The sequence below is a fragment of the Dendrobates tinctorius genome, unplaced genomic scaffold (genome assembly GCF_039654945.1).
Source record: "Dendrobates tinctorius isolate UK_male_01 unplaced genomic scaffold, ASM3965494v1 ptg000278l, whole genome shotgun sequence".
NCBI classification, from domain to species: domain Eukaryota; kingdom Metazoa; phylum Chordata; class Amphibia; order Anura; family Dendrobatidae; genus Dendrobates; species Dendrobates tinctorius.
In genome coordinates, this window is record NW_027361945.1 from 1,174,228 (window position 1) to 2,327,660 (window position 1,153,433).

The window sequence follows — 1,153,433 nt, forward strand, 5'->3', positions numbered from 1 at the left end:
CACAGAGCTGCTTTTTAAAGCACTAGCAACAATGCTGTCGGGTGGAATGGAAAACATTATGGACTGCACCAGTGACTCTTCGTACTCCCGCAGTTTACGCTCCCGGTTCAACGTTGGTATGAGCCTTTGTACGCTGTCCCGGTAGCGAGGATCTAGGAGGGTGTACACCCAATAATCAGCTGAGACGAGAATGTGGGCGATGCGGCGGTCGTTTCTCAGGCACTGCAGCATGAAATCAACCATGTGCTGCAGACTCCCAACTGCCAAAGAACCGCTGTCCCCTGTTTGAGGCGTGACCTCGGCCTGCTCTGCATCACCCCACCCTCGCTGTACATACTGAGAAGAGGTTTGTGTACCTCCCTCCTCTGGAGAGATGTCTTCCTCCTCCATCGACTCCTCCTCATCCTCCTCACAAAGTGTCCCCTGCCTAGGCCTTTGTGAGGAAACACGTAGCGCAGACTGTCCAGAAGCAGATGGCATTTGGGACTCCTCATCCTCCACCTCTTCCAAAACCTCATCCCTTAGTGCTTGCAGTGTTTGCTGAAGCAGGCAGATAAGGGGGACAGTCATGCTGACTAGTGCATCATCTGCACTCGCCATCCGCGTGGATTCATCGAAGGCACGCAAAACGAGGCAGATGTCCTTCATAGAGGCCCACTCAATGGTGCTGAAGTGTGAACGGCGCACAGTGCGACTTGTTTGCGCCTGATGCAGCTGGTACTCCATGACTGCTGCCTGCTGCTCACACAACCGCTCCAACATATGTAACGTTGAATTCCACCGGGTGGGTAGGTCACATATGATGCGATGTTCCGGAAGGCCAAATCGTCGCTGCAGAGCAGCGAGGCGCGATCTTGCCGTGCTGGAACGCCGCAAGTGAGCGCACTCTATGCGGACCTTCTGCAACAGTGCATCAAGATCCGGATAGTCCCTCAGAAAGCTCTGCACGACCAAGTTAAGCACATGTGCCAGACATGGGATGTGTGTGAGGTTGCCTAGGCCAAGAGCTGCCACCAGATTTCGGCCATTGTCACACACTACCAAGCCCGGCTGGAGATTCGCTGGCCCAAACCACACATCGCTCTCCAGCTTGATAGCATTCCAGAGCTCCTGCGCTGTGTGGCTTCGATTCCCTAAATAAATTAATTTGAGTACAGCCTGTTGACGTTTGGCCACGGCTGTGCTCATATCGGTCGTAACAGGCTCCTGCTCTGCTGTTTCTGAGGAACTTGAGTAGGAGGAGGAGTCTATGTGTACAGACTGGAGTCCTGCAATCCGTGGCGTTGGAAGAACACGTACAGCGCCACTCTCCAGATCTGTACCCGGCTCCACAACATTGACCCAGTGGGCAGTGAGGGAAAGGTATCGTCCCTGTCCATGGTTACTGGTCCACGCATCGGTGGTCAGGTGGACCTTGCTACTAACGGCGTTTAGTAGCGCATGTTTTATTTTGCCCTCAACATGTTTCTGCAGGGCAGGGACGGCTCGCCTGCTGAAATAAAAGCGGCTGGGCACGTATTGGGGGACTGCCAATGCCATTAAGTCCCGGAAGGTGTCAGTGTCCACCAGCCTGAATGACAGCATTTCAACTGCCAGAAGTTTGGCAATGCCAGCATTCAGAGACTGTGCTCGGGGATGGTTTGCCGAGTAAGGGCGCCTTTTATCCCATGCCTGTGCTACCGATGGCTGTGATGGATGGGAACGTGCTGCTATGGGTGGAATCTGACAGGGTCTCCGGTCAACAGTGGCAGAGGTTCTTCCTTGGCAATCCTGTGAGGAATCCGAACCAGCAGTGTGTGAGCTGGAGGAAGAGGCCCCAACACGAACTGAAGAGGTGGTAGGTGGTGCTGTACGTTGGCCTACGTCTTCAGGGTGTCTCTGCAACTCCAACTCGTGCTTGGTGCGCACATGTTTCCACATATTTGTGGTATTGAGGTTGCTGACATTTCTCCCTCTTTTGACTATCTGATGACACAGCTTGCATTTGACAAAGCAAATGTCATCTGCAACTGTGTCAAAAAAGGACCACGCACTGCAACTCTTGGGAGCGCCCGTTTTGCCTTTGGAATGAGGAATGCTCCTAACAGGTGCCGAAGTGGAGGGTACAGGCAACCAAGTCTTCCCCCTCCCTCTGCCTCCTGTTTTGGCCGGTAGGGGAATCTCTTCCTCCAAGCTGCTCCCACCACCTTCCTGTTCCTCACGCCATGATGGGTCAAGGACCTCATCATCTTCCCTCCCCTCTTCAAACAGCTGCTTCTCCGGGGTTGTCTTGCCAGCACCGTACGCACCAGAAAGTGGCAACTGAGTCTCGTCATCATCTGATGCATACTGAGGTGTGCTGACCATAGGCACTGGCCCACTCGCCTCTTCAGATTCAGAGGGACAAAGAAGTTGCGCATCACTGCATACTCCCTCGTCTTCACATTCAGGAATGCTGCTTGGCTGGCCCCCTCTTTCCAAGCCAACAGATTCCGAGAACAGAAGTAGAGACTGTGATGGCTCCTGTCCATGTCTCTCTGACTGCCTGGGCACTTTGGCAGGTGGTGAAGAGACAGATGGTTGCTCTTCGGTGCTCTGGTCCTGAGAGGCTGTGGAAGTAATTGAAGTCGATGCGTTAGCTGCCATCCATCCGACAACGGCTTCAATTTGTTCCTCCCGCAGCAGTGGGGTACGTTGAGGTCCTACAAAGCTGCGCATAAAGGACTGTTGCCTGCTAAAACTGGGGGATGCTGATCCACTGGTGCCCGCAGCAGGCCCAGAATCCCCACGTCCTCTCCCTGCAGAATCCCCACGTCCTCTCCCTGCAGAATCCCCACGTCCTCTCCCTGCTGAAACTCCACGCCCACGCCCACGCGCCTTACTCCCTGCCTTCTTCATCTTGCCAGACTGCTTAAGATAGGCAGAAAAGTACAAAGGGGGGCCTTAGTGTGCTTATTCCTGTACAGCTGGTTACAGGTACAAGAAACACTAATTTTATTAAGTGTGTGTGTGTGGACTACACTTTAATAGGAGCTGATGTGGCCTACACAAGTTCCAAATGTAGTGTTTGGTGAACTTTTTTTGTGGTTTCTTTGTTGGAAACAAACTCAAAGTATGTGAACAAAGAATTGTAACTGATAGTATCACCAACTTTTTGGAGCTATTACAATGCAGGCAGGTAACCTACAATGCAAAAGATGAGGCTCCAAAAAAATTGGGTAATACTAATCTGGCTGCGCCGGCAGGGCACAAGCCAGAAAAAAAGGCTCCTCTATCTACTCCTATATAGTGTTTGCAACCAACCAATGTTGATGGATACGGATGGATGCACACTAATAGGAGAAGAAAAAATGAGCTGCACTCAAAGACAAATATGTGTGAGGCAGTGACGCACGTTGAGCGTCCTACAACCAGACGTGCAGCTAAGTGTGCACTGGCACTGACAGGCTGCAGAAAGGCTCCGCTGTGTACTCCTATATAGTGTTTGCAACCACCGTAGATGGAGACGGATGGATGCACACTAATAGAAGAAAAAATGAGCTGCAATAAAAGAAAAATGTGTGAGGCAGTGACACGCTGAGCGTCCTACAACCAGACGTAGCTGCAGGACACACTACTCAGCGTGAGCTGCACTCACACACAGTCAGAGACCTCTCAGACAGCCGTGAACAGTGCAGCAAAGTGGACACTAGCACTGAAAGGCTGCAGAAAGGCTCCGCTGTCTACTACTAGTGTTTGCAACCAACGTATATGGATACGGATGGAAGCACACTAGATTGAAATTATGTAAAAAATGCAGCTCAAAAATTAAAAGATGTATGAGGCAGCAGTGAGGCACGCTGGGCAGCCTACAACCTGATGTGGCTGCAGGACCCACTCCACAGCGTGAGCTGCACTCACACAGCCCTTGCAGACAGCTGTGAACACTGCTGCTAGGGCAAAAAAGGCTACAGTGGTGGTTTATGTAGCCTGGGTAAAGCACTAGATGTTTGGTGGAATCGCTATTTCTAACTGTCCCTCACAGTCTTCTACAGCAGCCTGTCCCTAACTGAATTCACAGCAGAGTGAACCAGAAATGGCGGCTGCGGTGGCTTTTATAGTGCATCATGACATCATTTCGGCAGCCAATCACAGCCATGCCAATAGTTAACATGCCTACATGCCTAACAGGATGTGCCCACACTTCGGAGGATTTCCATTGGCTTAATCAAAGCAAGCAGGCTCATAGCATGATGGGAACTTCCGATTCCGATTCCGGAATCCGATATGACAAAAGTATCGGAAGTCAGTATCGGAATTCCGATACCGCTAATATCGGCCGATACCCGATACTTGTGGTATCGGAATGCTCAACACTATTGACCACTGAAATCACCACCTAAAAAATCAACAAACTCTGTAAAGCTTAAGAGTGGTTTGGGGTGTGTGAAGCAGAGTCAGGAGCTGAGCTCACTCCACATGCGGTAGGAGCTGGCTGTGTTAAATATCTCTAACAACAGTGGCTGAAGCTGACATCCAAATGCTGGAGATAACAGTATAGAAACAGCAATAAATCATTGATAGCAGATTTAAATGGAGCTGTCACCAGTGCATACATTCACTCCCACCAATGGGTTATCACAACAGCCGTGGGCCTGCAGAAGATGCTTGCCAATTTGGCTCTTCTGTAAAGCACAGCCACAGACTGGGCTTCACAGAAGACCGTGATTTGTCTTTTGTTTTGCAATACCGTAGTACTTCAGTATATAGTATAAGCAATATAACAATTTCAGGTTCAAGTCCCATAAAGGGAATAAAAAATAAAAAAAAACAAAGTTTGTAAAAAAAAATGTTTGAAAAATATAAAATTTCAATCAGCCCTCTTTTCCCAGTTAAAAATAAAGAAACTAAACAAAAAAAACATTTCATATTGCTGTATAAAAGTCCGCTGTATCAAAATGATCAATATGTAAGATTAATTAGCCCATAGAATAATGGACATAAAAAGAAAAAATATTGAAACGCCAGAATTGTATTTTGTTCAGTCACCGCGTCGCTCTGCAAAATATAACAAAAAGTGATCAAAAGTTAGTATGTACCCCAAATTGGTATGAACAAAAAGTCAGCTCATGACACAAAAAAAGCCCTCACATGGAATAAATAGATAAAAACGTTACAAACTAAGCATTTTTTTCCCAAAACTTTTGAATTTTTTTTCACTAGAGAAAAAAAATGATTAAAATTTGGTATAGCCATCATTGTAGTGGCCAGGAGAATCATGTTGTCAGGCCATTTTTACCAAACAACCAATACCATATAAAAAGACCCAAAAAACAGTGGTGGAATTGTGTTTTTTTCACTGCAGGTATATGTGGCACTGCGGGAGGGTTTACTACTTCAATTTTTGTCTCCACAGCAGGAAAGCTAGAATCAGCTCTCAATATACTATTAATAATAATAATCTTTATTTATATAGCGCCAACATATTCCGCAGCGCTTTACAGTTTAACAGTACTATCACCTAAGTATAGTCCTTGCAAATTATCCTAATGTTATGCGAATTAAAGTCTTAATTTACTTATCAGTTGGCCATACATCTGGTATTAATTACTTTGTGAGGCTCATTAACCCTTTTCTGACGCACTGATAAGACGGTTGTGGTTTGTTGCTGCACTAGAAATACGTTGCAGCCAGGGGTGGATTAAGGGTAGCCAGGGCCCGGGGCAGTTCAGACTCTGTGGGCCCCCCTCGTCACGTGACGGGGGTCACGAATCGTAGAGCCACACTCTACATAGAGAATAATGGGGCCTCCAGCACCGACCTCCACCCGCAGAGCCACACTCTACATAGAGAATAATGGGGCCTCCAGCACCGACCTCCACCCGCAGAGCCACACTCCACATAGAGAATAATGGGGCCTCCAGCACCGACCTCCACCCGCAGAGCCACACTCTACATAGAGAATAATGGGGCCTCCAGCACCGACCTCCACCCGCAGAGCCGCACTCCACATAGAGAATAATGGAGCCTCCAGCACCGACCTCCACCCGCAGAGCCACACTCTACATAGAGAATAATGGGGCCTCCAGCACCGACCTCCACCCGCAGAGCCACACTCCACATAGAGAATAATGGGGCCTCCAGCACCGACCTCCACCCGCAGAGCCACACTCTACATAGAGAATAATGGGGCCTCCAGCACCGACCTCCACCCGCAGAGCCGCACTCCACATAGAGAATAATGGAGCCTCCAGCACCTACCTCCACCCGCAGAGCCGCACTCCACATAGAGAATAATGGGGCCTCCAGCACCGACCTCCACCCGCAGAGCCACACTCCACATAGAGAATAATGGGGCCTCCAGCACCGACCTCCACCCGCAGAGCCGCACTCCACATAGAGAATAATGGAGCCACCGGCACCGACCTCCACCCGCAGAGCCACACTCCACATAGAGAATAATGGAGCCTCCGGCACCGACCTCCACCCGCAGAGCCACACTCCACATAGAGAATAATGGAGCCTCCAGCACCGACCTCCACCCGCAGAGCCACACTCCACATAGAGAATAATGGAGCCTCCAGCACCGACCTCCACCCGCAGAGCCTCACTCCACATAGAGAATAATGGGGCCTCCAGCACCGACCTCCACCCGCAGAGCCGCACTCCACAGAGAATAATGGAGCCTCCAGCACCGACCTCCACCCGCAGAGCCGCACTCCACATAGAGAATAATGGAGCCTCCAGCACCTACCTCCACCCGCAGAGCCGCACTCCACATAGAGAATAATGGGGCCTCCAGCACCGACCTCCACCCGCAGAGCCGCACTCCACATAGAGAATAATGGAGCCACCGGCACCGACCTCCACCCGCAGAGCCGCACTCCACATAGAGAATAATGGAGCCTCCAGCACCGACCTCCACCCGCAGAGCCACACTCCACAAAGAGAATAATGGAGCCTCCAGCACCGACCTCCACCCGCAGAGCCACACTCCACATAGAGAATAATGGAGCCTCCAGCACCGACCTCCACCCGCAGAGCCGCACTCCACATAGAGAATAATGGGGCCTCCAGCACCGACCTCCACCCGCAGAGCCTCACTCCACATAGAGAATAATGGGGCCTCCAGCACCGACCTCCACCCGCAGAGCCGCACTCCACATAGAGAATAATGGAGCCTCCATCACCGACCTCCACCCGCAGAGCCGCACTCCACATAGAGAATAATGGAGCCTCCAGCACCGACCTCCACCCGCAGAGCCACACTCCACATAGAGAATAATGGAGCCTCCAGCACCGACCTCCACCCGCAGAGCCGCACTCCACATAGAGAATAATGGAGCCTCCGGCACCGACCTCCACCCGCAGAGCCGCACTCCACATAGAGAATAATGGAGCCTCCAGCACCGACCTCCACCCGCAGAGCCGCACTCCACATACATGGCTGCTCTCAGTGCTGTGCGCACAGGACCTGTGATGAGGTCACAGGAGGGGAGGAGACAGGGGTCACATGATCGGGGGCCCTGACACCTTCCCTCCTGTGATCTCATCACAAGCCTTTGCACGCTACCAGCAGCATCAGCGTTCACGCTACTTGTAGATGCTGCTGGTAGCAGAGCACATAATGCCGCCCCCACGGTCACTCACTTTTAGGTGGGGAGAAGATGGAGTGCCATTGCAGCAGCCAGCAGGAATGTGGTGGGGGCCCCCTTAGAAGCTCTTGTGGTGGGGGCCCCGGGGCTGAAGCCCCGCCTGCCCTGCCTATAATCCGGCCCTGCGCGGTGGCGGATTTTAATGGGGCAATTTACTGGCCTGGGCTGTGGGCCCCTTAACCCCACTGGGCCCGGGGCAACTGCCCAAATTGACCTCATTATAATCCGCCACTGGTTGCAGCACATATGGTGCTTATGGAATTATTATACTATTCTACTCCATGCTGCTTTTCCTTTTTCACCAAATATAGGTCTCCTAAGGTTTGGCTCGGAGCTAGTTATTGTGATCACCATCTTGCTTTGATATCCATTGTTTGTGTATAAGTTGTTAAGGCCTCTTTCACACTTCAGTTTTTTGTGTCAGTTAAAATCCGCCAAATAGGCGGAAAAGCGGATCCGTTGCTAACTGATGTGAACGGATGCAACAGGATCCGTTTTTTGACGGATCCGCAAAATGTTGAATTTTAAAGGAACCGCTGGCGAGAGAGAGAGAATGAGAGAGAGAGAGAATATTTCAGGGTTAATTTTCTCCCTGACTTCCTTTCTCTGGGCATGCGCAATGGAAAAAGCGGATCCAACAACCAAAAAAAATGTTGCAGGGTCCGTCCAAGCATGCCGACGGACGCAAAAAATGTGGCGGATCCTCACAAAAACGGATCCAACGGATGGCCATCCGTCAAGATCCGCCAGTAATGCAACTCAATGGGGAAAAAAACGGATCCTCAAAAAAAATGGCGGATCCGTTTTTTTCAAAACCTGGCGGATTTTGACTGATGGTCAAAAACGGAAGTGTGAAAGAGGCCTAATACTCTGTTTGCGTAGAATGACAAATAAATGCAAACATTATAGACTGTGTTCATACTGGAAATAGTGGAACTGAGAATTTTAATCATGTTAATCATGTTAGGAGTTCTTATGTTTGTTTTTTTTCTAGCTTTCTGACAATGTTTACATTGATTGCATCTTGTATGTGATGATAGCTATTTATTATTGAATATCAGCTCAGAGACTACAGTCATATGTTAAAGTTTGGGCACCCCTATTAATGTTAACCTTTTTTCTTTATAACAATTTTGGTTTTTGCAACAGCTATTTCAGTATCATATATCTAATAACTGATGGACTCAGTTATATTTCTGGATTCAAATGAGGTTTATTGTACTAACAGAAAATGTGCAATCTGCATTTTAACAAAATTTGACTGGTGCAAAAGTATGGGCACCTCAACATAAAAGTGACATTAATATTTCGTAGATCCTCCTTTTGCAAAAATAACAGCCTCTTGTCGCTTCCTGTAGCTATTAATGAGATCCTGGATGAAGGTATTTGTGACCATTCCTGTTTACAAAACAATTCCAGTTCAGTTAAGTTTGATGGTCGCCGAGCATGGACAGCCCGCTTCAAATCATCCCACAGATGTTCAATGATATTCAGGTCTGGGGACTGGGATGGCCATTCCAGAACATTGCAATTGTTCCTCTGCATGAATGCCTGAGTAGATTTGGATGGTGTTTTGGATCATTGTCTTGCTGAAATATCCATCCCCTGCGTAACTTCAACTTTGTCACTGATTCTTGCACATTATTGTCAAGAATCTGCTGATACTGAGTTGAATCCATGCGACCCACAACTTTAACAAGATTCCCGGTGCCGGCATTGGCCACACAGCCCCAAAGAATGATGGAACCTCCACCAAATTTTACTGTGTGTAGCAAATGTTTTTCTTGGAATGCTGTGTTTTTTAGCCTCCATGCATAACGCCTTTTTGTATGACCAAACAACTCAATCTTTGCTTTATCAGTCCACAGGACCTTCTTCCAAAATGTAACTGGCTTGTCCAAATGTGCTTTTGCATACCTCAGGCGACTGTTTGTGGCGTGCTTGCAGAAACTGCTTCTTTCGCATCACTCTCCCATACAGCTTCTCCTTGTGCAAAGTGCGCTGTATTGTTGACCGATGCACAGTGACACCATCTGCAGCAAGATGATGCTGCAGGTCTTTGGAGGTGGTCTGTGGATTGTCCTTGACTGTTCTCACCATTCTTCTTCTCTGCCTTTCTGATATTTTTCTTGGCCTGCCACTTCTGGGCTTAACAAGAACTGTACCTGTGTTCTTCCATTTCCTTACTATGTTCCTCACAGTGGAAACTGACAGGTTAAATCTCTGAGACAACTTTTTGTATCCTTCCCCTGAAAAGCTATGTTGAATAATCTTTGTTTTCAGATCATTTGAGAGTTGTTTTGAGGAGCCCATGATGCCACTCTTCATAGGAGAATCAAATAGGAGAACTACTTGCAAGTGGCCACCTTAAATACCTTTTCTCATGATTTGATACACCTGGCTATGAAGTTCAAAGCTCAATGAGGTTACAAAACCAATTTAGTGCTTCAGGAAGTCAGTAAAAAGTAGTTAGGAGTGTTCAAATCAAGAAAATGATAAGGGTGCCCATACTTTTGCACCAGTCAAATTTTGTTTAAATGCAGATTGCACATTTTCTGTTAGTACAATAAACCTCATTTGAATCCAGAAATATAACCGAGTCCATCAGTTATTAGATATATGAAACTGAAATAGCTGTTGCAAAAACCAAAATTGTTATAAAGAAAAAAGGTTAACATTAATAGGGGTGCCCAAACTTTAACATATGGCTGTATGTGCAGTAATTAGTGTTTCTGACATCAGACCTCTGGCACCCGTCTTAACACGGAAGTGCCACATTAGGAATTGTGCTATGAATAAGAACCTTGCTGCTCTGAAATGTGTAGGCAGCCTCCTTGAATATTCTGCTTTCTCTTTGCTTTTAAAGAGATGAAATAATTGTGTTTGTTTTTAATTCAACACTTATAAACGTGGTTCTGGATTTTCTTTTGATACTGGAATGTTTGGAACTCCCATACAATTGAATGGACATAAGTCATGCCCTTTATAGGGAACCAGTTATCAGGTTTTCTCAATATACAGAATTCTAGACGGCTATAAAATAGGCATTAAAAGCAGTGGCCTTAGTTTAAATTGGAAAAACCTGGTGATAGGTGGCTTTTATAGTCTGCTCTTGAAAAAACATTGCTAGTTTTTGAAGCCGCACTAATAAAAATAGCATAGTTCATGCTAGCTGTTCTGAAGGTCTGAACCCTCCATTATTTTTATTAGGGACAGGGAAAATGGTCAGAGTCAAGGGGAAGATGAATTGTGCAAAACTCAGGGATATTCATAAGCAAAACCTGTTTCAGTCTGTCAGTGATTTGAGACTTGGACGGATGTTCAACCCTTCAGCAAGACAATGACCCAAAGCATACTGCTAAAGCAACACTCAAGTGGTTTAACCCCTTAACGACCGCCAATACGCCTTTTAACGGCGGTGATTAAGGGTACTTAAACCACAGCGCAGTGAATTCACGGCGCTGTGGAGTAAGTAAATAGCGCCCCCCAGTGTCGGATATTCTCCGGGGTCTCGGCTGCAGGGGGTAGCCGAGACACCAGAGAACATGAATCAGGTCAGTTTTTGCCGACCCCGCTTTTGCAATCGCCGTTATTAACACTATAACGGCGACTGCAAAAAAAAAAAGCCGCGATTTTGCATTTAATTTCTCTTTCCTCTGATGTGATCGCACATCAGAGGAGAGAGAAAGAGGGTCCCCGTTCCCCCCCCGGTACCTCTCCGTGGTCCATGGTCCCGCCGGCATCCTCTTGGATCTGGAGAAAATGGCGGGTGCATGCGCAGTGCGCCCGCCGGGAATCTGCAGGCTCCGGCTGGCAGATTCCATTCATTCATTTTGATCACTTGATCACTATGATAAACTATCAAAGTGATCAAAAAAAAAATAGTAAATCACCCCCTCCCCCGTTTATCACCCCCTCAGTTAGGCAAACATAATGAAATAAAGAAAATATTTTTTTTTTTCATTTTTCCATTAGGGTTAGGGCTAAAGCTAGGGTTAGGGTTAAGGTTAGGGCTAGGGTTAGGGCGAATTAGGATTAGGGTTGGGATTAGGGTTATGGGTGTGTTGGGGTTAGGGTTGGAGCAAGAATTGAGGGGTTTCCACTATTTACTAACTTTGGGGGTCTAAAAATTGGGGGCTAAAAATCACTTTTGTGGAAATAAAAAATACTTGTTTTCACGGCTCTGTGTTATAAACTTCTGTGAAGCACTTGGGGGTTCAAAGTGCTCACCACACATCTAGATAAGCTCCTTGGGGGGGTCTAGTTTCCAAAATGGTGTCACTTGTGGGGGGTTTCCACTGCTTAGGTACATCAGGGGCTCTGCAAATGCAACATGACGCCCATAGACCATTCCATCAAAGTCTGCATTCCAAAATGGCACTCCTTCCCTTCCTTCTCTCCCCTGCGCCCAAACAGTGGTTTACCCCCACATATGGGGTATCAGCGTACTCAGGACAAATTGCACAACAACTTTTGTGATCCAATTTCTCCTGTTACCCTTGATAAAATAAAACATATCGGGCTAAAATATCATTTTTGAGGAAAAAAAAGTGATTTTTTTATTTTCACTGCTCTGCGTTATTACTTCTGTGAAGCACTTGGGGGTTCAAAGTGCTCACCACATATCTAGATAAGCTCCATCAGGGGTCTAGTTTCCAAAATGGTGTCACTTGTGTTTTTTTTCACTGTTTAGGCACATCAGGGGCTCTCCAAAAGCGACATGGCGTCCAATCTCAATTCCAGCCAATTCTGCATTGAAAAAGTCAAACAGTACTCCTTCCCTTCTGAGCTCTGCCGTGCGCCCAAACAGTGAGTTTACCCCCACATATGGAGCATCAGCGTACTCAGGACAAATCGCACAACAACTGTGGGGGTATGATTTCTCCTGTTACCCTTGTAAAAATAAAAATTTGGGGGCGAAAATATTTTTGTGGAAAAAAAACGATTTTTAATTTTTACGGCTCTGCGTTATAAACTCCTGTGCAGCACTTGAAGGTTCAAAGTGCTCACCACACATCTAGATAAGTTCCTTAAGGGGTCTAGTTTCCAAAATGGAGTCACTTGTTGGGGGTTTCCACTGTTTAGGAACATTAGGGGCTCTCCCAACGCAACATGGCATCCGATCTCAATTGCAGCCAATTCTGCGTTGATAAAAGTCAAACGGCGCTCCTTCCCTTGCAAGCTCTGCCGTGAGCTGAAAAAATGGTTTATCCCCAAATATGGGGTATTGGCGTATTCAGGAGAAATTTCACAACAAATTTTGTGGTTTATTTTCTCTTTTACCACTTGTGAAAATAAAAAAATTTGGTTCTGAAGTAAATTTTTTGAAAAAAAAAAGTTAAATGTTAATTTTTTCCTTCCACATTGCTTTAGTTCCTGTGAAGCACGTAAAGGGTTAATAAACTTCTTGAATGTGGCTTTGAGCACCTTGAGGGGTCTAGTTTTTAGAATGGTGTCACTTTTGGGTATTTTCTGTCATGTACACCCCTCAAAATGACTTTAAATACGATGTGGTCCCTAAAAAAAATGGTTTTGTAAATTTTGTTGTAAAAATGAGAAATCGCTTGCCAACTTTTTACCCTTATAACTTCCGAACAAAAAAAAAATTTTGTTTCCAAAATTGTGCTGATGTAAAGTAGACTTGTGGGAAATGTTATTTATTAAGAAATTTATGTGACACATCTCTCTGATTTAAGGGCATAAAATTTAAAATTTCAAAATTTTCGCCATATTTCCATTTTTTTCATAAATAAACACAAGACATATCATATAAATGTTACCACTAACATGAAGTACAATATTTCACGAAAAAACAATCTCAGAATCAGCAGGATCCGTTAAAGCGTTCCAGAGTTATAACCTCATAAAGTGACAGTGGTCAGAATTGTAAAAATTGGCCTGGTCAAAATGGCTCTGTCACTAAGGGGTTAAGGGCAAATTTGTAAATGTTTTGAAGTGAATGCATCTATAAAACGCTATGAGTCTGCGGCCCTCCAATTAAAAAAAAAAAATCTGGCAGCTCATGGACATTTCACATGAATGTGAGAATGTCCTCCCATCTCTCTTCTTGCTCCCTCTTCGACCGCTTACAATCTGGCTTCCGGTCACACCACTCCACCGAAACTGCCCTTACTAAGGTCACCAATGACCTCTTAACCGCCAAGAGCAAGCGACACTACTCTGTCCTCCTCCTCCTGGACCTGTCGGCTGCCTTTGACACAGTGGACCATTCCCTACTATTACAGACCCTCTCATGCCTTGGCATCACAGACTTGGCCCTATCCTGGATCTCATCATACCTAACAGACCGGACATTCAGCGTCTCCCACTCACACACCACCTCCTCACCTCGCCCCCTATCTGTCGGAGTCCCACAAGGTTCAGTCCTAGGACCCCTGCTCTTCTCCATTTACACCTTTGGCCTGGGACAGCTTATAGAATCTCATGGCTTCCAGTATCATCTCTATGCTGATGACACACAGATCTACATCTCTGGACCAGATATCACCTCCCTGCTAACCAGAATCCCTCAATGTCTGTCCACTATTTCATCCTTCTTCTCTACCAGATTTCTGAAACTTAACATGGACAAAACAGAATTCATCATCTTTCCCCCATCTCACGTGACCCCCCCAACGAACCTATCCATTACAGTAAATGGCTGCCCACTCTCCCCAGTCCCACAAGCTCGCTGCCTCGGGGTAATCCTTGATGCTGATCTCTCCTTCAAACCACATATCCAAGCCCTTTCCACTTCCTGCCGACTTCAACTCAAAAATATTTCACGAATCCGTTCATTCCTCAACCAAGAATCTGCAAAAACCCTAGTCCATGCCCTCATTATCTCTCGTCTTGACTACTGCAACCTCCTGCTCAGTGGCCTCCCCTCGAACACTCTTGCACCCCTCCAATCTATTCTAAACTCCGCTGCCCGACTAATACACCTGTCCCCCCGCTATTCCCCAGCTTCTCCCCTCTGTCAATCCCTTCACTGGCTCCCCATCGCCCAGAGACTCCAGTACAAAACCCTAACCATGACATACAAAGCCATCCACAACCTGTCTCCTCCATACATCTGTGACCTTGTCTCCCGGTACTTTCTTGCACGCAACCTCCGATCCTCACAAGATCACCTTCTCTACTCCCCTCTTATCTCCTCTTCCCACAATCGCATACAAGATTTCTCTCGCGCATCACCCCTACTCTGGAACTCTCTACCACAACATATCAGACTCTCACCTACCATCGAAACCTTCAAAAAGAGCCTGAAGACCCACCTCTTCCGACAAGCCTATAACCTGCAGTAACCACCGATCGACCAAACCGCTGCATGACCAGCTCTACCCTCGCCTATTGTATTTTCACCCATCCCTTGTAGATTGTGAGCCTTCGCGGGCAGGGTCCTCTCTCCTCCTGTACCAGTTATGACTTGTATTGTTCAACATTATTGTACTTGTTTTTATGTATACCCCTCCCTACATGTAAAGCGCCATGGAATAAATGGCGCTATAACAATAAATAATAATAATAATAATGTGGCCTAAAGGCCCAGTCACACATAGCGACTCACCAGCGATCCCAACAACGATATCAACGTATCAGGATCACTGGTGAGTCGCTACATGATCGCTGGTGAGCTGTCAGACAGCTTCACCAGCGATCAGCACAGCGACGCCGAGTGCGCGGCGTCGCTGTGTACCTTAGTTACCAGCGCGCTGATGCAGGGAGCGGGTAACTAAGGTACACATCAGGTACCTAAGGGACGTGCGTCACTTAGAAACCCGATGTGTACCTTAGTTACCAGCTCCCTGCATCAACGCACTGGTAACTAAGATACACATCGGGTATCTAAGGGACGCACGTCTCTTAGATACCCGATGTGTACGTTAGTTACCAGTTGATCGCTGGTCTCCCGCCTGTCACATGCAGCGATGCGTGATGGCCAGCGGGAGACCAGCGATCAAAGAAATGACTAGGGCTTTCCAAGAGCGATCAGCGATACCGGCAGGGGGGCCGGTCGCTGATCGCTGTCACACACAGCGATCTCGCTGGTGAGATCGCTGTTGTGTCACAAAACTTGTGACTCGGCAGCGATCTCGCTAGCGAGATCGCTATGTGTGATGGGGCCCTAAGGCATTTTACAGATAACATCACTCCACGTCACACAGTACATATACAGAATAATATTTACATCCAGAAACTTACCGCTGATGTCTGGTTTGATTAGTTGTTTTCTAGTGTTTCTTCTCCATCTGGTCAATCCTTCACGTTGACATCTCCCAGCCATGACTCGTCTTGTCACACTGATCACTGCAGCCCTGAAAATAACAAGGTCACACACATTGTATACATACAGTTGAAACCAGAAATTTAAATATACTATATAAAAAGACACACATGCATGTTTTTCTCAATATCTGACATGAAATCAGAATTAACCTGTCCAGTTTTAGGTCAGTTAGGTTTACCATAATTATTATTATTTGCCAAATACCAGAATAATGAGAGAGAAAATGTTTTAGGGCATTTTCATTACTTACTGCAAAGTCAAATGTTTACATACATTTCATTGCAATATACTAAAGGAACAGAAAAGCGTAATAGGGTCTTATCCAAGTTAATATTAAAAGATTAAAATAAATTCACTCACCTATTTGTAGGAGAGATCAAGCACATAGGATTCGTGGTCAGCTGCTGCACATCCAAAGGTCAAACCGAGTGACCGCTGATACATCAATTCTTATGGAAATAATTTATGGACTTCCATGCGCTGCTTGATAAAATACAGAATCCCACTTACGGTGAAAGATTAATCATTTATTCACAATGCGTTTCGAAGTAAGGACTACTTCCTCAGGGGATGACAAACATCCTGAACAGGGCAGAGCAGTGCGCCAACGCCGGAGCCGCGACGGGAAGCAAAGAAGAGGACATCACCATTAGAAGATGGGAGGCGCTGGACTGGACCGCGACACCCATCGGACCAAAACCGGACCCGGACCGCCCCTGGGTGAGTATAATCTAACTCATTTTTCTTCTCTTTCAGGTTACATCGGGGGCTTATCTACAGCATTACAGAATGCTGTAGAGTAAATAAGCCCCTGATGGCGGTGCCGGCAGCTGGTAGTCGAAAAATGGGGTGACAGATCCCCTTTAACATCCTTCACCACTTCCCAAATTCATTACAAGTCTGTAAGAACGTCTTCTCCCACTTTTCAAATCATTACAAAATGTGCTATGCACATCACCTAGTCTCTCACTCCCCAATAAATTTAAAGTCCCTGATAATGAATTGTGGGATGGCGGAGGACGCTATCAGGGACTAAGGCTAGTTTCACACTAGCGTATTTTAAAACATGCTGCGTTCAGCGCACCTTCAAAAGTGCGCAGCGCACACACAAATCCTACTAGCGCACGGCCAGCGCACGGTCTGCGCACCCTATGCTAAAGATAGGGTGCTCCCAGCAAAGAGCAAACAGATGAACGGCATACTAGGGTAGACAAATCACCACATTATCAGACGGAGCTCTTTATCTGAAGTATTGCGGCATATGATTCAGTCAAAAAATGGAGGTGCTTGCATGAAAAAACATGAATATTTCAATGTGAAGCAAAAAAAGAAGAAATATGCAGCACTCACCAATGTAGCTGAAAAACTGTGAGTCTTTATTTCACATATTTTCCATCAAATGTGTGGACATGCAGGACGTGGAGTAATGCTAGGGGAGGGAGGTGCCAGACAACGGCCGTTTCGCGATTACTCACTTCTACGGGTCCAGGTGAGGGGATTAGCTAAAGGTCATTCCCTATATAGGATCACAGACCTTACTAATTAACATACATAACAAGTTATGAAACAAACATTTACAAAAAAAAATATATAGTTATACAATATACAGAGTGCAAGATACTAGTAAAGAATAAATCTTTCCATATCGATTTACAAGATAATCTATATTTTTACAATATCATAGGAAGATTATCATAGAATCATAGAATCGTAGAGTTGGAAGGGACCTCCTGGGCCATCTGGTCCAACCCCCTGCTTAAAGCATGATTCGCTAAATCATCCCAGTCAGTTGTCTGTCCAGCCTCTGTTCGAAGACTTCTATTGAAGGAGAACTCACCACTTCTCGTGGCAGCCTGTTCCACTCATTGATCACTCTAACTGTCAAAAAGTTTTTTCTAATATCTAATCTGTGTCTCCTCCCATTCAGTTTCATCCCATTGCTTCTAGTCTTTCCTTGTGCAAATGAGAATAAAGTTGATCCTTCTACAATGTGACAGCCCTTTAGATATTTGTAGACAGCTATTAAGTCTCCTCTCAGTCTTCTCTTTTGCAAACTAAACATTCCCAAATCCTGCAACCTTTCCTCATAAGACAGGGTTTGCAGACCGGTCACCATTCTGGTCGCTCTTTTCTGAACTTGCTCCAGTTTGTTGATGTCTTTTTTAAAATGTGGTGCCCAAAACTGGACACAATATTCCAGATGAGGTCTGACCAAAGAGGAGTAGAGGGAAATAATGACTTCACGTGATCTAGACTGTATGCTTCTGTTAATACATCCTAGAATTGCATTTGCCTTTTTTGCTGCTGCATCACACTGTTGACTCATATTCAGTCTGTGATCTATTAGTATACCCAAGTCTTTTTCACATGTGCTGTCACTTAGCCCTATTCCTCCCATTCTATATATGCTTTTTCCATTTTTATTGCCCAGATGTAGTACTTTGCATTTCTCCCTGTTAAAAACCATTCTGTTAGTTGCTGCCCACTTCTCCAGTTTATTTAAATCTTTTTGAATCCTCTCTCTCTCTTCTCTAGTATTAGCTATCCCTCCTAGCTTTGTGTCATCAGCAAATTTAATCAGTTTACCCTCAATTCCTTCATCTAAATCGTTGATAAAGATGTTGAACAATACAGGGCCCAGGACAGAGCCCTGTGGTACCCCACTTGAGACATTCTTCCAACTGGATGTGCAGCCATTTACGACCACTCTTTGGGTCCGATCACTAAGCCAGTTATGAATCCACCTAACAGTTGCCTTGTCCATTCCATACTTAATCATTTTTTCAATAAGGATTGTATGAGAGACTTTGTCAAATGCTTTGCTGAAGTCAAGATATACTATATCTACAGCATTTCCTTGATCCACCCAATCAGTGATACCGTCATAGAAGGAAATTAAGTTAGTCTGACATGACTTATTAGTTACAAACCCATGCTGACTCTGTTTAATCACTTCATTCTTATCCAGGTATTGACATACATGTTGTTTAATAATTTGTTCAAAGATCTTTCCTGGTATAGAAGTCAGACTCACCGGCCTATAGTTACCTGGGTCCACCTTCTTCCCCTTTTTGAAGATAGGAACAACATTTGCTCTTCTCCAGTCTTCTGGCACTTCTCCTGTTCTCCAAGAATTTTCAAAGATTATAGAGAGGGGTTCAAAAATTTCTTCTGCTATCTCCTTCAGTACTCTGGGGTGTAATTCATCTGGACCTGGAGACTTGAATTCATTTAGGTTAGCTAAGTGTTTCCTCACTATCTTTCTGTTTATAGATATCCTGGATTCTTCTATTCCCTTAATAGGACAGTGAATAACAGTTGATGTTACATTTCCTTTCTGAGAGAAAACAGATGCAAAATAGGAATTTAAAAGTTCAGCCTTCTCAACATCCTGTCTTACCTTTTCATCATTTTCATCCTGTAAAAATCCTATAGCATCTTTGACTTTTCTTTTACTTTTGACATATCCCCAAAATCCTTTATTATTGCTTTTGACATCTCTTGCAAGCCTCAATTCATTTTCAGCTTTAGATAATCTGATTTGTGCCCTGCAGGTTCTGCAGACAGCATTATATTCTTCTTTAGATATGCCTCCCTCTTTCCATTTTATAAACATTTTTTTCTTCCTTTTTAGCATGTGCTTAAGTTCTGTGTTCATCCATCCTGGTTTCCTTAACTGCTTCCTATTCTTCCCTCTTTTCGGAATTGTTAACAACTGTGCTTTGAGAATTTCATTTTTCAAGATTTCCCATCCTTCCTGGACATTTTTGTCTTTAAGGATATCCAGCCATTGGATCCCTCCAATTCTCTTTCTGAATCCCTTAAAATCTGCCTTTCTGAAATCTAACCTTGACGTCTGAGTCTTCACAGGTCTTCCGCCTCTAGTTATCCAAAATTCTAAAATAGCATGGTCGCTACCTCCTAGGGTCCCAGCCACTTTTACCTCCTCAACCATTTCCTCCCTGTTTATAAGGATTAGATCCAAGGTAGCAGTTCCCCTTGTTTTCTCCCTTACCTTTTGGAAGATAAAGTTGTCAGCAAGAGAGGATAAGAATTTCCTTGACCTGTTAGTTTTGCCTGAGAGAGATTCCCAACAAATGTCTGGATAGTTGAAATCTCCCATGACAACTATGTCATATTTTTTGGAGAACTTGGCCATTTGATGCATAAAGAGTTCATCCATAGCTTCAGCTTGCACAGGCGGCCTGTAGTAAATGCCTACAATGGTGTCCTTTCCATTGTTCTGTCCTTGTATTCTTACCCAAACAGTTTCCACAGAACTCCCAGTCTCTGAAGCTTCAATCTCTGTGCAGATATACGCGTTTCTAACATACAATGCGACACCCCCTCCTCGTTTATCAAGTCTGTTTCTTGCAAATAAGTTGTATCCTTCTAGTCTTGTATTCCAATCATGTGTATTGTCCCACCAAGTTTCAGTGATTCCAATGACATCATATTTCTTTTCCTGTGTTAGTAGTTCCAATTCTCCTTGTTTGTTGCCCATGCTTTGTGCATTAGTATAGAAACATTTTAGTTTGTGATTGGTTTCTCTTTCTCCAATATTTTTATTAATTAGATTCTTTCGTCTTTGTTCTTCCTTTCCACTTCTAATAGCAGAGTTCTCAATAGCATTTGTCAGCTGTATGGCTTTTTCTGGTCTTTTGCTTCCCTTCCCATGTTGTTCTAGTTTAAAGCTCTCCTTACAAGTGTAGCAAGGCGACTTCCAAATACATGCTTACCAGTCTTCGTAAGGTGCACCCCATCTCTAGCAAGTAGTCCATCGTATAAGTAGTTCACTCCGTGATCCAGAAATCCAAATCGTTGCTGACGGCACCATCGACGTAGCCAGTTGTTCACCTGCAGAATCTTATTCCACCTCCTTGTTCCATGGCCATCCACTGGGAGGATGGAAGAGAAGACCACCTGCGCTCCCAGTTCTTTCACTTTCTTGCCTAAGTCTTCAAAGTCTCTGCAGATGGTTTCCAGGTCGTTTCTTGCAGTGTCATTTGTCCCCACATGTAGTAGCAGGAATGGGTAGTCATCTGTAGGTCTGAAGAGTTCTGATATCCTGTCAGACACATCTTTAATTTTTGCACCTGGAAGACAACACATTTCTCTTGAAGTTATATCCGGTCTGCAGATAGCGGCCTCAGTTCCTCTCAACAGGGAATCCCCCATGACCACCACTCTCCGTTTCTTCTTCACAACATTTTTCTTTCTCCATCCAGGAGGACTCTGAAGGCGTACAAGGTTGCTGCTTGTTGGCAAAGTCTTATCCTGATGTATTTCTTCATTGTTTTCCTGCGTGAGAGCCTGGTACTGGTTTCTGAGCAGTATGGGTGCTGACTGCCTTCTGATCCTCCTGCTTCTCTGGGTCACATGTCTCCATTCCTCTGTTTCTTCAGGTGCACTTCGAATTTCTTCTCTTTCTGTAACATGAAGAGATAATTCTGCTCTGTCCAAGAACTCTTCACCTTCCTTAATGATCTTCAACGTAGCTAACCTCTCTTCGAGATTTTGCAACTTTTCCTCCAACAGGGACACAAGCTTGCATTTGTGGCATGTGAAGTTTGGCTTTTCCACTGGTAAGTCTGTGAACATGTAGCAAGAAATGCAGCTCACCAAATGGCTCCTGGCCTCTTCCATCCTGAGATTTCTTAAAAACGATGAAAGATGAGCGCGGTTTTTCCGATTTCCTCTTTTCAGCTGCAACGGCCAAAACCCAGTGATCGTTGAGCTCGCGGAGACTCTTCACTTATCCCAGAAGGCACTGGGAATATGCAAATGATCTCAAGACTCTTCCCCTGGTTTTCCGATTTCCTCTTTTCAGCTGCAACGGCCAAAACCCAGTGATCGTTGAGCTCGCGGAGACTCTTCACTTATCCCAGAAGGCACTGGGAATATGCAAATGATCTCCTCAAGACTCTTCCCCTGGTTTTCCGATTTCCTCTTTTCAGCTGCAACGGCCAAAACCCAGTGATCGTTGAGCTCGCGGAGACTCTTCACTTATCCCAGAAGGCACTGGGAATATGCAAATGATCTCCTCAAGACTCTTCCCCTGGTTTTATAATCTAAATAACTTTACATACAATTTTTTATATAACATTTTTTATAAAAATACTGATAGATCGATCCGGTCATTTAGTCCCAAAGGACCTTGTGCGTTCGCTTTCAGGATCCATTTTGCTTCTTGTTGCAATAAAGCTTTGTCATGGTAGCCTCCTTGAGGTGGAAAATTGACCTTTTCAATCCCTGCAAAACTCAAAATTTCTGGGTTAGCTTTATGCACATCTTGAATATGCTTAATTAATCGCAGTGAGCCCTTTCCTGATGTAATAGATCTATAGTGTTCACCAAAACGTATCGTAAGTGGTCTTATAGTTTTTCCAATATAAAAATAACCACATGGACAAAAAATAATATAAACCACAAATTTAGTTTGGCAAGAAATGTAATTTTGTACCTTATGTTCAATAGAGCCAAAATGTATGGAATTCCCTGTCAGATGAAGATGACAGTATTTGCAGTGACCACATTTATAATTTCCTTTTTTTGATAAATCTCGTAGCCAATTTTTTTGAGTGGGACGAAGTCTATGATGTACTAATAAATCCCCTATATTCTGTGCCCTTTTGTATGCAAATTGAGGAACTAATTTACCGTCTGTGTGTAAGTTTTTTTCTGCATCAATGAGATGCCAGTGTTTTCTCACTGCTGCTTGTATTGCTCTATCCATTGCACTGTTTGAAACAAAAATTACATTTTTTTGTAGGTTTGACTACACTATTTAATTTTTTAGTCCTTTCCTTTAATAAATCCATCTGAGAATTTTTTTACCCTTTCATATGCTTCATTCATAAAGTCATAGGATATCCCCTTTGCAAAAAACGTTGTTTCAGCTCAGAAATTTGTTCATTAAAAATGGTTTCATCATTATTCAGTTTTCTTACTCTTAGCATTTGACTATATGGAAGTCCCTTTTTAGTGTGTAATGGGTGAGCGCTCTTGTAATGTAAGTAATTATTTGTTGCGGTTTCTTTTCTAAACACTTCTGTTTTTAAAGAGCCATTTTTTATTATAAATTTGACATCAACAAAATCTTTTGTTTCCCCCAAATGAAAATGTGAAGCGCATGTTGTCACTGTTCACATTGTTCAGGTATTTTACAAAATCTGCAAATTCTTCCTGAGAACCACCCCAGATAATAAAAATATCATCCACAAAGCGAAAGTATGCTTGTAAATGTCTTAAGTGTGGATTTAGGGTCAATTTTCCACCTCAAGGAGGCAACCATGACAAAGCTTTATTGCAACAAGAAGCAAAATGGATCCTGAAAGCGAACGCACAAGGTCCTTTGGGACTAAATGACCGGATCGATCTATCAGTATTTTTATAAAAAATGTTATATAAAAAATTGTATGTAAAGTTATTTAGATTATAATCTTCCTATGATATTGTAAAAATATAGATTATCTTGTAAATCGAAATGGAAAGATTTATTCTTTACTAGTATCTTGCACTCTGTATATTGTATAACTATATATTTTTTTTTGTAAATGTTTGTTTCACAACTTGTTATGCATGTTAATTAGTAAGGTCTGTGATCCTATATAGGGAATGACCTTTAGCTAATCCCCTCACCTGGACCCGTAGAAGCGAGTAATCGCGAAACGGCCGTTGTCTGGCACCTCCCTCCCCTAGCATTACTCCACGTCCTGCATGTCCACACATTTGATGGAAAATATGTGAAATAAAGACTCACAGTTTTTCAGCTACATTGGTGAGTGCTGCATATTTCTTCTTTTTTTGCTTCACATTGAAATATTCATGTTTTTTCATGCAAGCACCTCCATTTTTTGACTGAATCATATGCCACAATACTTCAGATAAAGAGCTCCGTCTGATAATGTGGTGATTTGTGTGCCCTAGTATGCCGTTCATCTGTTTGCTCTTTGCTGGGATCATTCAACTTGTGTAATTGAGCTGAGCACAGGGTTTATTTCACTCACTTTTTATCCATACAATGGACACAGACGAAAATCTAGAGCTTTCTGATATGAATGCGGTTGAACAGGGACTTTTAGCAGGACGAGAGGATGCAGGGGAGTTTTTTGCAGAGTGCAATCTTAAGGAAGAGCTACATATTATCAGCACAAGATCACTTGAATTTAAAATACAATCATTAGCTGAGAGAGAAATCCGATCATTCTGGACTGTAAAATCATTGAAATCATACACTAAATGCAAGAGAGTCCCGAGAGGTTTACGTATCTTCAAGGAAATTTCACAATTTTAAGATGATCCTATTTTCCAAAAGAAATGGACTGATATCCTTCACCAATGTTCTCTCAATTTATTACAATTGGTAGCAGAGAAAAATGAGCAGGAGTATGATCATCTGACTGAACAGTTTGAGAAAGCGAAATCAGAATTAAAGTCACGTTACACAGAAAAACAAAATACAAATTTTTACAAAAAATTGGATAAACTCGTATTACAACAAATCGATATTAAACAGAAGAAAAAAGAAAAATTTTTGAGAGATAAAAATGACTACGAAAATAACATGAATTTTTCCTGGAATAAAAATCGTTCCTCTTTTTCTAAAAAACGGAGATACAACATGGCTCATAAAAAGAAAAATAACTATGAAGGATGGACCACGGATTCGGACTCAAGTGTTGCAGATGATCGAGAGGACTCAAGTATGCTTACTGTCCCTTCTACCTCTAATAATACGCCCCCTTTAGGAAAAAAACAAGACGAGGCCGGAAAATTACAAAATCAAGGAAAGAAACGCAAGCAAGTATCATGGAGGAAATAACACCTCCAATGGACAATCTACGTATAATAAACCTTTCAAAGCGCCAATTATCCAGTGAACATACTGAAGTTCTATCTAAAGGCTTAAATTTTTGTATTCCAGAAAAATTTGATTATGTCGATTTTAGGATTGAATTGTTTAAAAGTATAAGAAAGCTACATCTTAAAAAAATCTTTTTCCAGTGTTTCAGCTGCAGTTTCTGTTCCTATACATGAAGGTGAGAAACCTCCAACTATTGGTCCTTTAGGCTTTATGCTAAATTCAGATATCTGTCCTAGACAATTTTTAAGTGATGTTGAAATGTTAATGAGTATAACTGAACCAGATTTCTCCCTGGAATCAGTTAATTCCAACGAAGAAATACCAATACCTTTTAAAAGAGGAATAAAATCAAATTTCATGCCTCCTATATCTCCTGGGAACAGTATCGATCTTTTCCATGATATGGTCATCAAGGATGTAGAAGCTTTACTCTATCCCATGTTAGAAAAAAAATTGAAAGTATCTGAGATGATAGCTTTGCAAGAAATGAAGGGATGGAGTGATACTGTGTTCAGGAGATCTGATAAAGAAGGGAATTTGGTTCTTTTGGATAAGACATACTATATACAAGATGCCCTAAATCACTTGAATGATAGTAAACCTACTGTATGCTAAATGACAACCCTTTGCATAAATATAAGGACAAATTAAGATCTCTTTTAAGAAAGTATGTTCAATTGGGGATATTATCAAAAAAGAGAGCAGAAAAACTCTTTCCAGAATACCCAGAAATTCCCTATTGGTATAGTGTGCCAAAAGTGCACAAGTCTTTAAAAGAGCCTCCAGGTCGCCCTATAATTTCAGGGAAAAACTCTTTGACTGAACCACTTTCACAATACTTAGACTGGCTACTAAAACCTTTACTAAAAGCTGTGCCATCCTTTGTAAAAGACTCAGGAGATTTATTGAAAAAATTGAAAGATTTTCATTGGCAACCACATTTCTCCCTTGCATCTATTGATGTTGAGAGTCTATATACCCGCATCCCCCATGATAAAGGCATAGCAGCAATAAAGGAGATTTAACATAACACAAACAAATCACAGGATTTTATTTCCTTTATTATCGAGTCACTTGATTATGTTTTGACACATAATGCCTTCAAATTTCTGGATAAGTGGTATATACAAAAGGTGGGCACAGCAATGGGCACGCCAGTCTCTTGTGTTTATGCAAATTTATTCCTAGCACGATTTGAAGAGTTTTATATAAAAACAGCCCTAAATCCACACTTAAGACATTTACAAGCATACTTTCGCTTTGTGGATGATATTTTTATTATCTGGGGCGGTTCTCAGGAAGAATTTGCAGACTTTGTAAAATACCTGAACAATGTGAACAGTGACAACATGTGCTTCACATTTTCATTTGGGGGAAACACAATAGATTTTCTTGATGTAAAATTTAAAATAAAAAATGGCTTTTTAAAAACAGAAGTGTTTAGAAAAGAAACCACAACAAATAATTACTTACATTACAAGAGCGCTCACTCATTACACACTAAAAAGGGACTTCCATATAGTCAAATGCTAAGAGTAAGAAAACTGAATAATGATGAAACCATTTTTAATGAACAAATTTCTGAGCTGAAACAATGTTTTTTGCAAAGGGGATATCCTATGACTTTATTAAATGAAGCATATGAAAGGGTAAAAAAATTTTCTCAGATGGATTTATTAAAGGAAAGGACTAAAAAATTAAATAGTGTAGTCAAACCTACAAAAAAATTTAATTTTTGTTTCAAACATAGTGCAATGGATAGAGCAATACAAGCAGCAGTGGGAAAACACTGGCATCTCATTGATGCAGAAAAAACCTTACACACAGACGGTAAATTAGTTCCTCAATTTGCATACAAAAGGGCACAGAATATAGGGGATTTATTAGTACATCATAGACTTCGTCCCCCTCAAAAAATTGGCTACGAGATTTATCAAAAAAAGGAAATTATAAATGTGGTCACTGCAAATACTGTCATCTTCATCTGACAGGGAATTCCATACATTTTGGCTCCATGGAACATAAGGTACAAAATTACATTTCTTGCCAAACTAAATTCGTGGTTTATAGAGTTGAGCGACTTTAGGTTTTTTAGGGTCGCGTTTCGTTTCGTGAAACCCGACTTTTCAAAAAGTCGGGTCGAGCAAGATCGTCCGATTATAGGGAAAAGTCAGGGTCGTCCCGAAACACGAAACCCAATGTAAGTCAATGGGGAATAAAAGTCGGCAGTGAGAGGAGGACAGGAAACACACCTACAGTGCCCATTTGAATGCCAAAAGCATCAATTCTTCTTACTTAAGCTTGTCAACCTTAATTAACTTCATAATACAAGTTACGCACTGAAAAATGGGGGTTATTTGGCTAAAGTTGTGGGGGGGGAGGGCTGGCTGCAGGTTTTCATGTGCCCTGGGCGAAAGAGCGCCCCTTTAACACATACCACAACTCATCATGCTCCGATACGGCAGATAAATAGCGGTATAGTACAAAGAAAAATACCTCACTTTTTACATCTCATGACGAGGCCCATCTATTTCTCCATACAGAATCATTGGTCCCATATAATGTTTGAAACAGTATATGATGAGCTCCACATAATGCTACAGTATATGTTGGTCCCCATGGATGAAGCTCCACTGTCTTATGGGCCCAAATAATGCTCCAAACATAATGGGCCCCATTTCTAATGCTCTAGTGTATAATGGGCCCTGTAAATGCTGCTCCAGTGTCTGATGTCTACCTTTGGAATGTTCCAGTGTATGGTGGGCCCCATCTATCATTCTCCAGAGTATAGTGCTCCCCAAAAATTGCTGTCCCAACATTGAAAACAATCAAATAAGTCTCCTCGCTAGGGAATCCCTGTACTTGTCTGGACAGGTGCTGTAGCTTGCTTAACAGCTCGCCAGCCGTTCTCACGCCCAGTATGGATTGCAAGTGATTGCACAAAGGTTAGAAAGGGTACCGTATCCCTGGATAACATGTATGGATAGCGTACACATTCAAAATATATGTCTCAGGAGGCAGGCTCAGACGGTGTCAGGCCCAGTATGGATTGCACGTGATTGCACAAAGGTTAGAAAGGGTACCGTATCCCTGGATAACATGTATGGATAGCGTACACATTCAAAATATATGTCTCAGGAGGCAGGCTCAGACGGTGTCAGGCACAGTATGGATTGCACGTGATTGCACAAAGGTTAGAAAGGGTACCGTATCCCCGGATAACATGTATGGATAGCGTACACATTCAAAATATATGTCTCAGGAGGCAGGCTCAGACGGTGTTAGGCCCAGTATGGATTGCACGTGATTGCACAAAGGTTAGAAAGGGTACCGTATCCCCAGATAACATGTATGGATAGCGTACACATTCAAAATATATGTCTCAGGAGGCAGGCTCAGACGGTGTTAGGCCCAGTATGGATTGCACGTGATTGCACAAAGGTTAGAAAGGGTACCGTATCCCCGGATAACATGTATGGATAGCGTACACATTCAAAATATATGTCTATACAGCATGAGGCAGGCTCAGACGGTGTTAGGCCCAGTATGGATTGCACGTGATTGCACAAAGGTTAGAAAGGGTACCGTATCCCTGGATAACATGTATGGATAGCGTACACATTCAAAATATATGTCTATACAGCATGAGGCAGGCTCAGACGGTGTTAGGCCCAGTATGGATTGCACGTGATTGCACAAAGGTTAGAAAGGGTACCGTATCCCCAGATAACATGTATGGATAGCATACACATTCAAAATATATGTCTCAGGAGGCAGGCTCAGACGGTGTTAGGCCCAGTATGGATTGCACGTGATTGCACAAAGGTTAGAAAGGGTACCGTATCCCCGGATAACATGTATGGATAGCGTACACATTCAAAATATATGTCTATACAGCATGAGGCAGGCTCAGACGGTGTTAGGCCCAGTATGGATTGCACGTGATTGCACAAAGGTTAGAAAGGGTACCGTATCCCCGGATAACATGTATGGATAGCGTACACATTCAAAATATATGTCTATACAGCATGAGGCAGGCTCAGACGGTGTTAGGCCCAGTATGGATTGCACGTGATTGCACAAAGGTTAGAAAGGGTACCGTATCCCCGGATAACATGTATGGATAGCGTACACATTCAAAATATATGTCTCAGGAGGCAGGCTCAGACGGTGTTAGGCCCAGTATGGATTGCACGTGATTGCACAAAGGTTAGAAAGGGTACCGTATCCCCGGATAACATGTATGGATAGCGTACACATTCAAAATATATGTCTATACAGCATGAGGCAGGCTCAGACGGTGTTAGGCCCAGTATGGATTGCACGTGATTGCACAAAGGTTAGAAAGGGTACCGTATCCCTGGATAACATGTATGGATAGCGTACACATTCAAAATATATGTCTCAGGAGGCAGGCTCAGACGGTGTTAGGCCCAGTATGGATTGCACGTGATTGCACAAAGGTTAGAAAGGGTACCGTATCCCTGGATAACATGTATGGATAGCGTACACATTCAAAATATATGTCTATACAGCATGAGGCAGGCTCAGACGGTGTTAGGCCCAGTATGGATTGCACGTGATTGCACAAAGGTTAGAAAGGGTACCGTATCCCTGGATAACATGTATGGATAGCGTACACATTCAAAATATATGTCTCAGGAGGCAGGCTCAGACGGTGTTAGGCCCAGTATGGATTGCACGTGATTGCACAAAGGTTAGAAAGGGTACCGTATCCCTGGATAAAATGTATGGATAGCGTACACATTCAAAATATATGTCTCAGGAGGCAGGCTCAGACGGTGTCAGGCACAGTATGGATTGCACGTGATTGCACAAAGGTTAGAAAGGGTACCGTATCCCCGGATAACATGTATGGATAGCGTACACATTCAAAATATATGTCTCAGGAGGCAGGCTCAGACGGTGTCAGGCACAGTATGGATTTGACGGCCCAGATTACACAGCGGAGGAGCAGGGAGAGGTAAAGATTGCAAATGCTGGGGCCCTGCCCAAGCAAGGGGGGCCCACTCGTGGGCGTCGGTACTGGCACTGGGCCCCTCATAGTACAGCGGTGTGTCTGACGGCGGGTGTGCACCACCACCGTCAGAGACACTTGATTGCACTATGAGGGACCCTGTGCCAGTGCCCGCGCCCAAGAGTCAGCCTACCCACCTGTCCAGGGCAACGGAACTTGCACGGTGTCGTGCGGTAGGTGGTGACCCCGGCCATGGGGGGGGAGGCAGCACAGTTAGGGAGTTTTAGAAAGTGGCATATGTTGATGTTGGACATTCAGCTGATGCAAAAGGCGAAATAGGTGAAGTACCAGGAAGAGGTGGACCAAAGCAAGCCATTTTTCTGTCACCCTATGTGTCATCAGGGGAAGGTGGGACAAAATCCTTGGAAACCCATGCGTGGTTCATTTTAATGAAGGTTAGATCATCCACATTTTGGGTTGACAGACGGGTCCTTTTTTCTGTCAGGATTGATCCAGCTGCACAGAAGACTCTTTCCGATAGCACACTTGCAGCTGGGCAAGCGAGCTCCTGTAAGGCATATTGGGCCAATTCAGGCCAGGTGTCCAGTTTAGCGGCCCAATAGTCAAAGGGGAATGACCTGTGTGGGAGAACATCGATATGGGAGGAAAAGTAGTTTGTAACCATAGTTGACAACTGCTGTCTCCTGTCACTTTCCATCGATGCAGTATTACCAGTTGTGTGAGCGGTATTTGAAAAATCAGTCCACAACATTGTCATGAAACCCCTGTCTCCAACGCCACATCTGCTGTGTGCACCACGAACACCTCTGCCAAGCTGCCCCCGGCCCTTACGGCTCGTGTGAGAACCATCACCGCTGCTGTGTGCTGGGAATGCCTCAAGCAACCGATTTACCAGAGTTGCTTGTTTATTAGCCAATATTAGGTCAAGGTTCTCCTGTGGCATGATGTTTTGTAATTTGCCTTTATAGCGTGGATCCAGGATGCTGGCCAACCAGTAGTCGTCATCGTTCATCATTTTGGCAATGCGGGGGTCCCTTTTTAGGATCCGCAAGGCATAATCTGACATGTGGGCCAATGTTCCCGGTGTCAATGATGCACTGCGAGTGCTGGGTGGAGGAGCACTTTCTGGCAAATCCACATCCCTCCAGTCACGCACAAACCCTGTACCAGACCTTGCCATGCCAACATTTTCACTTGCCCCACGAGATGCATCCTCCTCCCCTAAGTAATCATCCCCATCATCCTCCTCCTCCTCCTCTTCTTCCTCCACCTCGTCCAGGAGAGGTCCCTGAGCAGACAATGGCTGAATGTCATCAAGGATTCCCTCCTCCTCTTCCTCCTCATCAACATTGGCTGCAGACGCCTGCTCCTTAAGGTGCGTCAAAGTTTGCATGAGCAGACGCATAAGTGGGATGTTCATGCTTAGGATGGCGTCGTCTGCGCTTACCAGCCGTGTGCATTCCTCAAAACACTGAAGGACTTTACAAAGGTCTTTCAGCTTCGACCACTGCACGCCTGTCAACTCCATGTCTGCTCTCAAAGTGCCTGGCCGTGTATCCTCCCACAAATGCATTATGGCCTGCCTCTGCTCGCACAGCCGCTCCACCATGTGCAGGGTGGAGTTCCACCTTGTTGCAATGTCGATAATGAGGCGGTGGTTGGGAAGGTGGAGCAATCGCTGCAGCTTCTGCATACGAACGGAGTGTACAGGCGACCGGCGGATGTGCGCGCACAGTCTTCGCACCTTCTGGAGCAGGGCTGTTAACTCCGGATAATTTTTGAGGAAGCACTGCACCACCAGGTTCAAGGTGTGAGCCAAGCAAGGTATGTGGCTGAGTTTTGAAAGGGCTATGGCTGCCACAAAATTACGGCCGTTATCACTAACTACCTTGCCTGCCTCAAGATGTACACTGCCCAGCCATGACTCAGTTTGTCGCTTCAAGTACTCGGCCAGCACCTCGGCGGCGTGTCTGTCGCCCAAACACATCATCTGCAACACAGCCTGCTGACGCTTTCCACTAGCTGCTCGATAGGGGGACACATCGTGTGCAACAGTGGCAGCTGCAGATGGAGTGCTCGTACGACTGCGCTCTGTGGACGAGCTTTCGCTTCTGGAGGAGGAGGAGGAGGGTGGAACGCCTACAGCCAACTGTTTCCTATACCGTGGGCTAGGCAGCACTGTCCCACCCCCGCTGTCCCCTGTGGACCCTGCATCCACCACATTAACCCCGTGCGCAGTGATGGACACGTAACGGCCCTGGCCATGCCGACTGGACCATGCATCAGTTGTGAGGTGCACCTTTCCGCTCACTGACTGCTTGAGTGCATGGACAATGCGGTCTTTCACATGATGGTGGAGGGCTGGGATGGCTTTGCGAGAGAAGAAGTGGCGACTGGGTAGGTCATAGCGTGGTACTGCATAGGCCATGAGTTCGCGGAAAGCTGTGCTTTCCACCAACCGAAAGGGCATCATCTCAAACGAGATTAGTTTGGCAATGTGGGCGTTCAAACCCAGTGTGCACGGATGAGAGACTGAGTTCTTTCTTGACCTACTCATAGTGTCTGGGAGGGTGAGCTGGACTTGAGAGCTGCATATGGTGGAAGTAGCGGTGGACAGGGCGGACTGAGAGAGGGTTGATGATGGTGATGGAGTTGGTGTTCTTTCTGATGGCCTAGAATCAGTCTTTCGTTGATATAACAGTGGGATTCCCTGACTGCTGTGGTCTTGCAACGACACCTCAACATTTGCTGCTGTGCTAACCGGTGGGCTTACAGTGGGGGAAACAATGTAGCATTGCTGACTACCTTCGTTGTGATCAGTTGCACATGTGGCACTTGAGGTTTGGTGTTGTGTCCACGCTTGCAAGTGCATGCTGGTTAAATGTCTAAGCATGCAACTGGTATTCATATTTTTCAGATTTTTCCCTCGGCTAAAGGTCTTTGCGCACTTCTTACAGATAACCTTGGCCTGATCATGAGGATTTTGTTCAAAAAAGTGCCACACTGCACTCTTCCTACTTTGGCAGACATTTTGCGGCCTAGCACGCTGTGATCTTTTGACCCTCCGGACAAGCTGTCCAGCAACTCTTTTGATGTTTGGAACCTGTCTTTGGAGTGCTCCGGGCCTGCCAGATAACAGCTGTTGCGATGTCGATGTCTGCTGTGGATGCTCCTCATCTGAGCTATTGGAAGCAGCACCCTCTTCCCCCAATGGATGCCAATCTGGGTCAACAACTGGGTCATCCATCACCTCCTCTTCTATGTCATGTGCACCTTTCTCTGTGTCACCGTGTATGGTGGTATAGTGTGCGGGAAGGGGCACCTGAGTCTCATCAGAGTCAAAATCTGGCTCTGTACACTGCGAGGACAATGTAGTGCTCTGAGTGAATGTACCAGCAGAATCATCCATCAGCGGCTGTGCATCAGTGCACTCCATGTCAGATTCATCTTGGCCTGGGTAATTCACCATTTCACTTGATAATCCAGGCATGGTATGTGAAAACAGCTCCATGGAGTAATCAGTAGTATGGCCTGCGTCATCCTTCAATCTTGGTTGGGGTGAAGGACACAAGGAAAGGTGTGGTTCATGAACATGAGCCTCCAATGACGACTCAGTGCTTTTACTTTTTACAACTGAAGAAGAGGAGGCGATAGAGCTGGAGGCTGAGTCAGCAATGTAAGACAAAACTTTTTCCTGATGCTCTGCCTTTAAAAGCGGTTTGCCAACTCCTAGAAAACTAAGCGTTTGAGGCCTTATGTAGCCAGACGATGACGCAGGGTCAGCACCTCCTGCATTCGGTCCTATTTTGCTCTTGCCACTACCATCAGATCCACCACCAACACCATCATTGCCAGCTGCCAACCCCCGCCCAATTCCACGGCCTCTTCCACCAGCCTTCCTCATTTTTGGTAGAAATGTAGACAAAATCCAACAAACTATATAGTAATGTAAAACAAGGTACAAGGTGTCTATAGGACAGGGGAGATTTAGAATTTCTGCACACACTTGTGGACAGTGGACACTTTTGGATTGTGTGAGGCCCACTGATATCTGAGCGCTATGTGACAGGCTCGATGGCACAGCTGCCTGTGACCAAAGTGACGAGAGGATAATGGAGATTTTGAATCTCTGCGCACACTTTTGGACACTGGACACTTGTGGATTGTGTGAGGCCCACTGATATCTGAGCGCTATGTGACAGGCTCGATGGCACAGCTGCCTGTGACCAAAGTGACGAGAGGATAATGTAGATTTTGAATCTCTGCGCACACTTTTGTACACTGGACACTTGTGGATTGTGTGAGGCCCACTGATATCTGAGCGCTATGTGACACGCTCGATGGCACAGCTGCCTGTGACCAAAGTGACGAGAGGATAATGGAGATTTTGAATCTCTGCGCACACTTTTGGACACTGGACACTTGTGGATTGTGTGAGGCCCACTGATATCTGAGCGCTATGTGACACGCTCGATGGCACAGCTGCCTGTGACCAAAGTGACGAGAGGATAATGGAGATTTTGAATCTCTGCACACACTTTTGGACACTGGACACTTGTGGATTGTGTGAGGCCCACTGATATCTGAGCGCTATGTGACAGGCTCGATGGCACAGCTGCCTGTGACCAAAGTGACGAGAGGATAATGGAGATTTTGAATCTCTGCGCACACTTTTGGACACTGGACACTTGTGGATTGTGTGAGGCCCACTGATATCTGAGCGCTATGTGACACGCTCGATGGCACAGCTGCCTGTGACCAAAGTGACGAGAGGATAATGGAGATTTTGAATCTCTGCGCACACTTTTGGACACTGGACACTTGTGGATTGTGTGAGGCCCACTGATATCTGAGCGCTATGTGACACGCTCGATGGCACAGCTGCCTGTGACCAAAGTGACGAGAGGATAATGGAGATTTTGAATCTCTGCGCACACTTTTGGACACTGGACACTTGTGGATTGTGTGAGGCCCACTGATATCTGAGCGCTATGTGACACGCTCGATGGCACAGCTGCCTGTGACCAAAGTGACGAGAGGATAATGGAGATTTTGAATCTCTGCGCACACTTTTGGACACTGGACACTTGTGGATTGTGTGAGGCCCACTGATATCTGAGCGCTATGTGACACGCTCGATGGCACAGCTGCCTGTGACCAAAGTGACGAGAGGATAATGGAGATTTTGAATCTCTGCGCACACTTTTGGACACTGGACACTTTTGGATTGTGTGAGGCCCACTGATATCTGAGCGCTATGTGACAGGCTCGATGGCACAGCTGTGACAAAAGTGACTAGAGGATAAGGGAGATTGAATTGCTTTTAAAAAAGCAGTTTGCGGAGCAGTGGGTAAACAGCAATGCCAGCGTGTCAGGAAGCCTTAAAAGGCAGCCCAACAACCAACACCACTGATACACCACAATATAGCCTCCCCTTGCACTGCACACACAGTGACTTGTGTGTTGTGCAGGCCAAATCGCTAGCAGCAGAAGCAGTTCTTTTGTCTTCTTCCCTGCCTAACGCTCTCCCTACAGAATCAGCAGCAACCTCTCCCTATACTAAGATCGGCAGAAGTAAGATGGCGGTCGGCGTGCACGCCCTTTTATACCCCCTGTGACGCCCACCAAAGCAAGCCAATCACTTGCATGCCCTTCTGAAAGATGGTGGTGACCCGTGCCTAGGTCATCACGTTGCCCACAGTGTCCGTGGATCCTGATTGGCTGAAAAAGAGCGCAAAACAAACTTTTGAAACGCGACTTTGGCGCGCAAGTCGCCGACCTCGTGGCCGACCTCATCCTAGGGTCGGGTTTCGTTTCATGAAACCCGACTTTGCCAAAAGTCGGCGACTTTTGAATTTTTTCGACCCGTTTCGCTCAACTCTAGTGGTTTATATTATTTTTTTGTCCATGTGGTTATTTTTATATTGGAAGAACTATAAGACCACTTACGATACGTTTTGGTGAACACTGTAGATCTATTACATCAGGAAAGGGCTCACTGCGATTAATTAAGCATATTCAAGATGTCCATAAAGCTAACCCAGAAATTTTGAGTTTTGCATGGATTGAAAAGGTCAATTTTCCACCTCAAGGAGGCAACCATGACAAAGCTTTATTGCAACAAGAAGCAAAATGGATCCTGAAAGCGAACGCACAAGGTCCTTTGGGACTAAATGACCGGATCGATCTATCAGTATTTTTATAAAAAATGTTAGTCATATGTAAAAGTTTGGGCACCCCTATTAATGTTAACCTTTTTTCTTTATAACAATTTTGGTTTTTGCAACAGCTATTTCAGTTTCACATATCTAATAACTGATGGACTCAGTTATATTTCTGGATTCAAATGAGGTTTATTGTACTAACAGAAAATGTGCAATCTGCATTTACACAAAATTTGACCGGTGCAAAAGTATGGGCACCCTTATCATTTTCTTGATTTGAACACTCCTAACTACTTTTTACTGACTTCCTGAAGCACTAAATTGGTTTTGTAACCTCATTGAGCTTTGAACTTCATAGCCAGGTGTATCAAATCATGAGAAAAGGTATTTAAGGTGGCCACTTGCAAGTAGTTCTCCTATTTGATTCTCCTATGAAGAGTTGCATCATGGGCTCCTCAAAACAACTCTCAAATGATCTGAAAACAAAGATTATTCAACATAGCTTTTCAGGGGAAGGATACAAAAAGTTGTCTCAGAGATTTAACCTGTCAGTTTCCACTGTGAGGAACATAGTAAGGAAATGGAAGAACACAGGTACAGTTCTTGTTAAGCCCAGAAGTGGCAGGCCAAGAAAAATATCAGAAAGGCAGAGAAGAAGAATGGTGAGAAGTCAAGGACAATCCACAGACCACCTCCAAAGACCTGCAGCATCATCTTGCTGCAGATGGTGTCACTGTGCATCGATCAACAATACAGCGCACTTTGCACAAGGAGAAGCTGTATGGGAGAGTGATGCGTAAGAAGCCATTTCTGCAAGCACGCCACAAACAGTCGCCTGAGGTATGCAAAAGCACATTTGGACAAGCCAGTTACATTTTGGAAGAAGGTCCTGTGGACTGATGAAACAAAGATTGAGTTGTTTGGTCATACAAAAAGGCGTTATGCATAGAGGCTAAAAAACACAGCATTCCAAGAAAAACATTTGCTACACACAGTAAAATTTGGTGGAGGTTCCATCATGCTTTGGGGCTGTGTGGCCAATGCCGGCACCGGGAATCTTGTTAAAGTTGAGGGTCGCATGGATTCATCTCAGTATCAGCAGATTCTTGACAATAATGTGCAAGAATCAGTGACAAAGTTGAAGTTACGCAGGGGATGGATAATTCAGCAAGACAATGATCCAAAACACCATCCAAATCTACTCAGGCATTCATGCAGAGGAACAATTACAATGTTCTGGAATGGCCATCCCAGTCCCCAGACCTGAATATCATTGAACATCTGTGGGATGATTTGAAGCGGGCTGTGCATGCTCGGCGACCATCAAACTTAACTGAACTGGAATTGTTTTGTAAACAGGAATGGTCACAAATACCTTCATCCAGGATCCAGGAGCTCATTAATAGCTACAGGAAGCGACTAGAGGCTGTTATTTTTGCAAAAGGAGGATCTACGAAATATTAATGTCACTTTTATGTTGAGGTGCCCATACTTTTGCACCGGTCAAATTTTATTAAATTGCAGATTGCCCATTTTCTGTTACTACAATAAACCTCATTTGAATCCAGAAATATAACTGCGTCCATCAGTTATTAGATATATGAAACTGAAATAGCTGTTGCAAAAACCAAAATTGTTATAAAGAAAAAAGGTTAACATTAATAGGGGTGCCCAAACTTTTACATATGACTGTATATAAAAAATTGTATGTAAAGTTATTTAGATTATAATCTTCCTATGATATTGTAAAAATATAGATTATCTTGTAAATCGAAATGGAAAGATTTATTCTTTACTAGTATCTTGCACTCTGTATATTGTATAACTATATATTTTTTTTTGTAAATGTTTGTTTCACAACTTGTTATGCATGTTAATTAGTAAGGTCTGTGATCCTATATAGGGAATGACCTTTAGCTAATCCCCTCACCTGGACCCGTAGAAGCGAGTAATCGCGAAACGGCCGTTGTCTGGCACCTCCCTCCCCTAGCATTACTCCACGTCCTGCATGTCCACACATTTGATGGAAAATATGTGAAATAAAGACTCACAGTTTTTCAGCTACATTGGTGAGTGCTGCATATTTCTTCTTTTTTGCTTCACATTAAAGATAGGGTGCGCAGATCGCATGCGGCCGTGTGCGATAGTAGGAGATGACCAGACGGGGTGGGCAGGGGGCGGGGCTTGGCGGTGCTGTGCGCTGCATGTAAAATACGCTAGTGTGAAACTAGCCTTATGCTCCTCCACCACCCAATTAATTTTGCATCCATATCTATTTGCCAAATACCAGAATAATGAGAGAGAATGTTTTTGGGCATTTTCATTACTTACTGCAAAGTCAAAAGTTTACATACTTTTCATTTCCTCCTCCCCTTCTAACTGTCCATAAGTCAATTATATGTCCCCCTTACTCCCTTCTCCATCCCCACCCTCCTCATTGTCCTCCCACCAACATCATTCATTGTCCTCTCTGCCACCTCTCTCATTGTCTTCTCCCCCACATCCCTCATTGTCCTCTCCCTCACATGCCTTATTGTCGCATCCCCCATAATTGTCCTCTTCCCCATATCCATAATTGTCCTCTCCCCTACTTACAATCCACCTCATTGTCCTCTCCCCCACATTCTTATTGTCCTTTCCCCCACATCCATCATTGTCCTCTCTCCCACATCCATCATTGTCCTCTTTCTTAACCCTCCCACATCCATCATTGACCTCTGTCTTAACCCCAATCCACCTTATTGTACTTTCCCCAGTGTATTGGGGAAAAAAAACACACACTCCTCTCTTCATACGTTCCCTAGGGGCATTACTTTTTTTCTTCTTCGCCGGCAACTTTCTAAATGACACAGACAAGCGGCATGCTGATGTCATCAAGCCATATGCTTGTGTCACAGAGAAAGAGGCAGGAAGCCGCGGACCAGTTCATTCGGCTCCACTGCCATTTTTTCCTGTAGACAGCCAGAGTTACAGGATCGCTCCCTGCCCGGCATGACACAATTTATGAAGGCAATCTGTCCATGGGCCATCTGGAGCCTTCAGTTCTGAGCAACAAGCCTGATTTCCCTCATTATTGCCAACCTGCAAGGTGGGACCTGATGCAGCGGCTATATGTCTGCCCCAGTTTCTATTTAAAACAAAAATGCAGGCAGCACTCCAGTTCAGGTACAAGAAAAAGGTTGAAGAAATGTATTAGCCCATGTACATACTGGCAACATTCCAGTGATCTATCTATCACTGTATATATTTTTCTCTTCCCTCATATCTTTAGAAGTAAACTGGAGAAGTGGGCAGCAACTAACAGAATGGTTTTTAACAGGGAGAAATGCAAAGTACTACATCTGGGCAATAAAAATGAAAAAAGCATATATAGAATGGGAGGAATAGGGCTAAGTGACAGCACATGTGAAAAAGACTTGGGTATACTAATAGATCACAGACTGAATATGAGTCAACAGTGTGATGCAGCAGCAAAAAAGGCAAATGCAATTCTAGGATGTATTAACAGAAGCATACAGTCTAGATCACGTGAAGTCATTATTTCCCTCTACTCCTCTTTGGTCAGACCTCATCTGGAATATTGTGTCCAGTTTTGGGCACCACATTTTAAAAAAGACATCAACAAACTGGAGCAAGTTCAGAAAAGAGCGACCAGAATGGTGACCGGTCTGCAAACCCTGTCTTATGAGGAAAGGTTGCAGGATTTGGGAATGTTTAGTTTGCAAAAGAGAAGACTGAGAGGAGACTTAATAGCTGTCTACAAATATCTAAAGGGCTGTCACATTGTAGAAGGATCAACTTTATTCTCATTTGCAAAAGGAAAGACTAGAAGCAATGGGATGAAACTGAATGGGAGGAGACACAGATTAGATATTAGAAAAAACTTTTTGACAGAGTGATCAATGAGTGGAACAGGCTGCCACGAGAAGTGGTGAGTTCTCCTTCAATGGAAGTCTTCAAACAGAGGCTGGACAGACATCTGACTGGGATGATTTAGGGAATCCTGCTTTGAGCAGGGGCTTGGACCAGATGGCCCAGGTGGCCCCTTCCAACTCTACGATTCTATGATTCTAGACACTCTAGAGGATTTATGGGCTTAAATGCCACAGGCAGTCGGAATTAATCCTATTTATCACAAGTGGTTGATAAGATTTCTATTGTGTAATATTAACATATTCATGCTGTTTTCCTCATGTAGCATCGCACCCACCGATACCATCTGTTTGCATTAATTTAACTGAAGATCTTCCCCATGGGCCAGATTTATAACCATATACATCAAAGATGCAAGAAGATGCAAGAAGATGCAAGAAATATCCTAATAGTGAATGTTTCATTTTCATGAGGCATTAGCATGTCATCAAGTACAAGCGTGTTTGTTTTTCTCTTATCCATATTCTTCCCAATAAGAGTGCCGCCGTTTTGTTAGTCGTCTATGCTTTGGCAACATAAATCCTGGCCTTTTTTTTTTCCTTAAATGTTCCATCTTCTGGTTCCTCTAGGTCTAGACATTCTATTTTTCATTTGTTTTTCATGAACATTCCAAATAAATTTCAATGCCTCAATCTTGAGCACTGAAAGGAAATTAATTTGCTCGGTTCCATGACAATTGTGTACAAGATAATTGTGTACGGACAATTGTGTACAGAAAATTGTGTCCAAGGACAATTGTGTCCAAGGACAATTGTGTACAAGGACAATTGTGTACAGGGCAATCGCCTTGTACACAATTGCCTTGTACACAATTGTCATTGTACACAATTGGCCTGTACACAATTGTCTGTACACAATAGTCCGTACACAATTATCTTGTACACAATTGTCCTGTCATCCATTCTACATTTAGACTTTTTTGAATGTCAAGATAAAAAATATTTAGCTGCTCTTTTCATTCTTTTATCTTATCCCCTACTGATTTGGTAAAGACCAGACAAAACTGAAGCTACCTTGATCTGATACTTTTAAATTATTAGGTAACCAGAGGTTTCCACCCATAGGGTATGTGCACAGTGCACAGTGCACACCATGTCTTTTAGAGGTGTGCAAATCCAGCCAATTTTTCTGAGAAAGACGTTTCAGGTGTCTTTTCACCCTGAGTCATGTCTTTTGGCATCTTTTGTTGTCGCCTTTCTTTTTACGCTTGTATTGAATAAGCTAGTGAACTCCTTTTTTCTTTTGAGCGCTTGGTGCCTTTGGAAACCTGAAGTGGATAAAATAAAAACTTTAAAGACTGAACATATGAAGAGCAAGTTGATTTTATACTGCAGCGCTTATATGTTCATTCTCTTTGACGTTGATTTAGCACTTTTTCAGTCGGGTTACGGGGAATACCAGCCTGAAAGAAACATGGTGTGCACATACCTAATGATTCCCCAACTACTGAGAAACTGGTCAAAAGAAACCACATTGGTAAAAGCAGGGTGATATTTTATTGTTTTGTTTCTATAACTATTGAAAAAAGAGAGTAAAGAAATTCCTGCAAAGCCATTAAAAAAGTATAAGCCAATCATGGAAACAACCGGTTTCCTAATTTGCAGTTCATTTTCTTGGATGTATCCCTTAAAAATCGTCAAGGTGAAATTGGATGTTTCTGTTTTGTTTTTTATATTTTTTTACATTTTTGTATGCGGAGCCTCATGCAATTACAGCACATGCTAGTGGAGCTTTTCAGAACTACAACAAGAGCCTAAAAATAAAAGATAAATGGTCCGTGTTTTTCTTTAGATATACAAAGATTATGCCAAAATGAGGAAAAAAAAACAAGAAAAAAAAAATATTGACTAGCATATCACGCTTACAAGCTAAATTGTGCTATACAGTGGTATAAAAACATCTTGGTTAGAATGGCACTAAATCTGTTTTAGTTCCGCATACACTGATAACCACAGAGAGGGTGGCTGGTGGGCTGCAGGAGCTGCACTGGTACCCAGTGGCACAAGTGAGGAAGCCTCTGAACTCTCTTCATATCCACCTCCTTCACGCAGTCCAAATTATGGCGGACTCCAGTGGCTCCATTAGGACGCTGGAGAAATCTCCCTACTTCAGATTCTGGGGCTTCAAGGAACCCCCTAGGCCATACTGTATGTAGTTTCCCAATTAATACTGGCAGAGTCAACAGTCCTGCTTAAGACTCTTCTTCCCCAGCAGAAACAGTCAGTCGCATTGCTACTGGCACGTGGTCTGTAAGTCCAGCTAGTTGTGTAATAAAACTGTATTCTTCAATTTCCTAAAATAAGAAAAGAGCATAACTTTTCTGTAGCACTTTTATATAAATCTGAAAATGATTTACATATTAAATTTCACCATCTTCCCTCATCTACACTCTGTCACCCCTCTGCCCCACGAAAGCCTTACAGTCCAGTGTCATACATGCCCATAGCCACTCTATTTTACATCCATTAGGTATCATTATTTCCCCATAGAAACAATGCTACTAGGTAACTATACTACCACAATACAGCAAGCATGAGAATATACCACTATAAACCTAGACATAACTATTTATAAAATTAAGTGCACACAGTAGTGTTATTCGTACAGCATAACTGTGTGCAGCACATTTTATACATTGTCATGTTGCGGGTTATAGTGGAGTTCAATGGTGGTCTCTGCACGCAGGGTATTCTTCTTACAACATGCACTGACCATGCGTTCTCTTGCCACCTTGTTACTTCTGATGAGAGGCAGTGAAAGAGTGCACTGTCACTGAGCATTGAAAAGAATATTGCACACGACAAGACACATTGACTGAGCAGATGTAGGGATTGACAACTAACACATGCTCCACTGAGCAGGGAGTAGCCCTGCCCTGAAACGGATGTCACGTATGATACTTTGTTTCAGGGTGGAAGCAGCGGCTGCGGCAGTGACTGCAGCCTCTGCAGCAGTGATCGCAGCCGCTGCTGCCCCCTGATGACAACTCATTTGACTATTCCAGCATGAACTGGGATTCTCAAATGAAGTGTCATCAAAGTGGAAGTAGTAAAAAAAAAAATGCAGTTAGATAGTGTAGTGAGGAAATGATGGGGACTTTTCAATTACAGTATATTAGAAAAGAGATTAGATTATGACATTAAATAGAAAGACATTTAGGAGGAAAATACATTTTAGTTCCAGACCATCCCTTTAACAGAGAAAAAATGCAAATCACACACATTCAGGCACTTACCATTTTCCATTCCATATTGAGTCCCTCCTCAGAATACAGCATGTAATCAATTCTGCGCCCGCTGCCCTTCAATGGAACTTTTCTCCCTTTCTGGTTAGGACAATGGTTCTTGCTGGTGGGATAGACCAGATATTCCTTCCTACCCTCCTCATTTTCTAGGACTCTAGAAGAAGCAAAGTTTCATGTTACATATAGTGGTGCAATGCTTTTCCTCAACAGCGTCAATCAGCATAACAACATTAGTGGTGAAGATTGCGACCAGAGTCACATTGCATTTACTGTACGTGAGGTGAGAAACTCTCTTCTGACTGCAGGATGCAAAAATGAAGGCTGGCTTGATGACATCATTATGCTCACCTTTGTCAGGGGCTGACATTACTGCAGGCATTTACAATTTTCACATATACACATTATACAGTTAGGTCCATATATATTTGGACAGAGTCAACATTTTTCTAATTTTGGTTCTAGACATTACCACAATGAATTTTAAACAAAACAATTCAGATGCAGTTGAAGTTCAGACTTTCAGTTTTCATTTGAGGGTATCCACATTAAAATTGGAAGGGTTTGAAGGGTTTACGAGTTTCAGCTCCTTAACATGTGCCACCCTGATTTTAAAGGGACCAAAAGTAATTGGACAATTGACTCCAAGGCTATTTCATGGACAGGTGTGGGCAATCCCTTAGTTATGTCATTCTCATGTAAGCAGATAAAAGGCCTGGTGTTGATTTGAGGTGTGGTGCTTGCATTTGGAAGGTTTTGCTGTGAAGAAAACATGCGGTCAAAGGAGCTCTCCATGCAGGTGAAACAAGCCATCCTTAAGCTGCAAAAACAGAAAAAACCCATCCGAGAAATTGCTACAACATTAGGAGTGGCAAAATATACAGTTTGGTACATCCTGAGAAAGAAAGCACTGATTAACTCATCAATGCAAAAAGACCTGGGCACCCACGGAAGACAACAGTGGTGGATGATCGCAGAATTATCTCCATGGTGAAGAGAAACCCCTTCATAACAGCCAACCAAGTGAACAACACTCTCCAGGAGGTAGGCGTATCAATATCCAAATCTACCATAAAGAGAAGACTGCATGAAAGTAAATACAGAGGGTTCACTGCATGGTGCAAGCCACTCATAAGCATCAAGAATAAAAAGGCTAGACTGCACTTTGCTAAAAAAACATCTAAAAAAGCCAGCACAGTTCTGGAAGAACTTTCTTTGGACAGATAAAACCAAGATCAACCTCTACCAGAATGATGGAAAGAGAAAAGTATGGTGAAGGCGTGATACAGCTCATGACCCAAAGCACACCACATCATCTGTAAAACACGGTGGAGGCAGTGTGATGGCTTGGGCATGCATGGCTGCCAGTGGCACTGGGTCACTAGTGTTTATTGATGATGTGACACAGGACAGAAGCAGCCGAATGAATTCTGAGGTATTGAGAGCCATACTGTTTGCTCAGATACAGCCAAATGCAGACAAACTGGTCGGCGTTTCAAACTACAGATGGACAATGACCCAAAACATAAAGCCAAAGCAACCCAGGAGTTTATTAAAGCAAAGAAGTGGAATATTCTTGAATGGCCAAGTCAGTCACCTGATCTCAACCCAATTGAGCATGCATTTCACTTGTTAAAGACTAAACTTCAGACAGAAAGGCCCACAAACAAACAGCAACTGAAAATCACCGCAGTGAAGGCCTGGCAGAGCATAAAAAGGAGGGGAAACAGCGTCTGGTGATGTCCATGAGTTCAAGACTTCAGGCAGTCATTGCCAACAAACGGGTTTCAACCAAGTACTAGAAATGAACATTTTATTTACAATTATTTAATCTGTCCAATTACTTTTGGTCCCTTTAAAAACAGGGTGGCACATGTTAAGGAGCTGAAACTCCTAAACCCTTCATCCAATTTTAATGTGGATACCCTCAAATGAAATCTGAAAGTCTGAACTTCAACTGCATCTGAATTGTTTTGTTTAAAATTCATTGTGGTAATGTCTAGAACCAAAATTAGAAAAATGTTGTCTCTGTCCAAATATACAGTATATGGACCTAACTGTACATGCTAATACACGGTACACACATTTACATAAGCACATGAAACCTACAAACATACACATTACACACACATGAATATCCATGTACTCACATTTACACATTACAAATGCATATTATGCATGTAGGTTACTACATTTCCACCTAGCGGCATTAGATCCATGTGTGATTTTTGGATGTGGTCTCCATGTCCTTTTTCTATCGTTATGGCACATTGCATACGGACTCATCTTTGTTGTTTTGCTTGGACCAGTGCTGCTCCCAGGTCACCAGGTGTTTTTAAATTAGCAGGTGACTGCAAGGGAAGTTCTGCCCATGTCTGCTTTCCACTCACAGTCTGAGAACATATGGAAGGTGAGTTTTTTCTAGATCTATTCACTTGGTGTTGCTGCTGTGTCATGACCTGGTGGGTGGTTGGTGTGACCTGGAGCCATGGAGCTTGGTCACTTCCTCTGCTGGTGCACTTGGATCGCTCCTAGGGGCCGTTGGATACTTGGTACCGGGTTGGTGTCTTAAAGGGATGTGTCATGGCAGCAGTGACCCGGTCCGTGGCCCTGAGTGTCCATGTAAAAGATGAAGTGACTGTTAGAATCTGTTTAGTTTGTGACTATCTGCCATTTTCTTGTAGTGTTCTTGCTGCTGGTCTTTGGTCAGGTGATTGTATCACCCTTTATTAAGCTGCACTGTCTCCCAGTCCTTGCTGGACAACAGCGTTAATCCGCTTGAGTTATGGCATGGAGCTTTGCTTTGCCTTTTGTGTGTTTAATTAATACAGTGCTGGGACCTGTGGTTCTGCTAGTCTTAGTATCTGTTTTCAGTTTGTTTCTGCAGCCCTCTCTTTGTTTTTTATTAGGAGGTTATCTGTTTTTTACCCAGTTCTTAGATCTTTCAGGGACCCCCGTCCCCCTATCTATAGGTCTTCACTTGAGATTATCCTAGGATCGTCGGTGGGTCTTTTCACAAGGAATGGGTCGCCCACTCCATCGTAGGGTATCAGCCTAGTCATAGTGCAGGGTTAGTTTTCTCCCTTCTTCCCTAGTCCTGTGCTGCAGATCCGTAACAGTGACGAGGAATAAAGTCTATGTGTAGAGAAGTTTGTGATGCCACTGGTGGTTTCTGGTCAGAGGTGACCAGCACTGCAGTGCAGATCCTCTGGGACTGATGGTGTGATGCAGCAGAGTTGGAATAGCTCTCCACAGGCAGAGCTTTTGTCCCAGGGCAGTTGTGATAGAAAATAATAATAATCTGTATTTTTATATAGCGCTAACATATTCCACAGCGCTTTACAATTTTGCACACATTATCATCACTGTCCCCGATGGGGCTCACAATCTAAATTCCCTATCAGTATGTCTTCGGAATGTGGGAGGAAACCAGGAACCCGGTCCACGCAAACATGGGGAGAACATACAAACTCCTTGCAGATGTTGTCCTTGGTGGGATTCGAATGATGTTTGATTTTTGATAGCAATCAAGTCTCAGACATCAGGCATCAGTTATCAGGTATGAGAATCAGGTATCAGACAGAGTATTTCTGATGTTTGATTTTGATATATGATCATGTCCTAAAATGGACACTGTACTTTTTAGGACATGATCATATATCAAAATCAAACATCAGAAATACTCTGTCTGATACCTGATATGTCTGATACCTGATATGTCTGATACCTGATGTCTGATACCTGATGTCTGATACCTGATGTCTGATACCTGATGTCTGATACCTGATGTCTGATACCTGATAACTGATACCTTAAAAAAAGCATTACATGCATTTGTAATAGAAAACGCACATGTTGTTCCAATGGTGCGTTTTTTACCGCTGCGGAATCGCTTAGCGGTAAAAAACGCAGCATGTTCATTAATTTTGCGGAATCGCCCGCGATTCCGCATACCATCAATTATATGGGCAAGAACGCATGGGAAAACGCATGTCAAAACACTTGACAATTGCGTCAAAAACGCGTGTCAAAAAGCGCATGTATTTTCCCTGGCAAGGGCATGCATTTCTGCTCAGGAAAAAAATCGCATGAAAAACCCTACGTGGGCACATAGCCTTAAGGATTTTTAAAAAAAAAATGTTATGCTTTGTAATTTTTTTTTAACTTTTTTACATTGTCCCAGTATAGGACATCACTATGTAATGTCAGATCACTGACAGGCTATAAAAAACAGCCCTCAGTCATCAGCTTTCCTTCTGCTGGTTGCAAAAATTGCACGGGAGCTCACGCCACTTTTGCTAGAAAAATAATCTTTTATTAATTAAAAACAAGTACAGTAAGCTGCACACACACTAATTGTATATGTCACATACATCCATACATCTGCCTATTCTGTGTGTATTTACTGTATGTAATCCATCTCTTCTATCCTGGCGGCTCCTGCTGTGATGTCACACTGCCGTGACTGCTGCATTACCGGCTTTTCTTCTATCTATCTATCTATCTATCTATCTATCTATATATGTATATATATATACATATATGTGTGTGTCACTGACAATTTTATATATCTATTCCATCTTTTCTATTGTAACCCGTCAGTGTGATTTTACTGTATGCAGCACATGAATTGCTGTTTTTTCAAAGGACACTGGTGCATAGAAATCGGACAGGCCTTGCACGGTGCGAGTGCTGTGCGATTTTTTTTCTCGCACCCATAGACTTGCATTGGCGAGTCTCATCCGAATCTCGGTGCCAATCGCAGACTGCTGTGATTTTACACGCACGCTGAATACGCCTGATAAAATAAACGCTGATGGGAGCTGCCCCATAGATTAACACTGGGCCAATGTTTTCTCGCATAGCACTCGGCCGTATTCTACGGTATTGTGTGACGCCGGCCTTACAGAGAGAACCGATGCTCCGCAGATCTGTGAGATGGCAATGAACAGACGCACGTCCCCTGCAGAACCAGGCAGTGTAGGACACACCCATAGCTCTGTTTTTTGCTGCTACAGTAGGACCATGCCTTGTACACAGGGGATTAGTGACACCACCTAGTGCTCATGAGTTTGTAGCCAGTTCTTGGGTGAATGCAAAGAAAAAAATTCTATGAAGTAATTTGATCATTAGACACAGCATGTCCGAAACTCTTTACTAACACATCAGGAGGATAATAAGAATGTCAGATGTTAAAAGTGAAGCACGATTGGATTTTATGTGGTAATCTGCTGTATAAAAACAAAAAAACAACATGTGGGATTCGAACCCATCACTCAGCCACCAGCTTAATAGACTGTAAGAGGATGCTTTTTCTTCCCTTATGAGATGAACCATGCAAGTACTGTAGTGAGGTGTATCTGAAAAACATTTTGATTTTGATCTTTGACTGGTCAAGTGTCAGGTCTCAGACAAATATAGGAAGGAGAAAAGTCCGGCTTTCAAGATCGCGCTGTTCCAGTCCAGAGTTCACAAGGAGTTAATCCAAGGACCAAGCAGTGATTATAACTTTCTTTTTATTCCATAAACTCTACGCGTTTCGTGTGCACTTCCTCAGAGCTATCAGTTCCTTTTCCTTTTCAAATCATTCCCTTGCTGTAATGTTATAGCATGGACATCACTCAATTATCAGATGCCAATACTACTCCAATCCTTAGCAGACAAATATGCAGAGCACCAAAATTATTTAAAGATATCAGACACACACGCACAGACACAATATAATTGAAGGTTTTATGTTCCATGGGGTATCAAAACATTGCACTATAAGACATGGGAAGAAACCATGTATTAAAGTGGCCCCAATTGATTATGTTTCAGAAGACACTGTGAACAGGAGTGTCATTCTGAGAAGAAAGGAAATTTATTGGATTCATAGGTTGCAGACTCTGCAACCATACGGTTTAAATGAAATATCTGATATCTTTAAATAATTTTGGTGCTCTGCATATTTGTCTGCTAAGGATTGGAGTAGTATTGGTATCTGATAATTGAGTGATGTCCATGCTATAACATTACAGCAAGGGAATGATCATATCGCTAACATATAAAGAGATACTATCGGCGGTATTTTACTATGACTGGAATAGTTGGCTGGTGCCTTGAAAAGGAACTGATAGCTCTGGAGATGTGGAGCCTTTGGCTGAGAGAACAGAAAAGTTTCTTGAGTGCAAAGCATGGGTCTGCTGTGCAGGATCAAATCCACATAGGAGTACATACATTTATTAGTATATGATCATCTGCCTGAAATATAAGGAAAGTATAATATGTTGAATGAAGGGTTAATACTGAAAGGAAAATATAAGTGCGGTTATATAAGAGATTTGTGAATGTTGTTCTGCTAATTGATATGATGTACCAAGAAATTTAGATTTTTATTGAGTATAATCATAATTTTATTATAATGTTTTACATTTTTTCTAGTGTGAAGTTTTACAAATGTGTGTTTTTATAGAAGTGTGTTTTTTAGATGAATTTTAGTGATTTTCGTGATTTTATATTATGTTGATAGTTATGTGTGAATTTTTTTTAAGTGCAATGAGCATCTACCTCACTTCCTGGGGGAGCTAGTATATAAGGAGAATGGAATGTGATGCCAGTGTAACTTTTGCTCCTGAGGAAGTGTACAGTGTGTACACGAAACGCGTAGAGTTTATGGAATAAAAAGAAAGTTATAATCACTGCTTGGTCCTTGGATTAACTCCTTGTGAACTCTGGACTGGAACAGCGCGATCTTGAAAGCCGGACTTCTCTCCTTCCTATATATGCAATTCTAGTGACCGGCTGATTGCTGCAGTTCATCGGATCCTACCCATTTGTGCTTATGGTTGTTGTGTTCCACACAACTGAACCAGGTGAGTGGATCCATATCTGTGAAACGTTTATATCATTGGATAAGACCCTATTGTGCGCTTCTGTCTCCCCCTTTTTTGTAGGTCTCAGACAAAAACATTTTGATGTTTGATGTTTGATAAAGTATCAAGTATCAGGTATCAAACGAAAAAATTTTGATGTTTGAATGAATTAAGTCAAGTATCACACTCATTCTCAACAACTATGCAGTTGCCACTATAGTGTAGTGGTAATGTACTGTGTATAGGATTATAAACAAGGGGTTGTGAGTTCAAATCCTAGCAATGGAACTTCATTTTTAATTTTTATAATTTTTCTTATTATTTTAAACCAAAACTATATTTCATGCAGATACTTCACACCCTTAGGCTATAGAAGATTATTTAACTAGAAATCAGGAGGATAATAAGAATGTCCTATTAAAAGTGGAATGCAGATGGTTCACCGTTAGACTAGAGATTATTTTATTACGAAAGGAAGATAGTAAGAATGTCAGATATTAAAAGAAGCACGATAGGATTTTGTGTGATAATCTGCTAGTTAAAAAAAAATATATATATAAAAATCTGATGTGGGATTAGAACCAACAAATTTCCCATTCCATAAACTAGTTGCTTAACCAGTCAGCCAACAGCTCTACAGGCTGTTTAAGGATCCTTTTTCTTCCCTTATGAAATGATCCACTCAAGTACTGTATCTGAAAAGCATTTTGATGTTTGATTTTTGATAGCAATCAAGTCTCAGACATCAGGCATCAGTTATGAGATTCAGGTATCAGACAGAGTATTTCTGATGTTTGATTTTGATATATGATCATGTCCTAAAATGGACACTGTACAGGACTCCAGCGCTGCAAGGCTGCAGTGCTATGCACTGAGCCACTGTGCTGCCCCTGATGAAGAGGCCTTTTGAGCTCTGAAAGCTTACAAATGCAATTTCTCTGGCCAGCCAACAAAGATATCACTCCCTGAATACTTCTCAACCTTTTTTGGGACATAAGTATTGACATAGATTTTTTTGGCTAACACGGTACCATATTGTACACCATTTATATTAGTTATACATGGCACCTCCATTATTAGCCAACTAAGATACCTGGGTTCTACAGGCCTTATAGCTCAAAGTTTTTGTCCCTTCACCCAGTTGACTCATCCCAGTACAGAATGGGGGGGTAGAATCAATCGCCAAATGCTTTGCAGGCACTAAGAATGGGACATGTCTTGTGTATAAAAACTAGCATATAGGTCAATTTATATTCGGATTTATGACAATGTTGCAACCATTAAGCATGTATTGCCGTCATCAGCATTCGGAAAACCAATCAGTGGATCAATCCACATCCAGCCATTTTCAAAATTCTTGTCCAATCCCTTCATGTGGGGAAAGGGGAGCAACCAGCCAATAATAAAAGGATTCCATATGTTGGAGCACAGGGAAGCCGCAATCCTTTAATTTGCCCCTGTAAGATCGCTTCAGTTTTTAAGAATAAGGCCGGGATCACACAAGATGTTGTATTTATTATTATTATTATAGCGCCATTTATTCCATGGCGCTTTACATGTGAGGAGGGGTATACACACAAGTACAGTAATCTTAAACAATACAAGTCACGACTGGTACAGGATGAGAGAGGACCCTGCCCACGAGGGCTCACAATCTACAAAGGGATGGGTGAGGATACAGTAGGTGAGGGCAGAGCTGGTCGTGCAGCGGTTTGGTGGATCGGTGGTTACTGCAGGTTGTAGTCTTGTCGGAAGAGGTAGGTCTTCAGGTTCTTTTTGAAGGTTTCCATGGTAGGCAAGAGTATGATATGTTGTGGTAGAGAGTTCCAGAGTAGGGGGGATGCGCGGGAGAAGTCTTGTATGCGTTTGGGGGAAGAGGAGATAAGAGGGGAGTACAGAAGGAGAACTTGTGAGGATCGGAGGTTTCGGGCAGGTAAGTACCGGGAGACGAGGTCACAGATGTATGGAGGACTCAGGTTGTGGATGGCTTTGTATATCATGGTTAGGGTTTTGAACTGGAGTCTTTGGGTAATGGGGAGCCAGTGCAGGGATTGATAGAGGGGAGAGGCCAGGGAATAGCGGGGGGACAGGTGGATTAGTCGAGCAGCAGAGTTTAGAATAGATTGGGGGGGTGCGAGAGTGTTAGAGGGGAGGTCACAGAGCAGGAGGCGGGAGATGATGAGGGCATGGACTATGGTTTTTGCAGATTCTTGGTTGAAGAATGTACGGATCCATGAAATATTTTTGAGTTGAAGTCGGCAGGAAGTGGAAAGGGCTTGGATTTGAGGTTTGAAAGAGAGATCAGTGTCAACGATAACCCCGAGACAGCGAGCTTGTGGGACTGGAGATAGTGGGCAGCCGTTTACTTTAATGGATAGGTCCGTTGGGGGGGTCACGTGAGATGGGGAAAGATGATTAATTCTGTTTTGTCCATATTAAGTTTTAGAAATCTAGCGGAGAAGAAGGATGAAATAGCAGACAGACATTGAGGGATTCTGTTTAGTAGGGAGGTGATATCTGGTCCAGAGATGTAGATCTGTGTGTCATCAGCATAGAGGTGATACTGAAAGTCAAGAGATCTATGAGCTGTTCAAGGCCGAAGGTGTAAATGGAGAAGAGCAGGGGCCCTAGGACTGAACCTTGCGGGACTCCGACGGATAGGGGGCGCGGTGAGGAGATGGTGTGCGAGTGGGAGACGCTGAATGACCGGTCTGTTAGGTATGATGCAATCCAAGATATGGCCAAGTCTGTGATATCAAGAGATGAGAGGGTCTGTAGTAATAGGGAATGGTCCACTGTGTCAAAGGCAGAGGACAGGTCCAGGAGGAGGAGGACAGAGTAGTGTTGCTTGGCCTTGGTGGCTAGTAGGTGATTGGTGACCTGAGTTAGGGCAGTTTCATTGGAGTGGTGTGGCCAGAAGCCAGATTGTAATTGGTCAAGGAGGGAGCAAGAAGAGAGGTGGGAGGACAGTTCAAGATGGACGTGTTGTTCCAGTAGTTTTGAGGCATAGGGGAGAAGTGATATAGGGCGATAGCTAAATACAGAGGATGGGTCAAGAGAGGGCTTTTTGAGGACAGGTGTGATTGAGGCATGCTTAAAGCTTGAGGGGGAAACACCAGTTGTTAGTGATAGGTTGAAGAGGTGGGTTAGGGTTGGGATGAAGACTGTGGTGAGGTTTGTGATGAAGTGGAATGGGATTGGGTCAAGTGCACAGGTAGTGAGATGTGATCTTGAGAGTAGAGTGGAGAGTCGATCTTCTGTAATGGTGGAGAAGTTGGTTTTGGAGGAGGATGGCAGGGCAGTTAGGAAGAAGGGCACTGGGGGTTGTTGATCAAGACTGTCTCTGATGTTATCAATCTTCGACTTGAAAAATGAGGCAAAGTCTTCAGCTGAGATGAGTGGAGAGGGAGGAGGTGCTATGGGGAGGAGAGAATTGAAGGTGTTGAATAACTGTTTAGGGTTGTGAGACAGGGAGGATATGAGTGATGAGAAGTAGGTTTGTTTTGCAGCAGCGAGTGTGTCCGTGAAAGTAGTGAGGGACTGTTTGAATGCGATGAAGTCCTCACTCAAGTGGGAGCTTTTCCCTCAGCAGCCCTGGAAGCCTGCCTCAGTTCTTTGTTCAGACTGGTGAGCCAGGGCTGTCTGTTAATTTTGCGAGCTTTGGTATGTTTGAGAGGGGCAACTGATTCCAAAGCTACAGCTATTGTGGCGTTATATAGAGCAGCAGCGGCATCCGCATTGTGTAGGGAACTTATGTCTGTAAGAGGGAGGAGGGATTCAGACAATGAGTGTAGATCGAGGTGTTGAAGATTTTGGCGAGGGTGTGCAAGTTTTTGAGGTGGGGATTGTGGACCTGAGGAGGAGAGGGAAGAGAATGTAAGTAGGTTGTGGCCAGAGAGAGGAAGAGGTGCGTTAGAGAAGCTAGATAGGGAGCAGAGGCGGGTGAAGATGATGTCTAGTGTGTGAGCATCTTTGTGAGTGGCTGCAGAAGACCATTGAGTGAGGCCGAAAGAGGAAGTGAGAGATAGAAGTTTAGTGGCAGCTGAGAGGGAAGTGTCAATGGGGATGTTGAAGTTGCCCAAGATGATAGTGGGGATATCAATGGAAAGGAAATGAAGTAGCTAGGTGGTGAAGTGGTCGAAGAAGGTGGTGGCTGGCTCTAGAGGGTGGTATATGACAGATAGTTGGAGGTTGGAGGAGGAGTAGATGCGCACAGAGTGCACCTCAAAGGAAGGGAGGGTAATAGAGGGTGGCAGTGGGATTGGGGTGAAGGAGCATTTATCTGACAGGAGAAAACCAACTCCTCCACCATGCTTGCTGCTGGGGTGGGGTGTGTGGGAAAGGTGGAATCCACCACATGAGAGGCTGTGTCAGAGGGAATGAGCCAGGTTTCGGTGATGGTGAAGAAGGAAAGTTTGTTAGTAATAAAAAGATCATGGATGAAGGAAAGTTTGTTGCAGACAGAGCGAGCGTTCCACAGAGCTCCCGTTAGTGGGACTGAGGAAGCTGGGGCCGGGCAAATGTGTATAAGGTTGGACTGGTTACAGAAAGTTGTGATTGGGCGTGGATGGGAGGTAGAAATGACTGTGGGAATGTGCTGAGGAGGACCAGGATTGGAGAGATATCGCTGGCAGTGAGGAGGAGCAGAGAGAGTGTTAGCAGGTGGGAGCAGGAGAGAGCATGAGGCGGCTGTCTGTGTTTGGAGACAGAGGATTGTATGTTGAGAAACAGATCTGAGCAAGAGGTGAGATAGATGGGGAGGATTGAAGAAGAGACGAACAGTTCCTTGCTTGGTGTAGGGATTAGAGGGGTTATTAGAAAGTGAAGGATTATAGGGGTCAGAGTGGAAACAAACAGAAACATTGTTTACAGTGACTCTTTCCAGTTACCTTTTGTTCCCTTCTGGGTCAATTCTGGATTAATTCATATATATTTGATAAGGATAGATGTAGCAGAGTTGGATAGGTGACGCAGGTGTTATGGTACTGCAGCACAGGACTGGGGTAGGAGGGGGGAAAACTGACCCTGCACTGCGACTAGGCTGATACCCTACGATGGAATGGGCGACCCATTCCTTGTGAATAGACTCACCGACGATCCTAGGTTAATCTCAAGCGAAGACCTATAGTTAGGGGGAAGGGGGTGCCTGAAAGATCTATGGACTGGGTACAAAAACAGGTCATCTCCTAATAGAAAACAAAGAGAAGGATGCAGAAACAAACTGAAAACAGAAACTAAGACTAGCACAACCAGAGGTCCCCAAACTGCACTAATTAAACACACAGAAGGCAAAGCAAAGCTCCAAGCCAGACTTCAAGTGGATTAACCCTGTTGTCCAGAAAGGAATGGAAGACAGATGCAGGTTAAGAAAGGGTGATACAATTGTGGTACTTGCAGGTACGCAGGATGCAGCGACGAGTCGCGAGATGGTTTGTTGCTTTTTATAATAACGTTTATAGGCCTAGAGGTAACTATCCTCAGTCACAGCCTGACCAACAAAAAGGGGTAACAAGGGCTGCCCTCGCAGGGGCTCTATGCAAGCAAACACAAAACGGGGTAGAACACGACTACGTCCGGCAATAGTCGTCACTATAGGGCCACGGTATGGCCGACTACATGTCCGTAATTATATAGTCAACTTAGCTGTCCAGACGTCCCTCGCCGTTCGGTTTGGTGATCTTTCGGCGTAGTAGTCGCTGGGCACAGTTGCTGAGGCGTTGGCGAAGTCTTCGCGTTCTCCGGCGCGCCGATGACACTGGAGCCCCACAGGCCCCGACGGAGTCCTTGGACGGATGGGCCGCAACCCCCGGACTGGGGCAAGCAGCAGCGATGTGAGGTGGCGGATGACAGGCCACCTGCGCAGCTAACGGCTGCGACGGGGAGTCCGTGGTCAGCAGAGGCTCGGCCCCTGCTGCGGACTGGAGCGGGACAGTGGTGGCTGCCGATGGCACTGTACTTGCCGTGGCCACTGGTGAGAGCTGGACGGCTGCGGGTGGCGGGGAGTGGGCCGTAGCCGCGAGCTGGAACGAGACGGCCGCGGGCGACCGCGGGTAGGCCGCAGCCGCGTACTGAGGTGAGGCGGCAGCGGTCGCGGGTCGAACTGGGGCTGCAGTGGCCACGGGCTGGGCAGCAAGTCTCGGAGGATCGCCTTGGCGCCGTCCCTCTGGAGTCATCAGTGAGCGTCTTCCCTGGCACTGGTAAGTCGCTCTAGCCTTTAGTCGCTCCCGCAGTCTCCTGCTGCCTCTGTCCCGTTGAGCCGACTCATCGTTCCAGGAATTCCCCGCCTCCTTTATATTGGTCCCTCCCCCAGCCCATCTATCTGTCACAACAGTCCGTTCCCGAACTCTGTCCCCCGGTGACAGTTTCCCCCGGAACCCAGGTGACGGTCCCTTTGGTTCCGTCGCGGACACTCTCTCCCACACTCCCCCACCCTGTATGCTCGCCAGTCCTCAGGCGAGAGCTTTAGTAGATTCGAGTTAGTCTTTGGAGACGACAGTTCTTGTCGCCATACGAACTGGTCGTGTTCGTAAAGTTCAGGGGGTTTGCCAGATGTTGACCGCTCGGAGCGTCTAAGTTCGACCGGGGTGGAGCTTTCTGGGGTGGTGGATGGTGGTGGGTTGGTCGATTCTGGCAGGCTAACTGGGTCTGCTGCAATGTCATTACTTGGAGGGCCCACGGATGTGGATGGGAAGTCCTCTTTGTCATCCAGGTCCCAGACCGTTGACGGGGGGTCGGAGACCTGAGTGAACGGCTCGGGTCGCATGGGATCAGTGGACGCACAGGGGCGCAGCATATTTCGGTGCACAGTACGAGTGAGAGGTACACCGTCTCTTTCCGACTGTATTTCATACACAGGCCCGTCGGGGCTTATCCGGCGCAACACTCGGCGTACCGATTGTTGGGAGGTGGTTCTCCTCCCACCGTGGTTCTAACTTGTTTTGGGGGCGTTGATCTAGTACGAGTACCCGATCCCCAGCCTGGAAGTCAATTGGTGGGGGCAGCACTCCCCCCGGGTGTTCTAGATCCTGGAGCTTCATATGGACGATTCGGTGGAGGGTCTGCAGCCGGTGCCGGTGGTTTTGGACCCACGAGGATACTCCGGTCCAGTGTAGAGGTTCCTACGGGTTTAACTCCACTTCCGTGATTCCTTTGCCTTCCTGTCCAAACAGCAATGAGTAGGGGGTGTAACCAGTCACCCGGCGCACCCGGTTATTATATACCCACACCAGCTCAGGGACGTATTCAGGCCAGCGGGCCTTTCGGTCGCTCTTCAAGGTACGCAGCATTTGGATTAGTGTCTGATTGAATCGTTCGCAGGCTCCGTTTCCCTGCGGGTAGTATGGTTGCGCGGGAGGTTCAGCAAACTTCTTCCACAGCAGCGTGCAAGCGTGGATGGTACACTATCTGCTGCAGCCATTGCAAAGTCTTTTGAGCACCAAAGTGAGCCCCCTTCTCATGGGCTTCCTGAGCCAGTTGGCTGAGATGGGTTCCGGGCACGATTACCTGCCATATTGTAGCTGACGTTGTTCATTCCCTTTTTGATGACTAGCTTTTCCCATTGGCGCAGCATCAGCAACATATCCTGGGTCAAAGTCTGTCTCTGTGAGCCAGTGGGCAATTTGCCGGTGGCCACCCATCGGCGCAGGAGTCCAATCTCTCCATCCTCTTGTTGCTGCTGAATCCACTTGTCGAGTGGCTGTTCTAATATTCCCCCTAAGGGTCCCAGATGGGGCGCTTCTTGCGCGTTGGCAGTAAGCACAGCGGTGGTGAGGGTGAACGGCGTCTCTTCCCCTTCTGATTCGTCATCTCAATTCCTCACTGGGGTGGTGTGTCGGATTCTGGTGAGTGCGTCAGCGTGCACGTTTTCAGCTCCCCATTTGTAGATGATCTTGTAGTTGAACTTGGCCATCCAAGCCACCCACCGCTGCTCTAGGGCCCCCAGTTTGGCATTCTCCAAATGGGCTAACGGGTTGTTATCCATTCACACCATGACTTCGGAGCCCGCCATGTACTCTGCAAACCGCTCCGTCATTGCCCACACCACCGCTAGGAGCTCGAGCTTAAAGGAGCTGTAATTGTCTGGGTTGCGTTCGGAGTCGTGCAGCGACCGGCTACCATAGGCGATCACTTTCTCCAAGCCGTCCTGCACCTGTGACAACACAGCTCCTAGTCCCTGGAGGCTCCCATCGGTATGCAGGATGAACGGTAGCAAGAAATCCGCATATGCCAATACCGGGGCGTCTGAGAGTGCAGCTTTGAGATCTTGAAATGCATCCTCTTGCGGTTGTTGCCACTGGACCTTCCGTCCATTCGCCCCGGCTGGAGCCCCCTTCAGCAGGTCCTGCAGGGCTGAGAGTGCAAAATTCTTCACGAACCAACAATAGTAGCCGGCCAACCCCAGGAAGGCCCGCAAGTCTTTCACTGTCTCGGGGGTAGGCCACCCCAGGATGGCAGCAACCTTTTCCAGGGATGGTCTGACACCCTCCGCCGAGACGGTATGCCCCAGATATTCAATTTGGGTGCGGATCAGGTGGCATTTCTGGGGCTTCACCTTTAACCCGTACTTCTGCAGCCGGCGGAGCACCTGCCCCAACCGCCGCAGGTGGTCCTCCAACGTGGCGGAATAGATGATAATATCGCCCAGGTATATCAACATGGCTTCAAAGTTGAGGTCTCCTAGACACCGCTCCATCAACCGCTGGAAGGTTCCTGGGGCGTTGGCCAGCCCGAACGGCATCCGATTAAACTCAAACAGTCCCATGGGAAGGATAAATGCCGTCTTGGCTCTGTCTTCCTCCGGCATCGGCACCTGCCAGTATTCACTGGCCAGGTCTAGAGTTGAGAAGTACGTTGTGTTCCCCAAGGCGGACAGAGATTCTTCTATGCGGGGCAGTGGATACGAGTCTTTGATGGTGCAGGCGTTCAACTTTCGATAGTCCACACAAAAACGCAGAGTGCCATCTTTTTTACAAACCAGGACAATAGGGGCTGCCCAAGGGCTCTGGCTTTCTCGTATGACCCCCTTCCGAAGCATTTGCGCTAATAGAGTTTTCACTTCACGGTATAGCTGCGGTGGTATTTGCCGATATTGCTCCCGGATGGGGGCTGCTCCTGCCGTGGGAATCCCATGCGTGATGGCCATGGTACATCCGAAGTCATCCTCATGACTGGCGAAGACACTGTAATATTGTCCAAGAAGTGTTCATACCGTTACTGCCTGAGGATCTTCGGGTTGCACCTTCAACTGGACCGCGGGGTCCGGCAGCATCTCCTCCAAAGGCCTCACTAGTTTGGCCATCTCGGCCTGCGGCTTCAGGGCGATATCTTGGTCTTCCAGGTTGACACAACGCACCAGGACGGTCCCCTCCCGCACCGTGGCCAGGGAGCGGGCTACCAGTATGCCAGGGTGCAGGCGCTCCGAGTAACATGGTTCCACCTGCACCTCCACGCCCTCCAGTGGCATCGGGGCGTGGATCGGCAGGGCCACCACCATCTGCCCTGGAGGAAGCACGAGCAGGGGAGCCGCCGGCGTGACGACTTTGCCCAGCGCCTCACCCTCAAATAGAGTTGGTTCACTACAATACCCAGAAAGGTTATCAAAATTAGGTCTATTTACTCTAGAAAAGAGAAGACTTAGGGGAGACCTAATATATATGTACAAGTATATCAGAGGGCAATACAGAGATCTCTCCAATGAACTGTTTGTACCAAGTACTGTGACAAGAACAAGGGGACATTCTCTTCATTTGGAGGAAAGACAATTTCTGCACCAGCATAGAAGAGGGTTCTTCACGGTAAGAGCAGTGAGGCTCTGGTATTCTCTTCCTGAGGAAGTGGTTATGGCCAACTCACTGAATGAATTTAAGAAAGAAATGGATGCTTTTCTTGTAACAGTATAGAAGGTTACGAATAACATAATATTATAGGTAGATGGTTGACCCAGTTTAGGGGAAGGAATTTTTTTGTTTAACCAGCCAATGGATAGAATAATTAAAATATACCTTTTATTAATTTTTTTAAAATAAAGTGCAAGGTGCTCAAGTAACGTTAAACACAACAAAGAAGAACGCATAAATGAAAAAAGCTAGTATTGCCCATCGTTACTGAGTATCCCAATTATCAAGCATATTCATTGGGTATTTTAAATCAGTCCAGAACAACGAACCTCTTCCAAAGACATAAAAAATTCTCAAAATAGTCTCTAGGCTTATCATATCATAGCGTTGGCCGTTTTTATTGGAAACCGGTATCATGCCATCAGTATGTTCCCAAATATGGCGTACCCGTTTCCCTCTCCTCATCAGGAGTACTGTATACTACAGGGTACAATACTGCTATACAACATAAAACAGAACCACATAACCTCAGTTATTGCGTTCGCTGCGGGTTCTATGACACATACATAGTATATCAGATAGAAATGTATCAAGTTCTTTTATAGGACACTTGATACATTTCTATCTGATATACTATGTATGTGTCATAGAACCCGCAGCGAACGCAATAACTGAGGTTATGTGGTTCTGTTTTATGTTGTATAGCAGTATTGTACCCTGTAGTATACAGTACTCCTGATGAGGAGAGGGAAACGGGTATGCCATATTTGGGAACATACTGATGGCATGATACCGGTTTCCAATAAAAACGGCCAACGCTATGATATGATAAGCCTAGAGACTATTTTGAGAATTTTTTATGTCTTTGGAAGAGGTTCGTTGTTCTGGACTGATTTAAAATACCCAATGAATATGCTTGATAATTGGGATACTCAGTAACGATGGGCAATACTAGCTTTTTTCATTTATGCGTTCTTCTTTGTTGTGTTTAACGTTACTTGAGCACCTTGCACTTTATTTTAAAAAAATTAATAAAAGGTATATTTTAATTATTCTATCCATTGGCTGGTTAAACAATTTGGGAAGTGGATATCCTAGTGCTGTATATATATAGAAGGAATTTTTTTCCCTATGGAGAAAATTGGCTTCTACTCTGTGGGTTTTTTGAATACCCCAGGATCAACAATGCAGAACAGCTGCACTAAAAATAGGCTGAACTTGATGGACATAAGGTCTTCCTTCAGCCTTCAAAACTATGTTTCCCTCCTGGCACTCCTGGAGCACTCTCGCCTCCCACACCAACCGCTGGAAGACCTGCCCTTGGGCCGTGCGAGAACCCTAGTGGCTCAGAGTCTCTTGTGTGGGCTCATTGAGGAGGAGGTTGCCGAACTCTCGTAGTATGTTCATACCCAGAGTAACCGGATGTTTGCTGTTTGTGTCTCCCTGGGTCAGGACCACTCCCCGGCGGCCGAGTGATTTGCCTCTTAGCGAAATCTGCATCCAGACTACTCTGACGACAGGAATTGGTAGCTGGTTGGCGGCTACCAACTTTATCATGGTCCCCCACTGAGGTCTCACTGCCTCAGGAAAATGCTGCCGAAAATTAATCTCTGGCATGATTGTTACTTGCGATCCCGTATCTACTAGGCATCGTACGGCACGGCCTTCGATCTCTGCCCATACCACTGGGCACCGCGCGGCCAGGTCTTCATGACTTCCTCCTCCCCGTGTGGTGGGCTCCGGCTCCGGGCGGCGTCTCCACGGCTCAGGGTCTTCTGCTCTTCTTGGCCAGCGGGGCGGGTTTCCACTGGAGCGTGGACGCTCTCGGGCGGAGTGCCACAATCGTAACAGGCGAATGGTCACAGGGACCGACTTGGGTGAGGGCCGCGATGGTTCATGCCTCCTTCACCCGGCCCTGGCTGACTCCTTGTGGCCGCTTTCTTGGCTTCGAACAGTTCACCTTTAATACTCTGCATCTCTTGCGTCACCTCTTGTACACAGTGGGGTTCGCTTAGGGCGCTTACGGATGCTTCGATACTCCGAGCCATCCCCACAAGGACCGTCACCTCTTGCTCCTGTTCCCGAACCCCTGCCTCCTTCCCTATTTCTGAAAAGTTCAGATGTGGGTCCACTCGCACCAGCTCTCGCAGAGCCTGTCTTGTCAGGGTGTCTCGTAACCCGGTCACTAATAGGTCACATAATGTTACGTCCACGGTGCCCACACTGACTCCACCCTTTCTTTCAATGGCTAAAAACAGTTCCTGCAAAACTTTCATATACTGGGTCACTGTTTCCCCCTCTTTCTGCACGCGTCTAAACATCTGAGTTCTCACTTCCCCCACATCGGTCGGGTCCCCATAGGCCTCTTCTAAGATCTGTAGCACCCTGACGAAGGTGTTTCGCTGCCCCCAGGGCCTCAACATTATGGTATCTCGGGCTTCCCCATCCAACACCATCAGGGCCACTTCTGCCTCTAGGTCAGGGGTAAGCGGATGCATCCTAAATAATCCACGCATTCACTCCGTCCAATTCCACAGCATAGCATTGCTGCCGGAGAACCTGGGTAGATTGCTTAGCATAGCCCCAAAAGAAATGCTGGGCTGGGGGCCCTCGCTGTCTGCGCTCAGAGACTGCATCCTGCTGACTATGCCAAAATGTGGTACTTGCAGGTATGCAGGATGCAGTGACGAGTCGCAAGACGGTTTGGTGCTTTTATAATAACGTTTATAGGCCTAGAGGTAACTATCCTCAGTCACAGCCTGACCAAAAAAAAGGGGTAACAAGGGTTGCCCTCGCAGGGGCTCTACACAAGCAAACACAAAACGGGGTAGAACACGACTACGTCCGGCAATAGCCGGTCACTATAGGGCCGCGGTATGGCGGACTACGGGTCCGTAATTATATAGACAACTTAGCCGTCCAGACGTCCCTCGCCGTTCGGGTTGGTGGTCTTTCGGCGTAGTAGTCGTTGGGCCCAGTTGCTTAAGCGTTGGCGAAGTCTTCGCGCGCTCCGGCGCGCCAATGACACTGGAGCCCCACAGGCCCCGGCGGAGTCCTTGGACGGATGGGCCGGAACCCCCGGACTAGGGCAAACGGCAACGATGTGGGGTGGCGGATGACAGGCCACCTGCGCAGCTAACGGCTGCGAAGGGGAGTCCGCGGTCAGCAGAGGCTCGGCCCCTGCTGCGGACTGGAGCGGGACAGTGGTGGCCGCCGACGGCACTGTACTTGCCGCGGCCACTGGTGAGAGCTGGGCAGCTGAGGGTGGTGGGGAGCGGGCCACAGCTGCGAGCTGGAACGAGACGGCAGCGGCCGCGGGCGACCGCGGGTAGGCCGCAGCCGCGGGCTCAGGTGAGGCGGCAGCGGCCGCGGGTCGAACTGGGGCCGCAGTGGCCACGGGCTGAGGCGGGGCAGCAAGTCTCGGAGGATCGCCTTGGCACCATCCCTCTGCAGTCTTCAGTGAGCATCTTCCCTGGCACTGGTAAGTCGTTCTAGCCTTTAGTCGCTCCCGCAGTCTCCTGTTGCCTCTGTCCCGGTCTGCTGACTCATCGTTCCGGGAATTCCCCACCTCCTTTATATTGGTCCCTCCCCCAGCCCATCTGTCTGTCACAATGGTCTGTCCCTGAACTCTGTCCTCCGGGGACAGTTTCCCCTGGAACCCAGGTGACGGTCCCCTTGGTTCCGACCCGGACACTCGATGGGGACCCTCTCTCCCACACAATCACCTGACCCAAGACAAATCCAGCACAAGGGGGAAAACAGCCAGAACACTACAAGAAAATTGCTGATAGAATCATAGAATCGTAGAGTTGGAAGCGACCTCCTGGGCCATCTGGTCCAAACCCCTGCTTAAAGCAGGATTCGCTAAATCATCCCAGACAGATATCTGTCCAGCCTCTGTTTGAAGACTTCCATTGAAGTAGAACTCACCACTTCTCGTGGCAGCCTGTTCCACTCATTGATCACTCTAACTGTCAAAAAGTTTTTTTCTAATATCTAATCTGTGTCTCCTCCCATTCAGTTTCATCCCATGATAGTCACAAACTGAACAGATTCTAACAGCAGGAAGAATTAGAGGACACAGGTGGGTGCAGTTTCAAAGCTTTACTCACAGTTTTTGTGTACACAAATACCCGCTTGGCGCTGAGTCCTCCAGGTGAGGGGTCCAGCAAACTCCCAGGCAGATGGAGAACACCTTTCCAGAACTCCCTTCAGTGTGTTCCTTTCTTGGCCATCTCCTTGTGCGTATTTCCTCCCTCCTGTCCAGCACCTTCACAAACAGTGTCCCAAGCCAGCAGACTCTGATCTTGTCAGGAATAACCACTAGGTCCCTGGATCCTATGTGCCTGCCTTTTCAGCGAATAATTGTGGATTTGGCTGTAGCACTTGCAATGCTCAGAGCCTCTGGTTGATCTAGCTGTGTCCGTTGTCCACTCCACTAGTTTTAGGGCCCGTCCCTATACTGCGACCTGATCCCTCCACCCGGCATGGAACGAGCCCCACGGACAGTATGGTCACTGCCCGTGCCTCTAGGATCCTTTCCCTCTTCAGGGAGCTTCCTTCTGTCCCTTTCCTTCCAAGCAGCTCCTCCTGACATGGAGCTGCTTCACACACGTCCTTCCATTTCCTCCCCTCAGGGTTGACTCCCTACTCAACTGTCTTCTCCCGCTCTCATCTTACTAGCTTCACCCCCCCAACACCCTTTAACACCCAGACAGGGTTGAGATAATCCTCCCGTAGGGTACATGCAGAAGCCCTGTGTGTTGGGTGCAGGTGTTAGAGTACTGTCAGGTGACTCCACCTTACCTGGGAAGTGGGATACCACACCTCTGAGTGAGGTGCAGTACCTCTGTGGTGACTGAACCCTCAGGGGTGCCACACACTGATATGTCGGAGGTAGTCCGTGCACGGCGCAGCACCTGTTAATCTAGGGACCCATTGAGAGGTTCACTATGACGTGGCAGTGGGCGTCATACAGTCTGATCAGAATCTTATACTACCTCACATTCAGTGGTGTAAATTTTTGCCTAGTGGTATTAGACCAATGTGTGATTTTTGGATGTGCGCTCAATGTCGTTTTTACTACACGTATAACATATATGCATTCATATACACATTACACACATATACATGCATTATAAAATGACAAAATCATATAAATGTAATTTCTATACAAAATTGAGAGTCCTCAGTAGATCTTTGTTTTTTTTAATGTAATTTATTGAACGATAAAAATGACTAATATAATTCTTCAAGCTGTTATGATTATTGTGATAACAAATTTATATATTTTTTATATTTTAGTGGTTAAAACAATTCAGAACTTCTGAAAAATAAAATAGTTTTTGTGTTGTCATTTTCGGAGACCCACATATTTGTCTTCCACAGTGTAGCCACAACTCATTGGCAGAGATTACGATAGACACATTTGACTTCTCACATTACCTGTGCTGTCCCCATCTAACCCCGACCTACACAACCTCCTCATCCTGCCGATAACCCAATACTGAGCCGCTGCCATATGTGTCCCTATTACTTCACCTGATGTTTGGCACAATAACAGCACTACTTTTACTGGACCTGTGTGAGGCTTGTCTTTTGTGCCAAGCTGATGTTATTTATTGTTTGGATACATTTTAATATTCTGAGCCTAGTTCTGGCACCACAGATATTTGATGATCTTTGCTCTGACATCATGGTCCTGTATGAGGATGGTTCTGGTGCCATAAAGTATTTTTTAAACATAGTTCTCAGTTATTAGAAGGTGTTGGAGCTAAGCCTGTGACCCCTCATGTGGCAGACATATTGAGTCAGATTTACCAATATTGTCTTTGTTGTCAGTGAGTGATGAGCGAGTATACTCATTGCTCGGGTCTCCCCAAGCAAGCTCGGGTGGTCTCCAAGTATTTTGGTGTGCACGGAGATTTAGCTTTCGTCCCCTCAGCTGCATGATTTGCGACTACTAGACAACTTGAATACATGTGTTTGTTAGAGAATTCCCACATGTATTCAGCCTGTCTACAAGTCACAAATCATGCAGCTGAGACTAGGAAAACTAAATCTCTGAGCACACCAAAATACTCGGAGATCACCCGAGCAACGAGTATACTTGCCCATCACTATTGTCACTCACAAAGCTACTTTCAATTTACCAGAGCTGCTAAAAAAAACAAACGTTATGTGGTAATTGGTAGCCATAGGCAAAGGAGGCAGATTACTTCACAGACACTTAATGACACTTAAGCAATGCTTACTTTTGTAGATTGTCAGGGGTGCACACCTCCTCATCATAGAGACCTTCAGGATCCAGCAGCGTTCCTGTGACAGCAGAAATTCATGTACAATATGAGATGGCTGTAATATGAGGCTTAATCTAACATGGCTTCCTTATGCTTGGAAACACTTAATGCGGGCACCCACGATCTGGAACTAGCAGCGCATGTTTGCTGCATCCAGAGTGCTACCGTGTACTGACCGCAGGTTCACTGAACTGTGCAGATTCACTGCATCCAATACATTCTGTTGGTGAAATTTCGGTGGCGGAAACTAGTGTCTCCACAAGAGAAATAGACATGCTGCGGTTTAGAGAGACACGCCACATGTCCGTCTCCACAGGTGTCTAGAAATCTCATCCACTATGCTGTAACATGTGGACGCTGTGGGTTTGACGCTGCATAAATACGCAGTGTCCAACCCCCAGCAACTCTGAATCATGGGCGCGAACCCTCACAATGATGTAAAATTAGCTCAATGATTGACAAAGCAAATCTATTATTTCAGTCCAGTTTGGTCTAGAAACCAAGACTTTCATGCCTGTTCACTTAACACCTTTATGGCTGGGCAATTTTCTTTTTTTTTTTGGAGGGTGGTTGCTTACATAGTGCAGTAAAAATCACCTGACAACATGATTCTCCATTTCAGTACAATTACGGTGACACCAAACTTGTATAGTTTTTATTCTTCTATATTTTAGTGCTCCAAAAAAAAATCACAACTTTGTAAAAAAAAAAAAAAAAAAAAAGTCTGTTTCACCATTTTCTGAGACCCATTATTTTTTATTTTTACTTCAGTGGAGCAATTTGAGGGCTCATGTTTTGCAGAACAGATGACTTTATTGAAGCCATTACACATGACGTTTTGATAAACTTTTTGGTGCGCAAAACTGCGATTCTTGAGTTTCCATTCATGGCTTCGCTTTTATGTTTAACGCATGGGTTAAATAATGTAACATTCTGATAGAAAGGGTTTTCACATGGCGATAAGAGATGTTTATTGTCATATTTCTTTATTTTTTTAAAAGGGTGTGAAGGGGGGATTTAAATTTCTATAATTATTTTATTTCTTTAGAATTTTGTGTAACTTTTTGAAATTATTTTTATTTTATTTTTTAGTCCCTTTTAGTGGACTTGAAATCATTTGAATGCTTATGCTATATACTCCAATACTGGTCTATCGCAGTACTGTATATAACTAAATTCCTGTTCTTTTATGAAACCCTGTCATGGGCTGGATTTCATATAAAAACCAACATGGCGACCATGGGGGCCTTCAGCAGGTTTCTGGCTGCATGGTAACCATTGGCACCCTGTAATCTCATCATAGAGGTGCCAGTTGGTGTTGTGAACACTGCCTAGTTTGCCATTTAAATGCCACTGTCAGTGATGGACAGCAGCATTTACATGGTCAACAGCACAAATTGAAGGTAGCTCCAGCTGTTCCTGTTACAGGCTGTGTAAAACAGACTGCATCTCCCAAATATGGTGTGGGGTCAGTATCTTATCTCGCTCTATACATCTCCAGCAACAATATGATGTATCTTTACTTTATGTCATCGCAAAAAGGTTAAAGGGGTTATGCATCTGTAAGGGGGTTACAGAAGCTGTCCTGAACCCCCAAACGTGTCCCGGTTTAAAGTGTATAAATGTATATATTGTTGTCTCATAATATTGTAAAGATGTGTACAGAATGCTGCTATGTATATCTCTTCCTAAGGTTTGGTATAGAGAAAATGTAGTAGTGATATTAGGCCACTATATGGAGATATAATAGTGTACATAGTATAGGGTTCTAGTTTGATAGAAAGTAAATAGTTAGCATAGGAGGAGTTATCTGAGGTGTAAGGCAGGAATATTTCCAGGTTAGAGTGAGTCAGGGCTCAGCACCCCTCAACGTTTAAGGAAGAGCCCAGCCATCAAGAATCAATGGGCCAACTTAGCTGCAGATAAAGCAGCGGCAGCAGCTACAGAAACTTGGGCTACAGAAGAAGTTACTGCAGCACACCATTGCAGGTCGCTCACCATGTGCAGGTTATTGCCTGGGCTGATGCCCTCAGATCTGGGGCAAAACGGCTGAGGGAACACTCATATGCAATGAGGCTGGCCAGAGAAGATGCTGAAGAGCCTGTGGAAATGGTCCCACCCAGGAACGTGCAGTGTGACAAGGAGAGGAGTGCAGGGAAAGATGAAGTAACGTGTAACGTACAAGCTGTCGATCATGTTTTAACGAATCTGGATGTGCTGCGAAGGCATGAAAGTAAAGTTTTACGTTTTGAGTTGCACCTGGACTCTGTTTATTCAGAAGCAGCCGGAGGTGACCTTAAAGAATGGAGAAAATGCCCTGACGGCACAGGGGACAGAGAGGCAAGTAAGCTGACAATGAAGCATGATTTTTATGTATTGGAAGGCCAGGGCACACAAGGCCAGATAAACTCAGACATGACTACGGCCCTGGCTGATGTCTACACAGCACATATATAAAATGTGTGAGGGGCTGCGACTCACAGAATCCTAACAATGTGTAATGTAAGCCACTGTCTCTGCGCTCCCAATGAATTCATACATAAGACTACTAAGAGAGGTAGAAAGTAAAGTGGTCAGCATTAGTGATGAGCGAACGTGCTCTCATAAGGTGTTATCCACACACGCTCGTGTGTTGAGTGTCTTCGGCATGCACGAATAATATATGTGACTCACCGAGACTGCGAGCCTTGCTGCTGTTTGACAGCCGTAATGTTAGGCGTCGGGTTCCTGCAGCGGCACAGCAGGAATCCAGTGCCTCACATTCAGCAGTCTCCCATTCTCCATCAACCACAGAGGAGCTTGCTCAGCAGCCCCGTCGTTCCCGATGCTCTGCTCAGACCAGCTCTGTGGGACTGGTTGTTGCTGCCACCTCTGGGCCAGCAATAGCAATGCTGGCTGCTCAACAGCAAGCCACTCCAGAGGCTGTCTTTCCGTCGCTCCACTGAGCATGCTCACGAGACGATCTCCCATTGGAGATCGGGAGTCACATGCACAGGTCCTTCTCCAGATCTGATTGGTTCATCTCAGGGATCTGAAAGCTTCCGGAAGGTCCCGGCTATAAAAGGTTTGCATGGCTGCTTGGCCATCCGCTAGTATAGACTCTAGTTGTTACCTGTGTGAATGATGATGGATGCATGGACTTGCAAATGACTCATTAAGATTCCCCTCCCTCTGATATTACGTGTGTGGATAGGAAACTAGTGATAGAGTCAGCGCTAGTCAGTGGCAAGCTACAGGCCACAGTGCATATCATCCACAGTACTAGCATCCGACAGTGTGCCTGCTACTGGGCATTGTCGTACAGCGGCAGTGTCTGTCGCCGCGCTGCAGTCAGCAGTACTTCTTGGCGTCCGTGGTTGCGACGCCACACGAACGGTAGGTCTAGAAGGACACTGATCCTGTGTCTTGGGCCCGAGTCCTGTGACCACATACCGTGCGTGGAATCTGCAGAGACCTGTGAGTTCAACAGGCTCAGCATTTGTGTTTAACGCTTCGGCGCCTCTGTGAAGTAACAGAGTCCGCCCAGTGCACACCAGGTGACGTTCAACCTGCGTGCGTTATACCGCCATATTGGGCATCTGCCATTACATAGCAGCAACGTAACACCTTCTGCACGGTGGACCCTGGGCGGCGAACGCACTTACTATTATTTATTATTTAGTGCGTTCCGCCGTGCCTAACATTATACTAGCGCCAGAGTCTGGCAAGTAATGGCGGACCAGCAGCAGCTACGGCAGTACATTCAGCAGCTGGAGGGTAGGTTGGCGGCTCTCGAGAGTTCCACCTCAGCTGCGAATGCTACAGTAGCCGCTGCCCAGGCAGTCGCAGAGGCTGTCTCGCGTGCGTCCACGTCTGCGCTGACAATATCCCGCCTCCCGTTGCCCGATAAATTTTCTGGTGACAGCGCCACCTGTAGGGGTTTCGTGAGCCAGTGCCCAATCCAGCTCGAGTTAGTGGCCGTGCGATTCCCTACAGAGCGGGCTAAGGTGGGGTTTATCGTCTCCCTCCTGTCGGGCAGGGCGTTAAAATGGGCCACGCCATTGTGGGAGCGTGGTGACCCCGTGGTTCTGAGCGCCGCTCAGTTTCTAATGTCCCTTAAACAGGTCTTTTTGGGGCCCCCGGTCACTCACGACACCTCTCTCCAGTTACTTGCATTAACACAGGGATCCCTTTCGGTCAGCCAGTACGCCGTCCGTTTCCGGACACTGGCTTCCAAGCTGGAGTGGCCTGATAAGACACTTGTCCCTGTGTTCTGGAGAGGTTTGGCGGAGCATGTCAAGGATGCTCTAGCTACCAGGGAGGTTCCCGTAAGTCTGGAGGAGCTGATTGCTATTTCCACCCGCATTGATCTCCGTTTTTCAATTGCCCATCAGGGTGGTCAACGGTTTGACCTTACCGTCCCAGATTACCCACCAGACAGCACCCCTTAGGCTCTCAATCCCACCATCTCACCAAAAGACGCTGTCCCTGCTCATTATGCCAGAGGGCATCGACCAGGTGCTCCTCGGAATTCCCTGGCTCTGCTGCCATTCCCCCCATATAGAGTGGTCCTCGGGGAGAATACTGGGATGGAGCCAGGACTGTGTGGGAAGGTGCATGGGGGCAGCATCCAAGTAGCCTCTGCGGAGGTGCCCACGGATCTTTCCGCGCCCCCCATTGAGAATCTGAGGACCGTGGCTCCGGTCGCTCTCGAGTCAGTGCTGCCGGGCAAGACCTTTGTCCCTCCTCGCCTGCGGCCAAGGGGTCTCACGTGGGCACACACGTCCAGAGTGGGTGGTTACTTTGGCTACAAGCGGACCACAGAACTCCTGGCAAGGTCTTATTGGTGGCCGCACAGGGCTTGGGACACGAAAGAATACATTCAGGCATGCGCCTCTTGTGCTCGGAACAGGTCCTCTAAGCAGAGGTCGGCTGGGTTACAGTATCCCTTGCCGGTAGTAGACCGGGCAGTGGAGGCTCGCGACATTTGCGATCGCACTCAGCATGCCATTCTAGCCTCTAAGGAGAGGATGAGGGCGCCCACCGACACACATCGGCTCCCTGCTCCAACTTTTGCCCCTGGCGACTTAGTGTGGCTCTCTGCCCGAAATATCAGGCTGCGGGTCGAGTCCACCAAGTTCACGCCGCGATACATTGGTCCCTTCAAAATCCTCTGGCGGATCAGCTCGGTGGTCTATCGTTTGGCTCTTCCACCACACTTGGCCATCTCTGATGTGTTCCACATGTCCCTTCTCAAACCTGTTCACATGTACAGGTTTTCCGAGTCACCTGCCGGGACATCAGACTTATCTTCAGACAAGTTTGAGGTCAACGCCATTGTGGGACACAGGGTGGTGCGTGGCAAAAAGTTTTATTTGGTGGATTGGAAGGCTCAGAGTGGAGGAGGCCCTAGGAGGGGGGGTAATGTTAGGCATCGGGTTCCTGCAGCGGCACACCAGGAATCCAAATCCTCACATTCAGCGGTCTCCCATTCTCCATCGACCGCAGAGGAGCTTGCTCAGCAGCTCCATCGTTCCCGACGCTCTGCTCAGACAAGCTCTGTGGATCTGGCTGTTGCTGTCACCTCTGGGCCAGCAATAGCAACGCTGGCTGCTCAGCAGCAAGCCACTCAAAAGGCTAAGTCCTTCTGTCGCTCCACTGAGCATGCTCACGAGACGATCTCCCATTGGAGATCGGGAGTCACATGCACAGGTCCTTCTCCAGATCTGATTGGTCCATCTCAGGGATCTGGAAGCTTCCGGAAGGTCCCGGCTATAAAAGGTTTGCATGGCCGCTTGGCCATGCGCTAGTATAGACTCTAGTTGCTACCTGTGTGAATGATGATGGATGCATGGACTTGCAAATGACTCATTAAGATTCCCCTCCCTCTGATATTGTGTGTGGATAGGGAACTAGTGATAGAGTCAGCGCCAGTCAGTGGTAAGCTACAGGCCACAGTGCATATCATCCACAGTACTAGCGTCCGACAGTGTGCCTGCTACCGGGCATTGTCGTACAGCGGCAGTGTCTGTCACCGTGCTGCAGTCAGCAGTACTTCTTGGTGTCCACGGTTGCGATGCCGCACGCACGGTAGGTCTAGAGGGACGCTGATCCTGTGTTTTGGGCCCGAGTCCTGTGACCATATATCGTGTGTGCAATCCACTGAGACCTGTGAAGTAACAGAGTCCGCCCAGTGCACACCAGGTGACGCTCAACCCGCGTGCGTTATAGCGCCATATTGGGCATCTGCCATTGCATAGCAGTAGCGTAACACCTTCTGCACGGTGGACCCCAGGCGGCGAACGCACTTACTATTATTTATTATTTAGTGCGTTCCGCCATCCCTAACAGTAACGCATGCAGGGATTGCCTGTCTGATGGCCGTGAGCCATGCTCACAGAATGTGAGCAACATGTGCAGTATGTGAACAACATGTTCACAGAATGAACAGGAAACTTGATTGGAAATAGTCATACACAACTCTTTGTATATTTTATTACAATGCTATTAATTTGCTATGTGTCCAGACTATATCTCCATTTACCTCCTATATTATAAAAAGGAATACTGATGATTTTTTAAGTCAGATCATACAGAAACCCTGAGAAACAGAATTGAGGCAAGCACCACCAGATTCTATGTTACTGAAGTGTCCTCTAGGAGAATATGGCACCATAGAGCAGCACATGAAGCGTCCATCTCAACACATTCTGAGAAACATCAATTCCATAGTATAGACCCCATCACAGTGATCAAAATAAAAAAAAATGTAAATCAAACCCCCCTTTATCATTCCCTTAGTTAGGTAAAAATAATAAAATAAAAAGTTTTTTTTTCCATTAGGGTTAGGGCTAGGGTCAGGGTTATGGTTGTGTTTATAGCTAGGGTTAGGGTTGGGGTTAGGGTGGTGTTGTGGTTAGGGCTATGGTTATGGTTAGGTGTGTGTTGGGGTTAGGGTTGGGATTAGGGCTGTGTTAGGGTTGGAGTTAGAATTGGGGGGTTTCCACTGTTTAGGTACATCAGGGAGTCTCCAAATGCGCCCGCCATTGATTCCAGCCAATTTTGCGTTCAAAAAGTCAAACTGTGCTACCTCCTTTCTGAGCCCAGCCATGCACCCAAACAGTGGCTTTTTTCCTTCCACATTGCTTTAGTTTTCGTGAAACACCTGAAGGTTTAATAAACTTCCTGAATGTGGTTTTGTGCACCTTGAGTGGTGCAGTTTTTAGAACGGTGACACTTTTGGGTATTTTCTGTTATATTGACCCCCCCCCAAAACTCTCTTCAAATGTGAGGTGGTCGGTAAAAAAAATGGTTTTGTAAATTTTGCTGGGAAAACTAGAAATTGCTGGGCAAAATTAATCCTTATAAAGTCATAAAAAAATATATGTTTCCAAAATTGTGCTGATGTAAAGTAGACATGTGGGAAATGTTATTTATTGTGGTAAGAATTTTGTATCACACCACTCTGATTTAAGGGCACAAAAATTAAAAGTTTGAAAATTGCAAAAATTGACCCCCCCCCCCCCCCAAAAACGCTCTTCAAATGTGAGGTGGTCGGTAAAAAAAATGGTTTTGTAAATTTTGCTGGAAAAACTAGAAATTGCTGGGCAAAATTAATTCTTATAAAGTCCTAAAAAAAAAAAATATGTTTCCAAAATTGTGCTGATGTAAACTAGACATGTGGGAAATGTTATTTATTATAGTAAGTATTTTGTATCACACCACTCTGATTTAAGGGCACAAAAATTAAAAATTTAAAAATTGCAAAAATGTTCAAATTTTTTTACAAATTTCCATTTTTTTTCATAAATAAACACAAGTTATATTGAAGAAATTTTAACAACAACATGAAGTACAATATGTCACGAAAAAACAATCTCTGAATCAGTGGGATCCGTTGAAGTGGCCCAGGAGCTATAACTTCATAATTTGACAGTGGTCAGAATTGTAAAAATTGGCTTGGTCATTAGGTACCAAATTGGCTCTGTCACTAAGGGGTTAAGAGAGTAGGCGAAATCAAGAGACTCACAGCAAGAAGTACAAGGCAGTAAGAAGAGCAATTACTTATTGCAAATTTAAAAACTATGTACATAAAGTTTAATTAGGCACGATTTTTCTTTCTTTTCATAAAGTGAGAACCTTTCAAAATGTTGCAACTGTGGCTGTACGTAAAGCTCATAATGTCAAATTCTCTAGATGTATCTCGTGTCTAGTGTCTTCCTTGCACAATTACTATCACTAAATCTGCTGCGATATAGCAAAGCTCCTACTAACATGCGTTTTTTCAAGCATCAACTCATCACATATCTTTTTCGCTTTATATTGTTACTTGCAGTACTCAGTACTGCCTGCAGATGGCACTGGTGGTAAATAGTTATCATATCTTTGGCAAACAGCTCTCACCTATTGCCCAAGGCTTCTCTTCTCCAGGGCCCAGCCTGCATGGATCCTTATAATGTGTAAACAGTGTATGCTGCTGCTCCAGCTTATCTTCTGCATGGGAACAAATAGCGTGTTATTAAGACTGTGTGATGTGTCTGTCATCTCCAGAGTCCATCCAATTTATATTACTCTTTGTCTCTTCAGAGAGGAAGAGGACTAGAACTCTAGTGCCACCTATTGGAAGTAGCAATCCTAAAAGCCAATGTCGACCCTTTAACGAGCCTTATTATATGACTTAGGATAAAAGCCAAAACCAGAATCTCAATTTGCAGACACTGTGTTTCGGGGTACTGCCCCTCATCAGTGCAAAGTGTGAGACTGACATGCTAAGCATGCTGAGATGAGGAGACTTAAAGCCACAATGCTCCTCTGGGAAATATGCAAATTGTCTCTTCAGAGAGGAAGAGGACTAGAACTCTAGTGCCACCTATTGGAAGTAGCAATGCTAAAAGCCAATGTCGACCCTTTAACGAGCCTTATTACATGACTTAGGATATCGGTCAGATGCCTCTCACACAGCCAAACCAGATCTCACACTTTGCACTGATGAGGGGCAGTACCCCAAAACACAGTGTCTGCTAATTGAGATTCTGGTTTTGGCTTTTATCCTAAGTCATGTGGCAAGGCTTGTTAAAGGGTCGACATTGGCTTTTAGGATTGCTACTTCCAATAGGTGGCACTAGAGTACTAGTCCTCTTCCTCTCTGAAGACACAATTTGCATATTTCCCAGAGGAGCATTGCAGCTTTGTCTCCTCATCTCGGCATGCTTAGCGTGTCATTCTCCACAAGGAGAAACGATACTTCTTGGATATCTTTTATATCTCTTATTTTAAAATGCTCTTGACAGAGCACCTAGCCACTTTACTCTGCACTACAGCTCCTACACAATATACATTGGCGGGACCTAAAACCATTCCCTAAATATCGGAATTGCACAGCACGGCAAATTCGCTGTCAGTCTTATGGATGTAATCTGTTATTGTATCACTCTCGCCTGTACCTGCTCCAGTGTCGCTCTCCTCCACTGTCAGACGTCACCTCTCTGATCCTGTGGGTGGCGCTGACAGTCTAGTGATGATGGGTGGACAAAATAAAGTGGTTAAAACCAGACAATCCTTAAAGGGGTTTTCCCAAGAAGAAAGTTAATTTTAATCAATAGATCTTGGAATATTGCGTCCTCCCCTGCCCAGGAGCTGTGGTATGATCAGACCATGTTCCTGCATGGTCAGACACGGCCATTACACAGTACACAGCAGGGGAACATTTACAAGATTATTTCAGCACAGGAACATTTTATTTACTCACATTCAATTGTGGAAATTATTTTTCTTCAGGGATCTCCTGATTAAAATGTGTTTTGCTTGTGGGAAAATCCCTTTAACACCTGCTATGTGGACCATGGAAGCTCAGTCAGAGTTGACGGCTTATTAAAATAATTTATTAGCACACTAACAGTGAATGTTTCTTTATTATGCATTGCTTATATAACACTATCATATTCCGCTGCACTTTACAGACATTATCATTGCTGTCACCAATGAGACTTGCAATCTAAATTCCCTATCAATTCAAAGAAAGCCTAGATGAACGGCACCAAGGCTCTAATCCACCAGCAACAAGTCGAGGATCAATCACAGGCACACAGTGTGTAAAACACTGCTGGGAATAATGGTGCTCAGCATCAGAAAAAACATGCTAAATTTGTAAAAGAAGGAAAAGGATGCAGCACTCACCCAGATTTGCAGTGCAGTGTTTCTTTATTCAACCATTAAAGGTCACACAATAAAGGACGGGCAGATAACATGAGGCATGCGGGGAAAAAAGACGGATAACAGCCGTTTTGCGTACACAGACGCTTCAACAGGTCCAAGTCCTGTACCTGTTGAAGCGTCTGTGTACGCGAAACGGCTGTCGTCCGTCTTTTTTCCCCGCATGCCTCATGTTATCTGCCCGTCCTTTATTGTGTGACCTTTAATGGTTGAATAAAGAAACACTGCACTGCAAATCTGGGTGAGTGCCGCATCTTTTTCCTTCTTTTATAAATTCCCTATCAGTATGCCTTTGGAGTGTGGGAGGAAACTGGAGGAAACCCCTACAAACTCCTTGCAGATGTTGTACTTAATCATGAACTACACGATTGTGATTGTGCTGTATGTAGTATTATGGCAATAATGAGGCAATGTATCATCAGAACTAATAAATGTAAGAAAGAGCTGTTTGGTTTGTCAAGGGGAGTCTAGTACCCTACATTACTCAGCATTGAAATTGCAACACTAAGTGGGAAAAGTTGTGGAATTATGGAAGTCACAGGATGGATAGACATGCTAATGATATTCAAATGTTCAAAAAATGGAAATAAAATTTACAAAATATCTCAATCTATTTAATAAGAGGGCCACATACAGAAATCCCTGCATTTACACACTTTGTCTGCTATCAATAAAGTAATTAATGGTTGCCTGAGGAATGTTGGTTTCTGCTGAATGTACTTGACAACTAAAATCATCAAGATCCTCTGCTTGCAGCTCCCTTTGTAATTGTTGACTGTGACGCCAAGTCACTTCTCACGGACAAGCTGTGAGGTGAGGAAATCAAGGAGGCTGAGGCCAAAAGACAGGAGGGTACATCAAAGAGGGATAAGACAAATGGATAGTCAGAGGCAAAGTCTGAATCAGGTAACTAAGGTCAGAGTGTCAAAAGGCAAAAGGGGTAATCCATCAGATAGTCCAAAGGCAAATTCAAGGTCTGGCAACAAAAATCAAAAAATCAGAAACAAGAGCAAACACACAACAGGTAAGGCTACAACTGACAATGTTCTGTTCTTTGATAGCCAGCTAAATATCTAGGTAATCACCCTAAATGGGTGACACCTTGAGTAAACCCCACAAGCCCGGCAAGATTGGACAGCTGGCTGTCATACACAATAGTGACAGCCCAGCATGCCCTTAACTCAGATTGGGTTTTCACTCACAATACAAGCCCATCATGCTTTTAATACTATAGGGTGCCTCAGCTGTCACTCATAGCATCCTTAGGACACCATGAATGGTGAAATTGTGTCACTGACCATGCCGTCCCAGATGAGCTCAATGGGAGACAAGTCTGGAGATGCTGCAGGCCATGCTAGCATGTTTAGGCCATGTAGGCTCCTCATAGTAGCACAAGCAACATGTCGCCGAGTGTTGTGGTGTTAAAAACGGTTCCTTGGACACTTTGAAGAAATTGACATGTGAAAGGTTTCTTGACCCAATCAATATAATGCCGAACTGTTAGTGTACCTGGAATGAAGACAAGAGGGGTGCGGATACAGTACATTATTCCACCCCATATCATAATCCTGAGAGTTGGACCAGTGAGACGCTCCTTTATGATGGCCTTGCCATGTGATGTCCAGACCAATTTCATGCTATCATTGCGTCTAAGACAAAAGTGTATAGACCTCCATTCCAGGCTCTGTTGCCATCTTGCCCTGCACCATGATAGTATTCGATAGTGGTGGTATGATGTCAATAGTTGGACATTGAGTTGCTGTAAAAATGTTGTTTCCATTTTTCTTCATTTGTATATTATTAATATGTCTATCGATCCTATGATTTCCATAATTCCATGATTTTTCTCTCTTGGTGCTGTAATTTCAGTGTTGAGGAATATATTATCAATTCTTGTTGCATATGCGCATTGCTCTTTCTATGATTGTGGAACCAGAGGAAAGACATCATACTCCAACCATAATCCATTGGCTGTTACTAATCAGTCACAATTGCCAGAAATACCTGTCAAATTCATTTGATTTTTTTTTCCTTTCTTGTACCAAAAGATGGCAAAATATATCCCATTCACTTTGAAATCAATTTTCCTAAAAAAAAACCCCTCTGTAGTCATGGTAACAGCCAAGAAAATGTTACATATAAAGATTTAATCCAAACAATTGAAGGTCACAGATGATAAAACTGATTACACTGATGTAAATAGTGATTATCTCATCTGTGACTATTCTATGTATACCTTTTATTAATGTTTTATCCTGTAATTACTGTTTCACTATGCTATAGCTGTTTCATAAAAAATATCAGTGTTATGGCAAATCTAAATATTCCATGTGTGATGGGTTCCAGGACACACTGCTTCTAGTTGATAAGCTTTAAACACATTCATAAGGGCGAGCGTTCTTATGTGTAGAATACGACTTCACTTCTGAACTCCTACCTGATGAGCAGTTGTCAAAGTTGAGGTCTCCGCAGATTACATCAAAGGCCACCAGCTCGTCAGGATTTGCAGCACTGGAGGAGGAGGTAGATTTGCGAAATTCTGACATCCACTCCAGGAGCGAGTCGAGCTGCTCACATCGGATCATTGCATCCCCTACGAAGAAAGAACAAGTCTTAATTCCCATGTCAACGTGATCTGCAAAGTATAACTCAATTTTAGTGAAAATGAAATCACTAATAGTAATAAGGGTAAAAGTGAAAAATTCACCATGTGAATTACCAACAATATCATGCCTTATTTTGTCAAAGAGGTACTGGAAAAAAAAAATAGGCAGGGGGCTCATTGGCCAGAATGTAGCATCAATGTATGTGGAGGAAGGTAGGGAGATGTGGTGGATTCTTGCTCATCGTTTGACTGCGTATTGGACACAATAACCAGTTGTACATGAAGTGCAAGCCCTCAATGTGCAGCCACTTTTGTCGGGCTTTCTAAAAATCCAAGTAGCATCCAATCACTGAAAAGAATGGGAAAATAAGGCCAGACTAGCTCTATCCTTTTCTCATAATGACAGCAGAAGTAAAAAAGAATCCATGAATATTAAAAATATTGGTCTCAAATAACAATGTGTTTCTTCTAGACTAACTGGACATGATGATGGTCTCATTTGAGATCAATCATTTTGAGAGCTTTCAGGACTTCTTCTGCTATTCTTCTATTTAGAATCATAGAATCATAGAATCGTAGAGTTGGAAGGGACCTCCTGGGCCATCTGGTCCAACCGCCTGCTCAAAGCAGGATTCGCTAAATCATCCCAGTCAGATGTCTGTCCAGCCTCTGTTTGAAGACTTCCATTGAAGGAGAACTCACCACTTCTCATGGCAGCCTGTTCCACTCATTGATCACTCTAACTGTCAAAAAGTTTTTTCTAATCTGTGTCTCCTCCCATTCAGTTTCATCCCATTGCTTCTAGTCTTTCCTTGTGCAAATGAGAATAAAGTTGATCCTTCTACAATGTGACAGCCCTTGAGATATTTGTAGACAGCTATTAAGTCTCCTCTCAGTCTTCTCTTTTGCAAACTAAACATTCCCAAATCCTGCAACCTTTCCTCATAAGACAGGGTTTTCAGACCGGTCACCATTCTGGTCGCTCTTTTCTGAACTTGCTCCAGTTTGTTGATGTCTTTTTTAAAATGTGGTGCCCAAAACTGGACACAATATTCCAGATGTCTGACCGAAGAGGAGTAGCGGGAAATAATGACTTCACGTGATCTAGACTGTATGCTTCTGTTAATACATCCTAGAATTGCATTTGCCTTTTTTGCTGCTGCATCACACTGTTGACTCATATTCAGTCTGTGATCTATTAGTATACCCAAGTCTTTTTCACATGTGCTGTCACTTAGCCCTATTCCTCCCATTTTATATATGCTTTTTTCATTTTTATTGCCCAGATGTAGTACTTTGCATTTCTCCCTTTTAAAAACCATTCTATTTGTTTAGGCTTCATTTGTTTAGCTATATTGGTGAAACTTTTTAATAAATTATTTAAGAGTGTAGCACCCATAGAGCCGGTTACCTCCCTAGAATACAGAACTAGAATTAGTAACATCACTTGATCTAATGTCTAAATAGCGTCTTCACAATGGGAAGAGAAGAAGGTCTCTGGCATGACATATAGGAGGCAACAACCGTAGAAGCCAAAATTGACCATTTAAAGAGCCATTGCCACCTCACTTGATCTGATGAAGTGACGTCACTGAAAGAGAGTTCTGCCAATCAAAAGAGAAGCTTCAGTCAAACCCAACTCCTGCTGCGTTCACTGGATATGAGCAAATCGCATTGTGCAACTCCGGTTCATAATCCAGGTCATTGTAATCTGGATGTGGACAAATTTCCTGGAGTTTTCGGGTTCCAGGCACAGCATTTGATGACGGCTGTGCAGAGGTGATATTTTGCCAACCCGGCTAATCATAAGCTGAGCATGTGATCCTCGAGGGAAAGGAATTTCATACAGGTCCTGTCCATGGTAAGAGAGCACTGACCCGGACTGTGGAACAATGTTGCGCAAAGTGATTCGTTCATCTCTAGTCTCCACTTCTGCACAAAATATTGTGATGTAATGTTCATACTTGAATATTTTTTTCTTTGGTCCCTCTCTCACATTCTTCATATTCCGGTTTCCCTCAAGCACAGACAGCATAGGGAAAACATATGATGATGAGATACAGTGGAGCACAGTCTACCGCTATACAACAATAGTGCGCTCTGCTGTGCTGATGTTAGAAGCCGCTCCACCTGCTGAATTTACAATCATCTCTCTTGTCATCTGCATCTGTAGCCTCTTTTTCTTACAGGCATTATTGAACAAATGATAAGTTATTCTTTTATTCCGCTGTTCTGACATTTCTCTTACTCCTCCCCAAGGTTTCCAAAAGTGAAGAAAGGATATTGCAACTATTATGAGTGTTGCCAACAGTGTTTTTCAGTCTCGCTGAAGACTATAATTGCCTGGTTATACAATCTTTATATACTGTCCCCTATAGGAAAGAAAACTAAAAAAAAAAAAAAAAAGGTGATAATTCCTTAAAGGAATCATATAATGAACAAATGGTTTCACTGAATTTGAAAAGAAGACTTGGGTGAAGAAAAGCACCAAAGGATTCACCAACTATAAGCTGATGACAGGTGGTCCCATTGGTGGGTCCCCCGATGAGTAGCTGGAATATGTAGAGGAGCCCAGCAGCATGTGTTCATGTCAGCGATAAAGTCTTTGTATCTGAACCCCAGTTTAGGTAATACATGAAGTTGCTAGGGGACTGCTATACCAAAAACATTTGTAATAACTTATTTTCTGACTCCACTAACAACATTAAAGAATATTAGGGATCTACAAATATAGCAGCTCTCTCCACTGTACTTATAGAGGACTATTTGTGAGTGCACTAATGAGGAAAGATAGCAAACCTATGTGGTCCAACCATTACTGCCATACAAAAGCCACTCCACGATATTACTGCTGATGTCATTGTCTAACATAAGACCCCATGCTACTTGCTTCATCGGGACCATACACAGCTCCAAAACTTAGCATTGAGCCTTAGTTAACGTCAGTGCTTTTGCTTCATGAGCATCAATCTTATCATTCACTGATCATATTTCAAAATGTGAACTCAAACAATGTCACAGAGTCGGGCGAGAAATGTAAATACATGTCTGTAATATCCCAACACAATCCAAACACTGCACCCTGGCTCTGCATGACCTCCTCTCCAGTACGGCTACTAGTGGTGTGACAGCCTTAGGAAACACTACCACCACCAAATAATGGCCTACGAAAACACACAGGACAAAGTGTAGCAAAAAGACAAGATGTAAAGCAGACCGTGCCTTCTCTTCTCTATGGTCAGCGGAGAATCATTCTTTGTATATATTTGTAAATTCCGTTATTCCAAATGTTATTTCTATCCTGATTAGTGCCCGCGACTCTACTGCCAGACACCCGCCATCGTGCTCATTATTCAATACTGAAGGCTTTACATCTAGTCAATAGCAAGGCTCAAGTAAGAAAATGAAGGCAAGGCTACACAACTATAGTCCAAATGTGATAAAATCGCTAGCGCATAACTTCAGTTCTTCCCTCTGGAAAAAAGCCACATTGTGACGAACACAAAGACCATATGTAAAGACATTTAGCTTGGCAATTATTTGTTCTTATTGGAAAGTATTAAAGTCTCTATATATCTAGGCCTCTAAACTCACAAATAATAAGAAATTGTACCTCCAGATGTAAAGATGTGGTTTACTGTAGATGTGGCATAGTCCTAGAATGCACAGACGACTGACTTACCTGCCAGAGCATGCAGGTGAGTACAGGAGACGTATCCTACAATTCTTTGGTCCTGAGGAGTGGTCCCCACCTGCACCTAAAGAACAGAACACAGGGCACAGCTGTTAGTCATAACATACTCCTACATTATCACTTTCCAATTTAATTTTAGACCCTTCCTTGACATAAGTGATTTCAAGGGTGAGGGCTCATTAAGACGTCAGTATTTCCCATGTACGAGAAAAAACGAACAGACTTTGATCAGAGTGTGGTACAAGTGTAATCAGTTTTTGTACGTGGAGAAAATAACGTTTCTCCACTTTCTCCTTCCTGTAAGTCTATTAAAATCATCTGATGTCATGTGAGTGCGGTCTGACTGTTTCCCGGATGCATAGACTTGCATGGCCGATTTTGATCGGACCCTTGAAACAAAATCTGACATGTCTTCGATATTTTCTGCAAACTACATGAACACCTCAAAATCACCTTGAATATGTAACAAAAAGCCACAATTGTGCTTTTTGCAGTGTCTTCACTTTCTCATTGCTTTTCCTGTCAAGAGATGCAGAAATGGTGCCGAAATTTCCGCACTCAGTCCTATTTCTGCACTTGGCTACATGTGACATAATCATAAATGCCATGACTGTATGTTCTTAGACTGTGTGACCCTAATTGAATAGGCCATGTGATCAATGTGGTAAGTGATCCTGCTACACCACAAGAAATTTTTATTGCCAATAAACCTCTTCCTAACTTGGCTGTAAAGCTGTTTCCCAAGGGCAGTGATAATATTAGCATCTTCAATAGCTTTGTGATGAAAATCTGAAATATTTATACAGTATATTGCCCAATATATTGTACGGGTTGTTACATACTGTAATTGTGGTGACAGGCCACATTTATAGGTGACAGATGTGTTGGCAGTTTTTTGGGCATCTTCTGCATTGGAAGCTGTGGTGCAATACATATCTATGAAGTTATCTTTATTTCATTACTTTTATTTCTTTTTCACATTTCATGCATGAAAATATTGTTTTCAGAGAGCAAGAGGACAGAACGGCTACTGCCGCCTATTGGAAGTAGCAATCCTAGAAGTCAATATTTAAAAGGGACAATGTAACAGGCTTTGTTACATGTCTTGGCATGGCAGAAGAAGACATACCAGAAATGATTTATTTATATGTTACTCAGATGTTAGTTTTAGGAAAGAAACTGTGATTGCTAATCTGCAGTGAAGTTTCATTAGTCTTGAAAAGTTTTTACTGCTAAGAAATCAGGTTTCGGCTGCAACAAAAAGGAACGTGTGAACATAGCCTTATAGTTGATGGTAACTAATCGTAACTGAAACCAGCATTAAAGAAGCAGCAAAATAAAGGCTAGTGGAGTATGCTGCCACTGATCAGCATTACAGAAACTGCAGTGCCTAATGGTGTCACCAACTGAGCCCACAAAGTACTGTAAGGCCTGTAACACATATTGGGTCTGTGCACAGAACACTGACATCAAACATCTAGGATTAGTCTCTGCTATAAATGTCACCGCTATGGCTCCTTCTGTCTTTTCGGTAACCCTTGACAGGTTCCAAGAACTGCTAAGGTTGTAGTTTGGAGACCTTATATATTTTCTCATTAATCATACTGAATTTCTACAGAATGTCTAAGGCTGGAGTCACACTAACCTGTGCAAAATACGCTCCGTATTTTACATGCGTAATACGGATGACAGACCCCTAAACAGTGCTCCGTATGTCATCCGTAATCAAGGTGTGGTCGCGTATTTTGCGCATGTCAGCATCCGTATGTAATCCGTATGGCATCCGTATGGTGAGATTTTCTCGCAGGCTTGCAAAATGGACATATAATGGAGCCCTATGCGAGTGGCACGGAGCGTAGGATACTGAGGAGAAATATACGGCTGGTGCGAGTGACCCCATAGAGAATCATTGGTCCGTGTCTAATGCGTGCTTTTTGCGCCTCTCACTCTCCCGTATTCCTCGCCAGTGTGACCCCGGCCTAAAACCTAAGATCCTTATGAGAGAACTTACGTTAGACCATAACCATCAACAACTGAGTACTGTGAGCAGTATTCTCTCTTCTCTACAAGTAGCTCGGGAATCACGAGTTTTGCCTTAAGTATTCTTTGAAGTAAATAGCTGTAAAATTGCTAGTAGCTTGAGGTATGTAAAATCATAGAAGAAATTAGAACCAGAACAAAATCTGTGGTGGTTACAAACCACAGAATTTGTACTTTAAACCCTTAGTGACCGGGCCAGATTTTTCAAATCTGACCAGTGCCAACTTACGTGGTAATAACTCTGGAACGCTTAAACATATACCAATGATTATGACACTGTTTTTCATGAAATAGTGTACTTTATGATAATGGTAAATTTACGGTATGTTGATATTTCGTGTTTATTTATAAAAATATTTGAAATTTTACCAAAAACTTCCAAAAACTAGCAATTTTCAAACTTTGAACAATTATCCCTTTAATCCAGATAGTTCCAACTACACAAAAACATTAATAAATTACATTTCCCACATGTCTACTTTACATCAGAACCATTTGGAAAATGTTGTTTAATTTTGTTAGAATTTTAAGAAGGTTTAAAAATGTGGCAGCAATTTTTCATTTTTTTAAAGGAAATTTACATTTATTTTATAAGGGACCTAATTAGTTTTGAAGTGACTTTTGGGGGTTTCCAATATGTAGGACCGCCAAAGAGATTTTAAAAACAGCACCCCTCAGCATATTCAAAATTGCTTTCAGGTAGTTTATTAACACTTCAGGTGCATTTCAGAAATGAATGCAAAGTGGCATAACAGGAATGAAGAAGTTTATTTTTACCATCTAAAGTTGATAACTTCTGAACAGGTCACTATAGCTGGAAGACTCTAAGGCCATTATTAGGCCAAGAACTGCCATGGCAAACATCTGGACCACATGATCAGGATCTCAGTCTGCCGATGGAGTTGAGGAAGGAGCCCACACACTCTTAACCATTTAAATATTATAGTCATTATTGACAGGAGCATTTAAGGGGTTAAACGACTATTGTCGATACCAACACTGATCGTGGCTGATACAGCAATTTGTCAGCTATAGTGTCCTGCCGACAGCTGCTGGATTGTCACCTGTATGGGGATGCTAGTCTCTTATATCTCAGGTCAGTAAAAAATACGTATTGGTGGTCACTAAGGGGTTAAGGAGGTATAAAGAAACACTCCAAGAAGATCCCATGTTGTGCCTAGTCCTGAATGGTTGTCAATGATTCTCCCTTTAGTTTTCTGCTGAATTCCATAATCTAGTAGCAAAATGTTAGGGTGCAAAAAATTCAAAATTTCATGATATTGTACTTCTATAGCGTTCAGGTGCTGTCTGGTTTTGAGACCCATTTTATATACCCTTTTATGGTGTTCTTTTTGTGGAGAAGCTGCTTTAATCTTTTGTGCATTGACAGCTCATTTACATGAATAGGCATTGTGTGCCAATTAAGGATTCCCATTGTGGTGCTGCAGGATGGTCAGGATTCCCCTCAGATTACAGCTGATTGATAGGGGTCAAAGCATGTAATCAATTGTTACCAGACCTGTAAGGATTGTTCAAAGTGGAGAATCCATTTAAAAGGGTAATCTGGTCTAAAATCTATGTCACCTATCCACTGTATCCATGGCACTATAACTAATGTGATCCCTAGTAATCGGGAGAAAGAGGGATCCTCGTTCACTCAAAACATGAATGCTGCAAGGAGGAGCTTAAATAATGTTGTGATCAAACATGCAACATTGTGCTCCAGTCAAGTGTGACCTTCTGGGGTCATCACACAACACAGAACCAGACCCCAGTCAGAGGGAAATAAAACTTTCACGCTCCTTATCTATGAACTGTTCCAATATTTATGTTTTTCCCACTCCCATAATGATAGCTCTGCTTCTTGTCACTTGTAACTATTGCGTTATTTCTGTGCTGTGTTGTGTATAAATATGTGATTCTTCAGATTTTGTATTAGTCAATGCCTGATGAAGAGACCTGAGTAGTCTGGAAAGCTTGCAATGTGTTACCATCTTTTCAGTTAGTCATTAAAATATATCAACCACTGAGGACTCTCAATCTATAATAATAAATGCCCTAAGCAGCTTCCGGTTGCAACAACTTCCGTCCAGTTGTAACCGGTGACGTCACCGCACACCTCTTTCCATGTTAACCCTCAACACACCACTCCTCCTCAACACACACACTCCTCTCACCTTTCACCATCTCCACTCACGTACACTCACTCTTTCACTCCACATACGACCCTTTCTCTCACTCCGTCTCTCATACTCACACCGTCATCACCGCTGCTCCACGATCCCCGACATCTTCTTCCGCCGGCGCCATCCTGGATCTAGACGTCCTCCACGCCGGCGACATGTTCTTGCGGCGAAGCCATTTTGGATCGGCGAAATCCCGCGATAGTCAAGATGGCGTCGCCGCAAGAACATGTTGCCGGCGTGGAGGACGTCGGGATCCAAAATGGCGTCGGCGAAATCTCGCGAGATTTCGCCGACGCCATTTTGGATCCCGACCGCATCCACGCCGGCGACATGTTCCTGCGGCGACGCTATTTTGGATCGGCAAAATCCCGCGATACTCAAGATGGCGTTGCCGCAAGAAGATGTCGCCGGTGAGGACGACGTCGGGATCCAAAATGGCGTCGGCGAAAACTCGCGAGATTTCGCCGACGCCATTTTGGATCCCGACGTCGTCCACGCCGGCGACGCCATCTTGATTATCACGGGATTTCACGATACTCAAGATGGCGTGGCCGCAAGAACATGTCGCCGGCGTGGACAACGTCTGGATCCAGGATGGCGCCGGCGGAAGAAGATGTCGGGGATCGTGGAGCAGCGGCGATGACGGCGTGAGTATGAGAGACGGAGTGAGAGAAGGGGTCGTATGTGGAGTGAAAGAGTGAGTGGAGATGGTGAAAGGTGAGAGGAGTGTGTGTGTTGAGGGTTAACATGGCAAGAGGTGTGATGCTATAATCTAGTTCTAAATATTCTTCTATCTACTGGCTAACACGGTACAAATATATATATCTTTTCTGTATTTACTTTGAAGAAGTTGTGTTAAAGTCAAACATTATAATATGTCACTCAGCAGCAAATGTTCTAAAATGAATTTGACTGAAATTTTTAATAATTGTTTTGTTGGTTTAAAAGTTAATGGAATCATTCTATGTTATCAGAAATCTTGTTTTTTCAGCTTTTCTGCCATTCTTTTTGTGCCAAATACTCACTGTGCAAACGTAGCCTTATACAGCCTGCTAGCAATCACTTCCACAGCTCCTCCTGTATTTTGGCATATTCGTTGCCTTAGGCTGGGGTCACACTGGCGAGGAATACGGCCGAGTGAGAGGCGCTAAAAGCACGCATTAGACACGGACCAATGATTCTCTATGGGGTCCCTCGCACCAGCCGTATATTTCTCATCCGTATTCTACAGTCCGTGCCAATCGCAGCATCCTGCGATAGTCAGCGTACTACGACCGTAGTACGCCAATGCAAGTCTATGGGTGCGCAAAAAATACGGATTACACACGGACCACACATGTGACTTGCGAGAAATACGCACCCGGTGTCTTTTAGCAAAGGCGGCAATTCAGTGCGCTATACAGTAAACTCACACTGACAGGTTTAATAAAGAAACAAAATAGATATATACACATAGAATATATATATATATGTATTCTATGTGTCTATATCTATTCTTTGGTTTCTGTTAGAAACCCTGTCATAGGGCTCCATTATACAGTGGGGAAAAAAAGTATTTAGTCAGTCAGCAATAGTGCAAGTTCCACCACTTAAAAAGATGAGAGGCGTCTGTAATTTACATCATAGGTAGACCTCAACTATGGGAGACAAACTGAGAAAAAAAATCCAGAAAATCACATTGTCTGTTTTTTTTTTCATTTTATTTGCATATTATGGTGGAAAATAAGTATTTGGTCAGAAACAAAATTTCATCTCAATACTTTGTGATATATCCTTTGTTGGCAATGACAGAGGTCAAACGTTTTCTGTAAGTCTTCACAAGGTTGCCACACACTGTTGTTGGTATGTTGGCCCATTCCTCCATGCAGATCTCCTCTAGAGCAGTGATGTTTTTGGCTTTTCGCTTGGCAACACGGACTTTCAACTCCCTCCAAAGGTTTTCTATAGGGTTGAGATCTGGAGACTGGCTAGGCCACTCCAGGACCTTGAAATGCTTCTTACAAAGCCACTCCTTCGTTGCCCTGGTGGTGTGCTTTGGATCATTGTCATGTTGAAAGACCCAGCCACGTTTCATCTTCAATGCCCTTGCTGATGGAAGGAGGTTTGCACTCAAAATCTCACGATACATGGCCCCATTCATTCTTTCATGTACCCAGATCAGTCGTCCTGGCCCCTTTGCTGAGAAACAGCCCCAAAGCATGATGTTTCCACCACCATGCTTTACAGTAGGTATGGTGTTTGATGGATGCAACTCAGTATTCTTTTTCCTCCAAACACGACAAGTTGTGTTTCTACCAAACAGTTCCAGTTTGATTTCATCAGACCATAGGACATTCTCCCAAAACTCCTCTGGATCATCCAAATGCTCTCTAGCAAACTTCAGACGGGCCCGGACATGTACAGGCTTAAGCAGTGGGACACGTCTGGCACTGCAGGATCTGAGTCCATGGTGGCGTAGTGTGCTACTTATGGTAGGCCTTGTTACATTGGTCCCAGCTCTCTGCAGTTCATTCACTAGGTCCCCCCGCGTGGTTCTGGGATTTTTGCTCACCGTTCTTGTGATCATTCTGACCCCACGGGGTGGGATTTTGCGTGGAGCACCAGATCGAGGGAGATTATCAGTGGTCTTGTATGTCTTCCATTTTCTAATTATTGCTCCCACAGTTGATTTCTTCACTCCAAGCTGGTTGGCTATTGCAGATTCAGTCTTCCCAGCCTGGTGCAGGGCTACAATTTTGTTTCTGGTGTCCTTTGACAGCTCTTTGGTCTTCACCATAGTGGAGTTTGGAGTCAGACTGTTTGAGGGTGTGCACAGGTGTCTTTTTATACTGATAACAAGTTTAAACAGGTGCCATTACTACAGGTAATGAGTGGAGGAAAGAGGAGACTCTTAAAGAAGAAGTTACAGGTCTGTGAGAGCCAGAAATCTTGATTGCTTGTTTCTGACCAAATACTTATTTTCCACCATAATATGCAAATAAAATGAAAAAAAAACAGGCAATGTGATTTTCTGGATTTTTTTTTCTCAGTTTGTCTCCCATAGTTGAGGTCTACCTATGATGTAAATTACAGACGCCTCTCATCTTTTTAAGTGGTGGAACTTGCACTATTGCTGACTGACTAAATACTTTTTTTCCCCACTGTATGTCCATTTTGCAAGCCTGCGAGAAAATCTCGCCATACGGATGCCATACGGATTACATACGGATGCTTACATGCACAAAATACGCGACCACACCTTGATTACGGATGACATACGGAGCACTGTTTAGGGGCCATTCATCCGTATTACGCATGTAAAATACTGACCGTATTTTGTGTCGGTTAGTGTGACCCCGGCCTTACCCTCAGTGCAGCACAGTGCACACACTCAGTACTTGGCAGAGCCCCTCTCTTGTTTTTTTTTTCCAAAATTAATTTTTATTTAAGGACTATGCAATTTTCAAAACAGGTTCACAGAAATACACTAACTATAAAACAGTACTTTTATTAGTTAGCTTAAAAAGTTATTTTTAATAAAAAAATCACTAAATGTCCTCCAACAGGAAAGACCACTCAATGCTACTAAAGTGGTATAGTAGTATTATACAAGTTTTCTCTGCAGAAGTGGTAGAAGTCTGGTGAAAAAATTAAATAAATCACCCTATTGACTGTCTAGAGGTTTCCCTACCTCACCGCAGAGGTTGGCACCTATAAAAAGCACAAATAGCACCCCCATTTAACAAAGGCTAGCCCAATTAGCTCTAATATTCCCTGAAGAGAACAAAAGAGAAATATACAAACTTCAGCAACTGACAATGAAGGCACCACACTACCAAAAAGAGCAATCAAATTAACATAGGCAAAAGCTGAATCATAAAGGCAGACCTAGGTGCTCTACACATCTGTAGTGGGAGGAGATAACATCATAGGCAAAAAGATAAGGTGGTTATAAACTTACATTTGTTAAGTCACATTAAACTTACAAAAGGCATTAATCGGTTACACGTAGTATGCTACAATTGACGTGTTTCCCCTAGGTAGGTTCATCAGGAGTACATACTACAAATAGTAGTGGACACTTAGCTTAAAAATGTGACCTTGAGTGGTCTTATGGAGTAATAAGGTGCTCAAGTGCATAATTGGACAAGATATCCGCAGACTTACTAAAACACAATGTGATGCTATGTAGCAAATAGAGTTGGTGTCCATAGTAAGAGGAATTAAAGGGTGGCACCATAAATAGTATGGAAAATGGAAATGACCACATGTAAAAGCATCCGGCGCTGACTGAGCATGTGATTTGATTTGGTCCGGTAGTCACCGTGAAATGCATTTGCATGTCAACCACATTGCGCATGAATCAGCAGTGACACGTCATAGCGGTAGGTCACACCCGGAAGTGGCCGTAGAACACATTTGCATTGGAGCAGCAGCGGGCATGCGCAGATGAGCGCAAGCCTTACACTGTAGTAAGGGATACAGCATCCCCCTAAGAAAAAGTACAGGGGTATTTACTGACATTAAAACTAAGCAGTGTTTAAAATATAGTAGATATAAAGAATGTGATTCCTCTGAATGGTAGAGAAGATTAGATCCAATGTTTGATAATAATGCTATGGCTAGACATTTCAGTCTCATAGATAGCATCACCTTATGCCAAAAAAAGACATTGGGAATTCTATGCCTCTCAGGGTTAAACAGTATGAGTACAAGAAATACATAAATATTGGATCTGTCACACCCTCTATTAGATCAACAAGGTATAAAAGATATATTAAATAGACAATACCCCTCTGTTTTTTGTTTTTTTTTGGTAATTAGCTCTGATAAGATCAGTTTTTAAATAGTGGATTCAGCTTTTGGGGACTATGGAAAAACTGAACAGAAGGGGATAAGGGTAAAAAGGAGGGAGGGGACAGGGGAAGAAAATGGGAGGGGAGAGGTGGGACTTTTTTGGACATGAGGGAAGTTCACAGGAAACAACCAAAGTGTAGTTGGCAATTGATGTCCATTGGTTTATTTCTATTCATTCAGTATATCCATCTTGCTTCATTTTAAGTATTTTTCAGTACCAGTCAACCCCCCCGGTAAAGGTGAAAAGACTTCAAGGACGTTAAACCCGAAACAATTCAAATTATCCTCATGGATTTATGGATTTCCCTAATATGTCTGGAGACTGGGTTAATGAGTGCACTAATAATATCACTGATGTGGTCTGATGAGCGAACATGGCCGGATAAGGTGTTATCTATAATCCGAGCATGCTCAGGTGCTAACAAAGTGTCTTTGGCAAGGGTAAAATAATATGTTCGAGTCCTCGCTCCTGCATGTCTCGTGACTGTTCACCAGCCACAACACATGCAGGGATTGCCAAACAGGGAATCCCTGCATGTGTTGGGGCTGTCGAACAGCTATGAGACACGCAGCCATAACGACTCTAACATACTATTCGAGCATGCCAAAGACTCCTGGTTAGCACCTGAGCATGCTTGGCTAACACCTTGTCCAAGCATCTTCACTCATTACTAGTGGTCATCTATCCTCCTTCTAAGCTCACGCTTAGCTTTCCTTATGTAATCAAAGGGACAAATGCATTTGAATAGATAAATCACCCTTGTAGTACGGAAGCTTGCGAAGTACATGAACCTCTGCTGCTCAGAGGTAGACACAAGAATGCTGTCTCTTTAAATTTTGCACTTTTTTTTTCAAATTTTTTATTTTTTAGGTACAGCATCAAGCAGGGCAGGGTTAGCAACATAAAAACAGCCTTTCTGGCCAAACAGGAAAAGAAAATAAAAAAAATGGCACAGTCTGCGTTGCTGAGGTGATCTGCTTGCTCAGGAAAAAAACATTGGGAAAAAAAGAGGTTCAATTTTCCTTATCTTCACTCACAGCTCTGGAGCTCACATCTCTAGGCACACCAAACACTGTCTTAGAAGGCTATTTACCTCCTAAACCACACCATGGGGTGGATATATGGTTAACAGCCTCCCACCCATTCTTCAGCAACTCTAGCCCTCAACAACCCCTCTAAGTATTTAGTGTGCTGGACCATTTTCTAGATTCATATCACGCAGGCTAATAACCTCAGTGATGCATATCTCACCTCTAGTACTTGGCCAATGACTTTGACACAACTTGTATACTTTTTCCTGAGCTGTGCACCTGAAAGTATTAGCCACATTCATGTATTTACAGCATTTGCATCTGCCACATCTGCAACATTATCCATATTCTCCAGCCATGTTAGTGGTCTCAAGCTCTCGAATTATACTTGTTAAACGTACCAGACCATTGGAACTAAATAAGTGGGAGGAGGAATTAACTGATAGAATATTCATAAAGAGGATGGGACTATTAGAGGAGGAAAGGATCACATTTGAGTCCACTTGAAAAAGATTAACAGAACTTACTGACGAAACACACAAACATAAACCAGATTTAGACTTTCCAAGGAAGGAGGCAACCCTACAGACATCAATTGAACAACTTTAGGGATTCATAAAAAAATAGGAAACAAGCAGTTCTCTACAGATTAACTGCTAATTATCATTAACATAAAAAAAATTGCTGCTTTAAACAACTCGTGGGCAACAGGCTGAATTGCACAGAAATGACGTAACAAATAAATTTGTCCCAGGTGTAAAATATACATGCAAGTGCTGCCTCACAAAGCCAAATATATACCCAGCAGATGCCATAGCCAGCGTTCCATGTGTCACATATTATCCAGCACCCCTACGGGCGACTTGCATGCCTCTTCAGAGCCAGTTTTTATTTTTGCACTCTCAATTTTTCCTCCTCTTCTTACAAGAGTCATGTAATGTTTTTTTTTTGCATGACGAGTTGTAGTTTTGAATGACACTATTCATTTTACCATATAATGTACTGGAAAATGTAAAAATATCCAAATGCTGTGAAATGACAGAAAAAAGCAAATCCACCAATGTTGTTTGGATTTTATTGTTATAGCGTTCAATGTGCAATAAAAATAATATGGCAACAAGATTCTTGGTTCAAAATGATCATGGCGATATTAAACTAATATATATATATATATATATATTATTTTATTTTAGTAGTAGAATTTTTTGGGGGAAAATTTGTGGAAAAAAATGTTTTATTTCCCCTTTTTCTGAAAACTGTAATTTTTACATTTTTTTTTATCAATGCAGCTTTGTGAGAATTTTTTTTTTTGCGGGGTGAGCTCGCATTTTTATTAATATCACTTTGGGGTTCAAATTATATTTTGATTGCTTTATATTGCATTTTTTGGTGGTAAAATGGCAATTCTCTTTGATTTTTTTTTTTGCTTCATGACATTTATCATACAGGTTAAACAGTTTTAAATTTTGATTGGATTTTTGCAGATGCAGTTGTAATGTAACACAGATGACCACTTCGGTACTGAGTCCTCCAGGTCAGAGGTCTAGTAAACTTCCAGGTAGATGAGTACACCCCTCCAACACTCCCTTTCAGTATATTCCTTTCTAGGCCGTCTCACTGTGCTGATTTCCTCTCCTTTCTCCCTTTCCAGCACCTTCACAGTCAGTGTCCCAGGCTAGCTGCCGCGGATCCTGTCAGAATTCGTCACTCAGGCGGTTCCTTGATCCTATATGACTGCCTTTCTGGGAAGATAACTGTGGGATTCACTGTGGCCCATACAGCAACCACAGCTGTCAGCTTGCTAGTTAAGTTTGTTGTTTACTTCGCTAGGCTAGGGGCAGAGACCCTTCTGCGACCTATTTTCTTCTCCCACCTGATAGTAATCAGCGTGGGACTCTAGAAATTCCCTTCTTTCCTCCCGGGAGCTTCTCCTCCCAGCCAATCTATCCGGCAGCTCCTCCTGACAGGAGCTGCTCCAAGCACATCCTTCCTCCTGCTCTTTCCCTGAGGGGACTCTCTCAACTGTCTTCAAATCTCCCACTCTTTCTCTAAGCTCCGCCTACTTGATGTTCCCATTGGCTGCTCTACATCACTCCACTTTCTAAGCTGGTCATTACTCCATGCTAATTCTCTTGGATCTCTCTGCAGCATTCGATACTGTGGATCATCAGCTCCTCCTCACTATGCTCCATTCCATTGGCCTCAAGGACACCGTTCTCTCCTGGTTCTCCTCCTATCTCTCTGACCGCTCCTTTACTGTATCTTTTGCCGGTTCCTCCTCTCACCTTCTCCTTACTGTTGGGGTTCCTCAAGGATCAGTTCTAGGCCCCCTCCTCTTCTCCTTGTACACTGCCCCTATTGGTCAAACAATCAGTAGATTTGGTTTCCAGTACAATCTCTATGCTGATGACACCCAATTATACGCTTCTTCTCCTGACATCACGCCAGCCTTTCTAGAAAACACCGGTGATAGGTGTAAATGCTGTGTCTAACATCATGTCATCACTATATCTGAAACTGAACCTGTCAAAGACCGAACTCCTTGTGTTTCCTCCCTCTACAAATGTACCTATACCCAACATTGCCATTTCTGTGTGTGGTTCCACTATTACTCCCCAGCAACATGCCCGCTGTCTTGGGGTCATACTTGACTCCGAGCTTTCCTTTGCCCCCCACATTCGATCACTGACTCGCTCGTCATCTGCACCTCAAAAACATTTCTAGAATTCGACCTCTTCTTACTTTTGACTCTGCAAAAACTCTTACTGTTTCTCTTATTCATTCTCGTCTCGACTATTGTAACTCTCTTCTAGTCGGTCTCCCTCTTACCAAACTCTCCCCTCTCCAATCTGTCTTGAATGCTGCAGCCAGGATCATATTCCTCACCAATCGTTACACCGATGCCTCTACCTTGTGCCAGTCATTACACTGGCTACCCATCCACTCCAGAATTCAGTATAAACTTATTACCCTCACCCACAAAGCTCTCCATGGCTCAGCACCACCCTACATCTCCTCCCTTGTTAAAGTATACCACCCTACCCGCGCCCTCCGTTCTGCTGATGACCTGAGGTTAGCATCCTCAATAATCAGAACCTCCCACTCCCGTCTCCAAGACTTTACATGTGCTGTGCCAGTTCTTTGGAATGCACTTCCCAGGTCAATACGATTAGTCCCCAATCCCCACAATTTTAAGCGTGCCCTGAAAACGCATTTATTCAGACTGGCCTATTGCCTCAAAACATTAACCTAATCTATCCCTGTGTGGCACAGCCAAAAGTTTTACCATAACCAGGTTCCCCGCATCATGTTCCCGCATGCTTTATGCATCCATTAGCCCTTTGTGTCTGTACTGTTACACACTTAACATTATGGCTGGTCCATACAATCAGGGCAACCGTTACCACCCACCTTTCGTGTCTACCTCTTTCCTCATAGACTGTAAGCTTGCGAGCAGGGCCCTCATTCCTCTTGGTATTTGTTATAATCTATGTGATTATTGTTATGCTGTAATGTCTATTGTCTGTACAAATCCCCTCTGAAATGTAAAGTGCTGTGGAATATGTCGGCGCTATAGAAATAAAATTTATTATTATTATTATTATTATTATAAGCTCCTCCTATTACTTACCTTCCCCACTAGCTCCCAACACCCTTTCCTAGCCAGTCTGGGATGAGGCCGTCCTCCCGTAGGGTACGCCCAGGTGCCCTGACTAGCTAGTGTGTGTGTTGAATGCAGTGTTAAGAGTGTGGTGAGGTGCCCCCACCTTACCTGGTCGTGAGATACCACATCTCTGGATGAGATGCAGTACCTCTGTGGTGACTGGACTCGCAGGGGCGCCACACCTACACACCATATAAACAGTGTAATATTAATAGTAGATAAGTCATATATGCATAGTAGGAGTAAGATGATATGGTATCAGGAATACACCACAGGCAGAGCAGATAAACTCACATGAGGTAGCATAAACAAACCCACAGTATACACATAATAATAATAATTACCAAGTGAAAGCCACAAGCCAGGGACCCACCACACCCGACGCACGTTTCGCTATGGAAAGCTTCATCCAGGGGTCATAGGAAGCTGAATAACATGATACCTTGCTATCTGTCATCCGATGTCTTATTCCAGAGAAATCTACACTTTTCTTAATATTGTAAGGTAGCGCTTATTGTTAGTGTTGGGGGACACTCACTTGGCTGCGATATTGAGGCACACAGGAACACTTTCACTTAAAACAATCCAATGCAGTTTATTGTGCCATAAACCGCACCATAAGCCATGTTATACTTCACAGGCTTACACATAGTCCATAACATTACATAGTACACGGCTTTAATATTCTCTCACTAAACACATTGGACCTCTTTGTCCAGTTACTGTGGGTGACCTCACACCGAACAGTTCATTAGGATCCATAGAACATCACGGGCACCAACAGTTATATCATCATGTCCAGGGTTATCTCTCAGGAGCTCCTGCTCCAGATGCCGACTCTTTGGTAGTCCTCTCTCTCAGGGAAGCTGCCAAACTGGGATCACCATCCCGGACAACGCCTTGCTCAACAGGCCACCTGACAGTCCAGATCCACAGATGGATGGTAGCTCCCCCAATGCGGTGCCGTAACTGACTCTGCAAACACACGTGGCCTGTCTATGTGCTATTCAGGACATCCGTCCCCACTTTGGAACCGTCCAACACACAGGCCTCACCGGGTGCTATTCAGGGATCCAACCCTCCTCCCAGGGTCTCCCAACACACCGAGTCCACACCGGGTCTCACCAGGTCCAGGGCCTCAGTGGGTGCTATTCAGGATGTCCGTCCCCTCCTGAAACCGTCCAACACTCATGCCTCACCAGGTCCAAGGTCGCAGCACGTGCTCCAGGGATCTGATCCTTCTCCCAGAATCTCCCAACACTGACCCTCCAGGACCTTGCACCCTGAACCACTCAGGTACACACTCTCTCCCTTGTGACCAGACCTCAGGCACATTATATAGTCCGTAGCCACACCCACAGGTGAGGTATGGATCACATGGCTCATGACCTCATTGCAGGTCCTTTCAACACACCCAGCCATACACACAAAGGCTTTACATTGGGCGTTCAGACACACGCCACTGGGTGGGTTTGTAGGTGACTGGTCCCACCCATCTCACCAAGTCACCTGGAAGCTTCCCTGATACACAGCAACAAATCCTCAGCAGTATATCTCTGCTGATTAATACATATCCCAGCTTCCATCACAGGGCACCCACCCCTGTGATACATATCGGTCATTTATAATCCTACCGCTCACCATTTTCCCATCATAACAAAGGGAATGCCTGCATGCATGTCCCGGGCAGCCCATACGGCACCCCTAGCTGTCACAGGGGTCACTGCATCACAATATGTAAATGAGCTGTTAAGATCTAGGTGATAATGTCTGTAAACCACTGTGGAATTAATGCTGCTATTTAAGTGAGTGAAATATATACCGTAAATAAAAAATAAAATGGGACAGACACAGATCTCCCTTAGAATCTGCCGCCACAGATTATTTAAAATGAAAAAAAGCATTAGCTATGTGAGACATGTAGATCAGGGAGCAGACTGTCAGTCATTACAAGTTTCACACTGAAGTATAATCCCTACCTGTTCTGAATGCCCTTAATGACTGACACTGATGAGAATCTGGCCCTTAAGGGTATGTGCACACGCTTTGGATTTGGCTGCAGATTTTTCCGCGCGGACTTGGCTGAATCCGCAGGTAAAATGACCTGCGTTTTACCTGTGGATTTAGTGCAGATTACTGCAGATTTTATGTGGATTTCACCTGCGTTTTTACACCTGCGGATTCCTATAATGGAAGAGATGTAAAACCGCTGCAGATACCGCACAAAGAATTGACATGCTGTGGAAAATAAACCGCAGCAAATCTGCATGGAATTTTCCGCAGCATGTGCACATCGGATTTCGTTTTCCATAGGTTTACATGGTACTGTACACCGCATGGAAAACTGCTGCGGATCTGCAGGACCAAGTCCGCTGCGGATCCGCAGCCAAATCCGCAACGTGTGCACATACCATAAAGGCTCATTCCCAAAATTATCGATGGATAGGAAGAAACTTACTGTTGGCATAAAACATAGTTCTGATTCCCAGGAACCAGGTTCTGCAGAGCTCTGTTGTGACTGTGAAACGGAGGCCAGGGGATAGTCGTGGTTTAGAGTTGCAGCACTGGCACACCCTGGCCCTCCGCTCTATTAACACACAGTAGTTCACTCACATGCAAGTCAGGGTCCATTTCACACTGTCGGGAGTCCTTTTCTATTAACCCCTTAATGACCGGAGCTTTTTTCAGTTTTCGTTTTTCGCTCCCATTCTTCCCAGAGCCATAACTTTTTTATTTTTCCAAGTTGTACTTTTGAAAGACATCATTGGTTTTACCATGTCGTGTACTCGAAAATTGGAAAAAAATTCCAAGTGAAGTGAAATTGCAAAAAAAGTGCAATCTTACACATGTTTTTTATTTGGCTTTTTTGCTAGGTTCCCTAAATGCTAAAATTGACCTGCAATTATGATTCTCCAGGTCTTTATGAGTTCATAGACACTAAACATTTCTAGTTTCTTTTTTATCTAAGTGATGAAAAAAATTCCAAAGTTTGCGAAAAATAAATTGTGCCATATTCCGATACCCGTAGTGTCTCCATTTTTCATGATCTGGGGTTGGGGTGAGGGCTTATTTTTTGCATGCCGAGCTGACGTTTTTAAGGATACCAATTATGTGCAGATACCATCTTTGGATCACGTGTTATTGTATTTTAATGCAATGTCGCAGCGACCAAAAAAACGTAATTCTGGCGTTTTGATTTTTTTTCCAGCTTCGCTGTTTAGCGATCGGGTTAATACTTTTTTTATTGATAGATCGGGCGATTCTGAATGCGACGATACCTAATATGTGTATGTGTGACTTTTTTTTATTGTTTTATTTTGAATGAGGTGAAAGGGGGGTGATTTAACCCCTTCATGACCCAGCCTATTTTGACCTTAATGACCAGGCCATTTTTTGCAATTCTGACCAGTGTCCCTTTATGAGGTATTAATTCAGGAATGCTTCAACGGATCCTAGCAATTCTGAGATTGTTTTTTCGTGACATATTGGGCTTCATGTTAGTTGTAAATTTAGGTCAATAATTTTTGCATTAATTTGTAAAAATCGGAAATTTGGCAAAAATTTTGAAAATTTCGCAATTTTCAAATTTTGAATTTTTATTCCAAATAATATGTGACACAAATGTTATGGGACACAAAATAGTTAAGAAATAACATTTTCCACATGCCTACTTTACATCAGCACAATTTTGGAAACAAAAAAATTTTTTTTGTTAGGCAGTTATAAGGGGTAAAAGTTGACCAGCGATTTCTCATTTTTACAACAAAATTTACAAAACCATTTTTTTTAGGGACCACCTCACATTTGAAGTCAGTTTGAGGGTTCTATATGGCTGAAAATATCCAAACGTGACACCATTCTAAAAACTGCACCCCTCAAGCTGATCAAAACCACATTCAAGAAGTTTATTAACCCTTCAGGTGTTTCACAGCAGCAGAAGCAACATGGAAGGAAAAAATGAACATTTAACATTTTAATCACAAAAATGATCTTTTAGCGACAATTTTTTTATTTTCCCAAGGGTAAAAGGAGAAAGTGGACCCCAAATGTTGATTTCCAATTTGTCCTGAGTATGCAGAAACCCCATATGTGGGGGGAACCATTGTTGGGGTGCACGGCAGGGCTCAGAAGGGAATGAGCGCCATTTGACTTTTTGAATGGAAAATTAGTTCCAATTGTTAGCAGACACCATCTATCGTTTGGAGAGCCCCTGTGTGCCTAAACTTTGGAGCTCCCCCACAAGTAACCCAATTTTGGACACTAGACCCCTCAAGGAAATTATCTAGATGCATACTGAGCACTTTCAACCCCCAGGTGCTTCACAAAATGATCCATAAAAATGAAAAAGTACTTTTTTTCACAAAAACTTTCTTTTAGCCTCAATTTTTTCATTTTCACATGGGCAACAGGATAAAATGGATCCTAAAATTTGTTAGGATACCTCATTTGGTCATACACCACTGTTTGGGTGCACGGTAGGGCTTTGAAGGGAAGGAGTGCCATTTGACTATTTGAATGGAAAATTAGCTCCAATTGTTAGCGGACATCATGTCGTGTATGGAGAGCCCCTGTGTACATAAACATTGGAGCTCCCCCACAAGTGACCCCATTTTGGAAACTAGACCCCCCCAAGGAATTTATCTAGATGTGTGCTGAGCACTTTGAACCCCGAAGTGCTTCACAGAAATTTATAATGCAGAGCCGCAAAAATAAAAAATAATTTTTTTTCTCAAACAATGATTATTAAAGCCCGCAATTTTTTATCTTCACAAGGGTAACAGGAGAAATTGGACCCCAAAAGTTGTTGTCCAGTTTGTCCTGAGTACGCTGGTACCCCATATATGGGGGAGAACCACTGTTTGTGCACACGTCGGGGCTAAGAAGGGAAGTAGTGACGTTTTGAAATGCAGACTTTGATGGAATGGTCTGCAGGCGTCATGTTACGCTTGCAGAGCCCCTGATGTGCCTATATAGTAGAAACCCCCCACAAGTTACCCCATTTTGGAAACTAGACCCCCTAGGAAACTTATCTAGATGTGTGGTGAGCACTTTAAACCCCCAAGTGCTTCACAGAAGTTTATAATGCAGAGCCATGAAAATAAAAAATCATTTTTTTTCCTCAAAAAATTATTTTTTTGCCCAGAATTTTTTATTTTCCCAAGGGTAACAGTAGAAATTGGACCCCAAAAGATGTTTTCCAGTTTTTCCTGAGTACACTGGTACCCCATATGTGGGGGGAACCACTATTTGGGTATATGTCAGGGCTCGGAACGTAAGTAGTAACGTTTTGAAATGCAGACTTTGATGGAATGGTCTGTGGGCATCATGTTACGTTTGCAGAGCCCCTGATGTGCCTAAACAGTAGAAACCCCCACAAGTGACCCCATTTTGGAAACTAGGCCCTCCAAGGAATTTATCTAGATGTGTGGTGAGCACTTTGTTTTCCAATAATTTTTATTAAGGTATTTCAAATTTAACAAACATAGGAAAAAAGGGTATGGGAAATGGGATACAGAAGGAAAGGGAAGGGAAAAGAAAATACAATAGGAAACTCAATGAGTGATCATTTATAGCCATTACTCCATAAGCATCTTAAAGCTAAAAGCTAAGAATATAACTAAAACTTAACATCTGAAGTCTAAAATCTAAAATAAACAGAAGAAAAGAAAAATAAGATCCTATCTGGATTCATCAGTGACAACAAAACTAGTTTTTTGTAAGAAAAGTTTTATTCCATAGTTCCAACTTTTTATTATATTTGTCCAAGAAGTTATTATGTAGAGCAAAGCGTCTTTCTAATGCGCTATGTATCAGAAGATTGTGAAAAATATCTTCGAATTTTGGTATATCGTTTTTTTTCCAGTGTGCTGCTATTGAGTTTTTAACTACTAGTAAAATATGTACTATCATTAATGTATCTGAAAAGTCTAAATTTTCTAGATCTAATAAAAGAAGAGCCATACTAGGGGAAATAACCAATTTCCTTCCCAAAAAGGTGTTTATATGAACAGATACTTCCTTCCCATAGACTCTTAACATTAGGGCATTCCCAAAATATGTGATATATGTTTCCCACCATTCCACACTCTCTCCAACATAAGTTGGAGTTACCTGGATTTATAAAATTCAGCCTCGAAGGGGTATAATACCATCTCACAAACATTTTGTAGTAAGACTCTTGTAGTGTCATTGAGATTGTTGCTAGGTAAGAAAACTTCAAGGCATCTTGCCATTGTTCCAGTGTGGGTGTAATGTTTAATTCTGACTCCCATCGTTTCATATATGCGCTCTTTAGTATAAACGTGTCTTTATTGAAAATGTTATATATGTTCTTTAAGCTCCAAACGTTCTTTTTCTCTATGTTTCCCAAGTATAAAGATATAATGTCCAAATTTAGTGGCTTAATTTGGGAGAATTTTTTAATGTTCCTTTTTAGAATGGTGAAAAAGAGAAATTCTGAGGAGGGAAGATTAAATTTTGTTTTAATCTCACTAAAGGAAAGGAAGGTACCATTGTATATATCTCCTATTTTTTTAATATTACATGTAGTCCAAATTTCTGGAATAGTACACTTGTAAAAGATAGATATTAAGTTTAGTGGAAAATTACACATTTGTCTCACTTTGTTCCAATTTCTCCCTGGTCTAATAAAATTTTTTCAAGCCAAGAGTATGGCTTGGAATATGGGATGAGAAGGCAAACTTGGTCGGGAACCCAATACATTAGCAAAGAAAATATTGTGGAATATGTCATTATTACTTTGACTTTCTTCCAAGGCGATCCACGCAGGTGTTGTATTACGACTAAACCAATAAACGCTAGCTTTAATCAGTAAGGCTTGGTAATAAGCTGTTACATTCGGTAGCCCCAGACCTCCATTTTTTTTACTTTTATAAAGGATGTTCGATGCAATTCTTGATTTTTTGCCATCCCAAACAAAGGAGTTTATTAATTTTTGAATTTTTGACAATTGCGCTGAAGGAATGTATACTGGAAGGATCCTAAACAAATACAATATCTTAGGTAAAACAAATGACTTGACAGCCAATATTTTCCCGAACAAGGATAAACCAATACGTTTAAAATTTACAAAATCTGTGGTGACATTGTGAATTAAGTTGTTAAGATTAATTGAGATAGTTGAATGTAATTTGTTTGTCAGCTTCATCCCCAAATATCCAACTTCCTCCTCCTTGCACGAAAATTTTGAGAGAGTTCCTAAACGTTCCACTTCTTGAGGATTTAAGTTAAAGGGTAAAATCTTTGATTTTGAATGATTTATTTTAAAATAAGATATATTTGAGAATAGCTTTAAATCTGATGACAATGCTGTGATAGAAATGTCTGGGTTTAAGAGTGTCAGCACTATATCGTCCGCAAACAGACTGATTTTAAATGTGCGTTGAGGAGTTTCAAGGCCAAAGATGTTAGGATTAGATCTGATTTTTTCTGCCAGGGGTTCTATTGCCAAAACAAATAAAAGTGGAGAAAGGGGACACCCCTGCCTTGTACCATTTGAAATAGGAAATGACTTTGATAAATGATTATTCGTGTATACTTTTGCACAAGGCTCTGAATACAAGGCCATAACTGAAGAAATGAAGTGATCATTAAATCCAAATTTCAATAATGCTTTCTTTAGATACGCCCAATCTAGCCTGTCAAAGGCTTTTTCAGCGTCTAGCGTAACTAGAACTGAAGGATCTGTAGAAAATTTAGTAGCGGTAATTATATTCATGATCCTTCTAGTCCCGTCAGCAGCTTGACGACCTTCTACAAAGCCAATTTGATCGTCTTTTATTAAAAAAGGTAGAACCTTTTTAAGTCTTTCAGCCCATATTTTTGAGTACAGCTTTGCATCCCCATTAATGAGTGAAATTGGTCTGTAGCTCTGAACCTTGTCAGGGTCTCCCTTCTCCTTAGGTATCATAACAATCGTAGCTTCTAACATTTCCTTTGGAAAGGAGCCCTGACAGGTAGCCAAGTTAAATATGTTTTCCAGATAAGGAGCTAGGATAGTTTGAAAGGTCTTATAATATTCATTGGTAATCCCGTCAGGCCCCGGTGATTTCTGGGCTTTAAGTTTATTAATCGCATCAAATATTTCTTCTGTTGATATGGGTCTGTTTATATGTTCCAACTCTAAAGGATCAATTCGGGGGAGATCTAATTTGTCTAAGAATGTATCTATCAATTTAACATCTGGTTGTGCTGTTTCAGCGTCCGAAGCTAAATTTTATAAGCCTTGAAAAAACTCTGCAAAGGCGTTTGCAATATCCCGAGGATGAGTCTTAACATTTCCGTTGTTGTCTTTGATTTTAACTATTCTCTTATTAATTCTCTCTTGTTTGAATCTTTTCATCATATATGCAGTTGGTTTGTTAATAGATGAGTAAAATTTAAATTTTGAATTTTTGATAACTGCATCATAATCCAAAATGATTGCAGTTCTTAATTCCTGCCTTAATTTCAGTATTTCCGAGTGAACATTCGAGGATGGAACCGGCAAACTGTTTTGAAACTCTTCTTTCAGTTTTATCTGAGACTGTAAATTTGTGATTGTCTGTCTTTTTATCCTTTTTGATTTGGACGAAAGTTGAATCAAATGGCCTCTCAGGACCGCCTTGTGAGCGTTCCAAAGAACGAACGGATTTATATGACCAACGTCATTTTCTTTAAAATAGTTAGAGATTGTATTTGAAATTATTTCCTTATATTTGGGATTTTTAAATAAAGTGGAGTTAGCGAGTTAGCTTTCCAGAGAAACATGTTTTCTGAATAGAATCCCAATTCAAACTCTGCCAGCACAGGGACATGATCTGATATAGATTTGCCCAAGATACTAATTTTTTTGAATTTAGAAATAGCAAAAACATCTGTCAATATTAGGTCTATTCTCGATGATGTTTTGTGCGTGTCCGAATAGTGCGTGTATTCACACGAAGAAGTATTCAGACAACGATAAATGTCAAAGAGTTCATTAGAAATTAACCATTTACTAAGAGAAGGTGCTTTATGGCGTACTGGTGATGAAGAATCCATTGTACTATCAGGGACTATATTAAAGTCTCCTGCGAACATAAGCATCCCTTTCTTAACTTTATTGATCTTATCCATTAATCTATTTAGATATGAAATGGTCTTTTTATTTGGAGCGTATACATTAATTATTGTGCAAAGTTTATGATTGAGTTGACATATGAGGATATGATATCTCCCTTGTGGATCTGTGATTTCTTCTATTAATTCAAATGGAATATTATTTTTTATAAGTGTAATGACCCCGGCCTTCTTTTTCCCTTTCAGGGATTGAAATATATGTGGAAATTTCTTATTTTGAAAGAACGGATGACTTTCCCTAGTAAACTTGACTTCTTGTAGACATACAATGTCCGCTTTGCTATATTCTATCTCCCTCCAAAGTGTATGCCTTTTATAAGGGATATTTAGGCCCCCTAACGTTGAAAGACAAAAGCTTCATGTTTATGTCGCTGTGAAATAAAGTAGGAAGTGGAACAAATCCAAATAAGACTCCTAACTACAGCACTGTAAATACCAAGTGATAGAAATAAGACTTCAGTAAGTCTGTGTAACAAACAACAATAAAAAAAAAAGAGAGAAACAAAAGAAAAATAAAAAATCAAAAAGTAAACTCGAATGAGTTCCCCTGGAGGAATCCAACCTAGAAGGATTCTCACCTAGTTTGGGGTTATATGAAAAAAAAAGTGGTTCAACTCCTACCCTTACACCTAATATTTCTATTAATCCTTCTAATTTTTAAGCATTATAAACATTCCAAATAATGAAAGTGAAACCCGGTACTTCTTGACAATAAGTTCAGCCAATGTCATCCTGGAATGATTGGACGAAAAGCATTGCTTCTTCTGGTGTAAAAAAAGGGATTGTCTTCCCCCTATACCACACCAAAAGTTTAGCAGGATAACCCCATCTATATGAAATGCCAAGATCTTTTATTTTTGTATTTACTTCTCTAAAAGATTTTCTGAACTCCATGGTTGCCTTGGAGAAATCTCCAAAAACTCTTATGTTGGTATAAGGATCTGGAAAGTTTCCCTTGTCTCTGATATAGTGTAAAATTTTTTCCTTTGTTTCAAAATAATGCATATGGAGGATAGTATCCCTCGGCTTATCGACAGACAAGCCTCTAGGACGCGGAATACGGTGGATTCTGTCAATCCTGAATTCAAAATCTGGAAGATCAGGTAGAGCCTTTTTAAATATAGTTTTCGTGTAGTTGGAAAGCTCATCTTGTGAGATATTTTCAGGGATACCTCTTATTTTAAGATTATTCCTCCTACTCCTATCCTCCACATCCATCAATTTAGTTTTCAATGTCTGTATTTCCATTTTCAATTCAGAATTCTGTTTAAGCAAAGTATCCGTTTTATTTTCAACAACTAAGATCCTGTTTTCATTCTGTTCTATTCTCTTAGTGATTTTGTCACTTACTTCATCCATTTTCTTATTCTGAGCTTCAAATCCCAAAGCCATAGAGTCACTAAGCATTTTACAAAATCTAGCCATAGAGCCTTCTGTCACTACCTTTTCAGAGGCTAAAAATATATCTAGATCAGTGGGAGCTAGCCCTTGTTTTAAAGGTTAAGGAGATGAAGGTCGATCTTTTTTAGTACGTTGTCTAGTTGGACTACCGTCAGGTGAAGAGTATTCTGAGTTGTTTCCAGATTCGGCTGGTGTTGAACTTTCAAGTTCTTTTCTTTTTGTGGATTTGGAAGTATCTATTGCGTCAGAGTTAACCTCTTTAATTGTGGGCACCTGAATAGGATGATTAGGCTCTAGTCCTTTACCTTCTATATCCTTTTTTGGTGGTTTACTCTGAGCTGTTGTAGGTACCTGACTAGCCTGTGGATCCCTTTTTAATGGAGACCTTGATTTCATAGGACTTAATATGTTGGGGGAGTCTTCCCTGGGTTTATTATAAGACCTATGTGGAGGTTGCCTTCCTTTTTGATTTCTGTTTGAAGAGGTCATCTTATGAATTAAGACAGTTTAATATACAGAATATTAATTCCTGATTATTTGTAATTGAATAATCACCTTAATAGTATCTATGAATCAGATAGTTAGAATCCTGAACAAGGGTCTACCCAAATTGGCAACAGGGATTATTATCCTATTAAATTAGTTAGGAGTTAGAGATATCACAAAAACAAACTCTATAACCTCAAAAAGGCCTAAGTTAGAATAATACCTGACTTATGTATCGTTGCCTATCAACAATAGTACTAAAGATTTCCTATAGATCTCTATATCCTATATCTTTCCTAAAAAGAGAAAAGAGAACAAAAGCCTATATATAGAGTTGTGTAGGATATACTGCTAATAAGCAGCTAAACCAAAGATTATTGTATATGATTTGAAATATTAGTTATGAGGATAGAAATAATATATAGTATATACAACCACAGTAATCAAGTAAGCATCTAACAATAGCATATAATATATATCTAATGTCGACTGGGTTATTAGAGCCTGGTGAATAATAGTAAAAATGTATATAATTTGTACTGCTATCCAGGTACCAAATTATAAGTAATAAAATATAAGTTATGTTCAGGAGCTCCGTAGCTTTAAATATCAAACAGCCGCAATCACCTAAAGCTCAGCTTCCACTCTCTATTCTCAGTAGCCTTAAGTATCAAACAGCTGCGATCATTTAAAGCTCAGCTTCCACTCTCTATTCTCAGTGGCTTTAAGTATCAAACAGCCGCGATCATCTAAAGCTCAGCTTCCACTCTCTATCCTCAGTAGCCTTAAGTATCAGACAGCCGCGATCATTTAAAGCTCAGCTTACAATCTCTATCCTCAGTGGCTTTAAGTATCAAACAGCCGCGATCATCTAAAGCTCAGCTTCCACTCTCTATTCTCAGTGGCTTTAAGTATCGAACAGCCGCGATTTTTTAAAGCTCAGCTTCACTCTCTATCCGCAGCAGTCTTAAGTATCAAACAGCCGCTATCATTTAAAATTCAGCTTCCACTCTCTATCCTCAGTGGCCTTAAATATCAAGCATCCACGATCGTTTAGAGCTCATCTTCTACTCTCTATCCTCAGTGGTTTTAAGTATCAAACAGCCGCTATCGTTTAAAACTCAGCTTCCACTCTCTATCCTCATTGACTTTAAGTATCAAACAGCCGCAGATTTTTAAAGCTCAGCTTCCACTCTTTTTCCTCAATGGTTTTAAGTATCAGACAGCCGCGAACACTTAAAGCTCTATCAAACAGCCGTGATCATTTAAAGCTCAGCTTCCACTTAAGTATCAAACAGCCGTTTTCAGTAAAGCTCAGCCCCCACTCAGATATCAAACAGCCGCTTTCAGTAAAGCTCAGCTTCCATTCAAGTATCAAACAGCCGCTTTCAGTAAAGCTCAGCTTCCACTCAAATATCAAACAGCTGCTTTCAGTAAAGCTCAGCTTCCACACTCTCCTGACCCACCAATATCTGCTTATCAGGGATTACAAAGTTCTCCTTGTATTCCAATATATCAGGACTCCGTCTTCTTCCTTAAAGTCTCCTTGGCGCCAAAGAAAGGGATTTCCCACGGATCAAGCCAGCAAGAAGAATGCAACACCACAGCGATCGCGGCAAATCTGGGAGTATGGCAGTCACTCAAATCCAGTGCCAGTACCCTCTCTTCTCCTCCCCAGGGGCCCACTCAAGAAAGGACTCGGAGATCCGGATCGGCAAGGGCTCACAACAAACCTTAGACCGCGTTGAATCTGCGCACCGGCAGCAGCTGTCAATCATCTGCCTGCTCCTGCTTCTCCTGCCCTGCCAAGGATTTTAGCCAATAACTCCTCCAATTTTCAGCAGATTTCTTCGTGCCCAGTCTTGATCTGCTCAGAATATCTCTCCGGATCCTACTAAGCAGGATCCCCCAGGATCATGTCCACCGGCGTGGTACAACACCCCGAAAATCGCGGCGGGTCTGTGGATGCCGCGGCTGCTAACGTCACACTCCAAGTCCTGCTCTTCTCCCTCCTTGGTCTTCAGTAGCCACCTCAGAGTCCAGGAATATTACCAAACACCGGCCGCTTGCAATTTTCAGCAGTATGCTTCTCTCCTGAAGTCCTTTTCCTTCTCCAACAGGCAGGCAACAGCGGGTAGTGTAGAACGCGGGCCTGAACAGGACCCACGGACAAGCGCCAGTCCTCCGGTCTCTGCACACAAACAGCCCGGTCACCTCCACTCCTCCTGATCACCGATACAACAGGATAGCTGTTCGGTAGATGTGAAACTCTTCCACCTCCTTTCTTCTTCTGCAGGAGTCAGCTACAGGCCCCTCTCCTCTGCTCAGCACAGGAAAACAACACTGCTCCTCCTCAGTAGCTGTAGTTCTGTTATTTTTGGTCCAATCTTCACATTCTTGGTATCAAAATGCTCCAGGCGACTTCTAGACTCTTGTTGTGAGTATGAATTCTTGATTGGAGGATTCCTGTCGCTTCAAAGTCGCTTCATATAGGTAGTTGAGCAGGAGCCCTGAGCAGACACTTCCTCACACCATCACAGCTCAGGCCACGCCCCCCCGTGGTGAGCACTTTGAACCCCCGAGTGCTTCACAGAAGTTTATAACGCAGAGCCATGAAAATAAAAAAAAAATCATTTTTTTCCACAAAGATAAAATTTTAGCCCTCAATTTTTTACTTTCCCAAGGGTAACAGGAGAAATTAGACCCCCAAAGTTGTTGTGCAATTTTTACTGAGTATGCTGATGCCCCATATGTTGGGGTAGACTACTATTTGGGCACACATCTAGGCTTGGAAGGGAGGGAGTACTGTTTGACTTTTTGAATGCAAAATTGGCTGGAATCAATGGTGGCGCCATGTCACGTTTGGAGAGCCCCTGATGTGCCTAAACAGTGGAAACCCCTCAATTCTAACTCCAACCCTAACACCAACACACCCCTAACCCTAACAACAACCCTAACCCCAACACACCCCTAACCCTAATCCCAACCCTAACCATAACCCTAACCACAAGCCTAACCATAATTGCAACCTTAACACCAACACACCCCTAACCCTAATCTTAACCCTAATCCTAAACCTAACTGTAATTCCAACCCTAACCCTAATTCTAACCTTAACCCTAATTCCAACCCTAACCCTAATTCCAGCCCCATCTCTAATTCCAACCCCAAACCTAATTCCAACCGTAACCCTAATTCTAACCCTAACCCTAATGGAAAAATAAAAATAAATATATTTTCTTTATTTCATTATTTTTACCTACCTATGGGGGTGATAAAGGGGGGGTTTATTTACTATTTTTTTTATTTTGATCACTGTGATAGGGTCTATCACAGTGACCAAAATGTACCTGGAATGAATGAATGAATCTGCTGGGTGCCGGCCGGCAGATCTCGGCGGGCGCACTGCGAATGCGCCCGCTATTTTAGAAGATGGGGTGCCCATGGGGAAGGCCCAAAGACGGAGGGACACTGGGACTTGGGAGGTACCTGGGGAGAGGGGGTTGAATCGGACAGCGTGGGGAGCGGAGGGCAGAAGAGGGGAGCAAATACTGACAGCTGCGGCAGATCACTGTCGTCTGTCAGTGGCTATCAGTGTGTGAAGAGTGGGAGAAGAGGGTTGCATTGACAAGCCAATACAATGGGCAGCACTTTGAACACATTTTTTAAGTGGTCATAAACTTGTAAATAACTCATGAAAGAATAAAGTTACGGTAAAACCAAGCACACCATTGTTTTTCTTGTGAAATTCTCAATAAGTTTGATGTCACATGACCCTCTTCCCATTGGAAAAAATAAAATTGGATCCAAAATGGCTGACTTCAAAATGGCCACCATGGTCCCTACCCATCTTGAAGTTTCCCGCCTCCCATATACTAATGTACCACAAACAGGAAGTTGATATCACCAACGATTCCCTTTTTATTTAGGTGTAGTCATATAAATCGCCTACCCTGTATATATATATATATATATATATATATATATATATTCAATTTACATATATATACATTACATGACATATGAAATATACGGTTTCTATCAGGAACACATTTACATGCCATCTGACATTCTACCAGGGACGTATGCAATGAGCGCAGGGCATTAAACTGGCCCCCGAAACCCTTACAACTGGATCATATGCTTGACCTCCACTCTATTCATTGCCTACAAGACTGTCTAAATATTAATGGTGTATATAGGTTACATTACACAAGCATTTATAAATTATTCTTCTACTTGTGTCCCACATGGAATATGACATATTCCTCTTCTGTACATTCATTTTCCTCTTACATCATGGAGAGCTGAGGGTTAATCATTTTTCCCATATTTGTGATCATCTAAGTTGTCCTTATTGCCATATGTCACTGACTGAACACATAGAGTTCATACTTCCTCTAAACTCCCTGTTCAATCACGTCTCCTCACATTCAGGAAGTCAAAATCTATATCAGAGCAGGTGGGCATCACACGCCTGCCACAGCAGGTCATCAGCCTAGGGAACAGGAAAGACATCTGAGCCCCCCACTGTGTCTCTCTGTGATGATATGAATAGTTGTGGGTGTGGGTTCTGGCTCCAGAACATAGCTCACCTCACACAATCCTGGTCTTGTCTATTGTCTCCTGGAACACTTTTCTTCTAGTAAATTAGTACCGTAATTTGTAACTGATTTAGGAAAGAACATAAGACACATGTGCACTACAGTGATCTGAAATGGTGATACAGCGACATCATCTTCCATCTTCCCCCACGTACAATGACTGTATTTTCTTTGGCTATCAGTATGTATGTAGACTATACACATAGGTACCGTAAGTGCCGGGGACAGATGGAAGAGATTAGGCCTGCTGGATCAATGTACACAGATATTTATAGTCTGTTATAAGCAAGACATAAAGGTAGAAAGGAAACAATCAGCAGTTTCTAATAATAACTAATATGTAAAGAAATCACTAAAGTTGGTGCGAATCGGTTTGCATAAGCAAGTCCATTGGCCATATGTTATTAAGGCACATGTTGCAAAGGCGTTGTCCCACAGGGTGCATTTATCACTTGTTCACAGGTGATATGTTTGATTAGTTGCGATTTTACTGCTGGAATGCTCTCTGCTTCCTTGAATAGGTGTGCCATAACCTGTGTGAATGGAGTGGCAGTGCACTTGTGTGACTACTTGTCCATTCACTTGTAAATTCAACTACAGCCGCTGAAGTCACGCCTTCACACTACTGTAAGAGGCTGACATTGCTATGGACAACAGAGACACGCTGCCCCTTTAAGATACAGCACTCCCTTGGCTGATGCGATGGTACATTCGATTCTACCTTCCGAAAGACTGCTTTGGTTTACTCTTCCAGCTATGGAGAGGGGAGGGGCTGTTTTCCCAGTGAGTGTTTGGAGCTGGGAGTCTGAAGGAGACTGGTAGGGTTATAGCTTGTTCACTATCATAGTTAGAAAACACTCCTGATGAAGGGAAGCGAAACGCACGTCAGGGAAGAGGGACTCCATCTTGTGCAACTGCGGCTCATCACTGGCAGGTATATAAAACTTTTTTAGAAACTCTGGGATGACCCACCTATTTCTGATTCATAAAGGCACTTCATGCGCTTCATAATTAAGCACCTAAATATAGTGAAAATTGAGTCCCTAATTTGTATGCCTGTCAGCTACATCTAACATTGTCTACTTAGTAGTGGGGAGGGGTGATAATCAAAATCATGCAATGAATAGCAGCTACAAATGTTGAACATGTCCTTCCTTATCTACCTAGAATTAAATATGGTAGAAAAAAGAGAGAAAATAATCCAGCTCACCGTACTGCCTTGCTGGTAGAATCCAAATCCTGCGCACGGATTTGACTAGGCAGTCAATCAATAGTGGAAAAGAAAAAAGAGAAATTCCAGCGCCAGAAATGGAAAATTAAAAATCCATTTTATTGTGCCAATGCATATTAAAATTCCAGCAGGTACAGCATATCAGTCGGATGACTGCAGAACAACGCGTTTCGACGCCTCAGGTCTTAATCATGTTCTCATTAGAATTAAATATATTCTGTTCATCTTCTTGAGCTGCTCTGGGATATCCAGCACAACATTGTCATTTCTTCCCTTTCATTTCCAGCACCTTGCTGTATTTACTTTGCAGTTTTTTTAAGGGTTTATATATTGTTGTGAGATAAAAATCATGTTTTATAGAAAAATATTTAATATACTTCTTTTTTGATCATTTGGATGATACACATCCTTGGTCAAATGGTTGCATTGTTATAGTGTTGGGAAGTATTATTGAGCATATTACTTAAGAGCTAATTTTGCTAATACACAGTTAGAAAAGGTCAGGTGATGCAAATTTCCCAGCTTTATAAAGACCCAGACTCCTCTAACCTTGTGCCAAAAAACAGTCGCTATTGGTTCTTCTATATAGCTGCCTACACTCTGAAAATGAAAATGGTGGAGGCTCACAAAGCAGGAGAAGGCTAAAAGAAGATAACAAAGTGTTTTCAAGTTGTCCTTTCCTCAGGTTGAAATCTAATTAAGAAATTGCAGTTAGTGTGAACATTGTAGGACAAGAGAAGGTCTGGAAGACCAACCAAAATATCAGTGAGCGCTGTTCATAGGATTGTTAGAGATGCAAATCAGAACCCCATCTTGACTGAAAAAGATATTCAAAAAGATATTTAGCCAACTCTGGAGTTGTGGTATATTGTTCTACTGTTTAGAGACACCTGCACAAATATGACTTTTATGAAAAAGTCATTGGAAGGAAACCTCTCCTGTGTCCTCACCATAAAATTCAACATCAGATACATGCAAAAGAACATCTAAATAAGTCTGATGCATTTTGGAAACAAGTCCTGTGGACTGATTAGGTTAAAATAGAACTCTTTGGCCTCAATGATCTGTGAAGAAATCTGTGAAGATATGTATGTGTGAAGAAAAAAGGGCATAAAATTTAAAGATTAGAACATCTTGCCGACATTTAAGCATAGGGGTGCTTTTGGGTTGTGTTGCAGCCAATGCACTAGGAACATTTGTCGTGTAGAGGGAAGCATGGATTCAATGAAATTTCAACAAATTGTTGATGCAAAGATAATACCATATATAAAACATCTGAAGTAGAAAAGAGGACGGCTTCTAAAAATGGATAATGATCCTAAACACACTTCAAAATGCACTATAGCCTACCTCAAAAGGCAAAAGCTGAAAGTTTTACAATGGCCCTCATAGTCCCCTGATATGAACATCATTTAAAATCTGTGGCTAGACCTAAAAATACCAGTGACATTTGCTTTTCCCACCATATTGTAGGGGAGGGGCAGGGGGTTATAGTTGAAAAAATGCTGTCTAATGTTAATAATATTGCATAAATGTTCTTCTGTTATGTTATTGGACATTATATGTATGCTTTGTATTACACTCAATAAAGACGGTTTAAAAAAACAAAAAAACAAAACCATATTGTATTACTAAATGAGGAATCCATATTCCCATGGATTCCCCAGACCAATTTAGCACCAACTTCAAGGACCCCCCAACTGCTACAACAAAGGCATTTGACCACCTCAAATGCCTGAGACCCCATACAACGAAATGCTATGGCCCTTTCGATACTGTGGCACCCTGCGTCTTTGCCTCCACCAAATGGTTAAATATGTAATGTTTTGCATGTGTTTTGTAAGCAATGGGAGTTATGCTTTCTCTGCTAGGGACCACAACACACACACAATTCACCTCACTCCCTTACTTGTCTGAAGCTTAGAGCTTCGCAGACATACCCTAACTGGGAGGGGGAGGAGCAAGTTGTTGTTTTCAGTGAAGAAAGTGAGGAAGAAGAACGCTCTTGGAAGCCATAACATGACATGCGCTTCCTCCAGGAGCAAAGCTAATAAGAGTCAGGGAGTTAGCCCCTAGGCCATCCATGCTTTCAGAGCAAGGTGGTAAGCTGAGAGACTGTGTGAGTTTATACAACTAACAGCGGAGTGTTTTCCCCAGGAAGACTGCAGAAAACTAGGATCAGTGTAGGATTGTGCAAGGATGAACCCGAGCTTCATACAGGATCCAAGCTGCAAGTTGCTAGAGGAGGAAAACACAGTGAGTAGTGGCTATACTGGAAGCTACAGACTCCAGGAAGCCTTGGTCCCAGAAGGGACTAGAATAGCAGGAAGCTTACACCGAGTCACAGCAGAGTGAAGGATAACTCCCATTCTGCAGAGCAGACTGTAACCTGGTGAGAGTTGTAATATCTCCTCTGAACTGCATCTGAACTACAGTAAATGATAAAGTGACTTTCCTTGTCTCCTGCCTGATTATTGCAAGCGATCTACTTCCTTCACAATCTCTGGGGGTCAGCCCTCGTTGCAGAGGGTTAAACATCTGCACTGCCATCACCATCTACTCCCCCAGGGATCATCTTCAGTGCCGGCTATACTACAGTCGAACACTCCAACTGGCATCACGAATCACTACATAAACTTTATCACTTTATCTCTAAGCAATACTCCCCTTTTACATGATCGCCTGGGGCCACAGACCTGGTCACTGCCACTGTGACATATTAAGACGACCGGCCCAGTACAGAGTATCCCACGGCCCCTGGGGGGTGTCATTTTGGCATCACGAACAGGATTCGAGCAGGATACCGTGCGTGCCTAAAGTCCTACAGGAGCAAAGACCTGCAGCAACTGAAACGGTGAGTCGCACCCCTGCAAGGGTTAACTAAGGGGGTAAAATGTCTAATCCCAGCGATGCTCAGGGTGCAGCAGCTGCAGTTCCCATAATGCCGCTCACCATGCCTTATTTACCGGGTGTGGCATGGCTGCACAGTACACAGGCGAATCGCACACCTTAAGTGACTTCAAAGAGAAGTTCTGCAGCATGTTTGAAATTTACCCTATGTCAGAGGAGCAGAAAGTCAGTATACTCCAGGGATTGGAGAAGCAGGAAGCTCATCTGCATATTTCCGGTGGCATTCTGGGAAGAGGAGAAGAGTCGCCTTAAGCTGATTGATCGATGGGACTTGCCGGGTCTCGCTATTTGAAGACATCCACCCATCAAATAGCCCGCATCAGCAATATGGAAGAGAAGAAAATCCACATGGTCACCTGCAACACATGCTACATGTTTACGGATCTTCCGGCCCAAAAACTCAACTTTACCTGTCAGAAGTGAAAACTGGTTGCCCTCTTAGAGTAAAAGGTGCAGGGACTGGAAGAAAGAATAGCAACATTGAAGGTAATTAAAGAACATGAGGACTTCTTGGATGAAGCAGAAGCAACCATTCTGGATTTGGAAAGTGAGAAAAGCTTCAGAGCACATACAGAGACTGAAAAGTGGAGCCATGTGACGAAAAGAAGCAAACAGATCAAGTGGTCATCACCACCCACACAGCTTAGCAACTAATATGAAGCCCTCATGCTGGAGAACGAAAATGGCACAGCTCAGGATGATACCGTATCTACAAGAGAAGACACACTATCAACAAAAGTTACTCTGACAACAAAAGCAGAAACAAATGACACTCAAAAACACTCACGAGCAATAAGCAGTGCGTCCGGAAAGAAAAGAAGAGTGGTAGTTAGGGGCGACTCACTACTAAGAGGCACGGAGGCAACTATCTGCAGGCCGGACATAACTGCAGAAGTATGCTGCCTCCCAGGAGCAAAAATCAAGGACGTGGCCAACAGGATACCAACTATCCTCAAATCCAAGGACAACTACCCTTTCCTACTGATACATGTAGGCACAAACGACACAGCAAGAAATGACCTACCAACTATCTGCGAAGACTTTGAAATTCTGGGGAAGAAAATAAAGGAACGGAACGTACAGGTTGTTTTCTCATCAATCCTCCCAGTCGATGGTCATGGCATCAGAAGACGGAATAGGATACTAGAGGTGAACAACTGGCTACGATGGTGGTGCAGGCAGCAAGGATTTGGATTCTTGGACCATGGCGTGAATTACCTCTACGATGGACTTCTCGCAAGAGATGGGATACACCTCACAAAACCTGGGAAACACACATTCGCCAGAAGACTTGCCACACTCATCAGGAGCGCTTTAAACTAGAAGAAGAGGGGATGGGAGGAAAAACAGCAGACAAGAACATGCAGCAGAAGGACAAACTAATCAAGGATACTAGATGTGGTAAAGAGGACCCAAGACAGGGTACTCAGAAGGAAGCTAAGAAAAAGGAAGCAAAACTTCTTTCCTGCATGCTGACCAACACAAGAAGCCTGACCAATAAGAGTGAAGATCTGGAGTTGGTAATGTATGAGGAAAAATACGACATAGTAGGAATAACTGAGACATGGTTAGACGACAGCTATGACTGGGCGGCTAACTTGCAAGGATATGATTTGTTTAGGAGGGATCGTAAAAAAAGGAAAGGGGGTGGAGTCTGTCTATATATAAAGTCCACTTTAAAGCCCACACTAAGAGAAGATATACAAGAGGGAAATGAAGAGGTGGAGTCTTTATGGGTGGAGATACAAGGAGGGAAAAGTAATAAAATCCTCATAGGGGTTTGTTATAAGCCACCAATTATAACAGAAACCACTGAAAATGTATTATTGAAACAAATAGACAAAGCAGCAAATCACAATGAGGTGATTATTATGGGAGACTTCAACTACCCCGACATTGACTGGGAAACTGAAACCTGCGTATCTCAGAAAGGAAACCAATTTCTGTCAGTGACCAAGGATAATTATCTGTCACAACTTGTGCAGGGCCCAACTAGAGGGACAGCCCTTCTGGACTTAATTTTAAGCAACAGGCCAGATAGAATAACATAAGTACGAGTCGATGGGCACCTAGGGAACAGTGACCACAATATAATACAATTCCACTTCTCCTTCAGTAAGGTGCCCTGGAAGGGGGGTTACAAAAATGCTGAATTTCAGGAAAGCAAAGTTTGATCAGCTTAGAGAGGACCTTCGCCGAATTGATTGGGACAATGTCCTCAAAAATAGGAGCACATAAAATAAATGGGAAATATTTAAATCAGTTTTACACACCCACTGCGAGCTAGCCATACCGTACAGAAATAAAAGGGCTAGGAACAGGAGAACACCAATGTGGCTAAATAAGGATGTAAAAAGGGCAATAAATAACAAGAACAAGGCATTTAAGAAGCTAAAATAAGAAGGCAATGAAGAAGCATTAAAAAGTTATGGAGAAAAAAATAAAATGTGTAAAAAACGAATACATTTAGCAAAAGTGGAAACTGAGAGGCTCATTGCTAAGGAAAGTAAAACAAACCCCAAACTATTCTTTAATTCTATAAACAGTAAAATGATTAAAATTGATGGTTTCGGCCCTTTAAAGAACAATGAGGGTGAAATCATAGAGAGCGATGTGGGAAAAGCAAACGTTTTAAATACTTTTTTCTCAACAGTGTTCACACAGGAAAAGGATTTGCCAGGGGAAATGCAGAGTGATAATGTAAACTCCCCATTAAGTATTACCTGCCTAACCCAGGAAGAAGTGCAGAACCGTCTTAGTAAGATTAAAATTGACAAATCACCAGGCCCTGATGGCATTCACCCTCGGGTATTAAGGGAGTTAAGTAATGTGATAGACAGGCCTCTATTCCTTATATTTAAAGACTCTATAGAAACAGGGTCTGTTCCTTTTGATTGGTGGCAAGCAAATGTGGTACCAATATTCAAAAAGGGGTGTAAAAGGGAACCTGGAAACTATAGGCCAGTAAGCTTAACAACTGTTGTGGGTAAAATTTTTGAAGGGTTTCTAAGGGATACCATTATGGAATATCTCAATATCTTAATAAATGTTTAACTCCATATCAACATGGATTTATGAAGGATCGCTCCTGTCAAACTAACCTGATCAGCTTCTATGAGGATGTAAGCTCTCAAATGGACCGAGAATCATTGGATGTCATTTATCTCGACTTCTCTAAAGCATTTGACACTGTCCCACATAAAAGATTGGTAAGTAAGATGAGAAAGCTTGGGCTAGGGGAATATGTGTGTAGATGAGTAGGTAGCTGGCTTAGTGATAGAAAACAAAGAGTGGTTATTAATGGTGCATAATCAGATTGGGCCAGGGTTACTAGTGGGGTACCACAGGGTTCTGTATTGGGCCCCCTACTATTTAATATATTTATTAATGATCTAGTGGATGGCTTACACAGTAAAATATCAGTATTTGCAGATGATACAAAACTATGTAAGGTAGTTAACACAAAGGAGGACAGTTTGCAACTACATACAGATTTGAGTAAATTGGAGAATTGGGCTGAAAAATGGCAAATGAGGTTTAACACAGATAAGTGTAAGGTTATGCACATGGGAAGGAGAAACATGCTACAATTACTTACTAAATGAGAAACTGCTGGGGAAATCAGACATGGAAAAAGACTTAGGCATCTTAGTCAATAAGAAGCTAAATTGGAGTGCTCAGTGTCAGGCAGCTGCCACCAAAGCAAATAGGGTCATTGAATGCATTAGAAGAGGTCTGGGGACACGAGATGAAAACATAATTCTCCCTCTGTACAAATCACTCGTCAGACCACACTTGGAGTATTGTGTGCAATTTTGGACGCCGGTGCTCAAGAAAGACATTACTGAACTTGAAAGGGTTCAAAGGCGGGCTACTAAAATGATAAATGGAGTTGGTTCACTACAATACCCAGAAAGGTTATCAAAATTAGGTCTATTTACTCTAGAAAAGGGAAGACTTAGGGGAGACCTTATATAGATGTACAAGTATATCAGAGGGCAATAAAGAGATCTCTCCAATGAACTGTTTGTACCAAGAACTGTGACAAGAACAAGGGGGCATTCTCTTCGTTTGGAGGTAAGACAATTTCTGCACCAGCATAGAAGAGGGTTCTTCACGGTAAGAGCAGTGAGGCTCTGGAATTCTCTTCCTGAGGAAGTGGTGATGGCCAACTCACTGAATGAATTTAAGAAAGGAATGGATGCTTTTCTTGTGAGTAACAGTATAGAAGGTTACGAATAACATAATATTATAGGTACATGGTTGACCCAGCTTAGGGGAAGGAATTTTTTTCCCTATGGAGAAAATTGGCTTCTACTCTGTGGGTTTTTTGCCTTCCCCAGGATCACCAATGCAGAACAGCTGCACTAAAAATAGGCTGAACTAGATGGACATAAGGTCTTCCTTCAGCCTTCAAAACTATGTTACTATGTTACTTACAAGTCAGCTCAGTGGCGCTGCTCAGAGAGAAGTTAAAAGCCAGTGACTGATAAAAAGACTGTAAAAGACATTTTTGCTAAATTAAAGGATATTTTTGACACCCGCACTGCTTCAGAAATAAAGATGCGATTCTTCAGCTGCAGACAGAAACCAGAGGACACTATTAGAGACTATGCCTTAAACCTGCAGGAGGCGCTGCAGGCCATTAAACAAGTTGTAAAACCAAAACCAAAGATATTCAAAGTGCTGACTATTTTTATTATTATAGTACATATCCAAATAAAAGATACTAAAGACAATACATTGTCACAAGAATTTTATTTGTATCTCACAATTTTTTATATAAAAATATAGTTAAAAACTAATGCACAAATGGTGTGCACGGGGCACGAAGGGACAAAATATGGCCAACAACAAAACACACATAGCATTCAGTAAATGTTAGAAAGTCAGTGGTATGATCCAAATCAATATATATCATAAAAATAAAAATAAAGTACATATATATTCACCCAAATATGCAGAAAATATCTGAAAATATATAAAATATAAAGTGTCCTGTGCACAAATATATAAACAATTTATTAATTATATCCCATAAATGGTGTGAAAATGTTTATTTCAATATGCAACCACCTTCAAAAAAAAAAAAAAAAAAAAGTGCTCAGTGCAGAAAATATATAAGGGGCTATATAGCCTTCATTGCATATAAATAAGACATGAACAATAAAATAAAATATTTAAGTGCAAAAAGAATGACTTAACACTGCTGGATCACTGCTGACTACCAACACAAATGTTGCTGTATAATTAAGTGAATGGAAGAATATCACTTCATGTGGTTACTGACCAGAGTCTCCTCCTGCCCCCTGCACACACCACACTCCAACGCACGTTTCGCTCTTGCTTCGTCAGGGAGCAAGTTGATCCAGACAGTGTAAGAGATGAGGACAAAATGCTGAAACAGCCGTTCATTGAAGGTCTTTTGTCTGATTCCAGTAAGGCACAACTGCGCATTATGCCATTGCAGAACCCTGACATGGACTGGCACTGAGCCAGTTAAACATCCAGCAGTTACATACCACCAGGGGGCAGTATCCTCACCCCAAGTTCCTGCAGTACAGCATGTGCAGATTCCAGTTGATGATTCTACTGCAGATTTATGGCTGCAAGTACAGGAACTGACTAAAAATACGGCTGCTATGATATGCTATGTAAAACTGTTCAGACTCTCCAGACTTGTTCCTCCACAGAGAGGATCCAACTAGCATCAAGTCCGGATGATCTCCCATGACGACGGCCAAAGAGGATGCCACAACATCAGCGACGATTGACTCGCACCGGCAGAACAACAGACTGATTTGCCTCTTCTTGGAGACCCATCTGCAGACGGTGCCATAAGGTTGATCATATTGAAAGAGAATGTCCTTTAAATGGGCGACCCCTGGGGCCGAGGACCAACCCCCAGGAGTAAGACAATCTGGTCCAACTAACTGGAGAAACAGGTATGTTGGAGGACGTCCACTTATACCCGTGGTAGTGGATGGTATCCCCTTCACTGCCCTCATGGACACTGGATCACAGGTAACCACAATGCCTCACACACTGTACCAGAGATATTGGACTGATGCTGATTTCACCCAACCTACTGATGGTGACTTGTCATTAATAGCAAGTAATGGTCAACCTCTGATACAGGTGGGGTACCTAGAGGTTGTCATTAAAGTGGGGAAGGTGGAGCTCAAAGCTCAAGGTCTCATGGTGGTAGAGGTGGAAAGAGCAGAGTGTCAACCTATCATAACATTGGGCACAAATGTAACATAGTAACATAGTTTTGAAGGCTGAAGGAAGACCTTATGTCCATCTAGTTCAGCCTATTTTTAGTGCAGCTGTTCTGCACTGTTGATCCTGGGGAAGACAAAAAACCCACAGAGCAGAAGCTAATTTTCTCCATAAGGAAAAAAATTCCTTCCCCTAAGCAGGGTCAACCATCTACCTATAATATTATGTTATTCGTAACCTGCTATACTGTTACTCACAAGAAAAGCATCCATTCCTTTCGTAAATTCATTCAGTGAGTTGGCCATCACCACTTCCTCAGGAAGAGAATTCCAGAGCCTCACTGCTCTTACCGTGAAGAACCCTCTTCTATGCTGGTGCAGAAATTGTCTTTCCTCCAAACGAAGAGCATGCCCCCTTGTTCTTGTCACAGTCCTTGGTACAAACAGTTCATTGGAGAGATCTCTGTATTGCCCTCTGATATACTTGTACATCTATATTAGGTCTCCCCTAAGTCTTCTCTTTTCTAGAGTAAATAGACCTAATTTTGATAACCTTTCTGGGTATTGTAGTGAACCAACTCCATTTATCATTTTAGTAGCCCGCCTTTGAACCCTTTCAAGTTCAGTAATGTCTTTCTCGAGCACCGGCGTCCAAAATTGCACACAATACTCCAAGTGTGGTCTGACGAGTGATTTGTACAGAGGGAGAATTATGTTTTCATCTCGTGTCCCCAGACCTCTTCTAATGCATCCCATGACCATATTTGCTTTGGTGGCAGCTGCCTGACACTGGGTACTCCAATTTAGCTTCTTATTGACTAAGATGCCTAAGTCTTTTTCCATGTCTGATTTCCCCAGCAGTTTCACATTTAGTAAGTAATTGTAGCATCTGTTTTTCCTTCCCATGTGCATAACCTTACACTTATCTGTGTTAAACCTCATTTGCCATTTTTCAGCCCCATTCTCCAATTTACTCAAATCTGTCTGTAGTTGCAAACTGTCCTCCTTTGTGTTAACTACCTTACATAGTTTTGTATCATCTGCAAATACTGATATTTTACTGTGTAAGCCATCCACTAGATCATTAATAAATATATTAAATAGTAGGGGGCCCAATACAGAACCCTGTGGTACTCCACTAGTAACCCTGGCCCAATCTGAGTATGCACCATTAATAACCTCTCTTTATTTTCTATCAATAAGCCAGCTACCTACCCATCTACACACATTTTCCCCTAGCCCAAGCTTTCTCATCTTACCAATCTTTTATGTGGGACAGTGTCAAATGCTTTAGAGAAGTCGAGATAAATGACATCTAATGATTCTCCTTGGTCCATTTGAAAGCTTACATCCTCATTGGAGCTGATCAGGTTAGTTTGACAGGAGCGATCCTTCATAAATCCATGTTGATATGGAGTTAATAATCTTTATTTAATAATAATCTTTATTTTTATATAGCGCTAACATATTCCGCAGCGCTTTACATTTTGCACGCATCATCACCACTGTCCCCGATGGGGCTCACAATCTAAATTCCCTATTAGTATGTCTTTAGAATGTGGGAGGAAACCGGAGTGCCCGGAGGAAACCCACGCAAACACGGGGAGAACATACAAACTCCTTGCAGATGTTGTCCTTGGTGGGATTCGAACCCAGGACCCCAGCGCTGCAAGGCTGCAAGGCTGCAGCGCTAACCACTGAGCCACCGTGCCGCCCGTTAAACATTTATTAACATTGAGATATTCCATAATGGTATCCCTTAGAAACCCTTCAAAAATTTTACCCACAACAGATGTTAAGCTTACTGGCCTATAGTTTCCAGGTTCCCTTTTACACCCCTTTTTGAATATTGGTACATTTGCTTGCCGCCAATTAAAAGGAACAGACCCTGTTTCTATAGAGTCTTTAAATATAAGGAATAGAGGCCTATCACATTACTTAACTCCCTTAATACCCGAGGGTGAATGCCATCAGGGCCTGGTGATTTGTCAATTTTAATCTTACTAAGGCGGTTCTGCACTTCTTCCTGGGTTAGGCAGGTAATACTTAATGGGCAGTTTACATTATCACTCTGCATTTCCCCTGGCAAATCCTTTTCCTGTGTGAACACTGTTGAGAAAAAGTATTTAAAACATTTACTTTTCCCACATCGCTCTCTATGATTTCAACCTCATTGTTCTTTAAAGGGCCGACACCATCAATTTAAATCATTTTAATGTTTATATAATTAAAGAATAGTTTGGGGTTTGTTTTACTTTCCTTAGCAATGAGTCTCTCAGTTTCCACTTTTGCTAAATGTATTCGTTTTTACACACTTTATTTTTTTCTCTATAACTTTTTAATGCTTCTTCATTGCCTTCTTATTTTAGCTTCTTAAATGCCTTGTTCTTGTTATTTATTGCCCTTTTTACATCCTTATTTAGCCACATTGGTGTTCTCCTGTTCCTAGCCCTTTTATTTCTGTATGGTATGGCTAGCTCGCAGTGGGTGTGTAAAACTGATTTAAATATTTCCAATTTATTTTCTGTGCTCCTATTTTGAGGACATTGTCCCAATCAATTCGGCGAAGGTCCTCTCTAAGCTGATCAAACTTTGCTTTCCTGAAATTCAGTGCTTTTGTAACCCCCTTCCAGGGCACCTTACTGAAGGAGAAGTGGAATTGTATTATATTGTGGTCACTGTTCCCTAGGTGCCCATCGACTCGTACTTATGTTATTCTATCTGGCCTGTTGCTTAAAATTAAGTCCAGAAGGGCTGTCCCTCTAGTTGGGCCCTGCACAAGTTGTGACAGATAATTATCCTTGGTCACTGACAGAAATTGGTTTCCTTTCTGAGATACGCAGGTTTCAGTTTCCCAGTCTATGTCGGGGTAGTTGAAGTCCCCCGTAATAATCACCTCATTGTGATTTGCTGCTTTGTGTATTTGTTTCAATAATACATTTTCAGTGGCTTCTGTTATATTTGGTGGCTTATAACAAACCCCTATGAGGATTTTATTACTTTTCCCTCCTTGTATCTCCACCCATAGAGACTCCACCTCTTCATTTCCCTCTTGTATATCTTCTCTTAGTGTGGGCTTTAAAGTGGATTTTATATATAGACAGACTCCACCCCCTTTCCTTTTTTTACGATCCCTCCTAAACAAATCATATCCTTGCAAGTTAGCCGCCCAGTCATAGCTGTCGTCTAACCATGTCTCAGTTATTCCTACTCTGTCGTATTTTTCCTCATACATTACCAACTCCAGATCTTCAATCTTATTGGTCAGGCTTCTTGCATTGGTCAGCATGCAGGAAAGAAGTTTTGCTTCCTCTTTCTTAGCTTCCTTCTGAGTACCCTGTCTTGGGTCTTCTTTACCACATCTAGTATCTTTGATTAGTTTGTCCTTCTGCTGCATGTTCTTGTCTGCTGTTTTTCCTCCCATCCCCTCTTCTTCTAGTTTAAAGCTCTCCTGATGAGTGTGGCAAGTCTTCTGGCGAATGTGTGTTTCCCAGGTTTTGTGAGGTGTATCCCATCTCTTGCGAGAAGTCCATTGTAGAGGTAATTCACGCCATGGTCCAAGAATCCAAATCCTTGCTGCCTGCACCACCGTCGTAGCCAGTTGTTCACCTCTAGTATCCTATTCCATCTTCTAATGCTATGACCATCAACAGGGAGGATTGATGAGAAAACAACCTGTACATTTCGTTCCTTTATTTTCTTCCCCAGAATTTCAAAGTCTTCGCAGATAGTTGGTAGGTCATTTCTTGCCGTGTCGTTTGTGCCTACATGTATCAGTACGAAAGGGTAGTTGTCCTTGGATTTGAGGATAGTTGGTATCCTGTTGGCCACATCCTTGATTTTTGCTCCTGGGAGGCAGCATACTTCTCGTGCGGTTATGTCTGCAGATAGTTGCCTCCGTGCCTCTTAGTAGTGAGTCGCCCATATCTACCACTCTTCTTTTCTTTCCGGACGCACTGCTTGTTGCTCGTGAGTGTTTTTGAGTGTCATTTGTTTCTGCTTTTGTTGACAGAGTAGCTTCTTTTGTTGATAGTGTTCTCTTGTAGATACGGTATCATCCTGAGCTGTGCCATTTTCGTTCTCCAGCATGAGGGCTTCATATTGCTTGCTAAGCTGTGTGGGTGGTGATGACCACTTGATCCGTTTGCTTCTTTTCATCACATGGCTCCACTTTTCAGCCTCTGTATGTGCTCTGAAGCTTTTCTCACTTTCCGTATCCTGAATGGTTGCTTCTGCTTCATCCAAGAAGTCCTCATGTTCTTTAATTACCTTCAATGTTGCTATTCTTTCTTCCAGTCCCTGCACCTTTTACTCTAAGAGGGCAACAAGTTTTCACTTCTGACAGGTAAAGTTGAGTTTTTGTGCCGGAAGATCCGTAAACATGTAGCATGTGTTGCAGGTGACCATGTGGATTTTCTGCTCTTCCATATTGCTATTGCTGATGCAGTCTATGATGGGTGGAAATGTGGCGCCCCCAGGGGTATGGTCACCACACTGGCTTTGCCTTCCTCCATGGGAGTGTAATGCCAGACTTGGAAGCAGTGATGGGTCTCTCCAGCAGTTAACCTAATGCATGCAACACAGTTCCACTCCGGGCCAGCAGGGGGAGCTCTGAACCAGGATTGAGGAGCAGAGTGCTCTCTGAGGGTCAGGAGGAAGTAGTAGGCAGATTGTGTGAGGAGGTCCACGTGTGCAGACGTGAGGAGCGGGGTGGAGAGCTCCCTCACCGCTAGAGCGCAAAGACTGGAGCCTGGTCTCCACGGTGGTACGGATACTAACGGTCCTGCCACAGATACCAGAGGAGTAGGAGGCTGTAAATGCCCTACTCTCACCAAAGACTTGGGACACAACAGCAATTGAATAGAGAGCCAGGACTCAGGAGAGGAGTTCCCGAGAGAGGCTACAGCTATCTGTCATACAAGTAAAGTTCTAGGAACATCTGAAGAGAGGCATTTCAGAGTAACTAAGTACTGGAGTGCTTCACACTACAAAGCGCTAGGAAGGAGACTGCACAGCCCTTCTGCTGAGAGAGAATCTTGATCTGCTTCCAGGCTAGCCTGCTCCAATACCTTCTGTAATCAGGACTGCATATACTCAGTAAAGGTACAGAAACTACAACCGCTGTGTCTTGTCTGTTCCCTACGCTTTCAGCACTACTACATCCCCGTGCCAGCTACATCTACACTGCCCTGGGACTACAGCTCCACCTGTGGGGAGCTTTACCATCTAAGCTGCACATACCATCAGTCCCAGCGGATCTGTATGCAGCGTTGGCCTAACACCATATTTGCCAAACACCACGGGTGGCGTCACGAACTATTCTACCATTAAGTACATCTCCCCATTGCTTGGGCACCCAGGGCCATGGACCGGGTCACCGCTGCTGTGACACATTCCCCTGACACTGGCCCAGTACCGAGTACCCCACAGCCCTGGGAGGGCGTCCCAATTTGGCGTCACGAACAGGATTACGGAGCCCGGTATCCCCGGGTCCTGTGTGCCATAGACTGTGTTTGTGAACTGTGTGAATTTGGAGCCATTTGCTGCCATTGCGCGCTGCTTGGCGCGCGTGGGAAGAAAGAGGCGGGCCTTCGTGGGCAGAGCCTGCCGCTGAGTGCGAAGAAGAGAAGTGCCGCGCGGGAAGAGAGGACAGCGCGCGAGAGGAGGAGGAGCTGAGGCCTACAGCCCGGAGCATTGGGCCTGTGAAGCGGCCGCCGGAGAGCTCACCCCTATCCCCTGGCCTAGCTACCATTAACTAGGGGGGAAAGATGTCTGACGATAACGCCGATGGAACGGGGGGCGCTCCGGCTATCCCGCAGCGGTTGCCATAATGCCGCTGTCTATGCCCTATATACCGGGAGCGGCCTGGCTACCGCAGTACTCGGGTGAGTCACATACCCTGAGTGAATTTAAAGAAAGACTGTGCAGCTTGTTTAAAGTTTACCCTCTGTCTGAAGACCAGAAAGTGAATATCCTGATTGGACAGCTAACGGGTGCAGCACTGAGAGAAGTGAAAGCCTGGCAGGACACTGATAAGGACACTCTTGCAAAGATCCTGGCCAAGCTGAGAAGCACTTTTGACACCCGCACTGCAGCTGAAATCAAGATGCGGTTCTTTGGCTGTAAACAGAGGGCGCAGGACAGTATCAGGGACTATGCCCTCAACCTGCAGGAGGCACTGCGAGCAGTTAAGCAAGTTGACTCTGATAGTGTGAAAGAAGAAGACAAATTGTTAAAGGAGCAGTTCATCGAAGGACTCCTGTCCAGTACCCACAGAGGACAGTTACGCATCATTACCCTGCAAAACCCTGATTTGAACTTTGCTGAGTTTAAGGACAGGGCTATCCGGGTACTGCAGGAATCCTCTGACAGCCATCCAGCGCCCCCTAGGCGCCCAGCGATCACCTACCATCAGGAAGCTAAATCCTTTCCTTCCATCCCTGTGGAGGCTGATGCCCAGACCCTGGATAAAGATCCAACAGAGGAGCTGCGTCTTTAGGTCCAGGAGCTGACCAAATGAATGGCTGCACTCACCAAAACCGTGCAGTCCCTGCAGGATTCCTCCAAGAAAAGGTCCAGCTTGCTTCCAGTCCAGAGGATGTCCCGTGGCTCCGGAGGAGAACCTCACCACTTCAAGGAAGGAACAACGATCGCTATGACCAGGACGGACGTCCCATCTGTCGGCGCTGTTACAAGGCAGGTCATCTTTGCCAGGTACTGTCCTTTAAACGAGCAACCCCTGGGGCAAAGGGCCAACCCCCAGGAGTAGGATCACCAGGCCCAAGGAACTGGAGAGCCAAGTATGTGAGAGGGAGACCGATCCTTCCTGTGGTGATTGACGGCATCCCCATGAACGCTTTGCTGGACACTGGCTCCCAGGTGACCACTATGCCGTATATTTTGTACAAGAGGTACTAGGCTGATTCTGAACTCACCCGTGGCCCCACTGATGAACTAACAGTAGTTGCTAGTAATGGTCATACCTTGCCGCAGATTGGATGCAAGGAAATTACTGTTAAAGTGGGACGGGTAGAGTTAAAGTCTCAAGGTCTGATAATTGTTGATATTGATCGACGTGAATGCAATCCCATGATGACTCTTGGTACAAATGTAATTGAAAACTGTCTGTCCGAGGTTATTGTCTTGTTACAACAGGTGGCTGAGACTGCTGGTTCCGGTGAACAACGAGTCCAGCAGAAGGAGATCCGAGACCTGATACAAAGGCAACAGGTAGAACTCTCTGGCGGAGAGATTGGCAGGGTCAGAGTGAGTGATGCTTTTCCCATTGTAATACCCCCCAGATGTGAAATGTTGGTTTGGTGTCGGGCAGCCATAGGGCTCAGAGGGCAAGATTACCAGGCATTGGTAGAGCCAGTATATTCAGATAGCAGGCCCACTGTCCTGACAGCCAGAGGGGTGGTTGATGTACGAAAGGGGAGAGTACCTGTACGCCTTCTGAACTGTGGGGAGGAGGAAGCCACAATACCTCGGTACGCAACAGTTGCTAAACTGCTCACTGTTAATAACAACTCATTGCAGGCAGCAGAGCTTTTGGTCTCATCCAATCCGGTGGAGGACAATGGCCCTGTGAAGCAGCTAGAAGAGTGGTGCTGGCAACTGCAGGTGGGAACTGACTCTACACCTTCATACCAGAGAAATGGGGTTTACAGAGTGACACAAGAGTATGAGCGGGTATTCAGCAAACACCCACTAGATTTTGGGCAGGCAAAAGGGGTGCAACATCATATCCCCACTGGAGACCATCCACCCATAAAGGAGAGGTACAGACCTATACCCCCAACACAGTACCTATGTGCTTAGAGTATGTTGAAAGAGATGAAGGAAGCTGGGTCATTAGGGACAGTTGTAGCCCATGGGCAGCTCCAATAGTGTTTGTAAAGAAAAAGGATGGTACTATGAGAATGTGTGTAGATTACAGGAAAATTAACAGTATCACACATAAAGATGCCTACCCATTGCCTAGAATTGAAGAGTCATTAGCTGCACTTAAAACTGCTAACTACTTTTCCACCTTGGATCTCACCAGTGGGTATTGGCAGGTTCCCGTGGCAGAGACAGACAAGGAGAAAACCGCATTTACCACTCCAATGGGTCTCTGTGAGTTCAATTATATGCCATTTGGCCTCTGCACTGCTCCAGGAACATTTCAGCGGCTGATGGAGTGTTGCCTGGGACACATAAACTTTGAAACAGTCCTGTTGTACTTGGATGATGTCATCGTTTTCTCCAAGACCTATGAAGAGCATCTGGAACACCTGGCCGAAGTGTTCGAAGCTTTGTCCAATTTTGGCCTGAAAGTGAAGCCTTCAAAATGCCACCTCCTGAAGCCTAAGGTACAGTACCTCGGTCATGTGGTTAGTGCAGAAGGTGTGGCACCAGATCCTGACAAGTTCACGGTCATCCAGGATTGGACGAAGCCCAGCAACCTCCATGAGGTACGCCAATTCCTTGGACTGGTAGGCTACTACCGGAGATTCATCAAAGGTTTTACTGAAATAGTCACCCCGATGCAAAACCTTCTGGTGGGGCAGTCCAAGAAAGGCAAGCAGAAGAATTCCACATTTGAATGGACTGAAGAGATGGAGAGGTCTTTCACCAGATTGAAGATGGCTCTCACAGGTGATGAAGTCCTGGCCTACCCAGATTATGCAAACCCTTTGTGCTGTACACGGATGCCAGCAACGTGGGATTAGGAGCAGTACTGTCGCAGGTACAGAATGGAAAAGAGAGAGTGATCTCCTACGCCAGCAGGAAGCTGCGTCCCACTGAGAGGAACCCTGACAATTACAGTTCTTTCAAACTGGAGTTCCTTGCCATAGTCTGGGCTGTCACCGAAAGGTTCAAGCATTACCTAGCTTCGGCCAAATTTACAATCTTCACGGACAACAATCCATTGACCCACTTGGACACTGCAAAACTGGGTGCCCTGGAGCAGTGGTGGATGGCTCGGCTGTCTAACTATGAGTTTACTATCAAGTACCGAGCAGGGCACAAGAATGCCAATGCAGATGCGCTATCCAGGATGCCTAATCTGCCAGATGCAGGAGAAGACCCTGAGGCTCTGGAAGAGGTAGAATTGCCTCCCTTCCACCGGCCACTTGCGGCCCAACGTGCTCAAGGAGTGAGAAACAGACGGTCTGGCTTGAAGGAGGTCACCCTGAATCCGTTGCCCCATCATGATTGGGCAGAAGCGCAAGATAATGACCCTGCAGTCCGCCTGGTGAAAGAGCTGCTGACACAAGGTGACTCACGCCCAGAGTTGAATGCTCCTGAAGAAACTCATCAGTTGTGGAAGGAAAGAGGTCGGCTGTTCATTTATGAAGGGAAGCTGTGTCGGAGGAGTATCAATGCCCGCACACATGAGCTAGTCTGGCAGGTGGTGGTCCCAAAGAGAGATGCATCAATGGTCCTAGGAGCATACCACAATGGAACTGGGCACTTTGGATGGAAGAAGTTGGAAACATTGCTCCGAGAGAGGTTCTACTGGACTGGCATGCAGAAGGCCATTGAGAGGTGGTGCTGGGAGTGTGGACAGTGTAACCTGCGCAGAAAGGATCGTGACAGCCAGAGAGCTCCCTTACAGCCAATCATCACCAAACAGCCCCTGGAGTTGGTAGCCCTTGACCATGTGAAGCTGGTTCCAAGCCGGTCAGGCTACCTCTACGCCCTTACCATTGTGGACCACTATTCAAGATTCCTGGTGGTTGTGCCCGTCAAAAATCTAACGGCCAGGATAGCGGTCAGAGCATTCCAACAGCACTTCTGTAGACCACATTGTTATCCTGAGAGGGTGCTGACAGACCAAGGTCCAGCTTTCGAGGCAGAAGTGTTCCATGAATTTTGCAACTTATATGGGTGTAAGAAGATCCGGACAACACCAACGGCATGTGCGAGAAGATGAACCAGGTAGTGATTGATTTACTGAAGACATTGCCCTTGGAGGAGAGAAATCTGTGGCCAGAAAAGTTGCCCGATCTGGTGGACCTCTACAACCATATCCCAGTGAACTCTAGCAACTGTACTCCAGCGTACCTGATGAGAGCAAGGCTTGGTAAGCTGCCTATTGACTTGGACATGGGAGTCCTGACGCCTGAAGTAACGTCACCAGATGCTGACTGGGACAAGGAGAGGCAGCAGCAGTACAGAAGGGTACAGGAGTGTGTGGAGAAGAGTCTGGCTCAGGCAAGGCAGAAGCAGGAGAGGCTTTATAACTAAAATGCACCTGCTGGTCCTTTTTCGCCGGGAGAACAAGTTCTCAAGAGAAAAAGAAGACTGCATAAGCTGGATGATCAATGGGAAGAGGAGCCCTATACAATTCTGCCCTTGAACTTCGATAATGCCAAAGTATGCCTTGTTAGCAAAGATGGAGGAGAGACCTCAGCAGCGGTATCCAGGGATCACTTGAAGTTGTGCCCTGACCAGTTGAAAGAAAAAGCGGGAGGATCAGATAACATCCCACCTAAAGAGGAAGAAAAGACAGTCAGTACCGTGCTGGGAGAGTTCCCTGCGAATTGGACTAGAGTTAATGATGCAATCGTGGTGCCGGTGTTGTTATTTCCCCAAGTAGAAGCACAGGAGAATAGGACTCAAGAAGACCTTGAAGATCGAGAAAATCAGGCAACAGAGGCCACACCAGCAGTGGAGTAAGAGAACCCTTGCCCTGCCAGTGGTGAACCTGTCGTGCCCGTGGTGAGTCCAAGAGTTCACAGACCAGTTAGTGTCCCCGTGCCATGTAGAACTACTAGGAGCATATCTAGAACATTACACACCACACCGGTAGTTAGAACCAGACAAACAGTAAGGCCCACTACAGTACCAGTGTTACGCAGATCCACTCGTACCACACAGGGTGTCCTGCCAGTTAGGTTCCGCATCTAAAGTAAAATGTGAATATTGAAGTTGAATGTAAATATGTAACTGTTTTCTAAGTTTTGTACCTACAGGTAACCTGTAAGAGTTCTCTTTGGAAGTTACCAGTTTTGTTTCATGAACACTGAACCACAGGACTTGTGTGTGGTCAAAAACTTTCTTTGTATATATTTACCATTTGCCAGGAATGGACCATGGACATTGATGTTGGACTTGTCATCATAGGACCATTTTTGCAGCAATTGGTTTTTGTACATTTTTTCTCTTTTCCAAATCTTGTACAATTATTGTTGTTTAAATGTTTATATGTTGTTTTTCATGTTCTTGTTCAGCCCAGGAGTGCTGACTTGCACTAGGGGGGAATGTGGTGCCGCCAGGGGTATGGTCGCCACACTGGCTTTGCCTTCCTCCAGGGGAGGGTAATGCCAGGCTTGGAAGCAGTGATGGCTCTCTCCAGCAGTTAACCTAATGCATGCAACAAAGTTCCACTCCAGGCCAGCAGGGGGAGCTCTGAACCAGGATTGAGGAGCAGAGTGCTCTCTGAGGGTCAGGAGGAAGGAGTAGGCAGATTGTGTGAGGAGGTCCACGCGTGCAGACGTGTGGAGCGGGGTAGAGGTTGAGCTCCGGGAGGAGAGCTCCCTCACCGCTAGAGCGCAAAGACTGGAGCCTGGTCTCCACGGTGGTACGGATACTAACGGTCCTGCCACAGATACCAGAGGAGTAGGAGGCTGTAAATGCCCTGCTCTCACCAAAGACTTGGGGCACAACAGCAATTGAATAGAGAGCCAGGACTCAGGAGAGGAGTCCCCAAGAGAGGCTACAGCTGTCTGTCATACAAGTAAAGTTCTAGGAACATCTGAAGAGAGGCATCTCAGAGTAACCAAGTACTGGAGTGCTTCACACTACAAAGCGCTAGGAAGGAGACTGCACAGCCCTTCTGCTGAGAGAGAATCCTGATCTGCTTCCAGGCTAGCCTGCTCCAATACCATCTGTAATCAGGACTCTGGACTGCATATACTCAGTAAAGGTACAGAAACTACAACCGCTGTGTCTTGCCCTATGCTTTCGGCGCTACTACATCCCCATGCCAGCTACATCTACACTGCCCTGGGACTACAGCTCCACCTGTGGGGAGCTTTACCATCTAAGCTGCACATACCATCAGTCCCAGCGGATCTGTATGCAGCGTTGGCCTAACACCATATTTGCCAAACACCACGGGTGGCGTCACAAACTATTCTACCATTAGCTACATCTCCCCATTGCTTTGGCGCCCAGGGCCACGGAACGGGTCACCGCTGCTGTGACACATCCCCCTGACACCGGCCCGGTACCGAGTACCCCACAGCCCTGGGTGGGCGTCCCAGAAACTCTTCCCAAAATGCACTGGAAATATGCAGATGAGCTTCCTGCTTCTCCAATTCCTGGTTTTGCGATGTCCTCAAACAGCGAGACCCGGCAAGTCCCAGCCATCGATCAGCTTAAGGCGACTCTTCTCCTCTTCCCAGAATGCACCGGAAATATGCAGATGAGCTTCCTGCTTCTCCAATCCCTGCTTTTGCGAAGTCCTCAAACAGAGAGACCCGGCAAGTCCCAGCAGCAATCGATCAGCTTAAGGTGACTCATAGAATCGTAGAGTTGGAAGGGACCTCCTTGGCCATCTGGTCCAACCCCCTGCTCAAAGCAGGATTCGCTAAATCATCCCAGTCAGATGTCTGTCTAGCCTCTGTTTGAAGACTTCCATAGAAGGAGAACTCACCACTTCTCGTGGCAGCCTGTTCCACTCATTGATCACTCTGTCAAAAAGTTTTTTCTAATATCTAATCTGTGTCTCCTCCCATTCAGTTTCATCCCATTGCTTCTTAGTCTTTCCTTGTGCAAATGAGAATAAAGTTGATCCTTCTACAATGTGACAGCCCTTGAGATATTTGTAGACAGCTATTAAGTCTCCTCTCAGTCTTCTCTTTTGCAAACTAAACATTCCCAAATCCTGCAACCTTTCCTCATAAGACAGGGTTTGCAGACCGGTCACCATTCTGGTCGCTCTTTTCTGAACTTGCTCCAGTTTGTTGATGTCTTTTTTAAAATGTGGTGCCCAAAACTGGACACAATATTCCAGATGAGGTCTGACCAAAGAGGAGTAGAGGGAAATAATGACTTCACGTGATCTAGACTGTATGCTTCTGTTAATACATCCTAGAATTGCATTTGCCTTTTTTGCTGCTGCATCACACTGTTGACTCATATTCAGTCTGTGATCTATTAGTATACCCAAGTCTTTTTCACATGTGCTGTCACTTAGCCCTATTCCTCCCATTCTGTATATGCTTTTTTCATTTTTAATGCCCAGATGTAGTACTTTGCATTTCTCCCTGTTAAAAACCATTCTGTTAGTTGCTGCCCACTTTTCCAGTTTATTTATATCTTTTTGAATCCTCTCTCTCTCTTCTCTAGTATTAGCTATCTCTCCTAGCTTTGTGTGATCAGCAAATTTAATCAGTTTACCCTCAATTCCTTCATCTAAATCGTTGATAAAGATGTTGAACAATACAGGGCCCAGGACAGAGCCCTGTGGTACCCCACTTGAGACATTCTTCCAACTGGATGTGCAGCCATTTACGACCACTCTTTGGGTCCGATCACTAAGCCAGTTATGAATCCACCTAACAGCTGCCTTGTCCATTCCATACTTAGTCATTTTTTCAATAAGGATTGTATGAGAGACTTTGTCAAATGCTTTGCTGAAGTCAAGATATACTATATCTACAGCATTTCCTTGATCCACCCAATCAGTGATTCCATCATAGAAGGAAATTAAGTTAGTCTGACATGACTTATTAGTCATGCTGACTCTGTTTAATCACTTCATTCTTATCCAGGTACTGACATACATGTTGTTTAATAATTTGTTCAAATATCTTTCCTGGTATAGAAGTCAGACTCACCGGCCTATAGTTGCCTGGGTCCACCTTCTTCCCCTTTTTAAAGATAGGAGCAACATTTGCTCTTCTCCAGTCTTCTGGCACTTCTCCTGTTCTCCAAGAATTTTCAAAGATTATGGAGAGAGGTTCAAAAATTTCTTCTGCTATCTCCTTCAGTACTCTGGGGTGTAAATCATCTGGACCTGGAGACTTGAATTCATTTAGGTTAGCTAAGTGTTTCCTCACTATCTTTCTGTTTATAGATATCCTGGATTCTTCTATTCCCTTAATAGGACAGTGAAGAACAGTTGATGTTACATTTCCTTTCTGAGAGAAAACAGATGCAAAATAGGAATTTAAAAGTTCAGCCTTCTCAACATCCTGTCTTACCATTTCATCATTTTCATCCTGTAAAAATCCTATAGCATCTTTGACTTTTCTTTTACTTTTGACATATCCCCAAAATCCTTTATTATCGCTTTTGACATTTCTTGCAAGCCTCAATTCATTTTCAGCTTTACTAATCTGATTTGTGCCCTGCAGGTTCTGCAGACAGCATTATATTCTTCTTTAGATATGCCTCCCGCTTTCCATTTTATAAACATTTTTTTCTTCCTTTTTAGCATGTGCTTAAGTTCTGTGTTCATCCATCCTGGTTTCCTTAAATGCTTCCTATTCTTCCCTCTTTTCGGAATTGTTAACAACTGTGCTTTGAGAATTTTATTTTTCAAGATTTCCCATCCTTCCTGGGCATTTTTGTCTTTAAGGATATCCAGCCATTGGATCCCTCCAATTATCTTTCTGAATCCCTTAAAATCTGCCTTTCTGAAATCTAACCTTGACGTCTGAGTCTTCACAGGTCTTCCGCCTCTAGTTATCCAAAATTCTAAAATAGCATGGTCGCTACCTCCTAGGGTCCCAGCCACTTTTACCTCCTCAACCATTTCCTCCCTGTTTATAAGGATTAGATCCAAGGTAGCAGTTCCCCTTGTTTTCTCCTTTACCTTTTGGAAGATAAAGTTGTCAGCAAGAGAGGATAAGAATTTCCTTGACCTGTTAGTTTTGCCTGAGAGAGATTCCCAACAAATGTCTGGATAGTTGAAATCTCCCATGACAACTATGTCATATTTTTTGGAGAACTTGGCCATTTGATGCATAAAGAGTTCATCCATATCTTCAGCTTGCACAGGCGGCCTGTAGTAAATGCCTACAATGGTGTCCTTTCCATTGTTCTGTCCTTGTATTCTTACCCAAACAGTTTCCACAGAACTCCCAGTCTCTGAAGCTTCAATCTCTGTGCAGATATACGCGTTTCTCAGGCTGGTTTCACATTTGCCTTTTTTTGCGCTGGAAAAAAACGCATACGTGCGCATGCGTTTTTTCCCCTATATTTAACATGGGTGCGCATACCTGCGCGCTGGCATGCGCACGTATGCGATTTTCATGCGCTGTGTTTTTTTGGGGTGTGCGTTGGTATTTTCCAGACGCAGCATGTTGCATTTTTTGGCCCTGCAAAAAAGCGCATGCGCACGTATGCGCACGTTTTGCGCTAAAAATGGCCATTATAGCCTATGGATGCGCATACGTGCGCACTGGCATGCGCATGTATGCGTTTTTTTAGCGCTGCGTTTTTTTGGTGGTGTCCACTTGTTGTCCTAGTTATAATCTTCTAAAAGTAAAAAAAAAAAGTCTATATAAAGGAGGTGCCTGCCAAAACTCTGCCACTACTACACTGACAGATTGAAGAGCAGACAGTCAACAAGGAACCCATCTTATATCAGCGAAGAATGTGAGTATATTACATTATATGCCTGTCCTTTTAAATTATTTATGTACTAATGATTTTTATTATTTTTACATGCAGTATGTCTTCAGAATCCGAGTATTCCCCATCGCGGCAGGAATTGGCGCAAGCAGACCGTGAGGTGATTATTTTCGTGCATCTGGTAAGTATATCTGCTGCTTCTCCAAATCTCTTACGTTTTTTTCAACTTTTTTAAGACATCGTCATCATCATCTTCTGCGGACGGGACTAGTGAGGGCGAAGAGCAGGAGCAGCGAAGCCAAGTCCCGGTGGTGATACGGAATGTATGTATCAAATGATTTGTAATGTTCTTTATTTTTTATCTTCTATTTTTACTCTTTTTTATGTTTCTTTTTTTGTAACTTTTTATTCAATTTAAATTTGATTATTCTAATGAATGTGTTTTGTCCAGGTTCCACAATGGGATGAAGACGTCTACCTGGATAATGAGCAGCTCATCAGCCTGGTCCAGGAGCGTTCGCCGTTGTGGGACAGCCGTGACCGGCTGCACAAGGACATTGTGGTGACCCGGCGGCTATGGAATGAGGTGGCCGCAGCGTTGATGGATGGCTGGGACAGCGCCACAGCATCCTCCAAAAAGGCGTTTAGTGAGTATTTCCCTGCTCTGTATTGTGCCGCAGTGACTGTTGTCCTTGACGGCACTGTTGGGTTTCGTGCTAGGCATATTCTAGCAGGAAACCCAACAGTGTCATCGGGGTCTACAGTGACTGCTTTGAGTATTGTATTGCTACATTGTGCCGCAGTGACTGTTGTCCTTGACGGCACTGTTGGGTTTCGTGCTAGGTGTATTCTAGCAGGAAACACAACAGTGTCATCGGGGTCTACAGTGACTGCTTTGAGTATTATATTGCTACATTGTGCCGCAGTGACTGTTGTCCTTGACGGCACTGTTGGGTTTCGTGCTAGGTGTATTCTAGCAGGAAACCCAACAGTGTCATCGGGGTCTACAGTGACTGCTTTGAGTATTGTATTGCTACATTGTGCCGCAGTGACTGTTGTCCTTGACGGCACTGTTGGGTTTCGTGCTAGGTGTATTCTAGCAGGAAACCCAACAGTGTCATCGGGGTCTACAGTGACTGCTTTGAGTATTGTATTGCTACATTGTGCCGCAGTGACTGTTGTCCTTGACGGCACTGTTGGGTTTCGTGCTAGGTGTATTCTAGCAGGAAACCCAACAGTGTCATCGGGGTCTACAGTGACTGCTTTGAGTATTGTATTGCTACATTGTGCCGCAGTGACTGTTGTCCTTGACGGCACTGTTTTTTTTTTATCAACAGTGGACAAAGTCCGAACACGTTGGCGTTCGATCAAGGACCGCTTCAACAGTGATGTTCGTGCTGAGGGCCAGGTTCGCAGTGGATCTGCGTCAAGGACCAGAACTAGATACCGTCACTATCACGCGTTGCAGTTCCTAAGACCGGTCCTTGCCACGAGATCGTAAGCATTATAAATTTTGGGTTTTTATTTTTATTAATCTGTGTTTTTCTAATCCACAGCTGATGCTCCTTGTAAAGGCATGGTAGTAATGATTTTCCTTTCTTCCACAGCACCTGGAGCAGCACCCTGCAACCTGGCCCTGGAGCGGTCCTTCCTCGGACGTCCTCTGACCCGTCCCAGCCATCCGACAGCCAGGAAGCACCTTGCAGGTCAACCACACACACAGCTGGTGACCAGGAAGCTGGGCCATCAGGTGTTCCCCTGTCCCAGGTCTCTGCCACTGGTTATGCGGGCACTACCCGCCAGCGGCAGAGGGCCTTGGACAGGAATGTCTTGCCCGAGTTTATGCATTTGAGCGAGACATTTAATTCCAGCCTCAAGTCACTGTCCGACAGAGTTGAAAGCGGTTTTGCACTCATGGAACGTGGTTTTAACCACTTTGAACACCGCTTCAATTCTGTAGAACAGCGCCTTGACCGTCTGGAGGCCGACCTCAACAGACCAGCACACCATTTTTTTAGTAAGATTGAAAAGGGCATGGCGGAACACCTTAGTCCTGAGCAACAGCTGAATGTGCTGCAGGCCTGCAACAATGCTTTCTTGCAGGCTATGCAGCATAACCGGTACGGTCAGCAGTCAGTGGTGTCATTTCCACCTGTGCCACCATTGACTCGCTTCACCTCACTACCGACTTGTGCTGCATACCACTGCACGGACACCTCTATTCAAAGCCAGGACACCCACCGTTACACCACCACAAGTCTGAGTGCAGCTGGTCACTTCACCGACACCACCATGGCAAGCGCTGCTCCTGTCTGGAGCACCACCGCCACTCCCATGCATGCGTGGAGCTCAGCCACCACTAGGCAAACATGGAACAGCCCTGCCGCTACAACAACATGTAGTAGCCCTGCCACCACCACTCTGCAAACCTGGACCATCACTGCCGCCACCAGTCCTCCTGCAAGGATGAGCACTGCCAACGAAGAGCAGCAGCAGCAGCCACCTCAGCAGCAGCATCAGCCACCTCAGCAGCAGCAGCAGCCACCTCAGCAGCAGCAGCAGCAGCCACCTCAGCAGCAGCAGCCACCTCAGCAGCAGCAGCAGCCACCTCAGCAGCAGCAGCAGCCACCTCAGCAGCAGCCGCCACCTCAGCAGCAGCAGCCGCCACCTCAGCAGCAGCAGCAGCCACACCAGCAGACGGGGGACCTACATTCTATATTTGCCCCTAGTTCAAGGCGAAATCTATCAAGGCGGGCATTGGGCCAAAGTCGGTCCAGGCACACAAGCCTACGGCAACATGCCATTACAACTAATGTACCTGAACAGATTTCCTCTCCTCCAAGTGTTCCTAGTTTAATTCCCTTAACTGGACTACCTTCCCCCACAAGTTTTGTTGCCCCTTCCCCTCAAACACCGTCTTCAACTGCAAGTGTTGCATATTCCCAGCACACCCCCAAATTGAAACCATCTGCCCCCAAACGCCGGAAAAAATAATTTTTTGTTTTTTTTTTGTGATTAAAAATAAATTTACATTTGTGGTTCACCATTACAAAGTTTCATTAATGTTGTTTGCGCCGCTCACACACACTGATGGGTAAATACATGTTAAAAACCAACCCAAGGCCTAGTATAGTCATATGTGAAATAACACGGACTAGTATAGACATACCAAGGCCTAGTGTAATAACTCGAGTTTTACCAACTTGGATCTGGTTTCATGAAAAACAAACTGTTGAAACTTGTCTTAAAAATAAGTTTCTTTCTAGTTTCACCAGTTTGTTTTTTGTGAAACAAGATGCTAGTTGTTAAAAATCGAGTTATTACAGTAGGCCTTGGTATGACTATACTAGGCCGTGGTATTTCACATATTACTATACTACTAGCCCCAAGGCCTACTATACTCATATTTGAAATACCACGGCCTAGTGTAGTCATTCCAAGGCCTAGTGTAATAACTCTAGTTTTACCAACTAGAATCTGGTTTCATGAAAAACAAACTGTTGAAACTTGTCAAGTTTCACCAGTTTGTTTTTCGTGAAACAAGATCCTAGTTGGTAAAATTCAAGTAGGCCTTGGTATGACTATACTAGGCCGTGGTATTTCACATATTACTATACTACTAGCCCCAAGGCCTACCATACTCATATTTGAAATACCACGGCCTAGTGTAGTCATTACAAGGCCTAGTGTAATAACTCTAGTTTCACCAACTAGAATCTGGTTTCATGAAAAACAAACTGTTGAAACTTGTCAACTTTCACCAGTTTGTTTTTCGTGAAACAAGATCCTAGTTGGTAAAATTCGAGTAGGCCTTGGTATGACTATACTAGGCCGTGGTATTTCACATATTACTATACTACTAGCCCCAAGGCCTACTATACTCATATTTGAAATACCACGACCTAGTGTAGTCATTACAAGGCCTAGTGTAATAACTCTAGTTTTACCAACTAGAATCTGGTTTCATGAAAAACAAACTGTTGAAACTTGTCAAGTTTCACCCGTTTGTTTTTCGTGAAACAAGATCCTAGTTGGCAAAAATCGAGTAGGCCTTGGTATGACTATACTAGGCCGTGGTATTTCACATATGACTATACTAGTAGGCCCAAGGCCTACTATACTCATATTTGAAATACCACGGCCTAGTATAGTCATTCCAAGGCCTAGTGTAATAACTTGTAAGTTGGAATGGAGCAGATTACATTCATCCACTCAATGCTGACTTGTATTCCCCATGGACTTTCATTGGGGTTGGGTTTTGAGGGTTGTGTTTTGAGAAAATCACATACTTTTTTTTCAACTAGTTGCACAATTTTCTCTTGAAAAAAAATGGTTTCCTGATTCATGGCCTGCAGCTTTGCTCGTTCCAATATATTTCACGCAGACTAGCAATGCTGCATTTTAACTCATATGTGTCAAAAAATTCAGTTATACATGGGAAGTTTTTTATTTAATTGGAGTTTAAAAAATATAGTGCACTCAGTAATGGTATCAAATAAGGTTTTTTATTACCATAAACAAACAAAAACATTACACCATTTCATCTTGCCAGTGCACCCGTCCTACATCAGAAATAAAGTAGGCCGCAAATTGGTCCCTCATTTGGCCAACTTCAACGGATGACCTGAGAGTGTGCTGAGTGAATTCAGGCAATGGGTTAGGAGCATCATCGTCCAGTTCAAAGGTCGGGTGCTCTTTAGCCATCACAAAGTTATGTAGAACCACACAGGCCTTCACCACCTCATCGACTGTTTCAAGTTTAAGATTAATGGCCGTGCCCAGAATTCGCCATCTGGAGACAAGAATCCCAAAAGCACACTCGACAGTTCTTCTGGCCCTGGTCAGCCTGTAATTAAATATTTTTTTGGTGTGGTCCAAGTCCCGGCTGGAGTAGGGTTTCAGTAAGTTTCCGCACATTTGAAAAGCCTCATCACCAACCATTACAAAGGGCAGTGGCGGAGCTTCGGTGTGAGGAAGAGGCCGTGGCATAGGGAAATTAAATTGGTTGCCATACAACCTCCGGCCCATGTCTGAGTTTTTAAAAGCCTGTGAGTCATTACCACGGCCAAATGCTCCAATGTCCACTGCTACAAACATACATCCGGCATCCGCAATCGCAATGAGTACTATTGAAAAGTACTTTTTGTAATTATAGTACTCAGATCCCGTTCTTTGGTGTTTGATGATCCGTATGTGTTTACCATCAACAGCTCCCAAACAGTTGGGAAAATTGCATACTGTCCAGAATTTGTCAGCAATTTCCATCCACTTTTCAGCGGTGGGCAGGGGCATAAATTCTGGGCAAAGAACATTCCAGAGAGCCCGGCAGGTGTCAGCAACAATTCCAGACAAGGTAGAGATTCCAATACGGTACTGGAAGTGTAGTGAAGATAGGGTTTCTCCAGTCGCCAGGAATCTGTGAACAGACAAAGAAGTAAAATTAATATTTATGTATATTATTTTAAAAAACTATAAAATAAAATATTAGTACATTCACGAAAACTAATTACCCAAGGTTTTGAATACTAAATTTAAAAAAAAAACATCAGACCGCACCCCTTGGTTTTTAAAACATACCGTAATGTCACCAGTAGCCGTTCCTCAGAAGGAATCGCACGACGGAGCTGTGTGTCCTGTCTCCGGATGGATTGTTGGACACGAGCAAGCAAATCCATGAAACTTTCGTGGGACATCCGGATATAATCTGTAAATTTCTCCGGGTTTGACTGGAGCTCGCTGTAGAGGGTGTGGTATGCCCCACGGCTCTCCCGGAGTTCAACAATCGGATGTATCCACATACGCCGCCGTCTTCGCTGCCTCTCTCTCTTCCTTTGTTCATGGCAAGCAACTGCATACGCCTGAGCCATCGCGATGTCCAAATCCAAGTTGAAGTGAAAACTCTTCCAGCGCAGATCCATGGTCACGAGAAGAATCAAGCAAATGTGAAGAATACTGTAGACAGGGTCTATATATTAACATACCACACCCACAATCAAGTCCCATTGGTCTTGTGTGTTGTTGAATGGTTGTTTTTTCTTTTTTGTGGGGTTTTTCCAAAATCTGCAAAAAAACGCAAACGCACAAAAAACGCATACAAACGCGCAAAAACGCTGCGTTTTTTTCCTGCATGCGCATAAAAATGCTTGAAAAAAACGCAGCGTTTGTATGCATTTGTATGCGTTTTTTCAATGCGTTTTTTTGCGGGAAAAACGCGCTGCAAAAAAAAGCAAGTGTGAAACTAGCCTCACATACAATGCGACACCTCCTCCTCGTTTATCAAGTCTGTTTCTTGCAAATAAGTTGTATCCTTCTAGTCTTGTATTCCAATCATGTGTATCGTCCCACCAAGTTTCAGTGATTCCAATGACATCATATTTCTTTTGCTGTGTTAGTAGTTCCAATTCTCCTTGTTTGTTGCCCATGCTTTGTGCATTAGTATAGAAACATTTTAGTTTGTGATAGGTTTCTCTTTCTCCAATATTTTTATTAATTAGATTCTTTTGTGTTTGTTCTTCCTTTCCACTTCTAATAGCAGAGTTCTCAATAGCATTTGTCAGGTGTATGGCTTTTTCTGGTCTTTTGCTTCCCTTCCCATGTTGTTCTAGTTTAAAGCTCTCCTTACAAGTGTAGCAAGGCGACTTCCAAATACATGCTTTCCAGTCTTCGTAAGGTGCACCCCATCTCTAGCAAGTAGTCCATCGTATAAGTAATTCACTCCGTGATCCAGAAATCCAAATCTTTGCTGACGGCACCATTGACGTAGCCAGTTGTTCACCTGCAGAATCTTATTCCACCTCCTTGTTCCATGGCCATCCACTGGGAGGATGGAAGAGAAGACCACCTGCGCTCCCAGTTCTTTCACTTTCTTGCCTAAGTCTTCAAAGTCTCTGCAGATGGTTTCCAGGTCATTTCTTGCGGGGTCATTTGTCCCCACATGTAGTAGCAGGAATGGTTAGTCATCTGTTAGTCTGAAGAGTCCTGATATCCTGTCAGACACATCTTTAATTTTTGCACCTGGAAGACAGCACATTTCTCTTGAAGTTATATCCGGTCTGCAGATAGCAGCCTCTGTTCCTCTCAACAGGGAATCCCGTATGACCACCACTCTACGTTTCTTCTTCACAACATTTTTCTTTCTCTATCCAGGAGGACTCTGAAGGCGTACAAGGTTGCTGTTTGTTGGCAAAGTCTTATCCTGATGTATTTCTTCATCGTTTTCCTGCATGAGAGCCTGGTACTGGTTTCTGAGCCGTATGGGTGCTGACTGCCTCCTGATCCTCCTGCTTCTCTGGGTCACATGTCTCCATTCCTCTGTTTCTTCAGGTGCACTTCGAATTTCTTCTCTTTCTGTAACATGAAGAGATAATTCTGCTCTGTCCAAGAACTCTTCACCTTCCTTAATGATCTTCAACGTAGCTAACCTCTCTTCGAGATTTTGCAACTTTTCCTCCAACAGGGACACAAGCTTGCATTTGTTGCATGTGAAGTTTGGCTTTTCCACTGGTAAGTCTGTGAACATGTAGCAAGAAATGCAGCTCACCAAATGGCTCCTGGCCTCTTCCATATTGAGATTTCTTAAAAACGATGAAAGATGAGCCATAATTCGGTTTTCCGATTTCCTCTTTTCAGCTGCAATGGCCAAAACCCAGTGATCGTTGAGCTCGCGGAGACTCTTCACTTATCCCAGAAGGCACTGGGAATATGCAAATGATCTCCTCAAGACTCTTCCCCTGGTTTTCCTATTTCCTCTTTTCAGTTGCAACGGCCAAAACCCAGTGATCGTTGAGCTCGCGGAGACTCTTCACTTATCCCAGAAGGCACTGGGAATATGCAAATGATCTCCTCAAGACTCTTCTCCTCTTCCCAGAATGCACCGGAAATATGCTGATGAGCTTCCTGCTTCTCCAATCCCTGTGATTGAAAATTGTTTAAGTGAGGTCATCACCATTTTGAAAGACATAGCCGAGTCGGCCCCATACAAAGAACAGCATGCCCTCACTAAAGATATCAAGGCCCTGGTGCAGCAACAGCAGGTGGTGTTAACTTGTGGAGAGATTGGTAGTGTAAGGGTGAGTGATCCCTACTCCATTGTGCTTCCCCCTAGGTGTGAGACTCTCATCTGGTGCAGAGCAGCCATAGGCATCAGAGGAAGGGACTACCAAGCTCTCCTTGAACCAGTCTACTCAGATAGCAGACCTACTGTGCTGACTGCCAGGGGAATTGTTTATGTTAAAAGGGGCAGGGTCCCGGTTGTTCTGAACTGTGGAGAGGAGGAAGCTTGCTTGCCCCGTTATACAACCTTAGCCAAACTATTCACAGTCAGTAACATTGATATTCAGGCTGTAGAACCCTTGACTCCGTCAGAAGCGACGGATGGCAATGGCTCTTCTGTTCAGACGGAGGAATGGTTCCAAAAGATACATGTTGGAACCAACTCCACTCCTGTACATCAGAAAATTGGAGTGCAGCAAGTGGTACAAGAATACGAGAGGGTTTTCAGTAAGCATTCCTTGGATTTTGAGCAGGTAAAAGGGTGCCAACATAACATCCCCACTAGAGATTACCCACCTATCAAAGAAAGGTATCGTCCTGTACCTCCAGCTCATTATCAGTGTGCAAAAGGTATGCTAAGAGAAATGAAACAAGCTGGGGTAATCAGGGATAGCTACAGTCCTTGGGAAGCTCCCCTGGTAATAGTCAAAAAGAAAGATGGTACAATGCGCATGTGTGTAGATTACAGACAACTTAACAAAATTACTCACAAAGATGCATACCCCTTACCACACAGAGGAGTCTCTAGCAGTGTTAAAATCAGGTAGGAACTTCTCCACTTGGGACTTAACCAGCGGGTACTGGCAGGTTCCTGTTGCTGAGGCAGACAAAGAAAAAACTGAGTTCACTACTCCAATGGGGCTATGTGAATTTAATTACATGCCGTTCGGATTGAGCAGTGCTCCTGGGACCTTTCAGAGAATTATGAAATGTTGCCTGGGACATATGAACTTTGAGACTGTGCTATTGTACTTGGATGATGTGATTGTATATTCCAGGACCTATGAGGAACATCTGCAACACCTGGCAGAGGTCTTGGAGGTGTTGTCCAACTTCGGCTTAAAGGTAAAACCGTCTAAATGTCATCTCCTAAAGCCCAAAGTGCAGTATTTAGGCCATGTCGTGAGTGCAGAAGGAGTAGCACCCGACCCAGACAAAGTGACTGTTATCAGAGACTATATGCAAAACACAAGCCGCGGAGACACCATCACATGTTTCTCAACGCAAGCAAAGACTAGCTAGGTCTTTCCCCGGGAGGGAACAAACACGGGAAGGGCAGTCTCCAATGAAGGAAACCACCTATGCCAATACATGGTATCCATCCACAGACAGCTGTTTTTTGGGAATTGCCCCTCATCAGTGTGGAGTAGGAAACTGACCAGTAGGAGCAATGCCTAGTAGAAGACTGTGAAAAATGAGGATGAATGAACTCATGGAGATCAACATCCAACACTGCGGAGACACCATCACATGTTTCTCAACGCAGGGATTCTAGGGCAATGCCCCCACCCTTATGGGAAATATTTAAATATATGCAAAACACAAGCCGCGGAGACACCATCACGTTTCTCAACGCAAGCAATGACTAGCCAGGTCTTTCCCCTGCTCCTACTGGCCAGTTTCCTACTCCACACTGATGAGGGGCAATACCCCGAAACAGTTGTCTGTGGATAGATAACATACTTTGGCATAGGTGGTTTCCTTCATTGGAGACTGCCCTTCCCGTGGTTGTTCCCTCCTGGGGGAAAGACCTGGCTAGTCATTGCTTGCGTTGAGAAACGTGATGGTGTCTCCGCGGCTTGTGTTTTGCATATATTTACATATTTCCCATAAGGGTGGGGGCATTGCCCTAGATTCACTGCGTTGAGAAACATGTGATGGTGTCTCCACAGTGTGGGATGTTGATCTCCATGAGTTCATTCATCCTCATTTTTCACAGTCTTCTACTAGGCATTGCTCCTACTGGCCAGTTTCCTACTCCACACTGATAAGGGGCAATACCCAGAAACAGCTGTCTGTGGATGGGCACCATGTTTTGGCATAGATGGTTTCCTTCATTGGAGATTGCCCTTCCCGTGGTTGTTCCCTATCGGGGAAAGACCTGGCTAGTCATTGCTTGCGTTGAGAAACATGTGATGGTGTCTCCGCGGCTTGTGTTTTGCATATTTCCCATAAGGGTGGGGGCATTGCCCTCGAATCACTGCGTTGAGAAACATGTGATGGTGTCTCCGCAGTGTTCGATGTTGATCTCCATGAGTTCATTCATCCTCATTTTTCACTGTTATCAGAGACTGGCAGGTACCCACCAACATCCAAGAGGTCAGACAATTCCTAGGCCTAGTGGGATACTACAGAGGCTTTATCAAAGACTTTACTGAATTGGCAGCCCCTCTTCAAGATCTCCTAGTTGGCCAACCCTAAAAGGTCAGAGGCAAGAGTCCCCTGATTGAGTGGAATACTAGGTTGGATGAGTCATTCAACAGCCTTAAGGCCCTTTTACATTTAGTGATGCACCAGCGATGCACCAGCGATCCCGATCACGATATGACCCGGTCAGGATTGCTAGTGCATCGCTAAATGATCGCTAGTGAGCTGCCACACAGGCAGATCTCACAGCGATGCAGCAGCGATACAGCGGACGATACTTACCTTTCAGACGCGGCGATCCTGACGTCCTCCCACCTGCCTCCACACGTCGCTCGTCGGCGCCACAGGAAGCCCAGCAGGAAGCGCCCGATGAGAAATGGAGCCAGCCGATCTCGCGCGATCAGCGACAGACAGCGGGGGGAGCCAGTCGGAGGTAAGTATCACACATAGCGATATAGCTATAACGTCACAAAATCGGTGACGTTATAGCGATATTGCTAGCGATATCGCTACGTGTAAAATCCCCTTTAAGCAAGCACTTACTGGAGAAGAGATCTTATCTAGACTATGATCAGCCAGTTATCATGCACACCGATGCCAGCAATGTTGGGTTAGGAGCTGTCCTATCTCAAGCGCAGCAGGGTAAGGAGAAAGTCATGGCTTATGCCTGTCGGAAGCTTCGTCCTACTGAGAGGAACTCTACCAACTATAGCTCCTTCAAGCTAGAATTCTTGGCTATCGTTTGGGCAGTGACTGAGAGGTTCAAGCACTATTTGGCCTCATCTAAATTTACCATCTATACGGACAACAATCCATTAACCCATCTGGAGACCACCAGGCTCGGCGCCTTGGAACAAAGATGGATGGCTCGGTTGTCCAATTATGAGTTCATCATTAAATACCGAGCTGGCACTAAAAACGCCAATGATGATGCCTTGTCCCATATGCCAAATGCTCCTGATCCAGCAGAAGATCTAGAAGACCTGGAAGAACTAGAGATGCCAGCATTCCACCACCACGGTGCCTCCCAAGACTTTAACCATGTGACAGGGAGAAGTCTTTCCATTCACAAAGTTTCCCTTAATCCACTACCCCGCCATGGTTGGGCAGAGACGCAGAGCAGTGACCCGGCTATATGTATGGTCAAACAACTCCTTGGTGAAGCAGATTCATCTCCAGCTCCTGATGCGCCTGCAGATGTCCAACAGTTGTGGAAAGAGAGAAAGAAGCTGTTCCTTTTTGAAGGCAAGTTGATTCGAAGAGCTATTAACCCACGTACACATGAACTGGTCTGGCAGATCGTGGTCCCCAGAAAAGACATGCCCATGGTCTTGGAAGCTTACCACAATCAAGCGGGACACTTTGGTTGGAAAAAGCTGGAAGTAGTCATCCGCGACCGCTTCCTCTGGACAGGTATGAGACGGTCCATTCAACCATGGTGTAGGGAATGCGGCCCATATAATGTCAGAAGAAAGAATTCTGCCAATCAAAGTGCCCCTTGAAGCCCACCATCACTAAACAACCTTTGGAACTGGTGGCCCTAGACCACGTGCAACTAACCCAAAGCCGATCAGGGTATACCTATGCCTTAACAATAGTGGATCACTATTCCCATTTCCTAGTGGTCGTTCCAGTGAATTACCAAACCGCAAGAACAGCTGCAAAGGCATTCCAAGAATATTTCTGCAGACCCCATGGCTACCCAGATCAAGTGCTGACAGACAGAGGTCCAGCCTTCGAAGCAGAAGTCTTTCAAGAATTTTGCTCCCTCTATGGATGTAAAAAGATCAGAACTACACCATACCATTCACAAGGCAATGGTCTTTGTGAAAAACTAAATCATCTGGTGATCAATTTATTGCAGATCCTACCACTGGAAGAAAGGAACCAATGGCCTGAGAAATTGCCTGATTTGATTGAAATGTACAACCATATCCCAACCAGCTCAACAGGATATGCCCCTGCTTACTTGATGCGTGCACGTCTAGGTAAACTCCCCATCGACCTGGAAATGGGAGTCCTAACTCCTGAATGGTGACCGGTCTGCAAACCCTGTCTTATGAGGAAAGGTTGCAGGATTTGGGAATGTTTAGTTTGCAAAAGAGAAGACTGAGAGGAGACTTAATTGCTGTCTACAAATATCTAAAGGGCTGTCACATTGTAGAAGGATCAACTTTATTCTCATTTGCACAAGGAAAGACTAGAAGCAATGGGATGAAACTGAATGGGAGGAGACACAGATTAGATATTAGAAAAAACTTTTTGACAGTTAGAGTGATCAATGAGTGGAACAGGCTGCCACGAGAAGTGGTGAGTTCTCCTTCAATGGAAGTCTTCAAACAGAGGCTGGACAGACATCTGACTGGGATGATTTAGCAAATCCTGCTTTGAGCAGGGGGTTGGACCAGATGGCCCAGGAGGTCCCTTCCAACTCTACGATTCTATGATTCTATGATTCTATGATTCTATGATTCTATGAAACCATATCCAGCCAATTGGACATGGACTGGAATATGGAAAGAAAACTGCAGTATCAAAAAGTTCAACAATGTGTAGGGGAAAGTCTTGCTTAAGCTAGGCAAAAACAGGAAAGGAACTTTAATAGACATGCTGTGGCAACCCCCTTACCAACAGGTCAACAAGTGCTGAAGAAAAAGAAGAAACCACAAGTTAAACAACCAATGGGAGGCCCAGCCTTAGACTATTCAACATCTAGCTATGACAACAGCAAAGTGTGTACCATCTCAAAAGACAGCGGAAAAATGTGTACTACCGTATCCAGAGACAATCTGAAAGTATGTCCAGCACAATTGCGTGAAAGAGTTGAGACTAAGAAAGATCCTCAGCTAAAGGAAAAGACTGATACAAAGATTCGCACTGTTCTAGGTGAATTCCCTAGTTCTTGGCTACAAGTTAACAACGCAGTGGTAGTTCCAGTGATGGTGTTCCCACAAAGGTCTTTACCAGAGACACCAAATTGTTCTGGAAGCGATGAGTCGCTAATGCCAACCACTAACGCTTTGCATGTGGAAGAATCAGAAAACTTGCCCACAGTCAGCAGTGAACCTGTTGTACCCATGGTAGGTTCAAAGAGTCGTAGGAAGTCATCTAGTATTCCTATCTTGCGCAGATCACAGCGTAGCATACAGGGCCAAACCCCTTCTCACTATAGAAATGATTTGTAATAATTTAGTTTGAGTTGTACTTACATTGAACTTTTCCTTAGGTAACGTTACTAAAAATGTTAAAGAAATTGTGCCCACGTGGACTAATGTGAGATTTCAGTAGTTAATATGCCTTTTTCTACTACAAGAACTTTTGGTAAGGACTCATAAATGAGAAGAGAAACCGTTCATTGTGCCTTGGCAGGAAGCCATCTAAAACGGCCAGTGCAGTGAATTTCATATTATGGTCTGAGTGCCCTGCAGCTGCACTCAGGGACGATCCAACCAATCAGCAGTGGTTTTGGGTTGTAATCCACAACTCAACTCAGGTTAAGTGTTGTCATTTTGTTATACTCTTATGTTCCGTGTTGTAGCCCGAGGACGTGCTACCTTTAACTAGGGGGAATATTGCGCCCTGCGTCTTTGCCGCCACAAAATGGTTAAATATGTACTGTTTTGCATGTTTTTTGTAAGCAATGGCAGTTATGCTTTCTCTGCTAGAGACCACAACACACACACAATTCACCTCACTCCCTTACTTGTCTGAAGCTTAGAGCTTTGCAGACATACCCTAACTGGCAGGGGGAGGAGCAAGTTGTTGTTTTCAGTGAAGAAGGTGAGGAAGAAGAAGACATGAGCTTCCTCCAGGAGCAAAGCTAATAAGAGTCAGAGAGTCAGCCCCTAGGCCATCCATGCTTTCAGAGCAGGGTGGTAAGATGAGAGACTGTGTGAGTTTATACAACCCACAGCGGAGTGTTTTCTCTGGGAAGACTCCAGCAAACTAGGATCAGTGAACGATTGTGCAAGAAGGAACTCGAGCTTCACACAGGATCCAAGCTACAAGTTGTTGGAGGAGGAAAACACAGTGAGTAGTGGCTATACTGGAAGTTACAGACTCCGGGAAGCCTTGGTCCCAGAAGGGATTAGAATAGCAGGAAGCTTACACCGAGTCACAGCAGAGTGAAGGATAACTCCCACTCTGCAGAGCAGACTGTAACCTGGTGAGAGTTGTAATATCTCCTCTGAACTGCATCTGAACTACAGTAAATGATAAAGTGACTTTCCATGTCTCCTGCCTGATTATTCCAAGCCATCTACTTCCATCACAATCTCTGGGGGTCAGCCCTGGTTGGAGAGGGTTAAACATCTGCACTGCCATCACCATCTACTCCCCTAGGAATCATCTTCAGTGCCGCTATACTGGCATCACGAATCACTACATAATCTTTATCCCTAATCAATACTCCCCTTTTACATGACCGCCTGGGGTCAGGGACCGGGTCACTGCCACTGTGACATATCCCTTTAAGATGACCGGCCTGGTACCGAGTATCCCATGGCCCCTGGGGCACGTCAATATCGTCCTGTTAACCAAGCACCCAAATATCGCCAAACAAAACTCTTCGGCGCCTTTATATAAATCAAAGTGACAAACCGCAACTCCCCTATTCCTACAAACAAAACTGGACACAGCCCTGTTAACTGTTATCCTGGCCCTATTAACCTTTTCCACTGACCTCGCATTAAGCCAACATTTCCGAGGAACAATTTCTGACCACAATACGGTCATCCGTCTAAAAGACACCCATAATCTAAGCAAGTCATCGGTCATCCGTCTAAAAGACACCCATAATCGAAGCAAGTCGTGCTTAATATTCTTCACTAATTCCCAAAAAGGCGAACCCCCAGATCATTACCCCCAACATGTAGCACCAAAATATCAGGAGGCCTATCAAGCCTGCCACTGCTATGCACCTCTTGTAAAACCCTGCTCCCATCTATCCCCCTGAAACCAAGCCACCTGATCACTGCCACGTTTCTGGAAAAACTGAGTTGTCTACCCTGACGTCTCATATCCGCACGCTATCAACAAGGCAATAGAACCTACAATAAAAAATGTTTCACACAACATTCCCTTCCCATAACCATTCAACAACAAATCAAACCTTAATTGTTTAATTAAACCCCAACTCTCTGAGGCCTAATGTAACTCTGATAACGCCTGGAATCCCATCTACCAATCTGCTGAGCTACGTCCAGACCTAGCCCACACATCGCAGCTTCCGTTGCCGCCCCAATCCAAAAAGAATGAGATGCAAAATGGGAGGCATCCAGACCCAACAAAACCAAACCCTTCCTAAACACTGTAATAAACTGGAACGTCGATAAAAAAGAACCGTCTGCATGACACAATAATGGCCCCTCCTGACAAGGCCGAAAACCATTAAATAACTGCAAGCAGTGCACTGGACACATCATGGATTCTGGCACCGCTCTTAATACTACCCGCTTACCATTCCCTTCCTGATCACTTTTCAACCGCTTAATCCAAAACTCCAACCCCTTAGCTGTGGCCACCACATCCTTGGCTAGAAGACCTCCCTCTCTTTTTTTACTGGGAGACACAATTTCGCCCACCCTTAATGCTCTGAAGAAAGCAAGTGAAAAGGTTAAATGGAAAAGACAAACCTCAAATTCCAAACGACAGACATCATCCAACTTCCCACCAAACTGTTCAAGCACGCTAAAAGAAACTGGAAGCCTATAATCACCTCAACTATATCTTTGTCTAAACCCTTTTAACACCTGTTTCACCAAAAACACTTTTGTCAAGTCCCTCTGACTCCGAAGCTTGAAGCCAAAAAGCCAAAGCCGTGCTAATCTGCAAGACCATCGTTGATGACCAACCTTCTGCAGCCGCCTGACTCAACCACAACAGCAAAGCTCCTACCTGATCTTGAACACTGCCTCGACCATCACAAGTCGCCAACCAACCCTCCCATAGACACCATTCCGACTGGTAAGCGGCCCACGTGCTGACAGCCTGGGACGACTTAATCAAAGTCTCTGCAGCCGAGAGACTACACTATAAAGCTCTGCCGGGCACTCCAACCCCTCGTCCTCCGTGTCCGGGGCCAACAACCGAAAATGTTCATACTGTAAAAGGACAAACAAGTCAATACCAATTGCCAAAGTACCCTAATTACCGGAGGTGAAGATGCCGTCAAAGTGTTAATCGCTCACACTACCCCCATGTTATCACAGTTGAAATGCACCCTACTCTCCAGAAAATCCCTTTTTCATAAATGCACTGCTGCCAGAAAGGGAAAGATCTCCAACAATGCAATATTCTTGACCAGGCTTGACAAAAAACAATCCACCGGCCACCTGGATGCACGCTACTGACCGCTAAAGTATGCCCCAAAACCGACCCCACCTGAAGCATCTGTAATCAAATCCAAATCACAGTTTCCCACTGCATCCCCCATAAGCAATGAACGACCATTAAATTGATTTAAGAACCTATCCCAAACCTCCAAATCAGCTTTGTGCTCTCCAGATAGCCATACGAAATGATGTGGAACTCGTACTCCCGCCGTGGCACTAGCCAATCGACGAGCGAAAACTCTCCCCATTGGGATAATGCGGCAAGCAAAATTCAGTTTACTGAGAAGTGACTGAACTTCCCGCAATTACAATTTTTTTAGACACTGTGCTCGAGCAAACTCTTCCTGAACAACAATACCACCTTCTCCTCTGGCAATCTGAACTCCCAATTGACAGAGTCAATCACAATGCCCAGAAAACAAAGGTTCATACTGGGCCCTTCCATTTTTTCCGAAGCTAGTGGAACCCCAAAACACTTGACACCCACCCAAGTGCCCTCAGAATGGTTTCACAACAGCCGAAATGAAAAGGACCAATACACAAAAAATCATCCAAATAATGTATCAGCGACTCATAACCTGACACATTACGGACAACCCATTTGAGAAAAGAACTGAAGGACTCAAAGAACGCACAAGACAGAGAGCAACCCATTGGTAAACATCTGTCAACAAAAAATTCCCCTCCCCAATAAGAACCCAACAATCTAACGCTCTCAGGATGAACCGGTAACTATCTAAAAGCAGATTCAATGTCTGCCTTAGCCATAAGCACCTTCCTCCCGCAATTCCTAACCCAACGCGCCGCTTCATCGAATTGTTAGGTGTCAGATTCCTGACACTGCACAGCGGGAATCTAGAGCCAGACATCGTGCAGTCTCCCATTATCCTCCGACCACCCCGGTTGCTGCTCAGCAATCACGGCAAGCCAGGCGTGCTGCTCAGACTTGCTCTGCCAGCCTGGATGTTGCTGCCACCTCTGGTGCAGTAATGGTAGCGCAACCTGTTCTGCAGGGAACCGCTCCAGAGGCTAAGTCCTCGTGCCGTGCTACTGGGCATGCCCGCAAGGTGACCTCTCACTGGAGAGCAGGGGTCACATGCTCAGGTCCTGCGTCGGATCTGATTGGTCCTTTCCAGGGTACTGGAAGGTCCCGGAAGCGCATGGCTATAAAAAGTCCGCATGGCGGCTCGGCCATGCGCTAGTGTAGCATATTATGCTGTGTATGTATGGTGATGGATGCATGGACTGGTGACTGACTTATTATGAAACCCCTTCCCTTGGATACTACGAATGGTGACTGTGTGTTGGGTTAGTCAGCTCCAGATTGTGGCAAGCTACACGCCACTGTGCTTTACACGCCTACACTAGCGTCGGTCGGTGCCTGGTTCTCGGCGCCGATGCTTGCAGCTATAGTTGCCGCTGCGCTGCATTAACAGCAGCTATTGGTGTTCGCGGCTGCGATGCCACACGCCGGCTCCTGTGACGTTAACAGGGCCAGCGTCTTTACATTTATTTCTGCCAAGTGACTCTGTCTGAGCAGAGCCGCTCCTAGCATTCAGGTGACGTTAACCCATGCGCACTACTTTACCTTCTGGTGCATCTGCCATTACCCAGCAGCGGTCTTACCATCTACTGCACGGTGGACCCCGGGCGGCGAACGCACCTCCTATTATTTTATATCTGGTGCGTTCCACCGACCATAACATTACACTAGCGCCAGGGTCTGGCTGGCAATGGCAGACGTGCAGCAGTTGCAGCGCTATATTCGGCAGCTGGAGAGCAGATTGGCGGCTATTGAGAGCGCCAACTCAGCTGCGAATACCGCGCTAGCTGCTGTCCAGACAGTCTCACGTGCGCCCGCTCTTTTGCCCATGCCGACACTTTCTCGCCTCCCGCTTCCCGACAAATTTTCGGGTGACAGCGCCACCTGTAGGGGATTCGTCAGTCAGTGCTCAATTCAGCTCGAGTTACTGGCTGCACGATTTCCTACAGAGCGGGCTAAGGTGGGGTTTATTGTGTCACTTTTGTCTGGCAGAGCATTACAGTGGGCCACGCCATTGTGGGAACGTGATGATCCTGTGGTTCAGGGTGCTGCACAGTCCCTCGCGGCCCTGAAGCAGGTCTTTCTGGGACCACAGATCATGCACGACACCTCTATCCAATTACTCTCTCTAACACAAGGGTCGCTCTCGGTTAGCCATTATGCCATCCGGTTCCGGACATTGGCTTCCGAATTAGAGTGGCCGGACAAAGCATTGGTCCCGGTGTTTTGGAGAGGGTTAGCTGAGCACGTCAAAGACGCTCTAGCTATCAGAGAGGTTCCCACATGTCTGGAGGAATTAATTGCCGTCGCCACCCGCATTGACCTCCGGTTTACGGAGCGTGGGCTGGAACGTGCACAATCCAGACGCAGGGTTAAATTGGCTCCCACATTCACTGAGCCGCTAACATACCCCGCACAGGAGCTTTCACCCTCCGAACCTATGGAGGTGTCTTCCACCGGCCCTAAGCCACGTCCGATGTGAAGCTCTATACGTTGCTATCAGTGCCGACAATTTGCTCACCCGGCTAGCACGTGTCCTCTGTGGGCGAAAAAACGCCCGCGTCCTGTGGCCGTAGGTGGTGGGCAGTCCAATACGAAACCCTTCTCACCCAAACCGGTATTCCGGGGTACCCTAGACAGTGGGGCCTCCACCTGGGAGGCAGAGGTTATCGTGGACTCTGGGGCCGAGGGGAACTTTATGTCTTCTACCTTCGCCCAGAAACATGCCATTTCCCTGGTACTATTACCTCAGCCTCTGACCATCAGGGTGGTTAACGGAGCACCGTTACCCTCTCAGGTGACCCATCAGACAGCTCCACTAGGGCTCACTATCTCACCCTCTCATCATGAGACTCTGTCCCTGCTAATCCTGCCAGACGGCATCGATCAGGTGCTGCTCGGGGTTCCCTGGCTTCAGTGCCTCTCTCCTCATATCGAGTGGGCGACAGGGAAGATACTGGCCTGGAGCAAGGACTGCGAGGGGAGATGTCTGAGGGGCAGTCTTCAGGTGGCTTCCACTGAAGTGCCTGAGGATCTCTCCGTGATACCTAAACCCTACCACCAATACGCGGACGTCTTCTCCAAAAAATCTGCAGAGACGCTCCCGCCGCACCGTCCTTACGACTGCCCGATAGACCTCATGCCAGGCACAGAGCCTCCTAGAGGCTGTGTGTATCCACTATCTCTCCCTGAGACAGAAGCTATGTCACAATACATCCGGGAGAACCTGGCTAGAGGCTTTATTAGAAAGTCGGTGTCACCGGCTGGTGCAGGGTTCTTCTTTGTTCAGAAGTAGAGTGGAGAGTTACGTCCCTGCATTGACTACAGAGGTCTCTATGTGATCACGGTTAAAAACAAATACCCTCTACCGTTGATCTCTGAGTTGACAGGTTGCGAGGGGCCCGGATCTTTACTAAGTTGGATCTGCGAGGGGCATACAACCTGATCCGCATTCGCGAAGGAGACAAATGGAAGACAGCTTTTAATACCAGGGATGGCCATTACGAATATCTGGTTATGCCTTTTGGCCTTTGTAATGCGCCAGCTGTCTTCCAGGATTTTGTCAACGACGTCTTCCGCGACATGCTTTCTACCTCGGTGGTGGTATATCTGGATGATATACTCATCTTTTCGCCAGATTTGACTACCCACCGGAGAGACGTCTGCAGGGTCTTCGACCATCTGCAGGCGAATTCCCTCTTTGCCAAGCTGGAGAAGTGTCAGTTTGAGCAGGAGTCCTTACCGTTTCTGGGCTATATCATCTCGGCCCAGGGGCTGGCCATGGATCCTGCCAAATTACAAGCGGTAATGGACTGGCAGGAACCTCATTCACTTAAAGCGGTGCAGCGCTTTTTGGGGTTCGCGAATTACTACCGCCAGTTTATACCACATTTTTCCACACTGGTGGCTCCTTTGGTTGCTCTCACCAAGAAAGGAGCTAACCCCAACGCTTGGTCTGAACAGGTCTCCAAGGCCTTCTAGGCTATAAAATCTCATTTTGCTGGCGCTCCCATTTTACATCGTCCTGATGTGAATAAACCGTTTATTCTGGAGGTAGATGCCTCTTCCGTCGGTACAGGAGCAGTCCTTTTCCAGAAGGATGCTCAAGGTCGGAAGCATCCATGCTTATTCTTCTCGAAGACCTTCTCACCGGCGGAGAAGAATTACTCCATCGGTGACAGGGAGCTGCTGGCCATGAAGTTGGCCTTTTCAGAGTGGAGACATCTCCTAGAGGGGGCTCGCTTTCCCTTCCAGGTATATACGGATCATAAAAATTTGGTCTACTTGCAGACGGCCCAGCGCCTGAACTCACGTCAGGCTAGGTGGTCGCTCTTCTTTTCTCGCTTCACCCTGCACTACCTATCAGGGGAAAAGAACGTCCATGCGGATGCTCTCTCACGTTCGGTGGTCTCAGCGGAAGAAGGAGAGGCTGAGCCTCGGTTAATTCTCCCACCGGAGAGTTTTACGACCGTGGCTCCAGTCGCTCTCAAGTCAGTGCCACCAGGCAAGACCTTGGTGCCTCCTCAGCTACGGCCGGAGGTTCTCGCCTGGGCACACGCCTCCAGGGTAGGTGGCCATTTTGGCAATAAACGGCCACCGAACTCCTGGCTAGGTCATACTGGTGGCCATATATGGCTCGAGATGTTAAGGAATACGTGCAAGCATGCATCTCGTGTGCTCAGAACAGACTCTCTAGGCAGAGGCCGTCGGGGCTGTTGTATCCTCTGCCAGTGGTGGATAGACCGTGGGAGATGGTTGGCATGGATTTCATAGTTGGCCTGCCCAAGTCTGGTGGCAGTACGGTCATCTGGGTGGTCACCGACCATTTTTCCAAAATGGTACATCTGGTGCCACTCGCACGCTTGCCTTCCGCTCGTGGTCTTGCCACTTTGTTCATTAAGCATGTATTCCGTTTGCATGGCATGCCGGACAAAATCGTGAGTGACTGAGGTCCCCAGTTTGCTTCTCGGTTTTGGAGAGAGCTCTGTAGCTTACTCAGCATCGAGCTAAATCTGTCCTCCGCTTACCATCCCGAGACGAATGGCTTGGTCGAGAGAGCCAATCAGACCTTGGTTACCTACCTGCGGCATTTTGTCTCTGCCAGGCAGGATGACTGGGCATCCTAGCTACCTTGGGCTGAATTTGCCCTAAACAATGCGGTGGCTGATTCCACTGGTCAGACGCCCTTCCTCCTAAACTACGGCCAACATCCACGCGTCCCTGTTCCTATGCCAGTGTCCTCCACTGACTCCAGGGTGGCAGACTGGGCAGTGGAGGCCCAGGACATTTGGGATTGCACTCAGGATGCTATCCGCGCTTCTAAGGAAAGGATGAGGGCGTCTGCCAACACGCATCGGCGACCCGCTCCTAGCTTCTCCCCTGGCGACATGGTGTGGCTCTCCACCCGAAATATCAAACTACAGGTCGAGTCCCCTAAGTTCGCTCCGCGATATATTGGACCGTTCAAGGTCCTCGAGCGAATTAGCTCAGTGGTCTACCTTCTGGCTCTTCCTCCACATTTAGCCATTTCGGACGTGTTTCATGTGTCCCTCCTCAAACCAGTTCACATGGCCCGGTTTTCTGAGTGATCGGCCGGGTTGTCAGACTTGTCGTCTGACGAGTTTGAGGTTAATGCCATCGTTGGGCGCAGGTTTGTCCGTGGCAAAAAATTTTATTTAGTGGATTGGAAGGGTCATGGGCCCGAGGCTTGGACCTGGGAGCCGGTGGAAAACATCCACGCACTGCTCCTGAGCGCAGTGGGGAGGGGGCCTTAGGAGGGGGGTTAATGTTAGGTGTCGGATTCCTGACATTGCACAGCGGGAATCCAGAGCCAGACATCCAGCAGTCTCCCATTATCCTCCGACCGCCCCGGGTGCTGCTCAGCAATCACGGCAAGCCAGGTGTGCTGCTCAGACTTGCTCTGACAGCCTGGATGTTGCTGCCACCTCTGGTGCAGCAATGGTAGCGTAACCTGTTCTGCAGGGAACCGCTCCAGAGGCTAAGTCCTCGTGCCGTGCTACTGGGCATGCCCGCAAGGTGACCTCTCACTGGAGAGCAGGGGTCACATGCTCAGGTCCTGCTTCGGATCTGATTGGTCCTTTCCAGGGTACTGGAAGGTCCCAGAAGCGCATGGCTATAAAAAGCCCGCATGGCGGCTCGGCCATGCGCTAGTGTAGCATATTATGCTGTGTATGTATGGTGATAGATGCATGGACTGGTGACTGACTTATTATGAAACCCCTTCCCTTGGATACTACGAATGGTGACTGTGTGTTGGGTTAGTCAGCTCCAGATTGTGGCAAGCTACACGCCACTGTGCTTTCCACGCCTACACTAGCGTCCGTCGGTGCCTGGTTCTCGGCGCTGATGCTTGTGGCAATAGTTGCCGCTGCGCTGCATTAACAGCAGCTATTGGTGTTCGCGGCTGCGACACCACACGCCGGCTCCTGTGACGTTAACAGGGCCAGCGTCTTTACATTTATTTCTGCCAAGCGACTCTGTGTCTGAACAGAGCCGCTCCTAGCATTTGGGTGACGTTAACTCGTGCGCACTACTTTACCTTCTGGTGCATCTGCCATTACCCAGCAGCGGTCTTACCATCTACTGCACGGTGGACCCCGGGCGGCAAACGCACCTCCTATTATTTTATATCTGGTGCGTTCCACTGACCATAACACAAATGACCTATAAACCATGGAGCAAAGCTCCATCAATTATGTCAATTCTGACATTCACCGACCTCCCCTAGGGATAAGACAAATGATGAATCAGCTGAAATTTATTCAGCTCCTTAGGTACAACCCCAAGGGGGAAACTACCAAATCTTCAAACAGAATCACTAAACGGCCCAAAGCAACTTTCTTACCCAACTTCTCCGCAACCACCTCCGCATTTTGCTCCGCTGACCTAAGATTTTTAAGAACCTGGGGTATCTCAAAAGGCGGAGTAGGAATTTTGAAACCGTCCTTAAAACACAACAACAATAGCTCCGCCTTACACTTATCTGGAAACCTAATTAGATAAGGGACTAACGCGGCTAGCTTCACTAGTGTCTCCCCCTTGGGTAGATTCCAGTTCTTTTTAAAACATCTGGTGGTGCCATGGCAGGAACCACTGCAGTGCGAGCAGAGAAGCTTGAACTTGCAGCTAGTTACAAATTTACACTGGCTTTCATTATACTGCCAGCATAATTTGGGTTTTTGAACTCCTGACTGCCCTGACTGCCCTACAACCCCTTGCGTACTCCCCTTGGTAGTGGACTGGCCTGTTGCCCCGCCCATCATGAAAGGAATGGTCAAACCTAGTCGGCACCATAACTCGCAACCACAAATCTATATCCTTCTGATCCCACCGAATTACCGGACAAATAGCTTTCCGCTGACAAATCTGTTCATCATAACGGAGCCATGCTTTTCCCCCATAAATTCTATGGGCCTTCCCGATTGAGTCCATATAGCAGAATAGGGGAGAGCAGTTCTCAGGCGCCTTTTCCCTATAAGGCTGGTATCACACTTGCGTTGGGCAGAGCTGCGGAGGGCTGCGTACTTCCACCATTAATCCCCGCCCACTGCCACACCTCTTCCATGCGAATGTATGCGGATGTCTCCACAGGTGTCGTTTTGACACTGCGCCGAACTGCGTCAAACGCAACATGTTGCGTTTTGCTGTGGTGGGCGTAGCGTCAAAACAACGCCTGCAGAGGCATCCGCATACATTCGCATGGCCTGCGTAGGTGGATCTGAAAGAAGAGGTGCGGTAGTGGGCGGGGTTTAAAGGAGGAACTAAGCAGCCCTCCGCAGCTCTGCCCAACGCAAGTGTGAAACCAGCCTAACTGTTACGGTTGCTGTAGCAGAGAGGGAAGAAGGAGCAACCCAGAAGTGGACCCTCTGGGTCACGGTTCCAGAGCCCCTGAGAGCGAGCGCCCAGGTGAGCACCACCCCCTATACAGGGAGTGTTAGGGGCAGACCCCCAGGGGATGGAACCGTGACAGCCGGAACCAAAGGGACGACTGGGGCTTATGACCGGAGTGGAGGCACAGGCAGGTCCTTAGAGAGAGCACAGAGGACCACAGAGACTGTGGATAATGGGCAGCACGCAGGACCGGAGCGCAGCGGGTGGCAAGAACCGGAGACTGCAAAAGAGGAAGCACAGATATAACACCGAGCGAACAGCAAGGCAGACAAGCAGGGAAGATCAGAGGAAAGGACGGAAGGAAAGACGGAGCAGGACAGGGAGGATACCAGGACCCAAGGAGGCAAGGAATGGCTGGAGCACAGGGGAAGAGTAATCAGAGGCAGCACTAGCAGCGGCAAGTCAGATAAGCAGAGACACAGAGGACAGCGCAGACAGAAGCGTTAGGATGGGGGGCCTGAGACACAGAGACCGCTGCCAAGAGACAGCATCACCGCAATCGTAGACAGGCGTCTTACCAGTCCAGACGCCGGGCATAAGTAGCGATGGGCGCTGCTATGTTGGAGGCGGGGCCATGCGCGTCACACTACCCAGGAGGCTGCGCGACAGGAGGACGGCAGTGCGCAGGTGCCCGATGCCGAGGGAGTCGGAGGCCGGGCGCGGGAACGCGCCGCAGAGGAGCGCGCCGGGAGGTGCGTGCAGGGGAACAGGTAAGGGACGGGGCCGTGACAGTACCCCCCCTTTATGCCCCCTCCTCCTAATGCTGGTGAGAAATCGTCTCATGATGTGAGGAGCATCAATATTCTCCTGGGGTTCCCACGATCTCTCCTAGGGACCGAAACCTCTCCAATCAATCAAAAACAGAGTTTTTCCCCTCACAGTCTTCATCGCCAATATATGTCGTATCTCAAAGATGTTATCCGAGGTACACGGTTGGGAGGTTTAAGGAGGCGCTGAGTGGAAGTGGTTAAATACTGCAGGTTTGAGGAGAGATACATGAAAGGCATTGGGAATCTTTAGTGAGGCAGGCAATCTCAATTTGTAGGCCACGTCGTTGATGAGACTCATGACCTCAAAGGGACCAATGTAACGTGGACCTAACTTATAAGAGGGAATTTTCAACCTGATATACCGAGAAGATAGCCAAACTCTATCCCTAGGGCGATACGGAGGAACGTCAAGCCGTTTTTTGTCGGCATACCTCTTCATCCTGAGGCTGGCACTCTCAAGGGCTTTTTTGGTCTCCCTCCAAATCTGAGAGAAGTCTACAGACAAGGAGTCCACTGCAGGTACATCCGAGGTAGGGGACACAGGAAGGGGAATGCCGGGTTGTTGACCAAAAACCACAAAAAAGGGAGATTTAGAGGAAGCTTCACTTGGATGGTTGTTATAGGCAAATTCTGCCCAAGGAAGAAGATAGACCCAGTCATCTTAGTGAGCATTGGAAAAATGCCGAAGGTATGATGTCAGTGCCTGATTGACCCACTCGACCTGACCATTAGACTGGGGGTGGTAGGCTGAGGAAAAATCCAAAGTTATCTTCAGCAATCCGCAGAGAGCTCGCCATAAATGGGAGGTAAACTGGAGTCCTCGATCCGATACGATATGCTGAGGGAAGCCATGGAGGCGAAAAACATGGAGCAGGAAGATCTTTGCCAACTCGGGAGCGGTAGGCAGACCAGGTAGTGCGATGAAGTGGGCCATCTTGGAAAATCGATCCATGACCACCAATATAACCGTACATCTCGAAGAGGGAGGCAAATCAGTGACGAAATCTATAGCGATATGAGTCCATGGATTGGCAGGCACAGGTAACAGATGTAGGAGTCCTGAAGGAAGGTGTCGAGGGACTTTGTTCCGGGCACAAGAAGGGCAGGAGGCGATGAAATCCTGGACGTCTCTGCGAAGCGAAGGCAACCAATAATGGCGGGAGATGAGCGCGAGTCTTTTTAACCACCGAATGTCCAGAAAATTTTGACGAGTGACTCCAACGTAGAACCTTCAGTCTATCTCCACTCTGAACAAAGGTTTTACCTGATGGCGGGGAGACCAGGCTTAGTGGTGCTACGGTAAGGATTTTGGTGGGGTCGATGAGATGTGCTGGACCCTCATCCTTATCCACCGACAGGAATGACCGTGATAGGGCATCCGCCTTGATGTTCTTATCCCAAGGTCGGAAGTGGAGTTCGAAGTCAAAGCGTTCGAAAAACAATGACCATCTGACCTGCCGTGGATTGAGCCTTTGGGCGGACTGAAGGTAGGCCAAATTTTTGTGATCCGTAAAAATGATGAACGGATGAAGGGCCCCCTCGAGGAGATGGCGCCACTCTTCGAGAGCCATTTTTATGGCCAATAGTTCTCTATCTCCTACAGCATAGTTACGTTCAGGAGCGGAGAAGGCCTTAGAAAAGAACCCGCAGGTGAGAGCACGGCCAGAGGATGCTTTCTGCAGAAGAACTGCTCCTGCTCCCACCGAGGATGCGTCCACCTCGAGAATGAACGGCCTGCAGGTATCCAGACGATGGAGTACTGGAGACTTCGCAAACTCTTGTTTCAGAGCTTCAAAGGCGGTGTTTGCATCGGAGGGCCAATGATTGGGATCAGCTCCCTTGCGGACGAGAGCCGAGATAGGTTTAGTCAATGAAGAGAAGTGGGGGACAAATTGCCTATAATAATTAGCAAAACCAAAAAACCGCTGAATTGCCTTTACTCCGAGGGGACGTGGCCAATTGAGAACTGCCGAAACTTTCTCAGGGTCCATCTCTAACCCCTAGTTCGAGACAATGTATCCAAGAAAGGGCAATGAAGTTTGCTCAAAGAGGCACTTCTCCAACTTGGCAAAAAGATGGTTCTCTCTGAGACGTTGGAGGACTTGGCGAACGTCTCGGCGATGTGTGGCCAGATCGGGGGAGAAGACTAAGATGTCGTCAAGGTAGACTATGACACAGGAGTAGAGGAGATCTCGAAAGACATCATTAACGAGTTCCTGGAATACTGCAGGTGCGTTGCAAAGACCAAATGGCATAACTAAATACTCGTAGTGCCCGTCACGTGTGTTGAACGCAGTCTTCCACTCGTTCCCAGAGCGAATGCGCACCAAATTATAGGCCCCTCGTAGATCAAGCTTCGTAAACACACGCGCTCCACTCAAGCGATCAAAGAGCTCAGAGATGAGGGGCAGTGGATATTTGTTCTTCACCGTGATACGATTCAGGCCTCGATAATCGATGCACGGATGCAGCGACCCATCCTTTTCTTTACGAAAAAGAAGCCTGCTCCTGCAGGGGACGAAGACTTCCGAATGAAGCCTCGGGCCAGGTTGTCTTGGATGTATTCAGACATGGCTTGGGTCTCCGCCGAGGAGAGAGGATAAATCCTTCTACGAGGAGGAGTGGTACCTGGAACAAGCTCAATAGGGCAATCATAGGGGCGGTGCGGAGGAAGAGTCTCGGCCTCTCTCTTATCAAAAACATCCAAAAAGGCACTGTAAGCCGCCGGCAATCCGTAGGGAACAAGGGGAGAACGGGGAATACCCACGGGACACACTGACAGCAGACACCGAGCCTGACAAGACTCCCCCAGCTTAAGACGTTGCCGCTATGCCAATCTAAGGTGGGCTCGTGGAGCTGCAGCCAGGGGAGACCGAGGAGGATTGGATGGGAAATACCCGCTAAGGCATAAAACGTAATTTTCTCCCTGTGCAGAGCCCCTACTTACAACTCTACCTCATGAGTGACAAGAGTAACCGTCTCTAGCAGGGGTCAACCATCTATGGATGCGAGAACCTGAGGATTCTCCAAGGACCTTACAGGAACAGAAAATTTGTTGACCACCTCAAGTCTAATAAAATTCCCAGCGGCCCCCGAGTCCACGTAGGCCTCTAGAGAAGCCCGCTTCCCATCAACATGCAAAAGGACAGAGTGAGGGGTAGAGAGGTATCACAAACGCCCAGGAAGGCCTCTCTTACCTGGCCTAGGCGGAGGAGTTTTCCGGACGATCAGGACAAGTTCGGAGAAAATGGGACCCGCTACCGAAGTAGAAACAAAGACCCTGGAGGCTTCTCTCCCTGCGACGCTGGTCAGCGAGTCTCAGGCGGTCCACCTGCATAGGTTCGGGTGCAGAGGCAGAGGAGGGGATCCTGGGTCGAGGACTGAGTGGCCTGCGAACAGAAGACAATGGACGGGAAACCCTTCTCTCCCTGGCCCGTTCCTGAAACCGGAGATCTATCCGGGTAGCTAGGGAAATCAAATCTTCTAGCGCTGTAGGGGTATCCCGACCAGCGAGCTTATCCTTTATACGACTCGAGAGGCCTCGCCAGAAGGCGCCCACCAACGCCTCATTATTCCAACCTAAGTCGGAGGACAGGGTCCTAAACTGTATGGCGTACTGGCCCACGGTTAGAGAACCTTGGCAGAGGTTAAACAAAGCCTCAGTGGTGGAGGCTAAATGACCCGGTTCGTCAAAAACCCGACGGAAAGTGTCCAGAAAAACGCATAACTGAGTAACCACAGGGTCATCACGCTCCCAGAGAGGATTGACCCAAGCCAGAGCGTCCCCCTCTAGGTGAGAGATGATGAAGGCCACTTTGGCTCGGTCAGTGGGGTACTGCTGGGGCAGTAATTCAAAATGAAGGCGGCATTGATTTATAAATCCCCAGCACAATTTGGCGTCACCACTATACCGTTCTTGTTGCAAGCCAGCCAACTGGGCGGCGTTACCAGGGTGAGAGGATTGGAGAGCGGAGAGACGCGAGTCCATGGTTTTCTTAAAGGACATCATGCGCGTCTGGTTCTCCCGAAGGAAAACCAACTCCTTTTGGGCAGCCGTGGCTCCAGCGGGGTCCATGGCCTGTCTAACTGTTACGGTTGCTGTAGCAGAGAGGGAAGAAGGAGCAACCCGGAAGTGGACCCTCTGGGTCACGGCTCCAGAGCCCCTGAGAGCGAGCGCCCAGGTGAGGACCACCCCTTATACAGGGAGTGTTAGAGGCAGACCCCCAGGGGATGGAACCGTGACAGCCGGAACTAAAGGGACGACTGGGGCTTAAGACCGGAGTGGAGGCACAGGCTGGTCCGTAGAGAGAGCACAGAGGACCACAGAGACCATGGATAATGGGCAGCATACAGGACCGGAGTGCGGCGGGTGGCAAGAGCCGGAGACTGCAAAAGAGGAAGCACAGATATAACACCGAGCGATCGGCAAGGCAGACAAGCAGGGAAGATCAGAGGAAAGGACGGAAGGATGGACGGAGCAGGACAGGGTGGATACCAGGACCCAAGGAGGCAAGGAAAGGCTGGAGCACAGGGGAAGAGTAATCAGAGGCAGCACTAGCAGCGGCAAGTCAGACAAGCAGAGACACAGAGGACAGCGCAGACAGAAGCGTTAGGATGGGGGGCCTGAGACACAGAGACCGCTGCCAAGAGACAGCGTCACCACAATCGTAGACAGGTGTCTTACCAGTCCAGACGCCGGGCATAAGTAGCAATGGGCGCCGCCATGTTGGAGGCGGGGCCATGCGCATCACACTACCCAGGAGGCTGCGCGGCAGGAGGACGGCAGTGCGCAGGTGCCCGATGCCAAGGGAGCCGGAGGCCGGGCGCGGGGACGCGCCGCAGAGCAGGAGCGCGCCGGGAGGTGCGCGCAGGGGAACAGGTAAGGGCCGGGGCCGTGACACTAACACTTGCCAAAATGGCAAAAGCCTGAAGCCAATTAACAAATGTCTGATGGATCAGGCGCCAACTATGCTTCTCCTCATCTTCCATCTTACTATCTTTGTTTTTTCCCTTATCCAAATTAAATTTCTGCAAAGGAAGCAGGGAAAAAATTTCGACATATTCGTCCTTACTAATTTTTTCCCCATACTTCCTTCTTAAAGTGAGCCCCCAGCGGGCCTTAATAATAATAATCTTTTTTTTTTTATATAGCGCTAACATATTCCGCAGCACTTTACAGTTTGCACATATTTTCTTCACTGTCCCTGATGGGCCCTGATGGGCCTTCAAAACAAACATACAACTCCCCATGAGCCCTATCATCCAAGTGTATCCTACCGGATCAGAAATTCTGCTAGGCACAACTGATCCCATACCTGAAAAACTATGCCCCATGGACTGCGAGCCAACCCACGCAGCTAAGTGCCCTGGAGTCAACCTACCCCCATCCAGCCGACTGGATCATCGCCATGACATCTCGCCATAACGTCACTGGTTCTATGATTCCTGGCGTGCGCAGGCTCCGCACCAACACAGGATGAGTTGGAGGCCTGCTAACTGCCACTGGACGCAGCCTAGCCTGTGGATTCCTCTCAGACTAGGGACTGCTAACACGCGTGCAGCCCGGTGCCCGGTCTGGAGGGTCAAGGTAAGGGCAGCAGTGTGACAAGGGGACTGTTCTTGCCTACAGAGAGCCAGAAACTAGAGTGTCCCCACCCCAAACCGACCCTATAAATGCCCCCTTAGCATAACTCACCCCACTAAATCCCTGTCCCCACCCCCTCCAACCCATTGTCATGCCGGCCTCCACCCACGCCGGGGGGGCAGCTTGCTCTGGCCTCTACTACAGTAATTTTGACCAGGGGTGCCCAAACTTTTACATGCCACTGTATCTATATCCACCAGCCCCAGTGTCTCCTATTTCATGTAAAAACACTAGTCCCAGTGTCTCTTATGTGATGTACTGTAATGTATGTACACCAATTTCCCAGTGTCTCCTTTATGACGTATTTACACCAGTCCCAGTGTCTCCTATGTAATATACAATACAGATTGATGTGCAAAGGGGTATCAATGTTTTGAACTTTTGACTTTCAGGCTTCATATCTCACCATCCACTACAGCTTCAAATGTGAGACTACTATAATTTTATAGACAATCATCTTGGCTATCTCACGCATAAATTTGATTTGCCACTATTTAGCATATGATTAGGTATGCAGATTCTTGTCATGCCACTGTGTTGTTACTGTTTCTCTCTTGGAGGTGGAAAAATCTTTTTCTTCCTGTATACTACAACTTGTTCTCACATTCCCTAATAGCTCAATGTTTGGTTAGGTTGATTTCCAAGCGACAGGTCAATGGTTCGAATCAAGGAGCAGTTACTATGAAGATTTCCCAAGAAAAGAGAAACAGCATCATCCAGCTCTATGATAGGTGTCTCTTGGTCAAGAAAATTGCCAAACTGCATCATGTGAGTGACAGTTGGAAGAAAACGAAATGAGGTCTGTCCATCCATTCAAAAGCCAAGAGCTAGACATCCAGTCAAAATATCACAGTCAACCATAGCTGAATGTACTTCTGGCAGAAACAGATTAGCTAAGTAGACTGGCAAACATCTGGGACAATAAACACCTGGAGACAGCCTGCACCTCCCAGTCTCATGTTGGATGGCCTAGCTGTCACTCAACATATTGACAGTTCAGCATACCCCTGTGTAAGAGAGGGACAGGACTGTAGTCATGACCTGAACAACCTCAATATTTATGTCCATTCCTTCCACTACAGAAAACTGTACTCAGCATACCTGCATCTCCAGATTCAGCTTCCTCTGGGTACTTCCCAAGCGATGACAGTCCCTCTTTCAGGCAACCCCCAGCAATAGAGACACAGTCCAAGTTAACTTTAACATTTTCATTACTGAGTACTTCACACGTTACATCCACAGTTGGTACATCAAGACAATAACTGGTTTCCTCATCTTTCCCTTTCTGGCTGTCGCTTCTGTGCAGTACATGCCCGGACCGAACCATCCCAGACCGCTCCCCAGTTTCTTCCTGGCCTGATCTCACCATGATGGCAATTCCTTCTGCCTGTTTTGCCCCAGACTCAAAATCATCAGTCACCTTGTTTGCTTGCCTCTTGTAAAGCATCCGGCCCGTCTGTACTGATCTCGTCGAAGCTCCAACTTCCTTCATCTCCTCAGTCCAAAAGACTCCTGCCCTAAAAACATCTGCCAGGCAAGAAGTTGACACATTTTTCCTTTCTTGTTCTGGCCCACTGCTATGACACACAGTGGCCGTGGGTAACGTGGGCTGCAGCGCTTTAACGTTACGTGGCTGCCAAGCTGTCCTGGCCTATAGCCCATGTGGACACTAGGGCACCCTGGCCCCGTCTGACTTAATTTCCTACAAGCTTCCCTCTTACTACCTGTCAGCCCCTCCTACAATTAGCCCTCTATAAACGTCCTATCAGCTATACCTTTAAGGCCCACTAATATGCCCCCCATCTAGTGGCCCACAACAGAACTACACTTACCCTATGTATAAGAACTATGTACTAAAGTGCCCTCCTCTAATGTCCCCAAAAGGTTGCACTTACCCTATACTACACATGAACATCAATATACATCACTTTATATTATATACAGTGTAGCTCTAAGAAAAGCAGTCTCTAAAGCATAGTAACACATACAGTATATATGTGGCAGTATCAGTAAAGTGAGCGGTAATACATCTTTATATGTAGCAGTACCGCAAGCATTCAACATATACATTATCAATATTAGTGATATGTACATATTAACAAATCAAAGGCAATTAGAGGACGGGGAGCAAGAAGAACATTATATGTCACCCCCTTACACTCCCTCTTTCCTTCAACTTGGTACACCTTCCACAAGTGAGGAAACAGTCCTAGGAGAGGTGCTCCCCCTTCCCTTGGAAGAGTCTTTCCAAGGGTCTCCGGTTAGGAAGACAGTCTCTCCTTTTTCCAGCAGAATGGGAGCAATAGGCGCAACAAAAAACAAAAGAGTCCATAGGCTCCATATATTCTGCCAAGCTCGCAGTCCTCTAGGCCGGAATCAAATACCAAAACACTTAGCTGACACGGACAACACTTCATCTTCAGCATCGCCAAAGGCCGAACTACTCCCGTTTACTGTGATGGGTGGAATTTCTTCAGGAGGGACTACAGTTCCCACAGGGACACAGAACAGTCCCAGCAGCTTCAAACAGGATGCAACAAGCATAACACATTATTACTTTCAAATTTCATCGGCACACGCCGTGTGTCGCTCTTTCAAATGACATCTCTGCAGCCGCAGAAGATGTGGATGGTGCCATCGTAGCGCTGTCAGGTTCCCGGGGGGCTGGCTGGTGTTTGGGCCTGCCCTGACTCCAGGAAGAGGCCCATGTCGTCCTCGTCGTAGTGGGTAACCGCAACTGCATAATACCCACGAGTACAGTCGTCCTTGAAGAAGGAGACCCGGTCTCCCTTGTTTAGCAATCGCCCAAATTTGCCGGATGCCACGTTGATGGACACCTTGGCGTCCATTCCTTCTTCATGAATGAAGCTGTAGTCCAAGTTGGTGTCTGTATACACCAGCCACTGGTACGTCGCCACGCCAGAGCTCTCTCACAAGGCCGCAACAGTTCCTTCCAAAACCCCTCTCCCGCTGCATCTTATCGTGGATCACTCCTTCCACCCAGGCGGCATGCCTGGGCATGGGGAAGGGATCATCTGCTGCTGGGTGAGAATGTGTGGCCCCCAGAGCTGCAGCTGAGTGAGAGATCGGCTGGACATCCGACAGCTTGGGCGAAGGGACTGGCTCTCCCATGGGAATGCGAGAGCGGACGATGGCCTGTGGGACGGAATTTTTCAGGGAGGGCCTCCTTTCTGGGGTTGGAGACAAGGGCACACTCACCCGTTCCAATGGGGCTGAGGTGGATGCGGCGTTCCCCGGAACACTGGCTCCTTCCACGGGAACGCCCACGCGCCTGATGGTTGCCTGAAGTGCTGGTTTGTTATCAACTTCTGGCCGCAGATTTCCCTAAAGCACTGAAGTACACTTGCTGCCATTGTGCAGTAGCATAGCCTTCAGCATTTTATTGGATGAATCAATAAGGATTCTCAACTCGCTCACATTGTACTCAATATTCAACTTTTCAATCAGCCCAGGAAAATCACTGCAATACACCAGTGCAACATCTTGGAAAAAGCATGGAAGGAATTCCTTTTCTCAGCTTCTGTATATTGAAAAACCTTTTCTAATCAATCTAATGACACCAAAATCATCCACCAAAGGTCACGCAAATGGGTCTAAGTTTGGTTCAAGACAAAGCCTATGAAGCCAGTGTTTGGGAAAAACTGTACATGATGGGATTTTTTTGATATTTTTACTGAGTTCAGTGATCAAAAATATATAAAAATCACTTCTTATTTTTCAAACAATTTTACCCTTGTAAACATGTGTAATTAGGCTAACACTAATAGGCCCACTTTTCCTACTATTCTAATTTCTATATATATACTGTATTTAGGTAGCATTTCATCTAGAAATAACTGATTTAGGCTGGTTTCACATTTGCGTTTTTTTGCCCTGGAAAAAAACGCATACGTGCGCATGTGTTTTTTCCCCTATATTTAACATGGGTGCGCATACCTGCGCGCTGGCATGCGCACGTATGCGATTTTCATGCACTGCGTTTTTTTGGGGTGTGTGTTTGTATTTTACAGACGCAGCATGTTGCATTTTTTGGTCCTGCAAAAAAGCGCATGCGCACGTATGCGCACGTTTTGCGCTAAAAATGGCCATTATAGCCTATGGATGCGCATACGTGCGCACTGGCATGCGCATGTATGCGTTTTTTTAGCGCTGCGTTTTTTTGGTGGTGTCCACTTGTTGTACTAGTTATAATCTTCTAAAGTAAAAAAAAAAAAGTCTATATAAAGGAGGTGCCTGCCAAAACTCTGCCACTACTACACTGACAGATTGGAGAGCAGACAGTCACCAAGGAACACATCTTCTATCAGCGAACAATGTGAGTATATTACATTATATGCCTGTCCTTTTAAATTATGTATGTACTAATGATTTTTATTATTTTTACATGCAGTATGTCTTCAGAATCCGAGTATTCCCCATCGCGGCAGGAATTGGCGCAAGCAGACCGTGAGGTGATTATTTTCGTGCATCTGGTAAGTATATCTGCTGCTTCTCCAAATCTCTTACGTTTTTTTCAACTTTTTTAAGACATCGTCATCATCATCTTCTGCGGACGGGACTAGTGAGGGCGAAGAGCAGGAGCAGCGAAGCCAAGTCCCGGTGGTGATACGGATTGTATGTATCAAATGATTTGTAATGTTCTTTATTTTTTATCTTCTATTTTTACTCTTTTTTATGTTTCTTTTTTTGTAACTTTTTATTCAATTTAAATTTGATTATTCTAATGAATGTGTTTTGTCTAGGTTCCACAACGGGATGAAGACGTCTACCTGGATAATGAGCAGCTCATCAGCCTGGTCCAGGAGCGTTCGCCATTGTGGGACAGCCGTGACCGGCTGTACAAGGACATTGTGGTGACCCGGCGGCTATGGAATGAGGTGGCCGCAGCGTTGATGGATGGCTGGGACAGCGCCACAGCATCCTCCAAAAAGGCGTTTAGTGAGTATTTCCCTGCTCTGTATTGTGCCGCAGTGACTGTTGTCCTTGACGGCACTGTTGGGTTTCGTGCTAGGCATATTCTAGCAGGAAACCCAACAGTGTCATCGGGGTCTACAGTGACTGCTTTGAGTATTGTATTGCTACATTGTGCCGCAGTGACTGTTGTCCTTGACGGCACTGTTGGGTTTCGTGCTAGGTGTATTCTAGCAGGAAACCCAACAGTGTCATCGGGGTCTACAGTGACTGCTTTGAGTATTGTATTGCTACATTGTGCCGCAGTGACTGTTGTCCTTGACGGCACTGTTGGGTTTCGTGCTAGGTATATTCTAGCAGGAAACCCAACAGTGTCATCGGGGTCTACAGTGACTGCTTTGAGTATTGTATTGCTACATTGTGCCGCAGTGACTGTTGTCCTTGACGGCACTGTTGGGTTTCGTGCTAGGTATATTCTAGCAGGAAACCCAACAGTGTCATCGGGGTCTACAGTGACTGCTTTGAGTATTGTATTGCTACATTGTGCCGCAGTGACTGTTGTCCTTGACGGCACTGTTGGGTTTCGTGCTAGGTATATTCTAGCAGGAAACCCAACAGTGTCATCGGGGTCTACAGTGACTGCTTTGAGTATTGTATTGCTACATTGTGCCGCAGTGACTGTTGTCCTTGACGGCACTGTTGGGTTTCGTGCTAGGTATATTCTAGCAGGAAACCCAACAGTGTCATCGGGGTCTACAGTGACTGCTTTGAGTATTGTATTGCTACATTGTGCCGCAGTGACTGTTGTCCTTGACGGCACTGTTTTTTTTTTACCAACAGTGGACAAAGTCCGAACACGTTGGCGTTCGATCAAGGACCGCTTCAACAGTGATGTTCGTGCTGAGGGCCAGGTTCGCAGTGGATCTGCGTCAAGGACCAGAACTAGATACCGTCACTATCACGCGTTGCAGTTCCTAAGACCGGTCCTTGCCACGAGATCGTAAGTATTATAAATTTTGGGTTTTTATTTTTATTAATCTGTGTTTTTCTAATCCACAGCTGATGCTTCTTGTAAAGACATGGTAGTAATGATTTTCCTTTCTTCCACAGCACCTGGAGCAGCACCCTGCAACCTGGCCCTGGAGCGGTCCTTCCTCGGACGTCCTCTGACCCGTCCCAGCCATCCGACAGCCAGGAAGCACCTTGCAGGTCAGCCACACACACAGCTGGTGACCAGGAAGCTGGGCCATCAGGTGTTCCCCTGTCCCAGGTCTCTGCCACTGGTTATGCGGGCACTACCCGCCAGCGGCAGAGGGCCTTGGACAGGAGTGTCTTGCCAGAGTTTATGCATTTGAGCGAGGCCTTTAATTCCAGCCTCAAGTCACTGTCCGACAGAGTTGAAAGCGGTTTTGCACTCATGGAACGTGGTTTTAACCACTTTGAACACCGCTTCAATTCTGTAGAACAGCGCCTTGACCGTCTGGAGGCCGACCTCAACAGACCAGCACACCATTTTTTTAGTAAGATTGAAAAGGGCATGGCGGAACACCTTAGTCCTGAGCAACAGCTGAATGTGCTGCAGGCCTGCAACAATGCTTTCTTGCAGGCTATGCAGCATAATCGGTACGGTCAGCAGTCAGTGGTGTCATTTCCACCTGTGCCACCATTGACTCGCTTCACCTCACTACCGACTTGTGCTGCATACCACTGCACGGACACCTCTATTCAAAGCCAGGACACCCACCGTTACACCACCACAAGTCTGAGTGCAGCTGGTCACTTCACCGACACCACCATGGCAAGCGCTGCTCCTGTCTGGAGCACCACCGCCACTCCCATGCATGCGTGGAGCTCAGCCACCACTAGGCAAACATGGAACAGCCCTGCCGCTACAACAACATGTAGTAGCCCTGCCACCACCACTCCGCAAACCTGGACCATCACTGCCGCCACCAGTCCTCCTGCAAGGACGAGCACTGCCAACGAAGAGCAGCAGCAGCAGCCACCTCAGCACCAGCAGCCACCTCAGCAGCAGCCACCTCAGCAGCAGCAGCAGCCACCTCAGCAGCAGCCACCTCAGCAGCAGCAGCAACCACCTCAGCAGCAGCAGCAGCCACCTCAGCAGCAGCAGCAGCCGCCACCTCAGCAGCAGCAGCAGCAGCCACCTCAGCAGCAGCAGCAGCCACACCAGCAGACGGGGGACCTACACTCAATATTTGCCCCTAGTTCAAGGCGAAATCTATCAAGGCGGGCATTGGGCCAAAGTCGGTCCAGGCACACAAGCCTACGGCGACATGCCATTACAACTAATGTACCTGAACAGATTTCCTCTCCTCCAAGTGTTCCTAGTTTAATTCCCTTAACTGGACTACCTTCCCCCACAAGTTTTGTTGCCCCTTCCCCTCAAACACCGTCTTCAACTGCAAGTGTTGCATATTCCCTGCACACCCCCAAATTGAAACCATCTGCCCCCAAACGCCGGAAAAAATAATTTTTTGGTTTATTTTTGTGATTAAAAATAAATTTACATTTGTGGTTCACCATTAAAAAGTTTCATTAATGTTGTTTGCGCCGCTCACACACACTGATGGGTAAATACATGTTAAAAACCAACCCAAGGCCTAGTATAGTCATATGTGAAATAACACGGACTAGTATAGTTATACCAAGGCCTAGTGTAATAACTCGAGTTTTACCAACTTGGATCTGGTTTCATGAAAAACAAACTGTTGAAACTTGTCTAAAAAATAAGTTTCTTTCTTAAAAAGTTTCACCAGTTTGTTTTTTGTGAAACAAGATGCTAGTTGTTAAAAATCGAGTTATTACAGTAGGCCTTGGTATGACTATACTAGGCCGTGGTATTTCACATATTACTATACTACTAGCCCCAAGGCCTACTATACTCATATTTGAAATACCACGGCCTAGTGTAGTCATTCCAAGGCCTAGTGTAATAACTCTAGTTTTACCAACTAGAATCTGGTTTCATGAAAAACAAACTGTTGAAACTTGTCAAGTTTCACCAGTTTGTTTTTCGTGAAACAAGATCCTAGTTGGTAAAAATCGAGTAGGCCTTGGTATGACTATACTAGGCCGTGGTATTTCACATATGACTATACTAGTAGGCCCAAGGCCTACTATACTCATATTTGAAATACCACGGCCTAGTGTAGTCATTCCAAGGCCTAGTGTAATAACTCTAGTTTTACCAACTAGAATCTGGTTTCATGAAAAACAAACTGTTGAAACTTGTCAAGTTTCACCAGTTTGTTTTTCGTGAAACAAGATCCTAGTTGGTAAAAATCGAGTAGGCCTTGGTATGACTATACTAGGCCGTGGTATTTCACATATGACTATACTAGTAGGCCCAAGGCCTACTATACTCATATTTGAAATACCACGGCCTAGTATAGTCATTCCAAGGCCTAGTGTAATAACTTGTAAGTTGGAATTGAGCAGATTACATTCATCCACTCAATGCTGACTTGTATTCCCCATGGACTTTCATTGGGGTTTGGTTTTGAGGGTTGTGTTTTGAGAAAATCACATACTTTTTTTTCAACTAGTTGGACAATTTTCTCTTGAAAAAAATTGGTTTCAACTCATATGTGTATTTACCTGCCCAGGTGTGTGAACATCAAAAAATTCAGTTATACATGGGAAGTTTTTTATTTAATTGGAGTTTAAAAAATATAGTGCACTCAGTAATGGTATCAAATAAGGTTTTTTATTACCATAAACAAACAAAAACATTACACCATTTCATCTTGCCAGTGCACCCGTCCTACATCAGAAATAAAGTAGGCCGCAAATTGGTCCCTCATTTGGCCAACTTCAACGGATGACCTGAGAGTGTGCTGAGTGAATTCAGGCAATGGGTTAGGAGCATCATCGTCCAGTTCAAAGGTCGGGTGCTCTTTAGCCATCACAAAGTTATGTAGAACCACACAGGCCTTCACCACCTCATCGACTGTTTCAAGTTTAAGATTAATGGCCGTGCCCAGAATTCGCCATCTGGAGACAAGAATCCCAAAAGCACACTCGACAGTTCTTCTGGCCCTGGTCAGCCTGTAATTAAATATTTTTTTGGTGTGGTCCAAGTCCCGGCTGGAGTAGGGTTTCAGTAAGTTTCCGCACATATGAAAAGCCTCATCGCCAACCATTACAAAGGGCAGTGGCGGAGCTTCGGTGTGAGGAAGAGGCCGTGGCACAGGGAAATTAAATTGGTTGCCATACAACCTCCGGCCCATGTCTGAGTTTTTAAAAGCCTGTGAGTCATTACCACGGCCAAATGCTCCAATGTCCACTGCTACAAACATACATCCGGCATCCGCAATGGCCATGAGTACTATTGAAAAGTACTTTTTGTAATTATAGTACTCAGATCCCGTTCTTTGGGGTTTGATGATCCGTATGTGTTTACCATCAACAGCTCCCAAACAGTTGGGAAAATTGCATACTGTCCAGAATTTGTCAGCAATTTCCATCCACTTTTCAGCGGTGGGCAGGGGCATAAATTCTGGACAAAGAACATTCCAGAGAGCCCGGCAGGTGTCCGCAACAATTCCAGACAAGGTAGAGATTCCAATACGGTACTGGAAGTGTAGTGAAGATAGGGTTTCTCCAGTCGCCAGGAATCTGTGAACAGACAAAGAAGTAAAATTAATATTTATGTATATTATTTTAAAAAACTATAAAATAAAATATTAGTACATTCACGAAAACTAATTACCCAAGGTTTTGAATACTAAATTTAAAAAAAACCCATCAGACCGCACCCCTTGGTTTTTAAAACATACCGTAATGTCACCAGTAGCCGTTCCTCAGGAGGAATCGCACGACTGAGCTGTGTGTCCTGTCTCCGGATGGATTGTTGGACACGAGCAAGCAAATCCATGAAACTTTCGTGGGACATCCGGATATAATCTGTAAATTTCTCCTGGTTTGACTGGAGCTCGCTGTAGAGGGTGTGGTATGCCCCACGGCTCTCCCGGAGTTCAACAATCGGATGTATCCACATACGCCGCCGTCTTCGCTGCCTCTCTCTCTTCCTTTGTTCATGGCAAGCAACTGCATACGCCTGAGCCATCGCGATGTCCAAATCCAAGTTGAAGTGAAAACTCTTCCAGCGCAGATCCATGGTCACGAGAAGAATCAAGCAAATGTGAAGAATACTGTAGACAGGGTCTATATATTAACATACCACACCCACAATGAAGTCCCATTGGTCTTGTGTGTTGTTGAATGGTTGTTTTTTCTTTTTTGTGGGGTTTTTCCAAAATCTGTAAAAAAACGCAAACGCACAAAAAACGCATACAAACGCACAAAAACGCTGCGTTTTTTTCCTGCATGCGCATAAAAATGCTTGAAAAAAAACGCAGCGTTTGTATGCATTTGTATGCGTTTTTTCAATGCGTTTTTTTGCAGGAAAAACGCGCTGCAAAAAAAAGCAAGTGTGAAACTAGCCTTAGACTGGTTTTATATATTGAGAAATAAGTTAATTTATATATGGTACATTTTTGCGGTGAACTAATTTGATTCATATGTACTTGTTACTGTATATCTACAAGTGGTCTTTTCTGATGAAAAAGTCATTTGTACTTTGAAACACGTTGAATAAACCACCATTTTGTTTTACGTCCTGGGATATATGTCTCATTAACTGTCAGCAAGAGCACAAGCTGTCTACAAACCCCTTTTCACCCTTTGATAGACTATGATTTTATCTTACATCCTTGTTCTGTTCTTTTTCTGTTACCTCCTTGACTTTCAAACTCGGAACTGTCTCCAGAGAATCACTCACTCCTTCTATCACTTTTCCTTATCTGTATTCTTGATCATGCTATCTTTTGCCACCTCCCACTTCAGGGACACCCATTTCTTGACTAGCCAGACCATAGGTCTGCTTTTGTTGTAGGTCCTATCTGTCTTCCTGACAGGAAACTCTCTCTGCCCCTTCACTTTATCCCCTCCCCTTGGGGCTTGTTTCACCCATTAATCCTAACTGTTCCTAAAATATTGAAAAAGAAAAACTGAAATATCACATGGTCCTAAGCATTCAAACCCTTTGCTCAGTATTGAGTAGAAGCACCCTTTTGAGCTAGTACAGCCATAAGTCTTCTTGGGAATGATGCAACAAGTTTTTCACAACTGGATTTGGGGATCCTCTGCCATTCTTCCTTGCAGATCCTCTCCAGTTCCATCAGGCTGGATGGTGAACGTTGGTGGACAGCCATTTTCAGGTCTCTCCAGAGATGTGTAACAAGTTGACCCGCGGTGGTAGCCATGGGCGAGTTCACCAAGTAACGGTCAGTGAGCACCCCGGCACCTTGCTCAAGAAAAGTCTTATAAAGTTCTTTGAACAGCATGTGTAACATGCTCCACAGCACACTCACGGGATCTCTCATAATATTTTCAGCTGCTACCTTGTAGGCTCGGCAAATCACTTCAAAGACAGGGTCTTTCTCCAACAGATGAACTTTAATAAACAGCAAGGCATCAATCAAATCAGCAGCACAGTTCACACAGAGAGGCATCTCCTCACTCTCCCTGTCCTTCAGACAGTCCTGATTCTTCCTGACAAATTCTTCCATATCCTGCACTTACTTTGTTCAACACGTGCTCCAGGCTCACCAGTTCTACTCGTGTCACAGGTCCGGTTTCCTTAGGAAAAGGTGCAAGGTATGCTCTCTCAGCCCCACTTGCCCCAGTCATAGATCACGAATACTCCTTGAGTTGACTTCTGTTCACTGGTGGCCGTCCACACTGGTCCCTATGTGGGAGAGAGGGTCCCCGCCGAGTGTCCGGATCGGAACCAAGGGGACCGTCACATAGGTTCCGGGGGAAACTGTTTCCGGGGGACAGAGTTCAGGGACGGACCGTGGAGACTGACAGGTGGGCTGGAGGAGGAGCCAATATAAAAGGGGCGGGTAACGCTAGTCACAGTGAGTCAGCAAAACTGGACATAAGGAGCAGGAGACCGTGGGAGCGACTGAGAGCCAGAGCGACTCACCGGAGCCAGGAAGGTGGCCAGAGACAGGAGAGACACTGTTACAGAACCACTCAGCACCGAGAATATGTTGTGCAGTTATATGTATGTATAATAGGTTCCATGGGAGATGCATGTCCCTAATGCATCAGCCCACAGGCTGCGCCCTGGGCAGAGGGGACACGATATTCCCCTTTTGTCCGCTCCTCCCCCCCACACCTTTGTAATTCCCACAGTAAATATCGGCAGGCTCCGGCCACCTGCGGCTATTGTAATGTATGTCTGGCCTGCCGCTTTTCTATTGGCCTGCCCTCTGTATCTGTGTGATATATTCTGTGTCCTGTGAGTAAAGTGTTGTCAGACTGGAAATACGTGGAGAAGCAGTGATCTTTTATATGCGCCCATGTAACCAAGGAATTCCGGCCAGCGTCCTTCATTCAGACTCCAGCCAAAGCAGAGTGGACCTCCGGAAACACGGGATAGTACTGAAAGAGGTACCCGAGATTGGAAGACCCCGTTACACTGGTGGCAGCCAGCGGGATATGATACCCCTTCTACAGGAGGAAAGGAATGAATGGAAAACAACTACCAGAAGTTAAAGAGGACTACATTAAAAGATCTGGTGGAAGCCCGAGGGTTGATCGCCAGCAACAAAACAAAAGCAGATTTGATAGCAGCCATCATGGAACACGACAGTGCAGCGCCCCCCAATGTGAACGTGGAGACTGAATTCCAGAGGGAGGTAAAGAACAGACTGGCGTTCTATGGCCCAAACCCTGCAGTAGAGATCATATGAGAGGTGATGGCTGATGGGCGTACTGATCTGAAGGAAAAGATGGCCGAGCGGACCAGGATAGAGCTAGCCAAGATGGAGATGACAGAGAGGACCAAAGTGGAGCTGGCCAAGATGGAGATGGCAGAGCGGAGGGAGGAGAGTCAGCGAACAGGGGAGCTCTGGCCTTCGACCAGGTACCTTCAACAGAAAGCCATAAAAAGATCCAGTATAATGCCTTCCGACAGTTGGGGGAGGCAGAGGAAGACATTGATGGCTTTCTGCAGGACTTTGAGCCCTTCATCAAGTAAAACCGGAGGAACGGGTTCAGATTCTGGCCAGCAAGCTGACAGGCTGGGCAGCGGATGCCTATCGCACGGTACCTGATGAGGACTGTATGGACTATGAGCGGATCAAAGAAGTGATCTTGGCCCGGTATGCGCTGACACCAGAGGCATACCGCCAAAAATTCCACGGACTTATAAAACGCGTAACCGATGCCCACGCTGAATGGGCCTGTAAATTACGGCGGTCACTGCTACAGTGGGTACAAGGGAGCCAAGCAACCACTAAGGAGGACGTCCTCCAGCTCTTCCTCTTAGAACGATTCTTTAATGGACTAACCCCTGAGACACAGGAATGGCTTCGGGACAGGCGGCCAACGACTCTTGAGGAAGCCGCTCATCTGGCCGATGAACATCATGATGCCAGGAGGCCTCAGTTGTCCGGATCAAAGATGGTTACTAGGGGCCCGCCCATGGACCTGGAGGGCCCCAAACCACCGAAGATTGTAGGGGGACCAGCTAGAAACCCGGCCTACCACAGTCCCCCTGGGGCGCGATGCCACACCTGCCGTCAGCTGGGCCACCTGCAAAGACAATGTCCCAACCGGACTCAGCATACCCAGTGGCCAAAGTCGGGAACAGCTACCTTCAGCCGGGCTGCTGTACACTGCTACCAAGGCGAAGCTGACCCGGCATTGGGGGCTACGACTAACCAAGGGGTGGAAGAGATGGAGGAAGTGCTGCATGAAGTAAACCCCGTGCAGGCAGCCCGGGCAGATAATCGACAACAGCATCGACAGGTCGTGTGGGTTAATGGGAAACGTATGCAGGGACTAAGAGATTCTGGGGCAACTTTGACCCTTGTGAAGCCTCATCTCGTCCGGGACCAAGAGAAGACAGACCGGACAGTGGCAGTTTGTTGTGTAGCAGGAGGAGCTATACATCGACTGCCCACTGTAGGATTCACCTGAACTGGGGAGTCGGGGATGGCCTTGTTGAGGTCGGCTTGATGGAGGATTTGCCTGCAGACGTCTTGCTGGGAAATGACTTGGGGCCCATGTTGTCTGCATTCTGGGTTGCCCCTCTGGCTGAGACATATTGTCAGTATTCCGGGTTTTCTAAATCACCTTGTGAATGAATTTGCCCTTTGTCAAGATAGAGGTTGCTGTTCTTGTTTGCCCTACTTCCTGTTCATGTGTATAAAACCGGCTCAGGTGCTGCCTTTCCTTGCTGGAGTATTCTGCTTCCTTCAGCGGTGCTGTTTGCTTATTAGTGTGCTTCTGCTGTTGGCTCTGGACATTTCCTGTTCTCTGTAGGGAAAGCTGCACTCATCTTTGGAACTTAACCCTTGGTTCACTTTATCTGGTAAGAACTATGTTCCTGAACTATGTGTTATTCTTAACCCTTCACTCTCCCCAGTGAGAGCAGTCGGAACTGTCACCAACCATATGCTTTAATGTGAACCTGTTCCTGGACTCACCTGTGTTCATGCCGCTCCTGGGATCAACTTGTAAATCAGCTTTTGGACTGTCCTATGCTTTTGCTCATCTGGGACTTACCTATAGACTTGTTCTGGACTTCCCTGTGCTTGCTACATACCTGGATTGGACTCTCTCTGCATCACTACTGTGTGAACTGCGCCACGTCACCTGAGTGTTACACTCACCTTTGGATCACATGTTTATGAGGACTCTGTCTTAAGAACTTTACTGAATGGCTATATAGCTTTAGGACTTGTCTCATTACAGGTTATCAGCATATTGTTTTTGGGTGTCACTGCTGTTATAAAAATACACAATTTGCACTAAAGTAACCCGCTTCTGTCTGATCATTGCCCCACGCTATCAGAATCCTCGAGTTCCTACAATAGTATTACAGGATACTCCAGCCTTAAAGAGGATTCTGCTGGGGCAATGTCACAGTCACAAGCAGATAAGATGTTTTCTATGATTAACTCCTTGCAGCAGGAGGTGGGGGCTTTACAAAATAAGCTCAGAGACTTGGAGTCCCGGGTGGACCAAAATGCACAGGTGTTTGGTCAGGCTCTTCAAGATCTACGTACCAGGACGGAGGTCCAGGAGGCCTTACCCACTGAGCATATACCGTCCCCCAGTATGCCCAAGTTGCCCCCATTCCGGTTTAATGGTGACCGAAGTCAATTTCGTGGGTTTGTTAATCAATGCATATTATTTTTTGATGTACATGCCTCTTACTACCGGTCTGATAGATCTAAGGTTTTATGTATTATTATGTTGTTGACATCACGGGCTTTGGCTTGGGCAAATCCTATGGTTGAAAGTCATGATACCCGTCTAAATAATTTGGATGATTTTCTGACATCTATGGCGCAAATGTTCGACGAGGCTGAACTTTTAAATTCCTATTTTGCATCTGTTTTCTCTCAGAAAGGAAATGTAACATCAACTGTTATTCACTGTCCTATTAAGGGAATAGAAGAATCCAGGATATCTATAAACAGAAAGATAGTGAGGAAACACTTAGCTAACCTAAATGAATTCAAGTCTCCAGGTCCAGATGAATTACACCCCAGAGTACTGAAGGAGATAGCAGAAGAAATTTTTGAACCCCTCTCCATAATCTTTGAAAATTCTTGGAGAACAGGAGATGTGCCAGAAGACTGGAGAAGAGCAAATGTTGTTCCTATCTTCAAAAAGGGGAAGAAGGTGGACCCAGGCAACTATAGGCCGGTGAGTCTGACTTCTATACCAGGAAAGATCTTTGAACAAATTATTAAACAACATGTATGTCAATACCTGGATAAGAATGAAGTGATTAAACAGAGTCAGCATGGGTTTGTAACTAATAAGTCATGTCAGACTAATTTAATTTCCTTCTATGACGGTATTACTGATTGGGTGGATCAAGGAAATGCTGTAGATATAGTATATCTTGACTTCAGCAAAGCATTTGACAAAGTCTCTCATACAATCCTTATTGAAAAAATGACTAAGTATGGAATGGACAAGGCAACTGTTAGGTGGATTCATAACTGGCTTAGTGATCGGACCCAAAGAGTGGTCGTAAATGGCTGCACATCCAGTTGGAAGAATGTCTCAAGTGGGGTACCACAGGGCTCTGTCCTGGGCCCTGTATTGTTCAACATCTTTATCAACGATTTAGATGAAGGAATTGAGGGTAAACTGATTAAATTTGCTGATGACACAAAGCTAGGAGGGATAGCTAATACTAGAGAAGAGAGAGAGAGGATTCAAAAAGATTTAAATAAACTGGAGAAGTGGGCAGCAACTAACAGAATGGTTTTTAACCGGGAGAAATGCAAAGTACTACATCTGGGCAATAAAAATGAAAAAAGCATATATAGAATGGGAGGAATAGGGCTAAGTGACAGCACATGTGAAAAAGACTTGGGTATACTAATAGATCACAGACTGAATATGAGTCAACAGTGTGATGCAGCAGCAAAAAAGGCAAATGCAATTCTAGGATGTATTAACAGAAGCATACAGTCTAGATCACGTGAAGTAATTATTTCCCTCTACTCCTCTTTGGTCAGACCTCATCTGGAATATTGTGTCCAATTTTGGGCACCACATTTTAAAAAAGACATCAACAAACTGGAGCAAGTTCAGAAAAGAGCGACCAGAATGGTGACCGGTCTGCAAACCCTGTCTTATGAGGAAAGGTTGCAGGATTTGGGAATGTTTAGTTTGCAAAAGAGAAGACTGAGAGGAGACTTAATAGCTGTCTACAAATATCTAAAGGGCTGTCACATTGTAGAAGGATCAACTTTATTCTCATTTGCACAAGGAAAGACTAGAAGCAATGGGATGAAGCTGAATGGGAGGAGACACAGATTAGATATTAGAAAAAACTTTTTGACAGTTAGAGTGATCAATGAGTGGAACAGGCTGCCACGAGAAGTGGTGAGTTCTCCTTCAATGGAAGTCTTCAAACAGAGGCTGGACAGACATCTAACTGGGATGATTTAGCGAATCCTGCTTTGAGCAGGGGGTTGGACCAGATGGCCCAGGAGGTCCCTTCCAACTCTACGATTCTATGATTCTATGATTCTATGATTCTATGATCCCAACCGCCGTGCCACCGCTGAATCTGCCCTGCTGTCATTGCGCCAGGGAAAGCGCTCAGTCATAGAATATGTTACCGAATTTAAGAGGTTAGTGGTGGATACCAACTGGGACAACAATGCTTTATTGCCAATTTTTAGGAAAGGTTTATCCAGTGCAATCAAGGATGAGCTAGCTCGTTCCGAGTCCCCACAGGAGTTCGAGTTGTTTTTACAACACTGTGTGCGTATTGGCATTCGCCTAACTGAACGCAGACAAGAGAAATGGGCAGCTTTAAATCGCATTGCTAATTTTTCTCTTCCATCTAGGGAAACTACAGGCAAAAACCCGCGGGAGACCGAGGAGGTGCCTATGCAAGTGGACTCGCTACAAAGACGTGAGAATAATGAACGCCGGGAATACCATTTCCGTGAACGATTATGTTTTTATTGCGGTCAATCAGACCATTTCCTCATTAATTGTCCTAAATGTCCCAGGTGACCTAACAAGGTGTTAGCGGCAGTAGGGGATTATGACAATACGGACGCTGAGTCAGGGGTTTCGGAGACCAGTCTACACCTAGACGCTGTGTTTCCCCCAACATTGATGTCGACTTCCCCTAAAGATCAAGGGGAAAAATATTCACATTGTACTCTTCCTATTCAGATTCTGTGGGAAGGTCAATGGATACCAAGTTCTGCCATGATAGACTCTGGAGCAGGTGGGAATTTCATGGATTCTTCTTTTGCCAGGAAACATGGTATAAGGACACAACTAAGAGCTTCGCCAGTCACCATGGAAACGGTGGATGGTTCCCCATTAACTTCTGGACCAGTAGACCGGGAAACGGTGCTCCTGGAGTGTAAGATGGAACCAGACCATCAGGAAACCCTTTCATTTATGCTAATATCTTCTCCTCATTTTCCTATAATTTTAGGAATTCCCTGGCTACGGTCGCAAAATCCAAACATCAATTGGGAAACCAAGGAGATATCCTTCCCCTCGAAGGGTAGTCCTACCATCTGTCCAACGGTCACGGTTCCAGGTACCCGGGACGTGGAAGAGGCAATACAGGTACCTACTCTCCCTCTGGTTTACCAGGAATTCACGGATGTTTGTGACAAAAGGAAGGCAGATCAACTCCCACCACATAGACCATATGACTGCCCCATAGAATTGCTTCCAGGGGCAGCGATCCCTTTTGGCCATGTTTACCCGCTGGCAGCTCCAGAACTAAAAACATTACGAGAGTATATAGATGAAAACCTAGCCAAGGGGTTTATCCGACCATCCTCTTCACCAGCAGGAGCCCCCATATTCTTTGTAAAGAAGAAAGATGGGACTCTAAGACCTTGCATTGACTACCGGGAGCTAAATAAGGTAACCATTCGTAACAGGTACCCGTTGCCGCTAATTCCTGAAATGTTGGAAAGAGTTCGTCAAGCCAAGGTGTTTACCAAATTAGACCTTCGTGGGGCATATAATTTACTCCGTATACGTCCCGGAGACAAATGGAAGACAGCTTTTAGATGCCGGTATGGACATTTTGAATATTTAGTGATGCCATTCGGACTGTGTAACGCTCCTGCTGCTTTTCAACACTTAGCCAATGATATCTTCAGGGATTTATTGGACCATTATGTGGTAATTTACCTGGATGACATCTTAATTTTCTCTGATTCTCTACAGGAACATCAGGAACATGTCAAGACCGTGCTCAGACGCTTAAGAGATAATCATTTACACATTAAACTCGAAAAATGTGAGTTTCATTGCTCCGAAATTCAATTTCTGGGCTATATTATTTCTCCCCAGGGATTGAACATGGAATCCAGCAAGATCCAGGCGATCATAGACTGGCCGGTACCAGGAAACATCAAAGAGGTACAACGATTTATTGGTTTTGCTAATTTTTATAGACGTTTTATCCGGAATTTTTCGGAAATTGTCCGTCCCATCACTCTTCTTACTAAGAAGGGGAAGAAGTTTGTATGGTCTTCGGAAGCCCAGGAAGCCTTTGACCACCTCAAGGTTTGTTTTACCACGGCTCTGATATTAATGCATCCGGATCCTGCACTGCCTTTCATCGTGGAGGTGGACGCTTTTGACTGTGCACTGGGAGCTATCCTCTCACAACGAACCGGAGACAAAGGTTTGCTGCACCCATGTGCCTTCTTTTCGCGCAGGCTATCTTCTGCTGAACTAAATTATGACATTGCAGATAAGGAACTTTTGGCAATCATTTCCGCCTTTAAAGAATGGAGACACCATTTGCAGGGAGCTACTCAACAAGTAGTAGTGCTTACAGATCATCGTAATTTGGAATTTCTTAAATCCGCCAGGTGTCTTTCTCCTCGACAAGCTAGGTGGAGTTTGTTCTTGAACCAGTTTGATTTTATTATCTTGTACCGCCCAGGTTCACGTAATGGGAAGGCCGATGCATTATCCCGAATCCACACGGTGGACTCCGTGCCTGGGACCCCGTCTAAGACCATCTTGTCTGATGCCAATTTCATAGGAGTGCTCCAGGACCGGGACTTGTGGGAGGAGATCAAGCTGGCCTATGACGGTGATGTATTTCTTGCTGCTCCACCTGACAACGTGAATCTTGTCTTTCAGAATGGTGTGTGGCTTAGAGATCGACGTATTTACGTCCCAGAGGCTGTGAGACTTCAAATCCTCAAATTGGTCCATGACTCCGTATTGGCTGGTCATAGGGGGGTACAGAAGACTCAGGAATTTTTAAGTCGTTTTTTCTGGTGGCCTACCTGCTTGAAGGATGTGAATGAGTATGTCCGCTCTTGTGAGGTTTGTGCCCGGTACAAGGTTCCTCGTGTTTCACCTACTGGTCTTCTCAAACCACTACCCGTACCATCTCGCCCTTGGGGGTCTATTTCGATGGACTTTATTGTGGAGTTACCCACCTCTGGCAGTAAAAACACTATTTTGGTGGTAGTGGACCGTTTAACGAAGGCGGCCCATTTTATTCCATGTACCGGTCTCCCCTCAGCTACAGAGACAGTGGATCTGGTTATCCAAAATGTTTTCCGGCTGCATGGGGTACCAGATGAGATTATCTCTGACAGGGGAATACAGTTTACTTCTAGGTTTTGGAAAGAATTTTGCTCTGCGCTCCACATTAATGTTTGCTTGTCTTCTGCATACCATCCTCAGACCAACGGGCAGACTGAACGTACCAATCAAACCTTGGAGCAATATTTACGCTGCTACGTCAGTCATTTGCAGGATGACTGGCTGAAGTTACTTCCTTTAGCGGAGTTTTTGTACAACAACTCACAGAACAGTTCCACGAAGGTAACTCCTTTTTTTGCCAATCTGGGATATCATCCAAATATTCTCCCTAGGTCTCCGGTTGTCTCTTCGGTACCGGCGGTTCAAGACAGAGTGGAGCTGTTGCAACGTAATCTTGAAGTTTTGAAGGACTCCCTGACTGTAGCACAGGAGCGTTACAAGAAGTCAGCTGATAGGTTCCGGAAACCAGCACCTTTGTATAAGGTAGGAGACTCGGTTTGGTTGTCTACCAAGAATCTAAGGTTGGGTGTTCCTTCGCAGAAACTGGGACAGAAGTTCATCGGTCCATTCAAAATTACCGGGATTGTGAGCTCCGTTGCTTGTCGGCTGAAGCTACCACGAACTCTAAAGGTACACCCAGTATTTCATGTTTCTTTATTAAAACCGGTTTCTCCTAACAAGTTTCAGGGACGTATTGTACCTCCTCCTCCACCAGTGTTGGTTAATGGCGAAGAACAATTTGTGGTCCAGGACATTATAGATTCAAGACTTCATCGAAACCGGCTTCAGTATCTAGTTAGATGGCAGGGTTACTCTCCTGAAGACGATTCCTGGGAACCAGTAAGTAACATCAATGCTCCCCTGAAGGTTGCTCAGTTTCATCGGAGATACCCAGACAAACCTGGTCCGGGATCGTCCTGAGGCCGTTTCTAGGGGGGGAGTAATGTCAGTATTCCGGGTTTTCTAAATCACCTTGTGAATGAATTTGCCCTTTGTCAAGATAGAGGTTGCTGTTCTTGTTTGCCCTACTTCCTGTTCATGTGTATAAAACCGGCTCAGGTGCTGCCTTTCCTTGCTGGAGTATTCTGCTTCCTTCAGCTGTGCTGTTTGCTTCTTAGTGTGCTTCTGCTGTTGGCTCTGGACATTTCCTGTTCTCTGTAGGGAAAGCTGCACTCATCTTTGGAACTTAACCCTTGGTTCACTTTATCTGGTAAGAACTATGTTCCTGAACTATGTGTTATTCTTAACCCTTCACTCTCCCCAGTGAGAGCAGTCGGAACTGTCACCAACCATATGCTTTAATGTGAACCTGTTCCTGGACTCACCTGTGTTCATGCCGCTCCTGGGATCAACTTGTAAATCAGCTTTTGGACTGTCCTATGCTTTTGCTCATCTGGGACTTACCTATAGACTTGTTCTGGACTTCCCTGTGCTTGCTACATACCTGGATTGGACTCTCTCTGCATCACTACTGTGTGAACTGCGCCACGTCACCTGAGTGTTACACTCACCTTTGGATCACATGTTTATGAGGACTCTGTCTTAAGAACTTTACTGAATGGCTATATAGCTTTAGGACTTGTCTCATTACAGGTTATCAGCATATTGTTTTTGGGTGTCACTGCTGTTATAAAAATACACAATTTGCACTAAAGTAACCCGCTTCTGTCTGATCATTGCCCCACGCTATCAGAATCCTCGAGTTCCTACAATAGTATTACACATATCCTGTGACCACCCGGAGACAAGCTCGAGCTGCGGAGGTGGAATCACACTCAGAGGAGGCCCAGGTAAGAAATCCCAGCCCTACACGTATTCCCATAGCCAGACACATTTCTTGGGCCACCCCAGATGAATTTAAGAGGGAGTTACTTGAGGATCCTTCATTGGAGGGATATCGTGGGAAGGCACAGGAGGGGAGAGGGGTACTGGAAGGGGAACAGTTTGTATGGAAGCAGGGACTCCTCTACCGGATCACAGAGCAGCACCACACAGGGACGAGCTCCACTATAAAACGACAGCTGGTAGTTCCCAAGAAGTATAGGCAGGAGTTACTGCGAATCTCTCATGACATACCCTTGGCCGGGCACTTCGGCGTCAGTCGCACCAGGCATCGTCTGACACAAAACTTCTTTTGGCCAGGGGTAACCTATGATGTTCGTCAGTACTGCCAGACCTGTGACAGTTGCCAGCGCATTGGCAAGAGGGGGGATCGATGCAAGGCCAAATTACGCCCCCTCCCCATTGTGGAGGAACCATTTAGCCGAGTAGCGGTCGATCTGATAGGGCCGTTAGCCAAACCCAGTCCGTCAGGGAAAAGGTATATATTGACAGTGGTAGATTATGCCACACGGTATCATCCAGAGGCAGTTGCGTTACCTAACATACTGGCAGAGACGGTGGCGGCCGCCCTGCTCCAGGTTTTCTCACGGGTTGGATTTCCCCGGGAGATTATCTCGGACCAGGGTACCCAGTTTACAGCAGAGGTGACCAACCAACTGTGGAAGCTGTGCGGCGTAAAGTTGATTAGAAGCTCCCCGTACCACCCGCAAAGCAATGGGTTGTGTGAACGCTTTAACGGGACATTAAAACAGCTCATTGGGACTTTTACCAGGACCTACAGGGACTGGGAGAAATTCTTGCCACACCTCCTGTTTGGTGCCTCAAGAATCCACGGGGTTCTCCCCGTTCGAGCTGGTATACGGGAGACGGATAAGGGGACCCCTAGACTTAGTGCTAGAACACTGGGAAGGGTAGGGCCTCATAGAAGGGGTACCTATTGTACCCTATGTGCTGGAATTCCGGGACTGCCTACAGGAGCTGACCCAGGCTGTACGTGAGAACATGCAAGGCGACCCAGCGGTGCCAGCGCGTATGGTACGATCGGAGGGCCAGAGAGCGCACCTTGGAAATAGGACAGAAGGTCCTGGTGTTAGAGCCCACTAAGCAGAACAAGTTCTAAGCTGCATGGCAGGGGCCCTACCAGGTAGTGGGGAAAATAGCCGACACAACCTATAATGTTGCCGATTGTGATGACCCCAGGGTTATTCGCATGTTCCACGTGAATATGCTGAAGCCCTACCGGGAGCACCCTGAAGAGGTAGTGGCCATCTGTGCACCTGAAGCAGAGGATTTAGCCAGACTTCCCTTGCCGGATGTCTTAGGGGAAAGGACTCAATCTAAAACATGGGACCAGGAACACTTGGGTGAAGACCTAGGCCCCCGGGAGAGACAGCAGGCGGAGGAGTTGTTGAGGCAGCGACAGAGGATGTTTTCAGGGAGACCAGGGTACACTCGCCTGGCACAACACAAGGTTGAGACCCAGGATCAGACCCTCCTGCGACAAAACCCCTTCCGTGTCTCTGAGTCTGTACAAGAGGGGATGCAACAAGAGATACAAGAGATGTTGCGTTTAGGGGTCATTGAAGAGTCAGATAGTCCCAGGGCATCCCCCGTAGTGTTAGTGCCCAAGAAGGATGGGACTACACGGTTTTGTGTAGACTATCGTAAGCTCAATGAGAAAACAGTGACGGATGCATATCCCATGCCGCGTGTGGATGAATTGTTAGACCGGCTGGCGGGGGCAAAATATTTGACCACCATCAATCTATGCAAAGGCTACTGGCAGATTCCCCTTAGTCCTGACGCTATTCCCAAGTCGGCATTTGTCACCCCGTTTGGCTTATTCCAGTTTCGAGTTATGCCATTCGGGATGAAGAATGCTCCGGCGACCTTCCAAAGGCTGGCTGACCGGCTTCTGGATGGTCTCCAGGACTATGCTGGTGCCTACCTGGACGACATCGCCATCTACAGTGCGACATGGGAAGAGCATCTAAATCACCTAGAGACAGTATTGGACAGGATCCACCAGGCTGGAATCACCCTGAACCCAAACAAGTGTCACGTGGGCAAAGCAGAGGTTCAGTATTTAGGGCATTGGGTGGGAAGTGGGAAACAGCGACCAGAACCAGCCAAGATTGAGGTCATAGCCAAATGGCCCACCCCACGCACTAAAACCCAGGTCATGGCGTTTCTAGGGACAGCGGGGTGAAATTCAGGAAATTCGTTCCCAATTACAGCAGCGTAGCCAAGCCCCTCACTGATCTGACCCGTAAGAACCAACCCCGCAAGGTAACCTGGACCCCAGAGTGTGAGGAAGCCTTCCGCCAAATAAAGGACGCCCTCACCAATACCCCTGTATTGGCTACACCAGATCCAACTAAACGTTTCCTTGTTCACATGGACGCTTTTATGTTTGGATTGGGGGCAGTACTGAGCCAAGTCGGGCCGGACGGCCAAGAACACCCGGTAGCTTACCTGAGTCGGAAACTACTGCCCCGTGAAGTAAGCTATGCGGCCATCGAGAAGGAGTGCCTGGCGGTAGTATGGGCACTCAAAAAGTTGCAACCATATTTGTATGGATGACAGTTTTCCCTCCTAATGGACCATAATCCCCTAGTCTGGCTTAATCGGGTCTCCGGAGACAACGCCAGATTGCTGCGGTGGAGTTTAGCCCTACAACTTCTGGACTTCACCATCCACTACAGACCCGGCAAACAAAACGGTAACGCCGATGGACTAAGTCGACAAACGGAACTGGTACCAACCCCATAAACTTCGGTCATCCCCAAACCGATCCGTTAAGGATCAGACTGTGTATGCCGATCACGTCGCTGAAAAGGAGGAGCCGTGTTACAGAACCACTCAGCACCCAGAATATGTTGTGCAGTTATATGTATGTATAATAGGTTCCATGGGAGATGCATGTCCCTAATGCATCAGCCCACAGGCTGCGCCCTGGGCAGAGGGGACACGATATTCCCCTTTTGTCCGCCCCTCCCCCCCCACACTTTTGTAATTCCCACAGTAAATATCGGCAGGCTCCGGCCACCTGCGGCTATTGTAATGTATGTCTGGCCTGCCGCTTTTCTATTGGCCTGCCCTCTGTATCTGTGTGATATATTCTGTGTCCTGTGAGTAAAGTGTTGTCAGACTGGAAATACGTGGAGAAGCAGTGATCTTTTATATGCGCCCATGTAACCAATGAATTCCAGCCAGCGTCCTTCATTCAGACTCCAGCCAAAGCAGAGTGGACCTCCGGAAACACGGGGTGGTACTGAAAGAGGTACCCGAGATTGGAAGACCGCGTTACAGACACTCCCCCTGGACATCAGTGGGACGGCGCCGTGACGACCGTCCGAGAACGTCTCCCCCGCATTGACCAGCGGCCGCCTTATTCCAGGCCGCGGCTGTGGCCTGCCCGCGGACACTCGCGGCCATTGCCGCCTCGCTCCTGCCCGCGGGTCACAGTGGCCGTTGCCGCCTCACGTCAGCCCACGGCTGGGGCCTGTCCCCCGCCGCCCGCAGCCGCCCCACTTCTACCCATGGCCGCGGCTAGTTCAGTGCCGTCGGCGGCCAACACTGTCCCTCTCCAGTCCACGGCAAGGGCCGGGCTCTTGCTCGCCGTGGGTCCTCCGTTGCAGTCGCTGGCTGCGCAGGTGGCCTGCCAGCCGCCACCCCACATCGCCGCTGCTTGCCCCCATCTGTCCAAAGACTCCTCCAGGGCCTGTTGTGCCCCTGCTTCACCGAAGCGTTGGAACGCTAGAAGACTACGAAAGATCTTCAGCGGCTTGGCCCAGTGGCTGCTACGCCGAGGAACCATCATCCAGAATGCCGAAGGACGTCGGGACGGTTAAGTGACACTATATAGCTAAGGACCCATAGTCGACCATACCGCGGCCCTATAGTGACCGGCTTTGCCGGACTTAGTCGTGTTTTTACACTTCCGTGTTTGTTTGTATTGAGTCCCTGCGAGGACAATCCCTGTTATTTGTTCGGCTGCTTAGACTACCCCTGCGAAAAGTTACCTATAAACCTACAAGAGTTATTACCAAAAACACAAAACCGTCTCACGTCTCGTCACTGCATCCTGTGTACCTGCTAGTACCACACCTATCCTGGGACTCCCTCCAGCCATAGCCACTTAATTCTTCTGGCTATATAAATCCTGTAAGCTACATGCATTTTGCCTTTGGGCAGAATGCCCGGGAACTCATCACTAACCAGGTAATGTTTCTCCTATATCCCCCTGCTGCTGCTGCTGCTCTGTGTCCCTCCCATCTACTTAATTACTATGCTGCTTGAAACTAATGAACACTCTTATCTATTCTGTGCTATTTCTATGCTATTACCTTGCTCTAATGTGCCTCCCTTAAGCTAATACAACTATTACTCTATCTTAACCCAAATTCTAGACATATCAAATACACCACATTACAATGCATGAACAACATGTTACTTTGACATCACAGTACATGACAAATACATTACAGTACATAAACATTATATCACACGAACAGGAATAACCACCAAGGTGCAGCATGTATTACATGTGCACAGCAACCAAAGGAGAGGTGGCATGTGATGTACCAAGTCACCCCCTTACAGATGCTCAATTGGGTTTAAATCAGGGCTCTGCTGGGCCAGTCAAGAATGGTCACAGAGTTGTTTCGAAGCCACTCCTTTGTTATTTTAGCTATATGCTTAGGGTCAATGTCTTGTTGGAAGGTGAACCTTTGGCCAAGTCTGAGGTCCAGAGCACTCTGGAAGAGGTTTTCATCCAGGATAGAGGTTTTCATCCAGGATATCTCTGTACTTGGCTGCATTCATGTCTTCTTCAATTGCAACCGGTTGTCCTGATCCTGCAGCTGAAATCACCCCCACAGCATGATGCTGCCACCACCACCATGTTTCACTGTTGGGATTGTATTGGGCAGGTGATAAGTAGTTCCTGGTTTTCTCCACACATACCACTTAGAATTATTACCAAAATGGTCTATCTTCGTCTTATCAGACCAGAGAATCTTATTTCTCATAGTCTGGGAGTCCTTTTTTTTTTTTTTTTAGCAAACTCTGTCCAGGCTTTAATATGTCTTGCTCTGAGGAGAGGCTTCTGTCGGGCCACTCTGCCATAAAGGCCCGACTGGTGGAGGGCTACAATGATAGTTGACTTTGTGAACCTTTCTCCCATCTCCTTACTGCATCTCTGGAGCTCAGCCACAGTGATCTTGGAGTTCTTCTTTATCTCTCTCACCAAGGCTCTTCTCCCACGATTGCTCAGTTTGGCTGGACAGCCAGGTCTAGGAAGACTTCTGGTAGTCCCACACTTCTCCATTTAAGGATTATGGAGGCCCCTGTGCTCTTAAGAACCTTGAGAACTGCAGAAATTCTTTTGTAACCTTGGCCAGATTTGTGCATTTGTAAGGGCCGGTACGCCGATCGTTGTTCGGGATTGGAATATGGCGCTGCTATGAACGACTCAGAACCCAATGTAAAATTAAACCAACTTTTCTTTATAACCAAACTAAAGAATAACAGGATTCTGTCTTTCGACAAAATATGGGCCACAACAGCCACGGACCACACAAAGCAAATTATGCAGCCTTAGGCTGGTTTCACACTTGCGTTTTTTTTGCGCTGTATTTTAGCGCTAAAAAACGCATGCGCTTTTTCCCCTATATTTGGCATGGGATGCGCTTATGTGCGCATACACATGTGTTTGTATGCATTTTTACGCGCATGCGTTTTTTTGTGGTGTGCGCTCGGGCGCACAAAATGCATCCTGTTGCATTTTTTTGGCGTCCGTCTTGCCTAAAAAAAATGCATGCGCGCGCAATACGTTTTTTTTACAGCAAGACACTCATTATAAGTCTATGGGTGCACATATGTGCGCATTGGCATGCTCATGTATGCGTTTTTTTGCGCATGCATTTTTTTGTTGGCCATTGGTTAGACAATGGAAATTAGGGCTTTGGGTTAAGTTAGGGTTAGTTAAGGGGGTTAGGGTTAGTAGGGTTTGGTTAAGGGTTAGGGTTAGGGTTAGTATGGTTTGGTTAAGGGTTAGGGTTAGGGTATGGTTTGGTTAAGGGTTAGGGTTAGTAAAGTCATGGTTTGTGTTAGTGTGAGGGGCCAAGTAATGTTGGAAAAAAACGCAAACGCAGTAAAAACGCACTAAAAATGCATACAAACGCATAAAAACGCTGTGTTATTTTCATGCATGCGCATAAAAATGCTTGAAAAAAACGCAGCATTTGTATGCGTTTGTATGCGTTTTTTCCAATGCTTTTTTTTGAGGGAAAAACGCGCTGCAAAAAAAAGCAAATGTGAAAGTAGCCTTAGAGATCCCAAGTGCCAGCTTCACGGACAGGAGATAGACTACACCAGGACTATGACACCCTCTCCCTTAACCGTAACAGGCCTAAACGGGGCTCACGGGTACCCAGTTTACCCTTTAATATATATATATATATATATATATAATCTACCAGATGAATCACTTAAACCAGCACAGAATAAACACAGTGCACTGTCTTATGAGTGAGAACTCAGAGCGTACACCTTCACAGAATATGCTTAACAGTGAACAACTGAACTGGTTATACAGACTTCCATTCACCGGATTAAAACAGCTTTCTGGGTCACCAAATCTTCTGATACAGATGCAAATGAAGGTCCCATTCAGTTCCAGTAATATTTCACAGCCAGAATCTTGATACTCAGGAATCAACACAGTCTTTCTCAGTTCATATACGATCTTTAATAACAAGTGTCCTTGAATAGGCTGTGTGACTTAACTAGCTATCCCTAGCTAACTACACAGTAGGTGACTTGTCACACTTTTCAGTTTACTTGCAGGAACTCTTATCTCTGAATCACACTGTCCAAACAAGAAGGCTTCAGGAGCTGGATTCCTCACCTCTCACAAAATAGGCTCCTTTCTCATCAACCTGGAAAAACTGAGTTTTTTTCCTGTTTCCAGAGTTTTCTGTCTGTTACTCAAAGGTGACCTCTGGTGGCTGAACTAAATTACTGCATCATCACTGTTTATAATAGAAAACACTAACATACTACACCTTGCCACAATTCTGTCTCTGAGCTCCTTGGCCAGTTCCTTTGAACTCATGATTCTCATTTGGTCTGACATGCACTGTGGGCTGTGAGGTCTTATATAGACAGATGTGTGCCTGTACAAATCAAGTCCTATCAGTTTAATTAAACACAGCTGGACTCCAATGAAGGAGTAGAACCATCTCAAGGAGGATCACAAGGAAATGGACAGCATGCGACTTACATATGAGTATCCGAGCAAAGGGTCTGAATACTTATGACCATGTGATATTTTGTTTTTTCTTTTTTAATAAATTGGCCAAAATTTCTACATTTCTGTTTTTTTTTCCATCAAGATGGGGTGCAGAGTGTACATTAATGAGAAAAAATGAGCTTTTTTGAATTTACCAAATGGCTGTGTCACGGGGTTACCGCAACAGAACTGAGCCAGAAGACTGCAGTGTCTGATGGCTCCTGCTTTGCCGCTGAGAAGAAGCACTTCTCCGGCGTATTAAGGGTGTTTGTTTTCTTTCAGCAGGACAGGGGTTAATTGGCCATGTGGAAATGCCTGTCTTCAGCTGTGCTTGGTTAACCACTCCCCTCTCCTATAAAAACTAGGTCTGCAGGCCAGATCATTGTCTGAGATGGCATTTGCTTCGAGGATCTGGAGAGAGAGAGAGAGAGAGAGAGAGAGAGAGAGAGAGAGAGAGAGAGAGAGAAAAGCTGGTGTTTGGAGTGCTGGAGGAGTTTATTGTGCGACGGTTGCTTGGCTTGTACGCTTGAAGATTCCTCATCCATTCCTGGTTTGTTTTCTTCCCCCATCCTTCACTCCCTGGTATATACCTCTGTTGCTTGTGAGAGTATTATTTGTGAGTGGAATTTTCTTTTACCCTTGTCTCGTTCCCCTGTCTGTCGGGTTGGTGTACTATGGTACACGCTAGCGCCTCTCTTCCCCGGGAGGGGGGAAGGGGACAGACGCAGGGCTAAAGCTAGGAGACAGGGCTAGGGCGGAGGCCCCGGCATCCTCGCCATCTGAGGTATCCCGGGAAACAGGGCGAGTTAGGGTGCCCCCTAGTGTCAGGGCCAGGAAAGGTGCCCCTGGTCCCAGTTTACTCGCCAGCCCAATCGTGACATTATCTCAGACTGAAAACCTTTTTCTGATCCATGATGGATCCCATCACAGCGCTGGCAGGGAAGTTGCAGCAGCTCAGTTTGGAGGTGGCGGATTTACGCATGGTGGTTTCACAGCCCCCTTTTACATCTGGTGTGGGGATTGCGTCATCCAGACAAATCATTGTTGAGCCCAAGGTCGCGATGCCAGACAGGATCTCTGGTGGGCGGGACAAGTTTGTTGTGTTCCGTGAGACGTCTAAACTATATTTCCGGCTGCGTCTGGTATCCTCCAGTATGAAGGAGCAACAGGTGGGGATTGTTATCTCGCTCCTGCAGGGGACCCCACAAGCATGGGCATTATCTCTCCCATCTGACTCACACTCACTGCAGATAGTAGAGGGTTTCTTTCAGGCTTTGGGCTTGGTGTATGACGACCCTGATCGCCTCTCCTTGGCTGAGTCATCTCTGTGCCAAATTCAGCAAGGAGACCGTCTGGCGGAGGAATACTGCTCCGAATTCCGGCAGTGGGCCACCGACACTAGGTGGAATTACCCGGCCCTCCGTATTCAGTTCTGTGAGGGTCTCTCTGAGAGGGTAAGAGATGCATTAGCTCTCTATGAGACTCCTGACTCCCTAGAGGTGGCCATGTCTCTGGCAATCCGGGTTGATCGCCGTCTTTGCCAGAGAAAAAAGGAGTCAACTCTGGGGATGAAAGGTCAAAGTTTGAGAGCGGTCTGTACAGATCCCACTGTGGAACCCATGCAGGTGGGTGCGGCATCCCAACCTAGCAAACGTACAGTAGTTTGGTGTAAAGGGGAGTGTGTTTCTGTTGTGGCAAAAAGGGTCATTTTGTGAACACAAGTCCTACCCGTCATTTGTGTAAACAACCGCCGGAAAACCAGAGGGCCCGGGTTGCGGGGAGGTTGGCAACTCGGGTGTACGCGTAACCTCGGTGGGAAGGACTCAGTTTTTCCTTCCAGCCATTTTGTATGTGGGTGAAAATAAGGTGGACGTATCCGCCTTCTTGGACAGTGGGGCAGGGTTTAATTTGATAGACGCCAAGTTCGTCCGGAACCAAGGTCTTGTCCCACATACCTTGTCCAGACTGATACCCATTATAGCCATTGATTCTGGCCCTCTAAGGCAGGGGCATTTCAAGCAGGTGGTCCATGACTTGCGACTACAGGTGGGAGCCATACATTCTGAGGTGTTAAGCTGTTACGTGCTTGAGGGCCTGCCCTCGCCTGTAGTACTGGGACTTCCCTGGCTCGCCAAGCACAATCCGGTAATTGATTGGCAGACACGGGAAGTGGTAAACATACTGTCATGGACACTGCTTGGGTATCCGGTTGGCAAGGGTGGATACTCAGTCCGTGCCCCATTACCTGTCAGACTTCGAGGATGTGTTTTCAGAGCAGGGGAGCCAAGAACTTCCTCCTCTTCGACCTTATGACTGTGCCATTAATCTGGTTCCTGGTGCCAAGCTGCCCAAGAGCAGACTTTATAACATCTCAGGTCCAGAGAGGCAGGCCATGAAGGACTATATTAAGGAAAGCCTGGCTTAAGGGTCATATCAGACCATCCTCTTCTCCCCTTGCTGCAGGGTTCTTTTTTGTCAAAAAGAAGGATGGAGGGTTACGTCCTTGCCTGGATTTCCGGAAACTGAATGCTATCACTATTTGTGATCCGTATCCGCTACCTCTGATCCCCGACCTCTTTAATCAAATTGTGGGAGCAAAATGGTTCTCTAAAATGGACCTCAGGGGGCATACAACCTCATCCGTGTTAAGGATGGGGATGAGTGGAAGACCGCGTTCAATACGCCAAAGGGTCACTATGAGTGTCTAGTGATGCCCTTTGGATTGACCAACGCGACCGCCGTATTTCAGCACTTTATCAATGACATCTTCAGTCACCTAGTAGGTAGGTTTGTGGTTATTTACCTGGGTGATATCCTTGTTTATTCACCTGACCTTGAATCACACCAGCAACATGTCAGGCAAGTCCTACACATTCTATGTGACAATAAGTTGTATGTTAAACCGGAGAAGTGTATGTTCTCGGTTGAAGAGATCCCTTTTCTTGGATATGTATTATCCTCCACCATTTTTCACATGGATACAGTGAAGGTCCAGGTGGTATTGGAATGGGATCGTCCTGAGGACTTGAAGGCCTTACAAAGATTTTTAGGTTTCGCCAACTACTACAGAAAATTCATAACAAACTTTTCGGTAGTAGCCAAACCACTCACTGATATGACCAAAAAGGGGACAGACTTCTTCAAGTGGTCCAGTCCTGCCAGGGAGGCGTTTGACACACTGAAGGGTTGTTGTTGTGAATTCGCTTTCTGGCCTACCTCTGGTTACTAGTGAAGGTAGTGCCGGGATCCCTCTGATGGTGACTGGAGGTAATTGAGCTGATCTAATTAGCAGAGGCCTGCCACCTGATAAAGAGGAGGATGACTGGAGATCTGGAGTTTTTGACTGGATTTAAGACAGCCGACTCCCTCTATCCCTGCTGGTGATTTTTCCTGCCTCCTGAGGTCTTAGTTTCCAGCTCAGTCCCTACATGCTCAAGCTAAGTGTTCTTTTGCCATCATTCACATTTGATTTGGTTTTGTCCATTTCAGTTTTGTGTGATCAGCCAGCCCCGGCTGGGGCTGTGCTGAATTTCCATCCTTATGTTACTGTTTGTGCCAGTTTATTTTTGTCCCTTATTAGATTGGCCTCTTTTTGCTCTGCTTCCAGAATATACCAGAGTGCTGATATAGTGGGCGAAGTCTAGTGACTTCAGTATTTTTTTCTATCAGACATGTTGGGCATTTTTTGCAGGGTTTTTTGCGTGATTGCAGACAGTCTTGTCTTTCCTTTCCTGTCCTGTCTAGTTAGTGTGGGCCCCATCGTTTGCTCAGTCTATTTTCCTACCTGCATTTGTATTTTCATCTTGTCTCACCGACAATATATGTTTGGGGCTATCTATTCCTTTGGGGTCTGCTCTGGGGCATTTTAGATTTCCCCTTTCTTGCTTTAGGCTTATTTAGTTCTCCGGCAGTGTCAAGGCATCTAGGATCATCGTAGGTACGCTCCACGGCTACTGCTAGTTGTGTGGGTATGATCAGGGGTTTGCAATCCGCTTAGTTACCAACCTCTCTGGTTTTCTGTGGCTTAGCTTGGTCTTGCTTTCCTCCTCGGTGACTCAATCATAACAGGGTGTTTTGCTTTTGCGCCAATTCTTATTCATCCTGATGTCACTCAGCCTTTCATCGTAGAGGTGGATGCATCCGAGGTGGCAGTGGGTGCTGTACTGTCGCAGGGTGCGTCTCCTGGTAAATGGCAACCATGCGCATACTTCTCTAAAAAACTTTCACCAGCTGAGAGAAACTATGATATTGGTAATAGGGAACTCTTGGCTATCAAATGGGCATTTGAGGAGTGGCGTCATTTTTGAGGGAGCGGTTCACCCTGTGATGGTGATCACTGATCATAAGAATCTGGTTTACTTGGAGTCGGTAAAACGTCTTACACCGCGTCAGGCAAGGTGGGCGTTATTCTTTACCAGATTTAACTTTTCCGTTACTTTTAGGCCGGGGAGCAAAAATGTTAAAGCAGATGCTTTGTCCCGTTGCTTTCCTGGGGGAGGCGATAAGTGCAAACCGGTACCTATTCTACAAAAAGGGGTAGTGATGGCATCAATATGCTCTGATCTTGAAAGAGAGGTTGCTGATGCTCAGGGGGACCCCCTGCTACCTGTCCTCTGGGTAAACTGTTTGTGCCGCTCAATCTCCGTCTGAGTCCTCAGTGAACACCATGATACAGTGTGTGATGAACAGCCAGCTGCTGTTCGCCACTACGTGACGAACGGGGGTCCCGCTGCGACCAAAACACGACAGACAGCGGACCCTGTGTCACCACTATGTCACAATCCCACCGACACGGGTGTATCAGCGGACGGAGGGACGCGACACACTGCTGGCACATGGCTATCACAGGCACAGTGGGGGCTTATCTTAGTTATCCCACCACTGACACCATGTGACAAAAATATCCAGCAAGCTAATCTCGCTCTAACAATTTTCCGCACGAGGGGGGGTTATTTTGGATGCCCCACCACTGCTGTAACCTTCTACGAACTGCGGGGATTTATGGATATCCCACTTTCTCAGTTCCACTTTGGAACTCGCAGCTCTCCGGTGCCCCCTTACCCTCAGGTCAGTCAGGGAACTGCACCTAGGATAATTAGTCGCCGGACGGGCTGCTTGCTGTGAACCGGCGGTTAGGCTACTGCAGTGAGGGAATTATCAATGCTGTGGCCGCAGCCCCTCATTCAGCCATATAAGACCCTTTTGGACTGCCAGCTAGCCGCAACAACCGTACACACCACGCTGCCACCAGTCACGGTTTACTTAATTCACAGTGTTAAACTAAGAGGGTCTGTGCCCAACCCCTTGAATTAGTAGCGATTATCTAACAAAGGCGTATAGTTCGATTCTGAGAGCATGGAGACAGAACTAAATAATTTTATCATTTATTCCCCGAATGAGGGCAGTGATTATACAGATAAAAATTGCTATAAAATTGAGACATTAATTATGTACAGTTACAAATATAAAATAAAAGATGGATGAACATAGAAAGTAACACTCACGGTTGTTCATGACTCTTTAGGCAAAACCATGCGGCTGAGTGGGGGATGGGACAACCAAACGTCCCCAGACATCTGCACGTGTCTCTCTGGAAGCAGGATTTGAGCTGTTCTGAGCACCCTGTATGGGAGGGGTACCTTATAGCCCGGGTGTGTGACATCACTGAAAGGGGCAGTCTGGAGAGTGCCCACCTCTCCCTCTTCAAGTTATGATCTGGCTACAAACTTTAGAATAACCATAACTTAATGAGAGGAGCTCGCACAAACACATATTTGGTGTCATTGGTTGTAATTTACCGAATAGAATCCGAAAACACCAAGAATGATATAACTGAGACATTCTATTTGGGTGCAATCCATAATTCAGGTTCTGGCAGTCTGAGAACTACGCAAAAGGCACCGTAGGGAAGCCGGGTCCACGCAGATCACAAATATATGATTGTTATTTCTCTGTCATGTATGGTTTGCGAGCTAGGCTTCTTTTTAATATTTCCTATATTGATCCCAGCACATTTCCAGAGAACAAAGGGATCTTTTCCCCCTAGCTAATTAACATTCCTGCTCTTTGAGAGGAAGTTGTTGGTTTCAAGTTTCACAGGGCCCTGCACATGAAGGGTTGATAACACTTTGGGGGAAGGGACTGCTACAGCTTCATGCTAGGCTGACAGTTTACAATGTCATAGAATGGAGGATTTCTAGCACATTCCAACAGAAAACATCGTATTTTGCAGACATTGTATATCACACAGTGCTGGCTGGACATCCAGGGAATAAGGCCACTGCGGATCTACTTACTAGGCGGTTTGGGTGGCCAAAATCGCTTCCTATTCCTTCTTCCCCTCGCTCTGGGGGGTGTTCGCTTTCTCACTCTCCCTCTATGTGGCCGCCTGCAATGTCTGTGCGCGTTCTAAGACTTCGCATACTCGTCCATCTGGGGCTCTCCAACCATTGGAGATTCCCAACAGACCTTGGACTCACTTGTCGGTTGATTTTATTACTGACTTACCTGTGTCTGCAGGGAACACTGTAATCTTGGTGGTGGACAGGTTCAGTAAAATGTCTCATTTTATTGCGTTACCAGCTTTGCCTAATGCCAAGACTCTGGCACAAATCTTCATTAGGAAGATGATCAGACTGCATGGGGTTCCTACCGATATTGTCTCAGATCGGGGGGTGCAGTTTGTCTACAAATTCTGGAGGGTGTTTTGCAGCCGTCTTGGGATCCATTTGTCGCTCTCTTCGGCTTTTCACCCACAGTCCAATGGGCAGACTGAGTGGGTTAATCAGAATTTGGAAACATATCTAAGATGTTTTGTGTCAGGAGGACTGGGTGACCTACCTACCGTTGGCTTAATTTGCAGTTAATAATCGCTGTCAGGAATCAACCGGTAAGTCCCCGTTTTTCGGGGCATATGGGTTCCATCCACAGTTTGGTTCGTTCAATGGTGATCCCCCTATGGTTTACAGAAGGAGGAATGGTTTTCTTCTTCCATATCTACCATATGGCAGGGGGTAACTAATAATTTGCGAAAGATGGGTTCCAAGTATAAGAGTGTGGTTGATCGGAGACGTATGGTTGGTCCGGACCTATGTGTTGGTGACTTGGTATGGTTGTCCTCAAGGAACATTAAGCTGAAGGTTTCATCTTGGAAATTGGGCCCCAGGTTTATTGGTCCCTATAAAATCTTAGCCGTCATCAATCTGGTAGCATTCCGTCTTGCTCTGCCATGACTTTTAAAATTCATAATGTTTTTCACCATTCACTTCTCAAGAAATATGTGACATCGGCTGGACCTTCACCTCTGCCACCTTCTCTTGTCATTGTCGATGGTAATCAGGAGTTCCAGATAGCTAAGATCTTGGACTCTCGTTTTGTTCGTTGGTCACTGCAATACTTGGTACATTGGAGGGGGTATGGTCCTGAGAAGAGGATGTGGGTTCCAGCTTCTGACATCCTTGCGGCCAGACTGGTTTGGGCCTTCCATGTGGCACATCTGGATAAACCAGGCACTGAGGTTCCGGAGGTCCCTTGTAGAAGGGGGGTACTGTCACGGGGTTACCGCGACAGAACAGAGCCAAAAGACCGCAGCGTCTGATGGCTCCTGCTTTGCCGCTGAGAAGTACTTCTCCGGCATATTAAGGGTGTTTGTTTTCTTTCAGCAGGACAGGGGTTAATTGGCTATGTGGGAATCCCTGCTTTCAGCTGTGCTTGGTTAACCACTCCTCTTTCCTATAAAAACTAGGTCTGCAGGCCAGATCATTGTCTGAGATAGCATTTGCTACAAGGATCTGGAGAGAGAGAGAGAGGAGCTGGTGTTTGGAGTGCTGGAGGAGTTTATTGTGCGACGGTTGCTTGGTTTGTACGCTTGGAGATTCCTCATCCATTCCTGCTTTGTTTTCTTCCCCCATCCTTCACACCCTGGTATATACCTCTGTTGCTTGTGAGAGTATTATTTGTGAGTGGAATTTTCTTTTACCCTTGTCTCATTCCCCTGTCTGTCGGGTTGGTGTACTTCAGTACACGTTAGCGTCTCTTTTCCCCAGGAGGGGGGAAGGGAATGTATGGGGTGGCATTGCTATGGACAGTAGAGATAAACTGCCATTGAGACAGAACCCACTTGGCTAGAGCAATGGGACATTTGGCTCTCCCTGCAATAAGACTGGTTTTGGTTTGCTCCTTCAGCTATGGAGAGGGGATGGGCTGTTTTTCCAGTAAGTGTTCTGAACTGGGAGTCTGCAGGAAGCTGGTGTGCTGTGAGCTGTGAGGAGAAAAATGTGCAGCTTGTAACTTACTGAACTTGTGGGATTTTGTATACTCTTCTGGGGATAACGAACGTGTCTTTCCCGTGTCAGTGCAAGGAGCCACAAAGAAATACAAAGAGGAAATTCAGAGGAGAGAATTCACCATTTCTAGGAGCAGACTTGGAATCTTCACACAAGGACAAGACCACTTTGCACAGAGCTTCCATGGAGGATGTCGCATCATCTTGCAGAGAACTGCAGGGGGCCCCCAGGAAGGAACTGAGACTCCATCTTCACCGTGAGTGTTAACCCCATGTGTGCACATGTTTAGGGCTTAGGATAGGCTGCAATAGACAGAGCACAGTAGCCGTGCGGCCGGAGTAGCAGTGGCCAGATAAGCTATAGTTAGAGTAGCAGCACACTGTACTTTATTGTATTGTTTTGCCTTCTGAAAAATAAACTGATCTGTAATAGATGGTGCACCGCGCCATTTGTACGGCCCAGCTAGAGAATATCACTTTTGTAAATTGTTTTGTCATTGCATACCCCTATTTACACTATCCTAACACTGCATTCCTTGCCTGTAAATAAATTAACCCTTTGTTTGTACCTCATCTTGTGTACCGTAGTCTCCCTGCCTTGTGATGGTCCCCCGGCCATCGCTTCAGGAACAGACGCAGGGCTAAAGCTAGGAGACAGGGCTAGGGCGGAGGCCCCGGCATCCTTGCCATCTGAGATATCCCTGGGAACAGGGCGAGTTAGGGTGCCCCCTAGTGTCAGGGCCAGGAAAGGTGCCCCTGGTCCCAGTTTACTCGCCAGCCCAATAGTGACAGGCTGCAATGAAACAAAGTGTGAAAAATTTAAAGAGGTCTGAATACTTTCAGTACCCACTGTATAATAACCAAATGAGCAATGTATTAAATAAAAAGATGTGATGCTATAGACTGCCTCTGTCTCTACATTGTGCACCATGTGTACTGTGCTTAGCGCTGCTCATGTAGGGGGTTCCAGGACTGGAAGCTTGATCCTGTACATGGGCCTACAGGAAGATTCACCAGTTCACCTGTGCACCAGTCCGATCCTGATCATAAATGTAACTTGCCTGTAATTGTAGGACAAAATTGTGATAAAAGGGGCTTAAATAGTCACATGGAATTATCACAAGATGTTTTCATGAGAACACCTCTCCAATATCATAATATCACTGCACGTGACACATCCTAGGGAAGACATTTTTTTATTAAATAATAGACATTGATTTTTACTTTTTTATTTTATTTTGGTAGGTTTGCTTTAAATTGTTGCTATGCTTTCAAACAACGTGTTCTCATTGACTAGATAATGTGCTCAACAGACAATATTACTTTATTTTGTCTTACACCCAAGAAATCAGCCCAAGGTGCCAGCAACTATGTGTCTATGTTGCTGTCCACTGTTTACTGATATGTGATCAATCTATAGCATCATAGACGCTGAGACAAACTACAGGAAGTGTGCGGAAATATGGGTGTTTGTGTGTGTGGTGGTCTCTCTGCTTGCCCATTCCTGTTTGTCCAATTGCATACAGGTATATTACAGAGATATGATTCCAGTACAGGGCATTGGATAATGGCAGAAGCAATGCAAGATATCAACCGAGGGATCGGCAGTTACAACATCTATAGTGCTGGCAGAATACTGATTAATAGAAACTATCCACTCAGAGCATTGGCATCAGCCAGTCCCTGGGCACATTAGACTGATATACCCACAAAAATAGTTATTGTGGAGGATGAAGGCAGGAAGACTATGCATTTCGGTAGGTTTTGTGTATAAGAGCAGAGAGGCGTTAAAGTTTATCGCATAAATGTGTGTGGTGTAGTGACCATTATATCCGCTAGGGGGCGCTGTGTAGGTGTCCCAGGACGGGCCTACAGGCATATCCATTGTGGTAATGGGTATAGGATGCTGAATGACTGTTATGTATCCCAAGACCATAGGTGGCCTTGTGATGGAAACTTGAATATGTGTATTGATCAGCAGAGGTACTGCTGATGTTTCCGTTACAATGTGTCAGGGAAGCCTGTGTGTGGCTGTGTGTGTAATAGGACCTTTAGTGAGGTCATAGCCATGTGATCACCTGTGGGTGTGGTTATGGACCATATAAGGTACCTGAGGTCTGGTCACAAGAGAGAGCGCATGGATCTGATTGAGCCGTGTGGAAGGTCCCGGCAGGCCTATGTGGAGGAAGGTGTGCTACCTTCCTGAAGACCACATGCTGAGGCTGCTGTCCCAGTGAGGCCTGTGTATATTGGCTGTATGCAAGGAGGGATAAGCCTCCTGTGTTTTCCTGAGGCTCCAGGACTGAGCCTGAAATCATGGACACTTATGTTTTCTTTCGCCTGATCTAAAGGCTATTCCTTATGTTATGTGCTGGTTTATGGGTTATGGAACAATAAACCCGATGAATTTTTAAAGGAACGTGCCTCCTGATTGACTCACGTTGCTCCTGAGTGAGTTGAATCCCTACAATTGGTGACAGACTGCGGGCAGTGGTTCCAAGAAGCACATGTTGCCATACTGGCGGCTCTGAGCCAGGAGAGCAGACGGCCGTGGAAAATCGTGAGTAATACTGACCGGGGTCAGTGAGAAAGAGACTGTGAATTGTGCTAGTGTGCCTCTGCGGATAAGAGGTACCCGAGAACCTGTGCGGCTGACACCAGCAGGTAACAGACAGGAGTCTGTGGTATGCTGACCTGGGTCAGTGAGAGACTGTGTACCTGGAGGTTGCAGTGAGCAAGGTCCTGGAGGGTCAGTGTTGGGAGATTCTAGGAGAAGAATCGTCTCCCTGGAGCATGTGGTATGACCTTGGACCTGGTGAGGCGTGAGTGTTGGGCAGTCTCAGGGCGGAGACGGATGTCCTGAAGAGCACCCGCTGAGCCCCTGGACCTGGTGAAGCTGGTGTGTTGACCCTGGGAGGAGGGTCGGCTCCCTGAATAGCACCCAGTGAGCCCTGTGTGCTGGACGGTCTCAGGCGGAGACGGTATGTCCTGAATAGCACACAGACAGGACACGTGAGTTTTTTGTGTGTTTTTGTTTTCTTTTCGCAACTCAGCTTGCTGTGGCTCAGAGGGGTCACGAAGGTTTTTTTTAGCAAGGCAGTTTGCTGTGGCTCAGTGGGGTCACGAAGGGGACAAGTGGCTTCCAGGAACTCGGCGGGGTTACGAAGGGGACAAGCGGCTTCCTGTAACTCGGCGGGGTTACGAAGAGGACATCAGACGCTGTGTGTGTGAACAGCAGCCGGTGGTGTCGGTGATTTGTGACAGCAGGAGCTGTGGCAGTGCCAGAAGGAACTGGTGTGGTGTTGTGCTTAAAGGGCCAGTACCAGCCCAAAAAGACATAAACTGTACTGTGTGAACTGTGGCATAAGAAGTTCTGCAGAACGGACATGGGGAAATCCTGAAAGGGGCGGTGGCCCAAATCGGGGTGGTGGCCCAAAAAGGGGTGGAGTCCCAGAAGGGGGAGGTGACCCAAATTGGGGTGGTAACCCAAAAAGGGGTGGAGTCCCAGTGGGAGGTGGAGTCCAAAAAGGGGATAGTGGCCCATAAGGGGGAGGAGCATCCCAACGTGAAAGGGGTGGTACAGACGAACTGTTGCCAGGGGCAAATGTCCTATGTCTGTCCAATCTGCCTGGTGAACTACCCAGCCAGCACAATGCTACGGGGTGTGGCCTCCAGGTAAATAACGAAGATGTGGTTGGTCTGGTCAACCCTGAGAGCCCGGTGACTCTACTGAGACTTGCTCCTGAGATACCCGGCAGAAAGGTTGGGATCACGTGCAACCACGGGGGCACTAAGGATTGTCCAGTGGCCAGGGTAGTCTTTGAGACAGGCTGGGACATTGCGGGACAGGATGTCATGATAGTCCCGAATCTGTCGTGTGCAGTGGTTATAGGTCGGGACTCTAGACTGTTTTCTGGTTTGTGGGAGAGGGGAGTTCCTCTACAGCAGGTGGATGGAGACCTTTCTACTGGTGGGCTAGCAGACATTGAGACGGTGACGCCTCCTAAAGTGGACAGGTCAGAGGTAGAAGTGACCGTGGGAGACGGAAGACCTCCAGAAAAAGGGTCCGACACCTGTGTGAATGGGGGCTTGCTGTTCTTGGATGACAGGAGGAGTAGTGACTCTAATTTGACCACTATCACCCGACAGCTAGAGGGTCAAGTTGACAACCTGACTAAGGAAGTATACATGTGGAAAGAGCAAGTTGACAGTTCTCACCAGGTAGAAGCGCACCTACGAGACTTGGAGCAAGGGCCCGAAGAGATGTGTCAACAGCTGGCGAGGGAGTGTCTGAAGGTGGCGAGTATGGAAGTCACCAACTCCTCACAGGTGGAGCAGCTGCGCCACTTAGAGTCCAAGCTCTCGGCAGTCAAGGCCCTGAGACAAACGGCCGAGCACAGAGTGGATGAGCTGGAGAGAGAGGTCTTGGAGCTCAGAGGTCACCTGACAATGTGGCAAGGTGGGAATGAGACCCTCAGAGAAGAGGTGAGAGTGCTCAAAGAAACGGTAGGAGGTCTTCTGCGGGAGAAGAAGTTGTTGGGCGAAGACTTACAGCAGCCGTGCCCGACTGATAGCAAGGCAGAACTGCCAAAGCCAATCTTGGCAAGGGGTCTCAAAGAGGTAACATCTCCTGAAGATTTGGAGCGGAAAGCTGAACAAGATATTCCCCCGGTCGGGACCACTGTATTAAGGGAAGTGTCCGTGGGGAACCCAGAGCCATCTGTCCAGGATGAAAGTAAGTCCACGACCTTCAAGTGTGTGATGGAGGTACCCGAAGATGTGCGAGAAGCATGTGCCAGAGTGTGCATGAGACGTTTAAAAAGGCAGTAAAGGCCTATAGTGTGAGCTGGGCACCAGACACAGACCAGTTGGTGATACTTGCAGAAACGGAAGACACAGAGAGAAGGGTGGCTGTCCTGAAGGAGATGCACCTACAATGTCTCTGCACGAAACAGATGCTCGTGTTGCGTAAAGGAAAGCCGCTCGACGTCTGGAGCTTGCAAGGGAGGATCAAAGTCGGCTGGGCTTTGTGGAAGACATAATTCCGGTACCCAGAAATCTGGTGGGGAAAGTCGTTGGCAGACTTGGAAAGGTGATGCAGGAGATGGTAAATCAATCCAGTGTGAAGAAAGTGAGGATCCCACCTGCTGGGGAAATCCAAGTTGCTGATGAAGATGACATGGTTCCAGTCATTGTGGTTGGCTCGATGAAAAGCATTGGGAAACTTTGCATGCTCCTGGAATATCGGGTAGCATACCTGAAGGAGCTAGAGCAGCTAAGGGCAGGACCGACTGCAGTTGAATAAGCAGATACAGAACGTCAGATGGCATCCACCTCCAACCCAAGGTGTAGGGACCCGAAGGGATCCTCCAAAAAATGAAAGGACAGGTAGTCGAAGGCAAGAACGTTGAGAGTCCGCAAGTGGCAGTTCCAATCTTAGTAGCATAGGCACGAGACCCGGTGGTGGACATAGCGACAGAGGGTCAGACTCAGACCAGCCAGTTAGCCCAACTGGACGTGGGACTCATGACCGTACGAACCGGGAGAGCCAGCCAGTGAGAGAAAGGTCGGGTGACGGAGCGCACTGCAGACAGATGGAGACTAAAGAGTGTCTGGTCACACTGACGGACGTTGATGGGAAGGCCAAAGCCCAAGGCCAAGATACTGACCGCTGGGAGCGGGGGAGGCCTAACGTAAATATGATGCAGTATGACTACCGAAACAGACGGAGATGGTCCTCTCGACTTGTAGGGCAAGGTGACAAGGGTGCCCAGTCTCGAGATCCCTGGGTGATGTCATGTGTTCAACCCCACAAGTTTGAACAGAAGGGGGAGGTATGTGGTGTAGTGACCACTATGTCCACTAGGGGGCGCAGTGTGAGTGTCCCAGGACGGGCCTACAGGCATATCCATTGTGGTTATGGGTATAGGATGCTGAATGACCGTTATGTATCCCAAGACCATAGGTGGCCTTGTGATGGAAGCTTGAATATGTGTATTGATCAGCAGAGGTACTGCTGATGTTTCCGTTACAATGTGTCAGGGAAGCCTGTATGTGGCTGTGTGTGTAATAGGATCTTTAGTGAGGTCATAGCCATGTGATCACCTGTAGGTGTGGTTATGAACCATATAAGGTACCTGAGGTCTGGTCACAAGAGAGAGCGCACGGATCTGATTGAGCCGTGTGGAAGGTCCCGGCAGGCCTATGTGGAGGAAGGTGTGCTACCTTCCTGAAAACCACGTGCTGAGGCTACTGTCCCGGTGAGACCTGTGTATTATGGCTTTATGCGAGGAGGGATAAGCCTCCTGTGCTTTGCTGAGGCTCCAGGACTGAGCCTGAAATCATGGACACTTATGTTTTCTTTCGCCTGATCTAAAGGCTATTCCTTTTGTTATGTGCTGGTTTATGGGTTATGGAGCTATAAACCCTATGAATTTTTAAAGGAACGTGCCTCCTGATTGACTTCCGTTGCTCCTGAGCGCGTTGAATCCCTACACGTGTTAAGCAGCAGTGCCTCTTCCTTATGCTAAAAAATTAAGTAAAAATTTAATTTTCCACAGGAACATTGCTGTTAGCGTCCAATGCATGACTGATTAGATTTTATACAATCAATAGCAATCTCAGCAACAAAATAAAAAGCTTTAATTGCTGTGTGAATTCGGTGCACTACAATATGTCTTCTTATTGTAACATACATAGATTGCTAAATATCGCACCAGTAATTCAAGCAGCTTGGAAAAAAATTGCAGTTCTAGTCAGAGCAGCAGAGGCTGAACATAATTAAGATGATCAATGATGTTTATCAGCTTATAAAAGGATTTATGAAAACATTTGATACATGGACATTTTAACCTCCACCTCCATAAATTGAATCATAAATGTATTCAGATTTCATTAAGTTGTTACATACATCAATCTGAGTATGAGTCTGTATCCATCTATACAACTGACACCATATCAAATGGCGTCTGAAAGTCTGCTGTCTGCAAGCGATACGCAGAGCAGTGACAGCATCTAAGCATTACCGTGTAGTCTATGTAAAATTACGCACCATTGACTCACCTTAATAAACAGAGCTCCCTTGGCGGCCAGCGCATCTATTCCTCTCCCATTGGGATAACAGTGATAGGTAGCATCCAGTATGGGGTAGCGGCTAGCAAACATGAGCCCACTGTTCAGACACTTAAAGCCGCAGCAGCCGTGACAGCTGTAGACCCCCACATCGTACAGGATATGCTCAAAATAATAGTGTAATTGTTCTTTCAACTTTTCTGCAGCCCGTTTGTCAAATACTTCCTGAAGGCAAAGGAAGTCCAAATTGGCTGGAAAGAAGGCAGATATTTCATGGTCAAGAATATTGTCTGTATGCTTTTTTTTCCGAGCTGCAGCTTTTTTAATGATGGATGCTTTGTACAGAAGTTTGTTATTAATGCTGCTTTGGTCAGTAGCTCCATCTGCCACCCGGCCCTTGACTAACGATTCACGGGAAGTGGTGCAGCTGTCCAGACTTCCACCATCCCCTTCCCTGTGCTTATGGTTAGAGGTTGAGCTTTTTTGAAAGTCTGGTTCAGTTTCGGCCAAGCAGGCCGCATTGACATGTCCACTCATAGCATCAGGCTCCATGTCAGATATGTGATCCTCACCACTGATTCGAATAATACATGCATCTTCCCCTTCACCCATATCTCCACCATTCTTCCCATCCCTTCCCTCTTCATTATTTTCCCCCAAATTTTCTACTTTGTATTCCATGGATGTAGTTCTCTTCATGCCCATATTGACAGCTCGGTGGGTGACATCTGCGCCCTGTGGAGAAACTAGGCTACTAAAGCTTGCAGCACTGATAGATGTGTTGGTTGGAGAGTCTATGTAAATCTTGATTTGAGGTCTACTGGCACCATTACGAATTCTCCTTCCAATTTCTTTGGCCCGTGCCTGAGTATTGAAGAGGTTAGTAAATCTGGCCAATGAGTCTGGCAACAGGCAGATATTGGCTGAGCCAAAGCAAAAACTTTTAGCGCTGCTTGTGGCCCTCCATTCTGTTAGCAGCTTTGCTCCACTGGCCCTGGCCTTGTCTTGTAGTCGAGAGTAGATATATGGTCTACGAACAGCTTGAAGAGGCGACCATAGCAGAAATCCAATGAAAGCGAAAGGGAGAGAGGAGACAAGCAAGGCCAAGTATATTGGGGTAGTGATGATAATACAAAGTGCCTGGAAGTAACAGGGATCATCGGACCGCTGACGTTTCTCATAGGTGGTTGGCAGAAAAGAGGCTAGGAGACGATCTCCAAGCCAAAAGCAAGGAAAAATAAATGCCCAAGACAGGGAATGGAGGAATGACAGGAAGCTACTGGGAAAGGGGGAAGTGTGCAAAACCATCTCAGCTCAGTAGTGTCCTCTTCATGGGAGCTTCTGCATAATGCCACTCTTGATGAATTAAACAAATAAAAGGGGCAGAAGGCAAAATCCACCTCCAAACCCCCCTCCAAAATTGAGTAATTTGTACTTCTGTCAAATATCACCTTGACATGTCACCTGAATCAAAGATATATGTAGGATAGGAATGTTTTTTGGACAAGAAGTGTGTCATTGCTTGATTGAAGCTTTCATATCTGGTATTCTGGAGTGAGAGAAAGAGAAAAAAATGTGATTATATATAATATTTAAAAAGGCATCGGAACTCATGCGATTCAATATAATATGAAAAATCACAAAGAATTGGCTTGATCCTATAGGTCTGAAACTGTTATGTAACAAACTATGGCAAATAGAAACTGACTGAAGGTCCTTATATACGGGGAGGGACATTGCCTGCAACAACTGATGATACAGCAGGTTGATCAGCCTTTATTTCCTAGTATTTATATGCTATAAGCATTGTAAGTTTTTTGCATAAATATGATTGTGAGATTTTCCTCTCTTCCCTATGAATTTTCCATTAAACAATATGCAGGCTCCTGTTTACATGCGGGGATGTACCCATGTCAAACAATGATTTATATGTCTGCACAAAAGATGTGATCAATGACAAACTTCCAAAATATGGTTTGTCATTTGAAGTGTTTCCTTGGGAAATAATTGTGAATAATTATGCACTTAAGTCTTTCTGTGCACTTTTAGTCTGTGGTATGGAAGCAATTGTCAGTGATATATTAACCACATCCTAAAACATTCTTAGGGTACAACTTTGAGGACATTTTCTAGCCCTTCCTTTTGAGCATTTGCTTGGACTGCAGAATAGAAGAAGGAAAGACAAAACCTTATATAAAGTAAAAAATACATAGTCTTCTCTAAGTATACTGTGCTGGATATCATACAACCAAGTTTTGTACGTGAAAGTGTTATAATTCAGACAAATCAAGGTATATGTACACGTGAAATTGTTGCAGATTTTCTATTGCTGTCACGGGTATGTCAGAAGCTGCAGACAGTCTCACTGCATCTAGCTGCAGATGGTTTTTGCAGACACCTTCTTAACCCTTCTGACTTTGACCCAGTGGCAAACATTTCTCCAGCTCTAATTGACACACGTGGACCTGGGTGTTTATAGACTCCCAACCTGCTGCTGGGAGTTGCCGGTGATATTTCCACTTCCCCCTGTTGAGGCTTGGAACTATAGCAGTCGGCTATCTTCCTCTGTGGTGTTGCTGGAAGACGTCTGTGTTTCATCTCTGAGTCTCCTCAAGGTAAGTGTTACCCTTGTTCTTCTATCCCAGCTGTCTTAAGTGGTAGTGGGGATCTCCTATTGCCACCCCCTTATTCCCTAAGCAGGGTTTATCGCCAGGGTCAGGTAGGGATTAGGTTCCTGTTCGGTGATAGGTGCAGAACCTATATAGGGATGTTTAGGGCAGACAGGGTGACTTTAGATCTTCCTAGAGGTCTCCACTCCCCCCTTTTCTAGTGTTGGGCTACCTTCCCCTCTTCCCTTCATGTTGCACTTAGTCTTTCCTACATTGTGCTTGACAGTTGCTTATCCATACTTAACCATCTGCAATGTTTCCGCATCAAAATCTGAGCTTGTGACAGGCAATTTTTTTTACGAATTTTGTTGAGAATTTCACTCTATACATACATTGCATGAAATCTGCCAAATAAGTCAATTTACAGTATGTGTGAAAAAATTCTGCAGTGTGTAGATGAGACTTGTAAAATGTATTATCTTAGCTGTGGCTCCACACAGAAAATACAGTATGTTTCAAATCTGCAATGCTTACATCCATCCTAAGAGCTCTACATCTCTACAGAACCCAGGGTTTTAAAGGAGCCATGTCAGCATGTTTTCCACCATCATTAATTTGTTTTGTAAATCGTCAGAACACAAAAAGCATACTATTCTCCCAGGCAAGCATCTACGGCCATCGCAAAGAGCTGCAAGCAAACTGTTGCCCATGATTGAACATTAGTGTTATGTACTGATGACTCATACAGGACCTCCTGTTTATGGTAAAGCTGCTTGGCCGCACACTCCCTTGGCACATTATTTTTCACTGTATATGATAAGTACAAAACAAAATATTATATTATTCACAAACAAGCTTACAATTCTGAAAAAAATTACCATAAATTTAAGTTGGATGACAATTAGCTCAAATCAGACAAATGTACATTCTTTTTTAGGTGATGTAATTAAAGAGTATTGATCACTTGTTAACTTCGGTTTATTCAGCATCATAAACCATCAAAGCAACAGGAAACAGCATATAGTCAGCATAGCGTCCATTACAGAATTCAGCTTTGTTATCCTGTAGTCATACAAGTTATGCACTGTTCAATGCGCAGGCTTTCTAGCCACCAAGTTATCTCACTCTGTCAGGGTTACCTCATGCTTCTTCACCATGCTGCACACGTTCATTCCCTCCAGGGAACTAACAGGCACACGTCGCCATTACTCACAGCCACTTCACAGGCTGTTAGCCAGGAAGCCCCATCTCAGCGGGACCTTCCACACTGGACCAACCGGGTCCCAGCATTCACCATATGTGACCTACCCTGGCCACCTTATACGGTCTGTAGCCACGCCCACCGGGTCACATGGCTATGACCTCATCACAGGTCCTTGAACCATTCACACACTTTATCACAACGTTCTCAAACACACCCCCTGGGTGGGTTTGTAGGTAACTGGGCCCGCACGTCTCACCAGCTACCTGGAGACTTCTCCCTGACACATTGACACAGCACTTCAGCAATATCACTGCTGATCAACACACACATCAGTTTCCATCTCAAGGCCACCCACCTTGAGATACATAATGGTCCTTCAGGATTCTGCCACTCATCCTTTCTCTTGGAACATCCACACAGCGCCCCCTAGTGGACACAGGGGTCATTACACCACAGTTTATCGAGTATGACTTATTTGTGCATTTGCACCCAAGGTGCAGCACTAAATGTAAATTTAGCCCTGTTCATCACATCTCCAGTAAGACCATTGTTGGTGACTGTAAACAGACATTTAATACCCATTAGTGACATAGAGTCAAATAAACTTTCTCTCAAGGGATGGATGTACTGGCATGAGTTACCTACAGTATGCCAGTATCACAGTGTGAAAGAAGAAATGACACGTCTCACATAAACATAAAGCATTCTCTCCCTGGGCCACCATTAACTCTGGTTTTAGCCAGGAGCCATATATCTTTGCCATGACAGAAGAATTTTCATTATTTCCATCCCATAGTCCAGTGCCCATATACCCATCACACATCCTCCATCCCATAGTCCCGTGCCCATATACCCGTCATATATATCCACCATCCCATAGTCCAGTGCCCATATACCCATCACACATCCTCCATCTCATAGTCAACCATTATGACATTATAATGAGCAGCTGGGCTTACAACCTATGATGACATCAGAGTCGCCATGGCAACCATTGTGACATCATAATGAGGGGTGGGGCTTGATACACACACACTGTTTCCCCATTATGTAGATAGGGGCATTATGACATCATAATGAGGGGCGGGGCTTGACACGCACACACTTTTTCCCCAGTATGTAGATGGGGGCAAAATTGTTTGGTGAATTGGAACGCGCGGGGTTAAAATTTCGCCTCACAACATAGCTTAGGACGTTCTCGGGGTCCAGACGTGTGACTGTGCCAAATTTTGTGGCTGTAGCTGCGACGGTGCGGATGCCTATCCCGGACATATACACACATACATACATACACACTTTGAGCTTTATATATTAGACTAGCTGAAGAGCCCAGCACTGCCCGGGCATAGTAACTAACTACGGTTAGTTATAACAAATTATAATGATTATATATATATAAATATATATATCTACAGTATATATATATATCTATATCTGAGTGTATAGCCCCACCCACTCCGCATAGCCACATTCACTATAATATCCCACATCATCTCATCAGCCAGAGTCACCGGACTACTACTCCTAACATCCCACATCCCATCAGCCAGAGCTACCGGACTACTACCCCTAATATCCCTGATCGTCCCGTCAGCCAGATCCACCGGACAGCTACCACTAATATCCCACATCATCCCTTCAAAGCCACCGGACTACTACCCCTTATATCCCACATCATTCCATCAGCCAGGGGCACCGGACTACTACCACTAATATTCCACATCATCCCATCGGACTACTACCCTCAATATCTCACATCATCCCATCAGCCAGAGCTACCGGACTACTACCCCTAATATCCCACATCGTCACGTCAGCCAGAACAACTGGACAACTACCACTAATATCCCACATCATCCCTTCAAAGCCACCGGACTACTACCCCTAATATCCCACATCATTCCATCAGCCAGAGGCACCAGACTACTACCACTAATATTCCACATCATTCCATCGGACTACTACCCTCAATATCTCACATCATCTCATCAGCCAGATCCACCAGACAACTACCCCTAATATCCCACATCATCCCATCAGCCAGATCCACCGGACAATTACCCCTAATATCCCACACCATCCAGTCAGCCAGAGCCACTGGACTACTGCTTCTAATATCACACATCATCCTGTCAGAGCCAGCATTGTCAGGATGGCACTGTTAAACCGATTAAAATGACACCTGGGTTGGAGAAATCCTTCTTGTGTTTTTTTTTTTAAATCTGTGTTTGAATTTTTAAGTTAACTAGATGTGTATTTCCTGAAGGAAGTACAGATAGTGGTTTGAAATGGTGCCCGGGCTGCCCCTTTAAGAGAGACTTGCCTGCTGCCCCTGCAAGACTTTCAACTCAGGATCCTCTCAGGGGCCACTTTGGCCTCAGAGTCTGATTTGGTGGGTGGGGCCCCTCAGGATCTGATTCCTTGGCCGGGAACCCTCAGGCTCCTATTTTGTGGGTGTGGCCCCTCAGGGTCTGATTTTGTGGGTGTGGCCCCTCAGGGTCCGATTTTGTGGGTGGGGCCCCTCGGGGTCCGATTTTATGAGTGGGGCCCCTCAGGGTCCGATTTTGTGGCCGGGGCCCCTCAGGGACTGATTTTGTGGCCGGATCCCCCTCAGGGTCCGATTTTGTGGGTGGGGCCCCTCAGGATCTGATTTTGTGGGTGGGGCCACTCTGGGTCCGATTTGGTGGGTGGGGCCACTCTGGGTCCGTTTTGTTGGGCGGGGCTACTCAGGGTCCGATTTGGTGGGTGGGGCCCCATAGGGTCTGATTTTGTGGGCGGTGCCCCTCTGGGTCCAATTTGGTGGGCGGGACCACTCTGGGTCCGATTTGGTGGACGGGACCACTCTGGGTCCAATTTGGTGGGCGGGACAACTCTGGGTCCGATTTGGTGGGCGGGGCCACTCTCAGTCCGATTTAGTGGGCGGGGCCCCACAGGGTCCGATTTGGAGGCCAGGGTGGCTCAGCCTCCGATTTGGAGGCTGGGGTGGATCAGCCTCCGATTTGAAGGCCGGGGTGGATCAGCCTCCGATTTGAAGGCCGGGGTGGATCAGCCTCCGATTTGAAGGCCGGGGTGGATCAGCCTCCGATTTGAAGGCCGGGGTGGATCAGCCTCCGATTTGAAGGCCGGGGTGGATCAGCCTCCGATTTGGAGGCCGGGGTGGCTCAGCCTCTGATTTGGAGGCCGGGGTGGCTCAGCCTCCGATTTGAAGGCCACGGTCGCTTAGCCACCGATTTGGAGGCTGGGGTCGCTCAGCCTCCGATTTGGAGGCAGGGGTCGCTCAGCCTCTGATTTGGAGGCCGGGGTCGCACAGCCTCTGATTTGGAGGCCGGGGTCGCTCAGCCTCCGATTTGGAGGCCGGGGTGGCTCAGCCTCCGATTTGGAGGCCGGGGTGGCTCAGCCTCCGATTTGGAGGCCGGGGTGGCTCAGCCTCCGATTTGGAGGCCGGGGTGGCTCAGCCTCCGATTTGGAGGCCGGGGTGGCTCAGCCTCCGATTTGGAGGCCGGGGTCGATTAGCCTCCGATTTGGAGGCCGGGGTCGATTAGCCTCCAATCAATTTGGCGCGTCGGCTCTTTAAGAGCTAGTTTGGCTCACTGGGCTTCTTCTAAATCAACTTTGGCGGACATTCTCTCTCAGGGGCATGTGTCATGTGATGAAGCTAGATTTGCATTTGTGCTGTGGGTTTCGCTTTAAGAGCTGATATTATGTGGCAGAAGCTCTGTCCTGGGGGTCAAGTGAAGTTCGTAGGTGTTGGCATAGTAACTGGGTGTGCCTGCGCATATCAATGAGCTTAACTGCCATTTCAATTGCCTCAGGGCACGTTTTGCCATTTCCCATTGAAAAGCATTGGAGACAGTGCATTCCAATGACGGGAAAAAAAATTTTCAAATGCAAATTGCGCAAAAACTACAAATACGATCGACACGAAAAATACTTAACACACCTCTCGTGGACGCTGGCTTCGAAACGACACCTCAACGGAGTCTGTGCCTGCAGCGGTTCGGGTCGTATTAATTGCGGAAATCAACTTAATAATAACTAGATGTGTATTTCCTGAAGGAAGTACAGATAGTGGTTTGAAATGATGCCCGGGCTGCGACTTTAAGAGAGACTTGCCTGCTGCCCCTGCACGACTTTCAACTCAGTATCCGTTTTACCTGTGGGTGCCTCTCAGGGGCCACTTTGGCCTGTGGGGCCCCTCAGGGTCTGATTTGGTGGGTGGGGCCCCTCAGGATCCGATTCAGTGGACTGGGCTCCTCAGGGCTTGAATTGGTGGGCCGATTTGATGGGGAGGCCCCTCATGGTCCGGTTTTGTGGGCACGGCCCCTCAGGGTCTGATTTGGCGGTTGGGACCCCTCTGGGTCCGATTTGGTGGGCAGGGCCCCTCAGAGTTCGATTTGGTGGGAGGGGCCACTCTGGGTCCAATTTGGTGGGCGGGGCCACACAGGGTCCGATTTGGTGAGTGGGGCCCCACAGGGTCCGATTTCGTGGGTGGGGCTCCTCTGGTTCCGATTTGGTAGACGGGGCCTCTCAGGGTCCGATTTGGTGGGTGGGTCCCCTCAGGATCCGATTTGGTGGGTGGGGCTCTTCAGAGTATGATTTGGCAGGCGGGGACCATGAGGGTCTGATTTGGTGGGTGGCGCCCCTCATGGCCTGATTTGGTGGGCGGGGCCACTCTGGGGCTGATTAGGTGGGCGGGGCCACTTAGGGTCAGATTTGGTGGGTGGGACCCCTCAGGGTCTGATTTGGTGGGCGGGGCCACTCTGGGTCCAATTTGGTGGGCGGGGCCCTTCTGGGTACAATTTGGTGGGCGGGGCCACACAGGGTCCGATTTGGTGAGTGGGGCCCCACAGGGTCCGATTTCGTGGGTGGGGCTCCTCTGGTTCCGATTTGGTAGACGGGGCCTCTCAGGGTCCGATTTGGTGGGTGGGTCCCCTCAGGATCCGATTTGGTGGGTGGGGCTCTTCAGAGTATGATTTGGCAGGTGGGGACCATGAGGGTCTGATTTGGTGGGTGGCGCCCCTCATGGCCTGATTTGGTGGGCGGGGCCACTCTGGGGCTGATTAGGTGGGCGGGGCCACTTAGGGTCAGATTTGGTGGGTGGGACCCCTCAGGGTCTGATTTGGTGGGCGGGGCCACTCTGGGTCCAATTTGGTGGGCGGGGCCCTTCTGGGTACAATTTGGTAGGCGGGACCACTCTGAGTCTGATTTGGTGAGAGGGGCCCCTCAGGGTTCGATTTGGTGGGCGGGCCACTCTGGGTCCGATTTGGAGGGCGGGTCCACTACGGGTCTGATTTGGTGAGCGGGGCCCCTCAGGGTCCAGTTTGGTGGGCGGGGTCTCTCTGGGTCCGATTTGGAGGGTGGGGCCACTCCGAGGCCAATTTGTTGGCCTGGGTGGCTCAGCCTCCGATTTGGAGGCCAGGGTCGATCAGCCTCCGATTTGGAGCCTGGGGTCACTCAGCATTCGATTTGGCGCGCCGGCCCTTTAAGGCTCATTTTGGTGCAGCGGCCCTTTAAGATTCACTTAGGCGCGTCGGCTGTTTAAGAGCTAGTTTGGCGCACTGGGCTTCTAAATTCACTTTGGCGTACATTCTCTCTCAGGGGCACGCGTCATGTGATAAAGCGAAACCCACAGCACAAATGCAAGTCTAGCTTCAAGAGCTGATATTATCGCCAGAAACTGTGTCCTGAGGGCGTCATGTGAAGTTCTTTGGCGTTGGCATAGTAACTGGGTCTGCCTGCGCATATCAATGAGCTAAACTGCAAAAATTTCCCCATTGAAAAGCGTTGAGACAATACATTCAAATGACGGGAAAAAAAAATTTCAAATGAAAATTGTGCAAAAAATACAAATCCAATCGACACGAAAATTACTTAGCACACCTCTCGTGGACGCTGGCTTCGAAACGACACCTCAACGGAGTCTGTGTGTGTAGCTGTTCGGGCCGCATTAATTGCGGAAATCAACTTAATAATAAGAATAAGTTAGCAGCGGTCGGATTACAACATTAATACTAGATGTGTATTTCCTGAAGGAAGTACAGATAGTGGTTTGAAATGGTGCCCGGGCTGCCCCTTTAAGAGAGACTTGCCTGCTGCCCCTGCAAGACTTTCAACTCAGGATCCGTTTTAAGTGTGGGTGCCTCTCAGGGGCCACTTTGGCCTCAGGGTCTGATTTGGTGGGTGGGGCTCCTCAGGGTTTTTATTGGTGGCGGGGATGCCTCAGGGTCCAGTTTTGTGGGTGGGGCCCCTCATGGCCTGATTTTGTGGGTTGGGGCCCCTCAGGGTCCCATTTTGTGGGTGGGGCCCCTTATGGTCCGATTTTGTGGGTGGGGCCTCTCAGGGTCTGATTTTGTGGCCGGGGCCCCTCAGGGTCCGATTTTGTGGCCGGGGCCCCTCAGGGTCCGATTTTTTTGGCCGGGGCCCCTCAAGGTCCGATTTTGTGGCCGGGGCCCCTCAGGGTCCGATTTTGCGGGTGGGGTCCCTCAGGGTCAGATTTTGTGGCCGGGGCCCCTCAGGGTCCGATTTTGTGGCCGGGGCCCCTCAGGGTCCGATTTTGTGGCCGGGGCCCCTCAGGGTCCGATTTTGTGACCGGGGCCCCTCAAGGTCCGATTTTGTGGCTGGGGCCCCTCAGGGTCCGATTTTGCGGATGGGGCCCCTCAGGGTCCGATTTTGTGGCCGGGGCCCCTCAGGGACCGATTTTGTGGCCGGGGCCCCTCAGGGTCCGATTTTGTGGCCCGGGTCCCTCAGGGTCCGATTTTGTGGCCGGGGTCCCTCAAGGTCCGATTTTGAAGGCGGGAACCCTCAGGGTCCAATTTTGAGGGCGGGGCCCCTCAGGATCCGATTTTGTGGGCGGGGCCCCTCAGGGTCCGATTTTGTGGGCGGGGCCCCTCAGGGTCCGATTTTGTGGGCGGGGGCCCCTCAGGGTCCGATTTTGTGGGCGGGGCCCCTCAGGGTCCGATTTTGTGGGTGGGGCCCCTCAGGGTCTGATTTTGTGGCTGGGGCCCCTCAGGGTCTGGATTTGTGGGTGGGTGCCCTCAGGGTCCGATTTTGTGGGTGGGGCCCCTCAGGGTCCGATTTTGTGGCTGGGGTCCCCCATGGTCCGATTTTGTAGGTGGGGTCCCTCAGGGTCCGATTTTGTGACCGGGGCCCCTCAGGGTCTGATTTTGTGGTTGGGGCCCCTCAGGGTCCGATTTTGTGGCTGGGGCCCCTCAGGGTCTGATTTTGTGGGTGGGGCCCCTCAGGGTCCGATTTTGTGGCTGTGGCCCCTCAAGGTCCGATTTTGTGGCCGGGGTCTCTCAGGGTCCGATTTTGTGGCCGGGGCCCCTCATGGTCTGGATTTGTGGGTGGGTCCCCTCAGGGTCCGATTTTGTGGGTGGGGCCCCTCAGGGTCCGATTTTGTGGCTGGGGTCCCTCGGGGTCTGATTTTGTGGGTGGGGCCCCTCAGGGTCCGATTTTGTGACCGGGGCACCTCTGGGTTCGATTTTGTGGCCGGGGTCTCTCAGGGTCCGATTTTGTGGCTGGGGCCCCTCAGGGTCTGATTTTGTGGCTGGGGCCCCTCAGGGTCTGATTTTGTGGCTGGGGCCCCTCAGGGTCTGATTTTGTGGGTGAGGCCCCTCAGGGTCCGATTTTGTGACCGGGGCACCTCAGGGTCTGATTTTGTGGTTGGGGGCCCCTCAGGGTCCTATTTTGTGACTGGGGCCCCTCTAGGTTCGATTTTGTGGCCGGGGTCTCTCAGGGTCCGATTTTGTGGGTGGGGCCCCTCAGGGTCTGATTTTGTGGGTGGGGCCCCTCGGGGTCTGATTTTGTGGGTGGGGCCCCTCAGGGTCTGATTTTGTGGGTGAGGCCCCTCAGGGTCCGATTTTGTGACTGGGGCACCTCAGGGTCTGATTTTGTGGTTGGGGCCACTCAGGGTCCTATTTTGTGACTGGGGCCCCTCTAGGTTCGATTTTGTGGCCGGGGTCTCTCAGGATCCGATTTTGTGGTTGGGGCCCCTCAGGGTCTGATTTTGTGGCCGGGCCCACTCAGGGTCCGATTTTGTGGGTGGGGCCCCTTAGGGTCTGATTTTGTGGGTGGAGCCCCCTGGGTCCATTTTAGTGGGCGGGGCCACTCTGGGTCCGATTTAGTGGGCGGTGCCCCTCATGGTCCGATTTGGTGGATGGGGCCCCTCTGGGTCCGATTTGGTGGGCGGGGCCCTTCAGGGTCCGATTTGGTGGGCGGGGTCACTCTGGGTCCGATTTGGTGGGTGGGGCTCCTCAGGGTCCGATTTGGTGGACGGGGCCCTTCAGGGTCCGATTTGGTGGGCGGGGCCACTCGAAGTCTGATTTGGTGGGCGGGGCCCCTCAGGATCCGATTTGGTGGGCTGTGCCACTCTGGGTCTGATTTTTTGAGCGGGGCCACACTGGGTTCGATTTGGAGGCCAGGGTGGCTCAGCCTCTGATTTGGAGGCTGGGGTGGTTCAGCCTCCGATTTGGAGGCCGGGGTGGCTCAGCCTCCGATTTGGAGGTCGGGGTCACTCAGCTTTCGATTTGGCGCGCCGGCCCTTTAAGAATCACTCTGGCACGTCGGCCCTTTAAGAGCCAGGGTGGCTCACTGGGCTTCTAAATCCACTTTGGCGCACATCCTCTCTCAGGGGCATGCGTCATGTGATGAAACTAGATTTGCATTTGTGCTGTGGGTTTCGCTTTAAGAGCTGATATTATGTGGCAGAAGCTCTGTCCTTGGGGCGTCATGTGACGTTCGTAGGCGTTGGCATAGTAACTGGGTCTGCCTGCGCATATCAATGAGCTTAACTGCTATTTCAATCGCCTCAGGGCACGTTTTGCCATTTCCCATTGAAAAGCATTGACACAGTGCATTCCAATGACGGGAAAAAAAATTTTCAAACTCAAATTGCGCAAAAACTACAAATCCGATCGACACGAAAAATACTTAGCACACCTCTCATGGACGCTGGCTTCAAAACGACACCTCAACGGCGTCTGTGCGTGTAGCGGTTCGGGCCGCATTAATTGCGGAAATCAACTGGAAAATAATAATAAGAAGAATAAGTAAGGAGCGTTCGGATTACAATATAGTGGTTTTTTCAAACCACTATAATTAGATGTGTATTTCCTGAAGGAAGTACAGATAGTGGTTTGAAATGGTGCCCGGGCTGCCCCTTTAAGAGAGACTTGCCTGCTGCCCTTGCAAGACTTTCAACTCAGGATCCGTTTTAACGGTGGGTGACTCTCAGGGGCCACTTTGGCCTTTGGGGCCCCTCAGGGTCCGATTTGGTGGGCGGGGCCCATCAAGGTCCGATTTGGTGGGCGGGGCCCCTCAGGGTCTGATGTGGTAGGCGGGGCCCCTCAGGGTCTGATTTGGTGAGCTGGGCACCTCAGAGTCTGATTTGGTGGGCGGGGCCCCTCAGGGTCCGATTTGGTGGGCGGGGCCCCTCAGGGTCCGATTTGGTGGGCGGGGCCCCTCAGGGTCCGATTTGGTGAGCTGGGCCCCTCAGGGTCCGATTTGGTGGGCGGTGCCCCTCAGGGTCCAATTTGGTGGGCGGGGCCACTATAGGTATGATTTGGTGGGCGGGGCACCTCAGGGTCCGATTTGGTGGGCGGGGCCACTCTGGGTCCGAATTGGTGGGCGGGGTCCCTCAGAATCTGATTTGGTGGGCGGGGCCCATCAGGGTCCGATTTTGTGGGTGGGACCCCTCAGGGTCTGATTTGGTGGGTGGGGCCCCTTAGGGTCCGATTTGGAGGGCGGGGCCACTCTGGGTCCGATTTGGTGGGCGGGGCCCCTCAGGGTCTGATTTGGTGGGCGGGGCCACTCTGGGTCCGATTTTGTGGTTGGGGCCCCTCAGGGTCCGATTTGGTGGGCAGGGCCACACTGGGTACGATTTGGTGGACGAGGCCACACTGGGTCTGATTTGGCGGGCGGGGCCACACTGGGTCCAATTTGGTGGGCGGGGCCCCTCAGGGTCTGATTTGGTGGGCGGGGCAACTCTGGGTCTTTGGTGGGCGGGGCCACTCTCAGTCTTATTTGGTGGGCGGGGCATCTCAGGGTCCGATTTGGTGGGTGGGGCACCTCAGGATCCGATTTGGTGGGTGGGGCTCCTTAGGGTCTGGTTTGGTGGGCGGGGGCACTCTGGGTCCGTTTTGAAGGCTTGGGTGGCTCAGCCTCTGATTTGTAGGCCAGGGTCTATCAGATTTGCATTTGTGCTTGGGTTTTACTTTAAGAGCTGATATTATCTGGCAAAAACTCTGTCCTACTGGGGTCATGTAAAGTTCGTAGGCGTTGGCATAGTAACTGGGTGTGCCTGCGCATATCAATGAGCTTAACTGCCACCTCTCGACAGCCCCATGTTTTCCCTATGGCAAAATTTTCCCATTGAAAAGCATTGACACATTGCATTCCAATGACAGGAAAATGTTTTTTCAAGCGCAAATTGCACAAAAACTACAAAGCTGATCGACACGAAAAATACTTAGCACACCACTCGTGGTCGCTGGCTTAGAAACGATGCCTCAACGGAGTCTGTGCGTCTAGCGGTACGGGCCGCATTAATTGCGGAAATCAACTTAATAATAAGAACTAGATGAGTATTTCCTGAAGGAAGTACAGATAGTGGTTTGAAATGGCGCCTGGGCTGCCCCTTTAAGAGAGACTTGCCTGCTGCCCCTGCAAGACTTTCAACTCAGGATCCGTTTTAAGTGTGGCCTCTCAGGGGCCACTTTGCCCTCAGGGTCTGATTTGGTGGGTGGGGCCCCTCAGGATCCGATTCGGTGGCCTGGGCTCCTCAGGGTTTGAATTGGTGGCCGGGATCCCTCAGGGTCCGATTTTGTGGGTGTGGCCCCTCAGGGTCCGATTTTGTGGGTGTGGCCCCTCAGGGTCCGATTTTGTGGGTGGGTCCCCTCAGGGTCCGATTTTGTGGGTGGGGCCCCTCAGAGTCCGATTTTGTGGCCGGGGCCCGTCAGGGAACGATTTTGTGGCAGGGGCCCCTCAGGGTCTGATTTTGTGGGTGGGGCCCCTCATGGTCTGATTTTGTGAGTGGGGTACCTCAGGGTCCGATTTTGTGGTTGGGGCCCCTCAGGGTCCGATTTGTTGGGCGGCGCCCCTCAGGGTCCAGTTTGGTGAGCGGGGCCCCTTAGGGTCTGATTTTGTGGGTGGGGCCCCTCATGGTCTGATTTTGTGAGTGGGGTACCTCAGGGTCCGATTTGGTGGATGGGGCCCCTCAGGGTCCGATTTGGTGGATGGGGCCCCTCAGGGTCTGATTTGGTGAGCGGGGCCCCTTAGGGTCTGATTTGGTGGGCGGGGCCCCTCAAGGTGTGATTTGGCGGGCGGGGCCACTTTGGGTCCGATTTGGTGGACGGGGCCCTTCAGGGTTCAATTTGGTGGGTGGGGACACTGAGTCTGATTTTGGGAGTTGGGCCCCTCAGGGTCCGATTTTGTGGGTTGGGCCCCTCAGGGTCCGATTTTTGGGGCCGGGGCCCCTTAGGGCCCGATTTTGCGGGTGGAGCCCCTCAGGGTCCGATTTTGCGGGTGGGGCCCCTCAGGGTCCGATTTTGCGGGTAGGGCCCCTCAGGGTCCGATTTTGCGGGTGGGGCCCCTTAGGGTCCGATTTTGCTGGTGGGACCCCTCAGGGTCCGATTTTGAGGGTGGGGCCCCTCAGGGTCTAATTTGGTGGGCGGGGCCCCTCAGGGTCCGATTTTGTGGGTGGGGCCCCTCAGGGTCCGATTTTGTAGCCGGTGCCTCTCAGGGTCCGATTTTGTGGTTGGGTCCCCTCAGGGTCTGATTTTTGGGGACGGGGCCCCTCAGGGCCCGATGGTCCGATTTTGCGGGTGGGGCCCCTCAGGGTCCGATTTTGCGGGTGGGGCCCCTTAGGGTCCGATTTTGCGGGTGGGGCCCCTCAGGGTCCGATTTTGAGGGTGGGGCCCCTCAGGATCTAATTTGGTGGGCGGGGCCCCTCAGGGTCCGATTTTGTGGGTGGGGCCCCTCAGGGTCCGATTTTGCGGGTGGGGCCCCTTAGGGTCTGATTTTGTGACTGAGGCCCCTCAGGGTCTGGATTTGTGGGTGGGGCCCATCAGGGTCCGATTTTGTGGGTGGGGCCCCTCAGGGTCCGATATTGTGGCTGGGGCCCCTCATGGTCTGATTTTGTGGCTGTGGCCCCTCAGGGTCTGATTTTGAGGGTGGGGCCCCTCAGGGTCTAATTTGGTGGGCGGGGCCCCTCATGGTCCGATTTTGTGGTTGGGGCCCCTCAGGGTACAATTTTGTGGGTGGGGCCCCTCAGGGTCCGATTTTGTGGCTGGGGCCCATCAGGGTCTGATTTTGTGGGTGGGGCCCATCAGGGTCCAATTCTGTGGGTGGGGCCCCTCAGGGTCCGATTTTGTGACCGGGGACCCTCAGGGTCTGATTTTGTGGGTGGGGCCCCTCAGGGTCCGATTTTGTGGCTGGGGTCCCTCAGGGTCTGATTTTGTGGGTGGGGCCCCTCAGGGTCCGATTTTGTGGCCGGGGCCCCTTAGGGTCTGATTTTGTGACTGAGGCTCCTCAGGGTCCGATTTTGTGGCCGGGGCCCCTTAGGGTCTGATTTTGTGACTGAGGCCCCTCTGGGTTCGATTTTGTGGCCGGGGTCTCTCAGGGTCCGATTTTGTGGGTGGGGCCCCTCAGCGACCGATTTTGAGGGTGGGGCCCCTCAGGGTCTAATTTGGTGGGCGGGGCCCCTCAGGGTCCTATTTTGTGGGTGGGGTCCCTCATAGTCTGATTTTGTGGGTGGGGCCCCTCAGGTTCTGATTTTGTGGTTGGGGCCCCTCAGGTTCTGATTTTGTGGCTGGGGTCCCTCAGGGTCTGATTTTGTGGGTGGGGCCCCTCAGGGTCCGATTTTGTGGGTGGGGCCCCTCAGGGTCTGATTTTGTGGTTGGGGCCCCTCAGGGTCCGATTTTGTGGCCGGGGTCTCTCAGGGTCCGATTTTGTGGCCGGGACCCCTCAGGGTCTGGATGTGTGGGTGGGGCCCCTCAGGGTCCGATTTTGTGGGTGGGGCCCCTCAGAGTCCGATTTTGTGGCTGGGGCCCCTCAGGGTCTGATTTTGTGGCTGGGGCCCCTCAGGGTCTGATTTTGAGGGTGGGGCCTTTCAGGGTCTAATTTTGTGGGCGGGGCCCCTCAGGGACTGATTTTGTGGGTGGGGCCCCTCAGGGTCCGATTTCGTGACCTGAGCCCCTTAGGGTCTGATTTTGTGACTGGGGCCCCTCTGGGTTCGATTTTGTGGCCAGGGTCTCTCAGGGTCCGATTTTGTGGGTGGGGCCCCTCAGGGTCTTATTTTGCGGCTGGGGCCCCTCAGGTTCTGGTTTTGTGGGTGGGGCCCCTCAGGGTCTGATTTTGTGGGTGGGGCCCCTCAGGGTCCGATTTTGTGCCCGGGGCACCTTGGGGTCTGATTTTGTGGTTGGGGCCCCTGAGGGTCCTATTTTGTGACTGGGGCTCCTCTAGGTTCGATTTTGTGGCCGGGGTCTCTCAGGGTCCGATTTTGTGGTTGGGGCCCCTCAGGGTCTGATTTTTTGGCCGGGCCCACTCAGGGTCCAATTTTGTGGGTGGGGCCCCTTAGGGTCTGATTTTGTGGGTGGAGCCCCCTGGGTCCATTTTGGTGGGCGGGGCCACTCTTGGTCCGATCTAGTGGGCGGTGCCCCTCATGGTCCTATTTGGTGGGCGGGGCCCCTCATGGTCCGATTTGGTGGGCGGGGCCCCTCTGGGTCCGACTTGGTGGGCGGGGACCTTCAGGGTCCGATTTGGTGGGCGGGGCACCTCTGGGTCCGATTTGGTGGGCGGTGCCCTTCAGGGTCCGATTTGGTGGGCGGGGTCAATCTGGGTCTGATTTGGTGGGCGGGGCTCCTCAGGTTCCGATTTGGTGGGCGGGGCCCCTCAGGGTCCGATTTGATGGGCGGGGCCCCTCTGGGTCCGATTTGGTGGGCGGGGCCACTCTGGGTCCGATTTGATGGGCGGGGCCCTTCAGGGTCCGATTTGGTGGGCGGGGTCACTCTGAGTCCGATTTGGTGGGCGGGGCTTCCCAGGGTCTGATTTGGTGGGCGGGGCTCCTCAGGGTCCGATTTGGTGGACGGGGCCCTTCAGGGTCCGATTTGGTGGGCGGGGCCACTCTGAGTCTGATTTGGTGGGCGGGGCCCCTCAGGATCCGATTTGGTGGGCTGTGCTACTCTGGGTCTGATTTTTTGAGCGGGCCACACTGGGTCCGATTTGGAGGCCAGGGTGGCTCAGCCTCCGATTTGGAGGCCGGGGTGGTTCAACCTCCGATTTGGAGGCCGGGGTGGCTCAGCCTCCGATTTGGAGGCTGGGGTCACTCAGCTTTCGATTTGGCGCACCGGCCCTTTAAGACTCATTTCGGTGCGCTGGCCCTTTAAGAATCACTGAGGCACGTCGGCCCTTTAAGAGCCAGGGTGGCTCACTGGGCTTCTAAATCCACTTTGTCGCACATTCTATCTCAGGGGCATGTGTCATGTGATGAAGCTAGATTTGCATTTGTGCTGTGGGTTTCACTTTAAGAGCTGATATTATGTGGCAGAAGCTCAAAATGTTTCATTTGAAATGCATTGAAACTGCATTCCAATGACAGGAAAATGTTTTTTAAACGCAAATTGCACAAAAACTATAAATCTCATTGACACGAAAAATACTTAGCACACCTCTCGTGAACGCTTGCTTCGAAACGTCTGATTTTGTGGCCGGGCCCACTCAGGGTCCGATTTTGTGGGTGGGGCACCTTAGGGTCTGATTTTGTGGGTGGAGCCCCCTGGGTCCATTTTGGTGGGCGGGGCCACTCTGGGTCCGATTTAGTGGGCGGTGCCCCTCATGGTCCGATTCGGTGGGCGGGGCCCCTCATGGTCCGATTTGGTGGGCGGGGCCCCTCTGGGTCCGATTTGGTGGGCGGGGACCTTCAGGGTCCGATTTGGTGGGCGGGGCACCTCTGGGTCCGATTTGGTGGGCGGGGCCCTTCAGGGTCCGATTTGGTGGGCGGGGTCAATCTGGGTCCGATTTGGTGGGTGGGGCTCCTCGGGTTCTGATTTGGTGGGCGGGGCCCCTCAGGGTCCGATTTGATGGGCGGGGCCCCTCTGGGTCCGATTTGGTGGGCGGGGCCACTCTGGGTCAGATTTGATGGGTGGGGCCACTCTGGGTCCGATTTGATGGGCGGGGCCCTTCAGGGTCCGATTTGGTGGGCGGGGTCACTCTGGGTCCGATTTGGTGGGCAGGGCTTCTCAGGGTCTGATTTGGTGGGCGGGGCTCCTCAGGGTCCGATTTGGTGAACGGTGCCCTTCAGGGTCCGATTTGGTGGGCGGGGCCACTCAGAGTCTGATTTGGTGGGAGGGGGCCCCTCAGGATCCGATTTGGTGGGCTGTGCTACTCTGGGTCTGATTTTTTGAGCGGGGCCACACTGGGTCCGATTTGGAGGCCAGGGTGGCTCAGCCTCCGATTTGGACGCCGGGGTGGCTCAGCCTCCGATTTGGAGGCCGGGGTCACTCAGCTTTCGATTTGGCGCGCCGGCCCTTTAAGACTCATTTCGGTGCGCTGGCCCTTTAAGAATCACTGTGGCACGTCGGCCCTTTAAGAGCCAGGGTGGCTCACTGGGCTTCTAAATCCACTTTGTCGCACATTCTATCTCAGGGGCATGTGTCATGTGATGAAGCTAGATTTGCATTTGTGCTGTGGGTTTCACTTTAAGAGCTGATATTATGTGGCAGAAGCTCTGTCCTTGGGATGTCATGTGACGTTCGTAGGCGTTGGCATAGTAACTGGGTCTGCCTGCGCATATCAATGAGCTCAACTGCCATTTCAATCGCCTCAGGGCACGTTTTGCCATTACCCATTGAAAAGCATTGGAGACAGTGCATTCCAATGACGGGAAAAAAAAATTTCAAACGCAAATTGCGCAAAAACTACAAATCCGATCGACACGAAAAATACTTAGCACACCTCTCGTGGACGCTGGCTTCGAAACAACACCTCAATGGCGTCTGTGCGTGTAGCGGTTCGGGCTGTATTAATTGCGGAAGTCAACTTAATAATAATAACTAGATGTGTATTTCCTGAAGGAAGTACAGATAGTGGTTTGAAATGCTGCCTGGGCTGCCCCTTTAAGAGAGACTTGCCTGCTGCACCTGCAAGACTTTCAACTCAGGATCCGTTTTAACTGTGGGTGCCTCTCAGGGGCCACTTTGGCCTCAGGGTCCGATTTTGTGGGTGGGGCCCTCAGGGCCTGATTTTGTGGGTGGGGCCCCTCAGGGTCCGATTTTGTGGCCGGGGCACCTCAGGGTCCGATTTGGTGGGTGGGGCACCTCAGGGTCCGATTTGGTGGCCGGGTCCCCTCAGGGGCTGATTTGGTGGGTGGGGCCCCTCAGGGTCCGATTTTGTGGCCGGGCCCCTCAGGGTCTGATTTGGTGGTTGGGGCCCCTCAGGGTCCGATTTTGTGGGTGGGGCCCTTCGGTCCGATTTTGTGGGCGGGGCCTCTCAGGGTCCAATTTGGTAGGTGGGGCCCTCAGGTCCGATTTGGTGTGCGGGGCCCCTCAGGGTCCGATTTGGTGAGCGGGGCCACTCAGGGTCTGATTTGGTGGGTGGGATCTATCAGAGTCCGATTTGGTGGGCGGGGCCCCTCAGGGTCCAATTTGGTTGGCGGGAACCCTCGGGGTTCGATTTGGTGGGTGGGGCCCCTCAGGGTCCGATTTTGTGGCCGGGGCCCCTCAGGGTCTGATTTTGTGGGTGGGGCCCCTTGGGGTCCGATTTTGTGGGTGGGGCCCCTCAGGGTCCAATTTGGTGGGTGGGGCCACTCTGGGTCTGATTTGGTGGGCGGGGCCACTCTGGGTCCGATTTGGTGGGCGGGGCCACTCTGGGTCCAATTTGGATGCCAGGGTTGCTCAGCCTCCTTTTTGTAGGCCAGGGTCTATCAGCCTCCGATTTGGAGCCTTGGGTCACTCAGCTTTCGATTTGGCGCGCTGGCCCTTTAAGATTGATTTTGGTGCGCCGGCTCTTTAAGAATCACTTTGGCGCATCGCCCTTTAAGAGCCAGGGTGGCTCACTGGGCTTCTAAATCCATTTTGGCGCACACATTCTCTCTCAGAGGCATGCGTCATGTGATGAAGCTAGATTTGCATTTGTGCTGTGGGTTTTGCTTTAAGAGCTGATATTATGTGGCAGAAGCTCTCTCCTCGGGGCGTCATGTGACGTTCGTAGGCGTTGGCATAGTAACTGGGTGTGCCTGCGCATATCAATGAGCTCAACTGCCATTTCAATCGCCTCAGGGCATGTTTTAAGCTTCCCATTGAAAAGCATTGGAGACAGTGCATTCCAATGACGGGAAAAAAAATTTTCAAACGCAAATTGTGCAAAAACTACAAATCCGATCGACACGAAAAATACTTAGCACACCTCTCATGGACGCTGGCTTCGAAACGACACCTCAACGGAGTCTGTGCGTGTAGCGGTTCAGGCCGCATTAATTGCGGAAATCAACTGAATAATGATAATAATAAGAAGAAGTTAGCAGCGTTCGGATTACAATATAGTGGTTTTTTCAAACCACTATAATAATAATAATAAGAAGAATAAGTTAGCAGCGTTCGTATTACAATATAGTGGTTTTTTCAAACCACTATAACTAGATGTGTATTTCCTGAAGGAAGTACAGATAGTGGTTTGAAATGGTGCCCGAGCTGCCCCTTTAAGAGAGACTTGCCTGCTGTACCTGCAAGACTTTCAACTCAGGATCCGTTTTAACTGTGGGTGCCTCTCAGGGGCCACTTTGGCCTCAGGGTCCGATTTTGTGGGTGGGGCCCTCAGGGCCTGATTTTGTGGGTGGGGCCCCTCAGGGTCCGATTTTGTGGCCGGGGCACCTCAGGGTCCGATTTGGTGGGTGGGGCACCTCAGGGTCCGATTTGGTGGCCGGGTCCCCTCAGGGGCTGATTTGGTGGGTGGGGCCCCTCAGGGTCCGATTTTGTGGCCGGGGCCCCTCAGGGTCTGATTTGGTGGTTGGGGCCCCTCAGGGTCCGATTTTGTGGGTGGGGCCCTTCGGTCCGATTTTGTGGGCGGGGCCTCTCAGGGTCCAATTTGGTAGGTGAGGCCCTCAGGTCCGATTTGGTGTGCGGGGCCCCTCAGGGTCCGATTTGGTGAGAGGGGCCACTCGGGGTCCGATTTGGTGAGCGGGGCCCCTCGGGGTCCGATTTGGTGAGCGGGACCACTCTAGGTCTGATTTGGTGGGCGGACCACTCTGGGTCTGATTTGGTGGGTGGGACCCCTCAGAGTTCAATTTGGTGGCGGGGACTCAGTCTGATTTTGTGGGTTGGGCCCCTCAGGGTCCGATTTTGTGGCTGGGGCCCCTCAGGGTCCGATTTTGTGGCCGGTGCTTCTCAGGGTCCGATTTTGTGGTTGGGGCCCCTCAGGGTCCGATTTTGTGGCCGGAGCCTCTCAGGGTCCGATTTTGTGGTTGGGGCCCCTCAGGATCTGATTTTGTGGCCGGGGCCCCTGAGGGTCCAATTTTGTGGGTGGGGCCCATCAAGGTCCGATTTTGTGGTTGGGGCCCCTCATGATCCGATTTTGTGGGTGGGGCCCTCAGGATCCGATTTTGTGGGTGGGGCCCCTCAAGGTTTAATTTTGTAGGTGGGGTCCCTCAGGGTCCGATTTTGTGGCCGGGGCCCATCAGGGTCCGATTTTGTGGCCGGGGCCCGTCAGGGTCCGATTTTGTGGCCGGGGTCCCTCAGGGTCCGATTTTGTGGTTGGGGCCCCTCAGGGTCCGATTTTGTGAGTGGGACCCCTCAGGGTCTGATGTTGTGGCCGGGGCCCCTCAGGGTCTGATTTTGTGGCCGGATCCCCTCAGGGTCCGATTTTGTGGGTGGGGCCCCTCAGGGTCCGATTTTGTGGCCGGGGCCCCTCAGGGTCTGATTTTGTGGGTGGGGCCCCTTAGGGTCCGATTTTGTGGGTGGGGCCCCTCAGGGTCCAATTTGGTGGGTGGGGCCACTCTGGGTCTGATTTGGTGGGCGGGGCCACTCTGTTTCCAATTTGGATGCCAGGGTTGCTCAGCCTCCTTTTTGTAGGCCAGGGTCTATCAGCCTCCGATTTGGAGCCTTGGGTCACTCAGCTTTCGATTTGGCGCGCTGGCCCTTTAAGACTGATTTTGGTGCGCCGGCTCTTTAAGAATCACTTTGGCGCGTCGCCCTTTAAGAGCCAGGGTGGCTCACTGGGCTTCTAAATCCATTTTGGCGCACACATTCTCTCTCAGAGGCATGCGTCATGTGATGAAGCTAGATTTGCATTTGTGCTGTGGGTTTTGCTTTAAGAGCTGATATTATGTGGCAGAAGCTCTCTCCTCGGGGCGTCATGTGACGTTCGTAGGCGTTGGCATAGTAACTGGGTGTGCCTGCGCATATCAATGAGCTCAACTGCCATTTCAATCGCCTCAGGGCATGTTTTAAGCTTCCCATTGAAAAGCATTGGAGACAGTGCATTCCAATGACGGGAAAAAAAATTTTCAAACGCAAATTGTGCAAAAACTACAAATCCGATCGACACGAAAAATACTTAGCACACCTCTCATGGACGCTGGCTTCGAAACGACACCTCAACGGAGTCTGTGCGTGTAGAGGTTCGGGCCGCATTAATTGCGGAAATCAACTGAATAATGATAATAATAATAAGAAGAAGTTAGCAGCGTTCGGATTACAATATAGTGGTTTTTTCAAACCACTATAATAATAATAATAAGAAGAATAAGTTAGCAGCGTTCGTATTACAATATAGTGGTTTTTTCAAACCACTATAACTAGATGTGTATTTCCTGAAGGAAGTACAGATAGTGGTTTGAAATGGTGCCCGAGCTGCCCCTTTAAGAGCGACTTGCCTGCTGCCCCTGCAAGACTTTCAACTCAGGATCCGTTTTAACTGTGGGTGCCTCTCAGGGGCCACTTTGGCCTCAGGGTCTGATTTTGTGGGTGGGACCCCTCAGGGCCTGATTTTGTGGGTGGGGCCCCTCTGGGTCCAATTTTGTGGCTGGGGCATCTCAGGGTCCGATTTGGTGGGCGGGGCCACTCAGGGTCCAATTTGGTGGGCGGGGCCACTCAGGGTCCGATTTGGTGAGTGGGGCCCCTCAGAGTTCAATTTGGTCAGCGGGGCCCCTCAGGGTCCGATCTTGTGGGTGGGGCCCCTCAGGGTCCGATTTTGTGGTTGGGGCCTTTCAGAATCCGATTTAGTGGGTGGGGCCCCTCAGGGTCTGAATTGGTGGGCGGGGCCCCTCAGGGTCCAATTTGGTGGGCGGGGCCCCTCAGGGTCCGATTTGGTGGGCGAGGCCCCTCAGGGTCCGATTTGGTGGGTGGGGCCCCTCAGGGTCTGATTTGATGGGCGGGGCCACTCTGGGTCTGATTTGGTGGGCGGGGTGACTCTGGGTCTGATTTGGTGGGCGGGGCACTTCAGGGTCCAATTTGGTGGGTGGGGCCCCTCAGGGTCCGATTTGGTGGGCGGGGCCCCTCAGGGTCCGATTTGGTGGGCGAGGCCCCTCAGGGTCCGATTTTGTGGGTGGGGCCCCTCAGGGTCCGATTTTGTGAGTGTGGCCCCTCAGGGTCCGATGTTGTGGCCGGGGCCCCTCAGGGTCTTATTTTGTGGCCGGATCCCCTCAGGGTCCGATTTTGTGGGTGGGGCCCCTCAGGGTCCGATTTTGTGGCCGGGGCCCCTCAGGGTCCGATTTTGTGGCCGGGACCCCTCAGGGTCCGATTTTGTGTCCGGGGCCCCTCAGGGTCTGATTTTGTGGCCGGTGCCTCTCAGGGTCTGATTTTGTGGTTGGGGCCCCTCAGGGTCCGATTTTGTGTCCGGAGCCTCTCAGGGTCCGATTTTGTGGTTGGGGCCCCTCAGGATCTGATTTTGTGGCCGGGGCCCCTCAGGGTCCGATTTTGTGGCCCGGGCCCCTCAGGGTCCAATTTTGTGGGTGGGGCCCCTCAGTGTCCAGTTTTATGGCCGGGGCCCCTCAGGGTCCAATTTTGTGGGTGGGGCCCCTCAGGGTCCGATTTTGTGGTTGGGGCCCCTCAGGGTTCGATTTTGTGGTTGGGGCCCCTCAGGATCCAATTTTGTGACCGGGGCCTTCAGGGTCTGATTTTGTGGGTGGGGCCCCTCAGGGTCCAATATTGTGGTTGGGGCCCCTCAGGATCCGATTTTGTGGGTGGGGCCCCTCAGGATCCGATTTTGTGGTTGGGGCCCCTCAGGGTTCAATTTTGTAGGCGGGGCCCTTCAGGGTCCGATTTTGTGGCCGGGGCCCGTTAGAGTCCGATTTTGTGGTTGGGGCCCCTCAGGGTCCGATTTTGTGGGTGGGGCCCCTCAGGGTCCGATTTTGTGAGTGTGGCCCCTCAGGGTCCGATGTTGTGGCCGGGGCCCCTCAGGGTCTGATTTTGTGGCCGGATCCCCTCAGGGTCCGATTTTGTGGGTTGGGCCCCTCAGGGTCCGATTTTGTGGCCGGGGCCCCTCAGGGTCCGATTTTGTGGGTGGGGCCCCTTAGGGTCCAATTTTGTGGGTGGGGCCCCTCAGGGTCCAATTTGGTGGGTGGGGCCACTCTGGGTCTGATTTGGTGGGCGGGGCCACTCTGGGTCCGATTTGGTGGGCGGGGCCACTCTGGGTCCAGTTTGGATGCCAGGGTGGCTCAGCCTCCTTTTTGTAGGCCGGGTCTATCAGCCTCCGATTTGGAGCCTTGGGTCACTCAGCTTTCGATTTGGCGCGCCGGCCCTTTAAGACTCATTTTGGTGCGCCGGCTCTTTAAGAATCACTTTGGCGCGTCGGCCCTTTAAGAGCCAGGGTGGCTCACTGGGCTTCTAAATCCACTTTGGCGCATATTCTCTCTCAGAGGCATGCGTCATGTGATGAAGCTAGATTTGCATTTGTGCTGTGGGTTTTGCTTTAAGAGCTGATATTATGTGGCAGAAGCTCTGTCTTGGAGAGGTCATGTGACGTTCGTAGGCGTTGGCATAGTAAGGCTACTTTCACGCATCAGTTTTTTGCCGTCAGGCAGGATCCGGCTATTTTTAGAAAAAACGGATCCGGCATAAATTTTTGAGAACTGTAGAAACGGATCCGTTTTTCTGCTGGATCCGTCTAGCAGGTTATATCTGTTTCTTGGGGGCTGGCCAATTGGATGTGAACATGTGCAGACATAAAAAAACGGATCCGGTGGCTGGATCCGTCTTTTTCTGGATCCGGCGCATTCCGGCGCCCATAGACTTTCATTGTAGCAAAAAGCCGGAAGCGTCGGATCCGGCGCTTCCGGCTTTTTCGCCGGAGACAAAAAACGTTACAGTAGCCGTTTTTTCCAGACGCCGTAATGAGACGAGTAGCTGGATCTGGCAAAAAACGGATGAAACGCAATGCCATCCGGCGCGATCCGGCGCTAATGTAAGTCAATGGGGAAAAACTGGATCCGGCATTGCATTTTGCCGGATCCGGTTTTACAAAAGAAAGCCGGATTGCGCCTGACGGCAAAAAACTGATGTGTGAAAGAGGCCTAACTGGGTCTGCCTGCGCATATCAATGAGCTTAACTGATATTTCAATCGCCTCAGGGCATGTTTTGTCCATAGCAAAATTTCCCCATTCAAATGCATTGAGACAGTGCATTCCAATGACGGGAAAAAAAATTTTCAAACGCAAATTGCGCAAAAACTACAAATCCGATCGACACGAAAAATACTTAGCACACCTCTCATGGACGCTGGCTTCGAAACGACACCTCAACGGAGTCTGTGCGTGTAGCGGTTCGGGCCGCATTAATTGCGGAAATCAACTGGAAAATAATAATAAGAAGAAGCAGAAGAAGTTAGCAGCGTTCGGATTACAATATAGTGGTTTTTTCAAACCACTATAATAAGTTAGCAGTGTTCGGATTACAATATAGTGGTTTTTTCAAACCACTATAATAAGTTAGCAGCGTTCGGATTACAATATAGTGTTTTTTTCAAACCACTATAACTAGATGTGTATTTCCTGAAGGAAGTACAGATAGTGGTTTGAAATGGTGCCCGGGCTGCCCCTTTAAGAGAGACTTGCCTGCTGCCCCTGCAAGACTTTCAACTCAGGATCCGATTTAAATGTGGGTGCCTCTCAGGGGCCACTTTGGCCTCAGGGTCTGATTTGGTGGGTGGGGCCCCTCAGGATCCGATTCGGTGGCCTGGGCTCCTCAGGATTTGAATTAGTGGCCGGGATTCCTCAGGGTCCAATTTTGTGGGTGTGGCCCCTCAGGATCCGATTTTGTGGGTGTGGCCCCTCAGGGTCCGATTTTGTGGGTGGGTCCCCTCAGGGTCCGATTTTGTGGGTTGGGCCCCTCAGGGTCTGATTTTGTGGGTGGGGCCCCTCATGGTCTGATTTTGTGGGTGGGGCCCCTCAGGGCACAATTTTGTGGCCGGGGCCCCTCAGGGCCCGATTTTGGGGTTGGGGCCCCTCAGGGTCTGATTTTGTGGCCGGATCCCCTCAGGGTCTGATTTTGTGGGTGGGGCCCCTCAGGGTCCGATTTTGTGGCCGGGGCCCCTCAGGGTCCAATTTTGTGGGTGGGGCCCTTAAGGGCCCGAATTTGTAGCCAGGGCTCATCAGGGTCCGATTTTGTGGTTGGGGCCCCTCAGGGTCTGATTTTGTGGGTGGGGCCCCTCTGGGTCCGATTTGGTGGGTGGGGCCCCTCTGGGTCCAATTTGTTGGGCGGGGCTACTCAGGGTCCGATTTGGTGGGTGGGTCCCCTCAGGGTCCAATTTGGTGGGCGGGGCCCCTTAGGGTCTGATTTGGTGGGCGGGGCCCCTCAGGGTCCAATTTTCTGGCTGGGGCCCCTCAGGGTCCGATTTTGTGCGTTGGGCCCCTCAGAGTCCACTTTTGTGGCCGGGGCCCCTCAGGGTCCGATTTTGTGCCAGGGGCCCCTCAGGGTCCGATTTTGTGGTTGGGGCCCCTCAGGGACTGATTTTGTGGCAGGGGCCCCTCAGGGTCCAATTCTGTGGGTGGGGCCCCTTAGGGTCCGATTTGGTGGGCGGGGCCACCAGGGCTGTGGAGTCGGAGCGGAGTCGTGGAGTCGGAGTCGGAGTTAGTTTTGGTTGGAGTCGGAGTCGGTAGAAATGTACCAACTTCGACTCCAGCTTTAAAAAAAATGTATTAATATTTCTGAATTGAACTTTCATATGAATTTTATAAATTTTACTCAAATATATATGTTCTATCAAACTATGAACAACAGTGATAAGCAGTTCTGCTGGAGATAGAGACATTTCTTACTTCTTGTGTGTCACTTTTCTCCACTGCCCTTATCTAATCTTATACTTGGTTAACCTCATGCTGCCCCAACCCCCCTACTTACAATGTATGAAACTGAAAGTGAAAATGTGTTGCAAATTCTTAGTAGTAAAGCTCCTCCTCTAGACTAGATCATACTAGGTGTGCGTCTTCCAAGCATCTCACAGCTGCCTGCTACTCAGAAGAGGAAGACTGTAAGAAGTATTATCCTTTCAACAAACTTTGCATCAGTTAACTGTGAGTACATGAGGAATAATAACAGTATCACTATACCACTATACCACTGTACCACTATATCAGTTGTACGACCTGGCAATAATTTTGTACAATTGTTTTTAGGAAAAACAATTGTCATTTGGATTGTGAATGCAGAATTAAAAACCTGAGAATGTCAAAGAAGTATCACATTAAATCAGCTGTATTTGAACATTTCACCATCACTCAAGATAGAAAACATTATGTCTGTCAGTGTATGACAAATGATCCAGATGAAAACAAATGCTGTGAAGCCAAGATGAGTGCATATTCAGGCAAAGATAAAAATGCTCCTACCAGAGCTTCTAATCTAAAGAGACATTTACAGCGCTTTCATCCAGAAGTATTGAAAGCAGTGGATGAGAAAGACTGCATCCAAACCAATGAACCAGTGCCCAGCTCTTCCAGCCAAACAAAGGAGCAGAGAACTTTGCAGCCATCAGTTGCAAGATATTTTGTCAGTGACAAAGTTACTGTGACAATGACAGTAGATACATTTAAAAAACAGATCATAGAGCTTGTTGTAAAGGATAGTGTGCCTATTTCATTATTTTCACGACCAGCTTTTATGTGTCTGAATGGGGAAATGGCCCGCAAGCTTGGTGTTTCTCTGGAGAGAGAGAGTATTAGAAAATTAGTAATTGAAGAAGCTTTTAGACAAAAGGAAGAACTTAAAAATCTCTCAAGGGACGCTTTCTGTTTCTTAAAATGGATGCCTGCACACGTCACAGAGTGAACTATTTTGCCATCAATGTCCGATTTGTTTGTGACAAAAATGAAATAGTTACCAAGACATTGGCAGTAAAAGACACCAAAGCTCATCACACCAGTGAGTTTCTCCAGGTCTTGGTGGAAAAGGTTCTGCAAGACTATGAACTTAAAAAAGAGCAAGTTCTTTCTGTCGTAACTGACAATGCTTCAAATATGATAGGTACTATTAAGCTAATGAATGAGAGTAATGATGGTGACCAGCAGCTAGAAGAACATTCTGGGTCCACAGACACAGAAATGTTTGAAATAGAGGAACACAGTATTGTAACTGAGGAGCAAACTGAAGTTGCTTCAGATGAACAGCAACATGATAGTTTAGATGATTTTGTTGAAACTGTGTCAATATGTTCTTTCATTCATCACATGCGCTGTGTTGTGCATACGCTAGAGCTGGCTATAAGAGACAGTCTGCAAGAAGGACATGCTGCTGCACTGATTGGCAAGGTGAGAAAATTGGCTACTGTTGCCAGAACCCCTAAAGTTGACTCAATTTTGAAGAGACGTGCTGGAAAAGGGGCAATTATTGATCAAGCCACACGATGGGGCAGTACTTACTTAATGATTCAGCGCTTGGTTGAACTGAAAACCTTTCTTGTAGACATGGCTAACCCTCAACTGACGCTAAATGAAAGTCAGTGGAATCAGGTGACTGAGCAGGAAAAATTGCTAGAGCACCCATTTACAGTGACTAAAAAATTACAAGCAGAGGACTTAACTCCAGGTATTTTCTTAAAGGAGTGGAAGAACCTGATGTTTCGCCTGTCCCAAAGAGGAGGGTTAATTGCAAGTGGCATTGCTACATCAATGAAACGGAGAGAGGAGCTACTATTACAAAATAACATTCTTTTGGCAGCTGTTTATGTAGACCCAATGCATCGGATTCTTCTAGATGATCAACAGCTAAGTAAAGGAAAAGAAGCTCTGTTTGAAATAGCAGTAAGGATGAAAGGGTTGCAGAACAGTCAGGAGGAACAAGAAGAATTTGGTCGTCCTGCCACATCTTCACCCTCATCATCAACTGATGAAGAATTTAATTTAAAAAAATATTTGGATCACAAGGATCGTGCAAAGCGTTCCCGCATAGAAGAAGAGTCATCCCCATCAAGGAACACAGCCAGTACATTTCAGCAGAATTTTTCATGTGCACTAAAAGAAATTGAGAAATTTGACCGTTCATCAAAAATAACAGTGCAACAAGCGATTCCTCTGTATCCTGACATTGTCAGAGATGTTGCCCGAGTGGTTACTGCTTTGCCACCAACACAAGTTAGTGTAGAGAGGTTGTTCTCTGCTCTCAAAATAATTAGATCAGAATTGAGGGCATCCATGAAGGAGGATCTGACAGAGGCAATACTTTTTCTGTGGACAAATTTATAGATTTCTTCTTATTAACTGCATAAAAGTGTTTATTGCATATTTACTTACAGTTTAGAAAAGTTTATAAAAGTTATTTGCTATATTCTAATTGTATTCTAATAAATGTAGTTTTTGCTCTAAGTGGTCTGATTACTTATATGATGGTGAGAAACTGAATAAGCACGATGTTTAATATTTTACAACAGTAAATTTGTTGTTATGAATTGGCCATTTATGAAGGAGTCGGAGTCGGAGCCGGAGTCAGAGCCGGAGACGGAGCCTGATAAAATCCAGGAGTCGGAGTCGGAGTCGCAACTGTGGCTTACCAACTCCACAGCCCTGGGGGCCACTCTGGGTCCGATTTAGTGGGTGGGGCCCCACAGGGTCCGATTTGGTGGGCGAGGCCCCACAGGGTCCGGTTTGGTGGGCAGGGCCTCTCTGGGTCTGATTTGGTGGGTGGGGCCACTCTGGGTAAGTTATGGAGGCTGGGGTGGCTCAGCCTCCGATTTGGAGGCCCTGGTGGCTCAGACTCTGATTTGCAGGCCGGGATGGCTCAGCCTCCGATTTGGAGGCCGGGATGGCTCACCCTCCGATTTGGAGGACGGGGTGGCTCAGCCTCCGATTTGGAGGCCGGGGTGGCTCAGCCTCCGATTTGGAGGCCGGGGTGGCTCAGCCTCCGACATGGAGGCCGGGGTGGCTCAGCCTTCAATTTGGAGGCCGGGGTGGCTCAGCCTCCAATTTGGAGGCAGGGGTGGCTCAGCCTCAGATTTGCAGGCCGGAGTGGCTCAGCCTTTGATTTTGAGGCCGGGGTGGCTTAGCCTCCAATTTGGAGGCTGGGGTTGTTCAGCCTCCGATTTGGAGGCTGGGGTGGCTCAGCCTCCGATTTGGAGGCCGGGGTGGCTCAGCCTCCAATTTGAAGGACGGGGTGGCTCAGTGTCCGATTTGGAGGCCGGGGTCGCTCAGCCTCCAATTTGGAGGCCGGGGTCGCTCAGCCTCCGATTTGGAGGCCGGGGTGGCGCAGCCTCCTATTTGGATGCCGGGGTGGCTCAGCCTCTGATTTGGAGGTCGGGGTGGCTCAGCCTCCGATTTGGAGGCCGGGGTGGCTCAGCCTCCGATTTGGAGGCCGGGGTGGCTCAGCTTTTGATTTGGAGGCCGGGGTGGCTCAGCCTCCGATTTGGAGGCCGGGGTGGCTCAGCCTCTGACTTGGAGGCCGGGGTGGCTCAGCCTTCAATTTGGAGGCCGGGGTGGCTCAGCCTCCGATTTGGAGGCAGGGGTGGCTCAGCCTCAGATTTGCAGGCCGGAGTGGCTCAGCCTTTGATTTTGAGGCCGGGGTGGCTTAGCCTCCGATTTGGAGGCTGGGGTTGTTCAGCCTCCGATTTGGAGGCTGGGGTGGCTCAGCCTCCAATTTGAAGGACGGGGTGGCTCAGCGTCCGATTTGGAGGCCGGGGTCGCTCAGCCTCCGATTTGGAGGCCGGGGTCGCTCAGCCTCCGATTTGGAGGCCGGGGTGGCGCAGCCTCCTATTTGGATGCCGGGGTGGCTCAGCCTCCGATTTGGAGGTCGGGGTGGCTCAGCCTCCGATTTGGAGGCCGGGGTGGCTCAGCCTCCGATTTGGAGGCCGGGGTGGCTCAGCTTTTGATTTGGAGGCCGGGGTGGCTCAGCCTCCGATTTGGAGGCCGGGGTGGCTCAGCCTCCGATTTGGAGGCCGGGGTGGCTCAGCCTCCGATTTGGAGGCCGGGGTCGATCAGCCTCCGATTTGGAGGCCGGGGTGACTCAGCCTCCGATTGGGAGGCCGGGGTGGCTCAGCCTCCGATTTTGGAGGCCGGGGTGACTCAGCCTCCGATTTGGAGGCCGGGGTGGCTCAGCCTCCGATTTGGAGGCCGGGGTAACTCAGCCTCCGATTTGCAGGCCGGGGTGGCTCAGCCTCCGATTTGGAGCCTGGGGTCACTCAGCTTTTGATTTGGCGTGTCGGTGCGCCGGCCGTTTAACAATCACTTTGGCGCGTCGGCCCTTTAAGAGCTAGTTTTAAGAGCTAGTTTGGCTCACTGGGCTTCTTCTAAATCAACTTTGGCGGACATTCTCTCTCAGGGGCATGTGTCAAGTGATGAAGCTAGATTTGCATTAGTGCTGTGGGTTTCGCTTTAAGAGCTGATATTATGTGGCTGAAGCTCTGTCCTCGGGGCGTCATGTGATGTTCGTAGGCGTTGGCATAGTAACTGGGTGTGCCTGCGCATATCAATGAGCTTAACTGCCATTTCAATTGCCTCAGGGCACGTTTTGCCATTTCCCATTGAAAAGCATTGGAGACAATTCATTCCAATGACGGGAAAAAAAATTTTCAAATGCAAATTGCGCAAAAACTACAAATCCGATCGACACAAAAAATACTTAGCAAACCTCTCATGGACGCTGGCTTCGAAACGACACCTCAACGGCGTCTGTGCGTGTAGTGGTTCGGGCCGTATTAATTGCGGAAATCAACTGGAAGATAATAATAAGAAGAACTAGATGTGTATTTCCTGAAGGAAGTACAGATAGTGGTTTGAAATCGTACCCGGCTGCCCGTTTAAGAGAGACTTGACTGCTGCCCCTGAAAGACTTTCAACTCAGGATCCGTTTTAACTGTGAGTGCCTCTCAGGGGCCACTTTGGCCTCAGGGTCTGATTTGGTGGGTGGGGCTCCTCAGGATCTGATTCCTTGGCCTGGGCTCCTCAGGGCTTGAATTGTTGGCCGGGATCCCTCAGGCTCCTATTTTGCGGGTGTGGCCCCTCAGGGTCCGATTTTGTGGGTGTGGCCTCTCAGGGTCAGATTTTGTGGGTGTGGCCCCTCAGGGTCCGATTTTGTGGGTGGGGCCCCTCTGGGTTCGATTTTGTGGTTGGGGCCCCTCAGGGTCCGGTTTTGTCGTTGGGGGCCCTCAGGGTCCGATTTTGTGGCCGGGGCCCCTCAGGGTCTGATTTCGTGGTTGGGGCCCCTCAGGGTCCGATTTTGTGGCCAGCGCCCCATAGTGTCCGATTTTGTGGCCGGGGCTCCTCAGGGTCTGATTTCGTGGCCGGGGCCCCTCAGGGTCTGATTTTGTGGCTGGGGCCCCTTTGCTTCCGATTTGGTGGGTGGGGCCCTTCATGGTCCGATTTGGTGGGCGGGGTCACTCTGGGTCCGATTTGGTGGACGGAGCTCCTCAGGGTCCGATTTGGTGGGTAGGGCCCCTCTGGGTCCAATTTGGTGGGCGGGGCCCTTCAGGGTCCGATTTGGTGGGTGGGGCCACTCTGAGTCTGATTTGGTGGGCGGGGGCCCTCAATGTCCGATTTGGTAGGCTGTGCCACTCTGGGTCCGTTTTTGGTGGGCGGGGCCACTCTGGGTCCGATTTGGAGGCCAGGGTGGCTCAGCCTCCAATTTTAAGGCTGGGGTGGCTCAGCCTCCGATTTGGAGCCTGGGGTCACTCAGCTTTCGATTTGGCGCGTCGGCCCTTTAAGACTCATTTCGGTGTGGCGGCCCTTTAAGAATCACTTTGGCGCTTCGGCCCTTTAAGAGCCAGTTTGGCTCACTGGGCTTCTAAATACACTTTGGCGCACATTCTCTCTCAGGGGCATGTGTCATGTGATGAAGCTAGATTTGCATTTGTGCTGTGGGTTTCGCTTTAAGAGCTGATATTATGTGGCAGAAGCTCTGTTCTGGAGATGTCATGTGACGTTCGTAGGCGTTGGCATAGTAACTGGTTCTGCCTGCGCATATCAATGAGCTCAACTGCCATTTCAATCGCCTCAGGGCACGTTTTGCCATTTCCCCATTCAAATGCATTGACACAATTCATTCCAATGACGGGAAAAAAAATTTCTAACGCAAATTGCGCAAAAACTACAAATCTGATCGACACGAAAAATACTTAGCACACCTCTCATGGACGCTGGCTTCGAAACGACACCTCAACGGAGTCTGTGCGTGCAGCGGTTCGGGCTGTATTAATTGCGGAAATCAACTTATTAATAATAATAATAAGAAGAAGAAGTTAGCAGCGTTCGGATTACAATATAGTGGTTTTTTCAAACCACTATAATAATAATAATAAGAAGAATAAGTTAGCAGCGTTCGTATTACAATATAGTGGTTTTTTCAAACCACTATAACTAGATGTGTATTTCCTGAAGGAAGTACAGATAGTGGTTTGAAATGGTGCCCGAGCTGCCCCTTTAAGAGCGACTTGCCTGCTGCCCCTGCAAGACTTTCAACTAAGGATCCGTTTTAACTGTGGGTGCCTCTCAGGGGCCACTTTGGCCTCAGGGTCTGATTTTGTGGGTGGGACCCCTCAGGGCCTGATTTTGTGGGTGGGGCCCCTCTGGGTCCGATTTTGTGACTGGGGCATCTCAGGGTCCGATTTGGTGGGCGGGGCCACTCAGTGTCCAATTTGGTGGGCGGGGCCACTCAGGGTCCGATTTGGTGAGTGGGGCCCCTCAGAGTTCAATTTGGTCAGCGGGGCCCCTCAGGGTCCGATTTTGTGGGTGGGGCCCCTCAGGGTCCGATTTTGTGGTTGGGGCCTTTCAGAATCCGATTTAGTGGGTGGGGCCCCTCAGGGTCTGAATTGGTGGGCGGGGCCCCTCAGGGTCCGATTTGGTGGGCGGGGCCCCTCAGGGTCCGATTTGGTGGGCGAGGCCCCTCAGGGTCCGATTTGGTGGGTGGGGCCCCTCAGGGTCTGATTTGGTGGGCGGGGCCACTCTGGGTCTGATTTGGTGGGCGGGGTGACTCTGGGTCTGATTTGGTGGGCGGGGCACTTCAGGGTCCAATTTGGTGGGTGGGGCCCCTCAGGGTCCGATTTGGTGGGCGGGGCCCCTCAGGGTCCGATTTGGTGGGCGAGGCCCCTCAGGGTCCGATTTTGTGGGTGGGGCCCCTCAGGGTCCGATTTTGTGAGTGTGGCCCCTCAGGGTCCGATGTTGTGGCCGGGGCCCCTCAGGGTCTTATTTTGTGGCCGGATCCCCTCAGGGTCCGATTTTGTGGGTGGGGCCCCTCAGGGTCCGATTTTGTGGCCGGGGCCCCTCAGGGTCCTATTTTGTGGCCGGGACCTCTCAGGGTCCGATTTTGTGTCCGGGGCCCCTCAGGGTCTGATTTTGTGGCCGGTGCCTCTCAGGGTCTGATTTTGTGGTTGGGGCCCCTCAGGGTCCGATTTTGTGTCCGGAGCCTCTCAGGGTCCGATTTTGTGGTTGGGGCCCCTCAGGATCTGATTTTGTGGCCGGGGCCCCTCAGGGTCCGATTTTGTGGCCCGGGCCCCTCAGGGTCCAATTTTGTGGGTGGGGCCCCTCAGGGTCCAGTTTTATGGCCGGGGCCCCTCAGGGTCCAATTTTGTGGGTGGGGCCCCTCAGGGTCCGATTTTGTGGTTGGGGCCCCTCAGGGTTCGATTTTGTGGTTGGGGCCCCTCAGGATCCAATTTTGTGACCGGGGCCTTCAGGGTCTGATTTTGTGGGTGGGGCCCCTCAGGGTCCGATATTGTGGTTGGGGCCCCTCAGGATCCGATTTTGTGGGTGGGGCCCCTCAGGATCCGATTTTGTGGTTGGGGCCCCTCAGGGTTCAATTTTGTAGGCGGGGCCCTTCAGGGTCCGATTTTGTGGCCGGGGCCCGTTAGGGTCCGATTTTGTGGTTGGGGCCCCTCAGGGTCCGATTTTGTGGGTGGGGCCCCTCAGGGTCCGATTTTGTGAGTGTGGCCCCTCAGGGTCCGATGTTGTGGCCGGGGCCCCTCAGGGTCTGATTTTGTGGCCGGATCCCCTCAGGGTCCGATTTTGTGGACGGGGCCCCTCAGGGTCCGATTTTGTGGGTGGGGCCCCTCAGGGTCCAATTTGGTGGGTGGGGCCACTCTGGGTCTGATTTGGTGGGCGGGGCCACTCTGGGTCCGATTTGGTGGGCGGGGCCACTCTGGGTCCAGTTTGGATGCCAGGGTGGCTCAGCCTCCTTTTTGTAGGCCGGGTCTATCAGCCTCCGATTTGGAGCCTTGGGTCACTCAGCTTTCGATTTGGCGCGCCGGCCCTTTAAGACTCATTTTGGTGCGCCGGCTCTTTAAGAATCACTTTGGCGCGTCGGCCCTTTAAGAGCCAGGGTGGCTCACTGGGCTTCTAAATCCACTTTGGCGCATATTCTCTCTCAGAGGCATGCGTCATGTGATGAAGCTAGATTTGCATTTGTGCTGTGGGTTTTGCTTTAAGAGCTGATATTATGTGGCAGAAGCTCTGTCTTGGAGAGGTCATGTGACGTTCGTAGGCGTTGGCATAGTAAGGCTACTTTCACGCATCAGTTTTTTGCCGTCAGGCAGGATCCGGCTATTTTTAGAAAAAACGGATCCGGCATAAATTTTTGAGAACTGTAGAAACGGATCCGTTTTTCTGCTGGATCCGTCTAGCAGGTTATATCTGTTTCTTGGGGGCTGGCCAATTGGATGTGAACATGTGCAGACATAAAAAAACGGATCCGGTGGCTGGATCCATCTTTTTCTGGATCCGGCGCATTCCGGCGCCCATAGACTTTCATTGTAGCAAAAAGCCGGAAGCGTCGGATCCGGCGCTTCCGGCTTTTTCGCCGGAGACAAAAAACGTTACAGTAGCCGTTTTTTCCAGACGCCGTAATGAGACGAGTAGCTGGATCTGGCAAAAAACGGATGAAACGCAATGCCATCCGGCGCGATCCGGCGCTAATGTAAGTCAATGGGGAAAAACTGGATCCGGCATTGCATTTTGCCGGATCCGGTTTTACAAAAGAAAGCCGGATTGCGCCTGACGGCAAAAAACTGATGTGTGAAAGAGGCCTAACTGGGTCTGCCTGCGCATATCAATGAGCTTAACTGATATTTCAATCGCCTCAGGGCATGTTTTGTCCATAGCAAAATTTCCCCATTCAAATGCATTGAGACAGTGCATTCCAATGACGGGAAAAAAAATTTTCAAACGCAAATTGCGCAAAAACTACAAATCCGATCGACACGAAAAATACTTAGCACACCTCTCATGGACGCTGGCTTCGAAACGACACCTCAACGGAGTCTGTGCGTGTAGCGGTTCGGGCCGCATTAATTGCGGAAATCAACTGGAAAATAATAATAAGAAGAAGAAGCAGAAGAAGTTAGCAGCGTTCGGATTACAATATAGTGGTTTTTTCAAACCACTATAATAAGTTAGCAGTGTTCGGATTACAATATAGTGGTTTTTTCAAACCACTATAATAAGTTAGCAGCGTTCGGATTACAATATAGTGTTTTTTTCAAACCACTATAACTAGATGTGTATTTCCTGAAGGAAGTACAGATAGTGGTTTGAAATGGTGCCCGGGCTGCCCCTTTAAGAGAGACTTGCCTGCTGCCCCTGCAAGACTTTCAACTCAGGATCCGATTTAAATGTGGGTGCCTCTCAGGGGCCACTTTGGCCTCAGGGTCTGATTTGGTGGGTGGGGCCCCTCAGGATCCGATTCGGTGGCCTGGGCTCCTCAGGATTTGAATTAGTGGCCGGGATTCCTCAGGGTCCAATTTTGTGGGTGTGGCCCCTCAGGATCCGATTTTGTGGGTGTGGCCCCTCAGGGTCCGATTTTGTGGGTGGGTCCCCTCAGGGTCCGATTTTGTGGGTTGGGCCCCTCAGGGTCTGATTTTGTGGGTGGGGCCCCTCATGGTCTGATTTTGTGGGTGGGGCCCCTCAGGGCACAATTTTGTGGCCGGGGCCCCTCAGGGCCCGATTTTGGGGTTGGGGCCCCTCAGGGTCTGATTTTGTGGCCGGATCCCCTCAGGGTCCGATTTTGTGGGTGGGGCCCCTCAGGGTCCGATTTTGTGGCCGGGGCCCCTCAGGGTCCAATTTTGTGGGTGGGGCCCTTAAGGGCCCGAATTTGTAGCCAGGGCTCATCAGGGTCCGATTTTGTGGTTGGGGCCCCTCAGGGTCCGATTTTATGGGTGGGGCCACTCTGGGTCCGATTTGGTGGGTGGGGCCCCTCTGGGTCCAATTTGTTGGGCGGGGCTACTCAGGGTCCGATTTGGTGGGTGGGTCCCCTCAGGGTCCAATTTGGTGGGCGGGGCCCCTTAGGGTCTGATTTGGTGGGCGGGGCCCCTCAGGGTCCAATTTTCTGGCTGGGGCCCCTCAGGGTCCGATTTTGTGCGTTGGGCCCCTCAGAGTCCACTTTTGTGGCCGGGGCCCCTCAGGGTCCGATTTTGTGCCAGGGGCCCCTCAGGGTCCGATTTTGTGGTTGGGGCCCCTCAGGGACTGATTTTGTGGCAGGGGCCCCTCAGGGTCCAATTCTGTGGGTGGGGCCCCTTAGGGTCCGATTTGGTGGGCGGGGCCACCAGGGCTGTGGAGTCGGAGCGGAGTCGTGGAGTCGGAGTCGGAGTTAGTTTTGGTTGGAGTCGGAGTCGGTAGAAATGTACCAACTTCGACTCCAGCTTTAAAAAAAATGTATTAATATTTCTGAATTGAACTTTCATATGAATTTTATAAATTTTACTCAAATATATATGTTCTATCAAACTATGAACAACAGTGATAAGCAGTTCTGCTGGAGATAGAGACATTTCTTACTTCTTGTGTGTCACTTTTCTCCACTGCCCTTATCTAATCTTATACTTGGTTAACCTCATGCTGCCCCAACCCCCCTACTTACAATGTATGAAACTGAAAGTGAAAATGTGTTGCAAATTCTTAGTAGTAAAGCTCCTCCTCTAGACTAGATCATACTAGGTGTGCGTCTTCCAAGCATCTCACAGCTGCCTGCTACTCAGAAGAGGAAGACTGTAAGAAGTATTATCCTTTCAACAAACTTTGCATCAGTTAACTGTGAGTACATGAGGAATAATAACAGTATCACTATACCACTATACCACTGTACCACTATATCAGTTGTACGACCTGGCAATAATTTTGTACAATTGTTTTTAGGAAAAACAATTGTCATTTGGATTGTGAATGCAGAATTAAAAACCTGAGAATGTCAAAGAAGTATCACATTAAATCAGCTGTATTTGAACATTTCACCATCACTCAAGATAGAAAACATTATGTCTGTCAGTGTATGACAAATGATCCAGATGAAAACAAATGCTGTGAAGCCAAGATGAGTGCATATTCAGGCAAAGATAAAAATGCTCCTACCAGAGCTTCTAATCTAAAGAGACATTTACAGCGCTTTCATCCAGAAGTATTGAAAGCAGTGGATGAGAAAGACTGCATCCAAACCAATGAACCAGTGCCCAGCTCTTCCAGCCAAACAAAGGAGCAGAGAACTTTGCAGCCATCAGTTGCAAGATATTTTGTCAGTGACAAAGTTACTGTGACAATGACAGTAGATACATTTAAAAAACAGATCATAGAGCTTGTTGTAAAGGATAGTGTGCCTATTTCATTATTTTCACGACCAGCTTTTATGTGTCTGAATGGGGAAATGGCCCGCAAGCTTGGTGTTTCTCTGGAGAGAGAGAGTATTAGAAAATTAGTAATTGAAGAAGCTTTTAGACAAAAGGAAGAACTTAAAAATCTCTCAAGGGACGCTTTCTGTTTCTTAAAATGGATGCCTGCACACGTCACAGAGTGAACTATTTTGCCATCAATGTCCGATTTGTTTGTGACAAAAATGAAATAGTTACCAAGACATTGGCAGTAAAAGACACCAAAGCTCATCACACCAGTGAGTTTCTCCAGGTCTTGGTGGAAAAGGTTCTGCAAGACTATGAACTTAAAAAAGAGCAAGTTCTTTCTGTCGTAACTGACAATGCTTCAAATATGATAGGTACTATTAAGCTAATGAATGAGAGTAATGATGGTGACCAGCAGCTAGAAGAACATTCTGGGTCCACAGACACAGAAATGTTTGAAATAGAGGAACACAGTATTGTAACTGAGGAGCAAACTGAAGTTGCTTCAGATGAACAGCAACATGATAGTTTAGATGATTTTGTTGAAACTGTGTCAATATGTTCTTTCATTCATCACATGCGCTGTGTTGTGCATACGCTAGAGCTGGCTATAAGAGACAGTCTGCAAGAAGGACATGCTGCTGCACTGATTGGCAAGGTGAGAAAATTGGCTACTGTTGCCAGAACCCCTAAAGTTGACTCAATTTTGAAGAGACGTGCTGGAAAAGGGGCAATTATTGATCAAGCCACACGATGGGGCAGTACTTACTTAATGATTCAGCGCTTGGTTGAACTGAAAACCTTTCTTGTAGACATGGCTAACCCTCAACTGACGCTAAATGAAAGTCAGTGGAATCAGGTGACTGAGCAGGAAAAATTGCTAGAGCACCCATTTACAGTGACTAAAAAATTACAAGCAGAGGACTTAACTCCAGGTATTTTCTTAAAGGAGTGGAAGAACCTGATGTTTCACCTGTCCCAAAGAGGAGGGTTAATTGCAAGTGGCATTGCTACATCAATGAAACGGAGAGAGGAGCTACTATTACAAAATAACATTCTTTTGGCAGCTGTTTATGTAGACCCAATGCATCGGATTCTTCTAGATGATCAACAGCTAAGTAAAGGAAAAGAAGCTCTGTTTGAAATAGCAGTAAGGATGAAAGGGTTGCAGAACAGTCAGGAGGAACAAGAAGAATTTGGTCGTCCTGCCACATCTTCACCCTCATCATCAACTGATGAAGAATTTAATTTAAAAAAATATTTGGATCACAAGGACCGTGCAAAGCGTTCCCGCATAGAAGAAGAGTCATCCCCATCAAGGAACACAGCCAGTACATTTCAGCAGAATTTTTCATGTGCACTAAAAGAAATTGAGAAATTTGACCGTTCATCAAAAATAACAGTGCAACAAGTGATTCCTCTGTATCCTGACATTGTCAGAGATGTTGCCCGAGTGGTTACTGCTTTGCCACCAACACAAGTTAGTGTAGAGAGGTTGTTCTCTGCTCTCAAAATAATTAGATCAGATTTGAGGGCATCCATGAAGGAGGATCTGACAGAGGCAATACTTTTTCTGAGGACAAATTTATAGATTTCTTCTTATTAACTGCATAAAAGTGTTTATTGCATATTTACTTACAGTTTAGAAAAGTTTATAAAAGTTATTTGCTATATTCTAATTGTATTCTAATAAATGTAGTTTTTGCTCTAAGTGGTCTGATTACTTATATGATGGTGAGAAACTGAATAAGCACGATGTTTAATATTTTACAACAGTAAATTTGTTGTTATGAATTGGCCATTTATGAAGGAGTCGGAGTCGGAGCCGGAGTCGGAGCCGGAGTCGGAGCCTGATAAAATCCAGGAGTCGGAGTCGGAGTTGCAACTGTGGCTTACCGACTCCACAGCCCTGGGGGCCACTCTGGGTCCGATTTAGTGGGTGGGGCCCCACAGGGTCCGATTTGGTGGGCGAGGCCCCACAGGGTCCGGTTTGGTGGGCAGGGCCTCTCTGGGTCCGATTTGGTGGGTGGGGCCACTCTGGGTAAGTTATGGAGGCCGGGGTGGCTCAGCCTCCAATTTGGAGGCAGGGGTGGCTCAGCCTCAGATTTGCAGGCCGGAGTGGCTCAGCCTTTGATTTTGAGGCTGGGGTGGCTTAGCCTCCGATTTGGAGGCTGGGGTTGTTCAGCCTCCGATTTGGAGGCTGGGGTGGCTCAGCCTCCGATTTGGAGGCCGGGGTGGCTCAGCCTCCAATTTGAAGGACGGGGTGGCTCAGCGTCCGATTTGGAGGCCGGGGTCGCTCAGCCTCCAATTTGGAGGCCGGGGTGGCTCAGCCTTCAATTTGGAGGCCGGGGTGGCTCAGCCTCCGATTTGGAGGCAGGGGTGGCTCAGCCTCAGATTTGCAGGCCGGAGTGGCTCAGCCTTTGATTTTGAGGCCGGGGTCGCTCAGCCTCCGATTTGGAGGCCGGGGTGGCGCAGCCTCCTATTTGGATGCCGGGGTGGCTCAGCCTCCGATTTGGAGGTCGGGGTGGCTCAGCCTCCGATTTGGAGGCCGGGGTGGCTCAGCCTCCGATTTGGAGGCCGGGGTGGCTCAGCTTTTGATTTGGAGGCCGGGGTGGCTCAGCCTCCGATTTGGAGGCCGGGGTGGCTCAGCCTCCGATTTGGAGGCCGGGGTGGCTCAGCCTCCGATTTGGAGGCCGGGGTCGATCAGCCTCCGATTTGGAGGCCGGGGTGACTCAGCCTCCGATTGGGAGGCCGGGGTGGCTCAGCCTCCGATTTTGGAGGCCGGAGTGACTCAGCCTCCGATTTGGAGGCCGGGGTGGCTCAGCCTCCGATTTGGAGGCCGGGGTAACTCAGCCTCCGATTTGCAGGCCGGGGTGGCTCAGCCTCCGATTTGGAGCCTGGGGTCACTCAGCTTTTGATTTGGCGTGTCGGTGCGCCGGCCGTTTAACAATCACTTTGGCGCGTCGGCCCTTTAAGAGCTAGTTTGGCTCACTGGGCTTCTTCTAAATCAACTTTGGCGGACATTCTCTCTCAGGGGCATGTGTCAAGTGATGAAGCTAGATTTGCATTAGTGCTGTGGGTTTCGCTTTAAGAGCTGATATTATGTGGCTGAAGCTCTGTCCTCGGGGCGTCATGTGATGTTCGTAGGCGTTGGCATAGTAACTGGGTGTGCCTGCGCATATCAATGAGCTTAACTGCCATTTCAATTGCCTCAGGGCACGTTTTGCCATTTCCCATTGAAAAGCATTGGAGACAATTCATTCCAATGACGGGAAAAACAATTTTCAAATGCAAATTGCGCAAAAACTACAAATCCGATCGACACAAAAAATACTTAGCAAACCTCTCATGGACGCTGGCTTCGAAACGACACCTCAACGGCGTCTGTGCGTGTAGTGGTTCGGGCCGTATTAATTGCGGAAATCAACTGGAAGATAATAATAAGAAGAACTAGATGTGTATTTCCTGAAGGAAGTACAGATAGTGGTTTGAAATCGTACCCGGCTGCCCGTTTAAGAGAGACTTGACTGCTGCCCCTGAAAGACTTTCAACTCAGGATCCGTTTTAACTGTGAGTGCCTCTCAGGGGCCACTTTGGCCTCAGGGTCTGATTTGGTGGGTGGGGCTCCTCAGGATCTGATTCCTTGGCCTGGGCTCCTCAGGGCTTGAATTGTTGGCCGGGATCCCTCAGGCTCCTATTTTGCGGGTGTGGCCCCTCAGGGTCCGATTTTGTGGGTGTGGCCTCTCAGGGTCAGATTTTGTGGGTGTGGCCCCTCAGGGTCCGATTTTGTGGGTGGGGCCCCTCTGGGTTCGATTTTGTGGTTGGGGCCCCTCAGGGTCCGGTTTTGTCGTTGGGGGCCCTCAGGGTCCGATTTTGTGGCCGGGGCCCCTCAGGGTCTGATTTCGTGGTTGGGGCCCCTCAGGGTCCGATTTTGTGGCCAGCGCCCCATAGTGTCCGATTTTGTGGCCGGGGCTCCTCAGGGTCTGATTTCGTGGCCGGGGCCCCTCAGGGTCCGATTTTGTGGCTGGGGCCCCTTTGCTTCCGATTTGGTGGGTGGGGCCCTTCATGGTCCGATTTGGTGGGCGGGGTCACTCTGGGTCCGATTTGGTGGACGGAGCTCCTCAGGGTCCGATTTGGTGGGTAGGGCCCCTCTGGGTCCAATTTGGTGGGCGGGGCCCTTCAGGGTCCGATTTGGTGGGTGGGGCCACTCTGAGTCTGATTTGGTGGGCGGGGGCCCTCAATGTCCGATTTGGTAGGCTGTGCCACTCTGGGTCCGTTTTTGGTGGGCGGGGCCACTCTGGGTCCGATTTGGAGGCCAGGGTGGCTCAGCCTCCAATTTTAAGGCTGGGGTGGCTCAGCCTCCGATTTGGAGCCTGGGGTCACTCAGCTTTCGATTTGGCGCGTCGGCCCTTTAAGACTCATTTCGGTGTGGCGGCCCTTTAAGAATCACTTTGGCGCTTCGGCCCTTTAAGAGCCAGTTTGGCTCACTGGGCTTCTAAATACACTTTGGCGCACATTCTCTCTCAGGGGCATGTGTCATGTGATGAAGCTAGATTTGCATTTGTGCTGTGGGTTTCGCTTTAAGAGCTGATATTATGTGGCAGAAGCTCTGTTCTGGAGATGTCATGTGACGTTCGTAGGCGTTGGCATAGTAACTGGTTCTGCCTGCGCATATCAATGAGCTCAACTGCCATTTCAATCGCCTCAGGGCACGTTTTGCCATTTCCCCATTCAAATGCATTGACACAATTCATTCCAATGACGGGAAAAAAAATTTCTAACGCAAATTGCGCAAAAACTACAAATCTGATCGACACGAAAAATACTTAGCACACCTCTCATGGACGCTGGCTTCGAAACGACACCTCAACGGAGTCTGTGCGTGCAGCGGTTCGGGCTGTATTAATTGCGGAAATCAACTTATTAATAATAATAATAATAAGAAGAAGTTAGCAGCGTTCGGATTACAATATAGTGGTTTTTTCAAACCACTATAATAATAATAATAAGAAGAATAAGTTAGCAGCGTTCGTATTACAATATAGTGGTTTTTTCAAACCACTATAACTAGATGTGTATTTCCTGAAGGAAGTACAGATAGTGGTTTGAAATGGTGCCCGAGCTGCCCCTTTAAGAGCGACTTGCCTGCTGCCCCTGCAAGACTTTCAACTCAGGATCCGTTTTAACTGTGGGTGCCTCTCAGGGGCCACTTTGGCCTCAGGGTCTGATTTTGTGGGTGGGACCCCTCAGGGCCTGATTTTGTGGGTGGGGCCCCTCTGGGTCCGATTTTGTGGCTGGGGCATCTCAGGGTCCGATTTGGTGGGCGGGGCCACTCAGGGTCCAATTTGGTGGGCGGGGCCACTCAGGGTCCGATTTGGTGAGTGGGGCCCCTCAGAGTTCAATTTGGTCAGCGGGGCCCCTCAGGGTCCGATTTTGTGGGTGGGGCCCCTCAGGGTCCGATTTTGTGGTTGGGGCCTTTCAGAATCCGATTTAGTGGGTGGGGCCCCTCAGGGTCTGAATTGGTGGGCGGGGCCCCTCAGGGTCCGATTTGGTGGGCGGGGCCCCTCAGGGTCCGATTTGGTGGGCGAGGCCCCTCAGGGTCCGATTTGGTGGGTGGGGCCCCTCAGGGTCTGATTTGGTGGGCGGGGCCACTCTGGGACTGATTTGGTGGGCGGGGTGACTCTGGGTCTGATTTGGTGGGCGGGGCACTTCAGGGTCCAATTTGGTGGGTGGGGCCCCTCAGGGTCCGATATGGTGGGCGGGGCCCCTCAGGGTCCGATTTGGTGGGCGAGGCCCCTCAGGGTCCGATTTTGTGGGTGGGGCCCCTCAGGGTCCGATTTTGTGAGTGGGGCCCCTCAGGGTCCGATTTTGTGGGTGGGGCACTTCAGGGTCCAATTTGGTGGGTGGGGCCCCTCAGGGTCCGATTTGGTGGGCGGGGCCCCTCAGGGTCCGATGTTGTGGCCGGGGCCCCTCAGGGTCTTATTTTGTGGCCGGATCCCCTCAGGGTCCGATTTTGTGGGTGGGGCCCCTCAGGGTCCGATTTTGTGGCCGGTGCCCCTCAGGGTCCGATTTTGTGGCCGGGACCCCTCAGGGTCCGATTTTGTGTCTGGGGCCCCTCAGGGTCTGATTTTGTGGCCGGTGCCTCTCAGGGTCTGATTTTGTGGTTGGGGCCCCTCAGGGTCCGATTTTGTGTCCGGAGCCTCTCAGGGTCCGATTTTGTGGTTGGGGCCCCTCAGGATCTGATTTTGTGGCCAGGGCCCCTCAGGGTCCGATTTTGTGGCCCGGGCCCCTCAGGGTCCAATTTTGTGGGTGGGGCCCCTCAGGGTCCAGTTTTATGGCCGGGGCCCCTCAGGGTCCAATTTTGTGGGTGGGGCCCCTCAGGGTCCGATTTTGTGGTTGGGGCCCCTCAGGGTTCGATTTTGTGGTTGGGGCCCCTCAGGATCCAATTTTGTGACCGGGGCCTTCAGGGTCTGATTTTGTGGGTGGGGCCCCTCAGGGTCCGATATTGTGGTTGGGGCCCCTCAGGATACGATTTTGTGGGTGGGGCCCCTCAGGATCCGATTTTGTGGTTGGGGCCCCTCAGGGTTCAATTTTGTAGGCGGGGCCCTTCAGGGTCCGATTTTGTGGCCGGGGCCCGTTAGGGTCCGATTTTGTGGTTGGGGCCCCTCAGGGTCCGATTTTGTGGGTGGGGCCCCTCAGGGTCCGATTTTGTGAGTGTGGCCCCTCAGGGTCCGATGTTGTGGCCGGGGCCCCTCAGGGTCTGATTTTGTGGCCGGATCCCCTCAGGGTCCGATTTTGTGGGTTGGGCCCCTCAGGGTCCGATTTTGTGGCCGGGGCCCCTCAGGGTCCGATTTTGTGGGTGGGGCCCCTTAGGGTCCAATTTTGTGGGTGGGGCCCCTCAGGGTCCAATTTGGTGGGTGGGGCCACTCTGGGTCTGATTTGGTGGGCGGGGCCACTCTGGGTCCGATTTGGTGGGCGGGGCCACTCTGGGTCCAGTTTGGATGCCAGGGTGGCTCAGCCTCCTTTTTGTAGGCCGGGTCTATCAGCCTCCGATTTGGAGCCTTGGGTCACTCAGCTTTCGATTTAGCGCGCCGGCCCTTTAAGACTCATTTTGGTGCGCCGGCTCTTTAAGAATCACTTTGGCGCGTCGGCCCTTTAAGAGCCAGGGTGGCTCACTGGGCTTCTAAATCCACTTTGGCGCATATTCTCTCTCAGAGGCATGCGTCATGTGATGAAGCTAGATTTGCATTTGTGCTGTGGGTTTTGCTTTAAGAGCTGATATTATGTGGCAGAAGCTCTGTCTTGGAGAGGTCATGTGACGTTCGTAGGCGTTGGCATAGTAAGGCTACTTTCACGCATCAGTTTTTTGCCGTCAGGCAGGATCCGGCTATTTTTAGAAAAAACGGATCCGGCATAAATTTTTGAGAACTGTAGAAACGGATCCGTTTTTCTGCTGGATCCGTCTAGCAGGTTATATCTGTTTCTTGGGGGCTGGCCAATTGGATGTGAACATGTGCAGACATAAAAAAACGGATCCGGTGGCTGGATCCGTCTTTTTCTGGATCCGGCGCATTCCGGCGCCCATAGACTTTCATTGTAGCAAAAAGCCGGAAGCGTCGGATCCGGCGCTTCCGGCTTTTTCGCCGGAGACAAAAAACGTTACAGTAGCCGTTTTTTCCAGACGCCGTAATGAGACGAGTAGCTGGATCTGGCAAAAAACGGATGAAACGCAATGCCATCCGGCGCGATCCGGCGCTAATGTAAGTCAATGGGGAAAAACTGGATCCGGCATTGCATTTTTTTCGGATCCGGTTTTACAAAAAAAAGCCGGATTGCGCCTGACGGCAAAAAACTGATGTGTGAAAGAGGCCTAACTGGGTCTGCCTGCGCATATCAATGAGCTTAACTGATATTTCAATCGCCTCAGGGCATGTTTTGTCCATAGCAAAATTTCCCCATTCAAATGCATTGAGACAGTGCATTCCAATGACGGGGAAAAAAATTTTCAAACGCAAATTGCGCAAAAACTACAAATCCGATCGACACGAAAAATACTTAGCACACCTCTCATGGACGCTGGCTTCGAAACGACACCTCAACGGAGTCTGTGCGTGTAGCGGTTCGGGCCGCATTAATTGCGGAAATCAACTGGAAAATAAGAAGAAGAAGCAGAAGAAGTTAGCAGCGTTCGGATTACAATATAGTGGTTTTTTCAAACCACTATAATAAGTTAGCAGTGTTCGGATTACAATATAGTGGTTTTTTCAAACCACTATAATAAGTTAGCAGCGTTCGGATTACAATATAGTGTTTTTTTCAAACCACTATAACTAGATGTGTATTTCCTGAAGGAAGTACAGATAGTGGTTTGAAATGGTGCCTGGGCTGCCCCTTTAAGAGAGACTTGCCTGCTGCCCCTGCAAGACTTTCAACTCAGGATCCAATTTAAATGTGGGTGCCTCTCAGGGGCCACTTTGGCCTCAGGGTCTGATTTGGTGGGTGGGGCCCCTCAGGATCCGATTTTGTGGGTGTGGCCCCTCAGGGTCCGATTTTGTGGGTGGGTCCCCTCAGGGTCCGATTTTGTGGGTTGGGCCCCTCAGGGTCTGATTTTGTGGGTGGGGCCCCTCATGGTCTGATTTTGTGGGTGGGGCCCCTCAGGGCACAATTTTGTGGGTTGGGCCCCTCAGGGCCCGATTTTGGGGTTGGGGCCCCTCAGGGTCTGATTTTGTGGCCAGATCCCCTCAGGGTCCGATTTTGTGGGTGGGGCCCCTCAGGGTCCGATTTTGTGGCCGGGGCCCCTCAGGGTCCAATTTTGTGGGTGGGGCCCTTAAGGGCCCGAATTTGTAGCCAGGGCTCATCAGGGTCCGATTTTGTGGTTGGGGCCCCTCAGGGTCCGATTTTGTGGGTGGGGCCACTCTGGGTCCGATTTGGTGGGTGGGGCCCCTCTGGGTCCAATTTGTTGGGCGGGGCTACTCAGGGTCCGATTTGGTGGGTGGGTCCCCTCAGGGTCCAATTTGGTGGGCGGGGCCCCTTAGGGTCTGATTTGGTGGGCGGGGCCCCTCAGGGTCCAATTTTCTGGCTGGGGCCCCTCAGGGTCCGATTTTGTGCGTTGGGCCCCTCAGAGTCCACTTTTGTGGCCGGGGCCCCTCAGGGTCCGATTTTGTGCCAGGGGCCCCTCAGGGTCCGATTTTGTGGTTGGGGCCCCTCAGGGACTGATTTTGTGGCAGGGGCCCCTCAGGGTCCAATTCTGTGGGTGGGGCCCCTTAGGGTCCGATTTGGTGGGCGGGGCCACCAGGGCTGTGGAGTCGGAGCGGAGTCGTGGAGTCGGAGTCGGAGTTAGTTTTGGTTGGAGTCGGAGTCGGTAGAAATGTACCAACTTCGACTCCAGCTTTAAAAAAAATGTATTAATATTTCTGAATTGAACTTTCATATGAATTTTATAAATTTTACTCAAATATATATGTTCTATCAAACTATGAACAACAGTGATAAGCAGTTCTGCTGGAGATAGAGACATTTCTTACTTCTTGTGTGTCACTTTTCTCCACTGCCCTTATCTAATCTTATACTTGGTTAACCTCATGCTGCCCCAACCCCCCTACTTACAATGTATGAAACTGAAAGTGAAAATGTGTTGCAAATTCTTAGTAGTAAAGCTCCTCCTCTAGACTAGATCATACTAGGTGTGCGTCTTCCAAGCATCTCACAGCTGCCTGCTACTCAGAAGAGGAAGACTGTAAGAAGTATTATCCTTTCAACAAACTTTGCATCAGTTAACTGTGAGTACATGAGGAATAATAACAGTATCACTATACCACTATACCACTGTACCACTATATCAGTTGTACGACCTGGCAATAATTTTGTACAATTGTTTTTAGGAAAAACAATTGTCATTTGGATTGTGAATGCAGAATTAAAAACCTGAGAATGTCAAAGAAGTATCACATTAAATCAGCTGTATTTGAACATTTCACCATCACTCAAGATAGAAAACATTATGTCTGTCAGTGTATGACAAATGATCCAGATGAAAACAAATGCTGTGAAGCCAAGATGAGTGCATATTCAGGCAAAGATAAAAATGCTCCTACCAGAGCTTCTAATCTAAAGAGACATTTACAGCGCTTTCATCCAGAAGTATTGAAAGCAGTGGATGAGAAAGACTGCATCCAAACCAATGAACCAGTGCCCAGCTCTTCCAGCCAAACAAAGGAGCAGAGAACTTTGCAGCCATCAGTTGCAAGATATTTTGTCAGTGACAAAGTTACTGTGACAATGACAGTAGATACATTTAAAAAACAGATCATAGAGCTTGTTGTAAAGGATAGTGTGCCTATTTCATTATTTTCACGACCAGCTTTTATGTGTCTGAATGGGGAAATGGCCCGCAAGCTTGGTGTTTCTCTGGAGAGAGAGAGTATTAGAAAATTAGTAATTGAAGAAGCTTTTAGACAAAAGGAAGAACTTAAAAATCTCTCAAGGGACGCTTTCTGTTTCTTAAAATGGATGCCTGCACACGTCACAGAGTGAACTATTTTGCCATCAATGTCCGATTTGTTTGTGACAAAAATGAAATAGTTACCAAGACATTGGCAGTAAAAGACACCAAAGCTCATCACACCAGTGAGTTTCTCCAGGTCTTGGTGGAAAAGGTTCTGCAAGACTATGAACTTAAAAAAGAGCAAGTTCTTTCTGTCGTAACTGACAATGCTTCAAATATGATAGGTACTATTAAGCTAATGAATGAGAGTAATGATGGTGACCAGCAGCTAGAAGAACATTCTGGGTCCACAGACACAGAAATGTTTGAAATAGAGGAACACAGTATTGTAACTGAGGAGCAAACTGAAGTTGCTTCAGATGAACAGCAACATGATAGTTTAGATGATTTTGTTGAAACTGTGTCAATATGTTCTTTCATTCATCACATGCGCTGTGTTGTGCATACGCTAGAGCTGGCTATAAGAGACAGTCTGCAAGAAGGACATGCTGCTGCACTGATTGGCAAGGTGAGAAAATTGGCTACTGTTGCCAGAACCCCTAAAGTTGACTCAATTTTGAAGAGACGTGCTGGAAAAGGGGCAATTATTGATCAAGCCACACGATGGGGCAGTACTTACTTAATGATTCAGCGCTTGGTTGAACTGAAAACCTTTCTTGTAGACATGGCTAACCCTCAACTGACGCTAAATGAAAGTCAGTGGAATCAGGTGACTGAGCAGGAAAAATTGCTAGATCACCCATTTACAGTGACTAAAAAATTACAAGCAGAGGACTTAACTCCAGGTATTTTCTTAAAGGAGTGGAAGAACCTGATGTTTCGCCTGTCCCAAAGAGGAGGGTTAATTGCAAGTGGCATTGCTACATCAATGAAACGGAGAGAGGAGCTACTATTACAAAATAACATTCTTTTGGCAGCTGTTTATGTAGACCCAATGCATCGGATTCTTCTAGATGATCAACAGCTAAGTAAAGGAAAAGAAGCTCTGTTTGAAATAGCAGTAAGGATGAAAGGGTTGCAGAACAGTCAGGAGGAACAAGAAGAATTTGGTCGTCCTGCCACATCTTCACCCTCATCATCAACTGATGAAGAATTTAATTTCAAAAAATATTTGGATCACAAGGACCGTGCAAAGCATTCCCGCATAGAAGAAGAGTCATCCCCATCAAGGAACACAGCCAGTACATTTCAGCAGAATTTTTCATGTGCACTAAAAGAAATTGAGAAATTTGACCGTTCATCAAAAATAACAGTGCAACAAGCGATTCCTCTGTATCCTGACATTGTCAGAGATGTTGCCCGAGTGGTTACTGCTTTGCCACCAACACAAGTTAGTGTAGAGAGGTTGTTCTCTGCTCTCAAAATAATTAGATCAGATTTGAGGGCATCCATGAAGGAGGATCTGACAGAGGCAATACTTTTTCTGAGGACAAATTTATAGATTTCTTCTTATTAACTGCATAAAAGTGTTTATTGCATATTTACTTACAGTTTAGAAAAGTTTATAAAAGTTATTTGCTATATTCTAATTGTATTCTAATAAATGTAGTTTTTGCTCTAAGTGGTCTGATTACTTATATGATGGTGAGAAACTGAATAAGCACGATGTTTAATATTTTACAACAGTAAATTTGTTGTTACGAATTGGCCATTTATGAAGGAGTCGGAGTCGGAGCCGGAGTCGGAGTCGGAGCCTGATAAAATCCAGGAGTCGGAGTCGGAGTCGCAACTGTGGCTTACCGACTCCACAGCCCTGGGGGCCACTCTGGGTCCGATTTAGTGGGTGGGGCCCCACAGGGTCCGATTTGGTGGGCGAGGCCCCACAGGGTCCGGTTTGGTGGGCAGGGCCTCTCTGGGTCCGATTTGGTGGGTGGGGCCACTCTGGGTAAGTTATGGAGGCTGGGGTGGCTCAGCCTCCGATTTGGAGGCCCTGGTGGCTCAGACTCCGATTTGCAGGCCGGGATGGCTCAGCCTCCGATTTGGAGGCCGGGATGGCTCACCCTCCGATTTGGAGGACGGGGTGGCTCAGCCTCCGATTTGGAGGCCGGGGTGGCTCAGCCTCCGATTTGGAGGCCGGGGTGGCTCAGCCTTCAATTTGGAGGCCGGGGTGGCTCAGCCTCCAATTTGGAGGCAGGGGTGGCTCAGCCTCAGATTTGCAGGCCGGAGTGGCTCAGCCTTTGATTTTGAGGCCGGGGTGGCTTAGCCTCCGATTTGGAGGCTGGGGTTGTTCAGCCTCCGATTTGGAGGCTGGGGTGGCTCAGCCTCCGATTTGGAGGCCGTGGTGGCTCAGCCTCCAATTTGAAGGCCGGGTGGCTCAGCGTCCGATTTGGAGGCCGGGGTCGCTCAGCCTCCAATTTGGAGGCCGGGGTCGCTCAGCCTCCGATTTGGAGGCCGGGGTGGCGCAGCCTCCTATTTGGATGCCGGGGTGGCTCAGCCTCTGATTTGGAGGTCGGGGTGGCTCAGCCTCCGATTTGGAGGCCGGGGTGGCTCAGCCTCCGATTTGGAGGCCGGGGTGGCTCAGCTTTTGATTTGGAGGCCGGGGTGGCTCAGCCTCCGATTTGGAGGCCGGGGTGGCTCAGCCTCTGACTTGGAGGCCGGGGTGGCTCAGCCTTCAATTTGGAGGCCGGGGAGGCTCAGCCTCCGATTTGGAGGCCGGGGTGGCTCAGCCTCCGATTTGGAGGCCGGGGTGGCTCAGCCTCCGATTTGGAGGCCGGGGTGGCTCAGCCTCCGATTTGGAGGCCGGGGTCGATCAGCCTCCGATTTGGAGGCCGGGGTGACTCAGCCTCCGATTGGGAGGCCGGGGTGGCTCAGCCTCCGATTTTGGAGGCCGGGGTGACTCAGCCTCCGATTTGGAGGCCGGGGTGGCTCAGCCTCCGATTTGGAGGCCGGGGTAACTCAGCCTCCGATTTGCAGGCCGGGGTGGCTCAGCCTCCGATTTGGAGCCTGGGGTCACTCAGCTTTTGATTTGGCGTGTCGGTGCGCCGGCCGTTTAACAATCACTTTGGCGCGTCGGCCCTTTAAGAGCTAGTTTGGCTCACTGGGCTTCTTCTAAATCAACTTTGGCGGACATTCTCTCTCAGGGGCATGTGTCAAGTGATGAAGCTAGATTTGCATTAGTGCTGTGGGTTTCGCTTTAAGAGCTGATATTATGTGGCTGAAGCTCTGTCCTCGGGGCGTCATGTGATGTTCGTAGGCGTTGGCATAGTAACTGGGTGTGCCTGCGCATATCAATGAGCTTAACTGCCATTTCAATTGCCTCAGGGCACGTTTTGCCATTTCCCATTGAAAAGCATTGGAGACAATGCATTCCAATGCCGGGAAAAAAAATTTTCAAATGCAAATTGCGCAAAAACTACAAATCCGATCGACACGAAAAATACTTAGCAAACCTCTCATGGACGCTGGCTTCGAAACGACACCTCAACGGCGTCTGTGCGTGTAGTGGTTCGGGCCGTATTAATTGCAGAAATCAACTGGAAGATAATAATAAGAAGAACTAGATGTGTATTTCCTGAAGGAAGTACAGATAGTGGTTTGAAATCGTACCCGGCTGCCCGTTTAAGAGAGACTTGACTGCTGCCCCTGAAAGACTTTCAACTCAGGATCCGTTTTAACTGTGAGTGCCTCTCAGGGGCCACTTTGGCCTCAGGGTCTGATTTGGTGGGTGGGGCTCCTCAGGATCTGATTCCTTGGCCTGGGCTCCTCAGGGCTTGAATTGTTGGCCGGGATCCCTCAGGCTCCTATTTTGCGGGTGTGGCCCCTCAGGGTCCGATTTTGTGGGTATGGCCCCTCAGGGTCAGATTTTGTGGGTGTGGCCCCTCAGGGTCCGATTTTGTGGGTGGGGCCCCTCTGGGTTCGATTTTGTGGTTGGGGCCCCTCAGGGTCCGGTTTTGTCGTTGGGGGCCCTCAGGGTCCGATTTTGTGGCCGGGGCCCCTCAGGGTCTGATTTCGTGGTTGGGGCCCCTCAGGGTCCGATTTTGTGGCCAGCGCCCCATAGTGTCCGATTTTGTGGCCGGGGCTCCTCAGGGTCTGATTTCGTGGCCGGGGCCCCTCAGGGTCCGATTTTGTGGCTGGGGCCCCTTTGCTTCCGATTTGGTGGGTGGGGCCCTTCATGGTCCGATTTGGTGGACGGAGCTCCTCAGGGTCCGATTTGGTGGGTAGGGCCCCTCTGGGTCCAATTTGGTGGGCGGGGCCCTTCAGGGTCCGATTTGGTGGGTGGGGCCACTCTGAGTCTGATTTGGTGGGCGGGGGCCCTCAATGTCCGATTTGGTAGGCTGTGCCACTCTGGGTCCGTTTTTGGTGGGCGGGGCCACTCTGGGTCTGATTTGGAGGCCAGGGTGGCTCAGCCTCCAATTTTAAGGCTGGGGTGGCTCAGCCTCCGATTTGGAGCCTGGGGTCACTCAGCTTTCGATTTGGCGCGTCGGCCCTTTAAGACTCATTTCGGTGCGGCGGCCCTTTAAGAATCACTTTGGCGCTTCGGCCCTTTAAGAGCCAGTTTGGCTCACTGGGCTTCTAAATACACTTTGGCGCACATTCTCTCTCAGGGGCATGTGTCATGTGATGAAGCTAGATTTGCATTTGTGCTGTGGGTTTCGCTTTAAGAGCTGATATTATGTGGCAGAAGCTCTGTTCTGGAGATGTCATGTGACGTTCGTAGGTGTTGGCATAGTAACTGGTTCTGCCTGCGCATATCAATGAGCTCAACTGCCATTTCAATCGCCTCAGGGCACGTTTTGCCATTTCCCCATTCAAATGCATTGACACAATTCATTCCAATGACGGGAAAAAAAATTTCTAACGCAAATTGCGCAAAAACTACAAATCTGATCGACACGAAAAATACTTAGCACACCTCTCATGGACGCTGGCTTCGAAACGACACCTCAACGGAGTCTGTGCGTGCAGCGGTTCGGGCTGTATTAATTGCGGAAATCAACTTATTAATAATAATAATAAGAAGAAGAAGAAGTTAGCAGCGTTCGGATTACAATATAGTGGTTTTTTCAAACCACTATAATAATAAGAATAAGTTAGCAGCGTTCGGATTACAATATAGTGGAAGGAAGTACAGATAGTGGCTTGAAATGGTGCCAGGGCTGCCCCTTTAAGAGAGACTTGCCTTCTGCCTCTGCAAGACTTTCAACTCAGGATCCGTTTTAACTGTGAGTGCCTCTCAGGGGCCACTTTGGCCTCATGGTCTGATTTGGTGGGTGGGGCGCCTCAGGATCTGATTCCTTGGCCTGGGCTCCTCAGGGCTTGAATTGTTGGCGGGGATCCCTCAGGCTCCGATTTTGTGGGTGTGGCCCCTCAGGGTCCGATTTTGTGGGTGTGACCCCTCAGGGTCAGATTTTGTGGGTGGGGCCCCTCAGGGTCCAATTTTGTGAGTGGGGTCCCTCAGAGTCCAATATTGTGAGTGGGGCCCCTCAGGGTCCGATTTTGTGGCTGGGGCCGCTAAGGGTCCGTTTTTGTGGGTTGGGCCCCTCAGGGTCCGATTTTGTGGGTTGGGCCCCTGAGGGTCCGATTTTGTGTCCGGGGCCCCACAGGGTCCGATTTTGTGTCCGGGGCCCCTCAGGGTCCGATTTTGTGGTTGGGACCTCTCAGGGTCTGATTTTGTGGTTGGCGCCCCTCTGGGTCCGATTTTGTGGCCGGGGCCCCTCAGGGTCTGATTTTGTGGGTGGGGCCACTCAGGGTCCGATTTTGTGGGTGGAGCCACTCTGGGTCCGTTTTTTTGGCGGGGCTACTCAGGGTCCGATTTGGTGGGCGGGGCCCCTCAGGGTCCGATTTGGTGGGAGGGGCCCCTCAGGGTCCGATTTGGCGGGCGGGTCCCCTCAGGGTCCGATTTGGTGGGCGGGGCCCCTCAGGGTCCGATGTTCTGGCCGGGGCCCCTCAGGGTCCGATTTTGTGGGTTGGGCCCCTCAGGGTCCGATTTTCTGGCCGGGGCCCCTCAGGGTCTGATTTTGTGTCTGGGGCCCCCAGGGTCCGACTTTGTGGTTGGGGCCCCTCAGGGTCCAACTTTGTGGCAGGGGCCCCTCAGGGTCCGATTTTGTGACCGGGGCCCCTCAGGGTCCGATTTTGAGGCCGGGGCCCCATAGGGTCCGATTTTGCGGGTGGGGCCCGTCAGGGTCCGATTTTGCGGGTGGGCCCCTCAGGGTCCGATTTTGCAGGTGGGGCCCCTCAAGGTTCGATTTTGCGGGTGGGGCCCCTCAGGATCCGATTTTGTGGCCGGAGCCCCTCAGGGTCCGATTTTGTGGCCGGGGCCCCTCAGGGTCCGATTTTGTGGCCGGGGCCCCTCAGGGTCCGATTTTGTGGGTGGGGCCCCTCAGGGTCCGATTTTGTGGGTGGGGCCCATCAGGGTCCGATTTTGTGGGTGGAGCCCCCTGGGTCCATTTTGGTGGGTGGGGCCACTCTGGTCTGATTTAGTGGGCGGTGCCCCTCATGGTCCGATTTGGTGGGCGGGGTCCCTCTGGGTCCAATTTGGTGGGCGGGGCCCTTCAGGGTCAGATTTGGTGGGCGAGGTCACTCTGGGTCCGATTTGGTGGGTGGGGCTCCTCAGGGTCTGATTTGATGGGCGGGCCCTCTGGGTCCGAATTGGTTGGCGGGGACACTCTGGGTCCAATTTGGTGGGCGGGGCCCTTCAGGGTCCGATTTGGTGGGCGGGGTCACTCTGGGTCCGATTTGGTGGGCGGGGCTCTTCAGGGTCCGATTTGGTGGGCGGGGCCCCTCAGGATCCGATTTGATGGGCTGTGCCACTCTGGGTCTGATTTTTTGAGCGGGGCCACACTGGGTCCGATTTGGAGGCCAGAGTGGCTCAGCCTCTGATTTGGAGGCCGGGGTGGCTCAGCCTCCGATTTGGAGGCCGGGGTGGCTTAGCCTCCGATTTGGAGGCAGGGGTCACTCAGCTTTCGATTTGGCGCGCCGGCCCTTTAAGACTCATTTCGGTGCGCCGGCCCTTTAAGAATCACTTTGGCACATCGGCCCTTTAAGAGCCAGGGTGGCTCACTGGGCTTCTAAATCCACTTTGGCGCACATTCTCTCAGGGGCATGCGTCATGTGATGAAGCTAGATTTGCATTTGTGCTGTGGGTTTCGCTTTAAGAGCTGATATTATGCGGCAGAAGCTCTGTCCTGGGGGCGTCATGTGACGTTCGTAGGCGTTGGCATAGTAACTGGGTTTGCCTGCACATATCAATGAGCTCAACTGCCATTTCAATCGCCTCAGGGCACGTTTTGTCTATGGCAAAATTTCCCCATTCAAATGCATTGAGACAATTCATTCCAATGGCGGGAAAAAAAAAATTTCTATCGCAAATTGCGCAAAAACTACAAATCCCATCGACATAAAAAATACTTAGCACACCACTCATGGACCCTGGCTTCGAAACGACACCAACGAAATCAACTGAAAAGTAATAATAATACTAGATGTGTATTTCCTGAAGGAAGTACAGATAGTGGTTTGAAATGGTGCCCGGGCTGCCCCTTTAAGAGAGACTTGCCTGCTGCCCCTGCAAGACTTTCAACTCAGGATCCGTTTTAAGTGTGGGTGCCTCTCAGGGGCCATTTTGGCCTCAGTGTCTGATTTGGTGGGTGGGGCCCCTCAGGATCCGATTCGGTGGCCTGGGCTCCTCAGGGTTTTTATTGGTGGCCGGGATGCCTCAAGGTCCAGTTTTGTGGGTGGGGCCCCTCATGGTCTGATTTTGTGGGTGGGGCCCCTCATGGAATGATTTTGTGGGTGGGGCACCTCAGGGTCCAATTTTGTGGGTGGGGCCCCTCAGGGTCCGATTTTGTGGGTGGGGCCACTCAGGGTCCAACTTTGTGGCTGGGGCCCCTCAGGGTCCGATTTTGTGACCGGGGCCCCTCAGGGTCCGATTTTGAGGCTGGGGCCCCTCAGGGTCCGATTTTGTGGGTGGGGCCCCTCAGGGTCCCATTTTGCGGGTGGGGCCCCTCAGGGTCCGATTTTGCGGGTGGGGCCCCTCAAGGTTCGATTTTGCGGGAGGGGCCCCTCAGGATCCGATTTTGTGGCCGGAGCCCCTCAGGGTCCGATTTTGTGGCCGGGGCCCCTCAGGGTCCGATTTTGTGGCCGGGGCACCTCAGGGTCCGATTTTGTGGCTGGGGCCCCTCAGGGTCTGATTTTGTGGCCGGGTCCACTCAGGGTCTGATTTTGTGGGTGGGGCCCCTTAGGGTCTGATTTTGTGGGTGGGGCCCCTCAGGGTCCGATTTTGTGGCCGGGTCCCCTCAGGTTCTGGATTTGTGGGTGGGGCCCCTCAGGGTCCGATTTTGTGGGTGGGGCCCCTCAGAGTCCGATTTTGTGGCTGGGGCCCCTCAGGGTCTGATTTTGTGGCTGGGGCCCCTCAGGGTCCGATTTTGAGGGTGGGGCCCCTCAGGGTCTAATTTGGTGGGTGGGGCCCCTCAGGGTCTGATTTTGTGGGTTGGGCCCCTCAGGGTTCGATTTTGTGGCTGGGGCCCCTCATGGTCCGATTTTGTGTCCGGGGCCCCTCAGGGTCCGATTTTGTGGCCGGTGCCTCTCAGGGTCCAATTTTGTGGTTGGGGCCCCTCAGGGTCCGATTTTGCGGCCGGAGCCTCTCAGGGTCCGATTTTGTGGTCGGGGCCCCTCAGGATCTGATTTTGTGGCCGGGGTCCCTGAGGGTCCGATTTTGTGGCCGAGGCCCCTGAGGGTCCAATTTTGTGGGTGGGGCCCCTCAGGGTCCGATTTTGTGGTTGGGGCCAATCAGGATCCGATTTTGTGGTTGGGGCCCCTCAGGGTTCAATTTTGTAGGTGGGGTCCCTCAGGGTCCGATTTTGTGGCCAGGGCCCCTCAGGGTCCGATTTTGTGGCCGGGGCCCGTCAGGGTCCGATTTTGTGGGTGGGGCCCCTTAGGGTCCGATTTTGTGGGTGGGGCCCCTCAGGGTACAATTTGGTGGGCGGGGCCACTCTGGGTCTGATTTGGTGGGCGGTCCACTCTGGGTCCCATTTGGTGGGCGGGGCCACTCTGGGTCCGATTTGGTGGGCGGGGCCACTCTGGGTCTGATTTGGTGGGCGGGATCTATCAGAGTCCGATTTGGTGGGCGGGGCCCCTCAGGGTCCAATTTGGTTGGCGGGGACCCTCGGGGTTCGATTTGGTGGGCGGGATCCCTCGGGGTCTGATTTGGTGGGCGGGACCCCTCGGGGTCCGATTTGGTGGGCGGGGCCCCTCGGGGTCCGATTTGGTGGGTGGGGCCCCTCGGGGTCCGATTTGGTGAGCGGGGCCACTCTAGGTCTGATTTGGTGGGCGGGCCACTCTGGGTCCGATTTGGTGGGCGGAGCCCCTCAGAGTCCAATTTGGTCAGCGGGGACCCTCAGGGTCCGATTTTGTGGCCGGGGCACCTCAGGGTCCGATTTTGTGGCTGGGGCCCCTCAGGGTCCGATTTTGTGGGTGGGGCCCCTCAGGGTCCGATTTTGTGGGTGGGGCCCCTCAGGGTCCGATTTGGTGGGCGGGGCCCCTCAGGGTCCGATTTTGTGGCCGGGTCCCCTCAGGTTCTGGATTTGTGGGTGGGGCCCCTCAGGGTCCGATTTTGTGGGTGGGGCCCCTCAGGATCTGATTTTGTGGCCGGGGTCCCTCAGGGTCCGATTTTGTGGCCGAGGCCCCTCAGGGTCCGATTTTGTGGGTGGGGCCCCTCAGGGTCCGATTTTGTGGTTGGGGCCAATCAGGATCCGATTTTGTGGTTGGGGCCCCTCAGGGTTCAATTTTGTAGGTGGGTTCCCTCAGGGTCCGATTTTGTGGCCAGGCCCCCTCAGGGTCCGATTTTGTGGCTGGGGCCCGTCAGGGTCCGATTTTGTGGCCGGGGCCCGTCAGGGTCCAATTTTGTGGGTGGGGCCCCTTAGGGTCCGATTTTGTGGGTGGGGCCCCTCAGGGTACAATTTGGTGGGCGGGGCCACTCTGGGTCTGATTTGGTGGGCGGTCCACTCTGGGTCCGATTTGGTGGGCGGGGCCACTCTGGGTCCGATTTGGTGGGCGGGGCCACTCTGGGTCTGATTTGGTGGGCGGGATCTATCAGAGTCCGATTTGGTGGGCGGGGCCCCTCAGGGTCCAATTTGGTTGGCGGGGACCCTCGGGGTCCGATTTGGTGGGCGGGATCCCACGGGGTCCGATTTTGTGGCCGGGGCCCGTCAGGGTCCAATTTTGTGGGTGGTGCCCCTTAGGGTCCGATTTTGTGGGTGGGGCCCCTCAGGGTACAATTTGGTGAGCGGGGCCACTCTAGGTCTGATTTGGTGGGCGGGCCACTCTGGGTCCGATTTGGTGGGCGGGGCCCCTCAGAGTCCAATTTGGTCAGCGGGGACCCTCAGGGTCCGATTTTGTGGCCGGGGCACCTCAGGGTCCGATTTTGTGGCTGGGGCCCCTCAGGGTCCGATTTTGTGGGTGGGGCCCCTCAGGGTCCGATTTTGTGGGTGGGGCCCATCAGGGTCCGATTTGGTGGGCGGGGCCCCTCAGGGTCCGATTTTGTGGCCGGGTCCCCTCAGGTTCTGGATTTGTGGGTGGGGCCCTCAGGGTCCGATTTTGTGGGTGGGGCCCCTCAGGATCTGATTTTGTGGCCGGTGTCCCTCAGGGTCCGATTTTGTGGCCGAGGCCCCTCAGGGTCCGATTTTGTGGGTGGGGCCCCTCAGGGTCCGATTTTGTGGTTGGGGCCAATCAGGATCTGATTTTGTGGTTGGGGCCCCTCAGGGTTCAATTTTGTAGGTGGGTTCCCTCAGGGTCCGATTTTGTGGCCAGGGAACCTCAGGGTCCGATTTTGTGGCCGGGGCCCGTCAGGGTCCGATTTTGTGGCCGGGGCCCGTCAGGGTCCGATTTTGTGGGTGGGGCCCCTTAGGGTCCGATTTTGTGGGTGGGGCCCCTCAGGGTACAATTTGGTGGGCGGGGCCACTCTGGGTCTGATTTGGTGGGCGGTCCACTCTGGGTCCGATTTGGTGGGCGGGGCCACTCTGGGTCCGATTTGGTGGGCGGGGCCACTCTGGGTCTGATTTGGTGGGTGGGATCTATCAGAGTCCGATTTGGTGGGCGGGGCCCCTCAGGGTCCAATTTGGTTGGCGGGGACCCTCGGGGTCCGATTTGGTGTGCGGGATCCCTCGGGGTCCGATTTTGTGGCCGGGGCCCGTCAGGGTCCAATTTTGTGGGTGGGGCCCCTTAGGGTCCGATTTTGTGGGTGGGGCCCCTCAGGGTACAATTTGGTGAGCGGGGCCACTCTACGTCTGATTTGGTGGGCAGGCCACTCTGGGTCCAATTTGGTGGGCGGGGCCCCTCAGAGTCCAATTTGGTCAGCGGGGACCCTCAGGGTCCGATTTTGTGGGTGGGGCCCCTCAGAGTCCAATTTTGTGGTTGGGGCCTTTCAGAATCCGATTTAGTGGGCGGGGCCCCTCAGGGTCCGATTTGGTGGGCGGGGCCCCTCAGGGTCCGATTTGGTGGGCGGGGCCCCTCAGGGTCCCATTTGGTGGGTGGGGCCCCTCAGGGTCCGATTTGGTGGGCGGGGCCACTCTGGGTCTGATTTGGTGGGCGGGGCCACTTTGGGTCCGATTTGGTGGACGGGGCCCTTCAGGGTCCAATTTGGTGGGCGGGGACACTGAGTCTGATTTTGTGGGTTGGGCCCCTCAGGGTCCGATTTTGTGGCCGGGGCCCCTCAGGGTCCGATTTTGTGTCCAGGTCCCCTCCGGGTCCGATTTTGTGGTTGGGGCCCCTCAGGGTCCGATTTTTGGGGTCGGGGCCCCTCAGGGTCCGATTTTGTAGGTGGAGCCCCTCAGGGTCCGATTTTGCGGGTGGGGCCCCTCAGGGTCCGATTTTGCGGCTTGGGCCCCTCAGGGTCCAATTTTGTGGCCGGGGCCCCTCAGGGACCGATTTTGAGGGTGGGGCCCCTCAGGGTCTAATTTGGTGGGCGGGGCCTCTCAGGGTCCGATTTTGTGGCAGGGGCCACTCAGGGTCCGATTTGGTGGCCGGGGCCCCTCAGGGTCTGATTTGGTGGGTGGGGCCCCTCAAGGTCCGATTTTGTGGCTGGGGCCCCTCAGGGTCCGATTTTGTGGCCGGGGCCAATCAGGATCCGATTTTTGTGGCCGGAACCCCTCAGGGTCCAATTTTGCAGGTGGGGCCCCTCAGGGTCCGATTTTGTGGCCGGGGCCCGTCAGGGTCCGATTTTGTGGGCGGGACCCCTCAGGGTCCGATTTGGTGGGCGGGACCCCTCAGGGTCCAATTTGGTGGGCAGGTCCCCTCAGGGTCCGATTTTGTGGGTTGGGCCCCTCAGGGTCCGATTTTGTGGCCGAGGCCCCTCAGGGTCCGATTTTGTGGCCGAGGCCCCTCAGGGTCCGATTTTGTGTCAGGGGCCCCTCAGGGTCTGATTTTGTGGTTGGGTCCCCTCAGGGTCCGATTTTGTGGTTGGGGCCCCTCAGGGTCCGATTTTGTGGGCGGGGCCCCTCAGGGTCCAATTTGGTGGGCAGGTCCCCTCAGGGTCCGATTTTGTGGGTTGGGCCCCTCAGGGTCCGATTTTGTGGCCGAGGCCCCTCAGGGTCCGATTTTGTGTCAGGGGCCCCTCAGGGTCCGATTTTGTGGTTGGGTCCCCTCAGGGTCCGATTTTGTGGTTGGGGCCCCTCAGGGTCCGATTTTGTGGCCGCGGCCCCTCAGGGTCTGATTTTGTGGCCGTGGCCCCTCAGGGTCCGATTTTGTGGCAGGGGCCCCTCAGGGTCCGATTTTGTGGGTGGGGCCCCTCTGGGACCAATTTGGTGGGCGGGACCACTCTGGGTAAAATTTGGAGGCTGGGGTCGCTCAGCCTCCAATTTGGAGGCCGGGGTCGTTGAGCTTCCGATTTGGAGGCCGAGGTCAAAAAGCCTCTGATTTGGAGGCCGGGGTCGATGAGACTCCGATTTGGAGGCCGGGGTCGATGAGACTCCGATTTGGAGGCTGGGGTGGCTCAGCCTCCGATTTGGAGGCCGGGGTGGCTCAGCCTCCGATTTGGAGGACGGGGTCGATCAGCCTCCGATTTGGAGGCCGGGGTCGATCAGCCTCCGATTTGGAGGCCGGGGTGGCTCAGCCTCCGATTTGGAGGCCGGGGTGGCTCAGCCTCCGATTTGGAGGCCGGGGTGGCTCAGCCTCCGATTTGGAGGCCGGGGTGGATCAGCCTCCGATTTGGAGGCTGGGGTCGATCAGCCTCCTATTTGGAGGCCGGGGTCGATCAGCCTCCTATTTGGAGGCCGGGGTCGATCAGCCTCCTATTTGGAGGCCGGGGTGGCTCAGCCTCCTATTTGGAGGCCGGGGAAGCTCAGCCTCTTATTTGGAGGCCGGGGTGGCTCAGCCTCCGATTTGAAGGCCTGGGTCGATCAGCCTCCGATTTGGAGGCCGGGGTGGATCAGCCTCCGATTTGGAGGCCGGGGTGGCTCAGCCTCCGATTTGGAGGCCGGGGTGGCTCAGCCTCCGATTTGGAGGCCGGGGTGGCTCAGCCTCCGATTTGGAGGCCGGGGTGGATCAGCCTCCGATTTGGAGGCCGGGGTCGATCAGCCTCCGATTTGGAGGCCGGGGTGGCTCAGCCTCCGATTTGGAGGCCGGGGTGGCTCAGCCTCCGATTTGGAGGCCGGGGTGGCTCAGCCTCCGATTTGGAGGCCGGGGTGGCTCAGCCTCCGATTTGGAGGCCGGGGTCGATCAGCCTCCGATTTGGAGGCCGGGGTGGCTCAGCCTCTGATTTGGAGGCCTGGGTCGATCAGCCTCCGATTTGGAGGCCGGGGTGGGTGGATCAGCCTCCGATTTGGAGGGCGGGGTGGATCAGCCTCCGATTTGGAGGGCGGGGTGGATCAGCCTCCGATTTGGAGGCCGGGGTGGATCAGCCTCCGATTTGGAGGCCGGGGTGGCTCAGCCTCCGATTTGGAGGCCGGGGTGGCTCAGCCTCCGATTTGGAGGCCGGGATGGCTCAGTCTCTGATTTGGTGTGTCGGCCCTTTAAGACTCCTTTGAGTGCGCTGGCCCTTTAACAATCACTTTGGCGCGTTGGCCCTTTAAGAGCTAGTTTGGCTCACTGGGCTTCTTTTAAATCCACTTTGGCGCACACATTCTCTCTCAGGGGCATGTGTCATGTGATGAAGCTAGATTTGCATTTGTGCTGTGGGTTTCGCTTTAAGAGCTGATATTATGTGGCAGAGGCTCTGTGCTGGGGTTCAAGTGAAGTTCGTAGGCGTTGGCATAGTAACTGGGTCTGCCTGCGCATATCAATGAGCTCAACTGCCATTTCAATCGCCTCAGGGCACGTTTTGCCATTTCCTATTGAAAAGCATTGGAGACTGTGCATTCCAGTGACGGGAAAAAAAAATTTCAAACGCAAATTGCGCAAAAACTACAAATCCGATCGACACGAAAAATACTTAGCACACCTCTCATGGACGCTGGCTTCGAAACGACACCTCAACGGAGTCTGTGCGTGTAGCGGTTCGGGCCGCATTAATTGCGGAAATCAACTTAATAATAATAATAATAATAAGAAGAAGAAGAATAAGTTAGCAGCGTTCGGATTACAATATCGTGGTTTTTTCAAACCACTATAATAAGAAGAAGAAGAATAAGTTAGCAGCGTTCGGATTACAATATAGTGTTTTTTTCAAACCACTATAACTAGATGTGTATTTCCTGAAGGAAGTACAGATAGTGGTTTGAAATGGTGCTCCAAATCGGAGGCCGATCCACCCCGGCCTCCAAATCGGAGGCTGAGCCACCCCGGGCTACAAATCGGAGGCTGAGCCACCCCGGCCTCCAAATCGGAGGCTGAGCCACCCCGGCCTCCAAATCGGAGGCCGAGCCACCCCGGCCTCCAAATCGGAGGCCGATCCACCCCGGCCTCCAAATCGGAGGCCGATCCACCCCGGCCTCCAAATCGGAGGCTGAGCCACCCCGCCCTCCAAATAGGAGGCTGAGCCACCCCGGCCTCCAAATCGGAGGCTGAGCCACCCCGGCCTCCAAATCGGAGGCTGATCGACCCCGGCCTCCAAATCGGAGGCTGATCGACCACGGCCTCCAAATAGGAGGCTGATCGACCCCGGCCTCCAAATAGGAGGCTGATCGACCCCGGCCTCCAAATCGGAGGCTGATCCACCCCGACCTCCAAATCGGAGGCTGATCCACCCCGGCCTCCAAATCGGAGGCTGATCCACCCCGGCCTCCAAATCGGAAGCTGATCCACCCCGGCCTCCAAATCGGAGGCTGAGCCACCCCGGCATCCAAATCGGAGGCTCATCGACCCCGGCCTCCAAATCGGAAGCTCATCGACCCCGGCCTCCAAATCAGAGGCTCTTTGACCTCGGCCTCCAAATCAGAAGCTCAACGACCCCAGCCTCCAAATTGGAGGCTGAGCGACCCCAGCCTCCAAATCTTACCCAGAGTGGCCCCGCCCACCAAATCGGACCCTGAGAGGCCCCGCCCACCAAATCGGACCCAGAGTGGTCCCGCCCACCAAATTGGACACAGAATGGTCCCGCCCACCAAATCGGACCCAGAGGGGCTCCGCCCACAAAATCAGACCCAGAGGGGCCCCTGCCACAAAATCAGACCCTGAGGGGCCGAGCCACAAAATCGGACCCTGATGGGCCCCAGTCACAAAATTGGACCCTGATCGGACCCTGAGGGGCCCCAACCACGAAATCGGACCCTGAGGGGACCCAACCACAAATTCGGACCCTGAGAGGCCCCGCCCACCAAATTGGACCCAGAGTGGTCCCCGCCCACCAAATTGGACCCAGAGGGGCCCCACCCACAAAATCGGACCCAGTGGGACCCCTGCCACAAAATCGGACCCTGAGGGGCCGCGGCCACAAAATCAGACCCTGAGGGGCCGCGGCCACAAAATCAGACCCTGAGGGGACCCAACCACAAAATCGGACCCTGAGGGGACCCAACCACAAAATCGGACCCTGAGGGGCCCCTGACACAAAAACGGACCCTGAGGGGCCCCGGCCACAAAATCGGACCCTGGGGGGCCCAACCCACAAAATCGGACCCTGAGGGGCCCTGTCCACCAAATTGGACCCTGAGGGCCCCGCCCACCTAATCGGACCCTGAGAGGCCCCACCCACAAAATCGGACCCTGACGGGCCCCGGCCACAAAATCGGACCCTGAGGGGCCCCACCCACAAAATTGGACCCTGAGGGGTTCCGGCCACAAAAATCGGATCCTGATTTGCCCCGGCCACAAAATCGGACCCTGAGGGGCCCCAGCCACAAAATCGGACCTTGAGGGGCCCCACCCACCAAATCAGACCCTGAGGGGCCCGGCCACCAAATTGGACCCTGAGTGGCCCCGGCCACCAAATCGGACCCTGAGTGGCCCCGGCCACAAAATCGGACCCTGAGGGGCCCCACCCACAAAATCGGACCCTGAGGGGCCCCACCCACAAAATCAGGCCCTGAGGGGCCCCACCCACAAAATCAGACCATGAGGCCAAAGTGGCCCCTGAGAGGCACCCACAGTTAAATCGTATCCTGAGTTGAAAGTCTTGCAGGGGCAGCAGGCAAGTCTCTCTTATAGGGGCAGCCCGGGCACCATTTCAAACCACTATCTGTACTTCCTTCAGGAAATACACATCTAGTTATAGTGGTTTGAAAAAACCACTATATTGTAATCCGAACGCTGCTAACTTATTCTTCTTCTTCTTCTTCTTATTATTATTAAGTTGATTTCCGCAATTAATGCGGCCCGAACCGCTACACGCACAGACTCCGTTGAGGTGTCGTTTCGAAGCCAGCGTCCATGAGAGGTGTGCTAAGTATTTTTCGTGTCGATCGGATTTGTAGTTTTTGCGCAATTTGCGTTTGAAAATTTTTTTTCCCGTCATTGGAATGCACTGTGTCAATGCTTTTCAATGGGAAGCTTAAAACGTGCCCTGAGGCGATTGAAATGGCAGTTGAGCTCATTGATATGCGCAGGCAGACCCAGTTACTATGCCAACGCCTACGAACGTCACATGACATCTCCAGAACAGAGCTTTTGCCACATAATATCAGCTCTTAAAGCTAAACCCACGGCACAAATGCAAATCTAGCTTCATCACATGACGCATGCCCCTGAGAGAGAATGTGTGCGCCAAAGTGGATTTAGAAGCCCAGTGAGCCACCCTGGCTCTTAAAGGGCCGACGCGCCAAAGTGATTCTTAAAGAGCCGGCGCACCAAAATGAGTCTTAAAGGGCCGGCGTGCCAAATCGAAAGCTGAGTGACCCAAGGCTTCAAATCGGAGGCTGATAGACCCTGGCCTACAAAAAGGAGGCTGAGCAACCCTGGCATCCAAATCGGACCCAGAGTGGCCCCGCCCACGAAATCGGACCCAGAGTGGCCTCGCCCACCAAATCAGACCCAGAGTGGCCCCGCCCACCAAATTGGACCCTGAGGAGCCCCACCCACAAAATCGGACCGTGAAGGCCCCACCCACAAAATCGGACCCTGAGGGGCCCCACCCACAAAATCGGACCCTGAGGGGCCCCGGCCACAAAATCGGACCCTGAGAGACCCCGGCCACAAAATCGAACCCAGAGGGGCCCCACCCACAAAATTGGACCCTGAGGGGCCCCAACCCCAAAATCGGACCCTGAGGGGCCCCAACCCCAAAATCGGACCCTGAGGGGCCCCGGCCACAAAATCGGACCCTCAGGGGCCCCGCCCTCAAAATCGGACCCTGAGCTGCCCCTCCCTCAAAAATCGGACCCTGAGAGGCCCCGCCCACCAAATCAGACCCTGAGGGGCTCCGCCAACCAAATCGGACTCTAAAGGGCCCCACCCACAAAATCAGACCCTGAGGGCCCCCAACTACAAAATAGGACCCTAAGGGGCCCCACCCTCAAAATCGGACCCTGAGTAGACCCGGCCACAAAATCGGACACTGAGGGGCCCCACCCACAAAATCGGACCCTGAGGGGTCCCAACCACAAAATCAAATCCTGAGGGGCCCCACCCTCAAAATCGGATCCTGAGGAGCCCAACCAACAAAATCGGACCCTGAGGGGCCCCGGCCACAAAATCGGACCCTGAGGGGTCCCAACCACGAAATCAGACCCTGAGGGGCCCCGGACTCAAAATCGGACCGTGAGGGCCCCCAACCACAAAATCGGACCCTGAGGGGCCCCAACCACAAAATCGGACCCTGAGAGACCCCGGCCACAAAATCGGACCCTGAGGGGCCCCGGCCACAAAATCGGACCTTGAGAGGCCCCGGCCACCAAATGGGACCTTGAGGGGCCCCGGCCACCAAATCGGACCCTGAGTGGCCCCGGCCACAAAATCGGACCCTGAGGGGCCCCACCCACAAAATCGGACCCTGAGGGGCCCCTCCCACAAAATCAGGCCCTGAGGGGCCCCACCCACAAAATCAGACCATGAGGCCAAAGTGGCCCCTGAGAGGCACCCACAGTTAAAACGGATCCTGAGTTGAAAGTCTTGCAGGGGCAGCAGGCAAGTCTCTCTTATAGGGGCAGCCCGGGCACCATTTCAAACCACTATCTGTACTTCCTTCAGGAAATACACATCTAGTATTATTATTACTATTCAGTTGATTTCCGCAATTAATGCGGCCCGAACCGCTACACGCACAGACTCCCTTGAGGCCTCGTTTCGAAGCCAGCGTCCTCGAGTGGTGTGCTAAGTATTTTTCGTGTCGATCGGATTTGGAGTTTTTGCGAAATTTGCGTTTGAATAAACATTTTCCTCAATGCATTTCAATGGGAAAATGTTGCCATAGGGAAAACATGGGGCTGTCGGGTGAGGTGGCAGTTAAGCTCCTTGATATGCGCAGGCTCACCCAGTTACTATGCCAACGCCTACGAACGTCACATGACCTCTCCAGGACAGAGTTTCTGGCAGATAATTTCAGCTCTTAAAGCGAAACCCACAGCATAAATGCAAATCTAGCTTCATCACATGACGCATGCCCCTGAGAGAGAATGTGCGCCAAAGTGCATTTAGAAGCCCAGTGCGCCAAACTGGCTCTTAAAAGACTGACGCGCCAAATTGATTCTTAAAGGGCCGGCGCACCGAAATGAGTCTTAAAGGGCCGGCGCGCCAAATCGAAAGCTGAGTGACCCCAGGCTCCAAATCGGAGGCTGAGCCACCTTGCCCTCCAAATCGGACCCTGAGGGGCCCCGCCCACCAAATCCGACCCTGAGGGGCCCCACCCACAAAATCAGACCCTGAGGGGCCCCAACCAATATTCGGACCCTGAGGAGCCCCACCCACTAAATCGGACCCTAAGGGGCCCCAGCCACCAAATCGGACCTTGAGGGGCCCCGACCACAAAATCGGACCTTGAGGGGCCCCAGCCACAATATCGGACCCTGAGGGGCCCCGGCCACCAAATCGGACCTTGAGGGGCCCCACCCACCAAATCAGCCCCTGAGAGGCCCCAGCCACCAAATGGGTCCTTGAGGGGCCCCACCCACCAAATCGGACCCTGAGGTGCCCCGGCCACAAAATCGGACCCTGAGGGACCCCAACCACCAAATCGGACCCTGAGGGCCCCACCCACCAATCAGCCCCTGAGGGTCCCCAACCAATATTCGGACCCTTTGGAGCCCCACCCACTAAATCGGACCCTAAGGGGCCCCAGCCACCAAATCGGACCTTGAGTGGCCCCGACCACAAAATCGGACCCTGAGGGGCCCCGGCCACCAAATGGGACCTTGAGGGGCCCCACCCACCAAATCGGACCCTGAGGTGCCCCGGCCACAAAATCGGACCCTGAGGGACCCTGCCCACCAAATCCGACCCTGAGGGGCCCCACCCACAAAATCAGACCCTGAGGGGCCCCAACCAATATTCGGACCCTGAGGAGCCCCACCCACTAAATCGGACCCTAAGGGGCCCCAGCCACCAAATCGGACCTTGAGGGGCCCCGACCACAAAATCGGACCCTGAGGGGCCCCGGCCACAATATCGGACCCTGAGGGGTCCCAGCCACAATATCGGACCCTGAGGGGCCCCAGCCACAATATCGGACCTTGAGGGGCCCCGGCCACAATATCGGACCCTGAGGGGCCCCGGCCACCAAATCGGACCTTGAGGGGCCCCACCCACCAAATCAGCCCCTGAGAGGCCCCGGCCACCAAATGGGACCTTGAGGGGCCCCACCCACCAAATCGGACCCTGAGGTGCCCCGGCCACAAAATCGGACCCTGAGGGACCCCAACCACCAAATTGGACCCTGAGGTCCCACACAACAATCAGCCCCTGAGGGTCCCCGGCCACCAAATCGGACCCTGAGGCCAAAGTGGCCCCTGAGAGGCACCCACAGTTAAAACGGATCCTGAGTTGAAAGTCTTGCAGGGGCAGCAGGCAAGTCTCTCTTAAAGGGGCAGCCCGGGCACCATTTCAAACCACTATCTGTACTTCCTTCAGGAAATACACATCTAGTTATTAAGTTGATTTCCGCAATTAATGCGGCCCGAACCGCTACACGCACAGACTCCGTTGAGATGTTGTTTCGAAGCCAGCGTTCATGAGAGGTGTGCTAAGTATTTTTCGTGTCGATCGGATTTGTAGTTTTTGCGCAATTTGCGTTTGAAATTTTTTTTTCCCGTCACTGGAATGCACTGTCTCCAATGCTTTTCAATGGGTAATGCCAAAACGTGCCCTGAGGCGATTGAACTGACAGTTGAGCTCATTGATATGCACAGGCAGACCCAGTTACTATGCCAATGCCTACGAACTTCACTTGAACCCCAGCACAGAGCCTCTGCCACATAATATCAGCTCTTAAAGCGAAACCCACAGCACAAATGCAAATCTAGCTTCATCACATGACACATGCCCCTGAGAGAGAATGTGTGCGCCAAAGTGGATTTAAAAGAAGCCCAGTCAGCCAAACTAGCTCTTAAAGGGCCAAAGTGATTGTTAAAGGGCCAGCGCACCCAAATGAGTCTTAAAGGGCCGACACACCAAATCGGAGACTGAGCCACCCCGGTCTCCAAATCGGAGGCTGAGCCACCCCGGCCTCCAAATCGGACAATGAGCCACCTCGGCCTCCAAATCGGAGCCTGATCCACCCCGGCCTCCAAATCGGAGCCTGATCCACCCCGGCCTCCAAATTGGAGCCTGATCCACCCCGGCCTCCAAATCGGAGGCTGATCGACCCAGGCCTCCAAATCAGAGGCTGAGCCACCCCAGCCTCCAAATAGGAGGCTGAGCCACCCCGGCCTCCAAATCGGAGGCTGATCGACCCCGGCCTCCAAATCGGAGGCTGAGCCACCCCGGCCTCCAAATCGGAGGCTGATCCACCCCGGCCTCCAAATCGGAGGCTGATCCACCCCGGCCTCCAAATCGGAGGCTGAGCCACCCCGGCCTCCAAATCGGAGGCTGAGCCACCCCGGCCTCCAAATCGGAGGCTGAGCCACCCCGGCCTCCAAATCGGAGGCTGATCGACCCCGGCCTCCAAATCGGAGGCTGAGCCACCCCGGCCTCCAAATCGGAGGCTGATCCACCCCGGCCTCCAAATCGAAGGCTGATCCACCCCGGCCTCCAAATCGGAGGCTGATCCACCCCGGCCTCCAAATCTGAGGCTGAGCCACCCCTGCCTCCAAATCGGAGGCTGAGCCACCCCGGCCTCCAAATCGGAGGCTGAGCCACCCCGGCCTCCAAATCGGAGGCTGAGCCACCCCGGCCTCCAAATCGGAGGCTGAGCCACCCTGGCCTCCAAATCGGAGGCTGAGCCACCCCGGCCTCCAAATCGGAGGCTGAGCCACCCCGGCCTCCAAATCGGAGGCTGATCCACCCCGACCTCCAAATCGGAGGCTGATCCACCCCGGCCTCCAAATCGGAGGCTGATCCACCCCGGCCTCCAAATCGGAGGCTGATCGACCCAGGCCTTCAAATCGGAGGCTGATCCACCCCGGCCTCCAAATAAGAGGCTGATCCACCCCGGCCTCCAAATCAGAGGCTGAGCCACCCCGGCCTCCAAATCGGAGGCTGAGCCACCCCGGCCTCCAAATCGGAAGCTGAGCCACCCCGGCCTCCAAATCGGAGGCTGAGCCACCCCGGCCTCCAAATCGGAGGCTGAGCCACCCCGGCCTCCAAATCGGAGGCTGAGCCACCCCGGCCTCCAAATCGGAGGCTGAGCCACCCCGGCCTCCAAATCGGAGGCTGATCCACCCCGACCTCCAAATCGGAGGCTGATCCACCCCGGCCTCCAAATCGGAGGCTGATCCACCCCGGCCTCCAAATCGGAGGCTGATCGACCCAGGCCTTCAAATCGGAGGCTGATCCACCCCGGCCTCCAAATAAGAGGCTGATCCACCCCGGCCTCCAAATCAGAGGCTGAGCCACCCCGGCCTCCAAATCGGAGGCTGAGCCACCCCGGCCTCCAAATCGGAGGCTGAGCCACCCCGGCCTCCAAATCGGAAGCTGAGCCACCCCGGCCTCCAAATCGGAGGCTGAGCCACCCCGGCCTCCAAATCGGAGGCTGAGCCACCCCAGCCTCCAAATCGGAGGCTGAGCCACCCCGGCCTCCAAATCGGAGGCTGAGCCACCCCGGCCTCCAAATCGGAGGCTCATTGACCCCGGCCTCCAAATCGGAAGCTCATCGACCCCGGCCTCCAAATTGGAGGCTGAGCGAACCCAGCCTCCAAATCTTACCCAGAGTGGCCCCGCCCACCAAATCGGACACTGTGGGGCCCCGCCCACCAAATCGGACCCTGAGGGGCCCCGCCCACCAAATCGGACCCTGAGAGGTCCCACCCACAAAATCGGACCCTGACGGGCCCCGGCCACAAAATCGGACCCTGAGGGGCCCCACCTGCAAAATTGGACCCTGAGGGGTTCCGGCCACAAAAATCGGATCCTGATTGGCCCCGGCCACAAAATCGGACCCTGAGGGGCCCCAGCCACAAAATCGGACCTTGAGGGGCCCCACCCACCAAATCAGACCCTGAGGGGCCCCGGCCACCAAATCGGACCCTGAGGGGCCCCGGCCACCAAATCGGACCCTGAGTGGCCCCGGCCACAAAATCGGACCCTGAGGGGCCCCACCCACAAAATCGGACCCTGAGGGGCCCCACCCACAAAATCAGGCCCTGAGGGGCCCCACCCACAAAATCAGACCATGAGGCCAAAGTGGCCCCTGAGAGGCACCCACAGTTAAATCGTATCCTGAGTTGAAAGTCTTGCAGGGGCAGCAGGCAAGTCTCTTAAAGGGGCAGCCCGGGCACCATTTCAAACCACTATCTGTACTTCCTTCAGGAAATACACATCTAGTATTAATGTTGTAATCCGAATGCTGCTAACTTATTCTTATTATTCAGTTGATTTCCGCAATTAATGCGGCCCGAACCGCTACAAGCACAGACTCCATTGAGGTTTTGTTTCAAAGCCAGCGTCCATGAGAGGTGTGCTAAGTATTTTTCGTGTCAGTCGGATTTGTAGTTTTTGCGCAATTTGCATTTGAAATTTTTTTTCCCCGTCATTGGAATGCACTGTCTCAATGCTTTTCAATGGGAAGGTAAAACATGCGCCCTGAGGCGATTCAAATGGCTCATTGATATGCACAGGCAGACGCAGTTACTATGCCAATGCCTATGAACATCACATGACCTCTCCAGGACACAGTTTCTGGCAGATAATATAAGCTCTTAAAGAGAAACCCACAGCACAAATGCAAATCTAGCTTCATCACATGATGCATGCCCTTGAGAGAGAATGTGCGCCAAAGTGGATTTAGAAGCCCAGTGAGCCAAACTAGCTCTTAAAGGGCCGACACGCCTAAGTGATTCTTAAAGGGCCGGCGCACTAAAATGAGTCTTAAAGGGCCTGGGTGCCAAATCGAAAGCTGAGTGACCCCAGGCTCCAAATCGGAGGCTGATCTACCCTGGCCTACAAAAAGGAGGCTGAGCCACCCTGGCCTCCAAATCGGACCCAGAGTGGCCCCGCCCACCAAATCGGACTCAGAGTGGCCCCACCCACCAAATCGGACCCTGAGGGGCCCTGGCCACAAAATTGGACCCTGAGGGGCCCAGGCCACAAAATCGGACCCTGAGGGGACCCACCCACAAAATCAGACCCTGAGGGACCCCCCCACCAACCAAATTGGACCCTGAGGGGCCCCGCCCACCAAATTGGACCCTGAGGGGTCCCGCCCACCAAATCGGACCCTGAGGGGCCCCGCTACCCAAATCGGACCCTGAGGGGCCCTGCCCACCAAATCAGACCCTGAGGGGCCCCACAGGCCAAAGTGACCCCTGAGAGGCACCCACAGTTTAAACGGATACTGAGTTGAAAGTCTTGCAGATGCAGCCCGGGCACCATTTCAAACCACTATCTGTACTTCCTTCAGGAAATACACATCTAGTGTTAATTTTGTTATCTTTATTCAGTTGATTTCCGCAATTAATGAGGCCCAAACCGCTACACGCACATACTCCGTTGAGGCGTCGTTTCGAAGCCACCGTCCACTAGAGGTGTGCTAAGTATTTTTCGTGTCAATCGGATTTGTAGCTTTTGAGCAATTTGCATTTGAAACATTTTTTTCTTGTCATTGGAATGCATTGTCTCAATGCATTTCAATGGGAAAATTTTGCCATATTAAGACATGGGGCAGCTTCATCACATGAAGCATGCCCCTGAGAGAGAATGTGCACCAAAGTGGATTTAGAAGCCCAGTGAGCCAAACTGGCTCTTAAAGGGCCGACGCGCCAAAGTGATTCTTAAAGGGCCGGTGCGCCAAATCGAAAGCTGAGTGACCCCAGGCTCCAAATCGGAGTCTGATTGAACCCGGCATCAAAATCGGAGTCTGAGCCACCCTGACCTCCAAATCAGAGGCTGAGCCACCACGGCCTCCAAATCGGAGGCTGAGCCACCCCGGCCTCCAAATCAGAGGCTGATCGACCCCGGCCTCCAAATCGTAGGCTGATCGACCCCGGCCTCCAAATCGTAGGCTGATCGACCCCGGCCTCCAAATCGGAGGCTGAGCCACCCCGGCCTCCAAATCAAAGGCTGAAGGAAGTACAGATAGTGGTTTGAAATGGTGCCCGGGCTGCAGCTGCAAGACTTTCAACTCAGTATCCGTTTTAACTGTGGGTGCCTCTCAGGGGTCACTTTGGCCTGTGGGGCCCCTCAGGGTCTGATTTGGTGGGCAGGGCCCCTCAGGGTCCGATTTGGGTAGCGGGGCCCCTCAGGGTCCGATTTGGTGGGCGGGACCCCTCAGGGTCCAATTTGGTGGGCGGGGCCCCTCAGGGTCCAATTTGGTGGGCGGGGGGGTCCCTCAGGGTCTGATTTTGTGGGTGGGTCCCCTCAGGGTCCGATTTTGTGGGTGGTGCCCCTCAGGGTCCGATTTGGTGGGCGGGGCCACTCAGGGTCCGATTTGGAGGCCAGGGTGGCTCAGCCTCCTTTTTGTAGGCCAGGGTAGATCAGCCTCCGATTTGGAGCCTGGGGTCACTCAGCTTTCGATTTGGCGCCCAGGCCCTTTAAGACTCATTTTGGTGCGCCGGCCCTTTAAGAATCACTTAGGCGTGTCGGCCCTTTAAGAGCAAGTTTGGCTCACTGGGCTTCTAAATCCACTTTGGCGCACATTCTCTCTCAAGGGCATGCATCATGTGATGAAGCTAGATTTGCATTTGTGCTGTGGGTTTCTCTTTAAGAGCTTATATTATCTGCCAGAAACTGTGTCCTGGAGAGGTCATGTGATGTTCATAGGCATTGGCATAGTAACTGCGTCTGCCTGTGCATATCAATGAGCCATTTGAATCGCCTCAGGGCGCATGTTTTACCTTCCCATTGAAAAGCATTGAGACAGTGCATTCCAATGACGGGGAAAAAAAATTTCAAATGCAAATTGCGCAAAAACTACAAATCCGACTGACACGAAAAATACTTAGCACACCTCTCATGGACGCTGGCTTTGAAACAAAACCTCAATGGAGTCTGTGCTTGTAGCGGTTCGGGCCGCATTAATTGCGGAAATCAACTGAATAATAAGAATAAGTTAGCAGCATTCGGATTACAACATTAATACTAGATGTGTATTTCCTGAAGGAAGTACAGATAGTGGTTTGAAATGGTGCCCGGGCTGCCCCTTTAAGAGAGACTTGCCTGCTGCCCCTGCAAGACTTTCAACTCAGGATCCGTTTTAACTGTGAGTGCCTCTCAGAGGCCACTTTGGCCTCAGGGTCTGATTTGGTGGGTGGGGCCCCTCAGGATCCGATTACTTGGCCTGGGTGCCTCAGGGCTTGAATTGTTGGCGGGGATCTCTCAGGCTTCGATTTTGTGGGTGTGGCCCCTCAGGTTCTGATTTTGTGTGGGGCCCTTCAGGGTCCGATTTTGTGGCTGGGGCCCCTCAGGGTCCGATTTTGTGGTTGGGACCAATCAGGGTCCGATTTTGTGGTTGGGGCCCCTCAGGGTCAGATTTTGTGGGTGGGGCCCCTTAGAGTCTGATTTTGTGGGCGGAGACCCACTGGGTCCTATTTGGTGGGCAGGACCACTCTGGGTCCGATTTGGTTGGCGGGACCACTCTGGGTCCGATTTGGTGGGTGGGGCCTCTCAGGGTCCGATTTGGTGGGCAGGGCCACTCTGGGTCCGATTTGGTTGGCGGGACCACTCTGGGTCCGATTTAGTGGGTGGGGCCCCACAGGGTCCGATTTGGTGGGCGGGGCCCCTCAAAGTCTGGTTTGGTGGGCAGGGCCTCTCTGGGTCCGATTTGGTGGGTGGGGCCACTCTGGGTAAGATTTGGAGGCTGGGGTCGCTCAGCCTCCGATTTGGAGGCCAGGGTCGATGAGCTTCCGATTTGGAGGCCGGGGTCAAAGAGCCTCCGATTTGAAGGCTGGGGTGGCTCAGCCTCCGATTTGGAGGCCGGGGTGGTTCAGCCTCCGATTTGGAGGCCGGAGTGGCTCTGCCTCCGATTTGGAGGCCGGGGTGGCTCAGCCTCCGATTTGGAGGCCGGGGTGGCTCAGCCTCCGATTTGGAGGCCGGGGTGGCTCAGCCTCCGATTTGGAGGCCGGGGTGGCTCAGCCTCCGATTTGGAGGCCGGGGTGGCTCAGCCTCCGATTTGGAGGCCGGGGTGACTCAGCCTCCGATTTGGAGGCCGGGGTGGCTCAGCCTCCGATTTGGAGGCCGGGGTGGCTCAGCCTCCGATTTGGGAGGCCGGGGTCAAAGAGCATCCGATTTGGAGGTCGGGGGTGGCTCAGCCTCCGATTTGGAGGCCGGGGTGACTCAGCCTCCGATTTGGAGGCCGGCGTGGCTCAGCCTCCGATTTGGAGGCCAGGGTGGCTCAGCCTCCGATTTGGAGGCCGGGGTGGCTCAGCCTCCGATTTGGAGGCCGGGGTGGCTCAGCCTCCGATTTGGAGGCCGGGGTGGCTCAGCCTCCGATTTGGAGGCCGGGGTGGCTCAGCCTCCGATTTGGGAGGCCGGGGTCAAAGAGCCTCCGATTTGGAGGTCGGGGTGGCTCAGCCTCCGATTTGGAGGCCGGGATGGCTCAGCCTCCGATTTGGAGGCCGGGGTGACTCAGCCTCCGATTTGGAGGCCGGGGTGGCTCAGCCTCCGATTTGGAGGCCGGGGTGGCTCAGCCTCCGATTTGGAGGCCGGGGTGACTCAGCCTCCGATTTGGAGGCCGGGGTGGCTCAGCCTCCGATTTGGAGGCCGGGGTCGATCAGCCTCCGATTTGGAGGCCGGGGGAGTCGATCAGCCTCCCATTTGAAGCCTGTGGTCATCAGCTTTCGATTTGGCGTGTCGGCCCTTTAAGACTCATTTCGGTGCGCCGGCCCTTTAACAATCACTTTGGCGCGTCGGCCCTTTAAGAGCTAGTTTGGCTCACTGGGCTTCTTCTAAATCCACTTTGGCGCACATTCTCTCTCAGGGGCATGTGTCATGTGATGAAGCTAGATGTGATGAAGCTAGATTTGCATTAGTGCTGTGGGTTTCGCTTTAAGAGCTGATATTATGTGGCAGAAGTTCTGTCCTCGGGGCGTCATGTGACGTTCGTAGGCGTTGGCATAGTAACTGGGTCTGCCTGCGCATATCAATGAGCTACTGGGCGTGAGAACGGCTGGCGAGCTGTTAAGCAAGCTACAGCACCTGTCCAGACAAGTACAGGGATTCCCTAGCGAGGAGACTTATTTGATTGTTTTCAATGTTGGGACAGCAATTTTTGGGGAGCACTATACTCTGGAGAATGATAGATGGGGCCCACCATACACTGGAACATTCCAAAGGTGGACATCAGACACTGGAGCAGCATTTACAGGGCCCATTATACACTAGAGCATTAGAAATGGGGCCCATTATGTTTGGAGCATTATTTGGGCCCATAAGACAGTGGAGCTTCATCCATGGGGACCAACATATACTGTAGCATTATGTGGAGCTCATCATATACTGTTTCAAACATTATATGGGACCAATGATTCTGTATGGAGAAATAGATGGGCCTCGTCATGAGATGTAAAAAGTGAGGTATTTTTCATTGTACTATACCGCTATTTCTCTGCCGTATCGGAGCATGATGAGTTGTGGTATGTGTTAAAGGGGCGCTCTTTCGCCCAGGGCACATGAAAACCTGGAGCCAGCCCTCCCCCCCACAGTTTGTAGCCAAATAACCCCCATTTTTCAGTGCGTAACTTGTAATATGAAGTTAATTAAGGTTGACAAGCTTAAGAAAGAAGAATTGATGCTTTTGGCATTCAAATGGGCACTGTAGGTGTGTTTCCTGTCCTCCTCTCACTGCCGACTTTTATTCCCCATTGACTTACATTGGGTTTCGTGTTTCGGAACGACCCCGACTTTTCCCTATAATCGGACGATCTTGCTCGACCCGACTTTTGGAAAAGTCGGGTTTCACGAAACGAAACGCGACCCTAAAAAACCAAAAGTCGCTCAACTCTACTTAGCACACCACTCGTGGATGCTGGCTTCGAAATGACACCTCAATGGAGTCTGTGCGTGTAGCGGTTCGGGGCACGTTTTGCCATTTCCCATTGAAAAGCATTGGAGACAGTGCATTCCAATGACGGGAAAAAAAATTTTCAAACGCAAATTGCTCAAAAACTACGAATCCGATCGACACGAAAAATACTTAGCAAAGCTCTCATGGACGCTGGCTTCGAAACGACACCTCAACGGATTCTGTGCGTGTAGCGGTTCGGGCCGCATTAATTGTGGAAATCAACTTAATAATAATAAGAAGAAGAATAAGTTAGCAGCGTTCGGATTACAATATAGTGGTTTTTTCAAACCACTATAACTAGATGTGTATTTCCTGAAGGAAGTACAGATTGTGGTTTGAAATGGTGCCTGGGCTGCCCCTTTAAGAGAGACTTGCCTGCTGCCCCTGCAAGACTTTCAACTCCGGATCCGTTTTAAATGTGGGTGCCTCTCAGAGGCCACTTTGGCCTCAGGGTCTGATTTGGTGGGTGGGGCCCCTCAGGATCCGATTCGGTGGCCTGGGCTCCTCAGGATTTGAATTAGTGGCCGGGATTCCTCAGGGTCCAATTTTGTGGGTGGGGCCCCTCAGGGTCCGATTTTGTGGGTGTGGCCCCTCAGGGTCCGATTTTATGGGTGTGGCCCCTCAGGGTCCGATTTTGTGGGTGGGGCCCCTCATGGTCCGATTTTGTGGCTGGGGCCCCTCAGGGTCCGATTTTGTGGCTGGGGCCCCTCAGGGTCTGATTTTTTGGTCGGGGCCCCTCAGGGTCCGATTTTGTGGTTGGACCACTCAGGGTCCGATTTTGTGGCCGGTTCCACTCAGGGTCCGATTTTGTGGGTGGGGCCCCTTAGGGTCTGACTTTGTGGGTGGAGCCCCCTGGGTACATTTTGGTGGGCGGGGCCACGCTGGGTCCGATTTGGTGGGCGGGGCCCCTCAGGGTCTGATTTGGTGGGCGGGGCCCCTCGGGGTCTGATTTGGTGGGCGGGGTTCCTCAAGGTCCCATTTGGTGGGCGTGGCCTCTTCGTCCGATTTGGTGGGCAGTGCCCCTCAGGGTCCGATTTGGTGGGCGGGCCCCTCTGGGTCCGATTTGGTGAGCGAGGCCCTTTCATGGTCCGATTTGGTGGGCGGGGTCACTCTGGGTCCGATTTGGTGGACGGAGCTCCAAAGGGTCCGATTTGGTGGGCAGGGCCCCTCTGGGTCCGATTTGGTGGGCAGGGCCCCTCTGGGTCCGATTTGGTGGGTGGGGCCACTCTGAGTCTGATTTGGTGGGCGGGGCCCCTCAGTGTTCGATTTGGTGGGCTGTGCCACTCTGGGTCCGTTTTTGGTGGGCGGGGCCACTCTGGGTCCGATTTGGAGGCCAGGGTGGCTCAGCCTCCGATTTGGAGGCCGGGGTGGCTCAGCCTCCGATTTGGAGCCTGGGGTCACTCAGCTTTCAATTTGGCGCGTCGGCCCTTTAAGACTCCTTTCGGTGCGCCGGCCCTTTAAGAATCACTTTGGCGCTTCGGCCCTTTAAGAGCCCGTTTGGCTCACTGGGCTTCTAAATCCACTTTGGCGCACATTATCTTTTATGGGCATGCATCATGTGATGAAGCTAGATTTGCATGTGTGCTTTGGGTTTCGCTTTAAGAGCTGATATTATGTGGCAGAAGTTCTGTCCTGGGGTCAAGTGAAGTTCGTAGGCGTTGGCATAGTAACTGGGTGTGCCTGCGCATATCAATGAGCTTAACTGCCACCTCACGACTGCCCCATGTTTTCCCTATGGCAACATTTTTCCAATGTAATGCATTGAGACAATGCATTCCAATGACAGGAAAATGTTTTTTCAAACGCAAATTGCGCAAAAACTACAAATCCGATCAACACGAAAAATACTTAGCACACCACTCGTGGATGCTGGCTTCGAAATGACACCTCAATGGAGTCTGTGCGTGTAGCGGTTCGGGCCGCATTAATTGCGGAAATCAACTGAATAGTAATAATAATACTAGATGTGTATTTCCTGAAGGAAGTACAGATAGTGGTTTGAAATGGTGCCGGGCTGCCCCTTTAAGATAGACTTGCCTGCTGCCCCTGCAAGACTTTCAACTATGGATCCGTTTTAACTGTGGGTGCCTCTCAGGGGCCACTTTGGCCTCAGGGTCTGATTAGTTGGGTGGGGCCCCTCAGGATCCTATTCGGTGGCCTGGGTTCCTCAGGGCTTGAATTGGTGGCCGGGATCCCTCAGGGTCCGATTTTGTGGGTGGGGCCCCTCAGGGTCAGATTTTGTGGGTGGGGCCCCTCAGGGTTCGATCTTGTGGCCAGAGCCCCTCAGGGTCAGATTTGGTGGGCAGGGCCCATCAGGGTCTTATGTGTTGGGCGAGGCCCCTCAGAGTCCAATTGGGTGGGTAGGGCCACTCTGGGTCCGATTTGGTGAGCGGGGCCCCTCAGAGTCCAATTTAGTAGGCGGGGCCACTATGGGCCTGATTTGGTGGGTGGGACCCCTCAGGGTCCGATTTGGTGGGTGGGGCCTTTCAGAATCCGATTTGGTGGGCGGGGCCCCTCAGGGTCCGATTTGGTGGGCGCGGCCCCTCAGGGTCCGATTTGGTGGGCGGGGCCCCTTAGGGTCCGATTTGGTGGGCGGGGACGCACTTTGGCGCACATTCTCTCTCAGGGGCATGCGTCATGTGATGAAGCTAGATTTGCATTTGTGCTGTGGGTTTTGCTTTAAGAGCTGATTTTATGTGGCAGAAGCTCTGTCCAGGGGGCGTCATGTGACGTTCGTAGGCGTTGGCATAGTAACTGGGTGTACTGCGCATATCAATGAGCTTTACTGCCATTTCAATCGCCTCAGGGCACGTTTTAAGTTTCCCATTCAAATGCATTGAGACAGTGCATTCCAATGACTGGAAAAAAAATTTTCAAATGCAAATTGCGCAAAAACTACAAATCCGATCGACACGAAAAATACTTAGCACACCACTCGTGGACGCTGGCTTCGAAACAACGCCTTAACGGAGTCTGTGCGTGTAGCGGTTCGGGCCGCATTAATTGCGGAAATCAACTGAATAACTTGTGATTGGCGCATTATAATTGTAATACTAGATGTGTATTTCCTGAAGGAAGTACAGATAGTGGTTTGAAATCGTACCCGGGCTGCCCCTTTAAGAGAGACTTGCCTGCTGCCCCTGCAAGACTTTAAACTCAGGATCCGTTTTAACTGAATGTGCCTCTCAGGGGCCACTTTGGCCTCAGGGTCTGATTTGGTGGGTGGGGCCCCTCAGGATCTGATTCCTTGGCCTGGACTCCTCAGGGCTTGAATTGTTGGCCGGGATCCCTCAGGCTCCTATTTTGTGGGAGTGGCCCCTAAGGGTCTGATTTTGTGGGTGTGGCCCCTCAGGGTCTGATTTTGTGGGTGTGGCCCCTCAGGGTCCGATTTTGTGGCCGGGGCCCCTCAGGGTCGATTTTGTGGCTGGATCCCCTCAGGGTCCGATTTTGTGGGTGGGGCTCCTCAGGGTCCGATTTGGTGGCCGGGGCCCCTCTGGGTCCAATTTTGTGGGTGGGGCCCCTCAGGTTCCGATTTTGTAGTTGGGGCCCCTCAGGTTCCGATTTTGTGGGTGGGGCCACTCTGGGTCTGATTTGGTGGGCGGGGCCCCTCAGGGTCTGATTTTCTGGCCGGGGCCCCTCAGGGTCCGATTTTGTTGGTTGGGCCCCTCAGGGTCCGATTTTGTGGTTGGGGCCCCTCAGGGTCCGATTTTGTGACCGGGGCCCCTCAGGGTCCGATTTTGTGACTGGGGCCCATCAGGGTCCGATTTTGTGGCCGAGGCCCCTCAGGGTCTGATTTTGTTGGGGCCCGTCAGGGTCTGATTTTGTGGCCGGGGACCCTCAGGGCCGAATTTTGTGGGTGGGGCCCCATATGGTCTGATTTTGTGGGCGGAGCCCCTCTGGGTCCAATTTGGTGGGTGGGGCCACTCGGGGGCCGATTTGGTGGGCGGGGCCCCTCAGGGTCTGATTTGGTGGGCGGGGCTACTCTGGGTCTGATTTGGTGAGCGAAGCCCCTCTGGGTCCGATTTCTTGAGCGGGGCCACGCTGGGTCCGATTTGGAGGCCAGGGTCGATTAGCCTCCAATTTGGAGGTCGGGGTGGCTAAGCCTCCGATTTGGAGCCTAGGGTAATTCAGTTTTCGATTTGGTGCGCTGGCCCTTTAAGAATCACTTTGGCGCGTCGGCCGTTTTAGGGACAGGGTGGCTCACTGGACTTCTAAATCCACTTTGGCGCACATTCTCTCTCAGGGGCATGCTTCATGTGATGAGGCTAGATTTGCATTTGTGCTGTGGGTTTCGCTTTAACAGCTGATATTATGTGCCAAAAGCTCTGTCCTGGGGGCGTCATGTGACGTTCGTAGGCGTTGGCATAGTAAATGGGTGGGCCTGCGCATATCAATGAGCTTTACTGCTATTTGAATTGCCTCAGGGCACATTTTAAGTTGCCCATTGAAAAGCATTGAGACACGCATTCCAATGACGGGAAAAAAAATTTTCAAGCGCAAATTGCGCAAAAACTACAAATCCGATCGACACAAAAAATACTTAGCACACCTCTCATGGACGCTGGCTTCAAAACAACACCTCAACGGAGTCTGTGCGTGTAGCGGTTCGGGCTGCATTAATTGCGGAAATCAACTGAATAAAAAGAAAAAGTTAGCAGCGCTCGGATTACAACATTAATACTAGATGTGTATTTCCTGAAGGAAGTACAGATAGTGGTTTGAAATGGTGCCCGGGCTGCCCCTTTAAGAGAGACTTGCCTGCTGCCCCAGCAAGACTTTCAACTCAGGATCCGTTTTAAGTGTGGGTGCCTCTCAGGGGCCACTTTGGCCTCAGGATCCGATTCGGTGGCCTGGGCTCCTTAGGGTTTGAATTGGTGGTCGGGATCCCTCAGGGTCCAATTTTGTTGGTGTGGCCCCTCAGGGTCTGATTTTGTGGGTGGGGCCCCTCAGGGTCCGATTTTGTGGGTGGGGCCCCTCATGGTCTGATTTGCTGGGTGGGGCCCCTCAGGGTCCCAGTTGGTGGGCGGGGCCCCTCAGGGTCTGATTTTGTGGGTGGGACCCCTCAGTGCCTGATTTTGTGGGTGGGGCCACTCAGGGTCCGATTTTGTGGCCGGGGCACCTCAGGGTCCGATTTGGTGGGTGGGGCCCCTCAGGGTCCGATTTTGTGGCCGGGGCACCTCAGGGTCCGATTTGGTGGGTGGGGCCCCTCAGGGTCCGATTTGGTGGGCGGGGCCACTCAGGGTCCGATTTGGTGGGCGGGGACCCTCAGGGTCCGATATTGTGGGTGGGGTCCCTCAGGGTCCGATTTTGTGGGTGGGGCCCCTCAGGGTCCGATTTTGTGTCCGGGCCCCTCAGTGTCCGATTTTGTGGTTGGGGCCTTTCAGAATCCGGTTTGGTGGGCGGGGCCCCTCAGGGTCCGATTTGGTGGGTGGGGCCCCTCAGGGTCCGATTTGGTGGGAGGGGCCCTTCAGGGTCCGATTTGGTGGGCTGTGCCACTCTGGGTTCGTTTTGGTGGGCGGGGCCACTCGGGGTCTGATTTTTTTAGCGGGGCCACGCTGGGTCCGATTTGGAGGCCAGGGTGGATCAGCCTCCGATTTGGAGGTCGGGGTGGCTCAGCCTCCGATTTGGAGCCTGGGGTCACTCAGCTTTCGATTTGGCGCCCCGGCCCTTTAAGACTCATTTCGGTGCGCCGGCCCTTTAAGAATCACTTTGGCGCGTCGGCCCTTTAAGAGCCAGTTTGGTTCACTGGGCTTCTATATCCACTTTGGCGCACATTCTCTCTCAGTGGCATGCATCATGTGATGAAGCTAGATTTGCATTTAAGCTGTTGGTTTCGCTTTAAGAGCTGAAATTATCTGCCAGAAACGCTGTCCTAGAGAGGTCATGTGACGTTCGTAGGTGTTGGCATAGTAACTGGGTGAACCTGCGCATATCAATGAGCTTAACTGCCACCTCACGACTGTTCCATGTTTTCCCTATGGCAACATTTTCCCATTGAAATGCATTGAGGAAAATGTTTTTTCAAGTGCAAATTGCGCAAAAACTCCAAATCCGATCTACATGAAAAATACTTAGCACACCACTCGAGGACGCTGGCTTCGAAACGAGGCCTCAACGGAGTCTGCGTGTAGCGGTTCGGGCCGCATTAATTGCGGAAATCAACTAAATAGTAATAATAATACTAGATGTGTATTTCCTGAAGGAAGTACAGATAGTGGTTTGAAATGGTGCCTGGGCTACCCCTTTAAGAGAGACTTGCCTGCTGCCCCTGCAAGACTTTCAACTCAGGATATGTTTTAAATGTGGGTGCCTCTCAGAGGCCACTTTGGCCTCAGGGTCTGATTTGGTGGTTGGGCCCCTCAGGATCCGATTCGGTGTCCTGGGATCCTCAGGATTTGAATTAGTGGCTGGGATTCCTCAGGGTCCAATTTTGTGGGTGGGGCCCCTCAGGGTCTGATTTTGTTGGTGTGGCCCCTCAGGGTCCGATTTTGTGGGTGAGGCCCCTCAGGGTCCGATTTTGTGGGTGGGTCCCCTCAGGGTCCGATTTTATGGGTGGGGCCCCTCAGGGTCCGATTTTGTGGGTGGGGACCCTCATGGTCCGATTTTGTGGGTGGGGCCCCTCAGGGTACGATTTTGAGGCCGGGGCCCCTCAGGGTCCGATTTCGTGGCCGGGGCCCCTCAGGGTCCGATTTTGTGGCCAGGGCCACTCAGGGTCCGATTTTGTGGGTGGGGCCCCCTGGGTCCATTTTGGTGGGCGGGGCCACTCTGGGTCCGATTTGGTGGGCGGGGCCCCTCAGGGTCTGACTTGGTGGGCGGGGCCCCTCGGGGGTCTAATTTGGTGGGCGGGGCTCCTCAGGGTCTGATTTGGTGGGCGTGGCCTCTCGGTCCGATTTAGTGGGCAGTGCCCCTCAGGGTCCGATTTGGTGGGCGGGGCCCCTCAGGGTCCGATTTGGTGGGCGGGTCCCTTTCATGGTCCGATTTGGTGGGCGGGGTCACTCTGGGTCCGATTTGGTGGACGGAGCTCCTCAGGGTCCGATTTGGTGGGTGGGGCCACTGAGTCTGATTTGGTGGGCGGGGCCCCTCAGTGTCCGATTTGGTGGGCTGTGCCACTCTGGGTCCGTTTTTGGTGGGCGGGGCCACTCTGGGTCCGATTTGGAGGCCAAGGTGGCTCAGCCTCTGATTTGGAGCTTTGGGTCACTCATTTTTCGATTTGGTGTGTCGGCCCTTTAAGAATCACTTTGGCGCTTCGGCCCTTTAAGAGCCAGTTTGGCTCACTGGGCTTCTAAATACACTTTGGCGCACATTCTCTTTCAGGGGCATGCGTCATGTGATGAAGCTAGATTTGCATTTGTGCTGTGGGTTTCGCTTTAAGAGCTGATATTATGTGGCAGAAGCTCTGTCCTTGGGGCGTCATGTGACGTTCGTAGGCGTTGGCATAGTAACTGGGTGTGCCTGCGCATATCAATGAGCTTAACTGCCATTTCAATCGCCTCAGGGCATGTTTTGTCTATGGCAAAATTTCCCCATTCAAATGCATTGGAACAATGCATTCCAATGACGGGAAAAAAATTTCTAATGCAAATTGCGCAAAAACTACGAATCCGATCAACACAAAAAATACTTAGCACACCTCTCGTGGATGCTGGCTTCGAAATGACACCTCAGCGGAGTCTGTGCGTGTAGTGGTTCGGGCAGCATTAATTGCGGAAAATCAACTGAATAATAATAATAATACTAGATGTGTATTTCCTGAAGGAAGTACAGATAGTGGTTTGAAATGGTGCCCGGGCTGCCCCTTTAAGAGAGACTTGCCTGCTGCCCCTGCAAGACTTTCAACTCAGTAACCGTTTTACCTGTGGGTACCTCTCAGGGGCCACTTTGGCCTGTGGGGCCCCTCAGGGTCTGATTTGGTGGGTGGGGCCCCTCAGGATCCGATTCAGTGGACTGGGCTCCTCAGGGCTTGAATTGGTGGGCCGATTTGGTGAGCGATGCCCCTCAGGGTCCGGTTTGGTGGGCACGGCCCCCCAGGGTCTGATTTGGTGGGTGGGACCCCTCTGGGTCCGATTTGGTGGGCGGGGCCCCTCAGAGTTCCATTTGGTGGGTGGGGCACCACAGGGTCCGATTTGATGGCGGGGCCCCACAGGGTCTGTTTTGGTGGGAGGGGCCACTCTGGGTCCAATTTGGTGGGCGGGGCCCCACAGGGTCCGATTTGGTGAGTGGGGCCCCACAGGGTCCAATTTCATGGGCGGGGCTCCTCTGGTTCCGATTTGGTAGACGGGGCTTCTCAGGGTCCGATTTGGTGGGCGGGTCCCCTCAGGATCCGATTTGGTGGGTGGGGCTCTTCAGGGTATGATTTGGCAGGTGGGGCCCATGAGGGTCTGATTTGGTGGGTGGCGTCCCTCATGGCCTGACTTGGTGGGCGGGGCCACTCTGGGTCTGATTAGGTGGGCGGGGCCCCTTAGGGTAAGATTTGGTGGGTGGGACCCCTCAGGTCTGATTTGGTGGGCGGGGCCACTCTTGGTCCAATTTGGTGGGCGGGGCCCTTCAGGGTACAATTTGGTAGGCGGGACCACTCTGAGTCTGATTTGGTGTGAAGGGCCCCTCAGGGTTCGATTTGGTGGGCGGGCCACTCTGGGTCCGATTTGGAGGGCGGGGCCACTACGGGTCTGATTTGGTGAGCGGGGCCCCTCAGGGTCCAATTTGGTGGGCAGGGCCTCTCTGGGTCCGATTTGGAGGGCGGGGCCACTCCGGGGACGATTTGTTGGCCTGGGTGGCTCAGCCTCCGATTTGTAGGCCAGGGTCGATCAGCCTCCGATTTGGAGCCTGGGGTTACTCAGCTTTCGATTTGGCGTGCCGGCCCTTTAAGACTCATTTTGGTGCGCCGGCTCTTTAAGAATCACTTAGCCGCATCGGCCCTTTAAGAGCCAGTTTGGCGCACTTGGCTTCTAAATCCACTTTGGCACACATTCTCTCTCTGGGGCATGCGTCATGTGATGAAGCTAGATTTGTATTTGTGCTGTGGGTTTTGCTTTAAGAGCTGATATTATCTGCCAGAAATTGTGTCCTTGGGGCGTCATGTGAAGTTCTTTGGCGTTGGCATAGTAACTGGGTCTGCCTGCGCATATCAATGAGCTAAACTGCCATTTGAATCGCCTCAGGGCATATTTTCTCTAAGGCAAAATTTCCCCATTGAAAAGCATTGAGACAATACATTCAAATGATGGGAAAAAAAAATTTCTAATGCAAATTGCGCAAAAACTACAAATCCAATCAACACGAAAATTACTTAGCACACCTCTCGTGGACGCTGGCTTCGAAACAACACCTCAACGGAGTCTGTGCGTGTAGCGGTTCAGTTTGCATTAATTGCGGAAATCAACTGAATAAAAAGAAAAAGTTAGCAGCGGTCGGATTACAACATTAATACTAGATGTGTATTTCCTGAAGGAAGTACAGATAGTGGTTTGAAATGGTGCCTGGGCTGCCCCTTTAAGAGAGACTTGCCTGCTGCCCCTGCAAGACTTTCAACTCAGGATCCGTTTTAACTATGGGTGCCTCTCAGAGGCCACTTTGGCCTCAGTGTCTGATTTGGTGGGTGGGGACCCTCAGGATCTGATTCAGTGGCCTGGGCTCCTCAGGATTTGAATTAGTGGCCAGGATTCCTCAGGGTCCAATTTTGTGGGTGGGGCCCCTCAGGGTCTGATTTTGTGGGTGAGGCCCCTCAGGGTCCGATTTTGTGGGTGGGTCACCTCAGGGTCCGATTTTATGGGTGGGGCCCCTCAGGGTCGGATTTTGTGGGTGGGGCCCCTCATGGTCCGATTTTGTTGGTGGAGCCCCTCAGGGTCCAATTTGGTGGGCGGGCCCCTCAGGGTCTCATTTGGTGAGCGGGGCCCCTCAGGGTCCGATTTTGTGGGCCGGGCCCCTCAGGGTCCGATTTGGTGGGGCGGGGCCTCTCAGGGTCCGATTTTGTGGGGCGGGGCCCCTTAGGGTCCGATTTGGTGGGGCGGGGCCCCTCAGGATGCGATTTGGTGGGCGGTGCCACTCAGGGTCCGATTTGGTGGGCGGGGCCCCTCAGGGTCTGATTTTGTGGCCAGGGCCCCCCAGGGTCCGATTTTGTGGGTGGGGCCCTTCAGGGTCTGATTTGTTGGGCGGGGCCACTCTGGGTCCAATTTGGTGGGCGGGGCCCCTCAGGGTCCGATTTGGTGGGCGGAGCACCTCAGGGTCCGATTTGGTGACCGGGGCCACGCTGAGTCCGATTTGGACGCCAGGGTGGCTCAGCCTCCGATTTGTAGGCCAAAGTCGATCAGCCTTCGATTTGGAGGCCGGGGCGGCTCAGCCTCCGATTTGGAGCCTGGGGTCACTCAGCTTTCGATTTAGCACGCTGGCCCTTTAAGACTCATTTCGGTGCGCTAGCCCCTTCAGAATCACTTTGGCGCATTGGCCCTTTAAGAGCCAGTTTGGCTCACTGGGCTTCTAAATCCACTTTGGCGCACATTCTCTCTCAGGGGCATGCGTCATGTGATGAAGTTAGATTTGCATTTGTGCTGTGGGTTTCGCTTTAAGAGCAGAAATTATCTGCCTGAAACTGTGTCCTGGAAAGGTCATGTTACGTTCATAGGCGTTGGCATCGTAACTGGGTGTGCCTGTGCATATCAATGAGCATAACTGCCATTTCAATCGCCTCAGGGCATGTTTTGTCTGTGGCAACATTTCCCCATTGAAATGCGTTGAGGAAAATGTTTTTTCAAAAGCAAATTGCGCAAAAACTACAAATCTGATCGACACGAAAATTACTTAGCACACCTCTCGTGGACTCTGGCTTCGAAACGACACCTCAACGGAGTCTGTGAGTGTAGCGGTTTGGGCCGCATTAATTGTGGAAATCAACTGAATAATAAGAATAAGTTAGCCGCGTTCGGATTACAACATTAATACTAGATGTGTATTTCCTGAAGGAAGTACAGATAGTGGTTTGAAATGGTGTCCGGGCTGCCCCTTTAAGAGACTTGCCTGCTGCCCCTGCAAGACTTTCAACTCAGGATACGATTTAACTGTGGGTGCCTCTCAGGGGCCACTTTGGCCTCATGGTCTGATTTTGTGGGTGGGGCCCCTCAGGGCCTGATTTTGTGGGTGGGGCCCCTCAGGGTCCGATTTTTTGGGTGGGGCCCCTCAGGGTCCGATTTTGTGGCCGGGGCCACTCAGGGTCCGATTTGGTGGCCGGGGCCCCTCAGGGTCCGATTTGGTGGCCGGGGCCCCTCAGGGTCTGATTTGGTGGGTGGGGCCCCTCAAGGTCCGATTTTGTGGCTGGGGCCCCTCAGGGTCCGATTTTGTGGCCGGGGCCAATCAGGATCCGATTTTTGTGGCCGGAACCCCTCAGGGTCCAATTTTGCAGGTGGGGCCCCTCAGGGTCCGATTTTGTGGCCGGAGCCCGTCAGGGTCCGATTTTGTGGGTGGGACCTCTCAGGGTCCGATTTGGTGGGCGGGGCCCCTCAGGGTCCAATTTGGTGGGCAGGGCCCCTCAGGGTCCGATTTTGTGGGTTGGGCCCCTCAGGGTCCGATTTTGTGGCCGGGGCCCCTCAGGGTCCGATTTTGTGTCAGGGGCCCCTCAGGGTCTGATTTTGTGGTTGGGTCCCCTCAGGGTCCGATTTTGTGGTTGGGGCCCCTCAGGGTCCGATTTTGTGGCCGCAGCCCCTCAGGGTCTGATTTTGTGGCCGCGGCCCCTCAGGGTCCGATTTTGTGGCAGGGGCCCCTCTGGGTCCGATTTTGTGGGTGGGGCCCCTCTGGGTCCAATTTGGTGGGCGGGACCACTATGGGTCCAATTTGGTGGGCGGGGCCTCTCAGGGTCCGATTTTGTGGTTGGGTCCCCTCAGGGTCCGATTTTGTGGTTGGGGCCCCTCAGGGTCCGATTTTGTGGCCGGAGCCTATCAGGGTCCAATTTTGTGACTGGGGCCCATCAGGGTCCGATTTTGTGGCCGCGGCCCCTCAGGGTCTGATTTTGTGGCAGGGGCCCCTCTGGGTCTGATTTTGTGGGCGGAGCCCCTCTGGGTCCAATTTGGTGGGCGGGACCACTCTGGGTCCAATTTGGTGGGCGGGACCACTCTGGGTCCGATTTGGTGGGCGGGGCCTCTCAGGGTCCGATTTGGTGGGCGGGGCCCCACAAGGTCCGATTTGGTGGGCGGGGCCACTCTGGGTAAGATTTGGAGGCTGGGGTCGCTCAGCCTCCAATTTGGAGGCCGGGGTCGTTGAGCTTCCGATTTGGAGGCCGAGGTCAAAAAGCCTCTGATTTGGAGGCCGGGGTCGATGAGCCTCCGATTTGGAGGCCGGGGTGGCTCAGGCTCCGATTTGGAGGCCGGGGTGGCTCAGCCTCCGATTTGGAGGCCGGGGTGGATCAGCCTCCGATTTGGAGGCCGGGGTGGATCAGCCTCCGATTTGGAGGCCGGGGTGGATCAGCCTCCGATTTGGAGGCCGGGGTGGCTCAGCCTCCGATTTGGAGGCCGGGGTGGCTCAGCCTCCGATTTGGAGGCCGGGGTGGCTCAGCCTCCGATTTGGAGGCCGGGGTGGCTCAGCCTCCGATTTGGAGGCCGGGGTGGCTCAGCCTCCGATTTGGAGGCCGGGGTGGATCAGCCTCCGATTTGGAGGCCGGGGTGGCTCAGCCTCCGATTTGGAGGCCGGGGTGGCTCAGCCTCCGATTTGGAGGCCGGGGTGGATCAGCCTCCGATTTGGAGGCCGGGGTGGCTCAGCCTCCGATTTGGAGGCCGGGGTCGATCAGCCTCCGATTTGGAGGCCGGGGTGGCTCAGCCTCCTATTTGGAGGCTGGGGTGGCTCAGCCTCTGATTTGGAGGCCTGGGTCGATCAGCCTCCGATTTGGAGGCCGGGGTGGATCAGGCTCCGATTTGGAGGCCGGGGTGGCTCATTGTCCGATTTGGAGGCCGGGGTGGCTCATCCTCCGATTTGGAGGCCGGGGTGGCTCAGTCTCCGATTTGGTGTGTCGGCCCTTTAAGACTCATTTGGGTGCGCTGGCCCTTTAACAATCACTTTGGCGCGTTGGCCCTTTAAGAGCTAGTTTGGCTGACTGGGCTTCTTTTAAATCCACTTTTGCGCACACATTCTCTCTCAGGGGCATGTGTCATGTGATGAAGCTAGATTTGCATTTGTGCTGTGGGTTTGCTTTAAGAGCTGATATTATGTGGCAGAGGCTCTGTGCTGGGGTTCAAGTGAAGTTCGTAGGCGTTGGCATAGTAACTGGGTCTGCCTGCGCATATCAATGAGCTCAACTGTCATTTCAATCGCCTCAGGGCACGTTTTGCCATTTCCTATTGAAAAGCATTGGAGACAGTGCATTCCAATGACGGAAAAAAAAAATTTCAAACGCAAATTGCGCAAAAACTACAAATCCGATCGACACGAAAAATACTTAGCACACCTCTCATGGACGCTGGCTTCGAAACGACACCTCAACGGAGTCTGTGCGTGTAGCGGTTCGGGCCGCATTAATTGCAGAAATCAACTTAATAATAATAAGAAGAACTAGATGTGTATTTCCTGAAGGAAGTACAGATAGTGGTTTGAAATGGTGCCCGGGCTGCCCCTTTAAGAGAGACTTGGCTGCTGCCCCTGCAAGACTTTCAACTCAGGATCCGTTTTAAATGTGGGTGCCTCTCAGGGGCCACTTTGGCCTCAGGGTCTGATTTGGTGGGTGGGGCCCCTCAGGATCCGATTCGGTGGCCTGGGCTCCTCAGGATTTGAATTAGTGGCCGGGATTCCTCAGGGTCCAATTTTGTGGGTGGGGCCCCTCAGGGTCTGATTTTGTGGGTGTGGCCTCTCAGGGTCCGATTTTGTGGGTGTGGCCCCTCAGGGTCCGATTTTGTGTGTGGGTCCCCTCAGGGTCCGACTTAATAGGTGGGGCCCCTCAGGGTCTGATTTTGTGGGTGGGGCCCCTCATGGTCTGATTTTGTGGGTGGGGCCCCTCAGGGTACGATTTTGTGGCCGGGGCCCCTCAGGGTACGATTTTGTGGCCGGGGCCCCTCAGGGTCCGATTTTGTGGCCGGGGCCCCTCAGGGTCCGATTTTGTGGCCGGGGCCCCTCAGGGTCTGATTTTGTGGCTGGGGCCCCTCAGGGTCCGATTTTGTTGGTTGGGCCCCTCAGGGTCCGATTTTGTGGGTGGGGCCCCTCAGAGTCCGATTTGGTTGGCTGGGCCCCTCAGGGTCCAATTTTGTGGGTGGGGCCCCTCTGGGTTCGATTTTGTGGCCGGGGTTTCTAAGGGTCCGATTTTGTGGCCGGGGCCCCTCAGGGTCCGATTTGGTGGTTGGGGCCCCATAGGGTCCGATTTTGTGGTTGGGGGCCCTCAGGGTCCGATTTTGTGGGTGGGGCCCCTCAGAGTCCGATTTGGTTGGCGGGGCCCCTCAGGGTCCGATTTGGTGGGCGGGGCCTCTCAGGGTCCGATTTTGAGGGCGGGGCCCCTCAGGGTCCGATTTGGTGGGCGGGGACCCTCAGGGTCCAATTTTGTGAGTGGGGCCCCTCTGGGTTCGATTTTGTGGCCGGGGCCCCTCAGGGTCCGATTTTGTGGTTGGGGCCCCTCAGAGTCCGATTTTGTGGTTGGGGCCCCTCAGGGTCCGGTTTTGTGGTTGGGGGCCCTCAGGGTCCTATTTTGTGGCCGCCAGGGCCCCTCAGGGTCCAATTTTGTGGCCGGCGCCCCTCAGGGTACGATTTCGTCGCCGGGGACCCTCAGGGTCCAATTTTGTGGCCGGGGCCCCTCAGGGTCCGATTTTGTGGTTGGGCCGCTCAGGGTCCGATTTTGTGGCCGGGGCCCCTCAGGTTCCGATTTTGTGGCCGGGGCCCCTCAGGGTTCGATTTTGTGGGTGGGGCCCCTCAGGGTCCGATTTTGTGGCTGGGGCCCCTCAGGGTCCGATTTTGTGGCTGGGGCCCCTCAGGGTCCAATTTTGTGGGTGGGGTCCCTCAGGGTCTGAAGAAATGCCAAAACTCAGTACAATTGTGCACACTGTCTGACATTGATTTCAGCTTTTTCCTGTGACTTCATGCTGCTTTCTAGTGCATTAAGAATAAAGTTTGTAAATTTATTTCAAATGCAGCAGTACAAATGCCAGCTACACCATATCACTGTTCAATCACACTGGCACTGCTTCTAGCACCTCTGTTATCTCCCTCTCTCCCTTATTAACTGAATCCCTTTCTTAGGGTACCGTTACACCTAGAGATGCACCAGCAATCCCGACTAGCGATATGACGCAGTCAGGATCGCTGGTGCATCGCTAGGTGGTCGCTAGTGAGCTGCCACTCAGGCAGATCTCACCAGCGACATCGCTGGGGACGGGGATCGCTACTTACCTGTCAGACGCGGCGATCCTGCGTCCTCCCGCCCAGCTCCACGCGTCGCTCGTCGTCACAGCAGGAAGCGCCGCAGGAAGTGGCCGACGAGGAATGGTTCAGCAGCTTCTCGCGCAATCAGCGATAACCAGCGGGGGAGCCGGTCGGAGGTATCACATGCAGCGATATCGCTAGCAATATCGCTGCAACGTCACAAAATCGGTGACTTTACAGCGATATTGCTAGCGATATCGCAGTGTGTAACGGGGGCTTAATTCAAAGACTACTACTCAAATCTTCTTCACTGCAGCTATTATTTAACACATTACTGTCTGGAGTATTTGTCCAATTATGTAGGGATTTATATTCCTGTCTGTTTTGTTGAGATATGAACTTTGATGTTCTCTAACTTCCTGAAAGCACCCTTCAGTTTCTGCTGCATTCCCAGCCTAGGCTTTTTTTATATTCCCTACTGACTGACTGCCCTAAACCATGTGATTTGATAGCTGCAAGGCATTATGGGGAAGCCCGTTCTGCTGCTCCTCAGGTCACGACAGTCTTCTGTGGCTTATAAAATATTCTGCAATGTGAACAATAGTGACAGGTATTTTTTGCAAATTGTTTGAAGGTGTCGGGTCCTGAAAATTTTATTAAATTCAATCAATTCGATCATCTCTATCGAGCATGTAAATCTGTATGATAAAATGATGTTATATTGTATAACTGGATCAGACGTATGTCAAATATATCCTGATCTATCATGCTGGCAATCCGAAAGTTGAGCATGCTGTGTGTCACATATGTAAATTAGTGCCAGATCATCACTGTTAAGGTACTGTCACACTTAGCGATGTACGGTCAGGATCGCTGGTACATCGCTAAGTGGTCGCTAGTGAGCTGCCACACAGGCAGATCTCACTAGCGACATCGCTGGGGACGGGGGTCGCTACTTACCTGTCACACCAGGCGATCCTGCGTCCTCCCGCCCGGCTCCACGCATCGCTCGTCTTCACAGCAGGAAGCGCCGCAGGAAGCTGACGACGAGAAACATTCCTGAACGTTCTCGCTCGATCAGCGATAACCAGCGGGGGAGCGGGTCGTAGGTAAGTATCAGACACAGCGATGTCGCTAGCAATATCGCTATAACGTCACCAGTTATAGCGATATTGCTAGCGATATCTCTTAGTGTGACAGGCCCTTTAGTGCTGTAATAAGGGAACAACTTTGGGGCTGATGGAAGGCATCTTGTGGGGAGGAACTGTGTTGTGTCTGGAGTAAGTCAAGTGACTGCCTGAAATAGAGAGAAAAGGAATTCTCCCACCATTTGTATTATTACTATTAAAGAAAGGTAGAGACTGGTTCCCTGGACAGTAAGGAAAGCTGTAGGTCCAAGTTGTGCTAACGTATGTGGGCGGCAGCCAGAGCCATAGTCATGGCCCTCAAAGATGTCTGCGTTAGCGTGCCCTGGTCACCCGCACCACATATGCACAGTCCCACAGTCTCACTTTGCTGATTCTCAGAGGCCTCCCTTAGTCCCATAGAAACTTCTTCCTTCATTTTAGAATATAAGGAGATAAAGAGTCCAGTTCCAACTTTAAACAAACAACTTTACTTGCATCCATACACAGCACATCTAGATCAGTTGCAGCATTGACATGGGATTCCACACAGTTCACATCCTTCACTTTCCCTATGCTCCTCCTCATGTCTCCGGGTATGCTCCCACGTAGTAAGCTGCTACATCTTGGAGCAACCTGCATTTCAATTCTTCTGTGACTTCTGCTGCAGCTATTCCTGTAGCTTTTCTATAGCTTCTGGCCACTGTAGATCTTGGACGTCTGGGCACTTCTCTGTTAACGTTACGGGTCACTGTGCTGTCCCAGGCTCTAAAGCCCGTCCAGACTGTTTAGGTTCCCTGGCTCTACTACCTACAATTAGGAAGTGTTCCTAGCTTACCCACAACGGGCCCTCCTGTCTTAACTATATACACTAAGGTTCCCCATCTAGTGTCCTAACTGAGGTACTGCACTTTCTCTAAACAACAGTATACATTCAACAGCACATGAGTACAAAACACCATATATATAACCCCCTTACATGTACTCACAAGCAGAAAGGGATAGTGAAATGCTGGTGCTCCCTACAGTTGTGAAGTGGTATAATTCCATAAATGGCGCCCGAGGGCCTCACCGGTGACCAAGCATTTCTCTAATGGGTATTTCATACGTACATTTTATTTTAATTACCTTAAAATATTATTCATCAAATGGTCGACATACAGTGGGTTACCTATGTTATAACTAAAGCAATAGCTTTATATACATTAATTTATATTTTTCAGCCCTATGATTGGTATGATTGACTATGATTTATAGTTTTATCACAGAACAAATGTCTAGAACAACTGGTCTATGTTTTCTTATAACAGCACAGGAAAACCTGTTAAAAACTATTGTATGCTCCAACCGTGTCTGGAAAACTTTTTGCTGCCATGCAGCTTCTTCAGGGGAAAATGGTCACAATGTAGATAATGATTAATATTTTAAGATAATGTAAATAAAATGTAAGTTTTATATACCGGTACTCATTAGAGAAAGGCTGGTTCACTCGTGGAACTTCTAACAGCCAGGTTGTGTGTCCTAGATGCATGTAGCATTATCCTAAGTATAATATATACTGAGCAAAAGTTTCTAAAATTGTTTCCTGCACTTTTATAACAGAGGTGTAACCCGTACAAGAAATGTGTTCTGGGTAAGGTGAATATAATGGCTAACTACCTAAAATTAGCTGTAAAAAGAGTCTTTTTTTGTAGGCTATAAATTGAGAATTGCAAACTAGAAAACTATTAACCCGCCATCAATTAGTGCTTGGAAATACAGAATTGTAATAATTAAAATGAATTATGTAATTATAAAATGCTTTCAGTTGTTCTAGAAAAAAAAAAAAATAGTAAAAAAATAGTATAGCTGTACTGATACCCCCGGGGATAAGGAAGGGAAACCTGGTTTGCATTTGAGTTTTCCAGCAACAGGACCACAGGACAAATTAAAGGGGTGGCCCCAAAATAACAACTACACATACGTAGCTGAAATATCTCTGACCACTGGGAACCTAAAACGGACTAACATATACCAGATAACAGATGACAAAAGAAGACTCTTCAGGAATTGGAAGCCTATGGATATGTTCTATTGATTGTAATTGCTGGGAGTTTTCCCAGATCTGGAAGTAAATGGAAACCATTCATAAATGACCCTGACACTGAATACTCAGTGTATTCATATATATTGAACTTTAAAGGGTATCTGTTCGCAGGTTTTTGCTATGTAATCTGAGTGCAACAGAGGTAGGGGTTGAGACACTGATTTCAGTGTGGGTCACTTATTGGGCTGAGCTGTTGTTTCAATACAATGAGATACAATGAGTGTTTTATCAGCAGATTATCACTGCCAAACTAGCTGCCCCTGTGCCACCTAGTCCAACCACTCTCTAACCACGGATTAGCATCTTAAAGTCAGTCTACAATGTTCACAGAAAGCTGCTAATCAGGGGTGTGGGCAGGATCATCTTTTGAACTCTGCTACATCTACAGCAGAGAAAACTTTGATTGTAGCACAACTGTGGCATTCAGTAAACAAACTGATATATCACTGGAATCGGGGTCTTAGCTCCTACATCAGATGAGGTAGCAACAAAAGGTGACAGATTCCATTTAATTCATTAACTAAATATCTAATTCCTACTTTATATAGGGGTCATGTTCCCGGCTCTGTCTAGTAAGGCTTTCATATAAACAGGGCAATTGGTATAAGTGAAACAGCTACGCTTGGCTTCACAGAAGGCTGTCTTCATTGGGCTATTGATTCCAACTTCAGACCCTTGTGTGGAAGAATTGTGGACATCTGTTCACTGCAGATAACTTACAAGTTCAGAATGATCAGATGGAAGGACTTGGCTAAATAATGTACATGGTAACGTTAACTCATTCAAGACCACACCCTCATCATACTTACTTTCTAATTGATAATGCATTTCGGGCCAAGGTTCTCTTTCTGCACTTGATCAATGTGTGTCTGGTATCTCATTATAGGACTGAGAGGCGGTGGCAGTGCCAATCTTTGTCAGTGCCCTTCTTTCCCCATATACCAGTAGCAGTGTCCAGAGAGGAAGCATCTTAAAGGTAAGTATGAGTCTTCTGTCATAGGGCTCACTATTTTGCTAGTGCCATGGGGTCAGACCTCTTCTTCTCCTTATATACAGAAACTTTAGTAAAGAAGGAGAAATAAGTCAATGAGAGAATCAGCCCAAATATTACAATTATGTTCATTCCAACAAAGAATGGGGATGTGAAATAAAAAAATAGCTGTAGGATCGCCTCTCCCAGTATAGGGGGTAGTCCCTGTACTTTCAGACAGCTTGATCTCATTGCATAGATAGTATGCAAATCACTTTATTAAAAAATAATGTTGTCTTAGCTATGCAAAAATCACTCCACATGCCGGGCACAAAGTGTTTCCCTTCTTTCTAATGGGTAATCCATCTCTAGTAGCAAAAACTTAAAAGGCATCAGTCAGCAGGTTTATATTATATAGTCTGAAAGCATGAAAACATAGGTGAAGAAAGCCTAATTCCAGGGACATATCACTTAATGGGCTACTTGGTGTAGTTTTGTAGTGCCTGTTTTGGCTAATGTAGATGAGGCAGAGTTAAGCCTTCTGCTCTGTGTACCCCCCACATCCCTTATTGGCAGTGTGGCGCCCCTGAGGGTTCAGTCGCCACAGAGGTACTGCACCTCACCCAGAGGTGTGGTTACCCACTCTCAGGTAAGGAGGGAGCACCACCCAGGACTCTAACACCTGCACCCAACACACACTATAGCAGCAGAGCACCCTGGACGTACCCCACGGGAGTAGGGTCTCACCCCGGCTGGGTAGTAAAGAGTGTTGGGAGGTGGGTGGAGATGGTAGGAGTAGGGGAGGAGCTTAGAGCGCAGGAAAGGACAGTGCAGAGAGAGTGTGTCAGACGTGAGGAGAAAGTGGAAGTGGAGAGACGTGTGGTGTGCTGTGACACTTCCCCTTTAAGAAGCAGCCGGGTACCAAGTAATCCCACTGCCCTGGTGGGCGCTCCAACTTGGGGTCACGAACAGGATGAACCAACGCTTTATCAAGGGTCCTGTGCACCTACTCTGAACTGTGATACGTGCCATAGACTGTATTGAAACTGTGAACAACTACCGCCATTATAGCGCCACGAGGTGCACAAGGAGGAAATAAGCATGCCATCGTGGGCGGCACCCTGCCAGAAGCACGAAAATCATGGTCGCCCACTCCAAGTGTTACTGCACGTGGAAGACGTGTCCATAAGCCAGTGAGATTTGCCTACTGATTGTGGATGGTGGGAAAAGAAGGAAGAAGTCTCACCTATGGAAGAGAAGAAGGGAACCTCACGTGGAGACAGAGAGTGGCCCAGCAGCTAGCATGGCAAGCAGTGGACACCAGGAGCATGGGGTGGAAGCAACACACTCCCCCAGCTCGCCGGATAAGTAAATTGCACTTGACAGTAATTTGCATATAATAGAAAGCACCTTGTAATGAATGTTTTAGTGTAAGAATATTTTCTAGTATATAACTGAGGAAAGCTTTAGTGAGTCTAGTAAAGAATGTTTTAGAGCATGTAACCTGGTAGGCCCAGTAAAAGGAAAGCTTATTAAGGGTATATGCTGGTGTTGCATTGAAAGTGTCTTAAAGGGAGTGTTTACTAGAAATGATGCTGCTAGTTATTGGAGGAAAAGGTTAATGTTTTATGGAGCGTATTATGGATATTTTGTAGGAGGTAATGTTTTAATTTATGTTATGTAACGTTCAAGTCATAAGTGCCTCCCATAAAGGGAAGAAGAGTTTTACCTGTTCAAATGCACATTTCCAAAAATTGTTTGCATGTTTCCTGTAACACCTGTTTTACTCTGTTCCAGCCCGCGGACATGCTGTGTTTAACGGGGGGGTATATGGCGCCTCTGAGGGTTTAGTCACCACAGAAGTACTTCACTTCACCCAGAGGTGTGGTTCCCCACTCTCAAGTAAGGAGGGATCAAAACCCAGGACTCTAACACCTGCACCCAACACACACTATAGCAGCAGGGCTCCCTGGACGTACCCTACGGGAGTAGGGTCTCATCCCTGGCTGGGTAGTAAAGGGTGTTGGGAGGTGGGTGGAGATGATAGGAGTAGGGGAGGAGCTTAGAGAGCAGGAAAGGACAGTGCAGAGGGAGTAAGTCAGACGTGAGGAGAAAGTGAAAGTGGAGAGACGTGTGGTGAAGCAGCTCTCTGTCAGGAGGAGCTGCAGAAGGAGAGAAACAGAGTCGGTCAGCAGGAGGGAGAGCTGAAGGAAGAAGCTGACAGGACTGGTCAGTTAGAGTGCTGACAGAAAAGTTAGAGAAGAAGCAAAGAGGGAGAAGGAAGCTCCCGAGAGGACAGAAGGGGTCCTAGAGGCACGGTGCAGTGACCATACTGGCCGTGGGACTTGTTCCATGCCGACTAATGTTGGGTGGAAGGATCAGGTCGCAGTGGGGTACCAGCCTTCTAGCCTAGTGGAGAGATCATCAGACTCAACTAGCAAGCCGAAGGCAGAGGCATCTTTAGGTGTTGCAGCCACAGGCCACAGTTATCTTTGCTGAAAAGGCAGTCATATAGGAGCAAGGAGACGCAGAGAGGACGTCGCCTGACAAGGTCCACGACTGCTCTCTTGGGACACTGACTGTGAGGTGTTGGGCACGAGAGGCGGTCAGACAACACAGTGAGATGGCAGGAGAGGCATATACTGAAAGTAGCCTGGAAAGGAGTATTCTGATCTACCTGGGATTTTCCTGGACCACTCACCTGGAGTACACAGTGCCAAGCGGGTATCCGTGTACACAAGAACTGTGAGTAAAGCATTAGAAACTGCACCCAGCTGTGTCCTCTGAATACTTTCTGCAACACCCACTCAGCACTGCTACATCCTTTGCCAAATACTACATCATTACCATCTTCAATATATTACATCTGCCCTGGGACAAAGCTCTTCCTTTGGAGAGCTGTACCAACTCTGCTGCATAAACACCAGTCGCAGAGGGTCTGCTCTGCAGCGCTGGCCACCTTTGACCAGAAACCACAGGTGGTGTCACAAACACTTTATTATAAACTCTATTACAAACTCTATTATCCCTTGTAAATATCCCCTTTTATTGGACGCCCAGGGCCACAGACCGGGACACTGTCGCTGTGACACTTCCCCTTTAAGAAGCGGCCAGGTACCAAGTAACCCCACTGCCCTGGTGAGTGCTCCAGCAGCACCCTATGTACATGTGCAATGTGAGCAAACTGCTGCTCAGCGGGGGCGGGGTTACACAGATTTGCCTGACTGCTGGTCATGTGAGCTGTAGTCCTGCTGTGTTAATCTCCTGCTGATAAGCCATTACTTGCATTGAAACTGCAACACACAACCTGGACAAAGTGAAATTCCAGGAATCAGGGTCTCCTGCTCTATATTATGCTGCTTTCAGATTAAATGGCAAAAACCCATTGACTGATTACATTAAAAGACAGATTACAGGATGGAGGAATGGATTTTGGTCAAACTGCATGCTGTCATAACAAAGAGGTGGTATATTGGATATTTCATGGTTTGGAAGTGGAATACACTGGACAATGGGAAAGGCAGTGCATGTTGGGAAGTTGTGAGAGAGATAAAAGTTCTAGCAACTAGCGTACTTTGAGAATACTGATGAAGAGGAACCACCTGCTCAAAAAGAGTGTCTAGAAAGCTACAGAGCATGAGAATCTGGATAGTTCCTGGAAATATTACACTGATTTATGGGGATGAGACAGCAAGACCATGCTTTTCTACAGGTTTTGTGTGAAAAGATAATAACTGAAGCATACTTATCATTCAGTTGGCTTATTGTTACCAGGAACTACAGTGCTTATATCCACCATGACTACAGCACTAGTTAGAAACTAACTGGATAATTTATTTCTGAATTATTTATTTATAGGACTATTGATTCCATTGTGCTGTACATGATAAGGGGTTATATCCAAAATATAAATGTAAAGTACGGTGAACAAACTACCAATGACAGACTAATACAGAGGGGAGAGGGCACTACCCTTGTGGGCTTACATTCTACAGGATGAAGGGGAAAAGAGACAGTAGGTTTCGGGGATTGCGGAAGCTGCGGTGGTGGTGAGGTGGCAGATTGGGCATCGCAGGCTGTACGCTTTCTTGAAGACGTGGGTTTTCAAGTTCCATCTAAAAATTCTGAGTGTGGCAGATAAACGGATGTGTTGGGGCATAGAATTTCAGAGGATGGGGGATACTCACGAGAAGACTTTGAGGCGAATGGTTGAGGAATGTATGAGTGTGGGGGAGAGCAGGAAGTCTTGGGAGGACCAGAGATTACATGTTGAAAGATATCAAGAGGTTAGTTTGGAGATATACAGTGGAGACAGATTATGGATGGCTTTGTAGGTCAGTGTTAGCAGTTAGAACTGGATACATTCAGGAATTGGGAGTTAATGAAGGGATTTGCAGAGGGGAGAAGCAGTGGAGTAGTGTGGGGAGAGATGGATTAGTCAAGCAGCAGAGTTAAGTAGTAGTCATGGGCGAACCCCCCGATGTTCGGCATCGGCAGGTTCGCCCAAGTTTTTTTTGTAAAGTTCGAGTTCGGGGCTGGAGATGATGCGAACTTGCGTACGAACAATGAACTCAGACTTTACAGATCTGGGCGGGGCGGGGGGAGCTGGAAAAAAAAGCAGAAAATTAATAATAAACATTATAATACTTACCCGTCCAGCGATGCGTCCTCCCGTCCCGCTGTCTCCCGGCCGCATCTGCTTCCATGGCCACTCATTAACTTCCACCGGTATTCATTGCACTTGACAGTCTTTGGCTTTTTCCGGCAGTGCGGTGACGTCACCACACGAACACTGCTGGAAAAAGCCGAAGACTGCAGAGTGCAGTGAATACCGGTGGAACTTAATGAGCGGGCCCGGAAGCAGATGCGGCAGGGAGACAACGGGACTTGAGGACGCATCGCTGGACAGGTTCGCCCATAACTATTAAGCAGAGACTGGAGAGGTGCGAGAATGTTAGCAGGAAGGCCGCAGATGTTGAAATTGCAGTAGTCCAGGCAGGAGATGATGAGGGCATTTACTAACATTTTAGTAGATTCAGGGTTGAGGAAAGGGCAGATTCTGGAAATATTTTTAAGTTGGAGGCAGCAGCAGGTGGCGAGAGCTTGGGCTAATACGAGGCAGTGGACTTCCGGTACTGCAGAGTGCATGGTGTGATTAATTGTGATAGATAAATTGGGTAGGGGAGTTAAGTGAGATAGAGGAAAGATTGACCTTTAGGAAAAGAGATGAAAATAAGGAGGATATGGCTGATAGACACTGTGGGATTCCGAACAGCAGAGGGGTGACGTCTGGGCGAGAAAGATAGCTCTGAGTGTCATCAGCGTATCAGTGGTAATGGAAGCCGTAGGACATTATGAGTTGTCCCAGGCCAAAGGTATAGATTGAGAAGAGTAGGGGTCTGTTATGATTAGGTCACCGAGGAGGATAGCCGGGTAATAAGCTAGGCAACTAGAAAACCAGAAAGGTTGGTAATTAAGCAGATTGCAGACCCCTAAAACTAACAACACAACTAGAATTAGCCATGGGACGTACCTACAATGCCCTAGATGCCTTGGCACAGCCAAAGAGTTAACAGCCTAAAGAAGAAAGGGGAAAGCTAAACTGCCCCGGAGTAGAACCCCAAAGGAATAGATAGCTTCCAAACATATATTGCCGGTGAGTAGTGTTGAGCATTCCGATACTGCAAATATCAGGTATCGGCCGATATTCGCTGTATCGGAATTCCGATACCGAGTACCGATATTTTTTCAATATCGGATATCAGAATCGGAAGTTCCCATAATGCAATGAGCCACTGTTGTGGCTCTGATTGGCTGCCGAAATGACGTCATCATGATGCGTGGTCTGTGCGCATCATGATGCGCCGTCAGTTCGGGCCTTCCGGGGGTCTGTACCGGCCTGCCCGGGGGTCTGTACCGGCCTGCCGGGGGTCTGTGCCGGCCTGCCGGGGGTTTGTGCTGACTGCCGGGGGTCTGTGCGGACTGCCGGTGGTCTGTACCGGCCTGCCGGGGGGCTGTGCCGGCCTGCCGGTGGTCTGTGCCGACTGTCCGGGGGTCTGTGCAGGCTGCGGGGGTCTGTGCAGGCATCGTCCGATGGGACTACAAGTCCCATCAGGCGATGCCTGCTACCATGACGGTCATTGACACATTAGCCAATGATGGGACAGTATTAGTCCCATCATCCGGCTAATGTGTTGAATGTAAAAAAAAAAAAAAATACATGCTACATACATACTACATGCTACATATATACTACATACATGCTACATACATGCAACATACATACTACATACATGCTACATGCTACATACATACTACATATATACTACATGCATGCAACATACATACATACAACATATATACCACATGCATGCAACATGCATACTACATATATACCACATATATACTACATGCATGCAACATACATATATACTACATATATACTACATGCAACATGCATACTACATATATACTACATGCATGCAACATACATATTACATATATACCACATGCATGCAACATGTATACTACATATATACCACATATATACTACATGCATGCAACATACATACAACATATACAGTATAGACCAAAAGTTTGGACACACCTCATTCAAAAAATTTTCTTTATTTTCATGACTAGGAAAATTGTAGATTCACTCTGAAGGCATCAAAACTATGAATTAACACATGTGGAATTATATAATTAACAAAAAAGTGTGAAATAACTGAAAGCACGTCTTATATTCTAGGTTCTTCAAAGTAGCCACCCTTTGCTTTGATTACTGCTTTGCACACTCTTGGCATTCTCTTGATGAGCTTCAAGAGTTGGTCACCGGAAATGGTCTTCCAACAGTCTTGAAGGAGTTTCCAGAGATGCTTAACACTTGTTGGCCCTTTTGCCTTCACTCTGCGGTCCAGCTCACCCCAAACCATCTCGATTGGGTTCAGGTCTGGTGACTGTGGAGGCCTGGTCATCTGGCTTAGCATCCCATCACTCTCCTTCTTGGTCAAATAGCCCTTACACAGCCGGGAGGTGTGTTTGGGGTCATTGTCCTGTTGAAAAATAAATGATGGTCCAACTAAACACAAACCGGACGGAATAGCATGCCGCTGCAAGATGCTGTGGTAGCCATGCTGGTTCAGTGTGCCTTCAATTTTGAATAAATCTCCAACAGTGTCACCAGCAAAGCACCCCCACACTATCACACCTCCTCCTCCATGCTTCACGGTGGGAACCAGGCACGTAGAGTCCATCCGTTCACCTTTTCTGCGTCGCGCAAAGACACGGTGGTTGGAACCAAAGATCTCAAATTTGGACGCATCAGACCAAAGCACAGATTTCCACTGGTCTAATGTCCATTCCTTGTGTTCTTTAGCCCAAACAAGTCTCTTCTGCTTGTTGCCTGTCCTTAGCAGTGGTTTCCTAGCAGCTATTTTACCATGAAGGCCTGCTGCACAAAGTCTCCTCTTAACAGTTGTTGTAGAGATGTGTGTGCTGCTAGAACTCTGTGTGGTATTGACCTCGTCTCTAATCTGAGCTGCTCTTAACCTGCGATTTCTGAGGCTGGTGACTAGGATGAACTTATCCTCCGCAGCAGAGGTGACTCTTGGTCTTCCTTTCCTGGGGCGGTCCTCATGAGAGCCAGTTTCTTTGTAGCGCTTGATGGTTTTTGCCACTGCACTTGGGGACACTTTCAAAGTTTTCCCAATTTTTCGAACTGACTGACCTTCATTTCCTAAAGTAATGATGGCCACTCGTTTTTCTTTACTCAGCTGCTTTTTTCTTGCCATAATACAAATTCTAACAGTCTATTCAGTAGGACTATCACCTGTGTATCCACCAGACTTCTGCACAACACAACTGATGGTCCCAACCCCATTTATAAGGCAAAAAATCCCACTTATTAAACCTGACAGGGCACACCTGTGAAGTGAAAACCATTTCCGGTGACTACCTCTTGAAGCTCATCAAGAGAATGCCAAGAGTGTGCAAAGCAGTAATCAAAGCAAAAGGTGGCTACTTTGAAGAACCTAGAATATAAGACATATTTTCAGTTGTTTCACACTTTTTTGTTAATTATATAATTCCACATGTGTTAATTCACAGTCTTGATGCCTTCAGAGTGAATCTACAATTTTCATAGTCATGAAAATAAAGAAAACTCTTTGAATGAGAAGGTGTGTCCAAACTTTTGGTCTGTACTGTATACTACATGCAACATGCATACTACATATATACTACATGCATGCAACATACATACATACAACATATATACCACATGCATGCAACATGCATACTACATAAATACCACATATATACTACATGCATGCAACATACATACAACATATATACTACATGCAACATGCATACTACATATATACTACATGCATGCAACATACATACATACAACATATATACCACATGCATGCAACAGGCATACTACATATATACTACATGCATGCAACATACATATATACTACATGCAACATGCATACTACATATATACTGCATGCATGCAACATACATACTACATATATACCACATGCATGCAACATGCATACTACATATATACCACATATATACTACATGCATACTACATATATACCAAATGCATGCAACAAACATATATACAACATATATGCTACATGCATGCAACATACATATATACAACATATATACTACATGCAACATACATACTACATATATACTACATGCATGCAACATATATACATACTACATATATACTACATGCATACTACATATATACCACATGCATGCAACATACATATATACTACATGCATACTACATATATACCACATATATACTACATGCATGCAACGTACATATATACTACATATATACTACATGCAACATACATACTACATATATACTACATATATACTACATGCATGCAACATACATACATACTACATATATACCACATATATACTACATGCATACTACATATATACAACATATATACTACATGCAACATACATACTACATATATACTACATGCATGCAACATGCATACTACATATATACTACATGCATGCAACATACATATATACTACATGCAACATACATACTACATATATACTACATGCATGCAACATGCATACTACATATATACTACATGCATGCAACATACATATATACTACATGCAACATACATACTACATATATACTACATGCATGCAACATGCATACTACATATATACTACATGCATGCAACATACATACATACTACATATATACCACATATATACTACATGCATACTACATATATACTACATAAATATTAAAATAACAAACCACCAATATACTTACCCCTGATCTGCAGAAGTCCACGAGTGTCCCACGACGATCTTGCGTGGAGAACAGCAGCATCAGCTGATGCTACCGTTCTCTACGGGCTCCAGGAATCCAATGACGGGAGGTAGGTATCCTTCTGCACTGTATTCCTCCGCCACTGTAAAAAGCTGCATGGGAAATTTCTCACACAGCAATGCCATAAAGTGAGACTAGGGACTTTTTTTTACAGTGGCGGAAGAATACAGTGCGGAAGGATACCTACCTCCCGTCATTGGATTCCTGGAGCCCATAGAGAACGGTAGCATCAGCTGATGCTGCTGTTCTCCACGCAAGATCGTCCTGGGACACTCGTGGACTTCTGCAGATCAGGGGTAAGTATATTGGTGGTTTGTTATTTTAATATTTATTCCACAGATGACACTGGCTTCGGGGAACAAAGTGACAAGTGATGTATGTACTCTATGTTATATGTACTGTATGTCTATATGTATGTATTGTATGAATGTACTGTATGTAGTATATATGTAGTATATATGTATTATATGTAGTATGCATGTTGCATGCATGTGGTATATATGTAGTATACATGTTGCATGCATGTAGTGTATATGTAGTATGCATGTTGCATGCATGTGGTATATATGTAGTATGTATGTTGCATGTAGTATATATGTATGTTGCATGCATGTAGTATATATGTGGTATATATGTAGTATGCATGTTGCATGCATGTAGTATATATGTTGTATATATGTATGTTGCATGCATGTAGTATATATGTGGTATATATGTAGTATGCATGTTGCATGCATGTGGTATATATGTAGTATGTATGTATGTTGCATGCATGTAGTATATATGTAGTATGCATGTTGCATGTAGTATATATGTAGCATATATGTATGTTGCATGCATGTAGTATATATGTGGTATATATGTAGTATGCATGTTGCATGCATGTGGTATATATGTAGTATGTATGTATGTTGCATGCATGTAGTATATATGTAGTATGCATGTTGCATGCATGCGGTATATATGTAGTATGTATGTATGTTGCATGCATGTAGTATATATGTAGTATGCATGTTGCATGTAGTATATATGTAGCATATATGTATGTTGCATGCATGTAGTATATATGTGGTATATATGTAGTATGCATGTTGCATGCATGTGGTATATATGTATGTTGCATGCATGTAGTATATATGTAGTATGCATGTTGCATGCATGTAGTATATATGTTGTATGTATGTATGTTGCATGCATGTACTATATATGTGGTATATATGTAGTATGCATGTTGCATGCATGTGGTATATATGTAGTATGTATGTTGCATGCATGTAGTATATATGTAGTATGCAAGTTGCATGTAGTATATATGTAGTATATATTTATGTTGCATGCATGTAGTATATATGTGGTATATATGTAGTATGCATGTTGCATGCATGTGGTATATATGTACTATGTATGTTGCATGCATGTAGTATATATGTAGTATGTATGTTGCATGTAGTATATATGTAGTATATATGTATGTTGCATGCATGTAGTATATATGTGGTATATATGTAGTATGCATGTTGTATGCATATGGTATATATGTAGTATGTATGTATGTTACATGCATGTAGTATATAGGTAGTATTCATGTTGCATGCATGTAGTGTATATGTAGTATGTATGTATGTTGCATGCATGTAGTATATATGTAGTATGTATGTTGCATGTATGTAGTATGTATGTAGTATGTATTTTTTTTTTTTTTTTTACATTCAACACATTAGCCGGATGATGGGAGTACTACTGTCCTATCATTGGCTAATGTGTCAATCATCGTCATGGTAGCAGGCATCACCCGATGAGACTTGTAGTCCCATCGGACGATGCCTGCACAGACCCCCGCAGCCTGCACAGACCCCCGGACAGTCGATACAGACCACCAGCAGGCCGGCACAGCCCCCCGGCAGGCTGGTACAGACCCCCGGCAGTCAGCACAGACCCCTGGCAGGCCGGCACAGACCCCCGGAAGGTCCGTACACACCCCCGAGAGGCTGAACAAGGACAGAAAAGGGTTTTTCTTATTCCGATACCGGAAGTCCCATAGACTTGAATGGGACTTCCGGTATCGGAATCGGCGATACTTTTTTCGTATCGGGCCGATACCATCCGATCCGATATTTTAGGGTATCGGATGGTATCGCTCAACACTACCGGTGAGACAAAATGAGACACAAACACAGGCAGAAAATAGAGTAAGCAAATGATGGGGCCCAAACTGTCTAGATAGAACAGGACAGGAAAGATACTGTCAGCAATCACGCAAAAAACCCTAAGAAACATCCAACTTGTCTGAGATGCAAAAATACTGAGGCCATGCGACCTCTCCCCCACTAAGATCAGCATTCTGGTGTGAACTGGAAGCAAAGCAAAAGATATTGATATAACAGCGGACTAGCAATATTTAACAGACTGACAAAAGCTGTGGCATATGGAACGGGGTCCAGCACTGGTCCCAGCAGGGAACAATGCTGAACCCACACAGCAAAGCAGAAAGCAGAGAAAGGCAAAAACTGGATCAAATGCAGAAAGATTCCAGCAAACAAATAACTTATCTGAGCAATGTAGGACCAAGCAGCGGGCAAGCAGACTTCAAAATGCACAGGAAGAAAACCAAATCACAAGTAACAACTGAGGGAAGCTTGCTGACTTAAATCTTCCCAGTCTAACACCTGACATCCAATCATCCTCTTCAGGTGATTGACTTCTGTCAACCCGACCTGCTCCATTACCGGCAGCAACCACCAGAGGGAGCCCAAACTCAGAAGTCAGGTCACAAGTGTTCACAACAGGGGTCCCAGCACAGAGCCTTGACGGACACCAACAGAGAGAGGGCGGGATGAGGAGGTAGTGTGGGAATGAGAGACACTACATGAGCGTTTAGAAAAGTATGAGGAGATCCAGAAGAGGGCAAGGTCTTTGATGCCAAGGGAAGAGAGGATTTGTAGTCAGAGGGAGTGCATGACTGTGTTGAAGTCATAAAAACAGCAGCTTTACAGCGTCTAATTTACCACATGTACAATGAAAAATTGGGACCACTGGGAATTATATTCTGCTATAATTCTCTATATATGTTGTCTTAAAAAGACTGCAAGTTGGAACTTAAAGGCTGCAACTCTTGTTCCTCATACCGAGTTGTACTGACAATAGAAAGCACATTCTGAAATACTCATGTGCATGATCATGTGTGAATGAACGTCCTGAATCTTTGAAGATTGCACATAATTGGAGGTGTGTGCCTATTTCTGTTCTGTTCATTCTGTGTTACGGACGATAACCATGGTATTAAGAGGAACAACCTCTTATCAATATAATTATTCTCGTTGTCTTCTAATTTCCTTTTTTATTGTCACTCTTCTTCAAAATGGTTCTGAATAATAGCAGAAGAATCAGCGTTGTGATCTTTGCATTGTAGACATGTGATGGGATTTTCTGGTGCACTACTAATATTATGAAGCAGAATGAAGTATATTCTCAGAGACAAAGAAAAGTACAGTCCTGTTCATCATTATTGGCACCCATGACGTTTAAGTACATAATGTGGAATATCTCCTGAAAAAAATCAATCAAGTGAAACAGTTTTTTGTATAGAGCTTTCGTGTTAAATATAAAAGAGCAAATGATAAACAATAATTTAAAACAAAAAACAATAGGAGGGAAAAATAGAAAAACCGAAAGGTTGTTGTGACACTGGTATTGGCCTCTTTACATAAAATTAGTATGGAAACATAATTTGACTCACCTGTGGTAAATCACAAATGAGAATCACCTGTGATTAATTGTCGGTGCCCATGTGACATGAATTAGTCAATGAATGTTGACTTTAGTGTTTGAAAAAGCCACATGGAAAGCCCTGTTCCTTTGTCACAATGGTGAAGACTAGAGTTGAGCGACTTTTGGTTTTTTAGGGTCGAGTTTCGTTTCGTGAAACCCGACTTTTCCAAAAGTCGGGTCGAGCAAGATCGGCCGATTATAGGGAAAAGTCGGGGTCGTCCCGAAACACGAAACCCAATGTAAGTCAATGGGGAATAAAAGTCGGCAATGAGAGGACAGGAAACACACCTACAGTGCTCATTTGAATGCCAAAAGCATCAATTCTTCTTACTTAAGCTGGTCAACCTTAATTAACTTCATAATACCAGTTACGCACTGAAAAATGGGGGTTATTTGGCTAAAGTTGTGGGGGGGTAGGGCTGGATCCAGGTTTTCATGTGCCCTGGGCGAAAGAGCGCCCCTTTAACACATACCACAACTCATAATGCTCCGATACGGCAGAGAAATAGCGGTATAGTACAATGAAAAATACTTCACTTTTTACATCTCATGACGAGGCCCATCTATTTCTCCATACAGAATCATTGGTCCCATATAATGTTTGAAACAGTATATGATGAGCTCCACATAATGCTACAGTATATGTTGGTCCCCATGGATGAAGCTCCACTGTCTTATGGGCCCAAATAATGCTCCAAACATAATGGGCCCCATTTCTAATGCTCTAGTGTATAATGGGCCCTGTAAATGCTGCTCCAGTGTCTGATGTCCACCTTTGGAATGTTCCAGTGTATGGTGGGCCCCATCTATCATTCTCCAGAGTATAGTGCTCCCCAAAAATTGCTGTTCCAACATTGAAAACAATCAAATAAGTCTCCTCGCTAGGGAATCCCTGTACTAGTCTGGACTCCTCGTCGTCCCCATCTTCCATCTCACTGCACAGTATTTCAACCTTGCAAGTGCTGTGATCCTGAGCAAGCAGGGGGGGCCCCACTCGTTGGCGACGGCACTGGCACAGGGCCCCTGATAGTACGGTGGTGTGTCTGATGGTGGGTGGGCCGAACCTGCACTTTCATCTGCAGCTTCCTCTTTGTCACCGTGTAAGATGGAACTGTATATGGGAAGGGTAACCTGAGTTTCATCAGGGTCAGATTCAGGCCGTGTAGCGTGCGAGGGGAATGTAGTGGTCTGGGTCAATGTACCAGCAGATTCATCGAGCAGTGGCTGGGCATCAGTGCACTTGTGTCGCCCCCAGGAGTACGGTCGCCACAGTGGCATTACCTTCCTCCTAGGGAGTGTGATGTCATGCTTGGGAGCAACGAAGGATCTCTCTAGCAGGTTAACTGATTGGGCGGCGTTATTCCCACGAGTCATGACCCTCCAAACAGCGTTCATGAAGGCAAAGTGTTTGTTTTACATGGGCAGTATGGTTGCAAAGCTGAACCTTAAAGGAATGTCCAGAAGGGCACCACCAGGAGTGGAGCCTATGGCGTAATTTGACTCAACACGGGCAACCTCAACCATGCCAGCTACAGAACAGATGCACACATTGCAAGCTTAATTCCGTTAATGAACGAGACTCCGTCATGCCCCGCGGTCCGAGTCCTGCTTACTAGAGGGACATGTGAGGCTCTGGCACATGAGATTGGCCAATAACTGGTGTGTCATGCCCTTACATGTCCGTGGCTGCATGTGCGCTACACTGAAAAGGCCAGCGTTTGTCGCTAAGGCTGGTTTCACATTTGCGTTTTTTAGCGCTGGAAAAAAACGCATACCTGCGCATGCGTTTTTTCCCCTATATTTAACATGGGTGCGCATACCTGCGCGCTGGTAAGCGCATGTATGCGATTTTCATGCGCTGCGTTTTTTTGGGGTGTGCGTTGGTATTTTCCAGACGCAGCATGTTGCATTTTTTGGCCCTGCAAAAAAGCGCATGTGCACATATGCGCACGTTTTGCGCTAAAAATGGCCATTATAGCCTATGGATGCGCATATGTGCGCACTGGCATGCTCATGTATGCGTTTTTTTGCATATGCGTTTTTTTTTGTTAACCATGGAATTTAGGGGTTTGGGTTAGAGTTAGGGTTAGTTAAGGGGGTTTAGGGTTAGGGTTAGGGTCAGGGTCAGGGTTAGGGTTGGGGTTTGGGTCAGGGTTAGGGTTAAGTATGGTTTGGTTAAGGGTTAGGGTCAGGGTTAGGGTCAGGATTAGGGTTAAGTATGGTTTTGTTAAGGGTTAGGGTCAGGGTTAGGGTTAGGGTTAGGGTTAGGGTCAGGGTTAGGGTTAGGGTTAGGGTCAGGGTTAGGGTCAGGATTAGGGTTAAGTATGGTTTTGTTAAGGATTAGGGTCAGGGTTAGGGTCAGGATTAGGGTTAAGTATGGTTTTGTTAAGGGTTAGGGTCAGGGTTAGGGTTAGGGTTAGGGTCAGGGTTAGGGTTAGGGTTAGGGTCAGGGTTAGGGTTAGGGTCAGGGTTAGGGTTAAGTATGGTTTTGTTAAGGATTAGGGTCAGGGTTAGGGTCAGGATTAGGGTTAAGTATGGTTTTGTTAAGGGTTAGGGTCAGGGTTAGGGTTAGGGTTAGGGTCAGGGTTAGGGTTAGGGTTAGGGTTAGGGTCAGGGTTAGGGTCAGGATTAGGGTTAAGTATGGTTTTGTTAAGGATTAGGGTCAGGGTTAGGGTTAGGGTCAGGGTTAGGGTTAGGGTTAGGGTCAGGGTTAGGGTTAGGGTTAGGGTTAGGGTCAGGGTTAGGGTTAGGGTTAGGGTTAGGGTTAGTTAGGGTTTAGGGTTTGGGTTAGGGTTAAGTATGATTTGGTTAAGGGTTAGGGTCAGGGTTAGGGTTAGGGTTAGGGTCAGGGTTAGGGTTAGGGTTAGTAAAGTCATGGTTTGGGTAGTGTGAGGGGCCACCTAAAAATGTTGGAAAAAAACGCAAACGCGGTAAAAACGCACTAAAAACGCATACAAACGCATAAAAACGCTGCGTTTTTTTCATGCATGCTCATAAAAATGCTTGAAAAAAACGCAGCAGTTGTATGCTTATGTATGCGTTTTTTCAATGCGTTTTTTTGCGGGAAAAACGCGCTGCAAAAAAAAGCAAGTGTGAAACTAGCCTTACAGGTGCAGATAACCCGTTGAACAACGTTAGTGATGGGGATCACTGATTACAATTATTACTCGCGAACGATGATTTCCCAGTAAGTGCAGGTCAACCGCAGTTCCGGAATTAGGCCTAATCGTCATTCCTGAAAAAATGAAAAACTTACGTGTGCAAACCACAGGTGCTGTAGCTTGCTTAACAGCTCGCCAGCCATTCTCACGCCCAGTATGGATTACACGTGATTGCACAAAGGTGAGAAAGGGTACCGTATCCCCGGATAACATGTATGGATAGCGTACACATTCAAAAGATATGTCTATACATCAGGAGGCAGGCTCAGACGGTGTTAGGCCCAGTATGGCTTGCACGTGATTGCACAAAGGTGAGAAAGGGTACCGTATCCCTGGATAACATGTATGGATAGTGTACACATTCAAAAGATATGTCTATACATCAGGAGGCAGGCTCAGACGGTGTAAGGCCCAGTATGGCTTGCACGTGATTGCACAAAGGTGAGAAAGGGTACCGTATCCCCGGATAACATGTATGGATAGCGTACACATTCAAAAGATATGTCTATACATCAGGAGGCAGGCTCAGATGGTGTTAGGCCCAGTATGGCTTGCACGTGATTGCACAAAGGTGAGAAAGGGTACCGTATCCCCGGATAACATGTATGGATAGCGTACACATTCAAAAGATATGTCTATACATCAGGAGGCAGGCTCAGACGGTGTTAGGCCCAGTATGGCTTGCACGTGATTGCACAAAGGTGAGAAAGGGTACCGTATCCCCGGATAACATGTATGGATAGCGTACACATTCAAAATATATGTCTATACATCAGGAGGCAGGCTCAGACGGTGTTAGGCCCAGTATGGATTGCACGTGATTGCACAAAGGTGAGAAAGGGTACCGTATCCCCGGATAACATGTATGGATAGCGTACACATTCAAAATATATGTCTATACATCAGGAGGCAGGCTCAGACGGTGTCAGGCACAGTATGGATTTGATGGCCCAGACTACACAGCGGAGGAGCAGGGAGAGGTAAAGATTGCAAATGCTGGGGCCCTGCCCAAGCAAGGGGGGCCCACTCGTGGGCGTCGGTACTGGCACTGGGCCCCTCATAGTACGGCGGTGTGTCTGACGGAGGGTGTGCACCACCACCGTCAGAGACACTTGATTGCACTATGAGGGACCCTGTGCCAGTGCCCGCACCCAAGAGTCGGCCTACCCACCTGTCCAGGGCAACGGCACTCGCACGGTGTCGTGCGCTAGGTGGTGACCCCAGCCATGGGGGGGGAGGCAGCACAGTTAGGGAGTTTTAGAAAGTGGCATATGTTGATGTTGGACATTCAGCTGATGCAAAAGGCGAAATAGGTCAAGTCCCAGGAAGAGGTGGACCAAAGCAAGCCATTTTTCTGTCACCCTATGTGTCATCAGGGGAAGGTGGGACAAAATCCTTGGAAACCCATTCATGGTTCATTTTAATGAAGGTTAGATCATCCACATTTTGGGTTGACAGACGGGTCCTTTTTTCTGTCAGGATTGATCCAGCTGCACTGAAGACTCTTTCCGATAGCACACTTGCAGCTGGGCAAGCGAGCTCCTGTAAGGCATATTATGCCAATTCAGGCCAGGTGTCTAGTTTAGCGGCCCAATAGTCAAAGGGGAATGACCTGTGTGGGAGAACATCGATATGGGAGGAAAAGTAGTTTGTAACCATAATTGACAACTGCTGTCTCCTGTCACTTTCCATCGATGCTGTATTACCAGTTGTGTGAGCGGTACTTGAAAAATCAGTCCACAACATTGTCATGAAACCCCTGTCTCCAATGCCACTTCTGCTGTGTGCACCATGAACACCTCTGCCAAGCTGCCCCTGGCCCATACGGCTCGTGTGAGAACCATCACCGCTGCTGTGTGCTGGGAATGCCTCAAGCAACCGATTTACCAGAGTTGCTTGTTTATTAGCCAATATTAGGTCAAGGTTCTCCTGTGGCATGATGTTTTGTAATTTGCCTTTATAGCATGGATCCAGGATGCTGGTCAACCAGTAGTCATCATCGTTCATCATTTTGGCAATGCGGGGGTCCCTTTTTAGGATCCGCAAGGCATAATCTGACATGTGGGCCAATGTTCCCGGTGTCAATGATGCACTGCGAGTGCTGGTTGGAGGAGCACTTTCTGGCAAATTCACATCCCTCCAGTCACGCACAAACCCTGTACCAGACCTTGCCACGCCAACATTTTCACTTGCCCCACGAGATGCATCCTCCTCCCCTAAGTAATCATCCCCATCATCATCCTCCTCCTCCTCTTCTTCCTCCAACTCGTCCAGGAGAGGTCCCTGAGCAGACAATGGCTGAATGTCATCAAGGATTCCCTCCACCTCTTCCTCCTCGTCAACATTGGCTGCAGACGCCTGCTCCTTAAGGTGCGTCAAAGTTTGCATGAGCAGACGCATAAGTGGGATGCTCATGCTTAGGATGGCGTCGTCTGCGATTACCAGCCGTGTGCATTCCTCAAAACACTGAAGGACTTTACAGAGGTCTTTCAGCTTCGACCACTGCACACCTGTCAACTCCATGTCTGCTCTCAAAGTGCCTGGCCGTGTATCCTCCCACAAATGCATTATGGCCTGCCTCTGCTCGCACAGCCACTCCACCATGTGCAGGGTGGAGTTCCACCTTGTTGCAATGTCGATAATGAGGCGGTGGTTGAGAAGGTGGAGCAATCGCTGCAGCTTCTGCATACGAACGGAGTGTACAGGCGACCGGCGGATGTACGCGCACAGTCTTCGCACCTTCTGGAGCAGGGCTGTTAACTCCGGATAATTTTTGAGGAAGCACTGCACCACCAGGTTCAAGGTGTTAGCCAAGCAAGGTATGTGGCTGAGTTTTGAAAGGGCTATGGCTGCCACAAAATTACGGCCGTTATCACTAACTACCTTGCCTGCCTCAAGATGTACACTGCCCAGCCATGACTCAGTTTGTCGCTTCAAGTACTCGGCCAGCACCTCGGCAGTGTGTCTGTCGCCCAAACACATCATCTGCAACACAGCCTGCTGACGCTTTCCACTAGCTGCTCGATAGGGGGACACCTCGTGTGCAACAGTGGCAGCTGCAGATGGAGTGCTCGTACGACTGCGCTCTGTGGACGAGCTTTCGCTTCTGGAGGAGGAGGAGGAGGGTTGAACGCCTACAGCCAACTGTTTCCTATACCGTGGGCTAGGCAGCACTGTCCCACCACCGCTGTCCCTTGTGGACCCTGCATCCACCACATTAACCCAGTGCGCAGTGATGGACACGTAACGGCCCTGGCCATGCCGACTGGACCATGCATCAGTTGTGAGGTGCACCTTTCCGCTCACTGACTGCTTGAGTGCATGGACAATGCGGTCTTTCACATGATGGTGGAGGGCTGGGATGACTTTGCGAGAGAAGAAGTGACGACTGGGTAGGTCATAGTGTGGTACTGCATAGGCCATGAGTTCGCGGAAAGCTGCGCTTTCCACCAACCGAAAGGGCATCATCTCAAACGAGATTAGTTTGGCAATGTGGGCGTTCAAACCCAGTGTACGCGGATGAGAGACTGAGTACTTTCTTGACCTACTCATGGTGTCTGGGAGGGTGAGCTGGACTTGAGAGCTGCATATGGAGGAAGTAGCGGTGGACAGGGCGGACTGAGAGAGGGTTGATGATGGTGATGGAGTTGGTGTTCTTTCTGATGGCCTAGAATCAGTCTTTCGTTGATATAACAGTGGGATTCCCTGACTGCTGTGGCCTTGCAACGACACCTCAACATTTGCTGCTGTGCTAACCGGTGGGCTTACAGTGGGGGAAACAATGTAGCGTTGCTGACTACCTTCGTTGTGATCAGTTGCACATGTGGCACTTGAGGTTTGGTGTTGTGTCCACGCTTGCAAGTGCATGGTGTTTAAATGTCTAAGCATGCAACTGGTATTCAAATTTTTCAGATTTTTCCCTCGGCTAAAGGTCTTTGCACACTTCTTACAGATAACCTTGGCCTGATCATGAGGATTTTGTTCAAAAAAGTGCCACACTGCACTCTTCCTACTTTGGCAGACATTTTGCGGCCTAGCACGCTGTGATCTTTTGACCCTCTGGACAAGCTGTCCAGCAACTCTTTTGATTTTTGGAACCTGTCTTTGGAGTGCTCCGGGCCTGCCAGATAACAGCTGTTGCAATGTCGATGTCTGCTGTGGATGCTCCTCATCTGAGCTATTGGAAGCAGCACCCTCTTCCCCCAATGGATGCCAATCTGGGTCAACAACTGGGTCATCCATCACCTCCTCTTCAATGTCATGTGCACCTTCCTCTGTGTCACCGTGTATGGTGGTATAGTGTGCGGGAAGGGGCACCTGAGTCTCATCAGGGTAAGAATCTGGCTCTGTACACTGCGAGGACAATGTAGTGCTCTGAGTGAATGTACCAGCAGAATCATCCATCAGCGGCTGTGCATCAGTGCACTCCATGTCAGATTCATCTTGGCCTGGGTAATTCACCATTTGACTTGCTAATCCAGGCATGGTATGTGAAAACAGCTCCATGGAGTAATCAGTAGTATGGCCTGCGTCATCCTTCAATCTTGGTTGGGGTGAAGGACACAAGGAAAGGTGTGGTTCATGAACATGAGCCTCCAATGACGACTCAGTGCTTTTACTTTTTACAACTGAAGAAGAGGAGGCGATAGAGCTGGAGGCTGAGTCAGCAATGTAAGACAAAACTTTTTCCTGATGCTCTGCCTTTAAAAGCGGTTTGCCAACTCCTAGAAAACTAAGCCTTCGAAGCCGTATGGAGCCAGACGATGACGCAGGCTCAACACCTCCTGCATTCGGTCCTATTTTGCTCTTGCCACTACCATCAGATCCACCACCAACACCACCATTACCAGCTGCCAACCCCCGCCCAATTCCACGGCCTCTTCCACCAGCCTTCCTCATTTTTGGTAGAAATGTAGACAAAATCCAACAAACTATATAGTAATGTAAAACAAGGTACAAGGTGTCTATAGGACAGGGGAGATTTTGAATTTCTGCTCACACTAGTGGACACTGGACACTTTTGGATTGTGTGAGGCCCACTGAATATCTGAGCGCTATGTCACAGGCTCGATGGCACAGCTGTGACCAAAGTGACTAGAGGATAAGTGAGATTTTGAATTTCTGCACACACTAGTGGACACTGGACACTTTTGGATTGTGTGAGGCCCACTGAATATCTGAGCGCTATGTCACAGGCTCGATGGCACAGCTGTGACCAAAGTGACTTGAGGATAAGTGAGATTTTGAATTTCTGCAGACACTTGTGGACACTGGACACTTTTGGATTGTGTGAGGCCCACTGAATATCTGAGCGCTATGTCACAGGCTCGATGGCACAGCTGTGACCAAAGTGACTAGAGGATAAGTGAGATTTTGAATTTCTGCAGACACTTGTGGACACTGGACACTTTTGGATTGTGTGAGGCCCACTGAATATCTGAGCGCTATGTCACAGGCTCGATGGCACAGCTGTGACCAAAGTGACTAGAGGATAAGTGAGATTTTGAATTTCTGCAGACACTTGTGGACACTGGACACTTTTGGATTGTGTGAGGCCCACTGAATATCTGAGCGCTATGTCACAGGCTCGATGGCACAGCTGTGACCAAAGTGACTAGAGGATAAGTGAGATTTTGAATTTCTGCTCACACTAATGGACACTGGACACTTTTGGATTGTGTGAGGCCCACTGAATATCTGAGCGTTATGTCACAGGCTCGATGGCACAGCTGTGACCAAAGTGACTAGAGGATAAGTGAGATTTTGAATTTCTGCAGACACTTGTGGACACTGGACACTTTTGGATTGTGTGAGGCCCACTGAATATCTGAGCGCTATGTCACAGGCTCGATGGCACAGCTGTGACCAAAGTGACTAGAGGATAAGTGAGATTTTGAATTTCTGCAGACGCTTGTGGACACTGGACACTTTTGGATTGTGTGAGGCCCACTGAATATCTGAGCGCTATGTCACAGGCTCGATGGCACAGCTGTGACCAAAGTGACTAGAGGATAAGTGAGATTTTGAATTTCTGCTCACACTAGTGGACACTGGACACTTTTGGATTGTGTGAGGCCCACTGAATATCTGAGCGCTATGTCACAGGCTCGATGGCACAGCTGTGACCAAAGTGACTAGAGGATAAGTGAGATTTTGAATTTCTGCAGACACTTGTGGACACTGGACACTTTTGGATTGTGTGAGGCCCACTGAATATCTGAGCGCTATGTCACAGGCTCGATGGCACAGCTGTGACCAAAGTGACTAGAGGATAAGTGAGATTTTGAATTTCTGCAGACACTTGTGGACACTGGACACTTTTGGATTGTGTGAGGCCCACTGAATATCTGAGCGCTATGTCACAGGCTCGATGGCACAGCTGTGACCAAAGTGACTAGAGGATAAGTGAGATTTTGAATTTCTGCTCACACTAGTGGACACTGGACACTTTTGGATTGTGTGAGGCCCACTGAATATCTGAGCGCTATGTCACAGGCTCGATGGCACAGCTGTGACCAAAGTGACTAGAGGATAAGTGAGATTTTGAATTTCTGCAGACACTTGTGGACACTGGACACTTTTGGATTGTGTGAGGCCCACTGAATATCTGAGCGCTATGTCACAGGCTCGATGGCACAGCTGTGACCAAAGTGACTAGAGGATAAGTGAGATTTTGAATTTCTGCTCACACTAGTGGACACTGGACACTTTTGGATTGTGTGAGGCCAACTGAATATCTGAGCGCTATGTCACAGGCTCGATGGCACAGCTGTGACCAAAGTGACTAGAGGATAAGTGAGATTTTGAATTTCTGCAGACACTTGTGGACACTGGACACTTTTGGATTGTGTGAGGCCCACTGAATATCTGAGCGCTATGTCACAGGCTCGATGGCACAGCTGTGACCAAAGTGACTAGAGGATAAGTGAGATTTTGAATTTCTGCAGACACTAGTGGACACTGGACACTTTTGGATTGTGTGAGGCCCACTGAATATCTGAGCGCTATGTCACAGGCTCGATGGCACAGCTGTGACCAAAGTGACTAGAGGATAAGTGAGATTTTGAATTTCTGCTCACACTAGTGGACACTGGACACTTTTGGATTGTGTGAGGCCCACTGAATATCTGAGCGCTATGTCACAGGCTCGATGGCACAGCTGTGACCAAAGTGACTAGAGGATAAGTGAGATTTTGAATTTCTGCAGACACTTGTGGACACTGGACACTTTTGGATTGTGTGAGGCCCACTGAATATCTGAGCGCTATGTCACAGGCTCGTTGGCACAGCTGTGACCAAAGTGACTAGAGGATAAGTGAGATTTTGAATTTCTGCAGACACTTGTGGACACTGGACACTTTTGGATTGTGTGAGGCCCACTGAATATCTGAGCGCTATGTCACAGGCTCGATGGCACAGCTGTGACCAAAGTGACTAGAGGATAAGTGAGATTTTGAATTTCTGCAGACACTTGTGGACACTGGACACTTTTGGATTGTGTGAGGCCCACTGAATATCTGAGCGCTATGTCACAGGCTCGATGGCACAGCTGTGACCAAAGTGACTAGAGGATAAGTGAGATTTTGAATTTCTGCAGACACTTGTGGACACTGGACACTTTTGGATTGTGTGAGGCCCACTGAATATCTGAGCGCTATGTCACAGGCTCGATGGCACAGCTGTGACCAAAGTGACTAGAGGATAAGTGAGATTTTGAATTTCTGCAGACACTAGTGGACACTGGACACTTTTAGATTGTGTGAGGCCCACTGAATATCTGAGCGCTATGTCACAGGCTCGATGGCACAGCTGTGACCAAAGTGACTAGAGGATAAGTGAGATTTTGAATTTCTGCAGACACTTGTGGACACTGGACACTTTTGGATTGTGTGAGGCCCACTGAATATCTGAGCGCTATGTCACAGGCTCGATGGCACAGCTGTGACCAAAGTGACTAGAGGATAAGTGAGATTTTGAATTTCTGCAGACACTAGTGGACACTGGACACTTTTGGATTGTGTGAGGCCCACTGAATATCTGAGCGCTATGTCACAGGCTCGATGGCACAGCTGTGACCAAAGTGACTAGAGGATAAGTGAGATTTTGAATTTCTGCAGATACTTGTGGACACTGGACACTTTTGGATTGTGTGAGGCCCACTGAATATCTGAGCGCTATGTCACAGGCTCGATGGCACAGCTGTGACCAAAGTGACTAGAGGATAAGTGAGATTTTGAATTTCTGCAGACACTGGACACTTTTGGATTGTGTGAGGCCCACTGAATATCTGAGCGCTATGTCACAGGCTCGATGGCACAGCTGTGACCAAAGTGACTAGAGGATAAGGGAGATTTTGTATTTCTGCAGACACTTGTGGACACTGGACACTTGGATTGTGTGAGGCCCACTGAATATCACAGCGCTATGTCACAGGCAGAAATTGGCTAGTGTATCACAAACTACAAGGTGTATGTAGAATTGGGCAGAGTAGGAATCTCCCTAGAGTGCAGGTCTGTAAGAACGGAACATGTCCTCGACTTATTCTCACAGAGTGACACAGATAGCTTCACTGTGGCTGTGATAACAGCCGTTACACGGTACTGTGTGAGGAGCGTACACCGCTGTATGGTGTGAAAAAATGCACGCTCAGTACCTCAGCAGGACAAAAAAAAAAAATTGGGATTGCTTTTAAAAAAGCAGTTTGCAGCTCAGTACCTCAGCAGGACAAAAAAAAAAATTGGGATTGCTTTTAAAAAAGCAGTTTGCAGAGCAGTGGGTAAACAGCAATGCAGCTGTCAGGAAGCCTTAGAAGGCAGCCCAACAACCAACACCACTGATACACCACAATATAGCCTCCCCTTGCACTGCACACACAGTGATTGGTGTGTTGTACAGGCACAATCGCTAGCAGCAGAAGCAGTTTTTTTTTCTTCTTCCCTGCCTAACACTCTCCCTACAGAATCAGCAGCAACCTCTCCCTATGCTAAGATCAGCATAAGTAAGATGGCGGTCGGCGTGCACGCCCTTTTATACCCCCTGTGACGCCCACCAAAGCAAGCCAATCACTTGCATGCCCTTCTGAAAGATGGTGGTGACCCGTGCCTATGTCATCACGATGCCCACAGTGTCCGTGGATCCTAATTGGCTGAAAAAGAGTGCAAAACAAACTTTTGAAACGCGACTTTGGCGCGTAAGTCGCCGACCTCGTGGCCGACCTCATCCTAGGGTCGGGTTTCGTTTCATGAAACCCGACTTTGCCAAAAGTCGGCGACTTTTGAAATTTTTCGACCCGTTTCGCTCAACTCTACTAGAGACAGTAGAGCCAGAGGCCAAAGTGGATCACGGTTACAATCAGTAGTTGTGTACAACCAATATAAAACTCGCTCCAAGTTGGCCTCAGCCTGCTGCCTGATTGACCCCTGGGCTTCAACATCGCATGTTGCTGCTCAGAAGTGTGTTTGCCACGGGAACTCCCTCCTGCCCAGCCGGGTTCCAGCAACGTCAGCTGTTTCTCGGCAGAGCCTTTGGCCTAGGTGCCTCGTTCATGGTATCCGAGTTCCAGCAACGTCTGCTGGTCCTTGGTAGTGCTTTTTAGCACAGGTACCTCCTGCTTAGTAACCGTGTTCCAGCAACGTCAGCTGGTCCATGGTTGTGCCATTGGCTCTTGTTCCTTTTGCTGCCCCTCCGGGTTGCAGCACCGTCAGCTGGTTCTCGGCAGTGTCTTTGGTACGGGTACTCCCTCCTGCCCAGCCTGGTTACAGCACGCCTGCTGTTTCCGGGTAGTGTCGACGTCACTTTGCCACCGATACGTTGTCCTGTCGTGTTGCGGTCGGGTTAGCTGAGTCCATGGTGCCTGCAGTTTCAGTGCTTCCTATGTGGGCTGCGGGTTCTGGTAACAAAGGCTGGTTCCATAGTGCCAATAGGACAAGCACTCCCTGTAGGACTGTGGGTTTCGGTAACTGCGGCCTGCTCGTGGCCTTGCAACTTTGTTTTCATAGAATCATAGAATCATAGAATCGTAGAGTTGGAAGGGACCTCCTGGGCCATCTGGTCCAACCCCCTGCTCAAAGCAGGATTCGCTAAATCATCCCAGTTAGATGTCTGTCCAGCCTCTGTTTGAAGACTTCCATTGAAGGAGAACTCACCACTTCTCGTGGCAGCCTGTTCCACTCATTGATCACTCTAACTGTCAAAAAGTTTTTTCTAATATCTAATCTGTGTCTCCTCCCATTCAGCTTCATCCCATTGCTTCTAGTCTTTCCTTGTGCAAATGAGAATAAAGTTGATCCTTCTACAATGTGACAGCCCTTTAGATATTTGTAGACAGCTATTAAGTCTCCTCTCAGTCTTCTCTTTTGCAAACTAAACATTCCCAAATCCTGCAACCTTTCCTCATAAGACAGGGTTTGCAGACCGGTCACCATTCTGGTCGCTCTTTTCTGAACTTGCTCCAGTTTGTTGATGTCTTTTTTCAAATGTGGTGCCCAAAATTGGACACAATATTCCAGATGAGGTCTGACCAAAGAGGAGTAGAGGGAAATAATTACTTCACGTGATCTAGACTGTATGCTTCTGTTAATACATCCTAGAATTGCATTTGCCTTTTTTGCTGCTGCATCACACTGTTGACTCATATTCAGTCTGTGATCTATTAGTATACCCAAGTCTTTTTCACATGTGCTGTCACTTAGCCCTATTCCTCCCATTCTATATATGCTTTTTTCATTTTTATTGCCCAGATGTAGTACTTTGCATTTCTCCCTGTTAAAAACCATTCTGTTAGTTGCTGCCCACTTCTCCAGTTTATTTAAATCTTTTTGAATCCTCTCTCTCTCTTCTCTAGTATTAGCTATCCCTCCTAGCTTTGTGTCATCAGCAAATTTAATCAGTTTACCCTCAATTCCTTCATCTAAATCGTTGATAAAGATGTTGAACAATACAGGGCCCAGGACAGAGCCCTGTGGTACCCCACTTGAGACATTCTTCCAACTGGATGTGCAGCCATTTACGACCACTCTTTGGGTCCGATCACTAAGCCAGTTATGAATCCACCTAACAGTTGCCTTGTCCATTCCATACTTAGTCATTTTTTCAATAAGGATTGTATGAGAGACTTTGTCAAATGCTTTGCTGAAGTCAAAGGGTTCTCATGGGTTCATGGGTTCATGGGTTTTTCATGGGTTTTCATCCGGGTTCCAGCACCGTCAGCTGGTTCTCGGCAGAGCTTTTGGCCTAGGTGCCTCCTTCTTGGTATCCGAGTTCCAGCAACGTCTGCTGGTCCTTGGTAGTGCTTTGGAGCACAGGTACCTCCTGCTTAGTAACCGTGTTCCAGCACCGTCAGCTGGTCCACGGTTGTGCCATTGGCTGTTGTTCCTTCTGCTGCCCCTCCGGGTTCCAGCACCGTCAGCTGGTTCTCGGTAGTTCCATTGACTCTTGTAGCTAATGCTACCCATCCGGGTTCCAGCACCGTCAGCTGGTTCTCGGAAGTGTCTTTGGCACGGGCACTCCCTCCTGCTCAGCCTGGTTCCAGCAGGCCTGCTGTTTCCGGGTAGTGTCAACGTCACTTTGCCACTGATACCTTGTCCTGTCGTGTTGCGGTTGGGTTAGCCGAGTCTATGGTGCCTGCAGTTTCAGTGCTTCCTATGTGGGCTGTGGGTTCTGGTAACAAAGGCTGGTTCCATAGTGCCAATAGGACAAGCACTCCCTGTAGGACTGTGGGTTTCGGTAACTGCGGCCGGCTCGCGGCCTTGCAACTTTGTTTTTCCTGGGTACCTTCTGCTACCCATCCGGGTTCCAGCACCGTCAGCTGGTTCTCGGCAGAGCCTTTGGCCTAGGTGCCTCCTTCATGGTATCCGAGTTCCAGCAACGTCTGCTGGTCCTTGGTAGTGCTTTTTAGCACAGGTACCTCCTGCTTAGAAACCGTGTTCTAGCACCGTCAGCTGGTCCACGGTTGTGCCATTGGCTGTTGTTCCTTCTGCTGCCCCTTCGGGTTCCAGCACCATCAGCTGGTCCTCGCTAGTGTCATTTGCTCTTGCAGCTTCTGCTACCCATCCGGGTTCCAGCACCGTCAGCTGGCTCTCAGCAGAGCCTTTGGCCTAGGTGCCTCCTTCTCGGTATCTGAGTTCCAGCAACGTCTGCTGGTCCTTGGTAGTGCTTTTTAGCACAGGTACCTCCTGCTTAGTAACCGTGTTCCAGCACCGTCAGCTGGTCCACGGTTGTGCCATTGGCTGTTGTTCCTTCTGCTGCCCCTCCGGGTTCCAGCACCGTCAGCTGGTTCTCGGTAGTTCCATTGACTCTTGTAGCTAATGCTACCCATCCGGGTTCCAGCACCATCAGCTGGTTCTCGGAAGTGTCTTTGGCACGTGCACTCCCTCCTGCCCAGCCTGGTTCCAGCACGCCTGCTGTTTCCGGGTAGTGTGAAAGTCACTTTGCCACCAATACGTTGTCCTGTCGTGTTGCGGTCGGGTTAGTCGAGTCTATGGTGCCTGCAGTTTTGGTGCTTCCTATGTGGGCTGCGGGTTCTGGTAATAAAGGCTGGTTCCGTAGTGCCAATAGGACAAGCACCCCTTGTTGGACTGTGGGTTTCGGTAACTGCGGCCGGCTCACGGCCTTGCAACTTTGCTTTTTCCTGGGTACCTTCTGCTACCCATCCGGGTTCCAGCACCGTCAGCTGGTTCTCAGCAGTGCCTTTGGCCTAGGTGCCTCCTTCATGGTATTCGAGTTCCAGCAACGTCTGCTGGTCCTTGGTAGTGCTTTTTAGCACAGGTACCTCCTGCTTAGTATCCGTGTTCCAGCACCGTCAGCTGGTCCACTTTTGTGCCATTGGCTGTTGTTCCTTCTGCTGCCACTCTGGGTTCCAGCACCGTCAGCTGGTTCTCGGTAGTTCCATTGACTCTTGTAGCTAATGCTACCCCTCCGGGTTCCAGCACCGTCAGCTGGTCCTTGCTAGTGTCATTTGCTCTTGCAGCTTCTGCTACCCATCCGGGTTCCAGCACCGTCAGCTGGCTCTCAGCAGAGCCTTTGGCCTAGGTGCCTCCTTCTCGGTATCCGAGTTCCAGAAACGTCTGCTGGTCCTTGGTAGTGCTTTTTAGCACAGGTACCTCCTGCTTAGAAACCGTGTTCTAGCACCGTCAGCTGGTCCACGGTTGTGCCATTGGCTGCTGTTCCTTCTGCTGCCCCTTCGGGTTCCAGCACCGTCAGCTGGTCCTCGCTAGTGTCATTTGCTCTTGTAGCTTCTGCTACCCATCCGGGTTCCATCACCGTCAGCTGGCTCTCAACAGAGCCTTTGGCCTAGGTGCCTCCTTCTCGGTATCCGAGTTCCAGCAACGTCTTCTGGTCCTTGGTAGTGCTTTTTAGCACAGGTACCTCCTGCTTAGTAACCGTGTTCCAGCACCGTCAGCTGGTCCACGGTTGTGCCATTGGCTGTTGTTCCTTCTGCTGCCCCTCCGGGTTCCAGCACCGTCAGCTGGTTCTCGGTAGTTCCATTGACTCTTGTAGCTAATGCTACCCATCCGGGTTCCAGCACCATCAGCTGGTTCTCGGAAGTGTCTTTGGCACGGGCACTCCCTCCTGCCCAGCCTGGTTCCAGCATGCCTGCTGTTTCCGGGTAGTGTCAACGTCACTTTGCCACCAATACGTTGTCCTGTCGCGTTGCGGTCGGGTTAGCCGAGTCTATGGTGCCAGCAGTTTTGGTGCTTCCTATGTGGGCTGCGGGTTCTGGTAATAAAGGCTGGTTCCGTAGTGCCAATAGGACAAGCACCCCCTGTTGGACTGTGGGTTTCGGTAACTGCGGCCGGCTCACGGCCTTGCAACTTTGCTTTTTCCTGGGTACCTTCTGCTACCCATCCGGGTTCCAGCACCGTCAGCTGGTTCTCGGCAGTGCCTTTGGCCTAGGTTCCTCCTTCATGGTATCCGAGTTCCAGCAACATCTGCTGGTCCTTGGTAGTGCTTTTTAGCACAGGTACCTCCTGCTTAGTAACCGTGTTCCAGCACCGTCAGCTGGTCCACTGTTGTGCCATTGGCTGTTGTTCCTTCTGCTGCCACTCTGGGTTCCAGCACCGTCAGCTGGTTCTCGGTAGTTCCATTGACTCTTGTAGCTAATGCTACCCCTCCGGGTTCCAACACCGTCAGCTGGTCCTCGCTTGTTTCATTTGCTCTTGCAGCTTCTGCTGCCTATCCGGGTTCCTGCACCGTCAGCTGGTTCTCGGCAGTGCCTTTGGCCTAGGTGCCTCCTTGTCAGTATCCGAGTTCCACCAACGTCTGCTGGTCCTTGGTAGTGCTTTGGAGCACAGGTACCTCCTGCTTAGTAACCGTGTTCCAGCACCGTCAGCTGGTCCACGGTTGTGCCATTGGCTCGTGTTCATTCTGCTGCCACTCCGGGTTCCAGTACCATCAGCTGGTTCTCGCCAGTTCCTCAGCCTTCTTGTAACTTCTGCTACTTTTCAAAGTTCAAGCTTGTGGAAATGGTTTTTGATTCTCACCCTGAAGACGACGACCCTGAAGACCACACAGAAGAATACCTAAAAGATGACCCTGAATAAGATGACCAAGAGGACAAAGAACAGGAAGACAACCACCAAGATGCAGAACAACAAGAGACAGAAGACCAAGAAGCATAAAAACCAAAAGCAGAAGAACATTAAGCATAAGACTAAAAGTCTGAGCAAATGAGATTATCTAATTTATAAGCAGAAGAAGACTAAGCAGTGTATGGGGGTGAGTCCGTTCCTACTCGTGGTGCCCCTGGAAAAGGCCTGCTTCTGCAGGCCAAACTGAACGCGGACAAATCCTGTTTTAAATCTTTTATGACAGGCTGAACGGAAGGTGTAATATTCAAACTTTTAGAGATAACAACTACAGGAATGCCTGACACAAATAAGAATATGATGAAGAAGAATAGGAAGAAGAAGAATAGGAAGAAGAAGAAGAAGAATAGGAAGAAGAATAGGAAGAAGAAGAATAGGAAGAAGAAGAAGAATAGGAGGAAGAAGAAGAAGATACTGCTGCTGCTGAAGATGATGAAGGAGAAAGTGTGGGAGAAGTAAAAAAAGAAGGTGAAGAGCATGGAAGTAGTGAAACATACATATCTGACAAAAAATTAAAGACTTTAACATAGTCAATATCTTTGTAACTACGAACGTCTTTAAAAAAAACAACAAATTCCTGCTATTCCATTTGATTGGGCTAAACCTCTATGGCTTTAATGTCTCCTACACCTCCCACAATACATTCTACATTATTATTAGTTGTTTTTCTCCATGTAGAATTAACAAACAGGGAAAGAAAGGGTTTTTTTTAATTCCGATATTTCTGTTCCGTTGACTTGAATGGGACTTCCGAGATCGGAATCGGCGATACCCGATACTTTTTTAGATCGGCCGATCCATTCCGATACAATATTTTTCAGTATCGGGTGGTATCGCTCAACACTAGTTGTGTCCCTTTCTTGATGCGTGATCCGGAGTGCGCATCATTCCCTGCACTTAATGGCTGATTTATTTATTATTATTATTATTATTTATTATTATAGTGCCATTTATTCCATGGCACTTTACATGTGAAAAGGGGTATACATTACATAATAAAAACAAGTACAATAATCTTAAGCAATTCAAGTCACGACTGGTACAGGAGGAGAGAGGACCCTGCAAGCGAGGGCTCACAATCTACAAGGGATGGGTGAGGATACAATAGGCGAGGGCACAGCTGGTCGTGCAGCTGTTTGGTGGATCTGTGGTTACTGCAGGTTGTAGGCTTGCCAGAAGAGGTAGGTCTTCAGGTTCTTTTTGAAGGTTTCCACGAGTCTGATATGTTGGAGTGGAGAGTTCCAAAGTAGGGGGGGATGCGCGGGAGAAATCTTGTATGTGATTGTGGGAAGAGGAGATAAGAGGGGAGTAGAGACGGATATCTTGTGAGGATCGGAGGTTTCATGCAGGTATGTACTGGGCGGGAGACTAGGTCACAGATGTATGGAGAAGACAGGTTGTGAATGACTTTGTATACCAAGGTTAGGGTCAGTGAAGGTATTGACAGAGGGGAGAGGCCAGCGAATAGCGGGGGGACAGGTGGATTAGTCATGCAGCAGAGTTTAGGATAGATTGGAGGAGTGCGTGCGAGAGTGTTAAAGGGGAGGCCACAGAGCAGGAGGTTGCAGTAGTCAAGGTGGGAGACGATGAGGGCATGCACTGTTTTTGCAGATTCTAGGTTGAGGAAGGTACGGATTCGGAAAACATTTTTGAGATGAAGTCGGCAGGAAGTGGAAAGAGCTTGGATATGTGGCTTGAAGGAAAGATCAGAGACAAGGATTACCCTGAGGCAGCGGGCTTGTTGGACTGGGGAGAGTGAGCAGTCACTTACTTTAATGGATAGGTCTGTGAGGGATTCGAGTGAGATGGGGGAAAGATGATGAATTCTGTTTTGTACATGTTTTGTACATCTGTTAAATGCTGCTGTGAATCACACCGTCAGGAGGCTGTTATTATTTTATTGATGTAATAAATGTTATTATTTTATTTAATTGTCCCATAATGTCTGGTATCTTTCACTTACACCCCAAATGAGATCTCTGAATTAATTCTTGGTACATATTCTCTGAGGAGGCCATGAAGAGACTCCGTTTTGTATATATTGTTCTGGGGGCTATTCCCTATTATTCTAGAGTGGAGAACTTTTTATAGGTTAATATGTGATGACTGACAGTCTTCTCTCCTGATCTACATGTCTCACAAATTTTCTAGCTGTGTTTACTGACTACGGTATATTTCCCAGAAAGTCACAGAGATCAAGGATCAAGTCGCGTACAGCAGTATCAAGGATCTGTACAACCTTAGAGTTTTATAATATACTAGATGTGTGCCCGATGCTATCGCATCGGGAGAGCAGTAACATCACGATGGGGGCAGCTTTTTGGCGCTGGGGATGGTGGCCCACCCACTTCCGTGCAGTCACAACTGGCAGGAAAGACGGTGTTTTGCGGCCTGTGCTGGAGATGGTGTGCGGTACCACCAGAGGGTGGCCGCACCCAATCTCCAGCACAGGCCTCAAGCCGCGGTCTTTCCTGCCGGCTGTGACTGCACGGAGGTGGGTGGGCAGGCAGCGGTGGGATACGGCTCATGTAGTCAGGTGGTGGGTCCTGGCGGGGGTCCGGCGGCGGCATCCCTCTCATTACTCCCCCTCATTACACCCTCTCATTACACCCTCTCATTATACCCCCTTCATTATACCCCTCATGTTATAACCCCTCATTACACCCCTTTCACAGCCTCGTGATCACAGCGATGGCCTGGATCCGAGCGGCGGCTGCGATCCAAGCAGCGGCCGGGATCTGAACGGCAGCTGGGATCCCAGTGGCGGTCGGTATCGCAGCGGTGGCCTGGATCCGAGAGGCAGCTGGGATCCCAGTGGCGGTAGGGATCGCAGCAGCGGTAGGGAACGCAGAAGTCGCCTGGATCTGAGCAGCATCACTTAGGTGTTCCAAAATAGCGGTCAGCGTACTTCCGGTATGACGTGGATTGTGGGATTCAGGGACATCCAGACAGAAGTGGATGATGGATAATTTAAGGCAATTATATATATAGATGACTGTTTGAATACAGTTTCATACAAAGACATAAAGAGAATTCTCTGTTTTATTCTCTACAAATATAATAGAAAAATGTGGCATGCTACATTGGAGTCCACAGATACTGCATAGATGTATTCTTGTCATGATCTGCTGAGACTGTCATGATCTGCTGAGTTCATGAGATCAGGTAGTTTAGAGGTTAATCTGGACAGGTTTTAACATTAAAGAAAAGTCCTTTAGCATTGCCGTGCTAAAAGCCATCAGCATATCTTTAATTAAAGTTCCTGGAGCAGGGAGATCTGTTGTAGGAAGTTGCTGTAATACTGCAAGAGATTTACAATTGTCCCCTCCAGAATCCCCTTTCTCTGCAACATCTCTGTTGTTATTCTGGGAATGCAGGGGAGATGTGCATTGCTGCATATCCATCCGCTGGCCTGCTGGAACTACATTTCCCTTGTGTCCCTCCGCAAGTGGGGAAAATCTAGATCCTGGTGATGGACCCGGACCCCGGAGATAAGGTGAGGTGGGTGTTGCCTCATCCTGCACCGCAGCGGTGGTCTTTGCTGGGCTCAGGGGCAGTGGAGAGGGGGACTCTCCCGAGGAGCAGGAGACTCTGCTTACTGAGGGGCCATCTTGCCTGGTATCCCTGTTGAAGAAAATTTCCAATTTGCTTTGGTTTTTGAAATCTCTCTTACCCCTTGTCATCTTGCCAGTGATCAGTGAGGTTTCGGGCAGCCAGGTGGGTTGATTAATATGCAGGAAAGGCGCTGAAATTGTCGCTTTGCAGGGTCTCAGGGAAAGGAGCATTCAGCTCATGCAACTGGCATCCTAGGCATCCAGGCCATGACTCCCCAACATTTATTTTAATCTTAAAAGTCTGTCTGTTTATTGGCATAATCTAATCTCTTTTCTAATGTACTTTAATTAAAAAGTCTATACCTTTCCCACACTATGCTATCCAATTGGAGTTTTTTTAACTTCCTGTTTGATGATGCTTTTTTTGAGAACCTTCAATGCATGCTGGGATACTCAACCGAGCCATCGTCAAGGGGTAGAGGCTGATCTCTGCTCCCCAGGTTTTCATCTCAGAATGTGCACTGGCAGTGAGGTTTCTTGCCAGATTGTCACTTTTCATCAGAGCCGGTGAGGGAGCGCACTGTAACTATGCATTAAAAAGGATATTTCACAGTGACCAGATCCTACTGAGCATACATTGAAATTGAGAGCACAGACCATCCCAGGCCCTGAAACGGACATCACTGATGACGATTTGTTTCAGGGAGGAGGCAGAAGCTGTGGCAGTAACCTATGCCCCCTGATGATATCTTGTTTGACTATCCCAGCATGCATTGGGGTTTCTCAAATGAATTGTCATCAAACCAGAAGTAGATTTAAAAAAAAAAAGAATGTAGCGAGGGAATAATATAGAATTTTTAATTAAAGTGTATTATGACATTAAATAAATAGACATTTATCATTAAAATAAATGTTAGTTTCAGACCACCTTTTAAGATGCTCATACATACGTATGACAAATACCAGTTTGGCTAACAGTTATCTCTCCCAACCTCAATACATAGGAATGGACAACATAATCTGCTGGGGAGCGTCTTGAGACCCCTACACACTTAAATACAGGTGTTGCTAACATTTCAACTTTTTAGCTATGTTCCAATCCATTCTTCCCCTTCACAGGAATGCCCTCACAACTTGCGGTAACACCCTAAAAGGCCCACTTTTCTGTTATATTCAAATATAAGCCACCAATTTTTTGACCCCCAAGTCCTGGGAAAACTTAGGCAGTTGGCAAATAAGGAGAGCCAACTGGTCCTGCTGAAATTGGCTGTCTCAAGCAGTGTCAGGGAACAAACTTCAAGCAATGGTGTTTATGCTGTACATGGGATGCAGAACATAGACTGATAGTCACTATTGGGATGCACCTCTCTCATATTATTTCTTGTTTCCAAATAATTTATCTGCAATTGTTTGGTAAGGTAAAGTGCCATTTATGCACTTCTCTTGTATCATAAAAGGTTCAAAGAGTTATTACCTACATTGGAAGCAAATCCTGACTTGAGCATTTCAAGGCAATTCATTAGATAGAGTGGTTATTGACTGCTTAAGTGCTGGGAGCGTTATTTTAGTCCCTTGATATGAGCAGAATTAGTGTTTGCATTGAACAAGACATTGGAATATGAACACTTTCGGGTTCATTACTTTGTGACAGCAGTGAACCCATCTGTGAATGGGCTTTTTCAGCAAATAATGCTTCATTCCACATCTTTACTAAAGTCCTGGCATGGTGCCACTAATATTACCATTAATTCAACTTGCAGAGATGACATCAATCCCACGTCTGTAATGCTATTTAGTATTTGAAGATTAAGGTGGTGCAATCCATGTAGTGACAGACAATACTAAATTATTTGTGGATGTTCACACAATGTGCCCTTGCTGAATTTTTTGGTCCAAAAATAGTTGATATGGAATTTTTGAGCCAAGCTTTTGACTTTGGAAAAGTAACTGCATTAAAAATTGTAGTGACATTTAAAAAAAAAAAAATGCTGTGTGTGAATGCACCCTTAGTACGGGTTCAGATAGCAGGTGTATTTCACAGTCGCTTTACAAACCACAATTTCTCAACTGACCTAAATTTACAAGATCATAGGCAAATATGAAGCTGTAAGTTTGTTTGGGAGACTCACGGTCAATACGGGCATTATCGTCCATATATGGCCTGCGAAACACGCCGTCTTGACCTGGACTTATAGGAATATACCACTAAAAGAGGCTATTCTCTGTTATCCCTATGTTAAATGCTCAAAATTACAGGCTCTACATGGTACATAAGCATCTCAACATTGCAGACCATGTCGTTCTTTTCAAGAAACAGTAGGATGAAAGAGTAGGTAAATAAGCTTGCTCTTTTTCCATTTGTAATGAAGGAAATGGCCAAAAACCATATATACACATGTATAAGCCGATCTGAGTATAAGCCGAGGCATCTAATTTTGCCACGTAAAACTGGGTAAGCTTATTGACTTGAGTATAAGCTGAGTATGCATTGTCCCCTCATCCTCATACATTGTCCCCTGATATGCATGGCTCCCTCATCCCTGTCATTGTATGCATGCCTCCCCCTCCCTGTCATTGTATACATTCCTCCCCCTCACTGTCATTGTATACATGCCTCCCTGTCCCTGTCATTGTATGCATGGCTCCCCCTCCTGCTATGCGTGGCTTCCCCCGTTGCTGTTCTGCTACGCATGACCCCCCATCCTGTCGTATGTATGGCTTCCCCTCCCAGGCCCGTCGTTGTATGCATAGCTCACCCCCTCCATTCCTGGTATGCATGCTTGAAAAAAAAACAAAAAAAAAACATTCTACTTACCCTCCCCCAGCATGCCATCGCAGTTGCAGCACCTCGTTCCGGCTTCCAGTAACGCTTCCTGTGCTGAACGATCACGTGGCACTGCTCATTAAGGTAATGAATATGCGCTCCACACCTATGGGAGTGGAGAACAGTGCATATTCATTACCTTAATGAGCGGTGCCACATGATCGCTCAGCACAAGAAGAGCTGCCGGCGTCGGGACCAACGGAGATGCAGCGACAGCGACGGCGCGAGGAGAGTGAGTATGATGTCTTCTGGAAATCGGTGGCTGCAGCTGTCACTGCTATAAGAGAATTGAATGTTCAATTCTCTTTTGCAGCGGCACAATTACAACCGCAGCTGCCGGCTTCTGCCGCCGCTCTCCCTCCCCCGCCGGCATTCTGGACAATGACTCGTGTATAAGCCAAGGGGGGCGTCTTCAGCATAAAAAAGTGCTGAAAATCTTGGCTTACACACGAGTATATACGGTAATAATTAACCCCTTTCTGCCATGAGACGTACTATCCCGTCCATGTGCCCTGGGACTTAATTCCCAGGGACGAGATAGTACGTCATAGCGATCAGCGGCGCCCACGTGGTGAGCGCCGCTGATCGCGGCCGGGTGTCAACTGATTATCACTGCTGTCACCCAGCACAATGTGTCAGGGGCGGTCACGGACCGCCCCGACACGTTAATCCCTTGTACACCGCGATCAAATACGATCGCGGTGTACCGGGGGTTAAAGGGAAGCATCGGCAGGGAGGGGGCTCCCTCCGTGCTTCCCTGAGACCCCCACAGCAGCGCAATGTGCAGCGCTGCTGCGGGGGGCTCTTTCCCTACAGGCCCCCGGATCCAAGATGGCGACGGGGACCTTCGGGGGCCTGTAGGGAGCTGACTTCCTCACTGCCTGCAAAGCGCAGGCATGAGGAAGTCTGCGTCTATGCCTGTGACAGATCGCTGATCTGTCACAGTGATCTGTGATGTGACAGATTAGCGATCTGTCACAGGACAGTGATGTCCCACCTGGGACAATATAATAAAGTTAAAAAAAAAAAAGTGTAAAAATAATTTTAAAAAAATCGCCAAATAAATTAGTAAAAAAAAAAAAAATATTCCCCAATAAATTCATTTTTTGAAAAAAAAAACAAAACAATAAAAGTACACATATTTGGTATAGCCGCGTCCGTAACGACCCGCCCTATAGAACTGTCCCATTAGTTAACCCCTTTAGCAAACCCCTTAAAAAATAAAAATAAAAAACGAAGCAGAAAATATTGATTTATTATCATACTGCCGAACATAAAGTGCAATAACGCGCGATCAAAAAGACGCATATAAATATCTATGGTACCGCTGAAAACGTCAGCTTGTCCTGCAAAAAAAGAGCTGCCATACAGCATCATCCGCAAAAAAATAAAAAAGTTATAGCTCGCAGAATAAAGCGATGCAAAAATAATTATTTTTTTATATAAAATAGTTTTCATTGCATAAAACCAACAAAACATAAAAAAAGACCTAAATGAGGTATCGCTGTAACCGTACTGACCCGAAGAATAAATCTGCTTTATCAATTTTATCGCACGCAAAATGGTGTAAACGCACTCCCCCAAAAGAAATTCATGAAACGCTGGTTTTTGTTCATTCTACGTCCCAAAAATCGGAATAAAAAGCGATCAAAAAATGTCACATGCCCGAAAATGGTACCAATAAAAACGTCAACTCGTCCCGCAAAGAATAAGACCTCACATGACTCGGTGGGTCAAAATACGGAAAAATTATAGCTCTCAATATGTGGTGATGCAAAAACTATTTTTACAATAAAAAGCGTCTTTTAGCGTGTGACAGCTGCCAAACATAAAAACCGCCATAAATAGTAAATCAAACCCCCCGTTATCACCCCCTTAGTTAGGGAAAAATAATAAAACTAAAAGAAAATGTATTTATTTCCATTTTCCCATTAGGGTTAGGGCTACGGCTAGGGCTAGGGTTAGGGGTAGGGTTAGGGTTAGGGTTAGGGCTAGGGCTAGGGCTGAGATTAGGGTTAGGGGTGTGTTGGGGTTAGGGTTGGAGTTAGAATTGGGGGTTTCCACTGTTTGGGTAACAGCAAGTAAGATAAAATATAACTTTTAATGCATAGCTTAAAAAATACCAAACCTAAAGTGTCACCAAATAGTGAATAAAATGAGATGCCCATACATTGGGTGATCCCCAAGGGATAATTGAATACACCCAAAAGCATCAGATAAGAATATAGAATGCAGCTAGTATAACATCCAAACAGCAATCTATATATATTGGATACAGCATAAAAAATAGCAGCAAAATGCCATAGCCAATTGCACTCATATGTTTATATACTGGCTAGACCAAAAAAAGGGGGAGGAGGTTCATAGCCACCAATAGATGAGAATGTTCCTTTTATTAATCTCACCAATACTTTGCAGACGGTCAGGAGTCTCCAGGGATACTCATCGTACATGTGGGAAGGGAGCAGTGGGAGTACAATACCCTGTCACATCCCTCATAAGCTGACCATTACCTGATCCCCAGACTCCTGCCCTGACAAGGGCAGTCCACAACTAGCCCTAGATTGCACAAGCCCTACACTTTCCCTTCAAGGAGCGTCCCAACGCGTTTCATCCAAGTAATTCTTCAGGGGACTAACTTGTTCAAAAGTGCCACAGTGCTAAAGCTAAGAGACATACATCCTCCTGCTCTCAATACTATCTGTTGTCTGCAGAGAGCGGAGGAAAAAGGGCTTATTTATATCATCAGGGTGATCCACACAACCCCATCATAATTAATTCAGTGAGTCACACATGTATACTCACTCTCACTTTACATATCAATCGTCCTCCATTAGATGATTCTTCCCTGAGGTGCGCGCCACAATTCGTGTTAACTCCGCCCCCCATGACATCACAGAGCAAAGCATCCTGGATACAGAGCACTGACTAGTCAAAGACGCCACACTTCCGGTGAAACCAAAATGGTGGATGCCCCACTTCCGGTGACGTCTAAAAACACAATAGCCGCCCTTGGGAATGCCCCACTTCCGGTAAAACCAAGATGGCGGTGCCCCACTTCCGGTGACATCTATAAGCCCAATAGCCGCCTTAGGGAGCGCCCCATTTCTCATAAGTGGGTCCGCATCATGCCCCACTTTCACAGAAGCACATACCGCGGTCCCGCCACACTACCGGTGAGCGGAACCGCATCAAGCCCCACTTCCGGGGAAGCACATATAGTGGTGCCGCCCCACTTCCAATAAGTGGAACCGCATCAAGCCACACCTCCTGGAAAGAAGTGCCGCCCACAGCAACAGCACAAAAACGACGCTGGCAAAGGGGAAATAGCACGCAATTAACACAATTCACCTCCGGTCCACCGGAGCAGAGATAAATTTAAATAACATCCAGATATAGTGGTAATTCAGTGATAAATCAGAAACAACGATAGATCACATATAGAAAACATACAGCAACACCACCTAAATGGATATCACTTCAAGGGGTCTTTAGGGGACCAAAATACACCTCACCAATATGGTGAAATATATGAAGGGAAGGGGGAGAAAGACAAAAGCCCTCCTCACAGATATCAAAAAGGGGAATAATGATGGACAATGTAAAGTACCAATAGGAAAAGGATATATACAAACGTACAATGCAAATCCTAGTAATTGGTGACAAGAATAGTGATTTAGGCTTATAAAACAATCCTATCAGTGGATTGAAAATTGGAAGGCGAGAGAAAGAAGGAATTCAAATGAAACAATTGAAATTAATTTGCTCATTAAGGCCTTTAGGTGTTACCGTATCCAAATAGAAGATCCACTTAGCCTCACATTGTAACAACAACTGATCCCAGTTGCCGCCTCTCTGTGGTTTAAAGACCCTATCAATCGCAGTGAAAGTAAGGCACGTAATCGTCCATCATGCATACCATGAATATGCCTTGAGATAGAAGTGTCTCTTTTATGTGTTATATCTCCCACATGTTCACCGATCCTTCTCCTGAATTCACAAATTGTCTTTCCAACATATTCTGACCCACACTTACAAGTGACTTTATAAATGACGCCCTTGGTGCTACAATTCATAAAGTGTTTGATGGTATATTTCTTACCAGTCACGTTGCTAGCAAAGGTCTTACTCACACCAATGTGTGAACAAGCCACACAGTGGCCACACTTAAAGCAGCCCGTGACATCACTATGGAGCCATGTTTTGTTCACTGGAGATGAAAAATGACTCCGCACCAATCTATCCTTCAAAGAGCGTGCTTTCCTATATGTAATCATAGGGGAGGCACTCAAGTATGGAGAAACATCATTGTCCATCTGTAAGATGGACTAATGCTTTATAATGATGTTCCTCACAGGAACCGCACCATTGTCATATGTAGCTATGAATCTGAGGGTATCATTATCCAGAGGCTTTACGCTGCCCGTACTCAACAATTCAGATCGTCTGCTGTCCTTAGCTCCTTGATAGGCCTGCTTCAACACATATTTGGGGTAGCCCCTGTTTAAAAATCTATCCCTCAAATCCCTCGCTTGGGATTCAAAACTCAACATATCAGAGCAATTCCTCCAAACCCTGAGATATTGTCTCTTAGGGATGGCTTTTTTCAAATGTTGGGGATGATGGCTATCCCAATGTAATAAAGAGTTTGTTGATGTCGGTTTCCTATATGTCGAAGTCACTATTTCCCCTTTCTCATCCTTTTCAATCAGAATATCAAGAAAGGGCAGTCTCGATGTCTCAATAACTGAAGTGAAAAACAGGCCTATAGCATTATGATTAAGAGCGACAACAAATTCCTTAAATTCCTCAACAGAGCCCCTCCATACAACGAAAAGGTCGTCTATGTACCGCGTCCATAACTCAGGGACACGGCACATAGACGACCCCTCTTCTTCACCACCACCAAAAACCAAGGTCTCCTCCCACCAGCCGAGGAGGAGATTAGCATAAGCCGGTGCACAGGGACTCCCCATAGCGGTCCCCCTCAGCTGGTGGTAGACCTTGTGATTGAAGACAAAAAAATTCCTGGTAAGGCAGAACCGGAGGAGCTACAAGACAAGGAGATTATGTTCTCGATATTGACACCCTCTCATGTTCAGAAAATATGACACCGCTTCCAGACCATATACATGCGGAATGGATGAATACAATGCCTCAACATCAATACTAGCAAGATGAGACTTAGGATCAACACTAAGCCCATCCAATCGACGGAGGAAATCCGGTGTATCTTTAACAAAAGATTGTAATGAGGAAACAAAGGGAGACAAAATCTGATCTAAATAAATTCCTACATTCTGGCAAAGACTACCCACTCCTGAGACAATTGGTCTACCTTTAAGGGGACTAAGTCGTTTATGGACCTTGGGTAAGCAATAAAAGGTGGCAGTAATTGGATGTTTCGGGAGCATAAATTCAAATTCAGTTTTATTAATGAGCTTTTTACTCATAGCCTCTAATAGGATCTGTTGCAATTCTTCTCGATACACATTCATGGGATTGTATGTCAACACCTCATATGTGTCACCATCAGAAAGGATAGCATCACACATCTGCTGGTAATGATCGACTCCCAGGACGACAACATTGCCACCCTTATCTGAGGGTTTAATCACAATGCTGTCGTCCTGTTCCAGACGCGCAATCGCATCCATTTCCTCCTTAGAGCAATTGTAATGGCAATAGAGCCGATCCTGTGAAAGCTTAATTAAATCATCAGTGACTAGATTAGAAAACACATCAATCGCGGACAGATCACCAGTCAATGGTGGCATTTTCGTACTTCTATTTCTCAATTCAGTAAAAGGACCTTGACCCAAAGTGAACCGCACCATTGTCATATGTAGCTATGAATCTGAGGGTATCATTATCCAGAGGCTTTACGCTGCCCGTACTCAACAATTCAGATCGTCTGCTGTCCTTAGCTCCTTGATAGGCCTGCTTCAACACATATTTGGGGTAGCCCCTGTTTAAAAATCTATCCCTCAAATCCCTCGCTTGGGATTCAAAACTCAACATATCAGAGCAATTCCTCCAAACCCTGAGATATTGTCTCTTAGGGATGGCTTTTTTCAAATGTTGGGGATGATGGCTATCCCAATGTAATAAAGAGTTTGTTGATGTCGGTTTCCTATATGTCGAAGTCACTATTTCCCCTTTCTCATCCTTTTCAATCAGAATATCAAGAAAGGGCAGTCTCGATGTCTCAATAACTGAAGTGAAAAACAGGCCTATAGCATTATGATTAAGAGCGACAACAAATTCCTTAAATTCCTCAACAGAGCCCCTCCATACAACGAAAAGGTCGTCTATGTACCGCGTCCATAACTCAGGGACACGGCACATAGACGACCCCTCTTCTTCACCACCACCAAAAACCAAGGTCTCCTCCCACCAGCCGAGGAGGAGATTAGCATAAGCCGGTGCACAGGGACTCCCCATAGCGGTCCCCCTCAGCTGGTGGTAGACCTTGTGATTGAAGACAAAAAAATTCCTGGTAAGGCAGAACCGGAGGAGCTACAAGACAAGGAGATTATGTTCTCGATATTGACACCCTCTCATGTTCAGAAAATATGACACCGCTTCCAGACCATATACATGCGGAATGGATGAATACAATGCCTCAACATCAATACTAGCAAGATGAGACTTAGGATCAACACTAAGCCCATCCAATCGACGGAGGAAATCCGGTGTATCTTTAACAAAAGATTGTAATGAGGAAACAAAGGGAGACAAAATCTGATCTAAATAAATTCCTACATTCTGGCAAAGACTACCCACTCCTGAGACAATTGGTCTACCTTTAAGGGGACTAAGTCGCTTATGGACCTTGGGTAAGCAATAAAAGGTGGCAGTAATTGGATGTTTCGGGAGCATAAATTCAAATTCAGTTTTATTAATGAGCTTTTTACTCATAGCCTCTAATAGGATCTGTTGCAATTCTTCTCGATACACATTCATGGGATTGTATGTCAACACCTCATATGTGTCACCATCAGAAAGGATAGCATCACACATCTGCTGGTAATGATCGACTCCCAGGACGACAACATTGCCACCCTTATCTGAGGGTTTAATCACAATGCTGTCGTCCTGTTCCAGACGCGCAATCGCATCCATTTCCTCCTTAGAGCAATTGTAATGGCAATAGAGCCGATCCTGTGAAAGCTTAATTAAATCATCAGTGACTAGATTAGAAAACACATCAATCGCGGACAGATCACCAGTCAATGGTGGCATTTTCGTACTTCTATTTCTCAATTCAGTAAAAGGACCTTGACCCAAAGTGAACCGCACCATTGTCATATGTAGTTATGAATCTGAGGGTATCATTATCCAGAGGCTTTACGCTGCCCGTACTCAACAATTCAGATCGTCTGCTGTCCTTAGCTCCTTGATAGGCCTGCTTCAACACATATTTGGGGTAGCCCCTGTTTAAAAATCTATCCCTCAAATCCCTCGCTTGGGATTCAAAACTCAACATATCAGAGCAATTCCTCCAAACCCTGAGATATTGTCTCTTAGGGATGGCTTTTTTCAAATGTTGGGGATGATGGCTATCCCAATGTAATAAAGAGTTTGTTGATGTCGGTTTCCTATATGTCGAAGTCACTATTTCCCCTTTCTCATCCTTTTCAATCAGAATATCAAGAAAGGGCAGTCTCGATGTCTCAATAACTGAAGTGAAAAACAGGCCTATAGCATTATGATTAAGAGCGACAACAAATTCCTTAAATTCCTCAACAGAGCCCCTCCATTCAACGAAAATGTCGTCTATGTACCGCGTCCATAACTCAGGGACACGGCACATAGACGACCCCTCTTCTTCACCACCACCAAAAACCAAGGTCTCCTCCCACCAGCCGAGGAGGAGATTAGCATAAGCCGGTGCACAGGGACTCCCCATAGCGGTCCCCCTCAGCTGGTGGTAGACCTTGTGATTGAAGACAAAAAAATTCCTGGTAAGGCAGAACCGGAGGAGCTGCAAGACAAGGAGATTATGTTCTCGATATTGACACCCTCTCATGTTCAGAAAATATGACACCGCTTCCAGACCATATACATGCGGAATGGATGAATACAATGCCTCAACATCAATACTAGCAAGATGAGACTTAGGATCAACACTAAGCCCATCCAATCGACGGAGGAAATCCGGTGTATCTTTAACAAAAGATTGTAATGAGGAAACAAAGGGAGACAAAATCTGATCTAAATAAATTCCTACATTCTGGCAAAGACTACCCACTCCTGAGACAATTGGTCTACCTTTAAGGGGACTAAGTCGCTTATGGACCTTGGGTAAGCAATAAAAGGTGGCAGTAATTGGATGTTTCGGGAGCATAAATTCAAATTCAGTTTTATTAATGAGCTTTTTACTCATAGCCTCTAATAGGATCTGTTGCAATTCTTCTCGATACACATTCATGGGATTGTATGTCAACACCTCATATGTGTCACCATCAGAAAGGATAGCATCACACATCTGCTGGTAATGATCGACTCCCAGGACGACAACATTGCCACCCTTATCTGAGGGTTTAATCACAATGCTGTCGTCCTGTTCCAGACGCGCAATCGCATCCATTTCCTCCTTAGAGCAATTGTAATGGCAATAGAGCCGATCCTGTGAAAGCTTAATTAAATCATCAGTGACTAGATTAGAAAACACATCAATCGCGGACAGATCACCAGTCAATGGTGGCATTTTCGTACTTCTATTTCTCAATTCAGTAAAAGGACCTTGACCCAAAGTGAACTGCACCATTGTCATATGTAGTTATGAATCTGAGGGTATCATTATCCAGAGGCTTTACGCTGCCCGTACTCAACAATTCAGATCGTCTGCTGTCCTTAGCTCCTTGATAGGCCTGCTTCAACACATATTTGGGGTAGCCCCTGTTTAAAAATCTATCCCTCAAATCCCTCGCTTGGGATTCAAAACTCAACATATCAGAGCAATTCCTCCGAACCCTGAGATATTGTCCCTTAGGGATGGCTTTTTTCAAATGTTGGGGATGATGGCTATCCCAATGTAATAAAGAGTTTGTTGATGTCGGTTTCCTATATGTCGAAGTCACTATTTCCCCTCTCTCATCCTTTTCAATCAGAATATCAAGAAAGGGCAGTCTCGATGTCTCAATAACTGAAGTGAAAAACAGGCCTATAGCATTATGCTTAAGAGCGACAACAAATCACTTAAATTCCTCAACAGAGCCCCTCCATACAACGAAAATGTCGTCTATGTACCGCGTCCATAACTCAGGGACACGGCACATAGACGACCCCTCTTCTTCACCACCACCAAAAACCAAGGTCTCCTCCCACCAGCCGAGGAGGAGATTAGCATAAGCCGGTGCACAGGGACTCCCCATAGCGGTCTATGGATCAGGGGATCAGGTAATGGTCAGCTTATGAGGGATGTGACAGGGTATTGTACTCCCACTGCTGCCTTCCCACATGTACGATGAGTATCCCTGGAGACTCCTGACCATCTGCAAAGTATTGGTGAGATTGTTCCTTTTATTATTCTCATCTATTGGTGGCTATGAACCTCCTCCCCCTTTTTTTGGTCTAGCCAGTATATAAACATATGAGTGCAATTGGCTATGGCATTTTGCTGCTATTTTTTATGCTGTATCCAATATATATAGATTGCTGTTTGGATGTTATACTAGCTGCATTCTATATTCCTATCTGATGCTTTTGGGTGTATTCAATTATCCCTTGGGGATCACCCAATGTATGGGCATCTCATTTTAATCACTATTTGGTGACACTTTAGGTTTGGTATTTTTTAAGCTATGCATTAAAAGTTATATTTTATCTTACTTGCTGTTATACATATACATTTTTGGGTGAGAATTAATTGTCAATTTCTGATTACTATTGGCATTTTTGCTGTATATTGTTTCCACTGTTTGGGCACATCAGATGCTCTCCAAATGCAACATGGCGTCTGATCTCAATTCCAGCCAATTCTGCGTTGAAAAAGTCAAATGGTGCTCCTTCCCTTCCAAGCTCTGCCATGCGCCCAAACAGTGTTTTACCCCCACATATAGGGTATCAGCATACTCAGGACAAATTGCAAAACAACTTTTGGGGTCCAATTTCTCCTGTTACCCTTAGGAAAATAAAAAGTTGGGGCAAAAATATCATTTTTGTGGAAAAAAATGATTTTTTTATTTTCACACCCGGGCGTTATAAACTTCTGTGAAGCACTTGGGGGTTCAAAGTGCTCACCACACATCTAGATAAGTTCCGTGGCAGGTCTAGTTTCCAAAATGGGGTCACTTGTTCGGAGTTTCAATAGTTTAGGTACATCAGGGGCTCTCCAAACGCACATGACAACCGCAGACCATGCCATCAAAGTCTGCATTCCAAAACGTCACTACTTCCCTTCCGAGCCCCGACGTGTGCCCATACAGTAGTTTTCTCCCACAGATGAGGTATCAGCGTACTCAGGACAAATTGGACAACAACTTTTGGGGTCCAATTTCTCCTGTTACCCTTGGGAAAATAAAACAATTGGAGACTAATTGATCATGTTTGTGGAAATACGATTTTTTTATTTTCATGCCCGGGCATTATAAACTTCTGTGAAGCCCTTGTGGGTTCAAAGTGCTCACGACACATCTAGATAAGTTCCTTAGGGGGTCTAGTTTCCAAAATGGGGTCACGTGTGGGGGAGTTTCCACTGTTTAGGTACATTAGGGGCTCTCCAAAGGCAACATGACACCTGCAGACCATTCCATCAAAGTCTGCATTCCAAAACGTCACTACTTCCATTCCGAGCCCCGATGTGTGCCCATACAGTAGTTTTCTCCCACATATGAGGTATAAGCGTACTCAGGACAAATTGGACAACAACTTTTCGGGTCCAATTTCTCCTTGTACCCTTGGGAAAATAAAAGAATTGGTGACTAAAAGATCATGTTTGTGGAAAAAATACGATTTTTTTATTTTCACGCCCGGGCGTTATAAACTTCTGTGAAGCACTGGGGGGTTCAAAGTGCTCACCACACATCTAGATAAGTTCCTTGGGGGTCTAGTTTCCAAAATGGTGTCATTTGTGGGGGGTTTCCACTGTTTTGGCACATCAGGGGCTTTCCAAACGCGACATGGTGTCCGATCTCAATTCCAGCCAAAAACGTCAAATGGCGTTGCTTCCCTTCCAAGCTCTGCCATGCGCCCAAATAGTCATTTACACCCAGATATGGGGTATCAGCGTACTCAGGACAAATTGCACAATAACTTTTAGTGTCCTGTTACCCTTGGGAAAATAAAAATTGGGGGTGAAAAGATCATTTTTGTGGAAAAAATATGATTTTTTAATTGTACCGCTGTACGTTATAAACTTCTGTGAAGCCCTTGTGGGTTCAAAGTTCTCACCACATATCTAGATAAGTTCCTTGGGGGGTCTAGTTTCCAAAATGGGGTCACTTGTGGGGGGTTTCCACTGTTTAGGTACATCAGGGGCTCTCCAAACGCGACATGATGTCCGATCTGAATTCCAGCCAATTTTGCATTGAAAAAGTCAAACGGCGCTCCTTCCATTCTGAGGTCTGTCATGCGCCGAAACAGTGGTTCCCCCCACACATCAGGTATCAGCGTACTCAGGACAAATTGCACAATAACTTTTGCAGTCTAGTTTCTCCTGTTACCCTTAGTAAAATAAAAAAAATTGAACCTGAAGTATTTTTTTGTGAAAAAAAGTTAAATGTTCATTTTTTTTTAAATATTCAAAAAATTCCTGTGACGCACCTAAAGGGTTACTAAACTTCTTGAACATGGTTTTGAGCACCTTAAGGGGTGCAATTTTTAGAATGGTGTCACTTTTGGGTATTTTCTATCATATAGACCCCTCAAAGTGGCTTCAAATGTGATGTGGTCCGTAAAAATAAAATGGTGTTGCAAAAATGAGAAATCGCTGGTCAATTTTTAACCCTTATAACTTCCTAACAAAAAAAAATTTTGGTTCCAAAATTGTGCTTATGTAAAGTAAACATGTGGGAAATGTTTCTTATCAAGTTTTTTGTGTGCCGTATCTCTGTGATTTAAGGGCATAAAGATTCAAAGTTGGAAAATTGCAAAATTTTCAAAATTTTCGCCAAATTTCCGTTTTTTTCACAAATAAACGCAAGTTATATGAATGAAATGTTACCACTAACATGAAGTACAATATGTCACGAGAAAACAATGTCAGAATCACCGGGATCCAAGGAAGCGTTTCAGAGTTATTACCTCATAAAGGGACAGTGGTCAGAATTGTAAAAATTGGCCCGGTCATGAACGTGCAAACCACCCTTGGGGCTTAAGGGGTTAATCTGAGATCCTGGTAAAATCTTGCGGGTTCCTAATCTCATATGACTGGTCTGATAACTTGAGTCTATGATAGACTTGTGTTTATAGACCGCATCCAATCAGAGGAGGCAGAGCTGCGGGGTGTGGGGCATGGGGCATGGGAGAGATGCAGCCAAAACTTATGATGGACAGGAGGTGTGCTTCAGACTACCACGGACTCCATGCAGGCAATGAAGCTAAACCAAAATGCCCAAGACTGGAAAAACACAAGGCGTTTTCAATCCAGAATTTGGAAGCAATTATAGGAGTGGGTATAAAAGAGAGAAGTATCAGTCTTTTCCTTTGTTTGGATCAATTTTTGTCCTTGAAAAAAATGCATAAAAATGCATATCAATTGAGTTATTATTATTCTACTATTATTTTTGTGTGCTTTTATAGCACCATTTATTCCATGTGCTGTACATGAGGAGGGGTTACATATGGAACACCCTCCAGGGCCGGGGGTACTCGGTACTGGGCCGGTCAGGCTCTTTTACAGGGGAAGTGTGTCGCGGTGGTGATAGTGACCCGGTCCGTGGCCCTGGGTGTCCAATGTAAGTGATGGAATTTCAGATGAAGGGGGAAGATGGTAGGATTATTAATAGGGAAAAGGGGAATCGTGATGCCACCCGTGGTACTTGGCTAGGATAGCCGATGCTGCGATGAAGACCCTCTGGGATGATGATTTAGCAGCTAAGATGGTGAAGCTCTCCACGGGTAGAGCTGTGTCCCAGGGCAGTTGAGCCGATGACTGATGGTAGTGTTTGCAGTGTGAGGCAGGCAGTTGTAAAATAACTCAAAGGACACAGGTGCAGTTTCTGGGTTTTTACTCACAAGTTTCATGTACACGTTGGTCCACTTAGTGCTGCGTCCTCCGAGGGAGGGGTCCGGCAAACTCCCAGGCAGATTGGGTACACCTTTCAGGACTCCTCCTTGTGTCTTCTCTCAAGGCTGTGTCTCTGCACTGAATTCTCCTTACTTTCCCTGCCCAGCTGGCAGCCACGGATCTCCTCAGGCGACGTGGGTCAGGCCCCGAGGTCTGTTACTCATACCGCTGCCTTTTGGAGGGTGCTTGTGGCAGTGGCTGAGGCACTTAAAGTTACCTCAGCCTCCGGCATCCCAGCTGAGTCCTGTAGTCCTCCACTAGCTTCAGGGGCCGGCTCCCTCGCTCTGGCCTGGTCCTTCTCTTCTAGGATGCGGGCACCACGGGTGGCCAGTCGCACTACCCATGCCCCTAGGACCCCTTCTTCCCAGTCCAGGAACGTGGTTAAGATGTTTCTCTCTTTTCCACCCACAGTCCTCTACAGCAATCCTGCTCTCTCGCTGGTCCTGTCACTGACTGACCAGTTTCTGGAAGGATCTCTTTACCTCAGAACTAGCTCCTCCCCCCAACTGTCACCTTTCTCACTCTGATTGGATGCCTAACTATCACTCCACTACCTAAACTTCTCCCACTCTACCTATCTTCTACACTAACCCCCTCACACCCTTTCCTAGCCAGTCTGGGATGAGGCCATCCTCCCAAAGGGTACGCCCAGGTGCCCTGACTAGCTAGTGTGTGTGTTGAGTGCTGTGTTAGGAGTCCTGGGTGGTAATCCCTCCTTTCCTGAGGGTGGGATACCACACCTCTGGATGAGGTGCAGTACCTCTGTGGCGACCAGACCCTCAGGGGCGCCACATATACAAAACACAAGTCAAACTTACAATGAAGAAACTAATTGTGACAGACAGGTACAAAGGGCAGACGGCCCTGCCCTTGCGGACTTACATTTTACAGGATAATGGGGAAGGAGACAGTTGGATAGGGAGTTTCGACAGCTCCGGAGGTGGTGAAGCGGCGGCCAGGTAGTGGCGACAAGGTGGCAGAGGAGTCATTGCATACTGTCAGCTGTTCTGAAGAGAGATGTTTTCAAGTTCCTCTTGAACGTTCCGAATGTAGGGGATAATCACAGTTGGGGCACAGAATTCCAGCAGTTTGGGGATACTCGGGAGAAGTCTTGCAGGCTATTGGTGAGGAAAGTACAAGTGTGGAGGAGAGAAGAAGTTCTTGTGAGGACCAGAGATAACGTGTGTGAAATTATTGGGAGATAAGTCCAGAGATTTATGGGGAACACAGGTTATGGACGGCTTTGTAGGTCAGCATTAGCAGTCTTAAGTGGATATATTGTGGAATTGGGAGCCAGTAAAGGGATTTGCAGAGGGGAGAAGCAGTGGAATAGCAAGGAAAGAGGTGGTTTAGTCGTGCAGCAGAGTTAAGGACAGACTGGCGAGGTGCTAGAGTGTTAGAGGGAAGGCCACAGAGGAGGATATTGCAATAGTCGATGTGGAATGATGAGCATACACTATTATTTTAGTAGATTGAGGGTTGAGGAAAGTGGGTATCCCAAAGAAAAAAACCCCATAAAATATAACTTTTAATTGGGATCATTAAAAAAATACAAATTTCTATTTTCCAATATTCTAATATGGCGAGTTAGGTAGTGCAGGTCAAATATTAATAATTCACTAATATTTCAATACTCAGAAATTCTAAGGGAGACACTTTGCCTCAGTATTCCATTGGGAGAGATGCTGTCTGTTAGCTTTAGCAGTAAGTCCTTGGTGATTTTGGTTAGGGAAGTATCGTTGGAATGGTGGGGGCGGAAGCCGTATTGAAGGTTGTCAAAGAGTAGGTTAGATGATAGGTGGGACGAAAGTTTATGTGCTTTTCCAGGAGTTTGGAGGTGAACGGAAACAGTGAAATTGGCCGATAGCTGGATGTAGAGGTCAGGTCGAAGGATGGCTTCTTCAGGATAGGTGTAATTGTGGCATGTTTGGAAGCAGGTACCAGTAGTTATTGATACGTTGAAGAGCTGAGTTAGTGTGGTGGTGAGGTTTTGCCAGCTTCCCCATATTAAAAATATTTCTAATGTGTCTGTGTGTGCGCATGTGTGTTTTTTATATCTACAGTGGGGAAAAAAAGTATTTAGTCAGCCACCAATTGAGCAAGTTCTCCCACTTAAGATGAGAGAGGTCTGTAATTGACATCTTAAGTAGACCACAACTATGAGAGTCAAAATGAGAAAACAAATCCAGAAAATCACCTTGTTTGATTTGGCAAGATTTGTTTTGCAAATTATGGTGGAAAATAAGTATTTAGTCAATAAAAAAGTTAATCTCAATATTTTGTTAAATATCCTTTTTTGGCAATGACACAGGTCAAATGTTTTCTGCAAGTCTTCACAAGGTTGGCACACTGTTGTTGGTATGTTGGCCCATTCCTCGATATAGATCTAATCTAGAGCAGTGATGTTTTGGGTCTGTCGCTGGGCAACACGGATTTTCCAATCCCTCCAAAGGTTTTCTATGGGTTTGAGATCTGGAGACTGGCTAGGCCACTCCAAGACCTTCATATGCTTCTTACGAAGCCACTCCTTTGTTGCCCTGGTGGTATGCTTGGGATCATTATCATGCTGAAAGACCCATCCACGTTTCATCTTGAATGCCCTTGCTGATGGAAAGAGGTTTGCGCTCAAAATCTCATGATAAATGGCCCCATTCATTCTTTCATATACGCGGATCAGTCGTCTGGGTCCCTTTGCAGAGAAACAGCCCCAAAGCATGATTTTGACACCCCCATGCTTCATAGTAGGTATTCTGTCTTCTCCAAACACGACGAGTTTGTTTCTAACAAACAGTTCTACTTTGGTTTCATCAGACCATATGACAGTCTCCCAATACTCTTCTGGATAATCCAAATGCTCTCTAGCAAACTTCAGAAGGGCCCGGACATGTACTGGCTTAAGCAGGGGGATTTGTCTGACACTGTAGGATCTGAGTTCCTGGTGGTGTAGTGTGTTACTGATGGTAGCCTTTGTTATGGTGGTCCCAGCTCTATGCAGGTCATTCACTAGGTACCCCTGTGTGGTTCTGGGATTTTTGCTCACCATTCTTGTGATCATTTTGACCCCATGGGGTGAGATCTTGCGTGGAGCCTCAGATCGAGGCAGATTATCAGTCGTCTTGTATGTCTTCCATTTTCTTATTATTGCTCCCACAGTTGATTTCGTCACACCAAGCTGCTTGCCTATTGCAGATTCAGTCTTCCCAGCCTGGTGAAGGGCTACAATTTTGTTTCTGTGTCCTTTGACAGCTTTTTGGTGTTCACAATAGTGGCCTTTTGGAGTGTGACTGTTTGAGGTTGTGGACAGGTGTATTTAATGGTGTGCGCACACACAGCTGCTTTGGCCCTGCGGATCCACAGCAGTTTCTGCTGTGGTGTACAGTACCATAATATCCTATGGGAAATGGAAACCGCCCTGCAGACGGTGCAGATTTTTCCACGCGGCTTTGCTGCGGTTTCTAATCCGCAGAAAGAATTGACATCTCCTCCATTGTAGAGCTGATAAACTGCAGGGCAAAACTGCAGGCTAATCCACAGATAAACTGCAGGTCTTTTGACCTGCAGATTTACCTGCGGATTTTGCAAAATCTGCGCGGATCAATCTGCAGCGTGTGCACATACCCTTACACTGATAACAAGTTCAAACATGTGCCATTACTACAGTTAATGAATGGAGGCCAGAGGAGCCTCTTAAAGAAGAAGCTACAGGTGTTATGATGAGTCACCGAAGGAGGAAAAAACAAAATACCAGCTAAGTCCAGAAAAACCAGAGAGGTTGGCAGCTATCGGATTGCAGACCCCTGAACCTATCCACAACAACTAGCAGTAGCCGTGGGGGGTTCCTACGGTGCCCTAGACCCCTCGATCACAGCCGGAGAACTACATAGCCTAAAGACAGAAAGGGGAAAAACTAAACTACCCCAGAGCAGACCCCAAAGCAATAGGGAGCCCCCAACATATAATGACGGTGAAGCAATATGAAAACAAGCAGGGTCGTCTTATTTCGTCTTATTTTGCTTTAATTATTGTATTGTTAGCGTTGTTACTTATGACTTGTGTTTTGAAACTGTTAAACTGTAAAGCGCTGCGGAATATGTTGGCGCTATATAAATAAAGATTATTATTATTATTATTTATTAAAACACTAACACAGATAGAAAGATAGGTTGAGCAAATTATGGGGCCCAAGCTAACTACATAGGACAGGATAGGAAAGCTGCTGTCTGCCATCCGCAAAAACCCTATCAAAATGAGCCAACCAACTGATAGGAAAAACAGGCCCTGAAGTCGCTAGGCTTCAAAAGACTATATCAACACTCAGGTATATTCTGAAGACAGAGCAAAAGATCAACAGATCAGAGACAAAAATGGAATTCAGCTCACCCCCGGCCGGGGATGGCAGAACTCCCAAAAAACAAGGCAAAACAAAAACAAAACTGAAGAGTACAAAGCAGAGCAGAAAAACTTAGCTTTGAGACGCAGGAATCAGACTGGTCTCCAAGAATCCAGCAGGAAAATCACCAGCCAGGAAGAAGGGCGTCGGCAGCCTTATATCCAGTCCTCAATTCCAGCCACCCAGTCATCATCTAGCTGCCCAGGTGTTTGGTAATCAATCTCACTACCTTCCTTCACTAGAGGAGGGAGTTCATCAGACCTCAATGGTGAAGGGAAAAATGAACTCACAACAGTACCTCCCCCTTGAGGAGGGGTCACCGAACCCTCATCCATGCCACCAGGGCGATCCGGGTGAGCCCGATGAAAGGCACGCACCAATCTTTCGGCATGAATATCAGAGGCAGAGACCCAGGAATTATCCTCCTGACCATAACCCTTCCACTTAACCAAATACTGGAGTCTCCGTCTAGCCAGACGGGAATCCAGTATCTTCTCTACCTCATATTCCATGTTACCTTCAACCAATATAGGGTCAGGAGGTGCCACCACAGGAACTACTGGTTCAACAAACCTCTTCAACAAGGACTTATGAAACACATTATGAATTTTAAATGTGACAGGAAGAGCCAACCGAAAAGAGACCGGATTAATAATCTCCAAAATCTTGTAAGGTCCAATAAATCTAGGCTTAAACTTAGGAGAAGCCACCTTCATAGCGATATTTTTTGATGACAACCAAACCATATCACCCACCTTAAACTGCGGACCAACGGTCCTACGCCGGTTGGAAAACCGCTGGGCCTTTTCCTGGGAAAGAGACAACTTATCCACTACTTGGTCCCAGATCTGGTGCATTCTCTCCACCACAGTGTCAACACCTGGGCAGGCAGAAGGCTCCACCTGCCCTGAAGAAAATCGAGGGTGAAAACCAAAGTTACAAAAAAAAGGTGACATCAAAGTGGCAGAACTAGCTCTATTATTTAAAGCAAATTCAGCCAAGGGCAAAAATGAAACCCAATCATCCTGATCGGCAGAAATAAAACATCTCAAATACGACTCCAAAGTCTGGTTTGTTCTCTCCGTCTGCCCATTGGTCTGAGGGTGAAATGCAGAGGAGAAGGACAACTGAATTCCCAGCTTGGAAAAGAAAGTCCTCCAAAATCTAGACACAAACTGAACTCCTCTGTCAGATACAATGTTCTCAGGAATCCCGTGCAAGCGAACCACCTGTTGCAAAAACAAGGGCACCAACTCAGAGGAAGATGGCAACTTAGGGAGTGGTACAAGATGGACCATCTTAGAGAATCTATCACAAATCACCCAAATAACAGTCATTCTCTGAGAGACAGGCATATCAGAGATAAAATCCATTGAAATATGGGTCCATGGCCTCCTGGGCACCGGCAAAGGCATCAACAAACCACTAGAGCGAGAACAAGGTTTAGACCGGGAGCAAGTCCCACAGGACTGCACAAAATTCCTGACATCACGAGACAAGGTGGGCCACCAAAAAGACCGACTCACCAGATCTCTAGTACCAAAAATACCTGGATGACCAGCCAATGCAGAGCAATGAACTTCAGACATCACTCTCTTCCTCCACTGGTCAGGAACATACAACTTTCCACAGGGACAACGCTCAGGTTTGTCCTCCTGAAACTCTTCCAGAGCACGTCTCAAATCGGGCGAGATGGCAGAAAGAACTACCCCCTCGCCTAAGATGGTAGCAGGCTTAGTCACAACAGGAGAATCAGCAAGGAAACTCCTAGAGAGGGCGTCTGCCTTGACATTCTTAGTGCCCAGAAGAAAAGAGACCACAAAATCAAAACGTGTGAAAAACAAGGCCCACCTAGCCTGTCTAGGATTCAAGCGCTTGGCCGACTCCAGGTAAATCAAATTCTTGTGGTCAGTAAGGACCACGACTTGGTGTTTGGCTCCCTCCAACCAATGTCTCCACTCCTCAAATACCCATTTCATGGCCAACAGTTCCCGATTCCCCACATCATAGTTACGTTCGGATGGGGAGAACTTTCGGGAAAAGAAAGCACAAGGATTCATTTTAGATGTCACAGGATCTTTTTGGGACAACACCGCTCCTGCACCAATCTCAGAAGCGTCCACCTCCACCTGAAACGGGAGTGAGACATCAGGTTGCCGCAAAACCGGAGCAGAAGTGAATCTTCGCTTCAGCTCCTGAAAGGAAGAAACAGCCTCCGGAGACCAATTCAGCACATCAGCACCCTTCCTAGTCAAATCCGTCAATGGCTTGGCAATACCAGAAAAATTAGCTATAAATTTCCGATAAAAATTAGCAAAACCCAAAAACTTCTGGAGGGCCTTCAAAGAAGTGGGCTGAACCCAATCGTAAATGGCCTGTACCTTGGCCGGGTCCATTTCAATAGTTGACGGAGACAAAATAAATCCCAAAAATGAAATCCTCTGTACCCCAAAAAGGCATTTTGATCCCTTGACATACAGGGAATTCTCCCTCAAAATCCGGAACACAGTCCGAACATGTTCCACATGAGAGTCCCAATTCTTGGAGAAGATCAAAGTATCATCCAGATAGATAATCAAAAATTTATCCACAAAGTCTCGGAATATATCGTTCATGAAGCACTGGAAGACAGAAGCGGCATTAGTGAGCCCAAAAGGCATCACCAGGTACTCAAAATGTCCCTGCCGGAGTATTAAACGCTATCTTCCATTCATCCCCATGCTTAATGCGAATAAGATTATACGCCCCCCTGAGGTCAAGCTTGGTAAACCAGCAAGCACCTTTAACTCTGGAGAATAGATCAGAAATCAGGGGTAACGGATACTGATATTTAACAGTAATTTTGTTGAGGGCACGATAGTCAATACAAGGCCTTAATGAACCATCCTTTTTAGCCACGAAAAAAACCCCAGCACCTAAGGGTGAAGAGGATGGTCTAATATGACCCTTCTCCAATGCCTCCTTAATATAGGATCGCATAGCCTCGTGCTCGGGTACAGATAAATTGAAAAGCCGACCCTTGGGGAATTTACACCCCGGGTTCAGCTCAATTGCACAGTCATAACTCCTATGAGGAGGCAAAGACACAGACTCATTCTCACTAAATACATAATAAAAGTCAGCCAAATAGTCAGGAACATCATGTGACTGGGGAGAGGTGGAGAAAACAGGAGCATCACTAAGGGCACACCGACAACCCCAACTCACCACAGACAAAGATTTCCAATCCAGAACTGGATTATGGATTTGCAACCAGGGAAACCCCAGAACAATGGTATCATGCAAATTATGCAACACCAAAAATCTGCAATTTTCTTGATGGTCTGGGGCGACCCGCATTACCACCTGGGTCCAAAACTAAGGTTTATTCTTCGCCAAAGGAGTAGCATCAATACCCCTCAAAGGGATAGGCATCCACAAAGGTGTCATAGGAAATCCACAACGTTTAGCAAAATCCAAGTCCATCAGGTTCAGAGCTGCTCCTGAATCCACAAAAGCCTTGGCGGAAAATGTGGACAGGGAGCAGATCAGAGTAATTGCCAGAAGAAACTTAGGTTGAACACCACCCACAGAAAACGTGTGTGCACAACGTTTCTCTCGTTTAGGGCAAACAGAAATAATATGCGAGGCATCTCCACAAAAAAAACACAGCTTATTAAGCCTTCTGAACTCCTGACGTTGCGCCCTAGACAAAACTCTATTACATTGCATAGGTTCAGACATTTGTTCAACAGGTGGCAACATCTCTCGTGTAGTTTTGCGTTCACCTGAATGGCTAATGACATAGAATCGTCAAGACCAGAGGGAACAGGAAATCCCACAATAGTATCTTTTACAGTTTCTGACAAACCCTTCCGAAAGAGAGCTGCCAAGGCACCATCATTCCAGGTAGTAAGGACCGCCCACTTTCGGAATTTTTGACAGTACAACTCTGCCGAATCCCGACCCTGGCTTAATGCCAACAGGGTCTTTTCAGCCTGATCAATAGCATTAGGTTCATCATACAACAACCCCAAGGCTTGAAAAAATGCGTTCACATTATTCAGAATAGGATCATCAGGTTTCAAAGAAAACGCCCAATCCTGGGGATCGCCGCGCAGCAAAGAGATGACAATTTTAACCTGCTGCGCGGACTTCCCCGACGAGTTAGGCTTCAAGGCAAAAAATAATTTACAATTATTCTTGAAATTCAAAAATTTAGACCGATCCCCAAAAAACACGTCAGGAGTAGGAATCTTTGGTTCAGCAGCATGTGAATGAGCAAGATACACAGAGATTCCCCGCACTTCAGCAGCGAGCTGCTCCACACGATCAGACAATTGCTTCATCTCCATTGAGAGAAAAATTCCCCCTACGGCCTCAGAGATATAGAGGAAAAAATATGCACACAAAAAAAAAAAATTCTGACACTTTTTTTTTTCCCTTTTTTTTTTTTTTTTTTTACAATTCTCTCCTGCTATTGAGTACCCTAGCATCTGCGGTATGGCTGGTGATTCTGTTATGATGAGTCACCGAAGGAGGAAAAAACAAAATACCAGCTAAGTCCAGAAAAACCAGAGAGGTTGGCAGCTATCGGATTGCAGACGCCTGAACCTATCCACAACAACTAGCAGTAGCCGTGGGGGGTTCCTACGGTGCCCTAGACCCCTCGATCACAGCCGGAGAACTACATAGCCAAAAGACAGAAAGGGGAAAAACTAAACTGCTCCAGAGCAGACCCCAAAGCAATAGGGAGCCCCCAACATATAATGACAGTGAAGCAAGATGAAAACACTAACACAGATAGAAAGATAGGTTGAGCAAATGATGGGGCCCAAGCTAACTACATAGGACAGGATAGGAAAGCTGCTGTCTGCCATCCGCAAAAACCCTATCAAAATGAGCCAACCGACTGATAGGAAAAACAGGCCCTGAAGTCGCAAGGCTTCAAAAGACTATATCAGCACTCAGGAATATTCTGAAGACAGAGCAAAAGATCAACAGATCAGAGACAAAAATGGAATTCAGCTCACCCCCGGCCGGGGATGGCAGAACTCCCAAAAAACAAGGCAAAACAAAAACAAAACTGAAGAGTACAAAGCAGAGCAGAAAAACTTAGCTTTGAGACGCAGGAATCAGACTGGTCTCCAAGAATCCATCAGGAAAATCACCAGCCAGGAAGAAGGGCATCGGCAGCCTTATATCCAGTCCTCAATTCCAGCCACCCAGTCATCATCTAGCTGCCCAGGTGTTTGGTAATCAGTCTCACTACCTTCCTTCACTAGAGGAGGGAGTTCATCAGACCTCAATGGTGAAGAGAAAAATGAACTCACAACATACAGGTCTGTGAAAGCCAGAAATCTTGCATGTTTTTAGGTGACCAAATATTTATTTTCCACCATAATTTGAAAAATAAATCTTGCCAAATCAGATAAGGTGATTTTCTGGATTTGTTTTCTCATTTTGACTCTCATAGTTTTAGTCTACCTATGAAGTCAATTACAGGCCTCTCTAATCTTTTTTAGTGGGAGAACTTGCACAATTATTTTTTTCCCCACCGTATGTATATCAGTGTGTATGACTGTGTACATATTTATGTCTGTTTATATATATTTTTGTGAATTTGTTTTCAAATATATTGGTTAGTATCTGTATATGTTTATGTGCGTGTCTGCATATCGCCGTACCGTGTGCATGTGTGCGCACATGTCTGTGTGTGTACTTGTCTCTGTACTGTATGTACATGCATGTCTGCATATTGTGTGTGAGCATGTCTGTGTTTACATGTCTGCGCACTGTATGTATGTGCATGTCTGCGTATTGTGTGTGATCATGTCTGTGTGTGTACACATCTGTGTACTGTATGTGCGTGCATGTCTGTGTTTTGTGTGTGCATGTTTGCATACTATGTGTGTACATGTCTGCGTACTGTATGTATGTGCATGTGTAGCGCCTGCAACGACCAGGAAGATGTCCACAGATGGAGTCCTTTAAACGATGGTCCGTCTTCTGATGGCATCAGTCGGTCTTCGGTACTTTCTGCTGAGCCCCAAGTCCACTAGCCCATGCAGCCGAAGCAAACAGGGTCGCAACGCTCCCAGAGTTAAACGTCGACTGGTGTACAACAACTGGCAGGGAAGGCCACAAGTGTATGTCGGACACCCGGCTTTCTCCCTTCGACAAGTGTGTGGTACTCACGGTCACTGAGTGCACGGCACCTCTCTCTCTCATACAGTCACTGGGCGCACAGCACCTCTCTCTCCAATGGTCCGCCTGAAGACGACGGGAGCTGACAAACACGTCACGACAGGTGTTTTCCTGACGCCTCTTCGAACTGTTCCCGCATCGTCGCCAATGTCCTGGCGAGGTTCCAGAACCCAGAGATCTCTTCCGCCTCCAACTCTTCATCTCGGTCACGACCAGGTCGCTTGTGGGTCACCCTGGATAGGGTATCAGCTTGTGTATTCTCCGTTTCTTTTCTATATGCAATCTGGTATCGATATTTTGCCATACGGGCCACCCATCTTTGCTCCAAGGCCCCCAGTTTCGCATTTTCTAGGAGGGTTAGGGGATTGCTGTTAGGGGATTGCACACCAAGACTTAGGATCTCGACAGATACTCGGCAAACTTCTCTTTCATCGCCCACAGTAATGTCAATAATTCCAACTTGAAAGAGCTATAGTTGTCTGGGTTTTGTTCGGAGTAATGAAGAGATCGTCTCGGGTAGGCAATCACTCGTTCCTTTCCATCCTGTATCTGTGACATTACAGCCCCTAATCCCTGGAGACAACTGTCGGTGTGAAGGATGAAGTGTTGAGAGTAGTGATGAGCGAGTATACTCGTTACTCGGGTTTCCCTGAGCATGCTCGGGTGATCTCCGAGTATTTTGTGGTGCTCGGGGATTTAGTTTTCATTGCTGCAGCAGCATGATTTGCGACCGCTAGACAGGCTGAATACATTAGGGGATTGCTTAACAAACAGGTATTCCTCGCATGTATTCAGGCTGTCCAGCAGCCACAAATCATACAGCTGAGGCGACGAAAACTAAATCTCCGAGCACTACAAAATACTCGGAGATCACCCGAGCACGCTCGGGGAAACCCGAGCAACGAGTGTACTCGCTCATCACTAGTTGAGAGAGGTCTGCATAGGCCAGTATGGGTGCTTCAGTCTGGGCCATCTTCAGGGCTCGAAAGGCTTCTTCCGGGCAATCCCCCCTCTGGATGGTCCGATTCGTCTCACCAGATGGCACTCCTTTCAATAACTCCAGCAGTGGATTAATGATACCAGTGAAGTCTTTCATGAACCGTCGATAGTACCCCATAAGCCCCAAAAAAGCCCGCACGTCCAGGGGCGGGCTGGGCCGGGTGGCAGGGAGACAAATGCCCCTGGGCCGCTCCCCCAGGCGCACACGTCGGGACCGGCAGCTTTCTCTGAGCTGTGCATAGCTGTCTTACCTTAACAGCTGCGCAACTCCGACTCTCTCCCTCCGCCCTCCCTGGACTTCTGGTCAGGTGACATGGCTGTAGCTAGAATGTAGGGGCTCCTTGCAGGTCCTGACTACAGCCCATACATTCTAGCTGTCTCAGTAGTGAATATGCTAGACTGTAGGGGCTCCTCTCAGGTCCTCTCAGCAGCCCATACAGTCTAGCTGATTCACTTCTGAAAATGATACAATGTATGGGCTCCTTCCAGGTACAGCGTCAGCATGACAAGAGGAGCTGTGCCTGTGGGGATCGCTTGTCAGGTAAGTATGAAAAACGTTTTTTTTTCTTTATCAAATGAATTAAATGGGTGAGGGGGCTGCAAATGATGAAAGGGGGGGCTGCAAATGATGGAGGGGGCTGCAAATAATGGAGGGGGGCTGCCAATGGTGGAGGGGGCTGCAAATGATTGAAGGGGCCTGCAAATGATGGAAGGGGGCTGCAATTAATGATGGAGGGGGTGCTGGAAATGATGGAGGGGGCTGCAAATGATGGAGGGGTTGCTGGAGATTATGGAGGGGGCTGCAAATGATGCAGGGGGCTGCAGTGCAAATGATGGAGGGGGGCCAGCAAATGATGGAGGGGGCTGCAAATGATGTAGGGGCTGCAAATGATGGAGGAGGCTGCAAATGATGGAGGGGGTCCTGGAGATGATGGAGTGGGGCTGCAAATGATGGAGGGGGCTGCAAATAAAGGAGGGGGGCTGCAAATGAAGAAAGGGGGGCTGCCAATGGTGGAGGGGGGCTGCAAATGATGGAGGGGCCTGCAAATGATGGAAAGGGGCTGCAAATGATGGAGGAGGTGCTGGAAATGATGGAGGGGGTGCTGGAGATGATGGAGGGGGCTGCAAGTGATGGAGGGGGTGCTGGAAATGATGGAGGGGGCCGCAAATGATGGAGGGGGCTGCAAATGATGGAGGGGGCAGCAGTGCAAATGATGGAGGGGGGCCTGCAAATGATGGAGGGGGCTGCAAATGATGTAGGGGCTGCAAATGATGGAGGGAGTGCTGGAGATGATGGAGTGGGGTTGTAAATGATGGAGGGGGCTGCAAATGATGGAGGGGGCAGCAGTGCAAATGATGGAGGGGGGCCTGCAAATGATGGAGGGGGCTGCAAATGATGGAGGGGGCAGCAGTGCAAATGATGGAGGGGGGCCTGCAAATGATGGAGAGGGCTGCAAATGATGGAGGGGGCTGCAAATGATGGAGGGGGCTGCAAATGATGGAGGGAGTGCTGGAGATGATGGAGTGGGGTTGTAAATGATGGAGGGGTGCTGGAAATGATGGAGGCGGCCGCAAATGATGGAGGGGGCTGCAAATGATGGAGGGGGCAGCAGTGCAAATGATGGAGGGGGGCCTGCAAATGATGGAGGGGGCTGCAAATGATGGAGGGGGCTGCAAATGATGGAGGGAGTGCTGGAGATGATGGAGTGGGGTTGTAAATGATGGAGGGGGATGCAAATGATGTAGGGGCTGCAAATGATGGAGGGGGCTGCAAATGATGGAGGGGGTGCTGGAAATGATGGAAAGGGCCGCAAATGATGGAGGGGGCTGCAAATGATGGAGGGGGCAGCAGTGCAAATGATGGAGGGGGGCCTGCAAATGATGGAGGGGGCTGCAAATGATGGAGGGGGCTGCAAATGATGGAGGGGGCTGCAAATGATGGAGGGAGTGCTGGAGATGATGGAGTGGGGTTGTAAATGATGGAGGGGGCTGCCAATGATGGAGGGGGCTGCAAATGATGGGGTGGGGCTGCCAATGATGGAGGAGGCTGCCAATGATGGAGGGGGGATGCAGTGCAAATGATGGAGGGGGCCTGCAAATGATGGAGGGGGCTGCAAATGATGTAGGGGGTGCTGATGGAGGGGGCTGCAAATGATGGAGGGGATGCAGGAGATGATGGAGTGGGGTTGCAAATGATGGAGGGGGCTGCCAATGATGGAGGGGGTACTGCAAATGATGAAGGCGGGGCTGCCAATGATGAAGGGGGGCTACAAATGCTGGTGGGGGTGCTGGAAATGATAAAGGGGGCTTCAAATGATGGAGGGGGCTGCCAATGATGGAGGGGGTGCTGCAGTACAAATGATGGAGGGGGTGCTGCAATTTGCCAATGATGATGGAATGGGGCCTGCAAATGTTGGAAGGGGCTGCAAATGATGGAGGGGGCTGCAAATAAAGGAGGGGGGCTGCAAATGAAGAAAGGGGGGCTGCCAATGGTGGAGGGGGGCTGCAAATGATGGAGGGGCCTGCAAATGATGGAAAGGGGCTGCAAATGATGGAGGAGGTGCTGGAAATGATGGAGGGGTGCTGGAGATGATGGAGGGGGCTGCAAGTGATGGAGGGGGTGCTGGAAATGATGGAGGGGGCCGCAAATGATGGAGGGGGCTGCAAATGATGGAGGGGGCAGCAGTGCAAATGATGGAGGGGGGCCTGCAAATGATGGAGGGGGCTGCAAATGATGTAGGGGTTGCAAATGATGGAGGGGGCTGCAAATGATGGAGGGAGTGCTGGAGATGATGGAGTGGGGTTGTAAATGATGGAGGGGGCTGCAAATGATGGAGGGGGCAGCAGTGCAAATGATGGAGGGGGGCCTGCAAATGATGGAGGGGGCTGCAAATGATGGAGGGGGCAGCAGTGCAAATGATGGAGGGGGGCCTGCAAATGATGGAGGGGGCTGCAAATGATGGAGGGGGCTGCAAATGATGGAGGGGGCTGCAAATGATGGAGGGAGTGCTGGAGATGATGGAGTGGGGTTGTAAATGATGGAGGGGTGCTGGAAATGATGGAGGCGGCCGCAAATGATGGAGGGGGCTGCAAATGATGGAGGAGGCAGCAGTGCAAATGATGGAGGGGGGCCTGCAAATGATGGAGGGGGCTGCAAATGATGGAGGGGGTTGCAAATGATGGAGGGGGCTGCAAATGATGGAGGGAGTGCTGGAGATGATGGAGTGGGGTTGTAAATGATGGAGGGGGATGCAAATGATGTAGGGGCTGCAAATGATGGAGGGGGCTGCAAATGATGGAGGGGGTGCTGGAAATGATGGAGGGGGCCGCAAATGATGGAGGGGGCTGCAAATGATGGAGGGGGCAGCAGTGCAAATGATGGAGGGGGGCCTGCAAATGATGGAGGGGGCTGCAAATGATGGAGGGGGCTGCAAATGATGGAGGGAGTGCTGGAGATGATGGAGTGGGGTTGTAAATGATGGAGGGGGCTGCCAATGATGGAGGGGGCTGCAAATGATGGGGTGGGGCTGCCAATGATGGAGGAGGCTGCCAATGATGGAGGGGGGATGCAGTGCAAATGATGGAGGGGGCCTGCAAATGATGGAGGGGGCTGCAAATGATGTAGGGGGTGCTGATGGAGGGGGCTGCAAATGATGGAGGGGATGCAGGAGATGATGGAGTGGGGTTGCAAATGATGGAGGGGACTGCCAATGATGGAGGGGGTGCTGCAGTACAAATGATGGAGGGGGTACTGCAAATGATGAAGGCGGGGCTGCCAATGATGAAGGGGGCCTACAAATGCTGGCGGGGGTGCTGGAAATGATAAAGGGGGCTTCAAATGATGGAGGGGGCTGCCAATGATGGAGGGGTGCTGCAGTACAAATGATGGAGGGGGTGCTGCAATGTGCCAATGATGATGGAATGGGGCCTGCAAATGTTGGAAGGGGCTGCAAATGATGGAGGGGGGCTGCATATGATGATGTGAGGGAGGGGACAGGGAACTGCACATGAACAAAAGGGGACTGCTGCACATGATGAAGTGGGGGGAGAAGGGGGACAGCGAATTATGAAGTGAGAGACGGGGGAGAGCAATTGAATTGAAGGTGGGGGATGGGGAGAACAAATGAGGACCTGGGGGAGAGCAAATAATGAATTTTCAGGGTGATGGGAGTAATTGTGGGGTAGAGCAGTTGATAATGAATAGAGGGTGGGAGAAAAAGACATGACAATGAATTGGGGCAGAAGGGGCATGTAAATATAATGAATTGGGGGAGTGGCAGGCACATAGTGGGGGACGTTGAGGATGCAGTGACTGGTAATGAATTGGAGGAAGAGTACAGGGGCTAATTAATGTATATCTTTATTAGGTGGGGAAATTGCTATTTATTGTTGGTGGGGGCGCAGTCGTGAACTATAATTTATATTTGGAATAGTGGGTTGCATAATAACTAATTATATATTAATGGTAGGTGCACGTCTGTATTTAGATGTGTAGTGCAGAAGAATGGAAAAGTGAGTAATGCGCTCTGGAAGCGGTGCTCTAGGTAACTGTGTGTTATTTTATGCAGAGACGGGTCCTGGCTGAAAGAAATCATGGCGGTCTGCGCTGCATAAAAAAGAAAAGCAAAGATGAGGGACATCAGCTGGAGACGTCACTGGTAAGTCAGTGTGTTACCTGTACACTGACACTATACACTATAACCTGTTCACTATGCACTATATACTGTGTATAATGTCACTGGTGATTGCTGTATTACCTGTACACTATACACGATATACAGAGCTCCTGTGTATAATGTCACTGGTGATCTCTGTATTACCTGTATACGGACACTATATACAGAGCTCCAGTGTATAATGTCACTGGTGATCGCTGTATTACCTGTACACTATATACAGCGCTCATGTGTATAAAGTCACTGGTGATCACTGTATGACCTGTACACTATACACTTTATACAGAGCTCCTGTGTATAATGTCACTGGTGATCGTTGTATTACCTGTACACTATATACTATATAGAGTGCTCCTTTGTATAATGTCACTGGTGATCACTATATTACCTGTACACTGACACTATATACAGAGCTCCTGTAAAGAAACACAAACTGAAAACGGTGAGTGAAAACCTGGTGAGGTTCGTGAAGTGAAATAAAGGTGAAGAGAATAAAGTTATTTGTTAAAATGGTCTTTATTGAATATTTATTGGTAGAACAACATAAGTTAAAATATAATAAAAATTAGTGCATGAGGCATGAAAACCGCAATAACACAATGAGAATATAAAATGTAGAAATTCTAACTAATGACAACTCAATAAATAATCTCAGTACCACCCAAGTAGCCACAGGTGGGGAACTAATATTTTAGCAGCTAAAGGTTTTTTATATATATAAAGTGCAAAAAATTGTGCAAAATGGTATCATAGGGAATGTATGAATTTGTGCAATATTGCAGGAGCACCGTGCAGGAAGTGCAGGCATACCGCTTCTCCCACCTCTTGGCACACACAGGTGTCTAGCCACTTCTTCATTATCACAGCTGCTTATGCCTTCATTGGCTGATTCAGGCTTCTTATCAGCAGCACATATGTTACATCTCTCATTGTGGCTAAGCTTGATTCTATTATTATAGCTAGGTTTGAATATATGTTCTTGCTTTACAAACACCCTTGCAGCCTTTCTGTATTATATTATATTTTTTGCACTTTGTATTATTTGGGCCAAGGTTGAATTTATTATTGTGGACAGGTCTGAATATCTAAATATCAAAAAACTTTTTGACAGTTAGAGTGATCAATGAGTGGAACAGATTGCCACAAGAAGTGGTGAGTTCTCCTTGAATGGAAGTCTTCAAACAGAGGCTGGACAGACATCTGACTGGGATGATTTAGCGAATCCTGCTTTGAGCAGGGGGTTGGACCAGATGGCCCAGGAGGTCCCTTCCAACTCTACGATTCTATGATTCTATGATTCTATATGCTTTTGCTTTACAGACACCACTGCAGTTTTTCAGCACTTTGTATTTGTTGCACACAAAAATATATTTTTATTTTTTCTTTGCTAATTTGAGCATAATATTCATTTGAATTCTCATATAATTTTTATATAATACATTTTTTGGCACTTTTTTGCATATTTTATACACAATTTTGCATCTCCACTTCCTGCACGGTGCTTCTGCAATATTGCACAAATTCATACATTCCCTGTGATAACATTTTGCACAATTTTTTGCACTTTTTGCACTTTATATATATAAAAAACCTTTCGCTGCTAAAATATTAGTTCCCCACCTGTGGCTACTTGGGTGGTACTGAGATTATTTATTGAGTTGTCATTAGTTAGAATTTCTACGTTTTTTATACTCATTGTATTATTGCGGTTTTCATGCCTCATGCACTAATTTTTATTATATTTTAACTTATGTTATTGTACCAATAAGTAATCAATACAGACCATTTTAACAAATAACTTTATTCTCTTCACCTTTATTTCACTTCACAAACCTCACCAGGTTTTCACTCACCATTTTCAGTTTGTGTTTCTTTATCTTACACCGGATGGTCTGCCATCCAATTGTCTGGGAGAGGGCACTTCATTTATATAGGTGTTCATTATATTAAACTATTTGAATCCATTAATTCTATTTCAAGTGTTCCCTCCCTCTTCTAATACAGAGCTCCTGTGTATAATGTCACTGGTGATCTCTGTATTACCTGTATACTGACACTATATACAGAGCTCCTGTGTATAATGTCACTGGTGATCACTGTATTACCTGTACACTATACACTATATACAGAGCTCCTGTCATGATCCAGTGTTGGATCTGGCGGTATTAAAAGCACAAAGTGAACTTTTTTTACTTTGTTTAAGTTCAAAGGTGTTTTGACTGTCCCCGGTGGTGGTTAGGGGTATTGCACCTTAGGTTAGGTTGCACTTAATTATGGTTCAGGTGTGACACTCTATAAATGGGTCCCAGGGTGTTCACTCACTGGCTGTGATATTGTGAGATTGTGTTCACTTTGAGTTGGAGAGCCTGGAGGAAGGATGGAGCTGGTGAGGAGTCCTGCGCAGCTTAGCCAGGGGGGACGTGTTTCAGCTACAGTGTCTGGACGAAGGGCTGGCATGGCGTGGTGGAGTCGCAGTGATGGTGTCAGCGGGAAGTGTCTGCATGGGCTGGTTGAGTGGAGACTATGGAGAGTGGCACTCACCATGTGGGACTTGGCTGCTGAACTGGACTCAAGCATGCTTGACTTCGTGTCAGAAGCTGAACTCATCCTTGGGACTCTGGTACTGAGCAGCTGCAACTGGTGGTGGACTCTGCTCCAAGGCTGCACTAAGGTGAAGGATCCTGTTATGGTGATGGATCCGGGTGGAGGAGAAGACGCACGCAGGTGGTGGGCTCTGTTGCTAGGAGCGCACGCAACAGAGCAAAGCTAAGTGGTGTTTCCCCTGTATTGTCTTCTTTCCTCATGTGTGTTGTTAGTGCAGTGGTGGGATTAGTCTCCGCACCGACCTATTCCCTAGTGAGGGTTTAGGGTCAGGGTGAGCAAGGGCTTTAAGGTACGCGTGCGGCGACAGGTGCGGAGCCTGTTTAGGGAATGTTAGGAGTGCAGGGACACTGGCTCAGGGGAGTGCAGGAGGTCTCCATTTCCCCATTCCCTATCGCAGGGCCCACCATTGTTAAAGTTACCCAGGTTCCCCCTTTATTATTTAATTTATTGTATAACGTGTAATACCTAAATTCGCCAGGTGGAGGCGGCGTATCCACCTGCACGTGTTATTATTTAAATGCGCCCCACTGGAGGCGGTGTATCCAGGGTCACGTGTGTTATGGGTCCGCCTTGCGGTATCATCTGCGTCCTGACACACGTGATCATGACATTATCACAGGCCATTCAGTTTTTTTTCTGGTGAGCTTTGGCCATGTGGAGACCGCTGAGTAATTGCTGCCGGGCCTCACTGATGTGAGTGGGGTGCGGCAAGGTGTTTGGAGCCGCTGCAGCAGCAGTTATCACAATCTGGGGCCTCTGCTCAGGTAACCAGGAAATCAAAATGGCGGCTTTGGCAAATTGCGGGTCTGGCAAAAGCCCCTGGAGTCGCTGCTGGGGAGCGGGACTTGCTCATGCACGTGGGCGTACCCAGGCAGGTGGGAGGAATGGTGCCCCACGGAGCTGCTTGGTGTTCCCCGAGGTGAAGGGGTGCGTTCCAGTGATGAGCAGACTGATGTAGAGTCCGTGGGGTTTACGCCAAATCTTCAAATACCACCGTAGAAGCCGCCCCTCCTGGCCATGTGGAGGCAGCCAGTGAGTGTATATTTCCTCCATATGTGTTCCCTCTCCTCCTGGTGTGAGCAGCAGGTGTGCTGCGGGGGAGTAGGGACAAATCTCAACCCTCGCCATTAACCAACCCTGGGAGGTGCAGACCTCATGGTGAAGAGGGTTGGAGGGTGGTGACCCCTTGGTGATTTGCGGGGGTGTGAGTGTGGTGATGCAGGGGGACGCCTCTGCTGTTTAGTTCAGAATGAGTTCACCAATTATGACAAACGAATGTATGCAATAAACGTTCAGGTCCGGACCTGTGTGTGAACGAGCATGTATGTGTGCCACCAAAAAACATCGTGGAAGTGTGTTGTGGAGCCTGATCAGCTCATAACAAACAAACATACACATACATAATCTCGTTCCCCAGGTCGGCGCTCTGGAGATGAGTGGTGCCTCCAAAAGGAACTTTATTGCCTATACCAGCGGTGTGTTTGTCATAAACCTGAAGTGTCAGGTAGTGGTGGGGTGAACTCAGGATCTGGGCGTCCCCGCTGTAGGTGTTTCCCTAATGAGGGGTGGTCTTGAGGGTCCAGAGACCCCTCATTAAGGAGGGGGTACTGTCATGATCCAGTGTTGGATCTGGCGGTATTAAAAGCACAAAGTGAACTTTTTTTACTTTGTTTAAGTTCAAAGGTGTTTTGACTGTCCCCGGTGGTGGTTAGGGGTATTGCACCTTAGGTTAGGTTGCACTTAATTATGGTTCAGGTGTGACACTCTATAAATGGGTCCCAGGGTGTTCACTCATGGCTGGTGATATTTCTTGCTGAGTTGTTGGAGAGCCTGGTGGAAGGATGGAGCGGGATAGGAGTCCTGCGCAGTCAGCCAGAGAGGATGAATGCCAGCTAATGGTGTCTGCAGGAAGGACTGGCATGGCTTGGTGGAGTCGCAGTTTATGGTGTCGGCGGGAAGTGCGGGCATGGCTTAGAGGAGTGGCGACTAGGAAGAGAGTTGCACTCAGCATGCTCTACTTGGTTGCTGAGAACTGGACTCGAGCATGCTTGGATTCTTGGCAGAGGCTGGACTCATCTTGGGACTCTGTGTTCTGGACTGGTGCAAGTGGTGATGGACTCTGCTCCCAGGCTGCACGATGGTGATGGATCCAGTTATGTGATGGATCAGGGTGGAGGAGAAGATGCACACAGGTGGTGAGCTCTGTTGCTAGGAGCGCACGCAACAGAGCAAAGATAAGTGGTGTTTCCCCTGTATTGTCTCTTTCCTCATGTGTGTTATTAGTGCAGTGGTGGGATTAGTCTCCGCACCGACCTATTCCCTAGTGAGGGTTTAGGCTCAGGGCGAGCAAGGGCGTTAAGGTACGCGTGCGGCGACAGGTGCGGAGCCTGTTTAGGGAATGTGAGGAGTGTAGGGACACTGGCTCAGGGGAGCTTAGGAGGTCTCCACGTCCCCCATTCCCTATCGCAGGGCCCACCACTGTTAATGTGTCCCAGGTTCCCCCTTTTATTATTTAAATGCGCCTTACTGGAGGCGGTGTTTCCAGAAATATATTTATAACGTGTAATACCTAAATTCGCCAGGTGGAGGCGGCGTATCCACCTGCACGTTCTATTATTTAAATTCGCCCCACTGGAGGTGGAGTATCCAGGGTCACGTGTGTTATGGGTTCGCCTTGCGGCATCATCTGCGACCCGACACACGTGATCATGACAGCTCCTGTGTATAATGTCACTGGTGATCACTGTATTACCTGTACACTGACACTATATACAGAGCTCCTGTGTATAATGTCACTGGTGATCTCTGTATTACCTGTATACTATACACTATACACAAAGCTCCTGTGTATAATGGCATTAGTGTTGTGTTTTTTTTTATTAATGATCTGTATTGTAGTATTCGGTCACTATATGGTGGTAGTATGTGATCTGGTTATGGTGTGGCGTTATTTCTCCCTGTATGTGGTATTATTTGGTCACTATGTGATGGTAATATGTGTCTGGTCATGGTATGGAGGGGTATTTGTTCCTTATATATGGTATTATTCGGTCGTTATGTAGTGGTAATATATGGTCTGGTCATGGTGTGATGGTTTATGTCCCTTGTATGTGGTATTAATGGTCATTCTAAAAAATATATGCGACTCACTCCCTTAAAGAAAAATAAATAAAAATAAACCTAAAGAGTAGAGTTGAGCGAAACGGGTCGAAAAATTTCAAAAGTCGCCGACTTTTGGCAAAGTCGGGTTTCATGAAACGAAACCCGACCCTAGGATGAGGTCGGCCACGAGGTCGGCGACTTACGCGCCAAAGTCGCGTTTCAAAAGTTTGTTTTGCGCTCTTTTTCAGCCAATCAGGATCCATGGACACTGTGGGCAACGTGATGACATAGGCAGGGGTCACCACCATCTTTCAGAGGGGCATGCAAGTGATTGGCTTGCTTTGGTGGGCGTCACAGGGGTTATAAAAGGGCGTGCACGCCGACCGCCATCTTACTTCTGCCGATCTTAGCATAGGGAGAGGTTGCTGCTGCTGATTCTGTAGGGAGAGCGTTAGGCAGGGAAGAAGAAAAAAAAACTGCTTCTGCTGCTAACGATCTTGCCTGTACAACACACCAGTCACTGTGTGTGCAGTGCAAGGGGAGGCTATATTGTGGTGGATCAGCGGTGTTGGTTGTTAGGCTGCCTTCTAAGGCTTCCTGACAGCTGCATTGCTGTTTACCCACTGCTCTGCAAACTGCTTTTTTAAAAGCAATCCCAATTTTTTTTTTTGTCCTGCTGAGGTACTGAGCGTGCATTTTTTCACACCATACAGCGGTGTACGCACCTCACACAGTACCGTGTAACGGCTGTTATCACAGCCACAGTGAAGCTATCTGTGTGTCACTCTGTGAGAATAAGTCGAGGACATGTTCCGTTCTTACAGACCTGCACCTACTAGTTTTGTCTAGCTTTCAAACAGTTAAATATATTTGCTGTTTGATCACATTCAAACCTATAGAGAGACAGCGTGTGTCAGTCCGTATACTTAAAAAACACGGAGCTTGACAATTTTACGTACACCGGACAGCCGTGTACGTGCACGCTCCTCTCAGTACCGTGTAACGGCTGTTATCACGGCCACAGTGAAGCTATCTGTGTGTCACTGTGGAAGGATAAGTGGAGGACTTGTTCCGTTCTTACAGACCTACACTCTAGGGAGATTCCTATTCTGCCCAATTCTACATACACCTTGTAGTTTGTGATACACTAGCCAATTTCTGCCTGTGACATAGTGCTCTGATATTCAGTGGGCCTCACACAATCCAAAAGTGTCCAGTGTCCACTAGTGTGTACAGAAATTAAAAATCTCCCTTATCCTGTAGTCACTTTTTTCACACCTGTGCCATCGAGCCTGTGACATAGCGCTGTGATATTCAGTGGGCCTCACACAATCCATAAGTGTCCAGTGTCCACAAGTGTGTGTGCAGAAATTCAAAATCTCTGTGATCCTGTAGTCACTTTTTTCACACCTGTGCCATCGAGCCTGTGACATAGCGCTCTGATATTCAATGGGCCTCACACAATCCATAAGTGTCCAGTGTCCACAAGTGTGTGCAGAAATTCAAAATCTCTGTGATCCTGTAGTCACGTTTTTCACACCTGTGCCATCGAGCCTGTGACATAGCGCTCTGATATTCAGTGGGCCTCACACAATCCAAAAGTGTCCACAAGTGTGTGCAGAAATTCAAAATCTCCCCTGTCCTATAGACACCTTGTACCTTGTTTTACATTACTATATAGTTTGTTGGATTTTGTCTACATTTCTACAAAAAATGAGGAAGGCTGGTGGAAGAGGCCGTGGAATTGGGCGGGGGTTGGCAGCTGGTAATGATGGTGTTGGTGGTGGATCTGATGGTAGTGGCAAGAGCAAAATAGGACCGAATGCAGGAGGTGTTGAGCCTGCGTCATCGTCTGGCTCCATAAGGCTTCGAAGGCTTAGTTTTCTAGGAGTTGGCAAACCGCTTTTAAAGCCAGAGCATCAGGAAAAAGTTTTGTCTTACATTGCTGACTCAGCCTCCAGCTCTATCGCCTCCTCTTCTGAAGTTGTAAAAAGTAAAAGCACTGAGTCGTCATTGGAGGCTCATGTTCATGAACCACACCTTTCCTTGTGTCCTTCACCCCAACCAAGATTGAAGGATGACGCAGGCCATACTACTGATTACTCCATGGAGCTGTTTTCACATACCATGCCTGGATTATCAAGTGAAATGGTGAATTACCCAGGCCAAGATGAATCTGGCATGGAGTGCACTGATGCACAGCCGCTGATAGATGATTCTGCTGGTACATTCACTCAGAGCACTACATTGTCCTCGCAGTGTACAGAGCCAGATTCTGACCCTGATGAGACTCAGGTGCCTCTTCCCATATACAGTTCCATCTTACACGGTGACAATGAGGAAGCTGCAGATGAAAGTGCAGGTTCGGCCCACCCGCCATCAGACACACCACCGTACTATCAGGGGCCCTGTGCCAGTGCCGTCGCCAACGAGTGGGCCCCCCATGCTTGCTCAGGATCACAGCACTTGCAAGGTTGAAATACTGTGCAGTGAGATGGAAGATGGGGACGACGAGGAGTCCAGACTAGTACAGGGATTCCCTAGCGAGGAGACTTATTTGATTGTTTTCAATGTTGGGACAGCAATTTTTGGGGAGCACTATACTCTGGAGAATGATAGATGGGGCCCACCATACACTGGAACATTCCAAAGGTGGACATCAGACACTGGAGCAGCATTTACAGGGCCCATTATGCACTAGAGCATTAGAAATGGGGCCCATTATGTTTGGAGCATTATTTGGGCCCATAAGACAGTGGAGCTTCATCCATGGGGACCAACATATACTGTAGCATTATGTGGAGCTCATCATATATACTGTTTCAAACATTATATGGGACCAATGATTCTGTATGGAGAAATAGATGGGCCTCGTCATGAGATGTAAAAAGTGAAGTATTTTTCATTGTACTATACCGCTATTTCTCTGCCGTATCGGAGCATGATGAGTTGTGGTATGTGTTAAAGGGGCGCTCTTTCGCCCAGGGCACATGAAAACCTGGAGCCAGCCCTACCCCCCCACAACTTTAGCCAAATAACCCCCATTTTTCAGTGCGTAACTTGTATTATGAAGTTAATTAAGGTTGACAAGCTTAAGAAGAATTGATGCTTTTGGCATTCAAATGGGCACTGTAGGTGTTTCCTGTCCTCCTCTCACTGCCGACTTTTATTCCCCATTGACTTACATTGGGTTTCGTGTTTCAGGACGACCCCGACTTTTCCCTATAATCGGCCGATCTTGCTCGACCCGACTTTTGGAAAAGTCGGGTTTCACGAAACGAAACTCGACCCTAAAAAAACAAAAGTCGCTCAACTCTACTAAAGAGTATTGGATATTTTAGGAAATGTTTAATAAGTAAGAGTAGAATAGGGCCCAGCCAAAAGAGTCTTCCCTGTTGTGGTGGAGGCTTAAAAATTCTTTTGGCCAAAACAAAAGCTGCTGGTTATGTATGTGATCTGATGTTTGCTGGGAACTGTTAATATCAGATTGGTGAGGAAGTGGTGCAGAAGATGTGTTTTTCCAAGAGCGGGCGGTGGGACTGTGGAAGGCTCGAGGTGTGGAGGCGGAACTGGGGTGGAGCCTGGATGGAGTCTCAAGGGGGCCCGGAAATTTTGCCAGTATGGGGCCCCGAAATTCCTAGCGGCAGCCCTGACTGTAATCATGTGTGTTCTGCAGGACTGGTATCTACCAATATAGGGTTCCTGTAAGGTGGGACTAGTGCTCTTTTTAGTAGCTTTTGTTTTTTTTAAAATTTATTTAGTAACAGCTTAATGTGTTTCGGTCACTATGTAGTAGAAGGTGTATGGTGGTGTCATTGGTCTTTGTATAGTGTTTTGTTATTTAGAGGTAATGGTCATATTATATTATGTATTCGCGGTGTGGTGGTGATAGTAGTGGGCATTGTGCAGACATATTGTTTTGGCCTTGTTTAGTAGTAATATTGATCATATTGGTCTTTACATTGTGTGTTTTTGGATAGCAACAGTGGTATACTGTAATTATATATACATGCTATTTTAAATGGCTTAAGGTTGGTCTTATGGGGAGACATGCAGTTTGGGGCTTGGGCCCTTGATCTTTAAGGACCCTAGCAATGCCCTTACCATACTGTGTGTTTACATGTTCGTGTTTCTGGATTTGTATGTATGTTTGTAAGTAAGCTAAGTTATGATACCATATCTAAGCAGTAACCTTGGTTCTAGTACTGTATCGATGTAGTAATCTAGATTCTGGTATAATATGTAAGCCATAAGCTTGATTCTGTTTCTGTATCTTGTAGTAGACATAGAAAGCTCTGTTCTGCTTCCTTATCTCTCTAGTAAGCTCGGTTCTGCTCCCATATCTCTGTAGTAAGCTTGGTTCTGCTCCCATATCTCTGTAGTAAGCTCAGTTCTGCTCCCATATCTCTTTAGTCAGCTTGCTTCTGTTACAGTATCTATGTAGGCAGCAAGCTTAATTCTGCTCCCTTATCTCCGCAGTAAGCTCTGTTCTGCTCCAATATCTCTGTAGTAAGCTCTGTTCTGCTCCCATATCTTTGTAGTAAGCTCAGTTCTGCTCCCCTATCTCTGTCGTAAGCTCAGTTCTGCTCCCTTATCACTGTAGTAAGCTCAGTTCTGCTCCCTTATCTCTGTATTAAGCTCTGTTCTGCTCCCCTATCTCTGTTGTAAGCTCAGTTCTGCTCCCTTATCTCTGTAGTAAGCTCGGTTCTGCTTCCATATCTCTGTAGTAAGCTTGGTTCTGCTCCCATATCTCTATAGTAAGCTCGGTTCTGCTCCCTTATCTCTGTAGTAAGCTCGGTTCTGCTCCCTTATCTCTGTAGTAAGCTCAGTTCTGCTCCCATATCTCTGTTGTAAGCTCGGTTCTGCTCCCTTATCTCTGCAGTAAGCTCGGTTCTGCTCCCATATCTCTGTAGTAAGCTCGGTTCTACTCCTTTATTTCTGCAGTAAGTTTGGTTCTGCTTCCATAGCTCTGTAGCAAGCTCCTTTCTGTTCCCGTATCTCTGGAGTAAGCTCAGTTCTGCTCCCATATCTCTGGAGTAAGCTCTGTTCTTTTCCCATATCTCTGTAGTAAGCTCGGTTCTGCTTCCATATCTCTGTAGCCTGCTTGCTTCTGTTACAGTATCTATGTAGGCAGCAAGCTTAATTCTGCTCCCTTATCTCTGCAGTAAGCTCTGTTCTGCTCCCATATCTCTGTAGTAAGCTCGATTCTGTTCCCATATATCTGGAGTAAGCTCCGCTCTGTTCCCATATCTCTGTAGTAAGCTGCATTATTTTCCCATATCTCTGTAGTAAGCTTGGTTCTGCTCCCATATCTCTGTAGTAAGCTCCAGTCAGTTTCCTTATCTACGTAGGAATCTTGGTTCCGGTCTCGTGTCTATGTAGTCAGATTGCTTCTGTTACAGTATCTATGTAGGCAGCAAGCTTGGTTCTGCTCCCATATATATTCAGCAAGCTCCGTTCTGTTCCCATATCTATGTACCAGCCTGTTATTAAAGCCTGTTATCTCTGCTGCTTTAATGCAGCGGCCAGAGATAAGCAGGAGTCTCCTTGTCTCACTGCTAACTGAATGGCCTCTGGTTGTATCAGTTCTTCTGGCATGCCCAGTATTTGCGCCACTTCACTTTTGGGCGAGAGCATGAGATTGTCCTCCCCTAGGTTGACACACCGCACCACTACATTACCATCTTGAACAGTGGCGATGAGGAGCCCCGAAAGTAGTTGATCCATTAGGGTTGTCGCTATCTGGACTTTCACTCCTTCGAGGGGTATACATGCTCACACGGGCAGCGTGAGCACAGTCTGACCAGGCGGCAAGACGAGTTTGGCAGCGGCCACAACTACCACTTTCCCTAGGACTTTTCCTTCATTTGACGTTTCTTGAGCCTGGACCATGAGTATCAGCTGTTGGAACACCTTCCTCTGGGGGATGTGGGGGCTCCATCGATTGAGAAAAGGATCTGGTGACTCACTGACCAGAATGGTCCTGAGTTCCTTCAACACTTTCATCCCTAAAGTCACAGTGGGGCCATTGCCAGGATTTCCAGCAGTCAACACTACTCCTTTTCGACCCACATCTTTGCCGCACACGGTGATTTCCATCCAGACCACCCCTGCGACCAGGCAGCTGTTAACTTAATCACTGGGCTCCATTCAGGCAGCATTGCCTCAGAAAAATAGTGTCTAAGGCTATGTGCACATGCTGCGGTTTATGCTGCAGTTCCGCTTCGGTTTTGGCCGCAGCAGAACTGCAGCAGTTCTGCAGACAGTGTACAGTAACATGTTATCCTATGGGATTAACATTCTGCTGTGCACACGCTGTGGATTTTTAACTGCGGAAAAGCTGCGGTTTTGAATCCGCAGAAACAATTGACATGTCAATTATTTCTGCGGATTCTGCTGCGGTTTGCCACCTATTCCATTGTCCAGGTGGCAAACCGCAGGTATTTTACCTGCGGTTCTGCAGATAAAAATCCGCAGACCAATCCGCAGTGTGTGCACATAGCCTAAGTCTCTGGCATGGTGGTCACTTGGGAACCGGTATCAACTAGACAGCGGATGGCCCGACTATCCATTTCAGCCCATATGAGAGGACACAGGAAAACCAAACTTGTGGGACTACCTTCTCTCCTTCTTGGCTGCTCAGGGTCTGGGCGGCATCCCACAGCCACGGAGCCCACTAGTTTAACGGCCGACGGGTAAGTTGCCTCCCCGTCTTGTGTTTCCTCAAGCATAATGTCCAGTGTCTCCGCACTTAAAGCAAATCGGACATCTCTCTGCTTGGGATTGCCCCATTTACTGATGGGGCTCAGGGTCAGTTCTGTCTCTGGAGGAGTTCGGGACTACCTCAGGTTTTTTCTTAAGTCGCATGTACTGGATTTTTCTTAAGTCTTCCCGTATGTCCTGGATTTCTTTTTGGATTTCTCTAACCCAACCTAGCTCAGCTGCGGGTAGGACAGATACCTCCCCACTCCAGACCTTCCCTGTCGAGGCTGCCATCCCCTGCTCTTGCTCATGCGCATGTGCTTCCACCCCGATTTCTAGAAAAGGCCTGCTTAAGCAGCCCATCCTTGATGCCTGCCACTAGTTGATCTCTCAAAATTACACCAGGAGGCCCCACACCCACTTCATCCCGCTTAGTGATCACGGCGTGAATCTCCTCCAGCGTGTTCATATATTGGGTCACAGACTCCCCCTCCTTTTGTTTGCGGCTAAACAAGTGCATCTGCAATTCACCAACATCCGTATGGTCCCCATGCATATCTTCCAAGATCTGTAACACCTTGGTGAATGTGTTCTGCTCATGCGGGGGCCGGAACATGATAGAGCATATTGTTTCCCCGTCCAGGGCCATCACAGCAATCTCAGCCTGCAGAGAAGGGGTCATGGGGTGCATTTTTAGCATGCCTTTAACCCGCTCGAACCAGTCCTACAGCAGTAAATTATTCCCTGTAAACTTTGGGAGATTGCTGACCCTTGGGATACCCATGGCCGCTTGATCTGTCGCCTCTGTGCCCGTGGACTGCATCATGCCGACTACGCCAAGTGTAAGTGTGGTGCCCCTGAGGGTTCAGTCACCACAGAGGTACTGCACCTCCTCCTGAGGTGTAGTATCTCACTCCCTAGGTAAGATGGTAACACCTGACCAGACTCCAGCACCTACTTCCAGCACAGACAGCTTAGAACAGCAGAGCACCCTTTATGGCAGCTGCTTTGGTTCATGAAGGGTGCTGGGTAGTGGGTGGAGCTTAGATTACACTAGAGGGGAAAGCTGACAGGAAGTTAGGACAGAATCCACATAGAGGGGGAGAAAGGCAGTTCCCCCACTGAGGGAAGGAGGGAAAGGACGTAGATGCAGCAGCCTCCTGTGAGTTGGAGCTGCTGACAAGGAAAGAGGAAGAAAGAAGGATCAGTTGTTCAGAAGGAAGATATATAAGAACGGAACGTGAGGAGGAAAGAGACTGGGGACTAGGGCTAGAGTAGAGCCCTTCTCTAAGTTTAATGCGCCAAGGCTGGGCGCCGGTATCTGAGGCTGTGTGTGATACTAATGATCCTACAGCAGAAACCGAAGGAATAGAAGTTGAGACCACTTTATTCCCACCTAAGACTCGAAGACACAGCAGCAACGTGTGTGAGCCAGGACATGATGGTATGGAGTCCCCGAAGTAGGCTACAGCTGCCTGTCATATGAGTGGAGTTCTAAGTAACAGCAAGACAGAGGAACTTGAGTGTAATTCATAACTACAAGTACTTCAGTTTAGCGCTAGAAAGGAGACGTTCAGAAAAGGCACATTTGGAAGGGAGTGCTGGAAGGGTGTATTCCATCTGCCTGGGAGTTGGCTGAGCCCCTGACCTGGAGGACATGGCACTGAAGCGGGCATCTGTCTATGCCAGAAACATGAGTAAAGTATCGGAACTGCATTCAGCTGTGTCATTGCCTTCTTCCTGCGCCAACTCACTCAGCACTGCTACATCTCTGTGCCTAACACTACAACATCTATCTCAACATCTACTACTACTGCCCTGGGACTACAGCTCTACCTGTGGAGAGCTTTACTAACTCTGCTGCACCACACCATCTGTCCCAGAGAATCTGCGCTGCAGCCTTGTTCCCCCTACTGACCAGATACCACAGGTGGCGTCACAAACTATCTACCTATAAACTTTATTCAGCTTCATTCCACCTATTTTACATGGACGCCCAGGGCCACGGACCAGGTCACCGCCACCGTGACACTACTCCTTTAAGACGCCGTCCCAGTACCAAGTAAATCCCCACACCTGCCCTGGGGGCGCTCCATAAGCAGGCTGCGGGATGCAGTGACGGACTGGAAACAGAGCAAGGGTTAACAAATGTAACAATTTAATATAGCAGAGTATAAGCTCCTTGCAGGGAGATTAATGGTTAAAGAGTTAATGCAAGAAACAAGAACAAGGGTATAAAATGCAGAATAGCAGCAGTCCAATTGTCAAACTTATCATAGTAGCATAGTTAGCAAGGCAGAAAAAATACGTTCGTCCATCCAGTTCAGCCTATATTCCGTCAGAATAAATCCCCAGATCTACGTCCTTCTAAAGAACCTAATCACTGTTAGATACAATATTGTTATTCTCCAGGAAGACATGCAGGGCTCTCTTTAACCCCTCGACTGAGTTCTCCATCACCACCTCCTCAGGCAAGGAATTCCAGATTCTCACTGCCCTAACTGTAAAGAATCCTCTTCTATGTTGGTAGAGAAACCTTCTCTCCTCCAGACACAAAGAATGCCCCCTTGTGACCGTCACCTTCCTTGGTATAAACAGATCCTCGGAGAGATATTTGTATTGTCCCCTTATATACTTATACATGGTTATTAGATCGCCCCTCAGTCGTTTTTTTTTAAGACTAAATTATCCTAAGTTTGCTAATCTCTCTTGGTATTGCAGTTCCCCATCCCCTTTATTAATTTTGTTGCCCTCCTTTGTACTCGCTCTAGTTCCATTGTATCCTTTCTGAGCACTTGTGCCCAAAACTGTAAACAGTACTCCATGTGCGGTCTAACCGGGGATTTGTACAGAGGCAGTATAGTGCTCTCATCATGTGTATCCAGACCTCTTTTAATGCACCCCATGATCCTGTGTGCCTTGGCAGCTGCTGCCTGGCACTGGCTGTTCCAGGTAAGTTTATCTTTAACTAGGATCCACAATCCTTCTCCGTGTCAGATTTACCCAGTGGTTTCCCATTCAGTGTGTAATGGTGATATTGATTCCTTCTTCCCATGTGTATAACCTTGCATTTATCAATGTTAAACTGCATCTGCCACCTTTCGGCCCAAGTTTCCAACTTATCCAGATCCATCTGTAGCAGAATACTTTCTTCTCTTGTATTGACAGCTTTACATTGCTTTGTATCATCTGCAAATATCGATATTTTACTGTGTTAACCTTCTACTAGATCATTAATAAATATGCTGAAGAGAATAGGTCCCAATACCGACCCCTGAGGTACCCCACCGGTCTCTCCTACAGACAAACACAGCCTGTCACAGTGCCGGTGCTCAAGGGACAGAGGACACTGCTCACCCTGCTGCACTCTGCTGGTTCGCGCCAAACTGCCTGCCACCACACACGCTTTTTCTTTTATCTGGCCCCTCCTGCCCGGGTTATGAGGTTGGTCCAGTCCCTCATTTCTTCCCTCAGGCAACATGGAAGGCAGCCTCAACAGTTCCTGACCCAGTTCGGTACAAGTACCCGCAGCCCGGTCTTCCTCCTTACATATGTGCTTGTCTGCGTATTGTGTGTGCGCTTGTCTGTGTGTGTACAAGTCTGTGTACTGTATGTATGTACATGTCTGTGTACTATGTTTGTACATGTCTGCGTACTCTATGTATGTGCATGTCTGCTTATTGTGTGTGTGCATGTCTGCATACTATGTATGTGTATATATAGTTAATCGCAGGAACGTGGGATGTCGTCATGGACAGGAGGCAGATCAAGAGTTAACAGGGATTTGTTAACAACAGGTATACTCTGCACAGGGAATGTCAGGAACCGGGGGTATGTTAGGAAGAAGGCAGGACTGGGAGTTTGGAAGGGGAAGGGCAGGAATGAAAGAGTTCGATAGGAGGGAAAAGGACAAACTTGCCAGTCTGTAGACTTTCTGCGTCAACAGTTCTCTAATAGTGGCACCGACAACAGAGGCACATGACGTCTCAGGGGTGTCTGTAGAGAACGGGGTTCCAGTCCATGGAGAGGGTGAAGAATCCTTGAAGGTTGTGGGAGATTCCCACACTCACGGAAGCCACACGCTGTGCTCAGTCCAGTACGAAGGACCGCCGGAACGAAACTTCGCTCCGCGGTGTAAGCAGGTACCTAGCGAAGAGGCTCTGGCCTAGTCACCTGCTTCTCACTGCGCAGCATGCATGTTACTGTCTTTGGTTGTAAATGTGAGTCACCTCCAGACACTGAGGTAAGAGGGAAGCTGGCAGTCTGTCGTCCACCCACAGTAGATATGTACACAGGGGATGTGTCAAGTCGGCCTGCACTCAATGGATGCTCTACTCTCACAGCTGACACTGCGCCTGACTGTCCACTTAGCTTTCCCGCCTGGACTCTGACCCTTTTCCTGCACACAGCGCTTTCTTTTTAGCATGGATCCGCCTACCATAGCCACATGGAATGGTCGGTCCTTGTCGGAAAGTCTTCCCCCCTGCAACATTGGTGACAGTCCCGATGCAAGAGAGATATGCCCAATCTTGTTCTTCCTCTTACATTCCCCCTCTCTTTTAGATTGCCATTCCATGGGCGAGAGTTTTCTTAGCTCACGCTGACACTCTTCCAGTCCTTGAACTATTTGCCGTCAAACGAACTGATTCTGATTGTATGTGTTAGGGGGTATGCCTTCTGTAGAATGTCTGGAGGGCCGTGACATAGAAGGAGCAGTAGATTCCACTGGAGCAGCTGAATCAGGCTGTCTTTGGGGACTGGAAGATATATTTTACCTGGCTGAGCCGTCGGCGTCGGATTCCTCCTCTTTATCTTCTGCAAGAACTGGCGGAATTACATTTGGAGCATCCGGTGTCTCCTGTTCCTGGTCGGGACAAGCAGGGATGTAACAAGTTTCAATGAACTATGCGAGTAGGGGCACTTTCCACTCCCTCAGGCTGAATCTCTTAAACAGGTCCCTTAACGTCAACTCTACGCTTCACCCGATATGGGTTCTTTTCCCAGCGGGATTCCAGCTTATCGCGAGGGCGCCTTTCTCGTTTCAGAACACGGTCTCCCATCCGGAGAGCTGTCCCTAGAGCTCACGGCAGTAGTACTTTCCGGTACAGAATTCCTTCACGCAGCTGTAGTCTCTCCCACTGCCGCAGCATCCGCAGAGTACCAAGGGACAGAGCATCTCTTTCTTGCTGGCAAGGCAGATGTTTGTCTGATGCCCACAGTCTTAATTGAGCCAGTTCTTCCTGCTGTATCCGGACCCATTCATCACAGGATTGTCCCAGTAGACACGCGCAAGACGTCTGTACTTGCTCCAGCGGGGCCGCCACTGTCCTGGCAGAGTCTCTGAATCTAGGAACCTCTTCAGCGTGCAATTCCTCATCACGGTTAGGCCCTGGTTCCCTGCAGTTCACTTAAGGCAAAGCATCGGCATGGGTATTCTGTCTTTTTTGTAGGTGATTTCATAAAGAAACTTCGCCATCCAAGCTACCCAGCTTTGTTCCAGCACCCCAAGTTTTGCTCTTTCCAGATGAGCCAACGGATTGTTCTGACTCTATCGAATTACTCCCTTCTGCAGCATCTGAGTCAGAATGCCTTTCACCTCCTGGTACATTTGGGGAGGAATTTGGCGGCAAGGCTCCCTTATAGGCGCATCACTTCCAGTTGAAATCTCATGTGTGATTGCTGTCGTGCACCCAAAATAGTCCTCGTGTTTTGCGAACACATCCTGATACCTTCCCAACAAAGCCTCCACCTGTTGTACCTGCTGCAGTGTCAGTTCAGTCAGCTCAGCTCTCATCTGTTCAAGCAGTGTTCATGGTCACCATTCAAGGATCCCCTTGTTTGACAGTCAGCTATACAGCCTGTGGTGATATCAACTCTTCTGGCATACCCAGGACGTGAGCCACTTCGCTTCTGGGGGGTAGTGTGACATCCTTTTCCCTCAAGTTCACACAACGTACAAGATCTGCCCCGTCACGCACCGTAGCTAACGTCCGCACCACTAGTATTCCTGGCTGCAACTTATTTACTCGGCTCGATCTGAACCTCTATGCCTTCAAGGGGGGTACATGCTGGGACGGGCAAGGTAAGCACTGTTTGACCCAGCGATAGGACTCTATTGATTGAAGTGTTTCCCCATTGTCTTTCCACGGCTGGAGGTCTCGTGAGCTTGTGTCGCCCTAATCAGTTGCTGGAAGACTCTACTTTGGGGTGTGCGGGTACTGCATTGCTTAATTAACCTGTCTGGGGACTCATTAATAAGAAGACTTCAGAACTCTCTCAACACATTCATGGCTAGAGTGACAGTATGTTGATTACTCGCTTCTCCAGCTGTAAGGAACACTACTTTCCGCCCCAAGTCTTTCCCGCAGACTACTATATTCATCCAGACCAGCCCTGCGACCGGGATGGGCAGTTGGTTAGCGGCCGTGAGTAGAGTTGAGTGAAACGGGTCGGTCAAATTGATAAGTCGCCGACTTTCCCTAAAGTCTGGTTTCGCCGATCGAAACCCGACCATAGCGTGAGGTCGGCCATGTGGTCGCCGACCCGCATGCCAAAGTCGCGTTTCCCATGATGCTTCCAGCGCCTTTTCTCAGCCAATCATCAAGGACGCCCACTGTGGGCAACGCGATGATGACAGCAGCCACCACCATCTTAGAGAAGGGCCATCGTGTGATTGGCTTGCTTTGTGTGGCAACACAGTGGCTATAAAAGCCCTGACAGCCGACCACCATTTTACTTCTGCCGATCTTAGCATAGGGAGAGGTTGCTGCTGCTGATTCTCAATAGGGAGAGCGTTAGGCAACAAAGAAAAAAAAACTGTGCTTCTTCTGATAGCGATTTCAACTGTACAGTTAGTGTGCAGTGACAGGGGAGGATTTTTGTGTGTGCAGCAGCGCTGGTGGTTATTAGGCTGCCTTATAAGGCTACCTGATAGCTGCATTGCTGTGTGCACACTGCTGTGCAGACTGCTTTTTTAAAAGCAAAAAAACTTTTATTCTGATTTTCTGCACAGTTACAGAGTGTTCATTTTTTCACACACCGTATAGAGGTGTACGCTCCTCACACACTACCGTGTACCGGCAGGTATCACGGACATATACATGCTATCTGTGTGTGACTCCATAAAAAATAGACGGAGATTTTAAATTTTCCATACATACACCATATAGAGCTGTCCGCTTCTCAAACAGTATCGTATATCTGCTGTTTGTATTTCGGTCAAATCTATACAGAGACAGCATGTGTGTGAGACTCCGGAAATACATATACGGACATTTCAATTTTTCCATACAATGTATAGAGCTGTCCGCTTGTCAAACAGTACTGCATATCTGCTGTTTGATTATGTTCAAATCTATACAGAGACTGTGTGTGTGTGTGTGTGACTCCGTAAAACAATAGACGGAGATTTTAAATTTTCCATACATACACTGTATAGAGCTGTTCGCTTGTCAAACAGTATCGTATATCTGCTGTTTGATTACAGTCAAATTTATACAGAGGCAGCATGTGTGTGTGTGAATCCGTAAAACAATAGACGGAGATTTAAAATTTTCCATACATACACCGTATAGAGCTGTCTGCTTGTCAAACAGTATTGTATACCTGCTGTTTGATTACGGTCAAATCTATACAGAGACAGCATGTGTGTGACTCCGTAAAAAAATAGACGGAGATTTAAAAATGTCCATACATGCACCGTATAGAGCTGTCCGCTCCTCACACACTACCGTGTACCGGCTGGTACCATGGACAAATACATGCTATCTGTGTTTGACTCCGTAAAAAAAAGACGGAGATTTAAAATTTTCCATACATACACCATATACAGCTGTCTGTTTCTCAAACAGTATCATATATCTGCTGTTTGGATTACGGTCCAATCTATACAGAGACAGCGCGTGTGTGTGAGTGTGTAAATACATAGACGGACATTTCCATTTTTCCATACACCGTATAAAGCTGTCCGCTTCTCTAACAGTATTGTATATCTGCTGTTTACTCCGTCAAAAAAATAGACGGAGATTTAAAATTTTCCATACATACACCGTATAGAGCTATCTGCTTGTCAAACAGTATCGTATATCTGCTGTTTGTCTGATGGTCAAATCTATACAGAGACAGTGTGTGTGTGTGATTCTGTAAAAAAATAGACGGAGATTTAAAAATTTCCATACATACACCGTATAGAGCTGTCCGCTCCTCACACACTACCATGTACCGGCTGGTATCACGGACAAATACATGCTATCTGTGTTTGACTTTGTAAAAACAGATGGAGATTTAAAATTTCCATACATACACCATATACAGCTGTCCGCTTCTCAAACAGTATCGTATATCTGCTGTTTGGATTACGGTCCAATCTATACAGAGACAGCGTGTGTGTGAGAGCGTAAATACATAGACGGACATTTCCATTTTTCCATACACCGTATAGAGCTGTCCGATGCTATAACAGTATTGCTGTTTGTCTGACGGTCAAATCTATACAGAGACAGTGTGTGTGTGTGATCCCGTAAAAAAAATAGACGGAGATTTAAAATTTTCCATACATACATCGTATAGAGCTGTCCGCTTCTCAAGCAGAATCGTATATCTGGTGTATGACTTACAGTCAAATCTATACAGAGACAGCGTGTGTGTGTGACTCCGTAAAAAAATAGACGGAGATTTAAAATTTTCCATACATACACCGTATAGAGCTGTACGCTCCCCACACACTACCGTGTACCGGCTGGTATCACAGACAAACACATGCTATCTGGGTGTGACTCCGTAAAAAAAGACGGAGATTTAAAATTTTCCATACATCGTATAGAGCTGTACGCTCCTCACACACTACCGTATACCGGCTGGTATCACGGACAAATACATGCTATCTGGGTTTGACTCCGTAAAAAAATAGACGGAGATTTTCATTTTTCCATACATACACCGTATAGAGCTGTCCGCTTCTGATACAGTACCGTATATCTGCTGGTTGGATTACGGTCAAATACATACTGGGAGGGCGACTGTGACTAAGGAAATATATACAGAGATTTAAATTTTTACCTACACCTTATACAGCTGTATGCTCCTCATACAGTACCATATATCTGCTGGTATTTTTGTTACATTTTCTCAAACATGAGGAAGTATGGTGGAAGAGGCTGCGAACGTGGGCGGGGGGGCAGCTGGTACTGATGGTGGTGGTGGTGTATATGCTGGTTATGCCAAAAGCACAATAGCCACTAAGGCAGGAGGTGTTGAGCCTGCATCATCATCTGGCACAAGAAGGCCTGTAAGGTTCCCCTTTATGGGAGTAGGAAAACCGCTTTTAAAGCCGGAGCATCAGGAACAGGTTTTGGCTTACATTGCCGAAACAGCCACCAGCTCTATTGCCTCCTCTTCTGAACTTTCAAAACCTGCAAGCACTGAGTCGTCAGTGCAGGGTTCTGGTCAGGAAAAACACCTTTCCTTGTGTCCTCCACCCCCACAAAAAGTGAAGGATGCGGCAGCCCACACTTCAGATTACTCCATGGAGCTCTTTTCACATACCATGCCTGGGTTATACAGTGAAATCCTGAATTTCCCTGTCCAAGATGAATCTGACATGGAGTGCACTGATGCACAGCCACTGCAAGATGATTCTGCTGGTACATTGACCCACAGCACTACTTTGCCCTCGCAGTCTACTGAGCCAGAATCTGACCCTGATGAAACTCAGGTGCCCCTTCCCGCATACTATAACACCTTACACAGTGACACAGAGGAAGGTGCAGATGAAATTGAAGAGGAGGTAATGGATGACCCAGTTGTTGACCCAGATTGGCATCCATTGGGGGAAGAGGGTGCCGCTGGCAATAGCTCAGATGAGGAGAAGGATCCACAGCAGGCATCGACATCGCAGCAGCGGTTATCTGGCAGGCCCGTAGCTGTCCAAAAACGTGGAACAAAAACCAAAAGAGGTGCAGGACAGCTTGACCACACGGTCAAATTAGCACAGCGTGCAAGACCTGAAAATGTATACCATAGTAGGAAGAGTGCAGTGTGGCACTTCTTTGTCCAAAATCCTACTGATGAGGCAAAGGTTATCTGTAAGAAGTGCAGAAGGACCTTTATCCGAGGGAAAAATCTCAGAAATTTGAATACCAGTTGCATACTTAGACATTTAACCACCATGCACTTGCAAGCGTGGACGAACTACAAAACCTCAGGTACCACATGTGCACCTGCTCCGACTGAAGGTAGCCAGCAATGCTCCACCGCTTCCCCCACTGTAAGACCTCCGCCACCGGTAAGCACACCACCAGCAATAAATGTTGAGGTGTCGTCGCAAGGCCAAAGCAGTCAGGGAATCACAATGGTTTTGCAACGAAACACTGAATCTAGGCCATCACCACCAAGACCATCACTAACCCCCTCTCAGTCCGTCTGGTCCACCGCTAGTTCCCCCTCAAGTCCAGCTCACCCTAAGCAGACACTCTGAGTGAGGACAAGAAAGTACTCATCCTCTCATCCGCGTACACTGGCTGTGAACGCCTACATTGTCAAACTGATCTCATTAGAGATGATGCCCTTCCATTTGGTTGAAAGCGAAGCTTTCCGAGAGCTCATGGCCTACGCTGTCCCACGCTATGACCTACGCAGTCGGCACTTCTTTTCTTGAAAAGCTATCCCTGCCCTCCACCTGCATGTGAAAGACCGCATTGTCCATGCACTCAAACAATCAGTGAGTGGAAAAGTGCACTTCACAACAGATGCATGGTCCAGTAGGCATGGCCAGGGCCGTTACGTGTCCATCACTGTGCACTGGGTTAATGTGGTGGATGCAGGCTCCACAGAGGACAGCGGCGGTGGAACAGGGCTGCCTAGCCCATGGTATAGGAAACAGTTGGCTGTAGGGCGTCCGACCCTCCTCCTCCTCTAGAAGTGAAAGCTCATCCACACAGTGCAGTCGCACGAGCACTCCATCCGCAGCTGCCAGTGTTGTACACGAGGTGTACCACTATCGAACAGCTAGTGGTAAGCGGCAGCAGGCTGTTTTAAAGATTATGTCTTTGGGCGACAACAGACACACCACGGAGGTACTGGCCAACTACTTGCAGCGACAAACTGAGTTATGGCTGGGCAGTCTACATCTTGAGCCTGGCAAGGTAGTCAGTGATAACGGCTGGAATTTTATGGCAGCCATAGCCCTTGCAAAACTCACACATATACCTTGCCTGGCTCACACTTCCGTCGCTCGCCCGTACATTCCAGTCATATGCAGAAGCTGCAGCGATTGCTCCACCTCCCCAAGCACTGCCTAGTCATAGAAGTTGCAACAAGGTGGAACTCCACCCTGCACATGGTTGAGAGGCTGTGCGAACAGAGGCATGCTGTAATGCATTTGTGGGAGGATACACGGGCAGGCAGTTTGAGGGCAGACATGGAGTTGTCTGGTGTGCAGTGGTCAAAGCTGAAAGACCTCTGTAAAGTCCTTCAGTGTTTTGAGGAATGCACACGGCTGGTAAGCGCAGACGACGCCATCATAAGCATGAGCATCCCACTTATGCGTCTGCTCATGCAAAGTTTGATGCACATTAAGGATCAGGTGTCTGCAGCGAAGGAGGAACAGGAGGAGGAGGAGGGAAGCCTTGATGACAGTCAGCCATTGTCTGGTCAGGGAACTGTCCTGGATGAGGTGGAGGAAGAGGAGGAGGAGGATGAGGGGGATGATTATTTTGGCGAGGATGCTTCTCTGAGGGCAAGAGAAAATATTGGCATGGCAAGATCAGGTACAGGGTTTGTGCGTGACAGTAGGGATATGGACTTGCCAGAAAGTGCTCCTCCACCCACCACTGCCAGTGCATCATTGACACCTGGAACATTGGCCCACATGTGTGATTATGCCTTGCGGATCCTAAAAAGGGACCCCAGCATTGCTAAAATGATGAAGGATGACGACTACTGGTTGGCCAGCATCCTCGATCCACGCTATAAAGGCAAATTACACAACATCATGCCACAGGAGAACCTAGAGCTAATATTGGCTAACAAACAAGCAACTCTGGTGAACCGTTTGTTTGAGGCATTCCCAGCGCACAGCAGCGGTGCTGGTTCTCCCACGAGCCGAAGTGGGCAAAATGGAAGAAGTGTTCGTGGTGTACACAGCCGAAGTGGCATTGGAGACAGGGGTTTCATGACCATGTTGTGGACTGATTTCTCAAGCACCGCTCACACGACTGGTAATACTGCATCGATTGCAAGTGACAGGAGACAGCAGTTGTCAACTATGGTTACAAACTACTTCTCCCATATCGATGTTCTCCCTCACAGGTCATTCCCCTTTGACTATTGGGCCTGTAAACTGGACACCTGGCCTGAATTGGCACAATATGCCTTACAGGAGCTCGCTTGCCCTGCTGCTAGTGTGCTATCTGAAAGAGTCTTCAGTGCTGCTGGATGAATCCTGACAGAAAAAAGGACCTGTCTGTCAACCCAAAATGCTGATTATCTAACCTTCATTAAAATGAACCATGCATGGGTTTCAAAGGATTTTGTCCCACCTTCCCCTGATGACACATAGGTTGTCAGAAATTTGGCTCGCTTTTGTCCTCCACTTCCTCGGACTTGTCAAATTCCTCCATTTGCAGCTGCTTAATGTACAGTCTACACATCAACATATGCCATTTTTTAAACCTCCCTAAGGCCGGTTTCACATTTGCGCTTTATGGCGCTGCGACGGCCTGCGCACGGCCGCCGCTAAGCCCCGCCCCCTGCCGGCTCCCTGCCCGCCCCATCCAGTCATCGCCGCCTACTAGCGCACATGGACGCTTGCGATCTGCGCACCCTATCTTTAGCATAGGGTGCGCAGATCGTGCGCTTGCCGTGCGCTAGCAGGATTTTGCCATGCGCTGCGCAGTTTTGAAGGTGCGCCGTGCGCGCCGAAATGTAACATGCTGCGTTCGGTGCACACGGGCGCACCTTCCAAACTGCGCAGCGCACGGCAAAATCCTGCTAGCGCACGGCCAGTGCACGATCTGTGCACCCTATGCTAAAGATAGGGTGCGCAGATTGCAAGCGTCCATGTGCTGGGGTCACCACCTGGCGCACCCGGACAAGTGCCGTTGCTCTGAACAGGTGGGTGGGCCCACTCTTGGCCAACAGCACTGGCACAGGGCCCCTCATAGTACAATATAGTGTCTCTGACGGTGAGGGGGCCCACTCACCGTCAGACACACCGGCGTACTATGAGGGGCCCTGTGCCAGTACCGTCGCCCACGAGTGGCCCCCCCCCCTGCTTGCTCATGGCCACAGCACTTGCAAGTTGCAATACTTACCGCTCCCTGTTCCACCGCTGTGTAGTCTGGGAAGTTAAATCCTTTACAGGGACGGCCACTACAAATTTGGTGAACTGATCGATGATGGTTAAGATGTAGCTATGGCCTGTCCTGCTTGCCTCTACCTTCAGATGATCAATGGCTACCATTTGTAATGGACATCAACTCACAATCGGATGCAGTGGTGCTTTATGATCACCTTTCACAGTTGTGATAGTCACAGACGTGTGACATTCCTGCCATCATTTTTCAATGTCTCCTCTCATGCCAATCCAATATAATCGCCTACGGCCTGTGGCTTCTGTCTTTTGCACTCCAAAGTGACCAGACTAGTGTTGAGCGATACCTTCTGATATCGGGAAATATTGGATTGGATCGGACCGATACCCAAAAAGTATCGGATATCACCAATTCCGATATCGGAAACCAATGCAAGTCAATGGGACAGAAATATCGGAATTAAAATAATCCCTTTCTTTCCTTGTAGGTTAATTCTACATGAAGGAAAACCACTAAGAATAATGTAGAATGTATTGAGGAGGTGGAGGAGACATTAAAGGCATAGAGGTTTAGCCCAATCAAATGGAATAGCAGGAATTAATTTTTAAGACATTCGGCGTTACAAAGATATTGACTATGTTAAAGGGGTTGTGTAGCAATAGAGGGAGACGTTCAGAAAAGGCACATGTTGGCGGAGTGTTGGAACGGAGTGCTTCATTTAGCTTGGAGGTTGACTGAGCCCCTGACCCGGAGGATATGGCACAGATGCGGGCACCTGTATGCACAACAGACTGTGAGTAAAGCTTTGGAACTACATGCCCTGGTGTCCTCCAGTTATTCCTGCGCCAACACACTCAGCACTGCTAAATCTCTGTTCCTAGCGCTGCACCATCTATGTCTCTTCACTACCTCTCCACCTACACTGCCCTGGGACTACAGTCCTACCTCTGGAGGGCCACAACATCAAAGCTACACCACACCATCTGTCCCAGAGAATCTGTCTGCAGCATCGGCTTAACAACTTCATTGCCGAACACCACAGGTGGCGTCACGAATCATTCACTCATAAACTTTAATCATCATCCACACGTTCAACATTTCCCTTTCACAATGGACGCCCAGGGCCACGGACCGGGTCACAGCTTCCGTGACATCTCCCATTGAAACCGAGTACCGAGTACCCCACCAGCCCTGGCGGGCGATCAAACATGGCGGAAATACATAACAGAACAGGTTGTCTGGGCTTTTCACATAATCTCAGTGCATATCTAGGCTGCAGAATGCTGACAATAAGTAATTTACCTTCTGTGGCTAGTCTACACGGTTTCCAAGATATCATCTCTTGCTTCTAAGATATACATCCAGGGGGGTGTATTCTGGCATTGAAATAAGAACTGGTCGTTTGCTCGTCCCTCACTAGTTTCACTTTCCATAGATCACTGTTCAGTGTGTGTCTGGGGGAGGAGCAGCTGGGTGGTCTGCTCACAGCCAATCACAGCCATGCCATTAGTTAACATGCCTACATACCTAACAGGATGTGCCCACACTTCTTAAGATTCCTCATTGGCTTAATCAAATCAAACTGGCTCATAGCATTATGGGAACTTCCGATTCCGGTATTCGATATGCAAAAAGTATCGGAATTCCGATACCGCGAATATCGGACGATACCCGATATTTGCGGTATCGGAATGCTCAACAGTAGACCAGACACATCATGATAGGCAGTGAGGACCATGTCTACATCTCTCCCTGTGATCACAATTTGATGGATACAGCAATCCTTTCTTCACAAATAACCGATTTCACTGTCTCCACAGACAAAGTAATTGAGGGTCAGCATCGCCTCTGTGAAATCTACCGGGAGGTTTTCCCGTGATCAGTAATTCCCAAATTTCTGCAAACACTTGACTTTCCGTCTGTACTTATATCCATCTAGCTTCCAGTAGCGGAGTGTCTGGACTGGCTTACTGAGACTGAAATATATACGACAATTTAAAAGTACCCCAACAATGTATACTGGTGTACGCTTCGAATACATTTCCCTTTTTCTACTTTTTATATTCTGGTGTAATCCATACTGAGCCTGTGAGTGTCTGTGTCTGACTCTGGAAATATAGACGGAAATTTACAATTACCCCTAGACTGGATACACCAGGTATCTGCTGACACAGTACCTTTGCTCTAAATTTTTTATTACGGTATAATCCATACTGAGTGAGCGTGTGTGGTTTCCTCCTTCTATATATACGGAGATAAACATTTTACCCTATACTATATACAGATTCTATCTTGTTATACAGTACCTTTGTTCGACATTAAGATTACGGTCAAATCCATACTGAGTGAGCGTCTGAGGGTGACTACGGGAATATCTATACGGAGATTTAAATTGTACCCTATAATATACACTCACTGGCCACTTTATTAGGTACACCTGTCCAACTGTGTGTTAAGACTTAATTTCTAATCAGCCAATCACATGGCGGCAACTCAGTGCATTTAGGCATGTAGACATGGTCAAGACAATCTCCTGCAGTTCAAACCGAGCATCAGTATGGGGAAGAAAGGTGATTTGAGTGCCTTTGAACGTGGCATGATTGTTGGTGCCAGAAGGGCTGGTCTGAGTATTTCAGAAACTGCTGATCTACTGGGATTTTCACGCACAACCATCTCTAGGGTTTACAGAGAATGGTCCGAAAAAGAAAAAAAATCCAGTGAGCGGCAGTTCTGTGGCCAGAAATGCCATGTTGATGCCAGAGGTCAGAGGAGAATGGGCAGACTGGTTCGAGCTGATAGAAAGGCAACAGTGACTCAAATTGCCACCCGTTACAACCAAGGTAGGCAGAAGAGCATCTCTGAACGCACAGTGCATCGACCTTTGAGGCAGATGGGCTACAGCAGCAGAAGACCACACTGGGTACCACTCCTCTCAGCTAAGAACAGGAAACTGAGGCTACAATTTGCACAAGCTCATCGAAATTGGACAGTAGAAGATTGGAAAAACGTTGCCTGGTCTGATGAGTCTCGATTTCTGCTGCGACATTCGGATGGTAGGGTCAGAATTTGGCGTAAACAACATGAAAGCATGGATCCATCCTGCCTTGTATCAACGGTTCAGGCTGGTGGTGGTGGTGTCATGGTGTCGGGAATTTTTTCTGGGCACTCTTTGGGCCCCTTGGTACCAATTGAGCATCGTTGCAACGCCACAGCCTACCTGAGTATTGTTGCTGACCATGTCCATCCCTTTATGACCACAATGTACCCAACATCTGATGGCTACTTTCAGCAGGATAATGCGCCATGTCATAAAGCTCGAATCATCTCAGATTGGTTTCTTGAACATGACAATGAGTTTACTGTACTCAAATGGCCTCCTCAGTCACCAGATCTCAATCCAATAGAGCATCTTTGGGATGTGGTGGAACGGGAGATTCGCATCAGGGATGTGCAGCCGACAAATCTGCGCCAACTGTGTGATGCCATCATGTCAATATGGTCCAAAATCTCTGAGGAATGCTTCCAGCACCTTGTTGAATCTCTGCCACGAAGAATTGAGGCAGTTCTGAAGGCAAAAGGGGTCCAACCCGTTACTAGCATGGTGTACCTAATAAAGTGGCCAGTGAGTGTATATACTTGCTATCTTGTTATCCAGTACCTTTTTTTCAACATTTTGTATTATGGTCAAATCCAGACTGAGCGAGCATCTGAGGGTGACTCCGGAAATATATACCGAGATTTCAAATTTGCCCAACCCTGTATACAGCTCTACGTTTCTGATACAGTACCCTTTTTTGCTATTTTGATTCTGGTGTAATTCATAATGAGCCTGTGAACGTCTGTCTGTTACTCCGGAAATATAGTTGGAGATTTAAGATTACACCAACACTGTATACAGCTGTACGCTTGTGATACATTACCCATTTACTGCTTTTTATAGTCTTGTCTAATCCATACTGGGCCTAAGACCGTTTGTGTCTGCCTCCTGAAATATATACGGAGATTCAGAATGTTTAAACTATACTATATATCTTGTATCTGGTGATACTGTACCCTTTTTCAACTTTTTATATTATTTTGTAATCCATACTGAGCCTGTGAGCGTCTGTGTATGACTCATGAAATATATATGGAGATTTACAATTATCCCTAGACTGTATAAAGCTGTACGCTTCTGATACAGTACCATATATTTGCTGGTATTTTGGGTACATTTTCACAAAAGTTAGTAAGTATGGTGGATGAGGCCACGGACGTGAGTGTGGGGGGCCAGCTAGTACTGATGGTGGTGCATCTGCTGGTAGTGCCAAAAGCACAATAGCAGCTAAGACAGGTGTTGAGTCTGCGTCATGGTCTGGCTCCAGAAGGCCTGTAAGGTTCCCTTTTCTGGGAGTAGGTAAACTGCTTTTAAAGCCAGAGCATTAGGAACTGGTTTTGCCTTACATTGCTGAAACAGTCTCCAGCTCTATCGTCTCCTCTTCTGAAGTTCCAAAAAATGCAAGCTCTGAGTCGTCAGTGCAGGCTTCTGGTCAGGAGCAACCCCTTTCCTTGGGTCCTTCACTCACGCCAAAAGTGAAGGATGCAGCAGCCCACACTTCAGATTACTCCATGGAGCTCTTTTCACATATCATGCCTGGGTTCTAAATGGGGCAGATTATATATGGAGCATTATTTGGGCCCATCATACACTGGAGCATCATCCATGAGGCCCATCATATACTGGAGCATTCCAAATGGGGGACATCAGACACTGGAGCAGCATCTATGGGGACCATTATACACTGGAGCATTAGAAATGGGGCCCATTATATATGGAGCATTATTTGGGCCCATAACACACTGGAGCATCATCCATGGAGACCATCATATACTGTATGGAACATTATGTGGGACCAATTATTCTGTATGGAGAAATAAATGGGCTCATTATTCTATATGGCGCACCATGTGGTGGCCACAATACTGTATGGAGTAATATACTGTCCATTTTTTGAGCTATTGTAGAATTTAAAATAGATATCAGTCATGTCACGTAAGAAGTGAAGTATTTTTCATTGTACTATACCTATATTTCTGTGCCGTATCGGAGCATCATGAATTGTGGTATGTGTTAGGCTAGTTTCACACTTGCTTTTTTTTGCAGCGCGTTTTTCCCCGCAATAAAACGCATTGAAAAAACGCATACAAAAGCATACAACTGCTGCGTTTCTTTCAAGCATTTTTATGAGCATGCATGAAAAAAACGCAGCGTTTTTATGCGTTTGTATGCGTTTTTAGTGCGTTTTTACCGCGTTTGCGTTTTTTTCCAACATTAGTTGGCCCCTCACACTAACCCAAACCATGACTTTACTAACCCTAACCCTGACCCTAACCCTAACCCTAACCCTGACCCTAACCCTAGCCCTAACCCTGACCCTTAACCAAACCATACTTAACCCTAACCCAAACCCTAAACCCTAACTAACCCTAACCCTAACCCTGACCCTAACCCTTAACCAAACCATACTTAACCCTAACCCTAACCCTAACCCTAACCCTGACCCTAACCCTAACCCTAACCCTGACCCTAACCCTAACCCTAACCCTGACCCTAACCCTTAACCAAACCATACTTAACCCTAACCCTGACCCTAACCCTAACCCTGACCCTAACCCTTAACCAAACCATACTTAACCCTAACCCTAACCCTGACCCTAACCCTGACCCTAACCCTAACCCCGACCCTAACCCTTAACCAAACCATACTTAACCCTAACCCTGACCCTAACCCTAACCCTGACCCTAACCCTTAACCAAACCATACTTAACCCTAACCCTGACCCTAACCCTGACCCTAACCCTAACCCTGACCCTAACCCTTAACCAAACCATACTTAACCCTAACCCTGACCCTAACCCCAACCCTAACCCTGACCCTAACCCTTAACCAAACCATACTTAACCCTAACCCTAACCCTGACCCTAACCCTTAACCAAACCATACTTAACCCTGACCCTGACCCTAACCCCAACCCTAACCCTGACCCTAACCCTTAACCAAACCATACTTAACCCTAACCCTGACCCTAACCCCAACCCTAACCCTGACCCTGACCCTTAACCAAACCATACTTAACCCTAACCCTGACCCTAACCCCAACCCTAACCCTGACCCTAACCCTAACCCTAAACCCCTAAATTCCATGGTTAAAAAAAAAAACGCATGTGCAAAAAAACGCATACATGTGCATGCCAGTGCGCATGTATGCGCATCCATAGGCTATAATGGCCATTTTTAGCGCAAAACGTGCGCATATGTGCGCATGCGCTTTTTTGCAGGGCCAAAAAATGCAACATGCTGCGTCTGGAAAATCCAAACGCACACCCCAAAAAAACGCAGTGCATGAAAATCGCATACATGCGCTTACCAGCGCGCAGGTATGCGCACCCATGTTAAATATAGGGGAAAAAACGCATGCGCAGGTATGCGTTTTTTTCCAGCGCTAAAAAACGCAAATGTGAAACCAGCCTTAAAGGGGCGCACTGACACTCTTTGGCCCGGGGCACACGAAAAACTGGAGCCAGCCCTACCCCCCCACAACTTTAGCCAAATAACCCCGTTTTCAATGCGTAACTATTATTATAAAGTAAAATAAGGTTGACAAGCTTAAGTAATAAGAATTGATGTTGTTGGCATTGAAATGGGCACTGTAGGTGTGTTTACTGTCCTCCACTCCCTGTTGATTTTGCTTCCCCATTGATTTGCATTGGGTTTCGTGTTTCAGTCGGACCCCCGACTTTTCACTATAGTCGGCCAATTTCGTTCGACTCGACTTTTGAGAAAGTCGGGTTTCATGAAACCTGACTCGACCCTAAAAAAGGTAAAGTCGCTCATCTCTAGCCGTGAGCTTTATCAATGGTCCCCATTCAGGCCGCATCACTTCAGTAAATTGCCGGCGGAAGTAGTCTTCGGGCATTGTGGTCACCTGTGAGCCAGTATCGACCAGACAATGTACTGCTCGACTGTTCATCTCTGCCCAGACAAGGTGGCACATGGAAACAAGGTTTCTGGGACTTCTAGTACTCCTTCTTAACGATACAGGCTCTGAGCGGTGTCCCCCAGGCTGAGAGGCCCCTAGTTTAATGGACGGTGCTGGATAGACCTACCCCTTTGGGTGCGCCACCAGGCTACGTATCATACTTCTCCACAGTTATAACATGTGAGGGGTCCTTCTCTGCGGTACATTCTCATTCTCATGGCGGGGGACAGACTCACGTTGATTTACAGGTGGGCTTGCAGCTACTACGGGTACTTTCTTTGAATCAGCCAACTCTTCCTGTATCTGTTGTATCTCCTTTCTCAATTCTTCTATCTTCTTCAGTCGCCATGGTTGCAGACACCTCTCCACTCCGGACCTTCCCCACCGGAACTGTCACCGCCTGCTCTTGCTCACGCGTGCGCGCCTTGCTCCCTACTTCAGAGAAAGTCATGCTGGGTTTTACTCTCAAGCGCTCCCGCAGAGCCTGCTTCAGCTGCAGTCCCATAGTCCCATCATTAATTGGTCTCGCAGCACTAAGTCAATAGACCCTATGCCTACACTGTCTTTGCGAGCAATGGCGGTATGAAGTTCCTGCAGCGCATTCATAAACTGGGTCACCATCTCCCCCTCTCTTTGAACTCGGCCGAACAGGCTCATATATAGCCTATTAATATCAGCCTGTAGCTGTCTGCTTTCCCTTAGCTAGTTATTAAAAATAAGGGGGCGACTCGCCAGTTTTTTCTTATATTTATGTTTTTGCTAAATACATGTACAGTAAACTAGGCACGCATGGCACTAATTATATATCTCACGAACATATTTCTATCTAACACCTAAACATCTGTCATTTCTATTCTGCATTCTATTACATTACGTGTCACACTGATGGTGCACACAGACTGCACAGAGATGACACACACGTACACACAGACATGGATAGCACTGGTACTGGTTTTTCCATTCCTGGAAGTATCAGGATGGGTGAAAGAGGCTTAAAGTGGGATTCACATGGAGCATATTTTGTTCCTGAAACATTTTGTTCCTGTAAATCAGTTGCAGTCATCTGGATACGGCTGCTTTTGTGGCAAGTAAACTTACGTAAATTCTGTACAAATTTAGACAAAAATAAATTGTTGCATGTGAATCCACCCTGAGGCTGACTTCAAACATCCATTAAACATGAATAATACACACATTATTCCTAAAACCTCTATATATTTTTTGAGGATGTGTGTATTATTCGCATGAACAGACTTTTTTTGCCAGAATGTTTATAAGACAGTGCTAATATACAGTATCCATTAAAAATGGTCCGAGTGCAGGCAGCGATGTATTATTTGTGTCTTTTGCACATACTTTGTGTCAAATTTATACTCAGAAAAAGCCCAATGACCTTTATTCTTATTTATCTGTTGCTTTTTATAGCTTTATAATTTCATAACGCAAAGTAAATTATTTTATGCTAGAAAAAAATGATGGAAAACTCCCACGCGCGTCGAGATCCAGCTGTAACAGAATGCTACGTTGAATTGCTACCCTTGTTTCTGTTGTATCCTGCCAGCAATGCTTTCGACAGCATAAGAGACATTGCCATTTTGTTCTTTTTGAACTTTAGTTCTACTTGTAATTAGTCTTCTTCTTATATACATTTTAAATAGGCCAAAGATTACCCCACATAACAGGCGTATCACTTGTAAGGCTCAGACACATGCTGTAAGTTGTTTTTAATGACAACCTGTGGACCTGATTATGAAATTGCTGTCTATGCAGTTCCCTTAAATATTCTCATAGATTTACTTTTTTCTGAGAAACACCTACAAACAGCCCCACTGCTCTCCGTGAGCTTTGCCTGTTATTGCAGCGCAAACACATTCTCTAGAATCAGGCAGAGCAGCAATAACAATCATAGTCATGGCTATTACATCTAGAGTAAGGCCAGGTTCAGACAACAGTATACAAAATCATCCAGTTTTCCACCTTTCATCTGTATTGCCTTATGTATGCCATTTGTGTGTCTGATTTCTATAACTGCGTTGGATCCTTTTTTATACATCAGCAGTTAAAAGAAATGTATAAAACCAAATACATTACCATTATTGACTTAGCAAACTGTATCTGTAAAAAAACAAACAAATGCAATAAAGCTGATCCGTAGGGAATCTGTTTATGTTGTGTGCCCATACACCTGAATAAGCGAGTCTCATCCGCAATACGGAAAAGAATATTGCCTGCTGCGACTGACTGTGAACAGGCCTATTCTACAACATAGGTCAGTGTGTGACCCGACTTTAACACGGACAGTACATGTACATATAATACGCACAATTGATGATGTCAGTGAGGGGAAGGATCGAGCATGCTTTATTAAAACACTCTATCCTGTTGTTTGTCCATTCGAGAGAGTCTGTGTCACTAAGCTTTGCTTTCCAGCTAGCATCGGGCTCCCACTGTACTAGGCCAGACCTCAGCTTCTCCTGGGTGACTTCCCTCCTGGAGCTCCTCATTGGATATGTGTAAGGCCATGTACACATATTGAGGACCGTATATACTTGAGTATAAGCCAAGATTTTCAGCCCATTTTTTAGGCTGAAAGTGCCCCTCTCGGCTTATACTTGAGTCATTGTCCCAGGCGGTAGGTGGGGGAGGGGGAGCGGACGGAGCCAGCGGCTGTCAGATCATACTCACCCCCTCCTGGCGTGGTCTCTGCACTTCCCTGCTTCTCATATGGTCTCTGGCACTGGCAGCTCTTCCTGTGTTCAGTGGCCACGTGTTACTGCTCATTAAAGTATTGAATATACATGCAACTGCACTCCCATAGGCGTGGAGCGCATATTCATTACTTTAATGTGTGGTACCATGTGACCACTGAACACTGGAAGGCGCTGCCGGCCCCGGGACGATGGAGAAGCAAGAAGTGCATAGACCGCACCAGGAGGGGGTGAGTATGACAGGGAGGACAGGGGGAGCCGTGCGATATTCTCCTGTCCCCGTTCCACCGCCGCGTGCCGCTGTGTCTTCCACATCCTCTGGCTGTGACGTTGAGGTCAGAGGGCGTGATGACATGTTTCGTGTGTGCCCTCTGTCTGAACAGTCACTGCAGAGAACCGGAAGACAGAGTGACACGAGGCAGTGGAATGGGGACAGGTGAATATCGCAAGTGCCAGGGACCAGAGCCAGCAGCAACACCAGCACCTGGCCCCCATAGCGATGAGAGGTGGGTATGTCATTTTTTTAAGGTCGCCGCAGCAGCATCATATGGGCATATTATTCTATGCAGCATGTTATGGGGCCATCAACCGTTATGGAGCAGCATATGGGGCATATTACTCTATGGAGCATCTTATGGGGCCATCAACCAGGTCAAAACCAGGAGAGGGTGAAAATTTCCTCTGATTGTCGATTCCTCTGATTTGGCTTCCACATAATGAGCTAAAAAACTGACCAAATACCGAGGTAAAAACTGACCAAATACTCAATGTGTGCCTGTGGCCTTAGGGTAACACACACACAGAGCTCGAGCTACACACTAGCCCTCCTTCATGTCCAGCAACCTCTACAACATGGGCATTTCGTAAGAACATTGGAAGATAACAGATTCATTTATGGACCTACTTGCTCAGCTACAAAGATAGATGTTCTTGTTTAGCTTCATTGGTGCCACTGTTAGCTATGAGATTGCATGCCACTGGCACAGGGTTGGCATTGGGTTTGTGCACAGGTGGCCACTATGTTAAATCTGTTTCTTGGAACATAACAGCTTATTCTGACAACATTCCTATCTTCTGGCTGACAGCCCAGAAATGGGACAATGACCAGACAGAGTGTACAACTATTATTGCTAGCTCTCAATTATATTACCCCTTATCCAGCTTGTCATTATTTTAACTCCTTATCTTCCAGGAACATGGCAGGTGGTAGGAGATAAGGACTATGGCTTCTTAGCCTATTGATATTTACGATGCATTTATTATTTGTTATATTCGCTAGTCAGCATCCACTAGGTTTTTAATACTCTTTATTAGGTATAAAAACCTCTGCTTTTTGAAGGTCTTTTTTTGATGATTTCGCAAAATGGAGATTAAAGCTATGTCCACATGAAAACTTCTCAGATGGAATGCACCTTCTGCTTTTTTCAGATGAGTATATTACGAAGAAAAAAACAAGGACATTATACCACATCCTGGGAAGTACAGTGCAATAAGCAGGAACATAAAATATGAATAACATGAAGCAGCTGGAGTGTACGCTTTATTATACATTGCATCCATGCATAATGTCATTTGGGTGGAAATTCTCTAACATAAATGGTAGGATATAGAATAAGCTGCAGCCAGGATGATGTGACACAAGGACTATGTGTGATCTGTTGCTGGCTCAGTTTGCAGCCTGCAACAGGTGTTGTTGGCTCTGGAAGTTGCTTTCCAGCTCCAATCAGGTAGGATTAAGATTTCGCTTTGTGATTAGGCGGCCGTATGTGCAACAGGTGGCTGCACTGTTCACTGCAGCACACAGGCCTTCGTATCACCTGCCTGTTACTTAAGACACAAATACAGCTTTAATCCCACAGGCCAGCAGTGTTCGCCCTTCTATTCATAGCTCAGAAAGCGTGTGGCATAGCACAGTTCTCCCGCGTCGTCTCCAATTCTAACAGCTGCATTCAGCAGTTTATTGCATCTGTCAGTAGAGGACGCCAAACTTGAAGGCTGATACAAGACACAACACAAGACTGGCAGATTTCAGCATGGTCCATTGACAATTTAATATGTATGGGGGCTTCCTGACTGAAGAAAGGCGCAGATGAATTTCAACATCTAACTCTTTGATGTCAGAAAAGATAAGCTGTCTCTGTGCTCCTTTGGCTGCGTTCACACACCTATGTCAATTTTACATCTGTGCGTTTTCTCTCATCATGTTTCCTCCACAGTGTAGCATCCATTTTCTTCTCATGCATTCATAAAAACTGAAACAGATAAATTGTCTAAACTTTCATTTATTTACTGAATCTTACAAGTGAAAAACTGATGGAACAATGAAGTACAAACTAGGTCAACACGTTTCATTCATGTTTAATGGACCCCCATAGACTTGAATGGTTGAATTTGAATAGCAAAATGGATGAGAATCTGTCGGTGTATTCTGAGTCTCAAGGACCGAATACACCGATCAGTTTGGAAGTTTCGATTATTATTGAAACCTCTATGAGTCCAAGTGCTGTCAAACAGGCATGTACAACGGATGTGTGAATTAGGCCTTACTGAATGAAGCATGGTGTTTAGAATCATAGAATGGTAGAGTTGGAAGGGACCTCCTGGGTCATCTTGTCCAACCCCCTGCTCAAAGCAGGATTCACTAAATCATCCCAGACAATATGACAGCCCTTGAGATATTTGTAGACAGCTATTAAGTCTCTTCTCAATCTTCTTTTTTCAAGCTAAACATTCCTAAATCCTGTAACTGTTCTTCATAGGACATGGTTAACAGACCGGTCACCATTTTGGTGGCTCTTCTCTGAACTTCTCCAGTTTTTTTAAACTGTGGTGTGACAGCTTTATATTTTGGACTTCCCTGGAAACTAGACTGTTTCCAGCATCTCTCAATACACTTGCACTGAACCAGGCAGCACCCATGTAGTCAGAGTGTGGCCAAGATTGTGCATATCACATATTTGTGGTTGCATGTCTGCATTTCCTCGCACCAACATTGGAGAATCCTCACAGTGTGCGATGTGATTATTTTCAGACTTGTAGTTTTAAACCAGACAATTCCTTTAATACAGTCATTGTCACGATTCATTTTTAGATTCGTGACAGCTCTGGTACTGCTATAATTTAAATATTTTTTTCCTTTTGGGTCAGCAAGGGTTAATTCCAGTTTCCTTACTGGCAGCTGCTTTGTTGCTGGTCAACTCATGTGGTTGGTGACCACTCCCATCGTACTTTAAATAGTCACATGACGAATCAGCTGGCTGTTGGTATTAGAGTTATTCTATGAAGACCAGCCTGCTGCTTCTGTGGAGTTTGAGTTCCATATTCCACATCCTTTACTGTCTGGAGCATGACAGCAGAGGCTGGAGCTAAGTATCGTTTTCCCTTTCCTTTTCTGTCTCGTGCTTGTCACTTCCCCTGTGTTGATAACATCTGCAGTGGTGAGTCTGGCGTCCTTGCCGGCCAGTGCACTAGCCAGGGTATAGTGAGCTGACAGCTAGGGATAAGGCATGTGATGGCGGCGGGGGGGGGGGGGAGGACCAGCATAGGACGTTAGGGGAGTATAGGGATAGGCACAGGTTGTTGATAGTGAACAAAAATGGTAGCACAATGAGCTAGAAATGAGTTACATCATATGTGAATGATCATAAAGGAAGGTAATACAATAAAATACTGTCCCGGCTCATTGAAACATAGTGGAGGAGCAGGACACATTGTAAACATACAATTTACTCAGAAGAAAGATCAGTGCAAAAATGTCCAAGATAAGATGTGGTAAAAATCACAAATCTTTATTAAGAGACCAGATAAAAATTGACAGGTTGTGGTTACAAAAGTGACACAAAGAGAAAATCACAGGGTGATGGTAAATAGTGCACCTCAATAGATATCAAGATAATAATATAAATATAGTCCAGATATGTCAGTACCAAGTAGCATATACCATAAGGTCACAAGGAAGGTGTCAGGGGTTAATAGTAAATGGCCAGCAGAGCAGAGTAAAGGAATAAACCAGAGCTGGTCACCAGGATAGAAAATACCATGACAGCCTTGTGGCCAGACAAAAGGCAATTAGTCAAGCACATACCAGGGAGAGGGAGCACTAAGCGCCACACACTGCGAGCCCCCAGGTTGTTGATAGGAGGTGCCCCATTCCTCTCCCTTTTTCCATCCCATTGTTTGTGTATGCTGTGCCGTCCGCCGGAATTACCCATATCGAGTGTGGCAGTCATTCAGTGAGCATTTTACTCGCCGTTTGGTTGCCTGCCTTTTCAGATGAGAAGACAATCATGGAACAAGCATACATACCCTGATTATCAGCTCATATAAATGGCTCTACAGACTAAGGCACATTTACACTAAAATATTTGGAATGCTCTCGTCACTATAATTTTGCAGTCTAAGCTGGACTGTCGTTGCTGCCTATGGACAGTGATTGATCTATCTATACATATAATTGCCTTAAATTGACTGTCATCCACTTCCGTCTCGATGTCCCCAAATCCCACAATCCACTGCTCCGCACCGGAAGTACGCCGACTGCCATTTTGGAACACCTAAGTGATGCCGCTCGGATCCAGGACGCAGCTGCGATCCCGAACGCCGCTGCGATCCTGACCGCCACTGGGATCCCAGCTGCCGCTCAGATCCAGGTCGCCGCTGCGATCCCGACCGGCGCTGGGATCCCAGCTGCCGCTCGGATCCAGGCTACCGCTGCGATCCCAACCGCTGCTGGGCTCCCGACCACTGTTGGGATCCCGGCCGTTGCTTGGATCCCAGCCGCCGCTCAGATCCCAGCTGCCACTCGGATCCAGGCAATCACGAGGCTGTGAAAGGGGTGTAATGAGGGGATATAATGAGAGGGGTGTAATAAATGGGGTATAATGAGGGGGTGTAATGAGAGGGTGTAATGAGGGGGGAGTAATGAGAGGGATGCCTGACTACACGCGCCGAATCCCACCGCTGCCTTCCCACCCACCTCCGTGCAGTCACAGCCGGCAGGAAAGACCACGGCTTGAGGCCTGTGCTGGAGATTGGGTGCGGCCACCCTCTAGCGGTGCCGCCCACCATCTCCAGCACAGGCTGCAAAACAGTCTTTCCTGCCGGTTGTGACTGCATGGAAGTGGGTGGGCTGCCACTCTCAACACCACAAAGCTGCCCCCATCGTGATGTTACTGCCTTCCCGATGCGATAGCATCGGGCACACATCTAGTTACTAATTACCCACTGGAAACCATTTAGTGCTGTTTTTCTGTGTAAACAGGTAATTAAATGATCAGAAAATATTTACCAATCGACAATTGTTTAGTACCACCAGATGGCTTGTATACTGTATATGGACCCCAAGCCTATGGAATGCAGGGACAGTGACCGAAGAATACACAATGGAGGAGACAGTGAGGTGTGACACCAGGGACGTGAAAGTGACAGCTTGGAAGCCTTTATTTGTAAAGATTGACGAGAATTCCTCATTAATATGCTGGAATTCTGGAACAGTTACACATTTTGGGACAGACACCTAAATGTACTGTAAGCCCCTATATGTGCAGTTATGTCACATAAGTCTAAAGTGTTGAATCTGTTTGGCTTCTGTAAAATATTGCTCATATCGTTGCATAAGTGATTTCCCATTAAATGTATTAACTGTTGTACAACTGACTTTTTCACATAAATATAGTGCATTATTGCACAATGTATAAAGGAAACAAGATCATAAATGCTAATTTCTGTTATTTTTATTACTAGAGCCGATTATTTTTAGGTAAGCTTGTGCTGTTTAGGACACCGTGCGTGCAGTTTGTGACATCATAGCACATGCTGGCTTTAACCCCTGCCGTTTCCTCTGTGGTTACAGCATTAGAGGTGTTAGCCAATGACGAGAACAAAGTAGGTGTAATGAGCTCTGATGTGAATGCGTCTCCATCCCACACAGCTTCCCTTCGCACACATAGATATTCAAGGAAAGCTAATTGTCTTTATTTAAGACAGCAATGTTTTATACAATTCAATAAGCTAATCCTCACACACTGCATTACTGGGCTTCTCATAAACAATCACTCAGGATCCCAGCGGAACATATTGTGTGCAAAATGGATGGAAAAGCATTTAGTTCCACTTAAATGGTTTAAAATGACAGATCGGTACATCTCATCAATCTCCAGTAATAGGGACCTTTACTGACCATACTACCGCTATGGAAAATATACTCAGAAAAAGACTGAGCGGTATTTAGGTGCTGGAAGTGGAGACACAGGTGGTCAGCCTTATACCATAAATGGTCCATGCTGGAAATGCGATTTTTGGCATCAACAAAAACCGATAAAATAACAAGGAAACTATTACTTACCTGATGAATTGCCTCTCAATCTAGCCCTGCTACCTGGTGCTCCTTTCCAGTCTCTGTTTACATCCCATTCTGTCCACCCAAGTTACCACTGCAGCCAATCAGTGGCCTAATTGTTCATGTGGTGGCACTGGAGCAACAGAGGAGTTATCAGGTAATTAAAGGAAACTTGACACTGCCTCATACTGTCAGAACTACAGGTAGCATGAATCACAGGCCGACTCTGTTATTGCAACAATGTATGTTAGATTGACAGGTCTCTCCCTATTTAAGTGTTGGGAGAGCCCTGTCAGTCAGCTAGAGGCCTCGGAGGAATGGCCCAATGGACTAGTCATATCAATCATATTAATGGTGTCCGAGCTTTTACTGAAAAGCAGCAATTTCCTAGTGAAATATACATGGCTGTAATAATTGAGTTAGCCTCAAATTCTTGCTTTTTTGTCAAGTCCTTTTTAATGTTTTGCTGCTTTATGGCACTATCAGGCCTTTAGACAAATTCATAAAACTCCATAAAACTCTGACAAGGGCCTAAATTACCTTATTCAAAAATAGAATAATGAAACCTGAAATGGGCAATTCCCGAACTTAGACTTAAGTGAATCGAGGCGCTGGAGACTATGCTGCTGTCCACAGCCCATTTCTCAACTACCCTGCTGTCTTACATTATTACTACGAATGCTGCAAATAATAGAAATCCTCACGGTTTAATATCTCATCATTTCATGTTGTCTATATTACATAGTAACAAAGTTATTAAGGTTGAAGGAAGACTTTAAGTCCATCTAGTTCAGCCCATATCCTATCCTAACTTGCCGTAACATGTTGATCCAGAGGAAGGCAAAAAAAAACCCATGTGGCAAACAGTAAGCTTCACATTGGCAAAAAAAAATCCTTCCCGACTCCAAATACGGCAATCAGACTAGCTCCCTGGATCAACGCAATATTAAGGAAACTAGTGTGTATATACCCTGTAATATTATACTTTTCAAGAAAGGCATCCAGTCCCTTCTTAAATTTTAGTAGGTAATCACTCATTACAACATCATATGGCAGAGAGTTCCATAGTCTCACTGCTCTTACAGTAAAGAATCCGCGTCTGTGAGTATGCTTAAACCTTCTTTCCTCCAGATGTAGAGGATGCCCCCTTGTCCCCGTCACAGGTCTAAGAGTAAAAAGATCATTAGAAAGGTCTTTGTATTGTCCCCGCATATATTTATACATTGTAATAAGATCACCCCTAAGCCTTCGATTCTCCAAACTAAATAACCCCAAGTGTAATAACCTGTCTTGGTATTGCAGACCCCCAAGTTCCCTAATAACCTTGGTCGCTCTTCTCTGCACCCGTTCCAGTTCAGCTATGTATTTCTTATACACCGGAGACCAGAACTGTACACAGTATTCTAAGTGTGGTCGCACTAGTGACTTGTATAGAGGTAAAATTGTTCTCCTCATGAGCATCTATGCCTCTTTTAATGCATCCCATTATTTTATTTGCCTTTGCAGCAGCTGCCTGACACTGGCCACTAAATGTGAGTTTGTCGTCCACTCATACGCCCAGGTCTTTTTCAGTGACAGTTTTGGCCAGTGTTTTACAATTAAGCACATAATTATACATCTTGTTCGTTCTACCCAAGTGCATGACCTTACATTTATCCCCATTAAAGCTCATTTGCCATTTATCAGCCCAAGCTTCTAGTTTACATAAATCCTCCTGTAATATAAAATTGTTCTCCTCTGTATTGATTACCCTGCAGAGTTTAGTGTTATCTGCAAATATTGAAATTCTACTCGCTATGCCCCCTACAAGGTCATTAATAAATATGTTAAAAAGAAGCAGGCCCAAAACTGACCCCTGTGGTACCCCACTGCTAACCGTGACCCAGTCCGAGTGTGCTCCATTAATAACCACCCTTTGTTTCCTATCCCTGAGCCAGCTCTTAACCCACCTACACATATTTTCCCCTATCCCCATTGTTTCTCATTTTATGCATCAACCTTTTGTGTGGCACCGTATCAAAAGCTTTTGAAACGTCCATGTACACCACGTCCACTGCATTCCCTTGGTCCAGTCCTGAACTTACCTCTTCATAAAAGCTTATCAGATTAGTCTGACAGGAACGGTCCCTTGTAAACCCATGTTGATATTGGGTCATGAGGTTATTCTTCTTCAGATACTCCAGTATAGTATCTCTTAGAAAACCCTTCAGGATTTTACCCACAGTTGAGGTTAAACGTACTGGCCTATAATTTCCAAGTTCAGTTTTTGTCCCCTTTTTGAATATTGGCACCACATTTGCTATACCCCAGTCCTGTGGTACAGACCCTGTTATTATGGAATCTTTAAAGATTAAAAATAATGGTCTATCTATAACTGTGCTTAATTCCTGCAGTACTCCAGGGTGTATCCCATCCGGGCATTTGTCAATTTTAGTGATTCTTAGACGCCGCCATTCTTCCTGCTCGGTTAAGCAGGTGACATTTAATGGAGGATTTTTATCCCTGATCATGTTATCCATCATTGGATTTTCTTGTGTAAATACTGTTGAAAAAAAGTCATTTAGCATATTGGCTTTTTCCTCATCCTCATCCACCATTTCACCCAGACTATTTTTAAGGGGGCCAACACTATCATTTTTTAGCTTCTTACTATTTATGTAGTTAAAGAATATTTTGGGATTATTTTTACTTTCTCTGGCAATGAATATCTCTGTCTCAATGTTTGCTGTCTTGATTTGCTTTTTACAGAATTTATTTAATCTTCTGTATTTATTTAGTGCCTCATCACTACTTACTTGCTTTAATTCTCTAAATGCTTTGTTTTTGTCACTTATTGCGCCCCTTACAGCTCTATTTAGCCATAGTGGTTTCCTCCTATTTCTAACATGTTTATTCCCATATGGTATATATTGTGCACAGGTCCTATTCAGGATGCTAATAAACGTGTCCCATTTTCTCTGTGTATTTTTATGTCTCAGGATATCGTCCTAGTTAATTGCACCAAGATCATCTCTCATCCGTTGGAAATTTGCCTTCCTGAAGTTTAGTGTCCTTGTAACTCCTCTACTACACATCTTATTAAAGGATACATGAAAACTTATTCATTTGTGATCACTATTACCCAAGTGACCCTCAACCCTTACATTTGATATGCGGTCTGGCCTGTTGGTTAATATTAGGTCTAGCAGTGCCCCCCCTCTTGTTGGGTCCTGAAGCAGTTGTGAAAGGTAATTGTCTCTTATAGTTGTCAAAAACCTATTAACTTTGCTGGAACTGTTCCCCAATGTATTTCAGGGTAGTTGAAGTCCCCCATAATAATGACTTCTCCCTGAGTCGCAGCTTTATCTATTTGCTTTATGAGGATATTCTCTGTTGTTTCCATTATTTTTGGAGACTTATAACAAACCCCTATCAGTAATTTATTTTTCCCGCCTCCACCTATCTCTACCCACAGGGACTCTACATTTTCATTAGATTCATATATATTATCACGAAGGATGGGTGCTAAGGATGATTTTACATATAAACACATGCCTCCCCCTCGCTTATTTGTACGGTCATTTCTGAACAGACTATAGCCCTGTAAATTAACTGCCCAGTCATGGCTCTCGTCCAGCCATGTCTCAGATATCCCCACCATGTCATGATTATGTTCCAACAACATTAACTCCAATTCCTCCATTTTGTTGGCGAGGCTTCTTGCATTACTATACATGCACTTTATGTATCTCTATGTACCTCTATTCTTTCTTAAATTGTTAACTGTTCTAACCCCACCCCCCCATGCCACCCCCACCCCCAATTTCATTATTTGTGCCCAAGTCTCTATCTGCACTGTCTTCCCCTCCTATAAAAGGAATACCCTCCCCCCATCCCTAGTTTAAACACTCCTCCAACCTTCTAGCCATTTTCTCCGCCAGGACAGCTGCACCCTCCCTATTGAGGTGCAGCCCATCCCTAGCGTATAACCTGTAGCCAACTGAGAAGTCGGCCCAGTTCTGCAGGAACCCAAACCCCTCCTTCCTACACCAATTCCTGAGCCACTTATTAACCTCCCTATTCTCCCTTTGCCTCTCTGGCGTGGCACGTGGTACAGGAAGTATTTCCGCAAATACTACCTTGGAGGTCCTTGCTTTAAGCTTACAGCCTAATTCCCTGAAATCATCTTTAAGGACCTTCCACCTACCTTTAACTTTGTCATTTGTGCCAATGTGCACCATGACCGCTGGATCCTCACCAGCCCCTCCCAGTAATCTGTCAACCCGATCAGCGATGTGTCAGACTCGAGCGCCAGGTAGGCAGCACACCGTTCGACGATCCCTGTCTTTGTGACAGATTGCCCTATCTGTTCCCCTAATAATTGAGTCTCCCACTACCAGAACCTGTCTGGCCTGTCCTGCTCTCCTATTTCCCCCCTTACTGGAGCAGACACTCTTCCGGCTTTCAGAGGACATGCCTTGCTGCAGCATTAACACTCCCCTCATCTGCCAACTTAGCAAACTTATTGGGGTGTGCCAGATCAGGACTAGCCTCCCTGGTGCTCTTCCCTCTACCCCACCTTCTAACTGTCACCCAGCTAACTGCTTCATTGTCCTGCAGCTCCAACCTAGCATCCCCCCTCATCTATCCCATTGAGCATCTGCTCAGTGAGCAGAAGACTCCTTTCCATATTGTCTATGGATCTCAGTGTTGCCAGCCGCACATTTAGATCCAGTATCTGGGCTTCCAAATGCACAATTTGCTCACATCTCGCACAGCAGTATGCACCCTCGACCGGCTGTTCAAGGATTTCATACATGCGGCAAGACGTGCACTGGATGGCATTGGCAATAGTGGGGCACATCCTAATGGGGATTGCACCAGACAAAATGATAAGCAAAAATAAATAAAAAGTATTAATAAAAAATAACAGCAATTCAGTAATACCTCCCTTGGAAACTCCCTGAATCCAAAGTCACTGAATCACAAGTCACACACTTACCACAGTTCGCACTTACACTCAGGTCACACTCAGCTTGTTCACACTCGCTCAGGCAGAAGATTTAAAAGAGATTTTTATTTTTTCCCTTTTACCAGCACACCACCCTGCTGCTCAATGCACTTCCAAAAGGAGGCCCTTCATCACAATCTGAACAAACAATGCAGTCAGATCTCCCATTACATTATATGGGAATGGCTCACATTTCATGTCCCTCTGATTAATAGTTTAATTTCATTCTACCTTTTTGTATTGTTTTGCTAGAACATTGACGAGGCTGAAGTTAAAGGGAGTCTGTCACCCCATTTTCGGCCTATTAGCTGCGGACACGCCATCAGGGTGCTGTAGATAAGCCCCCGATGTAACCTGAAAGATAAGAAAAATGAGTTAGATTATACTCACCCTGGCGTCCGGTCCGGCGCCTCCCATCTTCTAGCGATGATGTCCTCCTCTTTACTTCTCCCTCGGCTCCTGCGCTGGCGTACTTTATCTGCCCTGTTGAGGGCAGAGCAGAGTACTGCAGTGCGCAGGCGTCGGACTTCTCTGACCTTTCCCGGTACATGCGCATTGCAGTACTTTACTCTGCCCTCAAAAGGGCAGATAAAGTACGCCTGCACAGGAGCCGAGGGAGAAGCAAGGAGGAGGACATCATCGTATGAAGATGGGAGGCACCGGACCGCGACACCCATTGCACCCGACTCCGCCCCCTGGTGAGTATAATCTAACGTGTTTTTCTTATCTTTTAGGTTTCATCGGGGGCTTATCTACAGCAATGCAGAATGCTGTAGATAAGCCCCTGATGGCAGTGGCCGCAGCTTATAGGCCGAAAAAGGGGTGACAGATTCCCTTTAACTTCAGCCTCGTCAAACATTGTACATTGTCAGAGGTTCTCTTTAAGATGGCAATAACTAAACTGATTTAGGAATTCCTGTTTATTGGACAGCACTTACATGAATGTGTCACGTTTCACGAATATAAAAGGGTTCAGCTTCCTGCAGCGACTAAACATATTCACATTTTCTTATATTCAAGATAAAAGGCAAACTACGGTAAGTTCCTTAATAAAAAAAAAATGAAAAACGCGTTTTGGACACAACCTACTTTCTTAAGGTACAGTCACACTTAGCGATGCACCAGCGATCCCGACCAGCGATAGGACGCGGTCAGGATCGCTGGTGCATCGCTAAGTGGTCGCTAGTGAGCTGCCACACAGGCAGATCTCACCAGCGACATCGCTGGGGATGGGGGTCGCTACTTACCTGTCACACTAGGCGATCCTGCGTCCTCCCGCCCGGCTCCACGCTCGTCTCTCCACAGGAAGCGCCGCAGGAAGCTGACGACGATTAGCGGTCCAGGACGTTCTCACGCGATCAGCGATAACCAGCGGGGGAGTGAGTAGTAGGTAAGTATCAGACACAGCGATATCGCTAGCAATATCTCTATAACGTCACAAGTTATAGCGATATTGCTAACGATATCGCTTAGTGTGACAGTACCTTTAGTCATGTGCTACACCAGAAGCTCGGCAACACTTTTCTATCTTGTGATATCACCCACTGAACTGCAAGGGTGAATGTCCTGGCTCTCCAGTCTCAACATAAGGAACTGAGTGAGCCGGCTTGTGTTAATAAATAATATTTATTTTTATATAGCGCTAACATATTCCGCAGTGCTTTAGAGTTTGCCCACATTATTATCACTGTCCCTGATGGGGCTCACAATCTAAATTCCCTATCAGTATGTCTTTGGAATGTGGGCGGAAACCCACGCAAACACGGGGAGAACATACAAACTCCTTGCAGATGTTGTTCTTGGTGGGATTCAAACCCAGGACTCCAGCGCTGCAAGGCACAATTTATCTGTGGTCAGCAATAACCCTGACCCAGGATAACTAGCAGGTACTAAAAGAACGTACCAGACAATAAGGATCCGCCGTCCTCCTCCCTGGTGTTCCAAGGTCATCAGCCGAGTTTCTCTTCCTCTCTGAAAACATAGAAAAAAAGGTCCTAATCATTTCATATTTAAAATACTTCAAAACCAATAAGAGAACTTTACAATGGTCCTTACATAGAGCCAAACCCCAATGCTCTGTGCCACTATTACATGTTTGCCTTCAGCAGACCCCTAGCTCTCAAAGAATCCAGTTCATGACATTGAAGTTTCTGTATTAAAATATTAAAATATTAAAATAAGATTTCAATATTTGATTTGTCATGGAAGATCATCCATATCAGATGAAGACTTTGGATTTAAGGGATTTTTCAGGAATAACTTTTCCTTTCCCGTTAACTCCTGTTAAGTTAGTATCATCAGAAAATAATATAAATAGGTACAATAAAAAATATACTGGATTAACCAACTAAACACTTGTGTATGAAGGGTACAAATAATACATTATAACCTGTTATGCTCACTATAAACAGTATATATAAGAAAAGTTAAAATATAGACGCCTTCAGGTCATTTCCTACTCAGATTCTTTACTCAGTGAAGTGGACTACAGATACCCTATTCCCTTACTAGTGGGTCCCTTCCTTGCCTCGGAGGTTGGCACTCTAAGTTAAACGCAATTGGCACCCTTGCTCACCATCGGCTATCACTTACTGACCATATAAGGCCCTATATTCAGCAAAGGAATAAATATAACAGATAACTACAGGTAGTTATAGAGCTCAGTTCGTTTAGTGTATGTAAGATATTAAAATTAAACCAAATAAGCATAAACACATACCAATAAAGCAATATAAATATTGTGTCACGATACTAGATTGGAAAAAAAAAATTTCCTTAATAAACATGCTCAGTGGTTAGTGACATGGCAATAAACCAATAGGGAACTCCCAGCAATATAGTTGGAAAACACAGATAGCAACTTAACTATAATTGTGTATAAATCCCTATAGATTTCAATTCATCCAACAGAGTGAATCAATATGATGTCATTCAGCATACAAGTAGTTATAAATCTTGACGCATTTCTCCTAAGTGCACACGTGGTCAAAGTTGTTGGTACCCCTCATTTAATGACAGGAAAAACCCACAATGGTCACAGAAATAACTTGAATATGACAAAAGTAATAAATAAAAAATATATGAAAATGAAGTAATGAAAGTCATACATTGCTTTTCAACCATGCTTCCACAGAATGTAAAACAAATTCAAACTCATGAAATAGGCCTGGATAGAAATGATGGTCCCCTAACTTAATATTTTGCTGCACAACTTTTTGAGGTAATCACTGCTCTCAAACGATTCCTGTAACTGTCAATGAGACTTCTGCACCTCTCGACAGGTATTTTGACCCACTCCTCAAGAGCAAACTGCTCCAGTTGTCTCGTGTTTTGAAGGTTGCATTTTCCAGATGGCATGTTTCAGCTTTTTCCAAAGATGCTCAATAGGATTTAGGTCAGAGCTCATAGAAGGCCACTTCAGAATAGTCCAATGTTTTCCTCTTAGCCATTCTTGCGTGTTTTTAGCTGTGTGTTTTGGGTCATTATCCTGTTGCAAGACCAGGGCCTGTGACTGAGACCAAGCTTTCTGACACTTGGCAGTACATTTCTCTCTAGAATCCCTTGATAGGCTTGAGATTTCATTGTACCCTGCACAGATTCTAGACACCCTGTGCCAGATGCAGCAAAGCAGCCCCAAAACATTACATAGCCTCCTCCATGTTTCATAGTAGGGACAGTATTCTTTCCTTGATATGCTTCATTTTTCCATCTGTGAACATAGAGCTGATGTGCCTTACCAAAAAGTTCCATTTTTGTCTCATCTGTTCATAAGACATTCTCGCAGACGCTTTGTGGCTTGTCAACATGTAGTTTGGCATATTCCAGTCTGGCTTTTTTTATGATTTTTTTTTCAAAAATGTTGACTCCTCGGTCGTCTCCCATGAAGTCCACTTTGGCTCATACAATGACAGATGGTGCGATCTGACACTGATGTTCCTTTAGCTTGAAGTTCACCTTTAATCTGTTTAGAAGTTTTTGGAGGCTCTATTGTTACCATTCGTATTATCCGTTTCTTTGATTTGTCATCAATTTTCCTCCTGCGGCCACATTCAGGGAGGTTGGCTACAGTTCCATGGAGCTTACATTTCTGAATAATATGTGCAACTGTAGTCACAGGAACATCAAGCTGCTTGGAGATGGTCTTATAACTTTTACCTATAACATGTTTGTCTATCATTTTCTTTCTAATCTCCTGAGACAACTCTTTCCTTCGCTTCCTCTCATCCATGTTGAGTCTGATACATGTCACCAAACAGCACAGTTAGTATCTGTAGCCCTCTATACAGGCCCACTCACTGATTCCAAGACTGTAGACACCTGTGATCCTAATTAGTGGACACACCTTGATTTAACCCCTTTCCTACATTGGACGTAATATTCCGTCCATGTGACCTGGGACCTAAGTCCCAAGGACGGAATATTACGTCACACGCGATCAGTGGCGCTCACGGAGGGAGCGCAGCTGATCGCGGCCGGGTGTCAGCTGATTATCACAGCTGACACCTGGCACTTTGTGTCAGGGGCGGTCACGGACCGCCCCCGGCACACTGGCACACTGCGATCAAACATGATCACAGTGTACCGGGGGTAAAGGAGAGAAGCGCGCAGGGAGGGGGCTCCCTCCGTGCTTCCCTGCAACCCCCGGAGCGACGCGATATGCTGCGTCGCTCCGAGAGTCCTCCTCCCTGCAGGCCCCCAGATCTAATATGGCCGCGGGGGCCTTCAGGGTCCTGCAGGGAGGCGTCTTCCTCACTACCTGCTTAGAGCAGGCAGAAGGAAGCCTACAGCAGCGCCTGTCAGATCGCTGATCTGACACAGTGCTGTTCTAAGTGTCAGATCGGACAATGATGTCCCCCTTGGGACAATATAATAAAGTAAAGAAAAAAAAGTGTAAAAATAATTTTAAAAATCACAAAATAAATTAAAAAAAAAATATTCCCTAATAAATTCTTTTTTTTCTAAATAAAAATAATACACATTTAGTAGTACCGCGTCTGTAACGACCCACGCTATAAAACTATCCCACTAGTTAACCCCTTTACTGAACCCCTTAAAAAAAACAAAGCAAGAAACAATGCTTTATTATCATACTGCCGAACAAAAAGTGGTATAACATGCGATCAAAAAGACGGATATAAATAACCATGGTACCACTGAAAACGTCTTCTTCTCCCGCAAAAAACGAGCCACCACACAGCGTCATCAGCGAAAAAATAAAAAAGTTATAGCTCACAGAATAAAGCTATGCAAAAATAATGATTTTTTATAAAATTGTTTTCATTGCATAAAAGCGACAAAACGTAAAAAAAGACATAAATGAGGTATCGCTGTAATCGTACTGATCCGAAGAATAAAACCACTTTATCAATTTTACCATACGCGGAACGGTGCACCCCCCCAAAAGAAATTCATGAAATGCTGGTTTTTGTTCATTCTGCATACCAAAAATTGGAATAAAAAGCGATCAAAAAATGTCACGTGCCCGAAGATAGTACCAATAAAAACGTCAACTCGTCCCGCAAAAAATAAGACCCCACATGACTTGGTGGTTCAAAATATGGAAAAATTATAGCTCTCAAAATGTGATGCAAAAACTATTTTTACAATAAAAAGCGTCTTTTAGCGTGTGACAGCTACCAAACATAAAAACCCGCCATAAATAGTAACCCAAACCCCCCTTTATTACTCCCTTAGTTAGGGATAAATAATAAAATTTAAAAAAAATGTATTTATTTCCATTTTCCCATTAGGGTTAGGGTTATGTTTAGGGTTAGGGCTAGGGTTAGCAATAGGGCTAGGGCTAAGGTTAGGTCTAGGGCTGAGATTAGGGTTAGGGGTGTGTTAGAGTTAGGGTTGGAGTTAGAATTGGGGGTTTCCACTGTTTGGGCACATCAGGGGCTCTACAAATGCAACATAGTGTTTAATCTCAATTCCAGCCAAAAAAGTCAAATGCCGCTGCTTCCCTTCCGAGCTCTGCCATGCGCTGAAATAGTGGTTTACCCCCACATATGGGGTATCAGAGTACTCAGGACAAATTGGACAATAACTTTTGGGGTCCAGTTTCCCTTGGAAAAATAAAAATTGGGGGTGAAAAGATCATTTTTGTGGAAGAAATATGATTTTTTAATTGTACGGCTGTATGTTATAAACTTCTGTGAAGCCCCTAGGGGTTCAAAGTTCTCACCACACATCTAGATAAGTTCCTTGGGGGTCTAGTTTTCAACATGGGGTCACTTGTGGGGGGTTTCCACTGTTTAGGCACATCAGGGGCTCTCCAAACGTGACATGGCGCCCGATCTCAATTCCAGCCAATTTTGCGTTGAAAAAGTCAAACGGCGCTTGTTCCCTTCCGAGCTCTGCCATGCGCCCAAACAGTGGTTCCCCCCACATATCATGTGTCAGCGTACTCAGGACAAATTGCACAATAACTTTTGCAGTCTAATTTCTCCTGTTATCCTTGGTAAAATAAAAAAATTGGACCTGAATTATTTTTTTTTGTGAAAAAAAGTTAAATGTTCATTTTTTTTTTTAAACATTCAAAAAATTCCTGTGAAGCACCTGAAGGGTTAATAAACTTCTTGAATGTGGTTTTGAGCACCTTGAGGAGTGCAGTTTTTAGAATGGTGTCACTTTTGGGTATTTTCTATCATATAGACCCCTCAAATTGACTTCAAATGTGGTGTGGTCCCTAAAAATAAAATGGTGTTGTAAAAAGGAGAAATCGCTGGTCAACTTTTAACCCTTATAACTTCCTAACAAAAAAAAAAATTGGTTCCAAAATTGTGCTGATGTAAAATAAACATGTGGGATATGTTACTTATTAAGTTTTTTGGGTGTCATATCTGTGATTTAAGGGCATAAAAATTCAAATTTGGAAAATTGCAAAATTTTTGCCAAATTTCCGTTTTTTCAAAAATAAACGCAAGTTATATCAATTAAATTTTACCACTGACATGAAGTACAATATGTCACGAGAAAACAATGTCAGAATCACCAGGATCCATGGAAGCATTCCAGAGTTATTACCTCATAAAGGGACAGTGGTCAGAATTGTAACAATTGGCCTGGGCATTAACGTGCAAACCACCCTTGGGTGTAAAGGGGTTAACATGTCCCTTTTCTCACGTTATTTTAAGGGGTACCACCATTTCTGTCCAGGCCTGTTTCATGAGTTTTATTTTTATTTTTTAAAATTTCAGCATGGCTGAAAAGCAATGTCTGACTTTCATTTGTTAATTTTCATAGATAGATCTTTGATCATAGATAATTTTCATAGATAGATCTTTGATTTATTATTACTTTTGTCAGATTCAAGTTATTTCTGTCACCATTTTGGGTTTTTCTGTCATTAAAAAAGGGGTACCAACAATTTTGACCACATGTGTAGGTTTATCAGGAGAACATACTCTACTGTTATCATTTAAGGGGATATCGGGGACTAAAAAAATAAAGTGCCTAAGCACTATCAGGCAGGTAGTTGCTACCCACCTGCCCGTTGTGCCCAGCACCATTCTCTGCCAGCAGAGAACTCTCACAGACTTCCTCTGACCTTACCTGTCAGCAGAGCAGCAGTTTCTTTTCCTGTTGACAGGGTGGGACTACTGGTGTCATGCTGATTGACAGCAGACTCTTCGCTGCCTAATTGGGGAAGCCAGCTGTCTATCAGCATGATGCCAGTAGTCCCGCTCTGTCTACAGGAAGAGAAACGTCTGCTCTGTTGACAGGGAGCAGCTGAATCTCTGGTAGGAGCAGTCAATGACTGGCGCCGTGTACAAAAGACAGGTAGTTGCCTTTGTGACCAACTACATACCTTTTGTTTTAAAGTCCCCTGTGGCAGATCGGCTCACTCGGCTGAACACTGAGGTAGACACAGGCACACTGTCTCTTTAAATCTTCAGATGGTTTATTATGTATGCAGCATAAACCAACGTGACATAAAAATAAACACAGCCCTTTGGGCAAAATGGCAAAAGCAAAATAAAATGGTATCTCACAGTCTCTTTAGCTGCAGGGATCCGCCCTGCTCAGGGTCAGCAAAACCTCCTGATTCAGTTTAGCACCAACATAAGAACTTTCCTGGAGCTACTCTCTCCACACATGCTGAACACTGACTGCCTCTGGAGGCCAACTATTTAAGCCCAGACCACACCTTGGGGTGAAGATAAGGTGGACAACCTCCTATTCACTCAATAGTTGTCCACAAAAAACCCAGCCCTTTCACAAATTGGCTGTTAACCTCTTGCAACACTTAAGGCCCTTTTACATTTAGCGATGCCCCAGCGATCCGACCAGCGATATGACCCGGCCAGGATCGCTGGTGCATCGCTAAATGGTCGCTAGTGAGCTTTCACACAGAAAGATCTCACAGCGATGTAGCAGTGACGCAGCGCACGATACCCACCTTTCACACACAGCGATCCTGATGTCCTCCCGCCCGCCTCCACACGTCGCTCGTCTCACACAGCAGTAAGCCCAGCAGGAAGCGGACGACGAGAAATGGAGCCGGACATTCTCGCGCGATCAGCGACAGCCAGCGGGGGAGCCGGTTGGAGATAAATATCACACATAGCGATATCGCTAGCAATATTGCTATAACGTCACAAAATCAGTGACGTTTTAGCTATATTGCTAGCGATATCGCTATGTGTAAAACCCCCTTTACTGTGCTGAAGGAAAACTCCTGAGTTTCACATCAGTGAAGCCATTAACCTCAATGAAATGTATCTCGCCTCCAGCATCTTGCCAGTGACTTTGTCACATCCCTTTAATCCAACAATAATGTGTAGAACGAAGCTTAAATTTACTGTAGCTTTTGAGCTCAGCATTGTCTACCAGTCAATTAGAAAAAAGAATACATCTCAAAGGTCTGGGGGAACAGTGTCCATTGTAAGAAGACTCTGACGGACTATTGTCCTGTGGATAGAGTAGATTTTTTTTAAATATTAGAGATGAGCGACTTTGCCTTTTTTAGGGTAGAGTCGGGTTTTATGAAACCCGACTTTCGCAAAACTCGGGTCGAACGAAATCGGCCGACTATAGGGAAAAGTCGGAGGCCGACTGAAACACGAAACCCAATGCAAGTCAATGGGGAAGCAAAGTTGGCAGGGAGTGGAGGACAGTAAACACTCCTACAGTGCCCATTTCAATGCCAAAAACATCAATTCTTATTACTTAAACTTGTCAACATGAATTTACTTCATAATAATAGTTAGGCATTGAAAACTGGGGGTTATTTGGCTAAAGTTGTGGGGGGGAAGGGCTGGCTCCAGGTTTTAGTGTGCCCTGGGCCAAAGAGTGTCAGAGTGCCCCTTTAACACATACCACAACTCATGATGCTCTGATACGGCACAGAAATATAGGTATAATACAATGACAAATACTTCACTGCTTACATGACATGACTGATCTATTTTAAATTGTACAATAGCTCAAAAAAAGGACAGTATATTACTCCATACAGTATTATGGCCACCACATTGTGCGCCATACAGAATAATGAGCCCCATATATTTCTCCATACAGAATAATTGGTCACATATAATGTTCCATACAGCATATGATGAGCTCCACATAATGCTACAGTATATGATGGGCCTCATGGATGATGCTCCAGTGTATGATGGGCCCTAATAAGGCTTCAAATATAATGGGCCCCATTTCTAATGCTCCAGTGTATCATGTGCCCCATAGATGCTGCTCCAGTGTCTGGTCTGCCCCATTTATAATGCTCCAGTATACAGTCATGGCCAAAAGTTTTGAGAATGACACAAATATTATATTTTCACATGATCTGCTGGCCTCTGGTTTTTATGTGTGTTTGTCAGATGTTTTTATCACATACAGAAATATAATTGCAATCATATTATGAGAAGCAAAAGGTTATACTGACAGAATGAGTTAATGCAGCAAATCAATATTTGCAGTGTTGACCCTTCTTCTTCAGGACCTCAGCAATTCTCCCTGGCATGCTCCCAATCAACTTCTGGATCATATCTTTACTGATAGCAGTCCATTCTTGCAAAATCAATGCTTTTATTTTGTCTGAATTTGAAGGTTTTTGTTTGTCCACCCGTCTCTTGATGATTGACCACAAGTTCTCAATGGGATTAAGATCTGGGGAGTTTCCAGGCCATGGTCCCAAAATCTCTGTTTTATTCCCTGAGCCATTTAGTTATCACCTTTGCTTTATGGCAAGGTGCTCCATCATGTTGAAAAAGGCATTGTTGATCGCCAAACTGCTCTTGGATGGTTGGGAGAAGTTGCTCTTGGAGGACATTCTGGTACCATTCTTTATTCATGGCTGTGTTTTTAGGCAAGACTGAGAGAGAGCCCATTCCCTTGGCTGAGAAGCAACCCCACACATGAATGGTTTCAGGATGCTTGACAGTTGGCATGAGACAAGACTGGTGGTAGCGCTCACCTGGTCTTCTCTGAATAAGCCATTTTCCAGATGTCCCAAACAATTGAAAAGGGAATTCATCAGAGAAAATGACTTTACCCCAGTCCTCAGCAGTCCACTCCCTGTACCTCTTGCAGAATATCAGTCTGTCCATGATGTTTTTCCTGGAGAGAAGTGGCTTCTTTGCTGCCCTCCTTGAGACCAGGCCTTGCTCCAAGAGTCTCCGCCTCACAGTGCGTGCAGATGCACTCACACCTGCCTGTTGCCATTCCTGAGCAAGCTCTGCACTGCTGGTAGCCCGATCCCGCAGCTGAAACACTTTTAAGAGACGGTCCTGGCGCTTGCTGGTCTTTCTTGGGCGCCCTGGAGCCTTTTTGGCAACAAGGGAACCTCTCTCCTTGAAGTTCTTGATGATGCGATAGATTGTTGACTGAGGTGCAATCTTTCTAGCTGCGATACTCTTCCCTGTTAGGCCATTTTTGTGCAGTGCAATGATGACTGCACGTGTTTCTTTAGAGATAACCATGGTTAACAGAAGAGAAACAATGATGCCAAGCACCAGCCTCCTTTTAAAGTGTCCAGTGGTGTCATTCTTACTTAATCATGACAGATTGATCTCCAGCCCTGTCCTCATCAACACCCGCACCTGTGTTAATGGAGCAATCACTGAAACGATGTTAGCTGGTCCTTTTAAGGCAGGGCTGCAATGATGTTGAAATGTGTTTTGGAGGACAAAGTTCATTTTCTAGGCAAATATTGACTTTGCAAGTAATTGCTGTTAAGCTGATAACTCTTTATAACATTCTGGAGTATATGCAAATTGCCATTAGAAAAAATGAAGCAGTAGACTTTGTAAAAATTAATATTTGTGTCATTCTCAAAACTTTAGGCCATGACTGTATGATGGGCCTCATGGATGATGCTCCAGTGTATGATGGGCCCTAATAATGCCCCATATATAATGGGCTCCAGTGTATAATGGGCCCCGTAAATGCTGCTCCAGTGTCTGATGTCCCCAATCTGGAATGCTCCAGTATATGATGGGCCTCATGGATGATGCTCCAGTGTATGATGGGCCCTAATAATGCTCCATATATAATGGGCCCCATTTCTAATGCTCCAGTGTATCATGTGCCCCATAGATGCTGCTCCAGTGTCTGATCTGCTCCATTTATAATGCTACAATATATGATAGGCCTCATGGATGATGCTCCAGTGTATGATGAGTCCTAATAATGCTCCATATATAATGGGCCCCATTTCTCATGCTCCAGTGTATAATAGGCCCCGTAAATGCTGGTCCAGTGTCTGATGTCCCCCATTTGGAATGCTCCAGTATATGATGGGCCTCATGGATGATGCTCCAGTGTATGATGGGTCCTAATAATGCTCCATATATAATGGGCCCCATTTCTCATGCTCCAGAGTATAATAGGCCCCGTAAATGCTGCTCCAGTGTCTGATGTCCCCCATTTGGAATGCTCCAGTATATGATGGGCCCCATTTTTAATTATCCCAGGCATGGTATGTGAAAAGAGCTCCATGGAGTAATCTGAAGTGTGTGCTGCCGCATCCTTCACTTTTGGTGTGGGTGAAGGACACAAGGAAATGGGTTGCTCCTGACCAGAAGCCTGCAATTACGACTCAGTGCTTGCATTTTTTTAAACTTCAGAAGAGGAGGCGATAGAGCTGGAGGCTATTTCAGCAATGTAAGCCAAAAACAGTTCCTGATGTTTCGGCTTCAAAAGCAGTCTACTTACTCCCAGAAAACGGAGCCTTCCAGGCCTTCCAGAGCTACACAATTATGCAGGCTCAACACCTCCTGCCTTAGCTGCTATTGTGTTTTTGGCACTACCAGCAGAAGCACCACCATCAGTACAAGGTGGCCCCCCCACGCCCACGTCCGTGTCCTCTTCCACCATACTTCCTCATGTTTTGGAAAATGGACCCAAAATACCAGCAGATATATGGTACTGTATCAGAAGCGTACAGCTCCATACAGTCTAGGGTTAACAGTAAATCTCCGTATATATTTCATAAGTCATACACAGACGCTCACAGGCTCAGTATGGATTACCCAATTAAATAAAAAGTTGAAAAAGGGTACAGTATCACCAGATACAAGGTGTATATATAGTATAATGTATACATTCTGAATCTCCGTATACATTTCAGGAAGCAGACACAAACGCTCTCAGGCCCAGTATGGATTACACAAGAATATGAAAAGCTGTAAATGGGTAATGTAACACAAGCATACAGCTGTATACAGTGTTGGGGTAATCTTAAAGCTCCTAATATATTGCTGGACTAACAGACAGATGTTCACAGGCTCATTATGGATTACACCAGAATCTAAATAGCTAAAAAGGTTACTGTATCAGAAGTATACAGCTGTTTACAGTGTTGGCCAAATTTGAAATCTCGGTATATATTTCCGGAGTCACCCTCAGACGCTCTCTCAGTCTAGGTTTGACCATAATAAAAAATGTTGTAAAAAAGGTACTGGATAACAAGATAGCAAGTGTATATATATTATAGGGTACAACTGAAATCTCCGTATACATAGTCCCGTAGTCACTCTCAGACGCTTAATCAGTATGGATTTGACCGTAATACTAAATGTTGAACAAAGGTACTGTATAACAAGATACAAGCTGTATCGAGTATAGGGTAAAAATTGATATCTCCGAATCACCATATATATAGAAGGCATAAAACACACACGATCACTCACTATGGATGATACCGTAATACAAAATTTTGAACAAAGGTACTGTATCAGCACAAACCAGGTGTATCCAGTCTAGGTGTAATTGTTAATTTCCGTCTATACTTCCGGAGTGAGACACAGACACTGTTAGGCGTCGGATTCCTGCGGCTACACAGCAGGAGTCCAGAGCCTCACATACTGCTTCGCAGCAAGTTACTCCTGAGGCTAAGTCCCTCTGCCACTCCTCTGAGCATGCTCATGAGACAATCTCCCATTGGAGGTCGGGAGTCACATGCTCAGGTCCTTCTCCTGATCTGATTGGTCCATCTCAGAGATCTGGAAGGTCCCGGCAGCGCACACGGCTATAAAAGGGCCGCATGGCCGTTCAGCCATGCGCTAGTATAGGCTATTCTTGCTAGATGTGTGAATGGTGATGGATGTATGATTCTGGTGACTGACTCATTAAGATTCCCCTCCCTCTGATATTACGCATGTGGATAGGGAACTATAGTTAGAGTTCGCGCCAGTCAGTGGCAAGCCATAGGCCACTGTGCACACCGCACCTCTACACTAGCGTCCGGTGGTGTCACGTCTCTCAAGGCACCATCGCTTAGCGGCTCTGTCTGCCGCCGCGCTGCATGTAGCAGCACTTACCGGCGTCCGCAGCAGCAACGCCGCACGCACGGTAGGTCTAGACGGACACCGTCCCCTGTCTTGGAACCGTGTCCTGTGACCAGATACCGTGTGTGCAATTTCACTGAGTCTGGTGAAGTCTAACTGGCTCAGTGTATACTTGTATGTTTTTGTTACAGCGCCTCTGTGAGTTTAATAGAGTCCGCTCCGCGCTCATCGGGTGATGTTGAACCCTAGTGCATTATACCGCCATAGAGCGCGTCTGCCATTGTTTAGCAGCGGTTTTAACACCTACTGCACGGTGGACCCCGAGCGGCGAACGCACTTTATTATTTATTTATTTAGTGCGTTCCGCCGTTCCTAACATTATACTTTCGCCAATGTCTGGCTAATAATGGCAGACATGCAGCAGCTTCAGCAGTAATTCAGCAGTAGGTTGGCTACTGTCGAGAGTGCCGACTCCGCTGCGAAGTTTACTGAGGCTGCTGCTCAGGCAGTCACACAGGCTGTCTCACATGTGTCCACGTCCACGCCTGCACCAACAGTTACCCGCCTCCCGTTGCCCGATAAATTTTCTGGCGATAGCGCCTCCTGTAGGGGTTTCGTGAGCCAGTGCTCTATTCAGCTTGAGTTACTGGCCGCACGTTTCCCTACAGAACGGGGTAAGGTGGGGTTCCTCGTTTCCCTTCTGTCGGGCAGGGCGATAGAGTGGGCCACGCCACTGTGGGAAAGTGGTGACCCAGAAGTTTGGACAGCTGCTCAGTTCTTAACATCTCAAAAGCAGGTCTTTTTGGGCCCACGGGTCACTCATGATACCTCTCTCCAGTTACTTGCGCTTACGCAGGGAACTCAGTCGGTCAGTCAGTATGCCGTTCATTTCCGGACACTGGCTTCCGAGCTCGAGTGGCCTGATAGAGCACTCATCCCTGTGTTCTGGAGAGGGTTGGCTGAGCATGTCAAAGATGCCTTATCCACCAGGGAGGTTCCCATCAGCCTGGAATAGTTTATAGCGATCTCCACCCGTATAGACCTCCGTTTTACGGAGCGTGGGCTGGAGCGTATTCAATCCAGACAGAAGTTTAGGTCAACTGCTGGCTTCTCCGAATTGCTGGAGCCTACTGATCTGGAGGTTTTACCTCCTGAACCCATGGACGTGTCCCGTACCGGTCCAAAACCACGTCCGGCACAGGGTCCCACTTGCTGCTACCTGTGCCGACAGTCGGACCACCTGGCTAATAGATGTCCACAGCGGTCGAAAAAACGTTCACCTCCGGTGGCAGTTGGTGGAGATCTACCTAATATGAAAACGTTCTCCTCCAAACCAGTATTCCGAGGGACGTTAGATAGCGGGGCTTCCTCCTGGGAGGTAGAGGTCACAGTGGACTCTGGGGCAGAGGAAAACTTTATGTCCTCAGCCTTTGCCCAAAAATACGCCATTAAACTGGTGCCACTTCCTCACCCTGTGACCGTTAGGGTGGTTAACGGATCTTCCTTACCGTATCAGATTACCCACCAGACAGCACCCCTGGGGTTCTCAATATCCCCGTCTCATCGCGAGACGTTGATCCTGCTCATCATGCCTAAGGGCATCGACCAGGTGCTTCTCGGACTCCCCTGGTTACGTTGCCATTCTCCCCATATTGAGTGGTCCTCAGGGAGTATACTGGGCTGGAGCAAGGAGTGTGTGGGAAGGTGCATGGGGGGCAGTGTTCAAGTAGCCTCTGTGGAGGTGCCTGCGGATCATTCCGCACCCCTCACTGGGAATCTGAAGTTCATGGCTCCTGTCGTCTTTGAACCAGTGCCGCCGAGCAAAACCTTTGTTCCGCCTCACCTGTGGTCCAAAGTACTCGCGTGGGCACACGCGTCCAGGGTGGGTGGTCTCTTTGGTTACAAGCGTACCACAAAACTCTTGGCTAGCTCTTATTGGTGGCCGCACAGGGCTCAGGACACTAAAAAATATATTCAGGCATGCGCCTCCTGTGCTCGGAGTAGATCCTCTAAACAGAGATCGGCTGGGTTACAGTGTCTCTTGCCGGTGGCAGACCAGGCAATGGAGGTCCGCGACAGTCTGGGTCGCACCCCGCATGTCGCTCAAATCTCTGTAATATGAATGAAGACGCCAGCCGACACACTTCGGCGCCCCACTCCAACTTCGGCTCCTGGCAACTTAGCCATCCCCGAAGCCCTCCACGTGCCTTCTCTTGGACCAATTCACATGTCCCGGTTTTTCAAGTCATCTGTGGTCTGCGGACGAGCCTGAGGCCTATGCCTCTGTGGGACATAAGGTGGTACGTGGCAAAAAATTTTGCCAGGAGGGGGGGTAATGCGGCTACACAGCAGGAGTCCAGAGCCTCACATACTGCTTCGCAGCAAGTTACTCCTGAGGCTAAGTCCCTCTGCCGCTCCTCTGAGCATGCTCATGAGACGATCTCCCATTGGAGGTCGGGAGTCATGTGCTCAGGTCCTTCTCCTGATCTGATTGGTCCATCTCAGAGATCTGGAAGGTCCCGGCAGCGCACGGCTATAAAAGGGCCGCATGGCTGTTCGGCCATGCGCTAGTATAGGCTATTCTTGTAGATGTGTGAATGGTGAATGGATGTATGATTCTGGTGCCTGACTCAGTAAGATTCCCTTCCCTCTGATATTACGCATGTGGATAGGGAACTATAGTTACAGTCCGCACCAGTCAGTGGCAAGCCATAGGCCACTGTGCACACCGCACCTCTACACTAGCGTCCGGTGGTGTCACGTCTCTCAAGGCACCATCGCTTAGCGGCTGTGTCTGCCGCCGCGCTGCATGTAGCAGCACTTACCGGCATCCGCAGGAGCGACGCCGCACGCACGGTAGGTCTAGACGGACACCGTCCCCTGTCTTGGAACCGTGTCCTGTGACCAGATACCGTGCGTGCAATTTCACTGAGTCCGGTGAAGTCTAACTGGCTCAGTGTATACTTGTATGTTTTTGTTACAGCGCCTCTGTGAGTTTAACAGAGTCCGCTCCGTGCTTATCGGGTGACGTTGAACCCGAGCACATTATACCGCCATATAGCGGTGGACCCCAAGCGGCGAACGCACTTTATTATTTATTTATTTAGTGCGTTCCGCCGTTCCTAACACTCACAGGCTCACTATGTATTACACCAGAATTTAAAAAGTAGAAAAAGGGAAAGGTAGTCGAAGCGTACAACAGTATACAGTTTTGTGGTACTTTTAAATCTTCGTATATATTTCAATCTCAGTAAGCCAGTCCAGACTCTCCGCTGCTGGAAACTACATGGATACAAGTACAGATGGAAAATCGAGTGTTAGCAGAAATTTGGGAATTACTCATCGCGAGAAAACCTCCCGGTAGATGTTGCAGAGGCGATACAGACCCTCAATTACTGTGTCTGTGGAGACAGCAAAAACGGTTCTTTGTGAAGAAAGGATTGCTTTATCGCAGTAGCGTGGATCACATCACGTTACTCGTCTCCATCAAATTGTGATCACAGGGAGAGATGTAGACATGGTCCTCACTGCCTATCATGATGTGTCTTGTCATTTTGGAGTGCAAAAGACAGAAGCCACAGGTCGTAGGCGATTCTATTGGATTGGCATGAGAGGAGACATTGAAAAATGGTGGCAGGAATGTCACACGTCTGTTACTATCACAACTGTGAAAGGTGATCATAAAGCACCACTGCATCTACTTGTAAGTTGACGTCCATTACAAATGGTAGCCATTGATCATCTGAAGGTAGAGGCAAGCAGGACAGGCCATAGCTACATCTTAACCATCATCGATCAATAAACAAAAATTACTAGTGGCCGTCCCTGTGAAGGATTTAACTGCCCAGACTACACAGCGGTGGAGCAGAGAGAGGTAAGTATTGCAACTTGCAAGTGCTGTGGCCATGACCAAGCAGGGGGGGCACACTCGTGGTCGACAGTACTGGCGCAGGGCCCCTCATAGTATTCTGGTGTGTCTGACAGCGAGTGGGCCCCCCCACCGTCAGAGACACTGTATTGTACTATGAGGGGCCCTGTCCAGTGCCGTCGACCATCAGTGGGCCCATCCACCTGTTCAGAGAAACGGCACTTGCCTGGGTGCACCAGGTGTTGACCCCAACCATTGGGGGGTGGGTGGGCAGCCCACTTAGGGAGGTTTAAAAAATGGCATATGTTGATGTGTTGGCTGGACACTCAGCTGCTGCAAATGGCGGAATTGGACAAGTCCGAGGAAGAGGAGGACAAAAGCGAGGCAGTGTTCTGGCAACCTATGTGTCATCAGGGAAAGGTAGGACAAAATCCTTTGAAACCCATGCATGGTTCATTTTAATGAAGGTTAGATCATCAACATTTTGGGTCGACAGACGGGTCCTTTTTCTGTCAGGATTGATCCAGCAGCACTGGAGACTCTTTCAGATAACACACTAGCAGCAGGGCAAGCGAGCTCCTGTAAGGCATATTGTGCCAATTCAGGCCAGGTGTCCAGTTTAGAGGCCCAATAGTCAAAGGGGAATGACTTGTGAGGGAGAACATCGATATGGGAGAAGCAGTTTGTATCCATAGTTGACAACTGCTGTCTCCTGTCACTTTTAATCGATGCAGTAACATGGTCATTAAATCCCTGTCTCCAACGCCACTTCGGCTGTGTGCATCACGAACACCTCTTCCATTGTGCCCACTACGGCTCGTGGGAGAACCCGCACTGCTGCTGTGTGCTGGGATAGCCTCAAACAAACGGTTTACCAGAGTTGCTTGTTTGTTAGCCAATATTATCTCTAGGTTCTCCTGTGGCATGATGTTGTGTAATTTGCCTTTGTAGCATGGATCGAGGATGCTGGCCAGCCAGTAGTCATCATCCCTCATCATTTTGGCAATGCGGGGGACCCTTTTTAGGATCCGCAAGGCATAATCGCACATGTGGGCCAAAGTTCCAGGTGTCAATGCTGCACTGCCACTACTGGGTGAAGGCGCACAAATCCACATCCCTACTGTCACGCACAAACACTGTACCTGACCTTGGAACGCCAACATTTTCTCTTGCCCCCTGCGAAGCATCCTCCTGCCCAAAATAATCATCCCCCTCATCCTCCTCTTCCTCCACCTTGTTCCCTGACCAGACAATGGCTGACTGTCATCAAGGCTTCCCTCCTCCTCCTCCACTGCAGACGCCTGATCCTTAATGTACGTCAAACTTTGCATGAGCAGACGCATAATTGGGATGCTCATGCTTATGATGGCGTCGTCTGAGCTTACCAGCCGTGTGCATTCCTCAAAACACTGAAGGACTTTACAAAGGTCTTTCAGCTTTGACCACTGCACACCCAACATTTCCATGTCTTCCCTCAAACTGCCTGCCCATGTATCCTCCCACAAATACATTACAGCCTGCCTCTGTTCGCACAGCCTCTCAACCATGTGCAGAGTGGAGTTCCACCTTGTTGCAACGTCTATGATTAGGCGGTGCTTGGGGAGGTGGAGCAATCGCTGCAGCTTCTGCATACGAGTGGACTGGACGTTTGAGCGACGGATGTGCGAGCACAGTCTTCGCACCCTATGTAGCAGGGATGTTAACTCCTGATAATTATTAAGGAAGCACTGCACCACCAGGTACAAAGTGTGAGCCAGGCAAGGTATGTGTGTGAGTTTTGCACGGGCTATGGCTGCCACAAAATTACGGCCATTATCACTGACTACCTTGCCTGCCTCAAGATGTAGACTGCCCAGCCATGACTCTGTTTGTCACTGCAAGTAGTCGGCCAGTACCTCCGCGGTGTGTCTGTTGTCGCCCAAAGACATTATCATTAACACAACCTGCTGACGCTTACCACTAGCTGTTCGATAGTGGGAAACCTCATGTTCAACACTGCCAGCTGAGGATGGAGTACTCGTGCGACTGCGATCTGTGGGTGAGCTTTCGCTGATGGAGTAGGAGGGTCGGACGCCTACAGCCAACTGTTTCCTACACCGTGGGCTAGGCAGCACTGTTCCACTGCCTGTGTCCCCTGTGGAGTCTGCATTCACCACATTAGCCCAGTGCGCAGTGATGGACACGTAACGGCCCTGGCCATGCTTACTGGTCCATGCATCTGTTTTGAGGTGCACCTTTCCACTCACTGACTGTTTTAGTGCATGGACAATGCAGTCTTTAACATGCCGGTGGAGGGCAGGGATGGCTTTTCGACAAAAGAAGTGCCGACTGGGTAGGTCATAGCGTGGGACAGCGTAGGCCATGAGCTCGCGGAAAGCTTCACTCTTAACCATCATTTCTAATGAGATTAGTTTGGCAATGTAGGCGTTCAAACACAGTGTACGCGGATGAGAACTTTCTTGTCCTACTCAGAGTGTCTGGTAGGGTGAGCTGGACTGGAGAGCTGCATATGGGGGAAGTAGCGGTGGACCAGACTGAGTGAGAGTGGGTTGGTGACGGTATTAGTGGTGATGGCCTAGATTCAGTGTTTCGTTGCAAAACCATTGTGATTCCCTGACTGCTTTGGCCTTGCGACGACACCTCAACATTTATTGCTGGTGGTGTGCTTACCGGTGGCGGTGGTCTTACAGTGGGGGAAGCGGTTGATTAAATGTCTAAGCATGCAACTGGTATTCAAATTTCTGAGTTGTTTACCTCGGCTAAAGGTCCTTCCGCACTTCTTACAGGTAACCTTTGCCTCATCAGTTGGATTTTGGACAAAGGTGCCACACTGCACTCTTCCTACTATGGTATACATTTTCTGGCCTTGCACGCTGTGCTAAGTTCCCCGTCTGGCCAAGCTGTCCTGCAACTTTTAGTTTTTGGTCCACGTTTTTGGACAGCTACGGGCCTGCCAGATAACCGCTGCTGCGATGTCAATGCCTGCTGCGGATCCTTCTCCTTATCTAAACTGTTGCCAGCGCCACCCTCCTCCCCCAATGGATGCCAATCCGGGTCAAGAACTAGGTCATCCATCACCTCCTCTTCAAAGTCATCTGCACCTTCCTCTTTACCTTCCTCTGTGTCACCGTGTAAGGTGGTATAGTATGCGGGAAGGGGCACCTGAGTTTCATCAGGGTCAGATTCTGGCTCAATAGACTGCGAGGGCAATGTAGTGCTCTGGGTCAATGTACTAGCAGAATCATCTAGCAATGGCTGTGCATCAGTGCACTCCATGTCAGATTCATCTTGGACTGGGGAATTCAGGATTTGACTGGATAACCCAGGCATGGTATGTGAATAGAGCTCCATAGAGTAATCTGAAGTGTGGGCTGCCACATCCTTAACTTTTGGTGGGGGTGAAGGACACAAGGAAAGGTATTTTTCCTGACCAGAACCCTGCACTGACAACTCCGTGCTTGCAGGTTTCAAATGTTCAGAAAAAGAGGCAATAGAGCTGGTGGCTGTTTCGGCAATGTACGCCAAAACCTGTTCCCGATGCTCCGGCTTTAAAAGTGGTTTTCCTACTACAAGAAAAAGTAACCTTACAGGCCTTCTTGGGCCAGACGATGACGCAGGCTCAACACCTCCTATCTTAGCTGCTATTGTGCTTTTGCCAGTACCAGCCGATGCACCGCCACCATCAGTACCAGCTGAGCCCCCCTGCCCACGTCCGTGGCCTCTTCCACCATACTTCCTCATGTTTGGGAAAATGTACCAAAAATACCAGCAGAGAGATGGTACTGTATGAGGAGCGTCCACCTGTGTAAGGTGTATTAAAAAAATGAAATCTACGTATATATTTTGTTAGTCAGACGCTCTCACAGTATGTATTTGACCGAAATCCAACAAGCAGATATACGGAACTGTATCAGAAGTGTACAGCTGTATACGTTTTTTGTGTAACTAACATTCTCCGTATATGTATTTACGGAGTGTCACACACACACACGCTGACTCTGTATAGATGTGACTGTAATGCGAACGGCAGATATACAATACTGTTTGAGGATCGGACTGCTCTATACGGTGTGTGTATGGAAAATTGTCAATCTCCATCTATTTTTATACAGACTGACACACGCTGTCTCTGTCTAGTTTTGAATGTCATCAAACAGCAGATATATGAAACTGTTTGAAAAGCGGACAGCTCTATAAGGTGTAGGTCTGGAAAAATGGAAAATCTCCTCGGCTTGTTTTTCCAGAGTCACACCCAGATAGCTTCTATTTGTCCGTGATACCAGCCAGTACACGGTATGGTGTGAGGAGCATACACCGCTATACGGTGTGTGAAAAAATGAACGCTCAGTAACTCACCAGAACAAAATAAAAGTTGGAGTGCTTTGAAAAAAGCAGTTTGAACAGCAGTGTACACAGCAACGCAGCTAGCAGGTAGCCTTAAAAGGCAGCCTAATCACCACCAGCGCTGCTGCACACAACAAAAACCCTCCCCTTTCACTGCACACTAACTGTACAGTGAAAAGCGCTATCAGCAGAAGCAATTTTGTTTTTCTTCTTCCCTGCCTAACGCTCTCCCTATTCAGAATCAGCAACAGCAGCAGCACCTCTCCCTATTCTAAGATCGGCAGAAGTAAGATGGCAGTCGGCGGTCACGGCCTTTTATACCCACTGTGACGCCACACAAAGCCAGCCAATCACTTCAATGCCCTTCTCTAAGATGGTGGTGGCCGCTGCCTATGTCATCGCGTTGCCCACAGTGTGCGTCCTCCATCATTGGCTGAGAAAAGGCGCTGGAAGCATTATTTGAAACGTGACTTTGGCGCTCTGATCGGTGACCTCATAGCCGACCTCACGCTATGGTCAGGTTTCGTTCGGCGAAACCCGACTTTAGCTAAAGTTGGCTATTTTTTAATTTGACCGACCCGTTTCGTTCAACTCTACCCACCATATATGTATGTACCTTTCCTCTTATCTTCTGGGGTAGCCTAGAGGAAATGGTAGCAAATTCGCAGGAAGGTTGCACACTCCCTTATCAGGAATTTGTGGGTTGCAAGTGCGCTTCACATATTGTAACAAATCACGCATGCGAACAAAAACAGTCGTGGAACACAGATGTGCCCCACCATGCCCAAGCCGACTGCGCATGCACCTAGCCTGATAGAGGTTGAATGCAAGTGTGCTCCACCTCATTTATCTGCTGGCCGTGCGTATGTACATAGAATGACAGGTGGAACGCTATGCGTTCCACCATAAATAATGCTTTCTATTGCTGTACAAGTCCCATAATACAGTCATGAATTTTAGAAGGGATAAAGCACCTGGGCTTTCTTGTAGATAATGGTCTACAATCTATAAGGAGATTTAGGAGGGTCATTCTCTTAGATTAGACTGAATGCAAGAATGTCTCCTGAAATTAGTACCAAAGACAAATATAAAGTAATATTTTGCCATACAGTATGTTGATATTCAGCAAATAAAAAATATTTGTCTATAATTGGCCTAAAACCCATTAGGGTCAGTAGGCCCAGGGCAGTTCTGTCACAGAACAATAATGGGACGGGAACAGGGTTCAAATGAAGCATTCAAATTGGAGCTGACCTTTTAACCCCTTGGTTGTTTTCAGGATTGACATAATTTGTCAGTGTTTTAATCACACATACAGAGCTCTGCTACATCTCCTTGGGTTTTGAATGACACGCTGCCCTTCCCCCCATTGGTTTGTAAAGTACACTGAGTTCACAAACATTCCCCCTCACTAAGCTGCGACCCCCCTCCTTCTCTCCTTGCCAGCACTGTGTAATTCTATTTCCCTCTTTCTCACCCCTCCCTCACTGCAACACGCCCAATAGCCAGTACACAGCAAGGCAGCCTTTCTGGCGACTACTTGTCCTAGGTGTAGTTCCCTGACTGACCTGAGGGTAAGGGGGCGCCAGAGAGCTGCAAGTTCCAACCCGGAATTGGAAAGTGGGATATAATAAATCCCTGATGAACTGGGAGCAACTAAACACTAAAATTGAAAGCGTTCCAGGCTACCCCAATGTACTTCTCTAACATGAGTGGTGATGTAGGTATCTCTTGCATTAGTTATACCGCCTATGTGTTCTGCCAAATTCACGTTTAGTTTTCCCAACATAGTTTTTTGGGCAGGTACATTGGTTTTACCTGTAGGGGCACTTCAAAATGTTTTTGTTTTGAGAATGTGTCTGCAAAATTTGCACTTTCCATACTTAAATGTGCCTGTTTCCCTATTCTCTAACTAAGTGGGTGTTTTAGTTACATGAGAATAGGTACTGTGCACAATTTTGTCACAAAATGGATCTTCCTTTTCTGCACGTAAGGCTAAGTGCACACGTAGCAGAAAATTTCTGCTGGAAAACCTGACTCCCTTCCCAGAAACCGCGCATTTTCTGCGTAAAAAATGCACGGTTTTTATGTGTTTTTTTTTCACGCGTTTTCAAGACGCATAGAAATAGCCAGAAACGCAGAAAAATCAGCGAAATTAATGAGCATGCTGCGTTTTTTACCGTAAAGCGTTTTTTTCCTGGTAAAAAACGCATCAATATGCACAAAAAGTGCAAAATGCATAGAAATGAATGGGAAGCTTATTTTTAGCGGTTTTATAGTGGTTTTATTGGGAAAATCGCTAAAAAAAAACCCGCTAAAAAAATGCTGTGTGTGAACACAGCATCATAGAATGGAAGTTGGAACCAAGTCACCAATGTCAGGGTCTGTTTTTAAGAAAGCTCCAATATTTTTGGATAATATTTCTGACCTTCCCTGCTCGGTTGTCAAAACAGTTAAAATAGTAAACTCAATCTCCCCTGTTCCAGCAGCTTGTGCCTATTACATCGGCAGAGCAGCTGTGCGAAGTTACTGGCTGTGAAAACTCTGCACTTGGAAACCTCTGCTGCTACAGTATCAATGAAGCTATTAATGGTCGTCTGAGGAATGTCCTGCCACACTGAATGCACTTGGGTAAATCATCAAGATCTGCTGCTGGCAGCTCCCATTTCAAATGCCGACCAATCATATTACAGATGTGCTGGATGGGAAGCAAGCCCAGAGACACCGCAGGACATGGCAGCATGTTTAGGCCACATCGGCTGCTCACAAGCTTAGTTATGTTGAAAAATGGTTCCAGGGACACCTCCAGAAAATTTTTAGTACATGGACTCACACAACTGTAAATTCTGTGTATATGTAATCAGAAGTTAAGCTATTGTAAGCTCCTCTCCTATTAATTTGCTTTTGTATGGTGTATGCATGCTGTTAAAGCAATTCTTTAACTGCATATTTAACCCCTTTACCCCCAAGGGTGGTTTGCACGTTCATGACCCGGCCAATTTTTACAATTCTGACCACTGTCCCTTTATGAGGTAATAACTCTGAAAAGCTTCCATGGATCCCACTGATTCTGACTTTGTTTTCTCGTGACATATTGTACTTCATGTTAGTGGTAAAATTTCATTCAAATAACTTCGCAATTTTCCAACTTTGAATTTTTATGCCCTTAAATCACAGAGATACAACACACAAAAAACTTAATAAGTAACATTTCCCACATGTTTACATGTTTACATGTCAGCACAATTTTGGAACCAAAATTTTTTTTTGTTAGGAAGTTATAAGGGTTAAAAGTTGACCAGCAATTTCTAATTTTTGCAACACCATTTTATTTTTACGGACCACATCACATTTGAAGTCAATTTGAGGGGTCTATATGATAGAAAAAACCCAAAAGTGACACTATTCTAAAAACTGCACCCCTCAAGGTGCTCAAAACCATATTCAAGAAGTTTATTAACCCTTCAGGTGCTTCACAGGAATTTTTTGAATGTTTAAAAAAATGAACATTTAACTTTTTTTCACAAAAAAATTAATTCAGGTCCAATTTTTTTTATTTTACCAAGGGTAACAGGAGAAATTGGACTGCAAAAGTTATTGTGCAATTTGTCCTGAGTACGCTGATACCTGATATGTGGGGGGGAACCACTGTTTCGGCGCATGGCAGAGCTCAGAAGGGAAGGAGCGCCGTTTGACTTTTTCAAAGCAAAATTGGCTAGAATTCAGATCGGATGCCATGTCACATTTGGAGAGCCCCTGATGTACCTAAACAGTGGAAACCCCCCACAAGTGACCCTATTTTGGAAACTAGACCCCCCAAGGAACTTATCTAGATATGTGATGAGAACTTTGAATTACACAAGGGCTTCACGGAAGTTTATAACGCCCAGGCGTGAAAATAAAAAAATCATATTTTTTCCACAGACATGATCTTTTAGTCCCCAATTTTTTTTATTTTCCCAAGAGTAACAGGAGAAAATGGACCTCAAAAGTTGTTTTCCAATTTGTCCTTAGTACACTGATACCCCATATGTGGGAGAAAACTACTGTATGGGCACACGTCGGGGCTCGGAAGGGAAGTAGTGACGTTTTGGAATGCAGACTTTGATGGAATGGTCTGCAGGTGTCATGTCCTGTTTGGAGAGCCTCTGATGTGCCTAAACTGTTGAAACTCCCCATAAGTGACCCCATTTTGGAAACATTGATATATACAATGTTTTGATCGCTTTTTATTGCATTTTTAGCAGACGTGCAGTCACTTTTTTTGCTTTATGGCGTACACTTTACAGGTTAAATAGTTTAATCTAATATATAAAGCTCAAATTGTGTATGTACTGTATGTACAGTATGTATGTATGTATGTATGTATGTGTGTGTGTGTGTGTATGTCCGGGATAGGCTTCCGCACTGTCGCAGCTACAGCCACAAAATTTGGCACAGTCACACGTCTGAACCCTGAGAGCATCCTAAGCTATGTTGTGAGGTGAAATTTTGACCCCGCTCGTTCCAATTCACCAAACAATTTTGCCCCCATCTACATACTTGGGAAAAAGTGTGTGCGCGTCAAGCCCTGCCTGACTAGAAGCAATGGGATGAAACTGAATGGGAGGAGACACAGATTAGATATTAGAAAAAACTTTTTGACAGTTAGAGTGATCAATGAGTGGAACAGGCTGCCACGAGAAGTGGTGAGTTCTCCTTCAATGGAAGTCTTCAAACAGAGGCTGGACAGACATCTGACTGGGATGATTTAGCGAATCCTGCTTTGAGCAGGGGGTTGGACCAGATGGCCCAGGAGGTCCCTTCCAACTCTACGATTCTATGATTCTATGATTCTGAGTTCATTTTCCCCTACTCCATTGAGGTCTGATGAACTCCCTCTTCTGGTGAAGGAAGGTAGTGAGGCTGATTACCAAGCACCTGTGCAGGATGGTGATGACTGGGTGACTGGAATTGCTGACTGGATATAAGGCAGCTGACGCCCTTCTGCCTTGCTTGTGATCTCTCTGAGGGATTCTAGGAGACCAGTCTGATTCCTGCTCCTCAAAAGCTAAGTTTTCTGCTCTGCTTTTTGCATTTGTGTTTTGGTTTTGTTTTGCCTTGTTTTTCTGGATTTCTGCCATTCCCTGCTGGGGTGAGCTGAATTCCTTTTTGCTCTGTCTTCAGAAAATACCTGAGTACTGATATAGTCTTTTTGAAGCCTAGCTTCTTCAGGGCTTTTTTCCCTATCAGTCTGTTGGCTCTTGTTTTGACAGGGTTTTGGCGGATTGCAGACAGCAGCTTTTCTATCCTTTCCTATTTAGTTAGCTTGGGCCCCAACATTTGCTCAGCCTATCTTTCTATCTGTGTGAGTGTTTTTTCATCTTGCTTCACCGTCATTATATGTTGGGGGCTGCCTATTGCTTTGGGGTCTGCTCTGGGGCAGTTTAGATTTCCCTTTCTGTCTTTAGGCTATTTAGTTCTCCGGCTGTGATCGAGGGGTCTAGGGCACTGTAGGAACCCCCCACGGCTACTGCTAGTTGTTGTTGATAGGTTCAGGGGTCTGCAATCCGATAGCTGCCAACTTCTCTGGTTTTCTGGACTTAGCTAGTATTTCTGTTTTTGCCTCCTACGGTGACTCATTCATAACACCCGCCCCTCATAATGATGTGATAATGCCCCTATTTGCATACTGGGGAAACAGTGTGTGCGTATCAAGCCCCGCCCCTCATTATGATGTCACAATGGTTGCCATGGCGATGCTGATGTCATCATAGGTTGCAAGCCCTGCCGCCACTCATTATGATGTCATAATGGTTGACTATGGGATGGAGGATGTGTGATTAGTATATGGGCACTGGACTATGGGATGGAGAATATGTATGACGGGTATATGGGCACGGGACTATGGGATGGAGGATGTGTGATGGGTATATGGGCACTGGACTATGGGATGGAGGATATGTATGACGGGTATATGGGCACGGGACTATGAGATGGCGGATATGTATGATGGGTATATGGGCATGGGACTATGGGATGGAGGATATGTATGACAGGTATATGGGCACGGGACTATGGGATGGTGGATATGTATGATGGGTATATGGGCACGGGACTATGGGATGGAGGATATGTATGATGGGAATATGGGCATGGGACTATGAGATGAAGGATGTATGATGGGTATATGGGCACTCGACTATGGGATCGTGGATATGTATGATGGGTATATGGGCACGGGCCTATGGGATGGAGGATATGTATGATGGGTATATGGGCACAGGCCTATAGGATCGTGGATATGTATGATGGGTATATGGGCACGAGACTATGGGATGGAGGATAATTATAATTTGCTATAACTAACCACAGTTAGTTACTATGCCCGGGCAGTGTCGGGCTCTTCAGCTAGTATTTTTATAAACCTGGCTTTTACAAATGAGTACGTGCCATATATGTTTAGTTTTAAAGCGGGAAAATAGAGGGCGGGGTGATTTTAAATTCTTTGAAAAAATTATTTGACATTTTTTAACCCCTTACCTACAATGGACGTAATATTCCGTCCATGTGACCCTGGACCTAACTACCATGGACGGAATATTACGTCCCAGCGATCAGCGGCGCCCACGTGGTGAGCGCCGCTGATCGCGGCCGGGTGTCAGCTAATTATCATAGCTGACACCCGGCACAATGTGTCAGGGGCGGTCACGGACCGCCCCCGACACGTTAACCCCTTGTACACCGCGATCAAACGCGATTGCGGTGTACCGGGGGTTAAAGGGAAGCATCGGCAGTGAGGGGGCTCCCTCCGTGCTTCCCTGAGCCCCCCACGGCAGCGCAATGTGCAGCGCTGCTGCGGGGGGCTCTTTCCCAGATCCAAGATGGCGACAGGGGCCTTCGGGGGACTGCAGGGAGCTGACTTCCTCACTGCCTGCAAAGCGCAGGCATGAGGAAGTCTGCAGCAGTGCCTGTGACAGATCGCTGATCTGTCACTATGATCTGTGATGTGACAGATCAGCGACCTGTCACAGGACAGTGATGTCCCACCTGGGACAAGGTAATAAAGTAAAAAAAAATAAAAAAGTGTTAAAAATAATTAAAAAAAAAAATCGCTAAATAAATTAGTAAAAAAAAAAAAAATATTCCCCAATAAATCCATTTTTTCAAAATAAAAAAAAACAAAAACAATAAAAGTACACATATTTGGTATCGCCGCGTCCGTAGCGACCTGCCCTATAAAACTGTCCCATTAGTTAACCCCTTTAGCGAACCCCTTAAAAAATAAAAATAAAAAACGAAGCAAAAAATAATGATTTATTATCATACCACCGAACAAAAAGTGCAATAACGCGCGATCAAAAAGACGCATATAAATATCCATGGTACCGCTGAAAACATCATCTTGTCCCGCAAAAAACGAGCCACCATACAGCATCATCCACAAAAAAATAAAAAAGTTATAGCTCGCAGAATAAAGCGATACAAAAATAATTATTTTTTATATTAAATTGTTTTCATTGCAAAAAACCGACAAAACATAAAAAAACGACCTAAATGAGGTATCGCTGTAACCGTACTGGCCCGAAGAATAAAAACACTTTATCAATTTTACCGCACGCGGAACGGTGTAAACGCACTCCCCCAAAATAAATTCATGAAACGCTGGTTTTTGTTCATTCTGCGTCCCAAAAATCAGAATAAAAAGCGATCAAAAAATGTCACGTGCCCGAAAATGGTACCAATAAAAACCGTCAACTCGTCCCGCAAAAAATAAGACCTCACATGACTCGGTGGGTCAAAATACGGAAAAATTATAGCTCTCAATATGTGGTGATGCAAAAACTATTTTTACAATAAAAAGCGTCTTTTAGCGTCTGACAGCTGCCAAATATAAAAACCGCCATAAATAGTAAATCAAACCCCCCCCGTTATCACCCCCTTAGTTAGGGAAAAATAATAAAACTAAAAGAAAATGTATTTATTTCCATTTTCCGGTTAGGGTTAGGGCTAGGGTTAGGGCTGAGATTAGGGTTAGGGGTGTGTTGGGGTTCGGATTGGAGTTAGAATTGGGGGTTTCCACTGTTTGGGCACATCAGGTGCTCTCCAAAGGCAACATGGTGTCTGATCTCAATTCCAGCCAATTCTGCGTTGAAAAAGTCAAATGGTGCTCCTTCCCTTCCAAGCTCTGCCATGCGCCCAAACAGTGTTTTACCCCCATATGTAGGGTATCAGCCTACTCTGGACATATTACAAAATAACTTTTGGGGTCCAATTTCTCCTGTTACCCTTAGGAAAATAAATTGGGGGCAAAAATATAATTTTGCGGAAAAAAATGTTTTTTTTATTTTCACGCCCAGGCGTTATAAACTTCTGTGAAGTACTTGGGGGTTCAAAGTGCTCACCACACATCTAGATAAGTTCATTAGGGGGTCTAGTTTCCAAAATGGGGTCACTTGTGGGGGGTTTCCACTGTTTAGGTACATCAGGGGCTCTCCAAAAGCAACATGACACCCGCAGACCATGCCATCAAAGTCTGCATTCCAAAACGTCACTACTTCCCTTCCGAGCCCCGACGTGTCCACATACAGTAGTTTTCTCCCACATATGAGGTATCCGCGTACTCAGGACAAATTGGACAAGAACTTTTGGGGTCCAATTTCTCCTGTTACCCTTGAGAAAATAAAAAAATGGGGACTAAAAGATGATGTTTGTTGAAAAAATACGATTTTTTTATTTTCACGCCCGGACGTTATAAACTTCAGTGAAGCACTGGGGGGTTCAAAGTGCTCACCACACATCTAGATAAGTTCCTTGGGGGGTCTAGTTTCCAAAATGGTGTCATTTGTGGGGGTTTCTACTGTTTTGGTACATCAGGGGCTTTCCTAACGCGACATGGTGTCCGATCTCAATTCCAGCCAAAAACGTCAAATGGCGTTGCTTCCCTTCCGAGCTCTGCCATGCGCCCAAATAGTGGTTTACACCCACATGTGGGGTATCAGCGCACTCAGGATAAATTGCACAATATCTTTTAGGGTCCTGTTACTTTTGGAAAAATAATAATTGAGGGTGAAAAGATCATTTTTGTGGAAAAAATATGATTTTTTAAATGTACCGCTGTACGTTATAAACTTCTGTGAAGCCCTTGGGGGTTCAAAGTTCTCACCACACATCTAGATAAGTTCCTTGGGGGGGTCTAGATTCCAAAATGGTGTCATTTGTGGGGGTTTCTACTGTTTTGGTACATCAGGGGCTTTCCTAACGCGACATGGTGTCCGATCTCAATTCCAGCCAAAAACGTCAAATGGCGTTGCTTCCCTTCCGAGCTCTGCCATGCGCCCAAATAGTGGTTTACACCCACATGTGGGGTATCAGCACACTCAGGATAAATTGCACAATATCTTTTAGGGTCCTGTTACTTTTGGAAAAATAATAATTGAGGGTGAAAAGATCATTTTTGTGGAAAAAATATGATTTTTTAAATGTACCGCTGTACGTTATAAACTTCTGTGAAGCCCTTGGGGGTTCAAAGTTCTCACCACACATCTAGTTAAGTTCCTTGGGGGGGTCTAGATTCCAAAATGGTGTCATTTGTGGGGGGTTTCCACTGTTTTGGTACATCAGGGGTTTTCCAATCGCGACATGGTGTCCGATCTCAATTCTAGCCAAAAACGTCAAATGGCGCTGCTTACCTTCCGAGCTCTGCTATGCGCCCAAATAGTCATTTACACCCACATATGGGGTATCAGCATACTCAGGACAAATTGCACAATAACTTTTAGGGTCCTGTTACCCTTGGAAAAATAAAAATTGGGGGTGAAAAGATCATTTTTGTGGAAAAAATATGATTTTTTAATTGTACCGCTGTACGTTATAAACTTCTGTGAAGCCCTTGTGGGTTCAAAGTTCTCACCACATATCTAGATAAGTTCCTTGGGGGGGTCTAGTTTCCAAAATGGGGTCACTTGGGGGGGTTTCCACTGTTTAGGTACATCAGGGGCTTTCCAAACGCGACATGGCGTCCGATCTGAATTCCAGCCAATTTTGCATTGAAAAAGTCAAACGGCGCTCCTTCCCTACTGAGGTCTGCCATGCGCCGAAACAGTGGTTCCCCCCCACATATCAGGTATCAGCGTACTCAGGACAAATTGCACAATAACTTTTGCAGTCCAATTTCTCCTGTTACCCTTGGTAAAATAAAGAAAATTGAACCTGAAGTATTTTTTTTGTGAAAAAAAGTTAAATGTTCATTTTTTTTTAATATTCAAAAAATTCCTGTGACGCACCTAAAGGGTTAATAAACTTCTTGAATGTGGTTTTAAGCACCTTAAGGGGTGCAGTTTTTAGAATGGTGTCACTTCTGGGTATTTTCTATCATATAGACCCCTCAAAGTGGCTTCAAATGTGATGTGGTCCCTAAAAATAAAATGGTGTTGCAAAAATGAGAAATCGCTGGTCAATTTTTAACCCTTATAACTTCCTAACAAAAAAAAATTTTGGTTCCAAAATTGTGCTGATGTAAAGTAAACATGTGGGAAATGTTATGTATTAAGTTTTTTGTGTGCCGTATCGCTGTAATTTAAGGGCATAAAAATTCAAAGTTGGAAAATTGCGAAATTTTCAAAATTTTCGCCAAATTTCCGTTTTTTTCACATATAAACGCAAGTTATTTGAATTCAATTTTACCACTAACATGAAGTACAATATGTCACGAGAAAACAATGTCAGAATCACTGGGATCCATGGAAGCGTTCCAGAGTTATGACCTCATAAAAGTACAGGGGTCAGAATTGTAAAATTTGGCCAGGGAGTTAACGTGCAAACCACCCTTGGTAGTGAAGGGGTTAAGACTTTCTTTTTAGTTTATTTTTTTGTCTCTTTTATATACTTCAATACAACAGGTTTCCAGTTCAAAGGTAAAATTATGACTTCTTATGAAGCCAAACCAGGCTTCACAGCAGGACTATAATGGCAACCCTGGGTGACTTCAGCAGGTCCTTGGCTGCCATATCAATCAAATAGCAACCCCCGATAGCGTCACCAGATCGCCACCCGCATAGGGCACATTAAATGCCGATGTCAGAGATTGACAGCTGCAATAAAGAAGCTAACAGCAGTGATAAGAGTTAGCTCTGGTATTGACCGGACCACTGTATCACAACAGGCATTCACCGTACGTACGTGGAGCGGACTCTACTGGTCTTTTTCTATACACTGACACCTAACATGTTACTTACATCTGGAAGAGGTTAAGTATTTTGCACGCTACTTTTGTTCTCTTTTTTGCTGTAATGTTGTTTCTGACGTTTTACAAGCCCTGTAGTAAACAGACTCATGGTAAAATTCCCTTATTAAATCTGCCTTACTATTTGGGGATATATATCCTACCCAAATATCTCTATACGATTATCAGACTACTATTTGCTATTTATTAAAGTAGCTTTTCTTTTTTTCACTTGTTTTATGATATTCACTGACTTTTTGGGGGCCAAATTCTTCAAAATGCCATTCATGATTTTGGCCCAAAATCAAAAATGTTCTTTTAATTATGTTGTCAACCTTTTAATTGTTGTGACTTTTTAACATAAAGAGTCACAAATCCTTTTAAAAGTCACACATTTGTCGAAAAATTTTATGAATGCAAAACTATGCCAAAAACCTCACAACAGGCAGGAAATTGATGCGAGATGCGCAAAAACACATCTGCATGATCAAAGATGGTGGGAAAAAAAAATAAAAAAGAGAGACAACTTAAAAAAAGGAACAAATCTTAAAGAGAATAAGGTGAATATACTGAAACCACCAAAAAAAGGAGCAGATAATTCCAGAAAATTGGAGGCACAACAATGATGATTCGGGGTCCGTGTATTCAGACCTCATCTTTGAGTCTATGTGGACCCATGCAAGAGGACTGCAAATCCAGAAATCACCGTATTTCATAAGCTAATTCTACGTGTTGTATTATCATAACCTCTAGAGTGGTAATAAGAGAGTTGGAGGACTGTCATAAAAGGAAAGAGTCTGAAAATCAGCTTGTGGATTCTGTACTAACTTCTGGTGACTCAGCTGATGGGTTTTTCATTTAGGGCTGATATCACCTCATTTTACAGACGCCTGTATATTAATCTCAAGGATTTTTCCATCAATGCCTGAATGCCTCAATCAAATGCCTGAAATACAGTAAATGATAACTTTTCTTGGTACATTTTATTGCTTTAGAATTTGTATCTTAGAGCTGATTTCCTTTGCTTGTACCCAGCACGTAGCATTGATGACATCACAGGAAAACCCTAACCTGGTTAGCATTTACATCAAGAGGTAATGAGCTGGTTAATTCAATAAGGTCCTCTGCAAGAGTTATGGCGGCTCAGTGTCCCGAACACCAAGATCACCAATTAACAATAAAACAATTAGCAGGCTTGGGATGGAAATAAAAGCAAGCAAAATAAAGAGAGAGAGAAAATAAATAAAGTCACCTACCATATGAGTAATATGTACAAAAATAACAGAAAACAAAATTAATTGAGTTAAGATAAACGTTAAGTTATTCTCAAAATAAGGGTAGGGTCCCACAGTTTGGCTTCCGCATGCCCCCGTGCGTCTATTCTCCCCACAGGTGGGGTTAACTTTCAGGCACACGCAGCATCCAGCACAAGTGCTTTTCATATACTATACAGCAAAATTATAGATACCCCCTCTAACTGATATTAGATGTTTGAGCCAAACCAATTGACAATAGAGGGATACAAAGCCCCCAGCCATAGACATAGACAAACAAATGGTAATAGTATGAAATCAATGATTTTATCCTCTTGAGAAAATGTTGCACTCAGTAAGCGTTGTGTAGTGTACAAAAACATTGGAACAGAAAATGCTCTTGTAGGTCCTGGAGATCACATGATCACAAGGTTTGTGCTGACATAGCAGAGATGATGCAGTCTTTACTGTTTTATCAGTAAATTATCACTGGAGGACTAGTAAACCTGCTGCCATGTAGTCCTCCATATTCATGAGCTCTGTATAACTCCGCCCTCATCACTGATTGGCAGCTTTCTGCTTACACTACTCATGGGCAGAAAGCTGCCAATCAGTGATGTGGGTGGGGATAGGCAGAGCTCAGCATTCAGAGAACGGCTAGATCTGCGCAGAGAAAACTGTGATTTTATCACAACTACAGCAATCAGCCCAATAAGTGATACATCACTGGAATCAGGGTCTTTTCCCCTTCATTATGCTGCTGTCAAATGAAATAACAAAAATCTAGTGACAGATTCCCTTTATTTTTTTTGTATAGTCTATACAATTACAGTATAATTGTCTTGTGAGAGTGCTTCCTGATTGTTTCCATTTACAAACACCAAACTTGTGACAGCTATGGCCTGTGATGCAATGTTTCTCAGGATCAGTACAAGGTTGGCAATGCATTAGCTGTATAAATGCATTAATCTCTATGTTGTGCCATTCTACCAGGGTCACCAGAAAAGGAGCTGGTTTTACTTAGTCTAGGTTCACATTGCGTTAGCTGCATCTGTTAAACGGATGCGCTAATGCAGATGTCATTTTTCACATCTTTTGTGACCTAGCGCTAACATACGCGCTAACGCATGGTAGCATTTTGTTACCATGCGCTAGCCCATACAGGTCTAAGCACAGCGAATTTGTCCGCTCGCTGTGCGCTAGACCCGACGCACCCTCGAATGCTGTAGACCGCGTTCGAGGGTGTGTCATGAAGTAACGCATCATCGCTAACGCATGACGTTTTTGGCATGCGTTAAGATGCGTTACTATTATTGTGGGCAATGGGTGCATTAACGCATCCGCTGCATAGCGTTAGTGCCGCTATGAAACGGATGCCGTCAGCGCATTGCCCACAACGCAATGTGAACCCAGCCTTAATGGCTTCTCACATTGGCTCAAAGGGCTTATAGAAAGTCTTTCATTTTCTTAGACAACCTTTATAATTTAGCCTTATTAGGACATCTTACAGATACCCTTTGAAGAAGATCATTTGTCAGAGATGATCAGTGAGTCATTCTGCTATACATAGTGATGCTAGTGAAGAATATAGAGCATGTACTGTAGAATCATAGAATCGTAGAGTTGGAAGGGACCTCCTGGCCCATCTGGTCCAACCCCCTGCTCAAAGCAGGATTCACTAAATTATCCCAGACAGATGTCTGTCCAGCCTCTGTTTGAAGACTTCTATTGAAGGAGAACTCACCACTTCTCATGGCAGCTTGTTCCACTCATTGATCACTCTGTCAAAAAGTTTTTTCTAATATCTAATCTGTGTCTCCTCCCATTCAGTTTCATCCCATTGCTTCTAGTCTTTCCGTGTGCAAATGAGAATAGAGTTGATCCTTCTACAATGTGACAGCCCTTTAGATATTTGTAGACAGCTATTAAGTCTACTCTCAGTCTTCTCTTTTGCAAACTAAACAATCCCAAATCCTGCAACCTTTCCTCATAAGACAGGGTTTGCAGACCAGTCACCATTCTGGTTGCTCTTTTCTAAACTTGCTCCAGTTTGTTGATGTCTTTTTTAAAATGTGGTGCCAAAAACTGGACACAATATTCCAGATGAGGTCTGACCAAAGAGGAGTAGAGGGAAATAATGACTTCACGTGATCTAGACTGTATGCTTCTGTTAAACAATCCTAGAATTGCATTTGCCTTTTTTGCTGCTGCATCACACTGTTGACTCATATTCAGTCTGTGATCTATTAGTATACCCAAGTCTTTTTCACATGTGCTGTTGCTTAGCCCTATTCCTCCCATTCTGTATATGCTTTTTTCATTTTTATTGCCCAGATGTAGTACTTTGCATTTTTCCCTGTTAAAAACCATTCTGTAAGTTGCTGCCCACTGCTCCAGTTTATTTATATCTTTTTGAATCCTCTCTCTCTCTTCTCTAGTATTAGCTATCCCTCCTAGCTTTGTGTCATCAGCAAATTTAATCAGTTTACCCTCAATTCCTTCATCTAAATCGTTGATAAAGATGTTGAACAATACAGGGCCCAGGACAGAGCCTTGTGGTACCCCACTTGAGACATTCTTCCAACTGGATGTGCAGCCATTTACGACCACTCTTTGGGTCCGATCACTAAGCCAGTTATGAATCCACCTAACAGTTGCCTTGTCCATTCCATACTTAGTCATTTTTTCAATAAGGATTGTATGAGATACTTTGTCAAATGCTTTGCTGAAGTCAAGATATACTATATCTACAGCATTTCCTTGATCCACCCAATCAGTGATTCCTTCATAGAAGGAAATTAAGTTAGTCTGACATGACTTATTAGTTACAAACCCATGCTGACTCTGTTTAATCACTTCATTCTTATCCAGGTACTGACATATATGTTGTTTAATAATTTGTTTGTCATGCTCGCCATGTCTGTTATGTCCGCCATGTCTGTTTTACCTCATGACCCTGGAGCGGTGTGCACGCGCATCTCATGTCTGCTATCCTGCTTGTTCCCTAGAGCCGTGTGCACACTCACCTCATGTCTGCTGAGCTGCAAGATGCCTGCGTTTCTGCTTTGCCTTCTGTGATCTTCACGTCATGTCTAGAATCCCTGATCATGTGTCTTTCCTAGGATCCTGCACTGTCTGGTTCTGCAATCATATCGTCATGTCTGAAACCTTGATCATGTGACGTTTCCTAAGATCCTGCACTGTCTGGTTCTGCAATCTCCTCGTCATGTCTGAAACTCTGATCATGTGTCCTTCCTAGGATCCTGCACTGTCTGGTTCTGCAATCATCTTGTCATGTCTGAAACCTTGATCATGTGACATTTCCTAAGATCTTGCACTGTCTGGTTCTGTGATCATCTCGTCATGTCTGAAACCCTGATCATGTGACTGCGCTGTGTGATCCTGGAGCATCTGAACTGGGAAGTTCTCCCCTGGTCCTGACCAGGAAGAGGAGGTGCTATGCCCTATATTAGACCGCCCCTTCCTATGCTCAGGGCCTGAGTATTGTGTGGTGACCCTGCATGGCTGCTTGGTCTGTGGGGCGCTCCCTCTATTCTGTGCCCTTGCACTCTGCTCTGTCATGCATCTCTGCACACGTTCCGTGCTCGTACTCCATCTCTTGTCCCGTGTCTTGTCTTATGTTTGTCCGTTGTGCCATGTTCGTCTTTGTCCTGCTTGGACTTGTAGTCCTTCTGTTATTCTCTGCCTTGCCTGTTTTCGCTATGTCTTGTTTCGTACCTCGCCTTGCTCTGCCTTGTTCCTCCCTATGGTCTCAGTCTTTGCTTGCTCTGCCTCGCTCTCTCCTATGGTGCTCTGTAGTGCTCCCTGGCACACGCACCATCCCTCCTTTCTTTCCTTTCGTGCTCTTTTCCATGTCTAGTCCCAAGGCTCTGCCTTGGCCCGGCTCTGGGCTTCGGCCTACGCTCCGCTGCTAGACTCTTTTCCTATTATGCTCTTTTGCATGTTTCTAGGCTAGTCCCAAGGTCCTCCCTTGGCCCGGCTCTGGGCTTCGGCCTACGCTCCGCTGCTAGCTCTGTTCTTGCTCTGACCTGATTCCGTGTTTCTGCCTATGCTTCCGTCCCTGGTTCCGTACACTGCCTAAGGCCTGCCTTGTTTCTCGTCTTGTCTTCCCTTGCTCTGTTTCTTCGTGTGCCCTTTGCATACGCCTGGCCTTCCTAGCCTCCTGTTTGTGCCTCAGCCGTGCCCGCCCTAGCCATGCCCGCCTGCTTGTGCCTCAGCCGTGCTCATCGGTCAGTGACAGCTGTGTCGCCTGCCATGCCTCAGCCGGGTTCACTGGAGTCTTGCCCATCTGTCAGTGCCGCAGCCCGATCAGCTAGCCAGTGCCCCAGCCGTGCCCTCTGTGCTCCCTTGCACTTCATGCTGTTTCCGCACTGTGCTCTGCGTGCTCTCTAAAGCACGCGCAGGCCCTCGCCTGCCCATGGCATACCTCCCCGTGCTTCTGTAAAAGTACACGCAGGCTTTGCCATGTCCCCTGTCGTGCCCTCTTGCACGCACAGGCCCTAACCCTGTCCTGGAACCCTGACCCTGACGTTCCTCTCTGCATGCGCAGGACTCTGCCTCGCCTGACCCTGGCGTGCCTCTCTGCACGTGCAGGACTCTGCCTCGCTTGTCCCTGGCGTGCCTCTCTGCACGCGCAGGACTCTGCCTCACCTGACCCTGGCGTGCCTCTCTGCACGTGCAGGACTCTGCCTCACCTGACCCTGGCGTGCCTCTTTGCACGCGCAGGATTCTGCTTTGTTACCTTGTGCCTTGGCGTGTGTCTCTACACACGCACTCTGTCTTACCTTGTACTTTGGCGTGTCTCCAAACATGCACCCTGCCTTGAACCCTGGCGTGTCTCCAAGCATGCACCCTGCCTTGAACCCTGGCATGGCTCCAAGCACGCACCCTGCCTTGAACCCTGGCATGGCTCCAAGCACACACCCTGCCTTGAACCCTGGCATGGCTCCAAGCACGCACCCTGCCTTGAACCTTGGCTTGCCTGCCGGATTCCCGAAACCTGCCAACCGTTGCCAGAGGTCCGGAACCAGATGACTGTGGCCTGATGTCTGGAGCTGATGTCCGCAGCCTGATGCCTGGCCCTGTTGGTCGTTGCCAGTAGTCCGGAGTCCGATGCTATCGCACCCCGTCTTGGATCCTGGCGTGTCCTAGCATGCATCCCTTCTAGGAACTCTTGTGTGATCCCTATCACGTATCCTGTCCTGGACCTTGGTATGTTTTCGTGCACGTGTTATGCCTGGAACATTTGGCGTGCCCTTGCACGCATCCTGCCGTGTTTCACTGTTTGTGCCCTGCACCTGATTCCCTGTTATGCCTTGCACCTGAATAAAGTGTGAATCCACGTTTGAGGAAGAAACTGTGTGACTTCACTTTATGTTTGGTATCCTGTCCGTCCTGTTGTCAGACAATCAATAGTGTCTCCTTGAGCCGGCCGTCTGGTCCAGCTGCCGTGGTGGCTCACCCCTTGGTCTTGCCCCTGACACTCCCTGTACAGGGGGTGGGTTCTCACTAGGTCAGCTCGCCCTAGGTGGGTGGGTGCCATGGCCCAGAGGGTCCACTCTAAAAAGGAAAATGGGCTTAGCACAAGCTGAGTCCGTCACATTGTTCAAAGATCTTTCCTGGTATACAAGTCAGACTCACCGGCCTATAGTTGCCTGGGTCCACCTTCTTCCCCTTTTTGAAGATAGGAACAACGTTTGCTCTTCTCCAGTCTTCTGGGACTTCTCCTGTTCTCCAAGAATTTTCAAAGATTATGGAGAGGGGTTCAAAAATTTCTTCTGCTATCTCCTTCAGTACTCTGAGGTGTAATTCATCTGGACCTGGAGACTTGAATTCATTTAGGTTAGCTAAGTGTTTCCTCACTATCTTTCTGTTTATAGATATCCTGGATTCTTCTATTCCCTTAATAGGACAGTGAAGAACAGTTGATGTTACATTTCCTTTCTGAGAGAAAACAGATGCAAAATAGGAATTTAAAAGTTTGGCCTTCTCAACATCCTGTCTTACTATTTCATCATTTTCATCCTGTAAAAATCCTATAGCATCTTTGACTTTTCTTTTACTTTTGACATATCCCCAAAATCCTTTATTATTGCTTTTGACATCTCTTGCAAGCCTCAATTCATTGTCAGCTTTAGCTAATCTGATTTGTGCCCTGCAGGTTCTGCAGACAGCATTATATTCTTCTTTAGGCCTCTTTCACACTTCCTTTTTTTACTATCAGTCACAATCCGCCAGGTTTTGAAAAAAACGGATCCGCAATTTTCTTTTGAGGATCCGTTTTTTTCCCCATTGACTTCCATTATTGGTGGATTGTGACGGATTGCCGTCCGTTGCATCCGTTTTTTTGTGGATCCTCCAAAAGTTCCTGTCCGTCACCATCCTCAAAGATTTCAAAACGGAGCTTGCAAAGTTTTTTTCTGTGGCGGATCCTCCAGACACTCATTTAACCCTAAATTCTTTCTGGGTGCCGGAAAAAAAAAAACTCTCTCTCTCTCTCTCTCTCTCTCCTTTTCCAGGCTGCGATTCCTTTAAAATTCTTCATTTGTCGGATCCGTCAAAAAAAACGGACTGGTGCCATCCGTTGTCATCAGTACTAAAACGGATCCGCCATCCGTCCTTTTGGCGGATTTTAACTGATGCAAAAAACTGACGTGTAAAAGAGATATGCCTCCCTCTTTCCATTTTATAAACATTTTTTTCGTCCTTTTTAGCATGTGCTTAAGTTCTCTGTTCATCCATCCTGGCTTCCTTAAATGCTTCCTATTCTTCCCTCTTTTCAGAATTGTTAACAATTGTGCTTTGAGAATTTCATTTTTCAAGATTTCCCCTCCTTCCTGGACATTTTTGTCTTTAAGGATATCCAGCCATTGGATGCCTCCAATTCTCTTTCTGAATCCCTTAAAATCTGCCTTTCTGAAATCTAACCTTGACGTCTGAGTCTTCACAGGTCTTCCTCCTCTAGTTATCCAAAATTCTAAAATAGCATGGTCACTACCTCCTAGAGTCCCAGCCACTTTTACCTCCTCAACCATTTCCTCCCTGTTTATAAGGATTAGATCCAAGGTAGCAGTTCCCCTTGTTTTCTCCCTACCTTTTGGAAGATAAAGTTGTCAGCAAGAGAGGATAAGAATTTCCTTGACCTGTTAGTTTTGCCTGAGAGAGATTCCCAACAAATGTCTGGATAGTTGAAATCTCCCATGACAACTATGTCATATTTTTTGGAGAACTTGGCCATTTGATGCATAAAGAGTTCATCCATATCTTCAGCTTGCACAGGCGGCCTGTAGTAAATGCCTACAATGGTGTCCTTTCCATTGTTCTGTCCTTGTATTCTTACCCAAACAGTTTCCACAGAACTCCCAGTCTCTGAAGCTTCAATCTCTGTGCAGATATACGCGTTTCTAACATACAATGCGACACCTCCTCCTCGTTTATCAAGTCTGCTTCTTGCAAATAAGTTGTATCCTTCTAGTCTTGTATTCCAATCATGTGTAACATTGTCCCACCAAGTTTCAGTGATTCCAATTACATCATATTTCTTTTCCTGTGTTAGTAGTTCCAATTCTCCTTGTTTGTTGCCCATGCTTTGTGCATTAGTATAGAAACATTTTAGTTTGTGATTGGTTTCTCTTTCTCCAATATTTTTATTAATTAGATTCTTTTTTGTTCTTCCTTTCCACTTCTAATAGCAGAGTTTGTAGGGAAGGTGACCTGATGGACGGACGGACTAGTCAGAGTGAAGAAGGAAAGGTTTGCACAGTGTAGGTAGGTGTTAGTTATTACAGTGGGGAAACAGCTAGGAAAGTGTAGTGGACGTGCAGTACCTTGGGTTGACCATTAGATGGCAGGGAGGAGTGTGAGCAAAGGACTTGACAACAGCTTAGGGCTTTAGAAACCGTTGGTCATGGGGGGCGTGGTTACAGTGACAGGGGACCGGGAGAGCTATAAATACTGAGGGAGGGTTCCAGAAGGTTCCAGTCCCCAGGGGGAGCTCCAGTGACAGGAGGACTGTGACAGTCTGTGCGCTGTGAGGAGAATCTAAACCAGGGGGACTGAGGAGAGAGAACGTCAGGGGGGTGGTCCTGACAGGAAGAACCGCAGAAGGGACGAGGCACTGGGTGTGAGACACCGTATTTGACACGACGACTGATCAGTGGAAGCGCTGTTGGTTTACAGGCCTAAGGCGGCCACAGTGACTGACCTGTCAGGAGCGTCGATGAGTGAGGAGGGGACGGTGTGTGCATACACGTCCCCAGTGTAACGTACGGTGTGTGGAAAGCGGCCCTGGAAACAGAGGGCCGTGAGGTGAAGGAAGTGCGGTGTGCTTCTGAGGCCGTCAGGCGGACGGCAGATGAGAAATAAACTTGGACCTGTTGCACCCAGAATCTGCCTCCATCTTGTCTCTGTTAAGTCTCTGCGCGGTAAGAAGAGGGACCACCCCCCCAGCTCGGCCCACACCAACCCTACAAGTTCTCAATAGCATTTGTCAGGTGTATGGCTTTTTCTGGTCTTTTGCTTCCCTTCCCATGTTGTTCTAGTTTAAAGCTCTCCTTACAAGTGTAGCAAGGCGACTTCCAAATACATGTTTTCCAGTCTTCGTAAGGTGCACCCCATCTCTAGCAAGCAGTCCATCGTAAAGGTAATTCACTCCGTGATCCATAAATCCAAATCGTTGCTGACGGCACCATAGACGTAGCCAGTTGTTCACCTGCAGAATCTTATTCCACCTCCTTGTTCCATGGCCATCCACTGGGAGGATGGAAGAGAAGACCACCAGCGCTGCCAGTTCTTTCACTTTCTTGCCTAAGTCTTCAAAGTCTCTGCAGATGGTTTCCAGGTCGTTTCTTGCGGTGTCATTTGTCCCCACATGTAGTAATGGGTAGTCATCTGTAGGTCTGAAGAGTCCTGATATCCTGTCAGACACATCTTTAATTTTTGCACCTGGAAGACAGCACATTTCTCTTGAAGTTATATCCGGTCTGCAGATAGCGGCCTCTGTTCCTCTCAACAGGGAATCCCCCATGACCACCACTCTCTGTTTCATCTTCACAACATTTTTCTTTCTCCATCCAGGAGGACTATGAAGGCATACAAGGTTGCTGTTTGTGGGCAAAGTCTTATCCTGATGTATTTATTTATCGTTTTCCTGCGTGAGAGCCTGGTACTGGTTCCTGAGAAGTATGGGTGCTGACTGCCTCTTGATCCTCCTGCTTCTCTGGGGTCACATGTCTCCATTCCTCTGTTTCTTCAGGTGCACTTCGAATTTCTTCTCTTTCTGTAACATGAAGAGATAATTCTGCTCTGTCTAAGAACTCTTCACCTTCCTTAATGATCTTCAACGTAGCTAACCTCTCTTCGAGATTTTGCAACTTTTCCTCCAACAGGGACACAAGCTTGCATTTGTGGCATGTGAAGTTTGGCTTTTCCACTGGTAAGTCTGTGAACATGTAGCAAGAAATGCAGTTCACCAAATGGCTCCTGGCCTCTTCCATATTGAGATTTCTTAAAAACGATGAAAGATGAGCCAAAATTTGCGCGCCGAAATGCGCGCGGTTTTCCGATCTCCTCTTTTCAGCTGCAACGGCCAAAAGCCTGTGATCGTTGAGCTCGCGGAGACTCTTCACTTATCCCAGAAGGCACTGGGAATATGCAAATGATCTCCTCAAGACTCTTCCCCTGGTTTTCCGATCTCTTTTCAGCTGCAACGGCCAAAATAAACCTTATCTTACAGCGATAATTACATTTGCATTTTATTTTGAAGTGTATGTCAAACTTTGTCATTACGACAGCAGAGCATTATGCAAATAAGCATACTGTATGTCAAGCACAGGTGATCTTGTCTTGTTGGATAAACACTGATACAAAAGACATGAATCTATTCAAATTTGGTCACTACTACAGAAGTGGGATAGGAAAGAGCAGAATTAGTGGCTGATCCCTGGTCAGATAATTGATGGGAGTGTGGCTGCTGGATGCAGTGGTAACCAGAAGCACTATATGTTTCCCATTGAAATCAAGAAATCATGATGGTGCATTGTTTTTCAGCGTGAGAGCTACTCTTTGTACAATTTTCCTTTTGCTATGGTATGTGCGCTCTTGCCACTTGACTTACAAGTCTTGCAAAATAGAAAGGTTGGAACCTCTGACATAGAGCTAGTTAAAGCCTTTCAGCTCAAGAAGCTGGAAACTATCATGTACAAGAGCACATATATTGTCAAGCTTTACAATTTATCAACTTATTGTCCTTTAAGTTCATCCTACCTCAGACCTAGATGTTTGACCAACAAATAAGACAAATGGCCCAATTTATATTGATGTTTTCTGGCAAAACACCTTGAAATGTTGCAATTTTTTTGCGCAACACAAATATTTTGCAGGTTGTTGTGGTTTATGTTAGTTTCAGCCAGCTCTGCCAAAGAAGTCAGAGCTAGAGCAGAACAGGGTGTGATAAAGTCCACTTGACAAATTCATGAAAAATTGTGGAGTACATTACACCAGTGATGTTACTTCAGTCCCACAAGGGATTAACATTTCTGGTGTATGGGGCACAGAGATGTCCGCCAGTTGTGAGATGTGCTTCATTCACACTCCAACATGCCCAGCATTAAGACTCATGTACACCAAGCAAGTGTTAATGAATGAGGTACAAAATGTTGATTCCTTTGTAAAAGTAAAAGAGGCAATGCTTTGTGGCATAGTTAGTATGTCCAAAAAATTGTGCACGGGCCATGTTTATTATTGTGCAAAAGAGACAGAAAGACGGTGTGACAGACCAAATCCTCGCCCACCCTAGCACACTCCTACCTACCACACATTCAGAAATCTACAAACCATTAACCCTCAGACACTCTCAGACTCCCTACACTCATCAGTGTCCCCAATCTCATCTTTTTCATGTCCTGATCTGGCTGTTCATCACTACAACGACACTCTCAGAATCACCCTTAACCAAGTAGCGCCTCTCACTCTCAGAACCTCCAAACACAGAGTAGAACAGCCCTGGCTCACATTGCAAACTCAACTTCTCCAGCAATGCTCTAGGAGTGCTGAACGCCTATGGAGAAACCCGCACAGCAGAAGACTTCATTTACTTCAAATTTATGTTAAGAACCTATAACTCTGCCCTTCACTTCGCCAAACAGACCTACTTCACCACCCTGATCTCCTCATTAGCCAACAACCCCAAGAAACATTTTGACACCTTTCACTCCCTCCTCAGGCCAAAAGCACAAGCCCATATCACAGACATTTGTGCTGATAACCTGGCCTCCCACTTTATAGAAAAAATAGATAATATCCATCAGGAAATCTGCTCCCAACTACCAAGTGCTGTGACTCCCATCCCTCCCTGCATTTCCCCTGGCCCACTTTCCACACTTGATCCCGCCATAGAAGAAGTCTCCAGACTTCTCTCTTCTTCCCGTCTGACTACATGCACTACCGACCCCATTCCCTCACATCTCCTCCAGTGTCTCTCTGCAGTCGTCACAACTCACCCAACTACAATCTTTAATCTCTCCCTCTCCTCAGGCATTTTACCATCCTCCTTCAAACACTCTATCGTTACTCCATTACTAACGAAAGCCGCTCTCGACCCATTCTGCATAAACTACAGACCAGCCTCCAATCTCCCCTTCATCTCTAAACTTTTGGAGCGCCTAGTCTACTCCTGCCTTACCCGTTACCTCTCCACTCACTCCTTCCTAGACCCTTCACATTCCAGTTTCCTCCCCCTATATTTGATTGAAACTGCACTCATCAAAATTACCAATGACCTTCTGACAGCAAAATGTAACAGTGACCACTCTCTGCTCATTCTTCCCGACCTTTCTGCAGCTTTTGACACTGTTGACTGTTGTGAGTTCAATTTCCCCTTCACTACTGAGGCCCGAGGAACTCCCTCTTCTGGTAAAGAAAGGTAGTGAGCCTGATTATCAAACACCTGGGCCTGATGATGATGATGACTGGCTGAGTGGAGTTACTGACTGGATATAAGGCTGCCGACGCCCTTCTGCCCTGCGGGTGATTTCTCTGTGGGATCCTTGGAGACCAGTCTGAATTCCTGCTCTTCTAAAGCTAAGTTTTCTGCTCGGCTTTTTGCATTTGTGCTTTGACTCTGTTTTGCCTTGTTTTTCTGGATTTCTGCCATTCCCTGCTGGGGTGTGCTGAATTCCTTTAGCTCTGTCTTCTGAAAATACCTGAGTGCTGATTTAGTTTTTGAAGCCTAGCTGCTTCAGGGTCTTTTTTCATATCAGCTTGTTGGCTTATGTCTTTGATAGGGTTTTGGCAGATTGCAGACAGCAACCTTCCTTTCCTTTTCTGTGTAGTTAGCTTGGGCCCCATCATTTGCTCAGCCTATCTTTCTATCTGTGTGAGTGTTTTTTCATCTTGCTTCACCGTCATTATATGTTGGGGGCTGCCTTTTACTTTGGGGTCTGCTCTGGGGCAGTTTAGATTTCCTTTTCTGTCTTTAGGCTATTTATCTCTCCGGCTGTGATCGAGGGGTCTAGGGCATCGTAGGAACCCCCGACGGCTACTGCTAGTTGTGTTGATAGGTTCAGGGGTCTGCAATCTGATAGTTGCCAACTTCTCTGGTTTTCTGGACGTAGCTTCTATTTTTGTGTCTGCCTCCTATGGTGACTCAATCATAACAGAATCACCCTCCATACCGCAGATCCTAGGGTACTCAATAGCAAGAAAGAATTGTAAAATAAAAAAAAAAAAAAAAAAAGTGTGTGTATATTTTTTCCTCTATATCTCTGAGGCCGTAGGGGGAATTTTTTTTTCTCTCAATGGAGATAAAGCAATTGTCTGATCGTGTGGAGCAGCTCGCTGCGGAAGTGCGGGGAATTTCCGCCTACCTTGCTCATTCACATGCTGCTGAACCAAAGATTCCTACACCTGATGTATTATTTGGGGATCGGTCTAAATTTTTGAATTTCAAAAATAATTGTAAATTATTTTTTGCCTTGAAGCCTAACTCGTCAGGGAGCTCCGCGCAGCAGGTTAAAATTGTCATCTCTTTGCTGCGTGGCGATCCCCAGGATTGGGCGTTTTCTTTGAAACCAGATGATCCTATTTTGACTAATGTGAACGCATTTTTTCAGGCCTTGGGGTTGTTGTATGATGAACCTAATGCCATTGATCAGGCTGAAAAGACCCTGCTGGCATTGAACCAGGGTCGAGATTCTGCAGAATTGTACTGTCAAAAATTCCGAAAGTGGGCAGTACTTACTACCTGGAATGATAATGCCTTGGCTGCTCTCTTTCGGAAGGGGTTGTCAGAAGCCGTAAAAGATACTATGGTGGGATTTCCTGTTCCCTCTGGTCTTGACGATTCTATGTCAAAACAAAACAAGTTGTGTTTTTTCTGTGGAGATGCCTCGCATATTTTTTCTGTCTGTCCTAAACGAGAGAAACGCTTTGCACACACGTTTTCTGTTGGTGGTGTTCAACCTAAGTTTCTTCTGGCTATTACTCTGATCTGCTCCCTGTCCACATTTTCCACCAAGGCTTTTGTGGATTCGGGAGCAGCCCTAAACCTAATGGACTTGGATTTTGCTAAACGTTGTGGATTTCCGATGACACCTCTGTAGACGCCTATCCCTTTGAGGGGGATTGATGCTACTCCTTTGGCTAAAAATAAACCTCAGTTTTGGACCCAGGTGGTAATGCGGGTCGCCCCACCAGACCATCAAGAAAATTGCAGATTTTTGGTGTTGCATAATCCCCAGAACAATAGTATTATTGTTCTGGGGTTTCCCTGGTTACAAATTCATAATCCAGTTTTGGATTGGAAATCTGTGTCTGTGGTGAGTTGGGGTTGTCGGTGTGCCTTTAGTGAGGCTCCAATGTTTTCCACCTCTCCTCAGTCGCATGATGTTCCTGATTATTTGGCGGACTTTTATGATGTATTTAGTGAGAATGAGTCTGCGTCTCTGCCTCCTCATAGGAGTTATGACTGTGCAATTGAACTGAGCCCGGGGTGTAAATTTCCCAAGGGTCGGCTCTTCAATTTATCTGTACCCGAGCATGAGGCTATGCGATCCTATATTAAGGAGGCGTTGGAGAAGGGTCATATTAGACCATCCTCGTCACCCTTAGGTGCTGGGGTTTTTTTTTGTAGCCAAAAAGGATGGATCATTAAGACCTTGTATTGATTATCGTGCCTTCAACAAAATTACTGTTAAATATCAGTATCCGTTACCCCTGATTTCTGATCTATTCTCCAGAGTTAAAGGTGCTTGCTGGTTTACCAAGCTTGACCTCAGGGGGCGTATAATCTTATTCGCATTAAGCATGGGGATGAATGGAAGACGGCGTTTAATACTCCGGAGGGACATTTTGAGTACCTGGTGATGCCTTTTGGGCTCATTAATGCCCCTTCTGTCTTCCAGTGCTTCATGAACGATATTTTCCGAGATTTTGTCAATAAATTTTTGATTATCTATCTGGATGATATTTTGATCTTCTCCAAGGATTGGGATTCTCATGTGGAACATATTCGGACTGTGTTCCGGATCTTGAGGGAGAATTCCCTGTATGTCAAAGGATCTAAATGCCTTTTTGGAGTACAGAGGATTTCTTTTTTGGGATTTATTTTGTCCCCGTCAACTATTGAAATGGACCCGGCCAAGGTACAGGCCATTTACGATTGGGTTCAGCCCACTTCTTTGAAGGCTCTCCAGAAGTTTTTGGGTTTTGCTAATTTTTATCGGAAATTTATAGCAAAATTTTCTAGTATTGCCAAGCCATTGACTGATTTGACTAAGAAGGGTTCTGATGTGTTAAATCGGTCTCCGGAGGCTGTTTCTTCCTTTCAGAAGCTGAAGCGAAGATTCACCTCCGCCCCGGTTTTACGGCAACCTGATGTCTCACTTCCGTTCCAGGTAGAGGTGGATGCTTCTGAGATTGGTGCAGGAGCTTTTTTGTCCCAAAAGGATCCTGTAACATCTAAAATGAATCCCTGTGCTTTCTTTTCCTGAAAGTTCTCTCCATCTGAACGTAACTATGATGTGGGGAATCGGGAACTGTTGGCCATGAAATGGGCATTTGAGGAGTGGAGACATTGGTTGGAGGGAGCTAAGCATCAAGTCGTGGTCCTCACAGACAACAAGAATTTGATTTACCTAGAGTCGGCTAAGCGCTTGAACCCTAGACAGGCTAGGTGGGCCTTGTTTTTTTACACGTTTTGATTTTGTGGTTTCTTTTCTTCCTGGAACTAAGACTGTCAAGGCAGATGCCCTTTCTAGGAGCTTCTTTGCTGATTCTCCTGTGGTGACCAATAGAGTTGAGCGACTTTGGTCGGATCGGGTTTCGTGAAACCCGAATGAAACAAAATAAGTTTCAGATGAAACTCGTCCGACTAGAGCAAAACAAAGTCGGAGTTTCGTCCAAAACCCGACCCCAATGCAAGTCAATGGGAAATAAAAGTCGGACGAAACTCCGACTTTTTTTGCTCTAGTCGGACGAGTTTCATCTGAAACTTATTTTGTTTCATTCGGGTTTCACGAAACCCGATCCGACCAAAGTCGCTCAACTCTAGTGACCAAGCCTGCTACCATCGTAGGCGAAGGGGTAGTTCTTTCTGCCATCTCGCCCGATTTGAGACGTGCTCTGGAAGAGTTCCAGGAGGACAAACCTGAGCGTTGTCCCAGTGGAAAGTTGTATGTTCCTGACCAGTGGAAGAAGAGAGTGATGTCTGAAGTTCATTGCTCTGCTTTGGCTGGTCATCCAGGTATTTTTGGTACTAGAGATCTGGTGAGTTGGTTTTTTTGGTGGCCCTCCTTGTCTCGTGATGTCAGGAATTTTGTGCAGTCCTGTGGGACGTGCTCCCGGTCTAAATCGTGTTCTCGCTCTAGTGGGTTGTTGATGCCTTTGCCTGTCCCCAAGAGGCCATGGACCCATATTTCAATGGATTTCATCTCTGATATGTCTGTCTCTCAAAGGATGACTTATTTGGATGATTTGTGATAGGTTCTCTAAGATGGTTCATCTTGTACCACTCCCTAAGTTGCCGTCTTCCTCTGAGTTGGTGCCCCTGTTTTTACAACAGGTGGTTCGCTTGCACGGGATTCCTGAGAACATTGTGTCTGACAGAGGAGTCCAGTTTGTGTCTAGATTTTGGAGAACTTTTTGTTCCAAGCTGGGAATTCAGCTGTCCTTCTCCTCTGCTTTTCACCCTCAGACCAATGGGCAGACAGAGAGAACAAACCAGACCTTGGAGTCATATTTGAGATGTTTTATTTCTGCTGATCAGGATGATTGGGTTTCATTTTTGCCCTTGGCCGAATTTGCTCTAAATAATAGAGCTAGTTCTGCCACTTTGATGTCACCTTTTTTTTGTAACTTTGGGTTTCATCCTCGATTTTTCTTCAGGGCAGGTGGAGCCCTCTGCCTGCCCAGGGGTTGACACTGTGGTGGAGAGAATGCACCAGATCTGGGACCAAGTGGTGGATAAGTTATCTCTCTCCCAGGAAAAGGCCCAGCGGTTTTCCAACCGACATAGGACCATTGGTCCCCAGTTTAAGGTTGGTGATATGGTGTGGTTATCATCAAAAAATATTGCTATGAAGGTGGCTTCTCCTAAGTTTAAGCCTAGATTTATTGGACCTTACAAGATTTTGGAGATTATTAATCTGGTCTCTTTTCATTTGGCTCTTCCTGTCACATTTAAAATCCATAATGTGTTCCATAAATCTTTGTTGAAGAGGTTTGTTGAACCTGTTGTTCCGGGGGTGGAACCTCCAGACCCTGTATTGGTTGAAGATAACATGGAATATGAGGTAGAGAAAGTACTGGATTCCCGTCTGGCTAGACGGAGACTCCAGTATTTGGTTAAGTGGAAGGGTTATGGTCAGGAGGATAATTCCTGGGTCTCTGCCTCTGATATTCATGCCAAAAGATTGGTGCGTGCCTTTCATCGGGCTCACCCTGATCGCCCTGGTGGCGCGGTTGAGGGTTCGGTGACCCCTCCTCAAGGGGGAGGTACTGTTGTGAGTTCATTTTCCCCTTCACTACTGAGGCCCGAGGAACTCCCTCTTCTGGTAAAGAAAGGTAGTGAGCCTGATTATCAAACACCTGGGCCTGATGATGATGACTGGATGAGTGGAGTTACTGACTGGATATAAGGCTGCCGACGCCCTTCTGCCCTGCGGGTGATTTTTCTGTGGGATCCTTGGAGACCAGTCTGAATTCCTGCTCTTCTAAAGCTAAGTTTTCTGCTCGGCTTTTTGCATTTGTGCTTTGACTCTGTTTTGCCTTGTTTTTCTGGATTTCTGCCATTCCCTGCTGGGGTGTGCTGAATTCCTTTAGCTCTGTCTTCTGAAAATACCTGAGTGCTGATTTAGTTTTTGAAGCCTAGCTGCTTCAGGGTCTTTTTTCATATCAGCTTGTTGGCTTATGTCTTTGATAGGGTTTTGGCAGATTGCAGACAGCAACCTTCCTTTCCTTTTCTGTGTAGTTAGCTTGGGCCCCATCATTTGCTCAGCCTATCTTTCTATCTGTGTGAGTGTTTTTTCATCTTGCTTCACCGTCATTATATGTTGGGGGCTGCCTTTTACTTTGGGGTCTGCTCTGGGGCAGTTTAGATTTCCTTTTCTGTCTTTAGTCTATTTTTCTCTCCAGCTGTGATCGAGGGGTCTAGGGCATCGTAGGAACCCCCCACGGCTACTGCTAGTTGTGTTAATAGGTTCAGGGGTCTGCAATCTGATAGTTGCCAACTTCTCTGGTTTTCTGGACGTAGCTTCTATTTTTGTGTCTGCCTCCTACGGTGACTCAATCATAACAGTTGACCACCGTCTTCTACTGTCTTGGCTCCAGTCACTAGGCATTAAGGACACTGCACTCTCCTGGTTCTCTTCCTATCGTTCTGACAGCTCCTTCAATGTTTTGTTCGCTGGCTCCACATTATTTCCTCTTCCTTTCGCTGTGGGGATACCTCAGGGCTCAGTCCTTGGCCCCCTTCTCTTTTCTCTCTACACAGCCCCAACTGGACAGACCATCAGCAGATTTGGCTTTCAGTACCATCTTTATGCTGATGACGCATAACTATACATGTCATCCCCTGACCTTACCCCCGCTGTACTACAGAATGCCAGTGACTGTCTGTCCGCAGTCTCCAACATCATGTCCGCTCTTTATCTGAAACTCAACCTCTCAAAAATTGAACTTCTTCTGCTCCCACCATCTACAGTACTAACCTACCTAAATCTGACATTTCTCTGTCCGTGGGTGGCACCATAATAACACCCCGGCAGCAGGCGTGCTGTTTGGGTGTTATGTTTGACACAAATCTCTCCTTCACATCCCATAACAATCTCTGGCCCGCTTTTGCGGCTTAAATCTAAAGAACATCTTTAGAATCCGCCCTTTTCTCACCATGGAAACAACAAAAACCCTCACTGTCGCATTGATCCACTCCCGCCTGGACTACTGCGACACTCTATTAATTGGCCTCCCTGTTACTCAACTTTCCCCTCTCCAGTCCATACTTAATGCAGCAGCCAGGGTCATCCATCTGGCTAATCGGTACTCGGACGTGTCCGCTCTTTGCCAGTCCTTACATTGGCTGCCCATTCATTATAGGATCCAATTCAAGGTACTTGTTCTCACCCACAAAGCTCTCCATAGTGCAGCACCCCCCTACATCTCCTCCCTCATTTCTGTCTATCGGCCTAACCGACCGCTGTGCTCTGCAAACAACTTTCGACTAACCTCTGCACTAATCCGTACCTCCCACTCCCGACTCCAAGACTTCTCCCCCATCTGTGCCAATGCTCTGGAATGCTCTTCCCCAAGAAATTAGGACTATCCACAATTTGCATAGTTTTAGGCGCTCCCTCAAAATGCATTTGTTCAGAGCGGCCTATCACGTTCACTAATCAAAGTCATTTTATGTGTAAGCGTGCATGTGCAGCCCATTCATTATCTTCATCTATACCTCACTCCCTCAAGATGGCTGGACCATCATTGTAAATCCACATCTGTACTTTGTATCTCCCCCACCTCATTGTAGATTGTAAGCTCTTACGAGCAGGGTCGTTTTATTTTGTTTTAATTATTGTATTGTTAACATTGTTACTTATGACTTGTGTTTTGAAACTGTTAAACTATAAAGTGCTGCGGAATATGTTGGTGCTATATAAATTATTATTGATTATTAAGATAATTAAATAAACCCCTTTCCAGATTAAACCCGGGTAAAGATTGACCCAGGCCAGAGTATTCCTCAGGGAATCAACTGTCCTAGGCCACACTATTACCAGGGATGTAAAATAGCCTAGAACAAACTATACCCCTCCAGGCTACAATACACCCCTCTATTTTATGAGCCCTTGTAAATGAGATAGATTTTAGATGCCAATTTTTAATAACTTAAAACGGACTTACATGTAGTGTGAAGATATTTGTGTTGTTAATCGCATGATGAAGATTGATCTTACAACACAATGTGACAGATAATGGACAACAGTCATTACATCTGAGATTACCCTGAAGTCCAATGAGATAAGCGCTTTTACCTTAAGGGGGCTTTACACATAGCGATATCGCCAGCAATATCGCTAAAGCGTCACCGATTTTGTGATGCAGCAGCGATATTGATAGCGATATCGCTACATGTGATACTTACCTCTGACCGGCTCCCCCGCTGGTTATCGGTGATCGCGCCAGATCGTCCTGGTCCATTTCTCGTTGGCGGCTTCCTGCTGGCGCCGATGAGCGACACGTGGATGCGGGTGGAAGAAGTCATCATCGCCGCGTCTGACAGGTAAGTAACGACTGCTACTGCGTCGCTGCTGAGATCTGCCTATTTAGCAGCTCACTAGCAACCATTTAGCGATGCACAAGCGATCCCTACCAGGTCGTATCGTGGTCGGGATCGCTGGTGCATCGCTAAAGGTAAAGGGGCCCTTAGAATGCAATTCTAACTGAATCTTATCACTGTGGCTTCCATAGTGGTGTACCGTGCCTCAAAGCAAAGTTGGATAGGAACCTATGTGTCATGGATGGGAGAATTTCTTCTGCTCCAGCAACAGGCATAGTCGTACCTGCCCCACGTCCTTGGCGTCTGTGTGCACCATCATCAGCATTTCCACTTCCCAGTCCTTTACTGCACTCCTTACACATTTTTTAATTGATAGGTGTAAAAAGGGCAAATCCACTAAGCGCTCTGGTTCTGACCCTAGGCTGATGGAATGATGTGGGATATTAGGGGTAGTAGTCCGGTGGCTCTGGCTGACAGGATGATGTGGCACATTAGGGGTAGTAATCCGATGGCTCTGTCGGAATGATGTGGGATATTAGTGGTGGTAGTCCGGTGGCTCCGGGATGATGTGGGATATTAGTGTTAGTAGTCCGGCAGCTGTGATGGGATGATGTGGAATATTAGTGGTAGTTGTCCGGTGGCTCTGGCTGACGGGTTGATGTGGGATATTATGGGTAGCAGTCCAGTGGCTTTGACGGGATGATGTGGGATATTAGTGGTAGCAGTCCGGTGGCTCTAGCTGATGGGACAATGTGGGATATTAGGGGTAGTCGTCCGGTAGCTCTGGCTGATGGTATGATGTGGGATATTAGGCATAGTAGTCCGGTAGCTCTGGCTGATGGGATGATGTGGGATATTAGGGGTAGTAGTTCGGAGACTCTGGCTGACGGGATGATGTGGGATATTAGGGGTAGTAGTCCGGTGGCTCTGGCTGATGGGATGATGTGGGATATTAGGGTTAGTAGTCCGGTGGCTCTGGCTGATGGGATGATGTGGGATATTAGGGGTAGTAGTCCGGTGGCTCTGGCTGACAGGATGATGTGGGATATTATAGTGAATATGGCTATGCGTAGTGGGCGGGGCTAGCACTCAGCTTTATATATATATAAATATAAACATTATAACTTGTTATAACTAACTGTAGTTAGTTACTATGCCCGGGCAACGCCGGGCTCTTCAGCTAGTATTTAATTAAAAAAAGTCACCGTAATCTAACACAAAGCACCTAAAAGTGTACGGATGACAAATTTAGCCTATGGATGACTAATAGAATCCAGAAGCATTTTTGAACTCTTTTTTTGATTGCTACATACCATGAAAGTTAACAAATTTCTGTTTAATTTGACTATCTGAATTCAGAAAAATTGTTCAACTTTTTTTTTGGAGGTAATATACCACCACAATTTAACAAAAGGTGTGTAATGACTAATTGATTCATTGAATACAGATAAAACTTTCAATGCAGAGAAACCAAGGAAAGACCTACCCACAGACTGCCCCGAAGCACAAACATGTTCCTCATCATAGAGACAGACTATCTGTGCTTCAGGCAGGCAGCTCCAACACATGTAGGGATTGTCAAACAGACAATCCCTGCATGTGTTGCATCTGTCGAACAGCCGCGAGACATGCAGCCATGGGGATTCGAACATACAATATTTTTCGGGCATGCCGAAGACACCCCACTAGCACAAGAGCATGCTTATATACCATCTTATCCGAGCTCGTTCGCTCACCACTAGTAGCTTCCCATCTTCTTATTACATCAGTCTGTAAACCAACACAACCCAGAAAATATTATTAAGGCAAAAACTCAAAATTCAATTCATAAACCACAAGAAAAAAGTATAAATTGCCAAAAATTACAAATTTTATTAAATGCAATAGCATACCATACAGTATTTAATGAAACAAGAAATGACAAGGACACTGCTATCTAAAATAGGGAGCCTATATTGCACAATTGCCCAAATTAGCACACATTCATAAAGTACTATAAGAAATACTAAATAGTATATCATAGAGAGACAACATATATATGCTATACTAAAATGTCAATAAACACATTGGGATTAAATCCATATAAACTCATCAGGACTATAGGAGCTTTCCATAATGGAAACAGGCATAGCCGATCTACTTTTTTATATAGAGCTTGAGTGCCCAAATTGTTTCGCTACACTATTAGTAAATACCTCATAATCCCAAAAAGTGATGTGTGACTAAAAAGACATTCCCCAAGAGGGCACTTACAAGATTAAAGTATATGGCGCTGGCTTCCCCGTCGCCCCAATGCGCGTTTCGCTTCTTCGTCGAAGAGAAAATAGAAGAACAACAAGAAACTCTCTGGAATAGGTGATATAAAAATGGTCAAAAATTGAGTGTTAAGGCATAATAAAAATAAAAAAAATAAAAATAATAAAAAAAAAATATTTTAAAATAAAAATTCATGGGTGAAAAAAAAATGCATAAAAATTTTTTTTCTTTAAAAAACGAAGATGATATAAAGGAATTGAAAGGATAAGATATTAAAACACAGGGTCAAAATAAAATCAATAAAAAACATCATTGATGATACTAAGACCATTGGGCTCAATAGATTTGAGTTTGTAGATCCAAAAAACGTCCTTTCTGCATAGTGATTGAAACCTATTGGGGATGTGGTCTGGTATGTGATCAATAGGATAAATGGTGGCTTTACTGAAATCTCTGGAATGTGTGGTGTCAAAGTGTCGTGAAACTCCATGTTTTTGGAAGCCTATTTTGATATTGTTACGGTGTGAATTCATGCGACAATGTAGTGCTTGTGTAGTGCGACCTACATACAATCTGGGACAAGGACAGGAAATGACATATATAACATGAGAGGAATGACAAGTGAGGTGGAATTTGAGGGGAAATTTTTCAAGTGTAATGGGGTGGACAAACACAGACGTGCAGTGTGAAATGGTATGACAGCAAACACAATTTGGACGGTGACACATAAATCCCTGGTGATGAAATGGTATGGGTAGTAGGCTTCTGGGGTAGAAGTCTACTTGGAGCCAGAATATTCTTTAATGACCTGGCCTTTCGGAAGGTGATAGCAGGTTTGTCTGGAAGGACCTCATTAAGTATGGTGTCCTTCTTAATGATGGGCCATAAATTATTTAGAACATCTCTTATCCTGTTCTGTTGTGAACTGAATGTTGTAATAAAATTTGTTCTAAAGAGTTCAGCATCATCTTTCTTTTGTTTAGTCAAAGATTTGCTGAGGAGAATATTCTGGTTAAAATTTTTAAAAACATTATCACATGTAGAGCTAATGAGTTTTTTGGGATACCTCTGAGCAAGGAACCTTTCCCTCAGGACCTCGGATTGTGTGTTAAAATCCTCATCATTAGTGCAGTTCTTTCTTATCCTTTGGAACTGATTGTGAGGAATATTAAAAAGCCATTTTTTGTAGTGTCCACTCTTAAAATGTACATAACTATTAGAATCCACCTCTTTAAAAAACATTTTACTGCAAATCTTGGAATCCCTGATGAAAAATGTGATGTCTAAAAAATCACATGTGGGGTAAAAGTCAAGCCCCATGGATTATTCTGGATGGAACAAATAAGAACACCTACATCTAAAACGTCATTGTCCCAGATTAAGAACAGGTCATCAATGTATCTTCTGTATAAAATGATGCCTTTATTAAAAGTCTCATTGGTGATAAAATTTTGTTCAAAGACCCCATAAAAAGATTTGCATATGTAGGTGCTACTCGTGATCCCATAGCGGTCCCACGTGTCTGGTGATAAAATTCCCCCAGAAAAGTAAAAAAGTTATTATGCAAAATAAAATCCATCCCTTTGTAGATAAAAGCTTTTTGTGCAACAGATAAACGAATGTCTGATAAAAGGAATCTGTTAAAACATTCAAGACCCAACTCATGTTCAATGTTTGTATATAAAGCAGATACATCAAATGAAATAAAATAATAAGAGTCTTTCCATAAGACATCATGAACCAGATTAATCAATTCAGTGGAGTCCTTCAGGTGGCTGGGTAACAAGAGAACATGATGTTGCATTTATTCGGTCAATAAAAAAGGACAAGTTACTTGTAAGGGACCCTATGCGAGAAATTATGGGTCTACCTGGGGGGTTGGTTGTAGATTTATGTATTTTAGGAAGATGATAAATGAAGGGAGTGGATGGATTTTTATTGAACAGAAATTTCTTCTCTTGATCATTGATGGTTCCTTCAGTAAAAGCTTCATTGATTAAAAGGTTATAAGCAATGGTGGCAGAAGGGATGGGATTGTGGGGGAGTTTTTCATAAAAATTGGTGTCAGATAAAATCCTGTAGGATTCCTGTACATAGTCTTTCCTGTCCTGTATTACAATACCACCGCCTTTATCAGCAGATTTGATGATAATATTGCAGTTTTTCTCAAGCTTAGTCAATGCTGCCTGCTCCCTATTAGTAAGATTTTTGTTGATAGAGGCATGCTCCTTATCTAGATCTTTCAACTGGTCTAGAAGTAGATCAGAGAAAGTTTCTAGATGGTGGCCTTTACTTTCCACAGGGTAAAAGGTGGATTTGCCTTTCACATCCAAGTGGATGGAGGAATCAGTAGAATTAACCCCATTAGTGGGAGGAAGAGATTTTTTATCTCAAAGTGTCTGAGGAGTGTGATTTTCCTGATAAATCTTTGGGTGTCCAAAAACAAATCAAATCCATCACTCCTGGACGTGGGGCAAAAAGACAAACCTTTATTCAGTAGACTGATTTCTTCAGAGGAAAGACCATGGGAGGAAAGGTTGAAGATATTAGATTTAGATTTTTGAAGAAATCTAAAAAACTCAATAGGGACAGGGAGGATCCCTGCTCTCCACCTGAAGATCCTGAGGATGATAGGGATTCCCCTACCATCCCCCAAGCTCCAAGACAGCTTAGAAAACCAAACTCCTACCCCACCTCACACAGGGGACCCTCTGAGAGGCTCTGGGAGGGTATTCACTAATAGTAACAGAGGGAGGAATGTTCCTCAGCATAGGAACAGATCCAGAGAACCCCCTGCACTACTAAATCAAAATGCCAAACCTGCTCCCAAATCCAAACTCACTCTATCTGAATTAATGAGTGCAAATATTAGTTCCTTTCAAGAAACTGCCTCTAATAATGTTTGTCATCCAAACTCTTCTGTGAAGCCATGCTATTATGATATGTGTGCAGCAGGCAGTTTAACATGGTCTTGCTGAATATACAAGGACTTCCCTGAAATAAACATCTGTATGGCAGCATATATTGTTCTAAAACCTCTATAAAATACTCTGCATTAGCATTAATAGTGTCTTGGAAGATGCGCAAGCCACCCATGCTATAGGCACTAATGCAGCACCACACTATCAAAGATGCAGGAACTGTGTGCTGATAACAAGCTGGATGGTCTCTATCCTCAGAAGTCCACAGGACGCAACATCTGTGGTTTCCATAAAGAATGTCACATTTTGATTCATCCAGCTACAGAATAATTTTCCTTTTTACCTTAGTCCATTTATCATGAGCTTTGACCCAGAGAAGACGGCATCATTTCTGGATTGTGTTGACATATGGCTTCCTCTTTACTTTACAGAGCTGTAACTTATATTTGTAGATTGTGTGCAAACTGTATTCACAGACAATTATTTCTGGAGTATTCCTGAGCCCATACACTTCTGTGTTATGCCTGTTTTTAATGCAGTGCCACCTGAAGGTCTGCAGATCATAAGCATCCAATTTTGACTGCTGATCTTGTCCTTGGGTTTCTCCAGAATCTCTGAATCTGTTCTGGTGGGGGATATTCAAAGCATTTACAATTTTATGTTGAGAACATTTTGTATGATTTTGTAAATGCAAATGTTAACAGATTGTTGAACATCTGACCATCCTTGACTCCGTCTCTCTAACATGTTTTTATACACTGTCATGCAATTTAGTTGAAAATTGACCCCTCAGCTGCTTTTACTTAGCAACATTGAGTTTTCCAACCTATTTTTTAACCTTGTCCCAAATTTTTTTTAGATGCCTTTCTGCAATAAATTTCTAAATAAGTAAGGTTTTCCAAATGAAGTGGAAACATGTCTAATAGTGATGAACAAACATGTTTAGATTAGGTTTTATCCGAGCATGCTTGAGTGATAACAGCGTGTCTTCGGCATGCTCAAAAAATATGTTCAAACCGCTGAGCCTGCATGTCTCGTGGCTGTTTGACAGCCGCAACACCTTATCCGAGCACGTTCTCTCATCACTAATGTCTAATTTTACCCATCTGAACTGTGCTCTATCATGAACAAAATATGACATTTTCTTTACAATTAACACAGAAACTTTACACAACTTCAAAATATTAAAAGTTTATTATCAGATATATCATATGTTTTTAAAACATATAAAAAAGATAAAATATAAAGCATATTATAAATCGTAACACAAACGCAGGGGAAGGCAACCACACTGAAAAAGGGCTGTCAATAGTACTAACAATATTATACAATATCGAAATAAAGAAGATAAAAATAGCTGTGCTCATTGTGCTGGGCTAATAAGCCACGTCTAGCCCAGCACATTGCCCACGTATTTTCAGCCTTTTTATTTCAGTCTTACATGTTATTGCTATTACTATTGACCCCTACCAGCAGGCTTGATTCTATGCGTGTGCCTTTCCACTAATGATACGCTTTATGGAGTGGTTTATGATATGTTTGCCAATAATTTTGTGATATATTTGCTAATAAACTGATGATATTTTGATTTGATTCTATTTGCTCCTGCCATTTTTGTAGCAGTATATTGATTTAGGGTTGTGGGCTGTGTATCGCGGAGACTGTAGGGTCGTAGATAGAAAGACTGTACAAACCAGTGTAAGAGACTGCTGTCACATTGTGAGCGTCACTGAGATAGGGTAGGTGGAGGAAGAAACCTTTGTTATTGAGAACTTAAGCCCCCGTTACACACTGCGATATCGCTAGCAATATCTCTTTAAAGTCACCGATTTTGTGACGTTGCAGCGATATTGCTAGCGATATCGCTGCATGTGATTCTTACCTCCGACCGGCTCCCCCGCTGGTTATCGCTGATCGCGCGAGAAGCTGCTGGACCATTCCTCGTCGGTCACTTCCTGCTGGGCTTCCTGTGGCGCCGACGAGCGATGCGTAGACGCGGGCGGGAGGACGCAGGATCGCCACGTCTGACAGGTAAGTAGCGATCCCCGTCCCCAGCGATGTCGCTGGTGAGATCTGCCTGAGTGGCAGCTCACTAGCGACCACCTAGCGATGCACCAGCGATCCTGACCGCGTCATATCGCTAGTCGGGATCGCTGGTGAGTCGCTAGGTGTAACGGTACCCATAGTCACAGGAATTGCTGCCACTTACAAAAATTAAATGATTTGCAAAGTATCACACTATTGTGTCACCAGAAGTGGAAAACCGCAAACTACTGAGCACATGACTGGGAACTATTCCACATTATTTTCTCAGTGTTACTGAGTATCAAGACACTGGAAATGATCCCCCACAGACACCCAAAGAGTTTTTCAGTTATTAAATTGCATTCTGTCAGTGTCAGACCTGTGCCTCATTGAGTGTAACCAATATATGTCTTGTGCCTTTACACAATATTAGCCACTAGCTGGTCACCTCTCTATCAATTGTTTGCACAGAGTCCTGTGTTTGTTCAACGCCCCAATCAGAACTGGTCAATAGTGGCTATTATTGACTCAAAGTACTTATACAAAATCCCAATTGTTCTTTGCTAATTAAAGGGAATCAGTAAGATCATGCCTCCTAAACCATCTATATGGGTATGTAGTGAAAAACGATGAAAGGTGGGCAGGTCATATATGAAAAGTTATTTTAGTCAACATATGGCCCTGCATTAAGGATTCGCTGAGAAATTATTACAAGGTTTATCACTGCCATTAACCCTAGTAGGGGCGATAACATTTTTCAAACTCTTGTTCCTTCTGAACACAATGCTAGAGTTTTTAGGTATTTTCACCCACAGGACTCAATCATTCCCCAAAATAAACCAATACTTTTTCAAAAGGTTGTTGACAATTTTATAAGACCTACAAAGCTGTATCTAAACATACTGTCCTCAGCAGATCCATTGGACGTTTTAATTTTCATACCCTATTCCATTTTTTGTTCAAATAATCAATCTGTTCTGTCTCCGACATAATTCATGATCCTTGACTGTCTATTTGTTTATATATACATACTAGCTGAAGAGCCCGGCGCTGCCCGGGCATAGTAATTAACTGTGGTTAGTTATAACAAATTATAATTATCCTCCATCCCATAGTCTCGTGCCCATATACCCATCATACATATCCACGATCCCATGGGCCCGTGCCCATATACCCATCATACATATTCGCCATCACATAGTCGAGTGCCCATATACCCATCACACATCCTCCATCCCATAGTCCCGTGCCCATATACCCATCACACATCCTTCATCTCATAGTCCCATGCCCATATACCCATCATACATATCCTCCATTCCATAGTCCCATGCCCATATACCCATCACACATGCTCCATCCCATAGTCCCGTGCCCATATACCCATCATACATATCCTCCATCCCATAGTCCCGTGCCCATATACCCATCATACATATCCTCCATCCCATAGTCCCGTGCCCATATACCCATCATACATATCCTCCATCCCATAGTCGAGTGCCCATATACCCATCACACATCCTCCATCCCATAGTCCCATGCCCATATACCCATCACACATCCTCCATCCCATAGTCCCATGCCCATATACCCGTCATACATATCCTCCATCCCATAGTCCAGTGCCCATATACCCATCACACATCCTCCATTCCATAGTCAGCCACTATGACATCATAATGAGCGACGGGGCTTGCAACCTATGATGACATCAGCATCGCCATGGCAACCATTGTGACATCATAATGAGGGGTGGTGCTCGATACGCACACACTGTTTCCCCAGTATGTAGATAGGGGCAAAATTGTTTTGTGAATTGGAATGCGCGGGGTTAAAATTTCGCCTCACAATATAGCTTAGGACGCTCTCGGGGTCCAGACGTGTGACTGTGCCACATTTGTGGCTGTAGCTGCGACGGTGCGGATGCCTATCCCGGACATACACACATACATACACACTTGAGCTTTATATATAAGATGTATATACAGTCATATGTTAAAGTTTGGGCACCCCAATTAATGTTAACCTTTTTTCTTTATAACAATTTTGGTTTTTGCAACAGCTTTCAGTTTCATATATCTAGTAACTGATGGACTCAGTTATATTTCTGGATTCAAATGAGGTTTATTGTACTAACAGAAAATGTGCAATCTACATTTAAACAAAATTTGACCGGTGCAAAAGTATGGGCACCCTTATTTTCTTGATTTGAACACTCCTAACTACTTTTTACTGACTTCCTGAAGCACTAAATTGGTTTTGTAACCTCATTGAGCTTTGAACTTCATAGCCAGGTGTATCAAATCATGAGAAAAGGTACTTAAGGTGGCCACTTGCAAGTAGTTCTCCTATTTGATTCTCCTATGAAGAGCGGCATCATGGGCTCCTCAAAACAACTCTCAAATGATCTGAAAACAAAGATTATTCAACATAGCTTTTCAGGGGAAGGATACAAAAAGTTGTCTCAGAGATTTAACCTGTCAGTTTCCACTGTGAGGAACATAGCAAGGAAATGGAAGAACACAGGTACAGTTCTTGTTAAGCCCAGAAGTGGCAGGCCAAGAAAAATATCAGAAAGGCAGAGAAGAAGAATGGTGAGAACAGTCAAGGACAATCCACAGACCACCTCCAAAGACCTGCAGCATCATCTTGCTGCAGATGGTGTCACTGTGCATCGGTCAACAATACGGCACACTTTGCACAAGGAGAAGCTGTATGGGAGAGTGATGCGAAAGAAGCCGTTTCTGGAAGCACGCCACAAACAGAGTCGCCTGAGGTATGCAAAAGCACATTTGGACAAGCCAGTTACATTTTGGAAGAAGGTCCTGTGGACTGATAAAACAAAGATTGAGTTGTTTGGTCATACAAAAAGGCGTTATGCATGGAGGCTAAAAAACACAGCATTCCAAGAAAAACACTTGCTACCCACAGTAAAATTTGGTGGAGGTTCCATCATGCTTTGGGGCTGTGTGGCCAATGCCGGCACCGGCAATCTTGTTAAAGTTGAGGGTCGCATGGATTCAACTCAGTATCAGCAGATTCTTGACAATAATGTGCAAGAATCAGTGACAAAGTTGAAGTTACTCAGGGGATGGATATTTCAGCAAGACAATGATCCAAAACACCGCTCCAAATCTACTCAGGCATTCATGCAGAGGAACAATTACAATGTTCTGGAATGGCCATCCCATTACCCAGACCTGAATATCATTGAACATCTGTGGGATGATTTGAAGCGGGCTGTCCATGCTCGGCGACCATCAAACTTAACTGAACTGGAATTGTTTTGTAAACAGGAATGGTCACAAATACCTTCATCCAGTATCCAGGAACTCATGAATAGCTACAGGAAGTGACTAGAGGCTGTTATTTTTTGCAAAAGGAGGATCTACGAAATATTAATGTCACTTTTATGTTGAGGTGCCCATACTTTTGCACCGGTCAAATTTTGTTAAAATGCAGACTGCACATTTTCTGTTAGTACAATAAACCTCATTTGAATCCAGAAATATAACTGAGTCCATCAGTTATTAGATATATGAAACTGAAATAGCAGCTGCAAAAAACAAAATTGTTATAAAGAAAAAAGGTTAACATTAATATGGGTGCCCAAACTTTAACATATGAATATATATATATATATATATATATATATATATATATATATATACACACAATGATTTGGTGTGAATATCCAGAATATTCAGTTTTAGCCATAGATTTAATGTTTTCTGTATCTTTGGCTCCATCTACCGACCAAAGTCATAACTGCAGTGTTATTGTGTCTTAGTTTCACTTTCTAATCTTCTCTTTCCCTCCAATTCACAATGTATTCTGGGTAAGTTTGCAAAGCATTATGGTTCAGTCCAGCCCCATTCTTCCCTCCAGTTCACCATTTTCTCTAAAGCCTGCTTCCTGTGAACATCTCATTCCTCTACTCCCCTTATGTCAGCATCTGTGGTAGGTAATCACGCCTCCCACATCTAATTCCTGTCTTACATCACCCTGCTTAGTTAGCTCTCCCCTGGTTAGCTATTATGTATAGTATGTATTCCTATGAACCCAGTACTGATTCTGTGTATATGTTTTCTATTGTAGTTTAACCGCGCCAATATACCCTACGTTCAATAAAATACAGATTCAACTAGTCTCCCTTATTGGACCCCCGATATAGCGGTTTAGCTGCCTGTTAAGCTACATGAAGTATGCTTCAATTAGTGAGGACAGAACAGGGAAACACAGACTCTCCAGCTAGTGGGAATACAGAGAGAAGAGTCTTCCATCTTGCAGGACCACAGTAAAACAACAGCTATCCAGCTAGTGAGAACTCAGAGATAGAAGAGTCTTCCATCCTGCAGAGGCCAGTTACACAGCACCATCCAGCTAGTGCAATTCAGGGAAAAGACAGCCCTTCATCCAGGTTGCAGGAACTATTAAACTGCAGAAATCCATCTAGTGAGATTCAAGTCACTGCCTACACAGAGACTAATACAGCTACAGCAATCTCTGCCCAGCCAAGCATCCCTCCAAGACACCATGTCCCACAAGTCACACAGGACAAAATCTGCTACATCTGTCTCCTCAAAGACTGTATCCATCAGCAGCGCAGTCGCCATTGCCCACGCAAATGCTGAAGCCGCCAAAATGCGAACAAGCTATGCTGAAGAAGAGATGCAACTTAAATTAGAGAAGGCACATGTGGATGCCGCCTTAGAGAGCCTAGCAGTGAAAAGAGGGGCTGCTGCAGCACTAGCCAAGGCAGAATCACTAGAAGCCGCGCACAAGCCTGAGCTGCATAACCATAGCAGTGCTTCAAGTCTGAAGTTGCCACTGCAAGATTCACCACAATGCACATTTCAGTATGTAAACGATCTTCCTGATCCAAACTATAACCAAGATCACGGCACATCCAGTGAAACGAGTGAGAGTCATCATGAGGCTCAGCTCCAGGAAAACATGGAGCAAAACAACTCTGCTAATGTCTACCTTGCCCCTCACCAGGCAACCTACGTGAATCACCTTGCTGACACATCGCACGTCAAACCAAAGCAATATGACACCGGCTGGCACCACCCTGAGGATACTAACAGGTATGAACACACCCCTCACATCACTATTTGGGTGACCCATCACCAGTATACTCTGCTGACAACCGGTTCACATCAGAATTTGCTAAGCTCATCACACGACGTGATCTGGTTGCCAAGAGACTCATGAAATTCACTGACCATGCTGAAGGTTAGAGCTTGGAAAGCTTCCTTCCAAAATGTCACTAGAGACTTGGGGCTACAACACAGGGAAGAGATAGACCTCTTAGTCAAATACCTAGGAGAAGAGTCGGTCAAACACACAGTAAGGATCAGAGACATTAACATAAATCACCCTCAAATCGGCCTCAAAGAGATCTGGAAGAGGCTGGATGAGTGTTATGGCTCAGGAGAGGTAATACAGAGAGCCTTGTTCAAAAGAATCGATTTTCCTAAAATATCTTACAACGGTCTCCCAAAACTTAGAGAGCTAGGTGACCTGCTAAAGGAGATCCTAGTTGCCAAATGTGAAGGTGACCTACAAGGACTTGCATACCTTGACACAGCCAAAGGTGTTAACCCCATAGTCCAAAAGTTGCCCTACAATCTACAGGAGAGATGGCTCACACGTGGTTCCAGGTACAAATACAAACATAGTGTTTCATTCCCTCCCTTCTTCGTTTTTGTAGACTTTATACACAAACAAGCGACAATCCAAAATGATCCCAGCTTTGACTTTGTAATGTCATTTGCCACACCGTCACCAGCTGCAAACCCATGCAGAACATCTGTGGCAGTGCACAAGACTTACGTTTCTTCTCCAAGTTCCAATTACAGGTCTGCTGGCCGCTCTCAATCAGAGACAAAGGTACAGTACAGGACAAGCAGTGCCCGCTCCATCAGAAACCTCATCCTCTTTTGAAATGCAGAGCCTTCAGAGGAAAATTTATGCCGGATCACAGAAGCTTCCTGAAAGAGAATGGTATCTGCTACAAGTGCTGCTCATTCACCACTCATCTTGCCAAGGATTGTAAGGTCAGTGTAAAATGCACAGAATGTGGCACCACAGATCATAACACTGCCTTACACCCTGGCCCAGCTCCATGGAGTGCAAAAAACACGCCAGCTGAAAGTGAGCATGGTGGGGAGGAAAGGAGCACTGATGCAGCTATGCCAGAGATCACTTCACAATGTACTGAAGTCTGTAAAGGTAAAATAGACAGTAGGTCTTCTTCTAAAATATGCCTCATCAGAATGTACCCAAAGGGCCATAGAGACAAAGCTGTAAGACTGTATGCTATCTTGGATTATCAAAGTAATCGATCCCTGGCTAGATCAACATTCTTTGACCTATTCAACATCAAAGGACCAAGCACTCCTTACTCATTAAAGACATGTACAAACCAGACAGGCCTAAATGCATCTGCACTAATACAAGGTGCAGCGGACCCAAGTAAAATGGCAGCTGCACAGGTGCATAAATACCAAATGAAACAGCCAGCCTACAATCAGGGATTGGCCATGTGGTACACCAGTGCAGAAGAAATAATCTGCATGTGGCAGTGTTCACACAGGGAATGCAGGGCTTCTGGTTCACAACCCCTTAGTAACACCATATAGGGGGGCTGCCCAGTGCCAACTAGAATGCATCCCGTGTGAACAGAGGCCACAAGTTTGCAGAACCATTTGGGCCCAACTGCAACTGTGCAGTAGGGCTGGCTGTTTCATTTGGTATTTATGCACCTGTGCAGCTGCCATTTTACTTGGGTCCACTGCAAATGTATTAGTGCAGATGCATTTAGGCCTGTCTGGTTTGTATCTGAATTTTTTGGAGGATTTTTTCCTCTTTGAGGTTTTTATGTTAGAGTAGGACTGGCAAGTGTAAGGAACTTTGACGCAGTTTGCCAGCTTGCGTATTAAGGCCTTAATATCAACCAATACCTTACATATATTGATGTTTTTTGTGCACTTTTTATATTTCTTTCAGGGTGCAGTTGGGCCCAAATGGTTCTGCAAACTTGTGGCCTCTGTTCACACGGGATGCAGGGCCGATCGGGTTGTGCATGCTTCTAGCCTCCTATGGAGGCTATTGAAGCATGCCAAAAGTAAAAAAAAGTTTAAAAATAAGAAAATAAAAAACCCTAAAAGTAAAAATCACCCCCTAATCAAAATAAAACAATAAAAAAAATCCCACATACACATATTAGGTATCGCTGCGTTCAGAATCGCCCGATCTATCAAGAAAAAAAAAGCATTAACCTGATCGCTAAATGATGTAGCGAGAAAAAAATTCTAAACACCAGAATTAAATTTTTTTGGTTGCCGCGACAAAAGAACGTATTTGCACAAAAGTGGTATCATTGAAAACATAGTAACATAGTTATTAAGGTTGAAGGAAGACTTTATGTCAGCCCGGCACACAAAAAATAAGCCCTCACCCGACCCCAGATCACCATAAATGGATTTTTTTTTCACCACTTAGATAAAAGAGAACATAGACATGTTTGGTGTCTATGAACTTGTAATGACCTGGAGAATCTGGAGAATCATAATGGCAGGTTAGATTTAGCATCTAGTGAACCTAGCAAAAAAGTCAAGCAAAAAACAATACCACACTTGGATTTTTTTTCCCCGTTTTTGAGTACATGACATGGTAAAACCAATGGTGTCGTTTAAAAGTACAACTATTCCTGCAAAAAATAAGCCCTTATATGGCCATATTGACGGAAAAATAAAAAAGTTATGGCTCTGGAAAGAAGGGGAACGAAAACGAAAAATCGAAAAAAAAAAAAAGCCACGGGAGTGAAGGGGTTAAAATCTTCCACACAGAACCATGTTTTTAAACTGTTTTGACATTCAAGCATTTCGTTAATTTAGTGACACATTTGAGTAGAGCTGACTTAACAATTTCTGGGGGTAGGTGGGGAGATGTCTCCAGAGACACAAGCTGGGCACAATATATTGGGCACTACAATGACATTTTTGCAATTTTTGCTCTAAAACTTCCATTACGTGTTTCTGGAAATCATCCATGTAGTGAAATTGGTCACTTTATCCATAAATGAATTCCCAGAGGGGTGTCATTTCAAAAATGGGGTCACTTCAGGGGGGATTCTGATGTTCTGGCACTTAGCGGCTCTCCAAAGTGCCATAACAGCAGAATCCCCCCTTAAGTGATCCCATTTTGGAAATGACACCCCTCTGCGAATTGCAAATGACACCCCTCTGGGAACTGGAAATGACACCCCTCTGCGAATTCATCTATTGGTGTATTGACCATTTACCTATCTACCTATTTTCCAATGTAAGATCTGGGGTTAAAACATTTTAGTGGTAAAAATGTAATTATTTTTTCTTCACTGCCAAATGGTATAATGTTCTATGGAACAGCTGTGGTGTCAGTATGCTCACTGCACCACTAGAAGAATTTATTCAGGGAAGTATTTTGTAAAATGCAGTCACTTTTGGGGGCTTATGCTGTTCTGGCACCTCAGGGGCTCTGACAATGTGACATGACACCCTCAAAACATTCCAGCAAAATATGAACTCCAATATGGCGCTTCTTCCCTTCCGAGCTCTGCTACACACCCAAACAGTGGTTTACCCCCACATATGGTGTGTCAGCATACTCAGGACAAATTGCACAACAACTTTTGGAGTCAAATTTCTCCTGCTACCCTTTGGAAAAAAAATGAGGGCAAAAAGATCATTTTTTGTGGAAAAAATATGATTTTTTATTTTCACAGCTGTACGTTATTAACTTAAGTGAAGCTCTTGGGGGTTCAAAGTGCCCACCACACATCTAGATAAGTTTCATGGGGGTCTAGTTTCCAAAATGGGGTGACGTGCTGGGGGTTTCCACTGTTTAGGCAAGTCAGGGGCTCTGACATTGTGACATGTAACCCACAAACAATTCCAGCAAAATCTGCTCTCCAATATGCTGCTGCTTCCCTTCCAAGCTCTGCCATGCACCCAAACAGTAGTATTCTCCCACATATGGGGTATCGGCGTGCTCAGTAGAAATTCCACAACAAATTGTATGGAGCAATTTCTCCTGTTACCATAGATGTGCTCAATTCACATCTAGATAAGTTCCCTAAGGGGTCTAGTTTCCAAAATGGGGTCACTTGTTGGGGGTTTCCACTATTCAGGCACGTGAGGGGCTCTCCAAATGCAACATGGCGTCCGCTATCGATTCCAGCCAATTTTGCATTCCAAAAGCCAAATGACGCGCCTTCCCTTCCAAGCCCTGCCGTGCGCCCAAACAGTAGTATTCTCCCACATATGGTGAATCGGCATGCTCAGGAGAAATTGCACAACAAATTTTATGGAGCAATTTCTCCTGTTACCCTTATGAAAATGCAAAATATGGATCTAAAAAAATGTATGAAAAATGCTATTTTGTTCATTTCCACGGCTCTACTTTATAAACTTCTGTGAAACACCTGTGGGTTCAGGGTGCTCAATACACATCTAGATAAGTTCCCTAAGGGGTCTAGTTTCCAAAACGGGGTCACTTGTTGGGTGTCTCCACTGTTTAGGCACGTCAGGGGCTTTCCAAACACAAGATGGGGTCCGCTATCGATTTCAGCCAATTTTGCATTCCAAAAGTCAAATGGCGCTCCGTCCCTTCCGAGGGTATCAGCATGCTCAGGAGAAATTGCAAAACAAAATGTATAGTCCATTTTCTCCTGTTACTCTTGCAAAAGTAAAAAAAAAATTAGGTCTAAACGAAAATTTTTGTGAAAGAAATAACAGGATTTTGGTTGCTTACCGTAAAATCTGTTTCTCAGAGTCTTCATTGGGGGGACACAGAAACCGTGGGTGTGTGCTGCTGCTTCTAGGAGGTTGACACTATGCCATGAAAAAAATGTTAACTCCGCCTCCGCAGTATACACCCATCCAACAGGCTGTTAGTGAAAAAGCAGTAGGAGTAGACATTATCATGTAAGTCATCATATATTCATTACAAGTAACACAATCATGGGAGGACACTGTGTCCCCCAATGAAGACTCTGAGAAACAGATTTTACGGTAAGCAACCAAAATCCTGTTTTCTCTTTCGTCTCATTGGGGGACACAGAAACTGTGGGACATCCAAAAGCAGTCCCTGGGGTGGGAGAAGACAGAAACATCCTTCAGGTCGGAGAACTCACCACTGCCGCCTGAAAAATTCTTCTGCCTAGTCTGGTGTCCGCTTAAGTACAGGTTTGGACCTTTATAGAACCTTGAAAAGGTATGAATGGACGACCAGGTGGCTGCCTTGCACAATTGCATGGCTGATGCCCTATGGTGTGCCGCCCAGGAGGCGCCCACTGCCCTGGTTGAGTGAGCCTTGACCCCAGCAGGGGAAACTCTGTTCTTCACACGGTAGGTTTCCAGAATTGCCATTCTGATCCAGCGGGTGATTCTTGCCTTAGAGGCCGGCAGGCCTCTTCTCGCCCCATTTGGAATGACAAAGAGCGAGTCTGTTTCCCTGAAAGGAGCAGTCCTAGCCAGGTAGACCCTTATCGCCCTGGCCAGGTCCAGCCTATTGAAATAACGCTCCAGAGGATGAGTTGGGGCAAAATGACGGAGGATTATGTCCTCGTTCAGGTGGAAGGCCAATACCACCTTGAGGAGGAAGGAAGGAGGAGGCCGCAAAACAACCTGTCTTGGTGCATAATCAAAAATGTAGGGCGACAGGACAGGACCGCCAACTCTGAAACCCGTCTGATGGAGGTGATGGCTATGAGAAATACCACCTTCCAGGACACAAGGGATATGGGAGCTTCCTGGAGGGGCTCCAAGGGTGAATTTGTCAAGGCTTTTGAGACCAGGTTAAGATCCCATGGATCCACTGGGGATCTGTAAGGAGGAGCTGTATGTCACCTTTTAAAGAAAGGTTTTAACCTGCAGGCGAGAGGCCGAATTCCAATGGAAAAAGAATAGAGAGAGCAGATACTTGGCCTTTCAGGGAACTTAGGGCAATACCGGCATCTAATCCTGCCTGGAGGAAGGCTAGGACAGATGGCAGGGAACAGGGTATAGGTGTAATGTGATTAGACTCACACCAGCCAAAATAAGCCTTCCAGGCTCAATAATGGACCCTGAAGAAGATGGCTTCCTAGCCTGGATCATTGTATTAATGATTCTGTCTGGAAAAAACCCCGCTGCCCTCAGTATTGTGGTTTAGATGGCCAAGCCGCCAAATTGAGCAACCGAGAATTCGGGTGGTAAAACAGCCCCTGAGCCAGGAGCTCTGGTCTGTCGAGGAGTCTCCAGGGGGTGCTTGAGAGAAGATTGATAATTTCTGCCAACCAGGCCCTCCTGGGCCAGTATGGGGCGGTCAATATGACCGGCACCCCTTCCGCCCTGATCCCCTTTAGCAACCTTGGTAGGGGAGGAAGGGGAGAGACCAGGTAAGAGAGACTAAACTGTGACCAGGGAATAACCAGCGCGTCGACCCCTAGTGCCAGAGGATAGCGGCACCTGGAGACAAACTATTCGACCCTTCTGTTCTGTCGAGATGCCAGAAGGTCCACATCCGGAGTCCCCCATAGCCGGCAGATTTGATGGAACACGTACTGATGTAAGGACTATTCTCCTGCTGCGAGCCCCACCCGACTGAGGAAGTCAGCGGCCGTGTTGGTCTGTGCTGGGGATGTAAACTGCCGATATTGCTGGAATCACGGCCCGGGGACTCCTGGTTCCCCCCTGGTGATTGATGTATGCCACTTCTGTGGCATTAACCATCTGAATCTGAACTGGCTGATCCTTGAGGCATTCTTCCTAGTGTAGGAGTGCTGGAAAGACCCAGGTTGATTCTAGAATGTTGATCGACAGTGAGGATTCTCGCCTCGACCATCGCCCCTGGACCGCCAGGTGATGGAATACCGCACCCCAGCCCAGGAGACTGGCATCCGTAGTTATCACTTACCTGTGGACAGGGGTAAAAAAAGGACCACCCCATATAGAAGAGGGGGGAGGTCAGTCACCACTTGAGGAACTGCCTGACCTGACTGGGAAGGAAGAAGGGGTGATCCAATGAAGAAACGGACCTGTACCACTGAAGGAGGGTGTCCTTCTGAAGTATCCTGGATCAGAACAGGGCAAAGGGTATTGCCTCTGAGGCTGCCACCATCCTCCGCAGGACTCTCATGGCAGCGCGAAAAGATAGGAGTCGGGATTCTACCAGAGAGCAAATTCCCTGCCGGAGAGTAATCCACTTCCTTTCGGGAAGAAAGACCCTCGAGCGGCGGGTGTTGATTAGCATCCCTAAGAACTCTAGGCATTGTGTTGGCATAAGGCGGGATTCTTTCCCTGTTGAAGAGCCAACCAAACCGGGACAGCATGATTAGAACCGCAGATACAGTGGGGAAAAAAAGTATTTAGTCAGTCAGCAATAGTGCAAGTTCCACCACTTAAAAAGATGAGAGGCGTCTGTAATTTACATCATAGGTAGACCTCAACTATGGGAGACAAACTGAGAAAAAAAAATCCAGAAAATCACATTGTCTGTTTTTTTTTTCATTTTATTTGCATATTATGGTGGAAAATAAGTATTTGGTCAGAAACAAAATTTCATCTCAATACTTTGTGATATATCCTTTGTTGGCAATGACAGAGGTCAAACGTTTTCTGTAAGTCTTCACAAGGTTGCCACACACTGTTGTTGGTATGTTGGCCCATTCCTCCATGCAGATCTCCTCTAGAGCAGTGATGTTTTTGGCTTTTCGCTTGGCAACACGGACTTTCAACTCCCTCCAAAGGTTTTCTATAGGGTTGAGATCTGGAGACTGGCTAGGCCACTCCAGGACCTTGAAATGCTTCTTACGAAGCCACTCCTTCATTGCCCTGGCGGTGTGCTTTGGATCATTGTCATGTTGAAAGACCCAGCCACGTTTCATCTTCAATGCCCTTGCTGATGGAAGGAGGTTTGCACTCAAAATCTCACGATACATGGCCCCATTCATTCTTTCATGTACCCGGATCAGTCGTCCTGGCCCCTTTGCAGAGAAACAGCCCCAAAGCATGATGTTTCCACCACCATGCTTTACAGTAGGTATGGTGTTTGATGGATGCAACTCAGTATTCTTTTTCCTCCAAACACGACAAGTTGTGTTTCTACCAAACAGTTCCAGTTTGGTTTCATCAAACCATAGGACATTCTCCCAAAACTCCTCTGGATCATCCAAATGCTCTCTAGCAAACTTCAGACGGGCCCGGACATGTACAGGCTTAAGCAGTGGGACACGTCTGGCACTGCAGGATCTGAGTCCATGGTGGCGTAGTGTGTTACTTATGGTAGGCCTTGTTACATTGGTCCCAGCTCTCTGCAGTTCATTCACTAGGTCCCCCCGCGTGGTTCTGGGATTTTTGCTCACCGTTCTTGTGATCATTGTGACCCCACGGGGTGGGATTTTGCGTGGAGCACCAGATCCAGGGAGATTATCAGTGGTCTTGTATGTCTTCCATTTTCTAATTATTGCTCCCACAGTTGATTTCTTCACTCCAAGCTGGTTGGCTATTGCAGATTCAGTCTTCCCAGCCTGGTGCAGGGCTACAATTTTTTTTTCTGGTGTCCTTTGACAGCTCTTTGGTCTTCACCATAGTGGAGTTTGGAGTCAGACTGTTTGAGGGTGTGCACAGGTGTCTTTTTATACTGATAACAAGTTTAAAGAGGTGCCATTACTACAGGTAATGAGTGGAGGAAAGAGGAGACTCTTAAAGAAGAAGTTACAGGTCTGTGAGAGCCAGAAATCTTGATTGCTTGTTTCTGACCAAATACTTATTTTCCACCATAATATGCAAATAAAATGAAAAAAAAACAGACAATGTGATTTTCTGGATTTTTTTTTCTCAGTTTGTCTCCCATAGTTGAGGTCTACCTATGATGTAAATTACAGACGCCTCTCATCTTTTTAAGTGGTGGAACTTGCACTATTGCTGACTGACTAAATACTTTTTTTCCCCACTGTAGGTTTTCCTGCGCCTGATTGAAAGAGGGTGCTTTGACGAGAATATCGTCAAGATATGGGACTAATACTATACCTCTGACCCTTAATATGGCTACCATTGCTGCCATGTTCTTCGTAAAAATTCTGGGGCTGTTTCCAGTCCAAATGGTAGGGCCACCAACTGGGAATGCTGCTGCTGGGCAGCGCAGCGCAAAAATCTTTGATGTCCCTGAAAAATGGGGCCATGCAGGTAGGTGCCCCGAATATCTATGGGGCATAGGAATTCCTGATCCTCCATAGAGGTAATCACCGGCCGGATCGACTCCATCCTGAAGTGGCGTAGGCGGACCCATTTGTTTGACTTCTTGAGGTCTAGTATGGGACGAACCGAGCAATCCTTTTTTTTTTTTTTTTGGTATTACAAACCGGTTTGAGTAAAAGCCTGTAAAACGCTCCTGCTCTGGAACAGGGATGATTACTCCTGTGTTGAGGAGAGAGTTGATTGCCACAAAAAACCTGAGGCCATGGCAGTGTCTCTTGGTGGTTGAGATAGAAAAAAAGGGCCTCACGGAAGTGCGCTGAAGTCCATATTGCATCCTGTGGATACCACCTCCTTTACCCAGGTATCCATTACTCACTCCACCAGACATCTCTGCAGAAGAGAAGGTGTCCCCCTAGTCTGGGAGAGGAACTGGGAAGGGAGCTGTAGTCCCTGCAGGCATCAGGCTGAAGAGGATCTGCCTGGCCCCGACCTGGTAGCTCTGCTGTGGGAACTGCGAGGGTGCCATGAAGGAGAAGCCCGCAAGGACACCGTCCTGTCCCTAGGCACCTGCGACCTCTGTGGGCCCTGAGCATAGGCGTCTGCTGGTGGGGCGCGATGAAAGGGACGAAAGGATTGGGCCTTTTGTTTGAAAACCTATCAACGAGATCTGGCCTGAGGGAGAAGGAAGCTTATGCCCCCCAGTTGCATCTTTAATGATTTGATCTAATATTGGACCGAAAAAAATCGGGAATCCTGAAAAAGCAGATTGTTTAGGGATCTCTTTGAGGAAAAATCAGCCTGCCAGGCCTTTAGCCAGACCGTTCACCGGACGGCTACCCTGTTGCTGGATGCTTGGGCTGCGCAGGATGCGGCGTCCAAGCTGCTGATACCATATACTTCTCGACCAGAGAAACTCTGGCGGTGAGATGGAGTAAGAAGGGGACCTGGCTTGGTGGTCCTGTCTCAACCTTTTACGGCCTCTAAAAGGTCCAGAAAAAGGACTCATTTGATGCACCTGTGTCCACTGGAGTCTGAGGTGGCAATCTGTCAAGCATTGTTACCAGGTTCTGTGATACCTTGGTAAGGTTAGCCATGGACTTAGATAAGGAAGAGGCCCATCCCGGACACTCACTGTCTCCAGAAGCAATGACTAACCCTTGGGCAGCAGGCAGGAAAGGCGGGGGAGCTGCACTGCTCTTTAGCACAGGTAATACAGTGGGTCTGCTGCGTTCTGAGTAGAGTGGGGAGGACTGACATGAAGGGAGCTTATTTCATAAGGTACATACAAAATATTTAATGATGGTTGCCGACCCTCGGAGTTAAAGAGCGGAGTGAGGGAGCAACAACTGTAGTTCAGTACTCACATCCCATGTCCTGTGTCCTCACCACAGCTGCTGCCCAAAGGCAGAGGGGAGAGAGAGGTGAAGCACCCGTTAGCCCCGCCCGGAACTGGTGGGAGCGTCCCAGCCCTGGACTTCCTGGAGCACCAAGATGGCGCCGGTCCCAGAAGAGGACCCCGGAGGGCTGGGCCTACTCCGGAAGCCGGGATCTGACATCGGACGCGCGCGTGCTGGATGACCGCTGGAGCCCAGGAGCATAATGCCGCCACGGGAGGAAGGATTGGAGGCTGCGCCGCAATCTGCATTCCTGCAGTGCTTGGAAGCAGGTACTGACTCTTAAGATAAGTTAGAGCCACGGAGCACAGGGTAACAGTGATCCCTCCATAAATGCAAAAAAAAAAGAGCTTCTCTTCCTTTTTTCTTCCAATAAAAAATGCTGCAGCCTCTTACCTTCAGCTCCCCTCGTGACAGGGAGCAGTTTACCTCTGGAAAAGATTGCTGTCCCAAATCTTTTCTGCAGGGCGTCTCACTCGATCATCAGGCTCTGGAGGGCGAGTGATGAGAGATGAAGGTCAGGACCAGATACGATCACCAGAACACGAGTCCGTGTTAGGAGCTAGGGTCCTGCCAAAGGGATTTATGAGGATACGGGGGTGGCAGTACACACCGTACTCATAATCCCGGTGTGGGAATACAGATGTAGCCGATCTACTCTGTATCCCTCCATGGTTACCTGAAAAGGAACGATGCACATTGAGGTAGGCATGGGTCTGTGAGAGACCCCTGTCCACCTCCTATCTGACACTAAGCAAAACTGATTGTCCTACAGCCTGTCGGAGGGGTGTATACTGCGGAGGCGGAGTTAACATTTTTTTCATGGCATAGTGTCAACCTCCTAGAGGCAGCAGCACACACCAACGGTTTCTGTGTCCCCCAATGAGACGAAAGAGAACGTAGGACCACGAGCTGTATAAGGAAGTGGTCCCTGACTGTGAGTAAAGTGCGAAATAACCCCCCTTTCCCTCAGTTCTCTAATAAGTATAGGTATGCGATGAGTAAAATTGGGAAAGCTCATCTGTGTAAAGGTGGGGGAGGAGACACAGTTACTGGGTGGTATGTTATTATAGGATTGATGACCCCTTTTGCTTCTCCTCCCCTTTTTATACCCCTGCCCAGTTAAATATATGGAATAGTTCGGGGTATAAGGTTCTTCTCATCCCTGTGCCTTCCCTCCTCACCGGATACCGCTGACAGCGTTGCATATGGCTACCAGCGTGATGGCCGACGAGAAGTTAATGGCTGCTAATAAGACCAGGTTAGCAATAGAAGGTTAGGGTTTTATGCAGCGTGTGTTAACTTTTCTTATTGACCCCCCCAGGATTCTGGCTCTGTAAACACACAATTAGCTGCTGGCAGACGGTCTGAGAGGCTCTCCCGTCCTCCTCAGCGTCTTAGGGCCCCGTCACACATAGCGACTCACCAGTGATCCAGACATCGATATCAACTTGTCAGGATCGCTGGTGAGTCGCTACATGATCGCTGGTGAGCTGTCAAACAGACAGCTTCACCAGCGATCAGCACCATCGCTCTGATGCAGGGAGCTGGTAACTAAGGTACACATCGGGTTTCTAAGCAGCGCGCGTCACTTAGAAACCCGATGTGTACCTTGGTTACCAGCTCCCTGCATCAGCGCGCTGGTAACTAAGGTACACATCGGGTTTCTAAGCACTGCGCGCTGCTTAGAAATCCTGCATTTACCTTAGTTACCAGCGCACTGATCGCTGGTCTCCCGCCTGTCACACGCAGCGATAAGTGCTGGCCAGCGGGAGACCAACGATCAAAAAAAATGTCCAGGGCTTTCCATCAACGATCAGCGATACCGGCAGGGGGGCCGGTCGCTGGTCAGTGTCACACACAGCGATCTCGCTGGTGAGATCGCTGTTGCGTCACAAAATTTGTGACTCAGCAGCGATCTCGCTAGCGAGATTGCTATGTGTGACGGGGGCTTTAGTCCTGAGTCTCAGGGCACAGAAGGGGCAGGGTAAGATCAGATAGCAGGCAGAGGAATGTTAGAGCATTTGAGAGAGCGGGAGAATAGGCTGAACTGGATGGACTAATGTATTTTTTCAGCCTTACTATGTTACTATGACACGCCCCCCTCTATCCCAGCACCATCTTTGAAGGAGCTGTCATCAAGAGCTTCTGCTGCACAGCGTTCTACAGATCTGAATATGGGTAACAGGCAGAGTACATCTGCAAGTGAGGAGATATTAACTCCTCCTGCAACTCAGGCCACTGCACAGTTGGCAGCCCCTGGTGAGCAGCATTCCAATGAAGATGCATGCAGCTACCAGGAAGCCTCTGAAACACTGCACCCCCTGCCCCATAAGTAACTCAGCATAACACTCAGGCAGTCATTCCCCAATCTGCTCCAGGTACTGCCGCAGGCAGGTACCGCAGGAGGTCAGCGACACAGTTGCAGTCCAGGTCAAGAAGGTCTGAAAGAAGGGATAGGATCAGGTCATCGGATTGCAGACGCTGCCGTGGTCGGTCCCATAGCAGCAGGAGGTCAAGGCGTTTGAGATCATCAAGATGGATGTCACTATCTACGTCGGGTAGTTCTCGAAGTCCGGAGAGAGTGAGTCAACGGTGGGAATTGCCAGTGTCGACCAGTGGGTTGTTTCGCGGTGCCAGCCAGGCACGTGCAGTACCGAATTCCCTGCATGGGCCTCAGAATGCCGCAATAGGATCCGGTGAGTTTAACTTTGCTGGGGCATGGGAGGAGGGTTGTGTAGGCAGCGGCTTGGTTGCTTTTTTGAAGACGCTTTTGTCGAAGTGTGAACCACACCCTCCATCATCGCCTGCGGTGCCAGTAGCCCATGGACCGCAGGGTAGCTTGCATAAGGAAGCCTTTTTCTGCGGAGTTAGCCTGCTGGAATCTCACTTGAGCGCCGAAACCAAAGAGAAAATTTGGGATAATAAGTATGTTGACATTTTGGTCTTTAATTTTTACTGACCAGCACACCATCGATAAGGAGCGCAGACTGCCGGTTGGCGATCGCAAGTTCGACCGACGTCCGAAGGTAGCGTGTACAATGAGCAACTGGCTTCAAGCCTTTGCCGTTTTTGGCTGCGTTATGGGCCAGAGGCACCCCGAGCGCTGCACTGAGTTATTTATCTATTTGGATTCCGTGTACAATGAATATAAATCCTTTGGCAGTAGTGCTTGGTACCGGTACGATGAAGAGTTCCGCCGTAGGTTGGAGCTTCAACTTGATATTGGCTGGGGGGTTAAAGCAACTGATTTGTGGTTGTGTCTCATGACTTCCCAGAGGGCTAATTCTTTTCAGTTTGCGACCACTGGATCGGCAACATACTGGGGCGACCTGGCTGTATAATGAGGGCCACTGTCGATTCTACTGTGCATGTAAGTACAAGCATGAATGTTCAGCCTGCGGCAGGCCTCATACCGCAGTCAGATGTACTAAGTCAGGAAAAACCCCCAATAGGCAGAACTCGGTTACCGAGGGGAAAGACTCCAGTGAACATAGAAGTGATGGGCTTTTGGTTAGACCTTTACCCCAATAAACGGGCTGCTGCTGCCCTACGGGTGGGTTTTATGTTCGGTTTTTTCATTCCTTTTGTTTATTCCAAACTCCCGTTTTTTGCTACCAACCTAAGATCTGCCATAGAAAACCCTGCAATTCTAAGAGAAAAAATCAGAAAGGAGGTTGAGGTGGGTAGGATAGTTGGGCCATTTAGCGCATTACCTTTTCCAAATCTGAGGATTTCCCCCCTCGGAATAGTGCCTAAAAAAGAGCCACCCAAATTCCGTTTAATTCAGCATCTGTCGCATCCGAAAGGCTCTTCGTTAAATGACGGAATAGCAAAGGAAGACTTCTCGGTGACGTACGTGTCATTTGATCGTGCAGTGGCCCTGCTAAGGGGGGCCGGCCAAGGCGCCATGATGGCAAAATCAGACATTGAATCCGCTTTCCGCCTGCTTCCCGTGCATCCAGATTGTTACCACCTTCTGGGGTGCTCCCTGGACGGAGAATTTTATTATGACACCTGTCTCCCCATGGGATGCGCAATATTTTGTTACTACTTTGAATTGTTCAGTTCTTTCCTCGAATGGGCTATTCGTTATGAGATGAGTTGTAGCGCTGTTACACACTACCTTGATGATTTCCTGTTTGTTTCGGCAGCAGCGAATGTCAAATGATGCTAGATTCCTTCCGGTCGTTGATGGGGAAATTCGGTGTTCCCCTTTCAGAGGAGAAAATAGGCCCCGTGACATGGTTATCCCTTTTGGGTATTGAACTTGACTCTGTTGAAATTGTTTTCAGGCTCCCACCGGATAAAGTTGAAAAGATGTTATCCGTAATCGGTGACTTTCTGGGAGTTAAAAAGGTAACATTGAAGCAGATGCAGTCCCTTTTAGGTTTGCTCAATTTTGCCTGCAGAGTAATGCCTATGGGTAGGGCTTTTTCTAGGCGATTGTCACTCGCTACCAAGGGCCTTACCCAACCTGGACACCACATTCGTTTGAGCAGGTTCATGAAAGAGGATTTGAGAGTGTGGAGCACATTTTTGCAGTCTTACAATGGGTTCACTTTTTGCCAACACGCAGAGGTATCAAATGAGGAGTTGTCTTTGTTCACAGATGCTGCGGGCACTGTTGGTTTCAGTGCCATTTTAGTAAGTGTTGTTCATTCGATCAATCATGTGACATCATCCTCTCGGCCAATTCTGGCTTTGCTTAGGCATCTAATACTTCGATGCTTGCAGAACAACATATGGTTTAGGGCGCGTCATGTCCCAGGTATACAGAATGTTTGTGCTGATGCCTTGTTTCGTTTTAATTGGCAGGAATTTCATCGTCTAATGCCAGCTGCAGCCCGGGAGGGCAGGGTATGCCCTTCGCAGATGTGGGAGATCCTGGAGAAAGTGTGATGTGTCTCGTGAGAGCGTCTATGGCACCTGCGACTTGGAACAACTATGGTAAGGCATGGCGAGAGTGGTGTGTATGCTGGGCAAGTCATCGGCTTTGAATGATCCGAGATTTCTTCAGTCATGTATGGTAAGGTACCTAGACTACCTAAGAAGATCTGGAGTATCTCACGCAGTAGCCCAGTGCAAGTTGGTGGGTTTAAGCTTCCATTTGTGGTTACGTGGGTTTTACGACGCTACTAAAGCGTTCATTGTTCGGCAGGCACTAAAAGGCTGGAGGAAAGAACGGGTAGTTAGGGAATGTAGGCGTCCGGTATCCCATAACCTGCTCAAGGGTATCATATCGTCAACCCATAGCATTTGTCCAACCGTTTTCGAATCTCTGTTGTGCAACACTGCTTTTTGCCTCACCTTTTTTGGTGCTTTGCCTCTTTGCGAGCTTGTTGCTCCGTCAAAAGAGAAGCCGGGCGGATTACATTATGATGATGTTATAGTATCCAATGGTAAAGTGAGGATTCGTGTTCGCAAATCTAAAACCGACCAGTCTAGTCGGGGGGCTTGGCTGCACCTTAACTGGGTCAGCGACGTTACATGCCCTGTGCGTGCGGTTGCGTCATACACATCAGTTAGAAAGTGTGTTGTCAATTTTTTATCGCAAGAGGACGGGACCCCTTTGACTTGGTATCAATTTCATGCGGTCTTTAAGCGGTGCCTGTCAGCAATGGGCTACCCGCCCCAAGAATTCGGGACGCATTCCTTCAGAATTGGCGAAGCGGCTCATGCTGGTTTGTCAAATGAGGAGGTTAAGCGGATAGGGAGGTGGAAGTCCGATTGCTATGCCTCATATATCGATGCCGATGACACGGAGATCTACCTATCTGGACCCGACCTCGCCTCCTTACTGACTGAAATCCCACAATGTCTGTCTGCTATCTCAGCCTTCTTCTCTGCTCGCTTTCTCAAACTGAACATGGACAAAACAGAATTCATCATCTTTCCCCCATCTCACTCTACCCCTCCACCAGACCTATCCATCAATGTCAACGGCTGCTCTCTTTCCCCAGTCCCGCACGCTCAGTGCCTTGGGGTGATTCTCGACTCTGCGCTCTCTTTCAAACCACATATCCAAGCCCTCGCCTCCTCCTGCCGCCTCAAACTCAAAAATATTTCCCGGATCCGCTCATTCCTCAACCACGAAGCCACAAAAACACTAGTGCATGCTCTTATCTCCCGCCTCGACTACTGCAACCTCCTACTCTCTGGCCTCCCCACTAGCACTCTGGCTCCGCTCCAGTCCATCCTATACTCTGCTGCCCGACTAATCCACCTGTCTCTCCGCTATTCCCCTGCCTCCCCCTATGCCAGGCCGTTCACTGGCTTCCTATTGCCCAGAGGCTGCAATTCAAAACCCTAACCATGACATACAAAGCCATCCACAACCTGTCTCCTCCATACATCTGTGACATGGTCTCTAGGTACCTAGGCACGCAACCTTCGATCATCTCAAGATCTCCTTCTCTACTCCCCCCTTATCTCTTCTTCCAACAACCGCATACAAGACTTCTCCCATGCTTCCCCCATACTCTGGAACTCCCTGCCGCAGCACATCAGACTCTCACCATCAACGGAAACCTTCAAGAAGAACCTGAAGACCCTCCTGTTCCAACAAGCCTACAGCCTGCAATGATCCTCGGTCTACTGAACCACAGCAAGACCTGCTCTACCCTCTCCTACTGTATCCTCATCCATCCCTGTAGACTGTGAGCCCTCACGGGCAGGGTCCCCTCTCCTTATGTACTTGTGTGTCCCTTGTCTTACACATGTTTATTATACTTGTCTATATTTCCCCTTTTCACATGTAAAGCGCCATGGAATAAATGGCGCTATATAAATGCATAATAATAATAATAATTATATATCAGACCTGAATTATTGTTGTAAATATAATTTGTTCTAGGTCCACGGCATCCCACAGCATTCATTCTCGGGCAATCTTACATTTTCTGGGCATCTCAACGTGCTGCTTCAAGACCAGGTGGCAAGACCCTCGGATATATTGGCGTTGACCTAGCTTGGAGAGGAATTTGTGGTCTCATGTGGTCTCAGGTGCTGTCCAAGATAATGGATTTCAGCAGGCATGCTCGTTCACCGGTCATTTTAGTCATCCATGCTGGAGGAAACGATCTGTGCTCTTTCAAAAGTGCTAAGTTAATGACATTAATGAAAGCTGATATTGGTCGAATGTTGAGTTTATTTGATGAGGCCATACTGGTCTGGTCTGAAAAAATACCCCGGGCAACCAGGCAGGGTGCCAGAGATGCGGTGGCCGTGGAACGGGCCCGTAGAGCCGTGAATTGTAGGGTTTCGGAGGTACATACCGTGTTGGAGAGTTTTAAAAATTGATGGAAATATGAGAGAACGATTAAAAGTTTGTTGATAAACAAAGAGAATAATAAAAGCCGTGGCCGACCCCGTCCACATAAAGGTCAAATTGTTGATGTTTTTAATAGTATTGATTAAGAGGGAAAGGTTATGTTTAAGCTATGGGCATAACAGGAGTTATAAATGTTTATTTTTTCGTTCCACATTCCATTCATTCCTGTGAAGCACCTGAAGGGTTAATAAACTTCTTGAATGTGGTTTTGAGTACCTTCATGGGTGCACTTTCTAGAATGGTGTCATTTTTGGGTATTTTCTGTCACATTGACCCCCCAAACTCACATCAACTGTGAGGTGGTCCCTAAAATAAAATGGTTTTGTAAATTTTGTTGTAAAAATGAGAAATTGCTGGTAAACTTTTAACTCTTGTAATTTCCTAACAAAAAAATTTGTTCCCAAAATTGTGCTGATGTAAAGTAGACATATGGGAAATGTTATTTATTAACTATTTTATGCAATATAACTCTCTGATTTAAGGGCATAAAAATTAAAAGCTTGAAAATTTTCAAAATTTTTGCCAAATTTCAATTTTTTTTAAACAAATAAAAGCAAGAAATGTTACCACTATCATAAAGTACAATATGTCACAAGAAAACAGTGTCAGAATCACCAGGATCCGTTGAAGAGCTCTAGAGTTATGACCTCATAAAGTGACACTGGTCAGAATTGAAAAAATTGGCCCTGTCACGAAGGTAAAAACAGGCTCTGGCACGAAAGAGTTAATATGTAAAGAAGCTGTTAAGATCTATGGGCCGGACATAGATCTCCCTGAGAATCTGCTTCCAGAGCTTACTATGAATAAAGAGTGGGCGTTTGCAGCGTGAGAAACGCAATGACTGATAGTCTTCTTTCCTGATCTACATGTGTCACATTGGTAACTCCTCCTTTCATTTACAGTCATATGTTAAAGTTTGGGCACCCCTATTAATGTTAACCTTTTTTCTTTATAACAATTTTGTTTTTTGCAGCTGCTATTTCAGTTTCATATATCTAATAACTGATGGACTCAGTTATATTTCTGGATTCAAATGAGGTTTATTGTACTAACAGAAAATGTGCAATCTGCATTTTAACAAAATTTGACAGGTGCAAAAGTATGGGCACCTCAACATAAAAGTGACATTAATATTTCGTAGAACCTCCTTTTGCAAAAATAACAGCCTCTAGTCGCTTCCTGTAGCTATTAATGAGCTCCTGGATGAAGGTATTTGTGACCATTCCTGTTTACAAAACAATTCCAGTTCAGTTAAGTTTGATGGTCTCCGAGCATGGACAGCCCGCTTCAAATCATCCCACAGATGTTCAATGATATTCAGGTCTGGGGACTGGGATGGCCATTCCAGAACATTGTAATTGTTCCTCTGCATGAATGCCTGAGTAGATTTGGAGCGGTGTTTTGGATCATTGTCTTGCTGAAATATCCATCCCCTGCGTAACTTCAACTTCGTCACTGATTCTTGCACATTATTGTCAAGAATCTGCTGATACTGAGTTGAATCCATGCGACCCTCAACTCTAACAAGATTCCCATTGCCGGCATTGGCCACACAGCCCCAAAGCATGATGGAACCTCCACCAAATTTTACTGTGGGTAGCAAGTGTTTTTCTTGGAATGCTGTGTTTTTTAGCCTCTATGCATAACGCCTTTTTGTATGATCAAAAAACTCAATCTTTGTTTCATCAGTCCACAGGACCTTCTTCCAAAATGTAACTGGCTTGTCCAAATGTGCTTTTGCATACCTCAGGCGACTCTGTTTGTGGCGTGCTTGCAGAAATGACTTCTTTCGCATCACTCTCCCATACAGCTTCTCCTTGTGCAAAGTGCGCTGTATTGTTGACCGATGCACACTGACACCATCTGCAGCAAGATGATGCTGCAGGTCTTTGGAGGTAGTCTGTGGATTGTCCTTGACTGTTCTCAGCATTCTTCTTCTCTGCCTTTCTGATATTTTTCTTGGCCTGCCACTTCTGGGCTTAACAAGAACTGTACCTGTGTTCTTCCTTTTCCTTACTATGTTCCTCACAGTGGAAACTGACTGGTTAAATCTCTGAGACAACTTTTTGTATCCTTCCCCTGAAAAGCTATGTTGAATAATCTTTGTTTTCAGATCATTTGAGAGTTGTTTTGAGGAGCCCATGATGCCACTCTTCATAGGAGAATCAAATAGGAGAACTACTTGCAAGTGGCCACCTTAAATACCTTTTCTCATGATTTGATACACCTGGCTATGAAGTTCAAAGCTCAATGAGGTTACAAAGCCAATTTAGTGCTTCAGGAAGTCAGTAAAAAGTAGTTAGGAGTGTTCAAATCAAGAAAATGATAAGGGTGCCCATACTTTTGCACCGGTCAAATTTTGTTTAAATGCAGATTGCAATTTTCTGTTAGTACAATAAACCTCATTTGAATCCAGAAATATAACTGAGTCCATCAGTTATTAGATATATGAAACTGAAATAGCTGTTGCAAAAACCAAAATTGTTATAAAGAAAAAAGGTTAACATTAATAGGGGTGCCCAAACTTTAACATATGACTGTATAACAAGCTCTGGAGGCAGATTCTCAGGGACATCTAAGCCAATAGATCTTTACAGATCATTTACATATTAAAAAATACATTGATTTCTCAGGAATCTGACAACAAATCGCAGATATCAACGTATCATTTATTCAGCTTCCTATGACATACATGCCCGGCTTAGGAGAGACTATCCTACTGACAGATTCCCTTTAACTATAGCAGGTTTACTGGCTGTTTTTGTGTCATTATATTCAGCAGGTATCTAGGTATCATTAAAGAAGCACTCCTCCCATTAAAGTTTTTAACCTCTTAATATATGGCAGTCAACATAATATATAGCACTGTCTGCTCACAATTTCTCATTTTTAATTCCTGCCCAGCTAATGCTTCTCTTTTCTTTGCTCTGTGTAGAACCATAGTCTCTTGTACGAATGTGGCGCCCCCAGTACGGTTGCCACAGTGACCTTACTTCCCTCCAGGGGGGAGTGATGTCATGCCTGGGAGCAGTGAAAGGGTCTCTCTCAGGTAGTTCAAGCACACAACACAGTTCCTACTCCGGGGGGAGCTCTGAACCTAACTGCAGAGGAGCTGCTCTCTGCGGTCAGGAATAGGAAGTTAGTTAGTTAGAGTGTAGACAGGGAAGAAGGAGGATATGGAAAAGGAGCTTGGGGCTTGGAGCTATAGAGGAGCTCGCCCCTAAGCTGAAGTGCAGTGACCGGACGCCGGAGTCCGAGGTTGTGTGGATAATAAAGGTCCTACAGCGGAAACCAGAGAAATAGAGGCTTTAAATGCTCTGTTCCCAACTGAGACTCGACGACACAGTAGCAACGTGTGAGCCAGAGACGCCATTAAGGGCAGTTCATGAATGAGGCTACAGCTACCTGTCATGTGAGTGGAGTTCTAAGTAACAGACAGAAAGAGGAACTTGTGTGGAGTTCGTAACCGCAAGTACTTCAGAATAGCACTAGAAAAGGAGACCTCACAACCCATCTGTATAGAGAGATTCCCAAATTGCTTCCAGGCTGATCAACTTGTGTACCATCTGTAATCTGAATCCTGGACTGTACCTACAAAGCACAGAAAAAGGTAAAAGACACTGCACTCTGTTGTGTCCTTTGAATTCTCCAACACTGCTGCATCATACCATCTGTCCCAGAGGATCTGCACTGCAGCGCTGGTCGCCTCTGACCAGATACCACAGGTGGCGTCACAAAACCTATTACAAAAACTCTTTATTTTTCCATTCCCTTGTAAATAAATACCCCTGTTATTGGACGCCCGGGTCACCGCCGCTGTGACACTGCCCCATTAAGAAGCGGCCCGATACCGAGTACCCCTGGCGGGTGTTCCACGTGCAGAAATCATTTCTCTCTTCACCTCCTGACCCAGAGGATACAAATTTAGAGGGGAGGATGAGGAAGAGAAGGCGGAGGAGTGATTCTTTAATTTCTTGAGCTTCCTATGACCCACGTGGGTCGCCCTCCCAGGGCCGTGGGGTACTCGGTACTGGGCCGGTGTCGGCGGGATGTGTCACAGCAGCGGTGACCCGGTCTGTGGCCCTGGGCGCCCAATTAATGGGGGGAGAAGTTTGAATGGTGGAATGTAGTTAATGGATTAGTTTGTGAAGCTACCTGTGGTGTTCGGAAAGTGAGATGTTAAGCCGACGCTGCATGCAGATCCTCTGGGACTGGTGGTGTGGTGCAGCCAAGATGGTGTAGCTCCCCACAGGTGGAGCTGTAGTCCCAGGGAAGTGTAGATGTAGGGGTAGAGGAGAGGCACAGGCGGTGTAGAAGCTGGTACCCCGATGTAGTGGTACAGGGTGTGTTAGCGCAGGAATAATTGGAGGACACCAGGGCATGTAGTTCCAAAGCTTTACTCACACTCTGTAGTACACACAGGTGCCTGCCTCCGTGCTGTGTCCTCTGGGTCAGGGACTCCGTCAACCTCCTGGTCAGATGGAATGCTCCCTCCCAACACTCCGCCAACATGTGCCTTTCTGAACGTCTCCTCTTATAGCGCCTTTGATGTGAAGTACTCCTAGTACTGAGTTACACTGGAGTTCCTCCTGACAGATGTTCCCAAGAACCATACTTGTACGGCAGACAGCTGTAGCCTGCTTCGGGGTCTCCTTACTCCTAAGTCCCGGCTCACTATCCAAGTTGCTGTTGTGCCCCCAAGTCTTAGATGGGAGTAGTGCACTTACAGCTCACTACTCCACCGGTGTCTGCTGTAGGACCATTAGTATCCATACAACCTTGGGGACCGGGCCCCGGCCTTGCGCTTAGAACTTCTAGGCAGGGTTCTCTGCTAACCCACGTCCTCTGTTCCCTTTTACTCCTTCGTTCCGTACTAGTCTCTCCTTCTTATAGAAGATCAGGTTTCTGTTCAATGTCTTTCTCCTTCTTTCCTTTCCCGTGCCAGCAGACCCAGGTCACTGAGATCTGCTGCAGCACCTCCTTCCTCCATCCCTCTCTCAGGGATCTTCTCTCCTCACTCCTCTCCAGTCACCGACTGACTAACTGACCCGAAATCCTAAACCTTCCCGCTCTTTTATGTATTCTAACTCCACCCGCCTCCCAGCACGTTTCGTGTTCCAAGCAGGGAGCCACCAAAGGTGCTCTGCTACACTCCAAGCAGGGAGCCGCAATGTGGCTTTGCTGAACTACTGTGTTGTGTGGGATGCAGGTGTTGGAGCGTGGTCAGGAGCCTCCAACCTACCTGGATGGTGGGGTACCACAGCTCAGGAGGAGGTGCAGTACCTCTGTGGCAACTGAATCCTCGGGGGCGCCACACACGCACCCATCTAGCTTCATCAAGCCAGGATAGATGAACACAGAACTTAAGCACATGCTAAAAAGGAGGAAAAAAAGTTAATAAAATGGAAAGAGGGAGGCATATCTAAAGAAGAATATAATGCTGTCTGCAGAACCTGAAGGGCACAAATCAGATTATCTAAAGCTGACAATGAATTGACGCTTGCAAGAGATGTCAAAAGCAATAATAAAGGATTTTGAGGATATGTCAAAAGTAAAAGAAAAGTCAAAGATGCTATAGGATTTTTACAGGATGAAAATGATGAAATGGTAAGACAGGATGTTGAGAAGGCCGAACTTTTAAATTCCTATTTTGCATCTGTTTTCTCTCAGAAAGGAAATGTAACATCAACTGTTATTCACTGTCCTATTAAGGGAATAGAAGAATCCAGGATATCTATAAACAGAAAGATAGTGAGGAAACACTTAGCTAACCTAAATGAATTCAAGTCTCCAGGTCCAGATGAATTACACCCCAGAGTACTGAAGGAGATAGCAGAAGAAATTTTTGAACCCCTCTCCATAATCTTTGAAAATTCTTGGAGAACAGGAGAAGTCCCAGAAGACTGGAGAAGAGCAAATGTTGTTCCTATCTTCAAAAAGGGGAAGAAGGTGGACCCAGGCAACTATAGGCCGGTGAGTCTGACTTCTATACCAGGAAAGATCTTTGAACAAATTATTAAACAACAGTTATGTCAGTACCTGGATAAGAATGAAGTGATTAAACAGAGTCAGCATGGGTTTGTAACTAATAAGTCATGTCAGACTAACTTAATTTCCTTCTGTGACGGAATCACTGATTGGGTGGATCAAGGAAATGCTGTAGATATAGTATATCTTGACTTCAGCAAAGCATTTGACAAAGTATCTCATACAATCCTTATTGAAAAAATGACTAAGTATGGAATGGACAAGGCAACTGTTAGGTGGATTCATAACTGGCTTAGTGATCGGACCCAAAGAGTGGTCGTAAATGGCTGCACATCCAGTTGGAAGAATGTCTCAAGTGGGGTACCACAGGGCTCTGTCCTGGGCCCTGTATTGTTCAACATCTTTATCAACGATTTAGATGAAGGAATTGAGGGTAAACTGATTAAATTTGCTGATGACACAAAGCTAGGAGGGATAGCTAATACTAGAGAAGAGAGAGAGAGGATTCAAAAAGATATAAATAAACTGGAAAAGTGGGCAGCAACTAACAGAATGGTTTTTAACAGGGAAAAATGCAAAGCACTACATCTGGGCAATAAAAATGAAAAGAGCATATACAGAATGGGAGGAATAGGCCTAAGCAACAGCACATGTGAAAAAGACTTGGGTATACTAATAGATCACAGACTGAATATGAGTCAACAGTGTGATGCAGCAGCAAAAAAGGCAAATGCAATTCTAGGATGTATTAACAGAAGCATTCAGTCTAGATCACGTGAAGTCATTATTTCCCTCTACTCCTCTTTGGTCAGACCTCATCTGGAATATTGTGTCCAGTTTTGGGCACCACATTTTAAAAAAGACATCAACAAACTGGAGCAAGTTCAGAAAAGAGCGACCAGAATGGTGACCTGTCTGAAAACCCTGTCATATGAGGAAAGGTTGCAGGATTTGGGAATGTTTAGTTTGCAAAAGAGAAGACTGAGAGGAGACTTAATAGCTGTCCACAAATATCTAAAGGGCTGTCACATTGTAGAAGGATCAACTTTATTCTCATTTGCACAAGGAAAGACTAGAAGCAATGGGATGAAACTGAATGGGAGGAGACACAGATTAGATATTAGAAAAAACTTTTTGACAGAGTGATCAATGAGTGGAACAGGCTTCCACGAGAAGTGGTGAGTTCTCCTTCAATGGAAGTCTTCAAACAGAGGCTGGACAGACATCTGACTGGGATGATTTAGCGAATCCTGCTTTGAGCAGGGGTTGGACCAGATGGCCCAGGAGGTCCCTTCCAACTCTATGATTCTATGATTCTACCACCAGGGGACAGTATCCTCACCCAGGTGCCTGCAGTACAGCATGTGCAGATTCCAGTTGATGATTCTACTGCAGATTTAAGGCTGCAAGTAGTGAACTGACTAAACATATGGCTCTATGTAAAACTGTTCAGACTCTCCAGACTTGCTCCTCCACAGAGAGGATCCAACTAGCATCAAGCCCGGATGATCTCCCATGGCGACGGCCAAAGAGGATGCCAAAACATCAGCGACGACTGACTCGCACCAGCAGGAGAACAACGGACCGATTTGACTCTCCTGGAAGACCCATCTGCAGACGGTGCCATAAGGTTCATCATATTGAAAGGGAATGTCCTTTAAATGGGCGACCCTTGGGGCCGAGGACCAACCCCCAGGAGTAACATAGTAACATAGTTTTTAAGGCTGAAGGAAGACCTTATGTCCATCTAGTTCAGCCTATTTTTAGTGCAGCTGTTCTGCATTGTTGATCCTGGGGAAGGCAAAAAACCCAGAGTAGAAGCCAATTTTCTCCATAGGGAAACAATTCCTTCCCCTAAGCTGGGTCAACCATCTACCTATAATATTATGTTATTCGTAACCTTCTATACTGTTACTCACAAGAAAAGCATCCATTCCTTTCTTAAATTCATTCAGTGAGTTGGCCATCACCACTTCCTCAGGAAGAGAATTCCAGAGCCTCACTTCTCTTACCGTGAAGAACCCTCTTCTATGCTGGTGCAGAAATTGTCTTTCCTCCAAACGAAGAGAGTGCCCCCTTGTTCTTGTTACAGTCCTTGGTACGAACAGTTCATTGGAGAGATCTCTGTATTGCCCTCTGATATACTTGTACATATATATTAGGTCTCCCCTAAGTCTTCTCTTTTCTGGAGTAAATAGACCTAATTTTGATAACCTTTCTGGGTATTGTAGTGAACCAACTCCATTTATCATTTTAGTAGCCCACCTTTGAACCCTTTCAAGTTCAGTAATGTCTTTCTTGAGCACCGGCGTCCAAAATTGCACACAATACTCCAAGTGTGGTCTGACGAGTGATTTGTACAGAGGGAGAATTATGTTTTCATCTCGTGTCCCCAGACCTCTTCTAATGCATCCCATGACCCAATTTAACTTCTTATTGACTAAGATGCCTAAGTCTTTTTCCATGTCTGATTTCCCCAGCAGTTTCCCATTTAGCAAGTAATTGTAGCATCTGTTTCTCCTTCCCATGTGCATAACCTTACACTTATCTGTGTTAAACCTCATTTGCCATTTTTCAGCCCAATTCTCCAATTTACTCAAATCTGTCTGTAGTTGCAAACTGTTCTCCTTTGTGTTAACTACCTTACATAGTTTTGTATCATCTGCAAATACTGATATTTTACTGTGTAAGCCATCCACTAGATCATTAATAAATATATTAAATAGTAGGGGGCCCAATACAGAACCCTGGGGTACCCCACTAGTAACCATGGCCCAATCTGAGTATGCACCATTAATAACCACTCTTTGTTTTCTATCACTAAGCCGGCTACCTACCCATCTACACACATTTTCCCCTAGCCCAAGCTTTCTCATCTTACTTACCAATCTTTTATGTGGGACAGTGTCAAATGCTTTAGAGAAGTCGAGATAAATGACATCCAATGATTCTCCTTGGTCCATTTGAGAGCTTACATCCTCATAGAAGCTGATCAGGTTAGTTTGACAGGAGCGATCCTTCATAAATCCATGTTGATATGGAGTTAAACATTTATTAACATTGAGATATTCCAAAATGGTATCCCTTAGAAACCCTTCAAAAATTTTACCCACAACAGATGTTAAGCTTACCGGCCTATAGTTTCCAGGTTCCCTTTTACACCCCTTTTTGAATATTGGTACCACATTTGCTTGCCGCCAATCAAAAGGAACAGACCCTGTTTCTATAGAGTCTTTAAATATAAGGAATAGAGGCCTGTCTATCACATTACTTAACTCCCTTTATACCCGAGGGTGAATGCCATCAGGGCCTGGTGATTTGTCAATTTTAATCTTACTAAGGCGGTTCTGCACTTCTTCCTGGGTTAGGCAGGTAATACTTAATGGGGAGTTTACATTATCACTCTGCATTTCCCCTGGCAAATCCTTTTCCTGTGTGAACACTGTTGAGAAAACAGTATTTAAAACATTTGCTTTTCCCACATCGCTCTCTATGATTTCACCCTCATTGTTCTTTAAAGGGCCGACACCATCAATTTTAATCATTTTACTGTTTATATAATTAAAGAATAGTTTGGGGTTTGTTTTACTTTCCTTAGCAATGAGTCTCTCAGTTTCCACTTTTGCTAAATGTATTTGTTTTTTACACATTTTATTTTTTTCTCTATAACTTTTTAATGCTTCTTCATTGCCTTTTTGTTTTAGCTTCTTAAATGCCTTGTTCTTGTTATTTATTGCCCTTTTTACATCCTAATTTAGCCACATTGGTGTTCTCCTGTTCCTAGCCCTTTTATTTCTGTACGGTATGGCTAGCTTGCAGTGGGTGTGTAAAACTGATTTAAATATTTCCCATTTATTTTCTGTGCTCCTATTTTTGAGGACATTGTCCCAATCAATTTGGCGAAGGTCCTCTCTAAGCTGATCAAACTTTGCTTTCCTGAAATTCAGCGTTTTTGTAACCCCCTTCCAGGGCACATTACTGAAGGACAAGTGGATTTGTATTATATTGTGGTCACTGTTCCCTAGGTGCCCATCGACTCGTACTTCTGTTATTCTATCTGGCCTGTTGCTTAAAATTAAGTCCAGAAGGGCTGTCCCTCTAGTTGGGCCCTGCACAAGTTGTGACAGATAATTATCCTTGGTCACTGACAGAAATTGGTTTCCTTTCTGAGATACGCAGGTTTCAGCTTCCCAGTCTATGTCGGGGTAGTTGAAGTCCCCCATAATAATCACCTCATTGTGATTTGCTGCTTTGTCTATTTGTTTCAATAATACATTTTCAGTGGTTTCTGTTATATTTGGTGGCTTATAACAAACCCCTATGAGGATTTTATTACGTTTCCCTCCTTGTATCTCCACCCATAGAGACTCCATCTCTTCATTTCCCTCTTGTATATCTTCTCTTAGTGTCCAGTGAGAAAGACAATCTGGTCCAACTAACTGGAGAAACAGGTATGTTGGAGGTCGTCCACTTATACCCGTGGTAGTGGATGGTATCCCCTTCACCGACCTCATGGACACTGGATCGCAGGTAACCACAATGCCTCACACACTGTACCAGAGATATTGGACTGATGCTGATTTCACCCAACCTCCTGATGGTGACTTGTCATTAACAGCAAGTAATGGTCAACCTCTGACACAGGTGGGGTACAAAGAGGTTGTCATTAAAGTGGGGAAGATGGAGCTCAAAGCTCAAGATCTCGTGGTGGTAGAGGTGGAAAGAGCAGAGTGTCAACCTACCTTAACATTGGGCACAAATGTGATTGAAAATTATTTAAGTGAGGTCATCACCATTTTGAAAGACATAGCCGAGTCGGCCCCGTACAAAGAACAGCATGCCCTCAATAGAGAAATCAAGGCCCTTATGCAGCAACAGCAGCTGGTGTTAACTGGTGGAGAGATTGGTAGCGCAAGGGTGAGTGATCCCTACTCCATTATGCTAGGAGTGAGATCCTCATCTGGTGCAGAGCAGCCATAGGACGGGACTACCAAGCCCTCCTTGAGCCAGTCTATTCAGATAACAGACCTACTGTGCTGACGGTCAGGGGAATTGTTGATGTTAAAAGGGAAAAAAAAACACATTTGAAAGGTTAACTCATCAAAACCCTGACTAATGCACTAGCAGGATGCAGCAGATCTCCATTGATAAAGGCTGGGGCAGCACAGGTGCAAACCACTGATGAGAACAGCCAGTAACCCAATATGGTCTGGCTGCCTAGTGGAAAAAAAAATGCACACAAATAGGGCTTGCATAGGACATCAGTCACACAGATAAGTGTGGTGCAAAGTGTCTGAACAGCCTATTAATGACGCCCATAGTATTAGCAGGCGGGCTGCTCAGCACTGTATATATGCATTACACAGAAAAAACCAAGCCAACATGAAGAGGTCTAGCTGCATCCTGCAAAAATGATAAAAAGTGCAAAAAGATAAAAAGATATGGGGTATTAGTTACTATTTTGGCCAAAGTAGATTAGCTCACAACCCAACGTCAAGGGTCCCCAGATTTTGTGTGTCCCTAACACTAAATCTGAACAGTGCACATGAGGAAAAAATTTTTAATTTTTGGGAATTTTTTCCTTATGTGCGCTGTTGATGTTAAAAGGGGCAGGGTCCCGATACGTGTTCTGAACTGTGGAGAGGAGGAAGCTTGCTTGCCCCGTTATAGAACCGTAGCCAAACTATTCATAGTCAGCAACAACGATATTCAGACAGTAGAACCCTTGGATCCGTCAGTAGCGACGGATGGCAATGGCTGTTCTGTTCAGACGGAGGAATGGTTCCAAAAGATACATGTTGGCACCGACTCCACTCCGGTACATCAGAAAAATGGAATGCAGCGAGCGGTACAAGAATAAGAGAGGGTTTTCAGTAAGCACCCTTGGATTTTGGGCAGGTAAAAGGGTTTCAACATAACATCCCCACAGGAAATCACCCACCTATCAAAGAGAGGTATCGTCCCGTGCCTCCAGCTCATTATCAGTGTGCAAAAGGTATGCTAAGAGAAATGAAACAAGCAGGGGTAATTAGGGATAGCTACAGTCCTTGGGCACCTCCCCTGGTATTAGTCAAAAAGAAAGATGGTACAATGCGCATGTGTGTAGATTACAGACAACTTAATAAAATTACTCACAAAGATGCATAGCCCTTACCGCACATAGAGGAGTCTCTAGCAGCGTTAAATTCATCTAGGTACTTCTCCACTTTGAACTTAACCAGCGGGTACTGGCAGGTTCCTGTTGCTGAGGCAGACAAAGAAAAAACTGAATTCACTACCCCAATGTGGCTATGTGAATTTAATTACATGCCGTTCGGATTGAGCAGTGCTCCTGGGACCTTTCAGAGATTTATGGATTGTTGCCTGGGACATATGAACTTTGAGACTGTGTACTTGGATGATGTGATTGTATATTCCAGGACCTATGAGGAACATCTGCAACAACTGGCAGAGGTGTCTTGGAGGTGTTGTCCAACTTCGGCTTAAAGGTAAAGCCATCTAAAAGTCATCTCCTAAAGCCCAAAGTTCAGTATTTAGGTCATGTCATGAGTGCAGAAGGAGTAGCACCCGACCCAGACAAAGTGACTCTCATAAGAGACTGGCAAGTACCCACCAACATCCAAGAGGTCAGACAATTCCTAGGCCTAGGGGAATATTACAGACACTTTATTAAAGACTTTACTAAATTGGCAGCCCCCTTCAAGATCTCCTAGTTGGCCAACCCAAAAAGGCCAGAGGCACGAGTCCCCTGATTGAGTGGAATGCTAGGTTGGATGAGTCATTCAACAGCCTTAAGCAAGCACTTACTGGAGAAGAGATCTTAGCGTATCCAGACTATGATCAGCCGTTTATCCTGCACACCGATGCCAGCAATGTTGGGTTAGGAGCTGTCCTATCTCAAGTGCAGCAGGGTAAGGAGAAAGTCATTGCTTATGCCAGTCAGAAGCTTCGTCCTACTAGGAGGAACCTTACTAACTATAGCTCCTTCAAGTTAGAATTCATGGCTATGGTTTGGGCAGTAACCGACAGGTTTAAGCACTATTTGGCCTCATCCAAATTTACCATCTATACGGTCAACAATCCATTAACGCATCTGGAGACCGCCAGGCTCAGCGCCTTGGAACAAAGATGGATGGCTCGGTTGTCCAATTATGAGTTTGTCATTAAATACAGAGCTGGCACTAAAAACACCAATGCCGATTCCTTGTCCCATGTGCCAAATGCTCCTGATCCAGCAGAAGAACTAGAAGGCCTGGTAGAAATAGAGATGCCAGCATTCCACCGCCACGGTGACTCCCAAGACTCTAACCATGTGACAGGGAGAAGTCTTGCTGTTCATGAAGTTTTCCTTAATCCACTACCTCACGATGGTTGGGCAGAGATGCAGAGCAGTGACCCGGCTATATGTATGGTCAAAGAACTCCCTGGAGAAGCAGATTCATCTCCAGCTCCTGATGCGCCTTCAGATGTCAAACAGTTGTGGAAAGAGAGAAAGAAGCTGTTTCTTTTTGAAGGCAAGTTGACCCGAAGAGCTATTAACCCACGTACGCATGAACTGGTCTGGCAGATTGTGGTCCCCAGAAAAGACGTGCCCATGGTCTTGGAAGCTTAACACAATCAAGCGGGACACTTTGGTTGGAAAAAGCTGGAAGTAGTCATCCGCCACCGCTTCTTCTTGACAGGTCTGAGACGTTCCATTGAACAGTGTCGTAGGGAATGTGGCCCATGTAATCTCAGAAGAAAGAATTCTGCCAATCAAAGAGCCCCCTTGAAGCCCATCATCACTAAACAACCTTTGGAACTGGTGGCCCTAGATCACGTGCAACTAACCCCAAGCCGATTTGGGTATAGCTATTCCTTAACAATAGTGGATCACTATTCCCGTTTCCTAGTGGTCGTTCCGGTGAAAGACCAAACAGCAAGAACAGCTGCAAAGGCATTCCAAGAATATTTCTGCAGACCCCATGGCTACCCAGATCAAGTGCTGACAGACAGAGGTCCAGCCTTCGAAGCAGAGGTCTTCCAAGACTCTTGCTCCCTCTATGGATGTAAAAAGATCAGAACTACACCATACCATCCACAAGGTATTTGTCTTTATGAAAAACTAAATCATCTGGTGATCAATTTATTGCAGAACCTACCACTGGAAGAAAGGAACCAATGGCCTGAGAAATTGCCTGATTTGATTGAAATGTACAACCATATCCCAACCAGCGCAACAGGATATGCCTCAGCTTACTTGATGCATGCATGGCCAGGTAAACTTCCCATCGACCTAGAACTGGGAGTCATAACTCCTGAAACCATATCCAGCCAATTGGACATGGATTGGAATACGGAAAGACAACTGCAGTGACAAAAAGTTCAGCAATGTGTAGAGGAAAGTCTTGCTCATGCCAGGCAAAAACAGGAAAGGAACTTTAATAAACATGCTGTGGCAACCCCCTTATCAACAGGTGAACAAGTGCTGAAATAAAAAGAGAAGAACATCAACATGGGTTTACAAGGGACCGTTCCTGTCAGACTAATCTGATAAGCTTTTATGAAGAGGTAAGTTCCGGACTGGACCAAGGGAACGCAGTGGACGTGGTGTACATGGACTTTTCAATAACTTTTGATACGGTGCCACACAAAAGGTTGATACATAAAATGAGAACAATGGGGGTAGGGGAAAATATGTGTAGGTGGGTTAAGAGCTGGCTCAGGGATAGGAAACAAAGGGTGGTTATTAATGGAGCACACTCGGACTGGGTCACGGTTAGCAGTGGGGTACCACAGGGGTCAGTTTTGGGCCCGCTTCTTTTTAACATATTTATTAATTACCTTGTAGGGGGCATAGAGAGTAGAATTTCAATATTTGCAGACGACACTAAACTCTGCAGGGTAATCAATACAGAGGAGGACAATTTTATATTACAGGAGGATTTATGTAAACTAGAAGCTTGGGCTGATAAATGGCAAATGAGCTTTAATGGGGATAAATGTAAGGTCATGCACTTGGGTAGAACGAACAAGATGTATAATTATGTGCTTAATTGTAAAACACTGGGCAAAACAGTCACTGAAAAAGACCTGGGTGTATGGGTGGACGACAAACTCACATTTAGCGGCCAGTGTCAGGCAGCTGCTGCAAAGGCAAATAAAATAATGGGATGCATTAAAAGAGGCATAGATGCTCATGAGGAGAACATAATTTTACCTCTATATAAGTCACCACACTTAGAATACTGTGTACAGTTCTGGTCTCCGGTGTATAAGAAAGACATAGCTGAACTGGAGCGGGTGCAGAGAAGAGCGACCAAGGTTATTAGGGAACTAGGGGGTCTGCAATACCAAGGCAGGTTATTACACTTGGGGTTATTTAGTTGGGAGAATCGAAGGCTTAGGGGTGATCTTATTACAATGTATAAATATATGCGGGGACAACACCAAGACCTTTCTAATGATCTTTTTACTCTTAGGCTGGAGTCGCACACAACGAATAAAAAATCGGTCCCATTTTAACGGTCCGAAATCGCACAAAGGTATCTTAACCAGTGATGCGTTTTTGATGCGATTTTTCTTCATTGATGCGATTTTAATCGCATGTAAGGATCCGTTTGACATCCGTCTGGCGAGATTTTCTCGCAGGAAAGCAAAATGGACATATAATGGAGCCTAATGACAGGTTTCCCCACACAAACTAAATAATAGATATAGACACATTAAATAAATATATATATTTTATACATGTTATAGAGACACATTAATATATATATATTTCAAGTTCATACAGTTCTTAATTGCAGAATAGCCGCTGACACATTTGCCGGCTTTTGTATAACATTCTCCTGCCCGACATGAAATGACACATAGTTAACCATTTCATTTCATGTTTTTTTTTTTATGTCTATCACTATTAATTATATGAGGGCTTGTGGGTTACATTTTGGGCTTGTAGGGGTTCATTTAAGGCTGCTCCTTCATCACACCTCCCTGCTTTAGAGGGCGCTAGGGGGTATCACATTCTTGTGTTCCCCCATGCGCCCTTCCGCACTCTCTCCTTGCCGGGACAACCCATCAGTATTACCATGGTCCCTGCCTCTTTTGTGGCGAATGGTGAAGTGATACTGCTGGAGAGCGAGGCTCCAGCGTAGCAACCTTCCATTCGTCCCAGAGACCGTGTGTATCCAGCTGAGGGGGTTGTGGTCTGTTTCCACGGTGAATTGGCGTCCGTACAAGTATGGCTGCAGATGCTGCAGGGCCCACACAATTGCCAGATATTCCTTCTCCATCGTGGAATAGGCCACTTCCCTCGGCAGGAGCTTCCGGCTCAGATACAGAACGGGGTGTTCATGGCCCATAGTGTCGACCTGGCTGAGCACAGCACCAAGGCCGAAGTCGCTGGCGTCAGTCTGCACTACAAACGGCCGAGTGAAGTTGGCTGCCTGTAGTTCTGGAGAGCTAGAAAGGGCGGTCTTGAGCGCCTGGAAAGCTGTCTCACACGCGACTGTCCAGTTGACTGCGACGGGCAGCTTCTTGGTGAGGTCCGTCGGGCTGGGCCAGGGCACTATAGTGTGGAACAAACCTCCTATAGTACCCAGCAGTCCCCAAGAAGGACATCACCTGCTTCTTGGTCCTGGGGTTGGGCCAGGATGTGATGGCATCCACCTTCCCGGGCTCTGGCTTCAGAGCTCCCCCACCTACCCGGTGTCCCAGGTAGTGGACCTCACTCATACCCAGCTGGCATTTTTCCAACTTAATGGTCAAGCCTGCTTGCTGAATCCGCCTGAGCTTTTGCGCCAGGTGCTCAAGGTGATCCTCCCAGGTGGGACTGAAGATGGCAATGTCATCCAGGTACGCGGTCGCATACCCTTCCAGTCCCTCGAGCAGCGTGTTAACCATCTTCTGAAAAGTGGCAGGGGCATTCTTCATGCCGAATGGCATCACCATGGACTTGTACAGTCTGAATGGGGTGATAAAGGCAGAGCGTTTCCGTGCCCCAGGGGTCAGGGGAATCTGCCAATACCCCCTGCTCAGATCCATGATGGTCAGGTACTTGGCCCCGGCCAGGTGATCGAGCAGGTCATCAATGCACGGCATTGGGTACGCATCGGTGACCGTCACAGCGTTCAGCCCCCGGTAGTCCACGCAGAACCGCGTAGTTCAGTCCTTTTTAGGGACGAGGACTACAGGTGAAGCCCACGCGCTGTTGGACGCTTGGATCACCCCCAGCTTCAGCATCTCGTCTATCTCTTGTCGCATGTGCTGCTGCACCTCAAGAGAGACCCGATATGCTGAACGCCGGATCGGGGGGTGATTGCCGGTGTCCACGTCATGGACAGCTGTCTCAGTACTTCCGGGCAGGCTGCTGAACAGCTTCCGAAAGGGGTGTAGGGTGACCCCCAGCTGGGAACGTTGGTCCTCCGAGAGCTGGTGGCCAACCTCCACATCCTCGATGTATCCACCCGCCTTGGCTTGGGTGAGCAGATCCAGGAGGGTTTCTACCTCTCCTTCCTCAGGAAGGTTGCACACTGGGTGGGCACAAGCCTCCCGCTCATGATGGGCCTTCATCATGTTCACGTGGAAGGCCTTCCTCCTTCCACGGGAGTTGTCCAGGGTGACCAGATAGGTGACAGCGTTGAGCCGCTGGTGCATGAGGTATGGACCCTCCCAGGCCGCCTGAAGCTTGCTTTGAGGTACGGGGACCAGTACCCACACCTTTTGACCCACCTGGTAGGTCCGCTCAAAAGCATTCTCGTCATACCACCACTTCTAGTCAGCCTGGGCTTGGGCCATATTGTCATGCACCAGCCATGTCAAGGCCATCATTCTGTCCTGGAAGTGCACAACATACTCAATGACCGACACTCCAGTGGTGGTCAAATCTCCTTCCCATGCTTCCTTCACCAGAGCAAGGGGCCCCCGTACACATCGCCCATACGGGAGCTCAAAGGGGGAGAACCCTGTTGAGGCCTGTGGGACCTCCCGGTAGACAAACAGCAGGTGTGGGAGATACCGCTCTCAGTCTCTCCCGTGGGAGTCGACCAACATCTTCAGCATCTGCTTTAAGGTGCCATTGAACCGCTCACACAGGCCATTGGTCTGTGGGTGGTATGGGCTGGCTACCAGATGTTGCACCTGTATCTGCTTACAGAGAGACTCCATCAGCTGCGACATGAACTGGGTCCCTCGGTCAGTGAGCATTTCCTGGTGAAACCCCACTCTGGAGAAAATCTCCAAGGCAGTGGCCACTTTGTCGGCCCCTTGCTCACGCTCTGCTGCTTTCTCTGCCGCCACCTGGAGTCTGTCATGGGTGGCGTTATTACCAGCCTCGAGCTGTGCCATAGCCGCTTGGAAAAGGGCCTCCGATCTGGACAGTCTGGGGCGGGCAGGTGGTGGACAGTCCACTGTGGGACTGAGCATGGGGGGTCTGGCTCCTTGGGGAGCCCTGGCTGAGCTCCCCCTCGCCTTCATTGGTATTGTACTCCACCACCTCCTCATAGACCATAGCATTGGCCTCCCCTTTGTCTTACTCCTGGTGCCTTCCGCCATCTTGGGAACCTCTGGTTACTGACACAGCTGCAACCCTAACCTCGCACACAACATATTATATTTACACTCTGACCGTCTAGTGCTGGGCTGACCTTAAGACCCCAGCAGTGAAAGTTACCGCTGGTAGTCTTTAGTGTCTGGGAGTAGGGGTCCCATGCTCACTATTACTCTGATCCCACCGCTGCCACCAATGTGAAGGAAAGACCGGTTCCTCCCATGTCACCAATGTGACGTAACTACACAGGCACAGCTCTCTGGCACCCCTATGTCTCTCAGGTCCGTAAGGGAACTGCACCTAGAGCAAATGGCCGCCAGGGAGGATGTCCCTTTACCCACTGGGTATTCTAAGATCCTTAATCAGAGTAAAAGCATCAGCCCAAGATTAATTTTATGGTTTAACTAGCTGAAGAGCCCGGCACTTCCCGGGCATAGTAACTAACTGTGGTTAATTACAACAAATTATAATTATCCTCCATCCCATAGTCCCGTGACCATATACCCATCATACATATCCACAATCCCATGGGCCCATGCCCATATACCCATCATACATATTCTCCATCCCATAGTCCCATGCACGTATACCCATCATGCATCCTCCATCCCATAGTCCCGTGCCCATATACCCATCATACATATTCGCCATCCCATAGTCGAGTGCCCATATACCCATCACACATGCTCCATCCCATAGTCCCGTGCCCATATAGCCATCATTCATATCCTCCATCCCATAGTCCCATGCCCATATGCCCATCACACATCCTCCATCCCATAGTCCCGTGTCCATATACCAGTCATACATATCCTCCATTCCATAGTCCAGTGCCCATATACCCATCATACATGCTCCATCCCATAGTCCCGTGCCCATATACCCATCATACATATCCTCCATCCCATAGTCCCATGCCCATATACCCATCATACATCCTCTATCCCATAGTCCCGTGCCCATATACCCATCATACATATCCTCCATCCCATAGTCCCATGCCCATATACCCATCATACATCTTCTATCCTATAGTCCCGTGCCCATATACCCAACATACATATCCTCCATCCCATAGTCCCATGCCCATATACCCATCATACATATTCTCCATCCTATAGTCTCATGCCCATATACCCATCATACATCCTCCATCCCATAGTCCCTTGCCCATATACCCATCATACATATCCTCCATCCCATAGTCCCATGCCCATATACCCATCACACATGCTCCATCCCATAGTCCCGTGCCCATATACCTATCATACATATAATCCATCCCATAGTACCGTGCCCATATGCCCATCACACATCCTCCATCCCATAGTCCCGTGTCCATATACCCGTCATACATATCCTCCATCCCATAGTCCAGTGCTCATATACCCTTCACACATGCTCCATCCCATAGTCCCGTGCCCATATACCCATCATACATATCCTTCATCCCATAGTCCAGTGCCCATATACCCATCACACATCCTCCATCCCATAGTCAACCATTATGACATCATAATGAGCGGCGGGGCTTGATGACATCAGCGTCGCCATGGCAACCATTGTGACATCATAATGAGGGGCGGGGCTTGATACGCACACAATGTTTCCCCAGTATGTAGATAGGGGCATTATGACATCATAATGAGGGGCGGGGCTTGACGCGCACATACTGTTTCCCCAGTATGTAGATAGGGGCAAAATTGTTTGGTGAATTGGAACGTGCGGGGTTAAAATTTCACCTCACAACATAGCTTAGGACGCTCTCGGGGTCCAGACGTGTGACTGTGCCAAATTTTGTGGCTGTAGCTGCGACGGTGTGGATGCCTATCCCGGACATACACACATACACACATACATACACACTTTGAGCTTTATATATTAGATTGCCTTAAGGGCGCACTAGATAATTTCAGAAATATACAGTAAGCTATACAATGGAATTACAGTGGATTTGCAGTCAGACTAAAATATAACAATAATGGTACAAGACTTAGAGATATTAAGCTGGAGGTCAATTTACCAGGTTGTAGGTTGCATGTGGATGTCAGGAGCTCTGCAGTCCACAGGTACAAGAATCTTAGTTGCCGGACAGACCCCAAAGCACGTGCCATTGCTCCCTTGGCAGATCTGTCCCCAGTTCCTTCTTAGATCACCATCATCTGGTTGTTCTGTGAAAGAGAGAGTCTCTGCCATGTGCTCCCAGTTCTTAAGCATGCTGGGTTCCTCACCCCTGTGTCAGAGGGTGGGCTAATAATCTCCACCCTTTAGCTCCCTGTAGAACTTATTCCCAATATCTAAGAAATGGGGTAACTTCCTCCTGGATGATCGATCAGGACACGAGAGGTACCAGGGAATGCGGTTTGTTTTGCCTGTCGTGTGGAGAGCAAACATGGCCCCATTGGGTCACTGTCGAGGGCCAATCTCTATATCTCAGGTCCCAGACCCCTCACCGACTCAGGAGTCGCACTGCCAGATGCGCGATTTCCTCAGGGTCATGCGGATATTTTTTGAGTCTCTAACTCAAAAGGTGTGCTCATAATCTGTGATCCTAGGATGGAGTCGGAGTGGCTGGGAGAGACAATGGATGTGTATTTCTGTGTCCAGCTGACAGGTATATTCTAATTGAAGCCCCAGGCACCTTCATGCCCCATGCTGGCGTGGCTCCTACTCAAGCTTTGAAGTTCTGTTTTGGCTTTATCTCATTATCATACTAAAAGACCTTGCTATTCAACATTGGGGCACTAAATCCTGCTTTCTTTAATATGCTTACAGGACAAGGGGGGTAGTTAGCTGTCAGACAAACTGGTGTCACTGGGACAGGCCAAGCTCAGACATGAGGTGAGCATTATGCCCAATATCCAAGATGGCAGCTGCTCCTTCATCACACCTCCCTGCTTTAGAGGGCGCTAGGGGGTATCACATTCTTGTGTTCCCCCATGCGCCCTTCCGCACCCTCTCCTTGCTGGGACAACCCATCAGCATTACCATGGTCCCTGCCTCTTTTGTGGCGAATGGTGAAGTGATACTGCTGGAGAGCGAGGCTCCAGCGTAGCAACCTTCCATTCGTCTAAGAGACCGTCTGTAACCAGATGAGGGGGTTGTGGTCTGTTTCCACAGTGAATTGGCGTCCGTACAAGTATGGCTGCAGATGCTGCAGGGCCCACACAATTGCCAGACATTCCTTCTCCATCGTGGAATAGGCCACTTCCCTCGGCAGGAGCTTCCGACTCAGATACAGAACAGGGTGTTCATGGCCCATAGTGTCGACCTGGCTGAGCACAGCACCGAGGCCGAAGTCGCTGGCGTCGGTCTGCACTACGAACGGCCAAGTGAAGTCGGCTGCCTGTAGTACAGGAGAGCTAGAAAGGGCGGTCTTGAACGCCTGGAAAGCTGTCTCACACGCGACTGTCCAGTCGACTGCGACGGGCAGCTTCTTCTTGGTGAGGTCCGTCAGGGCCTGGGCACTATAGTGTGGAACAAACCTCTTACAGTACCTAGCAGTCCCCAAGAAGGACATCACCTGCTTCTTGGTCCTGGGGGTGGGCCAGGATGTGATGGCATCCACCTTCCCGGGCTCTGGCTTCAGAGCTCCCCCACCTACCCGGTGTCCCAGGTAGTGGACCTCACTCATACCCAGCTGGCATTTTTCTGACTTAATGGTCAAGCCTGCTTGCTGGATCCGCCCGAGCATCTGCGCCAGGTGCTCAAGGTGATCCTCCCAGGTGGCACTGAAGATGGCAATGTCATCCAGGTACGCGGTCGCATACCCCTCCAGTCCCTCGAGCAGCGTGTTGACCATCTTCTGAAAAGTGGCAGGGGCATTCTTCATGCCGAATGGCATCACCATGGACTCGTACAGTCCGAATAGGGTGATAAACGCAGAGCGTTTCCGTGCCCCAGGGGGCGCTGTGGAGGGCCAATCTCTATATCTCAGGTCCCAGAGCCCTCACCGACTCAGGAGTCGCACTGCCAGATGCGCGATTTCCTCAAGGTCATGCGGATATTTTTTATGAGTCTATAACTCAAAAGGTGTGCTCATAATCCATGATCCTAGGATGGAGTCGGAGTGGCTGGGAGAGACAATGGATGTGTATTTCTGTGTCCAGCTGACAGGTATATTCTAATTGAAGCCCCCAGGCACCTTCATGCCCCATGCTGGCGTGGATCCTACTCAAGCTTTGAAGTTCTGTTTTGGCCTTCTCTTTATCATACTAAAAGACCTTGCTATTCAACATTGGAACACTAAATCCTGCTTTCTTCAATATGCTTACAGGCCATGGGGGTAGTTAGCTGTCAGATAAACTGGCGTCACTGGGACAGGCCAAGCTCAGACATGAGGCGAGCATTATGCCCCATATCCAAAATGGCGGCTGCTCCTTCATCACATGTTATTTTTACCATTGCAATGGTGTGGAACAAGTTATGTAACTGTCCCACTCTCGTTTTGCCCGTCGTAAAGTGAAACAGCCAGCATAATGGATCGACGTCTACCCATATCCCACATGTCTGCAATTACATATCCTGAACCTTAATCCAGAGCTCTTGTGTCCTGGGGCACGACCACAGTCCATGCTCCATGTCTGTTTTAGGTTTGTTACATTTTGGGCAACTTATCTGTCTATCAGGATTCTGCAGAGTTGGAGGTATATTGAATCCGCATATTGTTTTGTGCATTATTCTAAACTGGCTGTCCTCCACTGTTCATTGATGATATGCTTTCTTACCAGTTCCCAACCCCGTAATATCTTATGTTCAAGTTCTTCATCTTGTATGTGTTTTTCCCATTTGTAAAATATTTTGCCCTTTCCTGAAGGACGTAGTATGTCTCTCAGCGCCCCATATATCGAGGTGATCGATATTTCTCCAATGTCCTTGGACATTTTCTCCAAAGTTCCCCCATATATCTGAGTCAATCTCCTTCTTCACACCTTACAGGAAGTCTAGTACGTAATGTTTTCATTGACTATATAACATCAAATGAAATCTTGGTAGCTCAAATTTATCTATCACCTCTGATCCCATCAACCAACAGCCTTCTTGTAGATGTAATAAATCACCTAACGTCTGTATGCCCTTTCTAAACCATTCTGCATACAGTTTATTCTCTCTTCCTAATCCAAAGGCTTGATATGCCCAAGGATTCAGGTGCTTCGACACTCTCCATGACAGTTTCAGTTTTTTTCTCACTGCCTTGCATGTGGCAATGGTGTCTTTATGTTAGGTGTCGGGTTGCTGTCGCTGCACAGCAGGAATCCCGAGCCTTGCATTCGGCTGTCTCCCATTCCTCTCCTGCCGCAGAAAAGGCTGCTCGGCAGACTCGTTGATCCAGGCAGTCTGCTCAGACCAGCTCTGTAGGTTTGGTTGCTGCTGCCACCTCTGGTTCAGCTATAGCAACGCATGCTGGTCAGCAGCGAGCTAATCCAGGGACTAAATCCTCCTTTCGGTCCACTGAGCATGCCCGTGGGATGATTTATCATTGGAGATCGGAGGTCACATGCTCAGGTCCTTCTCCAGCTCAGATTGGACCATCTGGAAGGTCAGGAATGTCCCGGAAGGACGAGGCTATACAAGGTTCACATGGCCGCCCGGCCATGCGCTAGTATAGACTGCATTACCAGACTATGAGGAGTGAGTGTTATATGCATGTATGAATGTCTCTGATAAATGACTCATTAAGAAACCCCTACCCTTGGTATGCATGTGTTGTGCAGCCTACCCTGTTAAGCGCCCAGGCTTAGGTGTAGGTAGAGGCAGAGTCTGAGACTGGCATCAGTGTCTACCGGTGGCTCTGCACGCCACGGTGCACGTGCGCGACACTCCACCATAGTCCCCGTTTCCTTGGGGCAGAGTTCTGTGACCGCATTCTGTGAGCTGTTGCCGAGCTCTGTGAGCTAAACAGGCTCTGGCATTTATGTTCTGCGGTAGTGCAGCTCTGTGAGGTAACAGAGTTTGCCCTGTACACACCGGGTGACGTTAACCTGTGTGTGTTCTTTCTTTATACCGCCATATAGCGTCCGCCATTACCAAGCAGCAGTTACCATCTCTGCACGGTGGACCCCGGGCTGCGAACGCACCTAAACCCCTTCCTTATTATTTGGCGCGTTCCGCAAGCCCGTAACACTTTACATATTACCGAATATTTAATGCTTGGTGGCATATGTGAGAGTGGCGTATGAAGCAGCGCCGTCAAGTCCCATGAGCCGCAAAATTCCGTTTCCAATGTGTAGTCAGTATAGCGCCCTGTCTTTTTAATCCAGTCAATTACATTTCTCATTAAGCACAATAGATTATATCCCCTAATATTTGGCAACCCTACTCCTCCTCCCTCTTTTGTATACATTAAAGTTCTTAAAGCAAGTCTCGCTCTTTTACCCCTCCAGATGAATTTAGAGAAGGCTTTATTTAATTTAAGAACATCTGCGTGGCGAATGTTGTACCCATGGTTGGTTCAAAGAGTCGTAGGAAGTCGTCTAGTATTCCTATCTTGCGCAGATCACAGCACAGCACACAGGGCCAAAACTCCTTCTCACTATAGAAATGATTTGTAAAAATAGTCTAAGATTAATAAGTTAGTTTTCAGTTGCACTTACATTGAACTCTGCCTTAGGTAACGTTACTAAAAATGTTAAAGAAGTTGTGCCCATATGGACTAATGTGAGATCTCAGTAGTCACTTTGTCTTATTCTACTGCAAGAACTCTTGTAAAGACTCCTAAACTTGAGAAGAAAAACTCATTCATCGTGCCTTGGCAGGAAGCCATCTAAAACAGCCAGTGCAGTGAATTTCATATTATGGTCTGTGGGCCCTGCAGCTGCACTCAGGGACGATCCAACCAATCAGAAGATGTTTTGGGCTGTAATCCACGACTCAACTCAGGTTAAATGTTATGTCATTTTGTTATATGCTTATGTTCTTTGTGTAGCCCGAGGACGTGCTACCTTTAACTACGGGGGAATGTGGTGCCCTGTGCCTTTACCACCACAGAAGGGTTAAATATGTACTGTTTTGCATGTTTTTTGTGAGCAATGGGAGTTATGCTTTCTCTGCTAGAGACCACAACACACACAATTTACCTCACTCCCTTACTTGTCTGAAGCTTAGAGCTTTTCAGACATACCCTAACTGGGAGGGGGAGGAGTCGAGAGTTGTTGTTTTCAGAGAAGGTGGAGAGGATGAAAAACTCTCCTGGAAGCCATGACATGCGCTCCCTCCAGCTAAAGCTAAGAAGAATCAGGGAGTCAGCCCCTAGGCCATCCATGCTTTCAGAGCAGGGTGGTAAGCTGAGAAACTGTGTGGGTTTATACAACCAACAGCAGAGTGTTTTCCCCAAGAAGACTCCAGCAAACTAGGATCATTGAAGGATTGTGCAAGAAGGAACGTGAGCTTCACACAGGATCCAATCTACAAGTTGTCAGAGGAGGAGAAAACAGTGAGTAGTGCTATACTGGAAGTTCTAGACTCCGGGAAGCCTTGGTCCCTGAAGGGATTAGAATAGCAGGAAGCTTACACCGAGTCACAGCAAAGTGAAGGGTAACTCCCATTCTGCAGAGCAGACGGTAACCTGGTGAGAGTTGTAATACCTCCTTTGAACTGCATCTGAACTACAGTAAATGATAAAGTGACTTTCCTTGTCTCCTGCCTGATTACTCCGTGCCTTCTACTTCCATCACAATCTCTGGGGGTCAGACCTGGTTGGAGAGGGTTAAACATCTGCACTGCCATCACCATCTACTTCCTCAGGGATCATCTGCTGTGCCGGCTATACTACAGTCAAACACTCCAACTGGCATCACGAATCACTACATATATTTTAACCCTAATCAATACTCCCCGTTTACATGACCGCCTGGGGCCACGGACCGGGTCACTGCCACTGTGACACATCCCTTTAAGACGACCGGCCCAATACCGAGTATCCCACGGCCTCTGGGGCACGTCAGTATCATGTCAATACAAAGAAAATGATGACCGTAGAGGCCAGATAGTAGCAGAAATGCAACGTAATATAAGTAAGCATGCTTTACTAGTCATGGATGTGTACAAGATCATAAGCAGCTGACAAGCACACGCACTACGCCATTACTACGGTGCACTGTGCTTTCCAGGCAATTTCACAGGAATTGCAAGAAAACAAACTGGATCAGCAAATTCTTGTTTTGTCTTGTTGACCTGTGATTGCTCTATGTAGGGAGGGAGAAAAAGTGTCATGAAGTCTTTGTCATCACCCTTTTGCTAACAAGGCTGTCCCTGCCAAGGTTTGCAAACTCCCAACAGATCTTTTATTATAGACGAGCATCAGCGTCTAATACCCAGGGATTAGATTCACAAAGCGATATGTGCAAGCATCAAAGGGCTAATTGACAAGACCACATTTTGGCGGCATTTTATCTTTAGTGGTACTGATATAATATGTAGTTTATATACATATATTGATATATTTTAGCATATACTAGTAAGATACTGTATATGATCTAAACAATGCCATGCAAGACAACTCAACACTTTATCCCAGTGAAGGGGTTACTGTAGAAATTGCATCATCAGAGATGCAGTATCAATAATGGGATTACACTTTTCCTTGTAAAGACACCAACCTTCTTATTGTGTTCTACTCCTGAAAATGTTAAAGGCCCCGTCACACTAAGCGACTTACCAGCGATCCCGACACCGATATCAAGGTGTCAGGATCGCTGGTAAGTCGCTATGTGATCGCTGGTGAGCTGTCACACAGACAGCTTCACCAGCGATCAGCACAGCGATGCCGAGCGTGTGGCATCGCTGGCCATCGCTGTAAAAAATAATAAAAAAAATATAGTTTTTCTCACCTTCCGATGTCCCGAGCAGTCTTCCGGCCTCTCTCCACGCTCCGGTCCCAGTGATCCTTTGTACGAATGACCGCGAGACTTTGTTATCCCTCGAGACCGTGACATCTCGCGGTCATTCATGCAAAGGATCACTGGGACCGGAGCGTGGAGAGAGGCAGGATGGCTGAACAGGACGTCGGAAGGTGAGAATAACTATATTTTTTATTTTTTAAATTATTTTTTACACCTGATCGCTGGTCTCCCGCCTGTCACACACAGCGATGCGTGCTGGCCAGCGGGAGACCAGCGACCAAAGAAATGTCCAGAGGTTTCTTCCAGCGATCAGCGATACCGGCAGGGGGGCCGCTCGCTGATCGCTGTCACACACAGCGATCTCGCTGGTGAGATCGCTGTTATGTCACAAAAGTTGTGACTCAGCAGCGATCTCGCTACCGAGATCGCTTAGTGAGATGGGGCCTTAAGGTTTCTTTACAGCAAAACAATTATAGAAGAGGATGCCCGTTTGCCTCCAAAGAAGTTACATAAACATTTAAGTGACCACCTGTTCAGTCTCTCTCCTCCTGGATATGGAAGCTGTTGGTCACCTCATAAGCCAAGATGGGGGAGTACAATTTACATTCTGGAGATAAGGAGGCTGCCAATCAATATGGCAGGGAATGATTAAAGCGCCCTCACTTTATTGTGACTTGAGATTGCAATCGCTGCCTGCTCCTCCCATCTGACTGGAAGTGAGTGGCTGCAGGGAGAATATAACTTCATTTTTTACCTGTAGCCACACTAAGCCGGCTACACAGGGGGTCACCACTATTTACCTGCAGATTACCCCTGACTGCAGGTAAACAGCATTTCTTGAATTGACAGGTTCCTTATTCAATAGAAATTGATGTAACATGAATCAAAAATGGTTCATTTACTAGCAGAAGACAACAGTGAAAAAGTTTAATACTAGTGACAATGCTTTGAGAAGGGGAGAGAACTCCATGGGACTTCTGACAAGGTGACCAAACATATATTCTGTGACATATATGATGGTTAATAATAAAGTACTGCAATGATTATACATGCTTTGGTCAGCTGTCCAAAGGATAATAAGCTGTGTTCTAATTTTTTTACTCAAACATCATTGATTTTCCTTACAATCAATGCTTGACTCATCGTGTTCCGGCATTTTACCGTGTGACACAAAAAAGTGCAAGAAACTGCTCAATGCTAGCACTTAAAAGCAAAGATAAAATGAGGGTAAATCCAGCAATCAAAAGCCCAGAAGAAAATACACCGCCTTTGGGTAGGATATAACGGTTTAAAAGATTTCTCTTAACATCTAACACTGAATCTAAGTAATTGAACTAGATTCATCCCCATACACAGAAGCATTGTGAGTACAGTTGTATTCTAGATGTCTGTACACGTGAGGAGCTTTTCCAGCTTTAGATCTTGCATTGTGAGGATTCGCATTACCTAAAATGTAATTTCATGCCAATATGGGTGAAGATCATTCTTGCATGTCCCGTAGCCATATTTGATAGGGCACTTGAAAAGTGGGGTTTCCTGCACAGAGACATACTCAGCTTTACCTCTATATAAACAAATTTTCCCTCTGCTATATGAGGAATCTATAATAATAAATGCCCTAAGCAGCTTCCGGTTGTAACAACTTCCGTCCAGTTGTAACCGGTGATGTCACCGCACACCTCTTTCCATGTTAACCCTCAACACACCACTCCTCAACACACACACTCCTCTCACCTTTCACCATCTCCACTCACGTCCACTCACTCTTTCACTCCACATACGACCCTTTCTCTCACTCCATCTCTTATACTCACACTGTCATCGCTGCTGATCCACGATCCCCGACATCTTCTTCCGCCGGCGCCATCCTGGATCCAGACGTCCTCCACACCGGCGACATGTTCTTGCAGCGACGCCATTTTGGATCGGCGAAATCCCGCGATAGTCAAGATGGCGACGCCGCAAGAACAAGTCTCCGGCGTGGAGGACGTTGGGATCCAAAATGGCGTTGGCGAAATCTCGCGAGATTTCGCCAACGCCATTTTGGATCCTGACGGCATCCATGCCGGCGACATGTTCCTGCGGCGACACTATTTTGGATCGGCGAAATCCCGCGATACTCAAGATGGCGTCGCCGCAAGAACATGTCGCCGGCGTGGACAACGTCTGGATCCAGGATGGCGCCGGCGGAAGAAGATGTCGGGGATCGCGGAGCAGCGGCGATGGCGGCATGAGTATGAGAGACGGAGTGAGAGAAGGGGTCGTATGTGGAGTGAAAGAGTGAGTGGAGATGGTGAAAGGTGAGAGGAGTGTGTGTGTTGAGGGTTAACATGGCAAGAGGTGTGATGCTATCGCATCCTCCCGATGCGATAGCATCGGGCCATAATCTAGTATTCAATAAGCTATCTACCCCAACAGTTCTGTCAGTGTTAGGCCGGCTTCACATTTACGGATGGCAGAGCTGCGGAGGGCTGCGTAGTTCCTCCGTGAAGCTCCACCTACTGTTGCATCTCGTCCGTTCAGCTCCGCCTACATCTGCATGCGGCCTGCGTACATATCTTTAACATTGGGTACGTAGGCCGGGCGGATGTGTGCGGATGCGTGTGGATGATTCCGCATGCATCATTTTGATGATGCGGCGACGTGCGTTAAACACAACATGTTGCAATTTGTTGCGGTCGCCGCATCGTCAAAACGAAGCACGTGGAGGCATCCGCATAAATCCATACAGTCTGTGTACCCAATGCTAAAGATAGGTATGCAAACCGCATGCAGACGTAGGTGGAGCTGAACGGAGGAGGTGCAGCAGTGGGAGGAAATCCACAGCCCTCCGCAGCTCTGCCATCCATAAATCTGAACCTAGCCTTAGAGAGATGACTGTTTATGTGCATGTTGAGACATGTCTGGACATGCAACTGAATGATCCTTTTCAAGACAAGGTTTTATTTTGGCAGTCACAAAAGACGGCAAGTTGCCAAGGTGACTTGACTGTCCCCGGTGGTGGTTAGTGGTATCGCACCTTAGGTTTCAGTTTAATGTGCACGTAATTAGGAATCAGGTGTGGGGCTCTATAAAGGAGTCTCAGGGTGTGCAATCACTGCTGGTGATATTGATTGATTCTGAGTTTGTGAGAGCCTGGTGGAAGGATGGAGCTGAGGAGTCCTGCGCAGCTTAGCCAGGGGGGACGTGTGTCAGCTATGGTGTCTGGACGAAGGGCTGGCATGGCGTGGTGGGGTCGCAGTGATGGTGTCAGCGGGAAGTGTCTGCATGGTCTGGTGGAGTGGCTACTATGGAGAGTGGCACTCACCATGTGGGACTTGGCTGCTGAGCTGGACTCAAGCATGCTTGACTTCGTGGCAGAAGCTGAACTCATCCTTGGGACTCTGTTACTAAGCAGCAGCAACTGGTGGTGGACTCTGCTCCTAGGCAGCACTATGGTGCAGGATCCTGTTATGGTGATGGATCCGGGTGGAGGAGAAGACGCACGCAGGTGGAGGGCTCTGTTGCAGGAGCATAAGCACAGAGCATAAAGCTAAGTGGTGTCCCCCTGTATTGTCTCTTTCCCTCATGTGTGTTGTTAGTGCAGTGGTGGGATTAGTTTCCGCACCGACCAATTCCCTAGTGAGGGTTTAGGGTCAGTGCGAGCAAGGGCGTTGAGGTACGCGTGCGGCGCCCGGTGCGGAACCGGCATAGGGAACGTTAGGAGTGCAGGGACTCTGGCTCAGGGGAGCTCAGGAGGTCTCCAATTCCCTTTTCCCTATCGCAGGGCCCACCATTGTTAATGTTTCCCAGGTCCCCCTTATTATTTAAATTCGCAGGGTTTCCAGAATGTATGTATAACGTGTAATTCCTAAATTCGCCAGGTGGAGGCGGTGTATCCATCTGCACGTTTTATTATTTAAATTCGCCCCACTGGAGGCGCTGTATCCAGGGTCACGTGTGTTATGGGTTCGCCTTGCGGTAACACCTGCGCCCAGACACGCGTGACCATGACAGGAAGACTGTGTAAGATCCTATAATGGAAAAAGAGGTGGTTCAAGATTATCTATGAGGATACATTTTGATCTTGCCTCTTGTATATTGTTTTGTATAAATTACAGCAGACTGACGAAGGCCAATTGTAGGCCGAAACGTCTTTTGTGACTGCAAAAATAAAACCTTGTCTTGAAAAGGATCATTCAGTTGAGTGCCAAGTTACTTTATTATTCACTCTGGTCTGGGTAACCTACTTGTGCACCCTGTAGTAGTGCCATGCTATACTTTACATGTCTGGACATGCAACAGACACACTAGAAGTTCAGTCTGGTGAAAGTACTGGAAGTGACAGGATGGCAAGTAAGTACAGTGCGGCTCTACAAAGAAAGTGAGGGAATGGGAGTCTCATTCTGAGATGAAATACCTGCCAAAGAATCCTTAAGAAATCGGTGAAAGGATGGTTATTTCATATTGTGATGATGCACCTTCCTACTATCAAGTAAACTTTTAGGCCAAGCAGTTTAAATGGGGAAATGGGGTAGAGAAGTGAAGTTGACCAAATTCTGGGTGACCTGTTGAAGCAACTTCAGAGGAAATGTGCGGTAAAGTGGATGCCATGACTTTGGAAGATTATTGGGTTAAAGTTGGTGTTCCAGCTCATGAATTAGGCATTTCAGTTTTCCTGTATCATTCATGATGTTTTGATGTAAAAAAAATGTCAGCAAAAAATATGTTGGCAGTAATTTAGCCAAAAGAATTTAGATATGCTTATAGAAAATCCAAGAGACTTCTATTCTCAAATTATAATGGGTGATAGCAGGGGTCCACCACCATGATCCTGAGACCAAACAGAAGTCCATGAAATGGAAGCACAAGGAGTCACCAAGTGCAAAGAAATGTTGTGTCCAGCAGTCAGCTGAAAACATCATGGCAGCAGTTTTTGGGATATAGAAAGCGTTTTATTACTAGAAATCATGCCACTCAAGACAACAATTACTAGAGACACCTAAGCTTCAACAATGAAACATTGTGAGGCAATCAAAGAGAAATGACGTCGGAATTTGTCAGCAGGTGTGTTAATGCTTCACGACAATGCTCCAGCTCACAAGTCTCGCAAATGACTATCTGGGAATGCGGCTTCATGGAGCTTATCCAACCACCCTACAGTTCAGGCTTTACTCCTAGTGATTACGTTCTAGATTAGAATCTGAAGAAACTGCTGCATGGACAACAATTTCCTGATGATGATGCAAAGATGCAATAGCAGGGTTCTTGCAGCAGCAATAAGTTTCATTCTATTCTGAGGGTATATGATCACTAGAGTTGAAGTGGAATAAGTCAAGAAGGATTACATTAAAAAGTAATATGTTCAATTTTATCAAAAAAGTATGTTTACATATTCAGGTACAATTGTGGCCAAAAGTATTGACACCCCTGCAATTCTGTCAGATAATACTCAGTTTCTTCCTGAAAATCATTGCAAACACAAATTCTTTGGTATTATCTTCATTTAATTTGTCTTAAATGAAAAAACACAAAAAGAATTGTCCTAAAGCCAAATTGGATATAATTCCACACCAAACATAAAAAAGAGGGTGGACAAAAGTATTGGCACTGTTCGAAAAATCATGTGATGCTTCTCTAATTTGTGTAATTAACAGTACCTGTAACTTACCTGTGGCACCTAACAGGTGTTGGCAATAACTAAATCACACTTGCAGCCAGTTGACATGGATTAAAGTTGACTCAACCTCTGTCCTGTATCCTTGTGTGTACCACATTGATCATGGAGAAAAGAAAGAAGACCAAAGAACTGTCTGACTTGAGAAACCAAATTGTGAGGAAGCATGAGCATGACTCCGGAATGTCTGACTAAAGGCTTTACTATTAACCATTAACCAAACGTCCCCTACCCACTAAGACTCTTATCCTATCTAAGACAAACACCAATACTGCGTGACATTGGATATAAAAGGCCACAGCAGCCCAATTTATTAATAACAAAACATAAACAATACAACATTTTAAATCTTCCTTGAAAACACCGAAAGGAGGGGGGGTAACTGAAAGTTAACACAAAATTGTCCATTGCAACATCGGCCCACCTCCTGCCCTCAGCCGCACCACACCGACTCGAGAGCCCTGGCCAGATGTTACCCGCAGGTGGTAACTGAAAGTTACAAAAAATTGTCCATTGCAACATCGGCCCACCTCCTGCCCTCAGCCGCACCACACCGACTCGAGAGCCCTGGCCAGATGTTACCCACACCATGTCCCGCTGAGACTCAACCCAGCAAGGACCCGTTTCACCAAAACATTTGCACCACTAGAGGTAACCCGCTCTTGCACTGGGTTCTTCCTCTCTTCTGTGCAAACCCCCACCTTCAGACACCCCCCTCCTTTCCGCCGCTGCGACAATTCACGATCTTCCTCTTCTTCTTTGTTGATGTTGAATTCACCATCAGGGCGGGTGGGCGGGAATGCTTCACAACGTCGTCCAGGTCCGAATGCTGCCCCTCACCCCTAGCCTGATCTATACATACCCTAACCTCTCTAGCTCCACCCCCTGACCATTCAGACTGACCCTTATCACTAGCTTCCCCTTTAATTCCACCCCCCAGCTTATCTTGTAAAACTAAACTATACCTTTTTCATTTAACTCTTTCTTAACCCTCTGGCTTGCCTAGCATCCCTCCTAGTCATGTTGCCCTCCCTTGAGCCTCTCTGTGGCAGCAGTCCGGGCTATTCCTTGACTCCGGAATGTCTGACTAAAGGCTTTACTATTAACCATTAACCAAACGTCCCCTACCCACTAAGACTCTTATCCTATCTAAGACAAACACCAATACTGCGTGACATTGGATATAAAAGGCCACAGCAGCCCAATTTATTAATAACAAAACATAAACAATACAACATTTTAAATCTTCCTTGAAAACACCGAAAGGAGGGGGGGTAACTGAAAGTTAACAAAAAATTGTCCATTGCAACATCGGCCCACCTCCTGCCCTCAGCTGCACCACACCGACTCGAGAGCCCTGGCCAGATGTTACCCGCAGGTGGTAACTGAAAGTTACAAAAAATTGTCCATTGCAACATCGGCCCACCTCCTGCCCTCAGCCGCACCACACCGACTCGAGAGCCCTGGCCAGATGTTACCCACACCATGTCCCGCTGAGACTCAACCCAGCAAGGACCCGTTTCACCAAAACATTTGCACCACTAGAGGTAACCCGCTCTTGCACTGGGTTCTTCCTCTCTTCTGTGCAAACCCCCACCTTCAGACACCCCCCTCCTTTCCGCCACCGCGAGCGCGCATGATCCCTTGTGCGCGCGAGTCCTCCCACAAAAACATCGCCTTCTCTACCCCATCCATAATCCCCAAGGCCCACATATCAATGCCAACCGGATTCAAATGTACACCGTCCCGACGTAAAAATTCAGCGGATGCAGATTCCAAATCTAGGTGCCTAACCGCTACACCCCCCACCCGAGAAACAAAGCGGACAATTTCGCGATTAACTTTCACTCGTGCTCTAATTACTCCCTCCACCGATCTAGCGCACCGCCATACTGTTTGCGCAACTATGTCAGACCACACAATCACTAAACCCGGGTGAGCTGACAAGAGCCGAAGACAGTCACATTTTATGTCTTGAATCAGATCCCTAGACGCCCGAAGGCCCAAGTCGTTCCCCCCCACGTGCAATACCAACACATCGGGGGGTCTATCCAACTCTGAATGATATCGCCAGGTAGGCAACATTTCACTCCACAGCATGCCTCTGACTCCGATCCACCGCACCGTTGCCTTCTCTGTAGGGACCCCTAACTGATGGCCATTAGTTCTGACACCCGCACGTAAAGCACCCCAGTAGACATACGAGTGACCAAGCACCCACACCAACAACGGTAAACCTATGAAATAAAATGAAATAGGAAACATAGGGAAGGAAAGGCAGTGAAGTGTACGCAAAATTACCATAGCCCCACCCCTGAACATCTTACAACAGTGCTGGCCGAACATAAGATTTATACCTGGCCGATTCCCAGCGTCCAATCTTGCGGAGAGCCTGCTCGCCCAAGCCCCAACGAGCCGCCTGAGTCGCCGCCCCAATCCGAAATGAATGGGACGCGAACTCCGACTCATTAAGACCACAACATTGCAAGCACCTCCGGAAAATCCAGACAAACTGGTAACTGGACAAGGCTGACCCGTCTTGATGACACAAAAAGGACCCCGAGCGTGGTCCCCTCACCTCTAAAAAGGACAACACCTGTCTGACAGGGCACTCAACTAAACCCGGTACGCCCCACAGTTCCACCACGCGACCTCTAACTAGCTGATCCGTCTTGGACCGTTTCAAACAACATCGTACCACATCCACCCCACATTCCACATCCTCCCACAGTAAACCTCCATGACTCTTTGTGTTCCTACTAACCAGTTCACTGATTCTAAAAGCACCAAAGAAGGCGAGCACGAAAGCAGTCGCAAACAAACGACATTCATATTCCGAACGACAAACTTGAGGTAATACCGATAGCAAATCACCCAGCAATTTAAAAGAGAAAGGGCGCCTGAGGTCCTGACTCGCCTTTGTCTTAAGGTAGCCCCTTAATGCCTGACGCACCATGAAATCTTTAGTAACGTCCTTCCAACCAAGCAATTTAAAAAAGAAAGCCATACCAGCCAACTTACATGCAATAGCCGACCATGACAAACCTTTTTTCATTGCTCTGCCCAACATGTACAAAACCAAATAAACCCTGTCACCTTCAGGTACATCACCCCCAACCTCTTCACTCAATTCGAGCCAGTGCTCCCACGCTGCAGTATAACTTCGCCAAGTACTGGGCGCCACTGACTTTTGGATCAATTCCCAGGCTGGCTGCAAACCAGGTCCCACAACCAGACGGGCCACACGGTCTCCTGCTGCTCCGCATCCGGCGCCAGCAATCGAAAACGGTCCCACTGGAAGCGAGATAAAGCGTCAGCCACAGAATTCAAAACCCCCGGCACATGAACAGCACAAATCCACAAATTAAGCTCTCGACACTTCAACACCATATGCCGCAAAAGATCCACCACTGGAGGAGAGTCAGCTGTTAGCTTATTAACACACTGAACTACCCCCAAGTTGTCACACATAAAACGCACTTTTTTGTCTCTCAAATCTTGCCCCCAAACCTCTACAGCCACCACAATGGGAAAAAGTTCCAACAGGGCCAAATTCCCAGTCAAACCAGAAACCTTCCAAGATTCAGGCCACTATCCACAACACCATCTCCCCCCAAAATATGCCCCAAAGCCACTGGACCCCGCGGCGTCCGTATAGAGGACCAACTCATCATTGGAAACCACTTCCCGAATCCAAAGTGACAGCCCATTATACAACTTTAAGAAACTGAACCACACTCTAAGATCCGCCCTGTGCTCAACCTTCAAACGTATAAAATGTAAAGGATGTGACACACCAGCAGTGGCTTGGGCCAAACGACGGGAAAATACTCTTCCCATAGGCAAAATCTTACAAGCAAAGTTCAACTTTCCCAGGAGGGACTGCAAATCACGCAAACGAATTTTTTTAGCTTCCAAAGCCCTTTGAACATACTTCCTCAAATCCGACAACCTGTCCTCTGGCAACCGGCATTCCATAGCAACCGTATCTAACTCAATTCCCAAAAATTTCAAAACCGTAACCGGACCCTCGGTTTTTTCAGGTGCCAATGGGACTCCAAAGCGACGAGCAACTTGCTCCACTGTTCGAAGCAAAAGCGAACATTGTGGAGATCCGGCAGGGCCCATACACAAAAAATCATCCAAGTAATGCAACACTGAATCCAAACCCGCCTCCTCCTTAATTACCCTCTCCAAAAAACAACTAAACTTCTCAAAGTAAGAACACGAAATCGAACAGCCCATGGGTAAACAACAATCCACATAAAACTTGTTCTCCCACCAACATCCCAAAAGGTTAAAGCTTTCTGGATGTACAGGTAAAAGGCGAAAGGCGGCCTGAATGTCCGCTTTTGCCAAAAGTGAACCCCGGCCCAACTTTGTCAACCATTCCACGGCCTTATCAAAACGAACATACGTAACTGATACAAGCTCAGGATCAATACCGTCATTCACAGACCCACCTTTAGGATAGGACAAGTGATGAATCAGCCTAAACTTAAAAGGTTCCTTTTTAGGTACCAAACCCAACGGGGATACCACCAAGTCAGGCAACGGAGGGGCATCAAACGGGCCCGCCATCCGTCCCAATTCCACCTCCTTTTGCAGCTTCTCCGAAACCGTATCCCTATGCAAGCGAGTTGACTGCAAATTCTTTAAACGAATCTTACCAGGCTCAACAACTGATGGTATTTTAAAACCGAAACTAAAACCTTCATACAATAACTTTGCCGAACTCCGATCAGGATATCTATTTAAGAATGGCACCATCCGGTCTACCTTCACAGGTGTTCTCCCTTTTTGATCAAGACTCTGAGGCCTTCCCTTTTCCTTTCCTAAAGCATTTGAGGAAACTGTGGTTGCCGCCACATCCCGAGCACTCATGCTTAAAACGGCAGGCGGATCCAAAACGGCAGTCCTTTTCGTTGAACTGCCAACAAACACCTTTCTTGGGACCCGTAGTTGAGGCGCCAAATGACTCTCTGCCAGAACTCCCTGGAAAGGACTGCGAAACCGATTTTGTCGCAGCCATTAGCCGCATCCATAAACTAATTTCCTTGTGATCCCACCGAAGGCTGGGTCTAACCGCTTTTCTCTGACGAAACTGCTCGTCATATCTTAGCCACGAAATACCACCATAAGTCCTGTACGCCTCACTTATGGTGTCCAAATAACAAAAAAGTGCCGAACAATTGTCCGGAGCCTTTTCCCCCACCACGCTAGCAAATATTACAAAAGCTTGCAACCAATTCTGAAACGTGCGAGGGATAAGGCGATAACGCCGCCGCTCTTCCTCATCTTTTTTACTCTCATCTGGCCTAACCCTGTCAAGGTTAAACTTCTCCAAAGGAAGTAAGGAAAATATTTCAACATATTCGTCTTTCCATATTTTCTCTCTAACCTCCTGTTTTAAATGCGCCCCCAACGGGCCATCAAAGCAAACATACACCTCTCCTCTAGCCTTATCGTCCAAGCGGACTGCATCAACCGTAGATGCTACTGATGTCACTGGATCCGCCACAACCGGTACAGCAACACCACTCTGAGTAGCCACAGTTCCAGATGTAGTGCCCAAATTATCCTGTCCCGTCACGCCAGCCGCACCCTGCCAAACCAAGCTAGGGCCCCCCACAGGGTTAAGAAGCCCCCTAAAAATTCGCAACAATTCAGATGCCATGTTGCCTTCATCAGGCAACAAATTCATACCTCTCCCATCACACATGCCACGCTGTAAATCACCCATACCTTCAGCAACCATATTCAAACCTTGAACGCCACTCATACCCTCCGCCACACCACCATCCGCCAAACCAGACGTACTAAAAGTAGGGGAAACCGTGGTCTTACCAGGCTGACTTCGAGAGGGTCCCGAAACAGCCGTCACGTGTCCTCCGCGTCGTACGCCAGCCGCTTCATTGTAGATGTTCACATCCACGTTGTCATCCTCAACGATGTCGTCCTCCTCACTGGATTCAGCTACAAGGAGCCCACCGTTCGGCAGGCTCAACCTGTATGTCGTATCCGCAGTTCTAGAAGCCAATCTTCCCGTCGAAGTTATCCCTGAGGCAAGCTGTAAAGCATCCCCGCTCCTTGTCGATGACCCAGCCGCCATGCCGTCCTCCCTTCTTCGACGACTGCCTGACCCAGCAGTAACAGACCTCTCATTAATCGATGCAGCAGTCATTGGAGCCCTATGCTCCTGCATAGGCACCGCTTGGTTTGCAATAGATGGTCTCTTTAATCTTCTCCGGTCTTCAGGGGCCACCTCACTGTCCCTTTTTTCATATTCTAGGTCATGTGACCCCGTAGTAGTCCCACCAGACCGCAGCGCTAACGCCCCACGTGACAGCCGCACCGCTCCACGTGATCGCCGAACCCCCCCACGAGACCGTGATGCCGCCCCACGTGGCTGCGGCGTTGCCCCACCCGACCTCACTGGGTCGGGGAGCGCACCGCGACAGCAGAGCGCACCGGGTCAGGTGAGTGGGCAAGGCCAAGTGAGCGGGCAGGGTCGGTAGAGCGTGCCGGGGCAGATGAGCAGCCCGAGTCAGGCGACCGTACCTGGACACGTTGGCACGACACGTTCGTCATCATAGTGCGCCGCGACCCGATAGTAGAGGAAAGGCCGGCCACGTCACTAACCGCCTTGCTGCCCTTTTGCTTGCGTCCCGACCTACGGCCCAAATTCCGCGATGTCCCTTCATCTGTATTCTCCACCGCAGCTACAACAGTTGTTCCTCCGCTGGGGCTCCTATTCCGCTGTCTGCTTCTAGGTGTTGTGTCCGGGCTGAAGCGTTCTGGAGCCCGCGATCTTCGCTGCCGCTTAGGAGGCAAAGGGGTAACATCTTTGGGGCCTCCACCTTCACCGGACCATCGCTGCATCTGTTCTTCCATCCAGTGCTGGCCATGTAGTTCCACCATTCTCCTCATCTGTTCCATCAGGCCTTCCATCGTCTAGATCCAATTCCCGACGTTCTGGTGAGAAGAATGCTTCACAACGTCGTCCAGGTCCGAATGCTGCCCCTCACCCCTAGCCTGATTTATACATACCCTAACCTCTCTAGCTCCACCCCCTGACCATTCAGACTGACCCTTATCACTAGTTACCCCTTTAATTCCACCCCCCAGCTTATTTTGTAAAACTAAACTATACCTTTTTCATTTAACTCTTTCTTAACCCTCTGGCTTGCCTAGCATCCCTCCTAGTCATGTTGCCCTCCCTTGAGCCTCTCTGTGGCAGCAGTCCGGGCTATTCCTATCTCAAGGCTACAAGTCCATCTCCAAAGACCAGAATGTTCCTGTGTCTACCGTGCGCAGTGTCATCAAGAAGTTTAAAGCCCATGGCACTGTGGCTATCCTCCCTAGATGTGGACGGAAAAGAAAAATTGACAAGAGATTTCAATGCAAGATTGTGCGGATGTTGGATAAAGAACCTTGACTAACATCCAAACAAGTTCAAGCTGTCCTGCAGTCCGAGGGTACAACAGTGTCAACCCGTACTATCCGTCGGCGTCTGAATGAAAAGGGACTGCATTGTAGGAGACCAAGGAAGACCCCACTTCTTACCCCGAGACATAAAAAAGCCAGGCTGGAGTTTGCCAAAACTTACCTGAAAAAGCCTAAAACGTTTTGGAAGAATGTTCTCTGTTCAGATGAGACAAAAGTAGAGCTTTTTGGGCAAAGGCATCAACATAGAGTTTACAGGAGAAAAAAAGAGGCATTCAAAGAAAAGAACACGGTCCCTACAGTCAAACATGGCGGATGTTCCCTGATGTTTTGGGGTTGCTTTGCTGCCTCTGGCACTGGACTGCTTGACTGTGTGCATGGCATTATGAAGTCTGAAGACTACCAACAAATTTTGCAGCACAATGTAGGGCCAAGTGTGAGAAAGCTGGATCTCCCTCAGAGGTCATGGGTCTTGCAGCAGGACAATGACCCAAAACACACTTCAAAAATCACTAGAAAATGGTTTGAGAGAAAGCACTGGAGACTTCTAAGGTGGCCAGCAATGAGTCCAGACCTGAATCCCATAGAACACCTGTGGAGAGATCTACAAATGGCAGTTTGGAGAAGGCACCCTTCAAATATCAGGGACCTGGAGCAGTTTGCCAAAGAAGAATGGTCTAAAATTCCAGCAGAGCATTGTAAGAAACTCATTGATGGTTACTGGAAGCGGTTGGTCGCAGTTATTTTGGCTAAAGGTTGTGCAACCAAGTATTAGGCTGAGGGTGCCAATACTTTTGTCTGGCCCATTTTTGGAGTTTTGTGTAAAATGATCAATGTTTTGCTTTTTGCTTCATTCTCTCTTGTGTTTTTTCATTTAAGACAAATTAAATGAAGATAATAATACCAAAGAATTTGTGTTTGCAATCATTTTCAGGAAGAAACTGAGTATTATGTGACAGAATTGCAGGGGTGTCAATACTTTTGGCCACAACTGTAGATATATTATTGAACACCTGTCATATATTAAGCTTATTCAGTTGAACAGAAGGATCTTCACACCAATTCATGTAGGCACCAAGGAAAAGTCCAGTTCATGTTTGAACATGTAGTATGCTTGTCCATGAAGCTCCTTATAATAAACTTGGGACATTTTCCTAGTAAATAGAATTGCCTTAGAAGTTTTGTTTCAACAGATATGATACATTCGTTTATACCAATATATCAGCCATAGGAGGTCAAAATTTCAGTTTTGGTATTAAAATACTGCAGTTATCTCCATTAGTGAATTTTCCCCCCTGGGTTGATGACACATAGATCCACCAATCTGAGCTTATAATGTCTTATCCATAACTTGCCTAAATGATTTTATCCTTCAAAGTGGAAATCTTTTTTTTGGTAGGAAGAACCCATAAATGTTCACATTTTTGGATCCCAAGTAAGTTTTAGAAGAAGCGGTAGGAGATGATTGATTGACAGCCAAACAAGACTATACCAGTACGGTATTTTTCGCTTTATAAGACGCTCTGGATTATAAGACGCACCCCAAATTTTGGAGGAGAAAAATCGGGAAAAAACGTTTTAATAAAATGGTGGTGCTTCTTATAATCCATGCGTCTTATTGCTTACCGGGGGTGGTGGATGCGGTGAAGCTGGGTCCCAGGGTTGCTGCTGGAGGACACAGGAGTGGAACGTTTCTGCAGGCCGCAGGCTGTGATGAGGGGTGTTCCGATGTACGGAGCGCCGCTGCAGGTGTCCGATGCTGCCGTTGTGCTCTTTCCCCAGGTGTTGCTGTCACCACGCTCTGTCCCTGGTGCTGCCGGGTGCTGCAGCCGCGCTCTGCCCCCCGGTGCTTGCTGCCGCGCTCTGTCCCTGGTGCTGCCAGATGCTGCTGCCACACTCTGTCCCCCAGTGCTTGCCGCCACCGCCGTGCTCTGTCCCGTGCTGTGTGGGGCTCTGCCGTTCCATCCATGCTTTCCTGTGCATGTGCGGTGGATTCCTTCTGGGAAAATGGCCGCCGGGAGATACAGTGCCTTGCGAAAGTATTCGGCCCTCTGGAACTTTTCAACCTTTTCTCACATATCATGCTTCAAACATAAAGATACCAAATGTAAATTTTTGGTCAAGAATCAACAACAAGTCGGACACAAGTGTAAAGATGAATTAAATTTGGTTACTTTAAATTTTTGTGGAAATTAAAAAACTGAAAAGTGGCGCATGCAATATTATTCAGCCCCTTTACTTTCAGTGTAGCAAACTCACTCCAGAAGTTCATTGTGGATCTCTGAATGATTAAATGTTGTCCTAAATGACTAATGATGATAAATATAATCCACCTGTGTGTAATCAAGTCTCTGTATAAATGCACCTGCTCTGTGATAGTCTCAGGGTTCTGTTTGATGCAGAGAGCATCACGAAGACCAAGGAACACAACAGGCAGGTCCATGATACTGTTGTGGAGAAGTTTAAAGCCGGATTTGGATACAAAATGATATCCAAAACTTTAAACATCCAAGGAGCACTGTGCAAGCGATCATATTGAAATGGAAGGAGTATCATACCACTGCAAATCTACAAAGACCCGGCCGTCCCTCTAAACTTTCATCTCAAACAAGGAGAAGACTGATCAGAGATGCAGCCAAGAGGCCCATGATCACTCTGGATGAACTGCAGAGATCTACAGCTGAGGTGGGACAGTCTGTCCATAGGACAACAATTGTTATGGAAATATATATGTATATGTATTTCATATAGATCTCACTTGCCTGCTATAGGCTATATACTCCATATACTGCTATATACTCATGTACTCTTATATATTCTTATATGCACACAGATACATATTCACAGTTTGAACCTTGTAACTAGTTGGTGGAAATGACCTACTGCCCCCCCATGAGAGAGTCTGGGGAGCAGATGGTATCTTATGATAGCATTGTCTTGTGATATTTGTCCCAGACATAGAAAGAGGAAGTTTAGGCCAGATGTGCCAGCCGATATCAGAACATTGCTGACATTGTAAGACAAAGAGCAGTATATCATCTGATGCTTAAGTCACCTTAGGTCGACGCCCATATATGTTTATGCATTAAAACTGACCAATTAGCTAAGAAGTAAAGCCTTTATGTTAATAAGTAGCCACACCTTTCTGTACAACTGATAAAACCAAGTATATCCAATAAACTTCCAGAGTTTTGCTGGGAGGTATTGCTGCCAACCAAGTCTGGCGTCTTTCCTTCTTTGAGCGCTCAATAAGACTCTGTCTAATTTGGGCAGGCCACAGTACGCACAGGGGTAAATTTACCCAACTATAAATTTCCACATCAATTTGGCGCCCAGCGAGGCCGTGGACGAAAACGCACGGGGATCCTGCTGACCGGAGAGGACAGAGGTGCCGGCCAAGGTCTTGGCTCATGGGAACGGAAATTTGCGCAACTCCATAAGTAAGGTAAGAAAATCTAGTTATCTTATCTGAATGTTCCCTGTGCCCAGTCCGGGTCAGCAACTCTAGCCGGTCAGTGTGGTCACCAAACCCAGGTAGTGTTGAAAAGTCCACAAGCAAATCCAAACCCTGGGATAAGCTAAGTGTCTACTGTGATCCTGTGTGTCTGAGATTCGGGTGAGAGAATTGGTGGAGACTGTGACTTGATTTGTGGCTGCTGAGACACCGATAACAAGACTGAGTCTCTCTGACTAAGTCAGATCACGTCCCCGCACCACACGGAGGTTTTGACTTAGACGGGATATCACAGGTGGTTTCCTCTGAAAAAGCTGTCACGGTCCCCGCACACATACACGGAGGTGTCAGCTTCAAGGAGGTATCACAGGTGAATCCCACGGCTGTCACGGTCCCCGCACACACACACGGAGGTGTCAGCTTAAGGGAAGTATCACAGGTGAATCTCTCGGCTGCCACAGTCCCCGCACACCCGCGGATGCGGCAGACTGGGGGATATCACAGACTGATCACTGGAGAGGTTATCACGGTTCTCGGGTGCACATGGAGGGGTGATAATCTAATGGGATATCACGGCTCCCGTCTCCCAGCAGACGGAGGGTGATACATCCCGGTGCTAACCAAAGCGCCATGGGTGATTGGCAGTTACCGGTTGTCAGCAGTTGTTTGACGTGTCACAGAAGGGCTTTCGATCTCTCTCCCCGGACGTCTATATGTGAATTTATTGCAGGTTTCCACAAAGATCTGAAGCAGAAAGAGTTTTGCCTTTTTTTTATTGTAAACTTCCTCTTTTGCCTGCAGGGTGTGCCCCTGATACATACATATTTTTCATATTGTTATATTTTGGACTCTGTTCATCCCTATTTTATCTTTTATTTTGCATTTTTGGTAGAGGCTTTTGTTACTGCAGTATGAGAATTTTTTGGGAAAGCTGGGTCATTTTGAGTCTGTTTTTTGGTTTTACATTGTTCTCAGATTTTACAGAGACGCAGGCATAAAAAAGAGGAAGTTGGGTGCCTGCATTCTACATTAAACCTTTTATTGTTGGTTTAAAGTTTTATATACTATATACTTTTTGATTTTATCATTTTTTTGGGGGGGTTTCATCCTTTAAAAATCTTTTTAAGGAAAAAAAAAACGAAAGAAAAATTTTTCCTTTTTTCTTTTTTATCTCTTTTAATTTTTCTTCCGAGTTTTTCTTCCACGTTTTTTGTGACATATTTTATCAGTTTTTAGGTTTAGTTTTCACTTCTTTCTTTCAGTTTTGTTATAAAGAGAATTTTTACCTGCGTTGGCTTATTCACTAAATATTCTTGTTTTCTTTTTCTTTCCCTTTTAAGCAGGGTAAAAGGGGTTGCAAGGTGTTTAAAGGTTTAATCACTCACTTTTTTGAAGTTTTTGGAACGGACACAGTAGGTGTTATTCAGAAAGTTAAGCATGTCATTTTCTACGGGCAGCTCCGTATGCTGCAGCATGGTATGATGTACTGAAAGGAAAAAGGGAAGTAGCTAGTTGAGCTCAATTTCTGTCTGCATTTTGTTAAAGTGACAGAGGATTTTAACAGCTCAGAAGGTAATAGCAGATAGTGTGAACAAGAAAGGATTGTTTTTTTTTGTTTGTTTTACGTGTAGGAAAAAGTGTTTTCATACTAATCTGTGCCGTCTGAGAAGGACCACAGGTCTAAGAATGCCTTCCGTGATGGCAGGGGGGGACGCAGTCTACCCCCCATCTCCTCTCTCCTCACTCTTCCCTCCTCCCCTCTCTCATCTGTCTCTCCTCCTATCCCTCCTCCTCCTTTTCTCTCTCCTATCCTCCCTTTCCATCTTCATCACCAACACCCACCTCTCATCCCTCTCATCCACCGCACCCGTCTCCTCTTCCCTCCTTGTCTTCACCATCTCCTCCACCCTTTCTTCTTCTTCTTTTTTCTCACCCACCTCTCAGTTCATCGTCACCCGATGGCCCAGTGCCAGATCCAGACAATGAAGTATCCCTAGTTCCACAGGGGACTCTCTCTAAAGAGACAGTTATGTCACCGGGAGACGAAAGTGAATCACTTCCCACACATGACAACACAGGTGCTCTCCCGATACAACAGATAGCAGAAGGGAGGTGTGGGCCATCAGACACTGCACTTGCTGAGACTGGAGATCCTATGTGCCAAACGGAGCTGCAGTCTCAGAAGGGGGGAGTGCTATACACACACAGAAAGACAATCACACAGTGGCACAGTTCCTCCTCTGATGAACATGAAGAGGAGATTATGCTGCATAGTACTAGGGGTAGATAGAGCCAGAACTCTTACACTATGTGCCCTTCACCCCTAGTCAGGTGTTCAGTATTCTAAGAAATCTGCCAGACCCAATTATGGACCCCATGCCATTTTACCGAAAAACGCAGCAGAGCCAGCAGACATATGCTGCAACCTGTAGTGATCTCTGGTCCATAATGGAGATTAAAGCAGGTGAAACACTCTGGCCAATCATGAAGGAACACTTCAAGCTTCCATCAGAATTAGATGTGCATTCCTGGGAATCAGGATCAAAGCTAATTGAACAGCTCAGAGAGTGGGCCAACGCCAGACAAGCACTCAGCCTGCATAACATGAGACAAGCCGGATCAGAGTCTCTAGACAGGTTTCATGGCAGAGTGAGGCAAGTATTCCAAATTTTAGGCTTCACTATTCATGATCAGATACACGGACAGATGTTGGCACAGGCCTTTGTGCATGGACTAAGAGAACCAATCAAGAAACTACTGATAGTGGCCAGGCCTGAGTACAGGACAATAGCAGTAGATGTCCTGCTTACAGTAGCCAGAAGAATTGAGTCCCTCCCAGGAGTACGGAGGACAGGCCCTCCTGTGATGGCCACTGACCTGGAGGAGCAACCACCCTGCAGAGACTGAAGACCTGTCAGGTGTTTCAACTGTGGCAACTTTGGCCATTTCTGGAACCGGTGCACAGCACCCCGGCAACCCAGGTCATCACGCAGAGGAGTAGGCCAAGAAAGAAACACAGAAGACAATGAAGAACCCTGTTCATAGGACAGAGGCAAACCAGGTCCACCAGACGTCACGCCCCTGACATGTGAAACCCCATCAGCAGACCCAATACCTCAAATCACTGGGGGCTGTCCTATCTTTCCTTGTGGACACTGGTGCAGTCAGAAGTGAAAATCCCCGACCCCAACAGTCTATCAGAACATTCTGTGTCTTGTATGGGGATTTAAGGTCAAGACAGACGTTTCCCAGCTTGCAAGCCCCTGAGCATGTGGACACAGCCAGGACACTCCATCTTGTTCCAGTTTATGGTGGAGACCTGCCCACCCCACCTGATGAGCGCAGACCTACTGCAGGAACTGAAGGAGACCAAAGTGTCCCATGCAGATGTGACCTTAACCACTTCCCCACCTCAGACCCAAGAAGAATCAATCATGCTGGTGGCCCTACAAGAGCCTCGCTCGAACAACCGGTGCAAGCCTACCCAAGGAGGTGCTGGACATAGCACCCAGAAGCCTATGGCCCAAGGGAGACTTCAAGTTGTGCCAGTGCGGGTGTCACTCAAGTCTACAACCCCGGAAGCTCCGAAGTCCCAGCATCCACAGCTCATCACCCAGAGCTAAACTGCCTCTGACTGCCCTGGAGGTCTAAGTGGACCTGCTGTTCAAGAAACGGCCTAAGAACTTTGGCATGGGCCAGGAAAACTCTCAACCCAGAGGGACCACACCTGCTTCATGAAATGGCTGCACTGCTTCCGGCTCCAGCGCCAGAGGATCATCTTGGACAAGATTCTGAAGGTGCTCCCTGAAGTTAATCCAGGCCCTGGACCAGAAGACAGCCACTCAGCTCTCAAATTGGTTAACAAGATGCTGACCAGAAATCAAGCTGGGTGAAAGGAACTGCTGGAGGCTGGTAAAGAAGATGCCCCAGCAAAAAGACCCCCTGTGAGAGCAAGAAAGCTCAGCTGAACGTCACCTCTGATGAAAAATAAGGACCCCAGCAAACGGTTTGGTTTCCTGCCAGCCCTGTGCCAGAAGATGGGAGTCACTCACGGCACTGTGAAGAGCAAGGCCAGATTGAGCCGCCTCACCCACGGGAATCATCATGTGGTCCCAGCTTCTCTCGATCAAGAGGAAGACTGTGAAAGGAGAACCAGATCAGATTGAATGGTGCATAACCTGAGGACTGTGAGCGAAGCAACCGTGTTTGAAACCCCAGTTGTGCCAGATCTGCACACTCTGCTGACAAACGTGCCAGCCACAGCAACGGTGCTCACGGCAATGGATCTGCCCGAAGCTTCCCTCAATGTTCCCCCTCACCTGGACGACCAGTTCCTGAAAACGCACAAGGGGGGTGCGGAACAAATGGACAGTGAGGCCAAAGAGGGCCCGGAACAGCCTTTCACAGCTCGCAAAGAGCATTGCCCTCCGTCCCCACCAACTGGATTGCGGAGCATGCAGAAGTCATCGATACCGCTACCTGCACAGCGCTTTCCATGTCTACTCTACTCTGCCTGGCAGAGCAGCAACGTAAGTTCTGCAAAACAGAGTCCAGTGGTGTCAAAAGCAAGTTCCTGAAGACACTGTAACGCACACTAGACGAAACACTTAACAGATGACCGGAGGGCCGCGAAGGAGAAGATGGCTCGCTCAACAACTCCGAAGATGCAGTCCTTCCTTAGTCTAGTCTCGTACTGCAGAACTTGGATCCCTGGTGCTCCAGGCTTAATGCAGCCTCTGTGCAATTGCATCAACGCATTGAAACCTTCATCTCGTACAGGAAACTGAAAGACTTCATAGTCTCTGCGCCAACTCTAGGCCTCCCTGACTACGAGAAGCCATCCAGTCCTGACCAAAACGTAAAAAGAAGGACAAAGATGGAGAAGGTCATGCTACTGGCCAGGCTTAAAACAGACCCACGGAGGAAAACCAGAGGCCTCTAGACTACCTCTCAGCCAGCCTGGATCCAGTTGCAAGGGGGGGCCCTCCTGCATGAAAACAATACCCGCAGCACACGCCCTCCTGACAAGGCTGCTCTCCACCACTCTTCAGTGCTCGCAGCCGTTACCTGTCTCTACTCCCACTCCCAAGGGGGATGCGGATACGGACCCCCAGATGAAAAATCTGCAAGATACCATAGATGGCTCCAGTTTTGCAGATGATGAAGGAAGGTTCCACACGGGATGTGCAGCGACCAGCAATCAAGACATTCTATGGTCCAGAAGGTTGTTAGCCCAAGAGCCCAAGAAGCGGAGCTGATAGAGCTGACGAAAGACCTGCCAGATTGCGAAGAACAAAAACTTCCAGGTACTCGCATGACATGGCACCCGACTTCAGACCCATATGGGCTGCAAGAAACTTCATCACAGCAAGCGGATCGACCGTGAAGCACCATGGAGCCATCAGAGACCTGCTGGATGCTCTTCAACTACTAAAAGTGGTGGCAGTGCTGAAGGCCAAGGCACACAGAAAACTGAACACAGTAGAGACACGGGGCATCAACAGCAGATGTGGCAGCCAAAGAAGCAGCCAGAGGAAGACAATATGGAAAATGGGAGAGGTCGTAGAGCCGGACGGCTACTACATGACGACTGAAGACGAGAAAACCTGACAAACAGAAGTCAATGGGAAAACCGTTGAAGATGCCATCTCTGAATTGGACAGAAGTGCTGCCTCCTCCTCCACCAGCCAACAAGCTGAATCACTTACAGGATGAAGACTCTGACGTGGATATGAATTCTGAGGCAGTAGAATGGTACCTACCTTTCCAGAAAGGACGTATTTGATGGAGAACATTCCAGAAGATTGTCCTCCACCACCCTCTCGTGGGGAAGCTTCTTCTCCAGCACAGTCCTACGGTCAGCAGTCCACGGCAACACTTACCCCGTCCCCCCCGAGACGAGCTGCATGAGTCCGAAGGCATCCCAAGGCTACAACAGTTTGACCTTCCCCCTCCGAACTCTTTATGCATCAGATGGCCAAGTTCTCCAAAAAATATGACATGGTTGTCATGGGAGATTTCAACTATCCAGACATTTGTTGGGAATCTCTCTCAGGCAAAACTAACAGGTCAAGGAAATTCTTATCCTCTGTTGCTGACAACTTTATCTTCCAAAAGGTAAGGGAGAAAACAAGGGGAACTGCTACCTTGGATCTAATCCTTATAAACAGGGAGGAAATGGTTGAGGAGGTAAAAGTGGCTGGGACCCTAGGAGGTAGCGACCATGCTATTTTAGAATTTTGGATAACTAGAGGTGGAAGACCTGTGAAGACTCAGACGTCAAGGTTAGATTTCAGAAAGGCAGATTTTAAGGGATTCAGAAAGAGAATTGGAGGGATCCAATGGCTGGATATCCTTAAAGACAAAAATGTCCAGGAAGGATGGGAAATCTTGAAAAATGAAATTCTCAATGCACAGTTGTTAACAATTCCGAAAAGAGGGAAGAATAGGAAGCATTTAAGGAAACCAGGATGGATGAACACAGAACTTAAGCACATGCTAAAAAGGAAGAAAAAAATGTTTATAAAATGGAAAGAGGGAGGCATATCTAAAGAAGAATATAATGCTGTCTGCAGAACCTGCAGGGCACAAATCAGATTATCTAAAGCTGAAAATGAACTGAGGCTTGCAAGAGATGTCAAAAGCAATAATAAAGGATTTTGGGGATATGTCAAAAGTAAAAGAAAAGTCAAAGATGCTATAGTATTTTTACAGGATGAAAATGATGAAATGGTAAGACAGGATGTTGAGAAGGCTGAACTTTTAAATTCCTATTTTGCATCTGTTTTCTCTCAGAAAGGAAATGCAACATCAACTGTTATTCACTGTCCTATTAAGGGAATAGAAGAATCCAGGATATCTATAAACAGAAAGATAGTGAGGAAACACTTAGCTAACCTAAATGAATTCAAGTCTCCAGGTCCAGATGAATTACACCCCAGAGTACTGAAGGAGATAGCAGAAGAAATTTTTGAACCCCTCTCCATAATCTTTGAAAATTCTTGGAGAACAGGAGAAGTGCCAGAAGACTGGAGAAGAGCAAATGTTGTTCCTATCTTCAAAAAGGGGAAGAAGGTGGACCCAGGCAACTATAGGCCGGTGAGTCTGACTTCTATACCAGGAAAGATCTTTGAACAAATTATTAAACAACATGTATGTCAATACCTGGATAAGAATGAAGTGATTAAACAGAGTCAGCATGGGTTTGTAACTGATAAGTCATGTCAGACTAACTTAATTTCCTTCTATGACGGTATCACTGATTGGGTGGATCAAGGAAATGCTGTAGATATAGTATATCTTGACTTCAGCAAAGCATTTGACAAAGTCTCTCATACAATCCTTATTGAAAAAATGACTAAGTATGGAATGGACAAGGCAACTGTTAGGTGGATTCATAACTGGCTTAGTGATCGGACCCAAAGAGTGGTCGTAAATGGCTGCACATCCAGTTGGAAGAATGTCTCAAGTGGGGTACCACAGGGCTCTGTCCTGGGCCCTGTATTGTTCAACATCTTTATCAACGATTTAGATGAAGGAATTGAGGGTAAACTGATTAAATTTGCTGATGACACAAAGCTAGGAGGGATAGCTAATACTAGAGAGGAGAGAGAGGATTCAAAAAGATTTAAATAAACTGGAGAAGTGGGCAGCAACTAACAGAATGGTTTTTAACAGGGAGAAATGCAAAGTACTACATCTGGGCAATAAAAATGAAAAAAGCATATATAGAATGGGAGGAATAGGGCTAAGTGACAGCACATGTGAAAAAGACTTGGGTATACTAATAGATCACAGACTGAATATGAGTCAACAGTGTGATGCAGCAGCAAAAAAGGCAAATGCAATTCTAGGATGTATTAACAGAAGCATACAGTCTAGATCACGTGAAGTCATTATTTCCCTCTACTCCTCTTTGGTCAGACCTCATCTGGAATATTGTGTCCAGTTTTGGGCACCACATTTTAAAAAAGACATCAACAAACTGGAGCAAGTTCAGAAAAGAGCGACCAGAATGGTGACCGGTCTGCAAACCCTGTCTTATGAGGAAAGGTTGCAGGACTTGGGAATGTTTAGTTTGCAAAAGAGAAGACTGAGAGGAGACTTAATAGCTGTCTACAAATATCTAATGGGCTGTCACATTGTAGAAGGATCAACTTTATTCTCATTTGCACAAGAAAAGACTAGAAGCAATGGGATGAAACTGAATGGGAAGAGACACAGATTAGATATTAGAAAAAACTTTTTGACAGTTAGAGTGATCAATGAGTGGAACAGGCTGCCACGAGAAGTGGTGAGTTCTCCTTCAATGGAAGTCTTCAAACAGAGGCTGGACAGACATCTGACTGGGATGATTTAGCGAATCCTGCTTTGAGCAGGGGGTTGGACCAGATGGCCCAGGAGGTCCCTTCCAACTCTATGATTCTATGATTCTATGATTCTCATCCCCGGAGAATACCGGCGAGACCTGTACCAATGCAAAGAGTCCCAAGTCCTCCTCTGACACAGTCTAACCCGAGTCTTCATACAGAGGGAGGCGCGGACATAGATGGAACCTCAGCTAAAATCCCACCATCAGCTCAGAGAATGTCAATTACCACAACCCAGTCACTAAACCTGACAAGATGACTTCCTGAAACCTGTACAAGAAGTAACAGGATCAGACTCGGAAGGAGGAGAAGGATAGCTGGATGCTGAAGGCCAAAAGCACTGGGCTCCAAGAAACCGTCTAAATCAAAACGTCTACCTCAAGACAGGCCTAGTCTACCTCAAACTATCTACCTCAAACCGTCTACCTCAAGACAGACCCAGTCTATCTCAAAGTGTGTACCCTACGGTGGTTCAATGGGCACATGGCCCCCACACAGAATTGAAGACACAGATGAATGACCTGATTGGACTCAACTCACACCAAAACAGCGAAGATTCCCAGCAGCTGTTCGGCCACCGACAAATTTAACATCGGACAAGCGGGAAAAGTTCCCCCACATCATCTGGCCTGAAAACTTCCCAGTAAGGAACCAGTTGGCGAAGACTACTGCAAAGAAGCTACTCTCAAAAATAGTGTGCAGATATGGGGTTTCCAGAAGCAATAGCAAGTGATCAGGGACCCGCATGCACAGCAAACCTTACACAAGGGATCTGATCAGCAGTAGGGTCAGACGTAGGCCTACACACTTCTCACCATCCCACACCATAGACTAGGTGGGACACTTAAGAGCAGCATGCTAAAAAATCTGCCCAAGAGACAGACAAACCCTGGCATTAGACACTCCCATAGGCTCAGAAAAAGCTGTCACCAATATGAGACTTTATTTGGGTAAAAAACCCAGTTTAGGGGTATTCTTTACTTAGCAGTTGACTATGCAATATGATACTTTGTCTGCATGTGTAATTGAATTTATCAAGAATTTTGCTAATGTCCATTCTCGAGTTTTCTCCTTCATTGCCAGGTCCAGTTTCGGTGCCTGGTATGCACGCCCTGAAGTCGGGAGACTGCTGAGTGTTGGTGGAAAAAGTCCACAAAGAGAAGCACTCAATCCCAGATCCGATGGCCCTTCTCCAAGTGCTGACGCCACCGACCTGGAAGGAAAACCCCGCCTGGATCCACGCATCGCATTGCAGGAAAAGGCCTTCATACCAGAAGATACACCTGAGCTGGAATGATGCTGTGGATGACCTCCCTGACTGAATAAATTACCTACCTGAAAGAGTATACACATGCACTGACTGCATAGACTGCTAACTAAGAGACTTTGATTACATTGCACCACACCCCCTTTAGGGACAGAACTCCTGACCGCCCATTTGTGAAAGTCTGTACAGAGGAGGATGTATGCACTAGGCATATGTCAGTCCACTGGCAGCATAAAAGAGTTGCAGCGCTTTGGGCCAGGAGCAGGGTTTTAAGGCAAGTGATATCTAAGGGGGATTGTTATGGAAATATATATGTATATGTATTTCATATGGATCTCACTTGCCTGCTATAGGCTATATACTCCATATACTGCTATATACTCATGTACTCTTATATATTCTTATATGCACACAGATACATATTCACAGTTTGAACCTTGTAACTAGTTGGTGGAAATGACCTACTGCCCCCCATGAGAGAGTCTGGGGAGCAGATGGTATCTTATGATAGCATTGTCTTGTGATATTTGTCCCAGACATAGAAAGAGGAAGTTTAGGCCAGATGTGCCAGCCGATATCAGAACATTGCTGACATTGTAAGACAAAGAGCAGTATATCATCTGATGCTTAAGTCACCTTAGGGCGACGCCCATATATGCATATGCATTAAAACTGACCAATTAGCTAAGAAGTAAAGCCTTTATGTTAATGAGTAGCCACACCTTTCTGTACAACTGATAAAACCAAGTATATCCAATAAACTTCCAGAGTTTTGCTGGGAGGTATTGCTGCCAACCAAGTCTGGCGTCTTTCCTTCTTTGAGCGCTCAATAAGACTCTGTCTAATTTGGGCAGGCCACAGTACGCACAGGGGTAAATTTACCCAACTATAAATTTCCACATCACAATCAGTTGTACACTGCTCAAATCTAGCCTTTATGGAATAGTGGCAAGAAGAAAGTCATTTCTCAAAGATATCCATAAAAAGTGTTGTTTAAAGTTAGCAACAAGCCACCTGGGAGACACACCAAACATGTGGAAGAAGGTGCTCTGGTCAAATGAAACCAAAATTGAACTTTTTGGCAACAATGCCAAACGATGTTTGACGTAAAGGCAACACAGCTCATCACCCTGAACACACCATCCCCACTGTCAAACATGGTGGTGGCAGCATCATGGTTTGGGCCTGCTTTTCTTCAGCAGGGACAGGGAAGATGGTTAAAATTGATGGGAAGATGGAGGGAGCCAAATACAGGACCATTCTTGAAGAAAACCTGTTGGAGTCTGCAAAAGACCCTAGACTGGGACAGAGATTTGTCTTCCAACAAGACAATGATCCCAAACATAAAGCAAAATCTACAATGGAATGGTTTACAAATAAACGTATCCAGGTGTTAGAATGGCCAAGTCAAAGTCCAGACCTGCATCTAATCGAGAATCTGTGGAAAGAGCTGAAAACTGCTGTTCACAAACGATCTCCATCAAACCTCGCTGAGCTCGAACTATTTGCCAAGGAAGAATGGGCAAGAATTTCAGTCTCTCGATGTACAAAACTGATAGAGACATACCCCAAGCAACTTGCAGCTGTAATCACAGCAAAAGTTGGCGCAACAAAGTATTAAGTTAAAGGGGCCGAATAACATTGCACCCCCACTTTTCAATTTTTCAAATTCCACAAAAATTGAAAATAACCAATAAATTTCGTTCAACTTCACAATTGTGTCCCACTTGTTGTTGCTTCTTCACCCAAAATGTACATTCGGTATCTTTATGTTTGAAGCATGATATGTGGGAAAAGGTTGAAAAGTTCCAGGGGGCTGAATACTTTCGCAAGGCACTGTATCGGCACTGAATTCTCGGGAGATGAGATTTCAGTGCCGAGATCTCCATCTGCGTATGCTTCGCCTCCTGGCGGCCATTTTAACGGAAGGAATCCACTGCACACGCACAGGAAAGCATGGGTGAAATGGCAGAGCTCCCACGCAGCACAGGACTGAGCGTGGCTGCAAGCGCCGGGGGACAGAGCACAGCATTAGCACCCGGCAACACCAGGGATAGAGCGCAGCAGCAAGCACCAGGGACAGAGCGGGGCGACAGCACCTGGCAGCACCAGGGACAGAGAGCGGTGGCAGGCATTGGACACCCGCTGCGGCAGCACAGATAAGCTATATCCACATTGTGAGACGCACCCCCCTTTTCCCCAAAAATTTTGGGGAAAAAAGTGCATCTTACAAAGCGAAAAATACTGTACTTAAGAGAACCCTCTCAGTTGATTTGTCCGGACAGAACAAAAAGGGTATCACTATGTTATGATATTGTAGCAACTCACTCGGGGAAAATAGTTAACACAATAAAAGTTGTAACTGACTCTGCCGAGTGCTGTACAGAGTAGAGATCTATACCCTTGTTAGGTGTCGAGTTTCCCCCACTGCACAGGGGGAATCTCAAGCCATGTCCTCTGCTGTCTCCCATTCCTCTGCAGCCGCAGAGATTCCTGCTCAGCAGAGACATCGGCCCGGTGTCATGCCCAGGCTGATGCTAGATGTCTGGTTGCTCCTTCTGGCTCTTCTATAACACCATGTTTGAGTCAACAGCAAGCAGACGGTCCTGGAACTAAGTCCAGTCTTTTGCTTACTGAGCAAGCCCATGGGACGACCTTTCATTGGAGGTCGGAGGTCACATGCGCAGGTCCTGTTCCTGCTCGGATTGCTCCACTGGGAAGGTCCCGGAAGGATGCCGCTATAAAAGAGTCACATGGCCGCTCGGTTGTGCACTAGTATACTCTTGTGGCTTATGGTGTGTATGATAACGGATGCTTGATACTGCGACTGACTCATTATGATCCCCAACCTCTGGTTGTGCTTGGGTTCAGGGAATAGGAGTTAGAGTCAGCGCCCACCAGTGGCATTGCATTCGCCACCATGCTCCCAGTCATCAGCACATGCTAGCGTCCAATGGTGCCAATCTGTCCAAGGACACTATTGAACCGCGTTGAGTGTAAGCAACTGTCAGTGCAGTGCTGGGCGCAAGTTTTGCGCTTTCTTAGCCCAACCCTGGGTGATTACTGGTGTCCACCAGAGCGGCACTGTGCACACTCACACGCTATAATTGTAATAGTATTTTCTGCTGGCTCCACAGTTTGCGGTGCTGAGCGCTAGAGGTCTAGAGGGACTCCTGTCCGGTGTCCTAAGGGCAGAGTCCTGAGACTCTACACTAGCGCTCCATTTGCCGAGTCCTGTGGAGTTAACAGGCTCCAGCATTTGCGCCAGCGAACTCTGTGAAGTAACAGAGTTCGCTCCTGTATACTCCGGGTAAGTGGTTACCAGCTGGTGTTTAGTTTGCACTCCGCCATTACTGAGCAGCAGTTTACCATCTCTGCACGGTGGACCCTGGGTTGCGATCGCACTACTTTATATTTTATATTTAGTGCGATCCGCAACCCTAACAACCCTACAGTCCCTAGTGGCTCCTGCATGAGCTGAGATAGCCCTAACCACAGACTAGACGATAGCAACTTGGACCTATGCTGCCTAAAAAGCCATTAAGCACTTCATGTTCCTCCTAAAAAAAAAACTGAGGGCAGAGCAGAGTGCAAATTGCCTATAGAAAGGAAAGTGTGCAGAAATAGAAAGAGATCCCAGAGTGAGTAAAACAAACAACGAAATACAAAATAAAGGATTAAGTATGTACTGTTAGAGAATATGCTGCCTACTTCCTAAAAAGAAGCAAAAGACAGGTGCAGGGTAAAGAACAAAAACTGCAGAGAGATAAACCCTGATGTGCGACTACAGATCCGATGTAAAAAATATATATCTTTATTAAGACAAGTATACAGAACTAGACAAAGACAGTGCTCAGTAGTACATTATAGAACAACCCACGCAACATGGGAAATATAGCAGACTTCCCTGAAGAACTTGAATGATATAATCAAAATAGACACCATTGTCTCCTAAATTAGTAAATACATGGTATTATCACCATATCAATTTCTTATATGACGAATCTTATATATCACTCTATTAATAAACAAACCCTGATAGTACATTACACAAATTAGTACATTACACAAATATGCATAACCAATAAATATGTGTGAATGAATAAATACACATATGGCACTACATAAGAACATTGTGCGGCCTTATAGTATATATCTAGTGATTACCATCAAAGGACAATTCTAATAATAAACAGAGGGTGTCACCGTCACCATGCCCCACCAAAATGGCTACACTATTGAGTCTGGCCATTACCGGTCTAAATCTTGCCTCGTTATAACCGCTGTTTCTATATAGGAGACCCTATCTGGCCCAGAGGAGCAATAAAATGACAAAAAACCATGGCGGTAACATCTCACCAAAAAGTGAGCAGGGGTAAGGGGTAGACGTGCAGACCCCCCTGGGACTCTTTATTACCGCCCTTCTTCTGGTAAGATTTTACCGCTATGATTATTTCATTGCGCCTTTGGGCTAGATAGGGTTTCCTATTTGAACAGCGGCTATATGATGAGGGACTACCTGGGAATCTTCCATTTACTGCTCTCTTTTTGGTGAGATGTTACCACCATGGTTTTTTGCACAACTCTGAGTTGCACCTAAATTTTGTAATATTAACCCCTTCCTGACATCCGACGTACTATCCCGTCCACGGTACCCGGGCCCGTATGACCGTGGACGGGATAGTACGTCTACCGCGATCAGCGGCGCCCACGTGGTGAGCGCCGCTGATCGCGGCCGGGTGTCAGCTGATTATCACAGCTGACACCCGGCACTATGTGTCAGGGGCAGTCACGGACCGCCCCCGACACGTTAACCCCTTGCACACCGCAATCAAACATGATCGCGGTGTACCGGGAGTTAAAGGGAAGCATCGGGAGGGAGGGGGCTCCCTCCGTGCTTCCCTGAGCCCCCCACGGCAGCGCAATGTGCAGCGCTGCTGCCGGGGGCTCCTATCCTCCAGGCCCCCGGATCCAAGATGGCGACGGGGGCCTTCGGGGACCTGAGGAAGCTGGCTTCCTCAGTGCCTGCAAAGCGCAGGCAAGAGGAAGTCTTCTTCAATGCCTGTGACAGATTGCTGATCTGTCACAGTGATCTGTGATGTGACAGATCAGCGATCTGTCACAGGACAGTGATGTCCCACCTAGGACTATGTAATAAAGTAAAAAAAAAATTAAAAAAAAATGTAAAAATAAATTAAAAAAAAATCGCCAAATAAATTAGAAAAAAAAAAAAAAATATTCCCTCAATAAATCCATTTTTTGGAAATAATAATAAAAAAAAAACAATAAAAGTACACATATTAGGTATCGCCGCGTCTGTAATGACCCGCCCTATAAAACTGTCCCATTAGTTAACCCTTTTAGCGAACCCCTTAAAAATAAAAATAAAAAACGAAGCAAAAAATAATGATTTATTATCATACCGCCAAACAAAAAGTGTAATAACGCGCGATCAAAAAGACGCATATAAATATCCATGGTACCGCTGAAAACGTCATCTTGTCCCGCAAAAAACGAGCCGCCACACAGCATCATCAGCGAAAAAATAAAAAGTTATAGCTCGCAGAATAAAGCGATGCAAATATAATTATTTTTTATATAAAATAGTTTTCATTGCATAAAACCGACAAAAACATAAAAAAACGACCTAAATGAGGTATCGCTGTAACCGTACTGACCCGAAGAATAAAACCGCTTTATCAATTTTACCGCACGCGGAACGGTGTAAACGCACCCCCCCAAAGAAATTCATGAAACGCTGGTTTTTCTTCATTCTGCGTCCCAAAAATCGGAATAAAAAGTGATCAAAAAATTTCACGTGCCCGAAAATGGTACCAATAAAAACGTCAACTCGTCCCGCAAATAATAAGACCTCACATGACTCAGTGGGTCAAAAGACAGAAAAATTATAGCTCTCAAAATGTGGTGATGCAAAAACTATTTTACAATAAAAAGCGTCTTTTAGCGTGTGACAGTCGCCAAACATAAAAACCGCCATAAATAGTAAGTCAAACCCCCCGTTATCACCCCCTTAGTTAGGGAAAAATAATAAAACTAAAAAAAAAGTATTTATCTCCATTTTCCCGTTAGGGTAAGGCTGTGTGCACACGCTGCGGATTAGGTGCGGATTCATCCGCGCGGATTTTGTAAAATCCGCAGGTGAAACCGCAGGTCAAAAGACCTGCGGTTTTACCTGCGGATTGCTCTGCGGTTTTGTCCTGCGGTTTTTCATCTCCTCAATAGAGATGGCAAACCGCAGGAGAATCCGCAGAAAGAATTGACATGTCAATTCTTTCTGCGGATTGAAAACCGCAGATAATCCGCGCGGAAAATTCCGCACCGTCTGCACTGCGGTTTTTGATTCCCATAGGGAATCATGGTACTGTACACCGCAGCAGAAACTGCTGCTGGACCGCAGCAGCCAAAACCGCTGCGGAACCGCAGCAAAATCCGCAGCGTGTGCACACAGCCTTAGGGTTAGGGCTAGGGTTAGGGCTAGGGTTAGGGCTAGGGTTAGGGCTAGGGCTAGGGTTAGGGCTCAGATTAGGGTTAGGGGTGTGTTGGGGTTAGGGTTGGAGTTATAATTGGGGGTTTCCACTGTTTGGGCACATCAGGGGCTCTCCAAATGCAACATGGCGTCTGATCTCAATTCCAGCCAATTCTGAGTTGAAAAAGTCAAATGGTGCTCCTTCCCTTCCAAGCGCCCAAACAGTGTTTTACCCCCACATGTAGGGTATCAGCCTACTCAGGACAAATTGCAAAACAATTTTTGGGGTCCAATTTCTCCTGTTACCCTTAGGAAAATAAAAAATTGGGGGCAAAAATATCATTTTTGTGGAAAAAAATGATTTTTTTATTTTCACGTCCAAGTGTTATAAACTTCTGTGAAGCACCTGGGGGTTCAAAGTGCTCACCACACATCTAGATAAGTTCCGTGGGGGGTCTAGTGTCCAAAATGGGGTCACTTGTGCTGAGTTTCAATAGTTTAGGTACATCAGGGGCTCTCCAAACGCACATGACACCCGCAGACCATTCCATCAAAGTCTGCATTCCAAAACGTCACTGCTTCCCTTCCGAGCCCCGACGTGTGTCCATACAGTAGTTTTCTCCCACATATGGGGTGTCAGCGTACTCAGGCCAAATTGGACAACAACTTTTGGGGGTCCAATTTCTCCTGTTACCCTTGGGAAAATGAAAAAACTGGGGACTAATTGATCATGTTTCTGGAAAAAATACGATTTTTTTATTTTCATGCCCTGGCATTATAAACTTCAGTGAAGCCCTTGGGGGTTCAAAGTGCTCACCTCACATCTAGATAAGTTCCTTAGTGGGTCTAGTTTTCAAAATGGGGTCATTTGTGGGGGGTTTTCACTGTTTAGGTACATTAGGGGCTCTCCAAAGGCAACATGACACCCGCAGACCATTCCATCAAAGTCTGCATTCCAAAACATCACTACTTCCCTTCCGAGCCCCGACGTGTGCCCATACAGTAGTTTTCTCCCACATATGGGGTATCAGCATACTCAGGACAAATTGGACAACAACTTTTGGGGTCCAATTTCTCCTGGTACCCTTGGGAAAATAAAAAAATGGTGACTAAAAGATCATGTTTGTGGAAAAAATACGAATTTTTTATTTTCACGCCCGGGCGTTATAAACTTCTGTGAAGCACTGGGGGGTTCAAAGTGCTCACCACACATCTAGATAAGTTCCTTGGGGGGTCTAGTTTACAAAATGGTGTCATTTGTGGGGGGTTTTTACTGTTTAGGTACATTAGGGGCTCTCCAAAGGCAACATGACACCCGCAGACCATTCCATCAAAGTCTGCATTCCAAAACATCACTACTTCCCTTCAGAGCCCCGACGTGTGCCCATACAGTAGTTTTCTCCCACATATGGGGTATCAGCATACTCAGGACAAATTGGACAACAACTTTTGGGGTCCAATTTCTCCTGGTACCCTTGGGAAAATAAAAAAATGGTGACTAAAAGATCATGTTTGTGGAAAAAATACGAATTATTTATTTTCACGCCTGGGCATTATAAACTTCTGTGAAGCACTGGGGGGGTCAAAGTGCTCACCACACATCTAGATAAGTTCCTTAGGGGGTCTAGTTTCCAAAATGGTGTCATTTGTGGGGGATTTCCACTGTTTTGGTACATCAGGGGTTTTCCAAACGCGACATGGTGTCCGATCTCAATTCCAGCCAAAAACGTCAAATGGCGCTGCTTCCCTTCCGAGCTCTGCCATGCGCCCAAATAGTGGTTTACCCCCACATGTGGGGTATCAGCGTACTCAGGACAAATCGCACAATAACTTTTAGGGTCCTGTTACTCTTGGAAAAATAAGAATTGAGGGTGAAAAGATCATTTTTGTGGAAAAAATATGATTTTTTAATTGTATGGCTTTATGTTATAAACTTCTGTGAAGCCCATGGGGGTTCAAAGTTCTCACCACACATCTAGATAAGTTCCTTAGGGGGTCTAGTTTCCAAAATGGTGTCATTTGTGGGGGATTTCCACTGTTTTGGTACATCAGGGGTTTTCCAAACGCGACATGGTGTCCGATCTCAATTCCAGCCAAAAACGTCAAATGGCACTGCTTCCCTTCCGAGCTCTGCCATGCGCCCAAATAGTGGTTTACCCCCACATGTGGGGTATCAGCGTACTCAGGACAAATTGCACAATAACTTTTAGGGTCCTGTTACCCTTGGGAAAATAAAAATTGGGGTGAAAAGATCATTTTTGTGGAAAAAATATGATTTTTTAATTGTACCGCTGTACGTTATAAACTTCTGTAAAGCCCTTGTGGGTTCAAAGTTCTCACCACATATCTAGATAAGTTCCTTGGGGGGTCTAGTTTCCAAAATGGGGTCACTTGTAGGGGGTTTCCACTGTTTAGGTACATCAGGGACTCTCCAAACGTGACATGGCATCCGATCTGAATTCCAGCCAATTTTGCATTGAAAAAGTCAAACGGCGCTCCTTCCATTCTGAGCTCTGCCATGCGCCGAAACAGTCGTTCCACCCCACAAATCAGGTATCAGCGTACTCAGGACAAATTGCACAATAACTTTTGCAGTCAAATTTCTCCTGTTACCCTTGGTAAAATAAAAAAAATTGAACCTGAAGTATTTTTTTTGTGAAAAAAAGTTAGATGTTCATTTCTTTTTAAATATTCAAAAAAATTCCTGTGACGCACCTAATGGGTTAATAAACTTCTTGAATGTGGTTTTGAGCACCTTAAGGGGTTCAGTTTTTAGAATGGTGTCACTTTTGGGTATTTTCTATCATATAGACCCCTCAAAGTGGCTTCAAATGTGATGTGGTCCTAAAAATAAAATGGTGTTGTAAAAATGAGAAATCGCTGGTCAACTTTTAACCCTTATAACTTCCTAACAAAAAAAATTTTTGGTTCCAAAATTGTGCTGATGTAAAGTAAACATGTGGGAAATGTTACTTATCAAGTTTTTTGTGTGCCGTATCTCTGTGATTTAAGGGCATAAAAATTCAAAGTTGGAAAATTGCAAAATTTTCAAAATTTTTGCCAAATTTCCATTTTTTTCACAAATAAACGCAAGTTATTTGAATGAAATTTTACCACTAACATGAAGTACAATATGTCACGAGAAAACAATGTCAGAATCACCGGGATCCATGGAAGCGTTCCAGAGTTATGACCTCATAAAGGTACAGTGGTCAGAATTGTAAAAATTGGCCCGGTCATGAACGTGCAAACCACCCTTGGGGTTGAAGGGGTTAAAAGTATAGAACACAGATTACCATTACCTAACATTACGCAGTTAATTTAGAGAAGTTTACAATTTAGTTTCCTAATGACTGGCACTGGGTGCTGCAAAGCACCCGATATAATAGTATTTTACAGACCTGCTATTCTGCATGTGTTTGCAGGTGAGCCAGTATTAAAGAGCACCTTTTGGTGTGTTGAATCTTTTAGAAATGGATCTCTACCCCATTTATCTAGCGCAAGCATGTATGTGTCCCACACTATCTGATACACACCCACTTGATCTGTGCTCAGTACTCTAGCAGCTGTCCACACCAGGTAACTTCAGATAGGAAATGCACAGTGTAGGCTAATTTCACACTTGCTTTTTTTTTGCAGCGCGTTTTTCCCGCAAAAAAACGCATTGAAAAAACGCATACAAACGCATACAAATGCTGCGTTTTTTTCAAGCATTTTTATGAGCATGCATGAAAAAAACGCAGCGTTTTTATGCGTTTGTATGCGTTTTTAGTGCGTTTTTACCGCGTTTGCGTTTTTTTCCAATATTAGGTGGCCCCTCACACTGACCCAAACCATGACTTTACTAACCCTAACCCTAACCCTGACCCTAACCCTAACCCTAACCCTGACCCTAACCCTAACCCTAACCCTAACCCTGACCCTAACCCTAACCCTGACCCTAACCCTTAACCAAACCTTAACCAAACCATACTAACCCTAACCCACGAGAAGTGGTGAGTTCTCCTTCAATGGAAGTCTTCAAACAGAGGCTGGACAGACATCTGACTGGGATGATTTAGCGAATCCTGCTTTGAGCAGGGGGTTGGACCAGATGGCCCAGGAGGTCCCTTCCAACTCTACGATTCTATGATTCTAACCCTAACCCTGACCCTAACCCTAACCCATAACCAAACCATACTAACCCTAACCCTAACCCTAAACCCTAGCTAACCCTAACCCTAGCCCTAAACCCCCTTAACTAACCCTAACTCTAACCCAAACCCCTAAATTCCATTGTCCAACTAATGGTAAAAAAAAAAACGCATGCGCAAAAAAACGCATACATAAGCATGCCAATGCGCACATATGCGCACCCATAGACTTATAATGGGTGTCTTGCTGTAAAAAAACGCATTGCGTGCGCATGCGTTTTTTTGAGGCAAGTCGGACGCCCAAAAAATGCAACAGGATGCATTTTGTGTGCCCGAGCGCATACCGCAAAAAAACGCATGCGCGGAAAAACGCATACAAACGCATGTATATGCGCACATAAGCGCATCCCAAGCAAAGTATAGGAAAAAAAATCGCATGCGTTTTTTAGCGCTAAAATACAGCGAAAAAAACCGCAAGTGTGAAACCAGCCTAACAGGTATAATGAATTATATATAACTTATTCATTTGTTTGGAGGTTTAAAAAGGCTGAATTAATGAGAGCAGCTTCCTAGACAGTGCAGGAGATAATGCAAATTAATAATTTATATCTAAGCAAACAGCATATGTGTGTCTCTAACAAATCATTCCAGAGTTTACTCATCAATCTCAGAGCCTTATTACAGACGGGTCACCAGAAAAACATCAGCATTGGAAGAGGTCTACAGGGAGCTTTTGGTCCAGACATCAGTTTACATGAGATGACTCTTTTTATTACTCTCTTTGAATTTAAAGCGTATCTGTTATTTTTTTAAAAAATAATAATAATAATAATTATTAATTATTTATATAGCACCATTGATTCCATGGTGCTGCACATGAGAAGGGGTTACATACAAATTACAGATATCACTTACAGTAAACAAACTAACAATCACAGACTGATACAGGGGGGAGATGACCCTGCCCTTGTGGGCTTACATTCTACAGGATGGTGGGGAAGGAGACAATAGGTTGGGGGGTTGCAGCAGCTCTGGTGATGGTGAGGCGGTAGCTCCAGCTGGTGAGGAGGCAGCGGGGTCATTGCAGGCTGTAAGCTTTCCTGAAGAGGTGGGTTTTCAGGTTCCATCTGAAGGATATGAATGAGGTTGATAATTGGACGTGTTGAGGCAAAGAATTCCAGATGATGGGGGATATTCGGGAGAAGTATTGGATGCGGTTGGGTGAGGAGCGAATAAGTGTGGAGGACCAGAGATTATGTGAGGGAAGATATCGGGAGATTAGTTCAGAGATATATGGAGGAGACAGGTTATAGATGGGCTTGTAAGTCAGTATTAGTAATCTGAACTGGATACGCAGAGGGAATGGGAGCCAGTGAAGTGATTTGCAGAGGGAAGAAGCAGAGTAGTAGCAGGGAGAGAGATGAATTAATCAGGCAGCAGAGTTAAAGATAGACTGGAGAGGTGCGAGGGTGTTAGAGGGAGGCCACAGAAAAGGATGTTGCAGTAGTCGAGGTGGGAGATGATGAGGGCATGCACAAGCATTTTAGTAGATTGAGGAAAGGACTGATTCTGGAAATATTTTTGAGCTGGAGGCGACAGGAGGTGGAAAGAGCTTGGATGTGCGGTTTGAAGGACAGGGAAGAGTAATGGGTTACTCCGAGGCAGTGGACTTCCGGTACGGGAGAAAGCGCGATGTCATTAATTGTGATAGATAGGTCAGGTAAGAAAGATCTGTGAGATGGAGGAAAGATGATAAGTTCAGACTTGTCCACATTGAGTTTGAGGAAGCGAGAAATAAGGAGGAGGATATGGCTGATAGACACGCCGGGATTCTGGACAGCAGAGAGGTGATGTCTGGGCCAGAGAGATAGATCTGATTGTCATCAGAATACAGGTGGTACTGGAATCCATGGGACTTTATGAGTTGTCCCATGCCAAGTGTATAGATTGAGAAGAGTAGGAGTCCTAGAACACAGCCTTGGGGGACTCCAACAGAGAGAGGGTGGGACGAGGAAGTAGTATGGAAATGGAGACGTTGAATGTGCAGTTGGAAGCGTATGAGGAGATCCAGGATAGGGCATGGTCTTTGATGCCAAAGGAGGAGAGGATCTGTAGTAGGAGGCAGTGGTCACCTGTGTCGAAAGCAGAAGACAGGTCTAGAAGGAGTAGTATAGAGTATTGTCCGTTAGCTTTGGCTGTAAGTAGGTCGTTAGTCATTTTGGTCAGGGCTGTCTCTGTGGAGTGATGGAGGTGGAAGCCAGATTGTAGATTGTCAAAGAGTAAGTTAGATGATAGGTGGGAAGAAAGTTCAGCATGCACGTGCTGCTCAAGAAGTTTGGAAGCGAATGGGAGCAGCGATATTGGGCAATTGCTGGACATAGCAGTTGTGTCGAGGGTTGGCTTTTTAAGGCGTGATTATGTCATGTTTGAAAGCAGAATAGAAGGTACCAGAAGTTAGTGCTAGGTTGAAAAGGTGGGTTTGGGATAGGATAAGAGTGGTGGTGGGGTTGGGGAGGACGTGGGATGGGGTCAAGTGCACAGGTGGTGAGGTGAGATTTGGAGAGGAGACAATTAAGCTCCCCTTCAGTGATGATGGAGAATGAGGTTATGAGATTTGGGCATTGGTCTGGCATACATAGGGGTTGTGGTAGTAGAATAAAGTCTAGCCTTGTTTGGTCGATCTTATTTTTGAAGTGTGGGGCAAAGTCCTCAGCAGAAATGAGGGACGTTGTAGGGGGCAGTGGTGGGCAGAGGAAGGAGTTAAAAGTTTTGAACAAATATTTGGGGATGTAGGATATGGAAGATACAAGGGTTGTGAAGTAGACCTGTTTAGCAGAGGTGAGGGCAGATATGTAAGCGAGAGTTGCTTGTTTGAATACAGTGAAGTCGTCTTGCAAATTTTTCTTCCAACGCCGCTTTGCAGCCTTAGACACTTGCCAAAGCTTTTTAGTGGTGTTATTGTGCCAGGGTTGTCTGTTGATACGTCGCACTCTGCATTAATGAGAGGGGCAACGTCATTAATAGCTGATGTGAGAGTGGCATTTTAGAATGCAGTGCCACTGTTTGTGTCCTGGAGTGAGGATATGGATGCCAGTGGTAGAATAGAGTCAGAGAGCGTGTGGTTGTCTAGGTGTGCGAGGTTTCTGCGGGGGTGCGCATGTTGCTGGACGGGGATGACAGGTGAGGAGGACAGGGATGAGAAAGTGAGTAGATGGTGGTCGGATAGACGGAGAGGGGAGGTGGTGACGTTAGATAGAGAGCAGAGACAGGTGAAGACCATGTCTAATGTATGTCCGTCTGTGTGGGTGGCTGAGGAGGACCACTGAGCAAGTCCAAAAAGATAAAGTAAGGGACAGGACTTTGGAGGCTGTTGACTGTAGAGTATCAGTGGGGATGTTAAAGTCACTCATGATGATAGTGGGGATGTCAGTTGAAAGAAAGTGAAGAAGTCAGCTAGAGAATTGTTCAATAAAGGCAGTGATTGGGCCCAGAGGTTGATATATGACGGCGACTTGGAGGTTGGAGGGAGAGTAGATGCAGACAGAGTGGACTTCAAAAGAGAGGAGGATTAGGGAGGGAAGAGGTGGGATTGGGTTAAAGGTGCAGTTAGAAGGAGAAGACCCACTCCTCCACCGTGTCTGTTGCCGGGGCGAGGAGTGTGGGCGAAATGGAGGCCGCTGTAATACAGTGCAGCAGGAGGTCGGAGGGTGTCAGCCATGTTTCTGTGAGGACGAGGAAGGCAAGATTGCAATAGAGAAAGGTTATGAATCACATGAAGCTTATTGCAGATGGAGCGGTCATTCCAGAGTGCTCCAGAGAGAGGGAGCAGGGGTGTGGGCGTAAAGGGCACGGGTTATACGTTGGAAAGATTGAAGTGGTTCATATTAGATAGTGAGCGGTAGGAGGGGGTAGTAATGGGAGTTATGAGCTGTGCGGGTCCAGTATTGTGATATATGTCGCCAGCAGTGAGGAGAACCAGAGAAAGGGAGAGCAGGTGGGGGAAGGAAAGTGGGCGACTTGTTTTATGTTTTAGTAGGACAGATCTGAGGTTGAGCAGGCCAGCAGAGGAGGTCAGGTGGGGAGGAAAGAGGGAAGGGGAGATGACTATTAGTTTGGAGGGTGCTGGGGTGTGGGGATAGTGAAGGAAAGTGAGGATTAATGGAGCAAACACTGTGAGGGCATATGTAAACATGGTGAAGGAGTAAGGCTAGTTTCACACTTGCTTTTTTTTGCAGCGCGTTTTTCCTGCAAAAAAACGCATTGAAAAAACGCATACAAAAGCATACAACTGCTGCGTTTTTTTCAAGCATTTTTATGAGCATGCATGAAAAAAACGCAGCGTTTTTATGCATTTGTATGCGTTTTTAGTGCGTTTTTACCGCGTTTGCGTTTTTTTCCAACATTTTTAGGTGGCCCCTCACACTACCCAAACCATGACTGTACTAACCCTAACCCTGACCCTAACCCTAACCCTAACCCTGACCCTAACCCTAACCCTGACCCTAACCCTTAACCAAATCATACTTAACCCTAACCCAAACCCTAAACCCTAACTAACCCTGACCCTAACCCTAACCCTAACCCTGACCCTAACCCTAACCCTAACCCTGACCCTAACCCTTAACAAAACCATACTTAACCCTAACCCTGACCCTAACCCTAACCCTGACCCTAACCCTTAACCAAACCATACTTAACCCTAATCCTGACCCTAACCCTGACCCTAACCCTAACCCTAACCCTGACCCTAACCCTTAACAAAACCATACTTAACCCTAATCCTGACCCTAACCCTGACTCTAACCCTTAACAAAACCATACTTAACCCTAACCCTGACCCTAACCCTAACCCTGACCCTAACCCTAACCCTAACCCTGACCCTAACCCTAACCCTAACCCTGACCCTAACCCTTAACCAAACCATACTTAACCCTAATCCTGACCCTAACCCTGACCCTAATCCTTAACAAAACCATACTTAACCCTAACCCTGACCCTAACCCTAACCCTGACCCTAACCCTAACCCTAACCCTAACCCTGACCCTAACCCTTAACCAAACCATACTTAACCCTAATCCTGACCCTAACCCTGACCCTAACCCTTAACCAAACCATACTTAACCCTAACCCTGACCCAAACCCCAACCCTAACCCTGACCCTGACCCTAACCCTAACCCTAAACCCCCTTAACTAACCCTAACTCTAACCCAAACCCCTAAATTCCATGGTTAAAAAAAAAAAACGCATATGCAAAAAAACGCATACATGAGCATGCCAGTGCGCACATATGCGCATCCATAGGCTATAATGGCCATTTTTAGCGCAAAACGTGCGCATATGTGCGCATGCGCTTTTTTGCAGGGCCAAAAAATGCAACATGCTGCGTCTGGAAAATACAAACGCACACCCCAAAAAAACGCAGCGCATGAAAATCGCATACATGCGCTTACAAGCGCGCAGGTATGCGCACCCATGTTAAATATAGGGGAAAAAACGCATGCGCAAATGTGCGTTTTTTTCCAGCGCTAAAAAACGCAAATGTGAAACCAGCCTAAGATGAGTTAAAAGAAAAGCTAAGTCCAAGTCATAAGAAGTGCTTACTCAGCAGACATACCCAAAAGAGACAGCGTGGGGTCCTGACTCCTGCCATGACTAACTGCCATTGAAATAACTGCAGCTTCTTGATACTTTAGCTGCAGTGATATTTTTGCTGCAGGGACAAGGCGTGCCAGACCCGACGCGCGTGCACCCCTTAGAATGCTACTAAATTTATAGGACTGAGCAGAGGATCAGGTGAGAGGGATTCTGGGAACTGGGTTGGGATAAATTACCGACTGGCTAGCACACCAGGGGAGGTTAGATGATCAAAGGCATTGGGCCTGGCTACATCAATATGCTGTAACACCTTGCACCAGATAACATCTCTAGTGGCCCCAGCATGGATATACAGCAGTAAGTATTGAGTACAATGCAACAAATTAATTTAGGAAAGAATCATCAGGCACATTACAGGGAATGTTGCAGGATGACAAACAGCAGATGAGGTTGTACCATTAAAGGGAATGTTGCAGGATGACAAACAGCAGATGAGGTTGCACCATTAAAGGGAATGTTGCAGGATAACAAACAGCAGATGAGGTTGTACCATTAAAGTGAATGTTGCAGGATGACAAACAGCAGATGAGGTTGAACCATTAAAATTAATAATTAATAGTACACTTCAAAACAGGAAACTTTGTAATATATCTTATCAGAAAAATCCACGTCTTCTTTATCCTGTGCTAATCATTCATTCTCAATTCACAGATAAAAATTGCCTTTAGTGAGTACAGACTTTTCCATTAGTAAGAAAGGGGATGGCAGTTGATGCTTATAAAGTTCTATGGAAAAATGTAACTCGTTTCAGGAGAACTCGCAGCAGAATGTTGGTTTGCCTCTTGCTCCTTCTTATCTATAGAATTTTATGAGAACCAACTGTTATCTTCTATCTTAGTAATGTGAAAGTCTGTCTTAATTGAATACAGATATTAAAAGGGGCATAACAATCATGGTTACAGTGAATGCAACTGGGCCCATACTGGAGGAGGGCCCACCTACACCAAATTCACCTAGATGTGCGTCCTTAGACGCACATTCAGGTGAAATGTATTGTGGTGTTGAGACCCGCTGGATCCCTGAGTTGCAATATTCACCGCTGACATGATGCATGGCAGTGACTTCATGTGCTGCCCCTGTCACGCCGAAGTCAGCTGCCAGCTACAGAAAAGAATGCAGAATGGCATGGGAGCTGAGGAAGGTGAGTAGAATCATTTGTTTCATTTTAAAATGTGCTGCAGAAGAATAGAAGGAGCCTAGCATGTGGGAAATTATACAACGATGGGGGACATCGTTACATTGGCCCTGTATTGTTCAACATCTTTATGAATGATTTAGATGAAGGAATTGAGGGTACACTGATTAAATTTGCTGATGACACAAAGCTAGGAGGGATAGCTAATACTAGAGATGAGAGAGAGAGGATTCAAAAAGATATAAATAAACTGGAGCAGTGGGCAGCAACTAACAGAATGGTTTTTAACAGGGAAAAATGCAAAGTACTACATCTGGGCAATAAAAATGAAAAAAACCATACAGAATGGGAGGAATAGGGCTAAGCAACAGCACATTTGAAAAAGACTTGGGTATACTAATAGATCACAGACTGAACATGAGTCAACAGTGTGATGCAGCAGCAAAAAAGCAAATACAATTCTAGGATGTATTAACAGAAGCATACAGTCTACATCACGTGAAGTCATTATTGCCCTCTACTCTTTGGTGAGACCTCATCTGGAATACTGTGTCCAGTTTTGTGCATCACATTTTAAAAAAGACATCAACAAACTGGAGTAAGATCAGAGAAGAGTGATCTGAATGGTGACCGGTCAGCAAACCATGTCCTATGAGGAACAGTTGCAGGATTTGGGAATGCTTAGCTTGCAAAAGAGAAGATTGAGAGGAGACTTAATAGCTGTCTACAAATATAAGAAGGGCTGTCACATTGTAGAAGGATTATCCTGGTCTGCCATTGCAAGGAAGCTATTATAAGGATAACAATTGAAATATGCCAGATGAATAACTCCCTGCTATAGATGCTTCATTGTTGTTGTCATTATGATTCACTATTGGTATTGTAGTGAAACCTCCACCAGGAGGAGCTGGTGAGGGAAGAGAGGTTACACACTAAGAACAGCAACCCTGAGCAACTGCACAGGTGCCACAGGTAATGAGAGAGAATAGTCAAACGAACTGAGTCAGAAACTAGCAGGAGCAGACATACCAGAAGGAGCAGCAATACACGTAGTCAAAATACCAAGCCGAGAGTCAGAAAGCCAGAACATGAGCACGGGGTCCAAAACGTGAGACGAAATACGTGGTCGGGGTACAAGCCGGGGAGTCAGATGCCAGAGAGGGAACGTAACAGCAGAGACGAATACCAAGAGACGGGGTCAGAAATCAGTCCGGGTTATACACGTGAATATCAGTCAAAGGCAGGAGGAACACCAAGGTACAAGGGTCAGAGGCTCTAAACTGGAAGCTTGAGCTATCACTAACACTGGCCTGCAGGCTGTGAGAGACTGAAATAGCCCAGCTAGCTCCAGAACGAGGCTGAGGAGATTAACTCCCGCATGACCAGTCCGGAGTGAAGACAGCAGAAAATAAACTCCGGACTGGATCATGACAGGTATCAATCTGACAATCGATCTGCTTCATCCTCAGGTATGTCCCGTGGCTGCAATACCTTCAGCACCCATTTTTCCTGAACCCCCAATCACTCTTGTATCTGTCTATCAATGGTATGTCCCATGGCTGCAATACCTTCAGAACCCATCTTTCCTGAACCCCCAATCATTCCTGTATCTGTCTGCTATTAATGGTATGTCCTGTGGCTGCAATACCTTCAGCACCCATCTTTCCTGAACCCCCAATCACTCCTGTATCTGTCTGCTATCAATGGTATGTCTCGTGGCTGCAATACCTTCAGCACCCATCTTTCCTGAACCCCCAATCACTCCTGTATCTGTCTGCTATCAATGGTATGTCCCGTAGCTGCAATACCTTCAGCACTCACCTTTCCTGAACCCCCAATCACTCCTTTATCTGTCTGCTAACAATAGTCTATGTCCTTTTGTTTGCTTTTTTTTTCTTCTCTCTTCCTTCCTGACTTCTAATTAATCCCCTCCTGTGTGTGCAAGCAGTGTCCCTGCTGCTCCTCCCTCCTGATCACACCTGGGCCTGTTTGATGTGCATTTGAGCTGTTATAAATTCTTAGAGATTGGTCTGCTTAGACCCTGGTCTGCCATTGCAAGGATGTCATTATAAGGATAATAATTGAAATACGCCTGAAATGAGCCAGAAGTGACCAGAAGGTATGCCAAAACTCTGTTTAAATACACCAAATTTATTTCTGTCAGCTCCACACTTACTCTTACCATGCTGAAATATGCTCTAGTGGTTTTGCCTCCATTACTCCTGACTCTCCTTCGCTATACACAGACCCCAGCACCCTCTAACCAAGTAATAATCTCGCCTCCCCTCTTGCCCCCCCACCTGACCTCCTCCGCTGCCCCAGTCCAAAGACCCAAAAATCATGAGGCTATAAATAATTACAAGCTAAAATAGCTAGTGAAAAAATCACCGCACAAAAAGAGAGGATTTGTTCAAAAGTATCAAATTTGAATATACATATATAATAAAGACATATACAGTGCTAATGATGAGGTAGATGGAAATAAAGCAATACAATTGATGGCTTAGTAAATGGTTGACAAGTATAACGCCAGACAGAAAGAACGTCTCCGGGCACACTCTGCACAAAATCTATTATGCCAGTAGTAATAGTAATAATTCTAAGTATTTTTATTTATTTTAATAACTACACCTATTATTCTACATAAAGCAGACAAAATTCTGATCATATATCCCAATGTATAGAAGGCACAGTATTAGGACAATATCATATATAAATGACTAATAATCACAAGAAGAATTATCTCAGCATGCTCAGGATATAGAAAAAACCTGTGATGGTATCCAAAATGATTGGTTTTAAAGAAAACTGTTTTATCTAAACATGCTCAAGATGCCAAAAAAGCCTGTGATAGTGTCCAAGCCCAGTGTTATGGCATTAGGTTATATGATGATAATATTAGAAAATAAACAAGGACTTCTGTATTAGAAATACTAGAAGAGCTGAAATCGATGCTTCAACTATGGAAATAACAATAGGCCGAATGGTGATCTCCATTTAATATTTGTTAATGCCCATATGTTAGGCTAATAGCGGAAATGCCATTCGGTCTATATACTAAAGCCTATATCAATTTGTATAAATAATTGTGCATCGCACAAGTAAATAACCGTGACCCAACATCGCCACGGCAACGCCACCCAACCACAACGCCACGGGACGGGCGCAGTGCATGCATGGGGCGCGTCTGTGTGACGCCATATGTGGGAATAGCAGTGAATGTCAATAAGGAAGCCAGGCAGTTAAAGGCAACAGTTACAAATATATTGTTAAGCTGATGTAATATTAAACTTAATCTAATATAATATATCGATGAAAATATCCATAAGCTGGCATTATAGCATCTCATTGAAATGTAAATAAAATGACAGTGCATCTAGAAGATTACACATATAAGGTACACGCAGATGCAAAAATGTTAATAGGGAAATATACAGTCCCATATACACATCCATATGTATTTTTGTTCATTCTAAATTCATGATTTGTCAATATAGTATAATCAGGGGTCATATATCAACTACCGCATCTCCAATATAAATGATTATATATAAAATAGATAAGATCTCAAACATATGTGCATAAATTCATTTAGACAACCCAGAAGTACCCATAAAGTAATCCTGGGTATATACAGTGGCATGCAAATGTTTAGGCACCCCTGGTCAAAATTAATGTTATTGTGAACAGTTAAGCAAGTTGAAGATAAAATGATCTCTAAAAGGCCTAAAGTTAAAGATGACACATTTGTTTTGTATTTTAGGCTAAAAAGTAATACACATTGTCATTTTTTCACATTTTAAAAATTACAAAAAGAAAAATGGTCCGATGCTAAAGTTTGGGCACCTTTGCAGATTTGTGTGCTCAGATAACTTTGACCAAGGTTTCAGACCTTAATTAGCCTGTAAGGGATATGGCTTGTTCACCCTCAATGTTAGGAAAGGCCAGCTGATGCAGATTCCACAGGTTTAGAAACACATAGCCTCCTCTAACCTTGTGCGAAAAAAACAGCCACCATGGGTTCTTTTAAGCAGCTGCCTAGCACTCTGAAAATGAAAATGGTGGAAGCCCACAAAGCAGGAGAAGGCTATAAGAAGATAGCAAAGTGTTTTCAAGTTGTCCTTTGCTCAGTTCAATATGTAATTCACAAATAGCAGTTTACAGGAACAGTGGAGATCAAGATAAGGTCTGGAAGGCCAAGCAAAATTTCAGAGAGAGCTGCTTGTAGGATTGCTAGAAAAGCATATCAGAACCCCCACTTGACTGCAAAAGACCTTCAGAAAGATTTAGCAGATTCTGGAGTTGTGGTAATTGTTCTACTGTTCAGAGACACCTTATCAAATATGGCCTTCATGGAAGAGTCATCAGAAGAAAACCTCTCCTGCACCATAAAATTTAGCATCAGAGGTATGCAAAAGAACATCTAAACAAGCCCAATGCATTTTAGAAACAAGTCCTGTGAATCGTTGAAGTTAAACTAAAACTCTTTGGTCGCAATGATCAAAGGTATGTGCAGACAAAAAATTGCATAGAATTTCAGGAAAAGAACATCTCTCCAACCATTAAGCATGGGGATGGATCAATCATGCTTTGGAGTTGTGTTGCAGATAATGGCACAGGGAACATTTCACAGGTAGAGGGAAGAATGGAGTCAATGAAATTTCAACAAATTCTTGATGCAAACATAACACCATGTGTAAAAAAGCAGAATTTGAAAACAGGATGGCTGCTACAAATGGATAATGATCACACACATCAAAATCCACAATAGACTACCTCAATAGGCGATAGCTAGAGGTTTTTCAATGGCCCTCACAGTCCCCCGATTCGATCATCATTGAAAATCTGTGGCTAGTCCTCAAAATAGCAGTGCATGCAAGACGACCCAGGAATCTCACAGAAATGGAAGAATTTTTCAAGGAAGAATGGATGAAAATCCATCAAACAAGAATTGAAAGACTCTTGACTGGCTACTAAAAGCGTTTACAAGCTGTGATATTTTTAAAAGGGAGTGCTACTAGGTACTAACTATGCAGGGTGCCCAAACTTTTGCATTGGCCTATTTTCCTTATTGTAATTCTTAAAAAGTAAAAAAATGACAATATATATTTTTTTTGGCCTAACATACAGAGAAAATGTGTAATCTTTAACTTTAGCCCTTTTAGAGATCATTCCATCTTCAACTTGCTTAACTGGTCACAATAACAGTAATTTTGACCAGGGGTGCCCAAACTTTTAAATGCCACTGTATAGAGAAGCCAGGTAAGACAATATAAATGTCCGTCTAAAATTGAATGTTAAAGGGGAACTAACACAAAATTTTACATCACGGCAGAAAATACCATAATATGGATAATTGCAGTATAGTTACATAGAGTATACTTGACATACTATTTCATATAACTGCATGATAGTATACAGAATAAACAATGCCATAGCTAATAAATTGAGGTTGATGAGTCCAAAAACGAGACATGGAAGATAACAGAAGCAAAAACCTATGAACAAATATAAAAATATGAAAATATGAAAATCACCTGCGACGTGGAGTCCCTTTCTGGCAGGGCTCCACGTCGCAGCTTGATTCATTCCTATGTCATTTGAATAATAATATCTATAATATCAAATTGACATGGAAATATAGCCAGACCTCTATCGATTTCTTGGATCTCCTCTGTTCTTAAATCTACGATGTAATTCTCTAGATTGTCTAGAGAAAAGAAAATCATCAGAGCAGATACGGCGTGCCCTTAAGAACTGTCCTATTGGGATCGAACTCTTAAGTTTGGGTGGGTGTGAGGATGAATAGTGCAGGAGAGCATTTGTCGCCGTCTCTTTCCGAAAAATATCAGTACTGATGGATCCGTCATCAGATCTAAAAATTTGGAGATCCAAGAAATCGATAGAGGTCTGGCTATATTTCCATGTCAATTTGATATTATAGATATTATTATTCAAATGACATAGGAATGAATCAAGCTGCGACGTGGAGCCCTGCCAGAAAAGGACTCCACGTCGCAGGTGATTTTCATATTTTCATATTTTTATATTTGTTCATAGGTTTTTGCTTCTGTTATCTTCCATGTCTCGTTTCTGGACTCATCAACCTCAATTTATTAGCTATGGCATTGTTTATTCTGTATACTATCACACAGTTATATGAAATAGTATGTCAAGTATACTCTATGTAACTATACTGCAATTATCCATATTATGGTATTTTCTGCCGTGATGTAAAATTTTGTATTAGCTCCCCTTTAACATTCAATTTTAGACGGACATCTATATTGTCTTACATGGCTTATCTATATATACCCAGGATTACTTTATGGGTACTTCTGGGTTGTCTAAATGAATTTATGCACATATGTTTGAGATCTTATCTATTTTATATATAGTCATTTATATTGGAGATGCGGTAGTTGAAATATGACCCCTGATTATACTATATTGACAAATCATGAATTTAGAATGGACAAAAATACATATGGATGTGTATATGGGGCTGTATATTTCCCTATTAACTTTTTTGCATCTGCGTGTACCTTATATGTGTAGTCTTCTAGATACACTGTCATTTTATGTGCATTTCAATGAGATGCTATAATGCCAGCTTATGGATATTTTCATCAATATATTATATTAGATTAAGTTTAATATTACATCAGCTTAACAATATATTTGTAACTGTTGCCTTAAACTGCCCGGCTTCCTTATTGACATTCACTGCTATTCCCACATATGGCGTCACACAGACACGCCCCATGCATGCACTGCGCCCGTCCCGTGGCGTTGTGGATGGGTGGCGTTGCCGTGGCGATGTTGGGTGATGACGCACGTCCCCCCCTTCATCGTGAACGGCGCCTGCCTGCTTCTTCACGGGACGGGGTATCATGCCAGGAAGCGCGCCGATTGGCTGATGTATTCACACCATCCATATTTAAACCTTTGCCCTTCACATCCAAACCACGCCTCCTGACGAAACCGAGGACAGTGAAACGCGCGTCGGGGCTTTAGCGCGTCTCCCGGGCGTCTCTGCTCTTGCCGGCATTATGTCACAAGGTATGCTTCTTATACATTCATGCCCGGTTTGCCTTATTTTAAGGTGTGCTGCACAATTATCTATATAACTTTTTCCAAGTCTATATATTGTAGCCTGGTTATTTACTTGTGCGATGCACAATTATTTATACGAATTGATATAGGCTTTAGTATATAGACCGAATGGCATTTCCACTATTAGCCTAACATATGGGCATTAACAAATATTAAATGGAGATCACCATTCGGCCTATTGTTATTTCCATAGTTGAAGCATCGATTTCAGCTCTTCTAGTATTTCTAATACAGAAGTCCTTGTTTATTTTCTAATATTATCATCATATAAAACCTAATGCCATAATACTGGGCTTGGACACTATCACAGGCTTTTTTGGCATCTTGAGCATGTTTAGATAAAGCAGTTTTCTTTAAAACCAATCATTTTGGATACCATCACAGGTTTTTTCTATATCCTGAGCATGCTGAGATAATTCTTCTTGTGATTATTAGTCATTTATATATGATATTGTCCTAATACTGTGCCTTCTATATATTGGGATATATGATCAGAATTTTGTCTGCTTTATGTAGAATAATAGGTGTAGTTATTAAAATAAACAAAAATACTTAGAATTCTTACTATTACTACTGGCATAATAGATTTTGTGCAGTGTGCCCGGAGACGTTCTTTCTGTCTGGCGTTATACTTGTCAACCATTTACTAAGCCATCAATTGTATTGCTTTATTTCCATCTACCTCATCATTAGCACTGTATATGTCTTTATTATATATGTATATTAAAATGTGATACTTTTGAACAAATCCTCTCTTTTTGTGCGGTGACTTTTTCACTAGCTATTTTAGCTTGTAATTATTTATAGCCTCATGACCTTTGGGTCTTTGGACTGGGGCTTTCTTCTGTTTTGGTTGTAGTTGAGGCTCGAGAAGTATATCCATATGGCCACGGAACTGTTTTAGGTTTATGACCTCCTCCGCTGACCTGCTCCTCAACATCAGATCTCTCCTAACAACACACAAAACAAATCGCCCACTGTCCTCCTCCCACCTGCTCTGCCTCTCTCTGCTTCTCCTCACTGCTGGTGACATATCTCCCAATCCTGGACCCCCACAGCTCATACCTCGCATTATTACCCCCTTCTATCACTCCCAGTCAAAAAAAACACCCAAAATCTTTCCAACCTCAAATCCGTGCCTTTGACGCCCACCACCCTGATCCCTCTCTCTGGATCACTCTGGAATGCCTGCTCTGTCTGCAATAAACTCCATGTGATTCACGACCTCTTTACCTCTCGCAATTTTTCATTCCTTGGCCTCACTGAAACATGGCTGACACCCTCTGACACTGCCTCCCCTGCTGCGCTATGCTATGGTGGCCTCCACTTCACCCACACTCCTCACCCTGGCAACAGACATGGTGGAGTAGTGGGCCTTCTTTCTTTCAACTGCACCTTCAACCCAATCCCACCTCTTCCCTCCTTTGTCCTCCCCTCTTTTAAAGTCCACTCTGTCCGCATCTACTCTCCCTCCAACCTCCAAATAGCTGTCATATACTGACCTCCAGGCCCCACCACTGCCTTTATTGACCAATTCTCCACTTGCCTCCTTCACTTTCTCTCTGCTGACATTCCCACCATCATCATGGGTGACTTCAACATCCCCATTGACACCCACCAGTCAGCAGCTTCCAAACTCCTGTCCCTTACTTCTTCCTTTGGACTTACTCAGTGGTTCTCCTCAGTCACCCACACAGACGGACACACATTAGACCAGGTCTTCACCCGTCTCTGTTCCCTATCTAACTTCACAACCTTCCCTATCCCTCTATCTGACCACCATCTACTCACTTTCTCATCCATGTCCTCCTCACCTGTCACCCATACCCAGCAACACGCACACCCCCGCAGAAACCTTGCACATCTAGACACTCGCACACTCTCTGACTCCATTCTACCACTGTCCTCCATATCCTCACTCCACAACACAGACACTGCCACTAGCTTCTACAATGCCACTCTTGCATCAGCCATCGACTCGGTCGCCCCTGTCATGCATAACAGAGTGCGACGAATCAATAGACAACCCTGGCACAATAACACCACTAAAAAGCTTCGGCAAGCATCCAGAACTGCAGAACGGCGCTGGAAGAAAACACACTCCCAAGACGATTTCACTGCACTCAAACAAGCAACACTTGCATTAAAATCAGCTCTCACCTCTGCTAAACAGGCCTACTTTACATCCATTGTATTTTCCTTATCCCATAACCCTAAACAGTTGTTCAATACTTTTAACTCCCTCCTCGGTCCACCACTGCCCCCTCCAACTTCCCTAATCTCTGCTGAGGACTTTGCCATGCACTTCATAAGCAAGATAGACCAAACACGGCAAGTCATTATTATTCAACCACCACAACCCCTTTGTATACCAGACCAATGCCCAAACCCCATAACCTCATTATCCAACATCACTGAAGGGGAGCTTGCTCATCTCTCCAAATCACACCTCACCACTTGTACACTTGACCCCATCCCATCCCACCTCCTCTCCAATCTCGCCACCACTCTTATCCCATCTCCAACCCACCTCTTCAACCTATCACTAACTTCCGGTACCTTCCCTTCTGCTTTCAAACATGCTACAATCATACCTATACTCAAAAAGCCAACCCTCGACCTAACCGCTTTGTCCAGCTATCACCCAATATCGTTGCTCCCATTTGCTTCCAAACTCCTGGAGTAGCACGTCCACGCTGAACTTTCCTCCCATCTCTCATCTAACTTGCTCTTTGACAATCTACAATCTGGTTTCCGCCCCCATCACTCCACTGAGACTGCCCTGACCAAAATTACTAACGACCTACTTACAGCTAAAGCGAACGGACAATACTCTATACTCCTCCTTCTAGACCTGTCAGCTGCCTTCGACACAGTTGACCACTGCCTCCTACTACAGATCCTCTCCTCCTTTGGCATCAAAGACCTTGCCCAATCCTGGATCTCCTCATACCTCTCCAACCGCACATTCAGCGTCTCCCACTCCCACACTACCTCCTCATCCCACCCTCTCTCTGATGGAGTCCCCTAAGGCTCTGTTCTAGGACCCCTACTCTTCTCAATCTATACACTTGGCCTGGGGCAACTCATAAAGTCCCACGGGTTCCAGTACCACCTTTATGCCAATGATACCCAGATCTACCTCTCTGGCCCAGATGTCACCTCTCTGCTCTCCAAAATCCCGGAGTGTCTATCAGCCATATCCTCCTTCTTCTCCTCCCACTTCCTCTATCTGAATGTGGACAAATCTGAACTGATCATCTTTCCCACATTTCACAGATCTTCCTTACCTGACCTATCTATAACAATTGACAACATCACGCTTTTCCTCTTACCGGAGGTCCGCTGCCTCGGAGTAACCCTTGACTCTGCCCTGTCCTTCAAACCGCACATCCAAGCTCTCTCCACTTCCTGCCGCTACCAGCTCAAAAATATTTCCAGAATCCGTCCCTTCATCAACCCTCACTCTACTAAAATGCTTGTGCATGCCCTCATCATCTCCCGTCTCAACTACTGCAACATCCTTTTCTGTGGCCTCCCTGCTAACACCCTCGCACCTCTCCAGTCCATCCTTAACTCTGCTGCCCGACTAATTCATCTCTCTCCTCACTACTCCTCTGCTTCTCCCCTCTGCAAATCTCTTCACTGGCTCCCACTCCCTCAGCGTATCCAGTTCAAATTACTAATACTGACCCACAAGGCCATCTATAACCTGTCTCCTCCATATATCTCTGAATTAATCTCCCGATATCTTCCCTCACGTAATCTCCAATCCTCCCAAGACCTTCTCTCCTCCACAATTATTCGCTCCTCACCCAACCACCTCCAAGACTTCTCCCGAATAGCCCCATCCTCTGGAATTCTTTGCCCCAACATGTCCAGCTATCAACCACACTCGGATCCTTCAGACGGAACCTGAAAACCCATTTAATCAGGAAAGCCTACAGCCTGCAACGATCCCCGCTGCTCCCTCACCACTATTGGAGCCACCGCCTCACCATCACTGGAGCTGCTGCAACCCCCCAACCTACTGTCTCCTTCCCCACCATCCTGTAGAATGTAAGCCCGAAAGGGCAGGGTCCTCTCTCCCCTCTATATCAGTCTGTGATTGTTAGTTTGTTTACTGTAAGTGATATCTGTAATTTGTATGTAACCCCTTCTCATGTACAGCACCATGGAATCAATGGCGCTATATAAATAATTATTAATAATAATCTTTATTCTCATTTGCACAAGGAAAGAGTAGAAACAATGGGATGAAACTGAATGGAAAGAGACACAGATTTTGACAGGGTGATCAATGAGTGGAACAGGCTGCCATGAGAAGTGGTGAGTTCTTCAAACAGAGGCTGGACAGACATCTGTCTGGGATGATTTAGTGATTCCTGCTTTGAGCAGGGGTTTGGACCAGATGGCCCAGGAGGTCCCTTCCAACTCTACCATTCTATGATTCTAAGCTGAAAAAAAAAAACCTAAATGGTCAAAAATGATGTTGACAAGGCCAAACTTTATTCCTATTTTGCATCTGTATTCTCTAAGAATGCAATTGTAATATCAATTGATCTTCACAGTACTAGGAAAGGAATAAAAGAACACAATCTATAACCTGAGAGATGGTGAGGGAACATTTAGCTAATATAAATGAATTTAAATCTCCTGGTCCAGATGAATTATATCTTAGCGTACTGAAAGAGTTAGCAGAGGAAATTGCAGAACCACTAGGCAGAATCTTTGAAAAATACTAGAGAACAGACGTCTCACAAGATCGGAGAAGGACAAATGTTGTCCTTATCTTCAAAAAAGGAAAGAAGATGGAGTCAGGAAATTACAGGCCAGTGAGCCTCAGTTCTATACTAATACTAATCTAATTTCCTTCTGTTGGAATATGCTTGGTGCAACAACTCCATTCCTGTCTATGAGTGTTTAGTTGCTAGGTTTGTATGCTGTTCATAAAGTTAGTGATACAGACAAGGCGTGCACTCTGTGGATATGAGGTAGGTGCAAGCTGAACCTGGAACTTAGTCCAGACAGTCATCCAGTGAAGAGAAAACAGCTGCACTCTGGGAAATTTTGATTTTCAATGCAAAAAAATTACACTACACCACAGACGGCGCTAGCTGCCCCACACTTCCAGCTCATCTTATTACCTCTGCCTGGTCCCTGCCAGACCGGACTTCTACATATGGCACTTTAGCCCCTCCTGCACATTCATACTGTCGTGATTGCTTCTTTTTCTCTTGTGCTTTAAGTGAGGTTTGAAAAAGACCCGACATAGGGTCGAAACATTACCTCAACGCACTATTCCCCTGTTTTTGCATTGAAAATCAAAATTTCCCAGAGTGCAGCTGTTTTCTCTTCACTGTTCATAAAGTTAGAACAAAAAAAACTCCCAGAGCCTCACACAGGGAGTGCATGTGACTGTATTTCCTGTTTTTCCTGTGTCTGTCTATGAGAGAAGCAGCCTGCTGTAGATGATGCACAGATAGAGACACACAAATTATTTATTCCTGATCTATTAAGCTTATCATATATTGTTCCTGTATGTTCCTGAATAAAGAAGCTCTGTGGTCACCCGCTTGGAGAGTATCCTGAATAATCCGCTGCTAACAGGTTATGGGCCCAGAGTGACACAAAACCCCAGAGTAATTTGGGATGAATTACAGAAGCAATAAGGTTTATCTAATGAGAAAGCTGTATCAGTCTAAGCTAAGTGATGAACCAAATATGCAGGACTATAGAAGAAACACCTTAGAGATTGTGGCGTGTCTCAGGGGTATTGGAGAAGAAATTAAAGATTTTCATGCTGCTGCACTTTTATTAAGTGGTCTTCCAGAGATCTATGACACACTCATGACTGAACTAGATGCATGGCCAGATGATGAGCAGACACTATAGTATGTTAAAGACAAACTTGTGGATGAATTCAAGAGAAAAACGCAGCATGTAAGCAGCAGTAATGAATCCAGAGCAGAAACAGCATTAAAGACACAGGATTTCCCTAAATATCAAAGCAATCTTAGAGAAACATGTGAATGTTTTGTCTGTAAAAGCCTGGCAACCTTAAAGCATACTGCAGAATTTGGAAAGCAAGAATGAGTCAGCTTAAAAAGCAGAACAGTCATCAAAGGGTTAAAACAGCTGTAAAGGAAGATTTTGCGTGTGTTGAAACGGCATTTAAAGGAAATCTGTCACTCCTTTTTTCGAATATGAGCAGCCGGCACCAACATCAGGGGCTTATCTACAGCATTCTGTAATGCTGTAGATAAGCCCCCCGATGTAACCTGAAAGATAAGAAAAGTTAGATTATACTCACCCCGGCGTCTGGTCTGGTCCAATGGGTGTCACCATCCGGTCCGGCGCCTCCCATCTTCATTTGATGCCGTCCTCCTCTTCCCTTCCTGTTGTGGCTGCTGCGCAGGTGTACTCTGCCCTGTTAAGGGCAGAGCAGAGTCCTGCAGTGCGCAGGCACTGGGAGAGGTTCGGCACCTGCACACTGCAGTATTCTGCTCTGCCCTCAACAGGGCAGAGCAGTGCACCTGCGACGGAGCCACGACAGGCAGCAAAGAAGAGGACGTCACCGTTAGAAGAAGGGAGGCGCCGGACCGCAACACCCATCGGACCAAGACCGGACCGCCCCCAGTGAGTATAATATAACTCCTTTTTCTTCTCTTTCAGGTTACATCGGGGGCTTATCTACAGCATTACAGAATGCTGTAGATAAGCCTCTGATGTCGGTGCTGGCAGCTCATATTCGAAAAACGGGGTGACAGATTCCCTTTAATGCAAATACAGGCCCATCTGCAAACCATATATGGTGTATAGATTCTGGTGCAAGCAGTCATATGACAAATAACAAAGATTTCTCCACTGACCTTAATGAAAGCAAGTCAGAAAAGGTCATCTTAGCTAATCTTCACTATATGACTTCAGAAGGAGTAGGAGATTTCTACCTCTACTGTCCAGTTTCCTCAGCATAAAGCAGAAAGATCAAAGTAAAGGCTGTTTTCTACATTCCCAGCCTTGAAAGCATCCTTCTGTCAGTAAAGAAGCTCACACAAAAGGGGAATGTAGTTACTTTTAGAGATAACAGCTCCATCATCTTAAAGAAGGGTCACACTCTTGCAGAAGGAAATATCCAAGATGAACTTTATCAGCTAAAATGCAAAGAAAGAGTGTACAGTGCTAGACAAGATCTACATAAGAACTGTATCCATTTATGGCACAGACTTCTTGGGCACAGAGACCCAGAAGCAGTAAGGAAACTAGCTCAACTTGCAAATGGTATTGAAATCAACCAGTGTAGTCAAATGATGAAGTTCACTAGCTGTCTTAAAGGGAAAATGTCTAGAAAATCCTTTCCTAAAATAATCACCACTAGATCTGCACAGCCACTGGATCTGATACATACAGATGTATGCGGTCCAATAAGTGTTCAAACTCCTAGCAAGAAGAGATATTTTCTCACATTTATTGATGACTACTCCAGATAAACAGTCCCCTACCTGCTTCACAATAAGGATGAAGTTCCACAGAAACTTGAAGAATATCTTGCTGTAGTGTTTAAAAAATTTGGAAGAATGGCAAAAGCCCTGCGTGCAGATAATGGAACCAAATATAAAAGTGGTAAGGTGCAAACCATTTTGAAAAAAGATGGAATTGTGTTCCAGACTACCATTTCATACCACCCAGAACAAAATGGCATAGCAGAAAGAACGAACCATACGCTCTGTGAAAGTGGAAGTATGTTGATGCGAAGAATAACACAAAAAGCAAGGAGTCCTAGTGGGCTATAGCGAAACTCAAAAGGGATACAGTATCTGGGAATGTTTAGCTTGCAAAAAAGAAATCTAAGAGACTTACAATAATAATATCTGAAGGGATGTCGCAGTGTAAAGAGGTCATCATCATTTGCACATGGAAAGACGAGAAGCAATGGAATGAAACTGAAAGGGAGAAGATACAGATTAAATATTAGAAAAAACTTTTTGGCAGTGAGGGTGATCAATGAGTGGAACAGGCTGCCACGAGAGGTAGTGAGTTCTCCTTAAATGGAAGTCTTCAAACTGAGGCTGGACAGACATCTGTCTGAAATTGTTTAGTGAATCCTGCAGGGCGTTAGACACAATGACCCTGGAGGTCACTTCCAATTTTACCATTCTATGATTCTATGACACATAGTATAAGCAAACAAAAGACCGCTAGTTCAAAAACCATACAAAAAAACTAAAAAATAAAGTAAAAAAAATTTAAAAAAATAAAACAAATATTCAAGCTCTAATATCTCCTCCTTTTCCCCATTAAAAATAAATAAAATATAAATACTTGGCATCCTTGAATCAGTAAAAGTCCATTCTATCAAAATGTAAAATTAATTAACCAGTTTGGTAAACACCATAAAGAGATTATTGGGGCCATAGAGTTTGTGTGTTCTTGCTTTGGTTGTATGGGTTTTCTTCCACACTACAGAAACATTCTCATAGGTTAATTGGCAACAATTTCAATTGCCCCTTGGGTGCATACAGGGATTAGTGAAGAGAAATTAACCTCATGGAGAGATGAGGCTGTTGTGAATGGTGAGGATCTTGATACGGCGATATAGAGTATGTCACTATATAGGTGTTCAGGCAATGTGATTATAACACAGACCTTTCTGGCCATATAACTAGTCAGGCAACAATGCATTTACTCTGCTTATTGCAGGTCATGGACCATCATTAAAGCACAGATGATAATTTCCAGGAAGCCTCCATCCAAAGAGCCAATTAAAGCCACTTTTGTTTGCTGCACATTTAAAAGCTTCTGTGTTACTTAAATAACATAAGTGAAGCCTTCATATGTAAAAAAAAAAAATCTTTAACTATAATGGAAATTTACTTTAGCCTGCATGATAATATGTGTAACACCTCCCGATAATACAACTGCACAAGATGCAACTAGGCTTTTTTTTTCTAAATAATCCCTCTTATTTATTTGTTGTTCTATAAAATCTCCATTTCCCCGTCTACTCCTTTTCCCCCTCTACCATCCACATTTATCTGCCACTTTTCCATACATATTTGTAATAATTCACAGCCTATTGAAAATTGTATAATAATAATAATAATAATTTTTATTTATATAGCGCCAACATATTCCGCAGCACTTTACAATTAAGCGGGGACATGTACAGACAATAAATTCAATACAAGTTAAGACAATTTAAACAGTGACATTAGGAGTGAGGTCCCTGCTCGCAAGCTTACAATCTACAAGGAAATGGGGGGGGGACACAATAGGTGAAAAGTGCTTGTTATTTCAGGTCTGGCAATTATAATAAACTAGCTGAAGAGTCCGGCGTTGCCTGGGCATAGTAACCAACTGTGGTTATTTATAACAAATTATAATGATTATATTGCACATAAACGTGCATCTAATCCTATCCTGTGTGATACTGACTGCTGAGCCGTGTATCTAATCCTATGCTATGTGATACTGTCTGCTGAGCCGTGTATCTAATCCTATCCTGTGATACTGTGTGCTGAGCTGCGTATCTAATCCTATCCTTTGTGATACTGACTGCTGAGCCGTGTATCTAATCCTATTCTGTGTGATACTGACTGCTGAGCTGTGTATCTAATCCTATTCTGTGTGATACTGTGTGCTGAGCTGCGTATCTACTCCTATCCTGTGTGATACTGTCTGCTGAGCCGTGTACCTATTCCTATCCTTTGTGATACTGACTGCTGAGCTGTGTATCTAATCCTATCCTGTGTGATACTGACTGCTGAGTTGTGTATATAATCCTATCCTGTGTGATACCGGGCTCCCCCTGCAGTCTGTGTCAGAGGGTGGTCTGTGTTAACACGGTAATAAATTGTGTTATTTCCAGCTTTACAGAAGGACGATAACACCATAGAAATGATAAGAATAATAGGCCTCAGTTACCACAACTGTCTACAAAGACAACTGTTGCTGATAGCAACCAATCACAGCTCATTTTTCATCTTTTAAACACTCTGGGACAGCGTGGCAAGTTTTGAGTGGCGACTTTTGTGTTCGACTTTTATGTGGCGAGGTTGGTGTATGTGTGGTGAATGTGTGCTGAGGGTGGTATATGTGTTGAAGCACGTGGTAGTGTGGTGCATTTTGTGTGTGTGTTCATATCCCCGTGTGTGGTGAGTATCCCATGTCAGGGCCCCACCTTAGCAACTGTATGGTATATACTCTTTGGCGCTGTGATGAAGGAGCAGCCGCCATCTTGGATATGGGGCATAATTGTTATGATAGAGTCACCGTAGGAGGCAGACACAAAAATAGAAGCTACGTCCAGAAAACCAGAGAAGTTGGCAACTATCAGATTGCAGACCCCTGAACCTATCAACACAACTAGCAGTAGCCGTGGGGGGTTCCTACGGAGCCCTAGACCCCTCGATCACAGCCGGAGAATTAAATAGCCTAAAGACAGAAAAGGAAATCTAAACTGCCCCAGAGCAGACCCCAAAGTAAAAGGCAGCCCCCAACATATAATGACGGTGAAGCACGATGAAAAAACACTCACAAAGATAGAAAGACAGGCTGAGCAAACGATGGGGCCCAAGCTAACTAAACAGGACAGGAAAGGAAGGTTGCTGTCTGCAATCTGCCAAAACCCTATCAAAGACATAAGCCAACAGGCTGATATGGAAAAAGACCCTGAAGCAGCTAGGCTTCAAAAACTATATCAGCACTCAGGTATTTTCTGAAGACAGAGCTAATGGAATTCAGCTCACCCCAGCAGGGAATGGCAGAAATCCAGAAAAACAAAGCAAAACAAAGTCAAGGCACAAATGCAAAAAGCTGAGCAGAAAACTTAGCTTTAGAAGAGCAGGAATTCAGACTGGTCTCCAAGGATCCCTCAGAGAAATCACCCGCAGGGCAGAAGGGTGTAGGCGGCCTTATATCCAGTCAGTAACTCCACTCAGCCAGTCATCATCATTAGTCTCAGGTGCATGATAATCAGGCTCACTACCTTTCTTTACCAGAAGAGGGAGTTCATCGGGCCTCAGTGGTGGAGGGGAAAATGAACTCACAACACATAATGCTCGCCTCATGTCTGAGCTTGGCCTGTCCCAGTGATGCCATTTTGGTCAGAGTTCACAAGAATTACAGGCAGCTAACTGCTCCTACCCCCCATGGCCTGTAAGCATATTGAAGAAAGCAGGATTTAGTGCTCCAATGTTGAATAGCAAGGTCTTTTAGTATGATAATGAGATAAGGCCAAAACAGAACTTCAAAGCTTGAGTAGGAGCCACGCCAGCATGGGGCATGAAGATGCCTGGGGGCGTCAATTAGAATATACCTGTCAGCTGGACACAGAAATACACATCCATTGTCTCTCCTAGCCACTCCGACTCCATACTAGGATCATGGATTATGAGCACACCTTTTGAGTTACAGACTCATAAAAAATATCCGCGTGACCCTGAGGAAATCGCGCATCTGGCAGTGCGAATCCTGAGTCGGTGAGGGCTCTGGGACCTGAGATATAGAGATTGGCCCTCCACAGCAACCCAATGGGGCAATATTTGCTCTCAACGCGACAGGCAAAACAAACCGCATTCCCTGGTACCTCTCGTGACCTGATCCGATCATCCTGGAGGAAGTTACTCCCTTTCTTAGATATTGGGAATAAGCTCTGCAGGGAGCTAAAGGGTGGAGATTATTAGCCCACCCTCTGACACACTGGGGAGGAACCCAGCATGCTTAAGAACAGGGAAGAAAAGGCAGAGTCTCTCTCACAGAAGAACCAGATGATGATGATCTAAGAAGGAACTGGGGACAGATCTGCCAAGGGAGCAGTGGTATGCTCTTTGGGGTCTGTCCGGCAACTAAGATTCACAAACCTGTGGACTGCAGAGCTCCCGGCATCCACACGCAACTTACAACCTGGTAAATTGACCTCCAGCTTAATATATCTAAGTCTTGTACCATTATTATTACATTTTTACTCTGACTGCAAATCCACTGTAATTCCGTTGTATAGCTTACTGTATATTTCTGTAATTATCTAATGCGCCCTTAAGGCAATTAAACCATAAAATTAATCTTGGGCTGATGCTTTTACTCTGATTACGGATCTTAGAATACCCAGCGGGTAACAGCCATTTGCAGCCATTTGCTCTAGGTGCAGTTCACTTAGAGCTGTGCCTGTGTAGTTACGTCACATTGGTGACGTGGGAGGAACCGGTCTTTCCTTCACAGGCGCCATCGCTCTCATTCTTTATCCCCCTTTTTCACATCTGGCAGCTGTCAATTTGCCTCCAACACTTTTCCTTTCACTTTTTCCCCATTATGTAGATAGGGGCAAAATTGTTTGGTGAATTGGAATACGCGGGGTTAAAATTTTGCCTCACAACATAGCCTATGACGCTCTCGGGGTCCAGACGTGTGACTGTGCAAAATTTTGTGGCTGCAGCTACGAAGGTGCAGATGCCAATATATACATACACTTTTTCCCCATTATGTAGATAGGGGTAAAATTGTTTGGTGAATTGGAACGTGCGGGGTTAAAATTTCACCTCACAACATAGCTTATGACGCTCTCGGTGTCCAGACGTGTGACTGTACCAAATTTTGTGGCTGTAGCTGCGACGGTGCGGACGCCAATCCCGGATATACATACAGTACATACATACATACATACTTGAGCTTTATATATTAGATAGGGATTTTCATATAAAGCTGCATGATCCGGTCATCAGCCCGTGTGTTTAAATGCAATAGTCAAGTATGAAGTGCAGTTATCATGTGCCTGGAGGGTGTGGAGACAGATGAATAGTAGGGTGCAGAATCAGAATAATATTTGGAAGGAGGGAACAGGGCAAAGTTATTATATTAAGATGATGTCACTAATGGCCGGTGGAGGTATCCATGGCTGTATTATCCAAGCAGGCACACAAGGTAAATGTTACACCCCCAGACTCTCACCTGGGGACCGCCTCCTCCCAGCACCCTCCCAGTCCGCTCTCACGCCGTTCCTCGTCTGGCTTTGCAGGGTAACAGCGCATCAGAGGTCTGCGCATGCCTGATTGCTCTTCCCCGGCCACCAGGCATCCTGGGAGCTCGTGACCCGGTGGCTCCGCCCCATCATGGCGGTGCCCACTGGGTATTTCTGCTTGGCGTCTTGGCAGGTAAGGCGCCTGTTTGCCTATCTCTGTGGCGCTAACCATTCTTTGCGCAGCGTCACCCCCGACTCTCAGGTCTCTGCGCACCCTCTGTGCTGCGGTCAGCTTTCTGCCTTGCTTCTCGCCTGGCTTCCCCGTCCTGTGTCTCCCTGCTCTCGCTCCTCCTCAGTCCTCTCGTCCTACCTCCCTCTCCTGTTCCTCCGCTAGCCATCCTGTATTACTACCGTGCCTGTTCCTCGCCTGTACCACTGCCTCTGTAGTTGTCTGTCTCCTGTGTATTTTGCCTCTTCCATCTTATCTTGTGTTCTGCCAGTACCCCTTGGTCCATTATCTCCTTATCTCCTTGTGTCCCCCTTTTATTTCAGCTATTGGTCTTTGCTCGTCCTGATCCATCCCGGCCCCCACAGCCTGTCTCCTCCAGCCTCGGGTCCATACCCTCTCTCTTATACTCTCCTGCACTCTGATCTTCTCTCCGGTAAACACCAAGGGTCATCCCTTTGGTTCCGGCTGTCGTGGTTCCATCTCCCTTGGGCTTGCCCCTAACACTCCCTGTATAGGGGGTGGTCATCACCTGGTCCGCTCGCCCTTAGGGGCTCTGGAGCCACGACCCAGAGGGTCCACTCTCGGGTTCCTACCTAGAACCCCAACAGTAAATCACCAGTATAGTAACAGTAAGCGCTGTATTGAAGGGCTATTCCCATGTTTGTAGATTGATATTGCTGGATACAGCTAGTAAATACAAGCACTTTTGGAAATTTTAGTTTATTAAAATTTGCAGCCTTTCTTGAGCTATTAATAGTTTTCTTTTGCTTACAAAAGTACTGGATAAGGAGCTAAAGGCATGCTTCAGTGATCCTGGCCATCTTCAAAACAGTACTTCTACGTTTAATAGAAAAGAGCTTAGAAACATTATGCATGTTCTGATGTCTAGCAGAAGTGGTTGGTCTCCAAAGCAACGAACTGTAAAGAAAGAAAAAGGTTAATATCTCAAAAAACAGCTGAAAATTCTAATAAGCAGTGAAACTTCAAAATTGCTTGTATTTACACACACTATTTTACCATATCCATCTATGAAGATGGGAATAACCCTTTAATAATAATTCTCCTGTTTATTCCTCCTTTATTTTACTACCAATCAAATTTCCCAATAAAATACGGAACAGCAGCACATTAGTTTAAGCTCTATATTCACCTCTGATGATTAGATTCTGGCATGTGATGGTGCACAGGGACTCAATGATTGCTGATATGAACAGTCATCTGAGTGCCCTGCTCCTTCTATGTGTTCTGCTATAATGAGTGGAACTGTACAGTGCACTTGTACTGGTGCGGTGTCACTCCATATTCGCAATTGCTGGGACTTCAATGGCATGTCACATGATGATGATCAAAAGGGAACATTTGCTTTGAGCTAATATAGGCTAAATTTACTATCTGTCACCAATCAGGCTAGATATCTTACCTGTTACCATTGGTGGCTCCTGGTGGGATCCAGTTGTTAAGTTAAGAGGAAGAGAAGTACTCTATAGTGTTAAAATCTAAAATGTAATACAATAGGATGAATACACATAATGCACTCACCATCTAAAGATGTACAATAGCAGGCAAACACTGAAACAAGACCCAAAAGAAGTAAACCACGGCCGCTGCTTCACCTACAGAGCTCAGGGTAAACAGCTCTCCACCGAAAATCAAGGATGGACAGTGCACATGAAAAAAGACCATAGTGATAATACAATAAAAAATGAGGAAGAACCAGGATGGTTCCAAAACGTGTTTATATAATGCAGTAAATAATATTTTAATTCTTTTATTTTGGTTATGGCTCCCATATGGATCCTGCTTTTTTCATGGGTTTAGTCCGTCTTTGATATCCAGCTGTTAAAAGGGTTGCCCGAGCTTAGGGTAGAAGTCTGCAGTCACGTATCCTCACTGCAATTATGTGATTTGCATACTTCTGGCCACATTCCGACTAGAACCAGGGGAAGAGTCTTGAGGAGATCATTTGCATATTCCCAGTGCCTTCTGGGATAAATGAAGAGTCTCCGAGAGCTCAACGATCACTGGGTTTTGGCCGTTGCAGCTGAAAAGAGGAAATCGGAAAACCAGGGGAAGAGTCTTGAGAAGATCATTTGCATATTCCCAGTGCCTTCTGGGATAAGTGAAGAGTCTCCGAGAGCTCAACGATCACTGGGTTTTGGCCGTTGCAGCTGAAAAGAGGAAATCGGAAAACCAGGGGAAGAGTCTTGAGGAGATCATTTGCATATTCCCAGTGCCTTCTGGGATAAGTGAAGAGTCTCCGAGAGCTCAACGATCACTGGGTTTTGGCCGTTGCAGCTGAAAAGAGGAAATCGGAAAACCAGGGGAAGAGTCTTGAGGAGATCATTTGCATATTCCCAGTGCCTTCTGGGATAAGTGAAGAGTCTCCGAGAGCTCAACGATCACTGGGTTTTGGCCGTTGCAGCTGAAAAGAGGAAATCGGAAAACCAGGGGAAGAGTCTTGAGGAGATCATTTGCATATTCCCAGTGCCTTCTGGGATAAGTGAAGAGTCTCCGAGAGCTCAACGATCACTGGGTTTTGGCCGTTGCAGCTGAAAAGAGGAAATCGGAAAAACTTTTGGCTCATCTTTCATCGTTTTTAAGAAATCTCAAGATGGAAGAGGCCAGGAGCCATTTGGTGAGCTGCATTTCTTGCTACATGTTCACAGATTTACCAGTGGAAAAGCCAAACTTCACATGCCACAAATGCAAGCTTGTGTCCCTGTTGGAGGAAAAGTTGCAAAATCTCGAAGAGAGGTTAGCTACGTTGAAGATCATTAAGGAAGGTGAAGAGTTCTTGGACAGAGCAGAATTATCTCTTCATGTTACAGAAAGAGAAGAAATTCGAAGTGCACCTGAAGAAACAGAGGAATGGAAACATGTGACCCAGAGAAGCAGGAAGATCAGGAGGCAGTCAGCACCCATACTGCTCAGAAACCAGTACCAGGCTCTCACGCATGAAAACGATGAAGAAATACATCAGGATAAGACTTTGCCAACAAACAGCAACCTTGTACGCCTTCAGAGTCCTCCTGGATGGAGAAAGAAAAATGTTGTGAAGAAGAAACGGAGAGTGGTGGTCATGGGGGATTCCCTGTTGAGAGGAACAGAGGCCGCTATCTGCAGACCGGATATAACTTCAAGAGAAATGTGCTGTCTTCCAGGTGCAAAAATTAAAGATGTGTCTGACAAGATATCAGGACTCTTCAGACCTACAGATGACTACCCATTCCTGCTACTACATGTGGGGACAAATGACACCGCAAGAAACAACCTGGAAACCATCTGCAGAGACTTTGAAGACTTAGGCAAGAAAGTGAAAGAACTGGGAGCGCAGGTGGTCTTCTCTTCCATCCTCCCAGTGGATGGTCATGGAACAAGGAGGTGGAATAAGATTCTGCAGGTGAACAACTGGCTACGCCGATGGTGCCGTCAGCAACAATTTGGATTTCTGGATCACGGAGTGAACTACTTATACGATGGACTACTTGCTAGAAATGGGGTGCACCTTACGAAGACTGGAAAGCATGTATTTGGAAGTCGCCTTGCTACACTTGTAAGGAGAGCTTTAAACTAGAACAACATGGGAAGGGAAGCAAAAGACCAGAAAAAGCCATACACCTGACAAATGCTGTTGAGAACTCTGCTATTAGAAGTGGAAAGGAAGAACAAAGACGAAAGAATCTAATTAATAAAAATATTGGAGAAAGAGAAACCAATCACAAACTAAAATGTTTCTATACTAATGCACAAAGCATGGGCAACATACAAGGAGAATTGGAACTACTAACACAGGAAAAGAAATATGATGTCATTGGAATCACTGAAACTTGGTGGGACAATACACATGATTGGAATACAAGACTAGAAGGATACAACTTATTTGCAAGAAACAGACTTGATAAACGAGGAGGGGGTGTCGCATTGTATGTTAGAAATGCGTATATCTGCACAGAGATTGAAGCTTCAGAGACTGGGAGTTCGGTGGAAACTGTTTGGGTAAGAATACAAGGACAGAACAATGGAAAGGACACCATTGTAGGCATTTACTACAGGCCACCTGTGCAAGCTGAAGATATGGATGAACTCTTTATGCATCAAATGGCCAAGTTCTCCAAAAAATATGACATTGTTGTCATGGGAGATTTCAACTATCCCGACATTTGTTGGGAATCTCTCTCAGGCAAAACTAACAGGTCAAGGAAATTCTTATCCTCTCTTGCTGACAACTTTATCTTCCAAAAGGTAAGGGAGAAAACAAGGGGAACTGCTACCTTGGATCTAATCCTTATAAACAGGGAGGAAATGGTTGAGGAGGTAAAAGTGGCTGGGACCCTAGGAGGTAGCGACCATGCTATTTTAGAATTTTGGATAACTAGAGGCGGAAGACCTGTGAAGACTCAGACGTCAAGGTTAGATTTCAAAAAGGCAGATTTTAAGGGATTCAGAAAGAGAATTGGAGGGATCCAATGGCTGGATATCCTTAAAGACAAAAATGTCCAGGAAGGATGGGAAATCTTGAAAAATGAAATGCTCAAAGCACAATTGTTAACAATTCCGAAAAGAGGGAAGAATAGGAAGCATTTAAGGAAACCAGGATGGATGAACACAGAACTTAAGCACATGCTAAAAAGGAAGAAAAAAATGTTTATAAAATGGAAAGAGGGAGGCATATCTAAAGAAGAATATAATGCTGTCTGCAGAACCTGCAGGGCACAAATCAGATTAGCTAAAGCTGAAAATGAATTGAGGCTTGCAAGAGATGTCAAAAGCAATAATAAAGGATTTTGGGGATATGTCAAAAGTAAAAGAAAAGTCAAAGATGCTATAGGATTTTTACAGGATGAAAACGATGAAATGGTAAGACAGGATGTTGAGAAGGCTGAACTTTTAAATTCCTATTTTGCATCTGTTTTCTCTCAGAAAGGAAATGTAACATCAACTGTTATTCACTGTCCTATTAAGGGAATAAAAGAATCCAGGATATCTATAAACAGAAAGATAGTGAGGAAACACTTAGCTAACCTAAATGAATTCAAGTCTCCAGGTCCAGATGAATTACACCCCAGAGTACTGAAGGAGATAGCAGAAGAAATTTTTGAACCCCTCTCCATAATCTTTGAAAATTCTTGGAGAACAGGAGAAGTGCCAGAAGACTGGAGAAGAGCAAATGTTGTTCCTATCTTCAAAAAGGGGAAGAAGGTGGACCCAGGCAACTATAGGCCGGTGAGTCTGACTTCTATACCAGGAAATATCTTTGAACAAATTATTAAACAACATGTATGTCAATACCTGGATAAGAATGAAGTGATTAAACAGAGTCAGCATGGGTTTGTAACTAATAAGTCATGTCAGACTAACTTAATTTCCTTCTATGACGGTATCACTGATTGGGTGGATCAAGGAAATGCTGTAGATATAGTATATCTTGACTTCAGCAAAGCATTTGACAAAGTCTCTCATACAATCCTTATTGAAAAAATGACTAAGTACGGAATGGACAAGGCAACTGTTAGGTGGATTCATAACTGGCTTAGTGATCGGACCCAAAGAGTGGTCGTAAATGGCTGCACATCCAGTTGGAAGAATGTTTCAAGTGGGGTACCACAGGGCTCTGTCCTGGGCCCTGTATTGTTCAACATCTTTATCAACGATTTAGATGAAGGAATTGAGGGTAAACTGATTAAATTTGCTGATGACACAAAGCTAGGAGGGATAGCTAATACTAGAGAAGAGAGAGAGAGGATTCAAAAAGATTTAAATAAACAGGAGAAGTGGGCAGCAACTAACAGAATGGTTTTTAACAGGGAGAAATGCAAAGTACTACATCTGGGCAATAAAAATGAAAAAAGCATATATAGAATGGGAGGAATAGGCCTAAGTGACAGCACATGTGAAAAAGACTTGGGTATACTAATAGATCACAGACTGAATATGAGTCAACAGTGTGATGCAGCAGCAAAAAAGGCCAATGCAATTCTAGGATGTATAAACAGAAGCATACAGTCTAGATCACGTGAAGTCATTATTTCCCTCTACTCCTCTTTGGTCAGACCTCATCTGGAATATTGTGTCCAGTTTTGGGCACCACATTTTAAAAAAGACATCAACAAACTGGAGCAAGTTCAGAAAAGAGCGACCAGAATGGTGACCGGTCTGCAAACCCTGTCTTATGAGGAAAGGTTGCAGGATTTGGGAATGTTTAGTTTGCGAAAGAGAAGACTGAGAGGAGACTTAATAGCTGTCTACAAATATCTAAAGGGCTGTCACATTGTAGAAGGATCAACTTTATTCTCATTTGCAAAAGGAAAGACTAGAAGCAATGGGATGAAACTGAATGGGAGGAGACACAGATTAGATATTAGAAAAGACTTTTTGACAGTTAGAGTGATCAATGAGTGGAACAGGCTGCCACGAGAAGTGGTGAGTTCTCCTTCAATGGAAGTCTTCAAACAGAGGCTGGACAGACATCTGACTGGGATGATTTAGCGAATCCTGCTTTGAGCAGGGGGTTGGACCAGATGGCCCAGGAGGTCCCTTCCAACTCTACGATTCTATGATTCTAGACTTGTCCAGCCTCACTCAATGCACTTGCATTGAGCGAGGCTCAGCATGTCTACTTGCGATCATATGTCTGCTGCTCTCGGAGCTGGCACCAGAGAATCCCCAGAGTGCAATGTGCGCAGTGTGAAAATTCATAAGTCTGCAGTCACAGAGTGACTTCAGATTTATACCCTCAGGTCAGACAACCCTTTTAATATGGTAGTCATTTTCAGTAAGTGACAGGATACTAAAATATTCAATACTCACTAGACTAGTACCATGGCTGATGATTAATGTCAATTGCAAGTTAAAATGATTAGAATATATACATGTATTAGCTTTCTGAAGAACCTCCTGACATGCATGACTTCTGTATGGAGATCAGCAATGAGTAAGCATTATGCTGAATGTTATAGATGTTACACAATGGAACACAATACTGCTTAGTTCAGTTTATTGAACTTGGAAGCTGGAAGATAATGAAATACTTATATTGACATTGTGCACTCACTTCTAAAGCATAGGATTTTTTTCTAAATAAAACTGCTGATTCTGGAAATTTTTAACTGGTAAATGTACTTAAGATAATTTAATCTCAATAAATAGATTATGTGCTAAATAGGAAATCTGCACTCAATTTAAAAATGATGTTTTAGCACCCCAATAAGTCACTTAAAGGTGCCAGCCACTAGGTGTCTTTCTTCTGTGTAACTTGTTGGCTACTGCCTGTTGTCTAGTAATAATAATAATAATCTTTATTTTTATATAGCGCTAACATATTCCGCAGCGCTTTACAGTTTGCACACATTTTCATCACTGTCCCCGATGGGGCTCACAATCTACATTCCCTATCAGTATGTCTTTGAAGTATAGTATAATCTGTCCCTATCTGCAGAGATGTCAAGATGGATTAGAACACAGAGGAGACAACTGTTCTCTAGTCTGTAAAATTGCACACAGATATGATATGATATGGAGATGAGATTTCAGGTGATAAAGATGCCGGGAAGCCATTACATTGGACTTGTGTGGGAAATAAGGGAATGGAAATTCCAGCACCAATTAAAATGCATAAAATCCATTAAAATGCAGATGAAGATGAACGCCCTCTCAAAAAGAGTAGATGGCAAGATACAGAGCATGAAAATTGGAACAGGCCCCTAAAAAAAGAGGATAACAACAAGATAATTATAGAGGACAAAGAAAAGGCTGAAATATTAAACAGGCACTTTTCATCCATGTTCACCAATGACCTGTCTGTTTCCGGGTTCTTTCAGCAAGGCATAAATCAAAGTTCACCACCTGATATAACTAGTTTAACACAAAAAGAAGTATGCCTGCGTCTGAACAAATTAAACATTGACAAATCCCCACGAGCCAGATCACATTCATCCACGGATAGTGAGAGAATTGAGCTCAGTACTTAGCAGACCACAGTATCTCATATTCTTACACTCTCTTGTAAAAGGGGTGGTGCCACAGGATTGGAGGATAGCTGACGTGGTAACGATATTTAAAAAAGTTAAGAAGGTGGATCCAGGTAAGACTAGGTTCAGATCGCGTTATGGCCATGCGATTAACGCATCCGTTACATAGCGGCACTAACGCTATGTAACGGATGAGTTGACGCATCCATTGGCCGCCATTATAGTAACGCATCCTAACGCATGCGTTACCGATGACGAGTTACTTTGTGACACAACCGCGAACGTGTTCTACCATGTTTTAGGGTGCGTTAGGTCTAACGCACAGAGAACGTAGTACAAAAACTTGGCACTCAAAAGAAAAATTGATTTGACAGTTCCTTTATTGTAAAAGGCATCCAGTTAAATATACTTCTTTTACTTCTTTAAACGTTTTCGGCCATACAATTGACCTTCATCAGAAACAGAATTTTTTCACAGTTGGTTTTAACTGAGAGGAACTGTAATGGAAAATTCCATATATTATTATTAAAGAACCACTGTCATAAGTAGGCACTATTCAGTACTGGGTATATTCATTAATAATGTGGAGAAACAGACGTCTGGGAAGCAGCAGCTACCATTCATGTAGGAAATCACCAGACCCACAGGTTTGACACCTTGGGTTATACAGGGACCGGTAGATCCAATGATTGGTGTGGGTGTCCAGAAATTTGCACTGTAATATATTCAGGAAACTATCCTGTATTGTTTGTGACAGGCATGAATGTCCACAACTGGGTGCTGTGATTCTCCAAATGGTCTGTCCTGCCAAGGGAGGCAAGTGTGTCACAGGGAGAGTGAATGCGCTGTTCAGGAGAAGCACTGAGGGTGCAGAGGAATAGCGCTTGGTCTGTGGCTGGACGCATGTGCTGCTGGTATGAAAGAGAACGGACGCATTCGCTGTGCATAGACCTGTATGACTAATGCATGGTAACAAAATGCTACCATGCATTAGCGCATACGTTAGCTTTGGTGGTTAAAAAGATGTCAAAAATGACATCAGCGTTAGCCCATCCGTTTAACGGATTCGTTAAACAGATGCCCCAAACACAATGTGAACCTAGTCTAACTGCTGACCGGTAAGTCTAACATCAGTAGTGTGCAAAGATTTTGAGGGCATTATAAGAGGTGACCTGCAAAGATATATTACAGAGAATGGTGTAATATATGACAACCAGCATGGATTCATTAAATATAGGTCGTGTTTAACCAATATGTTAGGTTTCTATGAGGAGGTAAGTGCAAATCTACAGTTAGGTCCATATATATTTGGACAGAGACAACATTTTTCTAATTTTGGTTCTAGACATTACCACAATTAATTTTAAACAAAATAATTCAGATGAAGTTGAAGTTCAGACTTTCAGCTTTCATTTGAGGGAATCCACATTAAAATTGGAGGAAGGGTTTAGGAGTTTCAGCTCCTTAACATGTGCCACCCTGTTTTTAAAGGGACCAAAAGTAATTGGACAATTGACTCCAAGGCTATTTCATGGACAGGTGTGGGCAATCCCTTCGTTACGTCATTCTCAATTAAGCAGATAAAAGGCCTGGAGTTGATTTGAGGTGTGGTGCTTGCATTTGGAAGGTTTTGCTGTGAAGGAAACACGTGGTCAAAGGAGCTCTCCATGCGGGTGAAACAAGCCATCCTTAAGCTGCAAGAAAACAGAAAAAACTCATCCGAGAAATTGCTACATTAGGAGTGGCAAAATCTACAGTTTGGTACATCCTGAGAAAGAAAGAAAGCACTGGTGAACTCATCAATGCAAAAAGACCTGGGTGCCCACGGAAGACAACAGTGGTGTATGATCGCAGAATAATCTCCATGGTGAAGAGAAACCCCTTCACCACAGCAAACTAATCACACACACACACACACACATTGATTTTTATATATAGAGATTAGTGACAAAATGTACAGCTGGTGGAGAAAGTTGAACTTGATGGACCTAGGACTTTTTCAACCTTTTTAACTATGTAACAGTTCCTGCGCAGATTAGACTGATGTGTGCATTAAGAGTATTTTTAACTTGTTGTGGATGACGTCAATGAAAAAACGCTTTTCTACAGGTCTTGTGTGGAGTATCAGATACACATTAAGCCTTCCCTTCAGTCTCACAGAGTGGGCTATGATAGTTTGTCCATGATATTTCAGCTCTTATAATCCATTATGGAGTGAAAGGTCCGCAGATATAGGGCCATGGGTGTTGGGAGGGGGCTGCCAACCCAACATGTCACTTTGCCTTTCATTGAGTTTTTAGATACTTGGTTTTGCCAGCAAAATAATTATATGTCTTGATCAAAGAAGGCCTAGATGTTACTCTGGGTGTAACACACTACAATAGAATTTCAGCAACAAGTAAGAGACATTTTGGTGTCTTGCAGCTGTCCAGTAAGAAATCATATAGAAAACATGCCTTGCACTGATGGATGCCCTAATCTTCACATTGATATTTATAAGAAACTATTGCTTAGCTACAGAACTATTTTCAGACAGATGCTGTATGTCCATGATAGAACACACCTCGGTTCCTCGGCTATGCATCAGTGCTTGGTATCACAATCCAGAGACTTGTCATATGAAAAGCTTTATATTTCTGAGCGAAAGCAAAACACTAAATTATGAAGCAGGAGAAAGTTCAGCAGTTCAGCATTTTGTCTGCAGAACTCCTCACAATATGTGACTTTGGCTCTACACAGCATTGACGAGTCCTCAGTGTGCCATTACCTAATGGGTTCTGTCCCCCTGTGACCAAGCAGTGCTCTGTTTTTCATTAGGAAGAAAAGCAAATGAATAAGTTGCGAAGGTAATTAACTTAATAATGCATGTGGAGAAGGAGGGAAGCAGCCTCTCTGGGATCAGAGCTCTTCTGCACCGTACTCACTTATTTGGGGCTTGGGTTTATTTACATATTTGTTTCGCTGAACAAGGAGTTAATATATTAAGCCTGTAATCTTACTGCCTGACTGATTGCTGCTTCATTTAAAGCCCATATAATCTTTTTTATTAAGGTACAGATGCATCTCAAAACATTAGAATATCATCAAAAAGTTAATTTATTTCAATTCTTCAATAAAAAAGTGACACTCACATAATATACTGTATGGAGTCATTACAGAGTGATCTATTTCAAGTGTTTATTTCTGTTAATGTTGATGATTACGGCTTATAGCCAATGAAAACCGAAAAGTCATTATCTCCGTAAATTAGAATACTTTATAACACCAGCTTGAAAAATTATTTTAAAATTCAAAATGTTGGCCTACAGAAATGTATGTTCAGTAAATGCACTCAATACTTGGTCGGGGCTCCTTTTGCATCAATTACTGTATCAATGCAGTGTGGCATGGAGGCGATCAGCCTGTGGCACTGCTGAGGTGTTATGGAAGCCCAGCATGCTTTGATAACAGCCTTCAGCTCATCTGCATTGTTGGGTCTGGTGTCTTTCATCTTCCTCTTGACTTAGATAGATAGATTCTCTTTGGGGTTAAGGTCAGACGAGTTTGCTGGCCAATCAAGCACAGTAATACTGTTGTTTTTAAATCAGGTATTGGTACTTTTGGCAGTGTGGACAGGTACCAAGTCCTGCTGGAGAATGCCATTTCCATCTCCAAAAAGCTTATCGGCAGAGGAAGCATGAAGTGCTCTAAAATTTCCTGGTAGATGGCTGGACTGACTTTGGTCTTGATAAAACACAGTGGACCTACACCAGCAGATGACATGGCTCCTCAAACCAACACTGATTGTGGAAACTTCACACTAGACCTCAAGCAGCTTGGATTGTCTGTGTCTCCACTCTTCCTCCAGACTCTGTGACCTTGATTTCCAAGGTCTAGTGTGAAGTTTCCACAATCAGTGTTGGTTTGGGGAGCCATGTCATCTGCTGGTATAGATCCACTGTGTTTTGTCAAGACCAAAGTCAGTCCAGTCGTCTACAAGGACATTTTAGAGTACTTCATGCTTCCCTCTGCTGACAAGTTTTTGGAGATGAAAATTTAATTCTCCAGCAGGATTTGGCATCTGTCCACATTGCCAAAAGTACCAATACCTGGTTTACAAACAACTGTATCACTGGGCGTGATTGGCCAGCAAACTCGCCTGACCTTAACCCCATAGAGAATCTATGGGGTATTGTCAAGAGGAAGATGAGAGACACCAGACCCAACAATGCAGACGAGCTGAAGGCTGCTATCAAAGCAACCTGGGCTTCAATAACACCTCAGCAGTGCCACAGGCTGATCACTTCCATGCCACACAGCATTGATGCAGTAATTGATGGATTGAGTGCATTTACTGAACATACATTTCGGTAGGCCAACATGTCGGATTTTAAAATAATTTTTTTCAAGCTGGTGTTATAAAGTATTCTAATTTACTGAGATAATGACTTTTGGGCTTTTATTGGCTATAAGCCATAATCATCAACATTAACAGAAATAAACACTTGAAATAGAGTCAAGACAAACAGAGTGATCTATCTAATATATGAGTTTCACTTTTTGTATTGAAGAACTGAAATAAATTAACTTTTTGATGATATTCTAATTTTGTGAGATGCACCTGTGTATACTCTGTTGAAGGGGATAAAACACAATTGAGTCAAAAATCTACATGGAGGCCCAATCAATTGGGCTCATCATACACAAAAGTTGTAATGCACACTGTAAAAAATAATTGCCGTGTGTGCTTAATCCTTTACCTAAAGATTATTAATGAGATGGCTGTTTCAACAATATAGCTGCTTCCTAAAATTCATAAGAATTCCTGTACTCCTCTTGAAACCTCTCATATCATGTAGGGGCAGCCTAAGAAAAAACATTAGCAGATATATTGATGCACATGATACATCAGAAATTGAACGGGCTACATATTGAAGAGCATTTGATAACATGTGATCTGGATCATTAAATTGCTGTATGTGAACATCAAACATACGGATGGTATACAAGCGGCATCCTTTTTGCTCCAAATGTGCAATATAAAAATGGGTTGGCTGAGTTTGCTTGATTTCCTACTGACACATTTTTTATTTGGTTTCACTGGGACTTTCTACATCCACCTCTAGGGGATTGCAATGGGGATGGCTTGCGTGCCCTCATATATAAATCTCCTTCAGTGACATCTTTTCCATGTCAATTGTCACCTTTTTGAGGAACTTTTCCATTCATTTGTTAATTTTCTGTAGTGCTGGCTCTTAATGTTTAACTTTAACCAAATTATATAAAAAATGATATAGTGAGATCTCAACCAATTTGCAAACCAAAAGATATAATAAAATGTCCTGAACCCATTAACAGTTTAGGAACGGAAGGATCCCTTCTTATCATTAACACCAGCACATCAACTTTGGGCAAGACAGATAATATGATAGCAACTAAGCAACTGTTAATACAAAAAATAGACTTTTCTAAATCCAAGTTAGGAATAGCTTATTGGACACACACAGTACCAAACCTTCAGATGGGTGATGGCTTTCAGTCTCTGTTAATACCAGCTAAATACCTGCCATCTGTCTTATATTGGGATATTATATCATTGCCTGACTACTATACACTGGGTCTTATTTGAAATTCTTTCACAAGAAATGGAACATAAAAGAAAACCAGAAAATAAACTATTATTTTACATTTCTGCAGCTACACGGAAATCAATACTACAATGCCGTATAATGACCTCCGCACCCACCAGTAGACCATTCCTTGAGAAAGCTACTGTACATTCATTTTCTGTATGGACTGGATTGAATTCATAAAAGAGAAAAAAAAGGAGCAATTCTTTGGTATATGATAAAATTTTATACAACTGCTGCTAAGCTATATTAAAAGCAAAGGGTAACAATGCTTTGGTTAAACAAGCTGATATCTTGAACAAACAATAAGTGGTTCTACTTTGTTTTAGTCTTTAATATATAAAACATATCATACATTGAAATATTTCTTCCTAACTGAAGAGAGTCCTAGTGTTCACAACCACATTCCCATCCTCCTTTATTTTTCCCTCCCCACTATATATAGTCATGGTGTTGGTACCCTTGAAATTGTTCCAGAAAATGAAATATTTTCCCAGAAAATTTTTGCCATTACATATTTTCTTAAAGACATGTTTGTTTCCTTTGTGTGTATTAGAACACAAAAAACAGAAATAGAGGAAATTTGACATATGTAAGTTTACACAAAAGCCCCAAATTCTGCCAAACAAAATTGTTGGCACATTTCCAAAATTGTGGGTAAAGAACTTTGCTTTAAGCATCTGATGTTCATTCAGACTCACCTGAGGCAAGTAACAGATGTGGGAAATATGAAAATTACACCTGAAACAAGAAAAAAAGGGTGATAAGTTGACTCCATCTTTGATTTGTGTGTCAGTGTGTGCCACACTAAGTATGGAAAACAGAAAGAGAAGAGAACTGTCTGAGGACTTGAGAACCAAAGTTGTTGAACAATATCAAGAATCTCAAGGTTTACAAGTCACTTTACAAAGGTTTTGATGTTACTTTTTCCATGATGCTCAATATAATCAAAAAGTTCACAACCCATGACAAAATAGCTAATCTCTCTGGATGTGGACAGAAAATAAAAGAATTACGAAAGATTGCAACGCAAGATATTCCAGATGGTGGATAAGCAGCCCCAATCAAGTTCCAAAGTAATTCTAACTGCCCTGCAGGCTCAGGGTCAGTGCAAGCCATCCATCGACACTTTGAATTAAATGAGAAGCTATGGCCGGAGACCCAGGAGAACCCCACTTCTGACACAGAGAAATAAAAAAGCTAGAATGCTGTTTGCCAAAATGTTCGGGAGTAAGCCAAAATCATTCTGGGAAAGTGTCTTGTGCACAGATGAGACCCAGATAGAGCTTTTTTGTACAGCACATGATTCTACTGTTTACCAAAAATAGAATGCATCCTACAAAGAAAAGAACACAGTACCTATAGTCAAATATGGTGGAGGTTCAAAGATGTTTTGGGGTTATTTTGCTGCCTCTGGCACTGGGTGCCTTAACTGTGTGGAAGACATCCTGAAATCAGAAGATTACTAAAGAATTTTGGGTGGTAATGTAGTGCCCAGTGTCAGAAAGCTGAGTCTGCATCCTAGGTCATGGATCTTCCAGCAGGACAATGACCCCAAACATACTTCCCTCAAACAAAACTCTGCTGCTAACTATAGACTTGTATCTAATCTTCCCTTCATCTCTAAAGTCCTGGGACACTTGGTCCACTCATGTCTAACCCACTATCTTTCAGATAACTCTCTTCTTGTCCCTCTACAATCCGGTTTCCCGCTCTTTACACTCTACTGAAACTGCGCTCACTAAAGTTTCTAGTGATGTACTAATAGCTAAATCTAACGGTCACTACTCCATGCAGATTTTCCTGGCTCTCTCTGCAGCATTGGGCTCTGTGGGTCACCAGCTCCTCCTCACTATGCTATGCTCTATTGGCCTCAAGGACACTGTTCACTCCTGGTTCTGCTCCTACCTCTCTGACCACTCCTTTACTGTATATTTCACTGGCTCCTCTTCCTTTCCTTTTCTGTTTACTGTCGGCATTTCTCAAGGATCACTCCTAGGTCCCCTTCTCATCGCCTTCCTTACAGCCCCTATTTGACAATCAATCAGTAGATTTGAGTTTCAGTACCATCTGTATGTTGATGACACCCAATTATACACATCATCTCCTGTCATCATTACTACATTACTACAAAACACCAGTGATTGTGTTACCCCCTGTCTCTAACATCAGGTCTTTCCTCTATCTGAAACAGAACCTTTCAAAAACTGAACTCCTGTTTCCTCCCTCCATGAACATGCCTATGCCCGATATTAGCATTTCTTTGTGTGGTTCTACCCTTACTCCCCAGCAACATGCCCAACATGCCTGCTGTCTTGGGGACATACTTGATTCAAATCTTTCATTCACTCCCTACATCTGATCACTCGCTCGCTCATGTCATTTACTCCTGAAAAACATTTCTAGAATTCAACCTTTTCTTACTTTCATCTCAAAAACTCTTTGCTCTTATTCATTCTCGTTTGGACTATAACAACTCTCTACTAATTGGTCTCCCTCTTACTAAACTCTCCCCTCTCCAATCCGTCCTGAATGCAGCAGCCAGGATTATATTCTTCACCAACCGCTTTACTGATACCTCTACCCTGTATCTGTTGGTGCACTGGTTACCCATCTGCTTGAGAGTTCATTATAAACTTATCACTCTTCCCTACAAAGGACTCCACTCTTCAGCACCATTCTACATCTCCTCCCTCATCTCAGTCCACCACCCTACATATGTTCTCCATTCTGCTAATGACCTAAGATTAACATCCTTAATAATCTGAACCTCCCACTCGCTTCTCCAAGACTTCTCGGATGCTGTGTCAATTCTTTAGAATGCATTTTGATTAATCCCCAATACCCACAAGTTTACGCGTTCCCTAAAAATGCGTTTCTTTAAATTGGCCTATCGTCTCAACATACTTATCTTACTATCCCTGTTTTGTCCATACAAAATTTTCTTCAAAGCCAGGACCCTCGTATCCTCTGTTTTCACACTATCCATGTAATTAATAGCCCTCTATGTCCATACTTTTACACATATTGGTTGGTTACCCATACATGCAGCATTATTACATTGATTGACTATACAATACAAGCAATTGTTACCATCCACATTCTCCTTTTTTGGCTGTGTCTTACCGTAATTCTATGCAGTATCTTTCTGTAAAAAAAAACAAACATACAGGTCACATATGGAACAGTGTGGTATCTCCGTCAGACGCCTGATCTATCTGTGGACTACAAATTGTGGCATTTCAGGCCTACATTCTACTGTATTTGCTGTCTGTTACCCTAGGTTTATACACTATTTTGGGGTAAAAAATAAATAAATACAGGCCACATATTGAACAGTGTGGTATCTCCGTCAGACGCCTTATCTGTGGGCTACAAATTGTGGCATTTCAGGCCTACATTCTCCTTTTTTGGCTGTGTCTTACCGTAATTCTATACAGTATTTTTCTGTAAAAAACAATAATACAGGCCACATTGAACAGTGTGATATCTCCGGCAAATGCCTCTTCTATCTGTGCGCTACAAATTGTGGCATTTAGGCCCACATTCACCCTTTTTTGCTGTGTCTTACCCTAGTTCTATACACTGTTTTACTCTAAAAAATATAAATACAGGCCACATATTTTACAGTGTGATATGTCCGTGACACGCCTCATGTATCTGTGGGCTACAAATTGTGGCATTTGAGGCTTCCATTCACCTTTTTTTTGCTGTGTCTTACGCTAGTTCAAAACACTATTTTGCTGTAAAAAATAAAAATACAGGCCACATATTTTACAGTGTGATATCTCTGTGACATGCCACATCTATCTGTGGGCTACAAATTGTGGCATTTCAGGCCTGCATTTAACTTTTATTGCTGTGTGTTACACTATTTCTATACACTATTTTACTGTAAAAATATAAATACAAACAACAAATTTGAAAGTGTGGTACTTCCGTGACACGCCTCATGTATCTGTGGGCTACAAATTGTGGCATTTGAAGGCTCCATTGAACTGTTTTTGCTGTGTGTTACCCTAGTTCTAAACACTATTTTGCTATAAAAAAAAATATAGGTCACATATTGAACAATTTAGTATCTCTGTAAAAATACTTCTGTTTCAAATTGTTATGGATGCTTAATGACTGTGCCTTGAATGCATTAACTACTACTACCATCATCTTCTGCCTAGAGGCAGTTACTGCACAGATAGGAATTCTGAAGAGCAGAGGGTGAATGTTTGGGCAGTGTTGTACTTTGTCTCTGGATTATGAAGGTGAAATCTTCTAGATTAAATCTTGACTGGAAGAGTCAAAGCACATGGAAGATCACGGGGCCAGGACTCGCAACTACCGTAGCCTGGTGTTCCTGTGACAGATTCTGACAATCCATCACCTACTAATACTGAACTTGTTGGATAAGAACATCAAAAAGGAGCCCCTGCACTTTTTAGAACAGAAGCTAGAGAGTTTGACATTTCGGCTGGATTTCAAGTTGTGTCAATTGGAGAGCGAGGTGGTCGTAGATGTGACTTCTATGATATGGGTGTTTGCACTAGACAATCCATCTCATATGTTATTGAATCAAAATCTGGTTTTGCTCATAACTCTATTCAGCAGTGCACAAACTATGTTAAATTGATAACTAGACCCCAGTGGGTCTTGTCAGAGTGCCATGTTGACTACAGTCCACAGATGTAATGTAGATCCCTAATCTCACCTCTACTTTACCAGCATGATGAATTAATAGGAAAAGCACGTGGTTTTGATGGCGCTGTCCTTTTCTTGCCAAAAGAAACTAAATAAGATCAATGAGGTGGTTAGCCACACACGCAATGTAGAAATAGTAAAGATTACAATTACTTTCACCAATGACTATGTTAATATTCAAGAAAAAAGAAGTGTGTACAAAAAATGGCCACGATCATCATGAAAAAATTTCAAATATTAGAAACAATACATTTTATTAAAGCATGATTACACAGGATCACACATACAAGGTACAGACCACATGTTAAAAGCAATTAAAAAACCATTGAAGGTATAAAACATAACACCTGAAGGACCGGTTAGGTACCTTGCAGCTATCTCCACTGTGTGCACCAGACGTATCAAAAATAACGCAACATTGAACAAATGACAATCAGTCAACAGTCTAAGTGAAGTAAATTACCCCAAAAACAGACAAAATATTCAAGTCCAGTGGCTAAAGCTGCGCTGAGAGAACCTCAATAGAGCAAATGCAAAAGACCCTAAACAATGGGGTCAGTTTAGCTATAGGTTTAAATATAAGGACTATAGCATATGGTAAAAGCCATTTAGGGGTAAAAGAAGAAGGCAGCATAAAGCATATAGGTGGATGCGGAGATACAAATATTCAGTCACAGTATGTTGTGTGGAGAGAGGAATCCCATGCGTATCGTCACTAAGCATGGCTTCCTCAGGGAAAAGAGTGGGTTATCTATCAAGTACCAGGTTTATATAACCCCAAAATATCAATTACCTGTAAGTCAGGTATCAAAATAGAGGAAGGGGAGGACTTTCAAGGAGATCAACCAGTGTGCAGGCATTATGGAGTCACATATAGGAAGTACATGGTATAAGACCATGGTCACAGAAAAAAAGTCAAGCACAGGACCTGTTAGTCACATGTCAACACCCGTGCAATGGCAGGGTGATAAGCCAGAGAGCCTATGAATCATAGGCTTGGATCTGCGTGTTTGAAAGAATATAGATGAACAGGACCTTCCGGTCACATGTTCGCACATGTGTTAAAAAAAAAAAAGAAGTCAGAGGATAAAGCCCTTAAAGGACATAAAGAAACCAGCAAGCCATATGGCCAAGTGGATACAGGCCACATATCGTGAAGTCCACCAATGCACTAGGTGGACTTGAGCTCGCCACCACAAGGGTTTTTTTTCTTCCGTTTTTTTCCTTCCCTTCTTTTACCAAGTTGCATATAACCAATGAAAGTAATAATTAATAATTATTTAAACATTCACTAATGCATGTGCGTATAATGCATGGCAAAGGCAGGGCAAAATGGTAAAACCCTAAAGTATGGCAAAATTATGGCAAAAGTAATGAAGTATGACATAAATGTGTTTTGTATGACAGTGACAGAAAAAAAGACATAAAAATACTGGAACTGATGGAGCAGAGTATCAAGAAGATCAAACAAATCCAAGGGCCAAACAAGCGGTCATAGTCATAAAGAAGGGTCCAGTTATAAATTAATGTTTCAGTTCGTATTCAATACAAAAGTGTAAACGACTTTATTATATTTAAATTGTTTGGTTTTTTTTTAAATAGCAAAGTATAAAAAGTAAGTCCAAGATTTGATCAAAGTAAAGATGGTGCACACAGAAAAACACATGTCCAAAGAGACACAGTAAGGTACAATTAACAAAATATATGCGAGAGAAAAAAAAACAAACAAAAAAATTAATATAGATGTCCTAGTGGATGGCTTACACAGTAAAATATCAGTATTTGCAGATGATACAAAACTATGTAAGGTAGTTAACACAAAGGAGGACAGTTTGCAACTACAGACATATTTGAGTAAATTGGAGAATTGGGCTGAAAAATGGCAAATGAGGTTTAACACAGATAAGTGTAAGGTTATGCACATGGGAAGGAGAAACAGATGCTATAATGACTTACTAAATGGGAAACTGCTGGGGAAATCAGACATGGAAAAAGACTTAGGCATCTTAGTCAATAAGAATCTAATTTGGAGTGCCCAGTGTCAGGCAGCTGCCACCAAAGCAAATAGGGTCATGGGATGCATTAGAAGAGGTCTGGGGACACGAGATGAAAACACAATTCTCCCTCTGTACAAATCAATCGTTAGACCGCACTTGGAGTATTGTGTGCAATTTTGGACGCCGGTGCTCAAGAAAGACATTACTGAACTTGAAAGGGTTCAAAGGCGGGCTACTAAAATGATAAATGGAGTTGGTTCACTACAATACCCAGAAAGTTTATCAAAATTAGGTCTATTTACTCTCGAAAAGAGAAGACTTAGGGGAGACCTAATATATATGTACAAGTATATCAGAGGGCAATACAGAGATCTCTCCAATGAACTGTTTGTACCAAGGACTGTGACAAGAACAAGGGGGCATTCTCTTCGTCTGGAGGAAAGACAATTTCTGCACCAGCATAGAAGAGGGTTCTTCACGGTAAGAGCAGTGAGGCTCTGGAATTCTCTTCCTGAGGAAGTGGTGATGGCCAACTCACTGAATGAATTTAAGAAAGGAATGGATGCTTTTCTCATGAGTAACAGTATAGAAAGTTACGAATAACATAATATTATAGGTAGATGGTTGACCCAGCTTAGGGGAAGGAATTTTTTTCCCTATGGAGAAAATTGGCTTCTACTCTGTGGGTTTTTTGCCTTCCCCAGGATCAACAATGCAGAACGGCTGCACTAAAAATAGGCTGAACTAGATGGACATAAGGTCTTCCTTCAGCATTCAAAACTATGTTACTATGTCCTCTGGAAAGGGTAAGTATCCACGTCCAATGTCCGGGGCCTGATTTGGTACTGACAAGCCAAGGAAGGATGATGCAGTCACAAAGAAGACATGAATGGAAGTAGATGTCTTCAAGAGTGGGTAAGTATCCACGACTTAGATCCAGAATTCAGTTTAGCATCAGCGGGCCGAAAAAGGCAAGAATCGCAAGAAGTTGATTCTATGAAAAAAGGTATGTGAAATATTAATGATCATGTCTTATAAAAACCTGTGAAAAGAAGCTCCTCATTAAGGCCCCTGGGTACTAAACTATTAAGGTCGTGGATCTGTTTGGATTCCTGCCTAAGAAGTTCATCTGTGGTGTTGCCACCTCTAATGGATGTCCGGACAAAGTCGACAACCATGACTTGTAATTCGCTACATGTGGCATTATGGAAGTCTAAAAAGTGAGATGCTACCGAAGTGATGGGCTTACCAAGCGCATTATCCTTCCTGGCACAAGCAATATTGCAGGTATGCTGTTGGACTAGTTCTTGACTAGTCTGGCCCACATATACATTTGGGCAACCACAAATACCGTAAGAAGATAGAAAATATTCCTTGTTCGGCAATTGGAATAGAACGTTATCTGAATGAATTGGAGCAGAAAGAGATGGAATAGATACTGTGTTGTTGGAAACCACATAAAGGCAAATAGTACAATTGCTACCAGGATATGTGCCTACTAACCTGATGCCTCTCCCCAAGGAAACTGTAGGTCTTTTAAAGTGACTTGTGCAGAGTATATCCCTCAAATTTCTCGCTCTTTTGGCAACAAGTTTTGGAGATTTGTTGATAAAGGGAGTCACCCTAGGTTCACTGAGGAGAAAAATATAATTCCTTTCTAAGATCCTCTATATGTCATTCCAATGGTTGTTAAAGGGAGTGATAACATTAATCGTGTCTGAATGCTGATGAAGGCGTGGTCTCAAAAGATCTTTCCGATCCACCTGTGTGGAAGCCTCAAAGGCCCATGCTATTAACTTGTGAGGGCAGCCTCTGGCCTTGAAACGAGATGTCAAATCCTTCGCTTCCCTGCAAAAATCCTCAAGATCGCTGCAATTCCAACATACTCGAAAAACTGTCCTTTTGGAATACCAAAATGAACATGTCTGGGATGAAAGCTAACATACTATAATAAGCTGTTAGTTGAGGTAGTCTTTATAAACAGAGTGGTACTAATTTCACCCAGTTGGTTACGAATTTTCAAGTCAAGGAATTCCACTTCAGTCGACGACATACTGTAAGTAAGGAGAATATTCCAAGGGCTATGATTTAAGTCTGCGATAAATTGATGACATTCTTCAGCAGAACCTGACCAAAAATAACAGAATATCGTTGATGAAACAAAACTATCTGATCACATGTTTACTGAAAATGGGTGTTTAGCATATATAAGCATCCTCCCACCAACCCAAAAAGAGGTTGGCATAGGAGGGAGTGCACTTGGCACCCATTGCGTTGCCAGAGATTTGTTTATAATAGGTGCGGTCAAAGACAAAGTAGCTATTATTTAGTACAAGTTGCAGCAAATCAAGTAGGAAAGAATCATGGAGTCAGTCACCTGAACTGTTGCAGTCCAGAAAAAAAGATACCGCCCATACCAATGAGTTACCACACACTTCACCAACTTGCTTTCACTTTTCCAACATTATATTCCGAAGCCTTGAAGAATATGATGAATATATTATGAACCAAATGGGTATGAATAATTATCACCCAAATGATGTTACAGAAGTCAGAACATACACAACCTGTGTGGCAATGATTTACTCCCGAAATTTTGAAGTATGAGACTAGTATCATCTTGTGGATTGATGTGAGCCACAAAGTCCTTCAAAGTGAAACTGTTCTGGATGTAACATACAATTTGCTCTAGAAAATTAGAACATGCCTTCTATGATGCTTACATTAAAGAACTGATTGGACAGATAAAAACAGACTCAGGAAGATCGGGCAGCGGGTACCTGTGCTGAGCTGGATCCGAACTGTCAAGGCTGCGTCCTCTGGGGAAGGAATAGTGGAACAGACAGGCCCCATTACCCAGGAAAGGGGACGTGTTTAGACATAGAACCTGGCCAGAAGATGAGGGAAAAAACATGCAAAGCCGTCAGCATGTGAGCAGCAAGGGGGGCAGTGTACTACGCACCTGAAGAGCCAGCGCTGCGACGGATTTCAGCAGACAGTCCCGGTGACTTAGAGGCAGGGGGGTGAGCCTAAGAGAAAGAGGGCATGACAGCAGAGTTTTTTTGGTGGGGACAAGCAGCGCATAGGAGGCTGAGCAGCGTGCTCCGTTCATAGAGGACTGGCGCCATGAAAAACTGTTCCTGTCGGCTCCCGCCGCTAAAAGCGGTACTACCAGAGAGCAAGGCACCATGTGCCCAGTGACCACCAGAGAGCGAGGCGCCGTGCACTCTGTGACCATGAGTACAGCGAACGTGCGCAGTAGAGAGAGCCAGTTCGTGCCACATGTCCAGCTTGGATAACCAATAATTATAAGGCACAGAGGAATCATGAATCATAGAATCATAGATTCTATGAATGATTCCTCTGTGCCTTATAATGGAGGATGTTGGTACTGTCAGCAAGGTACCCCCTCAGCAAATTCCCAAACTTTGCACTCCTTATCAGAGTACCCGCGCCTCAGGGCCAGGGCAATGGGAGGGTCTGAGAAAACTCTCCCATAACTTTGCCAATGTTCCACTGCCTCTGCTGGATTGGAGTTGTGTCTCTCACACCTGTACTTTGGTTGTCCAACGAACTGTGACCTCTGCAGCCAGCATATTGAGATGGGAATTTTTTTAATAATACCGCAAGAAGGGCCCTCTCATACTGCAACATTTTAGTACACCTGTCTGACTCTGGAACAAGAGATATCAAGTTCTCCTATTAGCGTGGGTCTAGAAGTGTCACCAATCAGTGTTGCCGGTCAGCCAAAATTTGGAGAACGCAAGGGTCACGGAAAAGACAGTGTAATATAAACTCAACCAATGCGTGCCAGACTAACCTCTGCACAATCATTGAAAATACATCATTGTAAATACACCCTTGCACTTTGTATCTCCCCCACCTCATTGTAAATTGTAAGCTCTCATGAGCAGGGTCGTTTTCTTTTGCTTTAATTATTGCATTATTGTTAACGTTCTTACTTAGGACTGTTGTGTTAGAAAATGTTAAACTGTAAACATGTTGGTGCTATATAAATAACGATTAATAGTATTATTAGAAAACAGAGAAGCTGGTGACTCTAATTATGACATCATCACTGCTCACCATCTTGGTGGATTCCTCAAAGTTTGAGAGAATGATACATATGTCTGACATCCATGTCCACTCCTGAGATCTTATGTGTAAAGTCTGAACTGAAAAGCGACAGCCTTGTTGATGCTGGTAGTCAACAACTGCCCTCTTCTGCTCACAAATCCTTTCCAACATCTGCAGTGTAGAGTTCCAATACGTTCAGTCGGTGAGTCGTAAGCTGCAAACGCTGCTGAAGCATGGCAAGTGCGGCTGAAACTGTAGCTGACTTTTTAAAATGGGCACGCAGGGTGGCGTACTTTCACAAGCAGATCCAGCAGCTCCGGGTTGCTTATGAGAAACCATTGAACAATGAGCTTAGGCACATGGGCCAGGCATGGTACGTGTGTGAGCTTGCCTCGCCTCAGAGCCGACACCAGATTCCGGCCATTGTCAGACACGACCTACCTGGCTGTAGGTTCAGCGGTGTCAGCCACAGATCTGCCTGCTTTTTCAGAGCTGTCCACAACTCTTCAGCATTGTGCAGTTTGTCACCTAAGCATATTAACTTCAGAACAGCCTGTTGTCGCTTGGCTGAGACAGTGCTGCAGTGCTTCCAGCTTGTGACTGATGTGTTCATTTCAGAGATGGAGGCTGAAGAGGAGGAGGTGCAGGAGCTGTAGACTGGGGGCAAGCGTGATTGATGTATAGCCCGCAATCCTCGGTGTCGGGAGGACGTGTTCCATCACAATGTCTGACAGGTTCCCGGCTTCCATTATGTTAAACCAGTGTGCCGTCAGCGAGATGTACCATCCCTGCCCACAAGCACTTATTCACGTGTTCGTGGTTAGGTGGACTTTCCCAGTAAAAGCATGGTTGATGGCCCAGGTAATGTAGTGGGACACGTGCTTGTGTAATGCCGTGACGGCACACCGAGAGAAATAGTGGCGGCTGGTGACAGAGTACTTTGGGATGGACCCCAAAATCAGGTTGCAGAAAGCTTCCGTCGGCACGATCCTAAAAGGCAACATTTCGAGTGGAAGCAGACGAGAAATGTGTGAATTCAGTAATGTGGTCTTTGGGGCGTTGACTAAATATTTCCGCTTGATTTCCAAGGACTGGGGGTATTGACATCTGAACTCTGCGCTGGGACAAGGACGTGGATGTGCTTGTTGATGGTGCTATTTCAGTTTGTGTACAACGACAGATGCAGGGCAGGAGGCATCTTTGCATGCACCATGGATAGGGGATATGCTTGCACGCACAACAGTGGAAGAAACAGTGCTGGTATCACTCGCAGACACTGTTCCTGGAGCCTGGTGTTCGGCCCACAAAGTCAGGTGCTTTGCTGCCATGTGCCTGATCATGCTGGTGTTGGACAGGCTGGTATTTTCGCTACCCCTGCTGATGCTGGCATGGTTGGTGGTGCAAATGGCCTGTTTGAGGTTATCACCAGACTCGGGATGACCTAACAGCTGTACTGGCAACTTCTGTCGTGTTGTTGGTACGGGAACGTTCAGTGTCTTCCTCTCCCACACCACCTCCTCACCTCGCCTGCAGGGCTTCGGTGTTCCTTAAGGCTCAGTTTTAGGACCCCTACTCTTCTCCATCTACACCTTCGGCCTGGGACAGCTCATAGAATTCCACAGTTTGCAATATCATCTCTACGCCTATGACACGCAGATTTACCTATCTAGACCTGACATTACCTCCTGACTGACCAAAATCAAACAATGTCTGACTGCTTTTTCATCCTTCTTTACTGCTCGCTTTCTAAAAGTGAACATGGACAAAACAGAATTCATCATCTTTCAACCATCTCACTGTAACCCTTCACCAGAACTATCCATCAATGTTACTGGCTGATCACTTTCCCCATTCCCGCCTGATTGTTGCCTCGAGGCGATCCTCGACTCTGCCCTCTCTTTCAAGTCACATATCCAGGCCCTTGCCTCCTCCTGCCGACTCCAAATCAAACACATTTCCTGGATCCTTACATTCCTTGACCAAGAAACTGCAAAAAAGATTTTGCAACCCCTCATCATCTCCGGTCTCAACTATTGCAACTTTGTAATCTCTGGCCTCCCCTCTAGTATTGTTGCACCACTCCAATCTATCCTAAACTATGCTGACCGACTAATCCACCTGTTTCCCCGTTATTCCCCAGCCTCTCCTCTCTAAACCCTAAAACTATAACATACAAAGCCATCCACAACTTGTCTCCTCCTTAAATCTGTGACATGGTCTCCCTGGACTTACCTACATGCAACCTTCGATCCTCTCAACATCTTCTTCTCTACTCCCCTCTTATCTCTTCTTCCCCAACCACATACAAGACTTCTGCTGTGCTTCACCCATACTCTGTAATCCTCTACCCCAACAAATCAGACTACCGCCTACCACGGACACATTCAAAACGAACCTGAAGAACAACCTCTTCTGACAAGCCTACAACCTGCAGTGATGCTCAGTCTATTGAACCGCATGACCAGCTCTACCCTCTCCTAGTGTATCCACACCTATCCCCTGTAGACTGTGAGCCCTCGCGGGAAGGGTCCTCCCTCCTTATGTACTTGCGTGTGCCTTGTATTGCTCATGTTTAGTGTACTTGTCTATGTATGCCCCTTTTTCACATGTAAAGTGTCATGGAATAAATGGCGCTAGAAAAATGACTAACAATAATATTATCATCCACCACCTCGTCTTCCACTTCTGCACTCTGGTCCTCCTCCTGACTTTCTGGCAATTCTGTCTCATCATCGTCCACCTCTTGTGACACATTTCCACCGTCGCCTTCGTGTGACAGTGGCTGCTCAAACATTTGGACAACACTACATGGGATATCATCTTGCCCCGTGCGAGAGGCCAAAATCTATAAATGGTAAAGTGAACAGCTCTTGAAAGTGTCCAAGTGTGGGATCAGTTGTCTACAGGCTATCAGCATGGTGGGAGGAAAGAGGATCAGGGTGAGGAATATGCGGTCTCGACTCACGGCTACTCAGGTTTGACCATGTGGAAGACAGGGTGCTGGTGGTGGTGGCAAAGTGACTGGTGGTGGCAAAGTGTCTGGAAGCATTATCCGCTATCCAAACAACAACCTTTTGACACTGCTGTGGGTTCAATAGGTGGTGTGCTGATGCGTTCCTCTAGTAATTGGGACAGGAAGGTCGAGAGAGATGTGTTTGGTGTGGCCCAATTTCAGCTTGCCCACAGCCTCAGCATGCACCATCGACATCACGTCCACTTCCCCGTCCCTTGCCACACGCCTTTCCCCTTTTAAATGTACTACATTATTTTCCATGTTCACACCAAATGGCTGAATTTGGAGCCAGCTTATATGTTATACGTGTGTGGGAAACCCACAGTTTAAAATATCTGGCCTGTAGGTAAAAAATTTTTTCATCAAACTGGTGTCAATAACTTAAGTAAGAGAAAGGAAAAACAGTTCAATGGAGGACTCAAATGCCACAATTTGTAGCCCACAGATAGATGAGGTGTCTGATGGAGACATGCCACTCTCAAATATCTTGCCTGTATTTTTTTTTTTTGGGGGGGGGGAGAAAGATTATGTGAATAAGTAGGCTAACCCAAAACCAAAAGAATAAAAAGCGATGGAGGCCTGATACCTTATGCATATTAAAACTGAACTGGGTCACATGATCAAGCCTGGGAAGAGAAGTTTATCCCTTTTTGTGCTGCCTGTCAGCAGGTCTCACAATCTATTTAAAATGCCCAGTCCACATAAAAATGGTGAGCATTTATATGAAAACATACAATATACATGGTATCCCATAGAAATGGCTTCTTCGTAGGATAAGACACATCCTCCACATCTCTTCAGACACCACCACCAGAATACCAGGGTGAATGTGTTCCGTGATGCAACAGCCACGTTATTGTTTGCAAAGGGATAATTGTGGTCTCAGCACAGTTCACCTATCGTTTCTTGTGTCTCTCCCCCTCCCAATGAGGAGTACAAATAAATATAAATTACTAAAAAGTTATAGGGTTGTACAGGAAGAGCAAATAGATAGTCGATATTCTGATGCCAGACTCCTTCAAACATCAACTACCTGCTAGTGTTCATCACCAGCGTTAAACAAAAACCAAAAAGAAAAATATATATATTTTTTAAAGGCGTCTCTGGGCCCATATGTGAATTGTGAATCTCTGTTATTACAGTCTCCTAGTTGTGTTGGTGTCATCAGACCTTAATCTTAAATGCAGGTGGTTGGATGATTGCTGATGACCCTGAGGATTTAAAGAGTGCTTTTAACATAGTATCAGGATCAACTTCAGCTGGAGGATTTTAAGCAACACTGGAGGAGGAGGAGTTTGTGTTTCTTTGACAGTAACCTTCCTTCTTTGATGGGTTGTCACTTAATCTTAGAAGCATGGGCTGGTCGGATGTTAATATCACACTACTGTCATGGTCACGTGTGTCAGGACGCAGATGATGCCGCAAGGCGAACCCATAACACACGTGACCCTGGATACACCGCCTCCAGTGGGGCGCATTTAAATAATAAAAACGTGCAGGTGGATACGCCGCCTCCACCTGGTGAATTTAGGTATTACACGTTATACATACAATATCTGGAAACACCGCCTCCAGTAAGGCGCATTTAAATAATAAAGGGGGGAACCTCGGTAACTTTAACAATGGTGGGCCCTGCAATAGGGAAAAGGGAATTGGAGACCTCCTGAGCTCCCCTGAGCCAGTGCCTGCACTCCTAACGTTCCCTATGCCGGTTTCGCACCGGGCGCCGCACGCGTACCTCAACGCCCTAGCTCGCCCTGACCCTAAACCCTCACTAGGGAATAGGTCGGTGCGGAACCTAATCCCACCACTGCACTAATAACACACATGAGGAAAGAGACAATACAGGGGAAACACCACTTAGCTTTGCTCTGTTGCGTGCGCTACTAGCAACAGAGCCCTCCACCTGAGTGCATCTTCTCCTCCACCCGGATCCATCACCATAACAGGATCCTTCACCTTAGTGCAACCTTGGAGCAGAGTCCAACACCAGTTGCAGCTGCTTAGAACCAGAGTCCCAAGGATGAGTTCAGCTGCTGACACGAAGTCGAGCATGCTTGAGTCCAGCTCAGCGGCCAAGTCCCACATGGTGAGTGCCACTCTCCATAGTTGCCACTCCACCAGCCCATGCAGACACTTCCCGCTGACACCATCACTGCGACTCCACCACGCCATGCCAGCCCTTCGTCCAGACACCATAGCTGAAACACATCCCCCCTGGCTAAGCTGCGCAGGACTCCTCACCAGCTCCATCCTTCATCCAGGCTCTCCAAAAACTGAGTGAACACAAACTCACAATATCACAGGCAGTGATTGCACACCTCTAGCACACCTTTATAGGGTGTAACACCTGATACATGATTAAGTGCACAAAACCTAAAGTGCAATATCAAAACCACCACCGGGGACAGTCAAGACACCTTGGAACTTTCCAAAGTAAAAAAAATTCACCCAGTGATTTAAAACTGTCAGATCACTTCAGATCATGACAACTACCATTCAAAGGAAGATTGCATTTCATTGTCCATCTAGGTATCTGTTGTATTTTTTGTAGGCACCAACTGCATCTTTCTTTCTTACAAACACAACCTCTGCAACTCCGGAACTCAACATGCAGGTGCGCTTCAAGTCACCGCATACATAGAAAAGCTCCACAATATCTTCCCCTGTGACTCTGGGATGCAAATTATTAATGGTCATTTTTGTGCCTTCTAAAGAGCTAAAGACAGACTCTTTATGAGTGGGCCCTACTGATGAACTGGCCTCCATTGTGACAAGAGTCCATGACACGTTGGTTAGAGCCGTTGTGTGCAATAAAGATGGCGACTGGCGAAGTGTTGTGCTGAGTAGACATGGGAGCTGTGTATGCATCATTCTGTACCACTTTAGTAAGAGGTAAAGTTTACCCAAGAGAAAATGAATTTCCAGACATTCACTGCCATTTTGAACATTGTTTGCAGCTGTGATCTTGATCTTCTTGGTGAGGTTGTGGTAAACTTCCAAGCCGTCATCAATACCATCATCGTCCATATCTTGTAAAGAGGAAATCAGTTGTTTCCCAAGGTTCATGGTTAACTACATTTATTGACATTCCTTTAGCAATGTTCGTTACACTGGAACAAATAGTTTTCGGCTATGACATTTGGATATTAGTGGTAATATGTATGGGTGAAGATGAAGAACCTTGTGCAATGGGTGTGTTGATAGTTACAACCGATGTACTCCTCTTTAAACTTAGTTTTTCACAAGCATCCATCAATTTCTTTGGTTTTCCTCCAACACTGATCTGCTAGAATTCAGCATCTCACGACCGTGTTGCACTTTGCCCTTTATACGGACACGTGCTTCTTTGGCAACATATTTCTTACGGGCATCTTTTATGCAGAGCTTCAGACGCGCATCTATTACATCAATCTTCTGATGGGAATGAAACGCATTCTGGTAATTGGTGGTGGCTAAACGACTAATCATTGTAGGCTGTATCCTAGATCTCATACCTCCCATAGCCACCGCTGTTATTAATTTTGTCTGTTCCCATTCCTACAATCTCCATGCCCCTTTTCCTGATCACTTCATCCAACGACTCGTCCGCCATATATTTGCTAAAAACCTGAACCTTCCCAGCAGCAACTGTGAGAAATCACGTTACTGTTTTCCTGGGTGTATATGATGCACATAAAAAAAAAGTTTACATACTATGTTGATGTGTACCCCCCAGGGGGAAATGTTTGTGTATGGGCATTCCAAGTATAGGAGACTCGCTCCTTTGTAATGGGACATTTTTTTATGGGGCCAGCCTCCACGTTTCTTCCACGGGGGATTGGGGTGCGTGCAAATTTGGGCCAGGTCTTTCATTCACTTCATGGGCAAACTTTATGGTAGTAAAAAAATAATAATAATGGGAACTTTTGTTTCATGTGGCCATTTAGTAAGTGCGTTCAAAGGCTTATTGGGGTGCATGTAACTTTGGTGCAGTGCAGGCCTTGCATTCAATGCATGGGCTAACAGTATGGCAGAACCAAATAAATAATGTGAACTTGGTTTTCCTGTGGCCATCAAGTACGTGGGTTCAAAGGCTAATTGGGGTGCATGTGATTTTGTGGCAGGGCAGGCCTTGCATTCATTGCATAGACTAACAGTATGGCAGTACCAAAATAATAATGTGAAGTGGGTTTTCCTGTGGCCACCCAGTACGTGGGTTCAAATTATTACCCTGGAAAAGATGTCCCTTAATATATTTCCCTGTAAAATCCATTTTGGTTTCTTTTTTGTATGTTTTAATGTGAGCCTGTAAAAGTGACGTAAGACTCTGACAATATTGGTCACAGCAGTGACCTAGGAGTCAGAAATGCTTCCAGTGACTTTCCCCATGATGTTCCCATGTCATTTGTGCACTGTTCCCATAGATTTCAGACATTTTGATACCCTAGAAAGACCTCCGGGGGGGGGGGTCTTGGCAAAAAAGCTTGGGTTTCAGATAGACTTACATTGGGCTTGTTGCTCGGGTCGACTACCCGAGTAGTCTAATTTGCTCGACCCGAGCAACGAGCACCCGAGCATTTTAGTGCTCGCTCATCACTGTATTTGAGACCTGCATTATGGGTCTGGCTGAATATTAAAGATGACTATGTTGTTACTTCCCCTGATATCTCTATTTAGAGATTACTTTCTGCTATTTTGCGTATATAAAATGTTATGTGTTTTGTTTCTATTTTGCCTTCTTCCACTTCTCCTCCAGTGATCTCATATCAGCTCCTACAGATAGAAGTGTGTATTATGAGTCAGTGATTTGAGATCATATATACAGCATCAGTTTAGAGTGCTGGTGTTCCTGATTGATTGTTGTATTCGATATACCTCTGGTGGGCTTGATTTTTTTTATACAAAAGGAATCTGTTTTCCAGGCCACTAAACAAGATCATTGGAGACTACACCAAGTATAATAAATCTCGTCAGGAAGGAAGTGAAGGGAGGTAATAGTGACACAAGGTATTAACTGCCTTTCTTAGAGGAATTCTTTTTTATCACTAGAAGTGAATTGTATTGTTAGATATTTTCCACACATAACCAGGGGGTATATTTGATGCTACCTGTGCTGCACTTTATTAGGGGTATACTAGGGTCCCAAGGGAAAGCTGCCGACGAGTGGGGGCGCCATACCACAGAAATTAGGGTGCCAATCGCCACAGTCAGGCAGGATATCCATTAGGGAACTCTGTTATGAATGAGTCACCGAGGAGGAAAAACAAAAACAAGCTAAGCCACAGAAAATCAGAGAGGTTGGTAACTAAGTGGATTGCAGACCCCTGATCCTATCCATACAACTAGCAGTAGCCATGGAGCGTACCTACGATGATCCTAGATGCCTCACCACAGCCGGAGAACTAAATAAGCCTAAAGCAAGAAAAGGGGAAATCTAAACTGCCCCAGAGCAGACCCCAAAGCAAAAGACAGCCCCCAAACATGTATTGTCAGTGAGACAAGATGAAAACACAAACACAGATAGAAAAATAGGCTGAGCAAACGATGGGGCCCACACTAACTAGAAAGGACAGGAAAGGAAAGATGCTGTCTGCAATCATGCACAAAACCCTGCCAAAAAATGTCCAACACTTTCTGATAACAAAAGCCCTGAAGTCGCTAGACGTCAATTCCCTATATCAGCACTCTGGTATATTCTGAAGACAGAGCAAAATGAGACCAATCTGATCTGGGACAAAAAGCAAACTGGCATAAACAGAGACATAACAATGGAAATTCAGCACAGCCCCAGCAGGGGCTGGCTGACCACAAAAACTGAGTAAACCAGACCAAATCTCATGTGAAAAAATAGCAGAGCACACTTAGCTTGAGAAGGCAGGAACAGAACTGGAAACCAGAACTTCAGGGCAGGAAAAATCACCAGCACAAAATTAGGGAGTCGGCTGTCTTAAATCCAGTCAGAGACTCCTGATGTCCACTCACAGTCTTCCTCCTCAGGTGGCAGGTCTCTGCATTTAGATCAGCTTCATTACCTACTGTCACCACTAGAGGGAGCCCGGATGGAGAACTCACGACTCCTCTGTCAACACAGCCAGCTCCAGCACCCTCACCAGAAGCCAGAGGAAAACCAAAAAATGAGTTCACAACAGTACCCCCCTTGAGGAGGGGTCACCGAACCCTCATCCACGCCACCAGGCCGATCAGGATGGGCCCGGTGAAAAACGGAGCAATGAACTTCAGACATCACTCTCTTTCTCCACTGGTCAGGAACATACAATTTTCCCATAGGACAGCGCTCAGGTTTGTCCTCCTGAAATTCTTCCAGGGCACGTCTCAAATCGGGCGAGATGGCAGAAAGAACTACCCCCTCACCTAGGATGGTAGCAGGTTTGGTCACAATAGGAGAATCAGCAAAGAAACTGCTAGAAAGGGCGTCTGCCTTAACATTCTTAGTGCTCGGCAGAAAGGAGACCACAAAATCAAAATCCGTGAAAAACAAGGCCCACCTAGCCTGTCTAGGATTCAAGCGTTTGGCCGACTCCAGGTAAATCAAATTCTTGTGGTCAGTGAGGACCACAACTTGATGTCTATCTTCCTCCAATCAATGTCTCCACTCCTCAAATGCCCACTTCATGGCCAACAATTCCCGATTCCCCACATCATAGTTGCGTTCAGATGGGGAGAACTTTTGGGAAAAGAAGGCACAGGGATTCATTTTAGAAGTCACCGGATCTTCTTGTAACAAAACAGCTCCTGCACCAATCTCCGAAGCATCTACCTCTACCTGAAATGGAAGTGAGACATCAGGTTGCCGTAAAACCGGAGCAGAAGTGAACCTCCGCTTCAGCTCCTGAAATGCCAAAACAGCCTCTGGAGACCAATTCAGCACATCAGCGCGCTCCTTGGTCAGATCAGTCAGTGGTTTGGCAATACCAGAAAAACTAGCTATAAATTTACGATAAAAATTAGCAAAACCCAAAAACTTCTGGAGAGCCTTCAAAGAAGTGGGCTGAACCCAATCATAAATGGCCTGTACCTTGGACGGGTCCATTTCAATAGTTGACGGAGACAAAATAAATCCCAAAAATGAAATCCTCTGTACGCCAAAAAGGCATTTCGATCCCTTAACATACAGGGAATTCTCCCTCAAAATCCGGAACTCAGTCCGAACATGTTCCACATGAGAATCCCAATCACTGGAAAAGATCAGAATATCATCCAAATAGATGATCAAAAACTTATCCACAAAGTCCCGGAAAATATCATTCTTGAAGGATTGGAAGACAGAAGGGGCATTAGTGAGCCCAAAAGGCATCACCAGCTACTCAAAATGTCCCTCCGGAGTATTAAACGCCGTCTTCCATTCATCCCCATGCTTGATGCAAATAAGATTATACGCCCCCTGAGGTCAAGCTTAGTAAACCAGCAGGCACCTTTAACTCTGGAGAATAAATCAGAAATCAGGGGTAATGGATACTGATATATAACCCCTTCACCCCCAAGGGTGGTTTGCACGTTCATGACCGGGTCTATTTTTACAATTCTGACCACTGTCCCTTTATGAGGTCATAACTCTGGAACGCTTCTATGGATCCCGGTGATTCTGACACTGTTTTCTCGTGACATATTGTACTTCATGATAGTGGAAAAATTTCATTAAAATAACTTCCGTTTATTTGTGAAAAAAATGGAAATTTGGCGAAAATTTTGAACATTTCGCAATTTTCCAACTTTGAATTTTTATGCCCTTAAATCACAGAGATACGGCACACAAAAAACTTGATAAGTAACATTTCCCACATGTTTACTTTACATCAGCACAATTTTGAAACCAAAATTTTTTTTGTTAGGAAGTTATAAGGGTTAAAAATTGACCAGCGATTTCTCATTTTTGCAACACCATTTTATTTTTACGGACCACATCACATTTGAAGCCACTTTGAGGGGTCTATATGATAGAAAATACCCAGAAGTGACACCATTCTAAAAACTGCACCCCTTAAGGTGCTCAAAAGCACATTCAAGAAGTTTATTAACCCTTTAGGTGCGTCACAGGAATTTTTTGAATATTTAAAAAAAAAATGAATATCTAACTTTTTTTCACAAAAAAAATATTTCAGGTTCAATTTTTTTTATTTTAGCAAGGGTAACAGGACAAATTGGACTGCAAAAGTTATTGTGCAATTTGTCCTGAGTACACTGATACCTGATATGTTGGGGGGAACCACTGTTTCGGCGCATGGCAGAGCTCAGAAGGGAAGGAGCGCAGTTTGACTTTTTCAATGCAAAATTGGCTGGAATTCAGATCGGACGCCATGTCACGCTTGGAGAGCCCCTGATGTACCAAAACAGTGGAAACCTCCCACAAATGACACCATTTTGGAAACTAGACCCCCCAAGGAACTTATCTAGATGTGTGGTGAGAACTTTGAACCCCCAAGGGCTTCACAGAAGTTTATAACGTACAGCGGTACAATTAAAAAATCATATTTTTTCCACAAAAATGATCTTTTCACCCCCAATTTTTATTTTCCCAAGGGTAACAGGACCGTAAAAGTTATTGTGCCATTTGTCCTGAGTACGCTGATACCCCACATGTGGGGGTAAACCACTATTTGGGCGCATGGCAGAGCTCGGAAGGGAAGCAGCGCCATTTGACGTTTTTGGCTGGAATTGAGATCGGACATCATGTCACGATTGGAAAACCCATGATGTACCAAAACAGTGGAAACCTCCCACAAATGACACCATTTTGGAAACTAGACCCCCCAAGGAACTTATCTTGATGTGTGGTGAGAACTTTGAACCCCCAAGGGCTTCATAGAAGTTTATAACATACAGCCGTACAATTAAAATATATTATTTTTTCCACAAAAATGATCTTTTCACCCTCAATTCTTATTTTTCCAAGGGTAACAGGGCCCTAAAAGGTATTGTGCAATTTGTCCTGAGTACGCTGATACCCCACATGTGGGGGTAAACCACTATTTGGGCGCATGGCAGAGCTCGGAAGGGAAGCAGCGCCATTTGACGTTTTTGGCTGGAATTGAGATCTGACACCATGTCGCGTTTGCAAAGCCTCTGATGTACCAAAACAGTGGAAACCCCCCACAAATGACACCATTTTGGAAACTAGACCCCCTAAGGAACTTATTTAGATGTGTGGTTAGCACTTTGAACCCCCAAGGGCTTCACAGAAGTTTATAGTGCCCGGGCATGAAAATAAAAAAATCGTATTTTTTCCACAAACATGATCAATTAATCCCCAATTTTTTTATTTTCTCAAGGGTAACAGGAGAAATTGGACCCCAAAAGTTGTCCAATTTGTCCTGAGTACGCTGACACCCCATTTGTGGGAGAAAACTACTGTATGGGCACACGTCGGGGCTTGGAAGGGAAGTAGAGACGTTTTGGTATGCAGACTTTGATGGAATGGTCTGCGGGTGTCATGTGCGTTTGGAGGGCCCCTGATCTACCTAAACTATTGAAACTCCCCACAAGTGACCCCATTTTGGACACTAGACCCCCCACGGAACTTATCTAGATGTGTGGTGAGCACTTTGAACCCCCAAGTGCTTCACAGAAGTTTATAACGCCCAGGCGTAAAAATAAAAAAAATCATTTTTTTCCACAAAAATTATATTTTTGCCCCCAATTTTTTATTTTCCTAACTGTAACAGGAGAAATTGGACCCCAAAAGTTGCTTTGCAATTTGTCCTGAGTAGGCTGATACCCTACATGTGGGGGTAAAACACTGTTTGGGCGCATGGCAGAGCTTGGAAGGGAAGGAGCACCATTTGACTTTTTCAACTCAGAATTGGCTGGAATTGAGATCAGACGCCATGTTGCATTTGGAGAGCACCTGATGTGCCTAAACAGTGGAAACCCCCAATTCTAACTCCAACCCTAACGCCAACACACCCCTAACCCTAATCTCAGCCCTAACCCTAACCCTAGCCCTAACCCTAACCCTAACCCTAGCCCTAACCCTAGCCCTAACCCTAACCCTGGCCATAACCCTAACCCTAATGGGAAAATGGAAAATACATTTTCTTTTAATTTTATTATTTTTCCCTTACTAAGGGGGTAATAACGGGGGGTTTGATTTACTATTTATGGCGGTATATATTTTTGGCGGCTGTTGCACGCTAAAAGACGCTTTTTATTGTAAAAATAGTTTTTGCATCACCACATATTAAGAGCTATAATTTTTCTGTATTTTGACTCACTGAGTCATATGAGGTCTTATTTTTTGCGGGACGAGTTGACGTTTTTATTGGTACCATTTTCGGGCACGTGACATTTTTTGATCGCTTTTTATTCCGATTTTTGGGACGCAGAATGAACAAAAACCAGCGTTTCATGAATATCTTTTGGGGGGGTGCGTTTACACCGTTCCGCATGCGGTAAAATTGATAAAGCGGTTTTATTCTTCGGGTCGGTACGGTTACAGCGATACCTCATTTAGGTCTTTTTTTATGTTTTGTCGGTTTTATGCAATGAAAACTATTTTATATAAAAAATAATTATTTTTGTATCGCTTTATTCTGCAAGCTATAACTTTTTTATTTTTTCACTGACGATGCTGTATGGCAGCTCGTTTTTTGCGGGACAAGATGACGTTTTCAGCGGTACCATGGCTATTTATATGCATCTTTTTGATTGTGCGTTATTGCACTTTTTGCTTGGCGGTATGATAATAAATCATTATTTTTTGCTTCCTTTTTTATTTTTTAAGAAGTTCGCTAAAGGGGTTAACTAATGGGATAGTTTTATAAGGCAGGTCGTTACGGATGCGGCGATACCTAATATGTGTACTTTTATTGTTTTTTTTTTTTTATTTAAAAAAAATGGATTTATTGGGGGAATATTTTTTTTTTTCTAATTTATTTGGTGATTTTTTTTAAATTATTTTAACACTTTTTTTTTTTTAACTTTATTACATAGTCCCAGGTGGGACATCACTATCCTGTGACAGATCAGCAATCTGTCACAGGCAGTTCTGCAGACTTCCTCATGTCTGCGCTTTGCAGGCACTGAGGAAGTCAGCTCCCTACAGGCCCCCGAAGGCCCCTGTCGCCATCTTGGATTCGGGGGCCTGTAGGGAAAGAGACCCCCGCAGCAGCGCTGCACATTGCGCTGCCGTGGGGGGCTCAGGGCAGCACGGAGGGAGCCCCCTCCCTGCCGATGCTTCCCTTTAACCCCCGGTACACCGCAATCGTATTTGATCGCGGTGTACAAGGGGTTAACGTGTTGGGGGCAGTCCATGACCGCCCCTGACACCTAGTGCCGGGTGTTAGCTGTGATAATCAGCTGACACCCGGCCGCGATCAGCGGCGCTCACCACGTGGGCGCCGCTGATCGCGGTAGATGTACTATCCCGTCCATGGGCATAGGGGCCCGGGTCCCATGGACGGGATAGTACATCTGATGTCAGGAAGGGGTTAACCATAATCTTGTTAAGGGAACGATAGTCAATACAAGGCCTTAATGAACCATCTTTCGTAGCCACGAAAAAAAAACCAGCACCTCAGGGTGAAGAGGATGGTCTAATATGACCCTTCTCCAACGACTCCTTAATATAAGATCGCATAGCCTCGTGTACAGGTACAGATAAGTTAAAAAGCCGACCCTTGGGAAATTTACACCCAGGCCTCAACTTAATTACACAGTCATAACTCCTATGAGGAGGCAGGGACGCAGACTTACTCTCACTAAATACATCATAAAAATCAGCCAAATAGTCAGGAACATCATGAGACTGGGGAGAGGTGGAGAAAACAGGAGTGTCACCAAGAGCACACCAATAAGTATAATCTATAGAAGGAAAGAGCGCAATAGGGTCTTATCTCTGTAAACTTGAAAGAAGATAAGAAAATTATACTCACCATTTCCAGGAGAGATTTGAGCACGTAAAGTTAATAGTCAGCCTGCTGCACGTCCAAGGGTCCACTCCGTGGCCGCCAAAACATTAGTTTTATAAGGAACAAATTTATGGACATCCGTGCGCTGCTTGACAAACCACCACATCTAAGTTATGTTGAAGGATTAACCATTTATTTCCCAACGCGTTTCGAAGTGTAAAGCACTTCTTCCCCTGAAGAAGTGCTGTGTACACTTCGAACGCGTTGGGAGTAAATGGTTAATCCTTCAACATAACTTGGATGTGGTGGTTTGTCAAGCAGCGCACGGAAGTCCATAAATTTGTTCCTTATAAAACCAAGAGCACACCGACAGCCCCAACTCACCACAGACACAGATTTCCAATCCAAAACTGGATTATGGATTTGCAACCAGGGAAAACTCAGAACAATAGTATCATGCAAATTATGCAGTACCAAAAATCTACAATTTTCTTGGTGGTCTGGGGACACCAGCATTATCACCTGGGTCCAAAACTAAGGTTTATTCTCCGCCAAAGGAGTAGCATCAATACCCCTCAAAGTAATAGGCGTCTGCAGAGGTATCATGGGAAGACCACAACATTTAGCAAAATCCAAATCCATCAGATTCAAAGCCACTCCTGAATCCACAAAAGCCTTGGCAGAAAATGTGGATAAGGAGCAGATCAGAGTAATTGCCAAAAGAAACTTAGGTTGTACTCCACCCACAGCAAATGTGTGTGCAAAACGTTTCTCTCATTTAGGGCAGACAGAAATAATATGAGAGGCATCTCCACAGAAAAAACACAGCTTATTACGCCTTCTATACTCCTGACGTTGCACCCTAGACAAAACTCTATCACATTGCATAGGTTCAGACATTTGCTGAAAAGGTGGCAACACCTCTAGTGTAGTTTTACGTTCACGTAAACGCCGATCAACTTGAATGGCTAATGACATAGAATCATCAAGACCAGAGGGAACAGGAAATCCAACCACAATATCTTTTACGGTTTCTGATAAACCCTTGCGAAAGAGAGCTGCCATGGCACCATCATTCCATGTAGTAAGGACCGCCCACTTTCTGGATTTTTGACAGTATAACTCTGCAGAATCCTGACCCTGGTTCAATGCCAATAGGGCTTTCTCAGCTTGATCAATAGCATTAGGTTCATCATACAACAACCCCAAGGCTTGAAAAAATGCATCCACATTAGTCAGAATAGGATTTTCAGGTGTCAAAGAAAACGCCCAATCCTGGGGATCGCCGCGCAGCAAGGAGATGACAATTTTAACCTGCTGCGCAGAGCTCCCCGATGAGTTAGGCTTCAAGGCAAGAAATAATTTACAATTATTCTTAAAATTCAAAAATTTAGACCGATCCCCAGAAAACACATCAGGAGTAGGGATTTTTGGTTCAACAGCATGTGATTGAGCGAGATAGGCGGAAATTCCCTGCACTTCAGCAGCGAGCTGCTCCACAAGATCAGACAATTGCTTAATCTCCATTAATGAAAAAATCCTCCTACGGCCCAAGAGAAAAAGAGGAAAAAATACATATATAAAAAAAAAAAAAAATTCTGACACTTTTTTTTCCCCCTGCTTTTGAGTACCCTAGAATCTGCGGTATGGCTGGTGATTCTGTTATGAATGAGTCACCGAGGAGGAAAAACAAAAACAAGCTAAGCCACAGTAAACCAGAGAGGTTGGTAACTAAGCGGATTGCAGACCCCTGATCCTATCCACACAACTAGCAGTAGCCGTGGAGCGTACCTACAATGATCCTAGATGCCTCATCACAGCCGGAGAAGTAAATAAGCCTAAAGCAAGAAAAGGGGAAGTCTAAATTGCCCCAGAGCAGACCCCAAAGCAAAAGACAGCCCCCAAACATGTATTGCCAGTGAGACAAGATGAAAACACAAACACAGATAGAAAAATAGGCTGAACAAACGATGTGGCCCACACTAACTAGAAAGGACAGGCAAGGAAAGATGCTGTCTGCAATCACGCACAAAACCCTGCCAAAAAATGTCCAACACTTTCTGATAACAAAAACCCTGAAGTCGCTAGACTTCAATTCCCTATATCAGCACTCTGGTATATTCTGAAGACAGAGCAAAAAGAGACCAATCTGATCAGGGACAAAAAGCAAACTGGCATAAACAGAGACATAACAATGGAAATTCAGCACAGCCCCAGCAGGGGCTGGCTGACCACAAAAACTGAGTAAACCAGACCAAATCTCATGTGAAAAAATAGCAGAGCACACTTAGCTTGAGAAGGCAGGAACAGAACTGGAAACCAGAACCTCAGGGCAGGAAAAATCACCAGCACAAAATTAGGGAGTCGGCTGTCTTAAATCCAGTCAGAGACTCCTGATGTTCACTCACAGTCCTCCTCCTCAGGTGGCAGGTCTCTGCCATTTAGATCAGCTTCATTACCTACTGTCATCACTAGAGGGAGCCCGGATGGAGAACTCACGACTCCTCTGTCAACACAGACAGCTCCACCACCCTCACCAGAAGCCAGAGGTAAACCAGAAAATGAGTTCACAACAGAATTCTAGGGCTTATCAGTCTGTACAAATTGTGATTGTTTTGCTCATTTTTTGAGCCCCTTAGGATCCCATTTCACATAGCGAGGGATCGCTGGTGCATCGTTACATGGTTGCTAGTAAGCTGCCAAACAGGCATATGTTATGAATGGGTCACCGAGGAGGATAGCAGGAACAGGCTTAGCCACCAGAAGACCAGAGAGGTTGGTAACTAAGCGAATTGCAGACCCCTGATCCTTTCAACACAACTAGCAGTAGCTGTGGAGCGTTCCTACGATGCCCTAGACGTTTCATCACAGCCGGAGAACTAACTAAGCCTAAAGACAGAAAGGTGAAATCTAAACTGCCCAGGAGCAGATCCACAAAGGAATAGACAGCCCTCAAACATATATTACCGGTGAGATAAGATGAGACACAAATACAGGCAGAAAACAGACTGAGCAAACAGTGGGGCCTAGAGTTGAGCGACTTTTGGTTTTTTAGGGTCGCGTTTCGTTTCGTGAAACCAGACTTTTCCAAAAGTCGGGTCGAGCAAGATCGTCCAATTATAGGGAAAAGTCGGGGTCGTCCCGAAACACGAAACCCAATGTAAGTCAATGGGGAATAAAAGTCGGCAGTGAGAGGAGGACAGGAAACACACCAACAGTGCCCATTTGAATGCCAAAAGCATCAATTCTTCTTACTTAAGCTTGTCAACCTTAATTAACTTCATAATACTAGTTACGCACTGAAAAATGGGTGTTATTTGGCTAAAGTTGTGGGGGGGGAGGGCTGGCTGCAGGTTTTCATGTGCCCTGGGCGAAAGAGCGCCCCTTTAACACATACCACAACTCATCATGCTCCGATACGGCAGATAAATAGCGGTATAGTACAATGAAAAATACCTCACTTTTTACATCTCATGACGAGGCCCATCTATTTCTCCATACAGAATCATTGGTCCCATATAATGTTTGAAACAGTATATGATAAGCTCCACATAATGCTACAGTATATGTTGGTCCCCATGGATGAAGCTCCACTGTCTTATGGGCCCAAATAATGCTCCAAACATAATGGGCCCCATTTCTAATGCTCTAGTGTATAATGGGCCCTGTAAATGCTGCTCCAGTGTCTGATGTCCACCTTTGGAATGTTCCAGTGTATGGTGGGCCCCATCTATCATTCTCCAGAGTATAGTGCTCCCCAAAAATTGCTGTCCCAACATTGAAAACAATCAAATAAGTCTCCTCGCTAGGGAATCCCTGTACTTGTCTGGACAGGTGCTGCAGCTTGCTTAACAGCTCGCCAGCCGTTCTCACGCCCAGTATGGATTGCACGTGATTGCACAAAGGTTAGAAAGGGTACCGTATCCCTGGATAACATGTATGGATAGCGAACACATTCAAAATATATGTCTATACAGCATGAGGCAGGCTCAGACGGTGTTAGGCCCAGTATGGATTGCACGTCATTGCACAAAGGTTAGAAAGGGTACCGTATCCCTGGATAACATGTATGGATAGCGTACACATTCAAAATATATGTCTATACAGCATGAGGCAGGCTCAGACGGTGTTAGGCCCAGTATGGATTGCACGTCATTGCACAAAGGTTAGAAAGGGTACCGTATCCCTGGATAACATGTATGGATAGCGTACACATTCAAAATATATGTCTATACAGCATGAGGCAGGCTCAGACGGTGTTAGGCCCAGTATGGATTGCACGTCATTGCACAAAGGTTAGAAAGGGTACCGTATCCCTGGATAACATGTATGGATAGCGTACACATTCAAAATATATGTCTATACAGCATGAGGCAGGCTCAGACGGTGTTAGGCCCAGTATGGATTGCACGTCATTGCACAAAGGTTAGAAAGGGTACCGTATCCCTGGATAACATGTATGGATAGCGTACACATTCAAAATATATGTCTATACAGCATGAGGCAGGCTCAGACGGTGTTAGGCCCAGTATGGATTGCACGTCATTGCACAAAGGTTAGAAAGGGTACCGTATCCCCGGATAACATGTATGGATAGCGTACACATTCAAAATATATGTCTATACAGCATGAGGCAGGCTCAGACGTTGTTAGGCCCAGTATGGATTGCATGTCATTGCACAAAGGTTAGAAAGGGTACCGTATCCCCGGATAACATGTATGGATAGCGTACACATTCAAAATATATGTCTCAGGAGGCAGGCTCAGACGGTGTCAGGCACAGTATGGATTTGACGGCCCAGATTACACAGCGGAGGAGCAGGGAGAGGTAAAGATTGCAAATGCTGGGGCCCTGCCCAAGCAAGGGGGGCCCACTCTTGGGCGTCGGTACTGGCACTGGGCCCCTCATAGTACAGCGGTGTGTCTGACGGCGGGTGTGCACCACCACCGTCAGAGACACTTGATTGCACTATGAGGGACCCTGTGCCAGTGCCCGCGCCCAAGAGTCGGCCAACCCACCTGTCCAGGGCAACGGCACTCGCACGGTGTCGTGCGCTAGGTGGTTACCCCGGCCATGGGGGGGGCAGCACAGTTAGGGAGTTTTAGAAAGTGGCATTTGTTGATGTTGGACATTCAGCTGATGCAAAAGGCGAAATAGGTGAAGTACCAGGAAGAGGTGGACCAAAGCAAGCCATTTTTCTGTCACCCTATGTGTCATCAGAGGAAGGTGGGACAAAATCCTTGGAAACCCATGCGTGGTTCATTTTAATGAAGGTTAGATCATCCACATTTTGGGTTGACAGACAGGTCCTTTTTTCTGTCAGGATTGATCCAGCTGCACTGAAGACTCTTTCCGATAGCACACTTGCAGCTGGGCAAGCGAGCTCCTGTAAGGCATATTGGGCCAATTCAGGCCAGGTGTCCAGTTTAGCGGCCCAATAGTCAAAGGGGAATGACCTGTGTGGGAGAACATCGATATGGGAGGAAAAGTAGTTTGTAACCATAGTTGACAACTGCTGTCTCCTGTCACTTTCCATCGATGCAGTATTACCAGTTGTGTGAGCGGTATTTGAAAAATCAGTCCACAACATTGTCATGAAACCCCTGTCTCCAACGCCACTTCTGCTGTGTGCACCACGAACACCTCTGCCAAGCTGCCCCCGGCCCGTACGGCTCGTGTGAGAACCATCACCGCTGCTGTGTGCTGGGAATGCCTCAAGCAACCGATTTACCAGAGTTGCTTGTTTATTAGCCAATATTAGGTCAAGGTTCTCCTGTGGCATGATGTTTTGTAATTTGCCTTTATAGCGTGGATCCAGGATGCTGGCCAACCAGTAGTCGTCATCGTTCATCATTTTGGCAATGCGGGGGTCCCTTTTTAGGATCCGCAAGGCATAATCTGACATGTGGGCCAATGTTCCCGGTGTCAATGATGCACTGCGAGTGCTGGGTGGAGGAGCACTTTCTGGCAAATCCACATCCCTCCAGTCACGCACAAACCCTGTACCAGACCTTGCCACGCCAACATTTTCACTTGCCCCACGAGATGCATCCTCCTCCCCTAAGTAATCATCCCCATCATCCTCCTCCTCCTCCTCTTCTTCCTCCACCTCGTCCAGGAGAGGTCCCTGAGCAGACAATGGCTGAATGTCATCAAGGATTCCCTCCTCTTTTTCCTCCTCATCAACATTGGCTGCAGACGCCTGCTGTCTTCCAGGTGCAAAAATTAAAGATGTGTCTGACAGGATATCAGGACTCTTCAGACCTACAGATGACTACCCATTCCTGCTACTACATGTGGGGACAAATGACACCGCAAGAAACGACCTGGAAACCATCTGCAGAGACTTTGAAGACTTAGGCAAGAAAGTGAAAGAACTGGGAGCACAGGTGGTCTTCTCTTCCATCCTCCCAGTGGATGGCCATGGAACAAGGAGGTGGAATAAGATTCTGCAGGTGAACAACTGGCTACGTCGATGGTGCCGTCAGCACCGATTTGGATTTCTGGATCACGGAGTGAACTACTTATACGATGGACTACTTGCTAGAGATGGGGTGCACCTTACGAAGACTGGAAAGCAGGTATTTGGAAGTCACCTTGCTACACTTGTAAGGAGAGCTTTAAACTAGAACAACATGGGAAGGGAAGCAAAAGACGAGAAAAAGCCATACACCTGACAAATGCTACTGAGAACTCTGCTATTAGAAGTGGAAAGGAAGAACAAAGACGAAAGAATCTAATTAAAAAAAATATTGGAGAAAGAGAAACCAATCACAAACTAAAATGTTTCTATACTAATGCACAAAGCATGGGCAACAAACAAGGAGAATTGGAACTACTAACACAGGAAAAGAAATATGATGTCATTGGAATCACTGAAACTTGGTGGGACAATACACATGATTGGAATACAAGACTAGAAGGATACAACTTATTTGCAAGAAACAGACTTGATAAACGAGGAGGGGGTGTCGCATTGTATGTTAGAAATGCGTATATCTGCACAGAGATTGAAGCTTCAGAGACTGGGAGTTCTGTGGAAACTGTTTGGGTAAGAATACAAGGACAGAACAATGGAAAGGACACCATTGTAGGCATTTACTACAGGCCGCCTGTGCAAGCTGAAGATATGGATGAACTCTTTATGCATCAAATGGCCAAGTTCTCCAAAAAATATGACATAGTTGTCATGGGAGATTTCAACTATCCAGACATTTGTTGGGAATCTCTCTCAGGCAAAACTAACAGGTCAAGGAAATTCTTATCCTCTCTTGCTGACAACTTTATCTTCCAAAAGGTAAAGGAGAAAACAAGGGGAACTGCTACCTTGGATCTAATCCTTATAAACAGGGAGGAAATGGTTGAGGAGGTAAAAGTGGCTGGGACCCTAGGAGGTAGCAACCATGCTATTTTAGAATTTTGGATAACTAGAGGCGGAAGACCTGTGAAGACTCAGACGTCAAGGTTAGATTTCAGAAAGGCAGATTTTAAGGGATTCAGAAAGAGAATTGGAGGGATCCAATGGCTGGATATCCTTAAAGACAAAAATGTCCAGGAAGGATGGGAAATCTTGAAAAATGAAATTCTCAAAGCACAGTTGTTAACAATTCCGAAAAGAGGGAAGAATAGGAAGCATTTAAGGAAACCAGGATGGATGAACACAGAACTTAAGCACATGCTAAAAAGGAAGCAAAAAATGTTTATAAAATGGAAAGAAGGAGGCATATCTAAAGAAGAATATAATGCTGTCTGCAGAACCTGCAAGGCACAAATCAGATTATCTAAAGCTGAAAATGAATTGAGGCTTGCAAGAGATGTCAAAAGCAATAATAAAGGATTTTGGGGATATGTCAAAAGTAAAAGAAAAGTCAAAGATGCTATAGGATTTTTACAGGATGAAAATGATGAAATGGTAAGACAGGATGTTGAGAAGGCTGAACTTTTAAATTCCTATTTTGCATCTGTTTTCTCTCAGAAAGGAAATGTAACATCAACTGTTATTCACTGTCCTATTAAGGGAATAGAAGAATCCAGGATATCTATAAACAGAAAGATAGTGAGGAAACACTTAGCTAACCTAAATGTATTCAAGTCTCCAGGTCCAGATGAATTACACCCCAGAGTACTGAAGGAGATAGCAGAAGAAATTTTTGAACCCCTCTCCATAATCTTTGAAAATTCTTGGAGAACAGGAGAAGTGCCAGAAGACTGGAGAAGAGCAAATGTTGTTCCTATCTTCAAAAAGGGGAAGAAGGTGGACCCAGGCAACTATAGGCCGGTGAGTCTGACTTCTATACCAGGAAAGATCTTTGAACAAATTATTAAACAACATGTATGTCAATACCTGGATAAGAATGAAGTGATTAAACAGAGTCAGCATGGGTTTGTAACTAATAAGTCATGTCAGACTAATTTAATTTCCTTCTATGATGGTATTACTGATTGGGTGGATCAAGGAAATGCTGTAGATATAGTATATCTTGACTTCAGCAAAGCATTTGACAAAGTCTCTCATACAATCCTTATTGAAAAAATGACTAAGTATGGAATGGACAAGGCAACTGTTAGGTGGATTCATAACTGGCTTAGTGATCGGACCCAAAGAGTGGTCGTAAATGGCTGCACATCCAGTTGGAAGAATGTCTCAAGTGGGGTACCACAGGGCTCTGTCCTGGGCCCTGTATTGTTCAACATCTTTATCAACGATTTAGATGAAGGAATTGAGGGTAAACTGATTAAATTTGCTGATGACACAAAGCTAGGAGGGATAGCTAATACTAGAGAAGAGAGAGAGAGGATTCAAAAAGATTTAAATAAACTGGAGAAGTGGGCAGCAACTAACAGAATGGTTTTTAACAGGGAGAAATGCAAAGTACTACATCTGGGCAATAAAAATGAAAAAAGCATATATAGAATGGGAGGAATAGGGCTAAGTGACAGCACATGTGAAAAAGACTTGGGTATACTAATAGATCACAGACTGAATATGAGTCAACAGTGTGATGCAGCAGCAAAAAAGGCAAATGCAATTCTAGGATGTATTAACAGAAGCATACAGTCTAGATCACGTGAAGTAATTATTTCCCTCTACTCCTCTTTGGTCAGACCTCATCTGGAATATTGTGTCCAATTTTGGGCACCACATTTTAAAAAAGACATCAACAAACTGGAGCAAGTTCAGAAAAGAGCGACCAGAATGGTGACCGGTCTGCAAACCCTGTCTTATGAGGAAAGGTTGCAGGATTTGGGAATGTTTAGTTTGCAAAAGAGAAGACTGAGAGGAGACTTAATAGCTGTCTACAAATATCTAAAGGGCTGTCACATTGTAGAAGGATCAACTTTATTCTCATTTGCACAAGGAAAGACTAGAAGCAATGGGATGAAGCTGAATGGGAGGAGACACAGATTAGATATTAGAAAAAACTTTTTGACAGTTAGAGTGATCAATGAGTGGAACAGGCTATGATTCTATGATTCTATGTACACTGCCCAGCCATGACTCAGTTTGTCGCTTCAAGTACTCGGCCAGCACCTCGGCGGTGTGTCTGTCGCCCAAACACATCATCTGCAACACAGCCTGCTGACGCTTTCCACTAGCTGCTCAATAGGGGGACACATCGTGTGCAACAGTGGCAGCTGCAGATGGAGTGCTCGTACGACTGCGCTCTGTGGACGAGCTTTCGCTTCTGGAGGAGGAGGAGGAGGAGGGTCGAACGCCTACAGCCAACTGTTTCCTATACCGTGGGCTAGGCAGCACTGTCCCACCACCGCTGTCCCCTGTGGACCCTGCATCCACCACATTAACCCAGTGCGCAGTGATGGACACGTAACGGCCCTGGCCATGCCGACTGGACCATGCATCAGTTGTGAGGTGCACCTTTCCGCTCACTGACTGCTTGAGTGCATGGACAATGCGGTCTTTCACATGATGGTGGAGGGCTGGGATGGCTTTGCGAGAGAAGAAGTGGCGACTGGGTAGGTCATAGCGTGGTACTGCATAGGCCATGAGTTCGCGGAAAGCTGTGCTTTCCACCAACCGAAAGGGCATCATCTCAAACGAGATTAGTTTGGCAATGTGGGCGTTCAAACCCAGTGTACGCGGATGAGAGACTGAGTACTTTCTTGACCTACTCATAGTGTCTGGGAGGGTGAGCTGGACTTGAGAGCTGCATATGGTGGAAGTAGCGGTGGACAGGGCGGACTGAGAGAGGGTTGATGATGGTGATGGAGTTGGTGTTCTTTCTGATGGCCTAGAATCAGTCTTTCGTTGATATAACAGTGGGATTCCCTGACTGCTGTGGCCTTGCAACGACACCTCAACATTTGCTGCTGTGCTAACCGGTGGGCTTACAGTGGGGGAAACAATGTAGCGTTGCTGACTACCTTCGTTGTGATCAGTTGCACATGTGGCACTTGAGGTTTGGTGTTGTGTCCACTCTTGCAAGTGCATGCTGGTTAAATGTCTAAGCATGCAACTGGTATTCAAATTTTTCAGATTTTTCCCTCGGCTAAAGGTCTTTGCGCACTTCTTACAGATAACCTTGGCCTGATCATGAGGATTTTGTTCAAAAAAGTGCCACACTGCACTCTTCCTACTTTGGCAGACATTTTGCGGCCTAGCACGCTGTGATCTTTTGACCCTCTGGACAAGCTGTCCAGCAACTCTTTTGATGTTTGGAACCTGTCTTTGGAGTGCTCCGGGCCTGCCAGATAACAGCTGTTGCGATGTCGATGTCTGCTGTGGATGCTCCTCATCTGAGCTATTGGAAGCAGCACCCTCTTCCCCCAATGGATGCCAATCTGGGTCAACAACTGGGTCATCCATCACCTCCTCTTCTATGTCATGTGCACCTTTCTCTGTGTCACCGTGTATGGTGGTATAGTGTGCGGGAAGGGGCACCTGAGTCTCATCAGGGTCAAAATCTGGCTCTGTACACTGCGAGGACAATGTAGTGCTCTGAGTGAATGTACCAGCAGAATCATCCATCAGTGGCTGTGCATCAGTGCACTCCATGTCAGATTCATCTTGGCCTGGGTAATTCACCATTTGACTTGATAATCCAGGCATGGTATGTGAAAACAGCTCCATGGAGTAATCAGTAGTATGGCCTGCGTCATCCTTCAATCTTGGTTGGGGTGAAGGACACAAGGAAAGGTGTGGTTCATGAACATGAGCCTCCAATGACGACTCAGTGCTTTTACTTTTTACAACTGAAGAAGAGGAGGTGATAGAGCTGGAGGCTGAGTCAGCAATGTAAGACAAAACTTTTTCCTGATGCTCTGCCTTTAAAAGCGGTTTGCCAACTCCTAGAAAACTAAGCGTTCGAGGCCTGTAGCCAGACGATGATGCAGGGTCAGCACCTCCTGCATTCGGTCCTATTTTGCTCTTGCCACTACCATCAGATCCACCACCAACACCATCATTACCAGCTGCCAACCCCCGCCCAATTCCACGGCCTCTTCCACCAGCCTTCCTCATTTTTGGTAGAAATGTAGACAAAGTCCAACAAACTATATAGTAATGTAAAACAAGGTACAAGGTGTCTATAGGACAGGGGAGATTTAGAATTTCTGCACACACTTGTGGACAGTGGACACTTTTGGATTGTGTGAGGCCCACTGATATCTGAGCGCTATGTGACACGCTCGATGGCACAGCTGCCTGTGACCAAAGTGACGAGAGGATAATGGAGATTTTGAATCTCTGCGTACACTTTTGGACACTGGACACTTGTGGATTGTGTGAGGCCCACTGATATCTGAGCGCTATGTGACACGCTCGATGGCACAGCTGCCTGTGACCAAAGTGACGAGAGGATAATGGAGATTTTGAATCTCTGCGTACACTTTTGGACACTGGACACTTGTGGATTGTGTGAGGCCCACTGATATCTGAGCGCTATGTGACACGCTCGATGGCACAGCTGCCTGTGACCAAAGTGACGAGAGGATAAGCCGGATTACTTACCGGTAATGCTCTTTTAATGAGTCCACGACAGCACACACTGGAGGTATCGGATCCGCCCATTTGGAACAGGAAACCCTACAGGAAAGATAAAAGGGGCGGTCCGCCTTTCCTCCTCAGTTTTACGTTTCAGAGTACCAGAAGGACCGCCAAGGATTAGGCAATGTTCTCTTATTTTAACATCTTTCTTATCCATTATTTGGTAATACTTTAACTATTGATATCTTTAGGGGGGGAAGTGAACGGGTGCTGTCGTGGACTCATTAAAAGAGCATTACCGGTAAGTAATCCGGCTTTTTACTCTTCGCCACGACAGCACCCACTGGAGAGATTCCAGAGACCATCACCTGGGTGGGACCACCGTGCCAAGGATAGTCCTGCCAAAGCTTAAGTCAGAGGTTGATGAAAGATCAAGTCTGTAGTGCTTATAGAAGGTAGAAGGGGATGACCAAACTGCCGCCTTACATATAGTTTCAATCGGAACATCTCCCTTTTCCGCCCAAGAGGTTGCCATTGCCCTGGTGGAATGCGCCCTGATGTTCCCTGGAGGATCTTCGTTTTTTGCGGAGTAGGCTAAACAAATGGCCTCTCTGATCCACCGGGAAATGGTGCTCTTCGTGACTCCATACCCCTTCTTACAGCCCTGAAATGAAACAAATAGGGCCCTGCTCTGCCTCCAACTGTTGGACCTCTCAATATATTTTAGGACAGTTCTTTTGACGTCCAGAGTATGGAACTTCTGCTCTTCCGGAGTAGAGGGATTTTTATAGAAGGTTGGGAGGAGTATCTCCTGAGATCTATGGTATTTTGTTGCCACTTTTGGCAGGTAGGCAGGGTCTGGTTTTAATACTAATCTGTCTTGGTATTCTTGGAAAAAAGGTGGATCTATTGACAAGGCCTGAATATCACCCACTCTTCTAGCTGAGGTCAGTGATACTAAGAGGGCCATTTTAAGTGCTAAGTATTTGAAGGGTATTGTGTCGATCGGCTCAAAGGGGTCTACCGTTAGGGCGTCTAAGACCAGATTTAGATCCCATGTAGGGACGGAGGGTATGTGGATTGGAGCTATTCGTTCACATGCTGTAATAAAACGAGTTATCCACTTGTTGCCCGCTATATTATGGCCATATAGTGCTCCTAATGCCGATATTTGTACTCTCAGTGTATTTACTGCTAAGCCTAAGTCTTTCCCCTTCTGCAGAAATTCCAAGATTGGGATTATCGGAACTTCTGTTGTATGAGGTACTGTATGGAATTGAAGAAATTTTTTCCATATTCTAGTGTAAATTTGGGTTGTGGACTGTTTTCTACTTTGTAGTAGTGTAGCAATTAAGGACTCCGAGAATCCTCTTGTCCTCAATAACTGCCTCTCAAATTCCACGCCGTCAAGTGCAAGCTGAGCACTTGAGGGTGGAAAAAGGGGCCTTGGGAGAGTAGATTGGCAGTCGGAAGGACCCAAGGATCTGTTATCGACATAATCTGCAGCCACGAAAACCACGTTCTTTTTGGCCAGAACGGTGCTATTAAGATTATTCTTGCTTTGTCGTCTCTGATCTTCCGAATTACTTGAGGTAGGAGGATCAATAGAGGGAACGCATACGCTAGGTTGAAATTCCATGGAACTAGAAAGGCGTCCAGTATGTTTGGGTGATCTGACGGAGATAGGGAGGCAAAGGTTTTTATCTGCCTTTTCTCCCTTGTGGCGAAAAGATCCACCTCGGGTTGTCCCCATGCGGCTACTATGTCCCTGAAGACCTTCCGATTGAGGCACCACTCTCCTTGTCGTAGAGTGTGACGGCTTAGGAAGTCTGCCTTTTGATTGCTCTCGCCTCTTATATGAAGGGCCGAGAGGGACAAAAAATAGTTTTCTGCTAAGTTTAAAATTCTTGCCGCTGAAGACATCAGAGTCTCTGATCGAGTTCCTCCTTGTCTGTTTATATATGCCACTGTGGTGGTATTGTCCGACAGGATCCTTACATGCTTCTGTTGGAGCTGCGGAAGGAAGTTGTATAGAGCATAGAACACTGCAGTCAGTTCTTTTAAATTAGATGAGTAATCACATTCCTCTTTACTCCACCTTCCCTGATAAAACCCATTCTCCATGTGGGCTCCCCAGCCCTGGGGACTGGCATCGGTGGTTACGATACAGGATGGAACTATAACCCATGGAACTCCTGAACATAAATGGTCATCGTCTAACCACCACTCTAGGGAAGTCAAGACTTCTTGTGACAGGGTTATTTTGCTCTGTAAATGACCACTATGTCGCTTATCCTCCTGGAGGATCTGGTGTTGTAGCGTACGGACATGGTACTGGGCCCACCGGACTGCCGGGGTGCAAGAATTTAGTGATCCTAATAGTGACATTGCTCCTCTTAAGGATACACGTGGTTTATCTATAGCTGCTTGTATTTTTTGTTTTGTGAGGATGATTTTTACCTGGGGTAGTAGACATCTCTGGGTCAAGGAATCTAGTTGAAATCCTAGAAATGTCTGGAGAGATTGCGGATCGAGTCTGGACTTTTGGATATTGATGATCCAGCCAAGGCTCTGAAAAGAGGAGATTGCGTCAGTCACGCGTTCAGTACATTGTTTGACTGAATTCCCAATTACTAGGAAGTCGTCTAGATATGGCACAATTAGTGTGTCCTTTTGGCGAAGGTAGGCCATCACTTCTGCCATCACCTTGGTAAATATTCTTGGTGCCGTGGAAAGCCCGAAGGGCATTGCCGCGTATTGGAAATGATGAATCTTTCCCTCGACTTCCACTGCGACTCTTAGGTATTTCTGGAATCTGTTGTGTATAGGGAGATGATAATAAGCATCTTTTAAATCAATCCCTGCCATTACGCAATTTGGGAAAAGAAGCTTTATAGTGGATCTGATTGATTCCATTTTGAACTTATAATTTTTTATAAATGAATTTAGCTTCTTTAAATTAATAATGGTTCTAAATGTACCGTCTGGTTTAGACACCAAAAACAGGGGAGAGTAAAAGCCTCTACCCTGTTGTTCCTCAGGGACGTCAACTAAAACTTTTTTAGCTAGCAGGACTCGAATCTCGTCTTCGAGAGCCTTTTGCTGAAGTGAGGAATTAAGGCGAGTTATAACAAAGAACTCATAGGGGATTCGAAGAAATTCAATCTTTATTCCTTCCTTGATTATATTCAAAATCCATGGGTTTAACGTAATTTGTTCCCATTTGGTAAAAAAAAATTTTAATCTGCCCCCAACTGGTGGGTCTAAACTTTTAATTTTTATCTCTCCTATATGTTGGCCCTCTGAAGATGGTACCCTTCTGCTTTTCGTCTTTCGTGGCCCATCTCGTTCTGTCCGATTGTCTTCTTCTCCTGAATGGCCGTCTTTTAAAGGTTTTCCTATAAAACGGAATGGGAGAATCACTGAAGGCCTTTTTTCTTTCTTTTGCCTTGGCGAGAATTTCGTCTAAGGCTTTTCCGAAGAGGAACTCACCCTCGCATGGGGTTGCACTAATTTTGGATTTTGACTGTGCATCCCCTTTCCAGCTCTTTATCCAAAGCGCGCATCTGGCGTTATTCACCAGGGCTGCCGACCTTGCTGCCAGTCTTAGGGTGTCCGCTGAAGCGTCTGCCATAAAGGCAGCTGCCCCTCTTATCAACGGGATGGCTGCACGCAGTTTCTCCCTTGACACTCTTTGCTCAATCTGCTGGTCTAATTGATCTAGCCATACCAGCATTGATCTAGCAGTACATGTGCTGGCTATTGCGGGTTTGAATACCCCGGTGGTGGATTCCCAGGACCTTTTGAGCGAAGATTCAGCCTTTCGGTCCAATGGGTCTGCTAACAATCCTGCGTCCTCGACCGGGATCGAGGTTTGTTTGGAAGTGGAGGATATGACAGCGTCCACCTTTGGTATTTTAGTCCATTTTAATAGATCTTCATCAGTGAACGGATACTTCCGTTTTGAAGCGGATGGGAGAAAACCCCTCTGGTCGTGTTTTTCCCACTCTCTTTTGATGAGATCTTTAATTGCCGGTATCACTGGAAATGATCTCCTCTTTTTCTCTGCCAATCCCGCAAACATAATGTCTTGCGCGGTCTGGGCTCCCCTTTCCTCTTCACACCCCATAGTATTTCTAACCGCTTTTACCAGGTTATCTACGCTGTCCAGTGGAAAACATGCGCGTCCTTCCACTTCCGAGGATGATGATGAGGACGTGGATGCGGAGCCTGAGTTTAACTCCTGTTCTTCCTCTGACTCTGAACTAACAATGACCTGTTTTCTATGACTGGACTCTGCGGGAGTGCTGGCGCAGTTGATGGCTTGTATTTCCTCCCTAATTATGGCTCGGATATCCTTAGAAGATATCGTCGACCCCTGCCTGGTCTCTTTAATGCATTGTTTGCAGAGTTTTTTGGGGTAGGAGTCAGGGAGAGGCTCTGAACATAATGCGCATTCTTTATGTTTTGTTTTTCCTTTTTTCTTTGACTGAAGTGGGAGGTCAAAGGTAAAGAGAGGGGGGAGGGGGGTGAGGAGAGGAGGTTAGCTTAATAGGTAGAGCATATGCTTTGCACACTCACCCAGTGAAGCTTAATACCGGTTCGGATGGCTGAGACGGTTTGGATCGGGTTTCTGCTGCCTCGCTCCTGCGGGCAGTCTCTGTCCTGGCGCTGCGGTCCCTGGTGGAGTTGCCCCCAGCTGAATCCCCTGCTGGGGTCTGCGACTCTGCGGGGGACGACATGTTCCAACGTTGCAGCGCTGCAGCGCTGTTTTATCCTTATCGTACCCCCGGAAGTCGCCCTGTCACAGGGCGCATGCGCCGCGTCATCGCCATCTTACCCCGGAAGTTCAACCATTACTTCCGGGGTATAGGAGCGTCGGGCGCCGGCCCGCTCCCGCGCCACCGCTATTAACACGCGCGGCTCGCGCGCACATGGCCTCACCATCCATGCTATACCCCCACCGATGGGGATGGGGGGGGGATCTCCCGGATGCCAGACCGGCGCGCTCCCTTGGTAAGACCGGGCGGCCCTCCCCGGACCCGGCCATTACCACTATGCCACCAGACGAGGGGGGAGCCGTCAAACGGAGTCTCCCCCGACACTGCTTCCGGACCGCAGCCCCTGCCGTTCCCGAAGAGACCGCACAGGCGGATGCATGGCCCAGGTAAGATCCTGCAGGATCCTGCTCCATTTGGAACAGGAAACCAAAACTGAGGAGGAAAGGCGGACCGCCCCTTTTATCTTTCCTGTAGGGTTTCCTGTTCCAAATGGGCGGATCCGATACCTCCAGTGGGTGCTGTCGTGGCGAAGAGTAAAAATGGAGATTTTGAATCTCTGCGTACACTTTTGGACACTGGACACTTGTGGACTGTGTGAGGCCCACTGATATCTGAGCGCTATGTGACACGCTCGATGGCACAGCTGCCTGTGACCAAAGTGACGAGAGGATAATGGAGATTTTGAATCTCTGCGTACACTTTTGGACACTGGACACTTGTGGATTGTGTGAGGCCCACTGATATCTGAGCGCTATGTGACACGCTCGATGGCACAGCTGCCTGTGACCAAAGTGACGAGAGGATAATGGAGATTTTGAATCTCTGCGTACACTTTTGGACACTGGACACTTGTAGATTGTGTGAGGCCCACTGATATCTGAGCGCTATGTGACACGCTCGATGGCACAGCTGCCTGTGACCAAAGTGACGAGAGGATAATGGAGATTTTGAATCTCTGCGTACACTTTTGGACACTGGACACTTGTAGATTGTGTGAGGCCCACTGATATCTGAGCGCTATGTGACACGCTCGATGGCACAGCTGCCTGTGACCAAAGTGACGAGAGGATAATGGAGATTTTGAATCTCTGCGTACACTTTTGGACACTGGACACTTGTGGATTGTGTGAGGCCCACTGATATCTGAGCGCTATGTGACACGCTCGATGGCACAGCTGCCTGTGACCAAAGTGACGAGAGGATAATGGAGATTTTGAATCTCTGCGTACACTTTTGGACACTGGACACTTGTTGATTGTGTGAGGCCCACTGATATCTGAGCGCTATGTGACACGCTCGATGGCACAGCTGCCTGTGACCAAAGTGACGAGAGGATAATGGAGATTTTGAATCTCTGCGTACACTTTTGGACACTGGACACTTGTGGATTGTGTGAGGCCCACTGATATCTGAGTGCTATGTGACACGCTCGATGGCACAGCTGCCTGTGACCAAAGTGACGAGAGGATAATGGAGATTTTGAATCTCTGCGTACACTTTTGGACACTGGACACTTGTAGATTGTGTGAGGCCCACTGATATCTGAGCGCTATGTGACACGCTCGATGGCACAGCTGCCTGTGACCAAAGTGACGAGAGGATAATGGAGATTTAGGATCTCTGCGTACACTTTTGGACACTGGACACTTGTTGATTGTGTGAGGCCCACTGATATCTGAGCGCTATGTGACACGCTCGATGGCACAGCTGCCTGTGACCAAAGTGACGAGAGGATAATGGAGATTTTGAATCTCTGCGTACACTTTTGGACACTGGACACTTGTGGATTGTGTTAGGCCCACTGATATCTGAGCGCTATGTGACACGCTCAATGGCACAGCTGCCTGTGACCAAAGTGACGAGAGGATAATGGAGATTTTGAATCTCTGCGTACACTTTTGGACACTGGACACTTGTGGATTGTGTGAGGCCCACTGATATCTGAGCGCTATGTGACACGCTCGATGGCACAGCTGCCTGTGACCAAAGTGACGAGAGGATAATGGAGATTTTGAATCTCTGCGTACACTTTTGGACACTGGACACTTGTGGATTGTGTTAGGCCCACTGATATCTGAGCGCTATGTGACACGCTCAATGGCACAGCTGCCTGTGACCAAAGTGACGAGAGGATAATGGAGATTTTGAATCTCTGCGTACACTTTTGGACACTGGACACTTGTGGATTGTGTGAGGCCCACTGATATCTGAGCGCTATGTGACACGCTCGATGGCACAGCTGTGACAAAAGTAACTAGAGGATAAGGGAGATTGGATTGCTTTTAAAAAAGCAGTTTGCGGAGCAGTGGGTAAACAGCAATGCCAGCGTGTCAGGAAGCCTTAAAAGGCAGCCCAACAACCAACACCACTGATACACCACAATATAGCCTCCCCTTGCACTGCACACACAGTGACTTGTGTGTTGTGCAGGCCAAATCGCTAGCAGCAGAAGCAGTTTTTTTGTCTTCTTCCCTGCCTAACGCTCTCCCTACAGAATCAGCAGCAACCTCTCCCTATACTAAGATCGGCAGAAGTAAGATGGTGGTCGGCGTGCACGCCCTTTTATACCCCCTGTGACGCCCACCAAAGCAAGCCAATCACTTGCATGCCCTTCTGAAAGATGGTGGTGACCCGTGCCTAGGTCATCACGTTGCCCACAGTGTCCGTGGATCCTGATTGGCTGAAAAAGAGCGCAAAACAAACTTTTGAAACGCGACTTTGGCGCGTAAGTCGCCGACCTCGTGGCCGACCTCATCCTAGGGTCGGGTTTCGTTTCATGAAACCCGACTTTGCCAAAAGTCGGCGACTTTTGAATTTTTTCGACCCGTTTCGCTCAACTCTAGTGGGGCCCAAGCTGTCTAGACAGGACAGGACAGAAAAGATACGGTCTGCAATCAGACACAAAACCCTAAAAAAGTCCAACACTTCTGATATACAAAAAACCTGAGGTTACACGACCTCACCCCCGCTAGATCAGCACTCTGGTATAAACTGGAAGCAAAGCAAAAAGACACTAACATAACAGGGGACTGAACAAGCTGTAACATATGAAGCAGGGACCAGCGCTGCCCCCAGCAGGGAGCACGCTGAACCCTAGCAACAGAGCAGAAAGCCAAAAAAAGGTACAACCAGATTAGATGCAAAGGATTAGCAAAAGAATTACTTAACTGAACATGCAGATCAGGCAGGGGACAAACGAACTCCAAATGCACAAGGAGGAAAAATCACCAGCAACCTTCAAGAGCAGCCAGCTCCATTATATTCTCCCAGCCAGTAATTCCAGGTTCCCAATTATCATCGTCAGGTGGAGAACTTCCATCCACCTGGCAAGCTCCACTACTTTCAGTAACCACCAGAGGGAGCAGAGGGAGCTTCGGCTCAGATATCCGAGCAAGGGAGTTCACAATAGTACCCCCCCCTTGAGGAGGGGTCACCGAACCCTCATCCACACCAACAGGCCAATCAGGATGGGCCCGGTGAAAGGCACAAATCAATCTCTTGGCATGGATGTCAGAAGCAGAGACCCAAGAATTATCCTCCTGGCCATAACCCTTCCACTTGACCAAGTGCTGAATCTCCATCTAGCCAGACAAGAATCCAATATCTTCTCTACCTCATACTCCAAATTACCCTCAACCAGTACAGGGTCAGGGGGCGCCGCCATGGGAACTACTGGCTCCACAAACCTTTTCAGCAAAGATTTATGAAAAACGTTATGAATCTTAAACATAACTGGAAGAGCCAAACAGAAAGAAACGGGGTTAAGGATTTCCAAAATCTTAGAAGGTTCAATAAACCTTGGCTTGAATTTTGGAGATGCAACCTTCATGGGAATATTTTTTCAGGACAACCAAACCATATCACCCACTTTAAACCGGGGACCCATGGTCCTATGCCGGTTGGAAAAGCGTTGGGCCTTTTCCTGAGAGTGGGACAACTTATCCACAGCTTGGTCCCAAATCTGCTGCATTCTCTCTACCACAGAATCCACACCTGGGCAGTTAGAAGCTTCCACCTGCCCCGAAGAAAATCGAGGATGATACCCAAAGTTACAAAAGAAAGGGGACATTAAAGTGGCAGAACTAGCCCTATTGTTTAGCGCGAATTCAGCCAATGGCAAAAATGAGACCCAATCATCCTGATCAGCAGATATGAAACATCTCAAATTGGACTCCAAAGTCTGGTTTGTTCTCTCAGTCTGCCCATTGGTCTGAGGATGAAATGCAGAGGAGAAAGACAACTGAATTCCCAGTTTGGAACAAAAAGCTCCCCAAAATCTAGAAACAAATTGAACCACTCTGTCCGACACAATGTTCTCAGGAATCCCGTGCAAACGAACCATTTGTTGTAAAAACAAGGGAACTAACTCAGAAGAAGATGGCAACTTTGGGAGTGGTACAAGATGGACCATATTAGAAAATCTATCACAGATCACCCAAATAACAGTCATTCTCTGAGAGACAGGGAGATCAGAGATAAAATCCATTGAGATATGGGTCCACGGCCTCCTGGGCACCGACAGGGGCATCAACAAACCACTAGCACGAGAACAGGGCTTAGACCGAGAACAAGTCCCACAGGACTGCACAAAATTCCTGACATCACGAGATAAGGCAGGCCACCAAAAAGACCGACTCACCAAATCTCTGGTACCAAAGATACCTGGATAACAAGCCAACGCGGAGCAATGAATTTCAGTCATTACTCTTTTCCTCCACTGGTCAGGGACATACAATTTTCCCATAGGGCATCGTTCAGGTTTATCCTCCTGAAATTCCTCCAGGGCACGTCTCAAATCAGGAGAGATGGTGGAAAGAACTACACCCTCATTTAGAATGGTAGTAGGCTCAGTCACATCATGAGAATCCGCAAAAAAACTCCTAGAAAGGGCGTCCGCTTTAACATTCTTAGTGCCTGGAAGAAAGGAGACCACAAAATTAAAACGCGTGAAAAACGAGGCCCACCTAACCTGTCTAGAAGTCAAGTGCTTGGCTGATTCAAGATAAATCAAATTCTTGTGATCGGTGAGGACCACAACTTGATGTCTAGCTCCCTTCAACCAATGTCTCCACTCTTCAAATGCCCAAGTGGGCAATAATTCCCGATTCCCCACGTCATAGTTATGTTCAGATGGAGAAAATTTTCGAGAAAAGAAGGCACAGGGATTCATCTTAGAGGTTACAGGATCCCTCTGAGACAAAACGGCTTCTGCACCAATCTCAGAAGCATCTATTTCCACCTGAAATGGGAGTGAAACATCAAGTTGCCGTAGAACCGGAGCAGAAGTGAATCTCTGCTTAAGCTTCTGAAATGCCGCGACTGCCTCTGGAGACCAATTCACCACATCAGCGCTCTTTTTGGTCAAATCCGTCAGTGGTTTAACAATACCAGAAAAATTACCTATAAATTTACGGTAGAAATTAGCAAAACCCAAAAACTTCTGAAAAGCCTTCAGAGAAGTGGGTTGTACCCAATTATAAATGGCCTGTACCTTGGCCGGGTCCATTTCAATAGCAGACGGGGACAAAATGAATCCCAAAAACGAAATCCTCTATACACCAAAAAGACATTTCGATCCCTTAACATACAGAGTATTTTCCCTCAAAATCCGGACACAGTCCGGACATGTTCCACGTGAGAATCCCTATCACTGGAAAAAAATCAAAATATCATCCAGATAAATGATCAAAAACTTATCCACAAGGTCCCGGAAAATATCATTCATAAAAGATTGGAAGACGAAAGGGGCATTAGTGAGCCCAAAAGGCATCACCAGGTACTCAAAATGTCCCTCTGGAGTATTAAACGCCGTTTTCCATTCATCCCTGTGCTTGATGCGAATAAGATTATACGTCCCCCTGAGGTCAAGTTTGGTAAACCAACAAGCACTTTTAACTCTAGAAAATAAATCAGAAATCAGGGGTAATGGGTACTGATATTTAACAGTGATTTTGTTAAGGGAATGATAGTCAATACATGGCCTTAATGAGCCATCTTTTTTGGCCACAAAAAAAAACCAGCACCCAAAGGAGAAGAGGATGGTCTGATATGACGCTTCTCCAATGATTCCTTGATATAAGATCGCATAGCATCATGTTCAGGTACCGATAAGTTGAAAAGCCGACCCTTGGGAAACTTACAACCCCTGACGAAGCTGCAGGTTAGCAGCGACACGCGTTGGGTTCTGTGGGCAGTGTGAGTATGCTTAGGTAATTTTCATGTGATCCAGCAATTGCCTTCCCTCATCTATGGACTTGCATGGTAATCATTTGGATTGTTTACATACCTACAAGTGACTATTAGACTGATCATAGAATCATAGAATCGTAGAGTTGGAAGGGACCTCCTGGGCCATCTGGTCCAACCCCCTGCTCAAAGCAGGATTCGCTAAATCATCCCAGTCAGATGTCTGTCTAGCCTCTGTTTGAAGACTTCCATTGAAGGAGAACTCACCACTTCTCGTGGCAGCTTGTTCCACTCATTGATCACTCTAACTGTCAAAAAGTTTTTTCTAATATCTAATCTGTGTCTCCTCCCATTCAGTTTCATCCCATTGCTTCTAGTCTTTCCTTGTGCAAATGAGAATAAAGATGATCCTTCTACAATGTGACAGCCCTTTAGATATTTGTAGACAGCTTTTAAGTCTCCTCTCAGTCTTCTCTTTTGCAAACTAAACATTCCCAAATCCTGTAACCTTTCCTCATAAGACAGGGTTTGCAGACCGGTCACCATTCTGGTTGCTCTTTTCTGAACTTGCTCCAGTTTGTTGATGTCTTTTTAAAAATGTGGTGCCCAAAACTGGACACAATATTCCAGATGAGGTCTAACCAAAGAGGAGACTTTATTGCTGCAAATTGTCCATATGTTTATACTAAACAATTTATGCATATTATATGGTGATAGAGGGCATTGTTGTGAATGCATTTTTTTGAAACACTTATTTATATAAACATTTCTTCCTTTGTATACTGCATGTGTTCTCCACCTGCCCACTTTTGTTTCATTTGTTGGTTTTTAATTGTTTTTATTGTACACTTGGATCTCTCTGGCTATTGTATGTCAATAAAAGCCTTTTTTCACATGGACATTCTGCTGTTGCGTGCATGTTATCCTGTGTCTCTTTTCTCTCTTTTTTTCATTTGATCTACTTGGCCAGGTGTTTCACCCAGTTATCATATTCATGTCATATTTTCCGTGGTGCCCACCTATATACATATATAGAAACTTACAACCGGGCATTAACTCAATTGCTCAGTCATAACTCCTATGAGGAGGCAAAGACACAGACTTACTCTCACTAAATACATCAGAAAAATCAGCCAAATAGTCAGGAACATCTTGAGACTGGTGAGAGGTTGAGAAAACAGGAGTGTCACTAAGAACACATTGACAACTCCAACTCACCACAGACACAGATTTCCAATCCAAAACAGGATTATGGGTTTGCAACCAAGGAAAACCCAGCACAATATCATGCAAATTGTGCAACACCAAGAATTTACAATTCTCCTGATGGTTCGGGGCAACCCGCATTATTACCTGGGTCCAAAACTGGGGTTTATTCTCTGCCAAAGGGGTAGCATCAATCTCCCTCAAGGGAATAGGGGTTCTCAGGGGCACCATGGGGAAACCACAACGTTTGGCAAAGTCAAGACCCATCAGATTCAAGGTTGCTCCAGAATCAACAAAGGCTTTAGCAGAAAATGTAGACAAGGAGCAGATCAAGGTAACTGTCAACAGGAACTTAGGCTGTACACTGCCCACCGCAAATGCGTGAGCAAAACGTTTTTCTCGTTTAGGACAGACAAAAATAATATGAGAGGCGTCCCCACAAAAGAAGCACAACTTATTACGCCTTCTAAACTCTTGACGTTTTGCCCTAGACAAAACCCTATCACATTGCATGGGTTCGGAAGTTAGTTCAAAATGCAGCACTGCCTCTTGCATACTTTTACGTTCACGTAAACGTCGATCAATTTGAATGGCTAATGACATGGAGTCGTTAAGACCAGAGGGGACAGGAAATCCCACTATAATATCTTTTACAGTTTCTGTCAGACCTTTCCGAAAGAGAGCTGCTAGGGAATCATCATTCCATTTAGTAAGGACCGCCCACTTTTGGAACTTCTGGCAATATAACTCCGCAGCATCCTGACCCTGGTTCAATGCCAATAAGGTTTTCTCAGCTTGATCAAAAGCATTAGGTTCATCATACAACAACCCCAGGGCCTTAAAAAACACATCTACATTAGCCAGAATATGATCTCCAGGTGTCAAAGAAAAAGCCCAATCCTGGGGATCGCCGTGCAGCAGGGAGATGACAATTTTAACCTGCTGCAACGAGCTCCCCGATGAATTAGGCTTCAAAGCAAGAAATAATTTACAGTTATTCTTGAAATTCAAAAATTTTGACCGATCCCCCAAAAACACATCAGGAGTAGGGATCTTTGGTTCTACAGCAGATGACTGAGCGAGATAGGCAGAAATTCCCTGCACCTCAGCAGCGAGCTGCTCAACATGATTGGACAATTGCTTAGTCTCCATTAAGGAAAAATCCCTCCTATGGCCCCAGAGAAAAAGAGTAAAATATATATAAAGAAAATTCTGACACTTTTTTTTCCTTACAATTCTTTCCTTCTTTTGAGTACCCTAGAGTCTGCGGTTTGGCTGGTGATTCTATTATGAATGGGTCACCGAGGATAGCAGGAACAGGTTAAGCCACCAGAAGACCAGAGAGGTTGGTAACTAAGCGGATTGCAGACCCCTAATCCTATCAAACAACTAGCAGTAGCCGTGGAGTGTTCCTACGATGTCCTAGATGCTTTGTCACAGCCGGAGAACTAACTAAGCCTAAAGACAAAAAGGTGAAATCTAAACTGCCCGGAGCAGATCCCCAAAGGAATAGACAGCCCCCAAACATATATTGTCGGTGAGATAAGATGAGACACAAACACAGTCAGAAAACAGACTGAGCAAACGGTGGGGCCCAAGCTGTCTAGATAGGACAGGACAGAAAAGATACGGTCTGCACTCACGCACAAAATCCTAAAAAAGTCCAACACTTCTCATATACAAAAAACCTGAGGCCCCCGCTAGATCAGCACTCTGGTTTAAACTGGAAGCAAAGCAAAAAGACACTAACATAACAGGGGACTGAACAAGCTGTGACATATGAAGCAGGGCCCAGCGCTGCCCCAGCAGGGAGCACGCTGAACCCTAGCAACAGAGCAGAAAGCAAAAAAAAGGTACAACCAGATTAGATTAGATTAGCAAAAGAGTCACTTAACTGAACATGCAGATCAGGCAGGGGACAAAAGAACTCCAAATGCACAAGGAGGAAAAATCACCAGCAACCTTCAAGAGCAGCCAGCTCCATTATATTCTCCCAGCCAGTAATCCCAGGTTCCCAATTATCATTGTCAGGTGGAGAACTTCCATCCACCTGGCAAGCTCCACTACTCTCAGTCATCACCAGAGGGAGCAGAGGGAGCTTTGGCTCAGAAATCCGAGCAAGGGAGTTCAAAACAGGCAGATCTCTTCAACGAAGCACCAGCGATCCCGACAACGATACGACCTGGTAAGGATCGCTGGTGCGTTGTCACACAGCAGCGATTCCGAACAATTCCAGCCTGAGTCCCTGAGTTCTGCGTCGCCAACGAGGTCGCTCAAACACAGCGATGCATGCTGGCCAGTGGGACGCCGATGATGAAAAATTGGCCCAGGACATTCGAGCACGATCAGCGATATCCAGCGGGGGGGGGTCGCCGCTATGTGTCACATGTAGCGAGATCGCTCTTGCGTCACAAAATCGGTGGCGCAACAGCGATCTTGCTAGAGATCTCGCTATGTGAGACGGGGCCTTTACCATTCCCTTTTTTTACCCTTTCTTGTATTGCATGTATACCTTACTAACATAGACTTTCAAGATCTTCTGTTTTAACTTTCTAATTTAAAAGTTATATTTTAGGGGTGCATATGTTATTGTTTTTTGGGGATTAGCTTTAACAAGTTTTGCAAAAAGACATTCATAAATCATTGATCCAGTTTGCAAAAAACAGCAGACCTTTTTTCAAGTACCGTAAAAAAAAAGAAACAAAAACATTGATGTGTTTGAAGTTTTTGAAGCTGGAGGAGCCAGTTCTCATTATTATAGTGGTTTGAAAAAACCACTATATTGTAATCCGAACGCTGCTAACTTATTATAGTGGTTTGAAAAAACCACTATATTGTAATCCGAACGCTGCTAACTTATACTTCTTCTTCTTCTTATTATTATTATTATAGTGGTTTGAAAAAACCACTATATTGTAATCCGAACGCTGCTAACTTATTCTTCTTCTTATTATTATTATTAAGTTGATTTCCGCAATTAATGCGGCCCGAACCGCTACACGCACAGACTCCGTTGAGGTGTCGTTTCGAAGCCAGCGTCCATGAGAGGTGTGCTAAGTATTTTTCGTGTCGATCGGATTTGTAGTTTTTGCGCAATTTGCGTTTGAAAATTTTTTTTCCCGTCATTGGAATGCACTGTCTCCAATGCTTTTCAATAGGAAATGGCAAAACGTGCCCTGAGGCGATTGAAATGACAGTTGAGCTCATTGATATGCGCAGGCAGACCCAGTTACTATGCAAAAGCCTACGAACTTCACTTGAACCCCAGCACAGAGCCTCTGCCACATAATATCAGCTCTTAAAGCGAAACTCACAGCACAAATGCAAATCTAGCTTCATCACATGACACATGCCCCTGAGAGAGAATGTGTGCGCCAAAGTGGATTTAAAAGAAGCCCAGTGAGCCAAACTAGCTCTTAAAGGGCCAATGCGCCAAAGTGATTGTTAAAGGCTCAGCGCACCCAAATGAGTCTTAAAGGGCCGACACACCAAATCGGAGACTGAGCCACCCCGGCCTCCAAATCGGAGGCTGAGCCACCCCGGCCTCCAAATCGGAGGCTGAGCCACCCCGGCCTCCAAATCGGACGCTGAGCCACCCCGGCCTCCAAATCGGAGGCTGAGCCACCCCGGCCTCCAAATCGGAGGCTGAGCCACCCCGGCCTCCAAATCGGAGGCTGAGCCACCTCGGCCTCCAAATCGGAGGCTGATCGACCCCGGCCTCCAAATCGGAGGCTGAGCCACCCCGGCCTCCAAATCGGAGGCTGAGCGACCCCGGCCTCCAAATCGGAGGCTGAGCGACCCCGGCCTCCAAATCAGAGGCTGAGCGACCCCGGCCTCCAAATCGGAGGCTGAGCGACCCCGGCCTCCAAATCGGAGGCTGATTCACCCCGGCCTCCAAATCGGAGGCTGATCCACCCCAGCCTCCAAATCGGAGGCTGAGCCACCCCGGCCTCCAAATCGGAGGCTGATCCACCCCGGCCTCCAAATCGGAGGCTGATCCACCCCGGCCTCCAAATCGGAGGCTGAGCCACCCCGGCCTCCAAATCGGAGGCTGATCCACCCCGGCCTCCAAATCGGAGGCTGATCCACCCCGGCCTCCAAATCGGAGGCTGATCCACCCCGGCCTCCAAATCGGAGGCTGATCCACCCTGGCCTCCAAATCGGAGGCTGATCCACCCCGCCTCCAAATCGGAGGCTGAGCCACCCCGGCCTCCAAATCGGAGGCTGAGCCAACCCGGCCTCCAAATCGGAGGCTCATCGACCCCGGCCTCCAAATCGGAAGCTCATCGACCCCTGCCTCCAAATCGGAGGCTCTTTGACCTCGGCCTCCAAATCGGAAGCTCAACGACCCCGGCCTCCAAATTGGAGTCTGAGCGACCCCAGCCTCCAAATCTTACCCAGAGAGGCCCTGCCCACCAAATCGGTCCCTGAGGGGACCCGCCCACCAAATCAGACCCTGTGGGGCCCCGCCCACCAAATCGGACCCTGAGAGGCCCCGCCCACCAAATTGGACCCAGAGTGGTCCCGCCCACCAAATTGGACCCAGAGTGGTCCCGCCCACCAAATTGGACCCAGTGGGGCTCCGCCCACAAAATCAGACCCTGAGGGGCCGCGGCCACCAAATCGGACCCTGAGGGGCCCCGCACACCAAATCGGATTCTGAACGGCCCCAACCACAAAATCGGACCCAGAGGGGCCCCGGACACAAAATCGGACCCTGAGGGGCCCCAACCACAAAATCGGACCCTGAGAGGCCCCGCCCACCAAATTGGACCCAGAGGGGCCCCACCCACAAAATTGGACCCAGAGGGGCCCCAACCACAAAATCGGACCCTGAGGGGACCCAACCACAAAATCGGACCCTGAGGGGCCCCTGACACAAAATCGGACCCTGAGGGGCCCCGGCCACAAAATCGGACCCTGAGGGGCCCAGCCCACCAAATTGGACCCTGAGGGGCCCCGCCCACCAAATCGGACCCTGAGGGGCCCTGGCCACAAAATTGGGCCCTGAGGGGCCCACCCACAAAATCAGACTCTGAGGGGTTCCGGCCACAAAATCGGACCCTGAGGGGCCACGGCCACAAAATCGGACTTTGAGGGGCCCCACCCACCAAATCGGACCCTGAGGGGCCCCGGCCACAAAATCGAACCCTGAGGGGCCCCACCCACCAAATCGGACCCTGAGGGGCCCCAGCCACCAAATCGGACCCTGAGGGGCCCCGGCCACAAAATCGGACCCTGTGGGGCCCCACCCACAAAATCGGCCCCTGAGGGGCCCCACCCACAAAATCAGACACTGAGGCCAAAGTGGCCCCTGAGAGGCACCCACAGTTAAAACGGATCCTGAGTTGAAAGTCTTGCAGGGGCATCAGGCAAGTCTCTCTTAAAGGGGCAGCCTGGGCACCATTTCAAACCACTATCTGTACTTCCTTCAGGAAATACATATCTAGTTCTTCTTATTATTATTATTATTAAGTTGATTTCCGCAATTAATACAGCCCGAACCGCTACACGCACAGACTCCGTTGAGGTGTCGTTTCGAATCCAGCGCCCATGAGAGGTGTGCTAAGTATTTTTCGTGTCGATCAGATTTGTAGTTTTTGCGCAATTTGCGTTCGAAATTTTTTTTTCCCGTCATTGGAATGCACTGTCTCCAATGCATTTGAATGGGAAATGGCAAAACGTGCCCTGAGGCGATTGAAATGGCAGTTGAGCTCATTGATATGCGCAGGCAGAACCAGTTACTATGCCAACGCCTACGAACGTCACATGACATCTCCAGAACAGGGCTTCTGCCACATAATATCAGCTCTTAAAGCGAAACCCACAGCACAAATGCAAATCTAGCTTCATCACATGACACATGCCACTGAGAGAGAATGTGCGCCAAAGTGTATTTAGAAGCCCAGTGAGCCAAACTGGCTCTTAAAGGGCCGAAGTGCAAAAGTGACTGTTAAAGGGCCGGCGCACCGAAATGAGTCTTAAAGGGACAACACGCCAAATCGAAAGCTGAGTGACCACAGGCTCCAAATGGGAGGCTGATCGACCCCCCGGCCTCCAAATCGGAGGCTGAGCCACCCCGGCCTCCAAATTGGAGGTTGAGCCACCCCGGACTCCAAATCCGAGGCTGAGCCACCCTGGCCTCCAGATCGAAGGCTGAGCCACCCCGGCCTCCAAATTGGAGGCTGAGCCACCCCGGCCTCCAAATCGGAGGGTGATTGACCCCGGCCTTCAAATCGGAGGCTGATTGACCCCGGCCTCCAAATCGGAGGCTGAGCCACCCCGGCCTCCAAATCGGATGCTGAGCGACTCCGGCCTCCAAATCGGAGGCTGAGCCACCTCGGCCTCCAAATCGGAGGCTGAGCCACCTCGGCCTCCAAATCGGAGGCTGAGCCACCCCGGCCTTCAAATCGGATGCTGAGCGACCCCGGCCTCCAAATCGGAGGCTGAGCCACCCCGGCCTCCAAATCGGAGGCTGATCGACCCCGGCCTCCAAATCGGAGGCTGATCGACCCCGGCCTCCAAATCGGAGGCTGAGCCACCCCGGCGTCCAAATCGGAGGCTGAGCCACCCCGGCCTCCAAATCGGAGGCTGAGCCACCCGGCCTCCAAATCGGAGGCTGAGCCACCCCGGCCTCCAAATCGGAGGCTGAGCCACCCGGCCTCCAAATCGGAGGCTGAGCCACCCCGGCCTCCAAATCGGAGGCTGAGCCACCCCGGCCTCCAAATCGGAGGCTGAGCCACCCCGGCCTCCAAATCGGAGGCTGAGCCACCCCGGCCTCCAAATCGGAGGCTGAGCCACCCCGGCCTCCAAATGGGAGGCTGAGCCACCCCTGCCTCCAAATCGGAGGCTGATCGACCCCGGCCTCCAAATGGGAGGCTGATCGACCCCGGCCTCCAAATGGGAGGCTGATCGACCCCGGCCTCCAAATGGGAGGCTGATCGACCCCGGCCTCCAAATGGGAGGCTGAGCCACCCCGGCCTCCAAATGGGAGGCTGAGCCACCCCGGCCTCCAAATCGTAGGCTGATCGACCCCGGCCTCCAAATCGGAGGCTGATCGACCCCGGCCTCCAAATCGGAGGCTGAGCCACCCCGGCCTCCAAATCGGAGGCTGAGCCACCCCGGACTCCAAATCGGAGGCTCTTTGACCTCGGCCTCCAAATCGGAAGCTCATCGACCCCGGCCTCCAAATCTTACCCACAGTGTCCCCGCCCACCAAATCTTACCGAGTGGCCCCGCTCACCAAATCGGACCCAGAGTGGCCCCGCCCACCAAATCGGACCCTGAGAGGCCCCACCCACCAAATCGTACCCAGTGTGGTCCCGCCAACCAAATCGGACCCAGAGTGGTCCCGCCCACCAAATAGGACCCAGAGGGTCTCCGCCCACAAAATCAGACCCTAAGGGGCCCCACCCACAAAATCTGACCCTGAGGGGCCCCAACCACAAAATCGGACCCTGATTGGTCCCAACCACAAAATCGGACCCTGAGGGGCCCCAGCCACAAAATCGGACCCTGAGGGGCCCCACACAAAATCGGAACCTGAGGGGCCACACCCACAAAATCGAAGCCTGAGAGATCCCCACCAACAATTCAAGCCCTGAGGCACCCAGGCCAAGTAATCGGATCCTGAGGGGCCCCACCCACCAAATCAGACCCTGAGGCCAAAGTGGCCTCTGAGAGGCACTCACAGTTAAAACGGATCCTGAGTTGAAAGTCTTGCAGGGGCAGCAGGCAAGTCTCTCTTAAAGGGGCAGCCCGGGCACCATTTCAAACCACTATCTGTACTTCCTTCAGGAAATACACATCTAGTTATAGTGGTTTGAAAAAACCACTATATTGTAATCAGAACGCTGCTAACTTATTCTTCTTCTTCTTATTATTATTATTAAGTTGATTTCCGCAATTAATGCGGCCCGAACCGCTTCACGCACAGAATCCGTTGAGGTGTCGTTTCGAAGCCAGCGTCCATGAGAGGTGTGCTAAGTATTTTTCGTGTCGATCGGATTTTTAGTTTTTGCGCAATTTGCGTTTGAAAATTTTTTTTCCCGTCATTGGAATGCACTGTCTCCAATGCATTTCAATAGGAAATGGCAAAACTTGCCCTGAGGCGATTGAAATGACAGTTGAGCTCATTGATATGCGCAGGCAGACCCAGTTACTAGGCCAACGCCTACGAACTTCACTTGAACCCCAGCACAGAGCCTCTGCCACATAATATCAGCTCTTAAAGCGAAACTCACAGAACAAATGCAAATCTAGCTTTATCACATGACACATGCCCCTGAGAGAGAATGTGTGCGCCAAAGTGGATTTAAAAGAAGCCCAGTGAGCCAAACTAGCTCTTAAAGGGCCAACGCGCCAAAGTGATTGTTAAAGGGCCAGCGCACCCAAATGAGTCTTAAAGGGCCGACACACCAAATCGGAGGCTGAGCCACCCCGGCCTCCATATCGGAGGCTGAGCCACCCCGGCCTCCAAATCGGAGGCTGAGCCACCCCGGCCTCCAAATCGGAGGCTGAGCCACCCCGGCCTCCAAATCGGAGGCTGATCGACCCTGGCCTCCAAATCGGAGGCTGAGCCACCCCGGCCTCCAAATCGGAGGCTGATCGACCCCGGCCTCCAAATCGGAGGCTGATCGACCCCGGCCTCCAAATCGGAGGCTGATCGACCCCGGCCTCCAAATCGGAGGCTGAGCCACCCCGGCCTCCAAATCGGAGCCTGAGCCACCCCGGCCTCCAAATCGGAGGCTGATCCACCCCGGCCTCCAAATCGGAGGCTGAGCCACCCCGGCCTCCAAATCGGAGGCTGAGCCACCCCGGCCTCCAAATCGGAGGCTGAGCCACCCCGGCCTCCAAATCGGAGGCTGATCCACCCCGGCCTCCAAATCGGAGGCTGATCCACCCCGGCCTCCAAATCGGAGGCTGATTCACCCCGGCCTCCAAATCGGAGGCTGAGCCACCCCGGCCTCCAAATCGGAGGCTGAGCCACCCCGGCCTCCAAATCGGAGGCTGATCCACTCCAGCCTCCAAATCGGAGGCTGAGCCACCCCGGCCTCCAAATCGGAGGCTGATCCACCCCGGTCTCCAAATCGGAGGCTGAGCCACCCCGGCCTCCAAATCGGAGGCTGATCGACCCAGGCCTCCAAATCGGAGGCTGAGCCACCCCGGCCTCCAAATCGGAGGCTGAGCCACCCCGGCCTCCAAATCGGAGGCTGATCCACCCCGGCCTCCAAATAGGAGGCTGAGCCACCCCGGCCTCCAAATCGGAAGTTCATCGACCCCGGCTTCCAAATCAGAGGCTCTTTGACCTCGGCCTCCAAATTGGAAGCTCAACGACCCCGGCCTCCAAATTGGAGGCTGAGCGACCCCAGCCTCCAAATCTTACCCAGAGTTGCCCCGCCCACCAAATCGGACCCTGAGAGGCCCCGCCCACCAAATCGGACCCAGAGTGGTCCCGCCCACCAAATTGGACCCAGAGTGGTCCCGCCCACCAAATTGGACCCAGAGGGGCTCCGCCCACAAAATCAGACCCAGAGGGGCCCCTGCCACAAAATCAGACCCTGAGGGGCCCCTGCCACAAAATCAGACCCTGAGGGGCCGCGGCCACAAAATCAGACCCTGATGGGCCCCAGTCACAAAATTGGACCCTGATAGGCCCCGGCCACAAAATCGGATCCTGAGGGGCCCCAACCACAAAATCAGACCCTGAGGGGACCCAACCACAAAATCGGACCCTGAGAGGCCCCGCCCACCAAATTGGACCCAGAGTGGTCCCGCCCACGAAATTGGACCCAGAGGAGCCCCACCCACAAAATCGGACCCAGAGGGGCCCCTGCCACAAAATCGGACCCAGAGGGGCCCCGGCCACAAAATCGGACCCTGAGGGGCCGCGGCCACAAAATCGGACCCTGAGGGGACCCAACCACAAAATCGGACCCTGAGGGGACCCAACCACAACATCGGACCCTGAGGGGCCCCACCCACAAAATCAGGCCCTGAGGGGCCCCACCCACAAAATCAGACCATGAGGCCAAAGTGGCCCCTGAGAGGCACCCACAGTTAAATCGTATCCTGAGTTGAAAGTCTTGCAGGGGCAGCAGGCAAGTCTCTCTTAAAGGGGCAGCCCGGGCACCATTTCAAACCACTATCTGTACTTCCTTCAGGAAATACACATCTAGTTATAGTGGTTTGAAAAAACCACTATATTGTAATCCGAACGCTGCTAACTTCTTCTTCTTCTTCTTCTTCTTCTTCTTATTATTAAGTTGATTTCTGCAATTAATGCGGCCCGAACCGTTACACGTACAGACTCCGTTGAGGTGTCGTTTCGAAGCCAGTGTCCATGAGAGGTGTGCTAAGTATTTTTCGTGTCGATCGGATTTGTAGTTTTTGCGCAATTTGCGTTTGAAAATTTTTTTTCCCGTCATTGGAATGCACTGTCTCCAATGCTTTTCAATAGGAAATGGCAAAACGTGCCCTGAGGCGATTGAAATGACAGTTGAGCTCATTGATATGCGCAGGCAGACCCAGTTACTATGCCAACGCCTACGAACTTCACTTGAACCCCAGCACAGAGCCTATGCCACATAATATCAGCTCTTAAAGCGAAACCCACAGCACAAATGCAAATCTAGCTTCATCACATGACACATGCCCCTGAGAGAGAATGTGTGCGCCAAAGTGGATTTAAAAGAAGCCCAGTCAGCCAAACTAGCTCTTAAAGGGCCAACGCGCCAAAGTGATTGTTAAAGGGCCAGCGCACCCAAATGAGTCTTAAAGGGCCGACACACCAAATCGGAGACTGAGCCACCCCGGCCTCCAAATCGGAGGCTGAGCCACCCCGGCCTCCAAATCGGACAATGAGCCACCCCGGCCTCCAAATCGGAGCCTGATCCACCCCGGCCTCCAAATCGGAGCCTGATCCACCCCGGCCTCCAAATCGGAGGCTGATCGACCCAGGTCTCCAAATCAGAGGCTGAGCCACCCCGGCCTCCAAATCGGAGGCTGATCCACCCAAGCCTCCAAATAGGAGGCTGAGCCACCCTGGCCTCTAAATCGGAGGCTGAGCCACCCCGGCCTCCAAATCGGAGGCTGATCGACCCCGGCCTCCAAATCGGAGGCTGAGTCACCCCGGCCTCCAAATCGGAGGCTGATCCACCCCGGCCTCCAAATCGGAGGCTGATCCACCCCGGCCTCCAAATCGGAGGCTGAGCCACCCCGGCCTCCAAATCGGAGGCTGATCCACCCCGGCCTCCAAATCGGAGGCTGATCCACCCCGGCCTCCAAATCGGAGGCTGAGCCACCCCGGCCTCCAAATAGGAGGCTGATCGACCCCGGCCTCCAAATCGGAGGCTGATCGACCCCGGCCTCCAAATAGGAGGCTGATCGACCCCGGCCTCCAAATAGGAGGCTGATCGACCCCGGCCTCCAAATAGGAGGCTGATGCACCCCGCCCTCCAAATAGGAGGCTGAGCCACCCCGGCCTCCAAATCGGAGGCTGAGCCACCCCGGCCTCCAAATCGGAGGCTGATCGACCCAGGCCTCCAAATCGGAGGCTGATCGACCACGGCCTCCAAATAGGAGGCTGATCGACCCCGGCCTCCAAATCGGAGGCTGAGCCACCCCGGCCTCCAAATCGGAGGCTGAGCCACCCCGGCCTCCAAATCGGAGGCTGAGCCACCCCGGCCTCCAAATCGGAGGCTGATCGACCACGGCCTCCAAATCGGAGGCTGAGCCACCCCGGCCTCCAAATCGGAGGCTGAGCCACCCCGGCCTCCAAATCGGAGGCTGATCGACCCAGGCCTCCAAATCGGAGGCTGATCGACCACGGCCTCCAAATAGGAGGCTGATCGACCCCGGCCTCCAAATCGGAGGCTGAGCCACCCCGGCCTCCAAATCGGAGGCTGAGCCACCCCATCCTCCAAATCGGAGGCTGATCGACCCCGGCCTCCAAATCGGAGGCTGAGCCACCCCGGCCTCCAAATCGGAGGCTGATCCACCCCGGCCTCCAAATCGGAGGCTGATCCACCCCGGCCTCCAAATCGGAGGCTGAGCCACCCCGGCCTCCAAATAGGAGGCTGATCGACCCCGGCCTCCAAATCGGAGGCTGATCGACCCCGGCCTCCAAGTAGGAGGCTGATCGACCCCGGCCTCCAAATAGGAGGCTGATCGACCCCGGCCTCCAAATAGGAGGCTGATGCACCCCGCCCTCCAAATAGGAGGCTGAGCCACCCCGGCCTCCAAATCGGAGGCTGAGCCACCCCGGCCTCCAAATCGGAGACTGATCGACCCAGGCCTCCAAATCGGAGGCTGATCGACCACGGCCTCCAAATAGGAGGCTGATCGACCCCGGCCTCCAAATCGGAGGCTGAGCCACCCCGGCCTCCAAATCGGAGGCTGAGCCACCCCGGCCTCCAAATCGGAGGCTGAGCCACCCCGGCCTCCAAATCGGAGGCTGATCGACCACGGCCTCCAAATCGGAGGCTGAGCCACCCCGGCCTCCAAATCGGAGGCTGAGCCACCCCGGCCTCCAAATCGGAGGCTGATCGACCCAGGCCTCCAAATCGGAGGCTGATCGACCACGGCCTCCAAATAGGAGGCTGATCGACCCCGGCCTCCAAATCGGAGGCTGAGCCACCCCGGCCTCCAAATCGGAGGCTGAGCCACCCCATCCTCCAAATCGGAGGCTGATCGACCCCGGCCTCCAAATCGGAGGCTGAGCCACCCCGGCCTCCAAATCTGAGGCTGATCGACCCCGGCCTCCAAATCGGAGGCTGATCGACCCCGGGCTCCAAATCGGAGGCAGAGCCACCCCGGCCTCCAAATCGGAGGCTGAGCCACCCCGGCCTCCAAATCGGAGGCTGAGCCACCCCGGCCTCCAAATCGGAGGCTGATCCACCCCGGCCTCCAAATCGGAGGCTGATCCACCCCGGCCTCCAAATCGGAGGCTGAGCCACCCCCGGCCTCCAAATAGGAGGCTGAGCCACCCCGGCCTCCAAATAGGAGGCTGAGCCACCCCGGCCTCCAAATCGGAGGTTGAGCCACCCCGGCCTCCAAATCGGAGGCTGAGCCACCCCGGCCTCCAAATCGGAGGCTGAGCCACCCCGGCCTCCAAATCGGAAGCTCATCGACCCCGGCCTCCAAATCGGAGGCTCTTTGACCTCGGCCTCCAAATCGGAAGCTCAACGACCCCGGCCTCCAAATTGGAGGCTGAGCGACCCCAGCCTCCAAATCTTACCCAGAGTGGCCCCACCCACCAAATCAGACCCAGAGAGGCCACACCCACAAAATAGGAGCCTGAGGGATCCCGGCCAACAATTCAAGCCCTGAGGGGCCCCACCCTCAAAATCGGACCCTGAGGGGCCCAATCAACAAAATCGGACCCTGAGGGGCCCCAGCCACAAAATCGGACCCTGTGGGGCCCCAGCCACAAAATCGGACCCTGAGGGGCCCCACCCACAAAATCGGACCCTGAGAGGCCCCACCCGCAAAATCAGACCCTGAGGGGCCCCGGCCATAAAATCAGACCCTGAGGGGCCCCGGCCATAAAATCGGACCCTGAGGGGCCCCGGACACAAAATCATACCCTGAGGGGCCCCACCCACAAAATCAGACCATGAGGGGCCCCACCCACAAAATCGGACCCTGAGGGTCCCCACCCATAAAATCGGACCCTGAGGGGACCCACCCACAAAATCGGACCCTGAGGGGCAAACACCCACAAAATCCGACCCTGAGGGGCCACACCCACAAAATTGGACCCTGAGGAATCCCGGCAACTAATTCAAATCCTGAGGAGCCCAGGCCACCGAATCGGATCCTCAGGGGCCCCACCCACCAAATCAGACCCTGAGGCCAAAGTGGCCCCTGAGAGGCACCCACATTTAAAACGGATCCTGAGTTGAAAGTCTTGCAGGGGCAGCAGGCAAGTCTCTCTTAAAGGGGCAGACCGGGCACCATTTCAAACCACTATCTGTACTTCCTTCAGGAAATACACATCTAGTATTACAATTATAATGCGCAAATCACAAGTTATTCAGTTGATTTCCGCAATTAATGCGGCCCGAACCGCTACACGCACAGACTCCGTTGAGGTGTCGTTTCGAAGCCAGCATCCACGAGAGGTGTGCTAAGTATTTTTCGTGTCGATCGGATTTGTAGTTTCTGTGCAATTTGCGTTTGAAAATTTTTTTTCCCGTCATTGGAATGCACTGTCTCAATGCTTTTCAATGGGAAACTTAAAACGTGCCCTGAGGCGATTGAAATGGCAGTAAAGCTCATTGATATGCGCAGGCACACCCAGTTACTATGCCAACGCCTACGAACGTCACATGACGCCCCCAGGACAGAGTTTCTGCCACATAATATCAGCTCTTAAAGCGAAACCCACAGCACAAATGCAAATCTACCTTCATCACATGACGCATGCCCCTGAGAGAGAATGTGCGCCAAAGTGCGCCCCCGCCCACCAAATCGGACCCTGGGGGGCCCCGCTCACCAAATTGAACTCTGAGGGGCCCGGCTCACCAAATTGAACTCTGAGGGGCCCCGCTCACCAAATCGGACCCTGAGGGGACCCGCCCACCAAATCGGACCCTGAGGGGCCCCGCCCACCAAATCGGACCCTGAGGGATCCCGCCCACCAAATCAGACCCTGAGGGGCCCCGTTCCACCAAATCAGACCCTGAGGGGCCTCGCCCACTAAATCAGACCCTGAGGGGCCCCGCCCACCAAATCGACCCCTGATGGGCCCCGCCCACCAAATCGGACCCTGAGGGATTCAGCCCACCAAATCAGACCCTGAGGGGCCCCGCCCACCATATCAGAGCCTGAGGGACCCCGCCCTCCAAATCAGACCCTGAGGGGCAACGCCCACTAAATCGGATCAAGAGTGTCCCTGCCCACCAAATCGGACCCAGAGTGGCCCCGCCCACCAAATCAGACCCAGGTGGCCCCACCCACCAAATTGGACCCTGAGGGGCCCACCCACCAAATTGGACCCTGAGGGGCCCCTGCCACCAAATTAGACCCTGAGGGGCCCAATCCACAAAATCGGACCCTGAGGGGCCCCGGCCACCAAATCAGACCCTGAGGCGCCCCGACCACAAAATCGGACCCTGAAGGGCCACGGCCACCAAATCGGACCCTGAGGGTCCCCACCCACCACATTGGACCCTGAGAGGCCCCACCCACCAAATCGTACCCTGAGGGGCCCCACCCACAAAATCGGACCCTAAGGGGCCCCGGCCACAAAATCGGACCCTGAGGGGCCCCACCCACAAAATTGGACCCTGAGGGGTTCCGGCCACAAAAATCGGACCCTGAGGGGCCCCGGCCACAAAATCGGACCCTGAGGGGCCCCAACCACCAAATCGGACCCTGAGTGGCGCCAGCCACAAAATCGGACCCTGAGGGGCCCCGGCCACCAAATCGGACCCTGAGGGGCCCCGGCCACCAAATCCGACCCTGAGGGGCCCCGGCCACAAAATCGGACCCTGAGGGGCCCCACCCATAAAATCAGGCCCTGAGGGGCCCCACCCACAAATCAGAACCTGAGGCCAAAGTGGCCTCTGAGAGGCACCCACAGTTAAAACGGATCCTGAGTTGCAGGGGCAGCAGGCAAGTCTCTCTTAAAGGGGCAGCCCGGGCTCCATTTCAAACCACTATCTGTACTTCCTTCAGGAAATACACATCTAGTACTTCTTCTTCTTATTATTATTATTATTAAGTTGATTTCCGCAATTAATACAGCCCGAACCGCTACACGCACAGACGCCGTTGAGGTGTTGTTTCGAAGCCAGCGTCCACGAGAGGTGTGCTAAGTATTTTTCGTGTCGATCGGATTTGTAGTTTTTGCGCAATTTGCGTTTGAAAATTTTTTTTCCCGTCATTGGAATGCACTGGCTCCAATGCTTTTCAATGGGTAATGGCAAAACGTGCCCTGAGGCGATTGAAATGGCATTTGAGCTCATTGATATGCGCAGGCAGACCCAGTTACTATGCCAACGCCTACGAACGTCACATGACATCCCAAGGACAGAGATTCTGCCACATAATATCAGCTCTTAAAGTGAAACCCACAGCACAAATGCAAATCTAGCTTCATCACATGACACATGCCCCTGAGATAGAATGTGCGACAAAGTGGATTTAGAAACCCAGTGAGCCACCCTGGCTCTTAAAGGGCCGACGTGCCACAGTGATTCTTAAAGGGCCAGCGCACCGAAATGAGTCTTAAAGGGCCGGCGCGCCAAATCGAAAGCTGAGTGACCCCGGCCTCCAAATCGGAGGCTGAGCCACCCTGGCCTCCAAATCGGACCCAGTGTGGCCCCGCTCAAAAAATCAGACCCAGAGTAGCACAGCCCACCAAATCGGATCCTGAGGGGCCCCGCCCACCAAATCAGACTCTGATTGGCCCCGCCCACCAAATCGGACCCTGAAGGGCCCCGCCCACCAAATCGGAACCTGAGGGGCCCCGCCCACCAAATCGGAACCTGAGGAGCCCCGCACACCAAATCGGACCCAGATTGACCCCGCCCACCAAATCGGACCCCGAGGAGCCCCGCCCACCAAATCGGACCCAGATTGACCCCACCCACCAAATCAGACCCTGAAGGGCCCCGCCCACCAAATCGGACCCAGAGGTGCCCCGCCCACCAAATCGGACCCTGAAGGGCCTCGCCCACCAAATCAGACCCAGAGGGGCCCCGCCCACCAAATCGGTCCCAGGGGGCCCCGCCCACCAAATCGGACCATGAGGGGTCCCGCCCACCAAATCAGACCATGAGGTGCACTGCCCACTAAATCGGACCATGAGGGGCACCGCCCACCAAAATGGACCCAGGTGGCTCAACCCACAAAATCAGACCCTAAGGGGCCCCACCCACAAAATCGGACCCTGAGTGGGCCCGGCCACAAAATCAGACCCTGAGGGGCCCCAACCACAAAATCGGACCCTGAGAGACCCCGGCCACAAAATCGAACCTAGAGGGGCCCCAGTCACAAAATCAGACCCTAAGGGGCCCAGGTCACGAAATCGGACCCTGAGGGGCCCCACCCACAAAATCAGACCCTGAGGGGCCCCGCCCACCAAATTAGACCCTGAGGGGCCCCACCCTTAAAATCAGACCCTGAGGGGCCCCAGCCACAAAATCAGACCCTGAGGGGCCCCAGCCACAAAATCGGACTCTGAGGGGCCCCGCCCTCAAAATCGGACCCTCAGGGGCCCCGCCCACCAAATCAGACCTTGAGGGGCCCCGCCAACCATATCGGACTCTGAGGGGCCCCACCCACAAAATCGGACCCTGAGGGCCCCCAACCACAAAATAGGACCATAAGGGGCCCCGCCCTCAAAATCAGACCCTGAGTAGACCTGGCCACAAAATCAGACCCTAAGGGGCCCTAACCACAAAATCGGACCCTGAGGGGCCCCGGCCACAAAATCGAACCCTGAGGGGCCCCACCCACAAAATCGGAACCTGAAGGGCCCCGGCCACAAAATCGGAACCTGAGGGGCCCCGGCCACAAAATCGGACCCTGAGCAGCCCAACCACAAAATCGGACCCTGAGGGGCCCCGGCCACAAAATCGGACCCTGAGGGCCCCCAACCACAAAACCAGACTCTGAGGGGCCCCAACTACAAAATCGGACCCTGAGGGGCCCCAACCACAAAATCGGACCCTGAGGGGCCCCGGCCACAAAATCGGACCCTGAGAGACCCCGGCCACAAAATCGAACCCAGAGGGGCCCCACCCACCAAATCGGACCCTGAGTGTCCGCGCCCATAAAATCGGACCCTGATGGGCCCCGCCATCAAAATCGGACCCTGAGGGGCCCCGTCCAACAAATCGGACCCTGAGGGGCCCCGCGAACCAAATCGGACTCTGAGGGGCCCCACCCACAAAATCAGACCCTGAGGGGCCCCACCCTCAAAATCGGACCCTGAGTGGCCCAACCAACAAAATCGGACCCTGAGGGGCCCCAGCCAAAAAATCGGGCTCTGAGGGGCCCTGGCCACAAAATCGGACCATGAGGGGCCCCGGACACAAAATCAGACCCTGAGGGGCCCCGGCCACAAAATCGGACCCTGAGGGGTCCTGGCCACAAAATCAGGCCCTGAGGGGCCCCACCCACAAAATCAGACCCTGAGGGGCCCCGGCCTTAAAATCAGACCCTGAGGGGCCCCGGCCATAAAATCGGACCCTGAGGGGCCCCACCCACAAAATCGGACCCTGAGGGGCCCCACCCACAAAATCGTACCCTGAGGGGCCCCACCCACAAAATCAGACCATGAGGGGCCCCACCCACAAAATCGGACCCTGAGGGGCCCCACCCATAAAATCGGACCCTGAGGGGCCCCGGCCATAAAATCGGACCCTGAGGGGCCCCACTCACAAAATCGGACCCTGAGGGGCCACACCCACAAAATCAGACCCTGAGAGGCCACACCCAAAAAATCAGACCCTGAGGGGCCCCACCCACAAAATTGGACCCTGAGGAATCCCGGACACTAATTCAAATCCTGAGGAGCCCAGGCCACCGAATCGGATCCTGAGGGGCCCCACCCACCAAATCAGACCCTGAGGCCAAAGTGGTCCCTGAGAGGCACCCACATTTAAAACGGATCCTGAGTTGAAAGTCTTGCAGGGGCAGCAGCCAAGTCTCTCTTAAAGGGGCAGCCCAGGCACCATTTCAAACCACTATCTGTACTTCCTTCAGGAAATACACATCTAGTATTATTATTACTATTCAGTTGATTTCCGCAATTAATGCGGCCTGAACCGCTACACGCACAGACTCCATTGAGGTGTCGATTCGAAGCCAGCGTCCATGAGTGGTGTGCTAAGTATTTTTCGTGTCTATCGGATTTGTAATTTTTGCGCAATTTGCATTTGAAAAAGCATTTTCCTGTCATTGGAATGTATTGTCTCAATGCATTTTAACAGGAAAATGTTGACATAGGGAAAACATGGGGCAGTCGTGAGGTGGCAGTTAAGCTCATTGATATGCGTAGGCCAGGGCCGGCGTCAGCACCTGGCGCACCCGGGCAATTTCCGGTGCCCTGGCAAGATGGGAGGACCCACTCTCGCTGTCTGGGATACCCGCCAGCCGCCATGCCCCCATGTACTGACCCCATCCTGTGGCCTCCGCGATGGACCCACGCAGTGATTCAGCCCCTTAGGCTGAGTGCAGACAACTTTTTAGCCTTGCGGATTTTTCCGCTCAGAATGGAAGAAATCCGCAGGTCAAATGACCTGCATTTTTCCTGCTGATATCTTCCATTTTTCCTGCGGTTTTTGTGTGGTTTTCCACTGCGGTTTTCCCCTGGCGGATTTGTAGACAGGGGAGATGGAAAACCGCACAAAAGAAGTAACACGCTGCGGATTTTGTACCGCAGGAAAACCGCGCAGAAAAATCTGCAGCGTCTGCACAGCGTTTTTTTTTTTCGATTGATTTTAAGGCTACTGTACTTCACAATGTGGATATGCAGCGTTTCTGTGCGGTAAAATCCGCTGCGGATCCGCTGGAAATCTGCATCGTGTGCACACAGCCTTACTGCCAGCAATGATGATCGCTTCCTTCGGCTGTAATCTTGTGTGCGGTGTTGACACAGGACCTGTGATGAGGTCACAGGAGGGGAGGAGTCAGGGTTCACATGATCAGGGTGGCTGCAGGACTCTGCTGTGCTGGTCGCTTGTCATTATGGTGCTAGTCTGGATGGATGAGGTAACATTTATGTGTGGGACAGTGGGCTCAGGAGGGGTTTACAAGGTGGCTGTAGCAGAGCCATGTGTGTACTTGTGTGGGGTCAGGAGGGGTTTACAAGGTGCATGTAGCAGAGCCGTGTGTGTACTTGTGTGGGGTCAGGAGGGGTTTACAAGGTGGATGTAGCTGAGCCGTGTGTGTACTTGTGTGGGGTCAGGAGGGGTTTACAACGTGGATGTAGCAGAGCCGTGTGTGTACGAGGTGTACGGAGCGGAGCCGCATGTACGAGGTGTACGGAGCAGAGCCGTGTGTGTACGAGGTGTACGGAGCAGAGCCGTGTGTGTACGAGGTGTACGGAGCAGAGCCGTGTGTGTACGAGGTGTACGGAGCAGAGCCGTGTGTGTACGAGGTGTACGGAGCAGAGCCGTGTGTGTACGAGGTGTACGGAGCAGAGCCGTGTGTGTACGAGGTGTACGGAGCGGAGCCGTGTGTGTACGAGGTGTACGGAGCGGAGCCGTGTGTGTACGAGGTGTACGGAGCGGAGCCGTGTGTGTACGAGGTGTACGGAGCGGAGCCGTGTGTGTACTTGTGTGGGGTCAGGAGGGGTTTACAACGTGGATGTAGCAGAGCCGCGTGTGTACGAGGTGTACGGAGCGGAGCCGTGTGTGTACGAGGTGTAGGGAGCGGAGCCGTGTGTGTACGAGGTGTAGGGAGCGGAGCCGTGTGTGTACGAGGTGTAGGGAGCGGAGCCGTGTGTGTACGAGGTGTAGGGAGCGGAGCCGTGTGTGTACGAGGTGTAGGGAGCGGAGCCGTGTGTGTACGAGGTGTAGGGAGCGGAGCCGTGTGTGTACGAGGTGTAGGGAGCGGAGCCGTGTGTGTACGAGGTGTAGGGAGCGGAGCCGTGTGTGTACAAGATGTACGGAACGGAGCCCTGTGTGTACAAGGTGTACGGAGCGGAGCCGTGTGTTTATGGAGCGGAGCAGAGCCGGGGGTGTACGAGGTGTATGGTGGGGAGCATTTATACCTCCCGAGTCCCAACCGTCCCGGATCCAGCGAGACAGTCCTGATTTTGAGAGAGAGATTGCCCCAGCTGGGAGCTTACTTTCCCCGAGGGACACAGGAGTACACAGCGGAGCCCCAAGGAGCAATTTAAAACTTGCACGTAACGTTCTACCGGAAGTGACGTGCTGGAAGCTGGCCAGAAATTAGGTAATTTCAGTAGGAGATTGTGACGGAACCATGGAGGCACTTCAGGGAATGCTTCAGATCCATCACCGTGTTTCCCTCTGACAGAGCGGACAGCGGGATCGCCTTGGAATCGGGGATGCCGGCCATGTGAGCGGATCATGATATGTCCTGCACCAGGAGGCTCAGGTGGGCACTACAATGGGAGCTGGGCTGCTATAGTATCTTTATAGAATTTTTCTTTCTCTGTTTCTTTCTCTCAAATCTTTTTTTTCTCTCTGTTCTCATTCTTTCTTTCTGTCTCTGTTCTTTCTCTCTCTCTGGCCCCGCCCACCAAATCGGCCCCCGAGTGGCCCCCACAGTTAAAGTGGATCCAGAGTTGAAAGTCTTGCAGGGGCAGCAGGCAAGTCTCTCTTAAAGGGGGAGCCCGGGCCCCATTTCAAACCACTATCTGTACTTCCTTCAGGAAATACACATCTAGTTATAGTGGTTTGAAAAAACCACTATATTGTAATCCGAACGCTGCTAACTTATTCTTCTTATTATTATTATTAAGTTGATTTCCGCAATTAATACAGCCCGAACTGCTACACGCACAGACTCCGTTGAGGTGTCGTTTCGAAGCCAGCGCCCATGAGAGGTGTGCTAAGTATTTTTCGTGTCGATCAGATTTGTAGTTTTTGCGCAATTTGCGTTAGAAAATTTTTTTCCCCGTCATTGGAATGCACTGTCTCCAATGCATTTGAATGGGGAAATGGCAAAACATGCCCTGAGGCGATTGAAATGGCAGTTGAGCTCATTGATATGCGCAGGCAGAACCCGTTACTATGCCAACGCCTAAGAACGTCACATGACATCTCCAGAACAGAGCTTCTGCCACATAATATCAGCTCTTAAAGCGAAACCCACAGCACAAATGCAAATCTAGCTTCATCACATGACACATGCCCCTGAGAGAGAATGTGCGCCAAAGTGTATTTAGAACCCCAGTGAGCCAAACTGGCTCTTAAAGGGCCGAAGTGCAAAAGTGACTTTTAAAGGGCCGGCGCACCAAAATGAGTCTTAAAGGGCCAACACGCCAAATCGAAAGCTGAGTGACCACAGGCTCCAAATGGGAGGCTGATCAACACCCCGGCCTCCAAATCGGAGGCTGAGCCACCCCGGCCTCCAAATCTGAGCCTGAGAGACCCCGGCCTCCAAATCGGAGGCTGAGCCACCCCGGCCTCCAAATCGGAGGCTGAGCCACCCCGGCCTCCAAGTCGGAGGCTGATTGACCCCGGCCTCCAGATCGGAGGCTGAGCCACCCTGGCCTCCAAATCTGAGCCTGAGAGACCCCGGCCTCCAAATCGGAGGCTGAGCCACCCCGGCCTCCAAATCGGAGGCTGAGCCACCCCGGCCTCCAAATCGGAGGCTGATTGACCCCGGCCTCCAAATCGGAGGCTGATTGACCCCGGCCTCCAAATCGGAGGCTGAGCCACCCCGGCCTCCAAATCGGAGGCTGAGCCACCCCGGCCTCCAAATCGGAGGCTGAGCCACCCCGGCCTCCAAATCGGAGGCTGAGCCACCCCGGCCTCCAAATCGGAGGCTGAGCCACCCCGGCCTCCAAATCGGAGGCTGAGCCACCCCGGCCTCCAAATCGGAGGCTGAGCCACCCCGGCCTCCAAATCGGAGGCTGAGCCACCCCGGCCTCCAAATCGGAGGCTGAGCCACCCCGGCCTCCAAATCGGAGGCTGAGCCACCCCGGCCTCCAAATCGGAGGCTGAGCCACCCCGGCCTCCAAATCGGAGGCTGAGCCACCCCGGCCTCCAAATCGGAGGCTGAGCCACCCCGCCCATCAAACCGGACCCTGAGGGGGCCCGCCCACTAAATCGGACCCAGAGTGGCCCCGCCCACCAAATCGGACCCAGAGGGTCTCCGCCCACAAAATCAGACCCTAAGGGGCCCAACCCACCAAATCTGACCCTGAGGGGCCCCAACCACAAAATCGGACCCTGACTGGTCCCAACCACAAAATCGGACCCTGAAGGCCCCGGCCACAAAATCGGACCCTGAGGGGCCCCGGCCACAAAATCGGACCCTGAGGGGCCCCGGCCACATAATCGGACCCTGAGGGGCCCAACCCACATAATCGGACCCTGAGGGGCCACGGCCAGAAAATCGGACCCTGAGGGGATCCGGCCACAAAATCAGACCCTGAGGGGCCCCGGCCACAAAATCAGACCCTGAGGGGCCCCACTCACAAAATCGGAACCTGAGGGGCCCCACCCACAAAAACCCAAAGTGGCCTCTGAGAGGCACTCACAGTTAAAACGGATCCTGAGTTGAAAGTCTTGCAGGGGCAGCAGGCAAGTCTCTCTTAAAGGGGCAGCCCGGGCACCATTTCAAACCACTATCTGTACTTCCTTCAGGAAATACACATCTAGTATTATTATAGTGGTTTGAAAAAACCACTATATTGTAATCCGAACGCTGCTAACTTATTCTTCTTCTTCTTATTATTATTAAGTTGATTTCCGCAATTAATGCGGCCCGAACCGCTACACGCACAGACTCCGTTGAGGTGTCGTTTCGAAGCCAGCGTCCATGAGAGGTGTGCTAAGTATTTTTCGTGTCGATCGGATTTGTAGTTTTTGCGCAATTTGCGTTTGAAATTTTTTTTTCCCGTCATTGGAATGCACTGTCTCCAATGCTTTTCAATAGGAAATGGCAAAACGTGCCCTGAGGCGATTGAAATGACAGTTGAGCTCATTGATATGCGCAGGCAGACCCAGTTACTATGCCAACGCCTACGAACTTCACTTGAACCCCAGCACAGAGCCTCTGCCACATAATATCAGCTCTTAAAGCGAAACCCACAGCACAAATGCAAATCTAGCTTCATCACATGACACATGCCCCTGAGAGAGAATGTGTGCGCCAAAGTGGATTTAAAAGAAGCCCAGTGAGCCAAACTAGCACTTAAAGGGCCAGCGCGCTCAAATGAGTCTTAAAGGGCCGACACACCAAATCGGAGGCTGAGTCCCCCCCTGCCTCCAAATCGGAGGCTGAGTCCCCCCCTGCCTCCAAATCGGAGGCTGAGTCCCCCCCTGCCTCCAAATCGGAGGCTGAGTCCCCCCCTGCCTCCAAATCGGAGGCTGAGTCCCCCCCTGCCTCCAAATCGGAGGCTGAGTCCCCCCCTGCCTCCAAATCGGAGGCTGAGTCCCCCCCTGCCTCCAAATCGGAGGCTGAGTCCCCCCCTGCCTCCAAATCGGAGGCTGAGTCCCCCCCTGCCTCCAAATCGGAGGCTGAGTCCCCCCCGGCCTCCAAATCGGAGGCTGAGTCCCCCCCGGCCTCCAAATCGGAGGCTGAGTCCCCCCCGGCCTCCAAATCGGAGGCTGAGTCCCCCCCGGCCTCCAAATCGGAGGCTGAGTCCCCCCCGGCCTCCAAATCGGAGGCTGAGTCCCCCCCGGCCTCCAAATCGGAGGCTGAGTCCCCCCCGGCCTCCAAATCGGAGGCTGAGTCCCCCCCGGCCTCCAAATCGGAGGCTGAGTCCCCCCCGGCCTCCAAATCGGAGGCTGAGTCCCCCCCGGCCTCCAAATCGGAGGCTGAGTCCCCCCCGGCCTCCAAATCGGAGGCTGAGTCCCCCCCGGCCTCCAAATCGGAGGCTGAGTCCCCCCCGGCCTCCAAATCGGAGGCTGAGTCCCCCCCGGCCTCCAAATCGGAGGCTGAGTCCCCCCCGGCCTCCAAATCGGAGGCTGAGTCCCCCCCGGCCTCCAAATCGGAGGCTGAGTCCCCCCCGGCCTCCAAATCGGAGGCTGAGTCCCCCCCGGCCTCCAAATCGGAGGCTGAGTCCCCCCCGGCCTCCAAATCGGAGGCTGAGTCCCCCCCGGCCTCCAAATCGGAGGCTGAGTCCCCCCCGGCCTCCAAATCGGAGGCTGAGTCCCCCCCGGCCTCCAAATCGGAGGCTGAGTCCCCCCCGGCCTCCAAATCGGAGGCTGAGTCCCCCCCGGCCTCCAAATCGGAGGCTGAGTCCCCCCCGGCCTCCAAATCGGAGGCTGAGTCCCCCCCGGCCTCCAAATCGGAGGCTGAGTCCCCCCCGGCCTCCAAATCGGAGGCTGAGTCCCCCCCGGCCTCCAAATCGGAGGCTGAGTCCCCCCCGGCCTCCAAATCGGAGGCTGAGTCCCCCCCGGCCTCCAAATCGGAGGCTGAGTCCCCCCCGGCCTCCAAATCGGAGGCTGAGTCCCCCCCGGCCTCCAAATCGGAGGCTGAGTCCCCCCCGGCCTCCAAATCGGAGGCTGAGTCCCCCCCGGCCTCCAAATCGGAGGCTGAGTCCCCCCCGGCCTCCAAATCGGAGGCTGAGTCCCCCCCGGCCTCCAAATCGGAGGCTGAGTCCCCCCCGGCCTCCAAATCGGAGGCTGAGTCCCCCCCGGCCTCCAAATCGGAGGCTGAGTCCCCCCCGGCCTCCAAATCGGAGGCTGAGTCCCCCCCGGCCTCCAAATCGGAGGCTGAGTCCCCCCCGGCCTCCAAATCGGAGGCTGAGTCCCCCCCGGCCTCCAAATCGGAGGCTGAGTCCCCCCCGGCCTCCAAATCGGAGGCTGAGTCCCCCCCGGCCTCCAAATCGGAGGCTGAGTCCCCCCCGGCCTCCAAATCGGAGGCTGAGTCCCCCCCGGCCTCCAAATCGGAGGCTGAGTCCCCCCCGGCCTCCAAATCGGAGGCTGAGTCCCCCCCGGCCTCCAAATCGGAGGCTGAGTCCCCCCCGGCCTCCAAATCGGAGGCTGAGTCCCCCCCGGCCTCCAAATCGGAGGCTGAGTCCCCCCCGGCCTCCAAATCGGAGGCTGAGTCCCCCCCGGCCTCCAAATCGGAGGCTGAGTCCCCCCCGGCCTCCAAATCGGAGGCTGAGTCCCCCCCGGCCTCCAAATCGGAGGCTGAGTCCCCCCCGGCCTCCAAATCGGAGGCTGAGTCCCCCCCGGCCTCCAAATCGGAGGCTGAGTCCCCCCCGGCCTCCAAATCGGAGGCTGAGTCCCCCCCGGCCTCCAAATCGGAGGCTGAGTCCCCCCCGGCCTCCAAATCGGAGGCTGAGTCCCCCCCGGCCTCCAAATCGGAGGCTGAGTCCCCCCCGGCCTCCAAATCGGAGGCTGAGTCCCCCCCGGCCTCCAAATCGGAGGCTGAGTCCCCCCCGGCCTCCAAATCGGAGGCTGAGTCCCCCCCGGCCTCCAAATCGGAGGCTGAGTCCCCCCCGGCCTCCAAATCGGAGGCTGAGTCCCCCCCGGCCTCCAAATCGGAGGCTGAGTCCCCCCCGGCCTCCAAATCGGAGGCTGAGTCCCCCCCCGGCCTCCAAATCGGAGGCTGAGTCCCCCCCGGCCTCCAAATCGGAGGCTGAGTCCCCCCCGGCCTCCAAATCGGAGGCTGAGTCCCCCCCGGCCTCCAAATCGGAGGCTGAGTCCCCCCCGGCCTCCAAATCGGAGGCTGAGTCCCCCCCGGCCTCCAAATCGGAGGCTGAGTCCCCCCCGGCCTCCAAATCGGAGGCTGAGTCCCCCCCGGCCTCCAAATCGGAGGCTGAGTCCCCCCCGGCCTCCAAATCGGAGGCTGAGTCCCCCCCGGCCTCCAAATCGGAGGCTGAGTCCCCCCCGGCCTCCAAATCGGAGGCTGAGTCCCCCCCGGCCTCCAAATCGGAGGCTGAGTCCCCCCCGGCCTCCAAATCGGAGGCTGAGTCCCCCCCGGCCTCCAAATCGGAGGCTGAGTCCCCCCCGGCCTCCAAATCGGAGGCTGAGTCCCCCCCGGCCTCCAAATCGGAGGCTGAGTCCCCCCCGGCCTCCAAATCGGAGGCTGAGTCCCCCCCGGCCTCCAAATCGGAGGCTGAGTCCCCCCCGGCCTCCAAATCGGAGGCTGAGTCCCCCCCGGCCTCCAAATCGGAGGCTGAGTCCCCCCCGGCCTCCAAATCGGAGGCTGAGTCCCCCCCGGCCTCCAAATCGGAGGCTGAGTCCCCCCCGGCCTCCAAATCGGAGGCTGAGTCCCCCCCGGCCTCCAAATCGGAGGCTGAGTCCCCCCCGGCCTCCAAATCGGAGGCTGAGTCCCCCCCGGCCTCCAAATCGGAGGCTGAGTCCCCCCCGGCCTCCAAATCGGAGGCTGAGTCCCCCCCGGCCTCCAAATCGGAGGCTGAGTCCCCCCCGGCCTCCAAATCGGAGGCTGAGTCCCCCCCGGCCTCCAAATCGGAGGCTGAGTCCCCCCCGGCCTCCAAATCGGAGGCTGAGTCCCCCCCGGCCTCCAAATCGGAGGCTGAGTCCCCCCCGGCCTCCAAATCGGAGGCTGAGTCCCCCCCGGCCTCCAAATCGGAGGCTGAGTCCCCCCCGGCCTCCAAATCGGAGGCTGAGTCCCCCCCGGCCTCCAAATCGGAGGCTGAGTCCCCCCCGGCCTCCAAATCGGAGGCTGAGTCCCCCCCGGCCTCCAAATCGGAGGCTGAGTCCCCCCACCCACGAAATCAGACCCTGAGGCCAAAGTGGCCTCTGAGAGGCACTCACAGTTAAAACGGATCCTGAGTTGAAAGTCTTGCAGGGGCAGCAGGCAAGTCTCTCTTAAAGGGGCAGCCCGGGCACCATTTCAAACCACTATCTGTACTTCCTTCAGGAAATACACATCTAGTTATAGTGGTTTGAAAAAACCACTATATTGTAATCCGAACGCTGCTAACTTCTTCTTCTTCTTCTTCTTCTTCTTCTTCTTCTTCTTCTTATTATTATTATTAAGTTGATTTCCGCAATTAATACAGCCCGAACCGCTACACGCACAGACTCCGTTGAGGTGTCGTTTCGAAGCCAGCGTCCATGAGAGGTGTGCTAAGTATTTTTCGTGTCGATCGGATTTGTAGTTTTTGCGCAATTTGCGTTTGAAATTTTTTTTTCCCGTCATTGGAATGCACTGTCTCAATGCATTTGAATGGGGAAATGTTGCTATAGACAAAACATGCCCTGAGGCGATTGAAATGGCAGTTGAGCTCATTGATATGCGCAGGCAGACCCAGTTACTATGCCAACGCCGACGAACGTCACATGACCTCTCCAAGACAGAGCTTCTGCCATATAATATCAGCTCTTAAAGCAAAACCCACAGAACAAATGCAAATCTAGCTTCATCACATGACGTATGCCCCTGAGAGAGAATGTGCGCCAAAGTGTATTTAGAAGCCCAGTGAGTCACCCTGGCTCTTAAAAGGCCGACGCGCCAAAGTGATTCTTAAAGAGCCGGCGCACTAAAATGAGTCTTAAAGGGCCGGCGCGCCAAATCGAAAGCTGAGTGACCCAAGGCTCCAAATCGGAGGCTGATAGACCCTGGCCTACAAAAAGGAGGCTGAGCCACCCTGGCATCCAAATTGGACCCAGGGTGGCCCCGCCCACCAAATCGGACCCAGAGTGGCCCAGCCCACCAAATCAGACCCAGAGTGGCCCCACCCACCAAATCGGACCCTGAGGGGCCCCGGCCACAAAATCGGACCCTGAGGGGCCCCGGCCACAAAATCGGACCCTGAGGGGCCCCACCCACAAAATCGGACCCTGAGGGGATCCGGCCACAAAATCAGACCCTGAGGGGCCCCGGCCACAACATCGGACCCTGAGGGGCCCCACCCACAAAATCGGACCCTGAGGGGCCCCGCCCACCAAATTAGACCCTGAGGGGCCCCACCCTCAAAATCAGACCCTGAGGGGCCACAGCCACAAAATCAGACCCTGAGGGTCCCCAGCCACAAAATCGGACCCTGAGGGGCCCCACCCACAAAATCGGACCCTAAGGGGCCCCACCCACAAATCCAGACCCTGAGGGGCCCCAGCCACAAAATCGGACACTGAGAGACCCCGGCCACAAAATCGGACCCTGAGGGGCCCCAACCACAAAATCGAACCCTGAGGGGCCCCACCCACAAAATCAGACCCTGAGGGACCCCAGCCACAAAATCAGACCCTGAGGGGCCATAGCCACAAAATCGGACCCTGAGGGGCCCCACCCACAAAATCGGACCCTGAGGGGCCCCGCCAACCAAATCGGACTCTGAGGGGCCCCACCCACAAAATCGGACCCTGAGGTGCCCCGCCCTCAAAATCGGACCCTGAGGGGCCCCGCCTACCAAATCGGACCCTGAGGGGCCCCGCCAACCAAATCGGACTCTGAGGGGCCCCACCCTCAAAATCGGACCCTAAGGGGCCCAACCAACAAAATCGGACCCTGAGCGGCCCCAGCCACAAAATCGGGCCCTGAGGGGCCCCGGCCACAAAATCGGACCCAGAGGGGCCCCGGCCACAAAATCGGACCCAGAGGGGCCCAGACCACAAAATCGGACCCTTAGGGGTCCCGGCCACAAAATCGGACCCTGAGGGGTGCCACCCACAAAATCAGCCATGAGGGGCCCCACCCACAAAATCTGACCCTGAGGAGCCCCACCCACAAAATCGGACCCTGAGGGGACCCACCCACAAAATCGGACCCTGAGGCGCCCCACCCACAAAATTGGACCCTGAGGAATCCCGGCCACTAATTCAAATCCTTATTAGCCCAGGCCACCGAATCGGATCCTGAGGGGCCCCACCCACCAAATCAGACCCTGAGGCCAAAGTGGCCCCTGAGAGGCACCCACATTTAAAACAGATCCTGAGTTGAAAGTCTTGCAGGTGCAGCAGGCAAGTCTCTCTTAAAGGGGCAGCCCAGGCACCATTTCAAACCACTATCTGTACTTCCTTCAGGAAATACACATCTAGTATTATTATTACTATTCAGTTGATTTCCGCAATTAATGCGGCCCGAACCGCTACACGCACAGACTCCGTTGAGGTGTCGTTTTGAAGCCAGCATCCACGAGAGGTGTGCTAAGTATTTTTCGTGTCGATTGGATTTGTAGTTCTTGCGCAATTTGCGTTTGAAATTTTTTTTTCCCGTCACTGGAATGCACTGTCTCAATGCATTTGAATGGGAAATGCCAAAACGTGCCCTTATTATTCAGCTGATTTCCGCAATTAATGCGGCCCGAACCGCTACACGCACAGACTCCATTGAGGCGTTGTTTTGAAGCCAGCATCCACGAGTGGTGACCTAAGTATTTTTCGTGTCGTTTGGATTTGTAGTTTTTGCGCTATTTACGTTTGAAAAACATTTTCCTCAATGCATTTCAATGGGAAAATTTTGCCATAGGAATACATTGGGCAGTTGTGAGGCGATTGAAATGGCAGTTAAGCTCATTAGATATGTGCAGGCACACCCAGTTACTATGTCAACGCCTACTAACGTCACATGACGCCCCCAGGACAGAGCTTCTGCCACATAATATCAGCTCTTAAAGCGAAACCCACAGCACAAATGCAAATCTAGCTTCATCACATGACGCATGCCCCTGAGAGAGAATGTGCGCCAAAGTGTGCCCCCGCCCACCAAATCGGACCATGAGGGGCCCCGCTCACCAAATCGGACCATGAGGGACCCCGCTCACCAAATTGAACTCTGAGGGGCCCCGCTCACCAAATCGGATCCTAAGGGGCCCACCAAATCGGACCCTGTGGGGCCCCGCCCACCAAATCGGACCCTGAGGGGCCCCGCCCACCAAATCGGACTCTGAGAGATCCCGCCCACCAAATCGGACCCTGAGTGGCCCCGCCCACCAAATCGGGCTCTGAGAGATCCCGCCCACCAAATCAGACCCTGAGGGGCCCCGCTCACCAAATCGGACCCTTAGGGCCCCGCTCACCAAATCGGACCCTTAGGGCCCCGCTCACCAAATCGGACCCTTAGGGCCCCGCTCACCAAATCGGACCCTGAGGGGCCCCACTCACCAAATCGGATTCTGAAAGGCCCCAACCACCAAATCGGACCCTGAGGGGTCCCGCCCACCAAATTCGACCCCGCCCACCAAATTCGACCCTGACGGGCCCTGCCCACCAAATCGGACCCTGAGGGGCCCCACCCACAAAATCGGACCCTGAAGGGCCCCACCCACAAAATCGGACCCTGAGGGGCCCCGGCCACAAAATCGGACCATGAGGGTCCCCAATCACAAATTCGGACCTTTAGGGGCCCTGGCCGCAAAGTCAGACCCTGAGGGGCCCCACCCACCAAATTGGACCCTGAGGGGCCCCGGCCACTAAATTGGACCCTGAGGGGCCTCACCCACAAAATCGGACCCTGAGGCCAAAGTGGCGCCTGAGATGCACTCACAGTTAAAACGGATCCTGAGTTGAAAGTCTTGCAGGGGCAGCAGGCAAGTCTCTCTTAAAGGGGCAGCCCGGGCACCATTTCAAACCACTATCTGTACTTCCTTCAGGAAATACTTATCTAGTTATTATTATTATTCAGTTGATTTTCCGCAATTAATGCTGCCCGAACCACTACACGCACAGACTCCGCTGAGGTGTCGTTTCGAAGCCAGCATCCACGAGTGGTGTGCTAAGTATTTTTCGTGTCGATCGCATTTGTAGTTTTTGCGCAATTTGCGTTTGAAAATTTTTTTCCCCATCATTGGAATGCATTGTCTCAATGTATTTCAATAGGAAAATTTTGCCATAGGAAGACATGGTGCAGCTTCATCACATGACACATGCCCCTGAGAGAGAATGTGCACCAAAGTGGATTTAGAAGCCCAGTGCGCCAAATTGGCTCTTAAAGGGCCGACGCGCCAAAGGGATTCTTAAAGGGCCGGCGCACCAAATCGAAAGCTGAGTGACCCCATGCTCCAAATCGGAGGCTGGTCGACCCCGGCCTCCAAATCGGAGGCTGGTCGACCCCGGCCTCCAAATCGGAGGCTGATCGACCCCGGCCTCCAAATCGGAGGCTGATCGACCCCGGCCTCCAAATCGGAGGCTGATCGACCCCGGCCTCCAAATCGGAGGCTGATCGACCCCGGCCTCCAAATCGGAGGCTGATCGACCCCGGCCTCCAAATCGGAGGCTGATCGACCCCGGCCTCCAAATCGGAGGCTGATCGACCCCGGCCTCCAAATCGGAGGCTGATCGACCCCGGCCTCCAAATCGGAGGCTGATCGACCCCGGCCTCCAAATCGGAGGCTGATCGACCCCGGCCTCCAAATCGGAGGCTGATCGACCCCGGCCTCCAAATCGGAGGCTGATCGACCCCGGCCTCCAAATCGGAGGCTGATCGACCCCGGCCTCCAAATCGGAGGCTGAGCCACGCCGGCCTCCAAATCGGAGGCTGAGCCACGCCGGCCTCCAAATCGGAGGCTGAGCCACGCCGGCCTCCAAATCGGAGGCTGAGCCACGCCGGCCTCCAAATCGGAGGCTGAGCCACGCCGGCCTCCAAATCGGAGGCTGAGCCACGCCGGCCTCCAAATCGGAGGCTGAGCCACGCCGGCCTCCAAATCGGAGGCTGAGCCACGCCGGCCTCCAAATCGGAGGCTGAGCCACGCCGGCCTCCAAATCGGAGGCTGAGCCACCCCGGCCTCCAAATCGGAGGCTGAGCCACCCCGGCCTCCAAATCGGAGGCTGAGCCACCCCGGCCTCCAAATCGGAGGCTGAGCCACCCCGGCCTCCAAATCGGAGGCTGAGCCACCCCGGCCTCCAAATCGGAGGCTGAGCCAAACCGTCCTCCAAATCGGAGGCTGATCGACGCCGTCCTCCAAATCGGAGGCTGATCGACGCCGTCCTCCAAATCGGAGGCTGATCGACGCCGTCCTCCAAATCGGAGGCTGATCGACGCCGGCCTCCAAATCGGAGGCTGATCGACGCCGGCCTCCAAATCGGAGGCTGATCGACGCCGGCCTCCAAATCGGAGGCTGATCGACGCCGGCCTCCAAATCGGAGGCTGATCGACGCCGTCCTCCAAATCGGAGGCTGATCGACGCCGGCCTCCAAATCGGAGGCTGATCGACGCCGGCCTCCAAATCGGAGGCTGATCGACGCCGGCCTCCAAATCGGAGGCTGATCGACGCCGGCCTCCAAATCGGAGGCTGAGCCACCCCGGCCTCCAAATCGGAGGCTGAGCCACCCCGGCCTCCAAATCGGACCCCGAGGGTCCCCGCCCACCAAATCGGACCCCGAGTGGCCCCGCTCACCAAATCGGACCCCGAGGGGCCCCGCTCACCAAATCGGACCCCGAGGGGCCCCGCTCACCAAATCGGACCCCGAGGGGCCCCGCTCACCAAATCGGACCCCGAGGGGCCCCGCTCACCAAATCGGACCCTGAGGGGTCCCAGCCACAAAATCGGACCCTGAGGGGCCCCGCTCACCAAATCGGACACTGAGGGGCCCCGCTCACCAAATCGGACCCTGAGGGGTCCCAGCCACAAAATCAGACCCTGAGAGACCCCGGCCACAAAATCGGACCCTGAGGGGCTCCACCCGCAAAATTGGACCCTGAGGGGCTCCACCCGCAAAATTGGACCCTGAGGGGCTCCACCCACAAAATCGGACCCTGAGGGGCTCCACCCGCAAAATCGGACCCTGAGGGGCTCCACCCGCAAAATCGGACCCTGAGGGTCCCCAACCGCAAAATCGGACCCTGAGGGGCCCCGGACACAAAATCGGACCCTGAGGGGCCCCGGACACAAAATCGGACCCTGAGGGGCCCCGGACACAAAATCGGACCCTGAGGGGCCCCGGACACAAAATCGGACCCTGAGGGGCCCCGGACACAAAATCGGACCCTGAGGGGCCCAACCCACAAAATCGGACCCTGAGGGGCCCAACCCACAAAATCGGACCCCGAGGGGCCCAACCCACAAAATCAGACTGTCCCCGCCCACCAAATTGGACCCAGAAGGGCCCCGTCCACAAAATCGGATTCTGAAAGGCCTCACCCACAAAATCGGACCCTGAGGGGCCCCACCCACAAAATCGGACCCTGAGGGGCCCCACCCACAAATCCAGACCCTGAGGGGACCCGGCCACAAAATCGGATCCTGAGGGGCCCCTCCCACCAAATCGGACCCTGAGGGGCCCCGATGACCAAATTGAACTCTGAGGGGCCCCACCCACCAAATCGGACTTAGAGTGGCCCCGCTCACCAAATCGGACCCCGAGGGTCCCCGCCCACCAAATCGGACCCCGAGGGTCCCCGCCCACCAAATCGGACCCCGAGGGTCCCCGCCCACCAAATCGGACCCCGAGGGTCCCCGCCCACCAAATCGGACCCCGAGGGTCCCCGCCCACCAAATCGGACCCCGAGGGTCCCCGCCCACCAAATCGGACCCCGAGGGGCTCCGCTCACCAAATCGGACCCCGAGGGGCCCCGCTCACCAAATCGGACCCCGAGGGGCCCCGCTCACCAAATCGGACCCCGAGGGGCCCCGCTCACCAAATCGGACCCCGAGGGGCCCCGCTCACCAAATCGGACCCCGAGGGGCCCCGCTCACCAAATCGGACCCTGAGGGGCCCCGCTCACCAAATCGGACCCTGAGGGGCCCCGCTCACCAAATCGGACCCTGAGGGGCCCCGCTCACCAAATCGGACCCTGAGGGGCCCCGCCCACAAAATCGGACCCTGAGGGGCCTCGGCCACAAGATTGGACCCTGAGGGGCCCCAACCACCAAATCAGACCCTGAGGGGCTCCGGCCACAAAATCTGACCCTTAGGGGCCCCACCCACCAAATCAGCCCCTGAGGGGACCCGGGCACCAAATGGGACCCTGAGGGGCCCCACCCACCAAATCGGACCCTGAGGTGCCCCACCCACAAAATCGGGCCCTGAGGGCCCCACCCACAAAATCGGACCCTGAGGCCAAAGTGGCCCCTGAGAGGCACCCACAGTTAAAACGGATCCTGAGTTGAAAGTCTTGCAGGTGCAGCAGGCAAGTCTCTCTTAAAGGGGCAGCCTGGGCAGCATTTCAAACCACTATCTGTACTTCCTTCAGGAAATACACATCTAGTATTAATGTTGTAATCCGAACGCTGCTAACTTATTCTTTTTATTCAGTTGATTTTCGCAATTAATGCGTCCCGAACCGCTACATGCACAGACTCCGTTGAGGTATCATTTCGAAGCTTGCGTCCACGAGAGGTGTGCTAAGTAATTTTTATGTCGATCGGATTTGTAGTTTTTGTGCAATTTGCGTTAGAAATTTTTTTTTTCCCGTCATTGGAATGTATTGTCTCAATTCTTTTCAATGGGGAAATTTTGCCATAGAGAAAACATGCCCTGAGGCGATTCAAATGGCAGTTAAGCTCATTGATATGCGCAGGCAGACCCAGTTACTATGCCAACGCCTACGAACTTTACATGACGCCCCTAGGACACAGATTTTGGCAGATAATATCAGCTCTTAAAGAGAAACCCACAGCACAAATGAAAATCTAGCTTCAACACATGACGCATGCCCCTGAGAGAGAATGTACGCCAAAGTGGATTTAGAAGCCCAGTGCGCCAAACTAGCTTTTAAACGGTCAACGCGCCTAAGTGATTCTTAAAAGGCTGGCGCACCAAGATGAGCCTTAAAGGGCCGACGTGCCAAATCGAAAGCTGAGTGACCCCAGGCTCCAAATCGGAGGCTGAGCCACCCCGGCCTTAAAATCGGAGGCTGAGCCACCCTGGCCTCCAAATCGGACCCAGAGTGGCCTCGCCCACCAAAAATGGACCCAGAGTGGCACAGCCCACCAAATCAGACACTGAGGGCCCCCACCCACCAAATCAGACTCAGAGTGGCCCCATCCACCAAATCGGAACCAGAGGGGCCCTGCCCACCAAATCGGACCCTGAGGAGCTCCGTCCACCAAATCGGACCCAGAGTGACCCCGCCCACCAAATCGGACCATGAAGGGCCCCGCCCACCAAATCGGACCCTGAGGGGCCCCGCCCACCAAATCGGACCCTGAGGGGCCCCGCCCACCAAATCGGACCCTGAGGGGCCCCGCCCACCAAATCGGACCCTGAGGGGCCCCGCCCACCAAATCGGACCCTGAGGGGCCCCGCCCACCAAATCGGACCCAGAGGGGCCCCGCCCACCAAATCGGACCCTGAGGGGCCCCGCCCACCAAATCGGACCCTGAGGGGCACTGCCCACTAAATCGGACCGAGAGAGGCCACACCCACCAAATCGGACCCTGAGGAGCCCCACCCACCAAATCAGACCCCGAGGGGTCCCGCCCACCAAATCAGACCCTGAGGGGCCCCGCCCACCAAATCAGACCCTGAGGGGCCCCGCCCACCAAATCGGACCCAGAGTGGCCCCGCCCACCAAAATGGACCCAGGGGGCTCCACCCACGAAATCGGACGCTGAGGGGCCCCGGCCACGAAATCGGACGCTGAGGGGCCCCGGCCACGAAATCGGACGCTGAGGGGCCCCGGCCACGAAATCGGACGCTGAGGGGCCCCGGCCACGAAATCGGACGCTGAGGGGCCCCGGCCACGAAATCGGACGCTGAGGGGCCCCGGCCACGAAATCGGACGCTGAGGGGCCCCGGCCACGAAATCGGACGCTGAGGGGCCCCGGCCACGAAATCGGACGCTGAGGGGCCCCGGCCACGAAATCGGACGCTGAGGGGCCCCGGCCACGAAATCGGACGCTGAGGGGCCCCGGCCACGAAATCGGACGCTGAGGGGCCCCGGCCACGAAATCGGACGCTGAGGGGCCCCGGCCACGAAATCGGACGCTGAGGGGCCCCGGCCACGAAATCGGACGCTGAGGGGCCCCGGCCACGAAATCGGACGCTGAGGGGCCCCGGCCACGAAATCGGACGCTGAGGGGCCCCGGCCACGAAATCGGACGCTGAGGGGCCCCGGCCACGAAATCGGACGCTGAGGGGCCCCGGCCACGAAATCGGACGCTGAGGGGCCCCGGCCACGAAATCGGACGCTGAGGGGCCCCGGCCACGAAATCGGACGCTGAGGGGCCCCGGCCACGAAATCGGACGCTGAGGGGCCCCGGCCACGAAATCGGACGCTGAGGGGCCCCGGCCACGAAATCGGACGCTGAGGGGCCCCGGCCACGAAATCGGACGCTGAGGGGCCCCGGCCACGAAATCGGACGCTGAGGGGCCCCGGCCACGAAATCGGACGCTGAGGGGCCCCGGCCACGAAATCGGACGCTGAGGGGCCCCGACCACCAAATCGGACCCTGAGGGCCCCCGACCACAAAATCGGACCCAGAGTAGACCCGGCCACAAAATCTGACCCTGATGGGCCCCAACCACAAAATCTGACCCTGAGGGGCCCCGGCCACAAAATCGGACCCTGAGGGGCCCCACCCTCAAAATCGGACCCTGAGGGGCCCCGGCCACAAAACCGGACCCTGAGAGACCCCGGCCACAAAATCGAACCCAGAGGGGCCCCGCCCACCAAATCGGACCCTGAAGGCCCCCAACCACAAAATCGGACCCAGAGTAGACCCGGCCACAAAATCAGACCCTGATGGGCCCCAACCACAAAATCTGACCCTGAGGGGCCCCGGCCACAAAATCGGACCCTGAGGGGCCCCACCCTCAAAATCGGACCCTGAGGGGCCCAACCAACAAAATCGGACCCTGAGGGGCCCCAGCCACAAAATCAGACCCTGAGGGGCCACACCCACAAAATCGAACCCTGAGGGGCCACACCCACAAAATCGGAGCCTGAGGGATCCCCGCCAACATTTCAAGCCATGAGGAGCCCAGGCCAAGGAATCAGATCCTGAGGCGCCCCACCCACCAAATCAGACCCTGAGGCCAAAGTGGCCCCTGAGAGGCACTCACAGTTAAAACGGATCCTGAGTTGAAAGTCTTGCAGGGGCATCAGGCAAGTCTCTCTTAAAGGGGCAGCCTGGGCACCATTTCAAACCACTATCGTGTATTTCCTGAAGTACAATCTAGTTATAGTGGTTTGAAAAAACCACTATATTGTAATCTGAACGCTGCTAACTTCTTCTTCTTATTATTATTATTATTAAGTTGATTTCCGCAATTAATGCGGCCCGAACCGCTACACGCAGACTCCGTTGAGGTGTCGTTTCGAAGCCAGCGTCCATGAGAGGTGTGCTAAGTATTTTTCGTGTCGATCGGATTTGTAGTTTTTGAGCAATTTGCGTTTGAAAATTTTTTTTCCCGTCATTGGAATGCACTGTCTCCAATGCTTTTCAATGGGAAATGGCAAAACGTGCCCTGAGGCGATTGAAATAGCAGTTAAGCTCATTGATATGCGCAGGCAGACCCAGTTACTATGCCAACGCCTACGAACTTCACTTGAACCCCAGCACAGTGCTTCTGCCACATAATATCAGCTCTTAAAGCGAAACCCACAGCACTAATGCAAATCTAGCTTCATCACATGACACAAGCCCAGTGAGCCAAACTAGCTCTTAAAGGGCCGACGCGCCAAAGTGATTGTTAAAGGGCCGACGCGCCAAAGTGATTGTTAAAGGGCCGACGCGCCAAAGTGATTGTTAAAGGGCCGGCGCACCGAAATGAGTCTTAAAGGGCCGACACGCCAAATCGAAAGCTGATGACCACAGGCTTCAAATGGGAGGCTGATCGACTCCCCCGGCCTCCAAATCGGAGGCTGATCGACCCCGGCCTCCAAATCGGAGGCTGATCGACCCCGGCCTCCAAATCGGAGGCTGATCGACCCCGGCCTCCAAATCGGAGGCTGATCGACCCCGGCCTCCAAATCGGAGGCTGATCGACCCCGGCCTCCAAATCGGAGGCTGATCGACCCCGGCCTCCAAATCGGAGGCTGATCGACCCCGGCCTCCAAATCGGAGGCTGAGCCACCCCGGCCTCCAAATCGGGGGCTGAGCCACCCCGGCCTCCAAATTGGGGGCTGAGCCACCCCGGCCTCCAAATTGGGGGCTGAGCCACCCCGGCCTCCAAATTGGGGGCTGAGCCACCCCGGCCTCCAAATCGGAGGCTGAGCCACCCCGGCCTCCAAATCGGAGGCTGAGCCACCCCGGCCTCCAAATCGGAGGCTGAGCCACCCCGGCCTCCAAATCGGGGGCTGAGCCACCCCGGCCTCCAAATCGGGGGCTGAGCCACCCCGGCCTCCAAATCGGGGGCTGAGCCACCCCGGCCTCCAAATCGGGGGCTGAGCCACCCCGGCCTCCAAATCGGGGGCTGAGCCACCCCGGCCTCCAAATCGGGGGCTGAGCCACCCCGGCCTCCAAATCGGGGGCTGAGCCACCCCGGCCTCCAAATCGGAGGCTGAGCCACCCCGGCCTCCAAATCGGAGGCTGAGCCACCCCGGCCTCCAAATTGGACCCTGAGGGGCCCCACCCACAAAATCAGACCCTGAAGCCAAAGTGGCCCCTGAGAGGCACCCACAGTTAAATCGTATCCTGAGTTGAAAGTCTTGCAGGGGCAGCAGGCAAGTCTCTCTTAAAGGGGCAGCCCGGGCACCATTTCAAACCACTATCTGTACTTCCTTCAGGAAATACACATCTAGTATTATTATTACTATTCAGTTGATTTCAGCAATTAATGCGGCCCAAACCGCTGCACACACAGACTCCGTTAAGGTGTCGTTTCGAAGCCAGCGTCCACGAGAGGTGTGTTAAGTATTTTTCGTGTCGATCGGATTTGTAGTTTTTGCGCAATTTGCATTTGAAAAACATTTTCCTCAATGCATTTCAATGGGAAAATGTTGCCATAAAGAAAACATGGGACAGTCGTGATGTGGCAGCTAAGCTCATTGATATGCGCAGGCTCACCCAGTTACTATGCCAACGCCTACGAACATCACATGACCTCTCTAGGACAGAGTACCTGGTAGATAATTTCAGCTCTTAAAGCGAAACCCACAGCATAAGTGCAAATCTAGCTTCATCACGTGACGCATGCCCCTGAGAGAGAATGTGCGCCACAGTGGATTTAGAAGCCCAGTGCGCCAAACTGGCTCTTAAAGGACCGACGCGCCAAAGTGATTCTTAAAGGGACGGCGCACCGAAATGAGTCTTAAAGGGCTGGTGCGCCAAATCAAAAGCTGAGTGACCCCAGGCTCCAAATTGGAGGCTGAGCCACCCTGCTCTCCAAATTGGACCCAGCGTGGACCCGCTCAAAAAAATCAGACCCTGAGTGGCCCTGCCCACCAAATCGGACCCTGAGTGGCACAGCCCACCAAATCGGACCCAGAGTGGCCCCGCCCACCTAATCAGACCCAGAGTGGCCCCGCCCACCTAATCAGACCCAGAGTGGCCCCGCCCACCAAATTGGACCCTGAGTGGCCCCGCCCACCAAATCGGACCCTGAGGAGCACCCCCCACCAAATCGGACCCTGAGGGGCCCCGACCTCCAAATCGGACCCTGAGGGGCACCGCCCACTAAATCGGACCCTGAGGGGCACCGCCCACTAAATCAGACCTTGAGGGGCCACACCCACAAAATGAGACCCTGAGGGATCCCGGCCAGCAATTCAAGCCCTGAGGAGCCCAGGCCACCGAATCGGTTCCTGAGGGTCCCCACCCATCAAATCAGACCCTGAGGCCAAAGTGGCCCCTGAGAGGCACCCACAGTTAAAACGGATCCTGAGTTGAAAGTCTTGCAGGGGAAGCAGGCAAGTCTCTCTTATAGGGGCAGCCCGGGCACCATTTCAAACCACTATCTGTACTTCCTTCAGGAAATACACATCTAGTTCTTCTTCTTATTATTATTCAGTTGATTTCCGCAATTAATACAGCCCGAACCACTACACTCACAGACTCCGTTGAGGTGTCGTTTCGAAGCCAGCGTCCATGAAAGGTGTGCTAAGTATTTTTCGTGTCGATCAGATTTGTAGTTTTTGCGCAATTTGCGTTAGAAAATTTTTTTTCCCGTCATTGGAATGAATTGTCTCAATGCATTTGAATGGGGAAATGGCAAAACGTGCCCTGAGGCGATTGAAATGGCAGTTGAGCTCATTGATATGCGCAGGCAGAACCAGTTACTATGCCAAAGCCTACGAACGTCACATGACATCTCCAGAACAGAGCTTCTGCCACATAATATCAGCTCTTAAAGCGAAACCCACAGCACAAATGCAAATCTAGCTTTATCACATGACACATGCCCCTGAGAGAGAATGTGCGCTAAAGTGTATTTAGAAGCCCAGTGAGCCAAACTGGCTCTTAAAGGGCCGAAGCGCCAAAGTGATTCTTAAAGGGCCGCCGCACCGAAATGAGTCTTAAAGGGCCGATGCGCCAAATCGAAAGCTGAGTGACCTCAGGCTCCAAATCGGAGGCTGAGCCACCCCGGCCTTAAAATCGGAGGCTGAGCCACCCTGGCCTCCAAATCGGACCCAGAGTAGCACCGCCCACCAAAAACGGACCCAGAGTGGCCCCACCCACCATATCGGACCCTGAGGGACCCCGCCCACCAAATCGGACCCAGGGGGGCCCTGCCCACCAAATTGGACCCTGAGGAGCTCTGTCCACCAAATTGGACCCTGAGGGGCCCCGCCCACCAAATTGGACCCTGAGGGGCCCCGCCCACCAAATTGGACCCTGAGGGGCCCCGCCCACCAAATTGGACCCTGAGGGGCCCCGCCCACCAAATTGGACCCTGAGGGGCCCCGCCCACCAAATTGGACCCTGAGGGGCCCCGCCCACCAAATTGGACCCTGAGGGGCCCCACCCACCAAATTGGACCCTGAGGGGCCCCGCCCACCAAATCGGACCCTGAGGGGCCCCGCCCACCAAATCGGACCCTGAGGGGCCCCGCCCACCAAATCGGACCCTGAGGGGCCCCGCCCACCAAATCGGACCCTGAGGGGCCCCAGCCACAAAATCGGACCCTGAGCGGCCCAACCACAAAATTGGACCCTGAGGAGTCCCGGCCACTAATTCAAATCCTGAGGAGCCCAGGCCACCGAATCGGATCCTGAGGGGCCCCACCCACCAAATCAGACCCTGAGGCCAAAGTGGCCCCTGAGAAGCACCCACACTTAAAACGGATCCTGAACTGAAAGTCTTGCAGGGGCAGCAGCCAAGTCTCTCTTAAAGGGGCAGCCCAGGCACCATTTCAAACCACTATCTGTACTTCCTTCAGGAAATACACATCTAGTTATAGTGGTTTGTCAATGCTTGTCAATGGGAAATGGCAAAACGTGCCCTTAGGCGATTGAAATGGCAGTTGAGCTCATTGATATGCGCAGGCAGACCCAGTTACTATGCCAACGCCTACGAACGTCACATGACATCTCCACAACAGAGTTTCTGCCACATAACATCAGCTCTTAAAGCGAAACCCACAGCACAAATGCAAATCTAGCTTCATCACATGACACATGCCCCTGAGAGAGAATGTGCGCCAAAGTGGATTTAGAAGCCCAGTGAGCCACCCTGGCTCTTAAAGGGCCGACGTGCCAAAGTGATTCTTAAAGGGCCGGCGCGCCAAATCGAAAGCTGAGTGACCCCGTCCTCCAAGTTGGAGGCTGAGTCACCCCGGCCTTCAAATCGGACCCAGTGTGGCCCCGCTCAAAAAATCAGACCCAGAGTGGCACAGCCCACCAAATCGGATCCTGAGTGGCCCCGCCCACCAAATCAGACTCCGAGTGGCCCCGCCCACCAAATCGGACCCTGAGTAGCCCCGCCCACCAAATCGGACCCTGAGTGACCCCACCCACCAAATCGGACCCTGAAGGGCCCCGCCCACCAAATCGGACCCAGAGTGGCCCCGCCCACCAAAATGGACCCAGGGGGCTCCACCCACAAAATCAAACCCTAAAGGGCCCCACCCACAAAATCGGACTCTGAGTGGGCCCGGCCACAAAATCAGACCCTGAGGGGCCCCAACCACAAAATCGGACCCTGAGAGACCCCGATTTTGTGGCCGGCCACAAAATCGAACCTAGAGGGGCCCCAGTCACAAAATAGGACCCTGAGGGGCCACAACCACAAAATCAGACCCTGAGGTGCCCCGGTCACAAAATCGGACCCTGAGGGGCCCCAGCCACAAAATCGAACCCTGAGGGGCCCCAGCCACAAAATCGGACCCTGAGGGGCCCCGGCCACAAAATCGGACCCTGAGGGGCTCCACCCACCAAATAGACCATGAGGGGCCCCGCCCTCAAAATCGGACCCTGAGGGGCCCCGCCCTCAAAATCGGACCCTGAGGGGCCCCAGCCACAAAATCAGACCCTGAGGGGCCCCAGCCACAAAATCAGACCCTGAGGGGCCCCAGCCACAAAATCAGACCCTGAGGGGCCCCACCCACAAAATCGGACCCTGAGAGGCCCCACCCACAAATCCAGACCCTGAGGGGGCCTGGCCACAAAATCGGACCCTGAGAGACCCCGCCCACTAAATCGGACCCAGAGTGGCCCCGCCCACCAAAATGGACCCAGGGGGCTACACCCACAAAATCAGACCCTAAGGGGCTCCACCCACAAAATCCGACCCTGAGTAGGCCCGGCCACAAAATCGAACCTAGAGGGGCCCCAACCACAAAATCAGACCCTGAGGTGCCCCGGTCACAAAATCGGACCCTGAGGGGCCCCACCCACAAAACCAGACCCTGAGTGGCCCCAGCCGCAAAATAAGACCCTGAGGGGCCCCACCCACAAAATCAGACCCTGAGAGACCCCGGCCACAAAATCAAACCCAGAGGGGCCCCAGTCACAAAATCAGACCCTAAGGGGCCAGGTCACGAAATCGGATCCTGAGGGGCCCCACCCACAAAATCAGACCGTGAGGGAACCCAGCCACAAAATCGGACCCTGAGGGTCCCCACCCACAAAATCGGACCCTGAGGGAACCCACCCACAAATCCAGACTCTGAGGGGCCCCGGCCACAAAATCAGACCCTGAGAGACCCCGGCCACAAAATCGGACCCTGAGGGGCCCCAACCACAAAATCAGACCCTGAGGGTCCCCGGTCACAAAATCGGACCCTGAGGTGCCCCACCCACAGAATCAGACCCTGAGGGGACCCAGCCACAAAATCAGACCCTGAGGGGCCCCAGTCACAAAATCGGACCCTGAGGGGCCCCACCCACAAAATCGGACCCTGAGGGGCCCCGCCCACAAAATTAGACCCTGAGAGGCCCCACCCTCAAAATCGGACCCTGAGGGGCCCCGGTCACAAAATCGGACCCTGAGGGGCCCCACCCACAGAATCAGACCCTGAGGGGACCCAGCCACAAAATCAGACCCTGAGGGGCCCCACCCACAAATCCAGACCCTGAGGGGCTCCGGCCACAAAATCGGACCCTGAGAGACCCCGACCACAAAATCGGACCCTGAGAGACCCCGGCCACAAAATTGGACCCTGAGGGGCCCCAACCACAAAATCGGACCCTGAGGGGCCCCAACCACAAAATCAGACCCTGAGGGTCCCCGGTCACAAAATCGGACCCTGAGGGGCCCCACCCACAGAATCAGACCCTGAGGGGCCCCACCCACAAAATCAGACCCTGAGGGGCCCCACCCACAAAATCGGACCCTGAGGGGCCCCACCCACAAAATCGGACCCTGAGGGGCCCCACCCACAAAATCGGACCCTGAGGGGCCCCACCCACAAAATCGGACCCTGAGGGGCCCCACCCACAAAATCGGACCCTGAGGGGCCCCACCCACAAAATCGGACCCTGAGGGGCCCCACCCACAAAATCGGACCCTGAGGGGCCCCGCCCACCAAATTAGACCCTGAGGGGCCCCACCCTCAAAATCGGACCCTGAGGGGCCACAGCCACAAAATTAGACCATGAGGGGCCCGGGCCACAAAATCGGACCCTGAGGGGCCCAACCAACAAAATTGGACCCTGAGGGGCCCCACCCAGAAAATCGGACCCTGAGGGGCCCCGGCCACAAAATCGGACCCTGAGCGGCCCCGGCCACAAAATCGGACCCTGAGCGGCCCCGGCCACAAAATCGGACCCTGAGCGGCCCCGGCCACAAAATCGGACCCTGAGCGGCCCAACCACAAAATCGGACCCTGAGGGGCCCCGGCCACAAAATCGGACCCTGAGGGGCCCCGGCCACAAAATCGGACCCTGAGGGGCCCCGGCCACAAAATCGGACCCTGAGGGGCCCCGGCCACAAAATCGGACCCTGAGGGGCCCCGGCCACAAAATCGGACCCTGAGGGGCCCCGGCCACAAAATCGGACCCTGAGGGGCCCCGGCCACGAAATTGGACCCTGAGGAGTCCCGGCCACTAATTCAAATCCTGAGGAGCCCAGGCCACCGAATCGGATCCTAAGGGGCCCCACCCATCAAATCAGACCCTGAGGCCAAAGTGGCCCCTGAGAGGCACCCACATTTAAAACGGATCCTGAGTTGAAAGTCTTGCAGGGGCAGCAGCCAAGTCTCTCTTAAAGGGGCAGCCCAGCCACCATTTCAAACCACTATCTGTACTTCCTTCAGGAAATACACATCTAGTTATAGTGGTTTGAAAAAACCACTATATTGCAATCCGAACGCTGCTAACTTATTCTTCTTCTTCTTCTTCTTATTATTATAGTGGTTTGAAAAAACCACTATATTGTAATCCGAACGCTGCTAACTTATTCTTCTTCTTCTTCTTCTTCTTCTTATTATTATTAAGTTGATTTCCGCAATTAATGCGGCCCGAACCGCTACACGCACAGACTCCGTTGAGGTGTCGTTTCGAAGCCAGCGTCCATGAGAGGTGTGCTAAGTATTTTTCGTGTCGATCGGATTTGTAGTTTTTGCGCAATTTGAGTTTGAAAATTTTTTTTCCCGTCATTGGAATGCACTGTCTCCAATGCGTTTCAATAGGAAATGGCAAAACATGCCCTGAGGCGATTGAAATGGCAGTTGAGCTCATTGATATGCGCAGGCACACCCAGTGTGCCAACGCCTACGAACTTCACCTGAACCCCAGCACAGAGCCTCTGCCACATAATATCAGCTCTTAAAGCGAAACCCACAGCACAAATGCAAATATAGCTTCATCACATGACACATGCCCCTGAGAGAGAATGTGTGCGCCAAAGTGGATTTAAAAGAAGCCCAGTGAGCCAAACTAGCTCTTAAAGGGCCAGCGCACCCAAATGAGTCTTAAAGGGCCGACACACCAAATCGGACGCTGAGCCACCCCGGCCTCCAAATCGGACGCTGAGCCACCCCGGCCTCCAAATCGGACGCTGAGCCACCCCGGCCTCCAAATCGGACGCTGAGCCACCCCGGCCTCCAAATCGGACGCTGAGCCACCCCGGCCTCCAAATCGGACGCTGAGCCACCCCGGCCTCCAAATCGGACGCTGAGCCACCCCGGCCTCCAAATCGGAGGCTGATCCACCCCGGCCTCCAAATCGGAGGCTGATCCACCCCGGCCTCCAAATCGGACGCTGAGCCACCCCGGCCTCCAAATCGGAGGCTGATCCACCCCGGCCTCCAAATCGGAGGCTGATCCACCCCGGCCTCCAAATCGGAGGCTGATCCACCCCGGCCTCCAAATCGGAGGCTGATCCACCCCGGCCTCCAAATCGGAGGCTGATCCACCCCGGCCTCCAAATCGGAGGCTGATCCACCCCGGCCTCCAAATCGGAGGCTGATCCACCCCGGCCTCCAAATCGGAGGCTGATCCACCCCGGCCTCCAAATCGGAGGCTGATCCACCCCGGCCTCCAAATCGGAGGCTGATCCACCCCGGCCTCCAAATCGGAGGCTGATCCACCCCGGCCTCCAAATCGGAGGCTGATCCACCCCGGCCTCCAAATCGGAGGCTGATCCACCCCGGCCTCCAAATCGGAGGCTGATCCACCCCGGCCTCCAAATCGGAGGCTGAGCCACCCGGCCTCCAAATCGGAAGCTCATCGACCCCGGCCTCCAAATCGGAAGCTCATCGACCCCGGCCTCCAAATCGGAGGCTGATCCACCCCGGCCTCCAAATCGGAAGCTCATCGACCCCGGCCTCCAAATCGGAGGCTGATCCACCCCGGCCTCCAAATCGGAGGCTGATCCACCCCGGCCTCCAAATCGGAGGCTGATCCACCCCGGCCTCCAAATCGGAGGCTGATCCACCCCGGCCTCCAAATCGGAGGCTGATCCACCCCGGCCTCCAAATCGGAGGCTGATCCACCCCGGCCTCCAAATCGGAGGCTGATCCACCCCGGCCTCCAAATCGGAGGCTGATCCACCCCGGCCTCCAAATCGGAGGCTGAGCCACCCCGGCCTCCAAATCGGAGGCTGAGCCACCCCGGCCTCCAAATCGGAGGCTGAGCCACCCCGGCCTCCAAATCGGAGGCTGAGCCACCCCGGCCTCCAAATCGGAGGCTGAGCCACCCCGGCCTCCAAATCGGAGGCTGAGCCACCCCGGCCTCCAAATCGGAGGCTGAGCCACCCCGGCCTCCAAATCGGAGGCTGAGCCACCCCGGCCTCCAAATCGGAGGCTGAGCCACCCCGGCCTCCAAATCGGAGGCTGAGCCACCCCGGCCTCCAAATCGGAGGCTGAGCCACCCCGGCCTCCAAATCGGAGGCTGAGCCACCCCGGCCTCCAAATCGGAGGCTGAGCCACCCCGGCCTCCAAATCGGAGGCTGAGCCACCCCGGCCTCCAAATCGGAGGCTGAGCCACCCCGGCCTCCAAATCGGAGGCTGAGCCACCCCGGCCTCCAAATCGGAGGCTGAGCCACCCCGGCCTCCAAATCGGAGGCTGAGCCACCCCGGCCTCCAAATCGGAGGCTGAGCCACCCCGGCCTCCAAATCGGAGGCTGAGCCACCCCGGCCTCCAAATCGGAGGCTGAGCCACCCCGGCCTCCAAATCGGAGGCTGAGCCACCCCGGCCTCCAAATCGGAGGCTGAGCCACCCCGGCCTCCAAATCGGAGGCTGAGCCACCCCGGCCTCCAAATCGGAGGCTCATCGACCCCGGCCTCCAAATCGGACCCTGTGGGGCCTTGCTCACCAAATTGGACCCAGAGTGGTCCCGCCCACTAATTTGGACCCAGAGTGGTCCCGCCCACTAAATTGGACCCAGAGTGGTCTCGCCCACTAAATTGGACCCTGAGGGGCCCCGCCCACCAAATCGGATCCTGACAGGCCCCACCCACCAAATCGGATCCTGACGGGCCCCACCCACAAAATTGGACCCTGAGGGGTTCCGGCCACAAAATCGGACCTTGAGGGGCCCCACCCACCAAATCGGACCCTGAGGGGCCCCGGCCACCAAATCGGACCCTGAGTGGCCCCGGCCACCAAATCGGACCCTGAGTGGCCCCGGCCACCAAATCGGACCCTGAGTGGCCCCGGCCACAAAATCGGACCCTGAGTGGCCCCGGCCACAAAATTGGACCCTGAGGGGCCCCACCCACAAAATCAGGCCCTGAGGGGCCCCACCCACAAAATCAGACCCTGAAGCCAAAGTGGCCCCTGAGAGGCACCCACAGTTAAATCGTATCCTAAGTTGAAAGTCTTGCAGGGGCAGCAGGCAAGTCTCTCTTAAAGGGGCAGCCCGGGCACCATTTCAAACCACTATCTGTACTTCCTTCAGGAAATACACATCTAGTTATTATTATTAAGTTGATTTCCGCAATTAATACAGCCCGAACCGCTGCACGCACAGACTCCGTTGAGGTGTCGTTTCGAAGCCAGCGTCCATGAGAGGTGTGCTAAGTATTTTTCGTGTCGATCAGATTTGTAGTTTTTGCGCAATTTGCGTTAGAAAATTTTTTTTCCCGTCATTGGATTGCACTGTCTCCAATGCATTTGAATGGGGAAATGGCAAAACGTGCCCTGAGGCGATTGAAATGGCAGTTGAGCTCATTGATATGCGCAGGCAGAACCAGTTACTATGCCAACGCCTACGAACGTCACATGACATCTCCAGAACAGAGCTTCTGCCACATAATATCAGCTCTTAAAGCGAAACCCACAGCACAAATGCAAATCTAGCTTCATCACATGACACATGCCCCTGAGAGAGAATGTGCGCCAAAGTGTATTTAGAAGCCCAGTGAGCCAAACTAGCTCTTAAATGGCCGAAGCGCCAAAGTGATTCTTAAAGGGCCGCCGCACCGAAATGAGTCTTAAAGGGCCGACGCGCCAAATCGAAAACTGAGTGACCCCAGGCTCCAAATCGGAGGCTGAGCCACCCCGGCCTTAAAATTGGAGGTTGAGCCACCTTGGCCTCCAAATCGGACCCAGAGTGGCCCCGCCCACCAAAAACGGGCCCAGAGTGGCACAGCCCACCAAATCGGACACTGAGGGCCCCCGCCCACCAAATCAGACTCAGAATGGCCCCACCCACCAAATCGGACCCTGAAGGGCCCCGCCCACCAAATCGGACCCAGAGGGGCCCTGCCCACCAAATCGGACCCTGAGGAGCTCCGTCCACCAAATCGGACCCAGAGTGACACCGCCCACCAAATCGGACCCTGAGGGGCCCCGCCCACTAAATCGGACCCTGAGGGCCCTCAACCACAAAATTGGACCCTTAGGGGCCCGCCCTCAAACTCGGACCCTGAGTAGACCCGGCCACAAAATCAGACCCTGAGGGGCCCCAACCGCAAAATCGGACCCTGAGGGGCCCCGGCCACAAAATCGGACCCTGAGGGGCCTCGGCCACAAAATCGGACCCTGAGGGGCCCCACCCACAAAATTGGACCCTGAGGGGCCCCGGCCACAAAATCGGATCCTGAGCGGCCCAACCACAAAATCGGATTGTATTTAGAAGCCCAGTGAGCCAAACTGGCTCTTAAAGGGTCGAAGCGCCAAAGTGATTCTTAAAGGGCCGCCGCACCGAAATGAGTCTTAAAGGGCCGACGCGCCAAATCGAAAGCTGAGTGACCCCAGGCTCCAAATCGGAGGCTGAGCCACCCAGGCCTTAAAATCGGAGGCTGAGCCACCCTGGCCTACAAATCGGACCCAGAGTGGCCCCGCCCACCAAAAACGGACCCAGAGTGGCACAGCCCACCAAATCGGACATTGAGGGCCCCCACCCACCAAATCGGACCCTGAAGGGCCCCGCCCACCAAATCGGACCCAGAGGGGCCCTGCCCACCAAATCGGACCCTGAGGAGCTCCGTCCACCAAATCGGACGCAGAGTGACCCCGCCCACCAAATCGGACAATGAAGGGCTCCGCCCGCCAAATCGGAAGCAAAGGGGCCCCAGCCACAAAATCGGACCCTGAGGGGCCCCGGCCAAGAAATCGGACCCTGAGGGGCCCCGGCCACAAAATCGGACACTGAGTGGCGCTGGCCACAAAATCGGACCCTGAGGGGCCCCAACCACGAAATCAGACCCTGAGGGGCCCCGGCCACAAAATCGGACCCTGAGGGCCCCCAACGACAAAATCGGACCCTGAGGGGCCCCACCCGCAAAATCGGACCCTGAGGGGCCCCACCCGCAAAATCGGACCCTGAGGGGCCCCACCCGCAAAATCGGACCCTAAGGGACCCCGGCCACAAAATCGGACCCTGAGGGGCCCCACCTGCAAAATCGGACCCTGAGGGGCCCCACCCGCAAAATCGGACCCTGAGGGGCCCCACCCGCAAAATCGGACCCTGAGGGGCCCCACTTGCAAAATCGGACCCTGAGGGGCCCCACCCGCAAAATCGGACCCTGAGGGGCCCCACCCGCAAAATCGGACCCTGAGGGGCCCCACCCGCAAAATCGGACCCTGAGGGGCCCCACCCGCAAAATCGGACCCTGAGGGGCCCCGCCCACAAAATCGGACCCTGAGGGGCCCCGCCCACAAAATCGGACCCTGAGGGGCCCCACCCGCAAAATCGGACCCTGAGGGGCCCCGCCCACAAAATCGGACCCTGAGGGGCCCCGCCCACAAAATCGGACCCTGAGGGGCCCCGCCCACAAAATCGGACCCTGAGGGGCCCCGCCCACCAAATCGGACCCTGAGGGGCCCCGCCCACCAAATCGGACCCTGAGGGGCCCCAACCACAAAATCGGACCCTGAGGGGCCCCAACCACAAAATTGGACCCTGAGGAGCCCCGGCCATAAAATAGGAGCCTGAGGGATCCCGGTCAGCAATTCAAGCCCTGAGGAGCCCAGGCCAAGGAATCAGATCCTGAAGGGCCCCACCCACCAAATCAGACCCTGAGGTCAAAGTGGCCCCTGAGAGGCACTCACAGTTAAAACGGATCCTGAGTTGAAAGTCTTGCAGGGGCAGCAGGCAAGTCTCTCTTAAAGGGACAGCCCGGGCACCATTTCAAACCACTATCTGTACTTCCTTCAGGAAATACACATCTAGTTGTGATTGTAGTTATCATCCTTTACCAGTTCAAAGTAAATGATGCTAATGTGTTAATTTTACATTTCATAAAAGCCCACATAAACTACTTAGGGGATGTTGATGATTCGTTTTAGTTTTCCAATTTGTCTGAAAAAAAAATTGTAGTAAATTTATAATAAGTTGTTCCGTAAAAATTAAGTTGGAATCCCTGGCTCCATGGTAGTTATGGAAAAATGGTACCATCACTGAGGAAAAGCCTAGTAGCCTGCCTTAATAGTAGTAACTTCAGGATAGCCAAGTGTGTTTAAAGAGAATCTGTCAGCAGGTTTTTGCTATGTAATCTGAGGATAGCATGTGGTAGGGGTTAAAACACTGTATTCAATGATGTGCCACTTATCAGCCTGTGTGCTGTTGTTTTCTAAAGGGCCTGTCACACTAAGCGATATCGCTAGCAATATCGCTATAACGTCACTGGTTTTTGTGACGCAGCAGCAATATTGCTAGCGATATCGCTATGTCTGATACTTACCTCCGACCGCTCCCCTGCTGGTTATCGCTGATCGCACGAGAACATCCTGGACCGTTTCTCGTCGTCAGCTTCCTGCTGTGACGACGAGTGACGCGTGGACGCAGGGGGGAGGACGTTAGGATCACCTCGTCTGACAGGTAAGTAGCGACCCCCGACTCCTGCGATATCGCTGGTGAGATCTGCCTGTGTGGCAGCTCACTAGTGACCACTTAGCGATGTACCAGCGATCCTGACCGTGTCATATCGCTGGTCGGGATCGCTGGTGCATCGCTAAGTGTGACAGTACCTTTACACTGAAGGTTTTATCACTTAGAGATTATCATTGCCAGGTCTTAAGCGGGAGTCACACATAGCAATCTCGCTAGCGAGATCGCTGCTGAGTCACAACTTTTGCCCCCCTGCCGGTATCGCTGATCGCTGCAAGAAACCTCTGAACATATTTTTCGTCGCTGGTCTCCCGCTGGCCAGCACGCATCGCTGCGTGTGACAGGCGGGAGACCAGCGATCAGCTGTAAAAAATAGAATTAAAATAAAAAATATTGTTATTCTCACCTTCCGACATCCCGCGCAGCCATCCTGCCTCTCTCCACGCTCCGGTCCCAGTGATCCTTTGCACGAATGACTGTGAGACTTCGCGCTCCCGCGAGACCGTGACGTCTCGCGGTCATTCTTGCAAAGGATCACTGGGACCGGAGCATGGAGAGAGGCAGGATGGCTGCGCGGGACGTCGGAAGGTGAGAATAACAATATTTTTTATTTTAATTCTATTTTTTACAGGGATGGCAAGCGATGCCGGGCGCTCAGCATCGCTGTGCTGATCGCTGGTGAAGCTGTCTGTGTGACAGCTCACCAGCGATCACATAGCGACTTACCAGCGATCCTGACACCTTGATATCGGTGTCGGTATCGCTGGTAAGTCGCTATGTGTGACTCCAGCTTTATGTGCAGGAGATTCCATGCCCTCCTGTGATAAGCAGTTTACGGTCAATAAACAATGTACACACACAGCCTAGTGTGGGCGGGTTAGCTTTATCACCTCTGCTGCATTGGTAAATCTTAGAACTCTGCTTGTGTCACAACTGCTGCATCCAGCAAATTTAGTGATACATCATTGGAATCAGATTCTTTTTGTCTACATCATGTGGTTCTCAGATGAGGTAGAAAAAACCTGGTGACATATTCACTTAAAAAAGGTTTGCTAGATTTCGGGTTTATTAAATTACAGAATAAAGGTCCATCTACACTAGCCAAGTATTGGCAGTAAACGACCGCTGATGAGCTGCTAGTTTGCTGATCGGCAGTCTTGTAATTACCCAGGCCGACTGCACTTCAGATGCACACTGAATGATCAGTAATAGACTGTCCAGTGTGCATAGGCTCCACTGTTCTCAACAGTACATGTCTTGCTTACACCAGATGAGGCATCACTGAGAATGACGATTTTAAGGGCAAGCCAAAAGATCATTTCACCAAATATCGAGCTGCAGTGTGAATGAAACCTTAGGACTACCTGTGTCTGGTTATACCACCATAGCTCCTAAGTGAGTATTTTTAAACTTTATGCATCTTGCACAGCTCGGTGCTGCATCTTTGTTTTAATGCTGCCAGGACTTGTGGTGGGTGTGATTACCAATGTGAAGGACTATTGTTTCCATACCTCTCTGCCTCTTTCCCAGATATTGCCCCTGTCTACTCTGTCTACTACGTCTGCCTGCAGGCGCCTCTATGACAAGGAGTAAAGTAGTGCTGTGATTACACGCTGTTTTCACAGATAGCTGACTCACACATTGCTTTGCTGTTTAACCACTACATGGAAACTGTACTATCTGGTTCCCAGCATGCAAAACTCAAACCTTGTGCTTTACTGTGCTGTAGTGTGCTGCTCTGTACAGTGGTCACACATCTGACTACCCCGCTGGAGGTGATAATAGCTGATCATCAGAAATATCGGGTGTCAGACCCCCAGAGATAGGAATGGATGTTAATAAAGTATCCTGAGGGTTAGTTCACACGTACCGGAACTCTCGCGGAAATTACCGCGAGAATTCTGGAATTCCATTCCACGGGAAAATCGCATTTTAAATTCCCGCGATTTTCCCGCGGAAAAACTAGCATTTTGCAAGCGTATTTAGCTTGCAAAATGCTAGCGTTTTCCAAGCGATCTGTAGCATCGCTTGGAGAACTGATTGACAGGTTGGTCACACTCTTCAAACATAGTGTTTGACAAGTGTGACCAACTTTTTACTACTGAGGCCACTTATGCAGCATCAGTAGTAAAAGATAAAATGCAAAAAAAAATAAAAAATGGTGTTATTCTTACCTTCCGACGTCCCGCGCAGCCGTTCCCAGTAATCCTTTGCGAAAATGCCCTCGATGACGTCCGTTCTCGCGGGATCGCGATGTCTCGCGGTAATTCGCGATGACGTCGCGCGAATGACCGCAAGACTTCGCGATCCCGCGAGAACAGACGCCATCACGGGCATTTTCGCAAAGGATTACTGGGAACGAGAGCGTGGAGAGAGGCGGGAAGGCTGCGCGGGACGCCGGAAGGTGAGAATAACAATATTTTTTATTTTAAATTCTATTTTTTACAGGGATATGGTACCCAAAGCCCGGAGGACAGTCTCCTCTCCTCCGGACCGTTGGTACCATCCGCAAATGTTCTGCTTAGGCCTCTTTCACGAGAGAGAGAGAGAGAATTTTTTTTTTCCGGCACCCAGAGCACCCAGAAAGAATTTCGGGTTAAATGAGTGTCTGGAGGATCCGCCACAGAAAAAAACGTTGCAAGCTCCGTTTTGAAATCTTTGAGGATGGTGACGGACAGGAAATTTTGGCGGATCCGCAAAAAAAACGGTTGCAACGGACGGCAATCCGTCACAATCCGCCTATAATGGAAGTCAATGGGGAAAAAAACGGATCCTCAAAAGAAAATTGCGGATCCGTTTTTTTCAAAACCTGGCGGATTGTGACTGATTGTAAAAAACTGAAGTGTGAAAGAGGCCTTACTTTCCGCATGGTGTGCACAGCCACATGCGGGAAGTAAGCGGAACAATGCATTCCTATGGGTGCGGGATCGCCGCGATTCCGCAAAATTAATGAGCATGCTGCGGTTTTTACCGCGAAGCGATTCCGCCGCGGTAAAAACCACAGCATTAGCACAGAATTGCGGAATCCCATAGGAATGCATGGGATGCTTATTTTTCGCGTTTTCGCGGCAAAATCACGCGGTTAAAACCGCCGCGGAAACGCGAAAAAAACGCCACGTGTGAACTCAGCCTGATAGGTCATCCAGATTTGTAGATAATTTAAAACACCAGAAAACCTTTTTAAGCAATAAAAGCTAAACAATTTAGTTTTTATTTTAATTAAAATCAATGGACCTGGTAAGCATTACCTTCAGTAAGATGATGATACATATCTGTTCCTTCAGAAAATATTAAAAACTCTCGCTTTAGCTCATGTACGGATGCTCCTGGGTGCTGCTTTTACATTTGTTTGTTACTATTCTAGATAATTATATGTTTTTTTACAGGCTGCCTTAATTCACTAGTCATTAGGTACAATAGTAATTACCAAACACTGATTCCATTGGTTTTGTTATCACTACATATAATAAGTGGTTGTAATGAACTCTAAGCTGGTCCAGCCAGAAGCCAATATAGTGACAAACAACTATTAAGGGTGAAAAACAGTAACTTAATTAGTCAATAAGTTAACATAAAATTATGTATGAAAAGTGATGGCAAACAGAGTGATCTATTTCAAATGTTTATTTCTGTTAATGTTGATGATTATGGCTTACAGCCAATGAAAACCCAAAAGTCATTATCTCAGTAAATTAGAATACTTTATAACATCAGCTTGAAAAATGATTTTAAAATCTGAAATGTTGGCCTACTGAAATATAGAGATGCTTACCTGTGTAATAAACAGGCCTCAATACATCTGCACTAGAGTTGAGCGAAACGGGTCGAACAAATTCAAAAGTCGCCGACTTTCGCCAAAGTCGGGTTTCATGAAACGAAACCCAACCTTAGCGTGAGGTCGGCCACAAGGTCGGCGATTTTAGCGCTAAAGTTGCGTTTCAAAAGATGCTTTAGCGCCCTTTTGCAGCCAATCAGGAAGAACAGACACTGTGGGCAATGTGATGACACCTTAGGCAGCGGTCACCACCATCTTGGAGAAGGGCATGCAAGTGATTAGCTTGCTTTTTGGGGCGTCACAGGGGGTATAAAAGGGCGTGCATGCCGACCGCCATGTTACTCATGCTGATCTCAGAATAGGGAGAGCTGCTGCTGCTGATTCTGTAGGGAGAGCGTTAGGGAGGCAAAAAGAAAAAAAAACTGCTTCTGCTGATAGCGCTTTTCACTGTAGTTACTGTGCAGTGAAAGGTGAAGAGTTTTTCTTTTGTGCAGCAGTGCTGGTGGTGATTAGCCTGCCTTTTATGGCTAGCTGCATTGCTGTGTGCACACTGGTGTTCAAACTGCTTTTTTAAAAGCAATCCAAATTGTATTGTTTTGTCCTGGTGAGGTAGTGAGCGTTCATTTTTTCACACACCGTACAGCGGTGTACGCTCCTCACACAGTACCGTGTAATGGCTGTTATCACGGTCAAATTGAAGCTATATACGTGTGTGACTCTGTAAGGAAAAGTCAAGGAGTTTGTCCGTTCTTACAGACCTACATCTTATAGTTTTGTCCGTTTTTCAAATAGTTTAGTATATTTGCTGTTTGATTACATTCAAAACTAGAGAGAGACAGCGTGCGTCAGTCCGTATACAAAAACACGGAGCTTGACACTTTTACATACACCGTACAGCGGTGTACGTGTACGCTCCTCTCTCAGTACAGTGCAACGGCTGTTATCATGGCCAAATTGAAGCTATATACGTGTGTGACTCTGTAAGGAAAAGTCGAGGAATTTGTCCGTTCTTACAGACCTACACCTTATAGTTTTGTCCGTTTTTCAAACGGTTTAGTATATTTGCTGTTTGATTACATTCAAAACTAGAGAGAGACAGCGTGCGTCAGTCCGTATACAAAAACACGGAGCTTGACACTTTTACAAGCACCGTACAGCAGTGTACGTGTATGCTCCTCTCTCAGTACCGTGTAACGGCTGTTATCACGGCCAAATTGAAGCTAAGTACGTGTGTGACTCTGTAAGGAAAAGTCGGAGTTTGTCCGTTCTTACAGACCTACACCTTATAGTTTTGTCCATTTTTCAAACAGTTTAGTATATGTGCTGTTTGATTACATTCAAAACTAGAGAGACAGCGTGCGTCAGTCCGTATACAAAAACACAGAGCTTGACACTTTTACATACACCGTACAGCGGTGTACGTGTACGCTCCTCTCTCAGTACCGTGTAACGGCTGTTATCATGGCCAAATTGAAGCTATATACAGTGGGGCAAAAAAGTATTTAGTCAGTCAGCAATAGTGCAAGTTCCACCACTTAAAAAGATGAGAGGCGTCTGTAATTTACATCATAGGTAGACCTCAACTATGGGAGACAAACTGAGAAAAAAAAATCCAGAAAATCACATTGTCTGTTTTTTTTTTCATTTTATTTGCATATTATGGTGGAAAATAAGTATTTGGTCAGAAACAAAATTTCATCTCAATACTTTGTGATATATCCTTTGTTGGCAATGACAGAGGTCAAACGTTTTCTGTAAGTCTTCACAAGGTTGCCACACACTGTTGTTGGTATGTTGGCCCATTCCTCCATGCAGATCTCCTCTAGAGCAGTGATGTTTTTGGCTTTTCGCTTGGCAACACGGACTTTCAACTCCCTCCAAAGGTTTTCTATAGGGTTGAGATCTGGAGACTGGCTAGGCCACTCCAGGACCTTGAAATGCTTCTTACGAAGCCACTCCTTCGTTGCCCTGGCGGTGTGCTTTGGATCATTGTCATGTTGAAAGACCCAGCCACGTTTCATCTTCAATGCCCTTGCTGATGGAAGGAGGTTTGCACTCAAAATCTCACGATACATGGCCCCATTCATTCTTTCATGTACCCGGATCAGTCGTCCTGGCCCCTTTGCAGAGAAACAGCCCCAAAGCATGATGTTTCCACCACCATGCTTTACAGTAGGTATGGTGTTTGATGGATGCAACTCAGTATTCTTTTTCCTCCAAACACGACAAGTTGTGTTTCTACCAAACAGTTCCAGTTTGGTTTCATCAGACCATAGGACATTCTCCCAAAACTCCTCTGGATCATCCAAATGCTCTCTAGCAAACTTCAGACGGGCCCGGATATGTACAGGCTTAAGCAGTGGGACACGTCTGGCACTGCAGGATCTGAGTCCATGGTGGCGTAGTGTGTTACTTATGGTAGGCCTTGTTACATTGGTCCCAGCTCTCTGCAGTTCATTCACTAGGTCCCCCTGCATGGTTCTGGGATTTTTGCTCACCGTTCTTGTGATCATTCTGACCCCACGGGGTGGGATTTTGCGTGGAGCACCAGATCGAGGGAGATTATCAGTGGTCTTGTATGTCTTCCATTTTCTAATTATTGCTCCCACAGTTGATTTCTTCACTCCAAGCTGGTTGGCTATTGCAGATTCAGTCTTCCCAGCCTGGTGCAGGGCTACAATTTTGTTTCTGGTGTCCTTTGACAGCTCTTTGGTCTTCACCATAGTGGAGTTTGGAGTCAGACTGTTTGAGGGTGTGCACAGGTGTCTTTTTATACTGATAACAAGTTTAAACAGGTGCCATTACTACAGGTAATGAGTGGAGGAAAGAGGAGACTCTTAAAGAAGAAGTTACAGGTCTGTGAGAGCCAGAAATCTTGATTGTTTGTTTCTGACCAAATACTTATTTTCCACCATAATATGCAAATAAAATGAAAAAAAAACAGACAATGTGATTTTCTGGATTTTTTTTTCTCAGTTTGTCTCCCATAGTTGAGGTCTACCTATGTTGTAAATTACAGACGCCTCTCATCTTTTTAAGTGGTGGAACTTGCACTATTGCTGACTGACTAAATACTTTTTTGCCCCACTGTATGTGTGTGACTCTGTAAGGAAAAGTCGAGGAGTTTGTCCGTTCTTGCAGACCTACACCTTATAGTTTTGTCCATTTTTCAAACAGTTTAGTATATGTGCTGTTTGAATCCATTCAAAACTACAGAGAGACAGCGTGCGTCAGTCCGTATACAAAAACACGGAGCTTGACACTTTTACATACACCGTACAGCGGTGTACATGTACGCTCCTCTCTCAGTACCATGTAACGGCTGTTATCACGGCCAAATTGAAGCTATATACATGTGTGACTCTGTAAGGAAAAGTCGAGGAGTTTGTCCATTCTTACAGACCTACACCTTAGGCTAAGTGCACACATACCGGAACTCTCGCGGAAATTACCGCGAGAATTCCGGAATTCCATTCCGCAGGAAAATCGCATTTTAAATTCCCGCGATTTTCCTGCGGAAAAACTAGCATTTTGCAAGTGTATTTAGCTTGCAAAATGCTAGCGTTTTCCAAGCGATCGGTAGCATCGCTTGGAGAACTGATTGACAGGTTGGTCACACTCGTCAAACATAGTGTTTGACGAGTGTGACCAACTTTTTACTACTGAGGCCGCCTATGCGGCCTCAGTAGTAAAAGATAGAATGTAAAAAAAAATAAAAAATGGTGTTATTCTCACCTTCCGACGTCCCGCGCATCCGTTCCCAGTAATCCTTTGCGAAAATGCCCGCGATGACGTCCGTTCTCGCGGGATCGCGATGTCTCGCGGTCATTCGCGATGACGTCGCGCGAATGACCGCGAGACTTCGCGATCCCGCGAGAACGGACGCCATCGCGGGCATTTTCGCAAAGGCTTACTGGGACCGGGAGCGTGGAGAGAGGCGGGAATGCTGCGCGGGACGCCGGAAGGTAAGAATAACAATATTTTTTATTTTAAATTCTATTTTTTACAGGGATATGGTACCCAAAGCCCAGAGGACAGTCTCCTCTCCTGCGAACCGTGGGTACCATCTGCAATTGTTCTGCTTACTTTCCGCATGGTGTGCACAGCCACATGCGGGAAGTAAGCGGAACAATGCATTCCTATGGGTGCGGGATCGCCGCGATTCCGCTAATTAATGAGCAAGCTGCGTTTTTTACCACGAAGCGATTCCACCGCGGTAAAAACCGCAGCATTAGCACAGCATTGCGGAATCCCATAGGAATGCATGGTATGCTTATTTTTCGCATTTTTGCGGCAAAATCGCGCGGTTAAAACCGCCGCGGAAACGCAAAAAAAAGCCACGTGTGAACTCAGCCTTATAGTTTTGTCCGTTTTTCAAACAGTTTAGTATATTTGCTGTTTGATTACATTCAAAACTAGAGAGAGACAGCATGCGTCAGTCCGTATACAAAAACACGGAGCTTGACAATTTTACATACACCGTACAGCGATGTACGTGTACGCTCCTCTCTCAGTACCGTGTAACGGCTGTTATCATGGCCAAATTGAAGCTATATACGTGTGTGACTCTGTAAGAAAAAGCCGAGGAGTTTGTCCGTTCTTACAGACCTACACTCTAGGGAGATTCCAATTCTTCCCAATTCTATATACACCTTGTAGTTTGTCATACACTAGGCAATTTCTGCCTGTCACATTGCGGTTTAATATACACAGGGCCTGACAGAATCCAACTGTGTCCTGAAGTCTAGAGAGATTCCAATTCTCACCAGTCCTCTATACACCTTTCTTACACCATCCAGAATCTGCCTGTCACATTGCGGTGTAATATAAACAGGGCCTGACAGTATCCAACTGTGTCCTGAAGTCTAGAGAGATTCCAATTCTGACCTGTCCTCTATACACCTTTCTAACACCATCCAGAATCTGACTGTCACATTGCAGTGTAATATAAACAGGGCCTGACAGTATCCAACTGTGTCCTGAAGTCTAGAGAGATTCCAATTCTCAACAGTCCTCTATACACCTTTCTAAGACCATCCAGAATCTGACTGTCACATTGCGGTGTAATATAAACAGGGCCTGACAGTATCCAACTGTGTCCTGAAGTCTAGAGAGATTCCAATTCTCACCTGTCCTCTATACACCTTTCTAAGACCATCCAGAATCTGACTGTCACATTGCGGTGTAATATAAACAGGGCCTGACAGTATCCAACTGTGTCCTGAAGTCTACAGAGATTCCAATTCTCCCCACTACTATATACACCTTGTACCTTGTTTTACAGGACCATAGAGTTGTTGGTTTTTTGGGGACATTTTCCCCAAAAATGAGGAAGTGTGGTGGAAGAGTCCGTGGAAGTGGGCGGGGGTTGGCAGCTGGTATTGATGGTGTTGGTGGTGGATCTGCTGGTAGTGGCAAAGGACAAAATAGCACCTAATGCAGGAGGTGTTGAGCCTGCGTCATTGTCTGCCTCCACAAGGCCTCGAAGGCTCCCTTTTCTGGGAGTAGGTAAACCGCTTTTAAAGCCGGAGCTTCAAGAACAAGTTTTGGCTTACATTGCTGACTCAGCCTCCAGCTCTATCGCCTCCTCTTCTGAAATTTTAAAAAATAAAAGCACTGAGTCGTCATTGGAGGCTCATGGTCATGAACCACAACTTTCCTTGTGTCCTTCACCCCAACCAAAATCGAAGGATGCGGCAGGCCACACTACAGATTATTCCATGGAGCTGTTTTCACATACCATGCCTGGGTTATCAAGTCAAATCGTGAATTACCCAGGCCAAGATGAATCTGACATGGAGTGCACTGATGCACAGCCACTGGTAGATGATTCTGCTGGTACATTCACTCAGAGCACTACATTGTCCTCGCAACAAGTATGTCAATACCTGGATAAGAATGAAGTGATTAAACAGAGTCAGCATGGGTTTCTAACTAATAAGTCATGTCAGACTAACTTAATTTCCTTCTATGACGGTATCACTGATTGGGTGGATCAAGGAAATGCTGTAGATATAGTATATCTTGACTTCAGCAAAGCATTTGACAAAGTCTCTCATACAATCCTTATTGAAAAAATGACTAAGTATGGAATGGACAAGGCAACTGTTAGGTGGATTCATAACTGGCTTAGTGATCGGACCCAAAGAGTGGTCGTAAATGGCTGCACATCCAGTTGGAAGAATGTCTCAAGTGGGGTACCACAGGGCTCTGTCCTGGGCCCTGTATTGTTCAACATCTTTATCAACGATTTAGATGAAGGAATTGAGGGTAAACTGATTAAATTTGCTGATGACACAAAGCTAGGAGGGATAGCTAATACTAGAGAAGAGAGAGAGAGGATTCAAAAAGATTTAAATAAACTGGAGAAGTGGGCAGCAACTAACAGAATGGTTTTTAACAGGGAGAAATGCAAAGTATTACATCTGGGCAATAAAAATGAAAAAAGCATATATAGAATGGGAGGAATAGGGCTAAGTGACAGCACATGTGAAAAAGACTTGGGTATACTAATAGATCACAGACTGAATATGAGTCAACAGTGTGATGCAGCAGCAAAAAAGGCAAATGCAATTCTAGGATGTATTAACAGAAGCATACAGTCTAGATCACGTGAAGTCATTATTTCCCTCTACTCCTCTTTGGTCAGACCTCATCTGGAATATTGTGTCCAGTTTTGGGCACCACATTTTAAAAAAGACATCAACAAACTGGAGCAAGTTCAGAAAAGAGCGACCAGAATGGTGACCGGTCTGCAAACCCTGTCTTATGAGGAAAGGTTGCAGGATTTGGGAATGTTTAGTTTGCAAAAGAGAAGACTGAGAGGAGACTTAATAGCTGTCTACAAATATCTAAAGGGCGTCACATTGTAGAAGGATCAACTTTATTCTCATTTGCACAAGGAAAGACTAGAAGCAATGGGATGAAACTGAATGAGAAGAGACACAGATTAGATATTAGAAAAAACTTTTTGACAGTTAGAGTGATCAATGAGTGGAACAGGCTGCCACGAGAAGTGGTGAGTTCTCCTTCAATGGAAGTCTTCAAACAGAGGCTGGACAGACATCTGACTGGGATGATTTAGCGAATCCTGCTTTGAGCAGGGGGTTGGACCAGATGGCCCAGGAGGTCCCTTCCAACTCTACGATTCTATGATTCTATGATTCAGTGTACTGAGCCAGAATCTGACCCTGATGAAACTCAGGTGCCCCTTCCAGCATACTATACCACCATACACGGTGACACAGAGGAAGGTGCACATGACATTGAAGAGGAGGTGATGGATGACCCAGTTGTTGACCCAGATTGGCATCCATTGGAGGAAGAGGGTGCCGCTGCCAATAGCTCAGAAGAGGAGGAGGAGCATCCGCAGCGGGCATCGATATCGCAACAGCTGTTATCTGGCAGGCCCGGAGCAGTCCAAAAACAGGTTACAATAACCAAAAGAGTTGCAGGACAGCTTGGCCAGACGGTCAAAATAAGACAGCGTGCAAGGCCTCAAAATGTTTTCCCTAGTAGGAAGAGTGCAGTGTGGCACTTTTTTGAACAAAATCCAAATGATCAGGCAAAGGTTATCTGTAAGAAGTGTGCAAAGACCTTTAGGGAAAAATCTGAGAAATTTGAATACCAGTTGCATGCTAAGACATTTAACCACCATGCACTTGCAAGCATGGACGGACTACCAAAACTCACATACCACATGTGCAACTGCTCCCAAAGAAGGTAGTCAGCAACACTACATTGTTTCCCCCACTGTAAGCCCACCGGTTAGCACACCCCAAGCAGCAAATGTTGAGTTGTCGTCGCAAGGGCAAATCAGTCAGGGAATCACACTGTTATTGCAACGAAAGACTGAATCTAGGCCATCAGAAAGAACACCAACTCCATCAACATCATCAACCCTCTCTCAGTCCGCCATGTCCACCTCTAGTTCCACCATATGCAGCTCTCAAGTCCAGCTCACCCTACCAGAGACTATGAGTAGGACAAGAAAGTACTCATCCTCTCATCCGCGTACACTGGGTTTGAATGCCCACACTGCCAAACTAATCTCGTTAGAGATGATGCCCTATCGCTTGGTTGAAAGCGCAGCTTTCTGCGAACTCATGGCCTACACAGTACCACGCTATGACCTACCCAGTCGCCACTTCTTTTCGCGCAAAGCCATCCCAGCCCTCCACCTTCATGTGAAAGACTGCATTGTCCATACACTCAAGCAATCAGTGAGTGGAAAGGTGCACCTCACAACTGATGCATGGTCCAGTAGGCATGGCCAGGGCCGTTACGTGTCCATCACTGCGCACTGGGTTAATGTTGTGGATGCAGGATCCACAGGGGACAGCGGTGGTGGGACAGTGCTGCCTAGCCCACGGTATAGGAAACGGTGACAGGACAATTGTGTACAAGATAATTGTGTACGGACTATTGTGTACAGACAATTGTGTACAGGACAATTGTGTACAATGACAATTGTGTACAAGGCAATTGTGTACAAGGCGATTGCCCTGTACACAATTGTCCTTGTACACAATTGTCCTTGTACACAATTGTCCTTGGACACAATTGGCCTGTACACAATTTTCTGTACACAATTGTCCGTACACAATTATCTTGTACACAATTGTCATGGAACCATAGGAAACAGTTGGCTGTAGGCGTTCGACCCTCCTCCTCCAGAAGCGAAATCTCGTCCACACTCCATCCGCAGCTGCCAGTGTTGCACACGAGGTGTCCCCCTATCGATCAGCTAGTGGAAAGCGTCAGCAGGCTGTGTTGAAGATGATGAGTTTGGGCGACAGACACACCGCGGAGGTACTGGCCGACTACTTTCAGCGACAAACTGAGCCATGGCTGGGCAGTCTACATCTTGAGGCAGGCAAGGTAGTTAGTGATAACGGCTGGAATTTTGTGGCAGCCATAGCCCTTTCAAAACTCAGACACATACCTTGCTTGGTTCACACCTTGAACCTGGTGGTGCAGTGCTTCCTCAATAATTATCCGGAGTTAACAGGCCTGCTCCATAAGTTTCGAAGACTGTGCTCGCACATCCACCGGTCGCCCGTACACTCCAATTGTATGCAGAAGCTGCAGCGATTGCTCCACCTTCCCAACCACCACCTAATTATCGACGTTGCAACAAGGTGGAACTCCACCCTGCACATGGTGGAGCGGCTGTGCGAACAGCGGCAGGCTGTAATGCATTTGTGGGAGGATACACGGGCAGGCACTTTGAGGGCAGACATGGAGTTGTCAGGTGTGCAGTGGTCGAAGCTAAAAGACCTCTGTAAAGTCCTTCAGTGTTTTGAGGAATGCACACGGCTGGTAAGCGCAGACGACGCCATCATAAGCATGAGCATCCCACTTATGCGTCTGCTCATGCAAACCATGACGCACATTAAGGAGCTGGCGTCTGCAGCCGAGGATGATGAGGAAGAGGAGGAGGGAAGCCTTGATGACAGTCAGACATTGTCTGCTCAGGGACCTCTCCTGGACGAGGTGGAGGAAGTGGAAGAGGAGGAGGAGGATGATGATGGGGATGATTATTTAGGGGAGGAGGATGCTTCTCGTGGGGCAAGAGAAAATGTTGGCGTGGCAAGGTCTGGTACAGGCTTTGTGCGTGACTGGAGGGATGTGGATTTGCCAGAAAGTGCTCCTCCACCCAGCACTCGCAGTGCATCATTGACACTGGGAACATTGGCCCACATGTCAGATTATGCCTTGCAGATCCTAAAAAGGGACCCTCGCATTGCCAAAATGATGAACGATGACAACTACTGGTTGGCCAGCATCCTGGACCCACGCTATAAAGGCAAATTCCAAAACATCATGCCACAGGAGAACCTTGACCTAATATTGGCTAACAAACAAGCAACTCGGGTAAATCGGTTGGTTGAGGCATTCCCAGCACACAGCAGCGGTGATGGTTCTCACACGAGCCATAGGGGCCAGGGGCAACTTGGAACAGGTGTTGGTGGTGCACACATCAGAAGTGGCGTTGGAGACAGGGGTTTCATGACCATGTTGTGGACTGATCTTTCAAGTCCCGCTCACACGACTGGTAATACTGCATCGATTGAAAGTGACAGGAGACAGCACTTGTCAACTATGGTTACAAACTACTTCTCGTCCCATATCGATGTTCTCCCTCACAGGTCATTCCCATTTGACTATTGGGCTGCTAAACTGGACGCCTGGCCTGAATTGGCCCAATATGCCTTACAGGAGCTCGCTTGCCCAGCTGCAAGTGTGCTATCAGAAAGAGTCTTCAGTGCTGCTGGATTAATCTTCACAGAAAAAGGATCCGTCTCTCGACCCAAAATGTGGATGATCTAATCTTCACTAAAATGAACCATGCATGGGTTTCCAGGGATTTTGTCACACCTTACCCTGATGACACATAGGTTGCCAGAAAATTGGCTTTCTTTGGTACTCCTCTTCCTGGGACTTGACCAATTTCACCTTTAGCAGCAGGTGAATGTCCCACATCAACATATGCCATTTTGTAAACCTCCCTAACTGGGCTGCCTCCTCCCCCCATGGCCGGGGTCACCACCTAGCGCACGCAACCGTGCGAGTGCCGTTGCCCTGGACAGGTGGGTGAGCAGACTCTTGGGCGCGGGCACTGGCCCCGGGATTCCCTAATAGTGCAATCAAGTGGCTCTGACGGTGGGGGTGCACACCCACCGTCAGACACACCGCCGTTTTATGAGGGGCCCAATGCCAGTACTGCGCCCACGAGTGTGCCCCCCTTGCTTGGGCAGGGCCCCAGCATTTGCAATGTTTAACTCTCCCTGCTCCTCCGCTGTGTAGTCTGAGCTGTCAAATCCTTCACTGGGACTGCCACTACAAATTTGGTGAACTGATAGAAGATGATGATTATGACGTAGCTATGCCCTGTCCCGTTGGCCAGGATCTAGCTTCAGATGATCAACGGCTTCCATTTCTTATGGACGTCGACTCGCAATGAGATGCAGTGGTGGTTTGTCATCAGCTTTCACAGTTTTCCTACTCACAGACGTGTGACATTCCAGCGCACATTTTTAAATGTGCCCTCTCATGCCAATCCAATTGAATCGCCTACGGCCTGTGGCTTCTGTGTTTTGCACTCCAAAGTTACGTGACAGATCATGATAGGCAGTGAGCACCATGTTTACATCTCTCCCTGTGATCAAAATTGGATGGATATGAGTAACGGTGATGGGATCAACGGTACTGCAATACAGCAAGACTTTCTTCACAAACAAAGGTTTTTGCTGTCTCCACACACTAATTAATTGAGGGTCAGCTTCGCCTCTGAGAATTGTGACGGAAGTTTTTCCCGTGAATAGTAATTCCTAGATTTCTGCAATCACTAGACTTTGTCAGTAATTGTATGCATCTCATTTCCTATTGCGGAGAGTCTGCACTGTCTTACTGAGACAGAAATATAAATGAAGATTAAAAAATACCACCAAAACTGTATACTGGTCTACGCTTCAAATACATTTCCTTTTTTCGACTTTTTAGATTGTTGTCTAATCCATACTGAGAACACAGAGATTTTAAATGTTTAAACTATGCTATATGTACCTGCTATCCAGTGATAACGTACCCTTTCTCAACTTTGTACAATCTGGTCAAATCCATACTGGGCCTGAGAACGTCTGAGCCTGCCTCCTGATCTATAGACATAGGTTTTTAATGTGTAAACTATGCTACATATATACGGGTTATCCGGTGAAACTGTACCCTTTATCACCTTTGTCCAATCACGTCAAATCCATACTGGGCCTGAGAACGTCTGAGCCTGCCTCCTGATCTATATACATAGGTTTTTAATGTGTAAACAATGCTACATTTATACACGTTATCCGGTGAAACTGTACCCTTTATCAACTTTCTAGAATCTTGTCGAATCCATACTGGGCCTGAGAACGGCTGCCGAGCTGTTAAGCAAGTTACAGCACCTTTGTTTTGGACACGTAATTTTTTCATTTTGTCAGGAATGCCGGTTAGGCCTAATTCCGTAATTGCGGTTGACCTGCACTTACTGGGATATCATCGTTCGCGGGGAATAATTGGAATCACAGATCCCCATCACTAACGGTGTTCAGCGGGTTATCAGCACCTGTAAGCGACAAAAGCTGTAGCACGCATGCAGCCCCGGACATGTAAGGCCATGATAGACCTGATATTGCTCGATCACGTGTGCCAGAGCCTCACGTATCCCTCCAGTAAGCTTGATGCATACCGCGGGGGCATGCCGGAGTCTCGTTCGTTAACGGAATAAAGCTGACAAATCGCTAGCACATCTACAAACGGACATACCATACCACACCACACACAGAATTGACAAAGCTTTCAATGTGTGCATCTTTTCTTGAGGTGGCATGGTAGTGGTTTCCCGGGTGGAGTCCAATGAAGCCGCAAGCTCCACTCCTGGTGGTGCCCTTTTGGACATTCCTTTAAGGTTCAGCTTTGCAATCATACTGCCCCCGGAAAGCAAACACTTTGCCTTCATGGACGCTGTTTGGATGTTCGTGGGAATAACGCCGCCCGATCACCAGTTGGCATAATTTATTGGTGGGAAGTCCGACGGTATATGATCGTGTTCGGTTTCATTTTTTTTTTTGGTTTGTTTTTTACATTTTTAGTCCAGCCTTTCTTGACTTCATAAGGGCATGACAAGCCTATATCTGTGTCTCCTCCACCTCCTCCTTTTACTCCTCCACCTCTTTTCTAAATGTAGTTGCCCTTTTCCATATGCTATTTTTGTCTTCTGAGCATTTTGTCGGCTTTGGGACACCGTTTAAGGTGTTTTGTAATTGTTTTCTATGTGTTTGTATGTGTTTGTGCTTGCCTGCCATTGTCTTCAATGTGGTTCGACGAACATTCGACGAACTTGCCTCCTGTGCAACGAACCAAAACACTAGCGGGGTGGCTCAACCCTACTCCTGATATATAGACGTACATTGTTAATGTTTAAACTATGCTATATACAGTATATAGCTGCTATCTGCTGATACTTTACACTTTGTCTACTTTTTATATTCTTGTGTAATCCATACTGAGCCTGTGAGCGTCTCTGTGTGACTGATGGAATATATATGGAGATTGACAATTATCCTTTGACTGAATAGAGCTGTACGCTTCTGATACAGTGCGATTACCATATATCTGATGTTATTTTGTGTCTATTTTGTGCTAAATTTGGAAGTTTGGTGGAAGAGGCCGCGGACGTGGGCGTGGGTGGGCCAGCTGGTGCTGATGGTGGTGGTGCATCTGCTGGTAGTGGTAAAAGCACAATAGCAGCTAAGGCAGGAGGTGTTGAGCCTGCGTCATGGTCTGGCTCCGGAACGCCTGGAAGGCTACCTTTTCTGGGAGTAGGTTAACCGCTTTTAAAGCCAGAGCATGAAGAACTGGTTTGGGCTTACATTGCCGAAACAGACTCCAGCAAATATGCCCTCCTCTTCTGAAGTTTCAAAAAATGCAAGCACTGAGTCATCAAGTGCTGGCTCCTGGTCAGGAAGAACCCCTTTCCTTGTGTCCTGCACCCCCACCCAAAGTGAATGATGCAGCAGGCCACACTTCACATTAGTCCATGTAGCTCTTTCTATCATACCATGCCTGAGTTATCAAGTCAAATCGTGAATTCCCCAGTCCAAGATGAATCTGACATGGAGTGTGGGTGGCCAACCACGGCAGTGGGGTTAATCGGTACCGGGCCAATGTCTCACAGGGATGTGTCACGGTGGTGGTGACCCATTCCATGGCCCTGGGCGTCCATGCAAAGGGGTGAATTACGTTTATAGGTGAATGATACGTGATGCCACCTGTGGTTTCTGATTAGATTGACCAGCGCTGCAGTGGCGCTTCTCTGGGACAGATGTTGTGGTGCAGGTAAGATGTAGAAGCCCTGCACAGGTAGGGCCGATGTCGCAGGGCAGATGAAAGAGTTGGTAGATGGTGTGCAGGATGTAGAAGAGCCGTGCGCCAGGCACAGGAGAAAGAGTACAGACACAGTCATGCAGTTCCTTTACCTGGACTTGGTAAATGCCGTCCAGGACCCAGAGTACAGATGGAGAAGGAGTTGGTCAGCCTGGAAGCCAATTTGGAATTCTCTCTCTGCAGATAGGTAGTGTGGCCTCCGTTCTAGCGCTTATCTGAGGTACTCGCAGTGCTGAGTTCAATGAAGTTCCCCCTGTTGACTCTCTCTTGGAACTTTCTCGTATGGCAGGCAGCCGTAGCCTTTTCCTTCTGGCTCCCACACGTCGCTGCTGGGGCCTCCAAGCCTTACTTGGGTACAGTGCATTTACAGCTGCTACTTCCTCCGGTTTCTGCTGCTGGAACGTCAGTGTCCCTACAAACTCGGAGACCGGGATCCGGACCATGCGCTCCAGCTAGGAGTGAGCCTTAACTCTGCTCATCCTCCAGCTCCCCTTCTTACGTCCACACACTTCCCCTTCCCTTCACAGACTGCCCTAACTTACCTCCTCCTGACCACAGAGAGCAGCTCCTTAGCAGTCAGATTCAGAGGTCTCCCTGCTGGCCTGGAGTGGGAAATGTGTTGTGTGTTAGTTTAACTGCTAGAGAGATCCTTCGTTGCTCCCAAGCATGACATCACACTCCCTAGGAGGAAGGTTATGCCACTGTGGCAACCGTACTCCTGGGGGCGCCACAAGTGCACTGATGCCCAGCCACTGCTAGATGATTCTGCTGGTAAATTGACCCAGACCACTACATTCCCCTCACACTCTACACAGCCTGAATCTGACCCTGATGAAACTCAGGTTACACTTCACATATACTGTACCACCTTACACGGTGACAAAGAGGAAGGTGCAGATGAAAGTGCAGGTTCGGCCCACCCGCCATCAGACACACCGCCGTACTAAGAGGGGCCCTGTGCCAGTGCCGTCGCCAAAGAGTGGGCCCCCCCTGCTTGCTCAGGATCACAGCACTTGCAAAGTTAAAATACTTACCTCTCCCTGCTCCACCGCCATGACGTCTTCCGCGTTTCCTGACAGTGATATTCTGATCAGAGAGCGCAATGACATCACGTCTGTACGGCCAGACTAGTACAGGGATTCCCTAGCGAGGAGACTTATTTGAGGAGACTTATTTAATTGTTTTCAATGTTGGGACAGCAATTTTTGGGGAGCACTATACTCTGGAGAATGATATATGGGGCCCACCATACACTGGAGCATTCCAAAGGTGGACATCAGACACTTGAGCAGCATTTACAGGGCCCATTATACACTAGAGCAATAGAAATGGGGCCCATTATATATAGAGCATTATTTGGGCCCATAAGACAGTGTAGCTTCATCCATGGGGACCAACATATACTGTAGTATTATGTGGAGCTCATCATATACTGTTTCAAACATTATATGGGACCAATGATTCTGTATGGATAAATATATGGGCCTCATTACTCTGTATAGCGCACTATGCGGTGGCCATAATACTGTATGGAGTAATATACTGTCCATTTTTGGAGCTATTGGAGAATTTAAAATGGATATCAGTCATGAGTAGTGTTGAGCATTCCGATACCGCAAGTATCGGGTATTGGCCGATACTTGCTGTATCGGAATTCCGATACCGACTTCCGATATTTTTTCAATATCGGAATTCGGCATCGGAATCGGAAGTTCAGTTGATTGACGGCCTGACGTCATCATGATGCGCGGTGTGTGCGCATCATGATGCGCCGTCATTTCGGGCCTTCCGGGGGTCTCTGCCGGCCTGCCGGGGGGCTGTGCCGGCCTGCCGGGGGGCTGTGTGGACTGCCCGGGGTCTCTGCCGGCCTGCCGGGGGGCTGTGCCGGCCTGCCGGTGGTCTGTGCACCCTGTGGGGGTCTGTGCCGGCCTGCCGGGGGGCTGTGCTGATGTCCGGGGGTCTGTGCAAGCATCGTCCGATGGGACTACAAGTCCCATCGGGCGATGCCTGCTACCATGACAGTGATTGACACATTAGCCAATGATGGGACAGTAGTAGTCCCATCATCCGGCTAATGTGTTAAATGTTAAAAAAAAAAAAAAAAAATACTACATACATACTACATGCATGCTACATACATGCTACATACATACTACATACATACTACATACATGCTACATGCATGCTACATACATACTACATGCTACATACATACTACATACATGCTACATACATACTGCATGCTACATACATACTACATACATACTACATACATGCTACATACATACTACATATATGCTACATGCATGCTACATACATACTACATGCTACATACATACTACATATATACTACATACATGCTACATACATACTACATGCATGCTACATACATACTACATGCATGCTACATACATACTACATATATACTACATGCATGCTACATACATACTACATGCTACATGCATGCTACATACATACTACATACATACTACATGCTACATACATACCACATACATACTACATACATGCTACATATATACTACATGCATGCTACATACATACTACATATATACTACATGCATGCTACATACATACTACATGCTACATGCATGCTACATACATACTACATACATACTACATGCTACATACATACCACATATATACTACATACATACAATACATTCATACAATACATACATCGACATACAGTACATATAACATAGAGTAACATACTTACCAATACTTGTCACATTGTTCCCCGAAGCCATTGTCTTTCCGGAATAAATATTAACATAACAAACCACAAAAATACTCACCCACGATCCGAAGCAGTCCACGAGTGTGTCCCACGACGATCTTGGGTAGAGAACTGCAGCATCAGATGATGCTGCCGTTCTCTACGGGCTGCAGGAATCCAATGACGGAAGGTAGGTATCCTTCCGCACTGTATTCCTCCGCCACTTAAAAAAAAAAAAAAGTCCCTAGTCTCACTTTATGCCATTGCTGCGTGGGAATTTCTTTTTTTTTTTTTAAGTGGCGGAGGAATACAGTGCGGAAGGATACCTACCTTCCGTCATTGGATTCCTGCAGCCCGTAGAGAACGGCAGCATCATCTGATGCTGCCGTTCTCTACCCAAGATCGTCGTGGGACACACTCGTGGACTGCTTCGGATCGTGGGTGAGTATTTTTGTGGTTTGTTATGTTAATATTTATTCCGGAAAGACAATGGCTTCGGGGAACAATGTGACAAGTATTGGTAAGTATGTTACTCTATGTTATATGTACTGTATGTCTATGTATGTATTGTATGAATGTATTGTATGTATGTAGTATATATGTGGTATGTATGTAGCATGTAGTATGTATGTAGCATGCATGTAGCATGCAGTATGTATGTAGCATGCATGTAGTATATATGTAGTATGTATGTAGCATGTAGTATGTATGTAGCATGCATGTAGTATATATGTAGTATGTATGTAGCATGTAGTATGTATGTAGCATGCATGTAGTATATATGTAGCATGCATGTAGTATGTATATGGTATGTATGTAGCATGTAGTATGTATGTAGCATGCATGTAGTATATATGTGTTATGTATGTGGTATGTATGTAGCATGCATGTAGTATGTATGTAGTATGTATGTAGTATATATGTAGTATGTATGTAGCATGTAGTATGTATGTAGTATGTATGTAGCATGCAGTATGTATGTAGCATGCATGTAGTATATATGTAGTATGTATGTAGCATGTAGTATGTAGCATGCATGTAGTATATATGTAGTATGTAGCATGTAGTATGTATGTAGCATGCATGTAGTATATATGTGTTATGTATGTAGCATGTAGCATGCATGTAGTATGTATGTAGTATATATGTGGTATGTATGTAGCATGCAGTATGTATGTAGCATGCATGTAGTATATATGTAGTATGTATGTTGCATGTAGTATGAATGTAGCATGTATGTAGTATGTAGTATGAATGTAGCATGTATGTAGTATGCATGTTGTATGTATGTAGCATGTAATTTTTTTTTTTTTTTTTACATTTAACACATTAGCCGGATGATGGGACTACTACTGTCCCATCATTGGCTAATGTGTCAATCACTGTCATGGTAGCAGGCATCGCCCGATGGGACTTGTAGTCCCATCGGACGATGCCTGCACAGACCCCCGGAGCCTGCACAGACCACCGGCAGGCCGGCACAGCCCCCCGGCAGGCCGGCACAGCCCCCCGGCAGGCCGGCACAGCCCCCCGGAGCCTGCACAGCCCCCCGGCAGGCCGGCACAGCCCCCCGGCAGGCCGGCACAGCCCCCCGGCAGGCCGGCACAGCCCCCCGGAGCCTGCACAGACCACCGGCAGGCCGGCACAGACCACCGGAGCCTGCACAGACCCCCTGGCAGGCCGGCACAGCCCCCCGAAAGGCCCGTACAGACCCCAGAGAGGCTGTACAAGGGCAGGAAAGGGTTTTTCTTATTCCGATACCGGAAGTCCCATAGACTTGAATGGGACTTCCGGTATCGGAATCGGCGATACCGATACTTTTTTTAAAGATCGGCCGATACCATCCGATACGATACTTTGAAGTATCGGACGGTATCGCTCAACTCTAGTCATGAGATGTAAAAAGTGAAGTATTTTTCATTGTACTATACCGCTATTTCTCTGCCATATAGGAGTCTCATGAGTTGTGCTATGTGTTAAAGGGCCGCTCTTTGGCCCTGGGCACATGAAAACCTGGAGCCAGCCCTACCCCCCCACAAATTCGTCGGCCTTCGACTTTTCACAATAATCGGTCGATTTCGTTCGACCCGACTTTTGCGAAAGTCGGGTTTCATGAAATCCGACTCGACCCGAAAAAAGGCAAAGTCGCTCATCTCTAATCTGCACTAAACAGGGTGCAGCGGACCCAAGTAAAATGGCAACTGCACAGGTGAAAAATACCAAATGAGACAGCCAGCCTACAATCAGGGATTGGCCGTGTGACACACCAGTGCAAAAAACATAATCCGTATGTGGCAGTGTTCACACATGGAATGCAGAGCATCAGGTTCACAGCCTCTTAGTTACACCATATAGGGGGGCTGCCCAGTGCTAACTATTATGCATCCCGTATGAACAGAGGCCACAGTTTACAGAACCATTTGGGCCCAACTGCACCCTGAAAAAGATATAAAGTGCATAAAAACATATAAATATATGTAAGGTATTGGTTGATATTCTGGCCATAATACGTAAGCTGGCAAACCGCACCAAGGTTCCTTACACTTGCCAGTGCGCTGCACCCTGTTTAGTGCAGATGTATTGAGGCCTGTTTACACAGGTAAGCATCTCTGCCTGTTTTTGGTGTTTTCCTCAATATTGGAGGATTTTTTCCTCTTTCTGTGGTTTTCATCCAGCTGCTGGCATTGTCACTGGGCTCGTCCTTGGTCAGCCATTTTGCCATGCTGTTCTGGACTCTGGCTGCAGTGTTGGAGTGGCCAGATAAGGTACTCATTTCGTCATTCTGGAGAGGTCTGACTGACCATGTGAAGGACACCCTGGCCACCAGGGAGGTTCCTGCCACACTGGAGGAACTTATCACCGTTTCCACCCGTATAGACCTTCACTTCACCAAGCGAGGGTTGGAGCGCTCCCAGTGTAAGCAGAGGTTTAGGTTGGCATCTAGCTTTGCTAAACCCCTGGAATCTCCCGATCTGGCGTCCGGGAATCGGGGCTTTTTGCGTGGGATCTTGGTCCCGGCCCGCTCGAGCACCTGTGGTCTGTCTTGTTTGCCGGCAGTCTGGTCACCTTGCCAATTGGTGCCCACAGCAGTCGGGAAAACGCTTGCATCTAGTGGTCATAGGAGGAGGCTCACTAGAGTAAGCGGCATTTTCCTCCAAGCTGTCCTTCAAGGGGACGCTTGAGTTTGGTTCATCCACTCTTGCGGTGGAGGTTTGCGTGGACTCCAGAGCGGAGGGCAATTTCATGTTGTCTTCCTTCGCTCAACGGCACGCAATACCCCTGGTTATGATATCTAAGCCAGTCACGGTCAGAGTGGTAAATGGCGCGGCTCTACCCTCACAGATTACCCACCAGGCCGCCCCGTTGATACTCTCGGTGTCTCCATCTCATCAGAAGACGATATCCCTTCTCATCGTGCCCAAGGGCATCGACCAGGTTCTTCTAGAGGTTCCCTGGTTGCGGTATCATTCTCCCCATATAGAGTGGTCCTCGGAGAGAATTCTCAGTTGAAGTAAATCCTGTGAGGGTAGATGTCTGTGGGAGGGCGTTCAGTTTGCCTCTTCTAAGGTTCCCGCAGATCTTTCCTCTCTCTCTTTGCAGACGTGTTTTCCAAGAAGGCGGCGGAGACGCTTCCGCCGCACCACCCCTATATGACTGTCCTATTGACCTCTTGCCTGGTGCTGAGCCTCCCCGGGGTCGAGTCTATCCCGTCTCTCCTGGAGACAGAGGCCATGTCTCAATATATCAGGAAGAATCTGGCAAGAGGATTCAATAGGAAGTCGATGTCACCAGCGGGGGCGGGATTCTTCTTTGTCCAAAAGAAGAATGGAGAGCTACGTCCCTGCATCGATTACAGTGGTTTTAACGCTCTCACCATTAAGAGCAAGTATCCTCTGCCCCTGATATCGGAACTGCTCGATAGATTATGGGGAGCGAGACTTTTCACCAAATTACATCTGCGGGGGGCCTATAACCTGATATGTATCTGTGAGTGGGACAAATGGAAGATGGGATTTAACACCAGGGATGGCCATTATGAGTATCTGGTTATGCCCTTTGGTCTTTGTAATGCTCCGGTCGTCTTCCAGGACTTTGCCAACGATATCTTTCGGGATATGCTCTCCACCTCGGTGGTTGTCTATCTGGATGACATTCTCATCTTCTCTCCAGATATGAACTCCCACCGGAGAGAGGTTGGCAAAGCCTTCGCCCACTTATGAGCTAACTCCCTCTACACCAAGTTGGAGAAGTGCCTGTTTGAGCAGGAGTCCTTGCCTTTCCTGGGCTATATCAAATCTGCCCAGGGTTTGGCTATGGATTCTGCCAAATTGCAGGCGGTAATGAACGGGCAAGAACCCCACTCTGTTACAATCATAGAATCGTAGAGTTGGAAGGGACCTCCTGGGCCATCTGGTCCAACCCCCTGCTCAAAGCAGGATTCGCTAAATCATCCCAGTCAGATGTCTGTCCAGCCTCTGTTTGAAGACTTCCATTGAAGGAGAACTCACCACTTCTCGTGGCAGCCTGTTCCACTCATTGATCACTCTAACTGTCAAAAAGTTTTTTCTAATATCTAATCTGTGTCTCCTCCCATTCAGTTTCATCCCATTGCTTCTAGTCTTTCCTTGTGCAAATGAGAATAAAGTTGATCCTTCTACAATGTGACAGCCCTTTAGATATTTGTAGACAGCAATTAAGTCTCCTCTCAGTCTTCTCTTTTGCAAACTAAACAGTCCCAAATCCTGCAACCTTTCCTCATAAGACAGGGTTTGCAGACCGGTCACCATTCTGGTCGCTCTTTTCTGAACTTGCTCCAGTTTGTTGATGTCTTTTTTAAAATGTGGTGCCCAAAACTGGACACAATATTCCAGATGAGGTCTGACCAAAGAGGAGTAGAGGGAAATAATGACTTCACGTGATCTAGACTGTATGCTTCTGTTAATACATCCTAGAACTGCATTTGCCTTTTTTGCTGCTGCATCACACTGTTGACTCATATTCAGTCTGTGATCTATTAGTATACCCAAGTCTTTTTCACATGTGCTGTCACTTAGCCCTATTCCTCCCATTCTATATATGCTTTTTTCATTTTTATTGCCCAGATGTAGTACTTTGCATTTCTCCCTGTTAAAAACCATTCTGTTAGTTACTGCCCACTTCTCCAGTTTATTTAAATCTTTTTGAATCCTCTCTCTCTCTTCTCTAGTATTAGCTATCCCTCCTAGCTTTGTGTCATCAGCAAATTTAATCAGTTTACCCTCAATTCCTTCATCTAAATCGTTGATAAAGATGTTGAACAATACAGGGCCCAGGACAGAGCCCTGTGGTACCCCACTTGAGACATTCTTCCAACTGGATGTGCAGCCATTTACGACCACTCTTTGGGTCCGATCACTAAGCCAGCTATGAATCCACCTAACAGTTGCCTTGTCCATTCCATACTTAGTCATTTTTTCAATAAGGATAGTATGAGAGACTTTGTCAAATGCTTTGCTGAAGTCAAGATATACTATATCTACAGCATTTCCTTGATCCACCCAATCAGTGATACCGTCATAGAAGGAAATTAAGTTAGTCTGACATGACTTATTAGTTACAAACCCATGCTGACTCTGTTTGATCACTTCATTCTTATCCAGGTATTGACTTACATGTTGTTTAATAATTTGTTCAAAGATCTTTCCTGGTATAGAAGTCAGACTCACCGGCCTATAGTTGCCTGGGTCCACCTTCTTCCCCTTTTTGAAGATAGGAACAACATTTGCTCTTCTCCAGTCTTCTGGCACTTCTCCTGTTCTCCAAGAATTTTCAAAGATTATGGAGAGTGGTTCAGAAATTTCTTCTGCTATCTCCTTCAGTACTCTGGGGTGTAATTCATCTGGACCTGGAGACTTGAATTCATTTAGGTTAGCTAAGTGTTTCCTCACTATCTTTCTGTTTATAGATATCCTGGATTCTTCTATTCCCTTAATAGGACAGTGAATAACAGTTGGTGTTACATTTCCTTTCTGAGAGAAAACAGATGCAAAATAGGAATTTAAAAGTTCAGCCTTCTCAACATCCTGTCTTACCATTTCATCATTTTCATCCTGTAAAAATCCTATAGCATCTTTGACTTTTCTTTTACTTTTGACATATCCCCAAAATCCTTTATTATTGCTTTTGACATCTCTTGCAAGCCTCAATTCATTTTCAGCTTTAGCTAATCTGATTTGTGCCCTGCAGATTCTGCAGACAGCATTATATTCTTCTTTAGATATGCCTCCCTCTTTCCATTTTATAAACATTTTTTTCTTCCTTTTTAGCATGTGCTTAAGTTCTGTGTTCACCCATCCTGGTTTCCTTAAATGCTTCCTATTCTTCCCTCTTTTCGGAATTGTTAACAACTGTGCTTTGAGAATTTCATTTTTCAAGATTTCCCATCCTTCCTGGACATTTTTGTCTTTAAGGATATCCAGCCATTGGATCCCTCCAATTATCTTTCTGAATCCCTTAAAATCTGCCTTTCTGAAATCTAACCTTGACGTCTGAGTCTTCACAGGTCTTCCGCCTCTAGTTATCCAAAATTCTAAAATAGCATGGTCGCTACCTCCTAGGGTTCCAGCCACTTTTACCTCCTCAACCATTTCCTCCCTGTTTATAAGGATTAGATCCAAGGTAGCAGTTCCCCTTGTTTTCTCCCCTACCTTTTGGAAGATAAAGTTGTCAGCAAGAGAGGATAAGAATTTCCTTGACCTGTTAGTTTTGCCTGAGAGAGATTCCCAACAAATGTCTGGATAGTTGAAATCTCCCATGACAACTATGTCATATTTTTTGGAGAACTTGGCCATTTGATGCATAAAGAGTTCATCCATATCTTCAGCTTGCACAGGCGGCCTGTAGTAAATGCCTACAATGGTGTCCTTTCCATTGTTCTGTCCTTGTATTCTTATCCAAACAGTTTCCACAGAACTCCCAGTCTCTGAAGCTTCAATCTCTGTGCAGATATACGCGTTTCTAACATACAATGCAACACCCCCTCCTCGTTTATCAAGTCTGTTTCTTGCAAATAAGTTGTATCCTTCTAGTCTTGTATTCCAATCATGTGTATCGTCCCACCAAGTTTCAGTGATTCCAATGACATCATATTTCTTTTCCTGTGTTAGTAGTTCCAATTCTCCTTGTTTGTTGCCCATGCTTTGTGCATTAGTATAGAAACATTTTAGTTTGTGATTGGTTTCTCTTTCTCCAATATTTTTATTAATTAGATTCTTTCGTCTTTGTTCCTCCTTTCCACTTCTATTAGCAGAGTTCTCAATAGCATTTGTCAGGTGTATGGCTTTTTCTGGTCTTTTGCTTCCCTTCCCATGTTGTTCTAGTTTAAAGCTCTCCTTACAAGTGTAGCAAGCTCTCCTTACAAGTGTAAGTGTTGAGTTCATTTTCCCCTTCATTACTGAGGCCCGAGGAACTCCCTCTTCTGGTAAAGAAAGGTAGTGAGCCTGATTGTCAAACACCTGAGGCTGATGATTGTGACTGGCTGAGTGGAGTTACTGACTGGATATAATGCTGCCGACGCCCTTCTGCCCTGCGGGTGATTTCTCTGTGGGACCCTTGGAGACCAGTCTGAATTCCTGCTCCTCCAAAGCTAAGTTTGCTGCTCAGCCTTTTGCTTTTGTGCTTTGACTTTGTTTTTGCTTTGTTTTTCTGGATTTCTGCCATTCCCTGCTGGGGTGTGCTGAATTCATTTAGCTCTGTCTTCTGAAAATACCTGAGTGCTGATTCAGTTTTTGAAGCCTAGCTGCTTCAGGGCCTTTTTCATATCAGCTGGTTGGCTTATGTCTTTGATAGGGTTTTGGCAGATTGCAGACAGCAGCCTTCCTGTCCTTTCCTATCTAGGTAGTTTTGGGGCCCCGTCTTTGCTCAGTCTATCTTTCTGTCTGTGTTAGTATTTTCATCTTGCTTCACCGTCATTATATGTTGGGGGCTGCCTATTGCTTTGGGGTCTGCTCTGGGGCAGTTTAGATTTCCCCTTTCTTTCTTTAGGCCTATGTATTTCTCTGGCTGTGATCGAGGGGTCTAGGGCATCGTAGGAACCCCCCACGGCTACTGCTAGTTGTGTTGATAGGTTCAGGGGTCTGCAATCTGATAGTTGCCAACTTCTCTGGTTTTCTGGACTTAGCTTGTATTTCTGCTTTTGCCTCCTACGGTGACTCATTCATAACAGAATCCCCCGCCTCACCGCAGATTCTAGGGTACTCAATAGCAGGAAAGAATTGTTAAAAAAAAAAGTGTGTATATTTTTTCCTCTATATCTCTGAGGCCATAGGGGGAATTTTTTTTTTTCTCTCAATGGAGATAAAGCAATTGTCTGATCGTGTGGAGCAGCTCGCTGCGGAAGTGCGGGGAATTTCCGCCTACCTTGCTCATTCACATGCTGCTGAACCAAAGATTCCTACACCTGATGTATTTTTTGGGGATCGGTCTAAATTTTTGAATTTCAAAAATAATTGTAAATTATTTTTTGCCTTGAAGCCTAACTTGTCAGGGAGCTCCGCGCAGCAGGTTAAAATTGTCATCTCTTTACTGCGTGGCGATCCCCAGGATTGGGCGTTTTCTTTGAAACCAGATGATCCTATTCTGACTAATGTGAACGCATTCTTTCAAGCTTTGGGGTTGTTGTATGACGAACCTAATGCCATTGATCAGGCTGAAAAGACCCTGCTGGCATTGAGCCAGGGTCGTGATTCTGCAGAATTGTTCTGTCAAAAATTCCGAAAGTGGGCAGTACTTACTACCTGGAATGATAATGCCTTGGCTGCTCTCTTTCGGAAGGGGTTGTCAGAAGCCATAAAAGATACTATGGTGGGATTTCCTGTTCCCTCTGGTCTTGACGATTCTGTGTCATTAGCCATTCAGGTTGATCGGCGTTTGCGTGAACGCAAAGCTGCACGAGAGGTGTTGCCACCTGTTGAACAAATGTATGAACCTATGCAATGTGATAGTTTTTTTCCAGAGAGCAGCGTCAGGAGTTCAGAAGGCGTAATAAGTTGTGTTTTTTCTGTGGAGATGCCTCGCATATTATTTCTGTCTGTCCCAAACGAGAGAAACGCTTTGCACACACGTTTTCTGTTGGGGGTGTTCAACCTAAGTTTCTTCTGGCTATTACTCTGATCTGCTCCCTGTCCACATTTTCCACCAAGGCGTTTGTGGATTCGGGAGCAGCCCTAAACCTAATGGACTTGGATTTTTCTAAACGTTGTGGATTTCCTATGACACCTCTGCAGACGCCTATCCCTTTGAGGGGAATTGATGCTACTCCTTTGGCTAAAAATAAACCCCAGTTTTGGGCCCAGGTGGTAATGCGGGTCGCCCCAGACCATCAAGAAAATTGCAGATTTCTGGTGTTGCATAATCTGCATGATACTGTTGTTCTGGGGTTTCCCTGGTTACAGATTCATAATCCAGTTTTGGATTGGAAATCTGTGTCTGTGGTGAGTTGGGGTTGTCGGTGTGCCTTTAGTGAGGCTCCGGTGTTTTCCACCTCTCCTCAGTCGCATGATGTTCCTGATTATTTGGCGGACTTTTATGATGTATTTAGTGAGAATGAGTCTGCGTCTCTGCCTCCTCATAGGAGTTATGACTGTGCAATTGAACTGAGCCCGGGGTGTAAATTTCCCAAGGGTCAGCTCTTCAATTTATCTGTACCCGAGCACGAGGTTATGCGATCGTATATTAAGGAGGCGTTGGAGAAGGGTCATATTAGACCATCCTCGTCACCCTTGGGTGCCGGTTTTTTTTTTGTAGCCAAAAAGGATGGATCATTAAGACCTTGTATTGATTATCGTGCCCTCAACAAAATTACTGTTAAATATCAGTATCCATTACCCCTGATTTCTGATCTATTCTCCAGAGCTAAAGGTGCTTGCTGGTTTACCAAGCTTGACCTCAGGGGGGTGTATAATCTTATTCGCATTTAGCATAGGGATGAATGGAAGACGGCGTTTAATACTCCGGAGGGACATTTTGAGTACCTGGTGATGCCTTTTGGGCTCACTAATGCCCCTTCTGTCTTCCAGTGCTTCATGAACGATATTTTCCGAGATTTTGTCGATACATTTTTGATTATCTATCTGGATGATATTTTGATCTTCTCCAAGGATTGGGATTCTCATGTGGAACATATTCGGACTGTGTTCCGGATCTTGAGGGAGAATTCCCTGTATGTCAAGGGATCTAAATGCCTTTTTGGAGTACAGAGGATTTCTTTTTTGGGATTTATTTTGTCCCCGTCAACTATTGAAATGGACCCGGAACCAAGGTACAGGCCATTCACGATTGGGTTCAGCCCACTTCTTTGAAGGCCCTCCAGAAGTTTTTGGGTTTTGCTAATTTTTATCGGAAATTTATAGCAAAATTTTCTAGTATTGCCAAGCCATTGACTGATTTGACTAAAAAGGGTGCTGATGTGTTAAATTGGTCTCCGGAGGCTGTTTCTTCCTTTCAGGAGTTGAAGCGAAGATTCACCTCCGCCCCGGTTTTGCGGCAACCTGATGTCTCACTTCCATTCCAGGTAGAGGTGGATGCTTCTGAGATTGGTGCAGGAGCTGTTTTGTCCCAAAAGGATCCTGTAACATCTAAAATGAATCCCTGTGCTTTCTTTTCCCGAAAGTTCTCTCCATCTGAACGTAACTATGATGTGGGGAATAGGGAACTGTTGGCCATGAAATGGGCATTTGAGGAGTGGAGACATTGGTTGGAGGGAGCTAAGCATCAAGTCGTGGTCCTCACTGACCACAAGAATTTGATTTACCTAGAGTCGGCTAAGCGCTTGAACCCTAGAAAGGCTAGGTGGGCCTTGTTTATTACACGTTTTGATTTTGTGGTTTCTTTTCTTCCTGGAACAAAGAATGTCAAGGCAGACGCCCTCTCTAGGAGCTTCCTTGCTGATTCTCCTGTGGTGACCAAGCCTGCTACCATCTTAGGCGAAGGGGTAGTTCTTTCTGCCATCTCGCCTGATTTGAGACGTGCTCTGGAAGAGTTCCAGGAGGACAAACCTGAGCGTTGTCCCAGTGGAAAGTTGTATGTTCCTGACCAGTGGAAGAAGAGAGAGATGTCTGAAGTTCATTGCTCTGCTTTGGCTGGTCATCCAGGTATTTTTGGTACTAGAGATCTGGTGAGTCGGTTTTTTTGGTGGCCCTCCTTGTCTCGTGATGTCAGGAATTTTGTGCAGTCCTGTGGGACGTGCTCCCAGTCTAAATCGTGTTCTCGCTCTAGTGGGTTGTTGATGCCTTTGCCTGTCCCCAAGAGGCCATGGACCCATATTTCAATGGATTTCATCTCTGATATGCCTGTCTCTCAGAGAATGACTGTTATTTGGGTGATTTGTGATAGGTTCTCTAAGATGGTTCATCTCGTACCACTCCCTAAGTTGCCGTCTTCCACTGAGTTGGTGCCCCTGTTTTTACAACAGGTGGTTCGTTTGCACGGGATTCCTGAGAACATTGTATCTGACAGAGGAGTGCAGTTTGTGTCTGGATTTTGGAGAACTTTCTGTTCCAGGCTGGGAATTCAGTTGTCCTTCTCCTCTGCTTTTCACCCTCAGACCAATGGGCAGACAGAGAGAACAAACCAGACCTTGGGAGTCATATTTGAGATGTTTTATTTCTGCTGATCAGGATGATTGGGTTTCATTTTTGCCCTTGGCCGAATTTGCTTTGAATAATAATAGAGCTAGTTCTGCCACTTTGATGTCACCTTTTTTTTGTAACTTTGGGTTTCATCCTCGATTTTCTTCAGGGCAGGTGGAGCCCTCTGCCTGCCCAGGTGTTGACACTGTGGTGGAGAGAATGCACCAGATCTGGGACCAAGTGGTGGATAAGTTATCTCTCTCCCAGGAGAAGGCCCAGCGGTTTTCCAACCGACATAGGACCATTGGTCCCCAGTTTAAGGTTGGTGATATGGTGTGGTTATCATCAAAAAATATTGCTATGAAGGTGGCTTCTCCTAAGTTTAAGCCTAGATTTATTGGACCTTACAAGATTGTGGAGATTATTAATCCGGTCTCTTTTCGTTTGGCTTTTCCTGTCACATTTAAAATCCATAATGTGTTCCATAAATCTTTGTTGAAGAGGTTTGTTGAACCTGTTGTTCCGGGGGTGGCACCTCCAGACCCTGTATTGGTTGAAGGTAACATGGAGTATGAGGTAGAGAAAGTACTGGATTCCCGTCTGGCTAGACGGAGACTCTAGTATTTGGTTAAGTGGAAGGGTTATGGTCAGGAGGATAATTCCTGGGTCTCCGCCTCTGATATTCATGCCAAACGATTGGTGCGTGCCTTTCATCGGGCTCACCCTGATCGCCCTGGTGGCATAGTTGAAGGTTCGGTGACCCCTCCTCAAGGGGGAGGTACTGTTGTGAGTTCATTTTCCCCTTCATTACTGAGGCCCGAGGAACTCCCTCTTCTGGTAAAGAAAGGTAGTGAGCCTGATTGTCAAACACCTGAGGCTGATGATTGTGACTGGCTGAGTGGAGTTACGGACTGGATATAATGCTGCCGACGCCCTTCTGCCCTGCGGGTGATTTCTCTGTGGGACCCTTGGAGACCAGTCTGAATTCCTGCTCCTCCAAAGCTAAGTTTGCTGCTCAGCCTTTTGCTTTTGTGCTTTGACTTTGTTTTTGCTTTGTTTTTCTGGATTTCTGCCATTCCCTGCTGGGGTGTGCTGAATTCATTTAGCTCTGTCTTCTGAAAATACCTGAGTGCTGATTCAGTTTTTGAAGCCTAGCTGCTTCAGGGCCTTTTTCATATCAGCTGGTTGGCTTATGTCTTTGATAGGGTTTTGGCAGATTGCAGACAGCAGCCTTCCTGTCCTTTCCTATCTAGGTAGTTTTGGGGCCCCGTCTTTGCTCAGTCTATCTTTCTGTCTGTGTTAGTATTTTCATCTTGCTTCACCGTCATTATATGTTGGGGGCTGCCTATTGCTTTGGGGTCTGCTCTGGGGCAGTTTAGATTTCCCCTTTCTTTCTTTAGGCCTATGTATTTCTCTGGCTGTGATCGAGGGGTCTAGGGCATCGTAGGAACCCCCCACGGCTACTGCTAGTTGTGTTGATAGGTTCAGGGGTCTGCAATCTGATAGTTGCCAACTTCTCTGGTTTTCTGGACTTAGCTTGTATTTCTGCTTTTGCCTCCTACGGTGACTCATTCATAACAGAATCCCCCGCCTCACCGCAGATTCTAGGGTACTCAATAGCAGGAAAGAATTGTTAAAAAAAAAAGTGTGTATATTTTTTCCTCTATATCTCTGAGGCCATAGGGGGAATTTTTTTTTTTCTCTCAATGGAGATAAAGCAATTGTCTGATCGTGTGGAGCAGCTCGCTGCGGAAGTGCGGGGAATTTCCGCCTACCTTGCTCATTCACATGCTGCTGAACCAAAGATTCCTACACCTGATGTATTTTTTGGGGATCGGTCTAAATTTTTGAATTTCAAAAATAATTGTAAATTATTTTTTGCCTTGAAGCCTAACTTGTCAGGGAGCTCCGCGCAGCAGGTTAAAATTGTCATCTCTTTACTGCGTGGCGATCCCCAGGATTGGGCGTTTTCTTTGAAACCAGATGATCCTATTCTGACTAATGTGAACGCATTCTTTCAAGCTTTGGGGTTGTTGTATGACGAACCTAATGCCATTGATCAGGCTGAAAAGACCCTGCTGGCATTGAGCCAGGGTCGTGATTCTGCAGAATTGTTCTGTCAAAAATTCCGAAAGTGGGCAGTACTTACTACCTGGAATGATAATGCCTTGGCTGCTCTCTTTCGGAAGGGGTTGTCAGAAGCCATAAAAGATACTATGGTGGGATTTCCTGTTCCCTCTGGTCTTGACGATTCTGTGTCATTAGCCATTCAGGTTGATCGGCGTTTGCGTGAACGCAAAGCTGCACGAGAGGTGTTGCCACCTGTTGAACAAATGTATGAACCTATGCAATGTGATAGTTTTTTTCCAGAGAGCAGCGTCAGGAGTTCAGAAGGCGTAATAAGTTGTGTTTTTTCTGTGGAGATGCCTCGCATATTATTTCTGTCTGTCCCAAACGAGAGAAACGCTTTGCACACACGTTTTCTGTTGGGGGTGTTCAACCTAAGTTTCTTCTGGCTATTACTCTGATCTGCTCCCTGTCCACATTTTCCACCAAGGCGTTTGTGGATTCGGGAGCAGCCCTAAACCTAATGGACTTGGATTTTTCTAAACGTTGTGGATTTCCTATGACACCTCTGCAGACGCCTATCCCTTTGAGGGGAATTGATGCTACTCCTTTGGCTAAAAATAAACCCCAGTTTTGGGCCCAGGTGGTAATGCGGGTCGCCCCAGACCATCAAGAAAATTGCAGATTTCTGGTGTTGCATAATCTGCATGATACTGTTGTTCTGGGGTTTCCCTGGTTACAGATTCATAATCCAGTTTTGGATTGGAAATCTGTGTCTGTGGTGAGTTGGGGTTGTCGGTGTGCCTTTAGTGAGGCTCCGGTGTTTTCCACCTCTCCTCAGTCGCATGATGTTCCTGATTATTTGGCGGACTTTTATGATGTATTTAGTGAGAATGAGTCTGCGTCTCTGCCTCCTCATAGGAGTTATGACTGTGCAATTGAACTGAGCCCGGGGTGTAAATTTCCCAAGGGTCAGCTCTTCAATTTATCTGTACCCGAGCACGAGGTTATGCGATCGTATATTAAGGAGGCGTTGGAGAAGGGTCATATTAGACCATCCTCGTCACCCTTGGGTGCCGGTTTTTTTTTTGTAGCCAAAAAGGATGGATCATTAAGACCTTGTATTGATTATCGTGCCCTCAACAAAATTACTGTTAAATATCAGTATCCATTACCCCTGATTTCTGATCTATTCTCCAGAGCTAAAGGTGCTTGCTGGTTTACCAAGCTTGACCTCAGGGGGGTGTATAATCTTATTCGCATTTAGCATAGGGATGAATGGAAGACGGCGTTTAATACTCCGGAGGGACATTTTGAGTACCTGGTGATGCCTTTTGGGCTCACTAATGCCCCTTCTGTCTTCCAGTGCTTCATGAACGATATTTTCCGAGATTTTGTCGATACATTTTTGATTATCTATCTGGATGATATTTTGATCTTCTCCAAGGATTGGGATTCTCATGTGGAACATATTCGGACTGTGTTCCGGATCTTGAGGGAGAATTCCCTGTATGTCAAGGGATCTAAATGCCTTTTTGGAGTACAGAGGATTTCTTTTTTGGGATTTATTTTGTCCCCGTCAACTATTGAAATGGACCCGGAACCAAGGTACAGGCCATTCACGATTGGGTTCAGCCCACTTCTTTGAAGGCCCTCCAGAAGTTTTTGGGTTTTGCTAATTTTTATCGGAAATTTATAGCAAAATTTTCTAGTATTGCCAAGCCATTGACTGATTTGACTAAAAAGGGTGCTGATGTGTTAAATTGGTCTCCGGAGGCTGTTTCTTCCTTTCAGGAGTTGAAGCGAAGATTCACCTCCGCCCCGGTTTTGCGGCAACCTGATGTCTCACTTCCATTCCAGGTAGAGGTGGATGCTTCTGAGATTGGTGCAGGAGCTGTTTTGTCCCAAAAGGATCCTGTAACATCTAAAATGAATCCCTGTGCTTTCTTTTCCCGAAAGTTCTCTCCATCTGAACGTAACTATGATGTGGGGAATAGGGAACTGTTGGCCATGAAATGGGCATTTGAGGAGTGGAGACATTGGTTGGAGGGAGCTAAGCATCAAGTCGTGGTCCTCACTGACCACAAGAATTTGATTTACCTAGAGTCGGCTAAGCGCTTGAACCCTAGAAAGGCTAGGTGGGCCTTGTTTATTACACGTTTTGATTTTGTGGTTTCTTTTCTTCCTGGAACAAAGAATGTCAAGGCAGACGCCCTCTCTAGGAGCTTCCTTGCTGATTCTCCTGTGGTGACCAAGCCTGCTACCATCTTAGGCGAAGGGGTAGTTCTTTCTGCCATCTCGCCTGATTTGAGACGTGCTCTGGAAGAGTTCCAGGAGGACAAACCTGAGCGTTGTCCCAGTGGAAAGTTGTATGTTCCTGACCAGTGGAAGAAGAGAGAGATGTCTGAAGTTCATTGCTCTGCTTTGGCTGGTCATCCAGGTATTTTTGGTACTAGAGATCTGGTGAGTCGGTTTTTTTGGTGGCCCTCCTTGTCTCGTGATGTCAGGAATTTTGTGCAGTCCTGTGGGACGTGCTCCCAGTCTAAATCGTGTTCTCGCTCTAGTGGGTTGTTGATGCCTTTGCCTGTCCCCAAGAGGCCATGGACCCATATTTCAATGGATTTCATCTCTGATATGCCTGTCTCTCAGAGAATGACTGTTATTTGGGTGATTTGTGATAGGTTCTCTAAGATGGTTCATCTCGTACCACTCCCTAAGTTGCCGTCTTCCACTGAGTTGGTGCCCCTGTTTTTACAACAGGTGGTTCGTTTGCACGGGATTCCTGAGAACATTGTATCTGACAGAGGAGTGCAGTTTGTGTCTGGATTTTGGAGAACTTTCTGTTCCAGGCTGGGAATTCAGTTGTCCTTCTCCTCTGCTTTTCACCCTCAGACCAATGGGCAGACAGAGAGAACAAACCAGACCTTGGGAGTCATATTTGAGATGTTTTATTTCTGCTGATCAGGATGATTGGGTTTCATTTTTGCCCTTGGCCGAATTTGCTTTGAATAATAATAGAGCTAGTTCTGCCACTTTGATGTCACCTTTTTTTTGTAACTTTGGGTTTCATCCTCGATTTTCTTCAGGGCAGGTGGAGCCCTCTGCCTGCCCAGGTGTTGACACTGTGGTGGAGAGAATGCACCAGATCTGGGACCAAGTGGTGGATAAGTTATCTCTCTCCCAGGAGAAGGCCCAGCGGTTTTCCAACCGACATAGGACCATTGGTCCCCAGTTTAAGGTTGGTGATATGGTGTGGTTATCATCAAAAAATATTGCTATGAAGGTGGCTTCTCCTAAGTTTAAGCCTAGATTTATTGGACCTTACAAGATTGTGGAGATTATTAATCCGGTCTCTTTTCGTTTGGCTTTTCCTGTCACATTTAAAATCCATAATGTGTTCCATAAATCTTTGTTGAAGAGGTTTGTTGAACCTGTTGTTCCGGGGGTGGCACCTCCAGACCCTGTATTGGTTGAAGGTAACATGGAGTATGAGGTAGAGAAAGTACTGGATTCCCGTCTGGCTAGACGGAGACTCTAGTATTTGGTTAAGTGGAAGGGTTATGGTCAGGAGGATAATTCCTGGGTCTCCGCCTCTGATATTCATGCCAAACGATTGGTGCGTGCCTTTCATCGGGCTCACCCTGATCGCCCTGGTGGCATAGTTGAAGGTTCGGTGACCCCTCCTCAAGGGGGAGGTACTGTTGTGAGTTCATTTTCCCCTTCATTACTGAGGCCCGAGGAACTCCCTCTTCTGGTAAAGAAAGGTAGTGAGCCTGATTGTCAAACACCTGAGGCTGATGATTGTGACTGGCTGAGTGGAGTTACGGACTGGATATAATGCTGCCGACGCCCTTCTGCCCTGCGGGTGATTTCTCTGTGGGACCCTTGGAGACCAGTCTGAATTCCTGCTCCTCCAAAGCTAAGTTTGCTGCTCAGCCTTTTGCTTTTGTGCTTTGACTTTGTTTTTGCTTTGTTTTTCTGGATTTCTGCCATTCCCTGCTGGGGTGTGCTGAATTCATTTAGCTCTGTCTTCTGAAAATACCTGAGTGCTGATTCAGTTTTTGAAGCCTAGCTGCTTCAGGGCCTTTTTCATATCAGCTGGTTGGCTTATGTCTTTGATAGGGTTTTGGCAGATTGCAGACAGCAGCCTTCCTGTCCTTTCCTATCTAGGTAGTTTTGGGGCCCCGTCTTTGCTCAGTCTTTCTGTCTGTGTTAGTATTTTCATCTTGCTTCACCGTCATTATATGTTGGGGGCTGCCTATTGCTTTGGGGTCTGCTCTGGGGCAGTTTAGATTTCCCCTTTCTTTCTTTAGGCCTATGTATTTCTCTGGCTGTGATCGAGGGGTCTAGGGCATCGTTGGAACCCCCCACAGCTACTGCTAGTTGTGTTGATAGGTTCAGGGGTCTGCAATCTGATAGTTGCCAACTTCTCTGGTTTTCTGGACTTAGCTTGTATTTCTGCTTTTGCCTCCTACGTTGACTCATTCATAACACCACTCCCTTAAAGCGTTGCAGCGCTTTTTACGGTTCGTAAATTACTATCGCCAGTTCATTACCCACTTCTCCACCTTGGTGGCTCTCTGGGTTGCCCTCACCAAGAAGGGAGCAAATCCCAAGTTGTGGTGAGAACAGGTCTCCAAGGCCTTCTCCTCCATCAAAACTCATTTTGCCAGCGCTCCCATTCTACATCGTCCCGATGTGGATAAACTCTTTATCTTGGAGGTGGATGCCTCTTCCGTCGGTGCTGGAGCGTTCCTCTTCCAGAAGGACGCTCAAGGTCGGAAGCAACTTTGCTTCTTTTTCTCCAAGACCTTTTCACCGGCGGAGAGGAACTATTCCATCGGGGACAGGGAGTTGCTGGCAATGAAGTTGGCCTTCTCAGAGTGGAGACATCTCCTGGAGGGGGCTCGGTTCCCCTTCCAGGTATATACCGACCACAAGAACTTGGTATACTTGCAGACAGCCCAGCGGCTAAACTCTTGCCAGGCCAGATGGTCACTGTTCTTCTCCAGATTTCACTTTATCCTCCATTTTCTCTCTGGGGAGAAGAACTTCCATGCCAATGCTCTCTCTCGCTCCGTAGTGTCATCGGAGGAGGATACAGAGCCTCGGCTAATTGTCCCATCCGATAGCCTGAGGACCGTGGCTCTGGTCGCCTCCGAGTCAGTACCTCCGGGCAAGACTTTTGTTCCTGCCCGTCTACGACCGGAGGTTCTCTCTTAGGCTCACACGTCCAGGGTGGGACAGGCAAGGACTTACTGGTAGCCACATATGGCCTGTGGCGTCAGAGACAACATTCTGGCGTTGTTCTCCTGCGCCAAGAATAGGTCTCCTTGGCAACGGCCTGCTGGGCTGCTTTACCCCCTGCTGGTGGTGGACAGGCCCTGGGAAATGGTTGGCATAGACTTCATGGTGGGACTACCCAAGTCCAGTGACAGCACGGTTATCTGGGTTGTCACCGACCATTTCACAAAAATAGTGCACCTGGTACCTCTCTCTTGGCTACCTTCTGCATGGGGCCTGGCAGCGCTGTTCGTCAAACACGTCTTCTGCATACACGGTATGCCCGATAAGATCGTCAGTGACCGGGGTCCCCAGTTCACGTCTCGGTTTTGGAGAGAGCTCTGTCGCTTGCTCAGCATTGAGCTAAATCTCTCCTCGGCCTATCATCCCGAGACGAACGGGTTGGCAGAGAGGGTCAACCAGACCTTGGCCAGATATCTACGACATTTTGTCTCGGTCAGGCAGGATGACTGGTCATCCTTGCTGCCGTGGGCGGAGTTCGCCTTGAACAACGCTGTGGCCGACTCCACCGGCCAGACCCCATTGCTCCTTAATTACGGCCAGCATCCATGCGTCCCTGTGACCATGCTGTGTCCTCCTCCGACTCTAGGGTGGCAGACTGGGCGGTGGAGGCACGTGATGTTTGGGATCGCACCCAGAGAATGAGGGTTTCCGCGGACACACACCGGCGCCCTGCTCCGACCTTCGCCTCTGGCGACCGAGTGTGGCTCTCCCTCGTAACATCAGGCTGTGGGTCAAGTCCACTAAGTTCCCGTCTCGCTACATAGGTCCTTTCAAGGTCCTCAAACAGGTTAACCCTGTGGTCTACCAGCTGGCCCTTCCTCCACGCTTGGGTATCACAGATACCTTCCACGTGTCCCTCCTTAAGCCTGTCCACATGTCCCGGTTCTCCGAGTCATCTGCCAGGACATCGGGCTTGTCCTCAGACGAGTTTGAGGTGAATGCCATTGTGGGGTGCAGGATGATACGTGGGAAAAAGTATTATCTGGTGGACTGGAAGGGTCATGGCCCAGAGGATCAGACCTGGGAGCCTGTGGGGAACATCCTTGCTCCGCTACTTATTGCGGCCAATGAGTGATTGTTTGGGGAGCTATGTCATCTGCTGGTGTAGTTCCATTGTGTTTTATCAAGACCAAAGTCAGCGCAGCCGTCTACAAGGAAATTTTAAAGCACTTCATGCTTCCCTCTGCCGACAAACTTTTTGGAGATGGAAATGGCATTCTACCGGAAGGACTTGGTACCTGTCCACACTGCCAAAAGTACCAATACCTGATTTAAAAACAACAATATCACTGTGCTTGATTGGCCAGCAAACATGCATGACCTTAACCCCATAGAGAATCTATTGGGTATTGTAAAGAGGAAGATGAGAGACAATAGACCCAACAATGCAGATGAGCTGAAAGCTGCTATCAAAGCATCCTGGGCTTAACACCTGAGCAGTAACACAGGCTGATCACCTCCATGACATGCCGCATTGATGCAGTAATTGATGCCAAAGTAGCCCCGACCAAGTATTGAGTACATTTACTGAATATACATTTCAGTAGGTCAACATTTCAGATTTTAAAATAATTTTTCAAGGTGATGTTATAAAGTATTCTAATTTACTGAGATAATGACTTTTGGGTTTTCACTGGCTGTAAGCCATAATCATCAACATTAACAAAGTAAACACTTGAAATACATCACTCTGTTTGTAATGACTATATAAAATATATGAGTTTCACTTTTTGTATTGAAGAACTGAAATAAATAAAGTTTTTGATCATATTCTAATTTTGTGAGATGCACCTGTGTATGAGAAGTGTCATGATCCAGGACGGGGTTTCGCTGGGTCAAAACCCATCCTGGTCAGACTGGGGGTTAATTGTTCTGCCTCTCTCTGGCAGAGGGCGGCTATTTAATGCTCACTGGACCTAGGTCCGGTGTCAGTTATACTCCTGCCCTCGGCTGAGTTAGTTGACCTCTTGTATACGTGTGCCTTGTGCCTGATAACTTGTTGCTTGTTTGGTTGTGATCCAGTTCTGTCCCTGTTACGAGTTCTGCCTGCCCCTCTTGTACCGCACCGCTATCTCGTGTATGACTCTCTGCTTGTCACTCAACTGCTCTCTGCTCGTCCCTTTGGTACCGCACCGCTCTCTTGTGTATGACCTTTGGCTTTGTCTGACCTCCCGTCTGTTTACCCCTCCTGTACCTCGTTTGCCCGTACTGTGTATGAACTCCGTTTTGCCTGACTCTGAGTTTTCTATCTTCTCGAAAGCAGGACGCTAAGCCCCGCCCCCTTGCAGTCACATGACCGTAGGTCTTGTGCCGGCTTGCTAACCTTCAGTGTTCAGGTCCTGTGCATCTGTACTTTCTGGCTGTTCCTGTCCCCAGGGGTCCCTACAGTGCGGGTGAGTCCCTGCTCAGCGGAGGCTGTCAGGATCCTGATAAGAAGGAGTTTGCTGGATCCATCTGTGACTATTGCTTGGGTTTGTAAGTGTGATAATTCCCTACCATCCTCTTACTTTGGTTTTTCATCATCCTCCACTCCCCAGTGCATTCCTTTGTTATATGCGAGTAAATATTTGTATACCTTGCATTTTCAGTTGCCCTTGTTCATGTTGCCTTGTTCGTCTGGTGGGTGTACTGCGGTGCATGGCTGCTCCCCTCTTCCCTGGGTGGGGAGGGTACAGAAGGAGGGCAGATACAAGAGATAAAGCATGGGTGGAGGCCCCAGCATCTTTAACTTCTGAAGTAACAGGTATATAAAAGGTCGTCAAGTTGGGATCAAGAGAACTGTGGCTGGTCCATACTTTGACTGGGAAACATGGATGTGTGAATCTGGTCGAGTGCACACAACTGTATAATGAATCAGTATTGTACAGATCTATAATATTATGCCCATTGAAATCTCAGAGCTCATACACTATTCTAGGAATGCTTTGAAGTAGAATGGGCTAACCAGCCAACATTTTAACAATTTAGTAAAATGCCACTTTGTTTTACAAAGACCTTCTTTGATCTCCTAGATTAGTTACCTGAACAATCTGTATTGCAATCTTCAATCTTCCAGTAAAGTGGATTGGCTTTCTGCTCCATGTAACACCTAAGCATATCTGGCAAACATGCCCAAGATAATTAGAATATTCCCAGAAAAAATGCCTTGGATAAAGGCCAGAACCTGACTAATAATATTGACCACCTGCCTAAAATCACTTTTAATTCTATTTTATTAAGACATGTACACAACCATGGGTCTGTTAAATGGTATTAAAGTTTCTCCATCTGACACCCACAGGAATCTAGTAACATAATTTGTAGGAAAGTAGGGAATCTGCTCTTTGCCAGTCACAGCCATAAGACCCCCTATAAGGCTTATTGCCGGTGGACCCCATTTAGCAAAGTGAAATGGTGCAACGTGGAAAACTGCTAAAATGATGGTGAAGGTGATTGTTGTGCAGAATGTGACACAGGGACCATATAGTACCACATATGGACCACAGAGGCTGAATATTTCTGATCTGTAGGATTCTCACTACCTTCTTGTACCGTGTTCTGAAAACTGAACGGCCAGAAGTTGGATGCAGAATATACCACTATGATGTTTCTGGAGCGGACAACGTCCAGGAGTGGACCCTCTGGATCGCGGATCTGGAGCCCCTGGGCCGAGCGCGCCAGGTGATAACTGACCCCTATACAGGGATCATTAGGGGCAGGACCACAGGGGTCAGAACCGCAACAGCCGGAACCAAGAGGGATGGCTCAAGGACAGATAAGGATACAGGCGGACTGGAATGCATTACAGAGACTAGGGTACCTGATCAGAGGGTACCGGAGGAGGAGAGATACCAAAAGGGCAGCAGGAGGAAGGCACGGAAGGTGAGGAAAGGCAGGCGTAGAGAAGCAGGAATAACAATGGGCGGACAGAGGACGGGAACCAGCAAGACAGGGACCAGGCAAGGGACTATAACACCAGACGATAGACAGGAGGTAGCAGGGACTGGACTAGGAGAGGACAGACCGGAAGGATGGCAAGGAACGGAGACAGGAACAAGGCAGACAGGGACCAGGAAAAGACACGGCTAGAGAACTATAGAAGCACTATAGCGGCCAGAATAGTGCAGGAGCACCACACAATTACCAGGCATCTTCCCCTTAAGGAAGACGCCTGAAATACCTTATACCCGGAAGTAGATCACCACGGCCCTGCCCCTCAGCGACGCCCCCCGCCGAGTGAAGAGAGCGGTCGGGCGCGCGCCCGCGGCCTAAGGGTGGCGCACGGGACCGCAGCAGCACGGGAGGAAGGACAGGAGAGCGTCCGGGAGGAGAAGCGCAGGTGAGACGGAGCTGCGGCGGGTGCCGCCGCTGATGGAATATCGGCAGGCACGGCCGCCGATGTTACAACCACTAACTGAGCATCCGATATATCTACAAGATATGAATTGAATGTCCGAGAGATGTCGGTCCCACTCCCATACAAATGAATGAGTAGTAGTCAAATATACATGTGATTCACAGCGATGACTTGGTCTTGAATTTCCCAGAAGGCACAATCCATATCACCTGTTAAGCTGGGGTCACACTGCGTTATGGCAGTTCGTTTAACGTACTGCGTTATAACGCTGCGGTATACGCTGCGGTATAACGCAGTGTAATGCAGTCCATTAACGCTGCCATTGACTCCCATTATATGGCGCATTGCGACGCATGCCGTAAAGCGGCATGCATTCGCGATGTGCCGTCATTCACTCACGGAGCCTCGGATGTGGGCTGCAGCGTCTGAGGCTCCGTCATATCACGTTATGCTATAGCGTTAACGCAGCCTGTCAACGCTATGTGTTGAATGGGCTGTGTTAACGCAATGTAAACCTGGCCTTATGGTATACTGTCTTTAGACAGTTGCACTTTAATTAAGAACAGAAAAGCCCTAATAGTGAGGGCACGTACAATGGGTAAAAAATCGTATCAGGGAAGAATAGTACAAGGTGTAATAAAAAAATGCAAAAACCTTTAAAAAACCACTGAGCCTAAAAGCATGTTAGTATAATACCCCTGCATCCTTTTCTCCACCTTACTTCTCTATTTCCTCTCCCTGAGGAGCAGTGTTTCTCTGCTCTGGTTCTCCTGGCATAAACAATGGCATGTAATGTCCGCTGATCGCCTGCAGCCTTCTCATTCTGTCTGTACTGGAGCTCCAAGAAATCCTGTCTGGATGGGTTGTACAAGCTGCAGCTGTTACACGACATTGCTTATTCCAGGAGACTGGCGGGGAGCATAGTACCCAATGTTGAAGAGCGGTGCTTGTCTGGGATGTGAGTACAATATGTTTTTACTTAATTCTCCAATCTTGGCCCATACATAATAACATTTAAAGTAGCCAAAAACCCTTTAATTTATTTTTGACCAAAATATTTATCAATATCCAAATCACTATGCATAATATGACCTCCAAAGTATATTGTGAAGACATATATGGGAATATACAGTATTTTTAAGCTGCAGCCTACAGATTTTTCAGATTACCTTTCCTTCCACAAGAAATTCCAATCTCTCCTTTCTTAGACCCTATTCACACTGCATTTATGCAGTGTATGTGGGAGATTCTGTTTGCATCACCGAAAAACCTGATTTAAATGGATCCTCAAATAGAGCCGTAGACTGGAAAGAAACAAGCGCAGTTCCTATTGATCTATTTGTGCTTTTTGTTGTCACATTGTCTTATCAGATGGCTGCAGAAACATAGCAAATTACATTTCTGTGTCACTCTGAGAAGACTCCGAAAAAAATTTTGAAAAAAAGGACAAGCAGAGTCCATTTGTACAACATTTGTATCTTTGGAATTTATGGCTGTGTTGGAGATTCCTTGTGAAAAGGTTCTTACCGTCTATTCTTGTTGAGAGTAGAAAAACCATTAATTTTACAAATTCTTCAGAAACAGAATCTAATAAAATCCATGATATTATCGACAGTGAGAATGACAGCTGTGCTTGTACCTGTAATACACAAGTATCTGCTAACATATTTAGATAGCAATACCCACGAAAACAGATGGCACAGGTCAGAATGTGCTGCCAGTTTTTACTGCAGGAAATTAGCGAATACAAGTAGCATTGCATGCCAATGGCATGAGCCGGCTTGCTAGGTAACACAGCGCTATGTTTACAAGTGAAGGGTGTTCTCGAATATTGACATGTAAGCTGTTCATTAGAGGCTAAGAACTGGCCAGATTATGCCGAAGTACCAGGACTTGATGATAACCCAGATTGATAGATATTCAGCCAAAATTCTAAATGAAAAAATATTATTCCATCTGTTCTCTAATAGAATAGGTAAGGAGCTGCACACAAGACTAAAATCACCATGTGCTATGCTGATCATTGACTACTATAGTCCAAGGTCTCCTTCTACTGGGCTCCAAAGCAGGAAAGCACCTTGTCTGGATTCTGATGGCTCTGGATTTGGCATTGTAGATACCTACTGATACAGTTGTGGTCAAAAGATTTGAGGGTGACACAAATTTTGGTTTCCACAATTTGCAGCTTGAGTGTTTTTAGATCTTTTTATCGGATATTTCTCTAGTTACTGAAGTGCAATTATCAAAATCTCATAAGATTTTACACTTTTGTTGATATATACATTAACTTTATGTGAAGACTCAATATTTACGGTGTTGTCCCTTAGGGCATGTTTCCACGGTCAGTAAACGCTGCGGGTTTGACACCGCATACATCCGCAGCGTCAAACCCACAGCGTCCAGATGCTACAGCATAGTGGATGAGATTTCATGAATCCCATGAAATCCCCTCTCCACTATGCTTTCAGAGACGCAGCCTTGTGTAAACAGACATGCGGCACGTCTTTCCCTACTGCAGCATGTCTATTTACGATGCAGAGACGGTCAGTCTCCGCAGCGTGAATTGCCCATAGACTATCCTTAGATGTGGTAAAACCGCATCATCTTAATAGTCACATGCGTAATAACTGCGGGAACGCAGCTTACTATCCATGTGAACTAATTTAAATAACGTCTTACCTTGTGACACTGCCGGAAGTTCGTATCCACTGCAGTTCTCGTGATGACTGAGCTGACCGCGAGAACTGCCATGCACGTGACCAATCAGGGTTATCTCCGTTCATTAGGCAAGTTCTCACGGTCAGCTGACCATGAGGACTGCAGTGTCAGTGACCGCCAGAGACTGTTATCTCCGGTGGTCATCTACAAGCTCTGCTAAGACTTGATATCAGGTTGAGCCAGGCATCCAGAAGGAGCAGAGCTAAACTCGTCATGGGACATTATGGATATCTTCTCGGCAGACAGGTATGGTATACTGTTGCTTTTTTATTTTATTTTTATTACAGGAGATCAAGGGCTTCGCATGGAATAGGCGTGGTTGTAAGTATGGTTTAATTAAAGATAGAATCATAGAATTGTAGAGTTGGAAGGGACCTCCTGGGCCATCTGGTCCAACCCCCTGCTCAAAGCAGGATTCGCTAAATCATCCCAGTCAGATGTCTGTCCAGCCTCTGTTTGAAGACATCCATTGAAGGAGAACTCACCACTTCTCGTGGCAGCTTGTTCCACTCATTGATCACTCTAACTGTCAAAAAGTTTTTTCTAATATCTAATCTGTGTCTCCTCCCATTCAGTTTCATCCCATTGCTTCTAGTCTTTCCTTGTGCAAATGAGAATAAAGTTGATCCTTCTACAATGTGACAGCCCTTTAGATATTTGTAGACAGCTATTAAGTCTCCTCTCAGTCTTCTCTTTTGCAAACTAAACAATCCCAAATCCTGCAACCTTTCCTCATAAGACAGGGTTTGCAGACCGGTCACCATTCTGGTTGCTCTTTTCTGAACTTGCTCCAGTTTGTTGATGTCTTTTTTAAAATGTGGTGCCCAAAACTGGACACAATATTCCAGATGAGGTCTGACCAAAGAGGAGTAGAGGGAAATAATGACTTCACGTGATCTAGACTGTATGCTTCTGTTAATACATCCTAGAATTGCATTTGCTTTTTTTGCTGCTGCATCACACTGTTGACTCATATTCAGTCTGTGATCTATTAGTATACCCAAGTCTTTTTCACATGTGCTGTTGCTTAGGCCTATTCCTCCCATTCTATATATGCTTTTTTCATTTTTATTGCCCAGATGTAGTACTTTGCATTTCTCCCTGTTAAAAACCATTCTGTTAGTTGCTGCCCACTTCTCCAGTTTATTTAAATCGTTTTGAATCCTCTCTCTTCTCTAGTATTAGCTATCCCTCCTAGCTTTGTGTCATCAGCAAATTTAATCAGTTTACCCTCAATTCCTTCATCTAAATCGTTGATAAAGATGTTGAACAATACAGGGCCCAGGACAGAGCCCTGTGGTACCCCACTTGAGACATTCTTCCAACTGGATGTGCAGCCATTTACGACCACTCTTTGGGTCCGATCACTAAGCCAGTTATGAATCCACCTAACAGTTGCCTTGTCCATTCCATACTTAGTCATTTTTTCAATAAGGATTGTATGAGAGACTTTGTCAAATGCTTTGCTGAAGTCAAGATATACTATATCTACAGCATTTCCTTGATCCACCCAATCAGTGATACCGTCATAGAAGGAAATTAAGTTAGTCTGACATGACTTATTAGTTACAAACCCATGCTGACTCTGTTTAATCACTTCATTCTTATCCAGGTATTGACATACATGTTATTTAATAATTTGTTCAAAGATCTTTCCTGGTATAGAAGTCAGACTCACCGGCCTATAGTTGCCTGGGTCCACCTTCTTCCCCTTTTTGAAGATAGGAACAACATTTGCTCTTCTCCAGTCTTCTGGCACTTCTCCTGTCCTCCAAGAATTTTCAAAGATTATGGAGAGGGGTTCAAAAATTTCTTCTGCTATCTCCTTCAGTATTCTGGGGTGTAATTCATCTGGACCTGGAGACTTGAATTCATTTAGGTTAGCTAAGTGTTTCCTCACTATCTTTCTGTTTATAGATATCCTGGATTCTTCTATTCCCTTAATAGGACAGTGAATAACAGTTGATGTTACATTTCCTTTCTGAGAGAAAACAGATGCAAAATAGGAATTTAAAAGTTCAGCCTTCTCAACATCCTGTCTGACCATTTCATCATTTTCATCCTGTAAAAATCCTATAGCATCTTTGACTTTTCTTTTACTTTTGACATATCCCCAAAATCCTTTATTATTGCTTTTGACATCTCTTGCAAGCCTCAATTCATTTTCAGCTTTAGCTAATCTGATTTGTGCCCTGCAGTTTCTGCAGACAGCATTATATTCTTCTTTAGATATGCCTCCCTCTTTCCATTTTATAAACATTTTTTTCTTCCTTTTTAGCATGTGCTTAAGTTCTGTGTTCATCCATCCTGGTTTCCTTAAATGCTTCCTATTCTTCCCTCTTTTTGGAATTGATAACAACTGTGCTTTGAGAATTTCATTTTTCAAGATTTCCCATCCTTCCTGGACATTTTTGTCTTTAAGGATATCCAGCCATTGGATCCCTCCAATTCTCTTTCTGAATCCCTTAAAATCTGCCTTTCTGAAATCTAACCTTGACGTCTGAGTCTTCACAGGTCTTCCGCCTCTAGTTATCCAAAATTCTAAAATAGCATGGTCGCTACCTCCTAGGGTCCCAGCCACTTTTACCTCCTCAACCATTTCCTCCCTGTTTATAAGGATTAGATCCAAGGTAGCAGTTCCCCTTGTTTTCTCCCTTACCTTTTGGAAGATAAAGTTGTCAGCTAGAGAGGATAAGAATTTCCTTGACCTGTTAGTTTTGCCTGAGAGAGATTCCCAACAAATGTCTGGATAGTTGAAATCTCCCATGACAACTATGTCATATTTTTTGGAGAACTTGGCCATTTGATGCATAAAGAGTTCATCCATATCTTCAGCTTGCACAGGCGGCCTGTAGTAAATGCCTACAATGGTGTCCTTTCCATTGTTCTGTCCTTGTATTCTTACCCAAACAGTTTCCACAGAACTCCCAGTCTCTGAAGCTTCAATCTCTGTGCAGATATACGCGTTTCTAACATACAATGCGACACCTCCTCCTCGTTTATCAAGTCTGTTTCTTGCAAATAAGTTGTATCCTTCTAGTCTTGTATTCCAATCATGTGTATTGTCCCACCAAGTTTCAGTGATTCCAATGACATCATATTTCTTCTCCTGCGTTAGTAGTTCCAATTCTCCTTGTTTGTTGCCCATGCTTTGTGCATTAGTATAGAAACATTTTAGTTTGTGATTGGTTTCTCTTTCTCCAATATTTTTATTAATTAGATTCTTTTGTCTTTGTTCTTCCTTTCCACTTCTAATAGCAGAGTTCTCAATAGCATTTGTCAGGTGTATGGCTTTTTCTGGTCTTTTGCTTCCCTTCCCATGTTGTTCTAGTTTAAAGCTCTCCTTACAAGTGTAGCAAGACGACTTCCAAATATTTGTTTTCCAGTCTTCGTAAGGTGCACCCCATCTCTAGCAAGTAGTCCATCGTAAAGGTAACTCACTCCGTGATCCAGAAATCCAAATCGTTGCTGACGGCACCATCGACGTAGCCAGTTGTTCACCTGCAGAATCTTATTCCACCTCCTTGTTCCATGGCCATCCACTGGGAGGATGGAAGAGAAGACCACCTGCGCTCCCAGTTCTTTCACTTTCTTGCCTAAGTCTTCAAAGTCTCTGCAGATGGTTTCCAGGTCGTTTCTTGCGGTGTCATTTGTCCCCACATGTAGTAGCAGGAATGGGTAGTCATCTGTAGGTCTGAAGAGTCCTGATATCCTGTCAGACACATCTTTAATTTTTGCACCTGGAAGACAGCACATTTCTCTTGAAGTTATATCCGGTCTGCAGATAGCGGCCTCTGTTCCTCTCAACAGGGAATCCCCCATGACCACCACTCTCCATTTCTTCTTCACAACATTTTTCTTTCTCCATCCAGGAGGACTCTGAAGGCGTACAAGGTTGCTGTTTGTGGGCAAAGTCTTATCCTGATGTATTTCTTCATTGGTTTCCTGCGTGAGAGCCTGGTACTGGTTCCTGAGCAGTATGGGTGCTGACTGCCTCCCGATCCTCCTGCTTCTCTGGGTTACATGTTTCCATTCCTCTGTTTCTTCAGATGCATTTCGAATTTCTTATCTTTCTCTAACATGAAAAGATAATTCTGCTCTGTCTAAGAACTCTTCGCCTTCCTTAATTGATAATAAAGGAGTCTGTCATTTTTTCCTAATAAAGGACTTTATTCTTGCTGTGATTTTATTTACCATATTACTATAGGATTAGTAATGGATAGGTGTTTTATAGACGCCTCCCCATTACTAAGCTGGGGGCTTGATGTCACTAGACAACACAAAGGTGACATCAACCCCACAAATATGAACCCCTCTTGCCACTGCTATAGGGCAAATGGGATGCACCAATTGTGCGGTGGCTGTGGGCTGATATTTTTAAGGTGGTGAGGTCCAAAATCCATGGACCTCACCAGCCTGATTATACTTGGCCGCAGTTGTCTGCTTTTTTCTTGGCTGGTTAACAAAAATAGGGGGAACCCATGCCATTTTTTTTGGAGGGAATCCTCCTATTTTTGCTAACCATCCAAGGTAAGCAGACTGCTGTGGCCTGGTATTATCAGACTGGTAAGGTTCATGGATATTGGCCTTCACCAGCCTGAAATACTAGCCCCAGTAGTCTGCTTTACTCTGGCTGGTTAACAAATGTAGGTGGAGCCCACACCATTTTGTAAAAAATATTATTTATTTATTAAAAAGGAAGGGACCTCTCTCTGTGCTTTCCTCCACTTCCTGTGTCATGTGTGTCCGGTGGTGTCACAAGATTCACCAGTATGTAAATTAATACACAGTCGTGTAAGCTGCGTTCCCGCAGTTATTACGCACGTGACTAGGAAGATAATGCGGTTTTACCGCATCTAATGAAAGTGTATGGGTAATTTACGCAGAGGTGACTGAGTGTCTCTGCTACGTAAATAGACATGCTGCGGTTTGGAAAGAGGCACCGCATGTCCGTCTCTGTGGGTGAGCCGCGGGCATTGGTGCATACATAGTGGGCATGGGATTTTTTGAAATCCCATCCACTATGATGTAACATCTGGCCACTGTGGGTTTGATGCTGCAGATGTACACAGCGTCCAACCCGCAGTGTTTATTCACTGTGTGCACATACCCTAATATATCTGCACATTAATTCACTTTTTTTTTTCCTTCCCAGAAGCCAACTTTTAATTACCGTATATGCTCATGTATAAGCCGACCCTCCTAATTTTGCCACAAAAAAACTGGAAAAACTTAGACTCACGTATAAGCCTAGGGTTAAATGGTGGTCCAAGAAGATGCTCCATAGATAATCCCCCCCCATATGCTGCTGCATAAGGGTTAATGCTGGCCCAAGAAGATGCTCCATAGATAAATCCCCCCCATATGCTGCTGCACAAGGGTTAATGCTGCCCCTTAAATACCCCCCATATGCTGCTCCACAAGGGTTAATGCTGCCTCATAAGATGCTCCATAAATACCCCTTATTTGCTGCTGCTGCTGCAATAAAAAAACAAAATTACATACTCACCTCTCCGTCGCTGGATCTCTGCATTGAGAGCAGAGGGCGCGCACTGACTACGTCACAGCAGGAGGACCCAGAGACACAGCGGTGCACGGCTTGGAACGGGGACAGGTGAGTATAACTCTGCCCCCGTCATACTCACCCCTTCTAGCGCAAGGTCTTCTCTGCAGCGGCAGCCCCTGCTTTTCCCTCTGCCGTCTGCTTCCTGCTTTCAGCTGCTCACGTGGTACCGCACATTAAATCATAAATATGCACATATTCATGAGTTTAATGAGCGGTACCACATGACCGCTGAATGCAGGAAGCAGATGGCAGAGGGAGACGCAGGGGCTGCAGAGAAGTGCGAGGAGAGGTGAGTATGGTCTCCGACACCCCCGCTCCCCCTCCTCCGCCCACCCCCCGGTATATGACTCGCATATAAGCCGAGAGGGGGACTTTCAGCCAAAAAAAAATGGGCTGAAAATCTTGGCTTATACACGAGTATATACGGTAGCTTTATTTCAAGTGACAAAAAATGCAAGTGATGAAGAAACGCATCAAAAACGCATGCGGAAAAACGCATGTAAAAACGACTTAAAAAACACAGGTGACTTGCTAGTGACCTCAGATGTAGATTTGGTGCAGATTTCACCTGCGTCAAATCCTGAGCAAATGCTGAGCCAATCCTGACCGTGCAAACATTCCCTTAGGGTATGTTTCCACGTTCAGTATTTGCTGCAGATTGCACGCTGCGTACAGCCGCAGCATCCAATCCGCAGCGTCCAGATGTTACAGCATAGTGGAGAGGATTTTATGAAATACAATCTCCACTACGCATTCAAAGACGCAGGTGGTAGACATGCATAACCGGACATGTGGCGTGTCTTTCCAGACCGCAGCATGTCTATTTATCTTGCGGAGACGCTCAGTCTCCACAAGATAAATAACACAGTCTAATGTATAGGATGCGGTGATTCCGGATGGTTCAATGAACACATGTGGAATCACCGTGCGTGCAAAAGGGGGCGGTGCTTTGGGCGGAGCTGCCTCCAAGCATTGCCAATACTGACCGTGGAAACATACCCTTATTTTTGAAGACTTCCGCCCTGAATGATGACAACCCTTTCTTGTCTAATTAGTGCTTGCAGTTGATCAGAATTTCTGTGATTTGTTTGTCCGCCCACTTTTTGATCACAGGTTCTCAATAGGATAGATCTGTGGAGCTTCCTGGCATGGATCCAAAATTTCAATTTTTTTCTTTTGTTCACTTAGCAAATTAGTTATCACTTTTTCCTTCTGATATGGTCTTCATCATGCTGAAACACATGAATGGTCTCAGGATGCTTGACACAGGACTCATGGGTAGTGATCGCCTATTCTTCTTTGGACAATCCTTCTTAGGCCATGTGCACACATTGAGTATTTGGTGAGTTTTTTACCCCAGTATTTGTAAGCCAAAAGCAGGAGTGGAACGGTCAGAGGAAAAGCATAATAGAAACATTTGCACCACTTCCGCATTTTTCACCCACTTCTGGTTTTGGCTTACAAATACTGGGGTAAAAAAACTCACCAAATACTCAATGAGAGCATGTGGCCTTAGGCTACGGCCACACTATCAGTAGTCAGTATTTCACATCAGTAGTTGTAAGCCAAAACCCGGAGTGGGTCAAACATGCAGAATTGGTGCAGTTGTTTCTATTATACCTTGTCCTCCTATTGTTCCTCACCTGGTTTTGGATTACAAATGCTGATAAAAAATACTGAATAAATGCTGATAGTGTGGCCGTAGCCTTAGGCTAGAGACGTACTAGCGATGTTAAAAATCGGTCCGATTTTGAGGCAGAAGAGTCGGATGAGTGTAATGCAAGTGTCATGCAAGTGCAGGATAGGAAAAAAGTGGTTAGACAATTTGACGTGTTTCGAAGTTTCACTAAACTCAGGAAGAAACTACCTGAGGAAGGAGTTTTGTGAAACTTCGAAACGCGTCGAATAAAGACCACTGTAATAATAATTGTTCATAGTGATTCGCAGCACAGATTGTCTGACCTCATTTTTTCCTATCCTGCATCTTCTACGTCGGTCCCTCGTGGATCTGTGGTTTCTGCAGCAGCAAATCCTCCATGCTTATTACAAGCTCCATCTGGTGAGTGTATTATTTTTAAATTGATATACCTACACTGGATAATGCACTATTGCGCTATTTCTCTTCAATAGTATCCTTAGTGTCATGCAAGTGTAATGCATTTTTTATGCGAATACCATCTGATTTTTCACACCTAGCATCTGATTTACATCAGTATGCAGTGCGATTGCTATCTGATTGCAATGCGATTTTAACATGAGCTTTTACATACAGCAATTCTCTGCCATTTACACATCATTTTCAAATGAAATATTCTTCAAAACAAACAAACAAATATAGACGTATATATTTATATATTACATATCTATTATATAAATCTCAAGTGTATGTATGTATGTATGTACAGTGGGGCAAAAAAGTATTTAGTCAGTCAGCAATAGTGCAAGTTCCACCACTTAAAAAGATGAGAGGCGTCTGTAATTTACATCATAGGTAGACCTCAACTATGGGAGACAAACTGAGAAAAAAAAATCCAGAAAATCCCATTGTCTGTTTTTTTTTCATTTTATTTGCATATTATGGTGGAAAATAAGTATTTGATCAGAAACAAGCAATCAAGATTTCTGGCTCTCACAGACCTGTAACTTCTTCTTTAAGAGTCTCCTCTTTCCTCCACTCATTACCTGTAGTAATGGCACCTGTTTAAACTTGTTATCAGTATAAAAAGACACCTGTGCACACCCTCAAACAGTCTGACTCCAAACTCCACTATGGTGAAGACCAAAGAGCTGTCAAAGGACACCAGAAACAAAATTGTAGCCCTGCACCAGGCTGGGAAGACTGAATCTGCAATAGCCAACCAGCTTGGAGTGAAGAAATCAACTGTGGGAGCAATAATTAGAAAATGGAAGACATACAAGACCACTGATAATCTCCCTCGATCTGGTGCTCCACGCAAAATCCCACCCCGTGGGGTCAGAATGATCACAAGAACGGTGAGCAAAAATCCCAGAACCACGCGGGGGGACCTAGTGAATGAACTGCAGAGAGCTGGGACCAATGTAACAAGGCCTACCATAAGTAACACACTACGCCACCATGGACTCAGATCCTGCAGTGCCAGACGTGTCCCACTGCTTAAGCCTGTACATGTCCGGGCCCGTCTGAAGTTTGCTAGAGAGCATTTGGATGATCCAGAGGAGTTTTGGGAGAATGTCCTATGGTCTGATGAAACCAAACTGGAACTGTTTGGTAGAAACACAACTTGTCGTGTTTGGAGGAAAAAGAATACTGAGTTGCATCCATCAAACACCATACCTACTGTAATGCATGGTGGTGGAAACATCATGCTTTGGGGCTGTTTCTCTGCAAAGGGGCCAGGACGACTGATCCGGGTACATGAAAGAATGAATGGGGCCATGTATCGTGAGATTTTGAGTGCAAACCTCCTTCCATCAGCAAGGGCATTGAAGATGAAACGTGGCTGGGTCTTTCAACATGACAATGATCCAAAGCACACCGCCAGGGCAACGAAGGAGTGGCTTCGTAAGAAGCATTTCAAGGTCCTGGAGTGGCCTAGCCAGTCTCCAGATCTCAATCCTATAGAAAACCTTTGAAGGGAGTTGAAAGTCCGTGTTGCCAAGCGAAAAGCCAAAAACATCACTGCTCTAGAGGAGATCTGCATGGAGGAATGGGCCAACATACCAACAACAGTGTGTGGCAACCTTGTGAAGACTTACAGAAAACGTTTGACCTCTGTCATTGCCAACAAAGGATATATCACAAAGTATTGAGATGAAATTTTGTTTCTGACCAAATACTTATTTTCCACCATAATATGCAAATAAAATGAAAAAAAAACAGACAATGTGATTTTCTGGATTTTTTTTTCTCAGTTTGTCTCCCATAGTTGAGGTCTACCTATGATGTAAATTACAGACGCCTCTCATCTTTTTAAGTGATGGAACTTGCACTATTGCTGACTGACTAAATACTTTTTTGCCCCACTTTATGTGTGTGTGTATGTCCGGGATTGGCATCCGCACCGTCGCAGCTACAGCCACAAAATTTGGCACAGTCACACGTCTGGACCCCGAGAGCGTCCTAGGCTATGTTGTGAGGCGAAATTTTAACCCCGCGTGTTCCAATTCACCAAACAATTTTGCCCCTATCTACATAATGGGGAAAAAGTGTGTGTGAATCAAGCCCCACCCCTCATTATGATGTCATAATGGTTGCCATGGCGACGCTGATGTCATCATAGGTTGCAATCCCCGCCGCTCATTATGATGTCATAATGGTTGACTATGGGATGGAGGATGTGTGATGGGTATATGGGCACTGGACTATGGGATGGAGGATATGTATGACGGGTATATGGGCACGGGACTATTGGATGGCGGATATGTATGATGGGTATATGGGCACTGGACTATGGGATGGAGGATATGTATGATGGGTATATGGGCACGGGACTATGGGATGGCGGATATGTATGATGGGTATATGGGCACGCGACTATGGGATGGAGGATATGTATGATGGGTATATGGGCATGGGACTATGAGATGAAGGATGTGTGATGGGTATATGGGCACTCGACTATGGGATGGCGAATATGTATGATGGGTATATGGGCATGGGACTATGGGATGGAGGATGTGTGATGGGTATATGGGCATGGGACTATGGGATGGAGGATGTCTGATGGGTATATGGGCACTCGACTATGGGATGGAGGATGTGTATGATGGGTATATGGGCACGGGCCTATGGGATCGTGGATATGTATGATGGGTATATGGGCACGGGCAGCACCGGGCTCTTCAGCTAGTATATATATATATATTAGATAGATAGATTAAAAGGTGTCAAATGATCTGCCATGTTCAGTATCATCATAGAGTGACAGGCTAAAATAGAAAAGATAGAATAGATATATGCACATAGACTAGATGTGTGGATATGTGTTGTGGTGTGACGGGTGGTCACGTGGGTAATGGAAGGTACAGTATGTGTCATGGGATGGCAGCTCCCTGTGATGTAGCCCAGAGTGTTTTCTTAAGTAATTGTTGTTCACATTTGGGTCTGGGCTACGGGTAGCTTTGAGAGTTGGGAGGGTCTGGCTACCCATGTACCACACACTGTGGTGAGGGGGCTCACTGTACCCCGTTTTGTCTGAAGGTATGTGTGTGGTTGTGAATCTGCAGGACCTGTGATGAGGTCATGATCATGTGACTAGCCATGTGGTAGGTAACTGGGAGTGGCTACAGGCTATCTAAGGCAGGTGTGTTGCACATGGGAGAGAGTTTGTTGGAGACTGTCAGCCCAGACAGAGCTCCCATGTTCCAGGCTCGGACGTCGCATAGCCTGGGGAAGTCGTGCAAGCGACTCCGAGCCAAAAGGAGCCGACGGTCTTCAAAACTGTGTGATACTGACCGGGGTCAGAGAGAAATGTGTACAGGATGCCTCTGCGGTAAGAGGGATCTGGGAACCTGCATGGCCAACAGGTAATGGTCTTGAAAACCGTGTGATACTGACCGGGGTCAGAAAGGGACTGTGTGTGAACTGATATATATCGGATGCCTCTGAGGACAAGAGGGATCCGCAAATCTGTCTGGGCGATCCAACAGGTAATGGTCTTAACAACCGTGAGTTATACTGACCAGGGTTAGTGAACAACTGTATGAGAAGTGGCTATAGGGTGCGTCTGTGGATAAGAGGTACCCGGGAACCTGTGTGGCCGACACCAGCAGGTAACGGACAGGTGTCCGTGTTATACTGACCGGGGTCAGTGAGAGACTGCATTTGCATCCATGTGTTAAAGCTGAAGGTGTAACAGACAGTGTGATGGCTGCTGGAACTGTCTAAATAATAAATTGAATGGCTTAATTTTAACCCTGAGCATGCCAGTGTTTACCTCAAAGACCTGCAAAGAGAGTATTCCCCATCCACTCACATGGTGGAACGTTACAGTGTGTATATAATATATATGTATATTTATAGAAGATTAGCCGACAATTCATTTGTCGGCTTCTGTAAAATCAATGCAGGACCGACAGGATAGAAGACATGGATTACATACACCAAATAGAAACAGAATAGTTAGATATATAGATGTCAGTGACCAATGCAATTAGTAGTGTGGGTGTGCAAATTATGGGATATGTATATAATTAATAATAGATTCTTTTTGGTGGAAAAAATGGCGTGGGCTCCGCCTAAGTTTTAAAACCAGAAAGGGGAAAGCCAGCGACTGGGAGCAGATATTCATAGCCTAGGAAGGGACCAAGGTTATTGCCCCCCCCCGGCTAAAAACATCTGCCCAAGCCGCCCCAGAAATGGCACATCGCTAAGATGCGCCAATTTCGGCACTTAGCCTCTCTTTTCCCACTGCCGTGTAGCGGTGGCAAGTGGGGTAATAGTTGTAGGGTTGATATCATCTTTGTATTGTAAGGTGACATCAATCCCACGGCTTAGTAATGGAGAGGTGTCCATTAGACACCTATCCATTACTAATCCAATAGTTGTTAAAGAGTTAATTAAAGACACAGCCAGAAAAAAAGTATTTTAATGAAACAAAACACTACACAGTTTCCCATTTTTATTTTACAGCTAATCCATGCAATGCCCTCAATCTCCTGTAAAAAAAAAAAAAAAAAAAAAAAAAAAACAATTTACCATACCTGTCCCATCGGTGTGTCCCACGCTGTAATCCATATCTGCGGTATATCCGAGGAGATGCTGCTGGCGTGCACAGCCTCAGTGAATAGCGGTGATGTCACTAATGCTGCGCTCCCTCACAGCCTGACCTGCGCTTAACTCTTTAGCTTGGGAAAATACCAGTTGCTTTTCCCACGGCGCACGGTGGCTCAGTGGTTAGCACTGCAGCCTTGCATCACTGGGGTCCTGGGTTCAAATCCCACCAAGGGCAACATCTGCAAGGAGTTTGTGTTTGCGTGGGTTTCATCCAGGTTCTCAGGTTAGGCCTGTTTCACACATCCGTTTTTTGGCGTCAGTCAAAATACACCAATTTCCGAAAAAAACGGATCCGCCAAAAAAGGGGCGGATCCGTTTTTTTCCCCATAGCCTTACATTAGTGGCGGATCTTGACTGACGGTCGTCCGTCACACACGTTTTTTGACGGATCCGCCAAAATTTTTCGATTTCCCGGGCGGATGGGATGGACACTGCAACTTTTTTTGACTTGACGGTCCGCTATTTTTAACTGCGCCTGTGCGGAAGCTCTCTCTCTCTTTCCTTTTTCCAGGCAGCAGTTCCTTTTAAGTTCAGCCATCACCGGATCCGTCAAAACAATGGTCCGGTGGCACACGTTGGTGTGAAAACGGAGATGGATCCGTTTTCAACCATTTTAATGGATTGCAACTGACATTAAAAAATGGATGTGTGAAACAGGCCTTACCTCCCACATTCCAAAGACACACTGATAGGGAATGTAGATTGTGAGCTCCAATGGGGACAGTGTCAATAATGTCTGTAAAGTGCTATGGAATTAATAGCACTATATAAGTGATTAAAATAAATAAAATAAGTATGCAAAACAATCACTAACTTCTCGTAGTTGTCACGAAAGTGACTGACCCGGTATGAAATGACCCAACAGTAGGTCGGTCACCAACAGCACAACAAACAAGGGAACACTGGGGACACAATTACAACAGTGGGCCCTGCGATAAGGAACGCGGAAATGGACACCTCCTGCACTCTCCCAAGGATGTGCCCTGATCTCCCTGAAGTTCCTATACAGGTTTTTTCAAATTTGTAGCCGAGCAGGATACCTAAGCCCTCGCTTGCCCTGCACTCAAGTAGGGAATTGGCAAGTGAGGACACTGGTTCCACCACTGTACTAATACAACACAAAGGGAAAGTATGACAGACTAGGTATAATGTGAGAATCCAGATCTGCCACGGATCCAATAAGGGATCGTGACAGTACCTCGCCTTCAATGAGGGGCCTCTGGACTCTCAAGACCAGACCTCACTAGAAAACAATCTACGGTGAGGATGCCTTGGTCCACCAGAGTTCACCTTGGCAGTCACCTGACCCTCAGGTTTATGGCAAACGCGGACTGATGGAAGTGACAATAATGTATGCTCCGAAGGCGCCACAAATCTGCAGAGAACTGCATGTTTATTGCCATGCATACTTTTGCCACAAGATGGTGAACTCCTTACCAAACCGACAACAGAGGTGTCCCGCTGTGTCACCACACTCATACCCCAACTATGCAGAGAGGACCACCACCCTCCCCTGACCCCCTCCTCCTACGAGGACTCCGATACACAGGGTTACCTTGTGGTGATGGTTGAGACTTGCCCCTACTCCCTGGCAGAACCTCTGCTGCCCCCACTGGAGAAGAAGGTGTAGGTTGTAGAAAGACGGCAGAGATCCTTACATGACTGACCCCAGCTGACTACTTCCCTGGATTGCCAATCTATGACTGGGTTGTGTTTTTTCAACCAAGGGAGTCCTAAGACTATGGGAGTTGACATACCCTCCAAGATGTAGCACGATAGGGAATCCTCATGACAAGCCCCTATACGCAGATGTATATTGTCTACGACATGGGTAACCCTCCCCTGGCTGAGTGGGACAGAGTCAATGGCCTGGACTCTTAGGGGTCTTGCTAGTGTCCTACACCTCAGGCCATGGGTCTGGACAAATTGAGCATCCATCAAATTGACTCCTGCTTCACTTTCCACAAGCACTGATATATTCTTGGTTACCCCATCAACAACCACTTCAGCAGGTAAAGTACACTGAGACAAGGAAATATACACACCCTAGTCGCCTCCCTCCACACAACCAGGTGGATGCGGCTTGTTAGAAGGTGCAGATACTTTGGCGCTCGCTGGGCAGACATTGATAAAATGACCGGTTTGTCCACAGTAAAAAAATGCCCTAACTCCACTGCGAACCACAGGCAATCCCTGTTTGGGAAGTGACTCCTCCCACCTGCATGGGTTCATCCACCTGCTCAGGAGTGTCCTGCTCCCTAGCAAGGAGTACAGAAGGCACATTTGGTGTATTACTCTCCCTCAAGTATCTAGCCAGCCGGATGGCAAGGGACATGGCGGCCTCCAACGACCTGAGGGTGCGTACTGCACAAGAGTATCCTGCAACTTTGGGGACAGACCCTGCATAAAATGGCTTTTAAGGGCAGGGTCTTTCCACTGAGTGTCAGTGGCCCACCTCCTGAACTCCGAGCAGTACTCCTCAGCTGGCCGGCCCCACTGCTTGACATTATGAAGTCAGAATTCTGCCAGGGAGATGCCATCAGGATCTCCATACACCAGCAACAGAGCCGCAAAAAACTTGTCCACTGACCGCAGAGATGGATAACCGGTCGGCAGGAAGAAGGCCCAGGATTGGGTATCACCCTTAAGAAGGGAAGCGATGATTCCCACACATTGTTCCTCACTCCCTGCTGAATGAGGGCGAAGTCTGAAGTATAGCTTGCAGGCCTCCTTAAAAACCAAAATTTATCTCTCCCACCAGAGAACCTGTTAGGGAGAGATATCTTAGGTTGTGGTTGAGCCTGTACCTGAGCCGAAGCCCAGAACCCCAACAACTGCTGCAGCTGCTGCACCACCTCACCATGCAGCTCCTTAAACTTGTAGCGGACAGGGAATGGACAATGTCCGAGAGTGGACCCTCTGGGTCGCGGATCTGGAGCCCCTGGGTCGAGCGCCAGGTGATGACCGACCCCTATACAGAGATCATTAGGGGCAAAACCGCAGAGGACAGAACCGCGACAGCCGGTACCAGGAGGGACGGCTCGGGGACACGGAGCAACAGCGTGGCCAAGAACACTGGACAGAGGTGTAGAGAACCCGAGCAGGGTTATAGGATGAGGAGGCGGCAGGCAGCCGCTACTAGTAGGGACACAGGAGGAGGCACCGGAGCAGAGGGAGTGCACACTAGGAGGACACAGATGGAAGTACAGGAACGGGTTACATACGAGACCTAGGGAGCGGGAAGAGGGAGAGACAAGGAGAAGGCGAGACAGAACGGAGACCAGCAGGGAGACGGGAAGGGGACCTAAACTAGATCCCTACAACGACAGAGGGGGCCAGAACAGAGCGTAAGGTAACACACTATCCTCAGGCGTCCTCTCTACAGAGAGAACGCCTGAAATATCATAGGACCCGGAAGTGGGCGGCCCACTGCCGACAGAAGAGAGAGCGCTGGCGCGCGCCCGCGACCTAAGGAGGAGGCGCAGGGACGTCGGAGGACAGAGAGCTGGGTGAGAGATCGCGCTGCGGCGAGGGTGCCGGTGGGAGGTGGTAACAGCTGGCGCCGCCGGAGCGGAGGCGAGGCCGGGCGCGGCCGTGAGCGTTACAAAACTCAGTGGTGAGAGTCTGAAGCAGTTGGGCAATGACCTGCATTTGGGCCATGGCTCACCAGGAAATATGGGAAGGTCAGTGTTAATGCCACGAAAGTGACTGACCCAGTATGAAACGACCCAACAGTAGGTCGGTCCCCAACACCACAACAAACAAGGGAACACCGGGGACACAATTATAACGATGGGCCCTGTGATAGGGAACAGGGAAATGGACACCTCCTGCACTCTCCTAAGGATATGCCCTGATCTTCCTGACATCCCTATACAGGTTTTTTCAACCTGTCGCCGAGCATGATACCTAAGCCCTCGCCTGCCCTGCACCTATCCCTAAGTAGGGAATTGGCAAGTGTGGACACTGGTCCCACCGCTGCACTAATACAACACAAAGGGAAAGTATGACAGACTAGGTAAAGGAATACAACACTTAGCTCTCTGCTGCAAAGCACAGCAGGAATGAAACACCAGATACACCGGACTCAGCTGATGAACAACTGCTCCCAGCAAGCTCCTTCTCCCCAGCATGGTCGCTGCAGAATGAACTCTAAGGCTATGTGCCCACGAATGCAGAAAATTTCTGCATGAAAACCAGACTTCTTCCCAGAAAATGCGCGTTTTTTTCCGTGCGTTTTTTATGCGTTTTTTTCGCGCATCCCCAGACACATAGAAAATAGCTTAAAAACGCAGACTTTTCCACAAAATTAATGAACATGCTGCGTTTTTTACCGCAAAGCGTATTTTTCACGGAAAAAAACGTATCAATATGCACAAAAAGGGCAAAATGCATTAAAATGAATGGGATGCTTCTTTTAAGCGATTTTTTTAAGCGTTTTCGCTGGTAAAAACGCTTAAAAACGTGAAAAAAACACTTACATGGGCACACAGCCTAACACTGACAGTCAGCTGATGCATCAGGTGACTTTTTGAAGGAAGTGGTCACCACCTGCATCAGCAATATAATTACACCAGTAGCCAGCAGGGGAAAAAACTGACATTAACCCCCGATGGCCTGAAAAGAAAAAAGTTTTAATGTGAGAATCCAGATCTGCCACAAATCCAAAAATGGATTGTGACAGTAGGAAACAGTTTTTTAATTTTTTTTAAATGTTTTAATTCTTATTAATTTTTTGCAGCCAATAAATACTTATTTAGGTAAATAGGGCAAAAAGCTACATCAATGCTGAAAATAGAATGTGCTGTGCTTATCTAATATATAAAGCTCAAGTGTGTGTGTGTATGTATGTATGTATGTACAGTATGTATGTGTGTATGTCCGGGATTGGCATCCGCACCGTCGCAGCTACAGCCACAAAATTTGGCACAGTCACACGTCTGGACCCCGAGAGTATCCTAGGCTATGTTGTGAGGCGAAATTTTAACTCCATGCATTCCAATTCACCAAACAATTTTGCCCCTATCTACATAATGGGGAAAAAGTATGTGTATCAAGCCCCGGGCCTCATGATGATGTCATAATGGTTGCCATGGCGACGCTGATGTCATCATAGGTTGCAAGCCCCGCCGCTCATTATGATGTCATAATGGTTGACTATGTGATGGAAGATGTGTGATGGGTATATGGGCACTGGACTGTGGGATGGAGGATATGTATGACGGGTATATGGGCACGGGACTATGGGATGGAGGATGTGTGATGGGTATATGGGCACTTGACTATGGGATGGAGGATATGTATGACGGGTATATGGGCACGGGACTATGGGATGGTGGATATGTATGATGGGTATATGGGCACGGGACTATGGGATGAAGGATGTGTGATGGGTATATGGGCATGGGACTATGGGATGGAGGATGTGTGATGGATATATGGGCACTCGACTATGGGATGGAGGATATGTATGATGGGTATATGGGCACGGGCCTATGGGATCGTGGATAAGTATGATGGGTATATGGGCACGGGACTATGGGATGGAGGATAATTATAATTTGCTATAACTAACCACAGTTAGCTACTATGCCCGGGCAGCGCCGGGCTCTTCAGTTAGTTATACAATACAAATGGTAAGTTCTTGGTCTGTATCTGCGCTGCCAGGTGATGAAGAAACATCAAATGCCGGAGATAATGTAGAAAAAAAGTTTTTTTTTCTTTTTTTTTCTACACGTTTCGAAGTGTAGCCCACTTCTTCAGGAAACAAAAACCATAGGATGGTGACAGCTGCCAAACATAAAAACCTCTTTCACACGTCCTGATATTACCACTAACGGAGATGTCAGTGTCCGTGTGTGTAATACTTGCGGCACACGTGTGGCACGTGTGTGCCGCATCAGCACCACACGAAACAGCACCAGGGAAGAAGTGTTACAGTAAACGCTGTTCTCCGGCGCCAGGTGCTGAACATGGCTCTCATCATTCTCCCCTGCTCTGCTGGCAATCGGCGCAAGAAGGGGAGAATGATGAGTTACATTTAACCCCTTATCGACCACCAATATGCCTTTTAACGGGGGCAGTAAAAAACTAGGCCCAATGTTAAGGAGTGGGTCTCCTAGACTTGTAATGCCCATACCCGCAGTGCATGGGATGACAAACATTTCCCCATGGGGGGTAAATTTTCACAAAATATACTATGTGCATCATAGACACCCTTGCCAAAAATTGGACTGCCTGCAGCAGCACAGAACATGCTAATCCTGGTGATCTTGTGGCAGAAAATGAGGACACATTCATGAAGGCCTCATTAAAAACTAGGCCTAATGTTAAGGAGTGGGTCTCCTAGACTTATAATAACCATACACGCAGTGCATGGGCTGACAAACATTTCCCCATGGCGGTAAATTTTCACAAAACATACTATGGGCATCATAGACATCCTTGCCAAAAAATTGGAATGCCTGTAGCAGCACAGAACACGTTAACCCTGATCATCTACTGGTGGAGAATGAGGAGACATAAGGATAAATCATACTTAAATCAATAAATAAAAAATGTGAATCCACCTATGAAAGAAAATAACAAAAGGGAGGGGCGAACACAGGTTCATAGATATGAAGCCAGAATGTGTTCAACGAGATATGTTTGTCCCTAACAACAGCTCAGAGACAGGGATATAAATAAAAATAAAATATCATAGGATTTCACTTTTTTTTAGTGGAGAGGTATATACTAGGTCATAAGAGGATGTTCCACAGATAGGAAAAATGGAAAATATAAGAATAAATGGGAATATACCTACATCTTATTTTCATTAGATTTACCCCTGGGGGAGTAACATTTGTATTGGTTTCAAATTAGTAACGGGCATCATAAAAACAGCCTTGCCAAAAATTGAGTGACTTTTACATCACAGAATACTTTCACCCTGGTGTTATACTGGTTGTGGATCATGAGGATGAGGATAAGGAGGAGGATAGCACCAAACAGACCAAATCAGGAAGCAGATACCCATGTGTGATTGTGAAGACGGGCATGAGAATCCACCTCCCCCAAAAAAACAAAATTTATTTGAGGTTATGTTTCGCTGTTTTCATTGGGTGGTGAACAGCAGTCTTGCCCAATCCAGCCCTTGTTCATTTCTATAAGAGTCAGCCAGTCAGCATTGTCAGTTGCGCTTATCTGTTATAATTCCACCAGCGGCACTAAAAACCCGCTCTGACAGAACGCTAGCAGATGAGCAGGCCAGGACCTCCAAGGCATAGAGATCCAGTTCATGCCACGTGTCCAGTTTGGATACCCAATAGTTAAAAGGCACAGAGGAATCCCAGAGGATGTTTGCACGATCTGCAAGGTACTCCTTCACCATCTTCCCAAACATTGCACTTCTTGGGATAACACCCCTTGCCTCTGTGGCGTCATGATGGGAGGGTCCGAGAAAACTGTCCCAGAACTTTGCATTGTTCCCCTGCCTGAGCTGGATTGTACTTCTGTCTCTCTTGCTTGGACTCCTTGGTTGTACAACAAACTCTGACGTCAGCTGCCAGCGTTCTCACATGGAAATTTTTTCAGTAATACCCCTACAAGGGCCCTCTGGTACAGCCACATTTTTGTAGACCTCTCTGCCTCTGGAAGAAGAGATTGAAAGTTCTCCCTGTAGCGTGGGTCTAGAAGTATCACCAACCAGTAATGAGTGTCACCAAAAATGTTTATAATGCGAGGGTCACAGGAAATGAAGTGCAACATAAAGTCAGCCATGCATGCCAGACTGCTAACAGGCAAGACTTCCTTGTCCTCACCAACAGGACAACTGACCATGCTGTCCTCCTCATCCTCCCCCCTGTCCCCAGGCCATCCCCACTGAACAGACGGTATGACAGCTGTGCTTGTAGTACCGTCTATAGCACATGAAAGTAGCTCCTGTTCCTCCTCCTCATTGTCTACCAATCCACGTTGCGACGACATGAGCCTGGGCTGAGTGTAATCACCCTGTATGGTTCCTTGCTCCATGTCCTCATGCTCTGCCTGCAGTGCATCCTCTTTAATTGTGAGCAGAGAGGTTTTCAGAATGCTGAGAAGTGGGATGGTGATGCTAATTATGGCATAATCGCCGTTCACCATCTTGGTGCAGTCCTCAAAGTTCTGGAGGATGGTACATATGTCTGACATCCATGTCCACTCCTGAGGTCTTATGTGTGGAGTCTGAATTGAACGTCGATGGCCTTGTTGATGCTGGTAGTCAATAACTGCCCTCTTCTGCTCACAAATCCTTTCCAACATATGCAGTGTAGAGTTCCAATGCGTGGGGACATCACACACCAGGCGGTGAGCAGGAAGCTGCAAACGCTGCTGAAGCACGGCAAGGGCGGCTGAAGCTGTAGCTTACTTTCTAAAATGGGCAGACAGATGGCGTACTTTCACTAGCAGATCCAGTAGCCTTCCTATCGCGCCTGCGTGGATGCGCGGCCAGATATCCCGCCCCGCAGTCGCTTATGATTTATTCACACTGCGGGGCTGGGAATCTTGGGCATGAGAGCCGCAGATAACTACTGCGCATGCCCAAGATTCCCAGCCTCGCAGTGTGAATAAATCATAAGCGACTGTGGGGTGGGATCTCTGGCCACGTGATAGGAAGTCCAGGAAGTCATGAGAGAGGACGGGCAGCGGTCACTGCGCATGCCCCAGAATGCATACTACAGCGCTGGCACCAGGATTTGAAAAGAAAAATGAAGAGGCGGAGCAAACAATGCAACAAGAAATGAGTGACGGATGTGTGGCGTCTCGGTCAGATGGGGAAAGACCTGCCCCCCTGTCAAATATCAGGTATGTATGACCAATTTTAAAAAAGATTATTTCTGCGGTGGAAGGTACCCTAAATAAAAGAGTCACCTTGACAGAATTCAGCATTAATGCTGCACAAGAAAAAACTCCAAAAAAATTCTTAATTTATAACTGTAAGTACAGATATAGTGCCTCATAAAATCTCAATCGATAGAGACGACGCTCACTTATACTGGAAAAACGAGAAAAACAGAGTCCAGATCCATTTAAAAAATGCAAATTTTATTATAGGTAAACAGGCACATAATGGAGAAACAAGACAATTTTGTTAAAATAACTTGGTCAGTAAGTTTGTAACCCGAAACCAATAGAAAGAAATAAACCAGCAACCAAACGGTTAATGTTAACTCCCTGAGGACCACTGCAGAAATAGTTTGGTGTGCAAAATGAGCTGTGCTGAGGAATCTATGCTTAAGGATGATCAGTCCTTTTGTATATTGTATTGCACTATGCCCTAGTAATATAAATCAATGGTGCTATGGTGGAGGGTGCAGCCCATATCAGCCCAGAGTCCAATTGCATGCACAGTTGCCCACAAATTAATTTTTTCAGCTGAGGTAGCAGACTCCACCACAGCACCACTGCTGTGTGATCATGAAAACAAGTGCTGAACAGTCAGAGCAGAGAAACCACTGAGTGCACTAATTTCACATGTATTACACAAGGTCCATCAGAGAGAAAAAAGGAGTATCTATGTAAACATACCCATCATGTCCTGGTAAGGATAAGGTGCTGGCTCGTATACCCCAAGCACAAGGTGGCTCTTTTACTTAAAATCGCCTGGAGTGGGTGACAGGTTCACTTTAAGCATATGGGCCAGGCAATGTGTGAGCTCACCTTGCCTCAGATTCACCACCAGGTTCTGGCCATTGTCACACATGACCATGCCTAGCTGTAGGTTCAGCGGTGTCATCCAAATATCTGATTGCTCTTTCAGCGCTGTCCACAATAGTTCTGCATTGTGCGGTTTGCCACCTATGCAGATTAGCTTCAGCACAGCCTGTTGCCGCTTGGCTGAGGCAGTGCTGCAGTGCTTCCAGCTTCTGACTGATGTGTTCATTTCAGAGATGGAGGAGGAGGAGGAGGAGGTGCAGGAGCTGTAGACTGTGGGGGCAACCCTGATTGACGTAAGGCCCGCAATCCTCGGCATGGGGAGGATGTGTTCCATCCCAAGGTCTGACTGGGTCCCGGCTTCCACTATGTAAACGCAGTGTGCCGTCAGTGAGATGTACCGTCCCTGCCCACAAGCACTTGTCCACGTGTCCGTGGTTAGGTGGACTTTCCCAGTAACAGCATTGTTGAGGGCACGGGTAATGTTGTGGGACACATGCTGGTGTAATGCAGGTACGGCACAATAGGAGAAATAGTGGCAACTGCGGACCGAGTACCTTGGGATGGCCGCCGCCATCAGGTTACAGAAAGCTTCGGTCTCAATGAGCCTAAAAGGCAACATTTTTAGCGCAAGCAGATGAGAAATGTACGAATTAAGTACTGTGGCCTGTGGGGCATTGGCTGCGTATTTCCCTTGTGTTCCAATGACTGGGGTATAGACAACTGAAGGCTGGGCTAGGACAAGGATGTGGATGGGCTTGATGATGGTGCTGGTTGACTGTGGGCAACAACAGGTGCAGGACCCAAGGCATCTTCACAGGCACAGAGTCCTGGGGATTGGCTTGGATGCAAAACAGTGGAAGAAGTAGTGTTGTCACCTGCAGACAGTGTTCCTGAAGCCTGCGGTTTGTCCCACAAAGTCGGGTGCCTTGCTGCCATGTGCCTAATCATGCTGGTGGTGGTCAGGCTGGTAGTTTTGCTACCACTGCTGATGTGGGAATAGCAAGTGCTGCAAATGGCCTGTTTGGGGTTATCGGCAGTGTCTTAAAAAAATAACCAGACTCGGGAAGATCTAACAGTTGGAATGGCAACTTCCATCTTGTTGCTGTTACGGGGAACGGATGCACGCCTTCTATCTGTGTGGCGCCCCTGAGGGTTCAGTCGCCACAGAGGTACTGCACCTCATCCAGAGGTGTGGTATCCCACTTCCCAGGTAAGGTGGAGACACCTGACAGAACTCTACACCTGCACCCACCACACAACCTAGAGTAGCAGGGCACCCTGGATAACCCCTGCTTGGGTCATAAAGGGTGTTGGGAGGTGGGTGGAGCTAGGAGTTTCAGAACGGGAGAATAGGTTAGTGAAGATAGTAAGAGTGAAGACAGTCTTCCCTGAGGGGAGGAAGTGAGAGGACGTGTGTGCAGCAGCTCCCTGTCAGCAGGAGTTGCTGGAAGGGACAGAAAGACAGAATAAGGCTCCCTGAAGAAAGAAGGGATCCTAAGAAGCCTGGAGCAGTATATATACTGGCCGTGTGGCTCGTTCCACACTGACGGACGTCGGGTGGAGGGATCAGGTCACAGAAGGGTATCGGCCCCTAGCCTAGTGGAGTGAACAACAAGCTCAGCTACAAAAGCTGACTGCTGTGGCACCTTTAGGTACCTCAGCCACTAACCACAGTTATCTTCGCCGGAAAGGCAGCCAAAAGGGAGCAAGGAAACACAGAGTACGTTAGCCGACAAGGTCCGCAGCTGCTGGCCTGGGACACTGACTGTGAGGTGTTGTGAAGGAAGAGGCGAGTAGGCAACACAGTGAGATGGCCAGGAAAGGCATATACTGAAGGGAGTGCTGGAAAGGTGTTCTCCATCTACCTGGGAGTTGACTGAGCCCCTCACCTGAAGGACACAGCACCAAGACACAGCACAGCACCATGACCTGTGTACACTAGAACTGTGAGTAAAGTTTTGGAACTGTACCCAGATGTGTCCTCTGAATTCTTCCCTCAACAATCACTCAGCACTGCTACATCTGCCATCAACATCAAATACTACATCACCATCTCCCTTAGCGTCATTCATCTGCCCTGGGACTAAGCTCTGCCTGTGGAGAGCAATTCCAACTCTGCTGCATCACACTATCAGTCCCAGAGGATCTGCACTGCAGCGCTGGTCCCCTCTGATCAGATACCACAGGTGGCATCACAAACACTTTATAAACTCTTTATTTTTCCCCTGTAAATACCCCCTTTTTATTGGACACCCACTGCCCTGGCGGGCGCTCCATCTGCGGCCACCACACCTCTTCTTCCTGCCTGTTGGGGTGATATGCCTCCTTCCCTATGTGTGCTGCTGTCCTCGCTCTGCATGTCTTCCAGCCACGTTGGGTCAGTCTCTGTCATCCACCACCTCATCTTCCACATACGCACCCTGCTCCTCCTCCTGACTTTCTGGCAATTGGGTCCATCGTCCACCTCTTGTCGAGCGCCAAGTTGTGCATCTTTGCTGTGGCCCACTTTCAGCTTGGTCACGGCCTCATCCTCTGCATGCACGATCAGTATCACTCCACTTCCCCGTCCCTTGTCCCTTGCCTTGCCCATTTTAAATGGACTACTGAAATATTTGAAAAGTTCAATACAAATAGATTTATTTGGAGAAAAATTAGATGTGATCAGTATGCCTGCAAAGTGAAGATTTTTCCACCACAGATACACTAGGCCTCAGCCTGAGATAACAGACTGTATTAATTTTTGGGGGGGTTTGGTGTTATTTTTTGAAAAGACAAAATAATGAGTAGAACAAGGCTAGGAGACAGAGCTATGCAACGTATGCCTGCGAAGCAAAGATTTTTACACCACACTAAAACCAGGCCTCAGCCTGAGATAACACAACTGTATTATTTTTTTTTTTTATTTTTTTTTTTTTTATACAAAAGACTGCTGGATATAACAACATTGACAGCCAGGCCAAAAAAGAAAACCGCCATAAACTGGCCAAACTTTTAGGACGCACAGATATGAGCTGCACGGAGATACTACACTAAAAAAAGTTTGGCCTGTGTGTTTTTTTGGCTAAATACTGGTGTATTTAAACAAAACTGACAGCCAGGCAAAAAAGAGAAAAAAGCCGTAAACTGACCAAACTTATAGCACGCACAGATATGATCTGGCATGGAGATACTACACCAAAAAATGTGTGGCCTGTATGTTTTTTTGGCTAAATACTTGTGTATTTAACCAAAACTGACAGCCAGGCAAAAAAGAAAAAAAAAAAAGCCGTAAACTGGCCAGACTTTTAGCACGCACAGATATGAGCTGACACGGAGATACCACACCGAAAAATGTGTGACCTTGATGATTTTTTTTTGGATACTGGTGTATTTAACCAAAACCGACAGCCAGGCAAAAAAGAAAAAAAAATCCATAAACTGGACAAACTTTTAGCACGCACAGATATGAGCTGGCATAGAGATACCACACCTTAAAAATGTGTGGCCTGTATTCCAATTACACCTTGGGCTAACTATATACAGCTAATATAGCCCACAGGTAGCAGCACCAGAACACAGGAAGGGAATGGACCCTCTTGATGTATGCAATGCTCCATATACACACATACAGTGCCTGCAGGCCTTGCAATGACATGTATACAGTGACGTACACTACCCTGCCTGCTTAACACTGGAACCTATATACTCCGGAATTAGTCCTTAGGGCTCATAATCACTTGCGAGACTCTCGCATGAAAACTCGGACCGCAGTGTGTGGCTGCATAGAAATACATGTAGCCACACGCTCCGGTCTGAGTGCTGGCGGCAGTGCCAGGTTTTCATGCGAGAGACTCGCCCTTAGAAGGTCTATTGGTTTAGCTGGATGTGAGTATTTAGGATGGAAGACCCCACACTAACTAAGAAATCCCCAATTCTGACCCTATCAAGGCAGCCGCTCTCCCTACACTCTCACAACAGAGCTGAATGCGCTGAGCAGGGTGGCGTCCGGTCTCTTATACCCCCGATGATGCTATGCGGCCAGCCAATCACTGCATGACCACTCGGGCGAGTACAGATAGTGGCGAGCACGTTCGCTCATCACTAGTTATTAAACTTCTTAAATGTGGTTTTGAGCACCTTCAGGGGTGCCATTTTTAGAATGGTGCCACTTTTGGGTACTTTCTATCATATAGACCCCTCAAAGTGACTTCAAATGTGATGTGGTCCCTAAAAAAATGGTGTTGTAAAAATGAATAATTGCTGTTTAACTTTTAACCCTTTGGTTCCAAAATTGTGCTGATGTAAAGTAGACATGTGGGAAATGTTACTTATTAAGTATTTTATGTGACATATCTCTGTGATTTAAGGGCATGAAAATTCAAAGTTAGAAAATTACAAAATTTTCTACATTTTCATTAAATTTCCATTTTTTTCACAAATAAACGCAGGTCATATCAAAGACCTTTTACCACTATCATAAAGTACAATATGTCATGAGAAAACAGTGTCAAAATCACCGGGATCCATGGAAGCGTTCCAGAGTTATTACCTCATAAAGGGAGAGTGGTCAGAATTGTAAAAATTGGCCTGGTCATTAACCTATATGCACACCACCCTTGGGGGTAAAGGAGTTAATGTGGTGTTCCATTTTCTATTTTTGATATAGATATATATCTATAGATATATACTTGGGACCCATAGTCATAAATCTATCAGCCCTTGACATCCTATGTTTGTTAATCCACATGGAGCCTGGATGATCTCATTCTCTACATAGTTATAAGTGCTTGGGGGTCACTGGAAACTCTTAAAAGCATCTAAACTGTACACACAACATCAAATGACCATGCACTTGCACAAAGCAAAAGATCTGGATGTCCAGGCAAAACCTAAGGCCACTGTTCTACTCCATGGCTTTAATTGAGCTGAACAAATCACATATGTTTTTGAAAAGAGCTCAGGGGGCTAATTAAGATTATTATCTAGTAGCTTTTAGCAGGGAGACAAATTGACAGCTGTCAGTGTGACAGGTATATGATGCAGTCTGTTATATGTGTACGTATGTTTGTATAAATCTATATATACTCATCAAAGTCATGGAATGCCATAGTACATACTTTTTCCTGAGTAACAGCCTATACTTCGCTGTTGCAATCATAGTTCTTCTATTTATTCTGCAATGCAATGGAACTGTTTTAAATTATTATTATCCCATTAAAATCATTTCAAAGTATCTTAGTTTAAAGATGCAAACCATCTAGGCTTCTTATGATATGATTTAAAAATTAAAGTAATGAAGATGGCTTGATTTTTATTTAAATGGGTTATCTGGGACTGTTTTATTTTTTTTCTCATGGTACTAAAAATGCACAGGCATGTAGGTGCTAACTGCCTGCCTTTTTTGCCTGGCGTCGATCTCTGCCGGCTCAGAGCAGTCACTGACCCTCATTCTTATTGGGGATTCTGCGTCTTCCACTGATTTCACGTTAACAGTCCTGCGGCTTCTGTGCTTCTCTACTCTGTGGACGGGGCGTCATTGCTAATGTCATACTGAATGATAGCTGACTCCCTAACTGCAGAATGATGTAGGCAGTGGCACCCCATCAACATAGCAGCTCGGAAGAGGAAGAGCTGCTCTGTTGACTGAAGGTCAAATTAAGCAGCAGAATCGCAAGAAGGAGCGATCTATGACCACAGACAGAGATCAGTGTTGGGGAGAACAGGCAGGTAGTCAGAATGGTCCCAAATAAGCACCAGCTTCTTGAAAAACTGGACAATGGAAGAAGAAACTAACATTGAACACGTAAAATATATAGTACAGACCAAAAGTTTGGACACACCTTCTCATTCAAAGAGTTTTCTTTTTTTTCATGACTATGAAAATTGTAGATTCACTCTGAAGGCATCAAAACTATGAATTAACACATGTAGAATTATATAATTAACAAAAAGTGTGAAACAACTGAAAATATGTATTAAATTCTAGGTTCTTCAAAGTAGCCACCTTTTGCTTTTGATTACTGCTTTGCACACTCTTGGCATTCTCTTGATGAGCTTCAAGAGGTAGTCACTGGAAATGGTTTTCACTTCACAGGTGTGCCCTGTCAGGTTTAATAAGTGGGATTTCTTGCCTTATAAATGGGGTTGGGACCATCAGTTGTATTGTGCAGAAGTCTGGTGGATACACAGCTGATAGTCCTACTGAATAGACTGTTAGAATTTGAATTATGGCAAGAAAAAAGCAGCTAAGTAAAGAAAAACAAGTGGCCATCATTACTATAAGATATGAAGGTCAGTCTGACTGCAAAATTGTGAAAACTTTGAAAGTGTCCCCAAGTGCAGTGGCAAAAACCATCAAGTGCTACAAAGAAACTGGCTCACATGAGGACCGCCCCAAGAAAGGAAGACCAAGAGTCACCTCTGCTGCGGAGGATAAGTTAATCCGAGTCACCAGCCTCAGAAATCACAGGTTAACAGCAGCTCAGATTAGAGACCAGGTCAATGTCACACAGAGTTCTAGCAGCAGACACATCTCTACAGCAACTGTTAAGAGGAGACTTTGTGCAGCAGACCTTCATGGTAAAATAGTTGCTAAGAAACCACTGCTAAGTACAGGCAACAAACAGAAGAGACTTGTTTGGGCTAAAGAACACAAGAAATGGACATTAGATCAGTGGAAATCTGTGCTTTGGTCTGATGAGTCCAAATTTGAGATCTTTGGTTCCAACCACCGTGTCTTTGTGCGACGCAGAAAAGGTGAACGGATGGACTCTACATGCCTGGTTCCCACCGTGAAGCATGAAGGAGGTGTGATGGTGTGGGGGTGCTTTGCTGGTGACACTGTTGGGGATTTATTCAAAACTGAAGGCATACTGAACCAGCATGGCTACCACAGCATCTTGCATCATTTATTTTTCAACGGGACAATGACCCCAAACACACCTCCAGGCTGTGTAAGGGCTATTTGACCAAGAAGGAGAGTGATGGGGTGCGACACCATGACCAGGCCTCCACAATCACCAGACCTGAACCCAATCGAGATGGTTTGGGGTTAGCTGGACCGCAGAGTGAAAGCAAAAGGGCCAACAAGTGTTAAGCATCTCTGGGAACTCCTTCAAGACTGTTTGAAGATCATTTCCGGTGACTACCTCTTGAAGCTCATCAAGAGAATGCCAAGAGTATGCAAAGCAGTAATCAAAGCAAAAGGTGGCTACTTTGAAGAACCTAGAATATAAGACATATTTTCAGTTGTTTCACACTTTTTTGTTAATTATATAATTCCACATGTGTAAATTCATAGTTTTGATGCCTTCAGAGTGAATCTACAATTTTCATAGTCATGAAAATAAAGAAAACTCTTTGAATGAGATGGTGTGTCCAAATTTTTGGTCTATACTGTATGTTTTCTATGTTAGTTGAATGTTAACACAACTAAAAATGGTGAAATATGAAGAAAATGGTGAACATAACACCCTTCAGTTTTCTCTCCTCTTGCAGCGGCTAGTGATTTATCTATTGTTGACAACTTGATTGGCTTATCTCAAGTCCTAGCTGTATTTTTTTATTTTTTCCATGTCTTAGAAAACCAGCAATATGATGATTTTTAGAGATGGACCTTGCCATTGTCATCTCCATGATCGTTGGTGGTTCCATTACCTTATCAAATTGTTACATTGTTTTTCATTGAATGTCTTGAAATGAGATTCATGTATACGGCAGAAGAGATTAGTCCTTTCAACAAGAGAGGGGTGGGGTCTCTCAAATCATGCATAAGCACAAAAAAAACTGGATTAAAAACACACATGTGACATGCACAAATGTGGACAAGTCTGTTGGACAATGTTCACACCACCCTGACTGAAACACAAACAAAGAGCACAGAATGACAAATGTGCAAAAATACCTTGCAGTAAGACATATGACAGTAGTCAGCAAGTGCTGATAAAAGGTAATAACAAATACAGGGTATTTAGTCGATACTTTTTTTGCAAAAAAATGCATGCCAAGCTGCTCCACCTCGTCAAGGTAACCTGTATCGAAGCAGTCCCATCTAATGTATTTAAAACCTGAACATATGAACAGTGTCTAAATGAGCAGGATTAAGACAGGCGCTTTCTAGTATGGGCACGTGGTGCAAGACCGCTGTTACCTTGACGAGGTGGAGCAGCTTGGCATACTTTTTTTGCAAAAAAAGTATCGACTAAATACCCTGTATTTGCTATTACCTTTTATCAGCACTTGCTGATTACTGTCATATGTCTTACTGCAAGGTATTTTTGCACATTTGTCATTCTGTGCTCTTTGTTTGTGTTTCAGTCAGGGTGGTGTGAACATTGTCCAACAGACTTGTTCACATTTGTGCATGTCACATGTGTGTTTTTAACCAAGGTAACTATCATTAGTAATTGTCACTAGAGAGAGAGTTGTCTTCCTTCTAATGGAGTTATAGAATCATAGAATGATAGAGTTGGAAGGGTCCTCCAGGGTCATCGTGTCCAACCCCCTGCTCAATGCAGATTTCACAAAACCATCTCAGACAGATGTCTGCCCAGTCTTTGTTTGAGATCTTCCATTGAAGAAGAACTCACCACCTCTCGTGGCAGCCTGTTCCACTCACTGGTCACCCTCACTGTCAAAAAGTTTTTTTCTATTATCTAATCTGTATCTTCTCCCATTCAGTTTCATTTCATTGCTTCTCGTATTTCAATGTGCAAATGAGAATAATGATGATCCCTCTACACTGTGACGTACCTTCAGTTATAAAGCACATGATATACAGTATGTAAGAAACAGAAAAGGTATCCTGGCATATTAATCCACTAGAATGACCCACTTTATTTCAGGCAACTAATTTTGCAACACAGGTAGATAGCAGTATGACTATAAGATCAGACTACAGCGGCCACAGGCCAGCGACCACCATTTTGATATATCTGAGCGAAAGTAAATTTAAAAAATCTATATTTTGTAAATTTCAAGTAGAATTGAATTCCACTTGAATTCATTTGCTTATCTCTATCTATTATGAATGGTATGTAGAGGTGTTACAATGTATAGCTTCTCTGATGATAAGAAAGCTCTTGTGATCTTATATCTGTGTCTCCCCTTTTTCCCTCATAGATTGTAAGCTTGCGAGCATAGCCCTCATTCCTCTTGGTATCTGTTATGATCTATGTGATTATTGTTATGCTGTAATGTCTACCGTCTGTACAAGTCCCTTCTGAAATGTAAAGTGCTGCGGAATATGTCGGCGCTATAGAAATAAAATGTATTATTATATCTGACCGTACAAGAAGTATGAGTCTAAAACAACCCCAGTGGCCAGTGTGAAAACTGCATGGTTTTACCGTATATACTCATGTATAAGCTGAGTTTTTCAGCACCTTTTTTTGCTGAAAATGCCCCCCCTCGGCTTATACACGAGTCACGGTCCCACTTACTTGTTCTCCGCTGCAGTGCAGATGTTTCCCGGTCTCTCCTGGTCATCTGCGCGCACCTGCAGCCTCTGTCAGTGTTCCTGTGACTGCTGACAGGGCCGGGGCAAGTGCCGGGGTACTGAGCAGGTGGGGATACCAAAGCGCTATGGGGGCCAGGTGCCTGTGCTGCCACTTGGTCAGGCCCCCGGTACTTGCGATATTCACCTCTTCCCTTTCCACCGCTGCAGTGTGTCCTCCGCGTCCTCTGACTGTGACGCTCTGGTCAGAGAGCGCGATGACGTGATTAGTGTGCGCTCTCTGCCTGAACAGTCACTGCAGAGCCAGCGGCACTGAGGAGCAGCAGTCAGCGACAAGAGATATTTATTTTTTTATTGCAGCAGATAGGGTATATGGTCAGCATAAACTGCATTGAGCATTATATATGGGCATCTTATGGGACCCATCATGGACTTTATGGAGCATTATATGGGGCATATTTTTGTATGTAGCATCTTATGGGGCCCATCCTCAACTTTACGGTGCATTATATGGGGAATATTTTTGTATGGAGCATCTTATGGGACCCATCATGAACTTTATGGAGCATTGTATGGGGCGTATTTTGTATGGAGCATCTTATGGGGCCCATCATCAATTTTATGCAGCATTATATGGGGCGTATTTTGTATGGAGCATCTTATGGGGACCATCAACAACTTTATGGAGCATTATATGGATGCATTTCCCACCCTAGGCTTATACTCAAGTCAATAAGTATTTCCATTTTGTTTGTGGTAAAATTAGGTGCTTCGGCTTCTACTCGGGTCGGTTTATACTCGAGTATATACGTTATTTTTTAGTTTATTAGTTTTAAAATATAAAGCATATTATGAAAAAAAATCCATAGCAATTTTTTAAATTACATGTAAAACAAAAAATAGCTTTAAAGAATAGATCATTTTTTGATGTTATACTCCATTTAAATGACACTGTAAATTTTTGATAGCTGCATTTAATACACATGGACTGAAGGGCATGCCGTTCCACGCATCCATCGGCTCCTCCGCAAGGTGCTTTATGGACTGCCATGTTAGGCGGGGGTTGTTGAAGTCCCCGTGTCTGTCATTACCCTGTTCCTATAAAAATAAGCCTGTGACTGGCATTCAAAGGAGACAGTGATTTTCCCTATATACTGCAATACAATGGTACTGCAATAGTGTCATTGTTTTTTAAGGTTGAAGGTAGACATAACACCATTGAGTTCAACCTATATATAGTACAAACAGTTGGATGGACACAGGATCAAGTCCCCTAAGGGGACTAACAAATAAAGGATTAATAATATAAAAGAAAATGTAAAACTTTGAATCCCCCTTCCAAAAATAAAGAAATAGAAAACATATAAAAATATCCATATGCTTTGATAGAACAGATTTTACAAGTATTAAATGATGTAATGAGAAAATAAATCGAAATGCCAAAATTGCAGTTTTTTGGTTACCAAAACTCTGAGAAGAAACGTAATAAAAACAGTTTGACCCCGAAATAGTACCAATAAACATTTCAGCTCACCCCGCAAAAATCAAGCCTTGACATGGCTCCGACTGTAAAACTAAAACATTACAGTTCTCAGAAAATAGTGACACAAGCGCCAGAAGCAATTTTTTTTTTTTAATTTTCAAATTATTTTTCACTCTTTAAAAAAAATAAATTTTCATTTTTACCAATCAATGAATAACGTAAAAGCAAAACTTCAAAACTGTGGAATTGTGTTCTTTTTTGCATTGGCACCACATTTGGAATTAGTCTCCTGTTTTCCAGTCTCTCAAATGGTAAAATAAATGGTGTCACTCAAACTACTAGTTGTAGAGCAAAAAACAATCCCTCATATGGCTATATCAACGAAAAATGAAAAAGTCATGACTCTTGGAATATGGGGAGCTCAAAACAAAAGGGCAAAAAGGAAAATCCCCCGGTCAGGAAGGTGTTGACGTGGTGTTACCATGTGGGATCTGGTTAAAAATCCTGTATCTTTATGCCTGAGAAGAATTTCTACATCCTCTGGGAGAATGGACAAAATATACTGAATTATTTTATAACAATAACATCGGCTTTCACACTTCCACTCACAGGAGATTCATAAAATTTTACTTTTTCCATACAAACATGGAATATTGATTTTCCTCCTTAACCTGCAAATTCAGCCTATAAAGCAGCACACACAAATATGTTCTCAGCCTTGAGACACAGAGTGTAAGGTTGTCACAACAAGAACTGTCTAAAAATACCTTGGCCAGTCACACATAGCAGATGGGCGGCAAAAAAAATCCTTCACCTGAATGATGGTGTTTTGGCGGCAGGCCCATGGATTTCTCTAAGACCTCTTTATATGAATAAAGAAGTAACAGAATCTTTCTACAATAAATGTGCTGTATGTGAATTCACCCAGAGGATATGTGCCCCTGACGTCTTTTTCCAGCAGATTGTGCTTGAAATACTCTTAGCAGACGTTATCCTTGGTGGGATGTGAACCAAGAACCCCAGTGCTGCAAAATAACTGTGCTAACCACTGAGCCACCGTGCTGCCCCACGTAGAGTAGGTATATTAACCCCTTAATGACCACCAATACTTCTTTTTACCTGAGACCTGAGATATAAGGGAATATCCAGAGATCCCGCCCAGCAGTCGGTTATGATTTATTCACACTGCGGGGCTGGGAATCTTGGGCATGTGCATTAGTTATCTGCGGCTCTCATGCACAAGATTCCCAGCCCCGCAGTGTGAATAAATCATAAGCGACTGCGGGGCGGGATCTCTGGCCGCGCCTCCACGCAGGCGTGATAGGAAGGCCAGGAAGTCATGAGAGAGGACGGGCAGCAGTCACTGCGCATGCCCCAGAATACATACTACAGCGCAGGTGCAAGGATTTGAAAAGAAAAATGAAGAGGGGGAGCGAACAATGCAGGAAGACATGAGTGACGGATGTGAGGCGTCTCGGTCAGATGGGGAAAAACCTGCCCCCTGTCAAATATCAGGTATGTCTGACCAATTTTAAAAAAGATTATTTCTGCGATGGAAGGTACCCTAAATAAAAGAGCCACCTTGACAGAATGCAGCATTAGTGTTGCACAAGGTGGCTCTTTTACTTAAAATCGCCTGGAGGGGATGACATGTTCCCTTTAATATCACATGTCCTGCTCTAGACTGCCCATAAAACAATGAAATACTCCATTTTCTCTGCAGGGCAGAGAATGGTTTACAGTCTCGCTTGTTTTATAACATGAATTGTCATGATCAGTATCAGGGTTGTTAGTGTACCTATTTGTGCACACAATGCTCTTTGGAAGGAGTGAAAATAAGAAGATATTATTCAACAATGAGTACTCTGGTAAATGGTGTTTGCAATGCCCAAAGGGAGGAAACAAGTTTTGATGTATTTAACGTTATCTTGGCCCCATCGCACGGTGTTATTTATCACCCTCTGTATTTCAGTAGTTCTCAAATGAACCATCTGAACAGAAGAAACACTCTGAGCGGCTGAACTGCCGTGTGATGATCAGTTGTTAGAACACAACTAGAGCATCTAGAGATCAGCGCACATTGGGACTAGAACGTCCTGTCTGCAGCAGCCACTGTCTTTCTGTTTTTCGCGGTGTCTTGTTCCTTTCCGGTATATTCACATGCTGCACATTTGTTGCATACATTTCTGCAATGTTTCATCTGAAAAGGCCTTTCATAAATTCACTTTTCAATTACCTTAAACCCTATGAATAATGCGCACTTGCCAAATTTCCGAACAGGCACCTTATTTGGAGGTGGTTATTCTTATGCATTTGATGTGTTGGCTGTTTCAGGGTGGTAGTTGGTTTGGAGCTTAGAGGGTACCTGTCACCTTGGAAAATACTATCCACCTGCGATATAGGATCATTGCTACAGGTAAATAGTTTGTGGTGCAGCAGGGTTTACACATTGTGACAGATAGGCAGGGACCACAGAAAATTCAGCATAAAATGCCTTTATTCCAAGAACTCACATAAATAGGAAAACAATATCCTCCAGTTTGCAGCCGGGTCCTCAAAAAACAGTCCACGTTCCAACCCGTTGCCATGGGCAATGGCACAGCCGTTCCTCTTGTGTGCGTCTCCTCCAGAGAGCTACCTTCTAGTGATGAGCGGGATTTTCCAAGCATACTCGGGTGTCCTCCAAGTATTTTAGCGTGCTCAGAGATTTAGTTTTCATCTCTTATCTGCATGATTTGTGACTTGTAGACAGGATGAATACATGTGTGGAATGACTGTTTATTGGGGAATGCCCACATGTATTCAGCCTGTCTACAAGTCACAAATCATGCAGATAAAACGAAAATCTAAATCTCCGAGCGTGCCAAAATACTTGGAGGACACCCGAGCATGCCTGGAAAAAACGAGCAACGAGTATACTTGCTCATCACTATTACCTACTTTCAGTTGTAGGGGAGGTACACGGAGCACCCACTGTCACCGACCACAGCACCGCTCACTATATTATGAGCAGCAGATGTAAGTGTGGCGCCCCCAAGAGTATGGTCGCCACAGTGGCATTAACTTCCTCCTATGGAGTGTGATGTCATGCTTGGAAGCAATAAAGGGTCTCTCTGTCAGGTAAATTCAACACACACCACATTTCCCACTCCGGGCCAGCAGAGGGAGCTCTGAACCAAACTGGGGGAGGAGCTGCTTTCTGGGGGCCAGGAAGGGGAAGTGAGTTAATTCGTGTGAGGAGGGCGAAGTGTGTGGACGAGAGAAGAAGAGCTGGAGGATTGAGTAGAGTTCAGGCTCACTTCTAGCGTAGCGCATGGTCCGGAGTCCGGTCTCCGAGGTTGTATGGATACTGATGTTCCTGCAGCAGAAGCCGGAGGAATAGGAAGCTGTAAATGCTCTGTTCCCACATAAGATTCGGAGGCACAACAGCAACGTGTGAGCCAGAAGGAGGCTACAGCTGTCTGCCATACGAGGGGATTCTAAAAGGGAGCAAGCAAGGGGAACTTCAGTGTAACTCAGTATTGCATGTACCTCAGATAAGCGCTAGAAAGGAGACTACACAACCCATCTGCATAGAGAGATTCCTGAGTTGCTTCCAGGCTGGCTAACTCCTGTTCCATCTGTAATCTGGATCCTGGACTGCACTTGCAAAACAAAGTAAAGGTAAAAGAAACTGCACCCTGTTGTGTCATTGCCTTCTTCCTGCAACCCCTTCAGCACTGCTATATCTCTGTGCCTAACACTGCACCCTCTTCCTCAACACCTATTTCTACTGCCCTGGGACTACAGCTCTACCTGTGGGGAGCTATTACATCTTGCTGCCTTATACCATCCGTCCCAGAGGATCTGCCCGCAGCGTCGGCTTAACCCCTTCATTGCCGAGCACCACAGGTGGCGTCAAGTATCATCCACTTAAACTTTAATCAGCTACGCTTAACCCCTTTTACATGGACGCCCAGGGCCACGGACCGGGTCACCGCTACTGTGACACCTCCCTCTGAGATACCGGCCCGGTACTGAGTACCCCACTGCCCTGACGGGCGACCCATTTTGGCATCACAAACAGGATTTAGGAAGCCTGGTGTCCCCGGGTCCTGTGTGACAGAGACTGTGTGTGTGCCATAGGCCTATTGCACCATTGCCACCATTACCCCGCCACTTGGCACGCGCGGGAAGCCAAAGGGGTGGGCCATCGTGGGTGGAGCCTGCCAGAGCGCGAAAAGTGAAGTGCTGCGTGGGAGGAGACCAGCGCATGGGAAGTGAGGCGCAGAGGCCTGCAGTCCTGGCGTCCCCCGATCATCAACAAAGGGCCTGGCCAACGTTAACATAGTAATATAGTATTGAAGGCTGAAGGAAGACCTTATGTCCATCTAGTTCAGTCTATTTTTAGTGCAGCTGTTCTGCATTGTTGATCCTGGGGAAGGCAAAAAACCCACAGAGTACAGTAGAAGCCAATTTTCTCCATAGGGAAAAAAATTCCTTCCCCTAAGCTGGGTCAACTGTTGTGAGTTCATTCTCTGGTTCACCTTCCAGACTCCCTCTGGTGGTAACAGGAGGTAGTGAGGCTGATTTGATCAGTGGAGATCTGCCACCTGAGAATGAGGATGACGATTGGATGTCAGAAGTCTCAGATTGGATTTAAGACAGCCGACGCCCTATTCAGTTGCTGGTGATTCCTTCAGGCTTGTCAGCTCTTGGTTTTCAGCTCTGTTCCAGTCATCTAAAGCTAAGTTTTTCTGCTAATGTTCACACTTGATTTTGTTGGTCTATTCAGTTTTTTGTGTGGTCAGACAGCCCCTGCTAGGGGCTGTGCTGAATTTCCACTCTTATTTATCAGTATTTTGCCAATTTGCTTTTGTCCCTTACTAGTTTGGTCTCTTTTTGCTCTGTCTCAGAATATTTCAGAGTGCTGATATAGTGGGAGAAGTCTAGTGACTTCAGGGTTAATTTTGCTATCAGAAGTGTTGGACATTATTTTTGTAGGGTTTTTTGCAGGTTGCAGACAGTGTCTTTCCTTTCCTCTCTAGTTAGTTTGGGCCCCATTGTTTGCTCAGCCTATTTTCCTGCCTGTGTTTGTGCCTTCATCTTGTTTCACCGTCAATACATGTGTGGGGGCTATCTATTCCTTTGAGGTCTGCTCTGGGGCAGTTAGTTTTCCCCTTTTCATGCTTCAGGCTTATTTAGTCCTCCGGCCGTGACGAGGCGTCTAGGAACATCGTAGGTACGCTCCATGGCTGCTGCTAGTTGTGTGGTAGGATCAGGGATCTGCAATCTGCATAGTTACCAACCTCTCTGGTTTTCTGTGACTTAGCTTGTTTTGCTTTTTTCTCCTCGGTGACCCATTCATAACAGTCAACCATCTACCTATAATCTGTTATTCGTAACCTTCTATACTGTTACTCACAAGAAAAGCATCCATTCCTTTCTTCAAATTTATTCAAATCTGTCTGTAGTTGCAAACTGTCCTCCTTTGAGTTAACTACGTCACATAGTTTTGTATCATCTGCAAATACTGATATTTTACTGGGTAAGCCATCCATTAGATCATTAATAAATATATTAAATAGTAGGGGGCCCAATACAGAACCCTGTGGTACCCCACTAGTAACCCTGGCCCAATCTGAGTATGCACCATTAATAACCACTCTTTGTTTTCTATCACTAAGCCAGCTACCTACCCATCTACACACATTTTCCCCTAGCCCAAGCTTTCTCATCTTACTTACCAATCTTTTATGTGGGACAGTGTCAAATGCTTTAGAGAAGTCGAGATAAATGACATCCAATGATTCTCCTTGGTCCAACTAGGGGGGAAGAGAATGTCTGAGGCAAGAGAAATGCAGCGGTGAACGCTACCGCACCCCAAACAGCACCGCAAGATGCAGGGGCAAGCGCAGCTGCGCCTCCAATGGCGTCACAGAATCCAGCGGCCAGCGCCGCCTCCAGAGCGCAGCAGGAACAAGCGCCCACCACAGCAGTCCCCATAATGCCACTGTCCATGCCCTAGATACCGGGAGCAGCCTGGCTACCGCAGTACTCAGGGGAGTTACATACCCTGAGTGAATTCAAAGAGAGCCTGTGCAGTTTGTTTGAAGTGTATCCTCTGTCTGAAAACCAAAAAGTGAACATCCTTATTGGGCAGCTAACTGGTGCAGCACAAAGAGAAGTAAAAGCCTGGCAGGACACTGATAAAGAGACCGTTAAAAAGATTCTGGCTAAGCTAAGAAGCACCTTTGACACCCGCCTGCAGCTGAAGTAAAAATGAGATTCTTTGGGTGTATGCAAAGAGTGCAGGACAGTATACGGGACTATACTCTTAAGCTGCAGGAGGCGCTGCGAGTCATAAAGCAGGTTGATCCAGACAGTGTTAAAGATGGAGACAGACTGTTAAAGGAGCAATTTACTGAGGGACTCCTATCCAGTACTCACAGAGCACAGCTTCGCATCATAGCCCTACAAAACCCTGACCTAGACTTTGCAGACTTCAAAGACAGGGCTATCCGGGTGCTGCATGAACCAAATGTCAGCCGTCCAGCGCCCCCTAGGCGCCCAGCGATCACATACCACCATGAAGCAGCATCTTTCCCTCCCAGCCCTGTGGGGGCTGATGCACAGACTCTGGATAATGATCCATCTACAGAACTGCGCCTTCAGGTCCAAGAGCTGACCAAAAGTATGGCTGCACTTGCCAAAACTGTTCAGTCCATGCAGGTGTCCTCAAAGGAGAAGATCCAGCTGGCCTCCAGTCCAGAGGATGTCTTGTGGCTACGGAAGAAGAGGATCCCGCCACTCCGAGGGAGAAACAACGATCGCTATGACCAGGACGGACGTCCTATCTGTCGTCACTGCCACGAGGCAGGCCACATCGCAAGATTCTGTTATTTAAATGAGCAACCCCTGGGGCAGAGGGCCAACCCCCAGGAGTAGAACCACAAGGCCCAAAGAACTGACAAGCCAAGTATGATGGAGGGCGACCGGTCCTCCCAGTGATTGACGGCATCCCCATGAATGCCTTGCTGGACACTGGCTCTCAGGTGACAACTATGCCATATATCCTTTACAAGTGGTATTGGGCTGACTCTGACCTTACCCGTGGCCCAAGTGATGAACTTACAGTAGTTGTCAGTAATGGTCAGTCTTTACCGCAAGTAGGATGTAAAGAGATTACTAGAGTTGAGCGAAACGGGTCGAAAAAATTCAAAAGTCACCGACTTTTGGCAAAGTCGGGTTTCATGAAACGAAACCCGACCCTAGGATGAGGTCGGCCACGAGGTCGGCGACTTACGCGCCAAAGTCGCGTTTCAAAAGTTTGTTTTGCGCTCTTTTTCAGCCAATAAGGATCCACGGACACTGTGGGCAACGTGATGACCTAGGCACGGGTCACCACCATCTTTCAGAAGGGCATGCAAGTGATTGGCTTGCTTTGGTGGGCGTCACAGGGGGTATAAAAGGGAGTGCACGCCGACCGCCATCTTACTTCTGCCGATCTTAGTATAGGGAGAGGTTGCTGCTGATTCTGTAGGGAGAGCGTTAGGCAGGGAAGAAGACAAAAGAACTGCTTCTGCTGCTAGCGATTTGGCCTGCACAACACACAAGTCAGTGTGTGTGCAGTGCAAGGGGAGGCTATATTGTGGTGTATCAGTGGTGTTGGTTGTTGGGCTGCCTTCTAAGGCTTCCTGACACGCTGGCATTGCTGTTTACCCACTGCTCCGCAAACTGCTTTTTTAAAAGCAATCCAATCTCCCTTATCTTCTAGTCACTTTTGTCACAGCTGTGCCATCGAGCGTGTCACATAGCGCTCAGATATCAGTGGGCCTCACACAATCCACAAGTGTCCAGTGTCCAAAAGTGTACGCAGAGATTCAAAATCTCCATTTTCCTCTCGTCACTTTGGTCACAGGCAGCTGTGCCATCGAGCGTGTCACATAGCGCTCAGATATCAGTGGGCCTCACACAATCTACAAGTGTCCAGTGTCCAAAAGTGTACGCAGAGATTCAAAATCTCCATTATCCTCTCGTCACTTTGGTCACAGGCAGCTGTGCCATCGAGCGTGTCACATAGCGCGCCGCTCAGATATCAGTGGGCCTCACACAATCCACAAGTGTCCAGTGTCCAAAAGTGTACGCAGAGAATCAAAATCTCCATTATCCTCTCGTCACTTTGGTCACAGGCAGCTGTGCCATCGAGCGTGTCACATAGCGCTCAGATATCAGTGGGCCTCACACAATCTACAAGTGTCCAGTGTCCAAAAGTGTACGCAGAGATTCAAAATCTCCATTATCCTCTCGTCACTTTGGTCACAGGCAGCTGTGCCATCGAGCGTGTCACATAGCGCTCAGATATCAGTGGGCCTCACACAATCTACAAGTGTCCAGTGTCCAAAAGTGTACGCAGAGATTCAAAATCTCCATTATCCTCTCGTCACTTTGGTCACAGGCAGCTGTGCCATCGAGCGTGTCACATAGCGCTCAGATATCAGTGGGCCTCACACAATCCAAAAGTGTCCAGTGTCCACAAGTGTGTGCAGAAATTCTAAATCTCCCCTGTCCTATAGACACCTTGTACCTTGTTTTACATTACTATATAGTTTGTTGGATTTTGTCTACATTTCTGCCAAAAATGAGGAAGGCTGGTGGAAGAGGCCGTGGAATTGGGCGGGGGTTGGCAGCTGGTAATGATGGTGTTGGTGGTGGATCTGATGGTAGTGGCAAGAGCAAAATAGGACCGAATGCAGGAGGTGCTGACCCTGCGTCATCGTCTGGCTATGTAAGGCCTCGAACGCTTAGTTTTCTAGGAGTTGGCAAACCGCTTTTAAAGGCAGAGCATCAGGAAAAAGTTTTGTCTTACATTGCTGACTCAGCCTCCAGCTCTATCGCCTCCTCTTCTTCAGTTGTAAAAAGTAAAAGCACTGAGTCGTCATTGGAGGCTCATGTTCATGAACCACACCTTTCCTTGTGTCCTTCACCCCAACCAAGATTGAAGGATGACGCAGGCCATACTACTGATTACTCCATGGAGCTGTTTTCACATACCATGCCTGGATTATCAAGTCAAATGGTGAATTACCCAGGCCAAGATGAATCTGACATGGAGTGCACTGATGCACAGCCGCTGATGGATGATTCTGCTGGTACATTCACTCAGAGCACTACATTGTCCTCGCAGTGTACAGAGCCAGATTTTGACCCTGATGAGACTCGGGTTCCCCTTCCCGCACACTATACCACCATACACGGTGACACAGAGAAAGGTGCACATGACATAGAAGAGGAGGTGATGGATGACCCAGTTGTTGACCCAGATTGGCATCCATTGGGGGAAGAGGGTGCTGCTTCCAATAGCTCAGATGAGGAGCATCCACAGCAGACATCGACATCGCAACAGCTGTTATCTGGCAGGCCCGGAGCACTCCAAAGACAGGTTCCAAACATCAAAAGAGTTGCTGGACAGGTTGTCCAGAGGGTCAAAAGATCACAGCGTGCTAGGCCGCAAAATGTCTGCCAAAGTAGGAAGAGTGCAGTGTGGCACTTTTTTGAACAAAATCCTCATGATCAGGCCAAGGTTATCTGTAAGAAGTGCGCAAAGACCTTTAGCCGAGGGAAAAATCTGAAAAATTTGAATACCAGTTGCATGCTTAGACATTTAACCAGCATGCACTTGCAAGCGTGGACACAACACCAAACCTCAAGTGCCACATGTGCAACTGATCACAACGAAGGTAGTCAGCAACGCTACATTGTTTCCCCCACTGTAAGCCCACCGGTTAGCACAGCAGCAAATGTTGAGGTTTCGTTGCAAGGCCACAGCAGTCAGGGAATCCCACTGTTATATCAACGAAAGACTGATTCTAGGCCATCAGAAAGAACACCAACTCCATCACCATCATCAACCCTCTCTCAGTCCGCCCTGTCCACCGCTACTTCCACCATATGCAGCTCTCAAGTCCAGCTCACCCTCCCAGACACTATGAGTAGGTCAAGAAAGTACTCAGTCTCTCATCCGCGTACACTGGGTTTGAACGCCCACATTGCCAAACTAATCTCGTTTGAGATGATGCCCTTTCGGTTGGTGGAAAGCACAGCTTTCCGCGAACTCATGGCCTATGCAGTACCACGCTATGACCTACCCAGTCGCCACTTCTTCTCTCGCAAAGCCATCCCAGCCCTCCACCATCATGTGAAAGACCGCATTGTCCATGCACTCAAGCAGTCAGTGAGCGGAAAGGTGCACCTCACAACTGATGCATGGTCCAGTCGGCATGGCCAGGGCCGTTACGTGTCCATCACTGCGCACTGGGTTAATGTGGTGGATGCAGGGTCCACAGGGGACAGCGGTGGTGGGACAGTGCTGCCTAGCCCACGGTATAGGAAACAGTTGGCTGTAGGCGTTCGACCCTCCTCCTCCTCCTCCTCCTCCTCCTCCAGAAGCGAAAGCTCGTCCACAGAGCGCAGTCGTACGAGCACTCCATCTGCAGCTGCCACTGTTGCACACGATGTGTCCATCTATCGAGCAGCTAGTGGAAAGCGTCAGCAGGCTGTGTTGCAGATGATGTGTTTGGGGAACAGACACACCGCCGAGGTGCTGGCCGAGTACTTGAAGCGACAAACTGAGTCATGGCTGGGCAGTGTACATCTTGAGGCAGGCAAGGTAGTTAGTGATAACGGCCGTAATTTTGTGGCAGCCATAGCCCTTTCAAAACTCAGCCACATACCTTGCTTGGCTCACACATTGAACCTGGTGGTGCAGTGCTTCCTCAAAAATTATCCGGAGTTAACAGCCCTGCTCCAGAAGGTGCGAAGACTGTGCGCGCACATCCGCCGGTCGCCTGTACACTCCATTCGTATGCAGAAGCTGCAGCGATTGCTCCACCTTCCCAACCACCGCCTCATTATCGACATTGCAACAAGGTGGAACTCCACCCTGCACATGGTGGAGCGGCTGTGCGAGCAGAGGCAGGCCATAATGCATTTGTGGGAGGATACACGGCCAGGCACTTTGAGAGCAGACATGGAGTTGACAGGCGTGCAGTGGTCGAAGCTGAAAGACCTCTGTAAAGTCCTTCAGTGTTTTGAGGAATGCACACGGCTGGTAAGCGCAGACGACGCCATCCTAAGCATGAGCATCCCACTTATGCGTCTGCTCATGCAAACTTTGACGCACCTTAAGGAGCAGGCGTCTGCAGCCAATGTTGATGAGGAGGAAGAGGAGGAGGGAATCCTTGATGACATTCAGCCATTGTCTGCTCAGGGACCTCTCCTGGACGAAGTGGAGGAAGAAGAGGAGGAGGAGGAGGATGATGGGGATGATTACTTAGGGGAGGAGGATGCATCTCGTGGGGCAAGTGAAAATGTTGGCGTGGCAAGGTCTGGTACAGGGTTTGTGCGTGACTGGAGGGATGTGGATTTGCCAGAAAGTGCTCCTCCACCCAGCACTCGCAGTGCATCATTGACACCGGGAACATTGGCCCACATGTCAGATTATGCCTTGCGGATCCTAAAAAGGGACCCCCGCATTGCCAAAATGATGAACGATGACGAATACTGGTTGGCCAGCATCCTGGATCCACGCTATAAAGGCAAATTACAAAACATCATGCCACAGGAGAACCTTGACCTAATATTGGCTAATAAACAAGCAACTCTGGTAAATCGGTTGCTTGAGGCATTCCCAGCACACAGCAGCGGTGATGGTTCTCACACGAGCCGTACGGGCCGGGGGCAGCTTGGCAGAGGTGTTTGTGGTGCACACAGCAGAAGTGGCGTTGGAGACAGGGGTTTCATGACAATGTTGTGGACTGATTTTTCAAATACCGCTCACACAACTAGTAATACTGCATCGATGGAAAGTGACAGGAGACAGCAGTTGTCAACTATGGTTACAAACTACTTTTCCTCCCATATCGATGTTCTCCCACACAGGTCATTCCCCTTTGACTATTGGGCCGCTAAACTGGACACCTGGCCTGAATTGGCCCAATATGCCTTACAGGAGCTCGCTTGCCCAGCTGCAAGTGTGCTATCGGAAAGAGTCTTCAGTGCAGCTGGATCAATCCTTACAGAAAAAAGGACCCATCTGTCAACCCAAAATGTGGATGATCTAACCTTCATTAAAATGAACCACGCATGGGTTTCCAAGGATTTTGTCCCACCTTCCCCTGATGACACATAGGGTGACAGAAAAATGGCTTGCTTTGGTCCACCTCTTCCTGGTACTTCACCTATTTCGCCTTTTGCATCAGCTGAATGTCCAACATCAACATATGCCACTTTCTAAAACTCCCTAACTGTGCTGCCTCCCCCCCCATGGCCGGGGTCACCACCTACTGCACGACACCGTGCGAGTGCCGTTGCCCTGGACAGGTGGGTAGGCCGACTCTTGGGAGCGGGCACTGGCACAGGGTCCCTCATAGTGCAATCAAGTGTCTCTGACGGCAGTGGTGCACACCCGCCGTCAGACACACCGCTGTACTATGAGGGGCCCAGTGCCAGTACCGACGCCCACGAGTGGGCCCCCCTTGCTTGGGTAGGGCCCCAGCATTTGCAATCTTTACCTCTCCCTGCTCCTCCGCTGTGTAATCTGGGCCGTCAAATCCATACTGTGCCTGACACCGTCTGAGCCTGCCTCCTGAGACATATTTTTTGAATGTGTACGCTATCCATACATGTTATCCGGGGATACGGTACCCTTTCTAACCTTTGTGCAATGACGTGCAATCCATACTGGGCCTAACACCGTCTGAGCCTGCCTCATGCTGTATAGACATATATTTTGAATGTGTACGCTATCCATACATGTTATCCGGGGATACGGTACCCTTTCTAACCTTTGTGCAATGTCGTGCAATCCATACTGGGCCTAACACCGTCTGAGCCTGCCTCATGCTGTATAGACATATATTTTGAATGTGTACGCTATCCATAAATGTTATCCGGGGATACGGTACCCTTTCTAACCTTTGTGCAATGACGTGCAATCCATACTGGGCCTAACACCGTCTGAGCCTGCCTCATGCTGTATAGACATAGTGTATATTTTGAATGTGTACGCTATCCATACATGTTATCCGGGGATACGGTACCCTTTCTAACCTTTGTGCAATCACGTGCAATCCATACTGGGCCTAACACCGTCTGAGCCTGCCTCATGCTGTATAGACATATATTTTGAATGTGTACGCTATCCATACATGTTATCCGGGGATACGGTACCCTTTCTAACCTTTGTGCAATGACGTGGAATCCATACTGGGCCTAACACCGTCTGAGCCTGCCTCATGCTGTATAGACATATATTTTGAATGTGTACGCTATCCATACATGTTATCCGGGGATACGGTACCCTTTCTAACCTTTGTGCAATGACGTGCAATCCATACTGGGCCTAACACCGTCTGAGCCTGCCTCATACTGTATAGACATATATTTTGAATGTATACGCTATCCATACATGTTATCCATGGATACGGTACACTTTCTAACCTTTGTGCAATGACGTGCAATCCATACTGGGCCTAACACCGTCTGAGCCTGCCTCATACTGTATAGACATATATTTTGAATGTGTACGCTATCCATACATGTTATCCGGGGATACGGTACCCTTTCTAACCTTTGTGCAATGACGTGCAATCCATACTGGGCCTAACACCGTCTGAGCCTGCCTCATGCTGTATAGACATATATTTTGAATGTGTACGCTATCCATACATGTTATCCAGGGATACGGTACCCTTTCTAACCTTTGTGCAATCACGTGCAATCCATACTGGGCCTAACACCGTCTGAGCCTGCCTCATGCTGTATAGACATATATTTTGAATGTGTACGCTATCCATACATGTTATCCGGGGATACGGTACCCTTTCTAACCTTTGTGCAATGACGTGCGATCCATACTGGGCCTAACACCGTCTGAGCCTGCCTCATACTGTATAGACATATATTTTGAATGTGTATGCTATCCATACATGTTATCCAGGGATACGGTACCCTTTCTAACCTTTGTGCAATGACGTGCGATCCATACTGGGCCTAACACCGTCTGAGCCTGCCTCATGCTGTATAGACATATATTTTGAATGTGTACGCTATCCATACATGTTATCCGGGGATACGGTACCCTTTCTAACCTTTGTGCAATGACGTGCGATCCATACTGGGCCTAACACCGTCTGAGCCTGCCTCATGCTGTATAGACATATATTTTGAATGTGTACGCTATCCATACATGTTATCCGGGGATACGGTACCCTTTCTAACCTTTGTGCAATGACGTGCAATCCATACTGGGCCTAACACCGTCTGAGCCTGCCTCATACTGTATAGACATATATTTTGAATGTGTACGCTATCCATACATGTTATCCGGGGATACGGTACCCTTTCTAACCTTTGTGCAATGACGTGCAATCCATACTGGGCCTAACACCGTCTGAGCCTGCCTCATGCTGTATAGACATATATTTTGAATGTGTACGCTATCCATACATGTTATCCGGGGATACGGTACCCTTTCTAACCTTTGTGCAATGACGTGCAATCCATACTGGGCCTAACACCGTCTGAGCCTGCCTCATGCTGTATAGACATATATTTTGAATGTGTACGCTATCCATACATGTTATCCAGGGATACGGTACCCTTTCTAACCTTTGTGCAATCACGTGCAATCCATACTGGGCCTAACACCGTCTGAGCCTGCCTCATGCTGTATAGACATATATTTTGAATGTGTACGCTATCCATACATGTTATCCAGGGATACGGTACCCTTTCTAACCTTTGTGCAATCACGTGCAATCCATACTGGGCATGAGAACGGCTGGCGAGCTGTTAAACAAGCTACAGCACCTGTCCAGACAAGTACAGGGATTCCCTAGCGAGGAGACTTATTTGATTGTTTTCAATGTTGGGACAGCAATTTTTGGGGAGCACTATACTCTGGAGAATGATAGATGGGGCCCACCATACACTGGAACATTCCAAAGGTGGACATCAGACACTGGAGCAGCATTTACAGGGCCCATTATACACTAGAGCATTAGAAATGGGGCCCATTATGTTTGGAGCATTATTTGGGCCCATAAGACAGTGGAGCTTCATCCATGGGGACCAACATATACTGTAGCATTATGTGGAGCTCATCATATACTGTTTCAAACATTATATGGGACCAATGATTCTGTATGGAGAAATAGATGGGCCTCGTCATGAGATGTAAAAAGTGAGGTATTTTTCATTGTACTATACCGCTATTTATCTGCCGTATCGGAGCATGATGAGTTGTGGTATGTGTTAAAGGGGCGCTCTTTCACCCAGGGCACCTGAAAACCTGCAGCCAGCCCTCCCCCCCCACAACTTTAGCCAAATAACACCCATTTTTCAGTGCGTAACTTATATTATGAAGTTAATTAAGGTTGACAAGCTTAAGTAAGAAGAATTGATGCTTTTGGCATTCAAATGGGCACTGTTGGTGTGTTTCCTGTCCTCCTCTCACTGCCGACTTTTATTCCCCATTGACTTACATTGGGTTTCGTGTTTCGGGACGACCCCGACTTTTCCCTATAATCGGACGATCTTGCTCGACCCGACTTTTGGAAAAGTCGGGTTTCACGAAACGAAACGCGACCCTAAAAAACCAAAAGTCGCTCAACTCTAGAGATTACCATTAAAGTGGGGCGAGTAGAGTTAAAATTTCAAGGTCTGATAGTTGTAGACATTGATCGACGAGAACGTAGCCCAATGATGACCCTAGGTACTAATGTGATTGAAAATTGTCTTGCCGAGGTTATTGTTTTGTTGCAACAGGTAGCCGAAACTACTGGTTCCAGTGAACGAGTCCTGCAGAAGGAGATCAAGGCCCTGATGCAAAGACAGCAGGTAGAACTGTCTGGCGGTGAAATTGACAGCGTCAGAGTGAGTGATTCTTTCCCCATTGCGATACCCCCCCAGATGTGAAATGTTAATTTGGTGTCGGGCAGCCATAGGCCTTAGAGGAAAAGATTACCAAGCATTGGTAGAGCCAGTGTACTCTGATAGCCGGCCCACTGTCCTGACAGCCAGAGGGGTAGTTGATGTCCGCAAAGGGAGAATACCTGTACGCCTCTTGAATTGTGGGGAAAAGGAGGCCACAATATCTCGGTATGCCACAGCTGCTAAGCTGCTTACTGTCAGTAACTGTTAGGGACGGCGGAACGCACTAAATATAAATAATAGGAAGTGCGGTCGCCGCCCGGGGTCCATTGTGCAGTAGGTGTAACAACCACTGCTGTGTAATGGCGGACTCACTATATGGCGGTATACTGCGCTCGGGTTAAACGTCACCCAAGGTGCGCAGAGCGGACTCTGTCAAACTCACAGAGGCGCTTTAGTATCAGTAAAGCATAAACGCCGAGCCTGTTAGCTTCACAGGTCTCAGCTGGCGTGCACACACAGTATATGGTCACAGGACACGGCCCAAGGCAGAGGTCGGTGTCCGTCTTGACCTACCGTGTGTGCGGCATCGCTACCACGGACGCCAGTAAGTGCTGCTAAGTGCAGTGCGACGGCAACTACTGCCGCTGTACGATAGTGCCGTGGGTCATGACACCATCGGACGCTAGTGTAGCGGTGCGGTAGGCACAGTGGGGTATGGCTTGCCACTGACTGGTGCTGACTATCCTCTAATTCCCTATCCACATGCGGAATATCCAAGGGTAGGGGTTTCAAATGAGTCAGTCACCAGAATCATACATCCGTCACCATTCACACAACTAGCAAATAATGTCTATACTAGCGCATGGGTGAGCGGCCATGCGGGCCTTTTATAGCCATGCGCTTCCGGGACCTTCCAGGCCTCTGGGATGGGCCAATCCGATCAGGACAAGGACCTGAGCACGTGACCCCCGATCTCCACTGGGAGATCGTCTCGTGGGCATGCCCAGTAGCGCGGCGAGAGGACTTAGCCTCTGGAGTGGCTTCCTGCAAAGCTGGTTGCACTACCATTGCTGGTCCAAAGGTGGCAGCAACATCCAGACCCAGAGAGCTGGTCTGAGCAGGGCGCCTGGATCGCCGAGATTACTGTGCAGGTCCCCGAGTGGTCGGAAAGGAATGGGAGACCGCTGGATGTATGGCTCTAGATTCCTGCTGTGCAGCTGCAGGAATCCAACGCCTAACAGTAACAACGCAATACAGGCAGCAGAGCCCTTGGTCTCGTCCAACCAGGCAGGGGACAATGGCTCTGTATAGCAGCCGGAGGAGTGGTGTCAGCAGCTGCAGGTGGGAACTGACTCCACCCCTTCATACCAAAAGAGGGGGTTTACCGAGTGACTCAGGAGTATGAGCGGGTATTCAGTAAACACCCTCTAGACTTTGGGAAGGCAAAAGGGGTTCAACACCATATCCCCACTGGAGATCATCCACCCATTAAAGGAAGGTACCGGCCTATACCTCCAACCCAATGTTAATGTCAATGTGCCAAAAGTATGTTGTGGGAAATGAAGGAGGCTGGGGAGATCAGAGACAGTTGTAGCCCCTGGGCAGCTCCAATAGTCTTTGTGAAAAAGAAAGATGGTACCATGAGAATGTGTGTTGATTACTGAAAAATTAACAGCATTACACATAAGGATGCCTACCCATTACCTAGAATTGAGGAGTCATTAGCCACACTTAAAACTGCTAACTATTTTTCCACCTTAGATCTCACTAGTGGGTATTGGCAGGTTCCCGTGGCAGAGGCAGACAAGGAAAAAACAGCATTTACCACCCCAATGGGTCTCTGCGAGTTCAACTACATGCCATTCGGGCTCTGCACCGCCCCAGGGACATTTCAACGGCTAATGGAGTGCTGTCTTGGACACAAGAACTTTTAGACAGTCCTGTTGTACCTTGATGATGTCATTGTTTTCTCGAAGACTTATGAAGACCATCTGAAGCAACTGGCTGAGGTGTTTGAAGCCTTATCCAACTTTGGCCTGAAAGTGAAGCCATCCAAATGCCACCTCCTGAAGCCCAAGGTACAGTACCTCGGTCATGTAGTGAGTGCAGAAGGTGTGGCACCAGATCCTGTAAAAGTCACAGTCATCCGGGACTGGCAGAAGCCCAGCAACCTCCATGAGGTACGTCAATTCCTCGGGTTGGTAGGCTACTACCGAAGGTTCATCAAAGGCTTCACTGAGATAGCCACACCTATGTAAAATCTTCTGGTGGGCCACCCCAAGAAAGCCAGGAAGAAGAGTCCTACATTTGAATGGAATGAGGAACTGGAGAGGTCCTTCACTCGACTGAAGATGGCTCTCACAGGAGATGAAGTTCTGGCCTACCCAGATTATGATCAACCATTTGTTTTGTATACTGATGCCAGCAACGTGGGACTGGGAGCAGTACTGTCACAGGTACAGAATGGCAAAGAAAGAGTGATCTCCTACGCCAGTCGGAAGCTTCGTCCCACTGAAAGGAACCCTGACAACTACAGTTCCTTCAAACTGGAGTTCCTTGCCATAGTCTGGGCTGTGACTGAACGATTCAAGCATTACCTAGCTTCAGCCAAGTTTACCATCTTCACGGACAACAACCCATTGACTCACTTGGAAACTGCCAAACTAGGTGCACTGGAGCAGCGATGGATGGCCCGGCTGTCTAACTATGAATTCACCATCAAGTAGCGAGTGGGGCACAAGGATGCCAATGCTGATGTGCTGTCCAGAATGCCCAATCTGCCAGATGCAGGTGCAGGAGAAGACACTGAGGCACTTGAAGAAATAGAGTTACCTGCCTTCCACCGGCCAATTGCGGCCCAACGTGCCCAAGGAGAAACAGATGATCTATCGTGAAAGAGGCCACCCTAAATCCATTGCCTCATCATGACTGGGCAGAAACGCAGGATAGCGACCCCGCAGTCCGCCAGGTAAAGGAGCTACTGTCACAAGCTGACTCACGCCCAGGTCCAGATGCTCCTGAAGAAACCCAGCAGTTGTGGAAGGAAAGAGGCAGGCTGTTACTCTATGAGGGAAAGCTGTGTCGGAGGAGTATCAATGCCTGCACTCATGAGCTGGTCTGGCAGGTGGTAGTCCTAAAGAGGGAGGCATCGATGGTCTTGGAAGCATACCACAATGGAGCTGGACACTTCGGATAGAAGTTGGAAGCCTTGCTCCGGGAGAGATTCTACTGGGCTGGTATGAGGAAGGCCATCGAAAATTGGTGACGGGAGTGTGGACAATGTAACCTGCGCAGGAAGGACCATAACAGCCAGCGAGCTCCTTTGCAGCCAATAATAACCCAACAGCCACTTGAATTGGTAGCCCTGGACCATGTGAAGCTGATCCCAAGCCGTTCAGGCTACGTTTATGCTCTTACCATCGTTGACCACTACTCGAGATTCCTGGTAGTCGTGCCTGTCTAGGATCAAACAGCCAGGACAGCAGCCAGAGCATTCCAACAGCACTTTTGTCGACCATACGGATATCTCGAGCGAGTGCTTACAGATCAAGGTCCAGCCTTTGAGGCAGAAGTGTTCCAGGAATTCTGTAATTTGTACGGTTGCAAGAAGATCAGGACAACACCGTACCATCCACAGACCAATGGCATGTGTGAAAAGATGAATCAGGTGGTGATTGATCTACTGAAGACCTTGCCTTTGGAAGAGAGGAATCTGTGGCCAGAGAAGTTGCCAGATCTGGTCGACCTCTACAATCACATTCCTGTGAATTCCACCAACTGCACTCCAGCCTACCTAATGAGAGCGAGGCCTGGCAAGCTGCCTATTGATTTGGATATGGGAGTCCTTACACCTGAGGTGACATCACGAGATGCTGACTGGGATACAGAGTGGCAGCAGCAATACTGAAGAGTACAAGAGTGCATAAAAAGGAGTCTAGCGCAGGCAAGACAAAAGCAGGAAAAGAACTACAATCAACATGCACCAGCAGTTCCCTGGTCACCAGGAGAACAAGTCCTAAAGAGGAAAAGGAGGATGCATAAATTGGATGACCAATGGGAAGCTGAACCCTACACCATCCTACCATCAAACTTTGACAACACCAAGGTGTGCCTTATCAGCAAGGATGGAGGAGAAAACTAACCTCATCAGCAGTATCGAGGGATCATCTGAAACTGTGCCCTGACCAACTAAAGGACAGAACAGAGGAGCAAAACAACCTTCAGCCCATAGAGGAAGAAGAAGAAAAGGTCAGCACTGTACTCGGAGAATTCCCTGCAAATTGGATTAGAGCGAATCTAGCCATAGTGGTGCCAGTTTTGACCTTTCTCTGACTGGTAGTGCAAGAAGAAGTGACTCAAGACCACCCTGAAAACCAGCAAGTACAGGCAGCGGATGCCACACCAGCAGTGGAACAAGAGAATTCTCACCCTGCCAGTGGTGAATCTGTCATGCCCACAGTGAGTAGAAGTGGTCCTAGGAAATCTAGTATTCCTGTACTATGCAGAACCAACAGTAATGTAGCCAGTACAACACACACTACACCAGTAGTTAACACAAGGCATCCAATAAGGTCCCAAACAACACCAGTGCTACGTAGGTCTGTCCGTAGTACCCAAGGTATACCACCCATAAGGTTTCATATATAAATAAGTTAATGTACATGGTAAACTGTAAATATGCAACTTTTCAAGCTTATGTGCCTACAGAGACTCTGTAAGAACCTTTTGGAAATATCAGTTTGTTTTTGATGGACAATTGAGCCACAGGAGTATGTGTGGCCAAAACTCTACCTGTACATAGTTTACCAACTGCTCAGGAAATGGACCATGGACATTAACGCATGGACTATGGTCATCAGGACTATTTTTGAGCTTTGGTTTTTGTAATTTTTCATTTTTGAAATCTTGTAGCAGTTAGAATTGTTCATTTGTTAATATGTTTGCATGTTTTCTTCAGTCTGAGAGTACTGAATTGCACTAGGGGGGAATGTGGAGCCCCCAGGAGTATGGTCGCCACAGTGGCATTACCTTCCTCGTAGGGAGTGTGATGTCATGCTTGGAAGCAATAAAGGGTCTCTCTGTCAGGTAAATTCAACACACACCACAGTTCCCACTCCGGGCCAGCAGAGGGAGCTCTGAACCAAACTGGGGGAGGAGCTGCTCTCTGGGGGCCAGGAAGGGGAAGTGAGTTAATTCGTGTGAGGAGGGCGAAGTGTGTGGACGAGAGAAGAAGAGCTGGAGGATTGAGCAGAGTTCAGGCTCCCTTCTAGCGTAGCGCATGGTCCGGAGTCCGGTCTCCGAGGTTGTATGGATACTGATGTTCCTGCAGCAGAAGCAGGAGGAATAGGAAGCTGTAAATGCTCTGTTCCCTCATAAGACTCGGAGGCACAACAGCAACGTGTGAGCCAGAAGAAGGAGGCTACAGCTGTCTGCCATACGAGGGGATTCTAAAAGGGAGCAAGCAAGGGGAACTTCAGTGTAACTCAGTATTGCATGTACCTCAGATAAGCGCTAGAAAGGAAACTAGACAACCCATCTGCATAGAGAGATTCCTGAGTTGCTTCCAGGCTGGCCAACTCCTGTTCCATATGTAATCTGGATCCTGGACTGCACTTACAAAGCAAAGTAAAGGTAAAAGAAACTTCACCCTGTTGTGTCATTGCCTTCTTCCTGCAACCCCTTCAGCACTGCTGCATCTCTGTGCCTAACACTGCACCCTCTTCCTCAACACCTATTTCTACTGCCCTGGGACTACAGCTCTACCTATGGGGAGCTATTACATCTTGCTGCCTTATACCATCTGTCCCAGAGGATCTGACCGCAGCGTCGGCTTAACCCCTTCATTGCCGAGCACCACAGGTGGCGTCACGTATCATCCACTTATAAACTTTAATCAGCCACGCTTAACCCCTTTTACATGGATGCCCAGGGTCACGGACTGGGTCACCGCTACTATGACACTTCCCTCTGAGATACCGGCCCGGTACCGACTACCCCACTGCCCTGGCGGGCGACCCATTTGCATGCCCTTAAAGTGCTGGGTTGTGCTTACATCTGCTGCTCATACTATAGTGAGCAATGCTGTGAGCAGTGACTGTAGCTGCTTCGTGTACCTACCCTTACCTACCCTACGACTGAAAGCCGGTGGCTCCCTGGAGGAGATAAGTTCCTTTTCTCCTGGTAGTCGCTCTTTCAGTAAAGCGGCTGGACAGCATTGTAGCTCTTTTTACCTGCAGATTATCCCTATATCTGCAAGAAAATGGTGATCTTCGAGATGACCGTTTTAAATATCTGTATTTTGCAGAGAAACTGTTGGTAAGTAAGATTAGATTATGGTCATCATCTGGCATTTTTACTGAAATGTATGCATTGTCCTAATAAGACTAAAAAAAAGCACCTATCCTTTTCTGGTAATAGGACTACATTAAAGACTGGTGACTACGCCTATGGACACCTTGCTTTCATGACATCTGTCAGATGTATATGCTCATGGGGTATACGCCTGTCAGTGGCCACGGGATGGATGGACAGTGGATAGTGGATGTTTGCCTACGCATTTGTACACAATAGAAACCCATTGTATAAAAAGGTGTATGACAGTATTTTTTGCTGGCTGTCTGTAAAGGAAAGTCTGCTCCATTTTCCTATACAGTTAAAGGGAACCTGTCACCTGGTTTTCCCCATATAAGGTATGGCCAGCCCTCTGTACCCAAGCTTTGTCATTCTTGGAGAAGAATTTATTTCCTGAAAGGACTTGATCCAGAGACAATGCTCACACTTAGTACAGGTGTCTAGAACACCATTAATCCAGCAAACACTGCTCCGCTTGTGTATTATCTCCTGATCAATACTTCTAAATACCTAAGCGAATGTTCTTATGTTTCATGACATGGATTTTTGTCTTTAGCCATTCACAGACTGGTGTACACTGCATTATATTGACGCAGGATTAGTATACAGTATGTGATAAAGTCTTTGGATATTTTGCCTGTGTAATATAACTGTAGCAGTTCCTGAGCAATCTGCTTTGTGCATGAACCATTGCTGCAGTCACAGAGAGCAGCTGCTGCAGTTTACCTGCAGCCCAGAAAATCCCTTTACCCACACTGTAAATTGGATTCTTGTTTTTGCAAGATTAGGGAGGTTTTCCACCCCTCCCTTGTGGGGCATGCACATAAAAGTCGTCCTCTGCAGTGTGTCCACATCGGACATTACCTGTCTGAATCCTGCTCATATAGGTACTATACACATGACCAGGTTTTTAAATACATCAGTTAGGGACTGCTCTGATATAGGTTACCTTGATGTTTGGTAGAGCAGCTTAGTACACATTTTTTGCAAAAAACGTACCAACTGTTGTGAGTTCATTTTTCCCTTCACCATTGAGGTCTGATGAACTCCCTCCTCTGGTGAAGGAAGGTAGTGAGGCTGATTACCAAACACCTGGGCAGCTAGATGATGACTGAGTGGCTGGAATTGAGGACTGGATATAAGGCAGCCGACGCCCTTCTGCCTTGCTGGTGATCCTGCTGGATTCTTGGAGACCAGTCTGATTCCTGCATCTCAAAGCTAAGTTTTTCTGCTCTGCTTTGTACTCTTCAGTTTTGTTTTTGTTTTGCCTTGTTTTTTGGGAGTTCCGCCATCCCCGGCCGGGGGTGAGCTGAATTCCATTTTTGTCTCTGATCTGTTGATCTTTTGCTCTGTCTTCAGAATATACCTGAGTGCTGATATAGTCTTTTGAAGCCTAGCGACTTCAGGGCCTGTTTTTCCTATCAGTCGGTTGGCTCATTTTGGATAGGGTTTTTGCGGATGGCAGACAGCAGCTTTCCTATCCTGTCCTATTTAGTTAGCTTGGGCCCCATCATTTGCTCAACCTATCTTTCTATCTGAGTTAGTGTTTTCATCTTGCTTCACCATCATTATATGTTGGGGGCTGCGTATTGCTTTGGGGTCTGCCCTGGGGCAGTTTAGTTTTTCCCCTTTCTGTCTTTAGGCTATGTACTTCTCCGGCTGTGATCGAGGGGTCTAGGGTACCGTAGGAACCCCCCACGGCTACTGCTAGTTGTTGTGGATAGGTTCAGGGGTCTGCAATCCGATAGCTGCCAACCTCTCTGGTTTTTCTGGACTTAGCTAGTATTTTGTTTTTTCCTCCTTCGGTGACTCTTCATAACAGAATCACCAGCCATACCGCAGATCCTAGGGTACTCAATAGCAGGAGAGAATTGCTAAAAAAAAAAGGCCGTAGGGGGAATTTTTCTCTCAATGGAGATGAAGCAATTGTCTGATCGTGTGGAGCAGCTCGCTGCTGAAGTGCGGGGAATTTCCGCCTATCTTGCTCATTCACGTGCTGCTGAACCAAAGATTCCTACTCCTGATGTGTTTTTTTGGGGATCGGTCTATATTCTTGTAAATTCTTGTAAATTATTTTTTGCCTTGAAGCCTAACTCGTCGGGGAACTCCGCGCAGCAGGTTAAGATTGTCATCTCTTTGCTGCGCGGCGATCCCCAGGATTGGGCGTTTTCTTTGAAACCTGATGATCCTATTCTGAATCATAGAATCATAGAATCATAGAATTGGAAGGGACCTCCTGGGCCATCTGGTCCAACCCCCTGCTCAAAGCAGGATTCGCTAAATCATCCCAGTTAGATGGCTGTCCAGCCTCTGTTTGAAGACTTCCATTGAAGGAGAACTCACCACTTCTCGTGGCAGCCTGTTCCACTCATTGATCACTCTAACTGTCAAAAAGTTTTTTCTAATATCTAATCTGTGTCTCCTCCCATTCAGCTTCATCCCATTGCTTCTAGTCTTTCCTTGTGCAAATGAGAATAAAGTTGATCCTTCTACAATGTGACAGCCCTTTAGATATTTGTAGACAGCTATTAAGTCTCCTCTCAGTCTTCTCTTTTGCAAACTAAACATTCCCAAATCCTGCAACCTTTCCTCATAAGACAGGGTTTGCAGACCGGTCACCATTCTGGTCGCTCTTTTCTGAACTTGCTCCAGTTTGTTGATGTCTTTTTTAAAATGTGGTGCCCAAAATTGGACACAATATTCCAGATGAGGCCTGACGAAAGAGGAGTAGAGGGAAATAATTACTTCACGTGATCTAGACTGTATGCTTCTGTTAATACATCCTAGAATTGCATTTGCCTTTTTTGCTGCTGCATCACACTGTTGACTCATATTCAGTCTGTGATCTATTAGTATACCCAAGTCTTTTTCACATGTGCTGTCACTTAGCCCTATTCCTCCCATTCTATATATGCTTTTTTCATTTTTATTGCCCAGATGTAGTACTTTGCATTTCTCCCTGTTAAAAACCATTCTGTTAGTTGCTGCCCACTTCTCCAGTTTATTTAAATCTTTTTGAATCCTCTCTCTCTCTTCTCTAGTATTAGCTATCCCTCCTAGCTTTGTGTCATCAGCAAATTCAATCAGTTTACCCTCAATTCCTTCATCTAAATCGTTGATAAAGATGTTGAACAATACAGGGTCCAGGACAGAGCCCTGTGGTACCCCACTTGAGACATTCTTCCAACTGGATGTGCAGCCATTTACGACCACTCTTTGGGTCCGATCACTAAGCCAGTTATGAATCCACCTAACAGTTGCCTTGTCCATTCCGTACTTAGTCATTTTTTCAATAAGGATTGTATGAGAGACTTTGTCAAATGCTTTGCTGAAGTCAAGATATACTATATCTACAGCATTTCCTTGATCCACCCAATCAGTAATACCGTCATAGAAGGAAATTAAATTAGTCTGACATGACTTATTAGTTACAAACCCATGCTGACTCTGTTTAATCACTTCATTCTTATCCAGGTATTGACATACATGTTGTTTAATAATTTGTTCAAAGATCTTTCCTGGTATAGAAGTCAGACTCACCGGCCTATAGTTGCCTGGGTCCACCTTCTTCCCCTTTTTGAAGATAGGAACAACATTTGCTCTTCTCCAGTCTTCTGGCACTTCTCCTGTTCTCCAAGAATTTTCAAAGATTATGGAGAGGGGTTCAAAAATTTCTTCTGCTATCTCCTTCAGTACTCTGGGGTGTAATTCATCTGGACCTGGAGACTTGAATTCATTTAGGTTAGCTAAGTGTTTCCTCACTATCTTTCTGTTTATAGATATCCTGGATTCTTCTATTCCCTTAATAGGACAGTGAATAACAGTTGATGTTACATTTCCTTTCTGAGAGAAAACAGATGCAAAATAGGAATTTAAAAGTTCAGCCTTCTCAACATCCTGTCTTACCATTTCATCATTTTCATCCTGTAAAAATCCTATAGCATCTTTGACTTTTCTTTTACTTTTGACATATCCCCAAAATCCTTTATTATTGCTTTTGACATCTCTTGCAAGCCTCAATTCATTTTCAGCTTTAGCTAATCTGATTTGTGCCCTGCAGGTTCTGCAGACAGCATTATATTCTTCTTTAGATATGCCTCCCTCTTTCCATTTTATAAACATTTTTTTCTTCCTTTTTAGCATGTGCTTAAGTTCTGTGTTCATCCATCCTGGTTTCCTTAAATGCTTCCTATTCTTCCCTCTTTTCGGAATTGTTAACAACTGTGCTTTGAGAATTTCATTTTTCAAGATTTCCCATCCTTCCTGGACATTTTTGTCTTTAAGGATATCCAGCCATTGGATCCCTCCAATTCTCTTTCTGAATCCCTTAAAATCTGCCTTTCTGAAATCTAACCTTGACGTCTGAGTCTTCACAGGTCTTCCGCCTCTAGTTATCCAAAATTCTAAAATAGCATGGTCGCTACCTCCTAGGGTCCCAGCCACTTTTACCTCCTCAACCATTTCCTCCCTGTTTATAAGGATTAGATCCAAGGTAGCAGTTCCCCTTGTTTTCTCCTTTACCTTTTGGAAGATAAAGTTGTCAGCAAGAGAGGATAAGAATTTCCTAGACCTGTTAGTTTTGCCTGAGAGAGATTCCCAACAAATGTCTGGATAGTTGAAATCTCCCATGACAACTATGTCATATTTTTTGGAGAACTTGGCCATTTGATGCATAAAGAGTTCATCCATATCTTCAGCTTGCACAGGCGGCCTGTAGTAAATGCCTACAATGGTGTCCTTTCCATTGTTCTGTCCTTGTATTCTTACCCAAACAGTTTCCACAGAACTCCCAGTCTCTAAAGCTTCAATCTCTGTGCAGATATACGCATTTCTAACATACAATGCGACACCCCCTCCTCATTTATCAAGTCTGTTTCTTGCAAATAAGTTGTATCCTTCTAGTCTTGTATTCCAATCATGTGTATTGTCCCACCAAGTTTCAGTGATTCCAATGACATCATATTTCTTTTCCTGTGTTAGTAGTTCCAATTCTCCTTGTTTGTTGCCCATGCTTTGTGCATTAGTATAGAAACATTTTAGTTTGTGATTGGTTTCTCTTTCTCCAATATTTTTATTAATTAGATTCTTTCGTCTTTGTTCTTCCTTTCCACTTCCAATAGCAGAGTTCTCAATAGCATTTGTCAGGTGTATGGCTTTTTCTGGTCTTTTGCTTCCCTTCCCATGTTGTTCTAGTTTAAAGCTCTCCTTACAAGTGTAGCAAGGCGACATCCAAATACCTGCTTTCCAGTCTTCGTAAGGTGCACCCCATCTCTAGCAAGTAGTCCATCGTATAAGTAGTTCACTCCGTGATCCAGAAATCCAAATCGTTGCTGACGGCACCATCGACGTAGCCAGTTGTTCACCTGCAGAATCTTATTCCACCTCCTTGTTCCATGGCCATCCACTGGGAGGATGGAAGAGAAGACCACCTGCGCTCCCAGTTCTTTCACTTTCTTGCCTAAGTCTTCAAAGTCTCTGCAGATGGTTTCCAGGTCGTTTCTTGCGGTGTCATTTGTCCCCACATGTAGTAGCAGGAATGGGTAGTCATCTGTAGGTCTGAAGAGTCCTGATATCCTGTCAGACACATCTTTAATTTTTGCACCTGGAAGACAGCACATTTCTCGTGAAGTTATATCCGGTCTGCAGATAGCGGCCTCTGTTCCTCTCAACAGGGAATCCCCCATGACCACCACTCTCCGTTTCTTCTTCACAACATTTTTCTTTCTCCATCCAGGAGGACTCTGAAGGCGTACAAGGTTGCTGTTTGTTGGCAAAGTCTTATCCTGATGTATTTCTTCATCGTTTTCCTGCATGAGAGCCTGGTACTGGTTTCTGAGCAGTATGGGTGCTGACTGCGTCCTGATCCTCCTGCTTCTCTGGGTCACATGTCTCCATTCCTCTGTTTCTTCAGGTGCACTTCGAATTTCTTCTCTTTCTGTAACATGAAGAGATAATTCTGCTCTGTCCAAGAACTCTTCACCTTCCTTAATGATCTTCAACGTAGCTAACCTCTCTTCGAGATTTTGCAACTTTTCCTCCAACAGGTCACAAGCTTGCATTTGTGGCATGTGAAGTTTGGCTTTTCCACTGGTAAATCTGTGAACATGTAGCAAGAAATGCAGCTCACCAAATGGCTCCTGGCCTCTTCCATCTTGAGATTTCTTAAAAACGATGAAAGATGAGCCAAAATTCTTCCCCTGGTTTTCCGATTTCCTCTTTTCAGCTGCAACGGCCAAAACCCAGTGATCGTTGAGCTCGCGGAGACTCTTCACTTATCCCAGAAGGCACTGGGAATATGCAAATGATCTCCTCAAGACTCTTCCCCTGGTTTTCCGATTTCCTCTTTTCAGCTGCAACGGCCAAAACCCAGTGATCGTTGAGCTCGCGGAGACTCTTCACTTATCCCAGAAGGCACTGGGAATATGCAAATGATCTCCTCAAGACTCTTCCCCTGGTTTTCCGATTTCCTCTTTTCAGCTGCAACGGCAAAAAGCCAGTGATCGTTGAGCTCGCGGAGACTCTTCACTTATCCCAGAAGGCACTGGGAATATGCAAATGATCTCCTCAAGACTCTTCCCCTGGTTTATAATGTGAACGCATTTTTTTTCAAGCCTTGGTGTTGTTGTATGATGAACCTAATGCTATTGATCAGGCTGAAAAGACCCTGTTGGCATTAAACCAGGGTCGGGATTCGGCAGAGTTGTACTGTCAAAAATTCCGAAAGCGGGCGGTCCTTACTACCTGGAATGATGGTGCCTTGGCAGCCCTCTTTCGGAAGGGTTTGTCAGAAACTGTAAAAGATACTATGGTGGGATTTCCTGTTCCCTCTGTTCTTGACGATTCTTGACGATTCTATGTCATTAGCCATTCAGGTGGATCGGCGTTTACGTGAACGCAAAACTACACGAGAGATGTTGCCACCTGTTGAACAAATGTCTGAACCTATGCAATGTGATAGAGTTTTGTCTAGGGCGCAACGTCAGGAGTTCAGAAGGCGTAATAAGCTGTGTTTTTTTTGTGGAGATGCCTCGCATATTATTTCTGTCTGCCCTAAACGAGAGAAACGTTGTGCACACACGGTTTCTGTAGGTGGTGTTCAACCAAAGTTTCTTCTGGCAATTACTCTGATCTGCTCCCTGTCCACATTTTCCGCCAAGGCTTTTGTGGATTCGGGAGCAGCTGTGAACCTGATGGACTTGGATTTTGCTAAACGTTGTGGATTTCCTATGACACCTCTGCGGACGCCTATCCCTTTGAGGGGTATTCATGCTACTCCTTTGGCGAAGAATAAACCTCAGTTTTGGACCCAGGTGGTAATGCGGGTCGCCCGCCCCAGACCTTCAAGAAAATTGCAGATTTTTGGTGTTGCATAATTTGCATGATACCATTGTTCTGGGGTTTCCCTGGTTGCAAATCCATAATCCAGTTCTGGATTGGAAATCTTTGTCTGTGGTGAGTTGGGGTTGTCGGCGTGCCCTTAGTGATGCTCCTGTTTTCTCCACCTCTCCCCAGTCGCATGATGTTCCTGACTATTTGGCTGACTTTTATGATGTATTTAGTGAGAATGAGTCTGCGTCTTTGCCTCCTCATAGGAGTTATGACTGTGCAATTGAGCTGAACCCGGGATGTAAATTCCCCAAGGGTCGGCTTTTCAATTTATCTGTACCCGAGCACGAGGCTATGCGATCCTATATTAAGGAGTCATTGGAAAAGGGTCATATTAGACCATCCTCTTCACCCTTAGGTGCTGGGGTTTTTTTCGTGGCTAAAAAAGATGGTTCATTAAGGCCAACAAAGTTACTGTTAAATATCATTATCCGTTACCCCTGATTTCTGATCTATTCTCCAGAGTTAAAGGTGCTTGCTGGTTTACCAAGCTTGACCTCAGGGGCGTGTATAATCTTATTCGCATTAAGCATGGGGATGAATGGAAGACGGTGTTTAATACTCCGGAGGGACATTTTGAGTACCTGGTGATGCCTTTTAGGCTCACTAATGCCCCTTCTGACTTCCAGTGCTTCATGAACAATATATTCTGAGACTTTTTGGATACATTTTTGATTATCTATCTGGATGATATTTTGATCTTCTCCAAGAATTGGGACTCTCATGTGGAACATGTTCGGACTGTGTTCCGGATTTTGAGGGAGAATTCCCTGTATGTCAAGGGATCGAAATGCCTTTTTGGGGTACAGAGGATTTCATTTTTGGGATTTATTTTGTCTGTTTTTTCTGGACTTAGCTAGTATTTTGTTTTTTCCTCCTTCGGTGACTCTTCATAACAATCAACCAAATACCCTATTTTTTATCAACTTTTTACTAGCACTTGCTGTTTACTGTTACTTCTTTACAACAGAGTATTTTTATACGTTTGTTTTACTGTGCTTTCCTATGTTTCAGTCTTTTGGTGGTGTGAACACTGTCCTACAGACTTGTTCACTGTGTGCATGGCCCATGTGTTTGTATTTAATTGGTTTCTTGTTTTTGCAAGATTAGGGAGGTTTTCCACCCCTCCCTTGTGGGCCATGCACATAAAAGCCGTCGTCTGCAGCGTGTCCACATCGGACATTACCTGTCTGAAGCCTGCTCATATAGGTACTATACACATGACCAGGTTTTTAAATACATCAGTTAGGGACTGCTCTGATATAGGTTACCTTGATGTTTGGTAGAGCAGCTTAGTACACATTTTTTGCAAAAAACATATCAACCAAATACCCTGTTTTTTATCATCTTTTTAGTAGCACTTGCTGTTTACTGTTACTTCTTTACAACAGAGTATTTTTTATACGTTTGTTTTACCGTGCTTTTCTATGTTTCAGTCTTTTGGTGGTGTGAACACTGTCCTACAGACTTGTTCACTATGCGCATGGCCCATGTGTTTGTATGTACCACACTGTATCTGCAGCAAAACCTGCAGCTGAGCAAATATTCTAAACTATGCAAATAGGTGTGCCAGGGGACTAAAAACCTAAAAAATCTGATATATTCATCTTGCTAGCTGCTTTAGCTAAATACTGCACTGAAAGCATTTTCCACGGTGTTTTAAAATTTGTCAAATAAGTAGAAATTATTAGAATATAATGAAATAATCATTACTTACCACTCACATTCACTACTGCCATTACTTCTGCAGTCTCTACTGTGACAAAAGGTGATGACTTCCCGGCCATCAGTCACTTGACAGCAGCAGCCAATCATTGGCCATGTATTACATGTGACCACTGAGACTAATAACTGGCTTCAGTAGGCAGATTACTGATTTATGGGACCTCATTACTTCTGGTCCCAGTAAGACCACCATAGCTTCAGGGTGAGTGGTTAATAACGATTATATTAATCCTTATGCTCTTTCAAAATTTGAAAGGTCCTTGAAAATCCACTTAAAAGTATAACCTTCATTTTAAGTTTCATTGAATAAATCTGCTTCTTTCCCCTGTCTAGAATGATCGTCTTACTTATTTTCAAACTTCTCAGTTCACTCCAAATCTAGATAGACATGAATTATGGGCCTCATTTATTACAACTGTCTACGGTTGTTGTCAGTGACAATCAATCACAGTGCAGCTTTCAATTTTCCTGAGCAGTTTACAAGCAAAAGTTGTGGGCTCCGATTGACTGCTAAGGGCAACAAGGCTGTTTTTAAAGGGGTATTCCCATCTCCAAAATCCTAGGCCAATATGTAGTAGGTGTAATAATAAAAATATTAGCAAATACCACCAATTAGAAAGGTAGTATAGTAGTTCTGATTCGCTTTGTCTCTTTCCTCATGTGCAGGCATTGCAGACCCTTAGGTATCCATAGTTGCAATCACTGATATAGTGATTTTTTTTAGCTAGGTGTTAGTGGTATATCCATGGATGCCTAATGTGCTGGAATGCCCTGCATGATTGATGATACCAAGACTCAAAATATTGTTAAATGGGAAAACGAATTACATACGACAATTGACCCTCCTGACCTTGAACAGGCATGTGCCCTCTCGTACGCCTCTACCATTTCCTTATCACTACAAGAGACCCACTTCAAACTTTTAACGAGATGGTATTATACCCCTGTAAGGCTCTATAGAATCAACCCTGACAATTCTCCGCTCTGTTGGAGGGGTTGTGGAAGGCCAGGAAATATCCTGCATATCTTTTGGCAATGTCCCAAAATTGTTCCCTTGTGGAGAAAGGTTTCAAATCTTATCGATTTTATCTTAGGAACGCAACTTACTTTGTCTCCTCGTCTGGCCCTTCTCTCTCTGGATGCTGACAAAATAGACCCTAATAACAAGCTGTTGATTATGCACATTTTATTAGTCTCCAAACACAATATCGCTTTTCTTTGGAAAAACCCAAAACCCCCACAAATTAATGATATTATAGACAAAATTAGTCTTCATCACTCATTTGAATTGAAATTTGCAAATGTGCATGATCAATTTGCCAAACATGCTAGGAAATGGTCTAGATGGCTGGAGTTGTTCTCTTAAGTCTTCAACCAGAGTGCGCCTGCCTAAGACCATTTGGGTATAGGTCTTCAGCTTGGAACAAATTTAATATATTATATGCTTAAATACCTACCTTTGTAATAGTTCATTTCATAATATGCTTCTGCATTAACATGTTATATTTTATGTATTCTTTACATTTGGACTTTATTGTCCTTCCTTCATCTTTCCTTCCCTCCCTTCCCCCCCTCTTTCCTCCCCCTTCTTCCCAATCTATTGAAACTCCAATAAAACGTTTTGGAAAAAGGAATGCCCTGCATGAGGTAAGAGCTCTGCAAAGGAATATGTGGATTTCGTCCGCGCTGCCCAAATGATGAAATTCCAGAAGGTTGATAAAGTTTGATAGTGGTTTATTCTACGCGTTTCAAGGTTTTTTGCAACCTCTTCTTCAGGAAATACCCAGGGTATTTGGGCAGCGCGGACGACATCCACGTATTCATTTGCAGAGCTCTGTTTCAGATAGTCGGTGACCGACTTGTGGATCTGCAGCAGGCCTTATCTATACATGCTTTGAATACCTACTACCAGGTGAGCAGTTTTTTTGTCAAACCGCTTACTTTATTTGTGGGATAAGACCCTACATTGCGCTTGTGTCTCCCTCTTTCCTCACAATACCAGCTGCATGAGGTAAGAGACATAGCGAAACTGAAGAACAATACTTAATTTATAATTGGAGGTATTTGCTAATATTATTATTACACCTAGTACATATTGGGATAGGATCTTGGAGAAGGGAATAACCCTTTAAACTTAGTTTGATAAATGAGGGCCATTGTGCACGCAAACAAACAGTACCTCGCCCTTGAACAAATTTGACAACTGCATTTAAACCCATGAAAATCCACCTATCTATGGTGTACATTACAGCGTCATGTTTTTACAGCACTGTAACATGAGCCCAGGGTTCACATCCCTGGTGGAGCAGGCACACGTGTGACAAATGAGACCTGTGTCTGTCAGCCAGGAGCACAGGAAGCTTAGACATCATAGTACTGAATGCAGCACCAGACAGGCTTACAGACAGAGGGGTCCTGCAGGGGGGGCCTATGGGTTGTCATGGCAGCCAGATATCTAGTTAACGTTTTTAGTCTACATTGGAAGTATCGGACGTATGCATCAGGGGGACTCCCAAAGTATATGTCCAGTAGTGATGAGCGAGCGTGCTTGGATAACATCTTATCCGAGTATGCTTACATGTTATCCGGGCATCTTGGGTGTGCTGGTATATTATGTTCACGTCCCTGCAGCTGCATGGTTTGTGGTTGTTAGGGAATCTTCACATGTGTTCAGGCTGTCTAACAAACAAACAATCCCCGCTAATGTTCAGGCTAAGGCCGGTTTCACATTTGCGCTTTATAGCGCAGCGACGGCCTGCGCACGGCCGCCGCTAAGCCCCGCCCCATCCGGTCATCGCCGCCTACTAGCACACATGGACGCTTGCGATCTGTGCACCCTATCTTTAGCATAGGGTGCACAGATCGTGCGCTAGCAGGATTTTGCTGTGCGCTGCGCACTTTTGAAGGTGTGCCGTGCGCGCCGAAATGCAACATGCTGCGTTCGGCGCACACGGGCGCACCTTCAAAAGTGCGCAGCGCACCGCAAAATCCTGCTAGCGCACAGCCAGCGCATGATCTGCGCACCCTATGCTACAGATGGGGTACGCAGATCGCAAGCGTCCATGTGCGCTAGTAGGCGGCGATGACCGGATGTGGCGGGCAGGGAGCCGGGAGGGTGCGGGGCTTAGCGACGGCCGTGCGCAGGCCGTCGCTGCGCTATAAAGCGCAAATGTGAAACCGGCCTAACAGCCACAAATCATGCAGCCTCAGGGATGCAAGCATAACAACATACGAGCACTCATAGATGCTTGGATAACACCCAGCGTGCTTGGAAAAGAAGACTGTGACATATGACACTGTATATTTGTGCAGTGGTTAAGTCACCTATAGACTGAGGCCCGAAGAACAATGGGGGGGACAGACAAAATCACCTATAGACTGAGGCCCTAAGAACAATGGGGGGATAGACAAAGAGCAGAGCAAGAACATAACAGTTGACATGGGAAAAGTATGAACTACAGAGCTGATTCCGCTGCTTCACAAAAGATCTTCTTGACTCATATTGCTGATCTCTTCATCATTCCCTTTTGTCTCCTACTTGCTTTGTTAATGCTTCTGTGACACCCCAGAGTCTGGTTCTCACAGTGACATTACCTCCCTCTAAGAGGTGAAGTCATGCTTGGAGGCAGAAAGGGACCCCCATGCCAGGCAGCATAGATTTAATCACAATTTCCTACTGCAGGTCAGAAAAGGGAGATGCCTTATGAATTCTGCCCAGCAGAGGGGGTTGGTGAGTGAGCTAGAAATCAGCTGAGGGAGTTGTCATGAAAAAAAACAGCTGTGAGGAGAAATGACAGTTACAACGTGAGGAGGTGAGGTAAAGAGATCTTTCTGGAAGATCCTGTCAGATGAAGACAGGGAGCTGATCTGTGAAGAGGGAAAGGACAAGAGCAGAGATTGAGAGACTCTAGGGAAGCTAAAATACTGCATATAGCGGACCCCTGAGTGAAGCGCTAATAAAGAGAAAAGGGACATCAGAGTCCTAGGCTAACAGGAGCTGTACGCCCTGATAGCCGAATCTGAAAGTACAGGGGATTGTAAATTCCTGTGCACATTAATCACCTGAGGGCACGGCAGCGGATAAGGAGCCCGGGGCCGACAGTGAAGAAAACGGACCCGTGGAATAGGCTCACGCTGACAGCCGTACAGGTTAGTGAAACCATCACGAATAGAGGGTCGCAGCATAGTTATATACAGCGGAGACCCACACACAAAGCGCAGAAAGGAAGGTCCTAAATCCCCACCTGGCAAGGTGGATCCCATGAATGCCTCCAGGCAAGCCGGACTCACTCCATCACCTGTATGTGGTACTCTGGATTGCAACCTATTACCAGTAAAAGGTAAAGAAACTGCACCTCTGTGTCTTTCTCTCATTTATCTGCACCCCAAAGTTTTCAGCCACTTTTACTATTTATTTCACATCTTTGCCCTGGCACTACAGCCCTACCTGTGGAGGGCTACAACATCATAGGTGCGCCCAACATCCATCCCAGAGAATCAACACCACAGCTCTGGTCACCTCTGACTAGAATACCACAGGTGGCGTCATGTATTTCACCATCTAATAACTTTATTTTCATTTTTTTACCACATAAATACCACACAACTTTCCCCTATTACTTTATTACTATGGAATAAATACCATGGAAGCCGACAGGCCCGGTACCGAGTACCCCCAGGCCCCACGGGGCGCTCCAACTGACGTCACGAACAGGATTTAGCGAGCATAGCAAAGCTGGGTAAAGGAGCCTGGCAAAGCTGGGTACTGTGCACATAGACTTTGTTAAATTGAGTGCTAAAGACTTTACTGAGCTTTCAATTAACTGCCAAAACTGCATCACACAGTGCGTGCCAGCAGAGAGGGGCGTGCCAGTGAAGCTGGAGCCACGCTCTATTGTGAGCAGGTAAAAAGCAGGAAGAAAATGCCTAACGCGGGTGAAGATTCAGCGGCGGTCGCAGCCGCAGCCTCAATAATGCCGCTATCAATGCCATATATACCAGGAGCGGCCTGGTTACCTCAGTACTCAGGGGAGTCGCATACCCTGAGCGATTTTAAAGAAAGACTATGTAGTTTGATCAAAGTGTACCCCCTGTCAGAGAGCCAAAAAGTCGATATCCTCATAGGCCAGTTAACTGGTGCGGCTCAGAGGGAAGTAAAGTCCTGGCCACACACTGATAAAAGAACTGTCAAACAAATCTTAGCCAGACTGAAAGGCACTTTTGATACCCGTACTGCAACAGAGATAAAAATTAGATTTTTTGGGTGCAAACAGAGAGTGCAGGACAGTATACGGGACTATGCCCTTAATCTTCAGGAAATAAAGTCCGGGGAGCCTCATTTAAGAGTCTCAAACACGGGACTAGCCAGATCTTCCTCCAGGGAAGGACCCAACCAAGGGGTGGCTCCTTTCGGAAACCACCATTACCACCATATTAAGTGGCCCTTTAAGTCAATATCCAGCTCTTTACGAGTTTACAGATATGACAAGGGAAATATCAAGGCCAGGTATCCATCCACACACAGCTGTTTCAGGGTGTTGCCCCTCATCAGTGTGTAGTAGGATTCTGGCTAGGTGGGAGCAATGCCTAGTAGACCAACCTCATGAAACAATCACTGACCTCAGGGAGACCAGTCAAAGAAAACACTGCGGCAGCCGGCAAAGGCGCTCAATCAGTGAAATCCTAGATGCATTGCTCCCTGGGAAATGCAAATAAAGTCCATGGAGCCTCTTTATAGAGTCTCAAACACGGGACTAGCCAGATCTTCCTCCAGGGAAGGACGCAGCCAAGGGGTGGCTCCTTTCAGAAACCACCATATTAAGTGGCCCTTTAATTCAATATCCAGCTCTTTACAAGTTTACAGATATGACAAGGGAAATACCAAGGCCAAGTATCCATCCATAGACAGCTGTTTCAGGGTGTTGCCCCTCATCTGTGTGGAGTAGGATTCTGGCTAGGTGGGAGCAATGCCTAGTAGTCCAACATCACGAAACAATCACTGACCTCAGGGAGACCAGTCAAAGAAAACACTGCGGCAGCCAGCAAAGGCGCTCAATCAGTGAAATCCTAGGTGCATTGCTCCCTGGGAAATACAAATATGCAAATAAAGTCTGTGGAGCCTCATTTAAGAGTCTCAAACATGGGACTCCAGTCTAACAATCAAAGGATACAGATGCGCATAATGGCCCTACAAAATCCTGAAATGGACTTTGCACACTTTAAGGATAGAGCCATCAGAGTGCTGCGTGAACCAAACCCTAGCAGCACAGAGCCCTCTAAACATCCTGCAATTATGTACCAGCAGGAGACAGCATCCTTTCAAAAGACCCCTATTGAGACTGACAAGCCATCCCAAGATGATTCTTCTGCAGACTTACGTCTCCAAGTCAAGGAACTAACCAAAAGTGTGGCTGCACTCACAAAAACTGTGCAGTCCCTGCAAGTGACTCCAAAGAAGAAGATCCAGCTGGCCTCCAGTCCAGAAGACGTCCCGTGGCGACAGCAGAAGAGGATCCCACCGACCAGAGGGAGAGACAGCGATAGTTACGACGAGGATGGACAGCCCATCTGTCGTCGCTGCAACAAGGCAGGACACCTAGCAAGATACTGTAATTTTAAACAAGCAACCCCTTGGGCAAAGAACCAACCCCCAGGAGTAAGATGACCAGGCCCACCAAATTGGCGAGACAAGTACGTAGGAGGACGACCAGTCTTGCCTGTTGTGATTGACGGTTTTCCGATGAACGCTTTACTGGACACCGGCTCCTAGGTGACAACGATACCATATGTTCAGTACTGGGCAGATTCAGACATTACTCAAAGTCCAGATAAAGACCTTACCATTTTTGCCAGCAATGGTCAGCCCTTGCCTCAGATGGGATATAAAGAGGTTGACCATCAAGATTGGCAGAGTAGAATTGCAATTGCAAGGTTTGCTAATAGTTGATATTGACAAACGAGAATGCCATCCTATGATCACTTTAGGCACTAATGTAATAGAAAATTGTCTTGGAGAAATTATTGCTTTGTTACAACAGGTAGCCGAGACCGCCAGCTCCAGTCAGCAGCGGGTTCTGCAAAAGTAGATCAGAGCCCTGATGCAGAGACAACCGGTAGAGCTGTCTGGTGGAGAAGTCGGCAGTGTCAGAGTACGAGTAAGTGATCCTTTCCCCATTGCAGTACCTCCCAGAAGTGAAATGTTAATTTGGTGTTGGGCAGCAATAGGCCTAAGGGGTCAAGATTACCAAGCCTTGGTAGAACCCATGTATTCTGATAGTAGGCCCACTATCCTGACAGCCAGAGGGGTAGTTGATGTCCGCAAGGGGAGAGTACCAATACGCATCTTAAATTGTGGGGAGAGAGAGGTCCAGTTACTCCGGTATGCCACCCTTGCTAAATTGTTCACCGTCAGTAACAATGCAATCGAGACACTAGAACCCTTGCTTCCGTCTGACAAGGTGGAAGAGAATGGCTCTGAAGGACAACAGGAGTATTGGTGTCAGCAGCTACACGTACGCACTGACTCCACCCCTTCACACCAAAAGCATGGGGCTTACCGGGTGGCTTGAGAATTTGAACGGGTCTTCAGCAAGCATCCTCTAAATTTTGGGCAGGCAAAAGCAGTTCAACATCATATCCCCACCGGAGATCATCCACGCATTAGAGAGACACCGGCCTGTACCCCCAGCACACTACCAATGTGCCAAGAGTATGTTATGAGAGATGAAGGAGGCTGGGGTAATCAGAGATAGTTGTAGCCCCTGGGCAGCTCCATTAGTCCTCGTTAAGAAGAAAGATGGTACTATGAGAATGTGTGTAGACTACAGGCGGATTAACAGCATTACAAATAATGACACGTACCCATTGGCTAGAATTGAGGAATCACTAGCTGCACTGAGAACCGCTAATTAATTCTCTACCTTAGATCTCAGCAGTGGGTATTGGCAGGTCCCTGTGGCAGAGGCAGACAAAGAGAAGACGGCGTTTACAACACCAATGGGCCTCTGCGAGTTTAACTACATGCCGTTCGGGCTCAGCAATGCACCAGGAACATTTCAGCGCTTAATGGAATGCTGCCATTGACATAAAAACTTTGAAACCGTTCTGCTGTACCTGGATGACATCATCGTCTTCTCCACAACCTACGAAAACCATTTGAAGCACCTAGCCGAGGTATTCGAAGCCCTGTCAAACTTTGGCCTGAAAATAAAACCGTCCAAATGTTACCTTTTGAAACCCAAGGTGCAGTACCTAGGCCATGTGGTGAGCGCAGAAGGTGTGGCACCTGATCCTGACTGTCATGCCGCACTCACCAGGAGGCAGGGCTTCGGTCCCAACGTCACTCCCCCCAGTACGGCGGTCCCTCCGGGGACTCCGTCAGGTGCGCACGCGCAGCTCTCATCCTAGGGGCTCCTCCATGTCACGTTTGCGCTTGCGCGCTCCTGTCAGTGCTGTCTCCGGGTCAGTCTCCTCTATGGTAATGGAGGAACTGACCCGGAAGCTGTAGTGGTCATGTGCTATATCAGGCCATCCTCTCCTATGGGAGGTGCCTGATTATTGTTGAGCTTCCTGGCTGGGTCTGCTTAGTCCCAGTCAGGTCGTGCGCTGTTCTCAGATCCTCTGCTCTGTCTGGTATTCTATTATGCTACTAGCACTGGCTCTGAACTTTTACGTTGCTTCATGCTCAGTAGTGCCTCTTGGCACACTCTAGTATCCTGTCTCTGTCCCTTGCTCTGTCGTACCTCCTGGTACTCTTTGTCCCTGTACTCTGTAACACCTCCTGGCACGACTGCTCCTCCATTCAGTACTCTGTCGTGCTCATGGCACGCGTCCTGCTTTGTTTACCTCCGGACGTATTACTCGCTATACGCCATACGTGCTCACGGCTACCTGTCTCGCACTACCTGTAGTTTGCGCACTTCCGTGTACACCTTGTGTTCCTGGTACCCAATTCCCATACACCCATCCATGCCTCCTGTGAGCTGCCCCTCTTGGTACCGGCTGTCGCGGTTCTGACCTCTGCGGTCCTGCCCCTAACGATCCCTGTATAGGGGTCGGTCATCACCTGGCGTGCTCGGCCCAGGGGCTCCCGATCCGCGACCCAGAGGGTCCACTCTTAGACGTTGTCTGCTCCTGAAACATCACACTGACAAAGTCATCGTTATCCTGGAATGGAAAAGACCCAGCACTATCCATGAAGTGAGGCAATTTCTTGGGTTAGTAGGCTACTACCAAAGATTTATCAAGAACTTCACCAAGATAGCAGCACCGCTGCAAGATCTTCTAGTGGGCCAATCCAAGAAGGTCAAGAACAAAAATCTTCCGTTCGAGTGGAACAAAAGGATAGAAGAGTCCTTCACCAAGTTAAAATTGGCCCTCACAGGAGATGAGGTCCTGGCCTACCTTGACTATGACCAACCGTTTGTACTTTACACTGACGCTAGCAACGTGGGACTGGGAGCAGTGCTGTCACAAGTGCAGAAAGGCAGAGAGAGAGATTGCCTACGCCAGCAGGAAGCTTCGTCCCACTGAGAGGAACCCCGACAACTACAGTTCCTTTAAGCTGGAGTTCCTCGCCATAGTCTGGGCGGTAACAGAGCGCTTCAAGCACTACTTGGCTTCCGCAAAGTTCACCATCTACACGGACAATAATCCGCTAAGCCACCTTGAAACGGCAAAGCTCGGGGCACTTGAGCAGTGATGGATGGCCCGACTGTCCAACTTCGAGTTCACCATCAAGTACCGAGTAGGACATAAGAACACTAATGCGGATGCGTTGTCCAGGATGCCCAATTCACCAGACGGGAGAGAAGATCCAAAAGAAATCGAAGAATTTGAGTTACCAGCCTTCCACCATCCAATTGCTGCCCAGCGCTCCCAAGGAGTAAGGGATAAGCGCTTTATCGTACGAGAGGTAACGTTGAACCCATTACCCCATCATGAGTGGGCAGAGATACAAGACAGTGACCCAGCTGTTCACCTCGTAAAGGAGTGCCTGGCAGAAGCTGATGCACACCCTGGTCCAGATGACCCACAGGAAGCACAGCAACTGTGGAAGGAGAGAGGCAAGCTGTTTATCTACGAGGGTAAACTGTGTCAGAGGAACATCAACTCGCGCACACACGAACTGGTCTGGCAGGTGGTAGTCCCGAAGAGGGATGCGCCAATGGTCTTAGAGGCGTACCTGTTGTGAACTCATTTTCTGCTCCACCAGTTGAGAGTTCTCCTTCCGTTCTCCCTCTGGTGGTGACAGGAGGTAGTGAGGTTGGTTTAATTGGTAGTGATCTGCCACCTGATGAGGAGGATAACGATTGGATCTCTGGAGTATCAGACTGGATATAAGACAGCCGACGCCCTATCCTGGTGCTGGTGATTCAGTCTGCTTCTCAGGTCTTGGACTTCAGCTCTGTTCCAGTCTTCTCAAGTTAAGTTTGTTTTTGCGATTGTTCACACTTGCTCTTGTTGGTCAATTCAGTTTTTTGTGGTCAGCCAGCCCCTGCTGGGGTTGTGCTGAATTTCCACTGCTATTTATCTGTATTTGCCTTTTGGTCCCTTATTAGATTGGCCTCTTTTTGCTCTGTCTCAGAATATTTCAGAGTGCTGATACAGTGGGAGCAGTCTAGTGACTTCAGGGTTAATTTTGCTATCAGAAGTGTTGGACATTATTTTGGCAGTGTTTTTGGCAGATTGCAAACAGTGTCTTTCCTTTCCTGTCCTTTCTAGTTATTTGGGCCCCATCGTTTGCTCAGCCTATTTTTCTGCCTTTGTTTGTGTTTTCATCTTGTTTCACCGTCAATACATGTGGGGGGCTGTCTTTCCTTTGGGGTCTGCTCTGGGGCAGTTAGTTTTCCTCTTTTCCTGCTTTAGGCTTATGTAGCTCTCCGGTTGTGACGAGGCATCTAGGATCATTGTAGGTACGCTCCAAGACTGCTGCTAGTTGTGTGGTAAGATCAGGGATCTGCAATCTGCATAGTTACCAACCTCTCTGGTTTTCTGAGACTTGGCTTGTGTTGTTTTTTCCTCCTTGGTAACCCATTCATAACAGAATCGCCAGTCATACCGCAGATTCTAGGGTACTCAAAAGCAGGAGAAAATTGTTTAAAAAGGAAAAAAAAAGTGTCAGAATTTTTTTTTTTTTTTATTATATTTTTTCCTCTTTTTCTCTGGGGCCGTAGGAGGATTTTTTTTTTTCCTCTCCTAATGGAGATTAAGCAACTGTCTGATCGTGTGGTGCAACTTGCTGCTGAAGTACAGGGAATTTCCACTTATCTCATTCAGTCACATGCTGCTGAACCTAAGATCCCTACTCCTGATGTGTTTTCTGGGGATCGGTCTAAATTTCTGAATTTTAAGAATAATTGTAAATTATTTCTTGCCTTGAAGCCTAACTCATCGGGGAGCTCTGTGGAGCAGGTTAAAATTGTCATCTCCTTGCTGCGCGGCAATCCCCAGGATTAGGCTTTTTCTCTGACACCTGAAAATCCTATTCTGACTAATGTGGATGCATTTTTTCAGGCCTTGGGGTTGTTGTATGATGAACCTAATGCCATTGATAAAGCTGAGAGAAGTCTGTTGGCATTAGACCAGGGTCAGGATCCTGCAGAGTTGTACTGTCAAAAATTCCAAAAGTGGGCGGTCCTTACTACATGGAATGATGGTGCATTGGCAGCTCTCTTTCGGAAAGGTTTATCAGAGACCGTAAAAGATGTTATGGTGGGATTTCCTGTTCCCTCTGGTCTGGATGGCTCTATGTCATTAGCCATTCAAGTTGATCGGCGTTTACGTGAACGTAAAACTACACGGGAGGCACTGCCACCTTTTGAACAAAGGTCTGAACCTGTGCAATGTGATGTGATTTTGTCTAGGGCGCAACTTCAGGAGTTTAGAAGGCGTAATAAGCTGTGTTTTTTCTGTGGAGACGCCTCCCATACTATTTCTGTCTGCCCTAAACGAGAGAAAAAAGTTTTGCACACATATTTGCTGTGGGCAGTGTACAACCTAAGTTCCTTTTCGCAATTACTCTGATCTGCTCCTTGTCCACATTTTCCACTAAGGCTTTTTGTGGATTCAGGAGCAGCTCTGAATCTGATGGATTTGGATTTTGCTAAACGTTGTGGTTTGTCCATGACGCCTCTGCAGACGCCTATTCCTTTGAGGGGTATTGATGCCACTCCTTTGGCGGAGAATAAACAGCAGTATTGGACCCAGGTGATAATGCGAGTTTCCCCAGACCACCAAGAAAATTGTAAACTTTTGGTGCTGCATAATTTGCATGATACTATTGTTCTGGGTTTCCCCTGGTTGCAAACTCATAACCCAGTTTTGGATTGGAAATCTGTGTCTGTGGTGAGTTGGGGTTGTCAGTGTGTTCTTAGGGACGCTCCTGTTTTCTCCACCTCTCCTCAGTCTCATGTTATTCCTGATTATCTGGCTGATTTCTCTGATGTATTTAGTGAGAGCAAGTCTGCGTCTTTGCCTCCTCATAGGAGTTATGACTGTGCAATTGAGTTGATGCCTGGGTGTAAATTTCCCAAGGGTCGGCTCTTCAACTTATCTGTACCCGAACATGATGCTATGCGATCCTATATTAAGGAGTCGTTGGAGAAGGGTCATATTAGACCATCCTCGTCACCTTTAGGTGCTGGGGTTTTCTTTTGTGACCAAGAAAGATGGTTCATTAAGACCGTGTATTGATTATCGTTCCCTTAACAAAATGATGGTTAAATATCAGTACCCGTTATCTCTGATGTCTGATTTATTCTCCAGAGTTAAGAGTGCTTGCTGGTTTACCAAGCTTGACCTCAGGGGGGTGTATAATCTTATTCGCATCAAGCACGGGGATGAATGGAAGATGGCGTTTAATACTCCGGAGGGACATTTTGAGTACCTGGTGATGCTTTTTGGGCTCTCTAATGCCCCTTCTGTCTTCCAGTCCTTTATTAATGATATTTTCCGAGACTTTGTGGATAAGTTTTTGATCATCTATCTGGATGATATTTTGATTTTTTCTAGTGATTGGGATTCCCATGTGGAACATGTCCGGACAGTGTTCCGGATTCTGAGGGAGAATTCCCTGTTTGTTAAGGGATCGAAATGCCTCTTTGGTGTACAGAGGATTTCATTTTTGGGATTTAGCTTATCTCCATCGACTATTGAAATGGACCCGGCCAAGGTACAGGCCACTTATGATTGGGTTCAGCCTACTTCTTTGAAGGCTCTCCAGAAGTTTTTTGGGTTTTGCTAATTTCTATCGTAAATTTATAGGTAATTTTTCTAGTATTGTCAAACCACTGACTGATCTCACCAAGAAGGGAGCTGATGTGCTGAATTGGTCTCCTGAGGCTGTCTCAGCATTTCAGGAGCTTAAGCGGAGATTTACTTCAGCTCCAGTTTTACGGCAACCTGATGTCTCACTTCCATTTCAAGTGGAGGTAGACTCTTCTGAGATTGGTGCAGGAGCTGTTTTGTCCCCAAAAGATCCTGTGACTTCTAAGATGAATCCCTGTGCCTTCTTTTCTCGAAAGTTTTCCCCATCTGAAAGCAACTATGATGTGGGGAATCGGGAATTGCTGGCCATGTAATGGGCATTTGAGGAGTGGAGACATTGGTTGGAGGGAGCTAGACATCAATTTGTGGTCCTCACCGATCACAAGAATCTGATTTATCTGGAGTCGGCCAAACGCTTGAATCCTAGACAGGCTAGATGGGCCTTGTTTTTCACACATTTTAATTTTGAGGTCTCTTTTCTTCCGGGCACTAAGAATGTTAAGGCAGACGCCCTTTCTAGGAGTTTCTTTGCTGATTTTCTTAATGTGACCGAGCCTACTACTATCCTAGGTGAGGGGGTAGTTCTTTCTGCCATTTCTCCCGATTTGAGACGCGCCCTGGAGGAATTTCAGGAGGATAGGCCTGAGCGTTGCCCTATGGGAAGATTGTATGTTCCTGACCAGTGGAGAAAGAGAGTGATGTCTGAGCTCCATTGCTCCGCATTAGCTGGTCATCCAGGTATTTTTGGTACCAGAGATTTGGTGAGTCGGTCGTTTTGGTGGCCTGCTTTGTCTTGTGATGTCAGGAATTTTGTACAGTCCTGTGGAACTTGTTCTCAGTCTAAACCCTGTTCTCGTTCTAGTGGGTTGCTGATGCCCCTGCCGGTGCCCAAGAGACCATGGACTCATATCTCACTGGATTTTATTTCTGATCTTCCTATCTCTCAGAGAATGACTGTTATCTGGGTGATTTGTAATAGATTTTCGAAGATGGTCCATCTTGTACCACTCCCAAAGTTGCCATCTTCTGCTGAGTTGCTACCCTTGTTTTTACAACAGGTGGCTCGGTTACATGGGATTCCTGAGAACATTGTGTCCGATAGAAGGGTCCAGTTTGTTTCCAGATTCTGGAAAGCTTTTTGTTCCATTCTAGGAATTCAGTTATCCTTCTCCTCCGCGTTTCATCCCCAGACCAATGGGCAGACTGAGAGAACAAACCAGACCCTGTAGTCTTATTTAAGATGTTTTTATATCTGCTGATCAAGATGATAGGGTCTCATTTTTGCCCTTGGCTGAATTTGCGCTGAACAATAGAGCTAGTTCTGCCACTTTGATGTCACCCTTTTTCTGTAATTTTGGGTATCATTCTCGATTCTCCTCAGGGCAAGTGGAATCTTCGTCCTGTCCTGGTGTGGACACTGGTTGTGAGAATGCAGCAGATATGGGACCAAGTGGTGGATAAGTTGTCACTCTCTCAGGAAAAGGCCCAGCGTTTTTCCAACCGGCATAGGACCATTGGTCCCCGGTTTAAAGTGGGTGATATGGTTTGGTTGTCGTCTAAGAATATTCCTATGAAGGTTGCATCTCCAAAATTTAAGCCAAGATTTATTGGACCTTATAAGATTTTGGAGATTCTTAATCCTGTTTCTTTTCGATTGGCTCTTCCAGTTACGTTCAAAATCCATAACGTATTTCATAAGTAGATTTAATCACAATTTCCTACTGCAGGTCAGAAATGGGAGATGCCTTATGAATTCTGCCCAGCAGAGGGGGTTGGTGAGTGAGCAAGAAATCAGCTGAGGGAGTTGTCATGGAAAAAAAGCAGCTGTGAGCTGTGAAGAGAAATGACAGTTACAACTTGACGAGGTGAGGTAAAGAGATCTTTCTGGAAGATCCTGTCAGATGAAAACAGGGAGCTGATCTGTGAAGAGGGAAAGGACAAGAGCAGAGATTGAAAAATTCTAGGGAAGCTAAAATACTGCATATAGCAGACCCCTGAGTGAAGCGCTAATAAAGAGAAAAGGGACATCAGAGTCCTAGGCTGACAGGAGCTGTACGCCCTGCCCTGATAGCCGAATCTGAAAGTACAGGGGATTGTAAATTCCTGTGGACATTAATCACCTGAGGGCACGGCAGCAGATAAGGAGCCCGGGGCCGACGGTGAAGAGAACGGTACCCGTGGAATAGGCTCACGCTGACAGCCGTACAAGTTAGTGAAACCATCACGAATAGCGGGTCGCAGCATAGTTATATACAGCGGAGACCCACACACAAAGCGCAGAAAGGAAGGTCCTAAGTCCCCACCTGGCAAGGTGGATCCCCTGAATGCCTCCAGGCGAGCCGGACTCATTCCATCACCTGTATGTGGTACTCTGGACTGCAACCTATTACCAGTAAAAGGTAAAGAAACTGCACCTCTCTGTATCTTTCTCTCATTTATCTGCACCCCAACGTTTACTGCTTTGCAGTTAGACAATGCATTGAAGCTGATGTTCCACTCTTCTCTTCTTCACACAGGTATTTAATTCCATCATCCATGTGTGCTGTCTGACAAGTGTGAACTGCATCATATGTAGCAAGATATTTTCATGGTATTTAATTCCATCACTCCTGTGGTGGGTCTTTCTTTCTCTTTTTTGTTTCTGCTTTAAAGTGTTGAAAGGTTTTTTTTTTTCTTTTTTTCTTTCACTGTTTTATGGACTTGTCCATCAGCATTGGTTGTTTACCCTGCATAGTAGGGCAAGGCTCTGGCCTTGTGCTAATTGTTTAATTACTGATTGTGGCCATTTGGTGGCTGAAGCTAGCAGACATTTCATTTCATATATATTTAGCTCTGGCTGGGATAGCACGCGTGTGGGCTCACGCGTGCAACAGGATAAAGTGCTTTGCAGTTAGACAATGCAGTTGGACAGGGCAGGAGACAGGTAAGGTGCATAAGTTTTTCATGCAAGCACGTTTCTTGGTCAGTCGTACTACATTATACATTGATCATATCAATCTGCTGCTTATTTGTCTTAACTTCTGCTTTCTCACAACTCGCCCGCCCTTTTACACATTCTGTGCACTCTCTGCATATCCACCCGTCCCTTCTCCCCTCTCCCATGTATAACTCTGAGGCTCTACTGACATTTCTTACCCACTCCAAACCATCCAATACCTCCGTGCAGCACTCAAAACGTTCATACAAATCATCCCACCACCTGCTCTGTTTTTTCTCCTTTTAATAGTTGCAGGCGACATCTCCCCCAACCCTGGGCCTCCCTCCACCAGCATACATTACTCTCCTCCAGCTGCATATAGAAACCCTGCTAATCTTATTAACATTCAGTGCATGCCTTTTCCTATTGCTTTCCAATGTGCTCTCTGGAATGCACGGTCTGTGTGTAACAAACTGACTTACATTCACGATTTTTTCTCTCTAATTCAGACACCACCGCTGCTGCCACTCTCTCGTTTGGTGGGCTGAAATTTTCACATACCCCCAGACCTGAGAACAGACAGGGTGGAGGTGTTGGTTTGCTCCTTTCATCACAATGAGCTTTCCAGGTCATCCCCCCGGTTCCCTCACTTACATTTCCTTCCTTTGAAGTCCACGCCGTCAGACTCTTTAAGCCCTTCTCCTTTTGAGTGGCGGTTGTCTATCGCCCCCCCAGGCTCCTCCCACCAGTTTCTAGACCACTTCGCCACCTGGCTTACTCACTTTCTATCCTGTGACATCCCCACCCTCATCATGGGAGACTTTAACATCCCCATCAATGATCCCCTCTCCCAATCTGCCTCTCATCTTCTTTCTCTAACTTCTTCTTCGGCCTCTCACAGTTTACTAATTCTCCTACACATAAGGACGGGAATACTCTGGACCTGGTTTTCTCCCATCCCGGCTCACTGCACGACTTTACTAACTCCCCTCTCCCGCTCTTGGACCACAACCTTCTTTCCTTCTCAGTCAAGAATTGTCTCCTCACCCGGGGGACACCCCCACTTACCACACTTATCGGAATACACGTACCATTAATACCCAGCAGCTTATGGACAATCTCCACACATCTTTAGCTCCCATCTCCTCCCTCTCCTGTCCAGACTTAGCATTGTCACACTTCAATAATACACTGAAGAATGCCCTAGATCAAGCAGCACCTTCTGCACGCAGAAAGACCCGACATAGACAACGGCAGCCCTGGCACACAATGCAAACACGCTTTCTTCAGCGCTGTTCAAGGTGTGCAGAGCGGCAGTGGAGAAAATCTCTCTTAGCAGAAGACTTCATCCAATATAAGTTCATGCACAAAACCTATAACTCTGCCCTTCATCTGGCCAAACAATCCTACTTCACCACCCTCATCACCTCACTATCCAACAACCCAAGACGACTTTTTGAGAACTTAAACTCCCTCCTGAAACCTAAAGCACAGGCCCCCATCACCAACCTCAGCGGTGAGGATCTGGCCACTTATTTCCTAGAAAAAAATCAACCACATCCATCAGGATATCTCAGCCCAATCTCCTCAGTGCCTGGATCCCCTTCCCTGCCGCACCTCAAGCTCACTAGATATCTTTGAGCCTATTTCAGAAGAAGAAGTTTCCAAGCTCCTCGCTTCTGCTCGGCCTACAACCTGCAACAGTGACCCCATTCCTTCACAGCTCCTGCAGTCTCTGTCACCAGTGGTCACCACTCACCTGACTAAAATATTTAACCTCTCTCTTTCTTCAGGTATATTTCCCTCCTCATTTAAACATGCCATAATAACCCTTTACTTAAAAAGCCATCCCTGGACCAGAACTGCACTGCTAACTACAGACCTGTCTCTAACCTTTCCTTCATCTCTAAACTCCTGGAACGCTTGGTCCACTCCCGTCTAATCCGCTATCTCTCGGATAACTCTCTTCTCGACCCCTTACAATCTGGTTTCCGCTCTTTACACTCTACTGAAACTGCCTTCACTAAAGCCTCTAATGATCTAATAACAGCTAAATCGAAAGGTCATTGCTCCCTGCTGATTCTCCTGGATCTCTCTGCTGCATTTGACACTGTGGATCACCAGCTCCTCCTCACTATGCTCTGCTCTATAGGCCTCAAGGACACAGCCCTCTCCTGGTTCTCCTCCTACATCTCTGACCGCTCCTTCACTGTATCTTTTGCCGGCTCCTCTTCCTCTCCTCGTCCCCTTACTATTGGGGTCCCGCAGGGCTCAGTCCTAGGCCCCCTCCTCTTCTCTCTATACACTGCCCCTCTTGGACAAACAATCAGCAGATTTGGGTTCCAGTATCATCTCTATGCTGATGACACCCAATTATACGCTTCTTCCCCTGACATCACCCCTACCCTAATTCAAAATACCAAGGATTGTCTGTCTGCTGTCTCTAACATCATGTCCTCCCTCTATCTGAAACTAAATCTCTCCAAAATGAACTTCTTGTGTTTCTCCCCTCTACTAACCTCACTCTACCTAACATCGAAATAACCCGGGAGGGTTCGACCATAACTCCCAAGCAGCATGCCCGCTGTCTTGGGGTCATATTCGACACTGAACTTTCCTTTACTCCCTATATCCGATCACTCACTCACTCTTGTCACCTGCATCTTAAAAACATCTCCAGAATCCGACCTTTTCTCACCTTTGAAACTGCTAAGACTCTTACTGTCACTCTTATTCATTCTCGTCTGGACTACTGCAACTCTCTTCTGATTGGTCTCCCTCTTACTAAACTTTGTCCTCTCCAATCCATCTTGAATGTGGCAGCCAGGGTCATATTTCTGTCCAGCCGCTTCACCGATGCCTCCATCTTGTGCCAGTCATTACACTGGCTACCTATTCGCTACAGGGTCCAGTATAAACTCATCTCTCTCACCCACAAAGCTCTCCACAGTTCTGCACTGCCTTATATCTCCTCTCTCATTTCTGTCTATCGCCCTACACGTGCCCTCCGTTCTACAACTAACCTAAGACTAACATCCCCCGTAATCCGAACCTCGCAACACCGTCTCCAAAACTTCTCTCGTGCTGTGCCAGCTCTCTGGAATGCACTTCCCCAGGCGATCAGATTGATACCTAGCCCCGACCTATTCTAGCGTGCTTTGAAAACCCATCTCTTCAAACAAGCCTATCACATCAACTTCTCAGCAAACTAATTTTGCCCTGTTCCCTCCTCCCAAATATTATTCTGAATCTGCACACTACTATTCATCTGTCTCCACACCCTCCATGCACACGATAACTACACTTGATACTTGACTATTGCACTTAAACACACGAACTGATGACCGGATCATGCAGCTTTATATGAAAATCCCTATTTATTATAATTGCCATCCCTGAAATAGCAAGCACTTTTCACCTACTGTGTCCCCCCATTTCCTTGTAGATTGTAAGCTTACGAGCAGGGACCTCACTCCTAATGTCACTGTTTAAATTGTCTTAACTTGTATTGAATTTATTGTCTGTACATGTCCCAGCTTAATTGTAAAGCACTGCGGAATATGTTGGCGCTATATAAATAAAAATTATTATTATGTCCTTTCATGCACTATGAGATATCGCATTTAGTTAATTGATTACGGGAACATTGTCCTTCTATTGTGGTCAGGGTCGGCATCAGCACCCGGCGCACCTGGGTAAGTGCCGGGGCCCTGACGAGACGGGAGGGCCCACTCACGCTGTCTGGGATACCCGCCGGCCGCCGCCACGCCCCCCATGTACTGACCCCATCCTGCGCCCTCCGCGAGGGAGCCACACAGCCTTACAGCCAGCAATGATCATCGCTTCCTTCGGCTGTAATATTGTGTGTGACGCCGACACAGGACCTGTGATGAGGTCACAGGAGGGGAGGAGTCAGGGGTCACATGATCAGGGTGACTGCAGGATCTGCTGTGCTGGTCGCTCGTTATTTTGGTGCTGTGTTGTGAGTTCATTCTCCCCTTCACCTTTGATGTCTGATGAACTCCCTCTGCTGGTGAAGAGAGGTAGTGAAATTGATTGGGATGGGAAGAATCTGTCATCTGAACAGGCGGAGTGTGATTGGACATCTGGAATTTCTGAGTGGATATAAGGCAGCCGACGCCCTGCAGGGCTGCTGGTGATCCTTTCTGCTCTGAGCTCTTGCATCCAGCTTAGTTCCTGTCTACTGAAAGCTAAGTTTTTGCCCTGCTATTATCCCATGAGATTTTGTCTGGTTTCCTTAGTGTTTGTATTCAGCCAGTCCTGGTTGGGACTGGCTGAATTCCATTTTTGTCTCTGATCAGTTGATCTCTTTGCTCTGTTTTCAGAATATACCTGAGTGCTGATATAGTGATTTTGAAGTCTAGCGACTTCAGGGCCTTTTTCCCTATCAGACGGCTGGGACATTTTTGGTAGGGTTTTTTGCGGATTGCAGCCAGCATCTTTTCTGTCCTGTCCTATCTAGTTAGTTGGGCCCCATCGTTTGCTCAGCCTGTCTTTCTGTCTGTGTTTGTGTTTTCATCTGTTTTTCACCGACAATACATGTTGGGGGCTGTCTATTGCTTTGGGGTCTGCTCTGGGGCAGTTTAGATTTCCCCTTTCCTTCTTTAGGCTTATGTAGTTCTCCGGCTGTGACGAGGGGTCTAGGGCACCGTAGGAACCCCCCACGGCTACTGTTAGTTGTGGTGTATAGGATCAGGGGTCTGCAATCCGATAGCTACCAACCTCTCCGGTTTTCTGGACTTAGCTTGTATTTTTGTTTTTTCCTCCTTCGGTGACTCATTCATAACAGTGCGGCCTGGATGAGGTAAAGTTTATGTGTATGACAGGGGTTTACAAGGTGGATGTAGCAGAGCCGGCCCGTGTGTGTACTTGTGTGGGGTCAGGAGGGGTTTACAAGGTGGATGTAGCAGAGCCGTGTGTGTAATTGCGTGGGGTCAGGAGGGGTTTACTAGGTGGATGTATCATGTAGCAGAGCCGTGTGTGTACTTTTGTGGGGTCAGGAGGGGTTTACAAGGTGGATGTAGCAGAGCCGTGTGTGTACTTGTGTGGGGTCAGGAGGGGTTTACTAGGTGAATGTAGCAGAGCCGTGTGTGTACTTGTGTGGGGTCAGGAGGGGTTTACAAGGTGGATGTAGCAGAGCCGTGTGTGTACGAGGTGTACGGAGCGGAGCCGTGTGTGTACGAGGTGTACGGAGCAGAGCCGTGTGTGTATGAGGTGTACAGAGCAGAGCCGTGTGTGTATGAGGTGTACGGGGCAGAGCCATGTGTACGAGGTGTGCGGAGCCGTGTGTGTACGAGGTGTGCGGAGCGGAGCCGTGTGTACGAGGTGTACGGAGCGGAGCCATGTGTGTATGAGGTCTGTGGAGCCGCATGTGTACGTGGTGTACGGAGCGGAGCCATGTGTGTACGAGGTGTACGGAATGGAGCCCTGTATGTACGGAGCTGAGCCGTGTGTTTATGGAGCGGAGCAGAGCCGGCGGTGTACGGAGTGAAGCCACATGTGTACAAGGTGTACGGAGCGGAGCCGTGTGTGTACGAGGCATACAAAGCGGAGCCGTGCGTCTATGAGGTGTATGGTTGGGAGCATTTATACCTCCTGAGTCCCAACCGTCCCGGATCCAGCGAGACAGTCCCGATTTTGAGAGACTGCCCCAGCCGGGAGCTTACTTTTCCCGCGGACACAGGAGTACACGGCGGAGCCCCAAGGAGCAATTTAAAACTCGCATGTAACGTTCTACCGGAAGTAACGTGCTGGAAGCTGACCAGAAATGAGGTAATTTCGGGAGGAGATTGTGACGGAACCATGGAGGTACTTCAGGGAATGCTTCAGATCCATCACCGTGTCCTCCTCTGACAGAGCGGACAGCGGGATCGCCTTGGAATCGGGGATGTCGGCCATGTGAGTGGATCATGATATGTCCTGCACCAGGAGGCTCAGGTGGGCACTACAATGGGAGCTGGGCTGCTATGGTATCTTTATAGAATTTTTCTTTCTCTGTTTCTTTCTCTCTCTCTGTTCTTTCTCTCTAATCTTTTTATCTCTCTGTTCTTTCTTTCTCTCTGTTCTCTTTCTTTCCCCTCTTTCTTTCTTTCCCCTCTTTCTTTCTTTCTGTCTCTGTTCTTTCTCTCTCTCTGTCCTATCTTTCTTTCTCTCTCTCTCGTCTTTCTTTCTCTTTCTTTCTTTCCCCTCTTTCTTTCTCCTTTCTTTCTCTCTGTTCTTTCCGCTCTTTCTCTTTACCTCTCTGTTTTTTCTTTCTTTCCCCTCCTTCTTTCTCTCTCTCCCTGTTCTTTTTTCTGTCCACTCTTTTTCTCTTTCTGTTCTTTCTTTCTCCGTTCTTTCTTTCCCCTCTTTTTCTCTCTCCCTTTCTGTTCTTTTTTCCCTCTCTTTCTCTCGCTCTTCTTTTTTTCTGTCCACTCTTTCTTTCTCTCTGTTCTTTTTCTTTCTTTCTATTTTCTTTCTCTGTTCTTTCTTTCTCCTCTTTCTCTCTGTTCTTTCTTTCTTTGCCCTCTTTCTTTCTCTTTCACTCTGTTATTTTCTTTCTCTCTCTGTTCTTCCTTTCTCTCTGTTCTTTATTACCCCTTTCTTTCTCTCTGTTCTTTTTTTATCTCTGTTCTTTCTTTCTCTCACTGTTTATTTTTCTCTCTGTTCTTCCTTTCTTTCTCTTCTTTATTTCTCTGTTTTTTATTTCCCCTCTTTCTTTCTCTCTGTTGTTTCTTTCTCTTTCTGTTCTCTCTCTATGTTCTTTCTCTCTCTCTCTTCTTTCTTTCATGTGTACACTACTAATCAGTAGCCTCCTTCACATGAACGTGTTTTGCCACAGAGCGAGTGTCCGTGTGGATCACATGCGTGTACGTGTGATCCACACGGAGACAAGTCCGTTTTTGGCCGTCACCACGGATGTCACATGGCATGAATCGTGGCATGTGTTAAGGGGGGCCCCACAGAGACTCTTTCACCCGGGGCCCTCAAAAACCTGGAGCCGGCCCTGATTGTGGTTATCAACTTTTCTATAATAGTGTGAATCGCAGGCTTTTTCCGCTGTCCCTTTTTAGAGGCACGTCTGTTTTTATGCTCTTTGTGAATCTCTTTTGTACTTATTAATCATCAAATAAACATGTAGACCCTTTTTTATGGATTCAACAACCACTCTGTCTGTTCTTGTGACCTTTATTATCTTCCTTGGGACATGGTTTACATATCTAGGAACTCTGATTGTATCACAACTGCTGCACTCAGTAAACTAAGTGACACATCACTGGAATCAAGGTTTCCTTTCCTACATTGTGCTCCTCTCAGTAGAGGTAGCGAAACTGGCATTGCTCTAATTCTCAGTAATACCAATGGGGCATAAATATCACTTTTGTCAACTGAACATGGAGTGAATATGTTACAAAGATAATGATGTCTAATTTTAGTTAATTAGCTGGATGACAGATGACAAATATATTCTGAGTGATTGAAAGAGTTGTTTATATTATTCACAAATATGAATGTAAATGTTCCTGGAGAAAACAAGAAGATCTTTTTATGATCATAGTTGCAGGATTTTATGATCTCCCCATAAATCATTTCATTAAAGAACACCGGTTAGCCTTTACTTGGCAATACATGACATTCAACTATGCAGCAAATGGAGACAAGCTTTTATTGTCTCCATAAGGCTGGTTTCACATTTGCGTTTTTTTGCGCTGGAAAAAAACGCATACGTGCGCATGCGTTTTTTCCCCTATATTTAACATGGGTGCGCATACCTGTGCGCTGGTAAGCGCATGTATGCGATTTTCATGCGCTGCGTTTTTTTGGGGTGTGCGTTTGTATTTTCCAGACGCAGCATGTTGCATTTTTTGGCCCTGCAAAAAAGCGCATGCGCACATATGCGCACGTTTTGCGCTAAAAATGGCCATTATAGCCTATGGATGCGCATACATGCGCACTGGCATGCTCATGTATGCGTTTTTTTGCACATGCGTTTTTTTTTGTTAACCATGGAATTTAGGGGTTTGGGTTAGAGTTAGGGTTAGTTAAGGGGGTTTAGGGTTAGGGTTAGGGTCAGGGTCAGGGTTAGGGTTGGGGTTAGGGTCAAGTATGGTTTGGTTAAGGGTTAGGGTCAGGGTTAGGGTTAGGGTCAGGGTTAGGGTTAAGTATGGTTTGGTTAAGGGTTAGGGTCAGGGTCAGGGTTAGGGTTAAGGTTAGTTAGGGTTTGGGTTAGGGTTAAGTATGGTTTGGTTAAGGGTTAGGGTCAGGGTTAGGGTTAAGTATGGTTTGGTTAAGGGTTAGGGTCAGGGTTAGGGTTAGGGTCAGGGTTAGGGTTAAGTATGGTTTGGTTAAGGGTTAGGGTCAGGGTTAGGGTTAGGGTTAAGGTTAGTTAGGGTTTGGGTTAGGGTTAAGTATGGTTTGGTTAAGGGTTAGGGTTAGGGTTAGGGTTAAGTATGGTTTGGTTAAGGGTTAGGGTCAGGGTTAGGGTTAAGTATGGTTTGGTTAAGGGTCAGGGTTAGGGTTAGGGTTAGGGTTAGTTAGGGTTTAGGGTTTGGGTTAGGGTTAAGTATGGTTTGGTTAAGGGTTAGGGTCAGGGTTAGGGTTAGGGTCAGGGTTAGGGTCAGGGTCAGGGTTAGTAAAGTCATGGTTTGGGTTAGTGTGAGGGGCCACCTAATGTTGGAAAAAAACGCAAACGCGGTAAAAACGCACTAAAAACGCATACAAACGCATAAAAACGCTGCGTTTTTTTCATGCATGCTCATAAAAATGCTTGAAAAAAACGCAGCAGTTGTATGCTTTTGTATGCGTTTTTTCAATGCGTTTTTTTGCGGGAAAAACGCGCTGCAAAAAAAAGCAAGTGTGAAACTAGCCTAACCCGTTGATGACATCTGCCATATAATTACGGCACCATTTACATCCCCCAGATGTCACGGTCAGTAGTGACACAGGTCTAAACAAAGGCCCCTAGTGGATGCATGCCTAAGCCAAGATGTCCTTGGGTTTCCATGACAGTCAGGATCCTAGTGAAAGTCCTCAGAGCTGCCATCTTGGCACCTCTATTAGGCTGTGTGCACACGCTGCGGATTAGGTGCGGATTCATCCACGCGGATTTTGTAAAATCCGCAGGTGAAACCGCAGGTCAAAAGACCTGCGGTTTTACCTGCAGATTGCTCTGCGGTTTTGCCCTGCGGTTTTTCATCTCCTCAATGGAGGAGATGGTAAACCGCAGGGGAATCCGCAGAAAGAATTGACATGTCAATTCTTTCTGAGGATTGAAAACCGCAGATAATCCGTGCGGAAAATTCCGCACCATCTGCACTGCGGTTTTTGATTCCCATAGGGAATCATTGTACTGTACACCGCAGCAGAAACTGCTGCGGGTCCGCAGCGGCCAAAACCGCTGTGGAACTGCAGCAAAATCCGCAGCGTGTGCACACAGCCTTATACAATGAAACTTTCCCATTCAAAAATGATTCTAATAAACATTAATAATGAATTAAAAACATAAGAAAATTCACGATAATTGGTATCTTGCAATCATAAGCAACCTTAGTATCAAACAAAAATGCTATTTATTCTGTATTGGAAATATTGTAGAGAAAAAATAAAAAAACATTTAATTTTTGTTTTTTTGCTCAAGTCTTTAACGCCTTCACGACCAGAAGTATTTTCATTTTTTGCTCCCCTTCTCAGTCATAACTTTTTTATTTTTCAGACAATATGGCCATGTGAGGGTTTGTTTCTTGCGGGACAAGTTGTACTTTTGAGCGACACCATATTGTAAAACACTGGCAAAACGGTCACTGAAAAAGGTCTGGGTGTATGGATGGACGACAAACTCACATTTAGTGGCCAGTGTCAGGCAGCTGCTGCAAAGGCAAATAAAATAATGGGAAGCTTAAAAAGAGGCATAGATGCTCATGAGGAGAACATTATTTTACCTCTCTATAAGTCACTAGGGCGACCACACTTAGAATACTGTGTACAGTTCTGGTCTCCGGTGCATAAGAAAGACATAGCTGAACTGGAGCGGGTGCAGAGAAGAGCGACCAAGGTTATTAGGGAACTAGGGGGTCTGCAATACCAAGACAGGTTATTACACTTGGGGTTATTTAGGTTGGAGAATCGAAGGCTTAGGGGTGATCTTATTACAGTGTATAAATATATGCGGGGACAGTACAAAGACCTTTCTAATGATCTTTTTACTCTTAGACCTGTGACGGGGACAAGGGGGCATCCTCTACGTCTGGAAGAAAGGTTTAAGCATACTCACAGACGCGGATTCTTTACTATAAGAGCAGTGAGACTATGGAACTCTCTGCCATATGATGTTGTAATGAGTGATTCCCTACTAAAATTTAATAAGGGCCTGGATACCTTTCTTGAAAAGTATAATATTACAGGGTATATACACTAGTTTCCTTAATATTGTGTTGATTCAGGGAGCTAGTCTGATTGCCGTATGTGGAGTCGGGAAGGAATTTTTTTCCCCAATGTGAAGCTTACTGTTTGCCACATGGGTTTTTTTTTGCCTTCCTCTGGATCAACATGTTAGGGCAAGTTAGGATAGGATATGGGTTGAACTAGATGGACTTAAAGCCTTCCTTCAACCTTAATAACTATGTTACTATATTACCATTGGTTTTAACATATCGTGTACTGGAAAACAAGAAAAAAAAAACAAGTGTGGTGAAATTACAAAAATAGTGCAATCCCACAGTTTTTTTTTTTTTTTACCATGATCATTAAATACTAAAAATGACCTCCCATTAAGATTCTCCAGGTTATTACGAGTTCATAGACAACAAACATGTCTAGGTTCTTTTTTATTTAAGTAGTGAAAAAAAATCCAAAGTTTGGTAAAAAATAAATAATTCCGAGACCTGTAGCATCTCAATTTTTCGTGATCTTGGGCTGTGCGAGGGTTAATTTTTGCATGCTGAGATGATGTTTTTATTGATACCATTTTGGTTCAGATATAATCTTTTGATCGCCCGTTATTGCATTTTAACGCAATGTTGCGGTGACCAAAAACGGTAATTCTGGCGTTGTGACTTTTTATCTCGCTATGCCGTTTAGCGATCGGGTTAATTCTTTTTTATATTGATAGATCGGGCGATTCTGAATGTGGCAATACCAACTATGTGTATGTTTGATTTTTTTTTTGTTTTATTTTGAATGGGACAAAAAGGGGGTGATTGAACTTTTTTTTTATATATTTAAATTTTCTTTTCAACTTTTTGCATCCTTCAATAATCTCCATGGGAGACTAGAAGTTGCAGTACTTTGATCTCCTCTGCTACACACAGGCGATGATCAGATTGCCTGTATGTAGCAGAATTACTCACTTGCTATGAGCGCCGATCACCAGGCGGTGCTCATAGCAATCTGGCTATGACAACCATAGAAGTCTGCTGGAGAACTCTGATTGTCATGCTGACCTATCGGTGACCCACGATCATGTGACGTGAGTTAAATGCTGCTGTCAGAAATTGAAACAGCAGGTGGATCGCGATTCTACCCGAGGGTGTTGTGGGCACATGTCAACTGTATATATCAGCTGACATGCTCAGAAAGATGCAGGCTCAGTGCTGGAGCCCACAACTAACAGGGTGGTCTGACATTGGTGTACTATTATGCCTGAAGTCGGAAAGGGGTAAAAAAAATGAAACAGGAAGTGCACCAAAATGGTACCAATAAAAACTAGTTAGCCATACAAATACATTGGAGAAAAAATATAGTATGTGTGTAATGCTGTTTTGACGCTGTGAAGCGCAACCTCCACCATAGGCTGCTGGTGGGGGAGGAAGGTTGCACTAACAGTGGAGCACCACAATGCCACAGCACATCACCACTAGGTAGCAGAAGAGCAGTCAGACAGGCCGGGTCAGAAACCAACAGGAAACGCAGTACCAGAGGACAGGAATGGGAGCAGGAACGCCAGAGAAGGGAGACAGACAAACAGGTCAGAGGACAAGCCGGGTCAAACACCAAGGGGTCACAATATGGAGAGCAAACACTAGGACGAGCGTAGTCACAGGAGATAGCGGAAACGGGACCTAGGTAAATGGGCAGAGGACAAATCAGGGTATAATGGGGTCAAGCCGTAGGCAGGAACAATAACTGACGCTGCCTGCAGGTGGCAGCAGACTGAAATAGCCAAACAGATCCCAACACGAGGCAGGGAAAGTTAACCCCCGCATGACCAGGCTGGGGAAAAGATAACCAGAAACAACCAAGACCTGGATCATGACAATATGACTTTGATTGAAGCAAAAGTATTGGGGGGGAAAAATGTATACCTTTCGTATTGACATAATGCATCTCATTTAATCAGCTGATTTGTGGAGATGTTGGGTATTAGACCCCAAAGATCTGTTATACATGGACAGTCCCATAGACCAATAATTTCAAGATGTGAGAAATTAAATCTGTCTGCAGGTTTTTGCTAAGTAATCTGAATTCAGCCTGAGGTAACGACACGTGAGATGTGTGTCGGCTCACCAGAGTGGTATAATTGTGTATACCTGTATCCACCTCAGTATAACACTATACCTGTTGTAAATAGATTTGCTTCTCTACAGTAATAGTGTTATCCGGCCACAAGATGTCGCTGTTGCCAAAGCATAACTGAAATACTGTGAGATGCTTGTGACTGTGGTGGGACTACAATGTGACTGATGTGAGACACAGGAAGAGGAAGTGCGACCATCTTAAGGGCAGTCTGCAGCTAATGAAAACAGGGAGAGGAAGTGCTAGAGAGGAATCCAACAACATCCTCTAGGGCAGGGGTCCCCAACCACCGGTCCGCGGCCCAGGACCGGGCCATTGCAGGGCTCTTGCCGGTCCGCGTACAGAAGGGAAAGAGCACTACAACGGCCCAGTCCTGTACCGCGCACACAAGGGGAGCCGGCGGCTGTAGCTTCCATGGATACTCACCCTGCATCCCTGTCCCTGTCGGTGCGGCGGCTTCATCCAGCGCTGAGCAGTCACGTGGTACCGCTCATTTAAGGTCATGAATATGGCTGCCACTCCTCTCCCATAGGTGTGGCGTCCATATTCATGACCTTAAATGAGCGGTACCATGTGACCGCTCTGCACAGGAAGAAGCTGATGCGCCGGGAGATGCAGGGAGGGAAGTTCAGCGACGTGAGGGTAAGTATGATGGGGGAGGACGGGGGAGCCCAGCCATGCATACACGGGTGTGAGCGGAGCCATGTATACAAGGTAGGGAGGGTGGGAGCGGAGCCATATATACAAGGGAGGGAGGGTGGAAGCGGAGCCATATATACAAGGGTGGGAGGGTGCTTGCGGAGCCATATATACAAGCATGGGATGGTGGGAGTGGAGCCATGTATACAGGATGGGAGACTGGGAGCGGAGCCATGTATACAGGATGGGAGACTGGGAGCGGAGCCATGTATACAGGATGGGAGACTGGGAGTGGAGCCATGTATACCGGATGGGAGAGTGAAAGCGGAGCCATGTATACAGGATGGGAGAGTGGGAGCGGAGCCATGTATACAGGATGGGAGAGTGGGAGCAGAGCCACGTATACAAGGGTGGGAGCGAGCCATGTATACAAGGGTGGGAGCAGAGCCATGCATGCAAGGGTGTGAGCGAAGCTATGTATACAAAGGTGGGAGCAGAGCCATGCATACACCATGATTAAAAAATAATCAGCATGTACAATACTCCAGTACAATTTTTTCTAAGTGCTCAATGCTACATTTTCTTGTAGGTTCCAATCATCATTAGCAGTGACGGTCATCAGTAGAAGTAGCCCAGTGCTCCCACTGAAACAGAGAAACAAGCCAGGTGCTCCCACTCATTCAAAACCTATGGTGAGTTGAGTCACATTATAAATGTTATAATAATAATAATTTTTATTTATATAGCGCCAACATATTCCGCAGCACTTTACAATTAAGCTGGGACATGTACAGACAATAAATTCAATACAAGTTAAGACAATTCAAACAGTGACATTAGGAGTGAGGTCCCTGCTCGCAAGCTTACAATCTACAAGGAAATGGGGGGACACAGTAGGTGAGAAATGCTTGTTAATTCAGGTCTGGCAATTATAATAGGGATTTTCATATAAAGCTGCATGATCCGGTCATCAGCCCGTGTGTTTAAGTGCAATAGACAAGTATCAAGTGCAGTTATCATGTGCATGAAGGGTGTGGAGACAGATGAATAGTAGGGTGCAGATTCAGAATAATATTTGGAAGGAGGGAACAGGGCAAAGTTAGCTTGCTGAGTAGTTGATGTGGTAGGCTTGTTTGAAGAGATGGGTTTTCAAAGCGCGCTTGAATAGGTCAGGGCTAGGTATCAGTCTGATCGTCTGGGGAAGTGCATTCCAGAGAGCTGGAGCAGCACGAGAGAAGTCTTGGAGACGGAGGTGCGAGGTTCGGATTACGGGGGATGTTAGTCTTAGGTCATTTGTAGAACGGAGATCGTGTAGGGCGATAGACAGAGATGAGAGAGGAGATACAAGGCGGTGCAGAACAGTGGAGAGCTTTGTGGGTGAGAGAGATGAGTTTATACTGGACCCTGTAGCGAATAGGTAGCCAGTGTAATGACTGGCACAAGATGGAGGCATCGGTGAAGCGGCTGGACAGAAGTATGACCCTGGCTGCCGCATTCAAGATGGATTGGAGAGGAGAAAGTTTGGTAAGAGGGAGACCGATCAGAAGAGAGTTGCAGTAGTCCAGACGAGAATGAATAAGAGCGACAGTAAGAGTCTTAGCAGTTTCAAAGGTGAGAAAAGGTCAGATTCTGGAGATGTTTTAAAGATGCAGGTGACAAGAGCGACTGAGTGATCGGATGTACGGAGTAAAGGAAAGTTCAGTGTCGAATATGACCCCAAGACAGCGGGCATGCTGCTTGGGAGTTATGGTTGACCCCTCCAGGGTTATTTCGATGTTAGGTAGAGTGAGGTTAGTAGAGGGGAGAAACACAAGAAGTTCAGTTTTAGAGAGATTTAGTTTCAGATAGAGGGAGGACATTATGCTAGAGACAGCAGACAGACTATCCTTGGTATTTTGAATTAGGGTAGGGGTGATGTCAGGGGAAGAAGTGTATAATTGGGTGTCATCAGCATAGAGATGATACTGGAACCCAAATCTGCTGATCGTTTGTCCAATAGGGGCAGTGTATAAAGAGAAGAGGAGGGGGCCTAGGACTGAGCCCTGCGGGACCCCAATAGTAAGGGGACGAGAAGAGGAAGAGGAGCCGGAAAAAGATACAGTGAAGGAGCGGTCAGAGAGGTAGGAGGAGAACCAGGAGAGGGCTGTGTCCTTGAGGCCTATAGAGCGGAGCATAGTGAGGAGTTGCTGGTGATCCACAGTGTCAAATGCGGCAGAGAGATCCAGGAGAATCAGCAGGGAGCAATGACCTTTCGATTTAGCTGTTATTAAATCATTAGAGACTTTAGTGAGGGCAGTTTCAGTAGAGTATAAAGAGCGGAAACCAGATTGTAAGGGGTCGAGAAGAGAGTTATCCGAGAGATAGCGGATTAGATGGGAGTGGACCAGGCGTTCCAGGAGTTTAGAGATGAAGGGAAGGTTAGAGACAGGTCTGTAGTTAGCAGTGCAGTTCTGGTCCAGGGATGGCTTTTTAAGTAAAGGGGTTATGATGGCATGTTTAAATGAGGAGGGAAATATACCTGAAGAAAGAGAGAGGTTAAATATTTTAGTCAGGTGAGTGGTGACCACTGGTGAGAGAGACTGCAGGAGCTGTGAAGGAATAGGGTCACTGTTGCAGGTTGTAGGCTGAGCAGAAGCGAGGAGCTTAGAAACGTCTTCTTCTGAAACAGGCTCAAAGATGTCTAGTGAGCTTGAGGTGCAGCAGGGAAGGGGATCCAGGCACTGAGGAGATAGGGCTGAGATATCCTGATGGATGTGGTTGATTTTTTCTAGGAAATAAGTGGCCAGATCCTCACCGCTGAGGTTGGTGATGGGGGCCTGTATTTTAGGTTTCAGGAGGGAGTTTAAGGTTTCAAAAATTCGTCTTGGGTTGTTGGATAGTGAGGTGATGAGGGTGGTGAAGTAGGATTGTTTGGCCAGATGAAGGGCAGAGTTATAGGTTTTGAGCATGAACTTATAGTGGATGAAGTCTTCTGCTAAGAGAAATTTTCTCCACTGCCGCTCTGCACACCTCGAGCAGCGCTGAAGAAAGCGTGTTTGCGTTGTGTGCCAGGGCTGCCGTTGTCTGTGTCGAGTCTTTCTGCGTATAGAAGGTGCTGCTTCATCTAGGGCATTCTTCAGTGTATTATTGAAGTGTGACAATGCTATGTCTGGACAGGAGAGGGTGGAGATGGGGGCTAAAGATGTGTGGAGATTGTCCCTAAGCTGTTGGGTATTAATGGTACGTGTATTCCGATAAGTGTGGTAAGTGGGGGTGTCCCGGGTGAGGAGACAATTCTTGACAGAGAAGGAAAGAAGGTTGTGGTCCGAGAGCAGGAGAGGTGAATTAGTAAAGTCGTGCAGCGAGCCGGGACGGGAGAAAACCAGGTCCAGAGTATTCCCGTCCTCATGTGTAGGAGAATTAGTAAACTGTGAGAGGCCGAATGAAGAAGTTAGAGAAAGAAGATGAGAGGCAGACTGGGAGAGCGGATCATTGATGGGGATGTTAAAGTCTCCCATGATGAGGGTGGGGATGTCACAGGATAGAAAGTGAGTAAGCCAGGTGGTGAAGTGGTCTAGAAACTGGCGGGAGGAGCCTGGAGGGCGATAAACAATCGCCACTCGTAAGGAGAAGGGCTTAAAGAGTCTGACGTCGTGGACTTCAAAGGAAGGAAATGTAAGTGAGGGAATCGGGGGGGATGACCTGGAAAGCACATTGTGATGAAAGGAGCAAACCAACACCTCCACCCTGTCTGTTCTCAGGTCTGGGGGTATGTGAAAATTTCAGCCCACCAAACGAGAGAGCGGCAGCAGCGGTGGTGTCTGAATGCTGGATCCAGGTTTCTGTAATAGCCAGAAGGTTAAGGGAATTAGAGAGAAAAAGATCGTGAATGTAAGTCAGTTTGTTACACACAGACCGTGCATTCCAGAGAGCACATTGGAAAGTGAGAGGAGAAGGCATGCACTGAATGTTAATAAGATTAGCAGGGTTTCTATATGCAGCTGGAGGAGAGTAATGTATGCTGGTGGAGGGAGGCCCAGGGTTGGGGGAGATGTCACCTGCAACTATTAAAAGGAGAAAAAACAGAAAAAGCAGGTGGTGGGATGATTTGTATGAACGTTTTGAGTGCTGCATGGTGGTTTTGGATGGTTTGGTGTGGGTAAGAAATGTCAATAGAGCCTCAGAGTTATACATGGGAGAGGGGAAAAGGGAGGGGTGGATATGCAGAGAGTGCACAGAATGTGTAAAAGGGCAGGCGAGGTGTTAGAAAGCAGAGGTGAAGACAAAAAAGCAGCAGGTTGATATGATCAATGCAAATGTAGTACGACTGACCAAGAAGCATGCGTGCATGAAAAACTTATGCACCTTACCTGTCTCCTGCCCAACTGCATTGTCTAACTGCAAAGCACTTTATCCTGTTGCACGCGTGAGCCCGCACGCATGCTATCCCAGCCTGAGCTACAGTATATATGAAATGAAATGTCTGCTAGCTTCAGCCACCAAAAGGCCACAATCAGTAATTAACCAATTAGCACAAGGCCAGAGCAGGCATTACTATGCAGGGTAAATAACTAAGGCTGGACAAGGCCATCAAACAGAGAAAGGGAAAAAAAAAACAAAAACAAAAAAAAAACCTTTCTACACTTCAAAGCAGAAACCAAATAGATAAAAAAAAAAAAAAAAAGACCCACCACAGGAGTGATGGAATGAAATACCATAAAAATATCTGGCAATATATGATGCAGTTCACACTTGTCAAACAGCACACATGGATGATGGAATGAAATACCATAAAAATATCTGGCAATATATGATGCAGTTCACACTTGTCAGACAGCACACATGGATGATGGAATGAAATACCATAAAAATATCTGGCAATATATGATGCAGTTCACACTTGTCAGACAGCACACATGGATGATGGAATGAAATACCATAAAAATATCTGGCAATATATGATGCAGTTCACACTTGTCAGACAGCACACATGGATGATGAAATGAAATACCTGTGTGAAGAAGAGAGGAACATCAGCTTCAATGCATTGTCTAACTGCAAAGCACTTTATCCTGTTGCACTTAATATCTGTTGCACGCGTGAGCCCGCACGCGTGCTATCCCAGCCTGAGCTAAATATATATGTTATAATTAAATGATAAGTATGCACTACTAAACTACAACCCGTCCATAGCCCCACCCCCTTATTACCAAAGCCCCGCCCCTGCCACACCTCCACCCCGCCCTGCCAGGCCATGGAAGAATGGTCTTGCTTGAAGCCGGTCCCTGGTGCAAAAAAAGGTTGGGGACCACTGCTCTAGTGGAAGCACCTCACCAAGACCAGAGCAGCGGCTGATTAGAGCTGATCTTATCCATGACCAGAACCAGAGGTGTATCTAGGCTCTCTGGCACCCGGGGCAAGAAGTCGGTTCGGCGCCCCCCCCCCCCCAGTACATATGCGATTTCCAAACTTAGTCATGTACTGACGAGCTGCTCTCCCTAATGATCTCAATGTTCAATGAAAAACTGAGAGAAGCAGGAAGAGAAGCTCGTTGTCACAGGACCATAAGTATGAAAATCGCATATGAGTGAAGTGTCCATGTGATGACTACTGGAACCTGCAGAGCTGAGTCTTGACATTGCAGCTTCTGAATTCTCACAATTAATGCACTGCACACTTTTAGGATTCTCCTGTACCAGTGGCAAGATGGCAAGAGTACACGGTCATATCAGCACAAGCATGTGATTTATATACTTCTGGCCACATTTCAACTAGATGTGCCCGGCCTTGCTCCATTCATTTTCATTGAGTGAGGCCACACACGTCTCGTCAGCATGTGACCGTATGTATGTAAATTACCAGCACGAGAGAATCCTAACAGCATTCAGTAAGCACTGTGAGAATTCAGATGTCTACAGTCACATAGAATGACTGCAGACTCAGCACAAACCTGGACAACCCCTTTAATGTTTCTAACATAAATAAAAACATGAGAATTAGTCAGTATCATAAATAATATTTACATCCAGGTACCTTATAGATGACGTCGTCTCTGGAGTCGGTCTCCTTTTGTTCTTCTTGTCCAGAACCCATGATGAGTTTTCTCACCCACAACCGTCTCTGCAGACTTCCATCTTCTCCGGTCTTCTGCAGCAAATCTCCACACGATGTCCTTAAATATAGAAATGTCATTATAATGCTCCTAAATAAAAATGTCTGCAATATACTGTCGCCTCACACTATTCCCCTCCCTCCTCATACTGTCTCCTCTAACATCCCCGTTCACCATACTGTCTCATATATTTACCCCCTCACTCTCTATACTGTCTGCTCACACATACCCCTGATTTTCCATACTGTGTCTACACACATCCCATCACCATCACTCCCAATACTGTGTCCACATACAATTACCCGTTTGGCTCCTCATACTGTCTGCACCCATCCCCCACTCACCATACTGTGTCTGGACCCATTCCCCATACTGTTTCCTCATACATGCCCTCATACATACACTCTTCATTTGTGTCCTCAAATCTCCCCACACACATAAGTATCCCCCATGCCCACTCCAAATCCTCCCACACATTAAATATCCTTACTCCAAATTCCCCCACACATTACGTTCCCCACTCAAAATCCCCCCACGCATTATGTTCCCTTATCCCCACTTATCCCTATAATGTCCTCAGGTTTCTGCCCCCATAATGTCCTCAGTAGAGTTGAGCGACTTTTGGTTTTTTAAGGTCGCGTTTCGTTTCATGAAACCCGACTTTTCCAAAAGTCGGGTCGAGCAAGATCGTCCGATTATAGGGAAAAGTTGGGGTCGTCCCGAAACACGAAACCCAATGTAAGTCAATGGGGAATAAAAGTCGGCAGTGAGAGGAGGACAGGAAACACACCAACAGTGCCCATTTGAATGCCAAAAGCATCAATTCTTATTACTTAAGCTTGTCAACCTTAATTAACTTCATAATACAAGTAACGCACTGAAAAATGGGGGTTATTTGGCTACAGCTGTGGGGGGGGAGGGCTGGCTCCAGGTTTTCATGTGCCCTGGGCGAAAGAGCGCCCCTTTAACACATACCACAACTCATCATGCTCCGATACGGCAGAGAAATAGCGGTATAGTACAATGAAAAATACTTCACTTTTTACAGCTCATGACAAGGCCCATCTATTTCTCCATACAGAATCATTGGTCCCATATAATGTTTAAAACAGTATATGATGAGCTCCACATAATGCTACAGTATATGTTGGTCCCCATGGATGAAGCTCCACTGTCTTATGTGCCCAAATAATGCTCCAAACATAATGGGCCCCATTTCTAATGCTCTAGTGTATAATGGGCCCTGTAAATGCTGCTCCAGTGTCTGATGTTCACCTTTGGAATGTTCCAGTGTATGGTGGGCCCCATCTATCATTCTCCAGAGTATAGTGCTCCCCAAAAATTGCTGTCCCAAAATTGAAAACAATTAAATAAGTCTCCTCGCTAGGGAATCCCTGTACTAGTCTGGACTCCTCGTCGTTCCCATCTTCCATCTCACTGCACAGTATTTCAACCTTGCAAGTGCTGTGATCCTGAGCAAGCAGGGGGGGCCCACTCGTTGGCGACGGCACTGGCACAGGGCCCCTGATAGTACGGTGGTGTGTCTGATGGCGGGTGGGCCAAACCTGCACTTTCATCTGCAGCTTCCTCTTTGTCACCGTGTAAGATGGAACTGTATATGGGAAGGGTAACCTGAGTTTCATCAGGGTCAGATTCAGGCCGTGTAGCGTGCGAGGGGAATGTAGTGGTCTGGGTCAATGTACCAGCAGATTCATCGAACAGTGGCTGGGCATCAGTGCACTTGTGTCGCCCCCAGGAGTACGGTCGCCACAGTGGCATTACCTTCCTCCTAGGGAGTGTGATGTCATGCTTGGGAGCAACGAAGGATCTCTCTAGCAGGTTAACTGATTGGGCGGCGTTATTCCCATGAGTCATGACCCTCCAAACAGCGTTCATGAAGGCAAAGTGTTTGTTTTACGTGGGCAGTATGGTTGCAAAGCTGAACCTTAAAGGAATGTCCAGAAGGGCACCACCAGGAGTGGAGCCTACGGTTTAATTCGACTCTACCTGGGAAACCTCAACCATGCAAGCTACAGAACAGATGCACACATTGCAAGCTTAATTCCGTTAACGAACGAGACTCCGTCATGCCCCGCGGTCCGAGTCCGGCTTACTAGAGGGACACGTGAGGCTCTGGCACATGAGATTGGCCAATAACTGGTGTGTCATGCCCTTACATGTCCGTGGCTGCATGTGCGCTACACTGAAAAGGCCAGCGTTTGTCGCTTACAGGTGCAGATAACCCGCTGAACAACGTTAGTGATGGGGATCTGTGATTACAATTATTACCCGCGAACGATGATTTCCCAGTAAGTGCAGGTCAACCGCAGTTCCGGAATTAGGCCTAACCATCATTCCTGAAAAAATGAAAAACTTACGTGTGCAAACCACAGGTGCTGTAGCTTGCTTAACAGCTCGCCAGCCGTTCTCAGGCCCAGCATGGATTACACGTGATTGCACAAAGGTGAGAAAGGGTACCATATCCCCTGATAACATGTATGGATAGCATAGTGTACACATTCAAAATATATGTCTATACATCAGGAGGCAGGCTCAGACGGTGTTAGGCCCAGTATGGATTGCACGTGATTGCAAAAAGGTGAGAAAGGGTTCCGTATCCCCAGATAACATGTATGGATAGCGTACACATTCAAAATATATGTCTATACATCAGGAGGCAGGCTCAGACGGTGTTAGGCCCAGTATGGATTGCACGTGATTGCACAAAGGTGAGAAAGGGTTCCGTATCCCCAGATAACATGTATGGATAGCGTACACATTCAAAATATATTTCTATACATCAGGAGGCAGGGTCAGACTGTGTTAGGCCCAGTATGGATTGCACGTGATTGCACAAAGGTGAGAAAGGGTACCGTATCCCCAGATAACATGTATGGATAGCGTACACATTCAAAATATATGTCTATACATCAGGAGGCAGGCTCAGATGGTGTTAGGCCCAGTATGGATTTGACGGCCCAGACTACACAGCGGAGGAGCAGGGAGAGGTAAAGATTGCAAATGCTGGGGCCCTGCCCAAGCAAGGGGGGCCCACTTGTGGGCGTCGGTACTGGCACTGGGCCCCTCATAGTACGGCGGTGTGTCTGACGGCAGGTGTGCACCACCACCGTCAGAGACACTTGATTACACTATGAGGGACCCTGTGCCAGTGCCCGCGCCCAAGAGTCGGCCTACCCACCTGTCCAGGGCAACGGCACTCGCACGGTGTCGTGCGCTAGGTGGTGACCCTGGCCATGGGGGCGAGGCAGCACAGTTAGGGAGTTTTAGAAAGTGGCATATGTTGATGTTGGACATTCAGCTGATGCAAAAGGTGAAATAGGTCAAGTCCCAGGAAGAGGTGGACCAAAGCAAGCCATTTTTCTGTCACCCTATGTGTCATCAGAGGAAGGTGGGACAAAATCCTTGGAAACCCATGCGTGGTTCATTTTAATGAAGGTTAGATCATCCACATTTTGGGTTGACAGACGGGTCCTTTTTTCTGTCAGGATTGATCCAGCTGCACTGAAGACTCTTTCCGATAGCACACTTGCAGCTGGGCAAGCGAGCTCCTGTAAGGCATATTGTGCCAATTCAGGCCAGGTGTCCAGTTTAGCGACCCAATAGTCAAAGGGGAATGACCTGTGTGGGAGAACATCGATATGGGAGGAAAAGTAGTTTGTAACCATAGTTGACAACTGCTGTCTCCTGTCACTTTCCATCGATGCAGTATTACCAGTTGTGTGAGCGGTACTTGAAAAATCAGTCCACAACATTGTCATGAAACCCCTGTCTCCAACGCCACTTCTGCTGTGTGCACCACGAACATCTCTGCCAAGCTGACCCCGGCCCGTACGGCTCGTGTGAGAACCATCCCCGCTGCTGTGTGCTGGGAATGCCTCAAGCAACCGATTTACCAGAGTTGCTTGTTTATTAGCCAATATTAGGTCAAGGTTCTCCTATGGCATGATGTTTTGTAATTTGCCTTTATAGCGTGGATCCAGGATGTTGGCCAACCAGTAGTCGTCATCGTTCATCATTTTGGCAATGCGGGGGTCCCTTTTTAGGATCTACAAGGCATAATCTGACATGTGGGCCAATGTTCCCGGTGTCAATGATGCACTGCGAGTGCTGGTTGGAGGAGCACTTTCTGGCAAATCCACATCCCTCCAGTCACGCACAAACCCTGTACCAGACCTTGCCACGCCAACATTTTCACTTGCCCCACGAGATGCATCCTCCTCCCCTAAGTAATCATCCCCATCATCCTCCTCCTCCTCCTCCTCTTCTTCCTCCACCTCGTCCAGGAGAGGTCCCTGAGCAGACAATGGCTGAATGTCATCAAGGATTCCCTCCTTCTCTTCCTCCTCATCAACATTGGCTGCAGAAGCCTGCTCCTTAAGGTGCGTCAAAGTTTGCAGGAGCAGACGCATAAGTGGGATGCTCATGCTTAGGATGGCGTCGTCTGCACTTACCAGCTGTGTGCATTCCTCAAAACACTGAAGGACTTTACAGAGGTCTTTCAGCTTCGACCACTGCACACTGGTCAACTCCATGTCTGCTCTCAAAGTGCCTGGCCGTGTATCCTCCCACAAATGCATTATGGCCTGCCTCTGCTCGCACAGCCGCTCCACCATGTGTAGGGTGGAGTTCCACCTTGTTGCAATATCGATAATGAGGCAGTGGTTGGGAAGGTGGCGCAATCGCTGCAGCTTCTGCATACGAACGGAGTGTACAGGCGACCGGCGGATGTGCGCGCACAGTCTTCGCACCTTCTGGAGCAGGGCTGTTAACTCCGGATAATTTTTGAGGAAGCACTGCACCACCAGGTTCAAGGTGTGAGCCAAGCAAGGTATGTGGCTGAGTTTTGAAAGGGCTATGGCTGACACAAAATTACGCCCGTTATCACTAACTACCTTGCCTGCCTCAAGATGTACACTGCCCAGCCATGACTCAGTTTGTCGCTGAAAGTACTCGGCCAGCACCTCGGCGGTGTGTCTGTCGCCCAAACACATCATCTGCAACACAGCCTGCTGACGCTTTCCACTAGCTGCTCGATAGGGGGACACCTCGTGTGCAACAGTGGCAGCTGCAGATGGAGTGCTCGTACGACTGCGCTCTGTGGACGAGCTTTCGCTTCTGGAGGAGGAGGAGGAGGAGGAGGGTCGAACGCCTACAGCCAACTGTTTCCTATACCGTGGGCTAGGCAGCACTGTCCCACCACCGCTGTCCCCTGTGGACCCTGCATCCACCACATTAACCCAGTGCGCAGTGATGGACACGTAACGGCCCTGGCCATGCCGACTGGACCATGCATCAGTTGTGAGGTGCACCTTTCCGCTCACTGACTACTTGAGTGCATGGACAATGCGGTCTTTCACATGATGGTGGAGGGCTGGGATGGCTTTGCGAGAGAAGAAGTGGCGACTCGGTAGGTCATAGCGTGGTACTGCATAGGCCATGAGTTCGCGGAAAGCTGCGCTTTCCACCAACCGAAAGGGCATCATCTCAAACGAGATTAGTTTGGCAATGTGGGCGTTCAAACCCAGTGTACGCGGATGAGAGACTTAGTACTTTCTTGACCTACTCATAGTGGCTGGGAGGGTGAGCTGGACTTGAGAGCTGCATATGGTGGAAGTAGCGGTGGACAGGGCGGACTGAGAGAGGGTTAATGATGGTGATGGAGTTGGTGTTCTTTATGATGGCCTAGAATCAGTCTTTCATTGATATAACAGTGGGATTCCCTGACTGCTGTGGCCTTGCAACGACACCTCAACATTTGCTGCTGTGCTAACCGATGGGCTTACAGTGGGGGAAACAATGTAGCGTTGCTGACTACCTTCGTTGTGATCAGTTGCACATGAGGTTTGGTGTTGTGTCCACGCTTGCAAGTGCATGGTGGTTAAATGTCTAAGCATGCAACTGGTATTCAAATTTTTCAGATTTTTCCCTCGGCTAAAGGTCTTTGCGCACTTCTTACAGATAACCTTGGCCTGATCATGAGGATTTTGTTCAAAAAGGTGCCACACTGCACTCTTCCTACTTTGGCAGACATTTTGCGGCATAGCACGCTGTGATCTTTTGACCCTCTGGACAAGCTGTCCAGCAACTCTTTTGATTTTTGGAACCTGTCTTTGGAGTGCTCCAGGCCTGCCAGATAACAGCTGTTGCGATGTTGATGTCTGCTGTGGATGCTCCTCATCTGAGCTATTGTAAGCAGCACCCTCTTCCCCCAATGGATGCCAATCTGGGTCAACAACTGGGTCATCCATCACCTCCTCTTCAATGTCATGTGCACCTTCCTCTGTGTCACCGTGTATGGTGGTATAGTGTGCGGGAAGGGGCACCTGAGTCTCATCAGGGTCAGAATCTGGCTCTGTACACTGCGAGGACAATGTAGTGCTCTGAGTGAATGTACCAGCAGAATCATCCATCAGCGGCTGTGCATCAGTGCACTCCATGTCAGATTCATCTTGGCCTGGGTAATTCACCATTTCACTTGATAATCCAGGCATGGTATGTGAAAACAGCTCCATGGAGTAATCAGTAGTATGGCCTGCATCATCCTTCAATCTTGGTTGGGGTGAAGGACACAAGGAAAGGTGTGGTTCATGAACATGAGCCTCCAATGACGACTCAGTGCTTTTACTTTTTACAACTGAAGAAGAGGAGGCGATAGAGCTGGAGGCTGAGTCAGCAATATAAGACAAAACTTTTTCCTGATGCTCTGGCTTTAAAAGCGGTTTGTCAACTCCTAGAAAACTAAGCCTTCGAAGCCTTATGGAGCCAGACGATGACGCAGGCTCAACACCACCTGCATTCGGTCCTATTTTGCTCTTGCCACTACCATCAGATCCACCACCAACACCATCATTACCAGCTGCCAACCCCCGCCCAATTCCACGGCCTCTTCCACCAGCCTTCCTCATTTTTGGTAAAAATGTAGACAAAATCCAACAAACTATATAGTAATGTAAAACAAGGTACAAGGTGTCTATAGGACAGGGGAGGTTTTGAATTTCTGCTCACACTAGTGGACACTGGACACTTTTGGATTGTGTGAGGCCCAATGAATATCTGAGCGCTATGTCACAGGCTCGATGGCACAGCTGTGACCAAAGTGACTAGAGGATAAGTGAGATTTTGAATTTCAGCAGACACTTGTGGACACTGGACACTTTTGGATTGTGTGAGGCCCAATGAATATCTGAGCGCTATGTCACAGGCTCGATGGCACAGCTGTGACCAAAGTGACTAGAGGATAAATGAGATTTTGAATTTCAGCAGACACTTGTGGACACTGGACACTTTTGGATTGTGTGAGGCCCAATGAATATCTGAACGCTATGTCACAGGCTCGATGGCACAGCTGTGACCAAAGTGACTAGAGGATAAGTGAGATTTTGAATTTCAGCAGACACTTGTGGACACTGGACACTTTTGGATTGTGTGAGGCCCACTGATATCTGAGCGCTATGTCACAGGCTCGATGGCAGAGCTGTGACAAAAGTGACGAGAGGATAAGGGAGATTTTGAATTTCAGCAGACACTTGTGGACACTGGACACTTTTGGATTGTGTGAGGCCCAATGAATATCTGAGCGCTATGTCACAGGCTCGATGGCACAGCTGTGACCAAAGTGACTAGAGGATAAGTGAGATTTTGAATTTCAGCAGACACTTGTGGACACTGGACACTTTTGGATTGTGTGAGGCCCAATGAATATCTGAGCGCTATGTGACAGGCTCGATGGCACAGCTGTGACCAAAGTGACTAGAGGATAAGTGAGATTTTGAATTTCAGCAGACACTTGTGGACACTGGACACTTTTGGATTGTGTGAGGCCCACTGATATCTGAGCGCTATGTCACAGGCTCGATGGCACAGCTGTGACAAAAGTGACGAGAGGATAAGGGAGATTTTGAATTTCAGCAGACACTTGTGGACACTGGACACTTTTGGATTGTGTGAGGCCCAATGAATATCTGAGCGCTATGTCACAGGCTCGGTGGCACAGCTGTGACAAAAGTGACTAGAGGATAAGGGAGATTGGATTGCTTTTAAAAAAGCAGTTTGCAGAGCAGTGGGTAAACAGCAATGCCAGCCTGTCAGGAAGCCTTAAAAGGCAGCCCAACAACCAACACCACTAATACACCACTATATAGCCTCCCCTTGCACTGCACACACAGTGACTGGTGTGTTGTGCAGGCCAAATCGCTAGCAGCAGAAACAGTTTTTTTGTCTTCTTCCCTGCCTAACGCTCTCCCTACAGAATCAGCAGCAACCTCTCCCTATACTGAGATCGGCAGAAGTAAGATGGCGGTCGGCGTGCACGCCCTTTTATACCCCCTGTGACGCCCACCAAAGCAAGCCAATCACTTGCATGCCCTTCTGAAAGATGGTGGTGACCCGTGCCTATGTCATCACGTTGCCCACAGTGTCCGTGGATCCTGATTGGCTGAAAAAGAGCGCAAAACAAACTTTTGAAACGCGACTTTGGCGCGTAAGTCGCCGACCTCGTGGCCGACCTCATCCTAGGGTCGGGTTTCGTTTCATGAAACCCGACTTTGCCAAAAGTCGGCGACTTTTGAAATTTTTCGACCCGTTTCGCTCATCCCTAGTCCTCAGGTTTTGCCCCCATAATGTCCTCAGGTTTCCCCCATAATGTCATTAGGTTTCCCCCATAATGTCATTAGGTTTCCCCCATAATGTCCTCAGGTTTCCCCCCATAATGTCCTAAGGTTTCCCCCATAATGTCCTCAGGTTTCCCCCTCCACTCCCCATATGTTCCTCAATCTTTCTCCACCAAATCACATTAATATGTCTGCACCCTGGGCCTGGCCTTGCTCCGAGTCCTCCTCACACACTGTCCTCAGTAAATTAACTCCCACTGCTCCCTCCTTAGCCGTTCCATGGGACTCTGCAGGCAGCCATCCCCCTATCTTCCCTTGCACAGTCGTCGTTGGTGTCTTCAGCTCCATTACCCGTCTGGAGCACTTATCGCACCAACCGCAACGCTGCCTCAGCTCGCCTCTGAAGAGCTGGCGTGTGACGTCGCAGCGTGATAATGTGACCTGATCATGCTCCTGGACGCTGGCAGTGGCGGCGCACGGGCACAGCGGCGCTTACACCTTCACAACAAGTGAGTCAGAGACAGAGTCTGTCAGACAGTGTGTATGTGTAGTAGCGTCTGAAGACGCTAGTACACAGACGCGCAGCACTTTCTCTGCACCGTCAGTTTGACAGCCGGCTCAGACAACGGGAGAGTCTGAGTGTGGGGGTGGCAGAATGCCGCCGACGGGGAGTCTCCTCCTTGGACCGCCACATCAGGCAGCCCGATGGTGCCCCCTGTCGGCTGCGCCCGGGGCAACTGCCCCGGTTGCCCCCCCCCGGATAAGCACCTGACCAGAACTGGTCCAGATGTGAGGAGATTTCTCCTAGGAATGCTGCTAAGTGATGGAAATGGCTGAGACCTAGCGTGAGAGGTGTTGGATGCCGCTGAGGAGTTAAGCCACAAGCATCAACGGTACCGCTCAGCTGTTGGAGGGGCCCCACATCTATCCATGTACACTGATTTATGTCCGGAGCAGACCCCGTTTGGTAAGAACACTAAAAAGCCCACTGTGCAGGTGGAATAGGTAACCGTACACGCACCACACTACATTCTGGCACCAAAAGACTTAAGGCTGAGATAGAGCCTGTAGTTAGATAGTTTGGCATATTTGACTGTTCAGTCCACAAATATTGCCAAAATCAGTGCCTAGAACTTTCAGATTTGTTGCAACAGTTCCTGTTTGTTTTGTAACTGAGAAACCTAATCCATACCTAGGTACCAAGATGGCATGCAATGGACTCCAAACCAAACTGTTTCAGGAGAGAGAATTTCTGTGGAACATTATAATGCAGGACAGTTGTTCAACTTTGATAGACTTTGTTCACTGCTAATTCACTGATACAGATGTCTAACTTTTGGAGTATTTTCAGTATAACTGAGGACGGACTATTCCTCAGATCACATCGGGATGGGAGAGATATATCTGGTTGGGGAATAGGAGTATTGTTTGTAAGATTGTAAACTGCTGTGCTGAACTGCAGGCGAGCTTGTATGTTACACTCATATAATTAATCCAGTCTCCATGGTGTAAACAGGTAATGGCCGGCCGATTTACACAGGCACGACAGTAAGTACAGTAGATTTATAGAAAGTACAGTAGTTACAGATTGTTTTGGTGCCACACTGTACAGCCCAAGGGTTTCAGCCTTCTGGCTAAATGTCTGTGCAATGGTTTGAAAGTTTTCTATTGTCTGGTTAAATTATCCACATACTTTACGTAAGTAAAATAGTTACGGTGAGTAAAATGTGTGAAGGAGTTGGTTCTCTTGCCCGTAACTCCACTGTATCCTGAAGAACACTCCCCATTATACTACTTACAGTTGTGGCCAAAAGTATTGACACCCCTGCAATTCTGTCAGATAATACTCAGTTTCTTCCTGAAAATGATTGCAAACACAAATTCTTTGGTATTATTAATCTTCATTTAATTTGTCTTAAATGAAAAAACACAAAAAGAATTGCCCTAAAGCCAAATTGGATATAATTCCACACCAAACATAAAAAAGAGGGTGGACAAAATACTTTTGGCCATAACTGTATAGACAGAGACCCCGTTTCCTACAATGTATCACTTATTGGGTTTGGCTCTGTTTCAATACAATGAGTGTTTTATCAGCATGAAATTATCACTGCCGGACTAGCTTCCTAAATGCATGCTGGTCCTACCACACCCCCAATAATGATTAGCAGCTTACTGTCAATATACAATGTACAGAGAAAGCTGTTACTGTTTAAACAGGGTTACTTTTCTGAGCTCGAGTACATCTAAATCATCTGTGTCATAATTTCTGCATCCAGTAAACTAAATGACACATTGCTGAAGTCAGGGTCTCTTTCCCTATATTATGTGGCTCTCAAATGAGATAGCAAAAACCTTGTGCCAGATTCCCTTGAAAAAGATTGTCTAGTTTAGAAAAACAACTTTTATAGAAGCTAGCCATAAACATGAGATATTTCTCTGCAGACCATTGGCAAATCCAGCTTCGTTTCGCCACATCTGCTGTAAATCGCCTGTGTATAACCACCACAGAAGTCAGATTCTCAGCGAATCTCACCAAATGTATCTGGATCTGACAACTTTCTGCAGATAAAAATCTCATGTTTGTGATCAGCCTTAAGGGGGCTTTACACATAGCGATATCGCTAGCAATATCGCTAAAGCGTTACCGATTTTGTGACGCAGCAGCGATATTGCTAGCGATATCGCTACATGTGATACTTACCTCCGACCGGCTCCCCCGCTGGTTATCGGTGATTGCGCGAGATCCGCCTGGTCCATTTCTCGGCGGCGGCTTCCTGCTGGCGCCGACGAGCGACGCGTGGACGAGGGCGGAGGACGTCATCATCGCCGCGTCTGACAGGTAAGTAACGACTGCTGCTGCATCGCTGTGAGATCTGCCTGTGTGGCAGCTCACTAGCTACCATTTAGCGATGCACCAGCGATCCTAACCGGGTCATATCGTGGTCGGGATCGCTGGTGCATCGCTAAATGTAAAGGGGCCCTTAGGCCACATGCACACATTGAGTATTTGGTGAGTTTTTTACCCCAGTATTTGTAAGCCAAAACCAGGAGTGGGTGATAATACAAAAGTGGTGCAAATATTTCTATTATGCTTTTCCTATTACTGTTCCACTCCTGGTTTTGGCTTACAAATACTGGGGTAAAAAACTCACCAAATACTCAATGTGTGCACATGGCCTTAGGCTGGAGACACACTAGCGATTTAAAAATCGGTCCGATTTTTTATGCAGGAGAGTTGGACGACTGTAATGCAATTGTCATACAAGTGTCATGCGTTTTTTGTGCGCTTACAATCTGATTTTTCACACCTAGCATCTGATTTACATCCAAATGCAGTGCAATTGCTATCAGACTGCAATGTGATTTTAACATGAACCTTTACATACAGAAGTTTGCTGTCACTTACAGAACATTTTTAAAACAAAATATTCATCAAAGCATATACGTGTGTGTGTGTGTGTGTGTGTGTGTGTGTGTATGTGTATATATATATATATATATATATATATATATATATATATATATATATATATACAGTATATATATATATATATATATATATATATATATATATATATCTATATCTATATCTCTCTCGCTGGAAAAAATTAAGTGACCACCACATCGAAACTCTGTCATGGGCAGCCCATTCTCCAGACCTGAACCCCATTGAAAACCTCTGGAATGTAATCAAGAGGATGATGGATAGTCACAAGTAGTGTTGAGCATTCCGATACCGCAAGTATCGGGTATCGGCCGATACTTGCTGTATCGGAATTCCGATACCGACTTCCGATATTTTTTCAATATCGGAATTCGGCATCGGAATCGGAAGTTCAGTTGATTGACGGCCTGACGTCATCATGATGCGCGGTGTGTGCGCATCATGATGCGCCGTCATTTCGGGCCTTCCGGGGGTCTCTGCCGGCCTGCCGGGGGGCTGTGCCGGCCTGCCGGGGGGCTGTGTGGACTGCCCGGGGTCTGTACCGGCCTGCCGGGGGGCTGTGCCGGCCTGCCGGTGGTCTGTGCACCCTGTGGGGGTCTGTACCGGCCTGCCGGGGGGCTGTGCCGGCCTGCCGGGGGGCTGTGCTGATGTCCGGGGGTCTGTGCAAGCATCGTCCGATGGGACTACAAGTCCCATCGGGCGATGCCTGCTACCATGACAGTGATTGACACATTAGCCAATGATGGGACAGTAGTAGTCCCATCATCCGGCTAATGTGTTAAATGTTAAAAAAAAAAAAAAAAAAAAAAAAAAAAAATACTACATACATACTACATGCATGCTACATACATACTACATGCTACATACATACTACATGCTACATACATACTACATACATGCTACATGCATGCTACATACATACTACATGCTACATACATACTACATACATGCTACATACATACTGCATGCTACATACATACTGCATGCTACATACATACTACATATATACTACATGCATGCTACATACATACTACATGCTACATACATACTACATATATACTACATACATACTACATACATGCTACATACATACTGCATGCTACATACATACTACATACATACTACATACATACTACATGCATGCTACATACATACTACATGCATGCTACATACATGCTACATACATACTACATGCTACATACATACCACATACATACTACATACATACTACATACTACATATATACTACATGCATGCTACATACATACTACATGCTACATACATACCACATACATACTACATACATACTACATGCTACATACATACTACATATATACTACATGCATGCTACATACATACTACATACATACTACATACATACTACATGCTACATACATACTACATATATACTACATGCATGCTACATACATACTACATGCTACATACATACCACATACATACTACATACATACTACATGCTACATACATACCACATACATACTACATACATACTACATGCTACATACATACTACATATATACTACATGCATGCTACATACATACTACATATATACTACATGCATGCTACATACATACTACATGCTACATGCATGCTACATACATACTACATACATGCTACATACATACCACATATATACTACATATATACTACATACATACAATACATTCATACAATACATACATAGACATACAGTACATATAACATAGAGTAACATACTTACCAATACTTGTCACATTGTTCCCCGAAGCCATTGTCTTTTCCGGGATAAATATTAACATAACAAACCACAAAAATACTCACCCACGATCCGAAGCAGTCCACGAGTGTGTCCCACGACGATCTTGGGTAGAGAACGGCAGCATCAGATGATGCTGCCGTTCTCTACGGGCTGCAGGTATCCTTCCGCACTGTATTCCTCCGCCACTTAAAAAAAAAAAAGTCCCTAGTCTCACTTTATGCCATTGCTGCGTGGGAAATTCCCACACAGCAATGGCATAAAGTGAGACTAGGGACTTTTTTTTTTTTTAAGTGGCGGAGGAATACAGTGCGGAAGGATACCTACCTTCCGTCATTGGATTCCTGCAGCCCGTAGAGAACGGCAGCAACAGCTGATACTGCAGTTCTCTACCCAAGATCGTCGTGGGACACACTCGTGGACTGCTTCGGATCGTGGGTGAGTATTTTTGTGGTTTGTTATGTTAATATTTATCCCGGAAAAGACAATGGCTTCGGGGAACAATGTGACAAGTATTGGTAAGTATGTTACTCTATGTTATATGTACTGTATGTCTATGTATGTATTGTATGAATGTATTGTATGTATGTAGTATATATGTGGTATGTATGTAGCATGTAGTATGTATGTAGCATGTAGTATGTAGCATGCATGTAGTATATATGTAGTATGTATGTAGCATGTAGTATGTATGTAGTATGTATGTAGCATGCATGTAGCATGCAGTATGCATGTAGCATGCATGTAGTATATATGTAGTATGTATGTAGCATGTAGTATGTAGCATGCATGTAGTATATATGTAGTATGTAGCATGTAGTATGTATGTAGCATGCATGTAGTATATATGTGTTATGTATGTAGCATGTAGCATGCATGTAGCATGTAGTATGTATGTAGCATGCATGTAGTATATATGTAGTATATATGTGGTATGTATGTAGCATGCAGTATGTATGTAGCATGCATGTAGTATATATGTAGTATGTATGTTGCATGTAGTATTTATGTAGTATGAATGTAGTATGTATGTAGTATGTAGTATGAATGTAGCATGTATGTAGTATGCATGTTGTATGTATGTAGCATGTAATTTTTTTTTTTTTTTTTTTTTTTTACATTTAACACATTAGCCGGATGATGGGACTACTACTGTCCCATCATTGGCTAATGTGTCAATCACTGTCATGGTAGCAGGCATCGCCCGATGGGACTTGTAGTCCCATCGGACGATGCCTGCACAGACCCCCGGAGCCTGCACAGACCACCGGCAGGCCGGCACAGCCCCCCGGCTGGCCGGCACAGCCCCCCGGCAGGCCGGCACAGCCCCCCGGAGCCTGCACAGACCACCGGCAGGCCGGCACAGACCACCGGAGCCTGCACAGACCCCCTGGCAGGCCGGCACAGCCCCCCGAAAGGCCCGTACAGACCCCAGAGAGGCTGTACAAGGGCAGGAAAGGGTTTTTCTTATTCCGATACCGGAAGTCCCATAGACTTGAATGGGACTTCCGGTATCGGAATCGGCGATACCGATACTTTTTTTAAAGATCGGCCGATACCATCCGATACGATACTTTGAAGTATCGGACGGTATCGCTCAACTCTAGTCACAAGCCATCAAACAAAGAAGAGCTGCTTACATTTTTGCGCCAGAAGCAGTGTGAAAGACTGGTGCAAAGCATGCCAAAACACATGAAAGCTGTTTTTAAAAATCATGGTTAATCCACAAAATATTGATTTCAGAACTATTCCTGAGTTAAAACATTAGTATTGCTGTTTCTAAATGATTATGAACTTATTTTCTTAGCATTATTTGAGGTCTGAAAGCACTGTTTTTGTTTTTTTTAATTTTGACCATTTTTCTTTGTCAGAAAAAAAACTGTAAAATTTATTGCTTGGAAATTCAGAGACGTTGTCAGAAGTTTATACACTAAAAGAACAATTTACATTGTATTCGAAAATATACCTATAAAGAGAAGAATCAGACAAACTGAACATTTGAAAGTGGTCTCTTAATATTTGCCAGAGCTATATATATATGTTTTGATGAATATTTCATTTTAAAATGACATGTAAATGGCAGAGGACTGCTGTATTGCTCTATGTAAAAGCTCATGTTAATATCACATTGCAATCAGATAGCAATCGCACTGCATTCTGATGTAAATCGGATTCTGGGTGTGAAAAATCGCATAAAAAACGCATGACACTCGCATGACAATTGCATTACACTCGTCCGACTCTCCTGCATCAAAATCTGACTGATTTTTTTTTTTTTTTTTAATCGCTAGTGTGTCTCCAGCCTTAGTTACACCACCTATAGCCAGTTTGCATGCAGCCTTTAGTCAAGGTCCTTTTCTTTCAATTCTTATATTAACAATTTTTCTTCCAGTATTCATCCATTCCCACATATTCAGAATATTAAAGATATAAACCCTTCTGGGTCATGACACAACAAAATTCTAGTTTTTCACCTCTTTCTCACCTCATCTTGACTGCTGCAATATCCTCTTAACAGCTTAGTTTATCTAGACTCTCCGTCATCTAAATCGCCATGAAATCTACTGTAAGCACCAACCACCCTCCTACTACTCCCTGCCAGTCTCCTCCAATTAGCACCAGAATTAAAGCCTTATAATTTTGTCATCCAATTCTTTCATCTCACACATGTCAGATTCCATTCACAAACACTCCCCTAACTGATTTCTTTGCTCCTCCTCTGTCCTAGTATTGCTTCAGGACTTCTCTGGAGCTGCCCAATATCTTCTGAATTTGTTATTTCTCTGTCTAGACTTATATTAAACTGCTTAAGCAATAAATCAAAGCATCATCCATCTTCACTCATCCATATCATAGCTTCTTTGTGTATTAAGTTAAAACTGTTTGCCTCCAATTACAAATTGAATTTTGTATTCCTTTCCTCTTAGATGACAAACTCACTCATAGCAGGGCTCACTACTCCTACTTGTGTCCATTTTTATATAATATAATATACATTAAAAAGTTAATTAAAGAAGACCTCTTGCTTGCAAAAACTGATTTCACTTCCATTTAAAAATCCTTCTGCTCTCCTGATTCTGCAGTTTTTTTCAGTTTTGCTCTATATCACTCTATTGCAGAGATATTCACTTTTGTTGCTTTTGGAGGCACTATGTGAAATCTCTGCTTGCAGACAAAATGGGAGGCTTTTTAGAGTCCTCGCTTTGGGCGTGCACTTTGACCTTCTCACTCTGACATGCTAACAATCGTAGGTCATCAGCTGATATAGCAGGCCAAAAGTCTCAGACTCCACTGAGCTGTGACGTGCAATGTCTGGGGAGGTAAGTTTAAAGTGCATGCACCCAGAGAAGGCTCTAAAGAAACAATCAGAGATTTCACATGATGCCCTCCGATAGCAACAAATGAGAATATCTCTGCATTGGAGTACATAAAGGAAAAAAGCAGAAGAATCAGGGGAGTTAAAGGATTTTTGAAGACATTTAATTCAATTTTTTGCACAAGTCACAGGCCCTCTTTAAAGGGATATTCCCATTTATAAAATTTATTTTAATACAGTAGTCATTTTTTTTCAAGAAGAAACATTTGCCTTCAAAGTAAGTCCCACAAGGGGTTCTATTCCACTTTAGGACCTTTCATTCATAACTGGATTAAAAAAAAACCTGTGTGGATGAGTCAGCAAAGTGTTTATGGTCTGGCTTAAAATATTTTGAAAAGTTCACATTTTTGTGACTTTTTTTTTTTTGAGTCCAGCTTTGAGCAGCTCCTCCAAAATGGGCTGAGCTGAGACAGATCAGGGCGTGGAATCGTCTTCTCATCCGATTCATGATGTCAGAGTCAGCATGGGTTTGTAACTAATAAGTCATGTCAGACTTACTTAATTTCCTTCTGTGACGGAATCACTGATTGGGTGGATCAAGGAAATGCTGTAGATATAGTATATCTTGACTTCAGCAAAGCATTTGACAAAGTATCTCATACAATCCTTATTGAAAAAATGACTAAGTATGGAATGGACAAGGCAACTGTTAGGTGGATTCATAACTGGCTTAGTGATCGGACCCAAAGAGTGGTCGTAAATGGCTGCACATCCAGTTGGAAGAATGTCTCAAGTGGGGTACCACAGGGCTCTGTCCTGGGCCCTGTATTGTTTAACATCTTTATCAATGATTTAAATGAAGGAATTGAGGGTAAACTGATTCAATTTGCTGATGACACAAAGCTAGGAGGGATAGCTAATACTAGAGAAGAAAGAGAGAGGATTCAAAAAGATATAAATAAACTGGAGAAGTGGGCAGCAACTAACAGAATGGTTTTTAACAGGGAAAAATGCAAAGTACTACATCTGGGCAATAAAAATGAAAAAAGCATATACAGAATGTGAGGAATAGGGCTAAGCAACAGCACATGTGAAAAAGACTTGGGTATACTAATAGATCACAGACTGAATATGAGTCAACAGTGTGATGCAGCAGCAAAAAAGGCAAATGCAATTCTAGGATGTATTAACAGAAGCATACAGTCTAGATCACATGAAGTCATTTTTTCCCTCTACTCCTCTTTGGTCAGACCTCATCTAGAATATTGTGTCCAGTTTTGGGCACCACATTTTAAAAAAGACATCAACAAACTGGAGCAAGTTCAGAAAAGAGCGACCAGAATGGTGACCGGTCTGCAAACTCTGTCTAATGAGGAAAGGTTGCAAGATTTGGGAATGTTTAGTTTGCAAAAGAGAATACTGAGAGGAGACTTAATAGCTGTCTACAAATATCTCAAGGGCTGTCACATTGTAGAAGGATCAACTTTATTCTCATTTGCACAAGGAAAGACTAGAAGCAATGGGATGAAACTGAATGGGAGGAGACACAGATTAGATATTACAGTCATGGCTAAAAGTTTAGAGAATGACACAAATATTATATTTTCACATAATCTGCTGCCCTCTGGTTTTTATGTGTTTGTCAGATTTTTTTTATCACATACAGAAATATAATTGCAATCATATTATGAGTAACAAAAGGTTATATTGACAGAATGAGTTAATGCAGCAAGTCAATATTTGCAGTGTTGACCCTTCTTCAGGACCACAGCAATTCTCCCTGGCATGCTCTCAATCAACTTCTGGATCAAATCCTGACTGATATAGCAGTCCATTCTTGCAAAATCAATGCTTTTATTTTGTCTGAATCTGAAGGTTTTTGTTTGTCCACCCGTCTCTTGATGATTGACCACAAGTTCTCAATGGGATTAAGATCTGGGGAGTTTCCAGGCCATGGTCCCAAAATCTCTATGTTTTGTTCCCTGAGCCATTTAGTTATCACCTTTGCGTTATGGCAAGGTGCTCCATCATGTTGAAAAAGGCATTGTTGATCGCCAAACTGCTCTTGGATGATTGGGAGAAGTTGCTCTTGGAGGACATTCTGGTACCATTCTTTATTCATGGCTGTGTTTTTAGGCAAGACTGAGAGAGAGCCCATTCCCTTGGCTGAGAAGCAACCCCACACATGAATGGTTTCAGGATGCTTGACAGTTGGCATGAGACAAGACTGGTGGTAGCGCTCACCTGGTCTTCTCCGAATAAGCCATTTTCCAGATGTCCCAAACAATCGAAAAGGGAATTCATCAGAGAAAATGACTTTACCCCAGTCCTCAGCAGTCCACTCCCTGTACCTCTTGCAGAATATCAGTCTATCCATGATGTTTTTCCTGGAGAGAAGTGGCTTCTTTGCTGCCCTCCTTGAGACCAGGCCTTGCTCCAAGAGTCTCCGCCTCACAGTGCGTGCAGATGCACTCACACCTGCCTGCTGCCATTCCTGAGCAAGCTCTGCACTGCTGGTAGCCCGATCCCGCAGCTGAAACTCTTTTAAGAGACAGTCCTGGCGCTTGCTGGTCTTTCTTGGGCGCCCTGGAGCCTTTTTGGCAACAAGGGAACCTCTCTCCTTGAAGTTCTTGATGATGCGATAGATTGTTGACTGAGGTGCAATCTTTCTAGCTGCGATACTCTTCCCTGTTAGGCCATTTTTGTGCAGTGCAATGATGACTGCACGTGTTTCTTTAGAGATAACCATGGTTAACAGAAGAGAAACAATGATGCCAAGCACCAGACTCCTTTTAAAGTGTCCAGTGGTGTCATTCTTACTTAATCATGACAGATTGATCTCCAGCCCTGTCCTCATCAACACCCACACCTGTGTTAATGGAGCAATCACTGAAACGATGTTAGCTGTCCTTTTAAGGCAGGGCTGCAATGATGTTGAAATGTGTTTTGGGGGATAAAGTTCATTTTCTAGGCAAATATTGACTTTGCAAGTAATTGCTGTTAAGCTGATCACTCTTTATAACATTCTGGAGTATATGCAAATTGCCATTAGAAAAAATGAAGCAGTAGACTTTGTAAAAATTAATACTTGTGTCATTCTCTAAACTTTTGGCCATGACTGTAGAAAAAACTTTTTGACAGTTAGAGTGATCAATGAGTGGAATAGGCTGCCACGAGAAGTGGTGAGTTCTCCTTCAATGGAAGTCTTCAAACAGAGGCTGGACAGACATCTGACTGGGATGATTTAGCGAATCCTGCTATGAGCAGGGGGTTGGACCAGATGGCCCAGGAGGTCCCTTCCAACTCTACGATTCTATGTGCTGGGGCACTTATCTTAGAAACATTAGAGATCTGCGGCGAGGCGCACAGAGGTGTATGTCACTTCTAAGAGGCGTCCAGTTCATTAAGACTGAGTCCAGCACCTCTGACCCCAACTTACTCTTACGAGTCAAGGCGTCAGTGTGCAAAGTGTTTGATCCAGGTCCAGCACCAATTTCTCATAGAAAACAATGAGATTTGTTCTGAGGTCAGTTTTCTTCTATACTTTTACAATCATTGTATAGGGAAAGAACAAATTGCTAGATAAATGGAAACCAGGCCCATCATCTGTCCGCAGCTTTCTGCATGGTGTACATAGATGTCTCCCAGAGATACTCTATCCACCTCATTCACCCTCAATCACATGAAACCACTATGTGAAGTCAGTCTCTGGCATCTTTCTGGCCGGGAATGTGCTTGGATTATTTCCAGGAGCACACAGTAAAAGCACGGCTGGTTACATATAAAAACATGCAGTTATCAGCCCATCTCTACAGAAGCCCAAATTTCCTCTGTTTTAAACACTTAGAAAAAGACAATCAGAAATTAAGGTGTACAGTGGTTGTTCATTACTGGCCAAAAGAAAGATATGAAATATATATTCAGGACACAAGTGAATGACGTCAGGGTAAGATATAGACATAAAACTTTACACAGCCAGAAACAAGACAGTAGAGAAGTCTGAATGAGACAGATTAATGGAGCGTCAGCCGCCAGGCTGGCAGGTCCCGGGGTGCTGGTTAGATTAGTTCCGATGCTGCTCCTGCCGGGTGCCTCAAAGGAGGATGAGAACATGGAATGCATGAAAACCCGGTCACAGGGGAGTGCAAAGGACGAGGAGAAGGAGAGTATATGCCACCTGATGAAGACAGAGTTTATCCGTCGAAACGTGTAGTGGAATCTAACAAAAGAAGAAAGCTTTTAATAAGGCTGTGTGCACACGATGCAGATTTGCAGCGGATCCACAGCGGATTTTACCACGCAGAAACGTTGCATATCCGCATTGTGATGTACAGTAGCCTTAAAATGAATGAAAAAAAAAACGCTGTGCAGACGCTGCGGATTTTTCCGCGCGGTTTTCCTGCAGTACAAAATCCGCAGCATGTCACTTGTTTTGTGCGGTTTTCCACCTCCCCTGTCTCCAAATCCGCAGGGGGGAGTCCGCAGTGGAAAACCGCACAAAAACCGCAAGGAAACCGCAGGAAAAATGGAAGAAATCCGCAGGAAAAATGCAGGTCATTTGACCTGCGGATTTCTTCCATTCTGCACGGAAAAATCCGCAGGGCTCAAAACTCCGTCTGCACTCAGCCTTACTCTCCTTCTCCTCGTCCTTTGCGCTCCCCTGTGACCGGGTTTTCCTGCATTCCAGAAACAAGACAGTAGACAGAAGTTTCTTGGCACACTGACTCACTTTTTCATCTCAGATTTTTACTTTTTGGAAATCGGTTAAGTTTGATACATTCCAGCGAAGTTGCTAATGTGATATCCGCAAACACTGACACCTGTATGATTATTCTGAAAGCATCGTATCAGGCATAACGTCACTTGAAGATCCAGCATTGCTTCCTCAAACACCTGTTCTTACAGAAGCATGCCTCCTCCTGAAAATCCTGATTCTTGTTTTATATTTTCTCTTGTATGAAATATCTATGGAGAACATTCTGCCCCTGCCCTATGGAGTAAGGAGGTCCTTTTCCATGGATATATCCATATCTTAGAGATCAGTAGCCATCTGCATCAGACCTCATGCACTCAAGAGTCACTCTGCCACTCCCATCCTTCTCCCTACTGAAAGATCAAATGCCAGAGAAACTGACCTCACATCTCCCAATTTTAGGAAACATGAATGAAGATGAAAGTGGGAATGATGGAATTATGGAATTCTCATACACAGACTGGTGAAGATGCAGTCAGTATTGTGAATTACCAGAATATGTTGTTCCTACAGCCGAGGTATAAAACACGACACTGTTACAAAGAGCGCACAGGGGAACTTGAGTGCGAGCTGTTGGGTCCATCATCGGGGATGGTTTCTCGGAATTGGATCATTCACCATCCAATAGGCTGAAAGCCATCAAGCCTGAAGATAAGAAAACTACACTGCTTCCTCACACAATGAATGTTCATGGCCTCTGGGGTATTTTTTTCATTTCTAGATTCATGTTCCTAGGCAGATCCGTGATCACCATCTGTCCCTTCTCTCCAAATCACATCTCTGAGTAGATCAAAGCACTGAATCTGCTAACACAAGACGCAAACCCTTGTAATGCATGGGTTGGCATATCATATAATTCTAGACAGCACCTTCTAATCATATCCAGAGTTATCCAGGAGAAATCATCTGCTAATCTTATGGGAAACGTATGGTAATCTGATGGCGGTAACGTAGCTGTGTGCAGTGAAGGGTGGGGGGCTTTAGCCTTAAGGATTTCTAAGCAGAGTATCTGCTCTAGAAGACATCTGCCATACATATAAGAAGCATGGGTCAGGAAAGAAAAGAGGATAGAGTTGGAGCGAACCCTGAATGGCACTACTTGATGCTGCCGCACCAGAACGCCCCAGTCCAATCACACACAATCCCAGAAGGACTGGTCTCACCTGTGTAACGTCGAGTTTAATGGGGGAGAGCGCTCTGTGTGGCCCTCGCCGGCTGCTTCCCCTCTGTCTTGCTCCTTTCCCCGTTTCTCTCCTGTGTGTCTCTTTTCTGTCACTCTCTCCCTCCCTTCTCTTTACTCCCTCCCTTCTCCTCCAGTCTCTCCCTTCCTCCCTCCCTCTCCCTTCCTCCCTCCTTTCCTCTTCTCCTCAGCACCTGCTGCTGAGGAGAACAGCTCCTCATGTAACAACCAGAGCCAGTCCACAAAGACTGACAGGATGAAGACCGAATACTGTAGGAAGGCACACAACATATCAGCAATTTCCATAATGTAACGATGCGCACACAGCGCCGGGGCCGGCCGAGGGAGGGCCACAGCCTTATGGCTCCGTGTAGCTGAGTCTACTGGCCTTACTACCAGCCAAAGCCATCACCTAGAAAGCCGCAGCAGTATCAGTGAGCAACCCGTGGTCGTCATCACTCCGCGTACATGTCAGCGGTGGCACACGGCCTCTCCACACATGCTACTGATATGTCTGAGGACAAAGTAGACGAAAAGTATATCACAGGCAACAAGGCACACACCATGGATACTAAAGTAGCTAGCAAAGGTTACACAAATAAATGTCAAAGTATTTATGGCTGATAAGTGTTCCTTGTAAAAGACAGTTAAAATAACATTTAGGGTACGTGCACACGCTGTGGATTCTGCTGCGGATTGATCCGCGTGGATTTAGCAAAATCCGCAAGTAAATCCGCATGTCAAAAGACCTGCTGTTTATCAGCCAATTAGCCTGCGGTTTTGCCCTGCGGTTTATCACCTCTACAATGGAGGAGATGGTAAACCGCAGCGGAATCCGCAGAAAGAATTGACATGTCAATTCTTTCTGCGGATTAGAAACCGCAGCAAATACGCGCGGAAAAATCCGCACCGTCTGCACTGCGGTTTAAATTTCCCATAGGATATTATGGTACTGTACACCGCAGGAAAAGCTGCCGCGGATCCGCAGCAGAATCCGCAGAATGTGCACACACCCTTAGAGGGGAACCTGTCATTAGAGTCATTCCGCAGCGTAAATTACAGATTGCAGCTGTGTATATTTTATGCCGTGCGATATTTAAGAAGAATCTGTCACAAGGTTTTGCTATGTAATCTTGTAATCTCAGAGCTGCGTGATGTAAGGCAGAGATCCTGATTCCAGCGGTGTCACTTACTGCGCTGCTTGATGTAATTTTGATAAAATCACAGCTTTATTTGCAGCAGATAAACCAGTTGTCAAAATATTGGGCTTTGTATACCCCCCCCCCCCCCCCCACACACACACACACATATTTGTAGCATATGGAAACCATAATGTGTAACATTATCAGTGTATTGGGACCACAATGGGGAACATTATCAGTTTATTGGGACCACAATTGGGGAGCATTAAATCATCAGTTTATGGGGCTCAAATCAGGGACATTATTAGTATATGGGAGACACACTGGGGGACATTTTAAGTTTGTAGGGACTACAATGGGCAGTGCTATAAGTGTTTGGCGTCAACAATGGAGACATGATTAGTGTATGAGGCTACAATGGGAACATATTAGAGACTAGGGGTACAATGGAGGACTATATTAGTGTATCACAGAAGGAAACATAATTTGTATATGGGACATCAAGGGCTGTGGCCACTATGAAGGACATTATTATGCATGGGGCTGCGGAGGGAAACATTAATAATGTGCCCTTTACAATAATAATTCAACAAATGTGGTCCCATACATTAGTAATGTCCCCTGTTGTGATTAATCATGTCCCCCATTTGGCCCCATACAGTACATATGTATGTGGCTACAATGGAGGATGCTACAACTGTTTTGGAACATTAAAGTTGGATTCTATTACCTTATGGGGGCACAAAAGGTGTAAATTACTACGGTAAGAGTAACACTGAGAAGATGAGCATTACTGCTCTATTAGGGAACAAAAACCGCCATTACTACTGTATGATGGTATTTTATTGTTAGCACTGTAGAGAACGGTACTATGTTGTTATAAGGCAATATCTGTCCCTTTTATGTGTTATTATTGGTATGCTGGTTTTGGTGTAGGGGATTGCGATAGAACACCCTTTTATTGCCTCCTGCCCTTCAAGAGCTGTGACGTAAATATATTGTTATTCTTCAGTACTGCTACACGGCTGAGTATTACCGACTGTCTGATTGGTATTGCCATGTTATGTTTTACCATATTGTAAGGTATTATGCTTTATTATGACCTTTGTATTGCATTGTATTTCTGTACAGATTAGGGTAAGTAGTGCTTCCTTTGGGAACATTAGAGGAGGGCACTTGTAGTATAGAGTTCATAGAATGGGTAAGCGTAGTTCTGGAATGGGCCACTAGACGGGGCATACTAGTGGGCCTTATTGTGATGGACTCAGATTCTGCTGAGCCGATTTTTTGAGTGGACCCTCTGGGTCGTGGCACTCACCCACCGAGGGCGAGCTTACCTTATGAGAAACCACCCCCTATACAGGGAGCGTCAGGGGCAAGACCAAGAGGGTGAGCCACCACGACTGCTGGGACCAGACGGCCGGCTCAGGGGAACACTATGTGCAAGTGTCTGAAGACAAGGACGGGCAGGAAGCAAGACAAGACAAGAGGTAAGCTCAAGCTATCTTCATTAAGAACTTCAGGATAACACTCAGTGCGAACGTGAAAACAAGCAACACGGCAGGGTGCATGCGTGGGCATGCCAAGGTTCATAGCATGGTACGGGCCAGGAGGCACACCTGGGTACAGGTAAAGGCACAATGGCATCGGACTCCGGACAGCTGGCAACGATCGACACGATCAGGGCATCAGGCTGCGGACATCAGCTCCGAACATCAGGCCGCAGTCATCAGGCCTACGATCTCTGGTAGCGATTGGCAGGTTCCGGGCATCCGGCAGGCAAACCAGGGTTCAGGCAAGGAGGCATGATAGATCTCCAGGCATGGTGCATGTTAGGGAACACGCCGAGGTCCAAGGCAGGATTCCAGGCAGGATGAGTGCTAGGGAACGGTGGTTCTGTACTGGTACTGTATCAGAAGCGTACAGCTCTATACAGTCTAGGGATAACAGTAACTCTCCGTATATATTTCATGAGTCATATACAGATGCTCACAGGCTCAGTATGGATTACCCAATAAAATGAAAAGGTGAAAAAGGGTACAGTATCACCAGATACAAGGTATATATAGTATAGTGTAAACATTCTGAATCTCCATATACATTTTTAGGAGGCAGACACAAACGCTCTCAGGCACAGTATGGATTGCACGAGAATATGAAAAGCTGTACATGGGTAATGTAACACAAGCGTACAGCTGTATACAGTGTTGGCCAAATTTGAAATCGCTGTATATATTTCCGGAGTCACCCTCAGACGCTCACTCAATCTGGGTTTGACCATAATAAAAAATGTTGTAAAAAAGGTACTGGATAGCAAGATAGCAAGTATATATATTATAGGGTACAATTGAAATCTCCCATAGTCCCGTAGTCAGTCTCAGGCTCTTACTCAGTATGGATTTGACCGTAATACTAAATGTCGAGCAAAGGTACTCTATAACAAGATACAAGCTGTATCGAGTATAGGGTAAAAATTGGTATCTCCGATTCACCATATATATAGAAGGCATAAACCACACGCTCACTCACTATGGATAATACCGTAATGCAAAATTTGGAACAAAGGTACTGTATCAGCACATACCAGGTGTATCCAGTCTATGGGAAATAGTAAATTTCTGTCTATACTTCCGGAGTCAGACACAGACACTCACAGGCTCAGTATGTATTACACCAGAATGTAACAAGTAGAAAAAGGGAAAGGTAGTCGAAGCGTACAACAATATACAGTGTTGTGGCACTTTTGAATCTTCGTATATATTTAAATCTCAGTAAGCCAGTCCAGACTCTCCGCTACTGGAAACTACATGGATACAAGTACAGATGGAAAGTCGAGTGTTAGCAGAAATTTGGGAATTACTCACCGCAGGAAAACCTCCCGGTAGATGTTGCAGAGGCGATGCAGACTCTCAATTACTGTGTCTGTGGAGACAGCGAAAACGGTTCTTTGTGAAGAAAGGATTTCTTTATCGCAGTAGCGTGGATCACATCACCGTTACTTGTCTCCATCAAATTGTGATCACAGGGAGAGATGTAGACATGGTCCTCACTGCCTATCATGATGTGTCTGGTCATTTTGGAGTGCCAAAGACAGAAGCCACAGGCCGTAGGCGATTCTATTGGCTTGGCATGAGAGGAGACATTGAAAAATGGTGGCAGGAATGTCACACGTCTGTGACTATCACAACTGTGAAAGGTGATCATAAAGCACGACTGCATCCGCTTGTAAGTTGACGTCCATTACAAATGGTAGCCATTGATCATCTGAAGGTAGAGGCCAGCAGGACAGGGCATAGCTACATCTTAACCATCATTGATCAATACACCAAATTTCTAGTGCCCGTCCCTGTGAAGAATTTAACTGCCCAGACTGCACAGCAATGGAGCAGGGAGAGGTACGTATTGCAACTTGCAAGTGCTGTGGCCATGACCAAGCAGGGGGGGCACACTCGTGGCCGACGGTACTGGCACAGGGCCCCTCATAGTACGCTGGTGTGTCTGACGGCGAGTGGGCTCCCCCACCGTCAGAGACACGGTATTGTACTATGAGGGGCCCTGTGCCAGTGCCGTCGGCCATCTGTGGGCCCATCCACCTGTTCAGAACAATGGCACTTGCCCGGGTGTGCCAGGTGTTGACCCCAGCCATTGGGGGGGTGGGCAGCCCACTTAGGGAGGTTTAAAAAATGGCATATGTTGATGTTTTGGCTGGACATTCAGCTGCTGCAAAGGGCGGAATTGGGTAAGTCCGAGGAAGAAGAGGACAAAAGCGAGGCAGTTTTCTGGGAACCCATGTGTCATCAGGGGAAGGTGGGAAAAAATCCTTTGCAACCCATGCATGGTTCATTTTAATGAAGGTTAGATCATCAACATTTTGGGTAGACAGACGGGTCCTTTTTTCTGTCAGGATTGATCCAGCAGCACTGAAGACTCTTTCAGATAACACACTAGCAGCAGGGCAAGCGAGCTCCTGTAAGGCATATTGTGCCAATTCAGGCCAGGCGTCCAGTTTAGAGGCCCCATAGTCAAAGGGGAATGACTTGTGAGGGAGAACAGCGATATGGGAGGAGAAGTAGTTTGTAACCAAAGTTGACAACTGCTGTCTCCTGTCACTTTTAATCGATGCAGTATTAGCAGTCGTGTGAGCGGTACTTGAGAAATCATTCCACAACATGGTCATTAAACCCCTGTCTCCAACACCACTTCGGCTGTGTGCACCACGAACACCTCTTCCATTGTGCCCACTATGGCTCGTGGGAGAACCAGCACCGCTGCTGTGTGCTGGGAAAGCCTCAAACAACCTGTTTACCAGAGTTGCTTGTTTGTTAGCCAATATTAGGTCAAGTTTCTCCTGTGGCATGATGTTGTGTAATTTGCCTTTGTAGCGTGGATCGAGGATGCTGGCCAGCCAGTAGTCATCATCTCTCATCATTTTGGCAATGCGGAGGTCCCTTTTTAGGACCTGCAAGGCATAATCGCACATGTGGGCCAATGTACCAGGTGTCAATGATGCACTGCCAGTGGTGGGTGGAGGAGCACTTTCTGGCAAATCCACATCCCTACAGTCACGCACAAACACTGTACCTGACCTTGGAACGCCAACATTTTCTCTTGCCCCCTGAGAAGCATCCTCCTGCCCAAAATAATCATCCCCCTCATCCTCCTCCTCCTCCTCCTCTTCCTCTTCTTCCTCCACCTCATCCAGGACAGTTCCCTGACCAGACAATGGCTGACTGTCATCAAGGCTTCCCTCCTCCTCCTCCTCCTCCTGCTCTGCTGCAGATGCCTGATCCTTAATGTGCATCAAACTTTGCATGAGCAGACGCATAAGTGGGATGCTCCTGCTTATGATGGCGTCGTCTGCGCTTACCAGCCGTGTGCATTCCTCAAAACACTGAAGACTTTACAGAGGTCTTTCAGCTTTGACCACTGCACACCAGACAAATCCATGTCTGCCTGCAAACTGCCTGCCCGTGTATCCTCCCACAAATGCATTAAAGCCTGCCTCTGTTCGCACAGCCTCTTAATCATGTGCAGGGTGGAGTTCCACCTTGTTGCAACGTCGATAATTAATCGGTGCTTGAGAAGGTGGAGCAATCGCTGAAGCTTCTGCATACGAAACTGTATGAAAAGCGGACAGCAATCTAAGGTGTAGGTCTGGAAAAACGGAAAAACTCCTCAGCTTTTTTTCCAGAGTCACATACTGATAGCTTCTATTTGTCCGTAATACCAGCCGGTACACAGTAGTGTGTGAGGAGCGTACACCGCTATACGTTGTCTGTATGGAAAATTGTCAATCTCTGTCTATTTGTATAGAGACTGACACACGCTGTCTCTGTCTAGTTTTGACCGTCGAAAACAGCAGATATATGAAACTGTTTGAAAAGCTGACAGCACGCTAAGGTATAGGTGTTAGGAGTCGGATTTCTGCTTTTACTCAGCAGGGATCCAGATCCTCACATTCTGCACTCTCCTCCTATTTATCCACTGCAGAGGAGATTGCCTTGCAGCAACTCTCTCCTGAGGCTAAGTCCTTCTGATCTCTTATTGGGCATGCTCATGGGACGATCTCCCATTGGAGATCAGGAGTCATGTGCTCAGGTCCCGCTCCAGTTCTCATTGGTCCATCTCAGAGATTTGGAAGCGTGCAGAAGGTCCCGGCTGCTATAAAAGGCGCGCATGGCTGTTCCGCCATGCGCTAGTATAGACTTACTTGCTGCTGTGTGTATGAGGACGGATGCATGATTCTGGTGACTGACTCATTTGAAACCCCTTCCCTTCCCTTCGTAATATCAGAATATTATGCATGTGGATAGGGACTGAGTTAGAATCAGAGCCAGCGCTCCTCTGCTGCAACATCCACAGCTGCTAGCGTCCGACATTGCGCTTGCGCCTTGTCTTTGTCATTTAGCGGCAGTGTCCACGCTGCGCTGCAGTAGCAGCCTCCTTTGTGTTCGCAATTGCAACGCCACGCACACGGTAGGTCTAGACGGACGTAGTGCCGCCGTCTTGGGCTACTCCTGTGACCTTATACCGTGTGTGCGTTTTTTACTGAGTACTGTGACTACAACAGGCTCAGTCATTTGTGTTTGTACTTTTTGGCATCTCTGTGAGTCAACTGAGATTGCTCTGCGCACCTGGGTGAAGTTTAACCCCGTGCGCATTTCCGCCATATTGCTCCTGCCACCACTTAGCAGCGGTTATATCACCTACTGCACAGTGGACCCCGAGTGGCGAACGCACTTTATTATTATTTTTAGTGCGTTCCGCCGTTCCTAACATTATACTAGTGCCAGGGTCTGGCTAGTGATGGCAGAACAGCAGCAACTCTTAGGCTGGAGTCACACTAAACGATAAAAAAAAATCGGTCCAATTTTGACGGACCGAAATCGCAGAAAGGTTTCTTCACCAGGGATCTGTCTGTCAGCCGAATTTCGTGTGATGATGCGATTTTACTCGCATCTAAGCATCTGTTTGACATCCGTCTGGCGAGATTTTCTCGCAGTCTAGCAAAATGGACATATAATGGAGCCCAATGACAGGTTTTCCAACACAAACGAAAGAATAGATCTAGACACATAGAATACATATATATATTTATATATGATAGAGACACATTTATATATATATTTCTAATTCATACAGTTCTTCATAGCAAAATAGCCGCTGAAACATTTGCCGGCTTTTGTGAAATCATTCTCCTACCCGACATGAAATGACACATGGTTTACATACTGTTAACCATTTCATTTCATGGTTTTTTTTTAGATGTCTATCACTAGTAATTAGATGAGGGTTTGTGGGTAAAATTTTGGAGTTGTAGGGGTTAATTTAAGGAGTTAATTCGTTGTATAAAATTGCGGGGACTCCCGCTGACGTCACTGAGGCTGCAGGGAGTCCCCGTAATTTTACTAGTGATAGACATCTTAAAAAAAAAACATGAAAAGAAATGGTTAACTGTATGTAAACCATGTGTCATTTCATGTCGGGTAGGAGAATGATTTCACAAAAGCCGGCAAATGTTTCAGCGGCTATTCTGCTATGAAGAACTGTGTGAATTAGAAATATATATATAAATGTGTCCCTATAATATATATATATATATATATATATATATATATATATATATATATATATGTATATATATGTATTCTTTGTGTCTAGATCTATTCTTTTGTTTCTTTATTTAACCGGTCAGTGTGATTTTACTGTACTGTATTGTAAAAAGATTTGCCGGCTTTTGGTAAAGGACACCGGGTGCGATTTTATCGCAAAGTCACACATCTGGTCCGTTTGTAGTCCAATTTATTCTCGCCTCCATAGACTTGCATTGTCGAATCTGAGCCGAAAATCGGTGACAATCGCAGCATGCTGTGATTGTCCCGGTCCGAGGATCGGATCCGATAAAAAAACACCTGATGGGAGCAGCACCATAGAACAACATTGGGACGAATGCAATGCGATTTTTTATCGCATTGCATTTGTCTGATTTAATCGCTAGTGTGCCTCCGGCCTTACTGTGTATTCGGCAGCTTGAGGGCCGGCTGGCCACTCTTGAGAGGGCTCTTTCAGCTGCACAATCCACCGAAGCTGCTGTAAAGGCAATCACAGACGCGGTTTCCCGTATGTCCACGTCCTCCCCTGCGCCGACAGTTACCCGCTTCCCGTTGCCCGATAAATTTTCTGGCGATGGCGCCTCCTGTAGGGGTTTCATCAGCCAGTGCTCCATTCAGCTGGAGTTACTGGCTGTGTGATTCCCTATGGAACGGGCCAAGGTGGGGTTTATTGTTTCCCTGCTGTCGGGCAAAGCGTTGGAGTGGGCTACGCCACTATGGGAGCGTGGTGACCCAGAGGTCCGGACCGCTGCTCACTTTCTAACAGCTATTAAGCAGGTCTTCCTCGGTCCACGGGTCACGCACGATACCTCTCTTCAGCTTCTTGCTTTGACTCAGGGTGCTCTCTCGGTTAGTCAGTATGCTGTTCGTTTTCGGACACTGGCTTCCGAGTTGGAGTGGTCCGATAAAGCCCTCATTCCTGTGTTTTGGAGAGGATTGGTGGAGCACGTTAAAGATGCTCTCTCCACTAGAGAGGTTCCTGCCAGTTTGGAAGAGCTGATTGCCATTTCCACCCGCATTGACCTCCGTTTTTGCGGAGCGCGGTATGGAGCGTGCTCAATCCAAATGGAAGGTTACTCCGGCTCCCAATTTTTTTGAGCCTCTGGAACTACCCGAGCCAGAGGTTCCACCCCCAGAGCCCACGGAGTTGTCTCGTGCCGTTCTCCAAGTGTGTCTGGCACAAGACTCCAGTTGCGGTCATATTTGTCAGCACGCAGTGTCTCAGAATAACAGTGCCCCGCAATGGCCAATTTATGTACCAATGGGAAAGACCCTTGTTCCTCCCCACCTTTGGCCGAAGGTTCTTCCCTGGGCACACACGTCCAGGAGGGGTCGTCACTGTGGCTATATGCAGACCACAAAACTCCTGGCAGGGTCTTACTGGTGGCCGCACAGGGCTCGGGATGTTAAAAAATATATTCGGGCCTGCGCCTTTTGTGCTCGGAATAGCCTCCTTAAGCAAAGAGCGGAGACGCCTGCCGACACACGGTGGCGTTCCACTTTAACTTCCGCTCCTGCTGTCTCCCACAGGACCCTTCTCAAACCTGGCGATCTTGCCACCCCTGAGGCCTTCCACGTGTCCCGGGTCTCTCTGTCACCTACCGGGACATCAGACTTGCCTGCGGACAAGTCTGAGGCCTATACCTCTTACGGGCACAAGTTGGTGGATCATAAGGCTCAGGGAGGGGGGGGACCCTAGGAGGGGGGGTAATGTTAGGAGTCGGATTTCTGCATTTACTCAGCAGGGATCCCGATCCTCACATTCTGCACTCTCCTATTTATCCACTGCAGAGGAGATTGCCTTGCAGCAAATCTCTCCTGAGGCCAAGTCCTTCTGTCCTCTTACTGGGCATGCTCATGGGACGATCTCCCATTGGAGATCGGGAGTCATGTGCTCAGGTCCCACTCCAGTTCTCATTGGTCCATCTCAGAGATCTGGAAGCGTGCAGAATGTCCCGGCTGCTATAAAAGGCGCGCATGGCTGTTCCGCCATGCGCTAGTATAGACTTACTTGCTGCTGTGTGTATGAGGACGGATGCATGATTCTGGTGACTGACTCATTTGAAACCCCTTCTCTCTGATATTACGTATGTGGATAGGGACTGAGTTAGAATCAGCGCCAGCGCTCCTCTGCTGCAACATCCACAGCTGCTGGCGTCCGACATTGCGCTTGCGCCTTGCCTTTGTCGTTTAGCGGCAGTGTCCACGCCGCGCTGCAGTAGCAGCCTCCTGTGTTCGCAGTTGCAATGCCACGCACACGGTAGGTCTAGACGGACGTAGTGCTGCCGTCCGGGACTACTCTTGTGACCTTATACCGTGTGTGCGTTTTTTACTGAGTACTGTGACTACAACAGGCTCAGTCATTTGTGTTTGTACTTTTTGGCATCTCTGTGAGTTAACTGAGATTGCTTTGCGCACCTGGGTGAAGTTTAACCCTGTGCGCATTTCCGCCATATTGCTCCTGCCACCACTTAGCAGCGGTTAAATCACCTACTGCACGGTGGACCCCGAGAGGCGAATGCACTTTATTATTATTTTTATTTAGTGCGTTCTGCCGTTCCTAACAATAAGTCTGGAAAAATGGAAAAACTCCTCGGCTTTTTTTTTTCCAGAGTCACACACAGATAGCTTCTATTTGTCCGTGATACCAGCCGGTACACGGTAGTTTGTGAGGAGCGTACACCGCTATACGGTGTCTGTATGGAAAATTGTCAATCTCCGTCTATTTCTATAGGGACTGTCACACGCTGTCTCTGTCTAGTTTTGACTGTAATCAAACAGCAGATATACAAAACTGTTTGAAAAGCGGACAGCACTCTAAGGTATAGGTCTGGAAAGACGGAAAAACTCCTTGGCTTTTCTTCCAGAGTCACACACAGGTAGCTTCTATTTGTCCGTGGTACCAGCCGATACACGGTAGTGTGTCAGGAGCATACACTGCTATACGGTGTGTGAAAAAATGAAGGCTCAGTAACTCACCAGGACAAAATAATAAAAGTTGGAGTGTTTTGAAAAAAGCAGTTTGAACAGCAGTGTGCACACAGCAACGCAACTAGCAGGTAGCCTTAAAAGGCAGCCTAATCACCACCAGCGCTGCTGCACAAAAGCAAAAATCCTTCCCTTTCACTGCACACTAACTGTACAGTGAAAAGTGCTATCAGCAGAAGCAGTTTTTTTTTCTTCTTCCCTGCCTAACGCTCTCCCTTATTCAGAATCAGCAGCAGCAACCTCTCCCTATGCTAAGATCGGCAGAAGTAAGATGGCGGTCGGCGGTCACAGCCTTTTATACCCACTGTGATGCCACTCAAAGCCAGCCAATCACTTCAATGCCCTTCTCTAAGATGGTGGTGGCCACTGCCCATGTTATCGTGTTGCCCACAGTGTGCATCCTCCATCATTGGCTGAGAAAAGGCACTGGAAGCATTATTTGAAACGCGACTTTGACGCTCTGATCGGCGACTTCATGGCCAACCTTACGCTATGGTCGGATTTCGATCGGCGAAACCCGACTTTAGCGAAAGTAGGCTATTTTTGAATTTCACCGACCTGTTTCGCTCAACTCTAGTCCAGAACCATTGAAGAAGAAAGTAAAAGTGTGTTGATTTTGCATGAGAACTGGTATCTGTGTCCATTATTTCATCTTCATGTACTGGAAGCAAGTGTGCAGCAGTTGGGTCGCATCGCAGTGGAATTCCTGACCGTGGACCAACAACCAGAACAGGTACACGGGTAGATGCTGAAGATATTTCTGTGGGAGGAGGTCAGGACACCAGGGCCCTGGTGTCCTCGGCTGTGACTGCCATCCTGCCCTCCTCTTACATTGGCATAGTGGGTTTTCTTCAGTAACAGAATGTTGGTTATATTCAGATATTATGTGATTGAAATGTATGGTCATGACATGGCAGTGTAAGGGGGTGGCGTTGCTATGGACCGTAGAGACAAGCTGCCACCTTAAGAGACAGCATCCTCTTGGTTAGAGCAGTGGGACAATCTGCGCTTCCCTGCTGTAAAGACTATTTGGGTCTCTACTGCCAGCACTGGAGAGGGGAGGGGCTGCTGTACCGAAGCGATCACACACGAGATACTGACTGGAGACGCTCGTCCAATTCGAGAATGATACCGGCAAATCCCACCCAAGATGTATTAAGAGGTAAAGACATTACTCAGGCAGATACTGGATTCAGGAGTTGTGCAGAGTAGTCAGAGCCCCTGGGCGGCCCTGGTGGTGCTCGTCAAGAAGAAGGATGGGACCATCCGGTTCTGTGTCGATTACAGGAAACTCAATGCTTGCACTGTGCGAGACTCATACCCGTTACCCCGCATCGAGGAATCCTTGACAGCGTTGGGGAAGGCCAAGTACTTCTCCACCTTGGACCTAGCAAGCAGATACTGTCAAGTAGCCGTGGCAGAAAAAGACAAGGAAAAAACCTCCTTCATCCTCCCTATGGGATTGTTTGAATTTAACCAGATGCTCTCCAGGCTCTCCAATGCTCCGGGCACATTTCAACGGCTGATGGGTAAGTGTTTGGGAGACTTAAACTTTGAGGCTACCATGAACAACCTGGATGACATCATTGTGTTCTCTGCCTCATTTGAAGACCATCTTGCCTGGCTTGGACAGGTACTTGGAAGACTGCGGACTCATAATCTGTAGGTGAAGCCAAAGAAATGCCACCTCTTCAAGAGAGAGATCGAGTACCTGGGCCACAGTGTCACAAGATGGGGTTCTACCCTCACCGGAAAAAGTGGCTGCTATCTTGAAATGGCCAGTCCCTCAAACAGTGAGGGAACTCCAGGCCTTCCTCAGGCTCGCCAGGTACTACCGACGGTTTGTCAAAGATTTCGCAAAGGTAGCGGGTCTCCTGAATGAGCTGCTGAGGGGGACCACCAGAGTGCCAAAGACCCAGTGCATCCCTTGGAACCAGAGGTGAGATGAGGCCTTCCAGGCTATAAAGAATTCTCTTACTTCAGCCCCGAATTTGGCTTACACAGATTTTGATCATCCGTTCCTGTTGTACACAGACGGTAGCCTTCATGGACTCGGTGCAGTACTTTCCCAAATACAGGATGGACATGAGAGAGTCATCGGGTATGCTAGCAGGTCCCTGCAACACAGCTGTCATGTCCGCCATGTCTGCCATGTCCGCCATGTCTGTTTTGTCTCAAGAACTCCTGGAGCGATGTGCATGCGCATATCTTGTCTGCTATCCTGCATGTTCCCTAGAGCAGTGTGCACACTCACCTCATGTCTGAGCTGCAGGATGCCTGCGTTTCTGCTCTGCCTTCTGTGATCTTCTCGTCATGTCTAGAATCCCTGGTCATGTGTCCCTGCCTGGATCCTGCACTGTCTGGTTCTGCAATCATCTCGTCATGTCTGGAACGCTGATCATGTGACCTTTCCTAGGATCTTGCACTGTCTGGTTTGGTAATCATCTCGTCATGTCTAGAACTCTGATCATGTGACCTGTCTAGGTTTCAGCACTGATTCTGCAGTCGTCTCGTCATGTCTGGAACTCTGATCATGTGACTACGCTCTGTTATCCTGTGGATCTGAACCCGGAAGTGCTCCCCTGGTCCTGACCTGGAAGAGGAGGTGCTATGCCTTATATCAGGCTGCCCCTTCCTATGCTCTGGGCCTGAGTATTGTGTGGTGTCCCTGCATGGCTGCTTGGTCTGTGGGGCGCTCCCTCTATTCTGTGCCCTTGCACTCTGCTCTGTCGTGCGTCTCTGCACACGCTCCGTGCTCGTATTCCGTCTCTGGTCTCGTGTCTTGTCTAGTGTTTGTCTCTCGTGCCATGTTCTGTCCCTGCTCTGCTTTGCCTTGTAGTCCTTGTTTGCTCTGCTTCTGTTCCGTGTTTCTGTCCTCGTGTCATGTCTCGCTCTGCTTTGTGGCTTCAGGTACCCTGCCTCTGTCTCTGTCCCTGGCGTGCCTCTCTGCACGCGCAGGACTCTGCCTCGCCTGTCCCTGGCGTGCCTCTCTGCACGCGCAGGACTCTGCCTCGCCTGTCCCTGGCGTGCCTCTCTGCACGCGCAGGACTCTGCCTCGCCTGTCCCTGGCGTGCCTCTCTGCACGCGCAGGACTCTGCCTCGCCTGTCCCTAGCGTGCCTCTCTGCACGCGCAGGACTCTGCCTCGCCTGTGTTCCCTGTCTAGTCACAAGGTTCTCCCTTGGCCCGGCTCTGGGCTTCTGCCTACGCTCCGCTGCTAGACCGTCCCTGTCCCTGGCGTGTCTCTACACGTGCAGGCCTCGCTCTGTGCTCTGTCTAGTCCCAAGGTCCTTCCTTGGCCCGGCTCTGGGCTTCGGCCTACGCTCCTCTGCTAGGCTGTCCCTGGCATGCTCTTTGCATGCGCAGGTCTCTGCCTCGTTCTTTGTATTGTCCCTGATGTTTCGTGCGCTCTTGCACTTTTCGCACTAGGCTTTGCCGTACTGACTGTACGTGTCTCTGTCCTGTGTCTTTGCCTAGCCCTGCCTTGTGCCTCCGTGCACGTGCCTGGTCGTCTGTGCCTACCTGGTGTGCCTCAGCCGTTCCGCCTCTAGCCATGCTCGCCTGTGTGCCCCAGCCGTGCCCCATCCAGTGCTATAGTGGTCTGGCTGAGTGGCCCGGCAGTGGTGCCGCCTCTAGTCGTGCCCGCCTGCAACTGCCATCGTCAGTACCACCTTTCGGTGCTCCCCAGCCGTGGTCTCTGTGCTTCCTTGCACTCACGCTGGTTCTCGCACTGTGCCTTTTCGTGCTACTCTTGCACAAAGCCTTTGTCTCCTTTCTGTGCCCTAGTTTGCCTGCCGGATTCCATAACCTGCCGACCGCTGCCAGAGGTCCGGAGCTAGATGACTGCGGCCTGCTGTCCGGAGCTGATGTCCGTAGCCAGATACCTGGACCCTGTCGGTCGATGCCAGCACCTTGGATTCCGATGCCATTGAACCTGACCCATCCCTGGCATGCCCCTTGGCATGCGCAGGCCACCGTCCTGTGAACCTGACCCGTCCCTGGCTTGCCCCTTGGCATGCGCAGGCCACCGTCCTGTGAACCTGACCCATTCCTGGCATGCCCCTCGGCATGCGCAGGTCTCTGTCCTGTGAACCTGATCCTGGCGTGTCCATTGACACGCACCATGTCACTAACTCTCTTGTTTCTTTGCATGGAACCCTGGCTAACTACTGGATGTCCGGATCCTGCAGATCACCCTCTGAGCTACAGACCCTGATGCCCTGGTTGATCGTGGACTGTTGTCCGGAGTCCGATGTCCGTGTACCATCTGCACGTTCCATGCCTGGACCTCGGCGTGCCATTGCACGCACCCTGTTTCATGAACTCTGTGTTCACGTTTGCTGTTGCACCCTGAAGAGTTCCACAAGTCTTGGACCTCAGCGTGCCCTTGCACACACCTTGTCTTATGTTCTGTGTGTTCACGTTTTGCACCTGTTGTACCTGAAGTCTTCCTTAATGAAGTTTCTTTGAATTAATGACTCGTCTTGCCTTGTCTTGTTTCCCTGAGCCGGTCGTCTGGTCCAGCTGCCGTGGTGGCTCACCCCCTTGGTCTTGCCCCTGACACTCCCTGTATAAGGGGTGGTTCTCACTAGGTCAGCTCGCCCTAGGTGGGTGGGTGCCACGGCCCAGAGGGTCCACTCTTTCTAAGAAGAACGACTCAGCGTAAGCTGACACTTCATCACAACAGCAAAATAAACCCCCACAATTACAGCTCTTTCCGGTTAGAGCTCCAGGCCCTGGTGTGGGCCATGACAGAGAAGTTTGCAGGCTTCCTGGCAGGGACCTAGATTCAAGTTCGAACAGACAATAACCCCCTGGCCCACCTGGGAATGCTAAATTCGGGGCCTTGGAACAATGGTGGGTGGCTCGCCTGGCCAAGTTTGACTTTACCATCCGTTATCTCTCTGCCACTGAAAATGCAAATACCGACGGCCTGTCACAAGGGACAGTGGAAACACTAGTGGGGGATCTCGATGAACAACTCAAAGAGGAAGAAACTCCAGACTTCCGAAAGTTCAGGACCCCAGTGGTTGCCATACAGTCAAGTAGGGAGGCCTGCGTGCTACCTCCGATCCCTGGGGAGAACCAAGGAAGAATGAGGATGTATTCAAGATGAAGATGAAGGGCTGAGACAGAAATGCTGGGTAGCGTGTTATGATTGAGTCACCGTAGGAGGCAGACACAAAAATAGAAGCTACGTCCAGAAAACCAGAGAAGTTGGCAACTATCAGATTGCAGACCCCTGAACCTATCAACACAACTAGCAGTAGCCGTGGGGGGTTCCTACGATGCCCTAGACCCCTCGATCACAGCCGGAGAGCTAAATAGCCTAAAGACAGAAAAGGAAATCTAAACTGCCCCAGAGCAGACCCCAAAGTAAAAGGCAGCCCCCAACATATAATGACGGTGAAGCTAGATGAAAAAAACACTCACACAGATAGAAAGATAGGCTGAGCAAATGATGGGGCCCAAGCTAACTACACAGAACAGGAAAGGAAGGTTGCTGTCTGCAATCTGCCAAAACCCTATCAAAGACATAAGCCAACAAGCTGATATGGAAAAAGACCCAGAAGCAGCTAGGCTTCAAAAACTAAATCAGCACTCAGGTATTTTCAGAAGACAGAGCTAAAGGAATTCAGCACACCCCAGCAGGGAATGGCAGAAATCCAGAAAAACAAAGCAAAACAAAGTCAAAGCACAAATGCAAAAAGCCGAGCAGAAAACTTAGCTTTAGAAGAGCAGGAATTCAGACTGGTCTCCAAGGATCCCACACAGAAATCACCCGCAGGGCAGAAGGGCGTCGGCAGCCTTATATCCAGTCAGTAACTCCACTCAGCCAGTCATCATCATCAGGCTCAGGTGTTTGATAATCAGGCTCACTACCTTTCTTTACCAGAAGAGGGAGTTCCTCGGGCCTCAGTAGTGAAGGGGAAAATGAACTCACAACAGTACCTCCCCCTTGAGGAGGGGTCACCAAACCCTCATCCATGCCACCAGGGCGATCAGGGTGAGCCCGATGAAAGGCATGCACCAATCTTTTGGCATGAATATCAGAGGCAGAGACCCAGGAATTATCCTCCTGACCATAACCCTTCCACTTAACCAAATACTGGAGTCTCCGTCTAGCCAGACGGGAATCCAGTACTTTCTCTACCTCATATTCCATGTTACCTTCAACCAATACTGGGTCTGGAGGTGCCACCCCCGGAACAACAGGTTCAACAAACCTCTTCAACAAAGATTTATGGAACACATTATGGATTTTAAATGTGACAGGAAGAGCCAAACGAAAAGAGACCGGATTAATAATCTCCAAAATCTTGTAAGGTCCAATAAATCTAGGCTTAAACTTAGGAGAAGCCACCTTCATAGCAATATTTTTTGATGATAACCACACCATATCACCAACCTTAAACTGGGGACCAATGGTCCTATGTCGGTTGGAAAACCGCTGGGCCTTTTCCTGGGAGAGAGATAACTTATCCACCACTTGGTCCCAGATCTGGTGCATTCTCTCCACCACAGTGTCAACCCCTGGGCAGGCAGAGGGCTCCACCTGCCCTGAAGAAAATCGAGGATGAAACCCAAAGTTACAAAAAAAAGGTGACATCAAAGTGGCAGAACTAGCTCTATTATTTAAAGCAAATTCGGCCAAGGGCAAAAATGAAACCCAATCATCCTGATCAGCAGAAATAAAACATCTCAAATATGACTCCAAGGTCTGGTTTGTTCTCTCTGTCTGCCCATTGGTCTGAGGGTGAAAAGCAGAGGAGAAGGACAACTGAATTCCCAGCTTGGAACAGAAAGTTCTCCAAAATCTAGACACAAACTGAACTACTCTGTCAGATACAATGTTCTCAGGAATCCCATGCAAGCGAACCACCTGTTGTAAAAACAGGGGCACCAACTCAGAGGAAGACAGCAACTTAGGGAGTGGTACAAGATGAACCATCTTAGAGAACCTATCACAAATCACCCAAATAACAGTCTTCCTTTGAGAGACAGGCATATCAGAGATGAAATCCATTGAAATATGGGTCCATGGCCTCTTGGGGACGGGCAAAGGCATCAACAACCCACTAGAGCGAGAACACGATTTAGACTGGGAGCACGTCCCACAGGACTGCACAAAATTCCTGACATCAGGAGACAAGGAGGGCCACCAAAAAGACCGACTCACCAGATCTCTAGTACCAAAAATACCTGGATGACCAGCCAAAGCAGAGTAATGAACTTCAGACATCACTCTCTTCTTCCACTGGTCAGGAACATACAACTTTCCACTGGGACAACGCTCAGGTTTGTCCTCCTGGAACTCTTCCAGAGCACGTCTCAAATCGGGCGAGATGGCAGAAAGAACAACCCCTTCGCCTAAGATGGTAGCAGGCTTGGTCACCACAGGAGAATCAGCAAAGAAGCTCCTAGAGAGGGCGTCTGCCTTGACATTCTTAGTTCCAGGAAGAAAAGAAACCACAAAATCAAAACGTGTAAAAAACAAAGGCCCACCTAGCCTGTCTAGGGTTCAAGCGCTTAGCCGACTCTAGGTAAATCAAATTCTTGTGGTCAGTGAGGACCACGACTTGATGCTTAGCTCCCTCCAACCAATGTCTCCACTCCTCAAATGCCCACTTCATGGCCAACAGTTCCCGATTCCCCACATCATAGTTACGTTCAGATGGAGAGAACTTTCGGGAAAAGAAAGCACAGGGATTCATTTTAGATGTTACAGGATCCTTTTGGGACAAAACAGCTCCTGCACCAATCTCAGAAGCATCCACCTCTACCTGGAACGGAAGTGAGACATCAGGTTGCCGCAAAACCGGGGCAGAGGTGAATCTTCGCTTCAGCTCCTGAAAGGAAGAAACAGCCTCCGGAGACCAATTTAACACATCAGCACCCTTCTTAGTCAAATCAGTCAATGGCTTGGCAATACTAGAAAATTTTGCTATAAATTTCCGATAAAAATTAGCAAAACCCAAAAACTTCTGGAGGGCCTTCAAAGAAGTGGGCTGAACCCAATCGTAAATGGCCTGTACCTTGGCCGGGTCCATTTCAATAGTTGACGGGGACAAAATAAATCCCAAAAAAGAAATCCTCTGTACTCCAAAAAGGCATTTAGATCCTTTGACATACAGGGAATTCTCCCTCAAGATCCGGAACACAGTCCGAATATGTTCCACATGAGAATCCCAATCCTTGGAGAAAATCAAAATATCATCCAGATAGATAATCAAAAATTTATCGACAAAATCTCGGAAAATATCGTTCATGGAGCACTGGAAGACAGAAAGGGCATTAGTGAGCCCAAAAGGCATCACTAGGTACTCAAAATGTCCCTCCGGAGTATTAAACGCCGTCTTCCATTCATCCCCATGCTTAATGCGAATAAGATTATACGCCCCCCTGAGGTCAAGCTTGGTAGACCAGCAAGCACCTTTAACTCTGGAGAATAGATCAGAAATCAGGGGTAACGGATACGGATATTTAACAATAATTTTGTTGAGGGCACGATAATCAATACAAGGTCTTAATGATCCATCCTTTTTGGCTACAAAAAAAAACCCGGCACCTAAGGGTGACGAGGATGGTCTAATATGAGCCTTCTCCAACACCTCCTTAATATAGGATCGCATAGCCTCGTGCTCGGGTACAGATAAATTGAAGAGCCGACCCTTGGGAAATTTACACCCCGGGCTCAGTTCAATTGCACAGTCATAACTCCTATGAGGAGGCAGAGACTCCAGACTCATTCTCACTAAATACATCATAAAGGACCGCCAAATAATCAGGAACATCATGCGACTGAGGAGAGGTGGAAAACACCGGAGCCTCACTAAAGGCACACCGACAACCCCAACTCACCATAGACACAGATTTCCAATCAAAAACTGGATTATGAATTTGTAACCAGTGAAACCCCAGAACAATAGTATCATGCAGATTATGCAACACCAAAAATCTGCAGTTTTCTTGATGGTCTGGGGCGACCCGCATTACCACCTGGGTCCAAAACTGAGGTTTATTTTTAGCCAAAGGAGTAGCATCAATCCCCCTCAAATGGATAGGCGTCTGCAGAGGTGTCATCGGAAATCCACAATGTTTAGCAAAATCCAAGTCCATTAGGTTTAGGGCTGCTCCCGAATCCACGAAAGCCTTGGCGGAAAATGTGGACAGGGAGCAGATCAGAGTAATAGCCAGAAGAAACTTAGGTTGAACACCACCAACAGAAAACGTGTGTGCAAAGCGTTTCTCTCGTTTAGGACAGACAGAAAAAATATGCGAGGCATCTCCACAGAAAAAACACAACTTATTACGCCTTCTGAACTCCTGACGCTGCTCTCTGGAAAAAACTCTATCACATTGCATAGGTTCAGACATTTGTTCAACAGGTGGCAACACCTCTCGTGCAGCTTTGCGTTTGCGCAAACGCCGATCAACCTGAATGGCTAATGACATAGAATCGTCAAGACCAGAGGGAACAGGAAATCCCACCATAGTATCTTTTACGGCTTCTGACAACCCCTTCCGAAAGAGAGCAGCCAAGGCATTATCATTCCAGGTAGTAAGTACTGCCCACTTTCGGAATCTTTGACAGTACAATTCTTCAGAATCTCGACCCTGGTTCAATGCCAGCAGGGTCTTTTCAGCCTGATCAATGGCATTAGGTTCGTCATACAACAACCCCAAGGCCTGAAAAAATGCGTTCACATTAGTCAGAATAGGATCATCTGGTTTAAAAAAAAACCGCCCAATCCTGGGGATCGCCACGCAGCAAAGAGATGACAATTTTAACCTGCTGCGCGGAGCTCCCTGATGAGTTAGGCTTCAAGGAAAAAAATAATTTACAATTATTTTTGAAATTCAAAAATTTAGACCGATCCCCAAAAAATACATCAGGTGTAGGAATCTTTGGTTCAGCAGCATGTGAATGAGCAAGGTAGGCGGAAATTCCACGCACTTCCGCAGCGAGCTGCTCCACATGATCAGACAATTGCTTTATCTCCATTGAGAGAAAAAAAAAATTCCCCCTACGGCCTCAGAGATATAGAGGAAAAAATATACACACTTTTTTTTTTTTTTTTTTTTACAATTCTTTCCTGCTATTGAGTACCCTAGGATCTGCGGTATGGCGGGTGATTCTGTTATGATTGAGTTACCGTAGGAGGCAAAAATAGAAATGCTAGCTAAGTCCAGAAAACCAGAGAAGTTGGCAGCTATCAGATTGCAGACCCCTGAACCTATCAACACAACTAGCAGTAGCCGTGAGGGGTTCCTACGATGCCCTAGACCCGTCGATCACAGCCGGAGAGCTAAATAGCCTAAAGACAGAAAAGGAAATCTAAACTGCCCCAGAGCAGACCCCAAAGTAAAAGGCAGCCCCCAGCATATAATGATGGTGAAGCTAGATGAAAAAACACTCACACAGATAGAAAGATAGGCTGAGCAAACGATGGGGCCCAAGCTAACTAAACAGAACAGGAAAGGAAGGTTGCTGTCTACAATCTGCCAAAACCCTATCAAAGACATAAGCCAACAAGCTGATATGGAAAAAGACCCTGAAGCAGCTAGGCCTCAAAACCTAAATCAGCACTCAGGTATTTTCAGAAGACAGAGCTAAAGGAATTCAGCACACCCCAGCAGGGAATGGCAGAAATCCAGAAAAACAAAGCAAAACAAAGTCAAAGCACAATGCAAAAAGCCGAGCAGAAAACTTAGCTTTAGAAGAGCAGGAATTCAGACTGGTCTCCAAGGATCCCACAGAGAAATCACCCGCAGGGCAGAAGGGCGTCGGCAGCCTTATATCCAGTCAGTAACTCCACTCAGCCAGTCATCATCATCAGGCTCAGGTGTTTGATAATCAGGCTCACTACCTTTCTTTACCAGAAGAGGGAGTTCCTCGGGTCTCAGTAGTGAAGGGGAAAATAAACTCACAACAGTAGCGCAGGAGTGGAAGCCAGGCAAACAAGAGAAGGATAGTCCGGATGCTGAGATGAAGAGTCTTAAACCAGTGGGATAGGCTGGAGGCGCGAGAATCAGTGCTATATCGCAAGAGACAACAGCCGAAAGACACTGAAGTAAGGTGGCAGGTGGTCATCCCAGGAGTAATGGCTGTTATGAGCTCATTTTCTCATTCACCTTTGATGTCCGATGAACTCCTTCTGCTGGCGAAAGGAGGTGGTAAAACTGATTTGGATGGGAGAGACCTGTCACCTGAACAGGTGGATTGCGATTGCACATCCGGAATCTCTGAGTGCATATAAGGCAGCCGACGCCCTGCAGGGTAGCTGGTGATTTCTATGCTCTGAGCTCTGGCCTCCAGTTCAGGTCCTGTCTTCCAAAGCTAAGTTTTTGCTCTGCTATTGTTCCATGAGATTTAGTCTGGTTTACATAGTTTTTGTGTTCAGCCCTGGCTGGGACTGGCTGAATTCCATTTTTGTCTCTGATCAGTTGATCTCTTTGCTCTGTTTTCAGAATATACTTGAGTGCTGATATAGTGATTTTGAAGTCTAGCGACTTCAGGGCCTTTTCTATCAGACGTGTTGGACATTATTTTTGGCAGGGTTTTTGCGTGATTGCAGACAGTTGCTTTTCTTTCCTGTCCTTTCTAGTAAGCGAGGGCCCCATCGTTTTCTCTGCCTGTCTTTCTGTTTGTGTTTTCATCTTTTTTCACCGTCAATACATGTTGGGGGCTGTCTATTGCTTTTGGGGTCTGCTCTGGGGCAGTTTAGATTTCCCCTTTCTTTCTTTAGGCTTATTTAGTTCTCCGGCCGTGATGAGGCGTCTAGGATCAACATAGGCATGCTCCACGGCTACTGCTAGTTGTTGTTGATAAGCTCAGGGGTCTGCAATCCGCTAGCTACCAACCTCTCTGGTTTTCTGGACTTTTGCTTTTTCCTCCTCCGGTGACTCATTCATAACAAATGGCCCAGGAAGTGGCCAAAGAAGCCCACAAATTCAGAGCCCACTTTGGGTCCACAAAGACCTACCAGTGGTTACAGCAGAACGTGTACTGCCCCCAGTTGATTTTGGTGGTAGAAGAAGTCTGCCGGCAGTGTTGGGTATGTGACCTCGTTAAGGGTACTGAACAAAGGGCACCCATCCAGACCATACTCACTAAGGAACCGCGGGAAGTCTTGATGATCAAGTATCTCCTCGTGGGACACTCAGCCCGGGGTCCACAATATTGTTTGGTGATGACCGACCATTTCTCCAAGTTCACGATAGTCACCCAGACTAAAGATCAGACTGCCGAGTCGGCGGCGTTGGACATTTGTCAAGACGTCATCTGAGTGTATGGGTGCCCAAAGCGCATCCACTCTGACCAAGGTGCATGTTTCCAAGGCAAGGTGATGGAAGAACTATATCATTTGTATGGCTTGAGGATGATGCTCCACCTCCTGAACCTGTCTTGCCTGCTGGTGAAATCAATGATGAATAGTGGATCGGCCCTGACACCGTGGGGGGCCCTCAGCCGGACAGAGATGGTAATCTTCTGGAGGTACCACTGCCACCACGTGACGATGAGTCCAGACAAGAACCTACTAAAACTCCTGCAGCAAGAATTCCTCTGGAAGATAGTCAAAACATCAGGAGATCCCAGAGGTCTACTGCAGGGGTTCCACCAGCCCGATACACAGAACAGTGTTCTCTGTCTGTTTCTCCGCTTGTGTTTTCTCCCCTATAGGTGCTGTTCCGCATTGCAAGTGCCTCTATCCCACTGAAACCTTGATACTGTGATGGTCGAGGAAGACCATCTTTAAGTAGGGAGGCATGTAAGTGGGTGGCGTTGCTATGGACCGTAGCGACAAGCTGCCACTTTAAGAGGCAGCACCCCCTTGGTTAGAGCATTCTGCGCTTCCCTGCTGTAAAGACTGTTTTGCTCTCTTCTGCCATCACTGGAGAGGGGAGGGGCTGCTTTTCTGTGTGTGAGGAGAGAGCCGAGATTTCTGCAGGAACGACATGTGCCTGAGCTGTGAAGGAAAGACTTTGTAAAATCTTCCGTGGAAAACAAGGTGGCTTTTCTATGTTGCCGTGTGAAGCCACGAAGAAAAGACAAGAAAGGAATCCAGAGGAGGGAATCCATTGTTTCTAGGAGCATCACTGGACCTGCACACAAGGAAAAGAACACGTTGCACAGAACTTCCAGGAAGAAGTGCGCACCATCTTGCAAAGCTGCAGGGGCCCTGGAAATGGACTGAGATGCCAACGCTACTGTGAGTGTTAACCTCTTCTGTGCAATAGATAGAGCACGGCAGCCGTGTGGCCAGGTTAACAAAGGCCAGATAGGTTATAGTTAGTGTGGCAGCATACATTCCTTTACTGTGTTGTCTTGCCAGTTAGATAAATATACTGAACTGTGACAGCTGGTGCTCTGTGCTGTTTGACGGCCCAGCTAGAGAATATTATTCTTGTAAATTGTCTGTTTTCATTGCATACCCCTGTTTCTGCATTTTCCTAAACACTGCATTCCTTGCCTGTAAATAAATTAACCCTTTGTTTTTTGCACCTCATCTTGTGTACCGTAGTCTCCCTGCATTGTGGTGGTCCCCCGGCGCTCGCTTCAGCAGCATTATTTTGTCCCCGGAAGAAGCTTTTGCGAAATGGCGTAGGGGTTGGGGAGGCACGGCTGTCAAGGTCTTCTGAAGGTCTTGGCTCTGGTTTTCATGCTGCTGATAGTCCTAGGCAATGTATATTTCCTTTTTTGAATATTTTTTGAATATTTTTCACTTATTCTACTTTGCTCTTAGTAGCACTTTAGCTGTAAAGCATTGTGTTTACTTATATCCACATAGTTCCATTAGGAAATAGTACCTTTAGCCTCATTGTTTAGGAATCATATGCTGTATTTTTTACTTTCAGCAGGCGCTATGCACTTTATACTTGTAAGTTTAGTAGCTTGACATTAATAGCAGTGTGGCCCATAAGAAAAAACCTATGTTTTTGTAAAATACATGTAATATTTAATTATATGTAACTCAGTGACCTTCTACATTCCCAGTCTTTACTGTGTGCACCCCTCTCTTGGAGGTTTTGTCCCCACCCTGTTTTTTTGATGCTTTTTTTTTTTTTTTTTTAAATTTTATGTGTTCTCAATAAAGATTATTTTTTATTAACTGGAATCACTTCTGTGTCTTCTGGTGGCATTATCATTCCCGTCAGTGACAGTATCTTTTTTAAATTATTTTGCCCTCATATAGTGGTATTAGTGGTATATTGGTATGGTGGACAAATATATGGAGATAATACTTGTTATTTGGTAAATATATTACATTAGCTACAAGTATTATTATTGAAAAAAGAATTTATTGATGCATCTTCTGAGAGATTTTTATACTGTAGTTTATTAGAATTTTCTTATATGAGGGCAAACCTATACACTTGTGCTCAAAAGTTTACATACCCCATGTTTTGGGTTGTCATTATGAGTTACAAAGAGAAATCACAGTAATCTGACAATAAATGGCTTCACCCAACCACTAACCATGAGTGGAGAAAAGGTTTGGTGCTATCATTCATATTCTCTGAAAAAAGGCAAGAAAGCAAAAATTCTGCCGGGGTATGTAAACTTTTGAGCACAAATGTATGTCTCTATAAGCTCTAGCAACACCACTGATGTCCATACTTCTGATCAATATAGCAGTAAGAGGGGATGGGAAACTCCAAATTTTGCAATAAGACACAAAGGAGTCCGAATCACAATTTATACCTCGACCGGACAATCATTTAATTGCTTCTATAATACATTCAGACTAGTCCACTAGAGAAATCCTGTACAGAGAAAATAGTCCTCCAAACACAAAATATGTGAACAAATGCATCATTTTATTGAGACACTCAGAATTTAAAAGAGCTTAAAAACAGACATGTATACAGACCATACAGAAAATGAAGAAAGTAAACACTGAACTTATTCCCTCATAGCCTTTTTTAAAATGGCGATCTTGAATTAGGCTATTGTGGTACCCCTAGGAGTATGGTCGCCACAGTGGCATTACCTTCCTCCTAGGGAGTGTGATGTCATGCTCGGAAGCAATAAAGGGTCTCTCTGTCAGGTAAATTCAGCACACAGCACAGTTCCCACTCCAGGCCAGCAGAGGGAGCTCTGAACCAAAACTAGGGGAAGAGCTGCACTCTGGGGGCCAAGAAGGGGAAGTTGAGTGAGTTCATGTGAGGAGGGCGAAGTGTGTGGATGGGAGAAGAAGAGCTGGAGGATTGAGCAGAGTTCAGGCTCACTTCTAGCGTAGCGCATGGTCTGGAGTCCGGTCTCCGAGGTTGTATGGATACTGATGTTCCTGCAGCAGAAACCAGAGTAATAGGAAGCTGTAAATGCTCTGTTCCCACATAAGACTCGGAGGCACAACAGCATTGTGTGAGCCAGAAGAGTGAGGCTACAGCTGTCTGCCATACAGGGGGATCTAAAAGAGAGCATGCAAGAGGAACTTCAGTGTAACTTAGTACTGCATGTACCTCGGATAAGCGCTAGAAAGGAGACTACACAACCAGTCTGCATAGAGAGATTCCTGAGTTGCTTCCAGGCTGGCCAACTCCTGTTCCATCTGTAATCTAAATCCTGGACTGCACTTGCAAAGCAAAGTAAAGGTAAAGGAAACTGTACCCCGTTGTGTAATTACCTTCTTCCTGCAAGCCCTTCAGCACTGCTATATCTCCGTGCCTAACACTGCACCCTCTTCCTCAACACCTATGCCCACTGCCCTGGGACTACAGCTCTACCTGTGGGGAGCTATTACATCTTGTTGCCTTATACCATCTGTCCCAGAGGATCTGCCTGCAGCGTCGGCTTAACCCCTTCATTGCAGAGCACCACAGGTGGCGTCACGTATCATCCACTTATAAACTTTAATCAGCCACGCCTAACCCCTTTTACATGGACGTCCAGGGCCACGGACCGGGTCACTGCTACTGTGACACTTCCCTCTGAGATACTGGCCTGGTACCCCACTGCCCTGGTGGGTAATCCATTTTGGCATCACAAACAGGATTTAAGAAGCCCGGTGTCCCCGGGTCCTGTGTGCCAGAGACTGTGTGTGACATAGGCCTATTGCACCATTGCCGCCATTACCCTGCTACTTGGCGCGTGCGGGAAGCCAAGGGGGCGGGCCGTCATGGGCGGAGCCAGCCGGAGAGCGGGAAAAGTGAAGTGCTGCGCGGGAAGAGACCCACGCGAAGGAAATGAGAAGCAGAGGCCTGCAGTCCCGGCGTCCCCTGATCATCCAGCCTGCAGAGCGGCAACCTGTAAGCCAGCGCAACCCAGGACCTGGCCAACGTTAACTAGGGGGAAGAGAATGTCTGAGGCAAGAGAAGATGCAGCAGTGAACGCCACCGCACCCCCACAGCGCCGCAAGATGCAGGGGCCAGCGCAGCTGCGGCCCCAATGGCACCGCAGAATCCAACAGCCAGCGCCGCAGCAGGAACAAACGCCCATCACAGCAGTCCCCATAATGCCACTGTCCATGCCCTATATACCGGGAGCAGCCTGGCTACCGCAGTACTCAGGGGAGTCACATACCCTGAGTGAATTCAAAGAGAGACTGAGCAGTTTGCTTGAGGTGTATCCTCTGTCTGAAAGCCAGAAAACGAACATCCTTATTGGGCAGCTAACTGGTGCAGCGCAAAGAGAAGTAAAAAACTGGCAGGACACTGATAAAGAGACTGTTAAAAAAATTCTGCACCTTTGATACCAGCACTGCAGCTGAAATAAAGATGAGATTCCTTGGGTGTAAGCAGAGAGTGCAGGACAGTATACGGGACTATGCTCTTAACCTGCAGGAGGTTCTGCGAGCCATAAAGCAGATTGACCCAGACAGTGTGAAAGATGGAGACAGGCTGTTAAAGGAGCAATTTATTGAGGGACTCCTATCCAGTACCCACAGAGCACAGCTGTATGTAAAGAGATTAACATTAAAGTGGGGCGAGTAGAGTTAAAATCTCAAGGTCTGATAGTTGTAGACATTAGAGTTGAGTGAAACGGGTCGGTCATATTCAAAAGTCGTCGACTTTCGCTGAAGTTGGGTTTCATGAAACGAAATGAAACCAGACCATAGCGTGAGGTCGGCCATGAGGTCGGCGACCAGAGCGCCAAAGTCGCATTTCAAAAGAAGCTTCCAGCACCCTTTTTCAGCCAATGATGGAGGACGCACACTGTGGGCAACGCGATGACATAGGCATCGGTCACCACCATCTTTGAGAAGGGCATGCAAGTGATTGGCTGGCTTTGTGTGGCGTCACAGGGGGCTATAAAAGGGCGTGAACGCCGACCGCCATCTTACTTCTGCAGATATTAGCATTAGGGAGAGGTTGCTACTGCTGATTCAGAATAAGGGAGAGCATTAGGCAGGGAAGAAGAACCAAAAAACTGCTTCTGCTGTTAGCGATTTCCACTTACAACACAAAACTTTGTGTGCAGTGACAGGGGAGGCTCTATTTTTGTGCATCAGCTCTGTTGGTTATTATGCTGCCTTATAAGGCTCCCTGATAGCTGCATTGCTGTTTGCACACTGCTGTGCAAACTGCTTTTTTAAAAGCCAAAATACTTTTCTTCCTCTTTTCTGCACAGTTACCAATCGCTCATTTTTCCACTCTTTTGTGTGTGCAGCAGTCCTGCTTATTAGGCTGACTGCGTCCATACTTGGACTTAGAGCATCATTGTCAGCGCCCTCAAATCTCTATTGAGATACAAATTCTCACCAATCCTATAGCCACCCTCCACCTTGTCATACACCATCCCATTTCAGCCTGTTACATTGAGGTGTAATCTCTCCTGGGCCTGAGACAATAGTTCTGCGCCCTCAAATCTATAGTGAGATTAAAATAATTAACAATCCAATAGACACCCTCCACCTTGTCATACACCATCCAATTTCAGCCTGTTAAATTGAGGTGTAATCTCTCCTGGGCCTGAGACAATAGTTCTGGTCCTCAAATCTACAGTGAGATTCAAATTATCACCAATCGTATAGACACCCAACACCTTCTCATACACCATCCAATTTCAGCCTTTTACATTGAGGTGTAATCTCTACTGGGCCTGAGACAATAGTAATGCATCCTCAAATCTATAGTGAAATTCAAATTCTCACCAATCCTATAGACCCCCTCCACCTTGTCATACACCATCCAATTTCAGCCTGTTACATAGAGGTGTAACCTCTCCTGGGCCTGAGACAATAGTTCTGCATCCTCAAATCTATAGTGAGATTCAAATTATCACCAATCCTATAGACACCCTCCACCTTGTCATACAAAATCCAATTTCAGCCTGGGACATTGAGGTGTAATCTCCACGGGGCCGGAGACAATAATTCTGCGTCCTCAAATCTATAGTGAGATTCAAATTCTCACCAATCCTATAGACACCCTCCACCTTGTCATAAACCATCCAATTTCTGCCTGTTACATTGAGGTGTAATCTCTCCAGGGCCTGAGACAATAGTTGTGCATCCTCAAATCTATAGTGAGATTCAAATTCTCACCAATCCTATAGACACCCTCCACCTTGTCATAGAAAATCCAATTTCAGTATTTTACATTGAAGTGTAATCTCTCCGGGGCCGGAGACAATAGTTCTGCATCCTCAAATCTATAGTGAGATTCAAATTCTCACCAATCCTATAGACACCCTCCACCTTGTCATAAACCATCCAATTTCTGCCTGTTACATTGAGGTGTAATCTCTCCAGGGCCTGAGACAATAGTTGTGCATCCTCAAATCTATAGTGAGATTCAAATTCTCACCAATCCTATAGACACCCTCCACCTTGTCATAAACCATCCAATTTCTGCCTGTTACATTGAGGTGTAATCTCTCCAGGGCCTGAGACAATAGTTGTGCATCCTCAAATCTATTGTGAGATTCAAATTATCACCAATCCTATAGACAGCCTCCACTGTTATGAATGAGTCACCGTAGGAGGCAAAAATAGAAATGCTAGCTAAGTCCAGAAAACCAGAGACGTTGGCAGCTATCGGATTGCAGACCCCTGAACCTATCAACACAACTAGCAGTAGCCGTGGGGGGCTCCTACGATGCCCTAGGCCCCTCAATCACAGCCGGAGAACTACATAGCCTAAAGACAGAAAGGGAAATCTAAACTGCCCCAGAGTAGACCCCAAAGCAAAAGGCAGCCCCCCACATATAATGACGGTGAAGCAAGAAGAAAGAACAAAACACAGACAGAAAGATAGACTGAGCAAAGATGGGGCCCAAGCTAGCTTAGACAGGAAAGGACAAGAAGGCTGCTGTCTGCAATCCGTGAAAAACCCTATGAAAATAAGAGCCAACAAACTGACAGTAAAAAAGGCCCTGAAGACGCTAGGCTTCAAAAAAAAGGCTATGTCAGTACTCAGGAATATTCTGAAGACAGAGCAACAGGCAAAATCAGATTCACCCAGCAGGGAATGGCAGAATCCAGAAAAGCAAGGAAAACAAAACACTAATGCAAAAAGGCAAAGCAGAAATCTTAGCTTTAGATGAGCAGGAATCAGACTGGTTTCCTAGAAGTCCACAGAGAAATCACCCGCAGGCCAGAAGGGCGTCGGCAGCCTTATATCCAGTCATTAACTCCACTCAGCCAGTCATCATCATCAGCCCCAGGTGTTTGACAATCAGGCTCACTACCTTTCTTCACCAGAAGAGGGAGTTCCTCGGGCCTCAGTAGTGAAGGGGAAAATGAACTCACAACACTCCACCTTGTCATACAAAATCCAATTTCAGCCTGTTACATTGAAGTGCAATCTCTATGGGGCCGGAGACAATAGTTCTGCGTCCTCAAATCTATAGTGAGATTCAGATTCTCACCAATCCTATAGACACCCTCCACCTTGTCATACACCATCCAATTTCAACCTGTTACATTGAGGTGTAATCTCTCCTGGGCCTGAGACAATTGTTCAACGTCCTGAAATCTATAGTGAGATTCAAAGTCTCACCAATCTTCTAGACACCCTGGAGGGGTCTTGTCATACACAATCCGATTTTAGCCTTTTACATTGAGATGTAATCTCTCCTGGGCCTGAGACAATTGTTCTGCGTCCTCAAATCTATAGTGAGATTCAAATTCTCACCAATCCTATAGACACCCATCACCTTGTCATACACCATCCAATTTCAGCCTGTTACATTGAGGTGCAATCTCTCCTGGGCCTGAGACAATAGTTGAGCATCCTCAAATCTCTAGTGAGATTTAAATTCTCACCAATCCTATAGACACCCTCCACCTTGTCATACACCATCCAATTTCAGCCTGTTATATTGAGCTGTAATCTCTACTGGGCCTGAGACAATAGTTCTGCGTCCTAAAATCTATAGTGAGATTCAAATTCTTAGCAATAATATAGACACCCTCCACCTTGTCATACACAATCCAATATCAGACGGTTACTTTGAGGTGTAATCTCTACTGGGCCTGAGACAATAGTTCAGCGTCCTCAAATCTATAGTGAGATTCAAATTATCACCAATCCTATAGACACCCTCCACCTTGTCATACAAAATCCAATTTCAGCCTGTTACATTGAGGTGTAATCTCTCCAGGGCCTGAGACAATAGTTCTGTGTCCTCAAATCTATAGTGAGATTCAAATTCTCTCCAATCCTATAGACACCCTCCTCCTTGTCATGCCCCATCCAATTTCAGCCTGTTACATTGAGGTGTAATCTCTCCAGGGCCTGAGACAATAGTTCTGCGTCCTCAAATCTATAGTGAGATTCAAATTATCACCAATCCTATAGACACCCTCCACCTTGTCATAGAAAATCCAATTTCAGCCTTTTACATTGAAGTGTAATCTCTCCGGGGCCGGAGACAATAGTTCTGCGTTCTAAAATCTATAGTGAGATCCAAATTCTCACTAATCCTGTAGACACCCTCCAGCAAGTCATACACCATCCAATTTCAGCCTGTTACATTGAGGTGTAAACTCTCCTGGGCCTGAGACAATTGTTCAACGTCCTCAAATCTATAGTGAGATTCAAATTATCACGAATCTTATAAACACCCTCAACCTTGTTATACACCATCCAATTTCATCCGGTTACATTGGGGTGTAATCTCTACTGGGCCTGAGACAATAGTTCAGCGTCCTCAAATCTATAGTGAGATTCAAATTTTCACCAATCATATAGACACCCTCCACCTTGTCATACAAAATCCAATTTCAGCCTGTTACATTGAAGTGTAATCTCTACGGGGCCGGAGACAATAGTTCTGCGTCCTCAAATCTATAGTGAGATTCAAATTCTCACCAATCCTATAGACACTTTCCACCTTGTCATACACCATCCAATTTCAACCTGTTACATTGAGGTGTAATCTCTCCTGGGCCTGAGACAATTGGTCAACGTCCTGAAATCTATAGTGAGATTCAAATTCTCACCAATCTTATAGACACCCTGGATGGGTCTTGTCATACACAATCCAATTTCAGCCTTTTACATTGAGGTGTAATCACTCCTGGGCCTGAGACAATTGTTCTGCGTCCTCAAATCTATAGTGAGATTCAAATTCTCACCAATCCTATAGACACCCTCCACCTTGTCATACACCATCCAATTTCAGCCTGTTATATAGAGTTGTAATCTCTCCTGGGCCTGAGACAATAGTTCTGCATCCTCAAATCAATAGTGAGATTCAAATTATCACCAATCTTATAGACACCCTCCAACTTGTCATACACCATCCAATTTCAGCCTGTTATATAGAGTTGTAATCTCTACTGGGCCTGAGACAATAGTTATGCATCCTCAAATCTACAGTGAGATTCAAATTATCACCAATCTTATAGACACCCTCCACCTTGTCATAGAAAATCCAATTTCAGCCTTTTACATTGAAGTGTAATCTCTCCGGGGCCAGAGACAATTGTTCTGCGTCCTCAAATCTATAGTGAGATTCAAATTCTTACCAATCCTATAGACACCCTCCACCTTGTCATAAACCATCCAATTTCAGCCGGTTACATTGAGTTGTAATCTCTCATGGGCCTGAGACAATAGTTCTGCATCCTCAAATCTATAGTGAGATTCAAATTATCACCAATCTTATAGACACCCTCCACCTTGTCATAGAAAATCCAATTTCAGCCTTTTACATTGAAGTGTAATCTCTCCAGGGCCTGAGACAATAGTTCTGCGTCCTCAAATCTATAGTGAGATTCAAATTATCACCAATCCTATAGACACCCTCCACCCTGTCATACACCATCCAATTTCAGCCTGTTACATTGAGGTGTAATCTCTTCTGGGCCTGAGACAATAGTTCTGAGTCCTCAAATCTATAGTGAGATTCAAATTCTCACCAATCCTATAGACCCTCTCCACCTTGTCATACACCATCCAATTTCAGCCTGTTACATTGAGGTGTAACCACTCCTGGGCCTGAGACAATAGTTCTGCATCCTCAAATCTATAGTGAGATTCAAATTATCACCAATCCTATAGACACCCTCCACCTTGTCATAGAAAATCCAATTTCAGCATTTTACATTGAGGTGTAACCACTCCGGGGCCGGAGACAATAGTTCTGCATCCTCAAATCTATAGTGAGATCCAAATTCTCACTAATCCTGTAGACACCCTCCAGCAAGTCTTACACCATCCAATTTCAGCCTGTTACATTGAGGTGTAAACTCTCCTGGGCCTGAGACAATTGTTCAACGTCCTGAAATCTATAGTGAGATTCAAATTCTCACCAATCCTATAGACACCCTGGAGGGGTCTTGTCATACACAATCCAATTTCAGCCTGTTACATTGAGGTGCAATCTCTCCTGGGCCTGAGACAATAGTTCTGCGTCCTCAAATCTATAGTGAGATTCAAATTCTTACCAATCCTATAGACACCCTCCACCTTGTCATACACCATCCAATTTCAGCCTGTTACATTGAGGTGTAATCTCTCCTGGTCCTGAAACAATAGTTCTGCGTCCTCAAATCTATAGTGAGATTCAAATTCTCACCAATCCTATAGACACCCTCCACCTTGTCGTACACCATCCAATTTCAGCCTGTTACATTGAGGTGTAATCTCTCCTGGTCCTGAAACAATAGTTCTGCGTCCTCAAATCTATAGTGAGATTCAAATTCTCACCAATCCTATAGACACCCTCCACCTTGTCGTACACCATCCAATTTCAGCCTGTTACATTGAGATGTAATTTCTCCTGGTCCTGAAACAATAGTTCTGCGTCCTCAAATCTATAGTGAGATTCAAATTATCACGAATCTTATAAACACCCTCCACCTTGTCATACACCATCCAATTTCATCCGGTTACATTGGGGTGTAATCTCTACTGGGCTTGAGACAATAGTTCAGCGTCCTCAAATCTATAGTGAGATTAAAATTCTCACCAGTCCTATAGACACTCTCCACCTTGTCATACAAAATACAATTTCTGCCTGTTACATTGAAGTGTAATCTCTACGGGGCCGGAGACAATAGTTCTGCGTCCTCAAATCTATAGTGAGATTCAAATTCTCACCAATCCTATAGACACTTTCCATCTTGTCATACACCATCCAATTTCAACCTGTTACATTGAGGTGTAATCTCTCCTGGGCCTGAGACAATTGTTCAACGTCCTGAAATCTATAGTGAGATTCAAATTCTCACCAATCTTATAGACACCCTGGAGGGGTCTTGTCATACACAATCCAATTTCAGCCTTTTACATTGAGGTGTAATCTCTCCTGGGCCTGAGACAATTGTTCTGCGTCCTCAAATCTATAGTGAGATTCAAATTCTCACCAATCCTATAGACATCCTTCACCTTGTCATACACCATCCAATTTCAGCCTGTTATATTGAGCTGTAATCTCTCCTGGGCCTGAGACAATTGTTCTGCATCCTCAAATCAATAGTGAGATTCAAATTATCACCAATCTTATAGACACCCTCCACCATGTCATAGAAAATCCAATTTCAGCCTTTTACATTGAAGTGTTATCTCTCCGAGGCCGGAGACAATAGTTCTGCGTCCTCAAATCTATAGTGAGATTCAAATTCTCACCAATCCTATAGTCACCCTCCACCTTGTCATACACCATCCAATTTCAGCCTGTCATATTGAGCTGTAATCTCTCCTGGGCCTGAGACAATAGTTCTGCGTCCTCAAATCTATAGTGAGATTCAAATTCTAACCAATCCTTTAGACACCCTCCACCTTGTCATACACCATCCAATTTCAGCCTGTTATATAGAGTTGTAATCTCTACTGGGCCTGAGACAATAGTTCTGCATCCTCAAATCTATAGTGAGATTCAAATTATCACCAATCCTATAGACACCCTCCACCTTGTCATAGAAAATCCAATTTCAGCCTTTTACATTGAAGTGTAATCTCTCCGGGGCCAGAGACAATTGTTCTGCGTCCTCAAATCTATAGTGAGATTCAAATTCTTACCAATCCTATAGACACCCTCCACCTTGTCATACACCATCCAATTTGAGCCGGTTACATTGAGTTGTAATCTCTCATGGGCCTGAGACAATAGTTCTGCATCCTCAAATCTATAGTGAGATTCAAATTATCACCAATCTTATAGACACCCTCCACCTTGTCATAGAAAATCCAATTTCAGCCTTTTACATTGAAGTGTAATCTCTCTGGGGCCGGAGACAATAGTTCTGCGTCCTCAAATCTATAGTGAGATTCAAATTATCACCAATCCTATAGACACCCTCCACCCTGTCATACACCATCCAATTTCAGCATGTTACATTGAGGTGTAATCTCTCCTGGGCCTGAGACAACTGTTCAACGTCCTGAAATCTATAGTGAGATTCAAATTCTCACCAATCTTATAGACACCCTGGAGGGGTCTTGTCATACACAATCCAATTTCAGCCTTTTACATTGAGGTGTAATCTCTCCTGGGCCTGAGACAATTGTTCTGCGTCCTCAAATCTATAGTGAGATTCAAATTCTCACCAATCCTATAGACACCCTTCACCTTGTCATACACCATCCAATTTCAGCCTGTTACATTGAGGTGCAATCTCTCCTGGGCCTGAGACAATAGTTCAGCGTCCTCAAATCTCTAGTGAGATTCAAATTCTCAGCAATCCTATAGTCACCCTCCACCTTGTCATATACCATCCAATTTCAGACTGTTATATTGAGCTGTAATCTCTACTGGGCCTGAGACAATAGTTCTGCGTCCTCAAATCTATAGTGAGATTCAAATTCTAACCAATCCTATAGACACCCTCCACCTTGTCATACACCATCCAATTTCAGCCTGTTACATTGAGGTGTAATCTCTACTGGGCCTGAGACAATAGTTCAGCATCCTCAAATCTCTAGTGAGATTTAAATTCTCACCAATCCTATAGACACCCTCCACCTTGTCATACACCATCCAATTTCAGCCTGTTATATTGAGCTGTAATCTCTCCTGGGCCTGAGACAATAGTTCAGCGTCCTCAAATCTATAGTGAGATTCAAATTCTCACCAATCCTATAGACACACTCCACCTTGTCATACACCATCTAATTTCAGCCTGTTACATTGAGGTGTAATCTCTCCTGGGCCTGAGACAATAGTTCTGCGTTCTCAAATCTATAGTGAGATTCAAATTCTCACCAATCCTATAGACACCCTGGAGGGGTCTTGTCATACACAATCCAATTTCAGCCTGTTACATTGAGGTGTAATCTCTCCTGGGCCTGAGACGATAGTTCAGCATCCTCAAATCTATAGTGAAATTCAAATTCTCACCAATCCTATAGACACCCTCCACCTTATCATACACCATCCAATTTCAGCCTGTTACATTGAGGTGTAATCTCTCCTGGGCCTGAGACAATAGTTCAGCATCCTCAAATCTATAGTGAGATTCAAATTCTCACCAATCCTATAGACACCCTCCACCTTGTCATACACCATCCAATTTCAGCCTGTTACATTGAGGTGTAATCTCTCCTGGGCCTGAGACAATAGTTCTGCATCCTCAAATCTATAGTGAGATTCAAATTATCACCAATCCTATAGATACCCTCCACCTTGTCATACACCATCCAATTTCAGCCTGTTACATTGAGGTGTAATCTCTCCTAGGCCTGAGACAATAGTTCTGCGTCCTCAAATCTATAGTGAGATTCAAATTTTCACCAATCCTATAGACACCCTTCACCTTGTCATACACCATCCAATTTCAGCCTGTTACATTGAGGTGTAATCTCTACTGGGCCTGAGACAATAGTTCTGTGTCCTCAAATCTATAGTGAGATTCAAATTCTCACCAATAGTACACCTTCTACCTTGTTTTACAGTACCATATAGCTGGTGGTATATTGGGTACATTTTCACAAAAAAGAGGAAGTATGGTGGAAGACGCCATGGAAGTGGGCGGGGGTTGCCATCTGGTCCCTATGGTGGTGGTGGTGGTGTTGCATCTGTTGGTAGTGGCAAAAGCACAATAGCACCTAAGGCAGGAAGTGTTGAGCCTGCGTCATCGTCTGGCTCCACAAAGCCTCGAAGGTGTCACGGTCACGGGCGGCTGGAAACAGCGCCCCCAGAAGGGTGGATTTAGATGACACGCGTGACCCTGGATGCACTGCCTCCAGTGGGGCGAATTTAAATAATAAGACATGCAGCTGGATACGCCGCCTCCAACAGGCGAATTTAGGTAATACACGTAACACGTAAATCTGGAAACCCCGCCTCCAGTAAGGCGAATTTACACAATAAGGGAAACCTGGGTAACAATAACAATGGTGGCCCTGTGATAGGGAATGGGGACGTGGAGACCTTCTGCACTCCCCTGAGTCAGTGTTTCTACACTCCTAGCGTTCCCTAGGCCGGTTCCGCATCGGGCTCCGCTCAGGAAACCTTTAAACCCTAGTTCGTCCTGTACCTAAACCCTCACTAGGGAATTGGTAGGTGCGGAAACTAATCCCACCACTGCACTAAACACACATAAGGAAAAAAGACATAACAAGGGAACACCACTTAGCTTTTCTCTGTTGCTTACGCTCCCATCAACAGAGCCACCACCTGCGTGCATCTTTTTCTCCAACCGGATCCATCACCATAGTGCAGCCTTGGAGCAAACAGAGTCCACCACCTATGTGCAGCTGTCCAGAAACAGAGTCCCGAAAATGAGTCCAGCTTCTGCCAAAAAGTCCAGCATGCTTGAGTCCAACTTTTCAGCCAAAAAGTCCAGCATGCTTGAGTCCAGCTTTCAGCAACCAAGTCCAGCATGCTGAGTGCAACTCTACACCATAGTCGCCATTCCACCAAGCCATGCAAGCACTTCCTGCTGACACCATAACTGCGACTCCACCACGCCATGCCAGCCCTTCTTGCAGACACCATAGTTGAACACCACCAATCCATGCCAGCAATCCTTGCAGACACCAAAGCTGCTACTCGAGGGCTCTGACTGAGCTGCCCGTGACTCTCCTTCAGCTCCATCCTTCACCCATGCTTGCTTGTAACTGAAGACCTATCACCAACAGTGATTGATACACCTGACACTCTTTTATAGAGCATTCACACCTGTTACTTAATCACGTGAACAAACTAAGGTAACCTAAGTGCAATGACCCTAATGGCCACCGGGGGGAAAACTACAACTGAAATCACCACAGTGCAATGACCCTAATGGCCACCGGGGGAAAAAACCACCTTTGGCAAACAGCCAAAGGAAAAAAGTTACCTTGTGGATTTAAAACTGTCAGATGCAACCTGGATCATGACAGTACCCTCCTCTTAATGAGCGGCCTCTGGACCCTCAAGACCACTCCTCATCAGGGCACCACCTACAGCGGAGATGCCTCGACATGATGGCACAGTGAATAATTAAAATGTAGAGTAGGACCCCCACATGAGATTGCCTTGGCGTGGCGGGGTGGCTCAATTTATTGATCAATATTTTGCCAAATGTCTCATTTTTGAATACAGTTAGATGTTAATATGTGCATTGCACTTCATGTTATGTGTTCTGACCACCAGCAGTGCTGGCTTCTCTTTTTTTATATTAACAATAACAGTGGTGGCCCTGTGATAGGGAATGGGGACGTGGAGACCTCCTGCACTCCCCTGAGTCAGTGTCTCTACACTCCTTGCATTCCCTAAGCCGGTTCCGCACCGGGCGCCGCTCAGGATACCTTTAAACCCTAGCTCGCCCTGCACCTAAACCCTCACTAGGGAATTGGTCGGTGCGGAAACTAATCCCACCACTGCACTAAACACACATAAGGAAAAAAGACATAACAGGGGAACACCACTTAGCTTTGCTCTGTTGCTTATGCTCCCAGCAACAGAGCCACCACCTGCATGCATCTTTTCCTCCAACCGGATCCATCACCATAGTGCAGCCTTGGAGCAAACAGAGTCCACCACCTATGTGCAGCTGTCCAGAAACAGAGTCCCGAAAATGAGTCCAGCTTCTGCCAAAAAGTCCAGCATGCTTGAGTCCAACTTTTCTGCCAAAAAGTCCAGCATGCTTGAGTCCAGCTTTCAGCAACCAAGTCCAGCATGCTGAGTGCAACTCTACACCATAGTCGCCACTCCACCAAGCCATGCAAGCACTTCCTGCTGAAACCATAACTGCGACTCCACCACACCATGCCAGCCCTTCTTGCAGACACCAAAGTTGAACTCCACCAATCCATGCCAGCACTCCCTGCAGACACCATAGCTGCTACTTGAGGGCTCTGACTGAGCTGCCTGTGACTCTCCTTCAGCTCCATCCTTCACCCAGGCTTGCTTGTAACTGAAGACCTATCACCAACAATGATTGATACACCTAACACTCTTTTATAGAACACACCTGTTACTTAATCACGTGAACAAACTAAGGTAACCTAAGTGCAATGAGCCTAATGGCCACCAGGGGGAAAACTACAACTGAAATCACCACAGTGCAATGACCCTAATGGCCACCGGGGGCAAAAAACCACCTTTGGCACACAGCCAAAGGAAAAAAGTTACCTTGTGCATTTAAAACTATCAGATCCAACCTGGATCATGACAGTAGGCTCTCTTTTCTGGGAGTAGGTAAACCACTTTTAAAGCTGGAGCTTCAGGAACAAGCTTTGGCTTACATTGCTGATACAGCCTCCAGCTCTCTCACCTCCTCTTCTGAAGATTCAAAAAATAAAAGCACTGAGTCATCAGTGGAGGCTCCTGGTCAGGAAAAACACCTTTCCTTGTGTCCTTCACCCCTACCAAAATTGAAGGATGTGGCAGGCCACACTACCGATTACTCTATGGAGCGCTATTCACATACCATGCCTGGGTTAGCTAGTCAAATCGTGAATTCCCCAGTCCAAGATGAATCTGACATGGAGTGCACTGATGCACAGCCACTGCTAGATTTTTCTTCTGGTACATTCACTCAGAGCCCTACATTGTCCTCGCAGTGTACTGAGGCAGAATCAGACCCTGATGAAACTCAGGTGTCCCTTCCCGCATACTATACCACCTTACACAGTGACACAGAGGAAGGTGCACATGAAATTGAAGAGGAGGTGATGGATGACCCAGTTGTTGACCCTGATTGGCATCCACTGGGGGAAGAGGGTGCCGCTGCCAATAGCTCAGAAGAGGAGGAGGACGATCCGCAGCAGGCAGCGACATCGCAACAACTGTTATCTGGCATTAAGGTAGCAGTCCAAAAACGTGTTAGAAAAACCAAAAGAATTGCAGGACAGCTTGGCCAGATGGTCAAATTAGCACAGCATTCAAGGTCTCAAAATGTCTTCCATAGTTGGACGAGTGCAGTGTGGCACTTTTTTGAACAAAATCCTAATGATCAGGCAAAAGTTATCTGTAAGAAGTGCGCCTTTAGCCAAGGGAAAAATCTGAGAAATTTGAATACCAGTTGCATGCTTAGACATTTAACCACCATGCACTTGCAAGCGTGGACGGACTACCAAACCTCACATACCACATGTGCAACTGCTCCGAATGAAGGTAGTCAGCAACGCTACATCGCTTCCCCCACTGTAAGCCCACCGGTTAGCACACCACCAGCAGCAAATGTCGAGGTGTCTTCGCAAGGGCAAAGCAGTCATGGAATCACAATGTTATTGCTACGAAAGACTGAATCTAGGCCATCAGCAACACCACCAACACCATCACCAACCCTCTCTCAGTCCGCCATGTCCACCGCTAGTTCCACCATATGCAGCTCTCGAGTCCAGCTCACCCTACCAGAGTCTCTGAGTAGGACAAGAAAGTACTCATCCTCTCATCCGCATACACTGGCTTTGAACGCCCACATTGCCAAACTAATCTCGTTAGAGATGATGCCCTACCGGTTGGTTGAAAGTGCAAAGCTTGCTGGGAGCTCATGGCCTACGCAGTACCACGTTATGACCTACCCAGTCGGCACTTCTTTTCGCGAAAAGCCATCCCAGCCCTCCACGTGCATGTGAAAGACCGCATTATCCATGCACTCAAGCAATCAGAAAAGTTGCACCTCACAACAGATGCATGGTCCAGTAGGCATGGCCAAGGCCGTTATGTGTCCATCACTGTGCACTGGGTTAATGTGGTGATGCAGGGTCCACAGGGGACAGCGGCGGTGGGACAGTGCTGCCTAGCCCACGGTATAGGAAACAGTTGGCTGTAGGCGTTCGACCCTCCTCCTCCAGAAGCGAAAGCTCGTCCACAGAGCGCAGTCGCACGAGCACTCCATCCGCAGCTGCCAGTGTTGCACACGAAGTCAATATAGAATCACTGCACACGTAACTTATGCTTTAGTGAGCTTTATTATTCAATTGACGGTGATGAAGCGACAACTGACGTTTCGGCCTAACAATGGCCTTTATCACATAGTCGCCCTTTTGAAGTAGAGTTTTGGTAGTCACCGGTTAATAGTTTATCATTGCTAGGCAATATTTCAGAAAAATGCGGATTGTCCAATGTAGCCAATAGTCCAGGTGGCAGAGGAGCAGAAATCCTGTTGGTATGGCAGAAAAACATTGGTGGCACAGTGGGGGATGCAGGCACCGCCGTGCCTCAGCGGTGAGTCACCCAGTCGGCACTTCTTTTCAGAGGCTCCCTTTCACTAGCACCGTATATTCATCTTACCAGTCGAGTGCTAGCTATCTTCTATATCTACAGTGTTGCACACGAGGTGTCCCACTATCGAACAGCTAGTGGTAAGCGTCAGCAGGCTGTGTTGAAGATGATGTGTTTGGGCGACAACAGACACACCACGGAGGTACTGGCTGACTACTTGCAGTGACAAACTGAGTCATGGCTGGGCAGTCTACATCTTGAGGCAGGCAAGGTAGTTAGTGATAATGGCCGGAATTTTGTGGCAGCCATAGCCCTTTCAAAACTCAGACACATACCTTGCCTGGCTTACACCTTGAACCTGGTGGTGCAGTGCTTCCTCAATGATTATCCGGAGTTAACACCCCTGCTCCATAAGGTGCGAAAACTGTGCTCGCACATCCGCCGGTCGCCCGTACACTCCAGTCGTATGCAGAAGCTTCAACGATTCCTCCACCTTCCCAAGCACCGCCGCCTAATTATCAACGTTGCAACAAGGTGGAACTCCACCCTGCACATGCTTCAGAGGCTATACGAACAGAGGCAGGCTATAATTCATTTGTGGGAGGATACACGGGCAGGCAGTTTGCAGGCAGACATGGAGTTGTCTGGTGTGCAGTGGTCAAAGCTGAAAGACCTCTGTAAAATCCATCAGTGTTTTGAGGAATGCACACGGCTGGTAAGAGCAGACAACGCCATCATAAGCATGAGCATCCCACTTACGCGTCTGCTCATGCAAACTTTGACGCACATTAAGGAGCAGGCATCTGCAGCCGAGGAGGAAGAGGAGGAGGGAATCCTTGATGACAGTCAGCCATTGTCTGCTCAGGGAAGTCTCGTGGACGAGGTGGAGGAAGAAGAAGAGGAGGAGGAGGAGGATGATGGGGATGATTATTTTGGGGAGGAGGATGCTTCTCAGGGGGCAAGAAAAAATGTTGGCGTGGCAAGGCTGGCCTTGCCACAGGGTTTACAGGGTTTGTGCGTGACTGGAGGGATGTGGATTTGCCAGAAAGTGCTCCTCCACCCAGCACTCGCAGTGCATCATTGACACCTGGAACATTGGCCCACATGTCTGATTATGCCTTGCAAATCCTAAAAAGGGACCCCCGCATTGCCAAAATGATGAACGATGATGACTACTGGTTGGCCGGCATCCTGGATCCATGCTATAAAGGCAAATTCCAAAACATCATGCCACAGGAGAACCTAGAGCTAATATTGGCTAACAAACAAGCAACTCTGGTAAACTGTTTGTTTGAGGCATTCCCAGCACACAGCGGCGGTGATGTTTTTCCAACGAGCCGTAGGGGGGAAACATGGAAGAGGTGTTCGTGGTGCACACAGCCAAAGTGGCGTTGGACACAGGGGATTCATGACCATGTTGTGGACTGATTTTTCAAGTACCATTCACACAACTGGTAATATTGCATCGATCGAAAGTGACAGGAGACAGCAGTTGTCAACTATGGTAACAAACTACTTCTCCCATATCGATGTTCTCCCTCACCGGTCATTCCCCTTTGACTATTGGGCCAGTAAACTTGACACCTGGCCTGAATTGGCACAATATGCCTTCATGAGCTCGCTTGCCCTGCTGCTAGTGTGTTATCTGAACGAGTCATCAGTGCTGCTGGATCAATCCTGACAGAAAAAAGGACCCGTCTGTCGACCCAAAATGTTGATGATCTAACCTTCATTAAAATGAACCATGCATGGGTTTCTAAGGATTTTGTCCTACCCTCCCCTGCTGACACGTAGGTTGCCAGAAAAATGGCTTGCTTTTGTCCTCCTCTTCCGCGGACTTCTCCAATTACTCCATGTGCAGCTGCTGAATGTCCAACATCAACATATGCCATTTTTTCCACTTCCCTAACTGGGCTGCCTCCCCCCACAGGGCCGGGGTCACCACCTGGCGCACGCACCCGTGCGAGTGCCGTTGCCCTGGACAGGTGGGTGGGCACACTCTTTGGCAATGGCACTGGCACAAGGTCCCTCATAGTAGAATCAAGTGTCTTTGACGGTGGGGGTGCACACCCGCCATCAGACACACCGGCGTACTATGAGGGGCCCTGTGCCAGTACCACCGCCCATGAGTGGGCCCCCCTGCTTGCTCAGGGCACCAGCACTTGCAATACTTACCTCTCCCTGCTCCACCACTGTGTAGTCTGGCCTGTTAAATACTTCACTGGGACTTCCAATATAAATTTGGTGAAATGATAGATGACGGTTAAGACGTAGCTATGCCCTGTCCTGCTGGGCTCTATCTTCAGATGATCAATGGCTTCCATTTGTTATGGACGTCGACTCACAATGAGATGCAGTGGTGGTTTATCATCAGCTTTCACGGTTTTCCGACTCACAGACGTGTGACATTCCTGCCCACATTTTTAAATGTGTCCTCTCATGCCAATCCAATAGAATCTCCTGCGGCCTGTGGCTTGTGTCTTTTGCACTCCAGAATTACCTGACAGATCATGATAGGCAGTGAGGGCAATGTCTACATCTGTCCCTGTGATCACAATTTGATGGAGATGAGTAACGGTGATGGATTCCACGGTACTGCGATACAGCAAACCTTTCTTCACAAGAACTGTTTTCGCTGTCTCCACAGACAAAGTAATTGAGGGTCAGCATCGCCTCTGAGAATTCTCCCGGGAGTTTTTCCCGTGATTAATAATTCCAAAATTTCTGCAATCACTTAACTTTCCGTCTGTACTTGTATCCATCTCGTTTCCTCTTGCGGAGAGTCTGGACTGTCTTACTGAGACTGAAATATATATGAAGATTGAAAAATACCCCAACAGTGTATACTGGTGTACGCTTCGAATACATAACCCTTTTTCTACTTTTTAGATTCTTGTCATACTGAGGCTGTGAGTGTCTTTGTCGGACTCTGGAAATATACACGCAGATTTTTAATGTTTAAACTATGCTATATATACCTGCTATCCAGTGATACTGTACTCTTTCTCAACTTTCTACAATCACGTCGAATCCATACTGGGCCTGAGACCGTCTGAGTCTGCCTCCTGATATATAGACATAGGTTTTTAATGTTTAAACAATGCTATATATACCTGTTATCCGGTGATATTGTACCCTTTCTCAACTTTGTACAATCACGTCAAATCCATACCGGGCCTGAGACCCTCTGAGTCTGCCTCCTGATTGTCACGCCGCTGCCTGCTCTGCCTGCCCCGCAGCCATACGTGCCCGCGCCCCGTCATACTCACCGGGCCCGGCGCAGTCCCGTCTGCTCCTCTCCCCCTGCACCCGCTCCTGTCTCGGCTTCCTGTCAGGGTCGCGCGCGCGACCGGCCCCACCGCGCGCGCACACCGCTCTCTGTGAGACCGGCCTCTCCCCCCGGCTCACTATAGGTCCTGACCCGGAAGCACCTCTGCACCTGCCCTTATCAGGCCGCCTCTTCCTCCCTGGCGTTGCCTGATCGTCATTTGTGTTCAGCTAAGTGACCCTGGCCCCTTGTCTGCCTGCCTTCCCAGTTCCTGCTTCCTTACTCCGCTTCCTAGCTCGGTCATTCCACAGTATGTCTCTCCCAGTGCCTTCCATCCCATGCCCACCTCCGGTCTGTGTCCCTGTGTTCCTGTCCTGCCCGCCTGTGTCTTCATTCAGTCCGTATCTCAGCGCTCCTGCCGTGCCTGCCTGAATCTTCCAGTCCGCATCCCTGTGTTCCAGTCCTGCCAGCCTGTGTCTTTGTCCCCTCCGTCTACCTTGGTTCCGGTCCTGCACGTCCGTCCGCCTGCCTCTCTCATCTCCTGCTGTGTCTCCTCTGTCCTCCTCGGGCACCGGCTGCCATGGTGAGTAGTTTCCTCTGGGCCTGTCCCTAACCCTCCCTGTATAGGGGGTGGTCCACCTGGCCCGCTCGTCCAGGGGAGGTTCGCTTACCGCGGTCCAGTGGGTCACTCTTGGGAACCATCACAGCACGATCAGGCCATGGACCCTGCCGATACCTTAGCCGCTGCCCAAAAGGAACTAGCAATCCTCCTTTTTTGAAAGCCATGGAGTCCCGCCTCTCGGCTTTACAGGCCTCCGACCCGGGGAGTGCGTCCCAGCTGTTCAGTCTCCAGCAGGAGCTTGCCCACGACACCCAAGCCCACATGCTTAACTGCATGTCTTCAGTGGATAACCGATTGCTCTCACTCCAAGCCTCTGCCTCGGTCCATGCCCCTGTCCCCCATCCGTCATCCCGTTTGGCCAAACCTCCGAGGTATAGCGGGGATCCCAAATTATGTCGGGGGTTCCTTAACCTGTGCAAGCTGCATTTTGAGCTGTTGCCGTAGAAGTACCCCACCGACCGAGCCAAAGTGGCCTTTGTGGTTTCCCACCTGGAGGGGGAGGCGCTAGCCTGGGTAAGCCCCCTGTGGGAGTGAGACGATCCTCTGGTCTCCCAGCTCCCTACTTTTCTGGAGATTTTTCGTAAAATCTTCGACAAGCCGGTCGCCTGGCCTCCACCACCGAGTCCCTATTTAGTCTCCGCTAGGGTTCCCTCTCCGTAAGCCAGTACACCATCCAGTTTCGTACATTGTCATCTGAGCTGGGATGGAACAATGAGGCTCTGGTAGGAGCTTTTTGGCGAGGCTTGTCATCCCGAATCAAGGACGAGTTGGCAGGGCGAGACACACCAACGTCCCTTGAGGATCTAATTTCCCTGGCTACGCGTATTGATCTACGCTTCCAGGAGCGATCTCGCGAAGCTGCCAGGGAGAGAAGGCCCTCTCGGCCTTCCCCAGCCACATGCAGTCCTTCCTGCTTGCGATTTTCCTCCGCAGAGCCTGCGCCAGAGCCCATGCAGGTGGACCGCCTCAAGCCAGCTGAGCTGCGCCGTGAACAGAGGTTCGTCCAAGGTCTCTGTCTCTACTGTGGCGGTTCCTCCCACCTTCTGCACTCTTGCCCAGTGAGGCCGGGAAACGCGTCCGCCTAGGACAGGTAAGAGAGGCCTCCCTAGGTGTTAGCAATACCTCTCTACCCTTAACCCTCTCGGTCTTATTGAATTTCGGTTCCAGCCGCTCCTCTGAAGTGGCCTATATTGATTCTGGAGCAGCGGGGAACTTCATCCAGCTCGAGGCGGTCAATAGATTGAGGATACCTGTCAGATCCTTGGAGACTCCTCAGCAGTTAGCTTCGGTCGACGGTGCTCCCCTGCGGGAGACCGTTACTTTGGTCACCGAAGAGGTGGAGCTACAGATCGGAGTCCTGCATCGGGAGAAGATCGCCTTCCTCGTACTGCCGTCGTTATCCCATACACTCCTCTTAGGCCTTCCTTGGTTAAGAACCCACGAACCCGTACTGGATTGGCGAACTGGTGATATTTTACGATGGGGTCAATCCTGTCACTCTACGTGCCTTCTTCCTATTCAGCCAGCCAAAGCTGTTCTATCTCCTGCGGTGCCTGCAAGCTTGCCTTCGGCCTACTGGTCCTTCGCGGACGTTTTTAACAAGAAAGAAGCAGAGAGCTTGCCTCCGCATCGTCCCTACGACTGCCCAGTCAACCTCATTCCGGGTTCTACTCCACCCCGTGGTCGAATTTACCCTCTGAATCCTCTCGAATCACAGGCCATGATCGAGTACGTTCAGGAGAACTTGGCCAGAGGCTTTATTCGGAAATCCTCTTCGCCTGCAGGAGCGGGCTTCTTCTTCGTCAAGAAGAAGGACAGCTCGCTCCGTCCCTGCATTGATTATCGGGGCCTAAATGATATCACCATCAAAAATAAGTACCCGCTCCCTCTCATTCCGGAGCTATTCGATCGACTGCGAGGAGCATGAATCTTCACCAAATTAGATCTCCGTGGAGCCTACAACCTCATCCGTATTCGTTCCGGAGATGAATGGAAGACCGCTTTTAACACCAGGGACAGTCACTACGAATATCTAGTGATGCCATTGGGCCTGTGCAATGCTCCCGCAGTGTTCCAGGAGTTGGTGAATGATATTTTCCGAGACCTTCTGTACTCCTGTGTGGTGGTATATCTGGATGACATTCTTGTCTTTTCCCCGGACTTGCCTACCCATAGAAGGAATGTCCATCAAGTGTTGCTGCGCCTGCGAGAGAATCACCTGTATGCTAAGCTAGAGAAGTGCGCCTTCGAGCAGACATCTCTCCCGTTCCTGGGTTACATTACTTCCGACTCCGGCTTGAGTATGGACCCGGAGAAGGTGTCCGCTGTCCTCAACTGGCCACAACCTCATGGAATCAAGGCAATCCAGCGATTTCTTGGCTTTGCCAATTATTACCGGCAGTTCATCCTTCGCTTTTCTTATTTGACTGCGCCAATCTCCTCTCTAATTCGTAGGAGGCCAACCCTTACGTCTGGTCCTCGGAGGCCGAAAAAGCTCTTCTTGCCTTGAAACAAGCCTTTGCCTCAGCTCCCGTTCTCCATCGTCCGGAGACCAACAAACCTTTAATTTTGGAGGTGGATGCCTCCGCCATCGGGGCTGGAGTCGTGCTCTTGCAGAGATCCTCTTCGGGGCGACTGGTCACCTGCGGCTTCTTCTCAAAGACATTTACGGTCTCGGAGCGAAATTATGCCATTGGTGACAGGGAGCTGTTGGCCATCAAGTTGGCATTGGAGGAATGGCGGTACTTATTAGAGGGAGCTGTGCACCCATTTAAGATTTACACTGACCATAAAAATTTGGCATACATTCAAACGGCGCAGAGGCTGAATCCCCGGCAAGCCAGATGGTCCTTATTTTTCGCCCGGTTCGATTTTGAACTCCACTTCCATCCTGGTAGTAAGAACCTCAAGGCCGATGTGTTGTCCAGATCTTTTCTTGCGGACGATACTGAAGAGGAGCCCATGCACATCATGGACCCTTCCAAGATCATCACGGTGGCACCCCTTAGCCTGTCCACTCAACCTCCAGGGAAGACCTACGTCCCTGAGAACAACAGGAAGCGGGTCTTGCGCTGGGGCCATGCCTCCAAAATTGCAGGTCATGTTGGGTTCAAAAAGACTCTTCAGCTTCTGTCTCGCTACTACTGGTGGCCCACTCTCCTTCAGGATGTGCAAAGTTTTTTAGTGTCTTGCTCCTCATGTGCCCAGAACAAGGTCCCCAGGCAATTACCTTCTGGTGTCTTACATCCGCTGAAAGTCCCTTCGGCTCCCTGGCAGCATGTGGCTATGGACTTTATTACTGATTTGCCTCGCTCTGCGGGCCGCACCGTCATCCTCGTCATTGTGGAAAGATTTTCCAAGATGGCCCATTTCATCTCGCTTCCTGGTCTACCTTCGGCTCCCGAATTGGCGAAAATCTTCATCCACCATATTTTTCGTCTTCATGGTCTTCCTCAACATATCGTCTCAGACAGGGGAGTCCAGTTCACGTCCCAATTTTGGAGGGCACTCTGCAAATCCATGAACATCGTATTGGATTTTTCCTCCGCCTATCACCCACAGTCCAATGGACAAGCTGAGCGTACTAACCAAATTTTGGTGAATTACCTCCGTCACTTCTCCAACGCCCATCAGAACGATTGGACAGACTTACTTCCATGGGCCGAATTCATGTATAACAATCACGTCAGCAAATCTTCTTCCAAGTCCCCCTTCTTTATCATATACGGGCAACATCCAGGCTTACCCCTGCCGGTTCCCCCTGTCTCGGGTGTGCCGGCAGCCGATCTTCTGTCTGGGGAGTTCTCCAGGATCTGGCAGGAGACCAAGACCGCTCTCGAGCAAGCACGCGTAAGGATGAAAAAACACGCAGATAAGAGTCGCTTGGATCCACCCCTTTATCATCTGGGCGATAAAGTGTGGTTGTCCTCTAAATTCATCCGCCTAAAGATTCCTTCGCACAAATTGGGTCCTAGGTACATCGGACCCTTCGAGGTCTTGTCTCGCATTAACGACGTCTCTTACAAGTTGAAGCTTCCCACCTCGCTCCGTATCCCCAATTCATTCCATGTCTCTCTTCTGAAACCAGTGATTCTCAATCAATTCCATGCCTCGACCACTCGTTCTCCTCGGCCTATTTCCGCTAATGATGTCTTCGAGGTTAAAGACATTCTCGCCATGAAAAAGCTTAGAGGGAGAACCTATTTCCTGGTGGATTGGAAAGGTTTAGGTCCAGAGGAGAGATCTTGGGAGCCTCGGGAGAACATCCAGGCTCCCCGGATTTTGGCACGATTTCTTTCCAGTCTAGGGAGGGTGCGTAAGGAGGGGGGTACTGTCATGCGCTGCCTGCTCTGCCTGCTCCGCAGCCGTACGTGCCCACGCCCCGTCATACTCACCGGGCCCGGCGCAGTCCCGTCTGCTCTTCTCCCCTTGCACCCGCTCCTGTCTCGGCTTCCTGTCAGGGGCGCGCGTGCGACCGGCCCCACCGCGCGCGCGCACGCACACTGCTCTCTGTGAGACCGGCCTCTCCCCCCGGCTCACTATAGGTCCTGACCCGGAAGCACCTCTGCACCTGCCCTTATCAGGCCGCCTCTTCCTCCCTGGCATTGCCTGATCGTCACTTGTGTTCAGCTAAGTGACCCTGGCCCCTTGTCTGCCTGCCTTCCCAGTTCCTGCTTCCTTACTCCGCTTCCTAGCTCGGTCATTCCACAGTATTAACCTGTTCCTTTGTGTCTCTCCCAGTGCCTTCCATCCCATGTCCCTGTGTTCCTGTCCTGCCCGCCTGTGTCTTCATCCAGTCCGTATCTCAGCGCTCCTGCCGTGCCTGCCTGAATCTTCCAGTCCGCATCCCTGTGTTCCAGTCCTGCCAGCCTGAGTCTTCGTCCCCTCCGTCTACCTTGGTTCCGGTCCTGCACGTCCGTCCGCCTGCCTCTCTCATCTCCTGCTGTGTCTCCTCTGTCCTCCTTGGGTACCGGCTGCCGTGGTGAGTAGTTTCCCCTGGGCCTGTCCCTAACACTCTCTGTATAGGAGGTGGTCCACCTGGCCCGCTCGTCCAGGGGAGGTTCGCTTACCGCGGACCAGTGGGTACACCCTTGGGAACCATCACACTGATATATAGACATAGGTTTTTACTGTTTAAACTATACTATATATACCTGTTATCCGGTGATACTGTACCCTTTCTCAACTTTGCACAATCACGTCAAATCCATACTGGGCCTGAGACCCTCTGAGTCTGCCTCCTGATATATAGACATAGGTTTTTAATGTTTAAACTATGCTATATATACCTGTTATCCGGTGATACTGTACCCTTTCTCAACTTTGTACAATCACGTCAAATCCATACTGGGCCTGAGACCCTCTGAGTCTGCCTCCTGATATATAGACATAGGTTTTTAATGTTTAAACTATGCTATATATACCTGTTATCCAGTGATACTGTACCCTTTCTCAACTTTCTACAATCTTGTCGAATCCATACTGGGCCTGAGAACATCTGAGTCTGCCTCCTGATTAGAGATGAGCGGGGTTCGAGTCGACCTGTTTGCCAAGTTAAAATTCCAGCTGTTTTGGGCGGTGTTCGAGCCGTTCGTCGAACTCGAACACTTTGCTTAAAATTCAGCTGTTCAAGGTTCCGTTCGAGAACGGTTCGTTCACCAAAAGCGTAACTTCATTTTCACATTAATAATGGTATTCAATGTTAATAGACTGTTTCATGGCATAGTAGCAGTGTGTGGTAGCAAGCGGTGTAGTACACCTGTCAAGGAGCTACACCGTGTGTGTTTCTAATTATTTTTTACCGCATCTTGTCAAGAAAATCCTTTTGGGCCTTGTAGCACTGTCTGCTACTCAGCAGAGGAGCCCACCAGTGAACCAAGCTATGCCACCTGTTTATGTAAGAACTGCGTGCTACTCAGCATAGGAGCCCAGCTGTTAAGCAAGCTACAGCACCTGTGGTTTGGACACTTAATTTTTTCATTATCTCTGGAATGTCGGTTAGGCATAATTCCAGAATTCCGGTTGACCTGCACTTACTGGGAAATCCTCGTTCATGGGGAAGAATTGTTATCCCAGATCCCCATCACTAACGGGACATCCATCACCACCCAGAGAATCAACAAAGCTTGCAATCTTTTCTGTAGCTGGCATGGTTGAGGTTTCCCGGGTGGAGTCGAATTAAGCCATAGGCTCCACTCCTGGTGGCGCCTTTCTGGACATTCCTTTAAGGTTAAGCTTTGCAACCATACTGCCCCCGGAAATCAAACACTTTGCCTTCATGGACGCTGTTCGGAGGTTCGTGGGAATAACGAAGCCCGATCAGCAGTTGGCCTAATTTATGGTGGGAGGTCCGACGGTATATGATCGTCTTTGATTTCAGATTTTTACTGTTTTTTGGTATTTTACATTTTTATTCCAGCCTTTCTTGACTTCATAAGGGCATGACATGCCTATATCTGTGTCTCCTCCTCCTCCTTTTACTCCTCCACCTCTTTTCTATATGTAGTTGCCGTTTTCCATATGTTATTTTTGTATTCTAAGCATTTTGTCTGCTTTGGGACATGTTTTAAGGTGTTTTGTAATTGTTTTCTATGTGTTTGTATGTGTTTGTGTTTGCCTGCCATTGTTTTCAATGGTGTTCGAGGTTGTTCATCGAACGTTCGACAAACATTCGACGAACTTGCCTCATGTTCGACAAACCAAAATGAACTGGAACACTAGCGGGGTGGCTCAACACTACTCCTGAATATATAGACATACATTTTTAATGTTTAAACTATGCTATACATACCTGGTATCTGGTGATACTGTACCCTTTCTACCAGGAAGTCCTCCTCCACCCACCACTCTAAGTGTATCATTGACACCTGGAACATTGTCCCACATGTGTGATTATTTCTTGCGGATCTTCTTGTTATATTGTGGTGTGATCCATCCTGAGCGTGTGACAGTCTGTGGGTTACTCCTGCAATTTAGATGTACATTTAAAAATTACCCCAACACTAGTGTATACAGCTCTACGCTTGTGATACATTAACCATTTACTGCTTTTTATATTCTGGTCTAATCCAAACTGACCAAGTGAGAGTTATTTTCTGACTGTGGAAATAAATACTGAGATTGACAACAATGACCCCTACACTGTGTACAGCTGTACTCTTCAGATCCATTACCGTTTTATGGCTTTTTATATTGTGTTGTAATCCATACTGAGCCTGAGAACGTCTGTGTCTGCCTCCTGAAATATCTATGGAGATTTAGAATGTTTAAACTATACTATATATACCTGCTATTTGATGATACTGTACACTTTTTATCTACTTTTTATATTCTTGTCTAATCCATACTGAGCCTGTGAGCGTCTCTGTGTGACTGATGCTATATATAGGGAGATTGACAATCATCCTTTGACTGTATAGAGCTGTACGCTTCTGATACAGTACCATATATCTGATGTTATTTTGGGTTCATTTTCTGCAACATTTTGAAGTTTCTTGGAGGAGGCCGCGGACGTGGGCGTGGGGGGGCCAGCTGGTGCTGATGGTGGTGGTGCATCTGCTGGTAGTGGCAAAAGCACAATAGCAGCTAAGGCAGGAGGTGTTGAGCCTGCGTCATGGTCTGGCTCCGGAACGCCTGGAAGGCTACCTTTTCTGGGAGTAGGCTAACCGCTTTTAAAGCCGGAGCATCAGGAACTAGTTTTCGCTTACATTGCCGAAACAGACTCCAGCAAATATGCCCTCCTCTTCTGAAGTTTCAAAAAATGCAAGCACTGAGTCGTCAAGTGCTGGCTCCTGGTCAGGAAGAATCCCTTTCACCCCCACCAAAGTGAATGATGCTGCAGGCCACACTTCACATTAGTCCATGTAGCTCTTTCTATCATACCATGCCTGAGTTATCAAGTCAAATCGTGAATTCCCCAGTCCAAGATGAATCTGACATGGAGTGTGGGTGGCCAGCCAGGGCAGTGGGGTTAATCGGTACCGGACCGGTGTCTCAGAGGGATGTGTCGCGTTTGTGGTGATGACCCGTTCCACGGCCCTGGGCGTCCATGCAAAGGGGTGAATAACGTTTATAGGTGAATGATACGTGATGCCACCTGTGGTTTCTGATCAGATTGACCTGTGCTGCAGTGTCACTTCTCTGGGACAGATGTTGTGGTGCAGCTAATATGTAGAAGCCCTGCACAGGTAGGGCCGTAGTCGCAGGGCAGATGAAAGAGTTGGTAGATGGTGTGCAGTGCAGGATGTAGCATGGCTGCATGGCATGGTGCATGGTGCATGCACCATGCACCATGGTGCATGCACCATGTAGCATGGTGCATGGCTATGCACCAGGTGCAGGAGAAAGTTGACAGACACAGTCGTGCAGTTCCTTTACCTGTACTTGGTAAGTGCCATCCAGGACCCAGAGTACAGATGGAGAACGAGTTGGTCAGCCTGGAAGCAAATTAGGAATTCTCTCTCTGCAGATAGGTAGTGTGGCCTCCGTTCTTGCGCTTATCTGAGGTACTCGCAGTACTGAGTTCACTGAAGTTCCCCCTGTTAACTCTCTTTTGGAACTTTCTCATATGGCAGGCAGCCATAGCCTTTTCCTTCTGGCTCACACACATCGCTGCTGGGGCCGCAGAGCCTTAGTTGGGAACAGAGCATTTACAGCTGCTACTTCCTCCGGTTTCTGCTGCAGGACCGTCAGTGTCCCTACAAACTCGGAGACCGGAATCCCAACCATGCGCTCCAGCTAGGAGAAAGCCTTAACTCTGCTCATCTTCCAGCTCCCCTTCTCATGTCCACACACTTCCCCTTCCCTTCACAGACTGCCCTAACTTACCTCCTCCCGACCACAGAGAGCAGCTCCTCAGCAGCCAGGTTCAGAAGTTTCCCTGCTGGCCTGGAGTGGGAACTGTGTTTTGTCTTGGTTTATCTGCTAGAGAGATCCTTCATTGCTCCCAAGCATGACATCACACTCCCTAGGAGGAAGGTAATGCCACTGTGGCGACCGTACTCCTGGGGGCACCACAAGTGCACTGATGCCCATCCACTGCTAAATGATTCTGCTGGTACATTGACCTAGACCACTACATTCCCCTTGCACTCTACACAGCCAGAATCTGACCTTGATGAAACTCAAGTTTCCCTTCCCGCATACTATACCACCTTACACGGTGACAAAGAGGAAGGTGCAGATGAAAGTGCAGGTTCCTTGAGCAGGTGGGGGGGCATACTCATGGGCGACGGCACTGGCACAGGGCCCCTCATAGTACGCAAAAGTGTCTCTGCCGGTGGTAGGCCCACCAGCCGTCAGACACACCGCCGTACTATGAGGTGCCCTGTGCCAGTGCCGTCACCAATGAGTGGGACCCCCCTGCTTGCTCAGGATCACAGCACTTGCAAAGTTGAAATACTTACCTCTCCCTGCTCCACCACAGTGACGTCTTCCGCATTTCCTGACAGTGACATTCTGGTCAGAGAGCGCGATGACATCACGTCTGTACGCCCTCTGCCTAAACAGTCCAAGTGCAGTAAGATGGAAGATGGGGACGACGAGGCGTCCAGACTAGTACAGGGATTCCCTAGCGAGGAGACTTATTTAATTGTTTTCAATGTTGGGACAGCTATTTTTGGGAGCACAATACTCTGGAGAATGATATAGAATCATAGAATCATAGAATCGTAGAGTTGGAAGGGACCTCCTGGGCCATCTGGTCCAACCCCCTGCTCAAAGCAGGATTCGCTAAATCATCCCAGTCAGATGTCTGTCCAGCCTCTGTTTGAAGACTTCCATTGAAGGAGAACTCACCACTTCTCGCGGCAGCCTGTTCCACTCATTGATCACTCTAACTGTCAAAAAGTTTTTTCTAATATCTAATCTGTGTCTCCTCCCATTCAGTTTCATCCCATTGCTTCTAGTCTTTCCTTGTGCAAATGAGAATAAAGTTGATCCTTCTACAATGTGGCAGCCCTTTAGATATTTGTAGACAGCTATTAAGTCTCCTCTCAGTCTTCTCTTTTGCAAACTAAACATTCCCAAATCCTGCAACCTTTCCTCATAAGACAGGGTTTGCAGACCGGTCACCATTCTGGTCGCTCTTTTCTGAACTTGCTCCAGTTTGTTGATGTCTTTTTTAAAATGTGGTGCCCAAAACTGGACACAATATTCCAGATGAGGTCTGACCAAAGAGGAGTAGAGGGAAATAATGACTTCACGTGATCTAGACTGTATGCTTCTGTTAATACATCCTAGAATTGCATTTGCCTTTTTTGCTGCTGCATCACACTGTTGACTCATATTCAGTCTGTGATCTATTAGTATACCCAAGTCTTTTTCACATGTGCTGTCACTTAGCCCTATTCCTCCCATTCTATATATGCTTTTTTCATTTTTATTGCCCAGATGTAGTACTTTGCATTTCTCCCTGTTAAAAACCATTCTGTTAGTTGCTGCCCACTTCTCCAGTTTTTTTAAATCTTTTTGAATCCTCTCTCTTCACTAGTATTAGCTATCCCTCCTAGCTTTGTGTCATCAGCAAATTTAATCAGTTTACCCTCAATTCCTTCATCTAAATCGTTGATAAAGATGTTGAACAATACAGGGCCCAGGACAGAGCCCTGTGGTACCCCACTTGAGACATTCTTCCAACTGGATGTGCAGCCATTTACGACCACTCTTTGGGTCCGATCACTAAGCCAGTTATGAATCCACCTAACAGTTGCCTTGTCCATTCCATACTTAGTCATTTTTTCAATAAGGATTGTATGAGAGACTTTGTCAAATGCTTTGCTGAAGTCAAGATATACTATATCTACAGCATTTCCTTGATCCACCCAATCAGTGATACCGTCATAGAAGGAAATCAAGTTAGTCTGACATGACTTATTAGTTAGAAACCCATGCTGACTCTGTTTAATCACTTCATTCTTATCCAGGTATTGACATACATGTTGTTTAATAATTTGTTCAAAGATCTTTCCTGGTATAGAAGTCAGACTCACCGGCCTATAGTTGCCTGGGTCCACCTTCTTCCCCTTTTTGAAGATAGGAACAACATTTGCTCTTCTCCAGTCTTCTGGCACTTCTCCTGTTCTCCAAGAATTTTCAAAGATTATGGAGAGGGGTTCAAAAATTTCTTCTGCTATCTCCTTCAGTACTCTGGGGTGTAATTCATCTGGACCTGGAGACTTGAATTCATTTAGGTTAGCTAAGTGTTTCCTCACTATCTTTCTGTTTATAGATATCCTGGATTCTTCTATTCCCTTAATAGGACAGTGAATAACAGTTGATGTTGCATTTCCTTTCTGAGAGAAAACAGATGCAAAATAGGAATTTAAAAGTTCAGCCTTCTCAACATCCTGTCTTACCATTTCATCATTTTCATCCTGTAAAAATCCTATAGCATCTTTGACTTTTCTTTTACTTTTGACATATCCCCAAAATCCTTTATTATTGCTTTTGACATCTCTTGCAAGCCTCAGTTCATTTTCAGCTTTAGCTAATCTGATTTGTGCCCTGCAGGTTCTGCAGACAGCATTATATTCTTCTTTAGATATGCCTCCCTCTTTCCATTTTATAAACATTTTTTTCTTCCTTTTTAGCATGTGCTTAAGTTCTGTGCTCATCCATCCTGGTTTCCTTAAATGCTTCCTATTCTTCCCTCTTTTTGGAATTGTTAACAACTGTGCTTTGAGAATTTCATTTTTCAAGATTTCCCATCCTTCCTGGACATTTTTGTCTTTAAGGATATCCAGCCATTGGATCCCTCCAATTCTCTTTCTGAATCCCTTAAAATCTGCCTTTCTGAAATCTAACCTTGACGTCTGAGTCTTCACAGGTCTTCCACCTCTAGTAATCCAAAATTCTAAAATAGCATGGTCGCTACCTCCTAGGGTCCCAGCCACTTTTACCTCCTCAACCATTTCCTCCCTGTTTATAAGGATTAGATCCAAGGTAGCAGTTCCCCTTGTTTTCTCCCTTACCTTTTGGAAGATAAAGTTGTCAGCAAGAGAGGATAAGAATTTCCTTGACCTGTTAGTTTTGCCTGAGAGAGATTCCCAACAAATGTCTGGATAGTTGAAATCTCCCATGACAACTATGTCATATTTTTTGGAGAACTTGGCCATCTGATGCATAAAGAGTTCATCTATATCTTCGGCTTGCACAGGCGGCCTGTAGTAAATACCTACAATGGTGTCCTTTCCATTGTTCTGTCCTTGTATTCTTACCCAAACAATTTCCACAGAACTCCCAGTCTCTGAAGCTTCAATCTCTGTGCAGATATACGCGTTTCGAACATACAATGCGACACCCCCTCCTCGTTTATCAAGTCTGTTTCTTGCAAATAAGTTGTATCCTTCTAGTCTTGTATTCCAATCATGTGTATTGTCCCACCAAGTTTCAGTGATTCCAATTACATCATATTTCTGTTCCTGTGTTAGTAGTTCCAATTCTCCTTGTTGTTGCCCATGCTTTGTGCATTAGTATAGAAACATTTTAGTTTGTGATTGGTTTCTCTTTCTCCAATATTTTTATTAATTAGATTCTTTCGTCTTTGTTCTTCCTTTCCACTTCTAATAGCAGAGTTCTCAATAGCATTTGTCAGGTGTATGGCTTTTTCTGGTCTTTTGCTTCCCTTCCCATGTTGTTCTAGTTTAAAGCTCTCCTTACAAGTGTAGCAAGGCGACTTCCAAATACATGCTTTCCAGTCTTCGTAAGGTGCACCCCATCTCTAGCAAGTAGTCCATCGTATAAGTAGTTCACTCCGTGATCCAGAAATCCAAATCGTTGCTGACGGCACCATCGACGTAGCCAGTTGTTCACCTGCAGAATCTTATTCCACCTCCTTGTTCCATGGCCATCCACTGGGAGGATGGAAGAGAAGACCACCTGCGCTCCCAGTTCTTTCACTTTCTTGCCTAAGTCTTCAAAGTCTCTGCAGATGGTTTCCAGGTTGTTTCTTGCGGTGTCATTTGTCCCCACATGTAGTAGCAGGAATTTGTAGTCATCTGTAGGTCTGAAGAGTCCTGATATCCTATCAGACACATCTTTAATTTTTGCACCTGGAAGACAGCACATTTCTCTTGTAGTTATATCCGGTCTGCAGATAGCGGCCTCTGTTCCTCTCAGCAGGGAATCCCCCATGACCACCACTCTCCGTTTCTTCTTCACAACATTTTTCTTTCTCCATCCAGGAGGACTCTGAAGGCATACAAGGTTGCTGTTTGTTGGCAAAGTCTTATCCTGATGTATTTCTTCATCGTTTTCCTGCGTGAGAGCCTGGTACTGGTTCCTGAGCAGTATGGGTGCTGACTGCCTCCTGATCCTCCTGCTTCTCTGGGTCACATGTCTCCATTCCTCTGTTTCTTCAGGTGCACTTCGAATTTCTTCTCTTTCTGTAACATGAAGAGATAATTGTGCTCTGTCCAAGAACTCTTCACCTTCCTTAATGATCTTCAACGTAGCTAACCTCTCTTCGAGATTTTGCGAGGTTTTTCCAATTTCCTCTTTTCAGCTGCAACGGCCAAAACCCAGTGATCGTTGAGCTAGCGGAGACTCTTCACTTATCCCATAAGGCACTGGGAATATGCAAATGATCTCCTCAAGACTCTTCCCCTGGTTTTCCGATTTCCTCTTTTCAGCTGCAAAGGCCAAAACCCAGTGATCGTTGAGCTCGCGGAGACTCTTCACTTATCCCAGAAGGCACTGGGAATATGCAAATGATCTCCTCAAGACTCTTCCCCTGGTTTTCCGATTTCCTCTTTTCAGCTGCAACGGCCAAAACCCAGTGATCGTTGAGCTCGCGGAGACTCTTCACTTATCCCAGAAGGCACTGGGAATATGCAAATGATCTCCTCATGACTCTTCCCCTGGTTTTCCGATTTCCTCTTTTCAGCTGCAACGGCCAAAACCCAGTGATCGTTGAGCTCGCGGAGACTCTACACTTATCCCAGAAGGCACTGGGAATATGCAAATGATCTCCTCAAGACTCTTCCCCTGGTTTTCCGATTTCCTCTTTTCAGCTGCAACGGCCAAAACCCAGTGATCGTTGAGCTCGTGGAGACTCTTCACTTATCACAGAAGGCACTGGGAATATGCAAATGATCTCCTCAAGACTCTTCCCCTGGTTTTTTTGAGGCCCACCATACACTGGAGCATTCCAAAGGTGGACATCAGACACTGGAGCAGCATTTACAGGTCCCATTATGCACTGGAGCATTAGAAATGGGGCCCATTATATATGGAGCATTATTTGGGCCCATAACACAGTGGAGCTTCATCCATGGGGCCCATCATATACTGTAGCATTATGTGGAGCACATCATATACTGTTTCAAACATTATATGGGACCAATGATTCTGTATGGAGAAATATATGGGCCTCATTACTCTATATAGCGCACTATGCGGTGGCCATAATACTGTATGGAGTAATATACTGTCCGTTTTTGGAGCTATTGGAGAATTTAAAATGGATATCAGTCATGAGATGTAAGAAGTGAAGTATTTTTCATTGTAATATACTGCTATTTCTCTGCCGTATCAGAGGATCATGAATTGTGGCATGTGTTAAAAGAGCCAAGTGACACTCTTTGGCCCTGTGCCCACGAAAATCTGGAGCCAGCCCTACCCCCCACAACTTTAGCCAAATAACCCCCAGTTTTCAAGGCCTAACTATTATTATAAAGTAAATTAAGGTTGACAAGCTTAAGTAATAAGAATTGATGTTTTTGGCATTAAAATGGGCACTGTAGGTGTGTTTCCTGTCCTCCACTCCCTGCCGACCTTGGTTACCCATTGACTTGCATTTGGTTTCGTGTTTCAGTCGGCCTTCAACTTTTCACGATAATCGGCTGATTTCGTTCGACCCGACTTTTGAGAAAGTCTGGTTTCATGAAACCTGACTCGACCCGAAAAAAAGGCAAACTCACTCATCTCTAGTAGACATTGATCTACGAGAATGTAACCCAATGATGACTTTAGGTACTAATGTGATTGACAATTGTCTTGCTGAGGTTATTTTTTTGTTGCAACAGGTAGCCGAGACTGCTGGATCCAGTGAACGAGTCCTTCAGAAGGAGATCAAGGCCCTGATGCAAAGACAGCAGGTAGAACTGTCTGGCGGAGAAATTGGCAGCGTCAGAGTGAGTGATTCTTTCCCCATTGTGATACCCCCCAGATGTGAAATGTTATTTGGTGTCGGGCAGCCATAGGCCTCAGAGGAAAAGATTACCAAGCATTGGTAGAGCCAGTGTACTCTGATAGCCGGCCCACTGTCCTGACAGCCAGAGGGGTAGTTGATGTCCACAAAGGGAGAGTACCTGTATGCCTCTTGAATTGTGGAGAAGTGGAGGCCACAATACCTCGGTATGTCACAGTTGCTAAACTGCTTACTGTCAGTAACAACGCAATACAGGCAGCAGAGCCCTTGCTCTCGTCCGACCAGGCAGGGGACAATGGCTCTGTAAAGCAGCTGGAGGAGTGGTGTCAGCAGCTGCAGGTGGGAACTGACTCCACCCCGTCATACCAAAAGAGGGGGTTTACCGAGTGACTCAGGAGTATGAGCGGGTTATCAGTAAACACCTTCTAGACTTTGGGAAGGCAAAAGGGGTTCAACACCAAATCCCCACTGGAGATTATCCACCCATTAATGAAAGGTACCGGCCTATACCCCCAACACAATATCAATGTGCCAAAAGTATGTTGCGGGAAATGAAGGAGGCTGGGGTGATCAGAGAGAGTTGTAGCCCCTGGGCAGCTCCAATAGTCTTTGTGAAAAAGAAAGGTGGTACCATGAGAATGTGTGTTGATTACCGAAAAATTAACAGCATTACACATAAGGATGCCTACTCATTACCCAGTATTGAGGAGTCATTAGCCGCACTTAAAACTGCTAACTATTTTTCCACCTTAGATCTCACTAGTGGGTATTGGCAGGTTCCCGTGGCAGAGGCAGACAAGGAGAAAACTGCGTTTACCACCCCAATGCGGCTCTGCGAGTTCAACTACATGCCATTTGGGCTCTGCACCGCCCCAGGGACTAATGGAGTGCTGTCTTGGACACAAGTACTTCGAGACAGTTCTGTTGTACCTTGATGATGTCATTGATTTCTCCAAGACTTATGAAGACCATCTGAAGCACCTGGCTGAGGTGTTTGAAGCCTTGTCCAACTTTGGCCTGAAAGTGAAGCCATCCAAATGCCACCTCCTGAAGCCCAAGGTACAGTACCTCGGTCATGTAGTGAGTGCAGAAGGTGTGGCACCGGATCCTGACAAAGTCACTGTCATCTGGGACTGGCAGAAGCCCAGCAACCTCCGTGAGGTACGTCAATTCCTCGGGTTGGTAGGCTACTACCGAAGGTTCATCAAAGGCTTCACTGAGATAGACACGCCTATGCAAAATCTTCTGGTGGGCCAGCCCAAGAAAGCCAGGAAATAGAGTCCTACATTTGAATAGAATGAGGAACTGGAGAGGTCCTTCACTCGACTGAAGATGGCTCTCACAGGAGATGAAGTTCTGGCCTACCCAGATTATGACCAACCATTTGTTCTGTACACTGATGCCAGCAATGTGGGACTGGGAGCGGTACTGTCACATGTACAGAATGGCAAAGATAGAGTGATCTCCTATGCCAGCAGGAAGCTTCGTCCCAATGAAAGGAACCCTGACAACTACAGTTCCTTCAAATTGGAGTTCCTCGCCATAGTCTGGGCTGTGACTGAACGATTCAAGCTTTACCTAGCTTCAGCCAAGTTTACCATCTTCACGGAAAACAACCCGTTGACTCAATTGGAAACTGCCTAACTAGGTGCACTGGAGCAGCGATGGATGGCCCGGCTGTCTAACTATGAATTCACCATCAAGTACCGAGCAGGGCACAAGAATGCCAATGCTGATGCGTTCTCCAGAATGCCCAATCTGCCAGATGCAGGAGAAGACCCTGAGGCACTCAAAGAAATAGAGTTACCTGCCTTCCACCGGCCAATTGCAGCCCAATGTGCCCAAGGAGTTAGAAACAGATGGTCTATCGTGAAAGAGGCCACCCTAAATCCATTGCCTCATCATGACTGGGCAGAAACGCAGGATAGCGACCCCGCAGTCCGCCAGGTAAAGGAGCTACTGTCACAAGCTGACTCACGCCCAGGTCCAGATGCTCCTGAAGAAACCCAGCAGTTGTGGAAGGAAAGAGGCAGGCTGTTCCTCTATGAGGGAAAGCTGTGCCGGAGGAGTATCAATGCCCGCACTCATGAGTTGGTTTGGCAAGTGGTAGTCCCAAAAAGGGAGGTATCAATGGTCTTGGAAGCATACCACAATGGAGCTGGACACTTCGGATGGAAGAAGTTGGAGGCCTTGTTCTGGGCGAGATTCTATTGGGCTGGTATGAGGAAGGCCATTGAAAATTGGTGCCAGGAGTGTGGACAATGCAACCTGCGCAGGAAGGACCACAACAGCCAGCAAGCTCCTTTGTAGCCAATAATAACCAAATAACCACTTGAGTTGGTCGCCCTGGACCATGTGAAGCTGGTCCCAAGTCGTTCAGGCTACGTTTATGGTCTTACCATCGTTGACCACTACTCGAGATTCCTGGTGGTCATGTCTGTCAAGGATCAAACAGCCAGGACAGCAACCAGAGCATTCCAACGGCACTTTGTCGGCACGGATACCCCGAGTGGGTGCTTACAGATCAAGGTCCAGCCTTTGAGGCAGAAGTGTTGTGAGTTCATTTTCCCCTTCATTACTGAGGCCCGAGGAACTCCCTCTTCTGGTAAAGAAAGGTAGTGAGCCTGATTGTCAAACACCTGAGTCTGATGATTGTGACTGGCTGAGTGGAGTTACGGACTGGATATAATGCTGCCGACGCCCTTCTGCCCTGCGGGTGATTTCTCTGTGGGACCCTTGGAGACCAGTCTGAATTCCTGCTCCTCCAAAGCTAAGTTTGCTGCTCGGCCTTTTGCTTTTGTGCTTTGACTTTGTTTTTGCTTTGTTTTTCTGGATTTCTGCCATTCCCTGCTGGGGTGTGCTGAATTCATTTAGCTCTGTCTTCTGAAAATACCTGAGTGCTGATTCAGTTTTTGAAGCCTAGCTGCTTCAGGGCCTTTTTCATATCAGCTGGTTGGCTTATGTCTTTGATAGGGTTTTGGCAGATTGCAGACAGCAGCCTTCCTGTCCTTTCCTATCTAGGTAGTTTTGGGGCCCCGTCTTTGCTCAGTCTATCTTTCTGTCTGTGTTAGTATTTTCATCTTGCTTCACCGTCATTATATGTTGGGGGCTGCCTATTGCTTTGGGGTCTGCTCTGGGGCAGTTTAGATTTCCCCTTTCTTTCTTTAGGCCTATGTATTCCTCCGGCTGTGAGGGGTCTAGGGCATCGTAGGAACCCCCCACGGCTACTGCTAGTTGTGTTGATAGGTTCAGGGGTCTGCAATCTGATAGTTGCCAACATCTCTGGTTTTCTGGACTTAGCTTGTATTTCTGCTTTTGCCTCCTACGGTGACTCATTCATAACAGAATCACCCGCCATACCGCAGATTCTAGGGTACTCAATAGCAGGAAAGAATTGTAAAAAAAAAAAAAGGTGTGTATATTTTTTCCTCTATATCTCTGAGGCCGTAGGGGGAATTTTTTTTTCTCTCAATGGAGATAAAGCAATTGTCTGATCGTGTGGAGCAGCTCGCTGCGGAAGTGCGGGGAATTTCCGCCTACCTTGCTCATTCACATGCTGCTGAACCAAAGATTCCTACACCTGATGTATTTTTTGGGGATCGGTCTAAATTTTTGAATTTCAAAAATAATTGTAAATTATTTTTTGCCTTGAAGCCTAACTCGTCAGGGAGCTTCGCGCAGCAGGTTAAAATTGTCATCTCTTTGCTGCGTGGCGATCCCCAGGATTGGGCATTTTCTTTGAAACCAGATGATCCTATTCTGACTAATGTGAACGCATTCTTTCAAGCTTTGGGGTTGTTGTATGACGAACCTAATGCCATTGATCAGGCTGAAAAGACCCTGCTGGCATTGAGCCAGGGTCGTGATTCTGCAGAATTGTACTGTCAAAAATTCCGAAAGTGGGCAGTACTTACTACCTGGAATGATAATGCCTTGGCTGCTCTCTTTCGGAAGGGGTTGTCAGAGGCCGTAAAAGATGCTATGGTGGGATTTCCTGTTCCCTCTGGTCTTGACGATTCTATGTCATTAGCCATTCAGGTTGATCGGCGTTTGTGCGAACGCAAAGCTGCACGAGAGGTGTTGCCACCTGTTGAACAAATGTATGAACCTATGCAATGTGATAGAGTTTTTTCCAGAGAGCAGCGTCAGGAGTTCAGAAGGCGTAATAAGTTGTGTTTTTTCTGTGGAGATGCCTCGCATATTATTTCTGTCTGTCCCAAACGAGAGAAACGCTTTGCACACACGTTTTCTGTTTGGGGTGTTCAACCTAAGTTTCTTCTGGCTATTACTCTGATCTGCTCCCTGTCCACATTTTCCGCCAAGGCGTTTGTGGATTCGGGAGCAGCCCTAAACCTAATGGACTTGGATTTTGCTAAACGTTGTGGATTTCCGATGACACCTCTGCAGACGCCTATCCCTTTGAGGGGAATTGATGCTACTCCTTTGGCTAAAAATAAACCCCAGTTTTGGACCCAGGTGGTAATGCGGGTCGCTCCAGACCATCAAGAAAATTGCAGATTTCTGGTGTTGCATAATCTGCATGATACTGTTGTTCTGGGGTTTCCCTGGTTACAGATTCATAATCCAGTTTTGGATTGGAAATCTGTGTCTGTGGTGAGTTGGGGTTGTCGGTGTGCCTTTAGTGAGGCTCCGGTGTTTTCCACCTCTCCTCAGTCGCATGATGTTCCTGATTATTTGGCGGACTTTTATGATGTATTTAGTGAGAATGAGTCTGCGTCTCTGCCTCCTCATAGGAGTTATGACTGTGCAATTGAACTGAGCCCGGGGCGTAAATTTCCCAAGGGTCGGCTCTTCAATTTATCTGTACCCGAGCATGAGGCTATGCGATCCTATTTTAAGGAGGCGTTGGAGAAGGGTCATATTAGACCATCCTCGTCACCCTTGGGTGCCGTTTTTTTTTTTGTAGCCAAAAAGGATGGATCATTAAGACCTTGTATTGATTATCGTGCCCTCAACAAAATTACTGTTAAATATCAGTATCCGTTACCCCTGATTTTTGATCTATTCTCCAGAGCTAAAGGTGCTTGCTGGTTTACCAAGCTTGACCTCAGGGGGGCGTATAATCTTATTCGCATTAAGCATGGGGATGAATGGAAGACGGCGTTTAATACTCCGGAGGGACATTTTGAGTTCCTGGTGATGCCTTTTGGGCTCACTAATGCCCCTTCTGTCTTCCAGTGCTTCATGAACGATATTTTCCGAGATTTTGTCGATAAATTTTTGATTATCTATCTGGATGATATTTTGATCTTCTCCAAGGATTGGGATTCTCATGTGGAACATATTCGGACTGTGTTCCGGATCTTGAGGGAGAATTCCCTGTATGTCAAGGGATCTAAATGCCTTTTTGGAGTACAGAGGATTTCTTTTTTGGGATTTATTTTATCCCCGTCAACTATTGAAATGGACCCGGCCAAGGTACAGGCCATTCACGATTGGGTTCAGCCCACTTCTTTGAAGGCCCTCCAGAAGTTTTTGGGTTTTGCTAATTTTTATCGGAAATTTATAGCAAAATTTTCTAGTATTGCCAAGCCATTGACTGATTTGACTAAAAAGGGTGCTGATGTGTTAAATTGGTCTCCAGAGGCTGTTTCTTCCTTTCAGGAGTTGAAGCGAAGATTCACCTCCGCCCCGGTTTTGCGGCAACCTGATGTCTCACTTCCATTCCAGGTTGAGGTGGATGCTTCTGAGATTGGTGCAGGAGCTGTTTTGTCCCAAAAGGATCCTGTAACATCTAAAATGAATCCCTGTGCTTTCTTTTCCCGAAAGTTCTCTCCATCTGAACGTAACTATGATGTGGGGAATAGGGAACTGTTGGCCATGAAATGGGCATTTCAGGAGTGGAGACATTGCTTGGAGGGAGCTAAGCATCAAGTCGTGGTCCTCACTGACCACAAGAATTTGATTTACCTAGAGTCGGCTAAGCGCTTGAACCCTAGACAGGCTAGGTGGGCCTTGTTTTTTACACGTTTTGATTTTGTGGTTTCTTTTCTTCCTGGAACAAAGAATGTCAAGGCAGACGCCCTCTCTAGGAGCTTCCTTGCTGATTCTCCTGTGGTGACCAAGCCTGCTACCATCTTAGGCGAAGGGGTAGTTCTTTCTGCCATCTCGCCCGATTTGAGACGTGCTCTGGAAGAGTTCCAGGAGGACAAACCTGAGCGTTGTCTCAGTGGAAAGTTGTATGTTCCTGACCAGTGGAAGAAGAGAGTGATGTCTGAGGTTCATTGCTCTGCTTTGGCTGGTCATCCAGGTATTTTTGGTACTAGAGATCTGGTGAGTTGGTTTTTTTGGTGGCCCTCCTTGTCTCGTGATGTCAGGAATTTTGTGCAGTCCTGTGGGACGTGCTCCCGGTCTAAATCGTGTTCTCGCTCTAGTGGGTTGTTGATGCCTTTGCCTGTCCCCAAGAGGCCATGGACCCATATTTCAATGGATTTCATCTCTGATATGCCTGTCTCTCAGAGGATGACTGTTATTTGGGTGATTTGTGATAGGTTCTCTAAGATGGTTCATCTTGTACCACTCCCTAAGTTGCCGTCTTCCTCTGAGTTGGTTCCCCTGTTTTTACAACAGGTGGTTTGTTTGCACGGGATTCCTGAGAACATTGTATCTGACAGAGGAGTGCAGTTTGTGTCTAGATTTTGGAGAACTTTCTGTTCCAGGCTGGGAATTCAGTTGTCCTTCTGTTCTGCTTTTCACCCTCAGACCAATGGGCAGACAGAGAGAACAAACCAGACCTTGGAGTCATATTTGAGATGTTTTATTTCTGCTGATCAGGATGATTGGGTTTCATTTTTGCCCTTGGCCGAATTTGCTTTGTATAATAGAGCTAGTTCTGCCACTTTGATGTCACTGTAACTTTGGGTTTCATCCTCGATTTTCTTCAGGGCAGGTGGAGCCCTCTGCCTGCCCAGGTGTTGACACTGTGGTGGAGAGAATGCACCAGATCTGGGACCAAGTGGTGGATAAGTTATCTCTCTCCCAGGAGAAGGCCCAGCGGTTTTCCAACCGACATAGGACCTTTGGTCCCCAGTTTAAGGTTGGTGATATGTTGTGGGTATCATCAAAAAATATTGCTATGAAGGTGGCTTCTCCTAAGTTTAAGCCTAGATTTATTGGACCTTACAAGATTGTGGAGATTATTAATCCGGTCTCTTTTCGTTTGGCTCGTCCTGTCACATTTAAAATCCATAATGTGTTCCATAAATCTTTGTTGAAGAGGTTTGTTGAACCTGTTGTTCCGGGGGTGGCACCTCCAGACCCTGTATTGGTTGAAGGTAACATGGAGTATGAGGTAGAGAAAGTACTGGATTCCCGTTTGGCTAGACGGAGAGTCCAGTATTTGGTTAAGTGGAAGGGTTATGGTCAGGAGGATAATTCCTGGGTCTCCGCCTCTGATATTCATGCCAAACGATTGGTGCGTGCCTTTCATCGGGCTCACCCTGATCGCCCTGGTGGCATAGTTGAGGGTTCGGTGACCCCTCCTCAAGGGGGAGGTACTGTTGTGAGTTCATTTTCCCCTTCATTACTGAGGCCCGAGGAACTCCCTCTTCTGGTAAAGAAAGGTAGTGAGCCTGATTGTCAAACACCTGAGGCTGATGATTGTGACTGGCTGAGTGGAGTTACGGACTGGATATAATGCTGCCGACGCCCTTCTGCCCTGCGGGTGATTTCTCTGTGGGATCCTTGGAGACCAGTCTGAATTCCTGCTCCTCCAAAGCTAAGTTTGCTGCTCGGCCTTTTGCTTTTGTGCTTTGACTTTGTTTTTGCTTTGTTTTTCTGGATTTCTGCCATTCCCTGCTGGGGTGTGCTGAATTCATTTAGCTCTGTCTTCTGAAAATACCTGAGTGCTGATTCAGTTTTTGAAGCCTAGCTGCTTCAGGGCCTTTTTCATATCAGCTGGTTGGCTTATGTCTTTGATAGGGTTTTGGCAGATTGCAGACAGCAGCCTTCCTGTCCTTTCCTATCTAGGTAGTTTTGGGGCCCCGTCTTTGCTCAGTCTATCTTTCTGTCTGTGTTAGTATTTTCATCTTGCATCACCATCATTATATGTTGGGGGCTGCCTATTGCTTTGGGGTCTGCTCTGGGGCAGTTTAGATTTCCCCTTTCTTTCTTTAGGCCTATGTATTCCTCCGGCTGTGATCGAGGGGTCTAGGGCATCGTAGGAACCCCCCACGGCTACTGCTAGTTGTCTTGATAGGTTCAGGGGTCTGCAATCTGATAGTTGCCAACTTCTCTGGTTTTCTGGACCTAGCTTGTATTTCTGCTTTTGCCTCCTACGGTGACTCATTCATAACACAGAAGTGTTCCAGGAATTCTGTAATTTGTACTGTTGCAAGAAGATCAGGACAACACCATACCATCCACAGACCAATGGCATGTATGAAAAGATGAATCAGGTGGTGATCGATCTACTGAAGACCTTGCCCTTGGAAGAGAGGAATCTGTGGCCAGAGAAGTTGCCAGATCTGGTAGACCTCTACAATCACATTCCTTTGAATTCCACCAACTGCGCTCCAGCCTTCCTAATGAGAGCGAGGCCTGGCAAGTTGCCTATTGATTTGGATATGGCAGTCCTTACACCTGATGTGACATCAACAGATGCTGACTGGGACACAGAGAGGCAGCAGCAGTACCGTAAAGTACAAGAGTGCGTAGAAAAGAGTCTAGCTCAGGTGAGACAATAACAGGAAAAGAACTACAATCAACATGCACCTGTAGTTCCCTTGTCACCAGGAGAACAAGTCCTAAAGAGGAAAAGGAGGATGCATAAATTGGATGACCAATGGGAAGCTGAACCCTACACTGTCCTACCATCACACTTTGACAACACCAAAGTGTGCCTTATCAGTAAGGATGGAGGAGAAATCTCATAGGCAGTGTTGAGGGATCATCTGAAACTGTGCCCTGGCCAACTAAAGGACAGAGTCGTAAAAGCAAAACAACCTTCAGCCCATAGAGGAAGAAGAAGAAAAGGTCAGTACTGTACTCGGAGAATTCCCTGCAAATTGGACTAGAGCGAATTAAGCCATAGTAGTGCCAGTTTTGACCTTTCCCCAACTGGTAGTGCAAGAAGAAGTGACTCAAGACCACCCTGAAAACCAGCAAGTACAGGCACCGGATGCCACACCAGCAGTGGAACAAGAGAATTCTCAACCTGCCAGTGGTGAATCTATCATGCCCTCAGTGAGTAGAAGTGGTCCTAGGAAATCTAGTATCCCTGTGCTACGCAGAACCACCAGTAGTGTAGCCAGTACAACACAAACTACACCAGTAGTTAACACAAGGCATCCAGTAGGTCCCCAACAACACCAGTGCTACGTAGGTCTGTCTGTAGTACCCAAGGTATACCACCCATAAGGTTTCGTATATATATAAGTTATGTAAATGGTAAACTGTAAATATGCAACCTTTTCAAGCTTATGTGCCTACAGAGACTCTGCAAGAACCTTTTGGAAATATCAGTTTGTCTTTTGATGGACAATTGGGCCACAGGACTATGTGTGGTCAAAACTCTACTTGTACATAGTTTGCCAACTGCTCAGGAAATGGACTATGGACATTGACGCATGGACTAATCATCATGAGGACTATTTTTGAGCTTTGGTTTTTGTAATTTTTCATTTTTGAAATCCTGTTACATTTACAATTGTTCATTTGTTAATATGTTTTACATGTTTTCTTCACTTTGGGAGTACTGAATTGCACTAGGGGGGAATGTGGTGCCCCCAGGAGTATGGTCGCCACAATGGCATTACCTTCTTCCTAGCAAGTGTGATGTCATGCTTGGAAGCAATAAAGGGTCTCTCTGTCAGGTAAATTCCGCACACAACACAGTTCCCACTCCAGGCCAGCAGAGGGAGCTCTGAGCCAACACTGGGGGAAGAGCTGCTCTCTGGGGTCCAGGAAGGGGAAGTTGAGTGAGTTCACGTGAGGAGGGTGAAGTGTGTGGACGGGAGAAGTAGAGCTGGAGGATTGAGCAGAGTTCAGGCTCACTTCTAGCGTAGTGCATGGTCTGGAGTCCGGTCTCCGAGGTTGTATGGATACTGATTTTCCTGCAGCAGTAACCAGAGGAATAGGAAGCTGTAAATGCTCTGTTCCCACATAAGACTCGGAGGCACAACAGCAACGTGTGAGCCAGAGGAAGGAGGCTACAGCTGTTTGCCATACGGGGGGGTTCTAAAAGAGAGCAAGCAAGAGGAACTTCAGTGTAACTCAGTACTGCATGTACCTCAGATAAGCGCTATAAAGGATACTACACAACCCGTCTGCATAGAGAGATTCCTGAGTTGCATTCCAGGCTGGCTAACTCCTGTTCCATCTGTAATCTGGATCCTGGATTGCACTTGCAAAGCAAAGTAAAGGTAAAGGAAACTGCACCCTGTTGTGTCATTGCTTTCTTCCTGCAACCCCTTCAGCACTGCAACATCTCAGTGCCTACCACTGCACCCTCTTCCTCAACACCTATTCCCACTACCATGGGACTACAGCTCTACCTGTGGGGAGCTATTACATCTTGCTGCCTTATACCATCTGTCCCAAAGGATCTGCCTGCAGTGTTGGCTTAACCCTTTCATTGCCGAGCACCACAGGTGGCATCACGTATCATCCACTTATAAACTTTAATCAGCCACGTTTAACCCATTTTACATGGACGCCCAGGGCCACGGACCGGGTCACCGCTACTGTGACACTTCCCTCTGAGATACCGGCCCGGTACCGAGTACCCCACTGCCCAGTCGGGCGATCCACTATGGTGTCCACAAGAGTCAGAAAATCTCCAGGGTCTTGGCTACCAGGTGTAGCTGAGATGCTGGAAAACATGATCAGGGCCAGATTTTCTGGTCCCCAATCACATTTTTGCCATTATTCAGCTAAAATTCGATCACAAAAACACACACAAAAAAGTGTGCCTGATGTTACAATGATTGCATCCTTCTGACATGATATACATGTCAGAGGAGAGAGAACTGATGCCCCCCTAGACCACCTGATACCTCTGCCTTCCCCGGGCCTACCTGACCTGTGCCCCGGCCCATCGCATCATCTTCCTGAAAAAAAATGGTGGGCATAATTGGCAACAATAGGATTTTTTTCTTATTGGTTCCTTTTGATCACCCTATCACAGTGATCAAAGGAAAAGAAGGTCAAAAATTAGATAAAAATGATAAAATACATTTTTTTCTTTTTTTCCATTCTTTGCAGTTGGGGTCATGGTTGGGGTTAGAATTTGTTTTTTTTCCGAAAATAATAAAAACATGATGATATGATGGCTAGTATTGAGCTCAAGTGCTCGCTACTCAAGTTTGCATCAGGTGCTCGGGTATGCACAGAGTATGGCGAATCCCCTCATTTTTTTTTTTTGGTGTCTAACAGCCACAAAACATGTGGGATTCAAGCATATCACTTGATCAGCCGTATACTCGGTGCATACCCGAGCACCCGATGTTAACTGGAGTTGCGAGCTGTTGTGCTTAACGCTAATGATGACGTATTCAGTATGACAACCTAATGTTGTCAAATTCTGTGTCAAACATGTGGGTTCGAAATGCTCACTATATACCCCTGTATAAAATCCATGAGGGGTGTGGTTTCCAAAATGGAATCACTTGTGGGGGTTTCCACTGTTTGGACACATCAGGAAGAACAAAACACGACATGACATCTGCTAATTATTCCAGGAAATTTTAGATTGAAAAAGTTAAATGGCGCTCTTTTCTTTCCGAGCCCTGCCATGAGCCCAAACAGTACATTTTCCCCACAAATAAAGTATCAGTGTACTCAGAAGAAATTGCTCAACAAAATTTTTGGTCCATTTCCTCCTGTTACCCTTGTGAATATAAGAGTAAAGTTTTTAGAATGGTGTCACTTTTGGGTACTTTTTGTCATACTGACTCCTCAAAGTGACTACAAAGGTGAGGTGGTCCCTAAAAAAATGATTTTGTAAATTTTATTGGAAAAATCATAAACCGCTGGTCAACTTTTAACCCTTCTAATTTCCTAAGAAAAAACAATTGCTTCCAAAATTGTGCTGATGTAAAGGTGACATGTGGGAAATGTTACATATTAACTAGTTTGGGTGACATAACTCTCTGATTTAAGGGCATAAAAATTCAAAGTTTGAAAATTGCTGAATTTTCCAAATTATGCCAAATTTCCATTTTAATCACAAATAAACACAAGTCACATCAAAGAAATTTTTGCCACTATCATGAAGTACAATATGTCACAAAAAATTCTCTGAATCAGAGGGATCCATTGATGCGTTCCAGAGTTATTACATCATAAAGTGACAGAGAATTGTAAAATTTGGCTTTGTCATTAAGGTCAAAATTGGCTTGGTCACTAAGGGGTTAAAGCGCCATTCCATCATTGAAAAAAAAAATAAACACTGGAGTGTTGCTTCAAATGTCTTGGTCAGTATTGACTGCTGAATCGAAGGGGCTAAACAGTTGGAATCATAGTTACTTCAGTTCCCAGATAGAGATATTACTCAATAATACAACTTGCATGTGAAATTGATGGCATGGATATATTGTACTCGGTCCCCAGGCTGAACACACAGAATATATGGAACTTAGTGAGGACCTGCATCTGCTCAACAAAATTGAGGTAAACATCTTGTAAAAAACCTCTTCCCTGCCCCTATTCTGCTGCTCTTTTCCATTTTGTACTGCTCTGCTTCATAGCAGAGATTTTCACATTTGTTTCTTCTGGAGCTCAGTTTGTGAAATCTCTGCTTGGATTCCAAGTGGGCATTTCTTCACAGTCTCTTTGGGAGCCTGTACTTTCATCCTTATCTCCCGTTGTTTGTACATTAAGCCATAAGTATATAGATAATGTATAACTCATGGGTTGTCAGTCTCAGACCTAACAAACCTAATTACTGAACATTTCAAAGGAGAAAGGGAAGCTCATTAGAAATCACATCAATTTAATATGTCACTCATCTGGCTACAGAAGAATGAACTAGGAGGGAATGAGAGGTGGATTAAAGGGAATCTGTCAGGTCTCCTGTGCCTCCAGAAACACCAGTAGTTGTGTCTGCATATGCACATTCCATGCCTTACAGTCGCTGTATTACATTACAACTGCTGGCGTCATTACTAGCACTATACTTACCTCGCGCATGCACGCGGCTTCTTCCTCTTGCATCATTGATCCTCTGAAGCTGGATGTTTGAGTACCAGCTTCAGAGAAGTGCAGAAGACTCTCTGCAGCCAGCACACATACACCCAGCTTCAGAGGATCAATGATGCGAGGGGAAGAAGCCGCGTGCATGCGCGAGGTAAGTATAGTGCTAGTAATAACTGCAGCAGTTGTAAGTTATTTTGTCACACTCATATGGGCATGAAAGCCCTTATTTAGATATCATAAACGGGCTTTAGATATACTTTTTCTAAATTTCAGTTTATGTGTTTAATGTAATTCATGGACTGTTAGGCAGGGTATTTACATGCAGATACAACTGCTGGTGGTTCTGGAGGCACCAGGGACCTGACAGGTTCCCTTTAAGAAATCAAATATTGGTAAGTTATATAAAAGTTATCTTTTGCTATTTAACCCCTTACTGCCATGTGACGTACTATCCCTTCCATGTGCTCTGGGACTTAACTCCCAGGGACGGGATAGTATGTCACAGCGATCAGCGGTGCCCACGTGGTGAGCGCCGCTGATCGCGGCCGGGTGTCCGCTGATTATCACAGCTGACACTCGGCACAATGTGTCAGGGGCGGTCATGGACCGCCCCGACATGTTAACCCCTTGCACACCGCGATCAAACACGATCGCGGTGTACCGGGGGTTAAAGGGAAGCATCGGCAGGGAGGGGGCTCCCTCCGTGCTTCCCTGAGCCCCCCACAGCACAGCGCAATGTGCAGCGCTGCTGCGTGGGGCTCCATCAATGCAGGTCCCCAAATCCAAGATGGCGACGGGGACCTTCGAGGCCTGCAGGGAGCTGGCTTCCTCACTGCCCGCAAAGCGCAGGCAAGGAGGAAGCCTGTGTAGTGCCTGTGACAGATTGCTGATCTGTCACAGTGATCTGTGATGTGACAGATCAGTGATCTGTCACAGGACAGTGATGTCCCACCTGGGACAATGTAATAAAGTTAAAAAAAGAAAAAAAAAGTGTAAAAACAATTTTAAAAAAATCGCTAAATAAATAAAAAAAAAATATTCCCTAATAAATTCAATTTTTGGAAATAAAAAAAAAAACAATAAAAGTACACATATTTGGTATCGCCATATCCGTAACGACCCGCCCTATAAAACTGTCCCATTAGTTAACCCCTTTAGCGAACCCCTTAAAAAATAAAAATAAAAAACAAAGCAAAAAATAATGATTTATTATCATACCGCCGAACAAAAAGTGCAATAACGCGCGATCAAAAAGACGCATATAAATATCCATGGTATCACTGAACACATCATCTTGTCCCGCAAAAAACGAGCCACCACACAGCATCATCAGCAAAAAAATAAAAAAGTTATAGCTCGCAGAATAAAGCAATGCAAAAATAATAATTTTTTTATATAAAATTATTTTCATTGCATAAAAGCGCCAAAACATAAAAAAAATAAATGAGGTATCGCTGTAACCGTACTGACCCGAAGAATAAAACCGTTTTATCAATTTTACCGCAAGCGGAACGGTGTAAGCTCACCCCCCAAAAGAAATTCATGAAACGCTGGTTTTTGCTCATTCTGCGTCCCAAAAATCGGAATAGAAAGTGATCAAAAATGTCACGTGCCCGAAAATGATACCAATAAAAACGTCAACTCGTCCCGCAAAAAATAAGACCACACATGACTCGGTGGGTCAAAATATGGAAAAATTACAGCTCTCAATATGTGGTGATGCAAAAACTATTTTTACAATAAAAAGCGTCTTTAAGGGTGGTTTCACATTAGCGCTTTTTAAGCGCACGCACGGCCGGGGGTAGCTCCGCCCCCGAGCCGGCTCTCTGCCCGGCGTGCCCGCCCCTTGCTTGTAGTGCCGCCTCCTAGCGCACAGCGGCGCCTGCGATCGGCGCACCCTATCTTTAGCATAGGGTGCGCAGATCATGCCCAGGCCGTGCGCTAGTTGCGCTTTGACCTGCGCTGCGCACTTTTGACGGTGCGCCGTGCGCGCCAAAATCCGAAAAGTTTGATTTTGGCGCGCACGTCGCACCGTCAAAAGTGCACAGCGCAGGTCAAAGCGCAACTAGTGCACGGCCTGCGCACGATCTGCGCACCCTATGCTAAAGATAGGGTGCGCCGATCACAGGCGCCGCTGTGCGCTAGGAGGTGGCGCTACAAGCAAGGGGCGGGCACGCCGGGCAGAGAGCCGGTTCGGGGGCGGAGCTACCCCCGGCTGTGCGTGCGCTTAAAAAGCGCTAATGTGAAACCACCCTTAGCGAATGACAGCTGCCAAAAATAAAAACTGCCATAAATAGTAAATTAAACCTCCCGTTATCACCCCCTTAGTTAGGGAAAAATAATAAAATTAAAAGAAAATGTATTTATTTCCATTTTCCCATTAGGGCTAGGGTTAGGGCTAGCGTTAGGGCTGAGATTAGGGTAAGGGGTGTGTTGGGGTTAGGGTTGGAGTTATAATTGGGGGGTTTCCACTGTTTGGGCACATCAGGTGCTCTCCAAATGCAACATGGCGTCTGATCTCAATTCCAGCCAATTCTGCGTTGAAAAAGTCAAATGGTGCTCCTTCCCTTCCAAGCTCTGCCATGGGCCCAAACAGTGTTTTACTCCCACATATAGGGTATCAGCCTACTCAGGACAAATTGCAAAACAACTTTTGGGGTCCAATTTCTCCTGTTACCCTTAGGAAAATAAAAAATTGGGGGCAAAAATATCATTTTTGTGGAAAAAAATGATTTTTTTATTTTCACGTCCGAGCGTTATAAACTTCTGTGAAGCACTTAGGGGTTCAAAGTGCTCACCACACATCTAAATAAGTTCCGTGGGGGGTCTAGTTTCCAAAATGGGGTCACTTGTGGGGAGTTTCAATAGTTTAGGTACATCAGGGGCTCTCCAAACGCACATGACACCCGCAGACCATTCCATCAAAGTCTGCATTCCAAAACGTCACTACTTCCCTTCCAAGCCCCGACGTGTGCCCATACAGTAGTTTTCTCCCACATATGGGATATTAGCGTACTCAGGACAAATTGGACAACAACTTTTGGGGTCCATTTTCTCCTGGTACCCTTGGGAAAATAAAAAAATTGGGGACTAAATTATCATGTTTGTTGAAAAAATACGATTTTTTTATTTTCACGCCCGGTCGTTATAAACTTCTGTGAAGCCCTTGGGGGTTCAAAGTGCTCACCACACATCTAGATAAGTTCCTTAGGGGGTCTAGTGTCCAAAATGGGTCACTTGTGGGGAGTTTCAATAGTTTAGGTACATCAGGGGCTCTCCAAACGCACATGACACCCGCAGACCATTCCATCAAAGTCTGCATTCCAAAACGTCACTGCTTCCCTTCCGAGCCCCGATGTGTGTCCATACAGTAGTTTTCTCCCACATATGGGGTATAAGCGTACTCAGGACAAATTGGACAACAACTTTTGGGGTCCAATTTCTCCTGGTACCCTTGGGAAAATAAAAAAATTGGTGACTAAAAGATCATGTTAAAAATACGATTTTTTATTTTCACGCCTGGGCGTTATAAACTTCTGTGAAGTACGGGGGGTTCAAAGTGCTCACCACACATCTAGATAAGTTCCTTGGGGGGTCTAGTTTCCAAAATGGTGTCATTTGTTGAGGGTTTTCACTGTTTCGGTACGTCAGGGGCTTTCCAAACGCGACATGGTGTCCGATCTCAATTCCAACCAAAAACGTCAAATGGCGCTGCTTCCCTTCCGAGCTCTGCCATGCGCCCAAATAGTGATTTACCCCCACATGTGGGGTATCAGCGTACTCAGGACAAATTGCACAATAACTTTTAGGGTCCTGTTACCCTTGGAAAAATAAGAATTGAGGGTGAAAAGATCATTTTTGTGGAAAAAATATGATTTTTTAATTGTACTGCTGTACGTTATAAACTTCTGTGAAGCCCTTGTGGGTTCAAAGTTCTCAACACATATCTAGATAAGTTCCTTGGGGGTCTAGTTTCCAAAATGGGGTCACTTTTGGGGGGTTTCCACTGTTTAGGTACATCAGGGGCTCTCCAAACATGACATGGCGTCCGATCTGAATTCCAGCCAATTTTGCATTGAAAATGTCAAACAACGCTCCTTTCCTTCTCAGCTCTGCCATGCGCCGAAACAGTGGTTCCCCCCACATATCAGGTATCAGCGTACTCAGGACAAACTGCACAATAACTTTTGCAGTCCAATTTCTCCTGTTACCCTTGGTAAAATAAAAAAATTGAACCTGAAGTATTTTTTTTGTGAAAAAAAGTTAAATGTTCATTTTTTTTAAATATTCAAAAAATTCCTGTGACACACCTGAAGGGTTAATAAACTTCATGAATGTGGTTTTGAGCGCCTTAAGGGGTGCAGTTTTTAGAATGGTGTCACTTTTGGGTATTTTCTATCATATAGACCCCTCAAAGTGGCTTCAAATGTGATGTGGTCCATAAAAATAAAATGGTGTTGCAAAAGTGAGAAATCGCTGGTCAACTTTTAACCCTTATAATTTACTAACAAAAAATAATTTTGGTTCCAAAATTGTGCTGATGTAAAGTAAACATGTGGGAAATGTTACTTATTAAGTTTTTTGTGTGCTGTATCTCTGTGATTTAAGGGCATAAAAATTCAAAGTTGGAAAATTGCAAAATGTTAAAAATGTTCGCCAAATTTCCGTTTTTTTCACAAATAAACGCAAGTTATTTGAATGAAATTTTACCACTAACATGAAGTACAATATGTCACGAGAAAACATTGTCAGAATCACCAGGATCCATGGAAGCGTTTCAGAGTTATTACCTCATAAATGGACAGTGGTCAGAATTGTAATAATTGGCCCGGTCATGAACATGCAAACCACCATTGGGGGTTAAGGGATTAAAAGTTTTCTTTATTAATAACCAGATGAAAACCATATGTTTTGGGTATAACTTCTTGATTACTAGAATCATAGAATCATAGAATGGTAGAGTTGGAGGGGACCTCCTGGGTCATCTAGTCCAACCCCCTGCTCAAAGCAGGATTTGCTAAATCATCCCAGACAGATGTCTGTCCAGCCTCTGTTTGAAGGCTTCTATTGAAGGAGAACTCACCACCTCTCGTGGCAGCCTGTTCCACTCATTGATCACTCTAACTGTCAAAACATTTTTTTAATATCTAATCTGTGCCTCATCTCATTTACTTTCATCCCATTGCTTCTAGTCTTTCCTTGTGCAAATGAGAATAAAGATGATCCTTCCACAGTGTGACAGCCCTTGAGATATTTGTAGGCAGCTATTGAGTCTCCTCTCAGTCTTCTCTTCTGCAAGCTAAACATTCCCAATTCATGCAACCTTTCCTCATAAGACAGGGTTTGCAGACCGGTCACCATTCTGGTCGCTCTTTTCTGAACTTGCTCCAGTTTGTTGATGTCTTTTTTAAAATGTGGCTCCCAAAACTGGACACAGTATACCTGATGAGGTCTGACCAAAGAGGAGTAGAGGGCAATAATGACTTCACGTCATCTAGACTGTATGCTTCTGTTAATACATCCTAGAATTGCATGTGCATTTTTGCTGCTGCATCACACTGTTGACTCATATTCAGTCTGTGATCTATTAGTATACCCAAGTCTTTTCACATGTGCTGTTGCTTAGCCCTATTCCTCCCATTCTGTATATGCTTTTTTCATTTTTTATTGCCCAGATATGGTACTTTGCATTTTTCCCTGTTAAAAACCATTCTGTTAGTTGCTGCCCACTGCTCCAGTTTATTTATATCTTTTTGAATCCTCTCTCTCTCTTCTCTAGTATTAGCTCCTAGCTTTGTGTCATCAGCAAGTTTAATCAGTTTACCCTCAATTACTTCATCTAAATCATTGATAAAGATGTTTAACAATACAGGGCACAGGACAGAGTACCCACTTGAGATATTCTTCCAACTGGATGTGCAGCCATTTACAACCACTCTTTGGGTCCAATCACTAAGCCAGTTATGAATCCACCTAACAGTTGCTTTGTCCATTCCATACTTAGCCATTTTTTCATAAGGATTGTGTGAGATACATAGTAACATAGTAACATAGTTATTAAGGTTGAAGGAAGACATTAAGTCCATCTAGTTCAACCCATATCCTATCCTAACTTGCCCTAACATGTTGATCCAGAGGAAGGCAAAAAAACCCCATGTGGCAAACAGTAAGCTTCACATTGGGGAAAATAATTCCTTCCCGACTCCACATACGGCAATCAGACTAGCTCCCTGAATAAACACAATATTAAGGAAACTAGTGTATATACCCTGTAACATTATACTTTTCAAGAAAGGCATCCAGTCCCTTCTTAAATTTTATTAGGGAATCACTCATTACTAGTGTTGAGCATTCCGATACTGTAAATATCGGGTATCGGCTGATATTCACTGTATCGGAGTTCCGATACCGAGTTCCGATATTTTTACATTATCGAATACCGGAATCGGAAGTTCCCATAATGCAATGAGCCAGTTGTGTTAGCCATGTTAACTAATGGCATGGCTTTGATCGGCTGCTGAAATGATGAAAAAAACATACATACTACATACATACTAAATACATACTACATATATACAACATTCATACAACATACATACATACTACATACATACTACATATATACTACATTCATACAACATACATACATACTACATACTACATACATACTACATATATACTACATTCATACAACATACATACTTACTACATACTACATACATACTACATATATACTACATTCATACAACATACATACATACTACATACATACTTCATATATACTACATTCATACAACATACATACTACATGCTACATACATACTACATATATACTACATTCATACAACATACATACATACTACATACATACTACATATATACTACTGCTGTGAGTTCATTTTTCCCTTCACCATTGAGGTCTGATGAACTCCCTCCTCTGGTGAAGGAAGGTAGTGAGGCTGATTACCAAACACCTGGGCAGCTAGATGATGACTGGGTGGCTGGAATTGAGGACTGGATATAAGGCTGCCGACGCCCTTCTTCCTGGCTGGTGATTTTCCTGCTGGATTCTTGGAGACCATTCTTATTCCTGCATCTCAAAGCTAAGTTTTTCTGCTCTTCTTTGTACTCTTCAGTTTTGTTTTTGCTTTGCCTTGTTTTTTGGGAGTTCTGCCATCCCCGGCCGGGGGTGAGCTGAACTCCATTTTTGTCTCTGATCTGTTATTTTGCTCTGTCTTCAGAATATACCTGAGTGCTGATATAGTCTTTTGAAGCCTAGTGACTTCAGGGCCTGTTTTTCCTATCAGTCGGTTGGCTCATTTTGATAGGGTTTTTGCGGATGGCAGACAGCAGCTTTCCTATCCTGTCCTATGTAGTTAGCTTGGGCCCCATCATTTGCTCAACCTATCTTTCTATCTGTGTTAGTGTTTTCATCTTGCTTCACCGTCATTATATGTTGGGGGCTGCCTATTGCTTTGGGGTCTGCTCTGGGGCAGTTTTTCCCCTTTCTGTCTTTAGGCTATATAGTTCTCCGGCTGTGATCAAGGGGTTTAGGGCACCGTAGGAACCCCCCACGGCTACTGCTAGTTGTTGTGGATAGGTTCAGGGGTCTGAAATCCGATAGCTACCAACCTCTCTGGTTTTTCTGGACTTAGGCTAGTTTCACACCGGAGCATGACGCTGCATGCGCCCTGCGCCCCCTATCTTTATCACAGGGGGCGCAGGCCATGCGCAGTATGCGTTTGGCAGCGCATGCGTCCTTTTGACGGTGCGCCGACCTGCGCCAAACGCAACCTGCTGCAGTTTGGTTGCGTCGGCGCACCGTCAAAAAGACGCATGCGCGCCAAACGCATACTGCGCACGGCCTGCGCCCCCTGTGATAAAGATAGGGGGCGCAGGGCGCATGCAGCGTCATGCACTGGTGGGCGGAGCTACCGGCGGGGCGGCAGGGGGCGGGGCTTAGCGGCAGCCGTGCGCAGGCCGTCGCTGCGCTCCAAAACGCTAGTGTGAAACTAGCCTTAGCTGGTATTTTGTTTTTTCCTCCTTCGGTGTCTCATCATAACAGAATCACCAGCCATACCGCAGATCCTAGGGTACTCAATAGCAGGAGAGAATTGTAAAAAAAAAAAAAAAGTGTCTTCATTTTTTTTTATTTTTTGTGTGCATATTTTTTCCTCTATATCTCTGAGGCCGTAGGGGGAATTTTTCTCTAAATGGAGATGAAGCAATTGTCTGATCGTGTGGAGCAGCTCGCTGCTGAAGTGCGGGGAATTTCCGCCTATCTTGCTCATTCACATGCTACTGAACCAAAGATTCCTACTCCTGATGTATTTTTGGGGGATCGGTCTAAATTCTTGAATTTCAAGAATAATTGTAAATTATTTTTTGCCTTGAAGCCTAACTTGTCGGGGAACTCCGCGCAGCAGGTTAAAATTGTCATCTCTTTGCTGCGCGGCGATCCCCAGGATTGGGCGTTTTCTTTGAAACCTGATGATTCTATTCTGAATAATGTGAACGCATTTTTTCAAGCCTTGGGGTTGTTGTATGATGAACCTAATGCTATTGATCAGGCTGAAAAGCAGAGTTGTACTGTCAAAAATTCCGAAAGTGGGCGGTCCTTACTACCTGGAATGATGGTGCCTTGGCAGCCCTCTTTCGGAAGGGTTTGTCAGAAACTGTAAAAGATACTATGGTGGGATTTCCTGTTCCCTCTGGTCTTGACGATTCTATGTCAATAGCCATTCAGGTGGATCGGCGTTTACGTGAACGTAAAACTACACGAGAGATGTTACCACCTGTTGAACAAATGTCTGAACCTATGCAATGGGATAAAGTTTTGTCTAGGGCGCAACGTCAGGAGTTCAGAAGGCGTAATAAGCTGTGTTTTTTTGTGGAGATGCCTCGCATATTATTTCTGTCTGCCCTAAACGAGAGAAACGTTGTGCACACACGTTTTCTGTGGGTGGTGTTCAACCTAAGTTTCTTCTGGCAATTACTCTGATCTGCTCCCTGTCCACATTTTCTGCTAAGGCTTTTGTGGATTCGGGAGCAGCTCTGAACCTGATGGACTTGGATTTTGCTAAACGTTGTGGATTTCCTATGACACCTCTGCGGACACCTATCCCTTTGAGGGGTATTGATGCTACACCTTTGGCGAAGAATAAACCTCAGTTTTGGACCCAGGTGGTAATTCGGGTCGCCCCAGACCATCAAGAAAATGCAAATCCATAATCCAGTTCTGGATTGGAAATCTTTGTCTGTGGTGAGTTGGGGTTGTCGGTGTGCCCTTAGTGAGGCTCCGGTTTTCTCCACCTCTCCCCAGTCGCATGATGTTCCTGACTATTTGGCTGACTTTTATGATGTATTTAGTGAGAATGAGTCTGCGTCTTTGCCTCCACATAGGAGTTATGACTGTGCAATTGAGCTGAACCCGGGGTGTAAATTCCCCAAGGGTCGGCTTTTCAATTTGTCTGTACCCGAGCACGAGGCTATGCGATCCTATATTAAGGAGGCATTGGAGAAGGGTCATATTAGACCATCCTCTTCACCCTTAGGTGCTGGGTTTTTTTTCGTGGCTAAAAAGGATGGTTCATTAAGGCCTTGTATTGACTATCGTGCCCTCAACAAAATTACTGTTAAATATCAGTATCCGTTACCCCTGATTTCTGATCTATTCTCCAGAGTTAAAGGTGCTTGCTGGTTTACCAAGCTTGACCTCAGGGGGGCGTATAATCTTATTCGCATTAAGCATGGGGATGAATGGAAGACGGCGTTTAATACTCCGGAGGGACATTTTGAGTACCTGGTGATGCCTTTTGGGCTCACTAATGCCCCTTCTGTCTTCCAGTGCTTCATGAATGATATATTCCGAGACTTTGTGGATACATTTTTGATTATCTATCTGGATGATATTTTGATCTTCTCCAAGAATTGGGACTCTCATGTGGAACATGTTCGGACTGTGTTCCATATTTTGAGGGAGAATTCCCTGTATGTCAAGGGATCGAAATGCCTTTTTGGGGTATAGAGAATTTCATTTTTGGGATTTATTTTGTCTCCGTCAAGTATTGAAATGGACCCGGCCAAGGTACAGGCCATTTATGATTGGGTTCAGCCCACTTCTTTGAAGGCCCTCCAGAAGTTTTTGGGTTTTGCTAATTTTTATCGGAAATTTATAGCTAATTTTTCTGGAATTGCCAAGCCATTGACGGATTTGACTAGGAAGGGTGCTGATGTGCTGAATTGGTCTCTGGAGGCTGTTTCTTCCTTTCAGGAGCTGAAGGGAAGATTCACTTCTACTCCGGTTTTGCGGCAACCTGATGTCTCACTCCCGTTTCAGGTGGAGGTGGACGCTTCTGAGATTGGTGCAGGAGCGGTGTTGTCCCAAAATGATCCTGTGACATCTAAAATGAACCCTTGTGCTTTCTTTTCCCGAAAGTTCTCCCCATCCGAACGTAACTATGATGTGGGGAATCGGGAACTGTTGGCCGTGAAATGGGCATTTGAGGAGTGGAGACATTGGTTGGAGGGAGCCAAACACCAAGTCGTGGTCCTTACTGACCACAAGAATTTGATTTACCTGGAGTCGGCCAAGCGCTTGAATCCTAGACAGGCTAGGTGGGCCTTGTTTTTCACATGTTTTGATTTTGTGGTCTCTTTTCTTCCGGGCACTAAGAATGTCAAGGCAGAAGCCCTCTCTAGAACACAGTGGAACAAGGGTGGATTATGCAGACGCCACTTAAGAGCTGTCACTGGCGGGGTTGGAGGCCAGGGGAAATACTAGAGACGGTGGAGCCAGAGGCCTAAGTGGAGCAGGGCTAAAAATCAGTAGTAGTTTGAATGTGGATGGAGCAGGAGACTTTGCCGTCCACACAGCAGGGGAGCAGCTGGCGTTACTGAACCCCACTAACACAGGAGCTAGTGTTTTTCTCTGTGCAGATGACACATCTGAGCAACAACTGGCTGTGTTGAAGCCCAGGGATTATAGTTCAGGTGGTAGAAACATGAACACAACAGGAGACCCGGATACAGTTGCCAACCAATTATTTAGTCGGGAAGAGAACTGGCAAATTCTGGGGAGATCCAGGCCTTGTTCATTTTCAGAAAAGTAAGCCGGTCGACGTTATCGGAAGAAAGTCGCGTGCGACGGTCTGTTATTACACCACCTGCGGCACTAAAGACGCGTTCCGATAATACACTGGCAGCAGGGCAAGCCAGCACCTCCAATGCATACTGGCTAAGCTCTGGCCATGTATCCATCTTAGAGACCCAAAACTTGAAGGGGGAAGAGCCATCTGGGAGTACACTCACAGGGCAAGACATGTAGTCTGTCACCATCTGACGGAAACGTTGCCTCCTGCTGACTGGAGCCGTCAGTGATGGTGTAGACAATTGTGGCGGACACACAAAACTTTGTCACATTTGGGCCATAGTGGTCTTGCCTTGTGCTGAGGCGCTGCCTCTGCTCCCTCTTTGTGCCGAGTTTCCTCCACTGGGTCGACGCACAGAGGTGCTTTGTAAAGCACTAGCACCACTGCTGTCGGGTGGAATGGAAAACATGATGGACTGCACCAGTGTGTCTTGGTACTCCCGCAGTTTACGCTCCCGGTTCAACGTTGGCATGAGGGTTTGCAAGTTGTCCCGGTAGCGAGGATCTAGGAGGGTGTACACCCAATAATCAGCTGTGTAGAGAATGTGGGCGATGCAGCGGTCGTTTCTCAGGCACTGCAGCATGAAGTCAACCATGTGCTGCAGACTCCCAACTGCCAAAGAACCGCTGTCCCCTGCTTGAGACGTGATCTCTGCCTGCTCTGCATCACCCCACCCTCGCTGTACATACTGACTAGAGCTTTGTGTACCTCCCTCCTGTGGAGAGATGTCTTCCTCATCCATCGACTCCTCCTCATCCTCCTCACAAAGTGTCCCCTGCCTAGGCCTTTGTGAGGAAGCACGTAGCGCAGACTGTCCAGAAGCAGATGGCATTTGGGACTCCTCATCCTCCACCTCTTCCAAAACCTCATCCCTTAGTGCTTGCAGTGTTTTTTGAAGCATGCAGATAAGGGGGACAGTCATGCTGACTAGTGCATCTTCTGCACTCACCATCCACGTGGAATCATCGAAGGCACGCAAAACGAAGCAGATGTCCTTCATAGAGGCCCACTCAGTGGTGCTGAAGTGTGACCGGCGCACATTGCGACTTGTTTGCGCCTGATGCAGCTGGTACTCCATGACTGCTGCCTGCTGCTCACACAACCGCTCCAACATATGTAACGTTGAATTGCACCTGGTGGGTAGGTCACATATGATGCGATGTTCCGGAATGCGTAATCGGCGCTGCAGAGCAGCAAGGCGCGATCTTGCCGTGCTGGAACGCCGCAAGTGAGCGCACTCTATGCGGACCTTGTGCAGCAGTGCATCAAGATCCGGATAGTCCCTCAGAAAGCTCTCCACGACCAAGTTGAGCACATGTGCCAGACATGGGATGTAAGTAAGGTTGCCAAGGCAAAGAGCTGCCACCAGATTTCGGCCATTGTCACACACTGCCAAGCCCGGCTGGAGATTCGCTGGCAGAAACCACACGTCGCTCGCCTGCTTGATGGCATTCCAGAGCTCCTGCGCTGTGTGGCTTCGATTCCCCAATGAAATTAATTTCAGTACGGCCTGTTGACGTTTGGCCACGGCTGTGCTCATATCGGTCGTAACAGGCTCCTGCTGCGCTGTTTCAGAGGAACTGGAGTAGGAGGAGGAGTCAATGTGTACAGACTGGATTCCTGCAATCCGTGGAGTTGGCAGAACACGTAGAGCGCCACTCTCCAGATCTGTACCCGGCTCCACAATATTGACCCAATGGGCAGTGAGGGAAAGGTATCGTCCCTGTCCATGGTTACTGGTCCACGCATCGGTGGTCAGGTGGACCTTGCTACTGACGGCGCTTAGTAGCGCATGTTTTATGTTTGCCTCCACATGTTTCTGCAGGGCAGGGACGGCTCGCCTGCTGAATTAAAAGCGGCTGGGCACAGTGTATTGTGGGACTGCCAATGCCATGAAGTCCCGGAAGGTGTCAGTCTCCACCGGCCTGAATGACAGCATTTCAAGGGCCAGTAGTTTGGCAATGCCAGCATCCAGAGCCTGTGCTCGGGGATGGTTTGCCGAGTATGGCCGCCTTTTCTCCCTTGCCTGTGCTACCGATGGCTGCCGAGTGGCCTGGGAGTGTGAGGATGACTTGGAACGTGGTGCTGTGGGTGGAATGTCACAGGGTCTCCGAACAACAGTGCCAGAGGTTCTTCCTTGGCGATCCTGTGAGGAAGCCGAACCAGCTGTGTGTGAGCTGGAGGAAGAGGCCCCAACACGAGCTGAAGAGGTGGTGGTGGTGCTGTACGTTGGCCTACGTCTTCAGTGTGTCTGTGTAACTCCAGCTTGTGCTTGGTCCACACATGTTTCCACATATTAGTGGTATTGAGGTTGCTGACATTTTTCCCTCTTTTAACTCTCTGATGACACAGCTTGCATTTGACAAAGCAAATGTCATCTGCAACTGTGTCAAAAAAGGACCACGCACTGCAAGTCTTGGGAGCACCCTTTTTGCCTTTTGAAAGTGGAATGCTCCTAACGGGTGCCGAAGTGGAGGCTACAGGCAACCAAGTCTGCCCCCTCCCTCTCCCTCTGGTTTTGGCTGTTCGGGGAATCTCTTCCTCAGAGCTGCTCCCACCACCTTCCTGTTCCTCACGCCATGATGGGTCAAGGACCTCATCATCTACACTCCCCTCTTCAAACACCTGCTTCTTCTGGGTTGTCTCGCCAGCACCGTACGCAATAGAAAGTGGTAACTGAGTCTCGTCATCATCTGATGCGTACTGAGGTGTGCTGACCATAGGCACTGGCCCACCCGCCTCTTCAGATTCAGAGGGACAAAGAAGTTGCGCATCACTGCATACTCCCTCTTCTTCACATTCTGGAATGCTGCTTGGCTGGCCCCCTCTTTCCAAACCAACAGATTCCGAGAGCAGAAGTAGAGACTGTGATGGCTCCTGTCCAGGGGTCTCTGACTGCCTGAGCACTTTGGCAGGTGGTGAAGAGACAGAGGATTGCTCTTCGGTGCTCTGGCCCTGAGAGGATGTGGAAGTAATTGAAGTCGATGCGTTAGCTGCCATCCATCCGACAACGGCTTCAATTTGTTCCTCCCGCAGCAGTGGGGTACGGTGAGGTCCTAGAAAGCTGCGCATAAAGGACTGTTGCCTGCTAAAACTGGGGGATGCTGACTCACTGGTGCCAACAGCAGGCACAGAATCCCCACGTCCTCTCCTTGCAGAATCCCCATGTCCTCTCCCTGCAGAATCCCCACGTCCTCTCCCTGCTGAAACTCCACGCCCACGGCCACGTGCCTTACTCCCTGCCTTCTTCATCTTGCTAGACTGAGAACGATAGGCAGAAAAGTACAAAGGGGGGCCTTAGTGTGCTTATTCCTGAACAGCTGGTTACATGTATAAGAAACACTAATTTTATGAAGTGTGTGTGTCGACTACACTTTAATGGGAGCTAATGTGGCCTACACAACTTTCAAATGTAGTGTTTGGTGAACTTTGTTGTTTTTTTGGGGGGAAAAAAAACTAAAAGGATGTGACCAAAGATTTGAAAGTCAGAGTATCACCAACTTTCTGGAGCTATTACAATGCAGGCAGGTAACCTACAATGCAAAAGATGAGGCTCCAAAAAAATTGGGTAATACTAATCTGGCTGCAGCTGAAGGGCACAAGCCAGAAAAAAGGCTCCTCTATCTACCACTATATAGTGTTTGCAACCAACCAATGTAGATGGATATGGATGGATGCACACTAATAGGAGAAGAAAAAATGAGCTGCAATTAAAGAAATATATGTGTGAGGCAGTGACGCACGCTGAGCAGCCTACAACCAGACGTAGCTGCAGGACACACTACTTAGCGTGAGCTGCACTCACACATAGTCAGAGACCTCTCAGACAGCCGTGAACAGTGCAGCTAAGTGGGCACTAGCACTGAAAGGCTGCAGAAAGGCTCCGCTGTGTACTCCTAGAGTGTTTGCAACCACGTATATGGATACGGATGGATGCACACTAATAGGAGAAAAAATGAGCTGCAATAAAAGAAAAATGTGTGAGGCAGTGACACGCTGAGCGGCCTACAACCAGACGTAGCTGCAGGACACTCTACTCAGCGTGAGCTGCACTCACACACAGTCAGAGACCTCTAAGACAGCCGTGAACAGTGCAGCTAAGTGGGCACTAGCACTGAAAGGCTGCAGAAAGGCTCCGCTGTCTACTACTAGTGTTTGCAACCAATGTATATGGATATGGATGGAAGCACACTAGATAGAATTTTTTAAAAATAAGCAGCTCAAAAAGAAAAATATGTATGAGGCAGCAGTGAGGCACGCTGGGCAGCCTACAACCAGACGTGGCTGCAGGACCCACTCCACAGCGTGAGCTGCACTCACACAGCCCTTGCAGACAGCTGTGAACACTGCTGCTAGGGAAAAGCAAGCTACAGTGGTGGTTTATGTAGCCTGGGTAAAGCACAATATTGTTTTGAGAATCGCTATTTCTAACTGTCCCTCACAGTCTTCAACAGCAGCCTGTCCCTAACTGAATTCACAGCAGAGTGACCAGAAATGGCGGCGGCAGTGGCTTTTATAGTGCATCATGACATCATTTCAGCAGCCAATCACAGCCATGCCAATAGTTAACATGCCTACATGCCTAACAGGATGTGCCCCCACTTCTGAGGAATACCATTGGCTGAATCAAAGTGAGCGGGCTGATAGCATTATGGGAACTTCCGATTCCGGTATCCGATATGAAAAAAGTATCGGAAGTCAGTATCGGAATTTCGATACAGCTAATATCGGTCGATACCCGATACTTGCGGTATCGGAAAGCTCAACACTAGTCCTCAATAATTACAGTCCGCACATGAATGTTATCAGTTATTCTTGGTTAGCATTGCAATGAATATGAGAAACTTTGTATTTTCTTTTCATATTTTTTCAAATGTGAAAATCATGGATGAAGCACTGATGGTAATAATTGGAATTCTGCCTAAACACTGATGAAAAGTGAATCCAAAGCACTGATGAAGCCTGAACTGTTTTTTGCTTATGACATCTGTGGCCTCATTCACACATCCGAAATTCGAGTACGAGTTTTATCCATGATTTTTACAGATAGCACTCATACCTGTGGGTCTGTGGGGCCATTCACATGCCCATGATTTTTCACGGACCAAGAGGGTCAGATCAAAATCGCAATGCAAATTAGTGAGTTCATGGAAAAAACAGATTGCGCTCAGACTATCAAAATGGAGACGGTGGAGGATTTTTGCCTTTAAATTTCTCCACATATGAGAAAATTGGATGACCCCTGGACCACACTCCGATCAAACTCTAACTACAGTCTGATCAGAATAAGTCCATATTTTACAAATGATGCTAACACTGGATCTGGTGAAAGGTAGCTACAATATCATGTTTGGCCACTGCTTAAACCAACCTGTCAGCAGGATTTTGCTAAGTAAACCACAGACATTGTCATGTTGTCGCTATTATACTGTTGTGTCTCATGAATGGGAACAGCTAGTTGTGTGTTATGCATTGTATTTTGCTGTTGCTAGGCAGAAGCCCTGCCTTTTGAAGTTTGTCCCTTCTCCTCTCCTGTAATTGTTGATGTTAGCCCTTGCTCCTCCCTTCTTCCTCATTATTAGTTTGCTGTAACCATATTTGGATGTACATGTGTAATTCTCTGTTTGGGATTACTCTTTCTACCTGCTGCATTGTACTTAATACAATATTTCAGATAAAATCAACTCTTTTCTCCTGGACTCTTATAACAAGTCAGTGTGGCAGAGTTGGAACTATCTGAGTACATATTGCATGTGAGTACAACAATCATACAGTTATCTAAGAGATTGATGGCTAAGGATTTAGAGACTCATACTGCCTTGAAGAGACAGAATATATACTGATTAAAATGACACCTGTGGTGAAGAAATCCATCTTATACTTCTTATGTAATCAGTGTTACAAGTTTTCAGTTAACTAAATGCCTGTACTCCGTGGCGGGACTGTAGGCAGAGTCATATCTTGGTGTACTAGGCCAGAGAAACCAAGGAAAGATCTGCCCACAGACTGTCCTAAACCACAAATGGTCTGTCTCTATGATGAGGAACATGTTTGTGCTTCGGGGGGGGGGGGCTGTGGGCAGGTCTTTCCTTGGTTTCCTTGGCTTAGAGTAGGAAGATAAGATTTTGCCTACAGTTCCACCCCGGAGCACGAGAATATCATTAACTGAAAACTGCTAATACTGATTACACAAGAACCACAAGGTGGATTTCTTCATCCCAGTTATCAATTTCATCAATATAACAGTGGCAACATGACAAGATCTGTAGGTTTACTTAGAAAAATTCTGCTGACCTGTTCGCTTTAACAAACTTGCAGCAAAGGCCACATTCACATGTTCGGTGTTTGGTCATTGTTTTTCATCATTATTTGTAAGCCAGAACCAAGAGTGGGTGATAAATGCAGAAGTGGTGACATGTTTCTATTGTACTTTTCCTCTGATTGTCCCACTTCTGGTTTTGGCTTACAAATACTAATGTAAAATACTGACCAAATACTGAATATGGCCAAAAGAAATTAAGCCCTGGAATTAATCAAGACTGGTATTTTGTACATCAGTCTTGATGAAGGGTGCACTGCAGTAAAATGCAAAATCCTTAAAGGCCTGCACTTCTTAGTGAGTTTGGCACATAACTTAGCTGCTCTATGACAGCGTAAGAAACTTACTCCAGTCAATGACTAGAATACATTTCTGTTATTATTAATGCCACCTTTGTGGCATAAACTATGGTACATTTGTTGGCCCAAAGAACATACCCTCTCCAGCTATGCTCTGCTGACATTTAGAAAACTTGAGGGAACTGGACGGGATTGGTGGGAACATGTGAAAAATCCCAAATTTTGTGCTCAATGTTTAGCCAATTTTATAACATCTTATACTATAAGGCTATGTGCGCAATATCTGTATTTGCTTGCAGAAATTTCTGCATTTCTTGTCAGAAGAACGCAATGGAAAATATGTGCATTTTTAATGCGTTTTTTCATGCATTTTTGTCAATCCATAGTGCGTAAATAAAGATATATTATATAAAAAAAAAGAATTTTGATGCCATTTCCTTGTTCAAGCTCTTCTTTTTCATTCTCCATTTTGGAATTGAAGACCATGATGTCATTACCTACCATGTTCAAATTAATAATGTTTATACAAACAAATCTTTTTATGTATACATATATATACAATGCCTTGCGAAAGTATTCGACCCCCTGGAACTTTTCCACCTTTTCCCACATATTATGCTTCAAACATAAAGATACCAAATGTAAATTTTTGGTAAAGAATCAACAACAAGTGGGACACAATTGTGAAGTTAAACCAAATTTATTGGTTATTTTAAATGATTTTGGAAATTCAAAAACTGAAAAGTGGGGCGTGCAATATTATTCGGCCCCTTTAACTTAATACTTTGTTGCACCACCTTTTCTGCGATTATACCTGCAAGTCGCTTGGGGTATGTCTCTATCAGTTTTGTACATCGAGAGACTGAAATTCTTGCCCATTCTTCCTTGGCAAACAGCTCGAGCTCAGTGAGGTTTGATGGATATAGTTTGTGAACAGCAGTTTTCAGCTCTTTCCACAGATTCTCGATTGGATTCTGGTCTGGACTTTGACTTGGCCATTCTAACACCTGGATACGTTTATTTGTGAACCATTCCATTGTAGGTTTTGCTTTATTTTTGGGATTATTGTCTTGTTGGAAGACAAATCTCCTTCCCAGTCTTAGGTCTTTTGTAGACTCCAACAGGTTTTCTTCAAGAATGGTCCTGTATTTAGCTCCATCCATCTTCCCATCAATTTTAACCATCTTCCCTGTCCCTGCTGACGAAAAGCAGGCCCAAACCATGATGCTGCCACCACCATGTTTGACAGTGGGGATTGTGTGTTCAGGGTGATGAGCTGTGTTGCCTTTATACCAAATATATCGTTTGGCATTGTTGCCAAAAAGTTCAATTTTGGTTTCATCTGACAAGAGCACCTTCTTCCACATGTTTGGTGTGTCTCCCAGGTGGCTTGTTGCAAACTTTAAACAACACTTTTTATGGATATTCTTGAGAAATGGCTTTTTTCTTGCCAGTTGCCACTCTTCCATAAAGACCAGTGTTCTGTCCTCACTGAATAAGGCAGACGTCATTGCAGCTTATACAGACAGCTAAACCGCTATACCAGGGTTCAATAAGGAGATTGTGATTGAATCTGTGCTTTTATTGAACTTGATATATTGGCACGGTGAAACTGAAAACAATATAATACACATAATCAGTGTGGGGTATAGCAGATATACACATTATACATAGTACATGAAAGTTACATGCTAGAAAAGACCAGGGAACAGGACTGAATAAAACCAGACTGAAATTAGGACAGGAATTAGCTATAAAGAACATGAATACATACCAACGATGCAATCGCAAGGGGAGATGAAAAGATGAGATGCTTCCTGGATACAGGCTGAAGGAAAATGGAGGAAAGTTGAGGGAAAGCTACCATAATGCTTTGCAAAGGGGTGGAGTAGATTCAGACATGGAATGGAAAAACATAAAGATAAGACTGAGAGTATGACTCTAGCCACTAGAGAGAGCCAAAACACTGCAAACATTAACAAACATAGAATCATAGAATCGTTGAGTTGGAAGGGACCTCCTGGGCCATCTGATCCAACCCCCTGCTCAAAGCAGGATTCACTAAATCATCCCAGACAGATGTCTGTCCTGCCTCTGTTTGAAGACTTCCATTGAAGGAGAACTCACCACTTCTCGTGGCAGCCTGTTCCACTCATTGATCACTCTAACTGTCAAAAAGTTTTTTCTAATATCTAATCTGTGTCTCCTCCCATTCAGTTTCATCCCATTGCTTCTAGTCTTTCCTTGTGCAAATGAGAATAAAGATGATCGTTCTACAATGTGATAGCCCTTGAGATATTTGTAGACAGCTATTAAGTCTCCTCTCAGTCTTCTCTTTTGCAAGCTAAACATTCCCAAATCATGCAATCTTTCCGCATAAGACAGGGTTTGCAGACTGGTCACCATTCTGGTCGCTCTTTTCTGAACTTGCTCCAGTTTGTTGATGAATTTTTTAAAATGTGGCACCCAAAACTGGACACAGTATTACAGATGAGGTCTGACCAAAGAGGAGTAGAGGGCAATAATGACTTCACGAGATCTAGACTGCATACTTCTGTTAATACATCCTAGAATTGCATTTGCCTTTTTTGCTGCTGTGTTATGATGAGTCACCGAAGGAGGAAAAAACAAAATACCAGCTAAGTCCAGAAAAACCAGAGAGGTTGGCAGCTATCGGATTGCAGACCCCTGAACCTATCCACAACAACTAGCAGTAGCCGTGGGGGGTTCCTACGGTGCCCTAGACCCCTCGATCACAGCCGGAGAGCTACATAGCCTAAAGACAGAAAGGGGAAAAACTAAACTGCCCCAGAGCAGACCCCAAAGCAATAGGCAGCCCCCAACATATAATGACGGTGAAGCAAGATGAAAACACTAACACAGATAGAAAGATAGGTTGAGCAAATGATGGGGCCCAAGCTAACTACATAGGACAGGATAGGAAAGCTGCTGTCTGCCATCCGCAAAAATCCTATCAAAATGAGCAAACCGACTGATAGGAAAAACTGGCCCTGAAGTCACTAGGCTTCAAAAGACTATATCAGCACTCAGGTATATTCTGAAGACAGAGCAAAAGATCAACAGATCAGAGACAGAAATGGAATTCAGCTCACACCCGGCAGAACTCCCAAAAAACAAGGCAAAACAAAAACAAAACTGAAGAGTACAAAGCAGAGCAGAAAAACTTAGCTTTGAGATGCAGGAATCAGACTGGTCTCCAAGAATCCAGCAGGAAAATCACCAGCCAGGAAGAAGGGCGTCGGCAGCCTTATATCCAGTCCTCAATTCCAGCCACCCAGTTATCATCTAGCTGCCCAGGTGTTTGATAATCAGTCTCACTACCTTCCTTCACCAGAGGAGGGAGTTCATCAGACCTCAATGATGAAGGGAAAAATGAACTCACAACAGTACCTCCCCCATGAGGAGGGGTCACCGAACCCTCATCCATGCCACCAGGGCGATCCGGGTGAGCCCGATGAAAGGCACGCACCAATCTTTCGGCATGAATATCAGAGGCAGAGACCCAGGAATTATCCTCCTGACCATAACCCTTCCACTTAACCAAATACTGGAGTCTCCGTCTAGCCAGACAAGAATCCAGTATCTTCTCTACCTCATATTCCATGTTACCTTCAACCAATATAGGGTCAGGAGGTGCCACCACAGGAACTACTGGTTCAACAAACCTCTTCAACAAGGACTTATGAAACACATTATGAATTTTAAATGTGACAGGAAGAGCCAACTGAAAAGAGATCGGATAAATAATCTCCAAAATCTTGTAAGGTCCAATAAATCTAGACTTAAACTTAGGAGAAGCCACCTTCATAGCGATATTTTTTGATGACAACCAAACCATATCACCCACCTTAAACTGGGGACCAACGGTCCTACGCCGGTTGGAAAACCGCTGGGCCTTTTCCTGGGAGAGAGACAACTTATCCACTACTTGGTCCCAGATCTGGTGCATTCTCTCCACCACAGTGTCAACACCTGGGCAGGCAGAAGGCTCCACCTGCCCTGAAGAAAATCGAGGGTGAAAACCAAAGTTACAAAAAAAAGGTGACATCAAAGTGGCAGAACTAGCTCTATTATTTAAAGCAAATTCGGCCAAGGGCAAAAATGAAACCCAATCATCCTGATCGGCAGAAATAAAACATCTCAAATACGACTCCAAAGTCTGGTTTGTTCTCTCCGTCTGCCCATTGGTCTGAGGGTGAAACACAGAGGAGAAGGACAACTGAATTCCCAGCTTGGAACAGAAAGTCCTCCAAAATCTAGACACAAACTGAACTCCTCTGTCAGATACAATGTTCTCAGGAATCCCGTGCATGCGAACCACCTGTTGCAAAAACAAGGGCACCAACTCAGAGGAAGATGGCAACTTAGGGAGTGGTACAAAATGGACCATCTTAGAGAATCTATCACAAATCACCCAAATAACAGTCATTCTCTGAGAGACAGGCATATCAGAGATAAAATCCATTGAAATATGGGTCCATGGCCTCCTGGGCACCGGCAAAGGCATCAACAAGCCACAAGAGCGAGAACAAGGTTTAGACCAGGAGCAAGTCCCACAGGACTGCACAAAATTCCTGACATCACGAGACAAGGTGGGCCACGAAAAAGACCGACTCACCAGATCTCTAGTACTAAAAATACCTGGATGACCAGCCAATGCAGAGCAATGAACTTCAGACATCACTCTCTTCCTCCACTGGTCAGGAACATACAACTTTCCACTGGGACAATGCTCAGGTTTGTCCTCCTGAAACTCTTCCAGAGCACGTCTCAAATCGGGCGAGATGGCAGAAAGAACTACCCCTTCGCCTAAGATGGTAGCAGGCTTGGTCACCACAGGAGAATCAGCAAAGAAGCTCCTAGAGAGTGCGTCTGCCTTGACATTCTTAGTTCCAGGAAGAAAACAGACCACAAAATCAAAACGTGTGAAAAACAAGGCCCACCTAGCCTGTCTAGGATTCAAGCGCTTGGCCGACTCCAGGTAAATCAAATTCTTGTGGTCAGTAAGGACCACGACTTGGTGTTTGGCTCCCTCCAACCAATGTCTCCACTCCTCAAATGCCCATTTCATGGCCAACAGTTCCCGATTCCCCACATCATAGTTATGTTCGGATGGGGAGAACTTTCGGGACAAGAAAGCACAAGAATTCATTTTAGATGTCACAGGATCCTTTTGGGACAACACTGCTCCTGCACCAATCTCAGAAGCGTCCACCTCCACCTGAAACGGGAGTGAGACATCAGGTTGCCGCAAAACCAGAGCAGAAGTGAATCTTCGCTTCAGCTCCTGAAAGGAAGAAACAGCCTCTGTAGACCAATTCAGCACATCAGCACCCTTCCTAGTCAAATCCGTCAATGGCTTGGCAATACCAGAAAAATTAGCTATAAATTTCCGATAAAAATTAGCAAAACCCAAAAACTTCTGGAGGGCCTTCAAAGAAGTGGGCTGAACCCAATCATAAATGGCCTGTACCTTGGCCGGGTCTATTTCAATAGTTGACGGAGACAAAATAAATCCCAAAAATGAAACCCTCTGTACCCCAAAAAGGCATTTCGATCCCTTGACATACAGTGAATTCTCCCTTAAAATCCGGAACACAGTCCGAACATGTTCCACATGAGAGTCCCAATTCTTGGAGAAGATCAAAATATCATCCAGATAGATAATCAAAAATGTATCCACAAAGTCTCGGAATATATCGTTCATGAGGCACTGGAAGACAGAAGGGGCATTAGTGAGCCCAAAAGGCATCACCAGGTACTCAAAATGTCCCTCCGGAGTATTAAACGCCGTCTTCCATTCATCCCCATGCTTAATGCGAATAAGATTATACGCCCTCTGAGGTCAAGTTTGGTAAACCAGCAAGCACCTTTAACTCTGGAGAATAGATCAGAAATCAGGGGTAACGGATACTGATATTTAACAGTAATTTTGTTGAGGGCACGATAGTCAATACAAGGCCTTAATGAACCATCCTTTTTAGCCACGAAAAAAAACCCAGCACCTAAAGGTGAAGAGGATGGTCTAATATGACCCTTCTCCAATGCCTCCTTAATATAGGATCGCATAGCCTCGTGCTCGGGTACAGATAAATTGAAGAGCCGACCCTTGGGAAATTTACACCCCGGGCTCAGTTCAATTGCACAGTCATAACTCCTATGAGGAGGCAGAGACGCAGACTCATTCTCACTAAATACATCATAAAAGTCTGCCAAATAATCAGGAACATCATGCGACTGAGGAGAGGTGGAAAACACCGGAGCCTCACTAAAGGCACACCGACAACCCCAACTCACCACAGACACAGATTTCCAATCCAAAACTGGATTATGAATTTGTAACCAGGGAAACCCCAGAACAATAGTATCATGCAGATTATGCAACACCAAAAATCTGCAATTTTCTTGATGGTCTGGGGCGACCCGCATTACCACCTGGGTCCAAAACTGAGGTTTATTCTTCGCCAAAGGAGTAGCATCAATACCCCTCAAAGGGATAGGCATCTGCAGAGGTGTCATCGGAAATCCACAACGTTTAGCAAAATCCAAGTCCATTAGGTTTAGGGCTGCTCCCGAATCCACAAAAGCCTTGGCGGAAAATGTGGACAGGGAGCAGATCAGAGTAATAGCCAGAAGAAACTTAGGTTGAACACCACCAACAGAAAACGTGTGTGCAAAGCGTTTCTCTCGTTTAGGACAGGCAGAAATAATATGCAAGGCATCTCCACAGAAAAAACACAACTTATTACGCCTTCTGAACTCCTGACGCTGCTCTCTGGAAAAAACTCTATCACATTGCATAGGTTCAGACATTTGTTCAACTGGTGGCAACACCTCTCGTGCAGCTTTGCGTTCGCGCAAACGCCGATCAACCTGAATGGCTAATGACATAGAATCGTCAAGACCAGAGGGAACAGGAAATCCCACCATAGTATCTTTTACGGCTTCTGACAACCCCTTCCGAAAGAGAGCAGCCAAGGCATTATCATTCCAGGTAGTAAGTACTGTCCACTTTCGGAATTTTTGACAGTACAATTCTGCAGAATCACGACCCTGGTTCAATGCCAGCAGGGTCTTTTCAGCCTGATCAATGGCATTAGGTTCGTCATACAACAACCCCAAGGCCTGAAAAAAATGCGTTCACATTAGTCAGAATAGGATCATCTGGTTTCAAAGAAAACGCCCAATCCTGGGGATCGCCACGCAGCAAAGAGATGACAATTTTAACCTGCTGCGCGGAGCTCCCTGACAAGTTAGGCTTCAAGGCAAAAAATAATTTACAATTATTTTTGAAATTCAGAAATTTAGACCGATCCCCAAAAAATACATCAGGTATAGGAATCTTTGGTTCAGCAGCATGTGAATGAGCAAGGTAGGCGTAAATTCCCCGCACTTCCGCAGCGAGCTGCTCCACACGATCAGACAATTGCTTTATCGTTTTCGACAATTTGCTTTTAATGGAGAGAAAAAAAAATTCCCCCTACAGCCTCAGAGATATAGAGGAAAAAATATACACACCTTTTTTTTTTTTTTTCAATTCTTTCCTGCTATTGAGTACCCTAGGATCTGCGGTATGGCGGGTGATTCTGTTATGATTGAGTCACCGTAGGAGGCAGACACAAAAATAGAAGCTACGTCCAGAAAACCAGAGAAGTTGGCAGCTATCAGATTGCAGACCCCTGAACCTATCAACACAACTAGCAGTAGCCGTGGGGGGTTCCTACGATGCCCTAGACCCCTCGATCACAGCCGGAGCTCTAAATAGCCTAAAGACAGAAAAGGAAATCTAAACTGCCCCAGAGCAGACCCCAAAGGAAAAGGCAGCCCCCAACATATAATGATGGTGAAGCAAGATGAAAAAACACTCACACAGCTAGAAAGATAGACTGAGCAAAGACGGGGCCCAAGCTAACTAAACAGAAAAGGAAAGGCAGGTTGCTGTCTGCAATCTGCCAAAACCCTATCAAAGATATAAGCCAACAAGCTGATATGAAAAAGACCCTGAAGCAGCTAGGCTTCAAAAACTAAATCAGCACTCAGGTATTTTCAGAAGACAGAGCTAAAGGAATTCAGCACACCCCAGCAGGGAATGGCAGAAATCCAGAAAAACAAAGCAAAACAACGTCAAAGCACAAATGCAAAAGGTGAGCAGAAAACTTAGCTTTAGAAGAGCAGGAATTTAGACTGGTCTCCAAGGATCCCACAGAGAAATCACCCGCAGGGCAGAAGGGCGTCGGCAGCCTTATATCCAGTCAGTAACACCACTCAGCCAGTCATCATCATCAGACTCAGGTGTTTGGTAATCAGGCTCACTACCTTTCTTTACCAGAAGAGGGAGTTCCTCGGGCCTCAGTAGTGAAGGGGAAAATTAACTCACAACACACCCAGTTATCATCTAGCTGCCCAGGTGTTTGGTAATCAGTCTCACTACCTTCCTTCACCAGAGGAGGGAGTTCATCAGACCTCAATGATGAAGGGAAAAATGAACTCACAACACTACTGCATCACACTGTTGACTCATATTCAGTCTGTGATCTATTAGTATACCCAAGTATAAATCTAATCAGAGATTACAAATTAAATGTCGGAGACAGAACAGACAGATTTGTGCAGTGTATGATTGCTTGTTGTCCTATGGACAGACTGTCCCACCTCAGCTGTAGATTGCTGCAGTTCATCCAGATTGATCATGGGCCTATTGGCTGCATCTCTGATCAGTCTTCTTGTTTGAGATGAACGTTTAGAGGGATGGTCAGGTCTTGGTAGATTTGCTGTGGTATGATACTCCTTCCATTTCAATATGATCACTTGCACAGTGGTCCTTGGGATGTTTAAAGTTTGGGAAATCATTTTGTATCCAAATCCAGCTTTAAACTTCTCCACAGCAGTATCACGGACCTGCCTGTTGAGTTCCTTGGTCTTCATGATGCTCTCTGTGCATCAAACAGAATCCTGAGACTATCACAGAGCAGGTGCATTTATACGGAGACTTGATTACACACAGGTGGGTTATATTTATCATCATTAGTCATTTAGGACAAAATTGGATCATTCAGAGATCCACAATGAACTTGTGGAGTGAGTTTGCTGCACTGAAAGTAAAGGGGCCGAATAATATTGCATGCCCCACTTTTCAGTATTTGAATTTCCACAAAAATTTAAAATAACCAATAAATGTTGTTCAGCTTCACAATTGTGTCCCAGTTGTTGATTCTTCACTAGTGTTGAGCTTTCCGATACCGCAAGTATCGGGTATCGGCCGATATTTGCCGTATCGGAATTCCGATACCGAGTACCGATACTTTTTTCGTATCGGATACCGGAATCGGAAGTCCAAAATGCAATGAGCCACTTTTGTGGCTCTGATTGGCTGCCGAAATGACGTCATCATGATGCGCTGTCTGTGCGCATCATGATGCGCCGTCAGTTCGGGCCTTCGGGGGGGCTGTGCCGACTGTCCGGGGGTCTGTACCGGCCTGCCGGTGGTCTGTGCCGGCCTGCCGGGGGGCTGTGCCGGCCTGCCGGTGGTCTGTGCAGGCTCTGGTGGTCTGTGCCGGCCTGCCGGGGGGCTGTGCAGGCTCCGGTGGTCTGTGCCGGCCTGCCGGGGGGCTGTGCCGGCCTGCCGGTGGTGTGTGCAGGCTCCGGTGGTCTGTGCCGGCCTGCCGGGGGGCTGTGCCGGCCTGCCGGTGGTCTGTGCAGGCTCCGGGGGTCTGTGCCGGCCTGCCGGTGGTCTGTGCAGGCTCCGGTGGTCTGTGCCGGCCTGCCGGGGGGGCTGTGCCGGCCTGCCGGTGGTCTGTGCAGGCTCCGGTGGTCTGTGCCGGCCTGCCGGGGGGCTGTGCAGGCTCCGGTGGTCTGTGCCGGCCTGTCGGGGGGCTGTGCCGGCCCGCCGGTGGTCTGTGCAGGCTCCGGTGGTCTGTGCCGGCCTGCCGGGGGGCTGTGCCGGCCTGCCGGTGGTCTGTGCAGGCTCCGGGGGTCTGTGCCGGCCTGCCGGTGGTCTGTGCAGGCTCCGGTGGTCTGTGCCGGCCTGCCGGGGGGGCTGTGCCGGCCTGCCGGTGGTCTGTGCAGGCTCCGGTGGTCTGTGCCAGCCTGCCGGTGGTCTGTGCAAGCATCGTCCGATGGGACTACAAGTCCCATCGGGCGATGCCTGCTACCATGACAGTGATTGACACATTAGCCAATGATGGGACAGTAGTAGTCCCATCATCCGGCTAATGTGTTGAATGTAAAAAAAAAAAAAATTTACATGCTACATACATGCTACATACATGCTACATACATAATACATATATACTACATGCATGCAACATACATACGACATATATACTACATGCATGCAACATGCATACTACATATATAATATATATACTACATGTAACATACATACTACATATATACTACATGCTACATACATGCAACATACACACTACATGCTACATACATGCAACATACTACATGCATACTACATACATGCTACATACATGCTACATACATACTACATACATACACTACATACATGCAACATACATACTACATATATACCACATGCATGCAACATGCATACTACATATATACTGCATATATACTACATGCATGCAACATACATATATACTACATACAATACATACATATAGACATACAGTACATATAACATAGAGTACATACTCACCGTCACTTGTCACTTTGATCCCCGAAGCCATTGTCGCCTGAGGAATAAATATCAAAATAAAAAAACACTAATATACTTACTCCGATCCGCAGAAGTCCACGAGGGTCCCACGTCCATCTTGCGTGGAGAACAGCAGCATCAGCTGATGCTACCGTTCTCTACCAGCTCCAGGAATACAATGACGGAAGGTAGGTATCCTTCCGCACTGTATTCCTCCACCACTTTAAAAAAAAAAAGTCCCTAGTCTCACTTTATGCCATTGCTGCGTGGGAAATATGTAGTATGCATGTTGCATGCATGTGGTATATATGTAGTATGTATGTTGCATGCATGTAGTGTATGTATGTAGTATGTATGTAGCATGTATGTAGTATGTATGTAGTATGCATGTAGTATATACACTCACTGGCCACTTTATTAGGTACACCTGTCCAACTGTGTGTTAAGACTTAATTTCTAATCAGCCAATCACATGGCGGCAACTCAGTGCATTTAGGCATGTAGACATGGTCAAGACAATCTCCTGCAGTTCAAACCGAGCATCAGTATGGGGAAGAAAGGTGATTTGAGTGCCTTTGAACGTGGCATGATTGTTGGTGCCAGAAGGGCTGGTCTGAGAATTTCAGAAACTGCTGATCTACTGGGATTTTCACGCACAACCATCTCTAGGGTTTACAGAGAATGGTCCGAAAAAGAAAAAAAATCCAGTGAGCGGCAGTTCTGTGGCCGGAAATGCCATGTTGATGCCAGAGGTCAGAGGAGAATGGGCAGACTGGTTCGAGCTGATAGAAAGGCAACAGTGACTCAAATTGCCACCCGTTACAACCAAGGTAGGCAGAAGAGCATCTCTGAATGCACAGTGCGTCGAACTTTGAGGCAGATGGGCTACAGCAGCAGAAGACCACACTGGGTACCACTCCTCTCAGCTAAGAACAGGAAACTGAGGCTACAATTTGCACAAGCTCATCGAAATTGGACAGTAGAAGATTGGAAAAACGTTGCCTGGTCTGATGAGTCTCGATTTCTGCTGCGACATTCGGATGGTAGGGTCAGAATTTGGCGTAAACAACATGAAAGCATGGATCCATCCTGCCTTGTATCAACGGTTCAGGCTGGTGGTGGTGGTGTCATGGTGTGGGGAATTTTTTCTGAGCACTCTTTGGGCCCCTTGATACCAATTGAGCATCGTTGCAACACCACAGCCTACCTGAGTATTGTTGCTGACCATGTCCATCCCTTTATGACCACAATGTACCCAACATCTGATGGCTACTTTCAGCAGGATAATGCGCCATGTCATAAAGCTCGAATCATCTCAGATTGGTTTCTTGAACATGACAATGAGTTTACTGTACTCAATGGCCTCCTCAGTCACCAGATCTCAATCCAATAGAGCATCTTTGGGATGTGGTGGAACGGGAGATTCGCATCAGGGATGTGCAGCCGACAAATCTGCGCCAACTGTGTGATGCCATCATGTCAATATGGTCCAAAATCTCTGAGGAATGCTTCCAGCACCTTGTTGAATCTCTGCCACGAAGAATTGAGGCAGTTCTGAAGGCAAAAGGGGGTCCAACCCCTTACTAGCATGGTGTACCTAATAAAGTGGCCAGTGAGTGTATGTAGTATGTATGTTACATGTAGTATATATAGTATATATGTAGTATGCATGTTGCATGCATGTAGTATATATGTTGTATGTATGCTGCATGCATGTAGTATATATGTATTATGTATGTAGTATGTATGTAGCATGTATGTAGCATGTATGTAGTATGCATGTTGCATGTAGTATATATGTAGTATGTATGTTACATGTAGTATATATAGTATATATATAGTATGCATGTTGCATGCATGTAGTATATATGTTGTATGTATGTAGTATGTATGTAGCATGTATGTAGTATGTAGCATGCATGTAGTATGTAGCATGTATGTAGTATGTATGTTACATGTAGTATATATGTAGTATGCATGTTGTATGTATGTAGCATGTATGTAGCATGAATTTTTTTTTTTTTTTTTTTACATTCAACACATTAGCCGGATGATGGGACTACTACTGTCCCATCATTGGCTAATGTGTCAATCTCTGTCATGGTAGCAGGCATCGCCCGATGGGACTTGTAGTCCCATCGGACGATGCCTGCACAGACTACCGGAGCCTGCACAGACCACCGGCAGGCCGGCACAGCCCCCCGGCAGGCCGGCACAGACCACCGGAGCCTGCACAGACCACCGGCAGGCCGGCACAGCCACCCGGCAGGCCGGCACAGACCACCGGAGCCTGCACAGACCCCCCGGCAGGCCGGCACAGCCCCCGGGCAGGCCGGCACAGACCACTGGAGCCTGCACAGACCCCCCGGCAGGCCGGCACAGCCCCCCGAAAGGCCTGTACAGACCCCAGAGAGGCTGTACAAGGCAAAAATAGGATTTTTCTTATTCCGATACCGGAAGTCCCATAGACTTGAATCGGACTTCCGGTATCGGAATCGGCGATACCCGATATTTTTTTTAGATCGGCCGATACCATCCGATCCGATACTTTTAAGTATCGGACGGTATCGCTCAACACTATTCTTCACCAAAAATTTACATTTGGTATCTTTATGTTTGAAGAATGATATGTGGGAAAAGGTTGAAAACTTCCAGGGAGCTGAATACTTTAGCATGGCACTGTAGATCTGCGATTCTGCGTGCTCCAAGTTTGGCCAGTTTAGGCCTGTTTTCCATTTTTGTCCTGTGTGTCACTGGAGTTATATACAGCACTATGTAGAATTTTTAAAAAAACAGGCCACATATTTTACAGTGTAGTATATCTGTGACACGCCTCATACATTCGTGTGCAAACATTTTTGGCATTTTAGGTCTAAATTCACTTTTTTTGAAATCTGTCACTCTAATTATATCCAGCATTCTTTTGCAATAAAACAAAACAGGCCACATATTTTACAATGGAGTATATCTGTGACACGCGTCATACATCCGTGTGATTAAAAGTTTGGGGGTTTTAGGACGGTATTTCAGTGTTTTCCTGTCAGTTACTCAAGTTATATACAGTACTACGTTGTATTTTTTAAAAAAACAGGCCACATTTTATAGTGTGGCATATCTGTGACACACCTCCTGCATCCGTGTGATAAAAATTTGGGGATTTTAGGCTGGTATTCCAGTGGTTATATACAGAACTATGTAGCATTTTTAAAAAACACAGGCCACATATTTTTAGACCAAAGAAAAGAGGAAGTATCAGACAAGATAAAAATATAGAAATTGTATTAATCACAATTAAAAGGAATCATACACAAAGAATTATACAGAGCAATGCAGAGTGTACTCCATGCACCCATAAAATTAGAATCAAGTGAACAGGTATACAGAACAGCAGAAACACTACATTAGTACCAGACCAAAGCCATGAACACTAATTTCACAACAATAAATCCATGTGGATATGCAAGTAATACACTATGATCTGTGTAAAACAATTTATAAACATGTTTATATATGTTTATAAATTGTTTTACATGGATCTTAGTCTATTACTTGCATATCCACATGGATTTATTGTTGTGAAATTATTGTTCAAAATTCAGACATTTGTAGTGAATGTGTAAAATATTCTAGTCCATTTACAATGGTTAAGGCACGTGGCAAGGGACGGAGAAGTGGACGTGATGGTGATGGTGCATGCCGAGGCTGAGGCCATGGGCAAGCTGAAATTGGGCCACAGAAAACACACACATCTTCTCGCTGGACCTTAGTGTCTGAAGTGCTAGGGGACCGCACAAAGACAGCACTATTGAAACCAGAGCACTGTGAAAAGGTTGGTTGGATAGCTGATAATTAGTGTTGAGCGATACCAGCCGATACTGAAAAATATCACATCGGAATGGATCGGCCGATCTAAAAAAAGTATCGGGTATCGCCGATTCCGATCCCGGAAGTCCCATTCAAGTCAATGGGACAGAAATATCGGAATTGAAAAAACCCCTCTCTTGCCTTGTACAGCCTGTTCGGGAGGGGGGAAGAGTGTGGGCGGTGCGTGGGCGGACACTGTGCACTCTGAAAATAGGAAATCGGAAAACCAGGGGAAGAGTCTTGAGGAGATCATTTGCATATTTCCAGTGCCTTCTGGGATAAGTGAAGAGTCTCCGCGAGCTCAACGATCACTGGGTTTTAGCCGTTGCAGCTGAAAAGAGGAAATCGGAAAACCAGGGGAAGAGTCTTGAGGAGATCATTTGCATATTTCCAGTGCCTTCTGGGATGAGTGAAGAGTCTCCGCGAGCTCAACGATCACTGGGTTTTAGCCATTGCAGCTGAAAAGAGGAAATCGGAAAACCAGGGGAAGAGTCTTGAGGAGATCATTTGCATATTTCCAGTGCCTTCTGGGATAAGTGAAGAGTCTCCGCGAGCTCAACGGTCACTGGGTTTTAGCCGTTGCAGCTGGAAAGAGGAAATTGGAAAACCAGGGAAAGAGTCTTGAGATCATTTGCATATTTCCAGTGCCTTCTGGGATAAGTGAAGAGTCTCCGCGAGCTCAACAATCACTGGGTTTTAGCCGTTGCAGCTGAAAAGAGGAAATCGGAAAACCAGGGGAAGAGTCTTGAGGAGATTATTTGCATATTTCCAGTGCCTTCTGGGATAACTGAAGAGTCTCCGCGAGCTCAACGATCACTGGGTTTTAGCCGTTGCAGCTGAAAAGAGGAAATCGGAAAACCAGGGGAAGAGTCTTGAGGAGATCATTTGCATATTTCCAGTGCCTTCTGGGATAAGTGAAGAGTCTCCGCGAGCTCAATGATCACTGGGTTTTAGCCATTGCAGCTGAAAAGAGGAGATCAGAAAACCGTGCGCCGAATTTTGGCTCATCTTTCATTGTTTTTAAGAAATCTCAATATGGAAGAGGCCAGGAGCCATTTGGTGAGCTGCATTTCTTGCTACATGTTCACAGACTTACCAGTGGAAAAGCCAAAATTCACATGCCACAAATGCAAGCTTGTGTCCCTGTTCGAGGAAAAGTTGCAAAATCTCGAAGAGAGGTTAGCTACGTTGAAGATCATTAAGGAAGGTGAAGAGTTCTTGGACAGAGCAGAATTATCTCTTCATGTTACAGAAAGAGAAGAAATTCGAAGTGCACCTGAAGAAACAGAGGAATGGAGACATGTGACCCAGAGAAGCAGGAGGATCAGGAGGCAGTCAGCACCCATACTGCTCAGGAACCAGTACCAGGCTCTCACGCAGGAAAACGATGAAGAAATACATCAGGATAAGACTTTGCCAACAAACAGCAACCTTGTACGCCCTCAGAGTCCTCCTGGATGGAGAAAGAAAAATGTTGTAAAGAAGAAACGGAGAGTGGTGGTCATGGGGGATTCCCTGTTGAGAGGAACAGAGGCCGCTATCTGCAGACCGGATATAACTTCAAGAGAAATGTGCTGTCTTCCAGGTGCAAAAATTAAAGATGTGTCTGACAGGATATCAGGACTCTTCAGACCTACAGATGACTACCCATTCCTGCTACTACATGTGGGGACAATTGACACCGCAAGAAATGACCTGGAAACCATCTGCAGAGACTTTGAAGACTTAGGCAAGAAAGTGAAAGAACTGGGAGCGCAGGTGGTCTTCTCTTCCATCCTCCCAGTGGATGGCCATGGAACAAGGAGGTGGAATAAGATTCTGCAGGTGAACAACTGGCTACGTCGATGGTGCCGTCAGCAAAGATTTGGATTTCTGGATCACGGAGTGAATTACTTATACGATGGACTACTTGCTAGAGATGGGGTGCACCTTACGAAGACTGGAAAACATGTATTTGGAAGTCGCCTTGCTACACTTGTAAGGAGAGCTTTAAACTAGAACAACATGGGAAGGGAAGCAAAAGACCAGAAAAAGCCATACACCTGACAAATGCTATTGAGAACTCTGCTATTAGAAGTGAAAAGGAAGAACAAAGACAAAAGAATCTAATTAATAAAAATATTGGAGAAAGAGAAACCAATCACAAACTAAAATGTTTCTATACTAATGCACAAAGCATGGGCAACAAACAAGGAGAATTGGAACTACTAACACAGGAAAAGAAATATGATGTCATTGGAATCACTGAAACTTGGTGGGACAATACACATGATTGGAATACAAGACTAGAAGGATACAACTTATTTGCAAGAAACAGACTTGATAAACGAGGAGGAGGTGTTGCATTGTATGTTAGAAACGCGTATATCTGCACAGAGATTGAAGCTTCAGAGACTGGGAGTTCTGTGGAAACTGTTTGGGTAAGAATACAAGGACAGAACAATGGAAAGGACACCATTGTAGGCATTTACTACAGGCCGCCTGTGCAAGCTGAAGACATGGATGAACTCTTTATGCATCAAATGGCCAAGTTCTCCAAAAAATACGACATAGTTGTCATGGGAGATTTCAACTATCCAGACATTTGTTGGGAATCTCTCTCAGGCAAATCTAACAGGTCAAGGAAATTCTTATCCTCTCTTGCTGACAACTTTATCTTCCAGAAGGTAGGGGAGAAAACAAGGGGAACTGCTACCTTGGATCTAATCCTTATAAACAGGGAGGAAATGGTTGAGGAGGTAAAAGTGGCTGGGACCCTAGGAGGTAGCGACCATGCTATTTTAGAATTTTGGATAACTAGAGGCAGAAGACCTGTGAAGACTCAGACGTCAATGTTAGATTTCAGAAAGGCAGATTTTAAGGGATTCAGAAAGAGAATTGGAGGGATCCAATGGCTGGATATCCTTAAAGACAAAAATGTCCAGGAAGGATGGGAAATCTTGAAAAATGAAATTCTCAAAGCACAGTTGTTAACAATTCCGAAAAGAGGGAAGAATAGGAAGCATTTAAGGAAACCAGGATGGATGAACACAGAACTTAAGCACATGCTAAAAAGGAAGAAAAAAATGTTTATAAAATGGAAAGAGGGAGGCATATCTAAAGAAGAATATAATGCTGTCTGCAGAACCTGCAGGGCACAAATCAGATTAGCTAAAGCTGAAAATGAATTGAGGCTTGCAAGAGATGTCAAAAGCAATAATAAAGGATTTGGGGGATATGTCAAAAGTAAAAGAAAAGTCAAAGATGCTATAGGATTTTTACAGGATGAAAATGATGAAATGGTAAGACAGGATGTTGAGAAGGCTGAACTTTTAAATTCCTATTTTGCATCTGTTTTCTCTCAGAAAGGAAATGTAACATCAACTGTTCTTCACTGTCCTATTAAGGGAATAGAAGAATCCAGGATATCCATAAACAGAAAGATAGTGAGGAAACACTTAGCTAACCTAAATAAATTCAAGTCTCCAGGTCCAGATGAATTACACCCCAGAGTACTGAAGGAGATAGCAGAAGAAATTTTTGAACCCCTCTCCATAATCTTTGAAAATTCTTGGAGAACAGGAGAAGTGCCAGAAGACTGGAGAAGAGCAAATGTTGTTCCTATCTTCAAAAAGGGGAAGAAGGTGGACCCAGGCAACTATAGGCCGGTGAGTCTGACTTCTATACCAGGAAAGATCTTTGAACAAATTATTAAACAACATGTATGTCAGTACCTGGATAAGAATGAAGTGATTAAACAGAGTCAGCATGGGTTTGTAACTAATAAGTCATGTCAGACTAACTTAATATCCTTCTATGATGGAATCACTGATTGGGTGGATCAAGGAAATGCTGTAGATATAGTAAATCTTGACTTCAGCAAAGCATTTGACAAAGTCTCTCATACAATCCTTATTGAAAAAATGACTAAGTATGGAATGGACAAGGCAACTGTTAGGTGGATTCATAACTGGCTTAGTGATCGGACCCAAAGAGTGGTCGTAAATGGCTGCACATCCAGTTGGAAGAATGTCTCAAGTGGGGTACCACAGGGCTCTGTCCTGGGCCCTGTATTGTTCAACATCTTTATTAATGATTTAGATGAAGGAATTGAGGGTAAACTGATTAAATTTGCTGATGACACAAAGCTAGGAGGGATAGCTAATACTAGAGAAGAGAGAGAGAGGATTCAAAAAGATATAAATAAACTGGAGAAGTGGGCAGCAACTAACAGAATGGTTTTTAACAGGGAGAAATGCAAAGTACTACATCTGGGCAATAAAAATGAAAAAAACATATACAGAATGGGAGGAATAGGGCTAAGTGACAGCACATGTGAAAAAGACTTGGGTATACTAATAGATCACAGACTGAATATGAGTCAACAGTGTGATGCAGCAGCAAAAAAGGCAAATGCAATTCTAGGATGTATTAACAGAAACATACAGTCTAGATCACGTGAAGTCATTATTTCCCTCTACTCCTCTTTGGTCAGACCTCATCTGGAATATTGTGTCCAGTTTTGGGCACCACATTTTAAAAAAGACATCAACAAACTGGAGCAAGTTCAGAAAAGAGCGACCAGAATGGTGACTGGTCTGCAAACCCTGTCTTATGAGGAAAGGTTGCAGGATTTGGGAATGTTTAGTTTGCAAAAGAGAAGACTGAGAGGAGACTTAATAGCTGTCTACAAATATCTAAAGGGCTGTCACATTGTAGAAGGATCAACTTTATTCTCATTTGCACAAGGAAAGACTAGAAGCAATGGGATGAAACTGAATGGGAGGAGACACAGATTAGATATTAGAAAAAACTTTTTGACAGTTAGAGTGATCAATGAGTGGAACAGGCTGCCACGAGAAGTGGTGAGTTCTCCTTCAATGGAAGTCTTCAAACAGAGGCTGGACAGACATCTGACTGGGATGATTTAGCGAATCCTGCTTTGAGCAGGTGGTTGGACCAGATGGCCCAGGAGGTCCCTTCCAACTCTACGATTCTATGATTCTATGTCTGTGTGGGACTCTCGGTGGTCTGTACAGGCCTCTCGGGGGCCTGTGCCGGCCTGTCGGGGGCCTGTGCGGCTGTCGGTGGTCTATATGGTCCTCTCGGGGGGGTGCCGGCCTGCCGGGGTCCTGTGCCAGCTGCTGGTGGTCTGTATGGGCCTCTCGGGGGCCTGTGCCGGCCTGCCGGGGGCCTATGCCGGCTGCCGGTGGTCTGTATGGGCCTCTCGGGGGCCTGTGCTGGCTGTCGGTCGTCTGTACGGGCCTGCCGGGGGTTTTGTGTGTGTGCAGGCATCGTCCGATGGGACTACAAGTCCCATCGGGCGATGCCTGCTACACTGACAGTGATTGAAACATTAGCCAATGATGGGACAGTAGTAGTCCCATCATCCGGCTAATGTGTTGAATGTAAAAAAGAAAAAAAAAACATACTACATACATACTACATACATACATACTACATACATACTACATACATACATACTACATATATACTACATACATACTACATGCATACATACATACTACATATATACATACTACATACATACATACTACATATATACTACATACATACATACTACATACTACATACATACATACTACTTATATACTACATACATACTACATACATACATACTACATACATACTACATATATACATACTACATACATACATACATACTACATACATACTACATATATACTACATTCATACAACATACATATATACTACATACATACAGCATACATACTACATATATACATACTACATATATACATACTACATACATGCTACATACATACTACATATATACAACATTCATACAACATACATACATACATGCTACACATATACAACATACATATATACTACATACATGCTACGTATATACTACATTCATACAACATACATACATACTACATACATGCTTCATATATACTACATTCATACAACATATATACTACATACAACATACATACATAGTACATACATACTGCATACATACTACATATATACAACATTCATACAACATATATACTACATACATACATGCATACATACAACATGCTACAGACATACAACATACATACTGCATACAATACATTCATACAATACATACATAGACATACAGTACATATAACACAGAATACATACTCACCATTACTTGTCACTTTAATCCCCGAAGCCAGCGTCATCTAAGGAAAAATATGAAAATAACAAACCACCAAATACTCCCTGATTCTATGTTTGAAGAATGATATGTGGGAAAAGGTTGAAAACTTCCAGGGAGCTGAATACTTTAGCATGGCACTGTAGATCTGCGATTCTGCGTGCTCCAAGTTTGGCCTGTTTAGGCCGGTTTTCCATTTTTGTCCTGTGTGTCACTGGAGTTATATACAGCACTATGTAGAATTTTTAAAAAAACAGGCCACATATTTTACAGTGTAGTATATGTGTGACACGCCTCATACATTCGTGTGCAAACATTTTTGGCATTTTAGGTCTAAATTCACTTTTTTTGAAATCTGTCACTCTAATTATATCCAGCATTCTTTTGCATTAAAAAAAAACAGGCCACATATTTTACAATGGAGTATATCTGTGACACGCGTCATACATCCGTGTGATTAAAAGTTTGGGGGTTTTAGGACGGTATTTCAGTGTTTTCCTGTCAGTTACTCAAGTTATATACAGCACTACGTTGTATTTTTTAAAAAAACAGGCCACATTTTATAGTGTGGCATATCTGTGACACACCTCCTGCATCCGTGTGATAAAAATTTGGGGATTTTAGGCTGGTATTCCAGTGGTTATATACAGAACTATGTAGCATTTTTAAAAAACACAGGCCACATATTTTTAGACCAAAGAAAAGAGGAAGTATCAGACAAGATAAAATTATAGAAATTGTATTAATCACAATTAAAAGGAATCATACACAAAGAATTATACAGAGCAATGCAGAGTGTACTCCATGCACCCATAAAATTAGAATCAAGTGAACAGGTATACAGAACAGCAGAAACACTACATTAGTACCAGACCAAAGCCATGAACACTAATTTCACAACAATAAATCCATGTGGATATGCAAGTAATACACTATGATCTGTGTAAAACAATTTATAAACATGTTTATATATGTTTATAAATTGTTTTACATGGATCTTAGTCTATTACTTGCATATCCACATGGATTTATTGTTGTGAAATTATTGTTCAAAATTCAGACATTTGTAGTGAACGTGTAAAATATTCTAGTCCATTTACAATGGTTAAGGCACGTGGCAAGGGACGGAGAAGTGGACGTGATGGTGATGGTGCATGCCGAGGCTGAGGCCATGGGCAAGCTGAAATTGGGCCACAGAAAACACACACATCTTCTCGCTGGACCTTAGTGTCTGAAGTGCTAGGGGACCGCACAAAGACAGCACTATTGAAACCAGAGCACTGTGAAAAGGTTGGTTGGATAGCTGATAATTAGTGTTGAGCGATACCAGCCGATACTGAAAAATATCACATCGGAATGGATCGGCCGATCTAAAAAAAGTATCGGGTATCGCCGATTCCGATCCCGGAAGTCCCATTCAAGTCAATGGGACAGAAATATCGGAATTGAAAAAACCCCTCTCTTGCCTTGTACAGCCTGTTCGGGAGGGGGGAAGAGTGTGGGCGGTGCATGGGCGGACACTGTGCACTCTGAAAAGAGGAAATCGGAAAACCAGGGGAAGAGTCTTGAGGAGATCATTTGCATATTTCCAGTGCCTTCTGGGATAAGTGAAGAGTCTCCGCGAGCTCAACGATCACTGGGTTTTAGCCGTTGCAGCTGAAAAGAGGAAATCGGAAAACCAGGGGAAGAGTCTTGAGGAGATCATTTGCATATTTCCAGTGCCTTCTGGGATGAGTGAAGAGTCTCCGCGAGCTCAACGATCACTGGGTTTTAGCCGTTGCAGCTGAAAAGAGGAAATCGCAAAACCAGGGGAAGAGTCTTGAGGAGATCATTTGCATATTTCCAGTGCCTTCTGGGATAAGTGAAGAGTCTCCGCGAGCTCAGCGGTCACTGGGTTTTAGCCGTTGCAGCTGGAAAGAGGAAATCGGAAAACCAGGGGAAGAGTCTTGAGATCATTTGCATATTTCCAGTGCCTTCTGGGATAAGTGAAGAGTCTCCGCGAGCTCAACGATCACTGGGTTTTAGCCGTTGCAGCTGAAAAGAGGAGATCGGAAAACCGTGCGCCGAATTTTGGCTCATCTTTCATTGTTTTTAAGAAATCTCAATATGGAAGAGGCCAGGAGCCATTTGGTGAGCTGCATTTCTTGCTACATGTTCACAGACTTACCAGTGGAAAAGCCAAAATTCACATGCCACAAATGCAAGCTTGTGTCCCTGTTGGAGGAAAAGTTGCAAAATCTCGAAGAGAGGTTAGCTACGTTGAAGATCATTAAGGAAGGTGAAGAGTTCTTGGACAGAGCAGAATTATCTCTTCATGTTACAGGAAGAGAACAAATTCGAAGTGCACCTGAAGAAACAGAGGAATGGAGACATGTGACCCAGAGAAGCAGGAGGATCAGGAGGCAGTCAGCACCCATACTGCTCAGGGACCAGTACCAGGCTCTCACGCAGGAAAACGATGAAGAAATACATCAGGATAAGACTTTGCCAACAAACAGCAACCTTGTACGCCCTCAGAGTCCTCCTGGATGGAGAAAGAAAAATGTTGTAAAGAAGAAACGGAGAGTGGTGGTCATGGGGGATTCCCTGTTGAGAGGAACAGAGGCCGCTATCTGCAGACCGGATATAACTTCAAGAGAAATGTGCTGTCTTCCAGGTGCAAAAATTAAAGATGTGTCTGACAGGATATCAGGACTCTTCAGACCTACAGATGACTACCCATTCCTGCTACTACATGTGGGGACAATTGACACCGCAAGAAATGACCTGGAAACCATCTGCAGAGACTTTGAAGACTTAGGCAAGAAAGTGAAAGAACTGGGAGCGCAGGTGGTCTTCTCTTCCATCCTCCCAGTGGATGGCCATGGAACAAGGAGGTGGAATAAGATTCTGCAGGTGAACAACTGGCTACGTCGATGGTGCCGTCAGCAAAGATTTGGATTTCTAGATCACGGAGTGAATTACTTATACGATGGATTACTTGCTAGAGATGGGGTGCACCTTACGAAGACTGGAAAACATGTATTTGGAAGTCGCCTTGCTACACTTGTAAGGAGAGCTTTAAACTAGAACAACATGGGAAGGGAAGCAAAAGACCAGAAAAAGCCATACACCTGACAAATGCTATTGAGAACTCTGCTATTAGAAGTGAAAAGGAAGAACAAAGACAAAAGAATCTAATTAATAAAAATATTGGAGAAAGAGAAACCAATCACAAACTAAAATGTTTCTATACTAATGCACAAAGCATGGGCAACAAACAAGGAGAATTGGAACTACTAACACAGGAAAAGAAATATGATGTCATTGGAATCACTGAAACTTGGTGGGACAATACACATGATTAGAATACAAGACTAGAAGGATACAACTTATTTGCAAGAAACAGACTTGATAAACGAGGAGGAGGTGTCGCATTGTATGTTAGAAACGCGTATATCTGCACAGAGATTGAAGCTTCAGAGACTGGGAGTTCTGTGGAAACTGTTTGGGTAAGAATACAAGGACAGAACAATGGAAAGGACACCATTGTAGGCATTTACTACAGGCCGCCTGCGCAAGCTGAAGACATGGATGAACTCTTTATGCATCAAATGACCAAGTTCTCTAAAAAATACGACATAGTTGTCATGGGAGATTTCAACTATCCAGACATTTGTTGGGAATCTCTCTCAGGCAAAACCTAACAGGTCAAGGAAATTCTTATCCTCTCTTGCTGACAACTTTATCTTCCAGAAGGTAGGGGAGAAGACAAGGGGAACTGCTACCTTGGATCTAATCCTTATAAACAGGGAGGAAATGGTTGAGGAGGTAAAAGTGGCTGGGACCCTAGGAGGTAGCGACCATGCTATTTTAGAATTTTGGATAACTAGAGGCGGAAGACCTGTGAAGACTCAGACGTCAAGGTTATATTTCAGAAAGGCAGATTTTAAGGGATTCAGAAAGAGAATTGGAGGGATCCAATGGCTGGATATCCTTAAAGACAAAAATGTCCAGGAAGATGGGAAATCTTGAAAAATGAAATTCTCAAAGCACAGTTGTTAACAATTAAGAAAAGAGGGAAGAATAGGAAGCATTTAAGGAAACCAGGATGGATGAACACAGAACTTAAGCACATGCTAAAAAGGAAGAAAAAATGTTTATAAAATGGAAAGAGGGAGGCATATCTAAAGAAGAATATAATGCTGTCTGCAGAACCTGCAGGGCACAAATCAGATTACCTAAAGCTGAAAATGAATTGAGGCTTGCAAGAGATGTCAAAAGCAATAATAAAGGATTTGGGGGATATGTCAAAAGTAAAAGAAAAGTCAAAGATGCTATAGGATTTTTACAGGATGAAAATGATGAAATGGTAAGACAGGATGTTGAGAAGGCTGAACTTTTAAATTCCTATTTTGCATCTGTTTTCTCTCAGAAAGGAAATGTAACATCAACTGTTCTTCACTGTCCTATTAAGGGAATAGAAGAATCCAGGATATCCATAAACAGAAAGATAGTGAGGAAACACTTAGCTAACCTAAATAAATTCAAGTCTCCAGGTCCAGATGAATTACACCCCAGAGTACTGAAGGAGATAGCAGAAGAAATTTTTGAACCCCACTCCATAATCTTTGAAAATTCTTGGAGAACAGGAGAAGTGCCAGAAGACTGGAGAAGAGCAAATGTTGTTCCTATCTTCAAAAAGGGGAAGAAGGTGGACCCAGGCAACTATAGGCCGGTGAGTCTGACTTCTATACCAGGAAAGATCTTTGAACAAATTGTTAAACAACATGTATGTCAGTACCTGGATAAGAATGAAGTGATTAAACAGAGTCAGCATGGGTTTGTAACTAATAAGTCATGTCAGACTAACTTAATATCCTTCTATGATGGAATCACTGATTGGGTGGATCAAGGAAATGCTGTAGATATAGTATATCTTGACTTCAGCAAAGCATTTGACAAAGTCTCTCATACAATCCTTATTGAAAAAATGACTAAGTATGGAATGGACAAGGCAACTGTTAGGTGGATTCATAACTGGCTTAGTGATCGGACCCAAAGAGTGGTCGTAAATGGCTGCACATCCAGTTGGAAGAATGTCTCAAGTGGGGTACCACAGGGCTCTGTCCTGGGCCCTGTATTGTTCAACATCTTTATCAATGATTTAGATGAAGGAATTGAGGGTAAACTGATTAAATTTGCTGATGACACAAAGCTAGGAGGGATAGCTAATACTAGAGAAGAGAGAGAGAGGATTCAAAAAGATATAAATAAACTGGTGAAGTTGGCAGCAACTAACAGAATGGTTTTTAACAGGGAGAAATGCAAAGTACTACATCTGGGCAATAAAAATGAAAAAAGCATATACAGAATGGGAGGAATAGGGCTAAGTGACAGCACATGTGAAAAAGACTTGGGTATACTAATAGATCACAGACTTTATATGAGTCAACAGTGTGATGCAGCAGCAAAAAAGGCAAGTGCAATTCTAGGATGTATTAACAGAAACATACAGTCTAGATCACGTGAAGTCATTATTTCCCTCTACTCCTCTTTGGTCAGACCTCATCTGGAATATTGTGTCCAGTTTTGGGCACCACATTTTAAAAAAGACATCAACAAACTGGAGGAAGTTCAGAAAAGAGCGACCAGAATGGTGACTGGTCTGCAAACCCTGTCTTATGAGGAAAGGTTGCAGGATTTGGGAATGTTTAGTTTGCAAAAGAGAAGACTGAGAGGAGACTTAATAGCTGTCTACAAATATCTAAAGGGCTGTCACATTGTAGAAGGATCAACTTTATTCTCATATGCATAAGGAAAGACTAGAAGCAATGGGATGAAACTGAATGGGAGGAGACACAGATTAGATATTAGAAAAAACTTTTTGACAGTTAGAGTGATCAAAGAGTGGAACAGGCTGCCACGAGAAGTGGTGAGTTCTCCTTCAATGGAAGTCTTCAAACAGAGGCTGGACAGACATCTGACTGGGATGATTTAGCGAATCCTGCTTTGAGCAGGGGGTTGGACCAGATGGCCCAGGAGGTCCCTTCCAACTCTACGATTCTATGATTCTATGTCTGTGTGTGCGGGCGGGGTCTGTATGGGACTCTCGGTGGTCTGTACAGGCCTCTCGGGGGCCTGTGCCGGCCTGTCGGGGGCCTGTGCGGCTGTCGGTGGTCTATATGGGCCTCTCGGGGGGGTGCCGGCCTGCCGGGGGCCTGTGCCAGCTGCTGGTGGTCTGTATGGGCCTCTCGGGGGCCTGTGCTGGCCTGCCGGGGGCCTATGCCGGCTGCCGGTGGTCTGTATGGGCCTCTCGGGGGCCTGTGCTGGCTGTCGGTCGTCTGTACGGGCCTGCCGGGGGTTTTGTGTGTGTGCAGGCATCGTCCGATTGGACTACAAGTCCCATCGGGCGATGCCTGCTACACTGACAGTGATTGACACATTAGCCAATGATGGGACAGTAGTAGTCCCATCATCCGGCTAATGTGTTGAATGTAAAAAAGAAAAAAAAAACATACTACATACATACTACATACATACATACTACATACATACTACATACATACATACTACATATATACTACATACATACTACATGCATACATACATACATACATACTACATACATACTACATATATACATACTACATACATACATACATACTACATATATACTACATACATACCTCATACATACATACATACTACATGCATACTACATACATACATACTACTTATATACTACATACATACTACATACATACTACATACATACAAACTACATACATACTACATATATACATACATACATACTACATACATACTACATATATACTACATTCATACAACATACATATATACTACATACATAAAACATACATACTACATATATACATACTACATACATGCTACATACATACTACATATATACAACATTCATACAACATACATACATACATGCTACACATATACAACATACATATATACTACATACATGCTACGTATATACTACATTCATACAACATACATACATACTACATACATGCTTCATATATACTACATTCATACAACATATATACTACATACAACATACATACATAGTACATACATACTGCATACATACTACATATATACAACATTCATACAACATACATATATACTACATACATACATGCATACATACAACATGCTACAGACATACAACATACATACTGCATACAATACATTCATACAATACATACATAGACATACAGTACATATAACACAGAATACATACTCACCATTACTTGTCACTTTAATCCCCGAAGCCAGTGTCATCTAAGGAAAAATATGAAAATAACAAACCACAAAATACTCCCTGATCCACAGAAATCCACGAGTGAGTGTCCCACACCGTTCTTCCATGGAGATCAGCAGCATCAGCTGATGCGACCGCTCTCTACAGGGCTCAGGAATCCAGTGTCGGGAGGTAGGTATCCTTCCGCACTGTATTCCTCCTCCACTGTAAAAAAATAGTCCTTGGTCTCACTTTATGGCAAATGCTGCGTGGAAACTTTTTCACACAGCAATGCCAAAAGTGAGACTAAGGACTATTTTTTTACAGTGGCGGAGGAATACAGTGCGGAAGGATACCTACCTCCCGACACTGGATTCCTTGAGCCCCTAGAGAGCAGTCGCATCAGCTGATGCTGCTGCTCTCCATGGGAGATCGGAGTGGGACACGCATGGATTTCTGCAGATCAGGAAGTATATGACTTGTTTGTTATTTTCATATTTTTCCTTAGATGACAATGGCTTCGGGGAACAATGTGACAAGTATTGGTGAGTATGTACTCTGTGTTATATGTACTGTATGTCTATGTATGTATTGTATGATTGTATGAATGTATTGTATGTAGTATGTATGCATTGTATGAATGTATGTATGTTGGATGTAAGCAGTATGTAGTATGTACACTCACTGGCCACTTTATTAGGTACACCATGCTAGTAACGGGTTGGACCCCCTTTTGCCTTCAGAACTGCCTCAATTCTTCATGGCAGAGATTCAACAAGGTGCTGGAAGCATTCCTCAGAGATTTTGGACCATATTGACATGATGGCATCACACAGTTGGCGCAGATTTGTCGGCTGCACATCCCTGATGCGAATCTCCCGTTCCACCACATCCCAAAGATGCTCTATTGGATTGAGATCTGGTGACTGAGGAGGCCATTTGAGTACAGTGAACTCATTGTCATGTTCAAGAAACCAATCTGAGATGATTCGAGCTTTATGACATGGTGCATTATCCTGCTGAAAGTAGCCATCAGATGTTGGGTACATTGTGGTCATAAAGGGATGGACATGGTCAGCAACAATACTCAGGTAGGCTGTGGCGTTGCAACGATGCTCAATTGGTACCAAGGGGCCCAAAGAGTGCCAAGAAAAAATTCCCCACACCATGACACCACCACCACCAGCCTGAACCGTTGATACAAGGCAGGATGGATCCATGCTTTCATGTTGTTTACGCCAAATTCTGACCCTACCATCCGAATGTCGCAGCAGAAATCGAGACTCATCAGACCAGGCAACGTTTTTCCAATCTTCTACTGTCCAATTTCGATGAGCTTGTGCAAATTGTAGCCTCAGTTTCCTGTTCTTAGCTGAGAGGAGTGGTACCCAGTGTGGTCTTCTGCTGCTGTAGCCCATCTGCCTCAAAGTTCGACGCACTGTGCGTTCAGAGATGCTCTTCTGCCTACCTTGGTTGTAACGGGTGGCAATTTGAGTCACTGTTGCCTTTCTATCAGCTCGAACCAGTCTGCCCATTCTCCTCTGACCTCTGGCATCAACAAGGCATTTCCGGCCACAGAACTGCCGCTCACTGGATTTTTTTTCTTTTTCGGACCATTCTCTGTAAACCCTAGAGATGGTTGTGCGTGAAAATCCCAGTAGATCAGCAGTTTCTGAAATACTCAGACCAGCCCTTCTGGCACCAACAATCATGCCACGTTCAAAGGCACTCAAATCACCTTTCTTCCCCATACTGATGCTCGGTTTGAACTGCAGGAGATTGTCTTGACCATGTCTACATGCCTAAATGCACTGAGTTGCCGCCATGTGATTGGCTGATTAGAAATTAAGTCTTAACACACAGTTGGACAGGTGTACCTAATAAAGTGGCCAGTGAGTGTATGTATGTTGTATGTCTGTAGCATGTTGTATGTATGTAGTATGTATGTAGCATGTATGTAGTATATATGTATGTTGCATGAATGTAGTATATATGTAGCATGTATGTAGTATGTATGTATGTATGTTGCATGAATGTAGTATATATGTAGCATGTATGTATGTTGCATGAATGTAGTATATATGTAGCATGTATGCAGTATGTATGTATGAATGTAGTATATATGTAGTATGTATGTATGTTGTATGAATGTAGTATATATGAAGCATGTATGTAGTATGTAGTATGTATGTATGTTGTATGTAGTATATATGTAGTATGAAGTATATTTGTATGTTGTATGAATGTAGTATGTTGTATATATGTAGCATGTATGTATGTATGTATGTTGTATGAATGTTGTATATATGTTGTATGTATGTAGCAGGTATGTAGTATGTATGTAATATGTATGTAGTATATATGTATGTTGTATGAATGTAGTAGGTATGTAGTATGTATATAGTATGTATATAGTATGTATGTAGTATGTATATATGTAGTATGTATGTAGCAGGTATGTAGTATGTATGTAGTATGTATGTAGTATATATGTATGTTGTATGTATGTATGTGGTATGTATATATGTAGTATATATGTAGCATGTATGTTGTATGTATGTAGTATATATGTATGTTGTATGAATGTAGTATATATGTAGTATGTATGTAGTATGTATATAGTATGTATGTAGTATGTATGTATGTAGCATGTATATAGCATGTATGTAGTATGTATGTAGTATGTATGTAGTATATATGTATGTTGTATGTATGTAGTATGTAGTATGTATGTAGTATGTATATATTATGTATGTAGTATGTATATATAGTACTGCTACCTTGGATCTAATCCTTATAAACAGGGAGGAAATGGTTGAGGAGGTAAAAGTGGCTGGGACCCTAGGAGGTAGCGACCATGCTATTTTAGAATTTTGGAAAACTAGAGGCGGAAGACCTGTGAAGACTCAGACGTCAAGGTTAGATTTCAGAAAGGCAGATTTTAAGGGATTCAGAAAGAGAATTGGAGGGATCCAATGGCTGGATATCCTTAAAGACAAAAATGTCCAGGAAGGATGGGAAATCTTGAAAAATGAAATTCTCAAAGCACAGTTGTTAACAATTCCGAAAAGAGGGAAGAATAGGAAGCAGTTAAGGAAACCAGGATGGATGAACACACAACTTAAGCACATGCTAAAAAGGAAGAAAAAAATGTTTATAAAATGGAAAGAGGGAGGCATATCTAAAGAAGAATATAATGCTGTCTGCAGAACCTGCAGGGCACAAATCAGATTAGCTAAAGCTGAAAATGAATTGAGGCTTGCAAGAGATGTCAAAAGCAATAATAAAGGATTTTGGGGATATGTCAAAAGTAAAAGAAAAGTCAAAGATGCTATAGGATTTTTACAGGATGAAAATGATGAAATGGTAAGACAGGATGTTGAGAAGGCTGAACTTTTAAATTCCTATTTTGCATCTGTTTTCTCTCAGAAAGGAAATGTAACATCAACTGTTATTCACTGTCCTATTAAGGGAATAGAAGAATCCAGGATATCTATAAACAGAAAGATAGTGAGGAAACACTTAGCTAGCCTAAATGAATTCAAGTCTCCAGGTCCAGATGAATTACACCCCAGAGTACTGAAGGAGATAGCAGAAGAAATTTTTGAACCCCTCTCTATAATCTTTGAAAATTCTTGGAGAACAGGAGAAGTGCCAGAAGACTGGAGAAGAGCAAATGTTGTTCCTATCTTCAAAAAGGGGAAGAAGGTGGACCCAGGTAACTATAGGCCGGTGAGTCTGACTTCTATACCAGGAAAGATCTTTGAACAAATTATTAAACAACATGTATGTCAATACCTGGATAAGAATGAAGTGATTAAACAGAGTCAGCATGGGTTTGTAACTAATAAGTCATGTCAGACTAACTTAATTTCCTTCTATGACGGTATCACTGATTGGGTGGATCAAGGAAATGCTGTAGATATAGTATATCTTGACTTCAGCAAAGCATTTGACAAAGTCTCTCATACAATCCTTATTGAAAAAATGATTAAGTATGGAATGGACAAGGCAACTGTTAGGTGGATTCATAGCTGGCTTAGTGATCGGACCCAAAGAGTGGTCGTAAATGGCTGCACATCCAGTTGGAAGAATGTCTCAAGTGGGGTACCACAGGGCTCTGTCCTGGGCCCTGTATTGTTCAACATCTTTATCAACGATTTAGATGAAGGAATTGAGGGTAAACTGATTAAATTTGCTGATGACACAAAGCTAGGAGGGATAGCTAATACTAGAGAAGAGAGAGAGAGGATTCAAAAAGATTTAAATAAACTGGAGAAGTGGGCAGCAACTAACAGAATGGTTTTTAACAGGGAGAAATGCAAAGTACTACATCTGGGCAATAAAAATGGAAAAAGCATATATAGAATGGGAGGAATAGGGCTAAGTGACAGCACATGTGAAAAAGACTTGGGTATACTAATAGATCACAGACTGAATATGAGTCAACAGTGTGATGCAGCAGCAAAAAAGGCAAATGCAATTCTAGGATGTATTAACAGAAGCATACAGTCTAGATCACGTGAAGTCATTATTTCCCTCTACTCCTCTTTGGTCAGACCTCATCTGGAATATTGTGTCCAGTTTTGGGCACCACATTTTAAAAAAGACATCAACAAACTGGAGCAAGTTCAGAAAAGAGCGACCAGAATGGTGACCGGTCTGCAAACCCTGTCTTATGAGGAAAGGTTGCAGGATTTGGGAATGTTTAGTTTGCAAAAGAGAAGACTGAGAGGAGACTTAATAGCTGTCTACAAATATCTAAAGGGCTGTCACATTGTAGAAGGATCAACTTTATTCTCATTTGCACAAGGAAAGACTAGAAGCAATGGGATGAAACTGAATGGGAGGAGACACAGATTAGATATTAGAAAAAACTTTTTGACAGTTAGAGTGATCAATGAGTGGAACAGGCTGCCACGAGAAGTGGTGAGTTCTCCTTCAATGGAAGTCTTCAAACAGAGGCTGGACAGACATCTGACTGGGATGATTTAGCGAATCCTGCTTTGAGCAGGGGGTTGGACCAGATGGCCCAGGAGGTCCCTTCCAACTCTACGATTCTATGATTCTATGATTCTATGATATGTAGTATGTATGTAGCATGTATGTAGTATGTATGTAGTATATATGTATTTTGGATGTATGTAGTATGTATGTAGTATGTATATATGTATTATGTATGTAGCATGTATGTAGTATGTATGTAGTATATATGTATGATGTATGTATGTAGTATGTAGTATGTATGTAGTATGTATATAGTATGTATGTAGCATGTATGTTGTATGTATGTAGTATGTATGTATGTAGTATGTATGTAGCATGTATGTAGTATATATGTATGTTGTATGTATGTAGTATGTATGTAGTATGTATGTAGTATGTTTGTTTTTTTTTACATTCACCACATTAGCCGGATGATGGGACTACTACTGTCCCATCATTGGCTAATGTGTCAATCACTGTCAGTGTAGCAGGCATCGCCCGATGGGACTTGTAGTCCCATCAGACGATGCCTGCACACACACAAGATCCCCAGCAGGCCCACACAGACCACCGGCAGCCCGCACAGACGTCCGGCAGGCCCGCACAGACCTCCGGCAGCCGGCACAGGCACCCGGCAGTTGGCACAGACCCCCGAGAGGCCCGTACAGGCCACCGGCAGTCGGCACAGACCCCCCCACAGTCGTCACAAACCGCGCATCATGATGCGCACAGACCGCGCATCATGATGACGTCATTTCAGCAGCCAATCACAGCCATGCCAATAGTTAACATGCCTAACAGGATGTGCCCACACTTCTGAGGATTCCCATTGGCTGAATCAAATCGAGCAGGCTGATAGCTTTATGGGAACTTCCGATTCCAGTATCCGATACGAAAAAAGTATCGGAAGTCAGTATCGGAATTCCGATACAGCTAATATTGGCCGATACCCGATACTTGCGGTATCGGAAAGCTCAACACTACTGATAATACTTCCAGTTACATGGCAACCACCTCTAGCATCGCCCACTTGAAGCGGAGCAAGATAAGATTCCATGTAGCGATGCACAAATATTTGAGCAGCCACGTCACAAGAGGTGGACGATGATGAGACACAATTGCCGGAAAGTCAGGAGGAGGACCATGGTGCGGAAGTGGTAGATGAGGTGGCGGATGATATAGTAACTGACCCAACCTGGCAGGAGGACATGCAGAATGAGAACAGCAGCACACAAGGGGAGGGAGGCACCCCTTCAGGCAGGAAGAAGCCATGTCTTGTTTGCAGACAGAAGGCGGGAAAACGTTCCCCCTAACACCAACATGATGGAAGTTGCCAGTCCAACTGTTACGTCTCCCCGAGTCTGGTTATTTTGTAAAGACTTTTAAAAAAAAAAAAAAAAATACAAAATACAGTCTGGTATCGCTGTCAGACGTCTGATGTATTTGTGGCCTCCAACTTGTGGCAATTCAGGACTACATTCCACTGTATTTGCTGTCTGCTACCCTAGTTCTCCACACTATTTTTGGGTAAAAATAGAGTGCACATATTGAACATTGTGGTATCTCGGTAAAAAAAATTTTGTTTCAAGTTGTTATGGCTGCTTCATGACTGTCTCAAATGCCCCAACTACTACTACCAACATAATCTTCATCCTAGAGGCAGTCACTGCACAGATAGAAAGTCTGAGGAGCAGAGGGTGAACGCTTGGGTGGTGTTGTACTCTGTCTCTGTATCACGAAGGATAAATCTTCCAGATGAAATCATGACTGGAAGAGCAAGAGCACGTGGAAGAGCATGGGGACAGGACTCGCAACTACTGAAGCCTGGTGTTCCTGGGCAGCATTTTTCCAAGCCCTCACCTACTAATACTGAACTGGTTGAACGATGAAATCAAAAAGGAGCCCCTGCATTTTCTATAACAGAAGCTAGAGATTTTGACATTTCGGTTGCATTTCAAGAGATAGCAATTGGAGAGCGTGGTGGTCGTAGATGTGACTTCTACACCACCACCCAAGCCACATCTCCACCACCCGAGGTGCCGCACCCCCAACCTTCTGTCTCTTCCGCATTATCCTGCAGAATGAAAGTCCGCAAGGACAATGTCCTCTCCCCTCTGTACCAGGCTGTCTTTGTATGTAACCCCTTCTCATGTACAGCACCATGGAATTAATGGCGCTATATAAATAATAATAATACTATATGGGTGTTTCCACTAGACAATCCATCCAACATGTTATTTGTTATGATTGAGTCACCGTAGGAGGCAGACACAAAAATAGAAGCTACGTCCAGAAAACCAGAGAAGTTGGCAACTATCAGATTGCAGACCCCTGAACCTATCAACACAACTAGCAGTAGCCGTGGGGGGTTCCTACAATGCCCTAGACCCCTCGATCACAGCCGGAGAGATAAATAGCCTAAAGACAGAAAAGGAAATCTAAACTGCCCCAGAGCAGACCCCAAAGTAAAAGGCAGCCCCCAACATATAATGACGGTGAAGCAAGATGAAAAAACACTCACACAGATAGAAAGATAGGCTGAGCAAATGATGGGGCCCAAGCTAACTACACAGAACAGGAAAGGAAGGTTGCTGTCTGCAATCTGCCAAAACCCTATCAAAGACATAAGCCAACAAGCTGATATGAAAAAAGACCCTGAAGCAGCTAGGCTTCAAAAACTAAATCAGCACTCAGGTATTTTCAGAAGACAGAGCTAAAGGAATTCAGAACACCCCAGCAGGGAATGGCAGAAATCCAGAAAAACAAGGCAAAACAGAGTCAAAGCACAAATGCAAAAAGCTGAGCAGAAAACTTAGCTTTAGAAGAGCAGGAATTCAGACTGGTCTCCAAGGATCCCACAGAGAAATAAGAGCCAACAAACTGACAGTAAAAAAGGCCCTGAAGACGCTAGGCTTCAAAAAAGGCTATGTCAGTACTCAGGAAAATTCTGAAGACAGAGCAACAGGCGAAAGGAGATTCAGCTCACCCCAGCAGGGAATGGCAGAATCCAGAAAAGCAAGGAAAACAAAACACTAATGCAAAAAGGCAAAGCAGAAATCTTAGCTTTAGATGAGCAGGAATCAGACTGGTTTCCTAGAAGTCCACAGAGAAATCACCCGCAGGCCAGAAGGGTGTCGGCGGCCTTATATCCAGTCACTAACTCCACTCAGCCAGTCATCATCATCAGCCCCAGGTGTTTGACAATCAGGCTCACTACCTTTCTTCACCAGAAGAGGGAGTTCCTCGGGCCTCAGTAGTGAAGGGGAAAATGAACTCACAACAGTACCTCCCCCTTGAGGAGGGGTCACCAAACCCTCAACCACGCCACCAGGGCGATCAGGGTGAGCCCGATGAAAGGCACGCACCAATCTTTTGGCATGAATATCAGAGGCAGAGACCCAGGAATTATCCTCCTGACCATAACCCTTCCACTTAACCAAATACTGGAGTCTCCGTCTAGCCAGACGGGAATCCAGTACTTTCTCTACCTCATATTCCATGTTACCTTCAACCAATACAGGGTCTGAAGGTTCCACCCCCGGAACAACAGGTTCAACAAACCTCTTCAACAAAGATTTATGGAACACATTATGGATTTTAAATGTGACAGGAAGAGCCAAACGAAAAGAGACCGGATTAATAATCTCCAAAATCTTGTAAGGTCCAATAAATCTAGGCTTAAACTTAGGAGAAGCCACCTTCATAGCAATATTTTTTGATGATAACCACACCATATCACCAACCTTAAACTGGGGACCAATGGTCCTATGTCGGTTGGAAAACCGCTGGGCCTTTTCCTGGGAGAGAGATAACTTATCCACCACTTGGTCCCAGATCTGGTGCATTCTCTCCACCACAGTGTCAACACCTGGGCAGGCAGAGGGCTCCACCTGCCCTGAAGAAAATCGAGGATGAAACCCAAAGTTACAAAAAAAAGGTGACATCAAAGTGGCAGAACTAGCTCTATTATTTAGAGCAAATTCGGCCAAGGGCAAAAATGAAACCCAATCATCCTGATCAGCAGAAATAAAACATCTCAAATATGACTCCAAGGTCTGGTTTGTTCTCTCTGTCTGCCCATTGGTCTGAGGGTGAAAAGCAGAGGAGAAGGACAACTGAATTCCCAGCTTGGAACAGAAAGTTCTCCAAAATCTAGACACAAACTGGACTCCTCTGTCAGATACAATGTTCTCAGGAATCCCGTGCAAGCGAACCACCTGTTGTAAAAACAGGGGCACCAACTCAGAGGAAGACGGCAACTTAGGGAGTGGTACAAGATGAACCATCTTAGAGAACCTATCACAAATCACCCAAATAACAGTCATCCTTTGAGAGACAGGCATATCAGAGATGAAATCCATTGAAATATGGGTCCATGGCCTCTTGGGGACAGGCAAAGGCATCAACAACCCACTAGAGCGAGAACACGATTTAGACCGGGAGCACGTCCCACAGGACTGCACAAAATTCCTGACATCACGAGACAAGGAGGGCCACCAAAAAGACCGACTCACCAGATCTCTAGTACCAAAAATACCTGGATGACCAGCCAAAGCAGAGCAATGAACTTCAGACATCACTCTCTTCTTCCACTGGTCAGGATCATACAACTTTCCACTGAGACAACGCTCAGGTTTGTCCTCCTGGAACTCTTCCAGAGCACGTCTCAAATCGGGCGAGATGGCAGAAAGAACTACCCCTTCACGTAAGATGGTAGCAGGCTTGGTCACCACAGGAGAATCAGCAAAGAAGCTCCTAGAGAGGGCATCTGCCTTGACATTCTTAGTTCCAGGAAGAAAAGAAACCACAAAATCAAAACGTGTAAAAAACAAGGCCCACCTAGCCTGTCTAGGGTTCAAGCGCTTAGCCGACTCTAGGTAAATCAAATTATTGTGGTCAGTGAGGACCACGACTTGATGCTTAGCTCCCTCCAACCAATGTCTCCACTCCTCAAATGCCCATTTCATGGCCAACAGTTCCCGATTCCCCACATCATAGTTACGTTCAGATGGAGAGAACTTTCGGGAAAAGAAAGCACAGGGATTCATTTTAGATGTTACAGGATACTTTTGGGACAAAACAGCTCCTGCACCAATCTCAGAAGCATCTACCTCTACCTGGAACGGAAGTGAGACATCAGGTTGCCGTAAAACCGGGGCGGAGGTGAATCTTCGCTTCAGCTCCTAAAAGGAAGAAACAGCCTCCGGAGACCAATTTAACACATCAGCACCCTTCTTAGTCAAATCAGTCAATGGCTTGGCAATACTAGAAAATTTTGCTATAAATTTCCGATAAAAATTAGCAAAACCCAAAAACTTCTGGAGGGCCTTCAAAGAAGTGGGCTGAACCCAATCGTAAATGGCCTGTACCTTGGCCGGGTCCATTTCAATAGTTGACGGGGACAAAATAAATCCCAAAAAAGAAATCCTCTGTACTCCAAAAAGGCATTTAGATCCTTTGACATACAGGGAATTCTCCCTCAAGATCCGGAACACAGTCCGAATATGTTCCACATGAGAATCCCAATCCTTGGAGAAGATCAAAATATCATCCAGATAGATAATCAAAAATTTATCGACAAAATCTCGGAAAATATCGTTCATGAAGCACTGGAAGACAGAAGGGGCATTAGTGAGCCCAAAAGGCATCACCAGGTACTCAAAATGTCCCTCCGGAGTATTAAACGCCGTCTTCCATTCATCCCCATGCTTAATGCGAATAAGATTATATGCCCCCCTGAGGTCAATCTTGGTAAACCAGCAAGCACCTTTAACTCTGGAGAATAGATCAGAAATCAGGGGTAACGGATACTGATATTTAACAGTAATTTTGTTGAGGGCACGATAATCAATACAAGGTCTTAATGATCCATCCTTTTTGGCTACAAAAAAAAAACGGCACCTAAGGGTGACGAGGATGGTCTAATATGACCCTTCTCCAATGCCTCCTTAATATAGGATCGCATAGCCTCGTGCTCGGGTACAGATAAATTGAAGAGCCGACCCTTGGGAAATTTACACCCCGGGCTCAGTTCAATTGCACAGTCATAACTCCTATGAGGAGGCAGAGACGCAGACTCATTCTCACTGAATACATCATAAAAGTCCGCCAAATAATCAGGAACATCATGCGACTGAGGAGAGGTGGAAAACACCGGAGCCTCACTAAAGGCACACCGACAACCCCAACTCACCACAGAAACAGATTTCCAATCCAAAACTGGATTATGAATTTGTAACCAGGGAAACCCCAGAACAATAGTATCATGCAGATTATGCAACACCAAAAATCTGCAATTTTCTTGATGGTCTGGGGCGACCCGCATTACCACCTGGGTCCAAAACTGAGGTTTATTTTTAGCCAAAGGAGTAGCATCAATCCCCCTCAAAGGGATAGGCGTCTGCAGAGGTGTCATCGGAAATCCACAACGTTTAGCAAAATCCAAGTCCATTAGGTTTAGGGCTGCTCCCGAATCCACAAAAGCCTTGGCGGAAAATGTAGACAGGGAGCAGATCAGAGTAATAGCCAGAAGAAACTTAGGTTGAACACCACCAACAGAAAACGTGTGTGCAAAGCGTTTCTCTCGTTTAGGACAGACAGAAATAATATGCGAGGCATCTCCACAGAAAAAACACAACTTATTACGCCTTCTGAACTCCTGACGCTGCTCTCTGGAGAAAACTCTATCACATTGCATAGGTTCAGACATTTGTTCAACAGGTGGCAACACCTCTCGTGCAGCTTTGCGTTCGCGCAAACGCCGATCAACCTGAATGGCTAATGACATAGAATCGTCAAGACCAGAGGGAACAGGAGATCCCACCATAGTATTTTTTACGGCTTCTGACAACCCCTTCCGAAAGAGAGCAGCCAAGGCATTATCATTCCAGGTAGTAAGTACTGCCCACTTTCGGAATTTTTGACAGTACAATTCTGCAGAATCTCCACCCTGGTTCAATGCCAGCAGGGTCTTTTCAGCCTGATCAATGGCATAAGGTTCGTCATACAACAACCCCAAGGCCTGAAAAAATGCGTTCACATTAGTCAGAATAGGATCATCTGGTTTCAAAGAAAACGCCCAATCCTGGGGATCGCCACGCAGCAAAGAGATGACAATTTTAACCTGCTGCGCGGAGCTCCCTGACGAGTTAGGCTTCAAGGCAAAAAATAATTTACAATTATTTTTCAAATTCAAAAATTTAGACCGATCCCCAAAAAATACATCAGGTGTAGGAATCTTTGGTTCAGCAGCATGTGAATGAGCAAGGTAGGCGGAAATTCCCCGCACTTCCCCTACAGCCTCAGAGATATAGAGGAAAAAATATACACCCTTTTTTTTTTTTTTACAATTCTTTCCTGCTATTGAGTACCCTAGGATCTGCGGTATGGTGGGTGATTCTGTTATGATTGAGTCACCGTAGGAGGCAGACACAAAAATAGAAGCTACGTCCAGAAAACCAGAGAAGTTGGCAACTATCAGATTGCAGACCCCTGAACCTATCAACACAACTAGCAGTAGCCGTGGGGGGTTCCTACGATGCCCTAGACCCCTCGATCACAGCCGGAGCGCTAAATAGCCTAAAGACAGAAAAGGAAATCTAAACTGCCCCAGAGCAGACCCCAAAGTAAAAGGCAGCCCCAACATATAATGACGGTGAAGCAAGATGAAAAAACACTCACACAGATAGAAAGATAGGCTGAGCAAATGATGGGGCCCAAGCTAACTACACAGAACAGGAAAGGAAGGTTGCTGTCTGCAATCTGCCAAAACCCTATCAAAGACATAAGCCAACAAACTGATATGAAAAAAGACCCTGAAGCAGCTAGGCTTCAAAAACTAAATCAGCACTCAGGTATTTTCAGAAGACAGAGCTAAAGGAATTCAGAACACCCCAGCAGGGAATGGCAGAAATCCAGAAAAACAAGGCAAAACAGAGTCAAAGCACAAATGCAAAAAGCTGAGCAGAAAACTTAGCTTTAGAAGAGCAGGAATTCAGACTGGTCTCCAAGGATCCCACAGAGAAATCACCCGCAGGGCAGAAGGGCGTCGGCAGCCTTATATCCAGTCAGTAACTCCACTCAGCCAGTCATCATCATCAGGCCCAGGTGTTTGATAATCAGGCTCACTACCTTTCTTTACCAGAAGAGGGAGTTCCTCGGGCCTCAGTAGTGAAGGCGAAAATGAACTCACAACAGTTATTGAATCAAAATCTTGTTTCTCTGACAAATCTGTTCAGCTGTGCACAAATTATTTCAAATTGGTAGCTAGACCCCAGTGGGTGTTGGCACATTGTCATGTTGACTACAGTCCCCAGATGTTATCTAGATCCCTAATCTCACCTCTCTAGCAGCATGATGAATTAATAGGAAAAGCACGTGGTATTGATGAAGCTGTTGTTTTTTTGCCAAAGAAACTCAATAAAATCAATGAGGTGGTTAGCCGCACACGGAATGAAGAAATAGAAAAGATTAGTGATGGACGAGCACTAAAATGCTCAGTTGCTCGGGTCAAACAAATTGGAATACTCGGGTACTCGGACAGAACAACAAGCCCAATGTAAGTCTATGGGAGACCCGAGCATTTTTGCCGCAATCCCCCCATGGGTCCTTTAAAGTTCTAAAAACGTCTGAAAATGATGGAAACAGTGCTCAAATGACACGGGGACATCATGGGGATCGCCCCTGGAAGCATTCCTGACTCCTAGTTCACAGTTTTAAACAATTTTTTCAGAGTTTCATGCCATTTTTACTGGTGCACCAAAAAACATACCAAAACGGATTTTGCTGGGAAATATGTTATGTTAAGGTACATCTTTTCCAGGTTAACGACTTGCATATAAATGTCATTGTAACATTTAACAACCCTAGCTGGCCATGTGGTGTGTGACACATAAGCAGTCACATCTTGTTTCATTTATGAAGGAGGGACTCTTAAAGTCACAGAGCCTATTTTTACAGGGGCTATTTTTACAGGGGCATCAGGCGGCATTAATCTTCTTAAACGGCCATTATTAAACAGCGGGCCTCCTAAACTGTTATTGTCTTAGCAATGAGTGGATGGGCTGCTGAGAATTATGACGCACAATAATACCCCTTTCACGAGAGGTACAGGAGGGCTTCCTTAAAAAATGTTGCATTGAATGCAAGTCTTGGCTTGCCCCAAAGTTACATGCACCCCAATAAGCTTTTTCAAGCCACGTACTGGATGGCCACCAGAAAATCAACTTCACATTATTCATTTTCTACTCCCATTCTGTTTTCTTATGCATTGACTGCAAGGCCTGCCCTGCTACCAAGTCATATGCACCCCAATAAGCCTTTGAACCCACATACTGGATGGGCACAGGAAAATCCACTTCACATTATTCATTTTGTACTCCCATTCTGTTTTTGCATGCATTGACAGCAAGGCCTGCTATGCTGCAAAGTCATATGCACCCCAATAAGCCTTTGAACCCACATACTGGATGGGCACAGGAAAATCCACTTCACATTATTAATTTTGTACTCCCATTCTGTTTTTGCATCCATTGACAGCAAGGCCTGCCCTGCTGCCAAGACATATGTACCCCAAATAAGCCTTTGAACTCAGGTATTGGATGGGCACAGGAAAATCCACTTCACATTATTCATTTTGTACTCTCATTCTGTTTTCTTATGCATTGACTGCAAGGCCTGCCCTTCTACCAAGTCATATGCACCCCAATAAGCCTTTGAACCCACATACTGGATGGGCCGAGGAAAATCCACTTCACATTATGCATTTTGTACTCCCATACTCTCTTCTTATGCAGTGACAGCAAGGTCTGCCCTGCTGCCAAGTCATATGCACCCCAATAAGCTTTTGAACCCAGGTAATGGATGGGCACCAGAAAATCCACTTCACATACCCCTTTCACGAGAGGTACAGGAGGGCTTCCAGAAAAAATGTTGCATTGAATGCAAGGCCTGGCTTGCCCCAAAGTTACATGCACCCCAATAAGCTTTTCAAGCCACATACTGGATGGACACAGGAAAATCCACTTCACATTATTCATTTCGTAATCCCAAACTCTTTTCTTATGCTACCCTGCTACCAAGTCATATGCACCCCAATATGCCTTTGAACCCAGGTACTGGATGGGCACAGGAAAATCCACTTCACATTATTCATTTTGTACTCCCATTCTGTTTTCTTATGTATTGACTGCAAGGTTTGTCCTGCTACCTAATCATATGCACCCCAATAAGCCTTTGAACCCACATACTGGATGGGCACAGGAAAATCCATTTCACATTATGCATTTTGTACTCCCATTCTGTTTTCTTATGCATTGACTGCAAGGTTTGCCCTGCTACCAAGTCATATGCACCCCAATAACCCCAATCCCCCCTTGGAAGAAACATGGAGAAGGGCCTCTTAACAAAATATGTCCCATTAAAATGGAGCTGGTCTCCTAGACTTGTAATGGCCATACACTATTTGTATTGTGCTGACAAACATTTTCCCCTGTGGGGTACATCTCAACCTTATCCATAACAAGTAGTAACAGCCAGCAAAAACCCCTACCCTTGTTATAATTTTGACACTGGCTGTAGCAGCACGGGACACGTTAACGCTGGTGATCTAGTGGAGGCGGATGATGTAATAATAATAATAATAAATTTTATTTTTATAGCGCCGACATATTCCGCAGCACTTTACATTTCAGAGGGGATTTGTACAGACAATAGACATTACAGCATAACAATAATCACATACAGTAGATTATAACAAATACCAAGAGGAGTGAGGGCCCTGCTCGCAAGCTTACAGTCTATGAGGAAAGAGGTAGACACGAAAGGTGGGTGGTAACAGTTGCCCTGATTGTATGGACCAGCCATAATGTTAAGTGTGTAACAGTACAGACACAGAGGGCTAATGGATGCATAAAGCATGTGGGAACATGATGCTGGGAACCTGGTTATGGTAAAACTTTTGGCTCTGCCACACAGGGATAGGTTAGGTTAATGTGTTGAGGCGATAGGCCAGTCTGAATAAATGCGTTTTCAGGACACGCTTAAAATTGTGGGGATTGGGGACTAATCGTATTGACCTGGGAAGTGCATTCCAAAGAATTGGCGAGGCACGTGTAAAGTCTTGGAGACGGGAGTGGGAGGTTCTGACTATTGAGGATACTAACCTCAGGTCATCAGCAGAACGGAGGGCGCGGGTAGGGTGGTATACTGAAACAAGGGAGGAGATGTAGGGTGGTGCTGAGCCATGGAGGGCTTTGTGGGTGAGGGTAATAAGTTTATACTGAATTCTGGAGTGGATGGGTAGCCAGTGTAATGACTGGCACAAGGTAGAGGCATCGGTGTAACGATTGGTGAGGAATATGATCCTGGCTGCAGCATTCAAGACAGATTGGAGAGGGGAGAGTTTGGTAAGAGGGAGACCGATTAGAAGAGAGTTACAATAGTCGAGACGAGAATGAATAAGAGAAACAGTAAGAGTTTTTGCAGAGTCAAAAGTAAGAAAAGGTCGAATTCTAGAAATGTTTTTGAGGTGCAGATGACAAGAGCGAGCCAGTGATCGAATGTGGGGGCAAAGGAAAGCTCGGAATCAAGTATGACCCCAAGACAGCGGGCATGTTGTTGGGGAGCAATAGTGGAACCACACACGGAAATGGCAATGTCGGGTGTAGGTACATTAGTAGCGGGAGGAAACACAAGGAGTTCAGTCTTTGACAGGTTCAGTTTCAGATATAGTGAGGACATGATATTAGACACAGCGTTTAGACAATCGCCAGTGTTTTCTAGAAAGGCTGGCGTGATGTCAGGAGAAGAAGCGTATAATTGGGTGTCATCAGCATAGAGATGGTACTGGAAACCAAATCTACTGATTGTTTGACCAATAGGGGCAGTGTACAAGGAGAAGAGGAGGGGGCCTAGAACCGATCCTTGAGGAACCCCAACAGTAAGGGGAAGGTGAGAGGAGGAGGAACCGGCAAAAGAAACAGTAAAGGAGCGGTCGGAGAGATAGGAGGAGAACCAGGAGAGAACGGTGTCCTTGAGGCCAATGGAATGGAGCATAGTGAGGAGGAGCTGATGATCCACAGTGTCGAATGCTGCAGAGAGATCCAAGAGAATTAGCATGGAGTAATGACCATTTGATTTAGCTGTTAGCAGATCATTAGAGACTTTAGTGAGGGCAGTTTCAGTGGAGTGTAAAGAGCGGAAACCGAATTGGAGAGGGTCGAGAAGAGAGTTTTCTGAGAGATAGCGGATAAGACGGGAGTGGACCAGGCGTTCCAGGAGTTTAGAGATGAAGGGAAGATTACAGACAGGTCAATAGTTAGCGGCACAGTTTTGGTCGAGGGATGGTTTTTTAAGTAGTGGATGTATGATGGCATGCTTAAATGAGGAGGGAAAAATACCAGAAGAGAGAGAGAGGTTAAATATTTTAGTTAGGTGAGGGGTGACAGCAGGGGAAAGGGACTGGAGGAGATGTGACGGAAATGGGTCACTGGTGCAAGTAGTTGGGCGAGAAGATGCAAGGAGCCTGCTTACTTCTTCTTCTGTGACTGGTTCAAAATCAGAGAGTGAGTTAGATGCAGTGGGGGAGGGAGGACAGTGCATGGTATGAGGGGATTTGGAGATAATTTCCTGTCGGATCTGGTCAATTTTTTCTTTGAAGTAATTGGCCAGATCGTCAGCTCGGAGCTCCGTGGTTGGGGCCTGTACTCTTGGATTGAGTAGAGAATGAAAAGTGTCAAAGAGACGTTTCGGGTTATTGGACAGTGAGATGATGAGGGTGTTGAAATAGGTTTGTTTGGAGAGGTGAAGGGCAGTGTTGTATGTTCTAAGCATAAACTTAAAATGGATGAAATCTTCGTGTAGATTGGATTTTCTCCACAGACGTTCGGCGCACCTGGAGCACCGCTGCAGGAAACGTGTTTGCACCGTGTGCCAGGGTTGTCACCGTCTGCGTTGTGGTGTTCTATTTATAGGGGGTGCAAATTCATCCAGGGCACTTTGAAGTGTTTCATTGTAATGCTTCAATGCAGAATCAGGACATGAGAGGGAGGAGATAGGGGCCAATGAAGACTGCAAGTTCTTCAGAAGTTTCTGGGTGTTAATGGCCTGTATGTTTCTATAAGTCTGGACAGTGGGGGTGACCTGAGCAGCCTGGCAGTTCTTTATAGAGAATGAAAGAAGATTGTGGTCAGAGAGCGGGAGAGGGGAGTTTGCAAAATCATCCACTGCACAAAGCCGGGAGAAGACCAAGTCGAGGGAGTTTCCATCTTCATGCGTTGGAGAATTAGTAAGCTGCGAAAGGCCAAATGAGGAGGTTAGAGATAAAAGGTGAGTAGCAGATGGGGAGAGGGGAAGAGCAATGGGGATGTTGAAATCTCCCATGATGAGGGTAGGGATGTCACAGGAGAGAAAATGTGGAAGCCAAGTGGCAAAATGATCCAGGAACTGATGGGAGGGGCCGGGAGGACGATACACCACCGCCACTCGCATGGAGAAGGGGGTGTAGAGTCTGACGGCATGGACCTCAAAAGAAGGGAAGACAAGTGAGGGTACTTGAGGGATAACCTGAAAGGTACATTTTGGTGATAGGAGCAGACCAACGCCTCCACCAGCTCTATTGTCTGATCTTGGGGTATGAGAGAAGTGTAGCCCCCCGTATGAAAGAGCAGCAGCAGCGGTAGTATCTGACTGCTGGATCCAGGTTTCAGTAAGAGCCAGGAGGTTAAGAGAATTAGAAAGGAAGAAGTCATGAATGAAGGAGAGTTTGTTACACACTGAGCGAGAATTCCAAAGTGCACAATTAAGAGAGACAGATGGCATGCAGGGAATATTAATACGATTAGAGGGGTTTCTGAGTGTAGCAGTGGGGGGGTTTGACTTTCTATAGCATGGGGGACCAGGGTTGGGAGCAATGTCTCCTGCAACTAGGAGAAGGAGGATAGAAAGAGTGAGCAGATGGTTAAGTGATTTGTGAGAGCGTCTCTGGTGTTGAATGGTGGGACTGGCTGGATCTGTGCAATTTAACAATGTGAAAAGAGCATGAGTGCTATACATAGGAGAGGAAAGAAGCGAGGGGCCAATATGGATGGAGTGTGGAGAGTTAATGCCAGGGCGGTGGATGTGTGTGAATGCAGCGGCCAGGATAAAAATTACACAAATGCATTTGGTATATATTTGTTGTACTCCAAATGTACAGAGAGTAGATGTATATAAATGTCTTACCTGTCTCCTGCCCTGTCTAACTGCCATGTTATAACTGCCAGAAGTACTTTGATACATGTACTTAGATTACATGTGCATAAATGCCACCCCTGCATAAATGCTCCCCCTAGCTAGGTCTGAATATATAGGAGGTTAAGGCTAAGTTTTTTTTTTTTTGTTTTTTTTGTGGCTCTCTCTGCTCGTTAATCAATCACACTAAATTGAGACACCAGGACCCAATAAAATGTTGTGGTCAAATAAACACATGTCCAGCACTACATGGATCATAAAGCACTTTGAAAAGTTTCTTGACCTCACAACATAAGGGGACAAGCAGAGTAAGTTGAAAAAAACTATATACCAGATATAAGCTTGCAGAGTTGAAAACACATAGATAGCATTCAGGATTAACTGCTTGCTGACATTGAATGGAGACACAGGAGTGGATTCAGAGCAGAGATTGGAAAAGCTGGTTACCAGATATAAGCTTGCAGAGTTGAAAACACATAGATAGCATTCAGGATTAACTGCTTGCTGACATTGAATGGAGACACAGGAGTGGATTCAGAGCAGAGATTGGAAAAGCTGGTTACCAGATATAAGCTTGTGACATGGAGGAAAGCCTGATTAAAAACTATGGCCAATTTAAAGGAGCAGGTCTCCTAGAAATGGAATGCCAATAGACTAAGTGTATGGGCTGTCAAACATTTTCCCCTGTGGGGTACACCTCAACCGTTTTCAGAACAAGTATTTTACGCCCATCATAACCACCCACCCTTGTTAATAATTTGACACTAGCTGTGGCTGCACTGAACACATAAACCCTTTGGATTTAGTGGGGGTGGGTGATGAGACTTTGAGGAAGGCCTGATTAAAAAATAGGCCCTATTTAAAGCAGCGGATCTCCTACACTTGGAATGCCCATACACTTAGTGTATGGCTGGAAAACATTTCCCCAGTGGGGTACACCTCAACCTTCGGCAGAACAAGTATTTGACACATAGCCTAGACACCCACCCTTGTTACAAATTCGACACTGGCTGTAGCTGCACGGAACACGTAAACCCTTTGTATCTAGTGGGGGTGGATGATGAGACTTGGAAGAAGGCCTGATTAAAAAATAGGCCTAATTTAAAAAAGCCTGTCTCCTACACTTGGAATGCCCATACAATTAGTGTATGGGCTGGCAAACATTTCCCCTTGGGGGTGTAAATATTTTTAAAATTTTGGTGACGGCCATCATAACACCCTTGCAAAAACATAGAGTGTCCGGAGCATGATTGAATACGTTCACCCTGGTGTTCAAGTGGTAATGGACGGTGAAAATGAGGAGACGGAGGAGGAGGATACCAAATAGCAAAAATCCCAAAGTGTATATCCATGTTTGGTTGTGAAGAGGTGCATGTGAAAAAACCCCCCACTGCATTGGAGTTTATGCTTCGCTGTGATCATTTTGTGGTGTTGCGAAGTCAGGCCCAATCCATCCCTTGTTCATTTTTATAAGAGTCAGCCTGTCTGCATTTTCAATATAAAGGCAAATGCGTTTATCTGTGATTATGCCACCAGCAGCACTAAAAACCCGCTCAGACAAAACGCTAGCGGCAGGGCAGGCCAGGACCTCCATGGCGTACAGAGCCAGATCATGCAACGTGTCCACCTTCGATAACCAATAATTAAAATGCACAGAGGAATCATGGAGGATGCTGGTACGGTCTGCAAGGTACTCCCTCAGCATCTTCAAAAGATTGCATTCCTTGTGAGATTACCCCACTCCTCAGTGCATGGGCGATGGGAGGGTCTTAGAAAACTGTCCCAGAACTTTGCCAGTGTTCCACTGCCTCTGCTGGAATGGACTTTTGTCTGTGTCGTCTGTCCTACTTTTTTGGCCAACGAACTGTTATCTCTGCCGCCTGAGTTTTGAGAAGGGAATTCTTTTAATAACTCTGCAACGATGGCCCTATGGTACTGCACCATTTTGGTACACCTGTCTGCCTCTTTAACCAGAGATACAAAATTATCCTTGTAGCGTGGGTCTAAAAGTTTCACTAGCCAGTAATGACTGATACTCAATATTTTGACAATACTCCTCCTCCTCCCCCTCCTCTTCTTCCTCTTCTCTGTCCTCAGGACTTACACGCTGAGCAGACGATATGACAGTTAGTGGTTGTAGTCCCATCTATAGCTCATGAAAATAGCTCCTGTTCCTCCTCCTCCTCCTCTTCCTGATTGTCAACCAATCCACGATGGGATGACATGAGGCTGAGCCGTGTGTAATCACCCTGTATGGTTCCTTGATCCATGTCCTCGTGCTCCAACTGCAATGCATTCTCTTTCATTGTGAGCAGAGAGCTTTTCAGAATGCAGATGAGTGGGATAGTGACGCTAATTATGGCATCATAGATGATTCTTGGTGGACTCCTCAAAATTTTGGAGGATGCTACATACATATGTCTGACATCCATGTCCATTCCTGAGGCCTTATGTGTGGTGTCAAACCTGAAACACGATGGCCTTATTTATGCTGGTATTCAACAACTGCACGCTTCTGCTCACAAATCCTTTCCAACATATGGAGTGTAGAGTTCCAACATGTGGGGACATCACACATCAGTCGGTGAGCCGGAATCTGCAATCGCTGCTGATGCACGGCAAGGGCGGCTGAAGCTGTAGCTGACTTTCTAAAATGTGCACACAGGTGGCGTACTTTAACCAGCAGAGACGGCAGCTCCAGATAGCTTTTTAGAAAACGTTGAACAACGAGGTTCAGCACATGGGCCAGGCATGGTACTTGTGTCAGTTTACCTCACCTCAGAGTCACCACCAGGTTCCTGCCATTGTCACACACAACCATGCCTGGCTGAAGTTTCAGTGGTGTCAGCCAAACATCTGCCTGCTCTTTCAGAGCTGTCAACAACTCTTCAGCATTGTGCAGTTTGTCACCTAAGCAAATTAGCTTCAGCACAGCCTGTTGCCGCTTTGCTTTGGCAGTGCTGCAGTGATTCCAGCTTGTTACTGATGTGCTCATTTCGGACATGGGGGCTGAAGAGGAGGAGGAGGTGCAGGAGCTATACACAGTGGGGGACAACCCGGACTGAAGTAGAGCCCACAATCCTTGGCGTCGGGAGGACGTGTTCCATTCCAAGGTCTGACTGGGTCCAGGCTTCCACTATGTTAACCCAGTGTGCCGTCAGCGAGATGTAACATCCCTGGCCACAAGCACTTGTCCACGTGTCCGTGGTTAGGTGTACTTTCCCAGTAACTTCATTGTTGAGGGCACGGGTAATGTTGTGGGACTCGTGCTTGTGTTATGCTGAGGTTGAACAGCCGGAGAAATAGTGGCGACTGGGGACCGAGTGTCTTGGGATGGCCGCCGCCATCAGGTTGCGGAAAGCTTCCGTCTCCACGAGCATAAAAGGCAACATTTCGACAGCAAACAGACGAGAAAAATGAGAATTGAGTACTGTTGCCTGTGGGGCATTGCCTGCGTATTTACGCTTATGTTCCAATGACTGGGGTATGGACAACTGAAGGCTGCGCTGGGACAAGGAAGTGGATGTGCTTGATGATGCTGGTAATGGACTGTGGGCAACGGCAGGTGCAGGGCAGGAGGCATCTTCGCATGCACCGTGGACAGGGGATTGGCTTCCATGCACAACAGTGGAAGAAGCAGTGGTGTCAACAGCAGACACTGTTCCTGGAGCCTGGGGTTAGGCCTACAAAGTTGAGTGCTTTTCTGTAATGTGCCTGATCATGCTGGTGGTAAGGGTGGTAGTTTTGCTACCCCTGCTGATGCTGGCATGACAGGTGTTACAAATGGCCTGTTTGGGGTTATAGGCAGAATCTTGAAAAAATAACCAGACTCGGGAAGACCTGACAGTTGGATTGGCAACTTCTGTCAGGTTGGTGTTACGAGGAACAGTTGCACGCCTTCTGTCTGCTGCAGACACACTGCTTCTTCCTTCCTGAAGTGGTGTGACGCCTACCTCCCCCTGTGTACTGCTGTCCTCGCTGTGCATGTCATCCTGTCAAGTTGGGTCTGTTACTACATCATCCACCACCTCATCTTCCACTTCCCCACCCTGGTCCTCCTCCTGACTTTCCGGCAATTGTGTCTCATCATCGTCCACCTCTTGTGACCATGGCTGCTCTTAGATTTGTGCATCGCTACATGGAATATCATCTTGCCCGGCTTCAAGTGAACTGAGCAAGAGGCACGAATCTCCAAATGGAAAATGGAACAGTTCTTCTGAGTGTCCGACAGTGGAATCAGTTGTCTTAGGGCACTCAGCATGGTGGGAGGTAGGAGGATCAGGGGACGGAATGTGCAGTTCCGATTCACAGCAACTGTGACTTGACCGTGTTAAAGACAGGTTACTGGTCATGGTGGATAAGTAACTGGAAGTATTATCCGCTATACAACTAACATCCTTTTCACACTGCTCAGGCTTCAATAGTGCTGTCTTACTGTGGTCCCCTAGGACTTTGGACACAAAGGTCCAGCTAGAAGATGTGGGTGTTTTTGGTGGCCCAATTTCAGCTTGGCCACATCCTCGGCCTGCACTGTCACCATCACGTCCACTTCCCCATCCCTTGCCACGTGCCTTGCCCATTTTAAATGGACTAGAATATTAGATGCGATGCGTTCAATACAAAAGGGTTATTTGGGAGGCAACATGTATGTGATGCGTGTGCTGGAAAACCATACTTTTACCTATATGTACTTTAGGTTAAAATGTGTTTTTCCTTATCAGATTTACTAAGTACTATAACAGACTGCAATAAAATACAATGTATAGGCCTAAAATGGACAAATTTTTGGCAATGATGATGTTAGGGGGATACCGCAACCAAAAATTTGTGGACTGTATTTTTTTTTGTGCTAAATACTGTGGTATATAAGTCCAGTGACACCCAAGACCAAAAAAGAAAACAGCCGTAAACTGGCCAAAATTTGAGCACACACAGATATGAGCTGCACGCAGATACCACACCGAAAAATGTGTGGCCTGTATTTTTTTAATTTTTGGGCTAAATACTGCTGTATATAAATCCAGTGACACCAGTGACCAATTAAGAAAACCGCCATAAACTGGCCAAACATTGAGCACACACATATATGAGCTGGTACAGAGTTACCAGACCGAAAAATTTTCTCTTGAAAATTGGAAGAACATGCCTTCTATGCTGCTTGCATTAAAACCTCTTCAAGACCGCAATACGTATATATACTGACCTGAGATATAAGAGAATATCATCCCCATAAAGGTGACACTCCAGCAGCTGTCAGCTGTCCACTATATCTGACAACTTGCGGTATCACAAATTATCGGTGTTGACACCGTCCATATCTGTTTAACCCCTTAGTTGCTGCTGTCAAAAGTGACTACATCAAATAAATGGTTAAAAGATTGTGGGGGCTTGCACTTTAATCTAATTGACACACCGAGATCATGATTGTGTGGTCCTGATGTTTGCCATAGCTGTTCATTGCCAAATAGCGGCCTTAGAGTCTCCCGGCTATAGCGGTCAGTTCAGAAGTTAGCGACATTTAGGTGGTAAACAAACACTTTTTCATTCCGGCTATACCACTTTGCATTAATTCCTAAAAATCACCTGAAGGGTTAATAAACTACCTGACAGCGGTTTTCAATATGTCAGGGGGTGCTGTTTTTAAAATGGTATCACGTTTGGGGTTTTCCAATATATAGCACCCCTAAAGTCACTTCAAACCTGGATAGGTCCCTCAAAAAAATAAATTTTGTAAATTTCCTTGAAAAAATGAAAAATTGCTGCTACATTTTTAAACCTCCTAAAAGGCTAACAAAATAAATTACAGTTTAAAAAATGGTGCTGATGTAAAGCCGACATGTGGGAAATGTGGTTTATTCATGATTTTCTGTGGTATGACTATCTGGATTAAAGGGATAGTCATTCAAAGTTTGAAAACTGCAATTTTTTTTACATTTTTGTCAAGTTTCTGATACTTTTATAAATAATCACAAAACATATCAATCTAAATTTACTATTATCATAAATTATAATGTGCCGCGAAAAAACAGTATCAAAATCACTGGGATTTGTTGAAGCATTCCAGAGTTATGACCACATAAAGTGATATTGGTCAGAATTTAAAAAATTGGCCGTGTCACGAAGGGGTTGTTAAAGAACTGATTGGCCAGATATGTACGGAGTCAAGATGACCGGGCTGCGGGTACCTGGACTGCACCGTGTCTGGAACTGTCAAGGCTGCGTCTCCTGTTTCCCAGGGGAAGGAATAGGGGAATGGACAGGCCCCATTACACAGGAAGAGGGGGCATATTTAGACAGGGAACCTGGCTGGAAACTGAGGGGAAAAAAAACGCAAAGCAGGAGTGAGTCCCCAGCTGTGAGCATGTGAGCAGCAAGGGGGGCAGTCTACTACACACCCAAAGCTCCGACCCTGCAGCAAACTTCAGCATACAGACAGACCCAGTTACCTAGAGGGTGCCAGCTTAAGAGAAAGCGGGCACGACAGCAGAGATTTGTGGTGTGGACAAGTAGCGCATAGGAGGCTGAGCACCGTGCTCTGTCCTCAGAGCACTGGTGCAGCAAAGGACTGTTCCCGTTGGCTCCCACTACTAAAAGCGGTACTGCCATTTAGCGAGGCGCCGACCGTGTGGTCCTTGACCGTGAGTACACTGTAAGTGTGCAGTAGAGAGAGCCAGTTCATGCCACGTGTTCAGCGTGGATAACCAATAATTATAAGGCACATAGGAATGACAGAGGACATCTGTATTGTCAGCAAGGTACAACCCCTGAGATTTTTTCCAAACTTTGCACTCCTTGTGAGAGTCCCCCCGTGCCTCAGGGCCAGGGCGATAGGAAGGTCTGAGAAAACTGTCCCCAAACTTTGCCAGTGTTCCACTGCCTCTGCTGGATTGGAGTTGTCTCTCTCTCACCTGTTCTCCTTGCTTGGCCAACGAACTGTGACCTCTGCTGCCAGCTTTTTCAAACTTGAATTTTTTAATAATTCCGCAAGAAAGGCCCTCTGGTCCTCCAACATTTTAGTACACATGTCTGCCTCTGGAATAAGAGATATATAGTTCTCCTTGTAGCGGGGGTCTAGAAGTGTCACAAATCTGTATTGCCCATCACCCAAAATTTTGTGAATGCAAGGGTGACGGGAAAAGCAGCATAACATAAACTCAGCCATGCGTGCAAGACTGCTAACAGTCAATACTTCCGTGTCCTCACCAAGAGGATGACTGACCATGCTTTCCTCCTCCTCCTTGTCCTCAGGCCTCCACAACTTTCGAATAACCTCAGTAATATAATTGTAAAAACATCATTGTAAATACATTCTTGCAAATACAACCTTGTAGTTTTTATCTCCCCCACCTCATTGTAGATTGTAAGTTGTCACGAGCAGGATTGTTTTTTTTTTGGGTTTAATTATTGTTATCATTGTTACTTAGAACTGTTGTGTTTGAAACTGTTAAACTGTAAATATGTTTCCGCTCTGAAATAACTATCAATATTCAAATAAAAACACAGATAAGCAGGATGGAGATGTTAATTATGGCATCATTGACGCTCACCCTCTTGGTAGATTCCTCAAAGTTTTGGAAATTGGTACATATTGCACAAATAGAAAAAAATGGGCTAAAAAAGCCTAGCCAGCTCACCAACCACAGCCACAGCACGGAACCTCGTCTGGACCCAATGATAGTTGATAGTAGGCAAAAACATAAGGGGCGTTCCAGCTGATAAAATTTCTTGCTTTATTGAAAAAATTAAAACAGTACAGCAGCTTGCTCCTCAAGAGCTCTGCTGTGATAAAGACCCATGTAGGGTCGAAACGCGTAGCTGGTATCTCAGTACCTCATAGCACATCTATGTGCTCTTGAGGAGTAAGCCGCTGTACTATTTTAATTTTTTCAATAAAGCAAGAAATTTTATCAGCTGGAACGCCCCTTATGTTTTTGTCTACTAGGATGGTACATATGTCTGACATCCATGTTCACTCCTGAGATCTTATGTGTGAAGTAAAGAACTGAATACCGACAACCTTGTTGATGCTGGTAGACTAGTCACCAACTGCCCTCTTCTGCTCACAAATCCTTTCCAACATCTGCAGTGTAGAGTTCCAACGCCTGGGGGCATCACACACCAGTCGGTGAGCCATAAGCTGCAAGCGCTGCTGGATCACAGCAAGGGCAGATGAAGATTTAGCTGACTTTGTAAAATGGGTACGTAGAGCATTGTTCTTTTCATTGCAGATCTGCCAGCTCTGTGTTGCTTTTCAGAAAACGTTGACCAATTAGGTTAAGCGCATGGGCCAGGCATGGCACGTGTGTGCGCTCTCCTCGCCACAGAGCAGCCACCAGGTTCCAGCCATTGTCACACACAACCATGCCGGGCTTTGGAGTTCAGCGGTCTCAGGCACAGATCTGTCTGCTCTTTCAGAGGTGTCCACAACTCTTCATCATTGTGCGGTTTGTCACCTAAGCATATTAACTTCAGCACAGCCTGTTCGCGCTTTGATGGGGCAGTGCTGCAGTGCTTCCATCTTGTGACTGATGTGCCACTTTTGTAGCTGGAGGCTGAAGAGGAGGCGAAGGAGGAGGAGGAGGTGCAGGAGCTGTAGACTATGGGGGCAACCCAGATTGACGTAGGGCCCGCAATACTCTGGATTTGGGAGGACGTGCACATACCAAGGTCGGACTAGGTCCCGGCTTCCACTATGTTAACCCAGTGTGCCCTCAGTGAGATATACTGTCCCTGACCACAAGCACTGGTCCACGTGTTTGTGGTTAGGTGGACTTTCCAAGTAACAGCATTGTAGAGGGCGCGGGTAATGTTGTGGGACACGTGCCTGTGTAATGCCGGAACCGCACACTGGGACAAATATTCCCGCATGTTCGTGGCCTCGGGGTGATCCTCGACTACACCCTCTTTCAAGCAACATATCCAAGACCTTGCTTCTTCCTGCCCATTACAACTCAAAAACATTTCCTGGATCCGTACATTCCAGGAAACTTCAAAAATGTTTGTGCACTCCCTCATGATCTCCCGCCTCGACTATTGCAACCTTATACTCTCTAGCCTCCTGTCTAGCACTCTTGCACCACTCAAATCTATCCAAATCTGTCCCTCTGTTATTCCCCAGCCTCTCCTCTCTGCCTTGCCTCTCCCTGCCTTCCTATTGCCCATAGGCTACAGTTCAAAACCATAAATATGACATACAAAGCCTTCCACAGCCTGTCTCCTCCATACATCTGTGACATGGTCTCCCAATGTCTGACTGAGTCATGACTTCTACGCAAACCCAGTGTGCCATCAGTGAGATGTACCATCCCTGTCCACAAGCACTTGTCCACGTGTCCATGGTTAGGTGCACTTTCCCTGTAACAGCATTGTTGATGGCCCGGGTAATGTTGTGGGACATGTGCTTGCTTGTGTAATGTGGTGATGGCAGACCGGGAGAAATAGTGGTGGGTGGGGACCGAGTACCTTGTTACGGTCACCGCCATCAGGTTGTAGGAAGCGTCCATCTTCCACAAGCCTAAAATGCAACATTACGAGCGCAAACAGATGAGAAATTTGTGAATTTAGTACTGTGGCCTGTGGGGCGTTGGCTGCATCATTCCGCTTACGGTCCAATGAGTGGGGTATGGACAACTGAAGGCTGCGCTGGGACAAGGCCGTGGACATGCTTGTTGATGGTGCTGTTTGACTGTGGTCAACAGCAGGTGCAGGGCAGGAGGCAGCTTCGCATGCACCGTGGATAGGGGATTGGCTTGCACGCACAACAGTGAAAGAAGCAGTAGTATCATCCGCAGACACTGTTCATGGAGCCTGGTGTTCAACCAACAAAGTCGGGTGCTTTGCTGCCATGTGCTTGATCATGCTGGTGGTAGAAAGGCTGGTAGTTTTACTACCCCTGCTCATGCCGCCATGGCCTTTGGTGAAAATAGCCTTTTTGGGATTATCGGCAGAGTCTTTAAAAAACAACAAGACTGGTAGAGGGACATTCATTGTCTCCCTCTCCCACACCACCTCCTCACCACGACACCTGTCTTTCAGTGTTCCCCAAGGCTCTGTTCTAGGACCCCTACTCTTCTCCATCTACACCTTTAGCCTGGAACAGCTGATGTAATGGCACGGTTTGCAATATCATCACTAGACCGATGACACGCAGATCTACCTATCTGTACCTGACATCATCTCCTTACTGACCAAAATCACACGTCTTCCCACTATATCATTTTTTTTCTGTTCGCTTTCAAAAAGTGGACATGGACAAATCAGAACACATCATCTTTCAAGCATCTCACGCTGAGTACACCTGAGAGCTGTGTATGCCTCATTCGATACCACTTTAGTAAGAGGTAAACTTTGCCCTAGAGAAAATGATTTTCCAGACATTCATTGCCTTTTTTGTACATTTTTGAAGCTGTGATCTTCATCTTCTTGGTGTGGATGTGGAAAATTTCTAAGTCGTCAACAATACTATCATCGTCCATATGTTGTAAAGAGGATCGGGTGTTTCCAAGAGTTGTGGTTATGTACGTTTTGTGGCATTCCTTTAACAGTGTTCATTACACTAGGACAATTATTTTTAGACTGGGACATTTGGGCTTTATTGGTAATATGTATGGGTGAAGATGAACAAGCTTGTGCCACGGGTGTGTTTATAGTTACGGACGGTGCACTTCTTTAAACTTAGTTTTTCATGAGCATCCATCAGTTTGTTTGCTTTTCCTCTGACACTGATCTGCTTTATCTAATTCAGCATCTCACGAACATGTTGCACTTTGCCCTTTATACAGACACGTGCGTCTTTGGCAACATATTTTGGACTGGCATTTCTTAGGCCAAGTCTCACACGCATCTGTTACACCGATCTTATGACATGCATGAAACCGATTCTGGTAATTGATGGTGGCTAAACGATGAATCATTGCTGGCTGTATCCTGGATCTTATACCTCCTATAGCCACTGCTGTTATTAATCATGTACTTTCCCATTCCTGTCATCATCATGCCCCTTTTCCAGATCACTTCATCCAACGATTCATCTGCCATATTTTTGCTAAAAACCTGCACCTTCCCAGCAGCAACTGTGTAGGAAACCATGTTACAGTTTTGCAAGGTGTTTGATGCCTCTAAAAAAACTGCACACACTATGTTGATATCTACCCCCAGGGGGAAATGATTGCCAGCCCATTCAAGTCTAGGAGACCCGCTCCTTTACATTGGGCATAGTTTTTAATCAGGCATTCCTCCATGTCTCATCATCCGCCGCCACTAGATCACCATTGTTAAAGTGTTCTGTGCTGCTACAGCCAGTGTCGAATTCCTAACAAGGGTGGGTTGTTTTGATGAGCGTAAAATACTTGTTATGGAAAAGTTTGAGGTGTACCCCACAGGGAAATGTTTGCCAGCCCATACACTTAGTGTATGGGCATTACAAGTCTAGGAGACCCGCTCCTTTAAATTGGGCATAGTTTTTAATCAGACATTCCTCCATGTCTCATCCATCCGCCACCACTAGATCATCATCGTTAAAGTGTTCCGTGCTGCTACAGCCAATGTTGAATTCCAAACAAGGGTGGGTGGTTTTGCTGGGCGTAAAATACTTGTTATGGAAAAGGTGGAGGTGTACTCCACAGGAGAAAATGTTTGTTAGCCCAATACACTTAGTGTATGGGCATTACATTTTAGGAGACCCACTCCTTTACATTGGACATAGTTTTAAATCAGGCCTTCCTCCACGTCTCATCATCCGCCGCCACTAGATCACCAGTGTTAACGTGTTCCATGCTGCTACAGCCAGTGTTTAATTCCTAACAAGGGTGGGTTGTTTTGATGGGCGTAAAATACTTGTTATGGAAAAGGTTGAGGTGTACCCCACAGGGGAAATGTTTGCCAGCCCATTCACTTAGTGTATGGGCACTACAAGTCTCGGAGAACCGCTCATTTTTAATTGGACATTTTTTTTAAGAGTCCCTCCTCCATGTCTCTTCCAAAAGGGGATTGGGGTTATTAGAGTGCATATGACTTGGTAGCAGGGCAGGCCTTGCAGTCAATGCATAAGAAAACAGAATGGGAGTACAAAATGAATAATGTGAAGTGGATTTTCCTGTGCCCATCCAGTACCTGGGTTCAAAGGCATATTGAGGTGCATATGACTTGGTAGCAGGGTAGCATAGGAAAAGAGTTTGGGATTACGAAATGAATAATGTGAAGTGGATTTTCCTGTGTCCATCCAGTACGTGGCTTGAAAAGCTTATTGGGGTGCATGTAACTTTGGGGCAAGCCAGGACTTGCATTCAATGCAACATTTTTTCTGGAAGCCCTCCTGTACCTCTCGTGAAAGGGGTATTGGGGTGCGTCGTAATTTGTCAGCCCATCCTCTCACTGCATAGGCAATAACAGTTTAGGAGATCCACTGTTTAATAATGGCCCTTTAAGAAGTTTAATGCTGCCTGATGCCCCGATATAAATTTATTTAGCGAATCCTGCTTTGAGCAGGGGGTTGAACCAGATGGCCCAGGAGGTCCCTTCCAACTCTGCGATTCTATGATTCTATGATTCTATGATTCTAAATAGGCTCTGTGACTTTAAGAGTCCCAGTGAGTGCATTTGTATTGGTTGAAAGCAATGCTAAAGTTGCAAAAAGCCTCAAAAACGCTGTGCATGAACATAGCCCAAGTGGTGGAGGAACATTTTTGTTTTGGGTTAATTATTTTGGCTTAGATAAAAGTCATTAACCTGGAAAGGATGTTTCTTAACATATTTCCCAGCAAAATCCATTTTGGTTTCGTTTTTGTAGGTTTTTTGGTGCACCTGTAAAAATGGCCTTACATACAAGTTGTTAACCTGGAGCGGATGTACCGTAACATATTTCCCAGAAAAATTTGTTTTGGTTTCGTTTTGGTATGTTTTTTGGTGCACCAGTAAAAATGGCATGAAACTCTGACAACATTGTTTACAACTGTGACCTAGGAGTCAGAAATGCTTCCAGGGGCGATCCCCATGATGTTCCCGTGTTATTTGAGCAGTGTTCCCATCATTTTCTTATGTTTTTAGACCTTGAAAGGACCCCCAGGGGGGGATCGCGGTAAAAATGCTCGCGTCTCCCATAGACTCACATAGACTTATTACTGACAAGAGGTAATCGCTCCCGCAGTTTATTACTGTGCTGCTGTGAGAGTTCACTGGAGTTCATCAGCTCTGGTAATCTCCCCTACGGCACTACTGCTGCATGGGAAAGATCTCACTCAGCGGTGCCGTAAGGGAGATCACTGGAGCTGATAAGCTAATGAACTCCTGTGAACTCTCTCATGTCAGCTCAGTGATACACTGACAGGAGGTAATTGCTCCAGCAGTGTATCGCCGGAAACCAAGTGACATCGACATGGGACACTTGGTATTAAATAGACTATGGCGGAAAGGTGAATATATGTTGGTTTATTATTTTTGATTGTTTGCAGGAGACACAGGCATTAGGGATTAGGCACTCAGTGAGTATGTATTTTGTATGTGAATATGTACCTTTTTTTACACCATCATCGGCTCATGATGTCGCTGTTATATGTGACAAAAGATGTAGCCGGATGGGAGTAGTAGTCCCATCAAACGACGCCTAAGTACAATCACTATAGGCTGTTTGTCACATGGGTACACGCTCGAAGACACCAGGGCCGGCCCGAACGTATAGGCGAACTAGGCGGCCGCCTAGGGCGCCGACCCAAAGGGGGTGCCAGAGAAAAAATAGAAAAAAATTATAAAAAATCTTTTCAAAAGGCAAAAAGTTTTAGGGATGGAAAGAAAAGTGTACATATTTAAAGGCAAATATGACGCAAGAGAGGTTGGTTGGGTTGGCAACAATTTCGATAGAATCTGAAGTTGGTGACTTAGTGTCATTCTTTTAAAAAAAAAAGGCAAGGAAACAAAAATTTTAATTACCTATGGTCGTTTTTGTTTTGTGTTATTGATTACTTTGTATATATTTGTCCTATACAACTTCTCAGAAGATTAAAGAGTTAGGAGAGAGTTAATTAATTATTGTTGTTGTGGTTTATTTTGCTCCTAAATTTATATCCCAAGTTTTCATCTACTGCCAAGAATAGTAGGGGCGCAACAAAATAGTTTCACCTAGGGCGCGTAATCTCTCAGGCCAGCCCTGGAAGACACCCAAAGACACACACAGACATTCTTCGCCCACACTCTTCCTCCTTCTGACAACATTTCCTTTGACAATTTGTAGCGTTTTTGGCAGAAAATATGCAAACCTTTTTACATCTGCTTTTTTGCTGCAGCTATGACTGACTCAATAGATCAAAAACACTGCAGAAATGCAAAAAGAATTGACATGCTGCAGAAAACAAAACACTTCAAATATGGACGGAAATTTACTAATCATGTGCACAACACTTCAGGATTGTCATTGAATCATTGTCATTGAAACGAATTACCATTGCGTTTTTGGATCATTTACACGCGTAAAAAATGCTGCGAAAAGCATCAAAAATGCATTTTGTGCACATAGCCTAAGTCTTTTGTTATAAATTTTTCTTAGATCTAAAATCTTACATTAACCCCTTTCTGACATCCGACGTACTATCCCGTCCATGGGACCTGGGCCCCTATGCCCATGGACGGGATAGTATGTCTACCGCGATCAGCGGCGCCCACGTGGTGAGCGCCGCTGATCGCGGCCGGGTGTCAGCTGATTATCACAGCTGACATCCGGCACAATGTGTCAGGGGCGGTCACGGACCGCCCCCGACACGTTAACCCCTTGCACACTGCGATCAAACACGATCGCGGTGTACCGGGGGTTAAAGGGAAGCATCGGTCGGCAGGGAGGGGGCTCCCTCCGTGCTTCCCTGAGCCCCCCCTCGGCAGCGCAATGTGCAGCGCTGCTGCGGGGGGCTCCTTTCCTGCAGGCCCCCGAATCCAAGATGGCGACGGGGGCCTTCGGGGGCCTGCAGGAAGCTGGCTTCCTCAGTGCCTGCAAAGCGCAGGCATGAGGAACTCTGCTTCAATGCCTGTGACAGATCGCTGATCTGTCACAGTGATCTGTGATGTGACAGATCAGCGATCTGTCACAGGACAGTGATGTCCCACCTGGGACTATTTAATAAAGTTAAAAAAAAATAAAAAAAAGTGTTAAAAATCGCCAAATAAATTAGAAAAAAAAAAATATTCCCCAAATAAATCCTTTCTTTGGAAATAGAAAAAAAACAATAAAAGTACACATATTAGGTATTGCCGCGTCCGTAACGACCTGCCCTATAAAACTATCCTATTAGTTAACCCCTTTAGCGAACCCCTTAAAAAATAAAAATAAAAAACGAAGCAAAAAATAATGATTTATTATCATACCGCCAAACAAAAAGTGTAATAACGCACGATCAAAAAGACGCATATAAATATCCATGGTACCGCTGAAAACGTCATCTTGTCCCGCAAAAAACGAGCCACCACACAGCATCATCAGCAAAAAAATAAAAAAGTTATAGCTCACAGAATAAAGCGATGCAAAAATAATTATTTTTTATATAAATTAGTTTTCATTGCATAAAACCGACAAAACATAAAAAAACGACCTAAATGGGGTATCGCTGTAACCGTACTGACCCGAAGAATAAAAGTGCTTTATCAATTTTACCGCACGCGGAACGGTGTAAACGCACCCCCCCAAAAGAAATTCATGAAGCGCTGGCTTTTGTTCATTCTGCGTCCCAAAAATCGGAATAAAAAGCGATCAAAAAATGTCACATGCCCGAAAATGGTACCAACAAAAACGTCAACTCGTCCTGCAAAAAATAAGACCTCACATGACTCGGTGGGTCAAAATACGGAAAAATTATAGCTCTCAATATGTGGTGATGCAAAAACTATTTTTACAAAAAAAAGCGTCTTTTAGCGTGCGACAGCTGCCAAATATAAAAACCGCCATAAATAGTAAATCAAACCCCCCGTTATCACCCCCTTAGTTAGGGAAAAATAATAAAATAAAAAAAATGTATTTATTTCCATTTTTCCATTAGGGTTAGGGCTAGGGTTAGGGTTAGGGCTAGGGTTAGGGTAGGGTTAGGGTTAGGGCTAGGGTTAAGGCTAGGGTTAGGGTTAGGGCTAGGGTTAGGGCTGAGATTAGGGTTAGGGGTGTGTTGGGGTTAGGGTTGGAGTTAGAATTGGGGGTTTCCACTGTTTGGACACATCAGGGGCTCTCCAAATGCAACATGGCGTCTGATCTCAATTCCAGCCAATTCTGAGTTGAAAAAGTCAAATGGTACTCCTTCCCTTCCAAGCTCTGCCATGCGCCCAAACAGTGTTTTACCCCCACATGTATCAGCCTACTCAGGTCAAATTGAAAAACAATTTTTGGGGTCCAGTTTCTCCTGTTACCCTTAGGAAAAAAAAATTGGGGGCAAAAATATCATTTTTGTGGAAAAAAATGATTTTTTTATTTTCACGTCCGAGCGATATAAACTTCTGTGAAGCACTTAGGGGTTCAAAGTGCTCACCACACATCTAGCTAAGTTCCGTGGGGGGTCTAGTGTCCAAAATGGGTCACTTGTGGGGAGTTTCAATAGTTTAGGTACATCAGGGGCTCTCCAAACGCACATGACACCCGCAGACCATTCCATCAAAGTCTGCATTCCAAAACGTCACTGCTTCCCTTCCGAGCCCCGACGTGTGTCCATACAGTAGTTTTCTCCCACATATGGGGTGTCAGCGAACGCATGACAAATTGGACAACAACTTTTGGGGTCCAATTTCTCCTGTTACCCTTGGGAAAATGAAAAAATTGGGGACTAATTGATCATGTTTGTGGAAAAAATACGATTTTTTTATTTTCATGCCCGGGCATTATAAACTTCTGTGAAGCCCTTGGGGGTTCAAAGTGCTCCCCACACATCTAGATAAGTTCCTTAGGGGGTCTCGTTTCCAAAATGGGGTCATTTGTGGGGGGTTTCCACTGTTTAGGTACATTAGGGGCTCTCCAAAGGCAACATGACACCCGCAGACCATTCCATCAAAGTCTGCATTCCAAAACGTCACTACTTCCCTTCCGAGCCCTGACGTGTGTCCATACAGTAGTTTTCTCCCACATATGGGGTGTCAGCGTACTCAGGACAAATTGGACAACAACTTTTGGGGCTCAATTTCTCCTGTTACCCTTGGGAAAATAAAAAAAATGGGGACTAATTGATCATGTTTGTATAAAAAATACAATTTTTTTATTTTCATGCCCTGGCATTATAAACTTCTGTGAAGCCTTTGGGGGTTCAAAGTGCTCACCTCACATCTAGATAAGTTCCTTAGGGGGTCTAGTTTTCAAAATGGGGTCATTTGTGGGGGGTTTCCACTGTTTAGGTACATTAGGGGCTCTCCAAAGGCAACATGACACCCGCAGACCATTCCATCAAAGTCTGCATTCCAAAACGTCACTACTTCCCTTCCGAGCCCCGATGTGTGCCCATACAGTAGTTTTCTCACACATATGGGGTGTCAGCGTACTCAGGACAAATTGGACAGCAACTTTTGGGGTCCAATTTCTCCTGGTACCCTTGGGAAAATAAAAAAATGGTGACTAAAAGATCATGCTTGTGGAAAAAATACGAATTTTTTATTTTCACGCCCGGGCGTTATAAACTTCTGTGAAGCACTGGGGGGTTCAAAGTGCTCACCACACATCTAGATAAGTTCCTTTGGGGGTCTACTTTACAAAATGGTGTCATTTGTGGGGGGTTTCCACTGTTTAGGTACATCAGGGGTTTTCCAATCGCGACATGGTGTCCGATCTCAATTCCAGCCAAAAACGTCAAATGGTGCTGCTTCCCTTCCGAGCTCTGCCATGCGCCCAAATAGTGGTTTACCCCCACATGTTGGGTATCAGCGTACTCAGGACAAATTGCACAATAACTTTTAGGGTCCTGTTACCCTTGGAAAAATAAGAATTGAGGGTGAAAAGATCATTTTTGTGGAAAAAATATGATTTTTTAATTGTATAGCTTTATGTTATAAACTTCTGTGAAGCCCTTGGGGGTTCAAAGTTCTCACCACACATCTAGATAAGTTCCTTAGGGGGTCTAGTTTCCAAAATGGGGTCATTTGTGGGGGTTTCCACTGTTTTGGTACATCAGAGGTTTTCCAATCGCGACATGATGTCCGATCTCAATTTCAGCCAAAAACGTCAAATGGCGCTGCTTCCCTTCCGAGCTCTGCCATGCGCCCAAATAGTGGTTTACCCCCACATGTGGGGTATCAGCATACTCAGGACAAATTGCACAATAACTTTTAGGGTCCTGTTACCCTTGGAAAAAAAAATTGGGGTGAAAAGATCATTTTTGTGGAAAAATATGATTTTTTAATTGTACCGCTGTACGTTATAAACTTCTGTAAAGCCCTTGTGGGTTCAAAGTTCTCACCACATATCTAGATAAGTTCCTTGGGGGGTCTAGTTTCCAAAATGGGGTCACTTGTAGTGGGTTTCCACTGTTTAGGTACATCAGGGACTCTCCAAACGTGACATGGCGTCCGATCTGAATTCCAGCCAATTTTGCATTGAATAAGTCAAACAGCGCTCCTTCCATTCTGAGCTCTGCCATGCGCCGAAACGGTCGTTCCCCCCCACATATCAGGTATCAGCGTACTCAGGACAAATTGCACAATAACTTTTGCAGTCCAATTTCTCCTGTTACCCTTGGTAAAATAAAAAAAATTGAACCTGAAGTATTTTTTTTGTGAAAAAAAGTTAGATGTTCATTTTTTTTTAAATATTCAAAAAAATTCCTGTGATGCACCTAAAGGGTTAATAAACTTCTTGAATGTGGTTTTGAGCACCTTAAGGGGTGCAGTTTTTAGAATGGTGTCACTTTTGGGTATTTTCTATCATATAGACCCCTCAAGGTGGCTTCAAATGTGATGTGGTCCTAAAAATAAAATGGTGTTGTAAAAATGAGAAATCGCTGGTCAACTTTTAACCCTTATAACTTCCTAACAAAAAAAAATTTTGGCTCCAAAATTGTGCTGATGTAAAGTAAACATGTGGGAAATGTTAGTTATCAAGTTTTTTGTGTGCCGTATCTCTGTGATTTAAGGGCTTAAAAATTCAAAGTTGGAAAATTGCGAAATTTTCAAAATTTTCGCCAAATTTCTGTTTTTCTCACCATTAAACGCAAGTTATTTGAATGAAATTTTACCACTAACATGAAGGACAATATGTCACGAGAAAACAATGTCAGAATCACCGGAATCCATGGAAGCGTTACAGAGTTATGACCTCATAAAGTTACAGTGGTCAGAATTGTAAAAATTGGCCCGGTCATGAACGTGCAAACCACCCTTGGATGTGATGGGGTTAAGGTGATCAAATAATATCAGATTTTTTATTTAGTGAAAGTCCAATACTGTGCATAGGATATTTACATAGATGCTATTTTTTTGAAGTCTTTATAAAGCATGTTTCTAGATAGGAGCATCTATAAAACAAGCAACTGTTCTCTTTGTGGGAAAATATTTCTAAAATGAATGACAAGAATATGCCAAGAATATGTTAGGCAAGCTGAGAGATAAATATAGTGTCTTGGCACATCTGCTAACACATTGGCACATTATTACCTTTATTCCCATTTCAAAAGGAATGATTGTGAGCTATTATTAAAGCCACACTTTTTTTGGTAGGTATTTTATTTCAGTTTTGCAATTTTATGTCTGACAGATTGCTTTTGTAGTTGTTTAGCTAGCAAAGCGCCAGGACAGTTGTTTTAAATCTAGAAGTTTAGTTCTAACTTTCTTTTTGTGAGTGGTTATTAGTGATGAGCGAGCAGTAAAATGCTTGGGTGCTCGTTGCTCGGACCGAGCAAATTGGAATACTCGGGTACTCAGACAGAGCAATGAACCCAATGTAAGTCTATGGGAGACCTGAGCATTTTTACTGCGGGCGGGTGTCCTTTTCAGACATTTTTAGACCTTAAAAAGATGGAAACACTGCTCAAATGACATGGGGACATCATGAGGATCACCCAGGAAGCATTTCTCACTCCTAGTTCACAGCTTTAAACAATGTTGTCAGAGTTTCATGCCATTTTTACCGATGCACCATAAAACATTCCAAAACGAAACCAAAACTGATTTTTTTGGGAAATATGTTAAGGTACATTCTTTCCAGGTTAACAACTTGTATATAAGGCAAAATAATTATCCCCAGATCAAAATATTCCTACACCACTTGGACTATGTTCAGATGCAGCGTTTTTGAAACGTTTTTCAATTTTAACATTGCTTTCAACCAATACAAATTCATTCACTGGGAAATGTAGTTGTAACATTTAACAACCCTAGCTGGCCATGTGGTGTGTGACACATAAGCAGACACATCTTGTTTCATTTATGAAGGAGGGACTCTTAAAGTCACAGAGCCTATTTTTATCGGGGCATCAGGTGGCATTAATCTTCTTAAAGGGCCATTATTAAACAGTGGGTCTCCTAAACTGTTATTGACTATGCAGTGAGTGTGTTATGCCGAAGGTAACAGGCTTCAAGAGTGGACCCTCTGGGCTGTGGTACCAAACTTTCCCTGAGCGAGCACGCCAGGTGGAACCAACCCCTATACAGGGACTGTTAGGGACAGGCTCAGGGACCTCAAGCACCACGACTGCCAGGACTAGGGGTCGGCTCAGGTAAACATGCAGCAACTGAGGTGGGACGAGATGACTGGGAGGATTTCCGGAGGAGACGGGTGACCAAGAGGAGCGGGTATGAAGGAGTGCAGTGGAAGGGATGGAGCAGGACACCAGGAGGATGCAGAACTGGAGCAGGCTTCTGGAAGAAACAGAGGGAGACACACGGGGTTAGGAGACAAAATGGCTAACGGTAGCAGTCGGTGGCTAGCAACAGCAAGCGGCAAGCAAAAACAAGCGATGGCAGACTGAGACTAGCGGAGGCAAGCGGGGCCTAAGTATAAAGTTAGGAACTCAATAGTCAGGCGCCTCATAGAATCATAGAATCATAGAATCGTAGAGTTGGAAGGGACCTCCTGGGCCATCTGGTCCAACCCCCTGCTCAAAGCAGGATCCGCTAAATCATCTCAGATGTCTGTCCAGCCTCAGTTTGAAGACTTCCATTGAAGGAGAACTCACCACTTCTCGTGGCAGCTTGTTCCACTCATTGATCACTCTAACTGTCAAAAAGTTTTTTCTAATATCTAATCTGTGTCTCCTCCCATTCAGTTTCATCCCATTGCTTCTAGTCTTTCCTTGTGCAAATGAGAATAAAGTTGATCCTTCTACAATGTGACAGCCCTTTAGATATTTGTAGACAGCTATTAAGTCTCCTCTCAGTCTTCTCTTTTGCAAACTAAACAATCCCAAATCCTGCAACCTTTCCTCATAAGACAGGGTTTGCAGACCGGTCACCATTCTGGTTGCTCTTTTCTGAACTTGCTCCAGTTTGTTGATGTCTTTTTTAAAATGTGGTGCCCAAAACTGGACACAATATTCCAGATGTGGTCTGACCAAAGAGGAGTAGAGGGAAATAATGACTTCACGTGAAGTGATGTGAACATCCTAGAATTGCATTTGCCTTTTTTACTGCTGCATCACACTGTTGACTCATATTCAGTCTGTGATCTATTAGTATACCCAAGTCTTTTTCACATGTGCTGTTGCTTAGGCCTATTCCTCCCATTCTGTATATGCTTTTTTCATTTTTATTGCCCAGATGTAGTACTTTGCATTTTTCCCTGTTAAAAACCATTCTGTTAGTTGCTGCCCACTTCTCCAGTTTATTTATATCTTTCTGAATCCTCTCTCTCTCTTCTCTAGTATTAGCTATCCCTCCTAGCTTTGTGTCATCAGCAAATTTAATCAGTTTACCCTCACTTCATTCTTATCCAGGTACTGACATACATGTTGTTTAATAATTTGTACAAAGATCTTTCCTGGTATAGAAGTCAGACTCACCGGCCTATAGTTGCCTGGGTCCACCTTCTTCCCCTTTTTGAAGATAGGAACAACATTTGCTCTTCTCCAGTCTTCTGGGACTTCTCCTGTTCTCCAAGAGTTTTCAAGGATTATGGAGAGGGGTTCAAAAATTTCTTCTCCTTCAGTACTCTGGGGTGTAATCCATCTGGACCTGGAGACTTGAATTCATTTAGGTTAGCTAAGTGTTTCCTCACTATCTTTCTGTTTATAGATATCCTGGATTCTTCTATTCCCTTAATAGGACAGTGAAGAACAGTTGGTGTTACAATTCCTTTCTGAGAGAAAACAGATGCAAAATAGGAATTTAAAAGTTCGGCCTCCTCAACATCCTGTCTTACCTTTTCATAATTTTCATCCTGTAAAAATCCTATAGCATCTTTGACTTTTCTTTTACTTTTGACATATCCCCAAAATCCTTTATTATTGCTTTTGACATCTCTTGCAAGCCTCAGTTCATTGTCAGCTTTAGCTAATCTGATTTGTGTCCTGCAGGTTCTGCAGACAGCATTATATTCTTCTTCAGAAATGCCTCCCTCTTTCCATTTTATAAACATTTTTTTCTTCCTTTTTAGCATGTGCTTAAGTTCTGTGTTCATCCATCCTGGCTTCCTTAAATGCTTCCTATTCTTCTCTCTTTTTGGAATTGTTAACAATTGTGCTTTGAGAATTTCATTTTTCAAGATTTCCCATCCTTCCTGGACATTTTTGTCTTTAAGGATATCCAGCCATTGGATCCCTCCAATTCTTTTTCTGAATCCCTTAAAATCTGCCTTTCTGAAATGTAACCTTGAAGTCTGAGTCTTCACAGGTCTTTCTCCTCTAGTTATCCAAAATTCTAAAATAGCATGGTCGCTACCTCCTAGGGTCCCAGCCACTTTTACCTCCTCAACCATTTCCTCCCTGTTTATAAGTATTAGATCCAAGGTAGCAGTTCCCCTTGTTTTCTCCACTAAGGGAGGGCAGCCTGATATACCCGGTGGCTGTCTCCCATTGGTCCGCAGGAACTGCTGGGTCAGGTCACGCAGGGAGATAAGATCAGTGAGGGAGTGCACGCCCTGGCTCTAAGGCACATGTGTGCAGGCACAGTTGGGGAACGCGCTGGGATGCAGCACGTCGGGGCACAGAGAGACGGGAGGTGCATGGCATAGCGGGTGCAGCGGCAGAGCCCAGGCTGAAGACGGAGACCAGGGAGCAGGCAGCGGCGGATCCCGGGCCAGAGGCGGTGAGCAAGGAGTCGACTGTGGAGCAGGCAGCAGCACTAGCAGAGTGGTTGGGATGCCAAGAATAACGACACACCCCAATACAACTTTCACGAGATGTCCAGGAGGGCTTCCATAAAAAATGCTGCATTGAATGCAAGCCTTCCCTGCTACCAAGTCTTATGCACTCCAATAGGCCTTTGAACCCAGGTACTGGATGGGCCCAGGAAAATCCACTTCACATTTTTTCATTTTGTACTCCCATTCTGTTTTCTTATGCATTGACTGCAGGGCCTGCCCTGCTACTAAGTCATATGCACCCCAATAACCCCAATCCCCCCTTGGAAGAAACTTGGAGGTGGGCCTCTTAACCAAAAATGTTCCATTAAAAATGAGTGGGTCTCCTAGACTTGTAATGCCCATACACTAAGTGTGTTAGCTGTCAAACATTTTCCCCCGTGGGGTACACCTCAACCTTTTCCATAACAAGTATTTGACGCCCAGCAAAACCCCCCACCCTTGTTAGGATTTCCACACTGGCTGTAGCAGCACGGAACACATTAACTATGGTGATCTAGTGGTGGTGGATGATGAGACCTGGAAGAAGGCCTGATTAAGAACTATGCTCAATTTAAAGGAGCCAGTCTCCTAGACTTGGAATGCCCGTATGGGCTGGCAAACATTTTCACTTTGGGGTACACCTCAACCTTTTTCAGAACAAGTATTTGACGCTGTTACGGTGTTGAGAAAAAATAAAGAAGCACCTGAAAGTGGACCCTCTGGGTCACGACTCCAGAGCCCCCAAAGGCAAGTGCCCAGGTAAGGACCACCCCTTATACAGGGAGTGTTAGGGACAGGCCTCCAGGGGATAGAGCCGCACCTGCAGGAACCAAAGGGACGACTGAGGCCATAGGAAGAAGGCACTGACGTGAACGACAGGCAGACCACTGGGCAAGGCAGGCACACAAAAGGTTGATACATAAAATGAGAACAGTGTGGATAGGGGAAAATATGTATAGGTGGGTTAAGAGCTGGCTCAGGGATAGGAAACAAAGGGTGGTTATTAATGGAGCACACTCAGACTGGGTCACAGTTAGCAGTGGGGTACCACAGGGGTCAGTTTTGGGCCCGCTTCTTTTTAACATATTTATTAATGACCTTGTAGGGTGCATAGAGAGTAGAATTTCAATATTTGCAGATGACTCTAAACTCTGCAGGGTAATCAATACAGAGGAGGACAATTTTATATTACAGGAGGATTTATGTAAACTAGAAGCTTGGGCTGATAAATGGCAAATGAGCTTTAATGGGGATAAATGTAAGGTCATGCACTTGGGTAGAACGAACAAGATGTATAATTATGTGCTTAATTGTAAAACACTGGGCAAAACTGTCACTGAAAAAGACCTGGGTGTATGGGTGGACGACAAACTCACATTTAGCGGCCAGTTTCAGGCAGCTGCTGCAAAGGCAAATAAAATAATGGGATGCATTAAAAGAGGCATAGATGCTCATGAGGAGAACATAATTTTACCTCTATATAAGTCACTAGTGCGACCACACTTAGAATATTGTGTACAGTTCTGGTCTCCGGTGTATAAGAAAGACATAGCTGAACTGGAGCGGGTGCAGAGAAGAGCGGCCAAAGTTATTAGGGAACTAGGGGGTCTGCAATACCAAGACAGGTTATTACACTTGGGGTTATTTAGTTTGGAGAATCGAAGGCTTAGGGGTGATCTTATTACAATGTATAAATATATGCGGGGACAATACCAAGACCTTTCTAATGATCTTTTTACTCTTAGACCTGTGACGGGGACAAGGGGGCATCCTCTACGTCTGAAGGAAAGAAGATTTAAGCATACTCACAGACGCGGATTCTTTACTGTAAGAGCAGTGAGACTATGGAGCTCTCTGCCATATGATGTTGTAATGAGTGATTCCCTACTAAAATTTAAGAAGGGACTGGATGCCTTTCTTGGAAAGTATAATATTACAGGGTATATACACTAGTTACCTTAATATTGCGTTGATCCAGGGAGCTAGTCTGATTGCCGTATGTGGAGTCGGGAAGGAATTTTTTTCCCCAATGTGAAGCTTACTGTTGCCACATGGGTTTTTTTTGCCTTCCTCTGGATCAACATGTTAGGGCAAGTTAGGATAGGATATGGGTTGAACTAGATGGACTTAAAGTCTCCCTTCAACCTTAATAACTATGTTACTATGTTACTATGTTACTATGTTACCCAGTGGGGTACAGGACCGGAGAGCCAGAGGAGCACAGGACCAAAGGCTGTAACAGTAGAGAAGCACAAGATCTAGCACTGCAGATAACCGAGACAGAGAGGGGGAAAGCAGGTGGCAGGACAGAGGAGGGAAAGCCCTAGGGAGACTGGGAGGGCAGAGTACAGGAGAGTCAGACCAAGAACCAGCAGGCAGTGGAACAGGCAGAACCAAGGCGCTAGCAAGCACGGACAGAGGACGAGAAAGGGCCTGAGGACGCAGAGAGCACTGCAGCAGACAGCGTCACCACATAAGACAATCAGGCATCTTACCTGAGCAGGCGCCGGGCATAAGTAGCGGTGGGCGCCGCCATGTTGGGGACGGGGCCAGCGCGTCACCTTACCCAGGAGGCCGCGCGCTGTGTGCTCGATGCCGAGGGAGCCGGAGGCCAGGTGCAGGGGAGGCACCGAGAAGCAGGAGCGCGCCGGGCAGAGCGCGCAGAGAGGTAAGTAGGAGGAGCAGGGGCCGGTGCCATGACAGACGCACAGCATAACCACCTACCGTTGCTAATAATAGCTGCACAGAACACATAAACCCTTTTGATCTAGTGGCGGTGGATGATGAGACCTGGAGGAAGGCCTGATTAAAAAAATAGGCCCAATTTCTAGGAGCAAGTCTCAAGGACTTGGAATGCCCATACACTTAGTGTATGGGCTGGCAAACTTTTCCCCTGTGGGGTACAACTCAACCTATTTCAGAACAAGTATTTGACGCACAGCATAACCACCCACCTTTGTTAATTATTCGACACTGGCTGTGGCTGCATGGAACATGTAAACCCTTTTGAGCTAGTGGCAGTGGATGATGAGATTGGAGGAAGGTCAGATTAAAAAATAGCCCCAATTTCTAGAAGCGGGTCTCATAGACTTGGAATGCCCATACACTTAGTATATGGGCTGGAAAACATTTGCCCTGTGGGGTGTACATATTTTTTGTATTTTGGTGACGGGCATAATAACACCCTTGCCAAAACATAGAGTGTCCAGAGCATGACTGAATAGATTCACCTTCGTGTTAAACTGTTGGTGGACGGTGAGGTTGAGGAGAAGGAGGAGGAGGACACCAAATAGCCAAAATCAGGACGCATATATCCATGTTTGCTTGTGAAAGGTGCATGGGAATACACCTCCCAAAAACAGTACATTGGAGTTTATGCTTCTCTGTCATCATTTGGTGGTGTTGAGAAGTCAGGCCAAATCCATCCCTTGTTTATTTTTATAAGAGTCAGCCTGTCTGCATTTTCCATAGAAAGGCGAATGCGTTTATCTGTGATAATGCCACCAGCAGCACTAAAAACCAGCTCTGACAAAATGCTAGTGGCAGGGCAGGCTGGGACCTCCAAGGCCTACAGAGCCAGCTCATGCCACGTGTCCAGCTTGGATACCCAATAATTAAAAGGCACAGAGTAATCACGGAGGACATTGGTACGGTCAGCAAGGTCATCTGGAATATTGTGTCCAGTTTTGGGCACCACATTTTAAAAAAGACATCAACAAACTGGAGCAAGTTCAGAAAAGAGCGACCAGAATGGTGACCGGTCTGCAAACCCTGTCTTATGAGGAAAGGTTGCAGGATTTGGGAATGTTTAGTTTGCAAAAGAGAAGACTGAGAGGAGACTTAATAGCTGTCTACAAATATCTAAAGGGCTGTCACATTGTAGAAGGATCAACTTTATTCTCATTTGCACAAGGAAAGACTAGAAGCAATGGGATGAAACTGAATGGGAGGAGACAGATTAGATATTAGAAAAAACTTTTTGACATTTAGAGTGATCAATGAGTGGAACAGGCTGCCACGAGAAGTGGTGAGCTCTCCTTCAATGGAAGTCTTCAAACAGAGGCTGGACAGACATCTGACTGGGATGATTTAGCGAATCCTGCTTTGAGCAGGGGGTTGGACCAGATGGCCCAGGAGGTCCCTTCCAACTCTACGATTCTATGATTCTATGATTCTACTCCCTCAGCATCTTAGGAAAGATTGCATTCCTTGTGAGATTATCCCGTGACAGTGCATGGACGATGGGAGGGTCTTAGAAAACTGTCCCAGAACTTTGCCACTGTTCCCCTGCCTCTGCAGGAGTGGACTTGTGTCTGTCTCACCTGTCCTGCTTGGTTGGCCAAGAACTGTTATCTCTGCCGCCAGCGTTTTGAGATTGGAATTTTTTTAATAATTCTGCAACAATCGCCCTATGGTACTGCACCATTTTGGTACACCTGTCTGCCTTTGGAACAAGAGATACAAAGTTATCCTTGTAGCGTGGGTCTAAAAGTTTCACTAGCCAGTAATGACTGGTACCCAATATTTTGACAATACGAGGGTCACGGGACAGACAGCGCAACATAAAGTCAGCCATGTGTGCCAGACTGGTAACAGGCAAGTCTTCCGTGTCCTCACCAACAGGATGACTGAACAAGGTGTCCTCCTCTTCCTCCTCTTCTTCCCTGTCCTCAGGCCATCCATGCTGAACAGACGGTACGACAATTGTGGTTGTAGTCCTGTCTATAGTGCATGAAAATAGCTCCTGTTCTTCCTCCTCCTCCTCTTCCTCATTGTCAACCAATTCATGTTGGGATGACATGAGGCTGGACTGTGTGTAATCACCCTGTATGGTTCCTTGATCCATGTCCTCGTGCTCCGCCTGCAGTGCATCCTCTTTCATTATGAGCAGGGAGGTTTTCAAAATGCAGATGAGCAGGATGATGATGCTATTTATGGCGGCATCGCCGCTCACCATCTTGGTGGACTCCTCAAAGCTTTGGAGGATGCTACATAAGTCTGACATCCATGTCCACTCCTGAGGTCTTATGTAAGGAATCAAACCTGAAAAACAACGGCCTTGTTGATGCTGGTATTCAATAACTGCCTGCTTCTGCTCACAAATCCTTTCTAACATATGCAGGGTAGAGTTCCAATCCGTGGGGACATCACAAACCAGTTTGTTAGCCGGAATCTGCAATCGCTGCTGAAGCACGGCAAGGGCAGCTGAAGCTGTAGCTGACTTTCTAAAATGTGCACACAGGCGGCGTACTTTAACTAGCAGATCCGGCAGCTCCGGATAGCTTTTTAGAAAACGTTGAACAGCGAGGTTCAGCACATGGGCCAGGCATGGTACGTGTGTCAGTTGACCTCGCCTCAGAGCAGCCACCAGGTTCCTGCCATTGTCACACACAACCATGCCTGGCTGAAGATTCAGCTGTGTCGGCCACACATCTGCCTGCTCTTTCACAGCTGTCTACAACTCTTCAGCATTGTGCGGTTTGTCACCTAAGCAAACTAGCTTACGCACAGCCTATTGCCGCTTTGCTTTGGCAGTGCTGCAGTGCTTCCAGCTTGTGACTGATGTGCTCATTTCGGACATGGAGGCTGAAGAGGAGGAGGTGGTGCAGGAGCTGTCCACAGTGGGGGCAACCCTGGCTGAAGTAAGGCCTGCAATCCTTGGCGTTGGGAGGACGTGTTCCATCTCAAGGTCTGACTGAGATCAGGCTTCCACTATGTTAACCCAGTGTGCTGTCAGCGAGATGCACCATCACTGGCCACAAGTACTTGTCCATGTGTCCGTGGTTAGGTGTACATTCCCAGTAACTGCATTGTTGAAAGCACTGGTAATGTTGTGGGACACGTGCTTGTGTAATGCCGGGTTGGCACAGCGGGAGAAATAGTGGCGGCTGGGGACCGAGTACCTTGGGATGGCCGCTGCAAACAGGTTGCGGAAAGCTTACGTCTCCATGAGCCTAACATGCAACATTTCGAGGGCAAGCAGACAAGAAATATGATAATTGAGTACTGTGGCCTGTCGGGCGTTGGTTGCGTATTTACGCTTATGCTACAATGACTGGTGTATGGACAACTGAAGGCTGCACTGGGACAAGGACGTGGACATGCTTGATGATGGTGCTATTTGACTGTGGGCAACGGCAGGTGCAGGGCAGGAGGCATCTTCGCATGCACCGTGGACAGGGGATTGGCTTGCACACACAACAGTGTAAGAACCTTTGGTGTCAACCGCAAACACTGTTCATGCAGCATGGGGTTGGGCCCACAAAGTCGGGTGCTTTGCTGCCACATGCCTGATAATGCTGGTGGTGGTAAGGCTGGTAGTTTTGCTACCCCTGCTGATGCTGGCATGACAGGTGTTGCAAATGGCCTTTTTTGGGATTCTTTAAAAATAAACAGACTTGGGAAGACCTAACAGTTGGACTGGCAACTTCCGTCAGGTTTGCGTTATGGGGAATGGTTGCCTGCCTTCTGTCTGCAGCCTCCACACTGCTTCTTACGGCCTGAAGATTAAAAACACATGAACCATGCACAAAAGTGAACAAGTCGGTTGGAGAGTGTTCACACCACCCAAAGACTGAAACACAGAAAAAACACAATATAACAAACATGTAAAAATACTCTGCTGTAAAAAATATATATATAACAGTAAACAGCAAGTGCTAGTAAAAAGATGATAACAAAAACAAGGTGTTTAGTTGATACGTTTTTTGCAAAAAATGTGTGCTAAGCCACTTCACCAACGTCAAGGTGTATTGTAAGGGTTCCAATGGATTGTAATGAATAAGAAAATGCTCACACAAGAATTGAATTTTCTAAATTGATTTACTTAATAAATGATAAGATTAAATAATAAACAATATAAAACTATAAATACATATGCAATAATCAGAAACAAGCATTATTCATACATTACATTATTCAGATAGTCTCATCTCAGTGTCCTCTCTGGTCTGTCACATCTCTTTCTCTGTGTCTCTCTGTCACAGCCATCCCATTCTATCAAATCTGACCATTTCTCATGTGCTATCATGGTGCTAATCTGTGCAGTATGAATATCTGACACTGGCTGCTGTCTCCTCCTGCGCCTATTCTTATTCATATTTTTCATTACATAAGCTTCAAAATTCCTTTGCATATTGTCATGCTGTTTCATTTGGTCTCTCAAGGCTGATTGCAAGCTAATCCTTTGCTCTAAAACTGTATGCAGCTCTAAACGTAAATTGTTTATCTCCTCCTGTAATCTTTGGGACACTTGCACACAGATCCATCCAACGGCTGCTGCAGCTTTCTGCTCATTTGCATCATACCTTGAGAGATCAAATTTGCCAGCCACATCCTGAGGATTTGATAACCGCTGTCCCTCCATATATTTGTTACATTCCTGTGCCATTGGGGTCCACTTTCCTGGTAACACCCATTCTGGCAAAGATCTGACACTACTCTCAACTGCTTTCCTACTCTTAACAAACTTATTCAATGTTGCAAACATTTTTATTCAAAACAATCCCACTTCTGACACCAATTTGTATTGTAAGGGTTCCAATGGATTTTGATGAATAAGAAAATGCTCACACAAGAATTGAATTTACTAAATTGATTTACTTAATAAATGAATAAACAATATAAAACTATAAATATACACGTGAATTAAACATACATTACATTATTCAGGTAAAATTCAGGTCCATCTCTTCCTCATCTTCCTGTCCTCGTCTTGTCAGATCATCTCTTTTCTGTCTGTACACATCCCTCCTTTTATCCCCCAAAAGCATCCAAATGTGTCTTAAGCCCCCGTTACACACTGCGATATCGTTAGCAATATCGCTGTAAAGTCACCGATTTTGTGACGTTGCAGCGATATTGCTAGCGATACTTACCTCCGACCGGCTCCCCCGCTGGTTATCGCTGATCGCTCGAGAAGCTCCTGGACCATTCCTCGTCGGTCACTTCCTGCGGCGCTTCCTGTTGCGCCGACGAGAGACGCGTGGAGCCGGGCGGGAGGATGTCAGGATCGCCGCGTCTGACAGGTAAGTAGCGATCCCCGTCCCCAGCGATGTCGCTGGTGAGATCTGCCTGTGTGGCAGCTCACTAGCGACCACCTAGCGATGCACCAGCGATCCTGACCGCGTCATATCGCTGGTCAGGATCGCTGGTGCATCGCTAGGTGTAACGGTACCCTTAGTTAAAAAGCTTTGATCTATCCCTGAATGCTAATGAGAAAGTCTCCTGAAACCAAATAGATGAGAATTCACCAGATAACATCCATGGGGAATGTTTACACACCCAATCTAATTATGGCAACGAAGGTCCTTTGTTGGTAGATAAGTGTAAACCAGTTATTTGCTCTGCTTGGATAATTTGACCATCTGGTTGAAACAAGTTTCATTGACCTTCTAGGAATGTTCAAAGAGCTGAATATATATATATATATATATATATATTATAACTGATTGAAACTATATCAATAGTTGGTATTAATTAATTGGAGTGTTGAAACTATTAAAAATAAATCATAGTATACACAAGGTATACCCATCTTAGAGCAGTCCTATCTAATGTATTTAAAACCTTATCATGTGAACGGTACCTATATGAGCAGATTCAGAAAGGTAATGACTGATGTGAAAATGATGCGCCCCGGGGGCCGCAGGGTACTCGGAGCCGGGCCCGTCGGCTTCAATGGGAGACGGTGTCACGGCGGTTGGGACCAGGTCTGTGGCCCCAGGATGTTAATGGCTATAGTTTGTGGTGGGGGTAATTAAAGGAGATGGGAATAAAGTTTATAGTTGAATACGTGACGCCACCAGTGGTAATCTGGTCAGAGGTGACCAGCGCTGCAATGTTGCTTCTCTGGGATGGATGTTGGGCGCAGCTATGATGTTGTAGCCCTCCACAGGTAGGGCTGTAGTCCCAGGGCAGAATAGATGTACTTGTTGGTAGAGTTGGTAGATGTGGAGTGGAGTGAAGGAGTGGTGCAGGAGTAAGATGAAGGACACAGTCGCATGTAGTTCAATGGGTTTTACTCACTGTCTGGTGCACACAGATAAAAAAGGGGGAGACAGAAGCGCACAATAGGGTCTTATCCAATGATATAAACGTTTCAACAGATATGGATCCACTCACCTGGTTCAGTTGTGTGGAACACAACAACCATAAGCACAAATGGGTAGGATCCGATGAACTGCAGCAATCAGCCGGTCACTAGAATTGCATATATAGGAAGGAGAGAAGTCCGGCTTTCAGGATCGCGCTGTTCCAGTCCAAAGTTCACAAGGAGTTAATCCAAGGACCAAGCAGTGATTATAACTTTCTTTTTATTCCATAAACTCTACGCGTTTCGTGTACACACTGTACACTTCCTCAGGAGCAAAGTTACAATGGCATCACTTAATAGCTGTCTACAAATATCTAAAGGGCTGTCACATTGTAGAAGGATCAACTTTATTCTCATTTGCACAAGGAAAGACTAGAAGCAATGGGATGAAACTGAATGGGAAGAGACACAGATTAGATATTAGAAAAAACTTTTTGACAGTTAGAGTGATCAATGAGTGGAACAGGCTGCCACGAGAAGTGGTGAGTTCTCCTTCAATGGAAGTCTTCAAACAGAGGCTGGACAGACATCTGACTGGGATGATTTAGCAAATCCTGCTTTGAGCAGGGGGTTGGACCAGATGGCCCAGGAGGTCCCTTCCAACTCTACGATTCTATGATTCTATGATTCTATGATTCTATCACATTCCATTCTCCTTATATACTAACTCCCCCAGGAAGTGAGGTAGGTGCTCATTGCACTTAAAAAAATTCACACATAACTATCAACATAATGTAAAATCACAAAAATCACTAAAATTCATCTATAAAACACACTTATATAAAAACACACATATATAAAACTTCACACTAGAAAAAATGTAAAACATTATAATAAAATTATGATTATACTCAATAAAAGTCTAAAATTCTTGGTACATCATATCAATTAGCAGAAGAACATTCACAAATCTCTTATATAACTGCACTTATATTTTCCTTTCAGTATTAACCCTTCATTCAACATATTATACTTTTACTTTCCTTATATTTCAGGCAGATGATCATATATTAATTAATGTATGTACTCCTATGCGGGTTCGATCCTGCACAGCAGACCCATGCTCTGCACTCAAGAAACTTTTCTGTTCTCTCAGCCAAAGGCTCCACATCTCCAGAGCTGTCAGTTCCTTTTCAAGGCACCAGCCAACTATTCCAATCATAGTAAAATGCCGCCGATTGTATCTCTTTATATGTTAGCGATATGATCATTCCCTTGCTGTAATGTTATAGCATGGACATCACACAATTATCAGATGCCAATACTACTCTAATCCTTAGCAGACAAATATGCAGAGCACCAAAATTATTTAAAGATGTCAGATATTTCATTTAAACCGTATGGTTGCAGAGTCTGCAACCTGTGAATCCAGTAAATTTCCTTTCTCATCAGAATGACACTCCTGTTCACAGTGTCTTCTGAAACATAATCAATTGGGGCCACTTTAATACATGGTTTCTTCCCATGTTTTATAGTGCAATGTTTTGATACTCCATGGAACATAAAACCTTCAATTATATTGTGTCTGTGCGAATTCATGCGGTTATGTAGTTCTTGTGTGGTTTTACCACAGTGCGCAGGTTTGGAACAGATGGACCTAGTAAATCCTAAGAAAAAAGAAAAAGAGAATGATAGTTTCTCCTTAAACTTTTTAACTAATTTTACTAAACAAAATAAAAAAATTAGGAATATTTTACAGGATCATTGGTCTGTTCTTCTTAATGATCCAGTGTTGGGGAGTTTGCTACCAAATAAACCAGGACTAACCTTTAAAAGATCCTCTACTCTTAGAAATATACTGGCCCCCAGTCGCCTGAAAAAAGAAAAAATTAGGGATGAACAGTGCAAAAAAACAGGAGTCTTTAAATGTAATACCGCTCGGTGTCTGTGTTGTGGCATGATTATGCATAATATGACCACATTCAGATCAATTCAGAATAATAAGGTGTTTGATATAAAGTTTTCCCTGAATTGTAAAAGTAGTTTTGTGATATATCTGATAGAATGCGAATGTGGTTTACAGTATGTGGTAAAACCACACAAGAACTGCATAACCGCATGAATTCGCACAGACACAATATAATTGAAGGTTTTATGTTCCATGGAGTATCAAAACATTGCACTATAAAACATGGGAAGAAACCATGTATTAAGGTGGCCCCAATTGATTATGTTTCAGAAGACACTGTGAACAGGAGTGTCATTCTGATGAGAAAGGAAATTTACTGGATTCACAGGTTGCAGACTCTGCAACCATACGGTTTAAATGAAATATCTGACATCTTTAAATAATTTTGGTGCTCTGCATATTTGTCTGCTAAGGATTAGAGTAGTATTGGCATCTGATAATTGTGTGATGTCCATGCTATAACATTACAGCAAGGGAATGATCATATCGCTAACATATAAAGAGATACAATCGGCGGCATTTTACTATGATTGGAATAGTTGGCTGGTGCCTTGAAAAGGAATTGACAGCTCTGGAGATGTGGAGCCTTTGGCTGAGAGAACAGAAAAGTTTCTTGAGTGCAGAGCATGGGTCTGCTGTGCAGGATCGAATCCGCATAGGAGTACATACATTAATTAATATATGATCATCTTCCTGAAATATAAGAAAAGTATAATATGTTGAATGAAGGGTTAATACTGAAAGGAAAATATAAGTGCAGTTATATAAGAGATTTGTGAATGTTGTTCTGCTAATTGATATGATGTACCAAGAATTTTAGACTTTTATTGAGTATAATCATAATTTTATTATAATGTTTTACATTTTTTCTAGTGTGAAGTTTTATATATGTGTGTTTTTATATAAGTGTGTTTTATAGATGAATTTTAGTGATTTTTGTGATTTTACATTATGTTGATAGTTATGTGTGAATTTTTTTAAGTGCAATGAGCACCTACCTCACTTCCTGGGGGAGTTAGTATATAAGGAGAATGGAATGTGATGCCAGTGTAACTTTGCTCCTGAGGAAGTGTACAGTGTGTACACGAAACGCGTAGAGTTTATGGAATAAAAAGAAAGTTATAATCACTGCTTGGTCCTTGGATTAACTCCTTGTGAACTTTGGACTGGAACAGCGCGATCCTGAAAGCCGGACTTCTCTCCTTCCTATATATGGTGCACACAGATGACCGCTTTGGTACTGAGTCCTCCAGATTAGGGGTCCAGTAAACTTCCAGGTAGGTGAGTACACCCCTCCAACACTCCCTTTCAGTATGTTCCTTTCTAAGCCGTCTCACTGTGCTAGTTTTCACTCTCCTTCCTCCCTTTCTAGCACCTTCACAGTCAGTGTCCCAGGCCAGCTGCCGCGGATCCTGTCAGAATTCATCACTCAGGCGGTTCCTTGATCCTATATGGCTGCCTTTCTGGGAAGATAACTGTAGGATTCGCTGTGCCCATACAGCAACCACAGCTGTCAGCTTGCTAGTTAAGTTTGTTGTTTACTTCGCTAGGCTAGGGGCTGAGACCCTTCTGCGACCTAATTTCTTCTCCCACCTGATAGCAATCAGCATGGGACTCTAGAAATTCCCTTCTTTCCTCCCGGGAGCTTCTCCTCCCAGCCAATCTATCCAGCAGATCCTCCTGACAGGAGCTGCTCCAAGCGCATGCTTCCTCCTGGTCTTCCCCTGAGGGGACTCTCTCAACTGTCTTCAAATCTCCCACTCTTTCTCTAAGCTCCGCCCACTCGTTGTTCCCATTGGCTGCTCTACATCACTCCACTTTCTAAGCTCCTCCCCTTTTCATACCTTCCCCACTAGCTCCCAACACCCTTTCCTAGCCAGTCTGGGATGAGGCCCTCCTCCCGTAGGGTATGCTCAGGTGCCCTGACTAGCTAGTGTGTGTGTGTTGAATGCAGTGTTAAGAGTGTGGTGAGGTGCCCCCATCTTACCTGGTCGTGAGATACCACACCTCTGGATGAGATGCAGTACCTCTGTGACGACTGGACCCGCAGGGGCACCACATTCCCCCCTGTTAAACCCAGCACGTCTGCGGGCTGAAAATAAAGCAAAAGATGTTACAGAAAAACAAACAACAATTCAGATTTTTTAAACAATTCTGCCAGCAGTTAACAATTTATATTCTATCATTAAACTTCTCCAGGAAGAGGCACTTTTTCTTTAAAAGTTACCTAAATAACTTTATTTATACTACTCTTAACTCTTAAGCGCTAACTGGTGGAAACCGCTAGCTATGGTTCGCCACCTGGTACCAGTTTTTTTAATTTAAAAACTTCACATTTTTATTAAAACATTACCAATGCAGCCTAATCTGCAATAAAGTGCTATCACTATCTTGGCAATATATTCTATTCTAAGATATTTCTAGTTTTATCTTTAATAAATAATACTGTTAATATTAAAATACTATCAATTTATGAATACTAGCAACATTTTATCATAAATCCAACTGAATTCTTGGTAATTCCAGCTGGGGGATTTTGAAGTGTCCTTTTGCTGGTGGAGGACCCGCTCTAAACCTCCAACGATGGTCCTGGGTGGGCTGCAGGACATTGACGGTCTTCCACTTCCAGACCCAGTTCTTGGCCTCACCCGCAGGTTTTTGTTCTGGTCTGAGGTAGTTCTTTTATCAAAGGTTGAAATAAAACCAAGAAGGAGCACCTTAAGAGGTGCAACTATTGACAGGGAAAGTTTTAGGATCATTCCTTGTCCATGATCTCAGCAGTTTTTTTAACCGATGCCAAAAAAAACTAAGCAACAAGAAAACTGGAAAAAGTAACCAACATAGGCACAACGGTGCAAATACCCTCCTGGGTAACTGTTCAGTTAGTAAGCAACTTTCTTACTGGTGATCCCCTCCTGGGGATGATGAAGCAGGTTTCTTCTTCTGCTTCCATGGCAGACTATCTGGGTGTCCACCTCCTGGTGAGGCTGGTTTGGTGCTTGCTGTGGTGGGGGCAATAGCAGCCTGGGGTGTAGCTGCTCCAGATGCTGGGGCCATGGCCATACCTTCTTTCTCCTGATCATCAGGGTCCGGTGCAGGTGACAGGTGGAGGCCGGTAGCAGCAGCTGTCTTCCCAGCTGCCTGGTCAGCAACCATGGCAGGTGACAGCGGTGGTGAAGCCGGTGTAGGGACAGTACCTGGTGGAGCCATCGGCGGGACCTGCGCAGCCGCATCAGGTTTGGACAGAAGCACAACCTCCACATCCATGATGGCTCCTGGTCCCATGGATAACACATCCTGGCAGGCAGCAGCCGGCAGCGGTGTCAGGGTGGAGGCAGCAGCAACCGCTGGCTGCCATGTTGCAAAGGCCGCGCGGTTACTGGAGGCTGCCAGGGACGGGGCTTGTGCAGCGGTGACAGGTACCGATGGCGCAGGTACCACAGGTGAGGATTCATCTTCTGTAGGCCCCTCCCGGGTGCGCTGCTGTTTCAGCTCTTGCAGGGCCTCCTGCCTCAGCCGCAGGCTGCCGTTCAGCAGGGCAATCTCCTCCTCCCGTTGGGGTATTGGCCATGATGCAGCCACATAATAATACAGGCAGGGGGACTTAACGGTTTTTCTTGCTCTTCCTTGAGTGTCACCTGTAATGACACGCCCCTCTTCACCGCTCTGGTGGCCATTTTCAGAGTTCATGTCACAGTTCAATAAATCCTTTCTTTTACACATTTTAGTCATTTTTATCGCTCAAATCCATCAAAATTTTCGGCACACAGGACCCGGTTACACCGGGCTTCATTTATCCTGTTCGTGATGCCAAAAATGACGCGCCCCAAGGGGCCGCGGGGTACTCGGAGCCGGGCCCGTCGGCTTCAATGGGGGATGGTGTCACGGCGGCTGGGACCTGGTCCATGGCCCAAGGTGGTCAATGGCAATTAATTGCATGGTATTTAAGGAGATGGGAATAAAGTTTATGGTGGTTAAGTATGTGACGCCACCAGTGGTAATCTGGTCAGAGGTGACCAGCAGGGCAATGTTGCTTCTCTGGAATGGATGTTGGGCACAGCTATGATATTGTAGCCCTCCACAGGTAGGGCTGTAGTCCCAGGGCAGAATAGATGTAGTTGTTGGTAGAGTTGGTAGATGTGGAGTGGAGTGAAGGAGTGGTTCAGGAGTAAGATGAAGGACAGTCGCATGTAGTTCAATGGGCTTTACTCACTGTCTGGTGCACACAGATGCCCGCTTCGGTACTGAGTCCTCCAGGTTAGGGGTCCAGTAAACTTCCAGGTAGATGAGTACACCCCTCCAACACTCCCTTTCAGTATGTTCCTTTCTAGGCCGTCTCACTGTGCTTGTTTTCACTCTCCTTCCTCCCTTTCTAGCACCTTCACAGTCAGTGTCCCAGGCCAGCTGCTGCGGATCCTGTCAGAATTCGTCACTCAGGCGGTTCCTTGATCCTATATGGCTGCCTTTCAGAGAAGATAACTGTAGGATTCGCTGTGCCCATACAGCAACCACAGCTGTCAGCTTGCTAGTTAAGTTCGTTGTTTAATTCACTAGGCTAGGGGCTGAGACCCTTCTGCGACCTAATTTCTTCTTCCACCTGATAGCAATCAGCGTGAGACTCTAGAAATTCCCTTCTTTCCTCCCGGGAGCTTCTCCTCCCAGCCAATATATCCAGCAGATCCTCCTGACAGGAGCTGCTCCAAGCGCATCCTTCCTCCTGCTCTTCCCCTAAGGGGACTCTCTCAACTGTCTTCAAATCTACCACTCTTTCTCTAAGCTCCGCGCACTCGCTGTTCCCATTGGCTGCTCTACATCACTCCACTTTCTAAGCTCCTCCCCTTTTCATACCTTCCCCACTAGCTCCCAACACCCTTTCCTAGCCAGTCTGGGTTGAGGCCCTCCTCCCGTAGGGTACGCACAGGTGCCCTGACTAGCTATTGTGTGTGTGTTGAATGCAGTGTTAAGAGTGTGGTGAGGTGCCCCCATCTTACCTGTTCGTGAGATACCACACCTCTGGATGAGATGCAGTACCTCTGTGGTGAGTGGACCCGCCGGGACGCCACAGATCCACTGTGCAAGACAGCTTTTTATGTACATGGCTCACAAGAGAGGGGCGGGGATCTCCAAAAACTTGCATAAGCAAGAAACCAATAGGTGGGTGGTGTGAACAGTGTCCTACTGACTTGTGCACTTTTGTGCATGGCTCATGTGTTTTTAATATATTGGTTCCTTGCTTATGCAAGATTTGCATCTACATCAAGGCATTACCTATCTGAATCCTGCTCATATAGGTACTGTTCATATGATCAGGTTTTAAATACATTAGATAGGACTGCTCTAAGATGGGTATACCTTGACGTTGGTGGAGTGGCTTAGCATACATTTTTTGCAAAAAACGTATCAACTAAATACCCTGTTTTTGTTATCATCTTTTTACTAGCACTTGCTGTTTACTGTTATATAAATATTTTTTACAGCAGAGTATTTTTACACATTTGTTATACTGAGTTTTTTCTGTTCTTCCTGCCAGAAGTGGTGTGACGCTTACCTCCCCCTGTGTGCTGCTGTCCTCGCTGTGCATGTCTTCTTGCCAGGTTGGGTCTGTTACTAGATCATCCATCATCTCATCTTCCACTTCCCCACCCTGGTCCTCTTCCTGACTATCCGACAATTGTGTCTCATCATCGTCCACATCTTGTGACCGTGGCTGCTCAAAGATTTGTGCATCACTACATAGAATATCATCTTGCCCAGCTTCAAGTGGACCAGGTGAGAGGCACGAATCTCCAAATGGAAAACTGAACAGCTCTTCGGAGTGTCCGAATGTGGGATCAGTTGTCTCCGGGCACTCAGCATGGTGGGAGGTAGGAGGATCAGGGCAAGGAATATGCGGTCCAGATTCACGGCTACTGTGACTTAACTGTTTTGAAGATAGGGTGCTGGTGGTGGTGGACATGTAACTGGAAGTATTATCCGCTATCCAACCAACAACCTTTTCACTCTGCTCAGGCTTCAATAGTGCTGTCTTGCCGCTGTTCGCTTGGACTTCGGACACTAAGGTCCAGTGAGAAGATGTGGGTGTTTTTGGTGGGCCAATTTCAGCTTGCCCACGGCCTCGGCCTGCACCATCAACATCACGTCCACTTCCACGTACCTTGCCATACGCCTTGCCCATTGTAAATGGACTAGAATATTATACACATTCACTACAAAAGGGTGATTTGGGAGGTAACTTGTATGCGATACGTATGCTGGAAAACCACACTTTGACTTATCTGGACTTAAGGTAAAAATGTTATTTGCCTTATCAGATTTAGTAAGTAGGTTAACAGATTGCAAAAAAAATGCAATGTGTAAGCCTAAAATGGCCAAATTTTTGGCAATGATAAATGAGACTTGTTAGGGAGATAACACTACGACAAATGTGTGGTTTTATTTATTTTTTCTTTGCTTGCTAAATACTGCTGTATATAAGTATATTGACACCCAGGACAAAAAAAAGCAAATCGGCCTAAAGTGGCCAAACTTTGAGCACGAACAGATATGAGCTAGCACGGAGATTCCACTACAACAAATGTGTGCCCTGTATTTTTTTATTTTTTTGATAAATACTGCTGTATATAAGTACAGTGACACTCAGGACAAAAAAAAAAAAACAAAACACCGTAAACTGGCCAAACTTTGAGCATGCACAAATATGATCTGGCACAGAGATAAAAATGTGTGGCCTGTAATTTTTTTTGGCTACATAGTGCTGTATATAAGTACAATGCCAGCAGAAAAAAAATAGAATTTAGGGCTAAAAATTTTTAGCAGACAGATGGATGAGGCATGTCACAGATATACCACACTGTAAAATATGTGGCCTGTATGTTTTTTTGGGGGGTTCAGCAAAATAGTGTCAAGAAATTGTGAAAGACACTCAAAATAAAAATCTACTCAACTGTACAATATAAAAAAATAAATATTTCTCTGCACAATCAAAAGGGATGTTTGGGACCCCTTTAAAATTGCTGAATTTTCACGCTGTGCTAGGAAAAGGATGTGCCTGTATTGTGCAGTGTCAAAAAGCAAATGGAGAAAAAAAAAGGCTCTGGATTGCTTTGCAATAAAAAAAAATCTCTATTAGCCCTGGTCAAATAAATTTTCAAAGACAATTACACCTGGGGCTAGGTATATACGGCCAATATACTTCACAGGTAGCAGCAGCAGCAGAACACAGGAAGGGAATGCACCCTCTTGATGTATGCAATGATCTATATACACACATACAGTGTCTGCAGGCCTTGCACTGATGTGTAAAGAACGACATACACTACCCTGCTTACCAAACACTGCAACCTATATACTCCACAATTAGTCCTTACAAAGACTGTTGGTTTATCTGGATTTGAGTAGTTTACGATGTTAGACCACACACTAATAAATCACCAATTCTGACCCTATCTCGGCTGCAGCTCTCCCTACACTTTCTAAATCTGGAGCTGAATGCACTGAGCAGGGCGTCGTCTGGTCCCTTACACACCAGATGATGCTGTGCGGCCAGTCAATCACTTGCACGACCACAACAAAGGTCAAAGATGGCTGTGGCATTTCATTGCCTGGCAGACAATCCCTGCATTGTGATTGGGTCTGTAAAGTCCGCCAAAAAAGCTGGGTGGAGACCCGAGTTCCCGCCGAGTAATCCCGGAAATGCTGGGTGCTCGCCAAGTACACGGAGTACACTGATACTCGGGCGAGTAGCGAGTAGTGGTGAGCACGTTCGCTCATCACTAGTGGTTATATTTGATTGATAATTTGGCTTGTATTTTTAGCCATAGTTTGCTAAGTTTAGAAGCTAGAGCTCGGAGTTTAGCTTTTGGTTTAATATACAGTACTATTAATATACTTTGATGTACCCAGCAAAAGGGTTGGTACAGTGGAAAAAAATGTCCTGAATGTTTTCTTTATTTACATTTTGTGTGCATTATATCATTTTACCTCATTTATTCTTCACATTGTGTGTAGTGGAACACATTGCCATGATTTTTCTTTTGTTAGTGACATTACATTCTGTTATAATAGCTGTGATGTTTGATGTTTTGCAGCACCCAACAATGGAGAGTAACAAGCTTTGATACCATCAGGTCGAGTCTACTTCATGCTGTCTGCCTAGACATATTTCAGAGAGAAATGAGACAATAATGAAAATGTGTTTCCAATATAAGTTCCTTTCTATTAACTGTTGAAGCACAATTGAACAATAAAGTTAAACATTTTACTTCTTGGCGGAACAGATTTTCTTTCGGAGCTATAGTCTATTTCTTTGAGAATTGATAATTTGACCTCATGGACCACCACAGAATTTTATTTCAGGTGGGATGTCCAATTGTCTGTTGGCAAATTAGAAGATTGTCTGCAGTTGAAATGTGGCACACTTCTCAACATTGAAATTGTAACACCAGGGAGGAAAAGGTGTGGAATTAAGGAAATCAATGGATGGATAAACATGTTAATGTAGGGGGTCAGCACCTATAAAGAACTGAATTACACTGTGACTTTGAGAGACAATGCACCTCTCTGGCTTGTGTGCACTTGGACTAGTCCTTTATCACCCTACAGCTTGCTGTGTGTAGGTTTGAGTAAGAAGCATGAAATGTCTTTTCAGGAAGTGTAGAGAGAGAAACGTCCAAGGAAGCTTATTAGGCACTAGTCCTAACTTTGCAGTGTATATGTGGCACCCCAGGAGTCTGGTTGCACAGTGGCATTGCCTCCCTCACAGGGGGTGAAGTCATGCCTGGAAGCAAGGAGGGTTTCCTTAGCCAGGTAATACCAACATTCAACACTTTTCCTACTCCAGACCAGAAGGGGGAGCTCTAAACCCAGTTTCAGGAGAGCTTTCCTATAAGTTCTGGGCTTGAGGTGGAGTTAGTTAGTTGCAGTCTGGAAGAGTCTGTACAGGGGACAGGAGCTGTGAGGAGCTCATTCCAAGAGCAGAGTGAAGAGTGAGGAAAGTAGAAGTTTAGGAAAGCCTGGGGATTGGAGCTGTGACCAAGCTCACCCCAGGGAAGAGCGCTTGATACCAGATGCCAGAGTCCGTGCATGCACAGATATAACAGTCCCAGCAGCTAAATCCAGAAGGCTGGAAACTGCAGGCCTCCAGGCCCCATCACACACCTGAAGGCACAGCAGCATACCAGAGCCGGAGCCACCACAAAGGAATGACACCTGTAAAAGGCTCAAGCTGCCTGCCATACAGGCAAGAACTAAAGAACAATGAGGAACAGAGGACTGAGCACAGCTCTAGACAGCAAGGACCTCAGAGAACACCGCAGTAAGGAGGCCTCCAACACCATCTGGCTTAGGGGATCCCAAATTGCTTCCACACTGCCCAGATCTTCATTACCATCTGTAATCAGTGCCCTGGACTGCACCACAAACCGTGAGTAAAAGTGTGAAGATTGCACCCTGCTGTGTCCTCAGAGTTATTTACTGCACCATCTCCTCTGCACTATAACCATCACTCTGCACTACAACCATCACCACTATCTTTAACATCATAAGTGCTCTGGGACTTAGCTCTACCTGTGGAGAGCTGTACCAACTTTTCTGCATCACCATCAGCCCCAGCGGTCTCTTTAAGCAGTGATGGCTATCCCTTGCCGACTACCACAGGTGGCGTCACAAACTATATCTTATAAACTTTATTCCCCTTTTATCATCATTTTCATTGGATGCCTACGGCCATGGACTGCGTCACTGCTGCCGTGACATATGCCCTTAAGGGGCCCCGTCCAGGGAAACTTGAGGAGCATGATCCGGACCGGCTGCGAAATAGCCGCTTGCAAAGTTAACGACCAAGAGGGCCTGGCTGAGGTTCACTAGGGGGAAAGAAAATGTCCAGCCTGGGTGGAGATTCAGCAGCGGCTGTAGCCACAGCCCCGTATTGCGGCCAGATTCAGCGGCAGCCGCAACCCCCATGGTGCAGCCAGATTTGGCGGCGGTTACAGCCACAATGATGCATCCAGATCCAGCCGCAGCCCCCTTAGTGCTGCTTGTTCCAGCGGGGGCCACAGCTGCAGCCTCTATAATGCCACTATCAATGCCGTACATACTGGGAGCGGCATGGTTACCGCAGTACTCAGGGTAGTCACACACCCTGAGCGATTTCAAGGTGAGACTATGTAGTTTGTTTGAAGTGTACCCCCTGTCTGAGAGTCAAAAAGTCAGCATCCTCATTGGCCAGTTAACTGGTGGGGCCCAGAGGGAAGTAAAGTCCTGGTTGGACACAGATAAAAGAACTGTAGAGCAAATCTTGGCCAGGCTGAAGGACCCCTTTGACACTCACACTTCAGCAGAAATAAAAATGAGATTCTTTACGTGTAAATAAATGGTGCAGGACAGTATATGGGACTATGCCCTTAACCTACAGGATGCTCTACGGGCTGTAATGCAGATTGATTCAGACAGCGTGCAAGATGAGGATAGATTGCTAACTGAGCAGTTTATTGAGGGACTCTAGTCTAACACTCAAAGGACACAGCTGAGCATAATGGCCCTACAAAATCCTGACCTGGACTTTGTGCACTTTAAAGATAGGGCCATTCGGATGCTGCGTGAATCAAATCCTAGTGTCACAGCGGCCTCTTTGCGCCCAGCAGTTACATACCAACAGGAGGCAGCATCCTTTCCCTGGGCCCCTATTGAGGCCGATACACCAACCAAAGATAATGACTCTTCTGCAGACCTACGTTTCAAGGCCATGAGCTGACCAAAAGTGTGGCTGTACTAACTAAAACTGTGCAGTCCATGCAAGAGGCCCCAAAGAAGAAGATTCAGATGGCCTCCAGTCCAGATGACGTCCTGTGGCTATGACAGAGGAGAATCACACCGACAAGAGGCTGAGACAACGACCGCAACGACCAGGACAGACAACCCATCTGTTGCCGCTGCAACAAGGTGGGACACATCGCAAGATTCTGTACTTTAAGCGAGCAACCCCTGGGGCAGAGAGCCAACCCCCAGGAGTAAGATGTCCAGGTCCCCACAGTTGGCGAGACAAGTACGTGGGAGGATGGCCGGTCCTGCCCGTCGTGATTGATGGCTTCCCAATGAATGCTTTACTAGACACAAGCTCCCAGGTGACAACGATGCCATATGTCCTCTTTAAGCGGTACTGTGGAGCACCCCCAGGGCTGTGGGTTTTTACTTGGCACCGGGCTGGTGTCTTAAAGGGGAAGTGTCACGGTGGCAGTGACCCGGTCGGTGGCCCTGAGTGTCCATGTAAAATAAGAGGATTGATGCTGAATAAAGTTTATGTGTAGATAAGTTTGTGACGCCACCTGTGGTATCGGGTCAGAAGGGGACCAGCGCTGCAGTGCAGATCCTTTGGGACAGATGGTTTGATGGAGCAGAGGTGTAATAGCTCTCCAAAGGCAGAGCTGTAGTCCCAGGACAGCTGTAGTAGATGTTGAGATGGATGGTGTAGTGTTTAGACACAGAGATGTAGCAGTGCTGAGTAGGTTGACGCAGGAAGAAGACAGAGAGAGACACAGCTGAATGCAGTTCCAAAGCTTTACTCACATTTCTGTCATAGACAGGTGCCCGCTTCAGTGCCGCGTCCTCCAGGTGAGGGTCTCAGCCAACTCCCAGGCAAGAGGAGTACACCCTTCCAGCACTCCCTTCCGTGTGTCTTTTTTGAACGTCTCCTTACTAGCGCTAATATGAAGTACTTGCAGTTATGAATTATACTCAAGTTCCTCTTTCTTGCTGTTACTTAGAACTCCACTTGCATGACAGGCAGCTGTAGCCTATTTCTGGGACTCCATACAATCATGTCCCGACTCACACACGTTGCTACTGTGTCGTCGAGTCTTAGGTGGGAATAAAGTGGTCTCAACTTCTATTCCTCTGGTTTCTGCTGTAGAACCATTAGCATTCACACAGCCTTGTATACCGGCGCCCGGCCTTTGGCACATAAGCTTAGGAATGATCACTGCTCTAGCTCCAATCCCCAGCTCTTCTCCACACGTTCCCTCCTTTCCTTTCCTTCTGGAGAACCCTTTCTGCTCCTTTTCTTGCCAGCAGCTCCAGCTCACAGGAGTCTGCTGCATATACATCCTTTCTCTCCTTCCCCCTCTGGGGAACTGCTCTAACTTCCTGTCAGTTTTCCCCCCTCTCTAGTGCAAATTAAGCTCAACCCACCTCCCAGCTCCCTTCATGAACCAAATTGGGGTAATAGAGGGTGCCCTGCTGTTCTAAGGTTTTCGTGCTGGGTGCAGGTGCTGGAGTCTGGTCAGGAGTCACCATCTTACCTGGGTAGTGAGGCTCCACACCTCAGGAGGAGGTGCAGTACCTCTGTGGCTACTGAACCCTCAGGAGCACCACATAACCCCCTGTTAACCACAGCTCATCTATGGGCTGTAAACAAGTAAGAACGCAAGATATTAATGGAACATACACATTTTTAGAACTACTAGTAGTTAACAATTATTACTAAACATCTTCTCCTAAGGAGGGGTACTTTTACTTGAACGTTGCTTACTAACATTATTTATTTTATACTAATATTATACCTAATAACTATGCATTCTTATTTCACACTATCCTATCAAGTGCTTTTGATAGTAATCATTACTAAGGTTCACTACCAGCTCAAAGTGCTATTCATCTACACATTTTTATTCACCTTCACAGAATCAAAAACTATTTGGTGACAACCGCCAGTCTAAAGTTCGCCACCTACTGTAAACATTCTTCCTACCAAAAGTGCTTTCAGATTCTCACTGTCATGTTTCATTACACATTAAATGGTACGTGTTACCAAAACTTATCAATATGCAATACACGTGTGCTATTATAAAACATCCTATACTTAGCATACATTACAATCATAATAACAATTTTATTGGATACAAAAGCTGTAATGATCAATGACAAATGACAGATACTATCCCAGCTGGGGTATCTTCAAGTGTCCTTGTACTTTGTGGAGGACCCGCTCAAAACCTCCAACGGTGGTCCTGGGTGGGCTGCAGGAAATCCTAGTCTTGCCAGCTAGACCCTGTCTTCGGCCACACCCAACGGATATTTCTTCACGTCTATGAATTTGTGTGAATTGATGAGAATTAATGGTGACATAATATCCTAAAATATCCTTGTCATATCTGTAAACGCGTAAAGAGCTGGATATTGACTTAAAGGGCCACTTAATATGGTGGTAATGGTGGTGTCCGAAAGGAGACACTCCTTGGCTGGGTCCTTCCCTGGAGGAAGATCTAGCTAGTCCCGTGTTTGAGACTGTTAAATGAGGCTCCACGGACTTTATTTTCATATTCGTATTTCCCAGGGAGCAATACACCTAGGATTTCACTGATTGAGCGCCTTTGCCGGCTGCTGCAGTGTTTTCTTTGACTGGTCTCCCTGAGGTCAGTGATTGTTTCGTGATGTTGGTCTACTAGGCATTGCTCCCACCTAGCCAGAATCGTTCTCCACTCTGATGAGGGGCAACATCCTAAATCAGGTGTCTGTGGATGGATACCTGGCCTTGGTATTTCCTTTGTCATATCTGAAAACTCGAAAAGAGCTGGATATTAACTTAAAGGGCCACTTAATATGGTGGTAATGGTGGTTTCCGAATGGAGCCACTCCTTGGCTCGGTCCTTCCCTGGAGGAAGATCTGGCTAGTCCCGTGTTTGAGACTCTTAAATGAGGCTCCACGGACTTTATTCGTATATCCCAGGGAGAAATGCACCTAGGATTTCACTGATTGAGCGCCTTTGCCGGCTGCCGCAGCGTTTTCTTTGACTGGCCTCCCTGAGGTCAGTGATTGTTTCGTGATGTTGGTCTACTAGGCATTGCTCCCACCTAGCCAGAATCCTACTCCACACTGATGAGGGGCAACACCCCGAAACAGCTGTCTGTGGATGGATACCTGGCCTTGGTATTTCCCTTGTCATATCTCTAAACTCGTAAAGAGCTGGATATTGACTTAAAGGGCCACTTAATATGGTGGTAATGGTGGTTTCCGAAAGGAGCCACTCCTTGGCTGGGTCCTTCCCTGGAGAAAGATCTAGCTAGTCCCATGTTTGAGACTCTTACATGAGGCTCCACGGACTTTATTTGCATATTCGTATTTCCCAGGGAGCAATGCACCTAGGATTTCACTGATTGAGCACCTTTGCCGGCTGCCACAGTGTTTTCTTTGACTGGTCTCCCTGAGGTCAGTGATTGTTTCGTGATAATATCCTAAAAGGCATAAGTAAAACCAAGAGAAAGCACCTAAACAGGGGCTGAACTATTTACAATGAGTGTGTTCGGATCACTCAACGTTCATGATCTCTGCAGTCTGTGCCTAATTTAGAAAGCTGAAAACTGGGAAACGTTGTATCAAATACCCTCCTGGGTAAACTATGTACATTGTTCTGTTCAATTCTCCTGATTAATGTCACTTCCTATGGACTGGAAGCATCTGGCTTTGGTCGCTTCCAGGGTGAAACTTGGGTGGTTTTCTTGATGGGGTACAGGAGACTTGCATTCTCCAGGAGTGTTTGGTGTAATGACTCACTCAATTGTGCTGCAGTAAGAGCTGCTGATCTTGGTGTAGCAGTAGCAGCCTGTGGTTGGATAGCAGCTGGTGACACTGCTGCTGTTGGTGGCTCAGGTGCCTTTCCCACCACTGGATTGATGGTTGCAGCTTCCATTGGGGTGGTTGCTGTTGCCCCATGGTGGTCAGACAGCACTTTTTGTTTTGGTGTCCCCTGGTGGGCAGATGAGACTTGTTGGTTTTGCGCCCCCTGGTGTTCCTGCTGGGCTATCAATTCGGCGGGTATCTCATGGACATGAAGGGCGTACCAGCCCCTGTCTCCAAGATGGCGAGTAAAGGAGACATATTCCTCTTCAAACAAGTCATGCTCTGGGTGCCCGTGGATTAAGTGAGATTCTACATCCCGCTGGTTAACAGAGATCAGGACCCCTCCTGGAGTCCTGAATGAAGCCAAACCCCTGCTCGCTGTGGAAACGGAGGACAAGGCCTCATCCCATAGGGTCGCGGTTATTTAACTGCTCCCTCCGGACCTGCTTCTTATGGTTTAGGTCCCGCTCTGCCAGGGCCCGCTTCTGCCTTTGGCACTCCCTCCCCTCCTGCTCAAACTGGAGTACCTGCCAGTGGCAGATCTCCTCCATGTTCAGATGGAACCCCCTGACGTCAGCTCCCTGCACTTCTTCCCTGAGGAACGCCGGCCTGCTGCACGCGGTGGAAAGTGGCTTTGGTATAGGAGCAGGTTCCAGGATACCCCCTTGGGCGTGACTTTCCGGTCCCAGGCGACTTCCATAATGACCTGACCAGATTTCAGGGTCGGTGGTAACCCGATGGGGCCTAGCGGGGCTTCCCATGTCCCAGGGGCGGCGGTCAAACCTATTCCTCCAGGGCCGCGGTGATCCTCATCTTCAGCCTCCGGTGACGGGGAGACCGGTGGAGCAGCGGGTAACTGTGATAATGATACCGGGGATAGGCAGGTGGGTACTGGCGGTAAGGGTACCTGAGAACTGTCTGTAGGTACCGATGGTGAGTGTACCAAGATGGCGGACTCCTCCTGGGCAGCCTGTCTTTTTCGCTCGAGCAGAGCCTGTTTCTGCTGTAATCTCTTGTGCAGCTCTTTCACTTCCTTCTCCAGCTGCAACAGTTTGAGGTCTGCGGAGGAGCTGGACCCTGATTCCATGGAGCTGAGAGAAGCTGACATCTCTCCACCGTGCTCCACAGGCTTCCTGCTGCTCTCCATCATGACCTCCTGGTACCGTGTCATCTTCTTGGCTCCTTTTCCCGCCGCGGAGCTTCTCTCCACCCCCTGGGGTCGGTGTCGTTTTCCTTTGCCGCTATACCAGGCTAGGATCCGGACCCCTCCTTGGGTCGGCCATGACGCAGCAGCTTAGAAGTACAGGCAGAGGAGGTTCATGTTGTTTCTCGCTCATTCTTTGGTGCCGCCCACTATGGCATGCCTCACTTCACCGCCATTGCGGCCATTTATACAGTCATAGTAACATAGTAACATAGTAACATAGTAATTAAGGTTGAAGGGAGACTTTAAGTCCATCTAGTTCAACCCATATCCTATCCTAACTTGCCCTAACATGTTGATCCAGAGGAAGGCAAAAAAAACCCATGTGGCAACAGTAAGCTTCACATTGGGGAAAAAAATTCCTTCCCGACTCCACATACGGCAATCAGACTAGCTCCCTGGATCAACGCAATATTAAGGAGACTAGTGTATATACCCTGTAATATTATACTTTTCAAGAAAGGCATCCAGTCCCTTCTTAAATTTTAGTAGTGAATCACTCATTACAACATCACATGGCAGAGAGTTCCATAGTCTCACTGCTCTTACAGTAAAGAATCCGCGTCTGTGAGTATGCTTAAACCTTCTTTCCTCCAGACGTAGAGGATGCCCCCTTGTCCCCGTCACAGGTCTAAGAGTAAAAAGATCATTAGAAAGGTCTTTGTATTGTCCCCACATATATTTATACATTGTAATAAGATCACCCCTAAGCCTTCGATTCTCCAAACTAAATAACCCCAAGTGTAATAACCTGTCTTGGTATTGCAGACCCCCTAGTTCCCTAATAACCTTGGTCGCTCTTCTCTGCACCCGCTCCAGTTCAGCTATGTCTTTCTTATACACCGGAGACCAGAACTGTACACAGTATTCTAAGTGTGGTCGCACTAGTGACTTATATAGAGGTAAAATTATGTTCTCCTCATGAGCATCTATGCCTCTTTTAATGCATCCCATTATTTTATTTGCCTTTGCAGCAGCTGCTTGACTCTGGCCACTAAATGTGAGTTTGTCGTCCACCCATACACCCAGGTCTTTTTCAGTGACTGTTTTGCCCAGTGTTTTACAATTAAGCACATAATTATACAACTTGTTCGTTCTACCCAAGTGCATGACCTTACATTTATCCCCATTAAAGCTCATTTGCCATTTATCAGCCCAAGCTTCTAGTTTACATAAATCCTCCTGTAATATAAAATTGTCCTCCTCTGTATTAATTACCCTGCAGAGTTTAGTGTCATCTGCAAATATTGAAATTCTACTCTCTATGCCCCCTACAAGGTCATTAATAAATATGTTAAAAAGAAGCGGGCCCAAAACTGACCCCTGTGGTACCCCACTGCTAACCGTGACCCAGTCCGAGTGTGCTCCATTAATAACCACCCTTTGTTTCCTATCCCTGAGCCAGCTCTTAACCCACCTACACATATTTTCCCCTATCCCCATTGTTCTCATTTTATGTATCAACCTTTTGTGTGGCACCGTATCAAAAGCTTTTGAAAAGTCCATGTACACCATGTCCACTGCATTCCCTTGGTCCAGTCCGGAACTTACCTCTTCATAAAAGCTTATCAGATTAGTCTGACAGGAACGGTCTCTTGTAAACCCATGTTGATATTAGGTCATAAGGTTATTCTTCTCCAGATACTCCAGTATAGTATCTCTTAGAAAACCCTCCAGGATTTTACCCACAGTTGAGGTTAAACTTACAGGCCTATAATTTCCAAGTTCAGTTTTTGTCCCCTTTTTGAATATTGGCACCACATTTGCTATACGCCAGTCCTGTGGCACAGACCCTGTTATTATGGAATCTTTAAAGATTAAAAATAGTGGTCTATCAATGACTGTGCTTAATTCCTGCAGTACTCGGGGGTGTATCCCATCCGGGCCCGGGGATTTGTCAATTTTAGTGATTTGTAGTCAATTCACAATTCAATAAATCTGTTCCTTTGCACGTTTTAGGTTTGTTATTTCAACACAGTCTCTTGCAACTTCACAATTCAATACAGTCTCTGTCACACAGGACCCAGAGGCACCGGTGTTTGTAATCCAGTTCGTGACGCCAAAATGGAGCACCCCCAGGGCTGTGGGTTTTTACTCAGTACCGGGCCAGTGTCTTAAAGGGGAAGTATCGCCGTGGCAGTGACCCGTCAGTGGCCCTGAGTGTCCATGTAAAATAAGAGGATTGATGCTGAATAAAGTTTATGTGTAGATAAGTTCATGACGCCACCTGTGGTATCGGGTCAGAAGGGGACCAGCGCTGCAGTGCAGATCCTTTGGGACAGATGGTGTGATGCAGCAGAGGTGTAATAGCTCACCACAGGCAGAGCTGAAGTTCCAGGGCAGCTGTAGTAGATGTTGAGGTAGATGGTGTAGTGTTTAGACACAGAGATGTAGCAGTGCTGAGTAGGTTGACGCAGGAAGAAGACAGAGAGAGACACAGCTGAATGCAGTTCCAAAGCTTTACTCACGTTTCTGTCATAGACAGGTGCCCGCTTCAGTGCCACGTCCTCCAGGTGAGGGTCTCAGCCAACTCCCAGGCAAGAGGAGTACACCCTTCCAGCTCTCCCTTCCGTGTGCCTTTTTTGAACGTCTCCTTACTAGCGCTAATCTGAAGTACTTGCAGTTATGAATTACACTCAAGTTCCTCTTTCTTGCTGTTACTTAGAACTCCACTTGCATGACAGGCAGCTGTAGCCTATTTCAGGGACTCGTTACAATCATGTCCCGACTCACACACGTTGCTACTGTGTCGTCGAGTCTTAGGTGGGAATAAAGTGGTCTCAACTTCTATACCTCCGGTTTCTGCTGTAGAACTTCTAGCATTCCCACAGCCTTGTATACCGGCGCCCGGCCTTTGGCGCATAAGCTTAAGAATGAGCTCTGCTCTAGCTCCAATCACCAGCTCTTCTCCACACGTTCCCTCCTTACCTTTCCTTCTGGAGAACCCTTTCTGTTCCTTTCCTTGCCAGCAGCTCCAGCTCACAGGAGGCTGCTGCATATACGTCCTCTCTCTCCTTCCCCCTCTGGGGAACTGCTCTAACTTCCTGTCAGTTTTCCCCCCTCTCTAGTGCAAATTATGCTCCACCCACCTCCCAGCACCCTTCATGAACCAAGCTGGGGTCATAGAGGGTGCCCTGCTGTTCTAAGGTTTCTGTGCTGGGTGCAGGTGCTGGAGTCTGGTCAGGTGTCCCCATCTTACCTGGGTAGTGAGGCACCATACCTCAGTGGGAGGTGTAGTACCTCTGTGATGACTGAACCCTCAGGGGCGCCACAACTGGGCTGATTCAGACATTACTTGCAGCCCAGATGAACACCTTGCCGTCTTTGTCAGCAATGGTATGTCCTTGCCTCAGGTGGGGTATAAAAAGGTGCCCATTAAGACTGTACGAGTAGAATTGAAGTCGCAAGGTTTGATTATAGTTGATATTGACAAACAAGAATGCAATCCGATGATTACTCTAGGCACTAATGTAATATAAAATTGTTTTGGAGAAGTTATTGTTTTGATGCAACAGGTAGCCGTGACCACCAGTTCCAGTCAGCAGCGGGACCTGTAAAAGGAGATCAGAGCACTGATGCAGAGACTACAGGTAGAGCTGTCTGGTGGAGAAGTCAGCAGTGTCATAGTGAGTAATCCATTCCCCATTGCATTACCCCCAAGGAGTGAAATGTTAATTTGGTGTCAGGCAGCAATAGGCCTCAGGGGCCAAGATTACCAGGCCCTGGTAGAACCAGTGTACTCTGATAGTAGGCCCATTATCCTCACAGCCCTGGGGTTAGTTGATGTCCTCAAGGGGATAGTACCAATGCACATCCTGAATTGTGGGGAGAAAAAAAGGTTCATTCCCCAAGTATGCCACCCTTGCTAAGCTGTTCACTGTCAGTAACAATGCAATAGAAGCAGCAGAGCCCTTGCTTCCATCCGACCAGGTGGAGGACAATGGCTCTAAGGGGCAGCTGGGGGATTGGTGTCAGCAGATACTAATGGGCACTGACTCCACCCCTTCACACCAAAAGAATGGGGGCTTACTGGGTGGCTCGAGAGTATGAGCGGGTTTTCAGCAAACATCCTCTAGACTTTGAGCAGGCAAAAGGGTCCAACACCATGTCCCCACCACAGATCATCCACTCATTAAAGAGAGGTACAGGCCTGCACCCCCAGCACACTATCAACATGCAAAGGAATTGTTACGGGAGATGGAGGCTGGGGTAATCAGAGATAGTTGTAGCCCCTGGGGAGCTCCATTAGTCCTGGTAAAAAGAAAGATGGTACTATGAGAATGTGTGTTGACTACAGGCGGATTAACAAAATACACATAAGGACGCCTCCTCGCTACCTAGAATTGAGGAATCATTAGCTGCATTGAGAACCACTAACTATTTCTCGACTTTAGATATCACCAGTGGGTATTGGCAGGTTCCCATGGCAGAAGCAGACAGAGAGAAGACAGCGTTATTGACACCAATGGGCCTTTGTGAGTTTAACTACATGCCGTTCGGGCTCAACAGTGCATTGAGGACATTTCAATGGTTAATGGAATGCTGCCTAGGACATTAAAACTTTGAAACCGTTCTGCTGTACCTGGATGACATCATCGTCTTCTCCAAAACCTATGAAGATCATTTGAAGCACCTGGCCGAGGTGTTTAAAGCCCTGTCCAACATTGGCTTGAAAGTAAAGACGTCCAAATGTCATCTTTTGAAACCCAAGGTGCAGTACCTAGGCCATATGGTAAGTGTGGAAGGTGTGGCACGAGAAACTGACAAAGTCATCGTTATCCAGGACTGGCAACGACCCAGCAACATTCATGAAGTACGGCAGTTTCTTGGGTTGGTGGGCTACTACCAGAGATTCATCAAGGGCTTCACCAAAATAGCCGCACCTCTGCAAGACCTGCTAATGGGCCAATCCAAAAAGGCCAAGACAAGAGTCCTCTGTTCGAGTGGAACAACATGATAGAAGAATCCTTCACTCTGTTGAAATTGGCTCTTAAGTCCTTAAGTCTTAAGTCCTTGCCTATCCTGACTGTGACTGTTACTGTTTTGAGGAATGCACACAGCTGGTAAGCGCAGACGACGCCATCATAAGCATGAGCATCCCACTTATGCGCCTGCTCATGCAAAGTTTGACGCACATTAAGGATCAGGCGTCTGCAGCGGAGGAGAAGGAGAAGGGAAGCCTTGATGACAGTCAGCCATGTCTGGTCAGGGAACTGTCCTGGATGAGGTGGAGGAAGAAGAGGAAGAGGAGGAGGATGAGGGGGATGTTTATTTTGGGCAGGAGGATGCTTCTCAGGGGGCAAGAGAAAATGTTGGCATTCCAAGGTCAGGTACAGTGTTTGTGCGTGACTTTAGGGATGTGGATTTGCCAGAAAGTGCTCCTCCACCCACCACTGGCAGTGCAGCATTGACACCTGGAACATTGGCCCACATGTGCGATTATGCCTTGCGGGTCCTAAAAAGGGACCCCCGCATTGCCAAAATGATGAGGGATGACGACTACTGGCTGGCCAGCATCCTCGATCCACGCTACAAAGGCAAATTACTCAACATCATGCCACAGGAGAACCTAGAGATAATATTGGCTAGCAAGCAACTCTGGTAAACTGTTTGAGGCTTTCCCAGCACACAGCAGCGGTGCTGGTTCTCCCACAAGCCATAGTGGGCACTAGAGTTGAGCGAAACGGGTCAAAAAAATTCAAAAGTTGCCGACTTTTGCCAAAGTCGGGTTTCATGAAACAAAACCTGACCTTAGCGTGAGGTCGGCCACGAGGTCGGCGACCATCGCGCCAAAGTCGCGTTTCAAAAGATGCTTTTGTGCCCTTTTTCAGCCAATCAGGAAGAACGGACTGTCATGTCGGACGCTGTTCACACCACAGCATCCGGCAGGCAGAGGTAGTTCCACCTCCAGCCACTATAGCCTCAGTGGCGCCGGCCTGATCTTCAAGCTCTCGGGGGTTAATCCTGCTGGAGACCAGGTTGGATGGTTAGTCACGCCCACGGTCTTTAAATAGTCATGCTGGCCTATGGGCGTCGCCGATTATAGCTTGTGTTTCATACCAAGTGGTTCCGGTCTGGAGTGGAGGTGTTCAAGAGAGAGAGATTCATATCTGGTGTCGTATGATCCGTCGTTATCCTTTCTCCTTCCCATATTTGTGTTTAGTTGTGCCCTGTTCACATTACTGTTTATTCCTGTGTGTGTGCGGCGCAGTGCAGTTTAAGTTCTCCCTGTCTGTCATTATTTGTGTGGGAGCTTTGGTGGTGACTTCTCACTGGGTGGAGGGTGGAGGGTTAAGTGCAGGGCTGAGCAGGAGATAAGGAAAGGTCGGAGGCTCAGGCATTTGCACCTTCAGCAAAAACCCTGGGTTGAGGGTCAGACAGGGTTTCCCCTAGTAAAGGGACACCACAGGGGCCCCGGGTATTTCAGCCTTAGTTGAACTAAGCCCCCGTGACATTATAATCGGCCCACATTTTTTCAGGAGTCCATGGATCCATTAGATTCCATAACCCGCCAGTTGGCGGCGCTGTCCATACAGGTCTCCGAGTTGAATGGGGCAGTTCAGCAGCAGGGCCTGGTAGTAGCAAAGGTGCAAACGGCATCTGCAGGTATCGGTGCAGAGCCGAAGTTTCCGCTGCCAGAACGATTTTCAGGCGATCGCAGCAAATTTGTCGTATTTCGGGAGGCCTGCAAATTATACTTCCGCATGCGGCCAATCTCCTCAGGTAATGAGGCCCAGCGAGTAGGGCTGGTGTTGTCATTACTGAGTGGTGACCCCCAAGCATGGGCATTTTCCTTACCACCTGACTCTGCTACATTTCATTCGGTCGATAATGTTTTTTCTGCCCTCGGGCTCATTTACGATGACCCTGACCGACTGGCTCTAGCGGAATCTAAAATCCGCGCCCTCCGCCAGGGGGAGCGCTTGGCAGAAGACTATTGTTCGGAATTTCGCCGCTGGGCTGTAGACACACAGTGGAATGACCCAGCACTGCGGAGCCAGTTTATTCATGGGGTATCAGGGAGGGTGAAACAAGCCCTCCTGATGTATGAGACTCCGGCATCATTGGAGTCTGCCATGAGTTTGGTGATACGTATTGATCGCCGTTTTCGTCAGGGGGCACAGGAGACGCTACCTCTGGGGGAAAACAGAGGTGCAGGTGTGGTTGAAGTAGATGAGTCCCCTGAACCTATGCAGATTGCTGGCGTGGCACAGGTTCAGCCTCGCGCTCCGGGAGTCCGGAAGTCCGGAGCATGTTTCTACTGTGGTAAAGGAGGTCATTATGTTAACGTTTGCCCGGTACTACCTAAGAGGGTCACACCGGCGGAAAACTGTTAAGCTCAGAGGGTATGGAGGAGACCCAACTGAGCGTATGCATATCCTCCATGATGGTATCTCAATGTATGCTCCCTGCCAAGGTTATTGTCGCCGGCAGAGAGCTACCTATATCAGTGTTTGTGGATAGCGGTTCCGCCACCAATCTCATAGATGAGGAGTTTGCACACACCGCCGGGTTTAAGATTGAAAAACTTCCTCACCCCATACAGGTGGTGACCATTAATGCTGTCCCCCTCCCTCAAGGGGAGATTACTGAGTTTGTGGCAGAGGTGAAACTCCACATTGGGGTCCTACATTCTGAGTCGGTTACATGTAGGGTCCTCCGTAATCTCCCAGCTCAAATGGTCCTGGGTTTTCCATGGCTGTCCAGGCACAACCCGGTAATTGATTGGAAAACTCAGGACATAGTACAATGGAGTGGTTTCTGCCAAGACAATTGCTTGGCCACATGTGTGTCCGCCGTGACGCCCAGCCTGCCGGAGGCTTTGCAGGATTTCGCGGATGTTTTCTCTGAGAAGGGTTGCTCAGAACTGCCTCCACATAGAGCCTATGACTGTGCTATTAGGTTAAAACCCGGGGCCAAATTACCTAAGGCCAGGATGTTTAATATTTCTGGTCCTGAGAGACAAGCTCTGAAAGACTACATCGCGGAGAGTCTGAGCAAAGGTCACATCCGGCCTTCGTCCTCGCCTGTAGCTGCGGGGTTTTTCTTCATTAAGAAGAAAGATGGGGGGTTACGCCCGTGTCTGGATTTCCGAGAGTTAAACCAGATTACTATCCGTGATCCCTACCCAATGCCGTTGATCCCGGATTTGTTCAACCAGGTAGCGGGGGCAAAATGGTTTTCCAAGCTGGACCTCAGGGGGGCGTATAACCTCATAAGGGTCCGTCAGGGGGATGAGTGGAAGACGGCGTTTAACACTCCTGAGGGTCATTTTGAGAGTCTGGTTATGCCGTTTGGGTTGACCACCGCGCCTGCCGTTTTCCAACATTTTATTAATGATGTCTTTGCTCATGTCCTGGGGAGATTTGTGATTGTATACCTGGATGATATCCTCATTTATTCTAGTGATCGGGACACTCATTTGCAGCATGTTAGGCAGGTGTTACAGTTGCTCCGGGAGAACCAGCTCTATGCTAAGCTGGAAAAATGTTTATTTTTTGTCCAGGAGTTGCCCTTTTTGGGATATATTGTGTCCGCAGCTGGTTTTAAAATGGACACCGCTAAGGTGCAAGCGGTGTTGCAATGGGAGAGGCCGGAGAGTCTGAAAGCACTCCAGCGGTTCCTTGGGTTTGCGAATTATTATAGGAAATTTATAAAACACTTTTCGACTGTCGCCAAACCGCTCACGGACATGACAAAAAAGGGTGCCGATCTGGCGAACTGGCCTGAGGTGGCTATACGTGCATTTGAGCGTCTGAAGAATAGTTTTGCTTCAGCCCCCATTCTGGTGCAACCAGACGTGTCTAAACCTTTTGTGGTAGAGGTTGATGCGTCGGAGGTGGGAGTGGGGGCAGTACTGTCTCAAGGCTCGTCCTTGAGCGAGATGCATCCATGCGCCTACTTCTCCAAGAAGTTGTCGCCGGCCGAACGGAATTATGATATCGGCAACAGGGAGTTGTTGGCCATCAAACTGGCTTTTGAGGAATGGCGACACTTCTTGGAGGGGGCGGCTCACCAGGTCACAGTTATCACCGACCATAAGAATCTGCTCTACCTGGAGTCGGCCAAGCGTCTGTCTCCTAGGCAGGCTCGCTGGGCATTGTTTTTTACTCGTTTCAATTTTCTTGTGACGTACCGTCCCGGGGCTAAAAACACCAAGGCGGATGCTTTGTCTAGGTGTTTTCCGGGGGGAGAACCTCGGGAAGAGCCGGTACCCATCCTCCAGAAAGGGGTAGTGGTCTCGGCTCTCACGACTGAGGTAGAGGCGGAGATTGCCGAGGCCCAAGAGGAGGTACCACCGGGACTTCCCGCCAACAAATCATTTGTACCCCTGCATCTTCGGCCTAAGGTGTTGAAGGAACACCACGATTCGGTACTGGCTGGTCACCCAGGGGTGAAGGGCACCTTAGAGCTGGTATCGCGTCGTTTCTGGTGGCCCAAAATCCGGCAGGACGTGGTCTCGTACGTGGCAGCTTGCATCACGTGCGCTAGGGCTAAGTCACCCCGAACCCGTCCTGCTGGCACGCTACAGCCTCTGGGGGTACCCAATAGGCCATGGACAGAAATCTCCATGGATTTTATCACTGACTTGCCAGCCTCGGCAGGGAACACGGTCATCCTGGTGGTGGTTGACCGTTTTTCAAAGATGGCGCATTTTGTGGCGTTGTCCTCTTTGCCCAATGCTAAGACGTTGGCTCAGGTATTTGTGAAGGAGGTGGTCAGACTCCACGGAGTACCGTCTGACATAGTATCTGATAGGGGTACGCAATTTGTGGCGAGGTTTTGGAAAGCTTTTTGCTCAAGGTTGGGGATCAAGTTGTCACATTCATCGGCGTTTCATCCACAGTCTAATGGACAAACTGAGCGCATGAACCAAAATCTAGAACAGTATTTACGATGCTTTGTGTCCGACAACCAGGAGGAGTGGTCTACTTTCCTTCCTCTGGCCGAATTCGCATTAAATAATCACCGCCAAGAGTCATCAGGAGAGTCTCCATTCTTTTGTGTGTACGGTCAACATCCTCAGTTTTGTACCTTACGTCAGGGTGACTCCGGGGGTGTCCCGGAGGAGGATCAGCTAGGAGCCCAATTGTCATCAGTCTGGAGGCGGGTGAAACAGCGTTTGTTGAGCATGAGTGCCAGGTACAAACGGGTGGCTGACAGTAGACGCGTGCCAGGTCCGGACCTGTGTGTGGGTGAATGGGTGTGGTTAGCTACGAAGAACATAAAACTCAAAATCCCTTCTTTAAAACTGGGTCCAAGGTTTATTGGGCCTTTTAGGATTTCTGCCATCATTAACCCAGTAGCTTATCGGTTGGAACTTCCCGCGGTGTACAAGATACACAACGTGTTTCACAGGGCTTTATTGAAAAAGGTGGTAGGCTTGGTGGACACGACGCCGATGCCACCTCCAGTCATGGTGGATGGCGAGTTAGAGTTCGAGGTCGCCAAGGTAGTGGACTCTCGAGTAGTACGCCGTACTCTTCAGTATTTGGTGCACTGGCGGGGGTATGGTCCAGAGGAGAGGTCTTGGGTTCCAGCCTCAGACATACATGCGGATCGGCTGGTCAGTTCTTTTCACCGTCGTCATCCGGACAAGCCGGGTCCTATGAGTCTTGAGGGCCCTGGGGTCCCTCGTAGAAGACGGGGTACTGTCATGTCGGACGCTGTTCACACCACAGCATCCGGCAGGCAGAGGTAGTTCCACCTCCAGCCACTATAGCCTCAGTGGCGCCGGCCTGATCTTCAAGCTCTCGGGGGTTAATCCTGCTGGAGACCAGGTTGGATGGTTAGTCACGCCCACGGTCTTTAAATAGTCATGCTGGCCTATGGGCGTCGCCGATTATAGCTTGTGTTTCATACCAAGTGGTTCCGGTCTGGAGTGGAGGTGTTCAAGAGAGAGAGATTCATATCTGGTGTCGTATGATCCGTCGTTATCCTTTCTCCTTCCCATATTTGTGTTTAGTTGTGCCCTGTTCACATTACTGTTTATTCCTGTGTGTGTGCGGCGCAGTGCAGTTTAAGTTCTCCCTGTCTGTCATTATTTGTGTGGGAGCTTTGGTGGTGACTTCTCACTGGGTGGAGGGTGGAGGGTTAAGTGCAGGGCTGAGCAGGAGATAAGGAAAGGTCGGAGGCTCAGGCATTTGCACCTTCAGCAAAAACCCTGGGTTGAGGGTCAGACAGGGTTTCCCCTAGTAAAGGGACACCACAGGGGCCCCGGGTATTTCAGCCTTAGTTGAACTAAGCCCCCGTGACACGGACACTGGGGGCAACGTGATGACATAGGCAGTGGTTACCACCATGTTTGTGAAGGGCATGCAAGTGATTGGCTTGCTTTGTGTGGCGTCGCAGGGGGTATAAAAGGGCATGCACGCCGACCGCCATGTAACTTATGCTGATCTCAGAATAGGGAGAGCTGCTGCTGCTGCTGATTCTGTAGTGAGAGCGTTAGGCAGGGAAGAAGATACCAAAAACTACTTCTGCTGCTAGATATTTTGCCTGTACAACACACCAGTTACTGTGCAGTGCAAGGGGAGTCTATATTTTGGTGCATCAGCTCTGTTGGTTATTAGGCTGCCTTTTAAGGCTCCCTGATAGCTGCATTGCTGTTTTCACACTGCTGAGCAAAGCAAACTGCTTTTTTCAAAGCAATCCAAATTTTATTGTTTTGTCCTGGTGAGTTGCTGAGCGTTCATTTTTTCACACACAGTACAGCGGTGTACGCTCCTCACACAGTACCGTGTAACGGCTGTTATCACGGCCAAATTGAAGCTATCTGTGTGTGACTCTGTAAGAAAAAGCCGAGGAGTTTGTCCGTTCTTACAGACCTGCACTCTAGGGAGATTCCAATTCTGCCCAATTCTATATACACCTTGTAATTAGTCATACACTAGGCAATTTCTGCCTGTCACATTGCGGTGTAATCTGTCCTGGGCCAGAGACAATAGTTCAGCGTCCTCCAATCTACATTGAGATTCAAATTCTCACCAATACTCTATACAGCTTTTGCCTTCTCATACACCAGCCAATTTCTGCCTGTCACATTGCGGGGTAATCTATCCTGGGCCTGAGACAATAGTTAAGCGTCCTCCCCTCTACAGTGAGATTAAAATTCTCACCAATACTCTATACAGCTTCTGTCTTCTCATACACCAGCCAATTTCTGCCTGTCACATAGCGGTGTAATCTATACTGGGCCTGAGACAATAGTTCAGCGTCCACCAATCTACATTGAGATTCAAATTCTCACCAATACTCTATACAGCTTTTGCCTTCTCATACACCAGCCAATTTCTGCCTGTCACATTGCGGTGTAATCTATACTGGGCCTGAGACAATAGTTCAGCGTCCTCCAATCTACATTGAGATTCAAATTCTCACCAATACTCTATACAGCTTCTGCCTTCTCATACACCAGCCAATTTCTGCCTGTCACATAGCGGTGTAATCTATACTGGGCCTGAGACAATAGTTCAGCGTCCTCCAGTCTACATTGAGATTCAAATTCTCACCAATACTCTATACAGCTTTTGCCTTCTCATACACCAGCCAATTTCTGCCTGTCACATTGCGGTGTAATCTATACTGGGCCTGAGACAATAGTTCAGCGTCCTCCAATCTACAGTGAGATTAAAATTCTCACCAATGACCATGACCCTTTACCTTGTTTTACAGTATCATATAGCTGTTGTTATTTTGGGTACCTTTTTCAAAAAAATGAAGAAGTATGGTGGAAGAGGATGTGGAAGTGGGCGGGGGTTGCCAGCTGGTCCTGATGGTGGTGTTGGTGCTTCTTCTAGTTGTGGCAAAAGCACAATACCACCTAAGGCAGGAGGTGGTGAGCCAGCGTCATTGTCTGGCTCCACAAGGCCTTGTAGGCTCTCTTTTCTGGGAGTAGGTAAACCGGAGCTTCAGGAACAAGTTTTGGCTTACATTGCTGACACAGCCTCCAGCTCTATAGCCTCCTCTTCTGAAGTCTCAAAAAATAAAAGCACTGCGTCGTCAGTGGAGGCTCCTGGTCAGGAACACCCTTCCTTGTGTCCTTCACCCCTACCAAAAGTGAAGGATGCGGCAGGCCACACTACAGATTACTCCATGGAGCTCTTTTCACATACCATGCCTGGGTTATCAAGTCAAATCGTGAATTCCCCAGTCCAAGATGAATCTGACATAGAGTGCACTGATGCACAGCCACTGCTAGATTTATCTGCTGGTACATTCACTCAGAGCACTACATTGTCCTCGCAGTGTACTGAGCCAGAATCTGACCCTGATGAAACTCAGGTGCCCCTTCCTGCAAACTATGCCACCATACTCGGTGACATAGAGGAAGGTGCACATGACATTGAAGAGGAGGTGATGGATGACCCAGTTGTTGACCCAGATTGGCATCCATTGGGGGAAGAGGGTGCCGCTGCCAATAGCTCAGAAGAGGAGGAGGAGCATCCGCAGCAGGCATCGGCATCGCAACAGCTGTTATCTGGCAGGCCCGGAGCAGTCCAAAAACGGGTTACAAAAAACAAAAGAGCTGCAGGACAGCTTGGCCAGACGGTCAAAATAGCACAGCGTGCAAGGCCTCAAAATGTCTTCCATAGTAGGAAGAGTGCAGTGTGGCACTTTTTTGAGCAAAATCCTAATGATCAGGCAAAGGTTATCTGTAAGAAGTGCGCAAAGACCTTTAGCCGAGGGAAAAATCTGAGAAATTTTAATACCAGTTGCATGCTTAGACATTTAACCACCATGCCCTTGCAAGCGTGGACGGACTACCAAACCTCACGTACCACATGTGCAACTGCTCCCAAAGTAGGTAGTCAGCAACGCTTCATTGTTTCCACCACTGAAAGCCCACCGGTTAGCACACCACCAGCAGCAAATGTTGAGGTGTCGTCGCAAGGCCAAAGCAGTCAGGGAATCACAATGTTATATCAACGAAAGACTGAATCTAGGCCATCAGAAAGAACACCAACTCCATCACCATCATCCACCCTCTCTCAGTCCGCCATGTCCACCGCTAGTTCCACCATATGCAGCTCTCAAGTCCAGCTCACCTTATCAGAGACTATGAGTAGGACAAGAAAGTACTCATCCTCTCATCCGCTTACACTGGGTTTGAATGCCCACATTGCCAAACTAATCTCGTTAGAGATGATGTCCTACCGGTTGGTTGAAAGCGCAGCTTTCCACGAACTCATGGCCTACGCAGTACCATGCTATGACCTACCCAGTTGCCACTTCTTTTCTCGCAAAGCCATCCCAGCCCTCCACCTTCATGTGAAAGACTGCATTGTCCATGCACTCAAGCAATCAGTGAGTGGAAAGGTGCACCTCACAACTGATGCATGGTCCAGTAGGCATGGCCAGGGCCATTAAGTGTCCATCACTGCACACTGGGTTAATGTGGTGGATGCAGGGTCCACAGGGGACAGCGGTGGTGGGACAGTGCTGCCTAGCCCACGGTATAGGAAACAGTTGGCTGTAGGCGTTCGACCCTTCTCCTCCTCCTCCAGAAGCGAAAGCTCATCCACAGAGCGCAGTCGCATGAGCACTCCATCCGCAGCTGCCATTGTTGCACACAAGGTGTCCCCTTATCGATCAGCTAGTGGAAAGCGTCAGCAGGCTGTGTTGCAGATGATGTGTTTGGGCGACAGACACACCGCGGAGGTACTGGCCGACTACTTTCAGCGACAAACTGAGTCATGGCTGGGCAGTCTACATCTTGAGGCAGGCAAGGTAGTTAGTGATAACGGCCAGAATTTGGTGGCAGCCATAGACCTTTCAAAACTCAGACACATACTTCGCTAGGCTCACACCTTGAACCTGGTGGTGCAGTGCTTCCTCAATAATTATCCAGAGTTAACAGGCCTGCTCCATAAGGTTCGAAGACTGTGCTCGCACATCCGCCAGTCGCCGGTACACTCCAGTCGTATGCAGAAGCTGCATCGATTGCTCCACCTTCCCAAGCACCGCCTAATTATCGACGTTGCAACAAGGTGGAACTCCACCCTGCACATGGTTGAGTGACTGTGCGAGCAGAGGCAGGCCGTAATGCATTTGTGGGTGGATACACGGGCAGGCACTTTGAGGGCAGACATGGAGTTGACAGGTGTGCAGTGGTCGAAGCTGAAAGACCTCTGTAAAGTCCTTCAGTGTTTTGAGGAATGCACACGGCTGGTAAGCGCAGACGATGCCATCATAAGCATGAGCATCCCACTTATGCAAACTTTGACGCACATTAAGGAGCAGGTGTCTGCATCCAAGGTAGATGAGGAGGAAGAGGAGGAGGGAAGCCTTGATGACAGTCAGCCATTGTCTGCTCCGGGACCTCTCCTGGATGAGGTGGAGGAAGAAGAGGAATAGGTGGAGGATGATGATGGGGATGATTATTTAGGGGAGGAGGATGCTTCTCGTGGGGCAAGAGAAAATGTTGGTGTGGCAAGGTCTAGTGCAGGGTTTGTGCGTGACTGGAGGGATGTGGATTTGCCAGAAAGTGCTCCTCCACCCAGCACTCGCAGTGCATCATAGACACCGGGAACATTGGCCCACATGTCAGATTATGCCTTGCAGATCCTAAAAAGGGACCCCCGCATTGCCAAAGTGATGAACGATGACGACAACTGGTTGGCCAGCGTCCTGGATCCACGCTATAAAGGCAAATTCCAAAACATAGTGCCACAGGAGAACCTTGACCTAATATTGGCTAACAAACAAGCAACTCTGGTAAACCGGTTGGTTGAGGCATTCCCAGCACACAGCAGCGGTGATGGTTCTCACACGAGCCGTAGGGGCCGGGGGCAGCTTCGAAGAGGTGTTAGTGGTGCACACATCAGAAATGGCGATGGAGACAGGGGTTTCATGACCATGTTGTGGACTGATTTTTCAAGTCCCGCTCACACGACTGGTAATACTGCATCGATTGAAAGTGACAGGAGACAGCAGTTGTCAACTATGGTTACAAACTACTTCTCGTCCCATATCGATGTTCTCCCGCACAGGTCATTCCCATTTGACTATTGGGCCGCTAAACTGGACACCTGGCCTGAATTGGCACAATATGACTCACAGGAGCTCGCTTGCCCAGCTGCAAGTGTGTTATCAGAAAGAGTCTTCAGTGCAGCTGGATCAATCCTGACAGAAAAAAGGACCCGTCTGTCGACTCAAAATGTGGATGATCTAACCTTCATTAAAATGAGCCATGCATGGGTTTCCAAGGATTTTGTCCCACCTTCCCATGATGACACCTAGGTTGCCAGAAAAATGACTTGCTTTGGTCCTCCTCTTCCTCGCACTTGCCCAATTTTGCCTTTTGCAGCAGCTGAATGTCCAACATCAACATATGCCTTTTGTAAACCTCCCTAACTGGGCTGCCTCCCCCCCATGGCCGGGGTCATCACCTAGCACACCCAACAAGGGGGAGTGCCGTTGCCCTGGACAGGTGGGTGGGCCGACTCTTGGGCGCAGGCACTGGCACAGGGTCCCTCATAGTGCAATCAAGTGTCTCTGACGGTGGGGGTGCACACCCGCCGTCAGACACACCGCCGTACTACCGTGTTTCCCTGAAAGTAGGACCCCCCCGAAAGTAAGACAGGGTGGGGGTTACGGGGGGTCCTTCAATGTAAGGCCTCCCCCGAATGTAAGGCAGGGTTGGGGGCCGCTGTGAAATGTAAGGCCCTTACCTTTGGGCCGCCGCTGTCCCCCATTGGGTCCCCAGGCTCCAGAGGTGTCCTCAGGTGCAGCTGGGCGGGTCCAGTGCTCATGGGGTTAACTCGCCGTGTTAACCCCGCAATCCGCCCAGCTCAACAGCTCATTGGCCGCCCCTGTTCCCCACGTCACCGCCGGCCCCCGGCTCGAGCACTGATTGGTCCAGCAGCTCGGGCTGTAATTGGCCGCCCCAGCCCCACGTCACCGCTGTTTCCCTGCTGATTGGCACAGCGTTCCCTGCAGCACAGGCCTTCCGCACCCACAGCCGCACCGCAGAGGAAAACGTCCAGCATTTAAAAACCAAGTAGGGAAACATGTACTGTATAGGGTATGGGGCTGTGTGCAGTGGGATACGGCACTGTTATGGGGTGTGGGGCTGTGTGCAGTGGGATACGGCACTGTTATGGGGTGTGGGGCTGTGTGCAGTGGGATACGGCACTGTTATGGGGTGTGGGGCTGTGTGCAGTGGGATACGGCACTGTTATGGGGTGTGGGGCTGTGTGCAGTGGGATACGGCACTGTTATGGGGTATAACAGCATGTTAATAAATGTTAATTTATTGGTTAAAAAGAAATTGTCATTTTTTTTCGGCTAATGTAAGACCTCCCCCGAAAGTAAGACAGGGTGGGACTTTTTGGGGTAAAATTAATGTAAGACAGGGTCTTACTGTCGGGGAAACACGGTATGAGGGGCCCAGTGCCAGTACCGACACCCAAGAGTGTGCCCCCCTTGCTTGGGCAGGGCCACAGCATTTGCAATGTTTACCTCTCCCTGCTCCTCCGCTGTGTATTCTGGGCTGTCAAATCCTTCACTGGGACTGCCACTACAAATTTGTTGAACTGATAGATGATGGTTAAGATGTAGCTATGCCCTGTCCCGCTGGCCGGGCTCTAGCTTCAGATGATCAGAGGCTTCCATTTCTTATGGACCTCGACTCACAATGACATGCAGTGGTGGTTTATCATCCGCTTTCACAGCTTTCCTACTCACAGACGCGTGACATTCCGGCGCACATTTTTAAATGTGCCCTGTCATGCCAATCCCATAGAATCGCCTACGGCCTGTGGCTTCTGTCTTTTGCACTTCAAAGTTACGTGACAGATCATGATAGGCAGTGAGCAACATGTTTACATCTCTCCCTGTGATTAAAATTTGATGGCGATGAGTAATGCTGATGGGATCAACGGTACTGCGATACAGCAACACTTTCTTCACAAAGTTATGTTTTCGCTGTCTCCACACACAAATTAATTAAGGGTCAGCATCGACTCTGAGAATTGTGACGGCAGTTTTTCCCGTGAATGTTAATTCCTAGATTTCTGCAATCACTAGACTTTATGTCAGTAATTGTATGCATCTCATTTCCTATGTCGGAGAGGCTGGACTGTCTTACTGAGACAGAAATATATATGAAGATTTAAAAATACCAGCAAAAGTGTATACTGGTGTATGCTTCAAAAACATTTCCCTTTTTCTACTTTTTAGATTGTAGTCTAATCCATACTGAGAACACGGAGATTTTAAATGTTTAAACTATGCTATATATACCTGCTATCCAGTGATAATGTACCATTTCTCACCTTTGTCCAATCACGTCTAAGGCCGGGGTCACACTACCAAACGCAAAATACGGTCAGTATTTTACATGCGTAATACGGATGAATGGCCCCTAAACAGTGCTCCGTATGTCATCCGTAATCAAGGTGTGGTCGCGTATTTTGCGCATGTAAGCATCCGTATGTAATCCGTATGGCATCCGTATTGCGAGATTTTCTCGCAGGCTTGCAAAATAGACATATAATGGAGCCCTATGACAGGTTTTATAACAGAAACCAAAGAATAGATATAGACACATAGAATGCATATATATATATTTATATATATATATATATATATGTATTCTATGTGTCTATATCTATTCTTTCTTTCTTTATTAAGCCTGTCAGTGTGAGTTTACTGTATAGCGCACTGAATTGCCGGCTTTGCTAAAAGACACCGGGTGCGTATTTCTCGCAAGTCACATGTGTGGTCCGTGTGTAGTCCGTATTTTTTGCGTACCCATAGACTTGCATTGGCGTATTACGGGTGTAGTACGCTGACAATCGCAGCATGCTGCGATTGGCACGGAGCCTAGAATACAGATGAGAAATATACGGCTGGTGCGAGGGACCCCATAGAGAATCATTGGTCCGTGTCTAATGCGTGCTTTTAGCGCCTCTCACTCGGCCGTATTCCTCGCCAGTGTGACCCCGGCCTAATCCATACTGGGCCTGAGACCGTCTGAGCCTGCCTCCTGATCTATAGACATAGGTTTTTAATGTGTAAACTATGCTATACATACCTGTAATCCAGTGATACATTACCCTTTCTCACCTTTGTCCAATCACGTCTAATCCATACTGGGCCTGAGACCGTCTGAGCCTGCCTCCTGATCTATAGACATAGGTTTTTAATGTGTAAACTATGCTATACATACCTGTAATCCAGTGATACGTTACCCTTTCTCACCTTTGTCCAATCACGTCTAATCCATACTGGGCCTGAGACCATCTGAGCCTGCCTCCTGATCTATAGACATAGGTTTTTAATGTGTAAACTATGCTACAAATATACGTGTTATCCGGTGAAACTGTACCATTTATCAACTTTCTACAATGTTGTCGAATCCATACTGGGCCTGAGAACGGCTGCCGAGCTGTTACGCAAGCTACAGCACCTGTGGTTTGGACACGTAATATTTTCATTTTGTCAGGAATGCCGGTTAGGCCTCTTTCACACATCAGGTTTTCGCCGTCAGGCACGATCCGGCGCTTTTGACAGAAACCGGATCCGGCGAAATGCAATGCCGGATCCGGTTTCCCCCCCATTGACTTGCATTTGCGCCGGATCGCACCGGATGGCCATGCGTTTCATCCGGTTTTCGCCGGATCCGGCAATGTGTCGCAATGTGTCGCGATCCGGCGTCTGGAAAAAACGTCTACTGTAACGTTTTTTGTCTCCGGCGAAAAAGCCGGACACGCCGGATCCGGCGCGTCCGGCTTTTTCACACAATGAAAGCCTATGAGCGCCGCAATGCACCGGATCCGGCGAAAGCCTGATCCGGCGGCCGGATCCGGTTTTTTGGTCTGAGCATGCTCAGTAGCTCTGCCCACAAGACATATATAAAAGCAAGACAGTGGGACCCACAGCCACACCCAACATGCCACCCAAGACAGCAACCAGGCGCAGGAGAAGGCAGGAGACATCTGCAGCAGCACCATCAGCACCACCCCAATTGGAGCAGCATGCTGAACAACGGGAGGGGAGTCCAGCAGCAGATGAGAGACGGTAATTATCAAATCACCCATTCCTCCAAACTAGGGCTATTGAATATCAAGATATTCATTGGCCCTTTGTTTCTCTTTATTCAACAGCCGCCCAATAGATGCAGCAGAAGCAGCAATGGCAGCAGCTGGAACACCACCCACAGGCATGGAGTGTGGCCACCAGGAAGACAGCACATCATCTTCTGGGAGCCCTCCCTCGCATCGTCAGCGTTTGACGGTAAGTTTTTATTTCCAAAATCCATCTTCTCTGTAATATATGTCTATTTATGGCCTTTTATTTCAAAACAGGAATCACAAGATGAAGAGGAGCTCCCAGAAGAAGAAGGAAGGGGTGGACAGACACCTGGAGTGGGCTCACAATTGGTAAGTTTTTTGCATCAAACGCAGAAACACAACATCACACTACACACAACACATAGAAAACAATGTTCTGCAGACCACACACAGCAAACAAATGCCTACATCCAAAGACATAACTTTTTTTGTTTTCTTCTCTAGTCTTCCCAATCTGGTGCTTGGCCAAGAGGTCCTCGCAGTGCCTCCCAGGGTCGTCGGCGACAGCAATGCGGCGGTCACCAGCGTGTAAGTATAAATATTTTTGCTTTGTTTTTTTGCACTTTTTATTTAATTTCTTTTGTGGAGGCTAATTATGTTATTTTTGTCTTTTTCTTTAACAGCCTTCACAGCGTGCTCCCGACTCTGACGTTGAGGATGGAGGGATTGATGTGGACCGCCTCATCGATCTCGTCAGAGAAAGGGAGCCGCTCTGGAATATGGCTGACCGCCGCCACGCTGACCTGATCGTTACCCGACGACTCTGGGAGGAAATCTGTTCGCTCCTTGTGGGCCGCTGGGAGGACCTCGATGTTCGGGCCCAGATTACAGAGCGTAAGTATATACAGTACCGGTTGCTTGATTTAAACCAGTGTTTCCCGAACTCCAGTCCTCGTGGTCCCCACGGATCATGTGTTCAGGATTTCTATTTACTATGGAAATCCTGAAAACATGACCCCTGGGGACCATGAGGACTGGAGTTTGGGAAACACTGATGTTGTATACTAACCACTCATTTCTCGTTTCAGGGAACAGAATTGTGAATCGGTGGCGGTCTGTGAGAGATCGTTTCAAGAAGGAGTTCAATAAAGAGATGCGGGCCCCGAGTGGATCTGGAGGACGCAGGAGCAAGTACAAGTACGCAGAAGCCCTGTCGTTCCTCCGGGAAACAATGGTCACCAGAAGGTAAATATTACACACCACATGTGAAAAAAAATGTTAGATGTAAATTTTTTTTTCAGCCAGGGCCATACCATGTCAGTATTTTAATTGTTTTTTTTTCTCTTTATTCCACAGCACGGTGAGCAGCACTCGGGAGCCGGCACGATTGGACTCTTCTGAGGCGATCCCTGAGGAGACCGGCACCGAGGGACACTTCGACCGCCCCGGTACATCTGCACCTTCCCAGCCTTCCAACACATTCGACCCATCTGTCCCATCCACCAGCACAGGAGCATCGTGGCCGCCTACATTACATGAAGCTGCTGGTGAGGAGATCGCTTTCCCTTTACCCAACCCTTCTGCCCCTGCCACCTCTAGTACACCTGCGGGTACTGGGCGGCAGCGGCAGAGGGGTCAGGAAAAGACTTATGCGCCAGAGTTCTTGCATCTGAATGCATCTTTCCAGAACTGTCTAAAAGTCTTGTCAGAGCAAATCTCCGCAGGCTATCAGCAGATCAACTCCAGCATTCTGGAGGTGAAGACACTTCTGCAAACCATGCATTCAGAAGCAAGATCTTCGCCAAACCACACCATTTTCAGGTCTGTTGTGGAGCGCATGGAAACGCTCTCTCCTGCCCAGCAGATGCATGTAATGCATTCATGCCACGCTGCTCTCCAGCAAGTTACCTCCCAACCTCCTCCTCCTCCCACCACAGTAGTTCCTCCACCTGCACCCCCTCCAGCCACTTTCCATCCTCCCCCTCCTATTACATCTACACCCACTCCAGCCACTTTCCATCCTCCCCCTCCTATTACATCTACACCCCCTCCAGCCACTTTCCATCCTCCCCCTCCTATTACATCTACACCCCCTCCAGCCACTTTCCATCCTCCCCCTCCTATTACATACCATCCACCTCCAGCCACTTTCCATCCTCCCCCTCCTATTACATACCATCCACCTCCCCAGCACCATCCACCTCCCCAGCACCATCCACCTCCCCAGCACCATCCACCTCCCCAGCACCAGCAACCTCCCCAGCACCAGCAACCTCACCAGTACCAGCAACCTCCACAGTACCTGCAAACTCCCCAGTACCAGCAACCTGCCCCGTACCAGACATCTCCCCACTTCCAGCAACCTGCCCCGTACCAGACATCTCCCCACTTCCAGCAACCTGCCCCGTACCAGACATCTCCCCACTTCCAGCAACCTGCCCCGTACCAGACATCTCCCCACTTCCAGCAACCTGCCCCGTACCAAACTCCTTCCCCATACAACTTGCCATCAACATCATCTGCTCCTACAGTCCCTGCCCAACCCTCCACTCCACCACCCACCACCTCTTCTGCTTCCCACATGTCCACCCATTCTGTAGTTTTTTCCACACCTTCACCTCTAACTGTTCCTTCCCCACCACGATCCCAGTCCTCTCTCCACACTCCCAGTGTCGAAGTGTCCCGCAGCCCCTACAGCAGTATTTCCACCACACACTACACAGAATTATAATGTGTGTATTTAAATAAAAATGACCAGTTTTATGGTTTCAGTTTTATAGTTTCAAATTTTTATTAAACATGTTTATTAAAATTTTAAAAAAGTTTACTAAAAAAAACATTTTTCAATAAAAGTTAAATTATTTTACACTGGTTGTCTGTCATTTCTTTCTGGGCGAAAAAGGTTAAATACAGGGTATTTAAAAGATGAAATGGTATTCAAAACTAGGTATATAACTGTGGGTAAATTTTAGCTTTTTGCCACAGTTGTGTTCCTGGTTGTGTTTGAGGCAAAGTATTTCACCTAAAAAGTTGTGTTTATTGTTGGTGATTTCCTAACAATGTACACAACTTTTGTTAAAAGGTGAAATACTTTGCATAAAACACAACCAGGTACACACCTGTGGCCTAAAGCTAAAAATAGAGACCATGACAAGATAGCCAACTTTGGTTGGCAAAGGTATATACTGTTGGTACAGAAGGTACACAAGTTTGGTTAGGGCACAAATCTTTCACACTCTGTCATCCTGCCAGTGTACTCTGCCTTGAGGTGACATAAAGTATAGTGCAAAATTGTACCTCATTACTGAAACCGTCACAGAACTTCTAGTGGTAATGTCATGGTAATCTTGCAAGGTGGTTTCTTCAGAGGTGTCCTCAATGGAAATGGGTTCCTTGCAGATAACAAAATTGTGGAGTACCACGCACGCTTTGATCACCTCGTCCACAGTTTCTGTCTTGAGGTTGATCGCAGTCAATAGGACCCGCCATTTGGCTGTCAGAATACCAAAGGTACATTCAACCATTTTTCTTGCTCTTGTGAGGCGGTAATTAAAAATGCGTTTTGGTCTTGTCAATCCTCTGCTAGAGTACGGTTTCAAAAGGTGTTCTGACAGCTGGAAGGCTTCATCCCCTACACAGACAAATGGCATAGGTGGACCAGATGTTTGCGGCAGCGGTCTAGGTGGTGGGAACTGGAAGGTGTTTCCATACAGTTTACGCCCCATGGCAGACAGTTTGAAATCTTGAGAGTCATTGGAGCGGCCATAGGCCCCAATATCAACCGCAATAAATTTGTATTCCGCGTCAGCAATGGCCATGAGGACAATTGAAAAATATTTCTTGTAATTGAAATATTCCGATCCCGATCCAGCTGGCTTTACAATGCGGATATGTTTCCCGTCCACAGCGCCCAAGCAGTTTGGAAACTGACATATCTGTTGAAACTTGTCAGCAATTTCAATCCACCTCTCTGTTGTGGGCTCTGGTAAAAACTCTTCAGCTAAGGAGTCCCACAGTGCACGGCATGTGTACTTCACAATTCCAGATATGGTGGAAATCCCGAGTCTGTACTGGAAATGCAGTGACGAAAGGGATTCTCCAGTTGCAAGAAATCTGTGGGTAATTAACAAACAATAAATTAGTTTTAAATCACAGCATTACATACCAAAACTGACCTATAACACTTGGAGATACAAATTACCACCAACAAGATTGCAGTGAAAGTGTGCTCTGATGCGATCACATCCAATAAATGTGGCTTACCTTAAAGTCACCATCAGACGCTCTGCGGGTGAAACTGAGAAGCGGCAATAGGTGTCCGCTTTTCTTATGAGGTGTGCAATGCGCTCCACCAAGTAATCAAAATTCTCCATTTTCATCCTAACATATCCAAAAAATTTATCCGGGTTTCGTCGAAGGTCCATGCATAGTGTAGAATAGACCCCACGCGTCATTCTCTTGGCTGTGATGGGGTGGATCCACAAACGTCGTCTACGATGCCTGATGCGCTGCTGTCTCGCTCTCTCCTTCTCCAGAACAATCACCCTCAAACGATTTGCCTCCGCTGTAAAATCCGCCAAATTCTTCAAAATATTTCCAATGACAACATCCATCTTCGCCAGTAACTTGCTCTTCTCTCCAACCTGCACTTTCTCCTCTACAACCTGTCAAAGAAGGGCTGTAGGAACATGCTATATATAGTTTTCCAGTAGCCAATCCCGTTCGGAAGGCCACAAGGGTCAATTTTAAAAACCGGATCCGGCGTAATCCGTCGAAAAACGGATAGAAAAACGGATGAACCGGATGAGACTGATCCGGTTTTGTCTGTCAAGAAAAAGACGGATCCGGCAGAAAACCGGATCCGTCACATCCGGTTTTACTAAACATTTGCCGGATCCGGCGTTCCGGCACGACGCCGGATCGCGCCTGACGCCGAAAACCTGATGTGTGAAAGTAGCCTTAGGCCTTATTCCGTAATTGCAGTTGACCTGCACTTACTGGGAAATAATCGTTCACGGGGAATAATTGGAATCACAGATCCCCATCACTAACGGTGTTCAGCGGGTTATCAGCACATGTAAGCGACAAAAGCTGGTCCTTTCTGTGTAGCGCGCATGCAGCCACGGACATGTAAGGGCATGATAGACCTGTTATTGCTCGATCTCGCGTGCCAGAGCCTCGCGTATCCCCCTAGTAAGCTTGTCGCGTACCGCGGGGGCAAGCTGGAGTCTCGGTGGTTAACGGAATAAAGCTGAGAAATCGCTAGCACAACTACAAACGGACATACCACACCACACACAGAAACGACAAAGCTTGCAATCTGTCCATCTTTTCTGTAGCTTGTATGGTTGTGGTTTCCCGGGTGGAGTCCAATTAAGCCACAGGCTTCTCTCCTGGTGGTGCCCTTTTGGACATTTCTTTAAGGTTCAGCTTTGCAATCATACAGCCCCCGGAAACCAAACACTTTGCCTTCATGGACGCAGTTTGGAGGTTTGTGGGAATAACGCCGCCCCATCGGCAGTTGCCATGATTTATTGGTGGGCAGTCCGACTGTGTATGATCGTGTTCGATTTCAGAATTTTTTTATTTTTTTGGGTTTGTATTTTACATTTTTATTCCATCCTTTCTTGACTTCATAAGGGCATGATAAGCCTATATCTGTCTCTCCTCCACCTCCTCCTTTTATTCCTCCACCTCTTTTCTAAATGTAGTAGCCCTTTTCCATATGTTATTTTTGTCTTCTGAGCATTTTGTCTGCTTTGGGATACCTTTAAAGGTGTTTTGTAATTGTTTTCTATGTGTTTGTATGTGTTTGTGTTTGCCTGCCATTGTTTTGAATGGGGTTCGACGGTGTTCTTCGAACGTTCGACGAACATTCGACGAACATGTCTCGCGTGCGACGAACCAAAACACTTGCGGGGTGGCTCAACACTACTCCTGATATATCGAAGTACATTGTTAATGTTTAAACTATGCTATATATAAAGGTATATATACCTATATACCTAGGTATATATACCTATATACCTAGGTATATATACCTGGTATCTGGTGATTCTGTACCATTTCTGCCAGGAAGTCCTCGTCCAACCAACACTCTAAGTGTATCATTGACACCGGGAACATTGTCCCACATGTGTGATTATTTCTTGCGGATCTTCTTGTTATATTGTGGTGTGATCCATCCTGAGCGTGTGAGTGTCTATGGGTTACTCCTGCAATTTAGATGTACATTTAAAAATTACCTCAACACTGTATACAGCTCTACGCTTGGGATACATTACCCATTTACTGCTTGTTATATTCTGGTCTAATCCAAACTGACCAAGTGAGAGTTATTTTCTGACTGTGGAAATAAATACTGAAATTGACAACAATGACACCTACACTGTGTACAGCTGTACTCTTGAGATCCATTACCGTTTTACGGCTTTTTAGATTGTGTTGTAATCCAATACTGAGCCTGAAGGTGTCTGTGTGTGCCTCCTCAAATATCTACGGAGATTTAGAATGTTTAAACTATACTATATATACCTGCTATCTGATGATACTGTACACTTTGTCTAATTTTTATATTCTTGTCTAATCCATACTGAGCCTGTGAGCGTCTCTGTGAGACTGATGGAATATATAGGGAGATTGACAATTATCCTTTGACTGAATAGAGCTGTATGCTTCTGATACAGTGCCATATGTCTGATGTTATTTTGGGTCTATTTTCTGCAAAATTTTGAAGTTTGGTGGAAGAGGCCGCGGACGTGGGTGTGGGGGGGCCAGCTGGTGCTGATGGTGGTGGTGCATCTGGTGGTAGTGGCAAAAGCACAATAGCAGCTAAGGCAGGAGGTGTTGAGCCTGCGTCATGGTCTGGCTCCGGAACGCCTGGAAGGCTACCTTTTCTGGGAGTAGGTTAACCGCTTTCAAGGAGGAGCATGAGGAACTGGTTTTGGCTTACATTGCCGAAACAGACTCCAGCAAATATGCCCTCCTCTTCTGAAGTTTCAAAAAATGCAAGCACTGAGTCGTCAAGTGCTGGCTCCTGGTCAGGAAGAACCCCTTTCCTTGTGTCCTTCACCCCCACCAAAAGTGAATGATGCAGCAGGCCAAACTTCACATTAGTCCATGTAGCTCTTTCTATCATACCATGCCTGAGTTATCAAGTCAAATCGTGAATTCCCAAGTCCAAGATGAATCAGACATGGAGTGTAGGTGGCCAGCCAGGGCAGTGGGGTTAATTGGTACCGGGCCGGTGTCTCACAGGGATGTGTCACGGTGGTGGTGACCCGTTCCGTGGCCCTGGGCATCCAAAGGGGTGAATTATGTTTATAGGGGAATGATACCTGATGCCACCTGTGGTTTCTGATTAGATTGACCAGCGCTGCAGTGTCACTTCTCTGGGACAGATGCTGTGGTGCAGCTAAGATGTAGAAGTCCTGCACAGGTAGGGCCGTAGTCACAGGGCAGATGAAAGAGTTGGTAGATGGTGTGCAGTGCAGGATGTAGCAGAGCCATGCACCAGGCGCAGGAGAAAGATGACAGACACAGTCATGCAGTTCCTTTACCTGTACTTGGTAAGTGCCGTCCAGGACCCAGAGTACAGATGGAGAAGGAGTTGGTCAGCCTGGAAGCCAATTTGGAATTCTCTCTCTGAAGATAGGTAGTGTGGCCTCCGTTCTAGCGCTTATCTGAGGTATTCGCAGTGCTGAGTTCAATGAAGTTCCCCCTGTTGACTCTCTTTTGGAACTTTCTCGTATGGCAGGCAGCCGTAGCCTTTTCCTTGTGGCTCCCACACGTCGATGCTGGGGGCCTCCGAGCCTTAGTTGGGTACAGAGCATTTACAACTGCTACTTCCTCCGGTTTCGGCTGCAGGAACGTCAGTGTCCCTACAAACTCGGAGACCGGAATCCGGACCATGCGCTCCAGCTAGGAGTGAGCCTTAACTCTGCTCATCCTCCAGCTCTCCTTCTCACGTCCACACACTTCCCCTTCCCTGCACAGAGTGCCCTAACTTACCTCCTCCCGACCACAGAGAGCAGCTCCTCAGCAGTCAGGTTCAGAGGTCTCCCTGCTGGCCTGGAGTGGGAAATGTGTTGTGTGTTGGTTTAACTGCTAGAGAGATCTTTTGTTGCTCCCAAGCATGACATCACACTCCCTAGGAGGAAGGTAATGCCACTGTGCCGACCGTACTCCTGGGGATGCCACAAGTGCACTGATGCCCAGCCACTGCTAGATGATTCTGCTGGTACATTGACCCAGACAACTACATTCCCCTCACACTCTACACAGGCAGAATGTGACCCTGAGTAAACTCAGGTTCCCCTTCCCGCATACTATACCACCTTGCAAGGTGACAAAGAGTAAGGTGCAGATGAAAGTGCAGGTTCGTTGAGTAGGTGGGGGGCATACTCATGGGTGACGGCACTGGCACATGGCCCCTCATAGTACGCAAAAGTGTCTCTGCCGGTGGGAGGGTGCATCTCTGCCGGTGGGAGGGTGCATCTCTGCCGGTGGGAGGGCCCACCTGGGGCCCTGTGCCACTGTCGTCGCCAACGAGTGGGCCCCCTCTGCTTGCTCCAGATCACAGCACTTGCAAAGTTGAAATACTTACCTCTCCCTGCTCCACCGCCATAACGTCTTCCGCGTGTCCTGACAGTGTTATTCTGATCAGAGAGCGCAATGACATCACGTCTGTATGCCCTCTGCTTAAACAGCCAAGTGCAGTGAGATGGAAGATGGGGACGACGAGGAGTCCAGATTAGTACAGGGATTCCCTAGCGAGGAGACTTATTTAATTGTTTTCAATGTTGGGACAGCAATTTTTGGGGAGCACTATACTCTGGAGAATGATATATGGGGCCCACCATACACTGGAGCATTCCAAAGGTGGACATCAGACACTGGAGCAGCATTTACAGGGCCCATTATATACTGGAGCATTAGAAATGGGGCCCATTATATATGGAGCATTATTTGGGCCCATAAGACAGTGGAGCTTCATCCATGGGGACCAACATATACTGTAGCATTATGTGGAGCTCATCATATACTGTTTCAAACATTATATGGGACCAATGATTCTGTATGGAGAAATATATGGGCCTCATTACTCTGTATAGCGCACTATGCGGTGCCCATAATACTGTATGGAGTAATATACTGTCCGTTTTTGGAGCTATTGGAGAATTTAAAATCGATATCAGTCATGGGATGTAACAAGTGAAGTATTTTTCATTGTACTATACCGCTATTTCTCTACCATATCGGAGCATCATGAGTTGTGGTATGTGTTAAAGGGGCGCTCTTTGGCCCAGGGCACATGAAAACCTGGAGCCAGCCCTACCCCTCCACAACTTTAGCCAAATAACCCCAAGTTTTCAGTGCGTAACTATTATTATGAAGTAAATTAAGGTTGACAAGCTTCAGTAATAAAAATTGATGTTTTTGCCATTCAAATGGGCACTGTAGGTGTGTTTAATGTCCTCCACTCCCTGCTGACTTTGCTTCCCCATTGACTTGCATTGGGTTTCGTGTTTCACGATAATCGGCCGATTTCGTTCTACCCGATTTTGAGAAAGTCGGGTTTCATGAAACCCGACTCGACCCGGAAAAAGGCAAAGTCGCTCATCTCTAGTGGGCACAATGGAAAAGGTGTTTGTGGTGCACACAGCCGAAGTGGCGCTGGAGACAGGGGTTTAATGACCATGTTGTGGAATGATTTCTCAAGTACCGCTCACACGACTGCTAATACTGCATCGATTAAAAGTGACAGGAGACAGCAGTTGTCAACTATGGTTACAAACTACTTCTTCTCCCATATCGATGTTCTCCCTCACAGGTCATTCCCCTTTGACTATTGGGCCTCTAAACTGGACGCCTGGCCTGAATTGGCACAATATGCCTTACAGGAGCTCGCTTGCCCTGCTGCTAGTGTGTTATCTGAAAGAGTCTTCAGTGCTGCTGGATCAATCCTGACAGAAAAAAGGACCCGTTGTCATGATACCAGTGCTGGGTGACCGGCACTTCTGGGGTTAATGTTCTGATCTCAGTGCAGACTCTCACCTGCACACCTGGGACCTATTATGGTGGCCTCTCATTGGTTCTGGGGAGGCTTCTTATAGCCTCAGGAAGCTCCCTTCCCCCGTCAGTTATACTTTCGCCCTTGGCATTGTGTGGTGACCCCTGAGTGTGTTTGTGCTGTGCTCTGGTTACTTGATACTCTGTGTATGACTCGGTCTGCTCTCTGGATATCGCTTTGGATTCTGCCTGGTACCTCCTATGTCTGTTTGGTTTTGATCTCTGCTTGGCCCTGATTATCCGTTCTGTCTCCTCCCTGGTACTGTACTGATACCTTGTGTATGACCTTTGGCTTTGTCTGACCTCCCGTCTGTTTATCCCTCCTGTACCTCGCTGGTCTGTACTGTGCATGACCTCTGCTTTGCCTGACTCTGAGTTCTCTAGCTTCTCTGAAAGCAGGACACTAAGCCCTGTCCCCTTGCAGTCACATGACCGTTCACATGACCATAGGTCCTATGCCGGCTTGCTGAACTTCAGCATCCACAGGTCCTGTGCATCGGTACTTTCTGGCTGTACCTGACCCCGGTACCCCTACATTGCGGGTGAGTCCCTGCACGCCGGCGCTGACAGGATCCTGACACTCAGGACACGCGCACTGGCTCAGTGAGCAAGTACAGTGCGGTGTTCTTGACATTATAACTGACCATTGCAGTTTTTTTTTCCCTATAGAGAAAAAAAAAAAGTGTGTTATCCTCATGGATCCCATACAAGCTTTGGCTGATCAGGTCAAGCATCTGACCCAAATGTTCCACAAACTTAATGGGGAACAGCGCACGATGGCACGGACCCAGCAACAGTTGGTGGATACTGTGCAGGGGGCTGTCGCTACAGGGGCTTCCAGTGCTGGGGATAGAGATGTGTCATTGGCATTCCCAGAATCTCCGGTCAAATTGCCCGACCTTTTCTCAGGGGATAAAAAGGAGTTCAGGTCTTTCAGAGAAGGATGCAAGCTTTTTTTTCTCTGAGGCCCCGCTCTTCCGGGGATGAGTTCCAGAGGGTGGGGGTCGTCATTTCCCTACTTTGGGGGGTTCCACAGGCATGGGCTTTCTCTCTCTCTTCCTCTGCTCCTGAACGCATGTCTGTGAATTTGTTCTTTGAGGCTCTGGGGCACATTTATGATGAGCCTGATAGAGTGCGTCTGGCAGAGGACATGGTGATGAGTATCTGTCAGGGGAAACACTCAGCTGAGTGGTTTTGTACTGAGTTCCGCCGCTGGGCCGCAGAGGTCTCTTGGAACGACACTGCACTCCGAGGACTCTTTCGCAGAGGCTTGTCCGAGTGGCTGCAGGATGCCTTGGTGTTACATCCCCCACCTAACTCTCTTGAGGACGCCATGACCCAGGCCGTCCGGATGGACCGCAGGCTGCGGGCCAGAGGGGTGATGCAGGTGGAAACTCTATTATTCCCCAGTGGAAAAGAGACTGCCCCTGAGCCCATGGATGTAAACGAAAGCAGAAGAACAGGAATGGGCTAATATACGGGGGATCACCACAGACAATAGTTTGGCATTTAGGTAGACAATTTTATTGAACATGTATAAACCACACATAGATAAAAACATTAAAAAAGTCACACATGTGACTTAACAAAAACAAACTGGCTCACAATAGAACCCGCACCCTAAAGGTACCCTCCACAAGAGACCTGCCTATATATAAACAGCATACCAGTTGGTGGTTAGGTGTGGCGATAAAGATGGAATAAATGAGCTTACAATAATACCCATCTATCTGAAAAAATGAAAATCACTGTTGTACAGATAACAATTTGCTCCCTACAATAGGTTCCATATGTATAACACACCACCATAACCCACAATGCCCATCAGGAAAAATATATGCATATGTCCATGATCAAATAAATACATCCAAAACCCCAGATAGGGGACGACAAGGCACAAAAACAATGATGAGTGGGATCTAAAACCCCATAAATAATGGTATGAGGAATAGCATTAAAGTGCAGAGCCCATGTGGAGAGACCCAGGGAGAAAAGATACCCGACGCGTGTCGCCACCCGCAGTGGCTTCGTCAGGGGTACTGAGTGCAGCTATAGCACGTCATTAAATACATGGAGTTTAATGAGTAGTGGCGCACAGCTGCATCACTTACCAGGCTAACATGGAGGAAGATAGATGGCTTGTAGACACAGGCGCCGGTGGTCAGCCATAATCGAAAGCACTGCGCAAGCGCCGGCATATGGCAACCGGAAGTGCGTCACAGCACCTGAAATATCGTGTGAGATGGTATATTTGATCACTGCGCATGCGCCGGCGTGCAACAACAGGAAGTGAGTCACAGATCCCAGTTGCCATATCGACCCATACACAGGGTCACTGCGCATGTCTCCAGATACATAATCGCATCAATGACAAAACAACGGCGGATATAGAGTAGCAGATTCCGTTAGTCTAAATTGACAGTTATGCGCATACATAAGCAGCTAATATAAAAAGCATATCTTTATTTGAAAAAAACAACAATAACTCCATATGTATATAATGCCGGCTTATATTGACAGGAAGTGAACACCAGTTCATTGCCGGCGTGCAATGGCAGGAAGTGAGTCACAAATCCCAGTTGCCACGTCGACCCATACACAGGGTCTCTGCGCATGTCTCAAGACACATAATCACATCAATAACCAGACAGCGGCGGATATAAAATAGCAGATTCCGTTAATCTAAATTGACAGTTATGTGCATACATAAGCAGCTAATATAAAATATCTTTATTTGAAAAAAATACAGTAACTACATATGTAAATAGCGCCGGCTTATATTAACAGGAGATGAACACTAGTTGTCATGTCCACCCATACACAGGGTCACTGTGCATATCATAGAGCGGATAATCACATCAATCATTCACAAATTGCCATAATCTGATTAACAACTATGCGCATGCATGAGCATCTTATATGAATAGCATGTCATTATTAGAAAATAGACAAACATTGACCAAATATGTATATATATAGCACTCAAATAGGCCATTGGGCATAGCTGGAATGCCCCACATGCGCATGCGCCAAAAGGCCAATACAGTTGAAAGATGCGCAAATCAATTTCACATAAATTTATTGCCCCCTTGACAATAAACGCCGTAGAGTGTGAAAATGAATATGGCAATAGACAATCGTAGTAAAAAATCTGCTATTTTATATCCGCCGCTGTCTGGTTATTGATGTGATTATGTGTCTTGAGACATGCGCAGAGACCCTGTGTATGGGTCGACGTGGCAACTGGGATTTGTGATTCACTTCCTGCCATTGCACGCCGGCAATGAACTGGTGTTCACTTCCTGTCAATATAAGCCGGCATTATATACATATGGAGTTATTGTTGTTTTTTTCAAATAAAGATATGCTTTTTATATTAGCTGCTTATGTATGCGCATAACTGTCAATTTAGACTAACGGAATCTGCTACTCTATATCCGCCGTTGTTTTGTCATTGATGCGATTATGTGTCTGGAGACATGCTCAGTGACCCTGTGTATGGGTCGACATGGCAACTGGGATCTGTGACTCACTTCCTGTTATTGCACGCCGGCGCATGCGCAGTGATCAAATATACCGTCTCACACGATTTTTCAGGTGCTGTGACGCACTTCCGGTTGCCATATGCCGGCGCTTGCGCAGTGCTTTCGATTATGGCTGACCACCGGCGCCTGTGTCTACAAGCCATCTATCTTCCTCCATGTTAGCCTGGTAAGTGACGCAGCTGTGCGCCACTACTCATTAAACTCCATGTATTTAATGACGTGCTATAGCTGCACTCAGTACCCCTGACGAAGCCACTGCGGGTGGCGACACGCGTCGGGTATCTTTTCTCCCTGGGTCTCTCCACATGGGCTCTGCACTTTAATGCTATTCCTCATACCATTATTTATGGGGTTTTAGATCCCACTCATCATTGTTTTTGTGCCTTGTCGTCCCCTATCTGGGGTTTTGGATGTATTTATTTGATCATGGACATATGCATATATTTTTCCTGATGGGCATTGTGGGTTATGGTGGTGTGTTATACATATGGAACCTATTGTAGGGAGCAAATTGTTATCTGTACAACAGTGATTTTCATTTTTTCAGATAGATGGGTATTATTGTAAGCTCATTTATTCCATCTTTATCACCACACCTAACCACCAACTGGTATGCTGTTTATATATAGGCAGGTCTCTTGTGGAGGGTACCTTTAGGGTGCGGGTTCTATTGTGAGCCAGTTTGTTTTTGTTAAGTCACATGTGTGACTTTTTTAATGTTTTTATCTATGTGTGGTTTATACATGTTCAATAAAATTGTCTACCTAAATGCCAAACTATTGTCTGTGGTGATCCCCCGTATATTAGCCCATTCCTGTTCTTCTGCTTTCGTTCACACATTCTCTTTGAATGGGCTGGGTTGGATCCCACTATATTATTCATTGATGGTGGTGCCCCTATCCTTGGTTTGCATGAGCCCATGGATGTAGGCGCCCTCTCCCTGAAGGATGCGGAGAGGAAACGCCAGAACGACAAGCAGTTATGCTTTTACTGCGTTAAAACGGGACATTGGAAAAGGGAGTGTCCTGATTGCCCGTCTTCAAACCCGGTCGGCGGGAAATGACTAGGTCTGGGTAGTCAACGGGGAGACTGCTCAGACCCTCAGGTACCCTTTTCCTCGTTTTCTAAAGTGTTACTGCCTGTGGAACTGTTTGTGGACGGTAGTTCTTTTTCCTCTACAGCCTTCGTGGACTGTGGATCATCTAATAACCTCATTGACTCCCAATTGGTCACACACTGCAAGATAGGGACAGTTAGGCTCAAGGTTCCGATCAAGGTGATGGCCATTGACTCCTCTCCCCTCACTAAGGAGGGAATTCTCTGTATGTCTGATGTGTTTTCACTCAGAGTGGGCGCTACTCATGTTGAAAACCTAAGTTGTTTTGTGCTGGACAATCTACCTGCATGGTTGGTGTTGGGCATGCCCTGGTTACAACGCCATAACCCACTTATTAACTGGAAAACAGGGGAGATTGTTCAATGGGGGTTTAATGATTTTGAGTTATGTGATAAATCCGCACTGCTGGTTGAACCTGTTAAATCTGTGTCTGTATCATCTGTCGAGCTGGAAGGTATTCCGGAATGCCTGAAGGACTTTGAAGATGTGTTCTCCGAAAGCGAGGCCGAGACGTTACCGCCACATAGACCCTTTGACTGCGCTATTGAGCTGGTCAGGGGGCTAAATTACCTAAAGCCTGTCTGTTTAATTTGTCCGGTCCTGAGCGCTTGACTATGAAGGAGTACATTGCTGAAAGTCTGCACAAAGGACACAGACGTCCTTCAGTCTCACCTGTGGCAGCAGGTTTCTTTTTTGTAAAGAAAAAAGATGGCGGGTTACATCCCTGTCTCGACTTCCGGGAGCTTAATCAGATTACTGTATGGAATACGTACCCCCTTCCGTTGATTCCCAATTTATGTAACCAACTATCAGGGGCAAAGTGGTTTTCTAAACTGGATCTTCGGGGGGGCATATAATTTGATAAGGGTCCGAGAGGGGGATGAATGGAAAACCGCGTTCCTCACGACCGAGGGACTATTTGAAAATTTAGTCATGCCGTTTGGTCTTACCAACGCCCCCGCCATATTTCAGAATTTCATCAACGTGGTATTCTCGGATCTCATTGGTCGTTTTGTCGTTATCTACTTAGATGATATTTTGATATACTCCCCCGACAAGCATTCTCATTTGGAACATGTACGAACTGTTCTCCAAAGACTGAGAGAAAATCATCTGTATGCCAAATTGGAGAAATGTGTATTCTGTGTGCAAGAATTGTCTTTTTTGGGGTTAATTGTATCCAGTGAGTGTTTTCGCATGGACCCCAAGAAGGTGCAGGCCATTGCGGATTGGGTGCAACCCCGAGATCTTAAGGGTCTTCAGCGCTTCTTGGGGTTCGCCAATTATTACCGCAAATTTATCCGGGGGTTTTCGCAAGTGGTCAAACCTCTCACGGATCTAACATGCAAAGGTGCGGATGTGAGAAATTGGTCCTCGCTCGCTAAAGAGGCCTTTGCGACGCTGAAAAAATGTTTTATGTCTGCTCCTGTCTTGATACAGCCAGATCCTTCCAAGCCATTTGTGGTGGAGGTGGATGCCTCCGAGGTGGGGGTGGGGGCGGTGTTGTCCCAAGGGCCTGCCACTCTAACCAAACTCAGGCCATGTGCCTTCTTTTCCAGGAAGTTCTCTGCTGCTGAAAGAAATTATGATGTAGGCAATAGAGAGCTTCTTGCGGTTAAGTTGGTGTTTGAGGAATGGAGGCACTTTTTGGAGGGGGCCAGTCACCCGGTTACTGTGATCACTGATTACAAAAATTTGTCTTACATCGAGTCTGCTAAAAGCTTAACGCCCAGACAGGCCCGTTGGTCACTTTTTTTTTCTCGTTTCCAGTTTACTATTACATTCCGTCCAGGGTCAAAGAATGTCAAGACTGATGCCTTATCTCGTAGTTTTCATCCTGTGTCTGTCCCTGAGCCACCGTCCTCCATTCTGCACCCTGGGGTGGTGTAAGCAGGTATCTCGTCTGAATTGGAACGGGAAATTGAGGGGGCCCAGTCGCTGGCTCCTGCGGCCAAGCCAGGGGGCAAGTTGTTTGTCCCAGAGCAACTTCGCCTTAAACTCTTGTAAGAGTTCCACGAATCCAATTTGTGTGCTCACCCTGGTATATCAGCCACGTGACTGGCGGTGGCTAGGATCTTCTGGTGGCCTACTCTGGGTTCTGATATAAAGAAATTCATTTCTGGTTGTGGGGTTTGTGCTCGTTCTAAAAGCTCCCATAGCCGGCCGGCGGGGGAGCTGATGCCCTTGGAAGTTCCAGAAAGACCGTGGACCCATCTGTCCATGGATTTTATTACCAACTTCCCTCTTCCAGAGGTAATACGGTGGTATGGGTAGTGGTGGACAAATTTTCTAAGCAGGCTCATTTTGTACCCCTGTCCGCATTACCTTCTGCTGAGACCTTATCCAGATTGTTTGTGCAGCATGTGGTCCGCTTGCATGGGATACCCCTGAATGTGGTGTCTGATCGTGGTGTGCAGTTTGTGGCTAAGTTTTGGCGTGCTTTCTGCAAAAAATTAGGGATAGCTCTGTCCTTTTCGTCTGCATACCATCCTGAGAGTAATGGTCAGACGGAACGCACTAATCAGTCTCTGGAACAGATCCTCAGATGTCTGACTTCTGCTAGACAGAATGACTGGTGTGATATACTGCCATTGGCTGAATTTGCCTTCAATAGTCGGGTGAGTCAATCCACTGGTATGTCCCCTTTCTTGATCAACTATGGGTTCAGTCCTCATTTTGGTGAGTTTTCTCATCTGGATTCGGGGTGCCCCGGGGCTGAGGACTCTGTTCAGCGGTTAAAAGATACATGGGCAGAAGTCCAGCGGCGTATATCTAGGTCTCAAGGCAGGTATAAGTTTTTCACGGACAGGAAACGAACACCTGGTCCCCTGTTTCGGGTGGGAGAGAAAGTTTGGCTCTCCAAGCGAAACATTAAGTTAAAGATTCCGTCAGTCAAGTTGGGCCCCAAATTCATTGGCCCATACAAGATTGTGGAAAAAAATCAACCCAGTAGCGTACAGGCTGTGCCTTCCACCCTCTTTCAAGATCCCTAATGTCTTCCATAGATCTCTACTGAAGCCATTTGAAGCAGTCCGGGGAGAATCCGAGTCCGCTGCTCCTCCGGTTTCAGTTGAGGGACATGTGGATATGAGATTGGTCACATTGTAGATTCTAGGTTGGTACGGCGGTCAGTACAGTACCTAGTTCATTGGAAGGGGTATGGGCCGGAGGACAGGTCCTGGGTGCCGGCCCGGTTGATGCATGCGGATCGTCTGGTTCGGGCTTTCCATGCTAGGTACCTGGGCAAGCCTGGGGGTCAAGAGGCCCCCCATTGAGAGGGGGTACTGTCATGATACCAGTGGTGGGTGACCGGCACTTCTGGGGTTAATGTTTTGATCTCAGTACAGACTCTCACCTGCACACCTGGGACCTATTATGGTGGCCTCTCATTGGTTCTGGGGAGGCTTCTTATAGCCTCAGGAAGCTCCCATCCCCCGTCAGTTATACTTTCGCCCTTGGCATTGTGTGGTGACCCCTGAGTGTGTTTGTGCTTGTGTTCTGGTTACTTGATACTCTGTGTATGACTCGGTCTGCTCTCTGGATATCGCTTTGGATTCTGCCTGGTACCTCCTAAATCTGTTTGGTTTTGATCTCTGCTTGGCCCTGATTATCTGTTCTGTCTCCTCCCTGGTACTGTACTGATATCTTGTGTATGACCTTTGGCTTTGTCTGACCTCCCGTCTGTTTATTTCTCCTGTACCTCGCTGGTCTGTACTGTGCATGACCTCTGCTTTGCCTGACTCTGAGTTCTCTAGCTTCTCTGAAAGCAGGACGCTAAGCCCCGCCCCCTTGCAGTCACATGACCGTTCACATGACCATAGGTCCTATGCCGGCTTGCTGTACTTCAGCATCCACAGGTCCTGTGCATCGGTACTTTCTGGCTGTACCTGACCCCTGTACCCCTACATTGCGGGTGAGTCCCTGCTCAGCGGAGGCTGCACGCCGGCTCTGACAGGATCCTGACACTCAGGACACGCGCACTGGCTCAGTGAGCAAGTACAGTGCGGTGTTCTTGACACCCGTCTGTCGACCCAAAATGTTGATTATCTAACCTTCATTAAAGTGAACCATGCATGGGTTTCAAAGGATTTTGTCCCACCTTCCCCTGATGACACATAGGTTGCCAGAAAACTGCCTCGCTTTTGTCCTCCTCTTCCTCGGACTTGCCCAATTACACCCTTTGCAGCAGCTGAATGTCCAGCCAACACATCAACATATGCCATTTTTTAAACCTCCCTAACTGGGCTGCCCACCCCTCCCCCAATGGCTGGGGTCAAGACCTGGCGCACCCAGGCAAGTGCCGTTGCTCTGAACAGGTGGATGGGCCCACTGAGGGCCGACGGCTCTGGTACAGGGCCCCTCATAGTACAATACAGTGTCTCTGATGGTGGGGGGGCCCACTCGCCGTCAGACACACCAGCATACTATGAGGGGCCCTGTGCCAGTACCGTCGACCACAAGTGTGCCCCCCTGCTTGGTCATGGCCACAGCACTTGCAAGTTGCAATACTTACCTCTCCCTGCTCCACCGCTGTGTTGTGATGGTCAGCGTGTGACTGGATACACTGCCTCCAGCAGGGCAAATTTCTGACACACGTGACCATGGATACACCGCCTCCAGTAGGGCAAATTTAAATAATATAACATGCAGCCGGATACACCGCCTCCAGCAGGCGAATTTCAGAATTACACGTGTATCTGGATACACCGCCTCCAGCAGGGTGAATTTAAATAATAAAGGGAAACACCAGGGAAACCGATACAATGGAGGGCCCTGCGATAGGGAACTGGGATGTGGAGACCTCCTGCACTCCCCTGAGTCAGTGTCTCTATACTCCTAACGGTCCCTATGCAGGTTCCGCACCTGGCGACGATCAGGATACCTAGAAACCCTAGCTCACCCTGCACCTAGCCCTTTCTAGTGAAATGGACGGTGCAGAAACTAATCCCACCACTGCACTAAAACACACATAAGGGAAGTCACAAACAGGGAAAACACTACTTAGCTTTGCTCTGTTGCTATTGCTCAAAGCAAGAGAGTAAGCCACCAAACTTCAGCTTCACCCCTGAAGCTCGACACCTGAATTCAGCTTCCACCTGAAGCTATAACACCAGAGCTCTGACTGAGATGCAAGGAACTCTCTCTAGCTCATTCCTCCACCAAGGATGGTTGAAATGACCAATATCACCAACAGTGATTGCAACCACCTGAAACTCTTTTAAAGGTAAGCCAGAGCAATCACACCTGTAAGTGATAATTACATGCACTTAACTAAAGAAACCAGAGTGCAATGATCCTAATGGCCACTGGGGACAAAACAAACTTTAAGCACACAGCTTAAGGAAAAAAAAGGTTAATAGTGCTTTTATCTGTCATAATCCAGCATGGATCATGACATGTGTAGTCTGGGCAGTTAAATCCTTCACAGGGACGGCCACTAGAAATTTGGTGTATTGATCGATGATGGTTAAGATTTAGCTATGGCCTGTCCTGCTGGCCTCTACCTTCAGATGATCAATGGCTACCATTTGAAATGGATGTCAACTTACAAGCGGATGCAGTGGTGGTTTATGATCACCTTTCACAAACTTCACATGCCACAAATGCAAGCTTGTGTCCCTGTTGGAGGAAAAGTTGCAAAATCTCGAAGAGAGGTCAGCTACGTTGAAGATCATTAAGGAAGGTGAAGAGTTCTTAGACAGAGCAGAATTATCTCTTCATGTTACAGAAAGAGAAGAAATTCGAAGTGCACCTGAAGAAACAGAGGAATGGAGACATGTGACCCAGAGAAGCAGGAGGATCAGGATGCAGTCAGCACCCATACTTCTCAGGAACCAGTACCAGGCTCTCACGCAGGAAAACGATGAAGAAATACATCAGGATAAGACTTTTCCCACAAACAGCAACCTTGTACGCCTTCAGAGTCCTCCTGGATGGAGAAAGAAAAATGTTGTGAAGAAGAAACGAAGAGTGGTGGTCATGGGGGATTCCCTGATGAGAGGAACAGAGGCCGCTATCTGCAGACCGGATTTAACTTCAAGAGAAATGTGCTGTCTTCCAGGTGCAAAAATTAAAGATGTGTCTGACAGGATATCAGGACTCTTCAGACCTACAGATGACTACTAGAGTTGAGCGACTTTTGTTTTTTTATGGTCGAGTTTCGTTTCGTGAAACCCGACTTTTCCAAAAGTCGGGTCGAGCAAGATCGGCCGATTATAGGGAAAAGTCGGGGTCGTCCCGAAACACGAAACCCAATGTAAGTCAATGGGGAATAAAAGTCGGCAGTGAGAGGAGGACAGGAAACACACCTACAGTGCTCATTTGAATGCCAAAAGCATCAATTCTTCTTACTTAAGCTGGTCAACCTTAATTAACTTCATAATACAAGTTACGCACTGAAAAATGGGGGTTATTTGGCTAAAGTTGTGGGGGGGTAGGGCTGGCTCCAGGTTTTCATGTGCCCTGGGCGAAAGAGCGCCCCTTTAACACATAATACCACAACTCATCATGCTCCGATACGGCAGAGAAATAGCGGTATAGTACAATGAAAAATACTTCACTTTTTACATCTCATGACGAGGCCCATCTACACTCACTGGCCACTTTATTAGGTACACCATGCTAGTAAGGGGTTGGACCCCCTTTTGCCTTCAGAACTGCCTCAATTCTTCGTGGCAGAGATTCAACAAGGTGCTGGAAGCATTCCTCAGAGATTTTGGACCATATTGACATGATGGCATCACACAGTTGGCGCAGATTTGTCGGCTGCACATCCCTGATGCGAATCTCCCGTTCCACCACATCCCAAAGATGCTCTATTGGATTGAGATCTGGTGACTGAGGAGGCCATTTGAGTACAGTGAACTCATTGTCATGTTCAAGAAACCAATCTGAGATGATTCGAGCTTTATGACATGGCGCATTATCCTGCTGAAAGTAGCCATCAGATGTTGGGTACATTGTGGTCATAAAGGGATGGACATGGTCAGCAACAATACTCAGGTAGGCTGTGGCGTTGCAACGATGCTCAATTGGTACCAAGGGGCCCAAAGAGTGCCAAGAAAAAATTCCCCACACCATGACACCACCACCACCAGCCTGAACCGTTGATACAAGGCAGGATGGATCCATGCTTTCATGTTGTTTACGCCAAATTCTGACCCTACCATCCGAATGTCGCAGCAGAAATCGAGACTCATCAGACCAGGCAACGTTTTTCCAATCTTCTACTGTCCAATTTCGATGAGCTTGTGCAAATTGTAGCCTCAGTTTCCTGTTCTTAGCTGAGAGGAGTGGTACCCAGTGTGGTCTTCTGCTGCTGTAGCCCATCTGCCTCAAAGTTCGACGCACTGTGCCTTCAGAGATGCTCTTCTGCCTACCTTGGTTGTAACGGGTGGCAATTTGAGTCACTGTTGCCTTTCTATCAGCTCGAACCAGTCTGCCCATTCTCCTCTGACCTCTGGCATCAACAAGGCATTTCCGGCCACAGAACTGCCGCTCACTGGATTTTTTTTCTTTTTCGGACCATTCTCTGTAAACCCTAGAGATGGTTGTGCGTGAAAATCCCAGTAGATCAGCAGTTTCTGAAATACTCAGACCAGCCCTTCTGGCACCAACAATCATGCCACGTTCAAAGGCACTCAAATCACCTTTCTTCCCCATACTGATGCTCGGTTTGAACTGCAGGAGATTGTCTTGACCATGTCTACATGCCTAAATGCACTGAGTTGCCGCCATGTGATTGGCTGATTAGAAATTAAGTCTTAACACACAGTTGGACAGGTGTACCTAATAAAGTGGCCAGTGAGTGTATTTCTCCATACAGAATCATTGGTCCCATATAATGTTTAAAACAGTATATGATGAGCTCCACATAATGCTACAGTATATGTTGGTCCCCATGGATGAAGCTCCACTGTCTTATGGGCCCAAATAATGCTCCAAACATAATGGGCCCCATTTCTAATGCTCTAGTGTATGATGGGCCCTGTAAATGCTGCTCCAGTGTCTGATGTCCACCTTTGGAATGTTCCAGTGTATGGTGGGCCCCATCTATCATTCTCCAGAGTATAGTGCTCCCCAAAAAAATTGCTGTCCCAACATTGAAAACAATCAAATAAGTCTCCTCGCTAGGGAATCCCTGTACTAGTCTGGACTCCTCGTCGTCCCCATCTTCCATCTCACTGCACAGTATTTCAACCTTGCAAGTGCTGTGATCCTGAGCAAGCAGGGGGGGCCCACTCGTTGGCGACGGCATTGGCACAGGGTCCCTGATAGTACGGTGGTGTGTCTGATGGCGGGTGGGCCGAACCTGCACTTTCATCTGCAGCTTCCTCTTTGTCACCGTGTAAGATGGAACTGTATATGGGAAGGGTAACCTGAGTTTCATCAGGGTCAGATTCAGGCCGGGTAGCGTGCGAGGGGAATGTAGTGGTCTGGATCAATGTACCAGCAGATTCATCGAGCAGTGGCTGGGCATCAGTGCACTTGTGTCGCCCCCAGGAGTACGGTCGCCACAGTGGCATTACCTTCCTCCTAGGGAGTGTGATGTCATGCTTGGGAGCAACGAAGGATCTCTCTAGCAGGTTAACTGATTGGGCGGCATTATTCCCACGAGTCATGACCCTCCAAACAGCGTTCATGAAGGCAAAGTGTTTGTTTTACGTGGGCAGTATGGTTGCAAAGCTGAACCTTAAAGGAATGTCCAGAAGGGCACCACCAGAAGTGGAGCCTACGGCGTAATTTGACTCAACACGGGCAACCTCAACCATGCCAGCTACAGAACAGATGCACACATTGCAAGCTTAATTCCGTTAACGAATGAGACTCCGTCATGCCCCGCGGTCCGAGTCTGGCTTACTAGAGGGACACGTGAGGCTCTGGCACATGAGATTGGCCAATAACTGGTGTGTCATGCCCTTACATGTCCGTGGCTGCATGTGCGCTACACTGAAAAGGCCAGCGTTTGTCGCTTACAGGTGCAGATAACCCGCTGAACAACGATAGTGATGGGGATCATTGATTACAATTATTACTCGCGAACGATGATTTCCCAGTAAGAGCAGGTCAACCGCAGTTCCGGAATTAGGCCTAACCGTCATTCCTGAAAAAAATGAAAAACTTACGTGTGCAAACCACAGGTGCTGTAGCTTGCTTAACAGCTTGCCAGCCGTTCTCACGCCCAGTATGGGTTACACGTGATTGCACAAAGGTGAGAAAGGGTACCGTATCCCCGGATAACATGTATGGATAGCGTACACATTCAAAATATATGTCTATACATCAGGAGGCAGGCTCAGACGGTGTCAGGCACAGTATGGCTTGCAAGTGATTGCACAAAGGTGAGAAAGGGTACCGTATCCCCGGATAACATGTATGGATAGCGTACACATTCAAAAGATATGTCTATACATCAGGAGGCAGGCTCAGACGGTGTTAGGCCCAGTATGGCTTGCACGTGAATGCACAAAGGTGAGAAAGGGTACCGTATCCCCGGATAACATGTATGGATAGCGTACACATTCAAAATATATGTCTATACATCAGGAGGCAGGCTCAGACGGTGTCAGGCACAGTATGGCTTGCAAGTGATTGCACAAAGGTGAGAAAGGGTACCGTATCCCCGGATAACATGTATGGATAGCGTACACATTCAAAAGATATGTCTATACATCAGGAGGCAGGCTCAGACGGTGTCAGGCACAGTATGCCTTGCAAGTGATTGCACAAAGGTGAGAAAGGGTACCGTATCCCCGGATAACATGTATGGATAGCGTACACATTCAAAAGATATGTCTATACATCAGGAGGCAGGCTCAGACGATGTTAGGCCCAGAATGGCTTGCACGTGATTGCACAAAGGTGAGAAAGGGTACCGTATCCCCGGATAACATGTATGGATAGCGTACACATTCAAAATATATGTCTATACATCAGGAGGCAGGCTCAGATGGTGTCAGGCACAGTATGGCTTGCAAGTGATTGCACAAAGGTGAGAAAGGGTACCGTATCCCCGGATAACATGTATGGATAGCGTACACATTCAAAATATATGTCTATACATCAGGAGGCAGGCTCAGATGGTGTTAGGCCCAGTATGACTTGCAAGTGATTGCACAAAGGTGAGAAAGGGTACCGTATCCCCGGATAACATGTATGGATAGCGTACACATTCAAAAGATATGTCTATACATCAGGAGGCAGGCTCAGACGGTGTCAGGCACAGTATGCCTTGCAAGTGATTGCACAAAGGTGAGAAAGGGTACCGTATCCCCGGATAACATGTATGGATAGCGTACACATTCAAAAGATATGTCTATACATCAGGAGGCAGGCTCAGACGGTGTTAGGCCCAGTATGGCTTGCACGTGATTGCACAAAGGTGAGAAAGGGTACCGTATCCCCGGATAACATGTATGGATAGCGTACACATTCAAAATATATGTCTATACATCAGGAGGCAGGCTCAGACGGTGTCAGGCACAGTATGGCTTGCAAGTGATTGCACAAAGGTGAGAAAGGGTACCGTATCCCCGGATAACATGTATGGATAGCGTACACATTCAAAATATATGTCTATACATCAGGAGGCAGGCTCAGATGGTGTTAGGCCCAGTATGACTTGCAAGTGATTGCACAAAGGTGAGAAAGGGTACCGTATCCCCGGATAACATGTATGGATAGCGTACACATTCAAAAGATATGTCTATACATCAGGAGGCAGGCTCAGACGGTGTCAGGCACAGTATGGCTTGCAAGTGATTGCACAAAGGTGAGAAAGGGTACCGTATCCCCGGATAACATGTATGGATAGCGTACACATTCAAAAGATATGTCTATACATCAGGAGGCAGGCTCAGACGGTGTTAGGCCCAGTATGGCTTGCACGTGATTGCACAAAGGTGAGAAAGGGTACCGTATCCCCGGATAACATGTATGGATAGCGTACACATTCAAAATATATGTCTATACATCAGGAGGCAGGCTCAGACGGTGTCAGGCACAGTATGGCTTGCACGTGATTGCACAAAGGTGAGAAAGGGTACCGTATCCCCGGATAACATGTATGGATAGTGTACACATTCAAAAGATATGTCTATACATCAGGAGGCAGGCTCAGACGGTGTTAGGCCCAGTATGGATTGCACGTGATTGCACAAAGGTGAGAAAGGGTACCGTATCCCCGGATAACATGTATGGATAGCGTACACATTCAAAAGATATGTCTATACATCAGGAGGCAGACTCAGACGGTGTTAGGCCCAGTATGGATTGCACGTGATTGCACAAAGGTGAGAAAGGGTACCGTATCCCCGGATAACATGTATGGATAGCGTACACATTCAAAAGATATGTCTATACATCAGGAGGCAGGCTCAGATGGTGTTAGGCCCAGTATGGCTTGCACGTGATTGCACAAAGGTGAGAAAGGGTACCGTATCCCCGGATAACGTATGGATAGCATACACATTCAAAATATATGTCAATACACCAGGAGGCAGGCTCAGACAGTGTCAGGCACAGTATGGATTTGACGGCCCAGACTACACAGCGGAGGAGCAGGGAGAGGTAAAGATTGCAAATGCTGGGGCCCTGCCCAAGCAAGGGGGGCCCACTCATGGGCGTCGGTACTGGCACTGGGCCCCTCATAGTACGGCGGTGTGTCTGACGGCGGGCGTGCACCACCACCGTCAGAGACACTTGATTGCACTATGAGGGACCCTGTGCCAGTGCCCGCACCCAAGAGTCAGCCTACCCACCTGTCCAGGGCAACGGCACTCGCACGGTGTCATGCGCTAGGTGGTGACCCCGGCCATGGGGGGGGGAGGCAGCACAGTTAGGGAGTTTTAGAAAGTGGCATATGCTGATGTTGGACATCCAGCTGATGCAAAAGGCGAAATAGGTCAAGTCCCAGGAAGAGGTGGACAAAAGCAAGCCATTTTTCTGTCACCCTATGTGTCATCAGGGGAAGGTGGGACAAAATCCTTGAAAACCCATGCATGGTTCATTTTAATGAAGGTTAGATCATCCACATTTTGGGTTGACAGACGGGTCCTTTTTTCTGTCAGGATTGATCCAGCTGCACTGAAGACTCTTTCCGATAGCACACTTGCAGCTGGGCAAGCGAGCTCTTGTAAGGCATATTGTGCCAATTCAGGCCAGGTGTCCAGTTTAGCAGCCCAATAGTCAAAGGGGAATGACCTGTGTGGGAGAACATCGATATGGGAGGAAAAGTAGTTTGTAACCATAGTTGACAACTGCTGTCTCCTGTCACTTTCCATCGATGCTGTATTACCAGTTGTGTGAGCGGTACTTGAAAAATCAGTCCACAACATTGTCATGAAACCCCTGTCTCCAACGCCACTTCTGCTGTGTGCACCATGAACACCTCTGCCAAGCTGCCCCCGGCCCGTACGGCTCGTGTGAGAACCATCACCGCCGCTGTGTGCTGGGAATGCCTCAAGCAACCGATTTACCAGAGTTGCTTGTTTATTAGCCAATATTAGGTCAAGGTTCTCCTGTGGCATGATGTTTTGTAATTTGCCTTTATAGCGTGGATCCAGGATGCTGGCCAACCAGTAGTCGTCATCGTTCATCATTTTGGCAATGCGGGGGTCCCTTTTTAGGATCTGCAAGGCATAATCTGACATGTGGGCCAATGTTCCCAGTGTCAATGATGCACTGCGATTGCTGGTTGGAGGAGCACTTTCTGGCAAATCCACATCCCTCCAGTCACGCACAAACCCTGTACCAGACCTTGCCACGCCAACATTTTCACTTGCCCTACGAGATGCATCCTCTTTCCCTAAGTAATCATCCCCATCATCATCCTCCTCCTCCTCTTCTTCCTCCAACTCGTCCAGGAGAGGTCCCTGAGCAGACAATGGCTGAATGTCATCAAGGATTCCCTCCACCTCTTCCTCCTCGTCAACATTGGCTGCAGACGCCTGCTCCTTAAGGTGCGTCAAAGTTTGCATGAGCAGACACATAAGTGGGATGCTCATGCTTAGGATGGCGTTGTCTGCGCTTACCAGCCGTGTGCATTCCTCAAAACACTGAAGGACTTTACAGAGGTCTTTCAGCTTCGACCACTGCACACCTGTCAACTCCATGTCTGCTCTCAAAGTGCCTGGCCGTGTATCCTCCCACAAATGCATTATGGCCTGCCTCTGCTCGCACAGCCGCTCCACCATGTGCAGGGTGGAGTTCCACCTTGTTGCAATGTCGATAATGAGGCGGTGGTTGGGAAGGTGGAGCAATCGCTGCAGCTTCTGCATACGAACGGAGTGTACAGGCGACGGGCGGATGTGCACGCACAGTCTTCGCACCTTATCGAGCAGGGCTGTTAACTCCGGATAATTTTTGAGGAAGCACTGCACCACCAGGTTCAAGGTGTGAGCCAAGCAAGGTATGTGACTGAGTTTTGAAAGGGCTATGGCTGCCACAAAATTACGGCCGTTATCACTAACTACCTTGCCTGCCTCAAGATGTACACTGCCCAGCCATGACTCAGTTTGTCGCTTCAAGTACTCGGCCAGCACCTCGGCGGTGTGTCTGTCGCCCAAACACATCATCTGCAACACAGCCTGCTGACACTTTCCACTAGCTGCTCGATAGGGGGACACCTCGTGTGCAACAGTGGCAACTGCAGATGGAGTGCTCGTACGACTGCGCTCTGTGGACGAGCTTTCGCTTCTGGAGGAGGAGGAGGAGGAGGGTGGAACACCTACAGCCAACTGTTTCCTATACCGTGGGCTAGGCAGCACTGTCCCACCACTGCTGTCCCCTGTGGACCCTGCATCCACCACATTAACCCAGTGCGCAGTGATGGACACGTAACGGCCCTGGCCATGCCGACTGGACCATGCATCAGTTGTGAGGTGCACCTTTCCACTCACTGACTGCTTGAGTGCATGGACAATGCGGTCTTTCACATGATGGTGGAGGGCTGGGATGGCTTTGCGAGAGAAGAAGTGGCGACTGGGTAGGTCATAGCGTGGTACTGCATAGGCCATGAGTTCGCAGAAAGCTGCGCTTTCCACCAACCGATAGGGCATCATCTCAAACGAGATTAGTTTGGCAATGTGGGCGTTCAAACCCAGTGTACACGGATGAGAGACTGAGTACTTTCTTGACCTACTCATAGTGTCTGGGAGGGTGAGCTGGACTTGAGAGCTGCATATGGTGGAAGTAACGGTGGACAGGGCGGACTGAGAGAGGGTTGATGATGGTGATGGAGTTGGTGTTCTTTCTGATGGCCTAGATTCAGTATTTCGTTGATATAACAGTGGGATTCCCTGACTGCTGTGGCCTTGCAACGACACCTCAACATTTGCTGCTGTGCTAACCGGTGGGCTTACAGTGGGGGAAACAATGTAGCGTTGCTGACTACCTTCTTTGTGATCAGTTGCACATGTGGCACTTGAGGTTTGGTGTTGTGTCCACGCTTGCAAGTGCATGCTGGTTAAATGTCTAAGCATGCAACTGGTATTCAAATTTTTCAGATTTTTCCCTCGGCTAAAGGTCTTTGCGCACTTCTTACAGATAGCCTTGGCCTGATCATGAGGATTTTGTTCAAAAAAGTGCCACACTGCACTCTTCCTACTTTGGCAGACATTTTGCGGCCTAGCACGCTGTGATGTTTTGACCCTCTGGACAAGCTGTCCAGCAACTCTTTTGATTTTTGGAACCTGTCTTTGGAGTGCTCCGGGCCTGCCAGATAACAGCTGTTGCGATGTTGATGTCTGCTGTGGATGCTCCTTACCTGAGCTATTGGAAGCAGCACCCTCTTCCCCCAATGGATGCCAATCTGGGTCAACAACTGGGTCATCCATCACCTCCTCTTCAATGTCATGTGCACCTTCCTCTGTGTCACCGTGTATGGTGGTATAGTGTGCGAGAAGGGGCACCTGAGTCTCATCAGGGTCAGAATCTGGCTCTGTACACTGCGAGGACAATGTAGTGCTCTGAGTGAATGTACCAGCAGAATCATCTATCAGCTGCTGTGCATCAGTGCACTCCATGTCAGATTCATCTTGGCCTGGGTAATTCACCATTTGACTTGATAATCCAGGCATGGTATGTGAAAACAGCTCCATGGAGTAATCAGTAGTATGGCCTGCGTCATCCTTCAATCTTGGTTGTGGTGAAGGACACAAGGAAAGGTGTGGTTCATGAACATGAGCCTTCAATGACGACTCAGTGCTTTTACTTTTTACAACTTCAGAAGAGGAGGCAATAGAGCTGGAGGCTGAGTCAGCAATGTAAGACAAAACTTTTTCCTGATGCTCTGGCATTAAAAGCGGTTTGCCAACTCCTAGAAAACTAAGCCTTCGAAGCCTTATGGAGCCAGACGATGACGCAGGCTCAACACCTCCTGCATTCGGTCCTATTTTGCTTTTGCCACTACCATCAGATCCACCACCAATAGCATCATTACCAGCTGCCAACCCCCGCCCAATTCCACGGCCTCTTGTACCAGCCTTCCTCATTTTTGGTAGAAATGTAGACAAAATCCAACAAACTATATAGTAATGTAAAACAAGGTACAAGGTGTCTATAGGACAGGGGAGATTTAGATTTTCTGCACACACTAGTGGACACTGGACACTTTTGGATTGTGTGAGGCCCACTGAATATCAGAGCGCTATGTCACAGGCTCGATGGCACAGGTGTGAAAAAAGTGACTACAGGATAAGGGAGATTTTGAATTTCTGCAGACACTTGTGGACACTGGACACTTGGATTGTGTGAGGCCCACTGAAAATCACAGTGCTATGTCACAGGCTCGATGGCACAGGTGTGAAAAAAGTGACTACAGGATAAGGGAGATTTTGAATTTCTGTGAGATTTTGAATTTCTGCAGACACTTGTGGACACTGGACACTTGGATTTTGTGAGGCCCACTGAATATCACAGCGCTATGTCACAGGCTCGATGCAGCAGGTGTGAAAAAAGTGACTACAGGATAAGGGAGATTTTGAATTTCTGCAGACACTTGTGGACACTGGACACTTGGATTGTGTGAGGCCCACTGAATATCACAGCGCTATGTCACAGGCTCGATGCAGCAGGTGTGAAAAAAGTGACTACAGGATAAGGGAGATTTTGAATTTCTGCAGACACTTGTGGACACTGGACACTTGGATTGTGTGAGGCCCACTGAATATCACAGCGCTATGTCACAGGCTCGATGCAGCAGGTGTGAAAAAAGTGACTACAGGATAAGGGAGATTTTGAATTTCTGCAGACACTTGTGGACACTTGTATTGTGTGAGGCCCACTGAATATCACAGTGCTATGTCACAGCCTCGATGGCACAGGTGTGAAAAAAGTGACTACAGGAAAGGGAGAATTTGAATTTCTGTGAGATTTTGAATTTCTGCAGACACTTGTGGACACTGGACACTTGGATTGTGTGAGGCCCACTGAATATCACAGCGCTATGTCACAGGCTCGATGCAGCAGGTGTGAAAAAAGTGACTACAGGATAAGGGAGATTTTGAATTTCTGCAGACACTTGTGGACACTGGACACTTGGATTGTGTGAGGCCCACTGAATATCACAGCGCTATGTCACAGGCTCGATGCAGCAGGTGTGAAAAAAGTGACTACAGGATAAGGGAGATTTTGAATTTCTGCAGACACTTGTGGACACTGGACACTTGGATTGTGTGAGGCCCACTGAATATCACAGCGCTATGTCACAGGCTCGATACAGCAGGTGTGAAAAAAGTGACTACAGGATAAGGGAGATTTTGAATTTCTGCAGACACTTGTGGACACTGGACACTTGGATTGTGTGAGGCCCACTGAATATCACAGTGCTATGTCACAGGCTTGATGGCACAGGTGTGAAAAAAGTGACTACAGGATAAGGGAGATTTTGAATTTCTGTGAGATTTTGAATTTCTGCAGACACTTGTGGACACTGGACACTTGGATTGTGTGAGGCCCACTGAATATCACAGCGCTATGTCACAGGCTCGATGCAGCAGGTGTAAAAAAATTGACTACAGGATAAGGGAGATTTTGAATTTCTGCAGACACTTGTGGACACTGGACACTTGGATTGTTTGAGGCCCACTGAATATCACAGCGCTATATCACAGGCTCGATGCAGCAGGTGTGAAAAAAGTGACTACAGGATAAGGGAGATTTTGAATTTCTGCAGACACTTGTGGACACTGGACACTTGGATTGTGTGAGGCCCACTGAATATCACAGTGCTATGTCACAGGCTCGATGGCAAAGGTGTGAAAAAAGTGACTACAGGATAAGGGAGATTTTGTATTTCTGTGAGATTTTGAATTTCTGCAGACACTTGTGGACACTGGACACTTGGATTGTGTGAGGCCCACTGAATATCACAGTGCTATGTCACAGGCTCGATGGCACAGGTGTGAAAAAAGTGACTACAGGATAAGGGAGATTTTGAATTTCTGCATACACTTGTGGACACTGGACACTTGGATTGTGTGAGGCCCACTGAATATCACAGCGCTATGTTACAGGCTCGATGGCACAGGTGTGAAAAAAGTGACTACAGGATAAGGGAGATTTTGAATTTCTGCAGACACTTGTGGACACTGGACACTTTTGGATTGTGTGAGGCCCAATGAATATCAGAGCGCTATGTCACAGGCTCGATGCAGCAGGTGTGAAAAAAGTGACTACAGGATAAGGGAGATTTTGAATTTCTGCAGACACTGGACACTTTTGGATTGTGTGAGGCCCAATGAATATCAGAGCGCTATGTCACAGGCTCGATGCAGCAGGTGTGAAAAAAGTGACTACAGGATAAGGGAGATTTTGAATTTCTGCAGGCACTGGACACTTGGATTGTGTGAGGCCCAATGAATATCACAGCGCTATGTCACAGGCTCGATGCAGCAGGTGTGAAAAAAGTGACTACAGGATAAGGGAGATTTTGAATTTCTGCAGACACTTGTGGACACTGGACACTTTTGGATTGTGTGAGGCCCACTGAATATCAGAGCGCTATGTCACAGGCTCGATGGCACAGGTGTGAAAAAAGTGAATTGTAGAATTGGGCAGAATAGGAATCTCCCTAGAGTGTAGGTCTGTAAGAACGGAACAAGTCCTCCACAGTGACACACAGATAGCTTCACTGTGGCTGTGATAACAGCCGTTACACGGTACTGTGTGAGGAGCGTACACCGCTGTATGGTGTGAATAAATGCACGCTCAGTACCTTAGCAGGACAAAAAAAAATTGGGATTGCTTTTAAAAAAGCAGTTTGCAGAGCAGTGGGGAAACAGCAATGCAGCTGTCAGGAAGCCTTAGAAGGCAGCCTAACAACCAACACCGCTGATCCACCACAATATAGCCCCTCCCCTTGCACTGCACACACAGTTACTGGTGTGTTGCACAGGCAAAATCGCTAGCAGCAGAAGCAGTTTTTTTGTCTTCTTCCCTGCCTGACGCTCTCCCTACAGAATCAGCAACCTCTCCCTATGCTAAGATCGGCAGAAGTAAGATGGCGGTCGGCGTGCACGCCCTTTTATAACCCCTGTGACGCCCACCAAAGCAAGCCAATCACTTGCATGCCCTTCTGAAAGATGGTGGCGACCCCTGCCTATGTCATCACGTTGCCCACAGTGTCCGTGGATCCTGATTGGCTGAAAAAGAGCGCTAAACAAACTTTTGAAACGCGACTTTGGCGCGTAAGTCGCCGACCTCGTGGCCGACCTCATCCTAGGGTCGGGTTTCGTTTCATGAAACCCGACTTTGCCAAAAGTCGGCGACTTTTGAAATTGTTCGACCCGTTTCGCTCAACTCTAATGACTACCCATTCCTGCTACTACATGTGGGGACAAATGACACCGCAAGAAATGACCTGGAAACCATCTGCAGAGACTTTGAAGACTTAGGCAAGAAAGTGAAAGAACTGGGAGCACAGGTGGTCCCATCAACATGGGAAGGGAAGCAAAAGACCAGAAAAAGCCATACACCTGAGAAATGCTATTGAGAACTCTGCTATTAGAAGTGGAAAGGAAGAACAAAGACAAAAGAATCTAATTAATAAAAATATTGGAGAAACAGAAACCAATCACAAACTAAAATGTTTCTATACTAATGCACAAAGCATGGGCAACAAACAAGGATAATTGGAACTACTAACACAGGAAAAGAAATATGATGTCATTGGAATCACTGAAACTTGGTGGGACAATGTTACACATGATTGGAATACAAGACTAGAAGGATACAACTTATTTGCAAGAAACAGACTTGTTAAACGAGGAGGAGGTGTCGCATTGTATGTTATATCTGCACAGAGATCGAAGCTTCAGAGACTGGCAGTTCTGTGGAAACTGTTTGGGTAAGAATACAAGGACAGAACAATGGAAAGGACACCACTGTAGGCATTTACTACAGGCCGCCTGTGCAAGCTGAAGATATGGATGAACTCTTTATTAGAGTTGAGCGAAACGGGTCGAACAATTTCAAAAGTCGCCGACTTTTGGCAAAGTCGGGTTTCATGAAACGAAACCCGACCCTAGGATGAGGTCGGCCACGAGGTCGGCGACTTACGCGCCAAAGTCGCGTTTCAAAAGTTTGTTTAGCGCTCTTTTTCAGCCAATCAGGATCCACGGACACTGTGGGCAACATGATGACATAGGCAGGGGTCGCCACCATCTTTCAGAAGGGCATGCAAGTGATTGGCTTGCTTTGGTGGGCGTCGCAGGGGTTATAAAAGGGCGTGCACGCCGACCGCCATCTTACTTCTGCCGATCTTAGCATAGGGAGAGGTTGCTGATTCTGTAGGGAGAGCGTTAGGCAGGGAAGAAGACAAAAAAACTGCTTCTGCTGCTAGCGATTTTGCCTGTGCAACACACCAGTCACTGTGTGTGCAGTGCAAGGGGAGGCTATATTGTGGTGGATCAGCGGTGTTGGTTGTTAGGCTGCCTTCTAAGGCTTCCTGACAGCTGCATTGCTGTTTCCCCACTGCTCTGCAAACTGCTTTTTTAAAAGCAATCCCAATTTTTTTTTGTCCTGCTAAGGGACTGAGCGTGCATTTATTCACACCATACAGCGGTGTACGCTCCTCACACAGTACCGTGTAATGGCTGTTATCACAGCCACAGTGAAGCTATCTGTGTGTCACTGTGGAAGGATAAGTGGAGGACTTGTTCCGTTCTTACAGACCTACACTCTAGGAAGATTCCTATTCTGCCCAATTCTACAATTCACTTTTTTCACACCTGTGCCATCGAGCCTGTGACATAGCGCTCTGATATTCAGTGGGCCTCACACAATCCAAAAGTGTCCAGTGTCCACAAGTGTCTGCAGAAATTCAAAATCTCCCTTATCCTGTAGTCACTTTTTTCTCACCTGCTGCATCGAGCCTGTGACATAGCGCTCTGATATTCATTGGGCCTCACACAATCCAAAAGTGTCCAGTGTCTGCAGAAAATCAAAATCTCCCTTATCCTGTAGTCACTTTTTTCACACCTGCTGCATCGAGCCTGTGACATAGCGCTCTGATATTCATTGGGCCTCACACAATCCAAAAGTGTCCAGTGTCCACAAGTGTCTGCAGAAATTCAAAATCTCCCATATCCTGTAGTCACTTTTTTCACACCTGTGCCATCGAGCCTGTGACATAGCCCTGTGATATTCAGTGGGACTCACACAATCCAAGTGTCCAGTGTCCACAAGTGTCTGCAGAAATTTAAAATCTCCCTTATCCTGTAGTCACTTTTTTCACATCTGTGCCATCGAGCCTGTGACATAGCGCTGTGATATTCAGTGGGCCTCACACAATCCAAGTGTCCAGTGTCCACAAGTGTCTGCAGAAATTCAAAATCTCCCAGAAATTCAAAATCTCCCTTATCCTGTAGTCACTTTTTTCACACCTGTGCCATCGAGCCTGTGACATAGCGCTGTGATATTCAGTGGGCCTCACACAATCCAAGTGTCCAGTGTCCACAAGTGTCTGCAAAAATTCAAAATCTCCCAGAAATTCAAAATCTCCCTTATCCTGTAGTCACTTTTTTCACACCTGTGCCATCGAGCCTGTGACATAGCACTGTGATATTCAGTGGGCCTCACACAATCCAAGTGTCCAGTATCCACAAGTGTCTGCAGAAATTCAAAATCTCCCAGAAATTCAAAATCTCCCTTATCCTGTAGTCACTTTTTTCACACCTGTGCCATCGAGCCTGTGACATAGCGCTGTGATATTCAGTGGGCCTCACACAATCCAAGTGTCCAGTGTCCACAAGTGTCTGCAGAAATTCAAAATCTCCCAGAAATTCAAAATCTCCGTTATCCTCTAGTGACATTTTTCACACCTGTGCCATCGAGCCTGTGACATAGCGCTGTGATATTTAGTGGGCCTCACACAATCCAAGTGTCCAGTGTCCACAAGTGTCTGCAGAAAATCTAAATCTCCCCTGTCCTATAGACACCTTGTACCTTGTTTTACATTACTATATAGTTTGTAGGATTTTGTCTACATTTCTACCAAAAATGAGGAAGGCTGGTGGAAGAGGCTGTGGAATTGGGCGGGGGTTGGCAGCTGGTAATGATGATGTTGGTGGTGGATCTGATGGTAGTGGCAAAAGCAAAATAGGACCGAATGCAGGAGGTGTTGAGCCTGCGTCATCGTCTGGCTCCATAAGGCTTCGAAGGCTTATTTTTCTAGGAGTTGGCAAACCGCTTTTAACGCCAGAGCATCAGGAAAAAGTTTTGTCTTACATTGCTGACTCAGCCTCCAGCTCTATCGCCTCCTCTTCTGAAGTTGTAAAAAGTAAAAGCACTGAGTCGTCATTGGAGGCTCATGTTCATGAACCACACCTTTCCTTGTGTCCTTCACCACAACCAAGATTGAAGGATGACGCAGGCCATACTACTGATTACTCCATGGAGCTGTTTTCACATACCATGCCTGGATTATCAAGTCAAATGGTGAATTACCCAGGCCAAGATGAATCTGACATGGAGTGCACTGATGCACAGCCGCTGATAGATGATTCTGCTGGTACATTGACCCAGACCACTACATTCCCCTCGCACGCTACCCGGCCTGAATCTGACCCTGATGAAACTCAGGTTACCCTTCCCATATACAGTTCCATCTTACACGGTGACAAAGAGGAAGCTGCAGATGAAAGTGCAGGTTCGGCCCACCCGCCATCAGACACACCACCGTACTATCAGGGGCCCTGTGCCAGTGCCTTCGCCAACGAGTGGGCCCCCCCTGCTTGCTCAGGATCACAGCACTTGCAAGGTTGAAATACTGTGCTGTGAGATGGAAGATGGGGACGACGAGGAGTCCAGACTAGTACAGGGATTCCCTAGCGAGGAGACTTATTTGATTGTTTTCAATGTTGGGACAGCAATTTTTGGGGAGCACTATACTCTGGAGAATGATAGATGGGGCCCACCATACACTGGAACATTCCAAAGGTGGACATCAGACACTGGAGCAGCATTTACAGGGCCCATTATACACTAGAGCATTAGAAATGGGGCCCATTATGTTTGGAGCATTATTTGGGCCCATAAGACAGTGGAGCTTCATCCATGGGGACCAACATATACTGTAGCATTATGTGGAGCTCATCATATACTGTTTCAAACATTATATGGGACCAATGATTCTGTATGGAGAAATAGATGGGCTTCGTCATGAGATGTAAAAAGTGAAGTATTTTTCATTGTACTATACCGCTATTTCTCTGCCGTATCGGAGCATGATGAGTTGTGGTATTATGTGTTAAAGGGGCGCTCTTTCGCCCAGGGCACATGAAAACCTGGAGCCAGCCCTACCCCTCCACAACTTTAGCCAAATAACCCCCATTTTTCAGTGCGTAACTTGTATTATGAAGTTAATTAAGGTTGACCAGCTTAAGTAAGAAGAATTGATGCTTTTGGCATTCAAATTGTCATGATCTGACAGTTTTAAAAGCACAAAGTGAACTTTTTTTACTTTGGAAAGTTCCAAGGTGTCTTGACTGTCCCCGGTGGTGGTGAGTGGTATTGCACTTTTAGGTTTTGTGCACTTAATCATGTATCAGGTGTTACACCCTATAAAGGTGTGCTAGAGGTGTGCAATCACTGCCTGTGATATTGTGAGTTTGTGTTCACTCTGTTTTTGGAGAGCCTGGATGAAGGATGGAGCTGGTGAGGAGTCCTGCGCAGCTTAGCCAGGGGGGATGTGTTTCAGCTATGGTGTCTGGACGAAGGGCTGGCATGGCGTGGTGGAGTCGCAGTGATGGTGTCAGCGGGAAGTGTCTGCATGGGCTGGTGGAGTGGCGACTATGGAGAGTGGCACTCACCATGTGGGACTTGGCCGCTGAGCTGGACTCAAGCATGCTCGACTTCGTGTCAGCAGCTGAACTCATCCTTGGGACTCTGGTGCTGAGCAGCTGCGACTGGTGGTGGACTCGGCTCCAAGGCTGCACTAAGGTGAAGGATCCTGTTAGTGTGATGGATCCAGGTGGAGGAGAAGACGCACGCAGGTGGTGGACTCTGTTGCTAGGAGCGCACGCAACAGAGCAAAGCTAAGTGGTGTTTCCCCTGTATTGTCTCTTTCCTCATGTGTGTTATTAGTGCAGTGGTGGGATTAGTCTCCGCACCGACCCATTCCCTAGTGAGGGTTTAGGTTCAGGGTGAGCAAGGGCGTTGAGGTACGCGTGCGGCGCCTGGTGCGAAACCGGCATAGGGAACGTTAGGATTGCAGGGACACTGGCTCAGGGGAGCTCAGGAGGTCTCCAATTCCCTTTTCCCTATCGCAGGGCCCACCATTGTTATAGTTTCCCAGGTTCCTCCTTTATTATTTGATTATTGTATGTATAACGTGTAATACCTAAATTCGCCAGGTGGAGGCGGCGTATCCACCTGCACGTTTTATTATTTAAATGCGCCCCACTGGAGGCGGTGTATCCAGGGTCACGTGTGTTATGGGTCCGCCTTGCGGAAACATCTGCGTCCTGACACACGTGACCATGACTCAAATGAGCACTGTAGGTGTGTTTCCTGTCCTCCTCTCACTGCCGACTTTTATTCCCCATTGACTTACATTGGGTTTCGCGTTTCGGGACGACCCCGACTTTTCCCTATAATCGGCCGATCTTGCTCGACCCGACTTTTGGAAAAGTCGGGTTTCACGAAACGAAACTCGACCATAAAAAACCAAAAGTCGCTCAACTCTACTCTTTATGCATCAAATGGCCAAGTTCTCCAAAAAATATGACATAGTTGTCATGGGAGATTTCAACTATCCAGACATTTGTTGGGAATCTCTCTCAGGCAAAACTAACAGGTCAAGGAAATTCTTATCCTCTCTTGCTGACAACTATATCTTCCAAAAGGTAGGGGAGAAAACAAGGGGAACTGCTACCTTGGATCTAATCTTTATAAACAAGGAGGAAATGGTTGAGGAGGTAAATGTGGCTGGGACCCTAGGAGGTAGCGACCATGCTATTTTAGAATTTTGGATAACTAGAGGAGGAAGACCTGTGAAGACTCAGACGTCAAGGTTAGATTTCAGAAAGGCAGATTTTAAGGGATTCAGAAAGAGAATTGGAGGGATCCAATGGCTGGATATCCTTAAAGACAAAAATGTCCAGGAAGGATGGGAAATCTTGAAAAATGAAATTCTCAAAGCACAATTGTTAACAATTCCAAAAAGAGGGAAGAATAGGAAGCATTTAAGGAAGCCAGGATGGATGAACACAGAACTTAAGCACATGCTAAAAAGGAAGAAAAAAACGTTTATAAAATGGAAAGAGGGAGGCATATCTAAAGAAGAATATAATGCTGTCTGCAGAACCTGCAGGGCACAAATCAGATTATCTAAAGCTGACAATGAATTGAGGCTTGCAAGAGATGTCAAAAGCAATAATAAAGGATTTTGGGGATATGCCAAAAGTAAAAGAAAAGTCAAAGATGCTATAGGATTTTTACAGGATGAAAATGATGTAATGGTAAGACAGGATGTTGAGAAGGCCGAACTTTTAAATTCCTATTTTGCATCTGTTTTCTCTCAGAAAGAAAATGTAACATCAACTGTTCTTCACTGTCCTATTAAGGGAATAGAAGAATCCAGGATATCTATAAACAGAAAGATAGTGAGGAAACACTTAGCTAACCTAAATGAATTCAAGTCTCCAGGTCCAGATGAATTACACCCCAGAGTCCTGAAGGAGATAGCATAAGAAATTTTTGAACCCCTCTCCATAATCTTTGAAAATTCTTGGAGAACAGGAGAAGTCCCAGAAGACTGGAGAAGAGCAAATGTTGTTCCTATCTTCAAAAAGGGGAAGAAGGTGGACCCAGGCAACTATAGGCCGGTGAGTCTGACTTCTATACCAGGAAAGATCTTTGAACAAATTATTAAACAACATGTATGTCAGTACCTGGATAAGAATGAAGTGATTAAACAGAGTCAGCATGGGTTTGTATCTAATAAGTCATGTCAGACTAACTTAATTTCCTTCTGTGATGGAATCACTGATTGGGTGGATCAAGGAAATGCTGTAGATATAGTATATCTTGACTTCAGCAAAGCATTTGACAAAGTATCTCATACAATCCTTATTGAAAAAATGACTAAGTATGGAATGGACAAGGCAACTGTTAGGTGGATTCATAACTGGCTTAGTGATCGGACCCAAAGAGTGGTCGTAAATGGCTGCACATCCAGTTGGAAGAATGTCTCAAGTGGGGTACCACAGGGCTCTGTCCTGGGCCCTGTATTGTTCAACATCTTTATCAATGATTTAGATGAAGGAATTGAGGGTAAACTGATTAAATTTGCGGATGACACAAAGCTAGGAGCTAATACTAGAGAAGAGAGAGAGAGGATTCAAAAAGATATAAATAAACTGGAGAAGTGGGCAGCAGCTAACAGAATGGTTTTTAACAGGGAAAAATGCAAAGTACTACATCTGGGCAATAAAAATGAAAAAAGCACATACAGAATGGGAGGAATAGGCCTAAGCAACAGCACATGTGAAAAAGACTTGGGTATACTAATAGATCACAGACTGAATATGAGTCAACAGTGTGATGCAGCAGCAAAAAAGGCAAATGCAATTCTAGGATGTATTAACAGACAGTCTAGGTCACGTGAAGTCATTATTTCCCTCTACTCCTCTTTGGTCAGACCTCATCTGGAATATTGTGTCCAGTTTTGGGCACCACATTTTAAAAAAGACATCAGCAAACTGGAGCAAGTTCAGAAAAGAGCGACCAGAATGGTGACCGGTCTGCAAACCCTGTCTTATGAGGAAAGGTTGCAGGATTTGGGATTGTTTAGTTTGCAGAAGAGAAGACTGAGAGGAGACTTAATAGCTGTCTACAAATATCTAAAGGGCTGTCACATTGTAGAAGGATCAACTTTATTCTCATTTGCACAAGGAAAGACTAGAAGCAATGGGATGAAACTGAATGGGAGGAGACACAGATTAGATATTAGAAAAAACTTTTTGACAGTTAGAGTGATCAATGAGTGGAACAAGCTGCCACGAGAAGTGGTGAGTTCTCCTTCAATGGAAGTCTTCAAACAGAGGCTGGACAGACATCTGACTGGGATGATTTAGCGAATCCTGCTTTGAGCAGGGGGTTGGACCAGATGGCCCAGGAGGTCCCTTCCAACGCTACGATTCTATGATTCTATGATAGTCACAGACGTGTGACATTCCTGCCACCATTTTTCAATGTCTCCTCTCATGCCAATCCAATAGAATTGCCTACGGCCTGTGGCTTGTCTTTTGCACTCCAAAATGACCAGACACATCATGATAGGCAGTGAGGACCATGTGTACATCTCTCCCTGTGATCACAATTTGATGGAGATGAGTAACGGTGATGTGATCCACGCTACTGCGATAAAGCAATCCTTTCTTCACAAAGAACCTTTTTTGCTTTCTCCACAGACACAGTAATTGAGGGTCTGCATCGCCTCTGCAACATCTACCGGGAGGTTATCCCGCGATGAGTAATTCCAAAATTTCTGCTAACACTCGACTTTCCGTCTCTACTTGTATCCATGTAGTTTCCAGTAACGGAGAGTCTGGTCTGGCTTACTGAGATTGAAATAAATATGAAGATTCAAAAGTGCCACAACACTGTATACTGGTGTTCGCTTTGAATACCTTTCCCTTTTTCTTCTTTTGTAATTCTGGTGTAATACATAGTGAGCCTGTGAGTGTCTGTGTCTGACTCCAGAACTATAGATGGAAATTTACAATTACCTCTAGACTGGATACACCTGGTATGTGCTGATACAGTACCTTGGTTCAAAAATTTGTATTACAGTATCATCTGTAGGATAACCAACTAGGGGGGGCCCTCTTCTTGCCGCAGACAAACACGAGACTGAGACAGAGTTTGTATTCAACAGGTCTGTTTTTATTGGTCGTCCTTCTGTCGACCACAGCAATTCACCAGAGCCGTTTCACATTTCTCTGTACACAGGCCCCGATACCTTCACTTCCTTTGTTACTATAATCATGGCATCCTCTGTGGCTCTTCTGCTGTGGCTGCCCTAGGTCCATCCACCACAGCGCTTCACCAGTCTGAGCACACCATCCGTATGATAGCCCCAGGCCATCTTCGTCTGCGACTACCGTCCTCTGGGCAACCCCCCGTGACCGCCTCAACTGTCAGTCCTCTCTGGAGCCTTTCCACTGTCTCTATTCCCTCAGCAGAACTTCCTCTTTACTGTGCTCCCTTCGCTGACTGACTCTTCCAGAACCTTCCCTTAGCCGTTTATACTTCCAGTTCTGGTAACTCCGCCCACCATCACCTGACAGTTTCTCTGACCAATGGCAGTTATTCAGTCCCACTCCTACACTCTCCACTGCCCTCCAATTGTCAAACTAAAATACTGTACCCTTTCTCTTTATCTTAGCGGTTTCACACCTACACTGCGCTACACCTCTGCTTGTCACTACAGGCAGGTTTGTCTGTCATTCCACCTTCCCAACATCATCCATAGTGAGTGAGCGTGTGTGGGTTATGCCTTCTATATATACGGTGAATGGGAGTTACCAATTTTTACACTATACTCGATACAGCTTGTATCTTGTCATACAGTACCTTTGTTCAACATTTAGCATTACAGTCAAATCCATACTGAGTAAGCGTCTGAGAGTGACTATGGGACTATGTATATGGAGATTTCAATTGTACCCTATAATATATATACTTGCTATCTTGTTATTCAGTACCTTTTTTGCAACATTTTTTATTATGGTCAAACCCAGACTGAGTGCGCCGTCTGAGGGTGACTCTGGAAATATATACCGAGATTTCAAATTCGGCCAACACTGTATACAGCTCTACACTTCTGATACAGTAACCTTTTTAGCTATTTGGATTCTGGTGTAATCCATAATGAGCCTGTGAACGTCTGTCTGTTACTCCGGCAATATATTTGGAACTTTAAGATTAGCCCAACACTATATACAGCTGTACGCTTGTGTTACATTACCCATTTACAGCTTTGCATATTCTTGAGTAATCCATACTGGGCCTGAGAGCGTTTGTGTCTGCCTCCTGAAATGTATACGGAGATTCAGAATGTTTACACTATACTATATATACCTTGCATCTGGTGATACTGTACCATTTTTCAACTTTTTATTTTATTGTGTAATCCATACTGCGCCTGTGAGCGTCTGTGTATGACTCATGAAATATATACGGAGATTTACTGTTATCCCTAGACTGTATAGAGCTGTATGCTTCTGATGCAGTACCATATATCTGCTGGTATTTTAGGTCCATTTTCCAAAATATGAGGAAGTATGGTGGAAGAGGACACGGACGTGGGTGTGGGGGGCCACCTGGTACTGATGGTGGTGGTGTATCTGCTGGTAGTGCCTAAAACACAATAGCAGCTAAGGCAGGAGGTGTTGAGCCTGCATCATGGTGTAGCTCTGGAAGGCCTGTAAGGCTCCGTTTTCTGGGAGTGGGTAGACTGCTTTTAAAGCCGGAGCATCAGGAACTGTTTGTGGCTTACATTGCTGAAACAGCCTCCAGCTCTATCGCCTCCTCTTCTGAAGTTTTAAAAAATGCAAGCACTGAGACGTAACTGCAGGCTTCTGGTCAGGAGAAATCCCTTTCCTTGTGTCCTTCACCCACACCAAAAGTGAAGGATGCGGCAGCACACACTTCAGATTCCTCCATGGAGCTTATTTCACATACCATGCCTGGGTTAATTAAAAATAGGGCCCATCAGATACTGGAGCATTATAAATTGGGCAGATGAGACACTGGAGCAGCATCTATGGGGCCCATTATACACTGGAGCATTAAAATTGGGGCCCATTATATAAGGAGCATTATTAGGGCCCATCATACACTGGAGCATCATCCATGAGGCCCATCATGTACTGGAGCATTGTAAATGGGGCAGATCAGACACTGGAGCAGCATCTAAGGGGCCCATTATACACTGGAGCATTAGAAATGGGGCCCATTATATATGGAGCATTATTAGGGCCCATCATACATTGGAGCATCATCCATGAGGCCCATCATGTACTGGAGCATTGTAAATTGTTCAGATCAGACACTGGAGCATCATCTATGGGGCCCATTATACACTAGAGCATTAGAAATGGGGCCCGTTATATATGGAGCATTATTAGGGCCCATCATACACTGGAGCATCATCCATGAGGCCCATCATGTACTGGAGCATTGTAAATGGGGCAGATCAGACACTGGAGCAGCATCTAAGGGGCCCATTATACACTGGAGCATTAGAAATGGGGCCCATTATGTATAGAGCATTATTTGGGCCCATAACACACTGGAGCATCGTCCATAGGGACCATCATATACTGTAGCATTATGTGCAGCTCATCATATACTGTATGGAACATTATATGTGATCAATTATTCTGTATGGAGAAATATATGGGGCTCATTATTCTGTATGGCGCGCAATGTGGTGGCCATAACACTGTATGGAGTAATATACTGTCCTGCTTTTGAGCTAAAGTACAATTTAAAATAGGTCAGTCATGTCATGTAAGCAGTGAAGTATTTGTCATTGTACTATACCTATATTTCTGTGGCGTATCGGAGCATCATGAGTTGTGGTATGTGTTAAAGGAGCGCACTGACACTCTTTGGCCCAGGGCACACGAAAACCTGGAGCCAGCCCTACCCCCCCACAACTTTAGCCAAATAACCCCCAGTTTTCAATGCGTAAGTATGATTACGAAGTAAATTTAGGTTGACAAGCTTCAGTAATAAGAATTGATGTTTTTGGCATTGAAATGGGCACTGTAGGTGTGTTTACTGTCCTCCACTCCCTGTCGACTTTGCTTCCCCATTGACTTGCATTGGGTTTCGTGTTTCAGTCGGCCTCCAACTTTTCCCTATAGTTGGCCGATTTCGTTCAACCCGACTTTTGCGAAAGTTGGGTTTCATGAAACCCGACTCGACCCCAAAAAAGGCAAAGTCGATCATCTCTACTGGTGAGTGCTACTTTTCTTCAATTTTCTTGCTTGGATGCGTTAGTGTAGGTCTCTAGACTAGACTCATGCCTGGTTGAGAGAGACATTACAATAAGTGTGTCCTGACATTGAGAGACTGGCAAAGGAACTAACGAGTTCAAGGGGGAAAGTGGTACCTGGTTACAAAATGAAAAAGAGTCACATTGAGCTTGTTGGTTCTCCCTGAGAACTTGTAACCAGAGAGAGAAAACAATTCTGTGATACCAGTAATCTCTCAGCATTGAAAATGGAATGAGACTTACCCAGATCCGGAATAAGATGGATCCATTAACCTGAAGGTAGAGCTCAACACAACAAACTTTGCTCAACTACATCGGGACCAATCAGAAGCTATCAGAGTGTTTCCTAAGCGCTACAGAACTGAGTGTGACACCAGTGGTCAACTGTGGTTGGGGGTAGAGCAGGATTATTTAGCTAGGGTGGTGTAGCATCGCAGACCGATTATCAGAAGCTAGGTAGGAAGTTAGAAGAGAGTAGTTTGTAGAAATTGTTTATACTGTTTGCAATGAACTTTGCATTGCCATAGCAATCTATCTCCTTGTATATACAGTATTATTGCTATTATCGTGACAAGCAATTTTAGTCTTATTTTCCAGCATATAATCCTCTGTCTTTCAATAAAGCAAGCATTTTGTTTCTGCCTCCTCGTCTACTGTACCTTATTTGAGTCCTGCCTGGCAGTGTCGTTCAGTCACCACTAGATTAATGATGTGCAAAGTACGAAAAAATGGTAAGTTTTTTTTTAAACATCTTGATTTATTCAGTATCAAGTATGAGAACCACGTGCAGAAATTATATGTCCTTACAAACCTTGGCTGCTATCAATGGTTGACTGAGAAGCCCTTGATATATCCTGTATTTGATTAAAAAGACAGAGCTGGCATAGAATCATAGAATGGTAGAGTTGAAAGTGACCTCCTGGGTCATCTGGTCCAACCCCCTGCTCAAAGCAGGATTCACTAAATCATCCCAGACAGATGTCTGTCCAGCCTCTGTTTGAGGACTTCTATTGAAGGAGAACTCACCACCTCTCGTGGCAGCCTGTTCGACTCATTGATCACCCTAACCGTCAAAAACTTTTTTCTAATATCTAATCTGTGTCTCCTCCCATTCAATTTCACCCCATTTCTTCTAGTCTTTCCTTGTGCATATGAGAATAAAGATGATCTTTCTACAATGAGACAGCCTTTGAGATATTTGTAGACAGCTATTAAGTCTCCTCTCAGTCTTCTTTTTTGCAAGCTAAACATTCCAAAATCCTGTAACTGTGCCTCATAGGACATGGTTTGCAGACTGGTAACCATTCTGGTCACTCTTCTCTGAACTTGCTCCAGTTTGTTGATGTCTTTTTTAAAATGTGGTGCCTAAAACTGGACACAGTATTCCAGATGAGGTCTGACCAGAGAGAAGTAGAGGGGCATAGATCTAGACTGTATTCTTCTGTTAATACATCCCAGAATTGCATTTGCCTTTTTTGCTGCTGCATCACACTGTTGTCTCATGCTCAGTTTACGATCTATTAGTATACCCAAGTCTTTTTCACATGTGCTGTTGTTTAGCCCTATTCCTGCCATTCTGTATATTCTTTTTCATTTTTATTGCCCAGATGTAGTACTGTATATACTCATGTATAAGCCGACCCGTGTATAAGCCGACTCCCCTAATTTTGCCACAAAAAACTGGGGAAACTTATTGACTCGTGTATAAGCCTAGGGTTAAATGGTGGTCCAAGAAGACGCTCCATAGATAAAAACCCACCCATATACTGCTGCACAAGGGTTAATGCTGGCCCAAGAACATGCTCCATAAATACCCCCATATGCTGCTGCACAAGGGTTAATGCTGCCCATAAGATGCTCCATAAATACCCCCCATAATATGCTGCTGCACAAGGGTTAATGCTGCCCCATAAGATTCTCCATAAATACCCCCCCGTAACATGCTGCACAAGGGTTAATGATGCTCCATAAATACCCCCCATATGCTGCTGCACAAGGGTTAATGCTGCCCCATAAGATGCTCCATAAATACCCCCCATATATTGCTGCTGCACAAGGGTTAATGCTGCCCCATAAATACCCCCATATGTTGCTGCACAAGGGTTAATGCTGGCCCAAGAAGATGCTCCATAAATACTCCCATATGCTGCTGCACAAGGGTTAATGCTGCCCCATAAGATGCTCCATAAATACCCCCATATGCTGCTGCACAAGGGTTAATGCTGCACAAGGGTTAATGTTGCCCCATAAATACCCCCATAATATGCTGCTGCACAAGGGTTAATGCTGGCCCAAGAAGATGCTCCATAATTACCCCCATATGCTGCTGCACAAGGGTTAATGCTGGCCCAAGAAGATGCTCCATAAATACCCCCATATGCTGCTGCCGCTGCTGCTGCAATAAAAAAATGACATACTCACCTCTCCGTCGCTGAGGGGCCAGGTGACGGTGTCCTGAGCCCCCCGGCACCGGCGATATTCACCTCTCCGCGTTCCAAACCGTCCACCGCTCTGTCTCCCGGCTCTCTGCAGTGACAGCAGAGGGCGCACACTGACTACGTCATTGCGCCCTCTACCGTCACAGCAGGAGGACCCGGAGACACAGCGGTGCAGGGCTTGGAACAGGGACAGGTGAATATTGCTCTGCCCCCGTCATACTCACTCCTCCTGGCCGCACAGTCTTCTCTGCAGTGGCAGCTCCTGCTTCTCCTGCTTCTTTCTCTGCCGTCTGCTTCCTGCCTTCAGCGGTCATGTGATACCGCTCATTACATATGCGCATATTCATGAGTTTAATGAGCGGTACCACGTGACCTCTGAATGCATGAAGCAGACGGCAGAGGGAGAAGCAGGGGCTGCACAGAAGTGCCAGGAGAGGTGAGTATGATCTCTGACTGGGCGCTCCCCCTTCCCCGCCCACCCCCGGTATATGACTCGTGTATAAGCTGAGATGGGGACTTTCAGCCCAAAAAAATTTGCTGAAAAATCTCAGCTTATACATGAGTATATACGGTACTTTGCATTATTCCCTGTTTAAAACCTCAATATCAATTTGGACAGTATCTCCTTGCCTAAGCACCCCTGATATGTCCATTATACAATTAAAGACAGGTTAGACAGCAATGTGAGCAGCCTTTTCTTATCTCAACACCCCAGGTTTCTCCATCTTCGATCAGTAAGACAGAGTTGGCAGTAGTGTGAGCAGCCTCTTCTTACTTCAGAAATCCTGATATCTCCAGTATTATATCAGAAAGACATGATAGACTGCAGTGTGAGCAGCCTCTTCTTATCTCATCACTCCTGGTACCTCCAGTATTGGATCAGACAGAATGGATAGCACTGTGTGAACAACCTCTTCTTGACTCAGCATTCATGGTATCTACAGTATTTGATTAGAATATACACAGGAAGTATAGCTGACTACATATTTATTAATGACCTTGTAGGGGGGATAGAGAGTAGAATTTCAATATTTGCAGATGACACTAAACTCTGCAGGGTAATCAATACAGAGGAGGACAATTTTATATTACAGGAGGATTTATGTAAACTAGAAGCTTGGGCTGATAAATGGCAAATGAGCTTTAATGGGGATAAATGTAAGGTCATGCACTTGGGTAGAGCGAATAAGATATATAATTATGAGCTTAATTAAACCACTGGGCAAAACTGTCACTGAAAAAGACCTGGGTGCATGGGTGGATGACAAACTCACATTTAGTGGCCAGTGTCAGGCAGCTGCTGCAAAGGCAAATAAAATAATGGGATGCATTAAAAGAGGCATAGATGCTCATGAGGAGAACATAATTTTACCTCTATATAAGTCACTAGTGCGACCACACTTAGAATACTGTGTACAGTTCTGGTCTCTGGTGTATAAGAAAGACATAGCTGAACTGGAGCGGGTGCAGAGAAGAGCGACCAAGGTTATTAGGGAACTAGGGGGTCTGCAATACCAAGACAGGTTATTACACTTGGGGTTATTTAGTTTGGAGGATCGAAGGCTTAGGGGTGATCTTATTACAAATATGCGGGGACAATACCAAGACCTTTCTAATGATCTTTTTACTCTTAAGGTACTGTCACACTTAGCGATGTACCAGCGATCCCGACCAGCGATATAACGCGGTCAGGATCGCTGGTACATCGCTAAGTGGTCGCTAGTGAGCTGCCACACAGGCAGATCTCACTAGCGACATCGCTGGGGACGCTTGGAGAATCGAAGGCTTAGGGGTGATCTTATTACAATGTATAAATATATGCAGGGACAATACAAAGACCTATCTAATGATCTTTTTACTCTTAGACCTGTGACGGGGACAAGGGGGCACCCTCTATGTCTGGAGGAAAGAAGGTTTAAGCATACTCACAGACGCGGATTCTTTACTGTAAGAGCAGTGAGACTATGGAACTCTCTGCCATATGATGTTGTAATGAGTGATTCCCTACTAAAATTTAAGAATGGACTGGATGCCTTTCTTGAAAAGTATAATATTACAGGGTATATACACTAGTTTCCTTAATATTGCGTTGATCCAGGGAGCTAGTCTGATTGCCGTATGTGGAGTCGGGAAGGAATTTTTTTCCCCAATGTGAAGCTTACTGTTTGCCACTTGGTTTTTTTTGCCTTCCTCTCGATCAACATGTTAGGGCAGGTTAGGACAGGATATGGGTTGAACTAGATGACTTAAAGTCTCCCTTCAACCTTAATAACTATGTTACTATGTTACATATGAAGAAAGGGGGGAAGTACTGTCTATTGCACCAAAACAGCCATTTTAACATACTATACGGATATTGTTGCATCTTTTTTTGTTTTATTACCGGAGAGGAGGGATTCAATGGAATGGGAGTTATACTCACCTAATTGTGTTTGTAATTTTTAAATAAAAAAGGAAAAGTTTGCTTTGTTGTTATTTCAAATAAAAGACTTTATACTTGCTGTGTGTTTATTTACAATACAACTAGAGCATTATTAATGGATAGGTGTCTTATAGACGCCTCTCCATTACTAAGCCGTGGGCTTGATGTCACCAGACAATACAAAGGTGACATCAACCCCACAAATATGAACCCCACTTGCCACCGCTACAGGGCAAGTGGGAAGAGCTGGGAAAAGAGCCAAAATTGGCACATCTAATAGATGTGCATTTTCTGGGCGACTGTGGGCTGCTATTTTTTGGCTGGGGGGCCAATGTGCATGGCATCTTACCAGCCTGAGAATACCAGCAACCAGCTGTCTGCTTTAGCAAGGCTGTTTATCAAAAATAAGGGGGAACCCATTTTTTAAATTATTTGTTTTTTTAAATTGTTTAAATAATGTGGGGACCCCTCTATTCTTGATAACCAGCCTTGTTATTGCTGACAGCTGAGTATTGCAGCCCCTAACTGTCAGTTTTGCCTGGCTGGTGATCAAAAATACAGGGGAACCCACAGCGTTTTTTTATTGCTATTTTTATTTATTTAGAGTGCAAGTGCTGGCTGATGAATACTCCCATCTGTTGCTCCTGCTCTCGCTGTTATTAGCGGCAGTAGGTTTAGGCTGATGGGAGCAGTTGTCCAATCAGCCTTTGCCAGTGACCGGAGATAAACTTTATACCTCCAATCACAGCTGTGGGCTCACACTATCATTTGTTAGCATGGGAACCGCGGCTGTCTGTATGGTGGTAATGATTTTACCACTGATCAAAAGCAGTGTTTGTCACGTGGTCATGCACAAGACAATATGGCAAACACTGGATGTTTGGGCCCCCATTCAAGTGAATGGGTTTGGGTTTGGATCCGGGTACTGTAACGGTACCCGAACCCGAACTTTTTTTAACTTTTCAGCTGAATCCACCGGACCTGAACATTCTGGGGTCTGTCCATGTCTAGTCATGAAATTCAGGAGGACCAGGGTGCCTCGGTGGAAGAGCCCAAAGCGTGTCGCCACACAAGATGGCTTCGTCAGGGGCAAATATATTGATATAATGATATTTTCCCCTGACAAAGCCACCTTGTGTGGTGACACCCGTTGGACTCTTTATGCCCCCCTGACTCCTTGGCACCTTTATGCTTAATTTGGCAGTCCTCCTGGTCATTCTCAAGGGATGCTGTGGCAGCCGTTCCCATTAGGATCATGTTCCTCTTGTTTTAGTTAACTGCTGCTCCTTGTCAATATTTCTTTGTGTCTCTTCATATGTACCCCTTTAATTGTTTGTGGGGCTGTTTTGGCAGGGATTTATTGTAATTCTGCCAGTCCATCTTTGCACTATTTAAAGCACTTAGTGACCTTCTTTGAATTGTTATATGCTCTTCGGCTGGGATTGTCTAGCATTATACACTGTATATTTCTATTTAGGTTTTGCTACATCTAGCAAATAATTATTTCAGTACTTTACTGTCTTTAGAAAAGGTGCCAAAAATTGTTATTTGTTATTTGTATTTACTGTGATACTTTCCTTGGGTCTGTGGGGCATTTTCTGGGCATTTGGTTTTTAATTGTTTTTAATGGCTTTTTTGTGTGTTTTCTGTTTTTGCCAAATAAAATTTGCATTTTGTACTATACATTTTACATACGTTTTTCCTAAGGTGTAGTGCCCCACCAACTAGGTAAGTTGGGAACTCTTTCCACACTCCAACACCTGCATCCCACGCACAGGATAGTTCAGCACTGATCACATTGCGGCTCATGCTTAGAGGGTAGCAGAGCACCTCTGGTGATTCCTTGCTTCGTAACACAAGATGTGCTGGGAGGCGGGTTGAGTGGAGATCCATATAAAAGAGTGGGAAGGTTTAGAATAGCAGGTCAGTCTGACGGGAGGTCAGGCGAGAGGAGTTCAGTTCTGAAGTTAGTTTTGAGTTCAGTTTGAGTTCAGTTTAGAAAGAGTGCTGCAGCTGCCTCAGTGATCTGAGCCAGCTGGCATGGGAAAGAGAAGAGAAGGAGAAAGACATAGAACTGCAACCTAAGCTTCCATAAGAGAGAGAAGAACAGCGCGGAACGAAGGAGAAGGAGAACAGAGAGGAGTTGTGGGTTGGAAGAGGAACCCTGCCTATAGGTTCTCAGCGCAAGGCCGGGGCCCGATCCCCGAGGTTGTATGGACACTTATGGTTCTGCAGCAGACACCGGTGGAGTAGTTGGCTGTAAATGCACTGCTCCCATCTGAGACTTGGGACACAACAGCAACACGGATAGAGAGCCGGGATCCAGGAGGTCTCTGATCAGGCTACAGCTGTCTGTCATACAAGTAAGGTTCTAGGAACATCTGACAGGAGGAACTTCAGGGGACCATGGTACTGGAGTTCTTCACACTAAAACGCGCAAGAGAGGAGTCGTTCAGGAAAGGCACATGTTGGCGGAGTGTTGGAGAGGAGAACCCTGACTTGCCCGGGAGGTTGATTGAGTCTCTACCCCGGAGGACACAGCACGGAGGCAGGCACCAGTGGGTACCACGAACTGTGAGTAAAGTGTTGAAACTACAAGCCCTGGTGTCTTCTATTCATTCATCGCTAACACCTCCAGCACCGCTACATCTGGGTAACAGCATCTATACCATTCTGCGCCTCTCCTCGTCCATTGCACCTACACTGCCCTTGGACTACAGCTCCACCTGTGGGGAGCTATACCATCTTTGCTGCACCACACCATCAGTCTCAGCGGATCTGCATGCAGCGTTGGCTTAACATCTCCCTTGCCAAACACCATGGGTGGCGTCACAAACTTTTCCAATAAACTATAACACTATTAACATCACCGCCATTGATATTGGGTGCCCAGGGCCATGGACCGGGTCACTGCTGCTGTGATACATTCCCCCCATGACACCGGCCCGGTACCGAGTACCCCGCTGCCCTTGGTGTGAGGGCGATCCATATCCTGCTATTTATTTGCTATAAGCAGATCCCTCCTACATTATTGATATCTGTGGATGGTGCCCTCCATTTCGTTTTTGGAATAGTGATTCACCCGCGGCTGTTAACTAACATAGTAACATAGTAACATAGTTAGTAAGGCCAAAAAAAGACATTAGTCCATCCAGTTCAGCCTATAAAATTCTGTCAGAGTAAATCCCCAGATCTACGTCCTTCTAAAGAACCTAACAATAACTGTAAGATACAATATTGTTACGCTCCAGGAAGACATCCAGGCCTCTCTTGAACCCTTTGACTGAGTTCGCCATCACCACCTCCTCAGGCAGGGAATTCCAGATTCTCACTGCCCTAACTGTAAAGAATCCCCTTCTATGTTGGTGGAAAAACCTTTTCTCCTCCAGCCGCAGAGAATGCCCCCTTGTGACCGTCACCTTCCTTGGTATAAACAGATCCTCGGAGAGATATTTGTATTGTCCCATTATATACTTATACATGGTTATTAGATCGCCCCTCAGTCATCTTTTTTCTAGACTAAATAATCCTAATTTTGCTAATCTCTCTGGGTATTGTAGTTCCCCATCCCCTTTATTAATTTTGTTGCCCTCCTTTGTACCCGCTCTAGTTCATTATATCCTTCCTGAGCACCGGTGCCCAAAACTGTACACAGTACTCCATGTGTGGTCTAACCAGAGATTTGTACAGAGGCAGTTGTTGTGAGTTCATTTTTCCCTTCACCATTGAGGTCTGATGAACTCCCTCCTCTGGTGAAGGAAGGTAGTGAGGCTGATTACCAAACACCTGGGCAGCTAGATGATGACTGGGTGGCTGGAATTGAGGACTGGATATAAGGCTGCCAATGCCCTTCTTCCTGGCTGGTGATTTTCCTGCTGGATTCTTGGAGACCAGTCTGATTCCTGCATCTCAAAGCTAAGTTTTTCTGCTCTTCTTTGTACTCTTCAGTTTTGTTTTTGTTTTGCCTTTTTTGGGATTTCTGCCATCCCCGGCCGGGGGTGAGCTGAGCTCCATTTTTTTCTCTGATCTGTTGATATTTTGCTCTGTCTTCAGAATATACCTGAGTGCTGATATAGTCTTTTGAAGCCTAGCGACTTCAGGGCCTGTTTTTCCTATCAGTCGGTTGGCTCATTTTGATAAGGTTTTTGCGGATGGCAGACAGCAGCTTTCCTATCCTGTCCTATGTAGTTAGCTTGGGCCCCATCATTTGCTCAACCTATCTTTCTATCTGTGTTAGTGTTTTCATCTTGCTTCACCGTCATTATATGTTGGGGGCTGCCTATTGCTTTGGGGTCTGCTCTGGGGCAGTTTAGTTTTTCCCCTTTCTGTCTTTAGGCTATATAGTTCTCCGGCTGTGATCGAGGGGTCTAGGGCACCGTAGGAACCCCCCACGGCTACTGCTAGTTGTTGTGGATAGGTTCAGGGGTCTGCAATCCGATAGCTGCCAACCTCTCTGGTTTTTCTGGACTTAGCTGGTATTTTGTTTTTTCCTCCTTCGGTGACTCATCATAACAGAATCACCAGCCATACCGCAGATCCTAGGGTACTCAATAGCAGGAGAGAATTGTAAAAAAAAAAAAGAAAAAAAGAAAAAAGTGTCAGAATTTTTTTTTTTTTTTTTGTGTGCATATTTTTTCCTCTATATCTCTGAGGCGGTAGGGGGAATTTTTCTCTCAATGGAGATGAAGCAATTGTCTGATCGTGTGGAGCAGCTCGCTGCTGAAGTGTGGAGAATTTCCGCCTATCTTGCTCATTCACATGCTGCTGAACCAAAGATTCCTACTCCTGATGTATTTTTGGGGATCGGTCTAAATTCTTGAATTTCAAGAATAATTGTAAATTATTTTTTGCCTTGAAGCCTAACTCGTCGGGGAACTCCGCGCAGCAGGTTAAAATTGTCATCTCTTTGCTGCGCGGCGATCCCCAGGATTGGGCGTTTTCTTTGAAACCTGATGATCCTATTCTGAATAATGTGAACGCATTTTTTCAAGCCTTGGGGTTGTTGTATGATGAACCTAATGCTATTGATCAGGCTGAAAAGACCCTGTTGGCATTAAGCCAGGGTCGGGATTCGGCAGAGTTGTACTGTCAAAAATTCTGAAAGTGGGCGGTCCTTACTACCTGGAATGATGGTGCCTTGGCAGCCCTCTTTCGGAAGAGTTTGTCAGAAACTGTAAAAGATACTATGGTGGGATTTCCTGTTCCCTCTGGTCTTGACGATTCTATGTCATTAGCCATTCAGGTGGATCGGCGTTTACGTGAACGCAAAACTACACGAGAGATGTTACCACCTGTTGAACAAATGTCTGAACCTATGCAATGTGATAGAGTTTTGTCTAGGGCGCAACATCAGGAGTTCAGAAGGCGTAACAAGCTGTGTTTTTTTTGTGGAGATGCCTTGCATATTATTTCTGTCTGCCCTAAACGAGAGAAACGTTGTGCACACACATTTTCTGTGGGTGGTGTTCAACCTAAGTTTCTTCTGGCAATTACTCTGATCTGCTCCCTGTCCACATTTTCCGCTAAGGCTTTTGTGGATTCGGGAGCAGCTCTTAACATGATGGACTTGGATTTTGCTAAACGTTGTGGATTTCCTATGACACCTCTGCGGATGCCTATCCCTTTGAGGGGTATTGATGCTACTCCTTTGGCGAAGAATAAACCTCAGTTTTGGACCCAGGTGGTAATGCGGGTCGCCCCAGACCATCAAGAAAATTGCAGATTTTTGGTGTTGCATAATTTGCATGATATCATTGTTCTGGGGTTTCCCTGGTTGCAAATCCATAATCCAGTTCTGGATTGGAAATCTTTGTCTGTGGTGAGTTGGGGTTGTCGGTGTGCCCTTAGTGATGCTCCTGTTTTCTCCACCTCTCCCCAGTCGCATGATGTTCCTGACTATTTGGCTGACTTTTATGATGTATTTAGTGAGAATGAGTCTGCGTCTTTGCCTCCTCATAGCAGTTATGACTGTGCAATTGAGCTGAACCCGGGGTGTAAATTCCCCAAGGGTCGGCTTTTCAATTTGTCTGTACCCGAGCACGAGGCTATGCGATCCTATATTAAGGAGGCATTGGAGAAGGGTCATATTAGACCATCCTCTTCACCCTTAGGTGCTGGTTTTTTTTTCGTGGCTAAAAAGGATGGTTCATTAAGGCCTTGTATTGACTATCGTGCCCTCAACAAAATTACTGTTAAATATCAGTATCCGTTACCCCTGATTTCTGATCTATTCTCCAGAGTTAAAGGTGCTTGCTGGTTTACCAAGCTTGACCTCAGGGGGGCGTATAATCTTATTCGCATTAAGCATGGGGATGAATGGAAGACGGCGTTTAATACTCCGGAGGGACATTTTGAGTGCCTGGTGATGCCTTTTGGGCTCACTAATGCCCCTTCTGTCTTCCAGTGCTTCATGAATGATATATTCCGAGACTTTGTGGATACATTTTTGATTATCTATCTGGATGATATTTTGATCTTCTCCAAGAATTGGGACTCTCATGTGGAACATGTTCAGACTGTGTTCCGGATTTTGAGGGAGAATTCCCTGTATGTCAAGGGATCGAAATGCCTTTTTGGGGTACAGAGAATTTCATTTTTGGGATTTATTTTGTCTCCGTCAACTATTGAAATGGACCCGGCCAAGGTACAGGCCATTTATGATTGGGTTCAGCCCTCTTCTTTGAAGGCCCTCCAGAAGTTTTTGGGTTTTGCTAATTTTTATCGGAAATTTATAGCTAATTTTTCTGGTATTGCCAAGCCATTGACGGATTTGACTAGGAAGGGTGCTGATGTGCTGAATTGGTCTCCGGAGGCTGTTTCTTCCTTTCAGGAGCTGAAGCGAAGATGCATTTCTGCTCCGGTTTTGCGGCAACCTGATGTCTCACTCCCGTTTCAGGTGGAGCTGGACGCTTCTGAGATTGGTGCAGGAGCGTTGTTGTCCCAAAAAGATCCTGTGACATCTAAAATGAATCCTTGTGCTTTCTTTTCCCGAAAGTTCTCCCCATCCGAACGTAACTATAATGTGGGGAATCGGGAACTATTGGCCATGAAATGGGCATTTGAGGAGTGGAGACATTGGTTGGAGGGAGCCAAACACCAAGTCGTGGTCCTTACTGACCACAAGAATTTGATTTACCTGGAGTCGGCCAAGCGCTTGAATCCTTGACAGGCTAGGTGGGCCTTGTTTTTCACACGTTTTAATTTTGTGGTCTCTTTTCTTCCGGGCACGAAGAATGTCAAGGCAGACGCCCTCTCTAGGAGTTTCCTTGCTGATTCTCCTGTTGTGACTAAGCCTGCTACCATCTTAGGCGAGGGGGTAGTTCTTTCTGCCATCTCGCCCGATTTGAGACGTGCTCTGGAAGCGTTTCAGGAGGACAAACCTGAGCGTTGTCCCAGTGGAAGGTTGTATGTTCCTGACCAGTGGAGGAAGAGAGTGATGTCTGAATTTCATTGCTCTGCATTGGCTGGTCATCCAGGTATTTTTGGTACTAGAGATCTGGTGAGTCGGTCTATTTGGTGGCCTGCCTTGTCTCATGATGTCAGGAATTTTGTGCAGTCCTGTGGGACTTGCTCCCGGTCTAAACCTTGTTCTCGCTCTAGTGGCTTGTTGATGTCTTTGCCGCTGCCCAGGAGGCCATGGACCCATATTTCAATGGATTTTATCTCTGATATGCCTGTCTCTCAGAGAATGACTGTTATTTGGGTGATTTGTGATAGATTCTCTAAGACGGTCCATCTTGTACCACTCCCTAAGTTGCCATCTGTTAGCGCCGCAGACTGTGAGGAGGAATACCCTGGAGTGGACCCTCTGGACCGTGGCACCGAGGGGCCCCGGATGAGCAACCAGGTGTGACCGACCCCTATACAGGGATCATTAGGCGCAAGACCAGAGACTCGAATGCCACGGCAGCCGGAACCAAGAGGGGCGGCTCGGAATGGTTCACAGGGCGTGAGCAGGAACAGACACAGGACTTGAACAGGCACGGATACCGGACTGGAGCAGGCACGGAGACAGGACTGGAGCAGGCACGGAGACAGGACTGGAGCAGGCACGGACACAGGACTGGAGCAGGCACGGACACAGGACTGGAAAAGGCACGGACACAGGACTGGAGCTGGCACGGACACAGGACTGGAACAGGCACGGAGACAGGACTGGAGCAGGCGCGGACACAGGACTGGAACAGGCACAGAGACAGGACTGGAACAGGCACGGAGACAGGACTGGAGCAGGCACGGAGACAGGACTGGAGCAGGCACGGACACAGAACTGGAGCTGGCACGGACACAGGACTGGAACAGGCATGGAGACAGGACTGGAGCAGGCACGGAGACAGGACTGGAGCTGGCACGGACA

At 46.8% G+C, this 1,153,433-nt stretch overlaps 1 protein-coding gene across 7 annotated transcripts; it reads right to left on the minus strand.

Moving 5' to 3' along the window:
* Nucleotides 1-41,338: 41,338 nt before the first annotated feature.
* On the minus strand, nucleotides 41,339-885,669 carry LOC141072599 (sphingomyelin phosphodiesterase 3-like). Of its 7 annotated transcripts, none has more exons than XM_073559890.1 (12): nucleotides 885,542-885,669; nucleotides 618,120-618,141; nucleotides 615,695-615,734; nucleotides 427,709-427,776; nucleotides 312,101-312,350; nucleotides 213,552-215,109; nucleotides 82,574-82,649; nucleotides 78,724-78,879; nucleotides 74,478-74,567; nucleotides 66,051-66,114; nucleotides 43,101-43,263; nucleotides 41,339-42,158 (listed from the first exon to the last, which is right to left on the minus strand). In XM_073559890.1, exons 6-12 carry the CDS (start codon nucleotides 214,866-214,868, stop codon nucleotides 42,057-42,059), a joined length of 1,968 nt encoding a protein of 655 aa, XP_073415991.1. In that variant the 5' UTR covers nucleotides 214,869-215,109; nucleotides 312,101-312,350; nucleotides 427,709-427,776; nucleotides 615,695-615,734; nucleotides 618,120-618,141; nucleotides 885,542-885,669; the 3' UTR covers nucleotides 41,339-42,056. The 7 variants fall into 7 exon arrangements, with proteins under 7 accessions (XP_073415991.1, XP_073415989.1, XP_073415988.1 ...); XM_073559888.1 differs by lacking the exon at nucleotides 312,101-312,350 and adding an exon at nucleotides 862,396-862,534; XM_073559887.1 differs by lacking the exon at nucleotides 312,101-312,350.
* Between the last annotated feature and the right edge of the window lie 267,764 nt (nucleotides 885,670-1,153,433).

Bases quoted from the DNA above. Each gene is read 5' to 3' on its own strand.
- LOC141072599 (XM_073559894.1), bottom strand. From the start codon at position 214,868: ATGGTTTTGCACACTTCCCCCTTTCCCAGTAGCTTCCTGTCATTCCTC. The intron at 74,568-78,723 runs GTAGGAGTTCAG...GTTCCCATGCAG, and splicing joins CTTTGACAACTGCTCATCAG to AAGATAAGCTGGAGCAGCAG. The intron at 43,264-66,050 runs GTAAGCATTGCT...TGCTTCTTCTAG, and splicing joins ACCCCTGACAATCTACAAAA to AGTCCTAGAAAATGAGGAGG.